Raw genomic sequence first — 1,140,000 nt, forward strand, 5'->3', positions numbered from 1 at the left:
ACTGTGGCTGCGGGGAAGGAAGCAGGTGCTCACCATTCTCCATGTTCCAATCATCAAGTCTGTCCCACACCTTGGTTGCATAAACCAGATGGGATTCCACTATGAGAAGATAACCTACTGACACAGTGACAGAAGATTTGGACAGTAAGACAGTTTGGTACATCTCCTACATAGAGGCAACAAGATGACAAGACTAAAATAAGCTACACCAGGTAAGAGCTGTAGGCTTGCTCCAAATCCATCATTTAAATATTTATCTGAGTTAACATCTATGTTACTGGATCAAGAGAACTACAGCATATTAAAGGCTGTAATTGACAAAACATTATTTGTAGACAGCACCCTCCCTACCACTTGTGTGTGATGGTGTTCTTTTTTCCCATATTAGATCTGGAGAAATTCTATGGGTAGGGTTATTTATTTTTAAGACTTTACTGGATGAAAACTATTTTAACGCAGTTGTATTTGATATTATCTTAATCCACTTTTTAGTTTAGAGATTTACAGAAAAGGCATTTCTTGCTTTCAGTAGAACATTGCAATAATTCTCTTTTATCCTACATCTTCCAACACCCCTACCCCTTTAGGAAAAAAACACTGCCTTTCAGAAAGTGCAGCAGATAGCAACACAACCAGCTGAGTGAGGATTTGCTGTTATTTGTGACAAAGTAATATTGAAATAGGACTCCAGAAATGCTAAAAAAAAAAAACCACAACAAAACAACAACAACAAAATCTAAGATACCTGTAGTTGGATTACCTTAAAGTAAAAATCATTCAAAGCATGGGGCAGACTTGCAATTTTCAAATGCAGAAAACTCTGATTTATTGAATTTTATAGAAAGCCAAGCAGCAGTGTCAATGTAATGCACTAACACTGAAGCACTACTTGACACTGATTTTGATTCTGGATAAATGTTAATTCATACAAAAATACCACAATGTTTTTTATCCCTTCACTACACAGATGTGAATTTGGGGAACATACACCATTTAAGAACAGCTGCCCTAGGTCAGGCAAAGGGTCCTTCCAGCTCACTAATTTATTGATAATACATAAAAGTCCAGTTGTAACTCTCCTCTACTAAATGGAAGAGAACAGTAATTCTTCTCCTTGACCTTGCAACTACAGGATTCTTAAATTAGCCCAGAGCACTAATTTGGATCATGTGTTGCTTTTTATAGAGTCAAGTACAACATTCCTATCAGCACGCAATTTATGTTTTGACAGTATACCTTAGGGATTGGTGGAACCAGGCTGCTTCGAGGCTTTTGGGGAGAACACAATCCATCTTTATGGATAGATTAATAAGATTTTGTTGTATCTACTCTTTTTCATTTTTCACACTTAATAAAATTAGAGGTTACGCTTTTATTAATTTACCTTAAAACAGGACAGAATTATTCAGAGGGCTCATGACAAATTCTGAATCCAAGACTGCCATTTTAACGTATTGCTAGTTCCTAATGGAAGGAAAGATGTTACTCTTCACTGCTCTAACAGATGAAGAATTAAAATAACAGCTTTGTTCCGTGTAATAGATACTCCATTAGTCAGCACATTCTAACCAAAAAAGATTTTTGAACCTGCTGTTGTTTCCTCTTTCCCAAGGGAAAAAACAAGCAAATAAACCAGCCCTAGTCACACCAAGCCATCTTCATCTGTACTATTCAAAGCTTCTGGCTCAAATTCAACTACATTTGTTTACATTCAAAGTGAGCAAAGATTTTCACTCTGGGAGCTGTGAACTTGTTCTCAAGTTGCCTCTGTCAAAGTAAAGTAGGGTATCCAGAACACGGAGACAGAGTAGGCCAACATTACAACCTTAATAAAGCACAAACTGCTGTTTGTTGTACCTCTGCACAGCGTACACAAACGAAAGTGAGGCAAACTGAACCAAACACATTCCTGAGAGAACCAAACCAGTGACCCAGAAAGTACATGGGAAAGTTCCCCTAAGTGAGATTCTATTTTATTCCATCTGTAAGATGAGATTTTAAGTGACCATAGGCATTTCAATCAATCATCACAGTGCTCCAACGCAGCTTTTTGGATCAGAATCCAGTGAGTAACAAACAGGGAGCTGCAGTTAACGTAACTTACAGTTTTTAAACTTTTGTCTGGTACTCCCCAGTTTGTATTGCCTCCTGTTGAATTCTGGAAGAAATTTAAGAGAACTGAACTAGTTGTCCAAGCACTACTTGGCTTGAGATTTGCATTCCCTCTCCTCTCCTTAAGAATTCTTTTGATGAAAATTTATAATCTTCCAGGCATTAAAAGAAAACAAATAAAACAAGTTGATAAAATTCACACATCATGCAAGTTGGCTAAAAGGTCTAACAAGCACAGAACTGTCTGGATCCTTACCTTCTTTAATAACAGAAAAAAGTGTACTGTATCTGTCTTTGATAGGACAACACTATGTTTAGTTGTTTTTCATGCACAAGTAAGAAAGATGACAAAAGAGAAGGAGAAACATCAAGTTATTTCAGGTAAAATTTCAGGGAAGGTAGGACAATTGCATTAGAAATATGGGTGCATTTGCAATGTGCTGGTAATGAGATTAAAGTTTCCTTCTCTTGCTAACCTTTCCATTCCAATATTTTTCAATATTTAGCTGATGCACTCTTAACTATTTTTATAAAGGCACTGTTCAATCTACATTTTGTTTTGTTTTAATAAACACAGTACAGCTTTCTGTCAGTCTTGCACACAGAGTGATTCAAAAAGCAGCTTATGTTTTCTTCTTTAATAACAATAGTGCCACCTAGTCGACAACCTAATGAACTGTGCTGGCCTGACGCTGTACTGTAATTACAGCTGGAATCTCTGAATAAAATTGAACTATTGAACTGTTTCCTAAAAACATGTATGCACAAGGATGTACACCAGTAGTTATCTGTAGTTAGAGCAGTGAAATAACTATAGTTAAAAGTATAGTATAAAACAAGGAAATACTGGGGCTCACTACCATCAAGTAAGGAATTAGCCTATGCTAACAGATTTTCACTGAGGACTGTACAGAAGAAAAATACATTATTAAAGAAAGATGTCAGTTACGGAAGCATCACTCAGAACCATGTTGAGCTGTGGCACTTTTTCTCATTAAGGGGAACAATGAGGAATAAATTGCTCTCTTCGCCAAATCTGAACTGGAGAGAAATCAGGAGAAACACTGGAAATCTGCAGTGTCCTCAAGAGCAGCACTACTGATATTTGGGAATATAGTGATATTCCCAAAGCATTGGAAAGGAGCTGTTTTGTATTCAGAAAAATAATGTGCTTTTTTTTAAGTGTGCATAACAAATGAATACTTTGAGCAATACTTTTTCTCCACAAATTCTTCTTGAACCCAACTTACGCCAAACTGCTATTAAACATTATGAGACCCTCATGGTAAAGCTCCTCAAGGAAGTAAGCTGCTCACAGAATCATAGAACAGCTTGAGCAGGAATGGACATGAAAAAGGACCGAGCTTCACCGCCCTGCCACGGGCAGCATTGCCATCCACTAGACCAGGCTGCCCAGGGCCCCCATCCAACCTCACCTCAAAAGCCTCCAGAAAAAGGACCTCCACAGCCCTTTGGCAACCTGTTCCAGTGCCTCGCCACTCTCTGAGTCAAACATTTTTCACCTACCACCAATACTGCCCACTCAGCAGCTCCAAGAGGAGCTCAGAAACACAGCAGCAGGCAGGGAATGCTGGGGCTCTGCCTCCTCCTCAGCAGCGCTCCCAGAGACTGCCGACGCAGGCAGCCGTTCTCTGCTCCCTGGGTGCCCTGTCCAACACCACAGCAACACCTGCAGCCTTCCACAGCTTCATGCGCCCAGGGAGGCAGAAATATTCTGAGGCTTTTCTCTCAAGATACACAAGAGACGACATGACAAGATATTTTACTAGTCCTACTCAGTAAATATTAACACGTACATACCACCAGCGCAAGGTGAAGCAGGCAGGAAGAGGAAGGAAACGCAGAGCCAGCCGGCCGCAGCCACCACGCTGCGCCCACTGACGCCTTCCCGCCTCACCACACGAGGGCTGAGGAGAGCTGCGCTCTGCCCTCAGCTCTCCTCACCTGTCTGAAGCCGCTTTGTGCTTTGGCAGGAATATCGCCTCTGGCAACAGCACAAACTTCCACGAGAGCCTTCCCACCAATATCCTGCTCCATTTTGTTGCCGTGACACAGACGGGCACGCTGACAAAATGGCACTTGGCATGGAAACGCGGAGGAAGCAAAGAGGCATCACTGAGCTCCTCCAGGCGGGAAAATGGCGCCCACTGACTTCCATCAACACTCACTGAACCACATCTTCAGGTATGGCCCAAATTCTGCACGAGTCTTCGTTGTTAATATCGAAGTTCACAGTCGTTATATTTTTTACAAATCTAAACTGCTTTCCTCAAACTGAGGCTGTGTTAACATTGCCTCCTTACATTAAGGAGAGGCTGCACCAATGCAAGTGTGCTGCCAGGCCCTGCGAGATACTTCAGTCAAGCAAACACAGCCTGAAGACCAAAAAAAAAGTTTCCAGCACTGCAATCCTGACCATCTCTCAAATACACTTTTCAAATACCTTAGAATAATTTGATCTTTTTTTTTCCCCCCAGAAACAACTTTCTTTAAGGTCAAACAAAAAGGATGGCCTTGTTACTCCATTGGAAAAGTCAAATATATATAGGAATATAAAGCCGATCACAATTTTCCCTTGATTTTTTTTTTTCCTGCATTCTTCATTCTCCAAGCTGTTATTATTAGTAGAAAAACAGGACTGGCAAATATCACCCAATTCAACTGATGGCTTTATTGGGAACAGCATGAGACTAAGTGCCCAGCGATGTCTGAACAACATAAGAGTTAGTTTTGTTCGGTTTTCTTTTTCATAATTGTACTACACAGAAGAAGCTGATGTAAGAGACTGGGGGCAGGTGAAGAAGCAGGGACTCTTTGGCTGAGTGGATGTATTACATTAATTTCTTAATATGTGAAGGAGTGGATTACCCCTCTAACAGCAATGGGAAATTAGTTTCTTTATTTCTTCATTAAGACTGTGGGAGGGAAATTAATTTTCTACTCTGGTTTTCAAAATTAATTGAATATATCTTTATTAACATGATAAATATGTACACATACTTTTTGGTTGAAAGAATTCTCTAAATTAATCCTAAGCAGACATTTCCCAGGTTTGGTAGCACATAACTTTTTGCTTAGTTTCCTAACATTATAAAACTGATTTCACAAGTCCAATCTGTTAAAGCTACCTATATAGAAGAAAAGCATCTCAAAACAGTTTTTCTAGACTCATTTGTGCAGTATCACTTGAATAGCATATTATTTATTCTTCACTTCTTCATACTCCATTATTCTTGTACCTGCATTCCTGCAGCCTAACATGTACCATGTTTATGTTTTCATGCATGTAAGCGTAGGCAACAGAAATTGTTTTGATTGCTCTAAAAGGAAAACATGATTTCTGAAAACATAACTCACTTAGCTTGAAAAAAGGGTCTAGATTTGCGCTTAGATGAATTTGCAAAACATCTCCAATTGCTCACTTCACTTCCTATGCAATGTCTTCATATCTGTATTGTACTTCCTATGATGTACTTCCACCACTGCATCGTTATATTATGTTCTTTAGAACTCTTTTAAATACCAATAGCTTTATTATTTAGTCTCCTATTGCATAATTACTACAACCATTTCACCTAATATCTTTCATAATCAAAAGTGTGAAACACTTTTCCACAAAACTTGGGCCTTTTGAACCAGAACACCAAACCAGTGGTGATTAGCAGTTTTCCAACTTCTTGTATAATCAGTTAAAGACCAGATACTTTAGAAAACAGCATGCTTTATTACACATAATCTCTGGACTAAACACAACAATATCACAGCAGTCTTGAAGAGCTTATTTCACAAGGAAAGGGAGATCTGTCAGTCCCTTGAGACCACCAAGTCCTTCAGCCTCTTTTGGCTGACAAGCACAAGAAAACTCCTAACAGAACATCTTACAACTTAATTTTCTCAAGTATGAATCAAATGTATTAATCAGGGAGTATAACTTATTGTCTCTCTTTCAATGAGCATTACATTCCATGTTATTTTATGAGTCTCTGTCTCCTTGCATAAATAAGTAATCCTGTCTAAAACTACACAAATGCAAGGTTACCTCAATTTCTTTTTTCTTCTTCTTTTTTTTTTCTTTTAAGTTGGTTAACAACTTCAACCATCGTTCACAAAGAACTACTGTATCAATCATTTCTTAAAGTCTTAAGAAATAAATGAGAAAATGATTTCTGTGAAAGGGTGCTGCACTTTACATAAGCTCAAATACAAACTCTAACCACTATCACCACCTCTCAAGTAAAAGCCATGAATTTTTCTGTCTACGCTGGGAAATAACATCTTCATGTACACAATAAAATGATAAGTATGAGGCTATGAATGCGGAGGATCAAACTACCTTCACAATCTTTGAGAAAGAATATTTAAGGAGACTGTCCCAAGTAATCACCTAGATCTTCCAAATTATTTTCTAGCTGATAACATCGTTTATGTGGCAGAATATATTGCATTCATTCTCTAGGTTTAAAAAATTTAACAAATGCTTTCCAAGTTACACACAAAAGAAAAACGCCCATGTGGTCAATGTCAATTTACCTTTGCAAAAGTTTCTTTAAGTCACCTCTTTTATATGGGCTCCATACCAACTGAGTTCTGCTGAATTCTTTTAATTAAACCCTTCTCCACCAGAAAAGGCAGAAACAGACTAGAAGTAAAAAAACAAACAGCAGGGATAAGTTGCAACTGCTCTCCTTCCTAGGAAGTTAATAGGAAGTTCTTGTTTGGTTAATCCAACAAAGGATGTCTTAGTTATAGACATCAACTACAGGAATTAAATGTGCAGAGTTTATACTGAACAAAAAACATGACTGCCTCAGAAGTATTAACACATTACTGTTGAACGTGATTAATGCCTTTTAGCAAAATAGTTCTCTTTGAAAACTGCTGACAACAGTGTCACAAAGTACAGCGGGGAAAAAAGAAGCAGAACAAGTTATTTACTTGTTTTGATATTTAATTATCTCATTATTAGCTTGCTAGAAAACCTCAGTCTCACATACTAACCATAGTTTACAAATACAGACTGTATACTCAATGAATATTTGTTAGAATTACAAAATAAACAAGAGAGCTTGACAAAGCGAATAATAACAAGAAGAAAATAGATAGAAAGCTTACCCCTATCCTAGGCTGACTCACAAAACCCCAGCAGAGCAGATCTCCAGAAGAGCTCCTTCCCCACTGGCAGCCAGCTCTTCAATAGGTCTAGGAGGGGTGGAGCCAGGCAGCACAGGTGAATTGCCTCTACCTGTGCTCCTCTGGCTGACTCATGGCTCATCTCAGGTGGTCAATCAGAGGTTCAGGCCGTGACTTAGCAGTTCCCATACAGAAGTGTACTCAGACTCTTGGTGTTGATACAGACTCGGTAGCCTTTCCCCATATATAGCAAAGAATTTGCATGAATGGGGCAACAGTAAGACATGCTTGTCACGTTGTAGGCCCACGCACCCATAAGTCAGATTATAATGGCACGGTGCAAATGCTATGAATGTTTAGAATACAAAAACAGTGCTCAGACTTCCAGCCCAAAGTTGTCTCTTTCCTTCTTACCCACGTGAACTTCCCAGATTAAAAAAAAATGGCAGCACAGCTAAAGGTGCCACAACAGTTGTGTAGCACATTGCCTGCCTTCGTGAGACATCTCGACAATTTAAAGGATCTATAGAATCATTTATCCAGCAAAGGCTAATTTATCATTGTATGGGAACTACTGAGTCACGGCTTGAACCACCTGAAGTGAGCAATGAGTCAGCCCTGGGAGCACAGGTGAAGGCAATTCACCTGGCTCCACCTCTTCTAGACCTATTTAAGAGCTGGTTGCCAGGGGGAAAGAGTTCTTCTGGAGATCACTTCTGCTGGTGTTTTGTGAGTGAGCCCAGGATAGGGGTAAGCCTTCTATTTATCCTTTTTTTGTTATCATAGTCTGCTTTGCTAAGCTCTCTTATTTGTTTCATAATTATAGCATCTTAATATTTGTTGATTATGCAATCATTAAAATCGTTTAGAGGCTCACTGTTTTAAATAAACCAAAACCAGAATGGCCTGGGTTGGAAGGGACCTCAAGGATCATGAAGCTCAAGCCCCCTGCCACGTGTAAGGCCACCAACCTCCTCATTTTATAGCAGCCCAGCCTGCCCAGGCCCCCATCCAACCTGGCCTTGAACACCTCTAGGGATGGACAGGGCATGGAGGTAGGACTGCTTTTGTTATTGATGTGCTGTTACAAGTGCTGACATCCACTGCTCAGAAATTATGGTTAACAGTGTAGATGTTCAGAACTAAATATTCACGTTAGGGGCACAATTCAAGCACAGTTGTGTGTAACAGACTGAAGAACAGCCTGTGTTTCAGAAAGTGAAGTAGGGTGAAGAACCCACCGGGTGTGCAGCCTCTGTGCTCCGCTAGAGGGGCTCGTTTAATTAGGCAACAGCGTAGTTCCCATTCGAATGGGGAGAGGTTCTATCTGCAGTTTATCGCACCATAACCGATTGGTAAATACTGCACAGCACGAGACACTGAGTCAGAACTACAAGAACTTCATAGTTAAGAAGCTGCTCGGTCCTCCGTTCTAAGGGCTTTTTGTTTCTCGTTCCAACAGGTAGCGACTGGGCACTCTAACCATCCTAGCGTTACCTGATAACCAACAACCTACGCTGCTCTTTTTGTGCACGCTTCTGCTCTCTCAGGGCTCGGCCGTGCAGCGAGCGCACACGCAGCCGCACCACGGAGCGTCCCGCGGGGCTGCCTCAGCCCTTCCCCGGCCGTGGGACCGCCCCGACGGGGCGCAGCAGGCGGTGCGGGGCGGGTGCTGCCCTGGTGCGCACCGCGCCCTTTCCAGGAAGCGCTCAGCGCTGAGGACGGCGGCGGATGGTTCCCGGCAGCTGGCTCTCGGCTCGGAGCTGCGGCGGGCAGGTATGCGCGGCACGGCACGGGCTCTCTTTCTTCTCGTCGGGGCTCTCAAGCGTCCCCTCTTCCGTGGGTCATCGCGGTTGTTTCAGTGGCGCGCGTTGCTTGGAAGCCCGCAGTTACCTATGGAGCGAAGGGCGCTGGCTCAGCCCCGCGGCGATGGCCGGCCCCAAGGCCCGTCCTGCCCCAAGGTCCGTTCTGCCCCGTGTGTCCCCGTGCCCCCACTGCGGGTAGTGGGACAGCCACGGCGACGTGTGCGGGGTTACGCAATGGCACGCAGGACCTGTTCGGGTCGGTGCTTTCTTTTTAGCGATCCGTCGGGCTGAACGGCGTGTAGGCACTTGCGTTGGATTACTTCATGTGTGGGACTTGTTCGGGCTTCGTCATTCGGGAGGTTGCGTTGTCAGTGCGTTGAGGTGCGGGTTTCTGTCGGGCAGGTATGCGCCATGCTGGGGCTGCTGCTGCTCTGCCAGCTCCAGCTGACCGCGTCGAGGTTTCTTCACCGCGTACAGAGGCTGAGCAGCCCGGAGCAGCCCGACGCCACGCATGGTAAGGCACTGCCAGCACAAGTTTGTGCTTTCCGGAAAAATAACCATATCTTCTTAACTTTGTTTCTCCTGAGTAATCTTTGATAGTACTTCGTTTGCTCCGACACGAACGCCCCCTATTTATTTCCTTGGAAATGACAACAGATACGGAGACCACAGTAACACTATTTGTCAGAGCAAATTCTCAGCTACAAAACACTTTTTCAACGTAGTTGCTACCATTAACATTCTGATTTCACCAGTGATGAACAGGAGTTACTTCTGTGTCAGACTGCTGCTCTGCTGCCATCTATCACACGGCAACAAAATACAGCAGGATATTGGTGGAGAGATTCAACCTCTGCTGCCATGCCACCAACGTCCACCTCAGATGTTGTGGACATACACCATAAAATAGGAGGCGTTACTTTTGGAGCAGCCACATTTTGAGCACAGTGCATTACAGTTTTGAGTGTCTAAAACTCATTTGTATTGAGAGGGTTTATTTGCTTGTTTGCTGAGACTGATATTTTTCCTCAATACCATATCCCTTACACCACCTTCAAACAAAGCACAGTGCTGCTACTGCAGTGCCTTCGTTTGGAAGGTAGAAATCAGTGATGTCTCCAGGAAGGACTCAAGTCTTTGTGACACACGTGAGATACTGAACATCTCAGCGTCAGGGCTTCATAAGTGAATTTGTAAGATATCTGCCCTGTCTTCTCAGTGAATGAGGAGTGCCATAACCCTAGCACAGGCTTGTCAAAGCCGTCACATAGAGGAAGGGACTCGTTCAGGGCAGCAGGTCGAGCAGAAAAATGCTGAACACAGGTTATTCATTAAAATCTGTTCTGCTGTGGGGCAAAATGGAGAGCTGCCAGACTGCCTCTTCCTTATGAGTTCACAGCACAGAACCCTCCCATGGAAGTAAAAAGGCCTGGATTGCTCCAAGGTGGAGCTGGAAAGCAGGGGGCCCAACTCTTTCATCCAGTGTTTTAGCAAGTAGAACAGTTGCCAAGAGTGTGGGGTACCTGCAGTGAGAGGTTACACCTTGAGCATCTTCTGAGCGTCTTTTACCACCAGAGTGACTTTATTCAGCACGTTGTGTGGATGCATTTTTAATTAAACATGCTAAAACTGAATTTACTATCTTGTTGAACTGTGGCTCTGGGACTGCAGGAGTGCATCTAGCAGAGAATTCAAATTCATCTGTTTCATTCTCCAAATACTTTCTTAATCACCAGGTCATGTGCTATTTGTAGGTGGAGACAGGTATGTATTGATTACATCCCACAAAGTGATAAAGAGAGCAGATAAACAGATAAATACTGAGAGAGAAAGAGCTTGTATCACTGGGATTTAGGGTTCTACACTTCACATTCCTTAAAATGCAGCAATTATGTAAGTTAAGTGGGAAGTATAGCTAATATTGCTTACAGTAAGGAATGAAACACTTCTGAGCAAAACCAAAGATCTGCTCGCCTATTCAAATGTGATTTGCAATGAACCAAAATATGGATAATATAGTATTTATTGTAATATTGTAATTGTTTTCCATTTCCACTTTTTTTCTAGTCTGAAGACCATATCTCTAGTTACTGCTACATAGAGCATCAATATTTTAAGCATAGGTTATCATGCGACTACTTTGAAGTAAAAGATGTCTTCTTACATGTGCATCCTGTTCCCTCTATCCATGCTGTAATATTTCTTCATTACACTGCCATATTAAAAGCATGAACAACCAATATGCAGGTTATACTTGCATTTTCTTAGCTTACAGAGAACAAAATGTTTTGAGATAGCGCTGCGAGAGCTATCTAACTATGAGGGTAGAAATTCCTGAATGATATGATAATCCAGCAAAACAAACCAACGAGAACACAGCTAATTTGTAGCCAAATACCTTTATTCTGAGCCTCACCCCCTTTTTTAGCTATCTGACTTGGTATAGAATGTGCATTTTGTGCATTGCCCTTGCAAAAATAATCCTCTACATATGTTACTGAACCAAATAGTCTGGATTTCTTAGAGAACAGGATATGCATTCACTACCAGCCAAGCCAGAAAACTAGTTCTGTTATATGAAGATGATATTCCTTAAAGGAAGCTGTACAAAGAACGGGATAAAACTTGACTATGAAGATGTCTGGTGAGAAAATGCATTCCTATATTCCAAAGCCTGCTGTAGTTTCACTAACTCTTCTGGAATCTTACAGCTTACTCCACAGGGCATTGTGGCACCTGGAGGAAGCACAGGAGAGAAAAAGAATTAAATGTCTTCAGAAGTGTCTGCTGCCAGTAGAATTCCTATCACACACTACTTGAAAGCAAAGAAATGTTTACACGGCACTTTAGCTAGTACTTGCTGTCACAACAGTGAGAACAAATGTGAAAAGAATAAGGCTCTGCTGCTGTGATTTAAATTCTGAATTGTGTAAACAAACTTGCAGAATACTGATAGATGTATTTTGAGGGTTGTTGGGTTTTTGGGTGGGTTTTGTTTGTTTGTTTTTTGCTTAGTTTGAATGTGACTGGATTTGTGTTCTGCAAGCATTACTTTGTTCTGAAGGGCTCTGATGCCCACATCCCAGGAGGAGTAATACTGAAACTTAAACTTTCAACAGCTGTCAGGAGAACCAAATACTCTTGGCCAGTATTAGGGATAGCTGAAATGCCCTGTGGGAGGAAAGTATTTCTATTTTATATTACATAGTTAGAAAAGATAGCAGCAGAGTTAATGTTCTAGGAGAAGAGCTTTGTGCTCCTTTCTCCTGTATGTAGTTGAGATGTGCTAGGGGAAGAAGTGGATTCAACATCATCCCATAGGATGTTGCCCATTCTTTAAAAAGCAAAAGCTTAGGCCTTCCAAGCTTGTTTCAAATAACTTTTTTGTTTGTTTTTAACTAGTGTTCACATCAGCAAAGGAGGCCAATTTATTCATTGGACGACATCTTCTGAACAACAGATTTGATTTTGAAGCATTCACGCCTGATAACCTGGAAAGAGAATGTATGGAAGAGCTGTGCAGCTACGAGGAGGCCAGAGAAGTTTTTGAAGACACTGATAGAACGGTAGTTGTTCAAACAATGTAATGCACTGAAAGAGACTGCTGAATAGATGATTGCTGTATTTAAATCCTGTAGGCCTTAAAAAATAACACAAGTGAGACAATTGCTTGTTCTATAGTGGCAGTAGAGGCCCAAATTAGATGGAATTACTGCTCTAGATACACAGTGAATGGGCTTGCATATGCACTATTCCCTTCAAGACTTCAGACGAGGGCTCCAATTCTGTGACAGAAATGTAAATGAAACTTCACAAGTATCTCTTGTCATAGAAGAGTTATGCCTACACATATCTACACATTTCAGAATCTCACTGTTTTTCTCAGCAATTTGTCAGCATCCAGGTTAAATGCATTCATGAGCTCCATGTATTAATTGGCTGATTTCATCCCTGTCTAATGCCAAGTGTTTTGTAAGACAGGAGTACAAGCTACATCTACAGTTCAGCTATTGAAGAGTATTCCTGTAGAATCATCTTCTAAATTGCTGCATATATACAGCTTGGAATAAAATTTTTATTGAAAGAGGAAATACACAAAAAAAACCTTTTGGCCCAGCAATAGAACATAATGGCTGTCTGAAGACTGACTCAGTGCAGAAAACAGTACTCTCTTCTTGATCCTAGATGTGCTCTGCCCTAACTCAGAAAGGGCAGGAAATACCTGAAGTTGAAAATGTTGGTTTGCAATTGTGAAAGCATTAGATCAGAATCTTGCTGGAGTTTTTTGCTGTCTATCAAATAATCAAGGCTAAATGCTGCTGTACAGCAATCATGCAACATAAATGTTTTTCTCTAATATGAATTCAAATGCTGTTCATGCAAATGTCTGATTCTTAAGAACTTGCTTTACTCTTTTGTAGGGATTTACAAAGGTTAACTGCAGGCGTTTTTTGTATCAAAATATGTGCTAGCCTTTGCTGTAATCAGGCAAAAATATCTCTGTATGAGCTAACATCAGACAGTTAATGCAGTTCTGTTGTTCAGATCTGGTATTATCGTCTTTCTGAAGTTGCAGTTTTTATGCAAACTTGAGCGTATGACAAAAATATGCTGGGATAAGCAAGTTCAAATCCTTCAGCAAGAGTTGCTTCCATTCATGCTGCTGCTGAATTTTGCTACAGTTCTGCATTGAAAAAAATGGTCAATAAGCCAATTATGGATCTTTTTAACATCTGCTCCTTTGTATTTTTAAAGACACAGTTTTGGAACGACTATTCAACTAAAGGCCCTAGAATAAAAACAGGTAAGAAACCCTTTTCTTCTTTTCTCATATTGCAGTATTTTATGTTTATTCTAATACATCCTGCATTCAGAGAGCAGATCTACAACTCAGTCAAGGTCACAAGTACATGAAATATTATTTGGAAGGCACTGGAGGAAAGACATCTTCAAAGTTTCACGTACAGGAAAGGAAACGTCTGCTCACTTGCTTTAAGATGAACGTGAACAGCAATCTTAGCTTGGATTGCACAGATATCATGGTTTCTCAGAGCAAGCTAGACATTTGTGACAAAGAACAGCACAAGAAGAATAGTTCTTCACAGTGTAAACTGTCAAGAACACAGAAAGAACCCTATCTGAAAATAGCCCATGTTTTATTTTCAGGTGATGAAACACTACAAAAAATAAATGTTACAGGACTTCTAATCGGTCCGATTGCTGCTGGAGGAATGTTAGCCATAATTGGACTACTTATCTTCTACTGCTGCAAAGATAGATGTAAATCAAGGCAACCACCAGGGTAAGGAATTTCATTGCTTAAAAGCAAGACAAGCAGTTTGGTCTCTGAGGGTGGCATTTAAAAACCACTAGTGGTTGGTCTGACTGTGTCCTCGGGGAAGCCAGTAGGAAACTTCTGACTTTCCTGGAAGCAAAATTACAATGGTAAGCACTAGTTACTCTGAAGTTAATCAGTAACACATAAGCATAGAGCAGCAGAACAGCACTTGCATGGCTGACATAACTTCTGGTCATTGTTTTTTTTGTTTGTTTGTTTTGTGTGTGTCATCTTAGATCCAAAACACTGAAATACAGCATCACTTAATAGGTTGGGGCCTACAATGGAAGGTCTAATGTGTTTTATTTCACGCTTAAAAGTAGATTTCATGCCATAAGGAGCATATACTCCATGTCAGATGTGAAAAGAATTAGGTTGGAGAAAATACTTCTCTGCTAATTCTCTAGCCCTGATCGTTCCTTCATCATAAAATTCAAGGAGCACAAGAGGACTCTCTGCTCTCTTCTCCCTGTAAATTTAATGAACTATTCCTACAGTGTAGCTTGAAGAGAATATTTGGATTCTGGTGTTTCTGATCATTAAGGGCAAGGGTGTTTGTTTTGTTTGGGGTTTTGTTTGTTTGGGTTTTTTAATTTTGCAAGAGTGATGACTTCTTTGTTTCCTTGTTAAAACAAAAGCCACTGTTTATGAATGCTGTTGATGTCACTTAGGCATTTGGATCATGGAAGAAGCAGAAGACGTAGTTCGACTTCCATCTTCAGAAGGCACGAAGAACTTTCTTTAAATCCACTTCCTCCCAGACCTGATGATTCAGGACTACCAACTTATGAGCAAGCAATTACTTCAGGCGGGCAACATGACGCACCTCCGCCCCCCTACCCAGGGCCCCCAAAATGGGTACGGGCATTTAGGAAGTCTATGTCGCTTCCTGCCCCTTAGCTACAAACCTCCTCCTGAAGGGAGGAGGGATCATTCAGGTATAACAAACTTTTAAAAAGTTCACTACCTTGCATATTGCAAGATGGTTTACAGAAATGTGAAAGATTGTTAGCACAGCTAGGAGCAAATCAAGATCCCCTCGGGAGAGTGAACTGTTGCAAAAGCTGCAGAACCATTCTTTGCACAAGGGTGTTTCTTTAAGAAGAGAGAATGTATAAAGAGTAAGTCTTGTACTGCCCCTCTTCCACACGCACTTTGAGCCATGCCATCATATTATTGATGTTTTATTAATAGTTTTATCTTGTTTCTTTAGAAGGAACATTATTTTAATTGGTTTTATTGACAGTAACCATTTTTTGGTGACTTAATACTTTCAGTCATCATCATAAGTCTGCTGTGTTGTTTGACATTGCTGCTGTGTGGATTTTCTATTCATTCTAGTAATAGATTTGAGTATGAAAATCATGCGATGAGTTTATCTTGCAAGTGTGAATATATTTCTGCTTCTGGATTACAGTGGTTCGTTTTAGACTTTGCTGGTAAACATTACTTAATTTGATGTATTTTTGTGATTATTATTTTGGATTAAAAAGAGTAATTAGTTGCATGGCACATTGCACACTCAACAAAAATGTATGTTAATCAAAAGCTTTTTTAAGTTCTTTATTACGAGAGTGGTGAGGGGCTGGAACAGCTGCCCAGAGAGGCTGTGATGCCCCATCCATCCCTGGAGGTGTTCAAGGCTGGGTTGGATGGGGCCCTGGGCAGCCTGGGCTGCTATGAAATGTGGAGGTTGGTGGCCCTGCGTGTGGCAGGGGATTAGAGATTCGTGATCCTTGAGGTCCCTTCCAACCTGGTCCATTTTGTGCTTCTGTGATTTTGATGCTCTAGCTTGTTATTTAGAGAATACCAAACAAGTAGAGTACTGTGGGCCTTTGGAAGAGACAGGAAGAATGACAAATATAAATTAAATGGAAGTGTTAGCAGCACTTTTAAAGAGAGGGTTTCACAGGGCTCATGAAAGTTCAGATTCTTTAGCAATTAAACTACAGAAATAGTACAGAAACTGCAAAAACTCCACCTTCTGTAGAGCGTAACACTTCGTATGTAATCAGCAAATCTGCAGTTCAGATCCTGAAGGTACTGAAGATATGCAGGCTGACATTCAGATAGTGGTTATGTGTTATGTGCAACGTAGCAATTTGCAAAGGACATATATCATTAAAATAAGCACAACTTAAGCTTATCTCATCTTAGGTGGGGAAAGAATTCCCAAGCAGTTCACTCGTTGCCTGTTTTCTAAATGAGATTCTGAGGAAAAACTACACTGTACTTCATTTCTCTCAGAACAGGTCCAAACATGTCGCAGCACTTCAATGCTCTTAGCCATCACCTTGGCCCATTTCCCAAAACTCAGTTTCCGTGTTGTCCTTTCGACATCATACAGGGTTACATCATGCAACCTCTTACAAATGTGGACAGGTGATCACTTACAGCAAATAACTGAGGCTCACAAAAGTAGCCTCCAACTCTGCCAACGTAAAAATAAGTCACTTAACGTGTTTTCTGCATCAGCAAAACAAGAGAGCCTACTATTTCATTTCTCAAATGCTCTGATGAGCAACATTATAAACATTACATGTTTTAGGTTTTTCATGAGTAAGTGGGTGTGTGTGCACGTGTGAATTCACTGGAAGAACAAAAACAAAGTGCCACGTGGAAGTGTATTTCCTCACTGCAGGTCAGGAAAATGTGAGTCATGAAGCATTTGACTCTGGTTCTATCGAAGTCTACAGCAATCTTTTTTATTGGCTTCAACTGCTCTGGGATTGGAGCCAGAAATGTAAGAACTGGTCGCTTCTGTTAATAAAAATGTACTGTGCTGCCACGTTATTTAAAAACAATGCTGTTCCCAAACCTGATTTAAATATTATTCTGTTGTCCTGCTGATGCCTGCTAACATTAAAAACCGCAAAAAGTCTGGTTTATTTAAAACCTCCCCACCAACAGAAGTTTTACTGCTGCTATCCTCACTAGTTCCATGCGGGGAAGAACAGGAAAGAAACCCCAGGTGTGAAACTCATCTATCAGACACTTCAAGTTCATTCTCTTTGCGTTGGAAATATATTCATTCTCGTACTGTACAAATTTATCCCTGCATCATTCTCACAGTTAAGAAATTTCATCTTTTCCCCTCAGATGCGTTCAGCGCATCTCCACAAATGCCGTGCTCTTCATTCAGTGGTAGCTTCTGCTTGCAGCAGTCTCTGAGCTGTGTGTTTGGTTCTTGTGACTTCATACATTTCAGCCCTCCCTCTGCCCACCCGACACAGCCTTTTGAATGCACTTGCCCTAGTTATCTTTTCATTCCAACTTTAAGTGCTGGCATTTCAGGGGGAGAGGCAGCAATAGTTAAAACACTGCTAGTCTCTATTCTCTTGCAAAACGGTTTCCAATAAACATCTGCACATTTCTTGGAATTTAATTCAGCCTATGATAAAGTTTTTAAAAAAATCAACTCTTTGCTGTGCTGTAGAGCCCCTGTCAGTGGGGAGATGACATGGTTTGTTTTCTCTTAACAAAAACTTCCCACTTCACCACTCTGAATGGTGAACAACAGGCTCTGTACATGAAGTCTTCAGGACTGGACGAGGTTGTGTACCCTTCCACCTTCTTCTGATTCTCACCAGCTCTTTGGTTGGAAGCTTCAAAACACTGACATGGCAAAAAAAACGCCCACTTTCTTACGGTTAGTGAAGTGAGCAAGATCACATCAGAGAGCACCAAAACAGGTGTGCAAAAGCAAAACAGGAAGAGAACTTCCTTGTTCAGTAATAGTGAGTTCAGACTGAAGAAGGTATGCACTGAACGCGGGGAGCAACTTGCCAAGTTGCACATGTGTGCAGCTCCCAAGGCACAGCATGGTGCAGAGTAACTTTACAGGAAAACAAACAAACAAATTGACTGCGTGATTGCACTAAATTAAACCACTCTCTTTCACCCACAGCAGAAATAAAACAGCTAGATTTGTACTTCTAACCACACAAGACGAACTGAACAAGCTGGTTAAAAACTCAGAGCATAGCAAAGATTCAAAGATACAACAAAGCAGTCAACTGAACTGAGACCCAGAATACGACTGGTGGGGTGTAGGTTCATTACATTAAGCCAGGCACACGGACGTATCAGAAAAAATACTTCTGTCTAGAAATCGGTGTGTTTTGGAAAGACCTCAGAACCTCAGGTTTTAAACTTCTGATGCAGTGCCAATTTCATTTAAGGAATAAGAAATGCCTCTGATCACCCAGGTTGTTCAAACACCTTCAGTGAAATTCTCCAATTCTCCAAAGCCTACTAAACAAATATTGGTAATTGAATGCCCAGTACTTCATGGTAAACACTTAGCTTGGATGCGATACAAAGGATGGTTTCTGGTAAGAGTTAAAATACTCCTTGTCAGATCACGAGCTTGTTTGAGAGCAAAGGCTTTTATTTAAATTGCCTTTTTTCCTAAATCTCACTGCATTTCTCCCACTGGCCTTGCACAACTTCTAAATCATAGTTCATAAATTTGAACACACTCATCCAGCAGAAACAAAAGGGGTACGTGGGTTGAACTAGCTCCAGTGTGAGCAGTTGTGGAACCACGTGAGCAGGAGGGGGACTGGGAAAAGGAAGGACTTTGTTCTCATTGGCACAGTGTGCTTTGTGCCAGCTCACACCTCCAGTGCCATAATTTTGTAGCTCAACTTCAGTTATCTTCCTGAAGATTGTGATTCCTTTGTTTGAGATTATACCCAAGCTTTTTTTTTTTTTTTTTTAATCAAATAAAGGCACTGAACATAAAGAAATGCAAAGAGTACTTGCCCTGAGGCTCCTGGATAAAGTGTGCTCTTTGAAAGGCAGCAATTTCTTCCCTATTTACACATCTACTAGTGTCCAGTTCGACATTTCAACAGGCCAAGTGCCAAGTAAAATGCAAAATCTAATCTGTTAAGTGACTGCAATTTTCTGCTTTGATCAGGATCACAGTCACAATTGCACCTAAAAGAGCAAAGATCAGTAATAGGCTTGAAAAGACTCGTGATTGTCCAGCCTAACACCTGATGCACTTCTCTTTACTTCTAATGGAAGATACGGGAGCTTGGCAGCACGTCCCCCTACACAGAGTCCACACTAAGGCCCTATATCCATGTTCTATAAACCCATACCTAATGTCTGTTCAACGGAGAAGAAAGAAGCCTCAGAAATTTTATCCTGCACTCTTTTCAAAATCTGTTAATCAGTCCCAGCTCAGCTTTGGCCCAAACTTCTTCAAACTTCATCTGGTCGCACATACTCACATTATTTGGATATTTTTAATCATGGAACATTAACTTTCATAAAAATGTCCACAAGTCTCCGAAACGCCACTTCCATCAATCTTCAAAGCCCATTCTCTCGGGATAAGGCTAATTGCTGAGCACTTCCAGAGTGTTTGCTGGCAAATGGAAAAGCGTTAGTCACTGTAAGCAGCCACCAAGACGTCTGTGTATGTCAGCGAGCTATTTAGGATGCTGTGATAGCTCCAGAATAAAGCACTATCATGGTCTGAAATATGATCCTTTCGTCCACTTCCACCAACTCTGTCATAAGCTCAGACTTGCAGAATTAGCTGCGTGCTGGGCTTTAACCACTTTCTCTGCTGAGCAGCTGAAGCTGCTGGTCAGCTCGCTGATCCAGCGTGTGCCTCTGACTCCATGCTTTTGCCATGACTCTTCTCAGAGCATCCAAATTGCCCTACGGCAAATCAATCATTTTGCTGCAAAAGCAACAGCTACATTGAAAACTTCTTCATGCAAGAAAAAGAAAAAAAAAGAAAAGTCTCTGGTTAAACACGTGGGAAAAGCTGAGATAGGAGCAAAACCAGGCGCCTTCTGTTATGGAAAGGCACAGGACAGAAGCAGTGCTCTCTGTAAAAGAAGGCAGTGTTTGTGGACAGACACTGGAAAAGCCTGGTAGAGCCAGGTTCACTGTACCTGCAGTTAAAGGGATGCCAAAAACGCAGGCAGCAACTGCTGGCCCTGAGAAGAATTGCTCCATTCAGTACCACCTGCTGCCTCGTGCACAAAGGCCCCGAGTGGGGCTGTCCTGGTATTTGACATCTGTGGACTGTTCAGGCTGTACATACCAGGGAACATTCTGCCGGGCCAGATACAATAGGAAAACACTTGATCACACTCAGCAGATGCATTAACATAGGTGCTAACAGCACTGAGAAACAAATAAGTCAATAAATTGGTTACAAAAAAATGTAAGGTGGTGCTTTATTCTGGCCCTGGATCTGTGACTGACTTACTGATCTTAATTATGACCAAATCAGATTTTTATGACTAATTACTGCCAAATCAAAATTTTGATGACAGTGACCGAAACTCCCCATTACTTGGATCCTACATTTCATTTGGCAAATGGCCACTTTAAAGATAAAACTAAAGTGACACTGCCTTCAAGCATTATGTACCATTAGGTTAAAGAAAAGGGCAGGTATATTAGCTTACAGTCCTGCCAGTGCTGCCTTGATTCTGGCTAAGCATAGGCTAAGCTTGGAGACATACTCTCCAGCACTCAGTACAGAGATTCCTATACTGAACACAACATGAGCCACCTCAACATCTTGTCATCAAGAGCAAGCTTCCTGCTTTTTCTCGTCACGTCCTTCCTCTCCCACCTGCTTCTGGCTGTGCAGTACCACTCCTTGCCCTGAACCACTATTTGTGTGACGCAAAACAAGCTGGCTCAGCTCAGTGGAATTACTGGAAAGTGACCTGGCAAAAAAAAATGTTCTTTTGCCAGAGGAGTGAATTTACAGCTCACTTTGTGACCAGAGTGAATGTCTGGGGACAGGATGATGGAGCAGAGAAGGAAGAAGGGAAGGGGAAGGCCTTCTCCTTTTGTGAGCATCCTTGTCCTGCTGGGACAAGGTATCCTTGCCAGCAAGCAGTTGCAGCTTTGAAGCACACCCCCTGGACATCAGGCACAGCCTCCATATCACCTTAAGTACATAAATCTGTGCTTATGTGCCTCCTGACCACCAAATGACAATTTTACATCTCCAGAAGATGCACTATTTTTCCAATTGGAGACTACTTTGTTCAGGGAGAAGAACAAGCAACAGAAATTCAGCGCTCCCCCGGCTGCTAAGCTGCACAGATTGCATTACTGCGCTGTAATTTAAGATCTTACTCATAATAGCTTGTTTTTCAGAAAAACATACTTAAATACTTGATTAAAAAACACACATAGTATGATCAGTTATGAGCTACAGCCCTGGATGCATTAAAGCCCACCGAAGGTCAGCTTCTCAGAGTCAAGCAGTAGTTGCTTTCAAAACCGATGCCTTCCTCGTGAATGCAAGAATTGAAACATTTCCAGCTAATATTCAGAATCATGAAACTGTCTAGAATTTTAATACACATCTTAACGCACACTTCAATTGAACTTTCTAAGAATAGCAACAAGAACAGGGATCAGTTGGATGAGAAAAAGGTAGGAGTCTCCCAGGTACCTCAGAATTCAATTGCCTCTCAGACACAGGAAATGCAGACTATGGGATAACAGGGCTTTAGGTGGTGTTTACAAACACTGGTGGTGATGTTCTCAGTTGTGTTTGTAGCATAATGATACTTAGATAGTTAGCTCAGACTAAGTGAGCCTCTTTTCCCTGCCTATAGATCTCAACTGATCTTTGTTCCTGGAATGTCTTATGCGATAGGATTTTATAGTTATGTATCAGTATTAACATACACCCCTCTCTAGGGAAATAATCTGTAAAGAAAATACACATGCTTTAAGGCTCATGTCCTTAACTGAGAAAAATTCAACACAGCACTGGTAGTTTTACAGTTTATTACTACCTTGTCCCAGATTGCAGCAAGAAGCTTTTACATCACCACCATCCCTCTGACCAACCCTACAGCTGAGTGCACGGGGCTCCACCTGCACACACCTATCACCCCTTCCATCTGAAGGAAACGGGGAACTCCAGGTGACTATTGTAATGGTGATGTGCAGACATCCTGCAAGAACATCTAAGTGTCCTCCCCACAAAGCTACTTTCAGGGCATCAGCAGCACAGGTGTTTCTCCAGCAGCATAAGGCATTTTCTGCATGTAAAACAGTGACTGGCTGTGCTTCCCAGGGAAAGGTCCCTGCTGCAAGCAGTGCAGGAGCTCACTCACACAAACAAGGAAAACTCACTCTGCTGGTCTATCGGTGGCATGATCTACTCTGCTCTCCTCCCTATGCCCTGGCCTCTCTGTGCTTCTCCTCAGCCTTTTCTAAGCAGTGTTGGCACTCACCTGCCCTCCCCACACTGGCCTTGCTGCTTCTTGAATCTGGGAACGAGAAAATCAGAACCTCAGCTTTTCCTCCTGAAATCTCCTAGATAACAGCTTTCCCACTAAGCACTCCCTCTACTCCGTTCACATGTTGAGATGCTGATTTATATCACATGTCTAATCTGGTTAGCTGCAGGCAAAAGTTTCTCCTGCCTGCATTTCCCTGCAAAACCCTGTGGTTTGACATTGCCTCAAGTGCTACAAAGTGAACCTTCAGAAGCCTTACTCAGCCACCAGCACACATCTCTGTCTTTTGAGCAGTACAGAAGCCTTCAGGTGCTCCCTCACCTTCATCCACAGCAAGCAACCCTCACCCTGGGGCCTTGTTCTCCTCCTGCCTGCCTCAGCACATCTCATCCTGTGTCACATTCATAGAATCATTGAGGCTAAAAAACACACATAAGATGATCTAGTCCTATCCCAACCCATCCCCATCACGCCCACTAAAACTTGTCCCTAAGCACTACATCTGCCTTCTCAGTCAATATCTCTAGGGACGGTGACTCCCTGGGCAGCCTGCTCCAACAACTGACTGCTCCTTCTGAGAAGCAACTATTCTTAAGACCCAGCCTGAATGCCCCTGCCCTAACACCGTTACCCAGAACAAGAAGGCCCTGAGTACACCTCATTGTGGCCTTCCAGTACTTGAAGAGTGTATAAACAGGAAGGGGAACAGCTGTTTATCAGGGTGGGCAGTGATAGGACAAGGGGGAATGCTTTTAAACTGAGACAGGGGAGGTTTAGGTTGGATATGAGGAGGAAGTTTTTCCCCCAGAGGGTGGTGAGGCACTGGCACAGGTTGCCCAAGGAGGCTGTGGATGCCCCATCCCTGCAGGCATTCGAGGCCAGGCTGGATGTGGCTCTGGGCAGCCTGGGCTGCTGGTTGGCGACCTGCACACAGCAGGGGTTGGAACTGGATGAGCGCTGTGCTCCTTTGCAATCCAGACCATGCTGTGATGCTATGATAAGAGGCTGACCTCCACCTCACCACAACCTCCTTTCAAGGAGCCGCAGAAATCCGCAGCACCTCGCTAGAAACTCCTCCTTACCGCGCTCAGCGATCCCCGCTCCCTCGACCCACCAGAACAGCCTCGAAAGCACACGCTCACAAACCACATTTCACCAGCCCCCCCCCGGCTGGATTCAATTTTTCCGCGGGGGGAGGCGGTCGCAGGTCACGTGCCGCAGTCACGTGCCCGCCGCCGGCGGTGCCCTCAGGGTGCAGCGCGGATTGCCGCGCGCCCGCGGGCGGTTGTGTGGTGTTAGCCTCAGGCGGGAACGCCGCCGGGCCCCGCGCCTCGCGCTCTGAGGCGGCGCTCAGGTGGCCGCGGCGCCCCGCGTCTCGGCGGTGCCCGGCGCTGACGCCACGCCGCGGAGCGCCGCTTCTCTCAGCGAGAACAAGATGGCCCCGCCCCGGCCCCTCCAACAAAGCCCCAGCGCTCCGCTCGACGCGGCCCCGCCGCGCCGCTGCCGCCGCCGGCCTCTCCCCTCGCCACCCGGCCCGGCCGTCCCCGCCTTCGGCCGTCCTCTCTTCCCCCCCCCTCCCCCTCCTCACGCCCGGCCCGGTGCCGGCCGCCATCCCCCGCCGCGCTCCCCGCACCCTCCGGGCCCGGCCCGGCCACCCCGCCAGGCCGCGCGTCCCCGCTCGCCGCGCTCCTCCCAGCCCCTCGACCGCGGATCCGGGCCCCGCTCAGCTCCCCGCGGCGGGCCGTGGCGGGAGGTGCATCCTGGGAAGGAGCGGCCCGACATGGGTCCCCGCCCGCCCGCCGCGCAGCCCCCGCCGCCGCCCGCGGCTCCGCGCGGCTGAGCGGCAGGGAGGGGAGCGGAGGCGGGGAGGGGAGGCCGGGCCGCGGCGGCCTGGCCCGCGGCGGGGAGGGGGCCGCGGCGCCGCCCGCCCCGCATGAGGCAGGGGGGGCCGCTCCCACCCGCCCCGCTCGCTCCCCGCCGCCGCCGCCCTTCGCGAAGGGCCCCGCCGAGCCCCCGCCGCCCCGCGCCCTGCCCCGATGATGGACAGGAACTACCCGCCGACCCCCAGCTTCGCCGAGCCGCCGGCCCCGGCCGCCGCGCAGCCCGCCGCCGCCTGGGCCTACGAGCGGGGCGCCGGCGGCCCGAAGCCCAGGTGAGTAACGGCCGCCGGGGGGACGCGGCGGGAAAGGCCTCGGTCCGGGCCCGGCCCCGCGGCTGGGAGCGGGGCCCCTCGGCGGGGCGGGCTGCCCGAGCGGGGCGCGCCGCCGTCGCCGTTCTCCGCCCCGGAGGCTCGCGCTGGGCTGTGGCGCCGCGGGTTCAAGAGTTCAGGCGGCGCCGGCCGGGCCGGGCGCGGAGCGGAGCGGGAACAATGCGGAGCGGTGACCTCGGCCCGGCCGCGCGAGCCACGCTCCCGCCAGCCCGCCCGCCCGTCCGTCCGTCCGTCCGTGTGCCCGCCGCCTCCCGCGCTGCCTGCGGGCCGCCCCGCCGCCAGACCGGCCGGGAGCGCCGACGGAGAGTTGGTGGAGTTCCGGGAAGCGCGGGGATAGCCGGGCCGTCGCGTCGGCCTTGCGCTGCTCCCCGAGGGCACAGCTCCGCCGGCTGGAAGGAGCCTCTGTTGGGCGCCGAGATCCGCGCTGCTGGAGCTGCGGTGCCGCTCTGTGCGGCGCGGCGTGAAGGCAAACGGCGTCGCGAGCGCGGAAAGCTGCCTGTCGGTTAGGTGTGCGTGGAGCTGCGGAGCTGCGGGCGCCGCGGTTCGGTCCGTGCGGTGAGATGAACGGGGCGTCGGGTTGAGGACTGCCGCGCTCGTCATGCCGGTCGCGGCGCTTCTTTTTGTTGTTTCCCTCTGCGTTTGAAGCTAGAGTTTAAGCTTTAGAAGGTTAGGGTTACAAATTCCTCGTGAATTTGCAGAGTCGTTGGGCTCTGCAACCCGTAGGTGTTGAAGGAGACCTCTGCAGATCGTCGAGTCCCAGCCCCTGCGATGGCAGGTTGGACAGGAGAGGACCCGAGTGGGTCTTGAATGTCTCCAGGGAAGGAGACTCCGCGGCCCCTCTGAGCAGCCGGTTCCAATGCAGCCCAGACCTGCCTGCTCTACGTTTCTTTTCTTATCCCTGAGTTGAAGGTGGCTGCCTTCAGTTTTCAGCTCCAAATCTTGTTATGGTCCTATTGATGCTGGAAGTCCTATGGTAAGTCATGCTTTCCCAAATAGGAATTCTTCAGAGTTTTCATCCATTTTCTGTGTTACATTCTCATTAAGAAAAATAATTTTCTGACGTTTGTTACCAGGCATTCTTTTCTCTCTCTTTTTTTTTTTTTTTTTTTTTTAAACTTCATTTATTTTGTTTTCTCCTGGGTGCCCTCCAATATATTGTCATTCTCCTTGAACTGCAGACAGTGCATTTTTTAAGCAATTAAATCGATGTCAAGAAGATCTTTGTGTGGCCTGAGGCTCCAGGTTCTCCGTTTCGCAGAGAACTGCAAGGAGTGTTGGGTTCCTGGCCACAACCTGGCCCTATGAAGCTGCTTTGGTCCTTTCAAAGTTGCCAGCGTGGTAAAATAGAATCTCCCACTGCTCTGTTTCATCTTCCTTTTTAATCGTTGGGCTCCTCTTAGTCATGTTAATATGTTGGCTGCAGCGGTAGTCAGCGACATGCCCTTTTTGTATTGCTCTTGCCAGTTTTCAGCATCTGTGGAGGATCATGTCATCTGTTCCATGAAGAAGCTTTGTATTTTCCAGGTCAGTTAAGAATCTGTAGTGCAGAGAAACCCTGGATCCCTCCAGGGTCTTTGAAGATACACAAGTGCTTGATGATTGGTTCCTGCGTTCCGAAAAACAACCACCCTGCTTTCAAAACATGACTTAAATCTTTTTAATAGGTGCTACTTTAAAGCATTATCAGTTTTTTATTTTGGAAATTCCTTTATGGAAATGGTATGGAGAGCAGTCTCAAGACGAGTTCCTCACACAAGCTTACGGGATCGTTGCCTGCTACCTATAACGCTCAGCCTGCTAATAAAAAAAATAATCAAATTAGAATTACTGAATGCATTCTAATATGACAATATTTTTGCTGTGCTTTAGGAAGCAATGTCAAGGAGATCTTGCTTTCAGTTCCTAAAAGTTTCATCTTGAGGCTATGTAGATGGTGATAAACGGTATGTTTTTAAAGGTATTGACTCCAATGTTTTAAGTTGATTGTGTTTTCTTTCTTAAGCTGCAGCAGTGTCAGGGAAAAAAAGCCTGAATTACAGCGTACTTGAAGTTCTCTTGTAGTGAGTTCTTATGTAGGGTTCATGTTGTATGGTAAGATTTCAAATGCAGTAGGATGTAAACTGCCTTGGGGACAGTGCTAAATACAGTCTCAGTGTGCACAGGTGTTTCTGTTCTCGCTCCCACTGCTATTCTCCACGGCGAGGTGGGGAGCTGGGACCTCAGAGCCATGCTGGTCACTGGTGAGGCTGGAAGCGGGTTGTGTAGGTGCTGGTGTGCTGGGACAGAGCTCGAGCGCTCCGGTTTGCATTGTTGTAGATTGCTTCACCATGTTCCAAACGCTGGTTTTGATTGTGGCTGACAGGTAGTCATCTGAACAGCTGAAGCTGTGTTCATCTGCTGTTAAATCACAAAAATGTGTGCCGTGTTCATCTGGTCCTTGTCTGAAGAGAACGTGGCCTTCAGGTGGTACAGGCAGCAGTATTTCCGTCAGGCTGTCCTGATATTTATGCTGGTGCAGGCTGTGTTGTGGCAGGCTGCGTTCCCTTTGTGTGCAGAGCCGTGTTCACAGTCGTGGCTCATCAAAATGATTTCTCCTCCCTACAAGCCTTGCTTCTGTCGTCCTGTACTTAACTTCAGCCATCTGGTTTTTATCCTGCTCCTTATTTCTTGCAGGCACTGTTTTGTCTGTGCAGTGGCACTGCTCCTATTGAAGGAAGCTTGCGGTGGAGTATTGTAAGGACACCGTTACCAGGTCTGCTGTGACATAGCTTATCCTGGAGTAAATAGAAGTCAATGAATGAGAATGGAAATCACTGGAACCTCTTCATTAGCTGAGAAGAGCTCAGTCGCACTGGGGAGCGCTTGGGCAGCGCAATCAAAGCAGCCCAGAGCAGGAGGGCTGAGATGGGCACTCCTGTCCTCCATGCTCCCCATTTTCCCCCTGCTTTTTATGCTGTCTGTTTGCAGCTGGAAGGAATTCCTGCAGAACAACGCTGCTCATGCCCTTTATCTCTTAGGAAACCTGATTTCTGCACTGATGCTGTCTCTTTGGTTGTACAGTCCCGTATTGAGCAGCAGATTGATTTGTTACTCGCTTGAGGAAAAACACGGTCTTCAGAAAACCATAATGGCTGTGTAGTAGTTGGTGAGACTGTCATAATTAGTTGGAAGGAGAAATGCAGAAAGGCGATAATGATGATGAGTTCCTGGTTGAGTACATGCCCGACTTGGCGAGCCCTCTTGTTTCCATTCGGAGAAGGATTTTTGCTAATTGCTCTCCTTTGGTGTTAGCCCAGCTCTAGGACCTGACCCTGTGTTGTGTGTGGCTGAATGACAGTCCCAGTTATTTGTTATTTTAAGCTTGATGGCAACCGCTGTGGTCTCTGGTGTTTCTTCTGTGCTGGCAGTCTGTGTCCGTCTCTGTCCGACCCAGACGTATGGGTTTTACAGCACTGAATTTGAGACGGTTCTTTACAATAGATAGCACTGACATTTGGTTAGCGTGACCTATATTTATAGCAGCTAATCTAAAATAACAAACTGCTTAGTGATAGTTCAGAGGGAAAGTTATGTAACTGCGAGACTCCAACTTTTATAAGGCACTGCTAGGATTTATTTATTTTTTAAACTTACCCTTTTTGCATAGCTGTCAAACTTTCTGTAACAGCTGTAAAGATGTGACTTTGGTAGGGCTCAATCTGCAGTGATAGTAGATTTGTGCATAGCTATAGAAGTTGTAGAAAATAAAAATTAAAAATGCAGGTAATATAGAAAAATATACAACTCTCTTTTTTTTTTTTTTTTTTTTTTTAATCAAATGAAACTTCCTGAGGGGTAAAAACAGTGTTTGTTGCTAAACAGGTGTAATACAAGAAGTTCCCTGTGGTGCGGTGTTTCACTTGCAGAAAGCTGAAGCTCATAAACAGAATGTGTTTAAAATGTTTTCTATGAAAAGATAAAGGCACAAGAGGATTAAATAAAATTTAAAAACATATGACAAGGTGAGTCACTTCTAAATATTACTAAACTTTCTGTCATGGTCTGTATTGGAAACATTCATACGCAATCAATCTGTGGAGTAGCACAGGTATTTTAGAGGGACTTACTGAATGAGCCGAAAGAGCATCTCTGAAATGCTGTGCTACTGACCTGTCTGGGAGTCTACCAACTACACCAGGTGTTTCAAGCATCTTGTTATTCGCTGCAGGAGCTGAGGGTGCAGCCCTGCTGTCTTCAGCAGGTGTCCTGAGAAGGCTTTGCTGCCCAGATCCCCGGGAGGAACTCCCTGAGATGAACCACATGAAGCCCTGGGCCCGCCTTGAGGTCACCTACGGTGATATTTCAGATGTGAGCTCTTTCCCATGGAGCTGAGAGCTTCACCGCAGGTTACTTAATACCTCCTTGTTCGGAAAGAAAGGGGTTTTGTGTTCTTTCACCTTTGCAAAAAGTCTCTCAGTCGGTATGAGTATCTTATCTTTCACCCTGTTACTTTAGGTGTAAGCACTTACTTTTGTATCACCAGAGAACAACCTTTTCCCTTTGTTTCTTCTGTACTTTCGCCCACCTCTTTTTTTTGTTCCTTTGGAGATGCTGTTGATCCTGGCATGATGCTGTCATGGGAAGGAGGTTGTTTTTAGAAAAGTCTTCGTTAGGAGAAAAGGACTTTGACTGGTTTTATTCCCTGTACAATAAGGAGAGCTCTTATACAACGCAAGGGTATTTTCCTTGGATTGTTTGATTTTCTTTTTTCTTTTTTTTTTTCTTCGCACTTAGGCAAAGCGTTCACAACTCTGCGTATCAAAAAGTCATTTTGCATGATGAGTGCCTATTCCATACACTTAAAATAAATCTGGTTAAAAGATAGCGCATGAATCCTGTCATTTCAGACCTTCCTTGGTGGCCGTAAGTGGGACAAAAATAACTCTGAATGCCATGCGGACACCATGCGGTGCTCAGCCTCTGCAGCAAGGCGAGTCTTGCTGTGCCATGCAAGTGATGGAGGGAACTCTGAGAAGTTTCAGGCAAAGAAAAGCGCTGCATTCAGAGAGGACCGAGCTCTCGGTTACCTGATTTACTGATTTACGAGGCAGATCTCACCAGTTTTGATTTTGTCACCTCTCCTGTCGCTGCTTCCTTGCCTTCTTGCTCCGGATGGGCTGTTACACGTGAATGGACACCTGTGCTTAAAACCTCTCTGGCTGTGGGTTACAAGGAACGGGTAGGGAGCTTTTATTCACCAGCACCTGCGTACTTGGATTTTCTTATTCCAGAGCAGTTCACTGAGAACCTATATGTGTTAAGACAAGCTCTTCTTTGCCCCCGTTGCCTTTCTTTTCATCTTCCTTCTACATGCCTACCTCTGATGCTTGCCTGGGACTTGAATAAGTGTAACCAATTACACTGAGCAGGTAAAAGGCACCCTTAGGCGCACTTATCTGAGAGTAATGCTATTTTACATAGGAGGATATGAAGGAATACTTACTCCTTAATAACTCTGTGTGAGCTGCGCAGGGCTGTCGTATGTCTAGATTTCACTGGAGATAGCCCTCTTTTTCACCTGAGGTTGCAGGAGAAGAGTTTGAGAGCTTTGGCCCTTCGTCTGGTGTTTCCAGATGTCTGGCAGTTTGTCTAAAAGCTCTTGGACATCTGGGCTGAGGCAGACAAACGGGCTGTGCACGTGTGTGCGGTCCGGCTGCTGTTCTGTGGAGATACTGAATGTACCAGCCTGTGCTGCGTGTTGTGTTGCGCTTCGTTCTGACCAGGAAATCCCTGTCAGAAATATGGCAACTTAGTGTTTCACACCACATCCTGTTTACTTTCTCTCTTCGTGTCAAAAATTCTGGTGCTAGGCAGCGAATAATCCTTCAATTCATCTCTTTCTCACATTTTGTTGTTCTCTACCGAGTCTGCCAGGGATAGCATTTGTACTAAGTTTTTCTTGATTGTGAGTATTTGCTATACCAAGAGTGATCCTAGAGAAGGCTGACTCCTTAAGCCTCTGGGCAGCAAGCATTTGACAAATAACTTCATATTTTTGTTGGAGCTGGTGATGTGAAGGTCACCAATCCTCAGAGCTGCTGAAGAGAGCTGGGATTTCCTTCTGATCTTTTCCCCTCCCCAAAACTGCCTTCTGTTGTTCTCTTTAAAAGCAAATACAGGTTTTTCATCATTTAGAAGAACTTTATAATGTGTGTGTGTGTCATCTTGTTCTCTATTACTACTTGTGTTTTTTTGTTTAGAAAGCTGCTTGAAAGTTAGAAGATCTTAAAATGATGATTTGGGGTGTAATGCAAGAGCTCGTTATAGAGGGTGACGTTTCTCCATAATACAGGGAGCAGTAAATACGACGCAGCTATTTGTCTGCCATTTTGAACAGCACAGGTTTTTCTCATTGAAGTACTTGTGCAACTGGGTTCGTGTGGTATGAATAGGAACTCCTGCTGACAGCGTTAGGCAGGGTCCCCTTGGGAAGACTGGAAATGCAGATTGCAATCTGTTGTAAGATGAAGAGAGCACTGATGAATTTAGCTTGAACGCTTCTTCAAGGACTGTACTAAGCTTCCTTGTAGAAGTGGGGAGCAGCATCCTCTGATGTCTTCTTTACGTTAAAGGACTCTTGAGGATGTGTTTTACAGTGTTAAATCTTTTCTGAGCACGCCTGCTACATCAGCACAGAAGGGGTCTTAGTCACAGAGGTGCCTCTTTATTGAATCTAAAGGAGGTCATGTCAGCTGCTTACCCACTGCTGTGTGTTGTGAGATGGGGAAACCAGTGTGGGAAACATCTAGGCTTGCGAAAAGACTTAGAGTATATTTGGTTGCCTCAAACGATAGGCTGTGCAGATGAACACGGATATTGCAGTTTGCATTCCTAAATGTAGGTGGTGAGTAGCTGCCTCAATTCTGTGCAAGTTCTGTGGCTCTGGAATGCAAAGCCTGAGCTTCACAATGGTTTAGAAATACCAGCTTTGAAACGTTGAAAAATTGACTGTTATTTCAGTACAGGATGCTTAAATCTTTGCTTTTGGGTGTTGGCCTCCTTTGTAAATCTGAGTGGTTTAGTGCGTGTGCCTTAGTTTAAAGTAGAAGATAATTCATGGGTTATTTGACTGTGAAATGCTTGGAGGTGTGGTGATGGAGAGGTGTTGCCTAAGATAGCTGTCAATAGGACAGAGGTATTTGCATCTCTTCCATCTTTTGTGATTAACATCTCAACTTCAACTTTATCTTTTCCATGTAATTGGAAAACAAAAAGATAAGAAATCAAATAGAACCCGAAAGGTAATACTTTAGCTTACCACAAGTTATGGCACTGTAGTAGCGGAGAGGGAGGAGAAGGGTTGGGAAGCATCTCAGGAGCTGGAATGAATTCTCTGTTTTATAAGGCATTGATGCAGCTAAGCCACATCTTCAGATAACGCTCTGCTGACTTTTGCAAAAATAAAGTTCAGGTGACAATCTGTACCTTTAAAAAGAGAACATATGGCAGTGTGTGAAGTCCTTTCATACACCTGAGGTTCAGAAACAGCTTGTTTTTTGTAGGAATCAGAATTTTCACATCCGTAGCTTCAAGATGTAGTTTAAGTGATTTTCTGAAGAGATTTATAATTGTTACTGAGAACTCCACAGGTTCCTTAGTCAGGCAAGCCAGCACTTGTGCTCAGGTATTGGAGTGCCAGTAAGACTGTTTTTGCTTTCCTGAAGCAATTCTGCCTTTGCTTTCTAGAAGGCTCAAGCATAAATAAGTCAGACATGCTGGCATGGGAATAAGACGGAGACAGGTCTTTGTTGCTGTGAAATCCTTTTCCTCTGTTAAGAAATGACATGCGTTCAAGGAAGGGATCATGTGAACGGTGCAAACTTGTGCTCGTTCCAGCAATTACCTACGTATAATTTCCTGCCTCGGAGTTTAGTTCTTGGAAGCTGTCACCTTGGCCCTGGAAAGCAAAGAAGTAAGGAGTGTTTCCTCTGGTGAGTACTGCAGGCATTCCGTGTCCGAGCGCCAGCAGTCTCAGTCGTGTTCATGGGGGCTGTGGGTCGAAGTGGAAATGAGTGTTGTGTTATAAGTTTGTCTTTAATGGGAGTGCAGTGGATTAGGGCTTTATATATGCTACTCTGAATGCACTGCCTGTAACAATCTTAGAAGTTAAGAATGCAAAGTTGTGAATAGAACAGGACTGTGCGTTTTACTGTAACATAATACTATTGAAGTCTAACTCTGTTTTTTCTGTCTTTCTGGAAGCCTTCTATCTTGCAGGATAACAGCATTAAAGATGCCTTAAAATGTTGTTCATTCTTTGTTTTTTTTACGTGATAGTTCAAAAACAAGTCAGGCAGATGCCATAGATGTGTGCTCTTGGTTGCAGTAACATCTGACCTATTCCCTTTCAAGACGTATCAACTTGAGGGGTACTTTCCTAATTTCTCAGTGGTGGGCTTTGTTTTTCAAGCTTCAGATTCTTTTTCCTTCAGGGGTACCATGATTTTTTCAGACTATTGAAAAGAAATATATATATATATTTGTGCAAATATTGGTTGACTTTGAAGTATAAAGGGTCATCTCTTGTACAGTCCAGTGAGAGAACCAAGAGAATGCAGATACAAGGTATTGGCTCCTTTTCATTTTTTCTTGAATCTGCCAGCATTTGAAAGCGTTGAGCCAGCTTTGCTCTCGCAGCCTTGTTTTTGTTGGTTTTCTCTTAGTATGTCTGAGGCTGGCCCGCAGAGGTGAAAAATTGCACATCGTATGCATTTCTTAGTAACGGAGCACTGAAGTCAGTCAGAAAACCAGTCTGTGGACTGAACAGGGATTTGTTTTCCTTGCATTGGTATCAAGTGCTTTTTAAAGTTTCAGAAGTGAGTTGGCTTATCAGTTGGACAGCACTGATAAAAAGTTATTAGCCGTGTTGGACTCATTTAAGGAGCTGCTTTCTTTCCAGGCAGATACCTCAGTTCTTTATGATTTTGCTTTCTCAGTCATTGGTGTTTTCCTTTCTGTTGTTTGTTTGCTTTTTAAATACAAGATTTTGGATTAAATATGCCTGCTTCTGGCATTGCTTTACTGACTGAGGCAAAGTCCTGTGACTCCATCACTGTTAGAGCGGGCAGCAGAAGCGCATGGCAGCTGAAGGCCAGTGCCATCTTCCATTGGCCCTCCATTCCATCTGTAATGGATCTGTAATAAATACGATGTTTCCATTGTTTCTGCCTCCACAGGGTGTTGTGAATCTATATATATATTTATCTTTTTAGAAGAATATTTTTAATATTTAGAAATTAATTGGGCTGTGCTAGTTGGCACTTCAGCAGCTTTGCTTTCAAGCTCTTAACTGGGACTCAGTGTTGTCTATTTGAAGAGCTACCCAAAGGGAGATGCCTTTGCAAAGTGTCTGAGCTTTGGGATAGATGGCTAAGAACTGGTGGTTTTGGTTTTAAAGTATAGTTTAATTCAAATACACTTGAGTTAACTTGAGTCCTATTTCACATAAATCTCAAGTCAGAATGCAAATTGTGAGTTCTAAGCTATTTCCTCATCCATATGAGGATACTGGTGCATTTTTAATCACTTGAGTGATTGAGTTATAAATTGAGTGTGTGCCTGCTCATCTGCCCGCAAGTCAGGACACTGCTGTAGTTTTCAGTAAGGCAGAGCTGGGCTGCCCAGATGAAATCCCACTGTTTCCCTCGCTTACCTGGCATCCCATCGCTGAATGATGCGTGGCGAGTTGTTGCTCTTTGTCTGGTTTGGGTTGGTTGTTTTGGACTTCAGTCTCTTATGCCCGAGAGCTGTGCTGTGTTTTGGAAACAACTCATCTTCTGGGTGTCCAGTTTCACTGTCAGAGCAGTCTTCACAGTTTGAATACTTTGAAAATGCCCTGTGATTTACAGGGCTTCAGTTTTTGGAGCTGTTCTCATTGAAATCAGAGGCAGAACTTAGAACTGCCTAAGAACAAAAGAATGAAGTAAGCGAAGGTGCTAGTTTGAAGTGGTTTTATGTCTGCACTTTGTTGGGTATGGATACTTAGCACAGAGCAAGGCTGTTTGAGGAAAACAAGCAAGTTTTTAGAAGACTACTATTTATCTTCAGTGCTTATTGCAAATACATTTTGTTTCCTTGCAGAAGTGGTGCTCCCATTCCATTTTGAAGTTAAGTAATGCACTTATTGGTAGCATAAAGCAAATAATTGTGTTGGCAGCTGAGGCGGTTGCCTTGTGCAGTATAAGTCAGCACCTCCTGCAGTTGGTGACCTAAATTTGTATGAAATCATTAAGCCAAAGAGGGCTGTGGCAATAAATTACCTTAACAGCAATATAAAAAGATAACATGAACAGTTGATTCAGGAAAGACTTAATAGCAGGTAATTATAAAGAGTTGTAAGTCAAGGTTGAGGTATTCTACTAACAGGTACAGTGCAGAGGATGCACACTTTCTTCAATAAATTTTACTAGATAGCTTAAATCTTCTATCAAACCAAGCAATGTAGCTGAGTAATACTGGAGTTACTTGGCTCTCGTTGGCAAGGATGCTTTGACTGCATCTTTGCAGCAGCAAGAAAAAGCGGTAGCTCTAGCTAGGATATCTCTGATCTTCTGAACGGACCTTTTCAGTGCTTTCATGCTTTCAGAGGGAGCTACTTTACCAATGTGATGGGAGCTCTGTATTGCTTTCCAGCGTAGTCACTGCTGTGCATTTAACTATGCCAGTGGAAGTGAGAGAGAGGCTGTGATAGATTAGTGTTAGAGAGAAATAGATTTGGCCTCTGACTAGCAACTAATCATAACCAACCAGGTGCCCAGAAACGTGAATATGCTTTCTTCAGGAAGTAATGCAGAGTTTGAGTACAAGCGGGAGCACCTGTGATATTCTAACAAACTGTGAAACCAGAGTAGGAAAGGCTAGACGGCCATCCTGTTATGTGCTGTGCTCAGTGGGTTTTTGATAGGCGAATTACAGCCCGTGCAAGTTCATTTGTGTAAAGGTTAACTTTCATAAGGAGAAACCCTGAGGCTGTAATCTTTCAGATTGCTGTGCCTGTGTTTAGGATAAGCCTATGTAAACTAAAGGCATGTATGCAGGCTTTTTGAGATAAGAATCTACATTCCAGCAACAAGTAATTATACAATAAACAATTAACTGTTCTAATAAATACAGTGTTTTTATTGAAAGGCAGGCTCGTTTTTGAGGTTGCGGTTGCATTAACTATGAGCTGGGTGTTTGTGTAAAGAATAAAAAGTCATCGTGCACTTTGATTATTCTCACGATAGAAATAAGGAGGAAGTTCATTCAAGTAGCTTTATTAGAACGTAGAGGTTCTTGTCGTTAAGTTTCTTGAGGTATAGTTCTAGAGGTTGTTTTGTGTTCGCTCTGAGTTGAGATCTGGCACTTCTCTAACAGGACATTACTGCTGTGAAAGTCAGCATGTGCAATTGATGCAATGCGACTCCTGAGGCTTCTCGTTCTCCTTTAAAGAATCTTTCATTCTTCATGTGCTGAATGAAGAATGCCTTAGCCTGGCATATGGAATATGTGAGCACTCCTATCCTGCGAGCAGATGAGATGGAAGACGTCTGCTGTTAGCACAGTCCAGGCTGGAAGCTAAGCTCAAAGCCTAAGAGGCTGTTATAGGCTGGCTTCTGCTGTGAAAATGTGTAGAGGTCATGGTACTGTTTCAGGCTTATCAGATCTCCACTGCCTACTCTTGTCATCTTAATGAAATGAAGTAAATCCAGTTGTGTTGCCAATTTTTATATTATGTGGTGACTTCCATGAAAGTTTCCCATGATCTCATGATTCCTGGCATCGAATGTTCCCATTTTCCCTTGTGCAGAGTGACTGCCCCCTCATCCTAGGGGATGCAGAGGGTGAGCGAGGTCCCTCACAGCTATCTGCAGGGAGGGCTGTGAGTTTAGTGGTTCGTGTCTTTTGGCGTCTGGTTACAGCTGCGTTTTGAACCTAAGCAATCTCATGTGAACACTGAAGTATCAGCTACCTGTAATCTTCACATCAAAAGGCAAATTGTACTGGCTTAGGCTTTCTCCGTTTGGAAGTGCTGTACAGAGCTTGAAAGTGTTGGGATTTTGTTTTGCTTTCTGCCCTTTTTTTTGGTCTTTTAAGTTGGAAAACATTAGCATTTCTGACCAGGTCCTGATGTTGCTCGATGTTTAGTTTGCATTTCGTTATTTCTCGCATTATTGCCTGTGTACCAGCTTAGACACTTACCTTCAGCTTGCTTCCAGATAAGCCTGATCAAAACATGTTAATTCAAATGCCTAATTTCCAAAAACTGTCGATTGTTCACTTGCTGGTGCTCTTGTTGTCAGCTTTGATTGTGTTGTAGTTGTACCTTTCCTCTGCAGCTGCATGGTTTTGTTCATAATGTTTGATTTCTTCCTTAGCTTAAGCTATGGAGGAGGACATCCATCACATTCAGAAACAGATCTTCTTCATAGACAGACATACACAGCTTCTCATCAGCTTCCTGGATACTCTGCTACGCACCATCCTACTGGTAATTGTCTATATTATGAGAAAAAAAAAGTTTAGTTACTTAGTTTTAAGATGAATTTTTTTTAATCAGAGGGATTATTAAACAGGTAGTAGCAAATGGTGTAAGGAAAGCTGATTTTGTAGTAAAAAGTTAACGGTTGATAGCTTTTATTCAAATGTCCAAAGAAGGAAGGAAAACGTAAGGGGCAGATCTCCTCTGTAACTTACTGTGAGTCCTATGTTCTTGCACTCAGATGATGTCATAGGCAGAAGGGCCAGACGTTGAGTTTGCCTCAAAGCCAGCTGCAGAAGTCGTGCCACTTCTTTCAGACTAAAGCAAATAGAATAAATAATGCAAGTAGGAACGTAATGATGTAAGTACTTACATGTGCAAATTAAGACCCAGTGCTGGAGGGAAGGTTAAGAATGTGCATATACGTGTGTAGTGTAGTGTCTCTTACCCCTCACTTTGCAACCCGGTTTCCAAGGGAAAGATAGTGAGCTTATGGTCTGCAGGTATTTGCAGGCTCTTGCCCAGGACTGATCAGCATGATGAGGGACTGGAATTGCAGCGAACATTCCAGGCTGCAGACCCTGTAATCTTTACAGAATTTTAGCTACTCAAAGCTCTGCAATCTATGCATTACCTCCCATCCGGCCCCGAGCCACCAAAGGGTATGGATAGCAGTTGTTGAAACAAGGAATGAAGCCAAGACCCCATTTCTGGTGCCAGTCCCACAGGGAAGTGCAAGCTGCTAGAAGCTGACAAAAGAAAAGATCAGTACAGGAAAGCTGAACCCGTTTCAGAGAGGATTCTGAATGTTTAAGCAAATAACATGCGAAACAGCGAATCTCATAATGAAGGGAGAACATTTATTGATTGACCTCAATATTACTTCAGAGCATCATATTTAATAGACATTTAATATTAGGTATTTTAAAATGTATCACTGAGATCCGGTTTACAGATGTAAAGCTGCAAAACAGTCAAAACAGTGAAGAATGAATGTGCTTTAATAGTGTTGGTAATGTTTCATTGGTTGTTTTTAGTGGACTACGACTGGTTATCCTTTTTATTTGATTAAGCTTTTTATAAGAAGCTTATCTGAATTGTCTAATCATTTTGTTTCGTTTCCTCCTGGCCCCTACATAGGTCTTTCAGGAATTTTTGATACTGGTATGCACACCTCTGGAAGTAACACTAAGGAAACTTCAGTTATGAATTTTCTCTCTGCAATTGAGTCTCGCACAGCTCAGACAGCCTCTTCAGGATCTACCCTTTTGCCACAATTCAGGGCTCCTTCCTGGCAGACAGGTGAAAATTTTCTCTTGAAATATAATTCTGTGGTGACTGTGATTGAACGTTTGGGATTATTTAAGACAAAAATATCCTACCAGAAAAGGCTACATTTTCCACTTCTTTTCCATCTTGAAATTTAAAATCTCAAAATCAGTTAAATTATATTTATCTCTTAACGGAAGATGTCTAGGAGGGGTTTAGGGGTTTAGATGGGCAGGATTTAATGTTATCTGATTATTCAATTTCATTATCTGATGTTCTGTTTGCAATTAGCCTCACTCACACCTTAGCAGACTTCTCGTTCTTAGACTCCTATCCTTGTCATAGTTCTTCTATTGGTACAGCCACTAGAAGTCTATGGATAACTTCAGCCCATTTGTACACAAGTAATGACCAGGGTTTTTCTCAAAAAGCAGGTCTGAGGCACATGTTGCATTGTGATCAGTGGTTTAATTCAAAAATAAACAAATCTGCCATCTTTCATAGCAGACTGACCGCCTTCTGTAAACTTCCCCCATCTGTCAAGCCTTCTGTGCAGAGCAGGAAACTTTGCATATTTGGAGCTTGCTATAGGCAGCCACACCAAGCTAAGTATTGTCACTGCAACTGTGGTAGCTTCAAGTTATGCTTTAATCTTACACAGAGAGCTACTCACTGATCTGACAGAAAACACTCTTCTTTTTTCCTCCAGTGGTGGGTTAGTTTTCCACTCTCAGTAGTAGGAAGAGAACTGAAAATCAACAGTTAATTTAGGAGTAAATTGTTCCCCTTCTTTGCCCTCTGGCTGCCCCTACCTTTGTGTAGTGGTAGTGATCAGAAAGTGAGAACCCACTTGTATGTGATGCTGCAGTTTCTTAGAGCAGAAAAAGAAATGCATGAAAACACTGCTTATACTTTCTTACTCAGAAAGACCTTATTGTTGACTTGCGAAAAATACCTTCAGTGTCATATCTCTTCATATCACTGTACGTCTTGAACTGGAAAGAACAAAGGCCTTCTTTCGCAGTTTCATCTGACACTTCCAAAGTCATTTTGTGATTAAGTTGCAGAAGTATTTTATAATGGAAATTGAACTTTTTACTGAGATATTTGTCACAAGACAAACCTTATTTACTGACAGATTTTTTAAAGTTCCATTTATTCTCCAATAATCCATTACTAAAAGCTGTTTTAATTGTCCAAGAAGAACTGAAATTAGTCAAACTATATCTGAGATTTTACATTTTTCCACTTCTCATGTATTTGTAAATATCTCAGTGGAAAGAGATTGCTTTACAGATTCTTTTGGAAGGAACATAATCCTCTTTGAAAATAAATCTGCCTTCCTCATTTGCTTTCATATACTTTAGAAGTAGTACATAAACTTTACCAGTACCTGCAAGTCACAGGATAATAAAGGGAATGATATGAGTTGTTGCTCTGAGCACCAGAGCTTACAGGGGAGTTGTACACTGTCATTTCAGTTATGTAATTGTATATTCTATTAGTAAGCATTTAAGCAAGTCTGTCATAGCAGTGTTAGGGTGCAAATAAATGGTGGAGTACCACAATCACAGAATTGTAAGGGTTGGAAGGGGCCTGTAGAGATCATTGAGACCAACCTTTCAACCTTTCACTCAGACATCAACTTTCCTTTAAGGAGGCTTACAAATCATTTATTTATTCATTCTATTGAAAGTTAAAGCCTTCCTATTAAGAATTACATACAGCTGTTCTGTTATATGCTCCAAAATGGTGTTTTGTATAAAGTGAGTTACAGAAGTATTGGAGAGAGTGAAATTGCTCTTTTAATTCCGTATTACAATTAGTATGATGTAATTTTGTCTGTTTACATTATAAGTGTCCAGAGCTTTTAATCAGTTGTCCTCTACTAGGAATTCCTTTTGAACTCGAAAGAGCCTTCAGTTTAAAAACAGAATTGTTCTTGTACCATTTTTTAATCCAAAATTTGCATGATAAAGATGCAAGTTACTTTCCATGGGCAACCCACTGAAGGTATAGAATTTGGAATTCTTGCTGAACGTCACTTCTTGTTTGTGGAAATTACCCACAGTAAGTGCTTCTCTTTGTATGTTTTTTTTTGTTGAAAAGCATATTGATTCTAGGGATTGTTATATATGAAAGTGTTTAAGATCTTGCAATGAAATAAGTTATCCAAATGTAGAGTTGTAACTTGTAAAGCTCCCTTACGTTCTTTTTCCATTTATGTTTTCTGTTTCTTTCCAGGTATGCATTCCTCAACAGCCACAGAACTATTTGTTACTGGAGCATTGCCAACCTCTGGAACCTTTCCACCAACATCTGCTTTATCAGCTTATCAGCATCCAAACACGTTCAGCAGTAGAAACTTTGCTACTACTCCTTCTCTTACTCTTCAAGATACTACTTTCAGTGCTACATCAAATGGCCTCTTAACTACCCATGATCCTTTATTACAGATCAAAACATCACAAGGCACTGTTCCAGCTGCTTTGACATTTGAGCGCCTCGGCAGTTCTGTTTTAAGTACCAGCGTACCACCTCAGTCATCAACGTATCGTTCTGCTCAAGAGTCTGCACCCCATCTTTTGCAACCTCAATTTAGTTTGCTGCCTTCAACCATTGGAGGAGCTCAGCAGGTTTCTCAGGCATACAGCACATCTGTCTTTACTGGTTCCACGGCTTCTATCGATAGAGCACTTCAGCGAGAATGTAGTGTTATTAAGCACCATCAGCGGCCTTCAAGTACTCAGCCTGTTCAGGCTCAATTGACTGTCTCACAGCATTCCTTACACAGCTATTTAACGAGTACAAGTGGAATTAATTTTCAGGATACGTGCAGGCACTCAGCGTTATCCTGCAGTCCAGTTGGAGATGTTACTCAGGTGAGCAATGGAGGACCACAGCAGAAGACTTCTCAAGTCACAGTGGAACTTGCTCAGTCTTATGCGTCTGCAGTTCCATCACCTGGCTTTCCATCTGCTTCTGCAGCAAAAGTGAAAAACTGTTCCACAAAACAGCCTCCAAGGTCAACGAAGACCCCCAAACCTCAGAGCATAGCTCCCCCCGTGCAGACACAAAGCTATGCTAAAACTGCACAAAACCAGAGTTCTGTCATCACAGGCCAAGCACAGATCTATTCTACAGCACAGCTGCCAAGTCTGTTGTCAGTCAGCCAGTCTCAAAATTATATTTCTTCCCAGGCTCAGAATGTGCCACCTGTCAGTCACCCGCAGGATTTCTCATCTAGCAAGGTTGAGAAGCTGCCCACATTGTACAAAACATTGACTTTTTCTGGGCAGTCACAAACTATTACTTCTGATAGCCAAACTCTGAGTTACTCCTCAGATGAGCAAGTTCTGACTTCAGTTCCAAATGAGAACTACTCTCCGCAGACAAGGGAACTTTCTTCAGTCAGCCAATCTCAGAGTTACTCTTCTAGTCACTCTCAGGGTTTATCTCCAGTTAGCCAATCCCAAGTTAGCTTTTCATCTCAATCACAAGTTTTATCAGCTGTTAGTCCTTCAGAAAGCTATTCTTCAGGGCAGTCTTTAGCATTAACATCACCTTCTCTTCCCTTTTCTGCCTCTCCTCGGATACAGACTCTTCCAGCCTCAAGTCCCAGTCAGAGCTATATTTCTTTGCATTCTTCCCAGAACGCTCAGTCGCAAGAATCCTCCTCCCCGCAGTCTCAAAAGTTTTTGCCATCTGTCCAGTCTCCTCCTTTTGCATCCCCGGCTCATTCACAGGCACTGCAGAACAGCAGGCCTTCCTCAGACACAAAAGCATACGTAAAAAGGAAATCAGACTCTAACTTATATGCATCATCAAAGCAAGAGGAAGAGTTGTCAATGCAGGATATGCAGGCTTTGCAACGACAAGCTTCTCTTGAGTCTTCCACCCAAAGGCTAACCGATGAGGAGATCGGTGCTCAGGATGCATCCTATCGGGTCACGAAAGCAGATGACCGATACTCTCAAAGCGTAATCAGAAGTAACTCTCGTCTTGAGGATCAAGTTGTTGGACTTACTCTTCAAGGAGCAAAAAAGGATGAGAGAATGGCTAATACTGTGGAACAGCTCTCCCAACATATTGGCCATATCACTAATTTAAGCCATGATATGAAAAAAACAGCTAATTTAATGCAATCAGCACAAGTAAATGTGAGTTCTAAAGAACTAAACCAGCAACATTCTCTTATGCATAAGGTACATGAAAGTAAAGCTTCAGAACAGCAAGGCCAGATCATTAGTACGACTCCGCAGGTGCAGCCCCATGCCTTAAGGCATGGTCATCAGCTGTGTTTGCCTGGTGCACAGGTGCTTCTGGAGTCAACCTGTGACTTGCAGATTCTGCATCAGTCAATCCTGCAGTCGGGTTTAGGACAAGCAAAGGTACCACCGCAAGTGCAAAGAATACAGAGCCCTCAGCAGGTGGCGCATCCGTTCCTTCAGATGGATGGACATGTTATTCAGAGCAATGGGGGTCATTCTCAGCAACAGCTTCATACCCAAAATTCGGAAGTAATGAAAATGGACGTTTCTGAGCCCTCAAAACCACTACAGCAACATTTGGCAACAAAAGATCATTTTACTCAGACAAATCAACACGATTCGAAAAACCAGTTTGTTTCTCTTAATTCGATATGTTTCCCAGAATCTATGCTTCTCAGTGATGAGAGGAATATACTGTCCAATGTGGATGATATCCTAGCAGCAACAGCAGCAGCCTGCGGAGTGACACCATCTGACTTTGCCAAATCAGCATCTAACGAAGAGGAGATCCGGTCTGTTGAAAACAGTGAGGAGTCTAAAACGCAGTTCCGATCAATGGATGTAAGGCACGTATCTTCTGGTTTCAGTGCCTCGTCTGCTGTAGTTGGAAAGCCAGCAAGCATAAATAATATTTCTCTTAATGGAGGCCAAATCACTATAAATCTTACACCGGTGTCAGCAATACAGACAAAAGCTGTGAACCTTAATCATCAGCACATTGACGCTTCTGATCAAAATGTACCAAGAATGACCTCTCCCACGCTTGGCCCTGGTCAGGAGGAGCAAGAACAAAGTGCTGTCCCAGTTAAGAAACAGTCTAGCATCAGTCGTGAATCGGAAGAGGATAACAATGTTTCTGCTGATGGTACACTGAATGCCAGAGACCTAGACTTTGTTTCAAGCGGTAAGAGTCTAAGTGAAGAAAGTGCTGCTTCAGAGAATGATTTTAATATGAGTGGTGACGATGGTACAGTAGCAGGTAACCAGTCAAAGGGTCCATTGCAATCATTGCCTGTGCCCCAAAGTGGGGCTGAGGAAGAATGCCAAGATTTAAGTCAGGGGAACCTTCAGAAGAAGAAAAGCAAAGGAAAAAGCCAAAACAAAAATGCTGCAGAAGAAGACAGTGCAATTCAGAAACAGGTAAAGAGAAGCGGACAGTGTAAACGTCAGAACTCGAGAGGAAACGACTCTTGTTTGATGTACTCTTCTCCTGTTTCTGAAAGTTGTTACGATACGTATCAGCATCAGGAAAGAATGAGGCAAAAAATTAAAGAAGTTGAGGAAAAACAGCCTGAAGTGAAAACAGGATTCATTGCATCTTTTTTAGACTTTCTCAAGTCTGGGCCTAGGCAACAGTTTTCAGCTCCGGCTGTGCGAATGCCAAACAGGACGAGGCGACCGGTTACCCACGTGGTTCGTGGCCCTTGCCTGCAGTCACCCACAAAGCCTATGCCAGCAGCAGCACCTGCAGCTTCTGAGGTCACTGGAGAAAGTCCAACGAAAAAAGCTGATGAAGAACTTAAGAAAAATTTAGAAACACTGCCTTCATTTTCTTCTGATGAGGATGATTCTGTGGGAGGTAACCACGATCTTCAGAAGAGCATCTCTACTGCGCTGTCAGCCCTGGATGATTCTTCTGACAGAAAGAACAAATCAGGTAAAACAGTTGCTGCTCGTGCATACGTTGCTGGATTCTGTAGCTGACGGGGTGGAGAAGGGGATGGGGAAAGAAAAATCTTGGCTATCTTTAATTCAGGTAAATGTTTTGACTGACTTTGTTTTCATTTGAAGCCATAAAGAGTTGTGTTCAAAAGCTGTGCTGAGTATGACTTAAACTAATGTTGTGCACAGTTGGAAAATGTGTCAGTACATTTTTTCACGCTGCCTATGTAAGACTCTTCTAATACTGAAAAACTACGTTAGCCCAGACTTGGAATTCGGTGTCTGTTCTCTCCTCTGTCTCAGAATGCTCAGTGTGATTGTCACCCATGAACCTCAACAAACCATCACATCCAGTGGTTTTAAATGCATTTTCATAGCAAGAGAACTAGTGAATCACTGCTGTCAGCAAAGGCTAAGTTCTTCCTGGGCAGAGTTAAATGTTTGCTTCCTATGATGCTCCAGCTGTACAGAAAATGTTTCTGAAAGCTTTTAAACTGAGCGCTGCCGAGTTAGCTAGCCATGTCTGAGATGGGAGCCCGTTTATTTCAGCAGTGTTAATCAGGAGTGTTAATCAGGAGCAGTGTATCAGGAGTATTTCATGTTGATCTGTGGCTTGCAGAAGAACAAAAGCTGAGAAATGCTTTGGGCAGAAGGACAGACAGCAACCACCAATGACAGCATTGGTCAGTTTTCCATTTGTTTGGCTTTTCAGTTCCACTTGTATTACATCTGTGCTATATGTTACACTTCCTGCAATCATAGCTTTTATTTGATGCTGATTTGTTTTGAGGTATTTTTGACATACAGCATATTTTTGCCTAACTAGATCTTGTCAGTGAAATTCATTTTCTCTGGTAAGCAATTAAAGGCTACCCGGTTGATCACGTCACTGCACAAGCAAATGTAAGAGAAATAAGCTCTCAATTTAAGAAGCATTTTAAAAAAGAAAGCAGTGACTTTTTTTTCCACCTTGAAAGCCAAAATTTGAACAGCTCCATGGTTTGAACGTCTCTTTCTGATTATCTTAACTGCGGGTACGGCCTCCGAAGGAAGGATTTCAAAGGTTGTTTTCTTTTTTGTTGCATGGGTATTTGTATTTGCAAGGCTTTGTTTTACAGTTGCTGTGATATCTTTATTATTAGTAAGGATGGCATATTTATGCTATAGATTCTTTAAATCAAGTTCCTGTTTTGTTGTACACAAGACTTTGTACGGAATACAAGATGTTTCATAATGACTTCTTTCCCACATGCTGGCGTTCTGCAGAATTTCTAGTAACTCCTTCCTCTCTGTGTTTGCACACAAGTGTGGAAAGACAAAAATTAAAATGCAGTCATCTGTGGTTAGTATGAAGTATACATATGTGTTTATTTGCTGTTCTGAAGAATATGTAAATATACTTGGGGAACTGATAATGCTGTGTCTATTAAAGCTGTTAGAGTCTTCAATGAACAAATAAAAATAACATATTTCTAATAACGGGACGTGATGTATGCAGAAGAAAGTATTTCATGGCTTAGCAGTTTTTAGTGAATTGATGTAATGAATCTTCATGTGGTATCCAGCTTCTGTATTTGACGCAATAATTTGATATTTTAGTTTTATTATTTTTTATCAAAATGTTGCTTTTTTTTTCTGTTTGTTTTCAACAAGTCAACAACTAACAGTCATTGCAAAATAACCGTAAAATGGCCTTCTTAAATTTGAAGGCAGTTTGCTTAGTGAAATTAGTAATTACCCTGTGGCTTATTTAACTTGATTTCTTTTTGATTAGCAAATAAATGTCGAATCTAATGTGTATAGAAGAGTACTAAGTAATAACTAACAGTGTCCTAATTTTTTTTCGGGTGGGAAAGAATGATCATTTTGAAGGGTGGGAGTTTCCTTTGGCACTGAGATGTAGAGAAGAATTTATTTCTCTTCTCTCTATTTTCTTTCTGTCAGTTCTCAGTACTGCTGTTAACACTAACAGGTTGTCAGGGTATTACCCAAACTGCAACCTGAAACTTCCAGTTACGTTAGTACAAGATATAACTGATGAATGTTCAAAAGCTACAGGGCAAATGTTCTCATAGTTCATGTGTATTTCTCTCTCCTTAATCCAGTTTAAAAAGTCCTTACCTACCAGCAGACTGGAAGCACCATTCAGAGTTGTAAGTTTTGTCACACAGAGCACAGCAGTGTTTTTGTTGGACCTGCCTGTAGCTGTAAAGTTCTTTCCCGAGGCATTCTTTGTTGTTATTCCTAGATGCTGATAGATTTGAGTTGAATACAATCAGGGGTATATTAGCTACAACGTTGTAATTTTGGTAATGGCTGAGTTGTGACCAAGTAAACAATCGTATGGAGCTCTTCGCACAGGTGTGTTGCTCAGAATGTATGCTTTTAATATGTATTGTAACAGAGAAAAGCAATCTAGTTCCCATCCACGTTGCTAATTCTTGATAACTTATTTATTTATTTGCTTCAGAAGCTGAAAAAGTGCCAGTCGTTTCTGCTACCTCCACTGCTGCCACAATAAAGCAGGAATTGCCACAGATGACATCTCCTGTAGTCAGTGTGCAGGAGAAAATGAGCTCAGCCGACTCCTTAAAAGCAGCTCAACAGGATGCTGGGACCTGTGACCAGTTAGCAAAAATCCAGGCGACTGTTGCAATAGAAGGAGGTACTGAGGAGGAGAATACGGACAGTGGAGGAGAGGGCATGTACAGAGAGCGTGATGAATTTGTAGTGAAGATTGAAGATATAGAGACACTAAAGGTAATGTGAATGTTTCCTGTGAGCGTGGGGGAAAAAAACCAACCAAAATAAAGCACCAGAAGACCTCTATGTTAACTTAGCTCCAATAAACTGCTGAAAGGGGGAAGGCTACAGATTGCTCTGCTCTGTTTGCTGCCAAGTTACCTTAAGGGTAACTTTCTAGCATGGGTTATGAGTATATTTTGAATGTACGTCGCCCATTTTATCCACAATAATGCAAATCTCTGTCTAATAGAAGTTACTTCTATTAAAACTTGAAGTTACTTTTTTATTTTTTAATATAACAAAAATTTTCCATAGGCTATTGAGAGGCTTTTCTTTTTTTGAGATTGCATTGGGCTCTCAGTGCCAAGGTGCTGAAAAAATAGCGCTGTTTTGTGGGCACTCTTGGAGTTGTCTTTTTTCGTTCTTGGGAGAGGTGCAGGTTTAATGGCTCTGTAGGTTTCAGTGGTTCCATTGAAATGGCTTCCACAAGCAACCAGTACAGCTTTCACAGGAGCTTATAGGAGAGTTCCTTATTGCCTTTTTATTTCTTACTGTCACTCCATTTCCATTCTGGTGGATGCTTACCTTTTCTTTTGATCTTGTCATAGCCTGCAATTCTAGAATCAGTGCATGCTGGTATTTTTTATTGCTTATCTGTATTTATCCTCTCAAGCCAAAGTTTTACATTAATTCGTGTAGCATTATCAAATTAGTGCCACCAGCTTTAAAAGAAAACGTTCTCTTGTCATTTATAAAGCAGTTCAGGTTTGGTGGATTTTTTTCTTCTTGTTATTTAGAGGGTCCTTGGAAAGTGCTTCTATACTTGATTGTGTGTTTTCCAAAAAGAGTTTTTGAGTTAGTAATTTACAAATTCGCACTAGAGGTAATAATTTCAAACCTGCTTTCAACTGAATTTGTTTCTTTTTTAATTATTTGAATAAGAAAAGTCTTCCAAAGTCAATTCGGGATTAAAGTTGAGCTGCATAGTTCAGTTCACTCATTTGTACTGAATGCTGCTTTTTCATGTTACCATGAGCACCACACTGTAATATCATAGAGACTATAGACTTCTGCTATGGAATTTCTAGGGACCATGGAAACTTTTCTTGCTGCTTGTTGTGATTTTTGAATTTTTGTTAGGAAAGTATTTCATAGAGCCAACGGGCACCAAATTTTAAGGAAGTGTCGTGTTTTAACAACTGCAGTTTTGTGACTCAGTTGCAGGATCTGCTCGTTCTGACCCTGAGCATAGGCAGAGCTGTTTGGCACAGCTTCACCCTCTGAAGGTGAAGTCTGTAGACCGTTATGCTTACTGTAGCACATGGCATGCTATCTCAATAAAAACGGCATGTAATAAGCAGTTGGAATCTGAATTACCTCTGTTGCCATTTTATCCCTGGATAACTTGCTCAAAAGAATAAAAACAACCCAACCAACAGTGCACAAACACACACATGAGATAAGAACAAGTATTGTTATTAGCAAATAATTTTCTGTTCTTACAGCTTGCTTTGCAAACAGGAAAGGAGCCTCCAGCTATTTGGAAGGTACAGAAGGCCTTACTGCAAAAGTTTGTTCCTGAAGTGCGGGATGGACAGAGAGAGTTTGCTGCTACCAACAGTGTGAGTCTGAATGTTCCTTGGGAAGACTCTTGGCAACTAAATTCCTTGATGGAAGACTAGAAAGCAAAATAACGAGAAGCTTTTCTTCCTACTCTAAAATTATTTCAAAATACATAAATGGGTAGATTTGTACAGATTCTTGGCTTTGGGGCATGGATTCTTTGTTATTGTTGACTCGGGGTGACGGAACAATTTTTCACAACTGGAATAAAGTGAGTGGAGGCAGGCTTGTGAACCAGCTGCTTTCTGTGGGAAGGATACATGTAGGGTAGAGTTTCAACCAGTAACCCTTTGGCAGCAGGTAATCCTGATAGCAGTAGACCTGTGGTTTATCAAATAGAGGGACAAAAACAAAGCCCAAAGTACCTCTGGCCTCATTTTCTCATTATAAGCATTATTTGAAATCCATTGAATAATTCCTGTTCCTCAACTGCTGGGAGATGGCTCATCACTGTATGTGAACTGATTATTTTTAACATTGTTCTTATTGTTTAATTATTAAACTAAATAATTCTGCTTAACAGAAGCACTTGAATGTTACTTTTTTTCCTAGTATCTTGGCTATTTCGGGGATGCAAAAACAAAATACAAACGAGTGTATGTGAAGTTCATTGAGAATGCAAACAAAAAGGAGTATGTTAGAGTGTGTTCGAGAAAGCCACGAAGCAAGCCTGTACAGTCTGCAAGGTATTTTATTTCAGCTTGCTTTTTATTGTCATATTGTTTTTGTATTAGGAACCTATTTTAATAAACAAGGCTTACAACTCAGTGCTATTTTAATTCATCTTTGAGTGGAAACTGGAAACTGTATTTTGTTTTAAGAAACGAGGTATAAATTGCTGTTGTATCCAGACTTCCTTACCTGGAATCCATGCATTCTAATAGTCATGAATTTCAAAGGTATTACAGCTCTGTATACTGTGAGCTTTTGTGTTCTTTTGTGCTGATGCTCAGCATGTGCCTGATAGAAGCCTAATAGAAGCCTACAGGCATAATGATTTTATTATTATTATTATTGCCATTTCTCCTATCTTGTTGATTCTGCAAGTTAGATATGCTTTATAGATTGCTTTAGTGACCAACCTGACCCAGTACACTGTAAGTATGCTTGCAAAGGCCTTTGCTGCTGCGTTTTGTGTTGGCTGTACTTTCGCAAAAGATTATGGAATCTGCATTATGCAGCCTTTTCTGTGCTTAGTTCATTTCATCTTCCCACAGCTTCAGATGCTATCTGAGGCTTTTCCCTCTCTGTGGCTTTTCAAATTTAATGTAGGTTTTTTTTTTTTTAATCAGATGTTAATAAACAGTAATGAAAAAAAATAGCGTTCTTTCAGGCAGTCCCTGGGTTTGTAAGTCCAGTTTCCTCAAAGAAGGCAGTTCCATCAGATAACTGATTTTATAAAATAATCGCAGTCTACTTAAAACTGCAGGGATTTGGGTACCTTTTTTTTCCTCTTGGAATACAGGAAACTGTTCCAGGACCTGTTTGTCCAGCACCCTGAAACAATATTGTCTTTTAGTCAAAATACCAGGGTTAGCTTCTACCTGTATTTTCTCTTTCCAGTACAGTTTTTTGACTCTTATTTCTGCTTTTCCCTGATGTTGTTACTGCACTGATATATTCTGGGAGAGCCATCAGATTCCATTTTAGTATCACTAAACTGGATTAAAGCCCTTCCACATTCCTCTTCAAAGTAGGCTTTCCATTTCTCAAATCATCCCGCTGTCATCTATTGCTGACACCCATTTCAGTTGGAAGTCTTCCTTTCTGTCAGAGTCTGGAATTCACAAGATTCCAGAAGGTATCAGCAGTGTTAATAGTACATTTCACTGCTTTTTCATTTGAATGAGAAATTGCTTGGCACTTCCCAGACCTGTATTCATCCCATATTCTCAAAGCTCTATTGCATTGGTACTTAGCAACTGACTACATCACACAGTTTTCTTCTGTTGTTTCCAGGTGATGAGTTCTCAGATTATGATAAATTTCTACTGGTCCTAAAATACAAACTTTCCTGATTGTTTTCCTGTTTTGATTGCTAGGAATTGAAAGGGGAGGAGTTGTCTTCGTCCTCCTTGCAATCCTACCTGGTGCTTCTACTGGAAGTACCATCTTTGTATTGATACAGTATTCCAAATTCACTTTGTCAGCCGAGATCATTAATTGCTATTATTTGTTCAAGTCTGAATTTTTTTTTGTTATGGTCTGTTTTAATATTAGTCCCAATATTCTGTAGCTTGTAAGTTCTACTGATTCTGGGCAATTTGAACTCGCTGTGCTTGTCATCTAGCTATACAGTTGATACACCATTTAGTTATAGATAATTGAGAGTAATTATTGAGCATCATATTAAAAAAATGTGGCATTATAGTGCATATGTCCTAGTTACACGTGACAGCAAAATAAGTGTATATAATCCACAGGGAATATCTCATGGTTAAACAAGCCAACAGCTCTTCCCTTAAATTGCAGGCTAGTGTGGTAACTGTTTCAATAAAGGTGTCATTCATACTGTTGCAGGACTATTCATTGCAAACCCAGTAGCAGCAACAACAAAGCACCTGATCCACCACCCCCAAAACCAGCAGCAACAAAGGTCTCTTCTGTGAAACCCAAAGCTAAGCAGCCAAAAGTAAAGGCTGAACCACCTCCAAAGAAAAGGAAAAAGTGGAAAGAGGAATTCTCGTCTTCCCAGTCTGATTCTTCACCCGAGGCCCAAAGTGAAGAAGATGGTGAGTGGCACGCTATGGTTAGCATCTCAGCCTATTGGAACTAGCTGCAAATAGTCTTGTGGAAAAAGTCTTGCCAGTTGTTCTTAGTAGCCTCATGGGGAAAACAAATTGATTAATAAACGAACTTGAGTGTGCTGTGCAAAATGGAGTGCAACAGCTAACCTCATCTATAATTTATCAATTCAATATATTTTTTCTACTTCAGTGCCAAGCCTGAAGTAACTCCATGAAGTTCTTTGTTGTCCCTTTCCTATAAGGCTTTCATCTACAATAATGGAAAAATAAATGTCTACATCTTCTAAAACACAATCGTGTGAATACAGATAGGTGAAATTGTTCATACAGCAACAGCAACAACAGCAGTGTACCGTCTGTACCTAATTTGTTGTTTGTACCTGTTTTGTTGTGTGCTTAGTTTTGCTGTAATTTCTGATTGCAGTGGGTTTTAATCTCTTGTGATACCAGTAGGGGTCACTTATGTTTTATGAGAGAGAGCCTCCAGCTTTCAAGAAAGCACAAAATATTTGTGGAATACTTAGGAAAGAAAATTCACCCTATTCCCATTAATTTTCAGAGCTTGTACCTCCGCCTCCATTTGTGACTCGCTTTCTGAACACAAGAGCTATGAAAGAGACCTTTAAGAGCTATATGGAGTTGCTTGTTAGCATTGCCTTGGATCCAGACACAATGCAAGCCTTGGAAAAGAGCAATGGTACAGTATGTTTAAAATCTGTGTGATTTTGTTAGATTTTTGCGTTTGGGTGTTTTGTATTTGTTTCTTTGTTTTGTTGTCCTATTTACTTAACGTTTGTGATATATTTACTGCTTGTGTAATGACACAAATTCAGATTAGGGTAGGTGCACACACATAAATGTATCTGTCAGCACTGTCTATTTGAGGAATCAAAGTAACTCAGAAATGCTGTTTGTCAGGTTTGACTTGTCAGATCTGAGCTCTTTTTTTATTGTCTTTTAAAATCCTAAAAACATTTATTTCAAATTACAGTGTTTCAGGTATGTGCTTTTTCTTGTAGATAAATTGCCATATAACTGGGTAGTTTTGAGTCTTTCTGACATTAAAAATTCTGGCTTTCATGCTTCAAAACTTTGAAATTCTGGTCGAGGACAGTTGTATTCTATTTTCCCATGAGGGAGGAAACTTCTGATGGACTTATTACTGTGGTGGATTCCAGAAGACAAAATTCAAAACTATTCTATTCCTCAAAAATTAGCAAAACACTCATGTGGAGTTAAAGGTTCCAAAAAACCACTCATTTCACCTGCTGAGTTGCAGTTGCTGTTTTCCACTATATTAAGTTCACCCGTATTTAAATGAACCTATTTTCTAGACAGTTCTTTCCCATTTTGCTCTGGTTGTGCATCAGTGTACTTACGACCTCAAGGATCTACATACCCTGTTTGTTATGTCAGTAGTCCCACTAAAAGCAAAGACTTGGTCTTTATAAACAAGAGTCCCCTTATATCAGAGAATGTCAAAAACAAGCATTCTGTTTTCATAAAACTGCCAATTTTATTGTTTAGAAAATGGCTTAAGATTATATTGCTCTCTCTTGACTTTTTCCATTTAGCAAAGGAAAGTTGGAGAAGGATCTGAACAGCAGCCAGCAGTTAACCTGCATGGTACCTACACCACTGTCTGACTCTGGGGGGAAGAAACCTCAGACTTGTAAAGTCTGTGTATAAACACATTGCATTATTATTGAGTTCTTCTACCTACTGACATAAAAAGTAGAATAGATTGGATAGGTGTTGTCTCATTACTGTGTGTCTCTTAATAATCACGTGTTACTTTTTAAATTGTCATTTAGATGAGCTACTTTTGCCTCACATGAGAAAAATTGATGGCATGCTGAATGACAATAGGAAAAGGCTGCTTTCCAAATTGCGCCTGGATAATACTTTCAAGGTATTCTCTTTGAATTCTAAGCTTTTCACAGTAATGCTATAAGCCAGTCATTGAATGCAGGCACAACTAAAAACACAGAAGGCAAATTTGTAACAGAAGAGAGTAAGGATTTGAAAGAGAGATGCTATAAATGCAGTGCTTGTGTGTGACATCTGGAGAACATTTCTGATCGAGGTGTTTATACCACTAAGGTGAAGTTCTGGATTTGCTTACTATGCTTTCTCATTCATTTTCAAACTCTCCTCCTTCTAAGCTTCTCAAGTTTGCCAAAAGCAAGTCTGTCTGCTGTCCTTCTAGATCGGCCGGTTAAGTGATTTTATTACTTAAAAATCCTAATACAGTTGTACCCTAATTAGCTGTACTGTGGAGCAGATGCCTGGACGTGTGAAAGAAAAAGTGATCAGAGTAGCTTGAAGCCCAGACAGAATGATCAAAGAACAACTCATTTGTGAACTGTTGGACACACGGGGAAGGGCTGCATGTTTTCAAAACATAACACAGAGCCTCAGAGAGGCAGGATATATTAGCCCTCCATTTTTGCTTTTTGCTTGTGGTAAAAATTCTGTAAAGTTTCTGTTAGTAAAATGCTTCTTAGCTGATGTGTTTAGACTTGTCTGTGCAGAGAAAGAAGATAGGCCAATTAAAGTAGGCTATTTCTAGAATTCTAGTTACATTCCCAGCATGCAAAATGAGAAGTTGCTTATTATGTTTATTAAGGGAAAATAATAATAGTGCCTTCTATAATGCTGACGTATAATTAACACTTCTTTTTCGGTTGGAGTTCATAACATGGAGTTCATGTGATAGCTTTGCTGTGTGTTCACTTAGAGGCATCCTATCAACCGTATCTCTAAAGTTAGCTTCAGCCTAAATTTCACAATAGCAGCTCGGGAAGTTGATGGAGTTGTGGGTCTAAGCTAAGGAATCTGCTTGTGATGTAAACTGCAAGATAAAAAGCCCTTTATGTTTGTCTTCTGTTATGAAAGTACCAGCTTGTACCTGAGTTAATATTCTATCCAAAAAATGAAAGTTAATGAAACAATAATGCTTGCCAACGCGTTTGTATTGATGAGGAAAATGTTTGATATTCCTGTAAGATTCGAGTTAATCTGACAAGGATTAAGCCTGCTTGTATTTCAGCTGAATGAGGCAAAAATAAGTGAAAAATGTCATCATCTTGAGTATCGCTCAGTTGGAATATGCACTAATAAGCACGGATAAAACGATTGTTTTTCCACTGCGTACAGTGGATGCTGTGTTACTGAACAAATCAAACATGAAGTTGGCAGTCAGTGGGTGCCCGTTCTTGAATTTTTCACAATCCCTTTTTCTTTATGTGCTCTCTTTAAAGAGCGCTTTGGAAATCTTTCCTGAACTCACAGTGATCACTCGGGATTCTAAGACAAAAAGCGGTGGAGCATCTGTGTCTAAGATCAAAATGAATGGTAAAGCTTACAACAAGAAAACACTGAGGGCCTCTAAATCAACCACTAAATTAGCACAGGTGAGTGTTCAAGGGTTTGCTGCTGCCACCATCTGACCTGGAATGTGATAACCGTGTGTCTGTGTAAAACACTGTTTTTTGTATTGGGCTTTTTTACCTAAAATCTTTGTTGAACGAAATGCTTTCTCTGTTAAAAACAAAACAAAACAAAGGTTATATTCCAGTGGTTATTATGTTCCAAAGTTATAGTCCATAAAATATAATCAAACATTTCAGAAGGATTCCCCTACTTGAATTCTTGAACTGCAGTGTGTTGTTTGCATGTCTCTTCTATATTTAGACCCAAATGCTCTTATCCTGCATATTTATACATCTATACATTTTACACATTTATACATTTATCCTGTGTATTTATACAGGAAGTCTTCTGTGGCATCCACTCAAGTTTGCAGAAAGACAAAGTAGCAGTGCTGCCTCTCTGGTGCAGGCAGTAACTGGTCTGTGTAGTTGGATGGGAAGGGAGAAGCTTGAGATTACGCTTTGTTTCTGTAGCATTCCTGGAGAGACCCTATGATTGGGTTTTGCTAAGTACCGGCCCATTCCTGACTCACAGGGGCAACAGGTGGCTGAATAAATCACATCTAGTAGAGCTGATCTGTACTTACCTAAAGCACAGTCTGTATGCTTTTGTGCAATGCAGCTGTTTTGATAGGAAGTAGTTAACCTTCCTGTAGTAGTTGTCAAAGTGGTGTCCTACTAGTCCTGGACTTCAGTCGCAGTGCATTGGAAGCACTGAAAGCATTCTCAAAGCTGGTTTTAATAAAATGATTTTGTAGGGAACGTGGAGATACGAGATAATGAGAATGACATAGTATAAATTGCAGCCTACCAGAATGTGTCACAGCAAGTATTTGAATGAAGTGTTCCATTTCTGAACTGTTGATAAAAATTACTTACAGGGTGACGTGCCTGTCACGTCTCTGTCTTGAGACATAACGTGAATTTACCTGAAAAAAAACCCCTTTGTTTTTGCAGGAGTTTACGGTAGATCCAGAAAAAATACAGCTGTATTCTTTGTATCACTCACTCCATCATTACAAATATCATATATATCTGACATGTAAAGAGGAGGTAAGTATTGCTGTTTTTCGGAGATATTTTTACAGTTGTTTGGGAAGTCGAGGTACAGAGGCACTGTTGTACTCTTGATAAGTGAGTATAGATTGCCATAGGGAAATAATTAAATCCACAAACAGAAGGGTATGGCGAGTGCATGTGCTGCCCCTGAAGGGCACTGCTGCTCGTGATGAGGCTGATGAGGTGAGGCTGAAGACGTTTGTGTGGAATCGGTTTGCATCAGAGTTAGATTAGCATTCTTCACTGTTCTTCAAGCAAATTAAATTGATTTCAGTAGCTTATGTAACTGGTGAGATCTAGGAGCTACTCTTCTAATGCCCACTCCAGTCTATTCTTCTGCAAATTCTTGATTGAAACGTTCCAGGTAGCAGAACCACAGGAGTTGAAGTCTGGCTCAGCACCTAATAGAACAGTCTGAGGAGGGTTTTTCTTTGTTTTTAAAGCATAAAGGTTTTCTTCTGAAGAAGGGTTGTATTTATCTACAGAGTGTTACATAAAAACAAAAAACCTGACAGACTGGCAGTCTCATATGTTTACATGTATACGCATTTCTCTCTTTCTCCTCAAAATAGATTTCTTCTGTTCAGAAGAAAAGTGCAGATCTAGGACAGGAGGAGATTGTGCAGCTGTGCATGAAAAATATGAAATGGGTGGAGGATCTTTTTGAGAAGTTTGGTGAACTTTTGAATCGTGTGCAGCAGAAATGCTCCTAACAGAAATGTATTCCAAATCTCACATTTTTCTTCGGCACTAATCTGATGGAACAGAAAGCTCAGAGAGGCTCTGATTTCTTTTACAAAGCCAGCCTGCGTTCTTGTTCATAGGCAGTTGTATTTCTCTTTATGGAACTTTGTGCCTTGGCTCTTGCTAAGGAAAAGTGATGCTGCCAAGGAAATCAGCCCTTTGGAGATGGAACTGAACGTAAACCTAACCACATTGTTAACCTGGAGAATTATTTTTTTTTCTTTTTTGTGAACTATCGGATAACTTAGTTTTATTTTCAGAAATGTTTTTGACAAATGATAAAGCATGCACTACATATTCTTTTTTTCTTTATTGCTAAAAAGATATCGACACTTAAAATACGACAGATTTTTCCATCTCTGACTAAGCAACAGAAAAGTCAGCATTGGGGTACATGTGTCTGGCTGCCAAACTGAGCTTTGTACATCTTGTGAGCAGAGCCGGAGCGCCATCAGTTTCTGTGAACAGGTGTTGCCACCATCAAACCCAGAAATGTCATTATGCTTTATGGACTCCTTTTACTATTGTCATGTTCAGGAGACTGAACGTGGAGTTGGTGCAATCCTATGACTGCTTTTTTTTGTGTGTCAAATTATATTGTAATGAAAGACAATGACCTTAACTATTTTCCCCATTTTGAAGAAAAAAAATATTTTCCTTTATACAGTGTTTTTTTTTTTTTTCTTTTGGAAAAAAAAATTCAATTGTACATTTTATCTCACTAATAGTTGTATTTTTCACAGAGAAAATATTGTGGTTAAAATTGTTTCATGTATCTTTGTAATACTTTCCATTGTTTCCAGTAAATCCTATTCATTTATGTTGATTTCGTATTGTAAACTATGTATCTCGAGGTAACCCTTTTGTTTATACAGGTTTGCTTCAGTGTTAACCAGAATAATGCATACTAGACTAGTTTTGCTTTAAGTGTAGTTGTGTTAGACACTGCAAGTATCTTCTGACACATGAAAATAAATTTCTTACTAAACTAGCACTTGATTAACTGAGAGTTTAAATGAGGAACTACTATATCTTGGTCAACAAAGATTGCTGACTGAATAGACTACATGCAGTGTTAAACACAGCTTACCTAGTTGTCTGTAGAACTGGCAGTTGCAGAGCTGTTCTCTCTTTGGTGCCTTTCAAGTCTTCAGACATTTTCCTGTAGCTTTTTTTGTCCCTCCGGTTTAACAGTAGTGCCACTAGTCATTCTCAGACAATGAATGTAATGGGCTGTAATCAGGAGAACGTTTTCTTTAAATTTGCCAACAGAATGCCTTACTGAGTCATTCAGAACGGATATTTACTGGGGTCCTGGAAAAAAGAAAAAAAAAACTCGTGGTGTTCTTTTCCAGATAACATAGGAAAAAATAATTCCTTTATCTTCTAACTGCCACTTAGTGCCTTAATTTCAGCCAAGAAAGCAGGGTTCACTATTCATTGGCCAAATGAAATAATGTTCATTGCCATGTGACCTTTTTTCCTGTTGTCTGTTTTTATCCTATTTAGTTGTTAAACATTCATTAGACTTTAGAACTATGAAGAGTTTAATGAATAGATGTAAAAATGCAATTATTTGATCTCGAGTAATCAAATAGGTTTGAATATTAAAGTATGTACAGAATTTTAGCTGATTAGTTTTAGAACTGTATAGGATGTTTACCATATTTCCAAAGCTATTTGTCTTTTCAAAGCAATAATTCTCATTTAAAACTTGTATGCAGACTACAGTGAACAGAGATGGTGTCACCTCTGCCTTTTTTAAAGCCTCGTCATAACCCGGCTGCTTTAAAAAGGGAGGTCGCTATCGAGTTACTAGATGCGTTGTGCTACTGTGATGTCTTTATAATCAAGGAGAGTGAAATGGGCTTTTATTTAGGAAGAACGTGCAGAATGTCAGAGCAGTTGTGAAGCTAATTCATTTTTTCAGAGTAAGGAAGGGTAGACATGAGCCTTGGAGGCTTGCGGTTGTTTCAGTCGCGCTGTGTTGAACGCGGCAGGAGCCAAAGCCTGTGGTTAACACGTGAAGCAGAGCTGCCAACGTCAGTGGCCATCAGCTAAAAATGGGTTTGCTGTAAATACGCCAACTGGAGACGTGGTAGCTCTGAGCCTCTTGTGCCATTTAATCTGTAGCATGAGTTCCCAAATTTATTTAGGGCATTCCCTTATTGGAGGGACAATGGCAGCAGCAGTTCCCGGCTGCATAGATACAGGAGAGACATTTAATTGCACACGTGGTGTTCTGTTGGCCCCTTTCGGTGAAACAACAGAGTTTGGGAGTTCCTGGGCTGTGTTGCCAAGGATGGTTAGGGTGCAGACTGAGGGAACAGGAGTTGTTGTCTCCTTGACTGTAAAGAACTCATCGGACTCTTTGTCTCCTTTCCCTCCCTCATATGACTGAGAGCAACCAACAGAGAAAGCTTTTTGCTTTCTGAAAGATTTCTACACCACTACTTTACAGCTCTCTAGAGTTCTGAATCTAGAAGTAGCTTTAGGAAACTGGTTGTTTTCATCCAAGTCCTTAGAAACTGAAGGAAAAAAAAGAGATGAGAGGGTTTTGGAGCAGTTTGTCCCCATTTAATAGGAAGGTGAATTCTGGTGACGACCATCTAGATAAGTAAATAAAGATGGCCAGGATGCTCTGCAGTGCTGGAGAGGATGACCTGGCTGATTTTTGGCTGGATTATTCCCCAGCCCAGTTAAACAAGCCCTGTGCCTGTAGAGGAAAAACTTGTCTAACTGCCCCAGACTACTGCAGATGTAGCAGAGCTGCCATCTTTGTCATGGGCTACAAAAATGGTGGCTGGATTTATTAGTTTACCATTGAGGATGAATAAAAGCACAGAACTCTCAAGTGTGCAAAGGATCATAAACAAGAACAAAGTTTTGTTAGTGGGTCTGAAAAGGTTTTTTTTATACTGAAGCAAACTGAGAAAAAATGTCAATGTACAGATAATTCTTCTTGCACAAATACTTTGTTGCGTTTTAGATAACTCTGCACCCACAGCTCCAACTTCTGTCTTCTTCTTGAAGCAACAGTGACATCCTTATCCTTGAATGTCTAACAGTGGAAACTGAGCACTCACATCTGCAAGAGAAGATGCACTAGGAAGGAACAGAACCCTCTTTAGACTATGAATTAGCAAAGCAGAAATTAAACTAATTGTGCGATGAAACTTTTTATTTCCACTGTCATTTCCTTTAGTATGGCATCCCTGTTTACATTGGGTTTGTTTTGTATTGAAATACAGTATTTCTCTTAAAGGCAGGTTTTCTTAGAGATGCTACTTCCAAAGTTTTGCTAGCAAAACATCGGAGACAAAATTGGATTGAAAAACTGTGTCTGAAAATGGCTAAGGACTTCAGGATCTTCAGAGCTCTGCGACGTGTATCGTATTCTTATGTTGTCTAAATGAAATACTACTTTTTAAAAAGGCAAATCTTACAGGCTGTCTTCCAAGTAAATGATTTCCGTAAGGGAAATATATTTTAAATATTATTTAAATATTTACTACTATTTAAAACGATTTTAAAACAGAAGAGCTAAAACTACGGTCACAAAATGTCGGTGTGTCATTGGTCATTTCATTGCTCACTGCTAACACAGGACGTTGGGTCTGTCACACACACGTGCATGGCAGTGTGCACGTTCTGTCATATCTTATTGTTTAAGCTACTCCTGACATGTCATTGTTAACACATGCATGTTTTCTGCATATCTCCTCTACGTATGGGAAGAAAAAAAAAACAAAAAAAAGAAGCTAGGGCTAATAACAGACACTTTATATGTTCTTAGTCCAGATTTTCAGGTGGTCCGTAATACAATGTATGGAAATGTGAAAAAGGACACATTTTTGTACCATTTGTGATGTTATTAACTAAACCCATTAAAGTGAAAACACTTTTTAAACAAAAACCTCATAATTCTCAGTCGTTTCTTATTAAAGTGCTGAGACTTGAAAAGTTAGTTTGTTGGGGAGAAAATGGCAGTTTAGACTGTTATGATCTCAAGATGAAAAAATGCAGTTCTAGTTCTTTTTCATTGTATAACGTGGGTAAGGAACTGGTTTTGTATTTCTGAGTGCTTCGCATTCATTTTCACAGTCTATCTGCCAGTTCTTAAACTGATGTGAGAAATGAAGAGCCGGAAAAGAAATATCTTCTGTGATTCGGTTGCTTTATTGCTATCCTGTTTTATTCGCGTTCTTTCTTTCTTACCTAGAACGCTGTCTGTGTGTACGTACAGGGAAAAATGGTGCTGGGGGGTTTTTGTCTTTCCTCCTGCCCCCTTCACTTAAAGGGAACTGCTCCAGATACTTCCTTGGGAATGTTTTTGCTGTACACAGGGGGCTGAAATCCCATATAATCTCATTGCTGGCCATAAGGTAAATGGTATGCGTTCTCTGAGCCACTTACTTGAAGGAAAAATTGAATGTGAAGGGCTAAAATATTTTTATAATGGTCCTTTGTGTAAGAGCTGCTTCCCAAACCAATGCTTATTCTTCCACAGGTGTTTCCAGCTCAGATTATTATCAGATTAAGTCTCTGTTGACTTCTTTTTATTCTAGGTGTATTACTTGAAAACCTGTATAATTGGGAGTATATGCCACAGCGTTTGGAGCCTGGGAGGCTGGCAATAGCAAGAGCTTTCAGTATAGTTGTGTTACTTCGCATCATCCTCCTTTCTACCTGTGGTGCCTGCTAATATGATTTCTTTGTGCATTACTTATCACATTTTTACAGCAGCAACAAAGCAAATGCTGTGATCACTGAATAAAAGCTGAAGCACCAGTGTTTGGTCGTGCGGTTAGGTCACATTGGTAACTTATTCAGAGCTCTGGGAGAATGAGGATTTCACTGAGTAAAGCAGCCTTGGTGGATTCTGAAACCTTCCAACTTTCTGCTGTTGGTTGACATATCGAAATTATTATTCTTACAACTTTGGTCACAGAACGAAGAATAAGAGAAGGCTTTTTATTTGCTTCACTGCAAAGTCCAACAGTTGATAAACAGCCAGAGAGATAGTGTGACTACACCGAATGGACTCTGCACAAAAGAAGCTGAAGATAAAGCTTACGCGTGAGAATCCAAGTGTTGCAATTCTGGAACCAGCTGGTCAAACAAGAGGGGAAAAGAAAGAATTATTTTTTCATTCTGCGAGTTAGTGACAAGGCTCCCTGCAGCCAGTGCTTCCAGAGCTCTTTCTCATCCGAAACTTAGGAGCCTGACAAAACATGACACAGGTTTTGACTGCGGCACATTGTACAGCAACATAAAAAGTGAATTATGGATTAATGCAAAAAAAAAAAAAAACCACCAAAAACACAAAACCCACAAAAAACCCAACTCATTGCTCTAGAACACAAGCCTTACACTAAGTGTAAATGGTGATAGAATTGGTACATAGTTTTCTGAATAAGTGAAAATAAGTGGTCAACATCAGGAATTCACTTATGGTTGATAAATCCATCTAGAGTTCTTGCTCTTTCCTCTTTTTTCTTAATCTGCTACTGCTGTCCTGTTCAGCAGGTGCCACTGCTGGCTGCTTACTCCAAGAATACAGGCCATGAAACTTTTCCCTGCAAGTTTAAGTTACCACCATGCTGTGCTTCAGCTGGAAATCACCACTGCTTATTTGGCTTGAGCTCGGGTCCTCCACAGCTGTGTCAATTTGTGAGAACAGCTCTTGAATCACTTTGTGGATTTACCTAAACCCACATTCAGTTAAGCTAATGTATTTGGGTTTGTGCTGCAATGTTCAGTCAGGTACTTTAGCTCACCTGTGAAACAGTAACTCCCAGCGGGGCAGAGCAGAGGAAGCCTTCTGGCATATCAATTACTTGTGTCTGATGGTGCTCCACTCTGCGCCTTCTGGTGGATCAGGTTTCTGGAGCGCAGGTGACAGCGAATCTTTACTGTTGTGCAAGGAGCCTTTACCCAGACAGTGCTGCTGGGACCATGCTGAGCACATTTAGCCATACTGCATTCAATCTCTGCTTGTAAAAAAAGAATAAATTGCAGAAATGAATGTCTCAGAAGACTTCTGCGAGAGATGAAAAGCCCATTTAAGACAACAATCGGTATTGCCTATTGGGGAAGCAGAGGCACACTGCTGTGTTTTTGGTCACATTGCTAGCAGTCTTTGCTCCCTTACGCTTCTTCAAAGTAATTCTCAAGCAATTCTGGCTCTGACTTTCTCCAGCCCTTCTGCATGGATAGTTTCTAACAGAATACAATGTGTTCCACTGGAGGTCAGTGTGCACCAGTGCAGGCTCAGCAGAATGCCTCCCTGCCCTTCACTTGCTATATTGTACTGCTTGACTTTGTCTGGTACCCCATTGGTATTCCAGCCCAGGAATGGAAGGATTGCACTCGTGAACAATGCACACTTTGTCGATTCAAACAGTCAGTCATCCAGAAGCTTCTGTCTGGGGAACTTGTTTATTGTTCTAGACTCTTCAAAAATGCAAGGGTGGAATCCTTGCAGATTTCCTTGCTATAAAATATTGAAGTTTGTGCTTAGAGTGAATCATACTCTTATCCAAGCTGTGCAACTGAACACAGCTTCTCCACAGTGGAGCAGATGTGGTTGGCACTGTGGTGTGAATGTTGTGTGATGGCATCGCTGTATCCCAAAGAACCTACAGCTAGGTCATCTTTTTAAATTCCAACGTAATGAGAAATTGAAACTAAGAGTGAATTTGTGAATAACCTGCTCTGCAACCTGATGGAGACTCAGTTCTCTAACCCCTGGAGGTCAGTGCCAAGCAAACCTCTTGCACTCTTAGTATAAGTAGCAGAACGCATAACTCAGTTATAAGACATGTACTGCATCCCTCACACGTCTGGCATATCAAATAGCCCTTGGCAATCTGATATGAACAGCTATTCGTTTATCTCCATTTGAGCTTAATAAAGGTGGAAGAGAGCATTTGGTGAATTTTACAGGGCAGTTTCAGTATTAAGAAAAATAAATACCAGGCTTTATATCTTCGTGCAAAACAACTGGGGAGATTTCATATTATTCTGATGATTGTGACTTAAAAAATTATAATTTCTGTAACCAAAGCTGTGGGTTTCATTTACGTATGTGAGACTACGAAACATATGTCAAAACGTCTCTCATCACTGGTGAGTGGAATAGAGCAACGTTTTAGGAGCTACTGTTCAAAATGTTCTTTCATCAGCTTCGCCACTGCAGTGAATACAGGCATTGTCTGTATTTAAATTGGGAAAAAAAGTGACTATTCTAAATAACTGGAACATTTACATGAATTTTTATGTAAAGCATTGTTTGATGTGCTCTTTCAGGAACAAAACCATGAAGACTGAGTCCAACAGATCCTTGCTATTATGGCGATATGATTTTCTGTACATGTAAATTTAGATGGTGTTGACGTGTACTTAAAAGCTGGTGTTGCTATGGGAAGATACTTGAAATTAAGGAAATAAATCTGGTGGTAGAAGAGAGATCCTTGAGTAGTCTGACTGTGAGATGTCAGATTAGCATGTGAAGTGTCTTTTGAAAACGAGCAATACAGCAGTCGTGTTCTCCTGCAAGAATGTCTCTCAGTCTGTCAGTTTTCAGTGACAAGTCAATCTTTCCTAATCTTTGGAACTTCAAGTACAAAAAGTATTTTGGATATTGAACTCGTCTTTGGCTTAGACTTTTTTTTTTCTTTCAGATTTGAGGTCTTCAGTTTTAAGAAATTGAATTTTTTTCCTTTGTTTCTTTCAAGAAGACCCAACATTTTTCAGATCACAACAAGCACCAATCAGTACAACGGCAGCCCCTCTGTTCTCCCAGTACACCTCCATCCTCTTAGACAACATACGCTCCAACTTCTGCCTTTCCAATGCAATTCAGTTGCAGGACTCCATCATACAGCCATCTCTTGCTCCACAAGGCCTCGTATTCAATTCCATCCCCTTCACCTGTGCCTGCAACGCCTGGGAATTACAGCCATCATTCATCCAAACGCCCCGGCCGGCCTCCAGCCTGCAAGCTGATGGGAAAAGCTGGGCAGCACCTGGCATTCGACAGCTTCTCCCTTTGTGCTTAAAGCTCTTAGCTCTTATTTTGTTTCATCTCCCTCCGCGACCAGGGAAGACCTCACCGTGTGTGACAGCACGCGTTATCCCGTCTCCTTCATCCTCAGCAAGCTGATGCCAGTGGGTCAGACCCTGAGCAGAAGGCTCGCCTGAAATGGCGCCTGTCAGAGCGAGCTCGTTTGTAAGCTCGTCTTCCCACCTTCCCTCAAGAAAGAAATATCTGCTCGTCACTTCCTACTGTTCACAAGCAATACAACTTTCACTCCCAACTCTGTCCCTTAGCGCGGCCGCCTCTTCCCTCAGCCACCCTGAGGGCTCGGCTCGGCGCGGGCGGCCGTTCGGCCGCGGTGACCAATGGGCTGAGCGCGGGAGGCGGCCCCGCCCCCCGGCGGGATGGGATAAGAGCTCCTCCGGGATAAGAGCTGCTGTGGGATAAACTGCTGTGGAATAACCTCCTGCGGGCCGTGCGCCGCGTGGATCGGGCGGCGGCGATGGCCACGGTGCGAGAGAAGGCGGCGGCGTTGAGCCTGAGCGCGGCGTGCAGCCCCGCCGCCAGGCCGCCGGGTACGGGGCGGGGAGCGGGACGCGGCCGTGGCGGGAAGGAGGGAGTGAGGTGGCTGAGCGGGAAAGTTGCCGAGGGGGGTCTGAAGCGCGGGGAGAGAGCTGGGGGGAGGAGAGCGGAGGAGAGGCGGCTGGGAGCGGCGGCGTGTTTCCCCGCTCGGGCGAGGTTCAAAAGTTGGCCGCCGTCCCCGCCGGCCGGTGGAGGCGGTTCCGCACGGAGGGCCGCGGCCGGCTGCGCCCCTGGTGAGAGCCGCGCGCCCCGTGCTGAGCACCGCCGCGTGCCGGGCTGGAAGGCGAAGCAGTGCTTAGCGACGTGAGGCGTTCGGGAGTGCGAGCGCGGTGCTGTTTGGACGCGTTGAGTGGTGTTGGTTTTTGTTTTGTTTTTTTCCCTTCTGAGTTGGCTCTTAAGGCGTCGGAAAGTAGGGCTGGAAGGAACTGCTGCGTTCTGTTCTGTTCCTTCTGCCCACCGCTTGAGAAGCGCAGGTTCCGCAGGGCTTCTACCTGGCCTGGGTCAGTGCCGCGTATTACAAGGCTTCCTTCCACGCGCGTCTTAGCAAGAGGCTCTCTGCCAGCACGCCGCTCCGAAGGCGACTGTTGTCCCGTGTAACGCCGTTGGGTTTTGTGCTCTTAGGTCCCTGCTTCCTTCTCCTTTAAGTCATCCCCTTCCCCTCCCCGTTTGCTCGTTCCTGGGCCCTCTGGCAGACGCAGACCAGCTGGGAGCCCTGGTGCCCCAGATGGAATGCAGTTCTGTGACTGAACAGCAAAAATACCCCCTGTATCTTTGTGGAAAATGTTCATGGTAATGTGTTCCAGAACAAGTTGTGTGGCTTTTTTTTTTCTTTTTAAACACTGCATTACACTGTTAATTCATTAGGTTTGAGGTCTGTCATAACCCCAGATGGCTGTCTGTAGGATGGCTGTCTGTAGGATTGCTGCCAACTCTTCATGCCTTATTTTGTGCTTGAGCGTTTGTCTCTTCCACTTGTTTTGCCCTCTTTGTCAATTGCTCAGCTGATTTCTGAGAAACATGTATTCTAATTCTAGCCTCTCCAGTGGCTGCAGCTCTTAGCAGCTAGGTGCCACCTGCAGATTTTACAAGCATGTTGTATCTTAAGTCCTTGCTGAGGCTCACTGTAGTGTTTGCTAGCACCACTGCTAGCATGATATTCTGAACCTGAGGTTAGTAAATGAGTAATAGTTCAGTGGTTTTATTAGGGGAGGGAAGGCTGGTTGGCTGAAGGACATGGCTTTGAGTACACAAAGCATGAATCTCGGTTGGAGCTGTGTTAGTAGGAGTCTCTTCTGTGGGATTAGTGTCCAATGAATGATGTCTCATGGATTTTTGGAGTGGTTAGTGTGTCACCAGGTACTCTGTGTGTATGCAGCCTTGTAGGACACTCGTGTCTCTTCATCCCCACTTCCCTCTTTACCTCCACAGCTCTGTACCCTTATCCCTGTTACTAGAGGAAACCAGGGAGCTGCAAACAAGTAGGGTTAGTTTTTGGTTTTGTGCAACAAGTGTGCTCAGGTGTAGCTCCCACAGGTGTCAGTGCTGGGAAATGGAGGGAGCATGCAGAAGGTAGCAATACAGGACAGCATGCTGAGAAAGTGAAAGCTGCTGGATACAGAGCTGTACTGCAGGCTACTGTAGTAAGAGCAACCCAGTGAGATACGCTGGTAAATGCAGGCAGACTTGCTGAGGGTAATGCTCAAGTATTTAATGCTTTGTTGAAGGCTGGTTCAGTGCAAGCCAAACTAGAAGCCTCAAGCTTCTTAAATGCCTACAAGCTTCATGAAAGCCAGTAGCCACAGAGGGGGCAGTTCTAATTGCTGCATGAGTTCAATCTTTGTGCTTTCTCTGTTCCTGTACCACTAGGCTTTAGCTTGGCCCAGAAGCCATTTGGAGCAACGTATGTCTGGAGCAGCATTATCAGCGCACTTCAAACTCAAGTGGAAGTGAAAAAGCGCCGTCAGAACCTGAAGTGCTATCATGACTGTTTCATTGGTTCGGATGCAGTGGATGTCGTGTTTGCCCATCTTCTACAGAACAAGTATTTTGGGGATGTTGATATTTCCCGTGCGAAAGTAGTGCGAGTGTGCCAAGCACTAATGGACTACAAAGTGTTTGAGGCTGTCTCAAGGAGGGTCTTTGGAAAAGACAAACGCTCTGTGTTTGAGGACAGTAGCAGTAGCCTCTACAGATTCACAAATGTCTCAAGCCAAGCGGATCTTGATAAAGATTACCAGCAGTGTACTCCACAAAGGTTGGTACATGATGGACTGGGGAGATAAAAAATCTTACAATAGGGAAATGCCGTGTTATTTTTTGTGGGGGAGAGGGAAACAAAAGGGACAGTGTAATTATAGCACCTGGGTGTGGAGGTGGGGCGGTAACTTTGTGCGGGTTTTTGTGGTGCAGGATAGGTAGGAAACAAGTTTGTAGTTTGGCCTGCGTGGTTATTTGTTTTCTGCCTGTTCCACATCCCCTTCAGGGACAGGGGAGCGTGTGGAAGTGGAGTGCCTTGCAGATGCTTATCTACTGGGATCTAAATGAGTTTGAGCAGCTGGCATTCACGTGCATCAAATAGGCTGTACACATGAGAAAACCTTGGGTACTGCTTGCCTACCTGTGGCTTAAGCCACTAATCAATCCAGTCTTCTAAAGAAAAGACAAATAGAATTGCTTGCTGCTTTCACTGTCTTAGCTTGAGTGGACTTCAAATTTGACTTTCTGCAATGTTTTCAGCTGTTTCTTTATGTACGTGTGACTTGTTCATAGGCTAAATAGCAGGCTACAATGCTTATTGCATGCCATCACAGAGCCAGAGGGAAGTGTAATGGTGAGGGCTTGTTTCACTGCCTTTTCAGGAGTGGGTAAAGAAAACCTTTGAACCGGCTAAACCATTGTAAAACAGAACATGCTACCATGTGGGTAACTTGGCCAGATAACTTGCCTCTGACAGTTTTTGTGTCAAACATTAATCTCTGCATGTATTCTGACATTCTTACAAGGACTTCTCTTCAGGCAGTTATAGCATTAGTTCTGATAAAATACACTTTAAAATCATAAACGATGTTGGCTTGGCCAAAAAAAATAAAAGCGTGATTTCTGTTTGAGAGGAGCAAACATTAAACGACTGAAGTGTGTCAACCCCCCGACAGAAAGCTCTAGAAGCAGAGATTAAGAACAGATAGTTTCTCTGTCCTGCTCTCCCTCCCACACTTCTTCAGCTCTTGTTCTGTGCTGAAGAAAACTGCCCCAAGTCTGTGCGTGGTTTTTCTGTACATCAGAAATTCTAGATAAACTACTTCAGTGAGCAAAACTGCAAATGGATTGATCACAGTGTATCTTTAAGTGAGACCTTGGAACGTACCTGACAACTAGTTGTGAAGCAAGGTGATTCACTTTGTTTGAGTAGAGTGAAGGTGTTTTTCTTCCGGGCTGGGCACAGGTTGACTGCATTCCTTCATTCCTTTTTTTTTTCTTTTCATTTCTGAGAAGAACAGATCTGTTGATGTGAATGGTTTGTCACATAAATAGCAAAAATAATTGACATCAAAAGGACTTTTGTAGTGCCTAAAACAAAGAAGCTGTACAAACTAAAATTGAATATGCTTAGACTAATAGAAACTTCTGTCTGGAGTTGTTGCATTGCTTTTCCATTTAGTTAGCATATGAGATCAGTTACGAGGAGAACTAGCTAACACCTAGAAATGGGGAACAGGTTTCTGAGAACTTCTCTTAGCTGATGGCATCAGCTGCCTTGCTCCAGGAGAAGTGTTGCTAAGGAACAGCCACCTTCTAATTTCTCCAAGAGCAGCTCTTACCTTTTGATCTCATTTCACTGTTACGAATGACGTATTGAAACTTTGGACTCTTTCTGAGTGGTTGGGGAGTACTGTATGTGTTACTCTCATAAACTTTCGTATAGTTTTCCCTTCCTAACCTATCTGTACTCTGGTAATTGATGTAGCTTGCTAATGCAATCTTTGACAAGCTTTAAGGGAGGAACTGTGTACTTGTGTGCAGTGGTTGCACATAGTGTTTTTTAAGATACTGCTTGCTTGAACAGGGGAAGTGCTTGTGAGAATCTTGAATCTTGGTTATTCATCCAAGTATGTTGTGTTCAGTTGCTCTTATGCGTGGATGAGAACATACAAGTCTGTGTTTTTTCTTCTCAGGCATCAGAAGAACATGCTGTACAACACTACTCCTCTCAAAGCAGAAAGCTTGGAGGATCTCTGGGAAAACCTGAGTTTAAAGCCTGCAAATCCCCCTCAAGTAAACATCTCGGAAAGTTTGTCTCGTCGAGGTAAGGCAAAAAGTACCTCACTTCTTCAGGTGGGAGAAGGAAGCTTTTAAGAATAGGGCTGGAAGGACTGATGGCTGACAGAATGGAGATGGAGTTGAACTGACTCTCCCAGTGTTCTGTTATGAACACTGTTTCATAACAAGGACAAACTACCTGTTTTGCAGGCTAATTTTATCAGATAGGATCCAAACAGTGCAGTTAAAATTGCTGTTGAACTTTATGGGGAAGAATACACAACTATGTAGAGCCTCACTGAACTTAGGAACAATCACCTGCAGGATACCTGTGCCTGATTAATCACTGCCAGTAGTCTGTTGTTTGCTAGAACTCTTTCCTAGCCTTTCAACAGTGCATCTGCTCACTTACAGTGCTGTAGGGGGCTGACAACTCACATCTTTTCAGACTGAACTATAAACTAGTATAGCTTTTTTTGGCTAAAGATGCTTGAGGCATCATAGAAACGTGCAGGGAGCAATAGGAACACTGGAGTGAGGTTGTGGAAGCTGTGATAAGGTTGGAGTGTCCCTGCTACACTGCTATCCGTTACCTAGAACAAAGACTGCTTGCAAGTTAGAGTGCAAGGAATGTAAGGCACTTCAGGCTTATCCAAAGAGTGGTTCTCCTACATTGCAGTTAACTAAACAAATGGCTAATTCTTTCCTTTAGCAGTGATAAAATGCACTCAACAAGCGATAAGAGATACACTTTACCAGAACAGATTTACAGTAGCAGAAAAAAATTAATCTCTTAGATTTGGGTTGGTGGGAGGGAGGGGAGTTGCCATTTTCCTAATCTTTATCTCGCTTGCTCTGTGTGTTTTGTGTATTCCACCCTTTCCAGTTATTAATGAGGTCTGGCGAGAACAAACCATTGCTCGTCTGCTGCAGCTTGTAGACCTTCCACTCCTTGACTCCTTGCTTGAGCACCAGGAAGTCAAGCCTCAGCTTCCACAACCAAAGAAGGACTCTGGATATGTCATCACGAGCAACTACTTGGACAGAGAGATTCTCAAGGCTTTCAGTGACTCACAGTAAGTCTTCATTGCTCACCTCTCAGGACAGAAAGCTTTTCAAAGTTGCATACATTTGTCACTCACAATCTTAAGTAGAAAAGTAATAGTCTCCAGTACTGTAGGCAAGTGTGCCTGTTCACATCCTTTCTACCTGTTAAACTGAACCCAGTAGTAAAGAGCAGTTGCTAAATTGAATTGGAAGCAAATTCTGCTGCACGCTGGAAGAAGTTTTTGAAGACTGTTACAGGATTTGATAGCATGTAGAGGGAGATGTGTGTAATGTACTGAGGGGGGGAGGAAACAGTTTTACAGTTTTTACTTTTAAAAAAAAATAAAATAAAATAACAAACAGGATGAGTGAGAGGATTAGCATTTTAGCCTTTTTAAAATAGTGAAAGAAAGCTGATCCTGAAACTGTATAAATACATTTAGAAGTACAGGCTGAAAAACCTTGCCTCTTGGAATCAGATCAAGGCTCAGGTTTCTGTTTATCTAGCAGTAATTTTGTCCTTGTCTATAACAGTAGAGGACGTCACTAACTTTAGGTTTAACTGCTTCTGACTGTTATCATTTAATCAAGATGAGTAATTAGTAACCTGCCCAGCTAAACAAAGGGACATGTGGCTGTGATGCGAGTGGGTCAGCAGAAGTGTTATTTGTGCCAATCCATAATGAATTCAAGTACTTGCCCATGTGGTGCCCACTGACTGAGAAACTGGCCTACTCACTGCTGTGGTGGAGCCCAACCACCTCCACAGGCACCAGTAAGTAATACTGGAGAGTTGAACCACTTTGTCTTTTAGGACAGATGAATGGCTCTCATCAGCAATAGATTGCTTGGAATATCTTCCTGACCATATGGTGGTAGACATCAGCAGGAACTTGCCCGATCAACTGGATAAAGCTGATGCATGGAAACTACTGCTGTTTGAAAATATTGGTAGATACTATGGCCAGAAAAAGGAGCCGCTGTTGAGCCACGCACCTGAAATTCATTCAGGAATTGCAGAACTGCTAGGTGAGCACAGATTGACTTACTGAGCTTATGCGAGGTGGGTACTAACAAGCTGAGCATTTCATGTCAGCCAAGCCCAAAGCTTGCCTTCTGCAGAGCTGTTTTTTAATCTGTTCATAAAGAAGATATTCCCACAACACAAAACGCTTTGCACTTATATTCTGTTGCTCCTGTCTATGTAGTAAAGAAAAGGTGAGTGCAATTTTAAATAGATACAGCTAAAATTTCTACTGCAGCCAATTAAAGTAAAACTTAGTAGCACTTTACAGAATGGCTTGCAACTACTTCATCATACTAGCCTGTTTATCTAGGATATCCTCTGTATTTCTTGGGAGATGGGGAGATGATGTCTATAATGAGACACTTCTCGCCTAACAGAACGCCTTTCCTTCTTCAGTATTTCAGCCACAATGGATGGAGTTTGAACTGTAATTGAGCTTAACTGGAAGTGCACCAACTTAAATACTGGGCTAAAAGTTTGGGGGTGGGCTGCTCTCTAGATTGAGTGCCTGTGAGAACTTTGTGAGAATGGATTTTTTCCGTTCTTGAGTTTAGAGAAGTGAACTCTTCAGTGTCCAATTCAGGTGTTTTGTCTGTTGCTGTATTTTATTTTTACATATACCATTATTTTCTTCCAGTGAATGGGAAGATGGAACAATCTCTAGAAGCTATTCAACTCTATTTAAAACTTCTAGACAGTCAAATCAGGGAGGAGTTCAGAAGATTACTGTATTTTATGGCTGTTGCTGCCCATAACACCGAGCTCAAACTACAGAAGGAGGTAAATGTGTGTACTTAACTGTTATCAGTTGCTTTACATTTACTGAAATCTAGATATCCCAGAAAGTAGGTCAGAAAGCACGTGGCTACAAGGAAGAGTATTCTAGAGGAGCAAAGCCTTCCCATTTTTCTTCCATGTTATTCTTCAGAGTGACAACAGGATGGTTGTGAAAAGAACTTTCTCTAAAGCTATTATCAACAATAAATCCTTATCCAGAGGGAAAACGGACCTTCTGATCTTGTTCCTTGTGGACCACCAAAAGGATGTCTTAAAGGTAAGAGCTAGACAATGACCAGACTTCTATTTCATATGCTTGTGCAGAATTGCTTTCTCTAACCTGCTGTTTGTCTTCATTCAAGATCCCAGGGACACTGCATAAAATGGTCAGCAATAAATTAGTGGCTTTGCAGGAAGGCCAAGATCCTAGTAAGATAACAGGTGAGTGTTATCTTACAATTTCTTATCACATACACAGATGCAAAATAAAAGGGACTGAGCAGAGTTAAAAATACTTGCTGTAACAATGACTAGACAAATTTCCTTCTTAAGGAAGGTGGGTCTGTGGAATCTGGAAGGTGGTTGGCTGGTGTTAATCATCTTCATGTTTCCTCCTAGGTTACACATTTTGCCAAAAGCTTGATGAAAGAGAGTATCGTTTGAATACAGAGAAGACCACAAAAGATGAGCTATTATCTCTGCTGAAAGCTATTGATGAAGATTCAAAGCTCTCTGACAAAGAGAAGAAGAGACTGCTAGGTCAGTTTCATAGTAGCAATCCAAGTATTTTTATGCAGTATTTTGGAGACAGAGTTAGTAATATGTGCGTGTGACTTTTAAATTGCTTTCTACATTGCAGTATTGAAAACACTAATATATTTGTAAATCATTTGTATTCATATGTCTAATAAAGTTATTTTATGGAAATTGATGGGATTTATGCAAGTAAATTATTACTGAACCCAGTGGTACCCAGGTTTGGCCTGTGCTTCATCGGTTCTTTGCTCATTCTTATCTTATTGTTCTCCTCATTTGAAGCTGCTTAGATTGACAACTTCTATCGAAGCGTTAAAATGGGAAACACCTTTTCAGGGCTGGGATCTCTTCTGGATAGCAAACTGTAAGCTGACCAGGTTTGGTCCTGTTGGAAATATCCAAATAATTTTCCAGGACGGTATCTCTGATAAAGATTTTATTTGCAAGTGCAATGGCAGGCCTCCTGCAAGCAGGAGAACATGCAGAAAACAGCCTTACATCTTTTATGCCCTATTACTTGATGCTTCTCTCTTTCTCCCCTGGTTCCTCATTGGCTGAGTACTTCAGGTTCACAATCTTCCAGATGCTCAACTGAACATATAGATACTGGATAAACAAATTGTTGCTAGCTAAGTGCATATTGCTAATTAGTTAACTTCTCACAGTTGCTCATCCAACACTCGGTCATTGTTTCTGGATATCTGCTTGTCCTTGCATAGAGATAAGCTTGGAAGGAGAACAGAGGGGACTATCTTCATGCCTACCTGCTGCATCCCAGGCAATCCAGCCTTGTGTAGAGGCCCTGGCTTCTTTGATGTCTGTTAAGTCTGTTTGGATAAAAGCCCCTCAGTAAAAGAAAAACAGAATAACCCTACAATATGCTTTCTATATATAATAGAAATCTATAATACTCTACTGATTGATTTAAACTATTGCAGTTTTGCAAGCGAGAATTAATCATGTAATTCAGCAACTACACTTCTGAAGCGTGTTACTAACATACGGTATTTCTACTTTTTCACATCAGCTAAGGACAAGTTACAAAATACAAATGCATTGTGCTCTACTTCTTCACATCAATTCCCCCTTCTCAGTATCTAATGCAGAAACAACATTCCATTCCTACAGTCCCCTGCTCCCCTTTGCTGGCCTTGTAGCTAAACTGTCTTGTGCTGATGTGTGACCCACAGGTCTGTGTAACAGAGCTGCAGTAACGTCTGCTTTACCTTCCCCTGCTTTTCTTCAAGCTTGCCACCTCTCCACACTCTGTGTGTACATGACAAATCATTAGCTGTTTTAGACTAAAATGGCACCATGCTGATGAAGTGCCATGGACGATGTCTGACATCTTTTCCCCAGCTGAATCCCACTCTGTGCCCTGCTGACTTAGCTGGGCTGTTACAACACTGCATTTTTCATCAGTCTGGCTCCAATTGCCACAGCCCTAACTTCTCTGGTCTTCCTTCCTGCAGCACCTTGCTTCTTGTTACCCGCGCTAATTAGGAAAGAGCTGGAACAAATGAAAGGCCTTCGGATTTACTTGTATGTAGGCCCATCGCACGCTGGCACCAGTGCCAGTTTCAAGTGTGAGGACACGCACGGCGTCCTCAGAGGCCCGCTTCTCCTCGGCTGTGCCCATCCTCGCGCCGGTGCTGCGCGCTGCCTCGCTTACTGCCGCGCGGACCTTTGGCGGCTCGCGCCGCTCCGGGCACGCGGCCGGAGCAGGCGGCAGCTCAGCGCGGGGCGGGGCGCGGGGCCGCCTGGTCGGGGCGGCCGTAGGGCGAACGCTTGCAGGAGGCCCGGCCCGCCCCTACGCCGTGGCGGCGGCGCTGCGAGGTCGGCGTGCGACGGTAAGGCGGCGGGGCGGGGAGCGCGGGGCGGGGCCGGGGGCGCCGAACGGGGCGGGAAAACGGGGCCGCTAAACGGGGCCGCTGGGCCGGGGGTGAGGGAAGGCGTGGCGGCGGGTCGGGGCTGCGGAGGCGATCGGAGGCGCCTCGGGCCGCGCTTAGCGCTCCTGCTGTTAGGGGAAGCTGCTGAGAGCCGGGCTGCGCCGTGGCAGCCGGTGGCGTGGGACGAAAGCCGTGCCGCTGGAATAGGCGCTGCGGGCCTCTTTTACGCGGGCGAACGATGGCAGCGGATGGACTGCTGCGGAGCGAGCGGCTGAGCCAACAAGTGCGCCCGCCCCGCTCCGCGCTGCCGGCCCGCTGCCCGCCGCTGGGTTGTCCGCTCGGTGGGTTTTTTGTCAGTCTCAGTAACGCCGCTGGCTTCTGGGCTGGAAGGCGCTTTATAAGGCGTGCCCTGCGTGGGGGAAGCCGCGGCCCGGCGGCACGGCTGGCGGCCTGCCCAACGGCTGCGGGCCGGCGGGGCTCCCGCAGCTCCCAGCCTCGCCTCGTTGTGAAGGGCGGGGAGGGCGGCGCCGGGAGGGCTGTGCCGAGCTCCGAAGCGTGTGTCGGGGAGTCGAGTCATCGCCGTGCTCCATCTTCATTTCGTGCCTTGTGAGAGAGAGCGGGAAGAGTGGCTGAGGCCAGCGGAATGAAACTGAAAGCACCTGTGAAAATGCTTTGATTCGAGCGTTTCTCTGCTCCCTTTCACCTGTCACGTATTTTTTGCTTCAGCTGTTGCTGTTGTCTTCCTGTAATGGCTTCTTTATTGCCGGATCTTGCTGCTGGAGCGTTGGCAGTAGCAGACCTTCTGTTGTGTAGGTTGGAGATCCAGCCCCGCTTGTGCTGTGCTGATTTGGATAGCTGATGCTGCACCCAGAGGGAAGCACGGCGTGCTTTAGCTTTTGGGCTGGCGATGGGACTGTAGCTCTGCACTCACTGGCGCTGCCCCGTGCTGCCTGAGATGCTCTGTGAGTGCAGAGAGGATTGGGAGCTCACAGCTGGGACATCAGTGCTTGTGTGCAAGCAGAGTGCCAGAGCAGAAGGCTGATATGTGCCTCTAACAGTACCTGCGCTGATGCCTTAGATTTCTTGCATAGATTTATCCTATGCTTTTTGTGCTCTACTTTCTTGTCTAAAATAAAAATCATGCATCGCTGTAGACAAGTGTTGCTGTGTGTCGTTGCCAGACGATGATCCTGAGTCATTGCTGTAGAAGGAAAACATTTTTTAAATGCCAAGTCTTCTGGCTGTCTTGTAGAATCAGAATGGTGCACTCACTGAAGCACTGATGGAGTAGGGTTAGTTCTTACAGCTGTTGTATGGAGAAAAAAACGTCTGTGCGTTTTATATTCCTGTGTAATTGCTTGTTTATGTCTGTGTTGCGTCCTTGACACTGCTAAGTGTTTTTCTTCTAGTAGCTGCGAGGTGCCTTTGGAAGCTGCATCTGTTGTTGAGAGCTTCTTTCTTTCGTATTTGGAAAGTGGTGGTTGCTGGAGAAGTAGGCAGTTGGTGACAGAGAAAGGTGGTGCTTTCCCAGGAGCTTCCTTTTTTTGGAAGGCTTTTCTTGACTCTCTACTCCAGAGAGCTCATATGCTGTCAAACAGCCTTTCCTAAAATCAAAGTCAGAATGGTAGCCTCCTGTATAATACTGAGTTTTCAGAGGTAAGATATGTAGATTATTTCTGACTGTATACCCAGTGAAGGTAACATGCTTTTCCAGTGTTCAGTTTTTCAGTGCATCGTGGACTATGCTGCAAGTGCTTGTGATGTAATATAGACATTATTTAGCATCTGCTATGCCTGTGCTTTAACTGCTGTTACTGTTATTTACTATTTATCTTTTTTTTTTTTTTAAGAAATCTTTCTTGTATCGCCAGCATGCGTCACCATGACTCTTGCATGGAATGAAATTGCAGGAGAATGATTTGATATTTGCCCCGAGTCCTTTTTCAGCTTAATTCACGTGGGTAGCATGGAGCGAGGGCGTTTCAGTTCTGATCGGTTGGAACAGATCACAGTTCAGGAGGATGTTGAGTTCAGAATGCTTCACTGTGTGTATGATAGATAAATACCTCATTTGGCATAATCAATTGGACAAACATGTTTGTAATACTCTTGGAAGATGTTTTTCACTGCTCGTTCAGTATCTTTTTCAGTATCTTTATGCAGTAGGTGAGGCAGGGGAAGAGTTCCAGATTTTTCAGAACTCGCTTGCAATACAGATCAAGTGAATGGTAGCTGTGTTGAAAGCATCTCTTTCTGTGTGAGATGGGAAGTGAGTCACTTAGTCCAGGTCCCCTGCCATTATGGGAATGACATCATGCAGTTCCTCATAAGATTTCCTTTATTCTCGATTTTTTTCTCAGTCAAGAGAGCTGAAGATGTTTTCTCACTCAGCCACATTATAAATCCTTATATGTTATAAAATGCTTATTCATTCCCTTCTTAATCTTTCTTTTTTCTTTTTCTCTTTTTTTTCCTGAGAGGAAACAACTGACAATGTCTCAGAATCCCCACAAGCCACATTCAAGCGAAGAAAAGTTGAGTGCCTTGGAGGATGATCAAGAGAGCTTGGACAACTCGGAGCAGTCTATCAGGAACAGAATACAACAAAGTGTTCCAGGTTCGCATGGAGATGATACACCAAAGTGTAAGCACAACTGCCCTTCATTTAAAAAAAAAAAGTACAATTCTGTGTCTTCTGCAGTGGAGATGGTGATGGGGTTTTATAGTACTCTCTGTAGGTTTGTTTTGCAATTAAATATTACACAACTCCTGATCACTTGCTTTGAAGCTGCTTTTAACAAGTGCTTTTTCCTCCATTTTGTTTTAGCACTGAATTGTACACAATAACCACGTTGTTCTGAGCCACATATGTCTTAGATCTTTCTGTGTCTGCACTCACAGAAAGGATAAGCCCTACTCCAGTATACTGTAGCCAAACTGATGCCTGCTGTTTGCATGATCAGCCAAACCTTCTGGATTGTTGCAGCCTCTTTTTCTGCCAGAGGGCAGGGAAGGCCATCATCAACAAAATCATGCCCTGTCATTTTATTCCCCTCTTATCCAGACACACACAGGTGGAAAGTTGCACTTTTAATCCTAATGCTACTTCTGCTGACAAGGAGATTTCAGGACTGTCATACTGCAGGTTTATTCCTAGGGCATGTTTTTCTTTGCCATTCTGCTTTTAACATCAGAAACTAGATGCAAGATCTCTAATTACTTCTGGCAAATCTATAGATAAGATAAAGGGGAAGTTTATTTGGTTCCAGAGATTGAGATCAAAGAGATGGAATTGCTCACATAACTAGCCCCAGATTTCTGTCTGGAGAGTTCCAGCATGTAACATTTTATTTGTTGCATTATATTTTTATTGCAACAGTGCTTGTTATTACTGGAGTTCAAGTGTTTGGCTTAGAGTCATGTTGCATACAGGAGATGTACCCTGTGGAGGAAGACTATGGACATGTGAAAGTGAAATGCATTGCCTTGTCTTGCCTTCCATTGTACCACAAGAAAGTCATTGGTCTCAAGCGCTTTTCTTTCGGGAGGAAGCAGATATAATATGAGAATGAAATAACATGATTTAAGAGCATTCTTTGGTAAATGAAAGAGTCTCTTAGCTTTGAGTGTGTCTACTGAGTGAAGTCATCTGGCAGCTGGACAGGAGAGCACTCATTCAGCTGCAGGCTCGCTGTGCTGCTGGTAATTCTCTGGATATCAATCCTTGCTGTGTTCCCAGAGTTACTCTGCAAGATATACCTCCAGGCAGAAGGAAATCTGGGTTTGAGAGTGCTGCATGAAAAGAGTGAGATGGTAATGAAAAATTAGAACACTGCATGTATTCTTGGAACTACGCTGTATGTACTTGGAACAGCTTTGAAAGGCAGACAAGTGAAGGGCAGTTAGTTTTAAAGGACCTTTTCTATGTTACTAGTTTAAATCCAATCAAACTGGATCTTCAAATGAGGCAGCCGTGCTGGTTTTTCTGAAACATCTCAGTAAACCCAGCCTGGTTGGTTTCTTTCATGTTGGGAATTAATACATTGCTCCTGTGCTTGTACTGCAGTTGAAGTGAATGAATTACAGAGAGAGGAAGCAATTCAACTGTAGCAATTCTGTAGAGGTGTTTCCCTCCTGTTCAGCTGTATGTTTTCTGGAGCAGCAGAGATAAACCTTGCTATTCTTGCCTGCCTCACCCAAGGACACCAGTGCTGTAGCCTTCTCCTTTGTCAGTGTCACTGTCTCTCTTTTGACTTCACAGGCTGTTCTACAGTTGGCCACTTCCTTTGTCTCCTACCTCATGGAAGCTGACCTGTTTTTTTCAGGTGTGATGCTTCCTTCTGCTCACTTGTGTCCTCCAGGGCCCAGTTTGAAGCTGCTTGTCCATCCTTATCCCAGTGCCTGCCGTAGGATCTTTTGTCACTTGGGGGGGGGGAAAGGAGCCTGGAGAAGTGCCAGTCGCACTGAAAGTAGAGGGAATAATTATTGCTTAACGTCAGTGGTGGCTTGTTTGCTGGATGGTTTAGAAATAAAGTCACTTGAAAAGCATGAAATGGAAATGACAATGCCTACACAGTAATTAGAGGAATAGTGCAGTGGCAATGCTAGTCTTCTTATCATCTCTTCCTAGTGTAGAGAGAAAGATGCAGTTAAGCAATTCAAAATAAATATTTTGGGGCTTTTTGTTTGTTTCTTCAGATGTTGTTATCAGCAGGCTCTTCTCTGCAGATTTCCCTAGATAATTGTCTGACACTTTAATGTGTGTTGTAGCTAGCCCTCCTCGGCCCGTGTCAGTGGAAGAGTTAATGGAAACAGCTAAGGGAGTAACCAACATGGCCCTAGTACACGAGATTGTTGTTGATAGAGACTTCCAGATCAAGCCAGCTGAGTTACCAGAACACAGGTAAGATTGCTACCAAGTAGATATATTAAATCAATTCTCATTTGTGTAACTTTGGAATAACTCTAGTGGATGAAATAAAGGCTCTGGCTAGTTCTGCCCAACAGTGCCTGCTAGGGAAGATGTAGGAAGAAGCATAAGAAGGTAAGCATGCAGTCCTGTTTCCTCAGGAATGTGTGAATGTGGAAAGTGAAACTCCTCAGTAATTGCTGGGGCATGTTTTGTGGAAATTGCAGTATGGTTTCTGCCAGTGTCCCCTTATCCTGGGAGCCTGAAGCTGCAGACTTTGAAATATGCAAGTCTAGCTGCAGGCGCAGGTAGTGCTCTTAGCATCACTTAAGCTTTCCCTGCAGGTGGGAATAAGATGAAACTGATCATTTTAGCTTTGCTTTTTTTTTTTTTTTTGAATCTAATGTCTGTTTCTCCAGGGATACACATCTATGTATTTTGAAGAGACTTCTGTATTTTATTAGATTAGACCTTATTCCTTTTTAGTCTGGAGTCTTTCCTCCTGTCTGACCTGCAGTAGTCCTGTCCCCCATTAAGAGAGGCAGAACAGAAGTGGCTTTCATGTCTGGTCCCAGACTGCCCAGTGCAGCAAACCCAGTCCTATTGACAGATGCTTTGTCTGCTGTTCTGTTGTGTTTGGCTTTTTTTGTTTGCTTTGTTTTTCTCCCCATACAGAGAGATGTGGCTGACAGTGTGTTTCTTGGGTTAATTTGTGAAAGTGAGGGTGTTTTTACTGGGAGAGACTTGGACCACTGGAACAGCATTGTCTATGAGTGTGCAAGCTACTCCACTTTTGAGAGACTCTCGTATTTTAGAGTTCAGGCACCGATTTGCTCTGTGCTCTCAGCACCATCACAGACTCAGGCACTGTTGTCCAGTCACTGTTTGTCACATTTCATACAGGTTGTGTACAATTCATGCATGGTCCCATGAGCTGGCACCTCTCTCTATGATGGAAGTGTTTGGAAAGCATACCTAAGGCCTGCAGAGCTCCCTGTTTTGTGTTGTCTTCTGTCTCAGCATCTTTTGGGGGGATTCCTGACAGGTGTCTTCTGCTCGTATGTGATGGCTGACGATGAATGCTTGATGTAAAATGTCACAGTTAAAGCAGTGCTTTTCAATTCAGTGTCTGCTTTTATTCCTTGTTCCTTCTTATGGTTTTCTCACTTGAAAAAGTGCAGTGTTGGTGCCTAAGTTTTCTGGTATGCCTCAATACCATGAAATACCATGAAATTTATTTCAAGATTTTTCAGGGGAGAAGAATTTTAAACAAATTTTCTTCTTTCCATGTGTTCTTCTCTCCACCTCCCTTAAAAAAGAGGGGTGAGAGGGAGAGAACCAACCCAGTCCTTCAGTAACTTGGTTGCTTTTCTCACAGATTCTGAACAGTGGCTGCAGTTGTTCAGCACAGTGTCAGATTTGCATCTCTTCACCAGATCAAAGGAACAGATATATTGCAGAGATCATCTTACAAAGAGTGCCTCAGTGTAGTGATCCAGGACTGCTCCTAGTACAAGATCCCTCTGTTCAGTGAAAGTTTTGGCTGAAGAGGCACTCTGGAATCTTCCTTGGAATAATGGCTTTGTTGTGTTTGTATAATTTGAGTCTCCCACAGCTTGAATGTTTGTGTAGGGAAGTGGTTTGAGGAGAAAGCAGTTGGAATTCATTTGTTGTTTATAGGAACTGAACGCAGGCTTTAGCTCGGGGTAATGGCCGTATTTATGTGTTGAAGTGCAAAAGCTTTCATGTCACAGAAGTTGCTTCATTTCTGTTATGTTTCCTTAATTAATTTTCCTTAGTCAAAGGAATGTTAATACTGTCCTTCTGAAGATGAGGAATAATTTTTATCTGTTTTTATTAGTATTCCAGCGCTATACTTCAGAGGTACTTTCAAGGATTTTAATTGGTAGCCTTCTTTGCTTGTGTCTAACCATTTATTAGGGTATGAGCCGTGCCAAATTTTGTGCCTACTTTATCTTGCCTGAGTGACAAAATGATAGTTTTCTTCTCTGTCAGTCCTCAGGTAGTCACCATTACATTATCTTCACATTACTGCATGCTGTTCTTCGGGAGCTGCAGGTACCTGCATGTGGTGGTGCAGACACTAATACAGTTATTTTGAACTGGTCTTATTTATCACAGCTTGGAAAAAAAAGTAAGGGAGATTGTGCACAAAGTTTTCTGGGATTGTCTGGAAGCTCAGCTGAAGGAAGAGCCACCGACATACGACCACGCAATTAAACTGTTGGGAGAAATTAAAGAGGTAAGGTCACATGCTACCAAAGTAAATCATTGAGTTTTTATAGATGGGTTGATGGGAATGGGCAAAAGGAGTTAGAAGTCTTGGTTGTTCATAAAGGAGGCTCTTGATTGTTTTCACTACTGTCTGATTTTCTCTGCACGTAATTAAGTTGTGTGAGCTGAGGAGAGCGACTTGAATGTGCAAACAAATGGGAAAGCATGTAAAATGAATCAAGGTAGGTTTCATACTTCCAGGTTTCCTCCATGTTATGACAGTCATGTTGGGTATGGAATCACTGAGATGTCCCAGCACTGAGTGGACAGAGCCAGGTGCAATAGTCTGAAGTGTGATCAGTACTACAAAGCACTTAGCACTTAGTGACTTCGTGTCACAAAGAGTGAGGGGAGACATTTGAATTTGGAGCTGACAAATGGCTTCGTGGCCTTGTTCAGAAAAGTGCAATTCTGCTCTCAGATGGCAGTAAGTTTAAATGACAAGTGGTGCAATTACTGCTTTGATCCCTGCTGTGTGACACTGAGAACTAATACACTGTTCAAAACTTTCTGTTTCAGAATCTTCTGTCTTTTTTATTTCCTGGTCATACAAGATTAAGAAACCAGATTATGGAAGTTCTTGATCTGGATTTGATAAAACAGGAGGCCGAAAATGGGGCTCTGGACATTGCTAAGTTGATAGAATTTGTTATTGGAATGATGGGGACTCTCTGTGCTCCAGCTCGAGATGAAGAAATTAAGAAACTGAAAGATATACGTGAAATAGTTCCTCTCTTCAGGTACTGAAATGGTACATACTGTCATACTGAGTGTCCTTTAAATAATTATAGAGATGTGTGGTGTGGGGGTGTTTGCACCAGGGCAACCTGCAGATCTTCATAGAAATGAAAGAGCTGTGCAGGGATGTGGCCATGGGTGTGATGGGGGAGAGATGTTCCAGAAGTTTTTAACACAGACCCTTCCTGTTGGGGTGAATTGTATTTGTGTGGCTCCAGCCTGTTAGCAAAGGGTGTTTTCTAAATGCCAAATGTGTGTAAACTATCAGATAACAGGTGAGCAGTTTGTTTGTATCAGGATTTATTATCAACAGCAGGAGGGGAAGAAAAAGCAGTTGCAGGAATAGGGGGTACATATCACTGTTCTTTAGCCAGTTCTTCCTTTCCCCTCAGTTTGAGCTGTCTCCCCCCAGTATAATATGCTTTTAGTTCTACCAGGGGCATACATCCTGGGCTTAGGAGCATTGAGGTTTCTGCTTCATCACTGTGTTCTCAGCTGAATAGCTCGAGTTTGAGGAGATCTTATTAACCTTGTTTTCTAATTTGATGACCTTCCGAGAGTTAAGGTTTGACTTGGCAGAATCGCTACTAGCAGGAGGCATGTTGCTTTGAAAGAAGAGGCTTTGGTTTTGTTTTCCTTGGGTCTAATTACTTGCTTCCCTGAGCAACTGAGGTTGGCTATATAGGCAGCCAACAGATAGTATGCAAGCTTGGAAACTCAGACATCTTTCTGTCTGTTCAGCTTTACATTGTAAAATTTGGGGAATTTATCCTATGGGGCTAGTGAAGTTAATTCTGTGGGGACCTTTCTTCAGGAGAACAAGTTTTATTTTGTATTTGGGAGATGCATGTGTGTGCATGCTTGCTCAAGCTTTTTTTTTCTGTCTCTGAAATTAACCATCCTGTTAACGTTTCCCACGCGTGTTTTTGTTCTTTCCTTAGGCAATCTGCAATAAATCTTGTACAAATAACCTCTTGCACTTCTGCAGCCTTGAATAACTTTTTCTGTTTGTTTGTTTAGAGCAATTTTCTCTGTGTTAGACCTAATGAAAATGGATATGGCAAACTTCGCTATCACTAGTATTAGACCAAAATTAATGCAGCAGTCTGCTGAATATGAAAGAAAGAAGTTTCAGGAGTTTCTTGAGAAACAGCCAAGTATGACTTTGTTTCTTTCTTTCTTCCCCTCTGACCTCTCAGTACATGGTGTGTCTTTGCTTGTAGATCATAGAAATAAATCAGATTTCACATTAATTTTGATATAATTCATGTGGTAAATGACACCTTGTGCCCCGAAACTGAGGTTTGAGAAAAATATACAGAAACAATATATCTGCACTTAGCACGTGGCCATTAGTTTTGTTTCGGTTGATGAGGGGCATCATAGCATCTTCTCACTTCTGATTTCGTGTAGCTGTGCAGTGTTAATATTGTTTTAGATGTTCTGCTTAATGCAGAAAATAAAATGCATGTCAACAACTGGTATCATGGATAATTAGAAGTAGTAACTAATGGCTTTATCTGGAAACTAGTGATAGAAAAAAAACCTAACTTTGACAAGGAATTTCCTTAACGAGACTTTTTGTCTCCTACAGATTCTTTAGACCTTGTCACAGACTGGTTGCAGGAAGCAGCAGATGATCTTGCAAAGCTGAGACATAAAAAGTTACCTCCCCCCAGCAGTGCTGTTGGTGCTGCTGGTGGAGCTGCTGCGTTGTGCTCCACTGCCATACAGAATCAGGCATATCTGAAGCTGCTGAAGTGGGATCACACAAACAGGCCTTTCCCAGAAGTAGGTATCTAACAAGAAAAATGATTTCCATGCTTGTTCTACTACCTTTCTGCTCTTGGAATGTAGCCAACTGAAATTACAGCACTAAAACATTGATCTCTTGATTGAAAGTTCTTGTGGTATTTCTTTTTCAGTACTCAGTTGAAAAAGAAACAGTTGTTTCCCTTTTGTTCCTGATATTTGCCTGCTGAGTAGCTGCTGCTCTTTTCTGTGTCTGTGTCTCCAGCTTATTAATTCATGGAAGTTGCCTGAGGTAGGGCAGAACTGGGTGTCCCAGGATTGCCTGGAGTTGGGCTATACTTCCTCCATGCCTGCAGCCCTCAGCTCTCCTTTGAATGTGAATGGTCTTGTTAACGACATCGTCTCTGGAATACAATAACTGACAAAACAAAATGTTTAAGGGAGTCCTTGAGTAAATGACTTTCAGTTAGTCAGAGAATACAGAAACTGTTGTTTTGGTAGCTGTTCCTCCTGGTCCAGCATCTGTCATAGTTTCCAAACTCTGATACAGAAGTTGGTTCTTCCGTGCTTTATCATCATTCAGCTGTTCCTCTTTGTGCTGTAGAAGTTAGATCTGGGTTCAGAGACTTTCCAGCCCCCCTTGGAATCGGGGCTGCTGTGTCTATTTCACATTGTCACGGAGAAAGCAAAGGTGGCTGTTATTCAGTAGGATGTGGTATTTCCTGAGATCACGTGTCTTTTTTTGGAGCAGAAGGGCCAGGAACTCATGGTGGGAAAAAATAAACAGCTCCTTGTTTATAGGAACAACAAGGCAGAAAAGTTTATCATCTTTGTGTTCCTTTAAATCCATTTGAGAGGCTTGTGTAGGCATTCCAATTCAGACTATTCAACACGTAATGTTTCTTACCAATATGAATTTTCAGGATTTGTCAGATTAAAACTTGCTTGCAACCACAAACTCAGTAGTTGTAGGCTGGGATATTGGCACTGTTAAAACTTTCATTTTTCTTGAGAATTAATGCAATAGCTGTGTGAGAGCACACCACTGGTCTTGTCGAGCTGCCTTCATTTTGCACATCTGTAACGTGAGCAGTGCTCTTCCTTTCCTCAGGACTTCTTTTGGTGATGGTTTGTTAGTGAATTTCTTGCAGCTCTCTCCAAAGTGTTTGAGCCTGGTCACTGTGTCAGCATGTCCAATGGAGTCTGATTTGGTCAAACAGACCAGTGTTTGGTATCATAAAGCAGAATATTGCGATGTATCTATAGAGTAGTATTGTGCATTACATATTAAAATGCATGTTTGTATTTCCAACCTCGTGGAGAAGAGCTAGTCATAATCCACACTATATCCATAGGATCAGATCAGAGATAATTTGGACTGGAAGGGACAGCTAAAGACTAACCAGTACCATCTTCAGAGCCTTCTGTGCTGAACTTTACTCAGCCTAGTACGTAGTTTTGATTACTGTCTTATTCACTAGACATCTTACCTAAATAGAATGAGACTTTCTTTTGGATATTTGCTTTTGGCAGATACTGAGAAAGAGTTAAGGTCTTAGAGTTACCTGAATTATCCTAGCTGGCATCTCCATTTCATTTCACAGCCTAGTGTACAGATCTCATCCTGTGCTGGCTTTCCTGTTCTCTGCAGACAGTGCTGATGGACCAGAGGCGCTTTCAGGAAATACAGCTGGAACTGGAGCAGCTCCTCATGGCTGGGACTGTCCTTCTGGTCACGTTCAATGCAGCGGGCGCAGCCCTCATCGATGTGCCTGGATTTGCTGAGAAAATCAAAACCATTGTCAGGGTGCTGCTGACAGGAATGCATCTCCCGTGAGTACTGAGTAGCCCTGTTCACACGGTCAGCTGCAGTTTATGATGGCTCCACCAAACGATCAGTTTCAGCCTCGCTCTGGTTACGGAGTGCAATACACAGAGGAAGTGATGGGGGCTTCTTATTAGCTGAGGCTGACAGTTTTTATTTATCTTACTGATCCAGAGCCAGCTTTTTGGTAGGGCATGCTCATTTTTTAACATCGCGTTACTGACCATACCAGCATAGAGCTGATTTCCTGTAGCTGTGCAGTGTTAATATTGTTCTAGATGTTCTGCTTAATGCAGTAAGTAAAATGCATGTCAATAACTGGTATCGTGGATAAGTAGGAGTAGTAACTAATGGCTTTAGAGCTGCGTGTGTACAAGCAGCAAACTCTGCTCACAGTTTTGGCTGGGCTCCATCGAGACAAATGGCACAAATTAGCTGCCCCCAGACTGAGGTTGCTGTGCACATTGTGGGTTGACACTTATTCTTCATGTTGCTCTGAGATGGCTGTAGACTGAAAATCAGCTCATACGTGTATGGATTGCACAGGCTGAAGGTTTTCTTTTAATGCTATCCCATCCCCTTGTGTTACAGCTGAACGTGACTTTCATGTCCATAAAATTTACTTTATTATTCTCACATTATCTGGATTACTTTTCTTCCACTATGTTCGATAAATAAGACAACTGTAATTGGATACTTTATTTTCAAAAGATGGGGAAAGTGTGAACAACTCCAGTAGCTAAGCAGTGCTCTACTCCACATTCCGTAGCTCCTTTAACCTGAAGGAGTCTTTGGCCACCATTGGTGAGAAGGTGTGTGCTGAAGTCAACGGCTGCCTTTCCCAGCATGGCTTTGCACCGTTCACAGCTGAGAAAGAGACTGTGCTGAAAGGACAGATCCAAGCAGTGGCCAACCCTGATAACACCATCTGTAAACTAATAGGTATGCTTTGACAAAAATACTCAGTTCTCACATGACAAAGTGTCTCTATTTATAAAACTGTTAGTGGCACATCATGCATGGTTTCTATTTTAATTTATTTCAAGTATGTGCTTGCTGTGCTCTGTGTTTTACATGAGATTAGAATCTTTCTAGCTGTCTGTCTCTTCTGAAGACAAACCAAAACTCTTGGCCTAACTTTTCCAGATTCTCGAATTCAGAAGTTTCTGGAGAATTGTCTTGCATCTGGTCACCAGAAAGCGGTACCGACTGTTCCTGGAGGATTAGGCCCTATTCAGAGAGAGCTGGAAGAGATTGCTGTCAAGTATGTTCGTCTTGTCAACTACAACAAGATGGTCTTCAGTCCTTACTACGATGCTGTTCTTGGCAAAATACTGACTAAGGAAGAACCCCAGCTTGTCGGGGTGCCGGAGGAATCGTGAGCACAGTTTGTGTACCAATGCAGTATTAATTTCATCAGCTATTTTGAAAAATTGCACCCGTATTTGTCTAGGAAAACAGCTCTCCATGTCAATACTATTTCCTTTTAAGTCACTCATGCTGCCCGATGAGGAAAATGCGTGAATTGCAATAGGGGTTCTGAGATAAGTGATGAAGGAGGGATACATTTTTAATGTAAGTATGCAACTTCTGTGAGGGAGTGTTGTGGTAGTTTTCTGGCTATAAGATTTCCAGGCAGGTGCTATGTAGGAAAAGTTAAACAGCCAAACTCTGTTCTTAAGTGGTTCATTTTAGTGTTTTTTATTCTCATTTGTCGTGAATTTGGTTTTGCTCATCCACAGCAGGTTAGCAGTGGTCCTTCCCTGCAGGGAAATGTGGCTTTACAAAAAGATCTTACTTTAAAGACTTCAGTAAGCTAAAACTCTAGGTAGGAGAAACCTTAACAGGCGAAAGACAAAGCCAAACAGCACTTACTGTATCATTATGGTTGGTGTGGTAGGCTACTAAGTTTTTCTTTCAGCATTTTTCTGCATTTTTAATAGCTTTTTTTTTGCTGTTTACCTGCAGATGTTACAGAAACAGAGTGTATTTTTGTAGCAAATTTTCTGGTTATTGGGTAACTGTCCTCTGCTTTGTACAGTACTTAACAAGGTGGCAATCTTACAGATTGCAGCTGTATTTATCTCCTGTAAAGACTTCAGAAAGGCAGAGCTGAAATGTTTTGATAAAAGTGGCGTTTCTTACCTTTTTTTTGCTAGTAGTTTTTATGTGAAATACTGATTTTGAAGTTAATCTGTGCCATTTACAGAAGGTGGACTTTAAGTGTGTTAAACTTTAGGACAAAAGTTCTACTTGTTTTTTAAAACTACTACTTGAGATGGCTGCGTTTTCAGTCATGTCTTCAAGGATATCCAGGAGGTGCAGAGCACTAATTAAAGTGCGAGTGAATTTAAATTGTAGTGGGAAGTGCATTATTTAATATTAGTTTGAATACGCAATGAATGTTTTCAATAGAAGATTTTATTCTTTTTTACATTACAGAGGTGATTTTAAAACCTTAAATATTGAAGGTCTTGAATTTCATTAGTTATGTGTTGTATAGATGAGGGTTCACAGAAGAGCTCAGTGATCTTGCAGCCTTATTGCAGTTTTAAGCTCAGCTAGGAGGTAAGTGCAGTTCAAGTTTTCCTCTAGCTCTTGAGCTCCATTATTGTTTTCATAAATTCATCAAATTTTGATTACTAAGTTCATAATTATAAACAGTAAGTGTCCAAAACACTAGACTGTACCCAAAATGTTGTTTTCTCTAAAAAAAAAACCAAAAAAACAAAAAAACCACCAAAACCAGTGATGTGAAATGAATACATGGCCCTCTTATTGCTGACATCCAGGTTCATTTCATTAATCAACTAATCAACCAACATAACAGCCCATCTAAAAGAAAGCGCTTGGTTGGGAATCAGTGTTGATGCTTTCTTTGCTGGCTTTCTCCTGAATGTCAGCAGGCTGAAACTGCTGTGAGTTCAGAGGCAGAGGGGTTAAGCAAGAGCTTTTGTTCTGTATTAGCCTCTGCAACTATAATGTGGGTTTTTTCTCACTCATTACAACCCTGCATTTCCCAAGGGGGAAAAAAACCCTAACAGTGAAACTTGAGTAAAAGATCACTTTTCCCTTGGCCAAGTTTACTCAAATAGCAGTGTGGATGTCTTTGGTAGCTCAAAAGGGAGTAGGTTGGTTAGCCAACAAAAAGTAGAGTGGGTTTTTGATATGGTCACAGGATCACAGAATCACAGAGTTGTAGGGGTTGGAAGGGACCTCCAGAGATCGAGTCCAACCCCCTGCCAAAGCAGGTTCCCTACAGCAGGTCGCACAGGTCGGCATCCAGGCAGGTCTGGAACATCTCCAGAGAAGGAGACTCCACCACCTCCCTGGGCAGCCTGTTCCAGTGCTCCGTCACCTCACTGTAAAGAAGTTCTTGTGCACATTGGTGCACAACTTCCTATGCTGCAGTTTCCAGCCGTTTCCCCTTGTCCTGTCTCCACTCACCACTGAAAACAGTCTGGCCTCGCCATTCTGCCCCCCACACCTTAGATATTTATAGACCTGGATCAGGTCCCCTCTCAGTCTCCTTTTCTCAAGGCTGAACAGACCCAGTTCACTCAGCCTTTCCTCATAGCAGAGATGCTCCAGGCCCTTCACCATTTTTGTGGCCCTCCGCTGGACTCTTTCCAAGAGATCCCTGTCTTTTTTGTACTGGGGAGCCCAGAACTGGATGCAGTGCTCCAGATGAGGCCTCACCAGGGCAGAGTAGAGGGGGAGGATCACCTCCCTCGACCTGCTGGCCACGCTCTTTTTAATGCACCCCAGGATGCCATTGGCCCTCTTGGCCACAAGGGCACACTGCTGGCTCATGGCCGACCTGTCATCCACCAGGACACCCAGGTCCCTTTCCGCAGAGCTCCCCTCCAGCAGCTCATCCCCCAACCTGTACTGGTGCATGCAATTATACCTCCCCAGATGCAAGACTCTACACTTGCTTTTGTTAAACCTCATCTGGTTTTTTCTTGCCCAGCTCTCCAGCCTGTCCAGGTCTTGCTGAATGGCAGCACAGCCTTCAGGCGTGTCAGCCAATCCTCCCAACTTCGTATCATCAGCAATATCATCAACATCATCAGCAGTCAGGATACTACAGAGGTCTTCAAGGTTTCTGCAGCTCCTTACTGTACTTTGTTATTAGTCCGGAATCCATCTTGAAATACAGTCTCTAGCTCTGGAGCTGCAAAAAAATTAATTCAGTAGTCTGGGTAATAAAGGAACTACTCAAAGCATGTTTGCAGTTTAAAAAACAATACAAAACAGAAAAACCTGTTTTCCTTTTTGTAATTGAGAGTTGCTGAAGTTTAGAACCGAATGCTGTTGTTTTACTATTCCCCAGAGGCTTCTTTTAAAGGCCTCCAAACTAAGCATAGGACAAGCAGTTGGATGTTGTGAGGTGCTGGTCTCAGGGATGCAGGGAAGAACAGCACAGTGTTTAGAAAAGCACGTGACTGATGGCAGAATGAGTGGGACTGAGTTATGGGCAGGTAAGGTGGTACTTACCGGAGTGCTCCCAGCCTGTGACTGCCTACTCCAGCCTGCTGTGACGTGGGAGCACAGACTGTGCTGCTGCTCATGCACGTGTACTGCTCACAGGGTATATCCAGTAAGTTCATCTCTTCTCTCAGTAGGGATCTGTCCTGGGCTTAGCGTAGGAAAAAATGCAATGCTCACACCTGGCTCTGGGCTTGCCTTTGGGGGTTACACACTGGAAACCTGGAGTGCCTCTGTTTCTTTAAGCTTCTGTAGGCCTGGCCACTGGAAAAGATCTAAAAGAGACTGGAAGAGGTTCCCACGAAAAATCACGTTAGTGACTTTTCCCTGGTCATTGTTTAATGATTATCATTGACAGATAGTTTCTCTGCATTGTCTTTAAAAGCAATAGGCAGATGTAATTAAGTGACAGAGCAAAAAAGAAAAGGTAGGATTGATATGGCTGCTGTACCTTACCTCTATGTCAGTATTCATACATGCGCTGTTCCATCTTTTCTTTCTGGTAGATAGGAGCAATGACCTACAGTTATCTCTACTGCTGGTGGTGGGAATGTCCTTCAGCTTGTCTGGGTACCTGAATTCCCTGTCCATCGTGGGTGTTCTTACAGTCTCAGGAGAGCACAGTCCTGAATAGTCCATTACAAGTTAAAATCTAAAGTATATATAGTAACTGCTTCAAAAGTTCATATGGCTTTTCTTTTTTTATGAGCTCGTTTAAAAGTAACCAGTTAACCTCAGTAGCTAATATATTAACACTTAATCATGTGCAAGCTAAGTGGAGGACTAATGCAGGTGTCCAGGAACAGGCTGCAGTGGCTAGTACTCCTGGCCAGCCCACATTACAGACCTGTAACTGGTCTGTGTTACATTGGTAACTTCTTTAAACAGTCCTGGAATTCAAAGTAAAGGAATACTGTTTCCTCTAGAGAAACTGAACAGAAAGCTAATTCCTGTATGTACGCTCTGATCAATTTCCTGTGATGGTTTTAATTCTTGGTAACATTGCTTTCAAAGTTGCTGAGTAGTATTTAAAAAGTAATTTGTTGTGTTTGAATAAAAGCAGAATGAGGCATGATGTTATCGATATCCTTTTATTTTAAAGGAATGTTTTCTCCCACTTTCAACTACAAAACAGATTCCAAACATTCTGCCATAAATAAAAACGACCGGTAAGGCAGGACACTACATGGACAAAGCTGAGAACAACTGTCTTCCAGAAAATGTGAATTAAAAATGCTTCACAATTATAAGCCGTCCAGTTTTTAAAATAAAACTGCTGAAAACCCACAAGATTTCAAGTGGTAGATGTGAACACCCTTGAACAAAATGCAGTTAGACATTTTGCACTTTTGGTTCTGAAAACCTAGTTTTGTTCAGAGCACATTCTAAGATTGTTCTGTCTGTTTTTGGGTCAAGAACCATACAGAAGAGAGGCACCACAGTAACAAAACCATTTTCAAGATTTTTTTTCTTTGCAGCTGTCCCTTTTAAATGCGTTACATTTAAGAGACTGACAAACTCAACGCAAGTCCTTGTCACAGTAGAACTCCAAGCTTGTTTCACCGGATTCTCTTTTGTTGTCGTGCTCTGTAAATGTCGTGTACAGGGGGAACTACTGAGCCTTTCTCCTCATCGTCGTCAGAATCCTCGTTTGATCTCTTGACAGCCTTATTGAGCATAGCATTGTTTTCCACAGGTCCATTGCCTTCCACAGCTATTTCAGGTAGGCCTCCGGTAATTATCCGTACAGCTTCATCAACAGCTTGAGAAAGTGATTAAATTTGTGATTAGAAAGCTGTTTCAGCAAAGCTGAGTACAGTTACAATCCTGCTTTTGGAATAAAGATTAATAATCGTGCCAGCGGGGACACCAAGACACAGTCATTCTGGAGCTTTCAGGAACACAACATCTGCAGAACAAGCAAGCAAACATCTGAAGAATTAAGTCTCAACTGTCTAAAACTTGGAGCTGTTGCAGGCACTGCTTATGAAGTAAATGCTGCTGCATCGGCTCGAGCTCCACATCCACATACTGAGGTCAGCTTGGAAGCTTAATAAAATAGCAGGGCCTACTGGGGCAATGCTAGCCCTAGTTCATGACTCAGCAGCAAGTATGCACAGCAAGCCAGTTTCTGGTTAAGAACAGAGAAAACTTCCAAAATACCGTATATAATTTAAGTAGGAGTTTTATTTTCCTTCTAACGGAAAGCAAATCCTGGCTTTCTCTTTGATCATTTGCTTCTTCAGCCAGCAGAGGAATGAAAAGCACCACGTGAGTCATCTCCCATGGAAGCCCAGCGTACAGACCTGTCCTCTTTGTACATGCCAGAACTCTACCTTCACTGTAGGAGCTAAGAAAACATTGTTCTGGAATTGTCCTCAAGCACTGCTTCAGTGTGCAGGCAGAGTTACGTCGACCAAGGCACAAAGTCAGATGACCAAAGACTTGGAATTTTCTCTAACGAAGTTTGCTAAATGCATTTAGCATTTCCTTAATATCTTGCTGCTAGGTAATCCGTAACCACGCTGCAAATTTGTAATTTAATTAATTACAGTTATTATGCTGCTACATGTACTGCCTTCTTCTTTGAAGGGGTGTTCTGAAAACCTTACTTTCTTTTAATGTTTACCACCGAAATGTTACTGAAGCAGCAGCTGGTGATTTTCAGCTTTTTTTTTTTTAACTTCATGTTGATTTCCTGCACAGTTGAACAAACGTCTCTAGATTGATCCCAGCCTACAACCACAGCCAACTCAACAATATGCTCTTAAATAATAATTATACATCTGCAGCTATACAGGAGGCCTGAGTTTTAGACAGTAATATCCATATGTAAAGTGAATCATACGCACTACCACAGACGGCAGAGTGAACAAACAACTTGACTTACTGTCTGGCAGTTTGCATCTTCTGAATATCTCCATGAGCTCATCCACTTGAACAAAGGGACCCTGTTTTGTTTAAAAAAAAAAAATAAAAAAAGAGATATTTCAAATAGAGTTCGTAAATAATGTGGTTCTGTCAAATTAGAACAGCTTCTACAAATTTAAGCTTTCAGAGCTCACCTGAAAACAAATAGGAGGTGGCAGGAGCTTCATTAGGACGACAGCTGCTGGTGGAACAGGAAATACACCTCCTGGTACAGGATGTAAACCTGGAGCTGTGGGAAGAAAAAGTATGTGAATCCAGTGCAAGACAGCAAGCCTTGTATTGCTTTAACAGCTCTATTATTAGGTGCGGATAATTACTACTCTGTTACTTTTGCCTAATTACATATGGTTGAGTTACTGACCTAAAGTCTATGAGCAGTGTATGCAACAGGTTATTACCACTTGCCAGACACAAAATCTACTTGTACTTATTTTCATGTGACCTTAGATGTGGGTAAAACATACACGCATACCCTTAGCACTCCACTTAAGCAAAGCCTAACATTTAAGAACAGATCTGTGTGACTGAGGCAGTCTGTGTGATTAGGTTTGCTGAGCACCCCAGCTAATAGCCTGTTGCTGTGTAAACCACAGCCACCGCGGACTGAACTTCTGACTTACGTGCTAAGTGTCGTGGCTGAAATGGAATCATCTGCTGGGTGTCTGGTTTGGGATATTCGGGTTTTCTGTCAACTTCATCTTTGAGAACAGGCACAATGGACGGCGCGACCACGGGGTCTGGGATTATAGCTGCCAGCTTGGCACGGGAGACGTCCTGTGAGAGCCAACAAGACAGCACTGAACTTGGCATTACCACGTTGTCTAAACTGCAGAACAAAACATCTCTCTGGACCACTCATTTCTTCTCGCTTTATCATAATGACAACAACAGCTGCCCTCTTAGAAGACCATCTGGGTAAAGCTTGCATATTGTCATCACACACTGCAGTCCTACAGTGGGACTGTTCAGCTGGGAATGGAAACACGTGGTTTTGTTTCAGAATGGAGCCGTATTTAGCATTTTTGAATGGCACCATTTTTAGGTTGAGAAGATTTAGGTGAACAGGTGCAGACCATTAAGCTTCACAATGACCATTTCTCCCTCATTTCATTCTCTGGCTTGCTCTAGCTGGAAAATAAACGAATTGTATGGCAGTTCACGTGCATCACTTCAAGTGATTCTATTATGGTATGTCACAAGAAACCAAACCAGCTCCTGGCCTGAATAGTCTTAGGTACACCTCAGACCTACGCTCTCTCAAACACACCTGTGACTTCAAAATATCTCTGTTGCAATGCCTTAAGACAAAAACATTCAATGGCTCACTGTGACTCGTTCCCACCTATCAGATCACTTTAAGATTGTGAAGCCCAACAGTTGGGCTGTTTTGCTAACTTCACTGACCTTTTCTTCTCCTCAGAAACCACTTATCTATATAAGAAATAAAAGGAAGTTGAGGCACTTGTTTGGAGATAGGAGCTGAAGGTTCTGCTCCTACTTATATAAGGGAAAGAGCAGTTTCTCCAGCAGAGCTGTTTCTGCCTCTGGCAGTCTATTAACACACAACTCCCATCTTACCGACTTCCAAAGCTCTATGGACTGGCAGGGGACTCATGCACCACTTAAATAGATGTGGTCAGAAATGTGATGGGAGACCACTAGGCACAGGCTTCTGGCCTCAAATTTAAATTCCAAAAAGCGGCACTGAAGCACTTTAATTATCATTTACAATTGAAACAAAGGAGGAAGATTCTACCAGGAAAAAAAACAAGCGCTAAAGAAGGAACCGCTCAAGTTTGCTATGACTGAAACCAGTAACAGTAAAAGGAGGCATTACCCACTTACTTACCTTATAACCAAGCGCCTTAAGCTCACTTGCAGAGCAAGGGTACAAGTCCATGAACTTATACCTGTCTACAAGCAGAGCTGTTTCTTTACCCTCGTATTCTTCCTTGAATGCTGTAAACCTCCGTTTTTCAACTTTGAGGATACTGGCAAGGTCACCAATGTTGCTTTCAAAAGCTAGAAACCGAGCCCAGATTTCCCTGTAAAAGAACAGATAAACAGACAGTTACTGAAGGAGAAAAAAAATCCAAATTATAGAATCTCAAGATGAGAGATGCTCATGAGGTAAATCGGGGAACACATTGCCATCTCTAGCATTTATTAATTTTGATCTGTAGCATCCATTACTATCCCAGCGCCTCACGTATTTTGGTAAAAGCTTTTAGCAGTAGAGGACTTGAGTCACCATACACTCAGCTCATCTCTGCAATAGACCCTGTCATGAAAAGGAAAGGAACAGGTTGCCCAAGGAGGCTGTGGATGCCCCATCCCTGCAGGCATTCCAGGCCAGGCTGGATGTGGCTCTGGGCAGCCTGGTCTGCTGGTTGGCGACCTGCACACAGCAGGGGATTGAACTGGATGAGCACTGTGCTCCTTTGCAACTCAGGTTTGTGCAAAACCTCATGTCTAACTTGAGCAACACCTGACCATACTTCTGGACATGGTTCAACTTCCACTTCGGAGTTCACCTTTGAAGAAGATACTGCTTTTAAATAATCTGTTTTGTTGTTTGTTTGTTTTTTCCCTTTCTTTTAAAGGAAATGTGGAACGACCATGCACAGCAGGGCAATAATTGATTTCTTAGTTTTGATGCCTGTATCTGACAGTAATAATAATGGTGAACACCTGGGACACAAAAGGTCTAGTAAACTATTCTGCAGAGAATAAATTTAAACAGCAGCAATGAAAATGTGCCAGTGAGTGGTTAATCTGTGCCTTTTTTGGTTCATTCATCGTTTTATTTTGGTTGCTTGGGCACAGTTCAGCATTCTCCTCACCTGAAAGACATCGTCAGCTCCCTTTCCTCACCTACCTGAAGCACCACTGAGTGGTAGGTGGCGTAAGCTGCTGTAACTATTGAGTGCTTACCATGCAGCAGGATCTTGCACTTTCTCCCTCACAATTCCATGTCAACAAGGTTTTAAAAATCAACAAGTGAATGGCCGTCACTGTGAGCAGGGTAGGAACCTGCACAAATCTGTCTGGTTGCTGCTATTTTAGACAGCATTAAGGGGGAAAGGAATATCTGTAGCTAATTCTCTCTTTTTCTCTCGTTACTTCGTGCTACTTGTAGTTGAAAGTGGCTTTTCAGTGTAGCAAAGCATCTTTTGCAAACTTACCCTGATTTCTCAGGTGGGAGGCTCCCTGAAGTTAAAACACGCTCAAACAAAACCCTTGTGTTGTTGTCCTCTTTAAAAACAGGAGGAAAAAATGAAAAATAAAAATTATACTGAGTAAAATACAGCTCATTTTGGTGTGGACACTGCACTAAAGACTGACATTCTGATACCTTGATTTGTTTTTCAGTAATGAGAACAAAACCTGAACATGCATGCAACAATATAACAGCGTTAGACTCTACTGTGAATTTGCTATTTGCAAATTTCTTTTTGTTGTCACAATACACTTGTCCCCATAGAGGTTCTTTAGTAACAGCACAATTGCTTGCCATTTATTCAGGATAACTGGTTTTTTTTCTCAGCTTTCTTTAATTACCACAACAGAATATCTCAGTAACTTTTAATTGGGCCCTGTTGTATATTCCTCCACAGCTATTAGACCAAAAGTTCTCACTTGTGAATGAGCAGCCAGCTCACTGTGATGGAGATCTACAGAAAGGCCTTGCATTTATTCACAGAGACCGACAGCTATTACAAAATTACTGACACTCTGACTCAAAAATATGTATATACTTATGCTTACAGGTGGCAGAAGAAAGCTCTACCTCTGCTCAGCTCACAGAGGACACAGCCCAATGCTTCCTCGGGCACCTCAGTGCGTGAAGCTTACCATTAAGGTGAGACAGGTAGTCGATATATGCCAGTACATATTCTGGAATGTCTCCGTATTTTTTCAGCCCAAGCTCAAAAATCTTAAAGGCCACAGATTTATCCTGCAAACATTAAAAAGAAAAAGCCATCAGCTTCAGTGAGACGCACGCTGTCCCATGCTGCTTCAGGACCAAACAAGCACCTGTAATTACCTTACTGCAGTAATACTCCATTAAAGCTGCAGTAACGTAGACGTGGTGGCGGGTCCGGGTGTCCTCTCTGGCCTTTTTAAATATCATTCTTCCAGATTTTATGCCTTCTGCTCGCCTTGCAAATTTCATATATTGGATGTAAACCTACAGAAGAGCATATTAGCGTGACCTTCAGTGATAACAAAGAGTGCTAGGATATGCAGTTTGTAGCTCTGCTTGAAAGAATCCTTACTCACAAATTACAGCTAACAAGGTGTATTGGAAACAAACAAGACTGTGTTCTGCCTCTGCGTTGCTATGCTAAAAACAACAAGGCAAAATTATCCACATATGAATTTAACAAAATGGAAAATACCTAAGACCAATTGCCCAGAGTGAAAATAGTTAAAACACACATTTCTCAAGGCAGGGGACTTAGACGAGTGTAATTTCCATAAGCTTGTACCTTCTGAGAAAGAGGATTTACTGTAAAAACAACAATTTTCCAATAAGTGAAGACACCCATAGGGCTAAAGCAGAGGCAAAAAGCCCATGGAAACCTCTTACTCTTTTTTATGGAAGCCAAGACACAGGTCATGCTGTCTGCAAATAGCCATACCTGATCAGAACGTCAAGAATGTGCTATCTAATTCATGGGCTAATTTGTGATTTGCATTTCTTCCTCTGCTCACAATTAGATCACAAACACCTGCATTCCTCCTGTGGGAGGGGCTGGCCTGTGCCTTCTCAGAGGAGCATATAAGGAAAGCTTTGTAGTCTTTGTTTAATGAATAGAATATGCCAGTAAATGGATACCTTTCCTCTGGCACCCACCGGCTTAATTTTAGATCTCAAACCTTTTTACTTCTCTCTCCTGCTTCGTCACACCTATTTACAAACTAAGGCATCTGTTGAGGGCAGGTTAGCTTGCAGCCTATTTGCTCTGTGCCAGCACAGCTGACACTAGGAACAACACTGTTATGGCACAACAAAAATAGATGCACAGCAACACACCTTAACAACTACGTGGTGAACTACAATTTTATCTGCAAGCTTATTTTTACACAGAAGAATATATTTCTCTAGGGAAGGCAACAGGCAAAAGCGACGTGCTTTTAATCTGTAAAGGGGAGGCAAAGGGAAATTTCAGCCGAGCCAGCAAAAAACGTGCACCAATTCTTTATGAGCTTTTTATAAAACGTGACACCTTCATAACTTCTTTTAAGAGATTCTCCAAAAGACACAGAGAGTAAACGTGTGCGTGACTTGGTGCGTCTGGATGGCTGGCAGCCTGCAGTTACCAAACCAGCTGCAATCCTAATCCAGTTCTGCCATCTCCACCTGCTCAGCTCTTCTTGCGACCCAAAGACCTCACGTCAGCACTTCCCCGTGTGGTGGGTGCACTCAGGTGGAAATGCAAATGTGGAAGAACTCAATACAGGAGATCACCTTACCAGAGTGGGATCAATGTCCTCAATAGCCAAGAGCCGGTTATATATGCTGTGCACCTTCTCATACTTCATTCGACTCTAAAGCACATAAACAAAAATACAGACTGCTTAGTAATACTGCTACAAACCACCTGTGGGGATGCAAAAATCAGTATGAAGGAGAAAAAAAAGAGTTTTGTTTCCTTTTTTCCTCAGTTGGAAACAATATACGTCCACCTTTACTTTCCCCATTCTGTTTTTCCTAGTGTGCTTTTCATAGAGACCTGCAATCTAGTTTAGTAATAGTGCAGCAGAATGGCCATTTTAGGTGTTCGGGCCAAGAAGACAATTTCCTTCCTCTCCAACGAAAAGTAACTTGCACAGCAAATATGAAAATCACCATCTTCACTTCCAAACCTACACATTTCAAAGAATCCCATTCTGTTTGCTGCCAACCACAGCCCTCCATGCTGCGTTGTGCAACACTGAAAAACTTTAATAGCTGGTATGCTTTGGATGCTTGAGGCTGCCCTGAAAGCCAAGGGAGGCTTTTTCTTTAAGGGTGAAGATTGGTTTGCTTTTATGCCCCAGATCTTCCTGCAGAAACTCAAGTTAGAGTAAGCGGGCACAATGCACCCAACTGCAGATGTGTGAGTCCTCAGCTGATCAATGGGACGTCGTCTTCATTCCTGATGGCTCATGTGCAAAACCAACCAGTGTCAAGCATCACTCGTTGAGTCTGTGTAACACCGTGATAGCCAAGGAAAAATTCAGCCTCCAAGAATTAGACAGGAAAGATGCTCTCCTACCCCATTTCGTAAGCGAAGAAACTGATGCTCTGGTAAATGTAAACTAACCAGTTTCACTTTCACAGTTGTTTGAAAAATGGAGCTAAGCGGAGAGACATTACATTTTCAAAACAATTAAAACTATGCTTTTTTTCCCTCCTCATTTTGTCAGCTTAGTCTCAGAAACATTGGATGGGATTAAAGCTAGAAGAATCAGTAAGTTAAATGTTCAGAATGCCTGTGTATTTGGTGTGTTTCAAAAACACGGCAGCACTGAAGGGAGATGGCTTTGCGTTTATGGCACGACATCGCTTTTTGCTCACCTCTTCATAATCTGCATATGCAAAATAGAGAAGCATATTCTTCTTTAGTAAAGTGCTGATGGCTCTCTCATAAATATTGGCAGCCTCATCGCTGAAAAGTTTAGCATTGTTCATGTCCTGTTATGAAATAAATGTGATAATTGTTCAATGCCTGCAGCTGCCCATGGATTCTCTTCTCTGCACAAGTTCCACTGAGCGCCCTCATCACACTCCAAGCAGGAGTCACTCATCTCCCCAGTACTGAAGGAGTCAGATGTCAAAGAAAACAAACCCCAACCTAAAACCAGACAACACTACAACAGTTTTTCTTAATTCTTATCATCCCAGATGCAGGGTGTTTTTCTTGGTGTTTTTTTTTGTTTGTTTGTTTTTGTTTTTTTTAATTAAAACATCCAAATTTAAAATTCTGAATGTGACACAACTTAAGATGCTCGAGATTTTTCACTCCCCCCTTGGATATGATTTGAGAAAACATTAACAACAGTACACCGTGTTAAAGCAATTAAATAAGAAAATAAAAAAGCTATCAGCATTCTCCTTACCCCTTTTTCAGCTAGCAGCTTACTAGATTGCTCAAGATACTGTGCAGCTTCATACCAGATATCTGGGTGATGTCCCAGAACCAAAAGGCATTGCTCATAGGCAAACATAACTAGGGGGAAAAATGTAAGAAATATTCCTTGTATATTATTGCAGACATAGAACTACCTTGCACAATGACATACAGAAAACAGTGATTAAATTAGAAACTATTAATACGAACGGGCTTTGAACGGAATGATCACAATTGCAGTTTTTACATCATTGGAACTTGATGAATCACAACCAGCAGCTACAACCCGCCTCCTCCTCAGAGCAGGAAGCAGAACTCATTCAGGAACGGCAGCCATAAGGTCAGGCTGCGATCCACAGCTCCCAGGTTTGGTGGCACACAGCCATAGCGCCGTACCCCAAATCTACGCATTGCTTTCAGCTTGCCTTCGGCAAAAACTAAACAGGCTCAAAGAAAAAAAATACATCCACACAATTCAAGAACGGAAAGAAAAAACTTGACCAACTTCTGCTACACCACGATCCCTGAATGCTAAAACATTATTATTTACCCTGGAGACCGTCAACAGAGCTAAGAAATAGAACCCTTCATATCCTATAGTGTTACCTAATTACCTCTTTTTGTGATGAGAGTCTGATCCTCTGTACGCAGAGGATTGCTCTTCTCCCACTGGATGTACTTCTTCCACATGTCCACCTGCTGAGCCTCCTGCGGGGTGTTCTGGGGGGGGACAGAGGGGGCATTGCGGTCCAGCCCCTTCATGACAGTCTCATATTCCTGGAACAGAAATGATGTTTTGAACAGCAGATCTAAGCATATTAAAAACTCACTTGATGAAACTGATATGAGTATTGCAGCGTGCCAAGCTTAATGCCTTAACGTGCACTTTCTGTTCAAGTGAGAAGCATGCGTAATGCCCATTTGTGGAATGGAATCAAGGCCTATCAGAAGTTTGTACCTTTGCTACACGTCGTGCATTCATGTAGTCTCTACTCCTGTCTTCAATCATCTTCTTCGCTAAGTGAATATTGATTCCCTGCAGAAGGGCAAAACAAGGGAATTGGTAACATAGAATTGGTAACATACTGGCTCAACATGGAATTGCCAAATCTCATTTCATACAGAAAGAGCCCGTTTCACACAAGGGCAACAACTTATTTGCAAGGGAACAAACTCAGTGCTAAAATTTAGGTGACCTGAAACATCTCAGTACATTTTTAATCTTACCACGGACTTCAAAACACAACGAGCTTTACATAAATCAGATGAGGGAGAAAGCAGAAGCATGAATGTGTTTGCAAATTAGAATTTTCCTTTTAAATCGTGGCCAATGCCTACGCACAGAGCCGTGGTTCCCTGCCCAGCTGCTGTGTGCTGTCTACCAGATGAAGGTGAGGACAGCATAGGAACTGTTCAGCTTCCCTGGACAAGTCAAATCTCACTGCTCTTCCTCCTGCCCCGTTCCTGAAGCACTGGATGGCCATAGCTGTCCCTCTGTGAGACCCACAAGTGCCCGGCACAATGCCCAGCCAGACAGTTGCTTGCTGAGGGCATGGTGCTGCCCCATAGCACAGCTCACACCATGGGGATGCGGGCCAAGCTATGGGGTCCCAGGAGCACCTACCCAACAGAGCGGCTCTGATGGCAGGACAGGCAATGCCCTTTTGCCCAGGCCTGGGTCAGGGTTGATCTTCCTGAAGTGCTTGGCAGGATTTTGAGGAAACAACACAGTTTTAGTCCTGTTCCAAAGAGGCATCTGAGCTGGGTACCAACACGCCATGGGCACCAGCTGGCTTCTTGCTGAGAGATCTGGGACAGCCACAGAACATAAACCCAGCAGCACCCCATGTAGCCCGTGCAGCTGACGTGACACTGCTACCCAGTTGCTACTGACTGAGCCCGCGGGCAAGTTGAGGGCTTTTACTCAAGCATGTTTTAGCTGCAGCAAACACCCAGTAACCTTTGGTGCTAGGAGCTGCACACCAATCTCTTTCACTGGGCTGTTGCTGCAGCAGTGGTTTCCCCTCAGATGAGCAGTGCTGTCTGTACAGCTGCCCTGCCCTCCTCGCCTCACCAAGAAGACACAGAATAAACACAGGCCAGGCGTTCTGACATTCTGACTGTCCATTCTGACAGCATTCTGTGTACCAATGGAAGTGGTAGGAACAAGTGGCAATAGTTTTCATTTACAGCATGGATGGGGAAGAGACAAAAGTTTACAGGGAGGCTGTTGGCAGTGGGATGGAGCATTTTCCAGCACAGAGGGCAGATCGTTTGGTTCTTCTCAAGTGGCTGCCATGAGTGCAGCACCAGGCTACTGCAGGACACGCTCAGGGCTGTGGGTGCCAGGAGGCACTCCTGCCAGCTAAACACGGTGGCCCTCCTGTCACCAGTCCTACAACTGGTGTGTAGTCAGAAACAAGGAGATACGGTCCCTTCTTCCCTCTACAGCATATGGCTGACCGATGCAATATGGGTGCAGTATGGGATGTAGGTGGGTGCTGTGGGAACGTGCCTGCCCAGCAGTGCTGAGCACAGAGGCATCGACTCCCAGTTCAGCACTCCCACCTGTGTGACCGGGGCAGGTTAACAAGCTGTTACCAGAAGTGTTTATGAAAGCTACTGATCAGCCTCCGGGTCATTGAGCTGAGGACAGCGAGGACGTTGCTGACGGCAGTGGGGCAGCAGACTCACCTGAGTCAATGCTGTAATGGTGAAGAGCATTTCGTATGCACTTGAGAACGTGCAACTTAATACTGCAGAGGAAATCCAAACCATCACAGCCAAATGCCGTCATACCCACCATGCACTACTGTGCTTAGTGTGACAGTGTGACACTGACAGCAGTTGTGCTGGAAGGGCCCTTCAAAGCTCACCACGACAACAGCCTGACCACCTCAGGGCTGACCAGAAGGCACAGCGTGCTCCTGAGGGTGTTATCTGAACGCTGACAGGCACGGGGCACCAACCACCTCCCTGAGAAGCCTGCCTGAGAAATCTGACCATCATCACGGTACAGAAGGGCCTCTTTGCAGAGCACCTGTCATCTCTTGCACCTAATTTAGTGGACCCAATTTTGGGCACCGTACCTGATCATAAGATTATTGTATCTATAAGTCATAAACAAGTGTTAAGCTTTTGATTACCTCTTCGTATTTGTTATAATCTCTCCAGAGCTGCTCTATGTTAATCATTGGATTCACACACCCACGCTGGTACACCCTGCGGACAGCTGTTATCCTCTGGTTTTCTGCATAAGATCCTACAGCTTCTCTAAATGTTGGGGAGAGAGATTAATGTCAGCTGTAACAGATCATATCTGGTATGAACATTGACATTATATTGACTTTAAAAAATAAAAAGAAACAAAAAAATCTTTCAAGGTACTTACACGCCCTTCAAAAAATTGATGTAATCCACCCAGATCTATTCAAGAAAAAATAGTACATATGATGAAATCAGTGTTTAACTGTACTTGATATCAACTTAGAAATAAGATGTGCTTTCATAGCAGAAACGTACCTGGTATGACATGATTTCCATGCCAATCTTATCCAGAGCAAAATCATAAGCCTGAGCCATTTTTTCTCTGAGGAAAAGAACAAACCACAAAGACCAAAGGGCAATTCTTCAGTATTTTAAAAAATTCTTTATTCTGCATTCTTTTGTGCAGCAAAGTCTAAGCAAACCTTGAGGAATAAAAAGCATCACGCAACAGCTGAGAGCAGAACTTTGCACTGGGACATCTTTCAATTCTGCATATAGATTTTTGTTTAAAAGAAAGCCGTTTGCATTTATTGGTGGCAGTGTAGCACATTAATGGTTCCCAAGACCCCCTCCTTAAGAACGTGGGAATCCAAGCACACAAACTGCAGAGGAAGTGGAGAAGATAGAACTGCTGTCTACAGGCTCCTACCCAGCAGATGTACCCGTGGTTTCCTTTTCTCTCTCAAAACTCCCAAACCTTGTAGCTCCCTGGCAACATCAAACCTGGGACAATGAGGAGCAGCTCCACATGTGGAACCCAGCCAGAATCTTTCATAAGATCTCCTACTCCCCTCAAAATCAAAGTGATTTTCCCAAAATTGAAGATGTTGACAGAATTTTTTCCTTGCCCAATTTCCAATGAAAACAGCTTTTACTCTTCCACTATCTTTTGTTTCCTTTCCTCAAATATTTCTCATTATTTCCCTAATTTTTTTGTCCATGTTATCAGGAAAAATAGAGGAAAGTTAAATGGGAAAAAAGATATAGGGTAGAAGAGGAAAATACTTCTTAAAAATTATTTCAGAACAGTCTTTTAAAAAAATAGAAGTCTATTTCTTTTTGTTAATGGATCAGTGACCATCTAGATTGCTGTAGGATACAGAGATTATGGTGGGCTGGGAAAGAAACAGTTCATAGAACGCCGAAAGTTACTGATATTTCTTGAAACCTCAAGCAGGAAGAAAAGCATCGGACTGTTCAGGGGATAATAAACGAGCAAAATGCAGTAATGATAAGAGATGAAAACTAACAGACCCCCTCGTTTTGACACCTTGATTTTTTTATGCTCGGCAGGCCTTCCCAAGCCCGCTCTAATACATGATTTACTTTTATTATTCAAATGTAGCACCTGAAGTGGAAGCAACGTTGAAAGTCGTGGAGACCCTGAACAGGGCAGAGAAGAGGGGGGAGAACAGTGCAGCCTGCGACTGAGGAAGAGGCGCATTGCAGGTCAGCCCAAGCACCAGCCTCGGGTGCGGGGAACGCGCGGCTGCTCTGGCTGCTCCCCTGCTGCTGTCCCACCTCTCCACCCAGACCCAGACTGAGAAGTAATTTCACTCACCAAGCTCAATGAATGAAACTCTAAAGAAGGTGTTTCCAAAATGCAGATTAAATAGCATTACCCGCAAACCCCACTCTACTGCAAAGCCCCCCGGCAGTTCCGCAGTTCCTCCCACCCCTTCCTCCAAAATTAAGTGAAGATTCACATAACACGAATAATTCAGAGCAGTGCTGTCAACTTACTTGTAACTAGGCAGCTTCCCCTTGGTTTCACGTACATAGGAAAGGTAACATTTCCATAAATCAATGTGTAAAACCTTCATAAGGCATCGCTGAAATAACTGTTCAATACATCAAGAAGACGTGATCAGGATTCCAAAAATGTTAAGCTTCTACTTTTAACACTATGCACTACGAAATAAAACCTTTGTCTTTATAACTGAAATTTAAGAAATAACGAGGCAAACTACTCATCCTTTGACAAAAGCACCTTTATGCTACGCAAGGAAACTGGAGAGAATTAAGCAGAGAGATTCCTCTACTAACTTACTAATTACAGTTTGCTTTCAACAAAGTCTATGTTATTGAAACTTCGTATCTGTATTTTCAACAACACAATCAATGGCAGCTCTCTTTTTTTTTCAATCTCGTTAGCTGAATCACAAGCTACTTGTTCTTGCTACAGAGTTATATGGCATATATTAATAGGACTCACCTTTTCCACTTTGTCATAATTTTTTGCTTTAATCTACAGGGAAGCAGAAAAAAACAAATCACTTAGAAACTATTTTAGAATAGCAGGAATATATTCTGCATACATTATTAAGCATTCCAGTTTGGCTGGCAAAACTAATTAATTTCTATCTTGCAAAAACACAATTAAGAATATAAAAACCATGTAACTAGCTTGGCTTTTTCAAAAAGTTCTTATATTTAATTTTCGACATCCATCAGGCCAAAACCCAGGTCTGAGTAAACAAAGCTGCTTTCCTGTGCCCAGGTGTGGACACTCAGACACAACCCCTTAATTTGAGGAACTTTGTTGTCTTAAGTGCATGTACTAACTTAGGTACCAAAGCCTCCAGAACAAGATTTAGTAAATCTCCATTAAAATACCATATTTACTAAAGTCAGAGGTTAACTCATTTTATATTTGAGCCCTTATTTCTCCAAGTGAACTCCAGTACATCAAAGCCCTCACATCTGAGCACTCAGGCAGCAGACACCAACAGGGCACAGGCTGAGACTGCCTCCCATCCTCCTGCACCGTGGGATTAAGCTATTGTACCACCTCGGTATGACTGGCATTTTAAAGCACAAGAGAATTTCTAACTGGAGCTTTAGGAAGCATGGCCTACAGTCAATCTCTGCCACACAGCACAGCACAGCCCAGCCCAGCACACAGCTTGCCTGGGCTGATGCCTCCTCAGCTTCTCTGCTCTCTTGCTGGTGCCCTGGCTCCCCAGGCTCCTCTGCACTGGTTCCCAACATCTCTCACTCTTGAACAAGATCAATTAAAAATGAGGGGGTTGAAGAGATTTTTGCTGACCTTGTGCCAGCAGCACTTTCAAACCAGAGCAGCATCTTGTCTGGGTTTGAATGATATCACCAAGCCCGAGCTCGCAGGGATTTAAACCTCATTACCTCACACAGGTTTCACATTCTTTTTCTGCAAACTAACTGGCAGGGAGGTAGCTGATTATAGCAGTGACAGACTGCAGAGACGCTGCTGCTCTGCAGTAGCATGACTTGAAGCCAGCAGGGCTGGGCAGTGCTGCTGGGCATGCCACAGCCTCACGTGCTGAGCTAATGGGCAGCCACGTACAGGCACACGACCCAGTTCTGCCTTCTCACGGCTTCTTGTGAGGACAGCACTGCGTTTCAGACTGATCTCAGCAACTGTAAGGCACTGGATAAGCACAGAGCAACCCCACTCAGTTGTTTACCAAAGCATTTTATTGGTGTGTGGCAGCACTGTCACTGAGCACCACAAGACGGAGCAGAAGGAGCACCTACCAACCAGATCACACGTGCATCCGAAGAATGGACTTTCACCTCAAGACCTTGGAAATGCTTTGCTAAGAAAAAAATCAGTATTCTTTACCTTCGTGTAACTCAAAGAACAAAGCATTCTCTACACGAGTTACCTGACACATGAAAAGCTGCTGTCCACGCTTGGACTCCAAGCCAGCGTTACGTATCTGTTACTCATTTCCAACATCTAATCCACAGAAGTGGTTTGATACCAGTATCTGAAAATTCAGCTCGCTAGTGAGATCTTAGCACCAATGAAGTGAGGAGGTTGGATATTAACATTTAAATAAATAAAAAGCAAAGCAAGAGCAACATTTGCCAAATCAGAGCGCAGCCCACTGGCTCTCCCAGCAAGCCGCAGGGCTGAGGGCAGGGCAGCCTCCTCTCCCGAAGGGCTTTGGTGGGGTTTCCAACTCAGCCAACATCCTGCTGACCCGGCACAGGGACACCTGAGGTGGGGTAAGCACAGCACCATGGGCTTTCCCATTACACATACAGGAACAGGCAGTGATTGAACGCAGGGCAGTGTTAAAGGACTGACACTAATGCAATTCCATCCCTAAGTACAAACAGAATGGAGGGAACAGTACATCTCTACGACAGATCGTCCTCTGAAAAAGTCATTTTAAATGTGACAGTCTAACAGAAAGCTTAAGTCACCGCTGCATCAGCTCTGTACAAGATTAATTCATAACAAGTCAGATTTCTTCATAGAACACACCCTGTACTTCCCAATAATGAACTTCATCAGCTTTCAAGGGGAAAATTCAATCTGTAAATGACATCACACTTCACTATTTTGAGTAGACTTATGAAGACGTAGGTACCATGTAAAGCTAAGGGAAGCAGGATCCTTTAGTCATCCCAAGACTTAGAACTATTTGCAGTTGTCTAACACCACACAGTACATGGCCAAAATGCTTGCTGGTTTTATTTTACCTTCTTAATGTTTCCTGGCTTTCACCAAGCTCCTAAGAAATTTAGGTCAGCACATGGTCCTTACAGGTCAGCACAGCTTCTGCCACGACACTCATTTTCTAGAGACCTTGGGCTATTTCTGTATTTTGAATCCCTGTCCTTTTTCAGTGACTATTCTCTGAAGAAATAATTGATATTCTCAAGCAGAAGAGGCAATGTTCATTTGCAGCTGCTCTCCCTGCAGTGCAGTGGGCCTTTTCCCCCAGCTGCCCTACCTGTCTCCCAGGCACTGTTCTCCCTGGCTTTGGCAGCTTCCTGGGAATTGTGGCCCGAAGAGAAGCTCCAGGTGCAGCTGGCAGAGGGCACAAGCTGGTGAGGGGGGAACACCAGGGCAGCACCAGCACTGGCTTCCCTGGGACATCCTTCACGCTGACCGGTATTTCTAACACTATTTCCTAAGGTCAGGTTTTGTTACAGTACCACACGTACAACATCTTTAATGCTTTCTTTGTTTTAAGAACACATACACGTTTCAGCAGAGAAAATTAAAACCAGAGCATCCACGTATTTATTCACACTAGGTAATGTTATTAAAAAGTTAATATCAAAAGGGAAAATCAGACTATGCCAAACTCAGCATAACTGAACCCATGCGTGCCAAACACTTGTCCTTTTCTTTCCTTTTAAATCATCTACTATCTACTGTCAAACCTGGTGAGATGTAATTACCATCTCTACTTGTATCAAGTAATAATTATTAATTAATAAAATACATGCAGGTACATTTGCACCCATTTCCAAGAGATGTTTGGGGCTGGCTGGAGAGGTGCTCTCACTACATTTGCAGAATAAGTACTGTTAGGAACAGTGCACACTGTTCACACTACTCAGAGTGCCTCAAACAAATGCAGGATGACTTCGGAAGTATTTTTTTTGAAATGTGATGTAGCACAATTACATGGTTGTGTGCCTCAATTCCAAAATCTGCCACAGAATGAGATTCTAAAAGTTCCTTACAATTATTCTATGTCAGAAGCCTCCAGCTGCTACTACAAGGGTTATATCTAGAGCTTCCTCAGTCGAGGCATTGCATCAAACCTTAAAAGCTGTCTCTGCTAGATATGTCAAAATTCAAAGTATCCTCACAAGATGCCATCATCAGTGTAAAGCAAAAGTAGTACCATTTTGCAACCTGCTTTCTCATCACAACTACCTTCTGGGTTTCACAGCTGTTTTCACAGGGTTATCACATACACTATCATGTGTCTGTACTTCTATTTAAATCTGCCTTGAATTTTCTCAGAGTATTTAAGAATAAATCATCCGTACAGAATATTGTTTAAGCCAATGAACAAAACCTGTATCTCTTTTAATCCAGCTATCAGTTAATACCCCCACAGGCATTGAAAATCCTTTTTCCAAATCTGGGAACAGAAAGCAGACGTCACAGAATCACAGAACAGTTAAGGCTGGAAGGGACCTGAGACCAGCTGTCCTGCTCAGCAGGGACACCCCGAGCAGGCTGCCCAGACCACGTCCAGATGGCTTCTGAATATCTCTAAATAGAGATTTAGAGATTTTAGTTCACACCTTGGTGCAGTTTCAATTTCCACATACAGACAAATCTTCAGAACTACTGCTTGCCTCTGCCTCCTTACAAAAAATAACAGCCTCTTGGTTCTGCAGAGAGGCACTTTGTTCATGTTAATCATGGACAACCCTGGGGTACCACTGCCAAAAAACAGCCAGAGGCTGCACAGGAAAATATTGCATCATAACCAGCCTTAAAACAAAACTCTGAGCATAAGTGCATTACATGATTTTTCTAGTAGGAGAACAGTACTGAATTACAGTCACCAATTTACTCAGCACCTCATTTCTGATGTCACATATATTTTTCTTTTCTCAATCTGGGTTAGAAGAAGCAATTTCTCAAGTGTATTTTCTTTTTTTTATCACCCGTTTCATTCTACAGCTACATCTTCTCATTTTGATTCTTCAAGTCTTAATGCCTTTTTAGAACACTTCTCATTCCTTCAAGACCTGAGCAAACTCAACTTGTATTCTTAACTGCACTGTTGTTTTCCTTCTTGATGAACTCATTCCCATTGCAGCAAATTCTTCTTATAGAGTAGCGTAATTCAAGCAAAGTGCAGAAACTGGCATTTAGAACTCGTGATGATGAACACATCACACAGAAAAACGACAATTTCAGTTATCTGTCACTTCACTGCCCTACAGAACTGACATTTTACAACAGCACACATAGAAGGTGGGGTTGAACAAGAAGCGCTGCATCTCTTTTACCTGTTAGTGCTGGCTCAGTCTATTGAGCGTTTTCTTTCCAGTATGGGTTTTATTTTATTAATCTATTTCCTCAAATTCATCAATGCAAAATCATTAAGAAGTTTCCTCTAGTAGCTTGGGTACGACAGCTGTGCTGAACAGAACTTGGTACTGGTATATAATCACAGCTATGCTTCCCCAGTCACTTCTCCTGTTTAGGCTCATTATTTAGCATAAGCATTTCTTACAAGCCTATTTAAAAACCAATAGACCATGCAAGCTGTCTAACAGACACCTTCTTCTGTTTGCAGTCACGTAGCTGCAAACAAGTATTCCCCACCAAGAGAAAGACTGGTCTACATTACCACTACAGTTACTTTAAGATTTCCAAGAGAAACTTTGATTCTGAATTCCTTCTTGTTCAGCCCATTTTCTCCCCTTCTCCTTATCATCTTTTGCATTTAGCAGTTTCACATGGTTGTTCTGTGATCCTGCCTGTTGCAGTCAGGTGAAGTTGCTGAGTATCATCCATATCACTCTCTGTGTTCTGAAAGCTGCCCATAAAACCCCAAAGCCTGCTGACATACGTCTTAACTAGCAGAGTCAAGACCTCACGTCTGCATCAGGAAGATGTGTTTCATACTATCTGCTCAGCAACACTCAAGAAAACAAAGACTTGCCTTAGATGTTTCAGTAACAGCAGCTAACTTTATGCTTTTAATCAAGATAACGTGAGCCATTCCACTATTCTTTCCTTGTTGGGTCTGTGTTTTACTGTACAACTCGTCTTCATATATGATAATTTTCAAGCATTACCCAGTCTTTTGTATCTTCTCCAAATATCATTACACTTCTTTATTTAAAATTTCCCTGTTACCACACTTGAAATTAACTGCGTGAAGTAACTTACAAATGCTAAGCATCCTATTATCCACTCCTTTGTAGCCATATTCAAATTCACACTGAGACTCTCAATATGTCTGCAATTTCTTTAAGAAAAAGTCAATTTTAAACATGGCTTAGGGCTTTTAATTTAGTCTTTAATTTCACACTCACTTTAAAGCCATAGTAGAAAACATCAGCGCGCAGGCCTGCAAACTGCTTTCCTGACTCTTCCTATGTATTTTAGCTCACTTCTTCTCATCTCTACTTCTCACCACCTTTTGTATTTCACAGAAGCAGTGGGAAGCATTTTCAGATGGCTGACATGAACAGATTATCAATCTCCTAATAATGATTAAACTATTCACTGAGCAGCAGTGCTTTTGTAACCTAGTTTGAATTTCACAAATTTGTAGGGCTCAATGATGAAACGTCCCAAGATGAAGACCGGATGTCTTATATGTTGGGTGGATCACTGAAGTTGTAAAGTTGAATTAAAATGTAAGCATAAAACAAACACATTTGGCCCACAGACCCCCTAGTTTCTAAACTAAGATAAATGATACCAAATATCCACCTCAACTGCATACCACGAGTGAAGAGTCCCTCAGCACTGGCAATGGAACACATTCCTCCAATGCTTTCCTTGGCTAGTTTATGGAGGTAACAGGGCACCAGCAACTTATTCAAGGTTTCCAAACTGAGCAGCATACACACAGTCTGCCATCACCCCTAGCGATGCACTAACCCAACAATACAAAGTTTCCTGCAAAAGACCTTAAAAGCAACTCAGGGATCAGACTGCTGCAAAAGATTACTTAAGGGATATGTGAACCATTCCTCCCTGGCAGAAATAATACAAAAAGCCAGTTGTTTCATCACAGATCTTATACAGGAAGCTCTGAGATCTATCTTAAGACCCTTGATTTAAAATCTTTTACTTGCTTTTGACTACTATTGGAAATAAGCGTTCAGAACTGCAGTGCACAGCACACCAAAAAACCAGCTCCTGTTTTGATTGTGGTACCCTCAAAATCTCACAGGCAAGGTAAGAAAGCAAAGCCTGTAAGAAAGAGGTATTTTCTACACAGTTTGATGACATAATAGCAGGTAAAAAAAGGCAATTTAAGGGGACAGCCCGATCCTTATTAGTTGATTTTTTGTTATATTCATTGCATGCCTACAGACAGTTCTGATGCATTCATTTCAAATACACTTGCAAAAAAGTTTAACAACTGCAATTATTTCCTAATTGTATTACAGATTATTTATCGAATGAAGTTAAAATAATCCTCATTTTTATATGGAAGGTTTTAATACCCTTCTATCCATTCACTAAGATATATTCAGAATACAGCTGAAAAAGTTAGAATTTCAGAGAGGCCTTATTTTTTGAAAGACTTTTAAAAATATATATGTGTACTTAAAAAAAAAACCAAAAAAAAAAAAACCCAAAAAAAAAACATACATAAGGGAGTAGTTACTTCATACAATTTCTATGCTGAGTGTGAAAAGGGCCAATATTCCAAATGATCAAATCTTAGGAACAGAAAGAACTGCTATTCGCTTGAAGTGGTCAAATTCATTCAGAGACTATGCATTAATTTATTAGCATGGAGGTGATCTAGACAAGGCTCTGCCCAAATTAAATGTAATGCAACCAAGCAAGTTTGGAAAAGAAACAAAAGTTTCTCAAACAGGAAAAAGTGGTACTAGAAGATGTGATGTAAAACAATGCAGTGTAATCTTCTGATGGCTGCGATGGCACAAGAGCAGCCTGGCCTGTCAGCAGAGGACAAATTGTTCCTAATGTTGTCTCCACAGCTGGAACACAGAGAGTAATTTTAATAATTAGTTGCAAAAACGACCTGAAGACAAAGGTTGTTAAGAGCAGGAGGTTGGTGCCGAGACTCTAAAGATGCCTGTGGGCTCTAAGGTTTGACCACCAAAGACAACTGTCATCACAGGAAAATAAGCACTGGAAATGATCAAGTTAATATTGGAGAATAATGAGCACACACAAGCAAAGCACTGCATTTGCCCTCTGAACTTGCAGTTGACAAGACCTGCATTACATTACACGATAAATTGGAAACAAGTGCATTTATCTGCTACGTTGCAAGCGCTGTAAAGAAGGGAGAAAGGTTCAGATCCTGGCATTGCTGCAGATTTCCTAAGAAATAGAGCAGAAACATTTCTGTCAGTCATTTACTGAACTGGGAAAATAACTGGCCTCAAAAATGTAAGATGAACCTGCTGGCTGAGCTGTTTCTTGTTCTATAGCAGTGAAACTTCCCAACTGAAGGGAATCAACCTGTTTTTCTAACACAGGCAGCTGCCTTGATGAAAATCCTTCATACATCTTTTACAAACAGAAGGAATTTCTGTACTTTTTCCTTCCTGAGAATACATACAGTTACACAAAAGTTACATCCACAGTGTTAAGAAAGGGAATGACTATAATTGAAAAGTCAACTAATTATCATGCTGCTTAGAACTCAAACAACGCTTTTCCAGTGTATCTATGCTCTCTCTTCACTTAAACTCAGTGCTATGAAACTTTTCAATTGGCTTCCCTTCTCCCTCCCTTTCAAGCTTCAGCTTGACTCCTTCAAAGGTTAAAGCTAAGCCTGCAAGGCTTTATCTAAAGTAAGTCACACTACTCATGAAACAGAGAGACCACAGTATATGTGCATCTACTTCAAACTAAAGAAAGCTGATATTAGGGCTTAGATACTTCCTAAGCTACCTTACACTTGGATAATTGACTGGAGGAGTAGATTTGAGTGGAGGAAAAGCTCAATTTGGAAAAGAAAAAAACCCCAACAGATTAGACATTCCCACTCTTTAGAAATGAAGGGTGATATTTCCACTGCAAGTCGGTTTTTTTGTTTGTTTGTTATACAGATTTTAAACTTTGCAGATCAAATTCAAAATAACTTACACCTTATCTAAGGGATTTTTTAAAAACAGCCCATGCTGTTTTAAGATCAAAGCCTATTTAAGCCAATTGTATGTAACTGTCTTTACAGATTCACTCAACTGCTCCTACTTGATATTCATTAGTACCGGATTAGCAGAGAGAAGGGCTGCTCAGACTTCAGCCAAGTGACAACATCATGTTCTAACAGTCATTTAACCTACAGCTAGGTAGGCGCATTTACAGTTTATTTCATGAGAAAGATGAAATGTAAAAGACCATTAAAAAGCAACACAGACACTTGTGGCCCACAAGTCTGGCAAAACAGACAGATAAAATACAACTGACATCACAGCTTCCACCTATCGCTCTCCATCTCAAATCACAGAAAACAAACACCAGATGTGGTGACATATATTCAAGCTAAATATGCTGCCCACACAAGAACTGAATGAAACACCTTCTAAGGTATTTCAAATTCAAACTTGATGGCAAGTTTAAATGATGTAATCTGTAGTTTGCCCATAATCAAGAACGACATACATCTTTTACATATTTCACAAATAGGCACAAGCATTAATCTATATTTTTACAGAGAATCCAATTAAAACACATAATCGGTTCAGACGATACAAAATCTTTGCTGAGGGAAGCTGAAGGACTTATCTGACTGCAAGCCAACAACTTTTGAATGTAAGGCTACCTAACACCAGAAAAATTGCATTATTCAGCTTACAGAACACTTCAGTGTGTCCTGATCCAGATTCAGATCCAGATCTGAAAGGAATATTTGCAGAGATAAATGGTTGGACTTAACAAAGAAAGGTTATTCTTGGCTCCTAGGATAGAAAAAAAAACCTGCTTACTGATCAGCAAAGTAGGTGCTGCTTTTATGTACACCAGTACAGAACAAAGAAATACAAGCACCCAGGGAGCCCTCTGAAGTTTCCTATCAGTAACGAAATGTTTGATATTAATCATCTATTCTTTGTTGTTTTTCACAATGAAAAATTGGGATGCTTCCACACCCTGACACCAAGGGGTCCATACAGAACTGGACGAAGCTGCTGTTTGAAACAGCAGAAACAGTCAGTTTGATATTTCTACCCCTCAAATCGAGCAGACAGGCGCACTGTTATATTGATAAAGACTGGATAGAAGAATACAAAATGTTTTCAGGTCAGATTTGCATTAAAGAATGCAAAACATCTGCCAGTTTCAAGCACTGAATTAAAAAATAGTAGATAGAATGTCATTTGACTTCTTCCATCTAATTTAGAGATGCACAGCTTAAATAAAACCATGGTATTTCTCCTTTGTTTTATTTGGCTGGTTTAAACCTGAGATGGCAAGAGTGGCATCTGATCTCACCTAAGCATAATGAACAGGAACACCAAACCACCATCATCTGTAGAAGTGACATGTAATTAACACGATAGCTTAAGCAATCACCCTTATCACTGGCAGAAAATACTTGGCTAAGTGAAATACCTCGACGAAAACGTAAGGTAAACTACCCAAATTGAGAAGATAGAGCTCAAAGCCAGGCACAGTTCTAAAAAGAAGGTGGTGAATTTCCTCTCGCTCAAACCTCAGTGTCAGAGGAAGATGGCAGTTGCACTTATCTTTGGTGTAAATATTGTGGTGATGCAGCATTTAAAAAAAAAAAAGTCTGGAGACTTGGTAACACGGTGAAGCAGCACCATGGGATGCCTGCGGGTCAGCTGACATGAGCAGAAAACTTACGTAACTGAAAATCAAAAATCATGATCTAGTCAGCTTTTAGCAACTCTGCCAGCCTGTGAGAAAACAAACCACAGCTATAGTGCTGAATTCAAGCAGCTTGTGCACCTCAACTATCCTGTATGTTGGAGGAGCGGAAACACTCGGTATTAGCAACAAAATCATAGAATATTAAGGTTGGAAAGACCACTGAAATTATCCAGTCCAAGCATCAACCCGTGACCACAAGGATCACGTTAGTGCAATGCCCACCCTTTTCTTGGAAACTTCTAGGGATGGATTCCACCACCTCCCTGTGCAGTCTGTTCCAATAGCTCACCACTCTGAGAGGAAATTTCTCCTAATGTCCAACCTGAATCTCCTTGGTGCATCTTGAGGCCATTGCCTCTTTTCCTACTGCTGTTACCTGGGAGAAGGGGCAACCCCCACGTCACTACAATCTCCCTTCAGGCAGTCAGAGAGAGGCTGAAGGTCTCTCCTGAGCCTCCTCTTCGCCACACTGCACAACCTCAGCAACCTTGGCTGCTCCTCATAAAACCTGTGTTTCAACTGTGAAGCTTTTGCAGAAATGACAGACTGACAACAATCCATCATACAGGTTTATGGTAACAATTCAGCAGTGCAGTCTTCCTAGGATTCAGATCAGTAAAAATAACCAAGCTAGGTTGATTTAGAAATACTTGTGTTTTTCTCATTTCTAAATTAAAAAGAAAAACAAACAACTGCAGATTGATTGTATTTCTAGAACTTCTGCAAATGAGAAATAAAATCACAGAACAGAGAAATAAAATCACATCTTCCTGGTGAGAAAACAGAATTTAAGGAACATCAAGAAAACTACGAGAAGAGAAACTTACCTCTGTCTGCTCTTAGTGCAAGAAAAATACTTCTGCTCAATTAAACTGCCCATCAACTTCAATGTCCCACACTACATCCTTTTTAATAACCATTGCTAACACAGAAAGAGCACGTGGTATCATTTTAAAATACTAACGTGCTCAGATTTACAAGAAATGCAAAGCACAAAGCAGCATTTAGTTACGGCTAAATGAGAAAGAAAATTTCAACCTTCATCAGCAAATGCTACCACCAGTTTCTTGCTCACGTTTACCATCACTGGAATTCTATCAAGGGCAAACACAGTGGAATACTCTACGATTTCAAACTACTACTTACACTGCTCATCTCACGTACTGCTGTGCTGCATTTCAGTGGATAAGCTTACTAACAGCGTTTCATAGTATCCCCCTGAGGAACACTGGCCAGTGGGCAGCAATAACCAACACTTACCAGGACCTCAATGCCTTTTTTTTTTTTGGAAGGGACTAGGGACATTCATTTTAACATGTTTTGGTTTGCATCCTCACATTCTTCCAGTTAACTAGAGACCAAAAGTCACGTGTTGGGAATAGAGTGCATTTCTGTGACAAAAGAGCAGCTGGTAAGGCTGCACATATTTGTACTTCCGAAGGTTTACACCAATATAAGTGCCGCCCATTTGAAACTTTACATTCTTTTGTACAAACTGTACTTCTCATCAGTTTTTATACAACTTGCAGAGAGTAACTAAACTTCAGGGATCTCAGGATAAGTTTAAACTTCAAGGAAAATTTAAACTGAATCTAGAGCCATTTGTACAACACACTGCATAGCACAGGCTGCTAACTGTGCACCTATTACAAATACAGCGTAATCACAGTCTCACCAGCAGCCACACAGATGCAAAAGCATAATTAAATGATGTTAAGAGCACTAGATTCCTTCTGCAATATCGAGGATGTAGCACGGTTTGTCAGAGATTAGTTTTGGAATTAAAAAATAAATTGAAAAAAAATCATGGAAGTTACAGAAAATTTGAAAATATTACAAATATATTATTCTATTTCTGCGGAGTCTTCCCTCCCCCTCCCTCCTCCCCACCCCACCGTTCTGACCCATCAAAAACAGCAAGTAGAAGTTGCTTCTTAAATTCAAAACATCTCAATTGTCCAATGACAGCTTCTTCATAAGGATTCTTGGGACTTCCTTGTCACCTGAAGGGTGCACGGTAAGGGCACACTGTGGGACACTTCCTACTGCAGTAAGAGACAGAGCTCACAATTTTCACAGCCAATACACTTCTATCTCTCCTCACAGAAAACATACCAAAATGCTTTTGTGATGAACAGGGAGAGGAAAAGGAAGAATAATACTCAGCTGCAATTTCAAGACCAGAAAAGTAAAGCAGGAAAACTAGCTCCATTTTTCCCACTAATTCACATGCTGCACCAAGTCACGCCGTTGCACTCAATGTCTGCAATTGTACAAAAAATTGACTTCTCAAATTCTAAATATATTCAACCTCAAGATTACACAGAAATCATTTTTCTAAGTCGTATGAGCAGCTATACATTTTTCAGTAACCTAAGAAATCTGTAGCCAATCTGTACTGATCTGCTCATTCACTCAGCTCTCTGTCCAGTATGTTTTAAAAGAACAGGAGCAGTGCTTACAGAACCATGCATTACAAACACACAGAACAGTTTCAGTTGGAAGTGCCTTCTGGAAGTCACCCGTTCCGACCTCCAAATTCTAACCCTGAATCCACCCACAACCTATACTTTGTTTTAATTTAGCCAGAACAACCAAAATAATCCAATTTTTGAAAACGAGTTCTAAATATTGACTTTGACAGTTGCTTCAGTTTTGCTTTGTTTGTTTGCTTTTTTTTTTTTGAAATACCATGTATGCTTTTTTGATGACTTCTGACTCATTAGTTAATAAATAAATGTATGCACACACTAGGGATCAAACTCTCAATAGAAGCCATAGGGATACAGAAAATGAGAGAAGCCAAACGCATTTGTTTCCTCCCTTTCATATAGCCTGAAAGCTGATCTGAGAGGAATGATAACACTGTTAAACTAGGACAAGTCAGTTACCAATTCAAAGCCAATTTGAAATCATTCTGGAAACAAATAAATTGAAATATGCACACCCTTAGCTCCTCAGTGGCAGGGAGAGGACGAAGAAACAGTTCACTAGTATTGGTTTCCTTCTATGCTTAATTAAATTCTTAATTTAAATGAGAATAGGAAGCCTTACATACACTATAAAATGCCACCAACAATTTATTACACATTTTATTCCCTATACATTGGAAAAACAGGGGAAAAAGATTGATGAATGTTTGTTCTTTGACAAGGCATCTCCCTTCTTCTTCAGGAAAAGGGAACAAAGACTGAGCTGCAGCTGAGTTGTCCTTCCTGTTAGGTCACACCACAAAAATTTAACACATACTTAGCTTTACATACAAAATGCAGCTTTGCTGAGCACAGTGAAGGTAGTCCTCCTGCTAACTTCAGCACGTTTGTTGCAGTCTGGATCCAGAAAGTACTACATTACATAACGAGACAAGTCATCTTTCTGCTTCAAATGCATGACTTCAAAAGTGTTTGAAAAATGAAATAATCAGTCAGCATGTTTTCCAGTAAGTTTGTTCTGCTGTGCTCACTGATTAACATTTCAAAGCATCTACTGGTTCTTTCTGGTTTTCCTGGTTATTTCTTGTTTTCTACTTCACAAGCTAATGCAAACCTTAGGGGATACGAACAGAGCAAACTGTTCCCACTAGAAAGTTTTACGTAGTCATATTATAGGAACCAAACAAGGTGAGATGGCTGACCCATCGTCCTATGACTGAACTTTTAAAATCAGCTGATCCAGAGGAAAGCTTGAATGAATTCATAATGCTAAAGCCTATGCAAATTAGATATACCTGTAAGCTCCATAACTGTCTTGCTGAAACACAGCAAAGGTGAAAGCATAAATAAAATCACCACAATCCCCCAGCAATTCTAGCTTTCCTCCCCATGAATGCTTTCAGTCTGGCTGCCTGTCCACAAAGCCTCTGGTTACAGGATCTGCTAAAACACATTTCTTAATTTGTGAGCATAACATGTGCTCACTGGAACTCATGAAAACCAGTATTAGCATGTGGGTCAGAGAGCTTTACCACAATTACTTCCAAGAGAACGGACCTAAAGCCTGATACAATGCTCACACTTCATGTTAGAAGTGGGCCCTTTGGTGCAGTCACATAACTAAATGCATTAAGACTTCTGTAACAGTATTACTGAGAGCTGTCCACAAACTAAATAGGAGCATCTTTCTACTCAAAATGCCTACCCTCAAACTGAGATATTTCCAACAGCATAGTTCCAATGATCTCTGCAAATGTTCCCATGCTTTTATGAACATCTGTTATTACAAAATTACAGTTCAGCCTCAATACGAATCAGATTCTGATCACTTTTTCTTACATGTAGGTAATTTCTTACATGTAGGTAATTGCATGTACATGATGTGCAAAAAAAAAACAACAACAAAGCTTGAATGCTTTCTGTGCAATGGTAGTCAGGTACCAATGCATGCTGTGCACATTTCTTCTCACTTCCGAATTCTTTCATGTAAGAAAGGATAAACATCAAAGCTCACCAAAGTATTGGCTACACAACATTTTGTTGCAGAATTCCAAATTCATTACTGGACATATAACACAAACTATCAGGGACAAAAAAGGATAATGTAAGGAAGAAAAAAAAACCAACAGTGCAACACATACTAACAGCAAACAGGAATGGGGGAATTAATGACTTGCCTTCACAGAAGTTGGCAGTTAACAGAAGCCACTACAGTTCACTGCAGCAGTGACTCAAAGCCCTTTCACAGTCTGCAAAGATATTCTGGAACAAATAAAAGTCAAGCACTATTTTATGCCTCAGCATTATGAGATCAGGTTTAACAGAAGGTGTTCTCACAGCCACTGGGCTTCTCAAAATCTCTCGACAGAACAACAGGGAATTCAACCAGCTGACTGCTGGAAGAGATGCAAGAAGGAATGCAAACGCATGACAGACTACTTCAAATTATACCTCCTTCATCAAGTAAGATGAAAATAACCAACCTGTAGCTAACACAGGATCCATAGGAAAGCTCTGTATTTACTGTAGGTTCTTTCAGGTAGACATAAGGAAACAGCTGAAGCTTGCACCTGACCTGACATGCATACTTCCCCCGCAGCCCAAAAGCACGACCTCAAAAAAACAAAAAGCACAATAAAAAACAGTTTTCACTGTCTTCAATACATTTGAAAGTGAGATTTCAAAAGTGTTGTGAAAGTGTTTTATACAGCTAGTATTTCTGATCAGAATGTTTCTGTCACCCCACCTTGAAAGAATATGACAGAACAGGAAGCAGTCCAGGTTTATTCATGTGAGAACAGCAATGCACTATATATACAAGAGAGTTCAGGCATCTCTTCATCAGGTTTCGCTCCCACTTCAGAAATTAAAACTAACTCTTCCCCCATGATGTTATTTTTATGATTGAACAAGCATTTAAATAGAAATTCACTACTGTTGTACCACACATGATCTGAAACTACAAATATCAACTATGTGCATAACTTTGATATTTCATCACTTGTAGGACCACGGCAACTATGCAAGGTATACATGTCTGTAATTACATGTTGAATAGAAAAGACAGAAAAGCAGCTGCATGTAATTTCTAGTGCAAGTCTACAATAATCACACAGACAGAACAACATTTATTAACAGGAATGGAACAAGTCCACAGATGGATAAGAAAAGAGCATAAATACAGTTGCAAAAAAGTCTCAGACTGAAGTAGTCAAGAACGTGCCATATGGATGCTTGTACAGAGCACTGTACAACAGTTGCTCAGAATTGGAATTGCTACTATAAGGAACGTAGCAAAATAGTGGAGGTGGGGAGGAGTAGCATGGTTTATAATGCAGATATCTTCCATTAAGAAGTTCACAAAGACTGGCTGGGGACATACACAATCTTTCCAAGTGAAGTACCACTAAATCTCAGCCAAGAAGTCTATTTTACTTTGACTTCTGATCACTCCAACTTCATCCTGACAGACGTCAGTTCCCATTTGACCCCAAGGAGAAGTATATTGATATGCATAATAACATTTGTTCTGAACTTGGAAACAAATTAAAGCAAAATGGGGGAAGAAAATGCTTTGAAGAAACACAAACATTTTAAACAAAAACAATCATTTTTCTAAAAGGTTTTATTTACATTTTTCATATACAAGTATGTTAAATGATACATTCTGACTAGTATCCACACCAGTGTGAGTTACATGAATTAAAGATACTGATGTATTGCATTTGATGAAATGCAAAACAAATCAACCCTAAGCCTTGGTCCCACCATCTGAAACATCGTACAGCATCTTGTTTTCTTACTGAGACATCTAAAATTCAAAATGTTCGTATCAGATAGAAGTTATCTGAGCAAGTGTATCTAGTTTCATTTCTTTAGAACATGCAGTAACACAGGAGGCTTATTTGAAAAAAATTGCAGAACAAAAAATACATATCAACAGCCAAACACTTGACATGCATGCTACTAGTGTCGTATTTATTGTTTCTAATTTTGGGGGGTATTTATATATATATATATCACAACTGTTTTGTGCTTCTGATTTTTTAAATCTTTAATTATAGCAACCTTTCAACATCTACTAACAGCAGTTCAAAGTGACCGGGATATAATAAGGTATGTTCAACAACAGAAAAGGTAAGAAGGTGTGGTGTGAGCTGGCCTGAAGCATTCAGCACAATTACAGATTAAAGTTTGCACATAACCTGACAGAACTAAAAATCCATGGAAAGCATTGCAAATATATGAACATGGTTTAACAAGTGTGCTTTGAAGAGATTTGTGATTGCACAAGGAAAACTAGCGGTAAAAAAGGCAACGGTGTCAAATGTTTGTCGTGGAACTACTGAAATACCTACACCACCAGTGAAGTGAAAGTGAAAGGCATTATCAGATCTTTCTGCATCTAAAAGATGGGTCAAACAGTCAAAGAGACAGAAGAAACAGTAATAGACAGTTGGGCCTACAGAACCATAGGGTGTATTACAACAGAATTTATTATTTTTTACATTTGTGCAGCACCTTTTAGCCAGATGCCAAAAGCACTTTAATCATTGAAAATAAGCCTCACAACAACCCTGTGAGGTAGGTAGGTATGAGTGTTTTAATCATGGTAAAACCAGTTCAATAACTTACCCAGGAAGTCAGAGCAAATCAGCAGAGCAGGCTAGCATCCAGATCATGTGATCTATGAACTTAACATTATGGCACATACGGGAGACTTAGGTGACCCTTCTTATAATTGTGAAAGAGGCACTGAGATGTGAATTGATTCGAGTTTTTTGAAAGCAGGTTTTTATGGAAAAGGTATCAAGAGAAAAAACGTGCTCTGAACTAAAGAAAACAGCCTCAGTATCAAGAGTACCATTACTGCTCTAATTCCTCCATTTTAGGAGATGCTAAATACAGTAGCAAGCTAACTACTCCTACTTGCTGACTTGGTTTAATCCACTAAAACAAACTACTCTCACAAGAATTACATGCTATGACCTCACAACACTGTGAGCTGGCAGACTTTTTATCCAATTCAACTATTTCTGATATTTAAGTAAGCAGATGCAGGACACAGAAGTGTTAAGAACCAGTCTCAGGATCAAAATTTCTTTTTGACCACTTCCAACTTTAATGTAACTCCTCTTAGCACACCATCAAGGCACGCCCTCCCCAGTTCATCTCCAAGTTTGACTGACCGCCCAACAGTCATGGGAGAGAACGGAGTATTTCAGTCAGTGCTTGGCATATAAAATGGAAACACAAGGTATTCAGTTACTTCAGCGAGGTCTGCACATCAATGGCAATAAGACAGATGACATACTAAGTGCTGAGTACTGCTTTACAACCTATTTCACTAGGAAACCAAGCCATATGGAGAAAGAAAGCAGTGAGTATCACTGTCATAAAAAGTAGTAAACACAGCAGTAAGGTCTGCACTTAAAAGTTTTGTATTACATAATAAACTAGCATATGCAAGACAAGGTTTTTTTTTTTCATGTAGCTCATGATTTCTATCCCAAGACTGGAAGCAACTAAAGCATTCCTCAAGATAGGCAAAGGGAAATTTGGAAATTTATACAAATGTTATGAAGAACATATGCTAAAGGCTAAGTCTTTTTTCACAAGGCCACAACCATAACCTTCACCCTACCTCATCTCCCAGTAATAGAACATCACCATGTCTGATACTTATCTCAGACTTAGGTATTCAGTGGACAAAACTCTCCAGTTAAAGACAACATGCCAGGAAACAGCTCCCACTTTCCTCTCTCCTTTTCTCTGTGACGCAAAGAGGAAACAAGTTATCGTGTTAAAGAGGAAAGCGATACGCTTGTTTTGACATCAGGAAAGATGCAGCTCACAGATAACTGAAGATTTAGCAATTTCCAGATTTAAATACCCACAAAAGTAAAAGCGAATCAAAAGCAAGGCTAAGCAAAGATCCACCACAAGTTTACTTTCCCAACTTGAGGCTGGGCAGAGACCTATTCAAGAGAAACTTGACAGCTGAACACTAAGATCTCCAAGGAAATACAGCTTCGGGGAAATACACTCCCTGCACATTTCAAAGCTGCAATTAAAGAAGCATCCAGATAATTTCTCCAGCAAACTTATAAAATTTGATTTATATTCACACTGTTGAAAGAACGTTTGAGAAAATATTGTTTTGCATTTACTTCAACAGTACTGGACACATACAACTTTAACAGTGAATAGAGTGCACAATTATGTGATTTTTTTCAGAGAAGAATTTGGAAATAAGAAGTTATTTAATCTTAAAGCTATAAATGGTTGGATATATTGGAAAAGGTAGCTATAAATATGTTGCTTATCAGTTACATCAGCAACTTCGTGAGTTTTGAGAGAAGTTACTGGAACCACTGCAGTTGAACATTTAAGTTTTAACTGGAATTAAAAAAAAAACTCATTTGTTAAGTTTCTTAAAGTAACCTCTTCCACTTCCTTCAGATACAACCCTTCCCAAGTGCAATCTTTACCAAAACTCCACAAGTCACATTTGTCCTTTTTTCTGTAATAGAATAACATATTCTATTTTTGGTACATTTCAACTGTAGTTGTAGACAGATACGCACACAAGCATGAGACAGTGATCTTAATGCCAACAGCCTCTTCCTCAAGTCTACCTTGTTTTAGTGGTTAACATATGAGCTGGATAGACGCTCTTCTCCATTCCTTGAAGAAGCACTTAAGAATTATACCCTGCACTGCTTAAGCCTTGTCAGCATTTGTATCTGTATACAGTACTAATTATAAATTAGTTAGAATGATAAAGGAAGGTAATGTCTGCCATTTAGTCCCTGATTATCGTTCAAGACAAGAAGCCTCAGACAAGAAACCTCATATTGATAACGGTACTTTCTGATGAAAGATTTACAGTGTAGCACAGACTTTCTGAGGTGGTCTTATTCACCTCCCAAATCTGAGGTACAGGAAAGATATCAGTTTCAAATAAGTCCTAAATCCCTCAGAAATCAGAGTTCAATGTAATCCTCGAACTAAGTTAATATTCTAAAGACTAGATTCTGTAGCCAATTATGCAGGGTACGAGGCTAACAGCTTTGGATGTAGGCTCCCAAAAGGAAAAACTCACACCCACGTGTGTTAGTGTATTCACAGTCTCCCAGATATGTCCAGTCAACAACACTTCACTAACCACAGACGACTAGAAACAAAACAGTGCAAGTTCAAGGGTATTTCATTAGGTATATTGATCATTTTAGGTTGCACTACTACATCTTGCTATAAACTGCAACATAACATTTTCTGTTACGTTCCCGTGATCCCCATTTTATTTCAGAAGCTTCATAAATTTCCTGCCAGGACACTCGTGGATATGTAATTTTATGTAAATAAGCCGGGCCACCTCTACCATGCAGTTCTGCCACTCATTGCTGATTCCCAATTTTCACATGAATAGAATTTAAAAAGTAACTACCTCAGTTTTTTAATTTAAGAAACCAAGGACCCCACCACTGTTGTGCAGCAGGTAGAAGATTTGACTCCAGAGAAACGTGCAGCTAAAAGATGCCCATAGAAAGTATGTGTATTGGTAAAGAAAAATAAAATATATCTACCAGTTACAGGAAACTAAAAAGATAGCCACGTTAAGAGTGGATTTTGCAGCACATCACCCTGTTTACATGCTCAATGCACTTAGGGGCAACACACATGCTGCTGCTTTACGTAAGTAAATAACCCCAACTCTGTGGGTATCTCTAGAAGCTAATGAGTTGTGCTAACACATTTTCCCATCCATTCCAGAATTTAGCATCCATCCCACACCCTCCCTGAACACATTACTCATAGAAATATTCAGTTCTCTATGGAAGAAAAGATATTAAAAGATCCAAGCATCCACAGAAAGTCATTCAATAAGTTTGTACGTATGAATAAAAAAAATGTCCTCTAAATAAATGACACGGGAGGCAATAAATTGACACGACAAGTAAAGAAAAGGCTAAAGCACTCCAATACCATTGAAACTGTTTTAATGTTGTTGCAATTCCATAATGCAACAATCATCAACTCATAAAAGACCCAAATACTTTAGAATTCACTTTAATTACTCCTTTGTACCTATTTTACAAAATAAATGCAAGGTATACTTAAAATCCCACCTCCCCCTAGATTTTATGTGCCTATCTTATTTATGAATATGAGAGTGTAAACTTAAATTCCTATTAAATGTTATATAAGAAAGAATGGTAAAATATTAACCTCTGCTTCAATGTACAGTTTCCAGAATCTGCCAGAACTGGGGAACTGGGCAACAAGGCGTTCATAGGTCTTCCGTGCTTTGTCTATAGGTTGATTCTAAAAATTGAAAATCAAAACAGCATTTACAATATTATGACTTATGTAAAGAAATATGCTGATTTTACTCCAGAACCAAATAGTGTGAGTGGACCATAGATAAGGAAATGTAATCCTATGTCACTAAACCTGTGCCTCTCGAATGAGAATGCTCCAAGCGTCAAGGTCATATGGATTCTCTTCGAGTTTCTTTTCAGCTTTCTTCACTTTTTCTGGGACATATTCAGCAGCCTAGAAAAATTAAGGAGAAGACATAAGAGATCACAGGTAGAGTTTCTCAAATACAATCCCAGCTAACAACATCAAGCTAATGACAACATTCTCACAAAGTAACATTCTGGATACCAGGGTTGACCTTGTAAAAGCAGTTGTTTCGGTAAGATAGAGTACTTCTACTAGATTCAGTAGTTAAATGAAAATAGGTCGTCTGTGATGATCCCATTCACATAAGCTTTACATGCACAGTTGTTACAAGTTACAAGTTGTTACAAGTTGCATGAATTTTGCATAAAATGGGAAATAATGTTCTAATCTGTACTCCAAAAAAGCTATTTATTTTCTGAACCCCATTTATTTTCAGGTATGTCTCAGCAGTCCCAAGTCACAGAATTTGTTTGCTCCAAGACATACTAATCAGAAGCACTGACTGCATTAATTATATTATTATAAAACCCTTCTCAAGAAATTTTATGACTTTACTCCATGTTTACGGTTGCAATATACCGTTCTGAATTGTGTGTGAGAGGGTGACTGATTACAGAATACTCAAAAAAAAAAGTCAGTTTTAAGATTAATTTCAAAGAAATCATTTTAATTCTTCATACTGAAATGCTAGATCTAGATCAGTACATAGCTGTGACAATGAAAAAGGTGATAGACAGGACAGAGAGAACTTCCCTACCAAAGGTTTCACCGCACACTCAAAAAAGAGGACAACTAGGCACATATATCACTACAGAGGTGCAACCTCCTATAAAATTAACAGGTATCACTGTAGCAAATACTATTTCTGTCGAGCAGACATTGCAAGAGTAAAAGTCCCAGCTATTAATGACTTCCACTATTAATTCCTCAGTGAAAAAATAAACAGAAGTATTATAGTGACACTGCAGGAAGGTAAGCTGCCAGCTAAGTGTTGTTACAGCTCCCTAATCACTAGCTGATATTAAAACAAGAGTAAGTTGGGGATAGCAAATGCTGTGAGCCCAAGTTAGCTACAAATATGAACTTCATATCACAGTCATAAGTGGATCCTCTTCTTCCCCCGTACCAATTTATTTTTGTTAATTATTACAGATATACTACTAGACAACAGTTGCTTACGTTCTCCATTGTGATTCAACTTCACGAAGTTACAGTATTTAGGAATACCTGTCAGCATTACCAACCATTCTGTCAGTCCTACCAGCAGAATATAATTCAAGGTATTTCCTTACAAAATACTAATTTAAGACAGTATTTTAAATTATAAAACAGAATTATCAAAAACGTTGAAGAACCATCATGCATAAAAAGGAAAAAAGTCAATTTCTTTTGTAGGAATTTATGTATGAACATCATTACTATTTTCCATTCAGCTTTCCTTGGAGCCCCTTGTTTTCAGGTTGCAGCTAATGCTGGCTACAACAAAGCACAAAAACCCACCCTACAACAACTGAAGTGTTTTTTGAAACACAGGGTCCTGTTCTGTAGTCACTTTTAAACCAAGCATAGAAAGGCACATTGCAGCCTCTTGAACAGTTTCACAGCAGCAGCTCAGCTGTACTGATGATGCATAATCATACACAATGTTGTAAAAAAGCTGTATTTAATGATGCATAATCCTAAGCAATCCTACGTTAGTTTTGTTTGTTTGAAACACCTTATCCATATAAGTGTAAGAAAACCTTCAGACTTTTATTTGAAAAACTAAAGGACTGATTTCCTAAATCAGTAAATATTCACTTGAGATCAGCAGATACAGTTATCAGGCAGCCATCTAAAACAAACAAAAGGAAAAACATAGGAGCTCTGCAGAACTGATAGATGAGATATGATCGGGGTTTTGAGCTGAACTGTTTTGGATTGCTTACATCTAACATCACAAGTAAGAAAACACCCACTCTGTAAAGGGCAGCAAGCCCTCCCTTCCCAGCCCCCCAGGTAAATTAAAAAAATATCTATACTTTATGAGACCTATCTGTGTTTCAGAGGAGCAAAGTGCACTGCAGGGAAACCGCTGCTCTGGTTATATCTCAACTGAAACAAGATGACCACCTTCAGAGGGCAGAAGCACCTCACTACCGGGACAGGCTGAAGGAGCTGGGCTTGTTCAGCTGGAGAAAAGAAGGCTGCAGAGTGACCTCATTGCAGCCCTCAGCACCTAAAAGGAGCCTACAAACAGGAGGGGAGTCAGCTCTGGGAAAGGGGAGATAACAAGCAGGACAAGGGCAAATGGCTTGAAGTTGAGGGAGGGGAGATTAAGGTTGGATGTCGGGGGAAGTTCTGTACTATGAGAGTGGTGAGGTGCTGGAGCAGCTGCCCAGAGAGGCTGTGATGCCCCGTCCATCCCTGGAGGTGTTCAAGGCCAGGTTGGATGGGGCCCTGGGCAGCCTGGGCTGGTATGAAATGCGGAGGTTGGTGGCCCTGCATGAGGCAGGGGGTTGGAGATTCATGATCCTTGTGGTCCCTTCCAACCCTGGCCATTCTGTGATTCTGTAATTTACACATAATCGCTCCTAACTCACTGGAGAAACCAATGCTTAGGCTTTCTAGAGTGGATTACACTGTCAGAGCATGCAAGTAAATGCATGTGTTAGTTACACATCAAATCTATGAGGGCTAATATCACCTGTAAGCAAGCAGTGAAGGGACCTGAAACCTTCAACCTAAACATTAACACGGGGCTTAGAGTTGCTGTTGAGCAGTTTAGGAGTACGTGGCTTTTAGCATGTACTTGGAAGTGCACTCCTTGCCCAACAACCACCATCCAACAGCGTAAACACCTAAATCACAGGGTGCCATTTGCTGCCATGATTCTGCCCCTACATCAGCATTTTTGGTTCCTTCCTCTCCTTACAACACACCTTACAACACAGTGAGTTGCCTCATTCTACAAGTCAGTTCAGGGAGTTCAGCACACACACACACACTGTTAGGAAAGCAGTTAACTCTCTAATGGGCTCAGCTCTCTGGAACAAGAGTCAGGTATGATGCAGAATACAAGATTGAGAAAAGCACAGGACTTGAGTTCTAGCTTAGATCAGCTTGAACTACTACAAAATCTAATTTAATACTAGCCTCTAACACTTCTTTAACATCTAGAAAAAACACTAAGAATTGTTGCATACAAGCTGGAAAAGAACTTTTTTTCCTTTTGATAAATACATGCAGCAAATCTCCTCTGTAATAGGTCACCTATCTCACAAACAATCCTTTGAAGGTCACTGAATTACTTCAGCACTCTGTTTGACTGTGTTTGTATTCATAACATCTGGTCGGATTCAGAGCTTCTATTACTTGCACACAAATAAATGGCTATGGATTCTTAGTTTCACAGGTATCAAGACCAGCAAAATCAGTCAGCTGTAGAAAGCCACCTCTGAATTCATAAAATATGCCAGAGGGAATAAGAACACAAGAAACAGAATGAACTTCTAATATTTACTCCAAGCTCTTTTTCAATGAGAACTTAACTTCATGCCTTACAACTGAAGGCAACAGTTAAAACTTTCCCTAGGCCTCTGAGAACGAGCCTCGTGACTCCAGAGCACGCTGCCTGAGATACACACACACCTTCTTCAAACAGTCACACAACAGAATGCATCCACTTGCTTAAAGCATCCTGCTGCCACAAGGGGTATTTCTGCAGTAAAAGGAAGATCTATTTCACCTGTGGCCTGTTTAAGATGTTTGTAGAAGATCTCATTGCACAATTGGTGGTAGTCTTTAAACAAGACATACAGGCTGCTGTGCACAAAAAGAAAGCAATTCCAACAGCTGTATCAGTCAAGTGGATTAATGTCTGGAAGGAGTTTTATGTTCGCTGTTGGAGGTTTTGACTGTTTGCTGTGGTTCAGCATAGCCCAGCTTGTAACACAGCTGATGAATCCAACTTCAAATGCATTACCATACAACTTAGCAAGCATTGCTGGTTTTCCAGTTTGGTTAATTTACAGTGTGGCTAGCCCAAGTTTGTTCCTCAAAGTTGAGTTGCAGTTATACATGCACAGAACCAGTTTGTAATTGCCTTCAGTTACACATCCAGTACTTCAGTACCTCCCAGTCACACCACACACAGCCACTCAGTGCAGAATAAATACCCAGCTGGACAATGACTCCAGAATCACACTGCACCCCAGGTCACCTTGTGTAAGCACAGAAACCAGGCTGCCTTTCCTCAGTTCAACAAACAGCAATGATAGCAAAAAGGAGGGTATTTCTCATAGACAAGACTTAAATCTATTTTTAAAGGTTTTTTTTTTTTTTTTTTTTAACTTCTATGCAAATTCAACCATGAATGCAATTTGGGAAGAATTTTTGCCCTTTAACACTGGGTCACTATTAGCAAATGTAAGTCAGTAAAGTATCAAATAATTTTTGGAAGAATACTTTTACACATGAGCCCCCCCCATGAACTTAACCTGGGCTGTTTTATATCTCTGTACAAATCAGAGCTTTAGGTTAAGAATTACTCTTATTCCCTCTTTCCCAAATGCCAGTGTTTAGACATTTTTCACTTTCATTTCTTCTTTGTATATCTGAAAACATCTGCAAAACTGAGTCCAAAGTCTCCCTCCATCCATGCTTGTTTTCATTCTATTTACAAGCAGTTCCTACAGTAACCATAAACAGTAACAGTAAACCCAGTTAAGTACCATATAAAATAACATGCTCATAGAGGGGTTTGATTTTTTCTCCAAATGACCCCTCCTGACATGTGCAACCCGCCTCACCCTGCAAAAATAAACTTTCGCTTTCATTATCATGTTCAGCAATGATAACCTTGTTAAAATGTTAACTATCTTAGCATTTACTACTGCACTTAGATTTCCAAACCCTGTACCAAACAGACATGAGGTATGAATGAGAGACGGGAGTAGAAAAGTAGAATCTGCCAGGAAGAAACCAGAACAAGCTGTTTTAGAGGTCTTTCCTACAGACACAGAGATAACACTGCCATTTTTTGCCCACAGTTCAGTCTTGGAACAGATTTATAAAGAATAACCTGCACCACAGACTGAGGCACATCTCGCAGTTACAGGAAGCCTTATCTGCTTGTTTGTAGCCATAGAAGATTAACCTAAGGCAGGGTAAAACAAATACCACATCAAGTCTTTATCTAAAGTTGATGTCTGGCAACTTGGGATTTATTAAGTGGATAAAGGAACTTACTCTGCCACAGCAGACAGAGGCAAGAAGAGAATTTAGGCCTTGTCTGAGAGTACAGGAAGCAAAATGAAACTAGATACTTTATGGCCCAGAAAAAACAAAGAAATGCACAGTTGTGAGAGCATACTCCTAGTAGCCCTGACAGACGAAGAGACTGAAAACAGCTCATCAAATAAAATGAGGGAATTTTATGGCAAACAGTAACAGCCTTTCAGTCTACAAAATGTGAATTTCTATTATATAAATGGTTGGTGCTCTAGAAACCAATCCTAGAAATTCTGTCTGGATAAACATCATGTAAACCTCACACCAGGAGTTCAGCAGAGACCTAACAGAAGACCAGACAACTGTTTCTGCAGAAATTAGTTTGGGTCCAACACAACAAACAGTGCTAAAATTGAAACTACTCTGACTCGAAAGGTAGTTCAAGCAACAGTGGTGGCTGCACCATATTCCCTATCCCACTCCCTCCTGCTTCCCTTCTCTTCTAGGCTAGCAATGCAAGCAGACAACCCCCACTACACAGCTTACGAGTTGCCCAACAGTGCCTTATGTTTTCACTGCCTTGAGGCTGAACTGTTTCAGCTGCACCACACCTGGTGTAATAAAGCCTCTGATACTCCAGCTGGGCCTTTAACCTTACAATATCTACACCCAACACTCTGTTCTTCCTTCCTGCATAGCCATAATTTTGTGCTTGAGAGACAGCATGGCTATCTGTCCTTCACTTGGCTCCTTTTGGAAACCCTCTCCAAAAACCCAAGGCCTGGGAAGCACGATGGAGACACCCTTGTGTCAGTGCTTGCACTAGCAGTTATTTAACATCAGCATCATACACTAACATGCACATCCAGTGCACAACATAATGAATGTTAACTGTACAGTCACCCCTTAAGCTGATAAATGACTGCCAATAATAACAGCACTCAAAATCCCAGAACCTGGTCATAGAGGCAACAGAGAAAGCCCTAAAGAAGAGCACCAGATGCACACCAACCTCTAACTTCAGCTTCTCACATTAAGGTACATTTAAAGCTGTAAAAATGTTGTGTATGTAAGGTCAGAGAGACCTCCACACAGCACTAGGTTGTGATATCTATCAGCTGCAATGTGAGTTAAGAGAGCAAGGCACAGCTGCCCCACTCCCAGCACTCTGTTGTTCCTTTTCCACCAAAAGCACTGCCAACAGATAACTGCAAAGAGAACAGTTAGATAAACATTTAAACTTCAGAAACACCTGCCCTAAAACACAACCAGTGGGTTGTTAACCTGAAATGGGGAGCCTCCATTTTGCTCAAAACACCAATATAAAATTATAACCTTGTTTTAACATTAGGAGTAAGAAACTAAAGTCTGCTAGGGTGAGAAAAATAACATTGCAGAGGACAACTCCCTCAAATGGACATAAACTAATGGAAGGAGCTGATTGTAACAAAGTCTGAAATCCTCCAGGAGAACAGAATACAGAGGCCTTCATAAAGAGCACAGTATATAAAAACGAAGATTCAGCTGAACCTAAAAAAAGCTTGATTTATTTAAATAGCACCCAACATGAAAACAGGAATCAAATTAACTTTCATTTTTTATTAGTTCTGCATAAAAAAAATACAAGCCATCTACTAAACCTCACACCCTGCGGGTACCACAAATAAATTGCCATTTTTTGAATACTGAGGCCCTCTATGATATGGCACCACTTTGCTACACCTATCAAAACTCTCCACAATACCTTTTATTTCAGTACACGCAGTCACTCCATCTTTCGCATATTAAGTCTTTCCTCACAAAAGAAAGTAAAGTCTTAAGGCAGCACTGACTCTCTTTTTAAGCAAAAAAGTAATATATTACACGTTACAGAAGTGAGTATGCTGCTTTAATCAAGTTTTAATTATACAATTACCTGCCAATGTAAATTCAGAAAAACAAAACAGACACAAAACCACTCACCACAGTAGGTAGCTTAAATGTGAAATAACACATCACAACCACCAACATTTTATTGTAACATATTCTTCCTGTGCTGAAGTAAACCTTTCTGAAGGACCTCTCACCTAAACAGACAAGTGTAATCGCTGAGCTGAGCAGCCCTGAGCATACAGAAGAGTAATGCATAGCAATTTCCCAAGGAGAAAGAAAATGACTATTCTACATTCTGAATGCTTCCCTCCAGAAGAGTTGCACCTTACGAAGAGTTCACCCAACACCCTTTTGCCATGCAGGCCCACACACAAACCTGCTTTGGAAAGAGACTTTCTTCCAAAACAAAACCTTCTGAAGAAGGGAGTATTAAGTCTGCAGCTAAAATTTAAGCATTTCTGCAGGCTACATGGGCACTTCACAGCATATTAACCACTCCTCCCTCAGCTGGGAAACTCCACCTGCATCCCTTGTCCCAAATAATGAGGCCCTAACAGCTAAAAGACTTATCTGTAAACAGGAAATATCTCACAGTAACACTACACTTCAATATCTGACACTGAACTGCATCTACCTGGAAAACAAGAAAGTGCATGTTCTAGTGTAAAGCCAAAGCCAAGACAAGAACTGCTCCCTCCTCAGTGAGAGAACACCAAACCCGCCCTCAAAAAAAAAAAAAAAAGTCCTTTATTACACGAGCACGTTTCTACAGCTTCTAATCTGCAGACGTTTAAACGCTTTCAGAGGAAAACGGTACCGTTAGGGAAGGAACCCAGAGCCTCGCACGTTAAACGTGACCCAACGCGACGAGCACGGCCTCAGCGCCGCGCCTCCAGCCCGCCCCAAGCTCGCTCAGCTCGGCGGGAAGCCGGGCAACCGCCCTGCGGCCCTTCCTTCCCCCAGGGGCTCGGCGGGGCGGCCATGTGTGCAAGGAGCCGCCCTCCGGCCGCGCCATCGAGGGCAGCAGTCAAGGAAGGCCACGTTCCCGCCGCCCGGACTCAGTGACGGCCCACAGGCCGCCCAGCCCCACACCTCCTCAGGGAGCGGCCCATGGGCTTCCTCCGCTACTGCTCACCTGCTCGCCGGTACCTCCATCACCGGACATAGCGGATTAAAACAGGGCTGGGGCGCTGCCGCCTTCGAACAAACTAAAATGCCTTTTAAAATCGCCCCAAGCCGCCACTGCGGGCAGCGCCTCAGCCGCACCAACAGCCACGGCCCGCAGCCGCGGCAGCCGCCAACAAAATGGCAGCTCAGCGCTACGGCCCGGCTTTCTGCGGGGGCGGGGAGGGAGGAGCCACGCGGGGCATGCCGGGAACGGCATGGGCGGGGCGAACAGGCGCGCAGAGCGGAAGTGCGTCACAGGGCGCGGAAGCGTATTAGGGCGGTGCGGAGACGGACGCGGCCCCTGATGGAGCTCTGAGGTGGTGGCGGGTCGGATCTGTGGCCTGGTCTCTGTGGCTGCTTCCCCGGCTCCGCTAGGGCACTCAGTCCTGCCGCGGGGGAGCCGGGCGTGGCGCCGGGGCATGTCCCGGAGCTGGGATGTCCCTGAGCTGTGAGTGGGGCGCTCCCCGAAGAGCGGCCTGGCCGGGCCCTGGGGCTGCGGCGGTCGCGCTTATGGCGCTTGTGGTGGACGTAAGGCGGGCGCCTTTTCTCGCCGCTCGCTCCCCGTCTGCTGGCAGGGCGCTGGTTGTCCGAACCCCGATGGATAGCGGGCAGCAGCTGGGATGGCTCGGAGGCCTCTAGCTCGGGGCCTCGTGGCGTGTTGTTCCGTTAGCTAAGCGTTGCTGTTTGAACTGTAACCCCCACAGTCTTGCCCTCGGTGAGGTAGCGCTAGCAATGTCCGCTTCCACCTCACGAGAGCTCTCGTTAACCGAGGAGGCGAGTTCGAGGGACAGGCTGAGAGGTCATCGTTTCAAAACATCTCGAGCCCCTAAAGCGACTTAATTCTACTTACAAAGTAACCGCCAGTCTGTCCGTGAGAGGAGGGCTGTGAAACGGCCGTTGCTGAGAAATAGGCTGCTGTAGGAAGCAAACCCATTGAAGGAGACTTGGCAGATACCGAGGTGAAAGCTGACTTCGCTGCCTTCACAACAGCAGCGTAAGTGTTCTTAAATTTGTATCATACAGTTGTAATTATGTAGAAATACTTATAGTAACCTGACGTTGCCCTTCTGTGTTCCTTTGCTTCATTTTCCAAAAGTCCCCTTGTTAAACTGCAGTCATGTGGAAAAAAGCAATAGGAAAAACAGTCATTACCTTTTCTTGAGCATGACCTAAAGTAAAAGCATGCAGAGGGAATGGTAAATGCCTATTTGACCAATCTGTAATATTTTTTCTTCTTGGTTTTGTGTAATTTTTATTTTGTTTACCAGAGATGAAATATGAGTATGTTTATTAGTCTGTTTTGATAAATGAGCTATGTTCTCAGGTTTCTTAGAGGATGATGACTTTGTGATACCAGGCTAACTTGGTTTCCATTGGCTCTTCCATTCCACAAGAATTACCATTTTGAAAGTGTTTGAGATTTAAATGTGTTTTCATCCGTAAAAAATCCTGCCTTTCTGATTCAACTGTGTTATATTGTTCCACTTCCCACTTAGGAACCAGTGCCTTATAAGGGATTACTTAATGCAATGCTCATGAAACTGCTCTTTAGCTAGTGTATGATTTATAGACATGCAGGGTGTCAACTGACTCAGTGGCCTTGGTGAAATTTTCATCTACGTCTTTGAATTTTTTTAAGCTACATATATTTCTACTTCATCTGCTCTTTTTTTCTTTTTTGAGGGACTGCTTTGTTCAGTTTCTTGAAATGATTAAGGTGCTTTTGAATGATGACATCACCAGTGACTTTCTTGCTCACCCCCTGGAACAAATTAGTAGAAAGGGAAATGAATGGTGTTATTGAGAGTCTTACTCACTCTTACTTCCTACAGTGCTTCTCCACATCCCCCCAAATAAATGTGTTGTCTCTTCAACTAGTTTTGCTCTTCATTTTTGTAATTCCATGCACAGAATGGGCCTTGGGCAAGGCCCAGCAGCTGTAAATACAGCCAGTGCCTGCTGCATTTCTGTCCAGTGTTGTGTGATAGCTTGTGTGAGCTGCAGCTGTAATGTATTAGTTGGAGAAAATTAAAAGAAGCACTAGCTTACAGGAAGAAAATTCCTTGTTAGGTTCTTGTTGATATGCTGTTCTTTATGACTTCAGCCCTGGTAGCTTGCCTTGGTTTGCAGTTAAATGTGAAGCTTTTCACACCTGAGTGTTAACCGAGGTATTTGTGTTCTCATATGAATCTGTGAAGAGGCAATGCAAAAACCTACATGTAAACAGCAAGTTGTATTTCAGAGTAACTTCAGAATGTTTCATGAGTGTAGGTTAGGTGTTTAGATAGAAAAGTATTAGCTGAGGTTCTTACTGACTGGGACTTCTATTAGGGCCTTGTGCAAAATCCTATTGTCTTGAGTGGTGTGTTATGGTAGTCGAGCCATTTGACAGGCTGATTTGGGGCTTTCCTGCTGATGGCGTGGGGCAAATAATGGGAATGCATCAGTGAAGCTTACCACAACTGCTTCACTGCTAATTCCTGCGGTGTTACTCAGGTGTTGTAACAGTGACTGTTCCTTCCTTTGTTCTGAGGCTGCATCACTTTGAGTGGACTAAGTGACACAGAGCATCTAGTCCGACCAAGGTAACTGCAGTGGTGAGGACATGATTACAGGCCTGTCTGCTGGAAAATGCTGCACTCTAATTTTCATATGGTTCATGGTATGAAAGCAGCACGGCGTTGCTAATATGTGTGATGCTTCCTGATTCATGCTCGATTCAGTAATTGATGGCAGGCTGTGAGTGAACTGCTGTGGGTTTTACTGCTTGGTAAGAGGCTTGCTGAAATTATGCATCAGAAATTGAAAACGATTGAAACTGAACAAGAATTGAAGACTTCTGCTATTCATATAGCAATTCAGTGGTGGTTAAATGTTTTCTCTAGGGAAAAAATGAACAAAAATTGCGTGTTACTTGAAAAAAAAACAACTAGAAGAAAATCAGATCTTAAAACAAATGGATGTTGAGCTTTACAAGGCCAACCATGAAGTGGAGCAAATCTGAAAGGTGGCTGCTTTCACAGAGTTCAGTCAGTGGTTATGGAATGGCTGCCATACGCAGCAAATTATCATGTGTTACTTGTTATGAAATCCCAGGTTTTGTGTAATCCTTTTAGCAGAACTCTAACTACTGAAAACACTGGCCAGAAAAGTTTTTCAATAGGATTAATCATGGTTATGATTGTCTGCTCAAACATAGAGAGCTCTTAACAGCTCTTAGCTTTGAACTGCCCCATTAATTTGTGTATTGGTGCTCCATATCAAGCTACCTGAGTGCAGAGGGGATTGACCTTGCTGCTCATCATCATATCACCCAAGTCTGTAGGTTCCATCACCCATTTTACAGGGTGGATTTCAGCATGGGTAGGGAGATGCTTACCTGGAAACTGAGAGACCTGGGCTTCCTGGTGTTGGGGCTGGTGCCAGGCCCTGTTGTTGTCTCAACTGAGTTCTGTAGGAGGTGAGCCTGTAATCTGTCTCTTGGCTTTCATAATTGACAACACCATGGGGATTCTCTGAGCTAAAGATGATAGTCTAAACATCTATTTCCATAGGCCCTAATTAAGAATAAATGTCATGTTTCTGTCAAACTGGTTTGCTCCCTGTTGACATCCACTGTTCTAGAGTGAGGTGTGTCCCTCTAATTGGTAGCATCAACTGCAAAGATGAGGAAGTAGAACCTAGCCTTTGCTAGGATTTTCTTGCACTCTGCTCTGGAGCTGTTGGAGTCTGTACTGAAGAGAGAAAGAAACAACCACGGGGATTTGGGTAGTGATGAGAATGTAACAGGGCTCAGCTTAAAGTGGACCTATAAGGGCCTTTCAGCTATCAGGAGTTTTAGTGTGTGAGACCATTTGCATCAGTATGTGATCGGTAGGAGCCGTGCCTGTGAGCCTGAGTAATATTCTCTTAAATTTCTTTCTGGTAATTTTCTCTCCCTGATCTCTGTGACAGGTTCAGCACTGCACTACAGAGAGCCATGATGCCACTAGATGAGATAAAGGTGCTGAATTAGGAGGCTGGATTAGGAGCTGCATGTCATTAGCTTAGACACATTCCAGCACAGGCGCTGTTGAGTTTGGAATAAGGAAAAGATAACTACATTAAAAAGGTGTGGAATCTGTTGCTGCTTTTGCATTGCCAAAGATAGCCGTCTTTCACTGTTAGTAGTAGTTTGTCTTCCTTCATTCTTGTTCTTCTTTTTCTCTTTTTTTTTTTCTGCCAGCCAGAGATGCTGGTGCTTATCCTCCAGATGGGGGTTCGCCATGAGGGAGGGGTCGTGTCATTAAAAGTGCCTGGGTTACAAGACGTGGAAACATGGCTTGTGTCACCTCATGGAGCTGCATGTCTCCTGTTAGCCAGGGAGCCAGACTTCACGTTCACAGACTGCTTTGGAAGTAAAAACAAAAAGGGAATTGATGACATGCGGTGGTAAATGATGTAGGTGAAATGCAGATGGAGTTTCTTCTGGGTAGGGTAGAGGAGTATGTCAGGTTTTAAAATTAGCTTGAGGGGGAGAAACCAATTTAGGAATTCAGTAATAAGCAGAAAACCAAGATGAATGGATTAGTGAATGATCAGGGTGCATAGTACAGAACAGTCATAGCAAACTGCATAGTTGCAGTACTACACTTGGGTAGTGTAATAAGTTGTTAGAATGATGTATTGAATTCCAGTTTTCCAGCGTGAATTTGTTTGCTTGAATTGGCTATCATTTAACACAATATTGCCTACTTTGTTTTTTGTAAGCAGCTTTTCAGCTTTCCAAGCTAAGTACAAATAATCCCCATTTAGACTGAGCAAGTTTTTTACTATTATTTTTTCCTTCTAGTGATCTTTTCCAGGTCTTGTTCTCCTTCTGTACCACTGCTTGCTGCTGTGGATCAGTACTGGCGTTCATCACCAGGGATTTATGTTGCCTGGTGGATTTTTTGGAAAATAAACTGTAGAGAACTGAAAGCTGGAGCTGGCTTTTAAAACTGTTTCAATGCTGGAAGTTTACGCAGTGAAAATAATTCTGAAGGTTGTTTAAGCCAACAGCTGGCTATCCTCAGAGGCAGGTTATGTTTTTTCCTGAAGATGTGAAGGCAGACATTTGTGGATGAACCATTTATAATGTGAGTGCTGTGGGTCCTCCAGGTCCCGAGTGTTCTCAGCATGTGCAGATCAGTTTGGGCACAGCGGGGCTGTGAGTATCACTGAGCGCCTGGAGGTGGGAGAGCCGGGTGGAATTTCTAGGCAGAAACGCCCAAGAAAGCAGGAAAACTCGAACTGTAGAGCAAAGCTCTACAAGTGGAGAACAGCACTGAGTGAAGCGGCTGGGCTGCGCGCTGTGGCGCTGGGAGCCGGGCGCTGCCGTGTTCCCGCACCGGGCCGCTAGGTGGCAGCAGAGCGCCGCGCTGCTCTCGGCTCCATTTAAGGGGTATCAGATTTGTCTTATTGTAGAGAATAGCGGAAATATGGAAGGAAAATATATCAAAGAATGATTATAAATCAAAGAGGGAACTTCCCGGTATTTTGTATAGTGGTTGTCATCCAGCAAATAACGAGAACAAAGTGAGGTGGGACAGAACATTCTCATCTGCAATTGGTGTCGTGTGCTTTCATCTACATCCAGCCTCAGTTGTTTTCTGGTGCATGTTTATGATGGTTGCAAAGCCTTTTAAACACACAGTGTGGACTGCAATAATTATTTCTGATATAAGATCAGTGAGACTAAGCTTGTTGTTAATTGTGATCACCAGAAATAATGCTGGAGTGCCTTGAAGATGGTAGTGATTAAATGCAACTAAGAATTGACTGTCTGGGCATTGTGTTACTTGCACTTAGACATGTTCTTCTTAGTTGAGTAACCCAGTTGTAATAAGATGAGGGTGTAAAAGTATATTTTTAAGACACTATATGCTTTTTTTTTTTATTAAATAAGACATTATATGCTATTAGTTGTCATAAATGGGGCTGTTCAGCCCAGAGAAGAGAAGGCTCTGGGGAGACCTGAGTGCAGCCTTTCAGTAGCTAAAGGGGGGCTGGAAAAAGGAAGGGGATAGACTCTTTACCCTGGTCTCTTGTGATAGGACAAGGGAAAGTAATTTCAAAATAAAAGAGGGGAGATTTAGACTGGATGTAAGGAAGAAGATTTTTACAGTAAGGTTGGTGAGGCTGGTGCAGGTTGCCCAGACAGGTGGTGGATGCCTCGTCCTTGGAGACGTTCATTCAGAGTCAGGCTGGACGGGGCTCTGAGCACCTGATGGAGCTGTGGGTGTCCCTGTTCACTGCAGAGAGTTGGGCTAGGTGGCCTTTTAGGGCCTCTTCCAACTCAAACAACTCAATGATGTTTGAATTCATAAGCACAGGACGTCACAGGTTTCCATCTCAGGCTGTTTTGGTTAGAGCCCTCATTGGCTGAAGTACAAATCATCTGCAGGCAAGAAGCTCGCCCTGCTGACATAAATTCTACCTTAGTCAAGTGCTGTGTTTGTGCAGCCTGGAGAAACAGGAAAGGTGGAACTGGCCAACCGGTCCTCCTGTACTCAGGGCAGGGAGGTTGCTATGCGACCGTACTGTTTGATGTTTTACTTGAAAGCTCAGCTCCAGGAAGCCGGGGTTTGCATGAAGAATCAATCAATCTTTCTTCTAAGTTTGTTTTCTCGTATTACAAAATGGAAATTGATTTTTGTGAACCAAGTTTATCATAATCCCTCAGAAACATAGAAGAAATGTAGGAAAAATCAAATTCTTGTGTTATTTGAATTTCTTCGTTTTAGGCAGGCTTGATTAACAAATCTTAATTACAGTACCCCCAGGTGCTGGCCTAGCAGTCATTGCCTCTCTCCACACTTAGTTTGTAGGCTGGACAACTTGATCCACAAAACATTCCTTGCCTCAGTCCATCTTCCAAACCTGCTTGGACTGTTGTACCTGCCTTAAGACACATCTCTTAATGCAGCTGCCATCAGAGTTCATGATTATCAAAGGTTATTTTGAAGAAATAACAAACCTTTCTGACTTGTGTGCAAATTCCCTCATACTGTGATCTTACCCAGCCTGGGTTCAGACCTGCATGCTGCACTTGGAATTACAGCTCTCTTTGAGCTCATCCCTGTGTAAATTTACCTTGGCAGATCACATGCTCTTAGAATTAAGGCTTATGTTTTTATAGTTATCCATAAAGCATTTGGGTACCATGGTGATTAGATCACATAAGCAGACAGTTCAATTTGCACTTAATGTAAGCTGGCGGTGCCAGGGTTCTTCTTGTTAGAAATCGAGCTTCCTGTTAGCAGAGCTGTGTTCTCTGGTAGAACAAGTGATTTCAGCTGCTAGATATGCACTGTTTTTTAGCAGATTAATAGGTACACAAAGGGAAGGAATTGCTTTTCAATTTGCTTCATTGGCTAACCTTGCAGTTAGCAGTGAAGTTGCTGCTTTTGAACCTCATAGCAACACTGCAGCTCAGCCACCACGTGGTAAAAGAGAATTTGTTTTGTAATTTTTTTCTTTCTAAATTAACGTGACATGAAATCTTAGTTAAAGGAAATGTCTCGACAGAAGTATAGGCAAAATATCCTTCTGGTCAACAGCATGAGAAGTGCTGCCTCTTCTCTGCTGCTGTAATTAGATATTGATTGTACTCGGAACAAATCTTTCATTACAGTTCATTTCATGTTACATTTGTGCATTTTTCTTTTTTTCCCTTTACATTATGTGGACAGTTTTAAAGTAATGAATGGGTGAGTGTACACTCCAGGAAAAGTCATTTCTTTTTATTAGTGTACTGAGGGCAATGGGGTGGAAAAAGAAATGTCCAAGAGAAGTCATATTTACATATTTGCTGCTCTTGTTCCAAGCAGTAATTTTCCAGAGACTGTCTGAGGACAATTCCTGGGGGGAAGATTTCTCCCTGATTCTGGTACGTGTTATCAATTACTTCTGGAGAGTTGCTGTGGCTTTGAGTGAAGCAGTTACAACCCCCACTGCTCAACTGCCAGACAGACCATGAAGTGCTCTGTGTCGTGTATTCTTACCCAAAATGTGACGATCCTGTGTTTAACACAAATTCAAGTGCATCGTGGCTTTTTATTATTTGTTTGCTCCCTGACCAGGAATGTTCTGCCTTTGTTTCTCACTGTTCACCATTGCATTACTGCACTTGCAGTAGTTTGGTCTGGTTCTGTTCCTTGAAGTGACAGAACAGTAGCAGTTGTGTATCAGAAGCGCACATCCGTTCCTGCATGAAATCTTGGTGCAAGCCAAACCTGAAGTGGTTGAACCCCAAATCCTTTAACAGTATTTTGTTCAAAATTAAGAGCATGGAAGGGTGTATGCATCCCATTCCAGGAGATCATGGCGGGGTTGGGAATATCATCAGTTCTAACGGGCTTGAAAACCCAACTGCTCATTGCAACAACTGTAGTTTTTCCAGTTCCAAGCGCTCTGCCTACAGTTCTGCAGCAATTTAGGCATCTTTGTTACAGAATGATAGCAGTGAGCCTTTGAGCTATTATTTGGATGCTAACGGTACCAGGGGACTCTCTCACTTGCTGTGGGGTAAACATACTTCCATCTAAATGTGCTTGTTACAGTATGTGCTCACATTGCAGAGTGTTCATGTACCCTGTGTAGGAATCTCTGGTCTATTGGGACAGAAACAGTTTGGTCCACAGGTCTGTGTCACAAAGTCCCGTGAAGCTGCTGCAGATTCTTTGTACTTCAGCTCTAAAACAGCTTCTGAAACTCCCACGCAGAAGCACTGCATGCTTAAAAAGCAACATCCTAGTAATTAGGTGGAACAGAATTCAGTTGTATGTCACAAAAAGACCTACTCCTGTCTTGATTATTGAAGAGAAATTAATTTCAAAAGGGCCTCCTTTATCTCATGATCCCCCCAGTAAACAGAGAAGCTATTCTTTTATTCTTTTGATTCTTTTCTGGTTCCTTTCAGGTGCAAGTTAGAAATAACTTGGGATACTTTGGTTCTGTTTCTCTCAGAAGCAGAGTGAGGCAGCTCTGTCTGCATGCTGGTGAGATTGAGGGCATGGCAACAGCGCAGAGATGGTCAACAACGATGTGGTATCATGGAAGAATATATTAGCCCTGTTGAAAAGCATGGGACAGCTTTCTTTATGGTTCACGTAACGAAGACAAATATTTAGGGAGTAGATAGGTGCTGACTGTGCGTATGTGATAGCGGAAGGATGGCACACGTAATAGTGCCTGGTAACTTATTTGCTCTTCAAAGGATGTGATCGTATGTGGAGAAGCTGAAAGACAGCAGGTTTGGCTGGTTGTGGTAGAGTAGTTAAAAGGCTTGCTCTAAAGGCTCTGGGTATGTAGCCTAGTTCAACATATTGGGGTATTTTTCAGCTGTATTTTTATCCTTGGCTTTTTGTTTCTTCCTTTCCTGTATGACTCACTTTTATAATACACCTAGATTACAATTACTGGCCGTTCTTCATAATAAGCCCCATTCCTTCCTTTTGCTATTCTCCTTTTCAGGTTTGGTTTGAAAATTCATAGGGTTATGAATTATTGATCTCTTCCACATTTTTCTTGCAGCAGCCAGCTCTTTGAACTAGTTACCAGCATTAAGAACTGCCAACACTATCTGCCAAATCATTGCCCATCTTTTCTTCTCTAAACACATTCAGGTTTGTAGGAAAAAGCGCTGCTGAATGCACCAGAAAAGCGGGAACTCCATGAGAAATGTAAATTAATACCAAGAGGTAATGAGGAAAAAGGTCACTGTTTTCAATACAGTCAGAAGTGCCCCTTTACAATCACTGGTAAATTTTGAAAACACCTTTGCTCATCTCTTCAAGTCTTCAGAAGAAAACTGTGGGTCAGGAGCTCTTAAAAATGGTTTTCTTCCTCTCCTGTTAACTTACTGTAATCATGTCATGAATGGTCAAGTAGGAGCACTGCTCTCTGAGAGCCAGTGAGTAAATGAGTAAGGAGTTAAATACGTTTAAAATATCCATACAGCTTTTTGAAGAGTCTCTGTAGCCACCCATGTAAAATCGAAGTTACCTACACTGTCTCTTTTCTGATGTATTTCATTCATTTTGTATCTAACTCAGAATGGTTGCAATGTAGCACATAAAGGGAACATTTAAAAAAAAAAAAAAAACAACAAACAAATACAGGAAGAAGACGTTTATAAAACATGGGTATAATGTAGTTAGATGAAAAGGCAAGATCAGTCCTGCATCTAGAGATCTTTTTTTAATCTCTTTATTTAATGACATTAAAAATACTTCTTAGTTCAGATAGGTGTTAGGGACTTTTTGTGCTAGATTTTCTCCTGTGTGCTCAGAGCGTGTGTGTACATTCTTCTCACAGCCCAGTTATTGATGTAGGGTTCCAGAAAATCATACTGTTACCAAATGTAGGACATGAGTTACATGCATCTGAGGTGACAGCGTGTTGTCTCAGATCTGACGGAGCTCTCTGGTAGCACTGCTGCCTAGTTCAGGAAAATCTGAGTGACAGAGAACAAGAAGTGGCTGAGAAATTCCAGTATTGTTAAAATGAAGAATGGAATGCAAATTTGAGAGAAAATATTTTACCATTTGCTCTAGGAATAATGTTTTTCCAAATTCAGAAATGATTATGTGAATTTATAATTACTTTCTTTCCAAAAGATTGTGGATAAATAAGTTCTCCAATTAGATGTTCAAAATGAAGTTATATTATGAAAATGATGAGGCAGTGCTTCAAGTACTCGCAAAGTGATAAAACTCAGATAAAGGTTTGTGTTACCTTTCTATGGTCAATACTTGTGGATTGCTGTAGAATATCCTTTAGAGGAGTGAATGACTGTAGAGTGCTCTTCATAGGAGTTGCCCAACTTTCTTCCTGGAGATGAAGAGAACTCACTTGCTGGCCTTGTGAGTTGTTCTCTTTAGAGACCGGTGTGGTTTGTTCCCGTTCAAAAGCAATAACAACAAAAAGGGACAGGGAGGTACATACTGAAAAGAAATTGTCAGAAATAGTGCTTATACTCTGTGTAATTCACCGTGCATAAGAATGAAATCTGCCATGGGCTGAAGCAGTAAGTGCTCAAGAAGAAAGGATCACCAGTTTGCAAAGTTACTACTATAGGAAAGAGTAATAGCTCTTCTCTGGTTCCTCTTTATCCAATTTTATAAATGGAAGCTGTAAGTTACAAAGCTGTAATCTTCAATATGTCAAAGCCTGTCTCCTCGTGAGGAAGGAACTGCTTATCCATCCTCTTTCAAGCTGTAAACACGTTTGAACCATGACTGAAATTTACAGTCAAATCCACCATAATTACAGAGTAATGAACGCTTCTTAAAATGGGAATGTAATTAGAAAAATACAATAAACAGCTATAGCTGGCATAGCCATTACTAAGGGGGGATAAGTCCAGAGCTGCCATCTGGAGAATTTGTGCTTCCTATGTGGATATCTCATATTGAGTGAAGAATCCTTGTTTCTTTTTGGGCTGTCCTTGTGTTTGGATGAAATTCTCATCCTAGAGAGGTTAGTAGTAAAACTCAGGGAGATTTTACTACTTCTTTTAAGAATCTGTCACAGTTTTCAGAGGTTGGGTTGCAAATTATGTTAGTGCATGTTCACAATAACCGACTTGCTCTGAGTGCATCACTTCTCTGCACATCAGATCTACCAGGCCTTACAGACTGTGGTGTTTTTCCCTTCACTGTGAGAACAGCATCATCTTGTCCCTATCACTTGGCCCTTCAAATCTGTTTGAGAATTGGCTGTCTGGCATTCTCTTTGGAAAAAATTGTAAAATTAAAATTGAGTTAGCTCTCTGACCTCCACCCTCAGCACACTTCCAGGCCAGAAAGAAAAAAGAGCAGGCAGTCCAGACTGGTGTGGCATGTCTGGGCTGTTTGACTTGAAGGAGAAATAAACAGGTCTTATAAACAAGGTTCCAATTACAAAGCAAAAAGGTAAAAGCAGCGAAAGGTGTATTAGCTTGTGCTTTTACTTAGTTTTTAAACTTTCCCTACCAGCTCCTGAGAATCCTGACACATCCATCTCTGGTGAAGCATCTGCCCCGCTTTTCTCATTGCTATCTTCTTGTGCTGCTGATGGTACTCTTGCAAATCACCAGTTCTTCTTTGCTCCTTTGGCAGTTCAGCTGTAGAATCTGGAATATGGTCTGGGAGCTGAAAAACTTTGCAGGTCTGGTAGTTTCTGATGTGGGACGTTTTCCGTACAAGATCTTCCCTATTCTTCTGAACGGCTCATTGTGGGTTTTTTTGGCTTCTGTTTTGTTCTCCGTGTTTCTTCTTTCATACAGAATGCTTGATTTAATAATTGCAGCTCAAACAGGGTAAGAAAGGAAATGTAGATGATGTTATGGAGGAAACCCCAAACCCAGTGCACGTACTCCGGTCGTTTTTGTGGTGTAACTTGTGCCAGTAAGTGGGTCACGTTGCTCCCTCAGCGCTGGGATTTGCACGTGTGTCATGGCTTACAGTTTGCTTCGTGTTCTTCTTGTAAATGTCAAGGTAACAAGTAAACAGCCACATCCTAGCCACTGCTAAAGCAGCTTTAGGACTACAGGCTACATGCCATGGCACTCATTAAGTAGTGCCCTAATTACCTCAAGTTTCCCGGTGTAGCAGTTGTTACTGTGACAGTGCATGCACTACTGTGCTGCTCCTGTAAAAACGTGTCACTGGGGTGCGTCAGGCATCTACACACACAGGGGTGATGGACTGAGAATGGCTCTTAGTTGGTTTTAGTTAAAGCTCCTCAGCGGCTGAGAAAAGAAAATGGGGCAGAAAATTATGTGTAAAGTCCTTAAGCTTTTTAAAAAATGTTTGCACTTTACTTTTGTGTCCTTTGTATCTATTTGCTTTGGATAGTGGAGCAGAGGGCAATACTGTAAGCTGGTGAGATGCTGGTGGGTGGGTGAGTGGCCTTATGTCTCCTCACCTGGAACATCTGATGATGAAGACTGAGGAGAAGCATTGCCAAGTCAGGCTGGCAAAAATAATTTATCCATTTTGTGTGCAACCCAATGAAAGGTAGGGTGTGTTGTTCTGAACAAATGCAGTTGTGAGGGTTGAAGCAGTGTTAATGAAGTAAGAGCATGCACATTTGGCTAGAAATAGGAAGCATAAACTTTTTCACTTAGCAGCAAATGGAAGAGAGTCTTCAGAGATAGGCAGCAGGCGCAGTTCTTTCATATTAAGTCATAAGTAGCATAGAGCTGTTAGTCTAACCTTCACAACTTTTAGTGTCTGTGCAGCAGATGCTAATGCACCTGAAAATAGAAAGTCTGAAGCTTGCGTGTTCTCCCTTTATATTTTGAGTATATAAAGTATACTCAAGTATATAAATATGTAGTACAGGCCTCATTAGTGCTAATCCCTGACCCATTTTGTTTGCATCATGTGCAGCTGACTACCATTTATCTGCTGTCCCTTAGTGTCCATTTTGTATGTTTCTCTTGCTGGTGCAACTGGAATCACACTGCACGCTGTAGTCACAGGCTTCCTGTATATGCATCTGTTATCTGTTTTTCCTTCCTTAAAGCAGGGCATGTGTAAATGTTGTTGAAGGGTGCCTTGCATTTGAAAGTCTTCCTGAAAATCTTGCAGGAGCTGCAGAAGGCAGTGCAGCTTTGTAAGTCGTTGCCTGTACAGGCTACACCTGGTGTATTTTCTGCTCGGATCTGGAGCAGAAAGGTTCCGGAGCGCCTTTGTTTACAGTGACTAAATATTTGGAGAACGACAGCCTCAGACAGGTGATGTGAGATCTCCACGTAGAGGTATTTCTTGAGGTAGCTCACTTCAAAATTGCTTTGGCAAACCACTGTTTGTTGCCTAACACTCTCCACGTTATGTTCCTCAGGTGCCACAAACGGATGCCAGAAATGAAAGGTTCCTTTGAAGTGCATTCAGGCTTTTGGTAGTAGGATTTGGAGGTGTTTCAGAGTAGGTTCATTTGTTGTGGCGATGAAGTGTAAGGGCATTTATGAGTTTAAGGCCAGCTTAAAGAAAGACTTGTGAAGAATCACAGAAGCACTAAAGTTGGAAAAGACCACTAAGATCATCTAGTCCAGCCATCAACCTGTCATCGCCATCCCCTCTAAACCGTGTCCGTAAGACAGAATTGCATTGCAGTGGGTGAATTGCCTGTGTCTGTATCACCTGTAAGGAAGGGCTCCTTGGCACTCTAGTGTTCCACCAGCCGCTGGATCTTCTCATTGGCTTAGTGAACTCAACTGAAACCACAGTCAGATGGTAAGCCAACATATGGGTAGGTGCTCTGATTGCAAAGGGAGGGTTCAAAAATGGGAAGAAACTAAATGCTGAGGCGCAGAAGGGCTAGAAAGAGAAACTTGCTCTAAATACTCTGAATTCCTGAAGGTCCTTGGCTTGGTTAAAATAAAGAGTTTATTCCTGATCCTAACTGCGTGTTTAATAACATCTGGTGACTTCACTGCGTCTAAAAAGGCAGAAACAAAATGTATTCTGCTCAAAACAGTGGAAAGGAAGGAAAACATGGGTATAGATGAGGGCTTCATCTTAGCTGTGGTGTCCAAGGCAAGCCTCTGTAACTACTGAGCCATCTCTTCCTGGGCTGTTATCTCCCTGGGCTTCCCTGAACAGGTTTTATTGTAGCAGGATGTGGGGACAGGAGAAAGATTAGCTCTGAAAAACAAATTTTAAAATAATTGCTTTAGAGCAATTTTGAAAGACTTTTCCCTGTGTTCAACCATTAGATGGAAATGTCCTGCTGATGACTCCAGCATATTTTTAAATTGAATAATTAACGTGGTTAATGGGAATTCAGTAGAATTTTTGTTAGCAATTGCTGTATTTACTAATCTCCCAGAAGGTGGGATGATTCAGAATCTTTTAATGCCCCAAAGCAGAGGATGATTAAAATCCTACACTCACAACTTGAAAAAGAATTGGATACGAATTCTGTGGAGTGAAAATGAGAAAGCTTCTGTGGAAAATCATGGTGGGGAAAGAGGGAAAAACAGAAGTTTTAAGCACTAGATATCTATGAAATTGCACAACTGAGATGCACGCTTCTATGAAATGGCAAATTTTTGAAGATTTCCTTCTTGTGCCTCATTTTGCACGTGACCACGGCTGCCTTCTTCTGAAATCATCTTCTGTCCGTGCTTGGCTTTTAGCAGGATTTTGCTGCTTGCTGCAGAGAGGGTGGGCTTGGCTGGTCTGTGAGCAGGATGCTCCCCAGAGCCACAGCCACTGAGTGAGAAAAGATGCAGTGATCACACATTGACACAAAGGAGTCAGCCACTGAAAATTAAGTATGTAGTAACTTATCAGGTGAGTTGGTGCTGCAGGGAGGGATTTTGTAAGGCTTTTTTTGGGGGGAGGGTTAGCTCGTGCCGTCAGTGATGAGCAAATGCATACCCAGAGCATTCTGCATATGGTAGTAGCAGGCTACAGGGCCGTGCTAATGCACAGAGTCATAGGGCCTAGGTTGATCTTCAGTGTAATACTTTTCGTTGCAGATGCAATTCTGGGTACAGACCACTACTTAGGTTCCATGTATCACTTACTATGTATTGCTTACAGTTGCTTGACAACAGGGGGCTGCTGTTTGCCTTTGAAATTAGTTCTTACAGTAATGAAACCACTAACCACTTTCTTTTCCAAGCTCAAAAGGTATTAACATTCCCTTTTCCTCCTCTGGAGGGAACAAAGAAGCAAGCTGTATGTGACAAATACATGTCCTATCATTTATTTCCCTACAGGAAGATGTACTGAGGTGACTGAGTGTAGGATGAGAAACCAAAGAGAACAGATGGTGACTTACTGGTCTTATTTCCCGTGTCCCTAAAACAAGGCTCATAATTATCCTGTATAGTAAGTGCTCTTTTTACAGGGGTGTAGTGGACACTTGGGACTTCACCAGTGACTTCAGAGGACTTAGCAGTCACGCTCACATTGATGCAAGTAGGACAGGGCTGGATTTCTCCACACTGACAAATTCTGTCTTCTCAAGTCACGGGTGTGTATTTGCAAAATTGTTTACAGGCTTAGAAAATGCTGTACAAAAGCAAACAGTGTTATTATTTGTCATTTTAGAGCCACCCTTTAGTTTGTGGTAGAGTATTTGTCATGAAATCAGGGATCTCTGGAGAAGTCATGTCTGTTCCCTTAGAAATTTGTGCAGTCCAAAATGCTGACTAATGGTTCCAAAGGAGTGTAACAGTGGCTGGGCATTGCCACCAGTATAATCTTATTGTTCTGACTCTTCTCAGGCAGTGTTTTCTTCCAAGACTAAACACAGACCAGTTGTTGTTGATGTAGGGCAAAGTACTTTATTTCCAGTAAACAATTGTGGATTAGTTAAGTCAGTGGCTTTCATGAAATAATCCTAATTCAATAAAAGAATATTTATGTTTTGTTGTGTAGCAAAGCAACGTGTATGGGAACCAGTGTGGACAAATGTCCACACCACTGTATCATGGTAGTTTGTCAGCCTTTCTGAGTTTTCCTAGGAATAGCAGAAACATTGCAAGTCATTGGTTTTGCACAGTGGCAGAACTCTGTGGAAAATTTATGCTGTATCTGTTGGGATCGTGTCTGCCTCTAGCAAGTAATATTGTTTTCTGTCCTGTGTCAGTATTCTTTTGGAGACAAATCTACAGCAAAGTAAAACAGAAATAGCAGGGAAAAACAGGGAGAGAAAAACGGACTGAAAATGCTGCTCTTATGAGAAGCAGACTGCAAATACGTTTGTGGTAGAGCGACCATTGTGTACCCATTGCTCACAGCAACTGGGAAAGAGCAATGATTTCTCCTGCTAGGTATGCCTCAAGACAAGCATTGCCAGAAAGCAGATGGGCAGGAGGGCCAAGGAAAATCTTCTGTCTCATTTCAATCTTCTGCCCGGTGTGGAAGGGGAAGGCTGCAGTGCCTTCTGATGAAAGGTAGCAGGCAGGACTTGAGGTTCTCTTCCAAGTTTCACAGCAGTTGGTGTTTTTTTCTATATCTGGCTTTGAAAAATGCATGATAAGTTCAGTTTTCTTTTTAAGCTTGAGGAAAGAGAGCAAAGAAGTGAACTTAACGATACACAAGACTTGGAATTTAAACTAGCCCATTATTTATTATTGTGAGATTTTGTGGCTGGCTGGCTGTTTTACTTTCTGTATCGTGGCAGCTCTCACATACCTTCTCATACTGAGTATCTCTGCAGAGGAGCATTTTCGTAGAAGTACTTTTTCCCCCCAGAACTCTGGGAGGTAATATATTATTTTACCACTGTGGTGCCATGCTTGGAAGCATAAATTGGCATCTGTGCATTAAGTACTTGACAACTTATGGTTCCCCAAATTATTGCCCCCAAAAGATTACACTGGGAATTCCTATGCAGTGATTATTCATGTGATCAAGAATTTTAAATGTAAATACATTTTTATGGGGCTAAAATGATACCAAATAACTTAAAATATTTTAGGAGATACATATGCAAGGATTTCTGGATTCTTTCTTTGTTTTTTTTTTTTATTTTTAACTCTAGGTTTTGTTAATAAATCCTAATATCACTGACTGAGCCTTCTCACGATCTGTATTTTTTGTTGTCCTTTGTACCCTCTTGACTCTTCCTTCTTTGGAAAATCACAATCCAGGAGTAGTTGGTTTTGAGCTCAATTTCCAATTCCAGGAAAAGACATGTATTTAGATCTGAGTACACCTCTCTATGCTCAAAAGAATAACTGTTGCTTAATAGTTAAAAGTTATTTTGACTGTTAGGTATGAAAGTGGAAATAATAATGCTTTATCTGGTTTCAAAGGCATTTGCAATGCACTTAAGAGTATAGTTTGTTCATGTGCTGATAGAATTATTGGAAATACAGATCTGTGCTGTTAGACCAAAGTTCAGTTTGTTGTTGTAATTAGATATTTTTTTATGGATGGGAATCTTTGCAATTTTAGCTAGCTATTAATATCTTGAGCATCTTGGGATTTAGGAAACATCTTGGTTTAGTATTCATTTAATCTGTTTTCATTTTCATAAGCCTTCATGGCATGTTACAGGATTGACTGAATGAATGACATTGAATTTATGATCTGCTGTCTGAGCTGGCTCTGCTACTCCAGCGGCTCACTACGTTAGCATGCAACATTTTTGAATTACATTTGCATTAAAAGATCATGTTATTCATTTGCATGTGCCAAACATGATGCTTAATTGCTTGCGAGAGAAGACTCCAGGTGTGCATCCCAAGTATGAACACGCAAAGGGAAAGGAAATTCTGCCTTGAGTTGTCTCATCATCCAGCACTATTGTCAGGGAGCAAGTAAGGCAGTGGGAAGTTCCTCTTCTCTTGTCCTACAATGGCAAAAAAAATGCAGGTTATCCTTAAAACTTCTCTGGGAACTTGGATATGAGGCACCGTTTCCCTGCAGTTTGTTAAAACTGCCCCTGGCTTCGGAAGGGAAGGTGAGGAGACATTACTTTTGGGGCAGCCCTCATAGCTCTGCCTTTTCACTTTGCCTTTTATTGGCTGCTAAGTTTTGACTTTTGTACACGTTAGCTTGTGCCACTAGAAAATGTCAGTAACAGTGAGAAGCATATGAGATGAGAAATAGCTTATTTGTACCTAGGCAACTTCTATTGCCAGGGTTATCCAAAATGACCAAGTGCAGATGATGATCCACCTATAGAGGCTCTGTTTGCCATTCCTAAATAACTAAAATTTGAGCTTCTAGTATCTGTTTTCAATGTTTCATGTTGTTTAGTTTCCCCAGCCTGTTTTATATGTTTATGTAGGTTATATACAAAGAAAAACCTATTTTAAGAGCTGCTTAAGAACTGTATCTTCCATCTGGCTTGAAGTGCATTTCTGGAAGGGAGGGCAGAGAAACAGAGTACTGTCTGAGGTAAATTTGATAGTAGAAGATGGGATAAAACAAGAGCACTTAGACTAATTTAATTAATGCCATGGTGAATTTAAGAATATGGTGTCCCCTGCAAGCATAAATGTAGATCAGTAGCTGAATTAGGGAAGCAGTATTAGACTGCACCTGTTGGGTATCAAACTGAATTCAGACCTTGTTTCAGGCGTGCAGTTGGGACTGGCAGTTGCTGAAGGGATTAAATTATTTAAAGCCTTCAGCTGGCTAGTGTAGGCTAGCAGTAGCTTATAAAACACTTAATCTATTTTTTTAATCTGTTCATATGTTTGCTTTACTTAGACAGTAAAACTATACATGACACACACCTGCCACATTCTGAAGCTTCTTTGTCAGATAGCTTAAATGTATCAATTAGAGCAGCCTTTAAACTGGAACATTTGGGTTTCTTTGACAATATGCTTTTTGTCAGCCCGTGAGTTTGCTTTGATGAACTCAAAACTAAACATGAGGTATGCAGACAGAAGGTTCTTTTTCTTTTTTTTTTCCCCACAGTTTTCTTTGGAGGCAGTTCCCTTCTAAAAGGCAAAAGCCACTGTCCAAGTAACTAATTTTCACAGTTACCATTTGATTTGTGATTTCAGAGGAAGAAATTAATGCCAAAGAGTTTGGGATTCTGGAACTATTTTTGCAGTGCATTTAAACCAGTTCAAAAATAGGTGATGCTGTTTAGCTTGTTACGTGATATGTCCCTTGTTTCTAGAAAGCTTAGAGTAAGTAATGAGTAGTTACATTATGGATTGGACTGAAAAGCAATCTGGATAGCTGTGCAACACAGGATTAACCAGGTAAATCCTCTTAGGTTTGATTAGCCATTGCTTAGATCTACACTTGAATTTGTCACTGGTTGCTCCTAATAATGACTTCTTTCTGTTGGAGTTGATGGTGCTAGTTTCTGTTCTTTTACCTTTTTTGTCAAAATGAAGAGCCATTGAATGAACTTTATGGCCTTGCAGATAATAAGCACAATAACACCTGGCATCAGTTCAAGGAAAGTCTTATTTTTAATAATAAAATTTGCTTGTGGTTAATTTCTGTTTTGTTCAGCAGATGATGAATTACATCATCTTATTTGGCCTTCGATGGTAAATTACAGAGCAAGTAGGCATATGTATCTGCTAACAGGGGTGAGTAAATGCTTATTCATGGAGATCAGATGATTCCTGCAGCATGCTTTTCATAGAAAGCATATGTTGTTGATATTTCTGTCCACACTTTAATTGTCCTTCTTTCTCATTATGCTCTGAAACTGGGAGTTTTATTTCCATAAAATGAGCTTTTTAATATCACTACAAAATAACTGAGGTTTTAATATTTTTTTTTTAACTGTAGAATATGATACTCCTTAGGAGTAGGAAAGGAGAGGAAGCAGAAGACAAGAAGTTCAAAGGCTCCCCCACCTCAAGGCACAGACACTACTGGGCATTCTAGGTGAGCAGCTAGATGGTGCAGCAAGATGATAATAACAGAAATAAAGATTCCAGAAGGGATGGAAGGAGTTGGGCTTTTCAATGGGTAGTGGTTAGTTTCATCAGTGCTGGGATTTCATACAGGTGTGCAGTGTTTTAGATGTTGCAAGGCAGGGCTTTGTGTTTAATAAGATCTGTGCAGCATAAAGTCTGAAAGACCACTGTCTGACAGTTTTACCACTGCTTTTGCAGTGCAATTGGTTATTTATAACTAACTGCAAGTATTTCTTCTGTAGTATCATTTGTTCTGTAAGAAGGCATTAAATCTGAAATTCTCTTTCACCTTGAATGACCTGGGAAACTTGTCTTCATCTGTGATTCATCTAACATGAGCTATAAGAATGAATAGGGCTAGTTGCTGTGTTCTGAGGCCAAAGCAAAGTAAAACTTAATTATAGTAGAAATTTAATTCTGAGAATACCAAGCACTGATAGGGAATTGATTGAGTATTATGGTGTTTCTGAAACCTGCAGGAAAAGACAAGCCAGAACACTAGGTCTAACGGAAAAGCAGGGAATGAAGGTGAGGAAATGCTACCCTTACAGCCTTATTATTCCTAAAACTGAAGCAGGAGCTCATTTGGCTACTGTGAAGGATGAGAGCTACTCTAATTTGCTCCCTCCTGACAAGCCCATCAATTAGCACTGAGCAGCAGTGTGCTTGGAGCACAGCCTTTGCCCCACATGCCTCTGTGGGAGGCAGTGATGGCAGTGGCATGGAGAAACCCAGATCCCAGAGTAAATCAGAATTATGGTACAGGGAGAGAAAGAAAAGGGGCTTAACTTTTGAGTGTGCAGGACAGAGTGCTCTGAGTGCTGAATAACAGTCACACAGCCCAGGAGAATAACCTGTTTTTAATACAGGATAAAAAATGATTAAACATGATTACTTTTAACAGTCCTGGATTTCTAAAGTGCTGGCTGCACTGAGGGGCTGTGAAGTGTAATACCTTTTGTTCAGTGAAAATCAAAATTTTGCTGATAATACCTAAGGTTTTGTTCTGCCAGACTGCTACAGGGCTCTGTTATTTCCCTGAATTGTGAAGTGAATTTACAGTAAAGCTTACTAATGGGAAAAAATCGCATGACTTTCCATCATTCCTCTTCGATTCCTTGGCTGTTTTTCAGTCCAGCCCTACTGCTGGACTGTCAGTGACATAAAGCAACAATGACTGTGGACACAGGGAGTGTGGTCTGGCCCTTCTTCAAAATGACATTGTGAGAGGAAATTGTGTTCGTGATGGAAAAACCTGTCGCTGTGCATCTCTCTTGCCATGAGAAGATGATTTGAAAATCATTCAAAAGACCATGGCTTTGGCAAAATACCATCAGCTTGTTGCTAGGAAGAACAAGATAATCTAGATGATGGCTGGTGCAGCTCCCCAGGTCTGCTGTTGCTGGTGGGTGTCACTCCCATCCTGCTAAGAAGCATCTGATGGAACTGGGCTACATGGTGAATGCACGGTTGGCAGCGCGTGTCTTTGCTGAGCTACTGCTTGGTCAGAACCTGGTGCTGAGCGTTTTCAGTTAGCTGCTGGAGCAGCTGGCTGAGTGAGACACTCATCTTCTGGAGGTTCAGTGATAGAGAAAAGCCCATCAATGGAAGGGGAGGCAGCATGGTTTTGTTCACATGCACATGATTTGCAGTACCTGCACGGGGCTGGGGGTGGGGTTGTCTGAAGGGTTCCCATACAGAATAAAATATTAGCAGAGTTTTTATTTTGATTAAAACCTAAATTAGGTGCAGCATGTTTTGCAGCACTTACCATTCTTTTCTGGGGAATACTGATTAAACTTGGTTTTCCATTAAGAAAGACCAATTCAACTAAATTGGAAGGATTCATGAAAGTACAGTGACTTTTTATAGACATTTACAATAAATAATGTCAGTGTGTTGCAATATAATCAAACAGTGGCATGTAAATCACTTTTTTCCCAATGTACTTCTGTTCCATCACTGCTGGGGGCTGTCTAGGTACGTCTTGAAGGATTTTTTCTTGGCTGTTTAAGGCAAGTCTATCTGGGGATGAGCTAGCTCATTTCTGGGTACAGTTAGCGCCAGCCATGCAAGGCAAGTAAGCAGAGGATTAGAGAGAACAAATTATTTTAAGGTTTCTGGGAGAAAGTAGTAAGCTTCTCATTGTTATTTGTGAAATTAAGGATTTGGAAGCTTTCTGTAGACTTGAAGTTAACTAGTTTGCAAGCAACGCTGGGCATATTCCATGTCACAGCTTACTTTTAGTTGTAAAAATATATGGTTTCTACACTAGATAAAACAATCCTCTGATAACATTCACTTTGGAATGGGGTGAAAAGCAGATTTCACTTTCTCATGTTAAAATAGTTTCAAAATTAAGGCTTGAATTAGAAGGTTAGAAAGAGGTCTCAAAAAATAAATCACTTTTGAAGCCCCACGACTTTGTTGGTTGTGTAATAAATGTCAAGCTGTAAAAATTAAAACCTGGGAAGAAACTAAATGAGTAGTAATATACAGAAAGGAGCTTCGCCAAAGATGTTTTCATGAGTAAGCTCGGTTCTACAGCCACTTAGTGAGGATGATGATAGGTACAAAAGTCAATGTAAAGTAATTGTAAATAACATAAATGCAATCGCTGCTGGACATGATAGCAGTGAGTCTGCTAGTCCAGAAGGCATTCTGAAGGCTGCTGCTGAAATAGGCTGGTACTGAAATGAAATGGGAACAGGATAAATGATCAGGTTGCTGCAATCCTGATACTCCGTCCTCATTATCAGAAATACAACCAGGAGTTGGGTTTTTGGTGGCTTTTAGTTTTGTTTCTTAGGTGTGCAAACCAAATCAGTTAAAGGACAGGAGTTAACCAGCTTATTTTAAGCACCACTTAGTGCAAAGGCTACAGACAGTGATTAAATTAGTTTTAAGTGCCTGATGCTAACACACACCATTGAAGAACCAGGTAACTATTGTATTTTTAATTAACATGATATTTTGTGCTTGGAATTGAAACATGAGAAAATTAAAGAAGTAATTATTGAACTCAACTAGTGCTTTCCCTTATCATCTGCTGAGTGGAATGCTATTCTGGCTTAAAAGCCTCATATCAGCAACTAGAGCAATCTTTCACACGTGTAATTGATACAACTGTTTAATAAAATATGAATGGAGAGCGACTCATGCCCTGCTGTGAAAGAGTAGTTAGTTTCTAGTGTAACAGATGAATTTGCATCTGTTGAAAGAATGCATTTAAATGGTAAAGAGTGTTTGATGGTCGATGGTTGCATAGGTTAAAACCAGAACGCTTACGCTGCTTTTAAATTCCCCAGTACATAGCTGCCATGGTGCCAGACCACAGAAAACCAACGTCCATGTTTTTGTGGCAGCCCTCTGCTGTTCAGGGAAGGGCTCCTGAGGCAGCTGGTGTGCTGGTAGGCTCTGCCTGTAGTGCTGGCCAACGTTGGCTCCCTTTTCCTCATGTACCCTTTTCCTATCTGAACCCATCTGTTGTCTCTCATTTAATACTTCGATGGCAAGCTTGCTAGCATTTTCCAAGAAACTCTTCTTGTTTTGTGTATTAGGAGACTTCTGACCCTGAAATTCTGGTCTGTAACTTGGGCTGCTCTACTGGCACTATTGTTTTTACACCTATTAAAATTAATGCTGATATCCCATGCATTTATAGTGACTCATTAATTAGTAATTTAATTTATGCATGGTGATGTTGATTGACGTTTTACGTAGTAGCTATACACAAAGCATGAGGAGATGCTTCAATGAAAGTGGAACTTTCCTGCTCTTAATAGCTGAGAACATAACAAACTGGATAAAATGTGTGCAGATTTTCTCCAACAACCAGTAACCTGGAGCCTTTCTCATCCTGGAAATAATTCTACTGACCACAATGGGTTTGTATCAGGAGCTCGCTTGGCCAGCAGTGCTTGTGTTGTCTACAGCTGTCCATTAGCTTCAGTGGGGTGTTGCAGTTTCAGCCCCTCATGCTGCTGGTCCCCCAGTCCTTTCCTGAGGATGTTGTGGTTATGGCCAGCGGTGCTGTGGGTGATGACAGCCATGTTCTATGACAGATGATCCAGAAGGCAAAACGAGGTGTAATGGGAGATGCAAGGCGTGCAGAGGAAAGCGAAAGGCAGCTGCTAGCAGGATTTGCTCCCTTTGGTGTGTTGCTGCAGGTAGGATTTATTGCTGTGTGTGATCCCATGCTGACTGCTGAAGCTGGGTGCCCAGGACTGCCCAGACGCCTGCACCCTCTGCTTCCATGGCTGGCACTGTGCTTCGTGCCACCTCGGCCTCCTTCCCTTCCCTGTCATCTCTCTTCACGTGATGCAGATTGGTGTGCATAAAGCCAGACAAAAACAGAGCTTAAAATATGTTCAAGGAATTCATGTATGTAAAAACAAAAACAAAAACAACTCCATTCAAACACCTATCCCTGCTGAGCGAGTAGTGCTCTCATTGCTCTTTTTTATGCTGTAATATCTAGCATTTCAGTCTGAGCCCTAAAACTTGCCCGTTTAGCTATCACCTTGAGCTGCTTCTAGCTATTTGGTGAAACACAAGTGATAGGTGACAGGCTTCCTCACACGATGTCCTGTCAGCACTTTCTGACTGATTGTTCAGATGACAAATGCCTGTGCTTCATGCACCATGAGCATTTACTACAGTAGTGCTTAACGTTTACAAAGCTGAAATGAAAAAGTTTGGCTGGTTCAAACTGTATTTTTTCTATTTTACACATTACTTTGTAAACTGCATGTAGAAAAATAAGTGTATAGAAGTACTTTTTGTTATTGAACCAGGAAAATGTAAATTAATTTATGCATTGAATAATAGTTGCCCAGAATAGCTGTACGTTTTCTTATTTTTAAATATGGCACAATATGTGCAAATGAAAGTTCTTCAATCCCTGACAGATGTAACAGGTGGCAGCACATTACCTTATTCTAGAGAGACACAGCTTCTATAAGAAAACAACTTATCTGAAAATGATCTTGAAGTTCAGCAAGCATTAGAAGTGCATGAACTGCAGTCCCAAGCCACAAGTGTAATGTTGGCAAAACCCAACGTGTTCACAACAGTTCCAGTTTTCTGCTTTACTTGAGAGCTTCGGTCTCTGTCAAATAACATCTGATCTGATGATGCGGGCTTGTTGCAAAAGCCTGAGGATAACGTAGCATCTGTGTGTGTATTTTTGGTGGATTCTCATCATGATGTAGCAAAGCTCAGTCATCTCAGTGCAGTGGTCTCTGCAGTCTCTGCTCCTTCATTTTCTCACCTGTTGCATCTCATCGCCATTCACTGTGGTGTGGGACACGACATGATGTCTGTAACCATGGCTTTATGTACAGGTGTGGATTTGCCATTTTCCTGTCCACTTCTGCTCCCTCGTCTTCTGTTAATCATCAGTGCATCTGTATGCAGGGTGGTAGTCTTTGTTCCAGTAACACAGTGCCAATTATATCAAAATGTCATAAAGCCAGAAAAATAAACTGACTTCCTGACTGTCTTCACCCCAAATGCAACTAAAATGCAACGTGGATGCAGAAGATAACAAAAAATAAGTGCAGATTGGTTTTGTAATACTTGAAAAAAAAATTAATTGGAATACTTGTATGTGTGAATAAGCAAATTCGTATGAAAACACATTCTTTGAACAAGGAAATGCTTTTTCCTTATAATGGTTTGATCTTATTTCATAACTCGTGTAATTAGAACGTGTCTGTTCTGTTGTTCATTCCAGACTGGAGTCTCTTGCGTGGTAATTTAAATTTTTGAAGAATGTCAGTTAAAAATATTCTTCTAATGACATCTCGAGGGGGGAAATAAGGAAGACTTTAAGATATAGCTGCTTTTAAAAGCAGGAAAACACACGGGTGAGACTCTTGTGGGAGGCTGCACAGCTGGGAGCCCTCGCTGTGTTGGTAGGGCTGCCTCTCAGGGAAGCTGTGAGCTGCAGGCAGGTGAGTAACAGGGCCTTGCAGGCATGTGCTTCCACGGTGAGGTGCTGGGGCTGCCCTCCAGGCAGCTCTGCCACAAGCATGGCTGCAGTTCAGCGCTGCCACGGCCCAGCTGCGCTTCATAGAATCGTAGGGGCTGGAAGCTGTGGAGAAATCCAGTCCAAGTTCGCTCCTGTAGCAGCATGGTTACACAGGAGGGAGGTCTCAGGGGAGGCAGGAGTGCTCCTCTTTGCCACAGCACACAGACCCCTGCTTGGAGCCAGTGGATCTGACATTTCCTTCAAAATGCTTTGGAATACGCGCTAAGAGTGCATCCCCTGTGATCCTATCCAGGTTTTACTGAAGTCATTAGGCTACTAATTAGCATCTACTCATTGAGTAACAGAAGATTGTTTAAATTCAGTAGTTTGTCCGCCCGCTTCTGTTTAATGATGTTTGTTGGTAGGAATGATGCATTCTGGAAAGTGAGGTCAGCCAGAACATTTGTGGTGTTCATCTGTCTGCAACCCTTGGTCTTGCAATGTATCAGCAGCTAAAAAAAGAAGCCATTGCTCAACTGTAAGAATGAACTGGTTGGTAATATTAGTGGATGGCACCCTGTGAGTATTCACAGGGGTAGCATAGAGATGATGCTCAGTAAAAAGTAGCAGTAAAAAGTACAATATTTTCTATTAAAAGATTTACAGGCTGACATAGCATCACAGGAATTTGAGTTTGAAATAAGCTTGTTTGGTTGTTTGTTTTTTTATTATTTTAGCAAGTTATTTTTCTCTGTCATAGAAGACAGTGTTTCAGTGTGTTTGTAGTTTAAGTAAAAATACGTTTGTCCGATATTTTGTTATTGCTTATTTGGTAACCAGTTGTTGCAGCTCGAGTTAAATTTAGGTGATAAAGTCAGCAATGTTAAAGCTGCATTTTCTGTTGCTTTTAATCCATCAATGTGATTCTAACTCTTACAGTTATTTCTCACTGGCTGCTTTAGAATTGTATCTTCAAATTCCCATAGTTTTGTTGTGTAGTATTCAGGTATTACAAAATATCCAATTTGTCCTCACCGGGTACCTGAAAAATGGAAGCATTGCATTTTGGTACCTATTTAACTTTTGTTAATCTTACTAATTGAGAAATATGCCACGATGTGTCATCTCTTACATGACCCACTAAAGACACTTAAGCTGCCTTTTTGCTGCTTGATATGTACATGTCACTCTTACAGTGTAGTTTCACAGTTTTCCCCTGATGATGTGAAAGATGAGGGACGGACTAGAGCTTTACTTTGGATGAAGCGCGCATTTCTGAAGAGGTCTCTGTGTGAATCCTAATTGCCGTGTTTTGATTGCGTTGCAGAGCAGCTTTGGAATGAGTAAATGTTATCCTTTCTGAGTTAAAGCCAGAAGCTGTGCTCCGACTGTCAATGGCATCAGTACGCATTTAGTATGGCTTGCAGATCCTCAGCACTCACCCTGCTCACCTGCTTCCACTGGGCTGCATCACAGGGAGCATCAGAGGCTTCCCGTGGCTTAAATTTCAGTGACTCACACAATCACAGAATGGCTTGGGTTGGAAGGGACCTCAAAGATCATCTAGTTCCAACCTCCCTGCCTGCTCCTTGTTATGGTCAACATGCTACAGCTTGGGTGACCACTCCTGCAGTGCTCATAGCAGCACATTTCCAACCATCACGCTTCTGAGTTCTTTGGATTTCATCATTTCTACCTGGAAAACCAAACTGAGGTCTGTGCAGCTCTAAGCGCTGCGCTGAGAAAAGCTCTGCCTTCCTCTTTGTGTCAGCTCTGACACTCGCTGAACTTCCTAAGCTCGTTTGACTCGCTGAAGAAAGCTGCCTACTTTTTTGCAGGGTGTGCTCCATCTGCTAAGTGAGATTCAATGCTGGAGGGGGATCATCAGGAGAATCTATCTGGATGCATGGAGAGGAGATCACTGGTTCGTGGCATCGCCCTCCTATGTTAGCAGCTGGAGAGGTCCCAAAGGATGGAAGCACAGCCCCAGAGGCCTGCCTTCTCTAGGCCTGGCTTCTGTGTATTGCTTCCCTCAGCGGCTCAGATGGAGCTGCCCTATCCAGGACTCTGATGCTCAGGTTCGTTCAAGTGTTCAGAGTCTGGCAGATATAAACAACTCACGAGCCGATATAAACAACTCGCAGTGGACATAAGAAGTATTTGGCAATGTAGCTTATAGCAGCTCAATGAGTAAAACAAATTGTTCCAGCCAAAGCATTTTTTGTCTCTGCCTACATTTGGGATTTTGATAACCAAAATAGCACAGTGTCACTGGTAAATGTGCTGCCAAGGGCTTCGGGCCTGGGTTTGTCCTCACAGCTTCTTTTGCTGCATGATATTTTGACATCCATTAGAAATATCTTCTTCCATGGCTGCTGTTTCTTTCCGCTCAGGGCACAAAGACCTCACTGCTCTTCCCCTGAGCAGCATCATGGAAAGGAGGCAGAACAAAGAGCCCATGGAGGTGTGTGTTTCAGCGCTGAATTCTATCAATGAATGTAAATGACAGGGGCCTCCTTGTGCCAGGTTAGCCAAGTGCCTGAAACAGAACACCCTTGCTTACAGGTGTCACAGCATTAACCCCTCGGGTGCCCACCAGTACAGCCTGGAGAAACAGGGCAAGGGCGTGCTTACTGTTTATCACATGACAAAAATAAGGGAAATGCTTGAAATACTTCCTAAAAAGCCACTTGTCAAAGTATGCCAAGACAAAGTAGTAACCAAGGAGGGGTATATTTACATTTCTTATTTCAGTAGACCATAAGCTTTCGTTGTTGTGGATGAAATACACTTAGGGATAGAATTGGTGGATGCCGAGTGCTTTCCTTCCTTCAGTTGTTTTAGAGCTTGTGTACTTAACTAATCAGGGATGGTTCTCAAAACGTAGGCACATAGATGGCATGTGAATGAAATGCACATGCAAACAATCGTGCAGGAAGCTGATTGTTTGAGGAGCGCTGTGAAGACAAGCGTTATTAAAATGTGTAATATTAGAAAAAGATGCAACGAGCAGCTCTTAAGAGCTATAATTTGCTGGCATCGTCTCCCACCTGTTTTTTCCCCACCCCTAAATTAAAAGTGAGGAAGACACGGGCGCACGTGGCTGTGCAAGGGCGGCAGTTGCCGGCCGCTCCGAGCAGGAGGTGGGAAGCGCCCGGCTGCGGCTCCTCTCACGAGCAGCGCTTTTTCCTTCGTCCCACATCAGCTGAGGGCTGTTTAGGGTGAAGGACGCCGTTTGCGGGAGTGGGCCGGACCCGCAGCCACTGCCGCTTCAGCGATGCGCGGCGTTAGGGGCGCATACCGCGCTGCTTCGGCACGAGCCGAGCCAGGAGCGCCGAACTTCAGCGCGGGGCTCAGGGCAGCCGCGCCGTCTGACGGCAGCCGCTAGCGCGCGGGGATCGCTCCTCGATGGCACGCCGCGCCTAGAACGAAGGTCGGTACGCCCGGATAGCCCGGGGCCGAGCGGGGCACCGTCTTCGTCCTCGCACGAATTTGGGGTTTGTAGTCGCCCTCGCCTTGTCACCTTCTAATCTGCGGGTCTGGAGGGCGGCTGTTCCCTGACACCGGAGCGTCTGGGAGCTCCGCGCTGCCGGGAGCTAGCGGGACCGGGTGGGAGGGACGGGACGGGACAGCACGGCACGGCACAGCCGCGGGGCTCCGCCGAGCCGCTCGTCCCGCGGGCGGTTCCGCGCAGGCAGGGCGGCTCCGCCGCGCCAGGGCCGGGCGGGGGCGCTGCGGACGCGGCGGAGGCGCGGGCTCGGCGGCGGGAGGGGCGCCACGGGCTGGGCGCGGGGCCGCGGCGGAGCGGGGCCGGAGCCCGGCGCGTCCCGTGCCGTGGGTCCCCTCGGCGGGGCGTCGTCCGCCGCCGCGGGGCGACGGGTCGCGGTGGGCGCCGCTAGGCCGCCGCGAGCGGGGCGGAGGCGAGGGGAGGCGGAGGCGGAGGAGGCGGCGGCCGGGGGCGGGCTGGGTCCCTCCCCGGGAAGATGAGGCGGAGGCCCGGGCTGCCGAGCGGGCCGAGCCGGGGCTCTTCCCTCCCAGCCGCCAGGACAAGATGGCAGCGGCCGGGGCGGCGGCCGGGGCGGCGGGGCTGAGCGGCTGAGCGCGGCGCTTCCCCGCGGCGCTCCCGGACGCGCCCGGCGCGGCGGCTCCGGCTCGGACGCCAGCGCGGCCCGATCTATGAAGGTGAGCGGGGGGGGGAGCGGGGCGGGGGGAAGGGCGCTGCCTCTTCCCGCGGGGGGCAGCGGGGCGAGGCCCGGCACCGCCGCCCGCGCGCTGACGAGCGCTGACCGCCGCCCGCTCGGAGCCCGGCGGTCCGCTTTCCGCCGCCCTCGCCCCGAAGTTTCTTCTTTCCCGGCTCCTTGGCGGTGGGAGGTGGCTCCCCGCGCCCGCCGTGCCCATTTACCGGCCTGTGCGCCGCGTCGTTGGCCGCTGATTGCCGTAAACAAGCGCGGGGCCGCCCCTCCCGCGGGCTGCCGGGCGGGCCGGGCTGCGGCTGGAAGCGGGGAGCCGTGCTGCGGGGCCGGTCCGCACGCTGGAAATCGTAGCACAGCGTGTTTAGCACCGTTAGAAATTATGCGATTTGGAGCTTTTTTAATTATTATTTATTATTTATTTATTTTTTTTGTCTTTTAATGCGAACCCCTCAACCGCGAGCACTGTGTGTTTACCTATACAGAACTCATTTTTGCCCAGGCTGACCGCTGTACGCCGTGCCCCGCTCGAGGCGCGGCCGCCGACTCCCCTCGTGCCGTGTCGGTGCGGCGGTGCCGAAGCCGCCCAGCAGCCCGCAGCCCTGCGCCCACCTCCCGCGGGCAGCCTTGCCTTGTCGGCGCCGCCGTGCCCTGGGGCTGCGGGAAGCGCCGGCGGCGGCGCGGCTGCGTGCTGTCACGCTGCCGATAGCGGCGCACGTTTCAGCGGTTTGGCTTCTGCGTTACCTTCCGTTAAGTCGTGTGCGAAAAGTTTGTGCCCTCCCTGGCTTCACAACAACGCGCTAGCGCTCGGGCTCCGAGTTACTTTCTGATGTAACAGTTCCTTAACAAAATGACTTGTGGGAGGCTTCTGTAAGCCGAGTTTAAAATTCACACAAGAAAGAGCTGTCTTGTAAGCGTGGCAGCCAGCAAAGAGATTAATTAAGCATCTGGAAAATAGGTCAAGGCTGTATTATGAGGCAGCGTGGTGAGATCGCAAGTAAATGGAGCGAGGTGTTACTGTGAGCTTACCAGGAGAAAACAGAGCGGGACGGGGCAGCGCGGTCTGTCCCAGCACCAACCATTTATAGCAGCACTGCGCTGAGCTGTGTGTGACCGCACGAAGCAGGAATGGCTTTCTGTGCACCGTGCTGCTTGCTGCTGAGTCGCCTTGTGCTGCTGGTTCTGCTTCTTGCTGGGGCGTGGCACGGCTGTGCCCAGAGGCTGCGTTTGGGGAGATGCTGTGGCTGCACGGCTCCGTGTGTCTTCGTGCCTCGGGGTCACCTGGCTGCCATCCCTGTGTGAAGCGGGGTTAAAGTACTGCTCGGGGGGCTGCGCCCGACGCAGGGCTCTGCTGCCATCTGAGGTATTTCTTTGTTTGAAGCTTCTTGTGTTTGCGACTTTCCTCCCTGCTGCCTCACAGGCAGCTTCCCTACAACGAGGTGCCGGGGACAAAATAGAGACAGGATGTGGGGAGGAACTGCCTTCGGCTCCTCGTCCGGCAGTCGGCATCATTCTTGGGGGTCGTGCTCTTGGTGTGTGCTGCCCCTCTCGTGCTGTGCCTTGTAGCAGCAGTAGCAGCTTCAAAACAGACGTTGTGTTCTGCAGGGGATTTTCTCAAAGCTGTTTTCGGGTTGATTGCTCCCGTTTAGCTCCCATCGACTTGAATGGAGGCTTCCTGGGGCTCGGTGCTTGTTTACCCCCCTGTGGGTAGAACAGAGGTGGAGAGGTAGCTGCTGACCTTCACCCAAACACATAGGCTCGTTGATCTCTCCTTCCCCAAACTTAATGGTTAGGAATGTTTTTGTTCCTGTTATTTTAGGGGGGTCACGCTCTTACATCGGTTTTACTTTTCAACTTTCGTTTAAGTAGAATCCTCTTTTTGCTGGTTTCTGTTCTGCCAGTGGGCTGGTTGTATAAAAAGAGATGCTCTCAACAAAGCCTCACTTTCAGAAATGGGAGTTTCGTTGTTGGCTGTTGTGTGCAGGCAGGAGAAAAAGTGCACTGGTAATATTGGGACTGATAATATTCACTGTGCCCTGTCTTTTGGACTGATGTTAAATGCAGAGCTGTATGCTAGAAAAAACTTTCTAGTTGAGCTGACGTTCATGCATTGTGGTGCACAACTGGTGCATATACCAGCTAGTGTGGGCAGCATGGCTCTGTGGGGAGCAAATGTAGAAATGTCAGAGCTGGGGCGGCCTGTTTTGCTGGCAGGTGGCAGGATGGGGCAGGTGATGCTGGCATGGTCCCTGATGGGGAATCTGGAAAAGAACAGGCTGGAAAGTAGGATGTCCCCGTGGCAATAGCAATGTTTCTCTGTTATGCATTCACTGCTGAGTTTTGTCAACTGTTGTCTAGCTCCCGTATCTCAGACAGGCTCGTATGCTTCTGTTTTCCAAGCTTCTCTCCTTCAGTGACTGCACTGCCTTGCAGCTCCACAAGAATTCCAGAACTCTTGGCATAGGATTCCTCTGGTGAAGAAAACATCCTTGCGCTTCTTCAGCAAAGTTATGAAGTTCCTCCAGATGGATTATATAAATTAGCAGCTGGCCAAATACTTACTTTGAGGCGATCTCTTATGCTTTCTTGTATTTGAAAATGGAGCAAGAGCTGAACTCGGCAGTGGGAACTTCTTACAAAGTTCACGTCTCTGTTCATAAGTCACTGAAATAGTATTTGTGCTTCTGCAGCTCTCCTGATTGACAGTGGGAGGTGGAGTGGAAAGTCTGGATTACTTTTAGTTCAAGTCTTGGAAGAAAAACTTGTTCTTGTGTGAGGTGTAAGAGATCTCCAGATATCTGGAACTCCGCTTCAGAACTGTGGTTGGGTCACACACGAAACCGAATAGGAAGAAATTAGCAAGAGTAAGTAAGTACTGAGCCTTTTAGAGATGGCCGGTGAGTGGGCAGCATGCCTTGAAGAGCGCTGCTGGCTCCATAGCAACGCTTAAAGCAACGTGCAGTGGGCAGTGCTGTGACGTGGCCTAGCGGTGGGTTACCTGCTCTCACTTGTGCAGGCAGTGAGCACCCTTAGTTGACCTGAAGTAACCTGGAACGAAGCACAAGGCTTGGGAAATCCCGTCACCTCTTGGCTTTTTCCACCCCCTTTCAGAGACCGGCTTAATTTAGAGCTGCAGTCTGTAGCGTTAGAGAAGCTGGAGCTGCATTTCTTTTCAGAAGCACTAGCTTCAGAATGGCGGACGAGCAGATGTGCTGCTTTTAGTTATGAGAGTGGGTCACTTTCTGACAAAATGAGGTCAGTGTCTATTTTAGCACTGTTGCTTAAAAACAAGATTTGCCACATACCTGGAGCATCTCTTAAGCAAAGGAATTCAAGGTGTTTAATTCTGAATTTCTCTTATTCAGTGACTTGGAATCAATTTAAAATTTCACTGTCTCAGAACTCTCCCAATATTACTGTGTATTTTCAATAGACCCAGAAATGTGTGAATTTTTTTTTTTGTTTGGTTGGTTTTTTTCCATCAGTGTTTTCAGGAAACCTTAGAAACTATTTGTTTCCAACGTATGCCCTTCCTTCCTGTGCAGCATTTGGGTATAACGGGATGGAGCCTAGCAGAATCCTGAGTTCAGGCTCCAAAACACATCAGTAAAATAAGAGACAGTAAAGTATCCACAGACAAAGCAGGTGAGCAAATATTTTGGTATATTTTTAGTGTCATCAAAGCTACAGCAACTACCCTAATAATTAAAAATGAAATGGATTGTTACGTGCAGATTAATTATAGTGTGTTATGAATGACACTGCCGTCAGAAAAACTATTTTTAAAATGAGTCATCTCACATGCGTACGACTCTTTCCATTAGTACTAATATAGTTTTTTAGCAGTGGAAAATTATTTTAGTACTGTTTCTAAGCATGTTGCAAACGTGACTAATGCTTTTTGTGTAAAGCATCGGCTATTATCAAATGGAAATCCCTTCCTATTTGTATAACCATTACTCACCAAATACTGTGTGGGGGCTGCAGGTCCCTGTTCAGGTAGCCGGCAGACTCTTCTACCATTTTCCAAAAGGTGGAAAATTCTGGGACAAGAAAGAGTGCTTGGACATGGCCTACTGAGAGTCTTGTTCTCATCATGGTGGTTTAAGAAAAAAGCCAGCCGAATGCAAGGGGCTGGCTGCAGCTCTGAGGTGTAATCCCAGTAACAGAGCTCAGTGCTGCTGAGCGTAAGCCGTGGTGTGAGTGGGCTCTGGTACCTGAGGCGGTTTGCTTTGGCTCGCTTTAGGGGTTGCACCCCAGCTTTGCTTTCCTCCAAGGTGGAACACGGGCTGTGAAATGGATGCAGGTCTCGCCTGCACTCACCTCTTGGCAGTGAGGAGGGGAGAGAAGCAAGTCGGTCCTGGGTGGGAGAACCTCCACTGGGAGGCCTGCAGCTGGAGCTGCAGTCACGGTACAGCTGTGCTCTGTGTGGGGCCGCAGTGTTTTCTTTTCCTCTTCTGTGTCATGCAGGTTCTGCCCAAGTTGGTACGTGGCGACTGGTGGAACCTGAACAATCTTCAGGAGGTTTTTTTTTTAACTTGTTTCTAAGGATATCTTTCTGCCTTTAGACTGAAAAGCTGCTAGTGTACATCACTGCCTTGTAAATGTCTTCCTGCCTCTGTTTTCCTAGAAACACAGTTCTAGGAAACTGGAACCTCCTCTATCGCTTACATTTCTTCAGTGCAGGGATTTTGGTGCTTGCGGCCTGTCTCACTCCAATTTCTAGGAGGCAGAGGAGGTTCTTTTATTATCTGTATACCCGGCGTGAGATTAAGAAGCAATGGTTCCAATGTTGGTCCAACCAGTTTATTACAAATCTTAATCAGGGAAATGGGGAAGGGGAGGACGGGCACAATTATGAGTTAGGGTAATGGGGAAGGGAAGGAGGGCGATAGAAAAGATAGAAAAGAAGAAGCAAGGAGTCTTTATAGGAAGCAAGAGGGACATAGTCACCACCATGGATCCAGCGAGGTTCCTAGTTCAGTCTTTGATCCTTAATAGTGGCGGGTCGTCAGGCATTGTTGTTCTATTGACCACAATGACCACGATGAGGGCCCCTTTTCAATAGTTTCAGAGTGGTCCAGTCAGCTGTCTTTGGAGTGACAGCTCAAATCCAAGGTGGTTGAGTCAGCTCTCCTTGGAGTGGCAGCTTCTGGCTCTGGGATCTCAGCAGGAAACTCCTTTGTTCTTATCTTCCTGGCCTTGCCAGCAGATAAGAGGGAGCAGGGAGGCGCCAACTTGTATCTTGCCTTCGCAGGATACAATGGCATCATCCCCCAGCCTTCCATAGCAAACAGCAGTTATGTGGTCACAGGCTAGATCTTCTGCCAGTAAACAGTCCTGAGCACTATCTTCCGAAGGCAAACAGCTCCATAGATGTAAAATTGTCCACACAGTGATGTTGATTGCCACACAACACCCATCACTTGCCTCAACAACTCATTCAGTCTTATCACAAGAAAAACCTCAGGAAACAAGCTTTGAGCCAAAAAACAAAACAAAAAATGAAGAAGGATTCTCACACCACCCCGTGGCTCAAAGATTGCTTGAAATGAAGCATAAGTGACCTTCCACGGTGGTGAGGAAAAGAAAAGGGAGAAAATAAAAAGACAGCAAAGAAGCAAGAGGGAAGGAGGAGAGGAGAAGGGGGAGATAATCGTTATACAGTTACTACAAAAGATTTCTTGGGCTTGGTTACAAATGTTGCCCTGATCTGTTGGACTTGTCCATCATCAGTTGAAGTGGTTACAAAGTACATGGAGGGTACAATCTGTTGTATAAGTTGAATAAAACATGGAATCATACAAGGTACAAACATAAGCGTTGCAACAACACTCAGTAGATAAAATAGGATACTTTTGACCCATGGGCCACCTGGAAGCCAGGAAAAGAAATCGAAGGCTGGGCCCTTCCAGGTTTGGACAGGAACATGAGCTATTTTCCGTATACCCTGGGCAATTTGTTGAACAACTTTACCATTATCATCAATCTTCAGACAACAATTAGAATCATTCAATTTGCCACAGACACCACTCGGTGACACCTCAGGAGTGGTGACATGAATGTTACATGATGAATTAAAGGTAGAAAGTGAAAAGAGACAACCATACATTTAGCAATGACCATACATTTAACAATAACCAATATTAATAAACAAATAGGTAAAACAAACTTAGGTATTTGTGTCAGCTGCTTTCCCCACCCAGGAACTCCCAGTGTAAGCTAAGATCCAGATGGGAATTTTTCAGTAGAGGTTGTGGTGTTTATGAATGCACTTCAGTTAATTCACTAAAAGTGTATTTAGTCTAATTTGACAATATGTGGACTTGCCATGTAATGTTTTCTAAGATGATTTAGTGTCTCGAGAACTTTACACTTGAGCATTTCCAAAGCAATTCAAATGCTAAGAGATATCAATATTAGTTGGCAAGTTCGAGTATTGTTACAGTCCACAGAACTTTTCACAGGACAGTGTGTGCAGGATACCCCCACAATACAAACCATCACAGAGGAGTAATCCCAGAAACGTGCACATCTCTTTTTAAAACTTAGGCACTTTCCAACAACCATGTTTTGGATGGAACTCCTGGACTGGTGTGACACTGAAAAGCATCATTGCAAAAGGCTTTGTGATAGATTTCTTTTGTGACCACATCTAACAGATATTAGATGGGTCCCTTGATTCATTTCCCAGATTTGGAAACACTGTGAAGGAGTTACATTCAAATCATAATCAGTTTGGTAAAAAGGGGTGAAAGAAGAAGTCAAAAGAAATGGCATCACTGTGCAGGGAGTACCAGTAAGCCAGGATGACCTGTAAAAAAACCCTGAACCCAGTTGTGAAGTTTAACAGATCCAAGGACTGATACCAGTCACCACCCACACCCATAACAACACAAAACATAACACTATTGCAACCAAAAAAATGTAATCAAATCACACAGCCTTGTGGAACCTTTCTGAAGGAATGGGCTTCATTCCTAAGAGAAGAAAAAAGGCTCTTTGTTTCCCCTTTCCTTATCTACTAATCTAAACTTATTCTGTGAGGCAGGGAATTAATTGGTATTCAGTCTGATAAGAATGTGTTGCTTTCATGATACTCAAAAGGGTTTTTTGGAAGAGCTTTTCTCTATGCTTTTGGAAATGATGCTGTGAGCTGGTGTCCTACTGTGACTCTGCCAGGGTAACTTGGGAGTTTTTCTCAAGGAATGTTTTGGGAGATCTCTGTGGCAAGTGCTCTTTGAGACTGTGTTTATAAAGCTCGATTGAAAAGATGGCTCAACTTTGTTTTAAGGATTAAAACGAGAGTAAAAGTTAAAAGCTAATTTCTTTTACAAATAGGAAGATTATTACATGGAAAGGAACACAGCAGGCTTGTGCTTAGTACTGTGCTCTAGCTGTTGGGATCATGTGTTGTGTGTAATCTTGTTCTCCTTTTGCACATCCTTCTGTATGGTTGAATCAATAAGCTCTGTGTAGGGGAGGAGAAATTTGAAGCACTGGTGGCTTTGGGAAATATTACAGGGTGGCTTCGTGGTGCTACTGGTTTGCTAGGAAGTGAAAGACAGCATTCTGAGAAGAGCACACATTTCTTCTGGGGGTTCTGCCTACAGGAAACACTACTTCCACATCTTCAGAAATGTGGAAGAAGTTTCCCCCTCTGAAACTCTTCTGAAAATTCCATGCCAAGTGTGATCAAGTCTGGGGACAAAACCAAAGTGGCAATAGCCATGTGGGCTTGTATTCCCAGAGGAGCTGCATTTGATGTCTGTGAGTGCCTGCAAACAGAACCGAGGGCAGGGCTCTGCTGCTGTCAGGGCTTCACAGGCTTTTATCTCAGCGCGTCTCCTATTTCCAGGTTCAAATGGAATTAATCTCTTAAAAGAAGAGATTAGGCTGGCGAAGCCCAGGCCAGTTGCAGCGTGCCATTTGTGTTGATGATGGCACATTCTGATCTAGAGAGCGTGGTCTAATTGGGAGCTGGTGGCAGATACAACTTTTATTTCCTTTCTTTTCAGTTGCATAACAGTTTCTTGCCTCGCATAAATGCTTTAAATTATCTTTTCTAACTGCGATTGCAGTCATACTGGAATCATAAGATGTAGCTGTTGGCATTTGTGGAAGATGTGAATGTAGCGATTGTGTTCTCTGGTATTGCTGCTGGTACAAATGGTGGCATTGAGTCACGAGTTCATGCTGATGCTTTATGTAAAATACATTGGTTTCAAGTATATGGTGTTGTGTTTCCAAGCAGTGAGGTGGCTGTGCTGTGACTTGCTGCTATCACACTTGACCAAACTTGTACTTTCCATTGAGGTGGGTTTTGTTGTTGGCTTTTCTTTTTTTTTAAATAACCAATGCAAATGAATTTGTGAGCAGAGCCCTCTGTTGCTGCAGTCACTGATATCTCTCTGTGGTTTCCTGAGCTATGAGTTCAGAGGTTAGAAGCAGAATCTGTTACATTCTCATTCAGGGTATTTTATTTTTGTCCGGAACCGGCTGTTCAATCAACCCTACTGTCATGTTGTGCCTGAAGTGTAAAGGCACCCCGTATTGAACACTTTGTTGTATGGGTAAAATAGAAAAATACTGGGTTTTTTTTTTTTTTTTTTTTTTTTTTTTTAGGAATGTAGCAGTGCAATTGAGGTATGACTTCAGGTATCACTGCAGCTCTGTTACAGTGTCGTGTGAAAGCACTTAGATGTTGCACAAACAAGCCTGGCAGCGTGTTTCTGGAGCAGGTAGTAACTTCAGCTGCAGGACCCGATGGCTTTATGCTCTGCTTCGTGCTGTGACTTTTATAAAGCCCGGGTAACCCTGCCCACTCCACGCGGCGCTGGTAGGAGGTGGAGGATCTGCAGCTCCGCTCTGCTGCCTTGTTGGCGTCTGCTGCACGAGGATTCCAAAGCTCTGACAGGTCTCTTTGCAAATAGATGTGCTTTACGCCCAGGTTCTGCCTGTCATTTCTGTCCAGTAGCCCCAGTGCTGTCCTGGGGCTCGCTGCTGTGCTGCCAGGTGCCTGTTGGTGCTGGCTGTGCGCCTGCCTCTGCACCCTCTGGGCATGCAGTCCCTGTCCGGCTGCACCTCTAGGGCTGGGAGGAAACGACTCCTAAGGTAGGGCTTGTTGGTGAGCCGCTCTGTGTGTTCTCCTTTGCTTTGCTGCCTTGTGCTGCTGCGCTGGGGCCCTGCAGATTGGCAGGAATGGCCGTGGGTAGCTGGGAGCTGGGTTCCCTGCGCCTGTCTCCACACTCATGGCGCTCCTGGTGTGTTTTCCTTCTTTAAATTCCAAGCGATCTCGATTGCCGGTGCTTTGTTACAAATAGTGTGGTTGAAGTAAGGGTGATCGTGGGCAATAACAGGGCACTGGTATGAAAGTGCCTGCAGCAGTACAGCTTGTTTCACAATGCAGCTAAACATAACCCTAACTCAAAGATGCTGCCAGCACCAAAGTGGAAAGAGAGGGCAACTAATTTAGTTGTGCCTTTGCTAAATAACTTCAAGAGTTGGGTGGCACCTAATTAAAAAATAAAACAAAACGAAACAAAAAACAAACAAAAAAAAAACCCTGTTTTTTAACCTGGGAATGATAGCAGTAACCTTACAGTGTTTTCAAAGTGGTGCACGAAGTAAGTAAAGTGCTTCAGGGGTGCTGCTGCTGGACTCTTGCTTTGCTGGAAGCTGCTGAACGTTCAGAAGATGTTTGCAAGAGGGGTGCCCTTAAATCAGCAGCAATTCCCTCTGACCGGGAGGTGAAAGAAGTGGGAAAACAAGTTTTCTGTAGTTAAAGTGTAACTGTAGCGTTAGGTTGTGCCCTGGGCCAGGCTGTGCTGCAGGGCTTTCACCAGAAGGCGCATTTTAGGGCTCGTGGTGCCTGGCATTGAGAAGCCCTGTTCATTTTTCAGAATTCAGGCTCTGGCATGGCAATTTTTCCTGAACTGTAGTGCGGTGCTTTTACTAACTCTCATTACTCTTCTCCTCCACCCCCATACTCTATCAGGAGGAAATGTCATTCTGAAGTTAATTATTAATGGTGGTCAAGCCTGGAACAGCCTGTGCTTCTCAAGGCTGTTACAGCCTGCCAAATTTGTCATGTTTATGGATTTGTCTGGGGCTGCTTGGGAAGGCTGGAGAATTAGTTTCAAGAATCTAGCAAAGATCATTGGTGCGGCTAGGTGAAAATTAGCAACGCTTTACCAGAAGTGTTCTGTTGCACAGGGCGGGGGCTGTGGGTTTGAGGCTTGGTTCGTGTAAAGGGAGGCTTGGCTGGAAGGGGCAGACAGAGAAGTGCCTCCTGTTTTTCTTTGCTGTATGAGAACGCATTTCTTTGTTTGCACTGTGAATGAATTTATTTAAAGTGTGTTATTTCAGTATGTGGTGGAAATGTGTTTATTTTCATTACTTTGAGAAATCCACCTGTTTCTAAAGAAACTAAAAGTGGTCTTAAAACTAACAAAAATTCACTCATTTTGTATAATCTATTAGTTAGTAGCTGAAGTGCAGGTTGCTCAGTTCTTCCTACTTCACCTTAGAGCCAAGGTGTCTCAGTGCTTTCTGAAGAGGCACTGCCTGGACGTGGTGATAATGGGTAAATATGGTGACTTTCAACACGTGAAGCAGGCCAGGAGCTGCCTTCAGCCTGTGTGTGTGCCTCTGCCTATGGAGCAAGGATCATCCTGTGCAAGGGAGAGGAGTGCTGGAACAATGTGAGGGGGAATGGGCAGATGTCTGCGAGTGTGAAGGCAGTGAAAAATCAAGTCTGAAGCTACCCTAGGAGTCAAACCTTGTTCCAGTGCTTTGTGTGGGGACCGGGCTCTTCAGTGACTCTCCTGCCTGCTTTGTTTGCTTTGCATTCTGCGGTGATCTTGTGCACAAGTTTGGACTTGGTTTTAAATGCAATGTAACTGGAAGATGTACTCCAGCTGCTTGTGAGTGTGCAGGCTTGAGTATGCTCCCAAAACAAGCACGGGATGATCTGTTTCCCTCAGCACCAGCCGCTTTGCTGTATGGCTTCCTGTCCTGTCACGCTGCCCTGCTTGTTAATATAGATGTAGTCTGACAAGCTGCAGTTTGTATGAGGAAGCGGGAGCAGTCATGATAAGAAATGTGCAGAAAGATGTGTAAGCTCAGTGAAATGGTTTATGACAAGCCTGGGTAGGGGGCAATCCGCTCCTGGCAGGTGAAAATGTGCAGTATGCTGTCTGTAAGCACCAGAGCTCTTTTAGAAACACCTGCAAAACCAGCACTTCTTTGCAGTGTAGGTATCTGTAAGATTGCATGGTAAGCCAAATCTTCCAAAATACCAACACAACAAAGCAAAACCCCACGCCACCAAGTCAGTGCTGTCTCAGGAAGGGGAGCCATGGCATTTTCCCATTCTCTTTAAGGCTCATACCGCTGTGCTGTCTGTGTATGTGGCTGGGTTTTCAGCTGGTGGGGGAGAGCTCATCCTATTAATAACCATAGCTTCTCCAAGTGAAGACCTCCAGCAGCATTGTGCCAAGTAAGCTATGTGCTGCTCTCGTGTATTTTGTTTCATTTGCTCTGGTACAGAGAGCGTGCTTCTGTCTGCAGCAGAAATATAGTGGTGGCCAGGCAGTAGTGTTAGGGGGAAGCAAGAGGTTATATGCACATAAAGAACTTCAAGACCCTCTTTTATTTTTCTGGAGTGAAATTAGTCTGTTAGTTCAGTCTGCCACGGTTGCGTTACAGGCTGTTCTCCCAGGTACGTCATCTAATAGCTCGAGAAAGACTTCTTATGTGGGAGCAGAGCTGCCGGGAGCAGCTGGAGCTGTAAGCTGAGGGCTGCTTTCCTTTCCCCGCAGCCACCTGGACACCTGTCCCTCCAGAGGGGGCAGCGAGGTGGGTCAGCCTGGGAGGACACAGGGGGGGACAGGCACAGGGTGCAGCTTTGGCCGTAAGCGCTGGAGCTGTTTCTGTCAGGAGCTGAGTGGCGTGGCCGGACTGCTGCGTCTGCTTAATGTTTAGATTTGTCATCTCCATTGGAAGCCGGGCCTGATGCGGGGCGGCTGCGCCAGGCTTTTTTTTTATTCCCTAATCCCTTTGTGCTCTTCACTTAAAGCAAAGCTTTACGGGGGTGTGGAAGTGAGGCGGAGCAGACGGCACCTAGGTTGTGCTAAGCAGGCGTGAAGAAACGAGGTTGTGCAGGACAAACGAGGTTGTGCAGTACGTGAGAGCGGGATCATCTCGCTTAGCAACAGCAGTACTTTGGTGAAGTGTTTGCCTTTTGTCGGGACAGCCGAGAGCTGCAGCACCGTGCCCGGGCCTGCTGCTTGTTTTTAAAGTGTTTCCTGAGCTGGGTCAAAATTTCAAGATTCTGTGGTCAATCAGAAGCATTTCTCTGAGGAAGCGCAGAATGACCTGGGTTGAAAAGGACCACAGTGATCATCTAGTTTCAACCCCCTTGCTGTGTGCAGGGTTGCCAACCTCCGCACCGGGCTGCCCAGAGCCACATCCAGCCTGGAAGAATTGAACCTAATTTCAATTTGGCTTTGGTATTTTTGTGTAGTAGTGGAGGGGAGGAAAAAAAAAACCAGAGCACACTGTGACTGTGCTGTGGTGTGAACCCAAGTGAGGTGAGCAGGGGCAGTGGGGAGATGGGCTTCAGAAGTGCCCTTCTGAGCTATGGTAACTAAGATGGTGCCTTGCAATGGCCTGGAGGGGAGCTGGTGCAGTAGCTTACCCCTTCCCAGTCTCTTGTTCATGAGTGTTGATAAGGCAGGGTTACTTTTTTAGAAGGAGGCTTCAGATAAACCCGCTGAATTGAAATACTCTTATTTTTTTTCTGTTGTGAGATGGTAATAAAAAGCATTCTCTTTTTGCTGCTGTTTAAAACAAATACAAGTTCCATCTGCCTTAAGCTTTACCTTCTGTCCTTCTCTGTATGTTAGCTTCATGTTGTTTAGATGAAGCTTTGTGTTGTGCTTTGCCCTTTTGTTGTTAAGGTAGGTCTAAAAACAAACTCTTGCGTAATTTCCACAAGTGCATTGATATGCTGATGTACTAAAAACAATGTAAATTAAATCTCTGTAAGGGGATATTTCTCAATTTAAGCGCAGTGCTTTTTAACGCGGCGTGTTATTTAAGAGAGGATTCAAAAATCAGCTTGTGTTTTGAGATGGTGCCTTTTCTTAGCGCTCAGCATTCCAGGACACGAAAGTTTAAGATGGTGTTTGACAGATCTGGAGTGGTACACAGCAGGGTTGGAAGAGCTGGGAGGTATGGCATCTGTGAGGTATTCTGCCTCCATGTTTTAAGGTGGATTTGAGTCTGCTTGTCGTATGTGTGCTAGGCAAGGGGGTTGGAGCTGCATGATCCTTGAGGTCCCTTCCAACCCGGGTGATTCTGTGATTCTGTGATGTGTGGACGTGGTGCTGCTGTTGTTTCCAATCTGATGTTCTGTTGGTTCATTCAGCTTTGGGTCTGGGAAAGGCCTGTGCAGTGCGGAGCCCAGCTCTGGAAGCTCCTGTGGCACTGCTTTGCACACAGCAGGTTTTCTTATTCCTGATTTCTGAGATGCAGTTGCTCTTTCTGAAAATGCTTTTGAAAAAGGAATAACCTGGAGAAAGGTGGAGTCAATCAGATTGGAACTTTGGGTTCAGCCTTCCTATGACTTCCAAAGTCAAAATGATCCACAGTCTTTTAATTTTCACTTCTCTTTTAGCAAGGGAGTAATCGCATTGGCAGAAGTGTGTGTATGTGTATATGCCTGTGTGTGTGTGGAATAGTTACTCTACATTTTAGTTTATCCAGAAAACAACAGTTGTTTATGTAAGCATGTACACGAGTGGTAATTTGGGCCCTGTCATGCACTGCTGATTTGTTGGCAGTGAAATTCCTGGAGAACTGCATGTTGTGTTGTTTGGCCATATTCTCTTAAAAGCCTGCTGGTACTTACGGTGAACGGGTGGGATGATAGGCAGGGTCAGCTCACAAATAAGGACCCTGAAGTTATTATATATCATATATAAGTAATTGAATTAGTTATTTATCTAATGTTGTTGAAGACTATGGGATCTTTGTATGTGGAAATGCTGGAGGTTTTAAAATGAAACCTGTGTTCTTATGCACAAAGGCAGTTCTTCCACGTCAGAAATCATTAGCACTGCCTGCTGCTGGCTGTCTCCCTTCTGCCCTGAACAGTGATTGAAAACGTTGCCTACTGTACCCAGCTGCAGTCTGAAGAGTCTGCACTGGGCAAGATTGATGACCTTGCATTTTCCATAAGAAACTAAAGACAAGATTGCATTAAGCTAGCTAGCTAGCTTGGCAAATACACTTCTGTCCTGATTTTTGTTTGTTTGTTTGTTTGTTTTAAATGAGGAAACTGCTGCAAACCTCAGAAACGTTGAATGTTGATTCTTACCTATGCTTTGTCTTTCTCTCCCTCTGCAGGTATGGCCTCACAAGTCTTGGTCTATCCACCGTATGTTTATCAAACCCAGTCAAGTGCCTTTTGTAGTGTGAAAAAACTCAAACTAGAACCAAGCAGTTGTGTGTACCACGAAAGAGCCTACCCACAAATCTATGTGAATGGTAAAAACTTTGGAATCTCTCCCCATAGGGTTAGTACTTTCCTTCAGACTAAAAACCCTTTTGACAGACCTCGAGGACAGAACGTTTTGTTGCAGTCAAATGCTGTTGCTTTAAAAAATATTGCAGGTGCTACAAAAGCGTTAGCAGCGCAGGCGCAGCAAGCTCAGTTGGAAGCACCTCAGGCTGGGACACAAGGAAACAGAGTAGATATACTGGAAGGACCCCAGCGATGTGGATTGAAGCGTAAGAGTGAAGAGCTAGATAATCAAAGCAGCACGATGCAGATTGTTGATGAACTGTCCATATTGCCTGCGATGTTGCAAACCAATGTGGGAAACCCAGTGACAGTTGTGACAACTGCTGCAGCTTCAAAACAAACTGGTACAAGTGGAGATGGAGACTACCAGCTGGTACAGCATGAGGTTTTGTGCTCTGTGAAAAATACTTACGAGGTTCTTGATTTCCTTGGGCGAGGGACCTTCGGACAAGTGGTGAAGTGCTGGAAAAGGGGGACAAATGAGATTGTGGCAATCAAAATTTTGAAGAATCATCCTTCGTACGCACGCCAAGGACAAATAGAAGTGAGCATATTAGCAAGGCTAAGTACTGAAAATGCTGATGAATTCAATTTTGTGAGAGCCTACGAATGCTTTCAGCATCGTAACCATACTTGTCTGGTTTTTGAGATGTTGGAACAGAATTTATATGACTTCCTGAAGCAAAACAAATTCAGCCCTCTGCAACTGAAGGTAATACGGCCTATTCTACAACAGGTGGCCACTGCACTGAAAAAACTAAAAAGTCTTGGTTTAATCCATGCTGACCTCAAACCAGAGAACATTATGTTGGTGGATCCTGTTCGGCAGCCTTACCGGGTTAAAGTGATAGATTTTGGGTCTGCCAGCCATGTATCAAAGACTATTTGCTCAACCTATTTACAATCCCGGTATTATAGGTAGGTGTCTTTTACTTTGTTGTTAACTTTGAATTAATTTTTTTTTAAAATGAGGTTAATGGTTTAAATAGCTACTCTTCAAGATGTGTGGTAATAATGTGGAAAACACAAAGGCAATGTAGATCATCCCAAGGTTAAGTAGTTGGTTACCATTTTAGACATGAATATTTGTTCTGAACGTTTTCATAATGCAGATTGTTTTTCCTAGACATATGTTTTGCTTTGCCCTGTCTGAAGCCATCACTAATTGCTATCTTGAGACCTCGGATGAAAAAGAAAACTGGAACAAAAATTAGTCTTCACTTGCTTGTTTAGTGTTCCTTTTCTGCCTTCCTAGTATAACTTTTATGTAAGCAGCTGGACAGTGTACTAGAAATGCCATATTTTATATACTGTTGCCAAAGATTATGCAAACTGCTCTGTTTTTCTCCACTGCTTGTAAATATTTTGCCTTGTTCTTATAAACTTAATTCTGATTGAGTGCCTTCAGCAGCACAGACTTCAGTGAGCTTCCGAGTTAGGGTACTTAAATGTTTTAGGTGATAGTAGGTGGGCATTTAAAGTGATTCTGGTAAATGTTTGCATTCTACATTGGCCTTAACATGGTTGTGTGTTTCAGATGTTGTTTTTAATGCTTTCTTTGTATAAGCAATCCCATCAGTGCTACATGTAGCCATTAATATACTTACCATCTGAGGGGCTTTGTTTCCTTCATAAGCTGAATTTGTCTGCATTGAACCCCTTGCTCAGGTCTGCTTTGTTGTTGGCAGTTATACGTCCTGCCTGTCTCCGTAGAGGCAGTAAGAAGCTAGTAAACTAGGACAGTGAGTAATCTAAAGACAATTTTAAATATGCTTCAGCTATTCATGTTGGAAGTGAAAACTTGTGCAATGCAGTTCTGGGCCTGACGAAACGAAGGTGATTGTGGCTCGCGCCAGAAGGAACTAACTGTTATTTAACTGTAGCTTGTAAACAAGAACATCTCCTGTACTGTCCTTAAGTAAAATATTCCTATTAATCACTTGAATTTCCATGTTATTTAATTACAAATTGCAGCTAAGTGTTAAAAAAGTGTGCCAAGTTGATCAACAGAAAACTTGACTGGGAAATCCTGTTGACCGATGCGTACCCATATGTGGGAAATGCAAAGTGAAATACATTCAAGGGAGCTCTCGAGTTAGAAGCTCTACACCATGCAAGTCGCTGTGTTTCCAGGCTCCTCAGACAGAAAAGTCCTGAAAAGGCAGCATGAGTTCTGCAAGGTGGTCTGTGAGTGCAGATATCTTAACATCTGCTGTTGTGTGCAGATCCACAGTTCAGCAGACGCGTGGTCCGAAAACTCTTATTTGGGCTTTTTTGTTTACGGATGTGATTGCAGGGGGTGTGAGCTGCTGCCATCTCTCTCGCCCTCCTTCTGCCCCACAGCTGACAAAGGGAGGCGGCTGTAGGCAGCCAGGCTGGGTGGTCCTATTGTCAGACTTGATTCTGTGGTGTCTGGTTTCACACTGGTTTTCTCTACTCCGCACGGCTTGCACACAGCATTGCTAACTGTGCTCAGCTGCTCATATATGCATTTTAGCTGTTGCTTCGTTTTGTTTGGCTGTATGCTCCTTAACAGCTATACTTTGTGTAGAATTGTGACCTATGTATGGAGCAGGGCTCTGTGCCTCGTGCAGGTTGGATTATTGTGTTACGTTAGGGATGCTAAAGTGTGAATAGGCATGGTTTGTTACAAGTGTTCCAAGTATCATTTCCACTTCCCTTTTAAGCATAAACTTGCAGACCTGTGTGTTCTCCTTGGCTCAGGGTAGGAGCTTTACGTGGGATTTAGCTCGTGAAAAGACTGAACAATGTTTTTATAGAGAGATACAACACGTGCATCTAAAATTCCCGGTTACTAAGTGGCACTGAAGTGCACTGTAAATATTCAGACTGTGAAGTAAAATATGGTCTTTGTCCTGTGTAGTTTTACAGCCTTTCTGTAAGGTAGCGTTTGAGTCAAGGCTTTTTTTTTTTTTTTTTTTTTTAACATTCAAATAAAAGAATCTGACAAGTTTAGGCTATAGTTTGTCTATTTGAATGTTTCCAATGTCATCTCCAAGGTAAATATTGGTTAGGATCATTTTGAAATGGGTTTAAATTTAGTAGGTTTTGTTTGGTTAGGGGTCTTTATTCATTTATTTTCCATCTCAAAGCTTAGTTCTGGAAAAGTTCTTGGCAGGTTGGATTTCACTGTGGACGCATGGCTCCCTACTGACTTAGCGACTCAAGTTGACTCTGCGTTGCCTGGCAGTTTCACAGACTTTGTTTTATTGTTTTGAAGTACCTGACCAGGGTAAATAACATTAGAAAATAGGAGTTTGACTTCAGAAATGTTCAAAAGAGGAAATGCTTTCTCAGGGAGTGAGAAGAGACTTCTGAGAACACACTGTATTCAGATAGAACATATTTTGCCAGAGGTTGTGCTTCTTGTCAATCAACTAAGCAGCTACGCTGTAAAATACAGTTAATCACAAAATTTACTTAAAAGTTTTTGTGTTACGAGAAGGTGGGAGTGATGGTTCAGGTTTGACTTGTTTGACTTATGACATGTTGAAACAAACCTTTAAAAATAATTGAGCAGCAATTGAGACTCATTGAGAACTCCTTCTCTTCAGTTCAGTGCTATATGCTTCTTTTTATCGTATACAAATATACTTTAACTATTTTGATGTGCAAAAGCACTCTGCTGAGTTCTCAAGAATTTAAAGACAAAAGTATGAAGCAGAAGGATTTTGTTTTCCTTTTAAACAGTTGTAGGATCTGAGATCTCAGGAACGGAGTAAAATGCCTTTTACTGTGCTGCAAGGGAAAGGAAGCAGCTCTTGTGGAAGCAATATGAACTTGGTAGAGTTTCTAGGTGACTTATGCCATTCTCAAGAATGAGGTTTGTGCTTTCCATATTGAAAGCACACATCTGCCATTGTTGAGTGAACCAGAGAAACACGTAAAGAAGTCGAGCAGAAGTGAATGAAAACACTTTTATCTTATCATGCTTCCTTTTTTCTTGTATATGAGACCATCATGAATGAAGCACAGCCAAAGATGGAGGAGGCAGCAAAATCTTCTGTTATGCTGTCTTATTTTGAATGGCAGCATGGTATGTTGGGTCTGTATGTGGATGTGAGTAATAAGTTGAAAACAAAAGTGATAAAGCAAGATTAGGACTTAAAGCAGGGATGTTGTACAGCCAGGTGAATGGACAGCAGGATGACTTACGTTTCACCTTCTCTTAGTCAACAGCAGAGAAAGAAGTGGTTAAAAACAAATGTGAAAATGCATTTTGGCATTTTTCATTACCTTTTGGAAATTATTGCTAGAAATCTGATTATTTACTTGCAAGGAGAGAGTATGATATCAATAAACATTAACCACGAAGCGCTATCTTAAGCTGTGAGTTTCTTTTCTGTTTCAAAGGTGAAGTGTTATTCCAAATACTGTTTGCCTAAAAGGCAGTGCCTGTATTACATGCGGTTTTTATGCTGGCCTGGGCTTTAATATTTATGGGATAGAGGGATCTGGTATTCGAAGCCTTTTCTTTGCTGTTGGTCTCACACTTTAAGACTGCTGACCTTTTATGAGTGATCTAAGCAGTGTATGCCTCTTGTAAAGAAAAAAGACCCTTTTATGTACAGCGTAGGTGATTGGGCCTTTGTCACAGATGGAAATGGTGTAAGCACGTTGCTCATCTGTTCTCTTGATCGCCGGTGCCCTAAATCGGGAAAGCAAGCATTTCATCCAAGACTAAAAGCTGCTTTTTTCCCCCACAGTGTGGGTTAGGAAGCGGAGGAATCAACAGCTGTCTCTTATTTCTCAGTCTCTAGTCTCATGCTCATCCACTGAGGTCGAAAGCTTTTCCTTCTGGCGTTCTTCTGCTCATGGAGTCATTTTCCTTTTCTTTGTCTCTCTCATAAGGTTATACGTGTTTTGGGAAAAGAGGGTGAGAAGAGAGGCTTCAAAATGTTGGATTCCAAGGAGCAGTAATCTGCACAGCATCGCTGTTACCAGATGATCCAGGTAGTTCTGCTGACTTGCCCAGGGAGCCCACTTACTTTTATTTAGCAGTTTCCATTGTCGTGAAAAGAGCTTGTGTGTGGCCTCAGTGCTGTGCTCAGAGGGAACCTGTTGGATCTGCTTTCACAGCAGACCTCTCCTCTTGTGTGGCACTCTTCTGTTGGAGCTTCTGCAGAGTCTTCCCCCTTTGAAGTAGCTGTGTGCAGCTCCAGTGGTCAAGGGCTCTGTTCTACACGTCAGCTGGTACCCAAATGACACGGGTTTGTTCTGCAGCATTTGCCTGCTGTTCAAAGCAGGTAAAAAAATTTTTTAAAAGATGCAAGATTCTGTCTAATAGCATTTATGTAGCAGGGTTTGGTAACGATGAAGCCTCATACTTCTCCAATATTAATGTCCTCCCACTATTTACGTGGCTGTAACACCAAGTTTGTAAAATGCATCTCTGTATTTACATTGTAAGCATGGGTTGCTAGGGGACAGTTTGTAGCAGCAAAGTCAGTGTTTGTGTGGGCAGAACTTTGTGATGCAAACCTTCATCATTGATTGGGAGGAGCTGTTACTTTGGTTTTGTTTTGTTTTCCAAGGGAAATCACGCTTCTGTTGACTTCTTTTGAGGTTGTCTTCCTAGAAAACCAGGTTTTGGAAGTGAGTCTTTAGTAAACCTTACAAAGCTTAGCATTCCCAAAGTCCCTACATCACAAACTTGGGATAGTCTGCGTGGGTGTAAGAACTGACTTGTGAGTTAGATTGCATCTTCTTCACGTGCAGCTCCAGAAGGCAGTTTAACAGGCATCGTTCTCATTGCTTGTATAGCTGCACTTGTGGTTAAGTTTCCTATCTTTCATCTCCTGCCTTCCAAGAACTCATCTGCTTCATCACACCATTCAGCTTGTGCTGCTGTAAGTTTTGTCATTAAGAAGTGTTTTTTGGAGAGCAAAGAATTGGTTTCCTGATGGAAGATGCTTTCCCTGGCATCCAGAGATCCATGCTCAAACTGTTCAAACTAATTGGGAAAATGAACAGGAAGCAGCATAACTGATCTCCCTATAAGAAAAAAAAAAAAAAAAGGGGGATCGGCTGAAGCTGTGGGTTTATGGGGCACTCAAGTGTTGCTTGCAGACTGGAAGGAATTCAACTCTAAAGGAAAACTTGCAGCTTGGAACTGTTTTTCTGTTCCAGTGGTGACAGTGGTAAAATACGATCCCAATGTATTCAGTGTGCCCTCAAGGATAAGCAAACGAGCAGAAGCAGTAAGTGGAGTCTGCTCATTCCTCAGTCAGCGATATCCTTCCTCCTGCTTTCCAACTAAGGGTAGTTGCTAATCAACAGAGCTGTTCCAGACAAAATGCCAAAAGTCACTAGTGTTGCAGCACAGCTCAGAGGGCAGAAAAAATCACGGCTGGATGTATTCCTGTTGGATGGGAGCAGTCTTTCCCCCTCCCTCCCTCCCTCCCTCCTCCTTTTACATTTCTCGCCCATGGAGAGTCAGACGGGATGGAAAAAGAGATATCTGTTGCGTTCTGCGGTCCTGATGCTGCTGGTCCATAAATCCACCCCCAGCCCCTCCTCCTTGGCCCAGGCATACTTGTCAAGAGAACTGTAAGTTCATCCGCCACTGGCTCCAGGCTGCCTCTCCTTCAGCCCTTATGAGAAATGTTGGAGCTGTGGGTGGGTTTTACTCAGCCAGTAGTTGTGCTGTGGCTGGGAGCAGTGACTGGGTCCTGTGCTCTCTCTTCTCTTTTAAAGGATTTGGGGAAAGGGCAAAGCAGCTGAGTTGTGTGGCTTAATTCCTTTCCATGACTGCAGACAGAGCTATGTGCGTGCTCTGAGACTGTTGCACTCAGACTGCTTTTCACTTATCAGTATTCACCTGTGCATTTAGCTTCAGAAAAAAACATGAACGATTTATGTTGTTTTTTCAGTTTTGTGCAATTGTTGTTTTCTCTTGCATACCTGTTGAAGTTAAAAAATAATAATAATAATAATGAAAATCCTAGTGGCTGTGTGCTCTTGGCTAGACTTGCTTTTCCTGCTGGGCTTTGTAACTTGATTAAATGTGATTAAGTGTACTCCATGTCACTCCAGTTACTCCAGAGAGTGTCCATCAGCAGTACCTGTCTGCAGTGCTTTCTTCCTTTTGTGGATTAGGGTTGGAGGCATAATGGGTTATTACAAGTCAGCAGTAATGCATGAGTCCATTGCATCAGAGTAATTTGTTAATTATCTCTAACATCAGATCAGCAGAATTTACATGTATAGAATACCACCTTAAATCTGGTTTACAAATAAACATGGGTACAAGCTTTCTTGATCAAGGAGAGAAGTCATGCAGGAATCTACGGCTCAGGAAGCAACTCCTTTCAAGTCCACCCGTTGCTGTCACATACTTGAAGCTTCAAAAGAAGCTTGATCTGGAGTGGGACGTCTTGTTTTTCTCCTTTCACGATGCCTAAAATTCTTGCTCAAAAAAAAAAAACAAAAACACTTTTTTTTTTCTTAGAGGTGGAAATAGGAAGTAAAGCTCTGTTAATATATTTGAGTGTTCTGTCAGGGAAGCAAGATACGAGAACAAGCTAAAAATTCCTCTGTAAACAACTCACACTTAAATATGCTAGCAGATGTTATTCTATCACTTTGAACTGTGCATCACTGAAGTGTATTGGGATATCTTAAAATAGTCAGGGGTGGTGGCCAGAGGCTCTCGACTACTATAGATGGTGAGGCTGCTCCGCTGCAGCAATGAAATAAGCCAGAAGTACATGCTGCTAAGGTCATCTGCCTGCTCAAGGTCAGTGTGTTCAAAGTCAGCTGCTGGGTTTGCCAGCATGGTTACCGTCAGCAGTGCAGACGAGAGGAGAGTCCCGATAACACGCAGATCTGCTGTGGGGCTGAACTGAGGTGCTCAGAACCCTTCTCCCCCTTTAAAGTTGTGGGGCTGTGATTGCTGGTTTATTTCCTTATCTGAGCAGCCAGTGTTTAATGTCAAGATAAGCTTCTGTGCCTTGTGCTCGAAAACAAATTGTTGATTTGGCAAGTGTGTGTTTGCACTTCGTGTGCGGAGCTCATTAATTGTTTAATTGACTTCCTGTTGTGGACTTCTGTTGTGTGATTACCGGGACCCAACCTCAGCCATTAAAAATGCCCTCCAGGAATGGCAATCTTGGCTCATCCAAACCTTGTTTATCTATCTACTTGATAACAAATGTAGTTTCACTTCTTTTATTTTCTAGTCTTCATACTGTAGTCTCTCATACCTTATTATTCTCTGTAGTAGAAGTAGAAAACAAGGATAGTTTTCATGGGTATTTTGTGGGTTTTGTTTTTGTGGGGGTAGGGTTTTGTTTTCCCGCTGTAGAAAAGAATGATGGGGCTCCTGCAAATTTACAGCTGCTTTTATTCTCTCTGAGGACCCAGAGGAGTATCATGGGGATTGAGAGAATGAAATAGGGCTGGCCTTACGGTTGTCGTATTTCTGAGCGAGATATTTTTCTGAGTCACATTAACAGACACATGAAGCATTAGATGGTACCACGTATCTGCTGAGATGCAAGCTATTCCAGCCTGTGTTTTCTATTAATCGTGATGGTAGGAGCAACAGCCGAAATGAGAGCACAGATGACAGCTCTCCTGGTGTTCAAATGTCTGCAGTTTGAAGAAAAGGGAAAGCCTGTATAATGTTGAAGGAGAACGGACTCTGTTGTTGATTTCCATTTGCTGGGGTTAACTGGTAAATTTGTCATGATTGAGAAGCAGCTTTTATTTCTTACACATCAGTTTTACCTCAATGTGATCGTTTTTCTCGCTGCACTGACAGGTCACAAAGACTTGCTCATCATTTCAGTTCATGTTTGTGTGTGTGTGGGGGTGTCTATCAAATATCTTAATTGCAGAAAACAGTGGTGGTAGCTGTCAAGCTGTATTTGTAAATACTACATCTAGCTCTTCCCACTGTGCCTGTCTTGAAAATATGGCTCTGTTTTTCTGTTGTAAGAGCAGAAGACTACAGATCTCAATCAACGTGAAGGAAACTGGAGCCTGCACTTCAGTCTGCATCTTTTCCACCTGGCATGGTGGAATTCACTTTTGCTCTGAAGGTGAGCTATGGGTGCCTTCTGCATCAGCACCCGACACCCAGCAGAAGGCTTGCTGCCCCCTGTGCCTGCATGGCTGTGCACCTGTGGCTAGGGCAGCCGCTCCTGTGCAGATGTGGCCCGGGGGGATGGGGGTACACCCACAGCTGGGGCCTCGTCATCCCCTCCAGTGCCCAAGTTAGAAAGCAAGCAGGTTGGGCAACTGCAAATAGTGTGCATGCATGTGCAACTTCTCATGCTTGGCTGGTTTTGCTCTGAACCAGTACAAAACGTACTATCCTGATTGAAAAAAAGGAAAGGAAGTATTTTGTGACTTGTAGCATCAAGTGATAAGTGGCAGAAGTGTCTGGTGTAAAAACAAGTACTGGGGATGTAATTAAGTAAAACTTACACGAGGGGAAAATAACGCATGAAATGTGCATATTCTACTGTATGCTTGAGGGCATTTGATCACACGGTGGTACCTGATGTTCTGGATAAATTTTTGTTTGGTTTGTTAGTAAAGTACCTTCTAAGAAGTGACAGCCTTTTTTTCTTATGGAGGGGGTGGGGGATGTAAGCCCAAAGCATTTCCCAGATAAGGCTTTTTAAGCAGGTGGATGCTGTAGCGATGCTGTTACCTTCAGAACACATGCAGTGTGGCTTTTAGTGGGTCTGTGCTATGGCCTCTGGTCCCCGTGCTCATCAGCACAAGCAGGGAAGCAAGGTTCCACTGGAGATGGGAGGCGGGGAATGTTTTCTCTTGCACACGCAGTGCTGTGCAAAAGGACTCGTTTCTGCATCTCTCTGAAACTGGTGATAGAAGATCCTTGGAATTCAAGATTCCTCACGTTTTGTTTTCCTTCATAGCCCATTGTGTTCTGAGCCTGGCTTATTTGAAACTATCTAAAACTGTGAGACAAGGCAGTTTGTGTGCCATTGAGATTTATCTAATCAAGTTGGATCCTTGCACAGAAGGCAGCTTTCTCAGTGCTAAAACCAGAGCTTTGTGGAACTTTGTTTTGTGGCCTAAGGACTACTGCAAATCTTGCCTTTTTCCCCATGCAGATAAGTTCTGGGTGTGTGCACTTAATAACTTTGAAAAATGATGTGCACTACAGAGCTTACAACGTGCTTTTATGTATAGGTAATGCTATATGAAAAGTTTTAAAACTGAGTATTACTAACGCCATTATTACTATGGTGTTATCAATTTTAAAAGTTCCAAACCTGATTTGAGCTGTTAGAGTATGCTGTAGGTTGCAAACTGATAGCAGTACTTAATGGTGTTCCCAGCGTGGGGTGGATCACACTGGGCACAGTGATGTCTGGAGACGGAACCAGTTTTGGACTCTCGACCTCTCTGGAATGGTAGCTAGATGTGGGGTCATGGGTCTCAGCATTTTTTGGTAATGTGAGGCTTAAAAAGTGAAACAGGAGGAAAGAAATTTGTAGATTGTGCAGTATGACTTCTTCCTTTGCTTTGGTTTTCATCTAGTCTTGAATTATTTCAACAACTTCCACTGGAAAAGCGTTCAAAAGCTTTGCTGTATGTGAAGAATTGCTGGGAAAGCCTTGTAGGCGAAGTTCATCAGGATTATGATTAACTTCCATATGCAGAGGTGCTAGTGAAAGTCAGATGTTTAACTCATAATTGCTGTTTCTGTTATGGTCTTACTGCTAGTTGAATGACACGAGTCTTTTCTCACACAGAGTTGACAGGCAGTATAAGTGTTTGTTTTTTTTAATCAATGCCACTTATGTCTTGCCCTATGTAATTTCCCTATTGAACATAATGTTTAATCTTGGAACTAGCTGGTATTCATTTGTGTGGGCTTAAAACACACCAAAATAGCAGGAAACTCTCAGATATTTAGCAGGGGGAAAACTGTAACACCGTAATGTGTTAAATAAAAGGATAAGCAGGAATCAATGAGTTATTAGTGCCTGGAGGACTCTGTTGTGCTCCCTTAATCCACTTCCGCAGCGCTGGTAGAGAATACAGCGGGACCTGCAGTAGGTGAGGAAAGCAAGTCTGTAGCCACGTGGTGGTGCTCATGAAATAATGCATTCAGCATTGCCTAAACCTAATTAGCACTTCATTTCTGGCTGTTCTCAGGTTTGCTGGATATGATTTATGAAGTATTTACAAATGGGGAACACTTCTTACGTTGTGTTTTTACCTACAGCGCCATTCTTAGCTTGTGTACAAACGCAATCAAATGACTCTTTAGCTCTCTTCTAATACAGAGGTGCCTGGTGTAAAACCAATTGAAAAGCCCTGAAACATACTCTGATATTTCAGCGGTGGGTTGGGTGCATGTCGCGCCCCTGCACAGCTTCCTGTTGTGAAGCTTTTCTGAAACTTCGACGTTTTCATTATTTTGTGCCCTGATCTGCATTTGCTGAGATGCCAGCTGGGTGCTGCTGGCTGGTATGAGGCTAACGCCAGCAAAATGCCTGTTTGCTGATTTGGTTATCAGCAGGAGAACACCCAGCCCTAAGTACCTGCCTGCACAGCGACAAGGAAGAGGATGGTGGCTGTTCTTGTTGTTCTGTGGTAGCCACCTGGTCATCACCATATACATAGCTCTGGGGAGCTAAATCACATTCTTGTTGCTTTCTTAGAATCTCAAAGAAGGCAAAATAGCGATGTGAAATTGCTCGTTCTTGTCCGGGAAGAGAAGTGGTACAAATAGGAAAACCAACAAAAACAAGGACTAATCAAGCCACGCGTTTGTCAGTGTGCTTGTTAACATTATTGTGGAGTAACAGCAGATTCTCTTCTGTAGCAGAAAGGCCTGTGGAGAAATGTGTGAAAAGCTTCCCAGCCTCTGAAATGGCAATAATTGGTGTGTAACAGCATATATTCTTAGTGCTCTCTCCAGCTTGCTGCTCAGTGCTTGCTTCTTGTGGTTGGCAGTTCCACTCCAAGAACACTAAGCTGGCAGGACAGGGAAGTGAGGGAGGAAAGCTGCTAGTACCTGTGTCTGTGGGACTGTGCAGTCCCAAGTAACAGAAGGGTAATAGAGGAAAGGGAAGGTTATGAGGGGGAAATGTGCATCTTTTCAACCTGGGCATGCAGAAAATGAGGAGGAGGTCTGTACAAGAAAGGGTTGCTCTTCCAGTGAAGGGCCGTACGGCCCTGTAAGGACTGGACTGGAGAGGATGTTAGAGGCGTCCTCGGTATTCTGACACTTTAACCAAGTCTTGACCTTGGAGCTGGACCAAGTAAATTATAACCCTTAGTTTATTAAGAGATGTTATGTTTGTGTTAAAGGCTCTGTTGATGAAGAAGAAATGTGACTAGAAATTCTCTAGCGCTTTCATTGCTCCCTTGCCCAGTGAGGGCAAACTGAGGGTTATTCAAGTTACTTCTGATTCACAGGTCCGTTTGCTTTCAATAATTTATTCTGTTGCTCTCAAAATCTTCTCAGAGCTGTATTTAATTCTTGCAGCAAACTTCTGTGAGACTGAGCCTATGAGAAAGTATTTGGAAAATGAAAACCAGCTCAGATTTGTTCCAAAATGCACTCCCATGCCTGCCACCCAAAGGCCTGCTGGATGGGATTCTTTGCATATTTCCACTGGGCACTGCTCTTTAACCAAAGCACCTACAGCAGATGCTTCGTTTGGGATAGGAGTGCTGCTGGCATTCCTAGGAGTTTGAGCTCCTCCTCTTCTCTGAAGGAAGAATACTTTGTGTTTGTTTTTTTTCCTCCTCAAGTTGGAACTGTGTGGGAGTACAGAGAATAGTGGCGAGTCCTATTCTGCCTCCTGACCTGTAGTAAACGTGCTAGACCCAACATCTTCGACTTGAAGCCCTTAAGGCACATATACGTACAAGGGATTACACGTGCAAGTGTTAGAGGAACTCTTGGTTACGTTACAGGTAGGTAACGCTGTTCTCTGTCAGTTGCTCACTAATCTGTGTGATTATTTGGAGTATTTAAGTACCTGCAAGCTGGTAAGCGGCCAGCTTTGCTGCTGTAATAACACCTTACATAACTGGGGCCTTCCCACGCGGCTTGCAGGCTTGAGGCTTAGTGGCATGGCTGTTTGTACAGCGCCAGAGAGGTGGAAATGCAGCAAGAGTTCAAAATGGACTATGTGTAATTAAGAGCATTGCCTTTGAGTTTTCCTTTTTTTTTTTTTTTCCTTTCTTTCTACATCTGTTGGCCTTTGTTTATTCTATTTGCAGCTTTTGTTGTCACATGGAATAGACTGCTGTTTGTCACTAAATAACTGGTAGCTGAAAGGAATTCTTAGCCTTTTCCTGGGTATTAATCTTAGTCTGGTTAAGTGTGGCCACTTTGTGAATGTTAACCTTCTTCTTTGAGCTTGCATATGGCTTGTGAAAACGTTCTAAATGCACTGAAATGTGATTTGAGAAACATGCATGTTTTGCAAGTGCATATGTAGGGGTATTTTTAATACCTCTTACAAAACAAAGCGTTAGGCATGCATTTCTGTCAGACAGCAATGTCTTACAATTGGACTTAGATGGCAGCAGGATATCCTTTCCTTTGCAAAGGAGGGGGGGATCTGCCTCTGCGGCATCTCATTATTTCTCCTGTATAACCCTTCAGTAACAGGTGGGAGGAGGCAAAGGGCCTTGGAATACGTGCATCAGCCTGTAACGATCAGCTGAAAGATATAACACTGGCTCTGAATGATCAAAGATCCATTTAGTATGCAGTTCATTTAGTGTCTTACAGTGAAACCACAAGGAGAGGTGCAGTAGTGAAGGCTAAGAAGGTACATTTGCGTCGATAGCTCCTCAAATGCTCTCCCAGCAGCTCATGAGCTTCCTTTTGTTGTTTCTTTTGCTACTGTTTTGAAAGACACAAACTTCTAGCATGACCAAAGCCGGCAGCAGAGTCCCACAGTCTGGTTGTGTCTTCTGAAATAGGTTTTATACTCAGCATGTAGAGAGGTCCTGATCTGTGTCACAACAGTGTTGTTGCGTGAGTGACCGATGCTTCAAAATGGAATCGCTGCCTGCTGATTTTGCTGAGCCTGGCAAGTATCTAGATAAATTGGGAAAACTGTTGGAAAGGTGATTTCCTGAAGCTGTGTGACTGCTGCCCGAGCTGGGGGCTGCCCCTTGCCGGCTGCAGCTGGCACGTCAGCGTGTCCTGGCCCTTGCAAAAATGTTTTCTTTGGATTCTGCTCCTGGCGTACTTTAACCTTGGTGGTGGTTCCCCCCTGGCCCTTTAAAGGGCATTCTGGGCGCCTTCATTAGGAACGGCTCTGCTCTGTCTCCCGCTCCGCTTTATTAATCCCAGGAAACAAACAGGACTGCTGGGGGAGGGGGAAGGAAGTAGACTGCAGAATTCTTCTGTTTGCAACTGCTGGTTTTGTTCCAGTTAGTAAATACGATTTTAAAATCACTTCTTCTTCTATGTGTGTGAGGGGGACTAGCTGCGGTTCGCTGTAAGTGTGCTGTTAGTTGGATGCTGCAAATGGAAATGAGTTAACAAAAAAAGCAGGTTTGTCTTGAAATTGTCCTCGGGCCCTGTGTGGAAACAGGGCATCGGGAGCTCCTCCGAGTTGCTCTCTCTTCCTGTTCCTGCCCTGCAAAAAGGGAAAGGAAGGGTGGGCAGCACAGGCCTTGTTTCCCTGTGGCATTACTGAGTGTGTGGCAGTGCCACAGGTGGTTGCTTCAGTTCTCTCCTTATAGTTTGCTTATCCAGCTATTAATAGATCTCTTAGGTACACGTGTGTGCTAACAAGTGGGTGGAGAAAGTAACTGTACCTATCGTGAGTCAACAGTCAGCTTTTACGGCATCGAACTGTTTTTATGTTTAAAAAAGAAGCCCCAAAAAACCCACCAGTGTGGAAAAATCAGATGTTCAACATATTTAGCCTTCTAACCGGTGACTGATGCATGTTCTGATTTCGTTAAAACGGGTAATCCTGTGTCATGCAGCTCTTGAATGTTCTTTACAGCATTTTTTAGAGCATTTAAGGGAGCAAGTTCATGATGAGCTTGTTGTAATAGTGTACATGGGATAAAGAAATTAGCTTATAGGTTTGTTCTGGAAATGATGACTTGACAGTAGCCTCTGGCAGCAGAATTTAGCCATCAATAGTGTGTTAATCCAGTTAAGTAGAGAGCCTTTCATAGGGAAATACGAGTCGTGTTCTAGCTAAATAATTACATTTAAAGTAATCATGGAACTTGTAAACGTGTCCTCTGTATTTTTGTGATTGCTTTGTCATGCTTATGGCACAGCAATTACACATTGTTGAAGTGGTAGCACACTTGGTGTGATTTTTGGTGTTATTTTGGAGTGTTCTTACCTGAAAATGTTGAAATATGAGAATTAACTGTGCTAAATTTTGCCTGTTCCTTTTACTATGTAGAAAACAGTGAACAATATGACAATTCTAATTGCACTGGGTGTTCCTGCAGTTTTTAAATCGTTGCTATCTTTCAGTAACACATATTGATGAATATGATAAAGCTAGTGCTCTGTACTTGGTCTGCCTATTAAGAGGGCATCTCCAGAGATGAGTTTTCTCCATTACATTCTCCAGGATGCAGTTCAGTTCATTTTCTTTCCCCAGTGAAGACAAGTTTAGTAATTTCACAGTTAAGCAACAGTTTAATTCAGCTAGAATCAAGAAGATGCCTTGTGTAATGCATGATTGCTTAATTCCGTTGACATCTGTTTTAACTTCAATCTCTGAATTTGTAGATTTTGTTTAAACATTTTTTATCCACGCTGAAGAGTGAAACAAAGAAACTCCATGATTTCACTTGTCTCTCATTTCAGTGGGTATTCTGGCACCAGTGAGGGATAAGAAATACACAACACAGTGAGGTATGTGCTTATTCTGTAGAACGAAGCCTGTTTGTGGTAGCTCTTTTTGACTTGGTAGAGCTGGTAACACGATGCACTCTTAAGATTACTGTGCTGTACTTGATTAAAAGATATTGCTACAGATTGCTTCCACTCGTTTAGGGCCGAGTGTGGGGTTTTGTTTTGTACTGCTCCCCTCCCGTGAAACTAATTAAGCAAGTTAAACACTTCATGTTGGTTGATAAAAATCTGATGAAATCTTCTAGGACACTTCATGTGGAATGCACATGAGCTTAAGAGATACACAGTTGGTAGCGAGTCTTTTTTATTTTATTGTGTTTATAATAATGAAGATGATTTAGAGACTGTTTTGTTACCTTCAAGAAACTTTCACACCTATATAACTCATATAAATTTGTCTGTATCAGGTTTAAAACAAGTCAGTCCATAAATGTAATCTTCTGTTACAATTATATGTGTGACTACTTTTCATTCTATGGAGTTATAACCACCTTTGTAGTCATAATACTTTATAGATACGTAACACATAGCAAACATTAAAGTGAATGCTGCAGTATTACATTGGCCATCCTTGGACAACGTCAAAAGGTAGGCAGATTGTCATGATCTCTGTTTTGGAATAGGACTATCTTGTCTTTTTATTTTTTCTTTGTCTTTTTTTCCCTGAAAGACAAAAATGAAAAAGCAAACAAACAAAACAAAAAAAAACCCACCCAAACAGTTAGATGAGGTTTTTAAGTAGGTGAAGACCTCTTTCCCTGTTACTTCACCATGGTAGCTTTTTGTCTTTACATACTCTCCATATCATATCAAGACTTGGCAAATCCCCTGCGCACATTTCATAGACTACAATGACTTTTATCTTCAAATTAGCATTCTTTCAAAAAAAAAAAAATAAAAATGAAAGAAAGAAAGAAAAGCAGCTTGTCTTGGAGGTCTGCTGGGTTTTGTGTCTTTCCCAGTCGGTTATTTTTAGTTATTTTCCGTTTCCAAAAATCTACAATCCTAGATCATACTGCAGGCTGATTTCCCTAAGGGTATTTCCAGCTTCAGAGGCAGAAAATAATATCGAAAAGGGTAAGTCACTCATCTGGTCTTGTTCTCAAATGACTAATGAAAGTACTCATATTTATCGTTATTCTCTCATGGACTCTTTTCCGCATAAAGTTATGTTATTGGTCTCTAAGTCTCTGATCTCTTGATTTTGTCCTTTTTTCTAACTGTTCTCAAGGAGTTATTTCTGCGTAGGGCTCCTAAGTATTGCAACTTCTTCATGGTTGTATGCTTAGAGATAATCTTAGGTTGTGAACATACATGTTGTTCATAGAGCCTCTTCAAAGTTGTTTGACAGCAGTTCTTTCTGGATAATCCGAAGCAAGTGTACAGGAATTACTGTTAGGGTTTTCCTTGAGTGTATTGCTCCGCTGCTTGTTCATGCTAGACTGTAATCTCTTAAATCTAGTCAGTAAAAATTCCTCTCTTTACTGCTGTCAGTTTTGAAATGTAGATTTCATTAGATAAACATTGACTCAAGCTATTTGGGGGAAATTTCATGTTATATAGGAACTCCATTAATATGATGGCAGTGGTCCTGTCTGATTTCACCTACAACCTTTGGCCAGTACCGGTGAACAAATAGAACTAAAGAAATGTCATAAACTGGACACTAGAGGAAACGTGGGCCCTCTTACTGCAGGCACAACAAGGCCAGCGGTGTCGGAAGCCTCACTAAAAAGCAGAGGTGCAAGCCAGAATAGCTGTGCTCACACCTTTGTTAGGGATGCATCCTGGGGCTGCTACCAAAGAAGACGATGGTGCCAGTGCAGGAAGACGTATATGGTACCAAAGTGCTGTGCAGCTTTTTTCTGTGTCCAGGAGAGGTTGTTGGGACCATTTGCTGGGCTGGAGGTGGAAGGCATGATGTGGTCTGGAGAGCCCAGCTGGACCAGGCTTTCTTTGGCAGCCTGCAGAAATGACTCCTGCTGCTTTAGTTGGGCTGCAGGGCTGGCCTTTAAGCCTTTGCTGTATGAATTTGTCGTGTGACAGTGTAATCTGAAAATAGTTTCTGGGACTAAGAAAAAGAAATGCTTGGATGCTTTTCCTTGGAAAGTTCCTGAATGCTACAAACAAACCAGGTTAATCCCTCTCATCTCCAGGGAAATTACAAATACCTTTTCAGAGGAGTTTAGCTAACTTCAGCTTTCATCTTTTCAATGGAATAAATATTCCTACTGTGTAGATTCCCATAATACCTTAGCCCTTAGGGCAGTGATTATTGGGGTTTAGCGAAGGTTGATATTACATATGAAATAGGGAGAATTCCCAGTGGCCTTATTTTTGCAGATTGTGTTAGCAGTTGGTATTTTCAGTAAATTTTTTCAATGGTGTGTTTTGCTTTTGTATTTTGGAGCTGGTCATTTGATAGTTGAAGCCAGCGCATACTCTTGAAATAGGATGGTATTTAAATGGATTACAGCTATTATGTGGTATTTATGTCTGTTCTTGGTTTGGTACATATTTGGGAGCGCTTCATAATCCTTATTTGTATTATATTAATGCATTTTTAATAGTTTAATGAAAGGACAGTCATGTTCTTGAAATAAGTCCCACTATTTTTTTTTTCCCCGAGTTCAGGAAACGTTTATTGCTTCTCACACTTGGGCAGCAGAGTTTCCTGCAGAGCCTTGTGAAATTCTCTGTCGTATTTTCTCAAAGCATGGAGAACAGGCAGGAAAGATAGTGTGCGTTTCCTTTTTCTTGGGGAGCCAACAGGCCACGAGCAGTCAGTTTGCTGAGGATCCCATCCTTGCTGCTTCTGCTGATAGCATCAAAAGGTGTGCCTTTTTGTTGGGTGAATGGCTGTCTGTAGCAGGAACAGAATGAGGGTTTTAGCTGTAAGTAACGAGCTGCTCCTAATTATTGGCGTCCTGGACTGCATTTCCTTCAATGAAAGGCTCCCATTTTTATCCATTTATTATCAAGGTGCCATTATTATCTATTTTTCCTCTTTAAACTGTGCTGTTTGCTTTTAACCTTCGTTTGCTATGAGAACAAAATATAACTTTCTACTTGATCGAAAGTAATGGCTGGTGGATTCTAGTTTAGCCTGCATTCCTCTTTGGTGTGGCTGCAGAGGGCCTGCTCTTGGTGCTAGGGGTCACGCAGGAAACTCTTTAAAAGAGAAATCAAAGCTGAAAGCTAAGAAAATTGAACACTAGTGCAGTGAGAAGAAGAAATGGCTAAGAAAACTTTTGTGCTTTAGCGTTTGAGTGCCTTGAGTTTTTGTATGTAATGCTGCTTTAAAATAATTTGCAATGCAGAGCCTGCAGAAATGCTGGGCTCTGTGCAGTCGCATTCCTGTTGCAGCATGCTGTCAGGTTCTGATATGACATCAATCTGGATGTAATGGATACATAGTTAAGCAGTTTATTTTAGGATCTGAAACTCTTCTAAGAATAGAGTGGCTCTCCTTTCAACAGGAAAGGACAAATAAATTAAAATGTGATACCAGGGAAGGAAAAAAGAGAGAGGAAAAACAGAGCAAAGTATCTAAAGAGAGCAAGAAATGGGGGAAAAAAACCAAACAACCAAGCGCTGGTTGGGTTCAAGGCTGAGGTGGAATACATGGAGGACTTGAATATGGGTTCTTTCAGCAGGCTGTGGTACGCTGGCAAGCAGGTGATGTGATGTGCTGGAAGGCTGAAGTCTTACAGTCTAGCCTACAAAAATAGACTTGTATAATTTTTCCTTGCTGGTGGTCAGTAGGTTTGGTTGCGTGAGGAGGAAAGATTATCCTTTCAGGTTTCCAGTTTTGTTAAAATGCTGTCAGTTTCTTATCCTGGTGCCCCAAAAGCTTAAGCTCTGTAGTATTTCCATGTGATTATGCCTGTAGAATCACTTAAAACACGGGCGAGAATGTTGCCTGTTCTGACGGTGTCGTGTTTTACACCAGAGATCTAATCATAGAAACTAGAAGGGGAAAAACTTAACGGGTCATCTAGTCTGTTCACTTGCCAGAACATCATAAATTAGTACAGGATTACACAAGTGAAAACAGAGGTTGCTGAACATCACTGTATACTGTATGTTGAGAGCATTTTTGTGCATTTTTTATATGGGTCAACACATCAGAATAAAAAGTTGTGCTAAGTATATATATGTGTTAGCAGTAGACTTGGGACCTGAAAGTGTTTCAGAATATTTTTGTTCACCAAAAAGCCTCTACCAGGGTAACCTTGAGAAAGCAGATTTAATTTCATGTGTGTTTACCCACCTGCCCCAGTTGCTGCTCTGTGGATTTTTTTTTTGCCATAACTGAACTGATGCTTCTGTTCATTTTTTTTCTTTTTTTTTTTTTTTCTGCTTAGCAGCTGACCTGAGTATTAAGTGACGAGGTAATACTTTATATAGGGGAATATCCGAAGTGAAATGGATTTTGGTGTTCTGTTTATCTGGGAAACAGGACATGGATCTGTTGAACTGCGGCATCAGTTCCTGTTGCTGGACGCTTTTTTTTTTTGGACGGTCTATACTTTGTACACTGCAATATTAAGTGATCAAATGTTAATCTGATACAATCTTTTTTAAATGCTAACTTGTTCCACAAGTTGTTTACTTGCTTTTCTTTTTAAACCGTGCAACTTAACAACTGTGTCTGTTTCCTGGGATCACAATTTTGGTGCTGGTTCTTGATTTGACAATTTCTTTAGTCCGATATTCCTGCATAAAATGTATATAATTGAAAAAACCTGACATTTTTTCTGAAATTACAACTTCCTTTTCTCCTGACAGATTGCATTATGGGCAACAACCTCCAGTTTATGAGGCAGGATGGTGGATAGTGAAATTCATATGCCAGTATCGTATAGAACGTTATTAGGAAAGTAAATAAGATGAACATGGTAGTTTGTATGAATACGGAGTAACCTCCAAATACAAGGCAGATAAATGACATGAAATCAGTTTTTAGTGGGCTTTGTATAGTTCAAACAATGAAAATTAAGTCAAATGTTGTCAATCAGTTGCAAAGCTCCATCAGATTATCACTAGGCATCGTTCTGATGGGTGCACATCAGCAGTGAGAATCTGTTCACAACAGAAGAGGACACTAGAAGATTTTTGTACCTTTTCAGATAGCTTTGTGGCTTGTTTAGTCCCAGTGCAATATACCCATAGGAGAGTAGCTTCCCTGAATGGCTTGTGGCCCTCTTGGCTGGGCTGCAGGCCTGACGTGTGCACGTGTATTCAGATCCCATATCAGAGCAGCAAGTGCTTTTGCAGAAGTTGGTCTTGTGTTGTTTTGTTTTCTAGCTACTTAATATAACGTTAAGGCACACTTGGTTCTTGACACAACAGCTGTATGTCCTTGTGTTGTTGGGCTTTATACCTGAGCTATGCCAAAGTGGTAATCTATTTTAAAATAGAGAGGAGAAAAAAAGAAATAAATGGCCCTCGATATCTGCAGCTTATATTTGGACACTGCAAGTCCATGCAGACTCTTATGGCAATAGCACTTTGTACTCCAACAAAATCAATAACAGCAAGACAAAGGGAGGGGAGTTAAGATCTTGCTTTTCCTTAGTGCACTCTGATTTATGAAGCCTTCAAATCTGCCAGCCCGCTCTGTTGTAATTTTTCTTCCATGCTTTTTCAGTGCTGTAGAGCAATGCTCATGCTTGCTGCTCTTGCTGTGTGCACGTGCACATAGTCAAGCTCTGCCCAGGTGGAGGTGACTCTGCATCCTTGCTGCTCCACTGCTTGGGCACAGTCTGAGGGTCTGCGTATGTAACAACGTATTCCATAGGAAGGTTGGAGATGAGGGAACCTCTCTCTTGAAAGGGGAAGCATTGCTTTTTGTATCTTTTCAATCATACACTGCAGGCAGCATGTTCAAGTGGTCCATAAGAGCTGAGTGCTGTGTGTAGGTGCCTGCTGCTGGCAAAGGCAGAGGTAATGTCCAGGTGGCACCTTCCTTTGCCAGCCTCCACTCTTACAATAGCACACTGTGAAGTAAGTAACCCCAGTTGGTGTTTTGCATATTGACACTGTGCTATCCAAAATGAGGATAAAAAGTATTGAATTGCAGGCATCATTCACCAGTAAAACACCTGAAGGATTTCTCTGTTCATGGAATTTTCTGCACTGTATTGCTACATCAGTATCTACTTTGCTTAATTTTCATTTAATTTGAAAGCTGTTCAGTGTGTCAAGTCCATAAATAAGTCGCTTAGTAAGGTGCATGCTGAGGAAAAATGGTGAGAGAGGCTGAAGCATAGCTGTCTTCTGGTTTTAATAAAATCACTTTCCACTAGAGATGGTGAATAAGTGGGAAAGAATCGGTTGCAATTGCCTCTTATTTTATTATTCTCAACTGGAAAATTCTAAAAAGAATAACTAAATGTTATCTGTAGCAGTTCAGGTAGCTGGTAGTAGAAGGTGCATCAAACAAGTTAAAATTTGCTATGAGACTTTCAGATCAGAATTCTTCAGTGCTGGGAAAGAATAGTGGAATAGCATTGTTCTGTTTGAATTGCCTAAGATGTAGTTGTTAGTTTCTGCTTTGATTTCCTGTTCTCTCTTGTTCTCCCTTCTTGATTTTGAGCCCTCTGTTTAAATCAACTCTCTTTTGCAGTGATTGTTTCTTTTTTTCTCAATAGTTACGTAGAGAAAGGATTTAAAAACCTTCCTTCTCAGAGTCAAGGTTCAAAGTTGCATATTAATCAAATGTTATGTTCCTATACGTATATGTAACCAATGCAGTGGTGGAAGGCTGTGGTGCCGAGAAGGACTCTCTAGCAATTTAACATTATGTCGTTTTATGGAAAAGTTTGGTGCTAAGATGAAGTCTGTTCTGTCAGGAAATTAAAATTCCATTTGTGCAACGCTGTGTGCTACGCCATAGCAATAATGCACCCCTAGAAGTTTGCCTGAGATAGAGTGACTCATTTCCTCCTGTCTTCGCTATCTCTTGCCATGCCAGAGCCTGCTGTTCCCCAGCACTCCTTCAAAGGAGGAATGGAGTTGTGAATGAGGGGTGACTCCGCATCTCTTCTTGCGTCTATTTGTCCTCCTTGTCTTTCATGATGTGTGGTGACGTGGCCCTGAATTGTAAAGGAATATCTTTGATTCTTTCCTACCGTGTAAAAGGCACAGATGCCCAAAGTCTGTTTCTGAGCATTTATGTTTTTGTTCTCAGTTTAAATCCTCTTAACTTAGAGTTAAAATAATCAGAACTTGCTGGTTATGTGCTGCCTAATGTCTACTCTATGCGTAGTTGAAAGTGCACTGGAAAGCCAGACTGCAAATGTTTAGATGAAGTTTTGCTTTACAGATTGACAGCAACGATGCTTCCAAAGGACTAGGAGGAAAACTAGTTGTTCGGCTGTCTATCTATCTGTCTGGTGTTGTGTACTATGCTAGTATTTCAAAGACCAGGAGTGCATTAAGACAACACTACCAGTCTGTACTCTGACATCCAATGGGCTTAAAAACAAGAGACAATTGAACTATGAGACTGGTTTGGTTTGGCTTTAAAACCGATTTAGTGAACTTCTAACCTGTAATGTGACTTTTAAAGAGGCATGAAGAAGGGCGAACACTTCTTTGTTTCAGTCTAAGGGGATAGCTTGAGTAACTCTTATCTTTGTGCAATGGTAGTAATTTTAGTATGCAGGAAACAAGAAATACGTATGTCATCAGATCCTCGGATCTGGTGTTTTGTTCAATAAACTTTACTATAGCAGAAGGTTCTACTTCTACCTAGTTTTACTATATGCTGGTACAACAGGAACCTTGTGTTGTAAGAACCTTACTGCTTAAGGGCTAGAGCAGTTGTGGATCTTATTTTCTGCCAGTCAGTTCCTTAAAACCGTATACATTTTCCACCTCAATAGTGGCCCATGATTCGAAGGCTAATTTAATTCTGGCTTTAAAAAAAAAACACACAAAGCAACCAAAAAACCCAAACCCACAACAGTATATTTGTATTTGCATCAGTTATTAATCTCAATTAATAACTCCCAGGCGGGGAATCCCTGGGTTGTTTGACATGAGGCAGGGTGTTAAAATACTTGACTGCTTCTCTTCCGTTATTTTATGTAATTTGAGTGACTTGATTTCTTCACTGACATTTTTTAGTTCTAACCAGGATTTCTTCTTTTACCTGAGTCTCTTCAGTTCTTTAATTGATATTATCCTTCTCTGCCTCTTTTCTATTTGATGCATCCTTTTTCAAATGGGAGTGACCAAAACTGAACACAGAATTCAAAAGTGAACACACACTATTCAAGGTGAGGGGATATCACTAGTTTCATATAAGGCTTATGTCTTTCTCATTTAAAAACAAGTACCGATAGCCTGATTATTTTTGGTCCCAATTTAATATATTTTTCTTGAGTAATCTGTAAAGTGGTCTGGATATAACTTGTGAACTATTGAGTTCATTATTATTGAGTTCATTAATGAATGATTTACATTAATTTTCAGTATTTTACTGGACACCATGAATGCACTACTGCCTGTTATTGTGTTGCTGTAATTACATATTTGAAATGCCTTCTGAAGTCCATCACAAAAACACTGAAGAACCAGCTGTTAGAACCTTCATCACGCACAAACTTTGTCGTTATGTGATTCAGTCTCATTGCCTCCACCAGATTATTAGTTGTACTCGTGTGTGTATTTTTAAATAACCGAGTGTTGAGGATTTCATTAGGATCCCTCCAGCCCAGAATCTTTGCTACGCTCTTGCAGATCTCTCAGAAACGTTTGTACTCCTCCATTTATGATATACCGGTATTGCAGAGGAATTGGATGTGAGAGTATTTGTTAGAGTGCCTACTATTATATCTAATTACTCTTCTCTCTTCTCCTAGATGTCCTTTCTTTATAAGGATGACACAGCTCACAACCCTTGTCTACTTAGAACTCTAATAATGTATAGGCTTGCATTCTGCAAGTAGTTGTAGTTCCAGAAAGCCAGGTTTGTAATCCATTTTGACTTCAGTCACTGTTGAACTTGTGTAAGTTCCACCCGCTTTCACTTGATCAATAAGATGGTTTCGAATGGCTCATTAGCCAAAAAAACAAAAACAGATAAATGTGCTGCCCTTTTGATGACTTTTGTTGCATTGGTATTTGTTATAATGATGACTGAGTTGTACCCAGAGCTGTTGAATTATTAGGCACTGTGAAATGAAACAGTGGTAAGAAGGGGTAGTAATGTTTGGTTTATATGAGAAGAGTATGTGTTTTGTCTTATGTTGTTATGTTAGAAATGTTGTCCGCGTTTGCCTTCAGCTACACAAATATGTAGAAGCCAAAATTTATGGAGAACCAGTATTAAATTCTTTACTCAGAGCACTTAACGTTTTCAAACTTAAAATGCAATATTGCAAAAGAATGCTGCTGTGAAACTGGTAATGAAGAAGTAAGCTGCCAGAATTCCCAGTGTTCAGCATCTCTGGAATATTAAGTAGCAGCTGGGGAGAGGAAGTGACTCTGCTTTCCTCATAAGGACCTGTTATCGTCAGCTGCCAGTGCGGAGGTTGGTGGCTAAAGGTTTTGGTCTTGGAAAGAACCGCGATGTGTTGAAAGGAGTGGGAGATGTGAGAGGAGGAGGGCTATTTCTGTGTGCCATAAATACAGCAGTGCCACGTGGCAGGCAGTGGTACCAACAGCCCTTGTGCTGCCAAAGAGAAGGAAAAGTAAAATCTGCCACATCTTGATTGTGATTTCTTTGATGTGTGAGGAGGTGTGCTTACTGCAAGGCCCCTCGTGAGAACACGTCTGGAGGATTATTTCAGCATTCAGCAGAATTTTACATGCACGAGCAGTGCTAGGAAGCTGTCTTATTGTAGTTCATACTGTTCTTCTTTGTACTTCATCTGCTGGTTTTTAGCTTTTTCATTTACTAGTTGCTTGACATCAGAGTTCTGACCAGTGTTTTCTGGATAACGATAATTGGAAATGGCTTAGACTTCTTACACTTTTTGTCTCAAGGTATTATTGATTGTTGGTCTTTTCTCTTTGTAACTCCAGTGTAAGGGTTGGAGGAGTTCTTGCTCAGTTGAATTTTTGTTTCGCGTTTGCCTTTTTGAAAATCCTCTATTATTTCACATTTCTTCACATTTGTTTATTTTGTTGCTTTGTTCTAAGCTGGCTAACACTGAACCTCGCTCACTTTATGGGGAGTTCTGATCACTAAGCCAATTAATAAAAGAAATGGTGTGCTTTTTTTTTCCTTGTAAGCTTGCAAGATATACGTGGGATAGTATGTACATTTGTGATCTGTGGTGCAATCAGTAGAAGTGTTACCATCCAAACGAGGCCGAAGCAAATACTCATTTGCATCTCCCACCTATGTGAGTATTTCCACCGTTTGAAAAGCCTGCTTTAGGAGAGGTGAATTGAGCTGTGCTGCACCAAGGAAGAAAGAGGCGTTTTGGGACTTTCACTTAGGAGCTGTGGCTGTATGAAGTAGATGTTTCTGGGAGGCTTTGAGGGGCACGGCTCTGGCCTCTCCGTGCCTGTGGCACTCATGGTGGGATCGCAGAGCTGCTGCTTGCCCACGAAGAACTTTTGGATGCTTACGTTTGAAAATACAGTAAAAGCTTTCTGCTTTTTGTCATTGTGTCTGCCCGTATCCTTCTTTTATTTGCAATCCTATCCCTCAAAAGAGATGAGGGACAGACTGACTGACGGTGGCTATTTTTGTACGACCCGCATATTAACTGTTGGGTAAATATAAGAGGTTTCTGAAGAGCTTATTTTAGCAGAAGCATTTGTTAAAGCTGCTGTATCCATAGGCTCTGTGTATGTTCATTAACTATTCGGCGCTGTAACACAATACGACAAAAGGAAGCATATTTTCACAGGGATCTGTAACAACAGGGTGCAGTGGGGCAGCCGGCCAACAGTTGAATGCAGACGTTTCTTACTGCTATTTCCAGTCTTTTGGCATGTGGATATATTAAATTTATTTCTCAGATAACAAAACTAGCTAATACTTAGTGCGGTGTCATGATCCTGCATTGCAAAAATACATGTTTAAGCTCTAGAAGTTAAATGTAACCGAGTCTTTGAACACAGTGGAAAACTGAGCCTCTCTAGTTTCCCTGCTGGTGACAAGACTTGTCCTTCATGTAACTGCACCCAGAAAGGTTTGCGAGCAGAGTGAGAAGCGAAGCATTGGCACAAATGGAAAGCGTTAACTTTTCACAAAATGTCCTGCCCTGTCCGTTTCTTACCACTGGAAGGTCTCACATTTTTCCCATAGTGGAAGCCTTGGGATTTTTGCCGGACAAAGATGGGGCAGAATTTCAGGAGCCTTTCCCATGATGAACATCTGTCTCTCTCTGGAGCCGAGTTTGGCAGACTTAAGCTGTAGCACAGGTGGGCCTGGAGACTGAGCTCATAGGTACTTGTACGTATGTGTCTGGCCAACCTTGCTGCTTTTGGGTCATAGGCGTATCAGAAGTCAAGAAGATCATTCAGCTCTTGGCTGCCGTCCCAGTATAGCATGAGTGAGGAATTTGTCCCAGTATGGCATGAAAACAGGAATTTGTTCCTGAGACAGTGCTTTTCCGTGAACTGAAGGGTGTTTTGTTATAGGTAAATTAAATGTATGGGAATTTATTAGGGTAAGAGGTGGTTTTGTTTGTGGAGTATTAAAATGGCACAGCAGCGCGTGCTGAAGTGTAGCATTTATGAGCTCTTACGCAGATGAGCAGTCAGGATTTTTCTCAGCAGCCTGTAACGTGATCGCTTGAATGCTGCCGTTCAGCCCAGTAATGTGAATTATTGTGTTGGTTTTAATTGTCTTCGTGCTGCTCTGTCACATGCTAAGATAACAACAGATTGTAATTTTAAAACTAAACCACATTATAGCTTGAACAAACTGGGGGGAAGGCTTAAAAAGAGCAAATGTAATTAAAACTGATGTCTGTGGAATACTTGAGTTTTGTTCAACGTGAACAGAAATGTTAAAAGCCCTTTGGCAGCTGTGTCAATACCAATTTTTCTAGTTGTTGACTAGAGAAATACATTTCAGCGCTGTTGTTTAATTCACATTTGTTTTAAGTGGAAGAAGTAAGACCTGATCTGTTTAGCTAGTGCAGCGGTGTCATTGAAGCGGTTTAAGAATGGCTCACCTTGTATTAATTAGAGAGCGTAAGGGATTTACAGTTATGTAATTAAATTGATATTTTAAGTAACTTGAGTGTACTTTCCAGTTAAGAAGCTTGCAGTGTGTTTTCAGATAAAATTGTGTTGTGTTTTGCCTTGATACAAATGGCTGTATTTTCTTTGGAATGTAGTTACAGGTGTACAGCTTCGAGCAGATGAATCGCTCAGGACGTGCTGGAGGAAAGGCAAAAAGATGGAATCCATTGTGTTCTCCTTTTCAGGCATATCGCTTATTTTTGTGTACATGGGAAGCAAACTGATAAATAACATTTCAGAGCGACTGAATTCTTGCAGCAGGTTATGTAGACAAGGAGAAGTGCAGGTTGTGATGTTATGGTTTTAATGAAGTGATTAGCCTGTGTTTTCAAATAACAGATGTTTTTGTCATTGGATTGTTGAAATGCCTTTTTTTCCCTGAGGAAAAAATCCAATAACCATATTTAATTTGCAGAGCACCAGAGATCATACTGGGATTGCCGTTTTGTGAAGCCATAGACATGTGGTCATTAGGGTGTGTGATTGCAGAGCTGTTTCTTGGATGGCCACTGTACCCAGGAGCACTGGAATATGACCAGGTAGTAGAAAACCTTTCACAAGCATATACTCCCTTTATGCAATTTAAGTATTTCAGATCCTTAAACTCAGAATTTTCAGATGCTGATAACATGCCCTATTAAGTAGTATTTCTTCAAATCTGTTTGATGCTTTTAATTTAGTGTTAATTATTCTAGAAACGTGAATCCTGTTTCTGGAATGAACTGTATGCTATGCTGCTTTTCTGAATTGAACTTCAATTTTTTCCCCCTCTATCTTGTAAAATAAATGTTGGCATTGAAGCTGATTTATTTGATGGGAACCAGAGTTTGAGGACACCATTGTTGCTTTGTAATCTTCCTTTTAATTGCTGAGAATGGAGTTCAGTCTGGAAATCTTGTTCAGATGCTCATATTTAGAGAGAGAGGTCTTATCTTTAATGTAACTTGGGAAGTTGGCAGTAATATAAACAGAATTCTGATTTCTCTATCACCTTTGAACTTTGAAAGCAAAGAAGGTTCCTGAAAATCCCAGTTGTAACATCACTGGCTTATTATTAACTTCTGCATCTTTGACTCAGTGTGCAGTTGGGGGGCAGTTCCCTCCAACACATCGGTTTGGATTATTCTGATCCCCATCTTCATATCACAGACTTCTGGCTCTCTGTGCTTAAAGACTGGAGTTACTTTTAGAAAAGTTTTTTTGTCAAAATCACTGCCAGGAAATATATTGATTTTGTGTTGATTTTGTAACATTTTATTTTATTGTTTCCCTTGTTTATACAAAATTTAGTGTTTCCTGGGTAGGAATTGAGCTGTGAGTGGAACATGGATGGATGTTGACTGGTATGTAGAAGACAATTATGAACTGTATTGCTCTTAAAATAGAGAAGGAAAGAGGAAAAAACTATCAGCAACACAATTTATTGCATTCTTCAAGAAAAAAGTGAAGACATCTGTTCTTGAAATTATGTGAAATACCGTCTCAATTTTGAGATTGACAAGAGTTTGGCAAACCTATTTATTTATTATTTTTGAAAGAAACTGCAGAAGAAGATCCGGACATGCAAGAAAGGTCACAACGTATAATTTCCAGAATTACCTCCACTCCTGCCCCCTGTACTTACTGTTGCTGTAAGTAACAGCCTGAAGGAGTGCAGCTTTGGAGGAGGAAGCCGTACGCCCTCTTGACGTCCTGATCGTGGTGCCACATACACGTCGACACTGCTCCTGGATGTTCAGTGTGGCTTTGGACCACATTGCCTGTCATGTAGGATGAAGCTGGGATTTCAATGATCAAAAATTCTGCCCAGGTCCTGATTCTGTCCTCAAATTGACTTTGTGATTCATCGTGATGGCAGAAATCCATTAGCTGAGTTCATAGATGAGGGCCTCTGGCTTTAGGGCTTTACACTTGCACTGCTCTCTGCACAATCTCATCATTAGGAGAATCTTTTTAGAGTAGCATGGAATCTTTGTTTAAAAACAAACACAACACAACAACAAAACCATCTTCTTTCTCCCATTGCGGCAATCTTATATATGGAAAACAGGCAAACAAAATTTAAAGACAGCCACATCAGTTGAGTTTGCTGTCAGTTGATAACTCGATATATCAACTTGGTTCTCACACTGGAATAGGAGCTGCCCCCTCCTCTGCACCGCCAGTGGTGGCCTTGTTTTAGGCAGGCTTGTCATCATGCTCAGCCATGTCTGCAAAATTTGCTGCAGAAGAATCTGCGTTAGTGTTCTAGGGAGTACCACAGCTGTAGGAGATGGCTTTCAAGGAATTTCCCTTCCTTCTGGTATACGATGTCACCTAGTGAATGAACAGGCAGGCACTTTATGTTGCATTTTCCCCATCCCTGTGTGTGACAACCAACAAGCTAGCCCTTGAAGATGAAGATACTAACTCAGAGCTTATGAATATATTCAGTAACAGCTACACTTAGTAGGAAGTAGCCACATCATCTGAGCCTTAGTGCTCACCAACAGTGGCCCAGGTGCTTAAATGTTAAATTTTTGAACTAATGCATTGTTTTGTCTCTCCTCAATTCAAAGCCTATAAAAAGTGCTTAGGTAATTGCTAAACCATCTAGAAATACTTATGATTGACTGGATTTGTCTTTACTCCATGATGTAAAGAATTATGGACTTTCCATTTCCCATCAGTTTTCTTCCTCTCAGATGCTTCTAGCTCTAAAGTCCTGTATTGACCATCAAACTCCTCTTATGGTATTTTCTTGCTTTGTCCTTCTGATTTCCCCTTCTTCCGTTCTCTGGGACTTCCCAACTGCTCCACTTTTTGCAAGGTCAGCCTTACACTGACTGCACCTCCGTGCAGGCATGTGGTATGGGACAGTGCCCAATTCTCTTCAAAAATAAATGAGTGGTAGTCATTTCAGTGAACAAAAGCACCTGTCTTTGAGACAAAGCTGCTCCATTCCTATTGCATTCAGTAGTCATTTTCTGAGATTAGCAGAGCATCTCTGGCTGTCTGGAGACTGTACGTGCTCTTGCTTTTTGAGTGAAACCTTTGCTTGAAATGTATGTGTATCAGATGTACAAAGTATACATCTAATGTGACAGAAATGTGAAGGATTTTGTAGAGCTGTATAATGAGAGTATGCAAAAAAAAAAAAAAAAATCAAAAATCAGTATACAAAATTCCATACACAAGCAAATCTCTAGTGCCAGTTTTCATATTTAGAATTTATGCGTGATATTTAGGATTAGGGTGGGTTGAGGATGACAGCCGTTCTCCTCAGGTCCTCATATCTGTGACTGAACTTGAAAAGCTTGCTTATATAGGTCACTTCAGTGGTTTGTTTCTGTATAGCTGCCTCTGAAAGAGTGAAGAAACAGTATCAAGCATTCAGTTTTATTTTTTTCCTCTGTGTAAGATGTAGCTGTTAAAGTCCAAGTTTTTTTGTCATTGTTTTTCTTTAAGTGAAATAAATGTTTAACTTGTGTGGTTCATATTTTAAAAATCAGAGCTAAACTCTTTGCTGTGTTTCCTTTTTCTTCCTCAGATTCGTTACATTTCTCAGACTCAAGGTTTGCCAGGAGAACAGTTGCTAAGCATGGGGACGAAAACGGCAAGATTTTTCTGTAGAGAAGCAGACACACCATATTCTAGTTGGAGATTAAAGGTAATCAGTGTAATACAGTAGAAAGCAGAGAAACCAAAAAGGCCATGATTTACTACAGTAGCATTAGCTGCCTTATATAGTGATATATTTTTTTTGTCCCCACTCTGTATCTCTTCCATTTTTTCCCCTTCCCCACCTCATTCCTAAAAACCAGCACTTCACACCCCTTAAGCAGTGGCTGGCCAGAAGGCACGTGTGCCTGACTGCAGCCTGGGCTTCACATTAAGCCTTGTATTTCTGGAGGCACTAAATGAGGTTTTTCTCTTGCTTAGTCACAGATTTTCACTTCACTTCATATAATTTGTCTCTGAGGCCCAAACTGCTCTTATTGAGTTCTTCAGAAGTGATTTCAGGATCAGAAATCCTAGGAGAAAGGAGGCTAAGAAACAACATGATTCACTTGCTTGAGATTTCATACTACGACAGTCTTTGTTGGCCGAAAGCTACAGTACAATGAAAGTAGACAAAATAAGTCTGTTTTTATGGTCTGTCTACCTTGCTTCTCTCTAAGCAACTTTACGTGACTATAAACACTTATAACCCCCTATGCAAAGATTGTTTTTGGTAAATTGAATTGCTTCACGTTGCTGTTTCCCAGAGTTTACACAGAGCTTGAGGAGTAACGAAGCAGTTACTATTGACATAAAGCCTCTGAAGTAACAAGCAGCTGACAAGCTCAAAAGCCCAGATTGCATAACTTCCCATAAAGTGGCAAATCCACAGTGTGCAGTGGGCTGAGTAGCTGGGGGCTGGTGCTGGCCCTGGAGGAATGAATACTGCTGGGGTCACCCTGTTTCAGGATTCTCTCATTACACTGCTGTGATTATTCCATTAGGAAAGAAATAAGTTCACACTGTTGATGGAGAGATGGCAGTGTACATCTGGCTTGTCTGTGTTAGAGTCTAAACGAGTCCTTTATGCAAACAGCCCTCTTCAGTTTTAGGAAGTTCCATTTCTCCCATCAGACTCCACGCCACCTTGGGGGAAGAAAGAAGTTTTGGTATGGACCACTAATCATTACCCAGAGTTTTCAAAGTTAATTTCAGAAAACTTCCTGTAATCTGAATGTTTGGGGAAAAAAAAGTTCCTTGCAGAGCTAACTTACATCATACAACATGGCAAAGCAAATGAAATGGAACGAAGTCTGACCCATGCTATTTTTTTCCTTCAGTGATATGGTGTTACTGCTGTTTGGAATGAAAGGTCTGAATTTAAGGAAATGTGTACAATAGAAAACCTGTGGCATATAATAACACACATTTTGTATGCATATATACACACAAGCACCATTAACTAACTTTTTGCTAGGCTTTTAATGCTTCCTGCGTGGTTCACAAACCTACTGTAATCCAGTACTGTGTTAAATTAGATGTAAAATTCAGTGCTTTCATATTTCAATTTAGAAAATATAAGTAGTCGGCAATTAAGCATATAAAAAACTCAAATATGTAACTGAATTTCTTTTTTTTTGTTTGTTTGTTAATCAGGCTTCTTAAGTAAACATCAGTAAATGTTTGAATGTGCTCAGGAGCTGGAGGCGTTAGGTTTGTTTTGTTTGTTCTCTATTGCCGATGTCTAAATTCAACTCTTCTTTTTTGATTTTTTTGAGACTTTGGAAGAGCATGAGGCAGAGACAGGTATGAAGTCTAAAGAGGCCAGGAAGTATATTTTCAGCAGTTTGGATGATATAGTGCATGTGAGTATTTACGACTCCTTCCTTTGCAAAAGGGAGGATGGGAATAATTATTTTTGTTTTGAACTGAACTTTTAGACTGTTATTTCGTTGCGTGTCAATCTTATCCATCCTTGTCTGCATACGTTGTGCTGGGGAAAATACCCAGCTGTGGCAGTTTGTCTTTCTAGGAAGATGTTCCTTTGTCATTGTCTGTGTTAAGCAGTGGTACTTGTCCAGTAACAGAAGGAATCAGACCAACTTGGATGTCTTGTGTCTGCTTGTTTTGTTCAACGCCAGGTGAACATGGTGATGGATTTGGAAGGAAGTGACCTGTTGGCAGAGAAGGCAGACAGGAGGGAATTTGTCAGTCTGTTGAAGAAAATGTTGCTGATTGATGCTGATTTAAGAATCACTCCAGCTGAGACGCTGAACCATTCTTTTGTTACCATGAAGCACCTCCTCGATTTTCCTCATAGCAACCAGTATGTACCAAAGGTCTTATGTCTCCGTTGTAGCAATTCATATGTGTGATACTGTTTCATCTGCTATCAGAGCAAAAAATCTTCAGTCGTTCCTGTAACATCTTAGGGAATTCTTTCAAGTGCTGGCAATGTTAGATATGTCCACTAGGTCAAAGAAAGTGTTTCAGTGACTTTTTATTTTCTGAAAAGCAACATTAAACCAATGGAATTTAAAATTATCTTTCATATATCTGGATTATAAAAATCCAACACTGCAGAAATTTGGGGCTTGATTCTTAGAAGTCTGATGAGACAGTTCTTGTCAGTCGTTGAGCACTAAGGTAGGCACTTCTTTTTGAAATGCATTCGGTCCTTTCTTTTGTACAGTGGCTGACATGGAATATATTGAGAGCTTTTTTGCACTTCTGGAGCTAGATCTTTCAGTGTACATTTCCAGAAATGCCAGCATTTCAGGGAAGGAAGAAGCTTTCCATCCCTTTGAGTTGTTATCTTGCTTATATCCAGCTGTTAGTGTTATAACAGTGTTAGGTGCAAGGAGCAGGAACTTGCAAGTTTTTTTTATTATTATTATTTGGTTTTTTGTTTTTTTTTTAACTTTAGTTTGAAAGCATACCTTAAGAAGTCTTGACTTGGACATAGTAACAGCACAGCTTCTGTGATGCTACTGCTTCTGTGCATGATGCCGCTCTGTCGAACTGGCAGCTGGGGGCTTTGAGCTTTTTTTTTCTTGTTCTGTGGGTTTGTTATGTACATTTAAGTTGCATACAATTCTACTTAAAGCAACCCACATTTTTTCTGTCTGTAACAGAGTAAAGTCCTGTTTTCACATCATGGATGTTTGCAAGTGCAGATCGAATTTGTATGACCTAAGCAACCGCAATAAAACATCGCTTATGAGACCAGTTGCCTCAGGCAGTGCAGCTAATCTGACTGCAAGCTTCACCAAAATTTGCCCATTAAGAAGCCAGGTAAAAGCATTTTTATGTTCTGTTTTATGCTTTGAGTGTGTGTGTGTGTGTTTGTTTAAGAAACCGAACAAACTTGATTTAGAATCCCATAAGTTTCCAAATTGCAACAAGCTGGAATTGCTGTAGTAGAGCACTGTTGTATTGCAGTGCCCTCCCGTGGCGAGATGGAAATGCTTCCTGTCAAATGGATTTGAAATTTCCATTTTCATAAAATTACTTTAGCATTTTATTGTACCAGCTAGTGAGACATGTTCACAGTTATAATGGTGCCTGTGTTTAACCTGCTCCCTCAGGCTTTAACTGCATCTGCCCACTCGGTTTTGCACCAAGGAATACCACTGCAGGCAGGAACTGCTCAGTTTGGTTGCAGTGACATTTTCCAGCAGACACTGATTATATGCCCTCCTACTCTTCAAGGTATGTTTAGCTGTAACTGTTAGCTCCTGAAATACGTGTGGTGCTGTCTCCTATAGCAGTACTTGGGTTTTCCACTATATCTGCTTAAGTTATGCATTGAAGGAATTAATTCTGTTTAAAAAAGAAAAAGAAAAAAATAGTATAAGAGTCAGAATCAGATACTTTGCACCTTCTCACTCTTCCTTTCCCTCTCCTTCTCTCCCCTGTTGCATTTACATATATATATGCCCATACATATATCTGAATAAAATAGAGACACAAGATGTGGAATCCTAAAGCAGTGAAGGAGAATGTTCTAAAACAAAACTTGAGAAGAAACAAGAAAGATGAGGAGAGTATCAATGTTGCTGCAACTATATCTCTTGGGTATAGTTATCCCTGTATCCCTAGGGATATAGGATATCCTAGGGACAAGGGTAAGAAACTATAACTCTTCTTGTCCTAAATCGATCTGGATGATTAGCAGAATGTTTAACAGAACATTTAGAATCTTGGGGCTTTATTTAAGGATATGTAAATCATGTAAATGGTATCAGGTATGCTGTCCTATGATTAACACCAATCAGAAAAACTATATAGAACAGTTGCAATATTCTGCTGGTTAAAAAACTTGCAACTGAATCTTTGAGAGCTTTGATTGTTTTGTCCTTGTGAGGAAGTAACGATGCTTGACTGAACTCTTCCTTTACAAGGGTAAAATTGACTTGAGCATACGTTTTTCTGTATGTAAAGAAATAATTGGCCGAGGGCTTAATTGTCAGAAACAGCTGGAAGACTGGAAGAGCTTGTAGAGAAGCATTTCTGAAAGGTAGAAAATGACCAGATAAAGATCTGCATCTCGGGGAAGGTACATGGTGGTGTAGGTGACCTCTGTTTCCCAAGCAAATGTATTTGCATGATGCAAGCAGTTGTCTTATTGCTTAGGAGTCTTGAAAACTTCAGTCAAAAATTGTGGGCTTATTTCTGGTTATAGTTGGCTGATGAGAGAGGAGCTGATGGAAAGCAGTTTCTTATCCTAGGAACAGTCATTTATGGAGAGGGAAAAGTAGTTTATATTGTTTGCTTATTAACTGAGTTTGCTTATAGGCTTCCATGCCCAAAAATGCGATTTGGCTATCTTGATAATGTTCAACTTTGCTATAGAGATCAGATCTTGAAATGATACATTTGATGTAAGGTTTTTCTTAATATGGTTTTCTAACTTCTCGCTTTTTACCTAAACTTAGAACCCAGGAAGTCTTTCTCTCTTTAGATAAAGACAGAAACAACAGACTTTCTCAGTAATGTTACGTGTGTATTTTTAGTATGATGATAAATGTCCGAGCTGAAGTTCTGCTACAGCTTGAATAAAGGGAATTTATTGGTTTCATCACGTAAGTGACAAGCTGAGTTGCTGGTACAGAGGGAAAGGGATATTAATGGGGTCTGGCACCTCTTCAAATTTTTCTCTGCTTGGCTACTCTGTCAAATATTTTAAGTGCTAGGTCTTGCTACTCCTGGCAGAGTTAAGATGTTACTGTTGTGGGTGGCTGTGTGGAAAAGAAATTAGTCAACAGCATTGCAAAATTCAAAGCTTTTGATAGCATGATGATAACTTAGTGTTGTTTTATGACATGATAGTATTGCTTCTGTTGAAGATTTTCCTTCTTCCTGCATTTTAAAGATTCTAAAAGAAAACACACAGTCTTTACAGCTGTAAAACATGTGCAGTCTAATGGCTGTTTACATGGGTGGATAGCGATAGGACAAGGGGGAATGGTTTTACAGTGAGACAGGGGAGGTTTAGGTTGGATATGAGGAGGAAGCTTTTCCCCAGAGGGTGGTGAGGCACTGGCACAGGTTGCCCAAGGAGGCTGTGGATGCCCCATCCCTGCAGGCATTCGAGGCCAGGCTGGATGTGGCTCTGGGCAGCCTGGGCAGCTGGTTGGCGACCTGCACACGGCAGAGAGTTGGAACCAGATGGGCACTGTGCTCCTTTTCAACCCAGAGCATTCTGTATTCTATGATTTATTTCATCGTTCTTTAGTAGTTACCTCCAAATACCCACTGCTTAGGCTTTGGTGAAGTCACAAGATGCAAATGAAATTAGTATATTCTTCTAACCACTGCTTTCTTTAAGCATAGCTGTTCTGTTGCATTATCTCCTTCAAAAAAAATCTTTTTAGTTTATTAACATAATTAATTGTAATGTTGCTACATGTCTGTTAGTCTCCCTTAGCAATAGTGAGCTTTATATACAGCACAAGATGCATCTTTTTGCTGTAACATGCTTGTGATAGTATTCCAACAGTACTACACTTGGCATTATTTTTATTGAATTATGAAAATATTGGGTGGTGTATGGAGAAAATACAGAAAATTTCACATTATTTTTCACAAAAGAGATGGTAACAAATCGGGGTGTTATATACATGTGGCTTTGCTTATTACAAGAGCTGGGAGGAATGGGTTTCATCTAGCTGGAAAGAGTGTGTGAGAAATGCAGGAGATGGTGGGAATGGTTGAAATTGAGTTTTGCTTACTTTTGCAATGCTTCCTTGCAAATATGTTTTATGTAATTTGTGATAAGTAAGATGCTTAGCTTTGCGAAACCTGCTGCCAAAGCCATTCCACTTTCTACCAGTCTGTTTTCAAAGGTATTGGCAGTTCTGGAAATACGAGATAAAATATTTGTGCAGCTGAGTACTGACACAAAAATCGTTTAAGTGTTACATTGATTGTGTTTGGCTTGGAAAGCCTGAGTTACGGGATCAGATGGTGAACACATCAAGACAAAATAGCAAAATGTTACTGAGATATTCTTTATGTTTGCGCTTTGCTCAGAAATTATTCAAGACCAACGTTTTGCTTAAAGCCTGGCTACGTGTTTTTCTGCCTGATAGGAATTACAACAAACCATAGTAAACCCACGAGTTTCTCCCTGAGGGTGGACAACGCCGTTCCCTTGGTGACCCAGGCCCATGCAATTCAGCCACTACAGATTCGAGCAGGAATCCTTTCTCAGGTTGGTTTCCTTGAAAATAAAAATGTGATTTGTTTTTACTATTAGTTAACAAATATTCCTTTCATGAAAACTGTTTTGATAACACTCTGTAAATTCCTGTTCTGTATTGTGCTGAGCTACAAGCATCTCTGTTATCTCTGCTTCATGGCAGACATGGTCAAACCACACCCAGCAAATCCTGGTTCCTGCTTGGCAGCAAGTGGCACCAGTGGCAGCCCCTGCGACATCTCTAGCTTCTGATCCTGTGGCTGGCCCACAGAGGCTTGGAGACTGGGGGTAAGTCTAAACATTTTGTGCAATACCCTACTGGCTTTGGTTTAGCAAGGCTGATGGATGCAATACAAATGACTTGGTTTAAAACCTTTTATTTTTCCTTAGGAAGATGATTACCCAGGGCACTCATTACAGCTCAGTGATGCCGCAGCCTCTTTTAACACATCAAATAACCTTTTCTGCCCCACAGCCAATTAGTGTGGGCATTGCACATGTTGTCTGGCCTCAGCCTGCAGCTACCAAGAGGAATAAACTGTGTCAGAACAGGTTGGTAGAATTTTTCTAACATTCAAAGATGGTATGTCTTCAATAGGCAGGGGCTGTGAAAGTGCCTGTTTGTTTGTTAGTGCCTGTTAGTGGGGGGGCAAATTTGGGGAAAATTTGTCCTTTCCACTCTGATTATCCAGTGTTATTTTTGGTAATACAGACTAGATGGAAAAATATTTGCAGTAGCAAGAGATTTTGATTCCTGTTGATAAATTCCTGCCTATTATGATAGCAAAGTTGTCTTTATCGCCTTTGGGAAGGTATGAGAATATACTGAGGTAGCTCTGATGAGATATTCCTGAGCTTATATGCATGAGGAAATGCAAGGTGTAGAGAACTAAAAATAAAGAGATACTGGATAATAAGATTGCAGTATGCCTTACGATCACCTTAAGAGCAGTCTTTCTTTCACTGGTGGCCAAAAATACTTCAGCTACTTGCTGAAGAAAATAATATCTCACTGCCATGTAAAGTATTTGTGAAGGTGTGGGTTTTCTCTTTGTTCCCAATAAAAATAGATAAGTAAATGAATGGGATTTTCAATTTTGTTGCAGAATTTACTCTTAGATCTTGCTTTGGATGCTGTGATGCAGGTTCTAATTAGCATGTTTCCGATTCTTTTTTTTTAAATTGATGTCTGAAATTATAAAGCCAAGTATTCATCACTATGATGAATGTTTTGCGGTTTTCTTTTTTTGAAAATTGCTGTTTTAGCCAACTTTTTAAAAAATTTTTAATAGTACAGTTTTGAGATCCGTTGGCAGAAATTCAGTAAATGTCAAATGGTGTATTTTCTTCACAGGAGCAACGCGTTGCAAAATACCAATATCCAAAATTCAGCCTTTATGTCTCCAAAGATAATTAACCTGAAGGCTGTAAAGAGAATAAGCTGTATAGAAGCACAGGACAATCATAACTCAGATGGACAGGAGAGTAACTGCTGCGAGGCAGCGGTCAGGCTGGAACCTGATTCATCTCTTTCCAACAAGCAGCGACAGGCTATCTTCATTGCAGGCTCCCCCAGCCCTGCAGTCAGTGTGATCACCATCAGCAGCGACACCGATGACGATGACTTAGGTCAAACACGTTCTCTGAGAGAGTAAGAATTGGTCTTTACTTTTATGAAGTCCTGCTTGCACGTAGCTGCTTTAATGCAAACCGAAGAGAGACGGTGCGCTTCAATCAAGTTGCACTGGAAAGTCAGCTCTGTAGCAGCATGTTGTTTGAAAGCAAAAAATACTTCAAAAATTCTTTCTTGTTAATCTTTGTAAGTCATTTAACAAGGAAACAGGCTTACTGTTCTTTGGTAACAGGCTTTTTCAAAATAGAGTACTTTCAAGTTCAGCTTTTTTCTTCAGCACTGCCATACCTTGTATCTGTACTGAAGATTAATCTTCTGGCTTTGTATGACTGATGTTAGTGTTCTACAGTAGCATCTTGTGGGTAACATCACACAGATAAGGGTCAAAAACCGCTTATGCAGTTTGAAGAGGTGTGCCCTTGAGTACAAAACAGGGACTGAGCATGGTCTCCCAGAGGATTTTTCTTTACAAAGCTGTAAAAGAAAGATTTTGTTTTAAATAAGGACCTGAGAGTTTAATGCTTGTTTGAATTTATTTTCTCTTGTTACCAATTTTGGACAGGAGGAACCTCACTTATAGTAAAAACTATACGTACTTGTTTGTAACGAATCAGTGTAGGATAATTTAGTAGATTTCAAAAAATGCACGATTAGTCTGGAATTTCCAAAGGAGCTTTGAAGTTTAAAGTCTGATTTGGATGTTCTAAAAAAGAACAACAAAAACAACAAATCAGATATTCATTTAGATTATTTGGGAGACCTTTTCTAATATTTAAGCTAATTCTATTCCATAATAACTGCTAGGACAGTGGCATATAGGAAGAACAAATGAGTGACTGCGTGTTTGTTTGCTTTCTTTTCTGTGTGCTAGGTGCAAAGGTAGCCTTGACTGTGAAGCCTGCCAAAATACTCTGAATATTGACCGTGTCTGTTCTCTAAGCAGTCCTGATAGCACTCTGAGCACGAGCTCCTCAGGACAGTCCAGTCCATCTCCTTGCAAGAGATCCAACAGGTAAAAGTTGCGGTCTTTTCAGTAAGAAGACAGATCCTGCAGACTCAGTAGACTCAGTTTATTAAAAAAAGAAAAAAGTGGTGGTGTCCTGCAGTTGCACAGCGCAGGATTTTCCGTTATCCTTCTTGCTTCATTGGAAGTTTTCAGAATACCAGATGAATGGAGGTTGGGGAGAAAACACACAAATGTCATTTCCAACTTCCTTTAGAACGAGAACCTTTCAAGCTGACAAAATTAAGTAAAGCAAAGTAGGACGTTATAGGTTTGTAGTTGTAACCAGGATGTCTTGAACTTTTCCTCTCCCGTTCTCATCATGTAAGCTGTAATGACACTGATGCCTTTTTCTGCTACCAAGCTGAAGCTTTACTTACATGAATGTTGTTCCTATGAGCTGCTTCATATCCAGTTTAAGCCTTCATTTTTGCATATTATTCAAAATTTGGTTTTAGAAAAATTTGCACTGTAACTCTGAAATAATTTATTGCATTCTTGGTACAGTACCAGGGAGCTTGATGCTAAAGCACAGTCTGTGTGAAACAATGCATGCTCCTGGCTCTTGCTGGCCATTTAATTCATGCCTGGCATAGCCCCAGTTGAGGACCATATTTTCTGGTAATACTTATTGTAATTTCTCAGATTGTGTATTACAATGCTGTTAGAAGAGTAGGGTATGTGGTTCTGGTACCACTGATTTGACTGTGATCATGCCTTTGACAGCTCTTACTGTCTTCACACATTTACCAATACAAACACTTCAGTAAGTGTTAGCAAAAGCTGGTTCCTGGTCTCCACCTCTTGCCCCTTCCAGCTGCTCTCATAGAAGCAGTTTTTGAACAAATAAGTGTGTGCCACCTGATCAGCATTGCACAAATACCAGAAGAGCTACTGGAAGCTTCTGTGAAGAAATAACCTTCAACCTTTTACTTGGCCTAAAAAAATACAAATGTCAGGTGAATTGGAAGTTCAAGCTTACCTTAAAAAAACAAAAACAAAAAAAAAACAACAACTCAGAAAAGTAAGTGAAAGATGCACATCTACATCTTTATGTAGAAGTTATAGCCTTTCTCTGAACCATTAAATTTGTGGATGGAGTGAGTCTTAAATATTCAGCTGCCATCTTGAGCGCCTGTACTTGTGTAAGAGAAATGTAACATTCACTTTTAAGTCATTTCATTGTTGTTGTGTTACTTTAAATGTTACTTTAAATGTTGTGTTACTTTAAAAAATGTGTCTGTATTATGAATGTGCATTTGTTTTAATGCATTACGTTTATTTTTTGGTAGTATGTCAGATGATGAACAGGAAAGTGGATGTGATACAGTGGATGGTTCCCCAACTTCAGACTCTTCAGGGCACGACAGCCCGTTTGTCGAAGATGGCTTTGTAGCTAATGCCAACAAAAACAAGGAAGCAAGAGCATCAGTTAATTCTGAAACCAAACCAGCTGTTTGCACAGTGGTGGTGCCACCAATGAGCCTTGAAAGCAGATTACGTCTTGATGAACAGATGGTGAACACAGGTGAGTGAGTTAAGGTGGTTTTTCCTTTCTGTATCAGTAGAAAAAAATGGAATGTGAATAATTTATTCAGTAGCCATACTTAGGTAGATTTACTCTTGTGTCTGCTGATCTGCAGTAAACACTTTTGAACTGTGGGGTTTTAAGCCTTGAATTAATGTATTGTTTTATTATTTCCCTCTGTATGCTGAAGCAAAAGAAATTTTGTCTTTGAATTGTTAGAAGAGAGTAAAGACAACAAAAGCATAACACTGTTCATTTGTGTCTTGGAAGATGCTACTTGTCAGCCATTGAAAAACGGTCGGTCTGTCCTGGGAAGAAAAACCCAGTCTTCTGCTGTGGGAAACCGTCAGCAAAAACTGGCATCAGCATTCCATCAGCAACATTTAAACTTCAGCCAGGTATGTGCACTTGCTTATATCACAGAAGAACAACTTTTTTGTTCCCAAACACACTGACTGCCTGCACTTTCAGTTGGAATAAATAGCAACCTCTGATTTTCAACGACTCGACCGCAGAGCTGTTGGAATCTTGAAATGGCTTTCAGCTTACAAGTCATAAGCACAAGACATAGTGAAAAACATTGGCGTATTTATTTTCTACGTCTGAATGCTCAAATGCTTATAGTGTGCAGTTAGGAACTGGAGCTGCCTTTCAGTCTTGTTCTCTTAGTAGTGTGCATTAAAGTACTTGTAGTTGCAGTACACAGAGGCAGAGCTTAGCAGAGCCAGCTCTGCCTTGCCGTTGCAGTCAGATAGTGAAGCCAGTGGGAATTGTCTTGTGATCGTAGTTCTGTCCAGTGTCGGAAGATACCAAGGCTGATTTAAAAGCTATTTTTGTCATTACCTAGTGTCGTATTAAATGTCTGTTGTGACTGAGAACTGAAGTTGACCTGTAGCCTTAAGTTGAAGCTTTTTTAATTAATTAATTTTGAGCTGTAGCTGCTCTTGAGCTTTTAGTAAGATACCTGGATATCTACATTTAATATAGGAACAGTATCTGTTTGTGTAAGTCTTGCAGAGTAAAGGAATGTTAAATTGTAAGTCAAATATTAAATGCAAGTATGCTACATGTAGATAAGAGGATTTACCAATAATGACTTGAATAGTTTAGATTGAAAGAAACATTTGGGTGGCGGCGCTATCTTCCCTTCCTCGTGATTATGCAGAAGGATTGATTTAATTAATTCTAAGCAAACCTTAATGTGATCAGCACAGTATTAATTTTTAATCTCTTCAGTGGCTGCAGCTACTCAAGCTCCTAGCAGAAACTGTAGGATATTATGTTCATTACAAAAATTTATGCTGAGCCTTCCTTCTTTGGTAGATGCCCTATGTAGTTTAAAGTCCGTGTCACTTAATGGGAGTAATTGATTTTTAGTCTTTGTCTTTATAATTGTAAATGACTGCCACATCTTCCTGTGATCATAGCCTTAGAGTTCTGTTTGCCTAGTTGTCTCAGAAATTTTCAATCCGTTTATTATTTTTCCTGCTCTCCTCTAAAATTTCTCTCCTATTTGTCCTCTTTGTGCCTCATTATGGTGCCCAAACTGAATGCAGCACTTCCAATTGATGCCAAGCCAGTGCTGAGTAGAGTGGAATAAGCACCTTGCTCATGTGATACATGGTATTTCTGTTAAAACAGCCCAGCATGGCATATTATCTTTTTTTTTTTTTTTTTTTGCAAGAGCATTAAAATAACTTGTGTTCTGTTTATCATCTCTTACTGTCAGATTTCCTGTCTGTGCTACTATCTAAATAGCTAATACGTTTTTTTTGGTTTAAGCATTTAATTTTTCCTGTCTCTGTTTCTCTCGATTTTTGAGTTGATTAGTTTTAGTGCATTATTCCATTTTTCAAACCGTCTTTAAACTCACAGGTATTAAGACCTGTCCCTTTCTGTGTACGGACAGGTGCAGCACTTCGGATCTGCGCCGCAGGAATGGAATGGGAACTACGCTCCTCGAAGGCAGCAGGCCTACATCCCAGCGAGCGTCGCCACTCACGCTTTCTCCCTTCCACAAGGAAGCCCAAACCCCACCGCCGTGCACGCACATCTCTCTGGAAGCGCCCACCTGGGAGGACAGCCTGCTATTCTTCCCTACCCATCGTCGGCACCCCTCAGTACTGCTGCTCCCGTTGCCCACCTCCTCGCTTCGCCGTGTACCTCGAGGCCCTTACTGCAACACCCAACGTACAGCATATCTCACCCCAGTGGTATAGTTCACCAAGTTCCAGTTGGCATAAATCCCCGTCTCTTACCTTCCCCAACCATTCATCAGACTCAGTACAAACCTATCTTTCCACCGCATTCGTACATTGCAGCATCGCCTGCTTACGCAGGATTTCCATTGAGTCCAACAAAACTCAGCCAGTACCCATTTATGTGAGAACTCAAGTAGAGTATATTGAGGAAGCTCAATGACACGGAAGTTTGACTTGAGAAGAAACATGGTATTTATTAAATATTAGCCATGGCACAACAGGAAAATTATTTTTTTGAATCATGTAGACTTGGGTGCAATTTAAACAACTCTGAGCTTTAAAAAAAAAAAAAAACAAACTCACTTTTAATGTGTTTTGCACATTTGGTATAACTTGTCTTTGGTCATGTTATCTTCTTATATAGTAACTTTAGACAGGTGACTTACGGGAGCAGAAATCTGGTTTTGCTCCTGCTATTTTTTATAAAATTGCCTTCTAACTAGTGCAAGACACGTCTACATTTGGAAGCCATTCAGTGTACAGAATTAGAGCAACAGATGCACATATGTCAGCAGTACAGCGTAGAAGTAACTTGTTTGTATTACGTACCTTGGTGTTTAAATGTTGAGTCACTTATCTAAGAGTTGGGCTGTTGTTCTTCACATTGCATGTGTCTTTTGCATGGGCAGAGAAGCCTAAACATTGCTCTTAAATGTCGTTGTCCTAATAATCTCAGCTGCATTGTAAACTGTTCCCACACATAGTGCCTTAAATATTTGAGGTTGTTAATGTTATTACTTATATATCAATGTTGAGGACTGCAGCACTTAAAAATTCAGATCTGCTGATTTTTTGATAGCGTATTGCTCATTTTGGGTTTTGTGTGGTATGATTTTAGTATTTGGTGTTTTTTCCTTATCGAGAAGGCAGCGTGTTTTGCTGTAGCTGAACTTGGCTGTCTTTTTTTCCCAGAATGATCTAGCTTCAAGAAAAGATTTTAGTAGCGCTTAAGAAAAGTTGATTCAGTAGCTCTTGAGTTGTGACACACAGCACAGTATTCCATGCTGTTCAATGGAACTGCAGTACAATCTGAGTAGTCTGTTTTAAAAGTGTTTGTCCAATTGGGTATAATCAAATGTTGGAGGTGCGGTAGGCGTGACTGACCAGGTGATGAGAGAAAGGCCAAGTGCTCGTCGACTCATGATGTGGTTTCATCTTAGCTTGAGCGAACCGTGCAGTATTCAGTAACTAGTAGCAGAATATTTACTATTGAAGCTTGAAGAGATGTGAGTTCTTTGTGTGCAATCTTTCATTTATGCATGGGAGAGGTTTTAGCCTTTTTACATCCTAGTATTTGTTTCAGCCTGTTGCGGGTGTTTGCTTATTTAATACATTCCGTCAGGGACGTCAGTTACATGCTTCTGGCATTTTGCTTTTCCTTAGGAGGTGTCTCTTTCCGTTTCTCATTCTGTTCAAATGAAGTTGCTTTTGCAGCACCAAAGACTTAATCATCCATTTCCTATAAAAGGTAGCTACTTTTTCATAGACCTCAAGTATACTGTAGTGTAGAGATGGGTTTTAAAGAAGGTATTAAACTGAGGCTGTGTTTTAGCTTATGGGCAAGTAATAAATTGTATCATTTATCTTGAATGTATCATAGATAAGCTGCTATATAATGATTGCCACTTCAGATAGCTGTGAAATTAGGTGATTAACTAGTTCTTTCTTAGCCTTCTAATTTCTGTACAAGTCTAATTACATGAAATAGGAGCCGGGTTTTGGGTTGTTCTTTTTTTTTTTTTTTAATTCTTTTTTTCATGTTTGAAGTGTCGTAACTACTATACTGTAAATGAGGAAAGATGATTGCATATGTTTTTTTGGGGTGTGTTATTTGCATCAGTATTTTATCTCCATTAACTTTGAGCTCATCACTGCATATAAATGGATGTATTGATGTAACTTAATTTTTTTTTTATGTTTTCATATTGGCATTGTGTAGACACTTAAGAAGCTGCATCTTGCAGGCTTGACTTAACTTTTTTTTAAAACAAAATCTGGAATACAATCTTTGCGATGTTGACTGGAATAAGAGTGCAAAGCATTTGAGTTTAACTCTGTCAATAAGCTAATAACTGGTAAACTTTTTCTTTACTCCACTAACACAAGCAGTGTTTTATTTAACGAATGTCTGAATGAAATAAATGTGCCTACATTTGATTTATTTTTTAAGTAATAACTAAAATACAACAGTATTAGATCATAAAAAATAAAATACCAGCAGTACATTTTTAATCACACTGAAAATTAAGAAACCTAACTTTTCCCAAAAGTTTCAGTGTTTTTAGTAATCAACTCTATGCATTTTGTACAAGTATCAATGTATATATAAAGAACGCATTAGAAACTAGGAGCATCCTGATTAATTTGAAATCTCACCAACCTATCTGTGGAGCCTAAATACACCGAGTCGAGAGCATGCTCTGATTGGATCCCCACCTTGCCACTTCCAACCTGTGCTACACGGTCCAGCAGATTGCTTTTTGTTAGCTCCCTCACGTTGGGAATTGACACTTTTCTGGTGCTTACTCCATTGCAGGCAATGGACACACCACGAATCACCAATGCAAACGGAGTCGATGAATTTTGTATTGTGATAACAAAAAAAAAAGAAAATAATAATAAAAAATACCGCATTGTTTTTTTCCGGGGCCATGGGGATGTCGTTGGTCTGATGTACTTACTGTGCTTTCTTTTTAACGTGCTTAAGGTCTGAAGCTACTGTGCTTGTTAAATTGACACCATTACCTGTATGTCAACAGCGCCCTGCCCTGCGCAGACAGAGCTGCTGCGAACGATGCCCCACGTCAGGTCTGCTGCTCTTTCTACACACGGTAGCTTTAGGGATGTCTGCCTTTCAGTGGGCGGCGTAATTGGGATTCTGCCACAGCTCAAATTCAGCCTGCTGGGTGACTTTTCCCCAGTCCTGCAGTGCATCCCAAGAGCGTGGATCCTTGTGTCCAGGGCCCACCTGCAGGAAAAAAGCGTTAGGCAGAGGGCCGGTTCCTGGAGGAAAACAAAAGTCATCCTCTGAGAAGCGTTTGCACGTCTTACTGTTTTATTGCCTTTTTTAAATAAAACACTGCATGACTACAGAACTGCATATCTGCATATTACTTTAATTTGCAAGATTTTGTATGAATTTCTTGTGTTCGGTTTTTAACTTCAGGGTGTTTTATCGGTCAAATATGCTACTGTATTAACTTTTTTTTTTTTTTTGGGTTTTAATTTTTAAACTTTCTGTTTATACTGCTAATTAACTTGGTTTGTGTTAAGCAAAAGTTAAATCACGCTGCAAGCTGTAGGAAGACTTGTTCTAGAATTACCCAGTGATAAAGACTTGATTAATGAGTTTGAACTGTTACTGTTTAACAATTTGTAGACTCGTGGCTTTCTTTTTTCTCCTTTTCCTTTTGTTCTTTTTTTGTTTGTTTGTTTGCTTTGGATTTCTATGCTACACTAGTTCGCCATGTAGCAATTGCACTGTGCAATATTACAATATGAGGACTGGGAAAATTTTTTATGGATGTAATGTCTCTTACAGTTTGCGATAGTAATTCTTTCTAGTTCTCAGTGATTTAAATGTGACCAAGCCTTCTGTACTTTGTCACAAAAAGCGGGTTTTCCAGGTGACTATTTTGGTGAGTGTCAAAATAAGAATTTATGGTGTATTACTGTCGAGATTCACTTTGAATTAAAATATATATTGCAGCAAATGCGTTTTGGTGACTTTGATTTCCTTGTTGTGTTACGTCAGGGCTGTGGGCTGAGGCAAAGGCAATGGAAATTCACGTGTGGGGCTCCAGCTCTTGAATTCCAGTATATTATAATATTAGTATATTATAATTTCAGCCAAGCTTCTCCATTTCTGAACACTGCAGGGCTGGCATCAGCCATGGGTACCGAGCATGCCCCTGGATGTTGCTATCAGTCATCTTCTGTACATGCCCCTTTCTCCCCTTTCTCCAGTGCCAAGTGGTCAGACCATCTGATAAAGCCCCTTCCTGCAACGCTGCCCCTTGGAACGTGTGAAAGCACAGCTCTGCCCAAATAGTAGATGCGTGCTTTGCTTTGAAAGCTGCTTTCTTCTCATTCCTTGTGTTCAGGTGTGCATACTGTATGATTTTAAATTAATTAATGCTGGTTTTGTACCTTGCATTTCTCACAGAAAGTGAGGCCGTAGTTGTGGTGTATTTTTCATTCTTTGTTGTGGAAATAGCAAACACAGCAGGGCTGCCTGTGAAATCCTTCCTGTGCTTGGTTTAACAGTAGTGTCCAGCTGTCCCTGTGGGGTGGAGGAACAGGGCTGTGGAAGGCAATTAGGAATAAGTAATCTTCCTCTCAACTGAGGATAACTCAACCACCACTGGTTCAAAGTGTGGAGAGCATTTTTCCTGTCACTAACTGCACAGGACAAATCCATACTGGTCTTGCAATAGCATTCATTCAGTGAAAATCTTTTTAGAGCCAATGAAGGTTGTCACACGCTGCAGAAGTGTAGTGGGACAAGCTGGCTGAGGACGATGCTTTGTTTTATCAGTGAATTAGCTTTGGTTTTCAGCTGGAGAGGTGGTCAGTGTGTGGGAAGCAACAGAGGAGCTACTGTTCCCTATCACTCACAAAGCAGTAAGGCCTATGTTGACGATGATGGCAAATCTGCATTAACCAGCGCAGCTCAGACATACAGCAATTTCCACTCCTGCAATGAATTAAGGCAGCACTGGGCAAAGTATGGACATGGTACTAGGCAGAGCTTGTGCTTCCCTACTGGCTGAATGTCTCACACACATTCTGCGAGGTTCAGAGCTCTGGGGATGCTGGAGAAACAGCAAGTGACACTGTGAGCTGCATGGGCAGCATGAGAGGAGTTAGATCCTGCACAGTACGTCAAGGTAAGGCTGGGTGGGGACCCACGATCTCCCTGCCATTGGCAAGATGTGTTTTATCTCTCAGTAGCTCTGACTCTGATGGTTCTAAAAGCCTCAGTCTCGGGAACAGCATAGACTCTCTTCAGTAGAGAGTAATGAGGCTGGGTTTTATTTGTCATTTCAGCTAGAATCGTTCACGTCAACCTACAGCTCAAAGAACGTGGAGTTCTTGGCCAACGAGGGGAGATCGTCACCGGCACAGGGATTTATCCACGGGGATTTTGTTACGGCAAAAGCTAGAAAGGATGTGAAGGAACCGGTTTTAGATGGGAGACAACGCGAGGGCAGAGCTGCGGCCGCCAGGGGGCACCGAGGCGCCGGGCCGCCCGCTCTGCTCTCAGCCGTGGAACTGCCATCTTTTCTTTGTGATAATCGCTATCGCTCATCACTTGCAAAGAGCGAGCGGAACGGCACAAACGGGCCGGATGGGCGCCGGGCACGGCGGGGAGGGCGGGCAGCCTTTCCTCGCGCCGGGCTCTCGAGCCGCAGCCCGTGATGCCGCTGTCCCGTGTCACCGTGTCGCGGTGCCGGGGTGTCCCGCCGGCGCCGCCCCGCCGCGCGCTGCCCGCCCCTCGCGTTCGGCGGCGCCGTGCAGCGCCGTGTGGACGAAACTCCTCGCCGCCCGCCCGCGGCCGGAGGGCTCGCGCCGCTGAGGGCAGCGCATCCTGCGGCGTTGGCCGCTGGCACCATGCGGACCTCCCCGCTCCTCCTCCTCCTCCTCCTCCCGGCGCAGCCCTTGCTCTAGAGCCCGGTGCGGCGGGGATGCTGCGGCGGGAGGCGGGCGGCGGGGCTCACCCCGCGGGGCCCCGCTCCGCTCCCGGCTCCCCGCGCCGGGCCCCGGCCGCCGTGCTGCTGCCTCCGCTGCTGCTGGTCGCCATCGTCGCGCTCGCACCCGGCGCCCGCGCGGATCGGGGTAAGGAGCCGAGGCCGGGCGGGGGATGCCGGGCTGGCCGTCGCCGTGGGACCGTCGGGCTGAGGGGCGCGGGAGGGTTTGTGTGTGTGTGTATAATATGTGTGTGTAATGTGTGTGTATGCGTGCCCATGTGTGTCCGTGTGTCCCCGTACCCCCGCTGACCTCCGTGCAGGCGCGGTTCCCTCGGGCAGCGGCTGTGTGCGCCCACAGGCGCCGAGCGCGGTGCTGGGCTGGGCTGGAGCGTAGGAAGAGGCTGAGCCCGACACGGGGCCGCGTTTAGGGAGAGAAATAGCAGCGTGGTCCGCGCTCGGAGGCTGTTAGTGTGGGGATGTGCGGCGGTGCCGGTTCTGCAGCCGGACCGAGGCGTTTCGTCTTTTACTGTGCTCGACAATTCGGTCTGCGTTTCGTATGAACTCTTTCTCCACGTCTGAATTACGAAACGTCCCCTGCTCAGAGCAGCCGATCCCTCATGGCTGCTTTTTAAAGCCCAGCTATCGCTGGCAGTGGGGCGCGATGCCTCCTCGCGCATCGCCGGAGGAGCCGACACGAGAGCCGTGCCGTTGTTCCTTTGCCGTCTGCGTGCCCGTGTGTAACACACTGCTGAGCCCTGTGCCTGTATCCATCGGTGGGAGATCCGAAGCTGTTTGAAAATATCACTGTGGGCATCGCATTGCCTGCAGCTTGGGAAGAAAAGGTGGGAAGCTAACGTTGGCACTGATCACAGCCCACAGTGACAGCACGCATAACAGGCAGAGTGAGAAATCCCACCACCGGTGGCACTGCGTGGGGACTGTGGATGGTCGAGCAGCTATGCTGAGGTGCTTGATCCAATGCAGTGAACGGGTTTTTGGGAGCTGCAGCTGAGATTGCATGCAGTGCACTGTTAGTCCTATCCAGCATTTATTGGTAACTGTTGTGGTGCATAATTTGGGCTCCAATCAGCGTGACGAGCTCTGTCCTCCAGAGAGGCAGAGCACATCAGCGCTGTCTCCTGTTGAAACTAGGGGCAAAGTGTATGGCTAGGATTCATCCAAGAACACTCATTTTGTCTAAGGTTGGCTTCTGTATGTTTGTGTAGGCCAGGCTCCGTGTCATTCTGGATTTCTGTTAAGAAAATATGCTTGTACTGGTTTCTGTGACTGTTACTGTGATGTAAATGGCTCCTGCAGCAGGTCTACTGGCGTGAGGTCTGAGTGGTGTTAAGTGGTGCCTTAAGCAATGGGAAAAACATTTGTCCCACAGTGTTTTTAAAACAGCTTTTTCCATGAGAGTATTCCTATATATGGGAAAATGACCTATGTGCAGCATGTGGCATCACTGTGAGCGAGGACAAAGCGGAGAACTCAGGGCATGTGGGGTGAAGCCTCACCTGCTGCCAGTGCTTCAGGAGGCAGATCACAGGTTGCACAGCTGTGGTAGCAATGCTTCCCTCAGCCTCGGGGAAAATCCAACACAAGGGAAGAGATCTCCCTGCCAGGAGCTCCCAGCAGGACGAGGTATGGGGCTCTGCAGGTTGGCTTTCCCATATCTGTGACTTTGAGCCAGACCTCAGTGCTTTCACCATCAAATGTGGAGCGGCTGGATTTCCAGCTGTTGGTGAAAAGATTGAATGATTTTTAATTTCAGAAATTTTTCACACTTCTTGACCTGAAGACTTACTGGGCTTCATTTTCCTCCATGCTTTTTGTTTGTTTGTTTGGCCTCTACAAATGATAAACTTGTCAGAGAAACCTCTCTTTCTTCTTGTGTGTCTGCTGAACACCAGCACAGTGAGATCTCATCTTAATTAACAGCAATTCCAAACCCAGTGACGCTGCCTCCAGCACAGCTCTCGCAGCTGGAGCTTTGGCTGAACAACTTGGAGAGCGCTTTGTGCCAAGTGCTAAATTGCCACTGCCAGCTCCTGTGGCCCATGGGGTCTCAGTGGATGGCAGTGACCTGAGCACACCGCCTGAACTGTGCTACAGGTGCTGCAGAAGTGAGGGCCAGGAGTGGATTTGGGCACAGGTTGGTCCCTGGATGTGCTTCTGTGTGGGGGAAAGAGAAGAGGGTGTATATAGAGGTAGGATTCTGCTACCCAGCACTGTGAGCCCAGGATTTGATGAAATCTGTAATTTCAGTTTGTTTTTTTAGTGTTCTGTCTGATTAGCTCAACAAGGGTAAAATACATGTGGACACTCTGTCGAAGGATGTGCAGATGAACAATGAGAAGTTCAATTTCTGACTCTTTATTCAAGATAATATGGGGATCAACAGCGTGGGTGGAAAGAATTTGGCCTCCAGCAGCACACAGAAGATGCTTCTTGTGGGTTTAATGGGTACACTGGATTTTGGCTGACCAGTCAGTAGTTACCTTGCTCCCACTACTTCCTTGGATCTGAGTTATTCTCCACATTAGTTTACAAAAATAACCCTGGCTTTAGCACTCGCTTGGATACAAGATACTTCAAATTCATGTGTGCTGAAACAACTGTGACAAAAGTGTTCTTGTTAGATTACAGGAAGCAACCTGGATCTTTGATGAGGCTGTTGTCCATGTTTTGTCTGTACAGAATGCTCACTGCTTGCCGTGGGGCAACGGTTAGTGAAGAACCTCTCAATCTTGTTGTGAACCACAGCCAGTCATCCAGAATCCCTGGTCTTCACTGCGCTGCTCTCTGAAATCTCAAACACCAGCTCGAGATCAGGTTGATGAACAAGGGGCAGGGGAGTGTGAGCAGTTTTCTGTTCGTGACATTTTCTTAGTCATGTGGGAATGGTTGTTTCTGCTGAAATAAATACTGATGATATTTGCATATGAATTTAGGCTTCAACATCCAAACATATCAACATTTCATTAAAAATAATGAGCATTCCAGTGTTTATTTACTGTTTTAACTCCCTTCTGCAGAGTCTGAGGAAGGAGCTACTGTGCTTGCTGAACTAATATGCACTTTATGTGTAACCCAGAGGGCGGTGAATCCAAAGGGACACCGCCTTCCTACTGGCAAGCTGGGATGCCGCTGATGGGCTTTGGACACAGGTCCACCCAATGGAGATATCCAGTTATAGGAAAACAGTATCTTCTGTACATCTCACACAAGTGGTTTGTTGCTAAAGTGGCTACAGTGTTTGTGGGACAGTTGGTCTTTATGTCAGAGGTTGCCTTTCTAGTGCTAATGGTAAGGGTCAGGTTCATGAAGAACAGAAAAATATCACTAAAAATCCCATTCTGGGAGAGGGAGGAAGGAATCGAAAATGAAAGAGCATTCAAAGATGGAAAACACAAAAATTCAGACTTAAAAGGCAGTGTATTAATTTCCACATTTTCTCCCACCTGTGTTGCTGTACACCAGAGACTTTCTACAATACCTCTTTGCTCATTTCATTGCCTATTAGCAATAGAGCAGCATTGCTCTTGTAGGGGGAATGACACAGTTGATTCACAGCCTGAACCTGTGATTGAGCACCTGAGGCGAGCACCCAGTCAGCCCTGGGAGCACAGGTGAAGGCAATTCAGCTGTGTGATCAGAAGGGGTGGAGCCTGGCTGCACCTCTCAGACCCCATTTAAGGGCTGACTGCCACTAAGGAAGGATTTCTCTCTGGAGATCTCTTCTCTTGGACTTTTTCCTGCAAGCCCAGCACACAGGTAAGCTTTTTTCATTCATTTTCAATTATCTCTTTCCAATGTGATAACTGGATATCTCTTTCCAGTTGTACGCTGTCTAAAGACCAGCCTAACTTCTCTGTGTATTTGTCAGTTATACATCTGTATACTCATTGATTACGTGCAGTCTTAGGTGATTTTTCCTCTACTTTTTCCTATGGATTCTTCATATTTAAGCAATGTAGACTTTCTTGCCATACAGCGCAGCATTTGGGTATTACCTTCAGGTTTGGTGCATCAGTGGGTGAAATAGCAGTAGGTCGACTTCTGAAATAGCTCCTATTTCCCTGCATATCTATGTGTTTTCTTTATAATGGCTGAAGGGCTTAGAGTCTGTGGTTCTGGTTGCTGTCTGGGATGCTCTGTTGTCATGATACACATGGATTGCGTGCGTTGTCATCCCATGCGCTCACACAATGGGATGGTGACAAAAAATTCCTGTAGGAAGCCAATACAGATGAAGATCCATCTGTAGATCAGTTCATTAAAAAGCAGCAGGGCTATTTTGCATCATTGCGTCAGCAGTACGTTGTTTTCATTGCAGTGTCTTCTACATGCATATAAATAAAATGCCTTCAATTAATTTGTAAATGAAAAGTATGGATTTTGAAAACTCAAGCTTGTATATTAACCATCTTGGGTAACACAACCATAGTGTTTTTATAAATCTGTGTGACCTCACAGATGTTAAGATACAGATTATGTAAGTATGCAAGTCAAAGGAGAGGTGAAACATTTAAATGCATGGAAATTAAAATGTCAAGAGACATGTGCCTAAGAAATGACAAGCAAAGATTGTTGCATTAGTTTTCACTGATAGCTATGAAACAATGAAATAACTGAGGCTGATAAAATATGCTGGCAACCAACGTAGAGATGGCAAGAAAAGTGCTGGGAAACTGAAGTTGATCCTTGGGAACAGAATGCTACCGAACAGCTGTTTTGTGCTTTGAAAGGTATAAAAATGGCTGAGATTGTTGTGTTGTTTGTAGCCAAAGTTCCGAGAAGCTGATAAAAAAGAAACCATTTTAGGCTTGCCTAGTTCCTTCTTGCTACAGCTTGCTTTTGATCAGATGAGCAGCTTAGGCTGATGAAGGTACTTGTGCTGCAAGCCTGATATTTATAAGGGTCGTGGCTGGTGAAGAAAGAGAATGCATTTTTACAGTTCTCTACCACAGTTGTGTCTTCAGTGAGTGGTCTTTAAGCACTGATCAGAGTTTTGATGGGGTGCTTTTGTGGATCTACAGTTACAAAGGAAAGTGTTACTGTCTATCCTTGCCTCTTATTTTGTGTCTATTGAAAGAAGCTCTTGGACTCCTGTTGCATAATTAATATGAAAATATCGAGTGCTTTTTTATTTTTATTAGCACGTCACCTACCAATTGCTCAGAGACAGCTTTATACACCACTGAGAGCCCCTATACAGAAATCCTGTTGGCCAGCTTGGGTTGTTCCTGAACACATACAGCATTTGCTCTGTCCTCTCACATGGACAAGAGTAGTGAAAGTTGGAGGTGGGCAGTGATCAGCCGTAATGAGGCACGTGGAGCACAGGGAAAACTATTCATAACAGATTTGTGGATAATGAGGGCAGACAGCAATCACTGACAGCCTTGGATTTGTTTCCTACATATGGTGGAACTCAAGGTTTCTTATTTTTCAGTGACTGACAGCTCAGGGCAGCTTTTAATAATCTTCAGAGGACTATGCAATCCTAATTAACTTTTTCAGGGGCTGGTTAGTTCACCACAATTATCAGTGAAGGATATTGCTATCATGTTGGCAAATTTTTATCTTATTTCTATGGTGAATATGTCCCACTTCATTTGTTGGCCATCTTATCCACCAGATTGAAGAGCTCTGAAGTATCTTTGTCATGCTTAAGTACTCGCACGCTGGGATCAAGCCATGCCTTTCACTTCAAGTTCCCACGTGGCTCAGTGGAAGGCGTATTTCCCATGTCTTTCATCATTCCCACAAGTCCTTCTTGAAGTGTTGCTATCTGACATGCCTGTGGATCTGCAGCCCCCAGAGCTGGACTGGAATTCCTTGTCTAGCTGGTGCCAGGTGTAACACAGTGAAACAAGGCTGCTCCTGTGCCCATTGATCTGATTATTCCCGTCTGCTTGCAAGACATTGTTCTTAGAGTAAGTCTACACTGCAGACTGTGGTGCCATCAAGAGAAGCAAGGCCCTGAAGCTGCAGTGCTTTTCCTACTTGTGGAAGCAGCAGTTTGCAAGTCACTATTCCCCTTCATAGGCGCTTATGCCATGAAATTGATCTGTATTTCCATAGATGTATCTGATACGTGGCTGCATCTGCCTGCCTGCTTCGTTACTCATCTCTTTCCCAGACTGTCATCTTTCATCAGAGATAGTTTTTCCTTCCTCCAGGTTACAGATAAAAATGTTGAAGGCTGAGAATTGATCCCCGTGGGAGTCCATTAAAAGCGCTGCAGCTCAGTTTAATCGTTTTAAATCTATTGCATATGCACCATGTTAATTTTATTTTTTTATTAATAAAAATGTGATATACAAAGTCAAACGTCTTATTGAAATCTAAGGCTATTAGATCAAACTTGCAGTCCGATTTGGAGTGATTTGTCATCTGTAAAAATGTGTTCCTGGACATTAATTATTCCATCCTTTTCTTTTGTTCTTTGTTAATCAAATCCTTTTCCCACTAATTCAGTCCATCAGCTAGCAGTAGTATCAAAATATCCACTGGATGGTACTCATTTGCCCTATTTAAATGTTACAATCTGATAGAACAAATATCAATACCAGTCTTTCTTTGCTTTGTCTCCTAGCATGAGAAATAATGGGCATTCAGCAGCGGGGGGAAAAAAAGCCAAATTCAGGTGCTAACAGGCAGGGAGGGGTGGGTGGCGGTCCTTGAGCCCCCTTCATCTCTTGAGGAGGAGGAGATGAAGAGAGAGGCTCTGTCCAGAGCAAGTGCTAATGGCCTCCTTCTGCCGTCCTTGCCACAGAGGTGCTGCAGGAGCTGCTCTGCTCTTCCTGGGGAGGCCTTTGTGAAAATCCTGTCTGTAACCCATGGAGAGGACAGCTTTCATGCTGCTCAACAGGCACGGCATGAAACAGTGGGAGGTAGAGACAGAACCAACCATCTTGCATGGAGAGCAATTGGGGCTGAGCCTTGAGATCAATCTGTCAACCAAAGTACTGAAAGCTGTGCCTACGAGTGAGTTTCATTGATTAGAGTGAGGGAGGAGGGGACTGGGGAATATGTGAGCAGGTGAGGACTAACTGGGTGGAGTAGTCTTTCTGGTTACAAGGCTGTCTAGTATCTTTGTAGATATTTCAGATAATGGGATACTAGGTGAACGCTGTTAAGACTTGATACCTTGAATCCACTTGAAGGAGAGTATTACAGATGTATTACAGATGTGTTACAGCTAGACTGCAGAGAGAAACGTGTCAGGATTTCAGCATGCTTAGTGAAACTGCATGATGATTCTGTTCTGCCTGGGGAAACGTCAGCTCATTGAGACACGCTGTGAGTTGGGACCCCTGCAATCAGCTCCCAGTGCTGCCAAATGGTTTATTATCATTATGTTTAAAATAACATACCTGTTATCTTGGAGTTATGCATGGTTCTGCACAGCCAGCCACCTTATGTTCCTGGGAACATGCAGCATGTTCATGGCAGAGGAGGTGAAGATGAAGCCCAGACAGCATTAAATAATCTGGGATTCTGAAAGCTATCTGGACACTTCTTGCAGGAGTGTAACTGAGAGTTGGAGATCTGCTGGTTAAAAGCTCTAGTCAGTTGGGGCTAATGCTGCCATTCATGTTCATGAGGATAAGATCTCAGATATCACAGGCAGTTTTTCCTTTTTGAATGACTTCTTTTGGCTCCCTTCTTTTTGCAGCATAGGGCTTAGTGTCCTAAGTAGGAGACTGTGTGTGGAATGTGTCTGTGCTTCCCTCTTTTTTGTCCTCTAAAAGCCCCTGAATGAGCTGCTGCAATTAATGAAACTCTGAATGCTCAAAGGGAAGTGCACATGATGCTTATCTGAAATTAGACTATGGTCCTCCAACGCTGCAGATCTCTGGTCCCCATTAGATGAGCTGTCTGTGTTGTGTGTTTGGTTGAAAAGCCAATAGCTCATTTTAAAAATCGGTGATAAACTAAAAGATAATGGTAACAGGACTGAGATATTAATGCATAGAATATTCAAATCTATCAGATACATTAATGCATCCAATATTGAAAATGTAATGCAGATAATTAGGATTACCCCAGAGAGATAATCTTACAGGAAGATATTCTGGGAATGCAGCTTGTTTTCAACAGCGTTAAGTGTAGCTGCTGTAATGTAGTGTATTGTGCAGAGCCTGAGTAGGATACATTTCTGTAGCTATTGTAACAAGCGTACAAAAGAATATCTAAAATTTGTCATTGTGGGCAATCACTGCTAAATCTCTGCTATCTACTTGTTGATAAATCTCCTGTGTGCGCATCTGTGAGATCTGTGGCTTGGACAGGTACACAGCTACACTCTTTGCTGGGTGAAGAACTGGCTGGGTGGCCAGGCCCAGAGAGTGGTGATGAGTGGAGTTAAATCCAGCTGGAGACTGGTCACGAGTGGTGACCAGGGGGCTGGTATTGGAGTCCATCCTGCTTGAAGTTGTTACTATTGATTTGGATGTGGGAATCGAGTGCACCTTCAGTAAGTTTTCAGACACCAAGCTGGGATTGTGTCGATCTCCCTGAGGGCAGGAAGGCCCTACAGTGGAACCTGGGTAGGCTGGATCAATGGGCTGGATTGAGTGGGATGAAGTTCAAGCAAGACCAAGTGCTGCGTTCTGCACTTTGATCACAACAACCCCAGGCAGTGCTACAGGCTTGGGGCAGAGTGGCTGACAAAGTGCATGGAGGAGAAGGATCTGGGGGCGCTGGTCAACACTTGATGGAATGTGAGCCAGCAGTGTGCCCAGGTGGCCAAGAAGGCCAGCAGCATCCTGGCTTGTATCAGAAATAGTGCAGGCTGCCCAGAGATGTGGTGCAGTCAGAGTCCCTAGAGATGTTTAGTGAAAGGGCAGGTATAGTACTTAGGGGCACTGTTTGGTAGGCAATATTAGTGGTAGGGGGATTTGATTATCTTGGACATTGTTTCCAACCTCAGTGATTCTGTGATCTGATCTGCCAGCTATGTCTGAAGCATTGGCTATTGCTCCTGTGGAATTCCCACTGAGTTCATAGGCACAGGTGGGAGAGATATCTTTAGAAGTGGGATGAGTGTCACTTGAACTATGCTCACAGCCAAGGAGATGGGCTGAACTGTTGTGCAGGGTTGAAGAAATGTGTACAGGATGACACTGATGCTCTCCTGAAGTGCATGCATATGCAAATCTAGGTGCACAACAAATTGTACTGTTTCCAGTTGTACGTTAAAAATCATTGTGACTGGCATGTTTGGGCTTACTGGTTAAGCTGGCCCTGCTGAGGAAAAAAGCATTCTTCAAGGGAAGAGGTGGTAAAGTTGCTTAATGTTTGAAAGTGCTTTGATGATTTGCTCATGGATCCCCCCATGCATAGGAATGCTATCTTGGAGGAATCCAGGAAGGTCCGCCAGCTTCTGGGAGGAACAGCAGACAGTCTGCTGACTTCAGTGAGTAGTCCATCATTATTTTGTAGCTATTCTATCAGTATTTTGTATCTAAATCAGCTTAAGCAAAACTTGCAAGGTAACAAGTTACAGCACATCTTGCTCTCAAAACTTGACGAAGAGTGGGTGTACAGGCAATGCTGAGTTTATTGAAATGTTATGTTAATTGAAATATTCCACCTTTTTATTTATTTACTGTGAAATAGTTATCATGTGATAATTCTCTCCCTGTAAGTCCAGGGGAGATGGAGGGCACTGGTCTACCTGGCTGTGATCTATGGCATTTCCTATGTTTTTTTTTTTTCTTGCTGACCTTAAAGATTCTGTGATACTGTATCAGTCATCTTGGCTACCATTAGTCATCTTGGCTCAGGCTAAATGGTGTTTTAAATGGCACATTTCAGGGGAATGCTGAGAGGTCAGCCAAAGCCTCAATCTGTTGGTGTAAGCCTTCTGCCTGTCACTGAAGGATGCCAATGCTTCATCATGCCTCAGGTCAGATATTAGGAGGAATTTCTTATCAGAAGGAGTGGTGAGGCACTGGGACAGCCTGCCCAGGAATGTGGTGGAGTCACTATCCCTGGAGGTGTTAAGAACAGTGGAGATGTGGCACCTGTTGACGCATGGTTAGTGGGCAAGGTAGGGATAGGTCGGGGTGGGACTTGGTGATCTTGGAGGTCTTTTCCAAGCGAAATGATTCAATAGTTCTTAGTTCAATGTTGGTGTGAAACAATTTTTTTTCATCTTTGTTTTGTATTAACTTTGGTCATCTTAGTTACTGAGTGAAGTCATTGGGGGCTGGGAGTTTTCCACCAGGTTTGTTGTTTAACGCAAGCACCCCTGCAAGACCCAGAGCCACTGCTCCTTTCTTGGCACTGGGAGCCCCCATTTAGGCTTTGTGCTTTTATGGCTGCTCACTCAGAGGCACGCTACACATCTCAAAGCTCTCCCGGTTGAGGTGTTTACCTAACTGCTTTTAGTATTTTTTTTGTTCTTTTCTTTTCAGGCCAGCTCAGTCATACACTTTCCTGAGCATTTAATTCGATTTCTGCATAAATTCTGTATCAGGGAGTAATGAGAATAGACAAAGAAAGGATAAGCAGGGCTTAAGTTATAAAAACAGAACTGCCACGTGAATTTATTGCCCGGGGTTCTGTGGGACCCAGTCATCAGCTGTAACTTCTTTTAATAGCGTGTTCTGACTTTAATGCAATCAGAACAAATGTGGTGTTTTGTTCCTGAGTTACTGTGGGATCTCAGCCTCGTGGTTGGCACAGATCACACTTGAAGTCAGCTGGAGCTCTGAGCCCAAAGCACGGCATGCACAAACCGCTGGGGATGTACAGCAGAGCCTTCCTGCCCTGTTTCTCTGAGCTCTTCCTACTTCAAACAGCAATCCTGTCAGCACGTGGTTTTGTTTATATGAGCACTTATTTATGTGCAATCATCCTCCTCTATCTTGTGTGCATTGTCCTGCTGAGTCCTTATGTGCAGATCTCACTCTTGTGTTTCAACTGCTGCCACAGTGATGAACTGTTCAGCTGTCTACCACTATGCTCTTGATGTTCAGTAAAAAAAAAGGGGGAGAGGAGCCACCAAAAAACCCCACGGTGCACATGTAAGACAGAATTTGTGTTTTCTCTAAACAAGTTATCTTGTAGAGCTGTCAAATGCTCGACATCATTCTAAAACTATCAACTCGGGCTGGTTATTACCTATAGCACTGAGGGTAATTTGATGAAATTAATGGAAGGAAACAACTATAAGAGTTTGCCACAGTGCTGTGGCAGATATTTGAATGACGTGCCTGGTGCAGCGAGCTCATATCCAAGTGGAAAACCTTATGCAGTGTAGCAGTACTCATGACAGCTACTGCATCTTATAGGAGTTCATTTCTAAATACAGCCCAGAAGTCTCTTACTGACTTTTTGCAGTGTTGATTTTTCTCATCTTCAGTGCAGTTGCTGTGTTGTTAGCATCGTTTATGGTACGATCTGTTCACAGTAAAGCCTCTAGGTGTGCCTTGGTTGTGCTACTATTTTTAATGTTTCTCTTTCATTATGGGATCTGACTCTGAAACGTGTGGCAATCTCAGGTGTAAATGCCTGGTTCCTGTGCTTGCCCTGTGTTCTCTGGAGCTGTTGGGCAGCTCAGTTTCCATGACAGCCCCAGGCTGGTGCCAGTGGCAGCTGCAGTGCCTGTAGTAAAGGGTTCCTGTGTTAGGAGCAGGATCAAGTTATTTTATCTTGTCTGGGCTTCCTACCAAACATGCTGTGTCTTTGATGCTACAGACAAAATAAGCGTGCTGTAATGGTATTTAATTCACTTGCTGTTAATTTATTGAAAACTGTTGAAGAGGATGGAAGTAGATTAGAACATTGCTGAACGGGACAGGACAAGCCTGTATACTCCTGCTTTATTGGATTGCTGGCAGCAGCTCTGCACTTTGCTCTCAATGCTTCAACAGTACATCATGGTTTACTGCTGTCTTTGTGTGTTTAGCAGGACTCCCTGTTATAGAAGTAAAATAGGTGAAGCATTATTGAGCTATTATATTGATAATTAAGTATTGAGGTGACGGGACTTCAAGTTGCAAGCATAATCAGTACAATTTACAGCTCACAGTAAAGTGCACTAATTATAGCCAAAGCATCAAATTTTTAATAGTTGCATGGAAAACTTCTCTCATTTCATAGAATTATCAGGCAGCATGTCAAACTGTGAAGTCATTGTGAAATCATTTTCACTGGGTATATCTTAGACTTCAATTTCTTGTCTCCTAGAAAACTGTATCATATGTAATGTGAAATTAGTATTTTATTTGATATGCTATATATGGGAGTAAATAAGAATTGCTCTGTAGTTAGTTTAACATAGTCTTATGTTGTTTGTAAGTTGTTTATTATGTGTATCCCCTGTGAAATTTATGCTGGCCTGACCAGTAGGGTAATACACTGTAAAATGTTGTGTTTGTTCATTACTGCTGTACTATTAATTTTTATCCTGCTGTGGTTCACCCACCCCTTAGTGGTCAAATGTTTGGACAGAACAAATGTCATATTTGACTGGGACAAATGGGCTGGCAGTCTGTGCTTGGACAGCTACACTCTTTGCTGTGTAATAAAAAAAGAAAAAAACAACTGGGTAGGGGGCTTGGGCCCAAGGGGTGATGGTGGAACGGAGTTAAATCCAGCTGGCAACTGGTCACGAGTAATTCTCCCCGGGGATTGATATTTGAGTACATCCTGTTTGATACTATTATTGATGATTTGGATGTGGGAATCGAGTGCACCTTCAGTAAGTTTTCAGACACCAAGCTGGGGTTGTGTCGATCTCCCCGAGGGCAGGAAGGCCCTACAGTGGAACCTGGGCCGGCTGGATTGAGTGGGATGAAGTTCAAGCAAGACCAAGTGCTGCGTTCTGCACTTTGATCACAACAACCCCAGGCAAACGCTACAGGCTTGGGGCAGAGTGGCTGGCAAGGTGCATGGAGGAGAAGGATCTGGGGGCACTGGTCAACACTTGATGGAACGTGAGCCAGCAGTGTGCCCAGGTGGCCAAGAAGGCCAACAGCATCCTGGCTTGTATCAGAAATAGTGCTGGCCAACAGGAGCAGAGAAGTGATCGTCCCCTCTACTCCACCCTGAGTTGTGGCTGTACCTTGTGTGCTGTGTTCAGTATTGGACCCCTCATTACAAGAAGGACACTGAGGTCCTGAAACATGTCCAGAGGGCAGTGAAGCTGGTGAGGGGTCTGGAGCACAAATCTTAAAGGGAACAGTGGCTGAAGGTACTGGGATTGTTTAGTCTGGCGAAGAGGAGGCTCAGGGGATGTGTTATGACTCTCTACAACTGCATAGAAGGAGGTTGTGGTGAGGAGGCGATTGGCATCCTCTGAAAAACAGCCATAGGACAAGAGAGATTGGCCTCAAGTTGCACCAGGGGAGGTTCGGGTTGGATATTAGGATTTTTTCTCAGAGCTGGTGGTGGTGTTTTGGAAGAGGTTGTCCAAGGAGATGGTGGGGTCACTGTCCCTGAAGGTTTTCAATGAAAGGACAGGTGTAGTAGTTAGGAGCATGGTTTAGTGGGTAAAGAGGCGGTAGATGAGCAGTTGGACTAGATGATCTTAGAGGTCTTTTACAACCTTAATGATTCTATGATTCATTACCTTAATGGAAAAGGTTGAGACTTGAGAACCTCTTGTTGGTGGAATTTGGTGTTGCTGTTGTTTTGTTGCTGTAAAAATGGAATAACTGTACTGAAATAACACTGAAGCTGCAAAAAGGATGTGGAAGTCTGGGAGGAGGTGGACTATGCTTGCCTTTTAAACACAGTCCTGTCTGTAATGCTGTAATGTATACACTGAAGAATAATCTTCAGCTTCATGGTCTCTTTTTTGAATGTTTTTTAAGCTGTTGAAGGCTTTTACTGATTTTGATAAGACTGGATCAAGAACTAGGAATGCAGTAGGGCTATGAAATGAAGGAACTTGTTATCTGAGATGCTGCTGCCTCAGTTCTTGGAGAATTTGAAAGATGTTTTCTGCTGTGGGCAATGAATTGCAGAAAGGGAAAGGCCTCTTGGGACAGCTGGGATAGGCTTTGTGTTTTTGAATGCAAAGGGTCAGTGCAAGAGCTGCTTCATGATACTAATGCAAATTTAAACCAAGTTTGGGGATTCCTCTCTTCCAAGTGTCTAGTTTGAGGAATCTAATATCTAATTTTCAGTGTTTATTAAGGGTTTTGCCAACAGTGCTGAATTCTAACAGATCTTGAGTGAGTGAGCTATGATTGCATTTTTTTTTTTTTTCAGAGATTTGTAATGAGTAGATTTGGCTGCATTTGTATAAGGATAGTAAAAGACATTTTGACAGTAAGACAGCTCCATTTCTGTATTTCACACCCCTACTCCAAAGCATCTGCATGCTTAGATTTTTTCAAAGAAAGAGCTGCAGTAATTTCTGAGAGGACAAAAAAGAAAATTCCTTCCTAATGTCATTAAAATAAAAAAAGGAGGGGGGAAAAATTGTATTGAAATGTTGCATCTCAGTATCTCCAAATTTGATTCATAAGAATGATGGATTTATAAAAACTTCTCTTAAATATTCCAGCTCAGCAGCCATACAAGGAAGTGAAAATAGGGCATTGTGGACAGAACTGAGTAACCTCAGCTCCAGGAGTCACCACAAGCAATGCCCATGTTGTGCCATCTCCTTAACACTGGCTGTGTCTACAACAAAACTGATGACAAGATCTTAGTCTTGGGTTGGTTATGATTTATAATGCTTTATAAGAAGGGCTCTGCAGCATTTGCTCCCTTTTTAGAAGGGAATGTAAGCTGCCAAGGATGATAACTGTCAGGATATGATGTGGCAAAAAGATTTAAATATTGAAATGTTAATAAATATTTACAGCTTCTCCCCCAGAGCTCTTTAGCATTATTAAAATGAACAACGCTAATTACGGAATATTTGTTGAGGCTGATGACTCAGCCACTGGTACAGTAAGCAGAGGAGCAGGAGCACTGTCCTTCCATGCTTGGAAATGCATCTCCTCTTGTTTGCGGTGTAAGTGACTTGAGCAGACACCATAAATGCAGCTGTGATTTTGCTTGCCCCAACTATACCTCAGAAGCTCATCAGCCATTTATGAAAGTTTATTAATGTGCAACAGAAAATAAGTACTTTATGCCTGTTTAGAAAAAGCCTACTTCATAGTGAACAATCCTGCAATGGCAATTTGCTGTGCTTGGGTTGGGATTCTGTTGGGTTCAGTATTGAAACCAAAAATGGAATATTTCCTGCACCACTTGCAGCAGTAGCACTAATGCTGATTGAGGGATCTGTTCCAGTGCAGAATGTGCTGAGGAGAAGTGTGGAATTTGCAGACATTATAAGGTAACTACTACAGTTAATTTTGAGGTTTAGGTTGAGTATTAAATGAACCTGGTTTCTTGACCTGGATTTCTGTGACGGTGAACCCCAGGAGAATTCCCCCATGACATTTTAGGAAGATGGAGAAATTAGACTTGTTTTAAAAACCCCTACAGCTCAGCGGAGCACTCTGCGTATTCCTACAGGGTCATCCAAAAGTTCTGAGAGCAGATGATTTTCTGTTGAGAAGATCTGTAGAAAAGTGTGTCTCTTGCATTGTAATTCCTACATGTAGGATGGCGCAGTTGATACTCCATTTGTGCATCACTTTGGAATGCCTTTCAAGACCCATTAAAAGCCCCTAATCTGAAAATGAGGAGTAATGGCATTATGCGGTTACCTGGAAGAGAGCAGTAGTGAAGGAACAGCTTCACAAAGGAAATTCATAGGCAGCAGGACAGGTGGAAGAAGTAGTTGCATTAGTACACAGAAGCTTTTGTCCAAGACTGTGTCTTCTGCAGAAGGTTACATCTGCCAGCCAAAAGGAACAGAACTAAAGACTTTTCAGAAACATATGGAGCTCATATTCATGTTTATTCCCATGGTAGGAGCCAGTAAGTGTGCTGCCCAAATGAATGCTTCATGCCTTCTCCAGTAGAGACATCAGCCACCATTGGCACTGCTCTAAAGCAAAAACCAAGGCCAGCACTCTTTTTGAGGAATGGAGATTTCCAAATACTACTACTTTTTTTTTTTTTTTCCCTCCAAAGCATTTGGGCGGAGATGTAGGAATTTCCAGGAGGATATCTGGAAAGTAAAAAAGAAGTTTTCCACAAACTGAGCTCAGCTGTGGGAATTAGGTTTTATAGATGTGGAATCTTTTTTGTTTTTTTTTAACAGCATTGTAAACTGCATTTTGCATTTAGATGTCTCTTGTACTTGTGAGAAATCAGGGTCCCCTTGCAGAGAGAAAGACCAAAGTCTAAATTGTTTCATTTAACTCTGCAGGCATCCTAATTAAGCAGGTCAGCTCATTTCAGACTTCAGTTTATAACAACACACCTAAAAGGCTTTGCAGAATTGGAGGTCACCTGCATAACGTGATGACAGAGCATATGAAACATGCAATCTCAGAATCAATATAAAAGGCAGCAACTCCTCCTTAGCACTTTGTGGAATTATTAGCAATATTATTTTTAACATCTGCTATGGTATGCTCCATTCCCAGAAGACAATGTTCAAGTCCTAAGTCAGAGAATGTAAGAGTCTGCTGGCGTGTTGATGATTTCTGTGCTTTTGAAATCCTCAGATGAGGAGGCTGCACACAAATCACTGTGATGAGGCCAGTCCCCCAGCTGACCTGGCAGCCCACTCTGCCACTCAAAGCTGTTGTTCTTGCACTGCTTGTGCCTGCAAATTACCTCAAATGTGCAGCTGTTAGAAAATGAGTTTGTGCTAACCAGGGTGGTAATCTCTCCAAAACTGTGTGTATCAGGCTTCTCTCTGACTCCGCAGTCTGAAAGAATGCTTTGAGGCTGAACTGCATCTGCAGTGTTGGTGAGATAGGGCATAGCCACTGGGAGGGGAATTTCATAATATTGCACATCTTGATCAGATGGTCTCTGTGCAGGATTGAAGCCTCTGGCAATCTTTGTGAGGTGAGATATATGAGAGAAGTTTTGCTTGTAAATAACTCCAGAGGGATATTCACTTTTCTTCACTTGTGCAATACAGTAAGGAATAGTCAATCTCCAGCATGTTAGCCCACTTTCTAGCCAGCAGTTCCATAGTGTGCCCTTTCTGTGGTGACTTTTGCTGGGAGGCATGGACAGCAGCCTGTGTCCAAATAAAGAGCTGCATCTCTGCAAATTCTGTTTCCATGACTCCTTTAGGACAGATTACTCCTTGAGGCCAAACAACTTGAGGCCAGCTGCCTTCTTCAGTGTAGAAGTTGGCATCTGCACTTTTAGTACTGAAATAGAGTGGGTAATACAGGAATAGGTGTAGCGTTAGTGCACCAGGTTGGGCAGCCATCTACAGCACCATTACTGATGGAGAGTCTAAAGCCTCTCTGGGCAAAGTGAGACCATCCTGACAATCAAAAAGCTTTTTCTTATGTTTAAGTGGAATTCCCTGTCTTTTTGTTTATGCTCGTTACTTCTCAATCCTGCATGTCCCTGCTCCATTTTCTTCACTCACCAGGTGATTACACACACCAGAAACATTTCAGGTCTTCATGCTGAACAGCCCCAGCTCTCAGCCTCTCCTTACGTGACGCATGCTCCAGGCCCTTTGTCACTCCATATGACCTTTACTAGACTCACTAGTGTGTCCCATGTCTCTTTTGTATTGAGGATCCCAGGATTGCATGCCAGACACAAAGAATGCCCAAAGAAAGATAGCTTTGTATGGAACAGCTCCAAAAATAATGAATGGGTCCATTCCAACTCGTCCCTTCAGCACTGCTCCTAGTGCTTTAAATCATAGAATCAAGTACTTTCCATCCTTTGCTGGTACTTGGAGGCAGAGTTGGTCTTGCAGCTTCAGTCTCCCCCTTTGTATACGTGTCAGAATTATTCCACGCTATCTTAGCTCTGCTCCATTGAAGGGCAGTGGCCCACTTGGTCAAAACCTGTTATTTACTGATAGAATCCACTTGACCTGATTGAAGGCCTACATTGTTATTGGCATTTTTCCGGGCTGGCTTCTCTCTTTTTCTTCTGCTCTTGCCCTTAGGATGTCAGGTGATACTAAGGGTTTTGCACACTGCAGATATGTCTGCTCCAAGGGCACTGAAGTGATATCCTAATGGCATCATCCAGTTTTGACTTTCTTCAACAGGCAAGAGCTCTTTGACAGTTAGACAATGGAGAAAATGTGAGGTGTTGCTGACCATCTGCACACAATTCTGGAGCTTGATCAGGATGGCCTTGAGTTGCATCAAGGATTTCTCCAGCTGGACTTCCTTTGAAAGGACAGCGTAACAATGTGGACTCCATTAGTACTTCAGGTTCATCAAGAATTTTCACTGTGTGCATTTGAGAAGCTTGAAGTTCCCATTTGAAACAAAATATAGCTATCTGTTAGTGACAGATGATGGTATTAGCACTGGGCAGAACCGAGTGTGCTGCAGTCAGGTACAGTGCAAAAATCTTGACATGGTCTTGTCACTTTCTATCTCTTGCAAACACATGCCTTCCCTGCTGTAGTCCTGCAGTGAATTTGACCTTACACTGTATTAGTCAACCTGCTGACTGTATAAGTATCTCTAAATCTCCAGGTTGAGACCATGACTGTAGCTTTACTTTCTTCCATATTTCCTCTCAATATGCCAATAGCAACTTCAGTGCTTCCATTTCACTTGATGCTAGAGTTGGCTGAGTCACACCTGTCACTTTTAATTTACTTGTTGCAAAGCTGTGTGCTCTTAGATGAACTGCTAGCGGCAGAAAAAATCGACACAGTTGCTTGAAGAACACTGAAACTTTCAATGCACAAAATAATCTCTGAAATGACTGATTGAATTTCTTAACTGTTCCAGTCAATCCGGTGTTATGTTTTTGCCACATAATTTACTTTCCTGCAATATGTGCTGATTTTTTTCAGGTATTATTTCCAGGATCTGTTGGTAGAAATCTCCTGGTTAATTCTAGAATTTTCAGATTTCATTCAATTCTGTTTATAACTTCAGCTCTGTCCTTTGCTTCCACTCCTTAGGGACAGAGAAATGAGATCTGCATATTTTTCATCTCCCACTTTAGCAAAGTTTAAGTGGGGGAAAACAATAATCCTTAAAAGGAACTGACTTTAAAACACAACAAAAAAACCTGATTCCTCAAAAGGAGCAGCATATTCTTCATTTTGTATTATCCCAACTGTGACTGATCAGAAGCAGCAAATAATGAAATGTGGTGTAGCAGAAATGCCAAGTTATGGCTTGAAGCAGTGATGGAGCACCTGGAGGGAAGGCAGGGCCAACCCAGGGGAGCTCAGGTGTGTGCAATGCACTGAGTGACTAGAAAGGGTGGAGCCAGGATCTGCCAGACCTCATTTAAGCGTTGGCAGTGGAGATATTGCCGGAGATTCCTGTGTACCTGAGGCCTTCTGAAAGTAAGCAGCTTCTTTCCTTTTTCTGTGCCCATAGCTGTTGCATTTTAAAAAAAATTCTCCCTTCCTGTAACATAGGACCTTGCTGCTCTGCTATCATTGCTGTGCTTTCCACTGTGTTACATTACATGTGGAAAATGAGAAGAAATTCAGATTAGAAGGCGATTTCTGCCCTTCCTGCAGTAACGTGGTGATTTAGGATGCCTCTATTTAGGCAGTATTTTCATGACAAAAATTGCCTGTATGGATACTAAGCAGTCCACTCAACCTGGTGATTGTGTTTCTGAAGGACTAGTTGATCTGTTTGCGTAATTTCTTCTAACCTATGTAATCTTGTTTGCTTCAGATGCTGTTATAGAGTTTTTGTACTCAAGACTTTGTTGAGGTCTAGTTTCCAGGTTTTCATCATACTCACATTTTCAAGCTTTCTTGGAGCTTGAGAAATCCTTGATTGTATTCACCTGTGCTTCCTAAGTGATGTAAAACCTTTCTTACAGGTGCGAGTTGTTGAGTCACTTCTTGTAGAAGCAAACACAGCACAAATCAAACTTCCTTCTTCAGTGTGTGCAAAAAGGGCTAATTGATTTGCTGCTTTTTTTTTTTTTATCAAGTGTCCTGTGCCCTATAGACAGATTCAGTACTGGCTACCATCAGAGAGTTGTAGGGGACTTGGCAGATGCTCCTGGAAAATGCTTACTGATGAAGGAAATATGAATGCTATCATTTGACATGTTAATTTCACATTTTATTATAAATAAACTGCAAGAAAATCTGAGGCACCTCAGTGAGGAATGGTACAATATGCTACAATAAGTGCTGAAATATCAGCAGCACTGATAACTGCGAGGCTGTCCATTCAAAACACTTGCTGAGTCCTAAGCTTTGTGTAGAAAAAAATATTATTGTGTCCTAACCACTGCTTTTGGGGAATTAATTTTACTGAAACTCATTTTCTGCATTCTGATACTTTGTGAAGTGTACTGAGAGAAACAGTGCCCTTCGTGGTGTCTAAGCCAGACGGTCCTCTGGCAGGCACAGCCCACAAAAGGAGTCCTGCTAACATCCACAGGCACAAAAGGAGCAGGGATGGTATGAAGGGAGAAAAGGATACATTTGATGATAGTGGAAAAGAAGCTGAAGGAACTGGTGTCAGAAGGGTGGGATGTGAGAGAAGCATGGCTCTGCTGATACGTTTGTGAGGAGTGGCCTGACAAGTTCACTCCTGTGGGCAGCTCTTCCTTCCACCAGTTTGTGGTGAGAAAGGGATGCTGCTATAGCACTGTAGAGGGTGTCAACCAATACCTTTCTGCATTTGTCACCTGCAATTGAATTTTTGCTTATGTGCTTTTGTAACTTATCAGGTAAAGCTTTTCTAAGATGATGTATGCTAGCCTCCTTCTTGTTTTCTTAAGAAGGCAAGTAAGAGCATTTCCTCTTCCACTTGTCACCATTTCAAGAATTTTCATTGAATTTCTGCAAGTGTTAAATTAATTCACATGAGACCTGATCACTTACACATCCTGCTAGTGGGGCACAAAAGCACGGGGTGATTAAAATGCCTTCCAGAGGAGCATGTAGTGAATTATTGTCAAAAGCCAAGCCCTGGAGTCCTGAATTCGTTTTGGGTTTGCAGACGTACCCCACATTATCCCGTCAATAGACCCTGAATATACAGAACCCACAAACTGCAGGTATCTCTTACCTCTGATTTGACTATTGCATTCTTAATTGAAGGCTATTTGCTGTGCATAGGGAAGGCACATCAGTATTTTGATTTATGAGTCCCAGGTTTGCAGGAGCTGGTATAACAGTGCAGCAAGGGCGTACGTGCAGAGGACACTGCAGTACAGAAGTGTTCTGTGACTGATGCAGGTAAGTTCTTAGAAACATATTTAAGAAAACACCTTTCTAAGCAGTACATAACTGCAACACATACGTTTTTAGCAGGCAGCGTTCAGGTGAGTATCTGCATGCTCTGTCTAAATGCAAATCAAGTTTCAGCCCTGAAACCCCCCCATCTTTACAGCCTTGTTTTTGGAGGAGATGTTTCTTCACGTTCTGATATAGCTGGTTGCTGATTTATTTATGTAATGAATATTTTAAGTTACATTTTATTTATATATGCCACGTCTATACATTTGGTGAAAAGACCAACTTTTCTCTGAGATAGCTTTGGAAAAGTATTATGGTGTAGCTTGTCTTTCTCACCTGTTCTGTGCCAGCTGCCTTTTTTCAAATTGCGTTCATCTCAGTTCATGAAGAGTGATGTCAGAGCTCTGTAGTTCTTTCTCAGCTTGGTCATCTGAGTTTAAAACCTTCCTCATATTTCACTGTTGTCCAGCCATTAGAACTGGTTTTAGGGCTGTACTGTTACACTGCATACATGCAGCGTTGCTTCAACTTGTACTTCAGAGAGGGGAAACACATTGTACAGAATGTGTGGCTGCATGATCTTCACTTCTTTGGTCCCACCCTGTCAGTTCTTTTCTTATACTCTTCCTGCTGGTGCACCCTGCCTGCATCCCACTTGTCTCCTCCTGCCCTGCCTCTTGTACCCACTTACCCCCTGCTCCAGCCCACAAAATCTCCTTTCTGCAGTGCATGGTCTCTGTCTGCTTTCTGTGAAAGCTTTGGTTTTCCTTTCTGTGAGTAACAAGGGACCAAAATCACACAGGGCACATTGCTGCTGTTCCTTAAATACTGCAGTCAGCATTTATTCTGAGGGGATCTTAGGGCCTTTTTTTTCTAAGCATTTAAATTTATGCCAAAGAGAAATCACCAGTTCTCTTAAATGAGGATATTTTCCAAGCAAGATAATCACAGGTAACAAAATTGTTAAAATGCTAACTAATTGCAAGGGAACTTTATTCATTTGCTCCTGTTAAGAGCATGTAGTTCTGTAAGAGTGGCCAGATCTTTCCTTACTGTGTGTGATAGTTAATTTATAACAGACAAAAATTCCTCTAGAGAAGCACAGCTCTCTCTGTAACAGGCCAGAAATACAGATAATCAGCTGTGCATTCAAACTGCTTGTATTAATTCAGAGCATTTTTAAAAATGTCATTTGTCTTATTTCCTTCTGCAGAGGAATCTTCCATTAGCCATGTGGATTTCTGCTAAATGAGACGGTTGTGGCATTCAATGGCAACAAAGGAAAATTCTAATTCTAATGAGTTTTAATGACTTGTTTCAGCTATTTTTAACTCCTTGCAATCAATAGTTGACTTTTTTCCTAATTCAGCATAAATGATTATATCTCCCCATCTAGCACCAGGGGAAGCTTATGAAGATTGTTTCCCATATTAACAGTTTTAAGACTTCTTAGAAAGGAAAAGAGCAAAGATGAGGATTATTTACAATAGAATTTTGCCTTCTTGAAGTTTTTAGGTGCAGTCTGAAGAGGCTATACCTCTTATCTGTACAGTTTTGGATAAGTTATAATGATATGAAGTTATGAAGTGATAATTGTACACCTCAAAGCTAAATGCATGGATACAGTTGCTCAGAATAGAGTAAAAACATGGTGGCTTATTTTTTTGCTTAGGGAATAGATGAGATAACTCAGTTCTGTTAGAGACAGTGTTCTTGGCGATAAAGCTCCAAACAAAACCTCATCACAAATACATACCAACTTTTGCAGATTTATGAAATATAAGGGCTGCTCCAAAAGTGATGTCTCCTATTTTATGGCATTGACCATGATGTCAGAGGTGGATTTTGGTGGTATGGCAGTAGAGGTGGAACCTTCCTGCCAGTAAACTGTGTTGTTGCTGTGTGACAGATGGCAGCAGAGGGGCACTCTGACATAATGGCATATAACATGGAAGTGTGGATGAAGCAAAGGTGTGGAACTGAGTTCATCAGTGTGGAACAAATGGCACTCACCCTCTCTCATTGTCACTTGCTGACCACTTATGGAGACCAACCAGTGGATGTGAGCACAGTGAGGGATGAGTGGTGCATTTCAGCAGGGCCAACAGCAACATCAAATGGTGAGCCACGTTCCAGATGGCTGCCTAGATTTTGATGAGCATAGCTCTCATTCATAGCTGGTGGCTGTGACTGTTGGGGAAAAAAGTGTTTTGCAGTTGAAAATGTGCTCTACCAAATGGTGTTCTGTTACTCTCTGTAGCTGTTGTAGTTTCCATGGAAGAAAGTAGGAAGCATTACTTTCAGAGCACCATGTTATTGGGTATGAAGAGGACAATTAAAAAAAAATTCAACAGACATCTTATTTCCTGATTTGTCTCCAATGCCCCAGCTGAATAAGGCAAGGGTTTGAAGGCAGGGGTGGTGTGTTGGTCTGTAATTAAAGCCTGTTGTAGAGGAACACTTTTTAATTTCAGAATACTTGACTTTGCAACTTGAGTAATAATATCCGGTTTCAGTTTTGCTTAAATGTGCCATTCAGCACTATTGTGCAGGGTTCCTGTGTTATGTCAATGAAAATAATTGAAAGGGAGAATAGGCGGCTGAGTTTCTTGAACCTAGAGCTCTGAGCAAAGACTTCTGACTTTGGTGTTGATTGTCCTGACTTTCTGTGAGTCCTTTGGCAAGTGGCCACACCAGCTGTGCCTCAGCTTCCGTGAGGCCAATGTCTTTGCATATTGAATAACAGGGTTTCTGTAATGGTAGCCTACATCTGAATATGACGTTTATGAAACGATCAACTTATCCAGTAGAGGATACTCTAGTCTTTAAGTGCTGGTTTATTTAATTATTGAATTTGCCATTTCTTGATTTTCTTTTTTCTTTGTGAAAGGATATGTTAAGATAAAAAGAATACTTACGTGGAGCCATTTCTATCAGGGTATTGAAGTTTTGCTTTATGTGACCGTTACTTTAATCAAAGTATGTGATTGTTTGATTTATGCATTTCCCTAGCAGAAGGCCGTGCTCTCGATGAGCTGCTTGTTGTGTGGTCCAGAGCTTTGCTCAGGTGGCAGCCTCTTTGCTAGGGCTGACTTGTGTGCAGAAACGCTCAGAGGCAGCATCTTTTCAAGTTAAACTGGCTTTTGCATCAGCCTGTGAAAGTGTCAGGCAATTAAATGTGTGATAATCGAGGGAAATCTGTAAAGTCTGTTTTGTTTTGCCCTAATTGCTAATCCATTTGTAAAACTGTTATCGCTTCATCCTTCTCCGTTTGTTCTCTGGTGCTGCACTGTCAGCCTTAACTCATGCTGATCTTCCTGATGGTGCAGCCATTCAAGTTAGCAAACATTCATACTGTTAACAAAGATGGTGTACTGTACAATCTGTGTTTTCATGTCCTGTGGGGGTAAAAAGAAGTTCTTTATAATGATCCAGAAGTTGCTGTAGGTAAAGCATGTACTTGAAGGCTTCCACTACTTTGGCATTTCTTTGCTGTATAGGTTTTACAACTGTCAAGTGACCTCAAGCAAAATGGTGTTACAGAAGTGCTGAAGAATTTTGTGTAATGGGTGTTAACTATGAAAACTGTACGGCGCAGGGATTGTGTTTTCATAATGCTCCACTGTAGAGAGATGGCTGACGTGCACAGAGTGCAAGTGGAGGCATTGCCCATGGCAAGGCAGAAGCTCGCCTCAGTTCACCTGAGGGGTGGGAGGGGCTGTGCAGCTGAAGTCAGCTTTGATTTTTAAAACAAAATCATCTTAAAGTCAATTCAGCCTTGGTTTGGTGGAGAAATGCAGCGAGCGTTTATCAGCCTCACAGATTTTGAAATTCTTTGCCTTCTTCAGAAATTCTTTGTTCTTCTCTCTCCAACCATTACATAGGGGTATGAGATGCAGCTGCTGAGGGATGAGGCTCTGTTGGAGCTTTTGGAGCTGATTGGAGCCCTTAAAAGAGCTGGTGAGATCTGCAGCACCCATGTGGCCCTTCTGTAAGGAGAGCCATTGGAGTGAAGTATAAAACAGGGTTTATATACTTAATTAAGCTTTCAGTGTATCATCTCCATACCAGTGCATTTACGGCCATGACAGAGAGCATCAGGTTGTCTCCCTGAAATATGGATTCAGATTTCTCATTATTTGTTCCAATAAATAATATTGTTTCCAGTGAAAACTATAGCTGGCACTGTAGTTTAAAAAAAAAAAAAAACCACAAACAACAAACAAAAACAAATAAGTGCCATGCTGCAGAGTTGCTCTGATGCAGCAGAAGGCGAACAGGATGATGTTGTGATGCTTACAGCTCAGATGGTATAAATGCCTCACATCAGTTCTGTGGATTTGTCCTTGAACTTCTGCAGCTTTTAAGAACAGAAGAGTAAAATATTGTCAACATACATCTGTGCTTCACAGAGAACTGTGTTTCTGTCTTCACATGCGGACAGTAATCAGTGTCCAAAATGGAAGTATTTCTCTCTATTCTGAAGTATTTGCTACTATCTTATATTGTCTTGGCAATATAAATGGCAGGTGGTGTTTGAATCCCAATAATTTGCAAAGTGATAATGGGAAAACAACTCTACCTCTGCCTGATGAATCAGCATGTTATTATACTTGGTAAACTGGAAAGGAAGAAATCAAATTTTAATTTTATTTCTTCACTTTTTTTTTTAAATTGGATTCATAGCAACTGTATATGTAAGAGATACGTATTATATTTTCTTTTGAAGTAAGTATCAAAGAAATTATACTTTCTTTACAAAAAGTGTATGGTAAGCCTATGTTTTGTCACTTATACATGGTGATGCATTGTGTTCCCCATCTGACAGGTTGGGGTCCTGTTGTGCTGGACGCTTCACTAACAGAGATTGTTATTGCTCTGATAAACACACGATTCCAAAGAATGGGTTTGGGTTTTAAGCAAGTAAACAGATGATGGGAGAATATAAAAAGAAATGTTACTTGACCTTCTAAGTGCCTGGAGGGGCAGGGCTATTAATCAGGAGCAGAGGTGCTGTGATCTGCAGATGCTGCTGTCAAGGTTACAGTACCTCTGCCCAAGGCTGCCCCCTCTTTGGGGCTGTTGCAGTAATGATCTTGAAAGAAGTGTGTCACCATGGTTACCTGGTATCAGATTCCTTACTTCTGTCCCCAGGAGAAAATACCTATGTTTAGGAAATGCTAAATTTTCTGTTAGATTTGAGACAGCAGACTGCATAGTCCAGATCTGGAATAAAGGTAAGTTTTATGAGTGTGATGTGACTTTTTTCTTTTTTTTTTTCCCTTCTATTTTACTTCAGGCTCCAGACTGATTAATGCCTACTGGGAGTGAGATCCATAGATTTTGGCCAATCTGGCAGGTCCCTAAAGGGCTCACACTGGTACTTTAGGAACATATGTAGCATTTCAGGCTGGAAAAATATCTGTCCTGGAGGAGAAATTGGTTTTGTAGCATGAACTACCAGGAGAAAAATGGTCATTGCAGCGTGATGCGGATGCTGTGAGGAGGAAGCTGTTATTTTGTGCAGGAGCCAGATTGCTTAGCTAGAGATGGAAGAAAGGAAAAGCACAGAGCCGTGCTCCAGAGCTATGCAAATCGCCTGGCTGTGATTTCACTCCCGGCACAGTATTGGTTTTCACACTAATCAAAATCTGCACTGGAGAACAGATGGGTAAGAACAGACCAAAGGAAAACAGCATCAATTCTGTTAAACTCTGGGCAAATTTAAAGAGAGCCAATTGCTAGAGGGATGCTCTTCTGTGTGAAAAAGCATCTGTGCTCTTTTGAGGGGGGGGAGGTTTAGAGAGCGAGTGATATGTGCATGCATGCCTCTTGCCTTGTCCTGGTTTTATTTTTTTTCTCTGGGTGAAATAATTATCTTCTTCAATTAGAGAAGTATGTGCTGGAATAGACCTGCAGGGAAATTATCACACTTGTCCTGCTGCACAGTCAGCAGTTTTGCCCACTACTGCTTAATCCAGCTTGAGGTCTGCTGCAGTCACAGAATTCAAGTGAAAGAGTGAGGCTGATGCAATATGGTATGTGCTCTGCAGTCTGAATGAAGCACATCCTGCTGGTGTTCCAGGTGTAGCTCTTTTGTCTTGAATGAGATCCTGAAAGGTATTTCTTTGTCTGGAATTTAAAGAAAGAAGGAAAATGTTTATTCCCTGTCTTCAGTGCTGTGATATTTTAATACACAGCCACTGGGGATGAGTGCTGTGACATGAGCTTTGGATGATCTCTCTGTAAAATCTTGCCTCTCTGCACCAGGCAAAGGTTGCTCTCAGTCTCACTGGAAATGCTGTGACTTTGTTCTGTGGTTGTCATAAGAAAATACTTCTTTTCTCTCAGCCTTGCCCTTCCTGGAGAATAAACAGCTTTATTTATGCTGTGTGAATGCATCTGTTCAGATAGCTTGCCTTTTTATAACAAATAGTATCTGAACTGAGTATTCAAGCCAGAGAGATTAGATGCAGAAATACGTAATGGGTCTTCTGTGCATCTGTGTAGGTGTGATCAAAGGTTGGGCTACTCCATGTTGTGTTGAATGAGGCCAGGCATGGTGATGCTCCGTTCATTAGACTGGCTCATTTCAGTGTGTTTGGAAGGATTATGCTCAAACCTTTTACATTTAATGACAAATTAGGGAGTTTACCTATCAGTGTGTTAACCCTCTCTTGCCCCATTAATGATATTTAGTATTTTTCTTTTTTTTTTTTTTTAATTATCATGTTTAGCATCTGTCACTGTAGTTTAAGCTTGAGGAACAGTTTGGTTGTGAATGCCAAGTGTTGCAAATGCAGGGCATTTGGGGAGTCTGGCTGCAGTTATGTCTGGTGCATGGCATGTTTATTCCGTGGCTGGGACTTGTGTTCCATGTTCTTGATACTGCAGGTGGAATCCTGCAGGAGTGACAATCCTATATTTGACCTTTTCAGTAAATACTATTTGCAGCAAAATACAGTTCTCTGCTCAGACGCTGGTGAGACTGCTGGCTTGCAAAATGTGATGTATTTCTCTATTTGTAAAGGCAATTAAGAAACAAGAGTGGTTTAGAAAAGCAATAGGTGGTCTTGTATTTACTCTGGTCACACCAGGAAAAAAGCATTATGCTTCAGGTTGACTCAAAACAGAGGTGCTGAGTAAATTAATCAGCCTTCATGAGAGTGTTTCAAATTAACATGAAAGAAGATATGTAACTGAACATTAATATTATTACCTTCACATTGTGGGATTTGTAAGGATATCTGAAGAAAAACTATGTGAAACTTCATGAACATCATCCCTGTGCTTCCTGAATCAATGAATCAGATTTGAAGAACATCAAGATCAGCTTGAGTGAGTTGAGGTAATCTAAAACAATTTTTTGTGTGTGTTGATTTCAGATATTGAAGGAGAAGTCAGCTGTCCCCAAAGTGTGGTGGCACCTTCTTTGGGAGTTGGGCTGCTCTTTTTCTAAAGTATTAGTGGGCTTCAGCCCTCTCAGTAGTAACTGGGATTTGGCTTTTTGAGGCTGACAGGAGGGGAAAAAAACCACTCTCAAGGCTGCCAGAATCCTCAGATAAATCCTTGGCTCTGAGGGTAATGGGTTAATGCATTTGCGTACTTCAGAAACTGGAGGACAAGATAACAAATAAATCCTTAATGTTATGCGTGCACTTAAAATTTTAAATTACTATTTAGTGACCTTGTTGTAGAGAGGCAATCTCAGAGGAATATGATGGTCTTCATTCTGGGCTCCTCCTCTGTTTGTATTTTTATTTTCATCAAAATTAATTTGTGTTCAACAACAAATACACTTCAGGCCAGATAGCTGAACTGCACTTATTTGGGGTCATGATTTTGGAATGCAAATCCCACATTGGGTTATCTTTGTCGAAATGGCTTATCTCTGAGGTCCTGGCTGACCCCAGGCTGCTGTGTCATTGGTGGGTGGAGCTGAGGGTAAAGAGCTGTGAAAATCAGGTCGCTCCTGTTCCCATGGCTGAATCTGGAAGTTACTCCACTGAGTTTGTAAATGTTGCCCTAAATAAATAAACCATAATATTGCTGATGTGGATGCTTTGGGCAGCTTTAGTTTTAACATATCATACCATGTTGTCATTCTGTTCTCCATGCTGGTTCCTACATGTGTTAGAAATTTGGAACAAATGCTGATGGAGCACAGAATTCACTCATAGAATCACAAAATAGCCATGGTTGGAAGGGATCTCAAGGATCACGAGTCTCCAGCCCGTCTGCCACATGCAGGTCCACCAATCTCCACGTTTCATACCAGCTCAGGCTGGTCAGGGCCCCATCCAACCTGGCCTTGAACACCTCCAGGGATGGATGGAGCATCCACAGCCTCTCTGGGCAGCTGTTCCAGCACCTCACCACTGTCATGCTTTTGTCTAACCTTTTTCTTCCCACGGAGGGGATATGGAAAATACTGCACAGGACAGTTGTATGCATCTGTGCTTGGCATGTCCTTCTTAACTGAGGGTGTTCATAAGCCAGTCTGCTCCCTTGTCTGCTCCCCTTGCAGCCTGTGATCCTTGTGATGCAGCTGGCAGAGCTGGAGCTTGCTCCTGTAGGGAAGAGTCTTGGCTAAGGTGGGGACAAGCTGCCCGTTAGACCCAGCCACCCCAGCGGATGCTGCCTCTGAAAGCTTTGGCCTCAGCTGCAGCTTGTTCTGGAGGCATGGCTCCAAGGATGGTGGGAGATGCTTCTGAGACAGGACGTGGTAAAGAGGGGTATTTGGCATGCCACAGGAGAGCAGCATTTGAGCAAGTGACTTAAACTTTGTAGTTCTTAAAAATAAGTGGTGTTTAGGGCAAGCATTCAGTGTTATAATTAGAAACTTTTTGATAGTGCTTTATGACTCATGTAGATGTTGAATGGTTGGACTGGATGATCTTTTAGGTCTTTTCCAACCTTGGTGATTCTATGATTCTATGAAGGTGGTGTTGTACTCCAGTTGTCCTCAGCAATTTGGGGTGTGTGTGTATAATGCATTCCAATACCCATCCTCTCAGCTGGCACAAAATTATCTGTCATGATAACCCAGGTATGCAGGGCTGGCTAAGCAGGCCTGAATGTCTGCTGCCAAGGCAGCACATCCGGAGCATCAGAAGGAAGCTGGGTTAACTGAACAGCAGATCACTGATCTGGGGTTGTTGGTTGCAGAACAGATTCCTCCCTTGCCTTTGCTTCTTAGGGAGTAGTATTACCTTCAGGGTACTGTCAAAATGGCATGCATTTATTAATGTTGGTTGGTTGTTTTTTTCATTACATCTTGTAAATAGAGAGCAATGCTGTTCTTGGCTTTAGCGCAAAACTTATGTGAGCATTTGTGTTTGTTTTGAGACCCCGTTTTCTTGGAAGGAGGCTGGTGAAGACTGAAGGCTGACGTGTAAGGAAAAGTGCAGCTAAGTTGCTAGCGACTGTTTGTCTGAATCCCCAGCAAATGCAAGTTGGTGTGGAGGTTGAATCAGCACAGCAGAGAACACGTTACCTCTTAGGAAAGACTGGGTGTACTAATATTTGTAAGTCTTAGAGCTCTCTTCCACACTGAAGGGACCCACTGGACGGTATCAGTAGCCTCCCAAGCGTTGTTTTCACTTAGCTGGTTATGACATATTCCTCAAAGAAATGCGTTTCTCTAGGCAGTCTGTGTGAGATCAAGTGTGGTGTGACAGCATGACTAATGTGCATCTACAATTAAATAAAGTTCCTGGAGATTTCTTTTTTTCATGTGGCGGTGCCAAGAGATTTGCAAAGTCTTTGTGATGTTGACAGTTGCAATAATTACACTGCATCCATTATGCTGCTATCTTGGTACATTATTTTTTTTCTTGGTACAGTAGATTTCCTGAGCTGGGCTGAGCAGGAGTGCAGTGCCTCTCATTTTAACCTGTTGGTTGCAACCTGCTCAATGCTGTGTCTACACATTGCGTTTTCATTTATTGCATACCAAGATTAAGTCATGGATTATTTTTTTTTCATACCAAGATTAGCTCATAAATACATCTAGTGGTATCCTAGTTCCTCTTTCCTTCACTCTTACACCTGATCTGACTGGGTGGTTTGTCATGTCACCTCTAATGTCTTTAGACTTTATATTCTAGGTTCTGTAAAATTTCAAGAGATTTCTGTCCAGTTCCTGGAAATTAGCCTCTATCACGGGCTGTTTAAAACCAGAGGGTCTCAAATTGAAGTCTGAAAATGTTGAACCTCCAGGGCCTGCCACTGGCTGTCTGCTCTGAGATATAGGGCATTGCTGAAATGGGCACCAATCTGAGTTGCCCCTGCCTTTCTGCTCTTGCAGCTGTGCAGAGTAGGTTTGAAATGTTGTCAGGTCAGAAGGATAAGTATTTATGCATAAAGTAATCGAATTGACAGCTTGGATCAACTCATTTTCCCCTCACCTGCTGTGCAAAACCTTACTAGGATGACAAGAAAATAGTGCTTTCATTGCAGAACACAACTAATCACGCACAGGGAGGCAGGGTTTGAACATGTGCTAGCACAGACTCCCTTGTTAATTTGCTGCTGTTCTATAACTTTTTTCTTATTACTGGGGTAAGGGTATAGTATTAGTTTGTTCTCAAGTGCAAAGCTTAGCTTGAAGCTAAAAAAAAAAAATGATCTTTCATAACAGTGCAGCCTCATTGCAATATTTGGAAATTGAGATTCTGTGATTGATGCTATGATGATACGTAACGTGCCACATTCTGTTGTCAAAACTTATTTTTGTTACTGTCAACACTTTAATATGTCTAGACAGAGGTTTAAATAATTGCTGCAATAAGAGGAGCTCTCAGATAAGAAATATAATGCCTGTTGCTTTGCAGAAAGGAAATGTAACAGAGGCATATTTATCACTTTGAAATCACAAATCCTGCAATGAATATTTGATTCGTGCAGAAAAGTTATCATCCAGATTTTTAATTGGAATACTAGATATGTCCTTTGTACTATTTTGAATCTCACCTGTTAATGGAAGGAGTTGTCAGTGAGGAATGAAAAGAATTATGTCTTTTATTTAAGATTCAAATCAGTAAAACCATGGAAAAGAGATTAATGTGGAAGTCAACAGCACGAGTCTTTAGACTGTACCCAGAACTTATAATCTAATTTGTGCCCTCTCTTGCAAGTAAAGCATTTGCCTTCATGTCAAGGGGACTCCAAGTGGCACCTGCATGCAGCCAGGGATCGCTCTGGGGTCTTGGTGTGGGGCTGGAGGTGTGCTCCCACCAGCTGCAGGGACTGTGCTGACTGTGCTGTAAAGGCAGCTTGGCCAGGCAGACACTGCCCTGTATGGAGCAGTGTTACTGAAAAAACTTCTTAAATGCTTGTGTTTGACAGATCGAATGTAGCAGTAATGCTCCTAAAATCCTCCTTAACCTGACAGCTTTAGAACGTGGGTATTCCGTTGCACTTACATAAATGGAGAATGTTTGCACAGTGCATGCACAAAAGAAAAGCCTGAGTAGTGCATTGTCTTTCTCTCTTTGTCGCGTGTCTTTCAAGATTAACTGAGCAGTTGGAAAGGAATTAGGGTCTAGATTGGTTAGAGGCTGTTTTTGGAAGTAGCTTCCAGAAATTTTTACAGTAATAAAATCTTAGGAGATTTTAGCAAAATGGCATTGATCAGATGGAAAGAAGCATCATGACTTTACACAAAGTGGGTCACGGAGCCGGACCCTGTCTGGTCTGAGCAAGGTTAGAAATTAGAAAGATGGATTTAAGCTGTGGACCCAAGGTGGAAATGTTTTTAGTTGTGTACCTGCCAGGCCCGCTTTCACAGCCTTGTAAGCTCTGGTGCCCCTGTTCAGTGCAGAGGAGTGGGATTAGATGACATTTAAAGATCCCTTCCAACTCAAATGACTCTGTCTTTATCTCTCCAGAGCAGCAGCAGGCAGCCAACCAAACCAAAACATGGAGAGGAGAAAATGTATTTTATTTGGCTTTTTCAGAAAGAACGTTTTAATTATTTTCTATCATGATCTCTACGCACTTCTGTGTTCTTGTTCAATTGGGGGTTTGAATTAGGAAGCCTGCTAACTTGGGCAGCACTGTTCAAACACCATATAGAAGCAGCAGCATCTGCTCTTTCTAATAATGCTCTTTGTTCCAGGCAGTGCATCTTATTTTTTAAGAAACCAGCTGCTCATTTTTGGAACGGTTAACTATTTGCTGATTTTACAATTAAAAATGACTTCAGCTATTACTCAAAACCTATTGTGACTGTAGCAGTGATGCTTTTTTTTTTTTTTTAAATGATTTCTTAGGATTGCTGCCAGCGTGCTCATTTCACAGCAAAGCTGCTGTTGCCTAATTAGTGACAGAAAATGCCAATGCTTTCATCTGAGTGAGAAGAATCAACTTTTTAATACCACATCACTGATTAAAACCAACCTTGTTGACGTTTAGGCAGTTGATTTGAGGCAGTGGTCAAAAGCAGAGCTGCAGCGTGTGAGTGCAGATACCTGTTGTAGCCGTGTGCTTTAGGACAGGTTTATTTAGGTCTAGTTAAATTGCTTTTCCAGCATTGCTCTTCAGCTTGCTACTGCTTTTACAATGCAAATGCTTGCTTTTTAGGGCTGACTTTACCATACAGACTGTGCTGTTGTTCAGGGAGCAGGAATATTCATTTGAATGAATGTGTGTTGCTGATGCTTTGAGCAGGGCTGTGATCGGAGGGGTTTATCCAGCATTCTCAAGTTCCCTACCAATGCTACCATGTATTTTTCAGATGTAAAAGCAAATTTAATGCATTTGCATTCATGCAACTTTTCTTTTAGATTTGAATTCATGCTGTGCAGTTAGCCTGGGCTTGACATTATTTAACCTTCTTACCACCAGTGACTGGATACCCCCTTTATGTGTTTATCTCATTTAGTCTGTTAGCATGGATGGCTGATTTTTATTTTTGACAGTAATGGTGTCATGCCAGGTAGTGTTTGCAGTGATTTCCAAGGGATGAGAACGTGGAGGTGCTGACATATTGCTATAAACCTGAGCTATCGGTGCTCCCTTGCAGCAAAAAGTGGCAGCTCCTGGAAATAAAGGCAAATGAGCTGTGCAAAGCCCAGTGATTGTCATAAAAAATGGAAATAATCTTAGATATATACGTAGTGCTTTCTAGTGCAAGCACTCATTTTCTATAAGGCAAGCATACGGCTTAAAAATTAATAACCTCATTGATCGCATAGTTCATTAGAATATAATTTTTAATGGTAACGTATATTGTATTCTGCATTGAACAGCTGCTGTGGGTCACAGCAAAGCAACTGGTTCATGTGTTGGTCAGAACAGCTCAGGGTCTGCCCAGTGTGACCATGGGAAGCTTTCTGACAGCTTCCTGCAGTCTGGAAGTTTCCTTCCCAGAAAAAATTTGCCTCTTATGGATAAGAGAAGCCCTTGCTGCATTTGTAAAAGGATAGGAATTGAAAGACAATATTGAATAGAAATTAAATATGACTTTTTGTTGTAAAGGATTGTGTATAACTTGATAATTTCTGAAAAGTCTGAGGAGGAGGAACAGATGGAAAGGATATATATAGGGCTGTCTGTCCTTTAAGAGGAGAAGGTGGGGATGGGTGGGAAATCCAAAGCCTTAGAAAGCAGCTGTCTGAACTGTTCCTTGCTTTCAAGCCAGCTCAGGAAAAGATTTTTTTTTCTAATATAAGGAAAGAAACGTACAGTTTATGTGGGCTATTTCTTCTCATGAGCTTGTATTTGTAGCCTCACTCATTCATGTAAAGGGGATTTTTCTCCAAAGAAGCACGTGTCGCAGTTTGGCTCAGTGTTTGGCTATTAGATCATTTGTGGTAGAGGTTCTGATTTAACCCCCGTGTCTTCTGGGGCCAAGTAATTGATTTTTGCTTTCTTGGATTCAGAAATTGCACTGAATAGCAGTATGGCTGAACACTGGTTATTTAGTATAAACTTTGAGCAAAGAGTAGACTTTGAAGCTTGACTGCTTGGTTGTTTGCTCCACTGTGAATATTCTGCTGCTTTTTTTTTTTTTTTTTTTGTGAGGAAGAAGGTGTGATTTACCCTCCTTCAAAAGCTGGATGATCTTTACGCTTTGCTGAGAGTGAGTGGAAGTATTACTTAGTCCAAAGATCACTATGGTGGCAGTAGGGCCATTTATTTCCTGCCCTGCACTTCCTCATCCTTCATTACTGTCAAAGGCCACGGGCAGTGTGAGCAGCTTGAGAGGAGCAGAAGACATTGTGGATACCTCTTTGCTTGTATTGATCCTGTATTTGCAGCATCTTAAAGGCTCTTTCCTTAGAGAGCATTAGCTGCTCTGAGTTAAGAAGTTACTGCAACTCCTGAGCTCTGAAATGGAAGAAATCAGTTGAAGATGAGCTGTTTTTGTGTCGTGAGGACCTGGCATCATGCACTCAGGTTGCACACTGCTGCATGTGGTCCAGAGGGCTCTGCTCTAAGCACTGGTTACAGCTTCACTTCTGAAATGCAAAAGAAGATTCCCTTAGAGGTGTGTCTGGTTTGGTGATTGAAAGCTTTTTGGCTTAATGGAGCATTCATAATTACCCAACCAGCCTGTCAAAGTGTATCATATTATGTAATTTAGTGTACAGTTCAACCATTTGAAAGCACTGTCGATCTTTGAAAAAGATCTGGAGGTGATTTTTTTGTTTTGTTTTGCTTTGTTAAAAGAATGAAGTAGAGGGCTTTTAGCAGGGGTTCCTTTTGTATGTTTGGTTTTCTCTTGTATTTGAATTCTGAGGCAGGGTAAAGCTGCCCAAGCTTTGTTAAAGGCATACTTGCATAGTTGTGCCTCTTCACTGCTTCTAATGAGAGCAGTACCACTGGTGACTTGGAGCTACCAGTGGAATACAGTCTGTTTTTCCTGCACTCGGCTGTTTCTCTCCCAAGGGCTTGGAGCAGATCAGATTTGCTACCTTGTTCATGAAATCGTTTATTATGCTGATGTTAGTGGTGTCTCTTAAACTTCCCTGAATAAATGCCTTTTCTTTCCAGAAGGTTGCATAAATGTGTATTTATGAATATATAGAGAAGTAGTCTGGCGGGTGGCAGAATTGTTTCCTCGCCTACAGGAAGGTGCAGTTTAAGTACAGACAATTTATTGTCTCATCCTACTGTCTGCCCCTGTCCCTGCTGCTGGACAGGGCTGAAGGATGGCAGCAGAGCTGGCTGTCACAGCAGAGATGCGTTTTGCCCCTTGGCAAGGCTGGCACTTGGTTCAAGTCGTGTCCGTCTGTCAGCTCCTGAGGCAAAATGATGACAGCCGTGAAGTATTTGCAGGCTGGGCTCTGCCCTTCCAAGCACCAACCAGCTTGTGCTTGGGCTGTGCGAGCAGGGAGGGCAGAAATGCATTTTCAATGTAGTCTGTAGGTAAAAGGCAGCTGAGATGACTGAATAGTTTGTGTCTGAAGATTTCTGTTGTTTACTGTGAAGTCTAAAGTGTTGGGTTGTTTTGTTTTTGTTTTTTTGTTTTCCTATATGGAGAACAGTGTGCAGCAAGGTGCCTCGTGAGCAGAAATTGGGTGACAATGGAGTTATCCAAAGGAGTGTGACTTCATTGCCTGTTTTTACTGTCACACATTAGTTTGATGCATGCATCATCTTCACTTTTGGAAGGCACATGGTGCCTATGTTAATGACCTTCCTCACTGCTGTCCCTGTTATTTTAGGAAAGGGGGGCTAAAGGGGGAATGTTGATCTTTTTTCCATCTCTGTGCTTTTTCTGGCCCCTGTTATTCTTTTAGGTATGTCCTAAGGGGCTAAGAGGTCCTACTGCTGTGATGGTCTCTAAGCTGGATCAGTGTTTAACTTCCTGCTGTGGCATGTTATAGGAGCTTCTCATTGTTGTAAATGGAAATATCACTAATCAATGATAACTGTAATAAGGTTATTGCCAAATAGGCTTTGTTGGAGGCAGTGGTTAGTAGCCTGAAATGAAAGAGACAGAGCTAATCCTGAGATGTGAGAAGCAGCTGCTAGAATTGTGTATGCAATGGCTCAGTGCACAGAGCACATGAAATCGTGTTACCATTGCAGCTTTCCTATTGGTTTGTTTTCCCCTCATGAAGTGTTTTCAGTTGTTGGTAGATACGAAAGGGCAATACCCTCCCTTCCCCACCTTTTCTCCATGACAGTCTTGGTTTTTGCAGTATTTGCTGAGAGTTTGTTGTTGATATCACCCTCTGATTCTGAAGATACGTGTATATATATCAGATTAAACTGTGTAATGAGAAGATAATTTTAGCTTCTGAATGTTCTGTTGATCATGACCAAGATAGTGAATGTGTGATAGTTTGGATAAAATATTGATTGTAATTTTCTATGAAGGCAGAATCAAGTGAAGTTTGTAGGAGGAAGAAGCCAGCATTTTATTTCACTGCAGAATGTTAAGTATTTTTTTAAACATCCAGTTAGTCAAAATCTTTAGTTCATTTCTGGACATGAACAGAAAAACTGCCAGGTGGTATGGGGATGGAAGAAACAAGAACGGAAGGACTAGAATCAAATGGTGGTTGCAGGGCATTTCTATTTGGAGCTTTATTTTCTTTGCTATTCAAGCTTTCCTTTCTTCCTTGTCAAAGCATGATAACATCAGTTTAACGCTTTTTCATGTTTATAGCATCTCTCTGCTCATAATCATTCTCATTAAACCAAAGTGTGAGGAATAATGCGGGCGCTGTTGGGGTTGATGCTGACAGACTTTGCTGTTTCAGAAAGTACAAAAGCATTGACTCATTTAACTGCCCTGTAGTAAATAAGTGGTAGACAATCCTCTGTGAAGGCTTTGCATTTGATTTCAGTGCGGCCTTTCAGTTTCAGAGGTGAAACAAGACCGTTTGGTATGTAACAGATCTGGTAATGCTGACTAAATTGGCTGAGGTGACTTCACAGAGATTCAAACTGCAGCTTGCCTGGAGCTTGATTTTTTGAAAAGCACATGATTTAGTTTTTAATTTCAAATGTCAGTATGAATCCATTTTATCCACTTGCTCATGCAGATAACGGATGGTGTAGCACAAGGAAGAAACTCACCTTTGACTAGATGACAGTGACCTGTTTTCCTCCTGTATGGTGCTCTGCTGTTGGCTCCAATTTGTACAGGGCTATGCCCTCTGATTCTGTTGGCTTTGATGCCTGGGTTCGTTGGTTGCTGGAACTGAAGTCAAGCCTGTTTCATAACCTCGTGTTTCAAGGTCTGTCCCACTTTAGTCTTCCATGTCATTGTGCTGGAGTTATCCATATAGGTATGGAGGAGGTTGGCACCCTGTGTCCATGTGCTGCAGCTGCAGGCCAGGGAACTGGCTTTGCATTGTGCATCTGTTCCACTGTTGGAGTGGACATAGCTTGGTGGAAAGTGCCAGCACTGAGTTTTGATAGATTATCTTGGCTGGGGGAGAAGGGGAGAAGTAGTACTGAGATTTTACTTGATTGAATCTTAATCTTTAAATTAGTAAGACTGTGAGATTTCCTAAGCTACAATTTTAGAAGAACTGTTATCATTTTGAGAAAACAAAGACTAGGAATATTATGGCATCAAATATAGAACAAATTGATGTTTGAAATGATGTGTTGTACATCTGCACATATTTTTAAAAAAAACTTAATTTCCTAATGTTGTTCTGGATCTTACCCCCCTTTCCTCGTGCTCATCTGTGTTCTATTTTCTTCCTTTTGCATCTATAATTACATGCATTATTAGAACTGGCAAGATGAGCACCTCCAGATGCATCCTACAGGAATCCAGCCAATACTGACTCTATTCCCATGTTAGATGACATGCTAAGTCAGTGAAGCTTGATTGTCAAAATCCATTCCCTTTCTACTGTGCTTCTAAACCCATCTTCTCACATAATGTTTTGACACAGGGTGGCTAATATTAAGCTCAAAAAATATCCCAGACTTAAGGAGGTTTCTTTTAGTTTATTGAACTAAAATACTGTTAAAAGCAGTATTTAGAAATAGTGCTATTCTAGTACTATGGAAAGATTGTCTTAATCTTCTGCCAGATGAAACAACTCGGTGGGTTTATAGTCTGTCACTTTGAACCTTTTACTTTTTTTATCATTCTTCAGATGTTTGTTCTCTAAAGACAAGAATCAGTGCACTTAGCAAGCATAATGCATTTTGTACTGTTATTTCTTGCAACCAGATAACAACAACTTTTCCTTTTGCAGAACTGCATATCCATTTTATTCATTATTTTACAGGTATCAGGCAACAGCTTGTCAACATTGCTCCTTCTACAGAATCTTTTCCTAACTGGAGAACTATACTATCACCAACATGGCCTTCCACAGAAACTAAGACTTCCTCTGTCGCTGATATTTCTATGGGACAGACTTTGGAGAATGCAAATTTGCTTCAGATGATAAAAACAACACTGACTGGCACACATACAAGAACTTTGGATCAAACAAACCTGTCTCCCACCCTTTATCAAGGCAGTGGAAGTAGTGCATCCCAAGAACCTGCTGAAGTTTCTGCTGAGTCACCCCTGAGGTTGTCATCTCAAGATCCAGATGAAACAGCTGTGGAATCAGGTTTGCCTCAACTCGGTATGTTTGCCACATTATCCACTATACCATCAGTGACACATTTGAGCACAGCTGTGCCATTTCAGCTAACACCATTAGAAACACCTTCCATTTCAAAAGAAAGCACATCAGGACCAGACATGCTTGCTGCTGTTCCATCTCCATTATTTTCTTCATTGGCAAAACAGTCACCTCATACCATTAATTTTTCTAAATCAGCTGTACTGGCCTTCAGAGTTCCTCTGTCTGCAGAGCCTGAAAGTTCCTTCAGCACAGATTCGACCAACTCTCAGGTTAGTGAAAGCAGAAATAGTCCTTTAAGTGTGGTCAGTGATGTAAGTTCCAGCATGGTGAATCAAAGAAAGGGTCCTGAGTTTTTGATGGGCACCATGTCTTTCAATCTCTCTGGATCAACAGTGCATCCCACCAATATAGTGGGAAAAGAGTTTCCTTCAGGAAGGACCTCTTTTTTATCAGAATACTCTAATACTCCTGTGTCAAAAATATTACATCAGTTTTCTATGCCAGTAACTTCCAGAAGCATGTTATGGTTTCTGAATGAAAGTATGCATAATGTAGCTTCTACTGGAGTGAAACCCAACAGACAGTCACTTAAGCCTCTGATTGGCAGAAATGATGATGTTACTCCTCTGTCTCCACCAGTTTTACAGAATAAAGCAGAGGTTCCAGCGTTATTCTTCCATCCTGTGGGTACTCCACATAAAATGCCTCAGATGAGTCATCATCAGTCTTCCACAGCACTTAGTAATTGCACTACAGGCTCTACCACTGCACCTTTCATGTCATCAGCTTCCCAGAGCCTGGCTGAGGTCTCCAGCTCAACAGAGAGCATGCCTTCCCTTTTGTTGCCAAAATCATTTATTCCAGATGCAAAGCACGCTCACAATGCAGTGCTGCCAGTACCAGCATTTAGAAGTGAAACAGATTTTCTTTTTAGAAATGCAACACACTCCTCTTCAGCAAGCACAATGCCTCCTTTGCTAACTGAGACAAATGAGCTTACCTCTGCTAAGATAGCACACGCAAACAGTCTAAGCACAGCAACAGCCAACAAGGGTATTTTGCAAATCCCTTCCGCCGCTTTCTCGCCGCACTCAGTGGTATTTCTGAACTGGGCTTTGACAGAAGACCTCACTAATGGAGCTCATGAAGCAAATGGCATGCTGTTGCCAACTGCTTCGTCACAACCCGTCCCATATTCTGATGGCTCTTCTGTGGTGAGAACAACTCAACAGTTTTTGACAAGATGGGTGACAGCAAAAATATCCACAGACTCTAACCCTGATTTTGTTCTGCCTTATGGCTCTCAGCTTTCCAAAGTTTCTCCCGATATCCATGTCAGCAAATTCTCCGGAGAGTTAAAGCTATCAGGAACTGCTTTGGAAACGGGAATGGCTGCTCCTGGTCTTGCTGCTATTACAGGACTTTCAAATCCTGAGCTTGCTGTCACGAGTACATCTGCTACTACAGGTATCTCTGGAACTGTGCATCTTCCATCTGTTGATGCAGACAGAACTGCAGATGAAGACAGAAGTATGGGAGTACCCACTGTTATAACCCCACATGGAGACTATTCACCACCAAGAACCTTGACTCAGCTTCATTTTACCTCGGGTTGGACTTCACGTTCCGTTGATGCAGAGCAATTAGTCTCTGTGCCTCCAGCACGGACTACCCTGCCATCCTTTGTTTCCATGACAACAGTGAGTGACAGCCACGGCTCAGGTTTCTCTGGGATTTCAAGTGCAGCCTCTGAAAGCAATATAGCTCCAGTCAGCTCTCCCAAACTCGCAGTTTCACCTTCTGTGTGGACTAACGCAGTGTCTTTGTCCTCAGCTGACACTAGCATTTCTCTGGTAAAAAATTCAGTAAAAGCGGCAGTAAGAGAAGTTCCTCTGAGTACTTCTACGTCAGCAACTGAGTATCATTCGCTGTACTCAGTAGCTTCAGGTCTGCAAAAGAAAATGAGAACAAATAATCAGCTGCTTTTCTTTGCCCCTTCAACAAAGTACACACACACAGTGTCTGGTCACAATGCTTTGCACTTACCTGTCACTGGAGCAAAGCTAGACAGTTTTCCAGAACTTGTTATAGATGTGTTTGCCCTGAAAACATCTCCTGTCCTGCATCCATCCCTTACTACCATAATTCCTGCCACCTTGCAGAAGAAGAATGGAAACACAGCTGAAAACATGATTAATTTCTTCACCACTGGGGACATTGATACCAGTGCACAGTATGAAGCACTGCTCCATTTGCACGTGCCTCATGTTAATGATACAGGTGTTTTTCCCAGCTTTCTAGAATCTCAAACAACTGCTGCTGGAAAGATGACTTTACTGGCAAAAACCTTTAACACAACAGCAGCGTTGGCTTTTCAGCTCCCTGACAACTCATCTCTTTCAGCCAGCTATGAAATTGGTGCTGCCCGCAGCACGCTGCCAACCAAGCCTCCTGTTCCTGTAACCAAGCCTTTTAGCTCAGCTCTCTCACATAGTTCTGTTACAGAAGAAGATATTGGTTCTGGAAATCTGGAGTTTATTGATAGCCGGTTAGAGTCCTCTGGTTATTTGGTCGTGGCTGATAAAAATCCAGCTATATTAAGTGTGGAGGAGTTGGGCACAAGTGCTATGAGGCAGAGTCTAGATTCCACTAGTATATCTAATAACACCACTACGGGTGTGCCTTTGCAAACCCCTTCTATCAGTGCTCTGCAGTCAGTCATCATAACTTCTGTCCATCCATTACCAACACAACTAACTTCTGCTTTTTTTTCAACAACCAACTTTACCCGTTCTGTCATTACAGTGTTATCTGGAGTGTCTTCTGGTGCAATACCTACGGTAGGAACTTCAGAAGCAAAACCACTAACAAGAAAATCATCTCCAGCTTCACCAGTGCCAGCTTCTTCCTTCTTGTCGCTAGGCACTGAAAACACACCTTTGCCATCTGTGATGGCTTTAAACACTCCAGTACTGACACTAACAAAAAATAACACTGCCACAAAATTAACCTCAATTCTTAGTTCAGTAGGAGCACATACAGATCTTCCTTTTGCAACAAGAAACACAGCTGCCTCACCTGTGGACATGACAGCTATGTTTATAACTCCTAAAAGCAGCAGTGTCGTGGCTTCCACGCCTGCACCCACAGCACACATACCAAGGCAGATAAAAACAACAGTCACTGACAGCCAGAAATTCCCAAGCTCAGAAATCACCAAAACATCAACCCCATATCCACTGACAATTACAGCAGCTTTGACATCTATTACAGCATCAGCGAAAGCAACTAGGCTTCCCCCTACTCGAGTGGAAAACACTTCTGCTCCTTCAGAAACAACAGCAGCATCAGCTTTTGCTAACATGACTGCAGCTCCTCCACTGGATTGCCGGCTCTCCTGGAACCTAATGGTTAAAACGGGTATGTGGGGCTGCTGAATTTGCTGAAAGGCTCTCTGTTGTTTGCGAGGGCCACCGGGTGGTGAAGGCAAAATGTACTCAAGTGTCAAAGAATGTGGGGGAGTGGTGATTAGCTGAGGGACTGGGCTACTGCATTAGTGAAACCGACAGATAATGGATGTGGTGGTTAGGAATGGTACTGACTTTGTCGCTCAGATTTTACAAAGGATGTTTTAAATGAAGCAAGGCTGGGTGTGCTGAGGTTCAGCAGTCAGTGCAGTGGTCTAGCAGAGCCATGTAGGTGGAGGCACAGCCACGTTGTGATGGTTTGGTTTCTCCTTGGCAAAGGGGTCTGTGTTACTGAAACAGACACTATAGTAACCTCAGTCTTTTGTCCTCTTTGCCTATAAAAACTGGATTAAGTATTCATACGAATACCTAATTCTATCATTAAAGATTCACTTGAAAATAACTTCTAGTATTTAAAGTTGTACAATTCAAAATAAGAGGATTTTGAGCTCACTGCATGAACAGAACACCATCTTATAGCTCTAAGAGCAATCTTTTACAGACTGCTATTCCATAATTTTAACAGCCCTATAATAAATAGGTTTGGAGAGAACCCATGCCCAGGCTTCCTATGAACTCCTTATGGTAGCACAGGGCAGCACCAGCAAATGTGCGTATCTGGAAGATGCAACCAAAGAATTGTAAAAGGATTTATGTGTGTATATAATCCTAGGTGATACTGGGGGACAATGAAAAAACTGGATTTAGTAGCTGCTAAATATTTATACCTCTAGCATAATGAATGGAATAATTATTTCTAAACATAGAAGTAGTATGAGAAGTAGCATGTATACAATATGACTGGAAATGTCAGTGCAGCTATAGAACTCTGCAAATTATAAGAGAAAAAGCTACTGAAAATGTAAGTAAACAAAGTGTACAGACAGTTGGTAAATTGCAGGCAGTAGTAACAGTGAAGTAACTTGTTTTTTGTTTAGCTCTGGTTGTGAAGGAATGAAGTGGTAATCCTTTACGGGAGCCTCCCTGTGTAGCAGCAGCCCTGTCCTCTGGGAAGGCTGCAGGCAGTCAGACATCATCATAGCTCACTCAAAGGCAGCAGTGCAAAGTCTTGTTGCTAAAGGAATCACAAGGGTTGGACTGTGCTCTGGAGCAGTGGGTTTTTGTCACAGGAACAGTGGTGACCTTGGGAGCACTGCTGAGCCCCAGCTGTTCTGGACTAAGCTCCAGTCTTGGAGCTGCTGTAAATCATAGGTTCCTTCTTTTGCAATCTCCACCACCCTATCCCAACACGAAAGAACTGAAAAAGGAGGCAGTAGTATATTAATGCCTCAAACTAACATGGAGTTTTTGCCATTTTGCAGTTCTGTTTCTGAACACGAGGAGGATGATGATCAGCAAATCCTTCAAGGAGAGTGTGACAAAAGGGCTTAACCAGGCGCTGAGACAAGCTTTCAACCAAAATGTCAGCACTCAGGTAAGCGGGCCTGACTTGGCTGTGTGAAGAGAAACGATAAACATTTGTAACTAAGTGGCTCTTGTGTTAGTGGCTGCAGCCTTACTATAAGCTTCAGGTGTGGGCATATTTATTCCCATTTAGATGCCTTCTTTTTGCTGAGTAGCATCGTGTGACGTTTTTTGTCCTGTCGGCACCTATATCTTATTCCATCTCATTTCTAATATGTGATTACAAACAGATTCAGATTACAAACAGAACACAAAACAAATTTGTGTTGCCTGTAAGCTTTATGCATCTGGGTGATTTGGCTGCGTCAAAGACAAATAGCAGGTATCTTTGTAGAGTGGTAGACAGTAAAAGGAAGTTAGCAGGCTAGGTAGCGTCAGGTATTCCAGTGTTGGTTGATGGGAATCTGTTCTCCCTTCCTGGCTGCTTTCTCACTCGTACCTAATACATCAGTATCTCCAGATTAGTTCTGACATGTGGACAGTTGTGTGTACTTGGTGTCGATCTCAGAGCGCAATGTTTTCTTAACCGTGGCATTGCCTTTTTTGATGCAAATTCAAATCACTGATCAAAAGTTCTGCCTGGCTGCAGCTCTATGTTTAAATGGTGGCTCTGAATGCAGAATGTCTCTTAAAGAGGACCATTGAGCTTTTCTTATGGAAAGCAGGCATAGATGACTCCTGCTCTGGGATCTAAAAACATAAGGACCGTTCAAAAATCTTTGTCATTTTATTTGAAAAAATTGAAGAGAAATGCAATTTTCTTTTAGGTGTCTTCTGGAAAACTGCAACTAACAGGAGTTTCTTTCTAGCAGTTTAGGAATGATTCTGGTTAGCAGTCAGGCAAGTGCTGCTGTTCTCAGCCTTGATCAATTGCAAAAGCAGAGCTAGTAAATGGGATGTCATTGCTGTCAGTCCATTCCCACTGAAAACTGAGTGTCTGACAAGTTCAATTCCACAGAGTTGAAAGTCCTGAGCAAGGAGAGAACAAATAAACGAGGGAGGCATGTTCATTGCTTTCCAGCTAAACTGCATGAAATTCTGCAGCTGAGTATTAGAGCAGGTTGCTGGTTGCTGGGGTACCTTTCTGTAGAACACACATTCCCACTCCTGTTAGGCACCTTGTGCTGAGCCTAAAGCTGTTATATGAGGTATGCTTGTCAAGGAAGGGGGAAGAAGTAGTTTTGCTCAAAATGGAGAGCATATCCTTTTTCCTATATGTGAATGAAGCCTTGACCTATATTGGAGATGTGTGAGTTGTCATGGCAATGCAATACTCCTTCAAAGGAGAAGACGTGTTGCATGGGCTGGAACTAAAGCTTCCTGAGCAGTTCTGTGAATCCCATGGCAGATGTGGTGCTGGTCCTGTACAGACAAGAGCCCTGCAAGTGAGCCATACTCAGAATGAGATGTCTCATCAAATAGTGGTTGTATTTGCAATCAAAATTTAAACTTCTAAAAAATAATAATAATAATTGTTTCCCTGTGTTCTTTAGGTGGAAATCCTGGAGCAATCAAGTAACATCACAGTTGGTTACTATGTTACACGAGGGAGACTGGTTTTTATACCAGCTGCTGTAATTGAAAGACTAATTGCCTATGGTATCAGCAATGCCACAGCAGACTTAAAGCAACACGTTCTGAGTCTTCAGTCCATTGTGGCCCTGGCAATGCCATGGAAGCCACTTCCTGCGTACCACTTCCAGCTGAAGACAGGTGAGTGATGGCCAGCTTAGGTTGACAGTCGTGTGTTTTGTTAGAGGTCCCGTGCAGAGGGGTGATGTTTGTCTGTCCCTGTGCTGTCTTGCTTCCTCCCCAGTCTCCAGTGCTACACCACGACAAGAAACAGCAAGACAGCCTGTGCTTTGATTTCACCTACATGGTGACAATGCCTCCAGTGCCAGCAGGACTGCTGTTAGTTTAGAAGGAGTGCTGCCTTCCAAAATCACTGCCTCAGCTCTGTAAAACAGCAATTTCAATTATTAAGAGACTTCTTATATGTTCTTATGTATTTATGTACACATACATTAAATATGTATTCCTAGCACAAACAGAATGAGAATCGATATTAGAACTTATTGCATCTTGTAAAAGCCAATGGCTTGCAAGATTTTAGAGTGTAACTTCTGTTTCGGTACAGCTTTCTCTTACTGCCCAGCTTTGAGTAAACATGCAGTGTGCTGGTCTTACCATTTTATGCATCAGTACCATGCTTAAATGATATAAAATGATCTTATGTGGCACTATTCACCTGCTTAACTTGTATGCTGACCATGCCGCAGTTGGGCATCACAGAGGCTATGCAACTAAGCATATTTGGTCTTCACAGAAATGCACTGTTACTTTTCCAGAGCTGCAGTTTGTAAGTCAAACAGATAATATACAGTCATGCAGATTTGTTCAGACGATGGAGCAAAGGTTACAGAGAGCATTTCAAGATGCCGAAAGAAAGGTCTGGAACACCAGCAACAACCTAACAGTTCAGGTACAGCATTGCCCGCTTTGCCAGTGCTTGTTGCTGAAGTTTCTGGGTTATTATTTGTTATGCATGTACTTGTATTTCAATAGAATATATTTCAACTTAATGTCTTTGTCAGTCAGTGTGGCAGTAAGTTTATGCCTTCCTCTGAAATGAGATAGTTTTGTTTATTAGAAGTAAACTTATAAATACAAGATTTATAGAAAGACTGCTGTTTTGAAATTCAAATAGAGATGAAGGATAAGGTATTTTTCCAGCTTTATATTTTTACTGAATATTCAGGCACCCTTTCTGCCTGCTCCAGTGATTCTTTGCTGTATTTTTTTTATTATTTTTTACTGAACTGGAACGAGACTACTCATTATTTCTTCACCTCTTTTTCAGATTTTGAATACCTCCAAAGTCTCTCAAGCTGTCACTCTGTTTTATGTAGTCAACAATCGAAGCACAACTTTAAATGGCACGATTTCCAGCAACCTTCTTAATCAGCTGTCAGCTGAGCTGGTGGGTTTCTATCTAACCTACCCACCTCTCACCATTGCAGAGTGTAAGTATGTGCTTCTCAGAACACACCTGTAGGATCAACCACTACCGAGTTTCCTATTGCAAAATACCTTCAGCTTGATGATTGCAGATCATACGTTATTTTGATGATAACTTTGTTGTTTTAAACTTAAGAAAAAGAATGAAGTGGGTGGGAACTTAAAAGTTCTGGGTTTTTTTTTTGTTTTTTTTTTTTTTTGGAAGGGGGGGAATCAGTATCTACTTGAGTTGTGTGTAGAAGAAAAAAAAAAGCCTATGCTGAGTTCCAGGCAAAGTTAAACAGCATATAAAATAAAAATCTCCTCAGTTTGCTATTTCAGAGTAACACAGTCCAACATGTAAAGTTTATCCTCAGCATAGCCCTTTGCTGTGTGGAAGACTGAGCCCTCAGTGCTTCGTCCGGGTGCATGACTCAGTAGCATGCCACCACATTTGTTTAGTGGGTGAGCTCTACCAACATACCTCTTTTCTGAAAGTCGTTGGGTATCTGCTGAGCTTCTTACTCAGTTTATGATGTTGTGTCAAAAATTCACTTGCATTTCCCCAGTGTGAAGAATCAGAGGTACAGAGTTAGATGAAGTTGTATCATACAGCCTGCATGGTATATATGATCTCTGACTTTGCTAATTTCTCCAGAAAGAATAAAGAGATGGAACATCTCATAATATGGATTTGTTTAATCTGTTTTGTAAATACAGTCTGTGTAATTAAGCTTGCTGTAGTGACAGGTTATCCATGTACTGGAAGATATTGGTGCTCACTGGAAGTGAGAGTAAATAAACCTAATAGGTACATTTGTGCATGGCAGTGGTGCTTGGTTAAGTAAGGGCATGTTTCAGCTGGTTTCAGCTGATCTCAGCATTAGGTAAAGTGCCTTCATGCGATACTTCATAAATCTGATCTGCTGTGCTCAAATACCCCTAAAGTTCTGGTTAGGCTTCTGGTAGCCATCAAAGTCATTGATAATGCTGTAACTTTGCCCAAGTAGTTTGTAATTTTTCATTTTGCAAGCACTAGCCAAACATGTATTTAGCATCAAAATACTCAACTGAATAGATTGGTAGCTTCAAATAAAATTAATAAGGTCCTTGTTTATTTTATGATTCTGGGAAGAACTAGAACCAGATTACTGAAAAACAAGCACTGGGGAAAGGTGCAATTTAGCTTTTTGGCAAGTATATCATCTTAACAAAGAGCCCAACCGTAATCATCTCATGCAGCTTTTCATCAGGTACTTGCCCAACGAACAAGTATGTGGTGTATGTGATCCCTCTACAGAGCGAACAGGGTGGGAATTGCAGCTAACTGGTCATGCAAATGTTTGAAAAAGGAACGTACGTTAATCCTAAGACATTACTTATCCACATCAGATATTTGCAACCAGCTGGCTAGGTGAAAGCGCCCAGTGATGAGTTCCGCTGTACCAACAGATGTAGTTTCAATTTAAATCAGACTTTCCACTACTTGGTGCTTCTTGCAAAAAGCAGTGCAGGCACGTGCTTGATAGTCAGCAGCTGTAGAAGACATTTGTCACGTCTCTGCCAGTCCTCGGATGTGATGAACTGACCCAACTGAGTCTTTAGCAAGTGCTCCTTTAACAAGTAATGGCTTATATTTCATTCTGGAGTTCTTGGTTTTATTCCCTGCACAGGAGGGATACAGCAAATGCGTGCTCTTAATGTGTGCATAGAATTTATGGCTTCAGACTGATGGCGCGTGTTGTGAAAATGTTTGCACTGACAAGTGTGTTATGCTTATTCGTGTGGTGGTGCAGTGGTTTCAGTTTATCAGACAAATGTTCAGTTTATTCAGACAAATGCTGTCACGTTCAGAGAACACTGTTTCCACCTGGACTCTGCAGCTCTTCCAGAGCCCTTGCGGTCTGTCGTGGAAATGGGCAGCTTCATACAATGAAATTTCTTCTTAGAAGCAGTTACTGTTCATGATCAGATATTGTACAGTGTTTACTATTTCAAACCACTGTGGAGTTTAAAAATCAAGGTAACTTATTGACAGCGTATCAACGTGGGAAGCAGAGATATCTTCTGAAATAAACTCCCAGTAATAATGCTTTCAACCTTGCATAAATCTATTGAGATAAAGCTGGTGCACATAAAGAATTAGCAGTGTGTTGAGCTTCACAGCCTAGTGCACTTTTGAGATGCAAAACATAGCAAAAAGCACCAAAATAGCAGACATCAGTTTCTCACAGCTGTAAGCACATATGGTAGTAATACCTTAAAAACTGCAGTGTGTTGTGGTTTCAGTGTGCCTATAGCCCACTCTAAGCCATTTTCACAGTTCTGTTAATCGTGTTTGTAGTTCATGTGGAACTGTATTCTGGTTAATGGAAGCTGACATTCGTGTGTTTTAATTAATAATATTTTATATTTAAATTGTGGTTTGTCTTAAGGATTAAATCACAGAATGACCATGGAAAGTTCTCTTACATTCCTGGAGGATTACTCATGTAGAGAAAGTGGCAGAGATGTATATAGCATGGAGATATACTTATCATCTTCAGTAATAGGTAATCCTTGGTTTTACCCACAGAAAGTTCACTAGCAAATATTCTGGCAGCAGAAGATATATTCTGTGTTGTGCAGCAGCACCTTTACAGTTCACATTTTGTGTCCTTTTTCAGATGGAAGAGAAACTGTAATCCTGGAATTTATGTCTCTAGATCTTCTTCCTCAGTTGAGCAGTCATGCAACTATCTTTATGGAAAAGATCAGTGTTAGTTTTCGATGTCTGGCTGTGCTGTTCAGGGACATAAAATGTGTGAGGTGTTGAAATATTATGAAATAATTTTGACTTTTGTTTTAAAGCTTTGGAATATCCCAACCTCGACGTCTCAGAGTCAACTAGAGACTACTGGGTGATCACAGGTACTTTTTAATCTTCTTCTGTCTTGTACGTATTTGGGAGAATAGTTTTTAGTACTCAGTTGTAGTAATACATCTACAGTGTCTTTTATACACAGTGATTTTGTATAAATATAAGTGGCTGCCCACTGAACACTCCTGTTGCATTCAACTGGACAAATGTATCCAAAGTTACTCTTGGACGCAACTGTGATTTGTCATCTTGGGCAGAGACCTTCCTTGTGTTCAGCACTTGCTTCAGAATTTACGCCGTTTTTGGTTTAAGTGTTTATAAGAGCAGCTGTTTTCAGAATTAAAACACGGTGGTTTTTTTTTTTTCCTGCAACTTGGAGGATTTAAATCTGAAATCAAAAGAGACTTGCAGACGAAATCCAGGAAGAAAAAAGAGGTGATCTGTTAAGCCAAGGGAAGCGTGCTAGAATCTGCTGACCCAGCCTGGGACCTTTTGCATTTTTTCCACCTGAAATTTTAAATGCATAACATAATGTTTATAGGAAAAAAAAAAGGTTGTTTCATTGGTATCAAGTTCCCCTTCAGATATATTTTGACTTAAGAAGTGCTGAGTGAGCAAGAGAGAGAGAGACCCTTTTTCCCAGATACCTTTGAGTCAGTAGATCCAGCAGCCTGCTTATCAGTGTGCCTATAGCTGGAATTGTTTAATACTCAGGGGAGTGTAGGAAAAGGTGCCTGACATGAAATGGCGTAAGTTCTGTAATCTCCTTCCAAAATCCAGTGTGACTTGGTGCCTGTTAATTCTACTCATAATTTTCAGGTTAAAAATAAATTTATGCAGAGATGATCATCTTCTGAAGTGCAGCACCCCCGCTGATGATCCATTTTTTGCCTTTGTGCACTTACAGTGGTGGAATACTGTTGGTACTACAATGGAAATAATGTTTTCAAAATAAAAAAAACTCCTCATGATGATCCCAGATGAATTTTTAAATAACACTGAAAAATCATACATATTTATGAACTAAATGAGCATGCTGTATCACTTGTTTGAACTCTGTGTATTTAGTGTGCATTTTATTTTATTTTATATTTTATATTCATTAGCATTTAGGAAATGCCTATTCAATGATAAATGCTCCCAAATATAAATATTTTTAAACAATCGTGTAGAGCTCCAGCTTCAGATCTCAAAACTGCTGGGTGGAAAAAGCCTTGCTGTTTGCCCAACAGGAGCATCTGGATGTTCCTTTGGTAAGCATAAAGGCAGACAGCTCCCAAACTTTTTCACTGACCTTTGTGTTGGAGATTATGGATTAGATGTTTCTCTGAGCCACTTTGGTAAACAAATGGCTTGGGTTTTTTTTTAAGGGTTTAATTTTCTGAAGCAAGGTTGGCATTATCTTAGAACAGTGCAGCGAGTGAGACAAAGCGCATCGTGTGTCAGCAGAGAATCCCTGAGAGGACAGAACTCTTGTGAACGCTGCCCAGTTATTTTTCTTCTCAGCGAGTCGGTACATCCCTGTCAAACAGCTCTGCGTGTTGTTTAATCTACCTAAGATGTGCTGATGTGTGATTTTCTCCATTCCCACAGTTATACAAGGGGTTGATATTGCGTTACTGGGACTGAACAATCAGAGCTTTGCGAGATTAATGGAGCAGCGCTTGGCCCCGCTGTTCATGATGTCCCATCAGCAAGGAAGACGCTTTAAACGGGCCACCACTGTGGGCAGCTACACTGTGCAGGTGATCAGTCCAACGTCAGTTGCACCTAAACGTGCTTCATGAAGAGCTTTGTCTGGATGCATGCTGCCTCAGTGTGTGGGGAAAGCTCCTGCCTCTTTTCATGAGCACCAAAGGAGCACGTGCAATACGCGGGTATTAATAATGGGTTCCTTTTGCTGAGGTCAGCCGTGTTTTCATGCCTCTCATCTCCTAAAAGCTAGCTAATCAGTGCTAATAAATATTTTGTTTTTGGCTGCTGTGAAGACTGATACAATATATGTATTTTAGCATAAAGTCTCCTTCTCAACATAAGGAGTAGTTCTGATTTTTGTTCTCAAGTGTGGGGAAAAAAGGTGTTTCTTAGTTCTTCTCTCATTGGGATAACTCAGTAAGAGTAGAAATTGGCCTTTTTATTGAAAAAATGTGTGAGGCAGTTCTTCTACAAGGTTAGTCATCAAACCATATGTCCACAGATCACATTATCAAGTAGACACCTGAGCCCTGAGTAATTTATTAGTCATCTTTCTACTATGTGGCAATATTTACCATTCTTTTGTTTGAAAAGTTCTTATTTTGCTTTCTCGCTAGTTTGGCCAAATGATGCTAGTTGTGAGGGATTCAAAGGGAAATTCTTTTGTGAAATCCATGACAAGATTTTGCTCTTTCCTTTAGCTATGTGTTGTTTTTTCAAGAATTGCTTGTTGAGAGACATAAAAACAAATGACCACTTTTTTTTTTCCCCGTATATTTTTTCACTGACAGTCTGAAAAAGGAGTATGTTTTTACCGACTGAAGGTGTGAACTTCTGCAACGTTTTCCATGAAAATATGATGTATAATAGTTTATTACGTAATAGAGAAGCATCACAAAATTCCTTTCTGCTCTTGTCATTCGAGGTGTTTAGCACTTCCTTTGCTCTCAGGAAGAGAAAAGGTTCAATTTTAAAATTCTGCTGGTGTTTTCCTGAGTAAAACTGAGAAAGCACAGTTCTTATTGTTAGCCCAGGATTAAAAATAGTAAATGTGGCAGTAAAATGTGAGGGAAATTTTTAGCTGCAATGTGTTAGCAAAGTGTGGTTTTCAACACTGGGGCTGATTTTAAGAATTCCCTCTTTATGGAGGACTGTACTATCCAAGCATTTGAACCTCTCCTTTTTACTGTATGCCTTTTCTTTGCATTAGGATTACGCTTAAGGATTTTCATGAAGGCAGTCAGTACTCACTAATCCTAATAGACTGTAGCATAGAGGGGATACCCTGCTCCTCTTGTAATATTTGCCTTCAGCTTATGCTTAGATCTGACAGTCTGCATGCACTGCCTTCAGATTACTTCTTGCTAGCTTTGCAGTGATACGATACAAATGGTGTTTATTTCTTTCTCTCATTTTCTTATTTTTCTGAAAGATGGTAAAAATCCAAAGAATTCCAGGACCCAAGGAGCCAGCTGAACTGACATACTATACTTTGTACAATGGGAAACCTTTGTTGGGCACCGCAGCTGCCAAAATTTTGAGTACTGTTGACTCCCAGCGGATGGCCCTGACGCTGGGTTATGTGATTCAAGTTCAAGCTGATCGTAAGAGTCCTTTTCAAGTTTCTCTCTGTTAATCTTTTTTTTTCTTTTTAACAACAATTTACTGCATGAATTGATGCCTTCAACTAATTTAATTTCTCCAATTGTCTGAGGTGTTGGTCCAGGTGGAATTAAACTTATAGTGTGGGTTTCTGTACTCGATCTCCTAACTGGCTAAACAGCAGATAAAATGGGACTTTCTGGGGCCATTACTTCAGCCATCTCTCTGCCTGAAGGAGCAGTGATACTGAAATAATTACACGTAATGGAGATAGGAAAAGAAGGAGCCACTATAATAAGTAATTGATGTATCATCCATAAACATATGATTGAGTTAGAAGGCTGAAGTATGGTGTCATTTCCAGGGAATGAACTATATACTGTACCTAATCCTGGATTTGATCATCCTCTGTTATTGACTTTTATGGGACTAAAATTGCAGATTTCCATTCCTGCCTCCATAAAGCCTAGTATTTAAAATCTAAACTATTTTGTTTGCAATGAGAATGTTTAGCAGCTTTGTTTTTGCTATAGCAGCTGTAGAGAATGTATAGCAGCTTCATGACTCTGTGGAGTTTTGTTACTTTTATGGATATTTAGGTAATTATGTAGCAGCTGCCACAGATCATTTAACTTTGTCCTTGTGTGATCTGATAAGGCAGCCTCATTCATCTATAGATTTTCAGAGAAGTTAAATGTGCGTACAGTATTGTAAAGAAAATGTACAGAAGTGAAAATGATGACCTTGGGTAACTGAGATTCCAAAACCAGGATGCTTAAAATGTAGGAGGTAGAACTATCTTCATACTCTATTAAGGAATCAGTTTGTCTCTTTTTAGACACAGTGCTCACAGTCAGCCTTTGTGTTCCAAAGAAAATATTTCATGTGAGTTTTGTTTCTACTCATAATTTCTGTTACAGCAGATTGAAAGGTTCTGTACCAAAATGCAATAAGAGAAAATATCTACCCCAAGGAGCTCATAGTCTGGGCTAGACAGATGAATAATAACAAAAAAAAAAAAAGAGGAGTTCCTGTTTCATAGATGAGGAACTGATTTATAGCATAATGAAAGCTTGCTCCAAAATCCTGTTGAATTTGCATGAGCAACAGATTGACTTATTGATGGTAACGTTGAAGACAGTAACTGAATTCAGGGTTTAAAACCAGGACTCCTAAATGTTAGTCCTATTTGTCACAATGTTGTTGTTTCTTCTGCATCCTCCACAAATCATAGTTGTACTTCTTCAATAATTTTCTGCTCACAGAACAGCTCTCTGCTTAACGTTATTATTTTCTGATAAAATTCAGATTCTCCTTCCTTCCCCACAGCCTTTTCATTCCCAAAATGTGTGTTCAGACTCATTAATTTAGAATTACACAAGCTCATTGAGAAGGGAACCTTGAAAGGTTACTTAATCCTGGGGTTCAGCTTGTTTTTTTGCAGTCTGTAGGCATACTGTTACTATCAGGTACATAATGGTGCTATTCCTGCTCAGCCCAGCAAACTGCATTGGCTTTGCAAGAGGGTGCAGAAATGCAAGGAAAATGGGCTCAGCCTTCAAACACAGTTTCAGCTGGCTTTCATAACTGCTGCAGAGCCAGAGCATTATGGTGTGCATTCAGTCTGATCCTGAAATACGCTGTGTGCCTCTGACAGCTAATAAGCTCAATGACATTTGAAAGCATTAGTCCCCAAGGAAGTAGAAAAGGCTATTTTACATCAATATGCTCACAATTGCCTATCCATGCCAGCCAACAATGGCACGGGAAAATAAATAGAGAAAGCATGTGGAAGTCCAGAAAATATGTTTCACTGGAGGAAAATGCAGAATCGTAAGGAGATTATCTGGTGTTTTTCAAGGAGGAAATGTAATGGTAACAGGTTTATGTAACAGGAGGTTCTCTTACGTGAGTCTGAGTTGGAGCATGCATACTAAAATACTTTATTCTGGTGAAATGGAATCTAAAAACATTTAAATGCCACTCCATTTCTGAAATGTATCCTTTTCCTCGTGTCACTATTAATATAGCTGCAAATAGCTTTTTCCGTCCTTACCAATTCTCCTTCAGAAATGATGGATTAATTTTGATCTTAACTATGACAAAATATTCCTAGAGCACAAGAGAAGCATTTTGTTATTGCCCTGCTGGTGTCAGTAATGACTGTTAGCGTGCTTAGCTTTGTTGTCTTTGAAAAAGCTGAGCTGATTTACTCTGGTACAGCCGTTAAGACTGTGCTACCAGGCATGAGCTCTGTGCATTACATTCAGCACATACTATCTTTCTATAAGTTGGTTGTGTTTTGAAAAGTAGAGGATGTATTACTTAAATCTCTTCTTTAAAAAAAAAATAAAATAATAATTTATTCTGTGAATGAATATTTGAGTGATATCTAATGTCATCTAGCATGGCTTGGGAGCTGATGGCAGCTGCCATGTATGCGAATTGAACAGTGTTGCTGATTCTTTTATTGTTGCTCAAGAAATATAAAGGCATAAATAGGTACTAGCAATCTTTTTATACTGATCGGTATGTGGAGGCAGCTGAAGGCGCTTTTGGAAGCAATTTGCATCTTTAATTTACACAGTGAGACTTACCAATGTTGGTTTTCAATTTTCTGTAGCTGTGGTGAAGAACCCACCGAACAACCTGTGGATCATTGCAGCAGTGCTGGCTCCCATTGCGGTGGTTACAGTCATCATCATTATCATTACAGCAGTTCTGTGCAGGAAAAACAAGAATGACTTCAAACCGGATACCATGATGAACCTGCCTCAAAGAGCTAAAGTGAGTGACTGATCTGCAAATCCAAGATGTCTCCTTGCTTTCTGAAGTTTTTACTCTGTTTCTCTGCTGGGTGTAATTGATGGATCCTTTGGTTTCTTGAAGCAACAGACAGGAGGATTACTGTGATTTCTGCTTTGCTGAGAATTGTAGATTGGGGGGAGAGCTGAAAGAAGGCGTGATGCATATGACAGGTCACACAGAATCACCCGGGTTGGAAGGGACCTCAAGGATCATGTAGTTCCAACTCCCCTGCCTAGCAGGGCCACCAAACATACACATTCAGATCAGGTTGCCCAGGACCCCGTCCAACCTGGCCCTGAACACGTCCAAGGACGGGGCATCCACAACCTCCCTGGGCAGCCCGTTCCAGGGCCTAACCACTCTCCTTGTAAAGAGGTCCTTTCTCTTCGTCTTAGCACAGCTGCAGATGGGTACAGCTGGTGTCAGCTGTATCAAAAATGATGCATAAAATACATTTTCGTTTCATTCCCAATATGCCTATCTATTTATTTGATATTACCAAAGTAGCATTAAGACTAGATCTGGAAAACTGAAACAAGTAATATTCAAACATACACGAAAAACTAATATCGCTGCAGTATTGCATGATGTCCTGCTCAAATGTCTAAAATACGGACGATGATTGGTTGGGGCTCCTGTGAATGTTATGCACAACTTAATTCCTATATGTAATCTCGGGTCCCAGCTGGAGTACAAGGGAGACTAATTTGTACATTGTTTTGAACTGCTATCATTATGGAATACGTTACAGCTGAGTGAAGTTACTGTTTAAGAAGAAGATTACTGGTTGGAGTTGCGACAGAAAAAGAACTTATTGTAATATTCCACAGTTATCGTTCCAAAAAGAAAGAGTTTGCAATTTCGACTTTTCTCCAGGAAAACTGATTTAATAAGGCTATGATGTAGGTGATCGAGTGGAAACCTATTCCCTTGGTCTGTGTTTACTGACCAGCAGTCAGTGTGGTCAAAAAGGAGTTGGATCTGCAGAACAAAACAATTGGTGCTGAGCTGCCAGCATCCACCCAACACTCATTTCAAATGATTTTATTGCACGTTTGCTCACGTTTGCGACTTCAGTGCAACACCTGCTTCTAGAGTGCATTTCCTATTTTTCTTTCATCTTAAAGAAGGTTTGTGAGCCCTGAAATTGTGGTATGATGTGAATCAAAGTATGGTCAGTGAAGGTAACTTGGAGATTTACTTCAAAGGTGCACTCTTGATCCGAACTACAGTGCTAGTATAGAAGCTTCTTCAGTTTGTTTTTGGTATATTTTGACAATCAAGGAAATAAATATAATTTAGTTTTTTAATAGAAAGCTAATTTGAAAAAATGAAAGCTAAATTGATGTGTGCTTAGTTTCACAAAGATGGTTCCTTCATAAAGGTTCAGCCAGATCTAGCCTGGAGTATACGCTACTGTATTGACCATAAAGTATAAATCCAGCAATGGATGGAAATTGACTGCTGTTGTCTTTCCTAATTACAGCATCTTCACTTAAAATAGGACTAGGGAATGTATTTTAGGAAGATAATGTTATAAGATCATTTGGAAAAGAACGGTTTTGTTTTTATTGTTTATTCCAGCATTAGTGAGCTCAGGAATAACAATAACTGCCTGAACTATAACTGCTGTCTACATCACATTTTAAATGAATATGTAGGAATAAATTCTTTACTGTGAGGGTGGTGAGACACTGGAACAGGTTGCTGAGAGAGGATGTGGATGCTCCCTACCTGGAGGCACTGAAGACCAGGCTGGATGGGGCTGTGAGCAACCTAGAGGGAAGGGTCTACAAGGAAGGGTCCTTGCCTACAGCAGAAGGTTGGAACTACATGACCTTAAAGGTCCTTTCCAACCCAAACCATTCAATGATTCTATGGGATATTTCATTGCTTAGGAAAGTACCTGAGACTGCTTGATTAATGCTGCATCTGATCTGCAAGTGTGGTTGCAGCAGAGTGATTTTTAATTTAAGGAACAGCTTTAATATATTGTTTGTGCAACCCTGAGGTTTGCTTCTATATCTAGAATGGGGTATAGAATGCTTCTATTCTAACTAGAATGTTTTTGACACCTTTTGGATATGAGGAGAATGTCACGGGATGCTTACAGCCTTGGGTTTCAGCTGCTGTTTTTGAGCGGTGCTCCCTTGTACCAGGGGAGCTGGCAGAGCAGAGCAGCCTGTTCATCACTGCAGTCCTCCTGCTGCTGCAAGCAGAGGGATGCTGCAGTTCTTCACTGAGCAGAGCTGCCTGCCACAGCCCTTGGGGACTCACTCGTCCCATGTCAGCGGGTAGGATGCCTGAGCACAGCACGGAGAGGAAACGAAACGCCCAGCTTAAATATCCTTCTGCAGAGTGGGGTACGATGTAACAGCAGGATTGCTGCCTCTGCCTGGTAATTTAGGAATGACTTTGTTGTTCTCACAGGCTGACAGCTAAATAAGTAGGGTTTTAAAAATGACCTTTCTTGTACCGTGTATTTTATAGTATCTTATGAATTGTGTTGTTGCCATTCTGAATTGGCTGAGGAGCCAGTGACATCAGGACTAAGTTGCAGGGAAGTAGCAGTGTAACCTTTTTCTTCCCCAGTTTTTCATTTTTCACAGCTTTCCAGTTGTAAAATTAAAAAAAAAAAAAAGTAAAATAGGTAAAATTCTAAACTGAATTTGTCGTAATGTTCTTGAAATGCTGCTTTTGTTTTGAGATGCTTGTATTTACTTTGAGGTTTTGGGCAGATGCTAGCTTTTGCCTCTCTTGCTTCTGAATTCACAGCATGCTTTTTTTTTTTTTTTTTTAAGACTGTAATCTGAAATCATTCCTTTCTTTTAGTGCATGACAGTATGAGCTTGAATGTAAACAGAGATAAGATCTGCACTCTACGACCCACCAGCAAAAACAAATAGTGTAGGCCATGAGAAAACAGCCACTATCAATTTGGTAAAGGGCATGGAAAAAAGAAACCAGAGACGTTGCCTGTGTTTGTGGGTATACATGCAGAAGGAGGGGATAACTATCCTTTCTTCTCTTTGTTCCCTTTTTTTGTTCTTTATTTAAATATCAGTGTCTTTCATAATCATTACAAGGAAAAATGTCCCAGTAACATTTTTCCACATTCGTTTTACCCTCTCCCAGGCAATGAAATTTAATCATCTAATCATGTCTTCTAAATCGATATTCAAATCCCCCTCGGTCGGTCTCTCTGAGTTCTGTGGCCATATTTGACACCTATCCTTGCTGTGCTTTAGCACTGCCTGATCGTGATTCAGTCTTGCCAGTTCCCTTCAGGGGTGGTAAAGCCATCTGTTCCTGTGGACTTTCTCAGAGCAGGGTTCCAAGATCAAATTTTATTTAACACAATATGTCCGCTGTTGAGGATGGCTTTTTCAGCTCTTCTTTAATGCAGTTTGTTACCAGACATGGTGGTGAGTAGAATTTAGATTAAATAATCTTTACTTTGTTCCTTTGGCACATACAAGCTGGGACTCTGTAGGATCCTGTAAAAACACTGGTATTCTATCTCTTCTGTTTTTTGTTTTTTTTTTTTTAAGATATGAATTATAGGTTGTATCTTCTGTTCTTTGACCAGTGTGGAGAAATACCTGATTTAATCATACTTTCTGTTTTCATGCCTATTTTTGCAGAAGAACTGGGGTAGTTTTGACTGATGGTTAATACAGCCACTAAGGCTGAAAAGCATTTTATCGATTGAAAGTATTACTGTCTGGGATGGGGTGCAGTAGTTCACCCTAATTGTCTTTGCACAGCTACTACTTTTCTCATTCTTTTCTTCCCTTGGTAGCTAGTGGCTGCTTTTATGGTCCCTTGCCTTCAGAAGAGGGCAAGCAGAAGACTGTCAGGAATGGTAGCATCATGACTGCCATGGGGTGAATTGGCTTTCCTCTGGTAAACTGCAAGATCTATCGTGCCAGTGCATGGAGACGTCTGCTCCCCAGACCAGAGTTAGCCCAATTAGTATCTCCTTCATACACTGGAGCTGTTTATCAGATTAATTCTGAAGTGTTTGAACACATGAGCCTTGGTTTAAGCAGACGACACAGAAAGCAGGAGATTCATCCCATAAACAAAAACTTTTTTTTAAGGACACAACTTTTCATTCTCAGACTGAAATTGCCTGTGAAATTTATATGTATTTTTAGAGATAGCCCAGATTCAGGAAGCGACAACAAGGGAAATTTTTTTTTTTTAAGAGCTCATTCTTTTTCTGTGCAAAATCAGCAGATTTTTTTTATCAGCCTGACTTTCTTCTGGAGTGAAAATGCTCAGTGGCAGCTGGACAGGATCCTGAGAGGGACCACTTGGTTTTAAATGTGTAATATTGATGTGTTCTCCAAAGTAAGCTTGAGGGTTAAAATCAGCCTTACCTATCTTTGGAATTATTTTTTGATGTTTTTTTTAGCATTCTGCAAATAGTCTTTGTACTTCAGAGAGAATGCACATTTATGGGACAAATTAACTCAGTTAAATGCAGCAAGAACATTTTACATGTTACATATTTGTCCCAGAATTGGCCTGAAATATCTGAGTGGTTCTTGTCTTCCCGATAGGAGTGCATTTTTGAAAGTTAAGCTTTGCTTGAATTATTTAATTTCTCTGTTGGGAAAATCCACCTTTCAGTGGCTGCTTTGCCCTGAATGCGTTGTCATTTCTGCTTTTTGCTTGCAGAGGCAGCAGGGAAAGCACAGCTATGTCTTCAGGCTGGGCACACAGCACTTGGCTGCCAGGGCTGCAAGCCTCTTGCAAATGCCACTTTCCAAGAGAAACAAGTAAAATCAATGAGAACCTTCCCAGTAGGCAACTTGAAAGCCGAAGGGAATGTGATTTTGTTATTCTGAGAAGAATAAATTGGGGAGTGGGGGAGGTGGAATTTTGCCCATGAAACTTTCATTTGTGTTTTTTTTTTTTTTTTTTTTTGCTTTTTTTTTCATCTGGAATAAATTACTTCTGCCTCCTGTGGAAACAAGAGATTTTTTTTATGGAAGAAGTTTTGCTTTCTGTATGGCCTTGCTTTTCTTCCTTTTTATGTTTTCTGTTTTATTTTTTATATACACTTTCGCATTGTCTGTCAAAGGAATTTCTGAGGGTGTTCAGACAGGGGAAGAAAGGTTAGCCAAGTTCAATACTAATCATGTTTTAAGTATGTGTAATGGAGATCTTATCAGAAAAATTGTGTTGTTGGACATTTGTATTGCAATCTACACATTTTTACCTCTAGCTTATTTAATTAAAGAAGTGAAGGAGTAGTGGAAAATTGTATATTCAAGTGGAAATTTTGTTTTTAACATATGACACACTCTGGAAATTTTTTTCTCCCACTCGTTTTCGCAGCCAGTACAAGGCTTTGACTATGCCAAGCAACATCTAGGTCAGCAGGGGGCCGAAGATGAAGTTTTACCAGTAACTCAGGAGACTGTCGTACTTCCACTTCCAGTCAGAGATGCTCCTTCCTCCCAGGAGAGAGAAATCACTCAGGATGGGAGCACTATTAAAACAGCCCAATCCAATGAAACAAGGAAAAGGTATGGAGTTGTGCGTTTTTGAAGGGTGAATGGGGTACGTGTTGCATGGCTTAGGGAAAATTGAAGGGTTTGGTAACCCACGCACCATGTGTGGCAGATGATTCCTCCATGATATATACTTGGCATAACATTAGTCTGTACTGGATGTGTAAGTTTGCTGCAAAATGAAAGGTGAGCCAAAGTGAAGAGTCTTCACAGACTGTACGTGAGTAGAGGAGTTAAATGAGAAGTGTCTGTCTTGTGCTTGCTGGCCTTGTGCAAGAGGAAAACCTAAAATAAACGTTGACTCTGGAGGATGAAAACCAGTCATTCTTCAAATAAAGCAAAAGACGAGATTTCTGTGACTGTAAATTGCTTTAGCACTGCTGGCAGACTGCATCAGTCCATCAGTTGAAGAGCAAATACTGAGCATCCATGGATTTACATCATCAAAGCAGGATCTCTGGATTCAGAGTATCTGTAGCAGGACTGAACTTTGGAGTGTGTAAGAACAGACTAGGTGACATCAGTTTCTAAAGTTTCTCAGGTTTATAGTCTTTTCAAAGTAAGTCTTCAGGGCTGAATGCATGTTAGAAGCTCTCCCTCCAGGAACCCAACTAGTCCTTGCTCTACTCCACTGTGTGGTCAATGGTACCTCTGCCTGAACTTTGAAGTCTTCCTTTATGGTGGAATCCTCAAGAATCTGTTCTTGCTGCCTTTCCCAGTAGGAACTTTTATGTAAGGTCTACCCTGTATCATCCCCAGTGAAACTGAATGAAAGATCACCATTATAGTGACTGCTGTGTTTTCACAGATAAACCTTTGCAGAAAATTTTCTTTAAAATGTTTGTTCAACTTCTCCAGAGCCATTCTGACACAGGTAAACCTGCCCTATAATAGTCTTAAAAAAAAAAAAAAAAAAAGTGATTAAGAACCTTAACTCAGTCCTTGGAATGGGTATAGAAATCCCCCCCCTCTACTTAATCTACCCGTTTTTTAAGCAAATGTGGATTAGCAATCTTGACTCAGGAGTTCACTAGGAAAGTTGCTCTCTTTAAAGAAGCGTACAAAAACCTGTGATGCTTCTGTGTGCCCTTCTTGGCAATGGTTCTTCAGAGTTACTGTTACCTCCTTCTGAGTGATTACTTGAGTAAGTGAGAGCATGTAGAATGGCAATCTCTTTTCATTCTTGAATTGTGTCTGGGGATGGAACTTAATGATTTCTTAAGATGAAGAAATATTTCTTGACCTTTATGTATTTGCTCTTTCATCCTGGTTACTTTGCAGTCTAGAAAGGTCAATTTAAATCAAACTGCCGTGAAGTGGCTGGTAACTGATCAGAATATCTTCTCATGTTATCACGAAGGAAGCTTTGCAGATAATAAGTACAATGATTGCTTTAAAAAGATGAATATTTACCTTAGTGGGAGCAGAAATAATTGTATCGATAGCTTGCACTTGTTTCTTTTCCTCGTTCCCAAGTAGATCAGCTTTTCTTCAGCTATTGATCTGTCCCTGGAATAATTTATATACTGGGACTCTTCATTAGCAGGGGCAGGGAGATAGACAGGGGAGAAATTCTTTTCAAGAATATTTATTCTCAGTAGAACTTCAAGAAAATCCTCAAGCTGAGCTGATGTAGATTGTGTGCTGAGTTCTCCTGAAGTCACGGAGCTGGGGAGAGCTGGTGTCAAACGTCTTTCTGCTCAGGCTGTCCTCGAAAGAGAGTCCCCAGGAATTAGTTCCTCATACTTGTCCCATCCCATTCTGATTACAGTAAATGCTCTTACATGGATAGGGCAGTCAGAAGAAGAGGTAAATGAATGTTTCATACTGGCACTATAGCATGGCAGTAATGGGTTGATCTTCATGGTATTTTTGTTTTGATACCTTTTTCTGGGTATAAAGCTACTTTGATAGCAGTAGAATTGTTTGGATTTCTCTCTCTAAATGAAAGTCCTTGTGACTAGTTTTTTCCTTAGATGCAACCTGTTTAAATTCTCTTTTTACCAGCCGTGATGATCTGAAGTGTTTAACTGTAGGTGGGTGCGTATGTAACTATGCAGGTCTCATAGATGGCAAGTTTCACCTCTAGGAACAGTTTGACATCATGCATCAATTTGGAATAGCACCAAAGATATTTTCTACCTTGGCCTGTGTTTCTTGAGTTGTACATTAAGACTGAGTCATCTGCCCACCCCAAAAGAGGAGTACTTCAGCTGAGAGCTTGATCCCGAGCACCCAGAGCAGAGGTACACAGCGTGTTCTCAGGGTTGCTCTTTGCTGAGAGCCAGCACTGATGGGGGCTGCTGTGCCCTCCCTCCTCAGCCTGTCTGGGGCAGTTTTAGTGCAAGGAGATGCAATGCCTGCAAACAAAAGAACATTTTCTTAGGAGTTTCAGCAGATAATGGAGCTGGTTAAACTGTGCTCAGTGCAAAGAGGTAAAAAGGAGATAACGGAATTAGCGGATTTTGCATTGTGGCTGAGAAAATAGTTGTGTGCTGATGCAAGCGAAGTAATGAAGAAATTATTTTAGCTGCATTTATAACAGCAAGAGTCTTGTTCGTTTTAGCTGTATAATGACACAGAATTAATGACAAGGATTTCTGTCCTCTGCAATGCCGCTTCTGTCATTGTGAGGGTTGTGCATGAGAGGTGCCTGCTTTTGGTGTGGCTTAAGATGCCTATCAGCCCTGAACTAATTGAGGAGCAGTGCTCTCCTGCCATCAGTCTGTTCTGTTTTTCCTGTGTTTGTGCATGCTATTTATATTCAACACCATTTTGGTACAAAATCAGACCTGAAAACTCAGCGGTGCAAACTGTGTAGATGAAATAACCTTGAAACGAGGTTTGTGGAAAAACTTACAGCCTCTCTTGTTGCTATGGTTACTTGCAGTCGGTCCCCGAGCCAGAATGGCTCCATCATCAGCAACGAGTCGGGAAAGCCCAGCTCCAGCCGGAGCTCCCCGCAGAAAGTCGTGGCACCGCAGAAAGTGACAAAAGACGAAGGCAGGAAAAGAAACGGTGAGAAGTGTTTGCTGGTGAGAGCTGCTTGCAGCTGCCTGTTGTGGTGCCCACTGCTGTGCTGGATGTGACACAGCCATCCTCCTGTGCCTTTAGCTGCCCTTCAGGTGTTTTCTTTCGGCAGCTGTTTTGCTGCTGACAGTTATTTCTTGCTCTCACACGCAGCAGGGTGCTGCTTACTTTACGCATGGGCCGCTGCAAGTTTTATTTTTCCATTTGTTTTTAAACCAGCAAGCTGCTGTACACACAACGATGCCTAGTAGGTGGAATGGGTTTACAGCTTTTTTTTTTCCCTCTATAGGCTGTTCGTTTCCATTACTGCTCTGATAACAATTAATTAAATAGGTAAAAATAAATTGGAAAAGTGTGAGATGTTCAGAGCTTTACCTTCCCATCTCTAACCCTCCATATCATAGATTTTTGTTACTAGCACTTAATGACAGCGTTTCCTGATGCTCTTAGAACACTGTGCTGGATGTTTTTTGCGAGTCCTTGGTTGGCAGTGGTGATTTGTGACTTGATGTATCAGGAACATTGGCTGAGAGCTGGGTCCAATCCTCCCTTTCTTCCTTGCTTTTCTTTTGTTAATCTCTCTATTTTTTTCTGAGTTACAACTTCTGTAGCTATATTCTCCATGCGAATAGAAAACACTGTGTTTGAACCAATTGATCACTTCCCCTTAAAGGGAAGGAATTAAATTGGATTTGGCCTCATTAGGTTCTGTTAGTAACAGGAATTTGTAATTCTTCTTTGTTAGAAGTATTTGTGTGGAAGTGAGGACTCGGATAAAGCATAAATCTTAGTATAGGTCTCCTTTCTCCAGTAAGTCACCTGAGCAGCTTCTGTGGAGTGTTCTAATGGCAGTCCTGGTGTGACATTGTGCCATCATTGCATCTTCATCATACAAAAGTGCCATGCAAAGAAGTACTCTGCTGCCTTAGCAGAAGCGCAGTGCACTATAGTGACAGCTACACAGCACCAGAGATGGCCTTTGTTCTGTACAGCAAAATCATTCTGCTTTTTGTGAGTGACCTCGTTTCTTTCTATTCGTGTATCACAGAGCACTGCATCTTTGGGGAACAATATAATTGGTGTAAATATAGTATTCTCTTTTTCAATCAGCTTCACTGAGATTCATGCAGGTTTACACACGAGGAAGTTGTTCATTTTCCTTTGCTAATGTGTCTTTCTTGCAGTGCTTTTTCATAATAGACATGTTACTGTATTCCAGTCATGTAACAACAGGTATTCTTACTGACCTATCTGAAAGAGAATTGTTCCTTCATAATCAAGATGAAAAATTTAATTGCCTTAACTTTTAAGGACCATAAATCTGTAGGTTATTTTATTTTATTTTTTTAATTTTTTTTTTTACTATTTTGAATTTGTCTTTTTTACAAGACAATGACATTTATGGTTTCCTGAGTTAAAAGCTGTAGTTTCTACTATTTTTTTCTAGCTTCCAGGAAGCTAATATTAAAAAAAAGGATCAGGTAATGTTTACAATTGTTGGCAAAATAATTTAGTTCATGGTATTCTTCATTTTGCTTTGTTAGATTTAGAATCTTCCAAGAAAATTAAGAGTATCCAGTTTCTTGTTCAAAAACTGACTAACACCTAACATCCTGGGCTGTACTGCATTTCTATCTAGAACATACACTTGTTTTTAAAGAAACCTTCCCATGTATACATGGCAATCCTGACCCTTTGTTTCAAATCTTAATTTCATTTTAGCTTCAAATTTATTGGGTAACAATAACTATGTACTTTTCAATTTCTGCTGGAAAACTAGTAACTGCTTTCTTTCCTTGATTATTTTACCTTCTCTCTTCTGAAAAAAAAAAAAAATATGAAAAAGATATGAACTCTTGTTTTTTTTTTTTTAATGTGGTTAAGTTCTTCCTTGTTTGGAGCAGCAAAAGAGATGAATGATTTCTAGCACCATAGGGAAACCTCCATACTCCATTTATTCTGGGGATCCTTGCCACTTGTTCCTACCCCATCTGCATGCTGGCAGCAAGATCTGGAACTTCAATGGCAAATGAAAGAAGGATTTACCTGTTCAGAAAGTAGTAGTGCAACGTATATACAAGATGGGAGAAATATAAGCTCTTGCCATCTAGTTATTCTGGCTTTGAAGGAACCCGTGCATGAAATACCTTGTGTGCAGAGCTGTCCTTCTGCTAGAGACCCCAGCTACTTCTGGAGGGACTTCTTTTCTGTGGCCCTAGAATGGGTCACCTGGTGGTTTCCAGGAGAAAGTATGGAGAGGGATCAACATGGTTTCCTGGGAAAGAGATGGGAACTTTCTAGCTGGAAGCATAACTGTTTAAGAGTTCCCCAAAACAAGAAGGAAGATTAGGTCATGGAAAAGGAAATAGCCTTACCAGAACTACAGAACCAGCCTCACATTTATTCTCACATGCATGTGCAGATGTTTCTGACTTTTGAGTTGTCACACCACACTTTTTGTCACTGAGCTATGCTTTATTCCCCAGTGCTATGATTTCAAATGCTGTTGTCATCTCTGGCTTTTTGTTCTTTTTGGAAGGAAATATCTATATCTGGTGTGATTAGCATCAGTAGAACATCTTGGCTGTTTTTCCTTCCAGTTTAAGAAGCTGTTTTTGTCTTAGCTGTTTGTCTAAACCTGCTCTAGCCTGATTGTAGGCTGCCACCTCTAATACACATGTCAGCAAGAGAAGCTGCATATTTTCTTTGAAAAGCAGTATCTTAAAACTGGAATGAATCCCTTGATGGTCACATGTTTGATGTGGGGACTCCATGTTGGAATGGCTCATTAGTTGCCATAGTTACAGACCAATTTTAGATTCTATTTCTTGCTGACATTTAGTTGCATGGAAAAATGACAGCACTGGATGTTACCTCAGTACATGAACTCTGTATGGTTTGTATCAAAATTGACTCCAAATGCCGTGTGTCGGGGCTGAGAGGGAAGAATGTAAAACCCCACAGTAGGCTGACAGGCTTGGCTTAAGCACCTGGTGGTCTGGAGGATGAGGAGAACTCTTTGGCTGAGCCTTGGTTCTGAAGAAAACCAGAACAAATTACCTCTTTATATTACAATAGTGATACATTTTGGTAAGGTAATTACTTTTTCTATGTTTTTATTGCAAATTAATGTTTTAACAGAAAGTTTTCTGTCTGGAAGGTAATGGGTTGGGCTTCCTTTGTCTTTGGACAGTTAGACTGAAATCCTGTTTTAAGCAATGCTCAATTGCACATGATCGAGGACTGTGAAGTGAATGAATTGGTCAACAGTATTACTGTCAGTTTCTGACATTTTCTGAGGCACATTCAAAAGAGAGCATGGAAGAGAACAACAGAACGTCAGCACTTTCAGCTGCTGTTTTACCAGGGCCCAATGTTCAGCAAATGGTTGAATCCACATATGCTTGAAGAATTACAGCAGCCTATAGTAAAATCTTTCCTTTCTCTAGTTCCTCACAAAATAAATACAGCAGAAGTTAGACAGGCCATTTTTTTTTTTCTAGAGACTTTGAGTGCTTCACCTTGCAACTTTGCTTTTGGCATCTTTGGGTGTGAATCCTTGTTTGTTTTGGGGGGGATGGGGGTGGAAGAATGAAAAGTATGTTAAGGAGATGAAAGGATATTGTTTTCCTGCAGTTCTTGATGAAACACATGGCTCTGTACCTCTTGAGTTGAGAAGTCTTGTAGCTGAGTCCAGGTTTGTACTAGAAACTCATCAGCTTAAAAAGGCACAGATGACATGAATATTTCGCAAGGAGTCAAACTTCCTTGTGTAAGAAACCTTCCATTCCTGACCCTAGGAATGCTACCTGGAACAATTGTCATCTTCCAAGCAATTTGGATGCTGTTTTTAAAAATAGATCTAACTTTTCAGAAGTAGTTCAGTCAAAGACCTCACTCCTTTTTAAGATACCAGAAGCTTTTCATATGACTACATAATTTTCTCTGTCCAGGCAGAAGCTTTTTATATTTTTAATTTATTTTCCATCTAGTCTTTGTAGTTCATCTGATTGAGATCTCTGAAAATCAGGTGTCCTTAAGAACAAAGTATTGGGAGGAAAGCTTGGCTGTATTATTAACTTAGCTAAAATCAAAGTGTTTTTTGGATGTAACCACACAGAGCTATGATACACTGCTTCCTTTATTCTACAGAAGTGTGGGCCACATTTTTCACGCTGTCTGATGTGGATCAGTGATACAGCCAGCCTTTCAGAATTTCTGAGCAGTTGTCTGCAGTGACTCAAATTGAAATGAAATATGTTAACAAGCAATTGAGTCCAGTCGCAGTGATGTAGCAGTGTGCTTTGACAGACTGCTACAAGGGTACCTTTTGAGGGACTGACATATTCTGGGAAACATCCTGTGCTGGGTGGGATACAATATCAAGATGGAAAGGGTTTCATCTTGCCAGTTTTTGGTCCTTTAATGTTGGCTTTCTGATGTAAAGTAACCAAGCTCTCTGGTGACTCTAGAGGGTCACAGCTGATTGGGATGTATCTATCTCCTTTGGAGGTTCTTGTCTTTCTATTTTCAGAATGACAGCAGCCAAGGCAACTGCACTAGAGCATATGCACTGGTTTGAAGTGAAATGATTCCCTTTCTCAATGTCTCTGCCTCTGAAAGGCTGACAAATCAGAGTGCTTGGAAGAATTTGTCGTGCCGATAGAAGAATCTGTTCTTTTCATCCTTTGTTGCCTTATCGTGAGGCATCTGCTTCATTTACATAAATGTTTTTGGGGTCTTTACCTAAATCTTCATCCCTCTCAGTAAACGCTTAGACTTCTCTGGAATCATTTCTTGACATTCAATCATGGGAGGAGGTAAGAATTAACAAACTTCACTTGTACAGCTGAAATTCTTCATTTTGGCAACAGATACTGTTCTCCCTGAGCCTCTAGAAAGTTTCATGCGTTGATTCTTGTTGAAACTCCTCATAGATTTTTGGGTTCTGTGGCGTATTTCCCCATATTTTTAACATTCCTTTTGCTGGCTTTTGTTTATTTCAATTACAGAGCATGCTATGACCCTGGTAGCACCCTACTAGTGACACAAACCCTTTGTTTCTTCAGATGTAGCCAATACTATTTCCTGCTGCTTTCCGTGCTTGTTTTTTGGGGGCAAGAAAAATAGCCCTCCTGTGCTGCTAATGAATGTGCCTGTTGTAACAAACCTCTGAATGAACTGGGACAGGCAGGTGGCTGTGCAATTAAACATTTCTTAAATTAAGTTTGCCTTCCCTATGGATGAACTTTATTTTGCCGCTTAATTGAATCTGACAGCATTTTTCATCCAAGGAACGATGTTCAGAGTGTGTAGGTGCTCATGCCATCAGATTCAGTGGCAGTCTGAATGTTTATGTTCTTTTACTAAAAGCCAGCACTGAAGAAAGCAAATCCATGGCTTTGTTGTCCGTGTGGAAAATTACTTCTGCAGAGCTTTAAAGCTTGTAGAGCATCACTTTATTGAATAATAGTCTTCTGATGTAAGTGCGCATGCCTTCCCTATCTGACTTATTTCTATTGTCATCAACATTGTCAATTAAATAATTGTTTTAGTTATTAAGCATGCTTATGATGGTGCTATAGAAATGCCAGCCAAGTAATGAGTCTGGATTCTGTACAAACATTATGAAATACACACTGTGGAAGAATTTGAAGTTGAAATAAATGGGACAAATTTGTTTGGAGGTGGAAATCCTTGTTGCTGATTATAGGTCAAAATAGATTCATAGAAGCTCAACAATGCAAGCAGGAAATAGAAGAGTAGACATCCTGTGTGACTGTGGGACTGCAATACCTAAAACATATGGCCTGGTGTTTAGAAGACTTTTCACATCAGAAAATTAACATCCAGGAGAAATTATTGAGCTTTATTGTTCTTAATCTACAAGGGGTGGGTTTGTTTGTTTGTTTTTCCTCAGAAAGTTTAATATTTATGGTGTTTATGAAAGGCTTAGAATCGTACTGTCTGACTGCTGGGAAAGTGTTGGAAATGAGGTGTACGTGTGTGCAAAAATGTACTGTTATACTGCAATGTCTTGTAGAGAAGAATTTCAGTCCTGAATAGGTTCAGGACTAATTTAGGAAACGTGTCATATAAACTCCTCTAGCAGCAAACACTGCTTTACTGCTAAAATCTCTGATTTCTATCATTCTGGAGACAGTCAGTTGACATGGAGAATGACTTTAAAAATTTCTAACTTTTTTCCCAAATAGTGAGATCTACTCTAAAATGAAAATTTCCCTGCTACTAATGTAATTTTCATGAAGTAGCCAGGGTTTCTGCTTGAAATACTCAAATGCTGACTTTTTCCTAATGGGGTAGCTTTTCAGATCTCTGACATCATTCTCTGTGTCAAATTTAAGGTCTTCATTGAATATACTCCATTTGTTTTCTTATTGTTTTAAGTCCTTCCATTACTCAGAATTGATTGCATGTTGTACACATGGTCATGATCTTCACGTTTGCTTTATCCAAAGTAAATTTTAAGGCTTCTCTGAAAGACCTAAGAAAAGGCAGAGCATTCTGCCTGCTTGTGCAGATGTTTCCCAGCTGCTGGTTTTCCATGTTTCTTCTCTGACGATGCCATTCTTTTTTCTGGGGATTTCAGAATCTGTGAAATTTTTGCTTCTGAGAAAGACAGGCAGTGCATCTTTTGAGTATTTTGCTGTAAGTTTACCGAGTCCACAGGTAATGACTTTGGGAAGGGAAGGAAAGAGAGTCTAGAGGGAGAGAAAGGCAAGACAAGAAGTCTTGTGGATCCTTAGTGTGGGAATCTTAGTCTGACGCAGGCCATTTCTTTTTTTTCTTATATAAGTTAATAAAAACACTAACAGCAGAATATCCTACATGGTGAATTTTCAAACATGCAGAGCTATCCTCTCAGATGCTCCTCCACCACTGGAGCACCAGTGGTACAAGTGGGTAGCACCACCTGCTGGCATTGCCTTCTGAAAGCTATGTAAAATTGCCCTGAAAGGTAAGACTAGAATGCCTTAAGCAGTGTTTATCTAGCAAATCTTGTATACTAACAGCTAGTGGTGTGTAGATAAACTTCCAGTCATGGCCAAAAACCCAGGGCCGCAGTGATCCTCACTGCAATTCCTCAACATGACTAAATGATTGCTTTGGGTAAATCTTAATGTACTTCAGTCAAAGAAAGATAAAGTAGAGTAATTCAGTCTCAATGAATCGCGTGGCATGAAATATCTAGCACAAGATGTTTCAAAGAAGGTACATTACTATTAAGTAGATGATTAAATAGGTGGGTTTTTTCCACTTTGTTCCACTGAACTTTTGAGTCTTGCAATATATGCATGCACGCAGTACAAGCAAGAGTTGGAGGAGCAGTGAAGCCTCATAAATGCTTGTGTGCATCTGTTTAAGAAATCGAAAGCATTGCTTTAATTACGTATTGCTAATTATAATAAGCAAGTTTGCTAATTATAATAAGCAAGGGAGCAAGAACACCTGGGTGGTTTCCTAAAATTTCCTGTGATCATCCAGCTCACCTAGCTGAAGCATTGAGAGGGCTGGAATTACCCTGGCAGGAGTGCACATCAGGAGCAAACGCTGAAGGACTTCCACTTCTCTGTGAGCTTCCTTTTTGGGGTGGCTGTGGTTCAGTCCTGTCAAACTTGCTGTGAATTCTCTCTGAAGGAGACAGGAGCAAGTATTGAAATTCCCAGTGCATTTGCTTATGGTTCACTGCCAATCTGAACTGCAGCAACATGCCGGTAACTGCGGATCTTGGGCTCTCTATTGCTCTTCAGTGAAAAAAGGGCAATTGAAAAAATACTTTTATATCGTAAATACCATTTAATGAACAAATGCTAAGCTAAGGTGGAATTCCAATTCCACTTCCAATTTCTAGTTCCACTTACTTATTATTTCCTTGCAAATGACGCTATGCTAGATGCAGGAGCTGTACTCAGAAATGAGAAGGCTGACCCTTGTGCCTTCTGCATTCATTCACCACATCAGAAAGGGCTGCCATACATTATTAAGGATTCTCTACCTTAATTTTTTTTTTTTTAAATGTATCTTAGAACTGGAGGAGCTCTGATTAGGTAAACATGCAGGCTTCTGATCCTGAAATGAGGTCTGAGGAGGCAACCCATAGCTAGCCATGCTCTGTGGGTGCCTGATCACAGCTGGTGCTTGGCAAGCTGAGTCCTTGTGAAACATTGGGGTGCAACCAGCTGCACTTCTTGGTGCTTTCTGTGTGAAGTAAGATATGCAGAAAATGTTTGAAGAGAGTCAGATTTCTTAAGTTGATGCTTAACATCCTTTTTTGCTATGCCTGGTTCAGGCAAACACAGAGGCAGTAGCAAAGGAGAAGTGATTACACAACTTCTTGGTACGTGAACCACAGGTGGGATGCTATCCAAGCTCACCTGAATTGTTGGGAGAGACCACCTTTGCTCATGCAGAATATAATTAAGATAGCCATCACCTCTCTTAGGCCCTGATACCAATGAGGTAGCTCATTAGGGTAGCATGGAAGCTTCTGTAGTGAATTACAGGGGAAAATAAAAAACAACAAACCGGAACTGCATCAGGCAGCTTCTGTGATAACTGAGCGTATTCAAAATACCCAGAGGGAAGAATGTGTGCTTTCTTTTTATAATCATTGTGATGTAAATGCTTTCCTATTGAGGTGCTGCCTATGATAGGCAGTTAGCTCTTTGTTCATCAGATTTTGCTTCTATGAGATCCTGAAGCATGGCCGTCAGTGGGAGCCTGGCTATTTAATTCCAGTGAGTCAGGCTTGTGGTGTGCTCACTTCTGCAAGCATTCAGACTCGGACTTTGAACAACCCTGGGATGGACGGGGGATTTGAGGCAGGCTAAAGACTCTCTATCGTATTTGGACAGTTCTGTGAAGCTAGAAGGACAGTATTTAATGATACAGTGATGTCACCCATATAGTTCTCAAAAGATTAAGTAGTGTCAGCTCCAGTCTATGCTGAATGCACAGAAGGATAATAAGCTTACTCACTGGGTTCATATTTTATTACCACTGTCAAATCTTTTTTTTTTTTTTAACAAAAATCATTGACTGTCTTAACTGCTGAGCTTATACAAGTCCATTGTAATTTTTTCAGTGATTAAATATTAAAACAGAGTGTAATTTCAGAGGAAATAAATTTAGAGCAGACCACTTTGTTCTTTAGCAGAGGATCTCTGCTCCTGTCACTTAAGATAGGGAGCAAACATTCTTCCCTTCAATAGCACAATTATTCAAAAATGTTTGCAAGAATCCCTTTGTAGAATTTGTGCTTGTTTTAGAGTCAATCTTTTATTCCAAAAGGAAGATAAAGATAGGTTTAAGATTCAACAGCTGACAAAGTAGCGCAGCTTCACAAATGAAATTTGGAGTTGAAGGAGCCTGATTGTATGTGAAAGTTACATAAAAATGAAGGTGTTTCACTGTGGCATTTAAGTTTTAAGATTTCCAAATCTCCTATCTTTCAACAAATTCTGATGCCTTACCTTTACAGCCTTTGGAGGTACTTCTTTGTGAAGTGAAAAAGAGTACTTGGATGCTCTTAGTTTCTTAAGCATGTCTTAACATGCAACATTTGTGTTTTCATTTTAACAGATGTTATTTTTTAAATTAATAGCTTTCGCTAAAGTCAGTAGATTTTGAGAACATCATGTTTTTACACTGTAAGACACTGAAAAATAAATGTCTGTTTAGATCAGGAATAGCTGCAGACCCTTAGCACATGGCGGCTTCTTTGATGTGGGTGTAATGTCTTTTCCATATGAAATGTAAGAAGAGGTACTTTTGAGTTTAGTTGCCTTTTTCATAGCATTTTTTTTTGCTATTCTTCTTGTTTTCTTTTCAGCTTATTAGTGTATATTGGAAATCAACTTTTTTGGGGGAATGCTATATTATTCTTGGAATGCTGAATGCCATCTATAATCTAATGGGATTTTTTTTTCAGTGTGAAAGTCTCCTAGACCTGCTCTTGAAGTGTTCTAAGCATATTATTAATCCTAAGCATGCACTCATTGAACTTTACCTTTAAAATGCAGTAAAAGTATCTCTTTATGCTGAATGTTTGATGTGCTTTAGTACCCATCAGTGATGAAGAGGAAGGAGGCATTCTCTTTGATAACATTGCCAAATCTGCCATTGACCCCTTTGACACCTCTTCTGGATCTGTACAGCTGATTGCTATCAAACCTGTGGCACTACCTGCTGTTCATGCTGCATCAGATAGAAGTCAGGAATCTGCCATCATTAATGGAGAGGTAAGGACCATCTGATAATGTCTGCAGCTATTTCCTTGGCTCTATCCAGAGGTGGCATCATCTTAAGCCTATTGGAGTTGGGGGTTAGTAGGAACTTTTCTCTCTGATTCTGTATAAAGCTCCAGGTACCATTGTGGGCTCCGAGGTCAAAGAATTTAAATCTGTTTCCTTATTGCGTATGTGAATGTATGTGACCTTGGAAGAGGCAACTTTCTATGTTATAAACTTCTTAATATCCTTCCGCTTTATCATATTCATTTTAAGAGAACAAGTAATAAGGGCAGAGAGATCAAGATCTTTCTCCGTGTGAATTTTGTAGGTAAACTTGGAGACTGTAGATCATCTGGATCCCAATCTACCCTTTCTATACTGAGCAGTACTTCTCATTCAAAGTGAGAAGGCATAGAGCAGGACCATGGCTTTGCTCAATCTGCATTCCAGCCTGTGCACAGAGGGCACAGCTGTTTCCTGGGAACAAGGTGGAATGGCAAAGATTGAGATGCTGACTAAAAACCATGCTTTGACTCCTATACTTGTGTATTGAGATTATGTAGGTCTTTTTTTGAGAAATACATTCACAAAGAATTGAGGTTCATATGGGGGGCTGATTCAGGATCAGCCTGAATCTCTCTGCTGCTGTTCTGTGTGCTGCCACCAGAAACGCAGTAACAGACGGTGTCATGGCTCTCCCATGTGGGCCTGGATTAAGCAGTGTGTCATGGTCCATTTCATGCTTGTATTTTAAGCTCAGATGTGCCACATAGTTTCTAAACGCAGGGAAAGGCTTATCTAGAATTCATCATTTATATAAGCCAACAGAATGATGTTCCTAGCTTCTATGCACTTTTCTGTACATACATATTCTGGAAACTGTGAGAGGAATGTAGAATTGCCTCTGAAATGAGCAAATCCCAAGCAAATTACTACCTTTCCCCTAACCAACAATGTGAAGAGAAGATTATTATGTTTTTTTTTAATACTTAGAAGTGTCCATAGGAATGTGACATGCACCAGGTCAGACAAAATACCCAGTTTATTTTAGGTTTTTATTTCTGATAGGGTCCCAGAACAAATTTCTGAGATAACCATACATGAGCCTATGATGACATCTCACCAAAATACTTCCCCAGCCATCAGCGATGAATTATTTGTGGTTTTCTTTAGCCAGAGGTGATGGCTCAGTACTTCCTGGACCCTGCAGTGATTTTCATTAGTGACTTCTCCCCAGTGTCCCCAGAAGCAAGTACTGCTTTGGGTCACAGCAACTGACTAACATAATCAGTGTTTTTCTTCGGTGGGTGTATCTGAGTCACTGTTTAGATGGTATATAGATTTTAGGCTAAAATTATTTAACCATCTGCCAAACCATAAAAAATGCAGCAACTCTGTTCACTTGCAGTTCCTCGCTGCTTACAGATGGCACGGTGTGGTACAGAAAGCACTCTGTAAAATGACACATGAAGCGCATCAAACATGCTCTAAGAGTACTGTTTGGAAGCAGTCAGCCCAGCACCGTCCTCAGAACATCTTTTTGCCTTTTAGGTGAACAAGGCTTTGAAGCAGAAGTCCGATATAGAGCATTACCGCAACAAGCTGCGTTTGAAAGCCAAGAGGAAGGGGTACTATGATTTCCCACAGGTTGACAACAGCAAGGGGTTGACAGACAGAAAAAGGATGTATGAGAAAAACCAGAAAGAAATTGACCATATTTTGGATCCCGATCCAGATGTTTCATCTCCGTTTGCTGAGCCTAAGAACAGGTGAGACTTTTTATATGCAGTTCTTCCTCTGGGACAAAACTTGCTGTCCAGCGTTTTTGAAGAATTGGAAGGTCTGTTCTTAAGTAGGCAAATGTTTGCTGATTGATCCCTCCTACTTCATGAAGACAATCAACATAGCCTGTGATTCTTTATGAAGGAACGTAATCTGATAAAAATGGCATGTGATTAAAAAGAAGTAAATTGAAAGGCAAAGAAAATACGGGAAGGGGCTGTTCCAAGTTTTTCTGTCATTTTCTAAGTAAATAAAAAAAGCAGTATAATTTTTAATTATACTATTATAATTTTCGGAAATACGGAGAGTAGACTTAAGCCAGAAAGTTAGCATGTGAATTATTTTCCGAAGTTCAGTGATGTTATTATTTTGGTACTATCTTTATCCGAATGTAGCTATTGCAGTAGGCATAGGGGATTGCAGCCTCTACAGTGCCTGCATATTCAGTAAATCCTGCAGGAATATCCACAAGAATGTGCATGTGCCTTCCTGTGTCCTAAACAGAGAGAGTCATAATTCAGGTGAATTACCTGTAACGTGAAGCTAGCAGGTTAAGTAACAATACTATGGTCTGGTTAATGCTTCGTTGTCTTTTGAAAGTAACATAGCAATATTTGTCTCCTTGCTTTAAAAATGAGAGGGTGAGGTAAGTGCCAACTCTGCCTGTGTAGGTGGATGGACCTGCTCTGCTGCTGGGTGCTCCTTGATACACAAGTTGACACATTCAAAGGAGGAGATGACACCAGTCCTAGCCAGTGTAGCCCAAGAGAGGGATGGCGTAGTATTCAGTTTCCTCCTTCTTAGGGATGATGAAAATGCAAGAGGGAAAGACTTACTAAAGAGCGTGTGTGCCATTACATCCCTTATCACAAAGGCTCTGATTCTTGCTGTGAATGGGGACTAGCAGTAGTTGATCTACAAGAGGAAATTAAAGTACATTTGCTCTGGAAACGGTACTTTTGCCTTGAGGTATGGTCTTGCATCTCCTGGAAAGTTCAGTCCAAAGTTTTCCTGTGGAAAAACGGTGTTTTCAGATGAAAAAGACTGTAATGATAATTATTAAAGCAGTTTTGATCCAGAATGTGAGCAACAACTGCAATCAGGTGTACTTTTTTAGGCGTAGAGTCAAATGACAGCCCTTGATGGACTGGTGACAGTGTTGCACGGTCCAATAGAGAATAAAGGTGGTGGCTTAACAAGGTGTTTTACATCCTTGCTGGAAGGCCTCAGGCATGAATTTCTTGTGCTGCTTTCTAGTGAGTAGGGAATAAACTGCTTCAAAAGCAATGGAAAGTTAATACACTGAACCCTTAGCATGCAGGAGTCCCGCTCTGTCTGCGGTCTGTCATGAGATGCAAATGAAAAAAATAAGAATTCTGTTATGGCTGTGGTGCACGTATAGTGAAGGACTTAGGCATTACTTTGGATGTTTATGCTGTGGCACGTGGGAAATGATTAAACTACTGCACATGAAGCTTTAATGCTAACCGTCTGCTCTTTGTTAAATATACAAATGCTTGCTTGCTCGTGTGCCAATGTGCTGAAAGGTTCACAAACGCTTATTTTTTCCCTGTGTGCTTTCTAATGTGCTGTGTAGATCTGTCATAGTCTATTTGAGATTGTAATTACTGGCATCATAGAAACTGCTCGAAGGCAGGTGCACTACTGTAGAGAAATGATTCCCTTCTGTGGCTGAACCATAAGAGACTGGATTTACTTGTTGAATATATAGTCTATATCTGTACGTAGTGAGAAATAGGAACCACTTACGACACATTTCTCTATAAAGATGCTAAGCATTTTGAGAACGTTACAGATGTTACAGATGTTTAAGAACTTCTTGCCAACAGATGTGTTCTGAAGTCTGTATTAAAACTGGATGTGCTAACACACACATTGCAGCATTTTTTGCCTTCAGTTTGCAAGTAAAAGAATGATGACTAAAACAACCTACTTCTAGAGGAATACCTTGAATAAAACTTCAAGGTAATGTGGCTTAAGTTACTGCTGAATGAATCAACACAATTGTGTTTCCGTAATGAAATAAAAACTCTTTTACAGTGATCAAGGTTAGGGTGAAATGAAAATACTGGATTCACAGTGTTTCCTGCTTTGTATAATTGTTTGGATGACTATTGTTACAGCACATAAGCATCTATTTTAAAATGTTTTCTTTTAAATCATTAAGAAGTTAGTCAAAGATCTCAAAATTTCTAGGGAAAAGTCTGTTTTCCTTTTTTTCCCCTCTTTTGTGTGTATTCCACTGGCTTAAATAATGTTATTCCAACATTTCCAAAATACAGTGGATAAGACAGGTGCAGCTGATTGCATTATTCAAGATCACTTTTGCAATTTGGTTTTGTTTGAAATGCTGTTGAAAAGTGATTTACAGCAAATCGCCATTTAATAGTTTGATTTGTTCAAGAACAAACATTTTTTGTGCTCTTGGTTCTTTTGAGTTTTCTGCACGTTAAAATTAATGTTATAAAATGTTTCAGTTGTGCTCCCAGGAGGCATTCGCTAACCCATTTGAATGCCAGTTGTTAGTGTTCATACCTCCTTTCTCATTAGTAAAGCTTTCACAAATGAGCTAATTGGCAGTCTCCAGGCAGTTTTTTTTTTTTAAAGATGTTTCTGATTATACCTCCTATTCTGAGTTTTTCCTTAATAGTTTGTAATCAGGTCAAGAATCTGCATATGTTAGAGAGTTGTGTACCTGAAACCCTTATAAGATATCACAACTGCATCAACCAAGTATTAATGTGCCTGTTATGAACCTTGTACAGAATTTGAGATCTTCAATGCAGGAACATAAAAATTGCCAGATCTGATTTACTTAGTTTAATGAGAAATATAAAGCTTGGTTGCTGTTGAGTTTGATTTCTTTTTTTTGGCCTATGCTTTATCCATCCTGATTTGTGTAAACGTCGGTCTCTCTGGGTCTTTTGTAACTCTCTTTCTGCCTGTTAACCTTAACCTCAAGGCTTTTACCTCCAAGATGCCCCAGAGAATTTCTAAGAGCTGGTCACTAAAATCTCTGTAAATGTAGCAGTTCTGAATTTTTCTTTGTAAATCTATCCTGGTTTCATTGTAAGAAATATTGATGTGGCATCTTGCAAGCAGTTTCCTCCCACTCCTGTCTGTATTCTCATACGCTTTGCTGGATGTTTGTTTCAATGGAACATTGTTCCACTTCTTTCTCACTGCTCACAATTTGTCACCGAAATCTCTGCCCCCCATCTGAGTGTGTGAAAGGTGTTACTTTTTTTAGGAACAGCACCTACTTAAATTTAAAAAATAAAGTCATACCAACTAACACTGAAAGGGTTCTGATATCTTCTAGGGACGTATTTTATTTGATAAACTCCACCATAGGGTGCCTGTATCTTAATTTTACTTTCTTTACTAGCAAGCAAAATTTCCAATCTCTCTAAATTACAGTTGATTTCTGGGAGTTCCATATACCTCCTATAATAAAGTGACATCTTCTTTATGATCTTTATGATGACAAAATAATTTTTGTTTATATTCTGTTAATTTTACCATTTTGTTGTCTGATGTCTTATAGGCAACAGATGAAGAACTCCATATACAGAAGCCGTCAGTCTTTGAACAGTCCTAGCCCAGGAGAAACTGAGATGGATCTCCTAGTGACTCGAGAAAGACCTAGGCGTGGAATCCGTAACAGTGGATATGATGTAAGTGTATCAGGTGTATCCTGTGAAATTGGCTCGGCCAAGACTTAGTTCATTCCTGAAAATGGAAAACTGTTGATAAGCTCCAAGCCGGAGTGTCCTCGGGTGCTTGACCTTACAGGACTTTATGTGCACTCAGCATCCTGAAAGAGGCTCAGGATATTCTGAGCACAAACTGCTGAACATACTTTATACTTTACATCATTTTGTTGTCTGAAATGGAGACAAAATGTTCTCGGAACATTATTACAAAAATACTGATTTTTGAATTTAGATAGTTCTTTCAAGTATGCAACTGCTTGCAGGATACCAATATCTTTTCAATGTAATTAAAATCCTATTTTTTCTTTACCCCTTATGCTGCTCTCTTGATTCAGAAGAATGGACAACCAACTTCTAGGAATTGCACTGAAGTCCAGATGTCAGTGGTTTGTGGAAAACCCCTAGGAAATAGCCACATTCTTGTTCTCCTCTTACTATCTCAGAACTGGGAGAATTTTGAATATTTAAATGTTAAAACCAGGCAGAGTAGATTCTGCACTGGTTTATGGTCCAAGGAACTCACACAGCCAGCATAAGTTTAGGGTAGTTGTTTTGTGCAAGGTGAACATACACTGGGTCTAAGTTGACACAGCATGCACCCAAAGTGAAGATGAAAAAAAGCCCATACTCCTAAGGTAAAGTAGAGTTTTTCAGTCCATTACGTATACAGAAAGCTGTAGCACAGCCATCCCTGAAGATCGATTCCTGTAGAAGATCTAAGCATTTCTGGAAAATGAGAAAGTTAATCTGGTGATTGTTCATCCAACTTGGTTAATTGTTAACTGTCAGCTGGCAGGGATGTATTTTTAGCAAGGTGAATGAATTTATCAAGGTCAAGGAATGTGTTCAGGAAAGTTTATTTTACAGAATTAAGTGGGGCAGATAGTGATTTTGGAAGTCAGCTTTTGAATTTTTGAAAATCATTTCCTGCATATTGACACTTCCCATCAGATTGTATGAGTCAGGCTGTGCCGTGTAATTGGAATGACTGCCTCACTGCTTTCTGAGGCATAAGAATATATTACACTAACCTGCAAAAAAAAAAAAAAAAAGAGACAAAATGAAAGAAATGGAAAGAACAGCCCTGTTGCACTTAAAACAGCCTACATTTTGCAAAAAAAGAAAGGTTTTTGTGTTTATCCTGCTTATGTGTTAACTCTCTTAATAGTTCATCATCAAGCTGGACTTTCCTCTGTATTCTAAAATCAGGTGTTTCAAGAAGAGCCTGGAATTTCTTTATTGTACTAAAACGTAGTTTCTCATAGGTAAAATCTTTCTGAAATGAATGTTAAAAGCACTCTAGCAGCACACATGGCCCCCTGCCAATAGTGCAAAATGAGCATGTCATATACGTATCCAAGTGTATGTTAGAAATACACTTGGATATGTTGTGTAAATTGCATAGAAAAGATTTTCAAGTAAAATTTTTAAAAGCCCAGCAAGTGGTATAATGAGCTCGTGCAGGCTCATGATCTCCTCAGCATAGTTACAGTCTCTGACAACAGCATATCTCACACAAGATTCCCTTGCTTTTCTTTTTGCACTGTGGCAGAGGGAATTGTCTCTGGTGTAGTCTTTTTTTTTTTTTTTTTTTTTTTTAACTGGTAAGTTACATAAAATTCTCTTTGACTGTGCTGCAGATTCACTGCAGTGCACCTCTTCGAACAGTGGAAGTATTTTTGTCTGAAAGCAGAAAAATGCCATGGGAAAATGGAACAGGATGTTGAAATCTAGTTCTCCAGCCTCTGCTTGCAGTGTGGGCTGATCTCCCTCCTCCTATTTGAGCTACCTTGGTGCTTTGCCAAGCTTTTGACAGGCTTGCTCTCTCAGGCACAAGCTGGCGCTTAAATCTGCGTTAATGCATGGAATCCATGTTGATCCCATCATGGTGCTTCAAAACACCACTAAGTCTGAGCTCTGGAGATGGGTGTAAGTATTTCAGACATTTAGAGCTGAGGTATTGGCCCAGAGGAATTATTTTATTGGATTAGTTTCTTCAGCTGTTAGGGCTATGTGGCGGTCCACTGAGAAAAGGTGTTAAAAAGCTCAGTAATGCTATAATGTGTTTATGAATTAGGGCTGCTTTGTATGCTGGACCTCGTGTCCTTTCTTTTTTACCTAATAACATCTTGTACAGTGTTTTGACATCTGCTTTGCTGTTTTAAAGGATCCACTCTTTTAACCTTCTCCTTCTACTACATGATTTAATATCAATTTCACCAACACAGCATGAAAGTTGTTTGATAAGCCATTCCAAATGAGGAAATTCATGAAGCGGATACCCTGCGTTACCTTCAAGTCATGAGATTTTTTGAAGAATAACAAATTGCTTTTTATTTTTTGAGCTGTTACCAGCCTGCCTAGGATATGTGGTGTTTCAGCTTCCCAGCCATGACCAATGGTGGTGGTTACGTGTGGGGTTTTTGTTTGGTTTTTAAATAAAATAGATTGTTTCCCTAGAATATTGAAGAAAGCTTGAGAACGGTCAGATCGACACACACGACAAAATCACAATGGTTTTTGGGTGATCTGCCCAGTTTTGCCCTGCTCTGTAAATAGGAAAATAAGAAAATCTCTCACTCCATGCTAATGTTTTATTTGATTTTTTTTATTTAATATTTTGTAAATAGTTTCCCTCAGATAAATATGTCTATTATTTCAGTCACAGTTGTCTAAAATATTTTATTCCCAATAATAATAATAATCTGAATATAAGGTCAGTAATCACCTACCTGTCTGTACAGAATGTGTAGCTTTTTATGCATACTACTGTTTGATATTCTCAGTATTCTCAGTGTTTAGTTTTATAGCACCTTTTTTATCAATGGGTTATTGTTGAAGGATACCTATCTTCTAATTTTAATAAATCCAACCAGGGTTTGGGGATGGTCACCTTCACCTAAAATGCAGACAAAGGAAACTTGAACATGTTTATTACTTCTGAGATCTTCAAAGACAATTATGAGTAGAGCAAATGCTGTAATGAAAGAGTCTAGAACCTTTGAGCTGCTAATGAGCTTTATGCTAGGGCAGAAAAAAAACAGGCAATTTTTTTGTGTAAAGGGAAGAAAATGACCTCATTATAAAAACCTAAGAATATGAAAAAGAATGTATTCATCTAACCTTATGGATACAGTTACAGTAATGCAACTCCTCAAAAAGCTTTGAATTGGTGTTCACATGAAGAAGTTCATGATACAGTGATTTCATGGTACTGTTGCAGCAGCAGAATCCTGCTAGAAATGGATAAACTCCACCTCTGTACAGGGCTTGCTTTTCCTTCTTGATGTAATTCTAGTATTACATAATAAATGTGCCTGAATGACTTCTAAATATCTCTAATGTCAATGTTAACGTATAGTGGTGTCTATCTACAGTACTTACATCTTTCAATTGATAAAAGAGAAAATAGCATAGGCAGTGATATGAGGAAATAGGCAGTGATATGAGGAAATAGGCAGTGATATGAGGAAATAGGCAGTGATATGAGGAAATAGGCAGTGATATGAGGAAATAGACATGAATTTTAAAACTTGAGCAGAAGTGTCACCGGTCTCCTCCCAAATCTTAGTGCCAGTTTTAAGTTGATAAGTCAAAGCTGGCTTAATGTCGACAATGACTAAAAATCTGTTATTCATATGATTTATTTTAGACATTATATTCTTCTACTGGACAGAATCAAGGAGAGTTGTAGTGGCTTCACCAAGGGGTTGTACCAGAAAGCCTGATTTATTTCAACACTGGGTACCAATAGGTCTCTTGTGGGATTCCTTTCGCTGATATTTTTACGGTTATAATGAAACAGAAGAAGCATGGCTGTTAATCATCCAGTTGGACAGTATGATTCCAGAGGCTTTTCTTTGGTTGCAGTTATTATCCTAGAAGGGACCCTGGGAGTATCTCAATAGAGGGGCTGAGGCACTGGGGGTTGCCCAGTCTGGAAGGGAGGAGGCCAGGAGGCAACCTCCTTGCTCTCTGCAGCTCCCTGAGGAGGGGATGCACAGGGGGAGGTTAGGAAATTTCAGGAGAACTCCTAAACCTTAGATCTTCTGCAACTTTAATGTATGTGAGTAAACAGAAGAACCTCAGTCCATGTAGCTGAAACAAGCAGTCCCTTGTATGCAGTCCTTCATAGTAATGGTGCCGTTTAGGGATCTGTACTCCTGGTACGGTTGTACCCCATTGATACTAACAACTAAGAAAAGAATTTAAACATTAATTCTCATTGTTTTTAAGTGAATCCTTAACAATTTAATATGCTACAAGAGCGTCTCTGATAGTTTTTGCTGCAAACAATGAAGGATGTGAAAGAGTCTTTGAATCCCTGGTTATTATCCTTGCCTGCATGATGTAATTTCTTTCAGATTCTTGTCATGTGTCTATACTGTAACAAGTCTTGACGTTGCATACGTTAAATCAGTGTTCGAGAATGTTTTGTGTGAAGTGGCAGAAATGCTGTCTTGTAAAGCTTTTATGTGTACATACTTTTACTCCATCCAACAGACTGAGCCTGAAATTATAGAAGAAACAAATGTTGACCGTGTCACTGAGCCTCGGAACTACACCAGGTCCCGTCAGGCCAAAGGCCACTCAGAGACCTCAACTTTAAGCTCTCAGCCCTCCATTGATGAGGTTCGACAACAGATGCATATGCTCTTGGAAGAGGCTTTCAGCCTGGCCTCTGCAGGTCACGGAGGACAGAGCAGGCAGGAGGCCTACAGCTCCGCACCACACTTGCCCTATTCAGAGGTGGTGACCAGCGCTCCTGGTACCATGACCCGACCTAGAGGGGGTGTGCAGTGGGTGCCCACATACAGACCAGAAATGTATCAGTACAGTCTACCAAGACCAGTAAGTGAAACTTCTCTTCAGTACGCTTTAATACCATAAAGATATTTCTATTCTAAGAACTTTTTTTTTCTTTTTAAGATGGAGTCCCATTTTCATGCTTAAAAACTGAGCGTAAAGCCATGTTTACAGTAAATAAGTTTGTGTAGTGGGGCATGTTTCTCTGTCTTTACACATGCCCATATCTCGCATGAAGACTCTTAGAATCTGTTTTAGCAGCAAGGTGACCTTATTTATGTTTTGCTTGAAAGAATAGGCTGCACTAAGCTCCAGACTGCTCAACGGATAAAGAACTGGTCTGCATGTCTCCTGTTGATTGAATGCATATTTGGAAGCAATGTGTTTTTTGTTTTTTTTTTTTTTAAAAACACCTGGGCATGAAACATCCAAAGCTTCTGCACAAATTCCACCAGTGAGAAACATCAGCCCAAGCCAGGGAACCAAGCGCAATGCAAAATCTGCATGACCTGAAATGTGGGCTGCTATTGGCAGCCTTACAGTTGTATCTATTGGTGTGGGACTAAGATGGCTCAGTGCTACAGGTTTCTCGGCTGACCTTATGTAGGTCATTCTTGATGCTTCACCTGCTCACCTCAATTTGCAACTAACAATTTCTTATCTCACAGAAATAATAAATATTTTGTAGATATATAGACAGCAATAGCAGTAGTGCTGTGGGCATCCTTGGTAGGTCAAGCTACCTCTGAATTCCAAGATACTGTTACTCTGAAACTGTATCTATCCATCTCAGTGGGGGGGGAAGGGGGGGCTGAAGCTGCATTAAATTTACGCTGTTCATTTCAATGCATTTTAGGGGTCAGAAATGATTTGTTTTGTTTTGAAATAATGCATTTCAAATTGAGTCCCCTAAAACGCCTAGAAGAAAGAGAATAAAGCAGAAAAAGTGTCCTCGCTTTAAAATAACTGTTACTGTGACTTCTTCTCATGACAGTAAAAAGTACATTAGAGGATGTTGCTTCTGAACTATTCTAAACATAAGTGAAAGTCAGTGGCACTGCCTGCGGAGGCTCACGCTGATGCTATTTTAAATCATGCTAAGGGATATTTTTGGCCCTTTGAAACTACCGCAGTGAACTTCATATATGGCATATAATGGGATTTTATGGCTAGAATTCGATTAGAAGCTCAAGAGACAGTTAATAGCTATCCAAATTACTTTGACACTTGAGAAAGTCTTTTTGAAAGGAAATGAAAATCATTATATAGAGTGAGATTTAAGAAAATGTAATTGCCATACTTTTTTGGTGATTGCTTCACTATTTTCAAACTCAATCGTCTACTTGTTTTCTGGGCTTTAAAGCACTTGGTTATCTTTCTGGGGGCTTGAAGATAATGTTAAGCACTTCCCTGAAGACACTTACATTTTAACTGGTTGCCATGGGGTAGGATAGTCGCAGGCTAATGGTGCTTGGATAGAGGTTGTTAGTTCATAGTTTTTTCCAATCTGTTTCTGAGATGTAAGTCGTACTTTAACTGAAATGTTTACTCGTTTGTTCTCAATTGGGGAAGGAGGATTTCAATTAGAAAAACCCACTTGCAGTGTATGTGCAGAGTGATGTGTGCAGGAAAAATATGCAAGAATTGCTGCTCTCGATGTTTTAGTACCTGTTTGCCTGCCCGTGATACCTCTGTGTGGTAATCCTGACAGATGCTGAAAAGGGAGGCACCAGGGAGTTAATTGGGCCAGAGTACAGCAGGGCTGGCCGTGGAGCAGCTGTAAAGTGGCTGGTGTACTGAAGGTATCTGTTATGATTGGAAATTTGGATTTAAGATTTTCCTTGTTAGATGGAACAAATGCAGACATTGGCTTTATTTGTGGGTTTCCAAGTACAACATAAGCATGAGGATCTTCAGCCCATCACTCTTTTCTGAGACGTGGGCCTTCATGGCCCATACATTACACTCAACCTTTTAGGAGCTCGCACAGTCTTTCCAGTAATTTGAGTGCACTTAAGCCAGCATTTATTGCAGAGATGTTTCATAGATGATACAAGTGCTGAATAAGATTTCTAACACTTGCATTCTCTACTTTTATACAGCATAAATAATAAGATTGAAGCATATGTCATGTGTCTCCTGGACCCAAATTCTTACAGCTTTCTTGCTCAGCTGTAGTTATTACTGCACTGGTTTGCTGTTAAGATTCTTAGTGTTTTAGCCAAAAAAAGACTCACTGACGTTTCTCTCTGGAAGGGTGGTGTGAGGTCTGCAGTCTGATACTTGTGCTATCTGAATTTGAAATGTGATTAATTTAACAGGAATTGTTGTCGACTCCATATTACACAAGATCTCATTTTTGGACAAAACAGGGTTTGGAATCTTTTCAGAATGCTCCTATATAAAAGTTTTTTTTTTTTTTTTTTTGAGAAAAGCAAAACTATTGCTGTTCAAATTTGCAAAAACTGCAAAAATCTTCAGCACCTTCATTTTGAAGAACAAAATTAGGCAAATTTCTTGTGAAATCAACATCTTCATATACGCTGGCTTGTTTTTGCTTTTTTAATGTTTTTTTTTTGTTTGTATGTGAGTGCTTCTTTTGTAAGTCAGTTTGCTTGGCTTTCTAGCAGCGTACAAGTTTCAGTGAAGTTGCTTTGTTTCTGTAATCATGTCAGTTTAGTACCAAAGGGCTCATCTAAACCTCCAACAGACATGCCTCTATAGTCTCTAAACATTCTTATTCTATTTGTGTTGCATGTAGGAAAAAACTAATACTGCAGCATAACATCTTACAGAAAGTCCAGAAAGCTCAGAGTTTGTTGTCATAACTATTTTGGAGGAAGCTCAGCACAGCAGAGGACTGACTGCTCTCCACCAGAGTGGACAGTCCCTTGGTGAGGCACAGCAAATCTTTTGATAGGATTTTTCACTTTAACAGGATTCCCTTTGCCCAGCCGTTAGCGACACGGTGCCACTCGTTGAAAATTGTTCATCTCCTATTTAAGCAGCAAAATAAGTGCTTGGATTTTCTACTTCATATTTTATTCCTCTCCACGTTTTCAATGCGAGTTGCAGGAAGTTTGTGAGGCATTCATTGTGGTACCTTAAAAAGCTTCATTTGATGTCCACTTTTCAAAACGTGCATTAGTACACAAGAGAAAACCCATATCTGCCTCTGCTCCTCTCCATCAGCCCTGTTGTACTCAGTAGCATTTGGAGTCACCAACCACTCTGAAACGTATGCTGTACCTTTAAGATAGGGGAAAAAATAGTTTCATACTTAGTACAAATGTATGCTGAGGGCAAGATGTAGGATGAAAGGGTTATGGAGCCAGAAGGAAGTGTTCAGTTCAGCATTGCCAGCTTTTCGGGTAGAGGCATTGCAGACCATTTCAAGTCCAGTGTTATTAGAAATGTAAATTAAACTTTGATGCAAATAGCATTTTGTTTGTTCTGTACGTTTATTTCGTTAAAAATCAAAATCAGTATTTCCCACCCCTGGCTAGGAAACGTGCTATTGCATTTTCAGTTTTTCCCACCTAGACATGGAAATACTTCAAATAATGTTGTAGCGTGGTGAAAGTGAATATTTAGACACATCATAGGTGGCATGAAAGGAAAAACGATTTTCAAAGACATGCCTTTGAGGGACCCTACCCTGCTTTAAAAGAGACAAGGATGAGAGGTGGGAGAGAGATGCTTGGTTTGTATTGCTTTTCCCTTAGCTATGCTGGCATTAAAAGTCAGCTTTTTGTTAGGTTATCTTTTCCAGTTTTGCAGCAGAGAAAAAGCATAATGGAACACTGTCTAAAAGTGTGATATGTAAAGGTGATTACTGTATGATAATGGTTTTAGAAATTTAGTGTGGGATTTATATTGCCAAATTCAAACCTAGATGTAGGTGTTAAGTCTGAGCTAATAGTGTAAATCCTGTGGGCTCTTTCAACAGGCAGGAGGAGGGTGACTCATAGTGGTAACATGTTTTTAGCTTTCTCTGCTGTTTGCTGAGGCAGTCTCTGACTGAAGCAGAATCATCTCGTGTAGTTCAAAGCCTCACTGTTGGACTTTGGATGCTAGTTTTTGTCAGAATGCATATCTCTTGGTACTGCACAGCCTCCCCCAAGTTTGCTCTCTTTCTGATCTCTGTTTCTCTGAAGTGTTGTCAGTAAAAGCATAATGAAGAACAAATAAAGCATAACGGGTAGAATACAGGTGTCAGTACTGTAGAGACTGATTACTCCCCCTCTACCTTTAAGCATATTTAGCCAAATTGTGACCTCTAATTTACAGCATACCTAAGAATTTAGAAGGAGAGTTTTGTCCTACAGGCCACAGCACACAATTACTGGTCCTTCACGTGCATTAGTGATGAAAGCCAGAATAGCTATGGGCAAGATGCTCCATTTTGTGAGTTGGTGAGCTGATTGCATGCTCCTCTGAATTTAGTTTCAAAATAATTTGAATTGTTATTGCTTTAGAAAAATACAGAGCTTGGGGTTTTTGTGAAGAGTTTTCTTTTAATTGCTCCGGGGCTGAAAAAAGTTGAAAAATGCATTGCTTGTGGGCAGTTCCATTTCACCAGGCAGAAAAAACTCTGAGAATGTTTTATGAATCCTTAAAATGTTTTACTTTTGGAAAATGCCCCATCCTTGGAGACTTTCAAGACCAGGCTGCACCAGGCTGTGAGCAACCTGATCCAGCTGTGGTGTCCATGTTCATTGCAGGGGAGTTGGACTAGATGCCCTTTAAGGGTCCCTTGCAACTCTAAGGGTTCTGTGATGCTATGAAGTGAAAATTCAGAGATCTTTTTCCTTTGAATCCAAATTATCTGTGGAATCTCACATAACTGTAGCAGATCTACTTTCCCAGCAAGGTGACAAGTGTCACAAAGGTAGAGTTTAATAAGTTCTATTTTAATTAGTCTGCCTTCCCTTTGTGAACTCATTCGTTCATGTTTTCTTCCATATCCTAAAATCACCCAAGCTTTGTAAATTCTCTAATAAAATTCCATTACTAGCGGTGCCGCAGAATAATAGCCTCTAGTTGGCCAGCACTTGAAACGAGTATTTGATTTCTGAGGTCATTTACTTTTTAATTTGAATGTGGATCTCTTGGTGTTTCAGAAAATATTTCTTTCTCCTACAGGCTTATAGATTTTCTCAGCTTCCTGAGATGGTGATGGGCTCTCCTCCTCCTCCTGTCCCTCCTAGAACTGGTCCTGTGGCTGTTGCCTCTCTCAGGAGGTAGATAGCTTTTACTTTGTTCTCAATATGAACTCTAAAAAACACAGTTTTTTGTAAGAACTGAGACAAACCCTCAAGTAGCACTTGTGAGCCATCCAGTTAATAAAGAAACACTCATGGTATTAGAAACATGCTATTTTTATTTTCATTTTAACATCAAGAGGAAAGAAATAACAGCAAATTTTCTCTTCTATTAGCTCATCTTTTTCAATAAAATTAGGAAATCCTTGCCTCCAAATCACACAGTACATAATGAAATATTCTGTAGCAGATGTGCAGCAGATAGCTTGCACCCTGCTGTTCTCTGTTCTAACAACCTGCGATGTGATACTGATAAGTTATCAGTATCCTGGGTCTGGGGGGCTTCCACCTAGCTTTCAGATATCTAACACCTTGCTTTACAAAGCCAAGTATGAGTAAAATGCCTGATTCTTAGCTCAGTGTATACTGCCTCTTCCTTCATAAAAAGCATTTCAAGGTATTTTCACACTTCTGTGGTGCAAGAGCTGATTTAGCCTACAGTGCTGTGCTGTTGTATGCTGCAGAGTTCCAACTGTAATTCAAAGGCACTGCAAGCCTACTGAGAAATGCTGTAGAGTACTAAGAAGAAAGGAAACTTTTCTGAGTGTCTGCTAGCTGCATCCAAATATTCAGAGTACAGATTCTTTTTTGGCATATTGTTTTATAACCACTATGTTATAGTGCTATAAATCAATATAAATCAGTAAAGCTATAAATCAACTGGGACGCATCGTTTCATGAGATGCTAGAACTTCCCATGTGCAGTTTAGACTACTTTGTGTCACCCTATCATCCTGTGTTTTCTATAATCTTGTATTGATGAGCTGTGGCATAGCTCTGGTTTTTGTACTGCGTATCATAGGCATTTGTTTGAAAATCCAGTAAAACTGGGTAGCTTAATCCTAGCAGGCTTGTCATACTGTAGCTCATAGATGCAAATATAGCTGTCCTGTCCAATAGTTGGGATGTTAAATGTTTCTTTTTTTTTCCATTTCTAATGCTCAGGTCTACATCAGATATTGGCAGCAAAGTGAGAATACCAGAGTCCAGTGGGGTGGATCAGGCCCAGCATCACGATCCTGCATCTTATGCACCTGGTTCAAGAGCTCCAATGCCTGTAGGCCCACTTGATCAATCGACTTTTCACTCAGGTGAGAAATAAACCTGCAGACCTAACTTGCAACTTCGAGACCCCCGTGATTTGTTTTGCATGTAAATGAGCTGATGAGAAATAGTAAGAACACACGATTATTTGGAGAAAGAAGGAATTGGGTATTTCTCCAGGTACAAATGAAGGGGATGTATAAACGACTGCCTCTTTGCAAATGCAGAAGCAGCTACATTGTAAAGTATTGCTCATCCTGCAAAAGGAAAGGGAGACCGTTTCTGAAGGTAAAAGACCCCACCAGGTGATCTTTGTTTTAATATGTCATTCTGCTGGCTTGCCTATCAGGTCTCTGAGCCACTAAGGTCCAGTAGAAGAGTTCATCTGCACCAAAAATCTGGTGCAAATTGTAAGAGGGATTGTCTAGCTGATACAGAGGCTATTGGTTGTCAAGAGCACAAGTCATACTATTGATGGGGCTCAATGGCAAGAGGGAACTTTCTGGCAGACCTCTGAACACACAGCAATTGTCATGTGTCTAAACAAATACGGCCTTGCATAGAGAGGCTGTCACCAGCAAATGTCAGAGAAGACTGGAAGCAACTTCTCATTGGGAAAACGTTTTCTTGAAGACCTGTAGAAAAAAGCTTTCAAGATTAGAAAAATTTTACACTGTCATTTCAGTTTTGTAAATGGCAGGTTCATTAGACGTGACTGCTAATCTGCAAATAATTTCTTTCTTATCTTTCTCAAAAGTAATTGAGAGTTATCTGCATTGTATTCAAAATCTGCTGAGAATAATGCTGTGAAAATGCATATCTGCCGCCAATTAATTAAATAAGTAGGTTTGAAGGATCCACTGTGCACACATTCTTATCACATACCTTCCTCAACGTGAGTCTAAAAGGAGCAGATGCCACCCTTTCATATAAAAGTGTTTTGAACTATAAAGCATGCCACGCTGCCAAGAACTCTACTGTCGTGACTGCAGCAACGTTCTGCGTGATATAGCTTTCTGTCAGTGATGCAGGGGTTTTATTGCTGTATGTTACAAATAGGTATGGTGTGCTACCACTGAAGAGTGCATTTCAGAAGAGACAAAATGACCTTAGTGTACACTGTGGAGTCGGCCAGATTTATTCTAGGATTAACTGGAGGAAAGGCTCGTGTGGGAGAGAGCCTTTAAATGGCTCTAATGCAGGGAAAGATAGAGTTGTGAGAAATCTGCAAGTGTAACAGATGAGGATTTCTAATGTTCTAATTGGAAAATAAATTTTTATCAGATCAATAGGTGGAAAGGCTATACTGCAGATGCTGATTGGGCATGAAATGACCAAATGTTGCCCTCATGCAGCCCATCAACATCAGCTTTAAAATAATGATTTTGCAGTAAGAGTTGGGGTAAGACAGTACTTCAGCTTCTTGAGTGTTCAATTTGTATAACTGCTCATTTTGCTGTGGTTAAATTAAGAGCTTTTTTGGTGAAGAGAAGCTGTGTGTCATCTGCAGGAGCAGCACTTTTTTCTCAGTACAAGTCTGAAGAATACTTTGGACAAGTTAGCCTTGCTAATCACTCCTCAGTGAAGATGCTCAGTTGTCTTTTTATTGTGTTTTTTGCATTTACTGGCTCTTCTGCTCTCGCATCAATGATTTATTTTTGTTATACTCTGTGAAACTTAAAACTAAAATACATGGCTGTGTATTACTGAGTACTCAAAATATCCCATCCATGTGCTTTGTTTGCAAATGGTAAAGACAGTAGAGAGCTTTTTCCCCTCTGGATTTAGGAATGAGGCTGCAGTGTACCAGTGATGCAAATGCTGGTGTTTGTATCTTTATCTAAAGAGACACTGGTGGAAAGAAGTCTTAACAGGCAAGCAGATTGTACTTTACTCTAAATTTGGCAAATAGGTGGAATTATGATGGCTTCTCTCTAGAAATAGTGGAAGTATGTGAGGAAATGGTGGACTTCTAGACTGCCTAGTTACATACTGTGTGTAAACTCAATAATGGCAGAATGAAGCACCTTCTGTTGTGAAGGACTTAATGAGCAGATATAACCATATCCAGAGATCTGGTTGGACCTTGTCTTGGGAAAGCTGTTTTCTCCTACTTAACATCAAGTAAGATCATGGCATTCTAACAGACAACTTCCTGGACATCCCTATGCATATCTCCTGAAGAAGACACAGGAAAACAGATTTTATGTCAGCAGTTTCCTTGGAAATATTTATATAAGTGGTAGCTGCATAATTCATTGCAGTCATAGGCTGTTGCTGGGAAATGTGTTGAGCAGGCAGAGCCTTGGTGGTTGGTTTTTTTTTTTTCTTTGTTTTTTAATGGAAGCATAGAAATTTTATGATGGAGTTGTTGAGATTACAGCCTTTTAAAGGTATCACTCAGTTTTGTAGGTCTTGTGTCTAGAGACATTAGAGTAGTGTAAATATAAATTTAAACTGAATGCTTTGTAGCCTGCTGTTGAAAAGAAAGATGCAATCCTCTGAAACCCATGGTAACAGCAGCTAAAAATTGAATACAAGGAAACAAATGTAAAAAGAAAATGAACCCTTTTTTTTCTGGAATGATTTGAAGTTTTAGGGGGAGTCGTTATTACAAGGATCCAAGTCCTTAGGGGTAAGTCTTCATATCTTTAACGGTTGTGCATCACTATGTGGACAACTGCCAATCTTGTTTTCTCCAGTATTTTCTGCTGTTATAAAGATGTGTAGTCGGCTACTTGGAGTCTTGCATCCAACCAATGATGATCATGTTCTCACTGGGGGAAAAAAAAAAAAGAAAAAACCTTGAACATCTACTTCATAAGTAATATCTTCTAATTTTTAACTTAAAAGATAGGTTGCTAATTGTATATGATGTCATTTTTTTAATAGGTAATACAGTACCAGCAGTGTTTGCCATACCAGCAGCAAACCGACCTGGCTTCACAGGCTATTTTATCCCAACACCACCCACAGCATATAGGAACCAAGCTTGGATGCCCTATGCTGGGGAAAATGAATTACCAGGGCAGTGGGCAGACTCAGTAAGTATCCTGACTTTTCTAATGATGTGCATTTCTACACAAAAGATGTCTTGAGTGATGCTAAGCATCAGCAAAGAATCTGAGCAGGGTGATTACTTCCTGAATGGGAATAATCTCTAGCAGTGAGGATCTTTGTGAGAGGGTACAGATATTATCTGTCCATACAGTGGACTGTAAGCATCATTCAGTAAGTTAGAGGCTGGCACCCATTCAAAGATGATGTGATAGATACAATTTTCTTTCCCCAAGACAGAGCTTAAATATTTGGTAGGCAGTGAGTGATGCTGTTGTCTCACGAAGTGGCTTTATGCTGTTTCAAAGCTGGGGAACATCTTTCTACCCCGAAGACTTCTCTCAAGGCAGCCTCACTCCCAGATACTAGCTCCCAACTCTGCCACAGCCCTGCTGTGCAGCATTTCTGCTGGGAGTGACAGATCTTAAACTAAATAATTAATTGCACAATTCTACCCTTGGACAGATCCAATTGTTAGGCTGAAGTATACTCGCATTTCAAAGAAATGAAACTGAGATCCTAAAATGAATTGCAGTAGTTCATCATGTCTGAAACAAATTCTATCACTTAGGGGCTTTTTTTTTTTTTTTTTTAAGACATTTAACTTCAATGCTACTAAGGAAAAAAAATGCAGGATTGACTCTTTTGCTTGAGCTTAATTCTAATGTTTATGCAGAACCAATTCAGCTAAACTGGGAGATAGATTCTATTTCTTTGTGCAGATAATCAACAGAATATTTTAGTGAACTGCACTTGGAGACAAATAGTTGCCTTGAAGCAACTAAGCAAGAGACAATAAGGTCATATAGATGCTCCTGAGGACAGCTCTTTTGTGCCAGATCTTCATGACTGCTGTTGATGTATAAGAGGAAAAGAATTCAATTTGATTCTCAGATGCAAGTCTGAATTTGTAGTCTGAACTGTCAAGAAAAAGGATATTCATATACAAACTGTATCTGATGGTGTGCTCCCGATAGCTGAAGGCTTGTGAAGTCATACAGATTCCCTTTCCAGAATGAAAGCACAGAAAATCTTTGTTAAAAATGTATTTTTATTTGTAATCCTACTGACATTTAGTAGATTCAAGAGACCTACTTGTATCTGAACTTCAATTAGAACTTCTTCATTAAGAAAAAAAAAAAATAAAAAAAAATGGGAGAAGTACTTTGTTGCTTGTATATTCTTTTTCCCTTTTGCATCTCAGCTTCAGTCCCATGAAGTAAGTAAGAATCAGGTGTCACCTGTCAAAAGTCAAGCCTGAGAACAAACCAGACTAAACTGGAAAACAAGGCTCTGACCTCCAGTTTCCTTCCTTTAGAAGGAGAAAGAGATGAGAAGAGCACATAGTGCCAGTGGGCCTTCCTTTCTGCTGTGTGCACAAAGGGATGGAGAGGGAGGTGAGAAGCTGTCTGAAAATTAACTGTGACATTATAGAATTCAAAGGAAATGAATTTTTCCTTTCAACTTCACTTATCTGTTACAGAGGTTTAAATGACTTCTTGTTATCCAGACTTTTAGCTCTTCTGTGATATAACAGAAGGAAGGAAAGAAATGTAAAAAAAAAAAGCAAAACAAAACAACAAACACTTTAGTTCCTTTAGGAAGAGCAGAGACTTAAAAATGAGATGCTGTATTTGTCATGCATTTCCACTAACTGGGTTGTAAATTAAACACCAAGGTGGCAGGTGAAATGAGAGTTGTCCTGTAAGCTTAATTTCCTTAAACGTTGCTTTTCAATTCAAAGGTAAGTATTGAAGCACTAAGCCTTGTGAGAGAAGGGAAATGCATTTATTTTCCAAATTGATAGATGCTGCTTAGTGAAAGTAGGAACCTGGTGGCCTCTAGTGGTATGTTCATGTGTTGTGCTGCCAAAATGTTTGTCTTCTGGATAATCTATGGAGAAAACTAAAGAGGCAACTGCATTTGTCACTTTTATACCATGCTTGTTCCCTGTGTCTGTCATCACACCACACTGAATGTGTGAGACACATGCCAGGCAGACTGTATTACGTATTTGTGCAAGGTTTTAGTGCATTTGAAAAGCTAACAACATGTATTCTTCCCAATTAGAGTGATATAAATTAGTCAATTAACTTCTCAGTGCTTAAATTGGGGGGTTGGACTCGATCTCTGGAGGTCCCTTCCAACCCCTACAATTCTGTGATTCTGTGAAATGCAGTGGTAGTTTATTGGTTACCTTATGGTAAATGTGGTATTATCAGCCATCCTGTTCAAAATAAATATCATTGGACTTCTCTTCCTTCTCATTGGAGTGGATTATGGTAATAAGTTGGTGGATTTTTCCTCAAGGAGAAATTATCTTGTCCTTGTAATATGTTATGGGTTGCCTTCTGTCACAGCATAAAACATTTTAACATGGAGGGCTGTATCTATCTATTTTCTAGACTTTTGCAAAATATAAATGAATGCTATTTTTATTTGATGCATTAAAAAAAATTGAGAACTTAAGTTTACTGTGAATTGAAAACTGGTATCGTGGATTTGTGAAGGAAAATTAGTAGTCATGAGGACTAAACAGCCCCCCTTATTGCTTCAGGTCAGAAGATTCCTCTGTACTGGGTTTTCAGAGTCCTGAAGTGCAGTAGAGCTGGCTACTTAAGAGAGGATGCTTTCAGAAAAGCCTCCTCCTTGTTTTTTTTACAGTGACAATAAATTTAGTCGTTCAGTGCTGCCACACTGAGTCGAGTAGTTGAGTACCTGTCTTACTGATGTGTGTGCTTAAATGGCACATGCAAGTGCCATTTAAGTGTCAGCTGACACTTCAGGATGTAGAGTTTACATTCCCGTTATAGGTTCCTATCTGTCCATCTTATTCTACCCCGTGGAGGTTTATGTTACCTGCCAGGCAGCACTAAGGATAAATTGTTCTGTATAATTTGGTGTAATTACGATGCTCTACAGGTTCCGCTCCCTGGATACATCGAGGCTTATCCAAGGCCCCGCTACCAACACAATTCTCCTTCACGACTGCCTCGCCAATACAGCCAATCAGCAAGCATGCATCCCAGCTTGGAACAAGCTCCTTTGCCCTCTGCCACAGCTTCTCAACAGAGCCTGACAGAAAACGACCCATCCGATGCTCCTCTCACCAACATTTCTACAGCTGCCTTAGTAAAGGCAATAAGAGAAGAAGTTGCTAAACTGGCCAAGAAGCAAACAGATATGTTTGAGTTCCAGGTTTAATGTCTTTTGTGCACAGCATTTGTATCTTGTAACTTGAAGCAGCCAAGAAAGTGACCTCTTTAATTCTCACTTACAAACCTGCAGTGAACTGTGCAAAGTGATGGCATTTTTCTCCATCTGAAAAGTCAACACTATGAAATGACTTAGAGTAGAGCAGCAGGACCCTGAAGATATGTATTCTCCTTGCCAGCTGAGGAAATGCTGCCAGGTAACTCTTTGAAATGGATAATATTGATCACATGCGAGTGTTTGTCACTTGGCGCTCATACTGTGACCCATCACCTCTAGAGATGCTGCTGTACGTGTCAGTGCCATGCAATGTTTCAGTTGCAGGCCCAAATACAGAGCTGCTGAAGAAAATGTCTTCTACATGTCAAAACCTTATTTCTTTGATTAAAGAAGAAAAAGGATGGAAAGTAGCAAGCTAAAGGCCATGGTAGGCATGGCAGCCACATTAATTTTTTGTTGTGGGACATTGTGCAAGGAATGTTGATTGAATTTATCTGCGTCACTGCAGCCTTTTCATTCTAGAGACTGTAACCAAACCAAAAGAATCTGAGATGAGTAAGTAATACTAATAAATGTCCTGTGAATAGCCCCAATTCTTTTCATCCTATTTACAGTATAAAGAAGTGAAAGAAGAGAAGACTGTGAGGAGACTAATGATATTTTGATAGTTAATGGTTACCTTGTCCATGAATGCCACTGATGAGTTATGGAGGAGATTTTTTCTATGTGAGAGAGCACAATCTGTGAAGAGCTAACAAAGGAAACTGGTGCTAGAAGTTTCCAGGAGAAATGAAAAAAGGTTATTTGTGTTTGCTCTATATTCAGGCTTTTCACTCTGAATGCATGTGAAGCTGGTAAACATGAGATCTTTGAGCAAGCCTTTCCAACTGGGAATAGTGAATACACCTGCTTGTACAAGACAACCTCTGTTTGACACAGTGCTTTTTTCTCTTTCTCAAATAATGCTATCTACTGAATTGCTACCTGAAGCCGCAGTTGATCAGTCTGGAACAGTGCTTACACATGTAGGAAGTTCTGAATGTAGAGGACCTGATTATTATATTAACATGTAAATAAGAATACGATTAAATGGATTTACAAAAACACTGGCGTGCTTTGAAACAAGAGGGCATTTCTGGAAATGATGCTGACTGTACATTGCTCAAGATAAAAATAACTAATAGTTAAACTACATTATTGTATGAATCCAATCCTGAAAGAAAATCAGACCAGTTGAATAGGACAGTAGTTTGTCTTTTGCAGTTGTACAGAATAGTTGGAGATGATGAACAATTGTTTTCAGTTCCTTTGGCCACTAGCTTCGGGAACTGAAGTTGTTGCAAAATACATTGTATTGGGCATGTCTGATGTCAACTGGAGTTAAAGGTAATGTCCTTCATTTCAGTAAGTTATTTAGTTATTCTCAACTGCCTACGTTATTTTGTTTGATCATTTCATTTTCTTGAATTTCTTTGGTCTTTACCAAGGTGAGAAAGAGAGCTTAGTTTAGCTTTTTGGCCATCAGTAAAATGAGAGGTATGAGACTAGAGCAGGGGAAAGAGAAGAAACTGATGAAGCACAAACTTTTAATACAGCACTATTTTTTCCCCCAAATGATTATATAATAAACCCTGTTAGAGATCATGATATATAGTTATCCTAGAATACACTGACATCTGCTCTGAGACCTCCGATGTATTGCAGAATCTTTAGGAATGCTAGCTGATCTTTAAACTATTGTGAAATTTCATTTTTATGATTTAAAAATCAAATATAAATAAAATGTATTTTTGTAATCTCAATGTATATACTTGCTGTATGGTTTATACAAGTGACTGGTCTGCAATAGTCGGAAGATTTCCATAAACCAAGTGCAAAAAAACCCCAAGAAAACAAAAAAAAATGGAAACAGATAAATAATTTTAATGATCAATATTAACATGCAGCATCTGGAATACACAAATACACATTTGGGTGACTTGGACACTGAGCAACCAAAGAAACTGGATCTTTTGTGTAAATACAAGTTTGCTAAAGACAGGCTACCATCTCATTTACCTGTCAGCTAATTAATACTGATCTAATCCGTGTAATACAAGATGTCCAAATGTCTTTTTGTGTTAATAGCTGCCTAAACATGTTGTGTTTAAAAGTAACTTAAAAATAAAGGGCCAAACTCAGCATGCTATAAAGTGGTGAGTTCTGTTTGGCTTCAGTGGGAACTCAGCTCTCTGAGAGCAAGGCTGAGCTTTTCTGTTAGCTTTTGTTCAAACGTGCAAATTTCACTAGAATCACCTGAGCGCTCCTGTGCTTATTTTTCATTTGCTGTAACAGAAGTGCAGACATAATTTAAGAGCAGCTTACAGTTATTTAAGCCTGAGCTGGTTCATAACCAGATTAAGCTGCCTTGGTAAGGGAAATCTGCGTTAAATTGTGTCAGCTGCTTTGGGCATCAGCTTTATTAACTTACATTTTGAGTGATTATTCTAGATAATCCAGTGAAATTTTGTATGTAGATAGGCCCTTCTATGCAATGGGAGTGAAATACCCTGTGAAATAAATTTCTGTGTCTTTGACTCGAGTTTTGCAGGGTTATCTTAAAGCTGCAAGTGTGGAAGCAGCAGCAGCCCTGCAGACTGGGAAAGCTCATGATGCCACGTATCCCCAAAAGAGTCAGAGGAGGTAGGATGTACCAGATCTGAACAGCATCTTTGGGACACTTAGCTCTGTTTGTAAATCTGTACCCATTCTTCGACTTCAGTGATTTAGTAATGCCATCAGAAAGTGTGTTAGTGTAAAGCCTAGCATCTATCTGCCATACTGAAACTGAAAAAGTTTGGAAATTGCATGCATGGTACAGGGTGTGAATGCCCATATGCAAACAAAATGAACAAAATAGAAAACCCTAACACCGGAAGAACCTCTTAAACAGCCTTCTATTCCCGTAAAGTTAAACCAAGTACTCTTCATACAACTGAGGAAGACCTGTTAGACTTCCGAAATTAATTTTGTTTGGTATTGTACTGATGATGTGCAGTCTACTGAATATCCCCTGAATCATCCCTCTGAAACCATTGTGGTGCACTTTATTCACAAAGGTGTTTTACATTCTTCGTTCATAATGGCTTTCTATCTTATTTGTAATATGTTTCTGTATTTTTTTGACGTACAAAGTAAGATTATACCAAGACAGTAAGGACATTCCTGTGTAAGAAAAACATGCTGTAATATTTATACTGTCCGAGCACAAAGCAATGATAAAGTGAAAATATAGTGTACAAATAATTTGTAAAATAATAAACATTTTGTATGGCTACAATTAGAGTACAGTTTTTCAATATTGATTTCCAAAAAGAAAGTATACCTGTTTAATGCTATGATCTCATCAGACTGTATTCCTGTCATGTTCACTTTTCTACTAAGTGCCCCAATTTTCTTTAAAATGTTGCCAAATGTTAAGGTGAAAATATTGTTTTCTGTGTACAGACATGTTGATGTTCAAACCAATAGTTGTATCCAGATTTGTAAATCATTACTAGAAACATCTGCAAGTAAAACGCACATAGAATTATTTCTCAGTAGGTGTGTAATGGCCACTCTTTGTAAGTGCATATTCTGTGTGTAGTGTTTTGTTGGCATGAGTAGAAGAGTCACTTTAAGGGGATAAGAGGGCATTCTTTGGCAGTCGTTTTTGAAGAAAAGTATACTTTTGTGAGGAGGTCAAACATACTGCAGAAATATGAACAACTTTTGTATCTGATAAGTATCTGATAATATTCTGTAGATAGAAGTGCATGTAAATCCTGTATAGAAATGGGGAAATTGTCATAAATGATCTTTATTTTTTATCCACACTGACTTTTAATAAGGGGAGGCATGGAAGAAAGTGAATGTGGGGAAGATTAAATGCAAAGCAGGTGGAGAAAGCAGCATTGAAGTCAGTAGTAGAACTGAAGTGAGGCCTCTGTCTCCTTTAAGGGGTGGTGCATAAAAACTAATTGCAATTTTTGTCACAATTCAAGATGTCTGTAAAGGATGAATTACTTTTGAACGTATATTTTTCAGGCCTGCGTTGTAAATATGACAGCTCAGTGCTTGCTTCTAGGAGTCTTCTAGGAGTTCTAGGAGGGAACTTAAGGGCAATGATATTTTTTGGAGCTGGCACAAGGAGTTGCTTCATTTAGCTGACCTTGCACATCCTGCCCGTGTGTGCGCAGCTCTGAGTATGGTGGAACAAGGTTACTGTAAATCATTGATGGTCTTGATCGTGTTTTTCATGTACATAAGCATATCTCAGTGGCTTTCCATTTCTCACTGACGTGCAATTGGATAAAAAGAACAAGCGTGAGACAGTATGAAGAACATTAACAGGTAATTAACAGTTCTAATAGCCTGTGAATGAGACCAAAGGCTTCTTCTGATGCTTGATAAGTCACACCTACTGGAAAATGATTCTTTAAAGCAGCTTTCCTTGGAAAGGTTTATTGCTTTCAGTGCTAATGAGCAATAAGTATGAATTAAAACTCATTCTATCACAAGAGAGTGTGTCAGTCATGGCTTCCACTCCTTTGCACAAGCCATGTGCTTATTCTGTGGAGCCCCACCTGAAAAAGTGGCAAAATTCACGACTGCTATCCAACTACTTGAAGTAAGCTCTCATAATGAAACACCAAGTTGTTGGTCATCTTACATAGATTTTAGTACACCATTCGGGCAGATGTTCAGACAGTGTGTTAGCATACTGAAAGTATCAGTCTTTTTTCTTTTATAAGGGCTTTGCAAAACAGGAAAGCTTGGTCTGCTGAGATAGGACAGCCCACTTGTCACAGTGGGTGCAGGGAAACAGCAGCCTTCTTCTCAGTATGCTATTAATGTGTCTCATGGATTAGTTATTTCCTCTCTCCCCTCAACTTCACTTCTGAAAGAATACAGACACACAGCTTTTTTGACTAAATAATGTGTAATTTTTAACATAAGTACATGGGGGTAGGTGCATCTGCCTAGTTCTCTGTGATGTCTCCATGTGCACTGCTGATCTACTGAGCATTTTATTTAAAACAGTGCCAGTTGGAAAAGCAACAAATCAGCTCGAGCTTCTCTGCTGTGTTATTTACAAGCATAGTGTAGATTTTGAAACAGGGCTATATGGATTCAGTATGTCAAATGATTACTTAAGCTTTCTGTGCTAGACTTTCTTTTCATGGGTTAATTCTTTGGGCAGTAACTCCAGGACTGTGTAAGATTTTATTTTTTGCTGATCAAAATACTTCATAGTTATTTTTTTTTTTTTCCATTTTAAAGGTGTAGGAATGCAAAATGAGGATGAACACTCATTGAGAATGCTTTTATGAACTGTTGCCATTGTCTTGTAAATAAATAATGCAAAAGTTTACTTGTGAAAATGATATTTATCTGGGTCAGCAAATGAACTGGGTACTGATTTGCTCTTTAGAAGGAAGTTTCAAGATGGCCAAGATGTAAAGGCGTGCCTGCAGTGTCTTCATTGAGAATAATTGTATTGAACACTGATTGTTATTTCATCAGAAGTATTGGTCGCATTCTGCGTGCTGTGTCAAAAATGTTTGGCAGTGCCCTGTGGATGGAAAGCAGTCAGAAAACTGCACACGTGGGGATTCCTGTTATCCAGGAAAATCTTGGTCAGGGCTGCATAAGACACATGGGAGTCGGGACAGAGATTTTGGTGGGGCTCTGAGGTGGATAAGAAATATGTTTTAAGTTGCTAGGTGGCCAAATGGCCAGCAGATGTATTGAGAATAATTACGAATACCCTGAAGAGATGTTTCGCTGATTTAATTCTTTTGCATTTGATAAAAAAAATAATTCTTTTAAGAAGTGCCTGAACTTTTGAATTTCCAAGCTTGATGGTATTAATTCTAATAACTTGAAAATGTATTGTAATCTGTAAATAGTGTTGTAACACTGCAAGTACACATACAAGGCAATAATGGGGTCCAAGAATTGTAAACAATAGAGAAAGTTAATTCCACTCAGCTTGATATTTATGGAGGAGGTGATTTTATTTTTCCAGAGTTTATCCTTCAGCTGTGGCACAGTGCATTTCTATGCTCTGTAAAGCAGTGTCTCAACATGGTGTAACACACTGGTGTTTAAGTCTATCCTGGCAAGGAGTACTGACTCTTTGCAGACTCCAGTGTAACCTGGAACGACAAAAGAATGCCTGCATATGTGATTAACTTCTTAAGCTACTAAAAGAGAAATGTGTGGATTCTTCACTCTGGATTCTTACAGCGATTTAGTGGCTTTTAGATCATGTTCACTAGTGCATACTTTGAGATGTGATGCAGCAGAATACAGCAGCCTATGCCAGGCATTTAGTAGCATCTAACATACAAGTGACTGTAGTGAGGGATAGATACTAAAACACCTGTTTCAGTAGTGAATGGACACCAAGTATTTAGGGACTGATAACTATGGGGGAGCAAAGACTCTGAAATTAACTGCTTGGAATCGATTTTATGTATTTTGTTAGCTTTTAATTTCTTTATATGTTAAGGCGGTAGAAAAATAGAAATGTTAAGAGTGTATTCTATTTCAGAATTATGAATGAGATACGAATGGAAGGAAAATTGAAGTTTGTTCTTTGCCTTTTCCTTTATCTACTGATTTCAACACTGCTAACAGTAAAACAAACAAACAACAACAACAAAAAACCACTTTACTCCAGATTAATTAATTTTAATATTACTCCCTATGGTGGGGAGGCCAACAAAGCTTTTGTATGGGTATTGAGTTCTTCAAATTGTACTCAAGGTCAAATTAGATAGAGAAAATGAAATGGAGCTCATCTTACTAAGGCATAGATGTTGGTTTAGGACTGAGCAATCCAGCAGTAAGAGCTCCTTGGAGGAGCCGTTCTGAGGAGTTCTTTGGGTCTAGTTAAGGCAGTGTGCACAGCACAGATATTCCTGCCCTATTTGACTCTCCATTTTTATTCAACAGCTTTTTTCTCTGCATCTGTGTATTTTGAATTTTGCTTTTGTGTTACTGTTCTCAGACAGCTGCACTCTTGTTGAGGTGCAGCAGGGGTGACGGAGGTATTGACTAACATACGTAATGACATTTTTAATTACCTGTGACGCTGCGTGGCTTTGTCCTGTTTACCACTGTGTGATGCTGACAGTGTCATTACGGTGACATGAATATTGGTAGTCTTCCATTGAAGTTACTGAAAAAACATTTGCTTCGAGGAGAGTGGGATTGATCCAATATTCTCACAGTGGTTCAACCATTTTAAGTATCTTGCAATTGTGCGAAGACAGAGTAGTAGCTGGTTATGGATAACTGGAAATAGGAACTTAGACTTCAGTTGTCATTTTCCCAGTTTTGGCTTGGTCCTGGGCAAAGCACGTAATCTGGCTGTGCCTCAGCATTGCTATCTTTAAAGCATGGTGAAGGTGCTGCCCCTCCTCACCTTGCTGGTGAGGGGCTCATCTAACTGATAAGGTTAGGAATGGTGGAACCCTGGAGTGGAAGCTGACACATCAGTATGAACCATTGTTTATTATTTCATGCAGCTTGGTAATTGGTCAGGACTGTAGGTTATCCAATCCTTTGGCAGCATTAAAATATAGGTGAATTTACAAGGGAATAAAAACCTCTTGATACTATTTCAGCATACTGTAGGAAGACTTTCTAACAACAGCTTCTACTTCTTTTTTTTTTTTTTTTTTACAGAGGTGCTATATCAAATACATAAATTGTCACTCCCCATGCAGCACATCTCACATTGATGACATGAACTTCTCTTGCGTCTTTGAGTTACAGAAAGGACCGGCTCTGCATTATTACAAGTATCCACGTTATCTTTGTTACTCACAGCTTGATTCAACTAAACTGTAATGGCTGCATCTGAGAATAACTAAAATATTTAAGTGTGTTTCAGCTGGACATGCTTATATTAGGTTGTTTCTAAAGTCAGTTAGAGTCAGTAGAAGTGAGAGTGATTTGGAAAGCCATGTCTAAAGACTAAACTGGAAAAGAAGAAAAATAATCACTTAATATTTTATATTATGCAATTGGAAAGGAGATCTCCAAGAGCTGGTTCCTTTTGCAATTACAAAAGTTGTCTGTACCTGAATTTGAATTTTACATATCACTAAGGAGGAGACAATTCAGATGTTCTGGGTCATTACCAACTGGCTTTGTTTGTACTCTTCAGTGTAGGGCGATTCCAGAAATGAAGTTTATCTCTGTGTAGCGTAGTTTTTTTTATGTTAGTTGCAATAGCTTAGTTGAAGTTGTACATGTTAATTCTTGGCAACTTTGCACACTAAATAAAAGATGTCTTAAAATCTATGTTGCTACTTAGTGATTCTTCCTGCTGTGTCCTCTTCTGTAGATCAGCTGCCTTTAAGCATGAGCACGCCTTTTGGTTGGACCAGCCAGACTTCTGGGCCTGTGTAGAGATACCATCAGTTGTGCTCTCAGGGGTGAACCTGGCAAAGGACAGGGAGGGAATTTAAAAATCTCCAGAGGGTAAAATAGTGAATTGCAGCAGTGGTGCTCCCTCTGAAGAGATGTATTTTCTGCCTTCCAGAAGTGAGCAGAAGAGTAATCTGCAAACACAGTGATTTTGAGGACATCTTGTAATCCTGTGTTTCCTTTGTAAATTTTTGTCCTTGCTTTCATTTCCTGTTTGTCGTCGTCTTTTTATTATTCAGTTTCTGTTGTTTTCGTAAGTATATATTCAGGCCTAAGTTTAATTTGCTATCAGCCTGAAGTGAAATGGGAAAAGAAAATACAGGTATGTGTGTTGGATGGTTTGTGTGATTTGTGGCGCAAGAAATTTGAGATAAAAAGTTCATTTTCTACAAGGAAGACATCTTCCCTTTCCTCTCCCTTGTTGTGGTTTCAGAATCAAAAAGAGGTAGGAAAGGATCTTCCCAACATAGAAGTAAGTGAAGATTCTAATATATATCACTGCTATGGTTCTGGACAGATGGCGTAGTTAGGATACTGTTATATATATATATCTAAGTTGTCACTGAGTGCTTAAATTGGCTCAAGGGGTTGTTCTGTGTTTTCTCAAGATAGACCAAAATCTCAGCCTATTTTGCAAATATATTTTAACTGACTTGTGTTGTTAATCATTCGATGTTTCCTTAGAAAGGCCAAATGCTCTGCTCATTGGCTGCTAGAAACTCTTCCTGATGAGCGCCTCCAATTAACTTACATTCATTATGTAGGTGTCAGTAACCCAAGCGATCCAGAGAGGCCGGAATTTCTAGAATTAAGTGCTGCTCTTGATGTCCCTGCCTTGTGTATGTTAGCATTGAATATTCAGGGCAGGCGATTCTGCCAGGCAGCATTCAGTACTGAAAACAGAGAAGTTATTTTATGACAGCTTAGTGCTTTTGATTTTCTCTGTAATCTGTCCCAGAAATAATTAAGGCAGCTTTGCTTCGAGATTAATTTACATTCTAATGATCCACTGTAATAATCCAGAGTCTCTATTTGGAGAATAGACACTATTCTATTCTACACTCTAAAATAAAGGAACAGCTTGAAACTTGATGGGCCCAACTGCTCGATGTAAAATACTTTATTTTAAAGCTGAAATGCATTCTTGCCTTCCAATGGCTTTCTATCTAATGTTTGCCATCATAAAGCAGCCAAGGTTTCCTAGTGAAAGACCTGAGAGCACGTGACTGTCATTGCAGCTGTAGGCACTGTGCTCTCGGCAAGATAACTGGTACTGCTCAGCCGTCAGGTTGGCTGAGAAGATGCTTTCTGAGAAGCTTTCTTTGTTAAGAGCTGGAAGTGAAATGGAGCAACCTACTTATGTTTTGAGACTTTTGCCCATGCATCCAAATTATAGCCAAATGTTTATTTCCTGCATGTAACAGGAAAAGACTTGAACTGTGTCAGAATCTAAATGTTAGGTTTAAACTTTCCTGAACAGTCTAAGATAACAGAAACAGTTGAAAAACAGATGATACATGCTTTGAGAATAAAAGGTGTGCAGTAAGAACACTAATATTCTAATATTTACTTTAATATTCAAATATTCTAATATTTAGTTTAAATATGATTATTTTTAAAAAGGAAACAATCAGTTTTGAGATGTGCTGATTTGAAAGAAAAAACAAACAGTGCCTACAGAGATGAGAGCAAATTAGTGGATGTAACGAGGTCAGGTGAAAACAGAAGAAAAAGGTAAAGTGCTCACAGCCAAGTGGCAATCACCGTATGCTTCATTACTTACAACTGGTTGTTTGCTCAGGGTATTTGTAGAACTTATTACTCTCTAAATTCGTGCACACAAATCCATTAAATATTTCCAGCTAAAGATACTGGCAGTGATTTAATTCCAGGCAGAAATGTTGTATAGAATTTCCTATTATTTTTCTCCAAGTTATTTTTTAAGAGCTGCTTTGTGAAGAGAAGGCCAAACTGGCCTTCCAGAGAAGACAGCCACCATCCTTTGATGACCTTGGGACCCTGAGAAGCTTTGATAAAGGACTTTGACCAAGGTACCCTGAGAACACACTGCTGGGGCTGAAGATGGCCAAGGTAAAGCTTTCTGCCTTGTTTTGGCATGTCAAACAAATGATTTTCCCTAGAGAGATGCCCCCAAGAAACTGAATGAGATTACATACTAACTGCTGTTTTTCCTCACATCATCCCCCAGTAGCTAAACATGGAGCATATTTTTACATAGTGGTCGTATGACAGAAACTGAACAACTGATGGACAAATACTTAATTTGTGTTCTGGGGGAAAATAGCTCAGATTAAGCCGAGTAAACCCGTGTGAATGGTGGCTGGTAGGGGTTGTATGAAAAGTGAAAGAACATTGAAAAGGTGAGGGGGTATAGTAGAAATCAATGGTAACATGGAATAGAAATCCGTTCAGCCCCTTGTAATAATTGTAGGAAACTTAGAGTGGTTTAGGAGTGAAATCATTCTGGACATTTCGGAAGGTAGAGATAGCTCCTCCCCTAACTAATGAGATTTAAAAGTTCTTCTATGCAAAATCGTTGAATACTCCCTCAGAAGTTAGTCCTTTTTGTCAGACCAAGTTTGTGTTCTGGTATTTAGTTCAATATAGATCTGGTTTCCATTGCAATCAACCACTGCAGTGTGTTTATATGGTTAGCCTCAAAACTCTCTGTGAGAGACTTATTTTCATCCTGTGATGGAGTTATAGAACAGCTAAGCCTAGATTTTCAAGGTATTGGTACCTATCTGGTTCTTCAGGCACCCACCTTTTATATATTTACTGACTCAGCCTCTCAGATCTGACTGGAAAGAGATAAATATCTGTGGTTGTGCTGTTTCTGTGAAATGTGAGAATTTCTCCACCCCGCAATTGTCAAACATAGGGAGCAGACCAACAAAAATGCTGAGAAAAGCTTGCCCTTGAGGTTGCCTGTGGGTCTTTGGAGGGTGTGATGTCCTGAGATGTAAAAAAAAAACACACCAAAAAAACAAAAAAACAGCCACAACAACAAAAACAGCCAAAAAACACACCAGCTGTCTTGTGGGCTCCACCTTTGTTAACTATGTGCTTACCAGACCCAAGCAATTAGGGTGAAAGCCATCAGCTAATTAGACCACTTGAGTAGTTAATTGCAGTGTTGCTGTCTAGAGTGAAACAAGTTACAAAACGCTGACTGGTGGGCAGAGATATTTAGTCAGAAGCACAGAGTTAATTAGGCTCTAAAGAACTAAGTCGCAATTAAAAGGTGCCAGGGTAGGTCTAAAGAATAGCTTGAAAACAGATGGAGGACAGAGAGAGTAAACCATGCATTTGTATTATAACTGGAGAAATTCTCTGTTAACTTCTCTGATTTAACTCTGTTAAATTCTCTTGTAAAGCTACAAGTGCACCTCAGGCTGTGGGCCCTTGAGGGCACCCGGAGGCACCCGGCCAAGCTCCTTAGACAGCTCCACTTTCTGTCCCAGTGGCCTGAGAGTCCCTGGCTCTGGCTCCCCTCAGCCTGGGCCATGTTGCAGCTATGCCTGTGGCAGAGCATCCAGGTCGTGCTGCAGACAGGCAGAGCAGTGCTCCAAGGATCCCTGCTCCATCCAGCGCAGCTTCAGGTGCAGTCCCTATTTGGAATGAAGACCCATGGATCTGCTAACTACTGCTTTGCTTCGTTAAAAAGCATGTTAATTAGCAGGTGAACTGTGAATTGCTGTACTGGTGGAGACCTCAGGAGGACGATGGCAATTGTGGAGGGTAAGATTCGATTTAAGATTTCCCAGCTTCTCTGATAAAGGTTATTATAGCATGGTGATTGACAAATGGAAGTTATGAACTGGAATTATTTATTTTTTAAACGTGAAGCCGCTGTAGTGTAGATCAAAATCTGTCTGGAAAGAGCAAGAGGAAAGAAACAAAAGCAGCAGTAGGAAATAAGATTTTGATATCAGATTGTGCTAAAATGCTTCTCAGCTGATCAACTTTAATACAATTTAAAGCATAGATTAAGATGGAATTATTTGCAAATAACAAATAGTAAAGCCTTTGAGATGGTCTCTCACAGCATCCTTCTGCGGAAACTGGCTGCCCGTGGCTGGACAGGTATACACTCCTTTGGGTAAGGAACTGGCTGGAGGGCCGTGCTCAACGGGTGGTGGTCAATGGAGTGAAGTCTAGCTGGAGACCTGTTACAAGTGGTGTCCCCCAGGGGTCGGTACTGGGGCCCATCCTGTTTAATATCTTCCTTGATGACTTAGATGAAGGGATTGAGTGTACCCTGAGTAAGTTTGCAGATGACACCAAGTTGGGAGGTGGTGTCGATCTGCCTGAGGGCAGGGAGGCCCTGCAGAGGGATCTAGATAAGCTGGATCGCTGGGCCGAGGTGAATGGGATGAGGTTCAACAAGGCCAAGTGTCGGGTCCTGCACTTTGGCCACAACAACCCCATGCAGCGTTACGGTCTTGGGGATGAGTGGCTGGATGAGTGTGAAGAGGAAAGGGACCTGGGGGTGTTGGTTGATGCTCGGCTGAACATGAGCCGACAGTGTGCCCAGGTGGCCAAGAGGGCCAACGGCATCCTGGCCTGCATTAGAAACAGTGTGGCCAGCAGGAGCAGGGAGGTGATCGTCCCCCTCTACTCAGCACTGGTGAGGCCGCACCTCGAGTACTGTGTTCAGTTTTGGGCCCCTTTCTACAAGAAAGACATTGAGGCCCTGGAACGTGTCCAGAGAAGGGCAACGAAACTGGTGAGGGGTCTGGAGCACAAGTCTTATGAGGAGCGGCTGAGGGAGCTGGGATTGTTCAGTCTGGAGAAGAGGAGGCTCAGGGGAGACCTCATTGCACTCTACAACTTCCTGAAGGGAGGTTGTGGTGCAAAAGGGTCTGGCCTCTTCTCCCAGGCAAATAGTAGGACCCGAGGAAACGGCCAGAAGTTATACCAGAGGAGGTTTAGGTTGGATATTAGGAGAAACTTTTTCTCTCAAAGGGTGGTCAGGCACTGGAATGGCTGCCCAGGGAGGTGGTGGAGTCGCCGTCCCTGGTAGCGTTCAAGAGGCGCCTAGGTGAGGAGCTACGAGATATGGTTTAGTGCTTGTGGTACTGATAGGAATGGGAGGGTGGTTGGACTAGATGATCTTGCAGGGTCGTTTCCAACCTTGTGATTCTGTGATTCTATTTTTCTTAAAAAAAAAATAAATAAATAAAAAAAATCTGCTTATCAAAATATGACTGCTTCCAGAGTGGTAGCAATTCACTCTTATTTCATACTGCCACCTACTGCACTTGAATTAGAGCAAGAAAAAGCAATTGATATCTTATCTACCAAAAACTGTATCGGTCTAAAGAGCTTGTCTACTTCTTAATAGTGTTATTTTTGATACCATGCAGTATCAAATGTTCTCCATATCTGTAGTTAATTATTGCTCTCTCAACCTGTTCGTCTCTCTTTCCAAACACGAGGTAGTTGTCCCTCCTAAAGCTGCCCTTGGCTTTATCCTATGTGCTATTAGTTCTAAAATAATAAACTAACTGAAAATTGAATGTTTTACAACTGTTCTGGTAGAAATCAACTTAACCTGTCATGTCTACAGTTTGGTGCTACACTTAAGAAATTATTATTGTTTGCAACAGAATTTTGTGCTATCACAAAAGTTTCCTAAAGCTCCATTAGAGGCAGAGGACTTCTAATAGTATTCATGTGGCTCTCAGCTGCACTTAAGTACTTAAAGGTTAAACAAAGCTGCTCTGGATTACAATTACTACTTCTCTGCTCCTTGTATCTTGAACCTCATCACTGAACTTCTGGAAATCCTGACATCAGCACTGTTAATTTCGGAGTGTTTTCGAGGTAAGCGTTATGCACCCCGTTTGCTTACAGTCTTTAGAAGGCTGTTGAAACATATGTCAGTGTCATCAATATCTCCTACCAGAGAAACAACAAAAATTGTTAACAAGAGAATATAACGAATTTTAATTTAATAAAGGAATACTATGGAAGATCTATTAAAATACTCCATAGTACGGAACGTCCAGAAAACACAACTCCATCAGACTGGGGGCTGCAGCTTCTGTTTCTTCACTGCTTTCAAGCATTCTATCTTTTCTTCTCTCAGTGCCTTCAAAAGTTTATCTAAACAGGAATGAAAAACAATTTGTCACCAACTGTTTATTTAAAAAAAAAAAGTAATTTGTTAGGCAAGTTAGTAACTTTCTGTAGCATTTCTTGTTTAGCAAATATCTGAAATCCTGAAGTTTCTCAAATGTACTGAAAATAACAAGTATTGAACTGTATTACTATGATGGGGGGGGGGAAAGGGGGGGGTGGAAATCCCACCATGATTTTAGCGTTCTAAAAAGCAGTGTATGCAAACTGCACATCACAACTTGGGATTTTCCTCCCAGTGTGTGCCCCGTGATGCTCTCTGTGGCCCTGGGGAGATGATGTCCTTCCTGCAGCCCTCCCACACCACTGTGAGCTGCTCCACCCGGTAGGTTTGGAAATCAAAATGCCAAACTCATTTAAATTTTTTTTTTTCCCTAAGCCTTTGACCACCTGCGGCCATTACTGGCTGTTTCTTTACACCTGTGATGCTTTGCAGCTGCAGGGCCTCGCTGCTGGAGGTTGGTACCTCTCGGACCGACCAACTCCCTTTACGCTGAGCGCTTTGGCTCTCTTTGCTAAGCCCTGGGCTGCTTTGCAGGACTAACAGCCTCACGCACACTGCTGCGCGTCGAAGTCTTCGCCGATGAGGGCGAGCAGCTCCAGCTCCTTCACGCGGATGCCCAGCTCGCAGATCTCGTCCTCCAGCCGCGACGCCTCGTCGGACGGCTTCGCCGCTCTCTCCTCGGCCGCCGGGGGGCAGAAGAAGCGCAGCGGTTCGTAGGCGATGGGCGCCAGCCCCGCGGGCGAGCGGGAAGCCCCGGAGGGAAACGGGCTCTGCCCCGGCCCGCACGCAGCCGCCAAGGTCTTCCACGGGCCGCCGTCGGGCTCGGAGCGGTCGTGGAAGTGAGGGAAATAGCGCGGCCGCTGCGGAGGCTGCCCGCTCATGGCGCTGCCCGCTCGCCGATGGCGCTTGTCCCGGATAACGGCCGCGCTCGAGGCCTCCCGTGCATCGACCTTCCCCGCGGCTGCACGCGGTGAGAGCGCGACGCGCTCCGGCGCAGCGATACGAAGACCGGCCGTGCGCCTCTTGCCATTCCCGGTGGATCGAGGAGGAGAGCCGGAGGAGCTGCAGGGAGCGACGTGCAGACGCAGCAGCTGTAAGTGCCGCCTCTGGGGGGAAATGTGCTGGAAAAGTCAATGAGCTGCCCCCATCTGGGGCTCGGAGTGCTTTTAGGTGCGCGCAGCGCTTTGCTTGCAGCTAATGTGCAAGGAGCTCTGCTCTGGAAGCTGCCAGGAGCTTCCACTTACCCGCCCGTATGTAGCTTTCTGTTTATCCGTGTATGCAAAACAATCAAACACCGCAAGGGACGCGTTGCTGTTACATCTTAATTTGATCCTGGCTTCATACTGGTCAGACGTCTGCCTTCAATTTTGGCACTAAAACGTTGTTTAATTTAGTTTTTTTTTAAAAATAGTAAATTGAGATCCTTTAGTCTTGGGTTCTGGAAATGAAAACATCACGTAGACAGGAATCTTACGTAGCTAAACTGACCGTAGGCGTTACGAAGGTGTGAGCTGTGAGAAGGAGTTTGTATGGACTCTCCTACGCCAGCAATTGCAGTACAGTTAGTTGCGCTGTCAGACTTGATCCAGCAGAGGGAGGAATATGCACGCTCTTGGTAACGTGCTGTAATTTGGTAAATTTAGCACATCTTTCAGGACGAGTTGATATTTGAAGTCTGACAAGTGACGTGCTTATACATACACGTTCATTTTGGAGAAGCAGGTCTCTTGTTTATGTACCCAGCAAAGACAGCAGCTGACAGTATTCCAGCCAACCCTACTCTACAGTAATTGAAACTGGCTTGGGAGCATCGTTTGAAATCCTTTTCTGTAGAGAGAAGTTAAGGATAGTCAGATAAAGTTGCAGAGTGTGAGGGCCACTAAAATATGCTAGCAACAGCAGGTGGTGCAGCTTGCAGTCTCAGTGAGAATATTAACGTTTCAAACAAAGGCAGGAATGGCAAACTGTGCTGTAAACTGCTTGTGTCACCATACGATCTGTGTGATTTGAGCAGGCGTTTTGTGTGTGCCTTCATTTGTGCTAGACTGATGAAACAGCACTGAGGAGGCTGCCTTCCTTTGGCTGCTGTAGTTAGAATTTGTTGCCAATGCATGGATTAAATACTGATACTCAGAAGTGTCCAGTGTACGTGTGTGTGAATGTGTGTACGCTGGATGTGTCAAAGCTCCAGCTTTTCCATTTCTACAGTGGATTTTGTACCATGTTTAAAGAAAGAGCATTTCTGCCACTGTGAGACAACGTGAAAAATTGCACGTCAAAAAGTTAGATTTCATATCTGATGTGCTATTTGTAAGCATAGGCTGATACATCACAGTTCTGCTCCATTTAAACTAGTCTTGTTCTTTCAGCGTGGATGTTGTACCATCTCGTGTTGACGACAGTTTCCAGTAATTTGCGATCAACCTGTTTGTTTTTTCCTGAACTCTGCTGCGTTCTTCCTTCTGCATTAACCAACCTCAGTTTTCCACATGCTTGTGTCTATAATGTTACTGCATTCAGTTGTCTTTCTATACAGTATCTTTAGTGTGCAGTCTCTTAATGATTCTGCTCATCTCTTTGTCTTCCCTCAGTCAGTCCAGAATACCACTGATGAAATTGTTCTCCTTTCTCATAGTTTCTGGTACATTTATCCCATGATTATCCTCCCCCTCATCTGCATCAGACCTTTTTCTTTCAAGGCTTTCCACAATCTAGGTATGTTCTTTGTAGATATGATGTTGCCGTTCCTTTCTAGTTTAATAATGTACTTTATACTATCAGTATTCCCAGCCCTTATTTCCCATCATTCAGATTCTCCATCAGAAATTACTGGCTTTTCAGCTATTCTTTCTCCTTTCTAAGAGAGAACCTAAAAATCCACGCGGGAGCTGCTGTGATGCACTTCAGAGCCACGTATTTGCAAGCAGTGAGCTGTGACTCTCCTGCTCCCCTTGCTCTTATCTCTTCCCTGTGGATGTTGTCTGTCACATTCATGCCATTTGTCATGCTGCTTCCCAATGAGAAGAAGAGGTGTCCCACACCTTGAACTATTGTACTGCATCTAATTTGTCACTTGTTCCTCTTTCTTTATGTCTACAATCCCTTCCGGAAGACCTTCTTTCCTGTGTTTGACAAGCTGTCAGATCCAATCCTAATCAGGAATGTGGGCTTCTACTACAGTCATTTGAATAAATTAGTCTATATTACTTGCCATTAATAAAATATAATGATATTTGCTGGCTTCCTATTGTTTTCAGCCTGCAATCTGTAGGACTCATTAGTGGAGCTGTTTTCAGAAGCATGCCACTCCCTTCCCTGCTGAATGCTCCTGGTCTGCTGGATGTATTTCGTTACAGCACAAACCAACATGCAGAGGGCTATTTATAAAGTCTCAAAGCACTGTGCCAGCAAACAAAATGAACAGTGAGCAATTAATCAACAGTTACATGACTTGAAAGAAGTGCTAATTGGAAAAGTTTTTAAGGAATGAGTTTACAATTAGAAATAGAAAATAAGACAGAGACTTGATGCCTGAAATAGCATTTTGGACTGATGAGCAGAAATGCAAGAAGTATAAGAGAAAGAAGGAAAAGAAAAGCTGTATAAGAAACAAATTTTTAATTTTCTCCTCAGGTAGCTCTGTGTCAGTCTTTAGGATCTGAAGAATGTTCTCACTTTTGGATTGAAAGTGTATAAGTCAGTATAGTTTTCATTGTTAGGTACGTTGGAGGTGTGTTCTGTTACAGGTTTTGTTTTAGTGACCATGACTGTCGGTATCTTTCTTCTGACTTACTTGCTGCTGTGTTCAAAACACATGCTTTATTCCAAGAACACAAAAACAAATAAGAAAGAAGTTGCCTGAAGGACTTAAGGTTGCTTAAAGGCATTCAAGTCTGGTAACTGAGAAGCTGGGAAGCTTTGTATATTTTATATTTTTTCTTTATTTTTTTCTTTGCAATTATATATATATATATATATATTTTTTTTTCCTTTTCACTAATATACCAAGAATTCGAGTTCAGTGGATTCAGAAGTGGTGTAGGTGATACACTGTTACAAGATGTAGAGTTGTGAAGGCGCAGATATTGAATAAATACTATTTAAAACTTGCCTGTCTGCAGGCTCACTGAAAAAGATCTATTGAAGGTGCTTGTTCTCATGCATTCTACCTTGGATGTATGTAGGGTGCCGGAGAAGGAATGAGATTGCTTTGGTATGAAAGAGTAGCATCTGCTTGTTAATTCAGTAGATGGTTCCTTGGTGATTTTGCCTTTAAATACTAATTGGCACTTTCCAAACACAAGTCTTTGCCAAACCTTCTTCTTGTTACCAAGTATATCCCTAGGGTGACTTTCTTTTTTGAAGTTGTATTTTTAACAGTCTCTTCTCAGGAAATCCTTGTCTAAGGTACTTGGCAATCAAAAGGAAGTTACTGGATTTAATTTTTGCTTATTAGCAGCAATCATGCTGTAATTCTTAAGTGCTGGCAGTAATCTTCGGATTTTTAAAGATTCTTTTTATTTCAACAGCAAGATTAAGTGTGTATATATATATATATATATATATATATATATATATCTCCATGTATAACTATGTCCCATTGCCTGTGTTGTTGATGAAGGCGTTGAAGAATGCCAGACATGAGTTGGACTCCAGGGGGCCACCACTCGTGTCCGGCCTCCACCTAAGCGTAGAGCAACTTTTTGGCTACAACAATCCAACCAACTCCTTATCCCGTGATTCCACTGGTCTTCAAATCCATTTCTCTCCAATTAAGAGGTAAGGATGTGGTGCCAGGCCATGTCAAAGGCCTTGCAGGAGTCCAGGTATACATCAGTTGCCCTTCCATTGTCCACCAGTGCTGCAGACCCACTGCAGGTGTGCACAAAATATGCTCTGATTAATACTGACAAAAACAAGATCTGAGCTGATGAAATCCTCGGTTGCATACTAAGTGTATGTAGACCACAGAAATTTCCAGACAAGCTCAAGTGAAACCTTAAACTGTTTTTCATCCTAAAAAAAAAAAAAAAAGCCATTACCAAGGCAATGTGTAACTTCTTGCTGTGAGCTGCGACGCCTTGGATCTTTGGGAAATGTTGTCATTCTTAAGTGCTAGAAGAAGTATTTGGTGGATTTTTTTTTTAAGTTTTTGTTAATTCTATAGCAAGATAATGTATGGATTGCTGTCATGAAATGGAAAAGATAGGAAGAGGATCTCTATGCTACTTGAATGTATTTCCAATGTATTGGGGGTTGATTATCATAAATCAGTGCACTTTTAAATGATGATTTGGCATGTAGATCTCATCGTTTATTTGGGAGATTTTATGCAAAAATCTCTCAAATTCGTATGGATTTTACTTTGAATACACCTATGCTCGTAACTTAGCTCAAAGAAGCACTAACAGAAAAAGCCTTTGTATGGGTCTGTAAGATCTCTGTCAGTTGAAATTGGGGGCTATGGATTGTGCCAGAAACCTGTTATGCCTTTAAGGATTAGTCTTCAGTGCGGTGCATTTTCAGAACAGTGAAAATATTATATATAATGTGGTTTTTGTTCATATTTGCCAAAAGTTCCAGTAAAAAATAGGCTTCAGTTATCCTTGGGATCAGGTTTGCTGCAGTTTGGAGATGTGGATGGTTTCTAATTATAGCAGCCTTGGGATGTGAATGGTCTCTGACTCGCTAATAATTTTCTTCAGAGCTGCAGCCCATCCTATCAAGGCGTGTGAAAACGTATCAACGAGTACAATTTGCTCTACTTACATTAACTGCTTAGAATAATGGAGTCTGGCTCCCACCAAACATAAAGTACAATGATTGCAATGAAACTTTGTTATAATGGAACATTGAGTTTCATTAAGAGGCGTTTTCATCATACAGCTTGGCTGATTCAGAGCAGAGATGTCATTCAAGTATTCGAGCCCAATATGCCTTTGCTCATGTTGCTAGCACTGTGTGTTGATGGATAGAAATTGTGGTGTAGGTAACATTTTCTTTGAAGCTATTTTGGGCTGACTTTTTGAGCATACAAACAAGATCTATATTTCATTAACAGGAATAGCAACTGGCATATTGACTTTTTAGAATAAAGAAGACTGAATTAGGAAGGAAGACTAGGAAGACTCTTTCAGTTATGTCCACTGAAGGGATTTTTCAAAAAATGGTTTTTAGATGAAATTAGTGAAATGATTTGGAATGTTTAAAGATTCTGAGGAGAAACGATTGGGGATATTTTTTCCTTTGCTTTTATCGTTGATTAATATACGTTTACCTTAAAGTGTTTATATTCTTTCTAGAGCTTCTTTTTACATAGGCAGGTCCTGTTATTGTCTCTTTCTCACTGCTTCTCAAAAATGTAATTCTTTCCCTATCTCTCCAATTCCTTCTACTGTTCACATACCCTAATGCAATGAAAGACGAGCTTTCAATTCTGGGGTGCCTCTGTTGTTTTCTTACTTTAAAGACTGAATTTTACCAGGAATGTAGAAAGGGCACCCAACTTAAACACACGCTTCAGAGGAAGAGGCAAACACAGTGAAGAAATTAATGCTACGGCCACCAGCTCAGAAAAATAACAAAGAAGGCAGTCCCGTGAAAGTGACTTGTATGGAAATAACTGGAGAAGGGAAACAGGGAGGGAGAAGCATAGAAATAAGGGAGCATACAAATAAGGAAGCATATAGTGTGTTTTTATTTACATATTTATGTTAAGAAGGTGCTTTCCCAAGACCCAGAGATAAATGTGGGGAAGAGCAGTGTGACTGTCACTCACAGGCACCTTCCCCTGTGTTGCTGCAGCGGGTATTTCCTGAGCAGGGCTGAAAGAAATGGCTTTGTGGATGGCAAACTTTAAAATTAGATGGAATAAAGTGCAAGCCAGCTGCATCATCAATCCTGCACTAGCAACGGCTAATTCTGTGCTTCTCTGTTTCTTTGAAACATCCTCTACCACACAGTCATAAATGTTATGACACCTGTGGCTCATTTTTCCCTTGTGCTCTTGATAAAGTTCAAAATAATGCTGAAGCAAACCAGTGCAACGAGGCTGTGGCTGAGTATCCTTTGAAGACATTGGTGAGGGAGGATTTTTCCCTTATAACCCATACGAAAGTTGTCTGAAAATAACGTTTGGCCCATTATAGTGAACTACTTCCAGCACCACGATGTTGGCTGCGGCCTTGTCCCTCTGGTGACTGAATTTCCTCTGGCTTCAGTGCAGTTGCTGAAGCTGCTGTTTTGCAACGTATCATCAAAGCTCGATCCCCTACTGTTAACTGAGATATATTAATTAGTTATTTTATGGCTTTCTGTCCTCAACTCAGGAATATTAGAGGATGAATAGCTGTAGAACACCTTGCATATTCAAACATCAAGAGAGATTTACCTCTGGTAAATAAATGCTGCTTGTGTTAAGCTGCATCCCAATGAAAACGCTTGTGAAGCAGTGTGATGTAGCAAATCAGATCCAACATAAACAGATGACATGTGTCATAAATGAAACAGGATGCATCTGGAAAACGGTGTAATGAAAGTAAACGTATGATTTCAGCAGATTGGGATATTCCTAATTAGCCCCGAATAGCTCATTTTCACGGTTAAGTATACATCCGTGTAATTAAAGGCCTAGTGCCTCGTGATAGTCGTGATGAGTGCTCGTTCCTCTTATTGCCAGCAGATGTCTCTCTTGAATGCTGCAAAGCAAGGCGACGGATGAGCTCAGCTGTGCTGTAAGGTCCTGGCCTGGGTCGCACAGCCGTGAAGTGCCTCATTCTGGCTGGTTCCCACTTAACTGAATTTCTCCTCTGTGTGGCAGCACGGCTTTGCGCACAGAAGGCTGAAAATATATTGTGTTAATGGCACCCGAGAATGCATGTGCACAAGTGCCATCAAAATGTGCTTCAGTTCCATCAAAGATAAGAATGGAATGATTGCAGGAATGACAACTTGAAAAATATCTTGTTTGACTTCATCAGTGAGGACTATTACGAAACATTGAGGGCCTAGGTAAGGTTTGACTAATCAAACAAAAAAGATCTATCTAAAGTGTAGAAAACTTTGTTGGTTTGGTTGGTTTGGTATAATAATGAATTACTCAAGTGCTACTTTAGACCCTACTCCCTAATTCATATTCTGAGCGGAAGCAAGGAAGTAGTCTGGATAGGGGTGGCAAATAATATAATCTCTTATGTTTTACCTTACTAATGCTGAAGGAAGATTATCAATGAGAATGTGGAATTTGCTGTAAGGAACAGGCTGGCTGCCAGAGGTTGGGGGCAGGGAACTGGATAGGGGTGAGATGCTGAATGAATGGATGCAAGGCCAAAGAGGGTTGCTAGAGGGACAGGTCACAATGTAAGGTGGTTGAAATATCAGCTGCTGTGTTGGATGGCAGAAACTTCAGTGTGCTACAAAGGAGTGGATATGTACTAGAAGGCCAAAGAGAGAGAAATCGCTGGGGGGGAAGCAGACATCGATGAAGGACTTTCTCCTTAGCACAGCATGGTGCACTAACTGGATCCATAGGAAAGGGCTCACAAGAAGGGTAGAAAACTACAGAAATTGGAGTACTGACTACTGAAAATGGGATGGGGGGGAAACGTTCTGGTTTTGTTCATGATGTAAATGGAGATGTTGTGTCTGCGCAAGCACATGTGGCATTAGAGCCTTGAAAATAATTGTCACTGAAATACAGACACGTTTTACACACAGCTCTCAATCATGATTGAGAGGAGGAGAGGCTGTGAGGGCAGAGATTAATTGTCCAACAGGAGAGCTAAATCATTTTTCTCCTCTGAATACTCCTCAGGTACCACATAAGTACAGCAGTAGCGTGGCAGATCTAGTCTGCTACCTCAAGCTAATATTCTGTGTAGCAAAATATTTTTTTTTCTAATTCAGTCAGAAACGAAGTCTGATAAAAGCCCTGAAGAAACATGCTGGTTTTAGTCTTTTTAATACAAACCCTTTAGGAAACTGTGGAGCATCTCCAAAAGGATAGATACTTCAGAAATGCACTGCTAGAAATGAATTCTCTTATTGTGTTTTGTGTTACTTCTCAAGTTCTTTTAGCTTATGATATGAAAAGCTATTTCTCTTTCACTGTGGGAGTGTTTCTATGGGAAATATGTATCTGATAACAACGGATTCCACATAGGGTTGCTTCAGGGATACGTGTAGTTTCTGAGGGCACGACTTCTATTGTAAGGAGAACTTAAGTTCTCCTTTTTTAATGAACCATGCAGAGGAAGAACAAAGAAGGCCTTGATAACTTTGTAATGAAGAAAACGAAAAAGTCTTATTTTCAAACCTGCAAGCACAATTGTGTGAGTTCAGCATTCTAGATATGCAGAGAGAAGAAAAATAACCTGGGTGGCAAATTATCTTTGAAAATACATGGAAAATGGTTGTCCATTTTCCTAGCTGGCTTAGCAAATTAACTTTTCCTTATGATTTTTAACCTTTTAAGAGAGGTGGTTTAGGGCTGCTGTCCTGCCACATCCTCCTGTTCCATGTATTCCTGGAAACAGTGGAGCATCTCTCTAGATTAACATAACTTGAAAGCTCTATTTCTGCACAGCTGGTCAGACCTTACTTCTCTTGTATGTGTATAAGGAATACTGCACAAAATGCTGACTGTGGGTGTTGGTGATAAGTAATTGCTGATAAGGAATCTGGTTAAATTGCTGATCACTACATTAATGTTAATTCACTGCATTAATGCACTTTACTGGGAAGGGATTGGGAAGTGCTACAGGGAGAATCTTTCCTTGCTTTCTCTGTGTGCTGTGGAAATCCAGGTCACTTGACTTTATCAGCAGTTTGTTCCTGCAATAAAGACTCTGGCCGTATCATCCCTGTTGTGCTGGCATCCCCACGTTCATTCTGGTCTTCCTCCTCTGAACAGAAATGCAGTTTGACCTTTGTTCTCTACTGATGTGGATTTTAAGATACCGGAAGTCATGTCTGGGCTTTGAAATGTCAATACATTTATGACTGCTAACAGGACTGCAGTTTGCAAAATTTGAGAAAACATGAGTCAAATAATGCTTAGGATCTCTGGTGGTTGCTGGTAACTGGGAAAAGCAGCTTTTTTTTTTTTTTTTTTTTTTTTTTTTTTTGCTGTTTGGGGAAGGAATATTTGCTGCCATTGTTTCATGATGTCCAAACTTTTCCCAAAATGCTATTATGACCCTTAGTCAATATTTTATGCTCAAACATGTAAAAAGAGAGCTACTCATAGTCTTGACTATTTTGATGTGAAGATAACTATTTCGTAATGAAAAAGTTGTGCATTCTTGATGGATGGGCGTTTGAATTCAAGTGTCATAATGTAACGAGGGAGACAGTGGAAATATTTAATCATGTACAATTGACAGGATCTTGGTAAGAGCACCAGTCCTCTGTGATTTTCTTGGTGTACTCCAGCAGACCTGTGTTAACCACCTCAATTACAGTACGTGTTTGCATCTCATTGGTCTTACCTCCATGCTGAACAACCAGGAAAGAGGTGGCTGCACTTAAAGTGGATGCCACACGTTTTCAGGTCTGGTTTTGGTTCAGCTGGAGCATGATCAGGAGGAAGCATGGTGCTGAGGTGCTGGCAGGCTGCATTTGCTTGTGGCCCCCTCCTTGAGGGAAACACTGCTGGAAAATGGTGTAGAAACCCCATTTCAGTGGAAGTATATATTACAATCAGTTTGAAAAGTAACTCACTGCTTGCACCTGAGCTCCACTGGGTTGGCCCTGCCTTCTCAACAGGTGCTCAGTCACTGATACGTGCTGTGACTTAGCATTTCCACTGCATCACTTGTAGGCTAAAATACTGAGAACTCCTAGAATGTTTCCTTAAGGTGACTATGAAAATTGATTTGGTAATTGAAAATTGATAGAAAAAAACATGCTTGCTAGTGGTGCTCGAACATACAGTTAATACAATGCTTAAAATGTGTAGCTATTACAAAGATCAAAGCAAACGAGATTGTTATTTTAATAGTTATAATTAGGTATTCTATAGGGAAGAATATCTCATACAGAAAGGCATGGCAGTGGTAATGAGATCTTTTCAGGAAAAAAATATCCCAGTAGTTATTTCTGTGTTTTTTCCTTCTGGAAATATCCAGACCATAGCAAAAGTCATGCATATGTTTGAAAGCATTAGAGAGAAGCTGAAGAACAGGGGGAGCTGTGTGATTTGAAGCTATGTGGACAGGAAACAGCCCTGTCTGCTTGATCTGTTCCTTCAGGCAAGGGTTGGATTAGCAAGTGCTGCCCCAGATAAGGAAGAAATAATCTTGCCTTTTCAAAACATCACTATGACATGATGGAAATAGCTTTGAAATACAGGAATTGTGCTTCAAATCTTGAGCTTTTTGTTCCACTTCATTTTAAAGTCCTCCACAACATCTAGAGATAAATGGGCCATGTTGTTGCTCCTGGTCCAGGTTTGCCAAAGTTAACCTTCATCACAATAAAATGCTACTTCCGTGCTTGGGAATACTGTGCTGAGAGATGACTTTAAATCTTCAGAGACAACCAAGACAAGGGTTTGTCTCTTAGTTCCTTCACGTGCACTGCTGTCAGTTTGAATTGATTATGCTGACTCTCAGGTTGTTCCTAGATGCAGTTTAAGCAGTTGCTCTGTTTTGGGTATTATTAATGTGAGGAGCCATTTGTCTCTTTTTGCTGCAGTTAGGATCAAGTCAGGCATTTGAATTCTGCAGTGCACTTGTGGAGGAAGCCTAATATTCCTCTGCTTTGATATGACATGCATGTATTTTATTTGAAAATCCGCTGTTAAAATGTGTTAAATTTTCAAAACCAGAGCCAATACCCAAACTTCTCACAATCCAGCTATCTTGGCTTCTTGCCTGGTTAGAGCTGGAATCTATTGTTGTTTCACAGTACATCAAATACTAAATCAGAATTTAACCTAGTTGGAATTTACAGGAATCAAAAGCAGAGAATGTGATGGCATCAGCTGCTGCTTCCTGTCTGGAAAACATGGCATTTAAATCTGCAGCGACTGATGAACAAATCTGAAGAGCTGTTTCCTGGTCCGTGCTGTACATCTTCTCTTCTACTTTGCTACTACATTTATACACCCTGTTGTTTCAGCTCGATGTCAGTAATTTATGTCTCAAAATACAGAATACAGCCATTGTCTTCTAGGTTCCTCTTATGCTTGAGTGTGCCTTGTTTCTTCCTGCTGAGAACTGAGCCCTAATTGACATTTCAAGGGGGTGATTCCCCCCCTGTGCTGTGGCCCACAGATGCCCTTTGTGTGCTGTCCCAGCCATGGCCTCAAGGTCACAGCCCTCACGTGTTTGGTAGCAGGTCCTTTGCTAATACTGGGGCTGAAATTCTGCCCCAGAGTTGGGAATGGCCTGCAACCCAAATTACAGATGCACTAGGACCTGTGACCACCTCTTTTGTATGTTTTGAAGATGAACGTGGCTTCAAGAAAGACACTGCCTTTATTAACCATTTCAGGATGTAGCTGCTCAGCTGTTGAGGTCAGTCTCCTGCTTTCAGCCTGCTTTACAGTGCGATTCATGCCCCACTCTGTGGTGTCCCCAGTTCACAGTGGAAGACTGGTGAGCACAGAGAGTAACCTTGTATGATCTCCCTGCAGTTTGGTTTCTATTCAGCAATGCTATTCTGTTGTCTCCTTGCCAAAGCTGATCTCTGGGGTACTTTCAGATGCCAAGGAAGCTCCGAAATAATTGTCTCCTGCTCAGCTCAGGGAGGTTTATTAGCTCAACTGGAGTACACGAGGTTACACACCTGCTTGATTTTCCATTCCAAATTTCCACGTGTTTGACAGTAATGTCAGAATAGTACGTCACTGAGTTGAAAACATCCTGCATGTATTTTTGAAGAAATAACCACACAGTCTGGCAGATGAATTGGCTTCCTACTGGGAAGTCCAGTGCCTCTGCCACAGCCCATGTGCAACTAGACATACCCAGTGTGGTAGAGTTGCTTCTCTTCCCAGCCAGGCATAGCCAGAAGGTCTAAACCTATGATTTATGTAACATGATTGGATGCAATTTTACAACAAAAGCTCGGAAATCAGATTGGAAGGTCTGTTTCTGTGTACTTCAGACAAGACTTTTTCTTCTAGCTCAATGAAAGGCTCGTGAGCCATCGTGGTTACCTTTAGTCTTGGTTTGAGACTAGAGCCAGGGTTTTGCATGATCACAGGCTTTTTAACCAGTATTTCCTGTTGTAACTCATCCTCCAGTTTTGAGAACTACTGTATTTTTTTCTCTGGCCTTCTTGAATATCTTTCCTTAAATTATTTCAGATTATTCTCTTGCACTGGAAGAGGTGTCCTGAATTTTATGTATTAATTTATAAGAAACCTCCCACTGAGAGTGTTTCCTGCAGAATCAGAACTCTTTTTAATACAAGGGAGACTAAAAACTTCAAATGAAGCTCTGATGAAAGGAGAGCTATAAAATAAGGATATGGTTTAAAAAGAGAAAAGAAAAAAGAAAAAAAGAGATGACTTATTTCCCTTGTCTTCTGCTATCAAAATGGTCAATGCTTGATTTCCAAAATAGAGAGTTCACAGTCTCTAGTACTTTATAAGAACTGCAGGTCCCCAAAGATCAATAATAAACATTTATAGTCAATGCTGACGGTTTCATTTTTAGAAGAAACTCTTTTGAGTATAGGGAATGAATCTCTGCTGTTTAATTTAGTATTTATTGTGTGACTGCTTGTTTCCGTTTGCTTTGGTGATACTGAGAACAGAGAGGTTTACTGTTATTCTGGTCTTCCACTCTGCTTCTTGATGCTTTTAATAAAACCAAACGTGGAAGGTAGGCACCAGGCTGCACTAGAGATGTATTGGTTGTTACAGTCAGGTCTATTGTCATTTGTCTAAACTCAACATCTGGTCAAGAAGGGGACATACCCTCAGAATGCTTTTGTTCTGAAATAGTGGAAATACTAATAAATTTTAACTGTGAACCTTTCTTTGTGGAGGTTTACCAAACAGGTGTGCTTTTTCTTTCAGTGCTCACAGTAGCTGCTAGTATGTAGACATTTACTGCATTGAAGTGCTTGCCATTTTAGACCATATAACTTTTCCTAGTGCATTCTGTGTTTGTTTTGTGGACTAGTGGCTATGATGCAGTTTAACTATGCTGTGATGGTGGAAGTCCAACACAGTGATGCACAGGTTTCTGCAAGAGGCAGTGTATGCTACTGAACCAACTACTGCTCTGCCAATTGGGTCCACTTCAGGCATTGCCACTGATGTATGAGACAAATCACCTTGCATGTTTCCTTTTCTATTTGCAAATCTAAATCTTAAGATTGGCAGTTCTTGTAGTCTGTGTTTATGCTGTTTGAAATGGTTTGAAATGGTTATTTGTTGAAGCACAGCTTTGATAGAGTGGACTTATGTGGTAGTGATGATGCAGCTCTAGACCTACAGTGGATAGGACTTCAATTTATATGCATTCTTTCTGTTTAATACAGATACGGAGTGATTAATTTTTAAAACAGGTCTCTGCTGAAATCTAAAAAAAAAGAAATAAATAAATAAAAAAAATAAAAATAAAAATGAAGCAACAATTTCATTTGGTGCCAAAATAGTTAATTAAACTAATGATTACTGTTTCCATGATCTTATCCATTCAAAAACGTTTTAAAGACTGAATAGATTGATGCTCTTTGTGGGCACGTACTGCATTCAAGTGCTACATTTGAACCTGGAGATTGGAACCCATATTGTTTGCACACCCTGAAGGTTATTTAGTAAATGCTATCCTGCAAACAAATCACCCAGGGTTTAATAGTAGCCTATGGAGACTTTCAGTTTTAGTCTATCCTCTTCACTGATATCACGGTGAATAATGCTTCAGCAATGTTCAAAATAGAAGGAAGAGCTGAAAATGGTTTTCTTTTTAGTTGTCTATATGAGATGAATTGTGAGTCAGCCTTGCTGCCTTGTGATCATGGGCAGTGACGTAATCAGCAATTACTGCATCTGTTCTAGGAAGTGCCACCTGGAAAACTAAAAGATTGGATTTGTATCGTTCTATTTCTTAGCCTTCTTGGTCAATTTTGAAGCGCAGTGATAAAGCTGTACCAAAAATGGGATGGAATGTCTTGTTCCATTTGCTTTTCTGGACGCAGGATTTGAACGTTGGCTTTGTAAATGTTATAAGTGTCATTTATTTAAAAAATAACATATGAGCTTTGTTTAGCTTGTGCTATCAACTCTTATTTCTGCTGCTTCATTTGTAATTCATATTTTTGTGTTAAGAATAGAGTATAATAAGAGATCCCAAAAGGCAACAGCAGTGAACAGTCAAACAATTAATGAGCAGTTAGTGACAGAAGCAATGCAGAAAGTGAAATAATCATCCTAAGTATCTAGGAAAAGATCAGAGAACTCTCTCATCCTTTCATGGTGGTATTTATAGACTTCGCCTCTGACTTAGTACACACAGTACAGTTTTATTCCCTCCTTTTTTTTTTTTTTTCCCAGTTCATCTGAAAAACCATTTTTTCCATGAGGGAACAAACTTCAAGTAAAACATGACTTTGTACTTGACCCTTTCTCTACGGAGGATTAACAGGTTTGGTATATTCCTAGTATTCTCCCTGGGCAATGAGCCCAGGTCACATATATCTGTGTTTTGAATGAGCTTTTCAATCTCCTGGACAGAAAGGACTCTGACATTTTAGAAATGACAGAAGCCAAGACAGTGCCTTAAAAAACTCCTCTTGTCCTACTCAGACTTAACAATGTCTACTTTCTATTTGCAATTAGTCTGTGATAAGAGTATGAATGTGCCTTGAACACTGTAGCAAAACCAAAAATGTCCTGCATTGAAAATGGAGTTTGTTAGCTTTATTGAATGCTGGTTTAGAAACTTTCATTCTGACTTCCCAATTCCTGAATTTTAGTTATGATGATTGAAGATGATGAAGAAATGTAGGTGCAACAATACTTTCACCTGACTGCATGAATTCTCCTTTCCCCCTCTCCCCGCTATTTAAATATTTCCTGTTGCTATTTTCATAGCTACACTTTAGTATGAATTAGGTCAAAAGAAGAGATATTTGGGGCTGATGGTATCTTTTGTTAATATCATGATATAAGTGGTATGTTTAAGTTATGCATTAGAAATACCATGGGTTTTGTAATTGGACTGTTAAATAACAACAATAAAAAGGGAGTATTTTAATAGGTTCTTATCCACTATATTCCCACTTTTATGAAACTTAAGCATTGGTCCATTGTAGCTGCAGTGCTGTTTGAAGTCCCTCAGAATGAAAGCCCTGCCTCCCTGTCCCCCTCATTTGGTGCCATTTACAAGGTTGCAGGGGGCACAGTCCATCCCATCAACCACACGGAGGTCTGAAAGCCCCTCTCCTGTCTCAGCATGAGTAAAGCTCTTTTCTAGCAGCATCTAGACATTACCTCCAAATTCAAATTAATTTTAAAAGAATCTTTCGCATGGTTACTCACGAGCACTTTTTATTTCATCACTTTCAGTTCTAATTTTAAAGGTGGGAGACAGCCCCCAGACTGCAGATTTGGACTGGAGCTGGAGTTCAGCATTTACTTGTGGCCATCTGCTGTGTTAAAGCTGGCCATCTTCTGAAAGAGCTGAACTGACAAAGCATAACCTGTTACAGCTGAAAAGAAGAGTTTGAAAAAGGTGAAGGGTGGTTTTGTAGAAGGACCTTCACCATGCTAGCAGCATGGCTGGCCCTGTCCAAAGGCGGTGTACCCATGGCTATGAAGTGCAAAACATCAGCGCTCTCAGTTCTTGTCCTTTGCTCTAACCACTGACCATGGTAAAATAAATTAAAGGCTTGATTTAAATCTACCAAAGCAAAGAAAATACACAACTGTTATATATAAGATGCCTGATCCTCCCTCCCTCTCTCCCTTTTTCTCAAGCATTGTGGATTCGTGGGAAATGTATTGGAGAGGGAGGGGGGAATCACAGACATTGTCAAGGCTGCTATCTGCACACAATGGGGAGAATTACAAATAAGTTGCTGCCTTAACTCTGCTAGTTTAAGCCAAAGCCACAGGGATATTATTTTCGATGCTCTGCACAGTGGATTATAACTTCAGCTCCCATTACCTTTAATGGGATCTTTGCTTGCAATCTGCCACTACTACAGCAATGAAAATCTGTCCCTTAATGCTATTTTACTATTGCAGGGTTTGGTGTTTAATTATATTACATAAGAATTTGTTGCAGCATCTACATAATTCCTTTAGGAGTGCCCTTGAAATGCTTATGAATTTTTATAAACACAAGCTGTGTGTCGCACTTTGTCTCTCACTGCTTTTGCAAACTATTCTGCCTTAGCACGGTGTCATTTTTTCTTGCTGGATGAGCACAGTCTTGTACAGTGTGGCCATTTTGAACGGCACAAGGATGCTAATGTGTACAAGTCCAAACTTCTTGATATTTCCATAAGGTCTTGTAAGAAAACATTCAAGTGCTGTAGCCTGTTTGCACCGAAGTCAGATAGATAAATATCTCTTAAAAGACTTGTAAATAAAAGGTGCAGCTTTACTGGTGGAATGTACTTCAGTTGCTCAAAATCACTGATGTGGTAAAATGGACATACTGCTGCATACAGAAGTGTATTCAGGCTTTGACGTGACGTGGCTTACGTTTTGCTCCTTTTTATCAAGTGTAGAAGTACAATTAACTGATCTGTAAAAGGATGAAGCTGAGATACCTAAAGCATTACCGGGTCTGACTTACTTGCAGAGCTCTGGCCTTGCAGCCTGTCAGGCTATCTACAGCCTAGCTAAAGTAATTTTTCAGAAAGATCAAGAATGAACATGATGGCTGCTGCTCTGTTTTCCTCCTGCAACTTTATTTTTCTTCTTCTGTCCCTTCCTGCGTACACATACGTTTATTTGTGTATATAAATATAGAGAGAGATTTGTGTGTTCAGAGAGAAAGGAAGATTTATTATGCTCATTTTAATTTGCTTTGGAGGCACTGCTTACTGGGGACACAGTATGTACTGAACAGAGCGTACTAATTAAGTACCAGAAGGCAGACAAACCCATTTACTTGAGACTTCACCACAGATGCAGTAATTGTTTACACACGACTTTGTGTTTTCTTCGGTTTTGAACCATCTACGCCATATATCCTGTCTGCCAGCAAGCTGATCAGCACTGCCTTCCCACCTTGTCAATGTCAGGAAGCATGCCTACTTCTTCTGGGCAAGGAATTAGTCTTCTAGCTACGCTTTGCTATTTTTTATTTTTATTTTTTGCAATGGCTTCCGAGCTGAGTTAATGGTTTGCATAGGGCGCTATGGGTTATGCTGCACGTTCAAGTTCCTTCATGCTGTGGGTGCCAGTATGAAGTTTTCTCTGTGCTACTCTTAAGGAATAATTTGGGCACTGATTAAAGGAGCTCTTGTTCAGATGTGTAATTCTGCTGAGGGAAGAGTTGTGGGCACTTCCCTCCAGAGCTGTGTTCTGTGAAGCAGGGCAGGCTGGGCTCCATTTCAGCTTTGGTCCTTGGGGCTGCTAGAAGGGCCTGCATTGAGCTGATACACGGGGTGAGAGACAGGATGCTGGCCTTTCTCACTGGCTGTACACAGAGCACCATTGCTACTCCTTGCTTAAACTGGAAGCTCTGTGTCTACATTTTATCCTTTGTCACCCATTGGCAGCACTGCTGCTGAAGAAGTGTGTGTAATATGCAGAGCTTCTTTAGTAGTCTTGCATAAAACATATGGAGAATAATATTTTTGACTAACATGGAATAGTCCAATATATAGGATCTGGGGTAAACCACACTGACTCTCTTATTCTCTGAATTACTTGCTTAGCTGTTTCAGATCTCTGTCTTCATTTCAGATCTCTGTCTTCATGTTTTAAAGAGCTATTGAAATAGAGCAGAGAAGAAAGGACCCCTACACGCAGTGCTTCTGACAAGGAGGAAATTTCTCCTGAACGTATCTGATTTTTTGTGTGATTTCTATGGCAGTTGAACAGGAAGAACAGATTTTGAGAGGATGACTGTACAATTTCACTTAATTATTCCATCCTTATTCCTCTCTAATTGCAGTGTTTTAAATGGAAGCATTTATAATTAGTGATGAGGTGCTAACTCAACAGCATTACCTGAAGTGAACTGGGACATTGACCATTTGATGTGTTTCTCATTAGGGACCTAACTGTGTTGCTTAGTGCCAAGTGATTAGTTTATATACAAAACAAACAAAAAACAGAATTTTGCAAATGTCTGTCCTAAGACTGCAATGTAGTTGTATTATTATAATTGAGGATGAGATGATAACCCTGGATTTTTGGGGAAGTCCAGAAAGAACCCAGACCTTTACTTGCTTTGGAGCATCAAAAATAATTGTATTTCTCTGTGGTTCTATGTATTTATGTGTGATGAAAAACACTGTATGTCCACATTTAAACATTCAGTTTTAGATCTGTTTTAAAATAGTTATGCAGCATTGATAAATCCCTATCTTCAGGGAGTTTATACTTTTTCTTGCTAGTACTCCTTTCCAATAGTTTCTATTCTTTGAATGTTAACCTTAAATTGCAAATTAAAGATTAAAGATATTTCAGGAATTGGCAAGAATTCTAAATTTTAATTTATTGAGTTAGACATGATTTGAATAGATCATGGGCCCTAATAATTTCAGAGAACATAAATTATTAAAGCAAATCTTAAATGTAAGGAAATGCTAGCCAGTGAAGCTCAGAAGGGTAAGCTAATTTATAAATATCAAAGCCTAAATTAAGAATTTTTAATTATTTTACAGATGAACGAAGAACAAATTTCTGGTCTTACTGCAGCCAAAAGAATTAGGTAACATGAATTACTGAGGACATCCATTAAAATGATGATTTGTAATCCAGCTCTAGTTATTGAAGTCTGGGGAACCAAAGGGTAAGATCCTTACTTTCACTAAGTGAGTCTATCCATTTCTCATACCACCATGTTCTAGAATAAAAGTAGTTACATTAAAGCACTATATAATAAAAACAGATAAATTTAGCCATCAGTGAAGAATAGCATTAATAATTAAAAAAATATATTCCTTAAAAGTGAGGAAAGAAAACTGAAGTAAGTACTTAGCCAGCAGAATACAGTTTCTGGATGGCAGCTTCTGGCATTCCTCTTCAGTGCTGAAAAAAAAACTCATTTGAAGATCTGCAAGAAGGTATTTCATGAAATAAGCAGAATGCAAAGAGTCCAGCTGTGAAAAACAAAGTAATAGGTAAGGATAGATATTTCCTGATGATTAAGGAATTGAAGGGTGTAGTAAGTAACTTAGTAGCCATTTTCCAACTTGAATGTACTGTAGTTCCACTGTGATTAATTTTAGAACAAAATAACAATGTCATTAATTCAATCTGAATTTGATTTTTAATCTTTGAAATAGCTTCTTTTCTCCCTAATTTTTCCAATTAAGACTCTTAAAGGAAGAAAAAGAAACGCAGCGTTAGGAATGATCTATTTCACTGTAAGGAGCCTGGACAAATAACTTGCATAAAACCAACGTAAATAATGGCTTAATGAATCAGCCTATTATATGCAAGCTTAATAGTTCTACGTCCTTTCTCATAAGGCATTGGAGATTGATAACAATGCGTGGTAATTACAAATTAATCATCAAGAACTGCTTTGTGCAAGAGCATTTCGAAAGATGTTTGGTCATTCATCCGGATTAAAGGAGTTCTCTACTGAAGACCTGTTAGTCTGTGGATAATGGTCTTGATTTTCCTCTCTGTCTGTAGGCAGCAAAATCTAAACTTGGAGAATCTCTATTGTCGAAGTGGCATTAGAATTTGAAAATTTCTCTTGCATAGATTTTCTTCAATTTTAATAGCCTACAGTTATTCAACAACTACTTTCTTGGTTTTAGAAAGCTGTGCTCTCTTGATTCTCTGCAATTTGTTATGTGGAATTAAAGTAGAATGGTTTAATTTTCAGTATATAGGTGGGAGACTTACATTGTCTCCTTTGGGATTTCAGCTCCCAGTGTGGTTTTAATTACATGGATAACTGAGGTAGTTGTGATTGACATACAGAGCAGTTGCACTAGACTGGCGCGTTTGTCAGATTTGTTGTATCCTGTTGAAGTTCTATCGATGGCACCTGTGTGTCTGGATTGCTGACTGGCCTTCTGCATTGGCTCTGCCAGAGCTGGGTCTGGCTGGAGGAGGTCACTTGAGGAGATGTTGTGTTCATAGGACAATAATGTGATCAGGCATGTGTCTGATGACTGAAGAGAAAGGAACTGAAAGTGAGGGAAATAAGAGTTTCATAGACAACTACTGCATTCAGGCAGAGGTTCCTTTGGCTTACTCCATTTGGACGCAGATCCCTCTGGTTTGGAATTAGCTGAATTCAAAGACTGGGAATAACCTTGTTGTTTCTAAACTGAGTTGTTTGGTCCATCTGATGAGATATTTAGAAGTTAAGAAGGCAAGAACTGGTGAAAAGTAGGGACAGACTTTCAGGCTGTAGAAAATGCAAGGCAGTGCTATTCTTGCTTTTGGATTTCCATGTTGAGAGATGCCTTGTTTTCTAGTTGAGGTACAGGGATGTTTGGGCAGACCACCTGTGGGGCTGTGTAGGAGTTCTGCCTAGCAAGCCACATTCCCCAGTGCAGATGGGGTAAACACTATTAATTTTCAGGGATAGTGATAAATTATGTCTTTTGCCAGCGCAGAGACTGTTGAAAACACTGAGTTGTCTTCTCTATAAATAGGGAGGTAGTAGTGCTGTGGCGCTCACTTGGCAGCACACACGTGCTGTCCTGCCGCAGCAAAGAGCAACCTGAGCTCACGTGCCCCCAGATCCTTGTTGACTGTTTATCAGAAATTGCTTCACAAGTGTCAAGCAAAACAGATGATTTGAGAAGCTTGTGCATTGTGTGATAAATAGACCAGTGTTTCAGAACTTGTAGAAATGATATCGCTAAGAAAAATAATACTTGTATTCATTTTATAGCACTGTAAAGGTAATTTAAAAATGTACTGTCTATAAATGAAAACTTCATTAACTGTGAATACATCCAGGATGTGCAAGGTACTCACGTCGTCTTTTTATTTGCTAATGTCATCTTTGAAAAGCAGCTGCTGTAAAGAGTGTTGAAAATTGCATTTTCAACAGTGTTTATTAACATTGCTAAGTTGAGCTGCTCTTTGTTTTTGCTCTCTCCCTGGATTTACTATGTGAGTACTTGTATTTGGTGGCACAAAATAAGAATTTAGGAGCAACACGTTTGCTCCTTATTTATAACAATTTAAATTTTGGACAGTGTTAAGTGAAATGTTTTGTTTCTTTAACGGGCAGGAATGCAGATTTCAACTAGACTTGGAAAGTCAATTTGCATTTTATTCAGTGAATAACATCACACATAATGAAGGTTTGGCAGGTCAGATTCTACCCTGTTTTACTCATCTGCTTAACCCAATTATCATCAGATTTTATGTGATGACAGCTGTAGATAGGCAGATAAGTTTTTGGTCCTGTAATTGACACTTGGTTACCAAATTCTGTTTGTGCAGTAGAGAGTTCCACCACTGTTTCACTGTGACTCTAAAGAGCTGACAGCAATAACAGTTGTCAAAAATGCTATTTTTATTTCATGGATTCCACTGGTCTCGTCATGCTGGGACTTTGGGTGAGCAGGAGCTTGCAGAGGGAAGACTTTTTTCCATTTGTTCATCAGAGAGGTCTGGTTGTCTGTCAGCTCCTGAGGAGTTTTAAGAATCTGCCTAAAATTTCTGCCCCTCTGAGTCTCAAGGGTGTTGTGGTCCATCTCTACAAAAGTTATGTATGTACCATCTTTGTACTGCTGGCCTATATTGCAATGTATGGCAACTTTATATTGCTTGTAGTGGGAATCTTGTTGGCATCAAACTGAGAGAAGCGTGGAGGGACTGGACGTTATTTTAAGCATGTCTCTAGGCTCTGGATTACTTTCTGCCTTTGTCTGTTACACTTCTGCAAGAGTAGAAGGTATTTAGCTGAAATTTTGGGGTGGTTAAACAAATAGATGTGTTTTGGTCCATTATGTTGCTTAGACGTTTAATATTAGAGATCTTAGTGAACATTTACACAAGCAATCTTTAGCTCTTAAAATATGAGACAAAATGATAAGTTTTCAAAAGTAACAAGGACTGGAATTTTCACTGCTGGCCAGTCTTCCTGTGGGAGACTGGATGCTAAAAAAAAAAAAAAAGAAAATTTGCAAACAGAAACTATCATCACAAACACAATCCATGTGATGCATTTCACGTAGCTTTTGGTATCCAGTATTTGGTATTTGTAAAAAAAAAAAAAATAATAAAAAAAAGACCTGTGGAGTTTAGGCTCTACGTGGCTCATCAGTTATGTGCATGTTTAGGCTGTGCTGCTGCATCTCTGCTTATATTCTATCAGGTAAAGTGTCTCAAAACGGCATGGTGTACCACCACGTTGTTTTCAGCATACCTGCAGTACCTGCTGCTGAGTCCTCTTGGGCTCTACCAGGAGGGAAACTGCTCAGAGCAGTCTGCAGCATGCACTGCTGGGTCAGAGTGCTGGTGGAAGACCATCAACGTTTTTGGGCTGGTTTGGCCAGCTTCTGTGATTAATGGAATGGAGGCAACCACCAACCTGTGCCCAAGCAGGGGAATTGGGAAAGGAGGGTAGGGAAAAGGGAAGGAGGATGGGTCTAAAAACAGAACAGTGACAGTGAGCTAAGGGCATCAAGATGGATGCTTTTACACAGTAAGTTTCTAATACAGGCCACCAGTAGATTCTGTTCCCTTGTCTTTTTAGATTAGTTGCATTGCTAAGATGTCAAGTCTTGTGTCTCTGATTCAAATGAATGTGTTTCTTGAGCAGTGGATGCACTGTTAGTTTTGAAATTGCAACCGTGTTTTGTAAAAGAACAAATTATGGCACCTGGCTTTATTAAATGTCATCTCTTGAAGTGAAAATATTATCCAGCACCACAGCAGTCCATTACGTTTGCTGAAACTACAGGATAAAATGTTCAAATGTAACATAAGAATTGAATTTTTCCTTGTGCTACTGATGAAGCTGTAAGTGGAGACTGTGGCTTATGCTTAACCACCTTTTTCCCATTGTGTTCTGCTGATGTGCTCTAGCTATTTTAACCTCTGTGTGGTTTGGAAGGGAATGAATCAGGGATACTCCAGTTTATGCCTGATGATATCACTTGTGCGTGCACCATTCTGATAGCAGTAGTGACTTGTGCTATATAAACATCTCTTTCCAAAATAATACAGGTCGTGGTGAGATCCATATGCTATTCTCTGTCTTTAGAGTAGAGTCAGTATGCAAAAAGCAAAGAACAAGAAAGATGCTGCAGCTTCTCACACCAAGTCATAGAATCACAGAATCCTTAGAGTTGGAAGGGACTTTTGAAGGTCATCTAGTCCAACTCCCATGCAGTGGACCAGAACATTCACAGCTAGATCAGGCTGCTCAGGGATGGATGGAATAATATTTAGGTAGAGCTATCCTCTGCTGGTCATCCCTGCATTACGAGATGCAGCAGACCAGCTTCTGGGCTGAGAAGTATCAATGTTATGCTGCTGAATTATCAGTCCTTTGTGATGGGATCCAGCTCTCAGCTAAAATATGATTTGGGAATTTTTAAAGATACTCATTTCTTTCATAGAACAACGAGGAAAAAAAAAATCCCTTATCAATACATGTGAAAATGATCTCACAGGAGACTGGAATAGAAATGCATAAACTAGGAAGTGAGGCTTCAGAAAGAAAAATGATAGGTTGGAGTTCCTTGCCTCATCAAGTTGTTAATTACACAAAAATTTCCACCCCATCAAACAAAAATACCTAACAATTTCAGAAATGTAAAAAGCAGCAATTGTTCAGCAAAGTCGTCTCCAACTTTTAACTGAAGTCTTAATAACTCTTGCATCTTGCCTGCTGAAGACGCTTTCTCAAAATAAACAAACAAACAAAAACCCCAGCCAAACAAAAAAAAAACCCAACCAACAAAAAGAAAAAAAGGAAAAACTACCAAACAAACAACCACAAACAAAGGATGTTTTAGCATCTATCTTTAGCTTTCTTTTATCAGATCGAGATTTGGTTGGAACAGCTGACTGGGAACAAAGAAAGAAGATTATAAAGGGCTAACAGTAAGAACCTTATTTTCAAGGAAAAAAGAGTTTTATTTTTAGATTTGCTTCACAGCCTGTGGAAGAGACATAGAAAAGGGAAACAATAGATAAAAGAGAAATGGATGGTAATGTTGACAGTAATGTGTGTCTGTATGCAGCCTCAAACCATATGTGGGAGTAATCTGTCTGAACAAGAGTTTTTTGGGAAGGGTCTTGTGTCCGTATTGTACATCTCCCATGACCATGTCTATGTCCAGAAATGAAATAGGGCTAGAGAACAAATTTGTGAAGTGGTGTGTGATCAGCCATAGCATTTTAATGTTTGTTTGCTGTTCTGTAGGGCTTGCATGCATGCCTGTCAATTTAAACAGATGATTTGGGACATTATGTGCAAGTTGAAGAGCATTCCCCCCCATAGCAGGATGGGTAAGACCTGTCTTGGGGATAAAAAGATCATGGTTTTCACTAATGCGTGTCTTCAAGGTACGTTTAGATGTTGCATTGAGGGACAGTTTAGTGAGAACTATTGCTGATAGGTGGATGGTTGGACTGGATGATTTTGGAGGTCTTTTCCAACCTTGGAGGTTTTATGATTCTGTTGCTGAACTGTGTGTCCTCAAGGGCAGAGGGCAGGCCCATGTAATTCAGGTATAACCTTTACATGAGGGTCTGCTTGATGTGAGATGTGGGCAATGTAGTTGATCCTGTTACAACTCAATCTAATTTAGTTCTCCAGTTCATTAGGAAATGCAACTGGGGGATTGTTGGGAGTTTTCTGTAGTATAGTGGTGGATGTGAGGGACGTAGTTTTGTCTCAGGTCAGTAAAACACCTTGACTGATTATCTGTTCACATTTTTTTCCTTGTGCCAGAACTGGTGGCCATCTCCCTGTTCCTAACCTTTATTCAGGCTCCTGAGGTCACTCTTCCCCAAAACGGCTGAGCGCACTTGCATGTACAATTTAATTCTTCAGAGGATAAATGTGGGGAAAAAACAAAGTAGACAGTATCAATTTATGAACAATCTTACTTCTTCTTTAAAAGATAAAACAGGATGAATTCAAATAAAGTTGCAAAACACAGCGAATCCTCCTCTCGAGCTGATCTCCTGGGAGGAGCCCACTGCATTAGGATGACTGGCTTTCCTTTTGCCTCATTAAGATTCTTCATTTCCTTCATAACACTGGCACATTCTGTAGCTAAAGGTCAGGTTTGTTGAGCAGGTCACAATCATTTTCTGCTACAGTGCTATTTTCTTCTCTACTGTGGAAGCTTACAGCATGGTAAAAGCAGGCTGAAAATAGACCATTTCTGTCCTGTGAAAGTGCATTCACATACTTCCATCCCCCCTCAAAACTTTCAGTGCTGTATCTCATCTCTGTCAGTTCATGAGTTGTCCTCTCTGTCTTGGTAGCTTGCTACTGATAATCCCCCTCTGTCCTGACTCCTCTTTTTTCTTTGCATTTTTTCTTACCACCCTCCTCCTCTTCCAGAATACAAAAACTCTGTGTCTTCCTGTCCCAGCCATCTCCCCTGGGGATGATTTGAAGACTGAAAATTGTCATTCTTGGAATGGTCTTCTGTAGGAACTTTTTACTCCAATGTGTTGATTCCAGGTGAAAGAACTTCTTGCCTTGATAAAGGAGTATTTCATATATAAAACAGGGATATGTACTGAATCTGCTTAAGTTGTTGCTGTTACCTGTGGCTCCAAGATTACAAGAAGATGATAATTCTGAAGACTCTTTTCCTTTATTTCCCTGCCCACCTGTGCAGTTTTAGTGGCATTGTAAAGAAGTTCTAAAATGAAACAAAATAAAATTCATTAGAATACTGTCCCACAGAGGACCTTTCATTTCAGTGAATATGTCAACATGATTTCTTTACAGTTGATTTTTTGTATTTCTGACTTTAATTACATGAAAACCTTGCAAAAGGCGATAGCAACAATCCTACACCACAGTTCTTAATATGGAAGGCTAGGAACATGTATTATTACTTCTTTATTTCTATATAAACAAGTAAAACTTCCTGGGTTTTTTTCTTTTTTCTTTTTTTTTTTTATTTTAAGTAAGTTAATCTTTAATTATCAGCAGTGTGAAGGAATACGTTAGAAGAACATTCGCTATAAATATAGCATTTCTACAGTCTGGTGAACTTAGACTCTGCAGAAGAAGTATACGTGTATATAAAATCATCAGACTTCAGTTGTAGCAAATTTTGCCATGCCAATGATTGCAATGGTGAAAATAGTTTCAGCTCTAAGAGCAGGACTAGTGTAGAGTGAAGTACAATGTCCTTTATCATTCTGCTTAGCAAAGGGCTCTTGCTTTGACCTTCAGGGGTCATCTTTGTTGCCGAAACAAGAGACTATTTGTCCACTGCTGTGCTTACAGACTAAGATGATTAGGACTGCTAACCTGTAAACAAGTTTATAGTTCTTATGGATGCTAATTTACTGAGGAAGTCCGAATACATTGTCTCAAAAAGCAAACATAAAGCAAACAAAACAAACCTGGTCCTGTATTAAAGGCAGTCAGCTGTGTGAACACTTGTGTGGAGCCAGATATAAAATTGTGCTAAGGATCCAGTGCCTGCACTGTACAGTTTTGGTGGCTTTACTACAGGCTGTCTCTGGTCTGAGTTCCCATTGTTGGCTGGAGTGCCCTTCCCAGTTAATGGCATTTGCAGGAGCTCAGGTCTTGCACTCTGGATTGCTTGCTGCAATGATCAGGAGGTGTTTCACATGCCTGCTCCTGTGTCCAAATGTAAATGCTATTGTAGATGTATGCTGTAATTCCAGCTTGTGTTCTGATGGGCTTTCTGAGAAGCTTTAACCCGTGGAAGATCTGCAAGGTGTGAAGATGTTTCGCAAATAATTGTCTAGATTACAGAAAATAAGTGCTGCAGGAATGTGTTTAATTTGGTTGTTTCTGGGCTGAAGATGGTGTATCTCGAGAAAGGGTGTTTTTCAACTTCTGTTGAAAGTGATGAAACAAAGGTTTCTGTGTCAGAACATTTTTGGATAAGATACCAGGAATAGGGAGAAAATAAACAGCTCCAGGATCTGACCATATGCAGGTAGGCTTGACAGACTCCTTACTTGGTGTATCTGGAGGTCTCGTGGAAATTTTTTGTTTTGAGGACTTGTTTTCCTTCAGTCTGTATGAGCGTTGCTCAGGAGACAATATTTTTCCCTGGTCACACGAATTTGGATGCCAAGTGACTTCCCAGCGGGTCACTCTTCCACCTCCCGAGCTGCCACAGTGACCTGCTGGGCTCCCTGTGTGATCAGTTAGGCTCACAGCCATACTCAGTGTCAGCAGTAATTGTAAGGGTTAACATGATTCGTTTCACTTGTAGTATTGGTAAGTATCGTTGCCCTTGGCAATAAATTCCCCTTGTCTAAGTTCCTTGTTGTACAGCTATGTGGTACCAACTGCAGTCGCTTTAGGTAAGGGAGCAGCTGTGAGGGGAAAGTGGGCAATGAAGGCGTAGGAGAGTGGATGGGTAAAATCTTTTATATGAAAATAAAGTACGCAGTGACTGTCTACTGAAAGAGTAAAAAGAAAGCCTATTGCTAAGATTTTTTTTACCCCTTGATGTTTCTTCGGACACTGGATTGTGGAAGAACATGGTTTGTTTCACTGATGCTAATTACTGAATAGTGATACCAGCTGGGTAATACCAGAGCTCATCTAAGAACACATTTGCTGTTGTATCGATTCAGACATTAATGGCAAGAACATTTTCTTCTGCACGGTAATCTTGAATGGGTTTTGTCTGTTTCATTTGCCATTTTAAAAAGAATAAGCAAGAGGTAGTAGGTGAAATCTTTCTCTCTGGCTTCTGTGAATTGAGCAGGAAGGGGAGATGATTCCGAGTCAAAAGTGAGAAATCTTTTCAACCTCAATTTGTCACTTGAGAATGATGTGATTGAAGCACAATAAATAATATGCGTCAATGTGCAAGGGAGGAGGAATCAGCAATTTAAATGAGTTAATTCACATAGGGTGAAACATACAAAATTTAAGACTACTCTGATATTGTAGCTTGACAGAAGAGTGCGCAGTCTCAGCTGTCTGAAGTTCTAGGGATTAGCGCTGCTCTCAGAAAGGGGATTTCTTCCATTGAACACATCATATCATATTACCATTTAGCACGAAATGCTGCAGAACTTACTTCATGTAGCATGTTTTTAGCCTTACCTGACCTGTGTGTAAGCATACATCTGTCTCTCTTCCTCCCTGCTGTTGGGTTCCTTCCTTTTTCTCTCCCTCTCTTTAGCTGCACCCCTAGTAGCATTTTTTCCCTTCATCTTGGCACCAAGCACCCATGTTTCTCTCAAGCAGCTGAAATTGATTTTTAGCTGAAAAGATAAGAGAAAGGAGTGAGAAATATTTTCAAACAGCACTTGAAGATTAGAAAGGAACCCCCCTTCATAAGATAATGGTTTTTTTTTTTGCAGTGCTGGCAAACTAGAAATTTGTGTTAAGCTCTTCCTGTGGAAGCAATTCTTCAAAAATGGCATATATGGAAAGGTTTTTATTGGCATGTTAACATAAAGATAAGAAAAGTGAAGTCCAGGCTACAAAATTCAGTCTATCATCTATCTGAGTGCATGTAATTTCTATCAAAATGGCATTCTTTTTAGTATGGAAATAGGGAAATGTTAGGCTAACACTCTGATTTTGAATGAAGCTGTCATGTGCAGAGAGAGGTGCTCTTAACATACTTGCATGCGCCCAGAAATTGCAGCTAACCATAGTCTGTTCGGCACCTTTAAACTCCAGTCCCTAAACAGAGATTTTATTGGAAAGCTTATAAATAGAAACTAGGTGAGAAGAGCTGAGAGAAGGACTTGATGTCCTCTCATCCTCTTTCCCAATCTTATTTTTTAAGTTTTGTGATTAAGTTCTGTTAAGCTGTCACCGAACAGTGAATGATTACTTGCAATTTAGCATGCTCAACTTCCCCTCTCAGCTCTCCTGGTGCATATAAATTGCTACCAATAGCTTCTTCTAATTTTCAAGCTAGGCAAGCAGCAGATAGAAAAGAATCTTGTGTATGCTTCAGTTCAAGCTGCATTGGGCAGCTCGGAGCTGTAGTGGGGGAATTGCAAGAGGTCCCTCCTTCCTCCTGCAGCTAGGCTCGTGAGCTCATCTGCCTTTTTGGCAGCTGGAGGAGCTGCAATGGCAGGGCTGGCCCCAGCAGGCTGCACGTTGCTCTTGGCAGGATGAAGTTCATTTATCTTTATGCTTCAGCTCTCGTTCATGGGAGCTTGCGTACTTTCCCAAGAGTGAGAACGGTAATAAGATGTTCTAAGTCCCTGTCTGGCTGTAACTTCAGCTTTCTATAAAGCAAGGCTTTTCAAGGCCTCACGTGTTATGTTCTGTTTTCCTCTCTTTATTTTTTTTATTTTTTTTTGTATGGACAGACCATATATTTTCGTAGAAATAACTTTCTGCCTGTGCATCTGCAGATGAAGTAATGTAATAATGAGAAAATGTAATATAGCCAGGGTTGTGATGGGCTCCTAGAACTGTTTCAGTCAAGACCAGATGAAAAAGGAAAAAATATTACTCAGGCTTTCTTGCTGTTCTGCTAAAAGAAAAAGAAGATTTCTGCGTGGTATTTGCATAGCTGCATGCAAGTCAAAGCCTGTGGCTTCAGAGCTCTGCTCTGCTGGCCGTAAACACAGGTCTTAGATGTCAGTCCTCTCAGTCAGAACAGTTTGTTGGAAACTGTAACTCAGACTGTATGCATTATACTTTGCCCCAAGTAAAAGTTATTCCTCCATCAGTTTAAAGCTTTTTAAAGCTCTTTGCAGTCAAGCACTCAGTTATTCTTTTTAAGAGAATCTTGAGATGCTTTGGGTGCATTTATCCAGAGCCTTCAAATTTTGTGCTATTTTCATGATGTTGGGAAGGTTTTTTTCTTTTCCTTGTAATTTTAGTTATTTGGAATTCTTTCAACTCTATGTATACAAATACAGCATTAGCATACATGCTTTAATTCTCAGATTGCCTTAATTAAATACCAATATATCTGAGAAAATACCAACAGTTTTTCACTTAAACAAGGCACAGTAAACAAAGGTATTCACCAAAGCTAGCGACTCAAAAGTTCCTAATCGTTGTTGCTGTCTGCTCAACATTTAAAGTTGAAAACTACTTTTATGGGTAAATTCCCACTCAAATTTTGAGAACTAAGAGAAAGGTGCTTCAACAGTAAATTTTAATTTTATCTTAAATTCTGAACCAAGCCCCAGAGTTGTTTTCTTTAATATATATGTCTTGCATTGTATTCACAGATTAGAAAGGGAATTGCACACGTAATTAAAGCAAGATTTTCTAAACTGCAGGAGTAGTTACCAGCAGTTGGAAAGAAAAGATGCCATAACATTTGCTCAAAGGTAGTACACACAGTTACTAACACTGTATTGAATCCTGAGAAGTGTGCAGTGATGGTGCTGACATGAGAACAGATACTTGCCTTGTAGTTTCACTTAGATTAGAAAGGAGCGCCTTTACTTTGTTATAAATGGCCTTTACATACTGTAATTGCCATGACTTCCAGTTTTTTGTTTTAATTTTCACTGTGTTCCCTTGTATCTCTGTTATTTCTTCACACTTTTAATAAAAACAACCAAACAAAAAAAAAGCATTGGATAGCACACAACCAATTTCAGTGCTGTGTTACTTTTTAGTTTCTTTATAGCTTTTGAAAGAATAAAGTTCAATTTCCAATGAGCTGCGCAGAGAAATTCCAGTTAGAGAAATTCTAGAGCAGGTAATAAGATGGATATAGAAATGTGGGGAATTACCACCTGAGAAGTTTGAAATGACAAGGCAAAATAGACATTTTTTCAGCTGGACATTTTATGAAGTCGTTTTGTAACCTATTGCCTGAGTATGTACAGTGCAGAATGAGTTCCTTATCTGAAATTCACTGCAAGGCAGCGGTTAGTTGAGTTAATAGCACATGCTTTAACTTTTATGTTTATTTATAAAATTTGCTTACGTGAGTGATACATTCGTGAAAGTATAAATGAAGAAAATTAATTTTAAAGCATATAAAATGCCTTTTCATGATCCGTGGCCAATTGTAGAATTTTCTGCAAATACTTACCGCAGTATTATTCACCATACTTATATTAAATTGAGGTAAGAGAAATTATTCTTGCAAACTGAAATTGTACTATTTCACTGTTGGATGATTGTGAATGGCTTTAGTTTCCAAAATTTTAGCTTTTTGGCTGTTTGGCACCCCATTATGCTGAAGGTGCCTATTGGATGCTGTAACTCATTCTTTGGTAGGACATTTGGAGCTTTGGTACTGAGGTTCCCACTTTGATTCCACTTGTGAAAAATACTATGCAGTACACTGAATATTTCACACACGTAAAGCTTATTTAATCAATAAACAAAACCAACTGAGAGTTTTAGTATATTATTTACTGATCTGAGGTAAGGACATCTTAGCCTGCTCTACTCGAGCTTCTCACATGTGGAAAAGCATAGAGTCATGTTAAGTAACTGTTCAGCTTAACATTGTCAAGTTGCTAGAGAGTCCTTGGATGGGAAGTGCTTTGTAAGTATGAAATGTTAATACATCCCAGCCCACAGTGTTACTGGTTTTTACTTTGTACTCAGGGGAGTCCTACCGGAGCTGGTTTTGTCATGGATGCTATACAATGAACTCATACTCCTCCAAAATGCTAGTAGCTAGGTATCAGGAGACATCTCAAGGAGGCCCAGTGCTGTCAATGTGACTATGCAGTGACTAATGAAGCCTGTTATACTCAAACCGTGAGATTTAGCGGGCTGCATTTTACATTATTGATCCAGGTTCAGATCGGGTGAAAGATATATGGGGAAAATGTTAACTGTGATATTATTATTACTAATCATAAAGTCTTTTGTAGGGTGAATGAAAGACCTCTTTAGCTTTAGTGTTGCATAAATCATGTAGTCTAAAGCTCTCTAAAAACAAAGGAAAGTTCATTACAGAAATGCTTAAAAACAAGGCAGATGTTTTATAATGAAAACAAATTCTAAAGTGCAAATAATTACAATGTCAGTCACAATTGTGATCATTTCCTCCACACTGGCTGTAAGCAATAGGCTCCAAGCCATTCTTCTGTTCTGAATTTCAGGTGCAGCAAGAAATAAGAAAGTTCAAAAGGAAGCGTTGAATTATGAACCTCCTTTCCCTTCCGCTTTTGTCTGGCCAAGCTGGGTGCCACTGGGTGTGATGTTGCTTATCCTCTGCCAAGGTCTAGCTTCACCATGGAGCAGTGATGGCCATGAAAAAAAAGGTCAGTCCTTTCCTTTCTGAGGTTGTGTCATGTCCCCTCGTGCAGTATCATGGTGTCGGGGTTAACATCATGCTTCTGGAAGCCCAGCCAGAATATGCATTCCTGCAAGGTTTCACCCTCTGCTGTGAAGGCACAGAACATCCCCAAAATAATCAAAAATGGAAGGATTTCAGTATTTCCAGAGGCTCCTTCCGAGTTTTTACTCTTGCAACTATTTTATTTCGATTTCTTCTCACTTGCTAAGGTTTGCTTACTAGCATTTCATGTTAACATTTGATTTCCAATGAAGGAAACAAAGGAAGTGCCTGCTACATGAAAATACGTTCAGCGGGGCCTAAAAATAGTACCATGAAAATTTACTTGCTCAAACACAGTATGTTTTTCTAGCACTTTCCTATGATTATGATGCTAATGGAAGCTGTTACATCCATCTGTCAAAAATATAACTCTCTTTGGAAAGAGAGCATTCAGAATTGTGTTCATCTATTGTAACCCTAGGAGGGATATTTGTCAGCCTGGCAGTGAGCAGGTGGTTTGATAACGCCACCTTTGTTGGAGCCCAGGGTCTGGGGCAAGACTTGTAACAGGAAAAGGTGAATTCTGTTTTCATCTCGGCTTCATTTTTGCAGCTGCACAAAGACACAACAGTAGGTGCCGATGCCCTGATTTATCCCATGCATTTAGGCTGCTAACATCCATGCTTTCCTAAATGAATGCCAAGGATTGCAGTCAGTGTTGACAAATTCAGGATAATAATGTCAGATGTTTAAAGTCACATTTTCTGGATATTACCAGCGTCACAGGCAAGCATTGTTATATTGCCCCAATTTGCCTTTTGTTGTAAAACTTCTCATTCTCCTTCACCAAGGGAGAATTCAGTCTGTGTCCAGTCCTTTAATGCCTCATACGCTAACTTTGGCTGCTTGTTGCCAAGGCAACTCGGCTGTGCAGCGTCAGTCTCGCTTCCTTCCATGGCATCGTTGCTATCCCTATAGCTAAGAACTACATCAAATAAATTTAACTCGTCAATCACACCTGAAAAGAAATGTTGAAGATCTTTTATGTGCATTTCCAATATCATAGCAGATTAAGCCAGAGCGGTTGTTCTAAACTGTAACCTCTGCCTTAATCTCATAACAGATGCAGTGAGCCTGCTGGGAAATATTTGGCGATTGGAAATAATGCTTTCCTCTGAGTATTAAAAGTGCTATTGCTATTACTTGCTTTTCTGGCAAAAATTTTCTTCCTATGTATTGCTAATCGTAGAGGTAAACATGTTCAGCAGTTTTCAGTCTTTTGTGCTTAAGATGTCTTGTAAAAACAGCGTTTCTTTCCTTGGGTATCTGGGCCCTGTTTTTAATGATCAGATCTAGAACAGGACTTTTCAGTTGAGTGAAAGTTGTGTTCTCTCTATTTCCTGCAGAGATTAATTATTATTATTTTTTTAAGGTGTCCGTCAAAATCTCTGCCCGTTATTCCAGGCTGGAAGTGCATAGAAAAGAAGAATAATAATTATCCTTTCAGGGAGCTGTCTAGCAAATAGCTGGTCAGTGAATGTGGCTGACACATGACATTTAAATATTGAGGCATTCTGCATACACCAGGAAATGCCAAAAATATCAGATGTTTTATTTTTCTACAATGCCGTTGCAGTTAATTACTTGAAGCCATTTTATATATGTTAGTTTGCCCAGTGAAGCATTTGACTTTTGTTATACTTTGTAAAAAATCAGGAAACTGAAAAAAAGGTTACACACATCATTCTTTGCTAAAATGAATATAATTTGAGAAAAGTGTAACCTATTTGAAATTATATTTACCATTGTAAGTGTGATAGCTGGAGGCTGTTAGTGTAGTCTTTGTAATGTCCATTCTGAGACTGTGCTGAACAAGGTGCAATTTACTGAAGTCCATGTAACTCACAGGAGATGGTACAAGGAATTCAAATACTCCCATCAACTCCAAATTGCTTTGAAACAACATTATTTGTTTCCATTTTATTCTGAGGATAAATAAAACCCTTAAACATATTTTTCCCTCATACAAGCAAAGTCGTCTGGTTTTCAAAGTTAACTTAATATGCTTCTGGTATGATTTCAAAATAAAAATGAATAGAAGTGATTTTGGAGTTCAGTAAGAGTCAAAGCCCTTGTTTTTATAAAACAGTGCTTGCTTTTATTTGAAGTGGTTATGAAGCACTGCTGCTTCCTGCATTGGAGCGTTCAGGCAATGAAGCGGTGGTTTTACTTCTGATTCATTTAGTAAATTAAGAAATAGATTGTAAATTTACGGAAAAAAGCCCACAAGAATTGAATTTTTGTCTGTGAGGATTTGGCAAGGGATCATTTTAAAATTTGGCTGCTAGTGGAATTCAGCCAACTTCTGCCTTAAGGGTTATAAAAGCTTTCCCCAGCCCTGAGAAGCTGGTAGGTACTCATTGGAGACGCTTGCAGTGGTAATTATTTTTATTTCTATTTTGTTAATCAAAGCTAGAAGGCAGGTGGGTAGAATATATGTTCTGGACTGTTGAACATACTGTCTTCTCCTCTAGAGACAAATGCAGCTATCAAAATATGTTCTGAATAATCAGTTTACATAAGATGATGACTCTTTAATGCAGGTAATGAGGATTTTCCTTTTATAGGCTGGACAGAATAGTGAAGTCAGCTCTGACTGTTATTAAAGCAGCAGGAGTGCAGCAGCTCTCACAGATGTTGAATTTCTCCCCTGCAGTGAACTTGTTATTCATTTTTTCCTGTCACTGGCGTTTGGTTTTGTATGCAGGTTCAGAAAACCTTCCAAGAAGAACAATTCTCCATTGACTGCAAGGCACCCATAGGGCTCTCACAATCCATCCAGGACCACGGAAGTGGAGGCAGGGAAAACCTGAACCTCTGTTCTGAACTGGTAAGAATCTACTGTTGCAGCAAAGATCGTTCCTCTGATGCCACAAAGTACAGCTCCAAACATACATAGCTTTTGATACACTCGATTGCTGCTCTTCTGAACAAGCCTGGCAGAAGCATGTTAACTGTGAAATGCTAAATGTAGAACAGACACCAGTATATAACTTTTCCCTCTCCAGGGAACTAACGAGCGTCTTTTGTCTTTTGGGCATTGAAATTCTCAACTAAAATGCTGCATTGAAATCAGTTGGTGACAATGAATAATATTCCTACTGATCTCTAGAGCCTCTGCAAACCCCAAAGCAGAGATTATGCATTCTATTCAATGCCACAGAAAGTTTATTCTAAAATAAGCTATTTTCTTTTATCAAAAGAGGTGATAAGAAATAAAATAAGCTGTGATAAAGCCACTACCATAATAAGAACAGTGCTCCTGAAACCCTTCTTTAAACCAAAATTAGGTAGAAATCTTCTTCCCCCTAGACTAAAACAATTAACAAATTCTGCGAAATAAATGATAGCTCTGTGAACTTACATGTCACTTGTGGGATAAGGACTGTATGTTTCCTGTAGCTCAGAGCACATATAAAAATAATTCTAGGCAAAGAATGAGGAGGTATGAGCAGAGGTTTCGAAAGAGGTTATATCAGAGCAACTGCAGGCTCACCAATTAACTGGTGCATCAACAATAGAAGTTACAGTTTCTGAATTCTGCATTGCTAGTGTGGTTAATTATATTGGTTGTAAAAGAATGTGGTTTCTTCCTGTTATCTCACTTGTTTTTTGTTGTTCTTAAGGGAAAGGGAGTGCTGTTTGCAGGGAACATGGAGGATAGTTAGGAACCTAGACTGATCTTGATACATCATTGCATAGGGATGCTGAAGCTGAAGTGGTTCCATAGGGTGTCTGACAACAGAATCAAGCAGTATTTGATTCCTGGAGTACTCAAGAGTATGTTGTAAAAAGATATTAATCCTGTCTGAAGAACCATTTGATTAGATGAGCAGCTCTGTGATGTGAAAAGTAGTTTTAGCAGTGGCTCTGCTGCAGTTTTGTCTTTTTTTTTTTTTTTTTTTTTTTTTGCAACTCTGTGTTTTTTGGGAAAAAAATTATCTTTAAGTTTTATCTAACGGTAAGACTGAACCACAGAAATTAGTCAAGCTGCAGAAATTCATTCCTATCTGGATAACACATTAAATTGTGGCACTGAATCATTCATGTGGCACTGCAAATAATTTAAGAATATGCAAAAGCTGCTCCTGTCATTTATAATTAATTAAATTAAACAGCAGCAGGTTGCAGACACACATGCAGGAATGTATTTGTTAGACTGTTAAACAGCTCTGTTGGTCCCTGGCACAGCTTTGGCTTTGCCTGCCTGGACATTTTCTGGGTGTACTTTGAGAGCTAACATGAGCATCCCCAGCAGGCTCGTTAGATGTGGCTGGCTCAGTGCTGGAGATTTGTTATGAGTTGATTTCTGAATGGACCACAGGAGTTGGCCCCAGTGCCAGAGAACAGCTCAGAGCATTTTTTTAATTGATTAGCACAGATTTATCCACAGAGCAACTGGGGCTGTGTTTGGGGCCTTATGGTACCAGGTGCTTTTTCTCGAAGAAGCATCTTCCTGTGGCCAGTGCTAGTCAGGTAAGTCTCTCACATGTGTCGAGGTCCTGGAGAGAACACCAGAGTCCAAAGAGGTCCTGAGGGAGCCTTTAAAACCAAGTTGATGACAGATATGTCTTTACTTGCTTTAGGATTACTTTTACTGATGTTCATGTTGTGACCCAGATTGACACGCTGTACCATGGATGAATCTGAATTAAGTTCTTGACATAAGAAAGCCTTTTGTTTTTGCATGTCTTTGCCCACTTTTAGAAACAAATTCAAATGGAACCATTTTAAGGCATTGCAGTTTGATTTTTGGTTTTCCAAGTGCGTTTTTGTTCTGTTTCAAAGCCATACTTGTATCTGTTCTGTGTGCCTATAACTCCTCATTCACTGTGGCAGAAGTTCTGCTGCAGTCCCTTGCCTATTGGAAGAAAAGAATCTTTTCTTTTTTTTTCTTGGAGATTCTGTAATTAAGTTTTTTCATTCTGTTTATGTATTTCTTTTTATATCACGCATTATTTGAGCTGGTTAGGAATTATTTTTCTATGAGGCTTATTTTGTCAGAAATTTGAATTATTGAAGCCAGAGCTTTTCTTGGAAATGTTCCAGACATGGAAAAAAAAAAACAACAACAAGCCTCCATTAAATATATATATCTCTGGATCAAAATTTGAGGTCGAAAAGAAAAGAGAAGAGAATTGAAACACTCTCCATAAAAGATCATAGATTCTGACATGGAGGGCATTGTACTTGTGATGTACGAAAGTGGCACAGTAAGCACTTGAACTGACTAATAGCCACTTCTGTGCTATCTTGAGGTATTTGTTATATGTGTCTCACATCTGTCTTTGGAGTTGTAAGACTATGCTCTTTCATATTTATCCTGCATCATTTGCAGTAAGGGGTGCTGTGAAGGTCTTTGTGTTTGATTGGAATGGGTGCAGGAAAGAAACAGCTCCATTAGCAGAGTACAATACTTAGGCTTTAGCATCTTTAACTTGTGGTCCATAGCACCCCTGAGTTCTCTTTGGAAAGTGAGCACAGTCTTCTTTCAGTGTGTGGTAAGTGTGTGTTATCCAAAAATTTGGCAATGCTAGTGTGGAAGACGCTGAAGATGTGAGACCCAGTAAAAGTAGATTCTTTAATAGTTTTGTAAGGTGCTTTAGCCATAAGTAAAATAACTATCAGCAACGTAGAGTGAGCAGCTGCTAGTGCTTTGCAGATCCTGGCCTTGTACTCAGACTCATAATTTCCCCCTTCCTGTAGGAAAAAAAAAACACAAGGAACTGGACAGCCATTGTCTGGGATAGGAAAAAACTTTATGGGATGCCTCACCTAGATGTACACATACTAATAATAAATGTAGGAGTATTTGTTATTATTGCATGTGTATACACTACTGTATGTTAGCATGCTCTCTTCCCTTACTCTGTTGACATTGGTAAGGTACATAAGAAGTGCTGTATTGTATTAATTTGCGACTTGGAGTCCTGTTGTGCTCTGTCCTAACCCCCACAATCTTGAGGGGTCAATTTGACCACTGCATTGTGATAAGCTACGTCAAGACCATGCCTGCCAAAACTGCCACCTTTTTGTGTGATGAAAATTCACTCAATTACTGCCCAAATTTAATTAAAGCTAAGAAGAGCTTTGTGTAAAGTGATTAGTATATGTGATGTTGTTTGTTTTTTCTTTATTCCCCTTTGGTTTTGGTGAAGCTGATGAGCACTGTGCTATGGCAGGTACTGTGCTGGCTGCTGGGGTAAGGTTTTTTCTGTGAAGGTTTGGGAGGATGGAGTGAGAAGGAGGAGGAACCCAATGCTGTTGTGCAGCAGAGATATCTAGGCTGTAATCCAAAACCAACCCAACAACAAAATAAACAAACTGAAAAAAAAAGGAGTGTACTGAAAGTGATGCTTATTAGAGGCAACGAGTGTCGAAGGGACAGCTCTGAGTAAATTCTGTTTAGGAGGCAGAGCAGTTTCAACAGACTACCAGGATGTGCCTATGCAAGTCTTATCTTGCCTGTTTTATCATCTTGGTGCACAGAGCATGTATTAGAAGTGTACCTGAGGTCTGAGATAAAATTGCCGCAGGTGTGGTTACCTTCCCTTGGGTTTCACTGAGACTTTGGTTCCTGGATTGTATTACACACGTTCAGAGTTGCATCAGTTTCAGTAATGATGCAGTTGGAAATGAGTTTAGTTAAACCAATGGAAAAATGTGAGTTCGTTTTAAATGTGATTAAGTTTATGCCTTTTTAGGTGAAACTAAAAGTAGTGTTTTGAAGTTGATTTGCAGTGAAATGTGACTGTAAACTAGAACTGAGAATTTATGTATATACGTGAGACATTATAGACTTGCTGAAAACAATAAAGATGCAAATGTTGTAGTAGTGTGTAGAAGAGACTTTTGGTTTTAACTGTGTTAAGAAATTTGTAATGTAGAGATGTGCTTAAATAACTAGAGAGTTTCTCAGCTCAGTTTCCTTTTTTTATGTCTTGTTGCTTTCTTTCTTTCTTTTTTTTTTTTTTTTTTAAGGAGTATGACAGAGAAAAACTTTGTCCATGGGCAAAGTCTTTTTAAATTGAACTATGTTTTTTGTGATGTCAACGTGTGAGAATGATTTTCAGAGATAATAAGCAAACTGTAATTTCTGTGGACTTTAGTAGAAGTTGTAGGAATGAGACATCTTTGAAAATTAAGCTGGTGCCCTCAGCACTATGGTCAGTAAGGCAGAACAAAGGGGTCACAAAATTTGAATGAGACTTGCTTGGTTCCCATCACCTAGGTCACCAATGAAGATATCTGAGATTATCAGCACAGTACTGATTCCATTGGATATCCCACCAGTGTTCAGACTCCTATTGGACTTTGTGGCCCTGGTCCCAAGTCATTGAGCCCACAGTTTGGCCAGTTCCCAGTCCATGTCACCATCTATTTATCTGATACAGGCTGGAGCAGTTTGACATTGATCTTTTTAATCAGTTGCAACTGTCCTGTAGAGGGCGAGACATAGCAAAGAACCACTTGGATATTGCCAGTTCTTCACTTTGGGCTGAAGAAGCTTAGCGTTTACATTAATTCCTTTTTATTTTCATTTTGCGGTATTGAGGTCACAGTCACACAGCTTGGATATTTTTTTTTATCATCTTGGAGAAGAGCAGCAAATTTTAATTCTGAGCTTACTGTCAGATGTAGTCAGATTTCCTTCCTGGCCTGATTATCTCGTTAATATTATCTTCACAGAAATAAAGTAATGAGAATTTTTGTCTTCAGATCAGTAACTTTCAGATGGCTTTCTTTTGTTTAAAGAGGTTAAAATAGTAGTTTTGGATTTTATGCCAATTTTTGTAACATCTGGTTAAGACTGCAGGAAGCCGAACTATTGTTTGAGCAATCTTAAGCCTTGAGAAGAGATGCAACATTACATGTAAGCAAAATGAGATTAAAACTGGGGGACCCAAGACCTTCATATAAATTTGCTCCACAGAATGGCTTCTTGCTCCAGTAAGTGAAAAATGCAGAGAAGGAAATTAGCACTGCTTTGTAAATAAAAGGCTCAGGATCCCAGAGAGCATTTTGGCATGGCACAATTGGTACTGCTTCTATGCAGTATTTCAGTGCATTGCTTAATGATGAACTCATGCAGTAGAGATGAATTAATAAAATTATTTACGTCCTATTAACAAAACAGGACAAGGCTTGACAAAAGAAGATATCAAAGCTTGTAGCACATTTTTCCACATGTGTGTTCTTCAGTCAGTTATGCTCAAAAGCTGACATAATTGAAGTTTGCATATAAAAGCAGCTGCACTTTTAATTTTTCAGGTTATTTCTGATGCTTTTTTTTTTTTTTTTTTTTTGCCACGATGATCACCATAAAGCATGGTTTTGTTTTTAGTGGAAGTAGTCATCATTGTGACAAGCAGTTCTGCTTCGTGTACATCACCTGTTGTATATGCAGCTTGGACTCAAAACTGTTTTTTGAGGTTGATTGTCTTGATGCTAAATACAATACAGTAATTTTAATGGATTTCAGGTTGAGATGCTGTGCTATTTTGAGTTTAACCCTATTGACAGTCGTGGAAAATGTTACCAAATGTTAACTAATGCTAAGACTGAATTATTTTCTTTAGCAAGTGTTTGTGCATTCAGTAAATCAAAATCTTGTGGAAAAATAGCAGATCATATGAGCTGCATCAGAATGAATGGCTGGAAGGAGGAAATAAGTGGCAAATAAATCATATGCTGACAATCATAGTCTTCATTTCATGCAAGCAGAAAGTCATAGTGTTTTCATTTCATTCCTCAAGTTTAGCTGTAGGTTCTTAGATTTTCTGAGTGTATTACACATAAAGCACTCTGATGAATGCCAGAATTTTTGATACAATACTGAAGGACTATCAAGGGCAAGGCTTTCCCACTATTGATATTGTGATGCAAAGAATTCCCAATTACTCTCTTTCAACGCTAATTTCTTCTAAATTCTATCATCAAAGAATTATGTTCAGATTTGTATATTTGCCTCCACATGAGGTCTGCAAAAGACAGTGATTCAAATTTTATTTCAGTTTTTAATATCCAAGGCTAGCATTGTGATACCTTGTAGGGTATGTTTATGTAGTGCTGTTCCAAAGTGTTTATTACTGCAGAAATGCTGAAAGTCGTTACCCAGTGTGTTGTTCTTGTGATTGTGCTGCACTGGTGCTGCAGTGCTCTAGCTTCTTTAGGCTGTCAGATGATACAGAATTTTTTTGGCTTTCTAATTGGGGATTCCCATGTCCTTTTAATGCTATCGTTATTCCTGTTGGAGTATTAAGTTGGCTATTGCATTAACATTTCCTTATGCTTTCTGCTGAGCAAAGCATTTTTGCCTTGTTGGCAGTGCTGTGCTTTACTGGAAACACACCAAAGAAAAATGCAGTTTACAGATGTTGCTTTCAGGCTGTCGTGGTTCTGTGTGGAAGGAAGACATTAAATAAGTTCTGGATCGTTTGCCTCTCCTCATTAGGTAGGCAGGTACAGTGGGACGCTTTGAAACATGAGGTTAGGGATATAAAATGGATATATAGGCAATGACTCTTTACTAGTACCTAAAATTTTGCAAGGTATGTCTAGCAATCTCTGCTAGTGATGGAGAAGACCCAAACATAGGGAGCATACTGGACAGTATTTCTTAACTTTCAGAGTCTCATCAATGCTGGGTAGTTTAACATTCAATAATTCACCTTATAATTTAAAATCTTTCCACATTTCACTGTGCATTGCAAACTTGAGGGAGTGTCTCAGCGAGCTCCTTGTTTTGAATCATCAGTGAGCCTTCGTAGCTTTTAATGGGCCACGTGAAGGGCAGCAGTGGTTGAATCCTAAACTTGGCAGTGGGTGCAGCTGTGCTTTTAGGGATCTTGGTCTACCCCAATGAGTTGCTGGGATGAGTCTGCTAAGGCCTTGAGCAGGACTGAAAATAAAAAGATGCTTATTTTCAGATGCAGTTGTGAAAGCCGTCTAATAGGAGATCTCTCAATGAGACTAGGAAAAACTTCATGAATGTACTGTAGTGAAATGGGCCTCATTGCTGCCCATGAAAAGTGAGTGCAGAAGCCTTAGAGAAACCTCTACGCCACTCAGTAGCTGGACAGAGCATACAGCAATACTACGAGGAAAGAGTTTAAGTTTCTTATGCTGTCTGTGTTGTAGCTACCTGGGATTTTGGCACAGGCTCCAGGAGGTCCTGCTGTTACACACTGTGACAAGTCATGCATGTGCTATTTGGTGGAAGTGATCGGTGGTTGTGTTTCTTGAACAGGGCTGAGGTTTAGGATGCGCACGTGGGTGTGATTTATTGACACAGGTAGCTAGGCAGAAGTTGATCTACCTGTGCAGTCCCCTGGCTCTGCTGGTCTGTGTTAGCATGGCTGTGTCCTAAGGAGCTCTGGCTTTGTTGTGGGCGAAGCTCTTTACCCTTGGAATTGGAGGATCAGTGTTAAATCAGCTTTTTGTACTCTAAAACCTAACTGAAAATCATCCCCGAACATGCTCTGTTGTGCGCTGATTTCTCACGTTTTACTCTTCCGTGGGAACGTGTCCGTTATCTGCTGAGGATTTTTCTAAAGCTGAGTCTGATCTGAGGAAATCTTCAAGTTCTCTGCTTTCTTGCATGAACAAAGACCCTTTTAGACCAACAGATAGCTTTTAGGTGAGTGTCTTAAAACTTCAACTGTTGTCATTCTTGCATATAGATAATAGAAAGTTTGCAAGTGTGGGGCAAGAAGCAGCAACAGTGGAAAAAATATCCTGCCCTTTTAACTTTGTCCATGCAGCCTTTTTGCCTTGCTATGAATTTCTGATGCCTCTCTGAGTAAAAGAGGCAGAATATTTTCTGCTCTAATCTTAGTGAGTGAATCCTGATTTTGATTAGGCACTGCTTTTCAGTAATGCTTCTGTTGTCTCTAAGTTTTACTCTTTGTTGTGAACTGCAAATGCTGCTCTTAAGGATACTAAAAACAGACACATCAATGTTGCTTGAACAGGTTTGGCTCACCAAAATCTTGGGTGACTCTCCTTAAATTCCAGATATTTTCTCCATAGGCTTTTGTGAATCACTGCATGAAAATTAATATGTTCAGTCTTAAAACACTTTTGAGAAATGAGCTACCCACTGCATTAACACTGCTTAACTTTATATTCTCATTTCTATCCTCAGTGTGATTGGTTGACTAATACATACTAAGGTTACAAAATGTGAAACATTATTCATTTTTAATAACAAGAGTATTACTTCTCAATGGCAAAAAGGACATAAAAGAATCACCTTTTATCCCTAGTATTTAGAAGTTAAGGCTTTTAAAGTAAGATGTATGCTTATCAAAGGTGAAAACTGACTTTTTTTTTGCGTGAGACATGTAAAATATTCAGTGCCAGAAATGCTATCCAGTGGAAACATCAAAGGGAGCAGGGCTCATTAGGAGAACTCTCCTGACTTTGACGCATGCCTCCAATGTGCTGAGAAACTTTCTGAGCAACGTGAGGGGATTTATCTTTGTGGCTCCCAGAAATGTCAGTAAAAGCTGCACAGTTAAATCACTGCAAACTGTTTTGAATGTCCCCAGTGTGTTTAGGGAGGTTTAATCGAGGTGGAAATACAGCTGCAGCAAACATTTGGATAATGCTTTCTCCCAGTTTGTGACACCACTGTCTGACAAGCTGCATTTTTTTCCCTGGTATCAAATATCACTGATACCAGATATACCAAAGTCAGCTAGTAAGTGCCTTGGTGCTAAGAGAAGAAGGCATGCTGATGCACTTAGAGCGTAGAGAGGTCTATTTAAAGAATTGCAGTCCATTATTGCTACTGCTGTGTCTTGAGAAGCTCTCCTAAGGAAGTTCTGAAAGTGATGCTTAGTGTGGATGAAGTACTAGACTGCTTTTCTAAGGTGCTTGTCTGGTCTTTATTATAGTAACTTCTGAGCACATCACTCTTTATCATAATGTACTTGACAAGCCGTGTGGAGTGGTCATGTCTCCCCTTTAAAGACAAAAATATACACAATAAAAGGACTGGGGCTATATATTTAAATAGGACACCATTTCTTATTCACAAGGGCTTAATGACTAACTCGCCAAAAGACAATTTAAGACCAATCAAACTACTACTATAGGCGGCTTACTCTGAATGAGGAAACTGAACTCCCTGTTCACGTTCTTTGCTGTGGATTTCTGTAGCTCCTTGAACCATTGCAGCTAAACTGGAGAAGGGAACTGAAGCAAAGACGCAAGTTTGGCCTGAGCTTGCAGAGCTGTATCCTGGGAGGAGGAGAAACAAGATAGGAGTGTCATTAGCCACTGATGCATAGGATAGGGAAGTTTTCAGAGTTACTGCTTAACTAGCAGTGAAGTTTCTTGTGAATGTAGATTTTCTTTCTTTTTTTTTTTTTTTTTTTAGATTTCCCTTTTAGCTTTTATTTTCTGAAAGGATTAAACTGCTTTGAACTGAAGCACAAATGTTTGTTTTAGACCAGATGTTTCATTTGCTACGTCAAATTTTTATCTTTCAGCCCCTGCCAATGTGTTGTCTTAAGTTAACCTGTTAGGAGAACTGAAGCACATAGGAACTGAACTATGAAAAATCGATTATTGATACAGCTATGTTGCAGGTCAGTGAAGAAGTCAATAGTACAGAAAATTCAATTAACTAAATAACATTTGAAAATGGGAACCATGGGAATTTCTAAAGGGGTAATAGATTTTGAAGTTCAAACAGGTAAACTTTTATAGTGTGACACTGATCTCAGCCACAAATGTGAGTTGAATATCCATGAGGAAAAAAAAATGGAAGAATTTGATGCCCTGGAATGGTATTCAGAGCAGAGAACAGGTGCACTGGAAGACTTGCCTACCTGGCACAAGGTGATGTTGGGAATGAAACATGTCCAAAGTCTTACTGCTCTGCATCTATACCTCTTGGTAGCCTTGGTTTAGGTAACAGTTTAATGGGGTGCAGATTATGCAGTAATTTCAGGGTCAGGCTGGGAGCTTCTCAGACTGTCTTCGTGCTGAGATAAAGTAATGGATCTTGTAGGTCTCATGCTCTAATTTCAGGACTGTGAAACAATTACATGCATTTATAGTGTCTCTGAAAGGGCTCAGAATTAGTGGCTGATGTGATTTTAAATGTGGGTCTGAAAAATCTTAAATATGCTAGAAGGACCAGTATGTGAGCTTGAAAAAAAATACATTCTTGGGTATTATTTCAGACACTTCTCTAGGAGACAGTCTTTGAATAATGAGTCTCCGGGTTAGACTTAACACAGAGGCAGCAGAAGGAGACATTTTGGCATTTAAGCTGTCAGTGTCAAAAAGTGACTGTGAACTAGAGGAATGCTAATAGCATTAAAGAATGCCCCTGCCTGCTTTTGTTCGTAGGCCTTTTTGACCTGTAATAACATCACTCACCAATCAGCTTTTCCACAAATGCAAGAATTAATAATTGTCTTTGCTATCATATCCTTCTAAGAAAAGTCTGCTGCTCAGCAGCAAATTTAATTTGGATTTGATTATTAATTTGAAACTTGTGCCTGTATGACATGAAGATTCACTTTGATTAATAAAAAGAATAAGCTAAAGCTGCTTCTTTAGGATTTTGTAGATGAGGTAAAACTAGGACGAGTTACTGTTAACATCAGTTGGGTCTGCTACCTTTCAGAAGGGCCTGGGCAGGCTGGCAAAATGACACAACAGGAACTTTATGATGTTCAACAGAGGAAAGCACAAGGTGGAGTCTTCCTCCTTCGCAATATTTAAACCTGCCTGGATATGGTTGTGGGCAGCCTACTCTAGCTGACTGTGCTTCAGCGGGGAGGTTGGACCAGATGACTTCATGATGTCTCTTGCAATCTCAACTATCCTGGGGTTCTGGGAAAGAAAATTTATGTAGACTCTGTGCTGAAGGTGCCACACAGTGTTATGATTGGAAAATCAGTGTGAGGTTTGCTCAGAGTGAGGTAACTCATTAACTTTATGAGTGAGAAAGTAGAATCCAGTTGTGACTACAGGAAACCAAAGGTTTTAGTGGGAATAAATGTGATATATACATATATAAATACCAAAACTCTTTTGCATTACTGCTACTTCAAATCTTATTACAGTGCTGTGCCTGTAAGTTATTTTTCCTTAAAGTAAATAGTTTTCTGTTTCTCTTTGTGAATCCCATTAAGGAGAGATAGGCCAGAATAATAGTTGGCAGAAAGTAATAGTTGAGAACTGTTCATTACAAGAAGCTTTTGTCTGTAGGTGGGACTCTCTTTTGGACACGGAGTCAATGTACCCTTGTGTTGCAATTTGTACATTTGGAATATTCCATGAAACCAAAATTCTTTCTACTTGTGTTCAACAAAAATTTCTTTGCAATTTTTCTTGTTCAGCTAGGAGTCTACTCTTAGATTTTTTGGTCAAAAGCCCTCCCCAGCCGGTACCCTTTAAATCTATGTAACTACATTGTTAACTTGAGCTCTGCTTGAGTAAAAGCTAAGTATATGCAAGAACATCATTATTCTGAAAAATCGTTGCTTACCTGCTGAATTCAGGCTTCCTGTGTGTTTTTCTAATTAAAACAGAAAATAAGCAACTCAACAGTTTCCATGGAGTTAACTTTTTTCTGTTTCTGGGAAGATGATGGGATTCTCTTTCTTAAAGCCAAAGAGAATGTAACCATCTTTCAATATTACAAGGCTGCTGTTGGGTCTCTATTTCTCAAACTGTAACTACAGGAGGAGGTGAAAATTCTCTAGACTGCAGTACTTGGGGTGATCGTTGCTAACATGCTCTGTGAAATCTGTGGGTTTCTGGACACAGGGAGGGCTTTGGAGAGATGCAGTACCAGCCACCGCTCATCAGCTCCAAAATGCTTTCTCTAGCTGCTCACTTCCAAGATGCCTCAAAGCCACCAGGCTGACAGCAAAAAGTTTCCTAGGAGGCTGGAGATGTGAGTCCACACAATACTGTGTCTTCTCAGCAGGTGAATAGTGGGAGCAGAGGTCTTCCTGTTGTTATTGTATTTGGTGTCTTCAAATACTCTTCCAGGCTGAGCAGCTGCCACACACAGAAAATGTGCATAAAAGCTTCATCTCTGGCATTGTAACAGCTCCTGCCTGTATCACACCCTGTTAGGTTGTAAGGGAGCTATTAAATCATACCTTAAGTGTAAAATGTGCAGCACTGCCTATCTCTGGAAAGATGTTGAAATCTGGCCAGCTGTTAGTTCGGCCTGGAGCTTTCTGAATCCATTCAGAAGCAGGTAAACCCTGTGTTCCTTTGGTGTAAGAATTTATTCTTGTACGTATGCAATAGCCTGCTAGATCAGGATAAAATTAATCTACCTGAAGTCTTGAATATGCCTTTGGTTATCATTTTATTCTCACTGGAATATAACGTGATATTAGGAGGTGAAAATCAAAAGCAAAACATTCTTGTTTTTTATCAGTGATTTTTTGTTTTTCTATCTGCATGCTAATTCTCTTATGTACTGTCAAATAGGAGGGCGTTTTGCAAGGTTAATTCAAGTACTTATTAAAAGAAAATTATTAATCCAAATTATCACTTCTATTCTTGTAATCACACCAGTTGTTGAATGCGGCCAGCTGTCAAGATACAAAACTTCCTTTTCTCCTGTTCGTTGGGGAGATTCAGTTTAGTTATTTGGTATCACAGTGTAACCAGGACTTGCAATCAGTCGGTACATCAAACAGAAGATCCTTCTGTCCGTAAGTGAAAGAAATCCTGATCCATAAGTGATATCATGCAAGATATCATACAGACTGCTATGTCATTTTCTGTCAGTTGCTCATGCACAGTGTAAAACAGCTAGTCATTTCTGACATCTGTCTGTACCTCATCAAGGTTAAAGCACGTCATGGTTTGAACAGAGGCAGTGCTGCAGAATCTGCTGAACTGAGAAATGGCAAATGTGAGCAGCTGTAGAACACTGGTACTGGAGATGCATACAAGGAGGAAAAATTCTTTGTTGTACCAAGTCTTCCTTCCCTTTACATGCTTAGTGTGTTTAAAAAAAAGTCCAACAACCACACTGTCTTCCTTGTGCAGGATTGTGTCCCTTGGGGTTATGTCCTGCATGTCTTTATTGCACACAGTGTCACTGAAGGAACTCTGTAAAGATGCAAAGCGTTGCAGAAGGTGTAAGTACACAATGGGAAAGAAAGCAAACAAAATAAAAGCTGTTTTGTACAAATTAATAGTGTTCATGTAGGTTTGAGAAATCTCTGTAGGGCTGCTGCAGTTAGTCTGCTGTCCTCGCAAAGGTGGTGGTTTTTGCAGCTTTCTGTGATGAACATTGTGTCTGTTTTTTAAAGTGCTAATAATATTACTGCTGTGATATTATGGATGTTCTTAATAATCTCTTCAGATGGAATTTTAACTCAGTCTGCTTCAGCTAGTAAAATGGGAGATCAAAAAGAATTCTGAAGACCAAGATCTGTCTTTGCAAAATATCCCTGCCCCACATGCTATATGTAGATGCCATAGTAAAGACTGATGGAGTGATAGATGGTTAAAGTGTTAAGCATCCTTAGCTAAAACAATAACTTTTGTTGTGAAAAATGTTCTTCCTCTAAAACTGTCTTACATTGTGCATTCTGCAAAGAAATATGATACAAATTGGGAAAAAAGCTATTAAGTCAATCCAGGCCATCATTCCACTGGGACACTATTGTTTGCCGTGTTGAAGTTTTTAGCTCTAATTGGAGCTAGTTTTCAATTTCCCATACAATGGGGTTTCATCTGCAATCCTTGGGAGACTATTTCACAGCACAATAACTCTGCTGAAATGCTTTGCTGCTATCTTGCCTACATCTTCCCTCCTAATTTCTTCCCATTGTTTGCTGTTAGAGCCCTAGGTATCATACTAAACAATTCTCCTTTTTCCAAAGTGGATAGCCTGTCAAATATTTCTGGATAACTGTGTCCACACTTAGGTCAGTTGTTGCTTGGTTAGTCTCTAATCTTCACATTTCTATATAGATTAATGCCCAGTCCCCTTAAGCTTTCTGCAGTATTTTTGTTTTTTCTTATTTGTGAATAGCACATTTTTGACAGCAGCTGAGGAATAGCATCATCTGGAGTGCTCTGCAGAACTTTGCCAATCAGTACTTTCACATCGCTGCCCGAACTTTCCATGGCAGCCTTACTCTTCTTCTGCCATATTGCCATTGAAGTTGAACTAAGTGTACACTCTTCCAATTTTCTTAAGCTTACTGTTTTTCCAAGTTCTCTTGCAGTTCTGGATATTTTTTTGTTCTTATTGGAAACTCTGCAAACACAGCTATTTGTTGGATTTTGTCCTTGTTTTTTTCTGATATCTTGATGTGACTCAGAAAAATACATTGATGGTTGTCACTTCATTTTATTCAGCATGGCTAAAATGTTTAGATTCTAGCGTCAGTTGAGATGGTTAATCAAATAGCCTTCTGACTGTGAGGTGTCACTAGACAGTTTTTATTACTGAGTTCTACTCATTTTATCTGTCTTGAAAATATCAATGTGGCTGCTACTTTGTCTTTCCTAATAACTCCTCTCCAGAAAACTGACTTTTGGAAGAATAGGAATACAATTGAGTCTGTGAATGGATTTCATACAAGTTTCACATGGTTTCTGACTTAATATAAAATGGCTTTTTAGGATTAATTTTTTTTTTTTTTTTTTTTTTTTTTTTTTTTTTTTTTTTTTTTTTTTTTGAGGGATGGGGGATGATTCTCACAGCATGTTTTCCCTTGCTGGAGGCATTTGACATTGTAAAAATCTCAGCTTTCGTTTTATGAAGAGTTACCCTTTCACGCTAATTCATTACAGGGCAAAGGCAAAAATATGACTCAGCAGTTTCTAAAAGCAAAGTGAGGATGCAGGTAATAGGAAATGAAGCCCTTTTTCCATCTAGATTTACTGATAATTAAGTAATTTATTATTTAGGCTGATCTATAATTTTTAAATTCTTCCATCTCATAATATTTTTTTCTTGATAGCACTGTGCAAGTGTTCATGGTGGTCCTCTTCTGCTCTGACTTAGAAAAAAGTAGTTGATTTAGACTTTTTTGGTGTGTTCTTCTTTATTCACATGAGTATGATGCAATTCTGACACTGTTCAAACAGGAGGCATGATTTTTCCTTCACTCAGCTTCCAGTCATGTTGATCTCATGGTTCCAAAGACTTATTTCCCAGAATTCACTCATCTTTACTCGAGATCGGGATGCTCTTACATCATCATTTTCTGTAATGTCAATTCTCAACAACTTGGCACTTCTTGTGCAGGTGGAGAGAGGAAGCATTTACAATGGTCACTGCAATGTTATGACATCAATAACATATAAAGAATTGTGTCTCAGTGTATCTTGTGGCTGATTCCTTCATCTACCCTTTCCAATAAAAGGTCTCATACATTTTCCTTTGTTAAGTCAGTTCCTTTCCTCTTCTTTACCTTGGGGATGAATCCTCTCTTGGAATGACATTTTTCTCTGGCATTGAGATAAACAGCTTTGAGTTCTTACTCTCACGTTAGAAGATCCAGAGTGGTGAAATGAAAGAAAATGTCTTGCACGTGTCATGTAAGAGTACAGGTTTGTTTAAATAGTATTCTATCTTTTGCACACACACACATACACACACAACAGAATTAGGTGACTGGAAAGAATGCAACATCGATTTGTGTGCTGTCTAATGAGGTGACTTATTTTTTGTACTGTAGGAAAACTGTGTAGTAATTGCAGAGAAAAGGCTTTGTGGACATCTGCAGCAGCTTGTGTTACATATTGCAGTTTTCTCAACTACCGCATGCATTTTGTGCAGCTTCAGTTCCTTAATGACAATATGGTAGAGATAATTCTAGGGCTGTGGTTACCAGAGCACTAAATACTCAGGATAAAATATTAGGGTCTCAACTTCCACTCCTGAAGCTCTGGGCTGTCAACTAGAAGCAGGAAAACAAACTTTTATTGTACGTGTCACGATCCATTTCAAAAGACAAAGGAAACCACACATCAAAATCTCTCTTAAATCGTGGCATATGAATTGAGATGTTGGCAGAATCGCTCAAACAGCTTTGAAAGTAACTTCAGAAGATTCAAGAAGGTTCATTATATCATCCGTAAGCTTTAGCAAGGACTGCAGAAATTAGTTTTATTCATCTTGCATTTGATCATAGCTGCTCAAAACCACCAACAGCTGCAGCTTTGAGATGAAAAGAATGTAAGCTCACGCTGCTGTGCAGGTGGAGAACAGGTAACTGGGCTCTTAATGCAGACACCTCCAATACTGACTGGATTGAATTCAAAACTGCGGAGGGATTTTGGTATCAAAACCTCTCTGTGGTACTTTGTGGTTTTGGATTAATTATCCAAATTGGTGGTGTAAAGTTCTGCAAGTGTCAAGGTAGAGATGGCTTTTTTTCTTGGAAAACTGTCAAAATCAGCGGTGTGCTGTGGATTAGGATTACTTTTTAATAGTAGAAGCCACACAGAAATGGTGTTGCAGAATTTTATTATGTGAAAACATAGCTGTTTGCTGTAGAAATGTGGCTGAAAAGGATACTTCCTGTGGCTCTGGTAATATTTGGTGATTGAGTAGACATTACTGGCAATGTATTGCGCAGCCATAAGATGCAGCAGTCAAATTCTTAGGCTCCTTCAACCTAGATAGGTTTGGGTAGGTTTATTCTTAAATAGTTGATTTCTCTATCTATGGATAGTAGCATAAACTACAAATAGGTCAGTGGTTTCTGCAGATGACTTTTTTAGATCCAGGTGCTCAGCCATCAGATGTGCTTGGCTTTCCACAACAATCATTTGTTGTTTCTTTGGGGCTGAGAAGAGTAACAGTTGGAAAGAGTAATCGTTAATATTTTAATCAATAAATCAGCTTTCAGGGAGGTTTTTGAAAAAGATGGAAGGAGTAATGAAAATTAAAAGAAATAATAAAAAATGATGATTAAGAAGCAGTAAATTCATAGTAAGATTTGTTAGTAGAAAAAGTTGATAAGGTAAGAAGTGAACAAAACCATAAATCTAAATCATATAAAATAAGCACTTTGTGAACAATGAATTGTTTAAGAATCAATGTTTGAAAACAGTGAGTTGAGATCAAATTTGAAATGACTAATTCTAGGAGACTGTTAATGATACATTTGCTAAATCAAGGGTTATGTCATGAGGTTATCTTGATTTGGGTTTCCATTACTCTCAGGGTATAGCAACTGACTGTAAAGAAAAATACACATAGGCAAGAATACTTGATTACAAAAGGTTAGAGTACTTTGTAGTAGTATTATAGATTACAGCACATATTTTATATGATAAACTTTAAAGGCTGTGTTTTATGACACCATAGCTGAGTGTGATGTTATAGGATTTGAGAACCTGACCATAGGCAGTCAGGATACACATGCCTCACAAAGACTAATTTTTTGTTAACGTTGCAGCAAAACTACTCATAAACACTTGTTTATTCATTGTCACAGAGTTAATTGTGCATTACTAAAAGTACTTCTGTGACTCGTCATTTGATAAACGATGAGAGAAACTGAGAAGACTGTAATTTATATTGGCACCTACAGAAGAACATGTGGGAGTAGAGACAAAACAGATCTAATTAAAACGTAGATAATTCCATGATTGTTACAGTGGTGAGTACTTGTATGGATGTATACAACAAGAAAACAAAGCCACGTAACAAAGAAATTAAGCTGTAAATACAAGGAGGGCTATGTATGAGATCCGATTGAGAGATCCGATTGAGTATTCATATAGCAACTAAAGCAACTGCAGGCATGGAGCACTAATCCTGTTGCAGATTATTAGCAGCAAGGTTGTAAAATGACTGTTAATTTGCTCGTAGTTAAGAGTTAAATCTCCTAGACAAACAAAGGCTTCCAAAACTTTCACAAAAATTCAGGCTGCCTGATTACGAAATAAAGATGGAGGCCCATCACAGCTTCTAAACAGGCTCAGAAACCTCGAGACTCAGGAGCAGAGACGAGCAGTTGAGAAATGTCATCACTGCAGAAATCAGCAGCGGGAGCTTACTGCTGCAGGAGCCAGCTCCTTTGCTGAGTTCAACTGTACCAAAAATAGCATGGAGAAATTCAGTTCTCTCTCTCTGAAGGTGGCTGGGAATGACACAGACTTTATTTTTGCAATAACAAAATCAGAGTGTATAAATTACAATTATTATTGTGAGGAGTGTACTTTGTGATGTTACCATTGGTGGCTGCATGTGTTTTGAATCAAGAAGTTTAACAACCACCAGTAAATCTGATGTGGCGTATTGCTCTGTTTATTGAGATTTGAGAACACTTTCTATGAAGTTGGAAGTATTTTAAATCGAATAATGTATGGTTTTTTTAACACAGGAATGCATAGGCCACGTGTGTATGGTTACTGTCTGCTAAGTTATACTGTCTGAGGATGTGGGACAGATTTACAGTCATTTAAGTAGCAATCATGTGCTTGACTTCAACTAAAATTAAACAAACACTCCTGAGTTTGATGGAATCACTCATTTAAAAACCCTTAGTTATCTCTCCAGATATGACTCATTAGAGTGACTGGTGTTTACTTAAAGAGCAAATATGGAAAAGTTAGGCAAAGTGCTAAGTAACGTATAATCTTAAGCTGACTGTCATAGATTGTCTGTTAGAGCAATACTAAATCTGGAGGAAATAATGATGTCTCCAGAGACCATTGTGATTGGTGTCCTAGGTCTGACTGCCACCAGTAACAGGGAGCTAAAGAGAAGTGTAAGACAGACAGTGAGGATAGAGTGTTGTGTTTCGTTTTCAATAATTAGCATATAATTATCAGTTCAGTGGGCTCATCTGAATCATTATACTTAATAGCTGCTGAGGGAACTAGCTCTTATTCCATAAGTGTATGTAATCCCTATTTGAGATGACTTCTGTAATACTGCGGTCATAGTAGTTCTGTTTCCCACTGATTTCCATATGCATACATTCTGGTAGCAGTACAGGATGCACAGCAGTGTCTGACACCGGTGTCACCAAGAATTTGCGTGTTTGTAGTTATTTTTTCTTTGGTTTTCTGATGGATTTTTTTGAGCATAAATGTGTCAAACCAGTCGACGGGCACAAAATACGGGGGAATGAGTACGTGCATGGTGTTTTGGTAGTCACATGGAGGGTGGGTGTTTCTATAGAGAGACATCTATAGAAATAGACACAATTCTATCACCTTTCCTTCAACCTCCTACCCTCCCACCACCTTTGTTTAAGGCATTCTTCTTGCCTCTGTGAATTTAGTCTAATTATCTGTAAAAGATTAAACCAGTGGTTCAATACGTATGTTCTGATGTGCTGCAGACTCCCATTTTTTACCAAAATGGAATCTGTGTGATAACAAAGTTTGAAATAAAAGACAAACATTGAGAGAAACCATTTTTTCCATCAGAAAAGAACCTCTGTGACAACTGAAAGATATGATTTCAAAACTGGCTGAGTTTTGCAGTAACGTCTTGCTAAAAATGAGGAAAGTTAGAACAGTTCCAAGGTTGTTGTTGTGTTTTGTTTTTGTTTTTTTTTTTACATTTGCAGAATGTATCACCAGACAATGAGGTGTCATTTGAAAAGTGAGGAAGAAACCAATAATATCATCATTTTTGATACCAGCAATGTTGCCTGTTAATGAGGAGAGCCAGTTTTGTACCTGCTCTCTGCAAAATTAGGGACTCAATGTAGCATTTAAGCTCCCAGTTTGAGCTGAGGCTTTTGGAGCTCTTGTCAGGCTATGAATCGGTTTTATTTGAGCTACATATTGTGGCATTAAATTAGTACAAAATATGCACATTGTGCTATTTTAATTAGGTCCATTAGTAGTTGTGCTACTTTAGTTCCTGGATGAAAGATTTTCTGACACCAGATATCAAATTATCTTGGCTTTACTAGTGAATTTGTGGGGGAAAAAAAAAAAAAAAAAGCCAAGATGGTTAGAAAATATTGTGTTCAATCAAAAACTGTCCCTTTTTCAGGTGGTTCCCCTTTAATTGGAATGCAAGGTCCTAATTAGTACTACCAATGCAGTGCATACAGCAATCTCGTGTTTAAAATTAGAAGTTTCAGACATGTTCAACAAATTGTTTTGTTGAACTTCTTGTTGTGCTCTGTGTTAATTTCATGATTGTATAAATGAAGAATATCCAAACCCATCTTTTTCTTAAAAAGCTAAATTAACTGATTACAATATTAAACATTCTTCCTGTGCAGATAATGAATATCTATTGATTACATTTTTTATGCTACGGAGAAACAAACTTGGGTGTTTTGCAAATTCTTTGAACTAGAACTAACATTAAGGGTCAGGACTTGCTTGCAATGCCATCTGAAGGAGTAGCACCTCAATACTTCGTCAACTTTTTAAAGTTACTGTTAGTCACTCCTCCTGCAGTACTGATAAATAAACTGATAAACTGATTATCCTTGATTCAGATGAGATAAAATAGCAAGCACTGGTCAGCTATTGTCATAGTTTTGGAATAACAGAACATTATTATTTAAATTGCAAGAGTGACTCCTCTGGAAATCTTTTGTGTTAGCCTAGGATTTTGTTTCAGTTTCTCCAAATAATCCCTAGAACTTCGCACGCACAGTTCAATGTCAGAGTGAACTTACACCAGATAATGGGAGACATCCAAATATAAATTTCTTTTTAAATCTCAATTTTGGGGTAATTCTACTGTGTTTTAAAGCTACCTGTCTAATTCAGTGTTCAGATTAAATGTTTTGACTGACCTGTTGGAATGGAACTGTTGTGTTGTCTTTAGGTGTAAAGTCATATTAATTTTTGTTATGAGTTTCTACTCAACAATGGTTCAAAGGCATACTTTCATCTTATCCAGATGAGAAATAAAGCTGCTGAGATGCTTTTTAAGTGGAAATGAATGAAATGCCTTGAGAAAGTTTATTTGAGAAAGGTAGGAGTAAAATGTTTGAGTTGCTACAAGTGCTGCAGAGACACAAAGCGAGAAATTCAATATTTCAAGAACTAACACCATAAGGAAAACAAAACAGATATGAAAGTTATCTTTCAATCAGCAATTTAATGTTTTGAGCTCTATCACCTTATGCAGAGGCCCAGGGAAACTGCTCTTGTTAAAGCAGAAAGATGTTTGTATAGTACTTATTGGACAGAACACAATATATCTGACAGCTCTTCAGGAAGAATATTAAAATGCTATATGATGTTCAGATAGTTAAACACTCATGAATTAGATACTGACACTTTTCATTACAGTGCCAAGAATGTCTTTAACTGAGGCTTGTGATAAATACAACTATAGTACTATTACATTGCTGGTTAAAATGGGAGATAAATGAACTGGGGACAGAGTTCCAAAGTAAAAAGAAGCTTAGACTTAGAAAATAATCAGTGTCATCACTTACCACATGAATTTTATGTGGTTTAGGACAAGTCAGAAACAACATCATTTATCATGTCCACTCAAGAAAAAACCTGAAATATTACTACATTTTCTTCAGGTTTTTTTTTTTTTTTTTTTTTAATGCCATTTAAAAAACAGAAAATAGAAGAAGAGAAAACAAACTGTAACAGCAAAAGGAACTCTATAATGGGAAGATGTTATGAGATAAAAGAAACATTTGCCCATCTCAAGGATGTAGGCTCCCAGGGAAACCCTTCCCCAGTGGCAGGCAGCCCTTAAATGGGGTCTGAGAGGTGCAGCCACGCTCCATCTCTTCTGGTCACACAGCTGAATTGCTTTCACCTGTGCTCCCAGGCCTGACCAGTCCTTTCCCCAGGTGCTCGATCAGGGGTTCTGGCCCTGACTCAACAGGTACCATAGGAAAACCAATGGTAGTTCTTTCCTTTATGCAATTGGACAGCATCAGTCATAAAAGCACAAAGAACGAGTGTAGTTCACGGCAAGCCTTGATATGGTAAGAAATGGCTGAGAATGCTCTACTCTGTGCATGAGGAATAGAGAAATGTGATCAGGTAACATTGCAGAGGCTGTTTTAGGCTGCTGCATTTAATAGCTAGACCTGCTAATGAGAGAAAATGAGAAACTGTGAAAAGGATAGGACAAAGAGATTCTGCAGTTATGGCTAGACTGCTGTTCTGTCTGACAGTTCAGGTGGCTCCTGGGTATATGTTTTATGTATGTGTTTGGCATAAATAGCACAGTAGCTTTATTGGGACACAGCATGGCTGTGCCAGGAGGAGGAGCTTGACTTGCAGAAGCCTTGAAGTGTATCAAGTGCAGGATCAGTGCAGAAACTGTTGTTTTGTATGTAGATGCTATTTGGTGGTATTGGACGCAGCACAAATATTTCAGATTGAGATGATGATGTCTTTTTTTTTGTTTTGTTTTGTTAGCATGCTCTTTATTTTAGAGGGGAAAAATGTGTGAAATTCAGGTTTGCATCTTGTCCGTTTTGTCTGGAGGTCCACTCGCATCAGAGTGATGGGACTTCATGACAAGGCATCTGTTGCCAGTCCCAATCAGTACAGTATTTCAGTTCTGAAAAATAACAGTGGAACATAAGGTCTTTTTAAAGACTTGAATAACTGTGAAAATCTTGTCCACCTTGACAATACAAATTCTGGACCAGGATCTCTTTATATTTCCTCTCACCTCACATCTGATGTCTATCGTGTGATAGCTATGTCTGATATCTGTGTCTGAACAACTTGCCTCAAGCTCCCTTTGAAGATAAGGAAAAGAAAAAAACACTTATAGCGTGCAGTTAATTTTTAAAGTACCAATTTACTTCCCCTGCCTGTGCAGGGAACTTAGCATGACAAGGTGGCTTGTAGGATTTTTTTTTATTAGTTATTTTTCTTTTTAATGATATCCACAGTAGGTCAAATTAATCTGAAAGTGCAAGGGAAGAGAGACATCTGACCCTATTTGTTTAAAAACAAAAAAAAATCAGAGGAAATTTTAACCCTTAGTAGTGCCAACACATATTAGTTAAATTGTTTGATGCTCTTAATATCTTATTTATCAGTCATTCAGCAGTGGTAAGTTCTGTCAGAGATTTTTCTCACTGCTGAATAAGGTACTTAAATATTTCCTGTTGCTATTTCATCGCTACACTTTAGTATGAATTAGTCAAAAGAAGAGATATTTGGGGCTGATGGTATCTTTTGTTAATATCATGATATAAGTGGTATATTTAAGTTATGCATTAGAAATACCATGGGTTTTGTAATCACAGAATCACAGAGTTGTAGGGGTTGGAAGGGACCTCCAGAGATCATCGAGTCCAACCCCCTGCCAAAGCAGGTTCCCTACAGCAGGTCGCACAGGAAGGCATCCAGGCAGGTCTGGAACATCTCCAGAGAAGGAGACTCCACCACCTCCCTGGCAGCCTGTTCCAGTGCTCCGTCACCTCACTGTAAAGAAGTTCTTGTGCACATTGGTGCAGAACTTCCTATGCTGCAGTTTCCAGCCGTTTCCCCTTGTCCTGTCCCCACTCACCACTGAAAACAGTCTGGCCTCGCCATTCTGCCCCCCACACCTCACATATTGATAGACCTGGATCAGGTCCCCTCTCAGTCTCCTTTTCTCAAGGCTGAACAGACCCAGTTCACTCAGCCTTTCTTCATAGGAGAGATGCTCCAGGCCCTTCACCATCTTTGTGGCCCTAATTGGACTGTTAAATAACAACAACAACAAAAAGAGTATTTTGATAGGTTCTTATCCACTATATTCCCTCTTTTATGAAACTTAAGCGTTGGTCCATTGTAGCTGCAATGCTGTCTTGGTGACAGCAATCAATGGTGATTGAGCACCTGGTGGGAAGGCAGGGCTGGCCCAGGGGAGCTCAGCTGCATGCAGTGCATCTGAGTGACTGAAAGGGATGCAGCCAGGATCCAGTCCTTCCCAGTCCTCATTTAAAGGTTGGCAGTGGAGGCCAGATTGTCTTGCTAGAGATTCCTCTCTTCTGCAGGTAAGCTGGTTGTTTCTTTTATTTCTGTTGTGATTGTTGTATTTGAGCAAATCCTTGCTTGTAGCCTGGGACTGTTCTGCTCTGCTGTCATTGTTGTGCCTTCCATTGCATTACAGTCCATAAAGATAAATGTTTTGAAATATACTAAGTGTCATAAAGCTGTCTCTTCTGTACCCACGTGATGAAGACAAACTGTTTGATATGTAGCTTTCCTCTACTCTGCCAGTGTGCATTTAACTCTAAGGAGCTTAGGTTGGTAATTGTTTATGGTAAAGAGGAGATATATTGGAAGTAGTTAAGGAGAGTTTTATGTTGAGCTAACCTTTTCTTTTCAAAAATAAGCGTAGTACACGGTTTCCTGTTACAGCATTGAAGAGTTAGCAGTGTAGAGGGGCTATTCTGTTTATGGGGGTTACAGTCCAAACCTGATGCAAGTTGAATTTACATTTGTAAAGAATACAAGTAATGAGTTGTTGAACTGGAGAACATGAAGAATCAAATTCATCTGTAATGAGCTAGTATCTCAGTGCAGAGCCCTTGAAAGATGTAAACAGCTTCAACGACAGAAGTAAGCAACTTAAAATGTAAGAACTCTTCATGATGTGTGAGCTACAGATGCAACTTGTAGAGATGCTGGAGCATAAAGGATGAAGTTGGAATTCAGGTGTTGAGAGCATTTCCAGACACTTAGGGTTTCACAATTGATATGTGTTAGAGGTGCAAGACGCTTCTAAGCAAATGCATGAGTAGTGTGTTTTTTTTTCTTCAGGCTGTTATAGCAAAGTTGGAACTTTAAATCTTTCCCTGGGGATAATTTAGTGTTTTTGTCATTTGACATTTTCAGAATATTTTCCCAGGATTGCATGTATTGATTAGATCTACTAATTCTTATTTGTACATATAAATGAGAAATTGATTTCCATATATAATTTTCTGAACTGTCCATATGGATTCAGAAACATATTTATATAAATGTAGAATATTCTTTGAAAAGAAAGTGGCTTTTAAGTCTGTTGATGCCATACATTTGCCAAAGGGTCTTGGGTTGTAACTGGATGTTTCCAACCTTGATTCATTGTGTTTAGGATTGTTGTAGCTAGGCTAGTTCTCTTCAGCATTATTTAATCTATTTGTTCATGTTGCTTGGTCTGTGGGAACTGCTGAATTATGGCCTGAACCTCTGATTGACCACCTGAGGTGAGCAATGAGTCAGCCATGGGAACACAGGTGAAGGCAATTCAGTTGTGCTACCAGAAGGAGTGGAGCTTGGCTGCACCTCTCCTAGATGCCATTTAAGTGCTGACTGCCAGTGAGGAAGGATCTCTTCCTGGAGATCGCTCCTTGTGGAGAATATTGTGAGCCTACAACATCAGTAACCATTTTCCACTTACTATCTTTCCACTGAAGTAATTCTACTTAGCCTCAAACTCTGTATGCAAATTGATTTTACACCTCTGTACACTTACTGATTGTGCACTTGGTTATCAAAATTGCGGAGTTGTAATTGTTATTTTTTTTATCACAATCATAGCAACCAGAAGGCAGGCGGTGATCTTTACATTGTTGTGAAAACAATTTAGCAGGTTTAAAAGTATAACTCCTCTCAAGTACAAGAGTTTGATTCCTACTATTTTAAAAATTATTTGTTAATAAAAAAAAACCTAAAAAATGTTGCAAGTGTGCAATGTTCCTTGAATTGTGGTTCATGGTATTTCTATAAAAACAGTGGAGGCAAGTTTTTGTCTCTGTGGATAAAGGAAAAGCGTTGGTGTTCTTGGTGTTCTATATCATTTCATTCTTCTTGTGCCTCTGTTAAATGTACCATTCTGCAGAGACTTGAATTAGTTGCACATTCAAATTTGTTTTTTAGAGATCATGACATTCTTAAACATTATTATGTTTACACTATTGTTGAACAATCTTGTATTTCTTTAAGTCTCAACCATTGCTGATAATTTTGTTTCCCCAAGGAGATTAAATCTTCTAAATGTCTGTGTGGAATGGGAAAGTGATAAATTGCTTCTTGTCTCTCAGCATGAATAGCTATATTCCATATTTAAATTGCACGTTCTGTAATAACGTTGTGGAAGATCCATTATATTATTTCCATTATATCCATTCCTGAAGCAACGCTATCTATCAGTTGTAATTAGTACTGTGGCCTTAGACTGCATCTGTGAGTTGGATGGGGCAGTGCTGGTGATGTGCACTGTAACTTACTAGCAATCAGTTGTATACATCTGCTTTGTGGTTTACTTATGGTTTTGTATGTAAATCTGTTTTGTGAAGCTCCTTAGTACAGAATAGGGAAATATCTCTTTATAAATGCCTGTGCTGAGCTAGAGTTGGAGAGTGTGCAAGAGGAAAACAAACTTCTGTGTTTCTTCCTTTTCTCTACACAATATTATGGTAAAGTGAATCTTCAGCCTTGATGTGTGACCTTTTATGAAGTGCATACATTTCTCCTAACTAGAATCAAACTTCTGTACTGAGGAGAAGGAATATCAGAGTGCAATTAATATAATAAAATAAAGACTGGATGTTGTGTTGAGGGACATGGTTTAGTGGGAGCTATTGGGAGTAGGTGAACGGTTGGACTGGATGATCTTTTAGGTCTTTTCCAAGCTTGGTGATTTTATGATTCTATGATTCTAATAGCAGTCTTCCATCTGAAACAGTGATATTTTTTTTTTGTATGTGCTAAATTTCGTGTTCTAGAACAGGAAGTCATATAATGTAGCCGAGCTCAACAAATAGCGCAGAAGGCATAATGTTTATTATTAGCATCACATCACCGTATGACAGTGACAGGTGGTGATCCAGAAATGCTATCACAGTCATCAGAAGCAATGTGGGAAAATTAAGGGCTTCAAAAAGTGCAATTTTGTGGCAGTATAAACTAATTCAAGTCTGTTACCATTAGATAACTGTAAGATAGATTTCGAAGTTAAAATATACGGTGTTGGAAATTGTGGGGTGTTTTTTTAGGATTATTGGCTTTGTAGCCATGCTGCATCCTGTATTTATATTGATCTGCAGGAGTGCTGCTGGTGGAAGCAGAACTAGCAGTCATGTATTCTAGAACTTCCTAAAATAACTGTCATATTTTTTTCCAGGAAGGGGAAGTTTATGTAAGGGTCTCAATTAGAAAATGTAGGATTTTGTTTTGAACAGACTTGTTTCAGAGTTGCCCACTGATTTTTGCTATTTTGTCAAGCTTTGGTTAACTATTTTAATTCATTTTACTTGCAATATCAAAAATACTTATTGACTTTTTGGACTACAAAAATAAGCATTCATATTCCTTTAAAATACGTGTTGAGAGTGCGGGAAGAAGAAATGTGGTGAAAAATTCTCAACTCTATACATCACTCTATACATCATATACATATACAGGTGCAGTCAGAAATTACCAGTTATCACCTCAGAAGGCAAGAACTCTAAGGTTTTATTTCAGTCGTCTTATGCTGGGAATATGCTTTTATTTCAGAATGTCTCAAATACAAGGATGTTAATGTGAAATTTTGTGCATTTCCCTTCACACTTTTTTTTGATTTGAGGTACTTCTAAGCCAACAAACATAACGTAAATCAGAGGTAGTATCAAGGCAAAGCTTTTATCCACCAGTGATCAGTGTGAATATGTTGAGACAAGAAGCGAGGACAGTGCTGTGCCACCCCCTCATCTGTTTTGGTCACTGCTGTGCACCATTCTGTAACATTTTCTGCTCAATTCTATCACTTCAGAGGCTGTATTCAATCCTGCTCTGGAAAAAGAAGAGAGTTTCAAGTACTCTGTAAAGGTCATGTAATTTGTGATTTTGAGTAGCTGGATAGCTCTTGGTTATTCATGAAGATACTGATGCATCCTGAAAATGAATGTTCTTGTATCAAATCCTGTTTTAGATGTCCAGGGATCAGAATCTATCTGTGAGATAAATTGTGTATCATGGAAGTACCTGAGAGAAAACGTCACCTGGTAACTAATTGTTCTGTCCAGTTGGCCAATAGTTACAAATGTGAAATGTTTTTGCGGCTTGTGATGTTAATTCATGAATGATTAATGAAGCCCTACAAGCTGAAATGTGTTTAAATTTTAGGCTTGGTGAATACTTGAAGGCTGTTCAATAGACTAATTTATTGGTGTTTGAGTTGCTCCTTGTTTTTTTTAATGCAATTGCATCTTACTGTGTGGAAACTATTCAGTGTGTTGGATATAATTTATATACAGTATATGGGTTTGGCTTCATTTTTGAAATGGATAGCAAATCTATATTCTCCTAGGTATAAAAATACAACCTGCCTGTTGTGAATTAATGTTATGTAAATTAATGCATGACTGAAATAAGAGAAAAAAGATAATGCAGACTGGATTGCTCTGCATGCCTACATTTACTTGTATAAATCTTGTGTAGGAAGGTTAGACTGTAATAATAATAATAATACTCAACTTTTTTTTCCTATTAGTTCCCTTTTTCATGAAAAAGATTGATTGACAATGACGTCTGAATAGCCTGAGCTGCATTTGACATACAGTTTTGTGGAACATCTATGTTTTTGGTGTGAATGTTGCTGCTTAGAGGAAGTACAGTGGCAATCATTTAAAGAAGGCATTGTAAGTGATTGTTACTCTGAAGAGACTTCAGAGACATCAGATTTATTTTTTTTTCCTGTTCTTGTCTTTATTTCCTTTTTGTGTTCTTAAGCATGCATCTTTATTGCCCTTTGTGATCTGTGGAGGTGATGTGCTGGCTGGATTTAAGGGTCCTTAACTGTACTAAGAACTCCCATTCAGTGACGCTGTTCAGAAGCACAAAGCATACCAAGGAGCATGACTCCCTCTTAATGTGTATCTCCCCAGTGGTGTACAAATCTATCCTCCATCTCTAATGTGTTGTAGTACCTGAACTTTGTCGCTGTCTCACCAGCGACTGTCCAATCTGATAATGCTGCTGGCAGTTGATGAGCAAACTTGGTTCAAACCAGTCATAAACACACTTTTCAAAATCGTCCTTGTCTGATGTGCAGCCAATTCAACAGCTCTGAGTTGTGTAGGCTTACATAAAGAGCACTACACAAAGAATGAGAGCTATTGGTAGGAGAAGAAAGCTTGTGAGGGTGGTAATATTATTAGTTTTGAGGTCAGACAGAAGTATGTTTTGGATGAGATCTTGATAACTCATTCTGTCCATGACAATATTTGTTGTAACAGGAATGTTTTAGCTTGTAATATGTAACGCTGACAGTATCAGCCAAAAACAGGCGATTTCCCAGTCACTTCAGGAGATTTTTTTTTGCCTTAGGATTATCACGTTATCTTCAAGAAGGAGGAATGCTTTGTTCTTTCACTGCATACGCAGTGAACTCTTAGCATAATGTTTACAGAATTGAGCAGGTAGGTGTGGATGTTCCCCAGCTTATCAGGGCTCATCTCTGTTAACCTCCAGGAAAATCTCTCCTTGTGCTTTTGATCTTCTCCAGTCACATAGGTGTGTTTTGCCATTGCAATGCAATCAATTGATGATATTTACAATTGTGCCTAGCAGTGCTTCAACTTTGTGCTATAGCAGTGTGCCGTAACATATTTCTTTGCCATAGACTTAATTCTAATATTTATCTTGCTCAGGTAATCTATGAGCCCATCTTTGGTGCAGTTAAAGGCAGTTGCATACTGGTATGACAAAATCAGGACTACTCGCATCCCTTTCAGCATTTAATGGGAAAATTATGTGCTAGGAATTGAGTCGTTTTATGACGTTAGTTTCTCAAAGGTTAATACTGTATTCCCTTCAAGATCATTGTGTGTATGAACTGTGGATTTTATTCTCTATAGAAATAATGTCTGAATTCTAGGTAAGGGAATGCAATGCGTATCTGGGTAGTGTGTGTAGAACAACATGTTAATCAAGCAATAGCAAGTGCTGGGGGTGTGTGGAGAAGCCTATAATATAACCCTTAGCTGTGCATATTGTCTTGTTCTTGGTTCCTTGAAACTGGGGCATCTGAGGGCCAAGGATGGCATCCTCTTTAGCACTGCTGAGCTGAGCATCTTGGTTTTCAAGAAGTAATAGTAAAGTGTATCACACATGCCCAGCTTTGTAGTTGGACTAAAAGGACAAACATAGATATATACACATTTATTTTCAGTTCCTCATGCATACTAAGTAACAGAAGAAAAATTAAGGTGAGGTCATATAGAATTTGTTTGCTTTAAGCCATATAAGCACTGCTGACCTGAGCATCACCAGGCCCAGGCTGGATCAAGGTGGCTCTAATTTCTGTTCCCATTAAAGTATGGAATTAGCAATTATAATGATTACTTATGCATGCATGTAGCAGTAATTTAAATAATAACGTATTTAGTATTAGTGCTTGCAAATGAGCTAAGATTTGGTGGCAATATGTATCTATTATTGTATTCAGCTGGTAAGATTCTTTGAAGCTTCTTCTGTTGTAAAGGGGAGCGACTTTGGAACCACTGTCTGTTTTTCTGATCACCTTCAGAATATTGGCATGCTAGCAGATTTACTATCAGTATATAAAAACTGGTGAACCACTTTAAGGCATGTCATAAAGTGGGCATTCTTTTGTACTTAATAGGATGTCCTAAAAAAAATAGGGAATTGGACCAAAGAACTCTGAAAAATTACCTTCACCAAAACTAATAGGAAACAGGTGAGCAACCTGCAATAACTCTACAGCACTACTGCTTAATCCATACAACACTCTATCTTGGGTCATTCGGATTGCTTGTTTGAGACCCTCTTTAGCTGTTTCCCGATGTCATTCATTTATATATTATAAAAGAAAGTACTGCTGATGCCTACAGTCTTGATAGCATTATGCCTTAGGGCAGGTTGGAATTTTTGGGAAGCTTTTATTTTCTCCCTTTCATTCAATATTGTCTTAAGTGTGGAAATTTTCACATAAAGTGACTAGAATAAGCCAGACCAAACCCATTCCTTTTGTATATACTTAATAATCTTTTGTAACGTGTTGCAGACTAAATACTTTCATAGTTTGGGGCAGGAATTGCAATTTGGCAGGGAATCAGCAATGTGAAAATAACCCAAATTTAACCAAATTACAAAACTAGAAAACGTTGTGATTTGGGCATGTGCAGAGAACAGTTCGTAATTAGGCAGCTTATATCTTTCAAGGCTTTCCATCTGTACTTAGAATGTTGCAGGCTGGTGCTGCAGAACCCAGGCAGGAATTTCCCATGATCAGTCTCAGATGCTGGGAATTGGGGATGAGATGTTTGCTGCTGTACTTCTGCAAATGGTCTTTTATGAGGTGCCATGGCACTGCCTGGCAGTGTGGATATCGCATGAGTTCAGGATCTCAGAATTGGTTAATACAGTTTGAAATGGGTATTTGTCTAACTTTGCAAAATCCAAGTAACGAGTTTAAAAAAAAAAAAACCACACAAGAACTAGAACCCATCCTACAGTATATTTTGAATGGCTCACAAAATGTTAGCAACAAAGAAATTACAACTTCTTGTTGTTCATCTTGCTAATTATGTTCCTTGAGGTCTGGAGATCTGATTTGTAGAGTGCTAAGCATTCCTCATAGAGGCAGAAACAATGAAAATTGTGTACTGAATGCTCAATATAGTGTTTTATATAATGAGATTCACTAATAAAACAGTTGGAAGGCATTTGGAAGGCATTTAAACTGGGTATGCAAATTAAAAGGCACTTTTGATGGTAATTTCTGTAGGTGTCAGCTCCCCACTTTGAAAATGACTCTACTGCCCCTTTACCTCTTAGTAGCTGAGAAACTTTTTTTTTTTTTTTTAGTATTGGTGGAAAGTATCTTGTGAAATCACATGGGAAGCTGGTAACTTCATCATCAGTTTTGGGGAGTGTTCAGTATGTAGCTTATAAAAGTACGTTGTAGTTAAAAGAAACAATGCAGAGTAGCTCAACCTAAAAATACTTAATGGCTGCCTGCTTAATGAGAGCAATTCATCCACAGATGGAATTAGTGTGTGACTCAATGGGAAAATGTGATCATAACTATATTGCAGTACATGAGACAGGTTTTATGCTGGTACTTGCTAGCTTTTGCTTGACTGACTTTGTCATTTCAGTGCCTTGGTTTTGGGTGCAGATGTAGTAACTGTCCAAGCAGGACTTTGATTGTGTATAAAGGCTCATTCTGGCATATTTATAGAGATGTGGCACACTTACGGAGATGGTCTGGATGGGGAGCTGCGAGATGTGGTTTAGTAGCTTGTGGTAGCAAAGGTAATGGGAGGATGGTTGGACTAGATGATCCTGCAGGTCATTTCCAACCTTGGATTCTATGATATGCTTGCACATCTGTGGATTTGATTATTCACTTGAGTATACGTGCACATAAATGGGCTTGAAAGCCAATGTCCATTAGCAATTCGTTAAAAAGAAATCCACCCTAATTTCTTCTCTTGAGAACTTTTAAGGAATATTTTTAGGGAAGAATATTGTTTGCAGTTTAAGAAACTAATGATTGGTGAACTCATCTTTGCTCAAATTTGTTTAATTTTACTGTTACCTGAGCCTTAAACACGTGCCAAGGAATGAATTCTTTGAAGGGAAGCCTTCTGCCTTAATGGACAGATGATGACACCCTGAGAATATGTACTTAGCTGGCTTGGTTGCCCTAAGCAGATCTGTGCAGTTGACGATGTTCTCTGCATGAAGATTCCTCTATTGGTGAAGAAGTAAGATAAGCAACTTCTTAATACCCTCTCAACCACCTTTATGGAGGTCATATAAATATACTATTTTAAGAGAAAACAATGAAGCACAGTTATTGCAGCACTCTCTGGGCCCCTGTCTTCTTGCATGTCCCTTATATCCTCTTGTGAAAATATCACTGCTGTCTGTGTACTGCCCTAGCAGACCGTGGGTAGGGAATTTGCTTTCCTCTGTTTGTAAGGAAAGTAGAAAAACCATGGTAGGAAAATATAATATGAAAAACGTAAATGGGAAAACAGTTTAGAGATAAACTTTTGTTTAGGATCATTGATGAAATGATTTTTAAGAGTTTTGATTTATTCCCTCAGATCTTTTAATTTCCCCTTTTTTTTTCCTTATGTGTTTTTTCTTAAGGCAATAAAATGAATGTGTTTCCTCTTTTTATTCTTTCCTGTTTTAATTTTCCAAGCTTTCCCATTTCAGTTTATAGCATTTTGGAAGTAAGGGTGAAAAAAAAAAAGTGAAAACCAGTGAATGATCTTGAGCAGACATTGAATTTGGTAGCTGAAGAAATAAGAAATCAGTGCCAATAGTTTGAAATGGTCGTCTTAGTGTTTCTAGACCCTCAACAAAAATGAAACTATATACTCTAAAACAAATCTTAAACAAAGAATAAAAAATACTGAGATAGTCTTAAACTTTTCCCTGTATATTTTTAATGAGATGCTGTTGATATTTTTTGTAGCAAAAAAAAAAAAGAAAGGAATTGTGTATTTCTTTCCCTTCCTCTAAAACCTAACAGTACAACATCAGCATTAGTATAAGATCTATCATTAATATTTCTGTAAACCCAATTATTTTTAGTAGATGCCTAGTGATGCAAATGTTAATGTTTTGGCCAATATATTTAAAATCTAGCAGTTTTTCCTTGGCAGACACATTTCAAGGGAAGCGTGGTCATGGCTACGCTCATCCTTCTTAGGCTGCTAGAATTAAACCTGTCCATAAAATATATGAGAGAGCACACTGAATCTTTTCAAAGGATGGCAAAGTTCCCATGATAAATTAATACCCAAGTCAAACTGCCTGCCTTTAAGGGCTCTACATTTCGTGACTCCTGTTCGCTACCCATTAAATATGTATGATGTCTTTAAATGCCCTAATACAGCTATGCTGCTGGAATTTATTCTTTATTATTTATCTACATCTAGATCTTTGTGCTGTTATATCCTTCCTTCATATGAAAGTTTTATATTGTAGTTGTGAGGGAATGCCCCTTATCATCACACTTGTGTCAATCCCTTAGGGCTACAATGTATTATTTCTTACTATCTCTGTCACATGGAGCAGTTCCTCATAACTGCAGTCTAAATGTTTAATGTGACAAGTAGGGATGAATGGGGAAAATCCATGCGCAGAGTGTGAATGAGCTTGAAAAAAGATGACTGATTCTTACTGTGGACTTCATCTTGTGTAAGTTGTGTCAATTATACAGATGAAACTTTGGGATTTTCCTCTTTCCTCCATTTTCCTCTTGCCTGGGGAATGTACTTATTTTTAGGAGAAAGAATAGGTTTCATGTGAAATTCAGTAGAGGGCTGATTGTCAATGGTTAGACCCTACAGAACAGCTTATTTAAGGTGATGCAGTTTTTGTTCAACTATTTTAAGAAAATTTTTTTTTTGCGTGTCGCCATTCATTTTGAAGATGGTTTATATTTGCAGTGATGTATACAATTATCTCCATTCCTGTAATGTCAGTAAGTTTCTGCATACTGAGATATAGTTGTAAGCACGTAGTACAGTTGCTTTTGCTACGTTTGCTCTGCCACGTGACACAATCCTATTTGTGATTTGTTGTGAATAATACATTCATAGTAAAAATGGCGTTTTTGTGGTGAGGGTCCACAGCAGCTAATTCAGAATCAAGAGTTGCATTTTTTTCCAGTTTAAAAATAAGGGGTTTTTTTTGTTTTGTTTTGTTTTTTTCAGACTCCGTTTGAGAAGGATAATGCAGAGTAGCTTGGTCATGGATTTTTGCCTTTATCAGTCAGCAAAGACAGCGTTCCTTGTGAATGTCAGGTAGCCTCCTTAGAAATTGTGGTGCTGGTAATTGAGATGTGGTGCTACAATGTGTATATTTCTCTGAAATCATTCATCCATTACTACTTTATAGATGTCTAGGCAAACATGCACATGAGAACAATTGGGAAGAATTCTTTGTTAACCTAGTTTCCCATATGTTCCTTTCGATTTCTTTTGCCTTGAGTCTCTTATTATCTTCGGTATAACTTACTCCTCTGATTGCAATGAAAACTTTCTGTATTGCTCAGAGATACTACATAACCGTAACTTTCTTTCTCTTTGCTGGAGAGCACAACACTTCTGTTCAAAATGCCAGGTGATCTGAAGTGCTCGCTTGAGAATGAATGGAAGCACTTCCTATATAGTTGGGTCTCCTTGACGCTGTGTTAGTTGGTTCGTTTTTAGAAATAACAAGGTTGAGCTATTCTGACAGTGTTAGCCAGCTACCAAAAATATTGCTTTTGCAATAGTTAAATACTGTTACCTTGTTTTTTCAACTTGTTCAGTTTTTCTTTGCTTAAAAATCCAGGGGTCTTCCCATGAACTGATTTCAAAAATACTTCAGATAATTCTAAGCTATAGCAGAATGGAGTTATACTAACTTGTTTCTTAAGAAAAGTTGTATCATGCAAACAGTGTAGTTGGATTTTGAGATCTGTAACAACGGAAGATGTAACTGAAATGTATATGGAAATGATTTCTAATGTTTTGTTGAAAATACACAGGATTTTTCCGTATGCTCCTGCAACATGATAAAATCACTCAGTTTCATAAAGCTGTACCTAAAAGTTGCTTTCCCCTCTATTATAATGACAGTGTTGAAGAACTTGTACTGGTAAAGCTGGGATATGTAATGACCCAGACAAACACCATTTTTGTTGGCACAAGTAGTGAAGACGTTTCTGCTGACAGCAGTTGTCTACATTAATAGCAATAACCAATTTGAAGCATTCACTTCGCTAGTGTTTGATAGCCAAGGTTTCTGACCACGTGTCAACTTGAACAGAAATCAAATCATTGAATTTACCAATACAGCAATGTACTTCATACCCTTGATTTACTTTAGGTCCAAACAAAAATTGATGATGGTCAGTAATTTCTTAGATGTTGAATGTGTAACTTTGCTGTCATTAACCAAGCCTGCAGAAGGTGGAGTCTATATCTAACTTCAAATCAACAGTGATCTGCTTCACCTTCGCTACAGTAAAGCTTGCTTTGACTTCAAGTGAGCTCTGCAGAAGTTTGTGAATGATAAGGAAAATGAAAAGCCCTCTTTCCATAGGAAGGACAATAGGATATTTGCTCAACTTGTTAAATTCACCTGACATAACCAGAAAGAATAGCAGCTGAGAAATCGTAACTGCTTAAAAGTGCTTGGGGATATGTACACTCATAGAAATGTAAATTTCCTTTCCTGCCTCCCAACATCAATAGAAAATGACATTGCTCTTTTGAACCATTACCTTTATTTGCTCAGGTTCCTCCCAGTTTCACTGTTGTGCCATGTTAAATTTATGTACTCAAGAGATCCAGTAGGTGTCTCTTCCAGGCACAACTTGAGATTCACTGTAGTAATAAATTGGCTTTATGAACACGTGTGAGCAATCTCTTCTTGAGATGGTAGCCCGTCAGAACTTACAATGATAAATACCTTGAAAGGGGGCTTGTTTCAACGTGTTCATTGCCCAAGGTATTGAGTCAGCCTCCAATTTTTCCTCCATAATATGATTTCAAGCACGCAAGCAGGCTTTGGCCTGTGGGAGAACCCCCCCCCCCTTTCTGCTAGAGAGAATCCTATCCAAACTAACCAATAACATCACTGAACTGCTTTTTCTAAGCAGATTTTAGACTGCACCTCATCTGCTGTGCATAGTAGTTTACCTGCGTGGAAAATACGTCAGAGACACTAATGGAAAATCAGGTCACCAGAAATGTGTTCAGTTGTGTTTGGAGATGAATCAAGACCCTGTTTGTGCATTTGCTAGGGACTGTGCTGTGGCAGCATTGCTTAAATGGAAAATCTCACCCAGCCTGTACCAGGAGTTTGTATTTCAATAACAATTGGTTATTGCAAATAAAAAAGATAGCACTGAAAAAAAAAAAAAAGATCAAAATAAGAGTTTTTCACGGATGATTTGAGAATTCTGCCAGCTCCCAAAATGCCTTTGGGGGGAAAAAAACCCAACTCTTGCTCTTCTTATTTTAAACAGAATTATGCAGAGCATTTAGCTAATTTCTTCAGGGAGTAATAAAAAGCTAAAAATTAAAACTTAGAAATCCATTTGTTTCTATTATAAATTAATTTCAGCAGGCTTCCTGAAGTAGAACCAATATTGGATACTTCATGCAGAGGGTGGCTCAGTTGTAGTTGGCTAGCTATGGTGGAACTTGCATGCTGAAATGGGGCATGTCATCACATATTGGCCTTCAAGGCCTCTTTTCAAGTCCAACACAAGAAATCTGTATTTTCTAAATGAGCACTGCTTATTTAGCAGTTACTGATTACTAAAGGAACATCAAATCTGTGTATATAAAATAGATGGTATCAGGCTGGGATAGCACTGTCTCTTTGGTCTTATAATGGATAGATTTGTTCTATAATTTTTTTTTCTAAAACAAATCTGCTCATGGACTGAAATTTTACAGTCTACGTTTCTAAGTTTTCTGTTGCAGGAAATAGCTTGGAAATAATAACTTTTAAGTAAAGGTACAAAAATTTCTTTCAAATATATTCCACTGTTTGAGAGGCTTTTCTTAATCACTGATTGATAATTGCTGGAAGTGGCAAAACTTTAATTCAAACAAATTAGTGCAAGATTTTCTATTCTAAGTTGCTTATATTAGGTGGCATCCATAGCCAAGCACATTTCTGTCTGACAGATTGTTCCTTCCTCCTTTGCAATTATCTTGCAGTTCCATCAGCAGAAGACCTGGTTATCCTCATTTCCTCTTCTCATTTCTGGGAGCTCTGACTGAAAGTAGTTGGAGAAAGAAAATAATAGGAGATAGAGACTTGAGGCAGAGGTTTTAAAAGGTACTTATATGAGTTAGAGCATAGTTCACATAGTTTGATTAGCAAAAGGAATTCGTTAGTAAATTCTGCTAGTACCTTTTGAAGTTCCTGATCAGGGAGATCAAGTGGTTTGACCTAAGGTGAAAGCAGAAGTTCAGCAGCTGAATCTAAACCATCTTTACTGTCATACAAGAATTATTTTAGATGAGACAGTATTTATAGCTCAAGTAGATTTAAGGGAAAAATAGGAATTTCAAAGTTTCTTTCAAAATGTAATTCCCAAATCGCTGCTTAAAAGGATAAAACTGGACTCATATGAGCAATATTTCCTCTTGCTTTACCTGGTATGCTCAATGGCAGTTTGCTGTTTTGCCATTAGAATGTGGAGAGATGTGATGTGAATAATGTGATCAATGTCATCAATGTGATGAGAATATTCATTTTATTTTGAGGCACTGTCTTCCTACAGCATGGTTTTATTTTGGCAATAACTTTCTAACTGTTGTGGTTTTCTAATGTTTTATCCCAATGCATTCTTATACGGCTGTATTCTGTATCTGAAATCTACATTTTAAAGTAACCACTTCAAATACAATACTTTGCTAGCAATTTGTTAGTTAACTTGCAGTTGTTCTCATAATTTCATATCATGTAGTATTCTAGACCAAAGTGGACTCTGAAGTTGTTTTATTTACTTATGCTAAGGCTGTGTAGATGTTGTCCTTCAAATAATATTTTAAGGAAACAATAACAGAATGGCATTGATTACCAAATGGCCTGAAAGTTTTCATTTTTAATTATTTTCTGTGAAGGAAGAGAGGCTCCATTTAAACAATTAGTTCAGTTCTATTCAATTTTTATAAGCTAGTTGTCAGTTTTTAGAGAGTTAATATTTTTATCGTATCAGTGATTCCATTTCTTAGTCTTGCATTTTTGTCTAGAACTTTCAAGGAGGAAGAAGTGATGAAACCACGTACCAAGTAGTTATTCTGAGCTCGACATCCATTAGTTCAGTACATAATTTCAAATGTTCATTAGTTTCAGGAAACAGAGACCTTACCTCAGCAGGATTTGTAATTGAAGCTGTCTGTTGGGAGTGAAGGGGGAGGGAGTTTGCAGAATGCTATTTCATTTGGAGAATCTTGGAATGTGTCTTAAAAGGACTGAAGAACTTCTCAGTATAGCCTCAGTCCTTTATTCTTTGCATATCTCTGCAGAACACAAAGGATCCTGTGTTTGCAGCATAATGTTACCTTAAATATACCATTCAAAAACTTTCTTCTTCCATGAAAAGATCAAGAAACTTATTCTTTTACCTATTTCTGATTAATTTTGTGTTGAACTTATTCTTCTTTGCTGGTATGCAAAACTGAAGGTTTTACTGTCTAGATAGTTCTTCTGTGGAATAGCTGCTTTATGGTAAGGGTGACAAAGCACTGGAACAGGCTGCCCAGAGATGTTGTGGAGTCTCCTTCTGTGGAGATATTCAAGGCCTGTCTGGCTGCCTGTCTTTGTGACCTTTTGTAGGGTACCTGCTTCAGTAAAGGTTTTGGTCTCAGTCATCTCTTGAGGTCCCTTCCAACCCCTGTGATTCTTTAATTATGAAGTGCTTTAATGTTAGAAATAGATGCTGCCTTCCCAGCTTTTTCTGGAACCTTTTGATTTCAAAAGAAATAATATCACTGAAACATTGTCACTGAAATCCAACTGAGTCAAGATTTTAGTTTGTAATTTCAATAAATCGTTGGCTGTTTTGGGCTGGTAATTTAGTAAGAAGCAGGAGGTAAGAAGTACGGAAGCCTTCAATAAAAGTTCCGGATCTCTCCTCTTCCACAGATGACTTAGGCATAACTTTGAATGCATCAGTAAATTGTATTGTGGGAGATGGAGTGAACAAATGGCCATCTTTAGGAATATTTATACTGTTTCCTTCCATGTGGATTGAAAAAAAACTAAGATAGAACATGTTTATCTTGCCTTCTACTAGCAATTATGAAAAACATCCCCGAAGCCTTGCCAATCACAAATTCTGATCATGTAGAAAGGGATTATATGGTCAAATAGCTATTCCTGGTAATTCTAGTGTGCCAAAATGTAGACTAGAGGCAATTTTACAGGTGTCTTGCTTTAGATTTGATCATGGATTCAAATTCCCTGTTTTACCTGATTATACACACGGTTTTGTTGAGTTGGGGTTGTAAGAATGCTACATAAGCTGGCTAATGTGCATAACATGCAATTTCAGGGTCATGAAGACTCAGAGCTAAATGTTTGATCACAAATAAGGAAGCAAGAAATAAGCAGGAATGCTTTCAGAAATTTATTTGAAGCAGGTATTGTTGCTGCAAGCCAAGCCTGCCTGTTGTAGTGATGAAAGTATGTTCAGCTGTTGTAATTGATCAGCATAGGATGAAAAGATTAGACTGAAACACGAAAGGAAAAAAGATCTGAATATTGGTGTTTTCTCTTATATCTATACAAGTATAAGAAAAGCTTCCAAACATAGATGGTTGCAGTTCCAGGCTTTGTATTGGTCCCAGGCTATGTTCTTCTTTTAGATATTTTTTGCAGTGGCAGCAAACTTTTCCCTGAAGCACATCTTTTGCTGAAGGCTTCCTTGTAAAAGGCCGAAAGAGATAACGCAGAAAGAAGATGGACTGTCAGGAAAATTGATAGTGGGAAGGAATCTCTGCTTTTCTATTTCACCAAGCTCAGAGAAAACTAAATGCCTGGTCAGTTACTTAAATGCTTTCCACTGTTCTAGTGCTAAAAAGTGGCCTGTGCAAAGTAAATCAACTTAATTACTCAACTATGCACAACTGCAGACATTCCCCATTGGAATGGGAAGCCCACTCAAACAGAAATCGATACACAATAGTGTTGCGGTGCTGTGGGAAAGCATTTTAAATTTCAGCTGTATACAATTGTGAGAAATGTTTTTTTCTTTCCTGCTACTTTGTGATTTTTTTTTTTTTCTTACACAGTGTTATTCCTTGCATATTTAGATTGAGTGCTGCATCTGTGACTGCCGGTGCCCCCTTGTCTCTCTGCTGAACAGAACCTGAACCCAGCTGACTCAATGCTGTTGTTAATGTAATGACCATATCGCTGCTGCAAGCAAAAGCAGCATAGCTGAAGTTAATAGGCAGAAAGTGTTCAAACTGGTCTGAAATAACATTGGCTGCTACCAGAGAAAAAAGAGTTGCAAATAAAGCTGGCTGTGCTCAGTTTGTGTATATATGCACGTGAGCACTCCCTGTTTATTAAAAGCTGCCATTGGAGGAGATAAATGAGAATTGAGTTACCCAGGGGAAATAATACTGAGATAAATGTGTTTATTTCAGTTATGAGTTCCTGCTTGTGTTGAAGGAAGGTCTTGTGTGATATAGTCCTAGGCTTCAGAGTTACCTACAACTGTTACCCATGAAACATTGAGGTGGTGACAACTTTCAGATGGAGCATCTGTGAGACTCATGGGGAAAGTGGGTCTGTACATCCTTGCTTTGTCGCTGCATTGCTTTCCAATGCTGTACATTTTTTGCCATGTTTAATTGACTTTAATTCTTTCTTCTTGGACTGTACTCACATCCCACAGCCTCCTACAAAATTTCTCTCCTTCTGATATTTGGACTGATTTTTTTTAAATACCTGTTAATTGGCAGAATGTGCTTTTTTTTGGTCATGGTTTCCTTTGCAGACATCCTCCTGTGATTGTGGTATCTGATTATCGCCATTTCCTCCCTGTGCAGAGGCTTTGTGCAGTGCCACAGACCTCAGCAGGAGCAAAACATGCAACATGAGGTGCAGAGAGCAAGCCCTGTGGAGTTCTGGATTGTTCCAGTGGGTCTCAGCTTCTTTCTTGGATAAAATCCCCTGTTGGTCAGACTCTGTGCCCCAATTCACATCAGAGCCAGACTGCAGCAGTCTCAATGGAACGGTCATCCCGAATCCCATTTTTTCTTCTAGATCCTTCTGTGCTCTTAGAATAAAGAGAAATTGATTCTCCAGCATAGCCTCCAAAGAGAGTAGCTTGTCTGAACTAATGTCTCCCAAGATAGAACAAAGTCCATTAATTAACAGGAATAAGCCACTAACAGAAGTAAAGCAGATCTAGATCTAATGGCTGTGGGCTGGCTTAAGAGTGAGAAATGTTTTGTCTTTCTCAGCCTCAAGCTTCTGAGGCAGGGGTGTAAAGCAGAGCTTCCATGTAGGCAGACAAGCTGTATCCTAGGCTTTGCTCATGGGGTAGGGATGATGTGCTGAAATGTAAGGAATTAAATTAATACACGAACTTGCACAGATTGATGGGAGGCAGTGTGACTGCAAAACACTTTTCTGTTCTTTGGTATTTGCAAAGCTAGAGAAGAGACAAGGTTGTTTTTCTCTGATGGCTGTGGATTATTAAGCTTAATGTATTTAAACTCTATTGCAGAAAAATATCCTGCTCCTGACTACTTCTTTGAAAGGGAAATTTAGGTCTTCTGCAAAGACTGGGAAAATTGCAAAATAAACTTTAGCTGGACTGAGATTTTTGCCTAGTTCCCTGTTTTCTGCAGAGAACTTGGCACTCCAGTGCAGTAGAAGGAGGCTGCATTTCAAAATCTAATATGAAAAGTTCTAGAAAAAGATATATATATTTTAAAAACCTCATGAGTAGAACTGAATGCTGATTTTTGTCTCTGCTTCCTCTGTTCAGTGTGCACCTATGTCTCCTGACTGGTGTGTATAGATTTTGATACTGATGCATCCAAACCCACTTTCACAGCCTGAGTTTTCCTCTAATATTGTTATATGAACTTAACAGCTTTCAAAGTGTGCTTCTTTGTTCAAGATATATTTTTAACTGTAATTATTTCTTCTTGAACAACCTAAATTTAAAAACAAACAAAAACATGGTATCTGTGTAGGTTTAGGTTCTTAGTTTCCTAAGCTGGCAGGAATAACACATTCATCTTGTGATGATTCTTTTACTCAAGTGTTTGTTTTTTTTTATATGTCATATTTTTATATTTGTTCTTTTGTTGTTGGTTTTTTTTGTTTGTTTGTTTGTTTTGTTTTTTTATATTCAAGGGTTTTTAACTTGTGGATCTATAAACACGTGAGACCCTGAGTCTCTTCCCTATCCAGGGGCAGTGCTGTTGTGATTGTGGGGAACATAATTGTGGCACAGAGTGACAGTTTTCCAGGTTGCTGAAAAATTGAGCTTTGAGATTTCTACAAAGACTTGGAGTTCCTTTTAAGTACATTTTTCTCTTTGCATTTCATTCGCTTTCTCTGCATCACAGTGTTATGTACTTCTGATAGGAAATGGGATGGACCAAGTGTGTTTGTTACCCATGGGTAATTTACTTGTGTCTTTGGTTATCATCCAGTTGCTAACATTAGTTCTCACCTGTGGATTGATTTTGTTATTAAATAAAGCAGAGAATGTTCGTCTTTTATTTGATGTAGGCTATGCTCTGTTGTCAGATTTTTCTTCTATATTCTTTTTTTCATTGTGTTTAGATGCTCTCTTCTTTGTGTGATAAGAAGACATCATACTATCAACAGTCCCCAGCCTGGGACTGACTGGATGTCATTACAGCCAGTTTTGTTCCTGCCTTATCTAACCTCTTCCTGTTGGGTTTACTGTCAGCCTCCCCATACTCAGTATGCTGTTAATTTCTATCAATTATCTTTGCTGTTTTCCTGCAAAGGGCTTGGTTTTCTTTCTTAATTTGCACTAGTGACACTAGTCAAAAATTTGGATGTTTTTTTAAAGAATTCTGAGATCTGTAGGTTATCTTACCTTGAGTGTACAAGCAAAGTTTAGGTGTGCTGTCTTTAACTTTGGGAAATAGCTTATCCTGTTAGTGCAGAGGTTTCTTCAAAAGGCCGAAGGACAACTTCAGTAGAGTTTATCTCTGGTCTCCCCTTCCCTTTTTGTCTGAAGGAAGGGACAATCATTAAAAAGAGCTTTTTTTTTTTTTTTTTTTTTTTTAAATACAGCCCACCTTTTATATTTGACTGGATGTATAAGCTCTTAAAAATTCATAATATGAATGTTATTAGCACCTCACTGAATATGCAGCTTTCTCACCACTGGTTTTCATATCAAAAGAAACAGTCATAGAACTTCTGCTGTGTTTTCTGAGTATTTCTTTTTTTATTGGCTACTTCCCTCTCACCTCAAGCCAACAACCACCTAAAATATAGCTTGGGAGAAGCATAGTTTGCGGGGTTTTTTAGATAATGCTTAGTAATACTTTCAGTTGTCTTAACTTAAGCAGATATCCTTTGGGCATGGTATGACTTTAAGAAAGAAAATATGGCTTTCATGCAATCTGCTAAATTAAATTTTTCTGGCCCCAGTGGATTCACATAAGCAGAAAATGCTATTGTTGAATTTTATTTAGTTAAGGGTTCAAATGATTAATACGGAATTACAGTATATAATACCTGATAAGATAAAGTATCTTAGAAGAAATCAACATTGAAACAAAGCCAACAGAGAAACGATAGCTGAATTTCCTGGCAAAATAATATAATCACTTTTGATTGCATGTTTTTGAATGAGGAGGGGGGAACAGGACAAGCAGAAACAATTAGTTCCTCCCCAGCTGCGTACAAGCTTATCTAAAGATTAGATCAGTTTTTCCAGTTGGAAAAACATGAGTAAATCACAATTATAGAACATACTTAGCATTTTTTTCCACTAAAAAATGCAGTACTGTTACTCCAGATGTTGATTTTAAGATTTCTACGTGTTTTCTTTTTTATGATAGACTGCTTTCTGATTATTTATCATTAGAATGTCGAGATTTTCATTTTTAATCATATAAATAATTTAGGCCTTATCCTAGCTAACACTACAGAAGATTGAAAACATCAGTGTTTTGCTAGTCTCAGTAAGATCTGGAAGTTTGAAAGGTCTTATTTCTGCATGCAGTCTGTTACTTGTGTAATAACTTGCAAGCATTGTGCAAGAGGAAACTTAGTGAGCCAGATCTCTTTATTACTTGTTGGCTGCTTTTTCTGTTTAGATGTGCTCAGGATGTGGCTTACTTAATTAATGTGTGGTGTTTAGATAGTAGGCAAGGTAAAGAATGGAGATTCTAACTATGATTTCAACCATGAAGAACACTTTCCAGTTAATGCTACTGTAAAAATTGATTTTTCATTTTGTGCAAATCTCCAGTTTGTTTTATAGTTCAGTATTTCAAATAACACTGGTGTCTGAAATGTAGCTTCTTATTTGTAGCTGAGTTGATTGTTCAATCCAATTAAGGAACTTTTCCTTTGCCCCAGAACATGCAGTGACTTCTGAAGCTCTAGCTTTCATAATTATGTGCTTTATTAGATCAGTTGTTTTCGATAAACTACAACAGATGATGGCATATATTTCAGCAGTCTGCTTTGTCTGCGCTGTGGTCACACGTTCTACAAAGGCACTGACGCATCTTTTGTTTTATCAGTATGCAATAGCCTGTCTTCTGCAACAACGTGACTTTTATAAGAGAGAGGAGGTTTTTTTGATGTTTTTGGGCAAGCTTTCTCTTAAGAGCATGAATATATGCAAGTCTTACAGTGTCTTTAATACAACCTGCAAGTTCTTCACTCTTCCTCCTTGTGGAAGATCAACTGAAGTGCTTGAAGGTACACTTTTTCCTTCTAGACTACGTTTACTGAAAGTGTTGTTCTGCAGTTGATTTGTACACAGACATTTTTATAATGTAGCAGAGATTTTGGGAGACAAGCCTTTGTGTAGAATATGGGACAGGAGTGAGAGTTGTGTTTGTAAGCCTAGCCCTCTGACTCAGAGGTTAGAGCTGTGACTACCAAATGCAGTTGTTTAGACAACGGGTGAGCTGAAAGAGGAGAGAGAGCAGTTCTTTCTGTTGTCTTATGTCAGAACACCTTTCTACTGGATGCAATGTATTATAGTGAAATCTCATAGCAAATTCAGCTGCGTGGAACAGTTACACAGGTGAAATAGAGTGGCAGTAATCAGAATTCAGACTGAGTGTGGAAAACTATTTTATGCCTAACTCTCCTGCTAAATTTAGTTATGTGAGAAGGCAGAGAAATGGATTAACTTTCTCATTCAGTGCAAAAGACAAACAGTCTCAAATCAAGTGGCATTAATGATCTAAAAATAGTCATCAGATGGGAATATCTTAAAGATTCTTTCTGTGGGTGTTCACAATTATCCAACCCAGCACAAAACAAGAGGATGTTATATTATTTTAGCCAGCTGTGTTTGTAGAACAGCTTAGCACAATGATAATTCTCTATTTTAAGATTAACTCGTTTCCCTATATGGTTTCACTACTAAAGATTAAATGGAATATATAGAAGGCAGCTTGTTGCCTCTGAAATATCATTAATGATGTCCTATGGATAATGAAATAGTGGATTAGGTACTTGTTCTCAGCACCTGTAGTAATTATTCTTGCCTGGTCTTCCAGGTTTTTACTGAAAGGTTGAGGGGAGCAGTGAATGTCATCTGAACAGGGCTAGAAGCAATTTAATAAGGCAGTTAGAGAGGCAATTTTTTTTGCCTGATTTAACTGTTTTTCAGCTGAAGATGTTTCTTTCTCTGCTGGTAAGAGGAAAAAAACCTTGCTTTTTCATCAAGCTTACAACATGGAGCAGGAGGATGTATGGACTGTAATTTCCATTAGAGTAGCTTTGTGCAAATTTTTGTTGTCTTGAACATTAATAACTTGCTCTAACTTATTTTTAGCATCTAAAATACTTCGAGAGGGGACAGAAACAAGAATTCCTGCTTTTTATGGTATTTAATGAACGGAGCTTAGTATCTTTCCTTTAGCCCGAACTTCCATTTGAGCTCTGCAGGCCTGCCTCTTCTGACCAGTAGCATTGTCTTTACTCCTCTCTAGAGCAAGGCCTGGTTCTTTCCAGCCTTCTGCATTCACAGCAGTGAAGTCTGCCTGTGACTTGCATGGCAGGAGGATGTTAGTTACATCTAACATGGATTTGTGTATTTTGAGAAAAATAGGAGGAGAGCTAAAAAGCAAGCAACAAAAGTTAGAAATAGAAATAAAGTTGATAAGACATCTTAAAGTTTAATGGCTTGGGATTCTTTGTCTTGAAATGGGAAGATGTGACTACGGAAGACCTGGTTCACAAGTATTTTCTCTGACTATTGAATTCAGTAGGAGCACCACTGAAACTTAGCGGCTAAATCAGTAATAGCAGAAAAGATCCTCAGTGTTCTGTTACTTTTACCTCCTTTGGCACCATATGTATGAAGCCACCATTTCTTCTTGTTAAATGGATGGCAGAGAAATAGCCTTTATGGCCTCTAAAACTTCAGTGACTTGAAACTGAAACAGTCTTGTGTCTTAACAGTAAAGTGGCTAGAGAACTTGTTGTTTTTTGCCCTCACAAAACCAAGCTAATTTAAACACTTGCTTGCCATCTTTTAATAATTGTCTTCTGTTGTTAAACAAACTTCTGCGGGTAACAACAATATTGATATCAAAACAAAAATTACATTTCACATCTTGCTCTTGAGAGTGCGCTTAATGTAGAGTTAACTTAAGCTAATTGAAAATAGTCAAATATTTGCATAATTGCATTCTGGAGGTGGTGGTTGTTCACTGTTGAAATCTCCTGGAACACAAGAATGCAATGCTTTCTGAACCTGCTATTCCCAATTTTACCAATTTCATCTACAGTAAATCTCATTAATACTCTACCAGTAAGTACTAGAGATATTGTTTGCTGTACTTTAATTACGCTTGTGGCAATCTTTTTTTTTTATAAGAGGAGATAATTCATTCAAACAATAGCAATTCTTTCAGAATTCACATCATAAAGACATTTGAAGGAATGCAATTTTGGGAATAATATGAATGTAAGTTTCAGTAGCTGGAAGCTATTTAATTTTAATGAGGTGTGTGCTAACATACTGTAGTTTCTACCACTAGAGCAATAAAGTAATACAGAGATAATATGATTGGTGTAATTCATCTGAAGTTAATGCTAAGTTTAGATAGCTGCTCTGTTTTATTTATGCAAATTACTCAAATGGATGATTTTTGAGAAATGGTGCTTTATTAAAATTGTTATGTAGTTTTCCTTTTATATATACATATATATATATATGATTTCTGGGCTTATTCTATGTAGGGCGGAGATTGATGTTGTATTCTGAGAAGGAGAAAGCATCATTTTCTACTGATAAATGCAAAGGTTTTGCTAAGGCAAAACCAATCTGCCTACCCAGAGTCTGAAAAAGCAAGCACTGCTAACTCTACCAGTAGGTATAATTTAAAGAAGCTTTTTATCTTTATCTTTTTTTTTTTTTCCTATTATGCTCTACTACGGACTTGTAGAACCTGCTTTCTGTAGTGCAATCTTTTTGTCTCGCTGTCTGGAGGATTTATGTGGTTGTGTGAACACAAAGAAATATGCTTCACTCTGAGTATCCGTTTCACTGGTGTTCGTTGGTAAATCATGCAGATAGTGTGAGTGATAGTATTCTAAGCACTACTTATTTGGGGTGAGCTAAACTACAAAATGAGCATATCTTGAATTCGTGTATGGTGTTGCCATCTTCCTGTTGGAAGGCAGAGGTGTTAGAGGAGATAAGTCATCATTACTGTTGTAGGGGGCAGGGATGGTAAAAAGGTCAGCAATTCAACCTCAGAATGTGGAATGAAAGGCAACAAGGTTAGTAGTGCAGAGATCAGTGCAGTCTTGAGACTGGAGAGGAAGAGGAAAAGAACAAAATATGGTAACTCTGGTATAAATAAAAAGTATCCTTAGCAAGTATGCATAAGAAGGGTAGTTTTCTGTGATTCCTAGAGAGCTTTGTTCTGCAATTTAATAGATGTTTTGTTCTAACAGACTGTTTTCCACACTGCTTCAGCTTTATAATGAAGTAAGGAAATAAGGAAGGCAAACATACTTTTTCTCAAAGTGGTGGATACAGTGGGGAATATCAAGGCAAGAAGCTCTTGAAGTCAGGGCAGCCCATGCTAAGATTACCATTGTAATGTAACTGTAAAGATCCTGAATACATCGAATAAAGGCTGTAGAAAAATAGAAGCCATTAAAAATAGTCCTTATCTGAGCTTTTCTAAGTAGGACAGGCAAAGAAATACTGGACAAATCTAGGCCAGTATGAACCTCTGATTACTTTTGTTCTTTGTCCTGGGTTTATATTTCAATATGTTTCACTGGTAAGTACTTGAATATTCTAGTTAAAGTTCCCTAACCTCCTGACATACCTCTAAAAACAATAAGAAAGATAAGGTACAAAAGGCTACGTATAGCCAGATTTCATATCACAATCAGAAAGAATATCTTTCTGTGTTTTAAGGCTCGATTCTTTTTTGAGCTGCACAGTGCTGTGTTATCACTGAGAAGTTACCAGTGTCTGCCTCTCTTTTGAGTGTTTAAGCTTGTAAACTAGCAATAACAGATGAAGTTGCATTTTGTATTTAGAGCTTTTTTTATTGATATTGCATATCGATATGCTCAGATTATTAGGTAGATAATTTACTGTCAGCCAGGTAGAACTATCTTGTGACTATGGGACTTTGAAAAGTAGAAATGTTTTGTAAGTAGATGCAGTCCAATGATGTTGTTTGCTGGGAGTATGGCTTATGAAAGAAAAGTTGTCTTGTGTTCAGGGAGAAGCTTCTAGGCTGTAGAGAAACTGGAGAGTTTTTCACTTGTATGCCTTGGTTTCATAGGGACTACAAACAACAAGCAGAATATGTTTCAAGCATACAGCCAAATAGTGGATTTGTTCTCATTTCCTCCTCTGAAACCTGCCCAAACCCCTGGAAAGGGATAAATACATGAGGAATGATGTCTATATCATACAACGTAATATAGTTTGTGTATTTCAATAGCTTGTTAAGAGACCACAGAGCCATTTACATCTGGAATGATTTTTAATATTAGCACTGTGTTTATGGCAGAGACTCCAGTCTCCAGTCCTACGTGGTCACCATTCTTAATTTCTCATCTGTGTAGCTGAGCTGGAGTGTGATTCTTGAGGAACGTTTCCCTCTGTTTCTTGGTTTGGGGCCTTGGTGAATGGCTCTTCTGTTTGACTCAACTTCTTCTGAAGTTGTTTGAGAGAGAAGGCAGGAGAAATGCCAACATAACCGTGACTACCCTCTTTTGTCCACAGAAGTTCTTGGCAGCTGGTGCCGCTGCCCAGAAGCTGTTCTTTGCTTTGGCAGACACCTGCCAAAATGTCTTTGCCTGGATGCTGCATATCTCTTATGAATAGGGTCCCTCTACTTCTGTCTGATAGAAAACTTCATTGTTAATAATGGGAACTCATCTTCCAGAGCTGGTAGCGTTACCTCTCATCCCATCACACTCGCTAATTAAACTGCACTGTGTCAAATCTGCAGTGGATATTCAGTGGATTCTGTAACTGTTGCTATCAGTGTTTCTGTGACAGCTCAGGCAACTTCGGTAACACCTGCTTCTCATCTCCAAGGTATTTTCATATCTTCACCAAAAATTGAGATCATTAACCGCATTTTCTTACTGAAATTATGACTCATTCCCCAGCATTATTTAGTATCTTTTCTGCACCTGGAACAAGCATGGTTAGAGTTAATAAACAAGTTCATGGTTTACCCTAAAACTCAGCTTAATCTGTGTTTTTTGAAAAGAAAACTTGCCCGAGAGCATCCTAAGAGATGAAGATGGTATTGCTTTATTAAAGCAGAGTTATTTGAATGGTATTTTCTGATGTGAGCCTCTGAATCTGAATTTTATAAGCATTCCCATGAGCTGACATAATGAATTGAATAAATGGAACTTTGCAATTTGAGCTGCTCACTGCTATATTTAGCAGAACTTACCAGCTTGCAATGCCATCCTGAAAGGTCAGACTTTTTTACAGTATGTGTTGGTACAAAACTGGCTGAAATTTTTAATCATTGAGATTTTTATAGAACTAAAGATATGATGAGATGAGGATGACCTAAATATAGCCATTTTCTGCATGTCATGTGCATAGCAGGAACTTGGCTTGGATATAGCGTGCTCACTAACTCGCTTACAGTTTACTATCTTACTTTTACCTGCCCATGGCAGCTATATCCAATAGAAGATAACTGTTGTAGGGCTCTTTAATATAAATCATGTACATAGTGTTTTTAATTTCTCTTTACCATGCGCCTGCATCATCTTTAGTCCAGGTCCAGAAGTAAGGAAAGGGGATCCATTTTGCCAAAAGCAGCTTTGCTTTTATTTAAACCAGGTAAAACTGAACTTGACTACTGGAGATTTTAACAGTCTAGCAGAGTCAAGAACTGAAGTATAAAAAGGCTGTGGTGTGGTCAAAGCTTAGAGATCGTGAAGGTTTTGCTGTGGAACTTAAGTGTATCACCTGTCTGCTGCTTTGTTTTTTGGTTGTTTTTTTGTTTTAATCCAAAGAAGCCCATTGCTCTTGTTCTCAAAATAACCCATGGATCATGTAACTGTACTCACAGAAATAATTTCTGACCAATCCCTATTGTACACTTTCTCTTTTCATTTTCATTTTATTCAGGAAGCATTTGTTTGGCTGCCTAAAAATCAGAACTGTAATAATTCTGTCAACCTGCTCTGTGGTCCTTGAGAGCTTCCTTGGGGAGAAGTGAAATATAAAGCTCAGGATTGAAACACTACAACTGGGATGGGAAGAATGCATATAGGCTAGATTTTATAATGACTTCAGTGAGGTATGGATAGAACATGAGTAGCCGTAACTGTCAGTGTAGGTTGGAGGGATTATTGCCAAGAATAGGAGGAATGCTGCTGGGTTCCTCATGTACCATACGTATTGCTTCACCCTTACCAAAGATTCCACTGTCCGCTCTCAGCTGATTTACAAATGGTTTTCAAAATACATTGATGTGGAGATTCAGTTTGTACTGGTACAGTAGATATTTATTCCAAGTGTGGCTACTCAGTGAAAGACTTGAGAAATAGCACTAAAATAGCTAAGTGTGATGTGAGGGCCTGTCTCCAGATCTTAAGAAGTGAGAATATTGAACTGGCATCCCAGCAGAATACTATAGCTCTCAGGATCGTGATCAAAGTATTGCCTCCCTCTGGCTCTGAACAAAAATGTCACTGCAGATCTGAGGAAACTATCAGACAAATTTCTTTTGCCCAAAGACTAACCAAATACCTTCATTTTTAAGAAAACGTGAATTGCAATGGTATGCAAGGAGATGTCTTCATCTGATAGAAGCATACTTTCTGTGGAATGAGAACACTAACCAGTTGCAATGATGAACAAAACTGAAGGGTGTGTGATTCTAAAATTACTTGACAAATGTAGCCGCGTTACCTGCTGGCCTGTGGCAGCAGCAAATAACAGTTGCTACAAGTATATTTTATTCAATCTTCACAGAAAGCAAACGGAACTATTGCAATTATGAAATAAATAGTATGAAAATAAGAAGCTTGCTCCAAAAGCAGACTTTGCTGGGTGCAGCTGGTGATGGGGTGAAAGAAAAGATGCTATTTGTGATGAGTTATGATGAAGTGCTTGTTTTGCTGCTGTAACATCATCAGTGCATTGCTTTGGTAGGTGCAGGTTGAACACTACAAGTTAGGGAGGATTCTTTAGTGTAGGACTGGATCTCTCCTGGATTTGGACCAGAAAAAAAAAAAAAAAGCTTCTTAGTATCTGGCTGTAAAGCTGGTAGGGGTTCCTTATTTTCAACATTTATTCAGAACATATTTTTAATCCAGTGCAGTTATCAGCTTCAGTTCTTAGCGTGGAAGTATGAAATGATTGATGTTGCAAGAAAGCATGTGGACTTCTTTTCCAGAAGATGTGTTGCTACACATGCTGGCGTGTGTTCTGACACTGAGGGATGGGTTGAAAGCACAGTTGGGCATAAAAAGCAAGGCAGAATATGGAAAAATACTGCATTTGCAAAATGTAGTACTAGAACAGTAAGGAGGCCTGACTTTTTGTCTGAAAAAGTCATGGTAACAGTAAGTGGAACTGTACTTATCATGACTTTATTCTAAAACTGCAGGCTTTGTTTATTTCCTTTAGCTGTCAAGTTTCAAGGGATCTAATTTAGGCTTGAATCCAAGGTGAACTGTTAAAAATGAACAGCAAATAGAAAGCACATTTTAAATGTAATGGTCTGTGGAACTCTGCATCTTCCTCACTATCTCTCTAATATCGAGCTCTGCATCATTGAGAACTGGCACCATTTGGGACTCAGCTCTGCTCCCTCTGGAGCTAAAGATGGACGTCTTCCTTAATGAAAATGAAACTTGATCTTTTCATGAGTATTTCATTTTCATGTTAAGATTGCAGCTTTTTTTTCTGTTCATTCTTCATTAGCTATCAATTTTACCCTGGGCCCAGAAACTGCATGAGCTAAAGGAACTGTATATTTGAGCTGATGTTCCAGGAAAAACTTCCTGATTTGTCCAAACAACTTTGAACTGTGTTTCTGGCATGTGCCAGAATATTTGAAATGAGCTCTTTGTCTGCCAAAGGACTGAAGGATTTCATTTTACTGAAGTATGTGAAATGTATTTTAAATAATTTAGGATAAAATAATATATGGAGGTTTATTTAGCTTAATTTTGATGTTTCAAAAGTAAACAACAGGAATGGGGCAGTAAAATCTTTTAATCCAATCTGTATCTGAGGATGAGCCAGCACATGTACCTTACACCTTCAAGTATTGACAGGAATTGAGTTCTGTATGCTTGTCTGTATTGCTTAGTATGATGGTGGTGGTTGTTTCTTTGTTATCTGGCTCTTCTGTGCAACTTCAACTAGTTTGAAATTCTCTATAATGCATTAGATGGCAGAGTACATACATAAAAAGAGGATTTTTGAGGAGAAAAACCGTACATTTTACAGTAAGCTGGGGCTATTCGAAGTACTTGCAGCATGATCTGTGATTTAAATAAGCAAGAAGCACACAGCATTTTTTTTTAGTCTCTTATACTAAACATGCATCTTCACGTGCTTCTTTTCCAGGAAGTAAGGCTGTCTTGTTTTCTGTCAACACTTATGTGTAAGAACTGATCAGATCAAGAAACAGAGAATGCACATTACAGAACCAGTCAGAGCTTCAGGAACTGTGTCCACCTAAAATGTGGGGCAGGAATTATCCCCATCACCTGAGGGATGTCCTACAGAAACAATATAAGATTTCAACTTGCAGCATGTTAGTAACTGGGACCAGTGATTTATAAATACAAAGATTTATACTACAAAATATTATGCATGTAGTCAGAAAAGTCTCTGGCAGGTTTGAATTCTGGAAAGCACTGAGTTTTTGAAATGCTGGAGGAAGATCCAAGACTCCCCTGGAATTCTCTGAATTAATTACCTCCTCTTATGTTCCCTACTGCTTTCTGCTAAACCAAATTACCACTCTTAATTTTTCTCTGCCCTAATCAGGCTGTTGGTACACTGCAGTGCTGAGGACATTAAGGTCTGTAGTACATTGGGATAGAGCTCTCTGTTCCATGTCTCTGTCCTTTCCAGCTCTCCAACTTGTCTAGATCCCGAGTACAGCTTGTTACTGAGAAGAGGCAACAGAATTGAAAGCCATCAAGTAGCATCCAAAACCATATTTCTGATTTTCAAGTAATGCTTGAAGTATGCACTTCTCTTCCTTCTTCCTAACAGAGTTTTTTTTGCCAATAATTAATGTTTTAAAGCAGAAAGCAACAGTACCACTTTTCCTCTTGGAACTGTAAAGTATTACCACTTACTCTGAATGCGGTAACATCTCTCTGGTCCATTGTGTCTTTCGCAGCTTATGTTGCATGGGCAACTTTTGGCTGAAGTCAGGTTCTAATGGAGAAAGGACACAACAGAGTGCAAATGTATGTCTTAGGAATGCCTAGGAATAAATACGTTCTGTAGCAAAACAAGTAAGCATTTCCTCACAGTTCCAGGAAAGGATACGGTTATGGAAAAATGAACTGCAAATTTATTTCCTGGGTAGGTCATAAGCAAATAAAAAGGCTTATAAGAAAGTAAGAGAGAACTGATTTCAGAAGCAGTCTAGAGATATGCCTACCAGTTGTTTTTGTGAAAGCACAGAGCAAATGATGCAGACTCAGGTAGTTCAGGCAGTTGGAACAACCCCTGAATTTTTAAGCTCATATATAATTTTCAATAAATTCCCAAAGCCTTTTGAATTATTCCCATCGCTGGAAAGAAAACATTCTAAGTTAGAGCTTCTAAGAAAATGGTGTGCTGCCAGGACTTTGCACAGGAAAATAACTAATCCCAGAATTGGAAGATCTTGTTCAAACAAGTCTAAAAACTGAACAAACTGTGCTCATTCACTTTTTGAATATCCAGCCTTATGACCTAAGTAGGCTCTGGTAGCCATATGCTGATAGATGTTATGCAAGTGCTGTATGTGCTCTCATTTGATGACCTGAATGGCTTCAGCTGTGTTTAAGATTTGTCTGAAACTCAAAATAGAGAGAGGATTTGTCTTCTGCTGGCAGAAGTGCTGCACTTGCTATTGTAACAACATTAATCCTGAGCAGAGACTACCCATCAGAGAGCACTTATGAAATTATTTTTCAGTGGCACACCTTTAGATACAATAGAGGTTGGAGACTGAGAACGACTGAGTCTTTGGTATGCAAAACCTTGAGACGAGAGCAGGTGGAATGGCTTGCAAGTTTAAATATTAAAAGAAAGACATACACCTTGATAAGAGTTAAGGTTTCTACACAGAATTGAAAGAAGAGTAGCTGTCAAAACGAAAAGGAAGTCTGTTTTTTTCTTTCACTGTATAGGATTTCCACATATTAAATGCTCGGAATTCTGCATTTCAAAGTCAGAACATGAGCCATGCTGATCTACTGTACTACAGCTTTTCTAAATGCTGGAGATGTTATATGCAGCGAGTAGAAGGGAGAGGAGGGGCTCAGTTCTGAAGGGAGTAAGAGATACCTCATTCCTGTATCCTCACTCAAGGCCAGATGAGGTGCAGGAAAGCTTAACTAATGTTGAGCTCTGAACTGTGTAATGAGTCTCTGAATTGTACCTGGGTTTAACAGGTTAAAATTATTTTCCATATCTCTCTATAATTACCTTATTATATGTAGTATAGAAATACTTGTAGCCATCTGAGGGCATTCGTAAGAAACGTGGATTTTATTAAGCACTCAAAGTATTTTTTTTGTTTGCTTTTCCGTTCCTATTTTTCCAGCTCCCAGAATTAGCTTTTTAAATTTAGGCTATAAGATGACTTTTGGCCATCTTGATACTGAAGCCAGTCAAAATCTATCCCTTAACTGAGTAAGTAGGCCCATTATGAGATGGAGGAGGAGCTTGAGAGCTACAGATGGCCGGGCTGTTAATGCTCTATAGCTCACAATACTCACAACAGGTTGGGTGGTAATTCAGTGTTGTATTTTTCATGGTGTCACTCTAGTGCTGGTGTGGTGCCTTTGAACCACCTGTTGGGAACGACCTGAGCATCTCTATCATCTTTGAGAAGTCTTGGAGATGAGTCAAAGTCCCTGGTGGCTGGGAAAAGGGAAACAATTCCCATTTTTAAGAAACAGAGAAAGGAAGACCGAGGGAACTGCAGAATGGTGAGCCTCACCTCTGTGCCTGGGAAGGTCATGGAACAGATTCTCCTGGAAAGCCATTTTGTGGCTTCATTAAGAGCAGCTCATGCCTGACCTGGTCAATCTGGTGACCTTCTACAATGGAGTGATGGCATCAGTGGATGAAGGAAGGGTAGCTGATGTTGTTTACTTGGATTTTTGCCTTCCTGGTGAGCTGTCCCTGCCCTGGATGGAGAGGTCTGTTGCCACTGCCTGCCCCGGCTCCTGCTGTAACTATTCCTCTGAGGGCACATATGTTAGTGGGGTGTCTGGAAACCCTATGAAGGATTCTGGGGAGCTCCTCAGTGCTGGGACCTGGAGCTGCCTGGACCACAGATGCATGGGGCTCCTGAAGGAAGGCAGCAAGGCTGAGGGTGGCTGTGGGAGCGTCCTCCTGCTTTCGTGCAGATGGGGTTGGGAAGCTGCTCCCTTCACTGGCACTGAAGTGGCCAGAAGGGTCTGCAATGGGCAGAAGGTGTTACAAACTGAAAAAGAGTGAGGCCGTGGTCTCAGCTGAATTGTAGTAAGCTACTTTCCTTGCAGGAAATGTAAATGACTAAGTTTCCCATTTAGCTTATATTGAAAAAGCTTTGGAATTTATGAAGATGCTAATAATAATAAATAATTAACATTCTCCACCTTATTTGCAAACTGAAAGGCGTTTCCTTTAAAGCTCTTGTGGCAGCTTCCTTTTCCATGCAGTTAATTACTAGAAATATCTGTATAGCAATTCATCTCAGTACTGTCTGGCTGTGCATGAAAACTCTGTGTAGCATGTTTGAATGTGAGAATATTGATACTTACTCTAAATGCAGTTTTCAGTTCTTTTTTACACTTTAGCAGGTTTGGGTTCTTTTCAATTACTTCGTTTTTTAATTACAGCTGACAAGAAAGACAGAGCAAAGCTCAAATTGGCAAGAGAAAGTGATTTTTATCTTTGTACATTTGGGGCAAGTTTTAAAAAAAAACAACACCAGGTGCAGCTTACTTGGAAGCAAAAAGTAATGAAGTGTTAGGAAATGTTCTTCCTTCAAACGTGATAGTGTAACCCTGCAGAGATTCAGCTATAAGCTGGTTTTAGCATACGCATCATCCAGCCTTTCACAGTCTAATGTTGATAGAGAAATGAGAGGTTTTAAGTTGACCGTTTAAAAAATAAATTGCAGTAGGCAACAGAATTTGCAGTAGGCAGCTAATGGCAGCAATGAGCTCCTGACAGTCATTAAATACTTCTCTGCAGTGAAACAGAGTATGTCTGAAATGCTTTGCTCCTCATGCTTTCCATTGGTGTATTGACTGCTACATGTTTATTTAAAAATAGCATTTATTGCTGTAGCTTCACAGAAATTGTGACTAGCAGTATTAGTCAGTAACCTGAAAAAGAAGAGTAAAAGCATACAAAGCTGACACTTTCTCACAGTGCTCTGGAAACATGGAAACAGCCATAAGCTACTAAATCCGGAGGTGTTCAGAGAAAAACAATTAAGACATATCAGAATACAGTTACAGGTTGCAAAGAAGCAAAAACGAAGCCCAACTAAACATTCAGAAACTATATACTGATCTGAAATGAGCAAGAATCATTTTCTGATCTCTGCTTTACTATTGCAGTGTTGCTGAACAGCACCTATTAATCGTGAAATGTAACCTGCCAATGTTATCACTGCCACTGAAGCTGGAAGGCTTTCTAGAAATTTTTCAAGTCAGAGAATGACAAACGTGATGTTACCACTGCTGCATCTCCTTCATAACAAGTAACTTCATATGTGGTGAGAACTAGGAAGCTGTTTTCCTTTGTATTTGTTTTCTCTCTATTTACATCTTTTGCCTGTTTTGGTTTTGTTTTTTTTCTCTCTTCGTGGCCTAAGCTTCATTTATTGGAAATACTCTGCAGTGTAAGAAAGCATCTGCATACTCTGAAGCCCTTCTCTCCATGGGATTTGTAATGTGATTACGTAAAGATCTCTTTTTTTTCCCCATCTGTTTAATGTCACAAAACTTGTGGGAGCACAACATCTTTAAGGCCACATCCCTCTGTTGAATTTGGTGAAAATGGAGTAATGTGTTCCAAAGCTATTAGAGGAGATGAAACAGCATAGAGTAATAATCTTCATTTCCTTAGAAGAAAGGGAAAAGTCTATGTTCTGTGTTTCTTTGACAGGAAAACAACATCGCTACTAAGTTTCATTGTTAGGGTTATGGTGTCTGAGTTTCTTGCTGATTCCTAAGCAAGCAGCACAGCAACTTCATCTTGAATGTACAGTCAGGATAGATTCTCTCTTACATGGAGGTAAAGCACTACACCTGACAATGCAGTCAGAGAGAGGAATCGCTCAGAACAGATGCAAAATCCCAAGTCTTTCTATTAATTGTTTATGATTTTCTCTTAATAATTACAGATTTTGCTTTCAAACTGACATTTTGTAAGTAATCTTGACCATTGAGCAATCTTCACACCAAGTTAATGGGTTAGTTGCTGGTGAAAATGGATACATGAAGTCAGCTTAAGAAGAGCCACCAGCATTTCATGAAGTACAATTTCCAGCTGTCACAATACTGGTGCAGTTTGGTGCTATACCCCAGTACTACTGATTTTGTGGTGATGTTTTCCATTAGATTATTGCAGTTTCTTTCTTTGTATCTCTTTATAACTCAGTCTTTGAGTCCTTTTCCAGTTGTTGCTCAAGTTACAGGGAAGTGCTTCACAAAACCAAATTGATGAAGTCACGTTAGCTTAAGTTTCTTGTTAAGTTGCGTGTTATAGAAATTTCCTTTTGACCATGAACTAGAAGTGGTGCATACCTGCTCTGCCTTTGTTAATGGATAGCAATCTTTGCTTTGCATGGCTGGAAATAATCAGTTGGCACTGGTGCAGGGGTGGAAATGTTTTTGCTAGATAGAATTTTCCTGTTTTTACTAAGGAAAAAAGCATAACGTTTGCCTTTTCACAATGCAAATGAAGATCATCAGTGTAATGACAGTTCTCCCAATGTTTGACAAATTACATGTGTTTCACTTCTTACAATTACAATAAAAGTGTTAGTAGAGCTAATAATGATAAACAATCATTCTCTCCAGACTTTCTGCCAAAAAAAAAATATCAACTCTCTAAGCTCAGATATTTTACTGATCCTTCTCCTGGATCTTCCATTTCTTAAACATAATCATTAAAAAAAGGAACAAGAATAAAAGGACACTTTCTCTGCCTTTCATTGTCTGCCTTTGTGCACCTTCACCTCTTCCCTTGGGTGTGTTGTGTGATAGATGGCAGCTGATGGTCTGATGACCAAGGTGGTTGTGGCAGTTCTTTTTGAAACTTGAATTTTTGTGAACTACTGTGGCTCAGTTCCAGCCATCAGCGATACAAAAGTTCAGTTTAAGAAAAGGCTACGTTCTAAGGTGTTTTTCCTTTGAAGAACCCACTAGAGGCATAAAATGCGTTTTAAAATTGATTTTTGTTTCCAGGATCTCTGGACAGAGGACTGATGATAAGTAATTTCAATTTATCATATTTCTTGTACATAAGGGACTAATCCTTTCCGTTATCCAAGCTGTTCTCTATGTAATTAAAAAATGAATACTTGATGAATAATAAAAAATGAAACTGAAAAGGCACACTAAAGCCAAACTAATTCAACTTCATATGTAAGGGAACAGTGGTGCATCAGCCACTGATATAAAAATCTACAGATATTTTGTTTAAAAATGAAACTGCTACTTTTTGTCTGGGGATGACCTGAGCTTTTTGCTTACTTACTCGATGTGTTTGTATTTGCATGGGAGTGCTCTCAGCAGCTTAAAATGCTTTTATATAATAGACCCTTTTCCCCATCAAATGACAGTACTGTTTGTTGTAACCATTTTATTTTTGAAAGATTCAAACATAAAAGCTTTGTCTTTTCTAATGAATAATTCTAGGTGTTGTTCTGATGCTTCTCTTCATGATTTACAAAATGGAGCTCCCAGTTTTTTAGAAGCTTTTGCTCAAAAAGCGTTCAGTCTTTCCTTCAGGACAAATAATGCATTTCTGGGCAGTCAACGTTTTGTGCTGGCTCCATTTTTGTACTTGGCTGTTCTTTGCAATATGCTCCCAAACTTTTTCTTAACTTCTTGAGTTCTCTGCCCTTAATGAAATCTTGTGATGAGCCCAAGCCTTTATTACATTTTTTTAACCGATTAACAAGTGGCTTTTTGCTGGTACAGCTAAATTGCCTTGGCTGCAGTAAATTGGCCTCTTAATAGCATGATCTAGTAAAGATCACTTACCTCTGCATGCCCTTTCTGTTTTTTACTCATCATCAGCAATCAGTGACTTTTCTAATTGTTAAGCACGTTATGTTGATGTCCAGGCTTTTGTACAGCTGTTGAATGTAAAACAAATGGTCAGTTGCTATTTTTTTTTTTTGCTGCAGAAGTGTTCAGGTGCTGCAGTGAGTAATGTACCTGAGCAAGTGCAGCCAGGATCTCTTTAGTCAGTTCTTGTAAACAATTGGAAATCAGTTGCACTTCTTGAACCTTTTGGTGGATAACATGTGGTGTCTTGTCTGCACTGGATGCACCATGTGCTGCTTTTGTTAGCCTCTGACTTGAAATATGTAGGATTTTCCATCTAAGGTGTCTTTTTTGTTTTGTTTGAAGTATTTTAAATCTTACTTTGTCTCCATTCCAACCCAAATTGTTTTATGACTGTGATATGATTACAAGAAGTACAGTATCATTATTTTTGCTTAAAATTTTTTATCTTGTTCAAGAGTACCTCCTTACCCCAAATTAAAAACAAAAATCTAACCTTAAACTTGTTTTTGGCTCTTCAATGGAGGACATGTTTGCTCTCAAACTATGAGGCTTGACGAATGGCCTACTTGATCTAAGATTAGTCACAAAATTGAATTTCAACCTTACATTTTTTATATTTTATTATATTTTGTTGGGAAACATTCAAGAACCCATGTTGTCATCAACTTTATCAGTGCAGTCCTGGTTAATTAATGCATTGTCATGCAGTGGAAAATAGCTTGGGAGTGCTTCAGAACAACAGCTGCTTCTGAATCTACTGTTAGAAAGTGAGGACCAGTAAGAAGGTGACCTTTACATGCAGCTGTGGAGAGAAGCCTGCTGAAATCTCCTGCAAGTGTTTTCTAAAGCATGCTGTTTTATCTTTTGTCCATTCTTCTCCTCTGAGTTTTCCAGTTATAAAAAGAGGTGTATGTGTAAGACTTATCATGGGGATTGGGAGGAAAAAGACTTAAAATGAGAGAGAAACTTGAAATTTCTGTGTTCATTTTAGATAACTTGGGGAAATAAAAGTCCTGATGTGATCTAGCTGTCTTGAATAGCTTTTCATATCTAGTACTGAATTGCAATGGATGCTGATGGATTGATCAGAACTCACTGATTCACAAAGTGCAGAGTGAAGGGTCCGTAACGTGTGCTAAACTGCAAAAGCTAACACTTGTTTCTAGTGTGTTTGCTGCTAGGACACATGACTTTTGCTTCTTGCTTTAAATGGAATCACAAACAAGTGGATGGGTTCTCTATTGTACATGCTTGGCATCTGGGAAACGATGTGGCTTTAGAACTGTACTGATGCCTGTGACTATGTCCTAGAGAGGAAGATGGAGTATGTTTAGCTCACTGTTTAGCAGGAACATGAAACCTTGTCTGAGTGAAAAATGTTGATGGTTTTATCGATAGGGCTCAGTAAACTGAAAAGCATATGCTGTCATCTGTTATATGTTAGAAATTCTTGTGTTGCCTTAATTAGTTGAAAACTGCAGCATGCTTGCTTGTATTTCATTTCCTTGAGGCTTTTTCAAGTAACTTTAGATTTTCAGTGATTTCCTTTTGTACATGGCAATTGAGAGAATTTTAAAATGATTCAGTATTTTCATTTTTTTGAATAGGTTCAATATTGATTTTTATGTTAAAGAACTGACCTGAAATTACTGAAGGAATATCATACGAAGATAGTCTTTCAAAGCAATTTATCATATGTTCACAGTTTGCCTTGAGAAACAAAAAGCCACGGCAAAGTCCCAGGCAATCCATTCAACTGCACTGTCAGTCTTTCAGTCTTTGCGACATGACACTTTAAATCAATGGGCTCAAAGAGGGATTAAAGAAATTAAGGATGTATTTCCTAACCAGTATCCTGAGCTCTGGAAATAGATTTGTTTTCTATTTCTCTCTGTGAATGGTTCTGCATGCAGAGAAACTGCATGCTGCCTCTTGGATGTTGCCCTGCCGAAAGTGCAGCATCTGACGCACCTGACCTTTGCCAGAATACTGACTTGTTACGAGCATTTTTCAAGCTATGTTCAGAAGTGCAACTTGGTTTTAGGAAAACGTGGTACTTTATTCTGCCTAACTTGCACCAGCATAGGCACTGAAGGTAAAAGAAGACCTAGTATTTTCCCCTTCCCCCCCCCCCCCCCCCCTCAAAAAAAAAGAGAATTATTACAATTTTAAGTACGTAATTAAACAATAAAAGTAAGAAAAAGCTAAGCCATCTATTTTAGTGTACTGTGAATTCCTGAATAAAATTAGGAAAATGTCATTTTAGGTTCTTGATAGCTTGTTAAAGCTACATTTTTCTACATACAGAAATTCTCATTTATGGTTTGAAAGAAAAGGGCTTACTCATGTTTGCGTGAGAGAACTATAACAGAGTAGACATATAAACCAAATCTTTACTTGGCATTGCAGTTGCCATTTTAATAATCCTCTTTTCAATGCGAGGCTTACCGTACTTCCTCACTGAAGAAAACACCTACAGGTGCTGGATTTGACTGAAGGGCTCTGGTGCTTTTTCTAGAACCATTTACCTCACATTATCTCTAGAAAGAGCTCAAGCCCATTTGGCATGAGCTCTCTCCTTCTCTCATTGCAGCTGTTCAATTTTGTGTAAATATTTAAATGCTCATTTGAAAAGGTATTGGCACTCAGGGAGTGCCCCTGCCTGCTGAGTGGCCTAACCCCGATGCTATAGATCCGTTTTCATGCACTCTGTTTGTTCCAATGAATATTTCAGTGTTTTATGTAAAATTGAACAGCTAGAAGGGGATTCACTTCAGAGATCTGTTGCAGTGTAGTAAAAATAAATAAATAATAAAGAGTCCTTCCTGTCATGTAAGAGAAGCAGAAAGTAGTTCAGCATAGATATACAGGGTGTTTCTGAGCAAGAGTCATTTTCCCCATACCAACATCATGATTGCAGTGAACTCGTATGGGGGACTGTGGTTCCATGCCGCTCGGGTACCCTAATGCTGTACTGTTTTCTCCCTTAATATAGACAACAGACCAGATCCCAGAAACTGTGATTGTCTGTTTTCCCACTTCTCTGTTCTTCACTTTGCGTATCTGATAATGATTTGTACTTATAGTGCTGTACAAAAATTTGATGAGGCTTAATCTCATCACTTTGACACAAGTGGAAGCAAAGCTGTGTATCAGAGTGCTGCAGCAGTACTGCAGGTGGAATCCTCTTGATTTAAAAATAATCCATGTTTCAGTATCCATGGATTCTATTTGTATTCTAGCACGAAAGCTTAAAGATTGTGGTCCTGCAGGTAAGTGAGACCTCCCTGTTCTTTCTATGCTGGCTTGTTAAGTGCTTGACTTTTGCACTTTTGTCCAGTGGAATTTAACTCAACACATTTCATATTGTCTGGAGAAATCGGAAGAAAAAAAGTGTATTCCTTTTCTGAAATGGTCTGTTCAACTGGAGGTGAGAAAGTCTGAACATCTCAAGTGCTGAGCTTGGCAAAGTTACTGTAGAACATTGTACTGTAAATTGTGTTAAAAAGGGCTTGTCAGCTTGTTATGTCCACAAGTCCCTGTGTACCTATCTCAGAGGCAGATTGTTTTCCATTCCTTCAGACTTGGAGCTCTTTCCACTTGGACATACTGGGTGTAAAAACCTAACGATGTCCCTTTCCTCTGTGCATGGGATAGATAAAGCACCTTCTAAAGCAATTGCTTGAAACAGTTTATGTAGTTTTGTCCCTTGAATGTAATAAAGTGCAGAGTCATGATGAGAAATTTCTATCATGCATATCAATACCTCAGTTCAATGATGTCGTGTTAAAAGCAATTAGACCAAAATTTTTATTTAAAAATTTCTTTGGATTCCATTTGCTAGCTTAAGGCCTGTACGTGTGTTGGATACACGTGTTTTACCTCTAATCAAGGAAAACTGTTATTCAACTTAGAATTGTTCATAAATAATTTAGGTTCAAGCCAATTAGACTAATTTCCTGGGTGTATTCTTGTCATTTATTGCTGTGTTCTTTAATTGAGCCAAGTCATATGAGAGTAAACACCAGACTTCTGTATCTCCCATATAATAAATTTTGCATGCCTTGTATATAAAAATTGGTAGACAGAGTAGTGTTTGAGTATGCTGAGCAGTGTGAAGAGGTAATACTGAAAAGTATGACGTTATTTTAAATTGTAACATTTGTAAATGTTGAGGGAGAACAATGATCATTGATACCATAGGCTTTTTGCTCTGTGTAATGCTGGAATATTGTTTAGCATAGTTAACTATTTAGCAATAGCCATTCATCTCTATTTACTTACATTAGGTATCCGAGCACTTGTCTACAGTTTTTAAATGCAAAGAGCCAAGTTAGCTCTTAAAGCTAGAAATGCTTTGATCTATTGGAAAACAAAGTTGGCTTCAGAGGGAGAGTTTGCGAGTGAGGCCTGGGAAACCTGTTCAGAATAGCTGGCTGCAGCAGTTAATGCTTCAAAGTCTAGAAAACTGAGGCAAAATGTTCTCTGTTCAACAGATCTTTCTGTGTATTAACAGCCAATTTAGTTGAATCTGCCGTGCTCTACTCAAAGTGTTAGCTAGAGGAGCAGACAGCACATGTGTTTCAGGGAACAGAAAAAAACTCTTCTTTTAAAGTCTTTTTCATCTCCTTTGAACATTTTCCCTTGGGCTCAGGTTTGAAACTAACTGGGTGCAGCTTTCTCTCAATGTGTTCTTGGATAATTTTAATGTAATATGATGACTGGGCCTAGATTCACTGGGCATAGCCCATGGAAGCCTGTTGTAATACAGCCCCATTTCACTGATGCAAGTTATTGTTCATCTCATTCTTAAGTAATTGAAGAGTTTGATCATTCTGCCCGCTATGAAATAGGGTATATACAGTAGTGGCAGCCACAGAATAAATGTTATTTCAAAATAGGCTCCCAATACTACTGAAGTGCTGGAATTTTTTTATAATCCATAGATCTAATTATTTGCGGTGTTAAATATCAACATTCAAAAGGCTTCTAGAAGGGAAAAGACCACTGAGATCATCTTTCCAGCCATCAACCTGTCCCCAGCATCCCCACTAACCACGTCCCTCAGTGCCACATCTCCATGTTTATAGAGCACTTCCAGGGGTGGCGACTCTATCGCCTCCATGGGCAGCCTGTGTCAGTGTCTCACTCTCTTTCAGAAGAGACATTTTTTCCTAATATTCAACCTGGACCTTTGAACTGCTTCTGAAAGTAATAATACTGAGTCCCTGTACGCTTATTTCCCAGTTGAGGTGCAAGATTTATATATTTTTCTGTGAAGTGTTTAAGCGTAACAATTTTGAGGATATTATTGCTATTACTGTGAGGTTTTATACTCATTTGAATGCACTTTTCCTTACTGCTTTTTTATGATATTGAGTAACATCATGACATAGCTGTATACAACAAAAATAAGACACTGTTCTGTATTTCTATATTTTAAAATTCTAATCCATTAGCTTGAACTGCATTAAACTTCTGTTCTCTGTGTTCTGTATGTCAGTAGAGGCTATAGTCTTATTAACGTTTAAACTAGGAACTTGTGTTAGGATCAATTTCATTGAGCCCAAAACAAAGAGATCTGGCTCAGCAAATTAAGAGTTTCTTGAGCAGAGATGTGGTTAAATGCCAGTTCTTTCCCCCAGTGTTCAGACTTGAAATGACTTCTTCAGGGATTCAGTAAATCAGCAGTTTATCACTTGCTGCATCTCTACCTTAAAAATAAGGTCCCAAAAATAGCACAGAATGCTAGTGGAGAAATCTGGGTCCAAACATATGGTCTGGTCCTCTTTGCGAATGATCCTTTTGGTCTTCTAAAAAAGAATGTATACATCTGTTGTTCAGTAAGTTTTTATCCTGGTTTCTATGGTTTGAAAAATAATCAACACACAGTTCAGGCTGCCAAATGGGTATAAATTAAATGGAGTTGTTCAGTGTTCTTCACTGAGAATAAAATTTAAATTACAATTACAATATGTAGACTAACAGCAGTCGTCCTTTTTCCTAGACTGTACTTCAGACATGGTGAAACTCTTTGCCTGATGCTATACTGCAGTGCACTCCATTCAAATGAAAAGCATCTGTAATTAGTATGGTTACTTTCTTATATAAAATATTATCAGCTACTGGAGAAGTTTTAGTATTTATTACTTTGCACTTCACGCATTTTAGTGAGAATTTAATGGAAGAAAGATTTAACGATTTGTAGATAATCAGGCATGTCTTACCACTTCTTAATGAACTGTACAATAGGCCTGCACATGCTTTAGGTATTTAAGGCTTTTCGCAACTAAAAGCATCTTTGGTAGATATTAAATATATATATATATATAGCGTGTGTATATAACAATGAATTATTATATTTACATAAATAACTATAAAACGATATTACTTTCCAAGACCTGTTTTTTAATGAAAGCATTATTTTATATTTACTATTGGTAACAGTTTGCAGTGACATTCTGGCTCATAAGAAAGGTCAGAAACATGTCATGAACCTTTCGTGCATTAGTGTTCATGCTTTTATTCCAGAATGGCTTCAGCTCTCACACAGAATCCTAAGTGTTAGTATCAAAATGATTTTCTCCCATCCCCTCCATAACTGTTTCTATCAAGGAGCTGTAGCTGTTACTAGTTCTTAACAGAAGATCTGGGCTGAAGGTGCTGATTGAATGCTGAACTCTTCTTCCTTTAGTCTTCGTGGAATGAGACCAAGCATGATTCCTATACTTTACCAGACTTTTGGGGACTTCAACTGTATGTCTTCTGTTAGTTTTCTCTGGAAAAGGACTTCGTGTGTTGGGCAGAGTAGTAAATAGCCTGTGAAAAGAATGAAGCAGAAGAGCAAAAAATATAATAGATAATTAGAAAGCAAACGGAATTTTCAGCTGTTAATTCCCCTCATGTAGAGACTGTGCAACATGTTATGAAAGGTGAGAATGGCCCAAATGCTTAGTTTGATGCTCCCGTTAGCAGAATCTTAGAACTTTGATTCAACGGGGAAACCAGGCCTTGAAGATGAGAAAGAATGAGGCAAGAGAAGAGGGAAAATCCCTTTGATAGTCTCCAGTTCCCTGTAGCATCCTGGTATCAGTCCGTACCAATGTACTGTGCTATTTCTTCCTCTTCCTGTCAGCTCCTGTGAAGCCACGGAGGACTCTCTGGGAAGGTCTGACTGTGAATTTCTGTTGCATTGTTCCAGTTTAGGTACTTGCCTTCTATTAAAAGGAACTTTGATAAGAAATTTGATGGTTTTGTTTTTGCATTTTGATCTTATTTTATTAGTTGCATGTGAATAAATGCTGACTGACAATGCCCGTGTTCTTCATATCATCCCACAGCTAATAGCATGCAAAGAATGTTGTCTTAGAGCTTTAAAACATGAGAGAATTCTTCTTGCATCTCCCTAGAGCTGAGTGTTTCTGCCAGGAATTTTTTCTGCTTTTGCCTCAATAGGATTCTGTCCCTCCCAAAGTGCTGCTGATCAGAAATTGGATTTGGGGCTGTTTTTCACAAGTGCACTGTCGCCCTAACTATCCATTATAGGGAGAAAGCGATTCCAAATTGCTTCTGCTGCTGGAAATGATTGGACAGAAGAAAGGGTGAAATTAGTGGGTACAACCATTGACTCACCACACTTTACTTTGTATATTCAAGGTATGAAAAATTAGTGAGTGATTAAATTTGAAAAAAAGCTGATGGTGCCAGTGGCTTTTGGATGGAAAATTGAACGCTGAAAACATGTGAAGTAAAATTGTTTCACAAGCTCTAATCAGTTATTAACACCTTCTGCTAACTACTCTTCTAAACTCCATGCTTCCAGTGTAGGAGTCTGCTTGGCATCGAAGCCAATGAAAGACTGTGTATTTAATTTCGTGTTACCATGGCTTTGTGTTTTTTGTTGTTGTTTCTCATGTGTATGTGCAAATAATATAGATCATAGTCTAAGTGGAAGTAAAAATGTTTTTTTTCTTTTAAATACACTCATTACTACAAAGGAAGAATTATAAATTTAGTATTTAGATAATATTGATTCCTCCCTTTCTAAACAGGAAAAGCAAAGGATTAAAGCACTGGTACTTGTTTCCCTTCCTCTGTTATTTGCCTTCTAGTACCACAGCAGATGTCGGAATATGCAGCATTATGTAAGTTTTCGTTAATACTTCAGGCTGATCCTCAGGATGTATATTTTAAGAAGCAGTCCTTGATTAATCTGTGAGAGGTGATTTTTAAAAAACCTTTAGTAGAGAATGAATTTGAAAGGGAGGCAGCTGGCACTGAGATTGTGTTGTATTTGGAGGGGAGCTGTGGTTGTCTGCCAGATGGCAAATCTGCGTGCAATTTTGGGTATATTTGTTTTTGTGTTGTGGGACAGTATTTTTCTTTGCTTTTTAACACTTATTTAGTTTGATTCAGATTTGGTATTACTTACCTCTCCTTAAAAAGGGCCTCTGAGGTTTTTAATTCTCCTCTAGCCGCAGGCAGAGGTTTGCTATTGGCAATCTTTGGGTTGGGAGCCAAAATAAACACAGATTGTCATATTACTGTGAAGATACTCTGGCAGGATTAAAGATTCCAGTGGAACTGATGTTTCCACCAGGGCAAGTGGGATAAAAATTTTGATCTGAAGCTCATGAAAAGCTTTTCTTTTTTTATAATGTGATGAAAAGTGTCAAGTGCAAAGGAGGCTCTGTCAATTTACAGTATGACCTCCATTATGGCTATACAGTATCAAAGCTTGTTTTCCTCAGGTATCAAAAATGTTTTTTTCTCATTTCTTGGTCTTCAGGCAGTAGAATATATTTTATCATCTTCAATAACAAGTGAAAAGAAGAAAAAAAGCCCCACTTATACTAGTGATGCCTGTTGTACTTTGTACTTTGCTTTTGTGCCGAATAAAATCTTTAAAAGCATTCAAGATGTAATTAGCAATTGTGTGGCTCAAACTCTAAGGAATTTGGAGCCTCTTGAGTTAACAGCATTAAGAACTGGTTTTACCATTTGTAGGCTTTTAAATGTTCTAAGTAGTTATTTAAGTTATTTAGAAGTTATTAGTAGCATTTATTTCAAGTAATTTCTATTTTCTGTGACTCTGTTTTTCCTGTTACTTTGTGTAGTATTTAGTGAAGTTTGTTTCCTATGATGCATGTCTAAGCTTTTACCTACTAAATATATTGGTGAGCCACACTGTATCTCTCTCCAACATTGAATTGCAGAAGATGAAAGAAAAATGAATTAAAATAGGTAATTACTTAATTATACTCCTTCGATTGCTGTTTGAAAGTAACACGTTATCTGTTCTTGACATACAGTTCACTGATGTCTTATAACAAAGGAATTATTTGTATGAAAAATCAGTTAATTGCATTTTTGTTCCATCACACAGCTGTGTGAAATACACACGCACATAAAAGGTGTAGCATGCAAGTTCATTAGCTGAAGGGTTGTCGACCGAACTCATTCTTAGCTCTCAATATGAAGGTGATAAATATCGAGAGTTACAGAGGTGTCTTTCCTGCTGTTACTCACATAAGTGACTTTTCCCCCTGCTTTTAAGTGCTTTTTTCTTCTATAACAATGTAGTTCTGTAACAACCAATAATTTTTCATGCATAATCCTCAGTTTTTACAATATCTTATTTGACCACTTATTTACAAATCAGACACAGTAAGTTAAAAGTTAGAATGTAAGTGTTTTACTTGTTATTTGAATGGATCATTGACTCATTTTTCAAAGACAATCTTCTCTAAAGCTTGGTATTTGCTTCAATCTTAACAAATTTCCTTAATGTATTTTTCCTTGATTTTCAAAGTATTTTGATGTCTCTTCTGCATTTGGAGTAGTTCAGAAGCTTTTCTTTTTGTTCCTAAGGATAAAAGCCTTCACTATTTATACAAGCAGTTAGCACAATTTGTCAACAATAGATTGTAAGTGGACACAGGTGTCTGTTTACATGTTGGTATCTTCTTTATTGTCATTCAAGAGACAAATTGAATTATTGCTTCAACTATATTCTTCCTGTTTTAACATATGGAAAAACAACATTATCTGTGAACTTCAAGCTCCATTAAACAATAAGAATCTCTTCTAGACAAGCTCCTAGTTTGCAAATTTTTACTGCTGCTACTAATTGGCAACTAGTTCTGGTTTCCAACTTGCTATTGTTAACATGTCATTCTAGCCAACTGACAAATGCCTTTTGAACTTCCTTGGCCTGCTGAGCATTCTGTATGTCATCTGCCCACTTGGCACGTGCCAGTGCACGAAACAAGGTACAGAAGTACAGACTCCAAGAAACAAATATGGCAGTAGGAAGTACCTAAATGCATGGCCTCAGAAAAGAAATTTTAGGTGTTAGATAGTAAGTGGAGTGGAAGAGCTACCTTCTCCAGTTCTCTGTGCCTGGTGCCTAGAGATTGCTAGGGGGTTCTGATAGGAGGAGTTCCTCCACCTCTGGCACCAGCTAGGGCTCAATGTCACTCCTAGCAACCTGCATGGTTCTTTACAGGTACCTATTAGAAGGATTGCTTAATGAGTTTCAGGTGAGCTGCATAGGCCATGGTCACACCCAGAGCAGCAAGCACTCCAGTAACCCAGTCTGATGATAAAGGAGCAGTTTTATTTCTGACTATGAAGGTGCCTTTGCTGTGAATTAAGAAAATGGGCATATGGAAGGAAACAAGTTAAAATTGGAGGTCAGTTCTAAAGCTCTTTTAATAGTTGGGTCAGAACTGTGTGTGCTGTGATGCTATAGATGCTCATATGGAGTACATCTACTAAATATCTAAGTATGAATGTGAGCCTGGAGCTTTTGCCCTTTCCGCTCTTCTTATGTATTTTATGGCCTTTATTTTTAAACCTTGGCTATGAAACAGAAATAAACTCAAACATTCAGTGTTACCATTTATATTGGGTAGTGAAACATGAAAATGCTTGGTCTTTTTCATGGAGACTGTCCGTTGAAGTGGAATGAATAATTTTCTAGTCTCTAAGCTTCAGTCTTTCCAACCTAACAGGATGATTTTTCAGTACAACTACAGCGTATTTGATTTAACTAGAGGGTAGGTATGAGCTGTTCTTGAGATATATGTTGCAAATTGAAGAGTAGTGCTGTGAATTTGTGTGATGTGGGCTATGAATTTACCTTGATTAATTATGATGTTCTGGAAGTAGATGAGAAAATGTTACTTTTTATTTTCCCTTTACTAATTGCATGGAAGCAAGAAAAAAGACATTCTTATGTTGTTCAACAAAGGGAAGAAAACTTGTCTTTTAGAAATTGTTTTCTTCCCATTTGCAGACTTGATCTAATGGAAGATCAAGGCTTTTGTATCTTTCTCTCAGAGCCTCCATTATATTCAATCTTGGTGTGGGTTTTTTTTTGTCTGATTGTGTCTGGCTTCTCATATCTTTGTTTGTAGGCTGCTAATTTTATTCAAAGTTAGCTTTAAAAATTTGCTTACTTAACTTTGGAAGTAATGCTTACATTTTGAAAAGCCACTGCTTTTTTGTTAGGAAGTCTGTGATATCCTAATACAGATATTTAAAAACAGAAATTGTCCTTAGACAGAAAACATGTTTTTTGGGCTTTTGTGACTTGAGTTGGGGTACTTTTTCTGCAGTGTTGCTCTTATTTTCGTGCAACTAATGAATGCAATGGAGACAACTCTGTGCTTAAAAACAGTGATGTTATCTCCATATGAAATAAACTAGTACATTTTTCTATTGCTGAAGAAAAACAGCAGCATCTCTTCTTGGCAACAGAGATGGTCTTTTTGTTTTGTTTTGTTGGTTTTTTTATTGTAGTAAGCAAGATGTCCGTATGATTGGCTTTCTTAGACCATTTGCTTACCTTTTCAGACTTTCATATATATTTAGACTCCTTTCTGAGATGTATGTAAGAGCTTTTGTATAGATACATCCAAAGTCTTGTGATGTGTCTGTAGCATTCTCCCTTTCAAATGAAGAAGTTACACAAATTGATTTACTTTACATTTTTAAGTTTAAAATGCTTTCTTGAGTGCAACTACAGTAGGAACTCTGGCTATCCCTTAGAGCAGATACACAACTCTGCTGTTCAGTCTGTTCAGGTATGATAATGAGGGAGTTCAGCCTAGACCTAGTTCACTGAATATCCCACTTGCTCCTGATCTTATGCTGTATGTTCAAGGAATAGCACATCTGAAAGGGCATGGTTCACGCTTGTGACAAGGCAGTATGTAGGAGGCCTTTGAGGGCAGCATTATTGCAAAACCAGCATGGCCCTCAGCTTGTGTTATTTCATGTAGAGCAAAGCAGGTGCATGTAAATACTTACACATCGTGATAGTTTCCTTGTGGAGATTGAGAGACTTACTGTGCAATAACAGACATCTTACCACAGCATTGTTATGAAAATTGAGTTTTCCCACTCTTGTATTCTTGGAAGCGTGAACCTGGAATAAATAATACTGAGGATTAAAAGGTGTCCAGACTTTTGCTTAGTTGTTTTGTGGAAGAAATACAAATGGTACAATAAAAAAAAATGGTGTAAAAGCTCATAGCGAGGTCTGTTACAGCTGTGAGCAGATAAACAGCATTGTTTAATGGCTTGGTCCTTCAACTATGAACTATAAACTCTCAGTCTTGCACCTGAGTTGTTGTGTACCCAGTATCTTTATCTGTTTCTAAACAAGTAACTATATATTCCGCACTGGATCCCGACATTAAACAAGCATATCTAGAGGCTGATTCCATGTCGGTATGCTAGAAGAATTCTACACTCTTTTTCTATATAAAACTGTACATCCCAGAAGACTGCTGAACAAGAGTCGTAGTTTCTTCGCTTCCAAGTTATATCCTTAAATGATTTAAACCTGTTGTGTGAATTTTCAGATAAAATAAAACAAATGGTTCAGGAAAGCAGCCAGGAGAGGGCCAGCAACTCGGCCATTATTCACGGTGTGCGCTACTATGTGAACTGTGTGAATCAAATTCTGCCTGTTCTTCTTTGCTTTGAGAATGCTGAGGTCCTACCGTTGTGTGATAAACTGCCACCACAAACAACCTGCTGCTGCTTTCTGCGCAGGTGACCTTCCCTGCTTAGTCTTATTTATCTTTTTAAAAAGAAGAATAAGTATTCCAGTAGCATTTCCTGAGGAAAATGAAGCTATTTAGTAGTTACTAAGTACAGATCAGCTGCTGTCACTCAAGGTTAATTCTCATGCTGATGTCCTCTGTGGATAAGGTTGTTTTTTGCTGCACTGGCAAGCTGAATCCGAGTATTATCAACAGCTGAATAAATGAGGCATAGAAGTGAATGCTAAATACTTGCAAATCAAACTAATGCATAAAATCACAAGTGAAAAGCTATCTTAAAATTTACCTTCTTTTTTTTCTGTGTAATAAATATGGCTTGAGTCTTATCTCGTGCTCATGCCAATATTGGATAGGGTGTATTTTCAGTTTTGAAATTGCTATAGGATGCTTTTGTAATCCTCATGTTACGCATGGTTCATGTAAAACGAGTAAAAGAAAGCACTTAGGGTAATTGGCCCGTGGATGGCAGTGATGGCTACAGGTGTATCCATGAAGAAAATAACTAGCTGTCACCTTAAAATCAGATGACTTTTCCCTTCCAGCAGTTTTAGCCATTTTTACAATGAATTTAAAGGCATATGGATGAGAACCTTCAGATTCTGCTTATTTATCTCTACTAGGGGAATTTTTAAACAACACAGAATAGGTAACACCGATAATGTTGAAAATGATAACCTTTATTAAAGCCTCAACAGGATGGTATTTTACGTTTAGGAGATTAAAAATTTAAAAATAAAATCATCACAGATCTTGGCATAGCTATCTTTTTTTATACCTCAGTAAGTGTTTTCATGTTTTGATCATTCCTGACAGGAGTGTCTTTGCTTTCCTGTTACTGGTGGAAACAAAAGTGGTTGTTGAGAGATAAGATCATCCTGTTAATTATTAGTCTATAAATTGATATGTCACTTTGATGAAGGTATTCTGTTGGTCTCTGGCATATCAAGCAGTTGAAATTGCAAATAGCTTACAGATAATTAAGTTTTTTGCCTAATTCATTAGAATGATTAAAACTTAGATGATTGTTTAATTACTATTTTGTGTTTAAAAGACAGAAGATGGCCTACAGTCTGGTTCTTACAGAAATACAGCTTAATGGACTTTATTTGATACATGGAGTCCTTTTTTCCTCCTGACTTCACGTAAGATTGGAAGAAAGGCTCTATGCTTTTTGAGGGATTGCTGTGGGGATTGCTACCAATGGCATTTAGGCTGTAACAGAATGTGCATGCAGTGATGACAGAAGGAAATGCAAGGGAAGGTAGAATTAGGGTTCTCATTTTGGTGAGGAAACCTGGATGTATGAACGTTGCCTGGCTTGGTAACGGTAAAATACGTAGTGAAACAACACAGCAGTATTGGAAGTGACAGCTTATTCTCCTGCGGGGCCTGAAAGTAGTGTTTACCATCAAATATGATGCCCCCAATTTTCTTTATTTAAAATAAGTTTCAGAACATTTGTTCCTCAAATCTGGGAAACCAGCTCTATTTTCAGAGTGTGAAGGAGAGTAAAAAATCTGGATTCCATTGGAGCAGAAATGAATGCAATGCTGACAGCTATCTCTTCTATTGGAGAGCTTCCAGTTCAGATGTTTCCACTTATCTAATTCAGTAGTGTGTTTTGGTAAGAGCAAAGATCAGTCTGATCCTACACAAGGGGGAAAATTCCTTCTGTCTTTGCCAGCCAGCTCAGCACTTAAAGTGCTGCTGTTGTGTAACATGTAAGTGGAACTTAATGATTAGGCAGACACGTTTTGAATGGCATCCATGTAAAGAGTTCTGCAGGCTGTGTAACCAGAATTTTAAGTTGTGTGTCTCACACTGACATTCTTAGGGAAGCTACTCAGCTATGACTTCTAATTATGCTTGAAAATTTGAAAAAAAAAAAAAAAAAAAAAGGCTTATTAGATTTTATTTCTTGAAGAACATGCCCAATTCACATAGCTTAAGCTGTGTTGGGTTTGGTTTATAGCTGATGCTCTGCAGCAGTGTATTTATTTAGGAAGTTGTTTCGTATGCTCAAAAGCTTGTTATTTACTCTAATATTATCCTCCAGGAGGAAATATTTTCCTGATTTGTGCTAAAATATGTTATTGATGCTTCCTCTGTATTTGAAGCAACAAAAAGTTTAGGCCGTACAGTTTTGACACATGTTACGTAGCACACAACAGTGTTTTCTACTCAGTATGGAAGTGCTTTCTCAGACTGTTCCTGTTCGCAGTTAGGCACAGAGCTGGGCTCCCAGTGCTTCTCATGGCACAAAGGGACGTGGTTTAGCACAGGGATGCAGGAGGTCAGGCTGCTCTTTGGACTTGATGATGCTGAAGTTCTTTTTCCAACCTAGATTGCTCTGTGACTTTGTGAATGCTCTGCAAATATTTTCAAATGAAATAAGAAATATGTGAAATTACAGTTAAATGCACGCATGGTTGAGAGTTCGACAGTGATCTACACTTTGCTGCGTTTTTGGAGATAGTTTTGTGTGTGAGGCTTTCCTTTCAGGGGAAGAAAGAGTCTCTAAGTAGAAGCAAGTTAGTTTGTGTTGGATTTGACTTTGTTATGAAACTTGCATGAGTTGAGCAATCTCAAGAGACAAGACCTTGAAGCATTCTCTAATGCTTGAATGCTATGAGATCGTGCAGGTTTTTTTTCTCCACTTGACAAGAGGTTTCTCTTACGTCCTGTGACGTTTTATTTGCCCTGTGGCATTATAGTGAAGCTACACTTGTAGTAGCATATTGGTTATTTGTATGTGTAACATAAATGTGTATGCATATATCTACTATTAAGCACAGATAAATGGAACAATAAATCAGCATGCTTGTGACAAGGTGACTAAGTGACAAGGCTTGTTTTTGCTTCATTATTAATCAAGTAGTATATTGTAGAGGTAATATCTATATGCTAGCAAGCTCAGCAGTGAAGTGCATGAGAGTTGTTACCATATCTTCTTTCGGGCAAAAATTCATGACTTGCCCCTTACGCTAGGTTTGCTGTATTGAGGGAAATAATTAAATTGTATCAACGCAAATAATTTGAAACAAATGAGTTCTTTAAAGTCCCAGATACAGCTGAGGCACTACTCCAAAGCCCATTTCATTCTTTCTGAAACTAATGAGGAGTTTGTGCCATTCTGAAATTGCAGCACATAATGGACAATTATTGTTTGCAAGTTTAGTTTGAGGTATTTCTGAATATATTTTCAATTATCAGAAGAACAAGTCTATTTTTTGTGCACATATATTTTCAAATATATCACAGTCTAAAAGTAGTAGTGCATAATAAGCGTATCTGGCCTTCGACTTATTAATGATGCCTTAGCTTGTGGAAGAATTACAGTGGTTCATTTAATTCTGAGATGCTTCAGGTAATTAACTGCCGAGGTTAAAACATACTGCTTTTGGGAAGGTGCTGTATGTACTTGTGAATTTTTTGTTTGTTTTGGATTTGGCTTTTAGATGACTTCTTGTTTTTCTTCCTCCAATTCTTTTGAAACACAGCAGAAAATCAGAGACAAAGCCTTAGGTGTTTTTCGGTGTTTTTTTTTTTTTTTTTTTTAATTGAATCAGGAGTAGAAAGTAGAGGAAAAGTTTCATCTGACTTAACACGAGGGTCCTTCTGTAGGATGGGAAGGAACTTAGAGTCTCTCGTGTGTTTGACATGAGCAGATGATGTGTCCTAAGGACTTGCAGTATGAGAACTGGGTGGAATCAAGCAATAGTATAAAAGATATTAAAGATGCAGGGCATGTAACATCTATTTTAAAAGGTAAATGTGTGTGTAACTCAAGTTAATTGTGTTCAAAGTCAGGACTTGTTGCATTTTGTCCTTGGCTTTCATTTCCCAGAAGATAACATGCAGAATTCATAAAAATTAAAGCATTCAAGTAATTTTAGCATCTCAGATAGTGGGCTTTATGCATTTATATAAATATTAAATATATTTTTTAACGGTTATCCGTTCTTCAGAAAACTGCAGTGCAGTTGCTGCAGGGAGCTTCCACCTCATGTCAGGCTTTGGCTCTTTCCTCATTCGCGTTTTTCTTTTTTCCGAGTCCCAGGTAGATTTTATTCACTTTGCATGGCCTTAAATAACGTGAAATTCAAGTTCCTGTGTTCTAGGCAATGCAGAGTAGTTAGCATGTCTTCACTGCTTGGCAACAGAAAAATAAGAGAATGGCTTTAGCTCTGAGTAACTGTGACATTTTCAATCATTACCAAAACAGTTTCCCAGAAATGGGCTTACTGCTTATAATGCCAAATAACTATTGATCATTTCTTTATGGAAATTTCCTGTTAACTATGCTTGTGAGTTATGAAACTTATCAGAAACAAGTCATTCTTCCTGACAGAATCCACAAATAATAGCAGTTAATATGGCTCTTATGCGTCTCTTTTTGCTAAGAGATTATTTGTCCAGTCTAGCGTGGAATAAATTTACTGTATTATATTATGCAGGAAGTAAACTCCTTCAAAAGGGGTGGACTGAGGTGCTACTGACAGCTGTTTATACGTGCCTTGCTTGTAAGGCATTCACTTCTACATTTCTCCTAGGGTCTTACTATCAAAACCAGGCAGTTGTGCCATCTGCAAAGTCTATAATCACCTATCTGTGACAAAGGAGGGGGATGAACTGAAAGTGAAGAACTGTTCCTGCAGGGGGAGTCAGTAGTTTGTTCCTTGCTGTAAAAAGTTGTTTCTGGTTAGGAGTTCTTGCTGTACCCAATGTTGGGATACAGGATACATCCAGTCCTTGAAACTCCTCCTTCCTATGGAAGGCTGTTTAAAATGTTAATTCATTGTGTTTTATCAACTTGTTGCTGACCAATATTAGGGGGTTGTTCTGTTTGTTTGATAAGGCAGTGGGATGATACCTTTGTAGAGCAGACATTTGTCCCTAGATGTCTGCAAGTTTTCAGCGTGGATGGGATTTACAGTGTAACATCTGAGTTTCTGACACGTCTAGACTTGCTGATACTAGCACTGCCTCCTGATACGTTGTCAATAGCGCAGCACACCCATGTGAGTCTGGAATTTGCCATTTGAAAATACCCACGTGTCTTCAATTTCACACCCCTTATGGCTCTGGTAGGTGTATCATTTTGTAAGCTAGGATGTGCTCCTGACTCAGTTTACAACATATCACTGTATTTAAAAGGCATGGGTTGACCTCAGTTTGAGGACACGTATTTGTCATGTTACGTCTCCTTGCTTCTGAAGCATTGCTTCTTCAGTTAAAGGTTATTCAAACACGTGTTGTGTAGACACGAACATGATTATTTCATCATTAAGCAACATATGCTTGCTAGAAAGCGCAGTACTGCCTCATGTTACTAATTATTAGACATATGCCAGAGATGTTTTTCTTGCTCTAGCTTTTGTCAGATAGTTTAAAATACATACTTGTTTTAATATCTCCGCATGTTCAATACTTCATTTCCTGTATTTGGTGCTAAATTAGTGACGTGACCAGTAGTTGCTGGCTGCTGTGGTTTTTTTTCAGATGAACAGTGCAACTGTATTTTCCTGACACATTGATGCAGTCCTGATTTTCCACTGTGGAAAACCTGGTGTGTGGTAGGAAGTGAACTGAGAAGCGATTGCTGGAACTTCTTTAAAAAGCACTTGAAAGACTGTAGTCATTCTGAGGTGATGGCTCTGTCATGTGTCTGAGTGCTTTGTATCTGGGAGTATTTAGACTAGAGGCACATTAGCACATAGCACGCAGAGTCCCAGAGCTCAGAGCCAGGAGGATTGCTGCTACATTTCTGTCTGTCAGTCAGAGCAGCCCAAATCTAAACTGACCGATGCAGGCTGTGTGATCAAAGGGAATTCATCAGGCAGTGTTTCTCCCAGTCTTGCTGAAAACAAGTTTTATTAAATACATTCCATGAACCCTACTCCTGATCCAAATTCTAATAAAGAGTGTTGTTAATGCTGTCTACGCTCAGAAATTTGCAAACAATATTTTTGTTAGGCAAGGCAGCATGGTTGCTTTGTGCACTACCAGTCATGTTGAGGAACTGAGTTCCTCCATAAAGAAAATACACAAGGAAAGAAACTAATAGTTTTACCAGGGCCTGAAATTGTGTGTGCTGTGCTAAGCAAACACTGTAAATTATGAACTTTATTTATCTTCAGAAAAAAGGGGACTTTCATTCCATTTTCCAAAATGGAAAAGGCTTGTAATAGTTGGGAGCACTATGAATTCATCAATGCCAATGTTATGTGCACAGTGTGCTGACTGAAAATAATTTTTTCAGTGCTATTACATCCAAGTGAACAGGCATTTTGATTGGAACGAAGCATTAATATGTTTCATTTCCCAGAGAATCTTATTAAATGCCCCCTTTTGTTTAAATAAATAAATACAACATGTTAAGAAATTAACAAAACAAGTTATATAAATAAAAATGCTGTTTTGACTCTAAACTCGTAAGGCAATCAGCATCTCCTGATATTTCATAAAAATATAACCAACACCTGCAATGTAGAACATTGATTTTTATTTATTTTATTTTATTTTATTTTTACTTTTTAATTGGTTCTTCAGGAAGTTATGGTAGGCAAGTAGGAGCTGGAACATGGGAAAAAGATGCTGGTGCGAAAATCTGTTTCACAGTTTTAGTGTGATGAGACACAAAACCGAAGGAGTGCTGACGAAATTATCTTCAAGGTTAATGAGACTTTGTATGAGATTATGTATTTTGCTGTTTTAGAGAATTTGGCAGCAAACAAGCAGTAAGTTGAATTCCCTAAGGTAAATTAAAATGCTTATCAACATCGTGATTTGTCCCATCCCTCCTGCTCCCTTTGGAAATGTTCCTTGAAATAAGTGAGAACTGCGTGTGTTGCATCTGTGTCTTGAATCTCCGTTACTCCCAGTTTCCTAAGGCTTTGAGTCCATATGAGACTTTGGCTTCTAGAGATGTGTGATAGACCAATTATCAAGCAGTATAAAGTTTTCAGTAGTATCTACTGACTTTGGAAAGGTCAAAACAGTACTGAAATCAAGGGGAAGAGAAGATAATTGTGTAACTGCTCAGATGCAACAGCCGTTTACAAACTTTACCCACAACATAAACCTTTGCTGACAGAGTCAAGAAGCATCAAACACTGAAACTCTTTTCAATTTGCAATTGGATGTTTTCTTCAATGAAGGATGCTGTGGAATCCAAAGAGCAGAGTACTCAAGAGTTAGCTGATTTTGAGTGAAAACAGAGCTATCTATACATATAAACTGTTTTATGAACCATCATTCCATTTGAGAAACCTACCTGGTCAGTTTATGGGGATGTATAACTTGCATCATATGCAAATGAATGATGGGTTGCTGGGAGAACCCAGCCACGCACAGGGAAAGCAGAAGCTGGAAATAATGAGGGTTATGCTGAATCATTCAGAGAAGGTGGGATGGCTGCAGCTCGGTGAAAACTCAGCAACTTTAAAGCTGTGCTCACCACAGTGGTAATTTAATTGGCTTTGCTTGACAGATAAAAAATGCATTAGTTTTTGTTTTTAACTTTAAGGATAAGTTGTTTCATATGTCTCATGTACTTCTAAAAAATCCTTGCATTTGAGTTTTAATACAATAAAAGACTAACTTGAACAGTGTGAAGGTATTCACTGAAATTCAGTCTGAAAGAGGAAAAGCTGCATCTGTAAGTTCTTGTGTTAAAATGGATGGGATTAGATCAGTTTATCTGCTTTCCTGCCAGGTGATTTTCATTTGCCAAGCAATTCTTGGTTTTGGAAAAAAAGTTTCAATAGCTGTTCTAATCTGCAACGTGGGAAGCTGGGAATAACGTTGTAACTAACTACACATATATTACTGTCCTGAAGCTGTTGTCATACCTGCAGTGTGGCAGATACCACGTGGTTTTATAGCCACATAAAATATAGTGTAGTGGTGCCAAATTATAACTGCGTAGCCTGTGTTCTTTAAATTACTGTTTGTCCTTCAGATACTTTGTGGAAGTTAAGCACGTAGGCATTGGGTATGTCTTTATGTACAATGAGACTATCATAAATCCATCAAAGGGAATTGAGTTTTCAGTTAAAGTAAGCACTAACCTTGCAGAAGAGCTAATTCAGTCATTGAAGATAGATTTGAAAGTAGTTTTTAAGGTAATCGTTTGGTTTTGATAAGCTGTACAATGGCTTTGGCTTTGTTGTTAGGTGGATGATTACAGAGGTATAGCACAGTACCCTCTTGGTATTGTAACTCTACCTCTCAGCATAGATGCAACTACTTTGAAGGTAATTTAAGCAGTGGCACATTCTGAATGTGAGTCAGGAATGGATAAGTAATGCTTATCCTGATGCTCCTGAGTATTTGGCTATTAAGCAGTATGCTCACAAAAGCTTTCTGGCTGGGAGGAAAAAGTCCCTTTATTTAGAAGACTGGCTGTCAAGCAAGGTTGAATCTGCCTGTAGAGTCCTTTCTGGTAACAGACATTTATTTGGAAAAGCTAACCTCATTGTACTTAGATTAAAGGTAAACATTGGAAGCTATTTAGAAAGCTTGCATCTTCCTTTTGGCTTCTTGAATCATCCCCTTTATTTTGGGAAAGACGTGCAGCTAAAGAATTCACTGGGAAACAAAAGACATATTTTAGAGTACCTGTAATGCTACTAAAATACATACATACTGTATTTGTACCCTATTACCAAGGTGGTCAAAAAATTGTTTTGTAATTATTAGAAACTTAACATTCTGGAATTAAATTGATATCTCTGAGGAGGTGAACAGATAGTTTGCTCTGAATCACAGAATTGTTCAAGTTGGAAGGGACACTTAAAGATCATCCCTGCAATGAACAGGGACTTTGCAGGTTGCTCAGAGCCCATCCAGCCTGACCTTGAGTGATAGGGGCTGGACAGAGATGGGATATCCACCACCTCTCTGGGCAGTTCTAGTGCCTCACTACTGTTATTGTTTAAAAAACAAACCTTTTTTCTTATATCCAGTCTGAATCTCCCTTGTTTCTAGTTTAAAAGTATTTCCCCTTCTCCTGTCAACACAGGCCTGCTAAAGAGTCCGTCCCCTTCCCTTCTTACAGCCCCCCTTTAGATACTGAAAGGATGCTCTCAGGTCTCCCCAGAGCCTTCTTTTCTCCAGGCTGAACAGCCCTCAGCTTGACCTGGGGGAGCTGGTTGTGCACTGTGCATTGGAGCCCAAGCCTTTGGTAATGTGGATGCTGTCCTGTGTGCCGTTCAGCAAATGAATTGCATCACTTTGAATTTAGTGTAATCTACAAGGGCGTGCTAAGAGGTTAATGTGAGGAATTCAGTGTTCTGGAAGTTAAAATTCTACTCCGTTGCACAATAATCTTCATGCATAAATGACCCCTGCATTGTTGTGGGTTCAACATGTTATATTGCATTTTTCAGCCACAGAATTAATAATTGCATTTAGTTAACATTATAAACACATAACCTATCTTCTTGAACTATTTTTTTCACTTATGACCATGGTGGAAAAATCTATTCCCCTTTATTTTTGAGCAGTATACTAATTTTCAGATTTTCCTACGGATGTATGTGTGTTGCACCTGGATAAACATCTTCCATTCAATGTGAGTATGAATGGTGGTGCCTGGATTTATATGTAATTGCTAATACTGCCATGTACACTTAAATGCCATGTACACTTAAAGTCACCTCCTAGTTTCAAGCCAAAAGAGTTGTGATCTGTTAAAAAAAAAAAGTCATGAATCAACAGCAGTGCTTCAAGCAGTATCGTATCTGAGGCCCTCAGAGCTGTAATTGCCAATGCATCTTGCCACTGCTCCAGCAAAAGAAATGTCATAATTCTGCTTTTCACTTAGCTACACCAAATCCTTTTCTGTGAGATAAGAACAAAACAGACATGTTGGGAACAAGTCACGAACACTTTTTCCTCACCTTGGATGGAGTTGGTTGATGAGATTTTGATTTGACAAAAAACAATGCCACATCCTTCTTGAAGGAGACACTTAAAGATGTGTCTGTTTGTTTTGCACAAGGGCATTGGTGTTACTGAACTACAGTGATCTAATGTGCTTTCCTGAGAAAGATGAGTTTGTTAGCATTTGCAAGAAACCAAAATACTGGAAACAAGAAAATGAGGCAAAAGTACTCACCTTAATGTACCTCTGTAAATTAATGAATTGGCAGGACTATGTGAACTGAGTGATTTTTTCCTATTTTTTTTTTTAATTGCAGAAAATTAAGTGTTCAGTTTCTTAAAGTTATCTGATGTACTTCTAAGCTATTTGGGACAAACAAAATATTGCACAACCTCATAAGTTAAAGCAATGTCAATAACTCCAGCATTTGAGTGTGGGAGTGCTGTGGTTTTGTCTGGGGTACAGTTATTCTTTTGAAGGATGGCTTGGATTTTTTGATGATAAGAGGCTGAGGAGCTGGGATGCAGGCTAGAGAGCTGACCCAGACAGACCAAAGGGAAGTTCCATACAGCGTGGTGCCATGCTCAGCATATAAACTGCAGGAGAAGATGCTCAGAGTGATGGTGTTTGTCTTCCAAGAAAGTGGCATATGTGATGAGATCTGTTTTCCTGGGAGTGGAGAACATCTGCCTGCCTATGAGATGCAGCAGATGAATTCCTTCTTTTCTTTTGTTTGCACATGAGGCTCTTTATCTGGCAAACTGTCTACCTCTGCCCACAAGTTCTCACACCTTCACATTCCCAGTTCTTCTCCCTCATCCTACCTGGGGGGTGATTAAGCAGCTGCAGGGTGCTGAAATGCCTGCCTGGTTCAACCACAGGGGGTTCAAGCTATTACTACTACTGCTACTACTACAATAATAATAAAAAAACTAGCATAACTAATTCTTTATGCTTTTGAGTAAATATGTACTGGCCTGTTGTGGTTTAACCTGGCAAGTGGCTCAGAACCACACAGTCCTTCACTGACTGCTACACTTCCCAGTGGGATGGGGGAGAGAGTTGAGGGGGGGTGGGGGGGAAACTCACAGGATGAGATAAAACTATTTACTGTGATAGAGAAAATGATAATAATTATGACAAGTGCGTGTGTAGTGTATATATGAATGTATATAACAACTGATGCATAAGCAATTGCTCACCACCCTCCTGACTGATGCCCAGCTAGCCCTCCTAAGCAGTGGAAGAGAGAAAATGGTGAACTCATCTTTTGCCTGTTCAAAAGTCCTTTGGCATGATGTCATATGATACGGAATTTCTCTTTGGCCAGCTGTCCTAATTCTGTTTCCTCCCAACATCTTGAGCCCTTTGCTGCAAATGGCCTTGGCTCTGTACAACTTAGCAAAAGCTGTAAGCATCAGTGTGTTTATCAACATTGTTTTTCTCCTAGAACCAAAGCGTAGTGTCAAACCAGACACTGAAGAAAACAGTTTGATTTCAGCGGAAAATAAGAGACAGTCACAGTGGAAATGTTTGTGCTTTGATCTGTAGACTGTATTTCTTCCTTTCCTTCTCACTCAACAGAGTAACACTGTGTGTGTACGTGTATAAATATTTATTTGGAGAGAGAGAGAGAAAGAGAGAGAGAAAGCTGAAGAATGTACTTGTGATCCTCCCGTGTACCACAGCTAATGTTACTGTTATTTTAGCTACTGCTGGAACTCTACTCCTATCCCTTTACCAGGCACCATCTTAGATGCAGGACATCAAGTGGTCGTTGCAGATGTTCAAGTAGAATTCATACTTGGCTATAGTTTAGTTACTGGATTGACCAATTAGAATCAACAGTCCAGTTGATTCTGGGTCTGCATAAATGCATACCAAGGTGATAATGCCTTTTCAAAAACCTGGGCATTTCAAAACCCAGTTATACCTACCAAAGTACATATCTGTAATGGGGAAAAAACTGAAATACCTGTCCTTAATACCACCTGAGCATTCCTTTTTGTCTAACAGCTTCCTTACTGTTGTGGAACATAGGAAATTTATCTCATATTTTAAAAATGAGATTAATGTGTGTTTATTTCAGTTCCTCCAAGAGAGAATAACTGAAATGGTCTTTGTGACAAATGCTCGTTGCTTTTGTTAATGTGTAGCACTTATTCAGGCATAATACCATGAAGAGAGGAGCAGGAAAAAGTAAGTATAATAGTTTCACTTTTTCCATTTAAATAAGGAATGCCTTCGAGTTAAACAGCAGTTAAGCATCATCAAGACCAAGAAATGTGGAAGCAGAGCTATTCAGAGAATTGAAGTACAGCTTCTCTGAAGTTTTATGACAGCCTTGTCCAAAATAAGATGTTCTGTTTATTGTTAAGGGAATTTCACAGTTGTATTGAATCCTATATTGAATCCTACAGATTTTAGCATTTCTTTCCCCCAAAAAATTCTGATCAAGGTAGACAGAGGTGGTTTGCTGATTTAAAAGTATCGTGTTTTTTCTTTCCAAGAAGATAAAAATAAAGTAAGTCCTTCCCTTGCTGTGGAACATATGAACTGCTGGAAGGCAGCTGTTTGAATCAGCATCCAAAGTGTTCTTAAATTTGTGAGGTACCTCAGGAATAATTTTATTTTTTTTTTTTTTCCCCCAAGGAAATAACATTTGTTTTTAATTTCAAGCAGCTTAAAAATCCTCTTCTTTTTTTTTTCCCCTCTTCTTTCTCCTGCTTAGTAATCAGTTTGCCTTGATTGTTCTTCATTGCATAATATAATCATCAAGTAATAAACTCTTCTCTGCTATTAAGCAACAATAGAAACCTTTTCTTCTAACAGTTCTCCCAGGTAGAAAAACCCATAGGAATTATCAGGCCAAATCTGTGGCCTGTGTGAGAGAAGAAATAAGAGTTTTCCCTTATTTAAAAAAAAAATAAAAATCATGATCATTATGTTTTATCTTAACATGGACAATACATTCATGCTTAATGCTGCATATATATTTAATAGTCTTGACAGTCCTCACTGGCATGCAACCTACTCTGGCTTCTCATGAATACCTCAACATTAAACAGCGACTGAATGGGAAATAATGTAGGTTAGCTTGTGATTGGCATGACAAAATAAAATATCTCTCCCATCTCAGTACTCTTTCCATTCTGCATCTTTCGTACAATTTGCTTCTAAAAATAGCATCCAACTCATTTACTTTTTTACTGGACCATCTGGGTTGTAGATATGTAAGAGAACCGTTAAATTTGTAAACATAAAGTTATACTTCATGTATTTAGTAATGCTAATTAATTTCTTTAAAGCATGCTTTGAATCAACCTTAGGTAATACTGCTAATTTCATAGGAAAATGTCTCTTTTCTGACATAACTAAAGAAATGTCCAAAAAACTCCACCCACACTTAGAATTATGATAAATTAGCAACAAAATCTAAAATTTCAGAACATTGATCTGTTTTGTGCTTCCATGGTTCATCCCGTGCTAGCGCTGTATCATTTCCACGGAAGAGGTAGTTTTGTGCTTTGTAGATGTGTGAAATCTTTTTTTTTTTTGAGAATTTACCAAATTTTGATAGAATGGAAGGAGGAGGGATGGCAGGAAATGTGAAAATGGAGCAAATAGAGGTCATGCATGCTGGCTCGCTTGGGTAGGAGGGGCTGGTAGGGAGCAGCTAACACTGATTTACTGAATGTCCTGTTCTGAAACTGAAATGAAAAGAATGAGACCTGGGGGCTAAGAAGAAATCAGAACAGAGAAGTGTGAAGGGCACATTGGCCACGAGCATGCAGAAATAATTGTGCTTGTATAAAATGTGCGTGGAAAAGCTGCAGAGTTGACTGAGGATGGAATGAGCATAGAATTCCTATGTCCTGCCTTTCGGCTCTTGTCAGGAACTGCCTGTGATAACTTTCTAGCTAGAGTATGCCATTCTTAGCAGAGTTAGTCTATGAGAAGGATGACAACCTACTGCTTTTATTGCATGAGATTAAAGTACGTCTTTAACATAACCAGCAGAGTGCTGTCTGGAGCAGTCTTGTTGATGATCTAAGTGGATATGGATGTGACATGATATAATTAAACTCTTGTTATTCATAGTCTTTAAAACACAGGAAATTATGCACAGGCTTCTCCTTTCCTGTTGTTTATTCAATGTCAAATTTGCTCCCTTGTCCGTATATACACGCATTATGATGGAGTCTGCAATTAAGTAAGCATGTACTGTAGCTTCCGCAGAATGGCTGTCTGATGTGATGCTTTGCAGATAAATCAGGGCTGGGAACATGCTTTGGCTTTATTTCAAGAATGGTGTGGAAAACTGCCATTTGACAGTAAGCTTAACAAAGAGGTTTGGAGCATAATAATATGGCAGGGATTTGCAAAATCAAAGGTATCTATGTGGCAAAATGTGATCAACTGGATCTTGTGCAGTGGTTGGTCAGGCTTGCTTCTGATAGGCTGTGTACGTTACGTGCACGTGCTGAGACTTTAAAAGATTTCATAACAAATTGGTTTCATGAAGTGAATTCTAAATTTTCTTAACTCTTTTCTATCACCTTTACACAGTGCAAAACCGTGTGTCACGGATAGATACCAGCTGCAGGGCTCTCCTGTTCCATGTATCGCTTTGTGATCTGCTAGGGTCTGTTCTGGACTCACGGTTGCAGAGGAAGAAGAGATGTACTTAAAAGAAATGTGCAGCTCCATCTTGGACAAAATTCTTGTGTAATATTAGGCACTTGAAATTCTTGGTCTTTTAATTTTATCTTTCCGTACATCCATCTGTCAGATATGAGGGAAAACAAAATTGAAATGCGTGATGCACTCTAATGCTGCAGCACAGATATCAGTTAGAAACTCTCAAGGAAGTCAATTATTCTTCCTTTAGAAGAGCTTTTTGCAGAGTAAAGTCAAGAGTGCAGGAGGTCACAAATAAGGCTAAACCCAAAGAACACCAAAACCAGAATCATGATTCAATTCATAGTTAATTTATGTTTGAAGGATCAGCTGCTTTACTGGTAAAATGATGCTTCTCTTTTGTCCATCTAAATCTCTTTTATTTCAACTTGTGTTCATTCTCTTGTTATCTCACAACATATTACGTGAAGAAGCTGCACTAATTCTTCCTTTAATTACTCTATTATTGGTAGATATGATCATAAGGAATGCTCTACACTTGAAAATTCTATTAACTTCTACTAGCTTCATTTAAGAGGTATATTGAATGCAGTTTCCAAACATGGACTTATCTAACACAAACTTCTAAGGGCTTTAAGGACTATTGGGATAGAGTGAGGACAATTAAAAAGTACTTTTGCAAGAATCTGTTCTGGTCCTTACAGTTTCAATTACTTATTGCAAAGATGAATAGTTGCATTTTACCTTAATATTCTAAGGGAATATTAAAAAGATGTTTTAAAAAAATCTAGATCTTGAATAAGGTGAGAAGTGTGAAATCTTAACCTGGAACAAAAGCAAGACATAATTTATTCTTAAAATCATAGAATCATTCTAGTTGGAAAAGAGCTTCAAGTTCAAGTCCAGTCATGAACCTGACTGAGTTTCATCGCAATGGATACTGAGGTGCCCCAGACTAAACACAGTATTTGAGATGTTGTCACCACAGTTGAGTACAGAGGGACAGTCACTTCCCTTCTCCTGCTGGCCACCATATTTCTGCTACAGACTAGGCTGCCATTGGCCTTCTTGGCCTAATGGACACTCTGCTGGCTCTTGTTCAGCCAGCTTTCAGCCAGCACTCCCAGGACCTTTTTTGTTGGTCAATATTCCAGTTACTCTTCCTCAGTTCCACACTGCTGCATCAAGTTGTTTATCAACTGAATCTATTTCTGTTTAGCCAGTTCCTCACCCACCAAACGGCATGCTTGTCCAAGCCACAAGTATCCAATTTCTCTAGGGGGAGATGGTGGGAAATGGTGTCAAACACTCGTTGCAAATGTAGACAATATCCACAGTCTTTCACTCGTAGATGAAGTTAATCAGGTTCAACCTGTCTTTCATAAACCCACGCTGGCCGTCTGATCACTCAGTTGTCCCATTTTAGCCACATGATGACATTCAAGATGATCTGCTCCATAAACTTCCTTGGTACCAAGGTCAGACTGACAGGCCTTTAGTTCCATGGGTCTTTGGTAGTCTTCCTAACCCCTGCTTACCTGGGATCTCTTCAGTTGGCTGCGACTGCTGGTTAATCTTCTGACCTGCTTCCCCATGTGTCTGTGTGGCTGCCCACGTTGTTTTATTGTTAATTCCAGTGCTTGGGAAGCAGTTTGCCCAGATGTGTTGTATACGTGAACAAGGGTTGTTTTGTGTTGTTGTGGTGGTTTTTGTTTTGTTCTGCAGGCAGGTGAGTGACTACAAAAGTTTGAACAGCCTGACAGGTTGGTTTTTTTTTATTTTGAAACTTTTCTTCTGCCAAGCATTTTTTTCCATAATGTTACACCATGCATTTCTGAAACAGCCAAAGAGGATGAAATGCAGCAATTGTTAGAATGCTTCATGAAACAGTAAAAAACTAATTGCTGTTTTTCTTGAGAAAAGTTAATGGGTATGTCTGTTGTTGGTTTTGTTTTTTTTATAGATATAATGGCTTTAAAATCTTGCACTGTTAGCATTTGCAATGAGAAGGAACTTCTGTAAAATGGTGAAATAATTTGTTGATTGCAGAGGCAGGCAGGGAGTTAACTCCTTTTGCCTCAGCCTGGAACTTTACCTTTTCAGTCAGATCAATTTGTTGCAACATAGATTTTCAATAATGCCCAAGTACTTTTGCAGAAGTAGGTTTGTCTGCAGAGATTTTTCTTTTCGTTCCATGTAATGTCGGTTTATTTTTTCTTGTTGTTTTGTTTTTTCTTTTGTTTCTTTCTGGTATCTCAGGGAAATTAGAATTTTTTCTCTTTTGTTCTTTGGCTTGCTTGACTTCCCTACTGTTACCTGCAGTTGCCTGAGGTCTTCTGAGGACAGAGGATCTCATTTGGAGTCTTATGACGTCGGGAAAAGAGCCCTCTCACTTAGAGATGTGTTGGATCTGCCCCCAAATCTTAATCGAAGTTGTAGAAAATGCAGGAAAAAAGTAATCACTTGAAAATAAAACCAAGTGGCATGAACCCACTGAGGAAAGAAAAATATGATTATTTTCTGTATTTATGTTGACTTTAAGTCTACTTTTTTTCTTTAGCTTCAGTGATTGCTACTCAGTTTTAATTCCTTGCATTCTGTCCTATGTCTTCCCAGTAGCAAAAAGTGTGTGTTGATGCTTAAACTGGGGGAGTAGATGCAAAACCAGGAATAAGCTCATTGCAGACATAGCCATTGCAGATAGTTGCTCTGCTGCAGACCTGCCTTTGAGACCAGTTTTACAAGAGATTGCACTGAAGCAGGAAAAAGGAATCAGTTTCTGGTACTTGGGTCTGCATCACTTTGTGGTCTTTGTAGTTGTCTTTGGCTACTTCATGTCTCTGAGGTGCTCCCTTGTTCATCTCACATTACAATAGGAATGTAAGTCTTCTGGTTGAAACGCAGGCAGTCTGATTTGACTAGTGTACTGAAAACAGTAGTACAATGTAGTTCTTTTGGTACAAAGATGGAAGGTGAATAAAAACAATGATGTTCAGGAGATTGGTACTCAATTGCGTTTTGAATTTTGAAAATGAATTAAGGTATTTGTTTTGTTTCACCACCACATTTTCTTTTTTTTCCCCTTAGATTTTAAATTGCAGTTTGAATGGCTGAAATTTACCAATTCAGCTGCTTCCGTTTTTTTTCTTTTGCTCTAAATAACCACCCAAAACCCAAGGGAAGAAGTGAAAATGATCTGTTTGCCTGAGTTTCTGCCTGCCCCTGCGGACAAGAAGAGACACAGTAGCTGGTGATGAGGAAGGGAAAGTTGCTATGCTGCTGTATTCTGGCAAGTGGTAGCTGAAGGTTTTATGGAAGTGGAATAACTCAGATTTTCTCTAGGACTTCTAATTAATGCTGGAATTGAGCTGATTTCTGCTGTATCTAATCAGAATTTGGACACAGTTAGAAATGTGACTCTGGGCTTTGTTCTGCCAAGCATGGACTGCACACAAAGACCTGTTCTGGAAGAAATTTGTTTTTCTTTGTTTTCTAAAACTCAAGTGAGCGCTTTCCAATTGATGGATGTTTTGTGTATTTTTATTCTCTCCTCTTGTCACACATCTTCAGAACTGAGTGACAGCTCAGAATGTGTGCTAATGCATAGCACAAAGAGTAGAAACAAAATGGGTGGAATAAATAAGTTACTGCTGCTCCAGACATTCTGTGTAGACGTGTCTAACAACAGAAGCTGATGTGGTAGAAGAACCAAACAAGCTAGTATAAAGAAACAGAAGCATTCAGAATTTGTTTTTTCTATCTTAAATGTTGAAGATGCTTAATGCTGAAAATAGTGAAAGATGATACAGACATACTTAGAAATGTGGTGTAATAATAAATTATACTTTTGCTATTAACTTTAGGAATAGAACCCAAATGAAAAACGTGCTGCTTTAAGGAACGGGATGTGAAAATTAACTGGTTTTCCCTCAGCTTTGTTGGCTCTGTGGGACTGAGAAAAAGAGACGAGCTGAGTGTGAATGTGTACAGGAAACAAAACAGTTCAGGGAACTGGTACTGCATTCCCTTCAAACTCTGAACAGCTCTTCATTATCTTTCTAAAATGAAGCAACAAATTGCATTAATCTTTGAAACAACTCCTCATTGGATATGGCTTACAGGTGGATTTTCTGTGGTTTTACTTTTTTTTCCTGAAAATGTTCTAATTTGCTGTTCCAATCTATTTCTGAAGCTGAGAGTATTTGGTGGTCATCGCAGATGTTAATTCTGTTGTAATTTTCAGCTTTTGGAAAGAACTTTGTTGTATAAAGATAATTTTCAGAAAATCTGCATTAAAAAAAAAAATAGAAATGATAGCATATAATTCCAAGAAGCATTTTTTTTTTTAACCTTGTGTTTTATTGTCAAAATGAGAGCTACTCAGTTTCTTATTCTTTTTTCAGAAAGCTGTAATCTGCCACCCTGATCACATTTTTTTTTTCCCAAGAAGATGCTTTGCAAGCACGCTCTCCTTTAATTTATTCCAGTACATCTGAAGCCAAGTTTATATGGCAGATGCACTGTTGTAACTAGGCACAAACTCTGAAGTATGTGCATAATTTTTACCATAATGAAACAAACACTAGTGGCAGAGCATAGTCACTGTTTTTATTTGCTTCTAATACAACTGAACCAGTTGTAAAAAGCTAAGAAGCTTTTCCATTTTATTTACTCATGAAGAACAAAATAGAACTTGTTTCTTCTATGGCTTTCACCCTAAATAGGGTGACACTTCATTCTTGAAAGCACGCAGTGAGCAATGTGCATTACATAGATGTAATAGCTGCTAGCAGCAGATTAGCTCAGGCTTTTCATATACGAATGATTCACTACTGTAGTTCGTGGAAAAAGGATTTTATGTATTTATATTATGTATATATATTTTTGCTGAGGTTTTCCCTATTACCTCATTCACCCACAACCCCCTGGTGCCAAGTTGGATACTTAATTTTAGGATTTCTGTTCAAAATGTTGAATAAATGATTTCACTCATACAGAAACTTCTGTTTGAAGGACACTTCTATTAAACATTACTGTATAGCAGCTGTACCGTGGCCCACGAGTACATTTCTTCCAACAGTTTCTGAAGCAAGCAATAGTGTAACTTGGGTGCATTTTCCTTCTAGGAGCTGTCATTCACAAGCAGAATTACTTGGCTTTCAGTTTTTATGGTATTTCTGTGGCTATTATTCAAAACTTGATCAGGATGCTGAAATTACAGTACATGCGGCAGCGTTCTCTGTCAGCTTCCTTAAGGATTTCTCTTTCTCCAACTTTGAATTTTAATTCAGTGGATTTTTTTTTTCCTGTTTGCTAATAAGCAGCTGCTGCATTTCACACCAAAGTTAATTTCCTCTCAGCGGGGAACAAAAAGATTGATAGAAAGAAGTTGCTCTGGCAATGTGCCAAGCAAACATTACGAAGATGGCAAAGTCTATTATGGTCAGAAATTGTACAACAGGAAAAATGTGCCGCAGACTGACAAAGCGTGGATTGTTATCTCGTGAAGGAGCAACAAGGTTTGTCCCTAGGCCACAAGTGCCTTGGTTGGGCATTTATGTTCTGTCACCTCTGTCCTGGGAGCCTTAAACCACAAAGTACCTAAAGAACTCATCCTACAGCTGGGGCTGGGCATGATAGTGGGGGAGATCTTGGCATGGAAGCCAGGGAAACATAAGGGTGCTGCTTCACTTGTTTGCTCTGATCTCCAGATGAGCCAGAGCAGCGCTGTAGTGGGGCTTCACCCATTTCTATACGAGGCCCTTGTTGGAGCCAAATGCTGCAAGCAAGATGAGTTACTTTGGCTAAAGTGAACTTCTGCATCTTTGTTTGCTGCACGCCAAGCAGCAACACCTCCCCACTTCTCTTTAGAAAGTTAAAACCCAAAGCCCACACTAGATTTTTGGAAAATCAGTAAGTTTTGTCTTGAAGTCTTAATAAACAAATATTTTTCTTTTAAAAATATGATTTTCCTTTGTGTTTGAGGGGAAAGAAACTAACAGTGTATCCAAAGAGCTGGAATGAAACTCTGTAACTTCAGTGTTTCCATGGAAGTGATAGCCTTCATCTAAGACCTGAACACAAACTTACCATCCTTGCTGAAGCTGAATTGTGATATTCTTTGAAAGTCTTCCTCTCTTTGGGCACAACTTAACCAGATGCTCAGCAACCCTTGGAGGAGTGTGGGCTGCTGCTGCTCTTATTAATGGCTGGAGATGCTCAGAGTGCTGCAGGGCAGGATTCTGAGTCACCACAGATGTTGATTCAGCCTATGGTTTTTAACTTTTAACTTTTTGTCTTGCTTTTCCTAACCGACTGTATACAGGTAAATATTCATAATATACTCTGTCGCCATGGCAGTCTTATGGAGAAGAGTGTTCAGCTGCATGCAGATTCATAATCAAATTGTTAGGAAAAATAATAGATTGTTGTAGTAAGAGTATACTTGTGTAGCCTGCAGCCTTGATGTGGGAGCTGGAAAGCAGGGAGCCTGAATGCAGATTCCACTCTTAGGGGGCTTTCAGCGGTGACTTCTCAAGTCACTTCAAGCCATGTTTGTTGAAGACCTCTGTTTACCTAGTTCATGGTAATATTATATGGCTTCATCTGTTCAGCAGGGTGTTGTGTTTTTTGTTTTGGTGGTTGTTTTTTTATTTCAAACTAGAAAAAGAATGAACTCTTCTTTCTGTTTTTGAAAGTGTAACTTTAACTTCCTTGAATCGCACCTGCAGAGTGCTGAAATTGCTAATTACTGATATATGTTGCTAGTGCTAATGAACACACTTATAAAGCCTGTTACTGCTGCTCATAAAAGCTCCAGGCTAGTAGTAATACTAGGCTTTTTTTTAGTAGGCTCCTTATGTGTTTGCACAGCACGTGTACTTTTGAAATACAACAGCAACACGCTATTGTTTCACATTATATGCAGTGCTACAGTAAATTTAATCAAAACAGCAAAATGTCGATAGAACAAGTTTTAAGGTATTCGTGCATTTCAAGCATGAAGAATTTTCAACAGCAGTAGTTGCTCACACAAAATTTGTTCTTCCTGTAGGCTTTTTCATGGCTCATAAAGAGTGATGGATGACCTTAATTTTTATTTTAATCTCCTTCTTTTCACTTCAGTAATTTCTCTGATGCTAGCAAAAAAATTAGTGAGAACGTGGAATTGTTCACCAGTCATTAGTGATTGTGTGTGTTACAGACTTTGCACGGATGACAGGAGGTTACTTGATTTTTTTTTTCTTTTGGGAAGAAAGCCATGAAGATTTTTTTTAAAGCAGCATTTAAATATGCATTACGGACAATGTCTTACCATATTTTTTATTGTTTCATATAAACATTTTTCAAGGATAATTAAGTTTTTTCCCAGTTGTTTTAATTGGTTTCCTGCTCCAGTACCTTGCCAGTGTAAGCTAACCCGTGTGTTTCTTGCTTGACTTCAATGAGGGTTTGTGTTCATGAGAGCAGAATGACTGGGCTGCACTGTGCTGAGTGGGGTCCAATTCCCCACTCCTTAGGCTGAATTCTGCTGGGTGACACTGAGTTTCTAGCAAATTCCTTCCTCTGGGAATATGAAGGGAGTTTTAAAGGCTCCGTGTTGTGGCTGCTGACTAAGATATGCTTAGAAAATAATAACACAGTTCTATAAGCAAGCAAAAAGAAAAAACAAAAAAAACCAAACAGTAACAGAAATGCAAAATGACAGAGAATAGGCTTTTAGACAGGTACATAGGTGTTTTTGTTGAGTTTCTGTGTTCTAAAAACTGCACGTTATTCCATCTTTGAGCTTGGTTAGCAAATTGTTCTTTCATTATGTTGCTATATTTCAGTTTTGGACCACAGAATACTGCATTCTTGCTCAGGTCGTGTTGTTACATAGCCCAACGGATAAGATTGTGTAAGCTTGGTGCTGTGCTGGGTGTTGTGCTTTCCATCCTGGGTTGGTTGCTGCTTTATATTGGCTCAAGAACTGAAATCAGCCACTGTGCTACTCTAATGCATCTGATAAATAAAGGCTTGCAGTCAGTTGAGTTCACTGTATTTAGAACTTTCCAGTAGTCAGTGATTTTTTCTCTGCTGTGACAAGAAAATTGTTGAAAAACAGACCATGTGTGTGTTTGTGTGTGGTTTTTACTCTTTTTGAAGAGCCTTGTAGAACAATTGCCCATCAAAAAGGCAACTTGAATAGAACAAAGCAGGAAGTTACTTTTAGGTTGAGGTAGTGAAATGGTAGCCTCCACTTAGGTTCTGGAACAGGTACACTACTTCCTTTAGATTGTGTCTGAGGAGAATATGATAAAGTCACCTTTTGGACTGTGGCAAAAATTTTGTCATTTCCTATAGTTGTAACGGTTGATAACCTATTCCAGTTTATGTCCCCAGACTCTTTAGGATGATTTTCTGGCCAGGAAAAAAAAGAAAAGTTCATATTTGGAAAGAAAAAATGTTTACAAGTGGGATAGCTTCATTCAGATTGAGTTATTCTACATTTTCCTCCGAGGAAGAAAGTCTATTGGTGGGACAAAATTGCTAGGGGGAGTTTTTCTAAAAACAGTCTGAGATCTCAAATTTAAATTTCTCTTACAAGATTATTTTGCTTTTCTTCTTTCTTACAATAAAAAATAGCAACCACTTTAAAATGGTAAGTATTTTTTTTTCTTTCCATCACTGTTTCATGTACAGTCAAGTAACAGTATGGAGCTTCACAAACGAAGTATGATTTTTTTCCTGTGATCTTCTGGAAACTAATTCCTCTCTTGGCTCAGGTTGCTGAAAATGCTACTAAAACACATACAGATAAATTATACTTCTCCAGAGGCTCCACTGCCCAGCTGTGCATGCTTGAATAATGCACTCCCTTCACTTTGTGATGTTGAGATGTCCAATGTAAGCACCTTTCATCTTTTTGGGATTATGGAGCTCGTAATCAGCAGCGCATACAAGTTTTCCCAACTCCTAAAGGCTGACCCTTAAGCAGACATTTTGTATCACTTCCATACCATTATTTTTTCTGTGTGCCAACCCACTCAGCTTATCAGGCTATTTGTTTCAACAAGCTAAGTGGAATTAACAGACCATTTGAAATTGCTAAGGTGGAAAAACAGAGTAAAGCTGCATTTCAGCATAATAATTATGCTGGTGGGTAGCTGAAGTCTCAATCTGAAACTTGCAAACTGGAGCCTGTAGACACCATCAGCTAGAGCAAGCATATTCTTTTGTCCAAGCTCAGAAGCTGCGAAAGCAAGTCTGGAAAGGAGCAAGGAATGAGTGAGTGAGAAGACTGTGAATTGATTCAGTTATCCCATAACCCCAAAACCAAGCTGAAATCTTTTCTCATCTTTCTAATAATTTCTTTCTCGCCTGAATGGTGGCAATAAGTAGTAATTATATATTATGAATTTGCTGACTTATCAATGAGCTTGAAATTCTGAAAATAAATGATGCTCTGGCAGTTATAAAAGATGTCACAGATCATTGAATGACAGCTAGGCTTCCTGGAAGGAATAGCAGTGAGCTGCATTCTCCAGAGCTTCAGTTAAGTCACACAGTTACTAAAGGTGTTTGTGTAATTTAGAAGGCAATCAGAACTTCTAGTATTTCTTTAAAGACTTTTAAGGGCTTTGTTTAGATGAAAACTCTTGTTAATAAGCCAAGTTTTTTGATCCATTTCCAATTGCAACCTGAGCCTTAGTTCCAAGGTAAAGGTCCTTCTACACGTTGAGCTTGTGTGCAAAAGGAGAAAAGAAATCATGGTACTTTTTTCTTGTGCCCTGAGGGTTACACAGGGAGAATACAGACAGCACTTAGCAATCACTGCTGTGCAAAACAATCATATTTAACAGAGAGATAATCAGAAAAGCCAATGAAACTGTTAGATTTAAAGTAAGAAAAAGAAAAACTTGAAAAAATCTTCCAAGTATTTTGCTGGTATATTAAAATTATATTTTCATTTTGTCCCTTTTACCTTTTGCAGTTGACTTCTGATTTGTCTCACTTGTTTTAAAGTATACAAGCAAGAGAAAACCAGTTTAGAAAAATAAGTATAATCTTCTCCAATCTTCCATTGGGAAGGAAAATGTTGGATGACATTTGTCTCATTGTGTTGCATGGCTTGTTTTGCTGAATCTAGAGGACTAAACTGTGGTCCCCTGATGGTCAGAACACACACCGACTCTGACAGGATCCTCATTTACCTCAGAGTGCCATTAGGAAGTCTCTCAAATTATGTATCATTCTGGAATCAGCTGTGTTGCTCGTTCGGAGCCCTTATTTAGCTCAGTCACATTATGAGCCTCAGAGCATGCATTCCTGGACATGTCTGTGTACAGCTGCAGATACTGAAAATACAAATTACTCTAATTTTCTAATTATTCTAATTATTGTTATTGTACCTATTGAACTGCTTAGCTATTGAACTCTTGTGTTTTTCTAACTACTGAATTCTAACTATTTTATTCTAACTAGAGCTACTCTAGTTATTCTATTAACGTCAAATATGTGAAAGGAAAGGCCTCTCCTATGTATAATACAATCTCATTTTCTTTAGTGTCTTAGATTATAACTCAAAATGGATATACTAAGTTGGAGACATGACTTGAAACCAAGATGAAATTTGGAAAGATTGCTATAAAATGCTGCACTTAGCAAAGCAATTAGACAGTAGTGGTAATTGGCTAGACTTAGAGATTACATGAGGCCACAGCCAGAGTAGGTTACCCTAGATTATGCACAAAGTAAAAGCTGAGAATGTGATATAATTGCAAAGAAAGGTAAGTAGAATTCTGATATATAATCACAGGAATTCTAGCAGGGAATTTTCCTCATATTTCTATACTGGTAAGACCTTGTCTGCACAACTGTGACCAACCACTTGTGAAGAGCTGACCATGAGTAAACATTTAGAAGAAATGTTGTGAAATGTAATAGCATTTATGAGAACTTTAGAGATGTGATCTATATGGAAATCATAGTTGTCTGAGCCTTGTCCAAGTGCAAAGGCTTGTTGCTGTATCTGGATCTTTTCCATTTACATAGTACACTATCAGTTTAGGTAATTGTGCACATCTTCTTCTGCCTTGCTAGTATTTTAGTTGCCTTGCAATACTACTCCTCTGTCAAAGAAAGCAGATGGTATATATGTGAGTTAGGTATATTAATGAGAGAAAGCCTTATCCCTCAGATCTTTTTAGCTAACTTTCAGATCTGTATCCAACTTCCATTGACTTCTGAACGTTGCCAACAAACCTTTAGATAATTTTTCTATCTTCTGATAGGATTTACTAAAAAAAATCAGAAGACTGTCTAATACTCAGTGATGCGAGCCTTTTAAGTTGCTGTTTTTTTCTATAATAACATCAATTTTGTTAACCTTATGGTCCGTTATACTCTTAAAGGATAACATTTCTTTGACCGTACTGTTGAAGGACAAGGAATTGTGCTGCTAGCAATTTCTAGAGCAGATAAACTGTAGTTGCAGAAATGTCCCATTATTTGCAAAAATTTCATTTGAGAGACACTGCTGATTTTGTCAGATGTGCGGATCAAAGAGACCAGCATAAGCTTTTTGAATTTGTGTGGATGTAGGAGCTTTATTATCATCACTCAACATGCAGACTGGAGGCAAGTATTTCTCTTGGAGCCTTCTGCTGGCATGTTTTGGCTCAGCCCCGTACTGTCAGCTAGTAATGCTTACCTGTTCTTCCTTCTTTTCCTTCTCTTTTGCTGTTTCATGTTATTCTAGGTAGAACTTCTGCTCGAGTAATGAGCCGGGATTAATGTTTGATCCTTACCCTTAAAAGATGTAACAGTGGTCTAGAGAGCAAATCAATGCTGTAATGAGCAATGAGACTCTGAAACTTGAAAAGGCAAAAGAAGCTGATCCTTGTTCCTGAGAAAAGGGAGCAGAGAAAACCCCAACTGAATTAATGGTCTTACTGTTCGATAATTATGCTGACTTGATGATGTAGCTAACAGAAGGGGTCACTAAGAGAGCTGATGTAGGAGAACTAATAGAGAGTCAAGAAGCAGAAACCCTTCGGCAATTGCTGTGCGTGGATTTACGTAACAAGTCTAATTTCAGATTAAGTAATTGTTTCTCAGCTCGTAGTTTTCAACTACACCAGTAGATACAAGGATTTTTCTTCCAGTTTCATTAAAACCATGTGTCTGCTGAATTAACAATTACAGTGCTATTGAGCTGAAGATACCTTGCATTGAGAGTGATGTTCCTTTGATAAGGTCTTGTTTACAAGATCTGTAGTATGACAGGCTATCGCTACTGACTGGCCGTTTTTGTCATTCTCAGGTCATCTTGCTGCTGAAAGTTGAAAGCCTGAGGAAGTAGAAGGAAACTCTATTTACATATATACCACTTGTTAATTGTTAATGAATAATAAAGGCCATTTTCTCTTAAATGAGGTGGAATATAGAGACAGCTGCATGAGTTGGTAATATTATTTATAGTTCTAACACAAATGGAAGAATTCATTGATAAATCTAAGCTGTTAATCAAGGCATGTAACAATTGGAATGTTTTAAATGAAGTGGACTGGGAAGTGCCCACAAAATGCCTTGCAATGACAGAACTGTGTAGCTGGTAGCCATTACTGCATAAGTAAGAGCTACATTTGGGTATGTTATCCCAAATCTTTGCTGTCTTCAGCTGGTGTGTATGAAAACAGCTATTCTGACAAACAAACTGGTCAATTACAACTCTGTGGTATGAAAATAAAAGAAAATGGTATCTTTTAATAGGTGTTCAACCATGAGTTTCAAAAACACGTCATTATTCAAGGTAGTATACAAGTGGTAGATACTTTCTGTAATTTGGAACAAGTTTGGATGCAACCACTCCTTGAGTCTTCTTTGAAGTTTGTTTCTCTGGTTGCTTTTTCTGTGTTGTTTTTTCATTTTTTTGTTGTTTTGTTTGTAAGGGTATGTTTGAATACTGGCAACAGCAGTGAAGGAAAGTATTTCTGCTTGCAGGTGTTTAAATGTACTGGTTTTTCTGTACTATGCTAATTTCTTACCTGCATGTGATCAGACGAGCACTATCTGATAAAAATGTATGAACTATGTGTCCAGTTTATAGGTGCTAACTACAGATGTTCTTAAGATGCACGTTCTAAGAATGTGTTTTTGTCAAAGGATTCCTTTGTTCTACTTGTTGCTTTTTTTTCCCCCCACAAATAATACATTTACGCTTGTCAGTTTAGCTAACTGGTGTAGAATGTTAGGTGTAGAGCAACTTGGAATAAATGCAAAATAAAATGACGAGCTAGAAATTCGCTATGTAGTTTTGAATTATTAGGTTTAAACTCAGTAAGTTTTACAGATTCGTGGATGTCACTGTAGATTTACAGTCTGAAGGAGATGATAACAAGGTCCGGAAATCTGATGTTCCTTTGAAGCTTCAGTATGTTAAAGGGATTAGATGTGACTTCTGATTTGAACTAAAGCTATACAGAGAGATTATGCTTATAGTCCTGGATTGTTTTATGAAATGTTACTGGTACAAAAGACATCTGAATTAGATAATGAGCACTGTCAAAACTGGGTAACTGTGGGGTGTTTGTGTGTTTGTGTATGTAAGTTTCTGTAGAAATACTATATATAAGAATAGATATACATACTATATAGTATGCATATATATTATATACACTATATATTTGTACAGAATCTGACAGACGTTGCCTTGATAACATGATAGCGTGTAATAGTAATCATACAACCTACAATGGTGTTATTCTTTCTGTCTTTGAAACAATGCTTAGTTTTGTTACAAGTTTGATAAGTATGGGTTTTTTTTAATGTAATCAGGTAAGAGGGCTGTATTATGATGTTAAAATCCGTGATAGCAGACACTATAATTCATTAGTTAATGATTTCCTATTAATTTCCTAGGGTGATGGGCTTTTGTTTCTAAGGGCTGTTCCTAATCTTGTTTCTGTCATTCTTTTTGATTTGTGTTGACAGTTCCTTTTAAAGAATAAAGCAGATTCTTTTATGAAATCTGCTCTTTTTATATGGGACTCCTCTGCCAGAGGACTGCTGCTCTCGCACTGAGGTTTTGTTGACATTTACCAAAACAAAACAATGTTTAATTAATATTTTTGTGCTTTAATGTCATATTCCCAAGACAGTGGTTTGTCATTTCTCTCTACTGATCTAGTTAATGACAGGTAACTTTAGAAATTCCTTTCATTCTTTAGCATTTGGGCTTAATTAGTGATGTTGTTTTCATGTCTGATGATTCCTAGTGAGATCTAGAGCCTCACTGATTTCAATATGTATGTGTATACATGCACGTGTTTGTATGAACATGTTTATATATTTTTTCATGTACGTACACGTATAAATGAATACAAATACATTTTGAAACTTACGTCGAGATTGTGCTTGTTTTTTCAGTTATAGCTCCAGAAATGACTGGAAATCAAGTAGCTTGAGTCTCAATAAATAAAATGATTTTGTAAGGTCTTCTACATTTGGAATTTATCATCAGGAAGCTGATTGAACTGAGAGGCCAACATTAGCTTCTAAAGCTGTAGCTGTGCAACAGTTTCCCAAGTGGGTAAAACAGCCTCCTCTTGGGAAAGCAAAAGCGTGAGATGTGTTGGCATGGAAAGGCTTTTCAGAACAAGGTTGTCCAACATCACAAATTGCATTTCCTCAGACACATTTTTTCAGTGTTTTGTGTTTGTCAAAACCCTACACCAAAGAGAGTAGATGTGTTTCTCTTTGAAAACTGGATGTGGGGCTTAAGTATGGCTTGTGTTGGAAAACCAATAATAATGGAGGAGAAGATAGAAATGACAGGATTCAAATAGGAAGTACATAACTCTCCCCTGTTGCAAAGGGATTGGTTTCTTTTTACTAGTTCTCCTTTTCTGTGAGCAATCTCGGCTATGGACTGGTGGAGCTCGGATATGGAGAGCGAGGTTCTTGAGCTGGGAGTTCACGAAGAATTGCAATGTGCTTGCAACTCTCAGTTTACAAAGCTCAGGTGGAAAGGGAATGGAGACTAAGTGGATGAAGAAAAGCAGAAATTTGCAGGAAAGTAGGTGGAGGCACCCAGGTATATGACCATTACTTCTTCCTGCCTTCTGTTCTCATGCAGTAGGGAGTGTGCAGGAACCTTAAGAACAAATCTACAGAATAGTTTAGAACGGGCTGATAGGAAAAAAAAAAAAGGATTTGAAAACAAAAAAAAACTAACAGAAATGCAGGAGATGTACTGAAATAAGTTGGAAAAATAATAAATCGTACTCGTCTAGTAGATGGAGGGTTTCTTCAAATTACAGAAGATAAACTAATGAATACAGATGACTTGGAGACATGGTCGCTCTCTTATTATATCTAACTTGATATTATGATCAGAAGGAAAAGAAAGGAGAAAACTTACCTTGGTAGTATGCAGGGGAGAAGTAATAGAACCATGGAGCTATCTTTAAGTAGTTCTACATCCCCTCCCCCCCTGCTTCCTGACCAATTATGCTAAGAATAAAATAATTATAGTCAGTAATACCTTTCTTTTTGGGTGTAATAAGATCTCAGGCTGTAGAAATTTGAACAAATTCTACTGAAAGGAGGCATTAAATATTGAAAATCCTGAGTGGGTTCCCAGCTGGTAGAGAATACTGCTTCTTTCTGGTCATACTGCAAAAATCCTTGAAGTAACCACTTTTACTGTTTACTGTAAGCAGAATATAAACGTGCTCTGGAGTCCTGTTACCAGGACAATGGTTAGTCATCTCCTTCTACTGAAGGACTGATCCTTAGAGTGACTTGAGACTGTGCTCGGTTCTCCATTTCAGTATTTAGTAGTTGCTGGGCTTAGGGTCTGTGATATTAAGGTCTGTGATATTAGGGTCTGTGATATTTCAGTAAAATGAGTGAAAACTGATGCACAGTTTAGGTATTTAGTCTTTGTGCCTTGAACTGCTTAAACATACCATGTCTATATGGTGCCCTTATGTCCTGAAATCCATCTGTGCAATGCAAATATTCCTTACTCTGGTGAATGCAGTCCTTCTCATGCATGCACGTGTGCTGTATGTAGACAGTGTATATTCATTAAATGAATTGGAGTTAGTTCAGTCAATATTTTTAAAAAAGTGGGGGGGAGGGGGAGTATGTGACAGTGCGAGGGACATTACAGACAACCACCATTAGCTGTCCTTTGCATATCAAGGACTGGAAGTGGTAGCTTTAAACAACCGAAAAGCAAGCAGGAAAAAGCACGAGATAGAAGGTGTTGCCTTTGCATAAACCTGTAAGGGTACTTAGTAAGGAGCAGCTGCATCTGATTGTCTGGAAGGGGAGAAAAACAAGCTGTTTAGTAATGTATGGCTGCATTTCTTAATTAGATTTTACAATTAAAAATGGAATAGATCAATGTCTTCCACCCACCAGAAACTTTTCAAGCTTTGATTTAGAGGAATTGAGTTTGTTACCTTGAGACATCAAATCCTTCTGGGTGCTTCTGGGAGGGAAAGATGATTTAAGATTTTTAGAGGGAGCGCAGCAGGGAGCCCCATTCTGACTCAATGAACCACCACAAGTTAATCAGTGCTTTTCACTCGGTATTGTTTTCTCTTGCCTTTGCAAATCTCACGCTGTTCCTGAAATGCTAGGGAATTGAAAGAACCGATTGGCTGTCAGTACTTGGGGAAAAAAATGTTTCACAGAGAGAGAGATGCGTTTAACCTCCATTTGAAACTTTGAGTGTCCTTTTCAAAACTTTCCCAGTGGTCCCAGCAACTAAGAAAAGAAAAATGCTCCTCGTGGAGACAAATGTCCTTCTGTACCCTGCTGGGAAAATTAAGAACAAATTTACTCATAAAATAATTAAAAAAAAAAAAAGAAAAAGTTGCTATGAGCAAAAAGTGCTATTAATTTTGACTAACTTCTGCTATCACAGAGTTGAAATGAAGCACTCCTCATGCCTAAAAATGGCTTAAGACATGAGATTTTCTTCCTTATTTCAAAGGCATTTGCTTCTAATTTCAAGGCAGATAGTTCAGAGAGTACAGTGAGAAGAAGGTATGTAATCTGGGTACACCCAGAATGTGGGGAGGTTACATTACAAATCTGGGCATTAATGTATGATGATTTTTTTCCGCTCATTTACCAACTCAATTAAGATGCATATTTCAACAGATCTTTGTTTCAGATCCTCAAGTGGGCTTAAAAAAAAAAAAAAAAAAAAAAAAGGAAAGAAATCTGTGAAAATTTTACTTTTGTTTGATTTTGGTGTCATTGCTTTGAATTGGAAACCTGCTGATCCATTCACAGGGCTTTTTCTCTTTTATAAGTGTTTACGGTAGGTGCTCATCCCTTTTTGTTTGTTTGTGAAGGGAATATTAATGCACCAGATATGGGAAAAATTAGGAAATATGGGGCCCAGACTCGGATCTGGATGGATCTGGGTGCAAAGCATCACGACACGAGTGATTTCTTAAAATCCTCTCCAAAACTAAGGTTTCTGTCTATATTCAGTACTTCATGCTGCTTGTTTCTGGTACTGCTGTCTGTTTTGGTGGTGTTTTCTTTAAGCAGCAGAGAGGGAGACTTGTGTTGTAAATATGCAGCCCTAGAACAAATGCTGATGGGAACAGTGGGGCTGATTTCTCCACCTGCCTTGCTGCAGATGCACTGCCAGCCACGGGAATGCAGCTGCACAACCTCTGTGTGACACCTCAGTGCCACAGCCCAGCAGCAGCTTGGGGCCAGCACTTGAGTCCACGTTTTTAATGATGCATCTGTTGCTCCTGTCTCAGGGCTGCTTTTCTACTGCTAATGTGATAGATAGGGTGCAAAGGTATTTGTGATCACTGTTACTGGATTGAATGAAAATACGTAACTTTGTGAGTGAGAGAAGAAAAAGGGAAAAAAACCATCAAACTCTAGCCTATTTTTGTGTGTGTATGCATATATATATATTTCCTATTTTACTTTCCTTTGAAAATCTGCACTGCTTTCACTGATGCCACATCTTGTATTTTCTGAGTTAATTTGAACCTCCAGAGGCTTGTTTCTTGCATTGTACCATACTGAGTGTTGACAGAAAATTTTTTGGGAAAAGGACTTTCTTGATGCTTTGGGATTTTACTGTGCTACTACCTGATAGGAAATGCAGAAGGTAATTATTCATTAGTATGGTGTATGTCAAGGAATGCAGACCATGCAAATGTGTGCTCTTCCCAAGGAGTTTGAAGTCCAGTGCCTTTGTAATGCTGATGACAAACAGGGACATGCATAGTTTTAGTTGCTCATCAGCAAATTCTCATTACAGGTAATCAAATAAAGGAGAAGGCTGCAGGAATTAAGATGTGGGCACCTCAGCTGGGTTCAAAATATGCTCTAGATCTTTGTCATTATAAAGCCCAAATTACCAGAGACCTTTGTGTAGCTGGATATCTGCTTGTTGATTTCAAACTGTGCACTGATGTTCCTTTTGATTTAAAGCAACAGCACAAAACCCCATGCTTGTTATAGCCTCCTGCAAGTTGGGTTGTTGAGGGACTTCTGAGTATGTCAGTGAGGGAGAAGTGCAAATGCTGCTATTTCTCCTCAAACTTATTTTGCAGCAGAAGAGGACAGCTTCAATTGCTTCAATTCATTGTTTCACTAGCTTCTGTTTCCCAAAAAATGCAGTTAACTGTTTCCTAGGAACAAAACATACTTAGTGTATATAACCATCCTACCGAGCAGTCAAAACTTTCCTTTAGGAAATCAGGCTCAGTTTGTGTTCGTTCAGCTCCTTGCTGTCAGTGTGTCTGTAGTGGAAGTGCAGTCACAGTTTGGCCATTGCCAATTGCAAATCAAAGATGAACGTTCTGCAGTCCATATACCACATAGCATGTGTATGCTCAGGGACTGGAGCACCTGTGAGCAGAGGGAAGGCTTGCACCTCGTTTGCTATCCCTGTGAATATAAAAAGAGGGTGCTTGAGGCCCGGCTTCTGGAGTTAGTGCTGAGATACTTATTTGCTTCTCTGAAAACAGCACGCTTAGTTACATTTCTGTGGACAGAATTGTCCCTTGCTAAGTTCTTATGCTTTGTCATTCCTGCAGCAAGATGGGCTGGGTTCAGGTCTCTGCAGGGCTGCTGCCACAAAGTTTTTTCTCCTTTGAGTAGAATGAAATTTCAAATCAGAAGCAAAAAGCAAGAGAATAAGGATTGTGTAATAGCTATGTTAGTGGATAGGAGGGTGTTAAGGAAGAAGCTTTCCTTGTCCCTCGCATTCCATAGAAGTGTCTGACAGATGGGAATGACGCAGTTGCCATCTCAAATGGGGCTCTCCCTGAGTGCCTCCTTCCTGCTGCTGTTGTTCTTGGTGAAGAAGTCAGCGTTCTGCTTAAAAAGAAACAACAAAAAAATCTTTCCGTTCTCTTGAGCCTGCAAAAGATCAATGAAACAAACTGGTTTCACTGCGCTGTTTTATGTCCTTTGAATAATGTGTATTTTCAACTATCATCCATACCAGAGGAAAATGTATTGGATCAAATTTTTTTCCTCACAGGAAAGTTTGGTTTTCTATTTCTAGAGTTTAAATAAATGATGCTACAGCTTTTAGGCTTGTACATGTCTGCAAGCTGTAATGTCAGGAGAATTGCAAATGCCAGAGATGATTTTGATGCCGTCTCCATGAGCTTTTAAATCATGGTACTGCTTAAATACAGTCCTTGAAGTTGCAGTTTGATTGAAGCTAAACCAATTCCTAAGACAACTTGATTTGTAGTCCACTTGAGAACGAGGTATAAAAAGATCACATCTAGGCAGAAATTTTTTTGTTCCATTATGGGGAAGAAGGCTTTTATTGATAGTTTGGTAACAGCAGTACGTGTAATGGTGCAGTCATTAGGAGTGGAACTGCTGTAAGTAATTGCTCTGCGAAGTTGCACTTGTTTTTTTTTTTTATAAGGTGAAATGTAATTTCATTTATGTGTGTGGATGGGAGGAATATTGTATTGTTTTGAGATTAATAGGAGCTTTCTCTAGATGAAGGTTTCTTCCTGTCTGCTATGACTTGCTAGGCCCTGTTAGAAACTGACCTGGCAGGAATCAGCTTTTGCACTGAGCTAATGAGCCATACTCAAATGTGATTCAGAAAAACACTGGGAATCATCTTGAAGAAATTACAGCTGAGTAACAAGAAAAACACAACCCCTTGAGAACTTAATAACAAAGAACGTTCTCTAGCTGTCATCATCAACTGTTAAAAACTCTGAGGATATACAGCAACAAGAAGTAAAATAAGAAAGACGAAGGAGCAGGCAGTCCTTTTTCTGTAAGTGAATGGCAGATTTATCAATACTTCTCAGTCTGTATGTTCTGAATAGCCAATATTCAGGAAAGTGGTAAATTGATTCCATGCCTCCTTCCAAAGTTTGAAAGGAAATAAAGAAAAATTGAAATAATTCACATGAATTCATCTTAGTGAAGAAAGAAAGTGTCTGTGTATCTGGTTTCATCGATGACATAGAAGTGAGCAGATATTATTTCTGTGGTGGAAAATGTTTTTTACATAATTTTTGATATATGCATAGGAATATGTCTATATAATAATGAGAAATTTTGCCCAGCAGAATGCCTTTAGTGACCAAGTAGAGGCTACATAAGCAGAAATTTGAACTGGGAATGAGGGAAGGATGGACCAAACACATGGAGAGCTGTGTAACTGACTTCTGCAGATCCTATGACATTTTGTATTAACTGAGGTTCAAGCATTTTTATAATTCCAAACCATTTTATTTTTTTCCCAGCCATTCAAAATGCAAGTTACTTCAATTTCTTTAAATTTTCTTTCCAACAATTTATTTCCTCAACAGTATTTTACTCTACTTTCCCTTGCCCTCCTTACAGCATCCTGGTTTTGTCCTGCCTCTCCATTTGCTTTTGCTGATGTGAGATGCAGAGAATGTGAATAAAGCTGTACCGCAAGCACACGTGCTGACTGCTGAGCTCAGAAGGAAACATACTTCAGGATTTTGAATCCAATTTGCTCAAAGCCAAAACCTTTACTTTACAGCTGTTTATCCACATCAAAGGGGGCTGGGGGGACCGGACGATAGAGCCAGGGGAGAGGTCATGACCTATTTAATGTGTCCTTAAAACGCGACTCCGCTTTCTTCTTGATTTACTCAGATGCCTGCTGAAGACATTACGAAACTGGGAAAGACCATAAGTTTCTAACTTGACCCCGAGTCCTACTCAGTGCTGTTTCAGAGTAAAAGCTTGCTCTGAAAGGACTGCTACTAATCTGAGAAATGTGTGTTTTCTAAACAAGGTGGGTGAAATACGTGGAAGAACCTGAGTGCTGCACGTTGGTGTACATTGAAAGCCAGGATATAAGCAATGCTTCACTGCATTCTCAGTTCAGCTTGTCTATTTTCCCTTTTTTTTTTTTTTTTTGTGAGTGTGAATTTTAACACCAGTTCCTGGCTCAGGGCTGATCAGAGCAATAAATGTTGAAATCCCACAGATAAAACAAACACCAAGCGGTGGCAGAGGTGGCAGCAGCTCCACTCAGCCCTGTTAAAAGCCCAGCCAACTTGTTTGCAAGTGTTTTTACTTTGAGGGGTTTAAGCTGGAGCTCTTCGTTATTCTGGGCTGACTGTGGGATTCCAGGGATTTCTGTCAATGACACTTCTGCTAATCAAGTTTATTGCAGCATTTCCTGTTGACTTAAAAAGAAACCCAAAACATAGGAGAGTTGCTTGTTGCCTCCTTCTGATGCAAGGCCTTTGCTATAGGTATTAATACTCCAATTTGTGAATGTTCCTCTTGCTGAATCTCTGCCTTGCTGTTAATTTTTTCCATCAGGAAATGAGAAGTGCAGTAGGTTACTAAATTCTTACGTATTAATGAATGTACAGACCTGGACAATTTAAAAATGGAATAATTCAAAACTGCTTTACATCTAATAAAACCTCATTAATAAAGGGAAAGGGCAAACTGAGAAGTGAACTGCTTTTTTAAATAAATATTGTTACTGTTTCTGGTCTGTTCCTGAAGCATAAATTGAAGTTCTATTAGTAGCAGTATAGTAGGTGTACAAAGGCTTCCCCTGAAGGAAAATCTATATTGAGACTTATTAATTAGGAGATTCTTGAAATGAGGCAAGTTGCTTATTTGTGAAACGGGACATGATCTCTCTATTAGAAGTGCAGGCTTTGGTACTGTCCTGTTTGTCCATACAGACTGGTGAAAAATGAATGTTTGCCTTCAATCTCTGCAGTGTATGGGAGAAGATGGAGCACAGACTGCTGCCCTGCTGGACCGTACAAAGCAGGTGCTTGGCTGTATTTGCATTTTTCTTTCAATTTAAATCACTTATTATCAGCTCAAATGGAATAATACATCTCGTCAGTTTATTTTCATATATCAGAAGGATTTGGAGTAAGCTTACAAAACAGAAATATCAAAGACAGACAATACATCTTCCTCCTTAAATCTTGTAACTTAAAATAAAATCCTACTTTAACGAGTAAGCATCTGGAAAGGATTTGAACTATTTTCTCCTGCTTATATCAATTTTCCTCCCTTTTTCTTGTAATAGAGAAAATTCTGTTAGGGATATTTTATTTCAATCTATTTTTCTGGTGATGTGATAGTAATTTTTTTTCTGGACTGATGAATAAGTAAAGGTGTTGATGGATTTAAATTTTTTGATACAAGAAAAAACTCTTCCCATTTCTAAATTTCTAAAACTTCACTGACAATTTAGCTAAACTTTAACAATTCTCCATTCTTTAAAAAATAGTTTCTTTATAGAATAATTCTGAAAAACAGACCTTGAAAACAGCTCTTTATTCAAAGTGAGTGTTAATTATTGGCCTGTCCTGTTGAAGGTGCAGTCTTTGTCCTTTGTAGTCTAAGCACTCCTTAGAGGGCTATGTAATTTCTTTTGTTATCAAGAATGGAGGCATCCAATTCCAAATAGATTTTCCTTCTTTGGTCTTCATTTTAAGTTTCAGTTTAAATTCAACCAACACGGACAAGGATGCTTTAACAAGCTTAACCTGCTAGCAGGTCATACCCGTAGATCTAGGAACCTACCAGCTGCTGGAGACCCGTATGCAGGAGGTGACTTCCTGGCACTCCATAATCAGCCACTTGGCTTTTTGCAGAGAGGCAGAGCAACTTGGAAAACATGCATCAGAGGAGAATTGGTGTTTCCATGCCAAATGAGAATTCTTCTAACCTTGTGAGGGGTCTGTAAATTTGCTTTAAGCTGATTTACACTGGCAATATGCTCAAAGCAGATGGAGTACATCAGTGCCTTGACATAAAGTTTCTTAATCAGCACTGCCAACCAAAAAATCCCAACAGACAGCAGAGCGCGTGCTGTAGGCACACAAAATGGAACAGTAGCCGAAATCACATCCATGTAGCGAGGCAGGCTTTTATCTTTGTTATTCTCCTTCTGAATATTGCAAAAACTGGACAGAAGGTTCATTTTTGTTCCCCCCATATGGTTTATTGCTGAAACAGGTATGGAGTATTTTACCTACATTAGAAAGACCTAAAAGTGTCTGTTAGTTTGGATTGTACTAGGTTGTGTGGGTTGACTGTCTGCGACTAGGAGGCATGAGGTTACATCAGCTGCAGAGCTGCTGGTTTCTGATTTATTTTTCCTAACATGATTACTGCAGTGTGTGTGTATGTGTATAACCTTGTATTTAGGTAACCATGTTACCTAAATAGACACGCATGCTGTTGGGTATGCAGGCAGCTAATTGTTTGAGACGCTTATATTTTCTGTTTAATTCAAGAAACAAATAACTTTATTTATTATGATAAGACAGCAGGGATCTACGAGCTAATCTGGTTTTTCTTAAAGTAGTTTTCTTATTAAGACACAAAAATAATTACAAAAATGCTAGCTTGATCATTTACCCTGCCATTAGCGTAATGTTAGGTGTCTTTCTAAAAGACTCCTCTTAGTGTCTAAACATGCTTCAACAGATGCGTTACCATTGGAACATTTTCTTCTTTTACTGTTTCAGCTCCATCTATTCCTGCACGGCTTTTGTTTTTCCAAACCAATATTGCAAATCAAATTAACATTTGTGATGTTGATCATTAGCTACAAAATGTTAGATGAAAAATGTGGCATAGCACAGAATGAGAACAATATTGTTCTAGATGCTTTTGCAGTGATATTCTTGCAAGACTTGTTCCAATTGGTTCACTTGGTTTTCTAACTATTTCACTCTTGCAGTTTTTAGAGGATTAGATTATGTATATACATCTGTGTCCTTGCAATATAACAACTTGCATCCTTTTAGAATCTCCAGGAATTTAGAAGTTGAAATTTAAGAAGTTGTACAGTGAATTCATTTTGTGATGAGACAATCGTAGCATTGATCTGTTTTGGTGTGGTTTGGTTTTTTTCTCCCCCGAAGGAGGATTAGTGTGAGATGTTGAGGACAGTGCATTTTTCTCTAATACAATAGTTTGTTGTTCGCATGCAGAAGAGATGCCCGTTAATGACAAGTGGTGTATTTGTTTTCCCACCAAGACTGATTCACAGTTTCAAAGGTCAAGCACTGTCTGATGCTGCAGTTACTGGCTTAAACTTCTCTTTTCCCACACTGGGTGAATTTGTATGAGAACTATCCAGCCGCCTTTGCAGTAGATGGAATGTGTCTCTAGCAGTTGTGCAGATTGTCTGCTTCACTCAAAGCACAAGTTAGAATCTAATTAGACTGTCCTTTTAAATAATCCAGCGCTATATGGGGCAGGCTTTGGTAAGCATAAGCAATTGCCTCAGGTTATGAGTTGATTTTTTTCAAAAGGCTGGATTAAATATTTTGATCTTCACTTTGATTAACAGGGGAAAATGCAACATAAGAGCAAGGTTTTTTTTTGTTTTTTGTTTTGTTGGTTGCTTTTCTTCTACTTTTTTTCTCCCCATTAAACGTTTGCAGTCTTTTTTTTTCTTAAAACTGCATGCTTCTACTCAAGAAAGAGAAGAACATCACCTGGGAGGTGCTCCTTTAACCAAGAACCAAACTTGGGGCTGACCTTTGGAGCCATTCTCCCCACTGTTTGCAGAGGTTGCTGAAAGATGTCTGTTCCTTTCCCTTTTCCCTCATTAAGCAGCAGGAACTGGTTCTGGCTAAGCATTTTGTACGTCAGTCACATCGGGCCTTTTCCCTTAGCTGTGGCAGGCACTAAGATAATGTCCTCTTGTATTCAGGCAAGACCGAACTCGGTGAAGCATAAAATCAGTTATTTCCAACCAGCTTACTTTTGATTGAAGGAACAGCTTCCAGTCTCATAGTGCGACTAACTTGTCACTCACTGAAGCCATTTACCTGTTCTAAAAGGAACAGCAATTGTTTCCCAAAATGAAAGCAGCCACTGTTAGAAAACAGGAGCTACCTAAACTATATGAGATTACTCTAGCATTGCTTAGAAGCAGATCACCTTTCTTACTTGTTTTGAACCTAGCACTGTTCAAAATCCTTAAGAAAGTATTTAATTAACAACACAGAAGGGAGGAGGAGGTATTTATGTAAAAGATGATGCTTAATCATTTATTATAACTGTATTCTAGAATAAATTCAGGGTGAGCTTTCAACCAGTTAAGGTCATGCTTCTGTGTTCCTTTCAGCTTTTGAACAGTTCCTCAGTCAGAAAGGTGAAATTATAATGCTTTTCAGAAAACTAATTATTCTTTAGTTTGTTTTTAATGTACATCTTTTCCTCGAAAAAAATGATGTGTCACAGAAACCCTTTGATATTATTGTTCCTGGTGTTAACTGAAGTGCAATAATTGCTTTTCCTTGCAGGCTGAGTGAGGCATTGACCTGTGAAGTGTGAGTTAGAGTTCAAGTTATGCAGTCTTTGTTCTTTGCTTTACACTACCTGCTCTGAATATATAATGTGGCCAGTAACATATCAGATAAGTTGTCTTAAATATGTATATTTCAACTCAGAATAGATGCTGGGTGGGATACCAGAGCCATATGTGGGTTTTTTTTTTCTTAAATAAGCAGAAGGGCTTTATGATCAATGTTAGTGCTGTGTTCTATTTTATAGCCAGTTCTTTCCCTTCTCTGTTTTTGAACAGATTTGCCACAGAGCTGAGCTACGTTTAGCACGTTGAAGCTTTTGTTATGAAAAGTAGCAAAAAAAACCCCTTTAGCTTATCGTTTGAATCAGCTGCATGCATCATGTGAAGTATTTTATGGTCCATGGGTTAAGATATTACACGACAAGAAATAAGATTGTCACAGGTATGAATTAACTATCCCATTAAAGGTCAGCATTGTGGTTTTTTCTACTCTTCCATCTTTGAATTATATTCCTGTCATTTTAGTCAAGATACTAAGTTTTAACAAATGTATGCCCGAGCTTGGATATTAGAAAAAGTCTCGGAAAGGAAGATGTGAAATAATATCTGTATATTGGCAATTCACTGCAACTCCCGTGAACAATTTATTAATGGGGCATCCTGTCACATCTTTCCTGTTCCCATTTCCAGTAGATCATCCAGGCTACTTACTGGAGAACTGGAGGAGGGAAGCTTTATTTAAATCACTGTAAGGTAATCAGATTTAATATTCAATAGCATCTTGATTTCTCCAGATGGCAAAGCATTGTCATCAAAGGTGTATTGATAGGACCCAGCTATAATCAGATCTGTAGAGGGGCATCCTATTCCTCTGGTGCTGCAACAGGCCGCTCTGAGGGTGAGGTGGCTGCAGCCGCAGCTCTTTTTAACATGCAAACCCTGTCTGTGTGGAGTTGTTATTCTGGTCCATCCTCAGCTCCAGGCTTTCCTTGTGCTACTGAGTAAAGATACTGTTACTCTGCTGTCCTAAGTGTGTCTATTGGCGAGTTCATTTCTGCTAGATAGAAGTTCTCACTGCTGTTGAGGATCCTGGGAAATGGAATGCAAGGTTAAAATCCCCTAATGAAAAGTGAGCGACCAAGCAGTGTAATACAGTCACGTCTCTGTGAGACTGCCAGCATTGGTCAACATTATTCTTTGCTTGGAGATGCTGTGGTGAGATCAGGCTTTCTAAAACCCTTCCGTCTTGTGCACGAAAGGGGGGAGAAAGGAAAAAAAAACAAAACATTTTTAGGTGGTGCTGATGTGTTGTTATAGTAACGCATGAAGTCTAGAAATCTGAGGAAAACATTTTGAACAATTGCATCATGCAGTTTTCTGGTAGCCAAATATTTCCTTTGTAGTATTTGTTATCATTTTTCTTTGTTAGTGATGCAGAGGTCTCTAGCTAGTAAATTTTCCATGCTTTCTGTGTGTGTGCACTGAAAATAAATTATAAATGACTGTGGTGGTTGGGACAAAGATCCAACTAGCTCAGGGTGTTTTATTCAGCAATGACCAAAAGTAAAAGGTTTGGGAAGGAAGAGTCTAAATACAAATAATACTTCACCAAAATGCTCTCCTTGTCTCCCAACCACTCGTGGCTCAGAGGCTTTGTGATCTAGAAACAGTTTCTGTGTATTAAGTCATCTTCACTGGATTCTGTTCCAGGAACTTAGGCGTTATTCTCCAAGCCTGTGTTAACTTTTAATATCTAATGTTAGATGACTACGAGTTAAATCTCAATAAAGGTTAGAATTGAGCATATTGGATGAAGTAGTTCAGTTCTGTTCTTGCTTTAACCATTACCTCACTATGAGACTTAGGGAAATCATGATCTCGCTGAAGATTCAGCTCTGTTCTTGTAAAATGTGAATAATACTTAAAAGTATTGAAAGCTTTTTCTCAGAGAGCACTGTGAACAGAGCAAATAAAATATCACTTACCTTCCTCATTGCTACTCTATATCAAAGTTCTGTGAGGGAAGCACAAACATAAGAGGAAAATTTATTCCCTTTAAAGAAATTGCTCAGAAGCTTGTGATAGGGTAAGCTTTCTCCTGAACTCTGTTATAAGTATCTAATAACATAGTATAAGGTAAAACTATTTACTTTGTACCCTTGTCATAAAATCCTACCAATTCAAGAAATTGATTCTTCTCTCCAAATCTGGAAAATGTATTCCATCTTGGAATACAGGTTTTGAATGATGCTGTCTTTTACTCTGACAGCATTTTGAAGAACAATACAAAAACAAAAACAAACACCGAAACCAACCAGAAGTCTTTTGAGAAGGCTGTATTTGGTCTTATGCTATAGAGCATTTACTCTGCCCAAACTCTTTAGGAACCGTGGCTGTTAAGTGAGACATCTATAGGAAGAAGTCTGAATTCAACCTGCAGTGAGTGATACAGACAGCAGGCAGAGTGAGTAGGTATCAAAAATATTACTCAGCTTGTTCCAAAGGCAACTATCTAAAGGTATCAGCGTTTCTTAACTGATGAATTCCTGGGCATGTGAAGAGCCGACATGGTAAATCATCTTGTAAATGGTTGGAACAGAAGAGCCTGGTTCTTGGTTCATGCTTCTGCTGTTATCAGATTCTGAAAACACAACTTTTTTTGTCTCTGTCCTGAGCAGCTTTTAATTTTATTTTTTTAAAATCGTATTTATACAGTAGTAGTAGTTTTTGCTTTCACTGCATTGGTGACACTGTCTGCTTGCTGCTGTCCCTGCCTTCTCTTGAGTACATAGATTGGGTATAAGCTTACTCCTTCACCACAGGAACTGTACAGCAGTTGGATGGGTTCTGCAGAGGTTGTGCAATCTCCATCCCTGGGGATTTTTAAGACCCATCTGGATAAACCCCTGCGCAGCCTGGATGGATCTAGCTATGACTATTTTTGTAGAACTCCTGAGGCCCTTCCCAACTTGAGTTATCCTGTGATTATATTCCTGCTTGGATGATAGAAGTAATTGGATGTACAGATGTGCTTACATCTGGAATGGCTCCTTATTCTTTGACCTATTGCATTTAAATAGAGCATGAACAGATGTTTGTTTTCCTCTGGCAATGCTTTTTTTTTTATTTAAAAAGACTGACCCTGCTCTCAATACAAGAAAGATCTAAAGTGCTGAAATTTAGGGGGGATTTCCAGAATTGAATCCCAGACTACTAGAGACCTCCTCTCTCTCTAAATATCTGACCAGAGTCAAAGGCTTACTGGAGAATTTCTAGAGAGTAGTTGAAACAGTTTTTCATTTCTGCTATTGAACTGAATGCTGCTCACTGAGAAGCTGTATTACAGTTCAGTTTGTTTGAATGGTTCTGATCTGTTTTTATTCAAAACCAAGATAGATTACTGCCTTGGAGTGTAATGGAATGCCTTGAGTGGCAGTTTAAAATAGCCTGTCTGTCATCAATATAAACTCTTGTGGTATTTTACCTGCTTGGAGATTGGAGGGGACTAACATCTTGATTTGCCATAGGTGTCTCCAAAATAACCACTCAGCTGTTCTGTGATGGGAGGGCTGAGATTCAGGCTGCCGCTGCAGAGGCTGAACACTGGTGCTGCAATCCTCACGGCTGTCATGGCAAAGTACTTTTTGCCTTTATTCTTCTTCTGTTCCTCTGCTAAAAGATCAATTCTTTTCTCTCGGTTCATTACTAAGTATTTGTAGAGGAGGTTGGTGGCCCTGCATGTGGCAGGGAGGTTGGAGATTCACAATCCTTGAGGTCCCTTCCAACCCTGGCCATTCTGTGATTCTGAGCTCGTAGTCAGGACTGCTCCAGCTACCGCTGTTATTTGTTTTCTCTCTTTATTTCTCTACTGGCATTAAGACAGAGATGGCACTGAAGCTGTGAGAAATATTGACAGTAAAATGAGGTTTAATTTAACAGATCCATATATTTGTAGAAACTTCCATGAGGATTTGGAAACAATAACTGAGCATATCTGCATGGATGAAAAAGAGCCAGTTTACACACCTGCACCTACTTGCTTTAATGCCTGGTAAGACTTGGCCACCTTCCTCCCAATACACTCTGAGAATCCCCGCGACATCATTTCTATATATTCTTTCTTAAATCTATTTTTAGGGGAATAAAGGAGAATAAAGAAGAACAAAGGGGAATTAAGGGGAATAAAGAAGAACAAATAAGGTAAATGGGCATATAAGCAAGATAGTGTACAAAGCTTTCCTACAACAGAGCAGGCAATGACTTTCAAGCTGTGTCTTCTACATGAGGGCAATTCTGTAGGATGTGCACTAAAGGAGCATCTGTTAGCATGCCTCTGCAGGGAAAGTGTATTGTATCAGATGGCATGCTAATGAACAAGTTGATAAACGTGATCTAGCATCTATTGTAAGAGGGAAACAAGTTGGGTTTAAAAACCTTTGAGGTGGCTGTGCATATGTTAGTGTTAAACACTGCAAATGCTATTTCAAAATCATAATTGCCTTTTTTTTTAACACAGGAACATTAACTCTTGGTTAATATGTTTTCTAATGCAGTGTATTTTCCTGGAGGCAAAACTAGCTACACCAAATATCATCGGTCCTGCACTGCTTTTTGCAAAGAATTATTTTAGTACATATGAGTGACTGAAAGGAGAACCCAGGAAATAATCCTGAATAGATGGTCTGAAATTTTACAGTTAAAAGTAGACCAAATACATGTGAATAAGTAAATCAAACGTTGTGGAGATGGTGTATGCTGTCTGGGTGAAAAAGTGTCTGAAATCAGATATTACAAGCGTGTTTGGGAATTAAGATAAGTATTTCCCAAGTCCTTGGTGTGTGCATTTCACGCCTTTAAAAAAAAAAAAAGAGAAAATCTTGAGTAGTTTTAAATATTGAGTTGTTCAGCTCTTCCAATGGTTAATAAAAAAAAAAAGTTTTCATGACTTCTTATAGGGGAAGTTTGGTTTGGTGTTTTGAAGGAATTCGTTTCAGTTTTGCTATTTCTGAATACCTGTTTAAGTTGAGAAGTCTTTATAAAAAATAAAAGCAAAACTTCACTTCTCTTTTACTGTCTAATATAATGAACTCCTCTGATATTCAATTCCAAGTAGGAAGTCAAGAAGTCAAAACTTCTCTGAAAGCATTCTGCTGTTTTTGAACTTTGTGTCGGTGCTCCGATTGATTAAAAAGATGAGAGTTTACAAAGTTATGAACTGTGAGATGCACAGTGACATTAAACTTTCAAAAGCACTATTAAATCATTTTGCAGCTGTGACCTATTTCATGAGACATCTTTCGTGCTGGCTGTTAATGGTTCTGATGGTTGATTAAAATTTGCTATATTAGCAAATCAGTTGATTTACAACCTCTGTTCTTGTTTTATAGCTTGAATCAATGCCCTACCCTTAAAATGGATAAACATTGCTTTTTTTTTTTTAGCTTGATGTCTGTCAGAATGACTTGCAGTTCAGTGATGTCACACAGCATTGGTATGTATTTGTCACATTCTCCTGTGGGACCCCAGGTCTCCAATGAGGAAAGCAGCAGGAACTCTACTTTATATGAGAAGAGGCTGCTTCTCAGAGAGCTTCCACACGTGGGATCAGTCTCTGAATGTTTGTCCTCCTCCTCTGTTGTCTTCCTTTCATGGGTGTGTGTTAGCAAAGAGAAGCTGATTGCAAATTAATTGCTTTGCTTTTTTTCATTTTTGTCTTCCTCATACCGTAAAATGGCCCACATTCCTAGTATTGTTTTTTTCGTATCTCTGAGGCAAAAGATTTCAGGCTCTTTAAATTAACGCATCTTTGTTGCCATTGCAATCAACCTTTAAAATTGACACCCTTTAAAATTCTAGCATCAGTTTATATGAGCTATTGCTTTAAAAAAGTCTGTCGGTTACACAGGTAGCATTTACAAAATGGAAGCTGAACTACACTTTCTTATGCAGAAATTTTGGATTTCTGCACATCAGCAAAGCTCTTTTTTTTTTTTTTCTCTGTGCCTGGGTAGGATAGCAACTTGTCAACAGATGAAATATATAATTGAAATAACCATTACTTGCTTTAAAAGCTCTGACATGGAAAGCCAAGGCAAATAGATTTTATTATTTTGCCAGATTCTGAAGAATTATAACATGGATTTTGCCCAGGAACAGTGTAACCTCAAGCTCATATACATAAGCCAAAGAACTGAGGATGTGCTTTATTTCTTGGTTTGCATTTTTATAGCTGGGGAGGAAACCCCTAAGAATTGTTACCTCTGAAACAAATATTCCAAGCTTTGAGTTTGTGGCTCGAAGGCTACGTTCATGGCATGTGAAGAACACTTTGTGTTTTATCAATTCTGTCATCCTATGGAGCTGTAATGTAGTCAATTAAGTAAAATTAAATTTAGTAGAGTCAGGCAAGCATCCTTTAAGAGTTTGCTCTTTAATGTAGCTGATGTATCTATCACTTTGCATTGTTTAAAAAAAAAAATTCACACTGCAATTATAATGAATGAAAGTGCATGTACTGCTTAGTCAGTCATCCAGTAAATGAGAAGCAAGCCTTCAGGTTATTCCATCAGACAGTAGCTTAACAGATCCTTTAGTAGTGGGAGGTGAAGGTTACATGGGCAGTTGAATTTCAATTTACATTTTTAATACAGCGCTGTGCTTATAAAGGCTGCTGCTTGTTTTTCTCAGAGCAATTGGCTTTTTTTGTCTGAATTATGTACAGTGAGCATTTTACATGAACAAAGAAAAAAGTACTTGTCTCTTCTAGGGGGCATTGAGGTTTTTCAAAGACTTGTGCACGTACTTAGCTTTTAGGAACCATTTCTTGCTAATAGATGCAATTAGTGAAATTAGTGAAACAGTGAAATTAATCATGGGCCTAACTTTGAGCATCAGTGACTTTCCCTTCAAATTATTGTTAATGGATTTTGGAGAGAACTGAAATCACTGCTGGACTGGCAGCCATGGCAATTGCCCCCATCTCTGTGTATCTGGGATTATTACAGCTGTGTGGGATGCTCCTGTCCTCCATGCCACTGTGGTGCTGTGGTTAGGAAGGAACCAATGGTGGTGGTTCTTGCTGGAAGTAAAAAAAGGCTGGTAAAGTTAGCCTTCTGTCTTCTATAAGAGACATTTATTTTGATTGCTGTAATACAAAATTCACTTTCATTTAATAATAGACATTTTAAGCCTCGGCTAGAACTGCCCTGAATTCTACAGTGATGCTGATATCAGTGGGAGTTTTGCCATTGAACTGCAGTGCCAGACAAGTGGTAAGTGCTTTGAAATTCACATTGAAGAATACTTATGTGCATAGGAAATATAATCCTATATCAAGTATTATTTAAACAGCCTTAGGGGAGTGAAGTGAGCTAAACGAGATACTGGTACTGCACCCTTAGTATGGCTTCATTTAGTCACTACCTGAAAAGGTGACCAAGTTTTTAGAACAAATATATGAAATAAATACAAATTACTGCTTTCACTTAGAGCCTCCTATAGGTTCACTGCGTGTTGAGTATCTAAAGGTAGGCTGTAAGAAAGAAGGGGGCAAACTCTTTAGCAGAGTCTGTTGTGATAGGACATGGGGAAATGATTTCAAGCTAAGAGGGAGGAGATTCAGAATGGATATGAGGGAGAAGTTTTTTATAATAAGGGCAGTGAGGCTTCAGGTTCAATTAAACAGGCAATTGATGCTTTGAAAAGCATTGGTTACTTTTTTCCTTTACCACAAAGGGTTTTATTCCTTGTGGCACACGACTTTCTCTTAGCCGGGTGTTCTGTGCAGCAGCATTTGTTTATGAATTGTGCCTGTATCAACAAAACTGAGAGCTGTTTGAGATGCATTCCAGGTAGCTGCAGGGGTGTCAATCAATTGGAAGTAGGTACCTATTTATAGAACACTTCTCAGGATGTCATCTGGAGCTTTCCTGTGAATTTTACATAAAATAAATTAGTACTTACATCAGTCAGTAGATTAGAAGATGGAAGTGAGTAGCTGTTCAAATCAACGCGTTGTTATCATTAGGTACCACAGATCCATATTAAAATATGGCTATACGAACTGACTTTTCTCATCCTTCTTGATCCTTCAGCACCTGACTTGAGGTGTTCTGGGGCACGCAGTTTGCTGCCCGACTGCACTGAGCTGCACTGGCAGTGCTGGTCTCCTTACGTGTGCTAAAGGTGCAGTTTTGGATCTGTCCTTAGGCTAGGAGATGGCATTGGACTTGGTTAAACAGTGTCCTGCTCAGACAAAGTTGTTCGGGAAGATGGGGATTCCTTTTGCTCTGGATGTTGTTCAGTCTTTTTCCACTGAGCTACAACAGAGCATCGTGCATTTAGCCTTGATTAGCTTCGAGTGCAAGAGAAAATAGGTGTGGTGCAGTTACAGCATGTGCTCAAACTGTTCTTCTCATAGTGTAGTTTGAACGTTTTTCCTCTTGCGTGACAACCATCCTCCTTTTTTCTTCAATGCATTTCTATCATTTTGTCAGCAGGGACCTCAAAGATGATCTGCTTCCAACCCTCCTTCCACGGGCAGGGTTGCTACCCACTAGATCAGGTTGCCCAGGGTCTCATCCAATCTGGCCTTGAATCCCTATGACCAAATAGCTTTTTCCTCCTGTTAAACATTCATAAATCTTCCAGGAACACTTCGTTGTTAACAAGAAGGTCACAAACGTAAGCACAAGTGCGTTGGAACATTCTCTTGAGAAGCAGTGCTGGCTAAGTGCTATAGGGGCTGTCTCACTGTTGCAATCCTAGCAGTGTATTTAGAAAAGGATGCTGTTATGCAGGCAAGTCTAGGAAAATGAGTTTAAGGTGAGGGGGGAGCAGTTAAGGAAAATCAGTGAATTGGTGGGACATCATAAAGTTCCAAAGTTGGGAGAGTTTGATTTTAATGTGCCTGTTTTGTTTTTTTTTTAACCTAAAAGCAAAAAGGGAATATGTGCATTAGAAAACATGCATTGCAAAAAGGAAACACTAAACACTTCAATGGTAGAGCATTAGTGGATGAATTTTGACCTCATATTTTATGGTAGCTCACAGTGATCAAATAACAAGTGGCTATATGGGTAACCAGAAGTGACTTAGTATTAAGGCTTTAAATTATTTGTACGTTCCAGTAGAAAAACCCATCCATTAGCAAATCATGGGTTTAATGTGTTTGGTGCAATAAAGCTATTTCATAAATAAGGTATTGGTGTATTTGTTATAAATGAGAGGCTGTTTTTACATCTGTATGGGAACTGCTGAGTCACGGCCTGAACCTCTGATTGATCACCTGAGGCGAGCCATGAGTCAGCCAGAGGAGCATTGATGAAGGCAATTCACCTGTGCTGCTGGAAGGGGTGGAGCCTGATTGCACTCCCCCTAGACCTATTTAAGAGCTGGCTACCAGTGGGGAAGGATCTTGTCTGGAGATCCCCTCTTCTGGTATTTTCTGTAGGTGAGCTTAGCTTATGGGTAAGCCTTCCATTTATTCTCCTTATTATCTTAGTCTACTTTGCTTAACTCTCTTGTTCTTTTGTGATTATAGCATCTTAATATCCATTGATTATACAACATCAATAGGTGATTTTTCTTCTAGTGTTATGAGCTGCCCCAGTGACTGCAATAAAGGGTGCATTTAGTAAGGACTCCAGAGGGTGAAGGGGGTACGTGTGATTAGAAGTATGTGATGCTTTTTTCCTCAGAAGCAGAGGGCACCATTTCCTTTGACTTGTTCTTAAACTGAGGGTTGTGTTTTCAAGGCTTGTGTTGAACCTGGTGCAATGCATGAGTTTTGTGACTGGATATCTGCATAAACTTTGAGCAGAAGAAGTTCAAAGAAGTAGTATAAATAGTAGTATGATTGATAGAGGAAAAAAAGGAATGATGGAGAAATTACTTACATATCCATAAACCCTCCCTGGGAAATGGGCTGAGATGGACAAGAATGAAACTCTTATTTAATAGCTGAATTGAGTGGGATGAGATGTACAGATATTTCAAGTCACCTTACTGAGGTTGAAAAAAAGTGTATATTGAGACTGAATTGCTACTATAAAAAGCACTGGAATCGATGTGTATCTGAAAGAAATTAAAACTACTGTTAATCAACCCCCCCCCCCAAAAAAAAAAAAAAAGGCTCTTATGAAGGGAATAATTGAATAGGGTGGATAGCAATGGGACAAAGGGGGAATGGCTTTAAAATGAGACAGGGGAGGTTTGGGTTGGATATGAGGAGGAAGTTTTTTGAGCCAGAGGGTGGTGAGGCACTGGAGCAGGTTGCCCAAGGAGGCTGTGGATGCCCCATTCTGGAGGCATTTGAGGCCAGGCTGGATGTGGCTCTGGGCAGCCTGGGCTGCTGGTTGGCGACCTGCACACAGCAGGGGTTGGAACTGAATGAGCACTGTGCTCCTGTGCAACCCACGCCATTCTGTGATTTATGTTGTTATTCTGTTAGTAAAATGACAAGTGCAATGTATGTGTTTGTAAATTGTTGCAATGCAAGAAAAGGAGTAGACTGAATTGACAAGTTGGAATATGTCATGTGCAAGAGAAAGCAATTGTAAGCAGTAATAGATATCATCTGAACTCTGCTCCATGGAAATTCTGTGATTGAATCCAATGGGGAAAATGGATAAACAATCCTGAAAGCAGTGTGCTTTAGGCTCCTCGCCTGCTTGGTAATGTTTAAATCTGTAGGTGTGGGTATGAACTGCCCCAGTTGCTGGGCGTTCTCTTTTAATTCAATATGTAGTTGGATTAAGGCTTTAAAAGAGTTCATTGATTGAAATTGACAGGAAAGAAAAAGTAGCTAAATTCCCCGCATGTTTTGAAATGTTTAGTTTCTGGGTATTAGTTTGCATTCTTTAATCAGTCCTAAATCAAGTAAAACTCTCACAGGGACTTCAGCTTGAATGAAAACTGTGCAATTTGATCCATCGGCAAGGAGATTTTACAGGAAACTGTTTTCTGCAAGCAGAAGAAAATTTATGCAAGAAGGGTCCAAAAAGATGTGAAAATAAGCATCTCTTCTGGAAATAATGAAATGCAAAGTGCGCTTAATTGTGATGTTGGGTGTTCGGCGAATAAGAATATACAAAGAAACAGGCAATCTGAAATGAAAATAAAATGGGAATATTTGCCTCGCATTGAAATGATGCTTGCACATGTTTCTAGTAGACTTGTAGATCTCAAAAAAGCTTCTATCTGGCATGTAGAGTAGTAGTTCTACTTTAATTTTCAGTGACTACTTCTGATGATAGAGGGCTGTAGAGTGAAAAACAAAACTGCTTCCACTCTTGATGCCTGAAGATGCATTCTGAGAGAGACAGAAAAAACCCTTAAAGCACCATCGCTTAGTATCTTCATCAGAATTTAAATTCACAAAGCGTGCAGTATATATGCACACACATTTCTGCTAATAAATTTGTCACTTTGACTAAAATGTGACTACTGTTTAAAAAGCATTCCAGTTTACAGCCTTGAGAGCAAGATTCATTTAACTGCTTTGTTTTTTTTTGGTTTTTTTTTTTGGGTGGTTTGAGTGATCGCTTATTTTGGAATGAGGCACAAGGGGACACAAGGCATGAGGAAGCAAGATGGTTTGCAGAGCTTCCAATACTGTAAGACACGCATTCCCAAGTTTATGAACTCCTGGTTTTGGAGAAATACTGTCAATGAAGGGCACAACCCCTATTTTGAAATACGCAGAATGTGTAGTGGGGAATTATCTCACATAATATGGTGCTGTACTTCATAGGTCTGAAAGTTTTGTCACTTAAAGCACAGGGAAAGTGCAGTCCTGTAAGTTCCAGTAGCACAAATTCCAGAAATGCAGTGATTTCTTTACAGTTTCTGTTGTTTTCATCCCCCCCGTCTCTTTTCCTCCCTTTTTCGACCCTTCATTTATCAGGCTCCATTTTGCAGTGTTTCGAATGATTGGTAACCACATTATTGTTTAAAAATGATCGTCTATTAAAGGTGGGTCTGAGAAATGAATCCCTTAACACTTTCGGAGCATCAAATCACCATTTTGAATTTCTTTAGGACGCTGAATTTAGAAAATGTCATGCATGCAAAGTCTATGAGATGAATGTTTTCTGCAAATGATGTGAAATAGGGTCTTACTGAGCAGGGGGGACATTCTCAGAAACACCATATTTGGTTTAGGGAACATTAAATGAACTTTAAGTTGTTGTATTTACAATTGTTAAATGGGAAATTATTAGTCAAAATGGTGATGATCTGGAGGACTAGTGAAAAGGTTTTATGGTAAACAAGGGAAGAGCCGGAGAGCCTCTTTTAAGGTAATTTTCTTCTGATGAAAACAGCTGTAGAAGTGAGCATCTGACTTAAAATGCCTAGGGTTCTCCTGATCCTATGGTGTGTGATTGGATGATGGTCCTTGCTGTGCATTACCTGGCGACTGGATGATGTAATGCTGCCACAGGATCAAGGCTAGATTTAGGGAAATTCTCCTCCAGTTTTATCAAGCACTGAAGCTGTGTCTTGATCAAGAGCTGTTGAGGAAACTCATGTGTTTCTTTAAAGCCTGTCTGCATAGGGAATGGTTTTTCATCATGTGTTTGTGCATGGGAACCAAAATGGTTATTGAAGAGCACTCGCCTCAAGAGTAAGAGACAAGGATGCAAAAACACAGATTCTCTTCATTTGGGAGAGAATAAGACTGAGAATTGATATGACTGAGATTCACAAAGCTATGAAAACAGGGTAAAATGAATACAGAGAGATGTCTTTCATCAGGTCTCGCAGTATTTGGATTAAAGTGGCACTCTAGCCCAGCAGGGATAGCCTGGTGCTTCTGTATTTTTAAGATTCTGTATATTAAAAATTGCATACCAATATATGAACTGTAGAATTTGTAAGGAGTTGTTTATTTCAGCTGGATTAGTGCTTTGACTTCAATAAATAAAACAGTAGGGTAGGCTCTCAGGAGAGGTGGTTCCAGCCTTGCACGTACAGCAGAAAATCAGCATCCAATAATTCTTCAGGAGATTAGGTGTGGATTAGTGAAGGAAAGATAAGGAATTTTGAGGTGAATTGTGTGAATCTAAATGTGGCAGTGCTGGCAAATTGACGGATACTCTGCTCCCAGCGGCATAGTGATCCGAAATATGATCTTGCTTCTTTACCCCTGCTGCCTGTAGTACCCAAAATAGGACACAGAAGAGGAGGACTGTCATTTTTAAGGCTAATGAATGTTCTGGTAGCTGATAATACAAGGTATTGCTGTGAAAAAGACATTTTCTAGTAGTTGAATAGCCACTGTATACTTGGTGTGCTGTGTAATAGGACTGGGGGAGGCGAGTCAGTCTCCAAGTGGGTATGCAACAAGTGCCTGCTCCACAGGAACCCTGTGCTGCTTTGTCATCAGTAACTGGGGAGTTCTGATGTGCTCACATGACAAGAACCATGTTGTATAAAGGATTGGAATCTACCTGAAGGCTTGCGAAGGATTTCTGTCTCAAGATCCATTGGAATGGTGACACGTTGGAAGCAAGTATTCTGTAGGGGATTCTCAAGCTAAAAAGTTAGCTTGTGTAAGTTTCAATACTAATGAGTAACGTCTGATTTTGTTGACGTACTGCACAATGCATCTTTACAGCATGGCATGTTGCCTCCAAGTTTCTCTAGTCTTGTCTTCATTAAATTTAACCTAAGTTCTGTGAGAGTGGGATCCTGTCTGGTGTTGGGAAGCTGTAAGCAAACTTAAAGCTCAGCCGGTCGCTCCCATCTGCCTCTCCTTGCTGTCTGTACTTGCTGTGCAGTAGTTTTATCCTTCCCTAAGGCATACTAATTTCTGTGTTGTGGCTTTGGTTTATTATTATCTGATGCTCTGAAGCACTGGGTCAGACAAGAGAGCTGCATCAACTGGAAAGTGACTTGTAGCAGCATTTTTTGCTTTTGCTGATTTGAGATTTGCCTGATAAACTGAGAGCAGTGGCTATAGTGAGTGTGCTGCATGGTTCAATGTGTCTGTTGCAGGCAGGGGGAATATTCCAGCTTCCTGTGATTCACTGTATGTCACAGATTTTGGTTTTATTAATTTTTTTTTTAAATGTTAATGTAGGTATTTGTCATTGAAGAGCACATGATCAAAAACTCATATTAAAATAAAAAAAAGTGTCTGAACTGAGGTTGTGACTGTATTTAAATAGATTTTATTTATTGTAAGTTGCAGAGAAGATCCTCTGCAATGGCAGTTCAATTAATTTTATTAGAAGGATAAATAAGCAGTTTTGTTTCCTTTATCAACTGTTTTCCCAATGGGTGTAGAACTCCTGTTCTTACAGTGAAACCACTACGAAGGGGTACTCAGAATATTTTTCAGTTGTGACAGAAAGATTTCTGATCTCAAAACAGTGATTCTGCTTCAGAACGAAACCTGGAAGTATTACTGGTGCTGGAGGACAACTGGCACCTGATGGCACGTAACTGAATCTGATGAATGTTGACATGACAGTGCTTAAGATCTTAGGCTGAAAGAAATGCTGAACATATAAGCAGATATTATTTTGCCAACTATGAGAGTACTGGGATGGTTTTTAGAAAATGCGTAACAGGAACTCAATCCTAATAGAGCGGGGGATAGCATCTGATAGCATCCTTGGAGTAACTGTTGTTCTAGAGGAAAAAATACTCTGGATTCTAACATAACATCAATTAGAAATGTGAGAGAATTCCTGAACTGTATCACAGAGCAGACAAAGGGCTTAAGGTCCTTCCCTGGACATTGGCGAAAGTGATGTGAAGCACCTGGAAACATCCAAGAATTTAAGGCAGGAATTGGAAGGCAAACAATCCTAAAAGAGTAGCTGCAGTTCCATTGTGAGACCACTGGTGGTCCTGGGTTTTGCCTTTCTTTTGTGGCAGTATATGGCAGTGTAATTTTTCTGGCTGTTCCCCAACAAATGTCTATAGCATTTTGTAGTAATAACTCTGTGTTTTCTCTTATCTGATACACGGCCTAACTAAATAGAGGGCTATAAATACATGGGTCACAGTGTGAGAGAAGTTGTCAACACATGGCTAGATTGATAATCTACAGAAAGGCAATAACGTGGCCCTGGGGGGTAGGTGTCATGAGTCTAGAAGTCATGCCTGAGAAGACAAGGAGACTTGGTTGGTGGGGGGGGGAAAAAGTAGAAATGGTTGTACATCATATTGTTTTGTTCTTCAAGAAGAATAAAGGCAAGTATATGACAACTGTAGATCCATGCACATTGCACCTATTTTCTACTAAGCAACGATGTTTCAAATAACCTGCTACTTCAGGCTGGAGTGCCTTGTAAAAGCAGAATTATTTCCTGCAGCTGTGTTATGGATGTTGAGAATCGTGTGATTCTGTGACTGCCAGTCTCATTAGAGGCTCTATGGAGATCAATAATTGGTATGACAAATTATGTTTTCATGCTGGAAAACAGATGTCTCATAGGCTTCTAATTAAAAAATAAATAAAAAAAGCTTTCCAGAAATCAGGGAAGATTTGTTACAGATACATTTTACATTTCAATTAAATAATTCACTCTGTCAAGCTTTGAGTTGTAAACTCTCATGTGCGTTCTTTAGTTAGTATTCTTGTTTTCTTCTTTCAGCCCTCCATGCTTGTGGATTGAAGCCCTTTTCTGAGCAGCATCCTGCCAGCAAGGCTGTACCAACTTCCATTTCTGTGTCCAGGTAATTTTTATGTGGGAAGATTTGTGACTGATGGAAACACATTTGAGGAGTCAGTGGGCTTCCCTCATGTTATGTCCTGCTGCAAATAAAATTGGAGCAGGGGTAAATGTGGATGATCAAGATGGTCCTCCTTCCAGACTGGACACAGCCCTGTGCAAGCAGCTTCCTTCTTTGTGAAGAAGGTAGGATTAGGTAAAGACATAAATTAGGCTATGATTTAATATTTTCTTAAATCTGAAGAACATCTGTAAGGCTCCTGTTTGCTACCACTTGAGAATGCCTTTCATGGGAACTGAAATCCTCTCAAATGTTCTTTACAGCCTACAGACCTAGTCTTGGTGCTGCAACCAAGTAGGAACCAACCATGTTCTTCCGTGTGCTTGAGCAGGTGATATTTAAACCAGAAAAGAGTAGCTGTTTGCCCTCACAGTTTCAGGGGAGACACTCATATGAATAAAAGGATATTCTGTGGCACAGGGGCATACTTCTAAAAAAAATTAATTTATGAGAAAAAGAAGAGTTTGAAAATAAAGTCCTGGAGTGATGCAATTCATTGTTATAGCCTTTACTAAAAATATTACTTTGAAGTTAATTCTCATGGAAATATTGGTTAAAGTTGCATGTTCTTCCATAAGGGTAATGTATGATTTTGTTAGCTAAAGAACAGGCCATTAACATTCAATGCCAAAGTCATCATTTTTGTAGAAAGTAATGTAATTACATGCTGTCCAGCTAGGGAAAGGGCACGTGGCCAGAAATGCATGGGTTATCATCAAGATGTCAGGTGTTCCTCCGTGCTGAGAATCCCTCATCCAGACAATGTTCTGTTTGAGTGCATTTTAATGAGCACTGCTGAAGCTGTGAACGATCTGTCAGCACTTTTATTAGGCATCTTATTATTAAAGAGTTTATAGCTTGGCTGTAAAACCTTGCTGTGGGCTAAAACTAGTTAAATAATAGTTTCAGAGAACTGTTTGGTGCCAAATTTAATTCAGATAGCTTTAGGCTTTTTTCCATGTTTGTATCAGAAGGCAATATGCAAGTTCTGATTGAAATCTTTGGAAGTATGGCAAGATAAAACACAAATGGCCTAGATCTGAAGCCTTTCTCATAGCAGACAGTAAGACAGCATAGTATTGTAGAATGTGTTTCATGTATAACTGTGCACAGTGGCTGCAGCAGTGGGCTTAATGTTTCGGAGCGGAAGATGAAGACCACAGTAAAACAGAATCCTGTTTTGTCTGAGCTGGGTCTTTAAAATCAGAGCTACCCTGAGGCTGGCTGTGAAAAATGTAATTGACTAGCTCTGACAGGAATAATGACTTAATTTAAAACAAAAACTATTAATTTGAAATGCTACTTTCACGTTACTTTTTTCCACGTTGTACGCAGTAAACAGCTTAGCAGAGCAATTAACTTGCAAGGCTCTTGTTTGTGGAACAAGCGCTCTCATTTCGCACATCAGCATTCACAGTTTGGTACAGATTTTCTGCCAAGTCAAAGCAAACACTTCAGGAGGAGGTGGCATCAAATAGTGCACCGTGTTATTGCCACTTCAAGACTTCGGGTGTGGAAAGGTATTATTCTTTGACTTTATAAACATTGCTGGCAGAGAAGTTGCATAAACCTGTAGCTAAAGAATCTAAGCTTAGAAAGATCAAAGAGGTAAAGAACAGCAAGTGGTGTGCGAAGTCCTACTGATGTTTGTTTTGTTTCAGTCCGGCATGCAGTACAGGTCGCATCAGTAATTCTCTGTCTGTCAGTGGCTGCCTGTCACAGGCGGATTCTGGAGGGTGAAAAATTGGCCTATTTTCTTGTCAACAGAGCTGTGTCTGGAGCAACTTTTCTAAAGTGATCAGTCTACCTGGGCAAACGTGCTGGAGAGATCTGTTTGTTTGGGAAAGCAGCTTTGTTGGGCAGCATTGTCACTGATCGCATGCCCCCAGGCTGTGGTCTGTCTGATGTCCACTGAGCTGTGCAGTGTGAAGGTAGCTGTGGGCAGGTTTTATGAGCTGCCTTTGTTATGGTTTTTGGTTCTTTAATACGTGCATGGAATTCAAGGAAGAATGTCAAAGCCAGGGGAGTTCCTCCTTTGTTGTTCTCATTTGCCTTTCTTCTTCATTACTTCAGCTGTTTACCAGCTATGGCAGCTGATGTGTGCCGATTATAATGCAAAACCGATGAGTCACCTTGCAAATACTCTCAGGCTGCTTCTGTGGAGCATAAGCATAAATACCATTTTCTACCAAAAGCTCATCTATAATGCTTTTTACACACTGGAAAATTTTTGTATTTAAAAAAAAAAATAGCAATGGGTGAATTTGGGATGGAACCTAAGCATCTCAGTTAAGAGTTGTACTCTAAAAACGAAATACTAGTAATTAAGCTATTCATTTTTAATCAGGTATTACAGCTTTTCTAAATATTGGACAGTGTAAGAGTATTTACAGTTTATCTACAGTTCTTTCATTTGATCACAGTGAAGAGTCCTCTCTGGTGATTTTCAGTTTGAATCATTAATATCTGCAGGTTATTACTATTGATGAGTTTTCAGTAGATTTATGAGAAGACTGGACTAGATGAGGGATTCGGAGAGATTTAGTTCTCTTTATTCATTGGGAAAACTTGAAAGATGATACCAAATTTTGAGAACCTCTTGGAAGTAAAGCCACTGGCATTTAGGCTTTAGAATGTATCTCTCTGCCTGTCTTGGAAGAGGACGAGAAAAAACCCTTGTTTGTGGAAACATCTGGGGCAGCTGCACTTGGCTTCAAGTGTGTGGTTCAGGGTACTTGTGCACTGAGAACGGAACATGTGTTAGCTGAATTGCATGGCTTGCAGGAGTTTAATCTGCAAGATGAGTTTTTACACTGGCGGTGTGTGGACAGAGCATTTTTTTTTTGTGCTGTGTAGTTGAACATAATATACCTTTCAGTACTTGTTTCACATAGCTTAATTTTTAGAGAGGAGATGGCTCTAAAATTTTTGGTGTCCTTGTAAAAGTGTCATGGATGCTTAGCTGCTGTTTCTTTCTGTGAATATTTATTATTTCACTTAAATTCCTAGCAAACTAAATGTGAGGACAGTGGACATAAAGACTTGCTGCACGAATTTCAGGTACAGACAATATAGATAAGTGTATCTAAGAATGTAATTTAGTCTACAGCGTTAACTAAGGCTTTTTTGAAGTTCAAACCACGACTCAGTGCTGGGTTTCCCAACAACTGCTGCTGATGCTCAAAGATATTTTGACGTGGGCTTCTAACTTCAAGTGGTCACCGTAGCGTTTATGAGTAAACAAGATTTTGTCTGAGCTGATGGCGAAGGGATGCTGACTTAATAACTGTGTGTATCTAAGCTAGAGCAGTGGGTACAATTAATCCTTCTAAGAAACTCACACACGTGGCAGTGTGTGCTGCAGCTTTCTGGAAGCTGACTGTCTCCCCAGCTACTGATTAAGCAGAGCACATGAAGTCCAGACTCAAAAGAGCCAGTGATCTCTTGCTCTGCATGTGGCAAACAGTTTTTTAAAGTTGAGAAAATCCTGTCACTGTTGATCTCTTTAACCCCTTTTTGGCTTCCATGAAGCCTACACAACAACTTAGAAAACAGAGGGATGGCTGGCATACAGGGTGATCACATCACCTGTGCCTCCTTAGGCCACCACACCGAATGGGCAGGGAAATCTATGATAACACTAAATTTTTGTTTCAAAGCTCAACTTCATGGGAAAGTTCTTTGATGAATTTTTAAACGGTCTCCCAGAAAATCAGGAATAGCATTTGTACTGTCAGTTACTTTTTAAAAGTTTGTTAATGAGTTCCTGGTACTCTTTCTCCAATTAATTGTTCTTATTGGATGAACTATAACTTCAAATGTGAATTTTTCATAACTTAGGTGCTTTCTTATTGCAGACGTGAGACTGAATTGTAAGAAAATTCAAGTACATGTTTGAAAAGCGAATGTTCATAGAATACGCATACATTGAGTTAAATGCTTTAGTCTTGACATTAAAATAATTGAATTGACTGAGGTAAACAAATGTTGCTCTGGGTTTAAGTAAATTCTCGAGGCATCAGCTAAATATCTCGTGTTATTGCAGATCTTTATCCTGTCTTTTATGAGAGTGGTGAAACAAATGCTTTGCTTTTCAAAGCAATGAAATAAATTCTTCCAGTGAAATGATGTAAAAAGGGAGGTAAAAATGGTGTTCTGTTCTGTATGTACCCTAGTGGCTGCTAAGGGAATGGAGAGCAGTTAGTCAAAGGAAATCCGAAAGAGAAATAATGAGAGTACTCAGAAAAAGGAGAAAAAAAATATGCCTAAGAGTTTTTATGTTAGACTGTGAGGAAAAGTAGAATGGAGACAGAGGTCAATGAGCAGTACACAAACTACCATGCTTTCAGATTACAATAATTTTGGTATTATCTACACTGCTTATTTAAAAGAGCTTATTGGATTCATTCGTAATTCTAAACCTTTTCTGTTCTTAATTGTTAGATTGTTTAAACTTTAATACCTGTAGTTATGCATCCACTTGGGTATTCTGAAATATCTCTATTCTGCCAAAGTATTGTTTAGTAAGTCCTGTTGGTGACAATTGGACTATTCCTCTTCCTATAGCTCAGGAGCTGACAAAACCCTTTAGTTTAACAAGTGTGACTTCGATATATCACACTCCATTGCATTTCATCCGGTTATCCCATTTTACAGATAGAGATTTCAGTCAACAAGTAGATTAAGTCAATTAGTCTGGGAGACTGAACTTTATACAATACACTGAATAGCAGAGATCAAGATGCTGTTTCTGTCAAGTACCTGCAGCAAACAAATACTTGAGTGGGAATTGCCTGGGTGCTCATAGAATAGGTTAGGTTGTCAGGGACCTCAAAGATGATTTACTTCTAATCTTTTCCCAGTCACCAGAACAGTCTGCCCAGGATCCCATCCAACCTGGTTTTGAATGCCTCCAGGTATGCAACACCCACAGCTTCTGTGGACAATTTGTTCCAGTGCCTCACCATCCTCTGAGTAAAACAATTTCTTCCTAAAGTGTAATGTAAATCTCTCATCCTTTCATTTAAAGCTATTCCCCCTTGTCCTATCACTCTCACACCACATAAAAATTCAGCTTCCTTCCAGTAAGCTCTTCTCAAGCACCGGTAGGCCACAATGAGATCTTACCAAAGCCTTATCTTTTCCACGCTGAACTAGCCCTTCCTTCAACCTTTCTTCACGGGAGAGGTACTCCAGCCCTTTGATCATCTTTATGGCCCCTTCTGGACCTGCTCCAATAGTTCTGCATCTTTCCTGTATTGAGGGCCCTAGAGATGGACTCAGTACTCCAGATAGGGCATCATCAAGAGTAGAGGGAGACAATCCCCTCCCTCTGCCTGCTGGCCACTCCTCTGTTGATGCAGCTCAGGATACTTGTTGGCCTTCTGGGTGGAAAGGGCGTGCTGCTGGCTCATGTCCACCATGATGCACAAGTCCTTTTCCATATGGCTCAATACTTGTATTTGGGATTGCTTCAACCCAAGTGCAACACCTCGCACTTGGCCTTGTTCAACTTCATTTGGTTGTCATTTGCTCATTTTTCAAGTGTGTCCAGGTCCTTCTGGATGGTGTCCTCCCTTCTAATGTGTCAACTGCACCACTCAGCTTGATATTATTGGCAAACTTGCTGAGGGTACTCTCAATCCCACTGTCTGTGTCATTGATAAAGATGGTGAAGAGCACCAATCCCAAGATGGACCCCTGGAGGACACCACTTGTGACCAGTCTCCACTTGTCTATGTTGCTGTTGACAGCAACCCTCTGACTATGACCATCTAAACAATTATTTACCCACCAAATAGTCCATCCTTCAAATCCATCTCTCTCTAATTTAGAGATCAGGATGTAGTGCAGTACCATGTCTAAGGCCTTGCACAAGTCCAGGTGGATGACATAATTTGCCCTTCCTTTGTCCACCAATGCTGTTGCCCCTTTGCAGAAGGCCACCAGATTAGGCAGGCATGATCTGCCTGTTGTTAAGCCCTGCAGTGTTTTTCTTGGATCACCTCCTCGTCTCACATGTGCCTTAACTTTTCCAGAAGGATCTGTTCCATGATTTTTCCAGGCACAGATGTGAAGCTCACTGGTCTGTAGTTCCCCGGGTCTTCCTTTCTCCCTTTCTTGAGTATAGGAGTGATATTTCCCTTTTTCCAGTTGCTAGGGACTTCATCTGGCAGCCGTGCTTTTCAAATATGACGGACAGTGACTTGGCAACCACATCAGCAAGTTCATTCAGAACCCTTCTTGTTTTCCATGTCCCTCACCAAGTTCAATACCATCTCTTCCTTGGCTTTTCTTGTCCTGTCCCTGCATGAGGGATACATATTCCCTTTTAAAATTTGTTAGTTCCAGTTTTCTCTTAATCTGATTTCTCATTGAAGAGGGTGCCTGACAGCTGGAATTGTTCTTAAATTTTCATTGTGAATAGGATGTCTTGAAATAACAGTGGAATCCTCCACAGGAAACAAAAGTTAAGGCTTTTTGATTCTTTTTTGAGAGCAGAGTCCATGCTTGTCCTTTTGCTGTTGTTTTTTTTTTTTTTTTTTTTATAATCAAGGGCTTCTGAGTTTATTTTAGGTAGGTCTCTCTACCACATTCTTGTTACTCCCATCTTCATTAGATCTCTTAACACAACTGCAGCTGACGTTTTGTTCTTACTCTCTGCTTTTACTTGTGTTTAATTTGAGTGGAGTGACATTATAGTACTTAGCTGGATTCCCTTTGTCTCAAATTCTTCCCATTTTTCCAGTTTCCCTGACAACTTCCAATGAAATACTCTGTTAAAGGGTTTTCTGAGTTCATTTAAAAGATATTGCACTTGGAGTAGAAAAACAAGCTTGCTAGAAAGAAAACAAGAATGCAAATACATGTTAAATTTCTTTACCTAAAAGCTTATAGGGGCTCCTTTTTCTAGCAGTGATATAATGAAACTACACAGTAGAGAGAGGGACGTAGTATGTGAATGTTCACTGTGATCATAAGGCAGAAGACCATCCAGAGAAAAGGAAGATGGCCTTGAGTTGCAGATTTATGTTCAAATCTACGTTTTGTTGTTGTTTGGTGGCAATAAGAAGGTCTTAAGTTCGGTCTTAGAAACGAGACCTGAAATTTCATTAGCTTTTCTTCTTCCTGGTGCTTCACCAGAGATTGCAGCGTGGTGATATGCGTTGCTCCTGAGAGAAAAGATTATCTACATTTTGACAGAGGCAAGGAAAAGAGCAAATGTTGCATAGACTGCCTTTATGAGAGAGTCGTGGAATCCTGTTGCTTTGCGAATATCTACAGCTTCAGATGAGTTGGCATCAGCAATTTCACGTTTTCCTGAGTTACTCTTGGTTTTTAAGGAGAAAGGAAAATGGCTTTGTGACACAGTTAACCTCCATGCATCGTATTTCAGGCACTGCCAATGTTACGTGAATGATGCTAAGCTTAGTAAAGCAGGTATTGAGCCATTTCCCTGCACAGTAATAGACAATTTGCTCTCACTGGATGGAAGAAAAAGTTTCTTAAAGTACTTCAGGTACATAACTTTAAACACTTAATTTTTAAGAACTTAGAAGTACTTCTGGCAACAAGTAACTTTATTAGAAGACAAGATCGCGGTATGAGAAATTAGGGTTTGGTTTTTTTACGTTAAAAATGTTTCGAGTTTTTATCCATTTGAATTATGACAGCCACTTCACAGAAGACGAATTTGAAAAGATAGAGAAAATATTCGTGTCAAGAAGTATATTTTAAATATGAGTATAGCAAGTAGATGCGTATACCTTCACTGCATCTATTCTCTGTGCGTTTTCTTATGTCCCCATTCTGTCAGTCTGCAGTCTTAAACAAACAGATCCAAATGTCACTGATATTTTTGCTTAAAAGACAGAATCTGTAACCTTTCAGGGAGTATATTAATAGCTGCAGCAGCTTGCTATAAACAATCTCAGCATTTTCCTTATGCATGAAATAAATCTCTTCAAATTTTCTTTTCTTGTTAAAAGACGTTGTTAAATTAAATGATGCATTATTAATAAGCGTTGTTTTAAATTGAACCTAGGAAACTTAATGCTCTGTATGATCTATTGCAAAGAATAATCTACACTTAATTTCTGCAGTCTTTCTGCAGTTCTCTCCTGTTTATTGTTCACATGGCTGATTATTTTAGCTTGATTTTGACTGTTTGCTCATTCCTTTGTCTATGTATGCACATGCAAATATGCATCCTGCTCTCTTGCACTCAAAAGATTCTACCATTACCTTCTTAGATTTCTCTGCTATCGTTCTGAATACCTGTCCAGCTAGATTTCTTTGTTTTCCCCTACCTTGGGGGTAAAATGGACAAAAGTCTTGAATGAGGCAGAAGTGGACTGTGGCAAAGGGAGCACAGCTGCATTTCCTTCTTCACTGAAGGAACATGTCCTGAAGCATTGCTGCACTGAGTACTGCAAGGTTGTTCTTAACCTGGGCGCGTGCCTGTTATGTCCTATGGTGGTAGAGAGGGACTTCAGTATATGCATAGAGCAAATTTTTGTGTCTGCATCCTAAGCTTTTCTGATTCTTACCAATTTTATTTAAAATTCCTGAATGAAAAAGTGGATTATACAGGTATTTTTCAGTTAGACTGGCCTGTGTTCTGAGAGATGACAAACTTCAGTTTAAACCAGATGCGCTGAGAAGCATCAAGACTAAACAAAGGGGCTTACCATTTGTTTTTATTTCTTAAAAAACAAACAAACAAACAAAACAATCCTCAAAGCATCTTAATTTGTTAATTATGTATATTAATACATAATAATCTAGAAAGATTGCTGAATTCAAAGACGCTGCTCCAGTGCCCTGTGGTTTGGGGAGTTATTTAGAGGAATAAACACAGTGTAAGCTTTTCCTATTCCTATAGCACTGCTTGGGCCTTTTTTTAGCCTCTGCTGAGGTGTAGTGCCAAGCCAGGTAGATCTTTGGCCAGACACATATACGTCGTTGTGCAGAGGCTTGGGAACAAGGTCTTTATTGCATAAGAACTTCAGTGTGAAATACATGAGAGAATGTGGTATATTGAAAGATCTATAAGCTTTGTATCTACTCTCTTCATGTAATGTTACTGAGATACATCATGTCTTTTTTGTATCTTATTTTCTTTCAAACGAGTACCACTTTCTCTCCGGTGATGTTGTAACAAAGGGGAATTGCTTAGGAAAAAAAAACAATTTGTGCAGTAATGAGAACTTATATTTGGCCTGAACTGGCAGTCATCTTTTAAATTGATTGGTTTCAGTATATGACAGTAGTGTTTGCAGAATGATGACCTGATGATAAATTTGCTGCACGAGTTAGACATTGAATACTTCCGTGTTTTCTGTAGCCTCATATCTTCTCAGTTTGGAAGAAACTTCTTCTCTGGATGTTAACTTACATTTTCAGTTCTGGTTTTCCAGAATATATACACTGCCTTGCATCTTTTGGGTTCAGTCAGTGACCACTGCATGTACGTACACAGAAGATCAAAGATGTATAATAAATCAATTTATCTTATAAATGGAGGACCCCGATGTCTTAGTGGAAGTTAAAAAAAATTAATAATTTAAAAATCTAATAAGAAATGTTGCTAATGGTTTTGTTCTTTTCCTTTTTTGAAAGAATGTAACATATGCTTGAACAGCTTTCATATAGGTGTCTGTGTGTGTGGATGCTTTGAAAAGGTACATAGAAAATGTTACATAGCTAAAATAAGACTTAAAATATCTGTGTAGCATTCCAATAGTCAACAGAAATCTAAGATATATTACTATATCCTTCGACTCTTTCCTCTAATATATAGTTCTGAATCCACATTCTACAGGTTATCTTTCAAAACCATTTGTGAATACGTCAGTGCCTGGTGGTGAAATTGATCGTGCAACGATACAGCTTTATCTGTGATGCTGTAGCTGAGATAATTGCTAATGCAGAGGCACGGTGCTGCAGTGGGCTGACGCTGCCAGCGCTGCCAGCGTGAGACTAGGAGCTGCAGCAAACCTGGCACTCTCGGGCTAACCCTCATATGCAGCACCCAACTGCTGTGCTGTGGGAGATGCACCCCATCTGCTGTGCTCTGCTCTGAAAGCAAGGAGTGATTTTGCTGGGGAGAGTGGCACAGTGCTGAGGGATTCTGAAGGTGCTTGAAGCAAGTGATGTATTCTGGGTTCTGGCTGAGCTGAATGTCTGGCAGTGAGTCTGGCGTGAAGGCATTGTGCTTCAAAATACATTACTGTACAACCAATTTTATTGTGGGAGCTGTTAGGAATCTATATTAATGTTTAGATTTTAAATGCATCTATCTTATGGTGCTCAGGACGATACATTTATGCCCCCAGATTTCTAAAGAAGTATTCTGGCACTCTTATGTAATATTTAGCAATCATAGTAGGGATTTTTCACAAGTAAATAGGTAATTGCAGTTGTACCAGGCTCTGGTCAGCAAATTCTTCTTCTCGCTACTCTGGAGCTGAAAATAAATTTTTCTTTTGAATAGATGATGTTGTTTCATTTCAAACAAGGCATTCCTGTAGGTGAAATTTCAGAACAAAATGAGGGATGGGACCATGGTGAGTTCCTTTATCCCACAAAACTTACAGTAAGATGGGGCTAGTGTAACTTACTGAGAGTTGGATGCTGTAGTACAAGAGGCTGCTGCTTCCTGTTCTGAGTAAGAAGTTGAGCTCTTAAATCTTAGTTTCCTGAGTACTCTAAACAAAATAATCTCAACTTTGAGACTGTGGGTCCTTTCTCTTCATAGCTTTTGCTTAAAACCCTTAAAAGTATCAAGTTAGTCTTAATGTGCCATCTCAGATGATTGTGTAAATCAGGAAAACAATTTCCTACGTCTAACACTGAGTATTTCTTTTGGTATGAAATCTAGCAGCATTTTGCTCTTGATGTCCAGCTGTGTAAATCTGTTGTTTGAAAGTGGAAGCTTTGCATTAAGCAATTGGATACTAAGGTTTTTAAAAGTAAATGATGTGAGCTTTGTAACTCTTGTCTTATTCTGTCAGTCAATTCTTTTGATTAAATGACAAATTTTCTTTTGTACCAAGCTTTCTATTTAACATAAGAGTTTTGTATTTTTAAGATTTCAGAGTAGACTTTTTCAAAAATTACTTCAAGCTGTGCATCTTTGACAATTTTCGTTACCCTACTGTTTATCGTGGAGGTCTTTCTTTTTGTCTAAGTATGGATGGCCACAAATTGTCAGTCAGTAGAGGATGTAACCTGGAGTAGTGTGCTCAATGTAGGACTCCCATTAAGCCACGCTTCCATATTCCTTTGGGAATTTTCTTGGCTCTATTACTAAAGATACGTTTGTTCTTTTTGCCTTCTTTGAGTTTTATTTCCAAATTGAATAACGCTTCTCTTCTAAATTCTAATTTGGTTTACATTATTCTTAAATTTCTTTTTCCCACTACTCCTTGATTATGCAGCTCTTCCATCAAATGTGTTCTTTGTGGTCTTGAAATGTAAGTTCTGCTAAGCGTATTGCTTATGGACTGGAAAGGAGTTCTTAACAGTAATAATTAAAAAACCCCAACCAGTTACTCATCTTGTTTAAAGCAGACAGACTATGATATGCCCATGAGGTGTTTCTTAGCATCTAATGTGCCATCCAAACACTAAAAATACAAAGCATACATCATGTGATTAACTATACATTAATTTATCTGAGGAGTGAAACATTTTCTTGACTGAAAATTATGAGAAATCTATTAAATGCCAGCAGAAAAAGAATTTCCTATGAGTCCTTATCAAAATCCTATGCTTTTGAGATTTAGTGTTTGGTTTAGGAATTACATGTCCCAGTCATTTAAATCCACCCATCACCAATATACTTAAACCTTGCTCTTGTAATATTTGCACATCTTTTGGGCCAGAATTCAAGAAGAATGTAAGCTGTCTTCTGAACAACTCCTGTCTGCCTTCCTCATTGCTGGAGCAAGCACAGTACTTTGATGCAGGGAAACAGTAAAAAATATATATAGCCTCTTTCTAAACCATCTCCTATAGCTTTTTTGGAAAATCACTGTAGTAGAGAGGTATTGCACGTATAGTAATATTTTTTAAAAAAGACATTTTCTATTTGCACATTATTTTTAGTTCATCATGCAGTAATGCGTGATGCAAGAAATAACAAGGCACAGTGAAGTAGTTCTGTTGTAAACGACTCTGTTGTAATGTTTTTTTATTCTTTTGTTTTAGTTTTACCTATTTCGTTAATGTGAAAGCAGAGTATTTACCAGAGTTCAAAAAATCCTATTATAGAAGTATGTATAATAAATTAGCTAGATTTCAGTTAGCTTTCTGTTTGCATGTGAAACTGTCAAGGCTTTGAAAATTGAGGGCTTAATATGTGAGCAAGAAAGGCAATAAAACTAAAGTGTTAAAGACCTTTGTTTTCAGGTCAGCCACTATTTCCTTCTGTTTGAGCTCTGTAGAACTAACAGCAAAGAGAAATAGCTTCAGACTGCCCTTTGAACCGTAACAGAGGCGTGCAACTGAGGCTTGGGGTAAGCATATGCTTAGCAGGTACTCTAGGGCTTAAATGCATCCACACCGTGGTAATCACCCTTTTCCATGTCAGTGGGTCTGTTTTTCCTTTTTCTTTGACTTGTCCGGTTCTTGTTTATTTGCTTTAAACTATACCTTTAAGAGCTTCCCAGGCTGCTGAATTCATCCCATGTTCTCTTCTTCAGCAGTCCAAGGTAACTGCCACCTTCTGCCATTTGGTTTTCTGAAGTGGTGCTAGAATTTCTGTAGGATGCTGTTCAGCTTTTGCGGGTTTTAGTCTCACTAACTGAGAATTTCTCAGTCAAATGTATTTAAAAAGAATGATGCTCGCTTACAGCCATCTAGATATCGTAGATGATGTTGGCAAATGTTGACTCATTTATTAATGTATCAAATATACTCTGCTGATATCTAATTCTGCCCTACTTGTTTTAATTATGTGGACATTTTTCAAACTTGCAAAGCCCCATTTGATTTGGTATCTGCTTTTCTTTTGTGGATTTATTAGCATTTCTTCAGGTTCACTAGTAAACTAACGGCCATGTTTCTCAAACCCTTGTTTTCATCAACAGTTCATCTGAGCAGTATCTTTCCTGTGTCGTTTTTGTGCCCTTGTGATTTTATAAGCATTGTCTTTAGACCTTATGAAATGTCCTTTCATGTTTTCTTGGGCGTTTGCAGGCGTATTTAATAACTTACCCCTTGAGCTTTCTTGAAAGAAATAAATAGTTAAATCACATGGCTGTGTATATGAAGTATATGGTACTTATTCTGTGAAAGAAACTGAAAGGAAATTATTCAGCTGCATTGTACTCCAACATTACATCAGTCTGCATCCTGTGATATATAGCAATTGTGGAACAAATGATTGAAGCTTAGGAAAAAATTATACTGGATTAGAATTGATTCTGTCATTATAATTGAGTAAGATAGATACAGAAGATTTACAAATGCAGAACTACAGACTTGCTAAAGTGTAAAATCATTTAATTGATGTTGCTATCAGTTTCTCTGGAATTGAGATATAACTTTGTGTTGTTGTTGTTTTCTAATGTCACTTTTGCCACAATTTTGTTATTTGATTAGTTTGTAGAAGATCAATCTTTTCCTTTTGTGCTTTTTGGGGGAAAAATACTTGCTGCAAAAAAGCTAAAATATGTATCGTTGGAAGTGCGTGTGCATTTTAAAAGGAGTGATTAATCATACAAACGATATCAATGCCTGCCTTGTCTTTGTTGTTTTCCTCCTCTCCCACCAAATAGAGATCTATTCCCTAGCCTCCATCTTCCTTGTCTGAAAAACTGTTTTGTTCAGCACAGTTGTCAATGAATGACATGTTTGTCATTAGACATTATCCACATATCTTTCTTTTTACAAAATGTTACTTCCTTTCTTCTCTTGGGTTTCACGTTGTCTTTTCTTTGGTGATTGCTTTTATGAATAAATGATTTTAGTCTTTTACATTTCGGCTGGAAACTGTTTTCTATCATCAGACAACGTGAAACATTCAATGTTTTAAAAAATGTACAATACTTTGGGTGTAATTAGTGTGAAATACTAACTAAAAGTAAATCCATAGGTTGTATAATACCATTTTGTAATGAGTGAAAAAAGTGTGCATTTTTACATTAGGAATAGCCATGGAAACCAAGTATATTGTTCTCTTCAAAGACAAGTTATGGAAAAAACATATTAGCTTTGCTGAAATCCTTGGAAAGATTTTAGAGAGCTGCATACCAGGTTAATCTGTGTTGAGGGATGACAACTGAAAGACATCTTCTTACAGGAGGTCTTGCACATCTTGTGCTTGAAATTTATAGATCCTTTGGAGGTACTTGGGAGGTTAGAATGAGGAAAGCAGCAGAAATAAAAATAAAACATTTTTAGCATTTCCAACTGTATTGCTCTAGTCACTATTAGTTTTATTTATGAGCCTATCAGACCCAAATGCATACTCACTTTTACCTGTGACAAACTGGCAAGTGGGATATAAAAATGAAAGATTTTTTCCCTTTGCTGATGGCTAAAGAATCATTGATCTTCCTTAAACTAACATTAATCTTAGAAAGGCAGCAAGAAGCTTATAGGTCTTTCATGCAAGCTGAACGTGGTAAATTGGAAAACAAGAGAAAGATCCTTTTGTGCGTATTCCTTACCACTGGGCATATTTTATAACACCGGTTGCCACCTGATTATAGCTTTTATTTGATTAAAGTTTCATGTTCAGAGCACATCTATGGCATGCTTTAAAATAATTAGCTTAGGCAGTAGGATGCAAAAACTGACGAGAAAACTGGACTTACTTTGCTGAATAGGTCATTAATAGAAATAATGTTTGGATGTGGTGCTCAGGGAGGTGATTTAGCAGAGGATTGTTAGTTCCAGCAGTATGGTTAGGTTGTGTTGGACTTGATGATCTTGAAGGTCTTTTCCAACCTGAGAAATTCTATGATTCTATGGAATTTTAGAAAATACTCTGAAATACTCAATACAGCAATCTCTAGTGAGAAGTTCCAAAGTAGTGACAGGCAGTATCATATTTGCTCAGCAGATCAAGTAATTTAAAAGAGCAGTGTGGTTATATTTCAGCTTTCTGAAATCAAAGTAACCTGACTTGGGACTATGATATGTGGATATTTCTTGGGACTAGACTGGATGTTTTGAATCCCAGGTCATCTGAATTCCTTTCTATGTATTTCCCAATCCTCAGCTCTGCATGAAAACTTTAAGTAACCTGTGATGGCTGCTTTGCTATAGTGAAGATGGACTTGCTTTGGTAAAATTGAATTTGGATTCCAGTTAGGACACAGCCTGTGTGCCTGATCCTTTGTCTGAAAGACATATTCAGATGTGTTTTTTTTATATAAGTGATTATGCAGGTGGTTGATACTTCTCTATAAGATTGTAAGTACACACAGACCTTGCATTTAGCACAGAAAGGAGTAGATCATAGCAACAGAATATTGCCTCTGCAACAAAAGCAAGTTCCTGTCATGTCCATTCCTCCAGCTCTGCTTAGGCCTCCAATTCTATCACACAGATGTAAGCACTCATTTAAATGCTGCAGCTTACTTGTAATTTCTTCTTGTTTTTACCAATCAGAGAGAAACTTTGATTTTTATGTTACTGGAGAACAGCCTTTAAGCTGTCATGCTTTTCTCAGATGTAGACCAGTGCAATGTCTTACTGCAGTTTGCCTGCTCTCACCTACATCACACCTAAAAAGGCGTACAGTGGCTAAGGATGAATGAAATGCCTTTCATGGCTTTTCTTCTTGGCTCTGCTTTTCAGAAGCAAACGCTTTTGATTGCGGTTTTACCTCTGTTTCTGAAGTTTGCTGATATTCTATTTAGTTGCACGCTTCTATTTCTTAAGTGTTTGAAACTATCCTTGAGTGGTGGGCCAGACAATGTATTCATATCGCAAACTGAGTCACTAATATTTGTGTAATATCAAGTTAAAAAACAAATTCTGACTTCTGTGCACAACGCTTGTGCTTAAAGTACAGTGTGTCAAACAGGATAGCCTGTGTCAAGCTGGCAGCAGCCAAGTGCAGTCCAGTGGCTGGAAGGGCCCTTTTGGTTTCAGTCTCATTTTCAGCTGCTAAGCCAGGTGGCCTCAATGATGTTTGTGCCTACAACAACACTGCAGGAGGTACAAGCTTTTATTTATCCTCAAGGTCAGCACATGGTAGTCTTTGCTAGAGATACAAAACATGTCTTTAACTCAACGTGATGAAGCATTTCACAGATAACTTAAGGGGTAGGAGAAAGGCGAAGTGCTGTGGATTTCATCCTGAGTATAATGTGACATAGGAAAAGTGATGGTGTCTGCCACTTAAACTAATTAGCTGAATTAAGATCATGAGTAAGCGAGTCCATGTGTGACAATTTTTTCCTGTATTCGAAGTGTACATTTCAATGAAAAATAGTAACCACTGATGAACTTAATTTTTATAACAGCTTGATGTATGATATTAAGAAGTAGATCTTGAAAACTTTCTGAAATTGTCAGTGCACAACACACCGCGTAGGGCACAGTGAATGTTTTCAGATGACTCAATGGAAGTCGGCCAACATTTCTTGCTTCAGGTCTATGTGAGCTTGTGTATTGTGGCTTTGCCCTCTTTTTTTTTTTTTATTTTTCCCCTGATTTTCTTCTGCTGCTTTAGAAAGAATATTAACACTTATTACAGAAGTATCCTTTGTAGTTGAAAACACGGCAACAGAAATTGAGTTTTTGAGTTATCTTAACTTTTTAGGCAAGTTAAAGCTTTTATATGTGATTATATTAGAAAATATTGTAATGCCATACGGATGACCTTCTGTTCCTGTTTATCACAGCATGCAGGGCACCAGAACAGCACAAAGCTGTGCTAGTGCAGGATCAGACTGGACAGTCTTGTCAGTGCTTGCATGCTCAGGTGCATGTGATGCCAGCACCGTTTGTAAGAGAATTTCACAGCTTTTAGTACAGATGCTGCATCAAGTCTTTTTCATCATAGTTTCCCAGGGAAACTATGCCCTGGGAGGAGTGAGAGCTAGGTGCTTACATCAAATAGATCTACAGACCCCAGGTAAATTTCTCCTGGGCCAGGTATTCTCTGAAGATACTGACAGTGCTTGAATGTCTAAGTAGGCAAGACAATGCATGAGAAAAATAGGAGCTAACATCAAATGATGTGATGTTATAATCAAGTACTGACCCACCCAAGTCCCTCTATTACCTATTGGGTGCTACACCTTCCTGATTGTAAGGTTTAAAAACATGAGGTTTTCTTAATGTGAGCTGTTTTGGGGATGTTGTGAGCACTTGTACTTTTCAAGGAATAAATAATAATAATGTATGCATAAGAAGTATTGCACTGGAGCTATAGAGTGTTTACTGTTTCACTGTGTTCTGAAATATTCCTGTTATTGTGTGAACCACGTAATGCCATTTCCATACCATATATTTTAATTTTCTCTTCCTGGATGGCAGCTGGATTTCTATTTAGGTGAAGCTGTTTTTGAATCAACGATTTATTTATTTATTAAATCATGGTAGCTCTTTATTGTGTAAATCAAGGTTTTGGAGGGGGGAGGGAGGGTAAGAAAGAGCTTTAGAACTGATGATCTGCAAAGCTTTTCCATCTTGGATGTTTGTGAAACTAATAAGTAACAATGAGAGGAATATTTGAGTTTTGATATATGTTGAAATTTACTGGTTCTGTAGCAATTAGATCCGGAGGAGACAGACTAGACCTTTAAAGTGATTTAGGGTCTGTCTGGGAGACAGAAATAGTTGTGGCTGCCTTGCTGTGATGTAGTTCTGGTCTTGTCATAGATGAGTTGCTGAAGCAACCTTGAGCTTATTGATGATCTTGAAATGGCTCAGGTCATTAGAACTCAGCCAGCAGTCCCACTGTTTTTCACATCAAATGCATTTGCTAGCTTTTTAAATCACAAGTTTACTTTAAGGTAGATTTTAAGATAAGTGTTGGTGGCACATTTTTGAAGATGGTAATTTTCCACACATTACAAATCAATACAAAATCTTAATACATAAATCTTTTGGCATTAACAAAACATAACAGATTCTTTTATTGAGACACTATAAAGAGCAGACTCTTCAGAAATCCCCCAAAAACATTCCTTTATATAATCTAGTCATTTAGAAGGAAATTAGGTTGTTATTAATTATTTCTTTTAGCATTACGTGGGTGTTCTAATTGCACAAGTGCACGTTAAACATTTCAGAGAAATTTAGGTAGCAAACTACCCTAGTTTGTCATAGCTTTATGTAATACTCTAGTTGGTTTAAAAATCATCAAATCCATCTCTTCGTTGTCTCAGAGAAAATAAAGATTTTTCTTCTAAACAGAGCTAATAGCTTTGAGAAATTTTGATAGCTGGCCAGGCGCTGTGTTGTGTTGTACAGACAGAAGAAATATTTTCTTCCTAAAGACAAAGTGAGAGTGGGTGGAAGAGAAATCCAAAGCAAGAATTTATATCACTGGTAAGTGGAAGGATTAGAGAGGAGAGCAGATGAGAAATGTGTTTGTATGGTATGCTGGAAGAAAAAATGGAAAGAAGAAAGGAACGGAGGGGAGGTGGAGGTGAAGAAAAGGGTTGATGCATTTAGTCAGTTCACTCAAAATAAAATCCTTTGCAGGTGATAAGTGGGGGTGCATCTGAAGAGGCAATTTTGGAAGGAGCTTATGACCGTGGGAGTCAGTTTAAAACAAACAAACAAAAAAAACCTGCGGAACTGCAAGTACAAGAGAAGCAGAAGAACAAATGTCTAAAGTGAGGAGCCAGACAACAGGAATGGGCCAAAGATGTGAACAGTGCAAGCAGCAGATATGGTGTGAGGAAGAGATTTCATGATTGGTAGGTAAGATACTAAAGGAATAAAAAATGGAATCCATGGACTAGGAAATGCCACAGACTTCCTAGGACAGAGGAGCAGGCAGCAGATGACTTACTGGAGGGACAAGAGCAGAAAATTGTTACAGCAAGAGAGACGGAGCAAACGGCAAATGCAGTGCCGAAATAGTTTAGGAGCTGATCAAAGTGGAAATGTTAAGTGTTTTGGAATTGATTTGGAGCAGTGGGAAGGAAAGAGTAAGTCAAGCCTGATGCTCTGGTGAGATGCTCACATGGTCAGCGCTTGGCAGAGGTGGGGAGAGTTAGTGCAGCACAGGACTCAAGCCTGGTGAGGTCTGGGCAGGGCAGCCTGAGCTTTGTGTGCTCTGCCCAGGCTTCCAACTTGCAATGAGCTTGAAACAGCAATTTTATGAACTTCTGTCTGCCCACTACGTGGAAACTCCTGTAGAGTGTAAAGGTGCTAGAGAGAGTTGGCTTTGTATGTTGTAGCTGATGGCAGTATACAGGGGAAAAATAGAATCAGAGCTACTGAATTTCAAAAAAGGATAAGAAGGAGAAAAGGAAGAGGAAGAAAGGACTGAAAATGGCATTGGTGCATGTGGGGAACTCTACAGTCTGACTCCCAGGCCACTGGCAAGGCAACCTGATGTAGCTGTGGTGTCCTTGTTGACTGCAAGGGAGTTGGACTAGAGGGCCCTCAGAGGCCTCTTCCAACTCTAAGGATTCTATGAAAATGACAGTAAATCATGAATTTAATTGGATGATTATGATGCATATCAATTACTAAGTCTCATAATGAAGACACTCATTTTAGCAATTATGTTTAAAGTAGCTGTTCTGATGTGATGTCCAGCTTTTTTTATTCAGTGCTTTTGAATAACAATCATCTTAGAAGCACAGGTGTGGATTCCTTTTCAGGCTTTTTTTTTCCTTTTTAGTTACAAAGATGATTGCAAGGCCTTCTGAGTGCTTGGCTTCCTCAAAAAAGTATTTCAGGTTCTCTGTAATGATTTTGAATACAAGATTAATTCTTTTCCATCAGTAAGATATTATATTGAGTATAATTTTGCTGGCTTATCGCACAGCTTACTTGTGAACGTTTACATGCAAGTAATGTCTCCTTTTGAAAGCTGACATATAATAAAATAGCTCTGACATCTTTGGCCTTCTAAAGGCGAAAGTCAGCCTAACTGAAAAACTGATACAAAGGTGATTGGCAGTCTTACAAAAAAAGCAGCAATTACTGTGGAGGAGAGATGTTCAATGTCTGAATAGTTGTATTCAGGGTGGAAAAAGTCCACACGTTGCATGGGTATGCAGCAGAAAGCTTTAAGATGATTAACTTCTATCTTGAATATGTCAGCTTCCTATGTGTGCATTGCATGATCTATGTTGTCAGTAGGAAATGCAAGTTATTCCCGTACTGCTTGAGAAATCTGATTACCATCTAATTCACCATTAGAAGGATTTTCTCGAAGCAGCATTGAGTGCTTCCAAATGGTGAAACTAATTCCAAACAAAGCAATCAAATCCAAGTCCTCTTAGTGCATTTAAGGCTATATAATGCATGAGTAGGAAAGCTTTTACTAGTTTCGATCTTGAGTGATTCTAAAATCTCAAAGGATAGTACATAAAACACTGAAACATGGTTAACGTGGACATTATCCTTAAGGAGGTGGGATTTGGGGATGCAAATGCACATTAAAACCAACCTACTTCTGTCTCTGCGCATTTATTTTTCCTCTTTATGTTTTTTAAATCTGAATCTGGCACAGGGTTAATAATTGATTCTTATCACCCCAGCGAAGATTAGGACTCCACTGTAGATAATTATATCCCTTCTTTGATGAAAAGATAAATGAAAGGACAGTGAAGTGACTTTCCAGTGTTGACATTGGACGCGTATGGATGGCAGTGTGAGTTGAACGTGAGCTGGATGGAGCGTCCATAAGACAAGTATTCTAGAGGTAGCTCACGGAACTGTAGTAACTATTGTTCAAGTCCTGGATGTCCCAGATGGTTTCAGTTACTATCCAAAATAAAAATTTAAAGAGTTACTGTCCCGGAATTTTTCACGTAGAAAACTCATCTAAAAAGGAAAGTAAGAAATGAAAGTGGGGGAACCAGAGTTCATTTCTGTGTAGATTTAGCCCGGAAAGACTCGCTCAGTTTAGGAAAACTAAAGTGACATCTCCAAATTTATTTGTAAGAGGATAGATGCAGGTATAACAAGGACAAGAAGGCAGGTTCTTTTTCATACTGAAGTTTCGTTTGTGTTTTCTAGTGGCAGTAGGAAGATCCAAGTGTTGTATCTCCAGACAATTTTGTTTTGCTTGCTCTTGTTAGATGCAATTAAGAATATTGTAAGAGTGAAAACAGTTTGTAAAATACTCCTAGTAGTTGAGGTTTTAAACATGCTGGTTCCAGAATAAATCCTCAGCTTGGATTAGATCGCAGTTCTTCACTTGTAATGAAGCTATTTGCCAGGATTGGTAGGAATGTCTCCAAATAATGGCTGAGATTAGCTTGGTGCTTGTTGCATTGAGTCGCACACTCTGGCAGAGGTAAACACTATTGCTTTCTCTGAATTGCATTTAGTGAAGTTTTGGGAATTCCTTGCTTTTGAAATTTCATCAGACATTTAGGTCATATTATTTTTCTTGACCGTAATATGGCCTATGCTTTTGAAACATATACTGGATTTAATTTGCATTCACAATTAATTCAAATGGAGTGGCTTTTTCTGAAGTATTGGTGACCTTTGCCTGAAGTATTACAAGATTCTCTTGGAAAAGATTTTAGGTTTCATTGTTTTGTGTGGAGTGCTAATGGTTGATTACAGATCGTGTTCAGATGTCCAGAATTGAAATCCTGTCTTTCAAAAGGTGTTTCTGTGTGGGATAAAATCATATGAATTCTGCTCATTTACTGCGGGGTCATTACTCGCATCAAAGATAGTAAATTTAAATCCATGCCTGATGCCACAGGTTCTAGAGGGGTGATGAGCTGTGACATGAAGCTCTGAATAACTTGAAGCTCAACAGCTGTGAAATTGCAAGAAAACTCTCTTATTTTTAATATAAGAATAAAATAAGTCTTTGAACGGGTTATTAATGAGATGCTTCTGCTACCAAAAATGCATTTAAAAATTAAAAAAAAAAAAAAAAAAAAAGACCTTTATGAGGACATGGGAAGTTTTCTCATACTGTTTGAGCTTAGATTGTCTTTCTTACTGGGTGTTTGGTTTACCTGTTAAGAATAATTGCTAGATTTTATACAGAAAATCCATTGAGGTTCAAAAACAGTATCACTTCACTGGCTTTCAAAGCAACATTATGTAAATACACGTAAATGAGCTCGCACCAGGAGAGAGAATTCAATGAGTTTTTTTTCCTTGATCATATTCATTGTCCAAATTTGAACTCCAGATCTGTTGTTGGCATGACGTGTTTTTGATAAACAAGTATTCGGACTTAATGAGCAAGTATGGAGGGTGAAATAGCATAGTGGGGGAAACTAGGCAAGAATATCAAAATGATTCTAATGGACAGTGATGTCTCAGCAGGGTAACTTCAATGTCTTACATGGAGAATCTCTTAGGTAGAATGGTAATGCTCTTTGGTCGGATAGTTTCCAGTCCTCAGGGATACCTAGTAAAGAATCTTTGAAATGTTTTGTATCAACCTTTTTTCACATCCCTTGTCAGCTTTAGATGGTTCTTTTCTATTTAGTTAAATGAATTTCACTGTTGCTGTGCATTCTAAAGTGTAGTTCCACTTCATAAAAATGACTCTATTGGGTCCTATATTTACATCACTTCAGCAACTAAATGTCATGTGTATTTACTGTTGGAAGTGTAGCTTGTGATAAATCCTCTATCTGAAAACTCAGGCTAGAATGCAAGACCTGTGTTGTTTTTGGTCTTCTGTGACCTTCTTCAGTGATGCACAAAAAATTCTGCAAGAGAAATCAAAATTTTGGGCTTGTATACGTATAGACCAGAATTCACTGAACAGCTGTTTTGGTGATGCCTGAGAAGAAAAATAAGTGAGTTTTCTTTCCCTTATCTGGAACGGCTACATAGAGGCGTTTGTCATTTAAGCTGAAATATGACTGGTCATCCTCAAGAACCAAACCTGTACTGCAGTTTGTCAGTGTCTGTTGGAAACTCTGTGGATGTATACTCAGTTGCAGATCTATATCCAGTCTTTGGGTGCTGTTTATTACTGAGACCAGTTTGCCCTAGGAAGGTATCAACTGTAGCTCAAACTATGCTCTCTGGGGTCTGATGCTAAGGATTATGCCTTCTAACTGGACTTCCTTCCTGAAGTATGTACTCATCAACTTAAATTTCTTCCCTCTGAAATTAGCTCTTTGTCACGCTCCCAGGAGTTCCCCAGGAGATCTGGATCCTCCAGGGTATTATCTGGCAAAGTCTGAATTTCAGGGCATGCAACTGTCAAAGTGCAAAAGATGCACAGAAAAGAAATTGGAGAATCAAGAAGTATGTGCAAAACCATCCTTTCTCTATCCATGTCGTATCAGCAAGCCTTTGAGTTCATGCCTTCCCATTCACTGGGGCTGTGGCTATTCTCTCCTCTCTTTCTTTTACTCTTTAGTCTTGTCTTCAGGCTCACATCTCTCTTCCAAAAGCACTGCTGTTCAAAACAGAAGAGGCCCAGCTGTACGTGTTAAATGGCCTTTTTGCTTGGCTTCCAATCCACTGTGCATGATTTACTGCTTGTACAGCAACCTGCAGTCCAAATCAGGAACATTTTTTCCAGATGATCCTAGGCTGAAGCAAACCCGTTTTCTTCGTGGTGATTCCATCTGGACAGACAACTGTTCAGAATGGTAATTCTGAGTCCTTATCAGCCCAGAATATCCCACTCTAATGCAGAGATAAAAAGGCAAACAAGTGACAGTAGAAAATGAAATGAATATTCAGAAAACAAAATGTGGATGTGGTTTTAGTCAGCTTTAAAGGAAGCTTTTCAAGGAAGTTGAAGCAGCTCGGATTCCAGCTCATGTAGAATTCAGTGGGATTTCCATGTGGCTATGCAACATATGCTGAAGCATGTATGTGTGTGGCAACAGACTCCTTTAGTTGCCTGTGCTGCCTTTGTTAAGAATGGAACTAGTCACAATAATTAATTAGTCAGTATCACAGCAATTACATGCTTGAAGAAATATTTCTAAGCACATTTCATCTGCTAATAATTAAAAAACATGGAGAATGTTTTTGGTAAAAGTTATTATAATGGGTTATAATAAGAACAGATGTTATTTAATGAACATACTGTGCTTTAATGTTTGAAAAGCAAAGACATGCAGCATTTATTTGTGTGTGAATTTTTTTTTTTTTTTTTTTAAATTATCTCCATTGGGAATTGAGGGAATTGATAACATTCTTACTATTAGCATGAATAAGTTTCACTTGGGTGAGATGCACTCTTTGGGGTTTCCGAAGTGTTACTTCATTTTGCAATAACGGAGCCTTATTTTTATTTATTAATTTAAACTCTGAAACATCAGAACATTCTTGATCTTCTCTGTTGCCAGTTTCTCAGAGGGTGTTAATCCACATCAACTGCTGCCATGGCAAGATGTCACTGAATTGAACAGGGCTGTAAATAAAAGTAAGAGCAACTGATTATCCAAAATGTAACCTTTGTTAAGGGTCATAGCCCTTTAGAAAGGGTGTGATGCTTTACTGTCTTGGTCATCATCAGTTGTTTGTTTAGCTCTTGCTAAACATGAATATTTCCTCAAACTCATTCAGTTTCTCAGAGACAATCTCCCTATGAAAGCATTGGATAAAAAATGTTGCTGAGCTAAAATGCAGCTTAAAATACAAACTAATAAGCCAAAACCAACAACAGTAAAAATCGGGTTGTCAGAGGAAAATGTTCTCAGTAAGCATTCCTGAAATGTAATCAGAATGATTTGGGTTGGGAGGGACCTGTGAAATCATCTAGTTCCAACCCCCCTGCTATAGGCAGGGATGCCTCCCTCTAGACCAGTTTCTCAGAGGTAATGAGGGAAGGACATCAGTGTTCTTTGTTACCCAGCAATAGCAAATAAAAAAGCCTAAATCAAGTGCATCTGAAATCCGTGAGGGTTTATCTGGAAGTATATCTGAAGCAGGAAGCAAAGGTGTATGATAATGTTTTAAATTAGCATCTTAGGGTGACTGATTAAGCCTAATTCTCTGACAAAAGCTGTATCTTGGGGCACTGACCCTGTGACCCCTCTGGGTGGCCTGGCCTCTGCTGTGTGCTCAGTAGCTCCAGGGGCTCGTTACCTGCAGCTGGGAGCCATCCCCTCCCATCTGCCCAGCCTGCAGATTTGTTCAGGGCACCCTGCGCATCCCGTGTCCTCCTCAGAACACCCCTCATGAGAAGCCTGAACTGCACCACAGCTCCCACATCCCCTTCCTAGTGGGGAGCACCTCTCCCAGCCCCAGAGTGTCCCCTGGCACTGAAATGCCTTTGGAGCACCTCTCTGCCTGGCACACCTGGAGCTGTGAGAGGTGAGAGGATGCCTGGCTGGGGGGAGGCCAGATGGTGTTAATCAGCCTCATTTGCTGTGACCAACCTCACCTGGCACTTCCGCACACCCACAGACTTAGGAGTCAGTTTTAGCTCAAGCCACAGCTTCTGCCGTGCTGTACACTGTTGCTCCTCTCTAAATTGGGGTGCAGTGCATTGCTTTTGGGGAATGCTTGCACAAGTGTGGAGCTCCTTGGGTTTCACTTGGGCCACAGTGGAACTGGTGCTGCTGTCTCCAGCAAGCTACTGAAACTGCTGAATGTTTTTTCTTCAGACTTGTGTAAAAGGTATGCCAAAAGCCAGGGTAAGCTTATCAGAAGCTCACCCTTAAAGAGCTCTATCAAAATGCACAGGTGAAAATACATTTTAACCAAAATTTAGAACCAAAATTTAATGCATGTGTGTATCTAGCTGGTTTTTTTTCATTTGCTATAGTAATTCCAGTTAAGGTTTATGGTAATTTTGTACTAGTCCTTGTGAGATTCTTTGTATAACAAGTTATTCCATAATTTCCACCCTACGGCGAGGTAGAAAACTTGCTCAGTGATTTCTGAAGGTATTTTTTCATCCAGAACTTTTTTTTCAGTTGATTTGTTGGACAATTATTATAATTATAAATAAATATATATAATTATAATTATACTGGACAACAATTTGTTGTCCAGTCTGGTAATATGGCAAACAATTAGAATTGTCTGTTATTTGTGGGGTAGTTGCTGATTTGTAATATTGCCAGGGGTTTTGTGAATTTATCTTTTCATGTTCAGAAATCAATCAAAGTTGTGTTTTTATAACAAAAATTTCCCTTGCATCAACCAAAAAAGCTAGCAAGAGAACCTCTTCTAGTAATCTGTACAACTCTTATTTTTTTTTCTTTGCTTGGCTCTTTCAGATTTCTCTTACCAAAATGAAGTCCTCTGCATAGTTGCTAGAGTAATAGTAGGTGTTTTCTATGCTGAATTTGATAGCAAATGTACTCGACAGAAGAACATTCATAGAGCTGGCACATCAAAAAGATTCTGGTGGCTTTCCTGCTTTGTGACAAAAGCTATTTCACTTGGCCTGGGACTAGTATAAGCAGGTAAAGTTGTTGTCTAATTCTGTCTGTGGCATTAACTGCAGACCTCAGATAGCTTTGCCCAAATACTTAAGACTGTTGGAAGGTAGCAGCTCTGACTGTCATTGAGAGGATTTTACTCTGAGTCCAAATTCGCATGTAAGTGGTACTGAATGATTGTGTACATCTCTTCAAGAATACGCAGAGCGATGTAGCGCTAGAAGTGATAAGGAAAGGACACCTATGATATTTGACAACGTTGCGTTCATTTTTCAGCTCTGTATGCTCATTGAAAGCTATCCGAAAATGAGCAGGCTTCTCTGTGTAGCATGTGAGAGGAGGTGGGGTCTTGAAGGAAAAAATCCTATTCACTGGCAGAGGAAATAGCTAGAGGTAGCACTAAACCCTTTGTTTCTGTGTTAAGAAGGATTTATTCCCTCAAAAGGTGTGCTAACTGCAGAAAAGAGAATGCTTTTCTCTTTTAGAAATGGAGAATGCTGCAGAGCAATGAGGTCTGTAACTTAGAACTAAATCAGCTCTGAGCAGATACTTTTTTTTTTGGTAAATCATAAAACTCTGAATTATAGCTGAGGCAGTTTTTCTAAATTGATAATATCTGTTCAGCACGTGATTTGTATGAAGGTGAAGTTCTTGCTGGTCAAGGCAATCTCATCTGAGTGTTCGAGTGGGGTTCTTGGACATGGAGCAGGCAAGGCAGCTTTCTCTCCCATTTCTCCCCTACCTATATTTAAAAGAACTTTATTTACGAGATTCCCTATTTCTTTTCTGAAAATAATGGGAGTTGTTAAATTTTAATTCTGGTCACTAAGATGCCCATTGCTGTCTCCTAAATGTACTAATGCAGTCATGTAGAGTTGTCCTGTTCAACCCTCGGGTTCTGTAAGGATGTTCAAAGGTTCCATGTTTTGTCTGCTGCCTATTAGGAAGATTGTAATGGCTTCTGCCTCCTTACAGGAAGGAATAATTAAGAACGTGTTCCAAAATGTTTCCATGTTGAACATATTAAGTAAGGCCGTGCCTTTAACCGCAGTGTTGCTTTTCATGCTCTCATGGAAGTGCTTATTCAGTGTTAAGAAAGCAATTTTTGCTGTAATTCAGTAGGTTGTCATGTGAAAATAATTACCATCTCTGTAAAAAGTTCATTCTTTCACATTACAGCTCCTTCCCAGGAAGTGTTTTGGTATGTGCATTGTCTTGTAACGTCATGTTACACTGCAGTTTACATGCAGTAAAATGCTTTGGAGAACAGGGGTTGGACCACTCACTGTTTTAATGCTGTGTAATGAATTGCACATTGCTCATGGGGGGCATGCGGTGGAAGAGGCCAACTGTTTTAAGGCACCAAATCCAATCCCTCAGAAACCACCAGGATGCTTGCCATTGACTTTGCTCGTGCCAAGGCTTGGATGATGAGTGTTGGTAACTATTCAACTACAGAACAATAGTAAAATAATTTTCCAAATTAAACCAGAAAGCCTCCAAAAACTCTTAATTAATTTTCTCCTGTATTTTTCTTTCTCTTCAAGATAAATCCCTGTCTTAGAGATGGAAAAATTACACCTATTGAAAGACTGCCTTGAAAGATTGACGATCTTGTAATTGAAGTTGAGCAGAAAACAGAACCGCCCATCCCATCCAACAAGCTGAGTGTAGATATCTCTGTTCATATTGATGAAATACTGGTTCATCTCCGGAGTTAAGGGGAAGGACCAGTGCTGAGTGGCCCACTTAGGTGTATAAAGGCGGTGTACAGGTAGAGATCAAGGACCCTATCCAACAAAAAAGACTTAAAAGAAACATGGATTCAAATCAATGAACAATCTCACAAGTAAAACTAAGCCTGAATGCTTGTTTAAAGGTACCAAGCATGATTTCACGCACTGTTCTTTTTTTTTTTTAAGTTCTCTATGTAAATGTGTCTTGCAAAAATTCTATCTCTCTCTTTTCCCCTGTGATTTTTATGCCTTAGTTATTGTTTTACTTTTTTCAACTTGCGCTAGATCTAGCTAAGCTCAGCTACTTTAGAAGTAGAGTGGTATCAGCTCAAAGAGCTTTGAGTGTCATTGCTGAACTGATCAGATTCTGTATCTCCCCTAAACACATGGATGGGAATTGCAGGAGGTCCACGAAATGTTTTTGTTTAATAAAAACAAAGATGTCTATACGGATTGTAGGCATTCCATAAAATATTTCTTTATTAGCAGACCTTTTCTGTTCTTCCCTGCGATGTGAGAAAAGGCTTTAGGAGATCCTAGTTTTCTGAATGTAGAAATGCCAAATTTTCTTCTAATTCGACTTTGATAATGCCAGCATGTAACACTGAGTGTACGTGACTTCACCAAACACAAAGATGTAAATCAAAATGTTTCAACGAAGTTTGTTTTTCCCATTGTGCAAATCTTGGTGTGAGAGACCTGTTTGAAACTTGTCAGTGATTCTTGGTGCTTCTAAAACTCTGCTGGTTTCTCAGGAATTTGAAGTTTTGGAAACTTCTACGCTTTGGCTTCCAGATACTTACACTTCTGCATTTTCTAAAAAAAAATGTGGTTATTTTCTTCCATGTAAGTTTTACTTCTTTGGCATTTTTTTTTCTCCTAACACTCTACTTTGTTAAATTTATTTTCTTCAGAATGTTAGTCTTCTGAAGAACAGAGACAGTGACTTTACAGGCTGCGCGTGCACAGCGCCTCTTGTGTGCATTTCTGTTTTCTAATCATTATAAGCAATTGTAAGAATTCTGTGGAGCTCGTTTGTTTGTTTTAATTTTACCAGGTTTAATAGAATTCTTCCTTGCAGTTATAGCAATCTGTGCATTGTTGAGAGGTGAACAAGGTTCTGGCTGTATTACTGGGAATGGTTTCTCTCTTAAACCTGGACGTTTCATCAGCAGGCTTACTGATTGCTATGGTGTAAAATCTAGATGGAACATAGTACCGAAAAGTAAATGCTAGGCCTTTGGAGGAGTGAAATAGCATGTTGTGGAGTTCATGGAGATTGGGGTGAAGTTGTTACGGCATGGGGGAGAAAACATTAATGCTGGAAATCTATGTTAATTAAGTTGGAATAATTCAGCATCATAAAACATAGGTATGCTATGATGTGCAAGTGGAATTTTGCTTTGCATGTAGGTGACAATATAACTTCATTATATTTGATTGGATATTGAGAATGTCTGATAGAGATCGTTTTGTAGTATCAAAGTATCTTTTCAGTTAGGCAAGATGAAAGTTGTCTGGTTTATGGCTTTGTTTACAGGCCAAAGAAGGTACATGGTTATTCCACACATGTGGACTACGTGTGGAAATGCTCAATATGTATCCCTTTTAAAAAGTATTGTGAGCTTGTTTTACTATAAAACTGAGAAATGGTAATGGGCATGGACGCGACTGCTTAAATCCTGCCACAAATGGAAATCATTCTGGTTATTCTATTAATTGTTTTGGGGGTGGTTTTTAATCTTTGATCCTCTCTGTGCAAGAAATTAACCAAATGGAGAACTAAATTAGAGATTTCAGGGCACTGTATGCAGCTCGTTGTAACAGCTGTTACAGAGAACTGGATGACGTGCTCGAGATACTTCTGCTGTATTTGTGTACCTTGTCAGCAGACCCAATCAGCTCTAATAGAGAATTACAGTCATCTTGTGAACAGAGTAATTTGGAAGCAGATCGGAAAGGCTGTAGCGTTGGCTGCTGGTTATTTTAAAACCTTTTCTGTTTAGATGAGCAAAAATAGCAAAACAACACACAAAGTATTAAATGAATTATTTTTGTTAGTATAATTTTGTATGGGAATATTTGAATAGCTGGGTTCTTCTAGCTGGAGTGGTTAGGAAAATAAATGTGAGAAGTAATTGCCATTCAGAAAAATGGAAGTATTTTAACTGTTTGTGTGTGTATCAGCTAGCTCTCATTCTGAAGTAGTCTAGTAGTGCATCTGATCTGGTTCACCCGTGGCCCTCTTGTGATAGGGCTAACTAACCTTGCTGTTTGCTGTGGGTTCCTCAGTTTCCATTGGATTTTCCTGCTTTGCTGTTTTCACATTGATAACTTTGATTGCCCGGTTTCTTTGGGCAGTTCTCCAGTTTTCTAAATGTGATTTAAGGATTAACTTTGTATTTATGCTTGGATTAGTTTTTCTTTCTACCATACGTTTTATGCATGAGCAACATAGAATTGCTGAAATTCATCTGCAAAATTGAGTTCATACGGACAGAGAAAACAGACAATCTTGCACAGAGACTGAATGTTTTTAGGAGCTCTTTGTTATTAATAAAACCAGACAGTACCTCTTTAACCAAATTAACTGTTATAATTAAGAGCAGTCAGAGTACTTTAGGGTTCAGAAAATGCTGGATACGCTAAACTGAAACTTTGAATAGTAATAATCTATTGGAATAGATGTCAACGTGGATGTTTTCTTGAGCCTGTGGTGGAACTTTGGGTAAAAAGCAGAGCAGCAAAAACTGTGGTGTGCCAGTGCTGAAATGAGCTGCAGCCCAATGGCAAGGGCACAGCAGCTGGGCCAGCATCCTGCATGCTCTGCCCTGCAGAACCCAGTGGGAGGGATGTGCCTCGTCACAGACAGGTTCTGCCGCCACTGGCTGATAGTCTCACAGGATCCTTTTGGATTGAATTCATCTCTTAATTTTTAATTATACATTCATTAAGGTTGGAAAAAACCACTGTATTTACAAAGGTCTGAACTTAGAGGATTTCAGACTTATTCAGGTCTTACAGGCTAAGTATTCTGTTTCTTATTATACGTGTCCATCTTTCTCAGCTTAAGGGAATGTTTACCTTCATTTCTTATTTAAGCATCCTTCAGGCAGAGTGAAAGTATTTTCATTCCACCACACCACCTCACCAGATCTTTTTTTTCCTATCTTGTTCAAAAGGCCCCAAATGGAAATTCCTTATTCCTCCAGTTTCTCTCCATTGTTTAGCCTGTTGTTCTGTAATATATTCAACTCACACGAGCACCTTTCCTTCTGTATACCTTTGAGCTTGTTGGGGGGCCACTTGTATACTTGAAAATGCATTACAGATGTAACACTTGGATTTTGCATTTTTCTGTTTTATATAATCACAGTAACCACTGCTGTATTAAAATAGCTTGGCTTCCTTCACTAGTCAATATGCATTAGCTTTCTCCTGCACAGCTGGTCAGTAATTTTCTATATTTTCCTTCTTACAGCTTTGGGATTTTCAGTTTATGATTTAGAATTGCCTTCTTCCCATTAGCAAGTCATAACAGTAGATGTGTATTTAAGAACTGTAACTGGTTTTTTCTCCTCAGTCTCTTAATTATTTGCATTGTTGAACTACATAATAAATATTGGAGCAGTAATGTATTTTCTCTATGTGAAAGCTACTTTTCGTTTAAGTGTTATGGAAATCTAATCCTGTTTATGGACTTTTGCATCTGTATTTTAATGCTGACATTTTTCACTTCCATTTTTCACACTGTGTTTTAAATGCCTGAAAAAATAGGAAATTAGATTTTGAAGGGAACCAGAAGAGGCTGGTGGATCTGTAAGGGTTAACATGCAACCAGGATCTCCTTTGCAGTCATTGGTGTTTGTTCTACTGAGAATGACATTACTTATTTAGATACTTCTTGGCAATGAGAACTGAGCTGTTCAAAAAAGCAACAAAACAATATTAAAATGCAGACTACCTGCATTGCCAAATAATGTAATCCCTTGTAAATAGTGGAGAAGTATGTATATATTTTGATGCAGTAGCATAGCAGGAGTACACAGTGTAGTTCTGACTTGTGTAAAGCCCTCTGAAATGGCAATTGAAAATTGTTTCTAAGAGTCTACTATTTCATCATTATCTGCTATTTTCTCTACTTGAGGTGTAAAACTACAGGGTGTTCATAACACTCCCCATACGGACATATTTTAATAATTCCCTCAAATACAAGTCCTTCATTTCCGTATTATTTTAAGCTTCATTCCCTGTTGCAAATTTGTAGTCTTGCTGAGAAGTTACCATCTGTAAAATTTCAAAAGGTAGGAACTTTCTTCCTTTTGCTCTGCAATGTTTTTCTGCATCAGCTTATTTACTGCTAGCCACAGCCTCTCCAAAAAGGTAAATGAGGCTTCCTTGAGAGGAGGCTATGAGTAGATATAAGCAAACGTCATCAAATCCTGTGAACTGTATTAGTTGATTCAACTTCTAAAACATCTCTCAGCCTTCTGAGGCTTTTATCAAGATATGTTCCACTGACAATTAGAAGGTCTTGTAAAAGAGACATGGCTGAAAAGGAGGAAAGGCTTTCAGTGTGGGTAGAATTGCACTGAGCTCTGTGCAGATAATGCAGGAATCATGGTGTACTTTTAAATGTTACCATAACAATTCCCCAAGCAATTCATGAGAGCTGTCAATATGATAATACCTGGTGGTTTACTGTGCTATTTTGGAACAGTGCAGGAATAGCCTGTGAAAATGCTCCTGCAATAAGAACAGGCAGATGAGTGGGGCACAGAAATGGAAATTTGTGTTGTCTTCAGATTGATAAGAATGACTTCAGTTTACGTAGCTGATGCAGGAAAAGATATATAGTTTCTGGAGGATGATGGTAACAAGGATGTGCATGAATGTTTATTAGAACAGCCTTAAATAGACTTTAAAGGATTTAAATAGCATTGAAATGCTGTCAAAAATGGGCAATTAGCTTTTATAAAGGCTGTCTTTTTCAGTTTGTAACCTTTGGAACGGGAAAGCAACCACAAGCTTTCCCTGAATTCTGTAGGTTCTTCCTTCTATACAAAATACCTTTCTTTTTTTTTTTTTTTTTTTTTTTTTAAGGGAAAAAAAAAAACTGAAACAACTACCCACAGTTTATTTCTACATCTTCCATGCAGGTAAATATTGGGAAATGTGTATTTTCCCCTTGAAAAACAATCCCTCAAACACTTTGTTCAAGGTCAGTATTAGGGAAATACAAATGATTGATCCATAGTTTTTTATCGGCTATTTTTCTTCCAGACACAGCTATTACTTTGTGAAGACTGCGATTAAAAAGCCTAGCTTTTGAGTTGCTTTGCTTTTGTTTTTCAGAGAGGAGAACTCTGCTTTTTCCACTCTTGCTCGCTGATGGGATTGTAGAGTGAAATTCTGCAATGACCTTTCCTGTTCTTTTGTAGCTTCCTTCTCTATTTTGCATCAGTCTTTGGTCCGTTGTGTTTGTACTTCAGACTGTGAGGCAGGAACTCTCGTAAGAGCCCTTGACCATACTTGAGCTGGTGCTTTCCTCTTACAGACTATGTGAAATAAAACTAATGAGGGGCAGTAGCATTATTATTATGGTTATATTTTAGAGCAGTTGTGTGAGCTCTGCTGGTCAACTGCCTTTTATTTGATCACAGAAACACTAAGGTTGGAAAAGACCTCCAAGATCCTCCAGTCCAACTGTCAAAATAAAAACCAAATGAATACAATTGGTTTTTTTTTTTTTTTTTTTTTTTGTTTTTTTTTTACTATCATTAATGTGATTGTGGGACTAAAACTTCTCGTTTGAAGCTGGTTTAAAAAAAAAAATCTTTGCTATGTCACAGAAAAAAATGTGTATTGCTCAAAGTAAATGATCTGGATGGTCACATGGACAAAAAAGAATCATGCAACTCAGTTTATAAACATCTAATGAGAATAAATTGATTTTTCAGCTTTTGGGATACTTAGAATCTTTTTCATTGTTTTTTTCCTTTCTTTTTTTTTGTTGTACACTTGTGCTTTCAGATTTCAGTTATGACAGTCAGGACCGATCGAAAGCAAGAGATGAACCTCAAGATTTTTTCCAGTTTAAATGCAAAAGACCAAGAAATCCTGTAGGGTCCTGTCTTTGCTGAGATCAAGGCCTTCTGTACAGAAAACTTAGAGTAAGCACCTAAGTGTTGCATGCTGTTGAACTCAGTAGAACATCCAGTCTGATTTCACTGATGAATCAAAACATATGTACTGAAAGTGAAGCTGTCTGATTTACTCTATGCTTTTTCCTGTGTGGCTCCAGGCCAGCACACCAGTCCTAATATGCAATGGTAAAGCAAGTAATATTTCTCACATCAGATTGTTCTTATGGTCTGTTATGTCTGCAGGGCGTAAGTGTAGTAATGTATCAGAAGAAGTAAGAGTATGCCCGGACTTGTCAAGGTAGCAAAAGAAGTGTTTTGACAGAGTCGAGCTAGGCAAATAGAATGGGCTCAACTAATACACTAGAATATACTCAGATTTGCTAAAAGACATAAAATCAAGTACAGATTAAGTAATTGACTACTACTGCATTAACTGTGCTAATATATGCATTAACCTACTTGAATGTTTTGCTTACGTTACTTAAAATTTTCTCTGAAATCTAAGCGTCTTTTGAGGTGAAAACCAGGAGTTTCTTAGGAACAACAAGCACCTGTAGTGGTGTTGAGGCAGAAAATGAAAAGCTGTGTTTGAATGCAGGATGGAACAAGAAACAGCAGCTGACCTGAGCTGTGTTGGGCCAGTGTTTGCAGCAGCTTAGGGCTTGTGTTTCACTGGCTGTGCGAAGGATGCTGCCTTTCAGCATCCCATTGCCACTGATGCTGTCAACACAAGCTGTTGTGGCTTTGGGTGACGGTCACTTTCTGCAGTGTTTTCTTGTTCTGCTCTGAGTGTTGAGTTGGTGAAATGGAAGGACTAGTGGTGGGAGGTTTTGAGAGTGACAAACTTCACTTTGAAGTGGAGAAGTAACTCTTCTACCTTTGTAATTCCTTTTTTTTTTTTTCTTTTTTTTTTTTCCCCCTATAGTCAGAGTGGGCAAGGGACAGGAAACATTATGGGATTCAGTTGGCATTTGTCTTGAATTTCCAGAGGTAAAAAAATCAGTGTCTCTCTCTGCTATTCTCCACTAAATATTTGCTGAAAGCAAGTTTGTAACAGCTGTGCTGATTTAGAAAGACAACTTGTCTTTCTGCTGCTTACTTGGCCACGTAGCAAGTTACAAGTAACACATCCACAGACCTTCCACAATGCAGGGCTGTATCTACCTCATCCCGCACTCATGGTGATGGAGAGGGCTAGAAAGAAGCAGCACCATCTACTGACTAAAAAGCAACATTTCTGATTCCACTCGAATAGGAATTGCTATGTCTTCTCAAACCTCATGAATGTAATTATGAGACCTCCCTGGTTTATTAGCTAAGTAGCAACAACAGTTTTGGTTATGGGTTCTTATTATTTAATTTCTCTTTATTTTGTTTTTTGTTCTTATTTTCAAAGGTCACCTTCTTTTGATTCTGATAGGAATTTAAAAGTTGTTTCTGCTACTTTCCTACCAAATCAGTTGGTGGTGAGGACTTCTAAGTAGCTATACGTTAATGCTGCTTGTAGTTCTTGGGTTAGTGATGTTGCTTGAAGCTGTTGTAAAAAATCTCCATGAATAAGGACCATGGCAGGTTGAAACTGAAGTTTTAACTCCTCAGAGGTATTTATTAATCTAATAAATCGTACAATGGTTTGGATTGGAAGGGACCTTTAAGATCATTTAGTTCCAATGCCCTGCTGTAGGCAGGGATACCTCCCCCTAGACCAGGCTGCTCAAAGCCCCATTCAGCCTGGTATTGAGTCTTTGCAGGGAGGGGGAATCCACAACCTCAGTGGGCAATCTGTTCCAGCGTCTCACCACTCCCACAGTAAAGACTTTCTAATATCTATCCTAATATCTAGTCTAAACACTCTTGCAGTTTAAGCCATTTTCCCTTGTCCTGTCAATACCTGCCTGTATAAAAATATTTTGCAACCTATTTTCTTTTGGGATGAGGAGTTCAGATGCCTTTGGAAAATTGGTCTTGTACAGGGGTATTCTCATTGGCTTCATTAGGGCAGTTAAACAGAAAGGAGAACAGATTTGGTTAAATGCTATCTGTTCCAGAACTGTCGTTAGTCGATATAGGAGAATTGCATAGCCTGTGAGAACAGGCTATCTTGTGCTGAAAGCTGTATTTTTTTTCGTGTAAGGTTTGACGTTGGTAGTTGCTTAATTTTTTATGAAGAACTTTCTCTTAAAACTGTTTTCTGACTGCAGTCTTTGGTTCTACAGCCCACTGCTACAAGATGATCTGTACTGCAGGAAAAAGTCCTGCCATGATTGAGTTGAATTTTCTGTAATACAGGCACAGATTTCCAGGCCTTCCTAGGTAGTAAGTCTAAGATGTTTCCTTTTCCTGTCTATCTAGAATGCAGGCATCATATGTTGAAATCTAAGAAGTGAGTGCAAGGAATTTGGGCAGAAGTCATTTAGAAATTAATTGGAACTGCTATTGTCTGTTACAGGTCTTCTGAACTTCTGAAAGATCTTTTATAAAACATATGGAACACTACATTCTGTTTGGACCTCAATTTATGTCTTGTCTCTTTCTAACAGCAAATCTTAGTAAGGTTCCCAAATGTGGTTTATAGTCATAAACTGTCACTCTGGCAACTTTTTTTTAATCCAAATTAATTTATCTGCCTCTTAGAAATGTGTCATAAATTAGCAGCTTGGGATACAGAGGAGGGAATGTTCATTCAAACGATTTGAAAGTGAGGTGAGTTACGAGTGTGAATTTGAGATCATTAGGTTATTAATGCCTTGCAGTTTTATTTCTTGAACATATACTTGACCTCTAAAAATATTCTATTTTGAAATGCTACCCCTGAATTTTAACTACACTTTCAATATTTCATGGTCAGACTTGTTGAAATGGTTCCCATTGAGTTACCCATCTGACTTCATGGTTCTGTGAGTCAAGGCATCAGAGGGGAAAAAATTCCAAGTGCAAGGAACTGAATTCTGGTTGTTACATCTCGCAAGTATTTTTTTGTATGGTGGATTCCTTTCCCCTGTTTGTAATAGATAACTTTATCTCAGTCACAGCAGAAGCTTGAGCCTCTGGAGTGTGTCAGGTTCTGCCATACATTTGTCTGGCCTCAAATAAAGCCTAGCTTTGGAAGCACTGAATTCCATGAATTGTTGCATTAGTGGGATGCAGCTATTTCTATAGACTCGAGCGTTGTAGAAATATCCCCACTTCCTAATTTAGCAAACTTCTCAACATCTGAGAACCCTTTCTGTACTGTGAGCAGTCTGAATTGATGGACCTGTTGAGGTTCAACAGGGATAGGATTTCTGTTCTTTGGACTATTTCAACTTTGGAAATGAGAATTATTTTTACAGGTGAAATCTGAAATCAGATGAAGAGCAGATGAAGTAAATTCTGATCAAACAATCATAAGTTAAACTATGGGTCTGAGGGAAAAAAAGTGGTCACACATTGGTACCTGTGATAATGCCTAGATATCTTTGCTCTCTGTGCTACATTTGAAATGGAAATATGTGAATATTCTGTGTCAAAGTGTGTGTGTAACTTGCTGGCATCAGTTCCATAAAAGTTGTTTTCATACTTGAAAGTACTTTTCTATCCCAGTACATCAATTCCAAATTCCAACTCAGCCAGGTCACTCTTAAGGAAGCATTCAGTTTGTCTGAATGTCTGAATCAGTTTTAATGAATTTTCAATACTCTGCATAAGCTCCAGTTATACCTGAAGGTTTTCTTAAGGCAAAAGATTATTTCTAGGGTAGGGGGAGAACCATTGTTTCATAAACCTCTCAGAAAGGGCAGGCATTCACACTCATTTCTCATTAATACTTTGTTACATTTGCCCAAAAACACTGATGGAGACTCTGCTACCTTCTCCTTCACAGCCCATAAGCAAAAATTACTTTGCTTTAGGCTTCCATGTTTCAGGAACTATACTGAGGTTTGAATTTGTGTTTGGCTTCTTATCTCAGAAGCCTGAAAACAAAACCTAACATTTGAACACTTGTGATCTGGAGCTGTACTTTGTCTCTAGAGTAAGTTATTTGTGAACCCAAATACTGGAAGTTGAAATCCAAACATTTCCCTTGCTTTCTTTTGCTCCTTATGCTTTCCTCTTAAAGTGCTAAGTAAATTCAGACATTTCTCAAGCTTTGCTGAAAGCGCTGGGAGATGGAACAAACTTTTCAGCAGACCATCCTCCAGCTTTTGCTATGTAAATGAGCTGTTTTCCAGTCCTTGTGTCTTACTGCTTTGATATAACAATTAAGGAAAAAACATTGAATTGCCTCCTGAATAAATGCTGTGACTAGGAATTAGATAAGTGCTAAACCAGCAGACAGTTCATACTGCACACTGAATCATTAAATTCCTGTAGGAGTTCAGGTTCTTCGCTTTTGCTAATTAAAAGACTAGTTAGAAGTTGAGTGTGGATACTGTAGTGCTTGTGCTGTATTATTTCAGATGCCAGATAACTTGATAATCCAAATCTAAATAAGATGATATATAGAAAAAAACATACATTGGCTACTTTGATTAACAGCTTTGCAATAAGCAGCACGAGAGCTAAGTAATTATTCCAGTGAGCTGGATTTGATGTAACTTATTTAAATTCCTGTCACCTGTATACTTCACTGATATGTGTATGGGAAATAACATAGGTCTAGGAGGAGTAGGCCACTTTTTGCTTCGATTGAAGTAGGCCACTTGTTGTGCGTCCTCATCAGCATAGGTCCACATCAGTGAGCTTCAGAATACAAATTCCCATAATTTGGTCTTTGTGCAACGCTTGTGCAGGGTCTCATTTCTCCACTTAAAGCTGTGTGGCTCTACAAACTGAGCTGCGCTTTCCTTGGGGTCACTGAAAGAACACTTCGGCTATGCAAACCCTTTGGACAAGGGCAGCTCTTGAGATGGAGTGATGTGTTGAAGTGTTTGAGTACTGCACAATAAGAAAGAAGAATTATTAAAGATAGATGGTGTTTTGAGAGATGCAACTCTGCAAAACAAACTGTAGCTTTTGTGTATTTAACTGATAAAACGCATCAGTTGATCTTTACAGCAAAGGTGAATATATGTCATGTAGTTAGCATTATTTCAAATAGAGAGGATAGTTCAATTAGTCTTTCACTTCTTTTAAGTGCTTTTTTATGTGATACTCGGGTCTACTTAACTTACTATGTATAAAGCAGTGGCAGTGAGTGCTATGAGCAAAAATTGAAATTGCAAGAGTGTTACTCAACGTTACAGCATGTATTAATGTATTGGTCTGGGTTTTATTTGAACCCAAATAGCCTATTACACCATAATCCAATCAGATGTTTTTTACAATGCTCTTTCTGGTTTTCAGGGCAGTTTATTGTGGGGAAAAAAAAGAAAAAAGAAAATTGTCATAATTGATGTGAAATGCTTGATAGATATTAGTGTGTTGCACGGGATAGACCTAGCTATGAATTTTTGTCAACCAGAGCACTTAAAGTTGGAATGAACACTGCAGAACCATGCAGAGTCTTTTCCTTTCTGGACAATTTAGAGGGAGAACAGTCAATGATAACTTAAAAAGGAAAAAGCTTTTAGTGTCTCTGGAATTATTGTTATCAACCCCTGTAAGAGTGGGCTCTGAAGCTGGAGTGAGCTTGGCTGGAGCCTGATCTGTATTCTGAAAATTGAATGACCTCTGTTTTTTCCTGACTAATTTCTGTGCTTCCTGTCTGTGATTGGAAGTATGAACGTTCAAGTGCTGTGCGGTGAACGGAGGTGATTTTTTTGCTGTTACAGTCATGAGAAAAAACTGGGTTTATCTGAAAGTATATTCACACAAACAGTGCAGTTAATTTTGCAAGTTGCAGGAGTAGGTTGTCTAGAGAAGTATTCCTTATTGTATCTCTCTTCATGTCTCTTGACATCCTTCCATAATGTTACCTGGCTTCTTAGTAGCTTTTACATGCAGAATCTGATGGAGCCCTCTCACTCTGAGCACAGACCCTTAGATGTTATGCTGCCAGCACTGCTCTGTTGAGCAGATTGCTGTGCAAGGTCAGTAGTTCTTCTTTTTCAAACAGAATTGGACCAAAGTGGGGAAAAAAAAATATTGTAGTGATTGCCTGGCAATTGAATACTTGTGCCATTGAGTTTAAATCTTTAGTTATACAGTTATTATTCATTGTTGAAGGAGATTATGATTGTCAGAACATGCTTGATGATCAGGAAAAAAATGATGAGGAATGACCAGAGTCTGGCTTACCAAGGCACTGTTTTGGCTTGCAGGACTGCTCGCTTCCCTGCTGTCTGAAAGGAATCAGAGCTTACATCTCATACAGTTTATTAGAAGCCCATCTGAAATTAGGTGAATTCTGGAGCTGAGATGCAAATCTAACTGTTATATGCAATCTGTATTTTCTTGGAGGGGTTGGAAATTGAGTTATTTTGTGTCTAGTGACTAATAGACTGTGACATGTCGATCTCCAGAAAGATGAGCGGAGTTAGCATGGAGATGTGGCCTGCTGTTCTGAAACCTTCACCAGTTTGCCATTTTGCTGGAAGGTTTAAAAATGCTATTTAGCAGTACATTTTTTAAATCAATATACAAGTATTCATATATATATACATATATATATCTTTTTCTGTTCTAAAAGCAATTTCTCTTGTGGGCAAAACACCTCAGCAAAGTCTATCTTTTAAGCATCGAATGGGTGTGTAATGAAAATTCATAGGAGTGAAAAACAAAAGCAAGCAAACAAAAACATTGTGTGCTGTTAGTTAATGGACTTTGCTCTAATTTCCCTCTCACCAGACCTGGGCTGCTTTAGCTCTGGTAACCGAGAATAATTCATGTGCTTTTTATTTGGGACTTCTGTATTTATTAGTTTGTATGAAATATCCTGCTATACTTATCAAATCACAAACACAACCATATTTTTATGGAGAACCTACTCTAAGGCATGTACCCAACTGAGTCTGCAATTCTGCTTAAGATTTTCTTCCAGATGTAGGAGAGTTTTAAAATTCATTCCTATTTGTGAAATGCCATTGCCATCAGTGTTCCTTCTCAGTTCTGTGCCAGAAATCACAGCAGAGTTGAAGCTGTGACAGGTGTGTGAACATGAATGTTGGTGAGGCCACTGTGTGACCACAGGTTCTGGGGATTCAGTTTGCCTTCACTGGGTTCTCAAAACCAAATGGTAGAAGATGATCTCTCTGTTATTGGTTTTGTGTTTTTTCTAAGTCATGTTTCTACCCTTCTCAATCCAGCAGAACCAAGATGTAATCTGCTGGTTTTATACACACACACACACACACACACACACACACACACACACACACACATATATATATATGCTGATTAAAAACTGTATACTGGAAAATACTTTTGGAATTGGGCTGTATCTAAAGAAAACTGATGTAGTCAAAAGCTGTGGCTGGGTACATACTAAAGCTCCAATTTCCATTTTACTTGTAGGAATTATTTAATATAAGCCCCAGCTCTTCTTAGAAAAGTAGAAGTTCCTATGTCTCAGTTTTTCCTTAATCTAAATCTTCATTTTGGTATTTTTATTAGCACTGCTGTGGGTTTCTTGGTGTTTTTGTGTGCAAATGTGATTGGTTGTCACTTCAGATTTTGTTTTTAACATGTCCAATTTATTTCAAATGTTGAGTTTGGAGTTCCTGTATATGGCTGCCCAGTTAGGAATTAAATTACATAAAAATTAGTATGACTTAATGAAACTGAAATATTTCTAATACTTTGATAAGCTCAGCATAATAACATAGATGCTATATTAAATGCCTTGTTTTTGCTTTTATTTTTCTTGTATTTTTTTGTCATATTTTCTTTTGGCATGAGCAAATGTTCTTCTGTGCCTTATAACTGGGTGTGTATCTCGCAGGTTCCTTGAAAGGCAAATAGGTGTTTTTGGATAGAAACTTTCCACATTAATTCCTGCTGGACTTGTGATGTTTTCAGGATCTGCTCTCGAGTTGGACTGGGTGATCCTTACGGGTCCCTTCCAACTCGGGATATTCTGTGATTAAGGTTTTCATCATTTCGTTGTGTTGTTTCTCATAACTAGACATCTTTTAACATTGGAAATGTAAGCATCTGATGGGTAGGTTGGATTGATTTAGGATTTTAAGATGCTGCGTGTTTTTGGCATCAAAGTTAACTTACGTGGTTAGCACTGTTATTGTATAGGAGCGTAAAGTGACAGAGCCTATGAAGAATGTGCATATTTGAGCACTACAACAGACAAATAAGAAATTATGCCTTCAGCTGATGTGCATCATTTTCCTGTTTATTCAGTGAAGCCAGGAACCATCTAAAATGTGCAGTCGTGTAAGTACAGGTTGTCTCACAACTGCATAAGCATTATTTCTACTTAGCTATCACCTAATGAGCATCTTCTGAAGGATATATTTTGGCAGGTTAAAGGAAAAAAACAACACAAAAACAACTGAGAAGAGGGATCTAGCCTTTCTGTGCCCTGAAAGACGCTTTGATTGAAACAGCGACCAGCTCTGAGCCCACGTGTTCTTGTTCCTGGGTTACCTCAGCTGGAGATTTCAGAAGTGAAGAAGTTCCTTCTTTGCCTAGCTGTGTTCAGTACTTTTATGCTGTAGGTTAGTAAAGATAGCTTTATTAGTATGTCTTGTACATACCTTCTGGAGCAAGACATTTCATCCTCTCCAGAATACCACTGCGTTCTTTGTTTCTAAAACATTTCATGTTTTCTCACATTCAGTCTATGTTAAACATTCAGTGTGCACTTCATGTTCTCTCCTATAAGACTAACAGTTTTAGTAACTTGTTTATGTAATGCAGCGTTTGCCAACCATCACAACTGAAAATAAAGCTTCATCTGCATTTGGCAGAACATGTGTTCAGTGGGAAGGGACCATGGTGGAAACCTAAAGAAGTCTAAACACCTAGACAAGAAATAAAACAAAGCACAATTGGTTAATTAAAAAATCACTTGGGCACCAATTAGTCTAATTCCCATCTGCTTTAGACAGCGGTATTCCCAGAGGAACTTTTCCTGGCAGCAGTTCAGGGAAAAAACATTTTTATTATGTGGAAGGTCTCCTTAAAAAATGTCTTCAACTGTGTCAGAACTGAGGTGTCTTGAACACAGTTTAATGATGTCTTCTTACATTTTTACTATTGTCAATCTGTTTACTGTAATCAGTTGCATAAATAATGGAGGAATGCTGATAAAATTCAAGGAGTGATGGTCTGGAGATTGGTCTGCTTCTCCATGGGCTCTGCTACAGTTTTCTGCCGCTTACATTCATATTTTCAGAAGGAAGTGATTTTCATTAGCTTAGGGAGCAGTCAGTATCACAAATTATCTTCTGAAGCACAAAAATTCACTATGGTAGAATGTATGAAATATCAATATTTTAAAAAGCAAAGCAGGAATATCTGCTGGATTTTGATTCCCAAGACCTATGTTTTCAGATGACTTGAATTCAAACTTAATTCTGTGTTTGCAATCACTTTGCAAGTCGAAGATTTTACGTGCGTTGTCCTGGAAAGCAACAAGTAACCAAGAACCAGGAAACTTTACCCAGGGCAACAGGATAGCTAAAGGGAATGGTGCTTTCTTTTCACTGTGTAAATGCTTGATCATTCCTGATTTTCTAATTCTGCACAAGCCCAGGCTCTCAGTGCTCATTGTGGCATTAAGTGACACGGTTTAGTGATGGAACTCTGTCGGTCAGGCTGCTGGTTGGACTTGATGATCCTGAAGGTCTTTTCCTATTGAGATGGCTCTTTGAGTCTAAGTACAGTTCCTTAAGATGTCTTCCAGTATATTTTGCTTTACAGACATCTGCTGTCTTTGTGAGGATGAGTTAAATGACAACAGGGGTGTTTTACCTTGCTTGCATTGCCAGTTGAGCTTCATGTTCAAAATAGTTATGGAAAGCCTTAAATCAGACTTCATATTACAGGAGTAGAATGGGATGCTCTGTGGTGCATGAAGAAAGTCTATCCCAGACCTTAAGAATCATCTCTGGCTGCTCGGCTTCCTATCCCTGGGATGTGTTGCAGCCAGAGAGCTGAACTCCTAAAGTCACTTATTCTCAACTTTACAGATAAACCTTTTTTTTTTCTTTCTCAGTGTGTTGTAACAGCTCTGAGACCACCCTGACCTAAAAGTTATTACAAATTAACTCTGTCACAAGCACTGCACTCTTCTGAGACTTTTATCACCATAACTCTAATCCCTGGAACATCTTGCTTTCCTTCTGTGTCCTGCTGGAGGAAGCTGTTGTTGTTATAATATTGTTTTCCTTCATTTCGTATTTAATTGGCCAAAGAGATTTTCAGAAATGCACACATGCTGCAAATAGCCTTAAATATTCAGTTCTGGGAATCACTGTTTCTCTGATTCCAGTCACCATTCCTTGATTCCTTCTTCGTTCACTCTTCACTTTGCTTTATTTGCCTTTGGCAAGGCCTTCATAAGTCAGTTATAAATCTGTTCTATTGAGCTCTTGACCTCTGTGTTACCAGCTTGCTCCAGCAATCACACCCAAGACTTTAACCAAGAATCACATGGTAACAAGTTAGGGTTTAGGGAACGTGTTTTCTGACTGTTATGAGGGTTTCTAGGTTTTTTCTGTGGTATTTTCTGATTGTTTTGAATTTCTAGGTGGTAAATTCTAACTGTAATAACCCTTTGTTAACTGCTCTGTGAATTTACCAATACAGCGTGCATCTAAAACTTAGTTCTGTCTTTAGGAAAAAATGGAAATGACAGAAACAACAAAACAAAAAGTCATACTACTTTTAAAATGCTAGATTTACCAGCTTCTTGGTAATTGAGTCATATAGATGTTCGTAATCGCTCCTCCAATGTTCTGTGCTTGCTGTAGTAATCACTGATTGAAAAAGTGATCTGAATTTCTCTTGTTTTCACAAAGGTTTGTGGGCGTGAGAGTGCAGAACTTAGCATCTCTGTCAGGTGAAACCAAACACCGAGAAATGAGACTTAAAAATGAAACAGATGAACAAAACCCAGCTAAGCCAGGTTCTTGTTTCAGTAGATCCTACTGATGTATTCTTATCTTCGGGCACTCAGTTTTTGTCCTGGCACTCTTCACACATATGCCACATTGGACAGCCCCCATACAAATTTACTTTCCTGTTTTTTAGGTTCTACTTCCCTAAATCACATCTATAATTAGGCTTTCAGGAACTGTAACCCTTCCTGAAGGGATCTTGAGAGGTATTTTTGAACCCTGTTTGGCTTACTGCTACAAACTGCAGGTGCACAGATGCTGGTACTTACTCTGTTGATCAACAGTTCCTCTGGAAACTGAGAAGTTAGTTTGTGGTGTTTTCATCTTTTCCTCAGTGCGTTTCACTAGTGGTGATTCAGCGCCCTATTTTCTAAGTATTTATGTGCCTTTGTACCTTGCATAAATTAACTAAGTTGTGAGGATTGCACATGATCATAAATTCCTGCAATCAGTGCAGCGAAGAAGTATTATGAAGAGTTTCTACTCCAAGCCGTTTTTTATATCTAATTCACATATAGAAAAGCATTTCTAGCTGACGTGCTTTGTCTCTGTCCCTTATGATATGAGAATTGGCTTTACAAAATGCTTCATGAGTTATTTTGTAGAAATCTTGTAAATGATCGGCAATAGCTTCTTGAAAACTGTCATCCCTCATCATCAAATGTTATTTGGATTTATCCCGTGCATTTCTGCTTTGATAATACGGCATCTTTTGAAAGAAAGCTTTCCTGTTACAGTGGGAGAGAACATGAGGGGTGCTATTGTACTTTCAATTTGGGTAAAGAGCAGCCAATCAAGTAAATCGCAGGTCATTTTGTCAGTCTCTTTTCATGTTCTGTTATGTTTGATGAAGTTCATGGGAAGCTATTGAATTTTAATGCAAGGCGTCGCAGTGGCCCTTTACCTCAAACTGGAGGAAGGTGGATCTGAGTTCCTGGAAAGCTAAGTCTGGGAGCGTTTTGAAATCCCCAAATGCTCTGCTGCCAGATGACCTTTTACAGGAGGAAAGGGTTAGCTTTTGCTTCAGAAATTTATTTGTTTTTCAGCTCAGGGCCTTTGTACTCTGCTGGGGCTTATCTGTGGATAGACTACATTTATGGCAAGGCCTGTCCTTTGAAATGTCAAAGTACTTTAAAAGGAAAAATTCTGCAGAGAAAGAAAGGTAACTGTCGTTACAGAGGATTATTTTCCCATCAATTTACCTGAAATCAGGTTATGGCCATTTATTTGAAGTGTGCCATTTTGGTGGCTGGCAATTGGAGCACATTTGGTGCCATCAATTCTGTACATGCATCTACAAAAAGAATCTTCAAATGCTTCCAAATTTAAAATCATCTTTGAGGATAAGTAAAAAAAAAATAATAATAATAATAATTCTTTTGAGTGTTGCATAGTTTTTAAATACTCTTTCTTGCCTGCCTAAAGCTTATATTACCAAATCAGTGAGTACGTATGTTTTTTTTTTTAATAGATCAGTAGAAAGCAGTAAGGTAGCATTTAGCTGGTTGGGATTTAGTGTCAAGCCACCAACAGCACTTCTATCCATATCATTATGTATCTTAACACTTCTACAGCAAAGAATACGCTGGGTAGGCCATGAAACTTTCAGCAGGTCTTTTTAAGGTTTCATATGATTGCTGCAGCGATTTAATCACAGCCATAAATAATGTATTTATCAATAGTTGTGTTGTGACTAATTTTTCACAAATGGGATCAGCAGTGGAAGTTAACTAGTAAAATGCTGTATGACACGAAGTGAAAGGACACAAACACTACCTTATTGCAACACACTGAAACTTTACAGCTTCTAGATTAAACTCTCAAGTCATTAATGATATAGATAAGACTTAGAAGATAACAGTGATTCTTATAATAGCTCTCACATCCCAGTGGACATCAAAATAGACGTAGAGATGCATTTAAGTACGTCCATACACTGTTAAAAGACAAAACACAGTGTGAAAACTGATTTTTTTTCATGCATTTTGCTTAAAAGCAAAAAAATTCTGTAGATGTACCTACTCCCTATGATATCACAGATCATTGAACCTTCAAGTTTAATAAAAAGTCAAGATTTTCAAAGCCTTAATCCAAATAGTTTGGGAATGTATTGCTTTATAAAGTCTAATGAAGTATTAATTGACATGACTCATAGGTTTGGGTCAGATCAGTAACAACTGTAAAGACTTTGAAGTGCAGCCTGCAATAACTGCTTCAATCCCATTTCAATTAAGTTTGTTCCATTAAGAATTTCCACAAAACTGATCAGAACACCTGCTATTTTTTAGTGTTACTGCTGTTATTCTGAGAATATTCAGGTGGGTTTGTTTCAGTGGAGCATGTGGGAAGTCTGCTGTACACTGCAATTTTCAAAACTGACAGTGCTTTGTTCCAGACTTGCACGTACTTTATGTAGAGGTGTTTATGTCAATGTGCATATATGCACACCTACATTTATATGGTTTTCAGCAATTTTCTAATAAAAGCGTGTATAGAGAATCCTATTACAATACACCATGTTTGTGTGAGTAGTATATGATGTGTTAGAATGATAGATCCTATGTGGGATGATTGAATGTAAGGGAGATTCCTGCAAGATGGAAACTGGTTTTCATGTGGTGTGACCAAGAATTGCCTGATGTCGTTGTATGCCTGTTCACAGAACGTGGAAAGGAAAAGCAGCCCCTGGGGGAATCATGTCACTTGAAAACACTATGTGTTCAGGGAGGCAGTATTGCACTTAGCTGCAGAAAAAGCGATTCCTGATACATCAGTCTTAATTACCTTGTTTGAGGATATTTGAGGTTTGCTTGTTGTTGTCACTGTGTTGGAGAAAGCCTTAGTTGTTTTCTTCTGCCAGTTCCATCAGCTTTCTAGAAATGCCGGCATCAATTATTTTGGGAGAGGCCCAAAACAAAACAGGCACATAAAAAGAGGGAAAGGCATCCTGGAGAGGCTTTTACCCTCATCCTTCTGCTTCCGTTGCGGAGTGTTTTGCTGAGTGTTAGAGGAAGGATCTCCTCCAGCATCGTGGCTTCAGGAGTGGTGTTTTAAAGCCAAACAGAGTTGTTGGGCAGTGTGCTGGGAATGTTTGGGAGCTGCCTACCAAGTGTTCTGTGAGGGTAGGATACAGGGGAGCAGTAGTTTTGCTGGCTATCCTCATAAAATGGTCTGATGCTCAGGCTGAAACCTGCTCCATCTCAGGCAAGATTTATTCTCTTGCAGTTTGGGTTATTTGGCTATCTTGTGAATCTCTTCTACAGCACTTCAGGCAATCTGATTAATCTCCACACACTACTTACACATCCAGCTTTCATAATAATATTCAGTACTCTGAAGGAATCTAACTTCTTTAACTCAAAAAAGCTTGGTAAGCTGTAAATGAAGGTCTTGTTAGAACTTGCTTTTGTTTTATCTGCTCTCTAACGGTGTTGAACTCTGAGACAAATTTATTAGTTTTCACAACAGATGTTTAAAAATTAGGCAGTATTGTTTGACTGCACATTTTTTTTCCTTGCTTTTCTTTCTGATCATCATAGGTCAGTTCTTGAAGACGTCATTGAGAGGGCTGTACATACTCTACATGCCTGTGCTAGCTGCAGCTGTTATGATGAGGACAAATGTTTATTTTACGATGTTAATGTAAAGCCTTGTATTGCAAATTATTACAAATTCTATGGGAGTTCTCTTACACTTTCTTTTCTTGTGCTAGGAAGATGTCAGGTAATCTCAGCATAACCATTTATCTGTTTTACAGTTCTTCACTGTGTTGTGACTTACATAAACCACTTTCTGCCCTGTACAGGCTTTTTATCAGCTGGAGATTCTGAGAGTCAACGTTTCATTCTTCAAGAATACCCGTTAATTACTTTGTCATTCTACATGTTATTATAAAACTTCTGTTTTTGTAGATAGGCACAGGATGGTTTGCAGGCACAGTAGTGGTGCAAAGTATAAATTACGTTGAGATTTGTGTTATCAGTTTCCTGACTTATTTTGATATCAAGTAGGAAGGTTGCAAGGATGCATGGAGCATGGAAAAAACTGCGAAAGATGGAGAGTAACCAGTAGGGCTGCAGTGCAGCTGAAGGAGAGTCAGGTGGGTATCATGGAAATCAAATATGAAGACAAAACCGTATCGATTTCTGATAAAGTCGATGCTTCCCGCTTTGTAAGTATATGATTTGGTCAAGAATGGTTATGCAAATGGGGATTGTGCCTTGGTGCATTCTGAAGATTCTTTCAGACTTGTTTTCTATGTTCTTCAATTGTTGTCTTTAATAATCTCTCTGTAGTTGGTGTGCAGTCTTTTGTCCTACAGTTGCATGCTCATAAAATGCTCTTGGCATGACTAAACAGCAAACCAAACTTTGTTCATTCCTGCAACACGTTTCCTTTTCTTTCTACAGTGATCTGAAGCAGCTAAGAGGTCAGACCATTTTTTTGTGGAGCATTAAATGCAACATAGGCAGATGGGAAAACGACGTGTTTTGACCTCTAGATTTCACATTGGTGTGTCCTCCCCATGGGTAGCCTGAAGTGGTCAGGTAGATGGATTTGGTCATGTCTGATGGGCCCTTCCAACTGAACTGTTATATTTCAAGTAAGCTGTTCATCAGTGTGAACAAAACTTCCCAAATTCATTTTGTCTCTGTTATGGCTGAAGTTGAAAAAGAAAAAATTGGATCAAGAAGAAATATGCTTCAGGTCAGGTAGATAGAAATTGTGTGATACTCTTGCCTTTTCTTTAAAATATTGCTGAATGTTTTTGGCTTCTGATATTTATTTCAGTGATGTTATGTTTTTTGAGCTGTTTCAGACAAAAAAAAAGTAATACACCAAACAAATTCATTGCCTTGTTGCCTGAAGTTGCAGAGAGCTGAAGGATCAAGTAGCTCTCACCAGAAAACAGGTATAAGACCTTCTGGTGCAGCTCATCAGGTTCTGCCGTTGTGTTGTTTATGTTCTGCGGTATTTTCGGTTTCAAAGAAATGAGATTAATTTCTTCAAGCATTCCTGAGGTTTTTGAGTGCATAACCAATATAAAAGCTTAATCAGCCATGTTCTGAGTTTTCTTTTGGGGGATGGAACTTGTCCAAAGGTATGCTATTTCCTCTGGATACCTTTGGTGTTCTTTTGACTTTTGCAGCTTATGTGTTACAGTCATCAAAGCTGCTTTTCATGTGTTTCGTATGCCTCTAGATTGCTGAAGGTGATCACGAAACTCTTTCCTGTATTATTTGTTGTTTACCATCACTATTGCCTTTATTGTGCATTTTGCTATTCCTCCTTCCAGTGCTTAAAGTATTCACTCAAGTTCTTTCTCCTAGCTGAAAGAAATATATCCATGTTAAGAGGATGAAAGGCAGGTTAGCTCTGTTTATTATGAGGGTGGTTATAAAAAGTTTTTTTTAATTACAATTTATTAGTAGCAAAAACATTTTAAAATATCAATATGAAACTAATGTTTTTGGACACTTATCCTTGATTTTTATGTGTGGCAGAACAGACTGCAAATCATAATGACTTGGAAGGGGACTGGTACCAAATAAGGAATTTCTGAATATTCTTTGAGTGTGAGAAGGCAGGACATCTGATAGTCAAAGAAATCCTTTCTGCTTTGCTGATGTGAGTGAGAGAGGGAGGAGATGCAGATTTCACAAATGTGTTTAATAGTAGGCTTTTAGAGCTGGGGTCAGAGTTGCTGTTGTATTTCAACCTTAGGAATTTCTTTTAATTCTTCTGATTCATCTAGAAGTATTTCAGCTTACAGAGCTGAAGTCAGGAGAGCGTTAGGCTTCAGGGACTGCTCAGCAGAAAGGCATGATTCTGGAACTCTAATTTGTTGGCTGTTTGGCTAATTTGTTGGAGCTGTGAATGTGCTCATAGCTATTAATGGCCTGGCTCTCAAAGCGACCCTCGCTCTCTGCGCATCAGAGTTCTTTGGGGAAGTCCATAAAGGACAGAATACCCAGCTACCATTTCCAGGCATTCCCCAAACAACTGTCTCACAGCCTCTAGCATCTCTGCTTTTATTATCAAGGTAACTTGCAAAATACTTTCTGGAGTGAAGCCTGCAAACCCAGATGTAGCAGCCTGTGAGGCAGTAAAAAAACAACCCAGTAGCTCAGTAGAGACATTGGTTTATAGCACACTTTGGTATTCCTTTCCCACGCTAACCTCTGTTTATACTGTAGGCTATAAAATTCCTTTTCCACCAACTTTTCCCCTTCTTTTTGTCTTTTTGCTGCCTCTCTTTAACATTCTCTTTACCTCACAAATCCAATCACCTTTCTTCACAAAGGTGGTCTACTGAAGGTGCAGCTAACGAATCTCTTAGAACTACAGTCAGCTTTGAAAGATGGCTTTGTTTCTTTTGAAAAATTTTGTTGTGTATCATTTCGCTTGGTGTCAGGCAGTTTAGGTCCCTGTGTAAACTGCAGCAAAGCTTCCTTTGATATGAAAAATGAATGGATCTATAAATCTGTGAGAGATTTCCCAGAGCTTCTTTACCACTTGACTTAGAAATCTGGTATTTAAGTAACGGTTTTGAAAAACTGTTTCTTCTTTCTGATAACCCCGCCAGTGCAGACTGTTTCTGCAGGGATCCTGTGGATAGCCACTATCTGTTCTTCAGATCTGTGACCTGCAGGAATATCTACCAGTGCTTGACATAAACATGAGCTGGTGAAATGTACGGAAAGAAAGCTTTCTGAAAAATCCATCCGTGGTGAAAAAACTGCTTTGAAAAATGCTTTCCAATACTAGTAGAGTCACTGTCCTCTGTCTCCATTACTGTCATCATCTGAACAGCACCAAAAAGACCACCCTGAGAATTAATTGTACTTGTAACCATTCTGCCTTTAACCCAGTGCTGATTGAAGTGACTGGTCTGGATTCCCAGGGAGGATGGGTTTTGAAGTGGAAGTATCAGTGGTCTGTAAACTGCAGCAGTGCTGCTGCTGACAGCTGGAGGTTCCAACAAACTTGCCATCCAGTGATATATGAGAGAGGTGCATTGGTCTAACAAGTTACAGTAAATATTTTCTTCAGAAGGAAGTGTTATGAAGTCCAATAGGAGACTGTAGACAAAATGATCAAGTAGCAAATAACAGGAGTTAGTTGTAACGTGCATTCCTTGGATGCTATTTTGCAAACAAACTAGTGTGCTTGAATTACGGTGCCAGTCTGCAAGTGAATGTAAGCTAACTGGTGGAATCACCTTGTTTCTTTTTTATTTTTATGTCATTTTCTGTCTTGATGCTTGGCCAGTACCAGAAGCTCCAGAGAAGTTTGTCCTCCCTCTATCTTTGCTGTGTGTCTCTGACAACAGTGTGGTTCTTGGTTTTGGTCTTTTGCATTCACAGGATGTGTTACTTCACAAGGAGCATTGCCTTAGCACATTTCTAAGTACTTATGTAATTAAGTCCTACTCTTACCAAAGTTGAAGCTTTAATCGCTTCATGAATCGTTATAAAAATCCTTCTTTAAAAAAAAAAAAAGTACTGTTAGAGTGTTTTTGTACTTGATTTGTACAGACACAAGCCAGTCATTTTCTTCTCCAGCCTGTTGTCTTTAATGTTCTTCCTGAGAAAATGCCTGTTTTCTATCCATGCAGTGTTGACTTTACATTAACACTTGCCTTGAATTGTTATCCTAGCCATGCTGAGAGCTCCTTACAAATTTCAGTTTGAACTAGTGCAGAAGTGGGAGCTTTATCAGGTGCCTTAGGGGAAGAAAAATGCAGAGTGAGTGTAAAAGCAACAGCTAGCCCACAGATGTTGAGCAGTTCAAGAATTAAAATGTGGTGATAAGAAGCCACCGGATAACCTTTCAAGTGTGGAGCAGATGAAAAGCTGAATGGTTTGATTGCTTTTTCATTGGTATTTTAGTTGGGGATGCTGAGAACAAGTGCGTTACATTAGTGACAAGGGGCTGAATAAACTCTCAAGATGCTGACGTTGGGATTGAGACTGAGGTTCTAACTTAACACAAGGTTTTGTAGCTTTATTGTTTGTGCTTTAATTTGGGAAGAGTGTAGATAAATCTGGTTGGTTGGTTTGTTTTCAAGTGGTGGCTATTGCCAAGGTGAACGCAGGGGTGTTGAGCTGCCCAGGGGCTCTGCTAATAGTGTGGAGGATCACAGGGACCACGTTCTGCCCCTCTATGGCAACTGGGGGACCCTGAGCACTAGGATCCTGAAGGCAGTGATAGCTGAGGGTGTAAGCTGTGGCTGGAAGGGATGCAGTCTAGGAACTGCTGGTGCTCCAGGTTGGCAGCAATAAACTTCCTCAGTGTAAATGGAGCTTCACATTAGGTTTGCAGAACCTGTCTCTGTTTAATTTACCCTTGGGAGTTTTCTAGGATTCCCAAGATAGCTCTTGAAACTCGTTGTGTGGGAAAAAGAGATTTAAGAACATATTTACTGTCTGGTATTGGAATGAATTCTGAGTTTAAACATGACAAGAAGCCGTGGTCTTTCTGTAGCAAACTTCCCCAAAATAGCCAGTGTACAGAGGAAGAGTTTCTGTCAACATTTAATCTTGAAAGATCCATTCAAAAGCAGCTTTGGTTTTAATCCTGTTCTGCCTGTGTAACCAAGGGTGCAGGCAAGACTTTTCCAGCTCGTTTGCAGTCTCTGTGCAATTTCAAAGTCAAATCTTGTCCCACAGTTTTCCAGGTTAGTTTGGTTTTTGCCCCAGTTGAACCCAAAAGTAGCCGCAATTGCTTTTCTCTTTCTCTGTGCCTCTGCTTCTCTAAGCATTGCAGTGTTTCTCTAATAATATTTAAGATGCTATTCTCATCGTGTCAGGAAGCAAAGATTTCTATGAAATGTATTAGAAATGAACACTCTCTGTATTGTTGGTGAAAAAATATGCTGCTGACATGCACGACTAAACAGGCAAATGTAATTGAGCTGCTGGGAAGTTTAATATTGGAGAGGCATTGTATTGACTGACAGTGGTATAAATGGTGAACAGACCTCTGCAAACATTTGCTGTCATTACCCCTCACTTCTTGGATTCCAAGGAGAAGGGAAGTTGAGAACAGTGCCACAGAGCTGTAAGAAATCATCTCAAGTGTCTCCAAAGCCATTTTCTTTGACTAATAGGACAGCAGATTTCTCCAGATCTAAATGGGCTTCTAAATAGGCTTCAAATGCAGCACAGACCAATCAGTTTTGGAAAAAATCTATTCTAGCTGCACATGGAGGGGAATTTTAGTAGCAACAGGATTTTTCTTCCATTTATACTAATAGAAAAACATTACGTTTTGTTTAAGAAAAATAGAATGTGACTGCTGGTGGGGGAGGTGATAGAAATGCAAACTGAACTATTGGCTAGCTCTACGGTAAAACATGAAGACCTAAGAATGGGACAGGATCATTTTGCAATCCTCCAATTCCCTGCTTCCTTTCCTAGTCACCTGCAGGTTGTTGTGCAGTGTTACTTGCTGGTCATCCCACATGCTCATCCTTTGCCTGAACAGCAGCATCCTGTCTTGGTGGTAAGGAGCAACTAAACGTTTCTCTTGTGAGGAAAAAGATTTTCTGGAGACCAGTAATTGTCTCCCCATGTTTTGGTAGCAGTAGTCAGAATGTGAACTTCCAGTGTTAGTTGGACACCTGAATGCTAGACAACTAATTGATCTCTGAACAATTAATACTTTCAGAGGAAGAAAAGGCACCCTGTAGCTCAATCTCTTGAAAATTCTTTTTAATTGATAGGACACGCTTATTTTCTCTTCTCCCTGGCCATTCATTTCATATTGGGTTCAAATTTAGAAGTGTTGCATTTCCAGAAGGGTTAAGGGTGCTTCAAGAAAGCTTACAGCTCTGTGGGGAGAAGCCTGACTGGTTAGAAAGGAGGCTTTGAACACCTGCAAACCACACATGGAATCGAAGCTTCAGGTTCTTTAATTGAGCACTACAGTTATTAACTCTTGTGTAAAAGAGTAGGCATCCTTTTTGTGCCAGTACTTGAATGATTTATTCCTCTGCTGGTATCAGTATAGATAAATGAACCTTCTATCCCAGTAAGGCTACCAAGGAGCTGAGCAGGAGATTTCAGGCATTTGTCACCTTCATGTTTGGTTTTGGTGGCCTCTCCTCCCTGACCTGATACTTCTAAGGGCTCTAAAAATTTACTAGGGTTGTTTTACTTTGAGGAGCGTGGACTTTAAAGTCAAGTCTTGCACAGCCTGGTGTTACAATGCGTGTTAGGACTTAGTAGGTAATTCCTTAAAAACTCCTTAAATTTCAAGTCGCTATTTGAAATCAGGGAAGCAGAAGGATGGAGAGGAAGGAAAATGGCAAAACAAACAAACAAACAAAAACCCTACCTACGATATCTTCCAGGCAGTGCAAGGATATTCTGCAGTAGTTAGTGGAGTCCTCTAGAATCTCACCTTAAAATGAGCTCCTTGTCAGAAAAAGCAAAAAGGAAGTCTGCAAATCTTCTGAAATGTTTCTGCTTGCTGGGAAAGCCCAGTTGTAGAAGCAGTGAGGGAGTGGAGGCAGGGAATGTTTTCCCCAACCATAGCATCTCCATCAAATGCAGTATTACCTCGGTAATGATTGTTGTGCCTAAGCCATGGGTAGCAACTCTGTCCCAGAAAGGACACAAAGAAAAGCAGCACTGCCAATCTCTAAGATGCTTTCTTTCTCTGTGAAATTTGCCATGGGTAGTTGGATTCATCCATCCGTTTGCATGCACCTTTGACTGATGCATCATGCTGGATGCTTTAGGCACGCACTAATTAGTAGAACAAATAGAAAACCCCGAGGATGCCCGTGCTGCTTAATGACACTGCCCCTATTCTAAAACATCCCTACAACAAATCACTCATTTCATGGCTGGAGGCAGCGCAAGTTAATTTATCTGTATCAGTTGCTAAGTGGAAGCATTTACTTTTAACAAGACACACTGCCATTGTACCTTCCCAGGAAACTTTTCAACACTTGAGCTTTTGGACAAAAGTAAGAGAGAAGCTAAAAAAACAGGCCAATTCAAGGAGGAAAAAAGTAATAGATGTCGGATGTATTGAAAGAGTTAGTAGATGCATCTGAATTAGTTAACTTTGATACCTTGTACAAGCAAAAAAGCTGTGAAGAGAGAGGACTTGAAGTCCTCTGATGAGCTTTCAGTTAAAACCAGAACTGTGGCTCAGAACAAGGGTGGGTTGTACAGGGGTGCGTGCAGTTCCTGCTGTAAATGCTTCATTCAGGTAATTGCTTTTCAATCAATCTTAGCAAAAGAAATGAGAAGTCAAGTATGGAGATTGAAGTGAATTCGCAGGTGTCTTGTGCCAGTGTGGTTATAGCTGTCATTTTCAGTTGCGTATTGGTTTGTTTTTCTTCACTGACAAAGTTGATTGAGGAACCTGGAAAAAGTGAGCCTTGTTCTCATGAAATGAATGAGCTGAGCATAGCAGTCAGATGATATCCAGAAGTCCGTGACATTATTGAGCTGTAGTCACTCATTTAATTATCGAAATGAACGTGGGTCTTTGGATGGGCGCAACTAACCACTGTGCATAACCAGGGGAGGGGAGCAGTGAAGGGAAAGGGTGGGCACTACCATAGTTCTGCATTTGTTGAAGAGCTGGATGAGACAAGTTCTTAACATGAAGTGTGTTGAACGTGCATTTTGAGGCTGTGCTAATTCACATACCTGATAAAGCAGTCTTTATGTTATGTATTTCTGTCTTTTTACTGTAGTGCAGACAGGCTTGCAGTACTGAAGCACTCAGCAGTCTTTCAGAAAGTGAAATGTTCAGCATGCTTGCAGAGAGCCCAATGGGAGAGCGCCTTTATCTGGCAAAGCAACACTAGCTTGTTGCTGAACAACTCGGAAAGGTCAGTGTAGAACCCCAGCACTTACAACCAGGGTCTCAGCAGCCCAGGAGCGGCTCCGAGCCGCTTGCTATTTGCTGCACTTCTTTGGGAGCCGCACCGAAGCGCGGTCGGACCCAGTGCCCCGCGTCTGCAGCGAGCGGGGGCTGAGGTCGGCTGGCTTTGTGCCCCCCGGCAGCCTCAGGCACTCGGGTGCCGCCGAGCCCCGCCGCCGCCCCGTGCAGCGCGGGCAGGGAATGCAGGGCCGCCTCTGGGCCCAGCGCTCGGCGGGTCCCCGGGGGCTCGGCTCGCTTCTGCCGTCAACTTCTAGCGCGGTTCTCCGCTCCCTGTAGCAGCATTCAGCGCGCCGCTGCCTTTCGCACCGCTTCGGAGTGGCGGCGTTCCCACGGTCGCGGCGCTGAGCGGCGGTGGGGCGACGCGCTCCGCCCCGCTCCCCCCCGCCCCGTCCCATCCCGCGCTCGGCTCCCGCAGCCCCGGACGGCAGAGCGAGGCCGCCCCGCGCCGTGCGGAGGCAGCGCTTCGCCGGGAGCTGGGCGAGAGCCGGCTCCGTGCTCCCGCCCTCCCCCTTCCCTCCCTCCCCCCCGCCTGCCTCCTCCCGCGCTGCCCCCTCCCCGCCTCTCCCCTCCCCTCTCCGCGCCGCAGCCTCCCCCGGGCCGCCCGGCGCTGCCCGATCTGTGCGGGCGCCAAGGATGGCAGCGCGGCTGCGGCCCCTGGCCCTGCGGCTGCTGGCGCTGACCTTCCCCTTGGTGGCGAGGGGCTTCTCCGACGAGACCCTGGAGAAAGCCGCCAAATCCGAGGGCTACTGCAGCCGGATCCTGCGAGCCCAAGGCACCAGGCGGGAAGGGTACAATGAATTTAGCCTGAGGGTGGAGGGCGATCCGGAATTCTACAAACCTGGAAACAGTTATCGCGGTAAGTTGGCCGTCCCCTCCTTCCGACGGCGGGGGGAACGGGCTGGACAAGTGTCCGCGAAACTACGGCGAGTCCCTGCCTGTCAGCTCCCCGTCCCTCCCGGCGTGCGACTGCGTGGGCTCGGGCAGGGGAACGTGCTCCCACGCCTTACTTTATTGGAGATGCTTTGATGACAAGTGAGAGCGAGTTGCGTTTCACGGCATCGCTTTCGCTCCCGAGAACCGACTCGATATCAGGAGGAATTTCCTTTCTTTTATGAATTCTCTCTGCCGGCTCTGCTCTAGCGCAGCGTTACAAGTTGATGGGATACAAAACGAGCTCTTACCCCGCTCGCCCGCTTCTGTGGGATTTCTTTCTAGCCCCTGCAAACGCAGCGCAGCGAGGGGAAGCTTCACCATCCAGCAGGAAGGAGAGGGAACTTGGAGCTGGTTGTTCTTGCCCCGAAATGTGAATGTTAATATAATGAGTTAGCATATGGGCAAACAGTGATGCAGCATGCTGCCAGCTTCCCACATTTTCCACTTCTGTTTATCCCACCCCCCCCTGTTTTTTTTCCTGGAGAAATGAACAGATGGCTCAAACAGGAAAGAGGCAGAGGAGACTCTGCTAATGACCATTGTAAATAAGAGATGGAGACACTCGTTCTCTGTTGAACGTTTTGCATACGGTGCTTGAAATTAACTTCCAAAGCATACTTCAGCATATTCTTCTAATTAATAGAACATGGGCAGGTTTTACCCACTTTTCCTGTCTCTGCATATAACCTCTTTGGAAACAAGCCTTCTTGGAACATTCTTCTAACTTTGTGTTTTAAAGTCCTCTGTGAGGAGATTGGGGCTTTTTGTGTACCACTGTCCATCTCTTTTATAGGCAAAATGAATGGTTTCTTGGGGAAATCATCACTTTTGAAAATGGATTTTGAGAGTTTCTTCTAAGTATTTATCCTGACCTTCCTTAGAGTCAGTGCAAAGAGCAATGTTTTCCCCTTGCACAAACGTGGGAGTTTTAGTACAGATAGGGAGAGGAAAGTGTACGCATGGCATAAGCGTTTTGTTCTCTAAAAGAATGGAAAAATATCTGCTGCACTGGTGAGCCTGTTTGGAGCATTAGGCTGCAACTTTGTGTGATCGATTTGTGGGTTTGTTTTTTTTTCCCCAATAACTGATATATTTTAATGTGCTGTAAGGAAACACGCGTTTCCCACTGACCAGTTGACTGCTCCAGGCATTAGGGTTAGTACTTGTGTCTGAAGGAGTGCATGCTGCATGTCAGCTGGATGCGCCCACCAAGCAGCATGAAAAGGGTGACAGGTTCTCTGACAGTGACAAATGTGTTAATGTTCCCAGGAAGTCTGAGAACGTATGTCTGTGAAAGCATTCCTGGATATCTTCATTCGCCTGCCAGAGAGTTTGCTATTGCATGGAAATGTAGGGGTGAGGAAAGTCCCAGGTGACTCAGTAGGACAAGTGTTATAGATCTGTCAGGTCTTGATGTTAGGAGACTGTTCAATTCACTAATCACATTAGCGTATTGCAGTATCTTAGAAAAATGCATTTAATAATAAAAAGTTAAAAGGCAGACCAAGCTATGTGCCCAGGGTTTTGATATTTGGAATTAGAGCATTCATTTGGCATGGAAGTGTACCCAAATTGTCCTTCATGGACACTGTCTGAATGGTGGGAAGAACATAAGGAAATGTTGCTGTAATATGGATGCTATTTGTGGCAATAACTAGAACTGACAGCCTTACAGGAAGTTTTAAGAGCTTGTTCTGTAGTACAGCTAATGCTATACTGTTGTTTTATCAGAAGGTTAGGTAATCAAGCAAATAAAGTGTGGCATTGTATCACACCTGCGATGGTTTTAGCTGCAGATTACCCAATATGCTACACTGCAGAAGATTCACACAACCTCAGCTGAGTTGGAGCCAGATCTGCCTGTTTCCATGGCCCCTGTTTGATCTAATGCAATCTGGATCCTTGGCACATTCCCTAGTGAGCTTCCTGAATAAACAGGGATTTCTGCAGGGTGGATGGTGCAGGAATGAGCTCTGTGCTCCATCAAACGGGTGGCTCAGGGGCATCCATGGGCTGATGAGGTGCTGCAGTGGGATACAGGAGACCATGGGTCGCTGCTCCTTGTTGTCTTCAGGAAAGCTTCAGAGGCCTTCCTGCGGTTACTTACCTTTAGATCAGCAGGGGTCTGTCTGGGCGTGCTGAAGTCTTGCTCTCCATCTCGATGGAGCACGAGAAGAAAATGGTCCTGAGCATATAATCATCTCTATTTTCGCGTGGCACCTCCTCTGGACCTGGGAGCAGCAAGCAAACATAAGTAAGGACGCTGGCTGCTGTCTCAGGCGATGCGGAACAAGGTAGCAGTAGGCTGAGGAGCCATCCTCCTGTCCTCCCTCATGTGTAAAATGGGAGTGATGGACTTTGTGGCTTTTCTCCCTGAGGATGGTAACCTGACAGATTCCTAGCATCTTGTTTGGGGCTCAGCCTGTAAGTGGACTTTCCCCCTCTAAGCCTAAGGATCGTGGGTCTCTTTTTTTTCCATGTCTTCCTTCTGCTCAACCTGCAAATTGTCTTGTCTTCAGCAAGTCCCCATTCTGCAAATGTCTGTTCACGGTTCTCAAGTTGCAGATAGAAGTAAATATTAGAAGCGTACCTGCACTGGCTGATGTTTGTGCATCTGGCTTATGCAGCACACTGTAGGGCAGGCGCAGGGCTCGGTGTGCTGCCCCAAACCCAGGGGCTCTGAGCATCTAAGCATCCCGCTGGGGGCATGGGGAGAGAGCTTGGAGTGCGTGTGCACGGTGTGAGGGAACTGGGGATCTGTCGAGTGGGGGATGGAGGCAGACAAAAGGAGCTGGTGATACATAAGCTTCCCTCTAAAGTGCCGTCCTCAACTTTGAGGTTTAATTGATCCTTACGGGAAGTTCTCATTGTTCAATGAGCGCTAATGAACGTAAGCACCGTGGGAGGGATTCTCAGCTGCTCTTTCAAATGGCACAAACGGAGTTGAGCCCGAGGAGGACTTTCAGCTCTTGTGCAACATTGAGCCTCTATCTCTTGTGAAAACCAGCTGCGGTCCGGCGGCTCCGAGAGCAAAGCGAGCTGCAGTTTGCCTGCTGGCACAAGCGCTCCGTAGCCGGTAAGGGCAGGTATCCCTGCACCGCGGAGCTTGGGCAACCGGCAGAAGTGCTTTAAGCCAGATCGGATGCCAGTGTCGACCCAGCACAGCTCAGGGATACCCAAACCCCCCGGGACCACTCTGCTCCAGGGTCCCCCCTGATGTGCCTGATGTCCCCAGCTCCAGCACTCCCAGGGCACCGGGTCTCCCTGCACAGCCGGGTGTGCAGGGGGAAGGGCTGCACCGCTCGTGTCGAATGAAGCACGGATTTATTCTGGGTTAAAGCGACTGTGTAACCGCAGCATGAGTGCTGCTAACCCCAGGCATTCAAAAAGTATGAGTCAGGCTTTGGAATTCTCGTCATCTTTTTTTTTTTTTTTTTTTCTTCCTTTTTTTTTTTTTTTTCCTCTCTGCTGCTGAAAGCTTTTATGGTGTTTTAGCGTCCTCTGTTTTATAGGTAGATGTTTTCTTCAGGATTTTGGAAACTGCTTGGTCTGAGCTGTGAAGTTGTGAGGAAGGCAGTGAAAACTGTTGAGTCAGTTCACAGCTGGATTCCCTGTTTCCTTGCATAAGCATTTAAGTATTTCTGGTGTATCCTTTTACTTGTGGTGATTCAGACTTTTGAACTGCATGTAATATATGGAAAAAGTTGTTGCATGTAAAAGACCTTCACGGCAATTAGTTTCTAAGAACCAGCATCCAAGAGAGCGTGGTGGTTTCATCCTCACTGAGTGCAGCAGTGCTCTTCTCAGTTATTGCATCTGGCCGTGGGTTTCCATTTAGGTGGGGCTGCAAATGTTTGCAAAGCTGGGCTAATAACGCTAATTTTGAAGCAGTTAGTAGATGGATGCATTAGTAGATGGAAGCAATGTTTGGAAACATAATCGGAAACTTTAGCCCTATTATGGTGCCACTCACTTCCTGTACATCTGATGTTTCTTTCTCCTAAGAGACAGTGACGTTTAAGCTCATAATAAGACTCCATGGAAAGAACAGAAAAAGCGCACAGGAAATCATGAGAGCTGGGGGCCTTGCTATTATGCCCATCAATACCTTGTATTTCTACAGATGTTCACAAATAAAGCAAGAACTCTCCTTGGTCTCAATGCAGCACTTGCAGTTCTTAACCTTTTGCGCATCTCTCTGAGCCATTCATCGCAGGTGGTCAGAAAAGCTGCATGTCTTTGTACAAGCAGCAGGGGACCTGGACCCAGGTACAGCTCCTTAATGCTAGAAACCTCCAAATATCCTGCTTTATATTTTTCAGTCAGCGAGTATCTAGGTCAGAAAGGTCCACATATTCCACACGAACTCTGAATGATGTTTGGACTCCTCACCCTGTTTGTGTGAATGCTCTTCTGTGAAGTTGTGCTTTGCTCGTGGAAGCTGTGGGTGGTCTTTGGTTTTTGTTGTGCCAGTCAGCGTTAGAGAATGACAACTGTGTACTGCAAGCAGTGCTGTCTGCATCGTGCTTGAAGTTAGTTACTTAGTAGTCAGATTTTCTGACTCTTTTCCTTTAGTTCAGACAGTTTTCTCTTAAGTTTTGTTTTTTTTTCTCTGTTTCAGACTAGGATTCCCATAGGGTGTTGAGAAAAGTGCAGTAATTTTGAAATGCCCCCAAAGACCTTCCTCAAAATTCTGCCCCAATCCCCTTTTCTTAATAGTGTTCAGAAGAGCCATAGCTGACCTCTAACTCAGGTAGGGTCTCCTAGGTGGTGCTTAGGTGCTGGAGGCAAATGGAGGATTGGAGCGTGGAGAAGGGTGTTTTATTCACAGAGTCACAGAATCGCAGAGTGGGCTGGGTTGAAAAGGACCACAATGATCATTGAGTTTCAACCCCCTGCTGTGTGCAGGGTTGCTGACCACCAGACCGGGCTGTTCGGTTATTCTGGTCCATGTTCTTCTGGTCATATCTTCTCCAAGCATGCCATAGACTAAGGGCAACTCCCAATGCTGTTAGGGCTTCTCTCATTCCACTGACATCACTGAAAAGCGTAGAATGTCATGGAGGTCTGCTCAAGAGCCTGAGATAACAGGAAAGGCTTCAGGGCCAAAAATCTCAGTCACAAGCTCAGCTTGTAGTCAAGCCTCACCAAGATGAGACTTCTCTTCTTAGCCACATTTGGTAAATGTCTAACTGCAGCAACAGCCACCTGCAGAATAAGTCATTCCAAATTAAAGATAAAAAAGTCTGCTTTACTGTTTTGCTCATGTGTAGGATGCTTTGGGTACCCAAGCTGGCAGGACAATCATTACTTTACCCAGGAGTTTAACTTTATGTCCTGTTCTGTCCTGAGGTTAAGGAAGAGGAAGGCTAGTTGAAAAGTTAGCACCTCCACAGGCTGGGATGCCTTGCTGGGGTGGGCAGTGTGGTTAGGCTGCTTTGTAGTCAGACACTTTCTGTGCTCAAATGCCTAGAGCTTTGTCTGGGCTCAGAGATGGACAAAAGCTGAAGCCAAATGTTTCGAGAGATGTTCCTTCACATGAAATTAAACAAAACGACAAAAAGATCTTCAACACCACCACCACAAAGCAGCCTCCTGTACAGCTGAACAGATAAGCTGTTCATGTAGGGGGAAAGAAAGGGGCTTGAACAAAATAGCTGAGACACGTCACATCAGTATTCTGGTAGGGCTTTTCAGTTTACGTGGAGACTTGGACTGAAATTTTTGTATTCTGGCTGGCTGTTGTTAGTGCTTTAGCTTTTGTTAACAGCAACTTAACCCAGCCACGTTTCATGCTGAACTGTGAAACGATGAGCACACGACTGTTTTCACAATTAACTGTGTGCTTTCTCTGTTTCTGGTACGTCAGTGACACTTTCTGCCGCCACTCCTGCCTACTTTCGAGGATTCACACTGATTGCTCTGAAGGAAGGAAAAGAAGGTGATAAAGAGGAAGACCATGCGGGAACGTTTCAGGTGAGAGATCTTTCCCTCTGCAAGTCTGTTTCCCTTCGTGCTGGGTTCCAAGGGAGCCACTTCTCGCACAAGAAAATGAAGAACGTGTGGAAGTAAGCATAAATATTTGTGGATTCTGGCACGAGAACCATGTAACGTGCTTTATATGCCATGCAATCACTTGAAGAGGTCGTGGCTCTGATCCTTCTGCTTCATCTTTCTTTTCCACTTTTTTTTTTTAACGTTGAACATGTGCATTAATTATTTGAAATAGAGACACCTGAATTTCTTATCCAAAGTGAATATATAATTTGCTTTATTCTTGTTTTAGTTTTTGCATTTCCGTGCTTAGAAATTCTTGTCCACTGAGATGTAGATTACTGTTTGGAGAATTGTGCTTGCCACAGCTGTAATGACTGTTTTACCAGTCATAAATTAGGTTCTGCTGTTTTATTGATGCTTAGTAGATCTTAATGAACGCATTCAGTGGGATGGAATGTTGTTTATCGTTATCAAAAGAATCAGAATCCAGATTGATGATTCACAAAATAGCATTTCGAGCTATTTCAGAGTCATGTCGCACGAAAAGAATTCTGGAAATGGAGACCACACATCATATTTTATGAAAACTGATAGAAATTGGGTAGTTGTGTTGTCTCAAATGAGAGATTGTTTGCTGTTTGACTTTCCAAAGTTATAAATACAGTTTGAAATACTCTCAGAAATACTGATTATAGTTTACAGGATGGGTAATTATACTGATATTCATTTAATAACGATAAATTTTGTCTGTAACTCACTTGCCACTAAGAAGCATCTCTATTTTTTGAAGAGGAATACTCAGAAGTTTTAACCTGTAGCTACGAAGGGCATCCTACCTCTTTTCTTAAATTGAATTGTTTTTTATTTATAGCAAATAAAACATGCAGACTCAACATGTATTTGAGGTGCCTTAAGGTGTCTTTGTAGCTTGCATACACTTTTTAAGGAAATATGGAATAAGTAAGAAGACAATTGATGTTGGAACAGCTCTCCTTAAAATTGTTTTCTTAATGCTGTTTCAGAAAAATCTGTTTAATATGGATTTTTCTTTAAAAAGTAAACTAATATTCAGGTCTCATCTGAAGTTAAGAAATAGAGATGGTCTGCTTTGTAAGTTTTAAAATGAACTTGTCACCAGTAGTTTCTCTGTTTCAGTTATTAATTCTCCATAGCATGACTAATGGGAAAGACTTGGCCTGAGTGTGTCCCTTATGGCTAGGTGTAAATCTAACGCAAAGGGAGAAACTCGCTAAGCTTTACTGGAGCAGAGTGGGAAACAACGGAGATTCTACACTCAGAAAATAAAGTCTGATGGGTCTCAGTGGAGGAAAGATTTATTGATAATAAAACTAATTAAACAATCAGTATCAATTGCAATCTGAAGTCCGTATTCTAACTGGCAGGTAGAGCTTCAAATTTGTTGCATAACTAAATTTGTGTTTCTGTGGTGCAAGCAGTGCTCATTGTGTTCATCCCACATTGACAGCATTAATGGAAGCTCATTCACATCCTGCCAGCCCTGCCTGTGTTCATACAGGTTTAAGATTTTTATTTAATTATCCCATGGGAGCTTGCGTTATTGTTAAATACTGGTATCTCTTGTAAGATGGCTACATGCTAGTAACTAGAAGGGAAGAAGGGAAGTTTATTAGGAAGGTTTGCACTGTTTGCATTGCAGTGAAGATCTTAGTGATTTTATAAGTTTGCAGAGTAAGAAAAAAAACATGTACAATCACATGCATGCCACTTGCAGTTATGGATTTCCAGTGCTCCAATGCAGAATACGTTATCCAATGAGTGAGCTAATGGAACAGAACTCAAACTGTTAAATAGTGGCAAAAGACTGGATGCCACTTGTGGGCTACTGGCATAATTCTTTCTTGCCATGAGGAGATATTTACTGTTCAAATAATAATCACAGCAAAGAACATAAAATGCACTGCATGAGGAAAAGTGCTTCGCTGATTTTAGCAAGTCTTGAAGCTCTGATAGAAGGAACCTGGATGTTGACAAACGCATTTTTTCCCCCCTTGGAGAGCATAAACCACCGTGTTTTCAAGCCTGTCAGTACTGCTTTTCAATCATGAGATATGGGTTATGCTGACATCTGTGGACAAAACCCACATCAGAAGCTCTGCTCAGGTGAGGGTCCCATGGGGCGATGCCTTTTGGTTTAAAGGTTGTACTGAGCAACGTGTGTAATGCTTCAAAATAGAGCAGAGGAGCATGTGTTTGAGCAGGAAGGTGTTGAGTAAGGACTGATATCTCAGCAGCTGATAGAGCCATTGGATGCATGGGTTTTGGGGTCGCAGTCGTGCTGCAATAAGTTTTGCTCTGCAGCCCCTTGTGCAGGATGAATGTGCTGTGACGGCCTGCTGTGAGTTTACCCAGTGGCTTTGCTCTCTTGCAACCTTCTCATGGCTCATTTACTTTTGCCTTGACTGCGAGTCAGCAGGTATGGTCAGTCTTCATTAATCATTAAGCTGCTGGGTCTTGATTCTGTATGGAGCACAGCTATTAGAATTGTTGGTTGGGCAGGTATTTTTCTCCTGTACTTTTTTTGTTACTTTTGTACTTGTCATAGAGTAGAGACCATTACAGAAGTTCAGTTTGTACTCTATTGTTCTAAATCCGTTTTTCGCTGAGAAAATTAGGATTTTAGATCTGATGTGTTACTATTGGTTCTTTACCAATGCATCCAAACTGTTTTCCTTGGTTCTTGCAGCACGCCCTGAGCACAATTTGTGCTTAGCGTAAATAAATGGCGTTATTTCCCACAAACGTATGTTACATTAAATATAACTGGGGAGTTAAAGATGCCAAATTCAGCTGCAGAATTACCAGGATGTAATAACACAGCTCTTACTTATGCAAATGGTAATTGCACAGCGCTGGGGCGCAGTGCAGCACGCTTAAAGCTTGGGATGCCCGTCCCACTGCTCTCTTTAGAAGAGCTGTTCCCAACTGTTGTCATGCAAAGTGCTGATCCTTCTGCTTTGTAACGATGAGCAACAGTCTGCAAACTGAAGGCAATTGGAGGGCAGCTTCTGCTCAAAGGCAGCAATCAAACTGATAGGCTGTAGAACAGTATCTATATGGGCCGTTTTAATCGACGTGTATATGCAGTGCAATGGACTTAGTATGGTAAATAACATAGATTAATAGAAATTTAGTCCTGAATCTCAATTCATCCATCTTCCTTCTCAAAGGAAAAATAAATGCTCCAAGAAAATCCTTGGGGGTGTTTCCTGAATGTTTTCAAGAAGCGTTCAACAGTAACAAGAGATTCATAATCTCTTCAAGCATTCAAACCCTTTGATATTTTATGAGAAATTCAAGAAAAACTATATAAAACTCTTTTTCTGATGTCTAAACTGAGTTGTCTTTAATAGTGGTGAGATTGTTCTCTTACTAGATAGTCCTCCAGAATTAAGAGCTTCCTTGGTATTTTCTGAGACAGCTACTTTGAAGTTTCCCTTAATCTCTCTCCAATTCCTTACACTTTCCATTTGTATGTTATTAAAATTAACATTTTTCCTTGTTGAGTTTTGCCTTATATGTTGTCGAGTTGCAAGTGCAGTCTTGCTTTTGTTGCCCAGAACTTTGCAAAGTCAGTCAGTTTGAGCCCCTAGTACACAACCGTATAGAATTCAGACAGGATAGTCCTTTGAGAATATCATAATTCTGTTCTCTTCATGCAGAAATCTAAGTGTACACAACTTACCTGTACTGTGGGAACGTTTTGGTACTGTACAGGAGGTCCATAATGAATTTCTAAGCCCTTTCTTGCACAATTGTTGCCTACGTAGTTATTCATCATTTATGCCTATCCGTTTTATTCCCTCTCAGTGTGGATCTTTGTATTTGTCTTGCCAGATTTCATCTTGACTGCATTTTCAGTTTATCAAGGAAATTCTCAACTGTAGTGCTATCCCTCCAGTGTGCCCAGCATTCTTCCAAAAGTTGTTACTGTTTATGAGGTTTGTAAATACTTGTTAAATGGCGAAGCGGCCAGTTGTGTGCAAATGTGACATGTTTTTCTCATGTATGGGGATAAACTGAGTCACACAGACTCAAAATTAGACTTTTCTCTGTCCTGTTTTGGCCTAATCTGCCCTTAGATTATTATGCTATGTCTGTGGTTTTTGTGATATTTTGTTACTGAATGTTTACCTGAAGCTGTCCTTTTACTCTGCCAAGAAAACAAGTTTCACTTTCTTTGCTTTACAGTGAGTCAAGAAGTTCTTAGTTTAGTTTACCACCCTGTGGTGAAAAACTAGTTAAGAACAGGAGCAAGATCAAGGTTTTGCTTAAAAAATAAATGTGTGTGTGTGATGTTTATAATAATTAGGTGTTTTCTGCTTAAGCAGATTCATGTAACGGAACCTGAAGTAGCAGCTGATAAGTAAGGCTCTGGTGGTCTTTTGCCCTAAGTCACTTTTCTTTTAAGTTATAACATTGCCTTTGTTTGCTGAACGGTGATCATTTCTTTTGATGCTGTTTTGTTGACTGATGGGTTTGCCAAAGCTTTCAGATTAGAAAATATTGTTATGAAGCTCTTAGAAAAGCCCTTGGTTGTTGTGTTCCTGCATTTTACAGGACTTGTGCATCTTTTTAAGCAGTTGATATACTGCCTTTTGAAAAGAGTAGTTTTAAAAGACTTTTGGCCACATCTGAAGATATATTAGATCTTGTGTTTATATTCTAACTTAGTTTATATTTTAAAAAATGGCCGCCGTTCTTTATCAAGCTTTTAATTACTGATGTTTGTTTCGTTTTAAAAAAAGCTTATGCCTATGTATGAGTGTATCAGACAACAAGTAAATGGCTTACTCTCTGATGGATGGAATGATGTAGTTTTGTTCAGGACTTGCCCAGTGTTTTGCTCCTGTTTGCATTCTGTACCTCCCCAGCATCTTATTGCTAGATGAGAGTCATCGTACCGTCTATAAGCATATGGAAATAACACATTTCTACTCTGACTTGACTCTGACTCATCCAGTGGTTTGCAAATTGTGATATTGATTTACAGTTCATAGTGAAATCGTGTCGCTTAAGTTTCTCAGTAAAGCTTCCTCATAGCATTGAAAAAGTAACGTTCCCCTCTAGCTAAAATGTTGAACTCTGAGGTTTTCATGGAGGAGGGTTGTGAATTTACAGGTAGGAAATTTAGTCTTCAAGTGCCAGATGAAGTGAGAGGAGGTAAGAAAAGGATGGACACTATTTATTTCCTTGCAGCTTTAAACCTAGTAATTACATGGCTGCAACTTGTGTACCTTGCTTACATTTATCAGGGAGGAATATGAAGCAGATGTGTTGGCTTTCCAAAGAGAGATGGTTGCTGTACGACCCTGCTTCCAAAAAGGGGGTGTGTGTGCAGTTGCATTCAAAACCCTAAATGAAAATTCTGTTTCTGAAGTTTTGATCAGTAGTTCTGTCATCAGCAGGAGCTAAATCAATGTGAAACAGCTGCATACAGTCATTAAGTTCATGATCCGATGCTATTATAGAAGCTTAAAGATGAGAGAATTGGGATATGCCAAGTATGCGATTTGGAGACTGAGAAGGGAAAGGTGAATCTTGAATCTGTAAAGTTAAATGTCATATTTAAGTCTCTGGCAAATGTAAAAGATTAGGAGTATTCCCAAATTTCTGCTAAATCCAGTCTTGCCTTGGAATTATTTTATGAGAATCACTGTGCACGTTATTCTAGGCAAATTCAGTGGTAAAATGGGCTCTAATTCCTATTGTGTGTAGGATGGAATTGGTTGTCCTTGGTGTAAACTTTCACACATTTTCTAGAGTTCCCTGACTTCCACAGTGTGATACTCAGGGGTTAAAACTTGAGCTTATAAAATAAAAGGCATCTGTCACAACAAGTAATAGCGATGGGAAGATGTGAACAAACTCTTGGAATGAGATTACGTGGAAAAATCTCCAGTACACTGGAAGAGGTAGACCTGAACCACTTACTGGCAAGGTTGTGGTTAAAAACTGTATTGCTTCAGACAGTAAAAGATTATTCTGTAAAACAAAAGTGATGAGTGCTGGGAACTTTTAGAAGGGGAACAGCTCTGTGGTAGGTATTATTTGCTGCTGATGACACTGTAGAAAAAGCAAATTAGATTCTAATCACTTTGTTTGTTTTTTGACCCTTCATTTACTTTTATTTTGTTTCTTCTTGTTTGAGCTTGTGTTCAAATGAGGCATTTTTATGTTCAGTCACTCATTTTTTGCTTATACTACATACCAGCTTGTTACACCACAGAAATTTTTTCAAATCATATATCTAGTTGCCATGTCTTTTGGGATTAGTTATTGAAGCCATGTGAAGGCACAGCCAAAACCAGAAAACATAAGAAATCTGTAGATATTATGTATTTGACTACAGTGGATGCTTGAAGTACTGGCTAGCATTTATTAAGAGGAAAAATACTGAATTTTTTTTTTTGGTAACTTGCTTATGTCAACTCCGAGTGTTTTTCTGTAGCTTACTGGTTTGTTGCTTAATAGGAAAAGAGACCTGCTGAGAGCTTGCTGGGATTTATATGAACTCTTTCACCATGGATGCTGGGAGAACGAGAGACAGCAGGTACAAGGTGAAACAAGGCAGAGTAGGACTTTTCTCTGTGATGATGGTAAGGCAGTACTACAGACTGCTTAGAGATGGTGTGAACTCCATCCCTGCAGGTTTTCAGGACTAGCCTGGATGCAGGTACTCTGATTTGTAGCAGTGCATTGCAATAACAGGAGTTATGGGCAGATGACAACACTGACAGCACTACCCAGGCGCCAGCACATACAGGGCAGTTGCATGCAGTCTGTAGGGAGAGGCGTGTGTTCTTCCATGTAGGCATATGAAATCAAATCTGAGTTAAGGGTAATATCGATGAATTCGTATATAAACGTATGCCTAAATATTGCTAAATATTCCCGTCTTAAGTTGAAAACCAGAAAACCTCTTCCAAATCATGCCTGCCTTCAATAGGGCTTCCTCATGCTGATGGAAGGCAGTATCTGACTTCCCTTCAGACAGCTCCATTTTAACTAGACTGGACTGTTTTTCACAAGGGATATCTTGCTGTGCCTCTACCATTACTTTTAAACCTTGAAACTATTACTTTTTATTTATTTGGCATAAGTTCCTTTTTTTTTTTTTCTTTCCCCCATTTTCTTGCCCCCTTCCTGTCTCTTTGGCTGTGGAAAGGTTAATCTACTTCTAGACACATCATTCTTTCATTGTTTAATTTAATCTCAGTCTGTTCTCATATTTTCTTTTTGGTTGGTGAGATAGTACTCTTCCTTGAAAGCAGCTTCAAATGGCGATTGTCACAGTAAGAGCTTATATTTTCTTTTAGCAAAGGGCTGTGCCTAAATAAATATTCCATTTGTTGATGTTTCGAGTTGTGCTTTCAAGAAAAACACACACCAAAAACCCACCCCTACCTTCTCCCTAGGGAAAAAAAAACAGTCCTAAACCAAAACCAGGAAATGTGCATCTTGAGATATGTCCGCTAAAACTCCAGACTCTTTTTCAGAGCTAAGGCTTATCAGAAGTATGTTGTCTCAAGTCTGACTTCTGCCCTGCCTTGCAGTCTGCAAATTGTACACACTCTACTTCTGCGGTGCCAGACTGCATCACAGTGATGTATCAGAGTTCCATGCCTTAATCTCCTGTGAAAAGAATAACTAAATTGTTCTGTCCTTGGGTGAGCTCTAAACCTTCTGGCTCCCAAAGGTTCCTGAGCGGATTCCTCAGATGATTGGAGTTGGCTGCTCCAGTCAATGTGGGAAGATGTGTAGAGAGGAAATAGCATTAGAAGCACTGTCCTCTGCCTTACAGGCTCCAGCCTGCTCTTCACACCCACCCTCATTGGGAGGGACCTTCTGGGCCTCTTGGGGCCATGTAACACCTTGCAGGAGTTTGCAGTGCAGATCTGTCTTCCAGACCGTGGTTTGCATTTGCAGTTATTTCATTCAGAGCCCAAGTCCACTTCTGGGAGTGCAGTTCTCTTTGTTCAGTCAGCGAAAGCTGTTGTGTTCTTGTCTTCAGAGCATTGCTGAAGAGAAGGTAACCGTCTCAGTGATTTCAAAGGAACACGTGTTAAATACATTTTCTTCCAGCCCAGGTAATCTACCTAGCACATTGTTATTCTAATGCCTGTCTGTCTTTAGATAGTGACTGGTCTGCACACAGAAACAACTCTGGCAATAACTTTACAGAGGATAAATGTCATGGTTTATAGCTCCACCTGTACATAGACTATGGCTTCATTGAAACTTTTGCTGAGCATCTCTTTCTTCACTCCTAGTGTTACCATCAAGCTTTCCTTTTGGTCTTGTTATTTACTAGCTTAATCTAGGGCTCTCACCAATTACTTCATGTTCTTTGTGGATCTGCTGAGCTGTATCACCATTATCTCCTCAACTCTTGTCCTTCTTTAAATGCTCTATGAATTACCTCTGATCTATTTACCATTCTCCAGTGTCAGAAAACCTTCCATCTGTCAGTTTCAATCAGCAGGGCTTTAGTGTTTGTTCGCTGCCCTTCCACTTGACATCAGTTTACAGGTATTCCCTATGGATCTGGACAACCATGCTACCCCCATCACGAGACAGGTTTTCAAAAAGCAAAGTTACTCTGGCTAGATGTGCTACCAGACTGCAGTGACTGGACTATAGAAGTAGAAGTTTCTGTACATAGGTGACTCCTCTCTTGTATTATGCTTTCTTTTTGGAAGGGTGGAATGGGTGGGGGTGAAGATGATAGTAGAATCTGAGTCTCAGTTTGACTGTTTCTCCAGGCTATATGGACTTCTCCACTATTTTAAGAAAATTTTGCTTTCACACCTCTAGAATTGTGAGGAAGGAACACAGACACCAGCAGAAAGTCTCCCAGTTAAATTTAAATGGTGGCTGTTGTTTGTTTGGATTTTTTTCCTCTTACTTAATTGTTCTGAGTGCCTTTTAGTGGTTTAGAATTGCAGTGGCATTTTTAAGTTTAGGAATTTATCTGCCTACTGGGCTGGCTCATGAACAGCTAGAGAAAATCCTTCGGCTGATCTTCAGACCGTATTGGACGTCTTCAGTTCTCCAGGCTTCATAGTTGTCAGGAAAGTTGGTTCTCATCACGTTCATTTGCTGAATTCATTGCTTCCAGACTGAATTTATTTTGCTGAGCCATTTGTCTTGAGAATTGCTTTGTGAATTCAGAAGGTAGTTTTACGTTACCAAAGTGACAATATATTTAGCTTTCGTTATTCTGGCCTGCACATGTGCCCTTCTCAGACCTAGATGCAATCTACGCTGGCAGTTAGTCTTCCTCATTTGCAAGTGTTCCCTTTCTGATGTTGGTAGAAGTCTCTCACTGTTTGCATAAGGATTCTATTTCAACTTCCACTGCTGTCCTGAATAGTCGTAATTGATTATTTTCTCTACTGCAATAGCTCTTTCTCATGACCTAATAACCCAGGATCATTAGTCATCTGATCACAGTGTATTTACTCTACATCAGTGATGTAGTCTGTGTCCCTGAATGCCTCTCCATGTAGCACAGGACATGAAATGCAGGTGGTGATGGACGATATTGCTGTTTCATCTTACAGCCACAATAATGCAAGATCTGTTAAGGGAAATGGCCATATATTTTGACTCATTCACCATGCCTGTTTTTCAGTGCTTTGTCCTAATGTACCTTCATAGATGACTTCTGTTAGTTCGCTTCATGCGGTCATGAGCAGATATTTACACAGATGTCCTTGGGATGATAGGCAAGGACTTGTAGATTTTTTTTTTTTTTCTTCCTAATTTTACCTTTTCATTTTCAACACATCAGATGTTTTGCTTCAGTGCTAGTATTTACTCAAGAGACTCTTCAGACATTTCTGTTTAGGATGCTTGATTTTCTTTGGCTTCTTTTCTTTAAAAACTTCAAGGTGAGGCTAGAATGCATGTTTGAAATGTCTTCTCTCACTGCATGTGTTTAGACTGTTTGGAAACTGAGACCAAAAAGCTGTGTAACATCACTTTTCCTCCCATATCTACTGTTGGAGGACTCTGGGAGCTCCTCATCCAGTCTTTTGCCAGCACAATGCTGGATTGCTTCAGAACGAAGTGACCTTTTTTCTCACTGGTCTGTGAAGACTGAGATGTTAAAGATGTCAAAGATTGAAAGTACTTACATGGAAGATCAGCTTTGGACGAATGGACCGAGTTCTCACGTCAGGATTTCTCTTGGTCTGTCACCCCTCATCCTGATTCTCTCCAAGTGTTTTATGTCCCCTAAAACTTTGCTAATAATCACCTGAAAGGTATTTCTTTCCATTAACATCAAGTCCTGCCAGAGAGGTTCTCAATACTCATTCCCTGCCTAATTTCTGAAAGGCTTCCAGGGGCACCGTTTCAGTGAGATTTACGCTCAGTCCTGTCTGCTCTCTGACACCCTTTCTGTTCACGCTGCTCCCAGCCTGCATCTCATTCTGATGGGAGTACATGACTGCTGCCATCACTGCTGTGAGAAGAGTCATGCCTTTGTTGCTGATTTCTCGTCTGCTAAGTTGTTCTCTGACAGAATTGCTTCTGTTTCTATGCAAGAGTGTCATCTTGATCAGCAGATGAAGCCTGAAGATTCGGCTTCCACGTTAGGCAGGAGACAGTGATGTCTGACTCTCATTCATTGACTTGCTCCTTTTAGTTCCCAACTATTTCTTACTGTAAGGGAGAGCTCTTGCCTTCTACCCAGAGACAGGCACCTGTAGATATGGTCTCACTGCTGAGTCAGGCAGATTCTCAAGCTGTTTGAGTATTTCCATCCTAGCTGGCTTTGGGACTGACTTGCAGGAGCTTGACTTAGTAGGCAACCACTATACAGTGAGAGATGCATCTAAAAATGATGCATGACTTGATGCTCTAGTTAGGCAGTTTTGCTTTCTGAAATGATTTTTGACTATTCTAAGTAACCGTGCCTGTGGAGGGGCCTGTTGCTGGGAGTCACCCACAGTGTAAATACACATACCAGCAATCGTTGAAAGGGGACAGAAAAATTACTTGTAATTGCATTTCTTGCAGATGGGTGTTGTTGTTTTCTTAATTATTTTTAATTATGCCTCCAACTGCCCTCCTTCCTCCTCTGCTCTCCACTGTCCTGTTCAGCTGTTGAGCAAGAGAATCTGAAATCATGTCTTCCTCTTTGCTTTTTTCATGGTGGTGTGAGGTGCTGCTATGTGAATGCGTGTTACAAGTAGAGAAAAGCAGGATTTTTCTCTCTTAGGTTATTTTGATTCCAGTTTGTATAGAGAATTGAATATCTATGTGGGCAAAACTTTTCAAGCAGCCAGAATTACTGGCAATTTGATGGACTTTCTATCCAGGAAATTATTTATTCCAGGAATTTATTTATTTTGCCAAATATTTGCTGGAGAACACTTTGTATTTTTTGCTTGTGGATACTTTTGATTATTAAAGCATGTCTGTTGAAAGTTAATTTTCATATGAAAATAAATCAAAAATAGCAAAGAAACTTCTGATCCAGTTTCACAAAAGCCAGTGTTTGGTTCTTCAGAGTGCTTTTCATCGTGCTCGGTAATTAGAAAGGGAAATTCCCTGCTGGTGTAGAGCTGCCATTTTGTCCCCCTGTTCCCTGCATTGTCTCCGTGGTGAGGTTATTATGCAATCTCTGGCAAGCTCATCCTAGCAGACTGCTTACTAATTTGTAGGCTGTAGGTGTAAATGGAAAAGCCTTCATTCTGCTTCTGTTTACTTCGCTGATTGAACTGGACTCCAATTATTCTCATCTGTGTGAATTGAGGCACTGTTGTTGCTCTTGCCTCTTTTTTGTCCTTGTGGGTGGGCATAGCTCATTTGGACCTGCATTTCTTTTCAAAAGAAACATTTAAAAGAATGAGTGCATAAGAAGTAGTTTTAGTACTTACTGTTCTATAATTCAAATGGTTATGTATTTTCCTGCAGTCACTGGTGAAGTACAGGTTACTTAGGGCATTGCCAGTGCCTGTGATTGGTCAGGCACACATCACGGTTTTGTTCTCTTGGAACTCGTTTAGTCTTTTTTAATTCCAGTGATGTGAGTAAAGCTGACTCTGCTTGTATAGGAGACTTAATTATACCTGATGGTGCTTAGTTCAGCCTGTTTGTCTCCAACCTACTTAAGCTGACCTCCTGCTTTTTAAAGAGAGGAATCAGAAAAAGGGTACGTAAAATAGCAAACAAATGCTGAAAATGGAGAAATACTTCATACTGTGGCCTGTTTTGAGCAATAGGTCACTTTCTTATGAAAATCAGCTACCTATTTTATATAATTAATAGAAGAATGCTTTCTGGAAGCTGCAGGGAGGTACTTTAAATGGTTGCTAAGGCAGCAGATTGCCTCTTACAGGTGGTTTCTCTGCTCTGGCTGCTCTGTAGATGTTGTTGTGGGAACTCTCGATGCAGGAATAAAGCAAGAACCCGAAGCTAGGATACCACCCCACACTAACCTGCCTGTTAAGAAAATCTGTCCACATGTTGGGATAAATCCCAGCGTTATTAAGATAACTGAAAATATTTTCTCTATTTGCTGCGCATGTAGGACTTGGTTTTTTTTTTTCGGCTGTGCAAAATTCCTTTGCTTCCTTTGAGATTCTTTCAGTAACCTAGTTTCTAATCCACAAAGGTTATCCAAAGTGTGCACAAGAATTAGAATTGGGTTATGATATATTTAGACAGTGAGATTATATAATAACCTCTGTTTCAGACGTTGAGTGTTCCAAGCAATAATTTGGAGCATGTTTCTCAGGAGTTGTATAGAATTTTTGTGAAGCGTGAAAAAAACCTGCATACTGTCTCCTCAGAATTATAGGTATATTTATCCATTTTTTCTGTTAGCTCACGTGATGCTCATCAGCTCGTCTGATTACATTAGTTGTGAAATTTATTAAGCCAACATAATAAGTAACGAGCTTTGTGTGCGGTGAAGATGTTGTGCAACTGCCAGTTTCCACAGAAAGAACAGAGTGCACCTCACCACATGGTCTTAGGTGTCTAAACCCATTTCCCTCTCCCTACCAACTGTGAAAGACATTTGGCATTTCTTTGGGGGAATAACGAGCTTGATACAACTGATGTGAAAGATCTTTCTGGATTTATGACCATTTCTTTCATATTTTCAAATCCGTATCCATGCACAAGAAATTGTTTATGCTTTATTATGGCCAGAATAAGCCAGAATGACATAAGCGTGGGAAGGACTGCTGCAAGAGTAAAGAATATGGAAAATATAAGAAATTGGGATAAAACGCTGTACTCACTCTTATTAAGGTGCTTGGCTGTTAATAAGAACTCTTCTGTGGGTTTAGAGATGCTATTCCTAAATTTTTATTCTGATTAAATTTACCGAATCTGGTCCTAGAGATTTCATTTGTTGGTGCTTCCAGTTTTGTATGCAACAGTATGGATGTAATATAGCTTTGAAATGAGCTTTGATACTGCCTTTCCCCTGAAGATTTTGATGTTGTTCTGTAAATTAAATTCCATAAGTATTTTCGTAGAATGAGGATTTATCGTAACTGCATTACAGAATACGAAACTGTCAAGCAACTTAATCAAGATGACAAATCGGGCTTTAACCACGATTAAACGTAGGGATTTCTGCTCTTTACATAGCATTTGCCTCCTGAGTCAAGAATGTTTAAATAGTCTTCTTTTTCTTGTATGTAAATACTATCTGTGCATGAAACACAACAACACTTTGTAAGAGTGTAGAACGTTCTTCCCATGAGTGTAAAATGCAACCTGGGGATTTTAAAATAGAAAAACACAGCCTAATGCTGCCTGTTTGATGGGGGTCCCTAAAAGCAATTCCAGTAATGGCAGCAGTTGGTATGTAGTTTGAAAGATGAGCAAGTCCTTCTTGCTACCAGATCTGAATGAGAAAACACTCTTCAAATGCTCTCTTAGCACTCTAGGCTCCAGTGCTTAAGCTGTAAATGTGTCTGGCAAGCTAGTTTTATTTTTGTTGCCTACTTTTTTTTTTTTAAATAATGCATTGAACATGGAATACATTTTATTACATGTATACTTTAACTGTATTATGCATTCTGGTTGACTGGAGAGGTTATGCGGTCCTAATTGACTGGAGAGGTTCCAGAGGATTGGAGGCTTGCTGATGTGACGCCCATCTACAAGAAGGGCCGTAAGGAGGATCTGGGGAACTACAGGCCTGTCAGCCTGGCATCAGTGCCAAGGAAGGTCATGGAACAAATCCTCGTGGGAGAGATCACACGGCTCGTGCACGACGTTCACGGGATCAGGCCCAGCCAGCATGGGTTCATGAAAGGCAGGTCATGTTTGATCAACTTCATCTCCTTCTACAACTGGGTGACCAGACTGGTAGGTGAGGGAAAGGCAGTTGATGTAGTCTACCTAGACTTCATCAAAGCCTTTGACACGGTCTCTCACAGTCTCCTTCTGCGGAAACTGGCTGCCCGTGTTGTGGTGCAAAAGGGTCTGGCCTCTTCTCCCAGGCAAATAGTAGGACCCGAGGAAACGGCCAGAAGTTATACCAGAGGAGGTTTAGGTTGGATATTAGGAGAAACTTTTTCTCTCAAAGGGTGGTCAGGCACTGGAATGGCTGCCCAGGGAGGTGGTGGAGTCGCCGTCCCTGGTAGCGTTCAAGAGGCGCCTGGGTGAGGAGCTACGAGATATGGTTTAGTGCTTGTGGTATTGATAGGAATGGGAGGGTGGTTGGACTAGATGATCTTGCAGGTCGTTTCCAACCTTGTGATTCTGTGATTCTGTAATACCTGTAGGTAGCTCGCTGGAGAGAGGCTTTGGAGGCTTTCCTCAGCCTGCTCCTTTCCTCGTACCTTGACAAAAGCAGAGTGCCAGAGAACAAGATGAGCTTACACACTTTTTTGGGGTTTGGTTGTTTTGTATTTTTTTTATTGTAATTTTTTAAATTTTTTGGGGTTTTTTTGTGTTTTTTTGGTGTTTTTTTTTTTTTTTGTGTGTGTGTGTGTGTGTGTGTGTGTGTGTGTGTTTTAGTCCAGTCCAGTGTAGTAAATTCTCTGTCATACAACTGATGAGTGTTCAAGGTCTTGCTGCCGATGGACCATGCTCCACTTGAACATCAAGTGGAGCAGGAGGCAGTCTTCATCCAGAAAAGTGGAATTTTGATGGGATGTTGCTGTCTTGTGGAGAGGAATCTGCGTCCCCCAGGCTCAGCCAGCAGGCGGACACAGGTTTCTGGATGGTGACCATCACTCTCTGCCACCGCTCCTGCTGCCTAGTCTCTCTTCATCATCGGTATCCAGCAGGAGATCCCGAAGCTCTGGAGGCACGGTTGTATCCAGGTCATCATCAGAAACTTCTTCCACCAGATTGGAAGGGACCAGTCCTCTCGTGCCATCCGTCAGCTCTGCCAGAAACCAGCCATCCTCATCCACGTCTCCAAAGATGTAAACGTACTGTCCAGCAGTGAGGGGAAGCTCGTTTTCTGGGTCCTCATTAGGGCCCTCCAAAGGATTGTAGCTGTGACGAGCTAAGAACCTTCGAATTAGCGGTGATGTTCGTCTGTGAGAATGCAGGCTGCAGACTGCCATCAGCCGCCCTTCTGACTCCTCCAACTCTTCCTGTGGGTTGGAGCATTCCTGTTTGGGATTTCTGTGTGGCCTCTGCTTTTCCCAAATCTCCTGGAGCTGCGTGCATTTCTCCTGCAGGCAATTGCTGAGCACTTGAAGTTTGGCTGCAGCCTGCTGGAGCCTCTGCCGTTCCTGGCACACTTCTGGAGAGCGTCCCTCTCTCAGCAGGTGGTTCTCAGCCGGCAGGGCCTGGCACTGCCTCTCCAGGTTGCTCGGGGCTCGTTGCAGCAGCAGCTCGGTGCTTGTGCTGCCTGGGAGCCCCAGGTCTTCCTTGGCCACCTCTGGCACCTAGAACCAGAAAATCATAGAATAACAGAATGGTTTGGGTAGGAAGGGGCCTTCAGGACTCTCCCGTTCCAAGCCCATGCCATGGGCAGAGACATCTTCCACTAGGTCAGGTTGTCCAAAGGTGCCTCCAGCCTGGCCTGGAGCACTGCCAGGGGTGGATGGGGCATCCACAGCCTCTCTGGGCAGCCTGTATCACTGCCTCAGCACCCTCACAGTGCTGAGTCTTTCCTCCTCCTATATCATCCAGATCTGCCCTCTTCTACTTTCAAGGCAGTGTCTTTTGTTGTATCACTGCTACCCTCCCTTACTACAAGTCCCTCTCCAGCTTTCCCCAGTCCTCCTTCAGGCACTGGAAGGACCCTCTGTGGTGTCCCCAGAGCCTCTTCTCCCCCCGGGCTGAACAACCCCCACTCTCTCAGAGTCATCTCACCTGGACGTGAGTGTCCTTCACAGGCAGTTGACTGGAGCCCTGCTCTGCACAGTGGTGGCCCACCTCTCTGTCCTGGGAGCAGTTTGTTCTGTGGCTTTCCACGTGCTGGGGCTCACCCTCCCAGCTCCCCAGGATGTACTGCTCGAACAGCCTCCTCTCCAGCTCCAGCTGATGCTGGAGTTGGCGGATACGGGCGGGCTGCTCACCGTCCATCGCCCAGGCCAGCTTGCTGAGGATGTCCGACAGCATGGCGCAGGCCTCCTTGTTGTTCTTATGGGGGCTCTTCAGCACCCCAGCCAGCAGCTGCTGCAGCTTGCGAGCCACGTGCTGGGCCGCATCGCACTCCCGCTCCAGCAGCTCCTGCGTTGCGTGCAGCTCGGCCTCCTTCCAGCGCAGCAGCTGCCGAGTCTCTGTCGCCCGCTGCCGCTGCTCCCACTCCTTCAGCTGCTGCTCCTCCTGGGCCTGCTGCTTCTCCCAGGCACAACGCAGTTGTTTGGCCAGGAGCTGCCGCTCCCGCTGTGCCGCCTCCTGCAGCTCGCGTCTCTCTGCGGCCCAGCAGCGCTGCAGCTCCTGGCAGCGGAGCCGCTCGCCCTCCAGCTGGGCCCGCAGCGCCTCCAGCTCCATGTGCTCAGGTGGGCAGGCCTCTTGTTGCTCTGCAGCCTGAACACCCACCTCTGCTGCAGCCTGATGGCAGGCCGGCCTTTGCTGGGTGCACAGACCCACGGCTGCAGCCCTGGGCCCGGTGCAGAAGGTGGGCAGCTGCCCCTCACCGTGCTCCAGGATGTAATGCAGGAAGCGACTCCTCTGCTCCTCCAGTTCACGCTCCAGGCGCAGGACGTGGGCGGCCTGCTCTCCATGGGACTTTCTGCAGAGCTGCCGCTGGACTTCCTGCTGCAGTTTGTGGCTGCTGCAGTTGCCACTCAGCAGCACCTTCGCCAGTTGCCGCAGCAGATCCTGTGCCTGGCGGACGGTGTTGTTGCGCCGCTGCTGGAGCCGCTGCTGCATCTGGCAGAGCTGGGCCGCCTTCTCCTGCATCAGTTGGCGGATCTCTGCATGCCGCTGCTTGCGGCTCTGCTCCTGCAGGCGCTGATGCTTTGACGCCTGCTGCCGCTCCCAGGTGGAGCGCAGTCGGTCGGCCAGGAGCTGCCGCTCCTGCTCTGCCGCCTCCTGCAGCTCGCGTCTCTCAGCGGCCCAGCGGCGCTGCAGCTCCTGGGAGCGGAGCCGCTCGCCCTCCAGCTGGGCCCGCAGCGCCTTCAGCCCCTGCCCGCGCTCCTCCCGCTGCGCAGGGCAGGCGGGGGGCTGGGCCGGGCCCCGACGGGGATTGGGCCGGCTGCTCTGCTTTGCCTGGCCCCGTCCCGCGTTGCCCCGCACCATGGTCATCACGGGGATGTGAGGAGACCCTCGGCCTCCAAACGCTGTGGCCAAAGGCCACCGACGGTCACTCCTAGCTGGGGTCTCAAGGACAGCTGCCCCTGACCCCGTAGCGCCCACTGCCTCTCGTCCCTGTCGCCAGACAGTGCAGACAGTGAATGCCGTGGGGCTGCGCCAGCGGCCTTTTATACCGCGGGCCTGCCTGGCACATAATGGCGGGCGGGGCTGCGGCCTGCAGCTATTGGCCGGTGCGGCCTTCCGGCCCAGCTCATAATGGCGGGCGGGGCTGCGGCCCTCTGCGCTGTGGGGGGGGGCGGCCGTGGGGCCCCAGCTCAACATGGAGGCTGAGCACAGTGGCTGTAAGCTGCGCTGGGGGGTAGAGACGTCACGGGGTTGGGCAGAACTGCCCTCCACAGCGCTGGGCCGTAGGACGACCTGCAGCGGTGCTGCGGTACATGGACTTGTCTGGCACTGCAGAAGAGAAGCAGTAGGCCACCCAGCTCATTGTGATTTCCATTTAGATTCCAATAAAGGAAATATCTCACCATCCCTACGAGGTAGTTAAGTTTAAGGAAGCTGCTTGCGGGTTCTCCTCCCCGCTGAAACACGCGGCCACCTCCACAAAGCTCACAGGCTCCTGCAAGCAAAGTGCTCCTTGCCGGGAACAGCCAAGGCCCAAGGAACCTCATCTCCTTCTACGACTGGGTGACCAGATTGGTAGATGAGGGAAAGGCAGTTGATGTAGTCTACCTAGACTTCATCAAAGCCTTTGACACGGTCTCTCACAGTCTCCTTCTGCGGAAACTGGCTGCCCGTGGCTTGGACAGTTTTACCCTCCCTTGGATAAGGAACTGGCTGGAGGGCCGTGCTCAACGGGTGGTGGTCAATGGAGTGAAGTCTAGCTGGAGACCTGTTACAGGTGGTGTCCCCCAGGGGTCGGTACTGGGGCCCATCCTGTTTAATATCTTCCTTGATGACTTAGATGAAGGGATTGAGTGTACCCTGAGTAAGTTTGCAGGTGACACCAAGTTGGGAGGTGGTGTCGATCTGCCTGAGGGCAGGGAGGCCCTGCAGAGGGATCTAGATAAGCTGGATCGCTGGGCCGCTGGGCCGAGGTGAATGGGATGAGGTTCAACAAGGCCAAGTGTCGGGTCCTGCACTTTGGCCACAACAACCCCATGCAGCGTTACGGTCTTGGGGATGAGTGGCTGGATGAGTGTGAAGAGGAAAGGGACCTGGGGGTGTTGGTTGATGCTCGGCTGAACATGAGCCGACAGTGTGCCCAGGTGGCCAAGAGGGCCAACGGCATCCTGGCCTGCATTAGAAACAGTGTGGCCAGCAGGAGCAGGGAGGTGATCGTCCCCCTCTACTCAGCACTGGTGAGGCCGCACCTCGAGTACTGTGTTCAGTTTTGGGCCCCGCACTACAAGAAAGACATTGAGGCCCTGGAACGTGTCCAGAGAAGGGCAACGAAACTGGTGAGGGGTCTGGAGCACAAGTCTTATGAGGAGCGGCTGAGGGAGCTGGGATTGTTCAGTCTGGAGAAGAGGAGGCTCAGGGGAGACCTCATTGCACTGTACAACTTCCTGAAGGGAGGTTGTGGTGCAAAAGGGTCTGGCCTCTTCTCCCAGGCAAATAGTAGGACCCGAGGAAACGGCCAGAAGTTATACCAGAGGAGGTTTAGGTTGGATATTAGGAGAAACTTTTTCTCTCAAAGGGTGGTCAGGCACTGGAATGGCTGCACAGGGAGGTGGTGGAGTCGCCGTCCCTGGTAGCGTTCAAGAGGCGCCTGGGTGAGGAGCTACGAGATATGGTTTAGTGCTTGTGGTACTGATAGGAATGGGAGGGTGGTTGGACTAGATGATCTTGCAGGTCGTTTCCAACCTTGTGATTCTGTGATACCTGTAGGTAGCTCGCTGGAGAGAGGCTTTGGAGGCTTTCCTCAGCCTGCTCCTTTCCTCGTACCTTGACAAAAGCAGAGTGCCAGAGAACAAGATGAGCTTACACACTTTTTTGGGGTTTGGTTGTTTTGTATTTTTTTTATTGTAATTTTTTAAATTTTTTGGGGTTTTTTTGTGTTTTTTTGGTGTTTTTTTTTTTTTTTTTTTTGTGTGTGTGTGTGTGTGTGTGTGTGTGTGTGTGTGTGTTTTAGTCCAGTCCAGTGTAGTAAATTCTCTGTCATACAACTGATGAGTGTTCAAGGTCTTGCTGCCGATGGACCATGCTCCACTTGAACATCAAGTGGAGCAGGAGGCAGTCTTCATCCAGAAAAGTGGAATTTTGATGGGATGTTGCTGTCTTGTGGAGAGGAATCTGCGTCCCCCAGGCTCAGCCAGCAGGCGGACACAGGTTTCTGGATGGTGACCATCACTCTCTGCCACCGCTCCTGCTGCCTAGTCTCTCTTCATCATCGGTATCCAGCAGGAGATCACGAAGCTCTGGAGGCACGGTTGTATCCAGGTCATCATCAGAAACTTCTTCCACCAGATTGGAAGGGACCAGTCCTCTCGTGCCATCCGTCAGCTCTGCCAGAAACCAGCCATCCTCATCCACGTCTCCAAAGATGTAAACGTACTGTCCAGCAGTGAGGGGAAGCTCGTTTTCTGGGTCCTCATTAGGGCCCTCCAAAGGATTGTAGCTGTGACGAGCTAAGAACCTTCGAATTAGCGGTGATGTTCGTCTGTGAGAATGCAGGCTGCAGACTGCCATCAGCCGCCCTTCTGACTCCTCCAACTCTTCCTGTGGGTTGGAGCATTCCTGTTTGGGATTTCTGTGTGGCCTCTGCTTTTCCCAAATCTCCTGGAGCTGCGTGCATTTCTCCTGCAGGCAATTGCTGAGCACTTGAAGTTTGGCTGCAGCCTGCTGGAGCCTCTGCCGTTCCTGGCACACTTCTGGAGAGCGTCCCTCTCTCAGCAGGTGGTTCTCAGCCGGCAGGGCCTGGCACTGCCTCTCCAGGTTGCTCGGGGCTCGTTGCAGCAGCAGCTCGGTGCTTGTGCTGCCTGGGAGCCCCAGGTCTTCCTTGGCCACCTCTGGCACCTAGAACCAGAAAATCATAGAATAACAGAATGGTTTGGGTAGGAAGGGGCCTTCAGGACTCTCCCGTTCCAAGCCCATGCCATGGGCAGAGACATCTTCCACTAGGTCAGGTTGTCCAAAGGTGCCTCCAGCCTGGCCTGGAGCACTGCCAGGGGTGGATGGGGCATCCACAGCCTCTCTGGGCAGCCTGTATCACTGCCTCAGCACCCTCACAGTGCTGAGTCTTTCCTCCTCCTATATCATCCAGATCTGCCCTCTTCTACTTTCAAGGCAGTGTCTTTTGTTGTATCACTGCTACCCTCCCTTACTACAAGTCCCTCTCCAGCTTTCCCCAGTCCTCCTTCAGGCACTGGAAGGACCCTCTGTGGTGTCCCCAGAGCCTCTTCTCCCCCCGGGCTGAACAACCCCCACTCTCTCAGAGTCATCTCACCTGGACGTGAGTGTCCTTCACAGGCAGTTGACTGGAGCCCTGCTCTGCACAGTGGTGGCCCACCTCTCTGTCCTGGGAGCAGTTTGTTCTGTGGCTTTCCACGTGCTGGGGCTCACCCTCCCAGCTCCCCAGGATGTACTGCTCGAACAGCCTCCTCTCCAGCTCCAGCTGATGCTGGAGTTGGCGGATACGGGCGGGCTGCTCACTGTCCATCGCCCAGGCCAGCTTGCTGAGGATGTCCGACAGCATGGCGCAGGCCTCCTTGTTGTTCTTATGGGGGCTCTTCAGCACCCCAGCCAGCAGCTGCTGCAGCTTGCGAGCCACGTGCTGGGCCGCATCGCACTCCCGCTCCAGCAGCTCCTGCGTTGCGTGCAGCTCGGCCTCCTTCCAGCGCAGCAGCTGCCGAGTCTCTGTCGCCCGCTGCCGCTGCTCCCACTCCTTCAGCTGCTGCTCCTCCTGGGCCTGCTGCTTCTCCCAGGCACAACGCAGTTGTTTGGCCAGGAGCTGCCGCTCCCGCTGTGCCGCCTCCTGCAGCTCGCGTCTCTCTGCGGCCCAGCAGCGCTGCAGCTCCTGGCAGCGGAGCCGCTCGCCCTCCAGCTGGGCCCGCAGCGCCTCCAGCTCCATGTGCTCAGGTGGGCAGGCCTCTTGTTGCTCTGCAGCCTGAACACCCACCTCTGCTGCAGCCTGATGGCAGGCCGGCCTTTGCTGGGTGCACAGACCCACGGCTGCAGCCCTGGGCCCGGTGCAGAAGGTGGGCAGCTGCCCCTCACCGTGCTCCAGGATGTAATGCAGGAAGCGACTCCTCTGCTCCTGCAGTTCACGCTCCAGGCGCAGGACGTGGGCGGCCTGCTCTCCATGGGACTTTCTGCAGAGCTGCCGCTGGACTTCCTGCTGCAGTTTGTGGCTGCTGCAGTTGCCACTCAGCAGCACCTTCGCCAGTTGCCGCAGCAGATCCTGTGCCTGGCGGACGGTGTTGTTGCGCCGCTGCTGGAGCCGCTGCTGCATCTGGCAGAGCTGGGCCGCCTTCTCCTGCATCAGTTGGCGGATCTCTGCATGCCGCTGCTTGCGGCTCTGCTCCTGCAGGCGCTGATGCTTTGACGCCTGCTGCCGCTCCCAGGTGGAGCGCAGTCGGTCGGCCAGGAGCTGCCGCTCCTGCTCTGCCGCCTCCTGCAGCTCGCGTCTCTCAGCGGCCCAGCGGCGCTGCAGCTCCTGGGAGCGGAGCCGCTCGCCCTCCAGCTGGGCCCGCAGCGCCTTCAGCCCCTGCCCGCGCTCCTCCCGCTGCGCAGGGCAGGCGGGGGGCTGGGCCGGGCCCCGACGGGGATTGGGCCGGCTGCTCTGCTTTGCCTGGCCCCGTCCCGCGTTGCCCCGCACCATGGTCATCACGGGGATGTGAGGAGACCCTCGGCCTCCAAACGCTGTGGCCAAAGGCCACCGACGGTCACTCCTAGCTGGGGTCTCAAGGACAGCTGCCCCTGACCCCGTAGCGCCCACTGCCTCTCGTCCCTGTCGCCAGACAGTGCAGACAGTGAATGCCGTGGGGCTGCGCCAGCGGCCTTTTATACCGCGGGCCTGCCTGGCACATAATGGCGGGCGGGGCTGCGGCCTGCAGCTATTGGCCGGTGCGGCCTTCCGGCCCAGCTCATAATGGCGGGCGGGGCTGCGGCCCTCTGCGCTGTGGGGGGGGGCGGCCGTGGGGCCCCAGCTCAACATGGAGGCTGAGCACAGTGGCTGTAAGCTGCGCTGGGGGGTAGAGACGTCACGGGGTTGGGCAGAACTGCCCTCCACAGCGCTGGGCCGTAGGACGACCTGCAGCGGTGCTGCGGTACATGGACTTGTCTGGCACTGCAGAAGAGAAGCAGTAGGCCACCCAGCTCATTGTGATTTCCATTTAGATTCCAATAAAGGAAATATCTCACCATCCCTACGAGGTAGTTAAGTTTAAGGAAGCTGCTTGCGGGTTCTCCTGCCCGCTGAAACACGCGGCCACCTCCACAAAGCTCACAGGCTCCTGCAAGCAAAGTGCTCCTTGCCGGGAACAGCCAAGGCCCAAGGAACCTCATCTCCTTCTACGACTGGGTGACCAGATTGGTAGATGAGGGAAAGGCAGTTGATGTAGTCTACCTAGACTTCATCAAAGCCTTTGACACGGTCTCTCACAGTCTCCTTCTGCGGAAACTGGCTGCCCGTGGCTTGGACAGTTTTACCCTCCCTTGGATAAGGAACTGGCTGGAGGGCCGTGCTCAACGGGTGGTGGTCAATGGAGTGAAGTCTAGCTGGAGACCTGTTACAGGTGGTGTCCCCCAGGGGTCGGTACTGGGGCCCATCCTGTTTAATATCTTCCTTGATGACTTAGATGAAGGGATTGAGTGTACCCTGAGTAAGTTTGCAGGTGACACCAAGTTGGGAGGTGGTGTCGATCTGCCTGAGGGCAGGGAGGCCCTGCAGAGGGATCTAGATAAGCTGGATCGCTGGGCCGAGGTGAATGGGATGAGGTTCAACAAGGCCAAGTGTCGGGTCCTGCACTTTGGCCACAACAACCCCATGCAGCGTTACGGTCTTGGGGATGAGTGGCTGGATGAGTGTGAAGAGGAAAGGGACCTGGGGGTGTTGGTTGATGCTCGGCTGAACATGAGCCGACAGTGTGCCTATAATAATGTTGTTATGTATTTAATTTTTGACACTGCATGGTTCATATTTTGGTGATAAGGAATCGTTTATTGAGCATCCCTATCTCCTGCAACTTCATTTTTTACTTTATGCATGGCCATTAGAAGTTGTTTGCCTTCCTTTTTAGTCAGTGTTTTGTCCTGTCTCACTGTTAAAGCAGTTTCAGAGGGGAGTACCTCAGAGGATTGCTTCCTGAAGTTGTTGCCAAAAAAGCAGTAGGTCAGTTTGTATAAAGGTGTGGAAGAAACGTATGGAGAATCGTTCAAAGTAAACAAGCATTGAAACCATCAAATACAGGTCTCAGAGCAAACACTGATGTGACTGGTCCTTCACTAACACTGGGATTTCTTGTATCACCACAACTCAGCTTTAGGTGTGTGAGATTCTGTGAGATTCTCTGAAGCTATAAAGTACTTGCTGAGCTGTATTTAGTTTCTGCAGTGAAAATCTGTGTTACTGGTAGTGCTTCCACGCTGCTCACGTTTAGCAAATATTTGCAGAGGTTAGACTACTTGTGTCACTCTGGTCAGATTATTTGATTCTGGGTACATTCTGTTCTCAGTTATAAATAAATATTACATATATATATATATAATTAAAAACAAAAAATCCTTTCTCATTTATCTGCTTGAGATTCTTATATAGAAATCTGGAGGAAAGGGACAGTTGTTTATATTCTTGTATACCTGTGCTTCATCAGTTTTTCGAGAAGACAGTGGTATCTACCCCCTCTGTATTTGACACTGTGCTTTCTTTTACATTTCTTGCTTTGTACAGCCTTCCAAATGTTTTTGAAGTCGTGTGACTTAAAGAAGGTTTGCTCGAGAATGGAAAAGCTACGTGTAGCACATCAAGTGTGGTAAATGAGGCCAAGGAAGTGCAAAAGGGTACTTTGCTACAACACCAGAAATGAGGGAATTTGTTGAGTGTATCCTCACTGCACTTGTTTATCAGTGAGTGCATTCCACGTGATGAAATGAGTTATGTTGCCTGCCACTAAGAAACAGGTTATTTATATGTATTGAGTTGTTTGAGACTTTGCAGGTTTTTTTCAATGTAAGAACTGTGGATGTTGATTCTGCTTGCTTTCTTATCTCTTAATTGTGTGTCACTCCTTAGTTAAATGCTGTTATCACAGATACCTATTAAAATATAGGTGCATATAATATATATACGTATATATATATGGATATATATATAGTTACCAAGTAAATACAACAGTTGGAAGCCGAAATGCTGCTTTCCAACTTCACTTAGGGCTAGGACTGCCCCTTTGAAATAAGCCCTTTAGAGTAGTCACGAGCAGTGCAAAACATGCTGAGGTGCACTAGGTGAGCACAAAAGCACTGTCATTCCCATGCGCCTATGTCTGTGCGTTTTGGAAAATGCTGCCTTGTCATTTGAACGTTTTCTATAGACATTGCTATTCTTCTGTGCTTATTTCCATACAGTTACCTGCACGTTCATGTCTCTGAAAAGCATGGTCACGTATATGTCATACATAGCTATGTAGGACCATGACTGTTTATATCTTTTTAGATGGCTGTTAGAAGCATAGTAGGAGGGGATCATCTCTTCCATGCTGCAGAAGATGAACTGTTGGCCAAAAGGAAAATGAATGCTTTATGGTTTGTGCCTAACATCTTTTCTGCCTTCTTTTGGCTTATGAGCGTTCCTGTCTTTCATATTTGAATAGCTGGGATAAGGGGGGAGAGCTCAGTGCAAACAATAAGATCCCAAGACTTCTCAGAAGAATGTATAATATCAATCTACAGATAAATAGAAGGTGTATGCATTGTGACTGATTGTCAGACTACCTGTAGCACATGAGCAGTAGTACCTTGAGTGTATTCAAAACAGCAGCAGAAAGTACAGGGAATTTTGGTTGCCTTGCGGTTACATTCACTGTTTTCTTCTGTTGCTGCTGTGTGAAATGCAGACCTAAACAGTACAGAAGAACCATCTGTTGTCCTTACGTAGGGCTCGTGGTAGCAAAGGTTACAGAGAGGAGACTTCAAACTACATAGAAAATTGGGATTGGTTGAAACGAGGAATTTCCCTCATCAAAATACAGTGTTGTGCTAACTAATCCAACAACTAAATCACTTGGAAATTTCCAATCAAAAGGTCACCAACGCTTTATGTGTAGATTAAAAAAAAAAAAAGTGTGATATTCTACTGCATTATTTCTAATGCATTGTAAACGTTGCAGCAGTACTACTTGAGAATAGTGAAAAATTGGAACACAATTTCAGAATGGGTTGTCATGGAAGTATGTAATTTTTTCCATGTTTTTAAATATTTGAATAAAATGTCATTTTTAGTAGAAAAAAATACCTTGATGAAATTGTGTTTTGGAACTGGAAACTCTGTGAAATGTTTTCCTACTTATTATACTTAGTTGTTGTGGGAGTTGCAAAGCCTAAATTTCAGCAAAATATCATCAAATCAATTAGAAACTTAACTTTATTTAAATTGCACCTTTGGATAGTGGAGTATCTTAAAAATCTGTTGTGCCCAATGTAGGTTTGATGAGGACTGGAGGGAGAATAGTGGAAATAGAACCAAAGTAAATACAGTTTTTGGTAATGCAGTCAACATTATAATTTTTTCTATTCTTTCACATCCCTGGTTCCATCTGCTTTTGCCTGTTTTCTTAGAATCATTAAGTTTGTAAGAGACCATTAGAATCAGCTAGTCCAACTGTGAGACCATCACCACCATGCCTACTAAACCATGTTCCTAAGTGCCACATCTATGGTTTTACAGTGATGGAGTGCTTGCTGAGAAGATTTGATGCTTGAGATCTGCAGTTTTAAGTTACAGATCCCTTTTTTATTTGGCAAATTGATTTGGAAGTGAATTCTCTAGTTTCTTAATGAATCATAGAATTGCTCAGATTGAAAAAGATCTTTGTCTTGTTGTGGAATACTGAAATCCAAAAACAAAAAACAAAAACAAAAACATAGAACCATGACAATCTTAAAGACCATCAAGTCCAACCACAGCCCAACCATCCTAGCCTAACTAACAGCCCTCTGCTAAATCCTGTGCCTGAGCACCACATCCAAATGGTCCAGGGATGGGGACTCAACCACTTCCCTGGGCAGCCCATTGCAGTGCTTAACGACCCTTTCTGTAAAGAAGAGTTTCCTGATATCCAACCTAAACCTCCCCTGGTGCTACTGGAAGCCATTTCCCCTCGTCCTGTCACCAGTGGCAAGGGACCAGCCCCACTCTCTCTATAAGCACCTTTCAGATATTGGGAGAGTGCAGTAAGGTCTCCCCTCAGCATCCCTTCCCCAGACTGAACAGCCCTGGTTCCTTCAGTCGCTCCTCATAGGCCATATTCTTCAAGCACATAAAGCTGCTTTTTCCCCAGAGCAAACGTTGTTCTGCAACTGTGTGTACTGAACCCTCATGAAATTTCAAATGAAATAACTTTATGCTCTCGATACACGTAGTATCAGAATTAAACCCCTTTGAGATAAACTTGTGTTTTTTTTCCTGAAGCTCTTCTGGTCATCTGCATGTACGATGTGGTGACAGTGCGCATTACTAATTGAAGCTCCCGTTCATATCCATGGCATTGGCATGCATTAAGAAAGCTTATATTTCAGGATGTCGGGAGGTGCAAACTTAATCGGATGTTTGTGTATATATAGGTTCGCTCTGAAATCTGCCTGTAGCTTTAGGGCTTCTGTAACTCCTGAATTTTTGTTTTCTGTACAGCCTGCCGGTGTTGTGTTGGGAGCTGTGGGCAGGCGGTGCCCGGCTTCTTCCTCCAGCTGCCTCATGTTCCTCTGCCAGGCTGTCAGAGGACCTGGTGTCAGGCATGCCCTGCTCACATTGGTCCTGCTAGGATAATCCTGTAGTTGAGGAATTTGCTGGCCTCTGTGTGATTTGTCTTGGAAATGTACTAAAAAGCATAAGCGCTTCTCAGACTGAGGTCCATCAAAATCTGTCTGTAATAATTCAGTTAAAAAAAAAAAGTGCTTGAAGCACTTGCCAAGATTCATGGTTCATGTGTTAGTACAGAAGTACAACAAAGCAAACATTTTATTCAGTGTATTTCTTGATGTAGAATGGAATCAGTGTATCCACAGAGCTGCTATGCACATCTGCGAGTAGAGCAGTGCTATTTTAGATACTAGTGCAACTCCAAAGTTGGAGCTGCTTCCTCTGTGCATATGTTTTGTGGCTTTTTAATGTTGGACAGTGACATCAGCATGAGATGTTTCCCGTTTTCCTGTAATCTAAACTTCTGGCATTAAAGTTCTTCAATGTTCTGGGTAGGAGGAAGCCTACTGTGGTGTTGCCATGCCAGGTTTAGCAAGTAAGAGATGCACTCAACAAACCACAGCTTCACCACTGTATCCTGCTTGCAATTAATGTGGAAGCAAGAACCACAATATAATATCTTTTGTTAAACTAGCAAGGGTTGTCAGTCCCTGTATAGTTAATCTGTACACACACATAATTTGATAGAGCTCAGTTTCTGTTGCTGCAGTTCTTTTTCTCAGCTTCAATTTAGAAAGCTATGAAAGATTTTATTATGTCTTTTCTAAAATTCTGTATTACTCTATTTTTTTTTTCCAGAATCAATTTCTGCAAGTTTATTTCCCTTGGGATGGTTTTGAAACTCTGCAGCAGCCACCTTATCATAATGAAATGTATTGCTGTAATGAAGGAAATGTGGAACTTTTTTGAAGAAAAAAGAAGAAGAAAACTTTGAAGCCTTAAATTACTTAAATTACATTTTGTTCCCCCTTCACTACTGTTGTCATTGTTTTGTTCCCTTTCTGAGTGTTTTGTGTCAGACGGTGTTCAGGCAGGGTGTCAAAACCACGGTTCTGCACGGCTCCACTTCTAACATTTGGCACTGTGATGTTTTGGGCACAGCACTTAACCTGTGTGGACTGCAGGCAGAGTTTAAAGAGGGCCTACCAGCTTCTTGAGAAGAGAGCAGAAGCTGCTTGCCAGACTCCCTGTTGTGCCATGGTTTGGCTTCAGTGCTGCCTGCATGCACTGTGCCTTTCTGAAGCAGAATCCTCACACTGGAAGGGAAAAAGGAGAAGCTTTTGATTTCCTCTAAACTCTTAAGCAAGCAGGCTTAACTTTCCTGACAGGTACCCGAGGTGGTGTGAAGTTAGGCTTTACAGCAAACTTAAGAAGAAAAGTGTTCCACCAATAGCTGGTATTATCTGAGGAGCCTTTTAAGCAAGGACGGAATCTGTGCTCTGATAATTCATTGGCGTATCAGAAATAAAAGCAAGAGGGCCTGGGTTTTTCTCTCTGACTCTGCCTGAGATGCATGCGCACGCTCAGGCATGCGTGAAGAGCACGGTGACTTTGGAGCTGCTCACAACTGTTGCCAGTGCTGCTGCCCAGCTCTCTGTTGAGTTTCTGCAGCTCTGCTGTCTGAGCAGTGCTCCCAACCTGGTAGCTGATGTAAGTTACTGTGCAAAAGCTTTGTGAGCTCTTATGAGGAGCTTATCTGCATAAAGCCTGTAGTTCCAGATCAACAGCGTTTCTGCTCTAAATGTGGTTTTAGCAGTGGATTAACTCTCTGAAATAGATGATGTTCTGTACGCAGCCATCTGAAGGCTGAGGGAATTTGTGTGGAATATGCTTGAACTGGGTTGTATATTTTAGCACAAAGCCATTCAAGAAGGGCATGAATAGCGTGTGTGCCAGACCTGCTGATGCTTCAAAGCTCCAGCAGCAAGCAGGACAATAATGCTATTAAAAATATGTATTTTCTGTAATCCTTAAATCCCTTCTTAAGTTAAATGAGGAGCTCCGAGTGAGGCAGCTATTCTTGGCAGTAAATTCTTAATGCTGAGTGGTGTAATACTTTCTAAAATGACGGATAAATGAAAAGCCTGAACAGAATAAGCAACTGAGAGATGCTGATCCACAAAAACGTGCAGACTTGTTCTTTTCTATGTTTTTCAAATGACTTTCATCAGTTCTGATGCACCTAGCAGCAGAAGAGGTGCTTCCTTTTTACTTTACTAGCCAGTGTTGTGTTGTATTGCAGAAAAGTGTCATCTCTATCTTAATATTATCATTGATTATATTAGAAAGGAACTTGATTGAGGTTTAAGTCTGTGTTGCACTTTGTCATAGTAAAGGTTCCTTTGTCTGGCAGTTAATGCTCTGACAGATGCAAGACAGGCAGACGGAAAAGGAAGGCTGTTATCACCACTCTGCAGGGAGTGCAGGGCCAGGGAGAGGTGGCTTCAGTGGACATGCTGTGTCTGTGGTTTGACTTGCGGCTCTATGATTCTCTTTCCCTGGTGCTTTATGCGTCTTCTTGAATTGACCTTTCCTTTGCCTTTGATCAGCTGGACGTGCAACTGTGTTCTTATCTGAGATGTTGTATGGAAGGAAAGGACCAGTTCCTGAGTAATAGTCGCAAACTGAGTTGGCAGCGAACCTGGGCTCCGTTGCCACAGAAATGGAAATGAGAAGTGCCTGTGTGTGCAGAAGATAAGGTCCATGTCTTCTATGTGAGTCCACAGTAAATATTTTCCTGGCGCTCCTGCTGCTTGTGCTTAGCTCATTACCATGCTAAAGATACCGATACTACACAATGGTGGCAACAGTACGTGAATGATAATCATATCACAAGATTCCTCATGTAATTCATTTTGTTACAGGAGAGTTACACCGTTGGTAATGTTACTGAATGCCAGCGAATGTACCAAACTGCTGAGATGTAGGAATTAGCAGGCAGTGATAACCGGTACATGTGTCTTCTTCCTCTGACAAGAAATTCAGATTTTCTTATCTATTCTTAAACTTTCCAAAAAGGAGTAGATGAATGGTAGATTTAGGACTAGGTCATGTTTTTTCTCTCTTATTAGGGACAAAGAATTTCAGATTTTCAGTTATTTGCATTTCTCATCTCTTTGACACATGGATTTGGAAGCTGTAGGGGGATGAAATGTAATTTTTAATGCATTTTCATGTGTATGTGCCTTTCTATGCATAAGTAGCCTACAGTGTCAACCAGAGATTAATCTGGTCTGTTCTTTGCTAAAAGTTCTTTGTGAATCTTTGGTGCAACACCATATAAGCAGCAGTGAGGTGGCCAGTGTGCTTGTGCTTGCTTACATGCAATCTGTAACGTAGACATGTGGTAAGATTACCGATGGACCTGAGTTCAAGACATCACATAAAGTTGTTTGGCACAGGAAAGCTCGGTGGCCTCTGCAAAATCACATCCGGTATTTTGTGCTTTTTCAAACAAGGACGTCTGTCTGTGAGGGTCAGATGAATGCAGGAGGAGTTACCGTATTTGGTTTTAATTGAATGTTTAAGAACTCCTAGATCCTGGGCTGGCAAACCAGTTCCAGGTGGGATTTCCAGTTTTTGTGGAGAAACATTTTTGCCATGCACCACCAGAATATTGACCCTTTTAATGGGCTGCATTGATTTTTCATAGCTGTTTTTGGGGAGAATTTTTTCATATGAGACATAGCTTCGGTTAAGGGCGAGGGGTTAGCCACAAAAGGCTTTCACTGCAGATGGAGAGACAAATTTCAGGTGTCTGAGTCTTGGGAGAGCAGTTCCACCGGGGTATGGAAGAAGCCACAAGGAGTGCTGGGCAACACTGTGCTTCAGGATCGATTCCTCATAGTCTTTTCCTGTTTGCTTTGTAAAAATACTGAAATACTTCCCTGCCGGCCCAGTGATGAGACTAGCTTTGCAACTTGGATAGAGAGTCCCTGAAATAGCAGCGATGTGGAAACACAGTGCTTTCATCACCTGACTGCAGAGCCAGTTTTTCCCCTCAGTTCAGTGAGCACATATGTGAGGCAGAGCGGATCAGAGCGGCTGCAGGTTTCTCCTGCCAAAGTTTGCACCGACAGCAAACTGCTAGATTGAGGGTGTGTGAGTGTGTGCCGCTCCTATCAGAAGTGGAGTTCTTAAATGCTGGCCCCAGTGCGTGCTCAACCAGAATGTCTTTCAGCTTTTGCAAGGAAGATAAGGTTTTCCATCTCAACCCAGTGCGCATCACAGCGGAAATATAAAAGAACTTTGCAAAGTAAGATCCTTGCCCATAGTAGGACTTGAATTTCTGTTTTAAAAGTAATTATGCTACAATCCCTTCATGTGCTGACAGAGCAATGCTCATGTGTAAGAGATGTGATTGTCAAACTGGAGCTGTGCCAGGTTTGGTTTTGTTCGGCTTCCTGGCTTTTACAGGCATTGGTGCATGCAGCTGGGAGATCTGCGGCTGAATTTGGCTGTTCGTTTTTTGGAAGTGAGACAAAAAGGGTGTTACACTGAACCACCCCAGCATTTCAGCTTCCCTGGATTCACCTGATGTGAATCCCTAGCTGATTCTCTAAGCCTGTTTTCTATCTCATTTGAGCTATTGGCACAGCGCAGTGCAGGCTGAAGACCTGAGTCTCGTGTTTAATCTCTTCCCAAATAACCTGTGTTTGTGAAGTCTGAGGCTAATTTTTGAGGTACGACGAGCTGTTAAAGTTAGTAATAAGTATGTTTTTACCGAGCATTTCATGTATTGTTTTGAAGAAGGAGCTCTATGTCTGTATCCCCATCACACAGTTCAGAAACAGACTGCGCTAAAGTGATTTGAAGAGCTTGCTTTGCAAAGAAACTCGCCTCACATGAATTGCAGTGGATTGCTTTAGCCATGTTGCCATGTGTTATTTTATCTCACTTGATTTTATGAGGCTGTGAAAACGTCTCTTTTCCTTGCACGGCCTCCCAATGGCTTTTACTCATCTAGAAAATCGGATTTGATTTTTTTTTTTTTTTTTTTTAAATACAAAGTGGCCAAATATGAAACTGTATTATATATAACAGCAATTTTCAGGAAAAATGGCAACTGGCTTTTTTCTTCTTTCTGAAGAAAAGTGTGAATACTGTAACCTTAAGTGAAAGGTCTGAACTGTAGAGACTGCAAAAGAAATACACAAAATCTTAACGCTTTTACTGTTTTCAAGTGATTGCTTAATAAAACTCCTTGATTTTTGATTAGGTTGACTTTAAAACATCACTTTCAGTAAACAATGTTTCTCATAAGGTGAGAGCTCTTGAGACACCATCCATCAAAAGCTATTTTTCCCCGTCAAAATTTCTTACCTGATTGAAACAATGGTTATGTTTTTGCCAAATAACTCGCGTTCGTATGGAGATAGTTTGACAGAAACACTGAGCGTAAAAGCATCTACATGAAAGTATTGCCCAGTAAATGCTGCATTTGTCTTTGTTGGAGTGGTGTTTAGTCATCTCTGAGATGACCGTGTTAGTGCTGTAACATTGCTGCTTGGGTCAGTCCTGGCTCAGATGAGGGGAGCTGCATCTCAAGGGCTGCTCAGGTTTCAGGTTAGTGCAGACTGTTACTGTGTGACCCCTGCCTGCATGGGGTGGACGTGGCACAGCCTGCTTGGCATCCCCATCGTCTTTGTTATTATTCTGCTTCAGGTCTGTGGTATGGTAGCGCGGTTCTTCTTTCTAATCCTTGGAACTGAGTCTCAAAAGTAGTATTTTTTCATTTTCCTACATCTAAGCATTTGCAAAATTTAACCTATTTTTCCACGTGCTTGTTTCATGCTTGCAGATGCAAGCTACATTAAACTATAAATGAGCTCTGATTTCATTCAGACTCAAGTTCTGTCTTCTAACTACTACCTGAATGTAATGGGAAAAAGAATACACCAGTTAGTGTGTCTGAGCTGTCAAGTATAGCCCGTACCTCTGCAAATCTACATTTGGGTCTAACTGGATTAAATTACCAAGATAAGCCAAAAGTCCTGTCCCTTTAAAACTGAATTTCTCTTGTTTTACCCAGAATCCCAATGCAACATTTCAGGTACTGTACAGGAAGCCGTATAGGCTGAACCCAAAGCGTGACATTTGTTGAGCAAGGCACAGCACTGCTCACAGCTTTTGTACCAAATGCTGTGGGAAGTCTCCTTGCCCAGTGTGCTGGTGCGAAGCCCTGCGCTGCAGCTGCTCAGATGTTTACAGCAGTCACCTGGCACGCTCTCAGCTCTTGCGTGCCAAGGTGGGAAAAGCAAGCTCAGTCTTCAAAATAATTCATCGTTTCTGACGAGGGTTGTTGGCTAGCATTGGCAGCATTAAGAAACTAGGATCTTTGAAGGGATTTCGTAAAGCAATATTATTCAGAAAGATTTTGCTCTTTCCCTGCTGGATCTTAGTGTTTGCTAAGAGCTTTTCATAAATGAAACGAGAGGAAATTTCCTCATCAGAATAGCTTCTTTTTGAAGTTATAGGTAGAAGAAAATGAGACTTGCAGCCATGAGAATAATGATAGCTATCCATGCCTAATAGAGTTTCTCTGTTAGGGATTATAAAAGTAAGATATTATCTGGGAAAAGGTGTATTATTTGTCACAAATACTAGTAATGTAGTCTGATAGTCAAAGTAGCTGAAAATGGTTCACCCAACTGTTTTCATCTAAATGTTGATGTTGCAGTTAAGGTGAAAAACTCAAGGAAACAAGACTGAAAGTGTAGTTCTTTGTTCGTGAACTTAGAGTCTGCTCATTGTGAGATGCTGCCCAGGTGGCCATTTCCAGTTCCCAACAACCCCAGTTCCTGTATCTGGATTTTCTTCCGTAGCATTTCCTTGATTGGCCATTTTCAGTTGACGTGCTAATACCTTCAGCATCAGCCTTAGGATTCAACATTTTACAACACAGATATCTGGGAATCATTCAAACCCAGCACTTCATATTTGCTAATTGTTTACTGTTACTTGTCTCTGTCAAAATAGATGTTGTTTTTCTCATACATACTGAATTAAGCGAAGAAGGGATCGTTGTCAAACTTTCTATAGGCAATCTCTGAGGCAGGAAAGGCTGCTTAGTGTGGAGACTTGCAGTGCTTTATTTTCATGATGTTTCAGGTTCTAGTCACAGTGAACTGACTTCTTTCTCCTCCTGTTTGAATTGCACCTTGGAATATACACCAGGGTCTGCAGAAGGTGTAATGTAGCTTGTAGGTTAATTTAGACAGAAGAATAATATGCACTGTGGTATGACAAAGACCAAGTCTTTTATAGTGAATAATTACAAAGCAGCTTAATAGGATTCTCAGACAGGATTCCTTCAGTAGTCTGTCCTTTTGATCATCCAGCATAGCTTTTTTTTTTTCTTTTTTTTCTTTTCAGTGAGCACAATATTTAAAATCTTTGTTGGAAATCCAAGAGAAAAGCGACTGGAAAGTATTCCCTAAAATGTCTCACTGTTCATTTATTTATGTCTTGGAAGATATATTTATCCTTTATTTTTTTCTTCTACTCCTCTGTCAAAGTCTTGATCTGCCTATCTAGCATCAGGCTTCTTTGTAGAACTGAAAGTTTCCCTTTTTGTTATTTTTATTTTTTACATTTGGTTGTTCCAGTAGAGCACAGATGTTTCAGTGGGTGGAAAGCGATGATGCATCCATAAAACAAAGAATGGTGTCGAAGATCCTGGCCAGTGGTTGAAATAGCGGACTTGCGCCAGTAGAGGATTTATGTAACTTCATGTCCTTTGTACTCAATCTTACTTCCTTTCTTTATGTTGTATGTAACTTATTTTACAAGCATTTTGACTTTTTTTTTTAATACTGATGTGTATTTTTAAGTGAATTTAACTGTAGATAGTATTACCACTGGAATTATTTTATTTGACCAGCAGTTTGTGAAAATTAGAAAGCAATAGCAAGGTCTGTCACCCAACAAGAAATGGTTCTAATTCTGAGAAAAGAAAGCCACTCCTCAGTTTAACAGATAAGCATTCATCCAGTCCTGCTTTTCAGGAACACCCAAAACTCCTCAAATTCTTCCATGTTTGGAATATGCAAAGAATGCAAGATTGAAGCTGGAGCTGGCAAATTCTCCCTCTTAATATCTCTGCTTCCATGTGTGTAGATTTACACAGGTCAGCTGAATCCTACTTTCTGTGACAGTCATTTGAATCCAGGTTAACTCCAGGACGATTATCAGAATTTGCACTAGTTTCCCTGAGGGAATAAATTGTTCAAATAATATTACAGTCATAGAGTAAGAAAATAAAAAAAATCCCAACAATGAGAAAACACCCAGCAAATAGAATGTGAAGACTTACTATTACTGCATGCATGGATTCAGAAGAATTTGTCACACAGAGATACCCCTGGTTTGGTACCGCAGATTCTTGTGCCAAGTGTTCGTTTTAGTTTTTAGGTTTTTTACGGGTCCATTCCTGAAAATGTGAGGCTTCCCATTACGCATAACCTAGAGTTTAGCAAGCTGTAATTTTGCAAATGCTACATTTAATCTGCGTGGTTTTTCCTGCCAATTTTTCCTTCATGCATTATGTGGTCTGACATGACTCCAGAAGAAAAATCAGGATTGTATTATTTTCAAAGAGTACATATCTTTTTTTTTTTTTTTTTTCCTCCATGAACTTTGCCAGGCTAGTATTATTTCCCCTGTGTTATGTAAGCACAATGAAATCCTCCACTACTGTAAAATACTGGAATCCTGTTGTGTAAGTGGTGAACTTTCTGCATTGCACCTTGGAACTCAGAAAATCAAACCTCCACAGATATGGAAAAATGCATATTTTGAAGAAATGCTTCTGAGACGGGTTAATATTTACCCTGTGTTCCTAGAAACTGGGGAATTCTTCGGAGTTTTCAAAAGTATTTTAAAGCAATTTCTTAAACTGCCCAGATCAACTTATATTTGAATTTTTCTGTCTAATTCAGGAGCTTTTTATTGTATTCTGTCAACTTTAGAAGTCTTTATTAAGGAAGCTTCCATCTAATTTTTTTTTCTCACACTCTTTTCCTGGACCTTAGTGTTTTATGGTCAGGTTTTTCACAGCAGGCACTTAGTGCTTCAGTATTCTTGCTTTAATAGTTACTGATGTAGGAAATGGTGATGTAGCCTTTAAGTCCAACGGCTTCCTCTTCTTCCTGTGCTGTGTTTTAAAATGTGATCAGAACTTCATTTTGGTCATCTGTATTCCTTGAAAAACTCATCATTTTTTAGGTTGTAGGAATTTGGTAGGCTATAGAAATACAAAATACATCTGCATTTTTGTATTTGTTTGTTGCTAGTAGAAATGTGCATGGATGTACTCCAAACTAATGACTAAAATGAAGTCACGTATTTTGAGTTCTCTTTTTTGCAGTGGACGGAAATTTTGCATACAACAACTATTCACAGTTGCTCATGGCTTTTCCCTTATGCATTAGCTATTGGGTTTTTTTAAATGTATTTGTTGTTGTTCACCTGTTTGTTTCTCACTTGTCTTTGTGATTCCATTCATTGTTGTACAAAAAAGCAGGGTTGACTCTCCCAGGGTCAAGGATTTACCGAACACTTAAATGTATCGTAGAGGGGTCTGCTATCGTGACTGCTAGAAGAACAATGTAAAATCAGCTGAATCCTCGTTAGCAGAAAATAGCAACTCTGTGCTTTGAGAACACAGATCCATTTCAGTTGGACTTCTTCAGAAACATTCATTGATGAAGTCTGTTTCAGACAAGAGTTACACTAGAGCTGTAAAAGCAGTATAAGTGAAAGGCTCGTTGAATGACTTCTACCTGGTCAATAGTGAAGTATTTGCAGTTACCTGTAAGGACTTAGCTTCCTTGACCTGTATTGAAGATGTTTTCTCAGTTTTTGTGCAAGGGTGTGAGTTATGACAGAACAGCAGCAGTTTGCAATTATATGTCCTGTGGTCATATAAATAACAATTTTTAGTGGTTTTTCATTTTATATAAGGTGGTATGAAATCATTCTTCGTCCCACAGAATTTTGAATTTTTACTGTGGAATATGAAGAAGTCACCTACTGTGACCATAACTTAATGAGACAGCCTTTCTGAGGAACAACTGAACAGCGTTATTTCTCTGTTTTACTGTTGCGGGAGTAAGGCAGGCAGCCTAAATACTGTTGATGACCAAGGCAGAACTGTAGGTTAGGGATTTCCTAGTAATCAAGTTAAGTGCATTAGATTGCATTAAGTAGAAATAGAAAATGATTCAGTACCAACTTAAGCATATGCGAAGTCCCATGCTTCCCAGTACTTCACACTGATTAAAATCTAGCATGGTAGTAGCTTCACATGTTGTGTTTACACAGATTCTCTGAAGCATTAAAAAAGTTGGAGAATATTAATGGCTTTACATTTAAAACTCACTAACCGTTATCCTGTTGATTTGGCTAAATAGAGTTTAGATGAACTCCTTGGGTCAGCGCCTCTCTCTTGTTACAGAAAGCCAAAATTATATTTGGCTCTGCTATAAAAGTTTGGGAATTCTGGCTGTACGATTGGGTGAAATGACATGGATGCCTGCCCGCTGAAGCAAATCGGATCAGACTACAGATATTGGGTTTTTTTCTTAATGTAAGTCAGTATTTGGTGTCAAAATATTTATATTTACAGCAGTAAGATTATTTTTTCAATGTAATTTGGCAAAAGTGTGTGTTGTTAGCTCAAGAATTCTGGAAAAGCTCCTTTAGAAACGAGTCTTGTTCTTTCTCAGAATGATGTGGTTTATAATTCATCTTGACCCAGTGTCTTGGGAGATTTTACTCCATCGATGACCACAGAGTCATTGTGAAAAGCATTTTTGCAGTATCACAACGTAGCCTGTTTCCAAATAAAACTAATCAGCTTCTGATGAATTTAGAATCTGACGAACAGACGGCTTAAAGTACAGTCCATGAAGCACATATGTTGCGAGAAAGCTATTTTGTCACAGGCACCTTTGAGTAAAATCCTTGGAACAACACCAGTTTCATTACAGCCTCTGTGGTTTTGTGTTAACTTACACCACTTAAATCTTTCTGTTGAACAGCAATCAATTGTAAAAGTAAAAATGCATGCAGGTTGGATTAAATAGCATTCTCTGAATTATAGAGCAATATGATTCACGTATTATCTGTTCTGTCCTGGAGAGTTTTTATACTTGGAAACGATACTGCTTAAACAAAGGTTAGTTTAAAATGAAAATAAATAAACTGAAAAACCATCTTTTTTCCTTTCTGTTCCATCTGTCCCAACCAGTTGCTACAATACTGCTACTAATAAGAAAAGCTGGAAAGGATTAATCTTTAAATATTTTCAGTTCATTAACATTTACTTGGAATTCCAGCGGCGAGGATCCCTAAATAAGGTTAGCTGCAGCCATGCTCAGAAAGGATCCCCACCTTTTAACTTAGAACTGAAGAATTCACCTGTAGCCCATCTTTGTTCCTTTCTTCGTGTTAATGAGTTACGTGCATGTTTTGAATCCATTTGCAGAAGAGCACTAAGCAGAGCTTTCCAAATAATTTCACTGAAAGAAAGCAGGAGCCGACAGAACCTACATACAGAACATACAGTGTATTTCAGAGGTAGTGGCTCTGCATGTCTCATCTTTTTACGTTCTTTTCTTTGCAATTCCTCAGATCATAGATGAAGAAGAGACGCAGTTCATGAGCAACTGTCCCGTTGCAGTGACTGAGAGCACACCTAGGAGGAGGACACGCATCCAGGTGTTCTGGACGGCTCCTCCTGCTGGTACGGGCTGCGTCATCCTCAAGTAAGTGTTTTTATGTGTATGGGACTTAGCAGTCAAGTAATATTCAAGGTCAGGATGAACTGGGCTCTAACCAACGGATCTAGCTGCGCTGTCCCTGTTCATTGCAGGACAGTTGGACTGGATGGCCTTTAAGTGTCCCCTCCAACTCAAATGATCCTGTGGTCCTGAAGGTCTTTTTCCAAACTAGATGATTCTGTTTATTGTACCTACAAATCTAATACTGCTGTAAAGATTGCTTTAAAATCAAGATTGCATCCTTTTGGCTGAGATGCAATCAATGGAGCTCTGTGTAGAAGCTGTAAGTCACGTACTGCTACAGAAATTATTGGAGAAAGCTGCAAGGGGGTCTGTTGTTTCCAGAGAAACATTATGTTGTCTCTTAAGATTTTGCTTGTCGTATTTAATAGGGCAGTTTGGTCAAATATGTGTAGACAATTGGGATTTGTTCACTCGCTTTGAATTTCTGTTTGGAATAAGTAAGCCTTTGCAATTGCTAAGATGCACCCTGCAGTAAAGCAAAGAATTTCTGAGCCTTATCAGTACCAGGAATATCTTCAGAGACACAAAACAGCTCTAGGCTTGTGAGGGGATGCTGTCACAATAGTCCTGCTGCTGGTAATTCAGGCCAGTTCAGAAAAAGGTGTTGTTAAAATTGCAGCCAGCTTCTGAACAGGTCAGCAAGCTGCTCTGCGGTGCTGCCCTTGGCACAAAGATACGAGGGTCAGCTGGCCCCTGGAGATTAGGCTCAGACCTTCAGCAGTGCGTGTCTACCTGCTGTAGTTTTAAGACCGCCTGTTTTAACATTCACTGGAATGAATGCACATACAGGCTTCTTTAACCTCTGGACATGTGCGTGTCAGGCTAGCCAAAATGAGAGGCCTACTGCTTGCTGGATGGTTGCACTGGTTGTCTGTTAAGGTTTGCATGCAGAAATTTTCAGCTACCTATCAGTAAGGCTCTTTGTTTTTCCACTCAGAACTGCCTCCCTCCTAGCTGCGGAACAAATATCGCTTGGGGCGTTTCTGCAGTAGCGTACGAAGGTGATGTTTTGTGCCTCCTTTCGAGCAGACATGATTTAAACTTGAATCCTGTAATGACCTGTAACAACTCAAGTTGGTGGATTTTTTTAATTACCATCCTAAATAGGATTATCATCTAAAAAACACCCAGCAAAAACACAAGACAACCAACCAAGCCCCGTACTTATCTCATGGAAGCTTAAATGTCAGAGACTGTGGTTCTCTGGGGGCTTGTCAGCAAAGGAATGCAGAAAAGTACCACCAACTATTGAAACTGTGATAAATGTTTCTTCTCCCTCCTCTGTGCTGGTCAAGCCTTGCAGGTTTTTCAACACACTTTCATTTTTACGCTCAGTTTTGTACATTGTGGCAGAAAATTCAAGCAGCCAATCCAAAAAGTAGCAGTTGGAACTGCAGTCCTAATGTTGTATACACAGAAGTATGAAATTGTCACTGCCCTTAAGATTGTACAAATTAAATCAGCAGTACTCAGTCTTCACAGAATAATCTTCATCATCAGTGCCAGTGAAATAATTGAAGTGCCAACTTAGATGACCTGACCAGCACCAGGTGCCTCAATCTGTTTGGGTAGGTAAAAGAAATGTCTTATATGTTGAAATTAATGGAGGAAGGACACATTTTTAGCTTAGTGAGCACCACTTACAGTGTATCTCAGGTAGTCTGTACTGAAAAAAAGTGGGAAAAAAAATTGTTTGGATGATTTTCAGTAAAAATATATGAAAAATACAGACTTGCTCCCAATATCTGGTTTGTTAACCTCAGAGGGGAAGCAACTTCTCTACTCCAGAAGGCATTCTGGAGAAGGAATGAAGCATTGATTGTTGTCAGTTGTTGATTTCAGGAATTAATAATTGGGGTGCAATCATAGAAATCACTGACTGATGTGTTTTTGATGCTAACAACATTTATATTTTTTCTTTTGGGTGTAAAATTTTGAGCACATCTGAATTAAATGCAGTCAACCTTCTTTATGGTTATCTGTCACAAAATTCCATAGAAGAGCTGAATGTAGTTTTCATGAATATCTGGTTTAGTCCTTGGAGTCTATCTGATCATTTTTTGCTAGAATTCACAGAACAGCATGGGCATGTTGTGGAGCCTGTTCTGAATCACAGGGATATAATTCTCCCTTTTCACAGTATTGTGATCTAGGAACTTTGTTTAATGTAAGCAGAAGTTAAATGTTAATGATCCACCAAAAAATTATTACTGTTTTGATGCCAAGTATTGTTTGTTAGGCTTATTATGTGTATGATTAAGTACGGAATATTCCCAGAAGTCTTTTTCCAGACAGATATTGAGGCTTGGGAACATCCTTTCTATTGGTTAGCAAGGATGGATGCCTTTTGAGAGAAACGCTGGATAGCCTGCATTTGTCTGGTAGTTATCTTAATGCTTTCTGGGCATGGTGCACTTGATCAATTTGGTTCACAAGCATAAAATGAAACACAATAGGAGTAACCTGTAGTTTCTGTGTTCAACAAGAGATAAGTCTTTTCGCATGAGCAAATCTGTGCATGATGCTGGCTTACTGGGTGACTGCAAAATATAAAGTTTAGGACAGAGAACTAGCATATACTTAAATTTGGTTTATCGTCACTAATTTGCTTTCTAAAGCATGTTTTTCTAATGGTAGTACATAAATCACACGCACACACAAAGAGATGTATTAAGATATGTTGTCACGCAGTAATTGCTCAGTCAAGAGCAGTTAATCTCATCTTTTCATCCCTGCTAAGTGGTGGCAGTGAACTAGCCTAAATGCTCGCATCCTTCCAGCCGCTTTATTGGAAATGTCAGTTTATCAAGCATCCTTCTGGAATGCAATCACTGCACCTCTGTTTGTCCAAAGATTCCAGCATAGGTTTGAGCCTCACCGAAATCACAGGGCAGAAGACTTTGCTTAGCTGTTTAGGCACTGCTCGGGAGAGGCACTCTCAAGCTTTAAGCTCTCTTTTCCCTTTCTTGATTACTACTAGGAATGCTGTCAAAATCAAATTGCACAAAGCAAGCCTGCTCTTAAAATGATTTCTCTAGATGGATGAAAGAACCAGCATATCACTTTGGGGGTGGCCTTGGACACTGCACGTGATTTTAAGCACTGATTTTTAACATTGCCAAATGGGACTGGAATGCATCATCAACAGTCCAGTTGAGTAGTCAGCCTGGTGACAGCACTGGGGTATTGGAATAGAAGTTACAGCTGTCTGGAGCAAACTCATTATGGATGCATTAATCAACAGAGTATCTCACTAGTGTCTTACGTAGCAATCAGAGTTCTTTTGATTACCTCAGCATCTGTTCTAGCTTTAGAAGTTACATATTTCTTGCTTCAATGGTTGAAGACCTCTATCTGGAACAGCCTAAGCCCTTGTGCTGTATGCAGCCTGCTGTAAAGAAACCAATTGTGTTGATAGTTGTGCAGTGGCAGAGCGTGGTGGTGTTCCTATCATAGCATAGAAGCAGATAAATTTTCAGAGGACTTGAACTCTGTTTCTGTATTTAGTATTTGCTTTTCTTTTCAAAGCCTTTTTTTCCAACATGTAAATCATCATATCTAATTTATTCTTTCAGCAAAAGTAAAACAGAAATAAGTTCACATTTTGTTTTTTAATTAGACAACTAGTAAGCAGAGGTTTTCATCCCTCAGATCAGTGCTTCTGTCCAGTTATGGCTTATTTTTTGTCATAGCTTGATGCTGTAACTTTTTTCGGAGCAGCGTTTTCACACATTTCAAAGTAAGAGAAGATGAATAATTTTCAGGCATCAGCTGTTTCAGTCTGCAACAAGAACAGCTAATGGAAATTTATCCAGTTTATCAAGGAAAATCTTAAATGCGGACTTCAGTAAGTAATATACCCCACTGACAAAAAGGATGATAAATACTCAAAATTCACTGGCTGTGATGCCATCACCTCTTTCAGACTAATGCTTGCCCCAGATTTGTAGGCACAACTCAAGAGAAAGGGCTTCTGCCCATTGGGATCTTACATCCCTCAATGAGTGAGTAAAGGTTGGGCCACATAATTAATGGACGAAGCAGAGCAAAATAGTTGTCTGCAAGTGCTTGTAGAATTCTGTGATATAAAGCGAAGGGAAGAACATTTTGTAAATATTTTGTTACACATTAAAATTTCATGGTACAGAGAATCTTGTTAATATCCACGTTGATTAAATCTGTCAGTTGCTGTAGGTCTCAAGAACAGAGTACTGCTACATGGTAATTATCTTTCCTCCTGCAGCAACGGATGGTTTTCACTAAATCTGAGGTCAATGGTTAATGTAATAAGTATTGGCAGCGTGCAGATAAGTTGTATTCCATTGCCATTTAGGAAAGAAAAAGCATTTTTCTGATTGACTCGCACAATAATCAACTTTTCAGGTAATGGATGTGATTTGTATAGTAAATTTAACAGAAATTCTTGCTTACTTACTGATAATGTAAACTTATTTCTGCCTAGGCAATCATCAGATTAAAATCTGCAGCCTATAAGTATTGCTTATTAACACTGCTACTTGTAAAAATCCGTAGTATTTGTCATAATCTCTCTTCTGTTCATTTCTGGAAATGTTTTCTGAACCATGTCCAGGCGAATATCTTACAATTTTTGAGGAAATATGACTTGGTTAAGTTAGTTTCAATTTGTTTTTCATCATATGAAGTTTTCTTTGTCTTTAGTCGTGCTGGTAATTGGTGGCATTCGGTATCATTAACAGAATAATTTCAAATAACTGCAGTCTTCCGAATAAAACTGTGATAGATTCAGTGTATCAGTGTGTGCACTGACAAAATATTTCAGATAGCTGTGACGTTGTAGCAAAGTTCTCGTGCTTCAGCACAATTGCTTGGATCGGCTCCTTGCTTGTAATACTCCGCTTCCTGCCTCACGTGTATCTGCTAGCAGCTGTCTCACACAGTCAGTGATCATTCTGGAAATGGCCCAGAGTCAGAATTCAGTTGCATTTCCTCAGTTGTTGCTGTATAGGGGACTTATTTGCAGAGGCCATTGTGAAGCTTGTAAGATTGTGACTGTTAGTTCTTGCATCCACAGAGCCAGTGGGTTCAGTGGGTTAGCAGCTGGCTTCAGTGCAGCTGGGTGCTGGTGGAGAAAGTATATCCCCTTGCTATTAGGTGCAGAATTAAAGGTCATTTAAGGGCTTTCTCTTTCAACTGGGCTATATGAGCGATGGGACATCCTGCAACCACAAATCCATAGTTGTTGCTTTGGTTACATAGTTTATTTTCCCAGGTTTCAGTGCAGATGTTGCTCCGTCCAGCTGATGAAGGTGCTTGCAATAGTATCACGCTGGACTTGGAGCTGGCGTTGTACAGAGGAGCCTGGCTGCTTTTCCTTGTGCTACCCAGACTTTTGTGTTGTGAGAGGTCTCGGAGGACCCAGTGGGGATGCTTTGAAGTACATAACCCTGCACCTTCAAAATGCATAGGTAGTTTTTGTCCTTGAGTGTTGTGGTGCATTCTATTGCAAATGCTCGACTGCCTCTAAATGAGGGTCTCTGCTTGTGGTACCCACGTGTGAGCGTTGTAGCCCTGCAGATACCTCATATGACTTCACAGAGTCGTAAGGCACTGTCATGGTGTTGTGGCCTTCTTATTCTTTTTAAGAGGAGCGCTTACTTGTGTGCATCTCATCCACTAGAACCCCTTCATCCTGATATCAAGTGCTTCTGTCTCGCTGACGCTTTCCTTCCTGTCTTTGTGCGAATAATTACTCTTATCTAAAACCAGGTCTTTGCATTTAGCATTATTTAATTACTGCTTTTTCAGAATTCCTCAGATTTATGAACTGCTTTGCATTTTAATCAGCTGCAGCTTGATGCTGTCTGCAGCCAGATGGAACTCTATTCCACCATTCACGTTATCAAATGAAAATAATGATATATGCACAACAGCACTGACCTTGAAACTCTTAAGTTCTAAGCTTGTAAAAATTCATTCGTTTTACGTATTTGAACATAGTCTAAAAATTCATGCTAAATCTGATGTAAATTAATATGTATCTTTCATAATATCTTGGGGAGTCTGCTAGCTTGATGTGTCGATATATACAAAGATCTAGAAGGATGTATGAGAAATCAAGACAATGTTTTTATTCAGGAGTGTTACATCATGGACGAAATTGGTGCTGAAGAAGAATAAACCCTGTAAGAAGTGTTATATCTATTATATCTATCTCCATATCTTGGGGTGGAGATGCACAAGGATATCACAAGCGTGCAGGGGAGCTCTTGAAAGTGTCTTGCACTGCGATTTGATTTGGTCTGAAAATTTTTTCCAGTAAGTAGGGAGGTAAAGCAGGAAATTCAGAGTTCTTTCTGGCTCAGCCTCTAATATTCTGTGTCTTCGTAATTTTTAAGTAGTGGGAGGAACTTTTTTTGGTTTCCACTATTTTCTTCTTATTTGCTGCTGGTAAATTAAAGTCATTGTTAATTTAGGAACCTGGCAGCTGCAGATCATTTGCCATTCTGCAGCAGCTGTCAGTAGTACTCTGGTTTACTTTACAAACAGATGTTTAATTTGACTTCAATACCGCTGTCAATTTTTTTAGGGGAGACAAAGAGAGGAAGGAATAGAAATAATCGTAGTCATAATAATAGTCATAATTTGATTTCCTTTCAAAACGTAGAACAGAGGCTCTGTTGAAGATATCAGAAGTGTTTTTACAAATTTTGATGGAATGCTTTAAATCTGTTTTTTATTACGTGAACTGCGATTAAGCTTTCTCAGTGCATAAGTCATGTTAAAGAAATGGTTTGTTTATAGTGCCAGAAGCTGGAGGCATTACGTTCAGTAGTCTACTTCACAATGATTGGAACACCAATTTAAATGGCATGCTTTTTATTTATGGATTGAAATGTTGCATTGCTTCTACTATTTACAGGGAACCAGACGGGTTTGTTTGTTTGTTTTCATAAAACTAGGGGCCACTGAGGCCCATCTCATGCAAGCACAACGCTGGGAATGTTTTCATTTCACGTCATGGAAAGCAAAGGACAAGTTGGGTCCAGCGATGAGGAAATTAGATGATGGAAAGGCTAAGTACCGTGCAGTCCTTTTTAAATTTCCTTAACATTTTTCTTCAAATTTTACTTACATTTTCTTTTCTGCAGTGATTTTGTCCAGCGTGTGCCCATTGTGGAAAAAAAGTAACTTTTGATGTAATGTGAAATAGAAAACCTGGGTGAGAGCCTCCCTTGTTCAGAATGTCTGCAGGCCCAGGAAAGAGCGTTAAATAAATTAACAGCATAATGGTTTTAATCCCACAACCCTTCAGCGTTTCTTAGATGTTAATAAACCTGCGGTAAATTAGTCATGAAAATGGCACATCCTGCTGGTCATTTGCTCCTCTTTTAATGTATTTTATGACTGTGTTTTTGTGAGAGCGTGTAAGTAAACGTTCTTAAACGTAAGTATATGGGATGTAATAATGTAATATGAAAATCTCTGTTAGCAAAATTGTTTCAGCATTCTGGGTCTGACGTTTGCTGAACTGTCTGTGTGCCCATGATAAAACACTGCAGTTTGGTGTAGTTCATTTAGCAGTTAAAACTTGAAGCTCAATGATAACATTCGTGTGAAAGGCAAATATCTGAGTTAACAGTGTCAGATTCTGCCATCCTTATTATATTGCAAAGTGTTTAACTTCTCATGGATTTAAAAGTAATAACTGAGGACTCACCAAGAGTAAGGTATTGTATAAATGAGGGTCTCAGAGCCTGGACATAGAGTTTATCTTGACTGTTTTTCACATATGAAGCACTGCAGCATCAATTCTGATCGGTTTTCTTAAAGAAGCAGCTGCATTTATTGTAATTCCTCTGAAATGATAAAAGGAAGAAGCCATCTAGAAAAGAAATTGCTTTTTGTGTAAATGGACTGTTGGATTGATTCCTGTCTTTCCACTCACCTGGTCTGGCAGTCTTTGGAAGGGATTTGTGAGAGGATTTAAATATCAAATTCACCCAATAGGTGGGTGAACCATCCCTTTTTCTCCTTTGCAGTAATTAGGTACTCGCTTTTTCTCTTTTCTGCTTCATTAGGCATGCATTAGGTATCTCTGCTATCCCAACTGTAGTGATCTGAATGCTTTCTGTGCTGCTTCCCCACAGACATGGATTTGTTCACTGCTCTAGCAGAATGTGGTGTAAAGCCTTACAGTGCACCACAAAGCATGTTTGTCTTCGTTGATGGTTTCTGGGTTTTCTTTTGCTGCAGAAATGATAGACTTGTGGACGTAAGGTCCTGTGTCTAAGAAGGAATCGTCTCTCTTGGAGGGGAGTGAACTCAGCACTTTTTTGCTGTGCAGTGTATGCTGCCTGGTGATACCTTGAATGATCTCTGACAAGTGAAGTCTTGAGGATGACCTACTGTAGTGGTTCTTCCCATACATTTCTTTCCAAAGGTTCAATATACGCTTGTTCTGCAAGTGGAGGGAGGCAGGGTGGAGAACATCTCTCCTATGCTGCAATTGCCTTGCGGTTGTTTGTTGAAATAAATTGACTGCTGCTCCACAAGTAATGCCTCTTGTTTTGTGGTGTTGGTCCATGACATCAGAGGTGGATGATGGTGGGATGGCAGTAGAGGTTAAACCTTCCCATCAGTGTACTGTTGCATTTTGTTGCTGTGTGACAGTTGGCAGCAGAGCCTGACAAAATGGAGTCAGACATGGAAGTGTGTGTGAAGCAGAAGGATGGTGCTGAATTCCTGCATGTGCGAAAAATTTGCACTCGTCATTCGTTGATGTTTGCTGAACGTTTGTAGAGGCCAGCCAGTGGATGTGAACATGGCGAGGTGGTGGGTGGTGCATTTCAGCAGTGCTGCTTGGGACACTGGGTCCACCACCATTGGTGCAGATTGTTAGGAGTGCAGCATGCAGGCTTTTGTTCATCACTGGTCGAAATGCATAGCTAGTGGTGGTGACTACATTGAAGAAAGTGTTTTGCAGCTGAGAATTTGCTCTATTGAATAGTGCTGTTGTGTTCTTAGTATCTGTTGTACTTTCCACCGAACTGAACAGGAGGCATTACTTTTGGAGCAACCTGTGTTTATAATGAGGCAAACTTATATATGAAGTAGAAAAATGCCCTGCACTGCAGAGGTGCCACTGTTTCATGAAAGTTGATGAAGAAATTCTTTGGTTACTTCAGATAAATTGTCTGTTAGTATTCCTTACCTAGTTTTTGTGAATAAATCATAGCCGAAGCACAGTTTTCAGTACAGTGAAGGAGCACACGTAGCTCTTCGTTCTTGTCAGTTTTGCAATCTATGTTCCTGCCACCCATAGCTCTACTTACAAGGTGCTGGAAATGTTTAGGCAAGTAAATAAAGTAAAGCCAGACTCACGAAGAGGAGGCAAATTGCAGATATACTCAGATAAGTATTTTCTTCATTTACTGGATCAGGAAAACACTTCACTTAGCAGTAATAAAGTTAGGAGTGATATCCTTATAATTTTCTAGTTTTCAGAGGCTACTTGGAAGGAATTAAGGCCGTGCTTCTCATCTAATTAAGTGAAATTGATTTTGATAGAATTAAGATCAGTTCTCAACAGAAGGTCGGCTCACAATTGCCAGCAAAGTAAGGTTGCAGCACACACCTAGATTTTCAGGACAGGCTTGGCGTCACTGTATCTAAACTGTGTGTTTTCAGAGTGTGGTTTTTCTGTCTCCTTTTTAAATGTATGTTAGAAGCAAATGACTGTCAATTATTAAAAAAAAGATTAATAAAAAAAAATGACCCACGCATAAACCTACAAAAAGAGAAATCCAAGCCCACAAAAATCTGAGATTGAAGATCAGACTTATTGTTTGCTGTGCTTCAGTTTTCAAATCTACGCACGCTGTTGCAAAAGTTTAAGTTGCACTGCTTGGATACTGATCTCAAAACCATTGAGTTTACTTATTTCTCATGCATGCATCTGAAGGAGCACCTCCATTTGTGTGTTCTTTGCTTGATCTCCTGCTCTATCCCAGGGCTGCTTCCCCTTCAGCTGCTGATTCTGCCTTATCACCCTTTTCAGCCTTGCTGCTTGCGCTACTTTGAGATTTCGTATGTCTTGTTCACCGCTGATCTCCATGGTAATTCCCCTGCTTTTAAATTTCCCTTGTGCCAGATCCTTTGTCAAAATGAGCTCTCTTTCCCAGCCTCTTATCCCCTCCTACTTGGTCAGGTGTCCAGCATCCTATACCCTTCATACAATAATCTGCATCAAGTGAAATCACAACCAGTTTTGAGTGTTCAGATTTCAGGGATTATTGCTGTCCCTGCTGAGCTGACCTGCTTTTGAGGTGTTCTTTCCCTCTTGTCCCATTCAAATTCAAGGCATGCGTGCCCTTTAACACCATTGCCATCCATACACTGAAATTTCGTTAGCGAGCCAAACACAATTTGGGCTGTAATTTTCTGCTGAAATCCTATAAAATCTTCCTCAGTCCTGTGCGTAGCGTTGTTGTAAATGACTGAGTATTGACCTTCTGCTCTCATATTGATTAGAGCGCAGTTAAAGAGATGAGATTACCTAAGGTTTCTGAGGTTGATCTGTGGTTTGTTAATACCTGTAGAGCAGTAGGAATGTTGGGAGCTCCGTGTCTCCTGTCAGTGATTCTTTTAGAGTAAACTTTGGAAGAGGCAACAGAAAAACAGTCGGTGTGAAAGTTTGGATTTGTATTGTCCAAATAGTTGCTGAGTATTCCCAACTGTAAGCTGAGTAACGCAGCTCTGCTATTGATATATTTATGTATTTATAGTTAACTTGGACTAGCTTGTTCTTTGGGAGTACTGTAGAAAAGCTGCTACTCGTGCAGCAGCTAATCAGACGTGAGAAGGATGTGTTCAATTTGGCACGCTTAGAACCGAATTAGGGAGAAACGATTGCCTCTGTATGGGCTCCCTGCTGTTGCATTCTCCGACGATTTATGTACCAACATTTAGCAACAGTATTTGCTACAAATCCTTACTCCAGCTATTCTACAAGGAAGGAGACTCGATTAGGATATCACTCGATACACTGTTCTTGTCCCTACCAGCAAATGGTTGAGTCACTGCAATGTATCTTTGGTGTATTCCTGGTGGAGACTTTTCTAAAAGCATGGCTGGAGAACTGACAGCTCTTATACTTTGTTACTATCTTCTCATTTATTTCTTTCCTGAGAAATTCCATTTCTCATTTCAGTTCATTTCATTCAGTTCATTTCTCATTTACTTCTTTCCTCTGAGAATATTGAAGGTTTAGAACAATTTTTCTAAAGACTTGAGATTTTTTTTTCAGTCTTTGTTAACTGGGCACTTGTGGGTGTGTTTAATTTTTACTTATTTTGCTTTGTTACTGCAATACTAAAAGCCAGAATAATAACAAAAACAAAATAAAATATTTAATCCCCCAACCTGGAGTGGGCAAAGGGAGAGATCCAAAGGGAAATATGTGTAGGAGTATTCTGACGGGTTACGTGTGCATGTTGTACTGTGCTATTAGTGACAGAACAACAGAGGTCAAGCAGTAATGGTGAAAAATTTTCTGAAGCGAGGACTGGTGAGGAGTGACATGTGGGAGAGTTTAAAACACAGCAGTTTTGCAGTAGTTCATTTGCATTAACATCATAATGTAGTTGTCTTCTGCTGTGTCCTCTCATGGTAGGTGGAACAAGCTGCCAGCCCTGAAAGTGGGAATGCGATTTCCTTTGCTCTCCTTGCTTCTCTTCAATGTCCAGAGGAATTAAGTCTCTGAGTTCCCTGTGCAGGTTGGGTGAGCTTTATACAGGTCACATGGACTTCTAGAGCAAAAGTAAAACCATGCTTGGCATGGGTTGGACATGTCCTAGTATCATTTTGGTGTTAGGATTGGTTAGTTAACTCACAAGTGCTGCGCGTCAGATCTTACTGTGAGAGAGCTGAGTGAATGTAGCTGTCAGGTAGAGCAGCACTGGGCTCCTAGCTTGATAGGAACCATACTGCTACTTTTGGCGTGTTGCTTCTATCTGCTGTACAGGATTAGCACTTAGAATTACAGGATAAACATATCCTCCAACTAACCAGTCCTATCCAATGCTATCTGACTTGTCTTTGTGGTGCAATTCACAGTGCTTGCCTTTGAAGTTCAAGGTGATGCTTGCTACAAGAACTTTGTGAATAGCAAAATATGAGGTGAAGATACAGGCCACAAATAGCAATGGGTTTTAAGGAAGATGAAGCTTACTCAGAAGACCAGGGCAAACTCATTCTGTCATCTTTTGGTATTTTCTTTTTCTTTTTTTTTTTAAATAAAAACAAAAACAAAAAACCTTGCAAGTAAGTGGTGTAGCACACATGTCAGAAATGCTTTTGTCACTATGACTTTTTATTCTGAAGATTTGAGATTCAGTATTTATATCCTGTGAGTATTCAAGAAGAATCGAGAGATTTTCTGAGAACAAATACAGCATGGCAGCATATACAGCTGTTTTCCCTTGAAGTTTTTTGTTGCGTTTTGTATGATGTGCTGATCAGTCCTGCAGTCAGTGAGCTCCCATGTGCTCACCATGGTGTACCTGAGTGTGACATGAAGGACAAAGGAAAGGGTTGTGAGCCTAGAATATGTTTGTAGGGTGAGTTTAGAGTGCTTGGTTCCTGCTGTGTAGTTCTGTTCAAATCTTTTTTCTGGTAGTGTGGCTGAAATGTTTAAAAATAAAGCTGAAGAGGGACATTCTCATGTCTGTGTATTCACTGAATTTGGTTTTTGTTTTAGAAGTAAGCAGCTTTTGTTGTTCTATCAGCTGACTGATCTACTGGAGAAAAGACAATCATCATATGCACAACTGTAAATGTGGGGAAAGTGAGACGCTTGGCATTAATGTTATTTACCATGTTTATCATGTTTACCATGTTTATCTAAAAGCAAATACCAGGTCTGGTTGGTTTGCTCAAACTGTGTTAAAAGCATCCAGTTTAAAAAACAAACATTAAAAAAAAAAACACAAAAACACACTCACACCTGTGGTAACTCCTAAGTTTTCAAAATTAAGTACCTAGAAATAATAGTGCTGACCCTTGTCAATGATGATCAATGACAAAGATAGTTTCTGGTGTAAGTGCAGCTTTTTCTCTGGTGAGACTGAACATTTTTTTGCAGCCTCATTAAACATCTTGTAAAGTACAATTTATGGTTCTTTGTTAAAGTATGTAAAATACAGTTCTTGGCTTTCTGAGCTGGGAAAGAACTTGCAGTGATGTAAAGAATGGAATAATTGAAGAAAATAGCTTTGGTGGCTGGAAGGGGAAGACGAAGTGAATTCATAAATAATATTGAGCAGACAGAGTTTCTTGTCTGCAGTCTAGGATTTCATTATTATTTTCCGCTATCAGTGGGTTTTCCTAGTACTTCTTTTTTCTTCATCTACCCGACTTATTTCTCCATTAAGTTGGTTAAGATGCATTATTCCTTGCTATCACCCACTCTGGAGCGCTGATTTTACTCACAGCCGTGGTCTGCAACCTCTGGCAACACAAGAATGTCACCAGTGGTTCTCATCCCACGTGTAAAAATCAAAAATGTTACCCCGTATTAGAAACTGTTGTATTTGGAGCTGTGATAATGCAGAGCCAATAAAAAACAAACCAAAACAAATAAACCCCACACCCACAAAAGTAGTGTGGATGTTTACTTTTGGGGAAAAAAAAGACAAAACACTTGGGAAGGAAACTGTGCTTTGTTAGGGGTGAGGGAATGTCTTGGGCATCACACTACTTCCTCACTGGCTAGGCTCTACATATTCCATGTGTTTCATTGTATCTTGTAAGGAAGCATATGGTTTGTAAGAACTGCAGTGGAGATGGAAAAAGTGGGAACTTGTGTATATTCACCAGCTCTGGCAAAATCTGTTTTTCTTTTTTACTAAAGCGTATCTCTAATATTGTGCTGAATGCTTTTGCTCCAAGTTTAAAAATGTCATAGGAATAATTCTCGTAGATCCCTTCTTGCTTCCTTTGCCACATCATTGCACCCACAGAGACACTTTAAAGTAAGGTCATTTCTGCTCATGCTGTGATTTGACAAAAGGAGTAAGGATGATGATCTAAAGCTCTGCCTATGGAAAAAGTAAAAAAATAAAAAAATAAAAAAAATAATAAAAAAATTTGGAGTGAGTTGCAACATCCACCCCAAGGCTGCTTTGAATTTTTATGGTTCATGATATTCTGTGTTTGTTAATGTCCCAAATGCAATTTACGTGGCTTTATAGAGCGTTTCCCAGCAGGGTGGCACAGTTGCAGAGCTGTGCTGGAGAGGGCCTTCATTCCAGGGAATTCTCTAAGGGTGAGTCTCATCCTCCTTGTGCTGAGACGTGTTCTGAATAAGCCAGAAAAAGCCTGGCCTACTTGTATCCAATCTGTCAGTGTTACGAAGTCATATTGCCAAAACAAATACTGCAAACTGCCAGATATTCCTTGATTTTGCTGAGAGAACTCCACAACGTAGAAAAAGAGTAATATTTGTTTTTGAAATAAAAATAGGTGTTGCTGGATGAAAATAAAAGGAAATGATTTACTTACTATGCATATGATTTTTCTCATGCGATGCAAAAGCTTTAGCAATTACTGGAAAGCATCGTTTGAGGACAGTGAGAGCTAGAGAAGATTTCGGAGACGTATTTGTTTACTTTCTCATTCTTATTCGGTGGTACTCTGATTGTTGGAGGAAGAGCTGCTGTCCCTTTTCCCATTTTACAGAGATGATTTTGCTGATAGTCACAGAGAGAAATGCCTCAATTAAAAGTCCCCTTAAATCTGCCAACATTTGGGGAAAAACAATCATATTTCCCCTTCCAAAAAAGGTCAGACAGCACAGGATGATAGAAATACCAGCACTGATTTGCACAGACTAAGCAGATGTGTATCTTGTGTAAATTCTTATGAGCTTTCTTGCTTTTTTGTAAAAGCCAGCTATTCCATTTTGAAGCAGTTGTCAGTCTCTAAACTCTATCTTTAGTCAAAATCAGAACTTTCATTGAGGAATAAAAGTTATGTCAAAATAATAATAAATAGTAAGATAAAAATAGCAATTAAAAAGCAGGCAAATATGCTGTTCAGATCATTTGATCAGTCTCCAGTCTAGAAACTGATTATTAAAACAGTGAATATTTCAAAAGTGATTTAATACAGTTTCCATCTGAATATATGTAATGTTGTGTGGCTGCTTTGGGTATTCATGCAGCCATCTAATATACCAGTCCTTTTTCAGCTGAAGTTGGCAACAGAACTCCCACTGGCTTAATTTGGATTATCAGCTCCATATAAATTCAAACCCAGCTGAAGAGACAGCAACTCAAAAAGTTGAGCAGCTTTTGTTGTTAGAAAAGGAACCGTTCCCATGATGTTTCACACTGATGAGCTAATTGCAGCAAAATGAATAAAATAAGTCATCTTCTGGCTTCAAACAATTTCCATTTTATTTCTAAAATAGCTTTATGAAGTAAAATACTGAATGTTTTTGATCTGCAGATCTGGGTGCTCTTCACCAGAAAGCTGATTTCTTGTTTGTTTAGCTTTTAAGTATGGGTGCTTTCAGACGTTAAGCTTTGAAAAGCTTGTTCTTTGAAATTATATTTAAGGCATGGAATCGTAGGGTAATTTAGAAATTCATTTAATCCACCGCCTGCTTAAAGTGGGTGCTGTTACATCAAGTTGAGGAATGAACCTGGCTGGACTTCTGGAGTGCAAGTATACCTTAACATCTCACATTGGGTCTTTCATCATCCAGCGCCCTTAAATCCTTCTCCTCAGGGTTGTTCTCAAGCCATTCTCCACCTAGCCTGTATTTCTGCTTGAGATTGCCCCAACCCAGGTTCAGGACCTTGCATTTGGCCTTGTTGAACTTCATGATGTTGGCATGGGTCCACCTTCCAAGCCTGTCCAGGTCCCTCTGGATGGCACCCCTTCCTTCTTGCATGCTAGCTACTTACAACTCCACTTTGCTTGGTGTTGTCCGCAACCTTTCTGAGGATGCACCTGATCCCACTGTCCATGTCTCCTACAAAGATACTAGGTCCCAGCAGTGATCCCTGAGGAATGCCACCCATATCTGGTTTCCACTTGGATGCTGAGCTGTTGACCTCAACTTTGAGTGTGACTATCCAGCTAATTTCTTTTACAGCAAAGTTGTCCATCCATCAAATCCATTTTTGTCTAATTTGTCTACTGGGATGTTGCTTAGGACAGTGTCAAACGCTTTGCACAAGTCAAGATCAATGAAGCCAGTTGCTCCTCCTTTATCCACTGGTGCTATAACTTCCTCATAAAAGGACACCACATTTGTCAGATGCAATTTACCCTTGGTGAAGCTGTGTTGGTTACCACCAATCACCTCATCTTTATTTTCCATCTGCCTTAGTAGGGTCTTCAGGAGGATCTGCTCCATTCTTCTTTTCACACTGCTTTTTTCAGAGCCTTGGTTGTTGCCTGTGTAGTCCTTTACTGCATCTGCCTTTATGAGATGCCAATTTATTAAGGAAAAGCAATCTGTAGTTTGCCGTACCCCTCCCAGCTTGATCTAGCTTTAGGAGGTTTGCAAAGGTCAGTTGTACTGGGTGGGTTATGTGTGAAATGAAGTATTCCATCCTGTCCTGCTCTGAACTTGTGTCTTGGAAAGAAAAGCATGGTAAAACTGCATCGAGTTTTTGATAACTTGTGGGGTTGAACACTGTCGAAGAAAGCAGACTTAACTTCAGCAACACTTCTAAGCATACACAGTGATTTTTCTTCTTACTTCAGTTGTTAGAAGTGAAAAATAACTCTCGAGAGAAAAATATCTCTCAAGAGATCACGTTGACTGTAAAGCTGAGGTAAGACAAGAGTCTGACTCTTACTGTTTAGAATTTCATGTCCCTGACTGGACCTTCTTATTAACTGCTTGCCGTTGTGCCGGAGCAAGAGCTGCTGTGTTAAAGTCATGATAATGGTATTCAAGGGTTGGTACAAAGGGCTGTCGGAAGAATGTGCTCCCATACTACCAAACAAAGAGGAGATACCAGCTCAGGTTCTCCTCAGGAAACTCCGTGTGAAGAACGTTCATGAATTTAACCCAATTGTAACTGTTTTCTAACAGGAAAACCACAAAGTTTACATGTAAATTAAATTTTATAGTCATAAAATGGCATAAGAACCTAATTAAATTTGAGTAGGGCTGGAAGGGGGTCACTTGAGCTGTTCCAACTGATTACTGTGTATGACATTTGCTCTGTGTTGGACACTGGTCTCCAAGAAGAACATAGTATTTTACTGCTTTGAAGATACTTGACAGAAGATTCTGCTTATGATATCTCAGATGGGATATTTTAAAAAACTAATGTGTACAATTCCATCTTTTTTTTTATATTTTAAAAAGTTGCATGCGAATTGTTTTTCCCTGTACTATTTTCTGATTCAACAGTTACCCTTACCTGCCTTCAAACTGAGGCTTATGAAGCTGCATTTTGTTTGAACTATATATCTTAATTCAATCTAGAATTCTTAATTAAAGTGCCCTTTCTCTTGGAACCTTTGAATTACTTTTGAAGACTTCAGCTTATGCTAGCTCTGGTCTTAACTTTGTGGTTTGAGTTGGAAGGGGCCTTGAAGGCCATTCATTTTCAACCCCCTTGTCACCCACCGGAGCAGGCTGCACAGAGCCCTATCCAGCCTGACTTAGAGTGCCTCCAGAGATGGAGTAAAAAAACTGTATTAAAATTATATTTGCACTGAATTTCTGTAGCATATCAGAAGTATTTATTTGTTCAGAATGCATTGAAATTGCCTGCAGACTGCTGCTTAACTTAGCTGTGCGATTTTCTGAAACCGATTGTAATTTCAGTACTTTCATATAAGATTTGACTTATTGAATATTCAGTTGACCATCACGCATTTTGAAAGCACAGATCCTCAGCACGTAACTGTGATCATTTTTGTAAAGATAACAACAACCCAAGTCTCTGCAAAATGTAATGCAATTCAAATGCAAGTTGATAAAAAAAAAATCCCCAAATCCCAGCTTTGTTACTACGTGTGTTGTCAGAATAAGAAAGTACGCCTAGGTTTTAGCAGCCCAGTTCTGTCCGTTTGCTACTTTATCACGCACTTTCTTCTTGCTTTAAGCAATAAATGTATTTCAATCGTTTTTTCTTTGTAGAGCCAGTATTGTGCAGAAGCGCATTATTTATTTTCAAGACGAGGGTTCTCTCACCAAAAGAATCTGTGAACAAGGTAAGGTGATCTCCTTGTCGTGTTCTGCTGAGTTCTCCTAATTGTTATATCCAGTTACAATTTTGATCCCTTAATGGTTTCATACGGATTGAAATTTAGGATCTCTTATTTCAGTGATGTTCTGCCTACCTGTGCAGGGAGCTGCTCTGGCAGGGGTTGGATGCTCTCTGGAGCTCCCTTCCAGCCCCTACGATTCTGTCATTCTATGATTCCTTACATTGCATACCATTTCTCATACAGTCTTTCTTGCTTCCACCTAAATGTGACACTTACTCCTTTTTCTCTTGTGTGAAACCTGTTGCTTGGGCTATTTTCAACCTTTCCTAGAATTAATTGTAGCAGAGAGATTTATAATTCACACGAGAAACAAAGGAGAACTGCAATTGTCTTTTGATAAGTTGACTTTTATTTCTGCATATGCAAATTCCTCCTTCCCAGAAAGGTCATGCAAGTGAAGTTAGTTCAAATAACCACAGTCTCCTGATTCTCCTTCTGCGTTTTGTAATTATTTTCATTCTTTCTTCTTTTGAACCAGGGTTGTCATGGCAATGTTTGCGTATTTTGGAGGAAATTCTGTGAAGTACATCAGGCCATTAAACTCCCAGTGAAAACTGAGGGGAATTGTATGTTGGATTTCTTCAGGGGCTTTGTGGAATTCTCTATCAATTCTTAAATATATAATCTGTTACAAAAGCAAATATGGAAAGTGACCTTTAGGTTCTGTAATCTGCTGGCAGATTGTGTTGCTTCTGTTAGTAAACATAAGTATCCTTCGTATGGGAATGTGTGCAGATATTGGGGAGATATGTTCACCTTCAAACAGATATCCCATCTTTGCAGGAGGAGGTGTGCTGGTGAGGCCTGGGTAGCAACTAGGGCCTGCTCCCTTGATATTGACATGCACATACTCTTCTGATTTAAATTCCAGATCATACAGCTTAATTCTTTCCAGGAGAAACTTCCCACATCTCTTTGAAAAGTAATAACTTTGTGCAGAAGTGCAGAGTTGATGGTTATGGGGCAGTTCTTATTTCTTCTCTTTGCAAGTCTGAAATGGTTTTTCTTCAGTTTTGTACTGAGGAGAAAAGAATTAAACACCACTTTTAAAAAATACCTGGCACACTGTCCTTCATTTTTAGTGAACTGAATGTGTGCCAGTGAAGCATTCAGTTGTAGTTCATAATGTGGAATCCCTGACTGTCACTAGGAAACCTCTTTGTCAGTGTTTTGAGCCATTTCAAATATGGAAATACATAATCTAGGCTTTTCAAAAACACTGCAGTTTGGTGGCAAACCTGATGTAAAAAGCCACCAGAATAAACAACAATATGGTTGTTATTTCGGAAAAGAAGGGAGAAAAGGCAGGATTCTTGGTTAGTGGATAAATCAGTCATAATGATTTCAGTTAATGGAAGCCAGGTTGTGTCAAAATTGTACTTCTAAACTTCTGTATTTTTGAGTAACAGCTTCATGTTTGGAGAATTTTAGTTTTCTGTGGTGAGTTCTGATAGCAGAAAGCGTTTGCACATCACCAACTACTCAATCTAGTTGAAGTGTTAAATCTTATCTGCTTAAAATATTAAGGACAGCCAGAAAACTTCAGCTTTCTTCTTCAGCACTGCTTTTGCTTTAGTCTAGACAAGGCGTTAGATAAGAAGAAAGCTATTGGCAAATTGGGGAATTTATTTGTTGAGCTCTGTCCTAAAGACACTGAGTGAGGGAAAGGACAGAAACACATTGTCCTAATAACGAAAGATTTATGTTGCGGTTACGGGCAAAGCTGTTCTGCAGTCAGTGTATATATTTTCCGGAATAGGTGGAAACGGGCAATTCTGTTGGGGAAAAAAAACTTAAGAAGCTTCAGAAAGGCTTCATTCACACAAGAGGCAATTTGGTTAAGTCCTGAAACTCTTTTTAAAGATAATAAAATGACTTGTTACTGCTGCTCAATTATTTTCCTGAGTGTGTCCTAATTAACTAAAATAGAGTGCTGAAGATACGGATTAGTGTTAAATTGTTTGGTTAAGGTTTGGGCTTTGGTTTTGGGTTTCACATCTGATAGCCTCGTCTAATCTGTACATTTCAGGACTCAATTTGTTTTAAGCTCAAGCTCTTCATGATTTTGACCCGTGCTGCTATAAATAAAGTCTTTTCGAGGGACAGAAAGAATTTGTCAAAGTAATTGTAACATGTGATATTTGTGTCTCTGTATTCGCCTCACTTTCATGTGTGCAGGAAGATGTTCAGCATTTATTGCACTGCTGAAGGATCCTTGAGAAAGACAGCAGCAGGATTGCAGCACCACAGCAAAGCCACTGATGCAGCCCACTGTCTATTCCATGTCTCTTGTTAAAAAAAAATCACTACAGAATAGTCAGAAGAGCGACTGGGTTTTCGTTGGCAGCACTGGTTGGGTCTCAGCTGCATCATTCAACATTGCTGGATGTTTCTCAGAGCAGGGAATGATTTGTGAGCAGGAAATGTGTGCATGCAAAAAGTACAACTGAGGCATTAGCATGGGGCTTTAGCAGCTGATTATTGCATCCCACTGAAGAACTTACGTAGCCTGGCTATCCAGTAAGTTCCAGTCTATCATATTTTTTAGATCTGCTGAGCTTTTCACCAAATTAAATAAGAACCAAAAAGGAACCTGTTTTGAATCTGAAAACAACTAAAATTGTAAACGTGCCTTTGTGTTTGCAGTGAGTCATTACATCCACCCATGAATCCAAACCAATCACTTCAGGATTCTACTTTTGTGAAGCCTAACGTTAAAAACTAATGAACACGAGTAAATGTAATTCAGATGTATTTGCTGGAGTGCTTATTGTGTCAACTTTGCTGTCATCTGTTGCTGTTGAGTTGTAACCCTTCTCAGTAGGTGCCTTCATTCCTGTTTTTTCAGATTCAGCCTCAGAAGGTGTGACTGACAAACCAATTTTAGATTGCTGTGCCTGTGGAACTGCCAAATACAGGCTAACGTTTTATGGAAATTGGTCAGAAAAAACACATCCCAAAGACTTTCCACGTGAGTATCATCATTTTTTTTTCTTAATATTCTTGCTCTACACAAACATGGTGTAGGTATTTGGAGATTGCTGTGATGTTACTTGGTAAACACCCCACTAGGGTCAGTAATGACAAATATGCAGTACTGCTTATGTGCAGTATTGAAAATCTACGGATGCTATAAATTACAAATAAATTCTAGAGATTTGCCTGATGTTTTGAGGTGTAAAGATGTTTCCTTATATAGAGATTACCTTTTTTTTTTTTTTTTTTTGCCTCTTCTCTTACTGAAAGCTTAGCCTGGATTATCATGTACAGCTAGGAAATGGAATTTAATGCAAAACACGACCTAAAATGCAGGACACACTAAAATTTACAACCATGTTTACAACCGTGCTAATCTAGCCAAAACTCAGTATTGTGTCCTTTCACAACCTCTGAAAGATTCTAGTTAATTCACTGAGCCCTGCGTCTTGCTGCCAAGGAGGCTGGTTAGACATTCAGACATTAGTGTACTCTCAGTGTTGCAATGGATTATACAGCTGAAATACATACTCTGAGCTTTATCTATCCGATCCTGTCGACGGGATCAGCATTTTTACTGTAATAATCCAAATAACTGTAAATAGTGAAGTTACAAAGAAGTGTATTATTTGTTTATTCTTTCATTACTTATTCCGCAGCTTGTAGCAGTAGATGCTAGGATATGATTTGAGAACGTGAGTCACATTTATTGGTCTTTAAACTTCGTTAGGTTGTCTGTGGCTGATGTTTGTTGTTTGGTCTTTTTATGTCTTTTTTCTAAATTTATTACTTTCTGTCAGAGTACCACCATATAAATCAAATGTGGTTTGTGTATCAGTTCATAGTTCTGATAGTCTAAGCAATATTGCTCACATTGATTATTTAGAACATCTGAAGTTGAACAGTACCATTGTTCAAAAGCTGTCTGTCAGCATAATGCACAGGAGATGAAATAAGCCAAAGTGAGTAATTGTAGAAGTGCTTCTCCAGGCTATTGCACGATTTATATATCTGCTGAGTGTCACACTTCATATGCAATGTTAGTAGGGATTTAGGTAGCGGTTGGAAATAGGAAACATGAAATTACTGTGACTTTGTGATGCAGTGGATGGAAAAATGCCCTGATGGGCTGGCTGATGGGTCTGGCTCAAGGCGTTACGGTCAGTGAGGCTCCATCTAAGCTGCCAATCAGTCACTGCTGGGGTTCTGCAGGGCTCTGTTTTGGGGATACTTCTCTTTAATGTTTTTATCAATGACTCGGATGTCAGAATTGAAGGTATGTTAAATAAATCTGTAGATATCTCTAAAGTGAAAGGAGTTGTCGATTCCCACAGGGGCAGGGAGACCATAGTGAGAGATCTTGACAAATTGAGGTCTGAGCAATCACCAACCACACGGAATTTAATTCTGCACCTGGGATGAGACAGCCCTGGCTCTGTGTGCAAATGATCTGGGGATTCTGGTCAATGGCAACTTGGAACTGAGCAGCAGTGTGCCCTGGGGGGCATCAGGCCCAGTGCTGCTGCTGGGGAGGGGAGGGATTGTCCCGCTCTGCTCTGCACTGTGCAGCCTCATCTCCAGCACCGGATGCACGTGTGGCGTCACAATATAAAAAAAAACATAAAACTACGTGAGAGCACCCAAAGGGAGGCTACCAAGATGGTAAAGGGTCTGGAAGGAAAGACATTTGAGGAATGGCTGAAGGGAAGAAGGCATTGTGGCGTCCTACAGCTCGTCATAGGGAGCAGAGGCGCAGCACTGAGCTTGGCTCTCTGGTGACAGTGGCAGGAGCCAGGGGGATCGGTGTGGAGCTGTGGCAGGTGGGGGTAGAGGAAGGTTCTGAGCCAGAAAGGTTGGGCCCCAGAACAGATTGCCACTGGCTCTGGGCCTGCCCCTGAGCTGCCCGAGTTCAAGAAGAGTTTGGTCACCGCTCTCAGACATGGGGTCTGGGGTCTGGGTGGTGTGAAGCCGGGGGTTCGACTCAATGGTCCTTGTGGGTCCATTCCAACTCAGGGTGTTCTATGGTACTGTGAAAAAAACAACCACCACATAATGTAGTAGGATTAGTCCGAGTAAAAACAGCTGATGAGACTTTGCACTGAAATTCCCAAAAGGTGGTAAGATCTTTTATCCAGATGTAGCAATATAACAAATGAAAAGCAATCATTAATGTTCTTTGAAAATTTGAATTTGTGCAGTAGTTACGTTGAAGTACTATTGGTGATGGATTGTAGTAAATCCTTTATTTGCAAAGTTGTTATGCTATGAGGAGAGGTTGGAACTAGATGATCTTCAAGGTTCCGTGCAACCCAAGCTGTACCACGAATCTAAAATATACCTGCTTTGTTTTTTATGCCAACAGTGAGGCTGAAATAGAAAGCCAATCATGGAAGTTTTATTTCTTTCCTTTAAATCAACTTCTGAGTCATTTTAAATATCACCAATAATATGTATTGTGTTGCTTTTCTCCTAAGAGAATATTTTGTTTACTATCAAACAAACTGTTTCTGAAGGTACTGTGCAAAACTGTTAATCCTAGAAAACTCCTGTGTGTTTTCACAGATTCCATGAATTAGGAATAATTTATTGTACCGGTACAACTAAAACACCTCTGCTCTATGAAATTATACAAAGCATAGAGTGTATTTAGGAGTCATTAGGTTCTATGAAGTATTGCTCAGAAGGAAATCACTGCAAACTACTGCAGTACGGTTTTATAATCACAGAGTGACTTGGGTTGGAAGGGATGTTAAAGGTCGTCTGGTCCTAACAGTCTGGTTCTGAGTGTGCCAGCCATCAAGTGGGTGGAAAGAATGCCTGTAGGAAAGTTTCTGAAAGAAGTTCTTAAAAATCTTTGCTTTCGTGGAACTGGGAGAGGCTGAACATTTTTTATTGGACTGATAAACTGAGGCTTATAGAAAATCAAGCACACTTTGCAAGTGATTTTTGCACATGGTTATGGCTCCTGATATTAAAACTAGTGGCAGTTGAATTTCACTTCTTTTTAAATCTGTCTCAGTGGGAACTATCAAATTTCCTATAATGTTTTTCTGGTCAGATTGATTTGTATTTACACAAACCCTGAGCTTAAAAGCACTTGTCTCTGGTTATTGTTCGTATAAGATAACAAACATATATATTCTTCATTATGATTTCATCTGCACGATGTATCAGAGAATACATACACATGCATATATTCACGTTAACTGAGGAATTACACAAAAATGAAGTGAAATAACACCATTGCTAAGCTGTCTGCGTTCTGCTTGCTGTCTCAGCAATGGGATTGTGACAGACTGGTGGTGCAGAATAGCTGTGGCCTGACGTGCATCTGATTATTTTATGTTTTGAAGTTTCACTCGTGTTTAGAGGAAGAAGTTTAGCAAGTGATTGAGTGGTCTATTCTCACAAAAACAGGACTTTCAAAGTGAAGAGTCAAACATTTGCAGATGTCTCACGGATTTCATGAAGAATGTTTTGGGAAAATGTAGCGTACGCTTTGAATAGATCTTTGGGGCAAGTCCATGGGCCAGCTGCATTATGCAGAGAGCCAGCAGCTTTTTAGGAAGGGGTGCTGGGTGCGAGAGGCTGGGTTCTGGTTGCAAAGACACCGAACTCTTACTCCATTTAGGACAGGACGGGGGAAAAAAGCTGTGGAGCACATGGGGCAATTAGTTCTGCTGTAGACCGAACGGCTCTCTGGTTCTTTTCTGCATTTTTCTTTTTTGGGGAGTATATGGAACCACCTTTCAGTAAGTTTCAGTGTCACTCAGTGCGTGTCTGTAGCAGTGAGATGCTTTGGACCTGCATGTTAGGAAAAAAACAATGAGCAGTCCTTCACTGAAGCTGAATGGCAGTTTCTCTCTGCAGTTTGGAAGGGCTCTGCTTGAGGAGCAATTACTAGATGATGCGTTCACAAAGCAGCAACACAGCCTCTTACTGGGGAAAGTGGTATAGTGGGGTTTAGTTTCTCTTGTTCTCCATTTAGGGCACAATTGCTGATTAGCTTTATTGGTCTCTCAATGCGTCAAGCCTGCTATAATTCAGAGCTCAGTGAGTTTATTTATGTCCAAGGAGAACAGCAGATGCTCTGTTCTTTGTGCTGCTGGATCACCTTCCCTCATTTGCTACGCATTTCTCCCTTGATTCCCTACCGTTGTTTTTCTTCTTTTTCCTAACCCATTTTCTATTCTGCTGTGATTATGTTCCTGCATCTGACTTTATCTATTCAATTCTCTATGCTGTCTTTATCAATTTCATTGTCCCACTTTTCACATTTTAAATTTGCATTCCTTTTGTTTACTTTATTATTCATTTTTCATTCATTTATTCTAGTTTTCAGCTGTTTTTATCTCTCCTCTCTCCATTTTGCATTGCAAAGAAAAATGTTAAATATTGTCTCATTCTGTCATTCTGTCTCCCCGATCTCCTGTGGTCTTTGCACTGCTACCAGACTGTCTGCTTATGTGAGGAGTTCATTTTCTCATCCTTTTCCTTTAACCTGATATCTTTGCAGAGTGCTATTTGACGCTTAATGAATTCATTTTTATTTCCAGTACTGTGGGACTTCTGAGACTCCTTTCTGCTCTAATATCTTTTCAATTCCATCAGACTTTTCTAACATTTTATCTTCTTAAACTTTAACATTTTTTCTTTTCCTGCATAACAAGACAAGAAACCAGAGCAGGAATCCATTTGCCTGTCTCTGCAATTCTTACATTGGGGAAAATGGGGCAAGTAAACCAAACAGCCATAGAAGGACCAAAATGTGCTCCTTCGCTTCCTTCCTCAGTTAGTGGGAACCACTATGAGTGTGTGTGTGAATGTATGTGTGAATATGCAGTAACAGAAAAAACAGCTACATTGGTGATTGGTGTTCATGAGATCAATTCAATATCAGTGTTTCAAAAGTTTCTTGGAAGGAAAGCTGAGCACGATTTGCCAATAGGAAACAGACTTTCCTTTTTTTTTTTTTTTTTTTTAGCCAGGAAGCTGCTTGCACAGTGCAGGGAGGTTTGTAACTCTAAGCCTTCTGTATCTCTTCCTGATAATGATTTGGCACAAGGATATAAACAAAAAGCTGAAACGCTCAGTGATTATATAGTCACAGTTGTATCTAGCCTCTAGTCTTTTCTGGTGTTCTGCTGTCACCAGCCAAACACAAATCTACTGGCCTTTTGCAAGAAACTAGTATCTATCCACAAGGAAATGACTTGCTGAAATCTTTGTCTCCTTGCAAGTTTTATCCTTATGAGCACTTCACATGAAGGCCTAAAATTAAAAGATTTTTAAACATCCCGAGGAAGCTCAAATGAAGACAAATTACACTAAGCCTGTACTAAACTTCTTAGGAGATGCTTGATCAGCTGTCCTGCCTTTCTTTTCGTTTCTGTCTTTGTTATATCCAATAATCACTAACACATAGTATTGTATTCTTGTAGTTGACTATTATGGCACTCTAAAGATGAGGTGCACTGATGTAGTAAGAACTGACAGCATGTAGCACACACTGAAGTTTGGTACCAATGAGGACCAGGGACTTGAAGCCCTTCACTTTAATAAAAGATTAGGAATTAGAGTTTGAGCCTCTTTTGAGGGTAGCAGGTATTAATGTTAGAAGAATGAATGAATATGTTATTGCTGTTTTAATTCCCCTTTTTTTCTTTTTTTTTTTTCTTTCTTCCTGCAAGGGCGCACCAACCACTGGTCTGCGATCATTGGCAGTTCTCACTCCAAGAACTACATCCTCTGGGAGTACGGAGGGTATGCGAGCGAAGGTGTCAAGCAGGTTGCAGAGCTGGGATCCCCAGTCAAGATGGAAGAAGAAATTCGACAACAAGTAAGTGTGATTTAAGGTATACTTTACAAAGAATGCATCCCGCTTTGGATTCAGTTAAGCACATGAAGCAAGCTGTCTGTCTCTAAAGACTCATTCTTACTCTGAAATTTTTTTTTGGTCTGTGAAAGGGCAAATAAGTTGTAGTGTTGTGTACTTAGAGATACCTGTGTTATTCAAGACGTAAATTAGAAATATGTGAGTAAATGCTTTTTTTTCTTAATCGTGAAAGCACACAGTTTGCTAAAGGGAAAACTTGAAAATGGCAAGCAGCATGCCGTTTTTCTTTTTGAAGTGGTGAACTTTGGTGTATAATGTGTTTTAATATTAGTAGGTTGGGTTTTTTTCTTCTGGTACGTATCTTATTTGCAGTTAGCTGCAGATTCATCCAAGTTAGCAATGCTCTTACAGGAGAGTAAGGTAATTTTTGTTGCTGAGTAGGAAGACTTTACATAATTGCACTAATAAAACTTGATGAAACAGGTTTATGGTTAAGGGCAAAAGAGCCTTTACAGTATATCATCCTACAGGGAATTGACTCAGCTGAGCAGAAGTCAATCTTTCAAATTGTTTATAGATGATTTTCATTTTGTTACATGAAGTAGAAAGCGACCAAATAAAGTATGCTGGGGTATGGTGATGATTGTTATTAGAATGTCTGCCTCCATGAAATTCAAGGGCTCGCTAGAAGCTCATCGATGAGAGAGAAGATGTAGATATTAGCACATATAATAATGCTACATGTATAATTTGGTATGAAAGTAGGCAGGGTGGTACAGGTGCGTACAACGTGTATCGCTGTGACTGCTCCACATGGGAGAGAAAGAAGAAATTCTCCCAGCTTATGACATTGTACAGACAAGACAGGTGCCAAGTGGAAACAGCATTCAGTAAGGGAAGGTAAGGCTGAAAAATGAAGGCAGATCTGACTTGCTAGAGTCCCTTTTTCTCAGTCCTTTCCTGAATCAGGTGGCACAACAAGTACGCTGTTGTTTTGACATTTCGTGGGACTGCTTCGCGATCTTTAGTGTGCCGTGAGGCAAGATTTAGTCTTCAATTGAAATGTACTGTTTTAATTGTAGTTCTTGGTCTCTTTCTGCTTCTGCCTAACTTATTGAGAATCAAAGGTTTCAAAATGGCTGAAGTTTTAAAGAAATTATGTATTTGGTTTTCAGTGATTCAGCACTCTTTTTAAGGGTACAAATTTCACCAAAATCAAAATAAATACTATGAGATTGGAAAACAGTACTTCACGCTTCAATGATGATAACAAAATTATCTTAAGAACAAAGGCTTGTTATCTTTGTACTAAAAAACAGAGCACTTGTTTGTACAGTCTTCACAAACATAGTGAGAGTTTGGTGCCCATGAGTGTAACCGTGTGAAAGTCTGGCTTGCTCCAGAAACAAAGGTCTGAGGAGGGAAAAGCATAGGATGAAGTCAGGTAGAGATGTAACTGAAAGTTATGCTGAGCAGTGGGGGAAGAGATGGGGAATTTGAGGGTAAGATAGAAAAGATGAACATGGCGACTCATTCTGCTTTCCAGAAACTGTGCTCTCTGTTTTTCTGCACCATGCATTTCCAAAAGAAGAGAGGGACTTGTGCAGTGGCTTTGGTTTTCAGAGGTGGTTGTGACTGTCGGAGAACATAGCGTAGCTCACTGGCTGCAAACATGGCTGGGGTGGATGGGAATTTGGTCATCCTGGTCTATTGGAAGTTGTCCTTGCCCATGGAAGGGAGATGGAACTGGATGATCTTTGTTGTTCCTTAGAACCCAAACCATTCTGTAGTTCTCTGAATCTCACAGCTGCTGAGGTCACACATGGAATCAGTGAATGCTGCAGTTCCTTTGAGGGTCAGGCTTGCCTGCTTGTGTCCAACCTGCAGCAATTCCTGTTTCCCTTGTTAGAACTTAACTGTGCGCCAGTTCAGCCACTGAGCTGACGTTACAACTGGATATTGCTAGAACAGTGCAGCTTCTCTGTGTACACTGTAACATTTTCATTTGACCTTTGGTTTGTTTTCAATATGCTTAAGCTCAACTAATATTTTTGAGAAGTACTGAGGTAAAGTTCTGCTACCTGACAACAGAGCTAGTAATGTGAAGAGCTGTTTTGTTGGCGTTCGTTGAGGCTTTGGCTTCTTTTACTGTAATTTTTTCATTCCAGTATCTTCTACTTGCTTTGAAATTCTTAATGTCATTTCTTTCCCCACACTTCCCAAGCAACCTCCGTATTTATTTCCCACTTCATATTTCACCTGGGGCTCAGAACCCTGTTGCACCTGCAGCGTTTGCTGTGCGGTCTTTTAGGTGAATACACAGGAAAGTACTTACAAAACTTAACACTCTGTGAGGTTTTATTGAGACTCAAAAAATCTGATTGTTTTGATGACGTTACTACTAAGAAGTTACAAAAAAACTTTTTGTTAATGAAGCTGCTTTCTGTAGATGGTGCTTTGTTAAGAAGTGCCCTAACAGTTGTATAATTAACAAAAGATTCTCAAGCTTGAGCGCCTCTGTTCTCCCTGTGATGGACTGCTGAATCATTGTCAGCTTTTCTCCCTGAATTGTGCCTTGAATGCTCTGGTTTGTGTTGTTACTGTAAAGAGACTCTGATATTGTTGAATGGGTAGTCATGGGCGCTGCAAACTTGCTTGATAGTTTATAGTTTACTTGCTTTATAGCTTATTTCTCTGGGATAAATTGAAAGAACCTTTGTGGTAAAAGTTTTTGTTGCAGATTGGAAGGAAAAAACAGAGCAGATAAAAGTATTTCTACCAGCAGTCTGTCAAGTGATTGATGTGTACAATAGGGTAATTGGTGCATTATGCTCCAGGGATCGTTCATGAGAAAACAAGGGATGAAAAACAATGGTGTGCACAAAAGAACATTCACCAACCTCTTGTGTCTCTGAAATACTTCATTATTTCACTTCTCAACACTTCGGTTTTCAGAAGGTCTGATTTGTCCAAGATCTATCAGTTGAAAAACTGCTCAGTTAGAAACAAATACAAAATTTGAAAAGAGGAATCTTGCATCTGTATTCTGATTGCTTTGGTTAAAAAAATAATAACACTGATTAAAACATGTAGGTACAAAATAGATTGAAGCACAGTGCCCAATATTATTATCATTGACAGATGCACCAAGATGAGAATAAGGTGAGAACAGGGACAGGCTTGTTCCCCTTAGTTTCAGTGTCTCAAGGGAGACCTTGTTTGGTTTTGCTTAATTGTTTGAGGAAGAATAATTTAGGAAAAATGTGAAGTCATTTTTAAAACATTTCGGTGATAAACGAGGATAAAAGATATTCTGGACCTTGCCATCGTCTTCAGGAAAGGCAACTGGTGCTCTCTGCTTATTGCCTGCTGGCACAGAGCTGGCATTCCCGACAGGTTTGGTTAAATGCTCTGTGCAACCTCAGCAGGTGGGATGACTTCTTCTGTTGTCTTTAGTGGCTATAGATTAGAGCTGACTGCCTCCAGAACTCTAGAAGAGCAAGTTAGATGTTTGTAGATATTGTTATAGGTCATGATGAATGTGAAGACAATTTCCTAATAGAAGATGACGCCTGAAATGACATCCTGAACTTTCTGTAGAAGAAAAAAGAAGAAAAAAAGATAGGAAATTTGGATCAATCCCTATTTACGTATTTTATTTTGAGAACCAGAGTTTTAGTATTTCAGTTGAGTAGCTACCATGTCATTACTGGCATTGTAATGCAGCACTGCATTTGTCCATGTAAAAATGCAGTCATTAGGTTTTTCTATCTCAGCCTAGTAAAACACCTGAATTGAAAATAGAACTCTTTAATATATTGTTTGCACCATGGCATTACTTGGCAAACTGTTAATGAAGTATTACGGATTACTGAAGCAGGCTCAAAATTTTAATTTTGTGGGGATTTTTTTACTTATCTGTTATTGTATACTAATAGAACTTAAAATTGTCCTACCAACCAGGGAGGTTCAGTTGAGTGCTTGATAGAGCAGCTAAAAATTGAACACTTGAGCTCTGGAGAGAGGATACCCCTAATTATGGTTGAGAATAAGGCTGCTTTGCACTTGAAGGTTGTGATTGCTGCAGAAATCTCAGGCTGAGCTCATTTAAAGCAGCTGAAAATTGGTGAAAATGTGATGGCTTGGCCTTCATGGTGCATGGTATCTGAGATTCTTTTGCCTTGTGCTACTTCTGAGTTTTCTGTGGCTGCTGTTATTCATGGAAGCAATAGGAAATGGTCTGGCTGGGATGTCTCTGCCTACCCAACCTACCGTGAATGGTGTCACCCTGTGGGTCAGCCCCTCCATCTCATTCCGAGGGCAGAGATTTGACTTCCCAGCTGCTTTTCAGAGGTTTGCTTAGGAAGTATTAGTATGACCATAAAGTCTAATGTAAAAATTACACTGCTGTATTTTTTTTAGTTGTCCAAAACTTCTTTGTTTCTCTGCAAAGGCCATAAAAACTTCTCTGTGCTTCGGACTCTGTCAAATACTAAGGTAGTAAAGCCCCGTCTGAGCAGACTTTCTACATTAGTTATGGCCTGGCTGCATGTTTTTAATGCTGTATTTAATTCTAGATAGATTGAGCTGCTTGATTATAAATTTGTGTCTAAACTTCTGTTTGCTCTCAGATTCCTCTACTGCTCTGTGCTGCACATCTGTCAAAAATTACAGTTCTTTTTCTTGTCTTTTGAAACTGCTAATAGTAGATTTTCTATCCTTTCTTCTCGGAAAATACGTCTTGTTTATAATTTCAACCCCTTTTGCATTTTGGTAATTAGAAAATTTGAAACGCCTTGTAATCCTAAATTTCATGACTTATTTCTGCCAAAAAAAGAAATTGTTGTGTGTTATTATCGTGAAGGGAAGTCATCTACCAGAAAATAACTCATACAGTGGGGTTTAGAGCACTTCTTCTAAGTTGAACTACATATTCTAATCAGTTTCCAAAAGGAGTTCATTGGGATGATTGCCAGTTTGTGCTGATTTCTCTGAAACATGAAAACAAACAAAGCAGTTCATCACAACTGCGTTCTTTTTCAGTACTTGCTGATAATAACTTTTCTTTTCTACTAAGAAACAAAGCTGGTATTGAATGCCAGGCCATTTCTCTCGTCGCAGCCAAATGAACGTGATGCCAACACGTGTTAAAATACAGCATTTGTTTCAAAACCACATACTTCTAAAAAGTGCCTTTTTTATCTGAGGACTATTAAAATATTTAACAAACAATCAAAACCTTATTTTTCTTTTATCTGAGTAGTGATTTGTGAGGTCGTCGCTCTTCAGAAGGAAAGCAGAAAAGAGAAAATCAACTTTTTTTCTGAACATGTGTTCTTTTGAAGGCAGTGTAGAAAATACAGAATTTAAGTCATCTTGCCCGTAGGTTTGTATAAACAAAACAGGCCCTGGGTGTTCTCATCAGAAAGCTGTTCTTTAATTGGAGTTACATTGTAAAAACTTTGGTTGTGTAACTGTTTGGCAATCATGATAATTGTGTTTTAGCTTTAAAACTAACTAAACATGTGAATGAGATATCAAAAGAAAGACTCAGCATCGGTGGTTAAAAAAAAAGCATCTTTTTTATTAAAAGTCAGAAAAAAGTATTGTTTTTTGGTGAAAATATCCCTGTATGTAGTAGGAAACATTTCTCAAAGAAATGGGTTCTGAATAATACAAAGCACCTTGATTTAGTCTGAGAGCCATTAAAGTTGCTGTCGCAAAACTAAGCTTTGACAAATAAACATTAGAATCACAGCATGGTCTGGGTTGCACAGGAGCACAGTGCTCATCCAGTTCCAACCCCTGCTGTGTGCAGGTCGCCAACCAGCAGCCCAGGCTGCCCAGAGCCACATCCAGCCTGGCCTCGAATGCCTGCAGGGATGGGGCATCCACAGCCTCCTTGGGCAACCTGTTCCAGTGCCTCACCACCCTCTGGGCGAAAAACTTCCTCCTCAAATCCAACCTAAACCTCCCCTGTCTCAGTTTAAAGCCATTCCCCCTTGTCCTGTCACCATCCACCCTCATAAACAGCCGTTCCCCCTCCTGTTTATATGTTCACTTCAAGTGCTGGAAGGCCACCATGAGATACCCCCAGAGCCTTCATCATCAGGTAATGTTCATCCTTAGGTGACATATTACTTTCTGGGACAAAACCTGAAAGATTTGGCACACTTTTGGTAGTTCATGCAGTCAGCCAATAAAAATGCATAGACAAATATGTGTTCATTTGAGTTCCCTACAAATACTGTTGTGCTGTGGACAATCTCTTAAATATTAGAGCACAGCCAGGCTGTGTGAGGTTCATCTGCTCAGGGGTTTGTGAGACCTGGCAGGCACTGAATGTGATTTCTGCAAACTGTCCTATGATTCTGATTATCTGCCTGGTTTACAACACCAAACAAAACACCATTTTAAAATGTTGAGCTTCGGGTCAAAGCTTGAGCAAGTTAGTAGCTTTGGTTAATGGTGTCATTTCATGTGGTCTAGTTGATTTTAGCAAGAGTTAGTGACTGAGGAAAAAAAAAAATAAAGGAAATGCTGCAAAATGACTGGAAACAGGCTCTGTCAGTGGAGCTGTGACACACTGTGGTTGCCATTGCCCAGGCTTTGTGGTGTGCCTTTAATCCACTCCTACTTGTACTAGGGGTGTGCAGGATCAGGCCAGATGCTTTGTGTCTCCTGCCTGTGAAAATAATGGGACAGAACTTTGGCACTCATGTGACCTGGGATTTGTAGAGCAGTCTGTCGTTGTGCTGGGTGGTGTTCAGGCATTTCCTTTGCAGAACTCATTGTTCATAACCAAGCGTGACCGTACTGCAAAGCAGGCACGTGCATCGTGCTCTCAGGGGCTCTGAGTGCAGAGGCACCTTGCTCTACAAAAATCTCTTCAGCTTCTTACATTGGAAAATGCTTCTGGATGTTGCAGCACTGAACAGACTCCTGCTGGGAAGCTGTTTTCATGGGGAACAATGGCAAATTGGCTTGAGCATGGTGCAGGTAGTCTGCCACAGCATCTAAGGTCCTTCTGCCTCCCCGTGCTGAGCACCTTGCCAGTGTTCTGACTGCATGCCCACCTCTGGCATACTCAGAAACAGGCAATTTCCCCCAGGTGAAATATTTCCTCCAGGCCAATGTTTCCATTCTTAGAGATAAATAATTTTAAAGCATTGCTGTTCTATCAGTGCTGCAGCTTTTTGGGCTGGCGGGCTGCTGCTGGCCTCATTATCTTCCTCAGAGGCTGCTGACAAGGAGCCTTGACTGTGCTGGTGACAGTCGAGTGATGTGACATGGAGAAAAAAAGTCTTTCTTTAGCATTGTTTTATATTTTTCTGCTCCTAAATAGCATTTATTATTTGATGATAAAACTGAAGGCTGCGAGCTCTCATCTTGCTTCATGAATTCCAGAGGTTTTTCACACCTCTGTATGAGGTTGTACGAGACTTGGAAGTTTTTCTCTCCGAATAATTACCTGGTTATTGATAGTAAACAATTTGCATAACTAAAAAGGAATTAATATTTTAACAGTTCAACAGTTAAGTTTTCTTTTGATTTGCCGTAAGTTGCCTTGCTGCCTGTTCTCCAGTTACCACATTCGTAAAACAGAACGAGAAGAAATGTTTCAGTAAAATCCAATAATCAGGTTGTCTTTGAATTAAAAGCAGTCAAACCAGATAGAGATTTTTTTGTTTCGTTTTTTAAGCAGGAGAGACTGATTGAGAGGGGGGGGGAAAAATGAACTCGCAGTCTGGTGTTTTCTCAGTGAATTCTGCTAAATCTTGCAGAAGGAGAAGCAACACATTCCTACCGTTCTAATGTCTGTAGTAGTAGAAAGGCCCATCAGCGCTTAAAAAGTTTTTCTCTACCTCTTTGATAACTGACTGGATTGCAGTGAAGCAGTTCTAGAGGAGGGAAGTAGCTGTTTCTGCTTCTGATAAATTCATTCCCTTGGCCAGTATGCAATAATTGTAGCTCAAATACAGACGTAAATGTCACCAGAAAACATCTTCTGTTCAAGCCTGGATGATTGGATTGCTAGATATTATTTGCTAATTTTAAAGCCCTTTAAAATATCTTGCCTTTTCATTTCCTGAGTTAGGATTTATCTTACTGTTCCGCTGTCATAAAATTCTCACTGTCCTGTGGCAGATTCACCCAGTGGGAAGCTGCAATTAAATGACTTGCAGGTTATTTTCTTTCAGTCTGCCACTGTAGCAGTATTAAAGCCTGAATATGTTTGATGCGTTGATTCTTCCTTTACTGCTCATGCTGAAGGGCGAGCACCATCCAGGCTTTGGCAGCCAGAGCTGGAGTTACTGCTTACCACTGCTCTGATTTGGCATGCAGCTCCAGATGCTAACAAGGCACAAGGCACGTGTGTGGTGAATGACTCTGGGGCGCTCAAGAATTGTCTTAAAACATCATAAGCAGTGTGTTAAGTGACACAAACTGCAGAAGAACCAGCGCATACGACGTCAAGGTGTGTGCTGGGTGCCCTGAGAAGGGGCATTGGCTCCTCCTATCTTGAGAGGCATTGGCTAAATTCCTGCTGACTTTTTTTTTTTGGATGGTCAGAGTACCATTAAAGATTGAGCTAACTAGGGAGATTACTCATCTGTTATTTGCCTTCTTAGATTGTTTTTGCACTCTTTATCTGGAGGAGTTCTGATGTGCTTTGCTTCAGTCAAAAGCAAGAATGGATCTGCTTAACTTGTGTGTGAGTTATTATTAATGCTACCATTAGTTTGGAAACATGACATGCTCTCAGACTGCACATCTGAAATAACGTATAGATGGATTTAGGAATATAATGTATGTAGTCCATGTTAGCAACTGAAACGGATGCACAAGTAAACAGCAGGCTCAGATGGAAAATTAAAACTCTCTGGAACTCTTCTATAAGGATATTCATGGTCAGCGATCTCCTTTAAATGTGACTCCAGCCATTCACTGTTACCTAAAAATGCTTTATAGAACATGTGTTTTCAGATAATTTGAACACGCAGGTGGGATAGCATCTGTGTGTATGTGGGTGCTTTTCCAAGTAAGCATTCAGTGCATCAAATGCTGATTTTCTTCCTTATGACTGAAACAGTGCCAGCACGTACAATGCACCTGACATTCTGTCCTCAGTCATCAAACTAGGACAAGTCAGCTTTCTTCTTTTCGTACATCTAGTTCTGTACAATAGTGGTTGGTTTTAGTGGGGACGGAAAAGAAAGGATGGGTTTAGGGAGTGCACTGGTTATGTTATTTAAAGACATGGAATGTGTCCTGAGATTGTCACCTGTGCCACATTCCCTGTAAATCAGTAGTATTAACTTAGATGTTGAGGATGCAATGATTCCCTCCCCCAGTTCTTTCAATACTTCTAATAGTTTTAATGCATTCAATAGTTTTACTAAAGAATAAATATTTGTGTAGCAATCTGAGTACTTTGAAATATCCTTTGTTTTTAAATCCTATTGAAAGGTAGGAGGAAAAGTTTATTAAGCATTTCTTTTACTAGAGCTTGAAGATACACTTACACTACATAGTTTAAAGTTTTTTTAAAGCACAAGACAGATTATTGATATTACTTTCAGGCTTCGAGGTTGTTCATTGAATATTTTATAGAAAGATATGCCTATTAAAAAGAAAGCAAAGATCTAAGCTGGCACGAGCAGATTTGTGCCTTGTAACACTTTAAAAAGCATGATGTGGGATGAGATGAGGTTATTGTCTGTATTTGGATATAAATTCCTATGGTTGTTGATAGGAATTTATATTCCTATAAAAAACCATAAATTCCCATGGTTGTTGATGGTAGAATGATACTGTAGAAGGACGGGTGATTTTATGAGGACTGTCATTTTCAGCAGAGAATAAATCATAACTGCAGCTTTTTATTTCAGATACACTTATGAATCCATTGAGCATACCTACACTTTTCATTTTTGGAGGGGGTTCTTAATATGAGGGTAAGAGGAAAAAGGAATGGGGAGAACAGTCTGTTTTTACCTGGACAGGAGGAAGTTATCAAAAATTAGCAGAGTTGTAACGAATGTGCAATCTTCCATTGACTTTGCAGTTGTGGAAGTTGGTGTCTACAAAATATTATTTTTTATTATTTATGTTGAAGCTGCTAAAAGAAGCTGTGCAAGAGGTTGAAGACGCATGCTTGGACTTCTTGCATTAAAATGTACAGTCAGGCATAAAATATGTAAATATATCTAGACATATATAGAGAGAGAACCTTACACAGTACTGATTAATATCTATGGACTTTCTTTCAGTGCGCTTCTTCTTGTTTTCTGTATTCAAACTCTAAACATCAAAGCACAGCATTTGGTTTTAGTGTTCTTCCAAAACAATTTGATCGCTTCAAAAAATCAACTTGCCACATCACTGTTCTGTCCTCACAGCTTCCAGCTGAATGTTCAGAAATACTAGAAAGCAGGCCATGAATACATAGAGAAACTCGCTGTCTAAAATCTGATTGAGCGTCACGAGCTCTTTCTCTTGAGGTGTTTTATCAGGAGAATGGGGTAAGTCATCACTGGCTGATGTACAGCCATGAAGAGCATTCTATTTTCTTTAAAAACTCATGACACATTCTTCCAACTTTTGGGTTAAGAAAGGCATTCAGAAGTTCTTACAACTAATTTGCAACCAAGATCTGTTCCTATTGCTTCATTTCTCCTGGGCTTTGGAAATCTACAGTACTAGAAACAAATGAAAAACTCTTATGTAAACTCTGCAACAAGACTTTGTCCTGTGAAGCTTTTTCTTTTCATTTTACAAATGAAAATGCAATTATTCTACATCCCATATAAATTTATTTAATAATCACTCCCTAGAAATTAGGATTTATTATCTGATCCATTAGAAGTGAAATTAAAATGCTCCCTTTGAAACATTTCGCACTCCTGTGCTCTTTCTCATGTGAAAGAAGAGAGGCAAACTTAGGAAAGAACAGACGACCTTCCTTAAATTTGCATTAGAGAATTGTTGCATATCACCTAGCTATAAAAAATATCTTCAGTTGATTTAATTTTACGTTACTTGCAAGGTAGACTGTGTTGGTCTTTATCCATATCTGATGTGCCTGCCTGTTCACTGTCGTCCCTGTGTTCCCACCTTGGTGTTACTTGCAGTGCTCTTGCTGCCAGGAGCAGTGATGGTGCATTGAATCTGTGTCTTATATTCATGCACATTTTGCTCGGAAACAAGCAGTGCAAGGAGTTCTGAAAATCCAAGACTTGGGTTTTCATGGTGTCCTTTTGAAGTGGACCTTTTCTTTTTTTTACAGGTTATGACTTGTATCTGTATGTGCATGTGTGAGTCTCGCTGCTTTAGTGAGAGTTGAGTGAGTCGTTTGCAGCTTTGCAGCCTGAGTGCTGTTGGTTGCAGTCCTGGTGGTTTCACAGGGAAAATGTTGTAAAGGTTCTTGGAGGGCATGTGCAGGTTTTTGCACATGCTGCTTTTGGGAGACGTTGTCTCAGGTTTCCTCATTAGACACAGTGTCACTCATACCATTAATTTGTTAAATAAATCCTATGTGACATTCAGATCCACAGTTCAGAATGAAATTCCAGGGGAAGCAAGTGCTTGTTACATATGAGCTAGCACAGAGTTTGTTTACACCCTTCTCTGCTTATTTTGTTCTTTTGACAAAAGTAAATAAATAAGAGGATGTGTTGTAGAATCACAGTTAGCTTTGCAGTGCCTTCAGAAGACGTGTCACTTGGTTTCAGCACTTTTGCAGCAATGTTGATGGAAGGCAGATGGAAAGATTCGTCAGCACTGAACCAAGTAAGGAGAAAGCCTCCTGTGTTCCACAGATACTCAGTTCTTTTAAATTCTTCCCTTTCCTAAGTTAATTATGTGATTGCTGCGTACTTAAGAGCTGAGAAGAACGTCTCTATAATGAGCAGAATCCAAATAGATTCTTAATGCATCTTTTTTAGCTCTCCCTGTATCTGTGGGTGCTTACTGAGATCATTTACAATAGATTGCTGCTGCTTTTTAAAGCACTCTGCCTCGCTCCGTAATTGATGTATTAGTGTATCCCCTAAGCGTGTTTTCTTGCTCATCTTCACTCCATTAAGATTAAACAGAATGGCCATTAGGTCATAAAGAAATAAAATATTCTCTTCACTGCTTACTGTGAAAAAGCTTCTATTATCTGTCAAATAAAAAGATTAACTTGGCCTTCAGGTACATTTTTAATGGCCTTTTAAATATAGGCCTGAACCGCTGTAACAGTAATAGATGAAGAACTTTCTTCATCAGAGGGAAGTGTCTTAATTAGGTGTCAGCCCCAGAATTTTTGGTTCAGCTCGTGCTCTTAGCCATGAGATTCTTCTCCATGGTTATCTGATTTCATGACACAGTTGTAATGCAGGTTAAAATTAGGCGGCCAATTTGTACTTTATTACTTGCTGCAGACTTTTTAATAGGTTTTAATTAAAATGTCAAAGATCATATTCTCTATATATTGCCTTTCAAAGAAGAATTGAGAAATATGAGTTCGTAAAAATAATCCAGTTTTCATTCTGCGAGCATAAACTGCATTTCCAATTTAATATTTAGTTGTGAAACAGAACTCAAATTTCTCTGTTAGAAATTCAGGCTTGCAGAACAGTGTGTGTTCCCCTTGTCACCTGTGTTCCCTTCTAGTTTTCTCCATGCACTTCTGAAAAGAGCTGGGGGAGAGGAAATGCTTCAGATGGTGAAAGTCATTTTAAAAGTTGATCAAGGAACACCATTGCCACTTCTGTGGTCTCGTATGGTTGTGTAAGACAGGTGTAAAAGATGCACAGCAGTGTGACTGCAAAGCTGTTCGCTTTAGGTGTGCTTGTGTTTGCTATCCACCATGCCAGATAAACGTTGCAAAAGTATTATTATATCAATAACTCCATAATTTTACCAGGGGTAATTGCAGTCATTTATGTTATTGAATATGTTGTCATTAATGCTGTCTTGGATCCAGAGTCAGTGTTCACAGATGATCAGGGAAGTGTCAGTGTTTGGTGGTTCTCATTGATGTTGACAGTGAGTTTTGCACCAGTGCAGCTGAGAGTTTGGCTGTTGTTCATAACTGTGATTAGAAGCTTTGGGATATTCTTGTCTATGTTTTGTTTTCCTAATGATGTTACTGACTTCTTTAGTACTTGAGGTCTCCAATGGAAAAATCACCTTTCCCAAGAAGTCTTGTGTGCTGTAATGGTTGGTGTTCTACGCATTTACTTAATAAGGTGAGCAAAATTACATGATATCCATTATCTAATAGCTAGTCCTTAGTAAAGTACTCACAGAAAGATGAAAGGGAATAGTTTCAATTTTAGAATCAGAAATAAATCTGTTGCAAGATTTATAAAGATGTTGCAAGAAGTTGCTATGTCTTGTTTTAATAACAAGTGTATGTGTTGTTAGTTTACCACTAAGGCTCCTCTGAAGTCTGAAACTCAGCACTTAAGGTAGCAGTTGTTTTGCTTGGCCGGCTATGATACCTTCCTGAGCACTCGCCAGCTCTGCGTGCTGAGCTGATCGTGGCTGCGCTGCCTTGTCCCAGCCTGGTAGGGAAGGAAGAAAGGAGCTCCATCGTGCTTCAGGTGGTATTTTGACACTTCCATCTGCAGTTCAGTGTGCCTTGTCGCTTGGTGGGGACACAGCCCCTGTAATGCTTACAGGAAATGTAAGTTTTTCTTTTTACCCATTTTTCTTGCATGAAAGTATTCTTACTGGCAAGTCCCTCACTTACTATGTAAAGCAGGTAATTAGCTGATTATCTGTGCTCCACTTAGCAAAGCAATTAGAAATGTATCACACTTGGCAGTATAGTAGAACAGACTTTAGAAGAGGGCAGCTTACTCAGAAGATGCTGCTCCAGCCTTACCTCCAGTACCAAGGCAGTGATTCTTGCCCTCTGCTGGTGGATAGGTCCAGGAGGTCCTGCTGTGAGTGACTGATGCATTTGTTTTTTTGCCCTGGAAAATCATAATTTGCCTGGCCTAAGCTTGCAACTGTGCCCCATCCTGCTCTTAGCCAAAGGCTGTGACAGGACAAGCTGCAGTAAGTACCCATGATCACCTCACTGAGCCCTATGCAGACGAGGGCTTGGAATGAAGTTAAAAACATAAAATGGAAATAATTGGCTCCTTTGTCATTTACCTGTAAACATTATCCATCAGCCTATTTGCAGTGTAATAGCCAAGCAGTTTCTTGTGTATTTGTTGTGCAAAGTGGAGGAGGTTAGTTCCTTACAGATTCAGGCTTGCCTTTATTTTCATCCTATTTTTCCTTCTAATCTTCCTGTAATTGCACTGGAAAACGATTTAGTGAACTTCATATCAGCCTGTTCTGAAATGGTTTCCCAGGCTTCTCTTAACAAGCGCCTGTGCTTCAACCTGTCTCAGACTTCGCCGTTATTTGGTCGATTCTTCTGCACTTGATTTTACGACCCTTCAGAGTTTATAGGCTGCGTATTCTTTTCTTTCAATGGCTGTTCAAAATGTAGCGAAGGAATTAATTGCTGGGCTTTTATTCATCAATAATGTTTTATAGGAAAGCCTTCTTTGCCACCTGCTGCCACTCCCCCCCTTCTTTTACTTTGTAGAAGGTGCAATAAGTGAGCTTGCAAGTCTGTTTTCAGTTTTCGTTTCTGCCTTCATCTCTTTTCAAAGTCTGTTTCAGGAAGAATAGGCGCTTTGGTTCAATTCCTATATATATATATATATATATATATATGTATATATATATATATATATAAAATATTTTTTTTTTTAAATTTTTTTTTTTTTTTTTAAGGGGAGTGGGGGGGTGCTGTCTGTGTTGGGAAAGGAAATTATGCTGTACAGAAATGTTAAATTTTCCAGGAAATTTTTCAAAGTTGTATTTATTGCTGGTCTGTTTTGACTGTCCTGATGCTATTTCCTGAACCTTTTCTCAAACCCAGTGACTTGAAAGAAAAACAAAACTAGCAGTACAAAGGAAGATCCTCAGCAAGTAACAGTTAATTTAATTGCTTTTCCTATCTATATGATCCAGGTCTGTTATCCCACCGATAAAGCAAGAAAAAAATAATCTTAGCAAAAAATATTAGAGTCTTTTAGTCCTGTAAAATTTCATTTTTCGGGAGCACTAGTGATTGATTCTTGTCCACATAAGGCAATGCTGCTTGAAGGTACCCCTATGGGCAGACTTGTATCTGAAAGAAAAATGTCTGGGATAAGGATGATTGAGAAAAGCATGAGCCTTCTTATGTGATTAGAGTCTGAGATTTTGTTCTGTTTTTCTGGCCTTCTGTTGCTGGCGTGTAATAATGCAGGTTCCTATGGCTGTTTCAGTCAGTCAGTATGCCTGCTCTCCTCCAGCCTGGCTGAACTTAGGTAAAATCTGCAATGAGGTGGTGGGAGCACCAGTGCTCAGGAGGAGCTTGATTGGTGTTTCAGCAGCAGAGATGGGAAGTGGGAATCAGGTCTTGAGAACAAATGTCTGGATTATGTTGGGTTCTTCTTGGCTAATCCGAAGCTCTGGAATTTCAATGTTAGATCAGCACTGTAAACTGTAGCTTTGATTTGACAGCAATAAAGTCTGGATCTCAGGTTTTGCACCTGTGTGGCAGGGACATTTCTCTGAGGATGTGTTTAATGCCTCCTCTCCTTGTGTTGCACAAGGGGCTTCTGGTGCCAGCTGGTAGACTTGGGGTTTATTTGTAATGTATTCCATCAGCATTGCTCAGGGGTTCATGACCAAGGAAATGGTGACTACATCAGGCTGGGGAAGGCGCTTCATTTGGCGTTAGCGTCCATGCAACAGAAGTGGTACCAGAAAGCCTCATTTAGAGCCAGAAAGGTCTGGAGCACTCTACCAAAACCCGTCATGCCTGGAAACAAAACGCACACCGATCTTTTAGGATAACCTTGTGGCTTTAAGGAGAAGTGGGAATGCTAGTGCATGCTGGAATCAGCTTTCAACCTCTCTCCAACCATGCTGATAACTAGGAGAATGCCCAAATGTTTTGTCAGGATTGTCTCCAACCAGGATGAGTTTGGGAATTTTTTCCCTTTGCAGTGAGGCAAAACCTCCAGTGTGATACTGGATGATCTTTCAAGTCCTTTCCAGTCCAACCCATTCTAGGATTCTGTGGCTTCCCCTAAGACGAGACAAGGAAGAAACTAACATGGGTAGGGACAACAGCATCCAACAGCATGGTCACTAAGGCACGTTTCTTTATTTTTTTGAGGTCCCCCATCTGTGCTGCAATTGGAGTAGCTGCCTGTGGGGTGAGGGAGAGTGCTGGGGACTGCTGTCCATCCTTTTAGGGAGATGCGGGGCCCTGCAGGCAGTTGGTTCCTGCCCTGGCAAAGCGAGGTGCTGCTCTGCTGCCGGTCCTGGCATCTTATGCAGCTCCTTCTTCTGAGCTGCAGGTCAGCAGGGTGGTGCCCAAAAGCGGAGTAGAAGGGTTGGAACTAGATGACATTTAAGATCCCTTCCAGACCAAGCTGTTCTGTCTTCAGTGCCTATGAGAAAGGCTGCCACATGTTGGTGAGATCATCGCTTCAACAGCAGCCGTTTGTCTCAGAGTGCTCTCTGGAGGTAAACACAACGATCGCTTCTGAACTTGGAAGCATGATTGAGGCTGCCTGTCCCCTTAATCCTTTTGTTGCTGAAGTGCTTTGGTTCATCTGATCTATTTAAATGATAAAGTATGCAACAGACTGTTTCTTCAAGAATGCCCTTTATGCCTATTTTAGCTTGATTTAGGATTCAATTTAGAATTCAATAGCAAATGCAAAAAGGATTTAAAAAGAAAAAAATCCTCTTTTTAAGCAAGATCAGGCTGGCTGCAGATATACAGGAAAAGAACCCACAACATTATTCTTTATGTTGTGGCTGAGAAATGCAAAACTGACAAAAAGTTGTTTTGCAAGTGACAAAGAAGCCAATAATGTCTCATCAAGAACGATACAGGTGGCTGCAGTCAGTTTGCATGCTGGAAATGGTGCTGCTTTTTAGGTGGAGTAAGTGGGTCGCTAAGGAATAGACAAGCTGAGGCTTTTCACATTGACAAATTGCTGAGTACTTGTGGGAAATTCTTATTAGAATGATTATAGATGGTTTATGAGATATAGATGAATTTACAGATACACAAAATGATTATAAAACGTCAATGTAGTGGGTGGGTAAGAACTTGATCCAACTGTCCGTTCAGTTGAAGCAGTGGTGATAGATTTTCCTGCTCTCCTGGTCGCTTTGAGCTGCAGTCAGTGCTGGCCTTTGTTCTGGCACAATCCTGCCTCTTGGTATGGAAGTCGCTCCTGACGTCTGTTTTGTGCAGCTCTCGGATGTCGTCCCGCTCCTGTGTGGGATCTGATGTGCTGTGAGCTGCATTCAGCTTTCCTCCTCGTGCAGCCTGGGCTGGGGCCTCCCCAGGGAAGCTGAGCTGTGTGTTTAAAGCCCAGATTGCTGGAGGGGCACAAAGCAGGAGTGATGGTAAAAGCTGGTCCTGGGCTTTTGGCAGCTTTGCTGCTAAGAGAACATATGTGCTATCATATAGTAGGCAGGAGAGGCAATGAAAGGAAAGGAGTGTAATAGAAAGGAAGGTGACAGAGTGCCTGGCACTGTGCATCCAGCTCCCGTCCTGCAGGAATGCTGCTTCACCGTGGTGTCATCCTCTCTGAATGCTCTCTGGTCAGATCAGATTGTTCTTCTGATTTTAAGAACATACATCTGAGATAATAAGGCTTTTCGGGGCATCACTCTACTTCTGTGTGTGACCAGTCTGATGTGTTAAAATACCACAGTTAAAATACTGAGTTTGATGGAATCGGTTTTAAAATGGGATTTCTAAGACCAGGAAGAAAAAGAAGCTTAGAACTGGAACTTCCCTCTTTCTGTAGGTAGTGTCTGTGCTTATTTTTGCCTGCATTATGGTGATGTTTCCAATTATTGTGCTACAATGAGAAGACTGGGAGTTGTTTGAGAAAATATTAAAAGTCTCAGTCTTCTTGAGGCCATAGTTCCATGCCTTTACTTTCTATTGTTTTTTTTGGAGATGTTGCACCCTGTGTGCCGACTTGCTGGTTGTTAAAGCCTTGGTCCTGTGCTCATGGCAAAGGGTTTTAGAGTAAAACATGGCTAGAAAACAGGCGGTGTGAAATCAGGCATGCCTCCTGCTGGGCCCAATGGTATTTATACCCTCAGTACACTGTGGATTCTTCCTGGTATTCATCAGTTTTGTATTCTCTACAGAATATATACTGCTGTATTTTGCTTATGTAGATATTACAAAACCCAGGCACAGTGAGAAATCCTGAAGTCCTGCTGAAGGGCAGACCTGTGTCCGTGATTGCCCAGTCTCACTAAGCACGACATCTATGGTACACGTGGTACCAGGTTTTGCCTCTTGGATTGACACTTGGATTTCTCAACTGCCCTAAAACTAATAAAGCGGATTAGTGAGCATCTGATCTCGTTAATTAGATGAGTGAGATCTAATTGTCCAGGCATCAATTTGAACAGCAACGCAAGTTTTCCTGTTTTCTTTGCACCCTCTGAAGAATTAACGGTGACTCTGAAGGAAGCTTTTGTTAACTCTTGTTAGCTGTTGTTAACAGTAAATACCAATAACATTGCTATTTGCCCCAAAGAATGCAGAATGGCGTAATTATGAGTGCTAAACATTGATGCTACAGCTCAGCATTTTAGTAAAAACTTCCAATTTCTTTAGTCTGCAGGTTTAGGTCATATTATAATTCACAGATATATCAGTATTACTTGTCGAAGTTTAATATCTGCCAGTGATTACGTTAAACTGTCCACCAGAGTGCTGAGTCAAAAGCCCAGTTTTCAGTCAGTGCGAAAATACAGCTTGAATGAATTGCTGAAATAATGCTGATTGATATCAGCCCAGGATTTGCTGCAGTGATTACATTCAGAGCGTTGATGAGAATTAAAAGCGTGCCTTTTAATGCTTGTATGTATTATGATTTATTTTTCTCAGCTTTCTTAATTTTCCGTTGTCATTGACATGAGTGCAGATCCTCTGGTTTACTGCTGGTTTTTGTCCTGTATCCCGAGTGTGCCTGTGGTTCTGGTGCGCATGGTATTGATGGGTTTTTCCCCTCAGTCAAACAAAATTCTTGTCCTCCTAGCCTTATTGTCTTCATTCCAGTCAGGGATTGTCTGAGAATGTGCATACAACAGTCTGTTTTCCTTGTATCATCACCTTGTATGGACTCTAAAACTTCGCTTTGAATTAGGCATTCCGTCACCTCGTCATACCCCAGAGAGTTCATAATGCATCAGGTACCAGGTTTCTCAGTGCAGCATTTAACATCAGTAAACTCTGTGTCAGTCCCATTTAGTCTTATGCTTTTTAACAAATACTGAGTTTTCTTCATCATTATGACGGGAATGAGTGAATTAGCATAAAAGTTGCAATATCATATATTAGGCATTGGAGGATTTCTTCTTTTATTAATCACTCTGGTAAAAGAATTAAGTGAAGAAAATCAAGACTCGATTAAGACCAAATTCTAAAGATAGAAGTCCCTATAACTCACAAACTGAACAAAATGTGAAGCTGTATTGTACTAAGTTGGGAAGAAGAGACTGCTAATGCTTGTGCTCTTGGAATATTTTATTATGGGCTGAAGAATCCACTGATCAGTAAAAAGAGGTGTAAAATAGTAGGAAAATAATGTAGCATAATTATATGCTACTAATAGGTCAGGATTTCTGATAGCAGAATTGATATTGGAAAAATTTGAAGAGGTCAAGTATTTGGTGTAGTAATTTATAAGAGTTTTCAACGATTGGATTCTCTAGAAGTAATAACATTCTGTTCATGAGGCGGCTCAGCAGCGCTGTTACCAAACAATAAGCAAGGTATCAATGACATTGTATATTTCATGTGTATTTTATGCGTTGTCGAGGGGTGCGTTAGGTAACCCAGAAGTTGATTTATGTATGAGTCATAAGGAAGGAACTGCTAATAAAATCTTACCAGCGTGAGATGAACCTTGAGCAAGTGAATACTGAGTAGCAAAATTGCTGAGATTTGTATGTTTAATATGTTGTAAAGCAGGTGTTTCATTATGCCAGTATCACTAACAAATTATTTTAGGCCTGAAGCAAAAAATAATTGAAGAATACATTTCCATTATTCTTCAAATTGAATATAATATTTTAATAATTGAGAAGAGTTTAATGAGAAAGGAAAAGGAAAATGTCTTGTATAGAGAAGAGAGAGGAGAATATTTGACATCCCAATCTACTTCATCTTGATACATCACTGCAATTTTTAAATGAGGAAAGCCATGTGAAAGCAAGTTCACCTCTACAATGAATCCAAGAGACGTGCTAGTCAGAAGGACAAAAATAATTACAGTATTTTAACTGAAGAATTGCCGGTCTTTGAATTCTTATTGAGGGACAGGTTTCTATTTTTTTTGAATGAAATGCCAGCAGTGACCAATAGGCTTCGATGTTACCATGGGAATGGTGCCTTTGAGGTCATACGAAGGGACGGTTTGTGAACGGCTCAGCAGCAATTCTTGCTCGGCTTCTTTTAAGTGAACAATAGTTCTGATCCTTAAGGTAAAGAAGATTCTTTAGTCTGAGTTCAGGAAGCTTATTTGAAGAACCTTATCCCATCAGAACTATCTTGACTGAAGGGTTATTTTTCAGCTACATCCAATTGTTTTGTTAGTGCCAAGGAAGCTTCTCTGCATTTCCATGAAGGAAAATGGCACAGTGTCATAAAGCAGCTCAGATGTGCCTAACGCATACTGACAGAACAAAGAAGCTTTAAACTCTGCACGATAATGAAAATATGTTGCATTTAAATCAAGTCCCTGATGTTTCGGATGCTTCTGCACTGTTCAGAGTGCCTGATGCTTCATTCTGTGGGATTCCCATACCTCTCCCTACTTCATGCACGTCTCAGTCAATTCTGCACCCTAAAATCTTAGCAATTAATTTTCATTCCTGGTAATCCTTCTGTCTACTCCCAAGCACAGCACCTCTGTTTCTCTAGTAGCTCAGTGAGGAGATTGCTTATGCTGTGTTTTGAAGATTTGGAGAGAAGCAGATACAGCGTGCCTGCCTAATGACCATTACCTTAGATGGAGCATAAAGCAAGAGGAAAACGGGACCAAAAGGCTCCCTGGTGAGACACGTGTGTCTTGTTCTGGCCATGGGCAAGCCATTTGCAGGCCTGCAAATGGTCCTGTTCCAGCCACGTGCCTTGTGACAGGTCCTTTGAGAGCTGTTTGTTTCAGGAAGCAGGACTGAATACAAGCTGTGTCAGCTTACAAGATGGCCCTGAAGGGACCTCAGCAAGCTGCTCTGCACTGCTCTCCTCAGAGGCCCTGTGGGCTTTTTACTGTGCGGAGTTCTGCATGCGACCAGACCCCTGAAACTCCTGTGTGGTCAGGGACTGATGTGATGCTTCCATCTCCAAATGAGCTTTGAAAGTATCTGTTTCCTCATTCTCTTTAAATAGTGCAGCTGATACGGAGCGGTGCTGTTCAACTTCATATGAGCAAACCACACGGTTTAAAACAACAGAGCTGCAGAAGGAAATGAAGCTTCCCACCAGCATCCAGTCCGTTAGGTCTAATCACTGAGTGTGAGTGCTCACATGTGACACTCTAACACCCACCCAATGCTGTAGTTCTGTCCAAATCCAGTTTTTTGCTCTGTATTGCGGGTTTTACCTCCAGGTGCAGACGCAGGGTGTTTGGGTTGCAGGGGTTAAGGCAAGTTTTCCTGATGTCCCTTTGTGATTTGTTGCATTTTCTCGTGCTGGTCTGAAGAAGGTAGCACATCTTCATTCCTGTGACAGCCAGCAGTGTTATAGTGCAAGTGCCAGCAGACTGGGGAGACAGCTAGAGCTTATCTGGCGATGCCTCTGGGGGACCATTGCCTCTGTGAAATCCTTCTTGGCTGTCAAAGGAGCTGAAACGTTTTCCTCCTCCCTTCTCAATTCACTTTTCAATCTCAATAGCTTATTGGAATGACAGGGTATCAAAACGTCTGGAAAAGTAATGCCATACATCAAGCACCTGTGTATTGCAGAGGTCTGACAGTGCTAACAGAAGAGATGGATTTTATATAATCTCTGTCTCCTGAAAAGAATAAAAGAAAAATATTATAGACTTGACCTGTTGATCTCATTGAAACAGTCTGAGTTTTGTCTGGGTGGCTTGACAGAGCTGGATGCCCTGCATGCTGTTCAATAAGCAGAAATGCCCCGTGTACAAGAGCTGTTCTGGCCATCCCCATTAAATATAAAGGAAATCCCAAGAACACTGGTCATATTCCTTAGAGCTTTTTTTTTTTAACTCCAGTTTCTGGTCTTGTTTCAGGAATTAGTTTTTCATGGCCAAGTTGCCTCTGACATGTTGATAAGCTGGTATCTGGAAACATCCAGGTGACATCTCTCCCTTTCCCAGATGGCACTGAAACTCAGAAGAGTTCTCGTTTTCTATTTTCTACGTTCAGTGGAAAAGAATTATCCAGGGTTTCTTTAACTCTGTCCACCAACTCTGTATGTATTAATAACTACAACCTCATCACCTCTGGAGCAGACAGCAAGGTGTGCGTGCTGCCTGCTGCAGGCTGGGCTGCTGCTTAGAAGCCCTCCTTTCTCTGTTCCTTCTTTTGGAATGGAGAAGGGCAACCTTTCAGCATGTCCTGGGGAGATCTGATGGCTGGGATGTGAGCAGAGAGGGGCTGAGCAGGGCAGGAGCTTGGGAAAAGGCCATGAGTACCGGGCTGTTCCTCCAGCAGCACGGATTGGAATGAGCGTGCAGAGGTGTTTTTAGGAGGATCAAGTTGTTCAAGCATCCTTTCACATGACACATCTAGCAGTGGGAAAGCCCAGCTTGAAGCAGTTTGTTTCAACATTGTGTCAGTGTGAGGGTAGCTGGGAACTCAGTACTGCAGGTGGGAAGAACAGATCCCCTTCCCAGCCCCGAATTGCTGCGCCCTGGGAACAGCGAGTGCTGAAAGTGTGTGACAGAGCTGGATGTTTGTGTGAGCGTTCAGCAGTAGCACGCTTGTCTGTCAGAGATGCTGGTGATGCTGAATTGAAGCAGAAACATATCTATCGTGGCTGGGAGCAAGGAGGTTTGGGGAGCTGCTGATTTATGTGTTTTCTGGTGAAAACACTACTTAGTACTAGAGCTTATGAGAGATGTGAACACAGACATCTACATAAGCTTTACTGCAGGGGGAGTGTGGTGTAACATGCTGAGCATGTGTTGGAGGTAAGTATTTGCTCATGCAGTGCAAAAGTTAATCAAACTGATGCATAACCATTATCCAGTATATCAAAATAGATTTTCTGCTCACTGCTAAGAGAGCTTCTGGCTAACTTGGTTGTTGGGTTTAGGAAATAGGGCCGGGAGAGGTTTGAAAGAATTTATGCTTTTTGGAGTTTGCTGTGCAGAGTAGCGATTGCACAGAGATGGAAAGGGCTGTTAGTTAATCCCAGAGAATATAAGTATTGTTTTGAAAGGAAGAAGACTTGGGAGAATCCCTGCGTGTGATCTGTTGCACTTGGGATGCTTTGTGCCACCTGGCTCTGCGTCACGACTGGCAGCTCAGCCGCTATGGCTGGAGCAGCACTCAGGTGTGCTGCATGGGTGTGCTGCCCTGAGTTCTGCGCCCCTCTGGGCTGTGCCATCACTGGCATTGCTGCTGAAATAACATTTGGAAAGGCATGAACCAGCTGAGGGTGCAGTAAAATCAAAAGCAGTGTGTTCTCCTCTTGGACAATTAAGGCATAGTAAATAATCATGTGAGGATTTACTGAGCATTGGCACCTCTTAGTAATCTGTTTCTTCTTTCAGTAACCATGAGAATTTAAGGACTGGCATTAATTAAAGTGCTTCTAAATGGGATCTAGATACTGAGTACAGTACTAATAGGCTTATTTTTCTTCTTTGCTGTTTGTGCTTTGCCTTTTACAGGCTAATGTGATATATATTACTCCTTTCTCCTTTACTATATATAACTTCTTAAGTAATTTGCAGAACAGCGTAAACAATTTATGTGTAGTAAGTGCGTTGCTCAAGGTCTTGTAGAGAAGCATTAGAAAGATGGAATTGCAGTGTTTTTATAGGAATGTATCAAGCCATAATGGCATTTTTTGAGATTTCAGAGTTCGCTTTGCAAGGTTGCTTACAATTTATTGCTTTTAAAAAATAGGAAATTTTCTCCAGAAGGTGCCAAACTGATAAATGCAGTTTTTCTGTATGTGCCACCAAATTCATGCATGAGGGCTGAACTGGTCCAGAGGCTTCCTGAGCTCTCTGATAAACGATGGCCTTTCCTGATCCTAAGCAAACGCTGTGATTGACTCGGTTTGCTTCAGTCCTCTGGAAGAACAATGAGAAATGGGGGAGGGAAGAGGACAGAATTTAGACGTCTGCTGTCAGGACCACATGCTGATCTGCTAATGTTTTAGAGAGCTGCTTGCCTAGCTAGCTGTTATTTTCAAGTACATCTCATTCTTGCTGTGCACTTCTAGCCTTGTTTTTGTCTTTGGGAGAGGAGGTGGGAATGCTTCTGCATGTAGGGTCTGGCGCTATTTCATTGCATGCATTGAAGAATGCCAATATAAAATGAGCCTTCTGTAACCAGACGGTAGCTGTCAAAGCCAGAGGAGAATTTCTACTGTCCCTAAATAAACAACAATCTGTTACAACAAACAGGCCATCGCAGCATCCCTGCAGAGGCAGTTTTTGGTGTGCTGCAGACCAGAAACACGTCTGTGGCGTTACGAACACACGTGCACACGCATGCACATAGATCCATGTGTACATGGTATGCAGCTGATCTCTCTTTGCTTGGAATATGTGGTTCCCTTATTACAAATGTGAAGATTTTGTGATTTCCTACCTCCTTGCTTCAGAGTGCACCAAGTTGCACTTAAGCAATGTTTGGAAGGAGAACTCCTCGCTCTTAGCAACAAGTTCAGTGGAACAAATGAGGACACTGTTAAGTAATTCATCCTAGAGAGTTGCTGAACAAAGAGGTGGTAAACGACCTAGTTTATTCTTTCCAAAGAATTAGGAGCAGAATACTGTTCAGTTTTTAAACTTTTAAATGTACATTAAAGTGCTACAATTTGATCATACTGCTGAAGCCTTGCTTTTTAAAACTGATACTCAGAAAACGGTAAGTGTTCATTTCACTCTCATCTACTTCGTCAGCAGCTACTGAAAAACAGGAAGCAGATATTCTGTTCTGTATATATTGCAAAGTAAGAAGAAAATTGGATCCGTGTTCTGAAAAATGGCAGTAATCTTTTATTTCTTCTCATTGTCGAGTATCTGCTGTTAGATTGTGCCTTTCATACAGGTATATTTAGGGTCAGGAAAAATAAGCTTTGATCTTATGAAACAAGGCTTTTTTAAAAAATAGCTTAGATAATGCTGTTCATGTGACAAAGTCCTATTCCAGCTATTTTTATGGGGAAGAAGAAAGTAATACAATGTTTACAAACAAATTATGTTAATGAATTGCAAGCTAGAAGCCACCCGCAGACCAGGTTTACTGAAATAAGAAATACTGTAATGAAACTGGATGGAAACCTGAGGAGGTTGTTTAGCAAGTGCCCTTTTGTTAGTGAATGCAAACATACATGCATGCAAACGCACAGCTTTCTAAATTCAAACTGAAAAACTCACACTAAGCTCTAAAGCTCAACTGAACCTCCTTGAGATTGTTAGCATCATCTCTTAGTGTCACCACACAGAACGGCAGCAGCATTGCACTTCACTAGGAATTGTGTGGCTATATGAGACAAGGTCAAATTCCAAAGTAGCTTTGCAGTGTGAACAGCAAGGAGGAGCAATGAAAAGTAGTTTATTGCACAAATGCCTCTCTGAACACACCCGACAGAACAGAAAAATGGACCTGTTCTCTCTCTATATGTATTTAAACAAAAAAATAAAATGCAATCATAAGCATACTTGGAAAAGTACTGTGTTAGCTCCTGTAGCCTGCATCGTTTCCTAGTAAGACCTTTACTTTTTGCTCCTTCTAGCTTCAGTTTTGTTTGTTGGCATACAGGTGTGAGAAGGGGGAAATCAATTGCAGTAACCTATTTGTTCTTCCTCCTGCTTGTATAACTTTGTTCAGTGTTCTTTCCACCTACAAAACAAAGCCTTTTCTTATGGCCAGCTGTGCATGATGTCCAGTGCGTGTGTGCACATCTCGGTACAGCAGATCTTGTGAGCGCTTTCAAAACTGTGTTGATCCTGAAGCCTGAAAATGCACTTCAGCCATTCGGTTAAAAATGCAGGTCTGAGCTTGCAATTTGCATAAAGATGTTTTCAGAATTGGCGTAATTTGCTTGTGCAGGGTATCTTTCTTGTGCTCTGTTTTGTACGCCTACTGAGATCCTGTGCTGCAATTGATGCCATATGGGAAAGCGAGTTTTATTTTACAGTGGAAATCCAATGATGGATAATCACATTGCTTGTCTAGAAACAGACACGCATTAAGAGTAAAAATTATCCTATTAGGTCTATCAAGCAAATCTCAGATAAGCAGCAGTGATTATGATTTATCTGAGATTATCTACAGCTCTGTTCACATTATCCCCCTAGATGCATCCAGGCTAAGTGCGTTTTCATGAACTTACCATGCTTCCTGGCCCGGGGCCAAGGAATTAAAAGTAAAAAAAAAAAGGGGGGGGGGAGGGGGAGCAAGGGAAAAGGCTGGAAATTCAAACCCCTGCATTCAGTTTCAGCTTTCCTGCTCTGAAGCAGGGTGAGATTAGGTTAGGGCAGGCGCATGTGGGAAGTAGCTGAAGTGAAGACCAGAAGCTTTAGGTTTACTTGGGGAAGAAGTGCTGGAGGGCCAGCTGGGGGGCCCTGGGCAGTGTGGGCTGGCAGAGCTGGAGGCACGCAAGCAGCAGCGGGGTGGCTGTGGGCAGGCAGAGCTGTGCGGGACTGCTGGCAGGCGGGCGGGTGGTGGGTGCTAATGTGAGCTGCTAATATGAGCTGCTAATGTGAGCTAACGCTGTGCTCATGGCCTCGCTGGTGGAGCAGTGGCACGTGGCACGATGACAGCAGCGCTCCGGAGATCCCGGCAGTGCTCCCTGTGGAATTCGTCCTGAATCTTTTCAAAATCAGCCTTGGCCACTTGTGACGGGTGCAGTCTAACAGCCGTATGTCTCTTGCCTAATTACAGAAGTTACCGCGTGCCTAAAATCAGTCGGAGGGATAAACTCTCCACGTAGACATGTTTAGCAGCACAGACACTAAACACTGGCTAACTGGAGAGAGCAGGCTCTTAATCAGCGTTGCATGAAATGTGTGAGCATCTGCAGCGCGTGCCAGCGAGGCAGGGCTGCGTCGCTGCTCTTCTGCGTCCAGCAGCCATGTGGGTTACAAGCCTTGTGTCCCAGGAGCCTGGGTGCTAGCTGCATGCCCCGTTCCCAAAATGCCTGTGCTGTGGCTGTGAGCTGGGTGCACATCCTGAAGCAAAGCAGCACGCCGGCCCTGGAGCCTTGCTCAAAATACATGCACCTGTTCAAGGAGATAAGCGTGGATCAGATAAAGGCAACTAAAATAATTCTCCATCACCAAGCTGCTACCCAGTGGTGACAGCCATTCACAGAGTCTTTAAAGTAATTTTTCTTTTTCCTTTTGTTTTTCTCTCTTATTATTGTAATTGAATGTAGTGTTACGTGCCTTCTGCTCTTCTGAACTTTTATGCAGGCAAGCAGCAGGTCTTACATGTGCTTATGTCAGAATAACTTCAGAAACTTTTCACTTTCAAGTGTGTCAGTTAGTTGACTTAGATTTTGATAAAATTCAGGAGTTCAGATGAGACGTAGCAGTACTCTGTGGAAACGTGCTCTCCTTTATCACGGTCAAAGCTGGAGAAGAAGTATGTCCATCAGCACGTCTCTCCCTGGGGTAGTGATCTGTGCAGTAAAGTATTTTGATGAACTTTTTCCTTCAAAGCCCCAAGCCCAAAATCTGGGTCAGTTGAGTCCATATTCTTCATTCCTAGTTTTAACCGTGTCACTAAGACACCTTCACTTGGAGAGATACTTCTGATGCCAGGTAGAACAGCATTAGAAAACAGGCATAACCTGGAATAGTTTACATGTTGAATAAAAGGAATAATTTACGCCTTAAAGGGAAGAGGAGAGTTTAAGGAAATGTTCGGTTAGAATCTTTTTCTTCCTTTGTAAGAAGGTACGATACTGATCAGGAAATATGTAAAGCTGTGGCTTTGCTGTGAGGAAGGTGCTTCAGGTTTTAAGATGGCTTGCGTCACGTGAGAAGAAAAGTTGTGTCTGTTCACTTTGTTGGATGGAGCTCTTAATGACCTTTTCTGACTGTTCTTTGTAGTACAGATGTGTGGCCACTGTGTTTAGTACAGGCTGGATGCGTTTCATTGCTTAACAGTGCATTCTGCAATTTCCAGTAGCCGAATTTGGAGCAGTAAAGGCTTTTTCTGCCTGAAAATAGAAGCACAATCTAGATTCTGCTACTTTTCTGCCAACGTTTAAAAAAAATAACTGCTCTTTCAAGTCAGCTCCAAGTTACCTATCAGCTGCTCATTTCCTCACAGTAAGAAAGTAAGTTCTTTCCGTTGTTTTCCTCTGACACCTGTCTGTAATTTAAGCTTTGGATCATCATTAACACATACTGCCTCAGGCCTTTTGGAAATCATTGAAAAACTATTAAAAATTTGTAAATATAGTACATTACAGACATGGGAAATTGAGTGGGAGTGCTTCAGAGTACTTGTGGAGCAATGACAACAGTTCAACAATGTTGACAGAGAAAAATCAGATAATTTTCTGCCATTTCTATGTATACTGCCTCCCGTTTCCCAAATATTGTGCTTTTAGTCTTTTCAAGCTTCAAATCTGTTTGGGTTTGTCTTTTTTTTTGTTGTTGTTCTGGTTTTGGAATTGCTCAGCTTACATCCAGACAGAAATTGAGATCGCAAATTGTGTTGTTTTTTTCTTTGTTTTCCATTTAATTGGAGCACCCATCCTCTTGCTAGATGGGAACCTACGTCAGTTCCTGATCAGGAAGGCAGCCCTGAAGTCTCTGCCCTCGGCCAGCCCTTTCGTAGCAGGCTGGAGCCCTGTCTGCCCTGCTCTGCAGAGGCTCCTGGCCAGGGGTGTTGCAGGGCTCTGTGATGTGCTGCAGCAGCGCCAGGCTGAGTGCTCAGCCCTTGAGCTGGGTGACATCCATGGTGTTGAAGAGCCGTTCTCTTACAGATCTTCAGTACGGTCTGTTCTGGTTTGTGTATTGTAGCATATTGGAAATTAAAAGCAATTATGCTAAGAGGCACCTTAAAAATATATTACTTACAGTAATACTCAAGTTTTCACTGATGTTTATTTTGAAAGTAGCTTTTTTAAAACTTGTATTGAAGGCACTGTTTTAGGTTCTGCTCTGTGTGAGTAACAAAGGTAAGAGGTGAGATTTACACTTTGACACTCTCTTTCTCTCACTGTTTTTCCTTTGTCATGTTTTAGCTGCAGACACTTGCTTACTTGCAGACTTACTTGTACTTAAAAGCCATGCGGGAGACTGAATCCCATGTGAACTTGCATACAACTTCCTCTTTTTGAACTCAGTGTTATTTTTCCCCTTGTCCTCAGACTGGCCTGTGTCAATTGCTGAAACGTTAGCATATGGGGAGCAGGAAGGGTGACAGCTGATGCTCATGTTTCGCAAACAGGAGCAGCACAGAAGGAAAGAAAATAGAGAATAGCTGGAGAAAATGTTTTATTTCTCTCCCTGAACTGTGGCTGTTTCCAGCCACTTCTTAGAGTGAGAGTACGGTCAGGCTTGGAGCTATTTTGGCCTGTAGGTTCCAACCAGTCCATTCATCTCCAGCTTGACAAGGCAGCATGACAGCCGTTATATTGAGCCTCAGAGGGAAAAGCCACGAGATAAATTGTCTTTTCCTTCTCTTCTTTATTCCTGTTTTTCCCTAACCGTGTTGGAGGTGACATTGCACAAAGTTTGATGGAGTTTGTAATTCTCAGCGTGGAAGGATAAAGAAGAGATGAGTTGCAGTTTGTTGAGGATAACATGCTAGTGTGATGCTACTGTTTGTTCCTGTGGCTCAGGAACAGTAATAATGCAGATATTAAGTTTGTGTTAATGAGTTGCAGCCACCAGTCCACACCCCACTATGCAAAAACTGATAGAATACTGGTGACAATATTGTATCTGTTAGCAGACCTGTTTTAAGATTATATTCCCTGGATTCCTTCCCCCTTAATCTAACCTCATTTACTGTGAAATCCCTTCCCACCTGAACAACTTGCAGATTTGGAGCTAGGATCTTCTCAAGCAAATCCAACTTGTTGAAAGGAAGAAAATGTAGGCTGCTGTAATGTGATAAAGATAACTCCTGCCACGTTTTTTTCAAGTTATCCTTTTTTTGTTTGGGTTTGTTTTGTGTTCTTGTTTTTCCTAACCAGTGCAGGTGTTTTGCTATTCAGAGTAAGTGTGAGCCATTTGCATTTTGCTGCTGTAGTCCAAAGCTTAAACTTGATGTGGATTTTGGGCTGTTTTATATCGAAATGAGTTTGTCTGTTGCTGTTAACTTTCCATGGTGTGTAATGATGTGTGAATGTGTGCATGTGCGTTTCAGTTAGGAAAAAGGGATGCAGGATGTAAGCAGCGTTTGCTTTAGCTGTGTAAACAAGGCTTAACAGCGTGCTTCATGCCATGCTTAGATGTGTAAATGGACTCTCTGCTCTCTGCTGCTCCACAAGGGTTCCCTAACATTTGTTCCTGATTTGGGTTGCTCCTTTAAAAACTAAGAAATAAGAAGTCCATCAGCCTAAATCTTCCATCCACGTTGTAATTTGAAACTAACCAGCTACTTTTATAGCACGCAGCTGACATCTGTTAAGTATTTACTTCTTTTTCTAATAAATCTGGTCAGGTATGCCTTGTTCCTTCTTGGATTACCTCACAGGAGGCCTCTTTAGAGATCTGACAGGTATTGACAGATTCAGGAAATGCATCTTTTATAGCTGCTGCGTGCTATCAAGGATGATATTGTGCAAATCTTTTGTGGGCAAGCATCCAATTACATGGCAATTTTGAGTGAATAACATAGCATGAGAACAGGCTCACCTGTAAGGAACTGACCAATGAAGAAACCAAAGTGTTCACCTGTGCTCCATGATAGATTTGTGGTGCAGCTCAAGGCCCCGAAGGATCTTTAGATCTTTCCATTACATGAGTCACCCAAGCTTCTGCTTGACTAAAGCACGGTCTCTAGCTAGGAGGACATTCAGTCTTCACTTGGAAACAAAGCGTGGGGAACTCACCGTGTTTTTCACAGGAGGTGACATCAGTGGTTAACAGCTGGTGGACTATTAGAAATGTGCGCAGGTCTCCCTGTGTCTGCTGGAAGAAGTGCACCTAAGAGTGCTGCAGGGACTGGCGCTGCTCTGAAGTCAGCCCTGGCAGGCAGTGCGTGCTCAGTTCTGTCAGGATTGTGCATAAACAATACCTAAATTTTGCAGAAGCTTTTTATTTAAAACTTTCTAGAATTCTCCACTGAATTCTTGCTGATGTTAAGAGAGATTCGATTATGAAAAGTTGGCTGTAACAACTAGTTTTCTCCTGCTGTATCTGAAATGTTTTCTTCCATAGTGATTTTGCAAACTTGTGTTTGAGCTCTGCGGTTTGTCTCAACGAGGACTCAGGTCACCCCTCGCAGAAAGGATGGGAAAGGCCAGGAGGAAAGGTGTGGTTAAAAATTGGCACCCAGTTCTGGAGAAGTTTGTGCGAAGCAAAATGACATAGTTCAAAAGAAAGAAAAAGATTGGCAATCCATGAAGGATCAGCTAGTGCAAATGAGATGCACAACAACGGGCAGTAAGAAGGGGATTGAAGTGCTTAAAGCTGTGTGCATAATACTTCCGTACTTAGTACCTAAATGATTGTTTGTTGTTTTTCTTCAGGAAAGTTAATTCTTTCTGCAAAAAAAACGCCTCGGCAGTTAAAAGTAGGCTGTTGAAACAGTGAAGGATCAAAATTGCTGCATTGGTCTTCACTACGGGCATAATAAAGACAGCAAGCTGACATCTATTATTTGCAAGTATTTTGAAAGAAGCCTTAATATCTGGAGTATAGTGTGCTGGAGAGATAAGACTGAATTGGTTTGTCCACATTACAATAATGCATCGTGCCTGGATGCAGACATTTCGGAGGAAGGTTGCAAATGAAATGGAGCGTGCTGGCAGAACGGTGTGAGCTGTCACTGAGCTCAGTCACCTTCCTGAGGTAGGAAGAGAAAGACTGAAATGGTCGCATTTTTACATAACGTAACTTTTCAGTTCCTGTTAGTGATTTGACTAGCTATGCTGTTAATGAGCAATATTTGAGAAAGCCTCTAAATACCGTGAAGAAAATGTCACGGAGCTCACACCAGCATTTCATGTTTGCAGTGGAAAACCCAGCTCAGGTGATTGAGACACGAAAACATCCTTGGCATGGCTGATGGAGTAACCTCAGACCAGGTTCTTAGGCTTTTTATTTAGGCTGATATTTATACCTTATGTAAATCTGAAAGTTAACATTAAGAGAAGAAATAAGAACTATTGATAGACATTTTATGCATCCAGATTCACTGGGAATTTGTGTACAGCTCTGTGAAGTTATGGGTAATTTCCCTCTGCAAAAGAGAGGGCGAAGGCATGAAGGTGTGAGCTCTGTGGGCAGTAATCTTGCCAATATCAGACTGTAACATCAACCAAAACTCAGTTTCTCTGGAACCCTTCATTTCTTTAGGCATCTGTTCAAAGAATGCCTCAGGACAGCGCGTGCCTGCATGGCACGGAGAAGAAGTTAGCAGAATAGGAGTGTTACAAGTTTTTTACCTGTGCATGAGTTTGCTTTCAGTGCATATATAGACACATCATCAGTAAAGCGTAGTGCTTTGGTCTGAACAAGGTTAAAAAAAAGTGATCAGCTTTATTGTATTGCACCTTGATGGTGGATATAAGGAACTAAATCAGTTTTATTTTTGTTAGCATGACTTTAAGTTTAACTGTAGCATTGAGCGGCGAACGTCCCATTTTATTTCCTTTTTTATGATTTGTTTGGCAGCAATTATAGTATATTATGGTCTTTTTTATCCTTCAGCTCCTGTTAGGGCACTGTTAAGATGCAGTACTAACGGCATCTGAAATGTTTTTTCTGTTCAGAAAAGTAAGGAATTGTATGTAAATACTGCCTAAAAGTTCCTACTTAGCCTTTTTTCCTCAGTATATACTAATAATGGATTGAATTACATGGATAAGAAGTAATGTTTATTCAGTGTAGTTTGCCTATGGGATTCATTGTCGGGCCATTTTATTAAATCCTGTTACAAGCAATTTTTTCAAGAGCTTTGACTATTATTTACTTTATAGTGAGATTTGTGGCAGCTGAACTGGACCCAGTAAAATAGTGATGCTGAGATGTAAACATGAATTGCCTGGGTTTATGATGGATGGGCTAAGAGGGGCTGCACAGCTCCCCTCTCTGGATTCGTTCTGTAACTCGGAGTGCAGCAGGACCTCAGCAGGCAGCTCTGGATATGTCAGAACCTCTGTTTCACAGCTCCTCAGCAGAGTGACATAAGGAGAGTGCAAGTTTGGATAGCTTTGTGAAATAAGAGGCGATTTTGGCATTAATGCTAGTGGGAATTAGCGGTATCCCGAAAGTCGAACGGCTGCAATTTGTGTTTGGCTTTCGTGATGAGCATGAAGCTCCTGAAACGTAGGCAGCTGTTTCTCACTCTGGTGCTGTATGTAGCACACGAGGGCTACTTTTCTATGCACGCTCTCTATCTTTCTTTTGCTACAGTTCCGTTTTCTGGCTTACGTCCATCTTTTCCGTAAGACTGACAATTTTCAACTTCATTTTGTATATCTGTATTCAAATGCAGATTTTGTCTTTGTAGCTGGGGCCAAGTAAAAGGCATCTTTGGAAAAAAATGCTAATGCAAGTGCTGTGATAAGGCAGTGTTCTTTAGGTACACCTTCCTTCTTAGGAATGTTTCTTTGAAATCTAGACCAAAAAAAATAAACCATTTTCCTCTTATCAAAATTGCTTTAATGTCCTCCAAATGGTGTATCCATATGAAAAGAGGAAAGTGGATGGGTGATATTGAGCTATTCATTGACTGTGCTGCGTTTGGGAGGCTCTGCTTTATCCCACTCCAGACAGAGTTTGAAAAAAGCAGCTATTTATTTTCTTCTTTATGGTTTAGCTGATGACCATCCTCCGTTTACTGAAATGACCCAGCAGCCCTGGGCAGATGACAAACATTGCTGGCATCTCGTATGTAATCTGCAGCATACGGATGCAGAATACTGCAGCAAAGAATCGACTTGGATGAGAAAAGCTATGAGGGCAGCTTGAAATCCAGTGTATAGAATTTCTGTAACAAGCAGCCAAAAAAAGAATACAAAGCCTGTGATGACACTCGGTGGTGATATTTGTGAGGACTTGAAAAACTGCGGATTCTGAAAGGTTCCATCTCGGTGAGGCACAAAGAGAAAGCTTTCTTCATTGAGCAAAGATGAGTGAAGTGAGCAGTGCCACGCACGGTCTGCCATGGGATGCCGGTGCTGTGCTGCGTTGGTTGAGTCACACAGTTGTACTCAGCAAGTGCCAGGCAGCTTCCACGTTAAAGAAAATTTGGAATAACTTTATTATTCTCTCTTAACAGCGTATAAAGTCCTTTTAAGTGCACGGGTTTCATTTTTCATACGGACCCATTAGAGCTAAATTAATGTATTTGTAGAGATAGCTCAGTCATCCCAAATTACTTTTCTGTCTGATGTTCAAGCTTTTGATAGCATACTTTGCGTTTGAATTGAATTTTGGAGAGACACTGAGCATGTTAATTAGGTCCTCTGTGCTCCTTGTGCTCTGAGGGGAGGAGAAGCAGAAGGGATAATTCCTGGCACCTCAGTTGAGCAGTGTTTGCAGAGCCCACGTCTCTTTCCTACAATATTCCTTCCGTGCGATTAGAAGCAGTCGTTTCTAGCATTGACGTCTTTGCTGTCTCATAACATGAATTTGCTGAAGGTGTATGCAGTAGTTGGGTGGTACGCATCTCATCCTGAGCTACAGAATTTGTGTTTGTGAAAGCTTATCCTGAATGTCTTACTGAAATGTTAAAATGTCCCGTTACAACAACACTTACACTGCAAAAAACCAGTAAATATTTGGTTGGAAAAGAAGTATAGCACAGCAGGGAAAATATTTGTGTTGGTTAATCCTTGTTTGCATAACCATGACACTTTTTTTTCCCCCGTATTCTTTTAAATGAGACAGCAGCATTAGGGGTGTCAGTAATGGCAGGGGGAGGAGGCAGAGTGTTTTGTGTGCTTTCCTGCCCTGCACTGGGGCATGCAGACAGCACCAAGGGCAGGAAGGCAGCATGGCTGGCCAGCAGCTGCCAGCTCTCTCTTTGGCACCTCACTCATTCAGAGCAGGTGTGCCTGAGAGAATGAGCTTTACAGGCATGTTTCTATGGCTGGGGCAGAAGCAGTCTTCCCACTGATGCTCCTGTTTCTGCTGTCAGGAGTTTGAATGTGGAGCCTAACGCCTGGAGCATCCCTGTCTCAGTGCCTCAGGGCCCCTGAGCAGTCAGCCACCCTCCCAGAGCCTGTCCTGTGAGCAGCAGCTGTTAAACTGACTGGAGACCTCCCTCCAAAAGTCACTTCAATAATGTGGTGGCAGGAACCTGAGGGACAGCACAAGTGTTAACTTTGTCACAAACGGGGAGTGAGAAGAGGAAAACCCATCAAAAAAAAGTGAGAATGGAGTGGTGAATATAATGAAAAAGGAAATGGTACCGGTGCACGACAAAGCAGGAAAGAAATGAGGTAGAACACAACAAATTTCATAACAAACTTGGTAATTATGAATTTAAAGGAAATTGTGGCACTCATTCTGATGCTGGTAAAGTTACTGGGTTAATTTTAAAGCGTTAGAAAAATATCAAGTAAGCATGGGCAGAAAATGGTTAGAAAGTGAGAAACTTTGCACCTTGTCTGTTGCAGACAAGTGTGGGGAGGAAGGAGCAGGGTGAGGGAGTTGCTGCCTTCTCCTGGTGGCCTGGCAGGCATTGGCAGCAAGGATGGCTGTGGATCTGCGAGAGAGAGAAGGGCTCTGACAGCTGAGAGGAGATCTGGCAGTGGAAAGACAGAGAAAAATGAAGCCCTGGATGAGAGAGAATTGAGGTCAAAACAGGAACAGATGTGCACTAAAAATAGAAGGACAAGGAAAAGATTGATGTGAAGTTCCTTGCAAATAGAAGATACTAGGGGGAGGGAGAGACATCTAATTAAAGGAGGGGTGGAAAAGCAATGAAATGCAAGAGGAAGAAAAAAATTACTCTGCAAATTAAGGAGCTGCTTCTCTCCTTTAATTCAAGTCATTCTTATTTAGCTCTAACTAATTTAGCTCTTGAATCCTCTGCCTTTGTTATTACTTGAAGAATAAATGAACCTTATGTAAAGGGCACTGGGGTAGATGTTGCTGAATACCTCTGGAAAATCCAGATAATGACATTAGGAGAATTAGTTAAGCTGAAGTAGAGTCTACATTTAGTTCTAATTAAACAGGAGATGGCAGCCAGATTAGTACGTGAAATTTAGATAGGGAATTCTAACAAGTTATGGAAATTGTGGAAGTATTTGACTTCTAGAATGATTTCCTGACCTGTTTGCGCTCCGTTCTGCTTTGTTCCTAATGATTTCACATGGCCTGAGGAACGGGACCCTTTCTTATTGGTGCATTACAGCTCTGTCATTCCTGCAGTCAGCCCAGCAAGTACCTGCCTTGGTAGGAGCTTGGCCCTGGCAGAGAAACAGGGAACGAGCTTAGTTTGTCTCCAGAAGCAACAGAAAGCAAGAACTAAACCCAACCCAGTCAATCTGTTTAGCCTTTTTCTCCTACAAACCCAAAAGAGTGCAGGAGGAAAAACAGTATTTCAGCAACTTGTCCGTTCCCTTTCCCCTGTTTTCTGCAGCATCAGCAGAGGAGCTGCTCCTGAGCTATGGTAAATCTTTAGTCTTTGAAAGAGAACGGGCAGCGGGAGGAAAAAAAAATGGAGGTAGCAAACCTGTTTGCATGGAATGGGAACCTGAGAAGTCTTCAGCGCCAAACTGGCCAAGCAGACGGAGAATCTGAACTTTTACCGTCAGCGGTGTCAGCTGTGCTCAGTAGCCTGGTTGTTTAACTTCCCAGTATTGGTGTCGATAAGCAATGAATGTCACAAAATGTTCTTCTTGGTATTGCTAGTGAATTCTTCAGAGGTAGTTTTGTGATATTTTATCAGATGTTTTATCAGCACCACCACTGCAAGCAAGCTTTTCTTTGTGTTGTATCGTCACAGTGCCTGTGTCACAGCAGCAGATCCTCAGCTGCACTGAACATGTTGTCCTTACTGGCGTTTGCAGGAATCTCTGTAGAGTCTGCAACATTGCACACGTGATGCTTTAAGATACAAGAGGCAATTTTCTTTTTGTGTTTGTATCTGTAAGAATAAGCTACCACCACGTCATCTACAAGCAGCTCTGTCTCCAGGCATTTCACAAACCATCCCTCCTACAGAGCTACCAAATTTTTATGGCTGTTACAAACAAGAAAGTTATGTTTCCAGTAAAGATAATGAGAAAAACAGGAAAAAGAGCTAAGACTCTTTCTGCCTTTGTTCCCTTACCCTAAACCTCCTATCTAAGGAAACTTCTGGAAGATCTGCTGCACTAAAGGGTTGTTTGAAAACTGAGTAAAGAGGTCAAGAGATTTTTTTTTAGACTTGTAATGTCACATTCATTATGTTTACGTTCCACAGAAAGCCTGGAGTCTGGTTTTGATCCTTACTTTGCTTCCAGTTGCAGTGACTGACATCCTAATTGAGGTCCCCAGGCACGCAGGGACCCCCTGAACTAGTGGGACCAGTCCTCTGCCTGCTTGAAGGCTATTCCTCCTGCAGGAAGCTGAGGGGAAGCAGAGGAAAGCCCAGTGATGTGTTTGTAACACGGCTCTGGGTAGACTGCAGAGCACACAAGTGTGATACCTGTTCCACAAATGCAGACCGTGGAATTCTTTTTTTTTTTTTTTTTTTATTCCCCAAACAGCAAGGAGCAACCTACCTGACTGCGGAGTAAATGGGTGGGGGTGCGCATGTCCTGTTCTTGAAGACAGGAGCAAAAAGCTTCTGATTAGGAATATCTGCTAGAATTGGCTTTTTTTTCCCTCTCAGATTTCTAGGTCCTGTATTATGCGATATAAATGACCTTATGCAGGGGCAATTTCAGTGCACAGCCATAAATGCCTTAGGGAAGGATAGTATCTAGTATCATTTATATTCATTTTCAGCCAATTGTGCTGTAATGGATATTTTCACTGTGCCTGGTTACACGGTTCTCACCTGCAGAGCACTTGTACTGACCTGTTCCATAAAGAAGCTGCTTCAGCCTTTGGAGAAAGGTTCCCAACTGAAGATTGCTGTTTATGTAGTCTTAGTGTTAATCACATCTCTTGGTGGCAAAATCATTCCATGTGTTTAGAAGTAACGTGCCCTGCTCAGGAGCAAAGCTTTCCATGGCAGCTGTAAATATCAGAAATGCTCCTAGGTAAAAAAAACTTGTCTTAAATGGCGGTTAGGGCACAGTAATAATTCATTCTCATAATTCTTGTAATATATCGGAGCAGTTAGATGGCTGTAGTATAGTGCTTTTCAGGGATGCACTGATAGGTTTCAGCCTTCCGAGTTCCCTGCCTATGCAGCATGCCAGGTGCTTTACGAGGAGTCGCCACGCAGCTGTGCTCTGCAGCACGGGCTTCTGGAGTTCTGGGCTCGTTCTCAGTCAGTGATGTCTGAATTGAGTGTGCATGAACTATAAGCAAAATGCCTCCGTTTGCTGCGCCTGCAGTTTACAGAGAATCCTACACGTCTTCAACGCTAATGTTCTCCCTTACAAAAAAATCTAGGACTGTTCCTGGCATCGATGTGCTGCCATTCTTTTTCCTAAGTCAAGGCCTCAGTTTCATTATCTTGTTTGTTTGGCTACACTCAGTGTCTCACAAGAACTCTGCAAGCATTTCTCTTAGTATAAAGTAGATCTACAAAAGGCTGCTCACAGCACTTTAACTGAAATAACAAATGATGAGTGCAGTGTTTTCTTAATTCTTCAGTCAGAAAAATGGACTGCATGGACCGCAGGGACCAAGCGAGCAAAGCTGTGCTCAGGGTGTTGTTTTTGAGAGCAGGCAGAGGATTGACAACTGATGTCTGGGGTAGCATCTCAGGACAGAGGTCAGTGTTCAAAAAGACATCAGTGATGCATTGTTCTCTGCTTTATGAAAGTGGCTTTTTAAAGATGGAGAAAAAGCTGACTTGCGTGAGGGAGATATGGCGTCCCCAGCCTGGCTGGCCATCCTCTGGGAATAAATTACTGGGAGGAGAACAGTGGGAGTCAAATGTTAGGACTGCAAAGGTCCTCATCTTCCACGTGCAAAAAAACTGCCACAATGTGAATACTATAACATGGTTCATATAATACGTACTTCTTGCATGTTTCAAGTTTAGGTCTAGAAATGCCATAAAGTTGGATCTGTGTAATGAGCAGTTTCTGGAGACAAAATTCTGCTGCTGTTTTTTCGATGCTCAGTAGGGCAGAAAGCTCAGAGCTTTCTGGCATATGGATTACAACAGAAGGTTTGAGGCAAAGGAGTTCAGAATACATGGAATAAGTGTAGCTGAAATAATCTGCCAGTAGGGAAGAAGCCTCTGTTTCACATCTGCTGTTCTTATCTCACAAGAAGAAGGCCTTTGCAGCACAGTTCCAACCGTGTCAAACTGCTTGGCTAAACAAGCAACATTTGATCACAGAATCACAGAATCACAGAATCACAGAATTGTAGGGGTTGGAAGGGACCTCCAGAGATCATCGAGTCCAACCCCCCTGCCAAAGCAGGTTCCCTACAGCAGGTAAAATAGATGTTTCAGATGTTGATATTCATGCAGAGGCTGTGACCAGAAAGGGGAAAAACAAATAAATCCAGTTTTATATCTGCCTGCGCAGCCCAGAGTTCTACTAAAACCACAACTGCAATACACGTTTTTTGAAATACGTATGATCTCATCCCAAAAACCACCATGTTAGAAAAAATAGTTCTCGTGTTTAATAGCCTTGTATCTTAATTCAGAGTTGGATTTCTCCCACTGCTGCTTTCAGACACTGATATTCTTAGAGCCTTACTTGTCAGATGGAATGAGCAGCGTTTCTGGATGTTTGTGCGTGCCCACAAACCCGCCATCTGCATGGCTCACAAGTGTTGACAACTGCTTCCACTTCAGAGGAATCCCAATTTGTCAGGATGCGTGAGGTAAAGAGAGGAGGTGTCCGTCAGCCTCGGCTGCAGGGCTGCTCTCACTGAAAGGGTGCCTGAGGGTGACTGCAGGTTTGTGCTGGGGCACCTTTGGGAGGAGGAGGCATGCCTGCGTTTCCATCGTGGTGGCGATCGCCTCTGCCGGGAAGATGGGGTTTTTAGCAGCTGTCAGCTCCTTTACGTGGTGCGTTGAGTCAGTCAGACTGTTGTATCAAGAACGAACAGAGCTTTCAAATTCAACTGATGGTTTCTAGTTCAAAAAGCAAGTAAATTTCTTTCCACTTCTCTGTAGAGTTCTGTTTCTCAAGAAGGTAAATTTGAACGATGTGGACGTTGTGTTTACAAAGAAGAATGCTAGTAAGAAGATAATATTTCTGCTTAACGCTACTGAGCAGAATACAAACCGAACTGATATTGTAGTTAGTGCTAGTTGTATTAAACCGAGCACTAAAGCCAAAAGCACAAACTGTTATCCCATTGTTGTTGATTAAATCTCTTCAGCCAGAAGAGCCCCATGCGCTCTTGCTGCCTGGTAAATAAGGCAGGTAAATTTTCATTATTGCGTTTCAAGAATGGTAACAACTTAAAACATTCCATCAAGGAGAACAATGTTAAGTGCTTTTGTTCTTTGTTTCTCCTTAGCAGTTTAAATCGGCATAAATTTTAATTTAAATTATGAACTATCTGTGTGTAAGGGCAGGATTTTAAGACAAACAAATGCAGGCTTTGTATGAACCTAGAGGATACAAAAGCGTGTAAAAAACTGTTTTCAAATTTCTGGAATGTCCTTCCAGACACATTCACATTAATGTTAGAAGTCATACAGAAAAAAAGCTATTAATTTTGCTGACTAACTCTGCACCAGAGGAGTCTTTACCAAGTTTCTGTGGAAGTGCTTTGCTGTGGCATCGGTTATGCCAGAAATTCTGACTCGTTGGAACTCAGCTATTTCATGCTCAAGTGATTCTTGGAATAGCAGGAAGATGTTCAGAAATACACGGTTGTGCTGCTGTATGCTCAGTGGAAACAGATGCCTGGGTTGCCTCCCCAGCCCTGCCTGCTTTAGCTGGGCGCAGTGAGGGCGAGCAGCAGTGATGCGCTGTGCTGCCACCCCTGGTGCTGCCACATGCTGGGCGTCTTTATCTCCTGCTGTGGCTTTTAACTCTCAGAATTAAAACAAGGTGCTCTGTCTGCAACAGTTTAAAAGCAGTCCCTATTTCTCATTACTATATTTCATAAAGAAATATGGCCATGGCCCATGGCAAATCCTAATATCAGAATAGTGGTGTGATACAGCATGGTTATGCTTCAGAACCGATAACTAAACGTACACTTTGGATTCCCTTTACTTCCTCAGCCCTGCTATGAAAAGCATTCAGCTTTACAGGTTATGAGTCTAAACAATTTAACATAAAGTTGAGCCCAAGCAAATGTAGGAAAGTAGGGATGAAGTAAGCTTATGGGAAAAAAGAAGCCAGAAAAAAAGCAATCTGTAACTACAAGGGAACATGCAGAAAACATAACAGGATTCATAACCGTTCTAGCTTCATTGCACAAGTTTCTCTTTGCAACTCACAGCAAGGTCAAGCCTTATGTGTGGTGAAGTCGGGGTAGGGAGGGAAGCAGTTCTCCCCTGAGGTGTGAAGGCTTCATGTGGCAGTGGTGGTACATGGAAGTGATCTGCAGGGTACATCCTACCTTCTGGGGATGTGCCTGAGGAGCCAGGCGGTTCAGTGTCTGCAGCCCCACGCTTAGATCGAAGCATGTGCTCAGGGTCTATAATCTGTGCAAGCAGCAGGCAGTGTTTTCTTTCTGCCTCCTTAGGAACCTCTGGGATTTTTGTTCTCCTTTCTTTGCTTCTATTTGACAAAGAAAAATGATGCATAATCAAGGCATGTAAGCATGGATGGATCTTAATTTTCAGCTCTTTCCTCTGCTACATTTTCTGCAAATATAGCAACCGTTCTGTCCTTTACTCCTTCCATCCCTTCTCCTTCCTGTCTTCTCTCCCTTCTGTTCTTTGCAGCTACTGCTTGGAGTAAAAATAGCATTCAGAAGGAAAACCTGGAGCACACAGCTCCTCATTTTTATGCTCTTAATGACTGGATAAAGGGAAGAGCGATGTTGTTGGCTGGGCATATGTGAAAAGCACAGGTCTTCACGTTGGACAACCTTCCTGTGAGATGGGAGATCAGAGTCACTGCAAAGGCTGACGCATGTTGATTTTGGACTGTGTGCCGTCTGGTTGCTTAGAAGTTGCTTTGTAGTTGCTTGTTTAGGAGTTTAATTAAGGTAGTGAAAGATTCATAACCTCCCTGCGTTTGCAAAATTTACAAATCCAATTGATTCAAACATCAGTTTTATAATCAAATGCCAGCATATAATCAAAATTTAGATTTAGGGTATTTCTGGCCTAATCAAGAGATGATTTAGAACCTGCTCAGTTCAGCACATAGTGAGCAGGTCACCTCCTTACCCCCACAGGACAAAAAGTGCACGTTACTGATCAATGGATTCTGAATAGATTCCGAGATGTGACCTCCGTTGTTGATCGTTTTTGTGTGCCAACACGAGCTGATGCTTTACGATTACATTTTGCTGCCCTGGTAAAGCTGGTGCCCCCATTAGTTGTCTACCCAGCCCCTGCCATGAAGGCAGCAGGACACAACAGGCCTGTTTGCCCATCCTTGATGTTCGTTGTGCCAGTACTGTCATTGTTTAAAACTCACAGAAAGATGGTTGTATGCTGGGTTTTCAGGTTATGGGGTGTGGATCTGTGAAGAAGGAGATACGGGGCAACCCGCAAAGCTTGCTCTTTTGGCAGACTTGAAGAATATTTTCCTAGAAGAAAGCAGTCTTTTTTATGCCCTTGGCTGTGAAGTTATGACGGTCAGAAAATCTCTTTTTCTTTCTAAATGCATTGGAAAAAGCCAAAGCATTACAAAACACTTTATGAGGTTTTATCAAGCTTTTGTTATCAGCTCTTATCCATAAAATGAGACTTTATGTGTTATGTTTGGTCCTAAATACTGACTGGTTGCTTTGCTACATTTAGCATTAAACTAAACTTGTGGATTTTTCATCCTAAAGATCACACTGTTATTAAATAACAAAACTCAGTAACAATAAAGCTGAATCACCAGTTTTATTACAATAAAACAAAATAACAGATGATAACAGGGAGCCTAGGAAGAGATGACAGCAGTCAAGACCTGCATTCGTTAATAGTTAATGCTATAAAAATGGTCTCTAGAAGAGAACAAAGAAGTTGCTGAAATGGAGACTTAGTAGGCTGCTGAACAAATACATTATCCCCATCTTTTGGGGCTCATTTTCACGCAGTCAGTCTGCGCACGCATTCATTCAGCTGGTGAACATTTTACTTTGAAAGTCTAAAATTGATGAGCTATTTATTAAAGTAATTCTTTCAAACTGGCAGTGCAATTATGCGAGGGATTATTGTCTCTTCATTTATTTTTCTGGTGTGATTAGCTGTGATGCCTTAACTCATTTATGAGAATGACTTATTTTTAATGGTTTAATTAAAATTGAACTGGGAAGCAAATGGGAAGAGTTACTTTCAATGTATACTGTTGTGCCAAATGCTTTTGATGACAGTCATCTTTTTATTACCTTCGGATAATTAATTGGGTGTATTTATGTACCAATATCGCCTAATTAATTCAGGAGCGAGATAATTAATTTAGGTAACAGTTGTAAAAAAAAAAAAGTAGTGTAAAAATTAGTGTATTAGTGTAAGCAGCTGCTCCCACTTCACTGTACTCTGGTTGGTTACATGATTTTTTCAGACAAGTGCCGTGTTGGGCTTTTTGTTTTTAAAGGGTTCAGAGGTCAGAGGCTGTATTTTATTAGGAGGGCATTTTACCTGTAGGTAAATAGCATAAATCCTGCAGAGACAGCAGAGTATTTAGATGGCCTTCTCTTTCGAAGATGCTGTCAAGTAAGGCTCCCCTCCCATCAACAACTGCAATTGGCTATTTCCTTTTAAATTCAAAGGCACGCTTCTTTTTAAATGTGCCTTACTGCAGTGTTACTGAATACCTTGTGTTTGGAGCAGCAGGGCTGCGTGATGGTGCTGCGTGGAGCGTGACTGAAAGCCATAAAAATAGATGTAAGTTCTGCTCCCATTCGTGTGTATGCAGAACGTCGAGCGGCCTTCCTCGATTCCTGCTTGTGATATTCGCCCTGCCTTCACGTGTTGTAAGCTCAGACACTTCACAAGCCACGTATGCTTTTCCAATAGATAGTTATCCCTGTTAATGCATTCTCTGTGTGTTTGTCCTGCCTCCCCTTGAATGCCTGTGTGTTTCACAAGTCCAGTGACACTCGCCACGTGCCCTTCATCTGACACACCTCTTCTGCTGCAGCTTTGAGCTGAGAGCAGCGATTTTTGTTTCATGCTCCCTAATTCTTGGAGAGCACAATTTGCAGCTTGTGAGCGGAGGTGAAGACCTCTGCTGTGCGGCTCTGCTCCCAGGAAGCTGTGCGCTCATGTTTCCTGCAAACCCTGCAGATCTTAGTTTAGGGCTGGGGTTTTCCCAGTTTGCTTGCTTCTATTTAAAGAGTATCCGTTCATCTTCCTCTACCAACAAGTATGTCCACAGGACGACAGTTCTGTGGCTTTAATCTCCTCTGCTGTTAGTGAATGTATGGCAACCATTGGATCACGGCCTGAACCTCTGATTGATCACCTGAGGCAAGCAGTGAGGCAGCCACAGGAGTGCAGGTGAAGGCAATTCCCAGACCCCACATAAGGGCTGACTGCCCTGAGGAAGGCTCTCTCTGGAGATCTCTTCTCTTGGAGTTTTTCCTGCGATCCCAGCACGCAGGTAAGCTTTTCCATCCCTGTCTGATTATCTCTTTCCAATGTGTACCCATATCACTGCTTGTTACTGACATTCCGGCTTAGTTTTGGGTGTATTATAGATCTTAACGATTGAGTGAACCTACTTTTTTGGTCAGAAAGCCGTAACAGAGGCTGAATGAGTGTGAGTTGTGGCTGCTGTTTTTTAGGAAAGCCTGCTGTCTTCAGCTCCATAATCTTGAACATTTATATGAATTTCCTCCCATAGCCTTACCTTGGAAATGTTTCTCTTCTGATCTGCTGAATGATGTGCAGCAGGGACCGTCTCGTTCTTTGGGACTGGTGTAAATACCCCCCTGTAAACAAGCCATGTGTTCTTAGTTTTTGTAGTTTATCATTATAAACATAAACTCTATTTTGTTTTTTCTTTATAGCTAGCTAGTCCCAAATGAGATGCGTGTTATAATCCATGCACCTTCATGAATCAGAGCCTAATTACAAAAAGGATAGCTTGCATTTATCAGTGTTTCTGATCTTTTTGAAATCTCTCATTTATTTTTTGTTGTAACTTCTTTGCTTGATTCATTATCCTTGTCCTAATTTTAAAGATGTGCAAGTGAGAAAATTTCAATTCCAATTTATCTAGGGTAGGAGTGGAGAGCTCAGTTCAGAGTGGTAAGCATGTTGCTTGGATTTTCCAGCTGGAGCCGCATCCCTGGATGTGTTTGAAAACCATTTGGTGCTCAGAGACGTGTTTTAGCGGAGGGCTGTTAGGGTGGTAGGATAGGTCGTGGTTGGACTTGATGATCTCTAAGGTCTTTTCCAACCTGAGTGATTCTATGATTTGCATCTTGATATTCTTTTGTTTACCAGATTTGAGCAATTGCTACTATGTCAGGTGCTGTCAGAGCTCAGGTTTAAAGGACAGGAATCAAATAATTCCTTCGCCTTTCTGTAGAATAGAAGCTGTATAGAGGCTGAATAAATCAAATGGCTGAAGTCTCTCATTTGAAGCCTGCTTTTCCATTTCCAGATATCCTTGCATTTTTTTTACAACCCTTTTCTCTTGCCTTCTTTCTTTCTCTTTCCCTTGCTTGTTTGTTTCCTTTCTTCATGCGTGGAAGCTCATTATGGCATTTATTCATATAATACAGTGGCAAAACCCACGATGTTTCTTCTCCTACTTGTTTACCTAATTATACACAGTCACCTTCATCATTCATCTTACTTGATTAGCCATGTTATCTTAAGCCATTTCCAGAATGAAAGTGTTCCTTTTGAGTGTATTTTGTGTTGTATCTGAACTCCGGGGGTACTGTATGTAAGTGTGTTTATGAACTTACACAGGACTGAATCTCACTTGTCAGATGATCCGTGCAATGCAGTCAATCAGTTCTGAACTTCCTCCAGCATACTGCTAGGTTTTGCACTGTATGATTATTTTTTACCATGGGTTCCATATATATTTTTTCACAAATAACTGCTGCTGTTGTACCTGGCTCTGTGCTCAGGAGACATGTTGTGGTACCCTCTAAGCAAAACTCGGTAGCTCTTGATGTTTTGTTATGTTTTGAAATCTCTGGGAAAAGAAGGGAATCTGCAGAGCACAGCACACTAAGTTTTTTCTATGTTCCTTGTGGGAGTGAATTTCAGAGTATGTAACTTTTGTTTATTAATTTCAATACTACAGTAAGCAAAGACACTACTTAATATTTATTAACTTCTAAATGCTTAGTATGGCACTATGAAATATCTTTTTTTTTTTTTTTTATTAAATGATTTGCCTTATTCTGTTGTTATTAGAAAAGTACCAACATCTCTACTGAATTAGCTTGCTAATGATGTTAGTGAGAGCACATAAAACGTATTTCATACTGCTGCTGGAGCAGAGATTGTTGAATGTGATCTTCTGTAAGTGGTTGGTTTGGGTATTGGTGGCATCTGAAAACTTTATTTTTATTTGAGAAGTTTCTTTACCAATGAGGTCATCAGGTGTTTATGAAGACTGCTGTACCATAGGAATGAACTGTTCAGTATTAGGCTAGAAAATAAGAATGATCTAAAGTTGCTTTAGATAGAATCACAGCATGGCCTGGGTTGCAAAGGAGCACAGTGCTCATCCAGTTCCAACCCCTGTTGTGTGCAGGTCCCCAACCAGCAGCCCAGGCTGCCCAGAGCCACATCCAGCCTGGCCTCAAATGCCTGCAGGGATGGGGCATCCACAGCCTCCTTGGGCAACCTGTGCCAGTGCCTCACCACCCTCTGGCTGAAAAACTTCCTCCTCATATCCAACCTAAACCTCCCCTGTCTCATTTTAAAGCCATTCCCCCTTGTCCTGTCACTATCCACCCATGTAAACAGCCGTTCCCCCTCCTGTTTATATGTTCACTTCATGTGCTGGAAGGCCACCATAAGGTCTCCCTGCAGCCTTCTCTTCCCCAAGCTGAACAATCCCAGTTCCATCATCTTTTCCTCAGAGCTGCTCCAGCCCTCTGCCATCTCAGTGCCTCTCCTGGTCCTGCTCCCAGAGCTCCACATCCTTCCTGTGCTGGGGTCCCCAGGCCTGGACGCAGCACTGCAGATGGAGCATCACAGGAGATGATATCTATCTACAAAGTGATGGATGTATTCCTGTGCACCTGTTGATGTCCCCTTCTCCACCGTGTGCCTACTCGTGCCAGAGGAACATCATTCTGCATCTCTTCCATAGGAGAGATCCTGAGCAGTCTCCTCCCTGGCCATTCTTGATGGCCACAGGACACAAAAGCAAGCAGAGAACGTGCCTATTGCTTTGCTTTTCTTTCTGGGCATTTTGTATTGGGGTGGGCTGGGGGTGGGTGTTGAAGGAGGTGTGCTTTGAAATAGTGGCGGCTGGCGCTTCCTGGAAGTGCTTCCAGTAGTGCTGGTGTATGAACATGATGACTAACATCGCCTGACAACATCAGTTGTACCGCAGTTATTGCTCTGACAGGCCTTGACTTTCTGCCAGCTCAGTTGAAAAGAGGCTTTACATCCCTTTTGCCCCACTGGCTTTCTAGATTCTCTTTTTTTCTTTTTTTTTTTTCCAAAGCACGCATTTCTTTCCCTGGTAACTGATTTCTCTGGAGCAGTGACCACAGTCACCCCTCTGCCCTGGGGCCACCTGTGCTGTCTCTGCTGGTAAATCATTAAGACGTTCACATGTTCTGAGAAAACAGGAGAGAGATAATTACAATGCTTAATTGCTCTTTTGCCTCATTAATTTTGTTAATAACAATGTCTGTCCTCATCTTGAACGAGAGCTCCAGCTGCTGGGTATTTCTAAACATGAAGTTTTGGTCACCTGGCCGTTGGCAGCCTCCCCCCAGCTGTCACCCCCTGACCCCCGCTGCCGTCTGATGCAGCATTTCTGTAACAGGCAGTTCCTTCAGGCTGAAACCAGTGAGCTCCATGCACGCTCCCAGAGAACAGCTGGAGATGCTGGGTTTTGAACATCACAGATTTCCCATTTCACCAATACCTGGCATGGCATTGGTATAAAAAAGGCAAAATGGTCAGAAATGACTTCTACTGAAATAAGTACTTATTACCCAGAAAATAAAGAGAGTGTCAAGGACCAAGATCAAGTTTCTCCCTAGATCATCCTATCTTCTTGTTTTCAAATTTCACGTCTATTACTAACGATAAATATTCCTGTTATTTGTTAGAGATTAAATAAGCTCCCTGAAGCTAGTTGTGTTCCCAGAGATTAAAACTTAAGAATTCCACCTCTATGATAAACCAGACAAATACAAAAAAAAAAAAAATTGTAACTATTTACAAGTTGGACTAAAATGTGCTATTGATGTCAACTCATTTTTAAATAGTCAAGAATAATGCCAGCATGGCCCAAAATCTCACTGTCTTTTCTGTTCCAGTTTCTGGGAACAGTTTCTGCAAAGCTAACTTGGCATTGGGAAATGAATTATTTTTCACTCGGGATGTGCTCACAGGCTCAGGCTGATGATGTGTTGGGCATTAGAGAAAAGATGCCACCCTTTTCACATTCTCTGACTTGCTGATAGTGTAGGAAAAATCAGTGCCTGCCACCATTGGTCTGTAGTGGACATGGAGTTCACTATCAAAATGAAAGTTTTTCAGAAGAAGGATCTGTTTTTTATCTCCACATTTTGTCTCATTAACACCTCCTGGCAGAACATTTGTTTTCTCTGAAAATAAATTGATAGCACAGGTGTTCTTTGTCCACTTGCAGTAATACTTCGTTGTTAAGGAGTAGTTAAAGACTGAGTATAGAACAGTGGGACAAAAAACAGAGCCAACACATGCACACAAATTTATACTAATTTCTGAGTTTTCATAGCTGCTTCTAAGTCAACAGAATTATTTTTATGTCAGAAGTGTAGTTGAGAGTGTAAATACTTTCTCATACATTTCTGAACTGTGGACAGAGTCTACAATGGCTAATTGTAGCAAGAGTGGTTGGTTGCAAAAACTTACAATTTTTCTTTGCCAGCCAAATATCTTCTGTAGAGTTATCAGATATTCTGTAGGGAAAAAATGGTGATACTTTTATCTAGGGCATCACTGCGGAGCTCTTTGAGGAAAGGACTGTATTGTGGGGAGGGGAGAAAAAATACGTTTTAGAGTAAAAATGTTTATTAGCAACTGGCAGTCTGTAATCATTAAGCTGTACAATAACCTAAAACACCCATCTGGCACAAAGAATGACAAATAGCAATGGGTTCATTGTTCCTGCCTAGGAAGTGCATTGGTGTCGCTCTGGTGAAATGGCTGGAAGTGGCTTCCATTTGCTGAATTTTGTAAGTTACCTACTTTCCAGCAGTACTGATGGGTGTGAGCTAACAGGATCCTTAACGGGGCATCTGACTCAGAAAATGATACGCCATGTATTTGGGGCCACGTACTCGAATCCACTGCCTAAGTCCTGAATGTCTGGATGTTGTGCAGCACCGTGTCTCTACTCAGTGGCTCTCCAGTTTCGGTGCATTTTAATCCACACAGGACATTTGCTGAAGGACAGATGTAGTGCTCGTATTCGTTGTGGAGGGTGCAAGTCAAATTTAGAGACTCTTCTATTACCTGGAGAATTGCAGGTTTTCACAATTGGAGCTGTGAAAGAAGTTGCCTTGACTGTCTCTGCTCTTTCTGTAGGCGGATGTTTACGAATACAAACAAACCCGCGTCTGGCTACATGGAAAATGATTGCATTTCCTATGAATATGTGGTGTATATTTTTCTGATAAGCTGCTGTCGTGCTTCAGTTTGGCAATCTATTTTTCACATTACTTTGCGTTAGTGCAGAATTGTACTTCATAGCTCTTGGTTTGGAAAGCCAAGGTAAGGCTTTTCTGAGATATGTTCATTATACAGCTTAAGCACCTCTATATGGAGTGTTAACTCAAATTTTACTGAAGTAAAACAAAAACTGCCAAATATTTTATTGACCTGGGCCCAGGTGCATTCAGTCCTAGTTTCACTTTGAGGGGTCTTTTGACTGGTGTGATGTAATTTATTAAGCACAGTGAATCCTTTTCTGCTCACAATTTTTACACGAGCACCGACATATTAAATTGAAATATAAACTGTGAAGTAACTGCAATGAAATGTCAACACAAAAATTGTGTTGCTGAAAGGGGAATTTAAAGTCTTTGTCCTCTTGTTTTCATCAGCACAAATTTACTGATAAGTAGAAAGACAAGCATTCAACTTCGAGTGCGGTTGTGATGAGATTTGCTGGAGTTCTGAGCAAGTGTTCTCCATTCTTTCTTCCTGTGTCAGTATAAAGAAGCAGTTCACTCGCAGGCTGTGAAGGACAGGGGCAGAGAGGGCTCTTCATGGAGAAACATGGCAGACTCTCAGAGTAGTTGAAGCCGGGAGAACTTTGGGAGATCATCCAGTTTCCAGTTTTCAGTTCAAAGGAGGGTAACCAAAGTGGGCTCTTTGGGGGCTCGTCCACTTGGGCTTTGAGAATCTCCGAATAGCAAGACTACAACTGCTCCGCGCAAGCAGTGCCAGTGTTGTTTTTCCCATATTTAAATGGGATTTGGTTGCCTGTGTTTCTGTTTGTGCCTACTGCTTCCTGTTGCTGGGCACCGCTGAGAACATTTTGGTCTATCTTGTTCACTTCCCCAGCAGGTATTTTGTGGTAAGGTCTTCCTGAGGCTTCTTTCCTCTTCAGCCTGAAAAACTTCAGCTCTCTCTGCCTTGCCTTGCTTGGCAGATGGTCCAGGCCCTTCATCTCAACCCTGGAGCTGTGCAAAATGTGAGTAGCAACATGAAAGTAGTTACTAGACTGAAGGCATGCTACATAAGAGGATTTTATTTCCTTGTAGAATACTTTCGGAGGGTTTTGCTTGTTTCTTTTTATTTCTCCATCTCACCATTGTCTCCAGAGTATCAAAAGAAAATATTTTGCTTTATGGCTTATCCTGGTAAGAGAGATGTTTAATACAAACTTGGTTGCTGTTTGTAATGGAAAAAACTCCTTAGTTGTTAGAGGATGATGGTCATACCTGCACATGGTGTGCAATAACAAGGGAGCAAGCTATTTCAAATAATCTTGTGTTCTCCTTCGGTTTAAGGAACCTGCAAAGACATTCGGAACAGTGCACTGTAGAGATGGCAGATACTTTTCTTTGAACATACATCACAGATATCATCGGCAGCTCTGTGAGAAAAGGTCCACTAGAAAGTTCCTCTGCCTGCAAGTTGTTGTGTTCCGCACAAAAGCACATAGAAGCTTTGTGCTTTACTGCCATGCCATGATAGGAGATAAAAGTGAGCCTGGACCCATCTGCTTCTTGAAAATATTGTGCTCATTTTGTTGTCTTGTTACAACTAGAACATAATCCATATGTCAGTAGAATTCCCCCCATCAAAAAAAGCTGTCAAAATCCCCAAGGCCCAACTACTCCATCTATTCAGTGTTTCTGAGATGAATTAATGGAAATATTTGTTGCTGACAAAGAATTGAGAGTTAAGGAATAATTTCAGGCAAAAAACTGTCAAACCTGTTAGCTTCTCGCAGTTACTTGAAAGACTCTGGCATCACTAAAATGGAAGCAGCCACATAGGGGGTATGGAAATTCAACAGCCGCCAGCTTTTAACAAATTGCACGGTGCCATCTGCAGAAAAGAAAGAAGGAAAATTCTCTCATATCAATCAGCTTTTTTTGCAGTGACTGCCTGAAATTTTGCTTTCTCTCCTATTTGTATGTTTTCACCATGCATTTTCTGTAAGTGCTATCTCACCCTGCATCTGAATGCATAGCATCTCCACTCAGCACTTTGTTGTTGGAAAGGAACCCTCCTTCGTCATGTCTTGTCAATCCTGTAGCAAACATTTAGGGGGCTATAATATAACAATTTATTGCAGTGTAGCAAAATAGAGTAATAGTGTAATAGTCACTGGAGGTGGTTTGTTATGGGGAAGCAGCCGATGCTTTTAAAACTAGCAGTAACTGAGTTCTGGTGTCAGGACAGATAAACTGTCTAGAAATGAAGAAACTACTCATAATGTTCTCACTGCTGTTGTTTTATGATTTTGGGTGGATTAGAATATAAGTCAGCCCTGAGTACTTCCTGCTCTGGTGGTGGTTTATGTTTGGTTGCCCTGGAAGGGCAGGGGCACTCAAGGTAAGAATCAGCGAGAATGCAATGGCTGGCGGTGGTTGCGCTGTGCGGCTGCTGGCTCTGCTGGCGCTCCATGTCCAGTTATGATCAGATGATCGAAGCAAAGTCACAGGAGCTGCCAATGCATCCTATGTATCCTAATTCAGCACATGGCTGCTGGATTCGTTTTTTCTTCTGTTTGTTTTTTTTTAATTACGTTTTGTTTTTTTCTTTTTGCGTGTGTGTTGTTTTTTTTTTTATATGTGTGATTCATCGGGGATGTATTTTAGTGTTTACTGTATCATTCAGGTGAAATGGAGTATTAAAAACAACGTAGATCTGTTTATGTTACTGTGGGTATAGCTCTTTGCCAAGGGAAAGGGATCCAAGATGTTTTAATTGACAGTGTGATTCAAACACATGCATCTCGTTTCTGAATATCTCCAAGTATGAGCAGCACTTTCACATTTACCCGTTTGCATTCGCATCTTCTCTGAAAGCGTTTGCAACATACTATGTTAGTATACACATAGCTGATGGAAGCAGTAAGCTTAGCAGTGAAAGCACGTTCATGTATAGAGCAGTAATCAATGTTCAATGTTCATGAACGCTATGCGGTCTGATAATTCCTGATGCAGAGAAGAGGCACAGGTGTGCTGTGTTACTCAAAGGTTGACCAGGGCATGGAAAAAATGGGATCTGATATCTCTAGTGGATTCACAGAAGGCCAAAGTAAGGCAGTATTGGATTGGAGAGTTCAGTTCTCTGCTTGGGCTGATAGGGATACTATACTAAGATTTTTCTCTTTATTCAAAGGGAGGAGTGATTTTTCTGTCAAGGAAAAAGGAAAGTGAGGAGATGAAATGTTTCCCTATGCACGCAGTACTCCAGGTCCCTGCCCATTCAGTGATGCTGGGATGCGTTCTCCCATCTTGCACGCAGAGTGCATCCTGCCATCTATCTCCTGGCAAAGCTCTTGTTCTTCCTGTCCCTCCTCCTGCCCTTTTCTCCCCATGAGGTATTTAGATGTACAGGGTGAGAGCAGGCACTGACTTTCCAGCCCAGCACAGTGTAGGTAACAATCCGGCACCCGCACCTCTTTTGCTTCCTGCATAACTGAGACTGCTGCTGCTGTTTTTGTCTGCTTCAAGTGGAAAGGTCTAGCAGCTCAGTAATGGCCAGTGCTCTTTAAAATCTTCTTACAAATCCAGTTTAGGATGCTAATTTGCTTGAGGATGCAGTAGAAGCACTTTGTTGTATTGATTAAAGGTCTTTCTGCATTTTAATTTCCTAATCAACAGTAATAGGCTTCGGAAACATGAACATATGGCAGTGCTTTTAAAAGGGGCGTTCCTAAGTACTTCTGTGCAGTTTTAATAAAAAAAAAAAGTGAGTATTTATAGATATTCTTATAGCATCTCAAGTATTTCCATGCATCCAGTCAAACCCAGGGGAATCACTGTCGCATCCATGGGTGGCCAGAACTGCATAACCTGGAATGAACGTGTAGGATAAGGCAGCCACATCAGCTCTTCATAGCTGGCTAGCAGTGCAATGTTTGCTTTTCCAGTGAACTGGAATTTTTTTTTTTTTATTATTTTTTTATTTTTTTTTCCCCATTTCTGCTTGGATGTTTTGTGCTTGGGGTTTTTTATTTGGACTTTTGTTTCTGGTAGGGAGACAGTACTGGCTGCCAGCTTCTCACAGCAAGCTGGCAGAGCCATGGAGGAGCTGTGCATTCTGGTCAGACTCCCAGCTCACAAGAAGGCTCAGGTCCCCAGCCAGGTGACTGGCGAGTGCCAGCCGGCGAGCAGTCCTGGCAGTGCAGAGCTACAGCACAGAGGGTCAGCCTCGGGGGCAGAGAGCCAGAAATACCAACAAGTCACGGCCTGAGCAAGAAGCTAAGTGCCCTTTAGAAATGTATTCCATGCGCTCCTTGATTTAAGTAGCCAGCTATGAGCAAATGGAATGAGGTCCCAAGCTCCTGAGCAGCTTGCTAGATGGGAAATCAAGCGTATTTCCAGTGGAAAGCTGCTGAAAATTGAAAGGAATTTGTTAAAATCAATGCTTTTCTTCTCCAGTCTCTTTCTTTCTCAGGAAATGAGTATTTTCTGATGGTTGTTTCACTGAAAAATTGTCATTCAGCTGTAATGATATCGGTCCTTGATCTGTGCAGTGTGTTGGGTGCTGCAGAGTAACTTCCTCTTCTGCAACAAATGCCATGTAAGAAGATAAAATGGGTTACTTGCAACAAATAGATAACTTATAACATGTTGCCTTAGCAGTGTGCTTTCATGTATTGCTCTAACCCAAACACCATCTCTTCTTGCCCTCCTCTCTTCCTCCTGACTCCCCCTCTGTTTCTGCCCTTAGATGAGAAGGTGAGGTACCAAGATCTGGTGTTGGTTGCACAGATGACATGTCCTTTCTGCCAGTCGTAGTTCTTGGTATTCAGCACCACAAGAGATGCTCGGATGGATTAGACTGAAAGCCCTTCCAGCTGGGTATCGTGCTGCTGACCAGAAATGGAAGGGAATGAGTGTGGGAGCAGTGCAGGTGGAGGTGCAGAGGACTCTGAGGGAGCAGGATTAGTTTAACAGGACTGAGAGGGCCTAAGTCCCCACCAGCGATGAATTCTTGGAAGTGATCCTTGCTAGTGTATCTGTTCCACAGCTCAGAGGTTTTAATCTTAACACAGAAATACCCCGACTGGTTTTAAAGTAGCCCAGGTAAGACAGCAAAGAGATCGGCACAAATTTATCCCACAGGGAAACTGTTGTGTGTATCTCCCTGCAAATCCTTTTGGGAAATCGGAAAGGCCAAGGGATGGGAATTGGGAACGATCTCTGTTACCACGCCTGCAAAGCTGGTAATTCCTACAGGGTTTCACTTACAACAACCTTTATTCATGTCTGCCATACTTAATATTTATTTCTGATGCAAAGTGCCTTAAAGATCTGATCAGTGCCCCTAGGTGTAGATGTGTTATAATTTTTAGGCATGTAAGACAAAGATGTTACATGCATTGGAGAGCTATCAGCTCAAGACAAGGAATGCTAACAATATATGGGGAGAAAAGGGGAGTAGCATGGTGGTAAAACCTGCTCATGAGCTGAGAAATCATAGGTAGTGAAATGGGAAGCTGAAGTTGCGTTACTGTTTCTTCCATATTGTTTGTGTGAGAGTTAATTAATGCTGATTACTGAGCCATTATAGAATAAAGCAGTGGCTTTAGTGCTTCTAGGGTGAACATATTCATTAAAAAAGTCTCACTTAGTCTTGTAGCAGGCATAGTGGAGGTCATTACAAACCTACTAAACACCATCTTGTTAACAAATCAACACCGGTGTGCTTTTACCGTGTTCTGTGATACTGATGAGTTGAGACAAGGTAGCCAAGGTAGCATTTTTAAAGTTACTGAAAGTATCCAAAACAAAAAGCAAGAAGCCGCGTGTTATTCTGCATCACAGCACGCATTCAAAGCTGAAAGGCCTGTGGTGCTGCTGCTTGAAATGCAGCTGTGTAGATCAAGGCCCTGTGATTAAGAAGGGTTAATTTCAGCCAACTGTCAGTTTTGATAACCACTGCAGGGCTCGTGCTTATATAAGCCTCCCTGGTCAAACCCATTTCCCCTGGAATTCCATGTTTCTGTTGCCTTTGCTTAGCAACAGAAAAAAATCTGTACCCTGCAAACTTCTGTTCCCGCTCTGCCTTAGGGTACCAGCACACCGGTTTCGGTCTTTGTTTATGATGTTCTCCCAGCTGGGTCAGCAGCACTGGCCTTCACTGGGAGCACAGGAAAGGCTCCTGGGCACCTGATGGTGCAGCCACAGGTGGGGCACGGCCAGCGGCGTGCTGCAGTACCAACTGCTGCGCTCCTGCTGCAGCCGATGCTCGCCAGTGCCATGCCTGCATCTAAGAGCAATGTGATCAGGACAGATAAGAGTCGGTTTTCAAGAGCTGATTATCAGCCTTGTGCCCTGTCGGGATAGGTCTTGTAAATACCACTAAGAGCAAGCAGTGTGTTAGTTCAGTCAGTAGTGATTTGGTGCTGGTGAATTGCCTTCTGGAGCCTTTGGTCTGATTGCTTCCTTCTGAAGGCAATGTGTTATAGGCAGTGTATTTCACATTGGTCTGCACAAAATTAGCTGTAAATCAAGAATCTTTTCATCATCTGTCAGCTAATATGAACTTTATGACAAGAGCTTTGCCTATGTATGTGTAATGAATAGATGAATAATTCTTAGCAGTTAACGGTACTTCATTGTGCTGGGGCCCTCCTTTGTGAAGCAGCTCAGGAATGACAAAGATCTTGACATACAAGCTCTTACTGAATTGTAGTTCCCTAAGACCCTGGGTGTTGATGAGAGTAAGCCCTGGGCTGTCAGGAGGTGAAGAATGGGTCGCTCATCAGCAGATCGTAAAAAAGAGACGAGGGGACAAGAAGATCAGACTGGAAAAAGTGTCAGCTGATTTCGTGCTAATTGATCAGTCGAGAGCTTTGAGGAAAGATCGTTCTGCAGATAGCAGACTTGAGCTGCCTGCTGCTGTAGATGGAAATCAGTCCAATGAACGTGGTGGGGGAACTTTGTTTAACGATAAGCTCTTAAGTTGTAATGCATTCCAGAAGTAATTACGCTTCGAAGATGAATAACAATTGGGCTATTTTGGTGGAAGTTATTGTAAGAAAAGCAAGCTCCTGAATTGGATAGCCCCATCTTCCAGTGCTGCAAGCTGACAATTCTCTTGGACTTTCTTCAGTCGCACCTTAATAATAACAGCCTCTGGTGATTTAAGTCCTAGATTTTCCAAGACCAGTTTCCTTGTTAAACATTGCACTTTTGCAGTCCGAAGGAAAAGCCCAAGCTTTTGGAAAAGCATACCAAATAGCTGGGATTCTTCAAGCAAGATGGACCCCTGGCTTCTCAAGAGAGCCTGCTTTGTCCCAAGGCTTTATGTTAAAGCAGAAACAGGCGTGCATTTACAAGTGGATGTAACAGCCTGTTCCAAGCAACTCCCATCAGATGTTTCTTGTGGAGATTTCAGTATCTTCTGCAAGATCTAGAAATTACAGATAAAGCAACAGACTTCTTCTTTGGTAGGAACTGCCAGCAGCTCCTGCTCCAGCTGGCTCACCATTGGCAAGGCAGCGGATGTTTTATGCCTTTTTCCAAGGCTCTCTCCAGCATAGTCCTTTTGCACTCAGAGGCACCCACGTGAGAAGAATATGTTTCTCTCTCATATAAACAGCTCCACATTTTGCCTCCCCTGTAAAAATGTCTGAGAGGGGTGTTAGCAGTAACCGTAATTTCTCTGAATTGGTTTTGGTTTTTCTTTTCTCCAAATTAGTCAAGGTGGAATCCTTTTAGAGACCTCTTGAATATCTGGAAAACCTGTCACGTGCTAAAGGGGGAGGGGAGGGTCGAATCTGTAACTGCTCTTCCATCTGCTGTGACTGAAGCTGAATCAGATGCATCTGTCCTGGTGGCTCTTTGCGCCGGGAATCTGTACAGACCATTGTGTGGATCTGCAAATTCTGGCCATCTAAAACCTTGGAAGTTGCAAGCAGCTTGAATTGCTGAACGCATCCACTTTTATTTGTCCGGCCTACAGACAGAGATACCCCAGGTACTGTGCAGACGTAGAGTCAGATCTTGTCTTTGATGTTGTGTCATTGCTAACAAAAAATCCGTGACGTTTTCTTGGTGAGTCGGTCTCACTTAATAGAACCAGGTGTAATGGTGTTCAGTATAAGTGCACGTGACTGGAATTCTGCCTTCATTGAAATCCCCACAAGGCTCTTTTTCCAACTTCAGTGTGTTGTTATGGCATGAAGATTTTTGCATGTGGGCATGAAAACTTGTTGCAATTTCCTTTCTTTTTTTGCTTCCCATAATGTTAAAGAAATAGAATGTCAGATTGCTTTTTTTTTTTTACATTTCTTTTTTTTTTTTTCTTTATACATATTTTGCTTCAAGTTTTTTATTCGTAAGTTGTTTCTGTATCCGAAAGCAGGTGTGTCCAATGCAGCCTGTGGAGCACACGGCAGTGTGAACTCCATCTGGGTGGAAGTACGGCATGGGGCGCAGCGCAGTACCAGCTTGGCTGCTGGCAAATAAGTGGATGGGCTTTGGTACAGCAGGTAAATGCAGCTCTGGGAATGGCAAAAAATATGCAGCCCTGCTTTTTGTCTTGATAAAGGAATTTGAGAATAGGTCTCAATAGTACACAAAAAAAAAATAAATTGTTTTTGTTGTTTGTGGCTCCACTTTAAGTCTACAAAAATATGTTACTCACAAATGGAATGTACGGAGTTGCTATTCCAAATCTGACCGTGTGTCTTTACCAGACTTCCATAAACCCTCTTTGAGCAGAGGGAAATACCCGTGAGCTCACCGTCGCAGCTGACTCGTGTCGTTGCTTTGTGGCAGTGTGTGCGTTTGTGAACAGCAGCGTTAAGGGCACAGTGCAGGAAGAGTAGCATTTCGTCAGCAGCAGCCTCTACTGGTGAACACCTTGAGGAGTCACCAAGGATGGCAGCCACTGCCATCAAACCAGACTGTTGCTTTAGTTTCATGAACACAGGGTCTCACAGCCTACTAATTTTGCATTTTTTGTTGTTATTTTTTTTTTGTATATTTTAATTTAAAAATATACAAGTTTATTTTTTTAATTTTAATACATTAAATACATATTTTATGGGATCTGCTTGGAATGCCATGCCTCCTCCTTTGCAGTGATGTCTCGCGATGTCGGAGATGGGTGTTGGTGGGATGGCAGCAGAGCTTGAGCTCTCTCAGCAGCGTGCTGTTCCACGTTGTTTTGCTGTGTGACAGCTGGCAGCAGAGGGGCAGCCTGACAGGACAGAGTCAGGCATGGAAGTGTGGCTGAAGCAGAAGGGTGGTGTGGAATTCCTGCACGTGGAAGAATTTGCGCTCTTTGCCATTCGTTGGCACTTGCTGAATGTTTGTGGCGACCAGCCGGTAGATGTGAGTGCAGTGAGGTGATGCATTTCAGCAGTGGTTACAATGGCAGCAGATCACCTTCACTGGTGCAGACTGTTAGGAGTGCAGTATGCAGGCTTTTTTTCATTGCTGGTGAAAATGCTTAGCTAGCGGTGGTGGCTGCGTTGAAAAAGAGTGTTTAGTAGCTGGGAATTTGTTCCATTAAATAGTGCTATTGTGCTCTGTGTATCATTTGTGTTCCTGTGGAAATAAATGGGAGGCGTTACTTTTGGAGTGACCTCTGCCCATGTGGCTCTAGGCGGTTTGTCTTCCCTCAGCGCAGCCCAGGCGATCCCAGAGGATGGACGCCTGTGCCTCAAGCCACCATGCCTTATGTGATGCATCAGAGCGACTGCTGTGGTAAAGATGATGGCCTGAAGTTGCATGTAGGTGGTGTAGAGTGAGAATGGCTGGTAGCGTGTGTTTACAGAGAATGTGTGGGCTGTGGAATGATGGGCTTCCAAAGATGTAGCTGTCTTCTTTGCCTAGGTAAGCAAAGAGATGAACAAGCCAGTGAATAGTTTAAGAGGTCCCTGTTCTAATGCTAGCAAGAGATCACGGTAGGAACAAATGCTGAATGTCCTGCTTTGAATAACAAAAAGTTATATTCTATCCTTAGAAATGCTTATAAAGCTTTCAGTTTCAGTAGATCAATATTTGTGTCCAAAGGGAAGAGTTTATTCCCAAAATTGCACTGATTACATTTTGAGCCTAAAACTGATTACGTGTTACTTTTTTTTAACTCTGCCAGTAGTGAAAGAGAGCAAACGTGCCCTCTGAAAGTGTTCAGCAGCCTTTAAAAACAGATTACTGCTGCTCGGCAGCTGCCTACAGGGAGAATAGGAAGGCACCTGCAGTTAGAGTACAGCAAGGAGATGCTCGTCACAGCTTATTTCCAAGCGGAGCTGTGTCTGGTTAATGAGTGCAAAAAGGTGCTGCTTGTTAACGCTTCTCTGGGGCAGTTTTGCAGGGTTTGCAGCTGCTCCAGTTCCTTCCTGGACTGACTCCTTTGCAGTTCAGTGCAAAGGTTGCAGACTGCTCCTTGCAAATGCTTCAGCCAAGAATTACAGATTTGTCCGTCACCAAGCACGTTTCTACTACTGGGTAAAAAAGGCCCAGACTCAAAGTAGTGCTCAGGCCCTTGTGGCAATCACTTTGTTGTTGTTTGTTCACTGGCCTAAAACATCTGCTGCTTCCTTTTCTCCCCTAATTTCTGTGCTTTTGAAGCCAATTGCTACAAGGAACACAAAAAACCCTTCTGAAGGATACAGGTAAGGAGAGGAAAATAGCCAAAGATGGCACCTCGCTGTGAGGTGAGCCTAGCACTGCAAGGCACTGCTGGTTTTTGACAATTGCCAAATCAGGTGGAATTCTGGGCCACACTACTGTGCGTCCTATACAAAAAATAAAGCTAAAATGATTCTCGTCACATAGCTGGATTTATGCTGGGTAGGAATGGAGAGAAATTAGTTGGTCTGAAACCTGTGGAAATGTTTGTTGTTTGCAGTCACAATGTTTCTGTCTAATGACGGTGCATCAAGTACTTGATAAGGTCATGTAGGTATGTTTATTATCTGATGCTTCATGCACATGTCAGAGAAACTACACGCGCTGCATTTCCCTGACACTTCATTGGGAAATGTTGGCTAAAATCAGCTCAGCACGACAAAAAAAATCTCGGTGTACCTCCCGGATTCATGTTGTTCTCTTGCTTCATCTTTCCATTCCTGAGAGGATGTTTCTGCAATAGACTGTGATGTTTTTGCCTTTACCAATTATAATTTCTCCCTGGACAAACACCAACCAGCGTACCTCAGCGCTGTGTGTTGCCCAGATACAACGTAAATATGCTGCTGCTGGCGAGAGAAATTACAACCATAGATCAGAAGACAAAAATGGACCTTCTGCTAAGGGCAGGGCTCATATTTAGCTTTGAGGAGTGCTGGATGTGGAACTTGTCTCTGTAGCTGAACTAGAAAACGTGTGAAGCAGTCTCTCAGGCTTTTGGAAAAGAGACAGAAAGAGCCGGACCTGTGCACTGTCCCTGCTGGTGTTTCTAGGAGGAATCTTGCAAGAATTCTCAGCTAGAACACACTTCAAGTCAGTGAAGCCCTTAATCATCCTGCCAGAGTGTGAAAGGTTTGGAAAGCATGGTGATGTTTTCATCAGGAATGTTATTGTAGGAGATTCTTCTGTTAAGGAATTGTGAATTAACTTGTTTTCCTTGCTCAGATGCTGAGGTTTCATTTACTTGAAACCTCCTTTAAAGGAGCCATTATGAAAACAATAGGACCACTCATCTAAAACAGACTAATATAATTAAAAAGTAAATCACTGCTGACACCAAAGTGTACTTAAAAGCAGCTGCAGTGAATAAGATGATTGAATTTCATTGCACAAAAATGAAAGGCATGCAGCCACGTGGGACCAGTAGTGCTGGGTAATTTATTGTAGAGGAAAAGTGCAGAATAAATCAGTAGCAATGTGGACCTGTAAGAAAAAAGAAAAGAAGAAGAAAAAAAAAAGTGAATGTTTAAGACTTCGGTAACTTCCTGCAGAGCTGTAAGTAGTGATTTGGATCCAGGGACTGAGAAAGGATGATGCAGTGAAGACTGCAGTCCAGATTGGGAACAGAGAGGGACTCGCAGCAGGCAGGCATGCCTGTGTCTGGCAGGGGTACAAAGAAATGTGTGCAGAGCAGGCGGAAGGAGAAAACTCCCGATTGCTGCAGTAGTCTGGTCACATGAAGTGTTTAATTCTCATTCACCTCTCCATGCTTACAGTAAGCAGTGGCTGCCTGGAGAAGCAGTAATAATAATTTCCCCTTTTCTTGACTGTGTGATTTCCTTCTGATTGATATATATGTATATATATATATGAAAGCTACATAGATGATTTCATATGTATGTATATGTATGAAAAACTGCGTAGATGAAATGAAATATATATTCTGATTCATATATATATATATATAATTTCATTTCATCTGCATAGTTTCTATGAACTGTGAGGCCTTGTTGGGGTTTTGGCACAGCAGTAGCTCTGTGTGAAGCCTGCTGTACGCAGGATGTGTGGCTTTGTCAGCTGTTGGGATGGGGTGGAGTAGCAAAGACGGATTTACTCAAGGCAAAGCAAAGTCCAGCTGAGGGCTCGGTTGGTAGCATGCCTCTGAGGTGTTCTGCATGACTCTTGGCTTTGTGAAAGATGTTTTTTGAGTTGAAGGTTGTCCTTGACCTTGATAGTTAATTAATACAAAATGAATGTAAGTAATGTGTTCCACAGACAGCTGGTTGCTGGATGAAATAATGCTGGATAGTCAGAACTTCAGATTTACAGTTCAGTATGGAGGTGGTATGTGTGTATGTAATGAATTGGGATTTTCCAAAAGATCTGTTGTGACGTCATTCAGTTGAGCAGAGCAAGCTCGCCCTCCCTGCCTGTGCTTGTGGATCAGCAGCTGTCGCTTCCTGAGCCCTGGGGACAGCAGCAGTGATGAGATGGCTGTTGTTGGTGCAGAGCACGCTGCCCCATCGCCGCGGTGATGGAAGACAGGGGATGTACTGAGGAAGAGAGCTTCTGATCTGCAGGCAGCTTGTTGGGGTTGCTGACGCTTCCTGTTTCTGTGTCTGTACACTGGTGCAAATGATTTACAGCAGAGCTTTATTGAACTTTATAATTGAACTTAATTATTGGCCTAAAGCATTTCTATATTCTTTGAGGCAAGATGCCGTGAAAATACAAAGTACTTTGGTATGTACCTTGCTCAACAGATGTTAGAAGAATGCCACAGTAAGTATGGATTTAATGGACTTCCAGTAGGTCTTCCTGCAGCAAGAACTGAACAGTTTTATTGTATGCACACAAGTCCTTTGGTTTGTTCCAGTGTGTGACTACGGCACCAGGGGGGACAGGATGGAATCGCCCAGCGTTTCTGGGTGCTTTCTCACTGGGAGTTGTCCCTATCTGGGCAGAGGACAACATATCTGTAAAGTTACTCCAGTGTGCAGCGTCCAAGCACTGGCTTCCTCATGAGACATGTCATTGATCAGGCCTTGCTGCTCTGATTCTCAGCCACTCGGGGTGCTGGCCTTGCAGTGATGGAGCACTGCTCATCTACTTAGAGATTGCTAAAAAGAAAACAACCTGATTTTATTTTAAGGGTTAGGAAATGGTTTTAATAATGTAACTTCTGTGAAAATGAAAGAGAATAATGCTTGTTAGTGCTGGTGTGAAGTCCCCCGGTGTGTCTGTGAGGAGAGGGGACACGAGGGAGAAAAAAGAAAGGAAGGAACAGATGGGTATCCAATGTCCCTGACTTAAAGAAACAGAACACAATTATAACACTCTAAAATTCTAGAGGTGCTAGAAAAGAGGTCATTAGGTTTATAAAGAAATCTGAATGAAATGATGATAACAATCAAGTGTTTTGCTAGGGGAATGAGAAGTATGCTCTTTGGGGCTCTGAATATCTCCTAAGTATTCAAAACTCCTATTTCATGGCATAGTAATGCTCTGGGTCATTTCACTAAAGCATGGCTAACAGCTTAACTCTGAAATTCAAACCTAACTCCAACACCTCAGAGGTGAGCACTAAATAGGTCAGTGTACATAATGCTTCAGAACAAGGGAACACCATGGGATGTGCGTCACAGTAGGCATCTTTACCAGCACCCTTAGGCATGCAGCCAGCTGTGTCCTTGTTAGCTAGTGCTGTTTTGCAGACAGGAAGAAAATACTTCTGTCTGCACCCCATTGCAGTGACAATCCCTTTTCTGATATTCAGAATGCACGTTGTGGCAGGTGAGTGCAGTGCAACATGGTGAATGCCTGCCTTTAGAACGCAAACCTCTTGTTTATGCTCCTTAATTTTGAATTATTCCGACCGTAACACAACTGTATGAACACTGCGCTCAGCAATTCGGTGTCCTAGGGATATTGCTGAGTACTTGAGAGACGCTCCTGAAGACAGATGTGCTTCTTTGTGTCTGCTGACGGTGTAGACAGTACCAGCCAGTTCTCTCCAATTGATTGCTATGGGATGACATGCAGCCCTGTGGCCACAGGGTTTCATTTCTGCCTCTCAGTTCTGTGTAACCAACTGGAATCCAAAACAGAACTTTCTAAGTTGGAATGAAAAACTCTTCCTTGGTCTGTTAATTACATCAATTGCAGTTGTCATTCTGATGGCAACTCCTACTGTTTTTAAAGCTCTGTTTCTTAGAATATTCTATTTGATGGCACACATACGCTACAGCCATGCTAACTGATCCAAAGCTTCCTGAAACTCCTCAGGCAACAAGCAGTATGAGTATCAGGCAGGGAGGAACCTTCATCTGGCTTCCCTCGGTGTTCTGGGGAACAGGTAGTGCTAAAGAATATACTGAAAAGCCCTACAACAACTGTAACAGCATTCTGCAGGTGTGTGAGTGCAGGAGAGGCAAACTTACCATTGGGGCAGGGAGCCGACGGTACTTTGGCAGATTGAGCTCCATCATGAGGGAAAAGAGGTGCAAGGAAATGGGCTGCAGAAGGCAGCCCTGATGGGAAAAATGGCAACATCTCTGCTCCATGCACTGCTCCACACCTTGTAAAATCCTGCTCCTGTCAGTCTGGACGGATGACTTAATCCACAGTGTGAGAGCAGCGTGCTTTGGCTGTTCCATTCTCAGGCAGGTTACTGGGAAAGCACAAGGCAAGAGACAGCGCTGTGCTGGAGGAATGGCCCGTGAGGCAGCAGCCCATTTGGCACTGCAGGGGCTGAGATAGGGGTGTGAAATTGCTTTCTCTTAAGAATTCTCCTTTTTGGGTTACAGAAAATACAAATGGTGATATGATCTGTATGTCTTAATATGCTTAAAAGCTGCCTTTTGAGGGAGGGAACAGTGAAGAGTGGCTTACACGTGACAGCTTCAAACAAGGGAAATGAAGCTGCTGTGATTGCCTCTGGACAGCAGTCAGAGCACTTTTGGAGTGCTCATATTGCACGTTCTGAATGAAAGTGAACACACTGATTTGTGCAAAATGCCATCAAGGATCAGGACAGCTCACCCCCTGGCTGACTCGCTGGTCTCACTTAAAATCATTTGCTCTTACCAGAATAACTGTTTCTCCTGCATTCAGGCAAGGACATGTGGCTCACGTCTGAGCACAGCAGCAGAACGGTGGGCAGTGGTAGCAGAGTGTTGCTGCCAGCGCTGCCCAGCATCGTTCTGAGTCCCTGCTCTGTGCTGTGTCCAGAGCAGAGCCAGCCTTCTGTGGTTCCCTGCTGGTACCTTGCACGTGGAACTCCTTGTTCACAGTGTGCCCAAGAGCCCGGCTCCGTGCTGTCAGCCGTGCCCGTTTGGAAACTGTTTGCAGGAGTCTGAGCAAAAAATGCTGTAGTTACCAAGTGTGAATGTGATGAGTGAACATGGTGCTTTAAAACACTTTTGTCTGTATTTCCTGTGCATGCTGAGTCCTGCTGGTTGGCGGGCTGCTGCTCAGTTTCATGCATCTGCTTTTTTTCTATGGAGAACGCATGGGTGTGCTGCAGTGCTTTGGGAGATGGGGTTTTTCTACTCTTTTTTTGTTTTTTCCTGATGTGCTCACCGTTTCCAGATAATCTGTGATTTTAAAGCGACGGTAGATTGATGACACTTACGTATAGTCTTAAAGGATGGTTTAGTCTAAAGGACTGATGAAAGTGGGAAAGTTAAAACAGAAGCGGAACAAAAGAATATTTATTGGATAAACCTTTTAAGCAGAGGATAAGAATTATAGTGGTTATGGTCTCTTCAAGACCTACTTTAATCCCCTGCTTTCAAAAGTTGCTATTTCTAAGTGCAGTAAAAAGTTGTTCCCTTGCTTTTTTTGGCAAAGATAATTTAGGATCACAAACCATTTCTGTGGTCCTAAAGGCAGCAGTGTTCTGCGTAGAATGAAGAAAAATGCGTGGCAGAAAATCAGCTCTCTCAGAAGTGGATTCAAGGGGAGACACCTTCCCTACCAAGTCTGCTCAGCCACAGCAAATGAGGACTCCAGTCCTCAGAATGCACCAGGGCTCATTAGTACACACTGCTGAGCTTTATACTGAGTGAAAATGAGTTATTGCTTTATTAGGACACTCCAGATTATGTAAGTGCACCTTAATGGAAATAAAATAGAGAGTATGATTTGCGCTGTTACCATGAGCAACAGTTCTGTAATTAATTTCAGCCTACTTTCCTTTCCTGGAACAACCACTTCATTGAGAGAAACCCTGTGGGACAGGAGATGCAGAGGGTTGTGAGTGCAAAGTGAGTCGGTGCTTTTGGGGTAACAATGGGCATGCTTCTTTTTGCATCCCGCCTAGAAAATCATTTAATCCCTTTAATTTCCCATTAAAAGCTTTTTTTTTTTTTTTTTTTTTTTAGTACATTGTCAGCTAACATCCATATGGTCACTGCACTGAAATTACAGCTCTGACATAGTATCATTTAAAAAAAACCACAGACAGTGCCTGTGTTTGAAGGAAGATGTCAGCCTGGTTACCTAATAGGCAGTTCTCTCCTGTAGGAGCAGAAATGGAATCACCAAGCAGCCAATTCAGGCAAGCTTTCCTGCACAGCAGAGCAGTTGAGCAGGGACAAGTTAAGCACTGACTTACCTGCATTCCTGAAACTGGATCTGTTTGGACAGAAGTGGATAAATGGGAATTTGTAGAGGGGGATTTTGGTAGGTCCTACAATGGGATTTTGGTAGGTACTACGATGGAATGCTGAATTCAGTTGGGTTGTATTTATTATATATCTGACATTATGTGAGGTTTTCTCAGCTGCCACTGGCAGCTGGAGGACACACAAAATCGCTACAAACCTAGAGAATTCAGAAGAAAAAAGTACACAATTCTCGTGTAAATTCACTGCCTGCAATTGGTTTTCACTGCTGTTTGAAGCAACCCAACATAAGTGCTGATGGGTTTAAGCATAATCTCCCTGAATCTAAGCATGTCATAGAACTACACAAAATTTGCTTGTCATCAAGCGACAGTAGCAAGTCTTTTCATGTTAACGTGTCTTACCATGTTGAAGTTTTTTTTCTTCTTTCTGATGAAGGAATGTATGACTACAATCACAGAATGGTCTGGATTGGAAGGAACTTTACAGGCCATCCAGCCCCAACCCCTGTGCCATAATCAGGAACACCTTCCGTTTGACCAGGTTGCCCAAAAGCCCCATCCAAGTTGAGATTTTCAGAAAGTTCTTCTCTAAAGTGGAAAAAAAACCAGCTGCTGCAGGTGAAAAAGAATGGCATCTCCGCACTGAGGCTTGGGGCAACGTCAGCAGCCTCTTTGTTTGCAGCCCCAAGGAGTCAGAGGTGTTGCACAGTGCAGTGGCAGCTCAGCACAGGAGCCTTACAGGTGATGCAGTGACCATTCTGCTGGCCAGAGGGAGCTCCTGACATGCTCAACGTAAACGAGAAGTCCTCTGAAAGCTGCGCAGACTCAAACAGTGGCTGCTTATGTAGTTATGAAACACGTCTGTTTAGGGTGCATTGCAGGTCACAGCACAGTTACGATAAAGCTTTATCATTGCTGTTCTCATAGCATTTGACTCCCCAGTTCCCCACAGAAGACATGCTGTGCGTTATGCCTTCTCCTTCTTGCTTTATCTCCTCCTTTTCCAAAACCAAATTAGGTCTGGACACGAAGGTGCTCCTGCAGTTGAGATACTATCTTGAAATTCAGGGGTGTTGGTTTGTTTCTAAAAGATGTTCTATTCATGTATTTCATTCTCTCAGTGTAAATTGCGGATAATGTTACTTTTCCTACTTTCTGAAGTTCCTATGATGATAAATCTGCTGTGAATAGAAAGGCATTGAGATGTTATGAGGATGGGGGTTAAATATTCTCAGTTCTAGAGCGATCAAATGAGTGCCAAGCAGTGGCAGTGTGAAGTGAGTGGAAATGAAGCTCGGGCTGAAAGCAGGTGGGTTTCGTTCTCATAGTTCATTGAATCTGGCTCTGATTTTGATGTCAGATAATACACCGTATTTTGCATAGCTGAACTGAATCAAATCATTATTACAAAGTGCAAAGTGGTCCGCACAGTAACATCTGGTAATGTTATTCAGCATGCGTGAAATAAAACCAGTAATAAAAATTAGTCATTAAAAATAACTCCCAGCACAAAAAGGAAGGCACTAATCGCATCAGTTACCAAAAAGCAGCGGGAGCACATGAAATAGTCTCATGGCTCTCCAGGTCCTCCTAATCTCTCTTTTATTCCAAAGCCATTCAGATGGTGCTTAAAATTTTTCCTGAAAGCTTTCATTATTTTTTAATGCATGTTATCCTCTCGACAAGGTGTTTGAATTCCTTTGGTTCACCAAGGCTTCAAATCGAGCTTTATCTTCAGTGCTGCTTTTTTGAGCAGTGTCCCACTTTCTGTTCTTGCAGATTAAATCTTTTTAATCTTTTGTAAAATACACAGCTTGGCAGTGCTTTCGTGCCATGGGATTCTTTTTGGCACCATGTAATGACTTTATTCTGCGTGCCACTTCTATTGGGCATTGCAGGAACACGTGGATATGAAGTCAGTCATTAGTTTATACCACCTTCAGAAAGTCAGTAAGGTGCCAGCGTTAGAATGACGGTATCAACTCTTTGAAATCATGGTGTTGGAACTTTTTGGACAACATACTGTCATAGAGAACAGCTGTTGAGTCACCCACCCACTCCCAGATTGAAGCCCAAATGTAGAAAAGGGATTTGGAAAGGATAATTGTTAGCTGTTTTTTGCATGTTTTAGCTTAGGTCATAATCCAGAATCCACTGAAATCAATCTAGAGACTGCTTTGGCTCCACTGGACCTCTGAGTGAGTGCTAAGCATGTAGGGAAGGAGTTGTTCTGATACAACTGGAAAATAAAATTACTAAAAATCATTGAAATAATGACTGAAATTTGACAAAGAGGCTCCAGGAGGGTCTACAAAGACTTCACATAATGTTTTGTAAGCGATGATGTCTAACTACACTTACCAAAGGGATTTATCCCTTTGAAGGCTCTCAAGGGACAGCTGATTTCATTGCTGCTTTGTCTCTTTCTGCTTAGAGGAGAGCAGAGGTGCAGCACAGGCAGCGGGAGCACTCAGAGCAGGCAGAGGACGCCGTGCAAGCCGTCCCAAGGCTACAGCTGGTGTTGGGTGCTGGAGCTGCCTGGCAGAGCAGTGTGGGTCACCTGCCCTTGCTGCCCTGTGGCAGAGTTTCCACGTAAGGTTGCACCAGCAGGCTCACAGCACACCTGGCAAAAGTGCAGCAGCGGAGTGTCAGCTGTTCTGTGATTTGTAGTCCAGGAGGAAGGCCTTCTAAACAGGGAAGAGGCTAGCAGTATTCCTCCTGTATATATCTAACAACTGACAGCTAGTTCCAGATGTGTTCCTTGGCAACTTCCTCACGCACAGAGGCATAACAGCTTTCCTCTTATTCTTTTCTTCTTGTTGTTGGAAGAGATGTGTATCAGGCTTTACTTTCCTGATTTTAAGGGCTACATGAGTGCTGGTGCCCTTTCCTCTGGCAGCTGGTGTTGTTACCTTCTCACACTCCATCGCTGTGCAAATGCTGTGGCTTTCTGGTTCAAAACCTGACCATTTCATCACTTGGGAGTGACGGCTTCCCTGCCAAATGCATATATGGTGTCAAAGCAACTTGGAACGTAAAACACAGATCCTACTTCTTATGCCATGTTTTGACTTCGAGCGTTTGTTTACTTCAAATATCAAAGCGTAACGTTGGGAGTATGAGGAGGAAGAAAAATGGGTACAAATGCAATACAGCATATGTATTTATATTTGTAGTTGATCAGAAAGTCTCTCTCTTTTGCTAAATACTTACAGCGATTTGTATTTTAGGATAGGTAGAAACCCTGAATGTTCAAACTCTACCAACGCTGGAGACAAAACACGGTGTGACATCGTCTTTGTGGAAACTGTTGCTCCAGGGAACCTCTGTGTGTGACACAGCTGCTTGGGTGTAACTGGCTTCAAGGCATATGAAATTAACCTTATGCTGGTATCAATTACAGTGTAGCTGTTAGGCTTTTAAAGACTGGAAAGTAAGAAATGTTAGAAATGCGCATTGTAGAGACAGCTCCATGATTAGAAGATCTGTCTGGGATGACAGTGATACAAGTTGCAGCCTAGCCTTGTGTCACGGTGAAGGAACGCTTGGTAGCAAACGTGTGGCTCTGTTCCCAGGCCCATCTGAACACTGGCTGCTGCATCCTTTGAGCTTTGCTGCTGTTCAGAGAGTGGTCATTAATTCTGCCCCCTCAGAAACAGGGGAGATCTGAGCTCGCATGCTCTGCTCCCCCTCTCTCCTTCCCTCCACACTTACTACTGAAGCATTAATCGTGGACATCCGCTCTGGGTATGTATGTAGTTCAGATGTGAATAGCAGGTGCTCGAGGGATTTCAAACGCAAGAGCTTTGGATGTTCCTGACATGATTGTTGTTTTCTCTTAGATATGCGGTGTATGATTTTAATAAGCATAACCATTTCTACTTGTAACAGGCTTTCTTTGGAAAGTGTAATATGCAGTATTTTCAATATAAACGGCTTCTCAAGAATAATAATTAAAGACACGCCTGGCTGAGAAGTCTTAAGGTGTTGAAACAGGAAAAATTAGAAGTATTCATAAGAAAGATTTTCACAAGGTAGCTTATCAGCTCACTGGGGTGAGCAAGAGATCGTGTGCAGTCTTGAGACTGGAAACCTTGTGTCGCAGAGAGGGCCTTCAGTGCTGCAATAAGCTCACCTGGTAGAAAGGGAAAGTCAGAAAATACAGAGTGAGGTGGAAACAACCAGTGGAAACTGTTTATTTTTAAATAGAATAATACATGGATTGAAGCTAGCCTCGACTATCAGAACTACTGCTATCAAGCAGGAAATGGCACGATTATCACTAAGCTGGAAAGCCAGCTCTGTTGGAAATGCCAATTACTGGTAATGCATGAGTTGGATTTCTTAGTGTAATTGGGAAATATTTTTAAAAGAGTGAAAATTGTGTGAGTGAGTTGTGAACTCTGTGTTCCTCTAGGCGAATTACAGAGATGAATTCCTAGGGGAGATGGGGAAAATGCTTCTAAAAATGTGTGATAGATGTCTTCTGGGCACCAGAGCCTTGTTAATAGTTTCCTGACTTTGTCCTGTGTTTATTATGTCAATATCAAGTTTAAAACTGCTGATGCAGAAACTACTACAGGCTTACAGAAATGTTGTTTGTACCATGCTTTGCCACACCATTGCAAATTGGTGGGTGCTGTATTTCACCCTGTAATTTTACACAAGTAAATGGAGAGCAAAGGGCAAGTGCTAGCCATGGTTTTACGTGGAGGAGATTGCAGTGCATCCGCCACAGATTCTTACAGACAGGAGGATATTGAACAGTGCATCACATGTTCTCACAGATGCATTGGGTTGCCCAGGGCTGTCACCTCACACTGGGGAGACGTGCACAAATAATAACGTCTGCGAGCTGCTGCTTTGGGCTGACTTCTGTTGCTGCAGAAGGGAGGAGGCTGTGCCAAGGTTTGCTTGCTTTTGCACGCCATGCTGGTGACCCACGTTCATAGGGCTCTCAGTGAAGCCGGGCAGCTGGGGGCACGCAGCGCCAGATAACAGGAAGGACCAAGCGTGTTTCTCATGGTCAGAATTTGAAGGCACGGTGTCATTTAGTGCCTCTTGCTTTTTGCTGTAAGTCACTGCAGAACTGTCCTAATCGCTTCTTTCTTCTGTCTCTCTTCACAGAGTGATGAGGTTTTGACAGTCATCAAGGCAAAAGCGCAGTGGCCTGCCTGGCAGCCCTTGAATGTGTAAGTAAGGGGGGAATGCTGTGGCTCAGGAGCCTTGTGCTCAGTGCTGGCTAACAGAATGCTCTGTCTTGTGCAATTGTTCACTCCTCTAAAAAAAAAAAAATCTAAAAATATTTGGAAAGGTGAGTTTTTCATCTTTTTTTTGGCTTTGCAAACAATGCTTTTCTGTCTTTCACATCTTTTCGTGCTTTCTGTGCTTTGGTTCACGAGCTGCTGCAGCAGAAGGATCATCCCATGGAATTTGTGCCTTCATCCAGCAAGCATGTTTGTCCAGTGCTTGACCAAATTGTGTCCTTTTTAATTCAGTGTTCTAGCGTCCTGTTAGTGCACTGTTACAGTAAGAGCAAACCGCTTTAATATAAGGGGCATTCTGCCTGAGGAGTTCCCTGATCCAGCAACAAAAGCTTCTGAAAGGAGTAAGTATTTAAAATACCTATCTGAAACACTCTGCTGTCTCTGTTGTGACCCTGAGGGCAGTACAGCCATCGTTGTGTTATCAAGTGAAGCAGCTAAGTAGCTCCCCAGGATGCTAACTTTGGGTTCTATGGCACTTATCAGAAAAGGAGATAAAGCTCTTGTGGGGATAAAGCTCTCTGACACCCTGCCGTTGTCTGGTGGTCTCTGAGGGGAGCAGAGCTGGGGTTTGTTCCTGCATATTTATCTGTGCTTGGCCCAATGCTTGTACTAATCATCCAGGCCCAAATGAGTGAGTTTTATAAGAAGTGAGTGAAGAGGAGAACCCAGTGTGAGGGGTCCCTCGTTAGCTGAGTCAAATTGAGTCCGTGGAGAAGCAGAGTAATTACTGCAGGGCTGTAAGGACCGAGTAGTCCTGTCGCCTCCGCAAAACATGTGAGAGAAGCAGCCAGGGAAATGCCGTGCCTGGTTTTGTTATTTGTGCTGATGGAAGTATGTGGAAATTTGGAGGTTGGTTAAAAAAAAAAAGAAAACTGCCAGAAGAGTTCAGTTTTTAGAAAACATTTCTTATCGTAAGAGGCTTAGGAACTCTTAAGCAGCTTAAGATTTAAGCTACTCAGTTTATTAAAAAAATAAAAATAAAAAATAAAATTAGGAGGTGATCACAGTGAGAAGATTTCTGAAAGCCGATGGTTCTCTAATCTATCCAAACCTCTGGAACCTCTCATGGCATGGAAGCAGTGGAGTTTGTGACAAGGTAAATGGCTGGGAAAAGCTCTAACAGTGTGACAGCCCTTCGCAGGAAATCAGCTGGATTTTCCATTGCTTGAACGTATTTTAGCTGTGAGACAGAGGTGTCGGCTGTGCACAGGAGTAGTGTGTGAGAATGTGTGGGACTGCGGCTGTGCAGGTGGGCGATCGAGATGACAGAGGTGGCGTTCTTTATGGCGTTGTTCTCCTGAAATGTTCAAGTATTTTGTTTTGGAAGGATGTTCAGATAACAAAGCTGAAGGAATGCAGTGCTGCTGTTTGCCGTGGGACTGGACGTGCCCTTTCACAAACATGCCTGCAAACACTTCTGCAACATCCTGCAGATTTCTTCGAGTCCCTTCTCATCTCTGCTGTTTGCTAGTTCTCCATTTAGCAACGCCAATTAGGAGGAATAAATACTGCTATTTGTGCTTTCTAGTTGTGCAGGTGTTCCCTTGAACAGCACTTCCTTCACTTTATAGACACTGTTGGATTTTTGGCTTTTCAGACACTTTTTATCATATTTTGTCATTATGTCCTTTTTAATTCAGTTTTAAAGTGTCAGTGAAGTTGCAAAGAAAGACTTTTTTTTTTTTTTTTTCAGTTGCCATTAACTTCTGGTGTTAATTTCTGCATTGTGAATTAACACTCTTGGAATTTAGATGAGAATTGTACACGTTTTGGATAATGACTGTGCAGGAGAAACATTTGGTCTATTATTATGCATAACACAGCCATCTTACTAATCAGCAATTGTCTAAAAGTCATAAATAATCTTCTTTTGCATAATCATGAGTTACATATTGGGTATATAATGTGGTGTGGTACTGATGGCAAAGAGGTGCTCCAATAGGTCCTAATAAGCAAAGCCTCAAAAGCTTTCTGTGTGTGTTTCACAGTAATTATGAAGTGCATAATGCTGCTGTGCCAATTCCCAGGGGCCTGAAGTGTCAAAAGTTGGCAAATTCTGCCTGTTCACTCTTCAGTTTTCCTCCTGATTTTGTTTTTTGTAGCCGTTTGTGGTTCTTATTGGTAACGCTGCCCAAGTATCAATACAAAGTTGGTCTGTCGATTGCATTTCAAGTCGAGGGAGGAGGGGAACAGTTCTTGCCAAACCTCGTGAGGGCTTTAAGAGTACTGGGGTAATTGTGTGCTGCTGTGGGCAATCTGGAGAGCAGCTACATTTGCATGGGTGGTGGAGAGCAGATCTCTGGACTCAGTGCTCTCTTATCACTGGTGCCAGGTCAGGCAGAGCTGTGCCTTCAGTCAAAACCAGAGAGAAAAGCAAGTAGCTGAGTGCAGGCAGTGCTCAGCACTGCTGCCTCAGTAGCCAACAAAAAAGTAAGGGAGAGCACGGCATCTCTGCCTCTCCTTACAGAGGCTGCAGCAAAGCAGCAGTAGTTCCTACCCAGATCTTGAGCATCTGGAAAGCTCTTGTGCCTCTTGTACCTGCAAGAGTCTGGGAGGATGGTGTGGGCCAGGCTGCTCTCCCAGGTGTACCTGGAGTTAAATGGCTTTTCTTCTCTGTCACAGCTGGGCCATGAAGCCAGGACTCCTGCGGCCAGTTGTATCTCATTAAGTAGCATTTCTAGCTCTCTTCTGATTGAGGGCACAAAAAGTGTGCAAGTCTGTCTACATCCAGTTTTGCAGAAAGCCTTTTGGTTTTGACACCACAGATAAAAACAGAAGTATAACTGGGAATTTTTCTTCTGCTTAAGGGGAAAGTAGAGACTTCTGCTTGCAGATCCAGTGGGCACAAAGTTTTTTCCCAGGGAGAGGTCTTTAGTTTCAGATCTGAGTTCGGTTACATGAAACTGCGCAGTGTGCTGGAACAAGCTGCCAGCACTAAGCAGGGAAGGATGCAGCGGTACTGAGTAATTTTCTCAAATGCTCACTGTTAATTATTGCTGTGATAATTATATGTTATTATATTATATGTTATTATATTGCTGTAATAATTATATGTGAACATATTGTTGTAGCCCCAACACAATGCCGTGTGATGGGAGCTATATCCTCTGTAAGTGTAGTGCTTTACTATCTTTTTCTGTCATTCCTCAGTTCCTGTTCCAGCTCTTTGTCACTCTCTTTTGTTTGTTTTGCTTCCTATCACTCAATTTCATCATCCTCTACCCAGTTTCTTATCCAGCAAGCAAAAAACCTGTCCTGCAGGAGACAACTAGTGTTACAGTTGCCCAATGGAGAGCATCATTGAGAGCGTGAGGAGTGCCATACAAGCACTGAATCAGCTTCCCTTTGTATATGTTTGTATTATCAAGTTGCGTGTCTGAAATTCTGACTTTAAAGTACTTGCAGAATGCATGAAGAAAGCATTCTCCCTCGGGTGTAATGCTGTCAGTGTACAATGTGCTGTCAGATGAAAAGTATTTTCCTTATCTTATGTGTATAAACAAGAGCACCGCTGCCTTTCTCTCAGCTGTGTTTCAGGCAGAAGCAAATTTTACTTTTCAGCTGCAAACCATTGGCTTTTGGCAGTGTGAAAGATAAAATATAGCTAGTGCAGATGGTACAGATTATATCCAAATTTGCATATCTGGCAATTGCAAAATAGCCAAGCCATGACATCAGAATGTGGGGATACCGAGGGTAAGACTTGTAAAGAAGATGTGCATGAAATTCCCCACAAGCCAATATCCTTCAAAATGTTGGCTCAGTGAGCATTGTCATGTAAGTAAGAGTTTGTCAGGATGGTCCACCGAAGAAAATAAACACAACTCTTGATCAGCTCACCCCACTCTATACCATGAATTACGTAGCTAATTACAAGAATTAAAATTGGATTCACCTGGGAGGTATGGGCAAGAGTGGGTTGGTGGGCATGGAAGCAGCTGTCAGTTGTGCATTTTGGCCAGGCTGAGTTGTCTCCAGAGTAGTGTGGTCCGAGCCACGCTGTGCTGTCAGTGCCCTTGCCGTTTTTACAGCTGCCTGTTTTTTCGTGGTCATTCAGTCCTTCATGCTCTGTGACTTGTCATCGTCGTTATCATATCGTACCTTATCATATCTCATGTTACTAGGATAGAATCAGGTGCGTTGGAAGGGACTCTTAGCGGCCCTCCTGCAGTAAACAGTAACAACACATCTGCAGGTTGGTCAGGTCCTCAGAGCTGTGTCCAGCCCAACCTTGAACATCTCCAAGGTTGGAGAGTGCACAGCTTTCTGGGCAACCTGTGACAGTCAGACACCATTTCCCCTCTGCTGCCATCTGTCACACAGTGACAGAATGTATTGGGATGTTGGTGGGAATGTTCAAATTCTACTGCCATACCACCAACATCCACCTCTGCTGTTGTGAGTCAACGTAATGAAATAGGCGCATCCCTTTCAGAGCAGCCCTTCTATTTGGTTGGTAATGCCTGCGTCCAACTACTTTTTGTAGTTCTTCTAAACCAAGAAGTCACTCGGCACGATGGAAGATGACAAGCGTTTTTCTTGATTGTAATTTGGAACTAAAGTCTAGGAAGCCATTCCCTCTTATCTCACGTCTCTCCTGTTTCCTTTCCGCTCTCTGTAGTGTTTCAGTGAGTACTTACAGTCCTATGGTTTTCCTCTTCCTCTTGACTGTGTGCAGACCTTATTCTTTTGCTTTTCCATTTAAGCAGCTGTTCCCCATTTATTTGGAGATTACCTGAAAATGCTTCAGTAAGCACTTGAAAGTGAAGCTTAGCAGGGAAAGGGGCCTATTGCTTTGTAATTCAGATGGATAGAACCAGTTAGTCCAAACAATTTATAGGTCGGTATCCTTTTCATCCCCTACGAATTATCTCATCAGTCCCTTCCGTTTCAGTCTTTAGAAATCCTTGGTATCGTTTCTCTGACTACACACAGATGAGGGCTGTTCTTCTGTATCAGAAAATAAAACAGAATATTTCCAAATTTGCTTTTCAGCATTGAAATAGCTAATACAGCTAAGCTGGGCAACGGAGCAAAGTGCTTCAGAAGTCAGGCAGCTGGTATCCTAGCGAAAGGTGATGGGAAATGAAAAGGAGCTCGGATCTGAAATATGTTTGAACTGATGGGGTCACGCTCTCCCAGATTCTGCATTTTCCTCCTGTCATTGTAGTCTTTCAGTCCGTATTTTCTTCCAGAATTCTTCTACCGCAATTTGAACAACAATTTGTTTGTTCTGTGTTCTGATTCCGCAGTGAATTTGCTGTTCCAGGTGCAGGAGTTGGGTATTCAGTACCAAGGCACAGATGAGTAGGGAATTTCTTCTGTTTGAAAATCTAGTTAGCTTCTTGTTTTACTGCTTTCCTGCTCATTTTTTTTTTTATTATTTTTTTACTTAATTATGATTTACAATTCTCTTTGTGGTCATAAAGCCTCAATATTTAGGTCATTGGATGATTGCTTAGACGCTGTTAAATAGAGAACTGCTAAAGTCAGAAATGGAGCTTTTCAGTGTCTTCTGAGGGACAACAAAGTAACTCCCTCTTCCCACTCTGCTTTTCAGTGCTGAAGATCTCAGTTTACTGTCTGATGTTCTACACTTTGTGACTCGCACAGCCTTGACGTTGTGTTGTCTCACTGATAAATATCCCTGTGTAAAACTAAGGATAGCAGACCAAGGCTATGTAAACGGTTGCATACTTAAGAGATGGCTTCCACAGTGAAAGCAGCTTTAATAAATAACAATTTGTGACTACATTTATGTTACCAATAATGTCTAATCGGTTCCATCAGATGGCAGGCAGCTGAAAGACCCCAGCTTTGTAAAGAATATGTGTTGCTGAGTCTCTCTTCTGACTTCTCAAACGTTGCACGTTTTGTGTGGCAGAAACTATTTGCTACGAACCTCATTCCCGTAATTTCAGCCTGCATCGTGGACTGGAGGTTCTTGAAGTGCTTGCATACCTAAATAGCTAGGAGTAACATTACTGAGTGCGTAAAATACAACTAACCTTCAACACCCCCAGAGCTGACTGCATTTTCACAAGGGTGAGGAGACCTCTGATAGCTAACAGACGCAACTAAATCAGTTTAACTTCCTGAATTTAGTAATTCCTCTGCCTACTGCATTAGCAAGGGTCTGATCTGACACAAGTCTTCACATACACTACGTAAGTTAGCCAGACATCCATGTGGCCAGCAAAATACTTTGTCCCGGTACTTGGAACACCTACATTTAATTCTTCTTTCTTCCTGGTGAGCATCCTTGAGTACCACAAGCCGTGTTCTTTTTGCTCAAACTTTGCCATTTTGCGTGGAACATGTAAGTATAAGCCAGAGAAAGAATGCAATCACCAGGTTCTGCTCCTCAAGAAAAGGGAGGGGAGACAGAAGAGTCTCTGAAGGAGATTCATTTAAAAAAATATATGGTGAAGAGTGAGTTAATCAGCTTCATAAGATGGGAAGGGTGTGGGATGAGCGAGCACAGCTCGGTCAGAAATCACTCTGTCTCTATTTTGTGGCACCAGTGGCGATAGCTTCTGTAGTTCCTGGCTGCCTTGGAAGAGGTGCTGTTTTTGGCCAAGAAAAATCTGTTCCATTTCCAGGTTTTCAGCTTTTTTTTTTTTTTAAACACCTGCAAAGTACTTAAAGTAGAATGCATGAATGAGGTACGTTTCAGAAAAGGAAACACGTACGTAGGTTTCCTTTTCTACTGAATTCAGTGTAGGAAAAAATAAACAATAGTGCAAATAATTTACTTAGATCTGAAATGGATTTTCCATGACTTAATTTCTCTGTGCTGGAATTAGGAGCAAATTAAATAAATTTGCATTCCATTTATAATAGATGGGTGTGTATGTTTAGAATGAAGCTTTCCATCCGTTCTTCTTTAGTGTGATAACCTGTTTAGCCCAACTTTCTTGTGTGTTTCTTAATTGTAGTAATCTGTATATTCGTTGATTATACAGTGTCAGGGTGCAATTTATAAAAATAAACACCAGGAATAAATTAGTGACTCGCTTCATTAGTCAAGTCCTTAGACTGCCCAGCACAGAGACTAAGATGCTCAACGCACAACTCGTATTCGGGTTTAACTGGCATGCTTCAGGGCCAAATACAGACTTGTTCTGAACAGTGTTTAACCAGCTGTAGTGGGCATAGTTTAAATTGTATTTTTTGTTTCCTCCGAAGTGATAAGAAAAGCTCATCTCATAGTCTTTTAATCATTGACTCCCTGCATATCATTAACATTTGATTTTACGAATCGCTTATAAACACCATTGCCTAATGACTTGCAACTCATACGTGTGGCATTTCACTTACAGCGACTGAGAGTCAGCAGAGGTTACAGAGCATCAAAGAAGCTGATTATTGATTGCTACACCTTAAATTCTGTATAACGCTCACTTTTGTGGCACGCTTGTTAGGTATTTTCTCCTAATTGGTTAACACCACGTTTATCTTCTCCTGTACTTTTAGGAAAGGAAGGCTCGGGTGTGTTCTTGCTGTACACATTTATATGTGCATCTGTAGCTTCTTTTGACCCATAGAGCGCCTCATGATGTGTGTATGGGTGTACTGCCTGTAAGTCTCTTCTAATGGTGAAAATTTAAGTGTCGTTAGTGCTTATTGTAAGAGAAAAGCAAAGCAGCTGGTGAGTGCAGGTTGGGGATATGAAAGGCTGGGACGTTATTTTGATTAAAGAGAAAATGATGTTGGTAGCCCAGGCAACTCCTTGCTATGCTGTGAGCACAACCTGGTGACCTCAGGGCGCTTGGGGACTTGATGGCTCTGTGTGTACAGAGCTGGTATGTGATGGATACGTGCAGGGCAGCTCACAACCCTGTTCCGACACCCTGCTGCTTTGGACACCAGAAAGATTTTGATAGTATAATAGGCTTCTGCAAAAGATTTTCTTTCCTTTAGTAGTTGTGAATAGCAGTGAATAGTTAATACAGGTGTGCATAGTACAGCCCTTGCAGAATGTCTGGTATATCGAGTCATTATAGAGAATACAGAATACATTGGTAGCAATACTGCTACAGAAGCGACCTGATAATAGTGTGAGGCTCTACAAAGATGTGATTTTTATTCACAAAGTTCAATATTTCTTCAATTTTCAATTATTTTCTTTAACAAAAAATCACTTAAACTTCTGTATTACAGATAAATCCTCTCAGTCTGCGTGGTGATGCTGTTAATGTCAGCTGATGTACTTCAAAGCAAAGGTGCAGATAATTCCATTTGTGCGTAACTGTTCAGTTAGCAGATGACACTCCTGCCTTTCCTCATACCAGCAGTGACTCCAGCATGATTTGTGATGGTACAGTCTCTCTCCATATGGTAAAGGGGGTAGTATGAACAGTTCAAATAGAGCAACTGATTAAAACAGAAGCCGGAGTAACTGTCACCCTAATGCAATATAAAATTGTGTTCTGAAGCCGGCTTTAATGTGAAGACTTTTCTGGGGCTGGGGGTTGTTGGCAGAAATAGCTCAAGTCGTGGCTGCTGCCACTAGCTCGTAGTATGGGAGATCTGTGACCACAGCATTGCGGTCGTTCCTTGGGCAGCACATGGCTCAGCAGGCTGCCATCAGAGCCAGCCCCGTTGCTGCCGTTGTAACAGGGATGGTCCTGTGCCCGCCGTGCACTGGAGCCCTAGTAACTTGATTTTCAATGCAATAACAGCTGCATCCAGGGAAATCAAACTTCCAGCCAATAAGTAATTACATCTGTACGAGCCTGACTGTCTCATTCATAACGAGTCATCGTGAACAACTCCAAAACTAAAAGGATATAAAATTACTAGTAGCTAGAGCATGAAGAATTGGAACAAGGCATAGGCTGATGAACTGTCTCAGTTACAAATGTATTCTTGGTGGCTTGCCATTATGATGAAGTGAGATGAGTGAAATGTGGTTGTATTTGACATATCGCTGGATCTGTGATATCCAGCAAGAGATTTTTTTGCTGAAGAATTATGGTGTGCTTCTCTCTTGACAGATGAGTTTATTTAAGTTTTGAGATGCTTGGAAGTGCTTCTTAAATCCCTCAGCATCCCTTTCCAAGTAGAGATACACTTCTGTAAGACTAGAAGTTGTGATGTTGTTTAGAGTGGCTCATGTTTTCCCTTAAGGAGGCACTTTGGGAGTGTTCTCAAAAGACTGTGTGAGCGTGTCTTGTCGAAATTTGAAACTCTACCTTAATTCTGTGGTGAAATCATCACAACCTCTGCAGCCTATTCATTTATAGCCACGCACAGTTTTCATTATGAATAGCTGCCTACGCTGTCTTCGTTCATGAGAAGAATTCTGCAGCAGGAGCGGGTCCGCGGAACGAGGCGGTGCTGAGAGCTGCTGTGTGCTGGGGGCTGGAGGCTGCTGGGCCACCGTGGCCGCAGAACAGCGGGAGCACAGGGGAAGGCTGTAGGCTGGAAGGGAGGCCTGGCCTCTGAGGTGCTCTGCGAGGTCCGGCAAAGGTGGTGAGGCCCTGGGGAATCCTGGTGTCCAGGAAGATGCGTGCAGGCCGTGTCCATCCCAGCTTCTGCAGGGAGGTGCTGCGCAGTGCATCATTAACACCTTGTGGCTCAGTGCACTGCAGCATGCCAGCGAGTTGTTTTTGGGGTTGGCCTGAGCAGAGGAGAAGTTGCATGTTCTGTCACTGGATTGTCTGAGTGATTTGGACCAATGGTTTCACATTTGGCAAGCATAAAACGTGCAAGATGTTACATAGCAATGATAGTTCACCTTGTGTGATACTTATTACTATGCTGCCTTTTCTGTTGGTTTAATTTCACTGTATTTTAAACATTCAGATTGAAATCTCCAAGCCAAACTGGAGCAAAATACAGTGTGGTGCTTAGATTTAAAACATTTTAATAGTCTGGGGACTATAAAGGTCTTATATTGCCATGGTTTGGAAAAACAATAATCAACGAGTTGAAAAACTCATTCACATCTGGCCATGTTTATTTGAGGCATAAAGATCTCCGTGTTGCCACAGTTGCTTGTTGATGTCTGGTAGCTCATTATTTCTTCAGAAACTGACCTTATTTGAGTGGCCATAAGAAGCATAAACAGATGAACAGAACTTCTGAAAAAGACACAGCAAAGACGGAGGCAGCAAAAGCAAAACTGAGTGCAGAGTTCACTCAGACTGATGGGAGAAACATTTTTGGAGTGAGGCCTTTTGGAACACAGAACAGCAGTGAGATGTGAGAGACACTGGTGAACAGCAAGAAGAGGTGGAGGAAAGTAGCATCCATGAACCGACACGTGCACACTGTACCATGGGCAATATTGCCATTGCAAAAAGTAAGCAGGGCCTGAGGTTTATATATTGCACAGACAGATGGAGATGATGAAGCACTCTTTCTTCAGTCATCCTAACGTGTGACATCTCTCTTCCATTAATGACAGGTGGAAAAATTCTCTCGAAGTCCTCAAGCTAAGGATCATAGAACTATTCTGAGTCCAACCTATTTTCTTAGAAACAAGCTTCTTGAAGTGAAAGTTTAGTAGGAAATACAATAAAGGCAGGAGGAGGTCATTTCTCAGTGGAAAAACAGGCTATCTACAGAGTAAATTCAGATGTGTCCGTTAAAGTATCTTTTTCAGATTTATGCATTCAGTTTATGTGATGTGATCTCTTAATCCTACATGGGAAAATGCTTTCTAGCAGAATATTTGTTACATGGAGAAGATGAAAAAGCTTCATCTTTAAAAAATTCAGGTTCCATGCTGAACTGCTCACAAATGAACAGGAGCGCGATTCTAATAATTAAAGTTTGTCATTTTAGACTTAAGAAACAATCCAGTTGGCTATAAGCTGTGATAGCAGCACGTTCTTGCACGCTTTCTAGGGATGCTGTCGCATGTACTGCTGCAGAGAGAAGCATAACAGAGAGGCCGTGTCACGTCTGTGGCTATGCACTTCTCAGGTGTGATCTTTCCCTTTAACCTGGCAGCTCAATGCCGTAGGAACGTCAGTAGCTCAGAGACGTGAGCTCTGGAAAGGCATGTGATGCAAGACTTCTGTTGTTTCTGCCCAGCCTCCAAATGCAACACTTTGGAAAGCATGCATCTCAATTCTTTCATGGCACCTTTCATTTCTGTAGCGTCCCTACTGTGCGTGCCTTCACCTTTTATTTTTAAAATCTATTCTTTTTTCCACAAATCCCTATCTTGTTATCTCCCGCTGTCATGTTGTGCTGTCTAGCCTAAGGTGGGGGTACAGCCAGTCTCTGCCAGTCCAGACTTAAATGAAGTTTTCTTCCACAATGTGACAGCACATTGCTAAGAAATATTCTCAAAGTTTGGGGATTTTGTGTACAAAGTCAGAGGCGTGAGAAAGCCAGAAATCGTTTCCTGTTTCTATGACAGCACGACAGTGTGTCTAGCTCAGCTATTTTCTCCTTCTATGATTTTATAGATAGCTGGGATGAATCCAGTGAAGTTTAATATCGTCAAAAATAGAAGAAGTCTAACGGAGTCTGATCAGAAATAGCAAGGCATAAAGGACAATCTCATCTGCAAATAAAATGCAAATTGGGAAAAAGTCAGTTATTGCATCTTCTGGTAACGTGAAGGCAAATGCATAAACCACTCTGGAGCTGCAAAACAATTCTGTGTGCTCCAGCTTTGCTTTTGGCTAATGGCTGAATCCCTGCGCTTTGCGTCCAGCAGCTTTCTTTCACCCCCTTCTGCAGCGCGTCCCTCCTCCACAAAGTGAATGACAGGTTTTGTCCAGAAAGCAGAAATATTCGCTTCACCCAAACCAAAAGAAATATTTGAAGTAAGACCCAGAGAAAACAGTCTAAAAACCCGTACAGAATAACTGGCGTTTTCACCAGGTTTGATCATTCATCCAAATTTGAAATTGAATCCAGTTGAGCTCGAAGTACATTTATGCATTTGGATAATTAAGACAAGGATCTTAACCATACGAATTTCTACTATATTGACGTCTCAGGAACTTACCACGAAGGAGTAGTCTCAGTGCCATGTGCACAGCTGAGTTACCCTACTGCAATGGATCTGCTCCATTTAAATGGACACACAGCCTCTTACTTTTAACAGAAAACAAGGTCACCTGGCTCTGGGTTCATGCCAGAACCACAAGGCTGACACAGTCTTCCATGAGGTTCTGCCTCTTCCAGCATGCAGTCGTGTGCTGGTGTCAAGCACTGCATTTAGCGGAGCTGTGTATGTTGATTAGATGCTAAGAAAATCCCTATCAGAAAATGAAATTGTGCTTATAAAAGGAGTGAATGCTTTAACTGTTACGTGTGCTATAGGGAGTCTGGGAAACTTCATTGTTTGGCAGATGGGCTGACTCCCACATTAAGAAATTCGTAATTCCTTCTCAGAAGAGTAAGGAAGGATGTATGTGTTTGCTGGAAAAGGAAAAAAAAAACAACCTTTCCATCTTTTTTCTTTTTTTGTCAGAGCAACCACATATGGCAGCTCCATTTTCTATCACTTACCACTTTCTTTCTATTTAACATTCAAATGTCACTGGCCAAGATAAAGTTGCGTATTAAAACATATAAAGGCTTCTCAGCTACGAACAACCACTGCGAAGAACTTGACACAGATCTGCAGTATTCAATTGGAACAACCTGACTCATCCCATTCTTTCTTTGCTCTTGTTTTTCTTAAGCATCCCTTCCATTAATAGTTATTATTGTAATGTTTTCTTTCCAGCCACTTCTTGTCTTTCCTTAAGCCAAAATCATTTCACTTTGTAACTCTGTGAGTAGTCCCGTATGCACTGTTTTCACACAACTACGTGTCTGCTTAGTAACCTGTCATCCTCCTCCTGCATAAGTGCTTCAAAATCATGGGAGCAGTTTACCAGTTAAACCTGCATGCATGTATCTTTTTATATATTTTAATAGCAGAATCTACATGCAGAATTTAAATTTTTGAATTGCTATTTCTGTTCATTGCTAGGAATATGATTTACCCTAACCCTCATTTTCAGACACCAGAAGTCATAAACATGTCTTTTGTATAGGCTAGATAAAATGAACTGTGTGTTGTATTAATGAAGGCAGAAAGATGCTGGTCCTTTTCAGGGGGAAAACTCTGAGCTCCTGGCACTTGCAAAATAGGAGATGTTGAAATGCATGAGAATATTTTAAAGTCTTTGCTGGTAAGTTGAAGGCGTATCCCCATTTTGCAGGTATTCCAGTAACTAGCCTCATAGGCTCTGTAGTCAAGAAGGATCTATTTGCTGTAAGGCAGCTTTTCAGAGACTATGGTCCTAACTTGAGATATCTCAGAGTTTTTTTCCTAGTGACAAAAGCCTGGTCACGTTTCTTATATCCTAGAACCGTGCTGGAGGTATTAAAGTAAATGCCTGGCATGTTAATGAATAAGATGTCGTTATTACCTGAAGTGGCATTCAAGGTACTTCTAGCTGACAGTATGGAAAAGCTGAAAGGACCTGCTGTGCAAAGTCCTTGCTTTTGTAATGCTTTAAAAATGCCCTGAGTGGTGCTGTTTCGCAGCAGCGTTTGTTCTGATTAGCGGCTCTCATGTCAGTGGTGACGAGGCAATCCCTTTCTCCGCTGTGTATGTCTGCTTTCTTTAGCTGGGTATGGGTGCTGTTTTCATTTTGAGAGCTGATGCATAGCAAAGCAAGGGAGCGTTTTTGGGTTCTGTGTTTTTTCCAAAGCAGAAAGACAAATGGCTGAGAATTGGTGACAGGTTTCTTTACTCTTCGCAAAACAAAATAGACTCTTGCTGTCACTGCCTCTGATGTGGCACTCAGACAAGAGCAGCTTGGCATTAAAATGTCCCAACCTTCTTGTAGGGATGTCGATCAGATCTGCTGGCTGCTCCTTGCCCTGTGCTTTGCTTTCCCCACGTGTAGCAGGAGCAGAGGCAGGCCGAGCTTCCCGTGCTGCACCGCTCGCCAAGCTCGGGCCAGCGGTGCCCAGCAGCAGCACGGCCTGCAGCTGGGCCTCCACAGTGCAGGCGCACAGCGCGCCAGAGGTCGCCTCCAGCAGCGCCCGGGGCGATGGGCTCCTCCTGTGCGCACAGGGCAGCCGGCAGCAACAGCTGGCTGTTGAGTCCACCAGCAGGACTGGCTTTGTACCACTTGTTGGCTGCGTAATGTTACAGACACAGAGTGTGTGTCCATTGGCTGTCTTGTCTTTTTATGCTTTTCCTCTGCATGCAAATCAAGCAGTGCACCAAGAATAGCCTCCAAGTTCTATTCTGCAATGTATTCCTGTCACTGTTCCTGTCTGCTCACTCTCCACAATCTTCCTTAGCTGTGCTCCATTATGTTTTACGGGGAGGGCAGTAGAACACATCAGTATTGATTCAAGACTCAAAAATACATCTTGCAGCAAGTTGATTTTTCCACTGCATTGTCAAAGACCTTCTTAACCCCCCAGCTCCTGGCAGCCATGGCATCAGCAGCTAGATTTTGCACTTGGGGAAAACAACCTTGCAAAGCAAAGTCATGTTTGCACTCTTTTAACCTTTAAAAAATTAAGAAAGGAGCATTTTCTTGTGATGCTGTTTGTGGCATCCCTATAGCTGTGGATCCAAATCACCTTAACAATGAGAAAGCAGCATAAAAATAAAGAAAATTGGGAAAAAACATTAGGATGCGGGACACTCTCGAGTTCTTTGCTTCACTCTGTGTTATGTGACAGGAATTGTCAGTAGGCTCACAGTGGAAAAGTACTGCCAGCTTCAAGCACCAACAGCAGCAATCCCAGCCCCGTGGGCTCTGAGGGTTGTACCTAGAGCTTGCCCAGATGTTTAGGGCTTGCTGTGCAACTCATAGTCACCTCTGCTTTTATGCAGGTACGCGTGTAGGGAAAAGTGACATATTTGTCTCTGAGGGTAAATTCAACTCAGTGGAATTCTTGTGGACGTTGTCAAATGCACAACTTGGCACAGATGACAACTTTCTTGAGATTTGATTGTGCCTTAGGACAGCCCATTTCCTTTCCTTAATTAGAGCAAAGCAAGAAGGGCTGCACACCACACATGCCAACGTTGTGCAGGTCTGGTTCAAATGCGAGGTATAGTGCTTACAAGCATCCATGCAGGAAGTAGTTGCTAGAATGAAATAGGTAGCCCAACAAGGTTATTTTATGATAACACTTTTCAAGGCTGCCTATTAAAACCATTTTTATGTTTCGCCTACAATGTTATGTTGCACTGCAGACAGCATGTGCACACTGCATGTGAGTGGAGAAAGAATAAAGAGAAAACTGGTCTCTGCACATCCTCTAGCGATTTTTACATTGCTGTGCTACGCAGTCATGGGATGAAGTGCTATAAAATGGCCCTGAGCAAAGGCCCTACAGAAGGAACCAGGTTTTGCACAGTGCTCTGAAGCTGGAGAGTTACCAGAGGCTCAGGGTTGCTGGTGTGACATAGCTCATGCCAAGTCTTGCAGGTAGAGCGTCTCCTATGAAGTGTTTTATGCTTTATACAGTTTCAAAATATGGGTACAATTAGACTTAAACACACAATGTTTAATTGCATTAATTGCATAACTAATATTTACTTTCCTAAGAAAGCATTTGGAGACTTAATTGTACCATGCCCGCTGCAGGGACAGCGAGTGATGAAAGGCGTTGGTTGCGGTGTGCCTGAAGTCGGCTTGCTGTGATTTCTGGTCGTTTGTCTTCAACCTGCAGCAGTGCATCTGCCTCTCCTGCTCTGTGGAGCACGTCGGCGTGGTGCGGTGCGATGCGATGCTGGGAGGCCGCTCTGCCTTTTCCTTTGATGGATCTGGGCGTCCCGTGTGCATATTTCTAACCTTGAGATCAGGCGTACAAATACGCGCTTGTTTAATTATTCGCTGTTCTTTGTGCGCAGTTCAGGCTCTTTCTGTGTCCTTTCAGAAACTCCTTGAACTGAGTCAGTCCTGCAGTTCGGTAGGCTTTTAAAGAACAATCGCTATTACTTGCTAAATACATCAGAACACTGCAGTGACTGAGAGCATCTGATACCTTCAGTCATTATTTTATTACTTTACGGTAGAGAAATCTTTCTGTCGAAACCAGATTTCTGTCTGTCATGGGAAAAAAGAGGCATTTGTATCTCCTTCTGGGAAAGGGAGAATTAATGCCATCAAACACTTAGAAACTCTTCTACTCAGTGTCTTCAGTTCAACGTAAGGCAATCTACGCAGTAAGAAACAATTCCTGAAGACCCCGAGCAGAGATTCCCAGAACGTTTTAACTATTAATAATTGCCTTCTTATGCAGCTTCTCCCTGGGAAGGGAGCTGGGAACACTGACTGAGGCATTTGAAACTGCACGAGAACTGCTGAGGAATGCCGTCCTTGGGCTGTTGGGTTTTGTTTGTTTATTTCTTTGCTTTAGTGTGTTGAGAGCAGTATGAGCCAGAATAAATGCACAAATGGAAAAAAAAAAAGCCCCATTTGGACAGCGAGGCAAGTGTTTATAATAGAAATGAACTCCTTGGGGCAGGAGAGCAGTGTCTGTGCATTATGTACGTGCAGGTACCGACCCAAAAAGACAAGTAATGTGGCAAAAGAAAAGTGACATATGTAGATAAAGAATCTGTGAGCTTCAGATGCTCATAAGGCAGTATTTTTTGGCATAGTGCTGGAAAAAATGGAAAAAAGAAAAAAACCCTGACTGTATTGATCCAAGTCCTGTAACTGAAGAAAACTTGCAGTGACATCAGGCAAATGTTCGGTAGCACAAGATTGCCAAAATCATGTATTAAACAAGTCAGTGCTCATTGTTGCTCACAGGAAAGATGCCACTAAGAGTTCCAGCTTTCAGCTGTTGAACAGAAAGCTCCGTTTCCCTGTGTGGAGGAATGTGGCAGCTGCTCAGCACGGCACAGCACTGTGTCTCAGCACCAGCTCTGCCCAGGAGAAGGGCTGAAAAAGGCCGGATGAATGGCGGTGCTTTCGCACACCCTGGCAGGGACCTGCCCGAGTCTTGGCTGAACTCTCCAGGACTAGCAGCAGCCATCAGTCTCTCACTTACTCTCACATGAGTGCTAAAACAGCTCTGATAAGTGCTTTTTCACAGGCACACACATTTTCAAGCACTTTCGGACACTGGAATTTGTATTCTTTTTATTCTATTTTTCTTTTATTCAGGGGAGGGGGGGGGAGGAGGAAGCTAGTGAGAACCAGCCCAGCAACCAAAACCTCAGCATCATGCCCTGCTTTTTTTTTTTTTTCCTCCACTCTGTTTTTCATGCGTCGCGCCTCTCACCTCTGTGCAGCATCACGCCAGTGTTTCATGTTGTGAAGCATCAGTTTCCTCGCCCTCTAATGGAAAATCTGAATGCACTTGCTAAAAACCTTTCTGTCTCCATTTGCAGGAGAGCTGCTCCCTCTGCTGAGTTTTCTGTCGATCGCCACCGGCACCTGATGTCCTTCCTCACCATGCTGGGGCCCAGCCCTGACTGGAACGTGGGCCTTTCTGCTGAGGACCTCTGCACCAAGGACTGCGGCTGGGTTCAGAAGGTCGTGCAGGATTTGATTCCCTGGGACGCCGGCACGGACAGTGGGGTTACCTATGAGGTATTTGGACAGCTTGCAGTGCATCTCACCTGAATTTATTTGCCTGAATTTACCTTGAATCAGTGAGGAATGGAAGCTAGTCAATCCGCAGTCGTGTGGGTTGTGTGCCTGCACGCTGCTCTGCTCAGTTTGTTTTTAACCATGTTTATGTTTTCTTTCTTCTTGCAGTCACCCAACAAACCTACGGTTCCTCAAGAGAAGATCAGACCGCTTACAAGCTTAGATCACCCTCAGAGTCCCTTTTATGATCCAGAAGGAGGATCTATCAAGCTGGTAGCCAGAGTTGTCATTGAAAGAATTGCACGCAAGGTACAAGTTTATACATAAAATCCTCGAGGCAGTGAAAACCACAGTCTCTAAGACACAATTTTTCCTTCTTCCTGCCACCAAAACTCTGCTCCCTAATCTATCTCCAAGGAACATAATGGTAGAAAATAACATTTTTGCATTTTAAACTATCCTAAGATGTGCTTTGTCTAACTTGCAATAATTACTGAACCTGCTTAGTTGCAGGTTATTTTTTTTTAAAGAAGAGAAAAAAGCACGATCTGATGAGTTAGTCAGCATTTTCTCTGGTTGCTGCTGCAGCGCCAGCAGTGCCTCTCAGCCACTGCCCAACCCCTGTGCACATTCACATTCTTACAGCCAACCTCCACAGTCATTTCTTTCTGCGCAGGGGGAGCAGTGCAACATCGTACCTGATAACATCGACGATATTGTGGCAGATCTAGCACCAGAAGAGAAAGAAGAAGGTACTTTCTGAATTACTTTGTGCTAGACTAGATTTTGTTCCGTTCTCCACTGTTATTTCTAAACACAGTAAGAAACTAACTTAGGAGCAGAAGTAAGTTCCACTTATTAGCCAAAAAGTGACCCAGTTCTTCATCCTTTCTACTGTGTTTGTGCTGTTAGTCTCCACTTATGGAGGAAAGACATTGTGCGTAGCTGGCAGATGGCAATAACAACAGACGCAATAAAAGACAACCGTTAGGGGGTTCAACATGAAGTGGTGTTGGGTTTGTTTGTTTGTTTTTCAAATCAAATTTGTCAGGTTTTTTGGAGTTAAAATGGACCGGTTTAGAGTGCAGAAAGAAAGAACGTTTCATGTTAGCATCTAGAGTAATTCCTAGCCAAGTATAAAGAGAGGCAGATGGAAGATGATGTGCTGTTAATGTTTACTGCCTTTTCTTGTTTTCAGATGACACCCCTGAGACCTGCATATATTCCAACTGGTCCCCCTGGTCAGCCTGCAGCTCCTCTACCTGTGAGAAGGGCAAGAGGATGAGGCAGAGAATGCTTAAAGCTCAGCTGGACCTCAGTGTGCCCTGTCCTGATACCCAAGATTTTCAGCCGTGCATGGGTCCAGGCTGCAGTGATGAAGGTAATCAAGAGGAAAGGATAGAGGAGAAGAATTCTGCGTGGGGCCACTCTTTTCTTTTGAAGTTCTTAGAAGGTATTCGTTGCTGTATGATCTGAGTTATAGCAAAAACAAGAATAACTGCGGAAGAATACAAATGCATACAGTCTGTGATGAGCTCTGCAGTTTAGCTGAGCAGGTGCACGGAGCACACAGAAGTGTGAAGGAGAGGAGTAAAGTGAGCAACAGAGAAGATGGGATGCGAGGGGCAACGGTGAAGTGACTGCACATAAATGGGCAGCTGTAGATTTACTGGTGGGTGGGCAGGTGATCGTGTAAATATCAGCAATTGAAACGGTCCTCTGTATTTTAGATGGTTCCACTTGCATGATGTCTGACTGGATTACGTGGTCCCCCTGTAGTGTTTCCTGTGGGATGGGAACGCGATCTAGAGAGAGATATGTAAAACAATTCCCAGAAGATGGCTCTATGTGCAAAGTGCCTACTGAAGAAACTGAGAAATGCATTGTAAATGAGGAATGTTGTAAGTATTACATTTAACTTTGTAACATCCGGTCAATAGAAGAACTGCCTGATACATGTTTTCATGTGAGCCCTGTTACTGAAGGATCTTCTCTGTTCTGCGTAGCCCCTAGCAGCTGCCTCGTCACCGAGTGGGGAGAGTGGGATGAATGCAGCGCTAGCTGCGGCACGGGAATGAAAAGGCGGCACAGGATGGTCAAGATGACTCCTGCTGACGGATCCATGTGCAAGGCAGAAACTACAGAGGCAGAGAAATGCATGATGCCTGAGTGCCGTAAGTGTCTGTGCATTCATCTCTCTGCTGCAGAGAGAGACATCATTTCTGTCGTGCTGCTCCATCACACTGCACAACACGGCCCAAGCACGGGCAGCACTGCTTTTTGTGGTCCTCCTCCTTAGAATCGGATCCCTTAGGGAAAGTGCATTATGAGCCACTTTCACCAACAGAACCTAAGTGTAGGTAAATATGCTCAGTGGTGTGCTACTCACAAGCCATACGTATATAAGCAACTCTAATTTTATGGGATATGAGGTGCATTTAATCGTAAGTCAAGAATGATACTGTGCCCTTTTCTTTTAGCCTGTGAGTGATCCAGGAGTTGAGTTGCACCTTTTGTTCAACCAGTCAGCCTCATCCTTATCCTATCTCTGGATATTCTGTTAATTTTGTGGGTTCTTTTTTTTAAAGAAATGTTAAGATTTTCAACAGTGACAAAATGAAATGAAGTTAAATGTGGAAGGTAAATATTCCATCTCACATTAGGTCAGTATGGCTTCCAGTTCTGGGTACAAGAACAGCACGCACTATTTACAGGAATCACTACTGAAATGTACTTTCCTGCTGTTTATCCTCTGATAACATTGAGATGTACAGAGATGGATACGGTAGATACAGAAAAACGCAGTAAAGAAAAGGTGTTAAAAACAAGCAAGCCTCTTATTTCTTTTTTTCCCGAGCTTCTGTAAAAGTATCATTCTGCCTGCGACTCGTTTTGTCCAAAGTGATGATGAAATGTAGGTGGTGCAAGGCAGATAGAAGTATCTTCTCCACCTGTGTTACTTTCAAAATGCACACTTTTGTAGATGACATATAACAAGTACTCGTTGCCTTTTGATATTCCTATTAGATACTATTCCCTGCCTTCTGTCCCCATGGTCTGAATGGAGCGACTGCAGCGTAACGTGTGGGAAGGGAATGCGAACCCGGCAGAGGATGCTGAAATCTGCGGCTGAGCTTGGAGACTGCAACGAGGAACTGGAGCAGGCAGAGAAATGCATGCTGCCTGAATGCCGTAAGGATGGAAACCTTTGGGGAAGGGAAGGCTTTCAATTTCATGTGTGGTGGTCTTGGGTCAAAAGTCTATTGTTATTTGTAATATTTTGTCTCATTTTTCTTTTAATATTGTAACTTGCTTAATATTCCTTATAATGAAGCCTAGAGAGTGCAAGACAGATGAGCTGAGGTGAGGCTGATTGAGAACTGGGTGACTGGCAGAGCTTTGAGGGCTGTGATCAGCAGCACAGCCTACCTGGAGGCCTGTCAGTGGTGGTGTCCCCAGCGGTTGTTGCGGGGTCAGCTCGTGTTCAGTATCTTCACTGCTTATGTGGATCATGGGAAAGAGTCCAGTCTCAGCAGTTTGCTGATGATACAAAGCTGGGAGGAGTGTTTGACTCCAGAAGGCTGTGCTGCCACTCAGTGAGTCCTGGACGGACTGGATAGTGGAGCAGGTTTAACAAGAGCAAGTGTAGAATCCTGCACTCGGGTAGGAATAACTGTGTGCAGCAGCACAGGCTGGGGGCTGCCCTGCTGGAGAGGAGCTCCGCAGAGAAGAACTTGGGCATCCCGGTGTGCTGCAGGCTGGCCGTGAGCTGGCAGCCTGCCCTTTGGCCAAGGAAGTCGGTGGCATCCTGAGGTGTATTAAAAAGAGCGTGGCCAGCAGGTGAGGGAGGTGATCTCACTCCTCTGTCTGCCCTGGTGGGGCCACATCTGGAATAGTGTGTTAGTTGTGGGAAGGCACTCTGAAACCTGGAATGCTGCATAAACTGCTTTCAGCTTCTGTAGATGGTGGGTCAGCAGCTGGTAAGAGCAGTCGTTGCCTCCTTGAGCTCCGTAAGCAATACATCTTGCTCTGATTCTTGCTCTCCATCTGTATTACTCCTAAATGCACCCATAGGGGCTTTTTATTGTACTTCTCATTGTGTACTTTTGGCTATTGAGAGCTAGATTATAACTGTGTCCTTATCTTGCCTTACTTAGTCTTATGGTGATGAGCAATACTGATTGAGGAATATGGTTATTCCATATTTAACATAATACCACAACTTCAGGCAACACTTTGTGCACTTCCCAATAGCGAACAAGTCAGAATGAATGATAAGTGTGGCCTATTTCGTACTCAAATGCAGAATGTGCCCTTGTGAGGAAGGAAGGAAATAAAAGTTTAGCATTGCTCACGAGATTCTTTTAGTCCACAAATTAAGAAGAAAAGGCTCCGTCTTTGATACAGCTCTGACCTGTGCTGTACCTTTTTACTCATCTACATCCTTTTGCAATCCAGGAATGTCTCATAGGGCAGCGCATGGCATGGAGGCAGCAGCATTTCAGTTCAGACCTTGCTCAACCAAAACCTCACCCTTCGTGGGTGGTGTCGACTCCTGGTTGCCTCGCTGTCTTTGTTAAGAGCGACAGCCTAAGGCTTTGCAAACTGAACAAGATCTGATTGCTTTCAGTGCCACGTTGCCAGCTGGTTTCTGAGGCTTTATATCTATTTAGATTATTTTTCACAAAAAGTATCGGCTGGAAAAGGCTCTTGTATTGCAGTTTGCTAATTCTGCTTTATTAAATAATGTGAAATGTAATTTTGGTTATTATTTACTAGGGTGTGAGCTTTAGGGAGTACTGAAAAGCTGAAAGCTTCTAAGACACAGACTTAATGATACAAGCAGCCTTTCACAGAACTGTAGGGGCTGGAAGGGACCTCCAGAGATCATCGAGTCCAACCCCCCTGCCAAAGCAGGTTCCCTACAGCAGGTCGCACAGGATCCAGGCAGGTCTGGAACATCTCCAGAGCAGGAGACTCCACCACCTCCCTGGGCAGCCTGTTCCAGTGCTCCGTCACCTCACCTAAAGAAGTTCTTGCGAACATTTGTGTGGAACTTCCTATGCTGCAGTTTCCGGCCGTTTCCCCTTGTCCTGTCTCCACATACTGCTGAAAACAGTCTGGCCTCACCTTAGATATTTACAGACCTGGATCAGGTCCCCTCTCAGTCTTCTTTTCTCAAGACTGAACAGACCCAGATCACTCAGCCTTTCCTCATAGCAGAGATGCTCCAGGCCCTTCACCATCTTTGTGGCCCTCCGCTGGACTCTTTCCAAGAGATCCCTGTCTTTTTTGTACTGGGGAGCCCAGAACTGGACACAGTGCTCCAGATGAGGCCTTACCAGGGCAGAGTAGAGGGGGAGGATCACCTCCCTCGACCTGCTGGCCACGCTCTTTGCAATGCACCCCATGGTGCCACTGGCCCTTTTGGCCACGAGAGCACACTGTTGGCTCATGGCCGACCTGTTGTCCACCAGGACACCCAGGTCCCTCTCTGCAGCAAATAAATATAAGCTACTTTCTTTCCTTTGTGCCTTAAAAAAAAAAAAAAAAAAAAAAAAGCTCCTTTTAGGTTTTTCTTGTTTTGTTTTCTTCTGTTTTATGCAGGGCCTCAAAATGGACTGCTTACATCTGCCAGTTAAAGCAAGGCTTAGGTTTCAGGTATCAGTTTGTAAACATAACTTGACTTTTAACATCTTTTAGTATAAATGTACAGAATGAAAAATTGAAGAAGGCACAGGGAAATTATTTACATTTGTTGCTAAGAAAGCAATCTGCCAGCCCCACTCTAGAAAAAGAAGCGGGAGGGAATCATCAAATAGTATTTTTGCTAGAGATGAATTCAGACCGTTTTAATGTACAGCCTCACAAAACCTGCTGGGTGAGTGGAGGTTTAATTCTCATTTGTGTATTTAGGATGCAGCTTCTCACCGGTCACGTTTGCATGTTTCTTTTTGACCTTTTGCTTAGGTTGCCAGACAGCAGATTCCCTGTAACAGTTCTCATTCTTTGCAGCCATTGACTGCGAGCTCACAGAGTGGTCCCAGTGGTCTGAATGCAACACCTCATGTGGAAAGGGCCACATGATCAGAACAAGAATGATAAAAACAGAACCACAGTTTGGAGGAACAGCGTGCCCAGAAACTGTGCAACGTACAAAATGTAGAGTGAGGAAATGCCTGAGAGGGCCGGGTATGGAAAAAAGGCGCTGGAAGGAGGCCCGCGAGAAGAGAAGAAGCGAACAAGCGAAAAAGAACACTGACAGTGAGCAATATCCAGGTGAGGGTGAAACATTGGTTAGTGTGCTCGTGTCCGGCTTTCTGATAACTGGGAAGAATTTGTGAGCAGCTCTTCATGCTCTGGTAACCTTTTCCAGTGTTACAGTCGAGGGTAAGCTTTAGCAACAAAACAAAGTGCAGCTGTTTCGGTGTTTGGTTGTGATCCAAAAATACGATGCAGGTTTAGGGTAGCATGGAGAAAGGCCTGCATCTGCCCCTGTGTGATCACAGTAACCAACGTGATCTGAACGCAGCTCCCTCGGTCATTTGATTCAGATCCAGACTAGAGGGAGAGAGTTGCTCCTTCTAGAACAAGGGCCGTGCTCAAGCATGGGTGCCTCTGGTCAGTAACACACAGTACCCTGTATAGGTTATGGACCAGCCTGTGAATCGCTGCTCATTTGTGGCTCATGCTTGTCTGACATTCAACAATTTCCATTTTTTATAATGGAGATGGGAAATTTCTTTTTCAATCCATTTTCCAGTGTTTGTCAAATGCACCTCGTGTGTATTTAATTGTGTTCCTTAATTACATGCTGCATAAACTAGACAATGTGCTAGCCTCAATTCTGAAGATGCACGTGTACAGACATGCATAGCAGTACGCTTTAGACTTGGTCAAATGACTTTTGTTTTTTCCCCCAGTTTGTAGGCTGAAGCCATGGACTGCTTGGACAGAATGTTCTACGCTCTGTGGAGGTGGAATTCAGGAGCGCTACATGATGGTGAAGAAGAGGTCCAAAAGTACTCAGTTCACTAGCTGCAAAGACAAAAAGGAGCTGAGAGCGTGTAACGTTCATCCCTGTTAGGAAAACAGGGCTTCCGTGTGCCGCACTCTGAGCTACAAGGAAAGTCAGCCTTGGTTTGGTTTTTAAAACAACAAAATATGAAGTGTGTATTAGTTTTCATTTTTGCAGTGTGGTTTGCTTTTTAGTCTTGCTGGTGCAAGAAATATATTTTATAAATATTTCCTCACAAATTAACGCTGAGAGTACGTCTTTGCTCCAGCTAGCCCTTAATGCATAAAAGTAATAGGTCGTTGTGGTCATTTAACCGAAATAGACACATGCCTGTGGACACGGAATAGCCATACAGAAATACCACTTGTAGAGACACGGGGTGCATGCATATTAACAGAACTAAGTTGATGTGACATGTTTCATACATGGGAGGATTTCTCTCTTGATTTGATTTTAAAAATCCAAAGCAGTGCCTATGTGATTACACAACTATGCCAAGGAAAAATTTCAGTAATGCTGGTTCAATAATATTAAAGGTGCATGTTTATCTTTTTACAACATTGGGTTAAGTGATGGTTGAAATAATTACCCTGTAGACTTCTGTTCACACGGATGCTGCGTTCCATGCAAAACCATCTTTGTTTCTTAAATAACAACTTACTCAAATAATCTGTGCAGCTCAGTAGCGATGTCAGCCCACAACACAACACGCAGGGAACACGTGGCTATCGTAATATCTGCCACTATCTCTCAAAATGGGCACAGAACTAAGAGAAATTGGTCCAAACACTGCGAGTCACACTAGCTGTCATGGGAAGAGCTCCCTGAGGCACCACAGACGCGGTTTCAGAAGGATGTTGATCGCAGGTGAAGAGAGAAAGAGCTTCTTGAGAATGGTGAGCGAGGTTCTCCTGCATCCCTCGTAGCAAACAGAAGGAAGGGAACTGCTGAAACCATTGCACACAGAATTAAAAATTACAAGTTGATACAAGAACATATTTACGTTTCTGTCAATTTCTATCTTTTCCCTTGGAATTTGTTAGGATCTAAAATACAGCACATTCATGAGAATTATCCACTTCGATACGCGCTAGCCGGGATAAGCATCTTCCCTGGCCACTTAAGCAAGAAACTGTCTGAAATTAGCTCCCAACCACTCTGATCGCCTTTTCTATTTTATGCCTTCTACTGAAGAGTTCAGCTGTTATCCCTGCACTTAGTGAGGTGTGGGGCTTTGAGCTTCACTTGTGCTGGAACATAATACTGTCCCACACATTGAACAATTTAACACTGAAGATAAGGGGTGAAGGTGACAGGTTATCTCGCTCTGCAGGAGGGGCAGCATACACCAGTGTCTCTACGTGAATAACAGCAGTGCACTGAAAATAAAAGACTGTTGATGCTAACATAACCTTAAAGAAAACAAAAAACTGGGAGAAATGAACGGAGAGGCATTTATGTTACAGTCTCTTTAGACCAGCCTTAACCAACTTCTTTAATGCTCTGCCACGATCCTGACAGCCCCACACCGAGGCGCTGTGTCCGCGTTTGCTGTGAGCCACAGTGGGCTGGGGCTGTGTGACCTAACGGCCTCTGCGCTGGGATCTGCAGGGCAGGCTGCATTGCACCGCAGGGCTTCTCACCAGCACGTCAGCACTGGACTCTGCAAGGACTGCTCAGGACTTTGTGGCTGCTGCGTGCTGCCCTTGAGGTATTTGATTGCTGTTCTTAGGCCTGGAATGAAGGGAGAGCTGGGGAAATAATGGACAAGGGCAGTGCTTGGCCTCTTGCGATGCTGCTGAATGAAGTGGGTGCGAGCGCTTAGTGAGCCAAACCGGAAGAAAAACAAAAAAGCCGTTTCATGCTAAAACCAAACACTTCACATTTTGTACAGCTGGGCTCATTTTAATAATAGTTATCAAGCTAGTTTGCCTCCTCGTGCCTATTGCCAAATTCTATCCCTATAGCGCTATCATTACACTGTAGCATGAAGAGCGTCCCTGAGCAATATAGTTGTCACCTTACCTTACAGTTATCCAGTTAACGACCACAAAACAAAATTCCATGCAATGATAAAGACTATCAAACAGTGACCAGTCGAGCACGTGTCAGGTCGAGAACAGCTGGTTGTAGAGAAGGGCCAGGTGCCCAGCCGGGCAGGGCTGCAGACCAGAGCATTCAGCACTTCTGCGAGCTGCTGCTGTGAGCCGAGAGGCCAGCAGCTGAGGTGGGTCGGCAGCAAAGCGGCCCTTCGGCGGTACGAGCCGTGGCAGTGGTGGTGTGCGTGGAGCTGGGGGAGCCGGGGCTGGGGGGACAGAAGAAGAGCATCTCTTGAATGGAAAAAAATGATGTGATTTTACAGAGCACATTTTTTCTCATGCATCCTGACCAGCCGTCCATGCTAATCCTGCAGAACCGTGCCAGCTTCTGCAAATAATCCATTAAAATTAATGGTGTCTTTATTTTCATAGTTTTTCTGGTTCATCAAGCTGTTTTATCTGTTACTGATTCCCTTTGCCAAGGGCTGTGCAGTCCAGATGTACCTTCAGGCACGTAGGAAATGCGCAGCGTTCTTCTGAGCGCGCTTACCAACATGCCCACACGACATGAACCGGTCCGGCTTTCCTTTCCCTGCGGTTCTTGCTGATTGGATGCTTCACAGACAGAACTGTCTTCTAGTGAGGAGCTCCTCAGTGTGATTCCCAGTCATTTCTCTTAGGCTCATTAAACTTACCATTGTAGGATTTTTTTTCCCACCTCGCTAATCCGTGCAGTGACAACGTGGGTTGCATTTGGGCAGAAATGTCTGACCAGTCCTGCTTCAGCTCATCTCTTCGCACTGCTCTTCTGTCAGAACACTTCACGAGTCACCTGTCTTTCTTCTAACTTGATACGAAAAAATATTTAAGCTTGTTACATTTTGTAAAAAAAAAAGGAACAAACAAAAACAAATAAACAAAAAAATGAGGTTGATTTTCTATTCAAAAAAAAAAGCTCTGACGAGCAATATGTACAAGAACTGCGTTGTTACTGTAAACTTTCTAGCAGTGTAAAGCCACTGGCTATCAGTCACTAGAAGTGAGAACTTTGGCCTCGTGACAGTACTGCTGAACTGAAAGCACAGACATCGCTCCGCTTTTGTAGCGCTCAGCTGTCAGCTCTTAGCGCTGTGTGTACGGTGTTCCTTTCTAACGCACCAACTGTAGGAGCTTCACGTGTGATACGAAAGAGAAGCTAGGGCCTAACAACTGTACCGTAGGACTCTGTGTGTGCAGCATAGCGTTTAAAACAAGGTTTTGTTTGATTGCATTTTAGCTTTCCTTCACCGTTTCTGTTTGCTGTGGGATTACAGGAAGGCTACCATGAGTATTTCTTACCAAAGTCTTGTGTAGATGTTCCGTAGCTGTCCGGCTAACACCGTGTTATTTTGGAATAAAGACATCTTTACTATGAAATGTAGCTCTGTGTGCAGTGTGCCTCTGTTCCACCAGTACAATTACGTAACTCAGAAACCAACCACACGCTGATCGCGTAGGGAATCAATGCTCTTATTTGCATTTAGTCCTGTTCCAGTCGGCAGGATACGTGGGATGAGCTGGATTTTTATTTGTTACATCTAGTCATTATTTCCACTTGGAAGTTACTTGTATCATGTTTTTATTGGCAGTTTGCAACTAATTAAAAAACTGCCAGGTAGCTTAGCCTCTTCATTGAAATTATTACTCTCATGCTGATTTTTTTTTTATAAGGAGAAATTATTTAAAAGAGCGGATGATACACAAATAGGGAAATTGTTCAAAATAAGCTTTCAGAAGCCCTCAGATTTTGTGCAGCTTCCTTCCTGCTGTGCTTCAGGACAGCAGGCTGCTGAGGCACAGTGCTGTGGCTTCGTTACCATCGCACAGAAACGCCCAGTGACTGGCAGGCAGGCTGGAGGTTTCTGCAGCCAATGCTGCACAAATGCAATTGTAAGTGAATCTTGCAGCTAAAAGTCACCAGTGTTTCTTTTCCTGGGAAAATGCTGTTCTAAGTTGGCAGCATAACAAGGCTGAGATGGCACGACATGTGGCTGCTTATGGGTAACACAATCAGTGGTACTGGTAAGTGAGGGCACTCCCGTCCAGTAGAAATCCCCTGGAATGTAGCTGCTCCCAACAGAAGAACGCTCAGCATCTCCAAGCAGCTGCTTCAAGACAGCTTTGTCCCCAGGTGCAACTCAGCACCAGGCAGCGCTGCTCACTTGCAAGCAGTGCCTGTGGGTTGGGCAGCACTGCCCCAGCAGCACTGGGCTGCTTGGAAAGGAAAAACAAAAAGCAAACCTTTTCTTTTGGTCACTCAACCATGAATGATTTAGCTGCTATTAAGAGCACAAAGCCAGAAATCGCCTTCTGCAGTCCTGCTGCAGCTTGTTGGGGAACAGTGGAGCTCCAGGAAAAAAAGACGAAAAATAAAAGAGAAGTCTGGCCTGGCAGGGCTGCTGGCGCCACTATGTACAGCCCACGGACCGACTGCTGGAAGGAGAACTTGCAGTGCCCAGTGCCCCAACTGCTCTTTCTGCGGTGACAGTGTGAAGGAAGGTGAACTCAGGGAGCAGTTCTGTAATGTTCCTCATACCGAATGAGAAGACATCCGGGGCAGCAGTTACACTGTTACAGCCCGTAGAACTTGATCTCAAGTGTTCTTGCTCACAAGGGCTCCCAGGCAGTAAATGCCACCCGTGCCGTGACTGCTGGGGACCCACGGGGCTGCAACTGCGAGTCCTCAGCCACCATCTGTAACACGGATGGATGCTCTCTCATTAGAACTCATCTGCCATCCTCGGGGTCTTTGACACTGAGTTGCTGAGGCAACACAAAAAGCTAATAAAACCCTGAAATTGCGCAGGGCTCTTTGCTGAAGCCTAACATTTCTTTGCCAACTATAACTGATGTCCACTATTTCTGATGTATTACTGCCACACGCTGTCATACGGCTGTGCTCCTACCTGACTGCAAAGCAGACGCACACACGTTGGTACACAGCATGTGCACACTGAGATTTCTTGTGTCTTGCTCTATGTGGGCAGCAGCACCCCAACCACTGGAAGGAAAACCCTTCCCAGCAAATTGGAACATCCTTAAGAATCTTTTGGAATCTTTTGCAGCCAACTTCCAGGCACTTAGCAGTTTTTGCTCCGTGTGCAAACCCATTTAAGATCTTGATTGCAATGCTTTCAATATTGGCATTGACGGTTCACTGACCAGCACACAATTTCTCCCTTGCCAACAAGGGCCGTGCACCCATTACTGCACTAATTAATGAAATGTGCTGCTTGTCGCTAAGATCCTTGCCTAACCTGGAATGTTGTCACTCGGAGTGTTTCTCACAAATTCGGTGCCAAAACCAAATCCTTGGCTTCTGTCTGATTGACTCCCAGTTTTTCATCATCTCAGACGCTGGCTGTAAAAACTAGAATAGAAAGCACGACAACATCAATTTTCTAGCTATTATTTATTATTATTTATTGACAGATATTCATAAGCACTGAGCGCAGGTCTGGTGGCTTTGTCGAGGTTTTCCTCGTTTTCTTCGACGACTTCTTTCCCCCCAGTTTCTTTTCTGTGTTTTTCTTCAGCCTGCACCGCAGATTCAAGCCCGTCGGTGAAATAATTTCCATGGTCTCTGATGCCATCGCGTGGCCAAGCGGCGAAACTGCAACGAAGTCCGTTCCACGTTCTCTGGTGCCGTTTGGTGGCCGATTGGGAACACAGCATCTAATTTCCTTCCACGGTATCTAATAACCCCATGTGGCCAATCCGTGCCCAACAACGAGATGCAAAAAGACGCGAACTTTGCAGCAAAAACTTTGCTCGTCCATGGATAAACCCAACCTGGTTGGGTGACTGAGTGTTGCGACTCTGGAAATGCCTGGAGCTGATGCACTGTTCTGTAAAGGGATTCTGTGTTCTGCAGAGTTCCTCTGCCACTCTTTCAACACCTTCTTGTGACATCTCTGTTCCCTCTTTCATGATTCTCATTGTGGGATCTGCAACCTGGGCCTCCAAACTCAGTTTGTCTGCTCCCACGTTGTCCCAACCCATTTTATGATGCATCCCCTTCCACATTCCCTCTATGTCCTCGCGTCCCAATTGTGTCTTTGTGTCCTCCCAGTGTCCTCTGCCTGTGTCCCCTCTGTGTCTTCTGTGCCACACATTAATTGCACCCGTGCTGAGTGGTGTTTAAGGGCACGTAATTAAATTCCACGTCTTGTTGGATCTCCTTCTGTTTTGCAGTTCAATGGGGGTCGAAGGGTTTCTGAGGCTCCTCTGGTTAATGATTCCAGCGCTGTGAAATCTGTGGGGTGGACGATGGAACAGCAGGAACCCCTTGTTCATGCGTCGCTTGTATGCAGGTGGGTTTTGTGATGGCTGTGGGAAGCTCCCTTGGAGATGGAATGGGGGGTGGTCCCAAGGAGCTTGCCCTGCTCCCTGGGCTTTGTCCTCCCAGGCCAATGAGCTCCATGGCTGGCGATAGAGCGAGGTGCGTAAGGGGGGGGGCCTGGAAGAAGCAGCAGGCCCAGGAGGAGCAGCAGCTGAAGGAGTGGGAGCAGCGGCAGCGGGCGACAGAGACTCAGCAGCTGCTGCGCTGGAAGGAGGCCGAGCTGCACGCGACGCAGGAGCTGCTGGACCGGGAGCGCGATGCGGCCCAGCGCGTGGCTCGCAAGCTGCAGCAGCTGCTGGCTGGGGTGCTGAAGAGCCCCCATAAGAACAACAAGGAGGCCTGCGCCATGCTGTCGGACATCCTCAGCAAGCTGGCCTGGGCGATGGACGGTGAGCAGCCCGCCCGTATCCGCCAACTCCAGCATCAGCTGGAGCTGGAGAGGAGGCTGTTCGAGCAAAACATCCTGGGGAGCTGGGAGGGTGAGCCCCAGCACGTGGAAAGCCACAGAACAAACTGCTCCCAGGACAGAGAGGTGGGCCACCACCGTGCAGAGCAGGGCTCCAGTCAACTGCCTGTGAAGGACACTCACGTCCAGGTGAGATGACTCTGAGAGAGTGGGGGTTGTTCAGCCCGGGGGCAGAAGAGGCTCTGGGAACACCACAGAGGGTCCTTCCAGTGCCTGAAGGAGGACTGGGGAAAGCTGGAGAGGGACTTGTAGTAAGGGAGGGTAGTAGTGATACAACAAAAGACACTGCCTTGAAAGTAGAAGAGGGCAGATCTGGATGATATAGGAGGAGGAAAGACTCAGCACTGTGAGGGTGCTGAGGCAGTGATACAGGCTGCCCAGAGAAGCTGTGGATGCCCCATCCACCCCTGGCAGCGCTCCAGGCCAGGCTGGAGGCACCTTTGGACAACCTGACCTAGTGGAAGATGTCTCTGCCCATGGCATGGGCTTGGAACGGGAGAGTCCTGAAGGCCCCTTCCTACCCAAACCATTCTGTTATTCTATGATTTTCTGGTTCTAGGTGCCAGAGATGGCCAAGGAAGACCTGGGGCTCCCAGGCAGCACAAGCACCGAGCTGCTGCTGCAACGAGCCCCAAGCAACCTGGAGAGGCAGTGCCAGGCCCTGCCGGCTGAGAACCACCTGCTGAGAGAGGGACGCTCTCCAGAAGTGTGCCAGGAACGGCAGAGGCTCCAGCAGGCTGCAGCCAAACTTCAAGTGCTCAGCAATTGCCTGCAGGAGAAATGCACGCAGCTCCAGGAGATTTGGGAAAAGCAGAGGCCACACAGAAATCCCAAACAGGAATGCTCCAACCAACAGGAAGAGTTGGAGGAGTCAGAAGGGCGGCTGATGGCAGTCTGCAGCCTGCATTCTCACAGACGAACATCACCGCTAATTCGAAGGTTCTTAGCTCGTCACAGCTACAATCCTTTGGAGGGCCCTAATGAGGACCCAGAAAACGAGCTTCCCCTGACTGCTGGACAGTACGTTTACATCTTTGGAGACGTGGATGAGGATGGCTGGTTTCTGGCAGAGCTGACGGATGGCACGAGAGGACTGGTCCCTTCCAATCTGGTGGAAGAAGTTTCTGATGATGACCTGGATACAACCGTGCCTCCAGAGCTTCGTGATCTCCTGCTGGATACCGATGATGAAGAGAGACTAGGCAGCAGGAGCGGTGGCAGAGAGTGATGGTCACCATCCAGAAACCTGTGTCCGCCTGCTGGCTGAGCCTGGGGGACGCAGATTCCTCTCCACAAGACAGCAACATCCCATCAAAATTCCACTTTTCTGGATGAAGACTGCCTCCTGCTCCACTTGATGTTCAAGTGGAGCATGGTCCATCGGCAGCAAGACCTTGAACACTCATCAGTTGTATGACAGAGAATTTACTACACTGGACTGGACTAAAACACACACACACACACACACACACACACATACAAAAAAAAAAAAAAAAAAACAAAAAAACCAAAAACACACACACAAAAAAAAAAAAATTAAAAAATTACAATAAAAAAAATACAAAACAACCAAACCCCAAAAAAGTGTGTAAGCTCATCTTGTTCTCTGGCACTCTGCTTTTGTCAAGGTACGAGGAAAGGAGCAGGCTGAGGAAAGCCTCCAAAGCCTCTCTCCAGCGAGCTACCTACAGGTATTACAGAATCACAGAATCACAAGGTTGGAAACGACCTGCAAGATCATCTAGTCCAACCACCCTCCCATTCCTATCAGTACCACAAGCACTAAACCATATCTCGTAGCTCCTCACCCAGGCGCCTCTTGAACGCTACCAGGGACGGCGACTCCACCACCTCCCTGGGCAGCCATTCCAGTGCCTGACCACCCTTTGAGAGAAAAAGTTTCTCCTAACATCCAACCTAAACCTCCTCTGGTATAACTTCTGGCCGTTTCCTCGGGTCCTACTATTTGCCTGGGAGAAGAGGCCAGACCCTTTTGCACCACAACCTCCCTTCAGGAAGTTGTACAGTGCAATGAGGTCTCCCCTGAGCCTCCTCTTCTCCAGACTGAACAATCCCAGCTCCCTCAGCCGCTCCTCATAAGACTTGTGCTCCAGACCCCTCACCAGTTTCGTTGCCCTTCTCTGGACACGTTCCAGGGCCTCAATGTCTTTCTTGTAGTGAGGGGCTCAAAACTGAACACAGTACTCGAGGTGCGGCCTCACCAGTGCTGAGTAGAGGGGGACGATCACCTCCCTGCTCCTGCTGGCCACACTGTTTCTAATGCAGGCCAGGATGCCGTTGGCCCTCTTGGCCACCTGGGCACACTGTCGGCTCATGTTCAGCCGAGCATCAACCAACACCCCCAGGTCCCTTTCCTCTTCACACTCATCCAGCCACTCATCCCCAAGACCGTAACGCTGCATGGGGTTGTTGTGGCCAAAGTGCAGGACCCGACACTTGGCCTTGTTGAACCTCATCCCATTCACCTCGGCCCAGCGATCCAGCTTATCTAGATCCCTCTGCAGAGCCTCCCTGCCCTCAGGCAGATCGACACCACCTCCCAACTTGGTGTCACCTGCAAACTTACTCAGGGTACACTCAATCCCTTCATCTAAGTCATCAAGGAAGATATTAAACAGGATGGGCCCCAGTACCGACCCCTGGGGGACACCACTTGTAACAGGTCTCCAGCTAGACTTCACTCCATTGACCACCACCCGTTGAGCACGGCCCTCCAGCCAGTTCCTTATCCAAGGGAGGGTAAAACTGTCCAAGCCACGGGCAGGCAGTTTCCGCAGAAGGAGACTGTGAGAGACCGTGTCAAAGGCTTTGATGAAGTCTAGGTAGACTACATCAACTGCCTTTCCCTCATCTACCAGTCTGGTCACCCAGTCGTAGAAGGAGATGAGGTTCCTTGGGCCTTGGCTGTTCCCGGCAAGGAGCACTTTGCTTGCAGGAGCCTGTGAGCTTTGTGGAGGTGGCCGCGTGTTTCAGCGGGCAGGAGAACCCGCAAGCAGCTTCCTTAAACTGAACTACCTCGTAGGGATGGTGAGATATTTCCTTGTTGCTTGCTCCAGTACTGAGCTGTAGATGCAGCTGACAACCAGATGCAAATGATTCCAAGTTGCTAATCATACAATAAACTGAGTGTTTTCTTCTCCTAAGTAAGATTTGAGCCTCTATCCATTTGTGCAGCGGAGGATATTTTAATGCCTAGTGATCTAGCAAACCTGGCTTTTACCCGTAATTACAGAGGATTATAGCAAGGAGAAAAATGAATTCTAAGAGATTTACTTGTTTATCAAGGATCTCCCTTTAATATCACTTAAGCTGAAAGTAATTGCTAGTGTGTAGTCTTGCCTGTAATGACTCTTACTTAGCAGTACAGGTGTGTTGTTTCAAGTGCTGACCCAGCTACCTGCTCATGTGATGGTGTTTCTGCAGACAGTGTCCCCTCTGCAGCCCCTTTCCAGAAATCCTCCCACTAAGGCTTTGTATTGCATCCTCCATCCTTTCAGCTGCATGGGGACCTGGTCTCCTGCACCTCACCTGCTCCTTGTCTGCAGCAGGACTGGTGGGACGCTACACTCCAGGCTTGTGTTTTCCTGCCATGGCAGCAGCAATGACAGCAAGTAGGCAGCTTGGTAAGAGATCCAAGTGGTCACAAAATGGTAAAGTGCTCAGAGCCCTTCTCTAATGCCAAGGTGTCACGGTTCTATGTATTTTGTTTTTTGGGTTTCAGTATTCCACATCAAAACTTCATGCAGTGTACGGGGCATTAAAGTGTCACTGCTCCAACCCCAGGTACCTACCCCTGTACATTACGGGAGTCACGGGATCTGGCCCTTCCAGGTGGGGGGGCGCTCTCTTGCTGCCTTGCAGTGGGTGCTCGAGGGTGCTTTCCTAGCTCTGCGTCTCTCTCCGGCGCCGCAGTGGAGTCGGAGACCCACCTAACATGGCGCCGAGCGGCACAGCCCTGCCTTCCATCTCCACCTTCCTCCCGTCACGCATCGCGTGACCGCCGCAGTTCCGGTTCCGCCGCGGCGGTGATTGGCTCCTTCTCTCTCTGGGCCGGAAGCGAGCGTTCCGGCAGCGAAGTTCGAAAGCGAAGCGCCGCGCCGCGCTCCGTGCAGCCGGTGGGCGTCCCGCTCGCTTTTGGCCCGGCTCTGCGGTGCCGGTTCGCGGCGGAGGCCGGGTGGCCCTGGAAAGGGGGAGCTCGGAGTAGCGCTCCGTGCATCTCTGCACCGAGGCGTCTCTGTACCGGGCTCGTCCGGGCGGGAGCGGCCCTTCCTCGGGCGCCGGGCGGCTGTAAAGATACCACTGTTGGATTTCGGTGTGCACAGCTCTCATCTGACTTCGTCCTGGGCTGTTTTCTCAGTCATGTGAGTGTGAACGCCAGCGGAGTACTTCCAAATGAAGTGCTTCTCCTCATTCAAAATTGTTAAACGCTAGTTTTGAAATACAATTAAACGATTATTCTCCTTCTCTTTTGCTTTGTACAGCTACACCCTGAAATGCCAAACGAAGCCAGATTTTGGCGAAGAATCGATGGAGTTAGAAGTGTGTTGGCTCAGTAAGAATGAAGCAGCTGGTATCAGGAGACAGAGGCCAGAGGCTTAGAGGGCATGCTTGGTCTACAAGAGGCCGGTGGAAGACTTTTTATCCAGCTGCCACGTGTGACTGCTGCTCAGAAAGCCACAATGTTGTACTGAGACTTGAATCATCATTTTAGAAAAATCAGTTTGGAAAGGTAACTTGTGATCTCCTTCACAGCCGTATTTGAGAAATCTTGCCGGCTTGTCCCCTGACCTCTGCAGACAGTTCTCTATCCTGAGCCCTTCCTCAAGGGCTCACACTCAGAAGTGCACGTCACGTGAAAGTCTGAGTCCTAAGACTTGTAAAATCTGGCAGGAAGAACTATTAACGTTGAAACTGTTGATTCCCATAGAGATGCTTGTATAGTGTAGTGATTCTGGTTTGTGTGTTCAGCTGCACGGCTTTTCCATCTGCTAGTTGTTTTGCTTTTTTTTGAATATATGACTCCTAGAATGTTACTGTTTGGTTTTAAAAAGTTAACATAAACAAGAAAGCTCCCTTTCAGTAAGGGATCATATTCAGTAAGCTTGTCATGTTCTGAAAGGCTGTTTAGTGTTTCAGCTTAGGAGAGACAGTTCAGCAAGTGATTCGTGTGCGCGCAGTTGATTGCAACTATCAGTCTTTAGAACTACAGAGCACCGGATGAAGCGTGTTAGAACTTTGCCTTAAAGAAAAATGGTGGGTTTGGGGAAGAAGCCAATAAGTTCTTGTTTTAGTTCAGTTCATTTCTTGTGCCTGTTACAAAGGAAGACATTGATGTGTTAAGTGCATAACCAAATGAACTTTGTTGTTAAAGGGAGAGACAGCGCTTGACCTTGCAATTCAAACTCAGAATCGCTTTGTCGTTTATATGTTAATGGAGGAAGGAAGAATGAGAAGCAGAAGGAATGACAGGTTACTGAGAATGATGGAGAAATACGAGGTAATGTCACTAATGGAAGGAAAGCTTCAGCGTTCCGTGTTCAGAATAATCTGTAACTTACCTCCGTTCTGACAACAGGATCTTCTAGGCTTCCAAACCTGGACACTCAAAAATGAAATGTTTTAGAAGCACCTTCCTGTTCTTTGGGTGTTTGTTCCCCCCATTCGCCCCCCCCCCGTTGTTGTTTTCCCTGCCTCCTTATCCCCTGTGTTTTGATGTGTCACTTTGTTCCCTATCTTGAGTCACTCAGCATTCGTTCTTATATTAAGTGTATATATTGGAATAAATCCTGCTTGAATATTCTGTCAGATTTTAACAGTGATCATTTTAACAGCTGTTCCTGCTGCTGGCATCTTGCTTGACTGATGTGGGCCATAGGATACGTAATGAACTTGAGTTCTGATTCCTGGCTTTTGAAAGGATGCCTGCTTCTCTTTCTGCTGGTTGGGATGGCTCTGTCTGTGAGGTTTGTGGATTTCTCTCTTTCTGTTCTTTAGATCTAGGGGGGGAACTTTGTTACGAACCAGCCCTTTCTGAATTCTTTTAGCTTCATAAAGAAATTACTACCAAAGTTTCCCTGTTATACTAAAAATCTTAATTTCCTCATGTGCTAGCAGATGAAATCTTCCTTAGCGTTAACTGCAAATATTTGAGTTGAACTCCATCTTCTATCCCTATTAAATGTGACGCAGGTTAAAAAATGTCAACAGAGGAGTAATGATGAATAGAACGTTGTTGTGTTTCTTCTCTTAGAGCTGTCTTTGCCGACAGCTTTATCCCTTAACTACTGCTTCCCTAGGGATCACGTATTGTTAATGCCTGCTGTTGTCTTCTGTAGGTTTATTAATGAGTATTTCTCATTTTTCAGTCTTGCAGACTTCTTTCAATGCAGATGTTTTGTTATGGTCAAACCCAGTGGAGTTGGCAGGACCAAGCAATACAACGTTCACGTGATAAAGAAGAAAAACGTTTGCTGTGTATGAATTCTTGCTTGATTTCTAAAGCTGCTGAGCTGTGTGAGAAATAAAACTGGATGTTTTGTTAATTTTTATATTCTTCCAAAATCTGCTTGTTTTTATTTTTTTATTGTTCTTAATATTAAAACTTTCTTGTGTAAGGGACAGCAGGTGCGGGTATGAAACAATTACTGTGCCTCTTTATGTACAGCATGAGCTGACACTTTTTGAAATTTTATTTGAAAAGGTGACACTAAATATACTTCCTCAAAGGGTTGTTTTTAGGGCAGAATTTGGAGACTTTGTTAGCGCCCTTTGTATTATTTTGCAAATAATAAAATTGCATTTGAAAAATGAACGGGGAAGTTCAATATCAAAATTGGCCTGTAAGTGGTTATCTTAGATTGTGAACACAACCTAATGACGCTCTGTATTTGGGTGTTTTACTTGTGACAAAATAGAAATTTTAATGCTTCTAAGAATATTTTACAGGTTGAAACAGATTTGTGAGATATATGAGCAGGGAAGTGTTTAAGAACAGGTAAGCACAAAGCCATAAGTGAAAGCCTGTTTGCCTTACGTTTTGCTTGTGCGTATGCCCTGTTAGCTTCTGGAAATTGATAAGGAGATGATAGAAAGTATTAGCATGTATGGAAAAGACAACTATTCTCCCCGGCATGCACAGATCTATAACAGCTGCCACACCAGTCATGTTCACAAGATGCGAAGGCTGCAGCATCGTTCCAGCGTGGCAGGCTGGGCAGTGTGTTGGGAGTCAAAATACTTCATAATAAAAACTGGCAGGGAAGCAGATTGAGATCAGAAAACCAAAGTTCAATGCTGTCTAGAACTGACAGTGCAGAATAAAGCAGTGTAATGAGACAGAGTTCTTGCAGGTAAGGAATGGGAGGTATCATCTTCCCCCTGAAATGCAGTAGTTGTGGCACCGTGGGACATAAAGCACAAGCAAATTGAAGTAAACAAAAATGTGAAGCAAAATGAGTGCTTTATTTAGCTTGAAAAATGTACAATAACAAAACTGAAACACTGTATTCTAAGAAAACTTGCTTTTTCTTCAGAAGGCTGTGAACTTCAAGTTCTTCTAAACTATGTGTCCAAGTGAATGATGTCTACTCTGCATTAGTCGAAATAACATTGAAATCTTCAAAACGCTAGGAGGAAACTGGCCTAGATCATTAGATTCTGACCCTTGTGCTTCATAAGGTATGTCTGAATGGGACAGTGTGCTGACTCCTCAAGTTCTGAGTCTGAACTGTGGTAAATACTAGTGTAAGGAGCAACAGTGTTTCATGAACAGAAGTTCTTGTCACTATTCACTTTTATGGTAAACGTGAATCTGATTTGATCAGTGTACCTTTCTTAAGCTGTTCTAAGAATTTGTTAAGGTACAAGCTTGTGAGTTTTTCCTGCATGATGGAAATTACTTAATGAATGTCCTAGGTTATAAGCAGTAGGTGATGATTTTGTTTTACTTGACACCTATTTTCTGCTGAGATCAGCAGCAGGTTGACTCTGTTGCATCCACTCCTTTTCACTCACATTCTTTCTTTTCCACTTGAGTGAGGCCACCAAAACCAATTCCTTTGGGACCAAAATTCTTTGCGTAGCAAACTGCAAAAGAAAGAAAAGGGTCAAGAGTATTCTGAATGCTTGCCCAAGTGGCTTTTGGATTTGGTACTCATTCCAAAGGTAAGTTAGTACAAAGAAGGAAACCTGAGGTGGTCTTTCTCAAAAGTGTCAAGAAATTCTAGTAATGAAAAATATTTGAATTAAACGTGTTGCATCTGAGTTTCTGAAAAAGAAGTTGGAAAAGTATGTATTTAAAATTTGAATAACAATTTATTTAAATATGGTCTTCTGTCCATGCAGACTGAGCATCAGAGATGTTCAAAGGATGTTAGAAGAACAAGAGTGTGGAGCAGGTGACTTTCTATGATTGCTTGGGCAATCCATTGTGACTCTATTGCCAAGTATGCTCATACTTATTTATCACAACTGCCCTATATTAGTAGTGGTCAGCGTATTTCTCCAATTACATTTGTTTGATCTCTTGCTGTTGTCAAATTGTGCCCAATTTCAGCATTCTCTAGGATTCTCAATAGTTCAGCCTAGGATATAAAAACTTAGCATATCTCCTGGAGCTCTTTCCAAGAAATCTGCAAGATTTATTGATCTGAGGAGAACATCTGTGTGTAATTCAGCATGAATGCGTTCATCTTCTGTGTTATTAAAGTATAGGGGAAGCATCACTTTTGAAGTCTAGTGGCAGGAAAACCAACTAGGACCATGATCTTTAAAGATCTGTCTGTATCTTTGTTATTAAGCATGCAACAAGGTAAATCACGATGGTAATATGGGTCTACAAGGAACAATTCTTACCTTTACAGTAGAGCTCTCCGTCTTTGTCTGTAACATTTGTAGACTCTAAACTCTTTCCACAAATAGCACAGCGGAAGCACGTTTTATGCCAAGGCTGAGGGAATGAAGACAATTTGTTGTTATGCTACAGAAGATGCACAGCTAGCAGATGCAAGAAACAGCTGTTGCTTTTTGTTGCATGAAGAGATTAAAATTGTCTTCTTGGCTTTATGACTTACAATTTTAGTACTTTTAGATTAGTTTTTCAAATTATTATCCCGCTTTAATATCTTACCTAGTGAGCTTCTTGTTGATGGAGGACTGGTAAAAATCAGAGAGCTATAGATAGTGCTCTCATTGGCCACATCCTTCGTGCGTGGAGACAATGAGTGAGAGTTCCTAGAGCAGAAGGCCAGCATATATCGCACAGTGCTGGTTTTTTCTAGTCATGGAATCTCTTTAACTAATTTGTAGTGGCAAATGCAGGTATATATTTGAATTATAACTATCCCAAGAGGTGTGAGTAGGATGACAGTGGAAGCTGAAAGGGAAGAGTTGTCCCTCAGACCTTGACAAGATGCAGAATGTTGAAGAAGGCTTGTGGCAAAAAATCAAGTCAGTATGTTAGACATTTTGCTTATTCAACCCTATATTTTCTTTATCAACACCAGGTAAAAATCTTCAAGGATTGATTAGCTCTAGCTAATCACCATGAAAAAAAATTTGGTTGTTTTTTTTTTTTTTCCTAGTGCTTTAGTAACTACTTACTTTTCCTCCTCCCATTATCTTCTCTGCAGCATACACCGATTTGCCGCACCGGGGGCATTTATCCACATCAACGATCTTTTTGGCAAACTTTGAAGGATTAGTTGGTGTAGAAGGGCGAGCAGACTTTGGTGAGCCTCTAAAACGGAAGTTTTCTGTGTTATAAAGCATTGCTCAAAATGTTATCTTCACTCTAGAAATTTGATTTTTGTGGCTGTTGTTTCATTTTTTGTTTTGTTTTGTAAGGGGTAGAAACATTCTTACTGGTTAAGGGCATGGAATCATTAAGGTTGGAAAAGACCACTAAGGTTATCAAGTCCAGCGTGGAAAGGAAGGGTCACAGAATCAGAAAATCATGTTGGTTCAAAAAGACCTGTTATATTGCACTCCATGTTACATAGTTAAAAAATGAATGCTGCACCCGCTGTTATTGCCCATTTTGGACTCAGCGCATGAAGCTGACAACTGCTATCATGAAAAGTGAATTCTGTTCTATTGAGAGGCCAATGAGGAAAAACAAGCAGAGGACCTCCACTCTTGCTGCTAGTATCAGTATAGAAGAGATCTTGAAAGAGGAAGGGAGGGGAAAAAAACTCTAGATTTTGCACGTGGTTGTGTTTTTTTGTTTGTTTGTTTCTGTTGCTGCAAGATTTTGACAGGGCTCGTAGCTGTTCTGAAGTCAAAAGCATCAGACAATTGGCTTTGTTTTGTATTTCTGGACCCTGTGGCTTATGTCTTTGTGCTGGCTTAGTCATTCACAGAACTACTTTAGAATTACCAGACTGGTGGACTGCAACAGGTCATTAAGTCACCAGGATGTTGCAGCTCTCGATACAGAACTCTGCCCAGAGTGGGTGTGTATTTTACAAGGGGTACAATTCAATACAGCAGTTCAGATTTTATTTCCTGCACAGCACATTTGCTAATTGGTTTCTTTACAGTGATACCAGCAGAAAATGTTGGCTTTGAAATGTACAGATTTGAGAATAGAAAAATACTACAAAAATGTACTGTCAGGTATAATTACATGCAGCTGAAGCTGTTTGAAGATGGTATCTCAAGGGAATGCCTTTGTTCAGTCATGTCCTCCATGTGTTTGTAAGAGTTGTACAAGCCACAGGGAGGGTTTAAAAACATTATTTCTCTGTTGAGAGGAGGGTTAACGGTGTGTGGTGGTGGTGTTGTTCTTTCTCTAATAGTAAAACCTAGCTGTATCTTAATTCTGATGGAGTGAAGAACATCCTTGTGTTCTGTGGTGAATGTGGTTTTACCACTGTGTACCAGCACAGTGGCAAATCACAACTGAAAACTGGTAAATTACCATGTCCACCAAGGAAAGGTTGTGGGAGATTCTGCTCTGCTACTTGTGCTACATGTTGGTGGGAGAGCAGAGCAGAACACCTGAAATAGCCCTGAGTGACAGGTAGCATCAGACAGCCACATGGTGCTGCCGGTTTTCCCCTGTATTCAGCACTGGTGAGGCCACACCTCGAGTACTGTGTCCAGTTTTGGGCCCCTCACTGCAAGAAAGATATTGAGGCCCTGGAACGTGTTCAAAGGAGGGCAACAAAGCTGGTGAGGGGTCTGGAACACAGGCCATATGAGGAGAGGCTGAAGGAGCTGGGAATGTTCAGCCTGGAGAAGAGGAGGCTCAGGGGAGACCTCATTGCTCTCTATAACTTCCTGAAGGGAGGTTGTAGTGAGCTGGGGGTCGGCCTCTTCTCTCGTGTCATTAGTGATAGGACCAGGGGGAATGGCTTCAAGCTACGGCAGGGGAGATTCAGGCTGGACATGAGGAAGTATTACTTTTCAGAAAGGGTGGTCAGGCACTGGAACGGACTGCCCAGGGAGGTGGTGGAGTCACCGACCCTGGGGGTGTTCAAGGAAAGACTGGATGTTGTATTGAGGGACATGGTTTAGTAGGAGCTATTGGGAATAGGTGAACGGTTGGACTGGATGATCTTTTAGGTCTTTTCCAACCTTGGTGATTCTATGATTCTATGATTCTATGTAGGGTTGGACTCACTGTTGCAGGTTTAGGCCCAGATGGTCCCCGGTGTCAGTGCTGAGACATCCAGCTCCTTGCCCAAAGCCAACACCTTTGGGGCCGTATTTTCTCCCATAGCAAGTTTTGCAGTAGATTTCAGATTCGTGAGCTGCCACTGTGGTGCTGTCCAGAGCCTTCCTGCAAGCCACTACAGAAAGGAAGAGGGGCGTGATGAAACATCTGCATATTCCAGTATGAATGAATGTGGGTCAGAATAATTACAGTTGTTGCTGATTTTTGTTTATCTTCAAAACTGTAGGAGAGGAAGGAACGTTAGTGCACTGTCTGCAGCAACCCAGTGAAGTTTTATGTGGAGGTCAGTCAGAATCAAGCAGGGCACTCTTCATTTATGTAGTTGCATTTCTTTGGGCTGTAGTGCCATGGGGAAAAGCGACCCCGAACACCTGATGGTTTCAGCTCCATTAGATGTCTAGAATGACAAGGTTCTGGTGTTGGAAATTCTGAGACCACAAGGAATGCCCTCTTTGTTGTTCTTGTTGCGGAGAAATGCTTTGTGGCTTACCTCACCAGAAAAGGTCCTGAGGACCTGGGGACAGAACGTGCCGTGGCAGTGCCATGCACTTAGCGGAGTACAAGTTGTACCCTCTGTGTCACTGCTTTAAATCTAGCCTCTGCTTGAATGGACTTAAAGTCCTGGAATGCTAGCAGCTGCTTGCCTGGGATCTTGGTAGGCATGTGTCCTTTATCAGAGAGGCACAGATGGCACTTGAAGCCAACAGACATTGCTAAGGCCACTCTCGTGTCCTCTGGTTCTCCTCAGATGGGTATGGAAGGCAGGTTAGTCTCTAAGTTCTCTTGGGCGCTTTGCAGATCTGAAACCTGATCAGCCTTCAATGAGTGGAGTTCTGTTACCAGCAAGTGCATCTCCTTGCTGCTTACGCCTGGAAACCGAGATGATAACAAATGGGAAAAAATAATAATGACATTCTTCATGTGTTTGGTGGCTGCATACACTGTGCTGTTTTGGAAGCTGAGTACGTGGCAGCCCCCACCCCATCAAGAGAGATGAGGCTTTCAGTGACCAGTGCCTACAGAAAGTCAGGGTTCTGTAGCATGCTCTAAAAAAGTAGCACTGTTTACAAATCAGTCACTGCATCAACAGTGATCGGTAGGGATGGGAGGGGGGTGGTAAAAGGGAAAGTGTTCTCCTATTCTTTGAATAAGCGTGTGTGCCACTGAGGGGTGCTGATAGCTTGGGAAATAAATTGTGAGAGTGATGTAACACCAACCTGTGAAATGCACAACTATGGAAAACAGTTGGAAGTTCACTCAAGTCAGAATTTAAGGATCTAAGGCAATATTGGAACCAGTGCAGCTTTACTTCTATCACAGTACTGTGTAGAGGGGAATGCAATTTGCATGGAGCTCTTTAATTAAAATGAGGGGCTTCTGTAAATGTGCAAACTCGATCACTTTGTGGTGCTGTCTCTTCAGCTTTGAGATGATAATTATGTTTGCTGAGGGAGTTAGGGGATGATGGAAACTCTAGCAGTAAAGTGTTTCTATTCCTGTCACTGTAGGGGTAGAGTATCAATTCACCACAACAGATGGAGCAAAAGCCCTTGAAGTGCTATTGTTGAAATAGCTTTGGGACCTGTCACCTGCCAGCAGATAGCAGGCACTGAGGGCTTTCAGGTTTGTGGCATGAAATCCTGCCAAATGTCCATCACGGCTGCGCTGTAAGCAAAACCTGGCAGGGAAACAAGGTGGGCAAACTGCAGGCTGTATGGGAACTAAGGTTGACTGGAAAGAAGCTCTTTACATGTCCGTGAGGTGAAGTTAGGGACATGATTGTATCATTCAGCTCGTCAGTTTCTTGCTGTGCCAACAGGTTGTCTTGAAAAAGCTGTTTGTTTTAGTGGGTCAAATACAATATAATCTCAATTAAATTGATTTTGGTTTTGTACCTGAGATCAGGTGTAGAGAATATCATTTTTTTGTGTGTGCTGAGAAATAAAATCCCGTAATTGACTCACTAAAAAGCCTGTGAACATGGTATGTGATGCTGAAGGATCCAGTCCAAAGCTGGTGGCTAGTGTTTATGAATCAAGGAAAAAGAAAGCCAATTAACATACCTGTTACCACCCATGCTTTGCTGCATCCTTCATTTTTTGACCTAAAATTCTGCTGGGATTACTTTTTTTTTTTAAGTATCTGACCTTTTGATGAGTTAGTTCACACTCAGGGGTCCAATGGGGAAAAAAACAAAAGCAGTAGACCTAATGAGTGTGTGGTATTTATCACAAGCCATTTAGAAAAGATCATTTATATCAAAAAGGAAGCTTAAACTTGTTCCAGTATTAGGTGCCTGAGAATTTATATGGGAGGGAAATATCATTAACTATGACCCAACAGAACAGCTGTTTATTTTTATTAGACAAGAGTCTACTCATTTGACTTTTCCTTTCATATACCTTAGTATCACTGAATAAAGCATGTGTCAATTCAAGATTTTCTAATAATTATCGTGTTTGCATTCAGAGTGTCTGCAAAGCATTTAGCTATCTTTAGTCCTCAGCAAATTGTTTATTCTCTTCACTGAGGATGAGTGGGGTTGAACTGATGGTGCCTTCTTGCTTATTTTTCTAGTGCAAGCTCATCCACAGAGAAAGATGCCTGCCCAACATCAGAGGTGTGTGGGGAAGAGTAAGTGAAATGGGAATATCTGGAATGTGGGTTGGAGGTGCTTGCAGATGGTGGTGAGAGATATTGTTGATAGAGATAACTTTTCTGTGTGAAATGATATTTTGGGGGATGATCCATAAAAGTAATGTCCCCTAATAAGACTGACTTCTGTCTCAAGAGCACTGGTTAAGTTCTTGAAGGCTTTTTGGCTTGAAACTTGTAGCGTGCTGCCTCGTGGGACAAAAGGTAGCACTCTGGTGTCCCTAACAAAAAACATCTAGTGTGTGCTTCACAAAGGAGAAGCCAGGATCCTGAGAGAGATGTGGCTCAGGGGGAAAGGGTTATTGAGAACTGATGAGGAGTGGCAGACTGGCCTTTCAGAAAACTGGATGATGCTATCGAGAAGTTATGGTTGTTTTATGTCCTTCAGTTGCTTAAGGAATGTGACACAGGTTTTTTTCTTTAGTAAGTGTTGCCTCTGAGGTTCAACCAGTTATCCTTACAGATGAGGAGCCCTCAAAACTGACTTTTTAGAGTCAGTTTTAATTAAAACACTGCAGCTGAACAAACTTAGTTAAGTCTTGGCTCCCTCCCTTTGTCCCCTCTCTTGTGTCAAAGGCAGTACCATAAACATAGCAGTGTATGGTAGGAGTATTTTCTCTGGCCAAATAGGATCTCTAAGGTTCCTAGAGAGTGTCAGCCCAGAGTCAGTCTCACTGTGCTGTTCTCCAGGAAGGATGGTTAGTGTGTGCCTGCTCTCTGCTTTGAGCTTTCTCAGTGGTAAGATGCATGAACCTCACAAATCTTCCCTCTCTGAAGTTTGCTCTGGTGCTGGTTGTTTCTACCATCCTTTACACTGCTTGAGCTGTCTTAAGACCTGCTCTAAATGTACAATGAGCAAACAGGTTGAGAAAGTGTGAGCATCTTCATTGCGAATCTTCTTGAATGCAAGGAGTACCAAAGGAAGTATACTAGCTGTGGTGGAAATAGCTGAATTACATGGCTTTAACTTTGCACTTACTGCAGAGGAAGCACGTCTTGTGAAAACTCCTTCCATTGCACTGAATTTCCTCAGCATGGTACACTGTCTTTTCACAGGCACCGCATTTGGCTCCACCTCCCCAGTTAGGCATCCTGGTATGTGAAGATTTATGGTTTATGGTACCTAGAAAATCAAACTCAGTGAGTAAATCCAATAGAAAAAGTGATATTTATTTACTTATTTCCCTTGAACTGCTATTGCCAGGTAAACCCTAGCTAGGATCTGCTCATGTGAATTGTACCATGATACTTGCAGACTGTCATTGAGCATTCTCAGTGATGTTTATAACGGCAATTTTCTCTGTCAATGTGAGTCAATTTGTGCACACCATCGAGTTAATATCTGAACCAATTCCACCATGAAGCTGAACAACACGACATTATTACTGAGGACACTGTAATAGAACCAAGTTGGTCAGTGAGCTTCAAGACCTCTGATGCACAGCTGTCATAAAGTAGTGACTGGGGCTTTCATTTGTCATTTGTTAGAAATCTAAACGTCTGAGAGAAAGGGAGTTGTGCTTCCTATTCCAATGGCTATGGGAGTGACTTGCCCAAGGTCATGTGTCTCAGGGCAGTGTCAGAGCCAGGAGCTGAGCATAGGTCACCAGACTGTGCTCTGTAAGTGCCCCTGATGATTGTGCTATCATGCAGCTGGAGCAGCTACAATCTACGGTTTGCCCTTCTGTTTTCTTATTTGAGTCACTGTTTCTGGAAAGTCTGGGACGTCATCTGGTCATCTGCACGTCCTGTTATCAGGCTGTTGAAGCTCCTGGCTCGAGCCACCTCTGTCCTTCTTGGAAAACCAGTCACTTTCTTATTATAGGTCTTTCAAAGTCTGCTGGTCCCATTTGGATTTGATTAAACCCACCACTGGATGTACTTAATTAAGAAAAGGATTTTGAATGCTGAATCAAGCCTTCCTGTGATGCAATGTAAAAGAGTGGAGTTTGTCATGATAGTAATGTGATAGCAGTTACTGAAAACAGCCTGAGTTTTACCCACGGTCTTACTGTGTACACAGGACACCGATGTCCTGTCTGTCATGATCTTGATGACTTCTGTGCTGCATCTGCTGGTTTTCAGAAAGAAACGTTTTCTGTCTGCCAGCTCCACAAGCTTAACCTCGAGCTAGTTCTGGCTACTAACCCAACTGATTGTGCAATTGCAGCAAAAGGCATCACTATCCAACAGAAGGAAGGCAGGACTATAGCACAGCAAGGTGGGCACATCTGCACTGTTATCAAACACTGATGGTCAAGATATAAGCATCTCCAAGTATATCCTCCTTGGCATTCTGGTTATTAGTGCAGCCTCACCCTGTTACCTGTGGTAGGCAGCACAATGTCATTGTGCAGCAAGGTGCAGCCTCTCATTTTTGTGATGGAACCATCTCAGCTCAATCTGACCTTAGCTGCTGTAGAACAGCCATGCCATTAAGCTGTTTCAGACTATCAGTCAGTTTCCTTGCTGCTCTTACAGCTATGAAGCACTAGTGATGCATGGGAGAGAAAACCCCAGCTTGCCTTGAGCTGTGCTTATCTGCAGTGTAACGAGTCAGAAGCAGAAATGGGATGTAGCTGAGGTAACTGTATGGAAGGAATGGATTACAAATTTGTTTTCTTCTTCCTCAGGAATGTTTTTGTGAAATAGCACTGTCGAAGTCTTTTTCCCATTTCTTTTAAATGGGGGAGTGGAAAGGAACAGCGATAAATATTTCACTAGGGTCAAATCTTATCTCATTCTACCATTTTGTATCCTTTTTTCCTTTTTTTTTTTTTTAAAGTGTGTTTCTATCAGTAGCATTTTTTCCTTTAAAACAATCAAAATAATGCTTCAACCATTTTAAAATGAGAGGGGAAGATCAGTTTTATGATTGAAAAGTCAAAGGTTTTTCCCTTTGCAGTGTTTTCTTTGAAATTGGGCTGCGTGGTGGTCCTGCACAGCTGGAGCAGCCTCCTGTCCTGGAGGAGAGTGGTTTGCACCTCTGGTGATGGGCTGTGCCCTTCAGAGCTGCAGTGTCTCTGAAACTGTGACAAAAGAATCCTTGTTGGAAACTAATTCTCACTGCATCATTTAGGAGGAAAAAGAAGTAGCCTTGGAAAGGCTGATAGCGCTTGATAGTGAGCCTTGTGCTGTTGTGGGCTGTGGTTAGACCTCTCAGAAGAACAACTGCTCCTCAGCTAATTATAGTAACATGACAGGGCATGCACACACATTTTCCATCCTGCTTTGGCATCAACTGATGGGAAGCCATAGGAGGAAGAAGTCACAGTAAAACCTTTCTGTGAGCATTCTGGGATGCGTGCTGCAGCTCTGCTGTAGTCCTAGTGTGAGATGTTTGGCCTGAATCAATTATAAGTATGAAAATAATCATTCCTTATGTAACAGACAACAATAATATCAAATTAAACTGCTGTGTAAGACCACACTGAAATTTCTTATCCCAATAGCTGTCTGTGGGAAGCGTCAGTGGGTCACAATGTGATCCTGGTATTTAATTGCTGCTGCTGTCTCATCCTGTGGCTGCCTGTCATCTTGCTCCCCCACAGTGCTGCTCACCTCATCCACACCATGAGGGTAAAGGGGTGACATCTTCCTTGCCAACATGGGAAAATGAGGGTTCTGCAAACCCTTTGGAAGCAAGAGGTTTTAAGTGATGTGGTATGGAGTGGGCAAAACTGACTGAAGGAAGCCAACACTCCTGGCTGAAGATTCTGATTTTGTCTATATCGTTCCCAACGATCTGTTACTGCTTTTTGCATAGTAATACGAAGTTCTGCTCAATGCTTCCTTGATGCATGCTTTTGGAGAAATGCAAGCTGGCATCCCCAAAAATCAGGATGTCCTGATGTTGGAACCAAATATTTAGTTGTGACTTAACAAACAAAAACTCTAAAAACCCAACCCTTTCTCCCCCAGCACGATTCATGGCTTTGGGAAATGATGTCCTGCTGCACAAAGGTGCCATTCCTTTGTCCAAACCTAATGCTGTTCTATCAGCTTTTCCTTCCACATCATTCTCTCCTGCCTGTGTTCCTGTACCAAGTCTAAGCCATCACAGCTGAGCTCGGGCGCAGTATTTTGTACACATTCATGCTGTTTCTACCCCCTGATGGGAAAAAGACCCAAACCCTTATATCAAATGCTAGCAGAATCCCACGTGCTGTACTTACAGCGTAGCTTGGTGTTCCTCCCTCTTCTCTTATGCCTCAAAGGATTGAACTGGAGGGATTCCTGTGCTCTTTAAATGCAGGGGCTGCTGCTGCTGGCCCTATAGGCGGGGAGGGGAGGGGAAGGAGAGAGGGCTTTGGGGATCTGAGCAATGCCATTGCTATCGCCAAGCTGAAAATAGCTGCTGACAAAAGCCTGGCATTTTGTTCCCTTGTGTCCACTTGTGAGTAGGTGGACAACAATGCAGCCCCTCAGATGACACCTACAGCACATTCCTGAATGCAGCCTAATGGATCATAAATAAAGATGAAAGCTCAGTAGTTGCTGGAGTGTTGCTTGGATGTGGAACGTAAGAATCCTGAAATGAGAGCTTAGTCATAGTCACATTGCCAAAAATAATTTACCAAAATAATTAAAAATGTTTATCAATATTTATGTGTGTGTGTGTCTATGTTTGTATTTAGCCCCTGTGAGTTTAAGTATTTGCAGAGCAAGATGCTTCTTTTAGTTTGTGACTTTCTTTGGTGGCAAAACAAGCTCAAACGCCACTGCATTTCATGTAATTAAGTTAGCTTATTTTTATGGTTATAAATGGGCTTTCCAGAGTTCTAAGTTGATTGTAGTGTGGTCTTCTTTTTTTCCCCACAGTTTCTTTCACCACTTTTACTTGTCACTAATGAGTGTGGGGTCATCCAGAAGAAGTTGTCCTCCCTCCTGCTGGATTCCAGGCCTTATACCCTATCTGACAGTATCTCTCATTCAGAAAGCAAGATCAAGTGTTCATGCCCCTTGCTGATTAAATACCATTTTCCCCTTCTTCAGAGTCCTTCTCTGACCAAAAACACCCCAACAAAAAACTACTACTGTACACTGTATTACACAACTCCAGTAATTTAATTTCATTAAACAAAAACAAAGCCAAAATGTTTGTAATTTGTCTGAACAAATAGCTTTTACAATATAACATAAATATTTCTTAACTTACATGCAATTTTTTTGTTGTTGAAGACTTTTTTGAACTAACTTTACAGAAGAGGAACACTGGACATAGGAGCAAGATAAATTCTAACTCTGGCCTTTTAGTAAAACAAAATATAACAGTATATGGTAAAACAAAATAAAACAGTACTTTCTTTGTGCAAAACATGTACTGATAGACTGTACCTTTCTGTACAAAGACAATTTCAGCTTACTTTGCATAGCAGAAAAGCAACACAAGACATGAGATACAAAACTCAGTTGCTATAACACTTTAGGTAAGCCTTGTGTAAAAATACTTAGCCCTAACTTTCTCAGTAAAGCCAGTTTTAACTCTAAAGCATTCAGGCAATTCCAGCATTGTTGTCTTGTCAATTCACATCCAAAACACACCTTGTCCAGTGTAGAGCTCATTGTGTGCAGTGTATTATCAGTAATTACGCCTGCTAAAACAGTCAGTCACTCAATATCCAAAGATCAGTTTTCTGAGACTTCAAGTTTTCATTGAGGAATACATGAGGTCCCTTGATAGATTGTATCAGTGCCACATGAGGGCCACAAAAATGGCAAAGGGCCTGGAGCATCTCTGCTATGAGGAAAGGCTGAGTGAACTGGGTCTGTTCAGCCTTGAGAAAAGGAGACTGAGAGGGGACCTGATCCAGGTCTATAAATATCTAAGGTGTGGGGGGCAGAATGGCGAGGCCAGACTGTTTTCAGTGGTGAGTGGAGACAGGACAAGGGGAAACGGCTGGAAACTGCAGCATAGGAAGTTCTGCACCAGTGTGCGCAAGAACTTCTTTACAGTGAGGTGACGGAGCACTGGAACAGGCTGCCCAGGGAGGTAGTGGAGTCTCCTTCTCTGGAGATGTTCCAGACCTGCCTGGATGCTGACCTGTGCGACCTGCTGTAGGGAACCTGCTTTGGCAGGGGGTTGGACTCGATGAGCTCTGGAGGTCCCTTCCAGCCCCTACAATTCTGTGATTCGGTGAGTTTGCAGGCAGCACAGGCACTGTGTTCGGCTCTCCTGGTGTGTGGAAAAAGTTTTCTGTCGTCGTCTGAGGCTCCGGGGGTTCCTTTAGCACAATAGGCTAAAAGAAAAGGGAAAGCTAACTTTCAGTTAAGAAAAAGTAGTCAGTTCTTGCTGTAGGTTTCTGCAGAATGTTAGCAAACACACTTCTTCCTCAAATTCAGAAATCTATCAGCTCTCTGTGGAGAAGAGTATCCTCCTTTTACTTGCTCTGCATCTACATATCCATATATATCTTTATCTATATCTACATTATGAGAAATCAGTTTATTTCTATTATCTCCTCCTATCTCCTTTTTTAATACAAACTGTAGGCAATACAGCATTATACAAATAGGAGCTGAGAGCAAATTAGGAGGATACTGAGGAAAGATAAGGCAATAAACAGTTTATAAGCGCTTGTCATTTCATATCCATCCAACATCCTCTCAGAGGCTCTTCACACCTTGTCATCCATCAGTTCCTCCAGCTGGCTCCACTTTCTCAACAAGTAAGATACTTTTTCTTCCTTTCTAACCTCTCAATTCTATTCTGCTATTGCTAGTTGTCACTTTTTTTGGAAGGCAGTGCTGGATGATGAATAAAAATTGAAAAAGTGTTCATTTTAAAGTTTTGCCTGCTTAAGGAATTACTACACCATTCTTTCCCACTCAACCTATGGTTAAGCAGTTGTAATATATTGTTTCTTACTTTTTCTTCTTATAAGGTCATGTTTTCTGAGCTATGTTTACTGCCTTCTGTTCTTGATGGGATTGGGATATGCTAAAGAACAGGATTTGCAGGAACTGCACACCAGCAGGTATTAGTCGTGCACGTTGCAGTGTAACGTTCAGGAGTGAAGCACTTGGATTTGGGACAGAGCTGGTGTTGCTAGAATTGAGATCGGAGTTGTTCAGTACAGGTGCAGCAGCTACAGAAGTTGGTGACAGCATGATGTTCAAGGATGTGTGAAAAGCTGGAATGTGCTTTCTGTTCAGATGTCATCATTGGAATGGCACCTAAAACAGAAAAAAAAAAAACGCTGTAAGGATTGAAAATTGAAACTAGAGACCTTGCATTGTGATTTCACAGCCCTGGTAGGACGAATCTGGCTCACAATCCTTCAAACCTGGCATCTGTGTGCATATTTCATTCAGTACTCACCTGCAGTGGGTAAACTTTGGGTAGCAGTGTGCTGCAATGAACGTAGCCCAGCATTCTCTCTATTGGGAAGACCTGCATTATTGCTATGGTGAGTGCACTGAGTAAGAGGAATGAAGTAGCCAGATGGAAAAAAGGTCTGAAAAAGAAAAAGACAATACACAGTTACTCCAAAGGTGTAAGAAAAAAATAAGTTTTTCTTCAAAATCACATTCCCCTTGCCACTTTCTTATTCTATATTCCTCATATCCCCAGGGCTCAGTATTCCATACTGGCTGCCATCTGAAAATTGGACTCAGTCGATTCAAAGCCATGCTCCAAAACAAGGCTGTCCTCATCCACACAAATCACCCAGATTCATTCCCAGATTATATGCTAGAGAGGAACTGCAGACCTATATGCAATTAACGCAGTGCAATTCAGCTAGGCAAAAGAAATCCTCATGTGTTGTTTTTTTTTTTTTAATAAATACCTGGGCTTAGTAATTGTGTCACCTCACTCCTAGATTGTGTTTTCTCTCATGGCAAATATCGGAAGGCAATCCTTTGGCACTTGTAAGCTCTGTTTTTGACAGTAGAACTGTTTGTGATTTGCAAGTTCACTGTAACAATAAGTGAGAACTGTGGTGAGTTTCACTGCAGTTCTGTTGTACATCAAAGTATCGTAAACTAAATGTTAGTATTCTAAACTAAAAGAAGTAACAGTCTGGAACCGTATGAGATCTCAGTATTGCTTTCATCTACTTAGCGATCTTCATCCCAGTCAAAGCCTGAAAGTCGCTTCAGCAGAGTCTTGCTTTAAGCTGATTGCTGTTGTTTTTTCTAAAACATGCTGTATAATAATCCAACTAAAGGCACATCTATATACGCGTAGTTATTCAGTTTTGTTTATTTTGCATTCTTTCACGTGGTGTTTTCCCAGGTAGCAGGAAAAAATGCTGTGCTGTGTGGCAAAGCTCACCTCATGAGCAGGACTGGCAAATGCCACAGGTGCATCTTGTTTAGTTTCGGTTCTGTTCTCATCTTCTGGAGCACGTTCTCTTTTGTGCTGCTCAGAACAACCTGCCCCGCTCTGATCAAGTGTTTCAAATCTGTTCTGTTTTTATTCCTGGAAGTTGTCCGTTTCGTGATTGGTTTGTGAGCCAACGGAGGGTGGTCTTTGGTGTTTAGGGGGTTCTCCCTTTAAAAGAAAACGCACGTGAAAAAAGCCAGCAGGCACTGTAAGAAAAATGACATTCTTAATTACAAACGTACTATGATAGCCATATGTTTTATAAATCAGAAAAGCAGAGTTTCTTCTGATTCTCGGTTTGAGTCAGTAAGAGAACCAGTTCCACGTTATCCCCTCTTGCTCCTTCAAAGCTGGCAGGTGGTCAATGTTTCAATGCCACACATTGCCATAACCCTCTGGTACCATTTCATGGCAGTTTTGACAAGCACAATTTGAAGCAGCGTAATAATTTAAAGACACTAAAGCATGCAGCAACTGAGGAGTGAAAGATGATCCAGACCCAGTTTCTTCATGTGCATCAAGTGTATCTGAACCTCTTGTTCTCTTTGTGTGTCATATTAAAATCTCTTAACCAAGTATAACATTAGGTAAATACATCTAGAGGATAGCAGGATGTGGAAACATGCCCTGTCCAGCAGGTTTTGTGTGCCCACTTTGCCTCCTAACGCCTTTACAGCCAAGAACAAGAAGAACCCTCATATAAAAATGAGGAAGCTACACCAGAACCATTGTATATAAACAGATTATCTGTATATAAACAGATTAAGTCCTGAAATAACTTTTCAGGAATTGTATCTTTTTGACAACAGTTGTACTCTTAGTCATACCTTCTCAGAAATAAAAAATTGGAGGGGCAAAGGGGGAAAATGAGAAAATACAGCCTGATTCCAGGCTGGGTTTTTGAAGATTTACATTGTGCTGAGTCCTGTATATTCTGCCTGATGTTTTAAAATACCAAGATTACTTTTTCTATGTAACAAACCCAAACCAATTTCTACAACAAAAATCAGCTGCCAAGATGACTCCTTTGTCACTTGGCTTCTTTAGTTAATGGAAAAATATGACAACATCTGCTAGGTTCCTCAATCACTTTGAAAACAAACAGATGACACCATCACAAGGCTATAAACCAGGCTGACAGAAATTAACTTACCACAGCATTATCAAGGCTTTCCATATTACTTCTACACTTTTTAATCAAGTTACTCTCTTGTAGTGCCTGAGACCTCTTAAGGCAGCTCTTTGATGAAGATTCAGATTCCATAACTGGTCTTTCTTTAGCTGCTATGGCTTTTCCTGGATCAGCTGCAGCTGTGCAATTGTCCCCTTCCTTGCTGGTCATTTCACTTAATGCTTTTGGATTAATACTTTTAATTCCTTTCACATTAGCACGCGGTAGAGGCTGCAACATGAAACTTGGGCTGTAGGCTGTCACAGCTTGAGAAGGATGCAGATACATTGCATAGGAGGCACCAGAAGGAGGCTGAGGTTGCATCACTGCTGATGCTGACTGGTGGCTTGGAGGCAGGGCACCTAACGGCTGAATGAGAAGAGGCTTTGGAGGGGTTGCAGCAGTGTGAGTGTTGGCCTTGGGAGCTGCCTCAGGCCAGGGCAGACTGTGCTCCAAAACAGATCCTGACGGATCATTTTTCATGTCTTCTGGTCTCCTTAAAACAAGAAGTCAAAACACGTATTTTAGTATTTTCATACAGAATGCCCTAGATGTTTTTTACATTACAAATTCACGCTGTCTTTGTATGTCTTGCTAAACTGAACAGAAAACTCCAAGTGAAAAAACAGCCTAAAGCACCAGAGGTTTCAGGTCCTTGCAGATTGCTGCCCAACTCAAAATAAGCATAGATTAAATTTAACAGTCAGTGACAAAAAGCTTCCAAACACAACACTTGTGCAGACTTACTTTGGTGGCTCTTCCAGCTGATATCGAGGGACTGCTGCAAGCTGAGACATTTCACTTGTATAAACTGATACGTTTTCATCTGTACCTGCTTCAAGGGAGAAAACAAAAACATTTTGCTATCAGTTTTGTTCTAAGTGAAATTCAATCTCGAGACTGCATTATTTCTACTATTATTTCTAATTGCAGAGCTTATTCTCTGAAGATGTGTTATTTTAGATTTGTTTTCGTTATCAGTCTCTTAAGGCATCAAGATTTACAGACAACATACACTTATTTCCCCCATCTTGTTTGTTTCTGACTTTTTTTCCAACAATAGTTGTTGTAAGCAGGAGATCCATTCATCCACTTCTATCAGAAGGCAAGCCTGCATATTTAATACAAGACTCCACATTCAAGTGAAAAACACGACTAGAAAGAGAGACAAATACAGTTTTCAGCTATACTTGTGCTTATTTTAACTGGACTGGTTGGAGGAGAATTGGATCTTCCTTCTGTCACTTTCTATACTTCTAACCAACTTTATTAGGGATGGATGCTGAGTGAAGTTTTGCTTTACTCTTGAAGGAAAAAGATTTTTTGAATGTTGCTCCTTGGAAGTGGTAGATTCTGAAATACCTGAGATGCAGGGTGCTGACGTTGTTTTAAGCTTTGTAGCTATAAAACCAAATAAACAGAAGAGTTTTATATCATACGTAAATTCAGATATATCACAAATATATTCAGTAGTTAAAAGCAATTATTTGAGCCTGGCTTATAACTACTGAAGTACAGGGCAGCAGCAAAAATGGAAATGCAGGTATAAGAACACATACTGTGTGCCTTATATGTGCTCCTCTGAGAAACACTGCACTGTTGAGAACCAACTGCAATGATGTGAACATCACGGGCTTTCTGCCCCTTTTACTCAGTATTTTGGTTAACAGCTTTCTAGGAGAGAAAAGGAAGAAATTGCAATCATCAGCAAAACAGAAGAAGGTGGTACATATACGTACCATCGGTGCTGGGTGGGACTTCAGGTCCTGTCCATTTAAATGCTGGTTTTCTCTCTCCTCTGTTGCCTCTCTCCTCTGTTACATAGACTTTCTCAATAAGCTTAAGGCTTCTGAGAACGTTCGCTGTGTCATAAAGCCTCTTGATTTTAGCTGAAATAAACACATATAAAGCAGAGCAATTTTTAATAAGAAGTTACCATTGATCTGATTTTAAAAGTTATGATGTATTTTTAGTGTTTGAAAGGAAAAGCCATCATTTATGAGCACCATTTTGTGGAACGTGTATTTGTATTATAAAATAACATGACAGACCACAACTTTTTTGTGGCATTCACAAAAAAAGAATAAAAAATAGAAAAGGAGTTTGCCTGAGAACCAAAGGAGTAAAATTTTCAGGGAAATGCAAGATGAATTACTGATCCTTCAAGAGCAAGCACATTCTCACCTATTAGAATACACCAATCTAAACCTCAAAGTACCTTTATATCTGAATGGAGAGGAAGAGGAGGAAACGTGCAGGGAACTGAAAGCAGGGTAAAACAGTGAAGAAACAATTGGCAGTTACAACATTGGGTTTCACTTCCTCACCTGTTTAAAGCTATTAGCAGGACTTTTACAGTATCTCTTCAGGTTTCCCTTGAGTAAGTAATGTGACCTGAACACTTATTTGCATGCTGCTGGGGCACCTTTGCTGAAATGATGCCGAAATGTTTGACAGGTTCCTTGGGAAATCACTACCAATAAGCAGAACCTACTTCAGGTTGGAAAGATTTCCCAGACTTCTCTTACGTGACATGTTTGAACAGTGATGCACAGGTGGGCCCCTGTGAGAACTGTGCAAAGAGGTTTTGGAGGTTCAAATACCTTCATGGCAAGATGACGGCATTTTACACTGCACAGTCTTGTAATGGATTTGCTCATTTAGCTTACGCTTGATTTCAGAAAGCGATCAAGAAGCAGACAGGAATAGCAGCCTTTTACTTACTGTTAAACTTGCTTTTATCTAAGTCTTCTATCTGATCTTCTCCAATAAATATTTCAGCAGCAACTTCAAGGCTTACTATTTGAGGTGTTGATACAAGAAGCAGCATCACAAATTTCTGACTCAGCACTTGCAGAGACTTGCCTTTCTGGCTGTTTATAGAGGCTGCAGAAGACAGGAAAAGAGGATTAAAGCATTAAGTGACATGTCAGCTACAAACATTTTTATTCTGCTATTCTGTGATTCTGTGAAATTTGTCAGCAGCAACTACGCAGGGCCGACACAGAGCCCAGAATCTAGTTTCTACATGGCGATCATCAGGAAGTCAGGTGAATGCCATGACTAAGTACAAAACAGTGTGATGTATTGCCTTGTATAGCTCTCCTATCATCTGATTTGTACTCCTTAACTGCAGATTATGCAATGTATGTAACACTCCTCAGTGAGCATGTCTTCTACAAATCAAATTTAATGGAGTCATTTAGGCTTCTGGCTTCTATTGCTTCCATAGGTAACAAACTTGCTACTTGGCTATGTTTGTTACATCACCTGATGCCCTTCTTGTTCTTGCACTCTCAAAACCAAAATGTGTTCTTAAGAATTAAATGGGTAAGACAACTGAAAGAAAGCACAGAGTTCTTCCGCCCATCACAGACAGACAGCAGCGTTTTAAACGTAAAGACTGATACATTTTTTTCCCCATGCGCATATTTATAATCAGGAGCAACGTTATTCCTGGCATACAGAGAAACCTTACCAGCACAGAATTCGGTTCCTGGGAGCTCCACAGAACATATTTCTGAATGCTCATTGGAGACAAAAGATCTTGCTGCTTCTTCATTTCCTTTGCCATCCACTTCAAACTCGTGCTCGTACTTTCTTTTCTAGATCATCCAAATTTTTTCTGTGTACTTGTTCTCTTCTCCAATTTTCTTCAAGGTCTGCAGGATTTTGGCAAGGTTATGCTGCCCATGCCAAATGTATATGTTTCTGGCAATACGGCTCACCATGAGGAGGCTCTTGAGCACATTCACAATCCTGTAGATACGTCTACGTTTAACATCTGCAGAAATGAAATGCAAGATTAACATGGCATCTCAGTCACATAAAATGTCTTTGCCATTTACCTGAAATACAGTTTGCACAGAAAAAAAGATGAGTTTGCTATGCTTCCCCCTCTTAATTTGCTTGTAAGGCATTTTCTAACAGGATGTTCTTTTGTCTAACAATCTAAAAATAGGATTTGCTACAATGATTCAAAAAATGTTACAGCAGTGTGGTTTATATTGGCTTCCCAAACTGCAGAATATTGCAATTTCATCGTTCTTACAGAAGAAGACCTTCAGCTTTATGTCAGCATTTGGAATCTTGGCAGATGATTGGTGAGATACAAAAAAAGTGACGCAAAACGAGAAAGTTGAGTTATCAAAGGCAGCAGAAAGTAGTTTCTTACTTTGGTGTAGTGATGTACAGGAAGCTGCAGGTTTGGGTGCCAGAAATGCTGGCTCCTGCCATAACAATCAACTGCTAATCTTTGCCATCATTTCTATGCCAGAAAATCCCAACAGCTTATTTGTGTTATCTGCAATAACTTAGATGTTTAATATTAAGCAAAATTCTGAGTTTATTAGTTCAGCTTGCTGGAGAAACTACAGTGGTTTAAGAGAGTTGAGGTAAGAAAGAAGAGTTTGAAGGTTTAGGTGAATGAGAGCACAAAGTAAGCATTCAGACTTCTATGGAGTGAAGCAGTACTGCACAACAGGAGGGTGATTTATCAGCTTGTGCATAGGTGGACATGCAGTAGGATATACACCAACTTACTGAGCTCCTTGACTACTTCATCAAGGTAAATGTAGTTGTCCTCCACAGCGCTGGGATAATCTGGATACTGAGCCAGGAATTTAAGGCATAGCAATCCCAGGCCTTTCTCTTTGCGACTCGGTTGAAATATTTCATATTCATCTCCTGATAAGTGCTCCTACGCAGAAAAAGAATTTGAGAAGTTTTTACAACAGATATGTCAATATAAACACGTTACAGAGCTTCCCTGCCAGCACAAAGTCTGGCATTCTCCTCTGGCCCTGCGAGATGGCAGAACTGTAAAGACTGGAAGAGACCTCTGGAGATCACCCAGTCCAGCTCGCTGCTACAACAGGTGTACGAAACGAGTTTTAGGTCTGGAAAACACTGCAAAGCGGAAAAAGCCGACAACCAAAGGGGCAGCGCGCGGAGGCGGCCGGCCGGGGCGTACCTGGCAACAGCAGGAGGGTTCCTGCAGCCCCCGGCTCCGCTGACCAGCACCTTCAAGTTGGCGGTGGGCGTCCAGGGCTCGCCGGGAAGGGCCTCCTCGGGCTTGGGGGGCGTGGCGAACGGCTGACAGCCTGGCTGCAGCTCGGCCAGGGCGCGCTGCGAGCCTCCGCCTGCTTCCGGGCAGTTCGCAGCGACCCCCGGGGCTGATTCTCCTGCGGAGAGAAGAGAGGAGACGGGAAGGGCAGAGCCGAACGAGCGCTGCCGAGCCTCAGAGCGGCGCCGGAGCGCGGCGGGCCCGGCCGCGGTACCTTCTCTCCGATGTCCATCTGCGCCCCCGGCCTCAGCAACGGCCGCCACCGCTCGGCACGGCCTGGCCCCGCGCGGGACGAGTGGGCCGCCGGCCCGCCCCGCCTGCCGGACCACGCCCAACGGCCCGGCCCCGCCGGCGGGCGGAGCGCTTCCGGGATCCGGTTTAAACATTCGGCGGCCGCCGCCCGTCTCGGACCTCGGACAGACCGGCAGCGGCAATACCGCCCCGCGCCGCTGCGGTTTGAACCGGAAGCGCGGAGCCGCCGGCGGAGAGGGGAGGCGCCCCGGCCAATCGGCTCGCGGTGCGTTGGCTGGCTGGCGGCGCTGGAAGGGGCGAGCGGAGGGCGGGGCTGCGTGCCTCCCGCCGCTCCCCCCAGCGGCCGCGGTGAGGCATCGCCCACCTCGGGACCGCCAGTCGCGCCCGCTCTGCGCCAGCCGAAGCTGGTGCTGCTCGCGCTGCTGTGCTTCAGGAGCCGGCCAGGTGCTCGCCCACAGCGGCCGCTCCGTTGTTCCCTCGAGCTCCCGGACGCGTCCTTGGGTTCAGGCAGACCTTCGCCCCTCGGGGCGTGGGCCTTCTAGGTGTCCGGTGAGCACACGGCTCCGTTTGTGCTCCTTGAGCTGGGGACTGAAGGCTGTGGGGACGTATCTCCTGGTTTGACCGAAGCTTGTCGGTGATAAGCTAGCATCACATAGATGCTGGTCAATAACTGAAGAGTACAGTGCTTCGTAGGTACCCACCTTGTGTTATTTCTTAATTCCAATGCAAATTCTTAATTTCAATTCCCTGTGAAAGCACAGGGCTCTGTGGGTGTCTGCTCCAGGCCAGGAGGCTCAGCCTGAAGTACCTCAAGAACCTCTGACTACCTGGCTGCTTTAAGCACAGATAAGAGAACAAGGTTATTCAACAGAAAGGAAGAGTGGATTCTGAGCAAGAAGCAGTCACTGGGAAACGCAATGTTATCCTTATTTAGGTGTCTCTGCAGTGCTGATTTCTTCCAAAACCCTGCAGCCGCAGGGGTGATGGCATTCACACCTTTCTCCTCATTTTCCTCTGGCTGTAACCAAAACGTATCTTTGTTTCAAGAAGTAACTCCAGACTCAGCCTCTCAGAAACACAGGAGCACTCAGGGCTCGCTGCAGGTCAGACTTCTTTTACTTCCTTGCGTCCCCTACAAAACTGTGGTGAGGTCGTGTAGACCTGCTTGGGGCTCTTTACCATGGCATGTTGTTTCACTTGCAACTTCACCCAAGACAAAACGATTGTTGCACTCCAATAAAGCAACTTCTAAAGATGAAATGTGTGCTGTAGAGAATGAGGGCAAACAAAATGATGGGTGTGTTTGTAGTCAGCCAATGAGGTCTGGATGCCATCTCAGGTGTTGTCTTCACCCTGCATCTCTGCAGGCAGGAGCACCACCTTTAATTTAATTTAATATTCACTTGTTTCTTGTTAAATGAGGGATGTTGAGCCAGCTGGTCCAAATCAGAGATGAAAGGTGGGGAAAAAGAGGTGGAAACTTGAAATCCTAAACAAACCATGTGCGCATTTGTGGTTTGTTTTTTTTTTGTTTTGTTTTTGTTTTTGTTCTGGCATGCTAATTTCAGAGAACATTAAATCAAAGCAGAAGCTACAGTCAAAGAACATTAATACCGTGTGTATAATCAATGGATATCAAGATGTTACAATCACAAAATAAACAAGAGAGTTAGGCAAAGTGGATTATGATAACAAGAGAGAATAAATGGAAGGCTTACCCTTATGCTGGGCTCACTACAAAACACTGGAAGGAGGGATCTCCAGACGAGATCCTTCCCCACTGGGAGCCAGCTCTTAAATAGGTCTAGGAGGGATGGAGCCAGGCTCCACCCCTTCCGGCAGCACAGCTGAATTGCCTTCACCTGTGCTCCTCTGGCTGACTCATGGCTCGCCTCAGGTGATCAATCAGAGGTTCAGGCCGTGACTCAGCAGTTCCCATACGAACGTTGTACACAGAGAAATAGAAATGTAGCACTTAAGTGATTCACTTTGGCAGGTATATTCTTCCTGTTACAATTAATTATCAAGAAAAGAAACAAAAGCACAGACATATATCCAGCATGAAATGCATCTGAGCTCCAACAGGTGCCTTCATCACACTGTTAAAGAGTGTAGAGAGCAAAAAGCTCAGAATGCTTGGGCTATAGAGCATGTTTCTGCTTCAGATGCCTCTTTGTAGTCAAATGTCTCTAAAAGCAAATGTTCATTCAAAGCCAATTGCTAGACAAATTCTATTCCCCTCAGTGCTTTAGCTGAGAAATGATATGTGGTGTTAAATGGGGCATAACTGGCAGAAGACTTTTTACTGTAGCATTAACAGAACAGTCTGTGCTACTATGGTACCACTTCTGGTTCACTTGAGTGCATTCACAATGTTCTTATGTTGAACTGTTTGGCTTAATTCATCTGTTGGTTCGTGTTGCGTTCCCATCAAAGAGAGTAAACAGACTTGGACTGGGGAGATTTCACCAAGAATGAATTTGGTTCGGGAATGCTCATAGTGCTTGCTGTTAAGAATTTTTCTCCACTTCAATTCAGTTGCTCCCCAGAAATTTTGTACCATGTTATATCTCCTTGAAATTGCTCTTCACATGCCTTGCTTTGAGCATTCTGGCTAGCTCAGTCAGAATATCCCTTTTCATCTAAAGGTGCTTCTTGCTCTGAGCTTCTGTTGTTTCACTTCCAATGGCTCATTTGCTTCATGATGCTCTTTTAAGCGTGCTCCTGGACAAAGCCATCTGCAGGAGCTGTGTTCTCATGGGCTGTCAGACAGCATGCTGATGGGGATGTGAGTGCGTTGTAATTCTGTTGGTCATATGCTGATGGATGCATTGAATGGCGTCTCAGAATTCCTCTTTCCATGTCTGTGCCACCTTTCTTATTTTTGTAGAGTACTCAGCACCATATGTCCTGCATCCAGGCTATTTCATGGTGTGTCTGAAGCTCAAATTGATTTGTCTGTTCTGTGGATTCCACACTGTGGAAATGGTAGTGAAACTGCTTAATTCTTGGAAATGGCATGCATTATAATGGCAGAAAGGGAACAGAGGTTTTGGAGTTAATTCTGCATATGATTAAAAGCAAAATTTTGTTGAAAAATCTTCCCTTTAGTTGGTTTTCCTGTATCTTCTGTGTGTGCAGAGAGTTATTCACTGCTACAGAGATAACCTTTTACATTTCCCTCTGAGAGAATGGAGATCCGCGCCTCCCGAAAAAAAGGAAACAGGGGACCCCAAAATAATTAAAACAGCAGCACCGATCTGAGGAGAAACAAACTAATTTACTAAGTATATTATCGGAATGCAAGATAACACACTATAATACAATATAATCAGAATTGAAGCTAATAAATCAAATATAATGAGAGAGAGAGAATGTCCAAAAGGTGGATAGGCCTCACCACAACGCTGAGGTGAGATGCGCAGTGCAGTTGAGCAGCAGGGAGATGGGAGCAGTGTCCACAACAAAGGGCAGGCGAGAAAGAGAACTCAAGTGACCTTGCCAGGAGTTAAACCTCCTTTCCCTGACCGCATGGTCCCCTGGGGAATGTAGTTCCTCTTCTCTTCAGGGCTGGGTGCCTACCCAGGATTTGAGCATTGACAGTTAAAGTCCCAGTGTCCCACATGTTGTTATGATGTGGAATACCAAAAGCCAAAAATCACAAAACCATGACAGCTAGCTAACAAGAAAACTATATGCAAAACTTGTCAGGTTAGCAAAGGCACAGGAATTTGGCTGGGCCATACAGAAGCAAGTGCATCTTAATGTATTGCATACTGCGCATTTTCCTTGCCTCCATTCCACTGAGTGCCAAGACACCTTCCTTGTTCTGTGGTCTCTGTGCTCAGATTGGGTTTGGTTCAGAGCAGCTGAGCATTTATCTGACTCGACTGGTCTTAATTAAGGTATTTCAGATTTTTCACCGATGTGTAGCCTGACCTGGCTCATCTACTTTGGCCTTGATTCATTGGGCCAAAATATTTAACAATTTTCACTTACTGTGATGAAGAGCTAAGAATCATAGAATCACAGAATTATAGAATCATAGAATCACTTGGGTTGGAAAAGACCTTCAAGATCATCAAGTCCAACCACAACCTAACCATCCTACCCTAACTCTAACAGCCTTCTGCTAAATCGTGTCCCTGAGCACCACATTCAAACGGTTTTTAAACACGTTCAGGGATGATGACTCAACCACCTCTGTGGGGAGCCTATTCCAGTGCTTAACAACCCTTTCTGTAAAGAAATTTTTCCTGATATCCAACCTAAACTTATCGTGGTGAAACTTCAGGCCACTTCCCCTCGTCCTGTCACCTGTCACCAGTGAGAAGAGACCAACACCGCTCTCGCTGTAAGCACCTTTCAGATATTGGAAGCGAGCAATAAGCACCCCCCCCCCCCCAGCCTCCTTTTCCCCAGACTGAACAGCCCCAAGTTCCAGCTCCCTCAGTCTCTCCTCAGAGGCCATATTCTCCAAGCCCTTCCCCAGCCTTGTTGCTCTTCTTTGGACCTGCTCCTGCACCTCCATGTCCTTTCTGTACTGAGGTGCCCAAAACTGAACACAGCACTCGAGGTGAGGCCTCACCAATGCCCTGTACCAATGCCCCACCAATGCCGAGCACAGGGGCAGGATGGTCCTGCTGGTCCTGCTCACCACCCCATTCCTGATACAAGCCAAGATGCCACTGGCCTTCTTGGCCACCCGGGCACACTGCTGGCTCACATTCGGCCAACTGTCCATCAGTACACCAAGGTCCCTTACCAAGGTCCCTTTTCATCAGACAGCTTTCCAGCCACTCCTCTCCAAGCCTGCAGGGTTGCCTGGGGTTGTTGTGACCAAAATGCAGGACCTGACACTCAGCCCTATTGAAACTCACGCAGTTTACCTTGGCCCATTGATCCAGTCTATCCAGGTCCCTTATCCCCTCAGGCAGATCAACATTCCCTCCCAACTTGGAGTCATCTGCAAACTTACTGAGGGTGCACTCAATCCCCCCATCAAGATGGTTAACAAAGGTGTAAGTCAGGAGCCTTTTCAGACAGTCTCTGCCTGCTTGGATTCATGGCTAGGTTGAGGAGAATGCCAAGCATCCTGGCTGGCAAATCAAAATGTGTTATCAGTAGCACCAGAATAAATAGCAGAATTCCAGGTGATAGTACAGTCCTGAACTTTTTAATCTGTAAAGCAAATCAATTTCAATACAAATGTGCTCTGGAAAATCTGTTGCGTTTGTAAATTTAACATGCTCAAAACAATCTGTTTATTGCAATCTGATCTATTCCTTGTCTGTTTCTGCTGCAGGATAAAACAGTATACAGACAGATTTTGTCAGTAGTTAAGTAGTTGTAAACGACTGTAAACATTCCATAACAATTTTTTGCAGTACAGTGAATTGCCTTGCAGGTGCATACGCTATAAATAGTGGAAATAGAGGAAAATGGCAGATTTTCCATATGCTCTGCACTGCTTGATATTTTAGGAATGCCATTTACCACTTTTATCCATTCATCTCTTTGAATTCCAGTCTCTCAATCACCACCTTTTCTCTCAGGACCGCTGTGAGGCTTAATTCATTAATGTCTGTAGAGTGCTTTGAAATTTTAGATGAAAGGGATTACAGAAGTGCAAAATATTAATATTAAAGAAAAACTGTGAACCCATAACTCTCTCCTTCTTTCCCTTAGCTCACCTGTCCCATGGTCTTTGAAACAATATGTTCGCTTAGGATCGAGGCAAATTCTTTTTTATGTGATGCACTGGTAACATGAGGTTGCAAATGCCCATATTTTTTTAATGTTAACTAATATTAATTTAATAATTAATGTAATAATTTAATTAAATTAAAGTTAATGTAAAAAAAATTCAGAAGTTTTAATCTCTTCCTCTGTCTCACTGCTCCCCGAAAATGTGGTCCTTGGTTAAATTCAGCTGAACTGCATAAGTGTTGAAAAAGTCATACAACTCTCTATAAGCTTGTATTAGGAAATAGAAGTTCCTCTATCAGATTTACAGAGTTTCAGACTGCAGAATAACTGGCATAACACACTCCTTTCAGAACATGCGATTTGTTTCCTAGATGGAACTGGTTTCTCTATCTGAACATCTGCATTTGTTTCTGTATTTTCTGCTTTCACAGGATCACAAGATAACTCAGCTTCTTGCTATGCGTACGGAAAGTCCTCCCTTCCTAAGATATGAATTTCCCTCTCAGTTGTAGCCATGAAATAAAATTTGCAGTAAGTTGTTTTCTTCTCAGGCATTCACGATTGCTCTTTTAAGCCATACCAGGCTTCCCCATAGTGGCGTTCATTTTCCCCAAGAGGAAAGGTCCAGTTTCCTGTCTTCTGAGCCAGTGTGAGAAGGCAGACCTTCTGCAGAAGGTTTCAGTTTTCTCTCCAGTGCTGCTCACACAGCTCCCATCCGGGTAAAGCTTTTTGTTACTGCAACCTTTATTAACGAGCAGGATAGAGAGCTCTGTCAGTGTGAACCCCCACACCACCACCAAACCAGTGTTCAAAGCTCATCTAAAACATCTGTGATGGCCAGGATCTGGTTGTCCAAAACAGAGCTTCTAGTCATGGCTTTTTAAAAAGATATCGCATCTCTCATCATCCTCTTGGAGTTTGTATGACCCTTTCCAACCACAGCCAGCTTAATTCAGAATAATTCTTTTGTGGTGCTGTCGTGTCACTATCCTGCTGTTCCAGATCAGTCATGTAATGTCAGTACACAGACAGATATCTGCAAGTCAGTTATGGAGGGTTGCTAGCTTGAATCTGTATTCAAATACTCAAATAGGCGTGTTTTTATTCAGATTTCCTTTTAAAGTTTTTCCTGTGTTACATATGCATGATGCTGATATAATCCGGAATTTTTACTTGACTGTAAAATTACTACTAGATATTAGACTGGAGTTGTTTTAACACCACTTCTTCCTCAAAGGAAAATTAATCATTTACTAAACTAGAATGTTAACGTGAATGATTGTGTTGTTATGCATATTTTATTTAATTTTTTCAGCCTTCTAGGTCCCTTTCAAAAACAAGCTTAGCCAACCAAACTTAAGAAGCTTTTACTCGAGTGTGTGTAAATGTTAAATAAACAAAATGGTTTTGCTGCTTATACTTGCAGTATTCAGCTTCATTAAACATGTTTATATGCAGTCTGTAACCTTTTGCGGTGTAACAGGCTGGATGACTAACTTGTAAGACAGATTCAGTTCAGATAAAAGAAGAGATGGAGAATGTGCTCTGGAGAAATTGTTTGGATGTTGATCTCCCTAGACACTCTTGGGGTGCCCCATTCAGGCAAAATAAAGGTTTCTGTCTTGGAAATCATGAGAGGTATTCCAGGTCTTCAGTGAACTCAAGCTGGCTGGCTTTTCTTTCCAGGGAGTAGCATTTTGCATGGTGAAGTTGTCCACGGTTAGCAGTATCCCCACCGCCAAGTACAAATCCTCCCGTGACAATGCAGTTGCAGGCTGAGGCGTGGTGTGAGGTTTGTACATTCCACTTCCTCTGAAAGCCTGACAAAGGGTTTGTTTCCAATTAGACAGCAAAGCCAGGCTTCAGAGGCCCAGGAGACAGTAACAGCAGAGAGAATTTTAAGAATGTCACATATGGCAGATGTTCAGGGAAGACCTTGGGAACACAGAAGAACAGCTGATGTTTGCTTTTAGCCTTACCTGCCAGAGCAAGGATTAAGCATGAGCAGATTGTGTCTTACCGCCTCTGTTTTATCCTAAAGCACGTTGGCCAATACCAAGGTTTTGATGCCCTTATGCACAGTAAGTACTAGCTGAGAATAATGCCGTTGATATTGATGGAATTACAGCATAGCAAGATGCTACTTGCTAGGAAATCCTGATATTCTGAAAGAATGTATGTGCCAGTTAAAGGAGCGAGCAGGTTGTGTAAGCAGTATGGGAGTCATGGTAAACTTTGAGGCAATGGCTTACAGCAATCAGTACAAACCCCTGCCAATGGATTTTGTTGTAATAATGATTGATGCGGACTGTGCACGGACACAAGCCATGGATACATTTGCTACTTTGAGGAGACGCGTATTCCATGGTAGTAGAGTGACAGTGCTGGGAATGAGAGAGGTGCTCACTAGCAATATGGTAGTTGATTGTGAGGGTTGTCTTCAAATACTAAACATAAGGCACTGTAAAACACATTCGCAAGTCAGAAGAAATGCTGTAGAGACATGGTTTTACACTATTGTTCCAAATAAGCAGCTGTCCTTGCCAGCATTCAGAGAGGCATCCACGTAAGTACTTCTTCCGAGAGACAGCCTACCCATGTCCTAATGAGGATAGGCCAGCCATAACAATTCAACAACAGCTACCCCTTTTCTTTCAAAGCTGCCATTTATATTTAACTTTTGAACTTTCCCTTTAGCACAATGGCTTTCAGACTATAGAAGTAAGTTGGTGAAGCAGCTTCAAAGTCACTGAATATCTGTCTTGCTCCATTTATCAAATGTGCAGTCGATTTTATTCTCTGTAAAGAAATCTTTAATACTTGAACTGCCCTCCTGAAAACAAAACCAACCAAGAATGACAGTGTCTGTCTGCCAAAGAGGAAAACTATCCCCTCTAAGGGTTAATATGTCCAAGGTTGATCCTAATAATAGGAGTAAATAGATTCACAAGATGCATTCTATCCCTCAAAGCAACAACTCTTTCTAATGTACTTGCATTACAAAATGCTATTTTAAAAAGGCAAAACAAGACATTTTTAGGAACTTGTTGCCGTAAGTCAGAACTTATATGAACATTCAATTTGATTTGCTATAGCCAAAAGCTATAAGGTATGTCACAGAGACTGAAAAATTAATGAAAGCAGTACTATTTCAGTTTAACATCGCTGTTTACTAGTCTCCGAACACCCCTACCACTGCAGCCATTGGCTTCATTGCAGTGCTTCACCACACCCTGAAGCAGACTCGCAGACAGATGAACTCAAGAGTGTCCTGAAGGCTGTGAGAACACCTCAGGAAATGTTGACTTTTACAGTCTGAAGATCAAAGCTGAATTATCTGCCTTGAATTATTTAAATTCTTTAGATGATGAATTGCATGTATTTGCTCGTGTTTTGTTTTCCAGCTATGAAACTTATTTTTCACTTACTCCGAAGCGGTAGTTCTTTAAGAATATGAATAACAGTCAGCATTTGTAGGCATCTTCCACTGTTTTGTAACTGAACTTTCCGTGACATTTTGCAGTGTCAGAAAATAGGTGCTTGCAAAGGAAGCCTCACGTTTTCAAATGCCTATGGAGAACAGGGCATTGCATGGAATTTGTGACAGAAGACAATCTTTGCTTTACGGCATTTACATTTAACTCGGCGGGACGTGGTGTTCTTCCACACCAACCAGCGTGGCTTAGGAGACAGAGATCCGACAGAAACAGGCTGCCGCTCCTCCTCAGCGGTTCCTTTCTGTGGACGTACCAAAGGTCCAGGTTCCGCCGCTCAGGCGCCCCGTGGTGCTCGCAGGCGCCGTGCTGCAGCCTTCAGGTGAAAGAAGCCGTCGAGATCAGGTGTACGTCTATGGAGTCCCGTGTTAGCAGGAGTCCTGAAGATTGCTGGGCAGGGGCGCTTGAGGATACGGCTCAGAGACCCCAGCTCTGGATTGTGGGGTGGGGACTTTCTTTCTCCCAGGACGAGGTGCGCCGGCACTGGAATTTAAGGCAAAATCGCCCAACGTAGCGGCCGCGCACCGCGCACCTGCTGCCGCCGCTCAGCGCCGTCCCCTGCGGGGGGCGGGCCCTCAGTGCCCGTTGCGGCCGCAGGGAGGCGCTGTAACGCGGCCGGGCGGAGCGCCTCCGGACGGAGCCGCCTCGCGGCGGAGTGGAGCGCGGCGGCCGCACCCCGGCCCGCCCTGGCAGCACCTCCCGCTCGGTCGTGGGCGGCCGCGGCTCCCGCTCGCCATTGGTTCTCCGGGCACCACGTGGTCGACGGGGGGCGGGGCCGGGGCCGGGGGAGGGCGGGAGGCGGTTGTCCCGGTAACGGGAGAGTGAGTAGCGGCGGCGGCAGCGCGGAGCGGCGGAGCCGGGCGGCCTCGCCCTGCCCTGCGCTGCCCCGGGCGCGGCACTGCCCGCCCGGCCCTAGGTACCGGAGGAGAGGAGCTGAAGTTTGTCCCGGCGGGCTGCGGGGAGGGACGGGACGGAACGGGACGGGAAGGAGCCCGCCGGCAGCACAACTCGTGGGGGGGCGCGGGGCGCGGCGGGGCCGGGCAGCATCCCGGCGGGTCTCCGGCACGGCGCTGCTCCCGGTGCTGCCGGGCGGCGGGGATGGGCTCCGCTCCTCGCTGGCCCCGGCTGCGTCCCGGTGCGGCTGAGGCGGCGCGTGTCGGTGCGCTGAGGGAGCAGGCGGGGACGGCGCTGCCCCGGGGCGCCGCTTTCCCGCCGTCCGCCGTCCGCTGCTGCGGGAGGAGCTGGCGGCGGGGAGCGGCGTGGGAAGTGCGCGCGGTCGCGCTCCCTACCTGTTGTGCCGCGCGCGAGCGCTCGGGAGCCTTTCCCGTCGCTGCTCGGCTGGTGCCGGAGCTCCGTCGGCGGGAGCTGGCTGTCTGCGGGCGCCGCTTTCTGCTGCGTTCCTCAGCGGCTGCTGGGCGAATGGTTCTCTTAAATCGTGCTTCTGCTGCTTAGAATTGCGTTTTTCCGTGCTTGCTGTGTGATCTGTGTAGCTAAACACGTGCGCTTATCCCACGCTCAGCCAAAGCCCCTAAAATTAGTTTAATCCTCGGCCTGTTTTGCATTGGAACCTATTTTAGTAAAAGTACCTTTCGTGGTGTTTCAGTTTGGAAATCGACTGGTATCGGTTCTGCTTCGGGGATTATCCTGGGCTGTGGTGTGTGAACTTGTTCTCTCTGCTCCGAGGAGCGCAGTGCTTTAAGGTTGCCGAGCTGGGAACCTGTGGCTCCAGGTGTTGGGTTGCTTTCTGGATTCATGGCAGAACCTGCTCCTCCACATGTCCCTTCTCCACGTGCTTTTGGGAGGTAGAGCGCCATATCTGGGTTTGAGGCCACGGCACAGCGCTGAACTTGGCCGTAGGGGCAAAACCGCGATTCTGGAGGGCAGAGGGTCGATGCATGATGTGCTTGGGAATGTGGCAATCAGGCATGTGGTGTGGCAGGGATGGGCTGACAACTGGCCTAGATGACCTCAGTGGTCTCTTCCAACCTTAGTGACTGTGTGAGGCTTCCAGGCATCGGTCTGTGTAGCCTCAGCAGTGGTGCGCAGGTCTGTCTCTCTCAGGTGTCTTTGTGAAAGAAGCCACAAAGGCAAGGTAAGGCATTAAATAGGAATCAAAGCGACTGGAGAGGTTTGGGTAGAGAGTGTAACGTGTACAAAATGCACAATTACTGTGTCAAAATGTGTCTGTGCTGTGTCTGAGCACTGGTGCAAAGAGTATCAATCCAATTCAAGCTGGTAAAAGATGTTTTTTTTCCTTGTCTCTTTTAGGTGTTTGTTTGAATACATAGATGAAGATGATGACTAGCGTGCCTGGACAATTTTACGTAATTAACACCTGCTAGATGTGCAAAAGGCAATTATTGCTGTGAAGTGTTTACATTGATTTATGGGAGGAAGGTGGCCCAAGAGAGGGATGCTGATAATATCAACCCAGTGGATTAAATGCACATTTACACCTTTATTGACATATAAATTATCCATGCCAGGAATGCACTGAAACGGCTGCTGATGGGGCAATAATGTGGCACAAAGTACTGGGTTTGGATTCAGCTCTGTCATCCTTCTGTAAAGCACAGCAACGGGATTCTGCATCTGAGCTCAAGTAGGGAACAGAGGCTTACAGACTGGCTGTCTGTTGGGATAATGAGCAGTGATGGCAAGTGAGAACTTGGAAGGATGATAAAAAACGCGGCTGAGGTCTGAAGGAGTACTCTTGCTTTTTTTTTTTTCAAATGACTTTAAGGTTTTTGTTGTTGTTCGTACTATGGATTTTTAGAGAAAGCTGAAAGAGGCCGGAGGAGTGTTTGTAGCTGGGAAATGGAACCTGGCTCTGAATCCAGCCAGCATCAGAAGAGAAAGCCGGTGACACATGGACTGGAAGATCAAAAAAGGGTAAGTGACAAAAGGCAGAAGGCTTCTGCTTAAATTGCTGCATGTGACGTGAGCGGCAGAAGAGCTTCTTGTAACTCTTGTGTCAATTACAATTGCTGCTAACTGTGCTCAGCCGGCTGCAGATCTCTTTTCCTTGTTAGATATTTCCACCAAATTGTTGTCTTCCTGTCCGACTCGTTGCAGTGTACGAAGCATACTGCAAGGAGTACTGTAGTGTGAGTGAAGGAGGGGGAGGAATCCCCAGAATGCTGGAGAGTTGTTGATGAACAGGCTTATAATGAAGTGAGGTCTAGTGACTTTTGCTAAGTCTGGTTAGATCATTGATTTGTTGTGGCTTTCACTCTTATTGATATCACTAAAGAGGCTAAAAAAATTGCTTTCTTGGGATCCGGCCAGTAACATCACTGGAAATGTGGCATGCTTGTCAGTGTCCTGATTGTCCCAATGATAACGTTATCATTTTTGTATGGTTTCCAGACGTGACTCTGACTTGAAACAACACAAAACACACAGTGGAACATAAGTAACGTCAGCTGACAGATCCTGTTTTGCGCAGGGGCTTTGTGGAAGCCTTCTGTGTCAAGGTGGTATTGTGTTGTTTAATAATAATTGATTGGCGATGTGTATGAAGTTGACCTAAATGAAGTTGCCATCTTGGGAAGAATGTGGCTTGCAAACAACTGAGACTTGAAAGTTGTTTTTTTTGGCACGAGTGAAGCAAATGATTGCACTTGAAATGCTTGTACTGTGTATATAACTTGTGTTGTTTTCCCAGAGTGTTTGTTGATTTAAAAACAAAGAAATCCAGTCCCCTGTATTTGGCCTTGTGTGAAGAAGAGCTTCCTTTTTGTATAGACGTGTGTGAATTTTGTTGCATTTGAAATGAGTTGGAAGCAGAAATGACCACCAGCTGTTTGAGATGCTGCTGAATATTGGTGAGAGGATCTGTGCGTCCCAACTTCTTCAAGTCTACTGCAGAATGACAGTGGTTTTTCTGTTGCTCTGTTAGAAATCAAAACAGCCAGGAAAACTTGCAGATATGAGATAAAATGCAGCTGTTTCTCAGATTTAAGGAGCACAACCATCTCAAAGCCCAAAATGTATTTCTGTTGCACCAAGCACAATCTATCAGCTGATAAGCTGACAAGGTCTTCCTTCTGCTTTTTCAAGGAAGTGTTTTGGGGCCAAAGTAAATCAATAAGAGCTGAAATAAAATCCTTCTATTGATTTCATTTCTGAAAGCTGCTCCTATTTTTTTTTTTTTTCCCTTCTTTAAATATACGACTGTGTACTGCACATTGTGTGCAGTGGGAAAAACATTTGGGACCTAAGACACCAAAGTATACAATAATTGTCCTGATGCATCCAGATTAATACGCAATTATGTCTGCCTCTGCTTGCTGACAGGGATAGAAGCCTACATCTCCCATCTGCTCCTGGCTCTGGGTATTTGGTGCACATGTACTATGGGGCCTCTGAAAGTATAATATAACCCCAAGTGAGGCTCAGTGGCAGCTGGGATAACATCAATTGGTCATGCTTTGCTGACATTCATTTTAACTCGAACTCTAGCCGTCATGGAGATTATTAAATTTATAATGATATATGTAAGATCCATTTTAATGGCTCTTCGTGCTTGGGTGATCTCTCTCTCACTTCTGTTTGCAAAACAAGTCTTAATAGAGTATTACATTTCATTTCCTATTGTATTTTTCAGGGAGAGGTTACTGAGGAAAGCTTAGCTTAGGCTTGTGTTTACTGGGGAAAACATTTTTGGAATAAAATGTCGATACAGCTTGGCCGTTATTGTGGATTTGGGCAGTAATATAAACTGTGATGTTCTTAAGCTTTGTGTTCTTTGATTTCTGATTGGAAAAAGTGTGTGTGATCCAGGGCCAATAGAGTTAATCACCAGCAGGCACTTCTGGTACTGAAATAAAAGACTTGTGCTGGAAGGAAATGAGAGCAAGCTCATTTTAAATCAGACAGACACCTTATTTTATAGTGGTGTATTTTATGGGTATTAAGTCAACCTTTCTTTAATATTTTTGAACTGCCAAGAAATCTGTGTGTATATACCAGCCAGTGATGGATCTGGCATACCTCGTCTAAGTGAAATAACACGGAGCTGGGTTGGCATTTGTGGTATAGAAATAAAGTGCTTAATTTTGCTTTTTTCTTCTTGTAAGCATATTGCTAGATATCTACATCATATTCAATTGATTAGAGCGAGATAACATGTAGTATTTGTGTTGATTGTGTAGTGGTGTGAGGCTTTGCTATCTGTGTTTTATCTGATCTTTGAGAACTGGAGGTTGGATTGCTGGACTGCTGAGTTCAGGAGAAGCAGGTTTTTTGAGCTTTCTGTCTGACTTCAGAAGGGCTCATGTTCAGGGCATTGTGGCATCTAGCAGCACAACTGTTCTGACTCTAGTAAGAATTACAAAGCTGCATTCCATTCAGCTTGTAGAGCAGTGCAGAACTTTCCCCAAGTCTGTATACTGTATGTGGGGGAAGCTGATGTGTGGCTTTTGGAGGTCCAGCTGGTGCTTGTGCTTTTTGGTGTTTTTTGCCTCTGTTTTCTTGTGTGGAAGCGTGTAAACGCTGTACCTGACTTGCCATACAGATGCATATACGTGGCTCCAAAACCGGACGGAGTGCATCTGAATGGGTTTTGCGAGGGAGGTGTGCTGGGTTGTTATTATTAAGTTTTTTTTTCAGTTGGCTCTTCCCAGACACTTACCGCTGAAGGAGTCCATCCCAATGTATTCTGGTTGATGATAATGGTGTGGTATGATGAGAAGGGGATTTCTCAAGAGCAGAATAACAAAGTTCAAATAATGACTTTGACTGATGTGCAGAAACTCTCTCATATCTGTCAAGTTGTGTTGAATGACACATGCATCAGAGTAAATCTAGCTTCAAAGAATGCGTTGGAGTGTTTCAGGCTAGGTGGGTTGGCGTGCTTCCATCCTGTTTTTGACTGGGGATGCTAGATTAAATTCTCTAGGTCATTTGCTTGATTGAAAGACTTGTTCTTTTGTTGATCAGGGTTGAAATAACTAACAAAATCCTGTGGTTGCTGAGTTGCCTCTTCTCCATCTTGAGTAAAGCTTCTTGAGTTAGAGTAGCTTTACCCTGAATGAAGAATTTACTGAGGAATTTATACCAACTTCTCAGGAAGTGAAAAATATCAATGTATCAGCACAGCAGCTTTGCAAGAGAATGTAGCATGCCCTTCTAGACCAAGTGGGTGTGTTTTGCAAATCCAGACTGCTGAAATCCTTCCATGGATGAACAGTCCAACGTGAAATTAATGAATTTCTTTGAGTCAGTCGGTGCTGCGAAACGAGCTGTATGTGTTTGTCCATTGCACAAAGCAAGTGCCTGTCGTTGCCTGTTATTTAAAAGATACAAGTAGGTAAGCCTTAAAGGTTGTTTTTAATTAAAGTATTTTTATAGAGCAGGCGTGACTTTCAGATAACATACACTAGAACTCATTAGTGTGTAGGTTCTTTCAGGATTCTTTAGAAATACGTTCATTATTATGCAAATGGATGGCCCCTGGCCTTGAAGTAATTGTTGTACTGAAAAAAATCTGGGCCACAATATTCTTCAGACCCTAAATAGCCAGGAACCTCATATTGGACAGTCAGATATTGCTTGTTGTGATGTCTGTGCCTGGAAGCAAGGTTGATATCCCTGAGGTCTGCTATCTATTTTGATATTCCTGCTGAAGGAAGTAAGAAAGGCAAAGGGAATAGAAAGAAGGGGGAAGGAGTGCTGAGGAAATAATCTCTGTGATAAAACTGACTTATTTACTAATTTAATGCCTTATTGCAGGGCTAAGCTTACCTCAGGGGCCTTGCAGAAGGGGAGAGGCATTAGAGAGACAGACACGTATTCATCAGCGTTTATTTCCATGCACCAAGTGTTGGGGCTTTCTCTTTACTTGCCTGTTTCTCTGGTGCGTATAGTCTAGTTGGACAGCTGTGTTGTAAGGTCACCTATGCTTGCAAATTGCACCAACTCTTAAATATTTAAGGAAAAGTAGTGGCAACGTGGAATAGCAGTGAAGCTACTGCATATTCTTCAACAGAGAGATTAAATTTGTGTTGTCTGTAGTGCTAGATCTACATCTTTAAACATACCTAGTGATGCAGTTTGTGGCTTTGAGAGACATGTTTCCTAGCTACGTAGTTCTCTTGGAGAATCACTATCTATCTGTGAAGGAATTTAAGTTCATGTATTATTTTCACAGGAATGCTAACAAGAATATCTAGAGCACAATACAACCAAGAAGTAAAACAGCCGCGTTACAGGTGAAAGCTGAGACAGGTGATAGCTTTGTCTCATATTGTTGTAGGTTACCTATGTCTAACTTGGTGTCACTGGCAGGAAATTGCTAGTCTAAGATATCTTAACTTATTCTTCCAGTCTGGAATTTGATTGTGAAGCAGTATCTTAATGCTATTAATGTTTTCTGTATCAAGCCATCATTTTCTTTATTTGCAGGATAAAACTGGAAGAAATAGTACAACTGTATCTCCCCTTCTTTTTTATTTTTTTTCTTCTGTTTTCTTGCACCACCCTTCCTCATCAGCAGTTCGCTTTTTATTTCTCTTTTTCTGGCAATGAGGAGTAGCCCATAGTTAGGACAAGGCACGATCATAGATGGTAATGGCATATATATTGCACCACAGGAGAGGTTGATCTGGTGCATGTGCCTAACGAAACTTTTCTTCTGTTCCTTCAAGAGCCTGCTGCAGCTTCTGATGGGAACCAGACCTGGCTTTGGGAGCCTGAGTTTGATGGGGAGAGGCTCTTGGGACATTCCCATATCAGTAAATTACAGTGAGAGAACAAGCCTTATTCTCTCCTAAGCAACAAACTCATTCATCTGTTAGAAGGGAGCAAACCGACTTGCACATGAGCCTGTCCTTGAAGCATTAGGCAAAAATAGCGTGGTACTGAAGACTGTGATTCCTCTTCGTGCTAACTGGATGTGATGCGTGGATGTCTCTTGAGGCTATCACACGTTGATGGTAATAAATATGTACTCAGACTTGTGTAGCTATTTTTTCAGCGTTGTGCACTTAAAAAGAAGATGTACTCGAGGGAGCTGAGGGGCTGGGGAATAGCTTCCAAGACTGGATAATAGAATAAGTTGAGATATCAGTGCAGAAAAGGTAAGCTTGTTATGGAAAAACCTCTTAAATAGGTGGCAAGCTACAAACCTACGTGCTGCAAGCAGTTAGCTTGTACCATGTTTGTTTATTTTCTGAAGTCTTTCAGTTCCTCGTTGTGATGACAGCAGCGACTATCAGATCTTTAGTGACTTGGAGGATTTTGAATAAACAATGTGCAACTGATAGGAGTACTCAAAAAATGTAACAAGGCAGATGGAATTGCCTGTGTTATTTGGGTGTATTTCTCTGAATTTCTTCAATTCAAATGTCTCCTGTTGTCTTCACTGATTAATCTGTACTATGTCAAAATAATTGATTTTTCAGATGTCTTAGACTTAATGCTGTGATATTCAGAAGTTGTGAGCTTTCCTTGGGCACAGTAGGAATGAGAGGTTACAGACCAGAGCACAAAACTACAAGGCTTTCAAAGAGACCTCAAGGATCATGAATTTCCAACCTCCATGCCACAGGCAGGGCCAAAACCTTCCCCATTTACCAGCCCAGGCTGCCCAGGGCCCCATCCAACCTGGTCTTGAACACCTCCAGGGACAGGGCATCCACAGCCTCTCTGGGCAGCTGTTCCAGCACCTCACCACTCTCTCTGTAAAGAATTTCCCCCTGATATCCAACCTAAATCTCCCCTCCCTCAACTTAAAACCATTTCCCCTCATCCTGTAGTTATCTACCCTATCAAAGAGTTGATTCCCCTCCTGTCTGTAGGCTCCCTTTAGGTACTGAAAGGCTGCAATGAGGTCACCTGCAGCCTTCTTTTCTCCAGGCTGAACAAGCCCAGCTCCCTCAGCTTGTCTTTGTAGGGGAGGTGCTCCAGTCCCCTGATCATCTTTGTGGCTCTCCTCTGGACCCTCTCCAACAGCTGTCTTTCTTGTGCTGGGGCCCCAGACCTGGTCACAGTACTCCTGATGGGGCCTCACAAGAGCAGATAGAGAGGGACAATCACCTCCCTGTCCCTGCTGACCACCTCTCATCTGATGGAGCCCAGGATACCATCTGCTTTCCAAGCTGCAGGGCTCACTGCTGACTCATGTTAAGCTTTTCATCCATCAGGACCCCCAGGTCCTTCTCTGCAGGGCTGCTCTCAAGGACTGCTCCTTCCAGTCCGTATAAGATGCCTTGGATTCCTCCAACCCAAGTGCCAAACCTTGCACTTTGCTGTGTTGAACCTCATTGGGTTCACCCGGCCCCACCTTTTGAGTCTGTTGAGGTCCCTCTGAATGGCATCCCTTCCTTCTGCCCTGACAACTGCACCGCTCAGCTTGGTGTCGTCGGCAAACTTGCTGAGGGTGCACTTGATGCCATCAATGTCGTTGATAAAGATGTTAAGGAGCACTGTTCCCAAGACCGGTGACCCTGGGGCACACCGTTTGTTACCGGCCTCCACCTGGACATAGAACCATTGATGACCACCCTCTGTCTGTGGCCTTTCAACCAATTTCTTGTCCGTTGGGTGGTCCACCCATCAAATCCACATCCCTCCAATTTGGGGATAAGGATGTGGTGACTCACTGGGAAACTGGCAGGAACTGGGCTTCCGTTTTATTCATTGCATTGACCCACAGCATAAAAGACTAGACAGTGGGAGTTTAGTTTTTGAAAAAGCTGTGCTCATTTTGCATCAGCCAGAGCTGAAAACTTGATGAAAATCAATGTTAAATACTAGAATGAGTGGAAGTGGCATTGGTTATCTGATAGTTGTGTGAAACTATGCTTTCATGTTAATTAGGCTGACAGCTTATGTGCCATTAAATGCAGAAAATCATCTCCAAGTGCCAGGGGGGATATTTCTTGCAATCGTGTTTAATTATTGATGGGTCTAGGTACCGACTCCTCTCTGTTGCTGTGAAACTCATGTTAATTTTGTGTGCTGTCATAGTGCTGAAAAGCTGTTGTGCCATGACCTACGTGCTTGAGTCCTGGAGTTTCTGGTTTCTGTAAATTACAATCTTTTTCCCTTGGAATTTGCCTTTCAAAACCTGCATGGTTTCACTGAATGTGCTGACCCGGGGAGCTGAGGCTCAGCAGCAGGAGTAGCTTGTCTTTAAACTCATTTTCCTTTAAGCTCATCTCCTTGACTAAATGAAAGGGACATAAGTTATACTACTTATGTGTTAGGACTGGAACAAAATCTTCATAAATATTTATCAGGTGGGAAAATAAATACATGGATGCATCTCTTTAAAGTCAAATCATAAACATAATAATCATCTGGCAGAGGATGAAAGTTGGGTACAGGGGATGATTTTCACCTTGTGAAAGTGTAGACTCTGCATACACTTTGAGTATGGTGCAGCGTGTTGAGACACTAAGCTGAATGGAAATGTGCAAATAGGGAGACTCTGTAGGTGGATGATGGCTTTGGGAGGAGGGTGGAACACTGAAATTTGGGCCATAGAGTCAAATGTCATCCACGCTCAGCGCTGAATCTGAAGTGAAGGTGTTATGATGGAATCCAAATGAGGCTGAGCACAGCTGACAGTTACAACAATACAACAGTATCATGACTGTTGATCCTGGAAGTGGGGAGGCAGCACTGTTGATGGAAAAAGCTATCAACTACAAATCTGCATGGTTCTCCTGGTGTTCCTGGCCCTCAGCGTCTTTCTGTGGGAAAGCTCCTGAGATAATGTAAAAGACTTCTCCCTATTGGCACCCTGCTTCTAACATGGGATAGTAATCACTTCAGAAAGCAGCTTGGAACTTCCAAATGGTGGGGTTGAATGATGATAGCAAAAAAATCCAGGTGTGGTAATATATATCGTGGCCAGAAGTGTCATAAACGCAATGTCTTGTTGATGGTCTTCTGTAACTATTCTGTCTTCATTTGACCTGAAGATAATGTATTTTCAGCTCATTGTGGTAGCTGTTGTTTGTTTTGTGTGCATATGAGCAGCCATTTAAAGAGCAACGTACCAGCTCCTGATAGGTCCAATGAATCTGGCCGGCCTTCTGTGGCTTTCTGGCACTGTGCGTCCAAAGTCCCCATCCCTTTCTATTTCTTCTGTCTTACTGTGATGAATCTTGACTGTGTTTGTGCAGTAAGAGCTGGTGGATACAAAGTACCGAAGGACTACTTTATAATCATGGCTTTGAACCTCCCTGAAAAGGTACACCTGCAAACCAATTAAACATGCTGGTTAATTTCTCTTACTTAATGTTTTTAAGTAAGCTTCTAACTTATTTCATGATTTTGGATGGACGAGGCAGTACTGTAAAGGTTTAATGCATCCTTCTGTGAACTACAATAGCAACTAAGCTTGCAGCTGCCATAGTAAGCCTTTTCACTAAGTGTACGTGTAATGTTCAAAGCAGAGAGAATTTATTTTAATCTTTTTGCAGGGAATGTAGTTTAAGTTGGAGGGTTAAAGCTATCGGAAGGGCTAAACAAAGGCAGGTCTCTTCTTAGTTCTTCTGGGCATTTGGAATGGCAGAGTTTCTTCTGAAAAACAAATGGTGTACTGAAATTTTTCTACTGCAAGTCAATTCCTATAATGAAGAGTAGTGACGGCTTTTTTTGTCAATTAAGATTATTAATCTAGAATGTTTTTTACATCATTATAGTTGACATAGAATAATGGAATCACTAAGGCTGTAAATGACCAAGATCATCCAGTCCAGCTGTCCGGCTATCAGCAACAGTTCTCTCTAAACCATGTCCCTCAACACAACATTTAAACATTCTTTGAACACCTCCAGGGGCTTATTGTCACATCTGTTCTTCAATAAATAAAACATGGGTTCCAATTTAAGATTTTTCGGTGGCATTTAAATAATGAGAATAGTCTACTTTGACTTCTATGCAATGACTGTCTGAAGACTTTTTGTAATGTAGTGTCTTTTCTGCAGATAGTGTCAAAGGTAAAATAAAATGGCTGTGTTTAATAGGCTAGTTTTATCAATACCACTTAAAGGAAAATATGTCTGTGTTCTTCATCAAATAAATCAAAACTAAATCGTAGACTCTAGGATCTTAACTATGGGTCTACAGTCTCTGCACGTTGTCAGTTATTATTGCGCTGCAACGTGTGTCATGAAACTGTGAGCTTACTACAGCTCTTGAATTCAAGGCTTTCATAGGCGGACCTCAAGCATCTGATACACTGCCTCATGTTGAACTCTAGAAACCAATAGCTGTTCATAACTATTGGTGATAACTTAATATCCATGTGTTTTTCTTTCTTGGCTACCTTCCCAGGTTCCATAGTGATGAGTAGTCATCTTTGCAACCTTTCACACTGTTGACTGTGATTATCAATGTGTTGTGCGTGCTTTCATTGCATCAAATACCAATTTTTTGTTATTAGGAAAAGAATATCTAATTAGGAAGCTAATGCAATTCATTTCACACGCTGTAATTTAGGTATTGCTTTTGGAAAAGAGTAATGAGTGGTAGTATGCTGTAGGATTTTATAATGTTGTGGGAGTAGAATATTAAGTTGTTAATTTTATTGATAGCAGCTTCCTATTATAGTGGTGGAATCACGATCGTATGAACATAGAAGCATACTGAAAAAGAAATTACCACGAGGAAGAACAACAAGGATCAGTAGATGCCTTGTATATTCTTTTTAATGACAGATAGCAAGTACTTGTAAAGAAAAGAAAAAGTGAGGTGACTATAGTTCAGAAATCTTATTTTTGTAGGCAAAACTGCATGAAATTACCAGTGTGTGCTGATAAGCACAAAACGCTAGATGCTTATCTTCTAGGCATTGTGTAGGAAATGTAAAACTGATGATTTGAAGTTGAGATGCATACTATTATTGTAGTTGGGTACCTTTCATGTAATTACACTTCATTCAGTTGCTATAGTATTTCTTTTATTGATTGCACATAACCTGAAGCTGCATTTTTTTTCCCTTTCTGAAGGTGCTGGAGCAGATTGCACCTCAGGGTATCTCTGCAAGATAAGCAGTATCTGGGATGTAAAAGAACTGAGCTGTGAGTTGCTGGATCATCTCTGATGAATTTTCACACCAGATTTTTCATGCAATGAAGTTAATAGCTTTTCTGCTGTGTGCATAATTGTCTTCTGAACTTCTTTACCTACTGGATTCCTAGGGATTTTCAGTGTTTTGATGCTTGCGCTGTTTATTAATGTAGAACCTGTAGTTTCATGGGTTAGACAATATCTGTGTACGTATTAATTTCTATTCACGTGGCTAATGCCTGACACATTTAATGGGCATTGTCTCTGGTTTGTGTCATGGTGACTTCATTAACCATGTTGAATTACGCTATAAATGTTTGCAGGGCCCTGTTGCTTTTAGTGTTCCATGGGGAATTTGCATTGCAATTGATAGGGATCTGAGTGCAGAAAGCCTGCTTGAGTGGGCATCATCTGCTATTTCAGGCAGGCAAGCTCCAGTGTTAGGGGGAGATATATATATATGTGTGTATGTTCTGTACATAACTGCTAATGTACTGTTGGGGCAGTCAGAGAAACAATTATTTTGGGGACATGCTGGTTAGATTGGAAGGGGGTTGTGTTTACTTTTCTATGGTGGAGATTTTTCTGAACAGAAAATCTCTGGTTTGGAGCAGAGACCAACTGAGAAAATGCAGAAACTTTTTGGTAGAATGGAAGGATGTGGGATAAAGATGGGAAGGGCCATGAAACAGGATTGTGTCTGAGAAAAGACAGCCGTGACTTTCTTTTGCATTCCTCTCTGTTTTGAGGCTACTTCAAAAACCTTACTAAGCTGATGTCTTCTAAAAGGTTGTTCTGTGTGCAGGGGTATGTGCTCAAATAAAGCTGGAGAAAGAAAGGAAAATGTGTGGCACAGAGGAATGATTATAAGGGTCTCATTAAAAAAGCAACTTGCATCTTTGCCTTTGTTTCATTCCACAGCCTCTGTCTTTCTATTTGTCTAAATAGAACATATAATCTCTGGGATGAGGACTCCCTTGTCTCTCTGTGAAAGGGCACACAGCATACTTTTGCCATTGATGCAAGATGATGATTTTTGCTGCACCTTTTTTGTCCGTAGAGATATACTATTGTATTTGTGACAGTGATTGTCTCTGATCCTTCTTTTTCCGTTGGAAAATGAGAAGCAAGAAGCTTGGTCCAGAGCAGCAGTTACTGGGTATGCTGTTTCCAGTTATCTGGATGAGGTAGGTGAACTGTACTCACACTGTGTTGCGTCAGCAGTCTGTCCAAGGCCGAGAAATGAAGCACAGCAACTGGTGGAAAAGAAAGGAAAAAGATTACAAATTGCTTCAGTAGTTGGCTTTCTGTGGATGGAAGGAGTTTGTAGTCTTTTCACAACTGAGCTTGTATTCTTCTGTGTTACTGGAGGCTGCCAGTACTCATGGTGAGGCCAGTGTTATTTCCATGAGTACTTGTAGCTCCTGTGTGAAAGTCAGGCTTTGCCTTTTGTGCCCTGAATTTCAGTATGTGATCCATTGAGTAGTTGTTGGTTTAAGTTCTGGTAATTATGTTGATACACCCTAAAGAAAATGAATTTTCTCATTTTAGGCCTTGTATAAGGGGCTTTATAATGCTCCTTGTTCCTTCTGGACTTGTACTTGAAGTACCCTTGCAACTCCAGACCTGGAAGGAGATCCCACAGCATGCAGAGATAACGTTGAGGGGAGCAACTTGTAGTGCTCTGGCCACGTGCTTGCTGAAGGCTTGCTTCTCTGCAAAGAGGAAGAAGACTTGCCAGACAACGCCAGGTTTTTCCATTGCTGTGTTTCCAAAGATGTACTTTCTCAGCAGTACAATTGCTTGCTGTTAAGAGCTTAGAGGTGAGGACTGAGGCACAGGATAACATGAAAAATCCTGTGATTTTCAGCCACAAAACACTGCAACATTTTTTCATCAGGAACATTCAGATTTCCATCACGTTGCTTAGAGTAGGATGCTGTTTTGCACAGGAACAAAACTTTAAGTGATTTCGGAGCCAGAACTGGCCATTCTTAATGTGTAAGCAGATTGCTGCATGGTCACATTGCTTCAGATATGATTTGAGGAGGTTTGCTGTTCTTGTCCTTTGCAAATTAGTAGCTTGGACTGAAATGCTCATGCCGAGTTGAAAAGATTCTCTATCTGTAAGGGAATTGCTAGTTTGTGATATTGATTCCAGTAGTGTGAAAATAATAAAAATATGTTTGGCTTCTCAGTGTATTCTTGAGGTTGGTGTGCTGCTGCTGCTGGGAGATGCCAGTCTGACCCTTCAGTGTCACTTTACAAACGTATGTGCATTGTTGTTATTGCATGATGTAAGGGAATCCCTTCTAATACTGTGGGCTTGGCTGAAGTGCACACGGTAAGGGTGTGATGGACAGCGCAGGAGCTGGAGAAGAAAGACTTATTGTGGAGGTTTTTTGACTTGCTTAACCTGTATAGTTGGTAGATGAAATACCTGTCTTAGGCCAGAACAACCTGTATAGCTTGTCCTTGAATATGCATCTTAAAATGTAGACAAAAAAATGAATCTTTTAATGAATGCAGGCTTTGATCATGCACTGTCATCATGCTTCCCGCTAGATGCCTGTGGCTGTGCTTTGCAGCTTTAATGTGCGGTCCTCACTCTTATTCTTGTTGAGTGATAAGGTCTAGAATTGCCAGAAGGCCAAACAAGGTTGCCACGATTCTACATTACTAGCAGATAACTGCAAAAAGTAGTTCCTGGGCCATTTGTTGGGCTGCTTGGTGCAGAACTCAGATGCTTTGAGATGAGGTTAGAAATTCTAACCTTCAAACCGTTTTTAGATTGCATCTTAGTTTTATTAGATCACTTCTCTAGGTTTTTGAATGATGCTAATAAGCAGTTCTGAGCAAGTATTTTTTGAAGACTTGGGTTCTGTAGGTCTCCATGTTTTCCAAGAGTTGGAGTATGAATACTGGAAGACTTTCTATCCTATGATCATTGCTGAAAGTTCCTTTATTTTTTTTTTATGATTCATGGGGTGAACCAGAGAGAGAATTAGCAGGGATGTGGTCCAGATTTTCAGGTTTCAGCTCTTCCATGGGAAGGTTGTTTGATGTGAAATTGTATTAGCATATAGCTCAACATAAAGCCTTGAATTCACTGTTGGTGTGCACTTTGTCCCATAGGCTCTTATGCAAAATAATAAGAAGCTTGGGTTAAAATGTTAGTGTGCTGTGCTATGATGGGTATATGAGTGCTCGCTCATACGAATGTTTCATCAATATTTTCCTTATTGAGGTCATCTAGGTGATAACATATGGTCTATTAACACAGGAAAATAGAAAGCAACTCTTACGGATGTTTCCCAGAAGTGTGTTGTGTGTCCTTAGCGTTTTCAGTTCGAATCTAAGGCATTATAATTCTCATACACTCTGAATTAGGCACGGTGTCGGTCAAAGTGGAAGCAGAGCTGTGTGGTAAGTGCAATTACCTGCAGGTGTGGCTGGCAGTCTGTGCATTGAAACGCATCTATTTCTGTGTGTATCGACGGAAACATGCATGATTCATGAGGATGGGTCAGGGGAAAGAATTAAACAGCAAAGTAGAAAATGAAAGGGATATGTTTATAGCACGCTGAACTGGGATGTGTGTATACACATGTACTTCCAAATTGTGCAATCTGTATGTATAAAACACCCAAGTCTTTCATAAATATTTGTATGCTTAAGCCTATCATTTTGGTTTAAAGCATGTAATCTACCATAGCGAATACGTTTTTAGACCTTGGCAGGCCTTGCCAAATGATTACTTTGACCAGCTGTTCTCACTACTGAAAGAGCTTTACATTTAATAAATAAATAAAAATCACAGTCTGTTTCCTCGTTTGAGTGTCACTGGAAGACTTGGACAGTTGCTCTGCAATTAGCTGCCTACTCATTTTAAAGATTAGAGTTGCAGTGAAAATAATGCATTTGCTATACGAGTTTGTACTTCAAAATCTACCTTCTGTCTTTTTTTTTTTTTTTTGAGGGGAAGGCAGCTATCTGCAATCATGTAATACAATATAGATGTAATAGACAAATATTGTATCTTGAAAATAGAAGAATGCTCAAATAGCCACCTTCACTCCAAATTACCAAATCTAGTATTGTTAATGGAAGTTTTCCTAAATTTCTGCTGCGCAGTCTATTTCTTGAGTATTCTGGTTATTTATTTCCATCCCTTTTATTTAAGGGCTAACCCTAAAGCAGAATGTTCAATGGAACCCACTTTTGTGATGAAATGCAGTGCTGGTGTGCTGTGACCTCTTCTTGATTTGTATTTGTCAGTGAGAGATGATGGGGATTGTTTTGGTTGTGGTTTCCTGCAAGCTTGTGGCTTTTGGAAACTTCCTTCCATGATAAGTTAACCCTTGATTTTAAATATTAGCCCCAGCTGTGTTAGTGTTCATTGAGAACATGATGAGAACATAATTGGAAGTGTAGGGTTAACACTCTGTTTTCTAAGCTCCAAATGAAGATCTGTTGTGTTCTCAGTGACCAAGAACAAACCCAAAGTTTAAAAGGTTAAAACAAGTTTTGTTATAGCAGTCATCGATGTGTAATCATGTTGTGAAGTTTTATACGCACGTGCTTTGTTTAAGTGACTAAGTACAGTAGATCTGCCTTGGTATAAGCACTTCAGGGCAAGGAATATTGATATGGTAGCTTCCTATTTCCAAATACCCTTATCTTCCTTCTGATACTGTTTTTTTTGTTGTTGTTGCTGGTTTCCTATTTCTGATGTTCTCTGTGCTTGTGTTAGCACAAGTGTGACTTCAGGTAAAGAGCATGTGCAAACATCTTGTGTATGGTAGTGTTGATAGCTTTGTTAACAGGGTGTGTGCGCCCTTGTTCTGGATAGAAAAACACACTGATGCCTATCTGAAGAGATGGGAGGACATGAAAGATAAAGCCAGCAGTTGCTACCCGTAAAAGTGGCATTGGCACGTTTTTGTATGAAGTATCTTGTGCTATAACACAGATTTACTGTTAATATGTGGATCTGCCTGATATGCAAAGAGATCCAGGAACTGTTTGGATTTAGATTGGTGCATGTGAGTGTTGACTTGGCTGCCATGTGCTTGTTTGCTGGTGGCAGTTGTAGGCACGTGTTTGCAATGTGTTGCTGTGGGTTGAACAGTTACAGCTGATGAATGAACTTTAGCTGAGCCTTTCACAAAGTGTGCTCTGTCCAGCTGTTGGCTGTTGCAGCAGCCTGTCCTTGGTCACAGCACCCATACCACAGTCTTAGCTGCATTCTGGTTGTTCCACATATCAGATGTGCATCATCCCATGTCTCATTCTCACCGTGGAGAGGTAGAGAAGCAGTCAGTCCCAGAGCTTGCATGCTCAGCAGAGAGCTCTGCAGAGATGTGTGTTGGCACTGGTGCATCCTGCTGGCTCCTTGCATCTGTGTGTGGAGAGGACAGCTGTGTTCCAGAAGCTGTGCCCATGGACATTGTCCCATCTGAGCTGGTATCTTGGAGAGGCTGAGGAGCAGTTGGTTCAATCCAGTCATTATTTATCATCACGCTTCTTTTTCTTTTCATGAATGATGTTATGTCAAGCATACAACAAATGTGTCCATTCTGTTGGCTTAGGCAGAAATAAAAACAATACAAAACCTGTCCAAGCTGAGGCTTGCCCCCTGCAGTGAGTAAGAAGACCTCCTTGCCCCACCTGTGACGAATCCCCCTCACCTGTATTCAGTGGGGATAGGAATGCGTTTGTTCCTTGCTGGGTGTCTCTTCAGATGGAAGTGCTGCTCTTTTGGTAACTAACACCAGTTAGCTGGCTGTGGGACCGAGCCAGATCTTGAAGATAATGAAAGGATCCAAGTTTCACCTGCTAAAGCATTTCCTTTGAGACTGTCAGAACTGCATGGGTGCATTTCTGCATTTTACCTTCCTCTCTAATAAGGGCTGAATTCTGAGTTTGAAATGCTTTCAGCGTTCACCTTTGCATGGCAGTGACTTTAAGCAGGGTAAGTGCCCTACTTACTTCTGTCTTTATGCTTATTTATGACAAAGCGCATTTCTGTTTGGCATAACTGAGGATCGAAGATCAAATGCATAAATTCAAGACACCTTTGCAGCTGCCCTGAAACTTTGAAATTGCAGTCGCTCCAACTCTGAGCTACAATCATTATTTCTTCTCACAGGAGTTAAAGAAGCTTTGCTAGTGGAAAAAACCTTAAGCAAAGCAATATAATTGGTTTGGCAGCCTGTAGTCTGTTATTTAGCAAGCCTTCCCAGTAACGCTTTATCTACAAGATAGATCCCGAATGAGAAATGAATAATCCTTTGTGTAAACACAAACAGATATGGCGTTATCACTGAGTGCAGCTATTCTCATTTAGCGAGTTGCGTCTGAAATCCAGAATGGAAGATGGAAGCAAGCAGATAAAGCTGAGCGTTAGCAGCAGCTTATGACTAAAAACATTAACAGTGCATCGTAATAGTCAAGGAAGGACTGTAAATAGTAAGGGTATGAAGAGCCAAGATTAAGGTAAAAAGAAAGTAGATACAAGGGACCTGGTACTAATGTCAAGAACATACAGTGCTGCTGCTGCACTGTGCTTCTAGATATCTCTTCTTGTGTGTGTGCATGACCCTGACAGATATGCAGCAGAGAGCTGCTGGGATGGCTGCTGCAAGATGGTTCTCGAGAGCTCAAAAAATCTGAGGGGGATGAGTGGGGGAGGGGGAGAAGCACTGTGATTCTGTTGTAGATGAGGATTTCTGGCCAGAAGCTGAGCTTAGCTTTGAGAATACTTGAGTTGTTAGCACTGGTGTCCAGCTGTGTGCAGTGTCTTGGTGTCCAGCTGGGCGAGTCGGGTGGTTCGGGGAGGAACAGTTGCACCTGAGGTGTGCTGGGGATGGAGGTTTGACCTGTGATGAGTATGTCAGTGGTGGGCCTTAATGGTTGGATTCAGTCTTCCGGATAGTACTGCCCGATGACTTCTCCCTGTGTAAAACATCTCAAGCCTACTCAGAACTTTCTGCACCCATGTTAGTAAAAGCAGATGACAGCAGTTCTCCTTAGTAGTAACCAGTAATCAATGGAGCTGTAGATCAGAGACGCGGCAGTTATAGCACACAGACTGCTTGGAGTTACTGCATTGTATTTTTGCCATTTCCTTTGAAGTAGTTCTTTACCTTCAGAATAATGTTATGTCACTGGAAGAAATGGTATATTTTATTATATTTAACTTAAAAATCAATATTGTAGCACTCGGGTTATATATATATATATATATATATATATATATATTTGCCTTCAAAATACTGGTAGGACTAAACACTTGGCAGGTCAATTCATGGAGAACAACTGCTGCCTTCATTTCTGCTAAGGAATGGAAGTAAGAAAAGCTAATTTATATCCAGGATATTTCAAAGGATGAGTTTCATGCATATGTGGTATTTCTTCCTGGATGGAACGTTGGTGTGAATACAAGAGAGATTGTAGCTCAGCTATTCAGTATAATTTTTTAATTAAAGAATGTTACTTTAATTTTTTGGAAGATCTTGTTTATACTTATTTGTTTGCCAGACAGATATACAATCATTGCATTAAAAGTAAATGCTGGAGAATGGAAAGAGAAAACAAAAGTAGAAAATTGGCTGTACAAAATACTGCCTGTATCTTGATTGTAGTTGGTTTCTGCTGCTGGAAGCATACTTGAAGCCCATTTCTAGAGGTGTGAATGTGAATTCTGGAGGAATGAAAGTAAAAAAAACAAATGACATGGTAAGAAAACTCTCAGCAGAAGTTTTATGCATGTCTTTTGCTCCGTATTCCTGCTAAAAAGTGGGTGCTCAAATATCCCTGTATCAGGACAGAAGGAAAGGGAAGAGTATATATTTTGGATGAAACTCCTGGCAGCTTTTGTTTATGGAATAGTTGTGTTGAAGATGCAAACTTCATTATCAGTAATGATAATTGCTGAAAATTGCTTTCTCTCAAAATAACTATTACCGCTTGGCTTGAAATGTATTGGCAAGCATCTCTAGCTATTTAAGATCAAAATAGCACTTAATGGGTTTAAGTAATCGATAGTCCCAAAGACTTCTGAAGATCTTAGTCCATAAAATATTCATAGTTTATGTTTGTCTTTTAAGAATCTGCTCAGATTGTTAACACATTGCAAAGTGCTAAGTTTGCAAAGTGCTTCTATTAAACGATGTTAAGATGCTTACAACAAGTACAACATGTTTGTTTTATGTATCGATGTAAATAAATGCTATTTCCATTCTCTTGAAGTGTGTAGTTACTTTGAAGCTCAATATAGAGGGTGATTTGCTGACAGGCTCATTTTACTGAAGGATGGGAAGCACATCTTTTTTGAGTCTTCACATTTGCAATCATGTAATTATTTCTCGCCTAAAATTTGCTTAGGCATGTGCCGTTTCAGCTGGCTGAGGTGCTGAGAAGCTAATGGGGGACTCAGGTTAATGAACGTTGGGGTACATTTCTGAAACGGCACAGCAGCTCTCCATTAATAACTTGTTTCAGTTGCCCAGCATTTTGGAAGAAGAGGGATTTGAGGTGAGGCGTGCCTGGTCCTCAGATGCCTGAAAAGAGAGAGCTGCACTGTAGGACTGTGGTGCCAATGCAGCAACTTTGATAGAATGATAGAATCATTAAGGCTGGATAAGACCTCTAAGATCCCCAAATCCAGCCCCACCCCCAACATGCTCACTGACCACGTCCCTCAGTGCCACATCTCCACAGTTCTTGAACACCCCCAAGGATAGTGACTGCCCCACCTCCCTGGGCAGCAATGCCACTGCATCACTGCTGTTCCAGTCCAGCTAGAGCCTTCATTGCTGGCAGGCAACCGATAGAGTTTGACTTTGCAGTTCTTCAGTTATGGCTATTGGGAATGGTAATGACTTGCTGCCGTTGCTGCATTTGCTGCATTTCGTAGTCCCTGTTCTTTTTCCTTCAATTTTGGTTGGGGCTCTTCTAATTTTAATGTTGTAACTTCCCGTCCTTCAGAAAAGTGCTGCGCATGGCAGGCGAGGGAGGGCTCGCGTCCAGGAGTATCAGAGCCTTGGTTTTAAGTACATGGCTTTGGTTCTGGCTCCGAGTATTGACAGGACTTTCATACTGCAGGACAGTATGAAAGGCATTATAAATTCAAAGGAACGGCTTTTTTGCTTTTGCTGGCTTTCTCCCTGAAGAGTAATACGTTCATAAAACGCTGTTCTTGATTACATCTTAAGCTGGTACTAAGTTTCTAGGTACAATAAAAATAGTCAATAAACTCCTTGCTTTAAACTTTTCTGCTGTGCCTTCTGGGAACGGAAGTGTGGGGTTCTTGTGGTAGGTGGGTTTGTCTCCTTCCTGTGCTGAGTTGGTGTTGTTTTTGCCTCAGATGAGCTGGGCCAGTCCCTGCTGTGGCCAACTGGAAAATCTGCATTACATTTCTACAGCAGCTGGGCCCTTACAGTGCTGGCTTGCAGCTGGAGCACTCGTGATAAACATAACAACGGCTTTAAAAAATTGCTGGTGACCTGTCTTTAAGCCTGTATGAATACCTGATCTGAGAGCATTCTGAAATTCATTGTACGTTTATGAAAATGTAGTAGACGTATGTGCAGAAGAATGGGCAAAAATTAACCACAGCGAAGAGCCTTTTACGAAGTGATTGTGGACTAGCATGTGTTCAGGCTTTCTCATTGTCTTTTGAGGAGGCAGAGCCATTAAGGTGAGGAAGAGGGGAGACAGAGCTTGACCTTGTCAGGGGTGTGCTTGAGTCTTGGCTTGGTTGCCTTACAGGCTGTGCTCTTGGGTCAATGAACGCAAATGCTTCAAAGTGACCTTTTGGCACTCAGTGCCCAGTAAATGGAGCTGGCTGCACCTTGCTCAAGTCTTCATTGTCTGCCGTAGACAGAACATCTTAAGGGTGTTTTTGTTCTTTATTTCCTACATGCATAAACATTGAAGGGGAAATTGTTATTGATTGAGAGAGCAAGATCTTTCCATCTGGTCAGCTTTCTGCATTACTTTAACAGTTATTTTAGTCATACAGGCAGTTCTGGTTTAATAGCTTCCCAGTCTTCATCCTGTGTACAGTAAATGGAAGTGATTATGATATTTTTGGTTCATTGGCACTCAAGTAATTTCAAGGTGGAACTGATGGCTATACACAGCTCCGGACGGAAATGGAGTGTTATAAGACCTTTGCTTGGAGCATGTGGTACTGAAATGCTCCTGATCTGGGTGGTTTAAGCATAGTGATGGTCAGAAAGTCAGTAGCTGCAAAAAAAAACAAAAAAAAAAAACCAAAAAACAACAGTGAATGAAGTGATTTCTGTATCTAGGGAGCACCTGTCTCTCAAGTGTCACCTACATACAGGTTGATTTATTTATTTTTTTCTGGTGGCAGGTCGGTCTTGCTATCCAATACGCTCATTAAGCTTTACTTGTTTTCCTTCCTTGGTAATTGTGTGTTGAATGGCACTTGAATAGGAAAGCTGAGAGGCTGTCCCATCCATCCTTTGAGCACGGTGGATTTTCAGTGGTAGTCTGAAGTTGGAAGCCATCGTTCCTTGGCAGTGCAGCGGTAATTATGCAAAGCAGTGTGATGAGCTTGCTGGGAGACCTGCTGGGCAGGGTTCTGCCTCAGGCTGGGTGCTGCAGTGTTGGGAGTTGCTGGAGGACAAAGGCTACTAAGGGGGTATTGCTTGTCTGAATTGCTCCTTGACGTTCTATATGCATGCTATACAAGTGAAATAGATTAAATAAAGCTCCTGATGGATTTCCTTCCTTGTGTATTCCCTTGTTTCTGGCAGCAGAGAAAACACGTCCTTTTCTGGCATGTCATAGTAAGCACTGCAATCATGCCACAAGCCGTTTTTTAATTAAAGTTGCAAAATGAAATGCTTCTGCCTTCCTATTTTGAGATCTCTTCCTTCCTGGCTGTTCTGGCTTACCTGTACAGTGCTAACACTTAGCATCATCTTACCTCTTTTGCTACAGAAATCCTGTTGTCTCTTGGGAGGGTCTGTGCAAAACGCTTATGTCTCACTAAATGTTTAACGTTTAAACTTGGTGGTTTAGCTGGATTACTGTACATACCCCATTTTGTCTTCATTCTGTATTATTTTTTAACCACCTAAGCTTTCCTTGATAGTGCTGTGTATTTCACTTACTCTGCTTTTCTTTGTGCATTTTCTAATGCAGATGCATAGGCATTTGCTGGAGTCTCTGCTCTGCTGTCAAATCCTTCTGCCAGCCTGTCTGCCAGATGAGACTTTACATCAGGCTCCTTTAGTGTTTGTAAATAGCCTTGATGTAAGTCATGCCATGGGAAAAATAACAAAAAAAGATCTTGTGTCGAGCGCAGTCCTGGTAAGATTGGTACATCCCTACATCAGTGTAATTTAAAGAAATAGCTCTTGTGAATAGAATTTCAACTAAACATCCCCATGGAAAAAGGGTAGTTAAATTAAAATGCTGTTTCAAAGGGGCTAGCACTGAAGGCACAGAATATAAATAGAATACCGCAGTGGAAAACAAAGCTAATTGTGGGAAGTGCAGTATAAGGTACAAGGTTCTACTTTGGTTTTGTCCCTACCTGTGTGTTTGAATTGTATTCAAAACTTCAGTTTTACCTCATGTGAACTTGATGTCAAGATAAATAACACCACGTCTGTGTAAATGTCAGAAGTCAGTCTGACCATAAAGGTTAATCTTAAGAACTGTTATAGTGCAAAGAGGGGAGGAAAAATAGTGTCTACAGAAAGCATTGGTGGAAGTGCAGAGTCCTTAATTCTGGTATTTCATTTCTTCTTTTTTTTTCAGTTTTTTACTTGGATGTTCTCATGTATGCAGAGAGGTGCCATGAATCCTTTGGGCTGTGAAATAAACCTTTGCTGTACCTTGAACAAAGTATGATTTCTCTCTCCCCATTTTAACACCAGATAATTAACAGGTCCCAGATCTGCCTCGGTGGGTTGGAAGCTGTGTGAGACTGGGCCCTCTGAGAACTGCCTGTGGAGAACATCTGCAGTGAGAGCAAATGTCCTTTGTGCCTGCTGTGATGGACAATTTGCATCGCATACATGAGCAGGGATGGATGTGGCCGAGAGCTGCTGTGATGTGCGTGCCACCCAGCTAGCTTGTTCTTCTCCAGCCCTGGTCACTGCTGCTTGCTAATTGCGATTGGTTCCAAAACGTTGAAAGGCTCTGAAACGTTGAAGAGCTCTGAACTTGAGGCTTGAACACATCACCTTCAGCTGGGAGTTTCTTTCTTTATCACCTGGATGATATTTGGCTTTGTCATCTTCCTCCCTCAACTAGGTGTGCTCAAGACTCTAGAATTTATAGTGTATTGAGCTAACTTTCCATATGATGGCCAACAGGAAACAGCATCTCAGCTGGATGTGAATATTTCAGCAAATACCAATTTAAGGCACTCCAGGAATCTTTTGGTATCCTGCCAGTTCAAAACATTTTTATCTAATCTGCTCTAAAGGGAGCAGTTTCGTAACATAATGATTTTTTAAATAGAAAATCTAGGTAGAAACACTTGTGCAGGGACTCCTTGCTGTCCTTTGGCTCTGTTATTGATTTATTTATCAACAATATGCATCCAGCACATCTTGTCTTTGCTTTTGTGTCATATGTTTGTGTGCTCCCGTCTCTTCCTGGCTTTGTACCACCATCAATGCGCTTTGCGTGGAAAGCTGGCCGTGTCAGTGCTGGTCCCAGCCTGAACCTCCATGAGGTTACATCTGTGACAGCTGGGTGGTTGGAGCGAAGAAGGCAATGGCCATGTATGTAGCAGTGTGCCATTCTTCAGCTGTAAACCCACAGCTTGGGTGCACTGGGGAAAAGGCTCTTTGCAGCAAGCTGAGACAAGGCACCAGCAGAATCCAAGCTGCCAGGAGCAAGCTCTGACTGCTTTCACAAATGGAAATCAGGTTTGAGAATCCATGTCTGCTTTGTTGGTCTGAAGGATCCCAAAAGCTTTAATTGCCAAAGGCGAGAGTGGGTAGTGAGGCTGACAAGCAAATGGCATCTGGCAGCTTGCAGAATGGCATGGACAGCTTGCAGTATCCGTCTCCTTAGTTCTGTTTGGACACTTCCCTGGTTTCTCTGGCGAAGAACAGAGATGTGGCTGCAGAGGGGTGTTTCAGTCATTGGCTTCCTGAAGTTGTTCATGCCACGCCATGCAAAGTATAAAATCTGAGTGGTAGCATCTTATTGCCCTGAGAACAAATAGGTGATGAAGGAGCTGATGCTTGATTGCCACGTATGTGTCCTATTATGCATGAGGAATTGGTTTCTCACCTCAAGTTGGGGGTCTTCTGGGGTCCCAGCATGTTCTCCACTCAAGCTGGGAGGGAGGGGATAGTGTTTAAATACTCCAAAGTTTAAAAAAGATTGCTCTTTGGGAGCGATCTCTGATGCTCTTCTGTCTTCTTATGATATGTACGCTTTTTAGAAGCCAATCCTGAATAAGCTTTGTTCTGATCATTTTTAGGCAAAATGGAATATATATGTGAAGGAACATGTCACTTAACTCCTTAGAGCTTCACGTCAACTTCCTGACTTAATCTAATGCACGAAACAGGGGAGGTGGGAAACAAGATGCAGGTGTGTGTGATGACTTGTGCTCCTGTCTTGTAGCCTTTAACACAGCGCTTATTTTTGGGAATCTAGCAATGTTTCTGAATAGCATGGTTTTTCCAAATGGGAGGCTTAGAAGAGAATGTCAGAGCAGAGGTTTCTGCTAGGCCACGGCTGCTGCTCCAGGTAATCTGGAATGCTCTAACCCAGCTCTCCCAAAACAATGCAGTGGTTTTCACTTCATCATCTCCGTGATGAGTGTTAAGAGGGCGTTATGGAATGTGTTTTAGGGAGAAATAAGATGCATTGAACATACTGAGTGTATTGAACATACAGCTTAAGCTTCATTCAGTCACTTCTGCCTTTTTCTCCTTTGTTTACTTGAACTTTTCTCCTTCAGATTTTTCATAAATAAAGATGACTCAATCATGTAAAGTCCCAAGATCTGTGAAATTTGTTTTTTCAAATTCAGGATTTTGGAGCTTTGGGTAAATATTCTTTTCCTCCAGTTAGAGAGTTAGTATGAGAGCCTTCCATACCTTTTCTTTGTTATGATTTAATAGATATGGAAGTTTAGAATGGGATTTTAAGAGAAAAATCAAATACTGCCTTTAATAAAACCATCAGCTTTGGGGAGCAATTGTGTGTGCTAAATGTCATGGAGATCATTGTCACTTCAATGCAGTACTGGTGTAAATGAGCGTTATCTCAGTGTTAAATTGAACCTTTCCTTTTGGCCTATTTATGTCTTTTTTTTCCAGCAAAATTCCTGTCTGAGCTAGAGCTGCTGCTGGGTGACAGAGCAGCGGCTGAGAGGACGCAGGCAGCTGACATAACTTATGCCAATCTAGGTTCCCAGGGGATAAATGCTCAGCTGGTGCGAATTACCACAGCTTCGTTAGAGCAGTGAGTGCTGTCAGGCTGTCCCCAGCTGATGGTCCAGCTCGGTGGCTCAGTGCTTGTGTGCACGGACAACGTGTTCAGCGTGGTGCTTTCAGGCTCCTCGGGCCTCTACAGCCCCAGAAGGGGCATTGCGAGGATTTGGGTTGCATGGCAATAAGGCAGAGCAGTGAGATGCTGCATTGCCTCTTCTGGAAGTTCACGCATGTGCCCTCTGCACCGTGTTCCGTGCTGCTCAAGGAGGAGCGGGCCGAGATCTACTCCAGCTGGAGCTTAAACGCCCAGATGGAGCGTTCCCCCATGGATGACAGGCTAAGGGCTTGCCCACAGAGCTTTCCCATTTCTCCTGGAAGCTGAGAGCTGGAGAGGCATGGCGTGCTGCACTGTGATAGAGTAATGCTCTTATGGAGCTATTTGTATCGCAAGCTGCTTTTGCAGGCTAATTAGACATGCAGAATTTGCAGATTTTGCCTTATTCAGCTTTTAATTAACTCTGTGTAATAAGCTGTAAGCACATTAATATCAACAAAATACTCAGTATTGTATTGGTTAGTATTCAGATGATAAAGCCTGAAGTATTGTTTTCATACAAAGGCTATAAATAATGGGAATCTCTTTTATGAAATTGGAACATGCATTTGGAATAATCCTGCGTTTTCAACAGCAGATCTCAAATAATAAGCCTGTCACCCAAGGTCGTCATGTGAGGATTTTTAATACTGCATGCGTATTTTTAAGTTTATATTTTTAAAAATTGATAGATTCATTTGCATTCCCGAGCTTGAGCAGATGGTGTGATCTGTAACAAAATACTCCGCAGAATACTAAAGAGGATCATTTCGGCACCTATCCCTTGTAAGCCCGTCGCATCCAAAGAGCGAGGGGGAGCTTTCAAGATGAAGAATGCTCAGACAGACCTTTCAAAGACTGCAGTGCTGCCTGAGCATCCGCAGACACCAGGCAGCTGGGAGAGCTGGCTGCAGGATGGCTCCCGGAGGAGTGGGTCGTGCTCAGTCTCTTCCACCAGCAGTTGCAGCCTGGGGGCAGCCTGTGCTGCGCATGGCTGGAAAGCACCAGCTGAAATGGAGCCCTCTTCTCCTTCTGTTGGAAAGCCTCTCTGTGCAAGCTGCTCCCCTGCTGCCTGAGCAGCTCCTGAGCCACCTGGGTGTACTGAACTCATGGCAGAACACAGCGTTGTAATGGTCCTGCTCTCCCATCTTTCACTTTGAAGAAAAACCTTTGTAGAAAGCGTTACTTATTACATTCTTATGTTCACTGTTCTACCTGCTCTAGTGTGGCTTGGTGCTTTTTTTGCCATCTGGAGACATTGCAGTAAGTCTCAATGGGGAGCTGGGCTCCTTGACCTCCGTTTTGTGTTGTGTATGTTAGTCCTCCCCTGGCTGCGGAGACTGGACAGAAAATGACGGTAGGAGGATTTCTGAAGAAAGTTCTTCGCAGAGGACAATTATTTTCTAATAATTGGGACTTATTTTAGTAATAGTACTGCTGGAAATCTACTAAAGAGGACATCTGTGGTTGCAAATTAGAGGGGAAAAAAATGGTTTCAGGCACTGCCAATTGAGCAAAGCTGCAATATGTTCTGAAAGTCAAGCTGTGTTTTCTCATTTTTGCACATCATAACCAGTAATAAAAAGGGCTAAATTAGGTTTTCCGTTTCACTCCTGAAACCTCAATTGCTTTTCCATTGTCAGCAGCAGCACCGGTGCAAAGCAACCTACAGACAATAAGAATTCAGCAAAGGTTAGCGCAGAGATAATTACAGAATTACTTGGAGAAGTCCCAGCTGGTGCAGCAGCATTCTGTGGGAGTCATTTTACTCCCAAAATGTAATATATGCCTCACAGTGTATTGCAAGCAGTAAAGAAAAGAGCTTTAACATCCCAAGGTGTTGTCTTGAAGAAGTGGATGCTTTTAATATAAATCAGCTCTGGAGAACTGTGTGCTCACCTATATGCATGTTTTTGTACTGGTGGTTTTCTTGTTTTTCTTTCCCAAGGAGCAGAAGGTCAGTGCCCCCAAATTTGTGTTGTGCTTCTGTTTGGAGGGGGGGGGTCTAGAGCTGTGCAGCTTCCAGTCCAGGTCTGCATTTCTGCTGTTACCAAATAAAGCTGCAGCAAACCTCCCTGTGTTGTGCATGGTGCCAGACTGCCTGTAGGGAATGCCAGAGACAGAGCCCTGCAGGGCAGGTGCTGCACGGTCAGTGCGGGGAGCTAAAAGTCAGGGGAGCTTGGTGTTTCTGGGGAAGTCATGCTAGCTGAAGGTGAAGGTTGCTGCAGAAGCACTGGGAGTCTTTTGGGGCTTACAGTTATGTGATGATCTAGTGGGTCTTTTGCTTCAGTCCTGTAGCTAACAGCACCAGGATTTCTCAGTGTTAGATTGAAGTCAGAAATGTTTTACTTCATTAGAAAGGCGGTGCCTGGTACAGGAATGAATACAGGATTGCATTATGACAGAAGTTATTAACCTATCAATTTTACTTGCCTGGATAAATGCTAATGGAAATAAAACTGTCTGCAGCTTTGAGCAGAAATCTGGAAGACTGGGAGATGATTGTTATATAGATGTACCACTGTGGAGCAATAATAAGATTTTAAAAAGCATTTGGGCTGGAAATCTGGAGAAACAGCCTTTTCCTTGCAGGAGTGCGGGGTAATGTAGACCAGCAATTTGGGTTTATATTAAAGCAGTTTGGTGTGCAAGGAGTGGTGACGCTCAATGTTTGAATGATACGACCTTGGAGTCTTAATTCCATTCCTGAGGTTGGGGCATTTCATAGGTTTTAGGACTTTGTGCAGCTGTATCCTCCTGCCTGATAGGAGGTGATAGTCCCTGGGTTTTAGCAAGCATGTGCTTTGTATCTTTCATGCACACACTAGTAGTGAATGGGAAGCTGTTCTGCAGGTTCCTGGTTGTATGCTTTGATTTGGATGAAGTGCTTTGGCAGCTGGAGCTCTGAAGTCAGCAGTAGGTACTGATTTATTATCCAGGTGTCGTCAGCTGGCTGTATGCGTGAATGTAAAGGTCCATCTTACCCTTGCTGTGCAAAGACTGACATCACAAGAGCTGTCCCTGGGTACTCAGTTCCATATGGCTGCTACTCCAACTGGGGCTTGTCAGCGCTTCCCAAATGCATGGAGGTAAAGGCCTGTCTTGATTGTTGATGCATAGGAACTGCAGTGAGGTCTGAGGCACTCAGGATTTGTTTTAAAGTTTCCTGTACTATTTGTCAAATGGTTTTCTTTCCCAGACAGCATCTTTCTGTGGGCATGCTGTAATGCTGGCTTAATGCTGAGATCAGTTTCTGAATGGAAGTGATGCAGCTCTGTTCTGAGCCCAAGGTTGAAGGTAGGCTGAGTTGGGTTTCCGTAGCATAAATATCTCAGTGTCCAGTGCCAAGCACTGCCTTTCAGGACTTCAGTGCCCAAAGCTCAGAGCAGAAAGTACAACTAACTGTAAGACTGTTTTAGATACATGGTGTCACCTCAAATGAAAGCATAGAAACAGACATCAGTCCTGTTCTTTAAACTGGGTTGTAGCATCAGGCTTTTGGACCATGTAGTCCATTAATCCTTTGCTCAATGAATCCATAGATTAATCCTTTCATTGCTAAGTTCAGTTTAGCTGCTGAAGCCGTAACGATGTTTGTGTGAAATAAAGATAGCTATGTTTTTCTTTTGCACCTGTTGTTTTCAGTTGATGTTAGAGTAGGGAGAGCTCCATCTGTCCAAGAGCACTTGTTCAGCCCTGCAGATGCACTTAGGGTGCCTGGCTCCTGCTGCTCTTCCTCCTTTTCCTAATGTCCAACCTAAATCTCCCCTGGGCCATTTCCTAATTCCATAGGAGTGTAGTACATTGCTTAACTAGGAGTGCTTTACTCCTAGTGCCATAGGAGTAGTACATTGCTTAACCACATTTATTGCCAAAAGAGAAGATGCATTTTTTATTGCTGCTTGTACCTGTTTGATGCTGATACAGTATGTCTTCAGGCTTTGACACAGTTCTGGCTTGTGATGTAAAACAGCATATTGAATATTGCTTTCTGCTTGGTAGCAGCAATCTGATACGCATTTGGTGGTAGAATTCCAGATTAACATATTGAACAACATTTAATTTGAAAGCCCATCTAGGTCATCTGTTATCTGCTGCTGACACTCGCATTAGTGTTTTGTTTGGTCCTTTTAACAGCAGTGATGGCAGCTCCAGAGGGCCACGGTGGGCAGAGGTTTCGGTGCTTCCTTCTGGCATTCAGGGAAATCACCATCCCCGTGTTGAGAGGGAAGGGGCTGGCGCAGCGCTGGCTTTTCTGAAGCCAGTGACAGTGCCACCGCGGAGCCCTAATTCATTTACTGAGCTCAACTGTGGCTGAGACAACACCAGCTTATTAGCAGAAGGTATTATTACAGCAATAATAACCTGGTGGTTTTGCCAGTGAATGTGGTGGGATTAGTACTTGATGTGAAGAGGGGCATCGTGTTAACATAGCATTATGAAGTCACGGCTAAACTTGCAATTTTCTCTCCTGATGGGAAAGAAGCAGTTATCCTAAAGAAGAGCACAGGTGAAAACATGGAACTCCCACCCATGTAAGTGAAGATTAACTATGCTGTCCCACAGTGACCGGGAAACAAGAATGCTGTATGTATGGCCTGAGAAGCAAGGGATGCTCAGTGCCCTGGAAAGCATGCCAGGGTCAAAAATCAATGTTAATAAATTGCCAATTGATCTAATACATCTACCAGTCAGACAAATCGGGATCTTTAACTTGTAATTAGTGACCTTTATCTGGAGGAAAACATTTAAGAGAGAATAAAATATTTTTGTGTCTGCCAGATGGAGGCTGTGCTTTTCCTTTTCTGTATGGTAAGCAGAACTCGCTTCTGCCCTTGTTCAGTGATACGGAAAACACAGTTGTGCTAAGATGCCTTCAAAGGAGCTGGGATATATGCAGGACTTAAGTAAGCACTGTGTTCTCTGCAAAATAAATGGTGAGAAAGAAGAGATGCTCACAACTGTATAAAGCATGCCAAGGTCAAAAATGAGGTCCAAATTAGGCTTGCAGCGCATGGAAACTGTCGAGAGCAGTTATTTCAGATTGATTCCTGTTACTAAATAATGCAGGAAATAAACATCAACCAAAATAAGATGAATACCTACAGCAAGACCTTGAAGGTGATTTACCAGCCCTTATGGGCTGCAGGCAGCTTCTGCTGGGAAGAGCAGGTGGCCCTGTGTGCAGGTACATCAGGGAGAGAGCCCTTGCCTGCCATCCGCAGCTCCAGGTGTCTTAGCGTTCGGGGAGGCATCACAGCAAGTGTTGTAACTGTTCCTTCGTAAATACTGTCATCAGTCTGGAAGTAGCCCTGCATGTTCCTTGAGTGTTAAGCACAGCGCTTCTGTTCCTTGAAGAGATCTGAAGGATGCCTGAGACCCACTCTCTGAAGATTGCAGGGGAAAATGAAGCGTAATCTGATTAACTTGAATTCACTGTAATTCGCTGTAAAGGTGTTTTCGCTCTGACCACGTAAAAACCTTGTGTGAGTTTAATCCCAAGACTGTTCTGGTGCTGGTGTTCCATGATTGCTGTACCTTCCTAGAGCAAACCTTTCAGGCTCTTGGAGTCTGTGGAATGCAACCCCGGGGTTGTCAGAAGAAAGGTAAGGAATACGTCCTATAATTCTTCCCGTTTGTCTGTCGGACATAGCTGTCTCCTTTGTTTAGTTTGATAAAATCAAAAATCCCACGGAACAATTTAATGTTCTCTACAATATTAATAATGTACGTGCTTTTTGGTCCTGGGTTTCCCGATGATGAAACCTATTTCTCTATAGTACTCAAAGCAGGAATTGAAAACTTCCAACTCTCATGCCGGAACAGATGACAGCAGACACTTTGTCAATCTGGCGTTCACAGGTCATAGAATAACTTGTGTTGGAAGGGACCTTAAGGATCATCTACTTCCAACTAGTTTTCAGGGAGGAGTTTGATATATAGCTTGAAATGCTATATTTTACAGTGTTTGAAAAGTAGGCTTTTTTTAATTGTTGAAACAAAATATGAATCTTATGATAATTGTAGTGGCTGGAGCCGTTCTAGCTTCACACTGCTGCTTTGTATGCCTCTTTGTATGTAAATACTCATGTTGGCTCTGTTGGCTGCTTGTAGTGCAGTTTGCTGGGCCAGTAAAAGGCCTTCTCAAGTAATGTCAGTCTGTGGCTGCCCGTTCACTTTGGGTATTTTTGGTGGGCTGGAAGGTCCTAATTGCTGGCTGGATGTCTGGTTTGATGGTTTACTCAGAACTGAGGAGTGCTTCACACTTACTGTTGTGTTCCTTTCCAGGACCTTTCCAGCAGTCCGCTGAGACACTTTCCCTGCCCTTACAAGCCCATGAACTTACTGACAGAGGGCACTAAGAGTGGTTAGCTATGGGACGTTTTCAGGCACATATGTTCCTGCACTAAGATAGCAATTTTTCTAGAGAGTTTTCCTGCTTTTGGTTTTTGTTTTGTGCTTATTTTCCCCTTTACTTGCAATTTGTGTATCAAAGTAGGCAGAATTTTGCCATCCAGCCCTTATTTTCTGAGAGCCCTGTTTAAAACTGCTTTTTTTGGACTCTGATGTGATCTTGACGCGTCAAATTCTTGTGTAGCTTCTGGTGAGGAAATGTCATCATTTTGAGTAGCAGTGTTTTGCTCGTGTTTTTGCTGACTCTTCTACATTACAGCCAGTTATTGTATTTGATACACATCTCTGCCTTTAATAGGAATAGTGGCACACATTGTTGCACACAGATTGTTCTGTTTTCCTTCCCGGGATCCTTGCTGCACTGCATGCTGTATTTATTGCTAGGTCAGCCTGACCAACGTTGGGTGCCGTGCTCTGAGTCCAGTCTCTTAATTTTCATGTCATTGTTGATTTTGGTGTTACCTCCATGGCTGAATGTAACCCATGAGAAAACAAAACGTCCGCTTTGCTCCTTTTCCTTCACCTGTGATGTGATTTTACTCTCTTTCCCCTGGCAGGGTAGATACTTGTTTTTCATCTAAATCTGTCTTGCAAAACATGATGGTTGGGTAAGACACAATTTTGCTTTAATTATGATTAAATTACTTTATGAATTAACCAGAGGATCTCACAAGACTGGAATCTTTTGACACATGAGAAAATTGCCTTTCTTTAACAAGCTGCTTCAAGTATGCAAGGTAATATTAGCATTTTTCAGTTACAGCTCCAGGGGATTAAATAATAAGGGGAAGTACTGTACCTACGATTATATGGTGTGCATGTGCGTGTAATAATCTTAAAACCAAGCAGAGACTGTAGAAATCAGTTGAACTACTGAACCCGTGATGTTTTGCAGTGCGAGTATGGATTTTTCCTTACAAAACTGCTTGCAAACCTGCAAACACCTGAAAAAATTGTATTTCATAGACTTTGAAATGTTGTTGTTGGAATACATTTGGCAAAAAAGCATCCTGAACTTGACTCACCTGTTTCAGTTTCAGATTAGTGACTTCAATGCAACTTTCAAGGGACCAAAGCATGATTTTCATGCAAGTTACTTTTTGGTTTGTTTGTTTGAGGATGTAGCAATTGTGGTGGTCACCAATTTGAGGCAAGGAGATGTATTGCACAGTCAAGCTTCTTGTTAAGGAAGTGATAGTGCATGGTATCCATACGTGTTATAGCGTTCCCAATGCATATGATGATGTCTTCAAACAGTGCCATTCCTGTCTCTAAATGCGTGTTTCCATATGGGCTTGCACCTGCATCAGTCACGTTGCTGGATTCAGAGGGTTGCTATATTGGCTCCTGGCATCAAATCCAGTGAAGTGGAAAATTGACAGGCTCCTGTTATCATGAGTGCAGCTACTGAGTTGTAGTTCTGGTGTCAGAACTTGTGCATGTTCTGTACAAATCCATAAGGTAGCAGCATTTAGTGAGATCTGTGGAAGTTGGGAGCAGTGATGGAGTGGTGTGAAAGTGTCTCTGTGTTCTTGCTCTGAGAGGCGATGCATGCACAATCCATACTTTATAGATGAGTGAACATGCAGTAGAGAAGGCAGGCAGTACGATTTTAAGTCAGTGACACAAGTACAGCATTTTCTTCTCTGGGTTTATCTGAAAGACAAAACCTGGTACCTGGGAAAGAGCAAGCACAAGCAGTGTTTGGGTGCAAATGCTCTCAGTAGTGCAGAAACTTCTTTCGCATGCTTTTAATGTTTTATTTTAACCTAAGCTGAAATGTGCAGGGAGCAATGCAGCTATGGTACCTTACTGTAACTTGCCTGCAGCACAGTAGGTAATGCTGCCAAGATAATCAGCATCAATTACTGCCTTATGCAGGCAGAAAGAATTCAGTACTGATAGTACCTTGATGGCATGCGGGTGAACTTTATCTGAAACTTGGAGGAGTACTTGAGAAGAAAGGCACGTTGTCTCATTTTTTTTCTTCTTTTAATTGTTTTGATAGCTGTAGAGATTGCTCAGAATTTGTATGGAGAAGGAACAAAGACCTGCGCTGCATTTGTGATGCAAAACAACTGTTTAACTTGCTTGTTTGGACCCTTTCTCATACTTCTGAATTGCCTTTCGTTCTTTGCCTGCCACTGAAGATTCGCTTGATGCTTGACAGAGCCTTATGGAAAAACAGATTCCACACCTGGCTCCAGAGTTTTACAATCAACAAGGTAAATCAGCAGTTAACTTGGATAAATATTAGCTATGACAAATTAAAAACGTGTTTTTCTGGCATTCATACCCTTTGTAATTGCCGTTGCTGTTACTGCTCTTGATCGCAGTGAGGCACCTGTTCATAATCTGATAATGTAATGGTATTCGAATCCAAGTCAATTTAAAACAACTTCTCAAGACCTTTAGACAGCATATCCAGAACACCGCAGGCGTTCTTTCTCATCAGTGGACTAGATTCATACTTCTGCGGTTGATTTTTTATTTTTTTTCAATGTAATCACAAAAACAGGCATCAGTAAAGCTGTTTTTGGTGGTGCCTTGCTCTGTGATCCAAGCCAAGCAGCACGCTGAGGTGGCTGAGCTGGCTTTCCCTGTCATCAGTGGCTCAGCTTTGGAGCTGATTGGGTCACGAAGCCTGCTTTGAGGGCATCTGGACCCAGCACAGGAAGGATGCTGGGTGACAAGAGCTGTTGGAGAAGGTCAAGAGAAGGCGTTGAAGATGCTCAGAGGGTCGTCGGTAGTAATTTTGCAGCTGATGGGAAGAAGGAAGCCAGGGCTAAGTCTTCACTTTCAGAGCTTGCTGGAAATCTTAGAAAGCTCTTTACACATTCATATGCAACACCTAACAGCAGAATAAAAGTATGGAGTGTACCTAATGATGTCTCTGCCACTGCCATGACCGATGGCGATGGGCAAGGCAAACCTTGAACAGCTCTTGCTCCTTCCTTCTCTTGATGCTGCTTTGGGCAGCAGTGATTCTATGCCTCAGTACGGATGTCCTAAGAGGTTGGTAGCTGCCTTCCTAGTTATTGGTTGATAAAAATGTAAGCAGTGATTTATTTCGTGACTGGAGCAGTAATTGCTTTAGATTTTAATAAAACGGGGACAGTTCTCTCCTTAGCTGAATGCTATATGATGGCAGATTATTGAAGAGTTTCAGCATTTGCATCTTCCCTACTGGAAGTTAAGAAATAAAGATGAAATGTGCTGCACATTAGCTCTCCGAATATGAAATAGAAGATAATTTTTCTATTGGCAGTAACGCATTAGCTGGCAATAGCTGTAAATACTCTTATTCAGAGTTCACTGAACTCGATTGGCTTTAGATCTGCTCAAAGGGGATAAATCACTTCTGCAGCAATTATTTTTGCAGCCGTGAAGTGTAGAGGCAGGCTGCAAAGCTGGTGTATGTAGCCACACGTTGCTAGGGTGTGTTGGGAGCTTTTCCCTAGCGGATGTGCACTTCCAGTGCTGCGGTGTTTCGCTGTCATGGCAAGCAGTCGCTCGAAATCAGGGCCAGGCAACTCTCCGTTGTCAGATGTGACACTGCTTGGTTGCTTCTCCTGTCTCTTTCTTAGGATTCTGAAAGGAGCCGTGTCATTTCATATCTGCACTCTAAACTTGCTCAAACTTACAACTTGCAAAATGAGGCCTGGCTCTATGGAAGCTGGGTCCTTTCTATAGATGCTAGTGGCAACATTTCCATCATTCAATCCTGGCATTGTGGAAAAGTGGTGTCCTTTGTTTGGGTAAGAATAGGAGTATTTCCCTGATACTTTAATGGCAGGGACTGAAGGGAAACCAGTGATAAAAAGCTGTGAAACATTGCAAAATGTGTAAAACACCTCAGAGCCCCCACCATTACTGCTCATTTGGTGTACAGTTGCAGCAGGTGTTGTGTCCCAGGACATTTTCTAGTGTCTGATGAATTAGCCGATGTTCTCAGTGACAGCAGTGTCTTGGCTTCTGACGAGCAGAGGTGAGACTGCCTGGAGCTGAGCTCCTTGTGCTTAGTATTTTGTGTATCTTCTGACTTAGTCCATACCTTCCAACAAACCGCAACTTGCATTTTCCAATTAATTACGATCATTGCCAAGTGGTGATTCATGCAATATTCTACTTGTGCCTAAAGCAGCTCTTCCCTCTTCAGGTTAATCATCTAATTAGATTAATTACGCTGATTAGACACCAACCCTGACTCCTGTAACTCATTGCTTCCATTGTAGCTATCCGGGAGGGGATGATCAGACTTTCTCCATGCTTGTGTGGAAGGAGTTGCAGGAGCAACTCCAGTGCTGCAGCATCCTTCTTGCAAACCAATACCTGAATTCCCTCACAGGCAACATAGCACGGATGAACAGCTGAGAGCTTCTGTGACTTCCTCTGGCTTCTGCACCTTCTGCAGGCCTTGAGCCAAAAAAGGTATTGCTGATGCCAGGGTTGTTGGAAACTACAGTTCATAGCATATGATCCATCTCATTAGTTTCAGGGCTACTGCATTGTACTGATCTTTTTTTTTTCTAACAGATGAAGTATCTAGTCTTTGTAACTGCCTTCTGATTGTGGACGCAAGAGCATTGGTGGTGGCACCAGCTCAGGTGTTGGAGATGGGAAGCTCCTAGCTGTGCCCTTGTTTGGAATCCACTACTCTCTCAGGATTTATAAAACCAGAATTTGGCGAAACCTTGGGTTTGGCAGGACTTGCATGTAAAGTCTTGAGGGCTGATTCTAAAGTAATGAGACAGGAAATCAAGCCTGTTCCCCTCATTTCTCTGTGACATATTTCTCCTAAAATTCAAAATGCTTTGTTAAAAAAGAAAACATGTAAAAAATCATTGTGTATTAAAATCCACGTTTATCATATCCAAACTGGATTTGGATTGCATTACAGAGCTTTTGCATTCACTTCTCGTTAGGACAAAGGCAGGGAGACACCATCAAACAGCCTTACTTCCAATGTTTAGATGTGGCACTGAGGGGATGTGCTTTAGTGGGAAGTGGTGGTGATAGGTGGGCAGTTGGACCGGATGCGCTTAGAGATCTTTTACAACTTTGGTGATTCTGTGATTCTATGAGATAAGCAGATTGCCAAGGAGCAGTTTGGTACCGTGTCTGGTGTATTTGCTCCAAGCCTTACCCAATCACCAGCTCCTGTGGAGCAGGATGGTGCTGTGTGTGGACGGCCTTGTATCTTGTCATGCTGCTCTCATTTTAAACGTTTGGAGCAAAGGAGCCCTACTAAGAGCTACCTTGAACTAACAGAGTTTTAAGTGCTGGTCCTAATTATTCACAGTAAGACATATGCCAGATTTCTTTTGGTGAATGTGCCAGACATGCACAGACTGTTGCTATTTGCACGCAGGATAGCGTCGGAGGCCAGCAGGCTGTGTGCTGGGTGATGGCTTGCCCATGGGGGTTGCCATTCCCTTTGTTCCTGTGGCTGGAAGTGAGGTAGCCATCCTGGAGTTGGGGTGATGAAGCTGGCAGCAGCCGCTCACCTGGCAGGTGGAAACCTGGAATGTGAACACTCTGAGGGGGTAGCAGGAAAGAAGGGTTTGTTTCTTCAGTTGGTATTAGCATTGTTTTTACAGCTCGTGCTTTCTTGTTATTCAGGATCACAAAGCAGAAGAGCAGCAGAAAGCATCCATCTGGCTGTGGCCCAAAGGCTGGTGTCCAGAGATTGGCATCCTCACTTGGCAGTGCATGGCACAGGAGCACATTGCTGCCAAGAGAGCAGCAGTGCATGGCTGGCAAAAGCTGATTTATTGAGGGAGCAGCTCCCAGGGCTGGAGCAGCAGTGTCACTGGGAGTGGGGCATCAGTATCTGCGGCTGCCATATGCTGTTGTTCAGCTGCGAGGAGAAGGAGCCTTGGAAAGGCTTTATTTACAAGTGCAAGGGACACATTCAGCAGATAAGCTGAATTTCCTTTGGTGATGTTGACGTGGCTGAGTGTTAAGAATGTGGTGTTGAAGTTTCAGAAGGATTTATATTCAGGTGTCAAGTTTGAAAACATCACATCATGTGTAGTCGTTATTCCGACTCTTGCTGTTTTATTCCATACTCAGTGTTACTGCACGCAGTTTTCGTTTTGGTCTGGTTTACATTAGGTTCCAGCAATGCTTCCAGCACTGCGTTAACCTTCTTCTGCTTGCCGAGTTGAGTGTGTGGGGGTCTGTGCGAATTGTTTACATCCAGATCACTGCCTCTTTTCCTTCACCAAATGACCTTCAAACAGTGATATTTGCAAAACTGGGGGAGACGTACTGGTGTGGGAGGGTTCAGAATTTTGTAAGCTGTCATTGCTGCAAGAGCTGTCACCAAATCAGAGCTTGTATTATATGATGCAAAGCAGTAGAACTACACATTGATCTAAGTTACTTGAAGGAAAATGGATGAGAGATTGGAAAAGAAAATAATCTTATGCTGGAGTATATTGCCTTTGAATGAATAGGTGTGTTGGAAATAAAGCTTTCCTGATGCTGGCAGATTATGGGGTTTTGATTTAAACATGGTTAAAAAAAAAAAATGAGCTAGTTAATTCCACTCTCATTTACTTTGGTCTAAATCAAGAGTAAGTCTCTTGAAATTGGCAGATTCAGGCTGCTGAAAAGCTGGATAGGGAACATTGTAATCAGGGTAGGATGTGTTGCCGCTGATAGGAGTTCTGATAGTGACCTTATGGCTTAAAAGAGGAACGAGTACAGTGCATCTGAATTGATGGCAGACAGGACTTAGCAAGTGTAATTTCCTGTATCATGCTGTTTATACATAGAGAAAGGAAAAAGTTCTTTGCAGAGTTAGCAGTAGAAAAGAACCAGCACGTACATTGAATGGACTAATTTACACTTCCGCTGGTAGGATCTTTTACTAGTAGTTCATTTGTTCCAACCGAACACAGGGAGCATTCCTTGTGTGTCTGTTGTTTGACATTTGGATGCAGTCCTCACTTTTAAGCCACCCAATCAGAAAAACTTGCTTGGTAGATTAATTCTGATACAGAAGTAAGGAACAAAACAAGTCCTAAAAAGCTGATTATTATTCATTGTACATGTACGCAGTGAACCAGTCATTTTGGAAGCTCAGGGTGCTGCAGAATGAATTTGGCAGGAACATTGCTTGCTGGATGCTGCAGGATGTCACTTCCTGTCTCCTGCTCTGATTTCTTGTGCTGTTCCTCAGCACACAGCTCCAGACTGAATATTTTGATCCTAGATTTTGATCTGTAGTAATTTGAAGGTAAGCCAGGTCTCCGTACAGGGCTGTTTCTCTCCAGGTTGCTGCCAGTTTCTCAATGAGCTGGATGAAGGAGGCGATGAGGGCCTCAGGAGCACCTTGTCACTGCAAAGGAAGTGTGTTAGTGGTGTGTGTGGCTTGGGAGGAGGGCTGCACAGTGTTCTGCTGTCTTAACTGGAAACGAATAATCTGTTCTAAAAGTCATAGTCATCCAGTCTAGGAAAAAAGTACCTTGAGATGGTCTATTACCTAACACAGATCGAATTTGTGTTATTTGTGTGCTAATACTTATAATTTGTGAATTGTTAATAGTCAAAAAAAGGGTTTCAGATGGGATCTGTGGTGGTATTGGCTACTGACTGTGAGTAAAATAAAGTTCATTCTTGGTGACTTAGGAATTTATCTTATAAATTATTCATCTCACATTACTCATCCGGCTTCAGTGAACAAAAAAGTCATCCTGATACCTAATTCCTTTGTTCAAACTGATTTACTTCTCACCAAATTTTAATGAGATAAGAAATACTTTTCTTATTTCATTTATTCTAGCCAGTAAAAGTATCAATAAACTGAGTAGCATTCAGTGTTTCTTGCTAAAGACATGCAGATGTTCAGCTGAGATGCTACTGGACGTATTGGGATGCTTCTGTCCTGCTGTGTGCAGCACAGTGCTGGGAGCCGGCAGACGGTGCTTAGAATTCAGGGTGGGCTGGAGCTTCTGGCTGGGTGCTGCAGGAAGAGGCTGCTTTGAAATGTGCCCTGCTGGAGGTGGGACTGGGAGGTTTCTTTTTCAGCTGGCAACAGTGTCAAAAGATTTGGCACTGATGAGGTTCAGATGTGTTTCTTAGCCTTTTCTTGTGCTGCGCTGAATAGATTACGTGACGCAAACAGCGCTGGCTGAGCTTTTCCTCAGCCTTTGTCTCTGGTAATTGACATGCACTCTATTAAAAAAAAAAAAAAAAAAGAAAATAATTGTAGCAAATGCAATTTTTAAAAGCAACGTGGACTTTTCAGCATTCTTAATTTGGCTTTTTTTTTTTTCTTTTCCGCTGCCTTTTGCTTAGTTGGAGGCAGCAGTGTCCTGGGTAGGTGCTTTTTTTTTGTGTCCCAAAAGCGCTTGCCATGTCTGATCCACTGCTCTCGTTCAGCTGCAGAGACTTTAAAAATGAGATTGTTTAATGCTGTAATGACAGCACTGCCCAAGCAAGAGGAGGAGGCTTTTGTAAGTGCTAAAAAGAATTTTTTTGAACACTAGGTGCCTGTTTCGAGAATATTTTCATATTAAAACCAGTAGTGATCATGAAGGTTATCGTGTTCAGTGTTGACCGGCACATTCAAATAAATGGAAAGGGAGGCAGAGATACTGTGCTGGCTGATTATTTTAACTAAGATGCAAATAAGAACTAATCCTTCCTTTCAGCTGTATGGTGCCCTTCTCTCCTGGTAGCTACAAATGGAAGTCACTGAATCCCGCCTGCACCCAACTGAGAGCACTACTTTGTACCACGTACCACGCTCAAGTGCCCAGCCCTAGTGTTTTCTAGGGCTGTTACTTCTAATGGATGTGGACTTCACATTATTTTCTTCAACGGCAAAGCATGTTTCCATTTGTGTAAGACAGTGGCATCTATATGGCTCAGTTGTCTCCAAGTCCTAAGTGGAAGAGGAATAATAATCATAATAATATAGAAGTGTCTGTTTTAATCAGTATCTTCAGACACTATGGGAATTGAATTCCACCTTGCTGCTAATATATTAGGTATATTCTGCTTTATCTTCTCTTGCAGAATTGATTTGCCACTATTCAGTTCACTTGGCTCTTGTCATGCAAATTGTGGCATTTCTCCCCCATTGACTGCACAAACTGAGATTAGATTTGAAAATCAAGTCTCACTGACCAGCTGCCGCGTATTTTTCATTTGATTTCTGCATCCTTCACTTCCCAGTCCTGCTGTTCCCACCTCGGTGGCTGGTTACACGCTGATAATGCCCTCCCCGGGGAGGAGGCTGGGACACGATAACTGCAGCTGGGTTTGGGGCTGCTGCTCTGGGTCTGATGCTCACTTTGCGCTGCTTGGGCCTGCCGCTTGCTTTTGGCAGCTCCTGCATGGCCCCACTGACCTCTGGGTCAAAGCACAGGTTGCTCTTGGCCCATATTTCAGTGGGGTTGAGAGGGCACTGGAGACAGTAGGCCGGGCAGTGCTGGGTTTGTTCAGCTCTGTGCATGGAGATAGGGCTGAGGACTTGGCTAGGAGCTCTCTGTCTTCCTTACATGACCTTGTTTGTCAAACAGATGATTGTAAATTAGGTGTAAATTGAGACAGGGAGAGCTGAATTTAAAATAAGTATGAGGACAGTGTCCTTGCATACAAGCCTGGTAGTGTCCTGGCCGGTCCTTCAGCACACGGATGGCGGTGTTAATGCTGAGGGCTCTTCTCGCTGGTTGGTTGCTGGTGGCTACTGGGTGGTGCTGGGTCACATAGAGCAATTATTACGGACCGAGTTTGTCACCATCTAGGCTTTCATCTAAAAAGCACAGGCTGGTGGTGCAGTGGCGTATGTTAGTGGATCTCTCTTCCTATGAGAGGAGACCAGTTAGGTTCCATGGTCACATCCATGTTGCCATTGTGTCAGTAAAAATGTTAGAAATACTCTTCTTTTTTTTCTTTTTTTTTTTAATCAGAGGAATGTGAAGAGCTGTGCGTACTGGGCTCAAGTTCCTTGTTTCCCCCAAAATAAATGCAAACATGGCAGTGTGTCTAGAATTGAATATACTTACGTCATACAGAATTCTCTATGCAAAGGATGTAGCTAATCATAGCTGATGTGCTTTGATTGACAGAGCACAGATGGGTTGATTGTAGCTATTCATAGCTGCTTGTAACGTTACTGTTGCTTAACTCAGTAGGTGTATAATAAGTCCGTTATTCACTTAAGTGGATACATAGCTGAATCAATCAGTTATTTCCACCTACCAGGTTTCCTGACATTGTGTCCAGTAAGATGTGCTTGAGGAGCCAGGCTCTCACAGACGTCTCTTACAATGCTATTAATTACGGGTTTCTTTGTAAATTAATAGAAAATATACTTAATAAAAGCTGTAATTTAAGAGCATACTTTTTTTTTAATGACAAATTGGTTGGATCTCTGCATAAGTACAAATGCATTGTGTTGCTGATGAGGGCAGGGGCAGCCCAGGCAGACAGAGCTGAAAAGGAGGAAGGGGGTCCTGGTGGGGGTGGGCTGCTCAAACCCTTGTGGCCTGCTACACCATCACCAGGCATGGTGCATGTAACGTCAGGGCACACTTGGAAAACTGAACAAAATTTCATATGTGGAAGAGAGTGCAAGAAGACTTTTGGCTCTGCCAGAAGCACCGGAGCAGCAGCAGGATGGAGGTTTAAGTAGCTCACAGCCAGCGTGTTTGGAAGCAGAGATTTGGCAGCTGCCCTTCCTTAGAGAGTTGTGCAGGCCAAATGCTTAGTGTAATGGATACTGAGGTGTTAGCAATTTCACTCATGGGGATGGATGTTCAGAGGAATGCAACACTTAACACTCAACTTTTCACTCTTTCACACTCTGCTCTGTGTACTGATGTTTCCCCCTTAATTCCTGCCCATCTGTCATCCTGAAAGCTTCTTTCTGATATCGTGGCCCTGAGTAGAGCAAGGCTGCCTTTTACTTAGCCACTGTTTCTAGTTGAAAATAATTTATAACCTCAAACTAGGGGCTGCATATGCTTGTTTAACGTCCTGCATGTGTTATTAACCCTCCCCTATGAGGGAGTCATTTTGTGCCAACTGCTGTGCCACACAGTTGCAGCTGGGCACACACTGCTACAGTGTCCACTGATGTGTCTTCCAGACACAGTGCCCTGTGGGGTGCAGCAGACGAGCTGCTAGACAAAGAGGGATGATACTGGGAGAAGGGGGAGCGCTGTTCTGTCTGTGCTTGTGTTTGTCCTAGGTTATTGACATACTGGTATTCATTTAACATCTTAGAACATCTAAATTGGGGGCAAAGGGTTAAATGTTGTCACAAATCGTAGCTGTGTTCCAGTATTCATCACCCTTTGGAGGTCTTTCTCCACCCTCCCTTTCCAGCCGTGGTGTTGTGTGCAGTCTCCCTCGTGTTCTTCCTGTGGGTACCTTTTATTTTATTTGTCTGGATGTCACATTCTTCCCTGTAATTAGAAAACTGTATTTTGGATGGTACTCAAAATAGGTGGCATAAATTCATTTTGCTGCTGCAAGCAGCAGTACTCACATGGCAGGGAGTGGTTTGTATTGGTAGTCTTGTATTTGTAGCCCAGGGTATTTGTAACTTTTACATTCCTTTGTACCTGTGGCCAAAGGAGTCGTAGCTGATAATCTTGTGGAACCGAATTCCTATTGGCAGATGTTTTAGTTATTGTAGCTTTGGGATTGTCAGTTACTCCTCTTTTTGTATGTCTGTCCCTACCTGTGTCTGTATGTGTGTTTTTTGAGGAAGAATTTAGAGAAGCTGAAGAAAGACACATTTCCCTCCTCCCCCTCCAACCAGTTAGTATTTCATTATGCCTCAATTATGAAAAGCATTGTCTTGTTTTGGCCTTACACGCCTTTTAATTTTAATAAGGCTTCAAACGTGCTTCCTACATAGCTTCATTTTTTAAAGAATATATGGAATAGCTGGGTGGAAAGCACTGAATTTGATTCAGTAGTTGTATTTAAATAAGATGTTACCAATAACATTATCTTTTAGCAGAGACAGAGAAGCCTATTAGTCAATGAATTTTCACAGCTGGAAAGCAGACAGAGGTAGGAAGCGGATTGAATAGAAAAAACAGTAGACAAAATGGGATTGTTAAAGTCTCCATGTGAGAACTGCTTACTGCTAACCTGTTCTTGGCCGTGTTTTTTATATCAGTATGGAATTGGAAAAGAATGTGGAGGGGGACCAGTATGTGGTAGCTCAATGCTTTTGTAATTGATAACATCAGATGTGTGGGATTAAACTCAGTAAATACAAGTATTTCTCGTGTTGCTGGTATTTTCATCATGAGGCAGTGAAAGAGTTTGGAGCTGTGTGCTTGGTGGCACTGTTGGGCAGTGATATCCTAGAACTGCTTCCTTACCCCCCACTTCAAATAAAGAGACTGCAATAATACTAACGCAGGGATTCTTGTGCCTTATCTTCTTAAGTGTTTTCTTCTCTCCAGGATAGGTAAATATACACTGGTGCTTTGAATTTTAGGTCTCAGACCTGCTTCTCAGAGCTTTGCCTGAAGGTAGGCACCAAGTGAAGCTGCTGGAAATGCAGAGCTCTTGCTGTTGCCAGTGACATGTCTGACAACAAGACGTGCAAATTATCCATTTTTATTTACAGCTGCAAACACCTACTGATGTGGTGGACATTCTTTATGCTGCACTTCTTTCATGTAGGATCCACACTGCATGCAGAAGGGCCCAAACTCAAAGATAGCAACCTGAAAATGAAAGGATGGAAGTTGTTACTTCTTGCCGTTTTCTTAGTGTTGGGAGAAATTTGCTCTCAGCATCGACTGTGCTTCGATTTTGCCTGGCTTTATTAGGGAGGGGCAATAATTCATGGCTTTTCTTCTTCTGAAGGAAAGCTGGACTGTGTTCTCTGCTAACATGATGCAAATGTCCTTTTTTCTTTCTCCAGGCTGAGAAAAGCAAGGGGGTTGGTAACACAGCACATTCAACAAGGACTGCAAATCCTATCTGCACACAATGATAAAACATATCCCTAAAAATGTAAATTAGCCCTCTCTGCTCTAAGCTAATTTTCATGTGTATAGTGGAAACAAAGAGCATAATAAGGAAAGATGTAGCTGTTTAACCAGATTATCTTTAAAAAGTGACACAGATATATGCTGGCTGGTGGCCAGATCCTGCTGAAAAGTCTGCCTTACAAAGCACATTAAGGCCTTTCAGAACTGCTCCCTGCTTTGTAGCGGTGCAAAGACAAAGAGTTTAATTCTGTTTTGTAATTCCGTGATAAACTCTGCAGGGTGATGTAGCCACCCTGTTCTTCACATGCCTCCGGGGGCCATTTGGCTGCCAGAGTAGGAGCTCACAGAGGTGCTGCTGTGTCAGGACCTCTGCTTGGTCTTACTTACAGGAGTTATGATTGACTGCTCTTTTTTTGGCCAGTGATTGCTCTTCAGTTCCCACTAGTGAAAGTATTTCTACGTGTTTTAAATTTAAAAAGGAGCTAGGAATTCGCCGTAGCTACAGATTTATTGACTGGAAAAATGACAGTATTTTTTAGAAGTTGTCACAGTGTCGTTAAGTAGCGCATCAGTATACCTGTGTTGTTGCCATGGGAGGTGATGAAGGGATGCTCGCTATGGATGGGCTTGTTTTAGTGCCTTCGTCTTATGGCTAGAGCTTACTACTGCACAGTGGCATTGGGCAGCAGTTCCTTGCTCCTGGGCTGGCTGCAGCAGGTTCCTCTGTGCTGCTGTCATTACACTGGTCTGCAGGACAGCTTTCCTCTGCCTCGGTTACCTTCTGGCATTAACTTGCTCAGTGAGTGAACTCACTTGACTGTAACTCAATGCACGCATTGCCTTACACTGCTCTGTGGTATTTAAGTACATTGTGCAGTATTTGTAATGCTAATCGCCCGATCTGAGAGCAGGAGAGCTCTCTGTGCCCCAGTACTGGAAAACAAACAGAGGAGGCAGGAAACCACCACAGCTCAGCGTGGACCTGCTGGTCAAACTGAGGGAAAAGAAGAGCAAGTACAGGCAGTGTAAACAAGGACATGTCATTTGGGCAGAATTACAGGGGTGCTGTCTGGGTGTGCAGCGATGGGATTAGGAAGGCCCGATTTTCACTTCAACATTCTTATGTTTCTTTCTTCATTTCTATATGAAATTAACCTCATTTTAGGTGTACTTTTCTTCCTGATTTTCAACTAGAAGTGGGGAAAACATACTTGAAGAGTGTTCAGAAGAAGGTGCATCTGTAGCAGTGTGTGTAGTTAATGTGTATACAAAACATTTTAAATGTTAAATTTTTCAGATCCTGCGCTGTATGTAAATTCTGTCTCTTCAAAGCAACCATGGTATCTCCCATGCAAAATAAACCCTGCCCTATTCATTTCTGTAGGCAGTGAATTCATGAACTCAGTGTTGTACTAAAATAAAACTCTAAGCTGTTGATGTGCATGCACATTATAATTTGGGAAGTGTAACTCTTGTAGCATTTGCTAGGTTCTGCTTATAGATTTGCTTAAAAATAGAAAAAATAATGTAATGAAACAATTTTGAAAGGCCCGTAAATAATCAGCTGAGGACTAAAAGCTTGAAACATATCTAAGGCTATGTTAATTATGGTTAATTACTTTGAGAGGTTTGTTAGAAGCCTTTTAGCAAGTACAAGCTGTAATTACTGCCCATCAGTGCAAGCCCATCAGTTGAGGCTACAAGCAACGCATCTCATTGTGATTGAAGGCTTATCCTTGCAACTTCGGTTGTAAGGTAGGGCTGAGCCAAGGGATATCAAAATCCTGACTCAACGCCTGTGACCATGGGTGCTGTGACAGTCAAGAAGGAATAATCAAATTTCCTGATTCCAATCCGCTACTGGCACTGTGCTTGGTCAGCTCGGGCCGCTGGGTTCATTTATGCAGTGACTTGTCTTTCCTTAGCCATGCTTTCCTGCTGGTAGCCAAGGGCAGGGCGCTGTGCTGGAGGTGGCTGTAAGGAAATGGAAGAAAAAAGGTTCAGAGCTGTCATTCATTATTTGAATAGCACTAGCACCAGTCCACGTGAATGAGGAGCAAGAGGTTTTTGTTGTTGTTTTTTTTTTTTCCTTTCACACCAATATTGAGTAATCTTCACTGGAGAGTTGTTCTCATTTAACTGCATTGATTCTTTTAAACCAATTGAGTTAAACTGGTGCAAAATTGTTTATTGTTATGTTCTCTATTGCCTTTACGCCTCTTTATATTACTGAAGAAATAAAAAGAAGCCTTATGAAAGCTGAAAGGAAGGGAGATTAGATTGCATGTAAGTAATTTACTTTGGTGTAGGAATTGTGTAGTAATAGTTGCAGCTGAAGAGCAGATTACTGGAGCCTAGAAAGTCACGTCCGCTAAAAATGCAAATTCTGTGTATGCAATGTCCAGCTGCAGCTTCTGGTAGACCCGATAGCAGCTGTTAAATACATCATCTCAGCTGTGCCAGGATTCCTCTTGGGCAGGAGCTGTGTGAGGCATTGGGCTTGGGGCATGGCCAAAAGGGTGGCTGTAGAGGGATCAGACATTTTCTTTGCTGGTGTTACTGCTGAGACCTCTGTGATGTGAACCTATTTCCAAATGTGCTGTTTGGGGTGTAGTTTTAATGTAATGGATTTTAAAATCAATGCTGATGTTGCATGGTTTGCACAAACCAGATGGCTATAAATCATCCCTATGGTGAATTGATAGGAAACCAGATTTCTGCTAAAAAAAAAAGCGTGAGCATTATCATATCTTGTTCAATTAATCGTGAGTTACTCTGGTTCCTTCTCACAGCATGGGTCCACAGAAGAAAACAGTGAAAACAAGTAAAGGGAGGAAGTTTGTTTCTCACAACCAGCTGTGAGGTCTGAGAAAATCATTGTTAAATTCAGAAAATAGTGCTGTAAGAGATCATCTGTCCTGCGGGGCTCTTCTGGGCACCTTGCCTGCTTCTTTCTGAGCCCACGTCCAGAGTCTTCACTCTGATCTAGAAAGATGGGAAAATTGTAAGGCACGAGGAGGATGTAAAATACCACTCAACACTTCTAGTGTGGGAATGGTGGGGCAGGAGTGAATTGGCATAGTCAGGATGCTGCAGCCCATCGGCACTGTGAGGGCTGGTGAGCTCACAGTCCTACGGTGCTTTGGCACCTGGCAGCTAAAAGGTATCTCAGGGAAGCACAAAGCAAGCATTTTTTTTGGTTGAGAAATGAAGACTGAGAAGCCAGGTATTCCATTTTCAGCACTGAACTTTTGTTTTGCTAAGAATAGATGAGTTGATTTAACTGACTGGGGATCCAACCTTCCTCTCAGTGAAAATAATGACAGACCTCGAATTTTAGCTTCTAACAGTGATTCTCGAGTTTTAGCTTCTAACAGTGATTCGCTCTTACAAGGCTGCTTTATTCAGATGTCTTTGTGCTCTGTAGGTGATTCCCATTAACACTAATGGGACTTAAATGAGCAAATCCCTCGGGGATCAATGCTGCTTCGGAGTGCAGCTAGATGCCTACTGCTGCTCTGTAGCAATGAGAGTGTTCTTGGAGAAGTATTTCAGTTGAGTTCAGTCAGCATGCTGAGCCCCAAGCGCATCACTGGGTGATGAGGGGCGTAGGGTGGGTGAGAGAGGAGGCTGTGGGCTGGAGCGGGGCTGACAGTGCGAGGGAGGGGGAAGTCCCCCAAATGTCACCCAGCAGGAGCACCATGAGATGGCATGCTGTTCCCAGAGCAGCACTGGGCGCTCACTGGGCCTCGGCTGAGCCAAGGGAAGGCAAGGGGTGGTGCGGTCCAAATGTGAAATCCCAAAGCTGTGCTTCGGGTGGTTTATTCGCATCACCTCCATATGTGCGCATAGATCTGTATTCTCCCGTTGAAATTTGGTATAGTTACAGGCATGTTGCCATGGGGACCCGAAGTGACAGCTGTTATTTTGTGCCTCTCAGAGGGCTGCGCGGCGACTGGTCATTTTCCCCAGGGGAGCAGGTTGGTGATAAAAATGTTGAGAATACATGAAAATACCACGTGTGAAAATCCGTTCTCATTAGCAGTGATTAACCAAGCTCTGTAGGATTCTAATAGGAAAAAGCCAAGTTCAGATGAAAATGCTTGGTACTCAGTGAATCCAAATGGGCAGATTGGATGCAAGGAAGAATGCATCTTCCAAATGGAGGATGCAAAAACTCTCCTGTTTCACTACAGCAATTTTTTGCTTCTCCCCAGTGTAGGGAATATAGGGAGTGCTTCTCCTTCTGAACCTGAGGCATTCAAAAAAGAACATTGTCCTTCTATCAGGTGAGACTAATTGAAAGATGAAACAAATAGAAAAATAAATTACCTTCCATTTTTGAGCCATAAATGCCCGTACAATCTTGCAATCTCTTCTCTGCTTCTTAGATATCACAGAAACTGGAATTTAAATGTAAAAATCCCCAAATATCACAAGATTAGTGATGGAAAGCTGTGTTAACCTGTCCCTGAAGTCCTCCTGCAGGATGCATTCCCACTGGCTGGTTCTCATCCTTCCTGCTTTTCATTGAGCTTGTGTGGACTTCTGAGTCAAGAATTGTCATTTGTTAATAGAGCTATTAGTGAAGAACTAATTTTGTGGCTTTATCCGGCTTCAGCCTTTAACTTTTTCCCTGCTCTGTGATCTCAGTAATAGGATTGTTCCTTCTTTGTTTCTAATGGCAAAACGGATTCGAGCTGGCCAGTGGAGGGCGGCAGTAACGTTTCCGTATCTCTTGCTCCATCATGCTTGGATGCAGAAGTCAGCACGAAGATACGCATTCATCAGATGTCCTCTGTGCTGCAGGCTAAAGCACGGAAATGTTCAGAACAAGAAGCTCAGAACTGAGGTGGCTTGAACCAGAGTGGTGCCCACTGGCGTTCTGTGATGGAGACCTCGCATCCCTGCTCTGATCTTGCTTGTTTTTTAACTCATGACCAGTGTCATATCACTGGGAAGAACTGTGAAGCTTTTGAGTCAGCATGTATTGTTTAAAGTGATTAGTTCATTTATGAAATCTATACTTACTTGATGGGCTAAAACCAGATTACTGTCATATCTATTTGTCATCTCAGCAGCATTTCCTTCTAGCTGTTTAGCTTCCATTTTGTAGTGCTTGTTAAGTATTCTGCCATGGCCTCCTGGTTATTATAGTAGATGGAAGTCCAAGGTGACCTCCTAGCCAGACAGCAGTTATACCTTATGGTCACTTCATTTTTGAGGTGAAATAAGGTCTTGCACATTGTTTGAGGTAATAAGAGGCAACCAGAAATACTGCCATGCAAAGACTGGGTCTGTTGTTATAAGTGATGTAAGGACAGCCAGCAGGGATCCCTTGAGTAAGGTGTACCAGTAGAACTGGAGGCTTCACACACTGAAGGCTTTTATGCATGGATCCTTCACCTTTGACCATTATTCCTGTCTTTTTGGAAAAGCTATAATAAAAATGAGTCCGTAGAAGATGAAGCCAGGTAATCTAGACAGGAAGTGTGGAATGTTTTCAAAAGTGAATGCATTCAACTGTGCAAAAGTCCCTCAAAACTTGCATCATTTCTCTTAGTGCTTTCAGTTGAACATACGGATGGTTTTGTGAGAGTCAGCTTTAATCAGTTTCAGGTTGTTGGTCTCAGCTTGAGACTTGCAGGCCAACATTAGCGAGGGAAAGCAGATGGGTCAGTGTTCCTTTCTGGCCTTTAACTCCTTGAACCAAGCTCTCCTGGCTTTGGTTTTATGTCCCATGCTGAGGTGTCCCAGTGTGTTTTTGAGCTTTCAGTTCATGCTCAATACTGTGGGCACGCATTTTCTCCTTCAGAAATTTCTGCCATTTTTTTTTTTTTTTTTTTTTTGGTGCTATTTGCTGGCTTCATCTTTCTAAACCACAAAGGATGAGTTGTGGAGCTGAGCTTAGTCCTGATCAGGATTGGGAGCAATCTCTTGCTCTGATGATGGCATCTACAGACTGCGCTTGCTGTGGGTTTGTGAAATGGGAGATGCTTTGTGCTGCTTACCTGGAACCACACTTCAGTTTAGCCTGTGAAAACAAGCAACATAACTATGCTGCAGGTGTTCAGGCAAAATCTAATGGGAATTGCTGCTGACATCTCATGGTGTGCGACAGCTTGCGGTAGGTGATGCTTTTGGTAATGTATTTACATCCTGGCTTGGGTTTATTCCGTTTGAGTGTTTGCTTTGTGACCCAAAAGCACTACTGTTTAGCGTAGCAACTTCTTTATAGCTGTTATGGAGTTAAAGAGTGGAATGTTTCTGGGATAGCAGTCAGAGAAGGTGAGAACACCTCCCATTCTGGCACTCAGGGCTGCATGCACCTTCATGCGATGCTGTCCTGGTTCAGCTTGGTACCCTGGGGATGCTGTAGCTCCAGCTGGGAGACAGTTTTCACAGACAGCCAAAACCATCTTCAGCATGTGAAATTGGTCTAATGTGCGGCAGCTGCCTGCAAGTAGCTGCCCTGCGATCTGTAGGTGGCCGCTTTAGAAGGAAGAATTTTATGCTCCGCTACAATTCAGCTGTATTGAGCAATTTCAACTGCTTGCTTGGTGTTCTGCTTGCTCTGGCATCAAGGCTCTGTGCCTAATGGGCAGAACTAAATGACAGCATAAAAAATAAAATCACACCTTTATTCCAGCATCCAGAATCAGTTACTGTAAATACAAGGCAGTTGCCTTTACCAAGGAAGGATAATTAATTCAGACTTGAATGAAAAAAAAGCCTTTTTTTTTAAAAAAAATTTTTTTACAACTAATGAGTGATCAGGCATTTTGGGACTGAATGTGCACAGAATCTTCTCTAAGATGGAATAAATGGTTTACAAATGCTGAATACCAATGAACAGCTTTTGATTTAAGAGCTAAATGGTTCCTTGGTGCCAAAGAGATTTGTTTGTATGTATAAAAAAAAAAAAGGAAGGAAATGAATGGCAGCGTGCAGTAGTGTGAAATACTACCAGGAGAATATGAAGATCTGCAGAGCTCCTGAGATGCACAAAATGACCAGTCTCACTAATTCTCTCAGATCTAATGAAGTACAGGGCTTCCTCTAGCAGTTGTCGTTGGCTACGTTTCGGAATCGATGCGGATGTTCAGAGCTGCATGGTATATTGCAAAGGATATAAACTAAGCATGATTAAAGTTCCTCTAGGAGGTCTGCAGTTCTAATGGTTTCACTGCTGTGCGTAATTTCTTGATGTTAACATTCACTAATGTACATTTGTCATAAATATTTGTGAGTAGAGGTTTGTATCAATCATTATCTGTAACTATCTGGAAGGAATATGCTCAGTAAACCCTGCGCTGTAAATGCTGGGAGGGTTGATAATGCTTTACTGATTTAAATTTATTAAATTCTATTGCCAGAGGAGGGAGGGATTTCATTCTTCCTAGCATCTGACTTCAGTAAATGTGTAATTGTGTATGGAGCTGAGCACTCCATCGTTTGCCCAGGGAGTACCTTGAATTTTCACAGATTTAAAGGGACCGTGCAGCACATAAGAGACTGAGACTGTTTCAGAATGTGTTGCAAGGCTAGAAATATTTTCCAGAAATACACAAATCATTATGGTTACTAATTTTCCCGGACCTAATGGGATGGTTTTTAAAAATAACTAAGCCTCTTTCTGCATCAGTCTTCACTTGAAGGTTCTCTCCAAACATTTGGAGTCTCACTGCTTGGCCACGAATAACAAAAGAGCATTGTCATACACCATACCCAGTGCCTCTCAGCGCTCAATGAGTGAAGCCCTAACACAATCCAGCTGCTGTCAGGTCGCTCCCACCTGGGGGAAGGAGCCAGCAGGGCAGCATGCGGAGCTCTCATCCCACTGCACCTGGCTGCAGGATGGAGCCATTCTTGCCTTGTCCCCACTGCCCAGGTGCAGTGCTGCTGTCGTGGTGCCTGCTGCATGATGCACCAGGGCTGAAGGACAAATGGAAGGTACTGGGAAACTCTTCCTGTTTCTTTGAGTCTTGAGTTCTGTAGAGCATGGTGGTGGATTTCAGTGTTGCCCTCTTTGACTGGGTGGGGGTCAGGTGCAAAGCTGTGCTGTGTTATTGTGCTTATCTCTGGAGAGGAAGAACGCAAAGGGCTGTGAATTACCACAGTAATTAAATAAGAACATAGTTTCTTACTGTGTCACACTGTGGAGGCAGCAAACACAGCCTCTTTTTTTTTTTTTTTTTTTTTAATATAATAGTATAAAATATCCACAGGAACATTCATGTTTCTATGGTTACAGGACTGTGTCTTCTTGAGGTCTGCGAGGCTGATGATAAATGACTCTGGTGTGCCTGCACTACACCTGAAATGCCACATGGGAAGCCAGCTGCCTTTCTGTGCTGAGGGAATCCCTGGTGTCTTGCACCAGGAGCAGGTGTAGAACTCCCTGTTTGTCCTCTTGGGCTGCGTTCATATAGGAACTTTCTGGGTGTTAAGCTTCCCATTCATAGAGTCTTTTGGTCAGTAACATTCACTGTTTGGGTATATTGTTTTTCCACTTGGCTTGATACAAGAGGTTTACTGTTGGGCCACTTACATTCCATAAAGTAGAGCTTTATCCTGTGTGCCCAAACATAAGGGTGGCTGGATGATGACCAGCACAGATGAACACATTAATGGTGTAACCTAACTCAGGAGGGCTTGTAGTCGCTGTGTTGTGTCTAAATGGCATAGATGAAAGGAGGCTGATGGCGTGCTTGCTGCTGTTTGTCACCTGCAGAGCATGCTTGAGGTGAGATACTTGCTTTACCAGCAATTTGCTTCATGAAAATGGGAGGAGCAGGGAAAGAAATGACCTGTGAAAAGAAACCTGGCTGCGGATCTCTGGGCTCAAGTGAGTATTGTTAGCATGCTACACTGATAATCTAACTGAATTTTACATCCAGCTAAAATGGAGGTTTGAAACAAACCAAATTACTGGATGAATTATGCCACATACCTAATTTCCTTAGAAACAGCTGGATAAACTTGATACTCCTTACTAGCTGGTGTAATACTGAAGTCATGTAGAAGATACAGTCGCCCTTTCTAGTTTGGTTACGCTCATTGAAGAGTAATTCTGTGCAAAGCTGGGTCAAGGGAAGGAATTAAAATTTGTCTTGAAATAGGAAGTCCCTCTGCTATTTCCTAGAATGAAATATTACAGGGTTACGGCACTGACACAGCGAGCTGACATGATGCTGCTGAGGTTGATTGGATTATAAAGGGATTAAGTAGTAATGGGATTGGAAGATACTTCTTGAATGAAAAGACATCTGTAGAGGATTTTGAAAGGAAGGTTTATGGGGTTGAGTCAGTTCAGCCTTGTGGTAGCCTTGTGTTAAATCAGTGTGGAGGTTAAAGCAGTGTGGAGGTTGGGCACTGTCGAGAAGAAGCTCCTCCAGCCTGAGAGGTAGAGCACAGGCAGAACCAGGACCTGATCCCTTAATTCAGCGTTCTATGTCGGCTTTCACAGAAACATCCTCATGTGAACTCACTTTACTTAAAAAAAACGACAACCACACAAAGAAGGTATGTGAGGATTTGCTTGCTAAGCAAGGGTGAAAATGTAAATGTCACATAGGAACATGATCACACAGTCTATGTCAGTGTGCACTTTCCTGCTTCTGCCTTAATAGTTGTTAAATGTTTCTAGTATTGCAAAAAATGTTCGTCCCTGCAGCTAGGCCATAACTGCAAGGAGTACCAGAGAACAGAACAACAAAATGCATGCACTGTGTGCATGCTCTTTCTCCCCAGAGAGATTTGTGCGGAGGAGAAACATCCTTTAAATTTCAGATGTAAAACTGTTTAATCTTACCCTGGATTTGCAGTAATCCCAAATGCATTTGTGATTCATTTCAGTTTCAGGATGGAAATATCACACACAGAATCACACAGAATTACTTGGGAGAGAGAGTGTGTAAGGGGTTTCCAAACACTGTTCAGATGGTGGGGTGAGGAAGAAACAGGTAGCTTTTTGACTATGTGGATAGACACCTTTAATTTTGCCTGAATGGAATGATGTCAGCCAGATGCCAGACCTATAAGATGGTCATCAGAAGCCAAGTAAAAGGCAAGTGCAGCTTGTAAGAGACCTTGTGAAGGGGAATTCTTGACTTCTTGTGTGCTTTGTGTGGTCAGTTTTATGGCCAGGAGGAGGAAAATCAAAGTGTCATTTAGTATTCCAGCTGTTTGAGCCTCAGAGTCCATTGAAAGCAGGAACCTCTTCACAGAGACCCGGGTGTGTGCTTTCATTGCTGCTAGCAGCTGTTAACCTTACTCATTCCTTCGTATTTTCTTCCTGTGACCTGCATTTATTTTGCATGGATTGAGTTTGTGACTGGCCAGTTGCGCTGCTGGTTTGTACTGAAAGCTTACTAGGTAGCAGGACAGCATGCATGTCCTCTTCAGGGAGGCGCACACGTGATCAGCCTGTCACTCTCAGTGTTCTTCTGGCAACCAACGATGCGAGTTTCAATTTTTCAAGTCATTTATTTCCTTCTAGAATCATAGCTTGAAATCATGTGCAGTTTTGCCACTGGAGACAAGGTGGCATGCAAGGTTAGCGTTCTTTTCCAGATGCCTCCAGGTCTGATCAATATTCAATATTAAATAGAGGATCACATGAGAATGGGAAAAGTGCTCATCTTCCACATTAGCTGGAGGCTGTCTGTGCTAACCACATTGGCTTCCTACAGAGACTGCTCTGCTGAGCTGTAATCTGGATTACAGAAGTGCTCCATCCCAGATTCAGCTATGTTTTTCACCTCTGTGATGCGCTGCAGGGATGTGTACCATAGGTGGAATGTGTTGTTTCATTAACTCCTCTGGATGTTTCTCTGCTGCGTTATCAGGGTGCTCAGCAGTACTGTACTCTGCACACAGGCGGTTGCTTGTACTCTCGTTGTTCTCTTCCTTAAGAAATACATATTTCTTTGAAAATTGGCCATTACTGACACAACGTGTAAGTGAATAGTGGTGGAAGAACCCCTACCAGGGGCAGACACCTGCATGTAGTGTATAATCAGGGTTTGAGAGCGGCAGGGGCTGAAATCCCTACGCTCTGAGCTATGGCTGCATCTCAGACAGAGCTTCCCACGTACTGTGTGAGTGGTTTTTGGTTTTGATGTGGTGACATTTTGAAACAGCAGCATGCTGACCGATTCTGTTAGTACTTTCTCAGTGATGTGTCCTTATATTACAGAAGGAAGGGTTCACATTATGTGGCTTAGAATTACCTGCCTGTGAAAGATGTATGCATACCTGACCGTCACATGCGCTGTGACTCGTTTGTGAAGCCTTAACAAATAATATCCACTGGTTATTGTGCAGCATTTGTATCTTTAATAATTGAGTCTTAGAAATCTTAGAGAATCTTTGCATAGAAAAGGAATGGGGAACTCTTTGCCACCTTTATGACAGATTGATGTACGGCTCATGTAACCTTTAGGCCAGATGGCTTGCAAGTCTGATGAGCCTGAATTATGCAGAAGGCATGAGGTAGATAGGAAGGAGATTTATTGATCCACCAGCATTTCGTCCACAGTGTTGGTTTCCCAAAACACTGAATAACTATAAAAGGTTTTTAGCTGGATGGAAGCAAATACTTGTTGGCTGTCCAAATAGCAGAAAAATTGCACTTGCATTTCTTCTTTGCTTGGTTAGCTAGTGGAGCATAACGTAGACGTAGTTCTGCTATCCAGTGCCTAGGGCCGTGGCCTTGGCAAGAGGTGGCACAGCAAGGTGCTGGGTGCTCCCCCCGTCCCAGGAAACACAAATACAAACCAAAATCTGGATCGTATGCATTGCGCTTCCCTTTCTGGAGGGGAATTGGGTGCACACATGTAGCTTGGGAGATGCAGAGACGTTAGTGAGGGCTGGCCTGGTTGGTCCTGGTGAGCGAGTTCTGTAAGAGCTCTGCAACTGCAGGCTGCCATGTGTAAGTGATTCTCGGGAGGGAAAAAGAAAAGCACGTCAGCTATGGGTGTAGCTAACAATATGCCTGACACTGCCTTATATCCTTCCTCAAGCAGATCCATTTCTTTCAGGCAATTACCGGCTTCTCTCCCAGATAAGATATAGGTTTATTGAGTTTCCTGCTGTGCAATTGCAGTTCAGAAGAACACGGCTATGCGTATGCAGCCAGGCGATGGAGCTCGTTGCAGGTGAAAGCAGCAGAGAGGTGCTGCAGTGTGGCAGGGTTTGCTGGTCATCTGCATGTATGGGGAGGAACTTGCATCGATTCTACGTTCCAGCCAGACCACTCCTTGAGGCATGCGCAGCTGCAGAATGAATCTCCTTATTATAGAAAAGATGAAGATCCACTGTTAAGTTAAATCAATCTTTTTACAAGTTATATTTTTGTCCTTCAGAATAAATGTTAATTGTATAAAGTGTCAGCACTTGAGAAAGCACAGTTCAGATTTCAGCAGCATTGGATAGAAAGCTGCTGCTTATGGCTTTTGAGAAAGATTATGGAAAGGTAAGAACCCAAAGAGGGGCTCATTCATATGCAGGCACTGTGCTGCCAGGATTAGCATTCCTTCCTCAGCACTTCAGCTGCACCAGTATGTCCTGGTAGTGGTGTTGCTTTTAGAAGGTAAAGACAGTTCTTTTAAAGGACAGAAGACTGTGAAAGGCGAGTGTTGCTCCATCCCTGCTGTGCTTCAATTAAAAGCAAGGCAGTTGCACAGTTTTGTCATATGTTGGCACCCTTATTTTCACGTTGTTATAGTATTCAGTAAGTACAAAATATCTGCAGAATAAGCAATATTGCCCAGAATGTACATGTGACTCATTTAGTCATGTAAGCATGAAATATAATTATGTTTACATTTACAATGTTTCAGGTACTTTAAAAATGAAACACACATGTTATCTTTGCATCGTTTGTCTGATACGAACAGGGCTGGTCCTCTTCCATTGCTTATGATTTGAAATGTTGGAAAAGCACAGCTGTTTTCCCTCGAGAGTATTTTTGCATGGCTAAAGCAGGGATACAGGATTTGCCAGGGATTCACCAGGTTTTGTATGTTTGGAATTGTGTGCAGCACTCCATCTCTCTGACTGTGCCACCATCCCAATTGTATGCACCACACACCCTGGCATCAGTGCGAGAGAAAAGCACGTGCTGCTCTAGTTAAGTCCTTTGGGATGTTAGTGCCTGTGAAAATGAGCGTGCTGCACTGCCTTGAAGTAACTTTGCAAGGCAGAACTTCCAGACATGAACATGACAAGTGTCATCATTATTGCAGCTGTGGATACTGGGTACAGTATTGCTAATCTCAGCCTTCTCTTCATATTTGGAAAAGTGCATGATGTCCATTATTTGTGAATTTTGTGCTGTCAGGAGAGCTGGGAGCAAAAAAGCTGCATGGTCATTGTCTCTCTTTGCCTCCCAGCCCAATTAATTGGTCAGCAGTAAGATAACTGGTAAAAACTGCAAATCTGAATCCTGGTATAATTCCATCCAGCCTTCATGCTACCAACCAACGATCAGTCAGTGCATCTTCTTGTTAGCGGCCGTGCTGGCCCTGCTGCAGGAACAGCTGTTGTGTGCCATAACCCTGAAGAGTCCCCATCGTCTTTCTGTAAATACGAATTAATGGAAGAGTTTTAAAAGCAGTAAATACTGCTCCTGTTTCCACTCAGCTGAGTGTGTTCAAAGATTTTACGTATATCCTTTGTAAATAGCACAATGTTTGCAGTCTGGCAAACGATCCCATGCCACTTGGCTGAGAAGCATTATTGGCTGTGTAAAAAGCAACTTTCCCAGGTGGTGAGCCACCTCCTCCCCAAAAATATCCTGAAATGAGAGGAAGCTAGCAGTTGCCAGTCCCTATTGCTGTACATTTGTGCCAAGTCTGACTGTTGAGCAAGTGGCTCTATGAAACACTAGTGCTTAAGATTGCATGCAAGCCTTAATGTCTAATGAGAGTCATAGAATTGTTAAGGTTGAAAAGAACCTCTCAGATCGCAGAGTGGAACCCCAGCCCATCCTGCCATGCTCACTGATCACGTCCCTCAGTGCCACCCTCCTGTGGTTGTGGAACAAAAAAAAACATCTGCGAAGATGGGAATTGTTGACACCTCTAACGTAGATTGCTTCTGCGCTGTCCTGGTGGGTGAAACCTTTGGTCTGCGTGTGTGGACAGGTGGTCTTATGAGCCACAGTGTGGCCTAGAAGTGGGATAAGCAAATGTGGACTACATTGTTGTGCTCTGTTTAAAAGGGCAGAGGGAAAGCAATGGAATTGAGCCTTGGTTCAGGAGCAAGCTGCCTTGGCTGCTGTGTGCCCTCAAGCCCCCTCCAGGGCCGGCAGGCTGTGCTGAATGTTGGCCATGCTAAAGGTGGCTGTCAGATCATTGGTATTTGCCTATATGTTCCTAATTATACGGGTAATCATTTGAACGTTGCTTAAACTTTTACGTTGGGAATTTGGCTCTTATGAGCCCTGTTTTATAATGAGTTTATTTGCATTCTCTCTATGCCTTAATAAACCACAGTTGAGCGGTTTCAGCTGACTGCTTTGATCACGGTGTCTGGTGGTTCACAAACAGTTCCATTCCCTGTTGACATTTAAAATGCAGCATTGTGGCAGCGTGAACAAGTGCACATTACTGCAGTTTGAGGAATTAGCATCTCTGCTTATTGGAAAATAATGATGAACGACTGTCTCCTGTTCATATGTGGGTGTTCATTAAGGGAGGTCGTGAGTTCAGGGATCCCCTGTGGCATGACCGCATGGAGAAACACTGGCAGTGGGTATCAGTGCTTCATGGCATCTGTTACCATTGATTTTTCTTTTTGATTGACTTGTTTTTAGACTCCAGAAAAGAGGGAGGTAGCAGAGATTTCAATAGTTTGCTTCTGGGAAACTGCAGTTTACGGAACAGTTTTCTAAGGAGGGAAAAAGAGAAATAAAAACAACAAATGAACAGAATTCCTGGAGATTGGAGCTCTTAAGAAGCACTGATCACTGCTGGGTGTCTTGAAACATGTCTGGGCTGCTAGGTAGGTCTGGATCTGAGCCCTCTTGTTCTGGTTCTACCTCTTTTCCTAAAGGCATGCCATTGTGTTCCCTGCCCATATCTTTAACTTGTGAATCCACATCAGCCACCATGACCATCACTGGAAGGGCAGGAAGGCATGTGGGCAAAGAGATGGAAGGGGAAGGGCACATACAGCACAAGTCTGTATGCAAACTGATAGTACTGCTGGTACTGTTCATCACATTCACGTTTCAAATCAGTGAATGGCGCATTCTGTGCGAGGAGAAAGCTTTACAACATCTGGAGCTGAGCAGGAAGAGCGTAAGAGCCTTGTTTTAATCTTGTGGCCTCATTGCTGCATATGTTTGATTGGCTTTGAGCAGCTTCATATGTTAATGCTAAAATGAGCAATGAAACAGCATGAACAACTTAAATTTAAATCACTTAAATGATTAATGTTTAATTTGTTCTTGCAATTAGCTCATTCCCAGTGGCAGTGGCAATGGTTCCAAGACTTGTTTGTATCACTGAACTGTGTTTGCTGCCATAAAGTGCAGTGAATGCTGTTGTGTTGTTGAGTGAAGATCAGCTTGATTCTGCCTGTGGAGCAAGGCTGCTCTGCTCACAGTACTGTTTTCTAGATGGGAGCAGGTTCACAGATAACTTGGTAGAGATTTGCATGATCTGTTTGTTGTTGGGCAAGAAAGGGAATCAAAATACTGACACCTCAGTGTAATGTCTGAAATCTCTTTTAGAGCAGTCGATTTTTTTGTTTTTTTCTCAACCTTATAGCTTGGTGATTGTTTCTTAGATGGTAAAATCGTTATGTGTGCACGTTTCGTGCTTACTAACGAATTTTAGGCACTTTGAGCAGCCAAGGATCATTTATTCTCATGCAGGAAGAGGATGGCAGGTTCATGGTAGCAATTGCAGGGACTTAAAATGCAGATCATGCCAGATGAAAAGATGCGTCTGTGAGTTGTGGTGCCCATGGGAGCCATTTTCTTCAGCGTGTCATTTTATTTTCTAATAATTGGATGCTATCATTGATTTGTGCTGTATGCCACCTGGTATCTTACTTAAGCACCATGTTTACTGTCTCAGACCACACAACCTTGCTCATTTGGGCAGTCTCCTGGAAGTTGGCTTCTTTGCCTATATGAGGCAGCAGTGCTTAAGGAAAATGCCCCTGCAGCTCAGGGCCCTCCGAAGAAAACCCTTAGCCGTTTCACGTGTGCTCTGTGGCTCCAGCCATTCTCACAGTGCTTTCTGTCTATGCAGAAATACAGCTCTTGCTCTAACACAATAATAAAAAATAATGTCGGTATCTTGGAGCTATGAAGTTATGCATTTTACCTTGGTTGAGTAAGTTTCTGTCCTTGTAGGGTGCCCTTTTTTATCGGGAAGGGTAAAGATGAGGCTTTTAGTGCAGAAATCAGTGGACTTCGTTGTGGAATGAAAAGAGCATTTCTTGATGCAGTTTAGTCACCTTCATTACTTGCTTTTTGAACCTGTGAAAAGTGGAAAGTGATTAGCCATCTAATTAACATGCCATCGTACTTGTTAATCACAAAATTTTCAGTAAGTCACTGGAAGGTTGGCTGCGTGCTGCCTGTGACAGACAGCACAGTCCAGTTGTATAAACATTGATTTGATCAAAGAAGAGCAGGATGAGCAGGGACAGAGCTCTCACAGCTGAGCAGTTCGAGAGCGGCTGTGGCAATCAAGGCCCCAGATTTATGTGGATCTAAATAATTTCAGATACGGCTAAATGAAAAGTTAATAATAAAAAGGAATTCAGCTGTGAAATGAACTCCAGCCATGAGCTAAGCCACAGTTTCCCTGCTTTAAGACCAGGCTGCAGCAACCACCTCTTTTTCTCTTTGTGTTGTAAATCCTTATTTATGTATTTATAAAAGATGGAGGCCTAAGGAGATGACCTGAGCTTGCATGCTCTTATTTTCCCCTCTTGCAGTAATTTCAGGAAATACAAACAAATAATCTTTACAAGGTAACAAACAGAAATGTATTCGGTTTACAGGTATTCTGTTTCAATGTATGCATTGCCTGAAGCTGCATTTGGTCACTGAAGTAGAAACCCCCGTGAATAAAACTAGAAGGAATGGCTGGCTTTGTCACATCTAACACCAGTGCTTTCTCGCAGTCTGCTACGAAGGAGAAGTGTAGGTACAGCATTGCCTTGTTGCACTGCTGAGATGGGCACCTTACCTTGAGCTGGGCTCCTCCCCTGCCGGCTTTCAAGGTCACTTGCATTCATTTGGACTTAATGAGCTTTGCAAACCAATGCAATCAATATGAGCTCACTTGCTTATCTACTGCCAAGGAGCTCCATGTACAGTTGCCATTCAGCGTTACTTTTCTGAGCCAGTTTAATGCAAAAACAATGCATCTTGTCAGAGGGGAAAAGATGAGGAAAGAAGCAATCACTGACTAATTGGTAGCAGTTTTCTGCCTTTTATTTACCACTCTGACAGTGTGCATCTGTTCAGCAATATGCAAACGGTACCGTTACACACGAAGAACAAACACAGACAGTTGATGCTGCCAGACTGGTGTATATTGGCAGCGTTCATTTTTCAAGTTACCTGGCAACTGCTGTAGGCAGACTTAATTAAAAATGCCATGCATCTCTTTAAAAATACATTTATGATCTCAAATGACCAACTCCAAGATCATTCTCTTGGCCTGATTCTTAGCCAACTGGGCTAAGAGTGAGCTGATTGAAAACCACCCAGTGTATTGGAGTAGATTCCTAACAGTAGATTCCTGCAGGCTTTCTCCATGGTCCGTTTTACACGTGTCATAAGTCAGCCCAGCTCTGGTTGGCAGAGCAGGTCTAGCGGCATCAGCACATCGTGGTCTGTGCACTCCTTATAATTAAAAGCTAAGCATTTGTAGTGCCTGTAGTTGTAGTCGCAGCCCAAGTGCTGCGTTCTCCCTCCCCTGGACTGCCAGCTCTGGCATTTTATAAGAACCTCTCAGCCAACTTAATTAAATAATCAAGGCTGCTGCTTCCTTCTCTGTAGCTTGTAGTGTGGTGCATTTATTCTTCTTCTCTGCACTGTTTTCTACAACTGAACAAAGCAGTAAAAACAGTAATTAGTGCTCTCTAATTGGTTACAAATAATCACATGACAGACTTAGTGTCAAAACAACAACACAAAGCAATCCACTCTTTGAAAATCCTTCAGACTCCCAGCACTGAGGCATTCAAAGTGGGGAGTAACACTGCAGTAGTGTACCTCAAAAAGCACATGCTGAACATTTTTTTTTTACACTGATGCCTAAATGCACGTCTCTTCCAGGTCTGTTCTCCCCATCTGTAGTACCAGTGGAGTCACTGCACGTGTCCCTAACTCTGTGTTCAGCCCGCTTTCTACACACCAAATCCGCTCTTGGTGCCGCCACGGCAGCGGTTTCTTTGTCTGCCGAAGGGACTCCTCTCTTGCAGCCTCTAAATTATTAATGTTGCTGCTGCAGGGTGCTGCCAGGAGATGGCAGCCGGGAAGTTTGGGGAGCCCCAGGCGGTTGGCACAGGGTGCAGGTGGCAGGAGCTGTACTAAGTGGCCTGCAGCCTTCCCTGCTGCCTGAGGGCAGGACAAAAGGGTGCTCTGCTGCAGTCCCCGAGCAAGCAAGCAGATGGGTAGGATGGATGAAGAGGAGTGCTGAAGGTGAGGGGTTTACCCTCTGGTTCACCGTTTGTCATCTTTTTGTTCTTACTTGAGCCCTGGAAAATGGGTGAAAATGTCATTTGGAGTCTCCTGCTTATGAAATGAATGGATAAGTAGTGGGGAAATACACTTCATGTTTTATTCTTGCATACTGGCTTCGATGCCGTGCAGTGTTAATGTATTTTATTGACATATAGCATTCTCTGTGATTCCTGAGTGATGATGAGATAATAGAGAGTCAGGTCTCTTTCCACCCACCCCAAAGTGACAAATACAACCCTTGGCAGAATTCTCAGCTTGCTCATTTGCCATAAAGCCCTTGAGAAATCTCTGGTGTACACGAAACACAGCTGCAACCAACAGCTACATTCCTTTTTTCTTTTTTTCTATTTTTTTTTTTAACAGAAAGGATGACAGTGCTTGCTGAATTATTTAATGCTATAGGGATCTTATAAATTGATATACTGGTAAGTTGGTAAGATTTGACACATTTATTTTTTTTAGTCTGAAAGCATATGTGATAGTTTACCGTGGTGTACTAGGAACAATAATGCAGAGGCAGAGGGGCTTTTTTCCTCTCTTCACCCTTGTAGGTGCTAACACTGAATCACCAGTCGTTTTGGCTATTGTATGGGGGAGGGAATACTGAAGTCAGCAGTAAGTCATAGCTACAAGGCATCATCTCAGGTTAGAGCTGTTTTATTTTTCCTGAATACAGTGATTCAGAAGGAAGTGTGCCCAGGATGGTTGGCTCAGCTCCATTGCTCTTCTAGGGTAAGACAGCCCTGAGGGTATCCTACCACAATGGGATTTTATTCTCAGTAGCGGAGCTGAGATTTTCTTTGCTTGGCATGAATATCACTGTAGCCTTGGCATGTTTCCCTGCCAAGTCAGTGCCCTGACTTGTCTGCAGGCTCGTGTGCTGGTGTTAGCCCCCCAGCCCTTGCACTGGCTGTGTTTCATGGAATCACAGAATGATTCAAGTAGGAAGGGACCTTTAAAGGCCATCCTCTCCAACTCCTCTGCCCCAGATGAGTGCCTACAGTTCCACGAGATGGTCAGAGCCTGGCCCAGCCTGCAGTAGTGCTGCAGGTGTTGGCAGATATTTGGGCACCTTTTTGTTAAAAGGAGCTTATTTCTCTCTTTTTTTTTAAATTTGCATAGAAATATTTGTTTGTGGTTGTCTACAAAACTTTTTGTCAGCATGAACGTGAGATGATTGAATTTGAAATTACGGAAGATTTGAATTACAGAAGAAATGATAACTTGAGTCTTCTCAAGTTATCATTTCTACCAAGTACTGCTGGGTATGTGCCCAGCAGTACAGATTCTGGGAGGATGCCTCAATCACTCAGTAAAGAAAAACCTAAGAGGGATATTTCAACCCAGGAGACTCGTAGAACATCTCTGTATTTTCTATAGAAAGGTTTTTTCTCTGTAACATTATCAGCAGCATTACGTTCCCAGGATGTCCGGTGCTATACACACACCAGTACGTTCATACTGACTTAATAAAACAGCTTTCACTGTGCCTGTGCGTGACCTCTGTGATCTCATCTTGCTGAAGACTGTGGGGCAGGGAAGTGCACTGTATATCCTTCCCCCGGCCCCAAGGGGATAACTGCATCCATAGCTCTTGCTTGGTTTTACTCACACTGAAATGGTCAGAGATGAGCAGTTTGTTCTCGAAATGGATGGGAGTGTGGCTGCAGGTGAATACCGAGCTGTAAAAGCGAATTTGAGGTGTTAGATGGTTTCAGATCACCACAGGGATGATTTGGAGCAAGATCGGGAAGGCACAAAGTGCCCTCTGCTGGAGCAGGGAGAAACCCATACAGCCAGGTAATACCTGTCTAGGTGATTGCCTGTACCTAACGAAGTGATGTTAATGATGCAAGTCATTGGTGTGGCAGCCAAACCAGCCCTGGAATCAGTGCTAAAGGCTTGTGTATTTTGTTTTACTTAACAAAGAGAGTCAGCCAGCTGGAATGTTTTTCCTCCAAAAACATGATTGCAAATGATTGCAAACAATTAACTGTTTCACAGCAACAGTAATGAAAGGAGAGGTACCACTTCTTTCAAATTTCTTATTTAATGGTGCCATCATTTCAGTCTTCAATCCAAATGCTTGGAAAAGGCTAATCCAGAGCAGAACTCCTGTGAATGCTGTGCTGCCAGATGCTATTCCCATGCAGCTGGATTCATCATGCGGATTTTATGGCAGTGCAGGTCTTGGGACAATTAAGATGTCATTTCATTGAAGGTAGGTGTCGCATGTGATCTGGGATATCTACTAAATCCTGCCTTATAAACCCACTTTCTCTTCCTAAAGTTGGCTTATATGGGTAGAGTAATGTTCACTGTGGGTCTTAAGCAGTGTTTGCTGTGTGCCTATTTTATAACAAGTGAATGCATGATGTGACAGCGCAGGATCTTGGAAACTTTTGCCTGTTATACTGCATGTTCTGTGAAGGTGTGCTTGAAAAGCCGTGCCAGTTGATGTTGATATCCACTCTGTTTTCTGGCTGTTGAAGGAGAAAGTGCCAGATCTCAGCATCCTGTTGTAGCTCATTAGCAATGGGGAAATAAGCAGCGCAACTGCTACAGAATTCTGGGCACTTGGAGGGAAAAATGGCATGCAAGAGCCAAACCCACATCTTTCATATTTATGAGCATTTGAGTTAACACAACAGGCAAGGCCAAAATATGTTTCTTGATTGTTTAAATTCCTTCTGTTCCCACATGAGAAAGCATGCAAACAGCAGGATAAGTTGCTTAAAAGCAAATCTTTGTAGATGAGTTGAAAGCAGACCTTGGTAACTTCTCAGTACAGTTGCTTAGTGTTTTGCTTTCCAGGATTGTGGTGTTTCTTTTATGGCAAGGCACTGTCTCACAGCCAAAGCTCGACTGAGCAAAAGGCACTGAGCAGAGGGGTCCCAGTGAGGATGACTGTCTGAAGTACACAGAGATGTTAGTCCTGCTCTGGATCATATCCATGAGTCTACAGGTAGGTCATCTGCTCTGGCCTGGGTAACGAGAATTACAGAATTGTTGAAAGGTTTGGTTGGAAGGGACCTTTGAGATCATCTAATTCCAACCCCCCTGCTATAGGCAGGAACACCTCCCTTTAGCCCAGGTTGCTCACAGCCCCATCCAGCCCGACCTCTAGTGCCTCCAGAAGGGTGAACTGACCCTGCTGGCACTTAAACCTGCGGCTTCAAGGAGTATTCTACGCTAGATTAGATCACTAAGCTATTCCTTCTGCTTGTTTATGCTAAAAGGGACACGTGAGTGCAAATACTGTTGTTAGGTATATACTCTAACGTTGAAAACCGTGTGTTTCTGAGTTTGCGTTATCAGCCACCTCATTTTTGGAAGGTAGAGACGTGCTGCTCAGGAATGCCGTACAGTTGCTGGGAACAGGTAATAATTCAGGAACGTTTGTCACTGTGCAGCAATATATTCCTGGAATAGCTTTGTGAAACGCTCCTTTCTGTTTTAAATACTGGTATTTCAGTCATTGAGGCCGTGCTGTCTTGCCTGTTGCTGCAGGTACCCGGTGCCGTGTGCTGACAGCAGGGGGCAGAGTAGGTTTATGTATTAAGGGAAGAAAAATCAGTGCAGGAGAGGAGTCAGTGGCTTTTTTTCGTTGTTCCAAATGTTCGTCCTATTGAAAGAGATGATAGCAAGTACTTCTCTGTTTAAATCTGCTGTGCAAGCAGAGGGCTCAGCATTTCGCAAGCTCCACTGCTTTCTTAGATCCTCTCTTATAAAGCAGATAAGGCAGTTAATATATAAGTTTGTATTTATTTAGATTGATTCGGGATCTTTTTATTAACTGTTTATTTAATTTTAGCCACCCAATATGGCTCTGGCAAGCTCTCAGCATACTTCTGGCTGCCTTGACTGTCTAAAGAGACTTTTGGCAGGGTCCTAGGTCTGGGATTTGCACGCTTTTTCCATCCTAACAAGCATGCTTGAGGCGCCTAACCATACTTAGCAAATAAAAAAGGAACAAACTTTGCTTAACCATGAAAGGAGTAGGAAGGGGATCTGTTGCTTCCATTATTACCTCTGCACGCCTTGGTCTAATTTTGACTTTGATGCTGAAGAAATGGCAACCTGATTCCTATTGCACTTAAAGGCACAAAAGCACCTTAACTGCCTTTAATTATTGCTTTGTTTCTTTGAAAGAAGTAAAGCAGCTTTAATGGTACAGTTGTAGCATTTTTTGAATATCTGTGGTTATCTGACCAGGTAACACGTTTCTTCTGGAAGAGTCTGGAATATTATAATATTTTATTGTTAATGTATATATAAATGCTAGCACTGAGCATAAGTATTTTCTACTGAGGATTCAGTGCTCCTGGCCTGAGCTTCTTGTTAATCTATTGAGCCGCCACCTAGGGAATATTCTCACAGGTCTCACCAGAGCCGTGAAGAGAAGCTCACAGGCTGCACCTGTAAGAGCTGAGCTTAAGCTTGAGTTTTCTTAGGGCTGGCTGTGGGTTTCCCCACTCATGTGATGTGCAGGCAGAACACTGACTGCTTTGTTTGTAGCTGACCCCAACAGAATGATCGGTGGCATTGCTAAGCCAGTGGCGATGGATAACCTTCATTTAGAATACCATGTTGGAGACTCTGTATGTGTTCTTTATATGGAAATGTTTATACAGTATAAACTACTGCTTAGTAAAGCAATTCTTTTTCATCTGGACAGTCTCTGCATACAATGCATCATGCCAGACAATAGATGAAGTGTTTTAATGGTGGTAAGCAGTGTGTGTCTGTATGTATATACGTGTAAAAATATATACATATATTGATCTATATACACACACATGTGGAATGTCCTTTGGTTTCCTGCCTTTTAAGGGGCGATTCTGTCTCGAGGCTGCCTACCACCAGTAGGATGCTTAGCTCCTGCACTTCAACGCCCAGGAGCTCCGTTTTTGAAATGGGAGGAAGACAAATTGCTTGCATGTTATGAATGGATTGACCTGTTCTCTAGAAACTGTAATAAAAACCCACACGTTTTGCTAAGTGTTGCAAAAGCACGTGGGAAATCACTTGGAAACTGCTATGGTGTACATAGCAGCTGCTTCAAACACTGCTACTGACAGTGAGTTCCTGAAGACAACCTTTCAAATGGCTGCAAATAAAATTGCAGTAATCCTTGTTGTTTGTTCCTACATATGTGATGAGAAACTCTACCCTAACTCCGCTAGCTGTGCAGCGCTCTTAGGGACAAAATGAAGGCTGAGGCAGCCTGGCAGAATGTCGGCAATATTTATAATTATCGTGTAAATAATTTAGTCTAGATGATATTCCAACACTTCCCTTTCACTTGACAGTAAGATGGAGTATTGAAGAGCTGCCTGTCTCACAGTTCTCCTTCAGGTAGCACTCCTATATTAATTTTATTCAACAGCTGCTTTCTAATCTTGCATTGTTTTATAAGTGTGCTTAGTTCTGATTTACAAAGTCAAAATAAGTCTGGCTTAAAGATCTCTACTGCGGGTGTAAGTAGTCGGAACTGCTCCTGTGGAGCCATAGCCACCAACTTCTATCCATAGCACTATGTGTTCCACTCTGGGTGTTTTTAATTTGAAAACATAAAATAACCCATAAAATGGGTTTTATGGAGCTCTCTCACTCCATGGATGTGCTGCCTTTGTGCTGGCCTCAGTGCTGATGAGTCTGCATTTGTTCATCATACCTGACCTTGCACGTCTGCACTAGCGTTGGTGCAATATGCTGCTCTCCAGCTGGTTCTAACAGGGGCTCTGGCTGGTAGCAAACTGGATGTGAGTTAGTAGTGTATCCAGAGCCAGCAGGGCTGACAGCGTGTGCTGCAGCACAGGAGTGCAGCAGGGAGAACCACGTTACCCATGCCGGGTGTCTTGCAGCAAGGAGAGGAATGCTCGCTCCTCTCGCACCTTGCTCCGTGTTCTGTCTTTCTAACAGCTTCATTTCCTTTCTTTCCAACATATCTCCCAACAAAATGCTTTCCATCATTTCAGGCTAATTTTAGCCTCTTATCATAGTTATTTCCCTGGGTAAATAGTTTCCTGAGCGTGCTACAGAGGGCAGAGGCAGGGCAACAGCCCTGCCTCAGCTGGGTGGTGCTCTGGAAATATAAACAAAGCTGTTTGTGGATGGAAAAAATATTTCAGGAGGAGCAAATATTGCCAGTTTGTATAACTGCCATTGGCTGTTTGCTTTTTGCTGCTGTTTTTCTTTGTTTTCCCCTTACTGTTAATTTGTGGACACAGTGCCTCTTATCAAAGTGTATGGAGGGAGAAGGTTGGAGTAGTGTGGGTAGCAACTGCGGCATGGACCATTGGTTGTATTTATGTGATATGACATTTTGTATGAAAAAACTCATGTAAGTGGGTGGAAACAAAGAGTGGACACCATGCACAGCAGAAGTATGGGAGCTCCAGCACCCGTTGTTCCTATGTTTGCAAGCACGCCATCCCATACGTGCCAGTCCATGAGATATTTGTTATGAGAAGTGCATTCCTTCTACTTTCTCACTGAGGTTTATTGAAATGCGTATGATATGTCAAACTCCTATATAAAGGGAAGAAAATACATAATATGTGTGCATATGCATATTGCTCAGTTTGCTGGATTAGAAATGGTGCTTGCCTGCTGCCCAGACGCTTATCAGAAAGTGCCTGGTAAATTCTTTTGAGCTGACAGGTCTATTGAATTGGGCATTAAGTGCTGCCCATGAAAAATGAGTTTTCAAACTAAAAGATGCGAGTCCATGGGAGATTGCAGCGAGCAGAAGTGGAGTTGTGAATATGACAGCAGTTAATTTGATCGTTGTTGTCTTTGAAGATCCCTTGAACCAATTTAACTGCAGGTGAAGTTATATTTGGGAAGAACTGGAAATCAGATCTTCAGTGTCTGTTAGTTCCAATGAAAATTTGGTTATTCAGCAAAGCATGGCTGAGTTTGCGCTGTAGAGAGATCTTCCTGCTCAGTGATGATAGCTGATTATTTCCATATTTAAACTGCAACTTTTGTTTTATTACTGTCTGAATTTTAGTTTGATGTCAGTTGTGTAAATGTTATACTTTTATCCTGCCTAAGGGGCTGGTGTAATATTACTGTAATTCTTGTCTTTTCAGAGTACAGTGGCATCTTTTAGCACAGCACAAGGAGCTCCAGTCCTATTTGGTTTCCCCTCCTTCCCCTCTGGTCATGCCTCTGAGTTATGCCAAGCACCTACTATCAAAAATTAAGGCTTAAAGCTCACAATATTTTCTTGGGGTTTTTTTTGTGCTTTATCTATTGCATTTTTAATGGTAGATTTCACTTATTAATTTTGTCTTTTATTCTACCAGATATAATAGCATATTTTACCTGTCTTGACTTAATGAAGTAGTGATAATTATTTATAAACAATTGTTGAGTGGAATTGTTGAGGTATTGCTTCTTTGCCTTTAGGCTGGATTTGTGGGTTTGTTAGGCTGGTGTAGGTTTCTTCAGTTTCAGTATTTGCTGATTTCTGGTGTTTTTTTTCTTTTCTACATTCCAGTAGATGAAATGTATGAATGCTGTAGAAACACAAGCCATACCACTGTCCTTACATGTTTTTGATCGCAGCATGATTATGGCTTTCAGGGATTACTGCTTGTAAAATGTTGTTGCTCTTACTAATGAGAGCATTTGTAGTAAGATGATCCTCGTTCTTTGGTGCCGTCCTCTGCTCACAGAATCCCTGCAGGTGGGTTGGGTCAGATTGCTTTTCTTACTGATCTCCTTGCAGTAGAAGTACAGCCGAGGAAAACAATTTCATTCCCTACTGCTGCCTCTTCTAGCTTACAGGAGCACAAAACTGCTTTGGCAACTTGGTGCTTCAATTCTAAATCTCAGTCCCTCCTGTACACTTCTTGGGTCAAGCATGTCAGACGTTATAGATCCTTAAAACATATGATGTCTAATGGCAAGAAACTACAGAGGGCTCACTTTTCAAGTTGCTTTTAATAGTTACGATTTTAGTTCTGTGCAATGATAAGTTTCTGTTGTAGCATCATGTGCTGAATGGCATAATTAAGGCCATTAAGGGTGGGTTGGGTTTGTGAGGCCATTGGCTTTATGGAGAAGACCAGTGCTGATTTGCATGACCATGATCAGCAGAATTTGCTTCTTTATGATTTCCTTCTAGAAGTTTACTTGTGTGCCTAGAGATGGGTTGAGTTGAACCTGGGACAGCAAATTAAATGCCAGATCACTTAGGAAGTACCACAAACAGACTTGAGGCTTCCCCTCCTGCTCCAGTCAAACTGGGACCATCTTTTCAAAAGCTCTAATAACCTTATACATTTGATTCTTTGCTGTTTGTCAAAGTTACACTCTAAATCACCTTCTTGATCTCAATTTCCCCACCCTGGTTCGTCACCATGGGTGAAGGGTGAGAGATTGATACTGACATAGGTGTACAGTGAGGTTGAGAGGGATGTGATCACTTGTGATGTCTGCACAGCGGGTGGAACATATTCTCAAAGCAGAGAGAAGACAACCCCTCAAAACCTATCAGGACAAAGCAAATCCAGAACGATCTTGATTTTACTCCAGCGTAGGCAACTCCACACAGCGCATTGCACTTGTTTTCTTACTGAGCCCCAGGGGGGCACACTCTTTCAAAAAGAGAAGGTGATCAGGCCTTGTGTTCCATCCTGGTATCTGCTCTGATTTCACGGATCACTACGGGGCTACAGATTCCTTCAAAATTCCAGTATTAAAGCAAAGCTGGTCTTCTAGGCTCTGGACTGCTTGTGATTGCTCCTGCTAAACCCTAGTCTAAAATAAATGAGTTTAAATTTCAAAACGCCTAGAAAATCCTCATTCTTTTTAGCATGTGACTCAAGAGCTGAACTCACCTAACCGGGTCAGAAGGCAAAGGTTCACCACCAAAGTGGTTGGATGTAAATAAAGTGGGGGCTGTCAGGTACTACTTGACATTTCTTTTCATCACGTGAGTCCATGATTCACTCTAAGAGTGTGCTGCAAGGAGATGATAGGCACTTCAGAACAGAGAATGGAGGAGAAAAGCTCTCAGCTTTCCTGCTCTATCGACTGCCCCGTTCTGTCTTTCAAGCAGGAATGATCAATTTTAAAGAAATGTACACTAAGTACTGAAAGAGTTTCATCTGTGGAATTTCAGATATTACAGGCCTTGCCATTAGACTGATTGCCATCCGTGCCCTTGCCCTGGGAGAATTCAAAGCTGATTTGGAAATGGTGTTGTGTAAGCTGCATCCAAAGGCCTGTCCCTGGTTCACTTTGACTGACATCTGAGTATCAGTGGGGTTCCTTCCAACGGATTCATACCATATTACTTTTGCTTTTGCCTTTTTTTTTTTTTTTTTGATACTGTATGATACACAGACATTGTTGTGCAGGATAGTTTGTATTTCATATCACAAAGAATTATTTATTTCCTCTATTTCACCTTAAAATGCTGCCGAAGGGAGTTGTTAACTTCTAGGTCTACATTTTGCACTTGCATTTTCACATGATTAAACATGCCAAGCTAAAGAGTGGTGAGAATCACATCAGTGAGCAGAACTGCAGTGAATCTGCCTGTTTGTGTCTCCATTTATTTTTCCTTCAGCACTAATCCCACTCTAAAACTCTAATTATGCCACTGCTAATGGAGGCTGACAATTAGGGACTTTATTGCTGATTTGCACTAGTGCATGTCTCTTCCTCAGAGCATGAGCAACAAATGGCACTTGTCTGGAAGGAAGCCGTTAGTCAGGAGAGTCACTGCTGCCTTTGCCCAAAGACAAGCAGCTGTATTGTGCAGAATGCAACGCTGCCAGCAAGCGGTTGGAAGAGGAGCTGCCTTGGCCTGGTGTAGGAGCTGGAGGTTGCAACATGCAGGAGGTTTGTGCAAAGGCTTCAGCCCAAAGAACAGCTTGGGACGAGGCCAGCACAGGCTTTGAACTAAGGTGCTGCTGTGCAGTCCAAAACCATTGCTGCCTCATTTTTCATTTTCTAGATTTGCCTGTGAAAAACATGTTTTTCAATGTATGCCATTTAGTGCATCGAATTTACTACTAGGGATGTTTAAACCAAAAATGCCCTATTGTAAAGAGAGAATATTAGTGTGTCAGGATGATCTTTGCTTCTTACTACTACAGAAAATAATAACAGATAATAGAAAAGCGTCTGCCTGTATCTGCCTTGGTATAATGGCTATCTAACATCAGAAAGAGCTAGATATTTTTATTAATATCTAGTAATGCTCTTGACTGTTTTCTTACTAAAATCAGCGCTGCGGTTATTAAGCTAGTGTATCACTACAGATGGATTTTTTGGCACTGTTTATTCACAAGCAAGTTGTGGGAAATCAAATTAGCAACAATTCTGCTTCTGGGAGAGAAAAGAGTTTTGAAGCTGACTCTCAGTAAGCACAGTAACTGAAGCCAAGTTTTCCCAAGCTGTCTGAGCCTCCTGTGCAACTTCCAAACACAAACACCAAAGCAAGGGAGGTGCTGCACTCCAGGATAGGGGATCCCAGTAAGGGAAGCCCTCCTTGGTGCTATAGTTTGTGCCTCATGTTGCAGGATGTGTGGTCTGAGTGAGCTTTCCAGCAGCTTCCCAAGCACTTGGGAAGTACGGAAAGCCTCTGAATACAGCCACATGAGAGGTGTTTGCTCAGGGCATGCTGATGTTTTGTGGTCAGTATGTGACAGAGGATGCTTTGAGAGAGGGGAGCTTACAGTGCTGTTCTTCTGCTAAATATTAGACGTGAAAACCTTATGTTTCCTAAGGCTCGTTACCAAGCCAAGGACAGTAGTAGAGGCCTTAGATAAATCTACTGCAGTATAAAAAAAGGAAATGGCGATCCTCCCGTACCTGTTTTCAACACTTTTAATTAACAATTCTCATTCAGTTTGGCAATCTGCTTAGTGTTTAAACCTTGCATGCAGTTTAACAAGACAGATGCAAACCAGAATGATGGGACAAGCAAAGTTGTGTTCCTGCCTGCTGCCAACATTTTTGTTTTGCAAACTGGGTCTCTTTGCCTGAGTCCCTCATCATGTCCTGAGAAGACCTTGCTCTAGATTTTTAAAAGTTTTGGTATGTGTTCTTCCTGTGGCACGTGCAAGTATTTCCATTAGGGTTAATCAATCAGCCCTGAACAGCAAATGCTTTTACTGTGAATGGAAGTGGTGGGTGTGCAAGGAGGACAGAACTGCTGTGAAAGCAGCACAAGCATCCTGAGGGACTACAGCAGGGTATTTGCTGTTTGCTAACACCCCAGACTCATCTGGGGTTAGTTTTGAATGGTTGCCCTTTGATATACAGAGGCAGAAGAGGAATTTTTGAATTAATTCAGTTGACCAGATGAAGAAAAGACTCTTGTCTCAGCTACTAAGCTCTTTAGCTGGGGTCTCAAATGAGGGAGAGATTTCCAGTGGAGCTTTTTTTGGGTTATGTTAAGCTGAGACATCATCTGAATGTTAGGTCCTTTTCTATTCAGGAAACACTTGTGCACTGTTTCTCTTGTATAGTTTTATCATGAGGCTCCTTGAATTATGCATGAATGAATAAGCAGAAATCTCAAACATGACAAATATCTGTTAAGGACCATGAGAAAACCCTCTGTCATCTTAAATAGCGAGTCCTTAGAATGGGATATACTGTGTGGAGGGAAAAGTCACTGACTGAGGTTAGGGATGACAGTATTGTCACTAATATCTTAACTGCATTGACAAAAGAGTTTCTTGTTCGTTCACAGCTAATGGCAGATGCTGGTATTTTGTGCTGATCACAGCATGTGAAATGTTTCACTAGAGAGGTTCTGGGTAGAAAAGCAAATATTTAGAAAATGTACTATGTTTAGAAAACAAACAAAATGGGAGTATCTTATTGAGCCTCAAAATCTAATCTGTCCTGAGAGCCTTTTCCAATAAGCTTCATAGAATCGTGCAATGGCTTGGGTTGGAAGGGACCTCATGGGTCATCTAGTTCCAACCCTCTGGTGTGGACATTCAATGTAAACTGTTCAAGAGAGATGAGATATTAATATTTCTGTGAGTACTTTGGATTTTCTTGCATTTTGGCTGCAGTGATGATTCTCTATGGGATATGGCAGCACATGAAGGCATAAATCAGCTTTTCCAAGCTTCCAGGTAGAGTGAAGGGGGGAGAGATAAGAAGCTTTTTTTTCTGTGTTTTTCCTTTGTCTTGCCTAACTGGCCACATATGTTTCAAATCTACTTCACACATTTGAATATAAAGAAAAATACGCATTAGGAGTGTTCAGCTATAATTAACAGCAACATCATGAGTCACTTATTGTTTGCAAAGGCACTGAAACATTTATTAATGTCACGTTTTACTAATTATTTAAGAAAGGATAAGTTTAATATCTCTGAATTATGATCCCTACATGCTGTTGACTCATTTGGTTTTGATGAGTATTGACTTGCATGGAGTTAGGCTGTGTCAAGAGCTCTGGCTTGAATCTCATGCAGTACTTGTATATATGCTTAATTTTAGCATGGGAAGTTACAGAGGGATTTAATCTTATTCACACATTTGTGATTGCTGTGTTAGTATAGGACATCATGCAGTCCTAATTGGAAGGATGTTCATTAGGTATATTTTATTAATACATAATCAACACCATAAATACAGTGACCTTTAAGATAATTGTCATTTTCATGTTTTGATTCATTACTGCATCTTTCTCTTGTTTGTTCATCAGGCATGAAAATGTATGCATTTCTTTGCTTCTAGATGTCGAGCAACATTTCATGGGTTTTATGTTGATTTATAAAGGATTTTTTAGAGAATCTTCTACTTTCTCTGACGAAAAGCAAGAAGTTATAGAAGGATGGTACTAAGCACTTTCATTGGTGAAGCAGTCCCTCAATAATTATCTATTTCTTTTTCCTGAGAAGAAAGAGCTAGTGACTGGTTGTCAATGACAGGAGGAGTGGACTTGATGCTCTCCAGAGGTCCCTTTCAGCCCCTTCAGTTCGGTGATTCTGGGACAGCTGAAGAACACAGTCTGTCAAGTATGTGAGGCATGAATGGAGGCCTCTTGGAGCAGCCCTTAAGTTGCAGCAGTTTCAGAAGCAATATGTATCAGGAAGGACATTTCGTAACATGATGAAACCAACCTGAAGGGTGTGTTGTTCAATTTCTTAAAACGTGGAGCTTCCATTCTTCTGATCCATTCTTTTTACCTTTTTACGTTAAGCATGCATGAACCCAAAGCAGGGAAATACTTGAATTATAGGGCCAAGGCGCCTTTTTATTTCCAATCTCCTAATCACAGAATCACCAAGGTTGGAAAAGATGACCTACAAGATCATCCTGTGCAACCATCCACCCATCACCAATAGTTCTCACTAAACCATATCCCTCAACACAACGTCGAAACATTCCTTGAACACCTCCAGGGTTGGTGACTCCACCACCTCCCTAGGCATCCATTCTGGTGCCGGACCACTCTTTCAGAGAAGCAGTATTTCCTAACGTCTAGCCTAAATCTCCCCGGTGCAGCTTGAAGCCATTCCCTCCAGTCCTACCACCAGTTACATGAGAGAGGAGGCCGACCTCCAGCTCACTACAACCTCCCTTCAGGAAGTTACAGAGAGCAGTAAGGTCTGCCCTGAGCCTCCTCTTCTCCAAGCTGAACAACCCCAGCTCCTTCAGCTGCTCCTCATAAGGCCTGTGCTCCAGACCCCTCACCAGCTTTGTTGCCCTTCTTTGAACCTGCTCCAGGGCCTCAATGTCTTTCTTGCAGCGAGGGGCCCAAAACTGGACACAGCACTCGAAGTGCAGCCTCACCAGAGCTGAGTACAGGGGGATGATCACTGCCTGTTCCTGCTGGCCACACTGTTTCTGATGCAAGCCAGGATGCCATTGAGTCCTGGCTACACTGCTGGCTCATGTTCAGCCAAGTCAATAGCCCCAATTCCATTTCATCTACACAGTCTTCCAGCCACTCTGTCCCAACCTTGTAGCATTGCCTGGGGTTGAATGTGCATCGTTTCCAAACTTGCAATTGATTGTAGATCTCATTTTATTAAATCACTGCATTGTCTTTCCTAACGGAGAAATTAGTGTACAGACTGTCTGAGTCAGCAGACACGTTTCTTTGGATGTAATTTCTGTGAAATGAAAGGGCAGCTCTGCTGGTAGAGGTTTTGTCTCCTACTGTTGTCTTGTACTGATGAGGAATTAAGAGCATCTTTAGCTCACAAGGTCGTTTGAAATAACCCATGGAAGTTGTGCTTTGCTATTTGTGTGAAGGGGTTTGGTGAGCTGCAGAGAAAATTGGTTTCTAGGTCCTATTTTTAACTGTGTTTGTGCCTGAAGTAGGTTCTTAGTTATTCCATCTCTCTCTGAAATCCTCTTGTAAACAAACAAACAAAAAGCCAATACGTATGCCCTTGGTACAGCAGTCTTGTCTTTCATTCATTACTGTTTGCATCACACAGAGCCAGTGGAGGTGTGGGAGAGCAGGTTTCTAACAATCCAGGTTTGTGACAATCTGTTCCTGTATTAGTGACTTGCATTACAAGAGCTGAAATTCTGACACTCCTGACCAAATCCTGATGGATCTGTGGGCTTAGGCTGGCCCGCTCCCTGTGTGCAGCTGGCTGCCTGTTGCCTGGGCCCTCGTTCTGTCCTTTGCTGACTAAGGCAGTGATTACACTTTTTAGTGGGAATAACAAGCTTTTCTCAAAAGCAATGACTTCAGAGATATTCCAAGAACAGGGTTTGTTTATTTATTTATTTATTTCTGCGTGTCATTGTATTGATGAGAAGATGCACCAAATGATCATTAAAATGAGGTACATGTGACTGCTTCTGTGCCTTCCTCAAAATGATGATTCATACGCCGCCTTAATGAGGCTGGGTACAGTAAACAGACAGAGGAGTGCTTGAAGCTGTGACTGCATGCAGTGGACTTGCCTAGCCTGGAGCTTACTGCAGGGAGAATTTTCCATCTGAACAAAGGAGGAAGAGAAATACAAGTAAGATGGTATACGTTGCATTCTTTATAGAGGAAATAATTCCCAACCGCTTAACGAATTCATTTTGCTACAGCGTGCCCTCTTTAGGATTTTGCACCTTGTGGAGGTGAAAGCTGGCTTTGTTTGGTTTGTTTGTACCAGCATATGGGCTTCTGAAAAACTTTGCCATGTTCTCATGTGATAACAGGCTTTAATATCTAGGAGAAAAACCTTATGGTATATTCTTGCCATTGGGGATAGTATTTATCAGATGAAAGCAAAGTCTGAAGTAGACAGGAATTGTCCTGGATTTGAATACCTCTTCCTCAGAAATTTGTATCTCGCAAACCTATTCCCATTCTAATGCATCATCTGTCTTCGCACAAATAATAGGATTTTTTTTTTTCCACAGTCAATATGTAATTTTCTGTCAGCATTTTATGGCTGAAAAGCTGGCAGGGCTGAATCTGGCAGAGCTGGACCAGTTAATAAAGATTATCAGTTTGCATGTTCAGCATTCTTGGCCTGGTGAGTGTTGTACTTTACACTTAATGCTTTGAGATTAGCATGATAAATGAATGTACTCAGTAAAATGTTTTTACAATTTATGTTTTTATTAACTGTTGTGTTGAACTTAGGGAAAATGTCCTTTTCCTTGATGGATGTCACGGCACAGTAGTGTGTCAGCTTGTGAACGGGCTTGGCTTTATGATGTGACAATGCTAGAATGTGCTAGAATCAGTTTCAAAGGAAAAAGACTGGTACACAGGCAACAGGAAGGACAAAAATCGCTCTGCAGATTGGTGTTACAAATTCAGAAGACAGAATTGCTTGCCTCTTTTAACTTGACTTTGGCACTCGCTGAACACCAGGATGTTGGAAACTTGAGCTCGTGCAGGAGTAACACTGCAGGAGTGTATGGCACTTCTGTCCATTCCTTGCTCTAAAGGCTGTGTGTGATCTCATTTACGGCATAAATACATGTGATGTCTGAGAATCTGGATGTTGTGATAGGCTGTACATGAAAAAATTCTGAAGCGTGTACGTGTGCACACTGCCCCGGCTGTGTTTCTTTTGCAGTCTGTATTCTGGAATATAGTTTCCTTTGGAAATAGCGAGATAATTTTGGGTGGTATTTCCTTAAGAATTTTATCTGAATGCTCTGGATTCCTCAGTTTCTTCTCATGCCAGCTCTCCCTCCTATCTCTGCAGCCCTGCTAGTAAGTATACTTGTGTATGTAGCTCAGAAAGCTAAAGGCTGTGCTGTAACCTGGTCCTTTAATACATTCACTATAATTTCCATTTTCTTGCTGCAAAAAATGTTCTCAAGTCTGTCTTGCCCACCCTCTATATTATTGAGCTTATGGCAAGATCTGTTTCGTGATTTTCCACTGGTGACCTCTGCCTTGTTTTGTGCTTGCTACAAGCTGGCAGAGCATGAGGCTGCTCCAGCCCAAAGCGTGTGTAGCTGCACCAGCTGTGTGTGAAATGCAAACACTGATAGCATAAATCTTACCCTCCAGGGCCCCTCCTTGTTCTGTACTAGCTGAAGTGCCAAACGCATACAGTTTTTATGTCTTTCAAAAGAATTTTTTTGGACCAGGCCTGATTCAAAACTTCATCTCAAGAAGAATATTACTAAATCCAAATTAAATAACAGTTCCAAGTGTGGAGTGGTATAGAAAATGTTGTTTGCTGTGGAAGTCTTTTGAAACAGAGTTGTTACTGGATTAAAAATACCTTTAATGGAAGACAGCCCTGTGTACAGGCACCAACATCTTCTTGTGAAAGTTTCTAGCATAAGGCTTATGCCCAGGGAACTTTGGGTCTGGGAGCATCACTTCTGTGCCTGGGAAACATCATGGAATAGATCCTCCTGACTGACATGTTAAGGCACATGTGAGATGAGGAGGTGATTTGAGATTGCCAGTGTGCCTTCATGACAAGGGCAGATCGTGCCTGACCAATCTGGTGGCCTTCTGTGATGGAGTGGTGGCATCAGTGGGCAAAGGGAAGGCAACTGATGTCATCTACCTGGACACATGCGAGGCCTTTGGGATTATCCCACACCACGTTCTTATCTCTAAATTGGAGATATATGGATTTGAAGGCTGGACTATTTGGTGGATAAAGAATTGATTGGAAGGCCACAGCCAGAGGGTTGTGCTCAGTGGCTACGGAGGTCCAGGTGGGGGCTGGTTATGAACAGTGTTCCCCTGGGACTCTGTCTTGTTGGAGCAGGTCCAGACGAGGCCACGAGGATCCTCTCCTATGAAGAAGGGCTGAAGGAGCTGGGCTTGTTCAGTCTGGAGAAGAGAAAGGTCTGGGGAGACCTCGTTGCAGCCTTCCAGTATTTAAAGGGAGCTTATAAACAGGAGGGTGAATGGCTTTTAAAAGGTTTGGTTAAGAGGAACAGATGAGCCCTCTGGTAGGCCTGGTGTAGGTAGGTATTTGCAGGCTGCTTTTCAGAATCACAGTGAGGGTTTTGCAGAGCAATATCCTGTTGTTTTCTTTGCTCTTTGCATTGTGCTTGCCCTCATTCTCTCAGTTCGCCTAAGCGGTAATTAGTGCCTACAATCAGGCTGGTTGCTGCTGCAGTGAGAGTGTACTGCAAGAGGAACAAAAGAATGACGTACACCTTGAAAGGAAGCCAGATAGTGAAAAATGGTTACAGGCTACTTAATTACAGGCTTTTCAGAGCAGCAGGTTTAGTTTTACATCACTTCAACAACTAATCGTTCCAGGGCTTTTTTAAAGAACATGATAGTGGGAAAAAAGGCTGATGTACATTTAGAAGAACAGGGATTTTGTACTTGTTTATTTTTCACTGCAATATCTGGAAAAGCTTAGGCTGGAGAGTGGCTCGAAATAAATCATTTTATAAAAAGAAACAAATATCACATAAAGAAAGTGTGATTCACCATTTCCACTCAGCTTGCCGTGTTGGTCAGATGCAGCCCCTGGTCACCGCTGCTGCTCCTCGGTCCTTCCCTGGGGCTTCAGGGAGCAGGAGCCAAAAGTCCTCACCCATGCACAGCTTTCACTTATAATTAGAGGAGGGCTGCCAGGGTCTGGTGGTACACAGTGCAGCATAACCAGTTGCTCAGATGGAGCATCTGCAGTTATCCTCTGTCTTCTTTTTCATCACCCAAGCAAATCTTCCATTTGCTAATTAGTATCTCAATCCTAAAGTAGCCCTATATTAATCTTCTAGTAGAAACTAGAGATGAATGGAATACTTGCTACCATCAGAAGCTTTCCTGCCTTGTTTTACACAACTTGCTTTGATTGGAGTTGAGCACACATATTATGAAACTGATTTTTCTTTTAATAACACCAGTATTTCCCATTTTTAATACGTAGGTTTCCCGATCAGATTCAGTGTGCGTATCATGACCTAAACCAAATGGAATATACTTCAGCTAGGAGTCATTCCCAAATTTGTTTTTAAAATTATGGACATTATCTGGGAATCGATGCCGTCTTTTTGTTAGGCTGCTTTAATTGTAAGATCTATCCTATTTAAAATCAGCATCTGGAGAACACTTTGCTGATGGATATGGAGGCAGTTTGAGTTGTATTTGATGGGTTCTCTTTGCAGGAATGGCTTTTGTTAGGAAGGTTGTTATGGTAAATCTGGAATGTCAGACTTAGTTTCTGATATTGTGTTTGTTAAAGGGTGATAGTGAAGAAAATCATAACTGAGTATATAACTGAGTATATAACAGAGTAATCCCCCTTAAACATAATGAGAAGAAGAGTAAATTTGCAGTGTTTGTCTCATGCCTGTAACTTGTTTTTTTAAGCTAAACATCTTCATAACAGCTCTGATTCTCATTGTTTGCTCTTGTCAGCATCACATGAGCTTTCATGGTGAGAAAAGCCCATATTTCCCTTTGACTAAATGCACAAAATCTCTTGTTTGCTATGAGCTTATGTTGGGTAAATGTCCTGATAGCATTGAGGTACTTTCACACTAGTTCTGAAGTTGATTTTCCTATTTTTCTTTGTAGTATTGTTGAAAATATCCAAGTAATGTTTGTCAGGACGGGATCTCTGATAAAGCAGAATTGATTCGCGATTGCAATGGCGGCGTCCCGCAAGCAGGAGCGCCTATGGACACAACATGACAGCCTTTAGACCCTGTTTGCTCCCCCTTGCCTCCCCCCTCCCCTGTTTCCCCACTGGCTGGGTACTCCAGGTTCACAATCTTATCAGAAGGTTGACATTTGCTATTTACTTCTTAATTTATTTGTTACCTGGTGTCAGCAGCCATCGTGTTGTTTCCAAGCTGTCTCGGTGCTCTCCTTGCCCTATTGATATGGTGATTTTCTTTAAAGTCATCATCGTTAAACAAAGAGCACTGGGGGATGATGCCAGGCCTTCCCAATGTCTCTTCAGGCGCTTCCTCGGGCAGGCCATCACTTGTTGTCTGGTTTGCTCTCGTGCAGGATATTCTTGCAGTGTGTATGACAAAATATACATCTATACACCAATATACAGAGTGTGCGTTCCTGGGAAGTTCGTCTCTACGGTAAGTGATGTAAACTTATCAGAGATCTTGCCCAAGTTAAGTAGAAGGACTGCCAAAAAGAACTATGATAGCGGAGATCATGAAATAAAAATAATATTATACAATTCTAATGCAGAAACAACACTTGATTCCCACAGTATGGAGAAGAAAAAGTAGTTAAATGCCACTGTTTTGTATGCAAGAAGAGATTAAGTCTTAACGCTTCTCTTCTGTCACATGAAAGTCTCTAAATTGCTTTTGGCAAGTAGATAATATAGGAAGAAATTGCTTTAGCGACAGAAGTGTTTTGAAAATAAACCTTGAATGAGAATACAAAACCTGTAATTATCTAATGGAAGATTGAAGGGTTTTGAGAAGCAAAACAAATAGTAAAGCAATGGAGTGCTGTGGTTATCTGACCTTGCCACCTGCTGCAGTATCAGTGTGTTGTGCATAGGTAGGGCATGATTTTCCAGGTTCCCATCAGATGCAAAATGTTTTTTTGGGTGAGACACCCAGTACACAGTACCAGCAAGACTGCAAAGCTAAATGCAAAACTGTTTGCTTCTCAGGCAGCAGAATTTGGAGGGGCTGCACGAATGCAAAATCAGGCATCAGTGTATTGGGGAAGCAGGTGGGTAACGTATGAAGCAACATACTTTAAACCCTGGTCTTGTTTGCACCCATCAGGATTTGTAGGACTTTGCTGATGTCACCAATGTCGCTCTCGGCTGTGACACACCAGGTTATGGCCTCACCTCCCTGTTACTGACATCTGAAACAGTCTACGTCACTCCAAAAGGGAAACACAGATCTGTGCTGCTGCAGTACAGAGTTTATTTACCTTTGTTGCTATGGTAGTTGAGCAAATGGGGCATATTCTGTGGGCATCTAGATTGTGTCTGTGTTGGATGGGACAGAAAGACAGTAAAGACTTTGTCAGACTGCTTTGTACTGCTTTCTGTGCTTGAATCCTCAGCTCTCCATGGCTTCGCAGTGCTTTGCAGAGGTCTTGCAAGTGTCCCTGGTGGGAAGGAGCTGTTAACATCCCTTTTCTGGCTCTATGGGCAGGTGATGTACCTGGAATTCTGTTACGCTGTGGATATGGTGAAATTCTTTTGTATTGTTGCAATTGCTTTTTTAAATAGATCTCCTCTGTTTTTATTTTGATGCATAAACACCAAAAACACTTAGTCTTATATTTTTAAAATGGTGTTCGTGTGCTGTAAATAGGTATGGAGGTCATCTCAAGATCTTGAACAGTGGAACAAAGATGAATGCCATCTCTGAAGCCATTTTTTCCCCTTGCTTGAGAACAAAACAAACAAAGTGAGTCACGTGTGAGTGGGTGCAAAGCAGCTAAGGAAGGATTTCTGATAGGTGTCTGTGTGTGTTGGATGATGTCCTCCTCCTTGTGCAACTCTATTGACTCACCTCCAGTGTTTTGAAATGAACTTGTGTAGGCATATCTTTGTGTATCATAAACAACGGAAAGGCTTTAAAATCCCTCTTCTGCCTGTCACCCATGTGAATTAAGTATCCTTTTCATAAATGGCCATGTGGTCCTCTGTACACTGTGTCATAATTTGCTTACATAGCTGAATGGAGGACAAAAATACAGTAATGCATTTGTGGCTAATGGAAAATGGCTCTATGTTGTCTTTAGGAACCCACTCTCTGCTTTTTCTCAACATTAAAGAACAACCACGCAGCCAGTAACATATTGCTTTGCAGAGATGTTCCTCCTTCATTCACCACCGTTGATGGTCACAGGGGATTCTGCCTTGTTGCTGGATGTCCCTGGTGTGCAGAATGGTGCCCATTCTCCAAGCCAGGCATTCAGCACCCATCTACCCATGTATAGTTGTGTGGCCTTTGCCTCAGAGCTGTCATCAGCTGAAACACACACTTTGGTGAGCCACCCACCTTCTTTCTGCCTCCTCACCCCCAGCACATCCTTCTGGAGCTGATGGCTGTGATGCATGAACCTGGCCATCTCTCACCCTCTCCCTCTCGCATTGTGTTCTCCCACTAAGGCTTGTTTTATTAGCCCCGTCTTACTCTGGCAGCGAATGCGATGACGTGGCATTTGGGGCACTTTTCCAAACACTGGGATTTTACAAGAAGTACACAGTGGAAATATTAACAGATCTGTTCCAACATCCATATATGCTACATGTATATATCCAAATGTAAATATTCAGATCTATTTGTTAAGTTTGCAATTAGAAGTTTCTTCTTTGTGCATCAGTGGAGAAACTTCTCTTTTGTGGTCATAACAGCAGCAGGTTTCCTGGGGGAGGAGCAGCCCTTTTCTTACCATGATGTTCCCCATGGCTTAGCACAGAACTGCAGGGGTTGGAAGGAACCTCAAGGGGTCACTGAGTCCAACCCCTCTGCTAAAGCAGGTGCCCTACAGCAGGTGGCACAGAGAGGTATCCAAATGGGTCTTGAGCATCTCCATAGAAGGAGAGTCCATAACCTCTCTGAGCAGCCTGTTCCAGTGCTCCAGAAGGGAAACATGATACTGTTTTTCTTTTTATGAGGTTAGAGAAATGGTAACAGTTTAGAATTTAGCTTTTATTGCCTGCTGTAATTCAACTGTATATTTTTGCTAAGTTGTGAGCAAGGTGTTGACCTGCAGGCAGAATCCACTTGTGACGGTTAATAGGTGGTCGGATTGTTTTGGAAAATGTCACATTCCAGTACGTGATTTTCATTACTAAGCAAAGACTGGTCAAATCCACCAGGAAAAAAAATGAAACATTGAGAACCTTAATGATTTGCATCTAGGTTTGAATTAAAGGATTTTTATAAAACCTGAACTCTTCCTCAGATCCCGTCACCGAAAGTTCATTGTTTTGCAAATTTCTAGTCCTGATTTTTAGTGTTAAGTTTCCTGCTGTTCCCAGGTCACAGTGTGAGGAAGGACTGGTAACCATGAGGAGCTGGTAGGGACACCTACCAGTTGAAAGGTGGCTTTCAACTTCTGCTGGGGAGCGGGTCCCTACAGGAGGTCTGCTGGTTGTTCAGATCCCATCAAATGACAGCAAAGATAGAAAGTCTTGCTGTAACAATTTCTTATTTCTTTCAATTACCAATCACTTGATTTAAATCTATCAGTGGTGAGGACAAATCTTACAGCATCCAAATCAGTGTTGTTCAGCAGAAACCACTGACCTATGCTGATTTGTTTTTTTTGCTTAAGGTTATAGCAATTCCAAGCCAGCAAGCCTATTGATTTTGATTTTTTTTTTTTAAACATTACAGTCAATTCAAAATAACTAGAAGTTACTTGAACAGCACTTGGCATGTTTGCAGCAAGAATTTCTCAATTTCTCTTTTATGTGTCAGGGAATTATAACTTGTTAATTCATATCAACCAAGCTGCAAAGTGGTTCAGGGGGGTCAATAGTGGGGGATTACATGGTGTTGTCTCCCTGTAAAGATTGCTGAGAGAAAGAGATGGTGGCTGTGCCAGCGTCAGCCACTAAGCTAGGGTCAGCCAGTGGAAGTGTATTTCAGGGAATTGTGTCCAATAATTTGTGGTATCAGCATAGCAAAAAATCTTGAGAAGATCCAAGTCTTACCTGTAAGTGTCAGATCAGCTGAGCCTGGGAAAAAAGTATAACCCATGGTGGTGCAGTATGTATTTACACCCTGTGCTTCCTCTTGAGTGAACTGATATTGAAGTATGTACACGTATAATCAATGCACATTAAGATGTTGTAATTATAAAATAAACAGGAGAGTTAGGCAAAGCAGATTATATTTACAAAAAGAGAATAGATAGAAAGCTTACTGCTATGTTAGGCTCACTCATAAAACTCCAGCAGAGCAGATGTCCAGAAGAGATCCTTCCCTAGTGGCAGCCAGCTCTTAAATAGGTCTAGGAGAGATGGAGCCAGGCTGCACCCCTTCCTGCAGCACAGCTGAATTGCCTTCACCTGTGCTCCCATGGCTGACTCATGGCTCGCCTCAGGTGATCGATCAGAGGTTCAGGCCGTGACTCAGCAGTTCCCATGCAGTACTTAAACACATGTGTGCTCAGATATGTTCTTGAATTAGGGCCTAATCTCTGCTTAGGAAAGAGGAAAGTGTTCTCCTCTTGCCGTTGTCTCTTTTGTCCGTGAAAGTGATGCTATGCCCAGCTCTGCAAAAACCGAATTTGGCTTTCCTGCCTGGCAGACAGGTGGATCTCGACAGTATTTCTCATAAAGCAAAAGTAGAAATGTACATCTAGTTTTATTTTACATTCACATTTTTACAGGCAGTCCAGATGGAGCAGAGTGCATGTAGTCTGAGTGGGTACCCGTGTGGGCATTGTGGTCTGACAGTCCTGCACAAAATAATTTTAAATAGCAAATACTTAGACTAAAAGCAGTGTACATTTAATTAAGACCACTTCTATATTTTTCTGTGTGATTTTGTGGATGGTGATGGGAGCCCAAGTGTTTTTGAAGATGTCCATGGAGCGTATTCTTGAGATACAGCTGTGTTGCAGAATATTGATGTAACTTCTGTATCCAACAATGAGCAGGAGCTGTCTTTTCTTATCCTCTTCTGGGTTACTGTTCTTCTATCCAAATAATACAAGTTGCCATTTGTTTCACGTCAGCAATAAAAAAAGCAGGAAAGTACTGCATCTGAAAAGTTTGATATCCATTTAAAACAAGCCCTTCTGGGTGCAGAAGAACAGTGACAGCCTGGTTCTCCCTGTGTTTGTCTTCGTACTTTTCTGGTGTCAAATCATTAATTTGATCTTTATTTTAAAGCATTCCTGCCTAAATTCTGATTCTAAATATGGGAGGCTTGGGCTGCAGCCCCGTCGGCAGTGGGAACGTGGCTGCAGTCCTCTGCTGCACTCTGTGCTTCTGGGAAACCTGTGGGATCTCTGCCTGTTTGAGACTTTGCTAACATGGTAACTGTTAAAAGCTACTGAGGTTGTGAGAGGAGGAACAGTGAGTGGCAAGAGCCGTCATTTTTCTTTTAATTCAGGCAAAAATCTGGGAGCTGGTGGATGGCTGCATGGACTAGGGGAGTTCCAGGCAGTGATGGCTACAAATTCCAACACAGCTGTTTTCAGAAGTTATAGCAAGTTTTGTTTTTATTAAAAAAAAAAAAAAAAAAAAAAAAAAAAAAAAGATATTTTACATAGAGATCACTTGGGGTCAGGCTAGGACAACAAACAGCAGAGCACAGTGTCACCTGGTGACAGATAACAGCAGATACACCTACTGGAAATGCTAACATAAACATGCCTGATAACATCAGTACAGAAACCACAATATATATCCCTTCTGATAATCCATATTATCCTATTTAGGATCATATCCTGTGATCCTAAAGCTTTTCTATTCAAAAGAAAAACACATTCCCACTTGTAAATACTTTCTGGTGCAGATAGCTTCTGCAGTTGTGTTTCCTCCAGCCAAGGACCCGTGATGCTGCTGCTCATGAGAAACCCAGGAGGTGGCCAGGAGTGGGAAGTAGGTTGTGTGTTCCACATCTGAACCTGAAATGAAGTCCCAAGTCACGGAGCTGTGAACTTACTGCAGAAGGGACTGGTGGCCTGCCTTGTTGCCAGAGGCATTGTCTGGGATGTTTGATTGTTCCCCAAGAAATTCAAGTTGTTGGGTGGCAAGAGTGTAATTCCAAAGTGTGGCTGCTAAGGCTGAAGGAAGTGACAGATGATGCCACCCTGGTAACCAAACTCTATACTAAGATATAAGTGAGTCAGTATTAAAATGTCTCTGTCAGACCTTCACTAATAAGTAGCTTCTAAATATAGTGTCAAATCAAATACTTGAACCAAACTCTTTTATCTTCACAGCAGTGCTGAAAACATCCGTGTGCTGTGCATTTGTACAAGTCGATTCTTTTGTCTGCACAAAATGTGTTGTTAACATCTATGCTTTTCACTTCCCAAATGCTGCTCTGACAGGTCATTTGTTCAGGTGCTATCAGATTGTGATGGCTTTCTTGCAGGTGCTGCAGGCAGAGGTGTGGATCGTGCTCTACTGAAGGCTTTGAGGTTAGTCTGGATCACTGGCAGAGAGCACCAGCTCTCTTTGTAAGAGTGTAGGAGAGATGCTCCAGCCCTCTGATCATTTTCCTGGCCCTCCTCTGAACCTACTCCAATAGCTCCACATCTCTCTTGTGTTGACAGGATGGAGGCTGCTTTCATCAGGTCACTGATATCCCTAAAAACTACCATTCTTCATTTGAAGCCATGAGATAAAGGCACTTCTTGGCTTTGTGTTGTCATCCCCAGCACTTCCCATTGACAAAGTGGAAAAGATGGGCATTATCCCTGAGTCTGCACTTTGTAGCTTGGAGTTGCTCAGAGATGCCTTTGTTTGCTTAAAGGACTTCCATCTTATGAATATTCATTTATATGACAAATTGCAAGTTCCTCTGGAAGGATGAGAACTGAGGCTATTCAGTGTGGTAGAATGAGATGCAAAAAAAATGAATTGCAAATCACTTGAATTCTGTCTTTAAATTCCACCACTGCAATTGCGATAAGAGCATGTATTGAAATGGTTTTATAACGTAGGCTGTGCTTTCCACAGTGAAAATGTGGCCACCTGCGTGAGGGAAATGAACAAGAAATGTTCCTGCTGCACATTTGCAATGGGATTATAAGGAGTGAGGAGTCTTTGTTTTATTTATGTTTGTTGTTAGGAACTGCAACGTGGGCATCACATTGTGATGGCACCTACTGGGCCTCCTGCCATTTGCTCCGTGCCATCAAATAGTTGGTGAGAAAGGGGCTGAATCTCTCCCCATTCATCTTTGTTGGTGTTCCTTGAGGTGGAAACCTAGGAGGTGCACACACCACAACCCATGGCGGTCAAGCTCCAGAGCTGCCCCATGATAGAGGTCATGCAATGCTCTAATTCTAACTCTTCTTCTGCCTTAAACTTTCATGTTTTTTTCTCATAGCAAGTGGAAGGTAACTAGTGTCCGGTCCCACTGTGGGCCTAGAGTTATTTTCTGTGGTACCGTGAAGAACCTGTGGGACAGCTATTGAGAAACAAATGATAGTTGAAGATGAGGAAGAAACAGACATGCCTTGCAAATTCATCACTGATGTTTCTGGTAGACACATTGGTAAATAAACTGTACATGGAAAGCCTTATCTCAGACCTACTGCTGCCTTCCTTTTGACAGCCGAAATCATAACAGAAGATCAGGGACTGCTGGCAGCTCCCTGTAGTTCCATGCAGGTTTTGTGGCTGCTTGGTTTTGAAAGCATGCTGCTGTCGCCACAGCAATAAGTGACAGTGCAGCACCATGTGAAGGATGATGCTTCAAGCCTGTTGTCTGCTTGTAGGTGCTTTGTAAAAGCGTTTATTTTTCTTTGTGTCTGAGTAAAACTCTTGAATTGCTTGGTAAGCACTGAGTTTCATGGCAAGCACGGAGCACTAACTATGGTAGTTTTCGGTAGCCTCTTCTGTTATTTCTCATTATTCTGTCTTTCATTCTGCTTTTGTGTACTGCCTCCAAGGAAGCTCACTGGGGTGACCTAAATGACGCAAAGCCTGTGGTTTCTGGGAGGTTAGCAATGCTCAGACAAGAAAACTGCTGTGGGAACTCCAGAAGGAAGGGATTAACCTTTTGCTGTTTGTTAGGAGTCAGTAGTGAAGCCATGGGGAGACCACAGGGCTGTCAAATCCTCGTCTCCCGCAGCTGCACAGGACAGCTCTGTGCAGCAAAAAGCTCAGAGAATAATATGTGATATGCTGCTTTGTTGAAGGAGGGCCCTGCTCCAAAAAGCAGCAGTTCAACTGGCAAATTTGGAGAGAGACATTTTGTTGGCCTGTTAATAATTGTCAGTTAGAAAACAGTTTTTGGCTAGTTATGAATGGCACTCATCAGTTGCATGTCTCTTCTGAGTCTCCTTCAACTTTCCCCACTGCATCCTTTTTTCCCTGCTGAAGTCGTGTGTTTTGATCTGGGAAAGTGGGACTTACACTCTTGATTTTCCGCTGCCTCTTGGGCTCTTGCCACACTTGCCCACCCTTTCCAGCCTTGTTGTCCCACTCCTTGCAGCCTTCCAATCTCCTGACCTTTTTGAGCATGGCCTTGGTGGCTGGCTGTGAGCACCTTGCAGCTTTGGTGAATGGTGCCACCCAGGTGGAACTGAGAAATCGGATTAGTTCTTCACTGACAAAAAAAGTTGGAGCGGGAGCAAGAAAACTGCGGAGGAAGAAATGCTGTCAGTGCATCTACTGCGCTAATGATCGCAATACAAAAGTCAAAGGAAGTTTGTGTTTCGCTGAACTGCAGCAGTTCCAACCGCTAAACAAAAAGCCATAGGAAACCAGGCTTCATTAGTGCTTCATTAGCTTTACTTAGACTGAAAGGAAAATGAGCGCCATACACAAGAGCTGAATGCTGTTCCAAATGCTCGGTACTTTCCTCTGATTTGTATTTCTCATGAGCCGTTTAAATTGGCCGACATCTGTGAAGATATTAAGAATGTTCCTGCTCCTGGAAAATTAGAATGTTCCCCTTCTGCAACCTGCTTCATTGCTTCTCCTCTCTTCTGCACTGCTGAGTCTGCTTCCATCTGGTTTTAACCCAACCTCCAATGCTGGAGCTGCTGAGCTGTGTCATACATGGCAGTTTGTACAAGGAAGACATTCTTTCGCATCTCAAATATTTTATGTCTGTATTTATGTATTTATGTTTATATATACATGTTTCTTATACCAGAACTGTTGGACAGATGTATGACATGCCATCTTCTTCTGCGGAGACCCCTGCATATTTATGGTTGTTCTTAGCTATATTTAGTTTGCATGATTGAGTTCTTTCAATTTAAACAAGAAGTGTTTAGAAAGAAAATGTTCCAAAGTGGGCCACATGCTTTCCTCTTGTATGGCATTTTTGTTCGATTGTGCAGCAGGCAGCGTCAGTGGAACTAAAGGTATTTAAAGAAAATACACTTTATAAACTCCAGAGGGTATTGACTTAGGCCATGATGTTAACAAATGCCATTCCTGATCACAAGCAAATAGGACTTCGGAATTTTGGAGGTTTGGATGTAGTTTCTTTAGAACTGCAGATTAGGCTCATAGTGCCTCTTTGACTTGTGCTGAATTTTTCCAAAGAAAAGAACTGTGACTTTTGCAAGCAAAACAATAAGTGATTCTGGTTTGGGTTTATATTTTTAGATCAAAAGGGATAATTTACTTGCCCTTTTCTTATGGCTCTAGTCGGATTTCGTGTTGCTTAATCTCCTTGCTCTGCTATTAAAATTCATCTTTATATTTTCCACAGGTGAAGAAAAACTAATCTTAGCTCCTGGTAATTGGTCCTAATTTAGTTCTTTGTGCTCTGTGAGTGGCCAACAAAGGTCAAATGCTGAACGCGCTTTTTATCTTCATAGTCAGCTAAAAATCCAATCAATGAAATGTTTTTCTCCATAATTCTTGTTTGTTTCCTCTTCCCATTCCATAGTCCCATGGCTGCTGTAAGCAAGCGACATTCTTATCCGGTGTCAAGGTGAAGGGAGGCTGTCCAGGGAATCAAAGTCAGCAGTCAACTGATGCAGTTTGGGAATAGCTGTAACTTAATAAGTCTGTGGTGTTAGAATGTGTGCTTTTTGAAATTTCTAGGTTTGCTGCTGAGGGCTGTGTGTTAGACATAGCTCTGAAACAGAGTGGTTAGTTTTAGGATGGATGCAGGATGGTACTTTGAATTGCAGCCAGCAGTTACCAAGCACCAATGATAGCTTCCTGCCATTAACACGGAGGGAGTTCTGTAGTGGTTTTCTGTTTTGGGATGCAAAGCTTGAACGTCTGCCTTATGAAGCCAGACAGACTGAGTAACCCGTGACCGCTCCACAAGCAATCCTGCTTAATTTTTGGATTTCATTTCCCTTTCCTGTCCTGCTGCAAACACCCAAATTGTCCCCATTGTTTTCAGGGCTTTCAGTTTCAATACTGGCAAGGACTGAATTGTCTCCTGAGGTGACAGCAGTGCTGTGCTCAAATCACACGGTGGAGATGTCTGCTGGCACGGTATAGCCTGATATAAGACGCCGTTCAGTCAGCAGCAGATAAGCCTTTGCATTTTACTTGTCAGTAAGCAAAGAATGTAAACAATTCGTTCACACTTTTATTATTGGAGATTACACTTGGTGACATGGAACAGCTTCAGGAGCTGGGCTACCTACAGATAGTGAGCCTTGGCAGCCATGTTTGGGAAGGCCAGGCTGGGAGGTACACAGGTGCAAAGCCTTGCCGTGCCGGAGGGCAAACCTGCAGATTGTGCTGGAGTGTAAGATGGGCACGGTCTCTGCTGTCTCAGGACAGGTACACATGGGAGTAGAACAGTCTGGAAAAAACAAAAATCACAATGAATATTTTTAATTAAGTTAGCAAAAGCTTGACTTAGGCACTGCAATTCTAATTCTTTTGGAAGGTTTGAAAAAAGGGAGGTGTTACATAGTTAGCAGCTCTTGTGCCATTTTCTGACCTTTTTTTCTGCTTTCCTGGGTGAACACAGCCTAATGTTGCTCCAAGCATCAATTAGCAGTGAAGGGGGATTGTGCAGTTGCAGTAGGATCACGGTACTTGGCTGAATGAATCATTTTCATCCTCCCTCAAGGTCGTGGTGAGTTGATGCCTAAATATTTCCACTATAAGATCAGGGAGGTGAGACCACAGATCCTCACTGTATGAGCATGCTCTGCAGCAAGGAGATCACCTGCTCACTGTGCCTGTGTCAGCTGGCCAGGGGTGCTCTGCAAAATCAAAGAACAAAAACTCAGCCTAACCTACCCTTAAAAAGCGGAAGTCAGAAATGGAGCTGCAGCTTTATTTTCCACTTGGCAGTGAAGAGCCCTGTAGTTAAATCTCTGCATTTGAAGGAGTATTGAATCTGAAAGCTTGTGCATTTGAGTACAGGAGGAGTCTGACTGACTGTCAGCTTTCATTCATCACTCAGAGGATGTTTCTGTCTCCATCCAGTGTCAGTCAGAGAGCCCAGAACCCAGGAAGTCCTGGAAGCCAGCCAGGATGTCCGACACTCTTTGTGGCAGATGAAGTCTCATGGGAAGAACAGCCTGAATCTGTGGGTTCGACTGGGGCCTAGAGATGCTGCGGAATGTTGCTGGAAGAGCTCAGCAAAGCTCTTTCTCTATTTGCAGTTGAGGCTCTAATCACAGGAATCTTCTTTTGAGGTCCTTTGGGTTCAGTAAAAAGAAGCAAGCAACCCCCAGAAAAAGGTGTTGCCCCAAAGGATGGATTTTATCGTTTATCAAGTGTAATTTCTTTTCAGCAGACCTTGTAGGTTTGGGGGTTTGGGAGGGCTACGTGCCTTAGCTCATTATTTGTTCAGTCTAAGGATGTGCAAGGAGCATTTCTGCGTTGTGCCTTCCCTGCTTTGTGGACTGGAAGTACTCAAATTACAATGGATGTAATAGGTGGTCATAAAATCATGAAGGCTGGAAGATTTCTCCAAGGTCAAGTCCAGTTGTGAGCCCATCCGCACCATGCCCACTGCCTGCATCCTTCAGTGCCACATCTCTGCAGTTTTGGACCACCTTCAAGGTCAGTGACTCCTCCCCCTCTTGGACACTGTGCCAGTGCTGCACCACTTCTGTGGAGAAGAGATCTTTCCTAATGTCCAACGTGAACCTCCCCTGGCACAACTTGACGTCTTTAGTGTTTGTAGCATATGTAGAATTTTGGGGTAATTGTGTGACGGAAAAGCCAAGTGTGTTTCAGTATTTCAGTCAAAAAACATATCTCTAAACTGATACAGCCCTTTGTTTCTTGGCAAGAGGGAAGAATTAGATGTGGATGTACTTAAAAATTAAAGTCCATCAATTAATCAGAAGTGCTAAAATATTTAGAGAGCGTGCTGTAGAGTTCAGGCTGCTCGCTGCAGCTTTCAGCTCCTGTGACATACAGGAGCCATCGGGGCCTGCCCTGCTCACCATGCTCCCTGTGCCCAGGGCAGCTCCCTGCCCCAGGGCTGTAATGCTCTTTCCCTGGCGGGGCAGAGAAAGCCGCTCAGCGTATAACCCTGAGCCCCTGCTGAGCCAACTGTGCCGCAAAGCACGCCGCTAGCAAGGAGATGCCCAATTATTAATTGCAGGAAGGTTATGAGCAGGTCACGTTCAAAGGAGTTGCCCTGTGTGCATTGCCAGTCGTGGGGCAGGTGGGCTTTTTAGTCCCGTCAGCATGTAGGTCCTGCCAGGTTCCCTGGAAAGCGTCAGCCTTTCTATAAGACTGAGCTTTGTTTCCTAAGCTCTCTGCAAGTTGTAATGCGGGCTGTTGGGATAGCTGTCAGGCTGTCCCAGTTTGCCTGCGTGTCAATTGGCTCTATCCAGGCACCATCTGCTTGCAGCCTTCTGCCTCAAGTGCAAGTAAGTTTGCACTCATGGTGGCAACAGATCAATGCATTACTGTGCGTCTCTAGTGAAGTCATTAGGATATTGTACTTCTTTTTTCTTCTTTTAGGTGCAGATCTGCAGATAGATTACTACTAGATTTATGAAAATTCACTTTGTGTACGTGAGTTAAAATGTCTTTTCCTCGGCACCCTAAGACATTTTTGAGCTGAAGAAAATGTGAAATATTAAATAGGGTATTCCAGGATGTGCTATGCAATAGCTGAAACCAGAGAGATTAATTATGCAGCAAAAAAAAGGCAACTAGTCTTCACTTTTTGCTTCAGTGTTCTAGCTACATAATAATAATAATACATGAAGAAACAACCCAGCAAGCTTTCCCATGATCTCTAAGAAAAATGCTCCCACATCGTGGATATCAGAAGCGAAGCTCTTATTGTGAGCTCCCAGCAGGGGATGAGCTCCCAGCAAGCCAGGAGGATAATACTGTGGGTAAATTGAGCAAATGTCCTTGCCTCTCCAATCAGCCAGTATTTGAAGGGTATTATCCTTGCTAAACTTGTCATCCACTTTAAATGGAAGTTGGACTGAAAATGTGCATACTCTACTTAGCATGACTTTTAGAGAGATGCTTCTGCAGTCTAGGGATTGTCTTTAATTCCTAGAGATGTAACTCTGCCACAGCTTTGTTTAATCTCTGTTTATTTGCTTAACCATACTTCAGTTCATAATCTAGTCAATGTGTAAGGAAACTCTTGTGCTCTCTTCTCTTCTTTTTTGCTGCTGCCACTTGTCAGTTTGACTGCTCTGTTTTGTTCTGATATGGTCATGTTCAAGCCAGATGGATCCAAGTATTTGCTGGTTCCATAAATACCTCATCCCAAGCCTTACCTGCCCCAATCACTTGCAGCCATGAAGTGGGCAACTGCAGACTTTGCTGTAGCTGAAGTCATCTGCTGCAGCACACAAGGTGCATTTTCCTCTTTTCATTATGTATGTACTTATGTATAGATTATATACTGTATTTATATATATAAACAATATGTGGGTAGGCAGAATGTGTGGATTGTGTCCATGCAAGAGAGGGCTTGAATGACCTGATGCTTTGAAGCAGTTGCTCTGTTAGACCAGAAAATGCTTTCATCTTTAAGCCTTCCGTTTCACCCATCTCTTGAAATTTCCCTGACGTGTGGATGGAGACATATTCTGAAAATAAAAATCACGGTCAGCTGTGGGAATACTGCACAGTGCAAGGGACTGGGACTTGGCTGTGGTTCCTCATTGCTTATTTTTCATCTCTAGGACAGCAGCTCTACTTCTTTCTAGCAAAACACATGCATATTTGATTCCATTCTCATCAGGAATTCATCCTTTCCGGTTGGATGTGTGTGAAAGGCTGGCAGCTGGAATTTCTGCCTGTGGCACGTCGTCCCACCAGCACCTGACTGCATACAACAAAGCACCAGCTTCTCACATCACTGGAGAGTTCCACCGTGGAGCCGCGGCTTTGTAATAACACAGCACAGAACATCTGAGCCGGAGATTTACTAAATGGAGCAGCATGGAGAATGCTCCTTAATTTTAAAGTAGAAACGAGTACCTGTGAAACAACTGACTTCAGCTGAGCTAAAGAATGTTGGTTTTTTCAGTAGTCTGGCTTCATACTTACAGGCATTTCAGACTGGCTTTTTTAATGCGTTTCATTTAGCAAGCTGGACAGGATGAAAGCCCAGAGCTTTCAGATGCTGCTAGAAGTGGAACAAGTGGTTAACCATGTTCTCCTAAAGACACGAATGAAAAAGTGGCACAGCTTAGCAACAAAGACCTCTTTCAGAGGTGCCACCATGCTTATGCTATCTGATAATTATTAAGGCGCTATTGTGCTTTATACACAGATGGAATGCTAGTGGTAGATTATGTAGGTGTCAGTGCGTGTTACGATGTTTTGCATTCTTAGAGCATTACTTTTGACTAGGTATGAAATTTCTCTTTACTTAGTGTTCCAAACCATTGAACTCTAAGGAGAGGTGGGCATCATTACACATTCTGAAAATGGTCCTGTATTATTGGAGAGTTTCCAGAAATTGATGGAAAGCTGAGAAAGACAAAAAACCAAATGACTGTTAGCATTTCTTCCTATAAAAACTCATGCTAGTTATGTAGCACTAAAATGCTTCAAAATGTCTTTGCCTAGACCTTAAGGAATTAGTTAAACAAAAAATCATGATTTCCTCCCTAGTAGAATGTGTTTTCTTAGCCTCCCACTGAAAGACCTTTGACAGTGCTCACATGGTAGAGAAAATTTTTGTCACTTTTTGTATGCAAAGTAATTAATAATTCTGATGTTTCCAAACTGAAGCCTTATTGAAACCCATCCAACCCTGACATGAACTCTACTGCTTCAGCACTCTGAGAGATAAGCTTCCCTTGAAACTATGATTATTAGCTCTGACAAGGTTGTCACTGGTGGTCTTTGCGTGGGTGCAATGATCATAAGTGATCCTCACCTCTTAGTATGTTTTCACATTAAACTCCACTCAAGGAAGAAGTTATTTTTTCCATCTTTTTTTAATCTTTGAATTTATGTGGGTGAGAGGTGATGATGGACAGAAAGAAATGGAGGGAAACACTTGAGAAATGCCCTAGATTTTAAGAAATAATCTCCACATGTTTCCAAGTGGTTCAGCAGGAGACATGAAATGTTAATTTTCTTCTTTGGGTTTTGGGAATTTGTGCTTTGTGGAGACGTTGAAGGGTAATCTAAGCTGACTGGAGTCTGGTCTTGTGCACTGATTATGATAAATTAATAAAGCTGCTAAAAGGGAAGTCCAACTTGAAATCAGCAGCAAACAAAGGAACCCTCTCTAAATCCTGCAGAATGTGTGTTGTTTCTCTTTGGGGAGGAAGAATTCAGTGCTGTTGTGGGAATCACATTATTAGGCATGACACCTTTAATGAGGGCTTTTGACCATTAGTTTAATCTACTGGAAAAGGAAGATAATGGAAACAAAAAATAGTGACAATATCATAAATATTATGTTCTTAGCTAAGAAGGATAGTTCTTAGAATAGTTGTAGCTTCTATCCAAGGCAGACCGGGAGAGCTGGGTTTCACCTCGTTCTACACCAGCACTGCTGCAGTGTCAAGCAGATGTAATAGCATGGGCCACTGATTTCTCAGTTTCTCACTGCCAGAGGAAGGCAGAGGTAATTCAGATGATGAACTCTCATTTACAGATCCATTTAGAACATACAAGTCCATGTAAGGTTTCTGTTTCAAAGCAAGTCTGTCAGTATCTCTTAACAGATGTAGGCATACAGCACTCTAAAGCAACAGACAATAGGAGAGATTTGCTGTGGGGATGTCTGACATGCTAACTTTATTGAGTCTATTGAGTACAGGGCGGTACTGGAGACCTACTGACCTAGAAATTGTAGTGGCCATCCTCTGACAAAGTCAGAAAGTACGGCATGGTACAGCAAAGGGCTTTGGGGTTTTAATCAAGAAGTAATTGGAACAGACTTGCCCTGGGATGACCCAGCCTGCCATGTGTTTTTGTCCCTGTTGCTCCATGGGGAAACACTTTCCATTCCTGACACTGCAGCTGGAAGGAGATGGGATTGTTGGGATTCATAAATATGGGATCACAGAATGGTTTGGATTGGAAGGGACCTCAAAGATGGTCTAATTCCAGCCGCCCTGCCAATGGCTGGTATGGGCAGGGGGCCACCAGTGCTATCGCAAAACCTCCGCCAGCCCTCAGAGCCCTTCTGCCTTCTGAGATGTGCCCTCAGCTGCAGGAGTGCTGGCTGCGGCCCAGGCATCGCCTTGTCTCAGGCGCTAGAGGCCAGCAAGTGGTCCCTGGCCCTGTTTTATTTAGTCGTAGTCATAGAGACTGGGAAGACTGGCCCTTGATTCATGAGTGGAGATAAAGCTGGCACGGTCTGTTTTCTCCTGGTCCCTAGGGAAACAGCAGGCAGCTTTCAGTGAATGGGCAAGTCCTGCCCTGTGGGGAACACAGAGCATCCCCCTCCCGAATTTGGGGGGGGCCAGCACCAGGTGCCCTGTCAATGTGACAGGGAGCTGGGCTTCCCTGCCTCCACCTGATGGACAGGTGCAGCTCTGACAAAAGCAAAAGGAGCCTTGCACTTTGTGGAAGTGACAGAGTGGTGCCTGTCAGCACGGTGAGTCAGAGGATGTGCTGGGAGCTGCATGCCTTCTGTGTTTCCAGGCACTTCTTCTCAACTGAGCAATTGTTTGCCTTTCAGTGGCTGGAACGTGCCTTAGCATCCAAAAAGCAACCCAGGGTGGCATAGCTGCTGGGAATTAATCAAGTGCTTGCTGCCCTGGGGAACCAGGTGTGAAAGCTGGGTGCCGCTCTTTCTTACTTTTTTATGAGTCTGTATTCATTGTGCGTGTGAGATGGACAGGTTTGCCTGAAGAACTGAATGGATACATTTATTTTGAAGGAATGGTTAATAACTTTTTAGATTTAAAAAGCTAATAATTATTTTTTAAGACTTCTGCTTATTATTTACTTGGAGAGACTGGAAGTCATAGCTTCACCATGAGAAGTTCCCTTTCGTAGTATCAAGTTATCTGATTCCTTACATAGTGAGAATTTCTCTTTGCACATTAATACTATGACCATTTTATTTTTCTTGACATGGCAGAGGAGTAGGATTGCTATCTATATTATCAAAAAAAGTGGACCCAGTTTCAAAGCTTTTAGGATTTAGTTTTAGGTTTTAGGATGTGATTCACCTGAACTATTTTAGGGTACACACTCTAGAATGAGCTCAAGTATTTTGTAGCAGTGCAGCTTCTCCTCTTTGATGGCAGTGGGATTTTTAGCTGACCCTGGCTTCCAGCAGATGCTCCATTATCACTGTTTCTATGTGCAGGCTGTGTCCCACAAGGACTTTGTTACAGACAGGGTGATCTTCTGTGAACCACGATAAGATTCGTGATTAATCTTGGGCACCAGTACTTCTGCTTGCAAGAACACTAAGACTAATGCTATATGTTTATTGTCTTTTATACTGTTCTCTGTTACCTTTCTGCTTTTCACACTCGTGTTCTCCCTCAGCAACAGCAGCTTTATGCACCAGCTCGGTCTGCCATGGCTGACTGTTCTTCAAGTTCCCTCAGAGCACTGGAATTGTGGCATGAGGTTGCCTTGGAAATGGTAAGCAGGGAACAGCTTGTAGAAATTACAGCAAAAAATCTAAGAGAAAATGTCACAATAGGCTGCAAGAAGTACTCATATCAATTAAGAACACGGGGAGAAATTGAGTTTCTATGGTGCTTTTTTATTTTTAGCGTCAGTTTTGCTTAGTAACAGCTGATGGTAGGTGAGATGCTGCAGTTTCTGCCTGGAGTAAGCTGTTAGGTAAACTGCACCTCCCTGATTGCCCATAGGCTGGGCAAGCTTTGATTCCCTTCTGGGTAGACCTGAAAGTCTCATCACATTTGTTTAAGACTTTATTATTGGTCCAACAAGATGGCCCAGTAATGCTACTTAGATTGTGTATTTAAAACCTGTGTCTGATGTTACTCTCCATTTGTTGCTTTGTAGAAGGAGAGAGCAGTACAGCTAGAAGTGATGCAGTGATGGGCATCTAACTGTGCCCAGCAAAGAGGATGCGTGGTCTGAGAATAAGTGGAGTATTTGGTTTGGCTTTAATAATCTCCAAATCTTCCCCTATCTAAATGGAAAGAATGACGATAAGAAAATCTCTTCTGCGCATGAATGCACCAGGGAAAAAAACTGTTTGCTTTTGATCTGTTGTTTTCCAAACTAGCCTGACAGCTGGCTGGGTTACTGGATGTGTTGTATTGCCATTCTTCATTTCCTTCATCAGGAGCATGCGGGCTTGCTCATGCAGGAGCAATGTTTTCTTGAAAAACAGTGGGTGTCGGTGTTTCTCCTCCACAAAGGGGATAGCAGAAATATCCTAAAAGCTGCAAATGTGCTCCAGTCCCACAGCGTATTGGTTTAAGACTTGATTTACTTGTTGATAATCCATAGTATTTATGTAGAACATGGGGAAGAAGAGCAAGTCTCTGGCCCTTATTCTGACCTTATTCCGTCTTTACATTTTAGTCCAGTGTCTTCTACTGGGGACAAAGGTAGAATCTCCATTAGTGTCACGCCTGTCATTTGTACCACGGGGCTCAGTGGATATATGGAGATGTCAGTCCTAAACTAAGGAAACCTGGATCTTTTCCCATCTCAGACACAAACCTTGGTGACTTGGGGGGTGGTGGTGGTGGGGCAGGTTATGTGGTGTCCATTCTCTCTTCTACTCTATTTAATAGCTCTGTGCTTTTGTCTTTTCATGTAGCTCAGTTTTTATCACAGCACAATCATGGTGGCTAATTCTTCTTTAAAATGTCTTCAGGTATTGCCAATCATGACCACAGGAAATAATCATTCATTCGGCTGAATTATCTATACACAGTGCTGGCAAGCTGGCCTAGCACTTAAACTGTGTTCTATTGAGAGGGACCTCCTGTTTTGTATAGGAGAGTTTAGGCCCCAGAGATTAAACCACAGTAGCAGATTCAAGTTTCATATCAGTGGGGGTAAGGAGCTGATGTAGAACTCTCAGTCCAAGAAAAATAAACCATCAGCTTTTGACCTTCGGAGGTATCCAGCAAGTTAGCTTTTTACATGCTGTGATGTATTTTCAATCTAGTGGGGTTTTTGAGAGGGTAAATGATAGATTTAAAGATTTAATCTGTTTTCAGTTAAGAATACAAGGCTGGAAATATAGTGTTTGATAAAAACAGTTTGTTGTCCCCAAGGAGGGTCCTGAAGCTGTGTTAGAAGCCATCTCCAAGGAATGAAAAGCAGGACAGAGTCAAGTCTGACAGGCAGAGTTTAGAAAGTCTGAGTGATGCTGTTTTTCCTAGAGGCAATGTACTCTACGTGACTCCATATATTACTGTGCTTGTCATTATTGCAAATTTCAGCACTAGTGTTCTCCAATCAGCACTATAACATTTCCACTGAATAAATCAAATACAGAGCACAGCCTTCAGCTGTCGCTGATCCTGTGCAGCAGTAACAAGCAAAAGATGTTCCATACCTCAAGATGTGCGTGGTGCTTGGGAAATGAAAATTGGAAGGTAAAACTGAGATAGGTTCCTTGAGAAGACTTTTGTTAGCAAGCAGCCCTTGTCTTGTTCTTTGAGTTGTTCGTGTTTCAATGCAAGCAGCCAATTTCTGAAGAGCTTCTTAACTCTTTGAAAGAAGGCTTGTTTTCAAATTGCCGTTAAATATCCTGGGCAGTTTTACCTTAAGGGTAGAGCAGTGAAATTTATACAAGTCTTCATACAACAGAACAACAACAACTCCATTATAAACACAAGAAAAGGTTAATTTATCTTGTACCTTTTACAGAACATGTTTTTCAACTACATTTTTATACTGCATCTAGTAAATTGAGCTTGTACCCTTTCCAAACATGGAAATTAGGAGCCATGCGTAGCTGACTTGTTCATGCATGCTGTTGAAGCAGATGGATGCAATGTGCATGCAGTGTTTTGGGATGACAAAGCTGGGCACCTAGGAGCCTCCCTGGAGGCTTGGCGTGGCAGAGCAGGCTGGATCTGCTGCGGGAGGCTGGTGTTTCTGAATGTCTAAAGGGAGATGGAGGCAAATAGATGAGGCCAGGCTCTTCTCAGTGGTGTGTAGCAATCAGACAAGGAGCAATGGCCTAAAACCTGAACATAGGAAGTTCTGTACCAACACGCAGAAGAACTTCTTTACGTCAAGGGTTATGGAGCACTGGAGCAGATTGCGCAGAGAGACTGTGAAGTCTCCTTCTATGGAGATATTCAAGATCCATCTGGACCCCTACCTGTGCTGTAGGGTGCCTGCTATAGTGGGGGGTTGGACTCGATGGTCTCCTGAAGTCCCTTCAAGCCCCAGTGGATTGTGTTTGTCTCTTCCACTTTTATACCAGGTGTTTCCTTATTTAAAGTGTGATGTTTGAGGTAGGATTGTTTATTGTTTCCTGGTGGGGCACAATTTTCACAAGTCCCCAGTGCAGCTCCATTGCTTCTGAGGCAGAGACACAGCTCAGTAACCTCAGGTAGCCTTCGACCACGTCCACTTGTATTCCACATCAGTTTATGAAGACTGTATCCACTTTTTTTTCTTACAGTTTCTTGAAAATCAGCATCTTCCCTACTCTCTTTAACTTGCAGGGAAGAGAAAATATATTTCTGACTGATTCTAAATGTAAACTCAGTGCATAAGCACAATCATCATGTTTAAGCATCTAATCCCATATATATCCATGGGTATGACTGGTATCCAGGCAGTCTGTTTTTGTTTTCTTGGCTCTTGTATGATGTATAATCTGCAGAGGTCTTCTGGACAAAAAAATAAAATAAAATAAAAAATTCGTGACTAGATAGCAACTCACTTGGGATAAATCCACCCCAGTTTTCTTCAGTATAAATTAATTCTATTTTAAAGCCTAGGATGATTGTCCACATGTTTTTCTGTTGCTGCTTAGTACAAATTTATCCATCCCTCAGATCCTTGTGATCCCCCTTAAGGTACTTACACAGAGCAAGAAGATCCCCCCTGTAGCCTTCTCATCTTCAGATACATACGCTTAAGCGCCTCATCCTGTCATCTTTTGGCCAGACCTGTATCTCAGGGATTTTCTCTAGAATGTGTATGTTGCTATGAAGATAAGATATACCAAGCTCAAGCTTATGCCCCAAAATGGATATTTACAATGGCATACTAGTTTATTTTTTATATATATTTAGAAATCATCCTTTGCAAAGGCATAGGAGCTGCTCCATTGGGAGAATGGTGCATTAGGCCTGATGCTGGCAAGCATGGCGGCTGCAAGCTTTGCTTGCATGGCTCTCAGGGACAGAGGAGTGTTGCAGAAAGTGATCATGGTGCTCCTGTTGTGCCACGCTGATTATGGCAATCAGCTCTTCCTCTGTAGAACATACCAGCCTAGGGCCGTGTAAATAGCTGGCTGCACCCCAAGTAGATGGCTTGCATGTGGGGTTGGGGGAGGGAAGTTAGGTTATTATACAAAGCTCCAGCCATAAACATTTTTTATATCATTTTCTTCCAGCTTTGGTGCAAAAAATAGTGGTATTGAATAATTTTCTGACAGGATTTAGCTGCCTGATGTTTGAATTATTTCACTGTTTGTGTCTACTGGGAAGCGAAACTTAAAATTCTGTTTCTTCTAGGGAAGTCTGGGTAAAATGCATTAAAAATAAATGGATGAGTGGTGGTAGTGGATTTTGTAAAGGTGTGATTTGTATTGCAAGCTAGAAAGCTAAAGAAATTTTAACCTACCCTCTTACAGTTCGCTAATGAGAGAACTGCATGAGGATCAGAGAATTATCTGGGGATTAAGTAGAGAAAGGGACAAAAGGTAGGAAGGGACAAACCTGTGTGGTCTGCTAGAGAGCTGTGGGGTTGAACTGCACATTTGATGGGAGATCCACATGTGCCGTTTATCAGCTGCTCCATTTGCAGTCATTTCAGTATCATAAAGGTATTTCTGGTTAGAAAGCATATATTTTAAACAAATAATAAAAAGGTTGTGCTGCATGTTTCTTGTCCTTTGATTCGTGATCCCTATCTTTTTCTTTGAGGGAAGGAATTGGTACTCCACAGCATCGCATCTTGTTTGATACCTAACGTGCTGATCCTGCACTTACCTGATGTTATAGCTAGATGTCAGTCTCAGATGTGAATCAGAGGCTTGTCATTCAGAATCTGTTTGATTTTCAGTCCACAATGCCAGAACTGTGAGATGACTGAGGTGGGATGGAGTGTTTGGAGCATTGGGAGGATCAGACCTGCTGCCATAGGACAGCTGCTCAGATGTGAACACGGACTGGGAGGATGCTTTCTGTCCCTAAGAATGCAGTTCCTGGTAAACAGCAGTGTTCCCAGCTCTCAAAATTTCTCGTTATGAATCTACCACTAGGCAAGAATCTCAATTAACAGTTTACATAAAGCATTGTTGTGGTTTTTAGAGGCAGGCCTGGAATCACAACTCTTACAGGTCATTCCCTTTGGTAGCTGGGCTCTGCTGCCTTCCCAAGAGCCTGGATGAGTGGTTTAATGATTGCATTTAACAGAGCCACTGGTAAGCACTGCCCTGGGGCTCTGAGAGGTAGCCAGCTCTGTGCAGACTGAAACGGTGACACACTGAGGGAAGGACAGTTTCAGATCTGGGACAATGACAGCAATGTGTTCTGGAAAACCAGTGATTCAGCTATTCCAGTAACTTGTCGCAGTGACCTGTCAGCCTCATAAAGCAGCAGATCTGGGGATGGACCGATGGGTTGTGACTCACGGGATGACTTATGCTGCAAGCAGCAGAGGGTCGTGGCTGCTGGCATGGCTCACTCAGCCTGCATGGGCGGCAGGAGGGGAGGCAGCTGCCAAACTGCTATGGCTTACAGCAGGGGTTGGTTCTGAGCAGCGCCAGTACGGCATGCGTGGAAGGGGCTCGCTGTTAGCTGCGAGCTCGGGGCCTGTGTTGAGGGCATTGCAAGCAGTGTGTCAGGGATGGTCCCGGAGCCTTGGTCAGTCTTTCCAGTGTGTCAGCCCTGCCTGTGAGTCAGCGTCATGAGCTGGGACGGATATGCAGTTTGTTCTTCATGTTTTCTTGTTAATGGCCTGGATGTGAAAATGATAAAGACTTAGAAGCATTATAGATTGGTTATTAAAGGGAAGCAGGTAAGTAAAAAAGCCCTGATCTTTCCACGTTGAGATTCAGAAATGACTGTGTAACGTCCGTGTTGCTGGGAGTTTACTGAGCTGCTCCAGCATTTTGCTGTGAGGGGTTACCCAGGGGCTTGCTAGGCCCTGCTCCCTGGCCTGTGACATGTGTCAGCTTGCCTGATTCATCATTTTGCCTGATATTGTCTTTCCAGCAAGGCCAGAAATTGACAGAATGCTTTGCTGCAGGTCATTGTCTTTCTTCCCTTGCTAGATTTGCAGGGTAGGTATGGTGGTACACCCTAAAGTTGATGTCCACAAAGGAAATGCCATGGATGATATGTTCTCAAGCTTAATGGAGCTCATCATGGAGCTGCCTTTTGTCTTCCTCTGAATAAATCATTTGGAGTCACAGTGCATTCTCCAAAATTACAAGCAACAACACAGTACAAATCCCAACACAAGAGCTTCTTGCCTGACGAGCTGGAAATGTTTGCTCCTAGTCTGCCCACGACATTGCCTCTGCCTTTCGTTGTGCTGTAGCTTCCCTTGTTCCTGTTAATTTCAGCTGCTTGTCTGGTCACAGATGATTTCCATTTCTGTTCTTCTGGCCTGCCAAACTCAGAGTGAGGAAAAGCAGCAGGTGTAAACTCGGAGCTGGCAGCAGAACAAACTCATGGGCAGTAGTTTGAATGCTTAGGTGACTTCTGTAGGAACAGGAATATTTAATTATCATTATTTTGGGGGGTGAATGCTTTCTTTTCCTCCTTTTTTCCTTTGACTTGTACAGGAAGACAGGGAGTTATACTCCTCTCTAGAAAACAAAGACTGGGATTCTGTGGTGTTCTTAATAAAATTCTAAAATAATTTCTGTTGGAAGAGACCTTTGGAGTCCATCTGGCAGTGGGAGTGTGTGTGGGAGTGTATTGTGGGGTGTCAGAGACATGCCCAGGAATGGTACTGACTTCCAGTCCCCTCTCAACACGTGTCTGTGACACAGAACTGCAATCTGACCATGGCTGTGATGTCTCCTTCCCTTTCACCGTGACCTTGTGCTGCTCAACTGTGGCAGCAGCTGCACCTCTATCCATCCCCCCAGTGTAGGAGTATCAGCAGAAGGCAACGCTTTCACTGTGGGTACAAAGACTGTAAGGCTTCTGTTACCCCACTTGTCATCCTGTTTCTTCTCTGAGAAGAACAGTCAAACGAGGGAGGTGGGAGAGTCACTGTCCTTGGAGTTGTTCCAGAACCATGGAGACATGGCACTGAGGGACATAGTCAGGGCATGGTGAGGCTGGGTTGGGGTTGGACTCAATGATCTTAGAGGTTTTTTCCAGGCTTAATGATTCTATGATTCTATGACCCTTGGATCTTGAAAGTGCCCAGCTGAATTTTGACTGTGAGGTAAGCTAGCGTGCTGGCATTGTGTTACTCTTAAACAAGTAAGTAGACTTTGTAAATAGACTCTCTGCATGCTGTAGCTGCTGCTTTGTAGTTGGCACCAGTTTGGGATTTTCAGTCATGGCTAAGGCAGGTGTACATCATATCAATAAAACAAACATTGGATTAGTTCAGAAATAATAGCATCAAATATCCAAACCCGATGTCTCAAAAAAAATGGCCATTTCTCTGCCACTCAGCGACTTCTTACTGGAAGTAATGAATGCAGATAATTAACTTAATGTTTATGATTCTCAGTGTGTAACAGGGAAGGAGTTGGCTTAGGCAAGTGAATGTGATTCATTTTCGGAGGAGATGCTTCAAATAGCTAACCTTTTTGTTCAAGTTGCCACTGATTAACATTGGGTCTGATGCCACGCAGTTGAAGTAGGACAGTGAATAAGCTACTCGGTTCTGCATCAGTTCACGAATACTGGACAGATGTTTGGTTCTAACAGCAAAAGTGAGGTCAGGTGAGAATGAGGGCAGCACGTGAATAACAAAAGCACAAAGGAAATGCATAGAAGTAGGAGATTTGGCAATGTCATTCTTGCTTCTGAGTCACTAGTGAGCTAAAACTGTAGGCACTGTGTGTGGGAGTGTATTGATAGGGTAAGCTAATTGCTGCCACAACAGTTGCCTCTAATCTTATTTCCATGTATTTATAGTGTGTAAGATAACATTTTCCCTCAAGTGAGCCCTCTTGCAGGCCCCTTGGCACAAAGGGACCATCTCATGTCAGCATCTTACGAAGCAATACTCTGACTGCTCTAGAGGGATTGTTATTGCTGCCTTGCCAGGCTTTGCTGGGTACACAATCAGGTTGAATTCGAGAGCTCTAATGATCTTGATTATATACTAATAAGAAGGCTTGGTGCCGTGCTCAAACTCCGAGTGGGAGGAATGGCAAGCAAGGATCTTCGTGGCAGTTTCCAGTTTTGACTGGTAATCTCTCTTTGTGCTCCCAGGCGTTAGCCTGCCCAAGACTCAATTACTTGTGCAAGTGTGAAAAATTGTCCTAATGCATCTGGCTCTTTGTTTTTGAGGGCTGTTTTCAGCCAATGTCCTTAGCAATTGAATTTGCTTCCACATTGTTGTATTCTGAGATGCCTTTCATTTGCCATAATTATCTGCTCCTAGCACAGCTCCGCCATGCAGAAAGATTTGTGTGTGTATAGACACACGTTTGAAGTTGCTGCCTTTTGTGTTATCCTTCTAGAGGCAAACTGTAAGAGGAAAGAGGATAAACATCGTGTGTTTTGGGATCAGGGGAGCAGAACTAAGTTTTCAAAGTTTCAAATAGCATTGAAGTTCTCTCACTCTACCACTCTATGTAGTTTATGAGGCTGGGAATGGAAATACTGGGAGTAAAAGCAGTGATGAAACAGTACCTTCCTTTATTTTCTCCTTCCCTCAACGGCATTATCTCCATAACTCCATTCTGATTTGTTTGGGCCTTGGTAGTGCTGTAAACATGGAATCAAAACAGATAATCACACCAAAATAGAAAACCATAATTTTCTATTGCTTCACATATATGTATTATTTATTTATTGTACATTGTTTGCTTATTTCTGCTCTTCATTAGCTCATATGAACATCACAGCACTTTTTTCCTAACGGTTTGCTTTTCTATTTGTGAAACATTGGCTTCCTGCCTCCACTGTTGCCTGCTCTCCTGACTGTGATTTATAGAGCTCTGGAAATAATCCTGACTGTTCTGTTTCACTCTGTACAGGTCCCTAGATATGCCAGAGAACCCAGGGAACTGGTGTTAGGTGTACCCTTCCTGTCGCGTTCTGCAGGTTGTTTCTTAATTCAAGGTGAGACTGGTAAAAGATGCCAGATTTAATAGTCTCTGTTCTCTAGCAGAATGGCTACTGCCTTTGTCCCAGGGTCTCTCTTCCTTTGGACTTGCCCACATCCTATTGCTGAAGTCCTCTCCACATCCCTCTAGTAGAAGAGCCTGTGTTTAGGTACGTGTTGCACCAGTGTAGACCAACTTTAAGTGCTCAGTGGAAGTGAATTCCATGTTTAGCTGAATCCTTTGGTAACATCTTTGTACCCAAGAGCCTCCTGTGAAGATAGCCATTGTGTTTCCTTGGGCAGCGTGAAGATATTATTATCTGGCTTTGCAATTCATAAAATGAAGAGCTGTGTTTCCAAAGCAGCAACTAATTGTGTTGTTTCTATTTTGGGAAGTCTGATCCAAGGCGTTTGCCAAGCTGTCAGCCAGCTTGCCTGTGCTCGCAGTGAAGCTCTGTGCAGAGCTGGGAGCCAATCCCATGCTTCTGACTTGCAGTGTCTCAGTTCTCCTCCAACACGGTGTGCTTTGCTCTTCCCTGGGCTGGCTAGGTCCACCTTGCCCTGTTCTAACTGCAAAGTCCAAGCGGATGAGCAGTGGGCAGCTTGTGTCCTACCTGCCCCAGTGCTCTTGGCAAAGAGCAGCTTGCTCACCTGGCATCCGCATCGCCAAGAGCTCTGTGATTACATCGTCTGAGATCCAGAGAGCTGTCTGCCTGCTCGCTGTGCCTCCCTTGGTGAGGTTTGGTGCTTTGGGTGAGCAGTGTGGGTGCAGCTCTGCCTCCTGGAACACCCAGCGTGTTGGGGCAGCGCGTGCTGGTGGTGGGCTGACAGCGCTGAGTCCTCACTGGTCTCTGTTAATACAAAGCTAAGGCTGTGGTATTTGCTAGTGCTCTAATTTTTATACAGTATGCTAATTACTCTTTTGAATTGGAAATGCCTATTCAGCACACTGTAAGAGAAATCGGGATGGACTTTGTGATGCTGTGTTGCAAATAGGGTTGAACCTCTTCCTGTTTGTGTAGAAATGCTGTGATGGTTTTCCTAGGCCAAGTTAGACATCACCACATTTTTATTCATCTCACAGTACATCTGTGTGTGCACGCATGCATATGCATGCACAGTTGTAATCTTACTGTTTTGCTAACAGTGATACTGTCCAGAAGAGTTTTTTTCCCTAAGAGCATAGTGCAGAGTTGCTGGTGATGTTGGAAGTGGATGCAGCTGATGGAAAATGAAAAGACTAAATAGAAACGTAGTTACTTTGCATCTGTGAGGAAGGGGAAAAGAGATATTAGCCAAGGATAAGTAGATTGATTTATGCTGAAAGCCACAAAATGGCACCCTAGAATGTTTGGGAGAGTTTGCAGTATGATGACAAATACACATTCAATGTTTCAGCCCAGGGATCCACTGAAGAAGCAGAGAATTTCTGTGAAAGCAATGGGAAAGTCAGTGGTTGAGACAGGAAATCATCTCATTTCTAAAAGAGAGCATTGCTATTTTGGTTTTTAATTCTGATCATTAGCAGTAGCAACACATGCTCAAATTGCTTTTCTAACATTAGGCAGTCCAGAATTGCATGAGGTAATTGAATATACCATTTTATCCTGAGCCTGTAACTGGAAAAAGACAGGAACGGCTAACTGCTATTAATTGCACTCTGCTGCTTTCTTGCCAGCCTTTCTGGTAGCCATTGATTTGTGGAAGATACTTCTGTTTTCTATCTTTCGTTTTGTCAGCTGTCTCTGCAGATGAAATCTGAAAGCCTTAAGGATGTTATTAAGAATGCAGCGAGTAGCAAAGGAACTTTCTGGGACATCTTGGAGCTGCGGTTTACACATATGTTATACCTTAGGGTGAAAAAATGTGTTGTAGTTTGCATTTTGTCTTGAAATCACTCTTCTTGCAGTACAGGTTAATGTAAATTGCAAATATAGGCATCTGTTCACCGTGTTCAAAGTGATAACACATTTATCTTTGTAAGAGATGTGGGAAAAGAAGGGGAAGACAAATCACGCTTAAGCATGTGCTGTGGTTTCCTTCCTAAAATTCTGTCTGCTGGTAGCTTCAGCTGGACCTTCTGTCTATGCATGCTGTTGTAGTGGACCTGCTCACTGTTTAGAGCTGATTTCCTTTTCCAATGGATCCAGGTGGTTTAATTCTATTCTTTATTTTATTTAAGAACTACAGGCTATTTCAGTTTAGAAGGGCCATCTGGAGGTCTCCAATCCAATTTTTTGTTCAAAGCAGAGTCAGTCTTGAGCTCAGACCACATTACTCAAGTCTTTATCCAGTTGCTTTGTGAAACATCCAAGGTCAGAAAGTGCACAACCTCTCTGGGCAGCCTGTACCTGTGCCTGATTGCCCTCCCACTGGGTCAGTTCCTCCTTAGACTTGTACAGCTGATGCCCATTGGCCCTTTCCCTCTGGTTGGGCTCTGCCATGCAAAGCCTAGTTCTGTTGTTCAAGTCAGTGTTGGTTTACTTGGAGATGCAGTTTTCTTCTTGCTACCATGTGGATATTTGTCTGAAGTCCTTCTGTTAGCAGATGGACTTGGTACAAAGAGAGAGAAATGGTTTGGCTCCCCGTTAGTTCTTTTTGAGAGCAGATGTGATATATGCTCTTCTGAGGATGACAAGGTCGAAACGATGGATGCTCGGTTACATTCTGAACAGACTGTAACAGTGAGATAAGGAGAAACAGCTCATGGCTGAGGTCGGGACTTGCATCAATTCTTCAGGATGCGAAATCTGCAGAATCTGGAGGTGTGAATGAAGGTGAAACAGAAGTTAGATGTGTATTGAAGCTTCATTGTGGATCACTATCAGAAAAGGTTTGTATTTTTCCAGTTATTTTCCAGCTGAATTTTTAACCTGCTGAGGTAGCAGATGGGCTTATTGTATCCAACTCCTATAAGACATTTTAGGAGCTTTAACAGATGGATGTGTTCTGAAATTCAACAGCATCTCCTTCAGCATCTGCAATGTCATTGTTTCACATCTCAGCCAGGGTGCGAGTGACCAGAGCATCTGGTAAGAACTCAGTCTGTGACAAACCAACTCATTTGCCAATAGCTGGTAATACAGTGCTGTTGTGGCAGGAGCTCTTGGCTTCTACTGCTTTTAGAGTGCAATGATTTCAGTTGCCAGGGATTTTTTTATCCTCCTCTTTGTATTAAAATGATTTTACTTCTAAAATGGCAAGAGGAAATAATGAAATGCAGAAAAATTGGATCTCATCGCTGCATCTCCTCTTTGTTGTTTGTTTCCCAGAGAGAAGCTTCAGCCAGATCTTCTTTGGAAGTAATAAAGCATAGAGGGCTGTGTGGTGTTTCATCGCTGACACTCTTGGAAAACATTCCATGCACCAAGAGGTGCATTATTGAAAATCATATGATAGGACATGTAAGGTAAATGCAATGCTATCAGATCTTAGTACTGTAGCTTTTAACAAGTTCAATTTTAAAAAAAATCAGATAAAATTTGGGTGACAGGAAACCTTAAGATAGAATAATATCCTGTACTTAAAAGAAGTTAAACTAAGTATCGAGATACAACATTAAGCGTGATCTCCTTTATTTGTTGTGAAACCAAAATAATAGGACAACGTTCACTGATTTGTGTTGTGATATTTGGGTGACTGATGTTTTAAAAGCTTGAAAAATCTCTAGTAAATGAGTAGGAGTGTCAGTTATTAGTTTGCTGATGGGAGAACAAAGAACACATCAGAACATTTGAGAAGAGGAACTTGGGTTTAGCATGCATGAAGTTACTTTGCAGTAGGGCCATTAGTGTACCCCTAATTTTTACCTTCTGAGGATGTGCTTCTATTTTGTCTAAGCATTAAAACAGGACAAATCTTTCTTTAAAGGAGCTCTGCAGGCTGGCAGCATTCATATTAGTGCATTGTGTTAAGTCCTTTCTGCGCTTACTTTTATGTCACTAAGAACAACCCAGGTTTTTATGCACGTTTTGCTAATATAGGAAAAGGTGGTGCTTGTAATGTTGCAATTAATCAATCTGACACCGCATTGCAAGTGACCTCCAGCAGTGAAATGCTCCTGAGTGGCTGCCCTGTGGGAATGCTCATTTTGGGCTTCTGGGGAAGAGTGGATGCCTGTGGACTGGGAAGGCCAGGGCATTGGATTTGGTTGCAAAGCGTACTTGGCAAAGCCTGCAAGCGTGGGCTGGTATTTGTGTTTCTTTGAGATCTAGCTGGCAGTTGGTGAGCACTGCGAGCAGAGCTTCTGTGGTTCCAGAACTGCATTGCGCCTCATCTGCTGAACAGTATGCGTGGGTTCAGGAAATCAGAGGGCTATTTTAATGCAAGTTCACTGGGAATGTGCACTGATGGGAAGGAAGAAAATATGAATATAGGACAGGGCTGGATCAGCGGTTTAAATAAGATGGATAAATACTTATAATCTGGAAATCAACTTCTGACGTTGGCTGTAGTGAAACCGTATTGATTTAGAGGTGAGAATGTGACTCAGTGTTTTCTTTGAGCAGTGGTTATCTAGTCTTCACAAAATAGCCAAAGACGTTGTCTTAGCTTTTCCAAATACAAGAAGCGTTGGACAATGTCAAATCAGGCATAAAATAATATACGAATATTAGTACTAATAACCTTCAGGAAACAAAGGAAACATGACTAAGAATACCCAGTTGGAAAGATGCGATTTGCAAGAATCCATTTCAAACAGTATTGAAATATTTGTTCTAGGTAGTATGGAAAGTTTATGTTTATTCTTGTGATGACAGACATTAGGAGATAGTAAATCAAGGTTAGCTGGAAGTCGGTATGCCAAAGGTAGTCTATTGGGATAACAGAATTTATTCCTGCATATATATATTCCACAGCGGTCACTGCTGCAGCATTGAAGACATAGAGCATTGTAGAAAGCATCAGGTGAAATGAGCTCTTGCTGTCCACATCCCTTCTGCTTCTGTTTCTGCTGTTTAAGTTTGAATGAGCCTTTGCAAAGCCGATCACAGCACCTTTGTGAGGATGTTTACCTCCAGCCAGCTCAGCCACATTTTTGTTAGATTCTGTGAAACTGACATGGCTACAGATCCAAAAGCAGCTTAAGGAAAATGATGTCCAGGATGAAGTCAGTACAAATGTATGTGGCTTTTGAGTAGAGCGCTGCCAGAGTTAAATTTATGTAAAATGCTAGTCACACAGTTCAATGAATGCATCATGGAACAAAAAAAGTACCAGTCTGGAATGACGTGGGCAAATGGGCAAATGATTACAGTGCAGCTGTGCTGCCAGTTCCTACAGTACATGCTTCAGTTACAAAAATGTGAAATGTTCTTGTTCAGAAATAGTACTGAAATAGCATAGGCAGCAGGAGCAGGGAAGTGATTGTCCCTCTACACTCAGCTCAGTGAGGCCATACCTTGAGTGCTGTGCTCAGTGCTGCACCTCTCGCTACCAGAAAGACACGGAGCCCCTGGAGTGTGTCTAGAGAAGGGCAGTGGGGCTGTAAGGGGTCTGGAACACGCGTCTGATGGCGAGCAGCTGGGGGAACTGGGATGGTTATGTCTGGAGCAGAGGAGGCTCGGGGGAGACCTCATCACTCTCTACAGATGCCTGACAGCAGGTTGTGGTGAGGTGGGCGTCTTTTCCCAGGCAGCAGTGATAGGATGCAAGATGATGGCCTCGAGTTGTGCCAGGAGAGGTTCAGGTTGGATATTGTTCTCAGAAAGAGCAGTGATACAGTGGCACAGGCTGCCCAGGGAGGTGATGGGGTCGCCATCCCTGGGGATGTTCCAGAGCCGTGGAGATGTGGCACTGAGGGACGTGGGCAGTGGGCATGGTAGGGTGGGCTGGGGTTGGACTTGGTGATCCTAGTAGTCTTCTCCAACCTCTATGAATGTTTTACAGAAGATACTCATTTAAAATGTTCCGTTTTGCATCACTGTGTGGAAGTTCCTGCCTGCATTGCAGTGTTACTAGAGAAACTTACTATGTGTCTTCAGAAATGTGTAATTGCTGTTTCTTGTGCAGATAGAACTTACCTTGTCATGTTAAAGCATAGCACTGTTACAAAAATAAGGTGGAATTAAACCCAGTGTGAATTAGAAACATGTCAGGGAATTATTAATGGGGGTTTAGATGAGAATTAGTGTAATACAGACAAGATTTTTGTGGAAAGGGCTGGGAACAGAACCAAGGTTTCTTCCTTTTCTCTTTGCTCTATATAAAGAACTCACATGTACGGGTTATAATTGCTGTGTGGTGAGAGGATGCCAAATTATATAACGCCTCTACCAACATTCCTGTTTTCTAACCTCTGGAGTTCCTCTTCTGGGAATAAACCGAAAAAACCTCACAGCTTGATGACATTTACACCTTTACAGTTCTTTTGTGAAATGGTGACATACCTCTGCAGGCCAGCTTAGGCTTTTATATATCTGAGCAGTGTCAGCGGGTGGATTTGAATGTGCAGAATGCCTGCAGCAACAAAAATAGGCCCATATTTATTCCTGTCATAACTTCACTTAAGTTAATGAAGCTGTGCCAAGGCTGGATATGCCTACAGTCTATAGGACAGCTGGCCTTCCGGCAGGCCTTGTTCAACAAAATGCTTCTGTAAGAGTAATTAAGTTCTCTGATAGTCACAGTGTATGGTGATGTTTTGGGAATATTTGTGTGGAATGAAAATGATTAACGTGAAGATTTCAGATACATCTGAATGCCCAAAAGACAAAGGAAGCACTGGTAAAGGTATTTCCAAGGATGGAGTGAGTGTCATTCCATCAGCGGTTCAGAATCACCAAACCAGTTAAGAACATGCTCTAATTGTAATAATCATCTACATATTTTACAGCATTTTTCTCCCTCCGCATCCCCCCAGTGAGGGAGCGGGTGGATGCTTGCTGGACCTCGGGCAGATAATGGACACTGTTGTGATTATTCAGGCAAAAGTTTTCATCAGTTTACAGCTGCGAGGGAATGTTCCCCTAGTTAATGGTTCATCTGACATTTCCAGCAGGAAAGAGTGAAGCTCTTGTATTTTGCCTGCTTTTTAATACTACTTTAATCATTTTAAAGTTGAGATACTGAAATAGAGGTGATTCAGAATAGGGGAAGGGAAAGCTAGCTGGGCTTTTCAAGGAGAAAGAAGATAGGCTTCCAGATGTCATTGAATGTCAGGAGAAAAGTATTTTCTTTTAAAATTCCTAGCCTTAAAAATGGGTAAAAGAATTATTGGGAGAAAAATAATAATCATTAGTCACTTCCAAAGATGGATCAAATTGATCTTGCCAAATTTAGTCAGCATCCTTTGCTGTGGTGGCAGGACTGCAAAGCAAGAAACACAGAAGGCAGTTTCCTCTGCCTGTGGAATATTCAATCCACCGTCATCAGGTTTGATGGTTACTCAAGCAGCAGTGAAAGGATTCATTTTATTTTGCTCAAATTAACTCTGTATCTGTTGTGGTAATAGCCAATCCTGAACAAGATCTGGCAAGTTCTTGTGCATCTGGGAATGGCAGCCTGAACCTAATCAAGTATGGAAGTGCCTTAATACCTAATTAGAATCATAGAATCATGAAGGTTGGAAGAGACCTCTAAGATCCCCAGGTCCAATTCCCAGCTCACCCCTCCATGCCCACTGCCCATGTCCCTCAGTGCCGCATCCCCACGGCTCTGGAGCATCTCCAAGGACAGTGACCCAGCACTCCCTGAGCAGCCTGCCTCACTGCTCTTTCTGGGAAGAAATTGTTCCTGATATCCAACCTGCACCTCTGGTGCAACTGAAGGCCATTGCCACACGTCCTATCAGATGAGTAAAACATGCATTTCGACTTACATTTCCAGTCCTCCCCTCTCAACCCTGGCAGAATCATTTGAGATGACATCCCAGGAGGGTTCAGTGCTCAGGTTTCTAAATCCTAATCCTGCTGCCTAATCCTGGAGACACCTACAGCCCTGAAACAGCACAGGCTTTGATCTGGGTTAGGCTGGGCTTCAAAAAAGTGATGTTGTGCATGGAAAGCTTCCAGCACGTCAGGTGTCCGAGCGCTGAGGAGCGCGCCTGGGAAGGAAGGGCGCTGCCCGGCGCGGTGTGCGCCCCGATCCCGTCCCGCGTCCGTGCGGCGCTGGGGAGTCCCGCTGTAACGAGGCCGGATTACTCAGCGCCTGTTCCAGTTCCTGTTGACCCCGGCAGCGGGAGTTTTCCTGAGTAAAACCCGAACCATGAGTCACCCTCAGGTGTTTTTGTTTGAAAGCGCTTCTTTTTTTGAAAAAAAACGCCGGCAGCGGCTGGCTGGGGGCCGGCTGGGGGCCGGGCCCGGGAGGCGGACGCCCCTCCTTCGCTCCGGCCGCAGCGCGGGAGCCAATGGGGCGGCGCGGCCCGGCCCGGCCCGGCTCGGCTCGGCTCAGCTCGGCTCGGCTCCCCGTGGGGCGGGCACGGCGCTCGGCGGCGCGCACGGTGCACGGCGGCTCCGCGCCTCTCGGGGCGGGCGCTGCGATGGGGGGGCGGCCGCGCTCCCTCCCCGCTCTCTGACAGCTGGGTTTTCTTGCGCCGAGGAGATCCGAGGGAGGGGGGTTTGCGTTTTGATCTCGGTAGCCAGCCGTTCCTCCTCCTGCTCTGGCATCGCCGTCCTGCCCGCAGCATTAGGACTTAAGGAGCTTGATTCCCCGAGGCTCGCGTCCGAGGGCATCAGTGCTGAGCACGCTGAGCTACATCTGCTTCTTGGCTAAGGCTGAAGAAAGACGTCTTAAGCTGGCAATCCCGTGCTGGCGGCAGCAGGTCCCCGAGCGGCGCGGGCTGGGCGGTGCGCGGGGATGATGGAGTGAAAGTCCCTGCTTGCAGGAGAGGATTCCGCGGAGGAAAGGAGCGAGCAGACAGCAGAAGCAAGGGAGAGGAGCAGCAGGTGGAAGGCTGGCCGAGAGCCGGAAGGTGCCGTAGGCTGACCGCTTCCTTCGGCTGTCCCTGCGATAAGCCCCGCTGCTTTCGCCCGGCGGCTTTCCCAGCTCGTCCTTCCCTCCCTCCCCGCCCGCCGCCTGCCGTGCTGCCGCTGACGGAAAGGCGCCAGGGAAGCAGGAGGAGAAGATGCCAGCCATCCTGGTGGCCTCCAAGATGAAGTCGGGACTGCCCAAACCCGTGCACAGCGCCGCGCCCATCCTGCACGTCCCGGCGGCCAGGGCCATCCCGCAGCCCTGCTACCTGAAGTTCGGCAGCAGGGTGGAGGTGACGAAGCCGTCCTACTCCAGCCAGATCCCCCTCAAGTCCCCCAGCGGGCAGGAGAGCGCTGGGGATGGACCGCCGCCGAGGAAGGGCAGCTCGGTGGAAAGCGCGTTTGACACTCAGGTAAGAAAGCGCCCGATGCTGGGGAGGTGCAGACATGGGTTTGTTCCTATTGCGTGCGTGCCGTGGGGTTCGGTAACACCGCGCGTGCGATGTTCTGCGTTTCCCATCGCTGCACCTTTAGCCGTGGGACGGCTCCGGGGCTGTGTTAGTGCAGCAGAGCGTTGCTGGGATGTGCCCAGCATGCGGGACTTGGGGCAGGTAGAGGTGTTGCTACTGGAGAGTCTTCTTTGTGTGCCTTTGGTGGTGGCTGCTGGTTGCTGTGAGCACGTGCCAGAGCCGCTGCTGAAAGCCATCAGTGCTCGGCATGGAAGGGAGGCAGCGCTGTGTGCACGGTGCGTGCTGTTCGCACTGCGGCTGGGTGAAACGGCTTCCAAAGGATGGGCTGTGCAAGTGGGATTGCCTGCTTTACCGCTATACCTGCATGACATCATGGATGCAGCACTTTACCAACAGGCAGTTTTCAGAAGACCTGTGCACATGGCAGTGCGACCTATTGTCTTAAGACACACGTTGCTTGCTGCACAGGGAGAGAAGCATACGTTCCTCAGCCCATTCCGTTATCAGCGCAGCAACGCCTCCAGCGTGTCTCAAGCTGCCCGGCTGCAGAGTGTGCGCTCACATGCCACGGCGTGAGCAGCGAGCTGTCTCTGCAGCAGGCAGGATCGATCAATGCTGTGCAGATTGCTGTGCAGCATTGCGATGGATTTTGGAACCAGCCATGTACATTACAAGCTTCCCTGCGGGCGTCTCAGCCCAGGAGGAGGTGATACCGTTATAACGCGATGGGGAAATGATGGTGGATCACAAGAATAGTGAGTCATCCCTGCCATCTGCATTTTGAAGTCTGTGGCCCGGTAACCCCATTCTCTTAAGGGAAGCGTGACCGCTGGTGGGGCGTGTTTGGCCTGCTGCCCTGGATTTTAGGATGTGCTGCACTTTCTCTACTGGCAGCCAGGGTGAGCAGGGCCTGCAGTGGCTCCTCAGGGACTAGGAACACAAAAGCAGACAGACAAGTGCTGGTGTCAGGGTGATGGCAGCAGGCGCTAACCTGGGCATCACATCATGCTCAAAAGAGAGAAGCAAATGCTGTTTTTCCCCTGTGCTTGTGCCTGCCCTTGTAATACTGAAACGTCAGCAAAATCTCATTATGTGCTGCGCTCTCTCTGACACACCCTCTTCTCTGCATAGAAATGTACGTTCTGCAGAAGTTACTGTTTTTCTAAAGCGCTTTCTGACCCTAGACAGATTATAATTGCAGAGCTCCTGTTGGATTGGGAGCCATCCACAGCAGAAAGGAGAATAGTATGGTGGTTTTAACTCTTGCTGTGCAGATGTGGTGCAGAACACATCCTGTATATCCCAGTGATGAAAGGTTCTTCGTGCTCATTTGTTACATTTGCACGCAATGGTGTCAGATGATTTTGAGCTTTGAATAATTTAGCGGAAAGACAAATCCAAGGCTTTGTCATGCTCAGTAACCTGCTAGAAGTCCTAGCAGATGACCGTCACCTTTTAAGGTGTGCATGAGTGAGATTTGCTTTACTGCGAGTGATCTTGGATAAGCACAGCCCTCTTATGTTTTTCCTAATGATTCAGCTTTGATTCCATTCCTACATGGCATGCAGCTTTTGCCATCCAGTAATCTGGATCTAAATTAATGGGAGACTTTTCCAGATCGGTTGCACCAAGGGCATTGCTCTTCTCTTTTCCTCCCTTCCCCCATGAAGGAGTGGGAGGAGGCACAGAATGGATGAACAGCCACCAGATGGCTTATTGATAGCAGAAGCATTTATATCCTAGGAAATCTTCAGCTGCATTCAGGTGTAGGAGCGATTTCTGGTGACAAGTCTGCTGAGGTTGCATCTTAAAGATGATACTAGGACTAGCTATCTCAAATGTTTGTTTGTGCCTTATCGTTTGATTCTACGGTTACTTCAAGCAGAAATATGGTCCTTGCCATTTCACTGTGAGGCACCTGGCATTCTCTGTGCCCCCGTTGGGGTGGGAAGTGAGATTCTTTATGTGGCATTTAGCATGTAGGTCCACAGAACGGAATAGCACCGGTTGTATGATCTGAGTCCCTGTGTGGGGTTTGCAGTCTACAAGGAATGATAATGTGTTCCTATGTTTCAGATAAAAGACCTAGGAGAAGAGTGACAATGAGTGAAATCAGTGTGTCTCATGCTGTCTTCCTTGTAGGGGTTGAACGAGCTTGGAATATGCTCCCAGGCTTTCTTTTGGAGTTTGAGGCTACTGCTGTCAAAACCCAGGGGGTATCACATCACTTTCAGAACAGCTGGATGAGAAGCATTGCTGAAGTGGTTGGAGCTGCTGAGTGGTTGGAGAACTCATTCAAGAGAATCTGAGTTCTGCTTCTATTTCAATATGAGAGCTTTCAGACTCGTATCCACTGGACTTTCTGTGTATTTTAAGGGGTTGCTCTTAATCCTGTTGAAGTTGGTCCTCTTTGTCCTGCGGAATGAAAAATTCAGTTGCATGTACAGAATAAGACCAGATGGCAACTAATCTCACATGTAGGACACCTGCTTAAAGGTGGAATGCAACTGTCCTATCTTCAACTGTGTGCATGTACGAATGTTCCTCTCCCATCACAGTGAGTGCACACCGTGTTGGCCTTACCCTTGCACTTACTTAATGTACTTCTCTGTCTTGGAGAAGAGGCCATGTCTGCTGCACAGGGTAGAAGTCACAATGTGAAGATTCCAGATCCTGTTCTAACACTGTTCTTGCATGTTCCAAGCCACTTGCTTCAAGTTCATTGTAAATGCTAGACTGAAACCTGAGGTCATTGAGTCATGTCAGTATTGTTCCTGTTTTATTGTTACTGCTACACACACTCCATTCATTTTTCCATCTTAAACTGCCTGCGTTGTTCACAACAGTGTCCTCTGTTGTATCGGTGCTTTGTTGAGAACACTGCCAGGAGATTATACCCGTGTTCAGAGTGTTGTTTTGGAAATATTTAACTTTGTTACCAGAGAGACTCCTGTCAAATAGATGGTAGAATAGTGACCTCTCATATACCAAATGGTACTTATTAGTTATTCTAAAAAAGTCTTATGTATTCGGCTACTAAATTTGCATTAATTAAGTAAAACAACCTGTTGCTGTGCACTGCATTCAGCAGTCCTATCACCAGCCATTCGGGTATGTGGTTGTCCTTAACATTTGGCGGGAAAGAGTGGCAGAGGATTAGGTATTACTCTGCAGATACCAAACTTCCACTTCCCTTGCTGCAACTTGGGCATCTATCCTGCCTGTTCCTTTCTTGGTGGGCATGGCAGACAGATGCTCGCTGGTGCTGTCGTGTTCTGCCTTGCTTTTCTTTTTCTCTACTTGAGGTAAATGTCATTCTTTTAGCCATTCCTCTCAAGATTTCTAGAACTTGTACAACTCTTCCTGCTCTCTGCTGGACTCTCTCCAGCTCTCCTTGAGCTTTTGTTAAGAATTCTATTTAGAACTGGGCACGATATTCTGTCTCATTAAGGCTGAGTGCAGCAGGTCGTCATCTTTTCTGTCCTACACTTCAGTTTTCAGTTGATGAAGATTTTAAAAAAGATTAGATTTTTTTCTTTCTTTCTTTTTCATTTACTGGCAGCAGATCCACTCTCCTGCTGGTATTCTCTTTGTGATTCACTGTGGCATGATATCATTGCCTGCAGTACAACTACCTTTCTCAGATAGCTCTCATTTTCTATTTTTACACTAGATTTTCCTTTTAGCAATACAGTGCTTCTCACACTGCTTTCCCAGTTTGTGAAAATCATTTTGAGTTCTGGGCATATCTTACAGAATGTGTGCAATGCCCATCCAGGTTAGAAATGTCCCTGGGTTTTTCTCGTTAGCCATTCTGTTGTCCAACTCGATGACAACATGGAATAGTGAATATGAGTTAATAGTAATTGCAGATCCCTGCGTAAATCGCCTCAGTAGTTCTTCTCAGGAGCATAGCACAATGCTGAAAAATTTGAGGGAGTTCTGCTGTAGATCTGTCTTCTAGGAGGGACAGGAATTATGCAAGTCTTAACCTGAACCAAGCTGAAAGTCATAGATTGGTGCATAGACCGAGCTCAGTGCCACTGTGTAAGCTGGCTCAGTGGTGGAGTTGGTTCTCACTAATATTGCCATGCTAACTGTGAAGGAAATGATGACAAATGGAAGGTATCTGTTTGCTTAGTTGGAGGAACCCAATGAGGTCACATGAGGGTGTGTAAAAAGGAGAACTTCTCCTGAAGAGCTGGAAAAATCTAATGAAATTTATAGATTTTCAGCAAAATGTGTAATTGAAAATAAATTTTATTTATTATTTAATTTTGATGAATTTACTTATCTAATAATGGTTATGTTTTTAAGCATATCTTTAAGAAAATGCTGTATCTCGCTTTCTGATGGATTTTTTTACATAAGGCACTTAAGAAGCCTCATCTTTCAGTTTGTGATTCTAATGGTTTTGATTGTTTTTTCATAGATGTGTACTCATAAATTTTGAGGAGCTTATTCCAAATGAAATGTTATCAGAAAAGTAGTGAGCAAACAACTGATAAGTTGTTCTATTGCCATTATTAATATGGAGTTTTCTGCAATTTCTCTCTTGATTTTGAAGAAATCCTACCCCATCCAAATACCCTGCATTTGAACAAACGGTGTAAGATTGCTCTGTAAACTCAAGCTTATTCATCACTGTTGTTTGATTTTGAGTATGCAAAGAGCCGCCTGGGTTCTGAGTTCCATTCAGTTTTTAGTTGTCACTGGATAACAAGTGAAAATGTTTTTTGCTCCGATTTCTTCAGGAACAGCCTTTGTTCAGCATTTTATCTTCCTTCCCAAGCTTAGTTCCCCTACTGCGGACTTCCCTGAGGTGGGCTGTTTCCAAAGTGATTTACTGTTGACCTAATGCTGCTGTTGCATCCAGTTAAGTTTCATAGTCTGTAGGGAGTGTTTCAGAAACACTCATTTAATATGACCTTTTTTCTCTGCTTTTGATTTTCCTTTTAATGCTGTTTCTCTGATCTATGCTAATAGGTAGCATCCGAGGGGCTTCCCATCTTCAATATACTTATCTTATGAGCTCTCCCTGGAGGTAGAGATGTGCTTCTTATTTTGTAAATGAATGGCGAAGGCACAGAGAGACGTATCCAAGGTCATGAATCTGCCGTGCTCTAGAAAATTACCAGCTAGTCCCCTGTCTATTAGGTTATCTTTCTCCTTCACTGCAATTTGTTATTCAGTTCAGAGCACTTATGCATATGGTGTCCTTAAAACTTTTAGCTTGCTCCCTGAGTTATATTTCTCTGGTAAACATCTCATTTAGTCCCCATTTCCAAAGTAAGTTTTATCACATATTGCTCTGATGCTTTATGTATGGCCATACCCATCCATGTTGGATGGTCAGGTCCAGCTATCCTCTAACCAGTAACGGGTTCCTTCTCCCTGCCTTTCCCTGCATCCCTGGCTTGCCCCTTACCTTTCCTCCATGGTTGTCTCCCTGGTGTATGGTTTATCTTAAACTTGCAATGCAAAATAAATACTGTTCAGGAAGTTCTGAATACACTGACAACTTTAATGGAAGAATTTTTCTGTTCTTCCAACTTTTCCCCATTTGCTTTCAAATAGTTTAAGTTATGGGGCTAAATTTTATATTTTTATTCTCATATAGATCAAGTGATACTCTGAAAATTTAATCCACTGCGTTCATTTACTTTTCCTTGTAACAAACTGTAGATTGTCAACCAGATTCACAGTCATTCCCCTGGGAAGTTTACCTGGCTAAAAATACAGTGGTAGAATATTATTTTAAGAAACATTTATTTATGAAGCTTATAAATGGTCAGATTTTGTGTGTATTATTAGACCATTTGTACATCTTGTAACAGGAAGCTACTGGTTTTCCATTCACCAAGAGCTGGAATTTAGTCAAGCGCTTGGCGTTTGTGTGCCTCTAATTTTATCTGTAAATTGTTCTTTCTGAAATAGTTTGTGGAAACATTCTCAGTTTCTTCAAATCATGGGCGTGGAAATAATTGCTAAAACTTACAATAAACAAGATATTTGTCAAAGTAAATAACTGAGAAAAGCAGTCACTTGTTATTTTAAATCAGACTGAGATCCTATGTTTTGCTGTGATTTCACCACTTTTTTTTTTTTTTTTTTTACCCCTTGGAAAGTATTTTTAGGTGTGTTATCCTTGGATTATTTTTCATATTACTTTTGAGTAATTTTAGAGTTGGAAGCAATGTGTGGGAAAACAATAAATGAAAGGAAAAGAAATCTAACCTCTGGATATCAAAATATGCAATTTCCTAGGACTTCTGCCCCTATGCTTGCTCTGCTTGGGACTGTAATTGCATCATGTCTTGATCTGCAGTACAGTCAGGCTGAGTGTAGTCCCAGGCTGGAGCAGAGTCTTCTTGGAGAACCCTAAAGATGGTTCCTGTGTTCCTCCAACACTGAGCTGTACACAGCCAGACTTCCTCATGGATTGTGTTTGATGGGCCAACGTGAACAGCTGAGGGATGTCCATGTGGATGATGAGGCTTTGTTATACTGTTACACTTGTGTAGATGGGTACGATTATGTGGAAGTTATTTTTCCTTTTTTGAGTTGTGCCAACTGTTAGAAATTACAGGTAACTGCATTGCTGGTAAGCTAGGTATTGGCTTTGTGTGACGGCTTTAAAGAGTGCAAGGGATATCTTTTCACATCGTATCTTATTTCAGCCATTCCTCAGATTCTGATGTTAATTACAAGGACGTCATTTTGAATCAGCTGGTACAAGAGGTCTGGGAGATTGGCTTCCTCTGGCAGATAAAGCTCTCAGGCATCGTGTTGTACGTTCAGGGTGATGGATTCGTGTCATCTTTCAGAGTCAGAAATCCTCCTTAGACAATGCAGCATGGCACAAAGCTGTGTTTTCCGTAAGAGCAGTATCTGTATGCTTGTGTCCATGGTAAAAAGGCCTGCAGTGGATGTGGGGAACATGTTAACATCTTCAGATATATCGGTTCTCGGCTTCAGTTATCACTGGGGGAGGCAGTAATTAGTGGATTAGTCTGTTAAGACAAAATTGATTCAGTTACAAAGTATTCTTCCTTTCAAAGAGTCTCACACACATGTAAGTCTTCAAAACTCAATTAAAAAACATCACATTACAGGATCGAATTTGCGTTGGCCGTGTGAAGCAGTAGCTTGGAAGCGGGTTGCTCTTTTTGCTCAATGACCATGGGTCAGTCTGCTTTTCAGAATGGGCACATACCTTCCAGACTTGTCTGCAGCTTTATTGGGATGGAGTATTTTGGGAAAGAGTATTTTCAGCATCACTGTATCTTGGAGCAGGGATCTGGTCACCCAGGGACACGAGTGAGAGGAGCGCTGCCAGGTCCTGTGTATTGCTAAGCCTGGGGCTTCTGGTGAATTTGCTTGAATTTACAAAACAAAACCACTTGCTGCTTTTCAAGAGGGAAGAGCTGCGGTTGCCTAGGATCCCGTTTCTAAGCAGTGGGAGACAAACCGACTCCGCAGCAGTAAAAGGTTTGCTTTTGGTAACCTTGAAAAGGAAGCCCTTGGGGCTTGCCTTGTAGATTTGGGACCATGTGGAATATTTGTTTTCCTATGATAAAATGCTTAGACTCCACATTGTTGCAAACTGAATCTGTTTGTTATAAGGAGTGTCAGTATTTGAAAGAGGATCTCCTTGTGAGTGGACATGTCATGATGGATGCCCTTGCCGCAAGCAAAACTAACCCAGGGTTTTCTTTTCATTTTTCACTGTGATACCTGAGGTAGCACTGTGACCACAAAGACAAATTTGGTGATGTGGTGTCTTTCTGCTTGTCTGTGGATGAGCTGCAGGAGGTGCCCACAGCAGAGGGGAGCCCCTGGGGGACCCAGGCCTTTAACAGTCCCCAAGCCTTGGAGGGCCTCTCAGATGAAACTTAACCTCTGGGCCCCAGCCAGATGGACGAGGTGAGGTGCAGCCTTCTTCATTGCCCGCTGAGCCCTGGGATTCAGCTGAGACAGGGCCAGCATCAGGCTCTTGTCCCTGTGCTACCAGCAGTGTGACAGCAGGCGTGAGGGACTGCACTGGGGAGCACTCCCACCCCAGTTCCTGCAGGCTGCTGTGTCAGCAGCTGTGAGCTGAGGGCATATCAGGCCCTCTCTGTGTTTGTTAGGCAGCATGAAGCACAGAGAGATGTGAAAGCTCAGTGTTTCTCTGGCAAGTAATTTAGGTTGAGGTATTTTCGCGGTGATTTTTAGGATCTTGTACAGACGCATTTTCAACAAATGGAAGCTCTAGGCTAGGATTGTTGTGCCTGTGCACGTTTCTGTCACATAACAGTGCCTGTGGCAGAAGGAGTCTCCTTCAAAGTAGCAGCTTATGAATAGCTGCAGATTTCACTGAATGCCATTCACCTCTCTCCTCCTTTTTCTTCTGCTAGCTAGCAGCTGAAATGGCAGGGCTTGGTTTGGCCAGTCCTTTGCATCACTTATAGTGGTGCTGTTAAATGCTGAGCTGAAATGGATGGTAGCTAAGCTAATTTGCATGATTTAAAATGCCAGCTCGGTTTAATGTAGAGCAGCTGGTATATGCTTAACTCCTTCAGGAGAAAACTTAATACCCGCAGATCGCATTAACCGGGGCTACACTGCATTTATTTATTTATTTTGCTGTCTTTTCCTCCTTTGTTTGCTAGGATGTTTATAGGAATCTCTACGTTGCTGGGGAAGGGCTTTGCACTTTATTGATATTTGTGCATCTCACGTTGCTCACAAAGGAAGGAATTGGTCTTGCTGTGCAGTGAGTACTTGTTGCAGCTTCTGAGCATCCACTTACACTGACCTTAACAGATAGGGCTGTGAGATGTGACATGATGAGGGATGGTGAGATTAGCTGGAAGAGGGACAGGTGTAGAGGCCTGGATTACATGGATTACCGCATACTCAATTTCTTAGGGTTAAATTTCAAGGTTGAAAATGGTTAATTCCTCAATTATGGAATTAGGACATGCCATTGCTCTGGGGCTGAGCAGGCAGCCAGAGTCATCTTGTGACAGAATGAAGAGTTGGAGGATCAAAGAATTCCTCTGCTGCCCTGAAATAATTAGTGCAGCCACACTGAGGGGAGGGAACGAGCGTAATCTTTTAATACCAGTTCTCCTCAAAATTGACCTTGTCACAGGCAAATTGTCTTGCAGACAGCAGGTGTACGATTGTGCCATTCTGACAGCACCGGAAAGGCCAGCCCAGTGCTTTGTCATCAGCTGAAACCCTCTCACCTCTTCAACAGCAATGGGCCTTCATGTGCTGCAGGGCTCCGGATGTGAGTGAAATGTGAAATGTGAGGCACTGAGCAATGCGGATGGGCCTTACAAAGTCAAAGCTCCTTCCTTAAGGAGGTTACAATGTAACTTTCGCTTCCTCCAGAAGGCTTTGACTGTCTGGAGCTGTGAATTCAGCTGAGGCTTCTCATGGAACAGCGTATTCGGGTTTCTAGTTCTGAAGACCCTTACGAGTTTCACACTCAAGTTGTTTTGCTGGAAGGAAATGTTTCTGTTTGATTCCTTTGGCGTGTATATCCTTCGGCATTGTGTCTCGAGTTCCAATATGTCAATTGGCCTGTATGAACCGTGGTGCTAGAAGATAGCCTGTAGTTATTTGTTTGGCATCGGTGCAGTATTTAGTGTGCAGGCCATGAAAGTCAAGTCCATACACTACAAAGGCTGCATCTTGCTGAGTGGAAACTGTTTTTGATTGGGAAAGTGACCCCTAGGAAGATTACTTCCTGTAATATTTTTCCATGGATGTAGACAAGACAGGTTGCCTCTTGTGAGGAAATACTTTGTTCTATCATCTTGGGCTGTCCATGTGTAAGATCGTTAGTGTGCCTGCATGTTGTAGAAGATTATGAGCCTGTTCTGTACAGTCAAATTACTCATATTGTGGTGTGTTTGCTCACTACACGTGTACATGTATATCTTAACCAAGAGATCTAAGGGACACATCTGTTCAGTTCCGTTGATCATCTGAATGTTTTTGATGTACGATAAGCAAATCAGTTTGGACATCTGAGAAAAGATCTGTCAGTAATTACTCTTAAAGGCAGAAGCTTATTTAATCAAACATTATCAGTTCTTTAAATAGATAGGAGCCATTTTGTAGATAGGAGCCTTGTGGAGATGATCTACAAGGCACTTTTGTAGCTGGGTTAGAGTAGTGTAGTTTAGACTACAGCAAATCATTTTATTTGCATCTATCAGGCTTAAGGAATGGAAGAAATTAGCTGATGAGGTAGTAAATCCTTACCAATCATGTCACTTGAATGATCTTCAGTGTTGCCTCTTTTGCCTTTATAACTAAGGGATAAGTGTATTTCTTTTCATGGTCTTCCATTGATTAATGCAGATTGTTCAGGATCCAGGCCTGATCTCTTATGCTTTGTATTCCTTTCTATTTGCCAATGCCTACATTTGGAGCCATGCATTTCTGCAAGGGAGAATTTCAGAGCTGGAAAAACATGGAAGGTGCAGTGGTGACCACAGGAGCCTTGGGGACAACACAAAACTCCACCAGATGGCATCCCTGTGGCTACAGACAGGTCAGCAGTTGACACTGCTGGGGTTTGTCACTGGCAGCTTTCTTATCTTGCAGGTGTTCTGTGGAGATAAATCCATTCTAATTTCAAGCAGCTCAGGTAAAGTGATACCTGAAGCCATGGAATTACCTTTAATAGCTAACTGTGTGATTCTTAAGCCTTCAAGCTTCAGTGTGATCTACTTTTTCCTTACCATGGATTTTTTTTTTCCTTGAGTCAAAGCAAGAGATGCTTCATTTGAAATCCTTTCCACCAGCAATTTGTGGATTTTAGTAAAAATTGTGAACGTTCAAGGCACATCATTGCCTCTTTGTTAGGAAAAGATTCTCAGCTGTAAAGAAGTGTCTTCTGTAAACAGCAAAACAGTTAATGCTTCAACACCGAAAATATTTTAAAGAGAAGAGTCGAAGACCTGCACACGGCCTTTCAAATCATCGTGAGGAGCTTGTGGGCTGTGGGCTACCAGCTGCACTCTGTGTCGATGCCATCTGCCCACAAGCAGACAATTGCCAGTGGAGAAAATGCTAGGATATCCTGCCACAAAACCACCAGTTACGTGTGAAGACCTGGTGAGGTTTGCAGTGAAATCCAAGCCTTTGGTGGTCTGATAGAGGCTGACAGGGCAGTGTGAACGAGACAGGCCGTTGGCATGTTGGGGGACTGAGCAAGAAGTATCTCCGCATGAGCCGCATCATTAGTATCAGTGGAAGCAAGGGATCTGCAGAGTGTTAATTCGTAGCATGTAACGCTGTAAACTGAGAACTATCTGTGAAGGCTGAAATTATGCTAATTTATGCAGTTCACATTGCTACTGCAGGTTATAAATAGCTCTGTTTCTAGAGAGCTAGTGCTGCTATATTGCTGCGCGTGGCAGGTTGACTTTGTGTTTAGCTTTGCAAATTTTAGCAGCTTGAACACGGAGTGAAACCCGGCTTCTCTGGTCTTTTATGTGAAGGTCCAGCCTGTTCCACTGCGCTGAATCCCTTCCATTCAAGAGGTTGAAAGGAAAACAGTCCCATGGCTTAGAAATGGCAAGGAGGTATTAAGTAGGTGCTGTGAACAGCCTGTGCCTGAAGGCCAGAGGAGTAGTTAAGATTAAAGTGTGTTTGGGGTTTATTCATAGACAGTTTTGTTTTTAGGGCTTGATAGCTGTCACTCAGAGGCGTTGTGCTTGGGAGTCCCTCCAGGAGGCATCTGGCTTGCCTCCTGCCTCTGTACTCATCATTTTCAGGGTGTTTGGGATGCAGGAAGCAAAAAGAGGAGAGGAAAAAAAAAGCTCCATGTTAAAACCAAGATGTCATACGTGAGTTGAATTTCTAGTGGGTGAAGTAACATATATGTAACAAATAATCATATCACAGCTGGAGCTTAATTTTATGTTCTTCTTTCTTATTTTAAATTCTGAAGGAGCTAGAATATATTTAGTAGTTAAAATCATAATGTAACTTGATGAAAAAACTTACAGGCAGTGCTAGAGCTGGACTGAAAGACAAGAGTGATCTGGGACAAAAAATCATGACATGTAACATGCATTTGAACAGCTGTTCTTCTGACAAAACTATTGCAGTGTGCTTTGCCTACCAGAAGATAATCTTACCAAAGGTTTTATGTCTGCATAGAGGAATCCTGAGCCCAATTTTAGAAGTCTATATTGATGGATGGAAGCCATGAAAACAAAATCTCTCCTTTTCTTCCACCACCTTCTCTCGTCTTCAGTCATGCTTCTTTTCCCATTCTCAGGATATGACTTTTGATAACGTGTTAATGCTTCAAGCCCTACTCCCATTAGTGAACATGTTTTCACACTTTGCAGCTGGCTCATTCCCCTTCCCTCCCAGCTTTTCATGACTAAGCTGTTAAGCTCTGTTACCCTCACGGCTGTTTCTAATCAACTTCAGAACTTGTGAACTGTGCCTGCCTGCTTCTTCCCAGTGCAACCCGCACTAGAGAAAGGCAGTGCAGAGAGTGGACTTGTGCTGAAAGAGCTGAGAGGTTTGAGGTAGGTGGCCTGGAAGGAGACCAAGGTCTTATTTCTCTTCTAGACTGTTTCACAGCATGGAGCCAGTGGGTTTTTATTATTTATAATGTACATCTAAACTGGTTAATACATTGCAGGTGAAACAGCACACACGGGAGAGGAGTGTGTACTTCAGATACTCAGTTTAAAATGGTCGGTTCTTCATAGTTTCTTAAAACCCTCTCACCAGTTCAGGTGAGAAATGACCACTAGCTCCTAGAAGACATCACTGTCCTGTGCCATCTCTCCTGTAGCTGGTGCAGAGATGTGGACTGCTTTGCTGAGCTGCTGTTGCCACCTGGTGGTGGCGAGCAAAACAGAGTGGGACGGGATCAGTTTAGGTGCTTTCCCATCAGCTGAATGGTATTACATAGTTGCCGAGCATCAGTTAGAATTATCCTAGATACACAAGGATAATTCCCCTAGTTAGGAAGAAGCTCCACTGTATTTCATGGCCTGCATGCATTTGGAGTAGACAGTGCCATAAAAATAAAATGATAGGTGAAAAAAGGAGCCTGCCTGCTGAACATGGATAGCTTTTGGATTTCTCCTAACCGATTGTGCAGCATCTGATTTGTGAGTCCAATGGCACAACGTGACAGAGGTCCACCAGGAGGTACCATGGTGCCATCCCTGCCTGGTCCCAGAGCGAAGTGTCTGGTTTGATGGTGAACAGAAACAGAGCTAATGAATAACTCTGAACTGCTTCTGAACAGCCCAGCTGCTGCATTACCAGGGTAAATTTGATTTCTGTAAGTCATTAGGTCTTATCTTAGTGAAATTAGTAGATCGTTATCAAATGATGACGCTTTGCACTTAACGTAAGTGACTTAATTGTCCTTTCATTGTATAGAATTTTATTGCGATCCCTTTACAAGGGGGGATACAGATAAACTGTACTGACTAAGGAAGAAGAGCTCCCTGCTCAACCAGTCTTGTTTGTGACAAAGCCACACTGTATGTCTTAATTTGCAGATTTGATGTCTCTGCAAAACATGGGCGTCTGCTGGAGTATCTCAAAGCTTCATAATTTTTTCAGCTAATTACTGCCATGGGTTATTTGCTACTAATCTTTCAGGCAGCACTTAGCTAAGGTCATTCTGGTGCATGGAAATTGGGTCTGATGTACAGGAGGGGTCTGACGTTAAGGCTTCTTCGCTTTGTTTTAGCAGCCCTGTGCTATGCTGCAGAACCTGTATTTCAGGGAAAAATGCCAATCCTCTGGAGCCTTGGGCATTTGCTTGGGATTTCGGACAGGGAATTGGAAGCCTCATTGGATCTTTCGGAATGAAAGAGAATCTCTGCAAGACAAACATACTTTGGACAGCTGTGCTGTCCCTGTGTCACCTTTGACTTCCCAAAGAAGCATCTCGGGATCAGTGCAAGTAACACCCATGGGGCTCCCATGCACCCACCAGAACGTGCTCCAGCTGCAGCTGAGCCCACTGGCAGGGCATCATACCTGGTATAGGGTCTCCAATACACTAGACAAGCTCCTCACACAGGGATGCAGAGTCCTTGTGGTAATTTTGACTTTTCTTCTCCCATCAGCAAAGTCCTTTCCAGTGGTTTTTAGCAATGCAGTTAGAAAGGCTGATTTTACGGGATCTGAAATATGTCTGAATGTATCACTTCAGCTGTATATTCACTTCCCTCACAAATGTCAAATGCAGGTTTTACTCACTTCTTCCATCTTTCTGTTAGATGCTCTGCTGCAGGAGGCCATTCTGCCTAGAAAGCATCATTATTCTGTTAACTTGCCATCCTGTATTGTTACAAAGGCTTATTTGATTTCTACACTGATTAGCAGTAATCACAGTTATGCCCAGAAGCAGTTAAACCAGCAGGAAGCAGAGCAGTCTTTTTGTCTCCATCAGTTTTTAACAGTTTCAGTTATTAGTATTTCATGAAATGGAAGTCAAACCTCATGTGTAATTGCTTTTTTTTTTTCTTTTTCCCAGTTTGTACATGCTTGAGCCTTCAGTACCTGCAGAACAAACTGTTTAATGGCAGTACAACACACGTGGAAAAGCATAATGCATTTCCAAACCATGAGAGTAGAACATACATTTTTGAGGGCATCCTAAAGCCAATGTCAATTTTTTCCTAGCTCTGTTCCCTCCTCCTCTCCCTTCAGGTCTTGGATTTCTAGGAATCAAAACTTGAGGTGCTCAAAACGTCCTTAGTGTTGTTTCTGGTGGTGTTTTGGATCTCAGAGCGTGGGGAAGTGGAAAGCTGCTTCTTTGGGTCTTGGAGAGTAAAGCAAGGAACATTAATAATATTTATCTTCAGAGGAAAATTACTGATGGCTCGCTGTCAGGTTGGTTTATTTTCACTAGTCACTTCAGTGAGGTGCTCTGATAGCTCCGGCGGTGAGCCTTCCTGCCTCTCTTTTGGCTGGAATCTGTACAAGAAATGTAGCAGAGAAGAGGAATGTGTCTGAGCACTTGATGGAGGCAAATTCTGACAGTGACACTAAGAAAATGAAGAACAGCATCACTAAAATCAATTGACACCCACTGTCTTAGCAGTATCGCATTCAGGCTCCTGATATCAGCGGGAACATTCATGTCAGGCAGACAGATTGAATCCTTTATTTTCTTTTAGATAGTTTTGTTGAGACCCCTGAAAGTTCAAGGCTGTGATGTTGTCAGGGAACAAAAAATTGGAGCGCAAAGGTAACATTGAGAACCCTTCAGAAAGTTCCATGAAAAAGTTCCATGTTGCCTTTGATTTTGTAGCTACAGCTTTTTATGTTACCAGAGCAGCAAAGTAGCCTCTAAAAAATTAATCCATCCAAGGGTTGAAAATATAAAGTAATTAGATTTTTGTCTTCTAGGAAACAAATCTCACTCCATGATTGGTGTTCTGCTTACTGGATTCATCATGTAGAATTTTGTCTTTGCTGTTGCGTCTTTGAAAGACCACGGCAGTCTAAAGAGGCTCCATGCAGACCTTAGGATCTCTTCCTCCCACAGCAAATACCAGTGAAGCATACAAGGCTTAGCAGGCAATGAGCAGAACATTTTATTATTGATCTAATTTTTGAAATAACTTTCAAAAACAGCGCAGTGGTTGCAAGTGGCACATTTCAGGATATTCAAAGCAGAGTTGGACACTTGCTTTAAAATCTGTTAAATAGCTTAAAAGGAATACTATGTGATCTCCTGCTCCCAGCATGGCCTGACATCGGGGAAAGAATGTTTAATAAAAAGAAAACAATCTTGTCAAATGTTTAATTTTACATAATGAAAGAGCTCTGATTCTTTTCTGCCTTGCAGCTTATGTAGTTGCTAGTTACACAAGTCAGATGTGAATTCCAAGTGCTATTACAGGGTCAAACTGCAAAGCATAGGGGATCCAGAATCACACCCAATGTATTTGAATTGGATTTTTCTTTTCAGATGATCATTGCAATGTATTTTCTGAATAGACCCGTAACAGTTTCAGTATTGAGGCATATAGCAAATTAGACACACAAGTAATGACAAATAGTGCAATTAGGGGGGAAAAATATAACCTTGTATTCTTGTGTTACTTTACAGCTAGAAACCTATTAACTTTTTATTAGGTGAATCCTACACAAAACGCTAATGTTATATTCATGAATAGGCATCTTAAATTAGTATTTGTAAGTAAGTTTTCCCACAAAATGCTAATTGGTTATTCAAATCAGATTAGGCTGCAAATCATAGTCTGGGTACAGTCAATGAGGGGAGTGGATTAAAGCAATTAGTTAGCACTTTGTTTGCTGCTGTCATGCAAATATAGCCAAACTTCTTAAGGTGATTTGAGGTAGGCTTGTAAACAGTCATAAAACTCCTTTTGACATTCACGGGCTCAGGATGTGCTCTGTTCCATGGAGCAACGTTGAGCTCAGCAGGTTGCTTCTGGTTGCTTGTGATGGGGGCATGCCGTAGGTTCTTTCTATTTATTCTTAAGACCACATTTTATTGCTGGTTGTTTGCTAGTTTGATAACTATTCAGAACTAACACAGGCTACTTATAGAGTAGTTTTTGCTCTAGGAGGCTTACCTTTTTAAATGGCTGGAATTCTGAATGGAAAAGAGCTGCATTTTGTGGTTAAACAAATTCAGTGAGAAAAAAAACTAAAAATGAAGTGTTCTAAATAACGTGGAAACATCCCAAGATATGGCACACCTTCCCAAGCCACTCAACAGCGACTGAAAGAACCTGTCACCAATAGAAAACGTGGTTCTTGGTTTCCCATTTTCTCTGCAACTTAAGGAATGCCAAAGTACCTGCTCCAAGGCAAACGTTGTCAACGTTATCTGAATTTTGCATTTGGAGTTGTATGACACATACAAGGTATTTGGTAAGATGCATGCACCTCCTCCTCAAGCTCTCACTTCTGCTGTGATATCATTGTGCTGTTTGCCTTTCATTTTTCTTCCATGCTGCAGGTAATGCTCATCGTTACTGAACATGCACATCTAGAGTGCGTTTCTGCTTCCCAGTGATTTATAGATGGTGGTGTTCATAGTTTTTACTTGCATGAAATTCTGTGAGCTTTTGTTATTTAGGTGACACTGGATTAATCATTTTTGCTGACAGCGAGTGCTGTCAGCATACTTTGTGGAAGGGGGGAATATAATAGCATTTGGGCCAGGAAAGATCTGCTCCTGTTGGATGTGAGCATCATCCCAGTTAGGGGCAAGCTGATCCGAGCCCCTTTCAGTGAAAGTTACCTGTTTCTTTACAGTTTCCACTTCTGGAGTGAATAAATGGCAACCCAGATTTTACAAGAATGATTTAAACATGAATAATGTGATGTGTGTAGCTGTGGAACTGTTTCACCTCACTTTGAAGCTTTCAGTTGCTGCACATTTTGTATGCAGATTTCAATGGCATTTTTATCTTGAGTTCCAGAGATTATCAAAGGAGACTTGCACTGTGCTATGTAGTTATGGCTCTAATTGTTTAATTCCTTGTATCTTTGTTTGTAATATCAAATTAGCACTCTTCTGACTGCAACCTGCCATAGCACCATGACACACACAGCTAATATTTTTCTGTGTACAGAAAGAACCCATGCATTCAACTGTGATAGGGAAGGCAGAGGGAGAATAAATAATTCTCACTATGTATGAGCATAACAATATTTCAATTTTTCACAACAATCTTTCCTGTATTACCAAAAAAGAAAAAAAAGTGTTCTCAATTTCTCTCTGTAGTTGAACATCTTTGCTTGAAGTACAAAATGCTCATGGGAACCTTTAAAAATCCTTTTTGGACGGGCCATTGAATAAAGTGTAATTTTACTGAGGAGTAATGAGGGCCGTAGGATCCTTGTTGCCAGTTTAAGCATTGGTTGTGCAGGATCAGGGTTTCTATTCGTTGCCATGTGTGGGAATCAAGTGTTGTTTCTGCATTAGAATTGTATAATATTATTTTTATTTCATGATCTCCGCTATCATAGTTCTTTTTGGCAGTCCTTCTACTTAACTTGGGCAAGATCTCTGATAAGTTTACATCACTTACCGTATAGACGAACTTCCCAGGAACGCACACACTATATATAGGTGTAGAGATGTATATTTTGTCATACACACTGCAAGAATATCCTGCACGAGAGCAAACCAGACAACAAGTGATGGCCTGCCCGAGGAAGCGCCTGAAGAGACATTGGGAAGGCCTGGCATCATCCCTCAGTGCTCTTTGTTTAACGATGATGACTTTAAAGGAAATCACCATATCAATAGGGCAAGGAGAGCACCGGGACAGCTTGGGAACAACAGGATGGCTGCTGACTGACACCAGGTAACAAATAAATTAAGAAGTAAATAGCAAATGTCAACCTTCTGATAAGATTGTGAACCTGGAGTACCCAGCCAGTGGGGAAACAGGGGAGGGGGGAGGCAAGGGGGAGCAAACAGGGTCTAAAGGCTGTCATGTTGTGTCCATAGGCGCTCCTGCTTGCGGGACGCCGCCATTGCAATCGCGAATACATTCTGCTTTATCAGAGATCCCGTCCTGACAAACATTACTTGGATATTTCCAACACATGTAACCAAAAATGTATGCTGTGCTGTCTTTCAAAACCATGTACTGTTGTGCAGTAGCTGGGAATGTGCTGGGAATGGGTCGGAGTTACCGACCATGAGTTTTCCCTCATTATGTGATCTGATGTTTTGGGTGCAAGGTGAGATCTGCCCAAACTGCCCTCAGCAGCATTGCTCCTTGGCTATACTACTAGCTATAGAAAATGAAAATATCCAAATGAAGCAGAAGAACTGTTTGGGTTTGTTTGTTTGTTTGTTTGTTTATTTGTTTGTTTCAGAAGCATGGATTGTTTGCCATAGCTCCTGCTTGCATCTCCAGCTGGTTTCCTTGCTAGGCTGGAGGTGGCTGCCAAGTAGGACTGGTGATGGCCATCAGCAATGAGCTCTGAACAAGCCCAGATGTTGCACTTCTGTCGTTAACATTGAATGTAGAGGGTGGACACATATACCATGAGGAGTGAAGTCCCACCCAGAGACTTCTGTGGACACCAGGAATGCATCTTTTAAATCAAGATTGTGATTATGGCACTTCCATGAATAGTGTATGGACAACAACACGTATGGACAATCTGTTCTATGGATTCAACATAGAGTGTAAAGGGAAAGATTTGGGCAGCTTTGAGTTTCAGGTGGCACGTTTGAAGTTTGGAGTAATAAGATGCTTACTGTATTAAAGGTGTGTGTTCTTCTATGGGACATGTTTCAGAATAGTTGTTGAGGAACCCTTTCTTGATACTACTCTATTTAAGCTTTTGTTTAAACACTTTTTTATACTGTTTAGCATCAGTTTAAGAAGCATAACTTAGTTGATTGCCAATTACTGTCAGTGTTAAGGGTGCTTTGGCAAAACCTCAGCTGAGGCACAATAAATAACCTTGTTCTGCCTTGAATCTTTTACTGTTGAATCAAGAATTGCTCTTAGATACAGTAAATCAGCCTAATTCTGTTTGATAGCATTGTTAACATTCTTCTACAGAAACATTAAGCAATTCCAACCAGCGTTTTTATACTTTCCAAGTGTGCTGTGATTCATATTGAGTTACGTCTCCTGGATAAAAGTTGGGTTTGAGAAAGTTATTAGCTTATTATGTGACTTTCTGTGCATCCTAGCATAGTCATGGCATGTATAGATTTGATTATATATTGAATGATTTATTATGGATATGACTGCCCAGAAAGAGCTGGAGGTTCTTCCTCCACCCTCACTGATCTGGGAAGGAAAGCAGAGGCTTCACTGTATTTGTAAAATGGCAACAAACGTATCTGCCTCACTGGCACTCTTTCAGAGCAGGCAGTAGTTACATCTTTCCATTATGCCTTTCCATCTTTCATAAATACTGATTCTTCAATGCTTTTTAATTCTGTATCTATTATTTCAAACTGCTGCGCAGAGTGTGTAAGGTTTTTATTCATGTATAATTAACTCAGCCTTTCATAACCAAGTTCCTGGCCTGTGGTGATGGCCATGGAGTTTCCAGAGAAGGGGAGCACCCTGGCCTCTGGACCATCCTCTTGGCCACGAGAATAGGGCTGTGTGTATCAGGTATGTTGTGTTTGACTCATGGAACGGCATGTAAATGAGGAGACTTATGTGTCCTCTGTGCATTATATCACCTCTGGAACCATAATCTTGTTTCAGAATCTTGTTTCATTGCTAGTTTAAACTTCATCAGATCCCTAGGATGTGGTCCTTCCTCTGAGCTTTTATGTGCTGGGAAGCAGCGCAAGGCATATCCAGGTCTTGCAGAGTGATAGCAGTGGAGCTGGGAGCATGATTTGGGATTACATTCAGAAAGTCATAATTCAAAGAGAGCTACTGTGAGAGAGTTTTGGTATAAAATCCCAAGAAGGCTTTCTTGGCAAAGCTGCCCCTATGTTGCCATTTCCAGATCATTAGAAGACCAGTTTAAAGGATTTTGTTTTTCAGTTGCTATGATTCTCCAATAGTGACATATTAGGGTAGAAGCTAGGAAGGAAGTGACTCTTTCATATCCTCTTTTCCTTCCTTTCCTTCCTTTCCTTCCTTTCCTTCCTTTCCTTCCTTTCCTTCCTTTCCTTCCTTTCCTTCCTTTCCTTCCTTTCCTTCCTTTCCTTCCTTTCCTTCCTTTCCTTCCTTTCCTTCCTTTCCTTCCTTTCCTTCCTTTCCTTCCTTTCCTTCCTTTCCTTTCTTTCCTTCCTTTCCTTCCTTTCTTTTCTTTCTTTCTGTAGTGAGAAAGCAAATAATTTCCATGAGGAATAACCTGCAGGGGATGAAGAGTAAGCAGCCTTGGGAATTTCTTGACATTTGTGGGACGGTATTAATGTGTTTGGTGATGAAGGGTTTAGGTTTTTTTCCATTGTATTCTGCCTGAAAACTCCTACAAGTAGACAAGTGCTGTGATAAACTGTGTGCCATCTGCAGACTTGCTGAGGGATCAAGCAGGATGCCCAGTGATGGAGAACAGCCAGCTCCTTTGTCAGTATCACAGTCTGCAGATGGCACCGAGCTGAGCGGTGCGGCCGATGCACTGGAAGGAAGGGAAGCCATCCAGAGGGACCTGGATGGGCTGGAGAAGTGGGGCCCTGAAAACCTGATACGGTTCAAGAAGGCCAAGTGCAGGGTGCTGCACTTGGGTCGGGGCAATCCCAGGTATTGGTACAAACTGGGGGAAGATCTCCTTGAGAGCAGCCCTGCGGAGAAGGACTTGGGGGTCCTGGTGGATGAGAAGCTGGACATGAGTGTGAGCAGCTCTGTGAGCTTGCAGCCCGGAAGGCCAACTGTGGATAGTGATAGGACAAGGGGAGACTTAGATTAGATATGAGACAGGGGAGGTTTAGGTGAGATGTTAGGAGGAAGTTTTTCACACAGAGGGCGGTGACACACTGGAGCAGGTTGCCCAAGGAGGTTGTGGATGCCCCATCCCTGAAGGCATTCAAGGGCAGGCTGGATGTGGCTCTGGGCAGCCTGGGCTGCTGGTTGGTGACCCTGCACATAGCAGGGGGTTTGGAACTAGACGATCTGATCATTGTGGTCCTTTTCAACCCAGGGCATTCTATAATTCTGTGATTACTTCTGTTCTTCAGCAGCTTTTTCTACTATGTGGTGTGCTGGGTCGACAAATCAATGCTTAAAAACACAACAAGAAAGCGTCAAGTACTTCTTGCTCTACTGAGAAACTCTGGAATACAATTACAATCAGACTAGAACTTGTGATGGAGCACAGGAAGCTTTGCATTGCTGTGATGTTCCTTTTGATCCTGAAGGCTGCTGGGTGCTCCATGTGGCTGCTGGCACAACCTAGGTGATAGCAGAGATTAGAGCAGCATTTAATTTGTGCTGGTACATGCATGGGAGTAAGACAGGTTAAAAAGAAGTGATCTGTCCCTAAGGATGTAGAATTTCCAAGCCGACATTAAAAAAAAAAAGAAAAAAGACTGAATTGGTAGCTCTAATTTCTAAAACACAGTTCTTCGCACGGGGGTGCTCATTTAATCCCAGATTCATTTTAGGATTTAATCCCACATTCATTTCACTGGGCACTGGGTAAGAGGACAATAAATGTGATAATTCAGTCTGACCTCCTGTATAAAACACTCCACATTCCTTCTCCTGAATAACTTCCATTTTTAAATGTACGTTATAATCTCTTATATCCTTCAGAGAAGAGCCCATACTCTTCTCTGAAAGACAGAACAGGCTGAGCTTTTTGAATCTGCTCCTGTGTGATGCATTTTATAGTCCTCAAGTCATTCACGTGGCTCTTCTCTGAAGCCTCTCCAAAAGTTAGTAATCCCATTGAACAGTTGCAGACACACAGTGCCGACAAAGCCAGCTCCTGTTGGATAACCACCTGCTCTTTGCACATCCCCACATCTTTCATATTCCCTGAATACATGGAGAATCTTTGTTCTATGACAATGTTCTCAGTTTCTCACTGTTACAGGTTTGTATTTGCCGTACTGGAGTACCTTCACATGGCTATTATCGGCGTACGTGAGGTTCTTTAATGGTGATTTTCTCCCATTAATTATGTGTCACCTCCAAATTCTGTGAATGTTGTCTGGCCTCTCGCTTGGTGAAGCAGGACCTGAAATGGCTGCTGTGAAACTCACTTGGGCTGCTTGTTTTATTAATGATAATTTCCGTTTATGCTGTACTTTGAAAGTTAGCTCACTTTCAGCCCAGCTGACATACATCTCTCGGTGTGTCATGAGAGACAAAGTGCCTGGCAGAACTCTTCCATGTGATTAAAAAGCAAAAGTAACGGTAAGCACGAGTGTGACTTTGATGGTTGTGGAGCAAGCTGTTAGCACACCTATTTTTCACAGACAAACAATGGCTTATTAGTTACCGGACTTCCCTAAGCATTCTTTATAGTAAAGTGTTTCACGGACAATGACTGTATGAACTGAATTCATTCATAAAGTCTCCAACACCTGTTTCCTCCTGGTTGTTGTTTTTTTTTCTTCCAGCAGCACTATTTGGAAAGCACGGGGTCTCATTAGTGCTGGATGTGCTGCACACCCACGTGTTCCTCTGTCACTGAGGGCTCTCGAGTGAATAACGGGATTGTAGAGCACATTAATGGGGATATTTGGGTGCCTGTCTGAGCTCTGAGACATGTCCTTTCATGAAGGTCTAACTTAGCTCTATGTTAACTAATATTTTCTCCATCTCTTTTGTTCTGCCAAGGGAGCCTAAAGGTGAGAAGTGGGTGAAAGGCAGCTCCATTCATTTTTAATAGAAGTAAATTCCAATTACAGCTGGCACTGCTGTGGGGATGCTGCAGATCTTCATCCCAAACTGAGACTGAGTAAGGAAAGTCCATTAAGTAAAAAAAAATCTAAAAGAAGCACTGTTTTTAATTAAGGACATTAATTTTAACAGTAATGTGGAGGCACAGAACTTATACTCTAGCCTCAGAGGAGCTTTGCTTTGTTGTAGGAGTATTTCAGACCATTGAAGTGAGAGCATCTCTGCCCATACTCAGCATTGTCAGTTGACCTGTAAGGGATAACATGGGAAAACATTGGAGCTGAATTTGGCCACTCAGCGTGGCAAACCATGCACAGCCCATCAGAGGCTGAGGATGTGTTGGAGCCTACCTTCCATGGGAAGGCCTGGTGATGCTTGCACTGTGTCAGCATCCTGGGGGGGGACACGTTCAAACTCAGCTAGCAGAGAGCAGCCCCTGTGAGCTCTGGTGAGGGGCTCTGACATAATTCTTTCAGAAATCCTCTTGGCTTCACATCCAGGCAGCACATTCATTCAGTCGCTCATTCAAGGCTTTGTCAGCAGGTCATTGTGTGAGCCCACGACCCTCTTGCTGACCGTACCTCTTCTGTGGCAGCCCTTCCCTGCGCTGAATGCGATACGAGTGACCTTTCGGTGGGGTGCCTGCTTGTGTGGGGGCTGGCTGGGAAGAGGTTTCTGTGCTTTGGGCTGTGTTGGCGTGAAGAGAAATAACAAGAGTGCTTTATTCTCAGGAAGGGATTCAAGTTTTGCTTCCATAGTTCAAATGTAAGCTGCCAGTGTAAAATTAAACTCTTAAACTCAGTGGGCAGCTCTTTCTCCATACTTAGCTAGTCAAGCCGCCAAAGTGGGTAGGGGAATTTTTTTTTGCGGTGAAGCAAGATGGTTATTGCTTGTTTCAGTAATTACTCTTTATCATTCAAACAAATGAAAAAACCAGAATAACAGCTACAGGCTTCGGGAGTGCAGTCCAAATCAGAAGCATCTCCTAACAGGGACAGAACTTCAGTAAGGCTTTTACAGATCCTTAATTACCGCAGCTTCAAAACAGAAAACGTAGTGTAGTGTGGTACCTGCTGCCAAAATACTCCTACTAATCTCTTGAGACGCGATGTCGGTGCTCCTGGTGCTGATGTGTGGTGTTCCACGTGTTGAATCACTTCTCCGTTTCTTCCTTTCCCGTTCAGCAAGCGAGGTGTAAACGGAGATCCAAGCGGCAGCAGCCGGGGTTGCACTAAAAGCTGATAAAGACTGCCGTACCCTTAACAAACTTCGGAGAAATCCCTTGCGGTTCTCTGCCGTGCCTCAGACCGTTCCTTTCCGCTCCGGCACCCCCAAAGCCGCAGCTCTCTCAGAGCTCTGCACGCTTATCAGAGCGGCCGCCCACCGGGAGAAGCATTGGCTTACAGCTCCCTCCTGCGCAGACTTTCCCGGCGCCCCGTCCCCACGGGGCTGAGAGAGCGAGCCCCTTCCCCAGCGAGGAGGGAGCGCAGGGCTGGGCTGACCCCGCGGCATGGCCGGCCCCCACCTGCGTGCTGCAGCCGGGCTGGGGCGCGTAGCGGGTGCCGAGCTGCCGCAGGTGCTCGGCCGCGGACATGAGCGCGATGCTGTGGCGCTGGGAGCACAACAACACCACCATGAAGCTGGTAAGGATTTCTAAACAAAGCCTTTCCGAGCTGGAGCGTACTGTTGGATGGTGAAATTCCGGTTTCTATGGAGACTGCAGGCATTTGGACAGCACTTTCCTTTTTCGCGTTAGGAAGCAGGAGCTTTGTCCAGGCGAGGTAGCCCTCCTGTAAGTAAGGAGACGGTCGGGCTGGGGCTGCTTAGGAGAGCTCCAGCTGGGTCTGCTGCTCTGCAGTTCGTCCTTCAGGCTGCTTTAAGTTCTTCTGCATGTTTAATCTCTGTCCTTGTGCTTGTTTGTAACCCAGAGCCGATTGCATAGATAGCTCTCTCCTCACCTCCTGTTACCTATCTCTTTTGCACTTTCTTCCTGAAAAGTTTCCCCTCTCTTTCAGTTGTGCTAGAATAATTCTACTGTCTGTCAACAGAGAGCATTTTGGGGGTTCTGTTTGTTGGTTGATTTGATCCCAAATTCCTGGTATTTCTTCCCAGAGAAGTTAAACAAAAAACAAGCCCTGCTCCCTATGGCTAGAAAGTGTGTTCTTTCCCTGTTCCTCCAGCAGAAGTGAGCCCGGGAAGCCCACACCTGCCTATCTGCTTGAATTGCCCTCCGCAGCAAGATTTAAACTCGCTTCAAACTCAGGGAGCCTTCTTTAGAGCAGCAATCTGTGCAGAAGGAGGGCTGCAGGGCAGCGCCAGCCTCAGACTGTGCTGTGCTGTGCTGCACGCCCTCTCCCTCTCTCTGGCAGGTTGTTCAAACAATGAAAATTACAGCCTGATGTGGTTTTGATAGGAAAACATTTCCTGAGAAGTTTCTAATGGAAAGCGTGGATTTATTACAGATCTGAAATCTGTGTGGGAGGCAGAGGTGCCCAGTACCTCCTGATATCAGCCTCTGTGATCGTAAAAATGTGTAATCGTTTAACAACCTCTGTTTGCAAGTTCTTTCCTTGCGAGGGACGATGTGATGAACGCATCTTGTTCAAGGAGCGGTCTGTTCTTGTCGACAGGCAGTTCTTTGCACAGGATCAGATATTTCACGCATGAGTACCTGTGGGAATAATGAGCTGGGAGCTGGCAGTGGAAATATGCAGCGTGGTGTGGGGGCTGCCCAGGCCTGGCTCCTGCAGCAGCCAAGTCCTGGCGAAGGGCGTTGCAGGGAGCCCAACCACCTCCCTTTCACGTGCAAGGTGAGACCTCTTTGGGAAGCAGCAGAGCTGTGTGCACCGGTGTATTACAAGTCTTTGCATGCGCACCGGTTTTTACACAGCGTGTGAACGGGCTTGACCAACAAGATCAGCACCTGTAGGAAGCCTGCATTTTAAAGAGAACAAAATGCAAACCCAACAACCTGACAGCTGCTGGCACTTGAAAGCAAACAGCAGCAGGGTGGGGTGGGACAGAAGAACCCATAATGCTCAAGGTACTCGCCTCAGTACTGCCAGATGGAGAAGTGGGGAAAGCCATACCAGCTTCCTCTCCCTGTATGCTACAGGGCAGCTGTTGCCTCGTAATCTGGCGATGGCGGAGCTGGTCAGGTTGGCAGCCCACTTGGTGGGGCTTTGCGTAAGATTCGCAGTGTGGAAGGTGAGAGGTTATTTCATTGTTGCCATGTAGGGCTGCCTGGGGAGCAGTGGGTAAATCCCTTTGTCTTCTGTTGTCACAGAGTCCCCAGATGCCAGATTCTGCCAGGGTTTTTCAGATACATTTGTAAAGGTGAGCATCTTGCCATAACAGTACAATGCAAAAACAGTTCTCCAACACTGTTCAAAACACAGCATTGCTTTACTCCTCCTCCAGAATACTGTCCATGATTCATTTGGAGGGGTGACAGCCTAGCATCACACAGAGGTGTAATGCAACAGGTGCCATGTTGTTTGTGTGTTTGCTTTTGTTTTATACAAAAGGTTTCAAGGGCATTCTGACGTTTAGGGCAGACACGTCTTCATTACTTGAAGCCAAGAGGACTTGGCATAAACTACTTGAACATGCAGCATTAGAGGGCCTTAATCAGGTCTAGCTCTGATTAGGTTATTAAAAATGAGGCTCACTACTTCTGTGGTTATAGAAAAGGGTTCTCAATACAGTAGCTGCCTTCATGGCCAGCACTTCTTTTCAAGCATTTCATCTGTTAATTCATCTTAGGAATCAAGTTGAGGACGTCTGAAAGACAGACAGTCAGGGAAAACAAACACTGCATCTGTTGAAGAGGGGTAACCAGGGCCTGGAGATTGCTGTCTGTACTTTACAGAGGTTTTAAGGGTAACTTTGGTTATTTCCATTGTTTAAAATCATCAGGGTTGGAACCCACTTGTGGGAGTGACTTGGGCCAACCTTTGCTCCAAGCTGCGTGGGTCATCTTGGCTTACCTACTTAATACAAGATTGCTTTGATGACTGGATTTCTTTCCTGGGAAATCCTGAAGGACTTCTTGCCAGTTTCGCTAGAGCATATTGCTGTTCTCCCTGAATGTTCAGAGCAAGATACTTGTTTGCTGATAGGCTGTGCCCATGTCCTGAAGCACTGCCATCTCTCAGGAGAAAAACGTGGGGTTTGTGTGGCTCGCTCCTCCTCAGCAGCTTACATGTGCAAGGCTACCAGCAGACTGCTTTTACACCAGAGTTCCTCATTGCTGAGCACCTAAAAACAAATGCTTCCATCTGATTTTCTTCCTGTTTGACATTGACACCAGCAGAACAAAATTTCAGCATGTGGTGTGAAGCCTTCCTCTCCTTTTTTTTTTTTTGTTTGACCATACTGAGTCAGCTACACACCTCATGCAGTTATTTTTTTTAATGTAACCTGTCCCACTCACTGCTTTATAGCTTTGAGAATTTGCAATACCTTGTTTTTTTAGCAGTGATTGAAGATTGCTGTAAAAAGTGTGTCATCCTTTCTCTGTATGAAAATTTTAAGTTGTCCTGGGTTTGAGCAGCTTCCAGCCTTGTAGCATGAGGATATACCTCTGAAATCTGAGAGGTCTGTAGCCCTTTTACAAGCTCTGTGTTGTATAGATTCTAATTTTTGTTGCAGTAAACAGATTGTCTTGATGTGGATGTGCATTAAGGGGAAACCCAACCAGTGTCTCATCCATATTGGAAAGACAGAGATGTGAGCATAAGCGTTTGGGCTGAGGGGAGGTGGGCTTTCTCATCTATGTCCTTGCACACGTAAGCATCCTTAGTGTGGAGTCGGGGAGAGCTGTTCCTGCTGAGGATCAAAGGGTGCAGGGAGGAGGTGGGTCAGGTGTTCATTCTGTTTCCTGTAGGAAGAATAATCTCCCTTGCCCTGCTGGCCATGCTTCTTTTGATGCAGCCCAAGATAACGGCTTGCTAGACTGCAAGGAGCACGCTGCTGGCTCGTGCTCAGCTGCCATCCACCAGTACACCAAAGTCCTTTTCTTCAGGGCTCCCCCCAGCTTGTACTGACAGCAGGGGTTGCCGCGACCCAGGTGCAAGTCCTTGCACGTGGCTTTGTTGAAGCTCATTGCCATTGACCACCACTCCCAGGATACGATCTTGCAAACAGTTCCTCATCCATCGAAATGAGTGTTAAAAGATTTATTGCTGTGTGTAAAATTTCTGTCCTGGTTTACAGGAGGCTTCCCCTTCTATTAAATATTTTCCTTCAGTGCTCTTATCTCAGTGTGCCTTCTGGACTAATGTGTAGAATACAGCAAAGCAAGCGTACTTATTTGGAAGAAAGATTTCATTCTGGAAGAGATTTTCAAGTGCTTAAGTTAAAAACTGCAAGAGAAGAATTGCCTGGGATGATGAGAGGTTTGAAAAGTTGTGATTTCGATAGATCTATTTTTGTTAGCTGACTTAGCTATCTATACTTTTCACTGAGGGAAAGAATCACTGCGGTTCTCTAAGCTTTTCCTACGTGTGTTTGTGACTTACAAGCAGTTTACTTGAATCATGTTGTAGCAGTATCTTGCAGCTGATAATTGACTTGATGTTGGAGCTGGACCACGGCAAATCACAGAACTTTTCCAAATTAAAATGTTTGGAACCTCAGCCCGTAGATAGATGTGTAGATGAAAGGTTTAGCGTTTGGCTCTTTACAAAGGTTGAAATAAATAGCAAAGTACAATTCCTCATTCCGTAGGCTGGGATGTTTCTGAAAGATGTTACTGCACGTAATCATGCGTTTCCCACGCATCTTTTTAGTCAGTTAAATGTTTGTTCCTGTGGATGCTTGCAAGCACACAGCATGTTAAAAGGACACACGCTTCTTTTTCCTTGCTTTTTCCTGAGGAGGATCAGTGAAGAAATGGCTGCATGGCTATGAACTGCAGTGTCATAAGATTGTGGGAAAGTGTTAGAAACGTCTGTATCGTAGTGCTAAGAAGGTGTTAATGCAGCAGAGCTGCCAGGGAGCAGAGGTAGCCTTGTACAGAATATTACACACAACTGTGGTGTCCCTTATGAAAGATTTATACAAAGAAACGAGGTCCATTGGGTTGAAAGAACAGCCTGTTTTCTTGTCTCTTAACCACTTGGGGTTGGAAGAGACCTTAAAGAATATAGGCACTCAGGTATTATATAAATGTTAAAAATACGCACTTATATTAAGCAGAATTATTTAAGCGAGAAGTTGATGTCATTGCAGGACTCAGAGGAAGAAACTAGAAGACAGTTTTAATAACGTGCAAATGCTTGAATGTGCATAATGTGCAGCTTATAAAAGCAGTTGTATCACATTTCATTGCAGATATAATTAAAAACATCACATGAGGAACTTCAGAACTGCGAATCTAGAAGTATGTGTAGGTGCTGTACACTGCATATTTTAGGCTTTCTGAAATATTCCCACTTAGTCTGTCTTCCTTGATTTAGAACTCAAGCATAGAGATTTGAGCCTCATTACATTTTGTTCTGTGACTGTGGCCAGAAAGAGGATTGGGGTAGGCTAGTCTTCAAAACCCATTCCGTTTCTGACACAGGATGCGTTTTGGGAACACAGCTTGATTTTCATTTGTTCTGTCCCTCACAGGATACTGAAGGAAGATTAAAAACTATATCCAATTTTTTTTTTTAAACTATTGTATCTTTTATTCCCCATGGCATGTGTTTTTGTGCTAGCTCTTCCTCTTTGTAGAACACAGAGAAATAGATGCAGATGGGAGATGGGATGCGAGGTGGAGGGATTTTCTTTTTGAAATCCATGTCAGGCCTTACAGTTGCAGTCTACTGATTAATGTAATGTTGTCATTGTGTTCATAGATGTGAAATGTTAAAGCTAATTGGCTTGCATTCTCTTGCTCTTTGTGGAAGGCGGTCCCAAAACTTTGCTCTGGCATCATCTGCTTTGACATATGCACAGCCTATTCATACGCAATTGTGACATTTTTGCCAACATGTCTGCTAGCTGTTCTGTTCCTCTTCCACAACACTCCCAGGCAAAGAACATCTTACTGTATGATATTTAAATAAACTGAAGTCTATTTCACTTTTCTACAGCTGTCTGATTTCTCAAGTCCTCAACGCTACAGCAGGTCGCAGAGGTAGGTGTCCAGCTGGCTCTTGAGTGTCTCCATGGAAGGAGACTGCACAGCCTCTCTGGGCAGCCCATTCCAGTGCTCCATCACCCTCACTGTGTTTGCTGTTCCCTTTCAGTAAGCTTTCCAGCGTATTTATTTGTCATAAGGAATCTGCTGCTTCATTTTGAAAAGGTTTTATTTGGAAAACATAACAAATTCCTTATAGAGATTATCTGGGCAGTTACTGGATTTTGCTGTAATGATCCTAATCCTGTTATCCAAGGAAAATGAGCCTGTGTAACTTCTGTTCAGTGTTTTGATAGGCTAATTACTGTGGAAGTGAAGAAGGGAAGATGATTTTGGTGAGAGCAGGCAGAATTGGACTACCAGTGGATTCAATACTGAGTATATTTAGCCTCAGCATTCTCAAGAAATTACTTGAATTCTGGCTTCCTTTGGTCAGAGCCATGCAGCTGTTGCCTTGTTCTCCTGAGCTACGATACATATTTCTCAGTTTTGAAGGTAGAAATATCTGTTGCTTGGGTTAAATTTAAGACATTCTATTGGAAGCTTACATCAGGAGAAGATCAGCCGTATGTAGGCTATATGGATCTCTAGAGGATGAGATGTCTGGAGAGTTGGTCTGTTCTGGTCTAACGTTTTGTTTTCATGATAATTCATAAGTATGAATTTAGAAGGGAAATTTGGGGCATTTAGAAAATGCCTCAAGTCTAGACTGATCAACTGAGAGCCCACCTGTGTTGTACAATGTGCCTCTGCAACACAAGTGTGTAGTATGAATGTGCCCAAGGAGCATTACCTAAATAAGACCTGGGCTGAGAAGGGTGATGGCATAGTGAAAGGAGGAGATGAAAAGCTTTGGGTTCAAGGAATAAAAGGAGGAAGTACACGTGCCATTCTGGGCAGGTTACTCATGGAGGTGCTTCTCATAAGGGTGTCTCTTCAACAACCTGTGCTAAAAATATTGGAATACAACTTGATTTGCTGTTTTCTTTGCTGAGAGAGCAGGAATGCATGCCGTTATGTTTCCTGCTCCCACATCAGTACCTTAAATCTAATTGCATAAAAGCAACAATTTTACTTAGTGTTAGGCTTTCCATCTATTCTTCAGCAATTTTTGTTTTCTAAATAATAAAGATCCTTTAATGTCATGTTGAAGGTGGAGTGTTTGGCTACGTGTGGTTAACAATAATGTGAATGAGGCCATGTGTTGGGTTCAGTCTGGTGTCAGCTGTTCATTGCTGATCTTTGACTGGTTAATTTAATGTTCTCTGACATTTGCTCAACAAGCTCACTGTTGTGGGTTTTTTGCTGACAAGTGATTGCTGATGAATTGACTGATTAGAGAATAAGAGAGACTGAAGGTAGCACAAAGCCATATGTACCACATTTGGGGGCCCATGGATCATTTGCTAAGTAATGGAAAGGAGAGGGTTGTTTTTAAACCTGAGTAAAAATTGCAGGTTTATTACATCGTTAGACATCTGCTTTACTGGTTAGACACAACTGATGCTAATTGTGTTTAATTTTGTAGTGGGGGTGGGTGCTGGTGCCAGTGCTAGTAAGCTTGGCTTTGCTAGCATTCAGTAGATAGCTCTGGGTCATGCTGCGTCAACAGTGTTGTGATCAGATTCTTTTTCTGGCTGTGGTTGCTTCAGGGTGATCTCATGATCAGAAGCTTGAAAGTGCAAGATTTATGACAGTGTGATGTTAGGTGTAAATCAAGCAAGTAAACAAAAAAAACTAACACAACTTTTTGGCCAGTCTGTTGTTAATGGCATTGTATGAAGGTAGCTTTGGGATCCAGAGTGGATGAGCAGAATTGCATTTCTGGAAGGATCTGTATTCCCTCGCTTCTCTAAATATAAATTTGCTCCATGGAGCAGAGCAGCTGCTGCCTTTGTCAGCTCTATGTAGTTCACTGAGAATTTGTCTTTATTGGTCTTTGTCAGAAGGGACAAATGTGTGCTCCTGTCATGCATGCCTGTAACCATCATTCACCATGCTGAGGTCCCTTGCAGTGATGCCCATGGTCTGAGTTGCACTGGGACCAGCCTGCTGCAGCCCTCGAGTTGGCTTGCAGGGTGCTACCAGCTCTGAGATTTCATTCATGGCTCAACTGCCTGCCTGTTCAATTCATCTGCTGCAGCTCCAAGCTTTATACAATGCTCTTCAAGGCCAGGCTGGCTGGCTGGGGCTGTGAGCAACCTGGTCGAGAGGAAAGTGTCCCTGCATATAGCAGGGCATTGGAACTGGATGTTCTTGAAGGTCTTTTCCAACCCAAACTGTTCTGTGATTCTCTTTAGCTTGCACACCAAAAACACGTGGCCCTCTAACTTAGAAATTCAGTGTTGCAGGCCAGCAGCTATGGTCCCTCTTTTCATTGATACTGACTGAGACTGAGGAAACAGTCTGAGAGCAGGGAAACAGCTAGTTCTGACAGCTCTTTTTTCCCCTCTAATGTCTGTGTCTGTGGTTAAATTCTGGGTTAAGATTTTTGGATATATGTATGCATTCACGTGTTTGCTTATTATTATTATCTCCTCTGCTTTCCTCCAACCTTTCTCCAGGCAAAAGAGTAACTCACCTTGTTGTGTCCATAAGCCTTGTTTCTGTTCTGGTAGCTGCTACTCTCCTGAATGATTACCAGCTCTGATTTTTATCTGCAGCGAGGCTGGTGTTCTTGTCTGATGTTGCTTTAAGCCGCATTCAGCTTCATCCATACATGCTTGATGCATAGGCCTGCGTCCTTTGTGGGCACTTAGCTATATATACAGCATGGATCAACATAAATGTTCCGTGTCTGAAGGAGAGTTAAGAGAATTTACAAAATCTAAAGGAAAAAAGTCAAATGTGTAATATCTGTGCACCTGTGTAGACCGTATTGTTTAGTACTTAACAGAAAGCTGTTTAATGGGAATTGGGAATCCTTTGTGCTCAAAATAAATGGAATCTACTATCGATCTGCCTGTTGACAGTACTGTTAAGGGATGGTATCCTGAATCCTGAATACAACTTCAGGAGCAGAGCAACAATTACTTTCTTTGCTGGAGTGATTTTTCTTTTTCTGTTGTGGAATATTGTTAGAGGTTCTGTATGAGAAATTCTGTTGAAAGCCTACTGTACTGATTTTTAATAGCCAGATCAATGAAAGCAGGGCCTTGAGTCAGTTTGGTGAACCTCTGTAATTAGGAGCATGGGATTTGCCGTAGCAGATTATGCCAGTGGTCTCCTGAGTCTAGCATCCTGCCTCTGGGATTTGCTGGGTTTGGTGCCCTGCCTGCTTTCCCCCAGCGCCCAGTGAAGAAGCAGAATTTTTCTCTTCGTGCTGTGCAGCTCATTCTTTATTGCAAAGGCAGAGAGTGGGTAACCAGGCTCCTCTTGGCCAGCATGTCTGTGCATGTCCATAGGGACAAAGATGGTCATCTTCTTTATATAGCCTTAAATTCTGTTTACTTGCAGCCACATCCTGCTAGGAGAAGAATTTGTTAAACTCTTCATAAATATACAAATGCATTTAAGTAGACTGCAGAGGTCTCAGTTTTCATTATGCAGGCTGGTGGAAGAAGGGCTACCATCTTACTTGACGACTTATTTCTCGTGTTCCCATAGTTGCTTTGAAGGTAGTCGTGCTGCCTTTTTCTGCGCATTGTATTTCCATCAGCTGACAAACGTGCAGCTTCAAACCCACCCAGTTGTCTTAATTGTATAATTGGCAAATAGATCATTACATCGAGAACGCTCCAAACCCTTTAAATGGAAGCAGGAGGAACTAAGCTGAAAGCAGGGTCATCACAGACAATTTAATTTAGGGAGTTAGCAGCCAGTAGAAGATTCAGTTAGATTTCTATCTGTGAAACAGATGGCCGACTGCAAGATGATTGCATTAGGTTTATTATATTTGTGGAAATTAATTCAGCACTTTATTTTTTGTTGTTGTTGTTTGGGGGGAAAAAAGAACTCGGAAGACTTGGTGGCCTCTCAGCAGGAGCCATTTATGTGGAGCACCATCTTCTGTGTGTAAAATATGGTGAAACCCTGGGGATCGCAGGATGGGCAGAGAGCTTCTTGCTGTCTCCAAATACATGATAGGCATAGCAATATAGTAAATGGCAGAACGAAACAGAAATGCTGCCACCTACGGATAACTGGTTGGTAGCGTTTTCATTTGTAAGGATGTTATCTGCAGGTCTTGTTGGCAGAAACGTTTGGGGCCAGATACCTGTGGAGAGTGTGTGTCCCTGTCTGCCTGTCTACACAGATATGTATGTGTATATTCCTTCTTCCCCAGTGAAAAGTGAAGATCAGGTTTTAAAATGCTGGAAATCTGGTATTGGTTTATTTTTTTCAAAAGCATCTGTCACTTTCTGAAAACGTGGCTGCTTATTCTGATGGTTAAAATGGAACGGAACTCTTGCAGTCTGGCTCTGGGTGGGATGCTGAACCCTTCTGAGATTCTTTGCCTTGGTGTGCCTCTCCAGGAGCCAGTCTTTGCCATGCAAATTAAAGCTCTGCTGTCACCAAGTATTTTCCACTATGCTAAGAGCGCAGCTTAAAATAAAAGGAGATGTTTCAGAAGTAGGTCACACCTAGGGTTTGCACAGCCCACTGTCCCACTTCTGACAGAGCCCCAGAGCACGAGTGTTGGGTGGAAGAGCGTTGGAAGCATTTGTAGAACAGACACACACACATTTTTTAGAAAGATGATCGGCCTTTTCTTATTCTGCCCACTGCCACTAATAATCCTCAGGGAACACTGGAAGAAATACCTAATATTGTGATGCTCAATGTCAGTACTGTATTCCTGAGCAGTTAAATGTGTGGCTAAGCTCCTTCAAAGCAGTTGAGCTCGTCCTTGAAGGAAGCATGTGGCGAAGCTCTACTTGTGGCAAAGCGCTGCTCGGGTTTGGGACCTGCTTGCTGCTTCTTTTCTCCTTTCCATCTCCAGAATTTGCACCCCACTTGCTTGGTGGTTGCAGATTTTCATCCGTCTGCTGGTTCCATCTCACTTTCTGCCCTCCCACATTTCAGAAGGCTCTGCCTTCTCTCCACTTGGCAGCTTTGCCAACCTCAGAAGTGTTGCCTCTCATGAAACACCCTGGGCTGTGAGATGAGCGAGGCTTTACGTGAAGAGAGGTAGCGCTGGCTGGGGCCAAAAGGGAATGCTGTCATGTCCTTGTCTGGAGTGGCTTAGCATTGGGTCTTAGGAGTGAGTCAAACGCCAATTTTTATCACTGCTTAATCCCCGCAGCAAATTGCTTTTGTTAATAAGCAAGAAGAGCCTTTGTAGTGTTTCTGTCCTCACTACTTGAATCAGATAACTTTAATCTTCACGCATTACTAGAAGTTGAAATGATCTGTAGTTATTTCCCTTTGAGACCAATTTTATTTTCCTTTGGAATTACTTCATAACTGTGAGCGTTGTTTTGGTAAATTAATCCTAATTATTTTCTTTCGAAAGTAATCAGGAAAAAATGGGCTAGAGGAATGATTTTGTGCTCAGAGTACTACGAGGCAAGCCAGGTTTGATTTCCTGCCCATTGCAGCTTTTTTCTCTTCCTTACCTTTTCCTTCTCAGAGTCCAAAGAAGCAGTTATAATTTCCTGAGTTGAGCCTGCCCTGAGGAGGTGCTGCTGGAGTCACGCAGCCTTGTGAGCTGTAGCGGCTGCTTGGAACGTCAGGTTGCACTTGACACCTTCTCTGACAAGAGAAAATTAGCCTGTTCTGGTTGGAAAGATCCAGAAGACTTGATGGGAGCTAGGAATGAGGCATGCCAAAATCTCTAACCTTGGAACCCTCTGGCTTGAGGAAGCAGGGCTGGGGGCAAGGAGCTGCAGTGGGATGTAGCTGAGACAGAAATCTGACCACATGCCTGCGTGACCCGGGCTAAAATTAACCCCGCCAGCCTTGCACGCCTCCCCGTGCTTCATCATTTGGCTGTTGACCGCTCGAGAAGGAAGAGCGAGCTGGGCTCCAGCAGCACACATTTGTGTTAAATATGCCAATAAGCAGTACGAACTTGCAGGTCCCTGCTCGTGGGAGAAGCAAATTTTCCTGTGACCATTACAAAACAGTAAGCAAATCCTGGCTCCTTAAGCACAGCAGGCGCTCTGCAGCTCTCTGACTTCAGCCTCAGATGTGATTTTTCTCAGCTTCTTAGGACTTGCAGTGGTTTTTCTTCGGAGCACAAATCTGCCACCTCTTCAGATAAGCCCTTTTCTGTTGCTATTTGTGTGTGGCAGTAGAGGTAGCCGGGGTGATTTCATGTATGAGAACTGTGATAGGGGGGAATAGTTTGGTGTGCGCCTTAGGTGTGCGCCTTAGCAAAAAACAGTTCATGGCTAAAACAGTAGGGCTTTGGTTTCTCTTGTTCTCTGAACTCAGTCACTTTCTGTTGGCCTGAGGTGAAGTCGGTATTCCCATTGTAGCCAAGCAGGACTCGGGTTGGGCGATCAGCTCCGTCACCAACCTGCTTCATCTTTGAATGTGCCCTCCTGGACTCACTTTGGCAGTTCTCACGGATGTGAATGCAATCAGTTTTGGGGATTCGTGATTTAAAGTATGGTGCAAGATGGGGAAGGAGCTCTCTGGGTGGGGATGCAGCCCACAGGGGCTGTGGATGGGATGGGGTGTGGGTAACAGGAGCACTGAGAGCAGATTTTCCCCTTTTTGTAATTCTAGGCAGCACTCATCTACATGAGTATAGCTCTGCCCAGCTGGGAATGAGGCTTTAAAGAGAGGGAAAGCAGTTCTGGGGGTGTTTGCTTAAATTGCCCATTTCTCTATTTAACTTCATGGGGTAGTTAATGTATATAATGTCCTATAAAGTGTAATTGGCAGTGGAAAACCTCCCACAGGCTGGCTAATAATTCAAAGCTGTTCCAACAAACACGTGTGAGTAGAATCGATCATTTAGTTTCACTTGAAAAAATACTAGCTACTCCTGTCTCCCCAGTAAGAGCTGAATTTGTTACAGCTTTGTTCCCATTAGCTACTAGAAAGTTGCAGCACTTCCATTAAGCGTTGGTATTTTAATGGCATTGTGTCAGATAGTAATTACTGGCTAACTGTTGTGTTAAATACTGTGTTGGAGCACAGTAAGGAGCAGAGTGAGACTGCAAGTCGTGTTAGGAGCCCAAAGCTGGGATTCTGTGGCACTGCAGATGGATTTTTGATGATTTTTACTGTTTTTTTTTCCACATACAGCATTGCCATTAGGATCATCTTGGTATGCTATTGGTGTCTATTTTTAGGGCATGTTTTCACCCTGTGAACTTCAGTTTGCAACAGCAGAGGCACTGTCCTGTTGGATGTCATTGCTGGGATAGCTGTGCCACTCAGTAACGAAAAACGTTGGGTCTAATTAACGGTGGTACGTGCTGTCAAAAAGATATGTTCAGTTGTATCCAAGCTCTTGTATGAGGGTCTGATTTGTATTAATTATCAGGGGAAGAAACCATCCAGAAAGCAGTCTGTGTCTGTTTAGTTAGGAACTGGCATGGTGGGAGACCCTGGGGTGAACGGCACTGCCCAGCGCCTGGGCGCAAGGGTGTTGGGTCCCCATCACTGAGACAGTGGCTGCAGGAAGGAACTCTGTGATTTGTGGTCCCAACATCAGACTGTTGCCTCCCGCTCTGGTTTACGAGCTTTTAGGTTGGTCCCTCCAGGGACAAAGGCGGCATGCAGTTCTTGTAGGTGGTCAGGATTTGTGCTTTGTGCTGTTCTGAGCTCCCCAGGCTCGTGCTGGTAACTGGGAGCCCTCTGTTGGGCTTTGTTGCCGCGCACAGATCCACATGCAGAAGTTCTTCAAAAGGAGCAGTGTAAATCCTTCTCCTGTTGAGAATCTCAGGTGGGACCACTAAAAGCTGTAGGTTTGGGGTTTGTCTTTTCATGAAACTTCACTTACTTTCTACAGTAGTGTTGTAGCCGTGACTCAGAATGTGCTGTGTAATTCCAAAGTCAATATTTACCTGTAATGCCCTTAATTCAAACCTGCTGGGATCCGTGTTTTACCTGTAAGGCTCTCAATTCAAACCTCACAGATTTTAATAATAATAATAATAATAATCACATTTGGTTCTAATTTGTTTCCAAATAATTGAATTTCTAAGATTATAGTGTGCCAAGGAAAAAATGCTACTAGATAGCTGAGTCTACTCCTAACAAAAGCCAGCAGGCAGACCCCAGTTAACTATTAAGCAAAAATGGGCTTGGACACAGAGATCTGCATGGGTCATAATGCCCAAACCATGTCGCTGGCTTGGATTTGGTTAACTACAATAACGAAGTGACCTCTGATTTATTTTTCAGATTGCTTGTTTGGATGTTTTTTCAATTAGAAGGCTGTGTTAGGGGCATGTGACTTCATGCCCTGTATTCTGGAAATACTGGGGAGCACTCAAAGTCCATGCGTGGAGATAGGAGTAGGTGAATGGAAAGTTTCTCAGCAGTGTTTTCCCAGTTCTTATTATTGCTTTCCCAATTATTTGCCCGGTTTTGAACATTCAAAAACATGATGTCCTTTGAAACGTTTCGCGTGTCTAGAAATAGCAACCATTGTATGTTTATTATTTTTTACTTGCCTGCATGGAAGAGGAAAAAGAAATGCGAGGAATCACATTTATGTAGTACGTTACAAAAGCTTAACAACAAACAGGTTTTGAAAACATCCTGGCAAGTTTCCATAATTAGCTTAATATCTGCTGTAAGAATGAGCAGTGGCCATGAAGAGCTGCAGCAAAAGGCATTGGTAGCACTGCATCCACGTGAGTGCGTCAGCGCCTGGAAAGAGGCAGCCCAGGGAGCTGGGGTAAAAGCGCGTGTTTTGTTTTTCTCAATCTTTTTCCTGTTATAGAAAATGTTTTCTTGTAGGAGGAGGTAGGGAACACAATGGCTGGGTTGAATGCAGCATTTGTTTCCCTGTGGTCGTTTCAGTCAGCTGGAGAAATCCCTCCGGTGTGCTTGGCATGTGTTTCATTCACATGGTTCCACTGCGGTATCCCAGGGAGGGTTGCTTTTCAGGTCCACACACTGATGGCTCAGGGAATGCGTGCCCAGCAGACCTGACGGTGAGACTAGAGAATAAACAGCGGAAAATAGAATCGTAAAGGTTGGGGAAGACCTGAGAGCCTCAAGTCCAACCCTAACCCACCCCACCATGCCCACTGACCATGTCCTTCAGTGCCACATCTCCGCAGCTCTGGAACTGTAATGTCTTTGAATTTCAAGTACAGTCCTGATAGTGGGTTTCTTTCGTTCTTTGGAATATAATTTGTATCAACAAATCTTCTCTTCAGTTGTGTCTTGCGCTTAGCAACAGTATTTAGTACTTAAGAGGAATTCCTGCTTGAGCATTTTTCCTCCTCCTTTTAGATAACCTGCCCTGGAAAGGTTTTATGAGCTTCCTGGTGACCCTAGCCAGGCTGCAATAGTGTGTGGTGAGCGGCTCTTAATGAGAATTAAAGAGGTTTTGACTTGACTGCTTTGTTTGCGTAGTTTTCAGATAATACATCTTAAAACAAAGCCCAGCAGCTGGAAGTTTGCACGACAGATTACAAACAGTTTAGTAGGCCTGTTTGACCTGAGAGATGGAGCTGATACTGATGGGTTTGAAGGCTTTTAAGGCTCGTGGGGTAATGCAGCAGAGGAGTTACCTTAAAATGGAAATGCTTTGTGCCTGAGGAGTACCAGAAGTGGCTGGTGGAGAAAGATCTTTAAAACCTCTCGATAACAGATACGAAGAAGGAGCATCAGAGCTGTTGTTCCAGCTTAACATTTGGAGCATCAGAGCTGTTGTTCCAGCTTAACATTTACCGTGTGGAGCAGCTCACTGTGTGATGGTCCACACAGGCTGTGACACGTTTAAAAGTTTCTGTAGCCTTCTGTGAGCTTTGATGTCAGACTGCTGAATAGGAAAAGCCCTGCTGTAGTAAGCTGAATACTTGATTTGCACAATGCCTTGAATTTTAATGGTGTTGACTTGTTTCAAACCGCCAAAAAGCAGTTCTTTCAGATCAGCCTCTCAGACCTTGACGGACACAAAGAACTGCGTTGTTGTTTTTTAAAAAGGTTGATTTTATTACCAACCAATTCTTCTGTTTGTTTGTTTCCCTCATAATAGATTTACACGGATTGGGCTAATCACTATCTGGCAAAATCTGGCCATAAGAGATTGATAAAGGATCTGCAGCAAGATGTGACCGATGGAGTCTTATTAGCTGAAATAATCCAGGTTGTAGGTGAGTGACTTTCTCTTTTTGTACCAACTAACTCAGAAATACTCTGTCTTATCTTCTGTGTAAACACAGCCTGGGCTAGGGGGAAGATCATTGAACTGCATGGAATTATGTGGATAATTTTTCTCCAGAGACTTTGCTAATTAATTTGATACTATCTTGTCTTAAAGGATAGTGGAGAAGTATTTGATGTCGCTGATAAAATCTTCTGACACAGCAATATCAGTATGTGCAGCTGAATGTTAAAAAAGCTGCTGATGAGTTTTGTTTTTTTCTGCCAGGACGTTAACCTTCACTACCCCTGTTTCTGATACTTCTGTAGTGTTAGTCAGAACCTAATCCAGAGATACTGTTGCCAGACAAACCCTATTCCAAATGAAGCTTAAAGACCAAGGTGGTATTAGGAAGCAGGCACCTGTAATACGGCACTAGATGCACGCTGGGATCCTTCCACCTAATCGTGGACGTCAGCAGAATGAAGACACGTCCCTGATAGACGTGTGGGTGCTCGGAGGGAGGGCTGCAGTGGTCATGAGATCCCCACCCCATCTCTCCCATTCACATAACCGTGGGGCTAATCTCCTTTGTAGCAGGCTGGGTGGATATAATGTTCAAGATGCTCCTAAAAATACAAAATTAGCCATGCTGATATCAATAGTTGCCTGCTGTATTGAACCTTCTACTTCCAGCTGAGTTTGGATAATCCATATATGCAGCTAGGAAATGGGAAGGAGTATGATTTTTATGTGGAAGAAGAACAAAATACAATGATTTTTCTGATGAGGAAGGTCATTTCTCATTAGGATGTATCTCAGATAGGAGCTCAGTTCTGCAAAGCCTATACTTCCCTTGGTTTGCGCTAATATTAGTAGATAATGAAGGTCTGAAACAATTTTCTACATTGGCCCCATGTAAAGCTACATATTCTTCTTCCCTTGGGCCTGCATCCTTCATTAGTTCCTTCAGAGAGTCATCCATCTGGTATTTGAGATGCCACAAAACACATGCATGGGCCAATGGAGATTGATGGAATCAGAAAGGCTGCTAATGGGAATTAGGACGACCATTGTTAAAGACAAACTGACAGATTTGAGATGCAAATGAAGAAGACAGCAGTGAAGTAACAAGACATCAGTGCATGCATATTTATGTGTGTTTGAGAAGCTGTAAACGAGCTAGTTCCCTGATTTAAGGTACAAATCTGTAAACACTGTTCTGGGATGAAATAGTGCGGCGTTGTTCCAATTCCTCCACTAGAGCTGTACTGCACTACAACAACAACAAGATTTCATTTCTGTATGATGCAGAGCAGCAGTAGGTCTGTGTAGCATTCCCCAGACCTGCCAGGCGTCTGCGGATGTACAAAACCAGGCCAACCATTGACTGCGTGGTGAAAGGCATTCACTCAGAACAATGCTCCTCTCTGTATCTATTTCCTTATGTCTGCATAACAGGGAAAATTGTTGGGAAGCCAGAGGCAGTTAGGTGTTCATTTCGTTCATCCATACCTAGCCACGCTGTGTTAACACTGATAAATATCAGAGTTTGCCTGAAAGGTGTATGTGGGAATGGCACCATCAAAATGTGAGCCTGGTTGCGACAAATATTGCTGAATGCGGCTGTTTTGTTTGTGGAACTCTTGTGACGTGCAGATTGCTCCCTCTAAAATTATCAGTAAACTTGATTCACCTTTACATTTTTTAACCATTCAGAGCACTGCCTCGTGACTCGTGTTTAGGATTAAACATGACACAGTACCAGACTCAGGTTTTCATTTTTGGGGAATGCTTTGCATGTGAAAGAAAGTTCATATTTAAAGGAACTCAGCTGAATGCTTCAAATGAGTAGTGAAGAAAATGTCGTTTATATCTGATGTGTATGGCCATAGGCACTGCATCTCATTCTCACAGATGGTGACAGTTTTCACACATGCAAGCAGTTTTAACTGTAACTTGCAAAATGCAGTGTTTTTTTCTAGCAAACAAGACTACATACTAAGAAAGCTTTAATACACAATGTAGGAGATAGTTTTCATTTCTGTGCTGTGCCCCTTTCTGTGTAAAACCATCCATGAAGATACTCACTCCTTTTTGCCACCTGAGTGGAGTGTGTGGAGGTTATCCAAAGTCATCAGAGTTGATTTGGGTTCAGATACTAATGAGATATTTTTTTCTTGTGCTCTCAGCTGAGATTTACACTGCAGATATCGAACCTTGAAATGTCAATTCCAAAACTCAGAGTAGTAAGGATGTGCTAAAACTAACCCAGACTGGTAGGATTTTTCCTGCTGATGCCTATGATGTTGTAATCATGGGATATTTTAACTGATCAGACATAATCCAAGTCAGATCAGATAGAAAAGCTGTGCCTTTAAAAGGGGAATGCAGGCATGGAGTTATTGTTAAATCAGTAAAAGTAGTTGCAGTGAGAAATAAAATGTGTACCTCTGTGTTGTGCTGGTTGTTTGGTACACACTAGTGACAATTTTATCATAGTTCATGGCAGACATTACACAAAGGTTCCTTTACTAATATCTGAGTAACCAATCAGGTGAAAATTCGTATGCAAATGTAGGAATTAGACTGCAGAACATTCATTCATGCATTCAAGAAAAAGTAATGCCAGGTCCAAGCCTATGCCTGAAATGCTGAATAATGCTGATTAGTTGCTAACAAAACACTTACTGCATTGTTGTGAAGAGCACAGACTACTTTTGTATGGATGTTTTAACCCAGTTTTGTTCTCTGTAATGCTTAATGAAACTCTTTTGATTTCTTCTCACCTTATTTTTTCGTGCACTTGGTGTGTCACTTTCTGAAGACTTTTTCTTCCACCAGCAAAGCATCTCTGTATATATATATATATATATATAAATGGGAACCTGGCAGCTGACTGGCCAATAAATTTAAATAATTCTTTGCTACGTTTAATGGCACAGATTCCTTTTCACTTTTTTTTTTTTTTTTTCATAGACTGCTGGCTTATAGTTTCATAATATGCCTGTTTTCAAAAATGCATGAAACCAATTATTTTTCATGCTTTGATTCAGACCTGTTAGTGAAAGCCCAGTGTCACTCATTACTGTGTTTATTATAGATTACAGCTGGTTTCTTCTGGCTTAGCACAAACCCTCAATCTGTGTATAAATGAGAAAAGTCTGAAAATAAAAGCAGCTGAACCCATTTCACTGTATTGACATAATTGGATTGCTCTGGTTTTGTGAAAGCTGTGTGCCAAGGAAGAGGTGGGAAGAGTTACGAAGCCCCCAGTCTGGTACTGGGAACAAGGTGTACTCCTTGTGTTCTTGTTGTACGTGTTTTCACAGTCGTGATGTAAACAACGTGGAGGTCCTGACAGCCATTTTGTATGGCTCACAGTCATGTCAAACCTTGCCAAAGCAATGCCCATACGGAGTGTTGTTGAGGATGCATGGCTTGTGGTTGTTGAGGCAAACCTGGAGCTCGTTGTAGACCAGCTTTCATAGCACCTGCGCAAACATAGCAGAGAACAGTGATCTGGAACCCCTTTTAACCAAGCATGCAATAAAGTCTGCTGGAAGGAAATGCCCACGGAAGGGATCGGGAGGGAAAGAAGAGGCACTGGGGTTGTTCTGCAGGCTTGCAGTCAGTTTGGGACAAATCCCCCAACATTTTACATGCCTGTGGTTATGAATTTACATCTTGCTGAGGGCTGAGGTACAATTTCAAGCCTTTGCAGTTGCCTGTGACTTCCAGCTGATGCTAGCTGATGTGCTATTTCTGCGAGGCAGTGAGCAACAGGAGCTGTGAGAGCTGCCCATCGATCTCAGCCAGCAAGCTGTGCTTTTGCAGCTGTGAAGTTTGATGCTCTTCCAAGATCCCCCAGCACTCAGTGACTTATGCTTCAGACTGCCCACGAGCACAGCACACTGTGCTATTTAGGGATTCTCATTCACTGGTATCTCTCCGACCTTCTCTGCAAGAAAGGCAAATAACCTCCTACTTGCTGCCAGCAGTGTTCCTTGGAGCTATGTGGGAGGCTCAGAGATGGACTCTAGCTCCCTGCCAAGGAATGGGAGCATCAAAGTGATTTCCTGATGAATTAGACAGATTCCTGCAAAATGCCAAATATGCCCACAGGCCTGCTTTGATGCCTTGTATGAATCCAGCCTTGTACGAATCTGTGACTTTTTGCCCTGCTTAATATAAACAAAGAGGTTGGAGTTGGAGTTCAGGCCAGCTGCCAGCTTGCCCCACTGCCAGCCTTGCTGCTTGCTCTCTATTACACTGCTTTTCATAGCGCTTGCACCTGTAGGGAAGAAGCAGTAATTGCTTTAATCTAAGGAAGGGACAAACCAAGGTGAGGTGGGAGTGGAGAAGGAGAAAAGGTTGTAGATAAACCTGCAGGGCAGATGACTTCCTGGGGGGAGGCAGACACAGCACCTGGTGGAGCAGGTTGACTGGGGCAGAAATTCCAGTTGTGGTTCATCTTCTGGGTCCTACAAACTGTTTCTGGTCACCTGCTTTGTCACCTGTGGAGAGAAGGCTGACGGCGTAAAAGGAATGCACTTCACATAAGATAATGCAGAATGGATGGAGAGTTGTCAGCTGGTGCACAGAAACCTGCAAGTTCACATATGAGGAAATTGCATTGGTTTGAAGGAGGTTTTGAGAGGAAGCAAAAGCAGTTACTTAAGAAAACGTCAAGTGCAAGAAGATGAATGAAGCTGATAGGAACAAAATGAATGAAGCAAAGGAGAAACTACAAATTAGTTGATCCCAGGAGTACAGGGATGGCTCAGTGCATCTTGTACAGTGAGTGGAAGGTACACGGACAAAGTGAATCATTCCTAAGTGAAAACAGTAATGTTTTAACCACGCTGTGAAAAACGAAGGGGATAAAGAGGTAACATCCTAAAGCTATCATATATGTGGAATGCAGATTTTTTTTTCTGTCAGAAAACGTTGAGGCGTTTCACACCTTCATTTGCCAGTAATGCTCCTGTACTGTGGAACAGTGTATTTGTTTGCTTATAGGTGGAGTTTACCTTTGGTTCAGCTCTAGAACCAAGCACGCTCCTAGCCTGTGGATGTGTAGCAACATTCACAAAGTATTGAGTAAGTATTTGTTTTAAGTGGGGAAAAAAAGTAAAAAGGAAAAATTCAAATGCTGTATTGCAGCAGAATCTTGGAAAGAAGACTCGCATGGATGAATCTGCATATTTTGCATACAAAAGTTTAAAAGGAAACAGATAATAAGCTTTATGATTTGCTAACATTGGTTTTAAATCCATCATGCACAATTTTGGAGGCTCTAGAGGAATAGGAAAGAAGCTGCTATTCATCAAGAAAGATAAAGAGACTGATCAGGGTTATTAGGGATATCTCTCTAACTAAAGAAGAGAGAAACTCATGCAAAACTTTATTCTCAAGTAATTAACCTTAATAACCTTATTATTCTCAAGTAATAATTATGAACAGTGCAAATTTAAATGCAAATTCATATGAATATGATCTTATCAAACTTATCTATTTTTCATAATAATTATAACTGCAATTAATAAAGACCATGACACAAAACCAAGAGGCAGTAAATATTAAAAATGGAGGCATGAAATTTGTAAATGGGATCCAAAGTTGAACGCTTCTGTTCCCATGTGGCCAAATCTGAGATCTCAGTTTTAGAAACAAACACGTCCTTATTGCATGTGGAGGCTGACAGACTACTCTGGGGGTCAGCACAATAGGCTCATCTGCAATCTTTTCAGATTAGCATCAATTCTTAATGTATTATTGTAAGAATAAAGTAGTTTTCTTAATTCTTTGTTTTTTAATGACAACTATTGGAATATTGTGCCAAAATTGGTATCTCTAGCTGAAGAAAGATGTAAAATTCAATGGAGTTCTCTGATGTCCTGAGAATGCGTTAGGTAGAAAATATGTATAATGATAATAAACAAATTGATGGGAGGCAACTCTGTTCAATTCATCAGATGGGTCAGGAAAAGCCAACATTTGCAATTGGGCTAGAGAAAATGGCCTCCAGTTGCACCAGGGGAGGTTCAGGTTGGGTGTTAGGAAACATTTCTCCTCCGAAACAAGGAGAAGGTGGAGTCACCGTCCCTGGAGGCGTTCAAGAGATGTTTAGGGATGTGGTTTAGTGCGGAAATATCGGTGGTAGGTGGATGGTAGGATTGACTTGTTGGAAGTCTTTTCCAACCTTAGTGGTTCTGTGTTTCGGTGATGTAATCCAGAAGGTTTAAGCACCTTTAGAACTTCTTTCTTCCTCTTGAGACTTAACCGTATCTTTCTGCAAGTTGTGTTACAGGTGAGCCGTGGATAAAAAAAGACTGAAGTCTCGTAGGTTGAGCTTAAAAAAGCAAAATAGATTTCCCAGGGTTTCCCATCTGGTTTTAAAATCTATATTCACTTTACAAAGCATATCAATTGGCACACGAACAGAATGTACACACTTTTCCACCCAGCAATGATTCAGTTTCTGAGATTAAGTCTTTCTGTAGTTGAAAGGAGCTGCCCGTCGGAGCACAGGAGGTTGTCAGACCAGTTGTTTTCTGGCTCCAGCTGTCTCTGGAGGCATGACCCACGAGAAAACTTCAGCTGCTTTTCTTTTCTTTCTGATGGTCTCGGTGTTCACACGGTCACTTTGATTGGACTGCGACAACCTGAAAGCCCTTTATTTAGCTAGCAGCACATGCTCTGTAAATAATTGGTATCATGTCCTTGGGTACAGTTTTGGCCTTATTTTTTGTCTGTGCTTTCCAGCAAATGAAAAGATTGAAGACATCAATGGCTGCCCAAAAAACAGATCTCAAATGGTAAGTGTAACGTGGCGTGTTGTTGGCATGGATGTGGCTGAGTATTGTGTGTGTTTGTGTTGATTTCAGTATCTGAGATTTTAATACCCGTGTTAGCTGTTTTTCACAGTACTGAGCTCAGGTATAATCTGAAGAACAGAAACACTGCAGGTCTTTCTCCATTGCACTCCACAGAAATTAAATTGGGCCTTATCATTTATCACTTTTATTGCTATTTTATTTTATATTTTTGAAATGCCAAATAGTTAGAGGAAGGTAGAAAACAAAAATGTTATTCTTCTGTATAGACAGGAGTATTTTAAAAGCAGAAATAAAGATTTATTTTAAACTCTGCTATGTTCCTATGTCCTTTGGAAATGAATAGAGTACATTAGCAGAATGTACTAAAAGAAACAAAGATTCCAGTTGCAAAATATGGGAACTGTTTATGTAACTTGTTTCTGATCGAAATGTTTTAGTTTGTAAAAGGAGTAGTTTTGTCTTTTGCTTGTACATAATACTTAAAAGCAAAGAGCCAGAGGTTAGTACAAAAGAAGTAAAAGCAGATGGTACCTCAAGAGCATATCTGCTGTGAATACTGGTGAAGCTACACTTACAGGCAGAGCTTTGGTGAGAAAGAAAGTAGTAAGAAACTGATTCTTAAAATGTGTCTTGGGAGACGAGGGCTTAAAATTTGTTGTTTTAAAGGTTATTTCCTTCTATATCTCAAGGAAAAAACTCATTTTACAGTTCATATTCTAAAAAATCCCCCTTTTGCATTGTAATTCTCACTTTGGGTTTCTTGAGTCTTATTTTTGCATGTGAAGCTATTTTTTATGGCCTCTTTCCCAACTGTCCCCTCCTCCCAGCCCAAGCAAAAGACGTTAAAGGTTTGGTGGGAGCTTGTCTTCTGAAGACAGGAACAACACTGTGTTCTATGGGCTTTTTTTTTTCTTTCTTGTAAGTTATCAGTCTCGCTCAAATCCACATAGCCAGCACTCCTTAAGAAGAAAGTCATCTGAAGGATTTATCACTGCTGCTTTTACTGCTATGAAGAGATTGGTTGCTATTCTTGCTGTAGCCACAGCAGCTGTCTGCAGTACAAATAATTGAGGAAATTTTCACAATTACTATCATTGAATGTTCCACAAATGCATCATAAGAACTGAATTTCATTGAGGATGGGAGCTTATCTCAAATTCCTTAATACTGTAGCCAAAAGTTGCTTCAGGTCCTTACTCTCTATGAAGGCACAATGTTTGGCTTTATCTCCTGTTGCTTCCAAAGGTCAGCTCTGGCCATAGAGGCATGCAGAGGGTGCATGCTGTGTCAGGAGTAAGGAAGTTTTCTCTGCTCTTCCTCCTCCAAGGCTCTGCTTTTGTTCTGGTCCCTTATTCAGGAGGAGAGTAGGGCTGCCCCTTCTGTGGCACCCTGCTCATGTTGCCAAGCGTGTTGGTTGTAGCAAGGCATCCTGGGTGGCTTGTGTCACAAGAGAACAAACTCGTGGCTTGCTTTGATAGGAGTGTGCATGTTGGCCATGCATGCTTACAATAAAGAATAAAGCAGAAGGGTTGGAAGTGGATAATGTTTAAGGCCTCTTCCAATCAAAACCCTTCTAGGGTTCCATTCTACTATTCTGAGAACACAAGTATTTTCATGGAGGTTGTCCTTAATGCAGTTGCTTGCAATGTATAAGGAGACAACTCTTTCCCAGGTCTTGCATTCTAGGGAAAATGAATGTGTTGCTTATTTATTAGATATGGCAATCTTCATCCTTTTCATTTATATATAGTTACCTCTTAATATAGCTCACCTGTCTGAGCAGCCAGCCCTCGGTGTGCGAGCTGTGTTTGTGTCTGGAACTTCTTATATACAGGACAGAGCTGTCTCATGTCTAATACTCAGTTGGGCCGAGTGATGTTTAGTCTTACTCTTTCAAATGAAACCTTCTCAAAATCTTTCCCATGTTGTAATGTCTGTAAGCTGGACATCACATATGAGTAGATGAAATAAAGAGGTAAATAAATAAAGGCACCGTAAATGAAGCTTTGCTGGTGGGCTCACCAGGGCTTGCAAGCTGAGCACTGAAGATGCATCTTCTTGGAAAGCTGAGGTGACTCTGTGTCTTGCCAGCCCACTAGGACCATGTGAAACTGGGTGGATTTGCTTCCATTTGGAGTGGTCCTAAGCCAGTAAAGCTTGCCAAACCTTAGAGAGCTGAACACTGAGCCAGAGCAGGTCTCTTTCCATTGCTGTTTCCATCTCTACAGAATGTTGGGCAAATCATCATGTGGATTTGCCCAAACTGAACACTTGTCAAATTAAGTTTGGTGCAGAACCATTTGGGACCGTCAATACCTGTCAGCCTAGTCTCGGTGCCAGGTATGACATGACAAGGATAGCTATGTGAGAACCCAGACCCTATTCTCATCTCCTTTGGGTTTTTCTGTGGTTGGAAGTATCTCTTTCTCCTTTGTCTCCATATAAGAATCAGCTTTAAAAAAAAAAAAAAAAAAGTATGTATTTATACATATATACATTTATACATATTTAACCTCTTACAGGCAATTTTACGTATTTCCTCTACATAAGAACTGTTTTCTCTCAAAGCTTCATATTTTTGTACTGTAGATGCTTTTCTAAACAAAAGCTTGTAACTGTGATGATTGGTTCCATCTGGCATGCAGAAACTCTGTGGTTAATAGAGGATGTAGTAGTACGAACTGTAGGTTCTCAGGCCAGGAAAATACGGAGATGATCAGCACAATTGTTTTCTGGTTTTTGGAATGAAGTATAAGAAAACATTGGCATGGTTCTTGAGAACTGGGCGAAGGAGAGTAAAACAAAGCTGGTTTCCTCTCCTACCCACTTCTGATAAAAGGCTGAGATTGATAAGTACAAGTGGGGCTTTCTCTCTGCTGATGTGTGGTTACAGAAGATCAGGGATGTTTTTCTTTCTAACATTTTATTTTACCTCTTGTTTTGGAATGATATTTGAGCACAGCGTTTGACGTCCTGCAGAATTGGGACAATATACAAGGCTCTGCATTTTGATGCATCCTTTTTGCATAGCACTGAAATAAAGGAGAGGGAGAGAAAGAGGTAGTTGTGTTATCTGGTAAATACAATAGATGAATTGTAACATACAGAGTAAGAGCGCAGATGAGATGCTATCAGAAAAAAGGAAAGGAGGAGACATTTTGAATGATGGGAGATCTGGGATGAACAAGGTGAAGGAAAAAGATTTGCATCAGCCGCAAAATAAGTGACTGGGGAGGGAGCTGAGTAAAGAAAGTTAAATATTAAAACATGGACTTGGAGACAAAGCAGAGAGGAGATGCTTGGAAGTGAAGCGGTGCGTTGGCAGACACAGGCGACAGCTGACACTTAGCCAAGGATGGGGCTGGAAGGAGAGATAAAGCAAGTAGCAGCCATTTGTCATATAGGAGGGGTGCAGGGTGTGTTTTCCATCTCGCATGCAAAACTGAGAAACACTGAATGTGACAGTAGAAAGAGATATAGCAGTACATATTTAAGAAAAAATGTTGGAGAAAAGACTGAGGAGGGAAAAAAGTTGATTTTTCAAGGATCAATGTCATTTTGTTTTGTAAAAGATTTTTTCATCGCTTTAGATAAAATGTTAGGTGTGAAAGCTGGTGGAGTGATAGCATGTTGCCCTTGCTGCCGAAGGAGTGGAGCAGTGGCAAAGCTGTCAGTGCCAGAGGGAGAGGAGCAGGAGGATCTGTAGGTGGGGAAAGGAGGCCCTCATCTGTTCGTGCCAAGCCTGGGGAAGTTGTGGGATGCCCGAGGCAAGAGTTTGAAGAAAGCTGTATGCATATAGGCTAAACCAACCCCACACTTTCCCCTCATAAACAGGGTCGGAAGTAACTGTGGTTTCGTGTTGGTTTGTGGTTAGGTTTTATTCTTTCTAAGAGTGATCACTTTGTGTTTATACAAGAATGTATGTTATCAAGTAACAAAGAGGAAAGGTTTCTTTTGATGTGTGTGTCTTGACCAGAGGTTTTTTCAGGAGCCGTTCCTTTCTGATGCAGGCGTCAAGCTGTACTGATAAAACAACGCTGCTCTGTTTTTCTGCTTGCAAATGTGAAGTCTTTTCTGCAAGGACAAGGACTTTGTCAAGACAAAAAGTGCTTGTTTTCAGTTTGTTCACTTTGTAAGGAAACTGCTGTTTTAGTATTTGACTTATTAGTTATATTCTGAAAATGAAATGTTCTGGACACACAAAGCCAAAGAATAGGAGCTGGTCAGCCTGGAGGAGCCCCTGCTTTTAAAATGAGCAGTGCAGGAAGTTTTAGTTCATTTGCTAAAACTAATGTGTTCACATCTCTCCTCAGCATGCCCCCCAGTCTGAGCTGAGGATCTGTGGGAAGGATCAGAAGCATCACAAGCATTTCTTCCCCCTGCAAATTCCTGCTCTGAGATTTTTGGACAGGCATCGCAGTGGTTAAATATAGCTGTATATTTTCAAGTAAGACTTGTCCAGCGTTGACCTGAGAAATGCAATAGGGGGAATTTCAGTGCCTGCTGCTCAGTCTTCCCTAGCTTTAGTGGGTGAGCTTTGCGTTTATGGTCAGCATGTGTTTACAAGCTGAATGTTGCTGTAGTGACAAATGGGTATCTCCAGACCTCATGGTGCTTGGAAGGGCTGCGGTCAGCTGGAGCAGACACCAGCCTCACTCCATGGGCTGCTGTAGGAGATATGTGGCCAAGTGTGCCTGGAATGTTTAGCTCTCAGAGCATTTGCTCTCACCTTCCTGGGTTTCTTCTAATCGTGTACGAATTTAAAACACAATTTTTTCCTCTATAGGGGAGGCATTTATTCCCTCCTTGGAACTTTACGTTGTGCTCTTTCCTTCTTTTTTCTTTTTCTTTTTTTAACTGTTGTGTTACTGTGCTTACCGTCTGTGTATTGCTATTAGTGAGACATGCATGTAGGGTCACAAGGGTTTTAGCCCATCCCAGGAAAGGAAGAAGAAAAATATCTTTACAAGTCTGAGGATATGCAGAAATAAAATTTCTGGTATTCTCCTCCTTTTTGAGAAACTCTTGATTCTTTTTTCTGAACTCTGGCTGTGAAGAAAATGTTGCAGTTTTACAAAATGTGAGTAAAATCGGAGTGCGCCAAGTGAAAAGCTTATGTTGGTTATATAAGCTATCTGCTGCTCTTCACATAGCTCTGTTCTGCTTTGAGCTCTGTGTTGTTGCTTTGGTTTCTCAACAGAAACCCTGGTGTTTACTGTTTTAGAACAGTACAGTGAAACTTAATAGCTGGCAAGAAAGTATCAAATTAGTCAAGTTTATAATGCATAGTTTATAATATAATAAAATATAAAAGTGAAAGCTGTATGGCAGTTTCTTCTGGTTCTTAGATCTTTGCTTCTCTTGATGGAGTATGTAGTAGTAAGCACTTCTCTCTTGAGTATTGGAAACAGATCATAGCTTTTACAGGGGTTTATACAGCTCAGAGAAATAAACTTCTTCTGTTTGCCTTGTCACAAATTTTAGGTTTCCAGCCATTACTCATATACTGTAGCTGTATGAGAATGGTTCTTTTGATTAGTAGAAGACAGTATGTATCTAGAATATCTTATATTTTTGCTTTAATTAGGATGATTTTTACGTACGTAGATTGCTCCAAAAGTAATACTGCTTATTTATTTCCATGGAAATTACAACAGTTACAGAGAGCACAACATGATTTGACAGAGCAAGTTCTCAGCTATAAAACTCTGTTCTGTCAACACAGTCACCACCTTTAGCTGTGCATTTTCACCAGCAGTGAACAAGAGCCTTCATGCCACGCTTGTGAAAATCTCCACCAGCGAAGGTAACCTACTGTCACCACTGCTGAAATGCACTGCCCACCAGCTCCCTGTGCTCACATCCGCTGTCTGGTCACCATAAATGCTCAGCATTGATGAATGTCAGTGGCTGCCAGTTTCTTCGTGCGGAGGAATTGAATGCCACACCATTTCTTCATGTGCACTTCCATGTCAGATACCACTGTGTCAGATTGCAACAAAAAGTAATGGGATATTGGTGGGAAGGTTCAAGCTCTGCTGCTGTACTGCCCACCTCTGCTGCCCACTGCCAGCCTCTACTGACATACTGCCCATAACTGCCTCTGACTTTGTGGGCCAGTGTTTAAAAAATAAGATAATAACGAGGCATTACATTTGGATCAGCTCATGGAATCATAAAGGTTGGAAAAGATCACCAAGTCCAACCCCAACCCATCCCTACCATGCCCACTAACCACATCCCTCAGTGCCACATCTACACATTAGCTGAATACCTCCAAGGAGAGTGACCCCACCACCCCACTGGGCAGCCTGTCCCAGTTAGGACAAGCTGGAGGATTTATCTAGGAGATCCAGGCCCAGATCCAGGCTGGAGCACAAATATCAATAGAATGGACTGAGTCGAAAAGGACCTTAAAGATCATCTAATTTCACCCCTACTGCCACAGGGTGGTGGGCTGTCCAGAGCCACAACCAGCCTGCCCTTGAATGCCTCCAGGGATGGGGCATCCACAGCCTCCTTGGGCAACCTGCTCCAGTGTGTCACCGCCCTCTGTGTGAAAAACTTCCTCCTAATATCTAACCTAAGTCTCCCCTGTCTCAGGCTAAGACCATTCCCCCTTGTCCTATCACTATCTACCCTCGTAAACAGCTGTTCCTTCTCCTGTTCTTATGCTCCCTTCAAGTACTGGAAGGCCACAATGAGGTCTCCCCAGAGCCTTCTCTTTTCCAAGCTAAACAAGCCCAGTTCCCTCAACCTTCCTTCTGATGTCCTCTGATCCCACGTGTAATGATTGAGAATCTGTTGTATATGGTTTATATATATTGTTTTATGTAGTATTCCAGGCCATTTTGGAAAGAACTATGTGTAGGAAACAATGCAAGATGTTAAGGCTCTTTGTACACTCTGTGTTGTAAAAAGTATTAAGCATTCATGCTCGGTCTGAAAATAAGGACAAGGTACACGTTCTGCATTCAGAAACATCTTGCTGTCATCAGCTCACGTTAGGCCCTTCCCTTGTTTCTGTGTTGCATGTGAAGTCTGTTGTAGTATTGCATAAGAGCTTCAGAAACTTTCAAACATTTTACATGAATCAATCTTCATTTTCTTCCTCTGAGAACTAATGTGCATAACACGGAGGTGAAAGTTAAATGTATAGTACTGGATTTGATACAACTAGTGGTATTTCATGATAAACTCATGAAAATTCCACATCTATCACTGTAAAAACAGGGAGCAGAGGTCTTGCTTAATGAGAAACTTCCCATGGCTCCTAGGTGAAGGAGCCTACGAGAAGCTTAGCTCTGATTTTTGTTGTAGAGGAACATCTGTATCTGTCAGAAGGGCAGTACTGTTTGGGATTTACTCTGGTCTGTTTGACTTGGCAGACTTGAATGTGCCGCTTTAGGTGTAGACACTTTGCATATCCAGGTCTCTTTTTGGTACCACCAGCATTCAGCATACAGCAGTGCCATGCTGGGTGTCCATTTACATATTACAGAATGAGGGTGTTTGTTTGTTTGTTTGTTTCTGGTGTGCTCTGTTTTGTTTCTACAGGCCAGGGCATGTTTCCTAGCTCCCTTTCTTTCTAGCACTGGACAAGAATAGAAGCAGAAAATAGTATTCTATTACAAGCACAAAAACATCTGTGGGTGTTGTGGCCAGCATTGCCAGAAGTACACAATTACTGTAAGGTACATTTGAAAATAGAGGGGAAACTGAGTCATATGCCCAGGAAAGTAATAGCACACTGAGAATTAAATGAATGAAGTTGTTAAATTTGTGCATACTGAAGTGTTGTACTGAAGTGTAGAAGCTAGGAATGAATGAGGAGCATAAAGGTCTGCTGGGAACGAGAGCTACGATGTGCAAGGGGATATCCTTTATGAAGTGTTTAGAAATCAGTACATATGTGCGTTTTCTAATTTTTAAATCCTGTTTTTCCAGCCAGGGGCTGACATCTGTTCCTGGTTTTCCTCCTCCTTTTTTACTAATGCTTAAGGTGAGGTGATAGGCCAAGTTAAGGGTTTTTCGTTCAGGCTACTGGTCATAAAAAAACTATTTACACCATAAGCTTCTTGACATATTAATATTTCAGCTTCCTTAATTTCAAATTTTGCATCAGAACATTGCTGTTTTCATCCTGGGCAGCTCCGGGATGCAGGAGATGGCAACCTGATGGAGCCATTGATGGCTCTGGATCCTTTTTCCTCTTCTGAGACTCTGGAGTGCCAGGTGGATTGGGAGCCCTTTTCCATTGCAGCTGGATGGCAGACACAGGTTGTTTCTGTGTGAGGCACCAGCCATTGCATGGGAAGCACCCTGAATTTCTACCAAGGGTAAATCTTAATTATTCCAGCTATAGACCTGCCTTCTTTCATTTTCTTGAATTTCCCTGCATTTATTTTCCTTACTGAGCTCTATTTTCTCCTTCAAATAGTTATTACATTGCTATCATTATGCTGCGCGCCAGTACCACAGATAATATTGCATAAATGTTGATGGAATAATTGCTGTGTCTTTATCTTTCAGTTCTATTTTTCTTTTTTGTGAATTCCTTATAGATGCAAATCTGTACAAGATCTTATCATCGTAGTTTATTTTCTTATAAAGATTTTGCTTATCATTACTTACTTACTTACCTGAGCAAATCTCCTTACTAGAAGAGGAGAAATCTACCCAGAGTTGTGGAAGACTAGCAGTGCTCTTGGAGCAATGAAAGCTGAAGTTTCATTAGGCACAAGAGGTGGGAAGATGGATGTTTTTGTGTGGCGTTTATTTTTGAAATGGTGGACTTTGGCTTTCCAGTCCCAAGTCACATCAATAAAAGAGCTGTGTTGAAACCATGAGGAAGGAAACTAAAACAGTTGGACTGCTGGCGCATGCCGAACTGCGGGTAAATGAACCTTTGGACCTACACCCTGCTATGGACTTTCAGATCTGAACATTACAGGCAGTCTCTTACCTGGTACGCATCTGATTTTGGCAGTCTGTTGTCAAAGGATATTCCAAACTTCTACCAACCTCCTCACATCACCCTTTTTAGAACTGTTGAAGTCCCAGTTATGTAGTGCCAGTAACTTCTTCTTGCCCTGATAGAAAAAAATGTTTTTATTGTTACAAGCAATAAGTGAAACTACCCTGGAGATTTTCTGATGGCTTCCCTTGTACTTTTTATTTATTTTAATATTACATAGAGAAGGACAGAAAGCACAGATCAGGTGATGGCAGCTCAGCCACCCAAATACTGACAGCCTCGTTTTTGTCTTTTTTTTTGAAGTGCAGGCAAGAGCTGATGTGTAAACGAGGGTTTTCCCGTCCCTTTATATGTCTCAAAACTTCAGGTCAAAAGGATACTTGCACGGCAAAAATTATGCATTGCTGTTATCTGACAGACTAATGTGAAACCTCACATGCACTACATGATATTTTCTAAAATGTTGTAAGGGCTTTTTTGTTGGTTTTGGGGTTTTTTTTTGGTGTGAGTTCTATGGGTACCCAGGATTAGGTTTCTGATTGAAGTGCTTTGGTCTGCAGGGGCTGGCACCTCTGTGTTGTTTGATACTACAACAGGGCTTGGAGGGAAATTGGTTATGAAAATAAAGCTAGATCTCTGCAGTGATATTGAGATACAGGCGAAAAACACCCAAGTCTTCCAACCTTCCTAGTATTCACTTTGTCAGTTGGATGTAATCCAGTCTGTGTGTAGCAATTGTAGTCATTAAAGTGCAGAGCCGTTGTGCAGATACTGTCTGATCAACATGCATTTTATCCCATGCAATTCAGCGCTGTTAGTTGTACCATCTCTCTGAAGGGCAGGATATACCCCTCAGTGGGAGACCGGGGTTGCCTGTCATTTCTGACCTGCGGAGAATGCAGTGGGTAAATATTTTTTGGATTCCACTTGGGGTTTTCAGTTACAGTTTTTATATTTGACTGCTTTTGTGGATGGAAACTTTTGCCAGCTGTCAACTTAAGAGCAAGTGGCAATCTGCCTTCTCAAGCAAATGTGGCTTCCGTGTTTATTTTCAGTTTCACATTCATTACACTATTGTAGGTTAAAAATTTTGGCATAAGGTCCTTGCTCCTTTAATGAGACATATAGTGATCATCTGTCGTGGTTAGAGCATTAAATAATGTGCTTCATTCACGTACACATAGTCCAGAGCTTGGTAATGCTCCATCAGTGTAGGACCTTAGTAACTTAGGAGACATCACATTGTTACTGCTTCCACAATATGAGCAAAGGGACTTTTTGTGTGACATGAAGACTGAATGCAATAAAGGGTGGCGGGAAATTAACATAAACAATTATTACAATGCATATTCTTTTGTGTCTCCTTTTGTTGTTGTTTTTGTTGTTGCTCGTGAGCAGATTGAAAACATAGACGCATGCCTGAGTTTCCTGGCTGCTAAGGGGATTAATATACAGGGGCTGTCAGCGGAAGGTGAGTCAATCCCTACTTTAAAATGTCATTTTAAATAACAAACTGAAATTGTTGCTTGTGACTGTATCACGTGCCATGGAATGGAGGATTAAATATGGGTAACTTAAAGTTTTTAACTCCTCCTTTTTTTTCCCCCCATCTCACTATGCAAGGTAAGTGAAATACACCTCTCATCTCCGCTGACTTGTACAAATAATTATTCTAATTCAGTAATGTCTTTGTGTATGTCTGTTAAAAAGCGGAGAGTTTTTCATCTAAGTTCTGTAATTGGTGCACTGATTAGAGCATAGAATTCATATGACTTTAAAACTGATGGGGATTGTTTGTTGAGAGAGAAGTTATTTGATCATTCTTCAACTATTTAGTTACCTTTGATTGAGATATTTAGAAGTTTGTTTCCAAGCCAACAAAAAAAAAACAAACACCAAACAACCCACAACAAATGTTTTGAACCCAAAGAAAAAGGTAGCGACCTTGAGTTCATTGCTTTTGTTTATGAGGAGCACCAGAATTTTTCAAAACCAGAAAATGGCTGTGTGTGTGTGTGGTGCTCTTCCCTGTCAGTACATGATGTACGTCAGGATGTATGGTGCCTGGTGGCTCAGAAGCTGACTGCTGTCTCATTAAAAGATCAGACACATCTCCCTAATTCTCATCACCAGCATTCACCTCTGTGTTTAAGCATGCTGCAGAAGGAGGTGGGTTTGGTAGTTCAGCCAGCCTTAGGTGTATGTATGACACCTCCTCCTTGGTGCATACCCAGCACCTCTCCGCCCTGTGTTTTGTTGCTGAGCATGTTGTTACCAAAGGAATCTCCCTTTGGTCAGCTGTGTCTCCTCCCAGCTTCTTCTCAACCTGCAGCTTCTTTGAGGCTGGGAAAAGAGAGCCTTGAGGCTGTGCAGGTGCTGCTCAGCAACAGCAGAAAGGCTGGTTTGGTTACCAGTCCATAGCACAGCACCGGGAGCTGATAGGAAGAAAATGAATCGCATCTCATCTGGTCCCAGGTCAGTAGTCAAGCTAATATATCTTGTTAGAATAGTTAGTGTAAATGGAAAAATAGGCAACAATTCATATTCAGAGGCCCGAAAGAATTTCTGTGCCCAAAAACATGGGCATATCTTTAATTTTTCTGGATGGTCTGAAGTCTTCTGCCTGTAAACTTTGTGTATACTTATACAATCGCAAGTATAACACAGCTTTCCTCCTTTAAAAATGGAATGAAAGCAGGAAGGATGAATGATAGATAGTCTTATAAGTCATGTATAGAGATTTGCAAAGAGCAGAGGTTCTCTCAGTTGGCAGAGAGAATCCTCCCTTGTTGGGCCTTGGCTCTCCTGTTGCCAGTGCCCATGAGCGTTCGTGGATGTGGAGTTAAGGACCAGAGACAAGGTGAGCATTTCACATTTGCTGAATGCTGAGGAAAGGAATTCCCCTTGTGGAATAAAGTTTATTGATTCCTAAAGAATTGCAGAATCACAGAAAGTCAGGGATAGGAAGGGACCTCAAAAGATCATCTAGTCCAGTTCCCCTGCTAGAACAGGAACACCTCAGTTAGGTCACTTTTTTGTCCCCCTGAAAATATAAATGTATGGTAGTTTGGTGATGGAATGTATTTAATGTTAGTCCTGCTTGTATCAAAACATTTTAATAGTAATTTTTGTGCTGACAAATAGCTGCTTCCACATTTGTTTCACAAAATGGACTTTCAAGCAGCTGAAAATACTGTTCATACTTAATTTAGATTTAACATTATTCTGATTAGTTTAGTACTGTTTTCTCTTGAGTATGTTTTCTTTCTTAATCTGAGCTGTGTGCTTTCTGACTGTGATTCCAAGTCTTCTCTGAACCCAGGTTTCCCTTACTGAGAGTCAGTGCTTTTTATGAAACGTACGAGCAGATTACAGCTGTGGATGAACTTCATGGTGAAACCATCATGTACAGTTTTACATATATGCATTATACTTGTCAAATGTGTTAAAAAATACAAGAAATTGAAAACTTTTTTTTTTTTTTTTTTTTTAAACCAGTTATTAAAACTGTAACTAAAAATTACATTTTGGCAATTTGGAGAATAGAATAGCTTAAAGAATTCCTCGCTGTCCTCTAAATGACAACCCTACATTATCTTGGGCTGTGAGATCCTACCAGCCACTTTATCGTGTGTGTTTACATATCGTTTCACAAAGTTTGTGATGGTTTGTAAGCATGGGAGGCAAAGTAGCAGCTGTTTGGTACATGTTACTCTAACCTGATGTTACCACAACTAGTAGAAGAGCTGGCTGATTAGAATACCCACAAATAAATCTTTTCCTCCCAAGTGAAGCTGTGGCATGGTCAGCCCAAGCACTGCCTGCATTCTGTGCTGAGATAGTTCCGTTCCAGTCTGAGTTCTCAAGTCAAGAAGAGAGTTGTGAGCTAAAACTTCTCAGGAAATGATTAAACAAAATGCAGCTTTGAGTCCATAGTGAAAGCCAATTTTAATTGTGATGTGGTAAGTAGGGCAAAAATGTTACATATTTCACATTATCCAGAAGATGAGTTGATGAGAAAACTGTCAGCATGCTAAGCTGGCAGTGTAGCATTCACACTGGGGAGCAGACAACGTGTTTAATGTTCATTGCTGTCCTGCCAAATCACAAGTCAGACTCAGCAGGATGTCGGTTATCCCGTGGCTTCTGCTGAATTTTCTCTCTTTCTTTCCTTTATGCTCTCACATTTTCCTCTTTCTAGGAACTAACATATTAAATTGTACGGAAGCTGGGAAGAGACCAGTGATGTTTGCTGCCAGCTTAAGAATGAGAACATTTACTGGCTCTACCACTAATGCTGAAGGAAAAGAATGATGTCTGAAGAGAGGAGAGAGAAGGATTGCTTTTGATAAAATGAAGTTAAAAGACTGGAATTCAGCAAGAAAATTTGGAGAGTCCATTCTCAGCTGTGCTGAGAAGGAAGAGGGAAACGGAAGTAGGGAACACAGAATCACTTAAAATTGAGCTTGCTGTAACCAAGCGAGCTTGTATTTCTGCACAAGTTATTTGCAAAGACCTGCTAGGTCAATTGTAAATGCTTGTGCTTACTCCACCAGCATGTTCTCATCCAGGAGGGAGTAAAAGATTGTGATTGCTTCCAAACGGAAATAAATATTGACACCTCTCCTGAGTCTCTTAAGAATATGCATTTTTCAACAGTGCAGTGTTATTATGGAGGGAAGTTGATTCCTATGTGTTGAAACACGCTTCATGTGTAATACCCTTCTGGTGTGACACAGGAATAGTGTGTTCATGGATCTAGGCAATGAAGGTGCAATCTCTGATGATGACCTCAGTATGCTACTGGTAGACCCTCAGCCCAGCAGCATGGATCCAGAAAGGCATGCCCTTTGCAAAGATTTTACATTCTAAAATCTTTATTCCCAGTTGCTAAAATGAAATAATGAAATGAAATGAATAAAACGGAGATGCTGCAGGGGCCTTTTCTCCCCTTGCTGCTGCTTTTCTTTTTTTTTGTTGTTGTTGTTGTTCCTGCACAGAATCTGTGATTCTGCACGCTGCTGGGTTCGAGGCACCTGGAACTGCTGCTGCCCAGCTAAGCTTGCCGTCCTTCACACACAGTTTCCTCTCTGGCAAGATTTTGAAGATTATGAAGAATATAAACGTGCAGTAAAAACTCGAATTCACAGGTAGAGGCTGCACCTCCTCTGGGTAACAGATTAGCTGGATAACCATCAGCTGAGCAGATCATGAGACCATAAAGCAATGAAAGAAAACAGCTTGCTAGACTTTGGAACTACCTCTATTGAACTTGGGCTTTTGCCTCTGGAATTAACATGCTTCTGTAGGTAAATGGATTTCAGTGTATCCACTCTGCAGTATTGCAATAAATCCATTTTAGTTCCTTTCTGGAATCACAGACTCACCAAGGTTGGCAAGGATCTTCAAGAGCCTCTAGTCTGACCATCTGCCTACCACCAGTATCTCCCCACTAAACCCTTATTACCACATCTAAGTGCTTCTTGAACACTTCCAGGGACAGTGACTCAGTCCCTGGGCAGCCCGTTCCAGCTGGGATTTTTGTTTCCACAGCACAAATACCCCACAGTGCTATTTGACACGTACCTGAGAGGGCACTTACATCTTGCCAGGTTTTGGTTCTACCGCACTAAGCCTGTGTATTAAGATTCCTTTGGGTTGACAAGTTACTTATTTTTTTAGCATCTCTGGCTTGTGTTCTGTGGAGATTTTGTGTGGGATGTTGTGGAAATTGAGAAGACCATTGTCTCTCACCTGTGAATGAAGACAGGTTGGGGGGGACTGCGTGCAGAATTCCTCAGTGGCCAACCATCAGTGGCTTGCGCAAAGTGTTCACGTTCACTATCTCTACGCATGAAAAATCTATACATAAGACAGCATGGAAATTTCCAGAGGGTGGATTTGTATGGATTTTCTTCAAAATGGGAGGCAGGAAGCAGATTCGGACCGCAGGACACAGTGGGGCTGAAGTTCTCCTTTAGTGCAAAGGGCAGGGGCAAGCTGCCAGGTGAATTCCCTCAGTCTGTCACTGAGATAAGAGAGCTGCCTTTAGAAGTCTGGTTTGAAATGTGTTACTTAAAAGCTGGAGGGAGAGAGGCTGCTGCTTTTGAAACTCATTAAACATGGCTTTCTTGTGATTATTGTTTTTTGTCGTGTTGAACATGCCAAAAGCAGGTTTCTCTTCCCATGCACGGCCACAGAAGGGCATGGGTTTTAGTTGAAGTTGTTGTTTTAGTCACCTCTCACTTCACAGTGAAATCAGGACCCTGTTTCCAGTTGCGTGGAGTTTTGCTAAGTCTACACGTGTAGGCTTGTTGGAGTTCCTTTTATCTTCTGGCCTGTGTTTGTGCAGTTCAGCTTCCTGGTGCTGCTGGGTCTGTTTAGTCATGGCCCCATGATTAAGTGATACGTTCCTGATGGTTCCATCAGTAAACTGAGTTCTTTACTGAAGATAAGATGCTTTTCACTGTGCTTTGCTGTCTTTTGTGTCTATTTTGCTTTATTGTCTCCTTCCATGCCGTGTCCTCCCTCGACAAACACAAGCAGATTAGACAAGCCGAGTGCCTCATGTCGGTGCCAGTGGGAGGAGTCAGGCCTGGGGTTAGGACACTGTGCAGGGGTTAGGGTTAGATGTGAGCAGGGGAAGAAAGGGGATCCCGCTACCCAGGAAGTGACTAATTTGGTCAAGAAAACTAAGGAAGACAGGGAACGGCTTTTCACCCAGGCCCTGGGACTGATATTCGTGTAAAGAGGAGAATGGTGGTAGTGGTGGCAGAGGGCATGTGGAGGTACTGGGCTGTGGGGAGGAGAAATCAACTCAGAGAGAAGGGAAGGGAGAGAAACGCCCTGGGTCTGGGTAATGGCCAGGACCACGTGGAAAAGGGTGAAGAGTGACTAGAGGTGAGTATGGGCCAGAACAAAATGAAGGAAGCAAACAAATGAGATTAGCTGCTGGGAAGGAAAATTAGATTGAGATTTAAGAAGGCAAGGAGGCCAAAGCTGGAAGTTAGGACAGAAAGTGGAGCAAAATCTTAAGACGTGAGCTAGATATTTGCTGGGTAAGGGGTCAGGATTGAAAACAGAAGCTTGTTACGCAGAAAAGATGAAAAGAAAAGTGGCTGGGAGAGGGAATAAAGGATCGAGCAGAGCCCAGTACAACGTGAAGCAAGCCTTCATTCAGAACTGGGAACAGAAATCTGAGTGCTAAGTCTTGCCTTTATGCTTGGCTCCAGGCTTGCACGTCCTTCTCATCCGTCTTGCACTGCTCCATGTAGTAGAGCTAACTCAGGTGGTCTGTGCATGAGGGCAAAAGTCCAGCTGATGGTTTTTATTTACTTATGCAATTCACGGTAACAGTATTTTCTAACATGTAAGTTGGCCCAGATCTTGATGGAAACAATTAGGCTGGTATTCCAGAAATGATACAATGCAGCATGGTAATTGATTGGTTTCACTTGCTCGTGCAAATTTAAGACTATGAAATCATTTACGGTGTGACGTTAATACATTTGTTGTGGTATTTTTTGATCGGTTGGTTAGTTTGTTTGATTTACTTTAAAGGGATTATTTAAAGGAATTAACTTTTTAAGCGCAGTGGTGCTAACATGCAGAAAGCAGCAGAAATGGCCAGCATCCGTTGCTGTCACTGCATGGGAGAAATCACTTATTTATTTGAAGATTTGGCTCACTGGTAGTCAGCAGCAGTGCTGATGAGGTTTGCAGAAGTCTGCCATATCCTAGAGGAATGGAGTCCTGACAGCATTGTGAAGGGCGCAGTGACCAATCCACTGCTCTGTCAGAAAGAAACAACTGCTGGCGGCTGATGAGTGACTTTTGTGTATTGCCTTACAGAAATCCGGAATGGGAATCTAAAGGCCATCCTGGGCCTCTTCTTCAGTTTGTCTCGATACAAGCAACAGCAGCAGCAGCCGCAGAAACAGCCAGCACAGCACCATCTGTCCCAGCCAGCTCCCTCCGTGTCCCTGCAAGCAGGGCCTGCATCTCAGGGCCAGGCTGGGCCGCAGCAGCAGCAAGTGCCAGCTTCGCTCCAGACTCAGTGCCAACAGCCCCAGCAAGCTGTACAGCATCCGTTCAAAGCACAACCAGAAATGCAGTCAAGGTGGGGAAATTTCTTTTGAAGCTGGTCTTTTCATTGTTTGCTTGGTTTTCTTCTCAAAGGCCTTCAAAAGCCTGCTTTCCTTAGTTCTCCAGAATGAGGTGTTGGAAGGGGAATGCTGGGTAGCAGTTGACTTCACACCTCTGGAAATCAAAACACATGCTTAAATATGTTCTCTGTGTTAGAAATGCTCAGTTCAATGAGTGCAGAATACCAGCAAGACCACAGTGTTTTCTAAGGGCATTCTTCTAATTATTCATTTCTATTTCTTTCCACTCTCAAAGCGTGTTATGTTATTGCTGCTACAGAGCATACTTTGGATGTGTGAAGGCCAACCTAGAGTTCTCTATTTACAAGAGTATTATTCCTCATTAAGAAATGGTATTAGGCTGTAACCGTGGTAAAAGAAATAGAACTCATCACAGCTGGTGACACTCAAAATCAAATCTAGGCCTAATGATCAAAAATAAGTTGCTGGCTTACATTAAAAAAATGGCACTGTTGGTGTTCTCTGGCTCTCCTAGGTCAGAATAGAGGGAGTGTTTGTGCCTTAAATGTTTTCAGTCCTAATGGAGCTCTTTGCAGGTTAAAATAAAAGCCACAGTCAGTAGCACTGTGATTACAATTGCAGCCTGCTTATCTGACCCCTTAACAGAGTGAGCATTTTAGTGGGCAGGATGAAAGGCTGAAGTCATGTTTGCACAGTTACTGGTGAAGGCTTATTTGTTTCAAACCATCACAAATTAAGTTAAGGCTGATTTGTGTTAAAATAACTCACTAAGATGAACACTAGCTTACGTGCTGCTTTGTGAGGGATACAGACAGATCAAGTGAAGCCTTCCAAGAGAGATGCTACTCAGATCTTGTTCGGGCTTTCCTTGAGTCATAATGAACCATGCTCATTTTAAGTGGAAACAATTATTTGTGTAATTGAAAAGCACAATGTTGTTACAGCGTGTATAAGCTTGTACAGGAAATAACCATCATCAAATGAGGAGACATCTGAATGTATTTTTGTTACTTTTGTGACAAAAAAACATGACCAGAATCATAGGATCATTTCAGTATGGCTTTGGTATTTTCTGTCCATTGTATGGTTTGTGCTGGGTTTCAAGAAATTTAAAATTATTTAACATGAGAATGTGAAATATAACATACGGTATATTATAAGCTGAAAATGCACAGATTCTGAAGAAATCATATATAGTAAAAAACTGAGAAGAGTAAAAAAAATGTGAATTGGCACACAAAACTGCATCTATATACATATTCTATCATACTGTATAAAAATAATTGATTTTAAAGAGTTTTGGCCTGAAATTAAGCTTAGGCGAAGAGCATAAACTCCCTCTTCCCTGCAACTGGTAACTAAGTGCAGTGGCTTTAAAAAGAAAGTTGTTGCTCAATGATATCTTCCACTTTTTCTTTCTTGTCATACAGTGCATCTCCCAGGGACTCATCTCAAAGCAAAATCATCCGATTCACTCTTGGTCAGAAAAAGTCTTCTAGGTTAGCGTTTCTTCATCTTCCTCGAAGCATGAATAATCCTTTTGCAGTATTATTGCATGCTTAGGATTCATGCTGAAAATGTTTGCCTCCTCGTTTGTAACTAGGCATTTTACCAGCAGCTGAAACATGGAAGTGTTGGGTGAATTTTAACTTCTTTCTGTTTTTCAAAGCGTGGAATGCATTTAGGCCTGCAAGAGAATGATTGTGTTTTCTTACCCTTATAAGCTTTTGTTTCTGAGAACAAAACATGGTTCTGGGAGTTCTCTCCCTGCTGCACCCATCTGTGTGAGCTGCATGTAGCTCTGCATTACTGAAATAGCTAGAGCCAGGCTGCTGCTGCCATGACACATCAGTACAGTATTCCTGCCTGTAGTAGTGGGGTTATAACCAGGTGGTCTCTAAGGTCCTTCCCCACCCAAACCATTCTATCATTCTGTGCTTCTTTCTGGGTCACAGTTGTGGCCTGGGTTCAGTACCTTTCTCTAGCAGCAAGAAGCTGGAAACATCACCCTGCACCTAGATTTTGCTTTAGATTTCACTGATGTTGCTGTGAAATGTCTTGGCCAAACACCAAAAATACGTGCTATAAGCACTCAGTTTCTACAGAGAAAAATGTGAGAGAAGTGATATCTTACTCAAGAGTTGTTGTTGACTCTCACGTTTTTCATTCTCCGTGTGTTTTTTAATGGCAATGACACCGTTGTCTCACCAACTTGCCACTTGTTGAGTGCTTACACAGTTCAGGCAGCTTTAATTCCTTTAAAATATGACAGATTCGCAAAACCTGTGTGGCTGCCTTTCACAGGCCCTGCCAGCCTGCAGGCCTTGCTGCCCCACTTGGCCCTGTCTGTAGCATTTTGTCCTTCTGAAAAGCCAGAGCTGAGATATCTTGTGTGTTTGTAGCTCAGTTCCTACTCAGTAAAACAAACTCTTAATGAATTGCTTTCCAAGTGTTCAGGAAGAGCCTGGCAGCCATGTTCAGGTTGCTCCTTCCCTTCCCCACTGCTGCTCCTTCCATGTGGTCTGTGTGCAGAATGGAGCATCCCTGGGGTGTTCTCCGTGGCACTGTGCTGCAACTTGTACAGCCAAGGACAACTTCCTAGCACCCCCCAGTGCTGGAAAAGGCTGCTCTTCCTGGCTAAATGGAGGGTTTGTCCTAAAGTCTTCGGCCAAATAAACCTCAGAACCATGATACGCTGTGCCAGGTCCGTGATGCTTTGAGTTTGTAAAAGATTTTTTTGCTTTGTATTTGAATGATGCCCTTATGTTTTATCCCATTTTGAGCTTTGAAAGCATGTGCATGCAGCTGCTGACATTTCTGTACTTTTCCTTCATGTTTCTTTTCCTATTTCCTATTTCTCCACTGGACTCTGAGAAGCCAGTTAATTTTGAAAGCTCTGCCAGCCTCCTTCCTGGCTTCTTCCCCCCCAAACCCCCACACCTCCATAGGCACAGCAGGGATTTGGTCTGCTGTATCTCCTCACTCTGACAACTGGGACTTCTTCATTGCAGCCTACTATCAGCGCAAGTTAAGTTAAATTGGCTTTTGTATTCCATGAAGAGTCAATTTTAGGGAGATTCCACCTTACAGAAAATACAAAGAGAGCACAAAGACACCCTTTCACTGCTTCTTTATATGCCATGAACTGCTCCTGTCTTTTAGTCTATATTGTGATGGTGTTGCTTTTTAAAACGAGTTGTTTTCTTAATTCTCTTAAGAATGGATATTGAGCAACCAGCAAGTCTTTCAATTTTCAATGTTGCATCTACTTGGAACATAGAAGCATGTTCTTGTGAGCACGCAAAACACACAGTGCAGACCCACAAGCTGTGTACATTCAGACCCACAAGCTGTGTATATTAACGTTCACTTTGAAAAACTCAAGCACACAGGTTGTTTTGAGATGCAGTGCCTGTGGCTTTCCCAATTGTCAGACTTTCAGAAAATTCTACCCCTTCCCTTTTTGCCTGAAAAATGTGAAACGAGTATCCTTTCCTGTCTGCTAGTTCCAGAATCCTAACTACCTTTTTTTCTAGGTAAATATTTAAATCTTTTCGATATGGGCTAAGGAAATGCTGGAAAATCCATCCCTGAAACAGCTTGCTGCCATCCTCTATCCATTTAAAGCAGAAACTTATACCTGCTCACTGATGTGGTTGCCCTAAGAGCATGGACTTACATTTTGTGTGATTTAATGGGCGCAAATTAAAACCAGTTAATGTTTTGCTGGGCTGGCCACTGAGCACAGATGTAATGTACTTCCCCATGTTACATCCAAAATAAGTGTATCTCTGTTCAACAATCTGGTTTAAGAGCAGTAATGTCTCATTTAGTGTTAACTTTACGCTGGTATTGTTACTGCACTGCATTTTTTTGATTCACAAGATTTATGGCAAGTGACCATTAATGGAACAAGCAAAAGATGTGTAGAGAGGGTCTGATTGTATCACCTTACTGAGAGGAGACAGCTTAGTGTATTCTCTGTTGAGTCCATTAGAAACAACTCTTCCTTTTGCCAAATCTGGTATTAGTCAGCTTAGACAAGGATTTCAAACTGCGTCCTGTTTTTTTGAGCTGAAAGGAAAGCTGTTAAAGTATCTGATTAACAATCTTGTTTCTTTCTTTTTTTTTTCCTTTTTTTTTCTTTTTTTTTTCTTTTCTTTTAATATAAAGCAATTCAGATTGTCGCTTGTTTGTGATTCATTTTTCATCTCAGATGATTTTTCCATTAGTTCTCTGGTAAGGACCAAGACCTTAAAAGTGTATGTTTGTGATATTGATCCTTTTCATCTTACGCATGGTATTCCATAGTTTCTCTCTCATAGTGCTTTTTCACATATCTGATCTTACTGTAATTCTTTTGTCAGGCTCCCAGGCCCGACCACAAGGGTGTCCACTGCAGGCAGTGAGACAAAAACTCGTGGTGCTGTCAGTACCAACAATCGCCGCAGCCAGAGCTTTAACAATTATGACAAGTCCAAGCCTGGAGTTCTTCTTCCAGCATCCACAAGTTGCAATGAAAAAGGTAAGTGCTTGTAATTTTTGCATGCTTAGTTTTTCTGAATGGTGGTTTTATGCAGGGGAAGTTGGATTCTCTATGAAACTCGAGATGTGAGATTATCTCGCAGCGTTGAGTGGTTCTTTGCAAACACAGCTCCTTGCAGTGCTTTCCCTTGGTGTTTACTTTTCTCACCCACTTTCAAATTGAATGATTCATTCGCCAAGTCAGTTTTTAGTTTCTATGTGGTTGAGGATAGTAAATTTTTATTGTGATTGCACTGGGTGCAGGATATCATACTCTTGGTAGGCGGTCCATAAAGACATACGTGCCAGTTGTGTTATGATCATTTCTGATCATTTCTCGTGTACACACTTATCTGTAATAAGAATGCTTAAAAGTTGGGTAAAAACAGGTAAAATACTAGCAGCCATGAAATCTTAGTGTGCAGGTTTGACTTCTCCCCAGAATACACTTAGTTAAAGCATGCTTTGAAAGGGGAACTCATTCCCCGCATTAGAGCTGGCTTCTGTTACTACCTGGTGAAAATCTTGCTTGGATTTCAATCTCAATCTAATTCAAGTCAGTGGAAATCATTTTAGTAACTTCATATATTCTTGATCAGCCTCTTTGGAACTATAATAAGGAACAGAGCACTGATGGTATTTCAAGAACAGAAATGAGATTGAAGAAAAATTGTTGACTCCAATACAGACAATCAGATCACTTTTAAGCTTTCAGCATCCATTGTGTTTTTCTGGGTAACTTGTCATACAGAGAGATTCCTTTGCCACATCTCTAGTTTATGAAATTCACTACTCCTGAAGTCCAATAACAAGAATATTTGCCTGGACATTCTTTGTATTGCCATTTAAATTTAGTTCTCCTCCTCTGTGATGTAGAAAAAAGCAATTGATTGGTTTTATTTACTGTGATAAGTAAATAACAGTAGCTTTGTTCTTTGGCAACATTAGATTTGACAGTTCATAGAAATTTAGATTGTAAAATTGTTCCAAACAGTGTGCACAGGCTTTCTATTGGATTCTGTAGATCCTCATGCTATGTTTAATGTTTTTCTCTTGCTCAACATATTGGCCCTATCGTTGTCCTATCCACCCCTCTCACAAGAAAATGCTACGATAGCTGAGAGCAGTGCCACTTACCTCGTTTTTATCCCTGGTAACTCTTCCTTCTTACAAGTGACTCCACAAGCCCCACTGCTTTACAGTTATTTACAACTTCGAAACCTTTGTTTTTTTTTGTCACTTTTGTGACTTCTTTTAAGATTTACTGTTCTGTCCATCTGATTGCAGTTAAATGTAGTAATTTCTCAGCCTTGAAAACAGATCATAAGTTGTAACTGTGTCCTTGCAGAAAGCTGTAGTATCTTTGTACTAAGGGACACGGTTTAGTGGGGAAACACTGGTGCTAGGTGGATAGTTCAAAATGTATGGAAATGTCAGTGATAATCAGGGATTGAATTTTGTGTGTAAGTTTGTAGTAGTGCTCTGAGCCTCTGTTGCTCTGAACTGTTCAGCCTGATGTCAAAGACCACGAAAGGTCACCAGGTAATGGAGTATCCTTTCAGTAGGAAGGCAAGGTTCTTGAATGCTGTAAAGGAGTAATCCTTCCTTACTAGGAGTGGGGTTGTGACTTGATGTCTTGAAGATATGCACAACAAATAGCCTCAGGAAGAACTGGCAGTGGTGAAACAGGCTTTCTCATTTCTTGCCAGACACAGACAAGGGGGAGTAGAAAATTAATCCAAAAATAAGACATTTTGATGAGTAGCAGGAAAGGAAAATGACCACTGAAGATTTCTTCAATATTTTCACATGGTGAATAGCTCCATTTGTTTTGCTTCCTCCACTGTTGTCAGAGGTGCTTTAAAGACACAATTTAAATTTAATTTAAAGAATCATGCAGCATATTTGAAGGCAGAAACATGATTTATCTTTGTAAATGTTGCGAAGAAACTGTGTTTGCATTGGAAATGCAATACCAAGTACCGTCCTGTATGGCACTGTGTCATTTTTTCAATGACATTTACTGACTTTGTGTCCATTCAGTAAGTAGATGGTCTGACAGCATTCATTGCCTTAAGTTTGTAACTCTGAGCTCTGTAAGGCAGAATTTTCCAGCAGAGTGGTGGTGGATATGACTGGTGAAAACAGAGCAAATTGTTGTAGTCTGCTAGAGTCAAATCATTGGCTTAGTCTGGCAGCTAATTCAGTACCCTAGACGAAGTCATTGCACTTGCACAGATGGATCAATATTGTATTCCAGTTGTGTCTCCTCGCAGTGACTTGGCAGAGTGCCCTTTAGACTCAAATCTCCTTGTTATACATGCATCACTTCAGTAACGGTAATGCCTGTGGTTTTCATGCTTGTTTCTTTGGAGGAAATTGTAATTTTCTTCTCTGGAACCTCATGTCCTGTGTCTCATCTTGTAATGGTGTCACTGGAGTCTTGAGCATCACAGAATGATAGAATCATTTGGGTTGGAAGGGACCTTACAGGCCATCTAGCTCCTCTCCCCTGCAATGAACAGGGACACCCATGTCTCCATCAGATGCTCAGAGCCCCATCCAGCCTGACCTTGGGTGTCTTCAGGGCCAGGGCATCCACCACTTCCTGGGCAACCTGTGCCAGTGCTTCAGTGTCTCCAGAAGGCAGAATCTCGGAGTACATGCACACCCCTGAACCAGCACTGAATTAATTGTCCATCTAGAACCAGCAGCATTGCTTTTCCAGCAGAGCAGAGTGCACTACAAATCCTACTCAGGAGATCCTCCAAGAACATTTTCAATCAGCCTGATCAGACTTTGTATGGGAAGAAAATTAGTTTCATGGCAGTACCCAAAAATAGGCTAATGAAGTAGCAACATCCTACTTGGTGAATCCACAGTTACTATTTTGGAAGGTACTGAGTACCTTCCTTACCTGTAAACAGCAATGATTTAACTGTGACGTAAGCATGTAATATTCATCTCCGTGACTGAATTACATTTGGCATTCAGTTAAAAGCTGGCAAGTTACAGCTGTGCTCAAGAGATAACTTGAACTCTCTTGACTTTCTCTCAGTTTGCTAAGATTACTAAATAAGGGAAGCCAAGTACTGGGTTCAGTCTTGACTTTCTTCAGTTTCAGAGAAGTCTTCATACTGGTGTTCTGCCTTGTTCCCCTCTCTCCCACATGCAGATTTGTCAGCTTGACTGTCAGCTGCTTTTAGGCAGATAGTTCTGTGAACACTCATTCCTCATTGTAATCCATCTCTTCAGAAAGATAAAATTGTTACTGAAGAAGCATGCAAGGTAATCTGCTTCCTGTGAGTGTTGCAAAAGCCCAAAAGAAAAAAAGTGTGGGTTTTTTTGAGGGGCGAGGGCTGGAGGTGAGAATGGGTTGGTTTGATTTTTTCCAAAGTTGATGGCCTGCGTATGTTGCATTAAATACTCAGAACTTTGGTTCTGAGTCATAAATCCATAAAGCTAGTAATAAATTCTGGTCTAGAGGAGAAGAGAGAAAAAGAAAAATAAGAAAGAGGGCTTATGCAAGTTGAATTTTACTTAAAAATATAATCGTGACACAAAGTTGGTTTTCATTCATGAGAAACAAAACCAGTTGGCCTGACAAATGTTTGGCTTATTTTACGTTAATTGTAACGTTGCCAGACAAGTTTAATGTCAAACTGCTGAGACAATTCAAGCTTTCTGACCCATATCCTGAATTTTGCCTAAGGAAATAAGACTCATATCACCATGTTGTGTGTCAGTCAGCTCTCTTCTGGTAATTCTGATCCCTTTACACAGTAGTAGCTCTGTGTTTTTGGAGGAGGAAATAGGACGAAAAGAAATTTGCCTGGTTTGGCAGGCTGCTTTGGCATGAGCCATCACTTCCTGATAGAAGGTTGCCTTTGCTGTATTACATTTGAATCGGCTCTTACTGATTACTGTAGGATGTAATTTGCAGCTTTCACTCATCTGTGGCCTTTTCTTCCGAATGTGAACTGTCTTATTAGTCAATCTTCTGCATCTCGTGGCAGCAAAAGTGCGTGAATTGGAACAGAATACAGCAGAAATGAAAAGGACAGTAAAAGGAGCATGGAGGAATAGCTAGCTACTGAAAAACAAATAACCTAGATGTTCTGTTATTTTAAGATTCCATTAGTAATCTAATGATGAGACTTTCTTGGGGAAAGGATTCTATGAAAATAAATTCTTGGATGTATGTTGAGGTAACATGTGTAAACTTAGCAAATGAATAGAGATAAAAGACAGATGTTCTGTCATAAAGACAAGAAATGTTGCAGGGCTTTGCTCATCCTGCACATGAGGAATTGAATTGATTTTGCCAGATGACATTTGCAAACGCTGAAGGAAATCAGGGTGTGAAGTGCTAGAATAAAGCTGTCTGTTGCTCCCTGTGTGCTTCTGAAGTCATCCGTGCTCAGCTTTGAGCACAGTGGAGGAAGCAGCTGGTGTAAATACTGGGGCCGCTTCACAGAATCACAGAATCCCAGAACGGCCAGGGCTGGAAGGGACCTCAAGGATCATGAATCTCCAACCTCCTGCCACGTGCAGGGCCACCAACCTCCCCATTTAACGCTAGACCAGGCTGCCCAGGCCTCCATCCAACCTGGCCTTGAACACCTCTAGGACACACTTCCTGGGAAGAGGGTGAAAACAGGATTGGCGAGAGCCATGTGCCTACCCTTCATCCAGGAGTGTACAGGCCAGTGTGGCTATTGCATGTATATCAAAAGCACTTTTTTCACTTCTTTCTTTCCAGAAGAGAGCAGCAGCCATGGGAAATTCTGTGTGTAACAGACTTTTTGAAATACTGCAGTTCAGCTAAACCTTTGTTGAGGGTTATCTCTACAAACTCAGTTGAGCTTTGTCTTAAAAGCAACAATTAATTCAGATGGGAATTTTGTGACATGACTGGATGTAACTACCACGGCTTGTCCATGCAGGAGAACTGTAAAATCTAGTCTTTTTCTGCAGTACTATTTGACAGCTACTGACAGTGGGTGCTTAGATTTTATGCATGTTAAATGGGAGGGGGAGGCAGTGTGATTTTATTTTATTTTGTTTTGAAAGCTGTTGAAATCTTGCAGCGTTAAATCAATCTTTCTGAACCTTTAGCTGTTCATTTCTGGAAATGTGCCATATCTGGAAAGCTCGAGTAAGGCATTCGAAAATGAAAGCAAAAAATCGGTGGATGCTTGCAGTACACTAAAACTCTTAGAATACAGATTTGCTGAAACACATAATTTTCAGTGGTTTATGAAATAGTTTCCTGTAACTCACATGGAAGTTGTGGGCTTGTTTTCTTTTCCATTAAGAGCTTTGAGTCAAGATAGGCTGATTGTTGCTGTCCAGGATTCTCCTCTAAGGAGGATGACGTAGACACCCATTTCACGTGTGTGGACACCTTTCTGGAGGTTAGGATATGATAGCTCCTGCTTTTTGGAGTTAGCTCCAAGGTTTGTGTGGAAAATTTCTTCTGTGCTCCTGGGAATTTGAGTGTCCATATTCCTCACATCATAAAATGGTAGCATGCCAAGGTAAATGTTTTTCTTTTCAGTGATTAGCCATTTATAATTGCAGTATTCTTCTACACAGAGTGCTTTAATGTGTGTAATTGCTGTTAAAGGCTTTTATTCTTATGAAAAGGAAAATACCATTAGATTCTAATTGCATCACGGGGATCACGGGGAAGTAATGAGCCATACAGGCTTGTGGTTTTAGATGTCATCATAATCTCTTCATATACATCCTATAATAATCTCTTCATGGGGCCTCTTAATTCACTTCTAAACAGTCTAAAGTTATTCAGTCCATACATGGGTAAGCATACCATTGGGTTACTTTTATTCTTTGATGTCCTTCAACATCACAAAGCATAATATAGCATGAAGAGCATTAGCCACCTGCCAAGTCTACCGCTGAACTCATGTCCAAAACATTCCTAAGGAATGTAAACTGTCACATGAGCTTGACATTTCTGTGTCAGTATGTGAATATTTGTTGTTAGTTATCTTGAAGCTCCACATTTCCATACCCTTTTAATTGTCTAAAACGGTCACCAAATTAGAAATGCCCCAAACTTCCATTTGTTTGTGCAGTTTAGAATTAAAAAACCTTTTTTTTTGTCCACGGCAGGAAGGAGCAGAACTGTTTGAGGTGCTATCAAGAATGAAATTTAAAAATTGAAGCATGCAACTTCAAGAAAGAGCTTGATATGGTGGATTTGATCTGTTAATCTATCTCAGCAAGATTATTAGTTAATCTATTAAACTATTCCAGTATTTTGCATAGCTTCAGGTAATTCAGGTTGAGCCAGAATTTAAAAGCCATTTGTGCTGAACAGAATGATGGGTATTCCTGAGAAACTGAGCACCCAGATGTATCCACTGTCATTACTGATCTTCAGGCGGTCCATCTGCATTTTGCAGTCTCAAGAATGTGGTGACATTGTGTGGAGATATTCTGTTTACTACTCTCTGGTTTGCATCCAGAGTTGGTAAAGTCCTTAGTTTATGAAGCTGTCAGAAACGTCAGCTCAATATGCCATTGCAGTGTGTTTACGCTGTGATGCAGTGGTGTGTTTGGTAGGCTTACATGCTTTCTGTTGGGTCGATTCTTTTTCTTCTTTATTCCTAATAATTGATTTAAAATAATCCTGCAGAGGGCAGTAGAAGGCTGAGGGAAAAATGACATCTTGCATTGGTTTAAGTCTTAGGTAAAATATCAGCAGGAAGAAGCACTACCAAATTTTGACCATTTCTACATGAGACAGAAGAAATGTTTGCTTTTATATTTGTGAAATAGTCGGGTTTGGGCAGTAATAGGAAAAAAGAATATATGCATACAGATTAGTGCACTGATTTAAGTAAATGTGTATTTTAATATCAGTGTTCCTGCAAACTTACTCCATACAAGCCTTATGAGAGCGTTGTGAATTCAGATCTCACTGATTCTGCTATAATCTGAGTTCTGCATGTCTGTTTCCAGGTAGGGATACGGTGTATTTGGAGGGGAGTAAGAGAAGCATGTGGCTGATGCTACATTCCTTTTTTTATCTTTAGTAACCCCTTTTAACCTGGAATGCAGCACATATGTAATCACAGTTGCTGTCTTCACAAGCATGCATGGTGAAGGACCAAGAGGCACGTGGCACAGGTTCCTTTAGGGGACTTTCCATCTGGCAGGAGGAATAACATTCTTCTCTGTGGGAACAATGAACCATCGAAAAGTTGTCCGGGAAGGCAGGGCAGTCTTGCTGAAAGTATTCAGGACTTGCCTTGACAGAGCCTTGGATAAACTAATCTAAGGTCTTGATTTAAGCTGAACATTGGAAGAAATGGTCTGCAGAGCTCTCTTACTCTTACTCTCTTACTCTTACTCTCTTACTCGCTTACTCCAGCTTAAAAATTTTAGTTTCTTAGAGCATCAAAAATATATGGCACATTGACTAAACAGTATCAGTGACATATGTAAGGCACTCTGTTGGGGGTAAAAGGCAAAGCAAAACTGAAGTGTGCTTCAGGACTGATAACTACACTGGTAAGAATAATCTTATATTTTGTTTGTGGTTTAAATATCTTTCTTATGTAAATGTTCTGTGTTTTCCCTTGCTCTTTGCTGATATTCATTTCTGGTCTGTTGATGTGAAAATTCCTTACCTGTGGAAGGTAAGGAATTTCTTTCTCATATCTTTTTCACTTGTTGCTATCAAAATAGGGCTGACAACCAAGTTAATAAAATGCTGGCATGGAAACGTCTGCACTGCTGAACAAGCAGTTGTTGGTGGTGTATGGTTCTGTACATCAAATGTGTGCACTTCAAATGTGGGCAGTTGGTTTATCAGTGCAGTTCAAGGGGATGTGACATATTCTGTCACAGACTGATGGAATGATTTGGGTTGGACAGGACCTGAAAGATCACCTGGTTCCAACCCTCTCCTATGAACACGGCACAACTCCCACTAGACCAGGCTGCTCCCAGTCCCTTCCAGCCTGGTCTTGAGTGCTTCCACAACATCACTGGGCAACCTGTTCCAGTGTCTCACCACCCTCACAGTGAAGAATTTCTTCCTTATATCTAGTCTAAATCTGCCTCCTTCCAGTTTAAAGCCCTTTCCCCTTGTCCTGCTGCCATAGCTTTAGTAGGAATGACACTCCAAAGTGAAATCTACATGTTTGCAGTTAGGATGGCATGCATCCCAAGATGTGGGAATACAAGAAAAACTGTTCAGAGCAGAAGCTGTGGAGCAAGATAAACAGCATGAGAACCAAGGACACCTCTAGAAGTAGAAGGAACATCTCACGGCTCTGATTGGACAAGTGCCTGTGTGAACGATTGAAGAGTGTTTTGTAGAATGCTCTGTTGACATGTAAAGGTGGATGGAAAAGTTGTAGGGGTGGAAAGCTAGAAAAAGAAAACTTGTGAAGGTATAGAAGTGATGTGAGAACTTGTAATAAATGATTTGGATCATTCGCATCAGGCGCTGCGCCAGGATTCTGAAGGAGTTGGCTGAGATGGTTGCCGAGCTGCTCTCCATGCTATTTGAAAAGCTGTGGCTGTCAGGTGAGGTTCCAGGTGACTGGAGGAAGGGTCACATCACTCCCCTTTATAAGAAGGGGAGCAAGGAGGACTTGGGAACTATAGGCCAGTGAGTCTCACCTCTGTGCCTGGGAAAATCATGGAACAGATCATCCTGGATGACATGCTTGATCACATGAGGAATAGGAGTGTGATCTGAGACAGCCAGCACAGCTTCAACCAGGGGAAGGTCATGCTTGACCAATCTGGTGGCCTTCTATGATGGAGTGAGCATTGGTGGACTGGGGAAAGGCAAGCAATGTCATTTACCTGGACTTGAGCAAGGCCCTTGACATGGTCCCCCACCACATCCTTATCTCCAAATTGGAGGGATGTGGATTTGATGGGTGGACCACTCCATGGATAAGAAATTGGTTGACAGGCTGCAGACAGAGGGTGGTCATCAATGGCTCTATGTCCAGGTGGAGGCTGGTAACAAACGGTGTCCCCCAGAGGTCTGTCTTGGGACCGGTGCTCTGTAACATCTTTATCAGTGACACAGACAATGGCATTGAGTGCACCCTCAGAAGTTCACTGATGACACCAAGCTGAGTGGTGAGGTTGACATGGTAAAAGGAAGGGATGCCATTCAGAGGGACCTCAACAGACTCAAAAGGTGGGCCTGGGTGAACCCAATGAAGTTCAACACAGCAAAGTGCAAGGTTTTGCTCTTGGGTGAGAGGAATCCAAGGCATCTGTTTGGACTGAAAGGAGCAGTCCTTGAGAGCAGCCCTGCAGAGAAGGACCTGGGGATCCTGATGGATGAAAAGCTTAACATGAGTCAGCAGTGAGCCCTGCAGCTTGGAAAGCAGATGGTATCCTGGGCTCCATCAGATGAGAGGTGGTCAGCAGGGACAGGGAGGTGATTGTCCCTCTCTATCTGCTCTTGTGAGGCCCCATCAGGAGTACTGTGACCAGGTCTGGGGTCCCAGAACAAGAAAGACAGCTGTTGGAGAGGGTCCAGAGGAGAGCCACAAAGATGATCAGGGGACTGGAGCACCTCCCCTACAAAGACAGGCTGAGGGAGTTGGGCTTGTTCAGCCTGGAGAAAAGAAGGCAGTGGGTTGACCTCATTGCAGCCTTTCAGTACCTAAAGGGAGCCTACAAACAGGAGGGGAATCAACTCTTTGAAAGGGTAGATAACTGCAGGACGAGGGGAAATGGTTTTAAGTTGAGGGAGGGGAGATTGAGGTTGGATGTCGGGGGAAATTCTTTACAGAGAGAGTGGTGAAGTGCTGGAACAGCTGCTCAGAGACACTGTGGATGCCCCATCCCTGGAGGTGTTCAAGGCCAGGTTGGATGGGGCCCTGGGCAGCCTGGGCTGGTATTAAATGTGGAGGTTTGTGGCCCTGAATGTGGCAGGGGGGTTGGAGATTCATGATTCTTGAGGTCTCTTTCAACCCTGGTCATTCTGTGATTCTGTGTGATGTAGAAAGCACCTGGGAATGCACTCTTTGGCTTGCTTCTGTGTGATATGGAGCTTTTGTTGAGCTTGGTATCACACATGTTTAAAAGCAGCAGATTTGTCAACTACCTAGATTCAATTTAAAAACAGTGGGTTAGAAACAGCAAGACTCTCATTGTCCTTACCAAGGGCAGCCTGAGATGTGCAAACTGACATCAAACCTCAGAGTTCTCGCCTTTCCTGTCAGGGGTCACATCTTGAAGGCTGAAGTTTTCAGCAGCCTTCAAATGAGCTTCAAAAAAGGACACACGCAGAACAATGAGAAGAGGAGTACTGCATACATAGTTAGAGGTTTGGAAAACTTCCTTTGCAGCTATGTATTCAAAATATTAGTTTGTGTTCTTTGCCTAAAAGAAAGGCTATTTCCTTGTTGCTTAGAAGATACCTATAGTCAGTGAGATGTGTATTAGTAAGAATTCGCTATGACTTTAGTAGGCTGCATATGGGTGTCTGCTTGTTTGGAATTTGAAACTGGTCCATTTCAGACAGCAATCTACATGCATGTTTTGAGAACAAGGATGATTACCCCTTGAAAGGGACTAAATTAGGTAGAGTAAGTAAAAATTTAATAGCTATCCAGAGGCGATGTATAGGCAGAGGTAATAGGTTTGGCTCAAATTACTTTGACTTATTATGACTTATTATTATTATTCAGTGGTAACTCTAACAACCCTAGTGTTTTCTTGAATTGAAAACCTTTCATTTAAAAGCAAAAGTAGAGGACAAATCCTCTTCTGTAGTTGCACGTGAATCCGGATTGTGTATTTGTTGTTAGAAATAACGGCTTGGCTCCTGTACGGAGAGCAGGATGGGCAGTCAGTTTGTATTCTGATGTTGCATGTCTTCCTCACTGGAACAAGGATGGTTTTTCCAGTCTTGGTAAATTAATGGTAATAAACAGGGAGAAAAAGCAGATTCTCTCCCTTGTGCCAAATAGTATTAGAAGAGTGAAAGAAATATGGTGAAAAAAAGAGTTCTGACATTCGTAAGGCATGATAGGGTCATCTTATTCCATGGCTCAGCACCACCTCTTCTACCCTTCCTAGTTTCCTGGACAAAGGAAAAGCTGTTCTTTTTGGTATGTAATGGTTGAGATGATCACATGAATGACCATGAGAGTCTTGTTGACTTTGTTATGGAATAAGAAATGATAGATTTGAAGCAAACAAAACCCCTGACTGTTTCTATTCAGTGATGGTCACATCGTTAGCTGTGGCGGAAACTTTTCATTGCCAGTGTGTTAATGGCTAACCTGATCTGATGGGAACTAATTTCCAATTTCTACTGTCCATCAGGAAGAAAAAAAAAAAAGCTTAACAGACTGATTTTATTGTTCCCCATTCATGCCAATGTGATTTTTATCTAGATACTATTAAAGCATTTTCATGTAACAAGTGGGAGAAAACAGTATCATCCCAGTGCTGGTAAATCAGTTCATTTGTGCTCTGCAATTTAGTCCATTTTGCTTGTAAGGCAAAGAGAGCTCTTAGGCAGGATTGCCTGACTGAACAAGAAGAGATTAAATGAAAGCCAAGCCTTGAGATTTGACCTCACAAGTGGCTTCATGCACAGCTTATTGTGAAGCACTGAGGAAAGCCATGCTGTTGACATACTGTACTGCTGCAGTGCTGGATGCTCCTCAGAGTCTGCTGTCAATTACTGTCATGCTAAGAAACATTCTTCAGCTAACAGAGAGCAGCTTTCAGAGAGTTCAGTATAAACTCTTTCTTGAAAGCAGTCTGAAAACCACCTGTGATGCCCTCCAGTTCTGTTTAAGAAGTCAGTGTAAAGTTAGCAGCTGATGGAAACTTAAACAACAGCTGTTGTAATAAGACTTCGCATTTTGAATGATATCTTTTGCTAATAGTCCAGCAGATGAGTGATATCTTACATAAGAGAATGCTAATACAACTCCATGGGGCAGGGAGGAGCAGTAGGCAGGCTTGGCCAGCAGTGAAATTAACTGTGCACTGGGCTATCAAAACTAAATGTGCGTCTGGAGGTGGAGAGCTTGTTGCCCCTATCAGCGAATGGCATGAGGATGTCAGAAAGCTGGAGAGCAATTTCATGCAACAGATAGCTGTAAGTTGATAGTTATTTTGGCAGTTGTCACTTTCTTTGTGACTGATATTTATATCTGTATAGTCTTATAAAGAAAAATACCCTAGTTCAATATTTTGTAGCAGTTACTTTGGCTTCTGTTTAGTATACAGCCTGTTATTAGTTTTATCTTTAGAAAATTGAAGTAACATAATGCTTACTTTTGTAGGAGTCAAGGGGGTGGTTGAGCCACCATCCCTAGTGTTCAAGAAATGTATAGATGTGGCACTAGAGGACATGGTTTAGTAGGGAAATATTGGTGGCAGGTGGACGGTTGGACTGGATGCTGTTGGACATCTTTTCCAACCTTGGTGATGCTATGATTCTGTGAAATTCTTAGTCTTAAATGACAGAGTGTACTTGGTGTTCTTGCTGCATACACTACCAAAAAGCCGATGCTGGAATTACTCCAGCAGGTTTCCTAAATATAAACTTCCAGTGGAGGTATTTACCACGTGTCTGATGTGACTTATTTATCTTCAGATGTAGTATAACAATAATGAATTTGATGTACCTTAACAGAGAATATGAAAACAGCAAGAGAAAAAAGAAGAAGAGATATGTGGGATAATATGAAAGGCACCTAACCTCTTCCAGTGTCTATTTAATCTTACAGGTAGCTTTAAGGAAAAAAAAAGAAGAAAAAAAAAGTCAAGATTTTGCTTGGCTAAAAGTGAAGCATACTGTTTCTGTTCAGGCATTCAATTTCAAATTACACCACATTTCATTCAACTTTGATGAATGTGAACTTACTGATTCAAACTGTTTCTTTGTGTTACAAATTCCCCTAAACATAAGATCATGGGCTTATGTCGTGGGGTGCCTGCCATGAGAGTCTTCATGTGAAACAAAATGCTCATCTGTGTATCTCAGGGCATTGCTTGCATCCTTTCACTTCTCCAAATGCATTTTGTAAAGATTGGCTCAGCTTAGTGAATCTTCCACAGTGTACTTGTATTGGGTGTGTGCCTACAGGACAGCTTAAGGATTTTGGTGTATAACAAGCAGTTTGGCACATTTATAAGACGGGACATAAGTATGCAGCAAATCATGTTCTTGCTCAATTCTACAACTGCTTAACTGGCTGAACTTGGCATTTGAAAATATGTTCTCTTTTACCTAAACAGTCTTTAGTTGCAACTGAGGTGGAGCTTTGCAAATCCACAGAGCTTTGCTCTAGTAGGTATAAGCCGTAGCAATTCAGGCCAACAAAAATTGTATTTAAGTAAAGTTTTTTGGAAGAAAAAAAAAAAAAAACATAAGAAAAATAGGCAGTGACATGTTCTTAACTGTACAGTTCATTAGGATAAAAGAACCCTTGAGCTTTGAAGTAAAATGTAACCCTTGAGAAGGAGCCCGATGCACATCTGTGTAGTTGCACTGGAGACAGTGGAACCACACTAATTCATACCAGCTGAAGTGCTGGCCCAGGATTTCGTGGCCTTTATAGTTCCTAGATGTTTCCTTTTAAAATAAATATTTACAATTTCCTGTAAATTTATTGCTGGGTGAATTGTGCCAGAGGAACTGGAACAACCGTGGAAACTGAAGTTCACTATTAAATCATAGGAAAGAAAATGGGAGTATTGCAATGTCCCAGACTTCTGTAAGTGCCAGTGTGTTTTTACCACACCTGTAGAAACCTTCTCTCCCCATGTAGAAGTATATTTCAGCCTCTCTGGCCCCTTCCATTTGTGGCTTCTCTCTGCTGAGTCTTTCGACTGGTCCTTGTCCATAACCAGTTATACCTACAGAGCCCATGATTGGTGCCAGAGAGCCTCCGCAGCCTCTGCAGAGGTTGATGAGCATCAAGCCTTGGTCAACCCTTCATTACTGTAGTAAATAGTAAGTTGGTCATTACTTGCATGTTGCCCTGGCTTTCGAGGCCAGCTGCCCGGTTCTCAGACCAACAGCATGTATCTGGCATCTTTCAGATCTACCTACCTGTAAGGCAGATGTTTCAGATCAAGATTGTGGTATAAGTGTGTTGTCCATGACACTATGTATAAAGCCCAATGGAAGAATCCTCAGGAACTCCTTGCCTGGAATTTATTAATGAACTGAATAACCTTATTATGAGAAATGTTGGATTTGATTGCAGAAATAATGAGGAGAAAAATTCAGAGTAATTAACAAGAATGATATTTGTCTAGGATTCAGTAGAAAGCGTGACTTGTTTTGAATGGCTCTGTAAAGCTGGTTTCATTATTTAATGGTCATATAACCAGTATGTGGTCGATAGAGATCCCTCTGCCCTCTCTCTTGGGCGCTGTTTGGAGTGCTACAGTAAATAAACAAAAACAAGCAATTCAAGTGTCTGTGTCAGGTCAAGACACTGAGCCAAGGATTGCTTGTGCTCCAAACTTATTTCCCTTCACCTCAGCAAAAGTCCCAGGTCTTGGCGATGTCAACTAGTAAACAACAGTGTCATTGTTCTGTGTGCTGGAGCTCAGCGTGAGCAAAGGGAACTCAGAGAAGTGGGAAAGCTCGGTGACTGCCACCTCCGTGAGCTGGGAGTACAGAGCAGCAAGTGTAGTTACGGAGTCTGAGGCTGAGGAAGTAGCTCTGATGGAAGAAAGCAGAATTGGAAATATCAAAGAGTAAAGGTGATTTTTGTCCCATAGTGCAATAAATTTCATCAGCTCTAAGGGAAAAAACAATGGGGATAGAAGTTGAGGAAACCAACTGGAGTCACCTCGGTGAAGTTTTTGTTCTCGGCAAGGCAAAATGTTCCCTCTCTGATCGTTTCAACTTACACACACTTTTACCATCTAGCAGTTTCTGCTTTTAAGATCATGTTCTGGCTGTTTTCCACTGTGGACAGAGGAGGCAGCTCTCATTCTTCGGGGTGAGCGGCATTACAACAGAAGTAGACACTGCTGTGGATCCAAGAGGTTCAGCTTGTTTTGTAGAAGGGCTGTGTGCCAGGGAATTCTTGTTAGGAACGTTCTGCTCTTACCTGCTCTTCTTTTGGGCTATGGAAAGATTCCGATTTTTATAGTAGGCTCCTGGCAGAAATGGAGATGTTTCCATATGTCAGGGGTCTGCTAAGCATGATAAATCACCACTGAAGAAGAGGACAGCTCAGCTAAAAAGCTTTCCTCTGTGAGACTCTTAATTGTGGTGCTTTAAGAAGAGTCTTCTGGTGTGTGCATGGAAGGTCAGCACTTGCCATTTATCCCTCCCTATGGTGGGAAATGATGGAGATGCCACAACGCTTTCTGCACTTCTGACACTGTAATGTCATAGAGCAGCCTCTGCTTTTACTTCCTAAATTAGAATTTTGTTGCAGATTTGCTTCTGACTCAGTTATCTAATCTATGGGCTGTTACGAGACGATGTTTCTTTTCATGAGAACTACTTATTTTTCCCATAGCTGCAACGTAAAAAATGACAGCTTATTCATTCTAAAATGAATAAAAATAGTGTGAAGTTCTTGACCTTTCTGAGGAGACGTAACTATGAGAACATCCTTTGTCTTTGTGCTGCTTTTCGTGCCTATAAAGAAAGTGTTTTTTAAAGTTTTCACTTGCAGCAAATGAAAGCACACTTGCTTAGACTGTACAAGACAAATGATGGGAAATGGCATATATTTTCTCCTGACCTTATTATAACGTAAGCTCTCAAAGACTTTGGTGGGAGATTTAAATCATAAGCTTTCAGCTTCTTTTTCTCATTACAAATGGATATGTTTGCAGCTAAGACTTTACAGGAGCAGCTGAAATCAGATTTACCCATGCTACAGCGCGCATTGGCATTGGAACTGGACCACCAACATCTTTTTAACTGAACGGTAGGAACAAAGTAGACTGCAAGCCAAGATTTGACTCTGAAAAGGGGAAAGAGATCGTTATTTATTGTAGGCTGTAGCTTGGTTTTGAAAACATTTCTTTTATAGTCAGTTTTAGCTAATGCAGGTTGCTGAAGAAAGAAATTATCTCCCTCACAAAGGAACACATGAGAAATAATAAGCTTATTAATAGAATGCGTGAAACCTGCTCTCTTTTTCATGAAAGAAGGGCCTGTGCCACGCTGAATAAGTTTCCCCTCTGCATGCTGATGTATTATCCACATATTGATGTTACTGCTTCATTAGGAAGCCTAGCATTTGAAGCTGCACTCTGGCAGCAAAATCCTTTTCGTTTACCAAGATTGGTCTTAGGAGTAACAGAGCCAGTGGACTTGTTTGTGAGAGGGAAACAGAGAGTCTGAGAAAGACTGAAGCTTTCTTAAGCTGAAGCCATTTTTGATGGCTGTGTTTTACAGCAAACCTTTTATTTCCTGCACTTTCTCTGGTAGAATGCAGCAAAAGCCTGAGGACTTTGAATGTCCATTTTCACTGTATTCGATCTGAATATAAATCAAAATCCACAGAACATGTGTAAGAAAATATCTCCTTTCCTTTCCCAAAGTGTAACAGCTTAGCATGTATATTTAGAAGTTTCTAAATATTTTTCCTTGGTATCAGATGTGTAGAATTCAGCACTCACAGAATTCCCTTCCTGGAAAATGTTAGGTAGAGACTCTAAAAATTACATTAATGTCTCCATATATTCGCGGTTGTTTTTTTTTTAAGTTTATTGCAGTAACAACAGTGTTGGTATAAGTGTGATTTCTCTAACATGACTGTAGATGAGCAGCTCTCTAAGTGGAGATGCATCATCGAGCACCACTGGAAGTGTGGTGGTGTGGGCTCAAAGTGGGACCGTGTTTATTTCTGAAAAATGAAAAAGAAACTGTATTCTGTGCAAAGGCCAAACCAAATTTCAAACAAAACCAAACACCAAAAACACAGAGAAGGTGTAAATTAAGAAGTTCTGGATTTTCTTGGGAAATACATTTTGAAAAATGCTTTTGGATGTGGAGAAATAAGTAATTTTATTTGACCCAGTGAGACCTCAAAGTCCAAGGATTGGAGCCGTCCCTGGGGCTGTTGGGATGAAACTCCTTTCCCAAATGCCCTATCGCTCACTTCCCACTCCCTTCCAGGCAACCGCTGTGCTGCTGTGAGGAGGGCAGTGCTGGTGTGGGTTTCCCTTCCCAGAACACTCTGTTAGGTTTCTTGCTGCCCATCTTGTACTGCCTGATGGCACAAGCAGCTCCTCTCCCACTACTCCATATGTATGTGAAGGAAGCAGCACTGCCTTGTAGATTACACCTAGCAACAGATTCCCCTGCAGCACCCTTGTATTGCCCCAGTCTCCCCATTACTCCTTGCATCTTGGCTCTCCCGAAGGGTTCCTTGCCCATGTTCACAGAGCACATGGAGAACCGGGCGGCTGTGCTGCCTGGGACATGGGGTGGCTTGATTTTCCTTCCTTGCTGGAGTGAGGCAGGAATAATGCCCCTGGAGTCAGCAGGCCAGCAGTAATGTAAAAGCAGTATACGTCCCTCCTGTGTCTGTAAATGACAATTACTTCCTTCCATCTCCACGTGGATTCTTTGCAGCAGGAGGACCAGCCGATATAATAGTGATTGGTTAATAACAGGTCCTGGAAATGTTCCAACTTCAGTAAAATTTTTTAAAGTGCCATTAATTCCTGGAGTCCTACTTTATCTGTAAGTGAAATGACTGAGTTTATTACGAAGGAACCTCTCAAACTGATTCTCCATTGAGGCAGGAAGATGCGTGTGCTTTAAATCCTCAGTAGTTCTGGTTTGGATCAGGGGAGGGCGGTTAACAGAGCCGTATCTGCAGTGTGCAGCTGAAAATGAAGCACAACAGTCCCCGCGTGGTTGCAGCGGTTCATGATTTACAGGGCTGAATTCACTGGGCTGCCCCTGCTGCCGAAAACGCACGCTCTCAACCGCTGTTGATTTTTGAATTAAAAAAATGCAGCTCCGTACAGAGTTTACTTCAGTGCTGGAGGGCAGAGAAATATAGGTAAAAGCCGTTAATCCCCAGCAGGCTGCTGGGCAGGCGAACAGACACAGATGACAAAAGTTAATTGGCAACATGAGCAGCTTAACAGAAAACATATTTGTGATAATTGAGAGAGTAACGTCTCCAGAAGGGAAACTGCAGAGAGAAGCTACAGAGGAGAAGTGGCCACTGGTAGGTGAGTGGGGTTTTTCAAGCTTTCTCTCAGCTCTATGCTGACTTCTTGCTAAGAATGCATAATGCTCAAAGTACCTAACCAAATAGGATTTGCTCTGTCTGAGGGGGACAGCTGTGCAATTACTGCCACTGGTTTCTCTTACAGCTGCATTATAAGCGTGGTGAGGTATAAATTAGGTTCATCTCATAAGGGCACGATTGGTTTTGTACATGGAGTTTTATTCTGCATTTTTGTAGATGAGGATCTCTCCCCAATAACTGAAAGAGCTTTGGATTTATTTCTTTTTCCTTACTCCTGCATTTTTTTTATACTTGAGGTTTTTCTAAGAATTGAACTCGGACAGCAAAAATTTTGCCAAAAAGCTGAGAGAACCCTTGATTAGAAAACGGTGCTATGTTTTTGCTAATGAAGAAGTATTATGAATCTAATAAAGAAGAACGCATTGCAAAGCACATTTTGGCTTGAGCTAATTTTTTTTCTTTCAGGAGGAACTAAATGTAAATTACATAGTGGGAGCTTGTTGCTGTGCTGCTGGAAAGGAAAACTGGCTTTTGTTTTCATTGAATGATACTGATGTTTAAAGCAGTGATGTGTGTCTGCCTTTTCAGGGTTACTACTGTAAAGCTCCTGCTGTTTCATTACAAAAAGAATCCCAAGCCAGCTATAATATCAGATGCCACTGTGTTTGGTGTCTCTTCTTTAAAATTTTAATTTAACTTTTTTCCAGAGCCTGCAGACAGTACAGCCTTCCAGCCCACAGGAATGAATGAAAATGTATCATCCTCAGTTCAAAGCTGCAGCGGTACTACTGGTTGCAGTAACTCCTCGGCCATCCCTCAGCCCAGCTCTGCTATTAAGCCTTGGCGCAGCAAGTCCCTCAGTGCTAAGCACACAGCGACGTCTTCCATGCTATCCGTAAAGCAGCCCGTACCAGAGCCTCCAAAACCACCCTCAGAAGTCGTCAAAACAACTCCCAATGGCCAAAAATCCATGCTGGAAAAGTTGAAACTCTTCAACAGCAAAGGAGGCTCCAAAGCAGGGGGGACGACGCTGGAGTGTTCCACATCTCGTGACAGCAGTTGTGAAAAGCTAGAGACACTTCCCAGCTTTGAGGAGAGCGAAGAAATCGATGCCACAAATCAGAATGTGAGCAATCCAGGATCAATGTCCAGTAGCCCCAAAATTGCACTCAAGGGAATCGCACAAAGGACTTTCAGCCGGGCGCTGACTAACAAGAAAAGTTCTCCCAAGGGTAATGAGAAGGAGAAAGAGAAACAGAAGGAGAAAGAAAAGGATAAAAGTAAAGACACGGGAAAAAGAACATCTATGACCGAAAAGCTGGGTGTGAAAGAGGAACCAAAAGAAGAGCAGACAGTGCTAGCAACAGCAGAGATGCCAAAAAAGTCCTCAAAGATTGCAAGCTTTATTCCAAAAGGAGGAAAGCTGAACAGTGCCAAGAAGGAGGCCTCGGCCCCTTTGCACAGTGGAATACCAAAACCAGGAATGAAAAACACTGCAGGGAAATCCTCAAGTGCCCCAGTTTCTACAAAAGAAAGTGAGAGGAGCCGCAGTGGGAAACCTGGCTCGGGACTCTCGCATCAGAAGTCTCAGCTAGACAGCAGGAATTCCAGTTCCTCTTCAAGCTTAGCCTCTTCTGAAGGAAAAGGCATCGGAGGCCTCAACAGCAGCAACAGCAGCCAGTCTGTCAGCGGGCCGGCCACCACACACAGCACGGGAAGCAACACCGTCAGTGTTCAGCTACCTCAGCCCCAGCAGCAATACAGCCACCCGAACACGGCCACAGTAGCTCCGTTCATGTACAGGTAATTAACTGCTGGGATCATCCCTTTGGAACATGGCCTCTGGGTAGGAGCATTCATTGGAGACGCTTTACTGGGGGAGTGAGGCAATGCCATGGATGCCGTTGGAATAACACATTTATGTATTTACCCAGAAACTGTTGTGAAAGGCAGTCAGACCAAAGTTGGAGGTGGACTCAGTGATCTTTATGAGTCCCTTCCAACTTGGGATGTCCTATGGTTCTCAAGTGTGTAAGAAATTCTGATAGATAGGAGCTGGGATAGTTGTACCTGACACTTCTAATAGTTAATATCCGAATGCTAACGCCTTGTCCCACTGCTGCCCTTGGACCATGTGCATTAGGTTTATTTTACACATCATAGCTTGTAAGTGTAGCTAATGATGGTGGCGAATTAGAACAAATTGAAAAATAGAAGTCGATTAGTATAGGCAAGGCCGAGCACAAGGTCTTCTCTTCTATGCTTGCATTACCCCAGAACTAGATATTCATAAGATCAGCTGTCTGTGAGGACAGCTAACCTCCAGGCCAGCGTCTTGTGTGTGACAGTGGCAGTAGAGGAAACATAGGGAAGAGTAACGAGAAGGAAATGACTAAAGAAGCTTTCTGATGATGTGCTGCCAAACCTGACAACGACAGAAGAAATTCCTGAGTCTAATGGCAAAGTTTCTGGCTTTGACAGCCACATCATGATTTTCTTTCATGCTCCTTAGTTTTTTCAAGCAGTTGTTCTGTCTTTGTTATCTTTTTGCTGCTCGTGCTTTTATAGACGTCTCTCATATCTCTCCTACCTCACAGTGTGTCTTTTCTGGCCTGTTTAGTTGCTGCTCGTGCTGCTTGTAGATGTTATTCACACCGTTTTGTCCACCTTTGTCACTCTCCGCTGTAATTTTTCAGTTGAACGGTATGGTTTTTTGCCCTTGGTAGGTGTAGTGTAAGAATGGTTGGCCGTGTTGTTTTTGTGTTGTTGGTGGGTTTTTTTTGCAAGCAAAATCAAATTTTTAAATGAAATCAAAATGAAGGAGAGAGATGCAAAAGAATTGCTCAGACCTATGTAGGCAGGCAGGAGAAGAGTGACCCTTGAGTCTGCTGATCCCTAGAGTGTTATCTCTGTGTCTATGGAGTAAGGTGCCAGATGTCATTCTGGTATGCAGTCAAGTGAAAATGAATAAGTTGGAAAAGCCTAATATTTGTATTTATATTACATGTTCTGTATTTCTCTTGTTCTCACTTTCATCTACATACATCACCATTACTGTCACATCTTTGACGTGTGGTGGGATCTACTAATGCCAATTTTTTGAAATCTATTTAGAGGTGAAAATTGCTATAGTAGCTTAAATCCATAATGATATCTAACTTTCTCATCTTGTTATTCACAGCTATAGCAGATTCCTTAATGTGGATCTGCAGCTCAAACACAAACTGTAGGGAAGGGGAATGTGTCTAAAGTGTCACTGTTAACACGTTGTGGTTTTAATCTCTGGAGAAGTTGTTCTACGTTTCATATAAGGCCAAGTGAAATTAAGGACACTACAGTAGTAATTGCTCGCTATGCTTTTGCTCTTGTACAGCACTTCTTTTGACAAGAGAACTTACAGCTGCTTGTTGATGTGGCTCTTAGAGCAAAACACAGCACAGGCAGTAAAATGAAGTAATCCAAGATACACTACTGACATCTGACAGTACATTCTCATCACGTCCCTTTTACATGGCAGCCATCGTGTCAGGTAGCAAATTGGTGTTATCCAGTCATTTATTTTAAAATAAAAATGAGTGTCATTGCTGGTTACGGAAGAATAACCAGCAGGAGTGTAAGATGCCATCACACACTACCTGCTTTATATTTATGTAAAGCAAACTATTAGAGAAGGTCTGATTAATCACAACAAATGATGATATTGATAATTGAAATGAACTGGAAACACAAGTTTCTTAGGACCCCATTTGAAGAGCTAAGAAGCCTATGTTTGGCCATGAATTTTTTATTTTTCACAGCTGAGTGCTTGCTTCCATTTCTAAGACATAGTTCAAAATGGGACTAATGAATTATGTAAAATCAGTCTGCTGGTCTATTCTGGAGGGGCTGATGGCAGGTGCAGTTGTCTAGTTGTTCTCTGTGAGCTAATTTTGATGGAGGCTGTCTGCACATCACTATTTTGCTTTGTCTTACAGATCCCAGACAGAGAATGAAGGAAATGTAACAGCTGAGGCCAGCACAGGAGGGGTCAGCATGGATCCTACTCTCTATGTCAAAACTGGACAGCCTGCTCTCGAAGACCTCTCAGGTATGTCTTGCAGGATGACTTACCATGTTGCAATTAAATGAGAATGGACTAAAGCAAATTTGAAGTCAGGAGCTCTGCTGTAGGGAGAATTTAATTTGCTTTAATTTCTAATATTTTATTTCCTATTAGTAATGGTATTTTTTAACTGTTAGGCAATGGAAGCTGGGTGTCAATAACATGAGTAATAGATACTCAAGTTGTATGCAGTGGTGAAACCACTTGAAACCATTTCTTGAAACCATTAGGTGTTCTGGGTGCATATTGTCTTCTGGGATATGTGCAACACTTTTCAGGGCTAATATGTAGTGAAGATCCTAAGTATTCCCATACGTATATATATGTAAAGGAAACTGCTTTTCTTGCTTCTTTGCTTGCGAAAGAGAAGTGGGTTTTTTTCACCAAGAAGAGACCAAAATCCAGTTTCAGCTTACTGTGTCTAGCGTGCACAAACTGGAGCTGATGTGAAACTGATGAGAATACTAGCAAGTGAAGTTAGAAAGTGATTTGTACTTTTTTCTTGGATTCTTATTTGATCATTAGCAATCATTTTTTAGCTTTCCTATGGTACCTAAGCAGTTTCTGATAACCATATTCTATTTAGGGTCTAAAATGTACACTTAAGCCACTGTCAAGTCTCCTCTTTCCATTATGATTTTAGCAATGCCTGTGATGCTCTTTATTGGATACTATTACAGTTTATCTCATTAGTCATAGAATATCCTAGGCTTTTTTATTGAGTTAATTTTGGTCTCCTCCACATTAGTGTGAGTTTTGAGACTGATTATCCTGCCCGGAAAGTCATACAGCTATAATTTTCACACCTGGATTGATTTCATTTTGCATTATATTTTCTGTCAGTGCCACATTTGTGTATGCACACACTGATGGCAAAGCCAAGCAGCATCATTGGTAAGGAAAAGGGCTGTAGAGGTGCATAAATGGATGTGTGTAAACGTGTATAAATTGTGTAAAAATGTGCTTTATACATTGGTTAAAAAATAAAAAGTCAAATGGCCTTGTGCCATTTTGATAAAATTTGATAAAATTCTTGATAAAATTTTTGGGTTCATACTTAGATGAGTGAGTGAGTTCAAAGTATGAAACACAAGATGTACAGCTTCATAGGCCTTTTCAGCATTACCTCCTAATTGCTGGGTAGCCTGCCCTGGCCTAGATGTCTTCCTATGAACTGGGAAGAATTGATAGATCACAGAAGGTCCTTAGTCTTCAATGACAGAGGTTGTATAAACACCAACTATTATTCAGGTAGAGTATTTGTTGGGATCCAAGGATGCAGGATGACACGACAGCCTCAAGGAATCGAGATGCAAAACCCAGCTGTGTGTAGCCAAACTCCACAGACAGCAGCAGTCAATAAAGGAGTCTTAAGGGAAAATGAACAAGCGGAGCAAAGCGGTCCGTTGATCCAAATAAATCAGAAGGAATAAGTAACAGATTTCTTCTTTCCCTCTGTAGCAGCTATTGGAGCTTTGGTATAAAGCATATCTGAAACAAAAGAGTGCAGGTAGGGAAAACAGGAAGCTGTGTGATTTAATGGAATCACCTGCTCACAAAGAGCCACTAATTCAATAATTTTTAGTGACACTATCCGATGTCTCTCTACATTTGAAGTAACTGAACGTAATTTAAGTTAAAAAAATTGTATTGTATTGTAATTTAGATAAGTGATAGCAATAGAAATTAATTTCCATGCAGTAAATCTTGTGTATGTTCAGTTACGAAGTTACTTACTGTTTGCCTTCATCTCTTTGAGAGAAATGATCTGTAAAAGAGCACTCTGACCTTTGTTAGACTGAAGGCCTATAAATATTTTATGTTCTTTACAGCAATAATTTGTTTTCTGTCCCAGGGACCCAGTGGCTAAAGGAATCCCTCATGTTAGATGGCTATTTCCAGTTCAGCCTGATCATAATTATTTGATCTTGGGCCTAAGTGAAATTTATTGTTAAGTTATTTCCTAGGGACTGGGAACCTATAAAACATTGCTAACATGGACACTAACTGAGTCATCACTGTTTATTTCAGAAGGGCTAATGATGATATAAGAATAAAAATCTATCTTCCCCTCCCTAGATAGTTCCTTGTAGTTAGGGCTTCAGCTCTTCTGTTAAGTGCTTTGTGCTGCTGCTGCTTTGCAAGTAAGAGTCTGTCACTTGGTCTGTCTGTGCCACCAATCTGGCATCCTTCAGCAACATGAAGTTTAAGGCAAAGAATGTGGGAAATGCCAGTGATGAAGTAAAAGGCTATTTGGTCTGCTCCTTGTTGCTTCTGATTTGTATAATATGCAGATGGCCATATAAACCAGCTGTTGTATGGATGACCACTATCCTCACAGCTTAAAAATTCATGACTTGTGCAGAAAAGGTTAATATGAAGTGTGCAGTTCTGAATCTGCAGTAGTAATTTCTGTAGTCATGAGCTATAAACCCTTTAGAATGATATCATTCCCTTCTGTGCCCAGCAAGTTCTGTGATGGCTTTTTGGAGGTGCTCTGCTTCAATGTGGAGCTTACAAAAATCTGTTAGCATTACTGGAAGTCAGTGATCACTTCTCTTCAACCTATTAGAAGATTTAATTATATACAACTCATCTGAACTAGCAACCAAGGCATTTCTCAATTGGCAGCTGAGGGCAAGTAAATAACTTACACTGAGACACTAGAGGGATTTTAATGTATGTAAACTCTATGTATGTATGTATGTAAATATTAGAGAAACGTCTCTGAGACAGATTCAGGCAAAGGTAACAACTCAATTCTGTGCTGTTTCCTGCCCTCTCCTTTCCAATGGCTTGTTACTCCTGTAGGAGAGGATCCAGAAACTCGGCGATTACGAACTGTGAAAAACATTGCCGATCTTCGACAGAACTTGGAGGAAACAATGTCCAGCTTGCGGGGAACCCAGGTCACTCACAGGTGATGACATAACTTTATTTGTGAGAAGATGTGAAGCACGTCACAGTGTGAAGACCACACTGAAGATGTGGTCTTACTTTGCATCTCTTAGATCTAGCATCTTTGGAAATTGATTAAGGCTGACAGGTGAAGATACCGTTCTTTTATTTTACCTATAAAGCACAGATCTTGGTTTCTGTTCAGTGTTGATGGAGCTTTATGATGAGCGACTGATGATGGCAGTTTGTATATAGAAACAAAGTTGGAGAATAAGCAGCACTGGTTGAAGGCATTAGGTGGTGTTTGAACATGGGTTATCGTTTAAGATGTTTCTTCATCTTACCCCTTAAAAAACTTCAGTGCATGACACCCCTCTCCCCCAGTGTGTAATATTTTGTTTAAACAAGCAGGTGAACTGTGCCTGACCCACTTGAAAAAGTGCATAACTTGAATTCCTGGCCAGTCTTTGGACAAACAGTTTTTTTCTGACAGTATTAGTCATCCACGTATATAATTTTATTGTTTTTTAGCAGCCTTTAGAAATCTCCAGCGATATTTAGAATGTGCTCTTACTATGTTTGAACATTCTGTGACTCAGATCTGTTCAGTGCTGAGCAGGAGTCTTGGGATAGTGAACTGTTGGCCCCTAATGAGGTGAGGGGTCCTGTGCAGTGCTTACAGACTCCTGCCCTGCATGAGTTAATTGCATGCATGCTTTGTGCTTAGGCTGTGTATCTAAACTAAGCCAGAACTTGCAAAGATAAATTACCAATGCATGTATTTTTCTTTTCAGAGTTCAATTAATGTGACAGCTCATTAGGGTTTAATTACTGTAACTATAGGATTCTTAGGTTGTTGCAGTGCATGCTCAATGCTGTATTGGAATTAGTACAGTGCTGCTATCTTTAAAAAGATCCGCAGTAATAATTTAAAAGAGAAGTTATGCTATGTTAGCTGAGCAGGAAAAGAAGGATTCCCGTGGGTAAGAGAAGTTGCAGCTATGGATCTGGAAAAAAGCATTCAGATCATACTAGCATTATTCTAGAAAGGGATGCAACACACTCACACTCTCAGACATGCAAAATATGACTTAATATAGCTGATGCTTGTAAAAAACAATATTTGTAGGCTGTGACCGGAAATAGGTTCACAACCAGAGCTTGGTGTAAATATTGTCAATATTTTGAAAAATGTATTCAGTTCATGAATATATAAAAGATACTTTGGAAAATATTGCTTTTCTTACTTCCTCATTTAATCCTTTCTTTAGTGTAGGTACGGCTCTCATCTCCTGAGTCTTTCAGAAATGCAGGCAGAAAAAGAAAACGTATCAAAAGACAGTTCTTGATTTGTTGTTCCTTTCCTTGTCTTAATATCATACTCCCTTGCTTAGAGTGGCAAAATGCGGCATAATAGAGTTATATGTGATTGAAGGTGGAGAAAATTACACTTGGATACTGTGTATAATCCGTTAAAAGTTCCTAAGTCTTCTACTGTCTATTTTGAACAGTAGGTGGCCTGAGTGCAAAACTATCACTGTTTAAGAGTGGTGCTGGAGGGATGGGCCTAACTCTCAAAGCTCTGTAGCAATTGAATTCTGTTAATGCTTTACTCCTTTGTGACTCGGTAAACAACCTGAGCATAGATCTTGCAGTCTGTACGTAACATCACCTGAAGTCCCGTGATCTACAGAGCAGTCCGCCTTTGATCCAACGCTTTTCTTTTATTTTTAAATAGCACCTTGGAAACGACATTTGACACCAACGTGACCACGGAGATCAGCGGTCGCAGCATTCTCAGCTTGACGGGACGACCCACCCCTTTGTCATGGAGACTGGGGCAGTCCAGCCCCCGCCTGCAGGCAGGTGATGCTCCGTCCTTGGGGAATGGCTATCCTCCCAGAGGGAACGCCAGCCGCTTCATCAACACAGAATCAGGACGTTACATGTATTCAGCACCTTTGCGCAGACAGCTGGCATCCCGCGGTAGCAGCGTCTGCCATGTGGACATCTCAGACAAAGGAAGTGATGAAATAGATTTGGAAGGCATCACCATGGATGCCACTGGCTACATGAGTGATGGAGATGTGCTGGGCAAGAATATCAGGACTGACGATATCACCAGTGGGTAAGTGCCTTTTTTTTTTGCTACGTTATCTTCAGGTTGTGCATTTTTGCATTGCGACTGTACGCCCTGTGACTATTGGAAAATGAACGAATAAATAGAACCACGGCGATGCTGTTGGTAAGCATTTGGAGGGACAGCTCATTACCACAGGTAATTTAGTCAATGAGATTTAAGTTTATGTGTGTGTTGAGAAGAATTATTGCTGTAGGCAAGTATGATTAAACGTTCTGCTGAATCAGGGTCGTCGTGGCGAGCCAAGCACATGCTGCAATGCTCATTTATGCCCACAAGATGGGGAGAGTGAGGCATTTTTTTAAACTAACTGAACGCTTCAGCTGCCTGAATGTTTAAGGAGAACATTCATGGAATGTAAATGAGTTTACACCTTGTTGTGTGTGTCAAAACAGTTGTACATATGAATCAGATCTAAAGAAGAGGTTCATGTATAGAAGTGTGAACTGATAGAAAATTATTATCAACATTTTACCTTCACTGTGAATGGTTAAAAAATGAAAGTATTGGAGGTCGGACTGGATGATCTCCAGAGTTACCTTCCAACCTCTATGACTGTGATTCTTTGCTCCAAGGTTGGTGTTTAGTTAACTGTAGGAAGGTTAGTTTTTGTTTCTTAGCTCAGATGCATCAGTGTTAGACTAATGTTGAAACTAATCTGTGAGATGCAGGAGATTGCAGGTGGCTGATTTACTTTTCTTCTTCCCTGCCTGGCTGCCTTGAATCCTTTGCTTTTCCGATTGTTTTTTTTAATAAGTGATGTCAGTTGCAGCATTACCTTGTTTGGAAGATGTAGTATCTCTTATCGAAATACAGAGCTGGAATTCAGGTACTTCATTGTCACTGATTTGATCAGGAAGTGGTCTAGAAGCCTCCATTCATTCTGTCCTTTCTGAATCTTTGGATGCTTTCAAACTGTTCTTTCTGAAAAATCAGACTTCATTTTTAACTCTTTGTTGAAGAAGCATATAGATATGTTGAAGAAGCCAGTGCAAAGAATGTATAAAATCCTATTTCAGGTAAAACCCCACTAGCTGTTAATATGTTAATCATCCATTGTACTACTAAAATGACTTGTTTTCATAAAATGAAGCAGCCTACACCTACATTCTGTTTGTTGTAGTAACAGTTATTGCATTTCTTGTGGACTGTGACTTTTATTCAAACTTATGTTTGTCTTAAATAACTTTTGTTTTAAAATAAGGAATATAAGTTCTGAGTAGCACCACCAGTTTCTGTGGAACACCAAGAATGAACTGAGAAGTGTCCCAGGCAGAACTGTCTTCTCATGCATTTGCTTTTCATATCTTAGAAGAGCTCCAGTCTTTGCAGATTCAATGTCAGTCAATGTACAAAGATCAGATTCCAGGTAAAGGGAAAGGGAATAATGAGAAAGCAGTTCAGTTTATGAACGCTATTTCCAGAGAAATCTGTGTCTCTGCTCATCTCTGAATATCATTTCCTTTTCTTTGACTACCTAGTCATCCCATAGAGTAGAAAGGGGAAGTCACCATAGTCTGAAAATACAAAACTGGTCTTAGATTCCAGGTTTGAGGGACTCATAATAACACGTTTCTGTCGGTGGTACCTCTGTCACTGAAGTAGTATATTGAAGCAGTGAGCTAAATCCCAGGCTGGCAAATATGACATTTAGCAGAACAGCTCCACAACAGCTCATCCCTTGCCTTAAATGTTGGAGTATCTTTAACTGAGAGAAAAATGATATGAATTGAGTACTTGACTCTTATTTCTCTCTGGTTTTTGAAGAGGGGCAGTAGTTTTCCTGCTTTTACGTATATGACCATCCTGAAATTGATAAAGGAGATCTCAATTTAGGACAAGAATAGTTGTATATAAATTCCTTTTTCTCCTTCTCACCTACAAAAGCCTGCGTTGCTAAATAATGTGAGTTTATAGAGTGTTATTGGAACTGTCGAATCAGTTCCAAGCGCAAAATCTATATCAATCCACAGTCAGAATGACTTAGCTTCATTTTCAGATTATCACTGGGGTTTGAAGCTTGAGCAGTTTGCAGAGCTTCTTATTGCTGCACCAGTAGACATTTGAAAGGAGCGTTCCTGAAAGCAGCCTCACAACATTGGGGTTAAATTGTCTGTGGAGAGAAATGGCGTGCAAATTCCTTGACAAGGGAGTATTGCAGTATTGAGTTGCAATAACAGCATTGGATGTAATCCCCAAATCAACTGGGAGAGGTAAAGTTTCTGTCAAAAAGATGACGATGTTACCTTTGGTGAAACTCACTGACGCCTATTCATGCCAAATGACCACATGCAGTGTGAACAGATGTTTTGGTAGCTTCATGGGTTATCTTCATTTTATTCTCACCTACAAAAACAGAGTTGCAGTATGTCTCTGTGAGAGAGGAATAATAGGCTGCCTAGAAATCAGACGAGTTGCTTGTTAAGAAAGCATCATTGCTACTTGCTGCAGAATGGGTCTCTGAGATCAGTGTTAGGGTGAATGTGTCCAGTATTTTCAGAAGCTGAGTTACTGTATGCAGAAAACAGCACAAGAGGGCATTTATATCATGAATAGCTCTTTATTGGCTGATGTATGTTTCACTTTGTCATTTTCAGAATTGCTCCAGTGCTGTAGTCTGAAAACCTTGGATCTGTGTTTTCATTGGCAAACTGATAGGGAAGGAAGCCAAAATATTTATTACAGCCAAAATAAATTCAATAGCCAAGATAAACTATTTGAGCCCTCTGATCCTGATGCTTTCTCTGAAATGCACTGGGTCATGGGAAGTTTCATTTGGCCTCTTTTAATAAGTCTGCTCAGGCAGAGCTCTGGCATACATTGTTAGTATTGATTTCATAGGTTAGAAAGAATACCTTTTCAAACAGGCAGAAAATACCAGTTAAAACTAAGAAGGTCCTCCGGTGGTGGATCGAAGGTAAGAAGCAATCTTCTTTTGGAAGCTAATACATCAACAGAGCAGCAAAGCACTCAGACTGGGATTGGTGCATTGGGTCCTGGTTCCTGGTGTCTGGTCCTCCAACACACTGGTCTGGCCTCCTTGTTTGGAGGGTTTTGTCCACTTCAGCCTCCCTTAGCTGCTCACATACGTGTTTCTACCTTCTGCCTATTTTTTTTCTCCTGTGTTCTCTCTAACGAGATGTAGAGTTCATTTTGTTTTTATCTGTCCTTGGAGTGGAACAACAGAGCTCTTGGTCAGAAAGGCATCTTAACGTTATTTTCTTTTTCTTTAACTAATCCTCTGACATTGCTTTCATTACCTTAATGTGCAGATTTCTATGCAGAATTAACAGCCTGGTCGTATTGATTATTCCCAGACACAGATTTGCTCAGGAAATGGTCTGTGATCAGCAAACACCATTCAACCAATGTTCCTTGTTGTAGAAACATCTGTTGCAGCAAAATGTAGGTGTGCTGGTTGGACAAGCCCAGGAACCTGCACTTGGAGGCAGCGTGGGCAGGAGCAGTCCTTAGCCCTTCTTTCCATTTCATTAACATCCCCATGTGTTTGCTGCAATGAAGCTGATCCATTCCCATCCAAGACCCCCGTTTCCACAATCAGTTAATGTGTTCGTGTGTGCGATGCTCGTGGGATTCTCATTCTTGTTTATTCAAGCCCTTATGCTCTACGTGGATCTTTCTACAAGCACTTAAAGCAAGTGAATTCAGAACACAGAGGAAAGCAAATCACAAAGGAGATCAGGCCACAGTCGGATGCAGAATCAGACTTCCTGTCACAAAAGATGAGCTAGAAGTCATCTTTTTGGCCCAGAGCTGTGTCTGCCTTGGAGAGACATGGGCCAGAACCAGCACTGAAACAGCACTGTAAAATGCAGAGGCTGAATTTTAACAGGTGTATCCATTATTTCCATTAGGAAGCAATGAGGAATTCAATATGAAGAGCCGAAGAGGAGCAGTCATTTTAGTGAATGTTCAGTAATGCAGTGGATATTTGCAGTATTCTTGTGTCCCAGTTGCTGGATTTAGTACTATTTATCAGTCAGGCAGTGATACATATATTTCAGATGTTGCACGACAGAACTTCGTTTGGGTTTGAGGCTTAAGAAAAAGAGAAGAGTTATACTTTTTGCTGCTACCTACATTTGCTCTTGGTAGCAGTAGTTAAAAGAAACCATTTCCTTCTGAGCCACCTGCAGCAGAAGTGGTTGCTGCCGCAGGTCATTATGTGTGGCTGGCTGGCGGTCAAGAGGCTGAGCTAATTGTGGTGTAAGCAAGAATCTGTATGCCCAGTACACTGACTGAATGCTGGCTGCAGTTTTTTCTGACCCTTTTCTTCAGAGATTACCTCTTAGTTAGTTGTTTTACTGCACTTGGAATGGTGTGATTTCATTGCTAAGATATCATCGCTGCAGTCCTTGTATGGCTGTAACACTTAACCGTGACTGAGAATCATGACGGAGCTAATTGTGTCTTCCTTCTCCCTCTGAGAAGACTGTTTATTTGAACTGCCTTCTTTCTCTCTTGCTGGAACTGGCTCTTACATTTTGCACCTTTTGACACTGCAGAACAGCAGCGCAGCTAATAAGGAAGTCAAGCTCAACATTTTGAGTTTTATGAAATAGTACTAGGGAATCTTTATTTCTGACTTCTTAGTAAGCTGCGATGAAATTGGGTCAGAAGACCTGGGTTCTTAAGTTACAAAGGTCCTGGTGCTAAGAAAATAAAAAGGAAACACTGAAATTGGTGTAAATAGCATCCTAAGAGCTGTAGCCAGAGATTTTTAGAGCAGGCGTGGCTAGAATGTTGCATAAGCATTTTCGGTGTTACTGATGTTGTAACATTACTAATAGTTTTAAAATATGTGTTCTCATAGCACTTGCCTCGTATTTTCGGATTTGACATAGGTAGACATCTGAGGCCCGTAACTCACAACCTTAGAGATCATCTGGAATGGAGCATGTTATCCAGCACACCATTAAAAAGCCATCAGCAAGCCTCGGACAATTTAGTAGCACAGTCAGGAAGCAAAAGACAGTGTTTATAGTAACAGGAGTGAGAATAACTGGCAGTAGTCACATAGTCTCTTTTCTGTCCTCACTGCCACACACTGCTGTACAATGCTTGGGACATACTGAGCCATAAATCGTCCTTGTCTGTAGGACCAGCCCACCATTTGTGGTGGGTGGCATTTGCTGTTTCCTCATGCATACTGCCCAGCTGGAGCTCAGGGAGTGTTTGGGCAGCACTCTCGGATGTAGGGTTTGGGTTTTTGGGAGGTCTTGTGCAGGGCCGGGAACTGGACTCGGTAATGCTTGTGGATCCCTTCCAACTCAGGACATTCTGTGGCTAAATCCCGTCCGGCTGTGGGGCTGGCCAGCAGGGGGAGATGCACTCATGCGGGTGGGAGGGAGCAGAAAGCGCTGGGAGCCCTGAGGAGCCTTCTCTGCACTCCCCAGTTTTCTGGGCCTGGCAAGTGGCAGCATGCTCTCGTTATTTTCCTTTGGCCGCAAGTAGTTCCTTTCCCTAACAAAATTAAAGAGAGTGGTGGGGAGTGGATCACTTATTCTATCACTCATTTCTATGGTTTTCATTGAAGTAGATCCTGAGAAGGATTTAGGCTTTTAAATCAAATCTGTCATACGCAAAACCCCATTTAACTACTGCCAGATTCTGGTGTAACTTCGGCTTGCTCCATGCTGGCAGCCTGCTCTTGCTAGGTGTGATCATTGTCCCATCTGAATGAGTTTCCACCCATATTCCATTGGGCTCAGGACTACTATTTGCACACCTCTGACCTCTTGGGAGTTTTCCAATGTTCTCTACCTTATTTTGACAGGATTTGGCCCTCATGCTGTGCAGGTATACACTCTAGCTTTTTAAGATGTGGCTCCAGGAGGGGACACTCAACTGGGCAAGGGCAGCCATGCAGAAGTGCAAAATTGTGGTCGTTGATCTGCTCTCCCAGATGGATCATTGGGTAAACTTTACAAATCATCTGGGAATTGAAAGCCCTGGACCCCTGCCTCCTCACAAATGCCCTAATGGCTGGTTTTCTTTCCTTTGTATGGCTGAAGATGTTCCACTGTAGTGGGCCCATTGAATTTCACTGGCTGAACTAGTTCTGCTCAGATTTAAACATGTTTTAGGAAAAATGTGGGAAACAACAGTAGGCAAGATTGCATCATAAAATAATTAGGCTTTGATTAGTCATTATGAAGGCAAAAGTTCTTTTTATGAAGTCCTGAGGCTTAAATGAAACCTTGTGTAGTCTTAGTAAAGTCATCAGAGTCACTGCCCAAATTACTTTGTGAAGTTTGGGGTGACATATCCTAATGTCTTGCCGTGAGTTTTCTCATTTCTTGCTATCTTAAAGATGTTTTAATCACCTGGATGCCTTTAAGCCTGCTTCCGAGACTGTTAATAATTAATATCGGCATTTGAAGTTTCTCATGGCCATAACAAGAGTTTTCCTTCAAGATGCAGTGTCCCATTCATTCCTGAAGGGCCATTCAAATCCAGGACAGATGAAGAGGAATAAGTTACGCTTCAACCTGTGCTTTGTTCTCATACAGAGCCCATAGAGAAGGGGAAGATAACTGAGACAACACAGGGGAATATAAAATATAGTAAATAGAGTGCTTATATTTTACATAATGCAATATAAAATATTTGTATGAATATAATCTTAATCTACCAATTCACGTGCTTTACAGTTGGGAGATTTAACTAAATAAGCTGTGAAACTAAAATATACTTACTACATTTTGTGTAATCTCTTTTCTCTTTTGCCTGTTACTGGAGTGAATGTCTCCTTATGCAGTGATGATGACTTTTGAAACTGCAAGTCATTTGTAGGTTTTTTTCTGGTTTTAGTCTGTGTTTGGATTTGAGCATCCTCAAAGCAACTCATAATTTATTCATTAGTTTTTCAACTGTAACTATTTAAAGATTATTCATAAAAGTCTATCAATTTATAACTAACACACTATCTTAAATGTGAAGTGAAATTGTAAGTTAAATGAACACTAGGTTTATGCTTCTGTGAACCTGAAAGGTGACGTTTGGATTGAATGTTAGATATATGAGCATTGTATTAGCAGTGCCAAACTGAAAGCTAAGGACCTGATCCCTCTGCGACTGACTTTGCTGAAATTCACAGGGTTCCAAAGTGGGATTTAAACCAGACTTACAGACAGGCTTTGGCTAGAAAGACAAAGAACAGATCATGATGGGCATTTAGTGGAGAGTGCCAGTAAGGAACAATGAATGGAAGGACTTGGGGGAGGGGAGAAATGACTTAAGTATTAATTCTTAAGTAAAGAGTGCCTGTCCCATGGCAAGCTGTTTGCAAAATTGGGAAGGTCATATTCATATGTTAAAGAGTGAAATGAATATATACGAAGTGGTACAAGTTTCCAGACCATGAAAGGACTATGAAAGTGAGTGTGCTGTTGGCTGTCTAGATATACCTGAGCAAGTACAGAATGTGAGCAGAAACCAGGTGACTAAGACCGCTAAATTTTACGGATCCCTTGTGTAACCTGTTCTTGTTCCCTGTAAATACCTTTCAGGAGTGGGAAATGAATCACTTTGGCATTGGAAATAACCTCACAGTATTGCTCTTGGAAGGACTTAGAACAGCATTCAAAATTTCAGAGGCACAGAAAGGATGTATTTGGCTAATGAAAAGAGAAGTTTACAAATCCAGATTGTCCAGGGAACTCCAAAGCAAATTATTTTATACTTGTAATACAGGGCAGGAAGCCATTTTCTTGAAGTGTCACCTAGAAAGTGTGCTGTGAACTCCAGTTGTGCTGGAATGCATAATACTGCTCTTGTTTAACCTGAGTCTTTTCCTAGTGAAAGAAAGAGGTGTGGTTAAATTTATTTCCTTGAAGATGAAGAGTAAAACTGTAGAGAAGAGTAATGAGTATTCATTTCTGAAGGACTAGAAAATCCATGTAACCAATGTCATCTTTGTCTCATTCATCAAATTTGAGTACATGCTACTCTAGTGTTGACAGCCAGTCTCCACTACCTGTTGGTACCATCTCTAGAAGATCTGAGCTATTAATTTGATTCAGAAAGTCACTGAGCCCAGATGCTATACTTTTTCCCACTTTTCTTTTTTGGGAGTAGGTAGGAAGTATTTTGAAGTGCTTGTTTTGACACTGAACTTGAACTGCTTGCAGAGTTGCTGTGATTTGTGAATTCAGCAAGGCTGAATGCAGTGCTTTTAATAAGTAGATATTTGTCGTGCTTTTAATAAGAAAAGCCAAAGAAATTAAACCTAATTGATAATTGCCCTAATACAATTATTTGACTGCAGTGGATCACTGTGTAGGAGGCAAAGCTGTTTCAAGGAAAATGCTTGTACTCAGGGGAACGCTTAAGGAGTTGTTAGAGGAGTTGACAGGCACGTGAAATTGGAAATTTAGGTACACTCCCAGTGATCTTGTCAGAGATTTATTCTCACACAACCCTAGTGCTGACTGCTTCTGCAGGCGGAAGAAAGAGGGGGATTAAAGATGGGGATTAAAGTTTTCTTTTTTGTCTTGAATCAGAATAAGTAGGTTTGGTTTAGAGGTTAGTATAGAGATGTATGATGATTCAGATATCATTGAGAACTGTTAGAATTATACACATGAGGTGAATTTCCTAGTTTTATTCTTCTCTGAGGAAAACTTTGTAAGATTGTCTTCAGAAACATATTACTTAATTATATTCTCCCTTGTCATAAGGCAAAAATGAGCAGCGATAACAACAGTGTATTCATAAAAGGAAGATGGCCTCTGAGAGCCAAGAGGTTTGGAGGGATGGGGAAGAAGGAGAAGAAAGCAATGGCTGGAGGTTTTTGGCACCAGTAGCTTTCTTGCTCTCTTCTCCTGCATTACCTATGAGTAGTAGCAAACTTACTTTATTTTAAAATTGCTTTAATGTCAGTGCATGTTTCTCTGCCACAAGGCAGTACCTCCCCGTGTTCTTTGGCCTCCGTGTTTCATGCAGGACTTTAAGCATTATTCCTTCTGAAGTCTTTTCTGAAATGAAGCATTCCTGGGTGGAGAACATTGCATGTAATAAAAATACGATGTAAAGCTTTCAATCTGTGATTACACAAACCTGTTTCAAAATACAAAACTGTGTACATCTTGTGTTGTCCTGACGTGTAAGAAACTCGTTGGAACAGTGGGTAAAAGGCATTGTCTGTCCGTGCTCTTGTAAGGTGTCTTGGTTTGTGAAACCTCATGACAAAGACATTGAATAAATCTGCTGTTTTCCACTTTGATGCCACTGCAGTTACTCTGATCTATCAGCTTGCTGAGCTTCTCCGCAGAGTGTGAAACGTGTTGATATTAGTAGCTTTCCATTGATTTCAGCATGACTAACAACTCCTGAGAGTAACTTGTTTCATTGAACTGATTCTGGTAATAACCATGGAGGACAATCCATTGCAGTCTTTCATCGAAGGTCTAGTTATGTCAGGGGGAGGTGAAGCCTGACAATAAAGCTGAGAGCTGCTCTTTGCAGTACGTGTGCAGTGGGTGTTCACGCAGGAGCAGGTTTCATGTGCAGGCAAGTTCCTGCAGTAAACCAATTAACGTGTGTACATTGGCTGTTTTTGCAAAATGCTGTTTATGTCTTTGTACAGCAATGTGGTCTTAAGCTCCGCTTTTCTTTCCCTTTTACTTTAGTAGGTTAAGGGGAAAAGAAAGTTTTTCCACGATATAGTATTTATCAGCTACGTCAAGCAAATGTTAGAATGCAAAGACCTGAGGCAAATTCCACACTTGCTGCAGCAGAGCTGCTCCCCTCTTTTTAGAGTCGTCGTTTGTGAGCTCCGACAACCTCGTACCCGCAGATTTGCTGAACGGGGAATCGTCTGGGGTCTGGCTTTACCAGCTTAGCAATCTCTTTGTTAAACTCCCCAGAGGGACTCCTCCGTTGTTCCAAGGCAGGCACCGTAGAGATTCATAAATCTAACTCAAATGCTGAGCAGCAGACTGCATGAGCTTTGTTGACTTTTTACTGTCCCGGTTTTCTAAATGCAGTAATTGAATTTGACTTTGGTAAACTACATCTGTTGCAGGAACGTCTTTGAGGAAAGCAGTAGAAAAAATGCAGAGGCACAACTCGTGCAAACTGCTTTTCCACTCTCCCTCTCCCTGATAGAGGCATTACTAACTGAAGCTAGGAGTGTCTTTCCTTTCTTGCTGTGAATGAGGCTGCCTTGCTGTAAGGGAAAAACTATGTGTCCTTTTAACAGAGGAAGATGTCTAGTGTATCAGAATATAATTCAGTGAGCTGCTGTCTTTTCACTCCCAAGGTAGTAAGAAATGTGTTATCTTAGCAATTGTTGAAATATCTTACCCATACCTGGCATTTCCTAATACCTAAAAATAATAGCACTTCTAAAAGGCAAATGTCTCTAAGTCATAGTTACAGACAGAAAACAATACAGGAGCTGGAACAAGATTGAAACAAGGTTTTATTTCACATTGCATCTTTGAGTTCTCTCTGTAAATCTTGGGTTATTAATTGTTCATGCACCACTGAAAAAACCTAGGGTGAATTCACTGTGATTTTTGCAGTTAAATTGTGAAAGGTTTGAGAATTCCCCTGTGATGTCCACACAACATAGTTCAGCATGGGATAAACTGTGCTTTTTGTGGTAGGAGGGGATAAGTGATTGTATCATTCTCAACTATTGAATGATTTCCATTGAGACAGCAATAATGAAGGGTAAGTATTATTCCTTTGTCTGACGGAATCGTGAGGGTTGGAAGGGGCCTCTGGAGATCATCCAGTCTAATCTTCCTGCTGAAGCAGGCTCCCCAGAGTAGGTCACAGTTATGCTGAAGTCCAGTTCTTATTAATGTGAAAGGTTGCAAGATGGAGTAGGGAATGATGAGAGAGGGCCAAAAGGTCTCCAGTATCATCAAGAATAAACTTTTCCTTGCTTTGTGTTTTGGGAAATATTCTCAACGTGAGAGCATGGGAAATGCATTCTGCAGTTACAAACACACTGAAGGTTAACACAGTGCATTAATATCTGAACATTTGATGGGTTTACTGAAAGTGATGTTTTGTTGTTTCTAAGGTATATGACAGATGGTGGCTTGGGCCTCTACACGCGAAGGCTAAACCGGCTGCCTGATGGCATGGCTGCAGTGCGGGAGACCATGCAGCGCAACACGTCCCTGGGACTTGGAGATGCTGACAGGTAAGCTCTCATCCAGCAAATGCTGGGATGCAGTTGTGCATTTAGTTCAAGTTGTATCCAGTGCATACTGAAATGTTTTCTACAGCTTTGGGAATTCAAGTACTGAATACGTGGCTATGACTTCTGCAAAGTATGTTAGGTTACGCATTCATGGAAGGCTCGGGATGAATACCAGCTTTGTCTTCCGGTTTCTCACTTGTATTCCCACCTGTTCTTCTGTGTGCATGATGTAACACAGGAAAATGTGAAACTTAATTTTAATAGCTTTTGAAAGAAAAAAGGCCTAATTCTCTTTTCACTTCCAATGATTCTTTCAAGTCCGGTGACTCCGCGTGAAAGGTCAAGGCCAAAGATCAACAATTAGGACGGAGGTTAAAAATCCATAATTAACAGTACTGTGATCCATAAAGAAGCAGGTAGATGGACAGTAATGAGTCCTGTATTCTGTTGGAGTTGAGATAAATGAGTTAAATACTTCTGCTTTTAATGGATCGGCCTGTAGCTGCTGCTTTCTCTTCCAAACACAAAACCTGATGAGTGTTACTGTTGATGCAGTAAGTGAACTGTATCCTTTTCCTTCCATGATCTGACCCTAAGATTTGAGTTACAGATTTGAACCAATTTTCAAACCATAAGTTTTGTTTGCTTTTGTTGTCTGTCTTTCTGGGGTGCAGCTGTAGTTGATGAGTTGGACACAACTGGTACTCTCTTGATACAGATGCATGCAGTAAGGCGTAATACCAGGGACAGATGATGATGGAGAAGCTTGTCTTGCTTTCAAGGAAAGCCATGCTGTATTGTTTTGGCTTTCAATAAAGGAATGAAAGCCTCTCAGAGAATCTCAGCTCGGTTTTGATTATTAAGTTAGCATACACTTCCAGTTGGAAAGTATGCCTAGATTTCTCAGGAGCTCATATCTGTTTCTGAAATTTACAACCTAAAACCCATATTCAGCCAAGAGCACTACTCCTGGCTGCCTGTGGGTGAAGGCATTGCCACCTAGTGCTATAACTGAAGACAAACCAAGTGTCATGCTTTGCTGCTGTGGCTTTGCTACATTAACCAAAGCTGTATATTTATAATACAGGATTAGTCTAATGTAAACTGTATTATTGCATAAGTAATAGTGATCCTTCTGAAGAGGTAGTCCTCCCCTGATAGTTCTGTGCTTGCTTGGTATATAAGCTGTTCTCACATTTTATTTAATTGTCTCCTTTCCTGAAGATGCCACCACACAAGGACCAATTACATGTGTTCTACAAGAGGTGTTGTTTTTGTGCTTAAATGTTGTCCAACTTAAAATGGGATTGTGACACACTAAAATGCAATCCCTAGTTAATGTCAGCTATCTCCACATTAAAAATAATTCATTCAGCTCATACTGGGGCGGGGGCTGACACACAGTGTGTGATGGGCGAGTTAGCTGCAACAGGAGATCACAGAGGAATTAGCCTAGTGCAAGATTTGGTGATGTTAGTATGTGTTGCTTTGACATTTTGGAATGCAGGCTTATTCATCTTATGTAGAAGATCAGCATTTCCTCACAATAGCTCAGCAATTAAAAAATGGCTCCCCTTTGGTTGCTGGGTGACCATAATTTGCAATTTAAGCAACAGGAAAAGAATATCTTGGTTTTATCTGCAGTTTTACAGGGTGAAAACTGGCCTAAGGAATAGGGCTTTAATAAAACTGGTGTGGTAGTGCATTGCTTTCTTGATTCTGTGGAGAGGGAAGCAGGAGTTCGGAGGTGCTTTACCAGTGTCCGTAGAAACATGAAGATGAAATGTAGCTCGCTCAAAGCAGATTTTGATTGATTGCATGGGAGAATGGGCGTGAAAGGCCATGAACCTTTAAATATAAGGTTAATCATTAAAAAGTTATCAGAGGAACTTTTGCAGGTTGCCTGTTCGTTTTGTTTCTGATGTTATTAATTGTAGAAGTCTAGTGGTGAAGCTCTCGCTCTTGGGCTCTGGTAATGTAAAGCACAGACCTTAGAAGGTATATTTTCCCCTGCAGCAGGGAAATCTAAATGAGGCAATTTAATTTAACGCTTGATTGCAAGGTTAATGGAATCATTGCACAACACAGCTGAGCTTATTTATTCACTTTGAGACAATTTGTGTTTGCATGGAACAAAGGCATTTTTAATGAAAAAAGGCATTAAGGATGCCTTTTTATTTAGCTTGTGATTTTATTTTATTTTTAATCTTTTTTTAAGGCTGTAAATTAGCCACCTATGGTTTTGCCTTGTATGTGTATGGATGTGGTGTGTACCATCTGGCAGCTGAAGTTTACTTCATGTTGCCAGGCACGGTTGCTTGATCTGAGATCTAACTCTGTCTTGAAGTTCATCTATGCAACTTGCATTTATGAGTGCACACAGATAAGAGGGAAGAAATTTGACACTTAGTTTTGAGTAAATCTTTCTGTAATTACTTTCTTATATAACTTCTTAATTAGATAAGGTAATTGAGACCTGTGCTGACTTATCACATTTTGGTAAATAGGTCGTGAGGCTCTATTAATGGATATGAGCTTGTCAGGAGTAACTTTAATGCTGTAATTAAGGAAAAGTCAGTATGATTTTTTTTTTTTTTTAAGTCTCGGTGATGGAGTCTATTAATAACAACTTCCAAGTGTGATTTGCATGGATTGTTTCAGTTCTGCAGTTTGATTTGAGGCTCTGTGAGTTTGAACCTTTGCATAGGAGGATGAGGGAAAAAAAGGTCTTCCCAGTTTGTCGTTTTTAAAGCCCCTTCTCACTGTAAGGAGATATCACATTACATGGTCTTTGTACTTTGAACAGCTCCAACATGTGTGGACAGTAGATAAAACACGGGTCAGCTGTTGAACGTGGATAAGATTGAACTGCACTTCCAGAGTATTTCTGTCTCACGGTGTCCTTAATGACAGTGTTGTCACACTGAAGATTCTGCAGTTCAAACTAGAACAAAATCAGTTTAATTGCCAACTTAACTTGTGGCTGAAACCAGCTCCAGGTGGTCAGCAGCATTTCCTGCTCACGGCAAGATTCTTGGATAATCCAGGTGAGAATGGAGAATGTGAATGGGACAGAAAAACTGAGAGCGAAACAGTAACAGAGCAGATAGCCAGAGGGCATTCCATGCAGAGCACAAATACTCCTGCCATACTCTGATTAGAAATGTTACTGAATGCAACATTTTACATATGCTATCATTTACAGCAATTTCTGTGAAAGGTAAGAATCAGGCTTTCCTAATATCTAAAGAGTAATACTTTGTTGTGATTTTACTTTGTGTAAAAACAGGTTACGGATATTTTTGTATCTCTTGACTCAGGAAATAGCCGATGCTTTGCATTTTCATGGAGGAAAAATTCTAGACCTCAGTATGTTTAAATTCACTATTAGTTAATATTTTGAATCCTATTAAAAGTACAAGATGGCTTAAAAGAGGGGTTAGTGCTTAGGGAAGGAAGGAGATAGTTGGACTACCTTGGCAACTGGGATTACACTTCAGAAGAGTTGAAAAGCAAGCAAAGGCATGTCATCAAGCTGGGGATGATATTGTTCTGTTCTGAAACACGGAGGAAAGTGGAAACAGAGGAGATGTCACTGGTTTTGGGAGGCATCAAATTTCACTGAAAGCAGTAAACTACAGGCACTGTGCTGGTAGGTGTCATGTAAGAAGCTGCATCAAATTGTCTTTATTGTAGGCAATGGTAAAATAGGAAAGTGGAACAACGTACAATTCTGTTTAGGTGCTCTCTGTTAGGCTGTGGATGCTCTGTCCGTAGAGGTGTTCAAGGCCAGGTTGGATGGGGTCCTGGGCAGCCTGGTCTAGAATTAAATGGGGAGGTTGGTGGCCCTGCGTGTGGCAAGGGGTTGGAGATTCGTGATCCTTGAGGTCCCTTCCTACCCTGGCCATTCTGTGATTTGTCATGCAGTTTTTTGTTAGGGCAAGACACCTTTAGTTATTGCGTGTGTATTTTCAGTTTGTCCCCTTAATTGAGGCAATGCAGTTAAAGCTAAATGAGGATGTCTGCAATTCCTGTCTTTGCAGACAAGGGGTTAAGTCCTCTGCTCAGAGAATATCCATTAGCAGTATTATCCCTTTACTGCCCATCTCATCCTTACTTTAGTTTTGCTGCTCGAGCATTGGTATCATGATGCATAAGAGGAAAAACAGAGGATGTATGTCTGGACTAGCTGCTCAGACTGGAAAGCCTTTGTCCTAGAATGTTAAAACATGAGTGGATTATATTTTAAGCTTCAGACAAGCACAACTCTGGTAAAAATATGTAGAAATAGATATTCTGGCATTGTAATGGCAGTGGAATTCCCATCATCTTCCCCCACAGCATCTCCTGATCTTGCCATATTCCCTTAGGAGAGTTGACATAAGTGTCTGTGGAGTTCCGCAGCAAATAGCCTTTACAGGGAGCTTCATCTGATGGTTCGTATGAAGAGATTCATGGAGGGAGAATCTCCTTTCTGTCAGTAGAGAGGGTTCTTGTGTCCCATCTACAGAGACGTCAGGAGATCTCAGTCACAGATATGCTGCCAAGCTATTACTTGTGTACCAGGAAGATTTTACAGTTCCTTCACCTCAAGAAAGCTCTGATGATTGTATTTGCATACAGTTTGTATGATACATGTGGTTTACAAACTCTGCTTTTCCCCTTTTTTCTTGGTAGGCAGCAGGATCCCCTTATTTGAAGATCTTATATACTAAATCAGCATGGTTTTCTAGAAAATAATTTAAAAATCTGCAAGGTTTCTTTCAAGTTAAGAGACATGAAAAAATAAGTGCCCAACGACTCATCATTCACTGTTACTGTACGTGTGCTGTGAGTCACTGCAGTTTGTAAATACATGTCCAGGTATACTTGCTTAATAGCAAAGTCACGGGTGAAATATACACATAACAGGTCTCTCTGCATGACCACCTGTTTGGATTTTAACTGCAAGTTAGGAAAACTAGCACTGCTTCTAAATATTCAAGCTGTACCTTGGTACCTATATATATACCTATCTCTCTGTCTTTGTAAGGTCCCACATTTATCTTGAGAACTGACTCAAACAAACGGGGAAATTCACATTGCAAAGATTCTTTGAAGTTTATGGCTTTGGAACCTGCAGATTAGAATCACAATGCCAAATACTTTTATTTTCCAAGGAGTCTTTTAACAAGCAGTAGTCCAAAGTGGTTTTAGGTTACATAAAGTAATTGCAAAGGTAAGCAACAAAGAGTGGGTGAAGCAGTGGTACAGTAGCTGTACCTGAGGGCTGAAATTAACAGTACCAAAAGGAAAAAAAGTATTCTGCATTCAAACAAGACAGTTAGTCAAGGGAGTTGAGATCATTTGGCAGATGGGTTTCAGTGGGCTAAGGATAGCAAACTATTGTGTGCATAAACATTTCTTCTGGTTTCAAATAGATGCAAGAAGTTTCATTGCTAAGTACAGGTTACAAACAGTTGCTCTAAATATATCCAGATTTATAAGTAGTTTAGAGTAAGTTGTAAAGGCAGACAATACCTGTGAAGCAGAGGATGGTTTATCAAGGAAAGGCATGATAGGAGATTTATAAGTAGTTTAGAATAAGTTGTAAAGGCAGACAATACCTGTGAAGCAGAGGATGGTTTATCAAGGAAAGGCATGATAATAGGAGGTTTATGTGATGTGCAGTAGAGAGATATGGACGATTTATAACTTGTGTGATACGGAGGGGTTGGCTGGGGAGAGGGAACAAACTATAACTGGCTGTAAAGTCTGTCCCATTATTTAATCTGTGGTTTTTAATATCCACTGGAATCGTTATTTGGATGCTCTGGTTAATTCTTTGAAGATAGTTTGTGGAACTCCCTTAAAGATGAAAAGGAGGAGGTCAGAGATGAAGTGGCTTTGTGAGAATTGCCCTCCCTTGGGCAATGAGGTTCTTTTCAGCTTTGTGGCTTGCATGTGAAAGCATTCAGTGGGCAAGTAATACTTTTTTTTTCTTTTTTAAATCACTCACATACTTTCTGGAGCACATCTAGTTGGATGAAGTATATTGCTTTCTGAGAAGGATATACTTAGGATGTCTGATTTTTCTTACTAAACGATGATCTGCAATGAGTTTGCTTTTCACTGTGAATTGGGGCTGCCCGAAATGTACAAAGTGTTTTGAGTGAGGAGGGGATGAGGTAAGGAGGGGGATTTTCTTTTCAGCAGAGATTGTATTTATTTAAAAATTTCTATCCAGGCTCTAGATTATCACATCAAGTGGTAATAGTGATATAAGATTGATATACATGATGGATACATGGGATATATATCGATATATGATATATATTGGGGGTGGGAGGGGATTGTTTGCCTATTTAACTGACTTCTTATAAAAATGTAATTAGTTTTCCTACTGGAGTTTCCTTTTTCTATGTATCCATGGCCAAAAGAAGCTTTTATTTTATTTACTTTATTTAGGACCTATCTGTTACTCTGAGCCAGTAAGGTAAGCCAAGAATTGTCTTCTTCCCCTCTTTTTAGTAGCCTTGCAGGCTAACAAAACAGCTGCAAATGGTTGTTGACATTCTTCAAGAACTTCCTTCCATTAATGAGGAGGTACAGTTCTACCAATCTATGCAAAAAAATCCAAAACCAGAAACAAAGAAGTTACCCTTTACCTACATGCCGTCCCCTCCAGAGTTGTCACTGATATTATAGTTTTAAAACCCATTTTCTGTGTTTTTCTTTTTTTTTTTTTTTTTTTGCTTTGATATAAATACTAAAGGCACGTAGGTAAAATCTTTCGGTGTTGCATTTCTTCTTTTAATTTCTTTTTCTCGTGTCATGCCCCCTGCTTTAGTTACTGTGATTCTGATTCCACATTCCTTTAGAAGCTATTTCCATCTCTGCTTTGGTAGCTAGTTAAAATGCTGTTAAAAGTCAGGAACTGAAGTTCACTACAAAGCTAATAGAGAGTTGCAGGTACTGCTAGGTAGAAACTGAAAGGAAACTACACCACCAAAGGGACTACACCACTGGAATTAGATTTCTTCCTAAGGTGACTTTTCTTTCCATCTGCACCCACTCTTAAGTGTTTGACTACCAAGTTGACATTACTGCTGATTTAGAGCCTCTACTGAACCCCTTGATATTGCTTCTTCCACTGCTGGAGATCAACACTGTCTTTTCTGTTGTATAAAGTGGCTTTTAAAATACTTCAGGCATGTGGAAAATTAAGCTTGTATTCCAAGGGTAAACAAGATTGTAGATACAAAGACCGTTTTGAACTGTATCACAAGCCTTTGTGCTTTGCATGACAAACCGAAGAATGTGAAATGCTTGCTGACATAGCGCAGACTTTGTTATTTGGTTTTCTATGTCGAATGGCAAGAGTGTCAACATAGTATCACAACTGACCTACAGCAGTAACCTCTGAGTTTGGGATTTGGAGATTGAAGAGATAAAAACTAGTAGCAGACAGCTGTCAGACTCGGAAAGAGGAATCCCAAGTATTAGACTGGTGTGGAAACTCATTGAGACCACTGAAATCACCCTCTGGAAAATGGGTGAGAAGCCTGCAATGATCTCCTTCCCAGGAAGCCTCCTTGTGATATCCAGGTGTACCAAAGGATCACTGCTTATACAGGGAAATAAGGCATCCAATTCGACTAGCTAGCTAAAATGTTTAAAGTTGGGTGTATATCCCATGCATATCCACATCTGCAGCACAGCAGGAACAGCTGTAAGGTATCCACAGCTTTGAGTTCAAAACGCTGCATATTTGGTAAGTAGATATATCCTTCAGCTGTCCTGTATGACAAATGAAGGAATGTAGGGATACCTTTGGGCTTACTGATGTCAAGAGAAATGCAAAAATCCCTGACTTAGCATCAGTAAGGCAGAAGATGAGTTCTGCTAAAATGAAGGCTTGCTCCCTATTTCCATGGTGCTCCAGAAAGAGGTGCATGCTCTTCCCTCCTCACACAAACCTCATTTACTAATTACAACTGTCTTTTTGTAAGGATGGACATGTCTCAACATTCATATATGTCTCTACACAGCACTTGCTGTTTCACTGACACAGAGTGACTCCTGGAAGCTGGATGGCTCACAAGTGTACATATGTAGAAGTATGGACCATGATGTGGGAATGTCCATCCCACTGGATTGACTTTCCAGCTCTGGGGAGTAACTTTCCTGCATTTCTGCATCCAGCAGTGAGGAGGAAGGGGCAACAGTGCATCATTTTATTTTTGCTCTCTTGAGATTCTGGGCACTGCTGGGTTACTCCTGGATGTCTCAGTAAGCTCCTTGGTGGCCAGCAAACTATTCCGTATTGCAGGACAGTACCCTTCTTATCTTTGAGTCCTACTCTGCTCTTCTCCATTCCTCAGCTTCCTCGTGGTTTAGAGATGTTCCAGGAGTAAGTGACTTTCTGACCTTTTTATGACAGCTATTAGGATTCACAGTGATGCTGAGGCTCTACAGAACAAGTAATCACTTTGCTCCTGCTCTCTCTGAGCTGAGACCTGGCATCCTGCAGCTTAGGCAGCACAGTGTTAATGCAGCTACATGAAGTTTAAAGACTCCCTGTTATTTTGTAAACAGGCATTAAGTCTTTCACATGATAGTCCCGTGTTGCTTAGGTATATACAGTAGATGTAGATTTGGCCAGGATAAATAAATGCACGCTCTGTACTAGAAACACTTTGAGCTACATTGCACTGCATTATAAGAATGTATGTAATCAGTTTTTATTATTATTACTATTATTTGCCATTCACATTAAAAATAAAACATCTAATTTTGTTAGCACCAGTTGGTGCAATTTGAAACTAAGTAATTTGATGCGAGTGCAGAACAGTGCAGAGTTAATGCACAAAGCCTCTATCTGTACCGCATCGCTAGAGGCTGTGTTTATGTACGTCCAGGTATATTTGGTCAATAAGTAGCCAGAGGATCAGTGCTAAAAATGAGGGGCCTGATTACTGCCTGAGCAAAGTCCAAGGGCTGAGTTCAGCTCTTCTTAACTACATTTATATTTTTTGTTACTTAACTGACGAACGCTCAGCTCAGCAGCTACTGCAGTTGCCATGTGCTGCCATCAGCCCCAAGTAACATTTTTGTCTTTCTTATCTAATTTTAGCTTTTAATCTTCTCTGATTATGTTGTTAGTTGAAGTTCATTTTCATATATATCAACTAATCCATTCGTTTTGGTTTGGGGGAAATGAGCAAACCACCTTGAGTGTTCAAAAAGGTTTTATTCCTGCTTTCATGTTCACTGTCAAGATTGATTTATTCCTGCTATGAAAGTTGCAACTAGAAATATTCTTCAGAACATGACTCAATGCCTTAAACATCTCTTTGAGACTACTGATGTTATTTGATACTATCTCAGACATAGTTTTGTTTCGTTAGCATTTTAATGCAAAGGTTTCATTTCGTTTTTCACGGATGACTGTAGCACAGTGTTTCACTTGGAAAACTAAAAGTGTTTTGTGTGCACAAAGAGTGAGTAGAATATTATCATTAATAGCTAGAAATGCTAGACAACTATGTCTGTCCGTGGAAAGAGGGGAGAAGGAAAAGGTGAAGGAAAAAAACAGTAACATGAGCCTGTAGGAGGAGATAGCAGCATCTGTTGCCACCCAAAGTTCACCCAAAGCCTTACACCATACTTAGTCTGTATTTTCAGACTGTATGAATTCTGTAGAGAATGCACCCAATTATTTGTGCTTTGAGAGCATTTGTGATCCACAGGAATCCTGATATGGATTAGGTTGTAGCAAGAAATCTGTGTTTATACATATCTAGTCTTAAATGTCCATGCAAAACAAAGATTGAGAATCTTAAAGCAACTTCCCAATTTGTATGCATTCTCCTCTTATTTAATGATACCTGTTTCTGATGTTACTGTCACATTTTAACACCGTTTTCATGAAGGAGATTGTGATTCATGTTGGTGCAGTTATAAAAGTAGAGCACAAGTTGACTTGTGCTTAACTTGGTTAAGCGCAGCTCTGTGGGAAGAAAGCAGAATTTTCATGAGACATTTGCCTGTCTAGTAGTGAGCTGTAGTTATAGTAAAACAGCAGATTCAAGAGACATGAGAAAAATGCAGAGTAAAGCTATCCAATGATCGCTTCTTCTAAAACAGAGCAGTCTTTATCAGTATTAGTTTATGTTAAGTCTCTGAAAGCAATATGAAACACCATTTTACAGCTCAGCCACGCTCTGCTAGTGTTTAAATGGGGCAGAGAGATGAGAGGCTGATATAAAATTATTTTTGAGTTAAAATTTTGGGGTGAAATTGAAAATAAGGAGGTTTTTAAATTTTACCCACCTCCCTCCCCCAACTTTTTTTTTCCCCCTCTCTCCCCCTTTATTTTTTTTTCTCTCCCCTTCCACAGAGAGTTGTCACAGAGTAGTTGTGCACTGGTAGATGTTCTAAAGCAAAAACTCATGTTGGGGTTTTGCTGTGTCTGACTTCAGCAAGAGTCTCAGTTTCGGTCTCCTATATTTGAGTCATTTCTCCAACAGTATTTAATTATCTCTGTCTCTGCTGCCTAATTATTTCCTGGAAATGAAATCGTTTCCTCACAAGATACTGAAAGGTGTTAATTGGACTCTTGGCTGTTGCAGAGCTATCAGATCACAGAGGTGGGATGGAAAGAATTAAGGTTGAAGTCCTTGAACTCCCACTTCCCCCTGGATGATTTAACTACGAAAATTAGCAAAGGCTCCAAGGGAATCACCTCACTTTTTGAAGACTTGCATTTTTTATAACCCAATGGAATATTTGATGATATTTCTTCAAAAAGACCCAGTCTTTAAAACAATTATGCAGTTCAGCTACTGCGTCAAAGGAAAGAAAGCAAAATGCTACTCAGAAGCGGTTGCGCTGCTTTTACTGAGACCAGAGTCCATCCCCAGGTTGGCATGGAGCTTGGAAAACTTCAGGTCAAGCATCTCGCTTTTGGCAAACCAACAAAAAATTGAAATCATCCCCCCCGATAATTATTTCATCACTGTAACAGAGCCATCTCTGAAGCAGAGGGTGTAGCCTCAGAGAGAATGAACACGCTGCACAAAGCCCAGGAGGGCTGGGGCTCGGGAAGGAATTACTGGGCAAGAAACGGTTTTGCAATTTTCGCTCTTGCAGAAATGCAATGAAAGGTTATACAGCCTTGCTGAGATCCTGAAGCCTCAGGATTTTTGCAGGCCGGGGAGTGGAGCGAGGAAGCAGCATCAGTGGTGATGGTGGGGGGATGCAGCACGGTAAGAGAGACGCCACTGAGCTTTGAACTCGATCAGATGCTTGAGGGCAATTAAACACGCAAGATTTCCTACTTTAAACAAAGGCACAGAAGGGAGTCTCCCTGTTTTTCTGTGCTATTAATCATCAAGAGGAGAGAAGAATGAGTGAACGAAGGAAAAAAGAGATGGTGCTGTTTAAAGGAAAGATGTTAGACCCCAGCAGGATGCCTGCTTGAGTTGCATCTCAATAAATAATAAGCACTTGTTATGCTAATAGTCACTATTTCCAATAACATGATTTGCATACAGATTATATGCATGTTAATTACGTTGTGCACATAGCCAGTAATGTGCGTGTTACGTTTTTTTCCTTTGCATTTTCATTTGCAAAGTGAGGCATCATTTTAATGAATATTGCAAAATTATAGAATGCGAGTAGATAATGCAGTGAATAATAGCGTGCTGAGCTGGGTGCCAGGGAAGTTAACCACGCATCAGAAGTGTTTGTTGGAGGAGCCCAGGATCAGCCTCACCTCTGGCACTGACATCTGTCGTGGCACCTGATTATAATGGAAATAAATGAAACAAAAGTGTGTGTGAATGCCTGATAATGCAGTGTTGCACGACGGTAATTAACCTAGTGTTGGATAATTACTTGGTTCATACTTGTGTGACCCATGCTGAGTGTTACAAGTTGCATAGATCCGAATCACGAACATCACTGTGCCTTTGGTTGGTGGATTTATAGTGCTTTTGTGCCAGGTGTGGGAGGGCAGGTAACACCTGGTGCTGCATGGGCACAAAGTTTTCCAGAGCAAAGTTAGCCCTTACAGAAGGTTTGAACACATTGGAATCAGAGCCATGCTTGTGTTAGATTGATTCTGGGCATCTTCTGCCCATAGCATTTCTGACTCATTAGGAGGCTGGACTTCAGTGAACTTTATTTGAAGCGTGATTCCAGATATGCTTTCTTTTCTTGCCCCCAAGTCTCCGAGATCATCCAACTGCCCACCTACCACCATGCTTCATAATAGTGTAGCTATGCCTTCTGTACCTGTAGCTACACTGCTTTTCCTGGTGCTCTGTGTTCAGCTTATTACTTACAAAGAAATAAAGAAAGCAACCCACAGTATCTTGGGAAAATAGAAGAGTAGTCATCTGGCATTCCAGACTAAATATTTAATGTATTTCATAAGGCACCTAGTAGAAATATTTACCTGTTAAGAAACGGTAAGAATATAATTTACAAGTTCTTATCAGATTAATTTTTCGGGTATCAGATAGCAGTATTGGGTATCAGATAATCTCTTCCCTATAAAACACAGATGTTTGGAATTAGTAGCTCAGTTTCAAAAGAAAATAGCTGTTAAATGCAATAGCTCACCACATCAATATTTGGTTGTTATTGCCATTGGTATTCTCACATCCCATGGCAGCTCATTCTGCGTGCTTTATACTTATCGTAGTATCTAGTGCACTGAAAAGGATTTGCTCATCAGGAGAGAAACTAAATGATTTAATCATTTTGTAGACATGCCACTCGCTCAAGTTCACTCAGTGTAGCCAGCGTGTGCAGGGAATGTGGGTTACTTTGAGGCTTACATTGGTTGCGAGGAGAAGAGAGCTTTCGGTGTAAGTGAACAGTCTTGAACAAGTTTTCAGGTTCCCAGCATTGCTGCAAACACGTTGGCCTTCTGTTCAGAGCAACCCCGTGGGTGAGATTTCCTTCAGTCACGCTCCCCTAAGGCTGATACGTTGACTACCTGAACCACAGGCAGCAATACTGTAGGACCATAAGTATCCTCCAGTAAAACTATTGTTTTATCAGTGCTTAGGAAAGGTCAGAAGTTCATGTGAGCAAGTCCTGACTGCAGCATGTTTGTGAGATAGTGACTAAGTACAAGTTTTCGTACTGCTTAATTAAGCATTTCTTTGTGTGAATGAGCAAAAATACGGAATCCTGAAGAGCTGTGTGCTCCTCATTCATGAAGCCGCAGAATGCTGAGCTAGGAAGGCTTTTTGGTTAAAAGTATGCACCAGTTAGGGCTGCTCTCTTGTAGGTCACTGGTTTCAGTCCTTTTATTTTATAAATATGGTTGGAAAACCAACTCAATGGTTTTCTTGACCAGACGTAAGAAAACAATGGCAGGGATGAGAAATATCTGCAGATCAATATTACATTGGTAGGCTATTGTGAATTTGAAAATGGCAAGTTAGTCTATTTGACAGGCAGCATAGTAAGAGCAAGACAAAAGCAATTCACATGGGAAACTGTTTGAAATAGAGGAAAGATTTTAAAAGATAATCTGAGTGAAAGCCAAGTCTTCTAGCTCACACATGGTCTTTGGAACATCCTTATGTTGTGTGAGTCAAGCAGGTCCCTTTGTTTTATTAGAAAAATGCAGATGGACTATCAAAGCAAAGTGATTTTTTGTTGAAGCTGAGAGTTTGCATGTTTGTTCTTTGTCCACTGCTCTGTTGAAGTATTTGTGGTTCCAGTGCTTATGCATTCAGTAATACAGAGGACTTGCAAACACTAAAAATCAAGCTATAATGATATTAGCTTGATTTAATATTGCTTCTTTAATTAAGATAAATGACTTCACTTTTCTAGTGGGATGTATTAGCTTTTTAACAGCCACAGCAGCAATAAACAGCTGTAAATATTGACATATATCTAATTAGGAAACCAAGGCAATTAGTCTGGGCCAACTGTATTGATCATAACTGAGCTGGATTTGACTAAGATGCAGGTGGCTGACAGCAGTGCTTTTACAGTGGATGCCCTCAGATGGGTAATGGTTGCTGCTGATCAAAGTTTTAGTATTTTTGGAGGGGACAGTGTGGGAGGGGGGTAAACGAAGTCCTATAGGAGTTTTCCATCTCGTAGCTCCTTGGAGGCCTGCTTGTTTGTACAGCACTATGTTAGGCGTAGCTCCATAGGTGCTACACATGGCACGTTCTTGAGTGCATCCTTTCAGGACCAAGTAGAAATGCAAAGAACTTCTGATTCAAACCTTTTTTTTTCGGCACGTTGTAGCTATAGAGACTTTTGCACCTAGATTATGCATTTGTATAGCTTCTCACGTATACAGTATTTTTTGTTGGCGAAAACATTATGCTAGAAAGCTCAGAAAGCAAACTGAAATCATGCATGAACATCTGTCGCATATCCATCCCAAAGCCTCTTACCAGATCCCTGGGTTGGGAGCAATCATGCCATTTTGTTCATTCTTCTGTTTCATTACATTGGTTGGTTGTGTTTTAAGATAAGATTTTTTTCATTTTATATAGACTGTACTTACAAATCATTTGTTACATATATTTTCAAGTTGATTGTTTTTCATGTGATTTAGTTGCTATATATGGAAAACATTTTAGATACAGAAATATATGCATGTTTGGATACAGGAAGTACATTGATAACATTAGATGAATTAGATGCTAATTCTGCCTTACAATTCTCCCTAACAACTTATCAGTGCTGTAATCATTAATCTTATTCCAAGTCATTAATCCTATTCCAAATTTGGCTTTTCTGTCTGCTAAGTCTTTTCGGGGCTGAAATTCCTACTCTTGATCATGTGAAGTTTTGCAAGGGACTTGACCTCACATTCAGCTGGGACTTGAAAAATGTCAATTCCTGTGCATTGCATGTATACCCTTGCAGTAGTACACACTTGTTTATTTTCTTCTGCACAGTACTACCAATGTAAGCAATTTTAACAAAATCCTGAGGTATTCTGTGCTTCGTATGTTTACTTACTAAAAGCATAAAAAATTCCAGGCAGCACCAGCATAGTGTAATTGTCTGCTTTCTGGGAAGTCTCTAAGATGAGAGGACTCTTACCCTTGGAGAATGTGAAGGCAAGTATTTCATAGCATGCATCCTTCATTGGGCTGCAAATACCATGCCTCTTTCATTCAGCAGAATGAAAGGAACTGAAAAATAGAGCTTCATTTTTCCAGGCTTACTTCTTCCAGCTCCTACCTTCTTTCAGAAATGCAAAGAAAAACCATAAGTTCACAGCATTGTAGCAGCTGCAGAATATTTGCTACTGTTCTTCTTACTGACTGCACTGATTCCAGTGTTCCCCTAGAGCTTACTTGCACACAATGCTTATGTCAATTTTGTTCATCCATAGAATTTTAGCCACTAAATATATAAGCACTTGTTGTGCTAACAGTCACTATTTTCAATAACATGATTTGCATTTTATATGCATGTTAATTAGATTGTGCACATAGCCAGTAATGCACACATTCCATTTTTTCCCTTTTCCTGATTATTTTAAGACATCATTTTACCCGGTTGTAGTGGAGTCCTTCCATGGTGAAACGTGGCAGACCCTTCATACCACACATTATAAAAAAGCATACAAAGGCCATGAAGTGCAACGTCTTGACAGTCTGTGCTGCTTGCATTACTTTTATAGTCACTGCAGTCATCAAACGCAGACATTCTATAAGCTCCTCACTGATATATATATATATACACATGTATATATTTCAGCTGATGAGAGTAAAAGCATAAAGGAAGTTAACATATTGCAGGAAAACCTGATTTTCAGACATTTTGGTGTTCTCTTAGGGAGAGCTTGAAATGAATCAAGATTCATGTTGATGTAGCCTAGAATGCAAACCTGTAATCACGGTTTTGGGCCTTTTAAAATAAAAATCAAATCGCAGATTTCTTTGATAAGTTTTTTGTTGCTGTTATTGTTGTGGGTTTGCTGTTTTTTTTCTCCTGCATACAGTTTTAGTTTCTTTCAGGCTATGCACATTGTTCTTCCTTACGTTAATGGAAATTGCACGCAACTGGGGAGAAAGAGAACAAGCAATTGGAGGTGCAATGATCTTATTACACTGAGTATTAGGACACTTTGCAGTCTTTTCTAAGCAGCTGTTCTTTAGATAAATTAATACCTGGGGTCTCTTTACTTCTCTCAAACTTTAACTACCATAAAAGAAGTTAATGTAAAGCTGTTCACAGCTTAGCTCACCCGATTGCTATGCAGAAGTTCTAACACAAAAGCTTCCATAAACTGCAGCCATAACGCACTAATCTTCTGAACTTCCTGACCCATAAAACTATGATTATTACTACATATAAAATTCATTTGGAAATATCCCTCTGTATTTAGTGTTATAGGTATTATGTTGCAAAATCCCTCCTCCTTTACAGTGGAAGGGCTGCCAGGAAAAGGAGGACAAAGGGGCTGTAGATTAGTGTATAGAGAGCAACACTGTACCTTAATCTGGTGATTTTGTTTTTATTTGTAGCTGTTGATTTAAAAGGTGGGATGTTCTGATGCTTTTTTTTCCCCCTAGCTTGCCATTTCAGATTTCATCATTTTGGGGATTAGAACATTTCTTGCTGCCCTTACCCACTAGTGTGAGTTGGGTGCTAATTTTCTATACAACTCTATAAGCAGATAATTAAGAAACACCAAGTTTGGGGGGAGATTTTTGGTGAAGACAGGTTAGAAGAAAGCCTTTCTATTCCAGTTGGGATTCTTTTAAGTACCTGTGATATCTAAGAGTTATTTCTAGCAACTGCTCTGTGATTTTAGTAATGAATGAAGAGCAGTTCATGGGATTTGTTAGAAAGGATACCTTGAGGGCAGTTAAACGCAGCAGAGGTGAGTCTATGAGTAAGTTTACCTTCACTTTTATTGTGGATAATAAATACTTTTGTTTAAAAAGCTATGTGACTCTTGTCTGATCTTCTACAATGCTAGTGGCATCTGCGGCTTTGCATGTAGGCACGTATGCACTGTGAAAGGGCTGGGATGACTGCACTGCAAGATACAGACGTACCAAAAAGCAAAAGGGTCATGTTTCTATCTTTCATTCACCACTAGACTAACTTAATATGGATAATAGTCCAGCTGCAAAAAGATACTAAATGAACGGCCTTTTTCATTTTGAAACACAAACATTTGTGTTAAGTGATGCTTTTCTGAAGCCACTTTTATTGTTAGTATTGTTCCAAATTGCAAGTTGTCACATCCACCAGCCTCTAAATTACCAGTTGTCTTTGTTGCTATAGTAACATTGTGGCCACTAAAATATAGACTCCAGAATAGAAAAGCAAGCTCAGACTGCAACTCGTTTATTTGAAGGTTTTGGCAGAAGAATTTCTGCGCAAAGTCATTATTTTATAACCTTTGAATACTTACATTTTAACTCTTTCAACCAAAAGGGCAGCATTATGCTAAAACATGCCTCTTTTTTAAAATGAGATATCCAAGCTGGACCCAGTTAATAACTATCTTGGTGCAGTTGACTTCTGCTGATTCTTTCCCTCTTTTCTTTGGCTTCCGGCTGAATGGTTGATGGTTTTCTTGAGGTGAGGCTAGGATTGCAGCCTGGTGTTGTCTTCTCTGCCCATCCCTTTTTCATGACACACTTGCTCATCAGTGGCCTGGACAACGGCAACGTACCCTGGGTGGATTAGAAATGTAGTTTCTTGCTTACTGAACAAGTGCTACTGTAATAATGGGAATGGATTTGCATATTCCCTTATGGCTGAATGTTAGTGCATTAGGCAATGTTAGCAACTGTGTAGACTTCAGCAAGAGTCAAGTTCTTTGTCTTTTTCTTTACATATCTATATTTGCTGTTTCGCTCACCAGCACCCTTCTGCTCACTGTGATGTTGAACCTTCATTCTTCATCCAGCCTTGGGCTCCTGGCCTCTTCTACTTCAAGTTCCAGTGCTGCCTTCTACTCCCAACTAGGCATGGCTATCCAACACCACTGTGTTTTGCATCATCGACATTACTATCACCATTCCCCTTCTGTTTATCATATTTCCCTTTGAGGGGAAAGGGAGGGAGTACTTTTGGGGGATATTTCCTGCTCTGTGCCTGAAGGTGCTACCCCCTGCACCGAGTCAATTAGTATGCCATAGACCCAATGAATGGTGAGTCTGCATGGGTTGTAGGCAACCGGCAGTCCAGTTCTCACTGTCTCACAGGTTTTCTGATATTTATAGGTTCTGTTTGTGCAGTATAAGGGTAATTCGTGCCTCTAAGTTCTGCTTCCCACAGTAAATTGCCCCCAAAGAAGAGCAACAAGGTTTGTGAATAGCTTGCAGAATATGGCCTATGAGGAGTGACTAAAGGAACTGGGGCTGTTCAGTCTGGGGAAGAGGGGGCTGAGGGCAGACCTTATTGCTCTCTTCAAATACCTGAAAGGTGCTTACAGTGAGAGCGGGGTTGGTCTCTTCTCACTGGTGACGGGTGACAAGGCAAGGGGAAAAAGCTTCAAGCTGTGCCAGGGGAAATTTAGGTTGAATATCAGGAAACACTTCTTTACAGAAAGGGTTGTTAAGCACTGGAATAGGCTGCCCAGGGATGTGGTTGAGTCACCATCCTGAATGTGTTTAAAAACTATTTGGATGTGGTGCTCAGGGACATGATTTAGCAGAGGGTTGTTAGAGTTAGGGTAGGATGGTCAGGTAGTGGTTGGACTTGATGCTCTTTAAGGTCTTTTCCAACCTGAGCAATTCTGTGATTCTAAATAGAACTGGCATAGTTTCACATATTAGGAAAAAAAAAAAAAAAAAAAAGATCCCACATATACAGCCAAATGCAGAGATGTAGGAAGAATATTGTCAGGGAGCATTTTTATTGGGCTAAAATAAGAGTTCTGAGTACTCAAAATGGTACATTTTTATTAACCAAGTATGTATAAACACCCATCTTTATTCTACTTGAATTAAAGACAAGTGGCAAGTCCCTTGCTTTACATCTGTGAATAATGTTTAGTGTATTTTATCCCTGAACAGAGAAATCTTACATATCTTGTCCCAGTTTCTTTATTAATAAATAAAGATATCAAGGTCTTTACCAGCGGATCTGTATTGAAAATATTTTTTATTTATGTGTGTATATGTGTACATTTGTATTTTACCAGTGTTCCAAATATCTGATGTTAAAACATTTGAAGTATGTCATCTGGTTTTATGCTGCTGCATTCTCATAAAGCGAACCATAGTTATTTTAGCAGTCACATAGTTGACTCATTCTGTGAGACTATAAAAACAGACTAGGAAATACACTTTTACAGATTGTAGGCTTTGAGCTGAGATCAAATACTGTCATTTAGTACCTTCAAGTACAGGATTGCTGACATGGGCTTTTACTTCATGCGTTACGGTATGTGATCTGGAGGCACCCAGTCTGCCTGTTTTACTGCCATCAGGTTACAGCTTTTCACAGATGACCTAGTACCAGTAGAAGCCCTGACCTCTCACTTTTCCAGCACTTCAGAGGTTAATTTTGTGGAGGGATCAGATTTCTTTCTAGGGGAAGTTTCTGATGATCACCTTCTAGCTAGGCTTTACTTGCCAGTGTCTTTCAGATCTGCTGCATACTGGGTGCTGTTGAAAAACAACCTTCCTCCAACTTTGCAAAGCCTGTGCCTAGATAGTCAAGTTGCAAGCTGTTTCCTTCCGTGGGGTGTTAGATGGTAGCCTAATGAAGGTATCAACCTGTAAAGTAAACCTAAGCCCCTTTCCTGGGATTCTTCTTGGGCAGCAAGGTGGAGAAGTGCTTTGGCCAAGGAACATTGCAAGGTAAGAGAGTTTCTGTGCTTTGTGTGTGCTGTGTTACACCTCTGTGCGAGCAGGACCAGCGTTTAAATTCTGGCAGCAATGGGAAAGTGTTAGAGACCACAGTAAATGCGGGAAGTGTTCTCCCTGCATTCGCTATTTCATCTGGCTTGCCGAATGCACAAAATCAGTATATTTTATTATGTTACAAATATTTTGATGAAATAATCAGAAAGCCCGTATGTGAGAACTGACAGCTACTGCTGTGTTTGTTTTTTCTGGCTTTACTTCGGGATTCTGTGAGTTTTACTGACTATTTACTAGGTCACAGTCTAATTGGTTGTCTCTCCATGTCACACAGTTTTAGTTGCAGAAAACTATAGGGCTTTGTTATATTTTAACACTCCTTTGCTCTCTGAGCAAAAGAAGGATCTCTCAACAAGAATGAGCTCATTCCTCACTGAAACAAAGGCACGAGTGAGGCTGTTCCTGGCCATTATCGCAGCACAGGCTGCACATTTCAGTACAGACTGTGCAGCTCTCACTCCTGTGCAAATTTGCATTGGCTTCCTGATGAACTCTTTGTCTCTGAAGGTCATTTAATCTTTTTCCTTTTTGCAGTTTCTTTCAAGTAAGCTCAATTTTAAGGCCTGCCATAAACCGGACACTAGTGAGGGTGTTGCAGTTCTGTCCTAAGAAGGACAGATACTGCCTTTCAGCTTTCCTGGTGGGAGAGAGGCAGTGAACGCCTGCAGTCCTGGTGCCGTGGGCTCAGCTGCCAGGGATGCTGCGGGTGGCATTTGCTCCCTCTGCTCAGGTTTCTGCCTTAGTTCACTGGCGTAGAAGCTTTGTGTTGTATTTTGAGTAACGAAAAACTTCAGTAGTGACTGCAGATTGTTTTCAAGTCTTCAGCTGATCATTTTGTGCTGCATGTTCCTAGGATTACAATGTGCTGACCTTACAGGAGATGCATTTGTGCTAAAGCTGGAGCACAGGCAGGAGGAATTACACACAGGCTGGGGAGCGACACAGCCATCTCCTGCCTGTGCTCTGTCAGTGCCCAGCCTGCAGACAGGTAGCCTGGCGCAGGGTGTGCGGCTGCAGGGCTCAGGCCAGATCAGGCTGCTCTGAGTGCTGCTCACTGCAAGAAATTGACATGCCTGCTGCATGTTTTTGTTTCCACGCTATCCTTCGTTCCTTTCCTTCCCCTGTTTAGTTACGTCAGTGCTCTAAGAATTTAGCTAATCTCTCCTTTTCCTTCGTTGTGTTTCAGCCCATTTTTATTTTATTTTGGAGCTATGAATCTTTCCTTTGTTTCCCAAAGCAGGCTGCCAGGTAACAGGAGCTCTCATGACCTGCTCAGCTCTCACCCTCCCCATTCAGTTCTGCAGGAGCATTCAGATGGCAGACCTGTTTCAGAAAGCGCCTTGGTGTTTTCAGTCAGTGCCAGCCCTTCTTGGGGCTGAGTTAAAAAGTGCCTTTGTGCTGGGAAGGGACCGATCCCCCAGGTATCAGTTCTGGGCACTGGGCCTCATCCCTGCAGCCCCAGAGAGCTTTGGCCGGGGCCAAAGGGAGAGAAGAGCACGCTGCAGCTGTGAGCTGCATCTGCGCATCCCTCTGGTGCTTGGCTGTGGATTCCTGGCTCTGCTGCTGGAGGGGAGAACACAGGGAACTGAGCCGAGTCCTCAGCTGAATCATAGGGTTGTCATAGAATCCTTGAGGTGAGAACAGACCACTAAGGTCATCTCAGTCAGCCATCAACCCAACGTCTTTGACTTGACCACTGAAGAGCCACTGTCTCATTGCTGGGCTGTATGCTTCACAATGATTTTTTTTTCTGGGACAGGTCGTGCTATCTCAGCACAGGAATGCTTTGGATGGAGCAGTAGGTGGGGGGCCAGCAGCAGTCCAAGAGGAAAGTTATTGCAAGTACAGTTTCAAGCCCAGGAGACAAGGGTCAGTAGCTGCTTACAGTGTTTGAGCTGGATTCTTCAGAGCTAGCCGTGCCATACTGTTCATCCAGCATTTGGGTCAAAGGCTCTGATTTATCACCTCACCCCAAGGCTGTGTAGAGCCATAGGAACAATTGTTTTGAACAATGGCCAGAAAACAAGTTCTACCAGCCAAGCGTTTTGCAACTTAATGCAGCCCTGGGACTGCTCTATTTAGTGGCTGTAGATAGTGAGTAATTGAAGTGTCTTGGAGCAAAAGAGATTGTCACTGGAATTTCTGCTATATGGCATGAGATGATCAGTTTCAGCAGAAAGTCACATTGTTTCATGAAGTTTTGGAGTATGTCAACTGATGAACATACTGAGATTAGATGGATGGGTTTAGGAGCCCCTACGTCTGCACACTTAGCTGTGTTCGCTTGAAGTTTGGCAGTGGCTTGTCAAGGGCAAAATAAAGTCTAGTGTTACTGTTCAAACAGTTACTAGTACTGGTATAAAAAAAATAAGCAAAAAGAAAGTGCGGATTTCTAGCTTCTACTACTCTTTTCTTCCCTAATTTTTTGAACCCAAATTGATACTTTTCTGTTGATAATTATTCTCTTTTACAAATAGAGCTTTTAAATGTGAATCCTGAAATGTTATTTTAGATGAATGCTAAACACAGCACACCTCCAGGAGGTTAACTGAGTGCCAGAAATGTTGTGTAGGGATTGGATTCTGCTTCAGAAAGGACAGGTGGAATTGATCTGTATTTGTTTTCCCCTTCCCTGTTTTACTTTTCAATTTGGATGGTCTCACTTATCAGCGTGTTTCAAGAGTGCTGTCCCTGAGCACCACCGTTGGTTGGAAACAGAACGTTTTGTTTCAAAATGCACGTGAAGACTTAGTAGAAGAGAGCAACAAAGACTGAGAGTTGGTGGGTGATTAATAACCCAGTGACATATATTAACTGAGTTTGCTGTTTTTGAAGTAGATTGCTCTACATTCTTCTACAAACAGGTGTCACCTTTTATAACAGTCTGAGAGGAGCACCACGGAAGGGGCTGCGTATGGCTTTGGGATTTGTGACAGTGATGTCAGTATTATGGGAAACCCCAGAAGAAAACAGTGAAACTACAGTATTTCGTATCTCACTTCATAGCACAATTACATTTTTCTGGCTTTTTAATTTTTCCTTTTAGTTCTTTGAAGGCGCTGCAAAGTTTCAATCATTTTACACCTTGATCTTTTTTTTTTTTTTTGTTCTCCTATCAACTAATAAATAGTTAAATTTTTAGGTAGAAGAGGATAATTACCATGTTTCCAGTTGAAATATTGTAGAGCCCCAAGGCCCTGTCTTTGACAAATGTATTTTTCAGCAGCTCATTGTAATTTTGGTTTTGAGTGAAGAGCCAGCAATGTTAGAATCCACACCCATCCGCAGCAAAGGGTGGATTTCCAGCCTTTAACAATAGCTTTACTGAGTTGTATTTTTAATGACGTTTTTCTTTGGACTTGCAAGCTGCAAATGTTTCTGTAGTGAGGGGTATGTCCTGAGGACCGTGCGGTGGTTTCGGACGGTTTCATGTGCCCTCCAAGCTGACAAGAGAAAACCCAATTCTGTGGATGATGATTATGCAAGATGGGAAAGCACTGATAGACTGTAGAAAAATACAAGTCTGAGCCTAACCACATTGCAAACCTGTTTGAAAAAGCAGCTTGGAGTAGTTGACCTAGTGCTTTATGTGGGTGATCCGTATTAGCAAAGATGTTTGTCATGATAGGGTGAGCAGGAAGGGGAGGGGAGGGGAGAGGAGGGGAGAGGAAGAGAAGGGAAGGAAAGGGAAGGGAAGGGAAGGGAAGGGAAGGGAAGGGAAGGGAAGGGAAGGGAAGGGAAGGGAAGGGAAGGGAAGGGAAGGGAAGGGAAGGGAAGGGAAGGGAAGGGAAGGGAAGGGAAGGGAAGGGAAGGGAAGGGAAGGGACCTCATTTGCTTCAGCTATTTTCAGAAGTGGGATGGTTTTTAAGAGGATAGTTGGATGATTTCCCTGTATAATACACTTATAAGATTTTTTGTAGTTTTTAGTAATCGAAGTAAAGTTTCAGGTAACTGATCAAATAAAGAAAGGAAAGCCCAAACATTCCAGCTTCAGATCATGGTTGAGTAGACTTTTGCTGACATCAGCCATTATTAATTACACCAGCTAAATTACAAAGATGTTATCGCAGCTCTGGGAACCAAGCATGCTGTAATTACAAGGGCTGTTGGGTTCCCCATTCTGCATCCCTTCTTTTGGCTTTAACCATCAAGGCTCCAACTCAAAAGTGAACGGATTTACGTAGAGCCTTTAGGGTTGTTGTGAAAGCAGTGTGCAATGAAAAGGCATCCATCTGATGACAGATGCAGTGTCCTGCACCGTTGCGTGTTGCACCAAGTACAGGCTGGTGCACTTACTGGGGTGACAGATGTAACAGCATCTTGCCTATGAGTGGTGGATGCTTGGCTGGCATTAGTATTGCTTCTTGCTGTGATCAGCATGCCTGCAAGAGCATTACTGCTTATCTTCCAGCCACCAAAATACTGTACAGCTCTGTGGATCTCAGGATGGCTTTTAAAACCTTTTAAAACCTAGCAACAGATAGCACCCTTGAAAATGCAAACTGCAGTGGCCACAGCCTCCATCAGCACATGAAAGATGTACAGCCCAGGATGTATTTAAGAGGAAGCCACAGCAATCAGTGCATTCAGATGCGTGCTTCCACCTTTGTCATTCAGCACATGTCCCAGTTCAGGAGGGCACTTACATATTTCCATATTGCCCGAGATTGCCCGACTGAAGTCGATGGGACTGGCAGATAGCAGTAAAGCTGCTTGCAATTGAAATGAGATGCGTTTTTTAGACACTGCTGAACTGGGGCCTGCAATGGCTAAGGGTGGGGAATGCTCAGCAATGTAACATTTCTGTTCTTTATGAAGATAAAGAATTCGTTCCCCCACCCCCGCTGGAAAAGTAACTATATCTGGAGTGCATATTGGGTAGCTTTTTAGGAATGAGGACTGAATGCCATCTTGCTGGCAGACAGTTGTAATGGCTCTGTGTTACAGGTTCTGAAATATATAGGGTCTGTTTCTAAAAATTGAAAGCTGTCACATAGAAGCTGGCTGGCTGGTTGAGCCAGCTGCAAGGAGACTCAGGTTAGGAGCTTCCTTTTAGCTTCTACCTCTATTTTCTATTAGATCAGCTTCCTCTTCAAAAATGTACAGGTAAAGGAAAATCTAGACAAAGATTGTAGCCTTCCTTGGAAACGTAGCTTCACCACTGAAATAGACCAGTGGCAATGCTTGGTGGTGCTGAGCCCTAGCAAGCACCAGTCCCTCACTGTCCCTGTCCTGCTACAGGGTACAGTTTGGGCCAGCAGAGCAAGGGTTCCTCCGGGCAACATCAGTCAGGCTCCTTAAATGTTGATGTGAGCAGCCAAGCTGGCTGCATCTGAGGTGATGCAGGAGAAATTCTCTCAAATGACCCTACTGGCGGGTTGGTGAGTACCATTGCTTGAAACAAGCTAGTAGGAAAAAGCAGCTGCAAGCAGTAACCATTCCTGCAGGTGCACAATGTCCCTATTGCAGCTGATGTTCTGTGCAAGGTGTGCTGCTGGTGAAACTGTGCAAATTCCCTGAATTTTCTGAAAAATGTGTAACATCTGTATTTATGCATTTCCAGCCGTAGTTAGCTGTTGTGTTCAGCAGGACTGAGTTGTTTTTCTTCATCATCTGGTATGATGTTCTGTTTTGGTTTGAGGAGAAAAACAATGTTGATAACACACCGATGTTCCTGGATGTTATTGAGTAGCACTGTACAGAGCCAAGGCCATTTTAGTTTTCTCTGTTTCTCCTCCTGTCCTGCCAGCAAGGGGCTGGTGGGCATAAGGAGCAGGGAGTGGCCAAAGGCATATTCTGTACTGCATGACGACTTGCAGAAGGCAAGTTTGAAAAAGGAGGAGTTCATTGGGTGGTCATCTGCTGCTTGGCGACTGGCTGGGTATTGGGCTTGCAGATGATGTATTGCACAGATCAGGAGGATTATGTGCTGTCTGGACAATGGTATTCTTTCAAACTTTCAGTTGATAGTAACTGTCTGTTTTCTAAACATTTCTGATACCACTGGTGCTGTGAGTTGTAGATCTAAGTTGCATGTTGTGTAAAAGCCAAGTGCAAAAGATTGCTCTGAGATCCTTTGCATTCCATCTCTGCATCATGGCTGTGATGATCCCACACACACCTTGCTGCCAACACCTTCCCCCCGGTGCGGGACTGTGGGCATTGTTCCAAGGGTCACTTCAACGTTTGTTTGCTCAGACTTTCAATGAGCCAGTGAGAAGAATGACATCATAGGTGCTGCCAACTTCACAGTGGCAGAGTAGGCTGCGTAGCAACAGCAAGATCAATGAGCTGCATGAACTTGGACTTGTTCTCTAATGAAGAGAAGTTATAAAAATGACGAGCCCATCTTCACCTGGCAACCAGCGGTAGCATACAGCTTGAAGAAATAATAATTTTCTTTTGAATTATGTTTTGTCTTTTGACCCATGTTTTCTTCCTTTGTTGTGTTGTTTTTTCCCCAGCTGGGATGACAGCAGCTCTGTCAGCAGTGGGATCAGTGACACCATAGATAATCTCAGCACTGATGACATTAACACCAGCTCCTCTATCAGTTCTTACGCCAACACACCTGCCTCCTCCCGTAAAAACTTAGATGCACAGGTAAAGTAAAAGAGTAACACTGATATTTATTATTTTCTCATGCAATCAATATTATTGTCTTAAGTTGGATGAACTCTTATTCGTGCCTTCACAGATACTATTTCCTGACAGAACAACAATTAAATGCATGAATATTTTTCCGTTAAACAGTAACCTTGTTCTAATTTGCAGCAGTCTTTACAGCCTTTCAGCAATGCAGACTGAAAAACTTGGAAACTGAGAAAAACATTAAGAATACCAAGAAATATTGTTGTTTTGACTGATGCTAAGCACCATACTTCACCAAAACTAAGCTCCAGATTCGTAAATTAGTCCATGCTAATATTTTTTATGTGTCCTTACCACCTTCCCCTTTCCCATGTACTTGACCAACTGAACGCATGCACAGCCCTCAATGCAGTGGGTGTTGCTCAAAAGGAAATGTCAGGCAGCAGCAACCATCATATGTGGCGTTTATGAATGTTTCCTCTGTGTGTGTTATCCATGGAATATCTGCTGTGGTGTTATGGCAACAAATGTTTTTTTTCCTTCGTAACAGGACTGCTGTACAGAAAACATGCATTAGTAGATGGGATTTTTCTTCCTAGAAAAGGATGTTACGTTTTTTTCAAAGAATAGAATTTGAGTAAGTCAGCGTGAAGGTTAAAGATTATTTGCACTCCCATCAGAAATGGGCATGTACTAGGCAAATGAAATAAATTATTTGTAACTTCTGGGGCTGCACATTACTTCAGGCTTACTATTCCCAGCAGCATTTCATAGGAAGATAAATTTTGTGTCCATCAGCAGCCTACATGTATATATGTCAAAGCTACTGCCCTGCAGTGACTCAGCACTGCAGCAGGTAGAGAAGGAAGGATAGACAACTTTCTCTTCTGTTTCTTTCTTCTTTTATTCTTCTTTCTTTTCGTAACTGGACCCTAAATTTGCTTTTAATACCTGTTCTAATGTAGAAGTGTGGTTGCTGTGAAGTCTTACTCTGCCTGCAGGACTGTGGTGCAAGCATATATTTACCCTTTGTTCCCTTGCCATAGTGCATATTTGAGCCTACATTAAAGATTCCCAGTTAGCCTCTGGTTGTGTATCAGTGATTTCATGTGTGCTCGAAACTGCTAATGCAAGTCCTGTACAAGTTGAGAGGAGTTAAGGTGTATCAAGCATGTTTTTCAATATCTTAACAGAGGCAATAACGTAGGCAACTCAAATGTTTTTTTGACAATTGTTAATATCTCAACATTGTAATACTGTCGGGAAGGAAAAAAGGAGAAAAAAGGAGACGTGATTAAATATTAAACTAAGAAAAAAAAAATAGAAACTCATTTGACTTGTATCTTCTGATGGATCAGATTCTTGGAAACACCTCTAAGAGATCAAAATCTGTGTTGTTGAGCTTCTCTTCCTCCTCCACAACTATCACAGCATTCAAAAGAATGCAGACCTATAGCATAGGCCAGAAGGAGATGAGCTGAAGCTTGTAAAGAGCATAGCCATTAGAAGAGGGAACTGGGAGCCAAAATGTACGGGTTTGTTTACAGTTCTTTGATTTATATCTGTTAACTGCTTCTCTCCTCAGTTTCCATGACTGAAACTGTTTATTCTAGGTACTACTAACTGCAGATTATTATCCATAAAATACTTTGTTTTCATTTAACTACAACAAAAAAAATCCTGTTCTTGTCAGCCAGGGGTATGGAGATAACAGGGAGTGATAGAACCATGTGCATCTTGCAGGGCTGTTTTTTTGTTGCCCAAAGAGGTCCTCACTGCTCATGACAATAACGACTGCTGCATATATGCTTTTTTTGCCTTGTCTTGAGTATGGTGACCTGTGCCAGGGTTTGCAAAGGACTGGTACACATCTGCACAGGGATGCAGACTTCTCTTCTCAGGTGATCCATTGCTTTGGTTCTTGTAAATAGCAGGCACTTAACTTTTAAGCTACCGCATCTATTTGAGGTGGTACAGAAGTTGGGTTTCAGATAATTATAGAGGGAGTGGAAGCTAACACATGTGCAGCTGGGAGTTCAGACAAATAAGACAGCTCATCAAAGGGAGAGAGCCCTAACATGTCAGTGTCTACTGATAAAATCAGCAAGTTACTCTGCAATGAACAGGACATGCTCACAGTAGAAAAGAAGGTCTCTGCTAAGAAACTGATTTTCAGAACTGCTGAATACCTCCATCTGCAGAAGAAGATGTATTTTGTTCATCTCTGAGAACCAGGCCCTAGAAATGGCCATGACTTAATCTTTATAGACACTGATTATCGTAGTCCCCTTTGGTAGCAGTGATGTGGAGGTGTTCTCAAGTTGATTCTGAACAAGCCAGGGAAGGGAATCAGAATTTACCTTACCATGGCACTGTGTCTTGCTCTGGTTATCATAGAATCACAGAACAGTTTGGATTGGAAGGGACCTTAGAGATCATCCAATTCAAAACCCCCTGCTATAGGCAGGGACACCTCTCTCTAGACCAGGTTGCTCAAAGCCCCATCCAGCCTAGCGTTAAGTGCTTCCAGGGAGGGGGCATCTACAACCTCACTGTGCAGTCTGTGTTGGCTGTGTTGGCTGGTGTTGGCTTATGCCAAACACTAACCCACTTAACGTAGCTATACTGCTTTTGCAGCGCTGTAAATTTTTCCCAAGCACTGCAGAGACTTGATTGGTTTACCTTTTAATACAGCACTGCATAGAGTGCCATTAAGGTCATATCATGCATATATTGCAAAGAGAGATGAAGACATTGGTGGGCATTTGAAAATACTTATTTAACTTGAACAAGATAGAAGGGGAGATTCAGTCGTAAACTTGTTCTCATAATCATACAGAGATCACAGGAAGGAAAGGAAGCAATTCCTTTAAATAGAAAACAGCAGCATCTTTAAACTGTTGGACCAAGATGACTTCCAGTTTCATTGGATCAAAGATGGATTTGATCTGTTTACAGCTTAGTGAATAGATTTATTGTGCTGCATGTCTTGCTGTGTCCTGCAGCAGAGTTTTCCACTTTCACCTAATCCAGGCCTTTCAGGTGGGTGGAGTTTCTGCTGAAACTGGAAGCCAGGTTTCACCATGTTTTGCCTTTGATTCCTTAGTCATGTTTCTGTGCTGTTCTCGTTGTTTACCATTAAGCAAACATCTCTGGCCAAGGAGCTCAGAGGGTAAACGTGCACGTTTCAAAAGCTGGAGAAAAGATCTTGGGAAAAAAAGTACGAGTGGGAGATGAAGTAGAACGGAAGAGAGTGGAGAGAGAGGACCTGCTGTAGTGCAGTTTACTGTGTTGAGATTGTACTATTCTTACAGATGTGAAGCGGGGAAAAGGAAAGCACAAGAGCATTTCATAGTCAACCAAAGCTATAATAAAGCCTTTACTAGCAAGTAGGTGTATTTCCTGCTCTCAAATGTGTACAGCGTAAATATGCAGTTCCAGGCAGGGTATTTGAAGTGAGGCATTAACAACAACATGTGAGGGATGATGTTGGGATTGTTTTGTTGGCTGATTGTTTGTTGTTTCTTGTCTATACTCTCTTCCAAGATGTGTGAGAATAGGAGATATTTTCATCAAATGATGATTTTAGAGAAACTCCAGGCACAGAAATACTCACATGTGTTACAAACCTACTGATGTTCATGCAGTGAAAGGTAGCCATCCCAAAGTGTTCCAACCATACAAAAAGGAGAAAGCTAGAAGGCAGTGTTTCTCTCTGTGCTATGTTAAATGGCATTCTTTGAATTGAGTGTCCAGGAAATAAAATTTGAATAACATGAAGAAAATGTAACAAGAAAAAAGTTATCTAAATCAGTACCTCAGCAAATGCGCATTAGGCTAATGGCTCAGTACCTAGATAAATGCAGATAAATAACCCACGTACTGAAAAAAAGACCACTCTGATGTGTGGCATCATCTTTCACACACTGATCACTTAGGCTAGTTTTTTGGCTTTAAAAAGAAAGAAAAGCAGTGACAGTAAAACTCAGAAAAAATTAAACCATACCCCCCCTAATTTCTGTTATACCTATGATGTGATCTGGTAAGAAAAGGGAAGTAATGAAGTTGAAACATACCTTACAAACTTTAAAGTACAGTATTTTGCTGTAAGCACGATACATTATCACGCATCCTTTCATATGCGGTGATTTTCTGCTTCTTCAAAGAGAGGAAAAGATTATGAGCTTTATGATATTTTGTGGCATTGGAAACAATTTCAAGTATTATTACCCTTCTACTGCTGCACAGTGCTGAGTATCATACTCAGCAACTTCCAAAAATTCACTGAGTCTTACTGGAGGACTTCATGATTAGATATTGAATTGGCAGGCTCTTTTGTGATCATTAAGGTTGGAAAAGGCCACTAAAGTAATCTAGTCCAATCACCAACCCATGATGTCATGCTTGGAGAGCATTATGACGTTTTTAACTGGAGCAGGTCATTTGTACCTGAGCACAAAAGTTGATTGTGGTATTCCTAAATTAATTACTAAATTAATCAACGTCATTTGAGGAGTTCTAAAAGGATAATTTTAATAGTAATCGTTGCCAATAGGAAAAGCTAGTACAGAGCAAATATATTTCACATATGTGGTAATAGAATTCATTTAAGAGCTTCTGAGAATTTGGCAAAAGTTTGCACATGAGAAAATTCTCTGACATCTTTGCTAAATTCTCAATAGAAGACTGGCAGCGCAATCAGTCTGTTCAAAGAAGAGGGAAAAACAGTTCGTAAGAGCTGGTTGAAAAACTGATGTAATTTGTGTATTTGAGGCAGGCTTGAGTGTTGCTAGAAAGTTGGGAGGGATTCATTCTTCTTCGGTTCTTGGGTGTCTTCCTAGCATATTAACAGCATTCCACATCTTCAGATCTGTTCAAAAAGCTGCCTCATCATGCTCTGGAGATCAGATTGCCAGACAAGAGATAGAAAAGCAGCAGGAACAAAGGAAAGCTAGCTGCACAAGTTCAAAATGATTTTTTGGCATTGCATTGTAAAGGGTTCCTCAGAAATCTGAGAGGGGGTTATAAATGGCATAGGGCTGAATGTATCCTTTATAAACCAAGTTCTTTTTCCTTCTTCATTTATTTATTTGTTCTAAAGGGAACAACTTGTGTGTTTTTCATGTCTATCCCTGCCGCGTTAGAAAAGATATACCGTTGTTGGGGCTCTTTTCTTACTGTGACTTTTCCTATTCAGTGGCATGTTGCATTTATTGCTACTCAGAGATGAGTGCTGACTTTATTAATCAGTTTAATAATTCTTTTTTATGAAGCTGCTCAAAAGGAAGATGTGCTGTGAAGGTTCTATTATAATTCATTATCTGTCCTAGACTGATGCAGAAAAGCATTCCCAGGTCGAGCGGAATTCCTTATGGTCCAGCGATGAAGTCAAGAAATCAGATGGAGGATCCGACAGTGGCATAAAAATGGAGCAAGGATCCAAATGGAGGAGGAATCCCTCTGATGTGTCTGATGAATCTGATAAAAGCACTTCTGGTAGGAAGAACGCTGTTATTTCGCAGACGGGTTCCTGGCGACGGGGCATGTCGGCTCAGGTTGGCATTACCACACCAAGGACTAAACCTTCAACCACCTCGGGCACATTAAAGACACCTGGAACAGGTGAGAAAGGTGTAAACAAGCCAAAGAAAAAAAAAAAAAGATCAGTAGGGAAACAGGCTGAATTCTTGATAGAAGTAGAACCTGAACTTCAGGTAATCCTGTCTTTTTATTTTTAGGTATTTTTTTCAACCTGTACAGCAACTTGTACGTCCACATTTCTGTTCCCGTTCATTTTAAAATGATTATTTTGTAGTTGTACACTGAGAAAGCTGTTTTCAAGACAACCCTGTTCTTAAGCCAAACTATTTTTTGGGCATAGTATTAACATATGAAGCATAAATAATGTAATTTTAGCTTTTGAAGTCACAATTAACTTTCAGAATATACAGTGTATGTGGCTGAGGAGAGGTTTGTTTTGTTTTGTTTTGTTTTTCCAATACTAAATCAGCATGCTAGTTTATACTAAAACACCTTTTAGTTCTGGGCTTTCTCGTAAATTTAGAGTTGATTTTAGCACTTGCAGATGTGTGAATGAAAAATGAGTGAAGTTACATAAGCAAGTAATGTAAGTTAATGCCTCTTATTTGATTGTATCCACACAAAAAAGTTGAAGTCACTACTTATTTTCTTGAAAAATACATTTTAGGAAAATAGTTGATTGCCTGACACAACTTATTTCTGATCAGTCTGTAGTAGCTGCAGAGCGCTACATTTTTTTTCTAATCTGTCACTATTACATAAGTTTGTTCTGTTTTCCATGCTATCAAGGGCAAACACCCCATATACTTTCTCTGGCAAGTCTGCATGTATAACTCACTAGAGTGGCTTTTAAGTTCAGTGCAGACTAGATCATAGTTTTAACCACACTCTTGTGGTTAGCACGCTTTTGCTTTTCATGCTGCTTTGAGTTTCATCATTTGCTTGTTGTTTTCAAGTCATTAAATATTAGAATTCTTTTTCTATTTTTGTAGGGAAAACTGATGACGCCAAGGTATCAGAGAAGGGTAGACTATCTCCTAAGGCTGGACATGTTAAACGTTCCCCATCAGATGCAGGACGCAGCAGTGGTGATGAATCCAAAAAGCTTCCCACAAGTAACTCTAGAGCAACTGCTGCTAATGCTAATGCATTCGGATTTAAGAAACAGAGCGGGTCAGCTGTAGGCATGACCATAATTACTGCCAGTGGGGCAACTATCACCAGCAGATCAGCTACTCTGGGAAAAATCCCAAAGTCGTCCGGACTCATGGGTAGGACCGCTGGTCGGAAGACTAGTGTTGATGGCTCACAGAACCAGGATGATGGCTACTTAGCTCTCAGTGCTCGAACTAACCTTCAGTATCGTAGTTTACCCAGGCCCAGTAAATCAAGTAGCAGAAGTGGAGCTGGGAATAGATCTAGCACTAGTAGCATAGACTGCAACATAAGCAGCAAATCAGCTGGGTTGCCTGTCCCTAAAATGAGAGAGCCTGCCAAGGTAATTCTTGGAAGTTCTCTGCCAGGATTAGTCAATCAGACTGATAAAGAGAAAGGGATTTCGTCTGACAACGAAAGCGTGGCCTCATGTAATTCTGTTAAAGTGAACCCTGCATCACAGACTGCTTCTAGTGGAGCTCAAAGTACTCACCAGCAAGGAGCCAAGTACCCTGACGTGGCCTCTCCCACTTTGCGCAGGTAGGCAATAAATTCATTGATTGTGAAATGATGTTAGTTAGATCTGAATGATCCAGGACTCTTTGAGCCAGGTCTGGCTGTATTTTGAGAAGCACTCAGTGTCCTACACGAAGGTCTTTGTACTTAATTTCACATAAGCAGTTTGACTAGTGTTGTAAATACACAGAATACTGTGAGACAAGAGTGTCGCCTTTGTTTTGGTGACTCTGGCTGAAGTCCCTTTGTGAAAGTGTTCCGACAGCCCCGGTCAGCTTCACACCCTTTTCATGACACCAATATGATGAGCTGCAAAATGGGTTTGTTGCAAGGAGCACACCCTTCTTAAAGCTTTCCCCATGCCTTAGGGCTACTACAGTTACCTCTGACCAATGGACATGTGGCATGTCTTGTTTCCTCCTTATTTGGTCTAACCTGTTCTTCTCTCTTATCTTCAAGACATCTGTTGCCATGGTTTCCCAAGGGCCAAGGGGCCCCTGTGGACCCTGGCGACTGCCACAGCCCATTCAGTTGACTGCATTTCCCCCTCCCTAAGCACAGGCCAATCTACTACAACCTGAGAGGACCCTAATCATGTACACCCCTAAACCCCCGCATTACGCCTATACATGCCATTGTCCTCTCAGTTAAGTGTCACCCCGTTACATCGCAACGCGCCAAATAATCTTACCCTAATAACTCTATAACCTATTAACCTAGTAATCCTTATGTCTTAAGCGTGACTTCTACATAAAGCTATATACTGCATTCTTAGACAATGCTGATCCGTTCGTCTTAGCATTTGCCATATGAGTCATTCGTCTCAGCATACACTATACTTATCTATTAATATTAGACCTAATACAACTGTAACTGAATACAGAATAAACAGAGTTAAACATCCGTTACAGTGCGTACGCGAGCCCAGTTACAATCTTTCCCGAAGCCTATGTTATTCCAGAGAATACCATAGAATGGTATACTGGAATACCAGTCGTTGATTACTTAAATGTTATTGCAGACAGTTCATGAAGCATGGTGCACAAATCATGATGCAGGTCTCCCACCGCTGAGCAGGGGGAGGTCCTATCCCGTCACATCCCAAGTCCTCGCCTTCTTCGCCTGCTGCGACATCTCTCCCATGCTCAGGGAAACCTGACTGGCTTAAGCACCATGCACATCAGATTTGTTACATGCGGAAACAGAAGGCCTAATGCTGTCAGGACTTCTAATGCATTTAAAGCGAGGAGTGATTTCAATCCCTGTTTCTCTGCACAATCTATCAGGTGTGTGATGCCTTTCGGATCAAGGGGTACCCCTTCTGGGCCTCTGTTATCGTTCCCCACTATCAGGAAGGTCTCTCGTGCTCTTCCTTCCTCTATCAGGCTAGATCTAAACTTCCCACAATCTGTTAGTGCATCTCTATTAACTCCTAAATGCAGATTCACCTCTCTCCTTTCGCTATCCTGTTCAGTCACAGCTGGAAGCTGCGGGCTCCGCACTGCTCCCACTGTGCCCATCTCCCTTTGATCAAGCACTGACTGTTGTGGAGCCTTCTGATTGTGGAGCCTTCTGATTGGTTGTATATGCACTCAATCTTGTAAAAGGATGTGTGGGTCGAGTCAATGGGTCTGAACACTCCGGCAGAGAGTGGGTCCAGAGACTATCGTTATTTCTTTCTCCATTGGGTGCAACCTGAGCAGAGGGCGCCGGCCGGACGCCACTTGCTCCTTCAGGCGCAGTCAGGGTGGACAGTGCTGGCCAGACACTATCATCCCAGCGCCTGTAACTTACATCGCTTCCCTTTCTCTCTGCTGTCATTTCTTTTACCGCCTCCCTAACTTTTGACCAATCCGTACCTGAGCCTTGCCTGCAGTCCCCACCCCCCTGGGCGTAACTGCAAGTACGGTAACAGCAAGTGTCCCATCCCAGCTCACTTCTCTCTAACGCCCCCACAGGTGGTGTTAGATTATGCAAAGACAGCGGTTGTCTTAGATACAGCGAGGGGGGGGGAGGGTGTTCAACCACCTTGCATTCCTGCACTTGAGCCGTTTTGCAAGATAAAAGCGCAGACAGTTGAACGCCTTCTTCTACTTGTTTATGCGAAGCTGAAGCCGAGGGGGGCGTGAAGGGGGGTGCCGACGGTGCGGACGAGATGTTAGTTGCCATAGCTGAGGGCATATTTGCGGTGTTCTCTTCCTCAGGGGACCTGCAAGAAAGTACGCTCCCCGCACACGTAAGCATGATCCTGCCCAAGGGGCGCTCTCCCATTCCCATAGTTAACGTCACTGTGGGCAAGGGGCTCACTGAGGTATGGGACTCCAACCTTGGGTAGGCAGGGTTGCATTGGCTGGCCCATCTGGTGGTCCGGGGGAGGGGCCCTGGGCTTAAGGCACCCTGCCATCCTCGTTTCCCTGCAGCAATATGACAAACTTCCAACATTGGCGCGGCATGCCCTGATCTCCTGCAGGCTTGGCAGGTCTGGTCTGGCCCTGCTTCCCCTTTCTGTCTCCTAGGGGCTCAGCATTGGGCTCTGAAGTGACCAAACTGACCACACTTAAAAGACGATCCCTTACTCTGATCCTCTCTCACGGCCATCGCCGCTACTAACGCTGCTGCTAATCCGTCATTGGTGAGGGGCGTTGTTCTCTGTTTCTCCAGTACATACCTAATGATATCTCCCGGAGTATTGAGGTCATCGGGAGCGGCTTGAATAAGATCCTTAACATTTTTGTGTGATTTCTGTTTAAGACCATCCATGATTACTGCATTACGGGCAATCTTTGGCAGATCTGAGCCTTCTACCACCCGAATCAATCGATTGGCAAAATCCAAGAATGACTCAGATGGACCCTGGGCTATCTCTGCCCAGGGAGCAGAAGGTTCAGCTGTCCTGGAGAACCTTCTGAAGGCTGTCAGAGCTGCTTCTGTGGACGCTATCAGCTCTCCTGGGCGAAGGCGTCTGAACTGGCCCTCGGAGGACCCTGTCATCCCTTCCCCATACCCTAACAACCGTGTCAGATTAGTTACCTCTCCCTGTTTCCTACCATTTGCTGGGTGTCGTGGGTTACATGTCGCTGCTGCGACTACAGCCCTGAGCTGTGCCAACCACTCTTCCTTCCATAACATACATTGCTCTGGCTCGAGTATCACCTGCATGAGGCCCACTACGTCGTATGGAAGCAAAGGCCCCGGAGCCATAATTGCCTCCAGTGCAGAGAGTGAAACCCACCCGCTGTGACCCCCCCCTCCCCTGCCCGGATCCAAACCCAACAGATCTCTGGCAAGGTTTTGAGCAGTCTTTTCTTCCCTCGCTGCCTTCAAAGCCCCCCGAATCAAACCCCAAAATTTAAGCCCCGACGCCCCTTGGGACGACATAGCTCTCTGAGCGAGCGCTAATGTCAAAGAGTCCCACTTGCCGGAGTCACAAATCTCATAAGGAAAAGAGAGAAGTCCCTCCTTTTCAAGAAAAGTGAAGACCGCGGCCACCTCGTTCTTACAAGGGGCAGTTTTCCCGCAGTACGTTTTACAGGCTTGATGCAGTACCTTAATGACGGATTCCATCGTCGCCCAGGGAAATCAGACCCTCCGCGACCTTCCACCAGCTACCTTGGTGGGATAACTTCGCAGCGCTGCTCTTAGCCCCAGGGATCAGCCCCTCCGGCTCTTCTGCCGCCTTACCACGGCAGCCAGCTGTCATACTTTCACAAGTGAGACTTCCTCACGCGGGGCACCATTTGTCGCCTTTGTTTTGGTGACTCTGGCTGAAGTCCCTTTGTGAAAGTGTTCCGACAGCCCCGGTCAGTTTCGCGCGCTTTTCACGACACCAATATGGTGAGCTGCAAAATGGGTTTGTTGCAAGGAGCACACCCTTAAAGCTTTCCCCATGCCTTAGGGCTACTACAGTTACCTCTGACCAATGGACATGTGGCATGTCTTGTTTCCTCCTTATTTGGTCTAACCTGTTCTTCTCTCTTATCTTCAAGACATCTGTTGCTATGGTTTCCCAAGGGCCAAGGGGCCCCTGTGGACCCTGGCGACTGCCACAGCCCATTCAGTTGACTACACAAGAGCAGTAATTTAACATTTGGAAAAGAAGAGCAGCCTGTCTGGCAGAAGTACGGGCAATTGTGATATGAGTCTCTGTCTTAAGGATTGTGCCCGAAGGCATTGTCTGTACTGATGTCACAGGAAGAAATATTTTCTTGTGTGAAGGTTACTGAAGAATTCTTGCACTAGTGTGTGTGTAGCAGACCTGGACGTGCTCCTGCCGTGGTTCAAATCACAAATTGACAATGGAAGAGTTGTTTCAAATGTTCATTGTGATGGTACAGTCTGACCTACCATGTTTAGACTCACGTGCCTAACCCCAACTGAAGTTTCAGCCAGTGTTTTGTAAGACTCATAACAGCAGGTTATTCAAGTACAAAGAAGCCTAAGAGAAATGCCTGTCTAAGCTGGGTTGAAATTTCTTATCTCAGGAGTACTTTTGAACAGCTATCTTACTTGTCTTCTGATTCTCCACCACTGTTCCACACGATATTTAACATGAATATTGAGTTGGGCAGGCAGGAATTAATTTCTTGATGTAGTGTGCATCACAGTCTTGATATTAGTGAAAGGTTCCATTTATGTTATATTATTTTTCAATTTAGTTTGACATTGAGTAGCTTGTCTGTTTCAAGTGGCAGTGTTTTGCATTTCATTTTGTCTTGACACCATAATGCCCATACAGTTACGCTACATCATCCTGCTTGCAGTGATGTGATAAAGCTGCATTCCATCTGAAGCACCAGTGCAAGCATAATGGCTGTGATGGCAGCTTAGGCTAAAGCTCTATAGAGTTGTAAGCTGTTTGTTTTTAGGTGAGTGGTTTTATTTGAAGAGCCTTTGCGAGGCTAATTCAAGATACTTCATTCATTTTATTCCTGGTTATCATTAGATAAGCCGTGTCTTTCAGAACGTTTAATCTTCATCAGACTCCTTAAAATGAAAAACTCAAACGGACCTTCCATTTCTAAGGCATGCCAAGTGGCAAGTGCAGATTTTCAGTGTTGCATGCCTCAGGCACATAAATCTGGAAATTTGATTGATTTTTTGATTGCTGATTTTTTTTTTATTAATAGAAAGCCATGTTGCTAGCCATGTAATTGAAGCGCTGCATCAGAAATACGTACAACTTCAGAGAGAAGACACTGAGCCTGAATTTCACCATTCCATCTTTTGATCTAGAATTTCATTCTTGAATTTTTACCAGGCTATCTGAATAGAGACATATGATCAGAGTTGGATTTGACCTCTTGAATTTGTTACTGATTTCTAGAATGGCAGCTGAGAAGACTTTGAGCTTTATTTTCACATTCAGTTAAGATGGGTTGCATGCAGCTTTTCCTGTATGTTGTCTTAGCCTTGAAATTTTTAAAATTTTCCACAGAATCTGCAGAATGGTTGAGCTTACAGTAAATTAGAAGCCATATCTTTGCCTGAAAGTCTGCAAATGCATATAACTGTTGTAAACAGTGAAATTCTGTAATTTTGCTGTGGGACCTTCCCTGTGTCTATTCTCTGAATATTCTCTTTAGCTGAAGTATTGCATATCCAGCATTTCTACTAAATGAAGCTGTTTTCTATCATGACATATTTTACTGGTAGAGTGTTTGTGCACTGCACATATAATACCTTGCTTTTCTGTTATTGGGAGACATGCACGACCGAAGAGCCAGCTTGAATTTATCAGTTGTTTGTCAGTAATAGAAGGAAGGAGAAAACAGATGGCTGTTCTTGCAGTGTATTTCCTTCCAGAATTAATCCCTGTGTTGATGTGACTATCTTGCTGGGATGGATGTTTTCTGTCCCAAAAGGAATGCTCTTCAGACCACAACCTCTTGTTCCGAGGCTGTGGTTCAGCACTGCACTGCCTTTGGCAGCAAAGCGTTCCTGTTCGTGCCACAGCACTTCGTCCTTCCAGTTGCAGCAGAGGTGCTGTGAAACAGCTTGGGAAAGATTGCTTAGTTTAAAAACGGGTTGTAAAATTGGTGTGTGGGTGATGGGGTTTTTTTGAAGCTCCAGGATCTTATCCCTAAGTCTCCGATTGCCTGTGTAACTAAAGAGGTGGTGTGCAATGGCACACAAGCAGGAATACCCTGAGCTGCTGTTGTTACTGAAGGGCATGTAGTATTGCAGTATGATTTGACATTTTTCTTCATAGCCACTCCAATAGCATAAATTCTAAATGAAACCTAGACTCTTAAATATCTCTCAATCCCTGTAAAAATGGTGTTTATTGTTTGGAGGCTTGTGCTTGTCTAAGTCAGCCTGTCCTGAACATTAAGGTATGACATGGGGTCTAGGTAAGCCAACTGTGCCAGATCTGTGCAGGTTTGTGAATGCCTGCATTCTCTAAGTCAGGTGCTGAGTGCTCCTGGCACAGATATTGGAGCAATGCTGGACAAAGATAATTAGAAATGTGCATCTCAGCCTGGTCCAGTAGTGCTTTGCTGCAAGTATGCAGCAGCAATGATCCAGTGGAGGCATTCCACACATTGCACAGGTGTGCTGAAGGCTAAGATAGCACATACATATAGTAGGTACAGTGGTTCTTGGCATCACTGGGTTTACTACAAGCGCTGTAGAGGGCCTAGCTAAGTCACGCAGCTTGAGTTTCTGGGAAGAGTTGGATAGGCTGAACAGTGTGCATGTAGTGTGTAGATGACCTGGGCATACTTAAAAGCAGAGAAAGTTCTGCTCAGAGCACACACATCCATACATCTTTAGGAGCTCTTAGCTAGAAATGCTGTAGTCCTCTTCTCTGAGGATGTCCAGTAGACACCTGCTTTGTAAGATTTCATCCCCAGTACGACTCGATGTTGATAGGGAAAGTCCATATAGATATGGGTGAGCAGAGCTAATGTTCTAAAGCAGTTAAAAGAGCTAAAAGGCAGAAGTAGAATAGTGTTCTAGAAAGGATGTTTTCTTGGCAAGAGGTGCAGTTGTAGCATGGGCATCAGTGAAACTGGGAAAGCTGCAGTCATGCTCCTCCAACCATGCTTTTATACCCTATCCCTTGCACTGGTGGACACTCAGCTGATCTTCTCCCGAACCAGTTCCAGGTGCCAAACAAGGAATAGTCTCATTCTGCACTCCAGAAGGATAGTTTCTAGCCAGTTTAGCTACTGAAATGAACCTACATTTGATGTCAGTAAATATCTTCACTGTTACGTCCCTGCACACGATGCTGGGTCTGTGCAGAGCAGTCAGTGATTTGCAAAGAACTTCACTGGACAATAAGCTTTCAACCTGTGCTATTTGGTGTTTTGGAGTTATCAGTGAGGTGTTTCTCTGGTATCTTTCCCTTAAGGAGAAGACAACAGTACAGCTATATTTCAGTCGTGTAAGGCAACATTTTAGCTTTGAGAAAGTATTATTCTATGATTCAGTGCAGAAACACCAAGGATGGATTTGAAACTGTAGTAATTGTCTCTGGACTCGAGCATAGGTGGGCTGAGCATAAGGGGATTCAGAAATTTGTAGTTTTGAATATGTAATCTATTATCATTTATTTAATGTTGATTTTCTGAACCTAAGGTACAAGATAGTTTAAGATGTAAAATATCTTTGCATTTAATATTCCATGTTATGTATTTTTCATACTATCTTTTTTTTTGCAGACTTTTTGGTGGAAAGCCTAGTAAACAAGTTCCCATCACAACAGCAGAAAATATGAAAAATTCAGTAGTCATCTCCAATCCTCATGCTACTATGAACCAGCAGGGTAATCTTGATTCACCATCTGGCAGTGGTATACTAAGCAGTGGGGGCAGCAGTCCTCTCTATAGTAAAAACACAGATTTGAACCAGTCTCCACTAGCTTCTAGTCCCAGTTCTGCACATTCAGCTCCTTCCAACAGTTTAACATGGGGCACCAACGCAAGTAGCTCTTCAGCTGTTAGCAAGGATGGCATTGGCTATCAGTCTGTCAGCAGTCTTCATACCAGCTGTGAATCCATTGATATCTCTCTGAGCAGTGGAGGTGGGCTGAGCCATAACTCCTCCGGGAGCTTGATTCCAGCCTCTAAAGATGATTCTCTGACTCCCTTTGTCCGAACCAACAGCGTTAAGACCACACTGTCTGAAAGGTTAGTAGTTATTTTCTCTCATTTCCATATACTCGTATGTATTTCCAGTGTGAGTGAGGTTCTGTCAGCAGTAGGCAAGAGTTTAGCTGCAGTTCAAGTTCTGCTTCTTGCAACATGGTGTTGAATGAGATTACTAGAACAAACTAAGTAACCATTCCAGGAAAGGAGAGCAGTTCAGAGCAAGTGGATATGTTCAGGTGAGATTTTTCATTTGCTATGGTAATATGATAACTTTTCTTGTTACCGTATTGTACTTAGATATGCATCACATATCCTTTCTGAGTTACTTGATCTGTTGGTGGTGTTCAAAAAAACTTCCAGCATTATGACAGTTTTAATATGAGAAGCTATTTCTTCTTGTTTAGCTCCTTGCTTATAGCATTTGATGAAGGTGGAATCTGGGCTACCAGTGCTTGTGTGTTGTGATGACGACAACAGTTTATGAAAAGATGTGATTTGACAAGCTTTTAGATTGGAGCTCATGCTGAAAAGTCCCTGTCTTTGTGGTCACTTGATCCCTTCTCTGCCTCTCCCTCCTGCCCTCTATCCCATATCCAGCTGCCCTCTGCATTCTTCTGGTGGAGGTGTTTGTGTGAATGCATTAAACAAATCAGCTGGGATTTGGATTCAATTGGAAAATGGTCATTTAAATTGTATTTCAGGCTGATTGGTTTCCCAGCTGTCATCAGTAGCTGGTAGGAGTGGGGAACAGGCTGATCAGGGAGGAGGGAACATGCTTTTCCAGCATGTTGAGCTAGCATCTGGATAAGACAGAGACTTGCAGGGCATGCTCTGTTGTAGAAAGTGGTACCCCACAAGTGTTGGAAATAAGCTACATACTGATGTCTAATTATGCAGTCAAGTGACACGATTTTTGCATTTGCATCTTAATGCCGAAGTTACTGCTGAATGTAATGTTCTGATGGTTTGGGTTTCTTTTTATATTTTATTGTAATTCCTTTCTGTTCTCTCCTCTTTTTCATTCTAATATTTTTCTGTCTTACTGGACTGGTTCTTCTAGCCCTCTTTCTTCCCCTGCTGCTAGTCCCAAATTCTGCAGAAATACTTTGCCCAGGAGACAGGACAGGTAATGCTGTCTCAGGACAGTAGAATGCACAAGGCTGTAGGTTTTGTTGCCCATCTTGGTGACGCAAATTGTTTTGTGAAAGATGTGCTCAGTCGAGTCCTCTGCTGTGTTCATTGTTCAGCTGTGAACTGACACAAAGACATGCCAGTGAGAGTGCACTCAAACACCCCATTTATCTACCTAAATCTGGATTATGGCATATGGCAGAGATGGCATGTTCTTCTCATTGCTCTTGATACTGGGAACATCTTTTGATTTGGGGTTGGTTTGGTTTTTTTTCTGAACATTTGCTCATTTCTTTGCCAATTTTTGTTCTGTCATTCGAAACTCTCACTAGCATTTCAGCATCCTTCTGGCATGCTGCTTTTCTCACTGCGTTTCAGGCTTGTCACTTATGTCGTGAAGTCCCAGTGTTGTCAGTCCTTTATTGCAGTTTGCTACATGAGTGTTTTGTGGGGGCTTGGGTTCAACCATCCTTCTAAAAATGAATGTAGAAAAGATGACCTGAATCAAAATGTTTCAGTTTGCTGATGGAATTTAAGCTGAGATTAGTACACTTAAACAGCTCGATCCTGTTAGTCCCATAGCACGCAGCTGAAGAGTGCCATCAGGCTGCATTCCCAATGTGTATTGCAGAGCAGAGTGGCAGGAAGGTGGTTCTGGCCAGCAGATTCTCCTCAGTTTTCAGAAATAGCCTGTCGAAATGGGGATTTTTAAGCGTATGCTGTACACGCAGTATTTTTACGTTCATTGTGGACGGGAGAAATGACAGAATCACTCTGTGAGCAGATGAGTTTCATTAGCATGGTGTCAGCTGCATGCCTGTGAAAAACCACACCTGGGGAAGGAGGTTTTTGCATGTTCCTGTAGGAAGGCCCCAGCACTTTTTTCCTCTGAAGAGGTGATGCAGATGTTTGCACTCCCTTCTTCACTCTGACCTTAACCCTTCCCTGTGTCCTTCTCTGAAGTTCTTCTCTTTTAACTTTTCTGCAGCGACCCACATCTTGATAGGAACACTTTGCCTAAGAAGGGACTCAGGTATCGGTGTTTCCACACAGTTTAACGGCTTTTGTGGTGGCTTTGGAGTTTGCCTTGTGTTTCTGTTGTGGCTGGTGGTGATGGTCGCAGTGCTTGCAAGAGGTGGCAACAATCTTTCTTCCTTTTCTTCTTTTCTTTCTTTTTTTCTTTTTCCTTTAATTCATAAAGGAGGTCATTTTCTACTGTGCTTTTTCTTTCTTTTTTTTTCATCCTTGTCTGCTTAAGCAAGAATTGTGGCTTTTGCTGGAAAGCACCTCATCAGCCTTCACTGGGCTTGCTTTGGAAGCAATGATTTTGCTGCTTTTGTTACTCTTACGTGCAGTGACATGAGATTATGTTCACCTCAGTGTCCTTGGTGTTTGTACAAAAGCAAAAAATATTTTCAGAATCATCCTAAACCTTTTAGGATGGGTATGGACCTACTCACTTTACAGAAGATATTTTCTTCTGAATCCTTAAGCACACAGGCATCTCAGAGATCATTTCTACTTATCTAGAAAAGAATTCCCTAAGAAACCTCTAGCAACTGCCTTCTAATACATCTTGTGCCTCTCTAAGACTGTGATTTTTACGATGTACAACGTTGCACGGACATTTTTTTTTTATTCCATCCATACAAGTGAGACTGCCAGCATGAGGTCTTCTAATTAAACGCTTAGTGTTACAGCATTTATAGGAGATATCAAGCAGTTTAGGAAATCTGTCACGTCAGAACTGCTTAATGCAGCTTGCAGGATCTCTGAGTTGGTGCCTTGAAATGGCAGCTGCAGTTAGTTCTGTGCTCTGTGCATCGTTCTTCACAGCAGCTTTGTCCCATGAAGCTGAGTGCTAAAAGGCTTTCTTAATCTGGAATTTTGTTTAGAATGTTTGTGTGGTGGTCGAGTGTGTCTCTAATATGTGAAGACTCTCTCTTAAGACTGAGGCATTTGAGTGCTGAAGAGGTTGGTAGCGATCGTGCAGAAACCTCCCATTCTTAATAAACTGATTTATGTGTCTGGTTTACCTTCAGAAAAGGCTCAGTGTAGTCTCCATGTTGATTATTTAATTATTTAAATTATTTAATTTCATTTTGAACCAGATGAGATGCACCTCCCGTTAATGTCTCTGAAATTATTGGGTTCCCAACTTGTTTAAAAATCTGATAATGACTTTCTTGACTTGCATTGTAGTATGACAGAAATCCAGCTAATCTTAGCACCAACATATTAAAATAAGGATAAAATAAGGATTAAAATGAGGTTTTGGCATATCCTAAGGAAAGGAAGAGTTTTCCAAGCTTTGTCTTTGTTTTCCAGTCATACCCATGTAACACATACTGCACTTGATTCTGCAGTACTACAGTACACAATTTCTACTGGTATCTTTTTGTTAACTGCTAGTTGGTTATTGCTGAGGCTGTAGGAAAGGAGAAATCTTTACATTTTATACACAAGTTTTTCCATCTTTTGTTCCCTCTCTCCCTCCTCAAGCTTTGTGACATTTCATGGTTTGTTTGTTCGTTTGTTCTTCTTTCTTCATTCAATAGTTGCCAGGGTTCATTTTGAAAGAGCCTGTTTGCTTTGTGCAGGTATACTCCTTCCTCCCAGCTTCGTAGCCAGGAAGATGCAAAAGAATGGCTACGGTCGCATTCAGCAGGGGGGCTCCAGGACACTGCTGGCAATTCTCCATTTTCATCAGGATCCAGCATAACATCGCCTTCTGGAACTAGATTTAACTTCTCCCAGCTTGGTGAATAACAAATGTTTTTTGATAATCATAGCAATACTTTGTGTGCTTAGAAAATAGCAGATGACATAGTGTAATGGTATTGCAGCAGCTCCAAGTACTACTCTGAACCTTCAGGAAGCACTTTTGTTGAAATTAGTGTGACTAATCAGCATTGGTGTCTTGCGTGCCCAAAGGTGGCATAGTTGCAGTAACATCTGAAAGTGTTTCCCTTGGAGTCATCATATGCCTTAATCTAAATTGAGAGCTATTAAGCAGAGCTATTAATTAATATCACACGTTGCTGTGTTTGAAAGAATGAAAATGTTGCCTGCTTACTAATGTTTTAAAGGCCAAGCATATCACTTGGTATCTCTCTGTCTGTATCAGCTGGCTGATTTGAAAATTTAACAAAACTGGGTCTGAAATAATAGGCAAAAGCAGGGGAATTATACCTCAGAAAAATTCTTTAACTTAATTACACTGATAAAAGTAAATGAAGGAAACAACAGAAGGAGCTTAATATGATCCATGGTAGGTTTTAGTTGACCACCCCTGTGTCTGAAATAAACTGTTAGCATGCTAGAATATCTGGAAACAGGCAGTCGTAGGACACCCAGAGAAAATTACGAGTTGAACAGCAATTCTGTTGTTTTCATTTTTCCAAAAATTATTGTTAAATAATGGGAATAATTTATCACAAAAAGTGCTTTAAAAAATGTGAAAACTGGAATGGAAGTTTTATACTCTAAGCACTGGCTGGGAGAGCATTGGCTCTCAAGGCTAAATTGATGTTTCTGTGGTATCTTTTAATCTGCAAGTTCTGCAAGAATTAATGCCTGTGTGCTGCTTAGAATTCTTAGGACCTCGTAGGGGAAATAAACTGTTCTGAAATAAACAACTATTGGGAACCTAAGGGTCTTAAATTTTCCAACTTCCTCTAAGTACACATAAAAATACCATTCTCTGGGAACCTGAAGACTTCTAAGGAGATCCTTCATGAGGCCTGTTCTGTGTAAGCAAAATATTAGTTTAAATTCGCCTGGGCATTTTACACCTTTTTGAGGAAGGGCTGTTTCAAATTAAATGAGAATTAATTCATGAGTATGAGGTGTTACTGAGTTGACTGAGTTTGCCTGTAGAAGCATGGACTTATCACCCGGTGTTTAGAATGACCTTATTTACTTGAATTTTCTTACTTATTAGCTTGATTTGCATGCCTCTTACTTGAATCCACTGAAATTAGAAACATAATGAAGTCTAGAGTGGGCGACATGAAAAATTTGTGTCTCAAAATAAAGAAATGTTTTCTGATAGCTGCGCCAACATTGAGCCTGAAAATTTGTGGTCACACAAATAAATTGTCATTTTATCTGTGCTTTACAGCAAGCCCAACCACTGCAGCCCAGATGAGCCTGTCAAATCCAACCATGCTTCGGACTCACAGCCTTTCCAATGCAGATGGTCCCTATGACCCTTACAGTGACACCCGCTTCAGAAACAGCTCCATGTCCCTGGATGAGAAGAGCAGAACTATGAGCCGCTCTGGCTCATTCCGCGATGGCTTCGAAGAAGGTCAGTGCAGTATGTGGCAGTGGAAACGAGCAGAAGATGGCATTCTCACCTAAACCAAATGTAAATTTAGTGCTTCATTTCAGCATGTGGGTCACTTCAGAGCAGTTTTCTACGTAGCATTCTCTGATTCTGTTTGTCTTTGTTCCAGTGATACTTAGTGATCCTTCTGGCTGAACGTAGGATGGCATATAAGTATTCTGCACATATAAGTGCAGAAATTGTTTAAACACATCCTGTACTTAATTTTTAGTGATCTTCTCTCAATATTTTAAATTCATGTTTGGAGTTAGTCAATTAAACTGTTTTTTTGAATAGGCATATCCATCTGAGCCTAGGCCTCCATACTTCTGTTTGTAGAATAAATGACATTGGTCAGACTGTTGTTGCTCTTCCATCTAACTTCCAAGTATTTGATCTGTAAGGGGTTTGTCTTTGCTTAGTATTTCTGCTGAATGCTGTGGATTCATATCTGCACAGCACTCACGAGAGAAACCTGAATAGTTCTTCAAAACACGTGGACTTTTTTTTCTTCCTCATCCTCATTTCAGGCATATTTTCATGCGTATTTGATAAAAGAAACTGAAGTAAGTACAGGAATAAAATGTCATTTACTTGTAAATGAGTATTTTATTTGATTTCTACTGATCATGTGTCCTTGTGGCTGTTTGAAGACCAAATAGCCTACTCAAGCTCTGTGTACATACCAAAAGCCCCATGTGGCTGCATGCCACAAAACATCACCGTGCACTTTGAGAAGTCATAGGAAGCTGACAGGATTAGCTTTTCCAGTCTTAAATTTCTTTTCTGGTAAGGACTGGGAATTTGGTTGAGTAACAGGTGCTTTACCAGTACAGCTCATACAATTCTTTTCTGGCTTGCTGCCACTGCTAAAGCTTTGTGCTTGTGGCAGTGTGTATGCCAGTGTCCTGTGGTTGTCATGCACTAGAGCATCCAAGCCATGCGTATATGCTCATAGGAGTCTCTTAGAGCCACCAGGTGCCTTCCTGTGGATGCTGGTTATTCCATCTGTTTTCTGCCATTGGAAGGGATGAAAAATGTGTATTTGTGTATGTGTATTTGTATTGAAAATATGATATGGCTTCAGACAGATTCATGGCGAATTCGTTACTGAATTCAGCCAAACTGTAACTCCATTACATGCAATTGTATTTTAGAAGCCCGTGGCTGAGCATCTTCATTAGGGGTTGAAAATGAGAAGAATAACCCCTGTAGGGCTCAATCTTTGTCACTGCAGGAGTTGACCTTTCTTTGTGCAACACTTTCAAAAAGATAGATGATCAAAGAAGGTCAAATACTGCCTGATACTTATTCAACTGAATTCTGTTCTGGGATGAACAGTTCTCTTACTAAAGAGGAGGTTCTTTGGGAGGAAGGGTCTCAGGACCAGGGAGATGGCAGGAGAAACAGCCTCCAAACAATCCAGATATTTGGTGAGCAAGCACAGCCAGAACAGTCTCATGGTTCTCCCATTTCTGCACTTCCCTGGCAGTGCCTCCTCACCAGGAGCTGTGTTGCTGCTGGCTTCACACTGAGGTTTCATCCTCCAAGAGAGACAGGAATTGAATCCATTCTTGTTGGGATATGAATGTTTATTCCTTTTTGTGCTACTGGCTGAAATATCTGCTGTTCTTTCTGCTTTGGGGGCAGTTGATCGTGACTGGGCTTCTTCTTTTCTAGCATTAAAAAATGCGACATGCTTACATATGCATTATTGAGTTTTCAAATAATAGCTCCAAAACAATCTGGGTTTGTAATCTGCATGCAGATGAGGGTTAACTGCAGCAAACAGGAATCATGTGAAGAGCTTAGCTGCCTTCAGGCTCCTAATTAAATAGCCTTGAAGTAGCCATCTGCAGAAAGTTTATCACGAAATTGAACAAAAGTATTAAGTCCTTGGTTGCCCTTGACACTAGACATATTTGCACATTCAAATGTTGCGGTTTTACAGGGTAGGAGTGTGATTTGCAGAGTTGTAAATTCTCTCCCTTTTTTCGCTGTTTCTTTCCTCTAAGACCCAATGCAATCTTAATATTCCCAGGCAACATGAATTTAAAAATTTGTGTCTCCCATTCCATTTTAAGGAGATCCTCCTCTTGTCTGAGCAGTTGGCAGAGAAACTTCTCTGAATGTATCTTTTATATAGACCAGGTGAGAAATTTTCCTCTTGGAAAATGATGACTGAGGAGTTGATAACATATAATTCAGTGTATTGCAAAGAGGATGGTTATCCATTATTTCTCGTACCATCAAGGTCTGGAGACACTCAAGGAACATTCTGAGCGATTCAGCAGCAGTTCTAATACAACTGCAAAATGTATTTCTAAACCAAAGCAGAAGTTTTTAGTACAGATAAAATGTGTCAGTGAATTCAGAAGAAATTGAGCAACTTAATGGTGGATCGTAGTGACTATGAAAAATAATGGTCTGAATGCAGCTTCCATCTCAGGAATTTCCATCTCTGCTGATTCCCAGAAGATGCAAAGGTGTACCTGGTGAAAAATCAGCAAGAATCTACCTTGTTTCATTTCTTTCCCTGAACATCTGCTGTAGTTGTGGCCAGAGATGCAACATGTGATTAGGCAGACTTTGGGCTTGACTCGTTCTGGTTATTCTTATGTTCTTACTGCAGTGCAGTCCTTTATATCTCACTGTAAAGATCATTTTAATTGAAAACATTATTAACCAGAAAGAGCAAATGGATATGAGGGTATTTTTTGCATTGTTATGTGTTTTTTCTTTTAATTGTATTAAATTCCTCCAGAAGCCAACTTAGACTTTGTTCACTTCTCTTTCCAGCCTCGCCTTAGGATATAATGTCAGTGTGAAAACAGCACCCATTTATTTTGAGCGTAGGAGAATTTCAGTAGGTAATTAGAGCACAATGGCAGCTTTTCTCAGTTTTGGTTGGTTAGTTGTTTTGTTTTTTTTTTTCTGGAGTATCTAGATGAAAGAAAAAGAGATTTCGCCTGATTGGTGTGAAGTTATCTGAAGTTTGAATGAAGATTTCAGTACTTTTGTTTCTTAAAAAAAAAAGAAAAGGAAAGGTAATTGTGCATGTTCCAGTAGCTCAGATAATAGCTTCAGGTAGTTGTTCTGAACAGTGTACTCAAGAAGAAGTGTTTAGATCACAAACAGACAGAGCTGTTTCAGTGCTGACATCGCACTGTAGTGATTTCTGATGGAAGTGCTCCAAACCTTCTGGAGCGTATGCTTGCATCCTGGAGCTGGGCATCATGTTCCTCTCAGGCCATCTTTATCCTGCTCTGTGTTCGGACTGCTTAAAGAAAACAGCTTCCCCCCAGTCTCAGTAATGCCAAAGATGAAGCAGTTAGGCTTACTTCTGTAATCTCTCCTGCTTTACAGTTATCTCTTTCTCCTGAGTCTTAAGATGAGGCTGTCGAGAGAAATGCTTCTTTCTAAATAAACCTCTATTGAAACTTTTCTTTTTAATCCTGGCAATGGCACCTCTTTCTCCAAGAAAACTTGTAGTATTCAACTGTTAAAACAGCTTTACCAAATTGGATACCTGGCCATCTCTTCTTCCAGCCGAACGTTGTGCAGTAACGTAATTAAGTTTATGATGGGTAATGATGGAGGTATTTTTTCGGTATGCAAATAGCTGGTAATAGATGATCTGTGGCGACCACCGTGTGGTCACTTTATTCAGTTTGTTTATTTTCTTTCCTCCAGTGCATGGTTCTTCTCTCTCTTTGGTGTCCAGTACATCATCTATTTATTCGACAGTGAGTATAATGGAATTAATTGTTTTGCTATATTAATCACAGTGGGAAAATAACTAGTCTTTTTGTTCCTGTTGCTATTGTCACTCAAGGAAGAGGAATGCTAGCTATGAGAGAAATGTTGGTCTTCATAAAGATACCTGTAGATATTTAGCAGCATCCTCATTAAACAGAGATGATAATCCTGTAAAAGCAGCAGTTCATTGTTTGAGTCAGTGCTTTACAACTCTGCTGAATAGATTTTGCTGCTAAAGACCTCAGCAGAATTAAGGAGCCTTGAACTTAATTCAAACTTGGGTACTTCAAGTCATTCTAGCTTTGTATTTTACTGCTGAAGAAGTTTGAATAATTGGTTCGGTGCCCTTGGTATCCAAGCGAGATAGATTAAAGCTGGATCGTGCATTCCTGGCAGACTATGATCACAATTTAGGAGGTTTCTAAAAATTGGATTCTTTTAAAGAAATGAATGATAGATAATTACTTCGTAAATATATGTGCATTAAACAGAATCTTTCCTTTCAAATCATTATGTAAGTATGATGCAACTCTACAGTAAGCACATTTCCACAGCTGAAACAAGCCAAAGTGACACCTGGTGGAAACAGGGAAGGGCTTGCTCTTGGAAGACCATACATAATTGTTTGTGAAGTTATTCAGCCAGCATAGTGTTATTTCTTTTATCTGTTTCACTGATAAGCAAAGAACATGTGTGACGTGGCCTTAAGGCCTTGATAATCATTTCAAAATATTGCCTTCCATTATGAACCTTGCCTCAAGCAAGGCCTGTGTGGAGCCAAAACAGATAATGGATTGGAAGGATGGAAAACAGACCTTTCCTTGTAGCCACAAGAGCCACAAGGAAAGTAGTCAGCAGCTACTGCTTATGATTCTGGTTCGTGTGCTTTCTGTCCTAGCCTGAATCGTTCTTAATAGTGTGGTTTGATGAATATAATTTTCACAGTGGCTGGTACTGGACATGTTTACGTAAAAGCAGTAGAGTGTGTGACTTTTTACTGTGTCCTCTTCCTTGCTGATTGCTTTGGTTAGAAACAAGCCACAGTAGCCAAAATTTTGTCATGCAGACCACAGTGGATGGTCAATACATCCACTTTACATACTCAGATAACTAGTTGTGTGTCCTCAATTTTTCATCACCACAGTGCCTAGAGAGCACCAAGTGGTAGTAATTTTCTTCAGATCGCTGTGGATGCAAAAGCATGACCACCATCCCATAGAGGGCTGAGCGTGTGAGTTAGGGAATTGCTAAGGATCTCCCATGGCCTGTGACAGTCCTGTCTCTTCTGAACCTCATGGAATTCCTTTTGCACTGAGCCAGGACTTCAGCCTTTCATGGCTCAGACTCAACGGTGTGCTGGCTTACGAATCAGGAAGTAGAGGCAAATTCCTTTGTGCAGGAGGAGGTGCTATACAAGCAGCCTGCTTTCTTTATCCCAAGCAAGTAATCTAAGATGGAGTATGGATGTGAAAATCCTAAATAAGAAGTTACCACTTGAGTTTTTGAAAATCATATTAATAATAATGATAATAGTAGTTAAGATTTTTGTACTGTTTCCATTGTAATGTTCTTACATATTTTCCTCCGGTTTTGTTTTGTAGCCTGAAGAGAAGTGCCAATCAGAGGTAAGAGCAGTTTGTGTTTGACAGGCATAAATAATCTGTCAAGACACCTCGTTTTCTGTCTTACTGTTCTACTGCTCCACATCACAGTGCAGTAAAGAGATCTCTTAAAATAACACAGATTCGCAAGCTACGAAGAGAGTTGGATGCATCCCAAGAGAAGGTATCAGCTCTGACAACTCAGCTGACTGCAAATGTGAGTACAACTCAAAGGATAAACTCTTAACAGGGAATGCATTTAATGCACCAATTACCACTGCAGTTTTTGTAAATAATAAAAAAAAACAACAACAATAACAACAGAACAAAAGAAATGTGAATAATATTCAGTTTGTATTACCTATGTATTTTAAAAAATAACTGCATGCATATGTGGGTCCTTATGAAAAATAACACGCTCAGTCCTACTGAGTTACCTTATGCCTTCCTTTATATACTGAATTACAGTGTTTGCTTTGCTTTAAAAGTCTGATAAAAACTGCTTCTTCAGATATTGAGAGAGTCATTGAAGACTGGCTCTTTTGTTTGTTATTTTGTAAGTAGTGCCTTGTTTTGATATTTGAGTGGGATGAGATACAAATGGCTGAAACTGGCAGGAATAAAAATGGAATAGAAACTCGGATTGCAAAGCATTATGTTTTCCTATTCCATAAATAGAGTGATAGGTAATAGTGGCATAAGGGGCTGTGAGAATTAATTTACAGTTGCCCGAAGACTGAACATACCTGATTTTTGTCGGTGCAGGCAGTACGTCTGGAATTTGGTGTTTACACTTGGAGAAAAAAGAGTTGAAGCCAGGAAGTGTTGAGGCAATGCTATGCATGACCCTGAGCAAGTTTATTTGTGTGTTCTCTTCTGCAGTCACAGATACAAGTAATCTAAAAAACAGAAGCTTGCTGCAAAAATAAGCAGTTCTAGGGTAAACAAGCTGCAGATGAGCAGTCATCAGCTTGGATCATACTGACATCCTCAGTTGTGGGAATAGATAAACGTAAGCACACGTGCTACTGAGGAGGACATTGGTGTCCATCACCTCTTTGAATACTAAACTTGGCAAGATTCCCTTACATGTGCTGTTTGTTAATCCATGTAACCCTGTTTGCTTCTCTCTTTTTTTTTAAACTCTTGCAGTGTTTGGACGAGTATCAGCATTTCACACAGCCCCCACCCTTCTCTGCTCTCCCAACAGAAACTTTGCAGTCTGCTTTTTAAACAAATGTTTACATTTTCAAACACATGTAGCAATGGTTCCGCTTACTTCTTGCTATTTTCTCACAGCCTCAGATCTGCTTATTTTCATAGAGGCTGATGGGAATGAGAGTTGCACATCCCTGTGTTACTGTACTGTTCGTGTTTGTTTGCAGTGTGAATGTGAGAGCTATTATTTCGGATAAGTCAGCCGTGTGCTGATGATGACCAAGTCTGGCATGGCTCTGTGCAGGGCTGTGCCATATATATCTGTTTGAGCCAATGTCCATTTCTGCTGGGAAAGATTTGAGACAGTTTTTTTGTTTTAGGTAGATTTTGGATTGAAAAATGAAATATTTGTTGTGGTACTTGTAGAATATTGTGGCTAATGAGACTTACATTGAGCTATGCCTATGGTCAGTTATTTCAACATGTGCATATCTATGTGTACAGTAATAATAATGCCTTACCATGGCACTGGAAACATAGTTCCCATTTATCAAGCTTTCCATCTTCTCAATCTACTCCTCCTTTATTTTACTTCTCAGTCATTTTCAATTCCTAATGCAGTTAACACTGGGTTTTGCGTGCTTCATGTGAAAAGAACAGAGGGTAATTCATAGAATCACATTATAGAATCATAGAGTGGCTTAGATTGAAAGGGACCTTGGAGAACATTGAGCTCCAACCCAGCTCAGTGGGTTGGCCAAGCACCATGAAGTTCTGGATAATATTCAGCAGCTTGAACCTTCGTGGCAAGTCAGGTGCCCCCAAGTATTGGAGAGACCACTGAGTGTGTTGCAGAGCATCAGCTGATGGAGCAGCTTGCAGACTAGCTGCAAGAGCTCAGTAGTGCTGTCTCTGTTCTGCAGCACAGCACAGTGAGCCTCTCTGCCTCCATAACTTCCAGCATCTTTCCACCTTAAGACAGATCTCCTTGTTTTAAGAATGACACTGATAGAGTTAATTGTGCAGAATAATTACTGGCTCTCCTTTACAAGGAAAAGTGGATTGACTTGGACTGGGCACTGACTAGTAAGCGTGACCTGTTAGATAGGTTATATAGAAGAGTACTACAGTTTTAACCAACCTCCTGTGTTTTCTATTAAACACACAACTTAGAAACCTAAAAGTACTAATTTTCATGCATTCCATGATTTCAATATGGTGAATATCTAGGGATAGAGCTTGATAACTAGTATAGAAAAGCGTTAACATGGAAATATCAGTGTCCTTGACTTGAAGTAGTCCACTGCTGTTTTGTGTGAAGCCTGCTATCTCCTAGTGTTAGCAGTGTTTTCAGATATCTGATCTGTTTGCTTATCAGTGGTGGCCTAGCTATCTCTAGTCTGGTTCTCTTGGGAACTTCAGTTAGCATATCAGTGTGTGACAGCATTTTTATGACGTGATTTAGAATTGTTTTTGAAAAATACTTTTCCTTTGCTTTTTGTTTTTTGCTTTTGCAGATATTAAAACTGAAAACATTTTAGGAAACTTTTAGATCTAATTACAATTCAAGACAATGGGAGTTTTATACATTGCTACCAACATCTGGCAGCAAAAATAGGCAATTTTCTGTCCTTCAGCAGCACTCAGTTGCCTTGTTTGTCTGCAGATACTTCATAAATCGTTAGAAAATGAAGGTGGTGCATTTTCCAGCTTTACCTGTTTCACCCCAAAAGCACGCTTAATTTCACTTTTAACACCTTTACTTAAAGCATCTCGTGATTTACATTCTTTCACTGTATTTCACTTCTGTAACATGATTCTTGAACCTACATTAGTGTCAATGCTTTGATGCTTCAGAAGAGTTAAATTACAACCAGCCATATCCTTGGTCTCTGGAGCTTCTTACAGCATGTTCCTGCAGATTTTTGGAGTTCTCATATTTGGTTTAGTACAGATGACATAAATCTTCACTTTTCAATTAAAAATTAGTAGCATTCAAGAGAATCCTGAAAATTCTCTGAAGCAAATGTATTCTCTAACCTTTAATTTTCCATTTCAAATTCCAGTTCTGGTTTTCTATTGTGTAAATTCTGAATGCATGGGGAAAATATTGGCACAGAAAATATTAATCCTCCTCTAATAGGAGGAAATGCCTGATCTGCCTTTGTAGAACTTGGTTTATATTGTAGGACTCGGTTTATATTCTATTTATTGCTGTGTTTTGAAAACTTTTTAGGTTATTCTCCTAAAAATTATGTGTTTGTGGGTTTTCTGGGTTAAGTGTTTTTGTTTGTTTGTTTGTTTTGGTTTGGTTTTTGTACTCTCCAGGAAAAAGATTTAAACTTCTTGTAATATGTTCTGTGGCAAGAGTTGCATTAATTCTGAGGGTGCATGCATCCCTAAGTAGCCTTATACAGGGCTATGTAAGAGCCTTGTACATAGCTAATGTAACAGCCCACGTGAAGAGTCAGAGTTGAAAAAGTCTGAGTTGAAAAATTAACAGCAAGAGATGTTTAGAACCATGGGTTGTTCTGCATCTTTTCTACTCCCTGCTTTTTGTGGTAGGAGGTCCTTCATGTCATTGCTTGCAGTTGCTTTGAGATGCAGCTCAATAACCAAGGAGGGCTTTCCATGCCTGTTTGGCATGGAATATATCCAGGTGACAAGGCTCATTCCCTAAAATGTCTCTGAAAGCCTCCTGGTGTATCCTGGTAGATGTTTCCACAATACATATCAGCCCTTTGACTCACTGCTATTTTCTCTGTATCATCGTTTCGACAAACAGTGAAATGCACTAGGCAATGTGTTCAAATACCTGCACAAATATTGTTTGGGAGAGAACCAAGTGCTTCTGTGTCATTTAATTTTCAGGCCCACCTTGTGGCAGCATTTGAGCAGAGTCTGGGGAACATGACGATCAGACTGCAGAGCCTCACCATGACAGCTGAACAAAAGGCAAGTGTAGAAGTACAATCACAGAATCATAGAATCACCAAGGTTGGAAAGGACCTCCAAGATCATCCAGTCCAACTGTCCACCTATCACCAGTATTTCCTACTGAACCATGTCCCTCTGTACAACATCTAAACTCTGTTCACTCCACTCTCAGGGCCTGGCCCTCCAGCCAGTTTTTTACCCAGCAAAGAGTGTACCTGTCCAAGCCAGAGGCTGCCAGCTTCTCCAGGAGAATACAATGGGAGATAGTGTCAAAGGCTTTGCAGATTAAATACATTTCTTCCCTGTGCATTCATACTTGTGTCCAAAAGAAGTGCAGAGTGTTTTCTTGGATATATATGTGGATATACATTGTTCCTCTACTACAGAGCATGTATATCTATTGTATTAAAATAATAAGGCTGTGTTGTGTCCTCTTGAGGATGTGCTTCCCCAGGTGTATACCAAACTTCATTTTTCTTTCATTGGACATACATATTACAAAAATTCTGTCAAATCCCAGTGCTTGGACTGAAAGCTGGTGCAGCTAGGTACCATCTGCATTTTCTGACATATCACCACTGTTTCCTTTTCTAAGGACTCTGAACTGAATGAGCTAAGGAAGACTATTGAACTACTGAAGAAACAAAATGCTGCTGCCCAGGCTGCAATTAATGGAGTCATCAACACACCTGAGCTCAACTGCAAAGGTGAGAAGCAAGCACTGCATATCATGACTGTGCAGTACTTGTGGGATTTGAGTACTTTTGGTAATATTTGATGCATGCAGCTCTACCTGTCAGAGATCTTGTGTGTGTCTCATGACTGTGCACTCCAGTTCCTTGATTTTATATAGTGTGGGGATTTGGAATGGATATCTGTGCAAACAGTGTGGTAAATTCTACAGAAATAAGTGAGTGTGTTAGAATTTGAGTGTGAGCTCACTGAATTTACTGTAAGTGTTCAGTGACTCACCCATCTAAATGCTCACGTGAAACACCAAAGAACTCCATTTCAGAACAGTCAAACACTTTTATTTTCTTTGGTGTTTCCTGTAATTTTCTCCAATATGAAGTTTGAATGCAGTCTTGTTGTATCTGACTTCTGTTACTTATCCCAATCATTTACAGTGGGATGAAATGCTGAAGGAGGTATTTGAGAGGTTTGGGTCTGAGATTTTGATCTCTTCATGAGAAATAAGCATGAGGAGCACTGCGTTGAAATAAACAGAACCTCAGCTAGGGTTGGTGATTGGTGAAGTGCTTTTTTCCTCTCAAACTCTTCATTTGAGATTAAATGATTAATACAGAATGTCATATTGAACACCTCCTCCATTGATGTGCAGGAACTGGAGCTGCTCAACCCACAGACCTGCGGATCCGAAGGCAGCACTCTTCAGATAGTGTCTCCAGCATTAACAGTGCTACCAGCCACTCCAGCGTGGGAAGCAACATAGAGAGTGATTCAAAGAAAAAGAAGAGGAAGAACTGGGTGAGTGTATGCTAATGGATCGTGTGTGGTTTATATAGAACTGTCGGAACATGCATGGTGAAGTCTAGCTGCTCAGCTCCTCCCTCCCCACATGCAGCAGGTCAGCACAAGAACGAGGTGCTGTTTAAATCCTGTGTAAATACCCTTTAGAAGACTTAATTGAGTTGTAAGTGATGTATATGCTTGTGTTGACTTTGTGTAGGATTGAATTTTATGTTAACAGCCAAAAGGCCGGTCCTAAAGTAGAAAGAGATGTCAAAAATCAGTCTGGCTAGAAGTAGAACAGTGCCCAACCCCTCAGGGAAAGCTTCACGTTTGTCATTAAAATAGAACAAGTCCACAATGAGAGATTTGTTATTTTTTTTCTTTTTGCCTTGTAGGCCTTTCTTCTGTTAAGTAAACATGTTAGACACTTTGAGAGCTCTATCTGGAATGTTAGTGTGCAGTTCTACACAAAAAAATACCAAAATTTAAGAAATTACTGTGATAAACATACATTATTCAGGATTTTGCATTACTTACCTTTCATTTCCCATTTTTCCTTCTTTGCTCATCTTGTACTGTGTACAAGGTACCATGTACTGGAGGAAAGGTACAATATATTAAGCTCCATTTTGAATTAGATCATAAACTGCCTTAGTGACCTAGTCTGAATGTAGTTTGGACTAAAGTCCCTAGATCCCATACTAGCCAGTGAATCATTCCATCCCTTTCCTCCCACTGAATTTAGATCTCCCTGGATCTTTGGGGATCTTTTCTTTAGAGCTACAAAATGCGGCTTGAGTTGGGAGAATCTTGATATATATTTGTACAGTGTCTCCTTGGAAATATTTATGAAACCTCCGATACTTAAAGAAAGTACTTCTTGAGCAGGCTCTTATTTTTATTTCTCACAATTGTTTCATTTGAATATCTTGTTAGCTCCTCCGTAACTGTAGTATTGCTGCCCTCCTCGAAAGCACTGGTTAAAGGGAAGCAATGTCATCTGCTTGTGCAGGGTTATGCATTAATTATAGAAGGAGCAAATTGCTGGGTCTTCAAGTTGTTGGCAACTCTTTTAGTTTTTTGTGACAAGCCTGCTGTAACCATTAAGCCTTAGATAAGGTAAAAACTTCTGAAATTTTTACTTTAGCTTCTGTTCTTTGTCACTGTAATGTAGTAGGTCTCTATATCAGCCTACAGTTCTCATTTGACCCAGAACTATTTAAAGAAGTTTAAGGAAACATTATGAAGATGACAGGACAGTGCTTTCATTGTGTTAAATGTGAATACATTGGTGCAAAACGAAGATTGAACATTAATCCAGAGAATAGCGGTCTGCCTTGCACTTAGTTAATTTCACAAACATTGATGTTGTTCTCTACCAAGAACCTTTTGTTACATATGGAAACAACATGGCTGTCCACTCAGGGCTGAAAGGAGATTTTCAACATTTCTCCCTAGTCTTTGTCTAATGCAAAAATAACTTACAACACTGTTCACAACGTATGATTTTGAGATAGCCTTAGATTAATTCTTTATATTGTTTGGTAAATGGTAGACACATTCAAAAAAAAAAATTATTTGCAGGTGTGTAGATTTGGTATTTTCAATATTTTCACTTGGTGGAATACCTGTTCCTGAAAGGAAATGCAAAATATGAAAGTAGCTGTTACGTCGAACGTTTCATCTGAGCCAAGGAGAAAATACAGCTGAAGTAGCTAAAGAGGCCTGGATCAAATATCTTCTTCAAGTGATGCAAAAATGACTGTATGTTGTTTGAAAAACCTGTTTTTAGAAAATACAAGGTTCCAGTTTTAAAGTAGCTCTTATACTGTATTGATTATTGGTCATGTTTGTCTTAGAAGTCCAAAGCTTTCCTTATTACAGGCTTTCTCTGTTAAAACTTGTCTTTTTTCCTTCCCCCCACTTCCTCTTGCTTGTGCTTCTTCCGGCAGGTCAATGAGGTAAGGAAGACCTACTTTAAACTATGAGATACAAAGCTAACCCATCCATTTACATGACTAACCATTTCAGCATCATTAACCTTGTCTGAGCCACATTATATTATAGCTGCAAGTTGTTACACCGTTGCTCATTTCACTGAACATGATTTGCTGTAAAAAATTAAAAATAGGAAGCACTGATGTCCAGCCCTATTGACCTTATTAATCTCATAAAGTAGTTAAGGAAAAAAGCTTTTTGATTCCCTTTTAGAGCTGTTAAAATTTGTGAGTATGGCTTTATTGTTTGGAATATTTGCATGTTGGAGTTTCAGTCTGTGGCTTTTTGTGTGGATGCATTCTTCATGGTGTGTCTACTGCTGTGGTCTTGTATTTCAGTTACGCAGCTCCTTCAAGCAAGCTTTTGGTAAAAAGAAATCTCCCAAATCAGCATCTTCTCATTCAGATATTGAGGAGATGACAGATTCTTCATTGCCTTCATCGCCAAAGCTGCCACACCATAATTCTACTGTTTCTACACCATTGCTGAGAGCTTCTCATTCCAATTCTCTGTAAGTGATTTCTATTTTTATTTTTTAAATGGAAAAATGGGTGGAAAGCATCTTAGTATGCAGTTAGAGGAAAAGAGCAAAATCATGCTTTTGATAGGTCCAGCGTTTATATGCTAGTTCTGTGGGACATCTCTAGGCTGCTTTCTAGAACAAACAATGGCAAAGTGTATCTTAAAACATCCCATCCTGTTGATTCCTCTGAATGGGAATCTACAAATCTGTGAAAGGACTACGAGAGTTTGACAGCTTTTTGGCTATGTGCACTGCTAAAACCAGACCACAGTGGAAGCTATAGAGGGTCAAGCAGGGTAGTCTTGTACATGTGTGCTGGTCTGCTCCTATTGGTTGGCCCTACTCCTGAGCAATACTTGGTTTATCTCCCAGAGAAGGGGCTGTGTTTGGCTAAGTGGATTTGATAAAGTCCTTAACCATGTCATAATGTCAAAACAATGAGCAAAGAGCAAACATTTTAACTGGTATTTATTTTGAGTGTCCTGTACCCTAAGGAGAACACAGGGAAAGATGGAAGAGTTTAATTTATATATTTGGGGAATTAAAGACATGTGAGCTGACTTCCAACTTCATACCTTTGCATTAGCATCCAGGAAGCTAAAAATCATTGCATCTTTACTGTGGGATAGATATTTCACTGGGGAGCTTCCTCTGCAAAACATACTGAGTATGAATAGTATGAATAGTGACCTTGGAGTGCAGAACTAATTGGATCTCTGGCTGCTAATGATACAACCAGGCCAAGTCCGGGATTTTGTTTTCTCTCTTGGCTAAAGGCAACACATTTTATAATAATCTGCAGTGATGGAGTCCCCATTTAAACTGACAAATTCAAATAAAGGCAAGACCTTACTGAAGATCAAATGGCATGGTTTACTGATATGGCTGAACACTTAACAGCTTGTTTCTGTTGGGCAGAAACCCCCACATCATCCCCCACCTGCTCCTTCCCTTACACTGGTTCTTCCGCTCATCAAACAATTCCACTAAGCTAATGGAACAAGCTAAATTATGTGAAAAGTAGTTTAATGGAAATGTGAACAGTTTTTCCCCAGGTTGCTGAGTTGGATCAGCTCAGTGGAGTGATCAGACTCAGTTGAGCATCAGAGCTGGTGTAAGCACAGGGGCATGACAGCAGCACAGCACAGCTGGCAAGAAGAGGAGTGAGACAGAGATCTGCTCCTTTTGGTGGTAGCAAGATATTTACATCAATCAATCAATAAAGGCTCATCAGTATCACCAAACCATGCTCTCCTGTCTGTGTCTGTATGTGAATGAAGTGTTGATTTTGAAGTCTGGACTTCTGTTCTGTAGTTTAGCCAACTTTACAGTCAGGAAGGTCACAGGCATTCGTGATGGTTCATTTGGGCTACCTGTGAAATAAAGTTTAAAATGGCCACCCTGAGCTGTTTGTGAGTCTAAACTTGCATTTACAGTGATCTTAGAGAACTTTATAAAATAGATTTTGTGTGTCTTCTATCGGTAATTTCTCCTTGGGCAGGAGAAACAAATACAGAAAGTTATAAGAGGCCGTATTGTAAAACATTTCAAATAGCCTTGCAGCCTTGTAGATGCCATAGAAAACTTCAGCCTGATTTCTGTTCCAGTGTACTTAAGTATGCAGGCTTGAAGTTTTGCCTGCTGCTTTCACATGAAGAGATGAAAGAAAATATCAGTAGTTTCCAGTCGAATGATAGCGATGAAATGCCAATATCAGAAGATAATTCCCCGTGAATTTTTTTTAAAGCTTCTCCATTCTCTTGAATCTAATTCGTTGAGTTTCTCGTGACTATGGCAAATTGGGCTTTAGAACTCTGAGGCCAGAAGATTGTTAAATGATGGTCCCTTCCATCCTCAATCAAAATGCACTATGCGTACTTCTCATGTTGAAAAGAAAGCAAAAAGCCTAAACACAAGACAAGGAGAGCAAAAGGAAAACCTGTGTATTTCAGCATACCAGCTTTCTGGTGGAGAAAACGTCCCTCATTAACCTGATTTAAGGAGACACATTGTAAGAAAAACATCCCTCAAAGCATGCAGCTGTGTAGTTCATCGTTGTATAGATTCACTTATGAATGTGCTGCAATGTTACTCATCTGGATTTGTTCTGATTTTTTTTTTTTGGTGGGAAGAGGGAATTAAAATGCCACCAAAAATGTTTTGAGCATGAGTGCTTTAAAGCAAATGGGAATTTATCATGCTTGAATAGGTGTAGAGTTCCAAAGCCCTCCAGAATATTTCAGGAAACATTTAAAGCTTACACCTGGTGGGCTTTAAATCTTTCTATAAAATCATCAATCTTCATCCAACTGCTGCTACTACTTGCACCTGCACCTCCTTCATTTACTTAGATTTTGCCTTTAAGATAGTTCTTTCCTGGCAACTACCAAGAATGAAATTTTGTTGGTCTCTTATGTTTCCATGACCTATTTACCATCTGGTTTATGGTATCACTAATGAAATGAGCCCAAATGCTCCCTGTGGAATGAAAAGTGGTGGTTTTTTCCCTCTTTTATTACTAAGTGCTGGTGAGGCATCACCTAAAAAGTTACACGTGTTACAGTTCATGTCTGCTTTTCATTCTTTCCCAGTATTTCTGAATGCACAGACAGTGAAGCTGAAACAGTCATGCAGTTACGCAATGAACTAAGAGACAAGGAGATGAAGTTGACTGACATTCGTCTAGAAGCCCTTAGCTCTGCTCATCAGCTCGACCAGCTTCGGGAGGCAATGAACAGAATGCAGGTAGGAAATGACCACCTCAAATATCACAGTGTATGTTGATGTGTTAAAAGCTGCCCGTCCCACCACGCAATAAATATCTGAAGGAAGGTAAATGTGAAGTTCTTGAATGCACATTAAAAATAGTGTTTAGTTTTGTAATGGTGGTAAACTTTAGACCTTCATAAAAAAGCTTGAGCTCATGATTTCTCCCTCCCTGAACGCTGCAGCACTTATCTGTTCTAACCCTAGAAGGCTATGGGGAAACCATTCCATTGGCCTCTTTAAAAAATTCCCAAGCCATCTGCCTTAAAGTAGCTGCACCTCAGTGCTTATTGAATTCCCACATATTTGTGTTTGGTAAAACACTTAGAAAAGTTTTATGGAAGGGATGTTATACTAATTAAAATCATTAATGTGTTACAGTAAATTAAAATAATGTGAAAATGACATTCCTACTAAACTACTATATCTTCTGAAGTTGCTTATCCAGCTCTTTTTTAAGAGTGTTTTCACCATGCCTTCTAACTACTGATTTGCCTTTTCAAGAGTGAAATCGAGAAGTTAAAAGCAGAAAATGATCGACTGAAATCTGAAAACCACGGCAGCTGCAGCAGGGCTCAGTCTCAGGCTTCCATTTCTTCCTCTCCAAGGCATTCAGTGGGTCTCTCTCAACACAGTTTGAACCTCACGGAGTCGTCTAGTCTCGGTGAGTTTAATGAGAAAGATGGCGGGCAGGTTTTATCCTGCTCTTGGAAAGTTTGGTTTGGGTAGCTGTGGAAAAATGAAAGCATGAAGATTATAAACAGCTATGGTGTGGAAATATGTCAGGAGCTGGCAAAAAGCCTTCTTTTAAAATGTCATCGTAGATTTGCTACGCCCTATACTGGAGTTGTCCAATTATGACCTCAGCTGCTGAGAGTTGCGTTCAGAACCATTGAATGGGGGATATTTTGTAGGAAGGAAAATACAGAGTAATTGACTAAGACTTTTCAATGACCATCTTTTTTTAAGAGTGATCTTGATATTTAGAAAGGAAGTCAGTGAACCTGGTTCTCATCTTTTACCTCCAGGCACGAGAAGCTCAGATATGTTGTGTTCGACTGTGGTAGTAACATAAAGCAGAATAGCTTTCATTGTTAAGATACAGCTATGAAGCTTTTCATGTTTTCTCTTCACAGACATGCTGTTAGATGACACTGGTGATGGCTCTGCCCGCAAGGAAGGAGGCAGACATGTCAAAATAGTTGTCAGCTTTCAGGATGAAATGAAATGGAAGGAGGTAAGTTGTATTTTGTCCCAAGCTTTGACATACAAGTGACTTTGTCTTTGAATTCTGTGCTATGTTATTATCTGGTTTGGAGGCTTCTATTGAAAAATACTTTTAAAATGTGAAAAACTTAAAATAAATATATATTTTCTTAACGAAATAGTTTACTGGAGTATTAGTAGTGGTAGACAAAGCACTTGAGCTCTCACTTCTGTAGAAATGCTGAAAGCCAAAAATACTAGTTCAGGTTGTCTCGTGTCTCATCTGCAGTGGCTTTCTATTTTACAGTTTCTCATTGGTACCATCGGCACTGGCTGTGAACCAGTGTTAGTAATCCAGGCTTGCTAGGCTTTGTGTCAGTGGTGGAGCTGATAATGTTACAAGTTAAGCTTTTCAGGATCTTTGAAAAACAGGTCAGTTTTTCAGCTTCAGGGAGTTAGCAGGCTAATCTGCACATTGGGATGGTGTATATTTAAGACTGATATGTTAAAAGCTGCACAAAGCTCTTGGGCTTTTGTATTATTTAAGATTAAATAAAAAATGAGCTAATAATGGAGATGATCTAGAGGAAGTTGCAGTGAAATGCTAGAAGCAACGATAGGCCACAAGAACTTGTTAGATCCAATATCTGGTTCAAGTTGTCCTCTTTGCTACATCTATCACATTTTGAATCTGCTGTCTTTTAGATGTTCTTCATTCTCAAGTAATGTAAAAAATCTTATGTTACAATATATTTGTAATATGTTTACAAATTTTGTCAAATTGCAGCCCACTTCATGTGAGTATTCATGCACAAATGTACTGCAGTGACATTACTGCCTCGCATTGAGCACTTGTCGAAGTGCATAAGGTGTATGCACTTGTGCATGTTTCATAAATTATGAAATAATTTGATATCATTTGTAAGAGAGGACAAACATTTGAATGAGCAGAAACAAAGTCAGCTCAGCTGATCTTTCTATTAAATACCAATTTTCCATCAGTAAATTACAGCTCTGGGCAAGCACATTAACAGTAAAACAGTGTTGCTAATTCTCTTGGACTCCACTGAGTGCACTGTTAGTAGTGGAAATGATTCTTGACATTTTAGCTGAACTTGGAGCCTTATGACAGAAATAGTTTTTCTTCAGTGAATGTTTCACAGTGAGTGCAGCTATGAAGGAATAAAAAAATGAAGTACATTCTATTTTCTTTATCTGCTGTAGAAATCAGAAGCGAAATGCTATAATATACTGAATGTAAAGCACACATTACAGATATACCTAGAATGTCACTATGTTTCTATGCACGTGGCAGCATTTCTAGAAGTAAATCAGATAAATCTTGGAAGTGCTACATTTTGGATTGTGAAATCATGGACAAACGCATGTTGTGAATGTCTGCCTAGAATTTTCCCACATGCTTTTTGATAAGCTGTAATCTTCTCAGGGATTTTGGAGTTGTTTGTGGATTTATTAATAAACACCTTTAACTTATCACTGGGTTCTACTGAAGCATTCCCTAGATTTGAGTCTCCAACACTGTGAGAAACTTATAGGGAAAAGAAGAATTTTGTATGGTATTCAGATTTTACTGTGAGGTAAGGAAGCAAAGGAAGCAACACAACTACACCAAGATTTTAATCTTAAACAGACTTGACTGACACCGTAAAGATTTATTTGTTATCTAAATAAATCCATGTTTGTTTGCATTTAGGATTCAAGGCCTCGCTCCTTCCTCATAGGCTGCATTGGAGTGAGTGGGAAGACCAAATGGGATGTTCTGGATGGCGTTGTTAGACGGTTGTTTAAGGTCAGTAAGTAACATCTGCTCTCTGCTTCAAGTCTCCAATTAGTATTCACACAGTATTTCACAACAGGAGATCTGTATGGAGGCTCAGATGTATGTACTGCTGTGAGTTTGGGTGTATGTCCAAGCAGTGCTGAGTTGTACAAAGAGGTGGTACATAACTTGAGACAAGTCTGCTAACTTTATTTTCCATAGTTTCCTCACATGTTAGCTTCATAGCAGTTACTTGCCTATTCTCTGTGCTTTATGTTTGAGGATTAGCTTGTTATTTTAAACTGGCTTTGGACAGCATCAAGTAGTATTTAACTCAGGGTGATTATTGTCATGGCATAGACCCTACAGGCACAGCAATTTCAATGTCTTGTAGACTTTCCCCTTCTTTTTTCACCATAGGAGTACATCATTCACGTGGATCCAGTGAGTCAGCTGGGGCTGAATTCAGACAGTGTTCTGGGTTACAGCATTGGAGAGATCAAACGCACGAATAGTGCTGAGACACCTGAGCTGTTGCCCTGTGGCTATCTGGTTGGAGAAAACAATACTATTTCAGTTACCATCAAAGGTAATGATGTTTGATCAGTCCATTGTAGTTGTCAGTAATTATGGTTTTATCAAAGCATACTGTGTCAGGAAATGCAGAGGAGTAGAAAAGTTTTTATTGCCTTTCCTTTTAATTACTCACCGTTCTGTTTTCATTTGATTAAGGCAGCACTTGGAGACTATAAAATTAGTAGATCTTCAGTCTGTAACAATAGGAATAATTCTACACACTTAGCAGCTTTCTCCAGACCTTTTAAATTGGTGCCTGAAGTTGTACTGTAGAGCACATCACATCACAGGCAATGCAGTGGAATCGCTTCAGCAGCAAGTATGCTTTGAAATCAATAAAGCTACAGAATTTCAGTCAGCTGTTTGTAACAGACCTACTTGGCATTTCCTTAATGCGGAGTAAAAAGGACAATTTAACTTGCTTGATTCATCTCACCTGATAGTCCCTCCTTCAGAGCCAACAGGGAAAGAACGTGGAATTCATAATATATTTAACTCTGGATCATTGAAAGCAAGTTTTTCAAAATGTATTGTTTTCAAAGTTCTCATCAATGTGATTGAGCATATTATGCTGATGAGAATTTAATGTCCTGTGACACTGAAATTCTCAGAGGCCTTTTTTGTACGAAAACTATCGGATGGACTTGGAGTTGAGGAAAAGTCCCCAGTCACTGCAGTCTATCAGCTTGCTCACAGTACTTGTGAATGCTGCCAAACACTACAGCTCAACTTTGAAGTCTGACTGCACATTCAGAAGTGTTTCCATTTCTGAATATTATTGCAAAAAATCATTTCCTTGTGTTAAAAATCAGCAGTCAGGGAGGCAAAATAAGTCATGAGATATCTGAGTTTGCTGAGAGCCCCAAATATTCTGCTTACGTAGGCTGCATTGTCCAAGAGTATTAACTTCAAGTGAAATACTGCTCAATGACTGCCATACCTATGAAGTTGCAGTCTTGTCTTACGCTTAACTTGCAGTGGCTTGACTTGAACGTTAGAGGTTCGTACATGGTAACATTTTTCAATAAGATATGAATGTATTTAATCAATTTATGGGAAACCAGTTACTCACATACACCTTCAAGGTACAAAGCTGCCTATATAAATATTTAATATTCCATGTAACCATCGAGGTGCAAACATTTCTCTGTCTGATCTGCCAACTTCCCTTTCTTCTGTTTATTTTGAAGCACTGTGTGTTTTGTCTGAGCCAATTCTGCCTAAAGTGATTGCTGACATGGCATAAATGCTTATCAGTAGAAATTTTATGTTAGAAGAGATAGCTATCAGCAGACAGAGAAGGAGTTTAATTAGAAGTGTTTGGGAAATCAGGGGGAGTTGATGATAGCTGCTTTTTTTTTGTTTAGTGATTCAAAAGTAAACAGGTAAATTCTGGAGGAATGTGTGCTGCGCATGACAAAATAGTCTAAAACAGATGGCTCACGTGTGAAAGATGTAGCCTGGAAATCGTTGCATGGCAAAATTTCATAGAATCATAGAATGGCTTGAAGGGACCCCAAGGATCACCAAGTTCCAACCCCTCTGCTGCAGGCAGGGCCACCAACCTCCATATCTAATACCAGACCAGGCTGCCCAGGGCCCCATCCAACCTGGCCTTGAACACCTCCAGGGATGGGGCATCCACAGCCTCTCCGGGCAGCCTGTTCCAGCACCTCACCACTCACCTGGTAAAGAACTTCCCCCTGACATCCAGCCTAAATCTTCCCTCCGAGGACACAATGAGACGCAGCAGAGTGCTTTGAGAACTGGGACAGCTGAAGGAAAATCCAGGTGAAGCTCACAGCTCACTTCTGCACGTTTTTATGTGGGCTGTTCCCTGTCGTGATAGCAGAGCAAGGAAGGGATTTCCCTCTGAAATAATAACTCGCTTGGTCAGGTTGGATCAACAACAACAAAAAGCTTAGAACAATGCAGGTAACCTGGATGCAAAATAGGAATTCCTACAGATGCCGCATCTCTTTCCGTTGCAGGTGTCTGTGAAAACAGCTTGGACTGCCTGGTGTTTGAATCACTGATCCCAAAGCCCATCCTGCAGCGCTACGTCTCTCTCCTGCTGGAACACCGGAGGATTATCTTGTCTGGCCCCAGTGGCACTGGTAAAACATACCTAGCAAACCGGCTCTCTGAGTATATGGTCCTGCGGGAGGGCAGGGAGCTGGCTGACGGAATTATTGCAACCTTCAACGTGGACCATAAGTCCAGCAAGGTGAGAACACAGAAATCACTGCTTGTGCAGTACCATTATCCCAAAGGAGCAGCATTTAAGGTTTTCAGAACTGTGGGTTCACCCGGTGATGGGCGTGCAATAGCAGGCTTCCAGGTGTGTATTTGAACACTGAGAGGTGCTAGGATTTTCAGGTGGCCTGAGGGTTGCTGTGGACATTAAACGCCTGCATCAAATTCTTAGCAACTTAAGAAGTCCCTATTGCAAGTGAACATTTTTCTCAAAAAACACAGAATGCATCTCCAGGCTGCCAGAATTCCTGCAGCTACAGGTATCAGCAGTGGTAATCTGCATATGTTGTCTCTGTAGTTACTGTTGTCCAGACGCATTCCTGAGCTCCTAAGGCATGTCTCTGTTTTTATGTGCTTTGGGTTTTGCCAAGTGTACCTTCAGTGAATGTCTAGGCTAAAAAATAATTACAATAAAAAAAGCAGCATGTTTGATGGCCTTAGGCAAATCTTGCTGGGGGAAAAGGGATGGTTGAGAGTGCGGTTGTGGGCCACTGGTTCCATTTGAGATGCGCTGTGCAGTTAGCGCTCTAAGGATGGTGAGAGCATTTCAGCCGCACCCAGTCACCCTGTTGTAGTACTCTGAGCTCATCATTCTTACTGAAGGTATCTAAATTTGGTCTCTATTGGGGAGTACTTTATACCAGATTGATTTGGTCTGGTTTGTTTTGGTATAAGCATGGTTGCAAGACCAGAGAACAAACCTAGCTGGAATGAAAGTGCCTCTCTTGCTTGGTGTGTAGAGATTACAGTACATTCCTGAAAAAGAAAAATGTTTTTCAGTCTTCCAAATGTCATATTAGGACAGCACAAATGAGACAAGAAAAAAAAAATTAAATGAAAAGACAGAATCTTAACCCTCTAGGTCCTTATCTCATACATATCTCTGGATGTTCAGTGTAACCTAAGTAAGAGAAGGAAAACCAGATTTTTCTGCTTCCTCAGCGTGCAAGAGACAGTGGTCTCCTTCTTTAGATTTCTTGGCAAGATCACTAGCTAATTTATCTTAACTGTTTTTTTTCAAGACATATGATGAAATCTCTGGGTTTTTTTGTTCTTTGTTTTCAATGTGTGCCATGCAGGAACTCCGCCAATACCTGTCCAACCTAGCAGACCAGTGTAATAGTGAAAATAATGCTGTAGATATGCCTCTTGTAATCATTTTGGACAACTTGCATCATGTTAGCTCCCTAGGAGAGATCTTCAACGGACTTCTAAATTGCAAGTACCACAAATGGTAAGCAGATCTTAGAACACATGCCACATCCAAGAACGACATTTCCTAACTATGTCCTGAAAAAGGAAGTCTAGGTTGATGTGGTAAAGAGGGCTGAGATGGCCAGACCATCCATATTATGGACAGCACTTCACAGATACTCTCTTCATTAAATAATCAGTTCTTCTGTAATCGATAATTTAAAAATAATAGAGGGGTTGAGTGATTTGCATTCATTTAATGCAATACATCTTAAGTACTAAAAGCCATTTTTGGTGGAAGAGGCTGCTCCAAAACTTCAATTTTGCCGTCAGAATTTGATGTGCTCATAAGGTATTGAGAATCTGGTTGTAAGTACAAAGTTTTCTTTGACTCACACAAAAAAGGTTTGAGTAACCCTTTTAAAGTTAAGATTTCCCTACATTTACTTACTTAGTTTACAAGTTTGATGTAGTTTTTGTTTGTTTGTTTCTATTAACAGTCCGTATATTATTGGCACAATGAACCAAGCCACCTCCTCAACACCGAATCTTCAACTTCACCATAATTTCAGGTACTGTTTATTTATGTTTCTCATTTCTGTCTGAGGCTCACAGAGTAGTAATGGCTGCTGAGTCATCTGAGGTTGTTCTTCTCAGCTGAAATAGGAGAGAAATACCATTCTCTAGTATCTGCTGCCCCAACATGTAGCTTTATGTTGTCACAGAATCACCAAGGTTGCAAAAGATCTTTGAGATCATCCAGTCCAACCATCCGTCTACCACCAATATTTCCCACTAGACCATGTCCCCCAGCACAGCATCTTCTATTATTAAAATAACTGACATTGATAAAACCTTGACTTTTCCAAGGAATTTTTAAGATATTTGATCCTCTTAAGAAGGTTGAAATATGACAATAGGCAAAGCAGATACTGAATGAGACGTGAGATGAAGCAGAGCACAAGTATTTCATCTCATGAATTCATCATTTGAAAATAATTTTTGGTAAGAGTAAAGATGATTGGGATAGGCTATTTTGATCATGATAATAATCCAGAAATGATACGAAAAATGTCACCCAGAATAGTTTTGTTCTGTAGCACTAAAGAATAATGATGGACATTTTTCCTGTTGTGTCACAGATGGGTGCTATGTGCTAACCACACTGAGCCAGTCAAGGGCTTTCTTGGCCGTTTCCTGAGAAGAAAATTGATTGAAACAGAAATCAGCAGCAGAATGAGAAATGCAGAGCTGGTTAAAATTATTGATTGGATTCCTAAGGTCTGGCAACATTTGAACAAGTTCTTGGAGGCCCACAGCTCCTCCGATGTTACTATTGGTAAGTGTTCTGCCCAGTCTGTCAGGGGTTGCATTTGCAGACATACATCAACATGTGTATTTCCTCGTGCATGAAGTATAATATGCCTGGTATATTTCTTTGTACTACATGGGGTAAAATGTTCTCTTAAAAACACTGCTTTTGGACAGTAGCATATTCTCAGACAAATGGTACAAGAAGTTTTCGAACTCTTTTTGCCCATTTTGACAGACCTCTTAAGTCACTGATGCCAAAACTTGTTATGAAATGCAGCTAACTGGTTTTGCCTTGAAAGCTTTAGTCTTTTGAGTTGTTGCAGGGGATTTTTGACCTCTGAAGAAAGAGCACTTCACCAGATTGCTACGTTTGTTCTTCAGTACTTGCCTTCTTTCTCTAAAGAACTGGAAATTGTCGTTTGATCCTCTTTTGATTCATGTCACAATTATTTGAGTATAATATCTGAATGTCCCTTTTTCAGGTCCACGGCTCTTCCTCTCTTGTCCAATAGATGTAGATGGTTCAAGAGTTTGGTTTACTGACTTGTGGAACTACTCCATCATCCCATACCTGCTGGAGGCAGTCAGAGAAGGGCTGCAGGTAAGCCAACAGAAATGAAGACTCAGTCTTGAGTAACATCTATGCAGAGGGCAACACAGCATCAGATGAAACTGAATAGCAACACAGTTTTCTGTGGATATAACTGTGCAAACCATCTTGGAGTAAGGAGTGGAAGCACAGAAGCTGCAGACTGATTTTTTTTTAAACAGAAGTTAAAAGCCAAACAATTGATGTTTTCAGTGGGAGTTAGACATACAGTACCTTTCAGTAATCTGTTCCAGGAGTACACCTTAAAACTGTACCATGCATCAGAAAAACATTTTTTGTGGTCATTTCGTTATGTAGGATTGTCCTTTGCAAATCACAGCAAATCTTTCAGCAGGGGAGGAGCAACGCCGCATACTCTGAGCAGCACCTAAATGCCTGATGGGATCAGTATCAGTCACATACTGGTTATTTCTCAATCTACAGGATGAATTTTCGAGTAGATCTCTGCATAATTCTTTCAGAGTCTGTAGTGAATTCATCACTGTCTGTTCTTTGTATATCACTCATACACTCTAGCAAGTTGAATAGTTTGGGGCATTGCCATATGATTCTTAGCATCTCTTTGACTATGAAGCATGTTAGAATCAGGAGGAAGGCTTAACAGAGGTTTGCTGTGGATTTACTTGCCAAGCAACTATGGAAAGAATGACTTTTTTGGTTCTTCAGTTCTCAGAATAAAAATAGCAGCACGTAATTTAAAAGGTCGTTGTGGAGACAGCGAAACCAAACACCAGTAAATTCTGGGTATTGCATACATTAAAGTAGTTATTTTTAATAAAGATTTTTTCTGTGAGAAAACTCCCCGTATTTTTGTAACATGAAGACCCAGGACAAATGAAAGGTTTGTCCTGTTAGTGGACAGGCTCGTTTTAAAATGACTTCTTTTGCAGTGAAGCGAAATGCAAGATCACACATGCAGAAATAGAAAGCTGGGTCACAACAAGAGTGGAAGGTTAACAAAGGGCTGAAGGTAGATGGGAATTGTAAAGTGTGGTAATGTATTGGGAGCTTGTGTTTTGATGACAGATGCCATTGTAGGGACATAACCTATAATCCAGTACTGCTTCTGTGCGTAAGAAGACACATTAGAAAAGTGCAAGATGTTCAGAAAAGAGCAGCAGGTATCATTTAGGATACAGAAATCATTGTATAGTGAGAGATGAGCAGCTTAGGCTGCTCTGAGGAAGCTTAATGGATGTTTGGCAAGTTTGGACTAGAAAAATTTAAACTGAGTAAGACACAGCTTGTTATTAGTAAAAACAATTCACAGCTACAGTGTTTTACTGCAAAAGTATTAGCTTCTCCATCACACACACACACAGAGATATATATATGTATATGAGGCTGTAATCTTTCTGAAACATGAAATAACTCCAAGAAGTTACAAGCTTCGTGGAGAAGCAGTTGTGTCAAAGGATTTTATATTGTCCACTTAAGAAGCACGTTGAGTTTCATTTGCTGTTTCTACAGCGGGTGTTTGTGGATGTGGAAGTGAGAAAAGACAGCTTTGTCATAGAAAACTTGAGTCTTAATTCATGGCTCCTCACAGCTTCTAAGTGCATGAATTCTTCAATACGTGTTTTGGTCAGAATTTTGACAGACACAGTTTGCCATTGGAATTGTGATGGGGCCTGGAGTCCTCATCACTTTGGTGTAAGGAACGTAATCAGTGTTTAAGAATGCACAGGGGTAACTTAGCTAGAAATAGAACAGAAGGTGACACAAAGTATTTCACATAAAACTTCCTACAGGGTTCCTATAAAGGAAAGTAATAGGAGCCAGTAATTTTTTTGACCTAAAATCTGTGATGAGGGCAAATGTAATGATTTTGTTTCCTCTTGAAATGGAAAAAAATGAACTGCTATCTATAGCAATGCTTGGGCTTGTCATAGTGATCTGAAGCTCTCCACATCAGCTGAGCAGTAGGTATGGAAAATAATGATGAGAAAGCACATCAGTTAATAAACCCTCTTTGCCCTCTTTTGTTTTGCCTGCAGTCTTCATCTTTCTTTAGGTGATCTGAATGGCTTGCATTCTAAGGTAGTAAAGATTTCAGTTTCTGTCTTTGTGCTTTGGATTCTTTATCTGCTTTGATCCAATTTCCCCAAATTCCACAAATTCACTTCATTTAAGTTATTTCTTCATTTATTCTGGAATTTCTCTTTTGTTGAGTCTGTGGGGAAGAATAGAACTCATGTAGTCAAAGAGCAGTCAGAGCCCTACTAATTAACAAGCTAATGCTAGAAATGTGTGTTCCATTTTTGGGCTATTTTCTGTCCCCTACACCCACAAAAGCTCCTTTGAGAAAGCATCCTCTCATATGAAATCGCCTGCCAAGAAGGAAGGGTGGACTGCTGATTTCAGTCTGATCTCTCTGGACCTAAACTGAACTATTTGTATGTTTCTGTTTCTCATTTGGAGAACTATTTTGGGTCAAAAACAAGTGAGCCAAAGGGATCCTTAAAATAATTGCTCCCATTGGAGCTGCTGAGGTTTTGGTTCCTCAAAACAGCAATGTGAAAATTACAGGGTTGTAAAAACTTTACCCTAGTTCTTCCTGCTCTGTGTATTGATATGGAATGCTGCATCAAGAAAAAGAGGGCCTAAACTTTCTGTGGCTTCATGCAAGGAGCAGAAATCTAACATGTTGGTTCATAAAGCACCAGAGGGAAATCACTGCTCGTACTCCAGTATGGCTTTCTGAGCCAACCTGTCAGATTTCTGCTCCTTCATGGCACCTTCTCTCTCTAGGAGGCACTCATGAGAAAGGGAAAGGGATAGAACTGGGTGCTGTGGAAGGGATAGTGAGCTGGTACCTCAAGTAGATCTGTGATGATTTCATGTGCTGCAATGCATGTGTCACTTACATCTCATTCTGAGAAGTGTGGTAGGAACTACATGGACCTTCTGGGCAGTAAGGACGTGACAAATACAAAATTCTCTGCACTTACCAACAGTCATGTCTTGCTGTAAATTTGAGAACAAGATAAGGTATGAGATCTGGTTAGTCACAGCTTGAAGACATTATGCTGGGAAAACAGCACAGTGCAGATGAAGGATTAAGCACGTTTTGTTTGTAAGATTGCCTAGCACCACCTGCTGGGCTCTCCCTGCTGCAGTGCTGTTCCAGAATATACTTAATGCTTTGCCACTTATGGCCACGTGAGGATCAGCTCTAGAAAGCTCCAAAGTTTGCCCTAACTATTCCTGTTTGGCAACAGAGAGGATGATAAAATTTAGAGGGTGGGAAAGAAGTAGTGATGAGCAAAAGGAGGCAGTCTTATATCCATCAAAGAGCTGGCAAATTCCTGTCCTACACTGGTGCTTTTTCCCCCCCATGCATTTTATAGGAAAGTAAGAGGTCTCCGAATTCATGTGACAAAATGCTAGTAATGGACTCCAGTTGTGGAAGGATAGTTGGGCCAGAAATGCATAAAGCTGAAGTTAAAAAGTTTAAAGTCACTTCAAGTTGTACTTACATTTTTTGAAGTAATATGACATTCAAAAGAATTTATTATCTATTTAAGGCAAACAACATAACAAGAAAGATATATAGGGATTCAGTAACACAATCTGCTGGAAACAAGAAAAAGGTTTTGAGACAGCATACTTACTTGAAATGGGAACAGATAGCCAAATTCTGCTGGCACATTTTCTTGGTTGAGTACAAAGAAAATCTCTTGGCTTGAAAACCATGCTTTGACATCCATCCATCACTGTTGCTCGATAACAGGTATCACGTTTCCTCCTGTGCATTCTTGTAGCTGCAGTTTCACAGCAACGGTGGACAGATAAGCCAGCTGTTGTTGTGAACTGAATGTGATCATTAACAGTCTGTCCTTTGTATTTACTTCAAGTTTAAGGCAAAAAAAAGGAAAAAAGAAAAAAATAGCCACCTTTCTGAATGGAGGTTATTTTTACATCTCCCTTTATTCAAATGGCACCCACAGAAGGGTGCTGCAGTTTCAGAGGAGGTGGTTAGCCTCTTCAAAGCCACTTGCCACTTAAAAATAATAAAAACTTTGCCATTGGAGTAATGGCCAATCTAATTTGGTTCTGTTCAGCTCTGCTCGAAAGTTTCTTTTGCAGTCGAAGAATCATGGCTCATTCATTTCGGTTAGGTAAGCAGTGAATGAAATGGTGGGCAAATGGGAATGTTTTAAAAGAAAGTTATTCCCTTTTCCAGCTGTACGGGAGGAGAGCTCCCTGGGAGGACCCTGCCAAATGGGTAATGGACACGTACCCATGGGCAGCCACCCCACAGCACCACGAGTGGCCTCCTCTGCTACAGCTGCGACCTGAGGACGTGGGGTTTGATGGTTACTCCTTGTCACGGGAAGGCTCGACCAGCAAGCAAGTTCCAGTGAGTGATGCTGAAGGAGATCCACTGGTAAGCTTCTCCTTTCTGAGACAGTGAAACTGCCTGGTTTCCCTTTGTTAAGGGGGACTAAAAGCAGGAGTGAAAAGATAATGGAACAGCAGAACATGTTTTAGCTTTCACTAGCTCACGTATACAGGTACAGGCATCATTTCCAACTCAGTGATTCTGTGGTTCTAAATATCAAGCTGGAGATTTGTACCTTCAGATTAGCCTTATTCAACAGTTCTGTATGCATTTCCATGTGTCAGAGCAAGAGGGGGGAAGGATGCTTGCAGAATCTTGTGGACTAATCATAGAATCGTGCAATGGCCTGGGTTGAAAAGGACCTCAAGGATCATCTAGTTTCAACCCCCCTGCTGTAGGCAGAGTCCCCAACCACCAGGCCAGGCTGCCCAGAGTTACAACCAGCCTGGCCTTGAATGTCTTCAGGGATGGGGCATCCACAACCTTCTTGGGCACCCTGCTCCAGTGTGTCACCAGTGTGTCACCACCCTCTGAGTGGGTCAATTCAATCTCTTCATTTTTATCCTTTCTGGAAAAGCATACAATTCATGACTAATTTGTGTGTTGCCATAGCATGTTTTAAATGTAATTCCTCTTTTCAGATACACAGGAATAATTACTCCAGATGTCTGTTCCTTACCTTTGCAACGTGCTGGCAAAGTGAATGCAGATGCGATTATCATATAGAGTTGATACTGTTTCTATCCTCAGAATACAATAATTGTGTGCTTTTTTGCCTCTGTAGATGAACATGCTAATGAGACTGCAGGAAGCAGCCAACTACTCAAGTCCCCAGAGTTATGACAGTGACTCTAACAGCAACAGCCATCACGATGACATTCTTGATTCATCTCTGGAGTCAACGTTGTGATCTTCATCGGATAGAAATAGGGCATTTCCATGATTGCTGTCCCACTTGACAAGAATCCCAATCACAAACTCATGAAAGGAACGTGTTCCTGGGCTGGGCTGGTATCTCAGTGTTAGAGCTGCAATAACAAGAAGACACTTAGAGTCAGTCTTGAACCTGGGTGCAGGCAACCCAAGCAACATTTGTATTGTTTTTCTTCTTACAACGATAAGAGCTGCACTATTCCTTTGTTTTCTTCTGTTTAGTTGCTGTAAGCTCTCATGCCTAAGATGCTGAAGATGCTAAAAATAGTCATCATTACTAAAAGAAAAAACAGTTAAAGGGGGTGGATTTCACAACTATGAAGCAAACAGCTTTGTGCCATGTAGAGAAGGAGAGGGGAGAGGAAATTTTTGCCTATGCTGCTTTTGACCAAACACATTTAGGTGAGGGCTGGACTTTTACCAATCAGCTTTGCAGATTAAACTCAGCTTTGTATAGTTCTGGTGCTATAACAATACTGCTTGCCTTGGTATAATACTCCATAAAGGCAAAGCTGCTAAACAGGGAAGTTTAAATAAGTATAATAAAAGGGGGGAGGGGGGAAGAATGAAAAGAAAAAACACTGCTCTCCTTGCCAGTCTGAGACCTTGGCTTTCTTTTGTTATGTGTTTGTAAAGATAGACATATATATAAATAGGAATATATAAAAGTATATATACAGTCTGAACAAATCAGGTTTTTTCCAGCACTGTGTAACCATCAGTCCTACTACTGGTTAACTATCAGGTGGCCCTCTGCTGGGCAGGGCCCAGTTCTCCTCCACATCCTTCTGTGATGCTCAGTTGACTTCAGCAGGGGGGAGTTTCCCTCTTCTGCAGAAGTCAGCACAAGTCCTACAGCTCTACAGGACCTGAGGGAGCACAGGGGCATCCTGTGAGCCCTGTGTGCACAGGATAGGTAGCTACACCCCTGAAGGGATGGTCAGACTTTCAGTTCTTAATTCGTGCCATGAAACGTTACAGCAGTTTTCTAAAAATGTTGGGTTTTGTTCAGGGCTTTTGTTCCTGTCAGCACAACCATGAATGAATTGATTACAACTCAGCTCTGTGACAGTTCCAAGTGCTACTCTGATGACCATGTTTCCTCCCATGGCTTTTCTTTTTAACTGCAAAAAAAAAAATAATAGTATTCTAGCAGGAAGGAAGGTACTGTGTCTTTTGAGTTTACCCAGGCCATACTTTTGAGTTTTGGCAGAGCTGTGAACCTGGTTTTATTTCTCCTCCTCTCCGAATATGCACACCTATGCTCTCAGCGTTAAGGCTTTGTACTTCTGTTGGGGAACAGGAGCACCTCACCAAGAATTGCACTTTCCTCTCCGTGGAAGCTGATGCTCACACCAGCAGCCCCACCAAGCCAGCTGCACTGGGCTGTACCTCAACACAACACCATTCCTCACTGTTGGCCTGTACGAGCCTTCCCAGCTATCTTTTGGTGCTGAATTTTGAAGCGATGCCTTATTTTGTACTAATTTTTTTTTTATTATTATTAAATCAGTGCTGTATATTCTGGGATTTTATTTACATAAACAGGGCTAAGTCATCTCTTGGAATATCGTACATTGCTGTGAATATGGTTTGGACAAGACGCTAGAATTGGTCGCAATGTGACAAAGAGAAAGGAGGGGAATGAGAACTTTTCAGGTTCATATCAATCTGCAGCTATAAGTCCTTGAAGAGCTCTTTTATCCATGCAGGAAAAGAAAAAAGAAAAAAAAAAAAAGAAAAAAAGATTTTCAACTAGAATAAATGCTGTCATTATTAAATTACAGAAATGTGCTGGTGTTTGTCAATGTACAGAAAGAGAACTCATTATGAACACTTCTTTAGGAGCCTGTTAATCCGTCTGGGTTTAAAGTAGTGGAAGAGACAAGTTCATGCTTCTGGGACTCAGTTGGAGAGGATAGCTTGATGATACCTCATTACTTCCTGTAACATACCTGTGCTTACGTTGTCTTACTGAGCTGGTCTTGAATCTGCTCCTGTTACAACTTCTAAGTGCTGATGACTCTTTTTTTTATTATTATTTTAAAGAAAAGTATTGTAAAAGAAAAATTAAAATATTTTAATGACGGGGGGGGGGGGGGGTGGAGGAGGGGAAGGGGGAAAGCTTGCTGTTGTTGCCATTTTTAACTCTCTGAACTCTATTTCATTATGTCACTGAATGAAGTACCAAGGGCTCACTCAGCCAATGTTCCTGATGTGGTCTTGGTACTTTCCACATGGGATGTGTCTGTATGGAATTAAACGCACGGCATGCTGGTGATCACTTACAGACAGGTTGATTTTTCCAGTAGTCCTGACAGTTCTGCCTCCCAGCACTGACCTACCTGCTACTACTGTGAATCTTGATGCCTAATCCTCCAACTCAATCCATGCAGACACTGCGTGTGCCTGTTGCAGGGCTAGGACTTTCAATGGACTTAATATCCTAGAAAACATCTCAGTTAATCTTTAACTGAGTTATGTAAGACATGTTTATAACGGTGTTTTTATTTGTGGGGAATGGGGTGCTTTTTTTCTCATGTTTAATCCTGTGCTTATGCCCAGGAAGGAATTTCTGTTCTTGTTTGGTATCGATGCTAGTTTGGGTTACAGTGAAGGGCAATGTGGAGTGGGATGCTCGTCCTCAGCATCACAGGATTCAGTGTCTTTCTGAAACTTGGGGAGGCAGGTTTACCCACAGTGCACACTTAGTTTTTAGACTTCAGTCTTTCTCTAAGTGACTTTCGTCTCACTTAAGGCTTTTTCAATGACACTTCCTTTCCTTTTGCCTTTTTTTGTTTTGGTTTGGTTTTTTTTCCTACAAAGTTGGCTTGTTTTAAAGGAGAACAACAAGGGAAAAAAAAAAAAAAAAGAAATTTCTATGCAACATTCACGTTGTGTTAAAAACTGAAAATATAAACCATTTTCTTCAAAACTGCCAAGACTGATACAGGCCATAAATGAGATGTGGTTTATCTGGGGAATGGGAGGGGGCTCATGTTTTTGTACATTTTGGAAGAAGCAAACTGGTATTTCATTGTTGATGCTTAACTTCGATATTATGTGTATGAAACCTTGTCTGAATGTGGCAATTTTCTTTCAAGAAAAAAAAAAACGCAAAAACTAAGCAAAAAAAAAATAAATCTTTGTCAATATTAAATGGAAGGTTGCTGTTTTGATCTAGTCGTTTCCAGTGGAGCAGTTTATGAAATATGTTCTATAAGATGTACATTTTTTCATTGTAACATAGAAATGTAAATATTTGATTAAAAGTGCTGCATTTTGATGAATTTTTTCTAGCCATTTTTAAAGAGAAAAACTAGGAATCGAGTATTTTGTGTACGTTTATGATGTTTTCCATTTGCTCCTCTCCCTATTTAATTTTCAGTTCTCATTTAGGATTGGAATTTGTGAATGGTCTGTTTGAGATCATGCCTCCCCTTCCTCCCCCTCCCCATTTCTCCCCCTTCCCGCACCCCTGTGTCATGGAGAATAAAGCTGATGATTGTACCAGTCTTAAATTATTCATGATTCAATAAAATTGATGCTTATTTATTCAGATTTGTGGTTTCCCTGAACTTCTTGCCCCCTTCTTAATTGACATTTTCCATTTGAAGATGGTGAGTTTTAGTTGTTTATTGTGAAAAGATACCAGCAGCCCTGAGACATTGTACTACTAAGATCCCCAAACCCCAAGTCCCACTGCCCATCCCCGCAGTTCTGGAACTGTGGAACTGTGAGGACTCCCCCACCTCCCTGGGCAGCTGTGCCACTGCATCACCGCTCTTACTGAGGAGAAAGATTTCCTAATATCCAACCCGAAGCTCCCCTCGTGCAACTTGAGGCCATCACCTCGTGTCTTACTGCTGTGACCTGGGGTAAGAGGGCCCCCACATTGCCACAACCTCCTGTCAGGTTTCCCCTGTGCCTCTTCTCCAGACTGAACCATCCCGGTTCCCTCAGCTGCTCCCCATCACATTTGTGCTCCAGATCCCTCACAGCTCCTCTGCCCTTCTCTGGACGTGCTCTAGGGTCTTATGCAAAGCTGATAGCCTGCTTAACTGTCTTAATAATTTGTTCTCAAAACAATAAAAGAGATATTTTACTGGCAGGTATTTGCAGGACAAACGAGAAAGGTGATTTGCCTATTGGACTTGTCTGCATCTCGTGACAAGCCTAGAAAATGATGTCAGCTAGGGCGTGCCTCTGTTAGAAGAAAATGCCTTGGCTGCTCGTGGGTTGTTGTTAAGTCTTCTGGAGGAATTCTTTTTTGTAGGCTGTCTTGTTCTGCTGTTTTTTCCCCTTCTCTTTACTTTTTCCTTCTGAGTCGCAATCATAGAATCACAGAATCACCAAAGTTGGAAAAGACCTACCACATCAACCAGTCCAACCGTCCACCCATCACCGACAGTTCTCACTTAACCATGTCTCTTGACAGCATCTAAGCGTTCCCTGAACTTGAACTGTTGCCATTTATTTTAACAGTACAGCAGTGCAAATTGAGTCAGAGCGGATTGTCAGCAATGGGGTTTCACTTATCCCTTAGCAGCAGTTTTCCAGAAGCAGGAATAATTTTGGGCAAGCTCTAATGCGTTTCCATATTTGGTAATGCAGAGAACTGCATGTTTTAGGGTTGGCCCTGTAAGGCACTTCAGTCCTGACCTTGGACAGTGAATCAATACTGGGCCGGCACCAAAATGCTTAATCTCTCTCAGGAACTCCTCTTTCTTCCCTTTTTCAGCCTCCCACACTCTTTCCCCATGTTCTCTCTTTCTCTGATGCATGCTCTCTTGTATGTTCATCTTCACATATTTTTTGCTTCGTCTCACTCCTCCCTTAACCTCTATTCTGTTTCCAACATCCTATTTTATTCCTACTTTATGTCCTGCCCAGCTCCACCTCATCATTTCTCAGTGCCTTAGGATCAGTGCTGACTTCCGTTCTGCACTGGAAGGGGAAATTCCCTGGGATCACTTTATGCAGTCAGTCTGCAGACTGCGGTGTGTGTTTAAAGAGGGATGCTGAGCCTCTTGGCAGCCAGCCCTCATGTGCCCAGCGGGCTGCGCTCACGCTCCACTCCTCGGCCCGTCTGCTGAGAAACAGCCCTGAAACTTTTCCCCCGTTCAAAATCCTTTCTTTTGGAGTTTGAAGGATTTTATTCATTTATATCAGATTCAGTTGTGGTCAAAAAAAGCAGCCGCCCTGAAGATGCACAATGAAGGTCGTGGAGTAGCACTCGCTGGCAGAAGGGATGCTCTTTTAGCCCTCTTTTTCCACCTAAGCTGGACGTTTTATGTCTGATTCACAGGTGAGGCAGCACCAGGTGCTAGATCAGCTGAAATCAGAGCAAATCAAGAAAGCAGATCAATTTTCTGCAATCTTCTGTGTTTCACAGCAGTCACTTTGGCCCAGAGTGTGTTCAGTGGGGGAGAAGGGGAAACATATCCGGGAGTGAGACCATGCTGAGCTGCAGCACTGTCAGCCTGTGTGTAGGAATGGAAGGGCTGCCTGCTGCATCGTCTGGTGCTGGGCAGCCACCGTCTTCCTCTGCCCTGGCTGCTGCACTGCTGACATTGCTCCAGCCTCATCGCCTCCCTGTTCTGCCTGAATCGCCACACAGAGGCTGCGAGCTCTCGAGTCTGATCTGAGTTCTGTGTTGTTCTCTTTTCCCCAGAAATACCGTCCTGCTCAGCCCCTCATCTTGCCGGTGTTGTCTTGGTCTTTCCCCTCTAAATATCACAAAAAATGCTAACATAGCCTGCTTGTGCTGAGGAGCTATGAGAAGGGGGAAGGAAAATTGAGCTGATGCTTACCATGGCCAGGTGGTATATCTTGATTATTGTCAGCCCCAGGCTTTTAATATTACGTCAAAAAAACGGGTCAGTCTTGGATGTGAGTTCTTTTGGCTTTTCAAGGTCCATTGCGTAGTAAAGCAAGTATAAGTGAGCAGCATTGCCTCTTCTACCTCTAGCTTATGAGCTGGGGCACATGGAGCCACCAAGCTGCACAATCTTTTAGGTACAAAGGTAGCCAGTTCTGCAGACCTTAATTAAAAGCACCTTTTTTTTTCTTCTTTTCTCTTTTTTCTTGACTGTTAGATCACTGACTCCATCTCTGTGCTATTTTTGCATGTTCAGATGCCTTGCTTCAGCTTTGTCTTATGAACATTATTTTCTTAGAACAGGCCCTTATCTTTGTTTATCTTACCTTATCAAATTACTGCAGTGTTGCTAAAAAATGGTTTTATTTTGTTTCCCTATTTGGTCCCAGGCTCAACCTACACCAACCTGCAAATGGGATGCATGCATTGCTGAATGGCCGAGCTTGGAAATCTACATTCTTTTATTTGGTAGTCATTCATTTTATTATATATACACATATTTAAAGTCTGTACATGGTAAAATACAAAATAAAAGTTTCTTTATAAGTTACACGTTTAAGCAGCTGCATTTGTTTGTAGTTCAGCCATCATTTAATTGAAAAAAAAAAAAAAAAAGGAAACCTTATTCAGCCATTGCTACAGTCATTCACAATAACCTTGGTATAAAACATCCATACAGAGTAAGTGTACAAAATAGCGTACAGTTCATATAAGCTGTGCAAAGACAGCAAAGTTCAGTCAAAACCAAAGAGGCATATCCCCTTTCCTCTGTCCACAGCACATAGCAGAAGCCAAGCGGAAAGCAAGCACAGGCCTGTGGGCAGAAAAGTGAGTTAGACAGTGCTGCATCTAGAGAAAGGATGTGTAAATTAAATGAAAAAACACCAACAGAGAAGGTCCCCACTACACAAGGCACACTGTTATACCTGAAGGCGATTGTGGTGGTTCCCATGGGTCTGTGGCAGGGTGAGGGTGAGGAGGGGGCAGTGGTTTGTCTGCACATCTCATGGACATCCTTTGCCCTGGGATGAGACGATCACCAGATCACAGCAATCCTCAGGTTCTGAGCTCTTGGTAGTAGCTGGGAATTCAGTTGGAAGGTGGGAAAATGGCCACAGCAACTGCAATTTGTTGGCATTGGTGGTGTTTTGTCTCTGGAAAAAATATTTCCCTGCTATAAAGGAAGGAACTGTCTGCTCCTTGCTTTCAGGCTGATGCAGCTAATTGAGCAAATATTGGTGGTTAAGCAGAGAGGAATGGCTTTGAAGAGGTCAACAGACACCGTGGGTGTGAAAGCCTTCTCGTGGGACAGAAAAATCAGGAATACCTGGAGCAGGAATGCTTATGGCCATGTGATAGGGAAACTGCCCTGGAGAAGCACGTGGACATGCAGGTGGGACATCACCTCTTCAATTTATAGCCCTCTGTTATGTACACCTTCGCAATGTTCCCATGTGACGGTAGGAGCAGGTGGGCAACCTAAGAGACCGTTATCTCTTCTTCTTCTTCCTCCCCTTCCTCATCCTCTTCCTCTGAGTCCGAGCAGTCTGAGGGTTTGCTGGGGCTGCTGGAGTGGGATGGAGAGGGAGGTGTCTGGGGACCCAGCCTGTCCCGCAGGTGCTGCGGGGCTGGGTGGTAGGGCAGCAGGTGCCGGGGGCTGGGGGGACATGCCATGGGGCCTTCCTCCTCTTCCTCCTCCTCCCCTGAGCACTTCTTGCCAACGTCGCTGAGGTCTGGGTGGGGGTTGAACTTGGTGGGTAGGGTTTGCTCTCTGCAGCCACCAGAGGAGAGGAGCTCTCTTTCTTTGGAGTTCCTCCACTTCATTCTTCTGTTCTGGAACCAGATCTTCACCTGAGGGTGGAGGAAGAAACTCAGAAACAACTCAACTCAGTAACAGGGGGAGCAGGGAAGGCCTTCAGTCCCATCCCAAGGAAGGGGCACGGAGGTCTCACCTGTGAATCCTTGAGACCCAGCTTGGCCGCCAGCTTCTTCCTGTCGGGCTTGCTGATGTATTTCTGCTTCTGGAACATCTTCTCCAGTGCCTTGCGCTGCACATCGGAGAAGACGGCGCGGCGCAGCATGCCACGGCGCGGCTTACCGCGGGCGGCCAGCGGCCAGGAGAAGGTGCCAGGGATGGGCACGACGGCAGAGGCAGCTGCAGGGCAGGAGAACGGGCTGAGCGGGGACCACGGCCGCCAACCCAGCGCCCGCAGATCCGGGGCCCGAAGGGAATTTTACGCTCAGATGGCCATTGCCTTTCAGCGGGCCATAACTGGGATTAAGGCCATCAGCTCAAACGTGGGAAATGGCTCGATGGTGGCCTGTTTTGTTGAGGGATTCAAAGGGCTCCGGCCTCAAAAGGCGAGGCGCGGCACACCGGCTGGGGTGGAGGTGTGGGAGAAAAGCTTTCCCTCTCAGTTGTGGGTTTTTTTTTTCAGAAGCTTTTATCATTTCAGGCATTTTCTTAATGCTTGAGATGAAAATGAGGACTTTTCTGGTCAGAACAAAACCAGCCCCTTTGGACTCAGTTTTGATCAATCAGTATTCTTTTTTTTTTTTTTTTTTTTTTTTTTTTTTTTATATATTAATCTCTCTCCCTCCCCCCAAGTTGGAGAATTCAATCCGGAGACATGAAAAGTAACAGCTAATTAGCACACTGCCTGGCTCCCCGTGGCATTTGTATGATAAAAAGGGCAGAGTTTCCTCTTAAAAAAAAAAGTAAAAAAAAGTGTGGTGGTGGGGAGAACCTCCCCAAGAGAGACAGAGATGCTAATGAAGCGTGAATGGTAATTGTGTAGTAATGAACTAACAGAAAAAGACTGAGGACAAGCAGCTAACGCCATATATTATTGGAACAAAAGAGATTTACACTTTCAAACTAAACACAACGGCATGCCGGGCTCCTCGGGAGAATACTGATGGCACAATCGTCTCTTTCCCCAAATCATTTTCATTAAATGGACATGAAAAGCTATTTATAAAGCTCAAGTTGTTTTTGTTAGGCTATTCACACGCCGGAGAAAGGGAGCAAACTCCATTATCCGGAGGATGAATGGAAGAGCTGGGGTTATTTTTTCCTCTCTCTCTTTCCCCGTTTTTTCTTTTAAACTAATAGCTTGTGTAATTAGATTTAAAAGAAGAAGAAGAAGGGAAAGTTCTCCGCATGTCCGCAAGGGCCGCCGCCAGGCCCAGGAACGCGCGGCGGGTGCACGCGCGGCCCCGCGGGAACGCGCGGCTTTGCGCGGGCGCGGCGGGCGCTGTCCGCTCCGCCAGTGGTGCTGAAGGCGACGGCGGGGAGGGAGGGAGGGAGCGGGCGTGAAGAAACGGGATGGTGGGCAGAGGAAAGTCGGTTGGGGGGAGAGAGCGCAGAAGCCGGGGGGAGGGGGAGGAGATTTTCTAGACCTACCTGGAAAATAGGAAGATCTGATGAAAGGCTGGAAGGATCCTTCAAAGTACGGAAAGGAGAAAGTCTTTGGAGGGACGCTTTGAAGCAGGGCAGGAGAGGACTCTAAGTGAAGAAATAGAACGAAATCATGAGGGCTGGCAGAGGATCGACCCGGGAGAGCTCGGCGGGGCTGGGCTCGCTCTGCCGCCTGGCGCCGCGTTCCCTCCCGAGCAGAAGCCCCGGCTCGTTCGGGGTCCGCCGCTGCCCAGCCCCTTAAGTAGGCGGCGGCGAGAGGGTCCTCCCTGCCCCCACCCGCTCCCTTCTCTTCCCCCGGCGGAGCCGCTTACCCGCGCGGGGGGCGGAGGACAGAATGGCGTTGACCCCGAACTTGAGGAAAGTGGAGTCACTGCCGGAGCTTTGGGGCGAGCAGATCCTCCTGGCCGCCGTGCAACCGGGCAGCTCCGGTGTCCCCGAGTCCGTCCTGGGTGCCGAGGCCGGGGGTGACATGCTGCTGGGCGGGGGAGCGCTGCGGGGAGGGTAGGCGCCGGGCCGGCTGATCCGGATCAGGTCCTCCACCAGGAAGCTTGAGTGGCTGGAGAAGGCGGACTGCAGCGACTGCGGCAAGGTGAGGGTGGGAGTGGGCCGCAGCAGGCTCGGGTAGACGGCCGGCGGAGCGATGAGGCTGGGGAACATCATCGCATGGGCCGTCCGTCCGTCCCTCCGCCTGCCTGACTGTCCGCGAATAAAGATCCCACTGGCGAGCCGGGGCAGGGTTCTCTGTGCCCTTCCTCCTGGATGCGGGGTTTTATAGTGGCCAGTCCCGCTCGGGCTCTTTCAGCGGTGACAGCCCCAACAATGGGGTTCAACAAAGTTCTCCACTCGGGCTTCATTCAGCGGCCGCTCCGGGGCTGCCCATTGGTTCGGGGCTGCAATTTATGATTGGATTAGGCTTCATAAGCACCCCGCGCACAATGGCCGCGCCACAAAGAAAGTGTAGTCATCAATTTTGCATATTGACCGCCTCTTTGGAATACGTCGCTCCAAAGGCTCCCAGCAGGGTTTTGTTCCGAGGCAACACACACAGGCTAATTAAATGCCTATTTAAAAGTTTCCAGTGACATCTTGCCTCATAGAAAGGGAATTATTTAAAGAAAGCACTAAATTTATTTGCCTCTCCCCCGCTGAGGTTAGGAAATAAATCAATAAATATTCATCAAAACCGTCAGAAAAGCACTTTTTTTTTTTTTTTTTTTTTTTTTTTTTTGGTTGCGCAAAACACAAATGGGAAAAAACACAGCATTAAACTACGGAGGGAGGAAGGAAATGTTCTGAGCGTGGTTCAGATGTGTTCTGCTCCGTGCTTGCAGTGCTTCGGGCATGGTGTTGGCGTGGTGTTGTTGGCGTGGTGTTGGCATGGTGTTGGTGTCGGCACGGTGTTTTTGACGTGGTGTTGGCTATTTTTTCCTATCCACGCGTTTGAAGTCGGCTATAAAGTGGATCTGCAGCTTTCACTTCTACTTTCTGGGGTCTGATACTCATGAGGGTCCTGCTCAGGTGCTCGGGCTCAGAGTCAGAACTCGCTCCAAGAAAACGGGAGAGTTGAAAATAGCAAAGATGTTAAGAGCGCAGTAGGAGCAGAGCAGCCACCGCAGGTTCTCAATATGTCTGTCCTCTTAATCTCACGCGTACTAAGAAGAGGGGTAAGAGCTCTCCCCGACCGTGAAAACGAAGGGAATGCTGCGGTGTTTAGGAAGTAAATCGGCCCGAGCTGGGCCGGCTCTGCGCGCACCGGCAGCCGAGTTTCCCCGATGTGTGCGGGACCGGCCCGCCGCGGGGCATCGGCAGCAGAAAAACGCGAAATCGCGTATTTTCTGGCGGATTGGGTTCATTTTTAGCGGCAGAGATGGAAACGGGCGCGAGGGTATTTAGTTTCCTTTGGAGCCGGGGGATGAAAGCGAGTATTGAGAGCGCCCCACACCTGATTTCTGTGTTAAAGAATATAACAGATGTGTTAAATGTCCTATGTTTTAAAAGCGCCCCATTCAGCCCTTTGGTGGGGCTGAACCTTAGCGAGCAGAAGTGTGCAGCTCAGCCATGCAGCCTTGATCCTATTAACCATGAACTAACTGTCACCTTCAGCTGTTTTCCCTTTTTACTTTTTAACACAAAGCTTTCTCAAAAATCTTATTAACCAGCTTTATTTCTCCCGATGCTTTTTGTCCGCCCGTTTTGTGCCAGTGATCTCCATGTCGATGCTTTAACCATTCAAGAAAAGTGCATCTGCGATTTATATCACATTAAGGAAGAAAGAAAGTCTGTTAAACCTCTCCCTCGATTCAAATCAAAAAGTTATTTACCAGAGGATGGAATCGGCCCCCGAGCTCGAGCGATGCTGACACATCTCCGGGCATCTGCGGAGGGAGGGAGGGAGGGAGGCGGGGGGCTGGCAGCCCCGCTGTTGATGAAACCTCCCCGGGTTTGTTAATCTCGGCACTAAGCAGGTAAAGGGCGAGGGCAGCGCGGCGGGACCCCAGCACCTGCCCGGCTAATAGCTGGGGATGGGGGGGGAGGCATGGGCTGCCCCGTCTCTCCCGCCTTCAGCCTCCCTCTTGCCCCCCTCAAGGGTTATTTCATCTCTATCCAGTCCGTTCCAGGTGTGGAACGAGAGTCAATGGGAAAATAAGCGAGCGGGGCTTTCCTCATACAAGTAACGCGCTGTCCGTCCCCCCCCTCTTCCTCCCTTTGGCCCTTCTCTCCCCGCTCTGCCCTTCCCAGCCGCGCGGGGCCGGCTCCTCTCAGTGCTTTACAGTCATACGGGGCCCTCTGAGATGGTTTTCTCCTTTTATTTTTTTCATTTTTCATTTTTCTTTTCTTTTCTTTTTTTTTTTGCCGATACATCGGGGCTGTTTCGCCTGGCTGTGCACCGGCTGCTGCGCATTTCGCCTGCCTCAAGAAGGGGCTCTGACACGCTGGGTTGCGCTGGGTCAGGCGCACGCTGGGGCACACGTGGACCCGGTTCCTCGCGATGCGTCTGAGCACACTCGTAAAGAATTCCTTAAGCACCACGGCAAAAGGGACCAGAGGTCTATTGAAAGGGACGAGAGGCCGCGAGGAACCAAGAAATCAGACGAAAGGATCTCATTTTCAGCGATCTCTTTTGGAAGTTTCTTTTCAAAGGCGGTGATCACTTAAGAGAAGGGAATTCTAATGTCTCGGGATAAAACCTGTGACTAATGCCGTTTGACCTATGCTCATGCGGTTTTGTGCTTCCTGCCATTCATTTTAATGTCGTTATCTTCAAATTTATTTCTTAAAAGTCACTCGCTTTCTTAGGCGAAAAAAAGAGGGGAAAAAAAAAAGGACGAACGTCGGCGGTGGGGCCGAGGGGCGGCGGCAGCCTGCGTGTGTCCCGGGCCGGGGTTGGTAATCCGCATGAAATTGGGAGAGCCTCCACTTCCAGCGAGGACACGGAGCGCCGGGCCCGGCTCCCGGAGTGCTGGAGGCGACGAGGGGCCGACCCGAGCCGGGAGGGACGAAGCGAAGAACCTGGGCTCTGCGCTGCTCCGAGCACCGGGAGCGGCCGGGAGCCTCGACAGGGCTGCGCTGCGACACCTAAGGCTGCACCTTTAGAATTCAGCACAAGGAACAGAAACTGGTGGTTCGCTCAAAGCTTTTCTAGATCCAACACCCCCTCCTTCCTTCCCCCCCCCCCCCCCCCCCCGCCTTTTTTTTTTTTTTTTCTTCTTTTTTTTTTCTTGAAAATCCTTCTATTGTGCCAATCAAGCAGATGGTTTGCAGGAAATATAGCTTGGCCCCAGTGACCGAAACTAATTTTAACTAGCTTTCCAAGCCTGGCACGTTTGTTTTGCTCTTACAAAATAGCTAAAAAAACAGCTGGCAAGGGTGAATTAAACCCATTAAAGACACATTTATAAGAAATTATATTCACATAGGTTGCTCGAACCCCCCTAAGAGGGGAGAGATGAGAGTATTGAAATGAAAATGTCCCCGAACACACTACCCTCCTTAACATCGCCTGAGAGTCTCAAAACATTTTACTAAATAGATTAACTTGACCATTGTTTCGCATCACATTTATCAGCTTCATTAAGTGAATAGCTGAACAAATATATTACGCATGCATGAAAAGCTCTTTTGGGGGCTGCCTTATTGTGTCCTCAGCCCTGACAGGTGGTTAACTGTGTTTCTCTCTCCTCTCCCCCTCTCTCTCTCTGCGCAAAGAAAGAGGAATCTTGGACAGAGCGCACGGCCCAGACTTGGCAGAGGGACCTGGAGGAGAGAGTTACTTTCTTCTCCCTCGCCATTCATCCTGGCCAGCCCAGAGAGCTCAGGGCCTGAAATGCAACCAGATGATCCCGTCTTGTCAGAAGTAATTAACTTTAATTTAGTCCCTGTGTCTTGCTTACACTTTGCTAACTCCTCCCTAGCCTGTTTACTTGGCACCCTTTCTTGCAGATGTGATAATTTTTGCCCACCTCATCCGTTATCCGTTTCCCAACCTGCACTCTTGTTTTAAAATAGCAATATTCCAGGCTTGAATAATCCTCCTTCTTTCTTCTCCACTGGTCTGGCTAATAAACAAACAAACACACAACCTCCCTATTGCCAGCTTCTTTCACAGAGCTGGGGTTTGCAGAGCGCAACACAGTGCCTTTTTCTTAGCCCTCATTTCTTTGAGGACAAGGGGAAGCAGTACCTTCCTTCTTGCTTTCTCCAACATGTATTTCTCTGCTTCCACTGAAGTCGGTGCAGAGAATTAAAGGATTGCCCCCACCCCAAATCAGATTTCAACTCTACTCCTACTAACTGATTGCAACACGAAGTGGTGATCCTTTGCCAGTGGCAGTGGCAAATCTCTCCAGAACCAGCTAGAATGGCTCCAGGACCAGCCTTACCACTGCTGTACTCATCCACAGGTGTCTGGCGAACTGTGGTACATCCATGGAGGAGGAGACTACATGTGCTGGCCATTTTGGAAAAGCAATATAGAACATATTTTATTTCTGGAACTTTGACTGAAGAAGAGAGATGAGAAACTTTGTCCTGCAGGGGGTTTCATTTCATAGAGCCGATGAGAAATGAATCAGAAAGCTGTCCATGCATTCTGCTCTAAGTTCCTTTGTGTAAATCAGAAAGGCAGATGAAAGTAGGCAGCCGTGTTTCTGATTGTCCTTGTGGGCTGCTTTTTGCTGATTTGAGATGTTTCAGACAGAGAAAACCGTGGAGAATGGAATAGTCGTGGCTGAGGAATGAATAGCTTTGTAGTCTTGTGTACCACTGACATCTCTTTGGGCCTTGCAACGTGATCCAAGTCCAGATCTCTGGATTCAGAGCCATCAGTTCCTTGCAGAGTGTGAGTAAGAGTTGTTCTCTTTAGGAAACACTTGGCTTATTGCAGAAACCGGAGCAGGGCTGCCATTCTTCTGGGCTTTGCTTTGCAGATGTTGTGGCTTCCCTGTATTTGGAGATGAAGGTCTCTCTTTTTTATCTCTATTTTATCACCAGGAAAAGTTTGTCAGGTTCCAATCTCACATGCACTTGTAAGATTTCTTTGAAATAACAAATACTGGACACTTCAGATGGGAGTTTAGCCTGTAGGAAGTGTTCCTTCTCAGAGAATGGTGCTTCTATCAGACAAGGCAGGAAGAGATACCACCTTTGTTTTCCACCAGCCATCAGGTTGGGGAAATACACGTCCCATCAGTCCTCCACTGATGTTTTCAGCTTTCTGGAAGCAAATGGAAGTGTCATGGAGTAAGGAGAGGACGAATGTGTAAAGGCAATTTTAGAAAAGCTTTTCCCCATGGCTTTAGCCTGAGAACGTCATTCGCTCTGTCAGAGCTGAAGTCAGGGGCAAAGCTCGTGCTGGGGGGAGGTGATCTTCAACTCATCATACTTTGAGGCTGGTGACAGTAATGGAAGCCCTGGAGTAGGACCACAGGCCAGGAAGAGAACCTGAAGTGAAGGACAAGGGAACCCCGATTGGTCGGGCCTTAATGGGTGCCCATCTTCAATGCCTGTACACTAACACATAGAGCATGGGGAACAAGTAAGATGAGTTACAGGTGTGTGGTGTGCAGGCCTACAGGGCTACGATGCATTTGGCATCACTGAGACATGGTGGAAGGGCTCGAATGACTGGAACATAGAAATAGACAGGTATAAACTATTTAGGAAAGACAGGCAGGAGAGAAAGAGTGAGGGTATTGCCCTCTACATGAATGACCAGCTGAAGACCATGGAGCTCCTCCTGGGGATGGATGAGGAGCTGCCAGAGAGCTTATGTGCCAGGGTTGAAGAGAAGGCAGGGAAAGGAGACATCATAGCGGGGGCCTCCTGCAGGCTGCCTGACCAAGAAGACCAACTAGATGAGGCCCTCAATAAACAGACAGAAACAGTTTCATGTTCACGTGCTACAGCCCTCGTGGGGAACTTCAACCACCCTGATATCTGTTGGAAGGACGACACAGCAATACACAAGCATCCAAAGAGGTTCCTGGAGTGCACCGATGATAACTTTCTCTTCCAAGTGGCACAGGAACCCACGGTGTAGTGGAACTGTTAGGTCACAGCTTGAACTGGTGATTGAGCACCTGGTGAAGGGCTGTGGCTAGCACAGGGAGCACAGGCAGATCGTTTGCACCTGTGAACAGAAGGGGTGAACCAAGGGTGGTGCCCTCCGGGGCTCATATAAGGGCCAGCCATGGGAAGTAGAGCTTTTCTTGTGCCTTGACTGCTTTTTGTGAAGTTATGTTGCCTGGCTGAAGGTTTTTTCCACCAGTTGGGTGAGTTAAACTCTTCCTTCCATATATGACTAGTGGCCTACTTGAGACTAATGATAGCATTGGCAAGCATTTTTCAAAACAATATTTTGCTTCTTTGTGAGCAGCACAAAAAATTAAAACCAAAGGAAAGATGAAATCAGAGTCTGTTTAATCATGGGGTTTGTTTGTGACCTGCATTTTCAGGTCTAGGTGAAGCAGCAGAGTAATGACGTATAGTCTTTTATTTCATTTTTCTCTTTGTTTAAATTCTAGAGTGTGCAGCATTCCCATTTTTAAGTAGGCTTTAGCCATGATGAGGGAAGCTTAGTTATCGCTTATGTGCTATAAACAATATGTGAGGGGAGATGTTTTGATCAGAGCCATGCAGCTCTCGCTTGCTAATCTAATTACAAGGTATAGGTTTCCTGACACAGAGCTGCTCACATAAAAAAGGCTTTTCTCACACCTGGAGGATTGTTTAGCCAAGCTTTTAAAATGCTTACAGCTATAAAGGGAGAAGAAAAAAGTCTTTTTTAAAAAACAAGTTCCTGTGTCGTGCAATGGGAAGAATTTAGTGGTTGTCAACATGAGTTTAGTATAAGGATGCTGCATAAAATGTGGGTTCACTTTACACTGACCTTTGGACGCAGTAGCCCCAAACATTGTTTCATGCGAGGGCTAAGGAGAAAGATAACAGATGTCACCGGTTCTATGAAACTAAATGTGCACCTGTGTGTGTGTGCGTACAAAGACGGAGCTGGTGTCTGTTTGGGGTGTTAATTCCTACCGGCTGAGTGCAGCGCAGCTCTGAAAGAGCAACTTTGAATTGCAGCCCCAGCCCAGCAGCATTTCTGCGCCGTTTGGCTCCCGGTTCTTACAAACAAAATAAAGCACCTTGTCGAATAAGGGCCATTGAGGAGGGATGATGGGTTAAGAGTGGGGCTCCGAGGTGGTGGCGTGGGTGCTTGTTTATCGGGGAGGAGTTGTCAGTTGTTGGCTGTGCCGCTGAAAGGAGGGACGCGAGGGGCTGGTGGCTGGGGTAGCATTGATGGGAGGTAACGGGGTAATCGGATTGAAAGCCAGCCGTGGTATTTGTGTCAGTTCACATTTCGTCACATGAATAATATGAGGTTGCTACCTAGCCCGGGCCTTGGCCCGAGGGTTCGGCTATAAAGACTCCAGGCCTCATTTGATTCAAATATAAATTAATTCTCACTGGAGCGTTGGCTGATTAATCTATTTGCATAATAGTAGGAAAACTGCAGTGTGGTTACTTTTGCGGGGATTTGGACAAGAAAAGCCTTAAATTCATTTGAAAGAATAGTGTGTGAGAAGTCAGGGAAGCAAAAGCACCTCTATAGGGCTCCAGAAGCTGTTTTTTCCAGGCTCTGATGCTGGGGTTGTTCACACGGAGGTCTGACACTGTCCCAAAGAAAATCGTGTTCTGAGGCTTGTTTGCATTTTTATTCTTGTGCTGGGTGTAAATGGTGTTGCTGCTGCTTTCACTACTTAGGAGAATGGCATATGTGATCATTTTTTTTCCTGCTTGGTAAAAGTGAAGTCAACAGGAAAAGATGCAATGTGAGCATGGTGTAAATACCGAACTGTAGTGCAGCAGTGCAGTGGGAGGAGGAAGTGGGAGAGCCTAGTGCACTTGGCCTGTGTGTGCCATTGCTATGTAAGGGTGGCCACAGGGGAATGAGGGCCAGATCCTGGTGAGAGCATGCATCTCAACAGCAGCAGAGAAAGAGGGTGGGGAGGACTTAGTGCTGTCACTGAGCAGGGGCTTGGGGAGAAAATGGGCTTTTCGTGCTCTCCAGGAAACTGTAGGTGTTTCCTTCAGGAAGGAGAAGGGGGAAAAAAAGCAAATGTAAACCTTCTAGCAGGCACTTTTCAGTTCAGTTGTATTGAATGCATATGCTCACACCTTGCTCCCTGTTACCTAGGGTTGGTGGGGCTCTTAGATTAAAACTTAAGGAACAGCCCAAGTTTTCTGCGTCTCCCCAGATTGAAGACATCACCATGGTGTTGGTGCATGGCTTGAATGCCTGGTGCCTGATGAATTGAACTCAGGCTTCACCATGAATGTGCGCCTACTGCAGGTTGTGAATGGTTGTGCTCTGGTTGGTTCTTCTAATGAAGAAATAATACCTGAGAGAACAAAAATGAGTCCTTTTGGACTAGAACAGCAAGCTGTGCTGGCTGTTTTCAATCTTGCTTCACCTTTTCTTCCCAAGTGTAGCTCAGCAATAGTATACTTCCAGTGTAATTGTAACCTTTACCTGCCTTCTGCAGCCTTGGTTATGTTACATTCCTACCATACCTTCAGCCTTTTTAGAACAATCTGGGAAGGATGCACTCCCCTTGATTGAAAGCTGTCTCTTTCCAAGCTAGGAGTTGGGCAAAAGATCCTGATAAGCTGCTGCTGAAGAAGGAAAGATGTAGATCAGAACCCCTTACTACTCATGTAAACAAAACAGAACCAGCCTGCTCACTGAACTAGCTGTTGTAGGGTCAGTGTCTGAAAGCACAAACAAATAGATGTAAGCCATGGCCATAAGGCAGCTATGCTGCTGTATCTTTGTGGTTAATTCTTGTGGATGGAAGATGCCTGGTGCGTCCAGAAGGCTGGGCCATGCAAGCAGATGGCGTGCCTGATTAATGCAATGCTGTTATGAGTTAATAGTGACTCTGACCTCTTGCGCTGGTATTAAGAATAAACAAGGCTAAGAAAAAAGCCAGAGCTTTCTGAACGGAAGCCCTCAGCTGGTTGACAACTGTCCAGTCCTGTTACTTTGACTTTTGCACCTAATGACTGGTGTGGGTCTGGTTGTTTAATGCGGAGCATGATGAAGGCAACTAAAATGGAGTGTCTGTGCCTGCCTGCCTGCCTTGGGTAATGAAACCATTAGAATCAACTGGGAGTACTTTAGAAAAAACATAGAGCTTTACTTTGTACTTTGATGCAGTGGAAGGGGAAGTATCTAACTGGCAGGAGAGAGTACAAGGCACTGAGACTCCTGGGTTCTTTCTATGTTCTGATGGTAAGGACAGAGGCTGGGTAAATAAGCAGCCCAGCTCACAAAACTGCAAGTTCTCATGCTTCCTTCTGCATGTTTCTAACTGCAGAAACCCCGCTGCAAGCTGTTCCAGCACCTTTCTGGACTTTCTCTGGTCTCTATCCAGCTGTACTCTTATTTCGCTTCGTTTTTTGGTTGGGGTGGGCAGACCTGTGTTTAATGTTTCTAGCACAGTTCACTACAGGAAAAAGCGAAGTGAGCAGCTTTTTGTTTGCTATCAGATAGATGACAGAGAGAGAAGTGATCTTCTGCACAGAGCTGTAGCAAGCCGAACGGCACAAATAAAGAAGCAACAATGGGATATGCTCAACAATATTTATGTGAGCTTTGTCTTCTCAAATCCACTTGGATGGCAGTGAATTGTCAGTTCCTATATCAATCTGCCAACGATGAATAGCTCTCAATGAGCTTGAACGTTCTCAGGTTAAAGCATCTGTAAAGCTGGTGGAGATTATGCACCGTATTGATATGACCTCAATCTGAGGGCATATAAATTAAGCCATTCCTAAGCACAGACATGAGCTTGCTCAGCAATGTTCGCAGGGGGACACGAAGCACTTTGCAAAGGGGCAGATAAGCCATCAGATCAGCAGGCCTGCTCTTGGTTTTCATCTCATTTCTGAACTCGAACACAGCCAGCATTTAAGTTTTGCCTAAATAGTTGGTATTTGATCTCATCATAGAGGAGTGCAATCTGTATCATGACTATTTGAATTCTAGGTGGATCATAGACATTTCAACTGAATCGCATTCTTTTAGCACACAATAATGCTGTCCATCTCTTTTTGCTTTCTCTGAGAAGGCTGGCAGCTTCTCTGTGGTGCTTCAGAATCTGAGGTAACTCTGATAGCCACAGACACTCACTGCCCTCTTTCAGGATGATGGACCCAGACGAGCAAACTCTTATGAGAGAGGATCTCACAGTAGTGTGGAAACAGCATGCAGCTGGTGGCCCTGCATAGGGCAGTGGGTTGGAGCTTGATGATCCTTGAGGACCCTTCTTTTTTCTTTTGTTTTGCTTGGGTTTTGCTGGGATTTTGATGCAATTAAACATGATTGCTGATTCTTCCTGGGACTGGACCCAGCACCGGGCGCCCTGACCAGCGCCAGGCGCCATACAGAAGATTTCTTCTGTATTCCTCTTCATTCTTCATGAAGGTAAGGAGAGATCAAAAGCAGAGCACGTGAAGGATGTACTCGTGCTGCCATGCTGAGGGATTCGGCCCCCAGCCCTTACTGGTCATAGTGCAAATTGTGTGCTTATGTTTGTTCTGCAGGGTCACGGTTTATGCTGAATGTTGCGCTGTTTGCCAAGATGTTGCTGCTCTTGCCTAAAAGCAGCCCTCTGATTTGTCTTTTGGGTATAGTTTGTTGTCCAGCACCAGTTAATTGATTTAATTGTGGCTCCTGTGGCTGGGTGGCTATTCATGTAGCCTTGTCAGAGTTCAGTCTACCAGGTGAAATTAGTTATCTTTTGAAGGCTTCTGCAATTCCCAATTGCTGTTTATTTATACCGTGCCTGACAGTGAACCATTATGGGACTGAGGCTTCAGACTCATCTTTCTTCCTTATTTTTTCCCCCGTTTTTGCTGTGCAGTGCTGGTGAACGCTAACTCACTTGATTCTTTCTAAGTATTTCATGGCTTCCTTCGACTGGCAGTGGTGCTATTGATTCCCACCCAGCACTGCCTTGGTAGCTGTCTTTTGTTATGTTAGGATTACTTTGTGGAGAACTTCACTATGGATACAGTGCAAAACAAGATGGTAAAATGAACACCTGCAAATGTTTTGTATTAACTTTTAGAACAGACTGTTTCTGAAGGTGCTATTTCATAGTTTGTTATTTTTAATATTGTAAGGGAGCTGTTAGGTCACAGCTTGAACTGGTGATTGAGTGCTTGGTGAAGGGCTGTGGGTGGCACAGGGAGCACAGGCAGATTGCTTGCACTTGTGATCCCTGTGGAACCAGAAGGGCAGGACACAGGGTGAAGCCACCTGGACTAACGAAGGCCAGACATTGAGTGGAGAGCATCTCTTGGATGTAAGCTGCTTCCTGAGAGGAGTGCTGCACAGCCAGAAAGCCCCCTGCACCAGGTGGGTGAGTTCAGTTCTTTCTTTTGTATATAACTACCTGTGAGTAGTTTGCCTGGTATTGCCGAGAACCTGTCAGAAGCAATTTTGCTTCTTTGCAGGCAGAACAAATATTAAAACTGAAGGAAAGATGAAATGCTCTGCTAGCACACTGAATGTAACCACAATGACTGCTGGCCATTTTTCTGGTAAGAGTGCTTTGACAGTGACTATCTACAAGGCATGTGGCCTTACCCCTCCCAGTGAAATACAACTATGACACAACAGATACAGCACTAAATTATCCTGTTGCGCTGTACTCCTTAGAATCTGATGATAGCTGTGATAGTTCAGTATCTCAACACAGTCAGCATTCCTCGCCCTAAATTCATAGCACCATAGAATGGCTTGGGTTGGGAAGGACCCTTAAGATCACCTAGTTCCAATGCCCTGTTACAGGCAGGGACTCCTCCCTCTGGACCAGGTTGCCCAAATTTCATTTAGCCTGGCCTTGGGCACTTCCAGAGAGGGGTCTCCTCTTTGGGCAAATCAGAGTAGAATACTTTACGTTGGGAATGGTGAGCTTAAATTACTTCTGTATTTTCCTAAAAACAAACGATGTAGTATTACTGACAGTGCAGTAAATCCAGTTCACTGAACTGTGCTTGGCTTACCAGAAATAAGCTATGCTGTGTTTATCAATTGTGTGTTTAATAAAGTAAATGTTGAAATGAAAACCTGGAGTGAAAGGCACCATGTATGGTGGGAATATCCGATGTCAATATAGTATCAGTTAAACGTGCTGATCAAACAACTGAAAACTGTGAATATGCAAAGGTGGGTGAAGCTGTGAGGGAGTGCTTTTTCCTTCTTTTCCTCCTCCATGTTGAAGGCAAAGCAGGCCCTACTGCTGCTTTTGAATTTGATTCTGGCCAGGATAGCATGAATTTTGGGGCAGAAGGATCATTGAAGGCCCGCTGGAGCCTTTTGAACTCTGCTAGGCAGAAACATCTTTGGGACAGGTGTGAGCTGCTGGCCCATCAACTGTGGGGCGATTCCCAAGCTGCAGCCCCATTTGGTTACTGATCCCCTGCCTGCAGTAATCCTGGGCAGGTGGTGACCAGAAGGTGCTATTTCCAAGCACTGGGTTGCCCTCTTGTATCAATGAAAAAGCACAAGTGCATATTAAGCAAATACAACTTTTTTCTTCCTCAGTAAGATAGGTGCTTTTGTACTCTGATGGTGACCCAACTGGTAGAGTTTCCTTACATTCAAAAAATGAACAAACTGCAGACAGAGATACTGCAATGTTTTCTTTGATTTTTCCATCTCATTCTCATTAATTGCATGGTGCTGTGAGGGAAAGGGTCCTGAGAGAGCTCAAGCTTCATGCAAAATTCATTCAAGAGTGAAGAGAGCAAGATGAACGCTTAGCTTCTCCGTCTGCCTCCACGTGAATGCTGTTCTGAGGGCTCTGAATGCTGCTATCTCTGCCCGTACAACTTAGGTGTTACTCTTCATAAAGGAAAAAAAAGCCATTAAAATGATCACTTGAAGGGGAAAGCATACAGTCTCAGGGAAACACCGAGTCATGAGTGTATGTAAAATCCTGTCGCCCTCATTTGGGTGAGAGAGGCTGGGCATGGGGTGCCATGGGATGGTGGTGGCAGAGATCTGAGGCATTCGGCAGAGCTCTACTCCAGGCAAGAGGAGGTGAAAGCTGTGTTTGTCAGTGAAAGAGCCAGGAAAATAGCAACTGAAACAAAGAAAGGGAGATGTGAAGATGCGTATTTTTACGTGCTCAGTTTCTCCTGTCTTTCTGCACTTACCCGCACTGCTATGCCAGCACATGACTAGCAGTTAGCCACGTGGCAAAGGCTGCGCTTGTATTACCTCAGTTATAAAGCTGGCTGTGGAATTCAATTGCTAGCACTGTTTGAGTGGACAACTTTTGCTCGGACAGAGGGAAAACAAGGGACCACTAGGATAGCAATGCTCCAGTGGTCCCCAGTAGCCCCCGTGCATGAGCACCTGTGTGCATGAGAGATCTCTTGTTTCCTCTGCAGAAGATGCATGCAGTGGGGCTTTTCTGGCCTCGGCTTCCAGCATTGTTGCATCTGGTCCTTTTTGGGTGTTTGTTTTGCATTGCTCATCTTAGTGTTGCTTGCACACCTTTGGGAAGGGGAGCAGGGAGCTGGGATCAGATATCTGCACTTCTAACTCTGATGTTGTTCAGTTGGTGTTTAGGCCTTCTGAAGCCCTTTGGCATTAGTTACTTCTGCTCTGAGCAGACCTTTACTCTTGTGTCAGCACAAAGGGTTGAGGTGCAGCTTTCTACGGCAAAAAGCCCTTGCTGGGTCTGAGCAAAATCTCAGCTTTTCCAGGAGCAGAGCAACACAAAAGATTTAAGGGGGGAAATTGTTAAAAGGGAAGCCCTTTTCTCTTTGGCTTGAATGCAGTGGGGAGATTAAAACTTTCATTTGAGATTTTGCTGTATTCATAGTAGGGAGGCCATGAATAGGTCTAAGTCAGAGCCCACAGTGGTGGTGGTGTGCCCTTTTATTCTCTGGCACATCTTCAGACACAGGTTGTTTTGCACTTGAAAGAGGTGAAAGAGGGGAATGCGGGGTTTTGACAGCTGATATTGGCCTCTGAGCTCTTGATGGGGATTTTCTAATTAACCCCAAGGGCCCATCAGGTGGTCAAAATTGAGTGATTTCTATCAGAAAGGGCAAGAAGTTGTAACTTGTAATTTTTTATTTTAGTCAAAGACACTGAGGATGGTTGTTAATATCGTATATATGATGAAACCAATTACATCTCAAAACCAATTACATTTCCGAGGAAGGAAAAATTTAGAGCATGAATACCCCTACAGCTCAAAATCTGCTTCCTGGCTTTAAAAACCTTTTGGGCTTTGACTAATCATAGTAACTAATAATTAAAGCAAATGTCTTTAATTCTGACATCCTTCCTCCAAATCTGGGATAATCTGGGCTGCACGCTGCTGCTCTGTCCTCTAATGCTTACTGGTGAGCCTTACTGCATGAATGCAGCTGGCAAAGCTCACCAGGCAAGTGGTAACACAAAAATTGTACACAAACCTTGCTAAAGTTACCTCTTGTGTCTTTAAAGGTGGTAAGTGAGCAAACCTGCATCTGTGTGCTGGCACTGCAAGTCTACGATGCTATCTGGTCTCCTGATTGTGGCAGGCAGGGTGCAGTTTGAGGAGCTAGAATGAATCTGTGGCATCTGTGTGCTGGGGGAAACTAACATTAGTTTTGAAACACACCAGTGCTGAAAGGAGGAAATGAGATTCAAGCTTTGTAATGCAGGATTTGGTGTAGATAAATGGAGTTGATAGATTAGGCTTAGGAACCAGCATAGAACATGACCAACTTGTCCAAGACTGCATTGATTCACTTTTTTTTTTTTTAACTTGTTTTTTTGGTGTGTTGGAGATTTTTAAGAGGAAAAAGTGGTCAGCAAAGGAGAGGATAAAAAAGGTATGAGGTATGTGAAAGGGGGTGAGGAAGATCCTGGTCAATTAATTAACTGAGAACTACTAACAAATGTAGCCAGAGCAGGCCATGTTCCTTTGGTTGTCTCAAGCAAACCACAGCTCTGTCCTGCACTGCAAAGCCAAGGATGATGATGATGAAGCAGGGGATGTGTTCTTCTTCCTCATGATGGATCGTATGGGATGTGCTGGTCTCATCTGTGCTCTCTTAATCCTGCAGGTCTACCTCTACCACAGCCCCACATCAGCCAGGCCCAGATTTCAGAGGTTTTGAAATTGAGTTGAATCAGCATCCTGGAAAAATTGAAGCCTTGTGCTGGATGGGAACACAGCTGGGCAAGGAAAAAGAATGAGATTATAAAGCTGAACCTCAGCTCTAAACTCACCAGCATACCCTTAAAAAGAGTGAGGTGATGGGGAGAGCAAACAGAAAATGGAAATGGGAAAAATTAAAGATTGCAGAAGCAGGCCAAATATTTCAAAACAGAACTTGAAATTGAGCAAAACACGCTTGTGCTTGCATTTGGCCATGAAATGTTTGGTAGAGGTCCCTGGTTTTCTGGAGTTCAGTAAGTGTATTGTGAGGGAATAGATCAGAAAGCTGTGGGAGTGGAGATATTTGTGGTTTATCTAATGCCTGGAAGCAAGTTTAGGTATACCTATAATTTCCATGAAGTGAAAGATGAGCTCTTCTGCTTTTACAGAACTGCCGTTATGCTTGCATTGTGGGTGAAATTGTAACTCAAAAGCCTGATATTGCACAGAAAAATAATCTAATTTGGCTGTTAAGACCCATAATCAGTCTGTGAAACTTGATGATCAATTTGTAAATCTTAACAATTAAAACAGATAATAAACTGCAAGAAAATGTGGTACTGCAAAATGTATTCAGTGTGAGCCCTTCAAAGAGTTCAGATCATGTTAAAGTGTTTAAGGGAGATTTTGGATGTTTGGATAACGTCTGCCTAAATGTTATTTAATGGTCCTACAAGTATGAATAAATAGACTTGGATCAGGAGTTTTAGCTGGGGCTTATTCTAGGGAACCTGATTATATACAGACATGTATCCATCTCCAATGAAGTTCAGTTGCTTGTATTTCTTGCCTAGCATGTGCTGGAAGCAGACTGGTTTTCTTCCCTCCAGCCCTGGTCAGCGTTGCAATATGGGTGAACAAGACATTCGTCTTGCTGACACATCTTGTTTCAGCTGTTGCTGTGACAAATTGTTTTTGCTATAGCTAAGCTGAAGAACTGTGGAATTGCTGGGAGCAACTGCTGTATTCTGGGGGTGGTTTATATTATTTTGGGTTATTTTTTTTTTTGTGGGCAGCTTTAAATGAAACTCAAAGCAAGTGTTACAGGGTGCTTTGGGCCACTGAGTACCTTACTCAGAAAGAGCTACCTCTAGAGGGACAAAGAAGGGCAAGGTGGATCTTGAGGTTTAGGAATATCCAAAACCAGCCAAGTTTTTCAGCAGCATTAAGCACACTGACTTGTGCCAGGCTGTGTAAGAAAGGAATGCTTCCTCTCGTGGGGAGGATTTGGCTCCTGAAATGAAACCCCGCTCCCAGGGACTGTCAATAACATACATTATTTAGGAACTGGCCCCTGTTTTTTATAGACTCTCCTGGGCTCTTCCACCAGTGATTGCTTCAGATTATGATATCAAATTTCATACATTTTGACAGGGGTGGAGAAAATAATTCTACTGTGATGCTGCTGATGCTATATGATATTGAAGACATTCACATGCTTGCCATTCTCACGCTTAAGAGATGCAGAATATCACACATCTGCTAGGCATGACTTATTGTGGAAGGATCAGCTTCTTGAATCAACAAGAGCTCGCCAAGGCACTCTGCACCAATGTTTATGGTTGCTTTCTTGCTGCTGGTTCTGTAACTTGGTTCTCTGCCAACCAAATTACCTTGTCATTTGTGCTAGTCTTAATTCAGTTCTTACTGAGTAATCTGCAAGGAGAAACATCTATTGGCTGTAAGAATAACAGCACAGAATGGAAAAGGAAAGCTTGTCTCTTTAATCAGTGCTGAAAGAAGAATGAATTTGGATGAAGCCACAGTGAACTTGGGTGAAGCCACAGACTTGCGATCTTGAACACTCGAATATGTTGTGGCTAATTGGCAGCAATTAGTGGGGTTCGTTTCCCACACGCAAATTTGTAAACTTCTTTTGGATCAAACCAGGGAGAACTGAGGCACTTCCTATCTCTAATTCCTCTTCCTTCCTGGCAGTTCGAAGGGACCTGCCTCATCCAGATTTGTCTCTAGGCACCTGCTGTGCATCTTCCCATGCATCTTGCAGAATGCAAAGCGCTGAGAAACAAGGAATTTTACAGAGATGCCAAAAAGGGGGTTTAGAAATGGAAAACCATCCTGTTAAGTCTCCATATTGTTTAAGTTTCTAAGTAGGGGTGGAATCAAAATGTAAAGAATGTCTGCCTAATGATTTAAAAGCAAAAGTTATAATGGTGTTTAACTACTACACAAAGGTTGACCTTGTCATGCACAGCTTTGCATGGGGATAAATTAATGCAGCTTCATACCTGATTTCTGTGTCACATGGAGCAGAAAGACTTTGTGCTTGGTTCTGAACAGTCAGAAATGTAACAGCATCTGCTCTAGAAGCCTTTGGGAGGAAAGTAGTTTTGATCTATTCTCAGCTCGCAGGGCAGAGTGTTTGTGTCTAGTTCTGCTAATGTCATGTGTTGTCAGCTCTTCCTTTTTCTGGCACTCCGTATACAGAAATTTTCAATGTTCCTGAATTAATAAAGGACTCGACTGAGCTATTAATAACTAAAACTTCTCACAAATGGAACTTCATTCTATAGCTTCTCCTGAGACACAGCAGCACAGCAAACTAGTAAAATGACTGTACACGTTTGATGTGCTGTATATGCAGGAAGGACAGCTCTGCACATGGACTTATGGAAGTACAACGGATTGACCTTCAGGATAAAACACTGGTGTGAAAAAACTTGGAAAACTAGGCTTCTGATCACAAACCCCTGCTTTTTCGGCCAAGCAGCCACCAGAGGGCAACGTGCTCTCAGCACCAGGACGATGGTAAGCGGGAGCAAGGGTGTGAAAATACAACTCGCCATTCCTGCAGCGTTTTTGCATGTCGGTTTGTGTCTCGCTCATATGCTGGGGCGTCAGGAAAGGGCTTCCTTCTATCTGGCATTTGCTTGACACTCTGTGGGGTTACCTAATGCCAGTGCCTGAAGGCTGTATCTCCTCCCTATGTTATGTGACAATGTCTTGTTCCTGCTTTTTGCAAAGATATATATTTGCAAATATGATTATTTGTAATATAATCTTTTAAAGGTTGTATGAGGCTTTGGTTTCTGGGGAGGTGGTGGTGTTCTTCATCGTTTTATGGTAGATCTTGAGAGCTAGTGTATGTCTGCTTCTGTAGCCATCTAAATGCGTATGACTCTCAGCTTTTCCAAAACAGCCCTGGTCCTCAGTCCTGTATAGAAGAGCATTAAGAGGTGATGATCTTTACCTCCTAGAGACTACAATGTGAGCAAAAACTCTTAGAATTTTAGGAAGAGCAGGATGGTGATGGCTGCTGGAAGATGAGCCCTCTGTGCATCTTTGCCTGGCCAGGAATTTGAGAAACTTATCCCAAACAGGAGAACCTCTGGGTGCACCTGATCTGATCCCAGAGAGGAGAAAAATTTGTGGGGAGCTTCTGTCTGGGGCCTGTGCCTGCACTCTGAACAAAAAGCACACTTGTAACAAATGAAGGGCTGCCTTGAAACAAAGCTGAGCACTGGGTTTGTGTCAGCCTGCAGGAGCTGAACTCACAGGGAAGCCTGTAACTGTGCATTTAACTTTCACATCAGTGAACATGGTCTTCAGCTTTGGTGACAGAAAGCCTTGCTTTCAAGTCCCCCAGACAAGCCAAGCAGTGGCAGTTTTGCATTTAACTGTGTTCTCATCAGTTACCTACGGTCTGGGAGAGAGATCTCCCATCCTGAATGTTTGTACCTCTAAGGCATGGGTGGAATGCATAAAAGGTAACAGCATACTGTCTGCTTGGAAAAAAGAGACATCTACAAGACATGGAAGCTTAAGATGCATGTGAGTGGAAAAATTAGGCGTAAGCAACTATAAATTATTATTGAGATTTCAAAGAAATAGCCAGAAGTATTTCCAATCGTGAATCTGATTTAGAATACAGTTTGGAAATGTAGTATCTGATCACTTTTGCATTTACATCAGTGTTCAGATTCTTTGGACCACAGCTGCAATCTTTCAGGAGTGCTTGGGCTCTGAGGATCTTGGGTTGAGCCACCCGGAGGCCTGTGCTGCTAGGTCCTGGGGATCTCTGAAAGACAGACCCTGTTACCCATACTACTTTTTTTAAGTGAAGAGCAGCTCAGCCCCAAAGGCAGCACTACTCCCTTGAGTACAGCCCCTGAGTGTTTATTTATTGACGCTACAGATACAGCTTTTGTCAGCACTGAGTTGTGCATGACATGGATTCTGTAAGAACCTTCAATACAGCTTTGAACAGGGCCAGCTCTTCCTTAAATGCACTCAACTCCAAGACTCTCCTATAAACTGTGTGTGCACGTTTTGGGCATTACCATTGGGTTTAGAAAAGAAGGCAAAGACAGCTGTGTTCCGTACTTGTAGAGCTTAGCATAGGCTCACTTGTGTCAAGTTTTAAAGGTGTATCTCAACCGAACAAGACAGTGCAAAGCATTAATAAACTTAATATGGGGTCTCTTCATATCTTAATTATTTGTGCAACTGTTTCCCTTTGACCTTTCTCCATAGGCATCTGTTTGATGTATTCATGCGAAGATGTTTTGCACAGAGGGAGGAAAAAAATGTTCACCTGTTCAAAAAGCTGCCACCAGGACGCAGATACAAGCAAAGATTCTTTCTCTCATCGCCGTATTATTTTCCTGAACACACTGTAATTTCATCAATTTTCCATGCTTATGGTCATGAATGCTTGACATTACCATGTCTTTGCGTTAACAAAAAAGAAATTTCATGGCTTAAGTTTTCACTAGAAGAACAGGGAAAGCGTGAAAAGCCAGCCGAATTGCAGAGCACTGCACTATCCTTTGTTAAACAGCAAGATTTTCTTGTGGGGAAATGTGTGTTGTTTGTTTATTAGAAGTTTACAAGAAACCAGAAATCATAAATGTTTCCTCTGTTTTAACAGTATACTGCTTTGCATCTGAAGGACCCTTTATAAGATTTCAGGGTATTAATGGAATAAAATAAAACATTTTATTAAATATATATATATCTTTTCTTTGGGTATTTGAGAAAATAGGTAAATATTTGCAGGGCTAGCTCATCTGCCATTTTGAATGAGTGCAGTGCTGTTTGTCAGTACTAGGTAGAGATATGACTCAAAATATTTCTAGGTTAGTAGTTCTTTTTTTTCCAGTACTTTAGCTGAACAGTTTGCAAAAGTAATGCTAACAAACAAGCTGGAAGGTTTGGATGAATAGAATGGATAGAAAATAGAATAGAATTAACATGGAAACACTGGCCATGACCTGAAACCAGAATAAGGTGCTGGATGTTCCTGAGCAATCTTAGAGAACTTATGACTTGCTGTAACCAGAAGCTTGAGCTACTTTTTTTTCATATCTGATTTCTATTTCAGCTATGAGAAACAACCATTAGTGTAATGTAAAAAGGCTTAAGCTGGGGAGTCCAGAGATGCAATCATTGTTTTCATCTTCCAGTTGATGTTGTAGCTGCTGCACCACTGTTCCCATTTGTGCTATCCCTTCAACCCAGCAGACCAAGCAACAAACGTATGATAACGTTAAGTGTGGTGATCAGAAGTTTTATTTTCTGTGTGCAAGGTTAACTGTGAAATTCGTGTAGCTGTTTGTTAAAAGCAGCTTCTGCTTCATTTGCTGGTGGACAGGTAAGTATTGCTTCCCATGGAGCACCTTCAGTTGAGACTGGAACAAAAGGAGTTGGCAGAGTCCAACTCTGCTAGTGTACACCATCAAGTAACTTTACCCAAGTCAGCAGTTACAAAAGCATGGAGCTGGAATCAGCAGAAGCATCACAGGAGCTAACATGTATCCTAAGGGAGGACCTGAGCTACCAAATTATATAGTAGTTTCACTCTCCATGAAAATGAAATTATATCGGAGTCCCATATTCATTTCTCTAATCTGACAGCCAGGACTTGATTCATATGCTGTTTCCTCTCTGTCAGTATTATTTCATCAGACTGCAAAAATCTAATGGAAAACATAAGCTGCCCAGACAGCTACTCTTGTGCTTTACTAATAATTATGTCACCAAATAACATCAGGCATGCTAGGGAGAGTAAACTCTGACATGGCTGTACATACCACCAGTAGCTCTTTCCATCTTTTGCTTTCCAATACTTATTTCTTAAAATTTGAATGACTACTATTTCCTTTCAGTGTATTACAGCCAGATTTACATTTGTCCCGTGTGTTTGTTTGTTGCTGTTTTTCACAGGACTTAATGGGTGAGAAAGAAGATGTCTAAGATCAAGTGGGAACACCGTAAATGCTTTGTAAATGTTTGCTGTATAGCCAAACATACATTATGCTTTTATCATCTTCTGAATTTAGTATACATGTGAATTGCTCTCAGTGCTTGTGTAAGTTGCTGGTGGCCCTTGAGAATGGAACACGTTATGCAGTGGGGCAGTGGTGTTGGCACTGAGTGCTGTGGATAACACATGGCCCACTGGTGCTCTGTTCTGTTGTGATCAAGCTATAAAAGCTAGACAACATGAGACTAGGTTATGATTATAAAGCCTTAATTGGGAAGACCTTAAGGCCCTCCCTGCCAGGGGCTGGGTGCCCCCCACAAGATCAAATTGCCCAGAGCCCCATACATCCTGGCCTTGGTACCCCCAGAAAAACCACACAGTTTTTCTGGGCAGTAGTGCCAGGGCCTCACTGCCCTCTGAGTGAAGGTAATACGATTTTTCCCAAAGGCAATGAGTGTGAGGTAACAAAAAGTGCAATCCCTTTTAAAACAGTAGGCTTGAATTGATAAGGCATGCATTAGAAACTAGCCAAAAATCCAAGAAACAAACAAAACAAAGAAGTCAACTACACTTCTGTCTTCTCTAAGAACACATTTTTCTAGTGATTAAGACTTCATCTTTCTTAGCTCCCTAATAGCATCTATAAAAATATGTAAGGTACTGCTCAAAAGTCATTGTGATGTGGTAAAGCCAGTGCATTCACTGGCTTACAATGCCACTTATTTAAAAAGACATTGGTCTATTTTTTTGAAAGTAACTGCCTCATGATTCTCTGACTTAGTGAGCAGTGCGTTTGCTGTACTAGCTGAGACACTGACTTGAGCAGTACAATCATATTCTAAATCAGGTATCCGCATAAAGAGAAGCTGTTAAAGTGCGACCAAGCAAAAAAAAATAAATAAATAAAAAAATTGTCCACCAAGAAACGTCACTGGGATTTTAAATTTAGCCAGGAAAAGGAAAACTTTCTGGAAAGCAGGTTCCATCTGTTAGCAGGCTGAATCAGTCAGATCTCTGGCACTGGCAAATGGCTCCTTACTAGAGAGAGCACTTGTTCCACTTCCCATGTGCAGCGTGGAATCATCTTCAATTCAAATGTTCATGGGGTGAATTCTGCTTGGTTTACACCCTTATTCAGTAAGACGTATAGTGGAGCTGCTTAGGTTTACTTGTTTTAATTATGAAGCTTTCTCTCTGGGAGTTTTATATTTTTAGTGTATTCCTTTTTTATTCTGTAGCACGGGCTGAATCAGTGTACCTCCTTTTTCTTAGAAAAATGCTGGTTTCTTATTTTCAAGGCTGTTTGCAGTTTCTGCAGCTGAAATGCCAGGTGACCTGCTGATACTCGTGTGCCCTTATTTTATGTAAATTGATTTGTGCAACTTCTGTGAAGCTGGTAGTTCGTATAATGTTGGTTATTTATTTTGCCCTGGTTATAACCGTTCTTAACTCATTTACAACTTCTGAAATAAGAACTGGATTTAGAATAGAATTTCCATGTTGATAATTCCATATTCCGTTGCATAAATTAGAGACACTTGCTGATTGTCAGCTTCTTCTTTGTTGCCTTTGTTTCCTTCTCCTTTCTTTTTATGTATTATCCTTGTACTTCATGAAAGTCCAGCACATCAAAGCTGCGAGGAAGATGGCTCATTGCTGCAAAGTGGCTTGGGCAGCCCTTTATCTCCTGATGGCAGAATTGCCTCAGCCCTGTTTGGGGAAATGCAAATGGATTTTTGTTTATGGAAAGTACCTTTGTGGTAATTCAGCTTTCAGACACTGAGCCACCTTACAGCTGGCTCTGAAACGGTGAAGGCTGAATATGGTGTTTGCTAAGACTGTCCTGAGGCTTTCCAGTGCTGAGTGTGCTGTGCTCTGCTGAAGCTGTCCTTGACATATATGAACTCTGTACAAAAGCTTTCCAGAACTCAATGTCTAATCAACAACTGTATGAAGTCTTTCAGACTGCATAGTTTTCAAAGCAGATTTCCGTCACAGCAGCAACTACTGCAGCAAGCTCATCTGGGTAAGAGTTTCCAGCAAGTTTACTTGTGAAGGCTGTAGTATTTTCTAATTGCTATGATAATGCATTTGTTCTCCCACTGATGACTGCAGATTGAATGAATAAAGCTGTAATAATCAGCTTGCATGCTGATGATGGGTTTTTTTGGTGGGTTTTTTTTTTTTTTTTTTTGTTTTTTTTTTTTTTCTCTCAGTTATAATGAGATTAGATGCAAAGAAGCAAAATCTGCCTCATGTTTGGAAGAGCAAGGAAATATACTTGGAGACAGTAGGAGATATGTGGAAATGCAGCTGGGCTCTGGCTATCTCTGCTGCACTCTCAGCAGTATCTCAGTATTCCACTTATCCTGAAATGTACACTGCACTTGCCACCAAAGCAATTGTGGGTTAGCATCTCCCAGATGCTGAAATGATGTGAAGTTCTGTACATTTCACTATAGAAGAATCTGTGTGCTGACAAGTTTAGCCAGCATGAATGGCAATGAGTTATGCTGCCAGCTTTGGGAAAAAACAAAACACGTTTATACTCATCTGCTTGTGCTTCCTAACTATTCATTAGCGACTGACAATTATAGCGGTCTGATGTGTTTGTTGTACCAGCAGAAATCAAATCAACCTGACTGAGCCATCTGTAGCCATAGCTGTAAGGCTGAGACATTTGATTGCATATGTTGGAATGAAATTAGCTGAGCCTATGGATAGAAAATGACAGGATGGGGATGGGAGTTTACTGTGTAATTAGCTAAACAATATTTCATCCGTGAGTCTTATCGAGCCCTAAGACAGGCATATCTGTTGTAATTATATTTTACATCAGTAATGTGGCCTGTTAATGAAATGTGTCACGACGCTGGCGTTAGGATACATTTCATTAATGCAGAACACTTTTGTTGTATGCTTTACATTTGGAAACAGATTTAAGTATTAAGTGGCTAAAGTCCGCGGCCAGGGAATCCTTTCCGAATTTGTAACACTGACCAGAACAGACCGCATTACACTCTCCAAATGGTGCATTTTTGCATTTGAATGTCTGAATTATCCTGGTTTCTTAGAGACGACCACAACACCAACATCTTAAATCCTCAAAATATTGTCCGCTTCATTGAATGCTCGTGATCTAAGCATATGTGTAATTATTCTGTAATTCTCCCCAAAATGTGATTCCTTGGAAATGCATACTAGATTTCCCCTATTGTAGCTGCAATGACTATTTCTTTGTGCCCGCTTCTTTAAATACGGTCACAAGGAAGTCTGTGTGCCTTGGTGCACCGCATGTGTAATGATGATTTTTTTTTTTTCCACCCACTTCTACTACGCCCATCAGGAGGGGAAAAAACAAAAACATTCTTCCCTCGTTTCAGGGTACAGACCAAGGTCACAAAAAGACCATTTAAAATAGTATACATACAACAGTAATCTTTCTGAGAAGAAACGGGCCTAATGCCACTCACAATGGACTTACAGCTAAGCAGGGATATGAAATCAGAATTTGCAATTGCTACGGAACCTGGCTGTGGTAACATATGCACGTGCATGCTTCTAAAGAGAGCAAAGGGGAATCCTGTCTGACTGAGTAGATACAGTGCGCGTTATGCAGAAGAGAAGATATTTTCTTTCAAAATACGTAGGCTCTTAGGAGGAAAAAACCCCATTTGTTTGTTGGAAGAAATCAGTTTTGTTTTTTTTTTTGTTAAAATACAGCTTGTTCAGTAATGCAGACAAAACATATATGGCTTTTTACTGTATGTACACATTCTTTTCATTCAGGAGGAAAGTTCTTTTGCAACATGAGCCTGCCAGACACTAGGGGTGCAGAGGCAGAGATTTTTTCTTATTAATTCTTCTAGTCCATGGATGTCTTTATTGGACTGGCTATATGGGGGCTGTGCAGAAGACCTGTCTTCTAAGACTTCTGTAGTATTTTCTCTTCACATCTTCCACCTAGAAAACACTGATCAGATCTTTAGAAAACCCGATAATTAGTTCTTCAATTCAAAGCGATCCTGGAGGAAAACCAAAGGTGAGAAGTGATGAAAGAAATGTTTAGCTAAATTAAATTGAAGTTCTGACAATCACTGCCGCTTTTTGACCTTTGTTTCTGAATTAACATTTGCTGTTAAATACTTCTCTCCCACAAAACAGATTCAAAATCTTCCATGAGAATTGTCTGTTCTCCTTTTTACTTCTGCAAGAGGGAAACATTACGGACGTCATTTTCCTAACTGAAAACTCTTTAGAGTTAAAGCTGCTTTTCAAAGGTGTAAATATTTACAAAATAAATCTTCAAAGGTGTAAATAATTTACATTTACATATATAAAATGGAAGGAAACCAAAGGATTTCTTGAGGTCCATTTATGAAACAATACTTGCTAGGTTATCAAAGCTGACTGAGAGATTCTTTGGGACAAATGCTACAAAAATCTTCTGCAGTGAGAAGAGTCAAGAGAGCAAAGATCTGAGCTGAGTAAAACAGTTTTTGTTGGAAGAAAAAGAAAAAAAAAAAAAAAAAAAAAAAAAGCACTGAGGTACATGCAAAGAAATTCACACATTAAGGAGGAATCAGACCTGTGTGGGATAGCTCCTGCATGGATTCATTGCGTGTAAAAGCTCCTTATTGTGATGAGTGTTGTGAACTCTGCTACTACATCTCTTGTATCATTTAGAGTATATCATTTTAGTGTGTTGATTTTTTTTTTTTTTTTTTTTGTAGTTTATTTTATTTTTTGATTTCTCTTTTTGTTGTTAGGTTCTTTTCCATGGCTAGAATTGAAGTACAATTTCTACTTCTATGGCTCAAGTGGGGAAGAAACTGTGTGAGTGGAACTATGTGTTGGCAGTGAATGATTTAGTACTGGTCTCATTTCTGTTCTTCAATTAAAAACCAACACTGCTTAGCTTGTACAGAACTTGGTCAAGAGACAGTTACAGCTTTAGAATTGTCAAAGGCACCAAAATAGGCTCTGGACATAGCTGCATTCTCCGTGTTTGTACCCCCAGAGCCCTGGGTGCAATTGGGTTCCCATTCCTCGTCCAGATTTGTGAGGCACGAGTGTGTAGGCCGCGTGCGTGGGGCACAGTGGGACCCTGTGGGGCCAGCAGCTTGTGCTGGGGTGTTTGGTCTCTGCTGGGCTGGAGGGAAGAGCCACTCTTCTCCTATCCTCAGAGCCCTCCAGGCTTATCTACGACTGTTGGGGTATTGGCAGAAGTCAATCAAGAAATGGTGGCTGCAGGACACTAGTGAGAATGTGCATCTGAGTCTTCCAGAGACATAAATACTCTAAATAAATAGACATCTGAAATGTCAGAGTGCATCTTTTTTGAGGTCTAGATCAGCTTTTTATTATTAAATGAAGCATTTACTGAGAGGTGGCATTCACATTAGGAGTGAGCTTCTCCCCTGCTGCAGCACTGTTCCTCTTCTTGCACCCTTTATTTGCAATATTCATTACTGACATTTTTTCTTCTTTTTCCCTAAGACACTGAAACGTTCTCTGAATGAAAATGAACTGGACAACTGAGGACAGCATCTATAAATAAACATTTGGCAGAGAATCTTTGATACTGTGTGAATGCTGATTGCAGTCATTTTAATGATGCCAACCTTGTTTACAAAAAAAAAAACAAAAAAAGAAGTCGATTGTAAGTCAGCAAAATGTGCTGGGCTTTCTAAGCTCTGAGTTGGCAACAGCTTGTTGAGAGTAAATCCTCTCATGGAAGGTTTTGCTAATCTGAATAAATTCAATTTCAAAATCCTTCCTTGATCTAAGCTTGCTTAAGCTCTCACCGAGGCCTAAGGACCCTGAGGGTCAATTCCAATAACAAAAGATAAGAAAAATCTGCCCTTTCTCATATCTCCTTGCGGTACACTATAAGCTATTACCTCACTGCAAAAAATCTTTAGGTCTCACAAAGTCGCCTTTTGATACTTCTTAAGGATGAAGTTCAGTATTTCCCACCCCAGTGCATATCTGCTCTGCGTGCCACCCAGAACCTATGTTAGCCTGGCAAAGGAGGAGTCCTTGAAATTGCTATGTTGAGCTGCACAACACTGCGAAAATAGGAGAAATTGAGCTTTAGAAGTTAGTTTCTTGGGTTGTTTGTTTGTTTGAGTAGGTGGTATAACTGATTCCCAGGTGGACAGCCCGCATTATTTTAGGTAGAGAAGCTCAATGGATTCTTTTTGCAAATTAATAAAGATCCTCATTTATCGCTTTTGTTTTTTAAAGTGATGAAGATTAGCTCAGAATCAGTGAGCAAATTCCAGAGCTGTGTGCCTCATTCTTGCTGTCACTGTAAAGGCATGCTTCAGTAGAGTCACCCATTACTTCTGAGTGTGCAAGTGTGATCTGAAGTATTGGGCTAAGGAGAACAAAACCACACTGAATGGGCTCCCACTTTACACCTGCAGGGAGCTCTGCTGAAGAACCATTTAAGCATTGCTATACTGGAATTTGAGTTTTCTACCGATCGTGCTATCGAGCCATGAACAACATCCTTAAAATCTGCTGCTCTGGCAGTTCTGCCCATCACCTGTTTGAACTCCTCAGTGAACTGTGTTTTCCACACCAAACAAGTGGTATTTGGCTTAAAATGGTGCTCCCAGGAGAGAGGAACTTTTACTGACTTCTTGCGTGTCTGCTGTTATTGCTTCTTACAGAAGCAAGGCAAGAATCCACGGGAGTAAAGTGCAGTGCACAAGGCAAGACCACAATGCCTAAATTCACTGCTGGAAGTGGTCTCATACATTCACTGATAACACAGCAGTATTACAACAAAAGTGAAGTGGTGGCTTTTTTTTTTTTTTTTTTAATAACTGTGTGGTTCTGTGATTTCTTTCTATCCACTAACCTGATAGAGGAAAGCCTTTTACACAGAAAAGGGAGAAGTCGTACTACAGGGAAAATGCAATCTGTTTGAAAAGAATCCTGCACAAACACAGTGCTCCCTAGCAGTAAATGGCATATGAATGCATACCGTAGGTGGAGTAGGTAAGCCTAAAGCCAACTGTGTAGCAAGTCAGTGTATAACACTTACTAACTACTTCAGCCAGATGGGGACCTAATAAGATTCATAACATCTAATTTTAAGTTTTAGCACTACGGATGTTTTCCATATATTATTTTTATTATGTTCTTTATGAAATATAATTTACTAAACTGACTTCTGTATCTCCAGATATCAACTTGAACCTACATTTAGGCTTTAAAGCAGTCCCTTGGAGCTTACAGGTACTTGGGTTACATTTGCTGTTACGTAGCGTGACAAGTGGTATTACCAATTATTGCACAGCATATCCAGCTCTTCACTTTGACTGGGTGAGTCGTTTTAAGTAATGGGTTTTGTCAAAGCCACACTTGCTGGAGTCACATCATTATATAAGAAAAGCAGGAATATCAGATTTTATGGAAGAAGGAAGGAAGGAAGGAAGGAAGGAAGGAAGGAAGGAAGGAAGGAAGGAAGGAAGGAAGGAAGGAAGGAAGGAAGGAAGGAAGGAAGGAAGGAAGGAAGGAAGGAAGGAAGGAAGGAAGGAAGGAAGGAAGGAAGGAAGGAAGGAAGGAAGGAAGGGAGGGAGGTAAATGTGAAAACAATGACTAAAGGCACTAAAAATACTGAATTTTGAAATTCAAATAAAGCTAAACTGAGGTTTAAAAGCATACATATGTATATAAACATACATAATATATCAAATATTATTTTTGTTGTTTGAATTTTTAGAAAGACAATTAATTCATGCTTGTTGTCTGTCTGGCATGTTTTTCTAAGTTCACAAGGTTTTCTTATTAAATTGCCATAGATAAGAACAACCTGATTTCGGTAGGAAGAGAGTATAGACTGATTGTAGAACACATGAGTAATGCAGCTAATTCTCCTACATCCCATTTCTGTTACTGTTTCTCCTACCTCAGGTTTTGGTAATATTTGCTCTGAGATCATCAAATCTGCTTTGCTTGCCCTACTGACTATGCACTTGCGCCACATTTGTTTTGTTGCTCAGTGTTCAGTGACAAATTGTCTTGGTTGGTTTTGTGGTGTTTGTTTGTTCATTTTGTTTGTTCTTTTACTAAACTGTACTTAGATTTTCAGAATAAACTTTTGTTGATAGGATAATTAATTCCACTGCCTATGGTGCATGTACATGAATGTCTCTGAGAGCTTCTTAATGCTATGAAATGTCTTTGTCAGATCTACAAAGCACGTAGTGGTGTGAAGCTATCAAATTGAAATGGTAACATTTCTACAGCGTTCGTTTCCTAATTTTGAGCTGAATGTGACTAATAGAAAGAAGAAAATGATTCTGTCTTGGTGTTTAATAATACAGGAAATGCCCTGGAGCTTGGTTTATGCATGGTGAGGTGTTAATGGACAAACACAGATGTAGAGCTGTTTCTTGTTAGTGACATTCATAATATCTGCTACAGGCATGCAGGTGAGATGCAAGGAGTTCCTGCAGTGGTCAGTGCAAAAACCATGTAACCAGTAGTTCAGGGTGCTGAGGTCAGATGCCTTCATGTGAGCATGGTAACTTCCCAGCAGATTTTTTAGTAATCTGTTCTATAGGTAACATTCTGTACCGTGACTATTTGCAATGTTCAAAAAGCAAGGTAATAATGAAAAGTGATTGCTGTGTGATTTCTCTTTGAAGGTGAGATGAGAATGTGTGTTTTGATTTCTGGAACTTCTGAGATGTAGAATTAGTTAATATAAGTTGGTCAATAGGAAGCCTATCCCATTGTAGATATGGCTGCGTTGGGCAAAAAGCTGCACAATCTTACCTCCTTCCATCAATTGCTGTATTGAGATTTGAAGCTAGGGAATGAATTCATTGACCTTTCAAACTCAGTACAGCAAGCTCAGGAATCTATATTTTTAACACTGTTTTTCTAAGTCTCCAGTTCTTTGAGTCATATAATTACAGATAAGTCTGAGGTTTCTTTCTTCTCTTCATCTGAGTGTATATTTTTGGCCCTCTTGAAAAGGTTTATTGAAATGTCTCTTACTGGTAAAGATCTGAAGGCAGATAATGAAAAATTTGCCATTCTTTTAAAAAATCTTATCATTTTGAAGCTAGTTCATCTGCATTTTAATTTTTTGTTGTATGTGTAAAGTAGTTGACTGTTGGCAAACAGGTTTCATACTACTTCACCAAGTATCTTCTCAGATGAAGGTAGCACAGTATAGTGGAGTAGAAGAGCTTTGGCTCTTAATTGAAAAATGGCCTTTTCTTCTGCAGTGAGGGCTGGACAAAGATTTGATGCAAAATTGACGATGAATGGAGGCCGAACAGTGACTTGCACCTTGGGAGGTGAGATGTAGAGAAATAACCAAGTACTATGGGTGCCTTGCAATATTCATTGTGATGCTTAACTGATGAAGAATTGCTTTTTAATAAGCTAGCAGGACCAGGTTCATGAAGTTACTGTTATTTCCTTCTACAGAAGAATAGCAATAGCTTTCACAGAGACAAAAGAAAGTCTTTGGGATGTGCAAACAGTGAGGGGATCAACAGGTTTTGGGTGGAAGTGCTGGCAAAAGAAGTTTTTAATTGCCCGAAAGCAGCCTTGCTCCGTGACAAGCAGCTTCGTCTAGGAAGTTAACAGAGGCAGAGGGAATAAAGTTTTCCTGTGAGTTTTTCCATGTGTCTGCATGGTTTATAAATGACTCCTTGGTCTCTACCAGCAAACTAATGGTGGCTGCAGGCCTCTTCCAGAATGGGAAACTACAGATGTGTAGAGGCATGTGCTTATGCATTTGGCATACTGTGCAGCTCTGTGGATCATCAGCAGATCTGGGCATATCAAGCAAGGTAGCAGGAAGAAGGACAAAGCTTCATCAGTGGAGTTTATCTGCCCAGCTTGTTAATTACTCTTAATATCAGTTCTCAAGAGTCTTTGGCTGGAGGTGATTGCAAACTGTCTGAGAACGATGCCCTCCCTCACAAATCCCTGCCAAAGCACTGTCAGCTGTAGGTCCAGCTGTAGGTGGAAAACAAATCTTGTTACCTATACTGTCTACAGAAGTGCTGCTGTTCTCCTAAGACCATGATATGCTCTCCCTTGCATATTAAGGAAAAGAGGAAAATATACTGGACTCACTCGTGAGTGGTACTGTAGCAGTATAACATATGGATGCAGGCCAGTTTTGTAGTCAGCTTGAATCTTTGTGCTTTTTACTGCCCTGTGAACTTCAGGACTTCTTCCCCTGCACTGAAAATCCATCAGTTTTTCCTACAGACCCAAAGTACTTGCACTTTACTTGCATATTCCCACAGAGTTGCTCTTTGGCAAAATCGTCTGGTGTTAATACTGAGAAGAGTCAAACGTGGCATTGGCTGTAAAAGCTGGATGCTCTTTGCAGCCTTTTTGGAGCTAGGATATTCTTTTTACCCCAACTTCCTTCTCACTGACCTTTAGTTGCTGTGGATTTCCTTTGGTTCTTCTGAGATCTTAGGAAGTCAGACAAAAGCCTGATCCTCCCAAGGGGTCTTTTAACTATGCATAGCTACCTTATTCCTGAAAATCCACCTTCTCTTCCACCTCTAATGAAATTTAATTTCTTCTCTGTGACATCTCTCTGTGGAAATTCATGTCCTATTTCTATATTATGGCAAATTAATTTTGCTTTTTTTCCATATCCCATTTAAAGGGGAGCAACAGTGCTTCCCAGTTGATGAGGTAAAAGCCTGAAAGTGTCATCAGTGCCCAGAACCCAGCTTATTAGTGCTTATAGACCCGTGCCTATGGCTCTTCTCAATGAGCACTGCGCTTACTGACCTGATGGTGAGGAGTCAGGGACACTGCTTTTCTCAATCATTTTTCCTAAAAAAAAAGAAAGAAAGAGAGAGCAGTGCTGAAGTTCATGCCACTGCCTTTACCAGCTTACTGCTGTTCAAGCGCCAGAAATCCCACAAGACAAGCGTAGTGGGTAAGACATGAATAGAAAGTCTGTTTTCCACACTTCTCTATGCCTGAGCTGAAGGGTAGGCTAGGGAGATCTGGGGCTTTTTCTGTGTCTTTTTTCCTGATTCTGATCTTCTGTTTAACTTCTGTCAGAGAAATCACCCATGAGAACAAAGGTTTGCTACAAGTGTCATTCATTTTGTGCTAAGAAGTCAGGATTCTACCAGATGTGTACATTCTATGTAATAAATATCTGAGAAACAGCAAGAGCATATGCATTCCTTTTTTTATTTTTTTTTTAAGTGATTCTGTTCTGTGCAAAGATTTTGGTATGTGTGGATGTATCAGAAATGGATAATGAATGATGAAATTGACATTAATGTTATTCATTTATTGCATCACCACGATATTTCTTGGGGGTAGAAAACTTTGTATTTCCTTGGATTGTTGTCCTCAGGTGTGTCTTGCTGGTTTTCTCTTAGTTTTGTAGGATGTACTGTCTAGTTCTGCAGCAGTATTTGAGCAGGATTATAATGAATTTGTATTCTTCTGAGTTGAACGTTAATTAAATTGTCAACGTTAACTTTGTGCATGTGGAACAGTTACTTCTTGTTACAAAGATAAATCCTTACAGTGCTGATGTTGTTAGTGGAATAGTTTCTTATCTGTGCAAGATGAATTTTAAAGGGTAAATATATTAAGAGTATCAAACTGTTCAGAGCTTCAGAATTTTCCATAACATCTTATGATTGTTTTTGTTATTGCATGTTGGAAGGAGTATGATAATCTTTCATGTTTGAAGTTGATTCCAATCTTCCATAGCCAGTTATGAGTAATAGTCTTTCAAATCCTGAAAGCACTTTCTAGGGAAGATCTTAGGTCTTTTTCCCAGGCAAGTGTTTGTCTCAATCTTTAAAATATAGAGGCTTGAACGTGGACATTGGAATACTGAAATCAGCCACTTGATGACCTCCTCTTAAAGAATCATTCCGAATCTTTTCAGAAATGCTGCAATGAAACCTACTGGAATACTCGTAAATGCTAATTAGTGTCATTTCAAGTAGTTGCTGAGGATTATTTTTACTTACAGTTGTTATAGGAGAATGTTCACATGGATGTTGTGAGAGTTTCAAATTAAAAAAAAAAAAAAAAGGAAAAAGAAAAACAACAACAACAACAACAACAAAAAAGAGGAAAAAAAAAGCCCTTACGTAGCTGACAGCCCGACAACTTTGCATATGTGTGTTAACAGGAGAATGTGCTGTGTTTAGGATGAATGGAGAAGTGGGCCTAAATGACTTTCAGATTAGCTGGAACAGATGGAAGGGTCACAGTTGAACAACTTTACACAGGAACATAAAGGCAATGTTCAAGTGGAGTTCATTGCCTCTGACAGATACTGTCAATCAAACAGGGGACTCTCAGTTAACCAGCAGTCTGTCCTTTTAAAGATTAAATTAAAAAAAAAAAAAGAGAGAGAAAAAAACAAGTATTGTGAGGCAATGACTGGAGTTTATCTGGTCTGTGTCAGCCATAAACTCCACTCTGAGTGACTTGTGTTTTCAAATGAAGCACAATGGCTTGCGGATAGTTTGAAGCCAAGCAAGACTTCCAGGCTGGGCTGAGAGGCAGGGCTAAGATATTTTTTCTGCGAGTGTGTCATCTGGGTCATGCTTCCCAAAGGAAGGCACCTCTCACCAATATCCTGTGTGTCAAATGTGAAAACATCCCAGGCAGCGGGAAGCAGATGGGTGTGGAGAGGTGTGTGGCTCAGTGGGGAGGACAGAGTGGCTGTGAGCATGAGGAACGAACAGCAACTGATTTCCTGGATTGGAATATGGGCACCTGAAAATGCTTTGCATGTCAAGTTCCTGTCTCAGACACTGACACACGCATTCCTTCCTTGTCAAATAACCAAGATAAATGCAGCAGTGAAGGTCCCCTAAGTATCTGTGAGGATGGATTCAGAAATGTGACCTATTTCTACATCTCCCTCCAGCTCAGTGGAAAGGAGAGGTTAAGAAAAGCAATAGCAGATGGATTGCAGCAGGAATAATTCCTACCAGATGAAGATGAAAGTTGTGCGTCTTTCTCTCTGAAGGCCCTTCCTGACATAGACTTTTTCTAGCATCCTCTTTCTTGGTATTTCACTCAGTCAGATGGGTGCAGACTCATGTCAGGAAACCATGCGTTGGTGAAATTAGATGTATTATTTGTGTAATCTCTTGACTGTAGCTCCAAGTGTGTGTGAATTCAGCCCTGGGAGGCACTGGTCCCAGCTATATCCTTGGCAGCTGGCTCACTCACAAAAACCACATTGGAACAAAGATATGGGCCTTCTAATGAACAATGAACAAAATATACGAAGCTTGTTTATCTACCTGAAATGAGCAGTACAGCAGAAAATTCTTGGTGTTTTACTGGAGAGCTAGGCCAAAATGAAAATTCTTATTACCCCTAAATACTTCTTTTTGGTTCTGAATAGCATGCAGAATTGAGGACAGAAATGTATGTGATTTCCTTGGCAGGATCACTGCTAAAATGACAGATTTGGTATGCAAGTCTGAAATTTCAGTATGTTCTTAAAATACATACATGTGTATCTCAAAAGTTAATAGTTTGACAGTTTTACTAGCTAGTAGCCTGTGCCAACAACCACTCCAGCTATTGCTGTTTCTTGGCTATTTCTTTTGAATTATCTTGTCTCTAGCAGATGGTGGTGTATCTGTTGACTGCTTTGTTCCACCCTAGCGGCAGTGCCAGTGCTTTCAGTCCCTATTTTGAAGGAACCATGTCATCTGCTCCCCAGCAATGTGATTGTTGAAGAAGTGCAATTGTTTGGAGATTTTCAGGAGTTAAAACAGGAGGGAGGTGATGCTGGAGCTCTTGTGTTCTCATAAAGGCACCCACTCATTGCTAGTGTTGTAAACCAGCTACACAGGGATAATCCAGCCTGTAAAACAAGGCAGGAGGCTGAGACCTAAAAGTGTGTGAATTCTTCTATTTGCCACCTCCACAATATTGATACACAAATCTTATTTTGTTAGGCCTAAAATATTTGAGTGTCACAATTTAGGAAAATGTTGAAATTCGGTGATTACTTTCTTCACTACTAGATACAAACAGTGCCCCGATTGATTTTTATGTCTTCCCATCAGTGATAGCTGTTGTTTCTTGGAGTTTGAGGCTATTCCTGAAATTTAGGGTCCATGCATTTTATTAGTGAAGGTTTTCAGTGATGTTAATGAAGTTGAAACAAAGATTACACTTGAGGAGTATGATAATCTAGAAAAAATTCATGCTTTTGAGGCATCCTAGAGATCTGACTGTCCCACTATTTTATTTTGGTGTAAACACACTAACTCAAATTATTCCTGTTTTGTATGCTTAAGAAGAGCAAAGGGTCAGACTGTGGCTTTTGAGCTTGTTGAGATCTATTGACGCTATGGAAATAACAAGAATTTTAAAAATGCTGAAATATAGAACTAGCCCAGGAAGATGTTTAACTGTGAGAAAAACTAATGTGACACATCCCTCTTTTATTCTGCATGATGCTGGTCTTATTAAGCAGACAAGCAAGCTTTGAAAACAAACAAACATCCAAACAAAGAGTTGCAGAGATAAAGCAAAGCACACATTTTCCTTGTAGATTCCTTGACACAGCATGAAAACAAACTGGGCAAGGATTAATAAATGATTCCTAGATACGTCGTTTAAGAGCCTTGTCTTGACGACAAATAAAAGCAGCCATGTCATGCGTCCCTTTATATATTTGTTAATGGATCACAGTTCTGCTTTTTGATATCGTGACAAGTGGGCAAGATGCTTAACAGCTTCTGTTTGGTCAAAGTTTTAATCTTCTCTATGGCTGCCTGTTCAGCAGGGTTTTTGTTGTGGTTATTGATGCTTGATTTTCTTTTTTTTTTTTTTACAAACTAATATTGGCTTGAATTGGAGAAGAAGAGCTAACATAAACTACAATAGCTGAAGACTTCTTATATCCAATCTTACTTTATGGCTGATGTTTTCTGTGCTTTTCCATGTGTTGTTTTTTTTTTTCTCTTTGCTTTGGGTTAGTGCCTGTCACAACCCCAGTTCTGCAGTGTTAACACAAGTTGCCTTGCAGAACAGTGACCATTTCTTAACAAGTTACCACACCAACTCAGCAGACCAAGGAGACATGCAGGTGGGTCAGGAACACACACAAAGGTTTTCTCCTCACCTAAGAAGATAAGAACTGCAGAGAACTAACGTGGTGTGTTCATCCTTAGTGGTTAGGGACTCCAGAAAGTCGTTTCCATTTAACCTTTGCCGCTGCGGTAGAGGGCCATTAGTTGAACAACACAACTTAATAGCTCTCTGGTGATTGACAGAAACTCTATGTCCTTGAAGCTGAAGAAGTGGGGGAAGTCTTTGAGCAGCAGGCAAAACTTCCCATGACTATTTTTGTTGTATGACATAAACTTTGTGTTACAAGTACAAATTATTAGTTGGCTAGTGTGAGCCAGATCAAGATACAAGAATGGTAAAGGAACTTACACTGTTTGTTTATGTGCTACCTTTTGGGCTGGAAATGTGTGTATTGGACTTCAGCTCTGCCACAAGCTATTGTACAGCAGGAAGAAAGGTAACAGCCTTAGGTTGCAACAGTGAGGTTCTGGTTGGCTATTAGGAACAATTTCTTAGAAAGAGAGGTCAGGTGGTAGCACAGGCTACCTAGGGCAGTGGTGGAGTCACTATCCCTCAAAGTGTTTTGGAACTGTGGAATTGTGACACTGAGGGACGTGGTTAGTGGGCGTGTTTGGGGTGGACTGGAGTTGGACTTGATGTTGGAAGTCTTTTCCAGTCTTCAAGATTCTATGATTAATGATTCTGTGCTGTAGAATCATAATATGGCTTGGGTTGGAAGGGACCCCAAGGATCATCAAGTTCCAACCCCCTGCCACAAGCAGGGCCACCAACCTCTAGATCTGATGCTAGACCAGACTGCCCAAAGTCCCATCCAGACTGGTCTTGAACACCTCAAGGGATGGAGCATCCACAGCCTCTCTGGGCAGCCTGCTCCAACACCTCACCATTCTCTCAGTTAAGAGCTGTGTAGGGAAAGCTGATTTTCCTCTGTGCTTTTGCTTCCTCTCCCATTCATATTGATGATTCCTAAGCTGTTGGAAGAGCAGGCTGAGGTGAACCTAGCATGACAGGATTCATGTTGTCTGCTTCTAAGTGCTGCAGGCAGTACTGAGGTTTGAGCCCATGTTTGCACTTAAAATAGAAAAAGTAATTAGATACAAAATTGCTCCAGCAGGTATAAAACAGACATCTCTTAAGTTTTTAGAGATGGAATTTTTGAAGTGAGATGGATTTAGATGGGAATCCTACAAAAGCTATATAGTTTGTCCCTTAGTCCTATCATGACATTGCCAAAACTATGGCTCTCTCTGAATGGAGGAAGTCCAGCCTGCATTTTTCAAAGTCCCTACAGTGATTTGAGGAAGCAGATGATTCCATGCCCAGTGAGAGACTCTGCAGGGCCTGGAGGGGTTACACCCCTCCCATGGAGCGTAATGAATGTCTGAGTGCATAATGGAATGCTGTGGGGAGGCTTGCAGTGACCCTATGGTCCCTCTCTGTGGCTGGCAAACTTTGCGTGTGAGGAAGATTTAATCTCTGTTGTTACAACAAGAGAGAGTATCAGGAAATCTGTGCTGTTAAAATATTGATCCTGAAAACGGTGGCTAAAATGTTGCTTTGTCTACTACTTCAGTGGCGGGCCAGCAATTAATATTAATTTGTTAAGCATCACCATTCTTTTCAACAATGTGGAGCACAAAAGAAAATTTAGCTCTTGCCCCCGTTGTTAAGAGTTGAGTGTTTTGAAGATAGTGAATGCCAGAAAGAAGACAAAAAAGGATTTGCGGGATTGATCTCATGGTAAACTAGCAATACCCATTCCACATGAAATGTAGGTGACCTGAAAGCAGATTAAATTATGCAGACATCTCTTTTTTGTTAGTGACCAACACCGACCGTGTTGCCAGATGCACAAATCTTGACTTCTCTGTTGTGCCACTAATCTCTTTTGTTGTACATTTTTTTACATGTTAACTGGTTGTTTGGTGGTCAGGATTTGGAAATACGACTAACACACTGTTAGAAACAGAAAGAAATGTTTTATTTACATACAACCTTATTTATTTTCACTCATTGGTAGCTTTTGGAAAGGTTGTAGAAAAATCAGAGTGACTGGTTAAATAATGCCTGAAAAAGGCAGTTTTTCTTATTTCTCTTTTGATAGCGATTCCATGTATATTTTTAAAGCATCTCTCAGCAGACTGTAAGTACATGTGCCACAGAAATGTTTTTTTTTTAAGGAGCAATTTCATTGCATTATCTGAAGATAGGACTTCATCATTCTCAGTCATTCTGAACCAGGCATATTTGTGTGTGCATGATTTTGCAGGCAGATGAGAAAATCAGATGTCACACCAATCCCCTCCTAGTGAAATTGTATTTATCTTGGGAACAATGGATTTCACCCATGATATGGTAGTTCAGGTTTTACAGGCTGCGTACATTTGCAGTAATCTCAAGTCGCCCAGAAAAGCAAACAGAAGCATCATAAAGCACCTTTTGCTGGAAGGTATGATGCAGATGCGTGGAAGAGCAGAGCATGGCCTATCCCTTGCTTGCATATTTGCACACGCCAGCATTGCTGCAAGTGCCTTCACCTGCAGAAGAAAGCGCATTCCTCCTGAGGAGGGATGGCCCCATTTTCTTCTCTTGTTGCACACAGAGCCTGGGGTTGTCAGGCTTTGATTCAGAACAGGAGTGCATTCAGAGCCATCCTCAGGCCTGGCTGGGAGCTGCTCACATCCCCGGAAAATTCAGTGGGAGAAAAAGTTTATGGAAGCGAGTAGGAGTTTATTCAACAGTGTCTGAGGCCTTTCAGAATCATGAGTGAGTGTCTATAAGGGGGCAATCAAGCATAGGCTGGGAATTATCTCTGTTGGTTGCCTACCTGTGACAGGCCCTCAAGTGCGGCTAAGAGGCTCATTCAGTGCTGGACAAACAATAGCTGAAGGGGAACAAACAATTCAGAGGAGTCTATCATTCTGTATGGTGTTATCTTTAGCACTGAATAAAACCGGAGTTCCCCCTTTCTGCCTCGTAGTCAGCACTATTTTTAGGAGCCAGTGGTACTTTTCAACTCTCTTTCACTACATT

At 41.6% G+C, this 1,140,000-nt stretch overlaps 14 protein-coding genes and 2 long non-coding RNA genes across 45 annotated transcripts; 11 read left to right on the forward strand and 5 right to left on the reverse strand.

Annotated features, from left to right (window-relative positions):
• Positions 1-7,955: 7,955 nt before the first annotated feature.
• On the forward strand, positions 7,956-15,954 carry PRRG4 (proline rich and Gla domain 4). The gene is made up of 7 exons (XM_052694417.1): positions 7,956-8,013; positions 8,726-9,039; positions 9,471-9,582; positions 12,471-12,634; positions 13,824-13,872; positions 14,235-14,370; positions 15,078-15,954. The coding sequence occupies exons 2-7, from the start codon at positions 8,995-8,997 to the stop codon at positions 15,304-15,306; spliced, it is 735 nt and encodes a 244-aa protein (XP_052550377.1). The 5' UTR covers positions 7,956-8,013; positions 8,726-8,994; the 3' UTR covers positions 15,307-15,954.
• An 8,703-nt stretch (positions 15,955-24,657) lies between these two features.
• On the forward strand, positions 24,658-60,674 carry QSER1 (glutamine and serine rich 1). Of its 5 annotated transcripts, none has more exons than XM_052693184.1 (13): positions 24,658-24,804; positions 37,257-37,369; positions 38,501-38,662; positions 40,874-44,557; positions 47,033-47,322; positions 48,813-48,929; positions 49,483-49,616; positions 51,451-51,662; positions 52,237-52,374; positions 53,492-53,589; positions 54,941-55,093; positions 56,069-56,164; positions 56,743-60,674. In XM_052693184.1, the coding sequence occupies exons 1-13, from the start codon at positions 24,689-24,691 to the stop codon at positions 56,881-56,883; spliced, it is 5,454 nt and encodes a 1,817-aa protein (XP_052549144.1). In that variant the 5' UTR covers positions 24,658-24,688; the 3' UTR covers positions 56,884-60,674. The 5 variants fall into 5 exon arrangements, with proteins under 5 accessions (XP_052549144.1, XP_052549146.1, XP_052549147.1 ...); XM_052693186.1 differs by lacking the exon at positions 24,658-24,804 and adding an exon at positions 25,407-25,834; XM_052693187.1 differs by lacking the exon at positions 24,658-24,804 and adding an exon at positions 25,871-28,862.
• A 4,721-nt stretch (positions 60,675-65,395) lies between these two features.
• Positions 65,396-73,576, forward strand: DEPDC7 (DEP domain containing 7). The gene is made up of 9 exons (XM_052693189.1): positions 65,396-65,530; positions 67,404-67,791; positions 69,710-69,840; positions 70,681-70,870; positions 71,656-71,870; positions 72,506-72,648; positions 72,797-72,922; positions 73,008-73,086; positions 73,264-73,576. The coding sequence occupies exons 1-9, from the start codon at positions 65,458-65,460 to the stop codon at positions 73,476-73,478; spliced, it is 1,560 nt and encodes a 519-aa protein (XP_052549149.1). The 5' UTR covers positions 65,396-65,457; the 3' UTR covers positions 73,479-73,576.
• A 1,587-nt stretch (positions 73,577-75,163) lies between these two features.
• Positions 75,164-98,020, forward strand: TCP11L1 (t-complex 11 like 1). Of its 7 annotated transcripts, none has more exons than XR_008209516.1 (11): positions 75,624-76,946; positions 77,771-77,934; positions 80,061-80,193; positions 82,342-82,462; positions 83,014-83,234; positions 84,253-84,389; positions 84,827-85,023; positions 86,636-86,817; positions 87,579-87,751; positions 87,956-89,377; positions 98,002-98,020. XR_008209516.1 is itself a non-coding variant. In XM_052695650.1 (10 exons), the coding sequence occupies exons 2-10, from the start codon at positions 77,784-77,786 to the stop codon at positions 88,189-88,191; spliced, it is 1,551 nt and encodes a 516-aa protein (XP_052551610.1). In that variant the 5' UTR covers positions 75,164-75,251; positions 77,769-77,783; the 3' UTR covers positions 88,192-92,375. The 7 variants fall into 7 exon arrangements, 4 of the variants coding, with proteins under 4 accessions (XP_052551610.1, XP_052551608.1, XP_052551611.1 ...); XR_008209515.1 differs by lacking the exon at positions 98,002-98,020 and adding an exon at positions 92,403-92,491; XR_008209517.1 differs by lacking the exon at positions 98,002-98,020 and having other exon boundaries at positions 87,956-88,384; positions 89,252-92,375.
• CSTF3 (cleavage stimulation factor subunit 3) lies at positions 92,376-136,273 on the reverse strand. Its single transcript, XM_052695647.1, has 21 exons — positions 136,055-136,273; positions 127,822-127,923; positions 127,597-127,692; positions 106,835-106,867; positions 106,363-106,460; positions 104,875-104,941; positions 104,744-104,778; positions 104,499-104,625; positions 102,311-102,388; positions 101,967-102,129; positions 101,342-101,451; positions 100,800-100,916; positions 99,713-99,787; positions 98,280-98,423; positions 98,087-98,189; positions 97,417-97,486; positions 96,081-96,276; positions 94,852-95,005; positions 94,366-94,460; positions 94,191-94,251; positions 92,376-93,062 (listed from the first exon to the last, which is right to left on the reverse strand). The coding sequence occupies exons 1-21, from the start codon at positions 136,082-136,084 to the stop codon at positions 92,860-92,862; spliced, it is 2,157 nt and encodes a 718-aa protein (XP_052551607.1). The 5' UTR covers positions 136,085-136,273; the 3' UTR covers positions 92,376-92,859.
• Positions 136,274-136,353: 80 nt separating this feature from the next.
• HIPK3 (homeodomain interacting protein kinase 3) lies at positions 136,354-229,619 on the forward strand. Of its 3 annotated transcripts, none has more exons than XM_052695639.1 (16): positions 136,354-137,080; positions 181,031-182,126; positions 209,714-209,837; positions 212,828-212,947; positions 214,557-214,643; positions 214,920-215,104; positions 215,913-216,072; positions 216,366-216,489; positions 219,372-219,493; positions 219,645-219,769; positions 219,872-220,033; positions 220,836-221,132; positions 221,986-222,126; positions 223,410-223,645; positions 223,916-224,043; positions 225,555-229,619. In XM_052695639.1, the coding sequence occupies exons 2-16, from the start codon at positions 181,033-181,035 to the stop codon at positions 226,029-226,031; spliced, it is 3,582 nt and encodes a 1,193-aa protein (XP_052551599.1). In that variant the 5' UTR covers positions 136,354-137,080; positions 181,031-181,032; the 3' UTR covers positions 226,032-229,619. The 3 variants fall into 3 exon arrangements, with proteins under 3 accessions (XP_052551599.1, XP_052551602.1, XP_052551601.1); XM_052695642.1 differs by lacking the exon at positions 136,354-137,080 and adding an exon at positions 166,493-166,610; XM_052695641.1 differs by lacking the exon at positions 136,354-137,080 and adding an exon at positions 175,572-175,732.
• A 1,829-nt stretch (positions 229,620-231,448) lies between these two features.
• On the forward strand, positions 231,449-531,326 carry KIAA1549L (KIAA1549 like). 8 transcript variants are annotated; one of them, XR_008209514.1, is made up of 21 exons: positions 231,449-231,744; positions 271,086-274,856; positions 276,226-276,338; positions 277,822-278,041; positions 278,677-278,810; positions 279,189-279,351; positions 282,176-282,235; positions 283,779-283,930; positions 285,313-285,484; positions 288,106-288,269; positions 293,640-293,830; positions 296,706-296,833; positions 306,929-307,107; positions 308,650-308,867; positions 312,449-312,578; positions 317,121-317,468; positions 322,569-322,666; positions 323,693-323,838; positions 326,684-326,835; positions 329,771-333,010; positions 531,317-531,326. XR_008209514.1 is itself a non-coding variant. In XM_052695636.1 (21 exons), the coding sequence occupies exons 1-21, from the start codon at positions 231,594-231,596 to the stop codon at positions 330,050-330,052; spliced, it is 4,164 nt and encodes a 1,387-aa protein (XP_052551596.1). In that variant the 5' UTR covers positions 231,449-231,593; the 3' UTR covers positions 330,053-333,385. The 8 variants fall into 8 exon arrangements, 7 of the variants coding, with proteins under 7 accessions (XP_052551596.1, XP_052551598.1, XP_052551597.1 ...); XM_052695636.1 differs by lacking the exon at positions 531,317-531,326 and having other exon boundaries at positions 271,086-271,433; positions 274,242-274,856; positions 329,771-333,385; XM_052695638.1 differs by lacking the exon at positions 531,317-531,326 and having other exon boundaries at positions 271,086-271,433; positions 274,710-274,856; positions 329,771-333,385.
• CUNH11orf91 (chromosome unknown C11orf91 homolog) lies at positions 344,445-346,033 on the reverse strand. Of its 2 annotated transcripts, none has more exons than XR_008209518.1 (2): positions 344,861-344,982; positions 344,445-344,656 (listed from the first exon to the last, which is right to left on the reverse strand). XR_008209518.1 is itself a non-coding variant. In XM_052695653.1 (2 exons), the coding sequence occupies exons 1-2, from the start codon at positions 345,572-345,574 to the stop codon at positions 344,574-344,576; spliced, it is 411 nt and encodes a 136-aa protein (XP_052551613.1). In that variant the 5' UTR covers positions 345,575-346,033; the 3' UTR covers positions 344,445-344,573. The 2 variants fall into 2 exon arrangements, 1 of the variants encoding a protein (XP_052551613.1); XM_052695653.1 differs by lacking the exon at positions 344,861-344,982 and adding an exon at positions 345,247-346,033.
• On the forward strand, positions 381,058-742,556 carry SPON1 (spondin 1). 4 transcript variants are annotated; one of them, XM_052695645.1, is made up of 17 exons: positions 381,058-381,078; positions 510,876-510,957; positions 575,104-575,210; positions 614,521-614,654; positions 632,845-632,918; positions 635,824-635,946; positions 641,642-641,790; positions 714,400-714,464; positions 731,878-732,079; positions 732,248-732,388; positions 732,756-732,831; positions 733,278-733,460; positions 733,810-733,980; positions 734,086-734,253; positions 735,107-735,271; positions 738,095-738,358; positions 739,003-742,556. In XM_052695645.1, exons 4-17 carry the CDS (start codon positions 614,548-614,550, stop codon positions 739,164-739,166), a joined length of 2,052 nt encoding a protein of 683 aa, XP_052551605.1. In that variant the 5' UTR covers positions 381,058-381,078; positions 510,876-510,957; positions 575,104-575,210; positions 614,521-614,547; the 3' UTR covers positions 739,167-742,556. The 4 variants fall into 4 exon arrangements, with proteins under 4 accessions (XP_052551605.1, XP_052551606.1, XP_052551604.1 ...); XM_052695646.1 differs by lacking the exon at positions 381,058-381,078 and adding an exon at positions 405,155-405,172; XM_052695644.1 differs by lacking the exons at positions 381,058-381,078; positions 510,876-510,957 and adding an exon at positions 536,574-536,742.
• Positions 742,557-745,863: 3,307 nt separating this feature from the next.
• LOC128086637 (RIMS-binding protein 3A-like) lies at positions 745,864-747,620 on the forward strand. Its single transcript, XM_052695462.1, has 2 exons — positions 745,864-746,112; positions 746,543-747,620. The coding sequence occupies exons 1-2, from the start codon at positions 745,864-745,866 to the stop codon at positions 747,209-747,211; spliced, it is 918 nt and encodes a 305-aa protein (XP_052551422.1). The 3' UTR covers positions 747,212-747,620.
• Positions 747,621-750,121: 2,501 nt separating this feature from the next.
• Positions 750,122-751,985, forward strand: LOC128086762 (uncharacterized). Its single transcript, XR_008209523.1, has 4 exons — positions 750,122-750,365; positions 750,486-750,733; positions 751,376-751,501; positions 751,836-751,985. It is a non-coding gene; the product is annotated as an uncharacterized LOC128086762 (long non-coding RNA).
• A 1,459-nt stretch (positions 751,986-753,444) lies between these two features.
• CSRP3 (cysteine and glycine rich protein 3) lies at positions 753,445-764,641 on the reverse strand. Its single transcript, XM_052695691.1, has 6 exons — positions 764,512-764,641; positions 761,316-761,459; positions 757,628-757,796; positions 755,605-755,740; positions 754,858-754,951; positions 753,445-754,089 (listed from the first exon to the last, which is right to left on the reverse strand). Exons 2-6 carry the CDS (start codon positions 761,425-761,427, stop codon positions 754,010-754,012), a joined length of 591 nt encoding a protein of 196 aa, XP_052551651.1. The 5' UTR covers positions 761,428-761,459; positions 764,512-764,641; the 3' UTR covers positions 753,445-754,009.
• Positions 764,642-765,384: 743 nt separating this feature from the next.
• On the reverse strand, positions 765,385-776,161 carry E2F8 (E2F transcription factor 8). Its single transcript, XM_052695464.1, is given in 19 exon segments — positions 765,385-766,035; positions 766,473-766,575; positions 767,205-767,299; positions 767,302-767,477; positions 767,479-767,512; positions 767,658-767,793; positions 768,615-768,833; positions 769,819-770,332; positions 770,584-770,671; positions 771,027-771,060; positions 771,062-771,237; positions 771,576-771,725; positions 772,561-772,722; positions 773,315-773,620; positions 774,379-774,535; positions 774,809-774,846; positions 774,849-774,977; positions 774,980-775,691; positions 776,150-776,161. Coding segments are annotated over 19 exon segments (3,312 nt in total). The 3' UTR covers positions 765,385-765,964.
• A 128,220-nt stretch (positions 776,162-904,381) lies between these two features.
• NAV2 (neuron navigator 2) lies at positions 904,382-1,094,155 on the forward strand. Of its 6 annotated transcripts, none has more exons than XM_052695681.1 (39): positions 904,382-905,178; positions 945,809-945,926; positions 952,685-952,737; positions 963,134-963,206; positions 969,587-969,854; positions 971,292-971,360; positions 974,229-974,386; positions 993,317-994,412; positions 996,584-996,696; positions 999,523-999,631; positions 1,001,348-1,001,737; positions 1,012,809-1,012,931; positions 1,039,270-1,039,408; positions 1,044,727-1,045,018; positions 1,045,930-1,046,632; positions 1,054,276-1,054,743; positions 1,055,765-1,055,830; positions 1,056,824-1,056,868; positions 1,058,436-1,058,596; positions 1,059,959-1,060,147; positions 1,063,859-1,063,911; positions 1,065,526-1,065,549; positions 1,065,668-1,065,742; positions 1,069,555-1,069,638; positions 1,070,216-1,070,327; positions 1,070,963-1,071,108; positions 1,073,430-1,073,602; positions 1,076,206-1,076,359; positions 1,076,885-1,077,044; positions 1,077,517-1,077,617; positions 1,079,301-1,079,396; positions 1,079,787-1,079,955; positions 1,081,934-1,082,169; positions 1,083,278-1,083,432; positions 1,083,893-1,083,964; positions 1,084,535-1,084,731; positions 1,085,189-1,085,307; positions 1,089,503-1,089,706; positions 1,090,446-1,094,155. In XM_052695681.1, exons 1-39 carry the CDS (start codon positions 904,921-904,923, stop codon positions 1,090,569-1,090,571), a joined length of 7,347 nt encoding a protein of 2,448 aa, XP_052551641.1. In that variant the 5' UTR covers positions 904,382-904,920; the 3' UTR covers positions 1,090,572-1,094,155. The 6 variants fall into 6 exon arrangements, with proteins under 6 accessions (XP_052551641.1, XP_052551642.1, XP_052551643.1 ...); XM_052695685.1 differs by lacking the exon at positions 904,382-905,178 and adding an exon at positions 941,634-941,761; XM_052695682.1 differs by lacking the exon at positions 971,292-971,360 and having other exon boundaries at positions 904,383-905,178.
• On the forward strand, positions 963,224-966,359 carry LOC128086763 (uncharacterized). The gene is made up of 2 exons (XR_008209524.1): positions 963,224-964,210; positions 965,937-966,359. It is a non-coding gene; the product is annotated as an uncharacterized LOC128086763 (long non-coding RNA).
• Positions 1,094,156-1,097,098: 2,943 nt separating the features above from the next.
• On the reverse strand, positions 1,097,099-1,100,843 carry DBX1 (developing brain homeobox 1). Of its 2 annotated transcripts, XR_008209522.1 has the most exons (5): positions 1,100,208-1,100,843; positions 1,099,882-1,099,983; positions 1,098,428-1,098,630; positions 1,097,402-1,098,326; positions 1,097,099-1,097,289 (listed from the first exon to the last, which is right to left on the reverse strand). XR_008209522.1 is itself a non-coding variant. In XM_052695690.1 (4 exons), exons 1-4 carry the CDS (start codon positions 1,100,554-1,100,556, stop codon positions 1,097,955-1,097,957), a joined length of 1,026 nt encoding a protein of 341 aa, XP_052551650.1. In that variant the 5' UTR covers positions 1,100,557-1,100,843; the 3' UTR covers positions 1,097,099-1,097,954. The 2 variants fall into 2 exon arrangements, 1 of the variants encoding a protein (XP_052551650.1); XM_052695690.1 differs by having other exon boundaries at positions 1,097,099-1,098,326.
• Between the last annotated feature and the right edge of the window lie 39,157 nt (positions 1,100,844-1,140,000).

This window comes from Tympanuchus pallidicinctus, unplaced genomic scaffold (genome assembly GCF_026119805.1).
Source record: "Tympanuchus pallidicinctus isolate F22 unplaced genomic scaffold, pur_lepc_1.0 scaffold3, whole genome shotgun sequence".
Lineage (NCBI taxonomy): Eukaryota > Metazoa > Chordata > Aves > Galliformes > Phasianidae > Tympanuchus > Tympanuchus pallidicinctus.

Bases quoted from the DNA above. Each gene is read 5' to 3' on its own strand.
- PRRG4 (XM_052694417.1), top strand. From the start codon at position 8,995: ATGGTTCCCGGCAGCTGGCTCTCGGCTCGGAGCTGCGGCGGGCAG. The intron at 9,040-9,470 runs GTATGCGCGGCA...TCTGTCGGGCAG, and splicing joins CTCGGAGCTGCGGCGGGCAG to GTATGCGCCATGCTGGGGCT. The intron at 9,583-12,470 runs GTAAGGCACTGC...GTTTTTAACTAG, and splicing joins GCAGCCCGACGCCACGCATG to TGTTCACATCAGCAAAGGAG.
- QSER1 (XM_052693183.1), top strand. From the start codon at position 32,680: ATGACATGCGTTCAAGGAAGGGATCATGTGAACGGTGCAAACTTGTGC. The intron at 37,370-38,500 runs GTAATTGTCTAT...GCCCCTACATAG, and splicing joins TGCTACGCACCATCCTACTG to GTCTTTCAGGAATTTTTGAT. The intron at 52,375-53,491 runs GTACAGTATGTT...ATTGTCATTTAG, and splicing joins AGCCTTGGAAAAGAGCAATG to ATGAGCTACTTTTGCCTCAC.
- DEPDC7 (XM_052693189.1), top strand. From the start codon at position 65,458: ATGGCCACGGTGCGAGAGAAGGCGGCGGCGTTGAGCCTGAGCGCGGCG. The intron at 67,792-69,709 runs GTTGGTACATGA...TTTTCTTCTCAG, and splicing joins CAGCAGTGTACTCCACAAAG to GCATCAGAAGAACATGCTGT. The intron at 72,923-73,007 runs GTAAGAGCTAGA...TCTTCATTCAAG, and splicing joins ACCAAAAGGATGTCTTAAAG to ATCCCAGGGACACTGCATAA.
- TCP11L1 (XM_052695648.1), top strand. From the start codon at position 76,912: ATGGTAGCCTCCTGTATAATACTGAGTTTTCAGAG. The intron at 82,463-83,013 runs GTAAGGTCACAT...TTTCTGTTTCAG, and splicing joins TGTTGGGAGAAATTAAAGAG to AATCTTCTGTCTTTTTTATT. The intron at 84,390-84,826 runs GTATGACTTTGT...TGTCTCCTACAG, and splicing joins GTTTCTTGAGAAACAGCCAA to ATTCTTTAGACCTTGTCACA.
- CSTF3 (XM_052695647.1), bottom strand. From the start codon at position 136,084: ATGTCCGGTGATGGAGGTACCGGCGAGCAG. The intron at 104,626-104,743 runs GTAAGTACCTTG...CCCAACATTTAG, and splicing joins ATCAATTTTTTGAAGGGCGT to AGAAGCTGTAGGATCTTATG. The intron at 102,130-102,310 runs GTACAAACTTCT...TTTCTGTTCCAG, and splicing joins ATGCACGACGTGTAGCAAAG to GAATATGAGACTGTCATGAA.
- HIPK3 (XM_052695639.1), top strand. From the start codon at position 181,033: ATGGCCTCACAAGTCTTGGTCTATCCACCGTATGTTTATCAAACCCAG. The intron at 212,948-214,556 runs GTAATCAGTGTA...GATTTTTTTGAG, and splicing joins ATTCTAGTTGGAGATTAAAG to ACTTTGGAAGAGCATGAGGC. The intron at 216,073-216,365 runs GTAAAAGCATTT...CTGCTCCCTCAG, and splicing joins TTTGCCCATTAAGAAGCCAG to GCTTTAACTGCATCTGCCCA.
- KIAA1549L (XM_052695632.1), top strand. From the start codon at position 231,594: ATGCTGCGGCGGGAGGCGGGCGGCGGGGCTCACCCCGCGGGGCCCCGC. The intron at 278,042-278,676 runs GTGAGTGATGGC...TTACTTTTCCAG, and splicing joins CCACTTCCAGCTGAAGACAG to AGCTGCAGTTTGTAAGTCAA. The intron at 308,868-312,448 runs GTGAGACTTTTT...GATGTCTTATAG, and splicing joins TTTGCTGAGCCTAAGAACAG to GCAACAGATGAAGAACTCCA.
- CUNH11orf91 (XM_052695653.1), bottom strand. From the start codon at position 345,574: ATGAGCGGGCAGCCTCCGCAGCGGCCGCGCTATTTCCCTCACTTCCAC. The intron at 344,657-345,246 runs GTGCGTGAGGCT...ATTCCTGTTTAG, and splicing joins AGACTTCGACGCGCAGCAGT to ATAAACTTTTGAAGGCACTG.
- SPON1 (XM_052695643.1), top strand. From the start codon at position 568,935: ATGGCAGCGCGGCTGCGGCCCCTGGCCCTGCGGCTGCTGGCGCTGACC. The intron at 732,389-732,755 runs GTACAAGTTTAT...CTTTCTGCGCAG, and splicing joins TTGAAAGAATTGCACGCAAG to GGGGAGCAGTGCAACATCGT. The intron at 732,832-733,277 runs GTACTTTCTGAA...TCTTGTTTTCAG, and splicing joins ACCAGAAGAGAAAGAAGAAG to ATGACACCCCTGAGACCTGC.
- LOC128086637 (XM_052695462.1), top strand. From the start codon at position 745,864: ATGCTGTCGGACATCCTCAGCAAGCTGGCCTGGGCGATGGACGGTGAG. The intron at 746,113-746,542 runs GTGAGATGACTC...TTCTGGTTCTAG, and splicing joins TGAAGGACACTCACGTCCAG to GTGCCAGAGATGGCCAAGGA.
- CSRP3 (XM_052695691.1), bottom strand. From the start codon at position 761,427: ATGCCTAACTGGGGAGGTGGAGCCAAATGCGGTGCCTGTGAAAAGACA. The intron at 755,741-757,627 runs GTGAGTCCAACC...CTTCCGTTTTAG, and splicing joins CTGGGCCTAAACCTGCAACA to AGGCTCACCAAAGTCTGCTC. The intron at 754,090-754,857 runs GTAAGAATTGTT...TTTCTTTTGCAG, and splicing joins CGGAGAGCTCTACTGTAAAG to TTTGCTACGCAAAGAATTTT.
- NAV2 (XM_052695681.1), top strand. From the start codon at position 904,921: ATGCCAGCCATCCTGGTGGCCTCCAAGATGAAGTCGGGACTGCCCAAA. The intron at 1,054,744-1,055,764 runs GTTAGTAGTTAT...TGGTTCTTCTAG, and splicing joins AAGACCACACTGTCTGAAAG to CCCTCTTTCTTCCCCTGCTG. The intron at 1,082,170-1,083,277 runs GTGAGAACACAG...TGTGCCATGCAG, and splicing joins TGGACCATAAGTCCAGCAAG to GAACTCCGCCAATACCTGTC.
- DBX1 (XM_052695690.1), bottom strand. From the start codon at position 1,100,556: ATGATGTTCCCCAGCCTCATCGCTCCGCCGGCCGTCTACCCGAGCCTG. The intron at 1,098,631-1,099,881 runs GTAGGTCTAGAA...CCTGCCCTGCAG, and splicing joins CAGATCTTCCTATTTTCCAG to CTGCCTCTGCCGTCGTGCCC. The intron at 1,098,327-1,098,427 runs GTGAGACCTCCG...CTCCACCCTCAG, and splicing joins TGGGTCTCAAGGATTCACAG to GTGAAGATCTGGTTCCAGAA.